General features: G+C 41.7%; 3 protein-coding genes across 14 annotated transcripts; 2 read left to right on the top strand and 1 right to left on the bottom strand.

The window, feature by feature from the left end:
* The first annotated feature begins 270,807 nt into the window (after positions 1-270,807).
* Positions 270,808-369,434, top strand: LOC114593292 (protein eyes shut homolog). Its single transcript, XM_028721667.2, has 10 exons — positions 270,808-271,575; positions 274,235-274,348; positions 308,496-308,689; positions 314,028-314,155; positions 318,731-318,845; positions 328,131-328,290; positions 339,643-339,747; positions 342,204-342,343; positions 349,824-349,990; positions 369,140-369,434. Exons 1-10 carry the CDS (start codon positions 270,822-270,824, stop codon positions 369,432-369,434), a joined length of 2,172 nt encoding a protein of 723 aa, XP_028577500.2. The 5' UTR covers positions 270,808-270,821.
* An 86,195-nt stretch (positions 369,435-455,629) lies between these two features.
* On the top strand, positions 455,630-921,952 carry LOC114593851 (protein eyes shut homolog). Its single transcript, XM_028722673.2, has 35 exons — positions 455,630-455,751; positions 459,760-459,873; positions 461,358-461,471; positions 463,037-463,150; positions 477,448-477,645; positions 483,168-483,289; positions 509,346-509,467; positions 532,356-532,615; positions 541,835-541,931; positions 542,253-542,360; positions 543,225-543,370; positions 569,742-569,913; positions 570,619-570,697; positions 578,968-579,167; positions 624,812-624,936; positions 626,955-627,079; positions 629,516-629,747; positions 631,028-632,716; positions 697,048-697,238; positions 699,361-699,452; positions 711,953-712,103; positions 727,750-727,862; positions 758,506-758,726; positions 799,266-799,427; positions 804,749-804,902; positions 845,122-845,230; positions 845,848-846,068; positions 892,234-892,406; positions 893,982-894,164; positions 896,323-896,489; positions 897,247-897,391; positions 899,823-899,997; positions 902,706-902,878; positions 915,753-915,914; positions 918,394-921,952. Exons 2-35 carry the CDS (start codon positions 459,780-459,782, stop codon positions 919,581-919,583), a joined length of 7,779 nt encoding a protein of 2,592 aa, XP_028578506.2. The 5' UTR covers positions 455,630-455,751; positions 459,760-459,779; the 3' UTR covers positions 919,584-921,952.
* Positions 921,953-924,413: 2,461 nt separating this feature from the next.
* Positions 924,414-974,873, bottom strand: PHF3 (PHD finger protein 3). Of its 12 annotated transcripts, none has more exons than XM_077926268.1 (16): positions 974,594-974,873; positions 963,927-964,195; positions 952,845-953,000; positions 950,600-952,388; positions 940,039-940,354; positions 939,110-939,296; positions 938,288-938,441; positions 938,025-938,181; positions 935,007-935,123; positions 933,300-933,431; positions 932,800-932,935; positions 931,378-931,576; positions 930,766-930,916; positions 930,117-930,206; positions 928,560-928,755; positions 924,414-927,851 (listed from the first exon to the last, which is right to left on the bottom strand). In XM_077926268.1, the coding sequence occupies exons 2-16, from the start codon at positions 964,168-964,170 to the stop codon at positions 925,726-925,728; spliced, it is 6,150 nt and encodes a 2,049-aa protein (XP_077782394.1). In that variant the 5' UTR covers positions 964,171-964,195; positions 974,594-974,873; the 3' UTR covers positions 924,414-925,725. The 12 variants fall into 12 exon arrangements, with proteins under 12 accessions (XP_077782394.1, XP_077782396.1, XP_028578504.2 ...); XM_077926270.1 differs by having other exon boundaries at positions 963,927-964,103; positions 974,594-974,871; XM_028722671.2 differs by lacking the exon at positions 974,594-974,873 and adding an exon at positions 974,480-974,570 and having other exon boundaries at positions 930,769-930,916.
* Positions 974,874-975,175: the final 302 nt, after the last annotated feature.

The following is a 975,175-nucleotide window of genomic DNA, read 5'->3' on the forward strand; positions in this document are numbered from 1 at the left end:
GGATACTGTAGATAGTTTTCACTCAGGTCCACATATGCAAATAAGGAATTGAAAGTGACGTTCAGTGATTGGATAGTTACAGAAAGTGTTACAGTTGTGTTGTAGTGGAGCTCTATATAAGCAGGCTGGCTGAAAACCTTCCGTCAAGTTCTGTTCTGGGTCTGTGAATAAACAAGAGCTGTTTGAAGAATCGCTGTGTGGTCTGATATGTTCGCCCACAACTTAACAGTATCCATTTTCCAGCTCCTAATTCCCCCCTTTTTTTCTTTGATCCTTTGGCTTTTCAGTCCTGATTTTCTAAACAAGCTCCTTTCCCTCACAATAATTCTAGTTGGTCTTTTGATAGAAAGCTGACTCGTCTTTCTAGTTTGCCATAGTAGTGTCTTTTCCTTTCCTCTTTTTCACAGAAGTACGGTGGGTTTTTCATTTTGAGGGTTATTGTGTTCCTCCTTTTATATACAAAATTATAGAAGGGGGGGGGGGGACGACCAAACATCATCAGTGATTGATGGCTGAAATGGAACTCAAGCTCTTGCCTACATTAAATGCTTGAACCCAGCACAGATAAATGAGTTTGCTTTTTTTCTAATCTAATCTCAAATCTATTTACCTTCAATAAAGATAAAGGATAAATTACAGGGCAAAGCAGCAACACTTTGAAGGCACTGACCTATTTTAACAAGTGGCAAATTCCTTCTTAATACTCAACCTAGCATTCTGTAATCAGTTGGACTTTGGGAATGAGCATCATCTACCCACAAAATATCCCTGATGATTTAGGATAATACAAAAAGGTGTTGACTCTCACTTCCCTTGCTATTTGATAGAGGGAAAGCAACATTTTGGAATTTGCAGTCACTTCCAGATTTTTGCAACTTTGGCATGCACACCAATGGGTACCCATAGGCCCATTTCCAGCACAATCTTATGCATGTCAATTCAGACGTAAAGTCCCATTGCATTCAGTTGTAAGTGGCTGTAGAACAGCAGCCTTAATCCCCTCCCACACACTTTAAATTCAACAATGCAATGTATTTACATATGATACAAACTCGTATTCATTTTCTAGTAATTTAAAAATCCTGTGAATTGCTGTTTGGTGATGGGAAAAACTCTTAACCCTGCCCCCTCTCTACTTTCAACTACATTTGTTTTTATTCCTTCTTTTTTTACCCTTATGTTTTCCATACATAAATGACAATAGGTGTTTTTTTCCAAGAGGATCTGTGCTCAAACTCCCTTAAGCTTTCTTTTCAACTCTTTCTTATGACAGAGAACTGTCAACAACAGAGGTTATTTAGTGAAACGAAATATTTTATTTATTGTGCTTTGCAGAAATGCTTTAAAAAGGCAACCTGTGCTACCAATAGCTACAGCAAGCATATTTTTTTAAAGATATCCAATACAGAAAGCCATCTAATGACAAACAACACAATTGCAATATAGCTAGCACCCTGAGACCTGCCTTAGAAAAATCCATCCTCCTCGCATTCTTGGTTAGCTCGAATCAGGGAAGAGAAACTAACATTAGTCTTCAATATAGGAGAAAGTGCTCAAAGGCTGGAAGGCATTTGCGGAATAGGCACTTCTTTATACTAGTTGTAGGAGTGAAATTTGAATGCTTTTGCTTATCTCAGCTATGACATTGTGACGTGGAAATATGTATTGTATACTAAATTCCTTCCTCAATATACTTCTGCATTCTGAATGCTTAAAAAAAAAACCAACTGGAAAGTTGCTAATGGAGCGAAAGCATTCATTGTCTCTAGGCTGCCCCAGATGTATTTGGCATGGCAATGAGACCAGGTATTCCATTCCTTAAGCAACTGGGGGTGGTGGGATTTCTGTGAACCATGTTTGATTCACAACAGAGAGCTAGTGGTCTCAGGGCTGGGGAAACCCAGCCAGATGGGCGGGGTATAAATAATAAATTATTATTATTATTATTATCAGGGTGCAGCTTCTTTCTCTTTCTCTCCCCACACCCGGCTCACACACAGACTTTAGGCAACTATAAGCACTTTCTTGGGCTCCATGATTACTGTAGATGGTGACAGCTGTCACGAAATTAAAAGACGCCTGCTTCTTGGGAGAAAAGCAATGACAAACCCAGACAGCATCTTAAAAAGCAGAGACATCACCTTGCCAACAAAGGTCCGTATAGTTAAAGCTATGGTTTTTCCAGTAGTGATGTAAGGAAGTGAGAGCTGGACCATAAAGAAGGCTGATCGCCGAAGAATTGGTGCTTTTGAATTATGGTGCTGGAGGAGACTCTTGAGAGTCCCATGGACTGCAAGAAGATCAAACCTATCAATTCTTAAGGAAATCAGCCCTGAGTGCTCACTGGAAGGACAGGTCCTGAAGCTGAGGCTCCAATACTTTGGCCACCTCATGAGAAGAGAAGACTCCCTGGAAAAGACCTTGATGTTGGGAAAGATGGAGGGCACAAGGAGAAGGGGACGGCAGAGGACGAGATGGTTGGACAGTGTTCTCGAAGCTACCAGCATGAGTTTGACCAAACTGTGGGAGGCAGTGGAAGACAGGAGTGCCTGGCATGCTCTGGTCCATGGAGTCACGAAGAGTCAGACACGACTAAATGACTAAACAACAACAACAAGCACATAAAATACTTTCCCAAATCTTTTCATTCATACCATTTGTTTCCTTACTTAAGAAAAGCTCTGAAGTAGTGAAAATTCAATGGGAGAAAGAGATAAAAATGTTTCTTATGGCTGGTAACAGTACCTATCTCTCTTAGTCTCCTTCTATCTCCTGTGTTTGGGGAAAGCATCTTGCAAATTCAGTATCAGAGTCGGGGTTTTTTGCTCATTTAGGGCCTGTCACAAAGAATGCCTTCTCTTAGGCTACGGCCCCCTACCACAAACTCTGAGACTGCTTTTGCTGATCTTAACATCTGAGAAGTTCTACAGACTCTGTTTTAATTTTGGACATTTCACAATAGCTTTATCTCAACATAGCACAAAAAACAGGAAAGAACCTAAACCACACTATAAATAGTAGATATTTAGCTCTCAGCGGCAGAAAAAATGAACTGATTTTTGTACATGGAAAGGAGAACGTGGTTAAGAGATATAAATTTATTTTCTGGTGTCTTTGAGGTTTAGTCCACTTCTAAGGGCTTAACAGTTTAGGAAAATGTGTTTTCAGTAGGTCTTATATCTTACCTTTCTGAAAATGTTCAATGCAGAGGAGACACAGGAATCTTCCACCAATGTGACTAACAATTATCTAGCAGCACTATATTTGAAACCTTCAACTATCTTCTGTCACTGTTACAATTAACCTAATAACCTCTAATTTATGGTTTTGATCATGCTGTTTCTTTCCCATTTCCCCCAGAAAAGCAACTCATATTCCTAGCTACATATGTGTGTAGGAGAGCTGTCAAAGGTAGAACAAAAAGAATGCCTAATTTTGCATAGTCAATTAAAAAAAATTTTTTTTAAGTTGTCAAAGGGCCAAACTAGGTGAGATTAAAGAGACATGGAGCCACTTTCCCATTATTTCTATTTTTACTGAGCAGCAGTCATGGAGAAGGCTGAGAATTTGATCAGAGCAGTGAAAAGAGCGTGTGTGTGTGTGTGTGTGTGGTGAATGATTAATGAAAGAAAGACCTTCATAGAAGAAGGCTCCAAACACCCTGGGATTCTTTGCCCTGAGAAACTGACTTGACTCCTCCACCTCAAGACATCAGCTAAAAAACAGAATGTTCATATATGTATTTAGTCAGGATGCATCTTAATAATACATCATTGCCTTTTTCTACCTACTATGCTGATGCATTGTTCTTGATTTCATGCTGCTTTTATTGACATGTATGTAGCCCTGTGGGTCCTGTTATTTATAGTGGGTGGTGTGGTAGATCTGAGGCGCTCGCCTAAATTGTCAGCAGGTTTGGCAAGGTTTGCTCACAGGGAGGAGAGAAGGCAAGGCAGTGTGGTAGGTGATGCAGTGCAAATGAACCAGCAGAGCCAATCTGGTGCGCCTGCTGGTGCGTTTGCACCTCACCACCCTCCCTGTCAGCTCTGCCCCACCATGCTGTCCACTACTACCTTTTATTGGTTATAAATGAAAGATGCAAGCATTAAAACAAAGGTTTTTTGCCTTTGTATTGTTTTCCCTATCAATGTCCAGTGTTCACCACTAGTAATTTCATACCTGTGGGAAGAAATGTGTCAGGGAAGGGCCATAGCTCATGGGTAGAGTATCTACCCATGGGTAGAGCATGGGTAGACCTCAAAAGGTCCCAAGGTCAGTTCTGAGGATGTCCTGGTAGAGGAAGACTCCTGTGTGAAACCCTCAAAAGCTACTCCCACCTTGTTTAGATGATATTGAGTGTGATGAACCTATGGTCTCACATAGCATAAGGCCATCTTTAAATATAGGAAGGGCTGAACATAGATCATTAAGTATTTCTCTCTCTCTGTTGTTTCAGAGGATGTAGCTTGTTAAGGGTGCGGAGAGTTGTTAGGAGATACCCATTCCCCTCAAAGAACTACAACACCCAGAGTTCCCTGGGAACAGGATTGACTGTTAAACCACTCTGGGAATTGTAGGTCTCTGTGAGGTATCAGAACCCTTAACAAAATATAGTTTCCAGGATTCTTTGGGGGAAGCCATGATTGTTTGAAATGGTGTGATACTGCTCTGAATATATAGTGCAGATGGAGCCACAATAGTAGAAAGAACTTATTTACAGTACACACTACTCAAAAGCTACTGCAGTCTCCTTCATTAGAATTTTAAAAACAGATCATGACTAGCCACCTGTCAGGGTTGCATTATTTCTGGGTTTCCTGCATGGAGTTGAACTGGATGACCCTTGAGGTTCCTTCATATTCATTGAGTCTATGATATGGCATACTTCTCCAAAGCAGTCAATATGAAACCAACTACTGCAGTGATGCCTTACTAAATCAATTGTACATTGCTCAGTGAACAGCTTGTATAATAATTGATTTTGAACTATTTGGCCACTCTCTAACAAAGTTAAATGTACTGAAGACCATTGGAATCAACCGGCTTAGGCACACTTAACACTCTCGGATCGTGTGGCTCTTTGCATTGCAAATTTCTTCTTGGCACTAGAGAAAATTTAGCATTACTGGTTTTTGTGGGACTGCCCTTTTCATCCATCAGGAGCACCTAGAAAACTACATTTCTCAGCTGTACCGGTGTCTGGCTTAGAGACACCCTAAGCATCAGTTGCCAGGGAGATGGAGGGAGGGACCCCTCTCCCTCTCTTCTGTTCCTGGTGTAAGCAGAAAAGCAGTGAAGGAAAGCAGGTAGCAGGTAGGAAGGGTGCTAGTTGGAGACTTGGAGGGGAGAGAGAAAGGAAGATCCATAGTTCAATGGCAGAACAACTGCCCTTCATGCAGAAGACCTCAGGTTCAACCCCTGACATCTCCAGGTAGGGCTGAAACCCCAGAGAGCTGCCGCGAGCCATTGTGGATGATACTGAGCAAGATGGATCAATGGTCTGATTCAGAATAAGGCAGCTTCCTATGCTCCTATGAGACTGAAATCTAAGCTGGAGAAAAACTCAGGGGTTTAATGATCACCTCCATTTGAAGGGAGCATTAAGAGTCAGCAAAGTTCATATTCTGATCTAGATGTATCTCATTAACATAGTCAAGGATAAAATGCAATCTGGTTTGCTCTCGGCTGTGCAGTTCCTACAAAGTCACTGAGCACATGAATTCATTTGCCACTACTGTGAACTGCTCATAATAGCTATGTTCAAAACAAGCAGTTTATTTAATTTTCTCTTCTTGGGGGGAAAACACAAAGAAAAACCAACCCTCTTAATACAGTGAAGAAAAATGGCACTTGGAAGTGAACTTTCTTTCCCTGCAATTGTACCAAAATTAATAAATGACCACTTTTAGCAATATTCAGACAGCAAGGAGAAATTGATATTTCTGGACTGGAAAAAAACAATTATGTAGGCATGATGAATTAAAATCAATTGGTGCTGACAAAATAGAACTCTGCAGAAAAAGAACAGAAAAGAAAACTTAAGCATTTCATACTGGGCTGTTTCAATTTTTAAATGATTGGTTAAAACAAGGGGGGGTAATGTGCTGTTGGTTTCAATAATATTTCATTCATTGACTTTAATGGGATTTTGGAGAGCACAGTGTGATCAGTACAAGTCACAGTGATGGTATTCACAGAGCCACTCCTAAAGTGTAATGAGAATTAGGGCAGGGATAAATAGATATTTGAAGGCCCCTCTTTCAGGAGACCCCTCTCCTGTAACCGTTTCAATTCATTTAAAACCAAATTCATTATAGGTGACTTTAACTTAACATTTCTGTTGTATCTCAAATGGAATGAAAGCAAGGGTGTGCTGGGTTTTATCTATCTTTTTCAAAAGAATGAGCCACCTCTGTGGAGAGAGCGAGTGCGCATATTTTGAGATGAATGAACATCATGTTGCTCCTCCATCCCACTTAACATAAGCATACTCCTTTCCTGTATGAAGACACAGGGCTTGGGCAAAGTGCTCATCAGGTTTCTGTTTCTGCACCACCACCACCCCACCTGGTCTCTGTATATGTGCATATGATTGAATGCCCAAGAATTATACTGGTCCATTATGGGGAATGGGGGGGGGGACTGTATGCCTTTCAGATTCTTACCCATCTCTCTCCTTTCTGATTGGCCAAGATCCTAAAGCAATGGAGCTTAGCCAACTTGACCCACTGGTGTGGGAAAGGTGGAAGTGGAGACAAGAGGAATGTCACAAAGCTACAAAATTCAAAAGCATGCAGACTTCCACACTTTTTGACACTGGAATCCCAATCTAGAACCCAGGGCGTGGATCAACTGACAGGCAAATTACATCCTGTATGCACACACGTCTAACATTTTCCAATCACGATGAACTTCTTTCTTTTCAGCTAATTCATTGTGAATTCAACCAAACCCACGTTCCTTACTGAGGGCTATGTGTGTAGCAAGGATGAACTTTAGAAAGAAAATCATTTTTTAATTATTCAAGAGCTTGAAAGGCTTTGCTCTTGATGCCACAGACACATGACTCAGTGGAACGTTAACAACTTTTCCCCAAAATAATTACTGATGAGTTAAGTACAAGCTTGAGAAATGTCACCAAAAGGGTAATTTTGAGAAAGTTGTAAGTGCTGGGGAAACTGTGGAGCAGCATGAAATTGTCTTCTCAGTCATAGTTCCACCGTCACCATAGCAATGTTATAATTATGCTTTGATTGAATCCAAAATCACAATGAAACTGAACCCTTTTTTTACTCCCACATGATCATCATGGATTCATGTTAATGCACATACTAATTCTAGTTGTATATTTGGCAAGAATGGCAGAGTCGTTTGGAAAATGCTACATCCCCTAATAGGAAACCTAATTAACAAGTGGCGCTCCATCATCTGAAGCAAACGTGACTGATGATGTCCAAAGCATGTTTAATGTAAACACTCATTACTGACTCCTTGCAGCAAAGAAAAAAAAATGAGTTGTTAAAAATGAATAATTTGTCCTGCAGTGATACAGGACATTGGTTTTCATCTAACTGTATTATTATTTTTATTTTTTTAAAAAAAGATTGTTACTGAGTCTGATTGGCTTCCATCTGTCTCAGGAGACAATGGAAGAGTGTGCTTTTTGGAGTGAAGTCAAACCATTGGAGAGTTGCAATGCCTGCTATGGTTGTAGAGACTGATATGGGATAAACATGTTTTATTGCAGCTGGGATAGATGAAGGTGTCCGGTTGTTCTGATGCAGGTATACCATGGCGTTTCTTCTTTCTACACTCCTCCTGGTGGTCATTTCTCCTCTGGTCACTGCTATGGATACAGGACTTGACTGTCTGTCTCCAGGCACTGCGGTTGTCCAGCCTTCATGACACATTTACAGACATCTTTGTAGTGCAGAGTTGGCCTGCCAATGGGTCTGGTACCTGAAGCCAGCTCCCCATAGAGAAATATCCTTGGAGATCCTGCCATCTTCCATTCTTCAGATATGACCAAGCCAGCGTAGATGTCACTGAGACAGGAATGCAAACATGCTGGGAATGTGAGCTTGGGATAGTTCTATGCATATTCTTGTGGAAGGAACCAATCATCTTGTGGAGCTGAGGTGGGTATCCTATCTTACTGAGCAGTGTGAAGAGTCCTTTTCAGCTGACCAGGTCAAAGGCCTTCATCAGGTCTCTGAAAGAGATGTACAATGGACACCTCTGCTTTTGGAATTTCTCCTGCAGCTGATGCAGTAAAAAAAATAATGTTGAATCGTTGACTCTGAACTCTCAAACCTCACTGTGATTCGAGATAGACCAGGGTCCCACTACTGAAGAACCAGATCAAAAAACTTCCTAAAATGATTTTCATCTGTTTTAATGCTGACACGGATGAGGATCATTTTGCCATGGGACATTTTACAAGGATCAGTTCCATAAACATATGTGCTGAAGGTTGGAAACCTTCATTTGATTTTAGATATGGATTTATTATGACAATTTATTATAGTGGGATGTTCATTAATAAAGCCAACATACTCCCATTATAAATGATACTTAACAGAACAGTTTTGCATATGGTTGAACATACACTTAATCATTGAAATCACAACATTAATTATTGTGATGTTTGCCCCACACTGTTTCACACACACATTGTATCGTGAATGTCCCCAAGCAGTTCTCATGAACCTTATCATGGATGAGGGGGCTAGAGGTGAAATAACCGTGTTTATGAACCAAAGTATCTCACTCTTACATCTGATCAGCTCACCATCTGCCATAGTCTCACAGAGGTTCCTGAGGATTTTAATGTGTTGTTTGGCGTGTTTCATGATTTATAAGGTACATCTAACTGTTACTAGACTGTTGCAAATATTATAAGGCAAAACAGCCTGAAATGAACAAGATATAATAAGTATGAGTTTGGAGAACAAAGGCGCTGGGTAAAATAACCTTTGCATCAAGATCACCAGCTCACTGCAAAATCAGGATTCAGTTAATACGTATCACTGGTGTAAGGAAAATGGCAACCCTCAAATTTGGAGGTAGCTTTTTTTTTTTTTAAAGTATTTCTTTTTAACCTGGTGAAGTGTACTTCAGACAAAATTCAAAGCGATAGACTTTGGGATGCAATACTGATCAGGAAGAAATTCAGTTCAGTTTGCATGTAAAGGTGAACCTACCTAATTCACACTTTTTGGGACATTACACAAACTGATACACAGCATCCTTTGAAATGTGCACCTCTCCAAATTCTGCAGTGTAGTTCTCCAGCCAAGTAACGTGTACAAAAATGCAAATATTAAGGTAAAGTATGCATAAAATGCAGATGCTAGTGACCATAGCAAACAAAAATGCAATATCTGAGGAGAAATTACTTTGCAAAAAATTATATATTAGTCAAAACTACACACAACAGCAATAAAAATGCATGTTGAGGGAAATTTGCACTTAACTTTTCATGAAAACTTAAACTTTCTCTTTGCAAACTGATGTGAAAATCTGGAGAACTGAATTTAAGATCGGAAAAATGAGAAATTAAATTGACAGATTTGCTCATCCTTAACTTCCATATACCCTCACTGTATTTAATCTAGGCCTATCTTCACAATGCTGCTTAGCAATTCAGAAATGTAGAATGCTCTGTGTTTCCATTGGCAATGCTTGCCTTCTGAAGGCTGAGAAAAATATTAATGCCTGTTTGAACTCATCACTTTGTCAAATTGATCATTCTTCACACACACACCCCAACTTCAGCTTTACTTTTCCCTTTCACCCCCATATGTGCTTTGTTGTTGTTGTTTTGTTTCTGTTTTCATTTGTAAACCTGAGGGCAAGTCCTGTGACTCATTTTTAAGTTGATGTGAGCCACTTTGGAAAGTGGGATAAAAATATTACATATATATGTAAAATTTACCGTCAAGCTTGCAGAAACCATGAGATAACTTGCCAAAATGTTGAATGTGAATTACTCTCCATAAGCTGGGCATGTATTTCTGGTACCCTTTGAAGAACTGATGAACCAGTGGAATGACCAAACAGAAACTGCCTGCACATTGCCTTTGAGGTAGCCATACAATTCATTGGAAATGTTCTTTGTAGCATTGACTTGTGCTTTGGCAACTGGTTGAGTGAATGCCAGTTGTTTTAAATGATCCCAGTACTTAAAGAAAATGACTTCAGTCATACAATGGGCAGGAAGGTTATAAAATGTTTTTCACATTTGTTGTGCACAGTACTCATTGCTACGATGTATAGAGCTTTTGTGCTCAAAGACAGATATGGAACTCTTTCGTTCATTGGATCTGCATGAATTTCAATGGAGGCACCAAATCCATACATGTAAAAGAATGCATGTACAGAAGTGATGAATGGGAAATGATTGGAGTTCCTATGCTTTCAACAGACTGCAATAGATTGCTACTTAAGCATTAAGTAAATCAGTGCATTTAAAAAAAATATTTTCTATTATTTATTAAATTCCTATACTGCTCTGTGATCCTCAGATCTATCTATCTATCATCTATCTATCTATCTATCTATCTATCTATCATCTATCTATCTATCATCTATCATCTATCATCTATCATCTATCATCTATCTATCATCTATCTATCTATCTATCTATCTATCTATCTATCTATCTATCATCTATCTATCTATCTATCATCTATCTATCTATCTATCATCTATCTATCTAATCTATCATCTATCAATCATCTATCTATCCACATACACCCCACCACAACAAATTTTGTAGCAAACAAAAAACATTTTATAACAAACAAAATAATACCCCTCCAGTATTATTTGTGATTTTCTCCTCCTCTTTATCATTGCAATGATAAATTCTAACATGTTAAGCCCCTTTCTTTCAGAATTGTCATATAACAAACTTCAGTCGTCTGTCTGTTGAGCTGTTCTTTTGCAAAGCTGGTACAACATCATTAAATGCTGTAAAAAATACTTAACGTAGATTCATTAGTAATTGAGTGTTTTTTTAACTATAAAAGGCAGTATTTAGCAAAGTGAAATATGCAATTAATGCACACAAGCTAGATCTTCTTAACAATAGTAAATCTTAATTATCTGGCAGTATGTCATTTATATTCAACTTGTAACATCCAATCTTGTCATCACTGTACAGATGTCATGGGTGAATTTGTCGTTTGCATTCTTAAAGCATAGTTTAGCAACCTACAAAAGAGGAAATAAAATGTTTCATAAGTCATTCTAAAGGCTCTGTAGATTAAATAAGAATGCAAGCTTTCAGCTTTATTGAAGGGCTCCAGCTCTTTGACCCCATTGCAGAACTGCTGAACGCAGCATTTAAAATTTGGCACAATATGTGCATATTTATTTCAATACAAGTGTGTTGATTTCCCCTCCCCACAATCGAAATCAGAATCTTTGGATGTATCCAACTGGTTTCTGTTTGCTGATGGACAGAAACCATCGGTGGGGCAAGAAGGAAGGCAATTTCCAGTCGTTCCTCCTCCCAAATGCAACTCCCTACACCCCTAAGCCAATTATTTTGTGGCTTTTCACCACAACAGTTACTAAGTCTAGGTCTCAGTAAAGCAGGAGATCCATAGAGGCAATGCCTATTTCACAATAGAGCAACCAGTCTGCTAGGATAAACATATGTCCCTGCTATGGTGGTTTTCCATCTACTCCTCCTGATACAATGACAGCTTACCTGAATTCTGCAATATAGGAAAGTTTTCTCAGATACGTGATTCACTGTGCTGCCTACAGAAGTATTGGATGGTCATTTTAAAAGAACTCAATTCCAGAATCCTTGAGAAGAGGAATTGATCACTAAACCACTCTGGGAATTGTAGCTCTCTGTGAGGAGTAGGAGTTCTTAACAACTCTTAGCACTTTTGACTACAGTTCACGGGATTCATGGGTGTTTAAAGTGGCATGATACTATTTTAAATGTACAGTGTGAATGGGGCCAAAGTTGTGTGTGTTTTCTCCTGAATGACAGCTCTGATCATGCCATAAAGGGGTAGGAAAAAGGCATTGGGGGGTCACGCACAATCTGTTCTCTGCATTGAACACATGCTTTTGTGCTGGAGACAGTATTTCTTACACTCCATAATCATACTGTGTTTCAAATGGGATATTTTACAGTCATATTTTCCGCTCAGTGTTTTCTTTTCTCTGTCTGACTAACAAGACTACTGCAAAGTGATAGTGAAACAATGTTGTTCCTTAAAGAAATAATCATCTGGGTGTCAATATCTTAACCTACTCATTCGTAGTGCAAAAAAAGCAAAATAATATTGAAAGAAGAAGGAAAAATCATCAGATGGCAGAAAATTATATAGCTGAAACAAGATCATTTCCCGAGAAACATTATTTTGATATAGTGATAAAAGAAAATATAATATAAAAAGTGCTAAAGTATCACTTTCAGGGTTTTTTAAAAAGTCTTTGACAAAACTTGTCATTAGAAAAGCTTGTGATGAAAATATTCTCAATATGAGAAAACTGTCAATGACAACTGCAGTAGCAAGGTAGAAAATAGACTTTGACACAGCACATATTTAAACTGTGACATATGCCGAACGATGTCTTCGGCGTTCTAGGTGAAATCTCCATTTGATGGAAGTCATCGGCAAATTCCTGACTAATTAATTCTCACTCATTAAGGGAAGCTGGACTTTACTACCAGGTTTCTAATGGTGCATAGACTAATGATGGGCCAAAATACACCTCTGCTTGCCTCAGATGCTAGTCATTTTCTTCTTCTTCTCAGTTTTCCTAGATGTTATTTTAAAAAGGCTATGGCAGCAACCCTCAGATCCTTGTGAGATGTTTTCCTCCCAAAAATGTCCGGTGGGAAAACCACACAAAAGGGTGAAGCAGCTCCCTAACCCCACTCCACCCCAATTCACAGGCAAAACAAAAAAAAACCCTAGAGAAGACGGAAAAGATGTTAGCACGAGTGGGGAGGGATTCCTACAGGCAAGAGAGAGTAAATACATTATGGTAGGGAGTATAAGATCTGTAGATTTATCTGCCTCTTAGACTGAATCAGGAGGCAGAGCAAAGTACAAATAGCAAAGTAGGGGTACATTGCATTGCTGTATAGCTGAGCATCCCTGCATGAAATCTCGCAAGCAGAAATGTGGTGCTGGTCTGTTGCAAGCCGGCTGTGTCTTCACTGAATATTGATATTGGTGTTGCTGTCATCACCACCACCACCACCACCATCATCATTAGGTTTACGAATCAGCTTTTATATGTGTGTCAAAGTGATTAGCAGACATATAATAAAAAAACAGCTAAAGCAGTGTTAAAAGCAGTACCCAGAAATCCCCCAAACAACAATACAGAAAGAACACCTGTGTCAAAGACCTTTTCATCCTGCTGGAAAAATTCGTCAAAACAGAAATATCTGCTGCTGCTTCCAAAAAATACAGAGTGAACACCTGTTGCATCTCAACGGGGATGCTGTTCCACAGAACCGGGGCAACCACACTGGAAGCTTTGAGGTACTGTGGAGCAGGTTTCTGATATTTTAGGGACTTGAAAGAGAAAGTGACCTACTGAGTAAAAACACACACAAAAAAACCACAGTGAGCCCAGCAAGATGATTCAGAAATCCAGGGCACCTCCAGATTGTCAGCATTTTGCAGGAGGAATTCACCAACATATGAGGAAATTTAGGTTTGTGCAATTAAAATGCTCTGTTGCCTCAGTATAACAGATATAACACTTTTAAAACAATATGGACTTTTTGTGGTTAGGAAAGTGATGGGGAAATGCATTGAAAGTGTGGAGTGAACAAACAATTCCCAGGAAAATGTATATACGCTGCACAAGCAAATCAGGATGAATGCTCATGGTCAAACAACATTCCTGCAAACAGATGAGAATGGATGCTCAGTAAAGACCAGATATAATCCACGTTGGCTCTGCTCAAGCAAACTGGGATGAATGGACAATAAATATGTCATCTGGAGAAGCCTTTACACAATCCATTACATTCAGTGATCTGACACCTTATAAAATGCAGATTATTATTGTTGCTGTTTTTTAAAAAGCCGCACATAGTTATAGGATATATCTCAAGCCAATATATTTCGTATGCTACCTACAGGAGTTGGTAGTAACAAAAAACGCTCCACAAAGATTGTATGTTTCCAAGCTGTTAAGGCGATTCTTGAGAAATTTTTATTTTTCCGACTGTTTATTGCTCACCAGCATCTCAAGATATTATGGAACATCATTCAGATATCTTTCTTTACTATGTCAAGCTGCAGATAATCCAGAAATCCAGGAGCAGATGCTGTTCTCACACTTGGAAATACCAACCACCAGGACTCCCTTTAACTATTGCTTGTCAAACTCCATTAAGTTGTGGCTGAGCTAACAATAGACTACGGATGTTGTTCTTTTTAATTAGACTGTACAGATATACGCAAGCTGTTGCAGTAAGGAAAGCATTCGAATGACTTTGGCGTGAAACTGCTTAAAATGCTATACTGTCATCTTTAAAATCTTATATTTATAAGAAGGTGACACTACCTGCCACCTGGGTGTTCAGCCTCTGGTTGGAGCTACTTGTTATTCTGAAATCACTCAGTCTCAACTTTTGGCGCTACTTCCTCCTTCTCACATCAGTCCTAGGTGTAGCTTTCTTACTCACCTAAGCCTTCCAGCATCTCAGATCTCTTCCGGCCCTGCTTCTGGTGTACTATGACAGTTTGCCTCCCCCTCTCCCATAAATCTTCATCTGCAGTTTGTGATGAATTAATATGGGTGTCCATGTGGAGATACAGTGTAGTGTGGCAGTTGAGAGTCTGAACCATGACACAGACTTCTTTTCTCTGCTCAGTGATGAACTCAATGAGTTGCCACATTCAACCAGCATGTGAAAGCGCTGATGGGGAACCTGGTTGGGCCAGGGACCCCCTGTGCAGATAGGGCTCCTTGACATGCCAGCCAAATGCATAGTCAGCAGGTGAGCATGGTCACTAATAACATTGGGGCCTAGCTACAGGGCTGGCTCACGTGCAACCCCCACCACACATTCTTTCAGCATATTGGGGGGGGGGGATTCTGAACCTCACAGGGTTATAGCGAGTTGATACGTTTAATCATGTAGTTTTGCAAAATGTGCTATATAAATGTGCTTTGGTTGTAGAAGCCACAGTATTGACCATCACTAAGCTAAACAAGCTGACAACCTGGACCATAACTGAGATTTGCCGATCAGACTATTCATGAAAAAGTTCTCCAGACTCTGCTCCAGGAAACAAGCGAGCTTATTATAATTTTCAAGGAGCACATTGGCTTACTAGTTCAAACAGTAACCTCCACCTTTTTGAATCATATATCACATCCTGTGTGTGTAAAGTCCTAATTAAGTTTGATGATATCTGCTCAGTGCTTAGGAGATAATTTATATCACAGATTCTCGACATCTAACGGTTTGGCACAGTTAGCTTCTTTTGATTAGGAAAGGCTCAGAACTGAGACAGCATAAACAGTGAATTGTATCTCGTCCCTTAAGAGGGAGCCCTTTATGTTCAAAGCTTGGAGCTACTTGATGCAGTGATACAAACCATTTTCACTTGGCCTCACTAGGAACTTTAGGAGAACCATCTAAGGTGACTTGCCGTGTTTGTACTTTCTAATATCTTCTTTGTAGAATTATGTTGATCAGCCTCTCACTTGGCTACATTGAAGCATGGTAGAAAAGCTCAATTTAATGGTATTCAGATTATTTCTAATCCCTGCTGGGGGGTTCTCCTGCAGAAGGAAGATGAAAGGATGAAAGAGGAGCATTGTCCCTAGACACAAAGAAATAATCATGTGGAGATGGAAGGTTAAATGCTGCAGCCAAACCAAATCATTCTATTCCAGCATCTCAAATTCAGCACAGTTCTTGTTGTCTATTACTAGCCTCTATGGAACTCGGCCACTCATCGCTTCTCAGCAAGTCAACTGCGGTACATTTATGCTTGTCAATATGCTATTAGGATCTAGTTCACAAAGGAAAGCTTCTACAAAGGATTTGCTTAACAAAGAAAATTTCTGTACACACTGTGTTCAATAAGCAATGCCATGCACATAGGCTTTCTTGGTAAGGAATGCACAAGTATGCCTCATGTTCACCCCAGAAGAGTGCTCATCGGCATCCTGTGAGTCCCTGACAGGCGGGGAGAGAGAGATGTGGAGGCATTGGTTCACAGAGGGGTAGCAAACATAATCATGCTCATCTTCTTTGTAGCAGATTGAGCACAGAACTATGTTTGCCCTGACCCTGACCTCATGCAAGTGATCTTCCATTGCTCTCCTGCTTTCAAAATTCACCTTTCCTTTAAGGCCTGGCATCACGAATTCTGTAACATGCAACCTGCTTTGCATAGAATTTTGTAAAGGCAGAGGGTATTTTGCTTAAAAATGCAACCATGAATAGGTTTTATTTATTCAGATAGGAGATTGAAGGATGGGGTTTATTCATGACTTGCCAGCGTGTGTACATATAACCCAACACCTTTGTGCCCAAGCAAGTGCATTATGTGACCCATGAGAGCAGCAAAATAACCAGACTATACAATGGTGATGGGATGAAATCAGGCTAAAGCTTTATTGACAGCAGCAGGCAAGGCAAGGGTTGGCATGGCATTGGGTCCCAGGATCAGTTCATCATTCCACAAGGCCCATGTTGATGGAATGGATTTGCCAGGTTTGGACCGCTCCAAACCTGTTCCATGGGAGTCGGCCAGTGTGGAACCCTGCAGTGCTGCAAGCCAAGCAAGCAAGGTCCCACTGGGAGACCAGGGTGCAAATTCCAACCAGGCAGATACTGAACCCAAGCTTGGGTATGCCATGGTCAATCCTCCCCTCAGGCCCCTTACAACCCCCATACTATGTTGATCCTGCCCAATGCCATTTCTGCCCTCATATAAACAACGTTATTCCGCCTAACAAAGGGGGGGGGGGCGACCAACCAAGTGCCAATCAGGTTGTGAGAAAAAAAATCATTTTCAGCCCTGTCAACCAACAACCCAAAATTGCTAAGTGAAGGCTCTAACATGAGGGTGGGCAGGTGGGAAATTCTCAAAGCAAAATGGCTCAGAGCTCTAGGAGAATCAGACTTATATAGGATTGCCTGGTATATTGCTGCAGTCTATGGGCCACAGCACCACCAGGCAAAGGCACCCCACACCTTAGGGGGCACAGAATGGGGCAAATGAAGAAAAAAATCAAGATATCCTATGTAGAATTTTATAGTCATAGAATCATAGAATTGTCATCTGTCCATTAGCCCTTATAACAAATTACTTTTGGTTTTTAGACTGATACTTTGATACTGGAAGCCACCTTCCAGTGTGAGATGACACCTTGAGCACATTTTAAAATGATAATACAATACAAGTCATTCTCACTGGCTTATCAATACTCGGTTCTCAGCCCAGCCTGCTAGTTGGTTTGGCCCTTGCTGAGCACATTATTGTCTACATTATCAGGCTTTAATACATCTGTGAAATTCACAAGTTTCTTCACACTCCTCTTAAGAGCTTTGGTTTCTTGGAAATTTCAGCCAAGTTTCCATTCATATTCTCTCAAAGGCAGGTTGAGTAACACACACACACACACACACACACACACACACACACACACACACAGAGAGAGAGAGAGAGAGAGAGAGAGAGAGAGAACACAATAATTTCAACTTAAGAGCCTCCCCCAATCTGATGATGGTTGTGCCCACATCATAGTCAAATAATAATTTAAATTAAGTGGCAATTATTTTTTTTTGCTCAAACCATTGTTGTTTCCCAAAGCATTGCTATACAAACAAATATTCTGACTTCCACCCTGAGCCCAACCCACCCTTGATCTTCTATTTTTAGGAAATGGTCTTGTGATTCTCTCCCAAGCACTAACAAGACCCCCCCCCCCATCTTGCCACCTACCTGCTCTCAGGCCAAAAAAAGTTCAATAAAACAGCAGGGAGGTGTTTGAATCGCACAGTTCCTGCAGTGCTGCCTGTAATGAAGCACCCCCCCCATGTTCTACTGTATTTTTTTAAATTTAAAAGGGGGGGACTTCTAAGAGAATAAAAATGAACTCCCCTGACAAACAAGAAAGTCTGTATGCCTGGGAAGATTTTAACTCTTCAGAAAGTTCGGAATAGAAGCTAAAATTATCAAATGCTTAAGGAATTTCCGTTCAATATTTCACTGAATACCTCAAGGTAAAGATGTTAGTGAGAGCATCTTCACATAATGACTGCTTAATCAGGCAGATGGTTCCTTTTCAGAAGAAGAAAAAACAACAATTCTATACTTTTTTTTCTAGCAGAACATGTTTACTACCTTTGTAGTCTGTCCCTCAAAAGAGTTTGGGGTTGAATTCATGGGATCTTCTCCCTCACATTTTATTGTCATAAGAACCCCATGTGATAGTTTAGGCTGAGATATCAGTTGTTGGGTTTCAGGGCTGAACATACCAGAACCCTCTTAACATAACTCAGGGATAAAGCACAAGAATTCTAAGCAGGAAGTCCCAGGTTTAATCCTCAGCATCTTCAGGTAGGGCTAGGGAAAGACCCCTGCCAGGAATGCCAGAGAGCTGTCAGATGGACCAATGGTCTGACTCTCAACACAAGCATCTTACTAGGTTCCTGTACTTTATCTGCTGTGCCAAAGGGCTCAGTAGCATCTTGTAGAAATATCTCCAAAGAAGTGCTTAAAAAAAATATTTTGTCAGCACTGAAAACTGACATGCACACACATCACATAGAACAATGCCACTTTAAGTGGGACATTCCAGAATTACAGAAGCCACCCCAGCTTCTGACTGGATCCTGGGACGTTCCATTTTGGCTCCCACAAGATCATGGCCCCCCAAGATGTGTGTTTTGGGGAGACGCGTTGAGACAGTTGTGGTGGTGGTGCCTTGGTCAGGGCCCCCCATGGCACTTCTTTGGCCTGCAACCCTCTCCTCATTCCCTTAAAAAGCCATGCTTTTGAGTGTGACACTCATTATGAATTTCCATTGAGGATATTATAAGAGATCATATTTGCTTGAATCTTTCGTAGCTGATTTTTTTTTTTTTTTTTTTTTTTAGATTCCTCATTTTTGTAGAGTTCTTTTCTCCATCTGGCTTGCATGCTACTATAATGATATGTGACTCTGTCAAGGCAACGGGGGGGTGGGTGAGGGCAGTGGCGTAGCGTGGGGGGTGCAGGGGGGCCGGCCGCACTGGGCGCAACATCTGGGGTTAGGGCAAATCCACGGGTTAGGGGGCGCAAATCCACAGGTTAGGGGGCGCAAATCCACGGGTTAGGGGGCGCAAATTACTTGCCTTGCCCCGGGTGCTGACAACCCACGCTACGCCGCTGGGTGGGGGTGAAGCAGGCCAAGGAATGGACTGAAGTTGTTTTGTCACCCTCAATAGCTGTTTCATTGAGAACATTATCTGCCTGCCCAGTGTGGCTAGCTGAACACCAGCTTGCAATGCCCAAACTGTTTCTATGATCCGAAGCACAGAGAGAAGAAATGCTATGGTACATCTGCAGCAGCACAACCGGATGCCTTCATCTGCCCCAACTGCAACAAAACTTGTCTCTCCCACATTGCTCTCTATCTGCAGCCACAGCATGTGCTGCAACCTTCCAACAGCTTGACCTCATCCCCAAAGGTGCACTCCTTCATTGTCTCCCGAGACAGATAGATGCCAAAAACAATAGGGTAGAATATGCAAAACATCTACTTCTGCTTCATTGACTATGCAAAAGCCTTTGACTGTGTTGACCACAGCAAACTATGGCAAGTTCTTAAAGAAATGGGAGTGCCGGATCACCTTATCTTTCTCCTGAGAAATCTCTATGTGGGACAAGAAGCTACAGTTACAACAGGATATGGAACAACTGATTGGTTCAAAATTTGGAAAGGAGTACGACAAGGCTGTATATTGTCTCCCTGCTTATTTAACTTATATGCAGAATTCATCATGTGAAAGGCTGGACTGGATGAATCCCAAGCCAGAATTAAGATTGCCAGAAGAAATATCAACAACCTCAGATATGCAGATGGCACAACTTTGATGGCAGAAAGTGAGGAGGAATTAAAGAACCTTTTATTGAGGGTGAAAGAGGAGAGCGCAAAATATGGTCTGAAGCTCAACATCAAAAAAACTAAGATCATGGCCACTGGTCCCATCACCTCCTGGCAAATAGAAGGGGAAGAAATGGAAGCAGTGAGAGATTTTACTTTCTTGGGCTCCATGATCACTGCATATGGTAACAGCAGTCATGAAATTAAAAGACGCCTGCTTCTTGGGAGAAAAACGATGACAAACCTAGACAGCATCTTAAAAAGCAGAGACATCAGCTTGCCAACAAAGGTCCGTATAGTTAAAGCTATGGTTTTTCCAGTCGTGATGTATGGAAGTGAGAGCTGGACCATAAAGAAGACTGATCGCTGAAGAATTGATGCTTTTGAATTATGGTGCTAGAGGAGATTCTTGAGAGTCCCATGGACTGCAAGAAGATCAAACGTATCCATTCTGAAGAAAATTAGCCCTGAGTGCTCACTGGAAGGACAGATCCTGAAGCTTAGGCTCCAATACTTTGGCCACCTCATGAGAAGAGAAGACTCCCTGGAAAAGACCCTGATGTTGGGAAAGATTGAGGACACAAGGAGAAGGGGACGACAGAGGACGAGATGGTTGGACAGTGTTCTAGAAGCTACTAACATGAGTTTGACCAAACTACAGGAGGCAGTGGAAGACAGGAGTGCCTGACGTGCACTGGTCCATGGGATCACGAAGAGTTGGACATGACTAAACAACTAAACAACAACAACAACATTATGCAAGACAGTATTCTGTAATCTGAAGGCTGTCACATTGCTCTAGAAATCCAGAGATCTGTACGAGTGGTAGAGACGACTTCAGATTGAAATAGAAAGAAGAAAGGGGAGGCAAGAATCAGACAAAAATGATGGTCTGGCTTCCCAGAAGAAAATTAGTTCTTTAAGCTTGAAGGAGCTGGAAATACCCTGGGGTCTGTTTATTTCTGCAGCAGTATTTACAGATGCAGGTGAAAATGGAATTGCTAGAAGTGAAATGACACTTTTCCATTCCTCCATGCATTCCACTTATAAAGCAATACCCTGCACAGCTATGGGGTTTGGGTTTCTCAAGCACTAGCATCATTGCTTGCATTTATGCACCCCACCTAAATTACCACAGCCTTTTTTTTAAAAAAAAAAAGCATTCAGGTGAACTCTATGAAACTTCACTGTTCCAAAACAATGAATGGAATGTTTTGTATTAGATACATGTCTGCTGCAAGAGCTGATTCATGAATAGGTTTTCCTTTTCTGTCACTGATGGGAAAACTATGGGTTCATCCCGTAAACACCAGTAGAGTGTGCTTGGGGTAACCGTCATGGATGGACAAATTTTCACAATCTCATCACAGCTGCCAGGAGAGAAGCATGAGCACATGCACAGACACACGCACACATACAGCAGCAGCAGCAGCAGCAGCATATGGAATGTCGCAATCGGATGCTGTGTTTCCCTCAAGTGAATTGACAGAAGCTGAGTGTGGATCACAAGTCTAATTGCTATGATGGTGCTTTAATGTTGAGGAACACCCGCCCACATGTATTCAGCAAACAACTCATCAAGCTTATTGGCTCCCTATAAGAGCTATAACATTCACAACTTAATTTACAGTTCTCCAAAACACATACAGGATCAAAGAACAGCCATAAATCCAAGTGTAAGAATAATAGTTTTTACAAAAACAGCCAAGTTGCTGCCATTATTGTTACTGCTGTTGTTGTTGTTACCACCACTACCAATCAACGGATGGAAATGTTGACATCTCCACCATATCCACAAGCAAGCAGTCTTTGTATTCAATAATTCCAAAATAATACAATTGACAAGGTAGAAAGAATAAAGTGAAACACGTCTCCTATTATTCTGGGGGATATCTGAACCACAGTCTGGCAAGCTGCTTTTGTGAATACTAGGCATGTTCAGAATTCTGAGGATTAACCTGTTCAAAGGAAAGTGTGATGGTCACTGAGCACTTAGGAGGGAAACAGTCGTGCCTGTAATGTGTGAAGTGGCCCTAAATGTATCAGCATCAGGATGGAGGGAATATTTCCACCACCTTAGAGAATATATATATATATATGTTAATTGCCAATGGATACCAGCAAAACAGGGTTACGAAGCTAATCCAAAAAGAAACACCCCCCAAAAACCAAGACACAGAAGAAAACAATGGCATGGCCCTCCTTCCTTATATCAAGGGCACTACAGATAAAATTAGCAAAATCCTCCATAAACACAATATCAAAACAGCCTTTTGCGCCAACCAAAAAATAGCCAATATCCTCAGAAACCCCAAGGATAAAATCCAGTTGGAAAACCAAGGGGTCTATGAAATACCCTGCAAAGTCTGCCCAGCCACGTACATTGGACAAACAAACAGACGAATAAATGCACGTATCGCAGAACACAAGAATGCCGTCAAAAAAGAAGAAAAAACTTCCTCTCTTTTCCAACACATGAAAGAAACAGGACACGAAATTAATTTTGCAGATTCCAAATTGCTCTCTAACATGGAACATCACCACAAGAGAATAATCATGGAAGCCATCGAGATAGAGAAACACCCTCACAACATGAACAAGCGTGACGACACATCCCGCTTGCCAGACATCTGGAAATTAGCCCTCCCCACAAAAACTGACACCAGATCCAGAGGCACACAGAACGCCATCACCAATCAACCACACCAGACCCAAACCCAGACCCTCTCCACAGATAAATTACAGACACCATCCAGTAGCCAAACCATGGTGGCACCTCCGGATGCTGCACCCCCCTGCAATCCCTACACAGATCTGGCTGGCACAGGCCACAAAACCACAGCTCGCCCCTATACACGAAGCCAAGCCAGAGCACAACTAAATGCAGTACAGCCATCTTCTCAAAAAAACTCTTCACAAAGTTCAAGAGGTCAAGACACAAAGGCTTCAGCAACTAATCCACACCTAATGACCCACCTAAGTGGTACTCAGGATATCACTCAAGAAATCACTCTAGATATCCCTCAAGCAATTAAGGAACAAAAGAAGAAAAGGCACACTAGCCTGGGAACTTCCTCTCTGCCCAGAACATTGGAGGCTATACACCACACCCCTCAACAGTATTTATAGGAACTCAAACACTGAGATCCTGCTCTGTTCCAGTAACAAGAAGCCAAAAGCACCAGCCTGAAGATGACGAGTGAGACCTCGTCGAAACGTCGCCTAGACACCCCAACTTTTACACGGGAAGACACCCGAGGACACCAAAACCTGCATTCCTGTACCCGTGAAAATCTACGAAAGCATATATATATATATATATATATATATATATATATAGTATGCAGGAAAAGCATCAGAGGGTTCTTCCACTTGACCTGTTTATTGAGCATTCCTCCTGATTTATTTGCACAAAATATGTGTGGCAGTTATATGGCATCTCTGGTAATTGAGCATTCATTCTGATTTGTTTGGGTGGAGGTTATATGACATTGCGTGTCTTCGTTGTTATCCCACACTTTGCGACGTGTTTCCCCATCAGCTTCCTTGTTGTGCAAGAGTGCCAAATCTACTTAAACTGCTCAAGTTTAATTTGCAGGTACACAAGTGAACCATACCCACAAAATAGAGACTGGAAAGAAATGCCCCTAGAATGGCTATTCCACTCCTTTAGACTGCAATCCTATGCTCATATAGTTGGGAGCAGTTCCCACTGAACTCAATGAGAATTATTTCTGGGAGACGGACGGACATGTATGGGGTTGCAATGTTAGGGTGTTTGTTATTGTTGCTCTGACTATATTTATTAATGTTGTTCATGGATGTCAATGGTGCATTCCAGAGGAACTTAGCAAAAACAAACAAATAAATTAAAATGAACATGTCCCTTTGCTAAGGAAGAGCCATGGCTCAGTGTTGGAGCATCTGCTTTGCATGCAGAAGGTCCCAGGTTCAATACCTAGCATCTGAAGGTGGGGCTGGGAGAGATTCCTGTCTAAAATGCTTGAGAGCCACTGCCAGTCATTGTAATAATAATAATAATAATAATAATAATAATAATAATAATAATAATAATAATTTATTATTTATACCCCACCCATCTGGCTGGGCTTCCCCAGCCACTCTGGGCAGCTTCCAACAAAATATTAAAATACTGTAATACATCAAACATTAAAAGTTTCCCTAAACAGGGCTGGCTTCAGATGTCTTCTAAAAGTCTGGTAGTTGTTCTCTTTGACATCTGGTGGGAGGGTGTTCCACAGGGAGGGCGCCACTACCGAGAAGGCCCTCTGCCTGGTTCCCTGTAACTTGGCTTCTCGCAGCGAGGGAACCACCAGAAGGCGCTCGGCACTGGATCTCAGTGTCCGGGTAGAACGATGGGGGTGGAGACGCTCCTTCAGATATACTGGATCAAGGCAAAGTATTGTTTTGCAGACAATACTGAGCTGGATGGACCAATGGCCTGAATTGGTATAAGGCAGCTCCCTACATTCCTACTAGAGATTCATTTTCCAGTACCAATTTGAGGATTTGCTCTTTTGCTTTTGCATTGTTTTGTTTTGTTCTGAAGTGTTTGGGCTGTTGCACGTGAGCAGCAAAGATACTTAGACCTTCCATGCCCATATATGTGCCTGGATCTCTGACTCTAAGGATCTTGGGATCTAAATGTAAACATGGAAGAGAGGAGTGATGCATGCAAACAAGGGTTGAAAATAAGCAAATGAAACTACATCTGGATTTCATTTGCAGATTACATTTAAACATTCATAGAAGAGAATGATCACGACTGTAACTCATGCTGCGCTGAAAGAAGACTTAACCATCTGTCTCTAGATCAGGGGTACAGAACCTGTGGCCCTCAATATATTGTTGGATTCCAATTCCCATCAGCTCCAGTCAGCATGGTCCATGGTCAAGGATGATGGCAGTTTTAGTCCTGCAACATCTGGAGGACCACAAATTCCCCATCTGCACTCTGCAAGCATACCAGCTATTTTCAAGTAGCTATAATAAATGCTTTAAAATTCCATGAGAAGCCTTGCTTCCCATGCCCAAGTTTGAAGTGTTAATATTTGCTTTTAATTAATGAAAGGGCACATGAACACACCATAAATTGCATTTAATTCTAAGTACAATAGAAGAGAGCGGGAGTGGTGCTGGGTGGCATACAAATAAATCACAGCAATTTTCAGTGCAGAAAGTTTCATCTTCAACAGCAAATATAGGTCAGCAAAGGAAATGAGTCTATCACGCAGATATATTTGATACTGCAATGCAATTATTTAAGGTCTGATGTTCTGAAGTACTAAAGCATCCAGGGAAAAGATGAGCAACTTTGAAATTCCTATTAGCTTCGCTGGGAATTGAGGATTCTTTTCACATCCCAGGAGTCACTTAAGATCTAACAGGACCCAGTCCCTTGTGTCAACATGTCAAAATCAATTTCAATTATTCCGAACCCTTACGGGATTATTTAAATAAATGTTTGCAAACAATCATGACTTTGTGTGTGAACTCAGAAGATATAGTGTGAAATATGAGAGGCATAAGGTAAGATTCTTGGGCAACATTTCATAATATTCCCTTTTGGGGCAGGGTATTTGAGAGAGGGAGTGCCCAAGAGTGACTTTAAGCTACTTTTGAGTGAAACTGATTTTCTGGATCCATTTCCATCTTGTTTTAGGGCTGTTTTTGGCACAGAAAATACTTGGTCTTCCTAACAGATGACATATGCCAGAAAAGGCCAGAGGAGTATGATCCTGCACATTCTCCTAAGCCTCTCTGTGGCTTTTGGTACCATGGTATTCTTCTGGAGTAATTTCTATGTATTGGGGGTACTATGGGTGGGATTCATCTAATCAGGCCCATCAGTGAAAGCCCTGTGCTAGGACTTCTGATTGTGCAATGGGGTTTTCCCCCTGCCTCGACATTGGTTCATGGGGGTCAGGAGAACCCCTGGGAACAGTTCATGGGAGGAGGAGGAGCTGGGTCATTCCATCTGGAAGCTGAAATGCTTGCTCAGAAAGGATCATTGGAAGAGTGAGACACTCAATTTCACCATGTGTTCAATGGTTTCACTCCTTCTTAGGATCTTCAGTTCCTAAGGTGGTGCTAGAAGAAGACTGTCCAACACTAATTTTCCTGTGCAACCCATACCCACTGACAGTTTGTTCCTGCCTGTCAGGAGTGTGTGCAGGAGCCACGCCCTGTGACCAGTATGGCTTTGCAGGACTGGGGCTTTCCTAAGTTTGTTCTGAAGAGGCAAGGCACGGCCGCACAGGTGAGGCCGATTGGTAACTCACAGCACCTGGTGGCAAGAGCTGGGAAGGGATATAAGGTCAGCATTTCCCTTTGGCTTTTTGCCACAGCAACAAGCTTCCTGCCTTGCTGCATTTGGCTTCTTGACTCCTTGCTTCCTGAGCCTCAGACCCTTGGCTCCCAGCTCTCGGACCCTCAGACCCTCAACTTCCGGACTCCTGGCTTCCGGACTCCCGTTCCTGCTCCCACCCCATCTTGCCCCCAGTTCCAGCGTCCTCAGCCGGGACTTTGACCGCCCGTAAACTGGACCATGATGCTGCCTTTGTCCCTCCTCCTTAGATTAATTTCCTTAATCCTCTGCCTGGAAAGAACCATAAGAGGCAATGGGTAAAAAAATGAAATGTTGCTCTTTTCTACTTCTTTCTTCTACTCTGTGGAGTTGATTGGCACCCAAGCTGCCAACTGACAGCCTGGAAAAGCCCAGAGGAGAGGAAGGAAATGGAAGCAGTGTCTCTCAAGATTGGCATTGGACAACCAAGCTCAGCCTAAAAAAGACTACAGAAGTGAGCACAGAAATTGAGAAAATCTTGCCCTTCTCCACTCTTTCTCCACTCCATAGCCAGGTTGTGGGGTTGTTGTTTTTTGTTTGTTTGTTTTGGTGTTTTTTGTGGGGTGGAGATACATTCAAGGAGAGACCACACAGGGTGCCACTGCCCCACAGGCTTCCTACATGTGTCCAAAAGGATCATGTTTCCATTTTGTGGGTGCTTATAGGAACAGCACTAGTCATATACACCTAAGTTCTGACTGACAGGTGCTGCATTTCACTGGCTGTGGCTTGGTTGCCAGCTGACCCTTCCTGGACAGTGAGAGCAAGACCATAGCTATACATGCCCTGGCAATATTTCAATAGGACTGGTACAATGTATTGTACGTGGAGTTGCTTTCAAAAACTCGGATATTCATTACCGGTATGTTGGCTGGATCTAGAAAAGAACAAGTTTAAAATTAGCAAACTCCTTATGCCAAAGACAATCCTCTTTTGGAACAGTATGTAATATTGCATAAGAATCAACTGTCCACTTAAAAAGAGGGGAGAAAGAAAGTTAAATGTATCTGCTTTGATCCAGGGGGGAAACATATATTTAGTTGGGTCTAGGTCTAAGAGCACTTGCTGTTGCAACATTGTCTTATTTCGGCTTGATGCTGCTGTAAAAAAGAACTCTTGCTTGGGTAGAGGAGTCCCCTGGGCATGCCTAGGACCCTAACAGAGATTTTCACCACTGCCAAAGTGTAAAAGTTCAAGCAACAGTTCCTGAGACTGAAGAGGAACGTGCACTTGCAGTATCCAGTAATGGTGTTTTCTAGTCAAATCTAGTAATATCTAAGGCAGTCGAAAAGGCTGCTGAAGTACAGAGATAATAAAGATAAAAGCATCCAACTACTCTATATTACAGCTCCTGATGTGAAAGCATAACTGCAACTGAGAGAAAAGGCAAAAAAGCTGAACAAAAATGGATGAGGTGACAAACAATTCATTTTAAATATAGGGGTGTGAATTGTCAAGGGGTGGGGAGGAGGAAGGGTTGATAATGGAAGAGTTCTTCAGAACTGAGCACTCCCCCCCCCCCTCAATACACAGCATCCAAATACAAACATTCTTTGAGATCTAAAAAGCATATTGTTATAGCACAACACAGATTGCCAACACTGAACCCTCTTGCTTTGCTCAGCATGGCAGTTCCATTCTTTGTCCATAATTTTATGTCAGTAGCTATCTTTGCATTCATTTCATAATATCAGTGAATAATGCACTGGTGGCTCTTCAGAGAATAGTAATAATAAAAAGCCGCCCCCCCAATTTATCACCTTTCTTTGAAATCTGTTGTCCTTAACTGATGAGGCCTTCCATCTGACAGTTCAAAGATCTTGTGCAGTACTGGGTGGCAGGCAGCACAGAAATATTTAAACCCTTTTGTAAAGCAATGACCTGCCTATATTGGCTTTTTGTACAGTAAGCCCGCAACTTACACACATTTGCCACCCAGAGTGGCTGGAGCAACCCAGCCAGAGACTGGGATACAGTACCAATCAATCTGCTAGCATGCCAGAATGTTTTGTTGTGTTTTAATATTCTGTTGGAAGCTACCCAGAGTGGCTGGGGAAACCCAGCCAGATGGGCGGGGTATAAATAAATTGTTGTTGTTGTTAATTATTATTATTGCTGCAGGGCTGCATTTGGTTTGGAGGACAGGCCTAGAATCCTAGACTTGTGTCTTGGGGCCCAGAGCTTCAGCAGACCACATATGACACCTACCATAGGCTTTCTACACTGGACAGCTCTTTCCTTAGTGTCACTCCAGGGCATTGTGGGAAATTAAGATGGCAAATTCTATCTGCTGCCATGACTAGTTCCAGGTAAGCCTGAGATGATACAGCAGTGTAAGAGAGACCCAGATTTATGCACCTTATGCACCTTATCTAGGATCCTCTCAAACCTAGACCCAGCCCAGTTGGTGGGTCCCATATTATGACATAGGCCTAAATGAGTCAAGTGAGCAGTAGGAATATAAGCAACTTATTCACATGCTGTGTAACTGTTCAGATCCAGAAAGGAGGATATAAGAGTTATGCAAGAGTGATTGGAAATACCTGTTCCCCACAATGTGGCCGTAGTACAGGAGCGATCCCTTGTGATGAAATGTTGTATGGTTTTCCTTGAACTCAGTGGTATTACTGTGGAGCAATCGTTCATTAATGACACTTGGTAAAATGTTTATTTGGTATAATTCTGTCTGGCAATATAAATGATTACAAGTTCCAGGGTAAAATAAAATAAAATGCCAGCTCCTTGACATGAATGTAAAATCTGGGCAAGTCAATTAATGACACTCAAATCCTAAAGTTATAAGTAGTCACTGCAGCATGTGAAGTGGTTTGTGCCAATCTTAAATCCTACCTCACCTCTTAAATCTTCTCTACTTTGCACACAGTTTATAATCATTATTCCTAGTATTTTTTGTTATTATTATTGTTTATTAGTCTGACCTTCATCTTCTGAGATGGGATAAAGCATACAGAGCATAAACAGTTAATACAGCAGCTCACGTAAAACAATAAAAACACACTATCCAAACAAATTAAAGCACTTAAAATAAGAGAATGTGTTAATCAATTGCCAGCTTAAAAAAAAAAAAGACAATGCCTCATCATTAATGTTAGTGGAATGTGGGTTACCATGGCAACATTATCCCTGTCCAGCAAGGGTCATAGGTTCTAAACCAGCCAAACCTAGTCAAAGGCTTTCTGTGTCACTAAGACCACCTGGGCCTCTAATGGCATTACTGCATGCAAAAAAATCCCCAGTAGTCTGCTCCTTCAATGGATGTGTGATGCCATCTAGAAAAGGGCTGCATACCCAGTTCCCAGATGCAGGCACCGCTTACCCACAGCACATCCATCTTGTCAGGGTTTAACCTCAGTTCATTGGCCCTCATCCACTCCATTACTAAATCAAGCACTGGCCTAGCATTTGCACAGCCACCTTCCAAGTATGAGCTTTGAATGATGTGAATACAGTGGTACCTCGGGTTAAGTACTTAATTCGTTCCGGAGGTCCGTTCTTAACCTGAAACTGTTCTTAACCTGAGGTACCACTTTAGCTAATGGGGCCTCCCACTGCTGCCACGCCGCCGGAGCACTATTTCTGTTCTCATCCTGAAGCAAAGTTCTTAACCTGAGGTACTATTTCTGGATTAGAGGAGTCTGTAACCTGAATCGTATGTAACCTGAAGCGTATGTAACCCGAGGTACCACTGTATGTGACATCTGATGATACTAACTCTGGGCAGTGGAATGACACTGAAACATTCCATTATATTGGCATGATGCCCCTGAGTAAGGTTGCAATATCAGTGCAATGACACCGATTATGGCAATGAGTTTACTGCTCTATCATCACTGTTTCATTTGTGGTATTCAGGACACTGCATAGGACCAAAGCATTAACCCCCTTTATTAACCTGTGCCAAGAAACTTAGGATTACTGAGTAAGTAGACTGTGAAACACTCTGTATTGAAGTACATGAATGTGATTTAAAAATAAAAATAAAAATTGCATTTGTATTTTCCAAGGAGCTCAAGCTGGCATATTTGGTCCTTCCTCTCCTAATTTAATCCCAACAGCAAGCCTTTGAACTAGGTTAGTCTGAGAGTCAGTGACTGGCCCAAGGTGACTTTCATGACTGAGTGGGGATTTCAACCCTGGACTCCCAGCTCCTAGTCAGACACACTAATCACACTGGTTTTCATATGAAATGCTTCTAGGTGTGTATCCTTGTGCATGCGAAATCATTTCTTACTTCAGTGTGAACACTTCCCATTTCCCAAAATACACAACTTTTTTTAAAAAAGCCAATTTGTGTCCAAAAAGCATTTGGGGAAATTTGGCCAGAGGGGGCTTCTGAGATCCCAGGTGTGCTTATGAGTTTCTTTTCAACCATAGCCCATAAGTTTAAAATTCAGTTTTGCGTGGTTAAGGATACTCTATAATTGAGGTCTAGCTTTATTTCCCACTGCAGGCTAATGTTTGTTTGTTTATCTCTTTTACACTGCTATTGGGCCATTTTTCAAAAACTAATATTTTGAATTAATGTGGGGCAATGCAAATTTGTTTGGAAGACTCAAAGGGTGAAAATTGCAAGCCAACCAACCTCCATGAGATTGTGTTGCAGCTGATAGATAAACCCAAATAAGATTTCAAATATGAATGCATTCATAATAGAAATAACTATGTTTAGGATCCAAATGGGAACACAGTCTATTTTTAATGGTAAGAATAAAATAATGTGTGGTTTATGCTCCAATCCCTACTATTTATTAGAAGGCTGTTGATTTACAATCCACACCTCCCTCGTTTCTTCCAGAAGTGGGAGCAGGGCATTAATACTATGCACTAATTACTGCAGTTAAATCAAGCAGAACTCTTTCTTTTTACACACGTTGGTTTATAAAAGTGCCAATTAGCTGAAACTAAATAAGACAAAGATAATTTGATTTGAAATTGCTATCTGTAGAAATGTGAGATGTATGCTTACTTATAATCAACTTTAATGGTGGCTATAAATGTTAATTTTGCTAATTCAGCTTCAAGATTAAGCGTTGTGGCAACCTTCTTATTAATTTACTAAGGATTAGCAAACAGTTTGGAGCATACTTGAAAGGGAATTTAATGCAGCAAGAATAATATAGACCCAGATAAAACCAGATGTTCCTTGCAAAATAAGCCAGGTGTTCTTGCATGTGCAGTGTTTTCTTTGCAGTTTAGGTATCTACTCTGTGGGTGATGCTCAAAAACCTGAAATGATTTTAGAATCCGTTTTAAATTAATCAATTGAAAGCCCGATGACAACATTTCTTTCTGTCATGCATACAGATCTTAAGTGCCACTTTCTGAGCCATGCGCATGCCTCTCTCTGTGCGTGCTGGGAACAAATTAGATATTTCAGACGATAGAATTCTAAGAAGTGATAAATTGTAGTTCATAATCCTAGTTCAAGTGCTTTACTTCAAGACAGCAGTGGGGAATCTCCAGCCTGCAGTTTGCATTAAGCGGCGGTCATAATTTAGCCTATGTGACCATTCCCCCCCCCCCAAGCAAAACTTACCTATATGATAACAGGTGTGTAGGCCAGGTAAATACGCAGCTCTCTGCTGAAAGCTGAGCTTCCAGCTGCAATGCCTGTGCCTTTGTCCTCATGGTTTGATTTCAAACTTTAAGGGCAAAGGAAGCAGGATTTGCAGAGACCCACTCAGGATCGGATGACTGTTTGCAAAGCCCTGTGCCTTTGCTAATAATGCAGTTATTTAAGGAATAACAGCCTATTAACAGAGAGCTTGTGATCGCCTACCATTTCTTTCCACATCATCTAAATATAAAGCCTATTACACCTACACTTGCGAAGCAAAGCTGTTTCACCCACAGAGGAGATGCATTTCTTGTCTCCAAAGAACCACAGACAGTAAACATTATCGATGTTCCATAGAAGGACTAAACACACACAACTCAAATTTACAAAGTGCAACAAAAGCCTAGACAGCTACGCAGCAGACACCTTCTTAAAAAATAGAACCCAGTTTCTCTTTCGGAGATTCCTATCGTTGCTAAGCAGCTTCTTTCCGCTTCCCTTTTGACTCATTTTGTTACAGAAGGGTTTACTACGCATTAAGAGGAGACTATGCATCCCTTTACTATGCATCCTTAAGGAGACAGCACAATCTACCTCTGTTCCTTCCAATTAACCCAAAGCTGGGTCCATGTTTTGGATTCAGTGGCCCAGCTCTGCTGATTAAATGGCCTCCTATCTATTGTCAGCAATGGAGTGATGGAAATTCCACCACTGTAGAGCTCCCTCTTCTGCTCTAATCTACAGGTGGGTGGAAGTGCTGCCAGAAGGATCCCCCCCACACACACACAATTACTTGATCAGCAGCTGAGGTTTAGGTTGCCCCAACATTGTCTGTCTGAGTAGGGTTGCTGAAAATAAAAAAAGAACCTCCCAATACATTGCAGTGTGTGGCCTGGAAATCACCCAAAACTTTCCTGCAGGTAGAAATGGGAAATATGTTGTTGTTTAATCATTTAGTCGTGTCCAACTCTTCGTGACCCCATGGACCAGAGCACGCCAGGCACTTCTGTCTTCCACTGCCTCCCGCAGTTTGGTCAAACTCATGCTAGTAGCTTCAAGAACACTGTCCAACCATCTCGTCCTCTGTCGTCCCCTTCTCCTTGTGCCCTCCATCTTTATGAACATCAGGGTCTTTTCCAGGGAGTCTTTTCTTCTCATGAGGTGGCCAAAGTACTGGAGCCTCAGCCTCAGGATCTGTCCTTCCAGTGAGCACTCAGGGCTGGTTTCCTTAAGAATGGATGTGTTTGATCTTCTTGCAGTCCATGAGACTCTCAAGAGTCTCCTCCAGCACCATAATTCAAAAGCATCAATTCTTCGGCGATCAGCCTTCTTTATGGTCCAGCTCTCACTTCCATACATCACTTCCTGAAAGATATATTTCCCATAGTAGAGACATCACCTTGCCAACAAAGGTCCGTATAGTAAAAGCTATGGTTTTCCCAGTAATCTTACTGATCATTGCCAATATTCTCACTGAGGAACCCCTGGGTCCCAAGGTACCCTAAAACACAGTTTGAAAGGCATGGTCATACCCATTGAAAAGCAAGGGACTCATAAGAGAACTGGTGAAGATCAGCATTCCAAAGAGAGGCGTTGGGGGAATGGGGATTCCTATAAAACGTTATCTATACCAAACACAATCTTTTCTTCATCTTGTGGAAAAATTGATCTTAGCTCTCCCAACCATGCAGTCATTTAGCCAAACTAAGATGAACGCTAGCATAGTGACTTCTTCCCAGGGAGAATCCGCTCTTGGCAGAAAATCAATGGAAGTTATTTGAAATGGAGGAGTTATGTAATTAAGTTTCACAAAACAATTGGTTTAATATTACCGCAATATTTACTGAAAAGTAAAACTTTCACATCACCACAACATGCTCCTAGCAAGCAGTGGGTAATGGCTGTGGTGATTCTGAGGGTAGCCTTCGTACAAAAACTTCTTCTTTTTAGTATAGTGTCGCCATATATTTAACAAGATCTTTCTTATCTGTCCCTGGTCCAGAGCTCCCACATATATAAACTTATTTGTATACTGTGTTGCAAGGAGTAGCTCTGCCTTTGCAAGAGAAAGCTGTTAGATGTATTCCAGCATGCAGGTTTTTGCGAATACTTGTCTTCTCCGTGAAATACTTTCCTATATGTATATGCATTTTGCCACCCAGTCTAGTGACGTCTATTCAGAAGTAGGTGTATGGTTCACTGTTCTGTACCTGTTTCTCTTTTGATCACATTATTGTTACTCAAAATTGGACTGTCGAAGTTACATTTTTTAAAAAAAGTTGGATGATCTTACCCTGTTACAGCAATTTGTGAAAATAATATTGTTTGCAGTTTCCTGATGGTGATGTGTTCACCTCTTACATAACAGGTATCATTATATTCTAGTATTATTCAATGTTTATAGTACTGCCACTGTTAATGATTGCCCACTATCAGTAATTGTTTGTGGTCAATTTTATACGTTTAGCACTTAATAATTGGATTCAGGGCCAGCCAATGTATTTTACAGTCTGAGGCAATGGACAAAATGCCCCTCAACCAGAATCGGGATGGCTTGAACAATCTATTTCTGATCCATGCCACCTTCACATGTAGCCCATAATGAATTCATTCTGCCCCATTTTCTGGGGATTTTTTTTTAATGCATGAAAAATCCACATTTAAATTGTATGCATTTTTATGTGTACCATCCCCTAAAGTACCATTTTTCTACAAATTTCTCCCTAAAACACACATTTTTGTACATATTTTTCCTTGTGAGATAATATTTGGAATGCATTTTTGAATTGAAAGTGCAGTACAGAATTTGGAACACTATGTAGTCCGATTATTCACTGTTTCATGATCTGTGTATAAGTCCAGGAACTGTGAATTACATCAGTTCACTTTAAAATGTAGAATGAATTGAATTCTGCTTCACCCTTAATACCAGGGGTTGGAAGCTTCAGTCCATGATGAGCCAATCTTGGCCCACTTGGCTTCCCCATTTGGCCCTTGAGGCTGTATTAGGCAAGCCCTGCCCTGCCCCACATCCAACAACCATAGCCTCTGAAGCATTGGTTGGGGAAACCCCCAGAACAGCATGTGGGGGAACAATCTACTTAGTGTGATGTTGAATTCACCACCTACTTAGGATGTAAACGGAGAAAACAGGGCATGATAGTAAATACAATAACCTATTGAAGGGTAAGTCCCTAAGTGAAGCAATAAATCTGAGCAGTAGATTCCAGAGAGGCAAGGTTTTCAAGCCTGCACCCTCCACCTTTCTGTGTTGCTAAAAACTAAAAAAAAAAAAAAAAGGTCATTATCATCATCATCTCCTCATATATCAAAGAGAGAGTCCAGGTGGCTTACCAAAAATTCTCTCTCTCTCCTCTCTCCCTATACACACTTTAAAAAAACCCCTAAAACTAAACAACTACTTTACCAAATAAAACAATACCAAAGAAAATCATAGCAGCACATTTTTACAATCTCTTAAGAGTCAAGGATCCCTCCCCTCTTCACCTTTGCTCTTGCCAAGACACATCCGGAATGACAAGATGCAAAATTCACAATCATACACACACAAACAAATATACACAGCATGCAGAGAGATTCCATGTACTTCCCTATGCCATAAACACAAATCATCCACTATCATTCATCCCCTTCTATTCCCACACTTCACACAAATCCACCAGCCCACCCAATCACTCCAAAATTTCCCTCTCTGTCATCAAACCACAATCACCTATCACTTTATCCACTCCACTAAAAAGGTACCGGAAAAACCACCAGGAGAGAATGTAACCCCTCATTGACAGAACCATATAAGAGGGATGTCATCTTGACATTTTGCATCATGTGTAAAATGTCTGAAAGCTGGCATTGTCCTATTTGAAGGAAAATGAGATAGAGTAGTAGCTAGACAGCTGTCCTTTGGCATTCTCCTTGACCATCCGCCCGCTTATGAAGATGAATAAAGTAGGAATTCATTCTATTCAGGTTAAAGGGTAAAATGAATCCATGTATTTAAATAAATATACCGGGTGATGTTTTTTAGATGGTCAGGCAGCAATTCCTTCACTGATTGTCTCTCCTGTTTACTTCATCGGTTGCCCTGCTATTTATTTAACAACTTGCAAATTAATGTTAGAATGGCAAATCAGAATCAATTAAATTGCAGAGAATCATAGAAAATGGAAATGAACCTAACTCTTGGGTCAGTGAATCAATGTGTGAGATTTTTGTGTGCTTTCTCTTTCAAGTACTAATGGGAAGTTTTGTATCTGTAGAGGCGCGCGTGCACACACACACACACACACACACACAGTGCAATGCAAAACACTATATACTTCCTTACGGACTTCAGCTCCAATATAATGTGCAGGTGTGGACTTTGAATGGGAAAGCACACAGAGAATGGTACATTATTATGGGAGGTGCAGAATTTACAATTGATACATCTCCACATACATGCCAGTTCCCTCTTTATCTGGAAGAAAGTAATAAAGCCAAGGATATTGAAGAATTTAGTGGTGCTCAAGTCAATGGGGGATGAAGCCCAGCAAGCATATGTGGCAATGCAAGTAGGTAAGCTAAAGGTAAAAGACCCCTGGATGGTTAAGTCCAGTTAAAGGAGACTATGGGGTGCGGTGCTCATCTTACTTCAGGCTGAGGGAGCTGAAGTTTGTCTGCAGACAGCTTTCCAGGTCATGTGGCCAGCATGACTAAACCGCTTCTGGTGCAACAGGACACAGTGATGAGTGTCAGAGCGCACAGAAATGCCGTTTACCTTCCTGCCACAGAGTACCTATTTATCTGCTTGCACTGGCGTGCTTTTGAACTGCTAGGTTGGCAGAAGCTGGGACAGAGCAACGGGAGCTCACCCCGTCGGGCAGATTCGAACCGCTGACCTTTCGATCAGCAAGCCCAAAAGGTTCAGTAGTTTAGACAACCTCACCACCTGCTCCCTCACCAATGCAAGTGGCAAGTGGTGGCAATGGATGGGTGGAGAATGCAGATGAAGTACCAAATATTGATGTAAATGGGAAAAGCCATTCCTAAACAGGAGCTACACGTGTTCATTGGAGCTGAGATTGACATCAGGCCTGATTAGGCATGTGTGAGAGAGAAAGGCAACCTCAGTCCCCTTCAGTCCACCATAAATCAGGTCCAGACCCTTCTCAGCTTGCTTTTGGCTTGCAATGGCTTACCCTCACTGCTGCCACTTGCTTCACATTGTTCATTTGTCATCCAAGCTTACCTAACTGTGACAGCGGGTAAAGCTCCTGGAACCCTTTCTCTTAGGTCTTATAGCCTCAGAAACCATAGGAAATGCATTGTATATAGTTCCTGATGTATTGGGTACTCCTGTGTATAAAAGGGGGCTCGGCTCACAGCCACATAATGAAAAGCGGAGGGACAGTAAAGGCGTTTGTGGGGTACTGGTGGTGGTTAGAGGGTGGAAGATAAACCCTGTCATAGTGCATATATAAAGACACTGACAGGGGATGCAATTGTAACTGGGCTGACTTTCAACCAGTTTACTAGTCCAAATTAAATTGCTTGAGTCAGCCCCACTGAAAATTGCACTGGAAGGAACTTGCTCAGTAGCAATCAAACCATATATCGAAATCCTAAGCCAAACTGATACACTTAAATAAGGTATTTACAGCTATTGTTTTGAATGTCTAGAAATCCAATATTTTACGCTTTCTCCAGGGCACTCTTTTATGATCTGGAATGTTTAATCTTATGAATACTTAGATGGCATTCATCTCACATCCTAAAAAAATGTAGCATAATATTACTCCTAGTTCCATATTTCTTGTAGAAAATTCCAAATATATCTGTTTGTTTGTTTGTTTGTTTGTTTCATTTACCTATTGAGGAATAAACTCTGCTTACCTTATAATGCCCTTACAATGGTTTTAGGGAGAATGGCATTCTCATGGCAAGTTTCCATTCTCCCCTTGAACCATTTGAGGGGTTTTTTCGATGGTATATAATTTTTAGTGCTCACTGGAAGGACAGATCGTGAAGCTGAGGCTCCAATACTTTGGCCACCTCATGAGAAGAGAAGACTCCCTGGAAAAGACCCTGATGTTGGGAAAGATGGAGGGCACAAGGAGAAGGGGACGACAGAGGACGAGATGGTTGGACAGTGTTCTCGAAGCTACCAGCATGAGTTTGACCAAACTGCGGGAGGCAGTGGAAGACAGGAGTGCCTGGCCTGCTCTGGTCCATGGGGTCATGAAGAGTTGGACACGACTAAACGACTAAACAACAACAACCTTTGTCACTCTGGAATCCGGAGATTCCCATTTTGTTTCTGACCAATTTTATCTTTCCTCAAGATATGAGGATCTACTTTCATGGTCATTTGATATGAGAACCACAGGAAAGGGTAAAGCCATGATAGGTTCGAGTTACCACAGCCTGCATTGAGCTGGTCATTTGCGTGCCATGCTATCTGCTGGCTTTGGGGATGCCAATGAAATCAACTCCAAATGATGTCTACAGTACCATGCATGGTATATAGGCACCTGGCAGGCTTCTATTAGGTTTTTCTTTGAGCTTAACAGCCCTTTCCCATGGGTCTCAAGAAAAGAACCTCTGCCAAAAAAGTCCTCGCAATATTGTACTTATGAGAGCGCAATAATTCGTTTAGCTATCAATCTCAAAGAAAGCTCATCATTTTGGAAAGAAAAATTAAATCCTCACTTTCTAGCTCTTACGGTTTCTTTTATACTTTGAAATGCTAGCTTATACGCCCTCCCAATTCTATCTCGCCTGGACCTGAAACAAATTTCCCCACATTCATTATAGTGTTGCTAGCAAGATCTTAATGGCTTCTTCAAAGTCATTGACATGATAAACCATAATGATTCTAGTGAATCCTGTCGATGTGTACTTCGAAGACATTTATTCTTCACCATCGCCACCAGAAGTAACTGTGTGCACTAAACCCCAAATGAAATTTTTGATAAAATGTAATTACTATGCTGACACTGTAGCTTATTTTCTAAGTTAAATAGCTTTCATTTCAACTTAGTGATGGGAAGAAAGCAATTCTTTTTTACTCTGATATATATATATCTTACAAATGTCCAAATGAGGCTTTACCAAAAGTTTTAAAATAAACAGATTGTCTGTCATGTTCATTCGAAGACTGAAGTTCTGCCAAGTTTCAGTGAGAACAAATTTGAGACATAAAGCTTGCAAAAAAGAATTTAAAGGACATGCTTAACATTTTTTTAAGCGTCTTAGTTTCTGAAGTTACTTTAGTTGGTTAAAGCAAGTTCACTGATTGTATTGCTATAACTAGAAGCTCCTCCTCCAAAATAAGTATTAGACATGCCATGCTATCAAAGGGGAATTCTGATACACCACTCGGACAAACAGTGTTCCAAGTTAGAAAAGAACCCTGTGTCCGTCTATTTGGAAGTAAGTCCCATAATGTTAAATGGGGCTTACACCTTTATAAGAGTGTTTAGGTTTGCAGCCTTGGTGTCCTTAAATGCAAAATGACAGAGAATGTACACATTATGTAGCTTCAGTCTGGGGATATTTGCATTTCGAATTGTATTATGAATGCTACCCCTCTAGTCTTGTGGCCCTGGTGCTTTTTTGTGGGATACAGAGCAAACACTGAGCTCTTGAATGAGCCAGGGTGGGCCAGTGCTTGTGAATTCCCTGAAGGGAATAAACCCAAGTGGAGCTCGCATTTGCTCATATTGTTTTGGATAATACAAAGTTGATCATTCAGCTTTAAATGAGAACGGACCAAATAAATATTCCCCCTCATCCCTACTGACCTGAGGCCATGCTGGCTAAGAGAGATGGCTGTCCAACAACATCTGGAGGGAACCACATTGGCCAACCATTGTTTAAAAAGATGAGGCAAAGGTGTAAGATGCCCAAATGAATGCAAAGAAAGAGAAAGGGTCAATGGATAAAGAAAGGGGAGGAATATCACGAAGGAAGTAGCATGTTGCTCAGTGGCAATTATACTGATAGGTTCTTAGTCAGTGTTTAACATGACAGAATGCCTGTATTTCTGCAAACACGGCAGAAAAAGAAAGCTCAATAAGAAAGCTCAGTAAGTGTTCATTTCATAGCTAGGGATGAATTAAAATGCCATTTGAAGAATCTTTATCTTTCACAGACTTCTTTTACTAAAACAGCTAATCAAGCATATCCAAACTCTTCCAGAAAGTTATAATATCTTTTTAATGCCGTAATAAATAGGGATCCATAAAAATTGTTATTGGCAACAAAATGTTACAACGTAATTAAATTTAATAAAAATGGCTACATAAACGAGGTGTTTTGTGAACTCCAGCAATTATTAATAAGCTTTTTATCTTTTAATGATACACTTACAAAAACATTCCGCAACTCTGTGAACTGAGAAATGAATTATGATGGTGTCCGTTTAAGAAGTGCATTGAGGGAAAATTCTTTTATGCCCTGATCCTATGTTGTGGTGGTGCTTCACTGGTTGAGCACATCCAAGCAACTTTAATAGGTTCTTCCTTGGCCCTTGTTTTGGCACATCAACAGGTGTAGCAGCAATACAGACTTCCTGTCATTGTGACATAAAAATATTGCGCAGGTGTATCTGTAAGGGAAAGAAGGGAAGCAGTGCAGCATCATAAGGGAAATCTTATCTTTATGTAGAATAAAGTTTCCACTGTTCTATCATACTCCGGTCTACCTAAGAAATGGAGCTTTAGCAAAAGAAAGAAAGAAACCACCCACAGCTTCTCAGTGCTCAAGAAGCAGCACATCACTGGAGAGTGTTCCTTCTAGCAAAACCCATGGACCCAGAGAAACTCAGGAACTACAGAGAAATAGTACACAGAAAAGTACAGAGCAACACAAGGCTTTGTTGGGGGCCTGCTCTGACCTGAGGCATGCTGTTGACATAGTGGTTCAACCATGGAGGGTTAATAATGCTCGGAATCACAGATTTGCATCATTATTTGCCCCCAGCACTTAGTGGCTGCATGCCCCTATCAAATGGAGCTTCTCTATAAGCATGGCTGGTGGGGTGGGGCCTGCTTCCTGTCTCTCCTCCTGCTGCCACCAGATGGAGTGGCTGCTACTTGCTACCTTGAGGAGCAATGTTGCTTCTCAATCTGAGGCAGGGAACAGGTTAAGGTCCTACTCTAATGTCCTTGAAGGCATGCCTTTATTCAGTATAAGTGGATCGTTCCCATTAGCTTTTGTGGAAGAAACAGTGTTGCACTTAGTGGGGGGGGGGGAGAGATGAAATCAGAGGGTTAGGGGCATGCTATTACTAAATCAGTACACATACATGTGTGAATATGTCTGGTGACCTGTTATTCCTCAGCAGCTTTCTGGAAGTGCTGCATGAAATTTAATTGCAAGTACATATACTCTCATAGAATCATAGAATCGTAGAGTTGGAAGAGACCACAAGGGCCATCGAGTCCAACCCCCTGCCAAGCAGGAAACACCATCAGAGCACTCCTGACATATGGTTGTCAAGCCTCTGCTTAAAGACCTCCAAAGAAGGAGACTCCACCACACTCCTTGGCAGCAAATTCCACTGTCGAACAGCTCTTACTCTAACACTTTCAGAGTAAGTTTGAGCTGAAGAACAGCAAGCTTGCCAATGGCTTTTTATCAGAACAGGTGAAAGTGGAAGCATGATCCACTGTGGTACTGAGGCGCAGTATAAGACGTTGCATGTGGTGGTGCTTTACATGCACCAGACCATAGTCCACAGCTGTGTTTCTCTAAAGGCATAGATCCAGTTAAACTTCATTGGATTCATGGCAGGATATTGTACAATAGGCAGAGTCTGTTTTTATGGTTCTAAAATGACATTGCAGATACCCACTGAGTGTGCTTCACAACACATTACAGTGGTACCTCGGGTTACATACACTTCAGGTTACATACACTTCAGGTTACAAACTCTGCTAACCCAGAAATAGTGCTTCAGGTTAAGAACTTTGCTTCAGGTTAAGAACAGAAATTGTGCTCCAGTGGCGCGGCGGCAGTGGGAGGCCTCATTAGCTAAAGTGATGCTTCAGGTTAAGAACAGACCTCCGGAACGAATTAAGTACTTAACCTGAGGTACCACTGTACTCTGATTCCAAAGTGGATTCAGCCCAGAGGTTTACAAAAGGGTTGTGGCACAATCTTCCCAGGAATGTACAACTTAAGAGTTGCTTGCAATTCAGAGGTGCACACTCAAATACTACGACACATTTAAATCGTGGCCTAAATCTGAAACATTGCATGTCATAGGAAAGGATTACTTCACTGCTCCCTGAAATGCTCCCTGAAATGTTTTTTTTTTGTTAATCTGTTTGTTTTTGTGTGAGCGTGCATGCAATGCCTAACCCCCTTATCCAAATATCGTTACCTCAAAGTTGGATTGGGGATACCACAAAGTTCTTGAAGGGCAGGAGATGTTGCTTGTTATGGAGAGTCCAGCAGGGAGTGCTTGTTAAGAGTTAGGGGAGTTAAAATGGAGAGACCCTGACAAAGGAACTCTCCCACTTGTGCCTTCCGCTGTCACTGGTATTGTGGCCTTGCAAACCCAAAGGGACAATGAGGCCCAAAGCAGTGTATGTGTAAGAGAGACATACAAACTGAACATTTCACTTACAGAGTTGAGCTAACGACAGACTTCTTTGCAAGCTTCTATTTTTGGTTGCTTTGGGGCTTGGATCCTTGAGCTGCTATGGGCTAAAAATAAAAAAATAAAAATGAATGGCCAGCTGAAGATTAGCTCACTTGGATGAAATTTATGTGTGGAGATTCTTCTGAGTCAATAGATTCCAAAGGAAGAAAGGCAACCAAGTTACGATATTAATTCTGTGTTTTCTTCTTTGCAAGTAGTACTATGCTGAGAACGATTTGAAACAAATAGTTTGAAAATCTTGAAACATTTGAAACAAGTACAATGCTGCAGCTTAACAGTCCTATTGATGTCCACATAATTAACATCCCCCCCTCTGAATAAATCCCTCCCTCCTTTGAAGCCCTAAATCCTTTTCAAATCAAAACACTTTGTTTTGTTGTGAAATGTTTATTGAGGTACAACTGACTTCATATGAAAAGGCTAAATTGAATTCCAATTCCAATCAGCAGAACCTTATTTCAAAGGAAATACAAAATAATGGTTGACTTTAACTTGTCCTCAAAATAAACATTATGTACAAACAGGGCTGGGGAACCCACGGCCTTCCAGAGGTTGTTGGACTTCAGTTCCCATCAGCCTCAGCCAGCTGATGGTCAATGTTCAGAGGTGATGTCAGTTGAAGTGAAATAACAAGAACGGAAATTCCAACTAAATGTTAGGAGAAAACAAATCCATCTGTCAGGGGTTCTTTCACAGTGCATTGCAGGGGATTGGACTAGAGGACCCTTAGGGTACCTTCCAAGTCAAATTTTACGATTCCATGATCTGCCACTGAGTGATTTCCTGTACCATTTTCATTGAGATGTATGGGAACCATGTTAACACGTGGTCATTCTTCCTGAACCCTGCTAGTGGGGTACATGGGCTGCAGGGGAAGCAGGAACTGGCAATCATCATCATCAAACCTGTATTGGCATCACTTACAAACATTCAGAATAAATAGGCCAGTGCAATCTTGTCGCCATTTCAACAATACAGTCATTTGCCAAAGGGAAGAAGAGGAGGCAAGCACTCTATTTCACCTCTGTGGGTCTCCAGCAAGGGCAGGGTCCTGTAGCATACTTCAGCGCAAAAAATCAAATAGAAAAACTTAGCTACAGTCTTGGTGAGCTCCTGATCTCTCCCCTGTAATAAGAAGCATATGACCTCTGACTCTGGTTTCCATATTGGGATACATAGATGGTCTAAACATTGTTGGCGGAGATCAATCATCACCTCCCTCCAGCCCGCTTGCAGAAGCATCTCATGATCAGAGTTCACTCAGAGGAACTTGGAATCCAAATCTATGTCTATAAACTGCAGGCAGCTTCCTCATATATCCCAAGAGAAAAATCCTCCCCACGGCAAGTTGCCCAGGCAATCAAGCAATAGGTTGGGAAGGAAGGGTTTTTATTTAAACCATTATACAGCCACTTATGTACCCTGAATATTTGATATGCAATATCTTCTGCCTGCAATACAAACAATATTTGATTAAAGCTGTGCTTCCCTGCATGCTTCAATGAATAAGAACGAGAGTCTATTTTATAAGTAATGTGCTGATGCATCAGTCCATACCCAAGAAGGAGATGACAACTCAGTTTCCAATAAGCAAATTAAGGGAAGAAGAGGAGCAAATTATAGAGAAAGTGTTTTCATTATATTGTACTTTTTCACAAGCAGAACAGGCGATCTTCTCATCTTCATGAAGTATGCACACTGTAATGGCCTTATTACCGTAGGAAAATAAAAGTAAATTGAGTTGTAAGTGAAATTGCTGTTCTCTTCCACATATGATTGGAAAATGAAATACTTCTACACCAGGATGACATTAGATCCAAATCAGAAATTTGCCTTGTTAAATTAAATATTAACACAGAGGCATTTTATTTTTTTAAGTAAGACTCCGACCCACAAAATCCGTACATAGACGGCACAGACTGCAGTCGATTTGAGGTGGAAGAAGTGCAATCCGGTCAATCAGGTGGTGTGAAAGATCATGCTATTTATAAAAGACACAGGGCGTGGCAGGGGAGATGCAAAGGAGACGAGGAATTTCTTGTGCTGAAGTAGCAACTGTTCTGTTTGGACTGATGGTCTCAGGAATAAAGAGCCAAGGCAAACCCAGGGTCTTGCCAAGGAACCCTGGACAGCTCCATGTGGGGCTTTGGCTAGAAACTCCATAAGAGCTGGTCTTAGAGGGAGTGCCAAGGGTGGAGAGTGAGTAATTTTGCCAGGGGGTATAGGATTAGTCAGCAATATTCCCTAATGAGAGCAGGTAGCTCCAGGGGTCAGGAGCATGTAATTTTACCCCACCTTGTAGTGTGAGCTTAATTTAGGGAGACAACCACCGACATGAGAATCCTACAAATACAAGCTTGTATGTTTGGTGGATGAGTCTGGTTGTCTCCTCTGCATTTTTCATTTTCTAGTTGTCACTATGGCTCCCGTGTGTTGGATGGTAGTTGTCTTAGTGGTATACAGGTGCCTCCTTTTTTTACACACACACACACACACACACACACACACACACACACACCCCAAAGCACAATCAGTACATAACATGACTTTGGGAGTAAATGTGCTGTCTTTAAGAATGCAAAAACAAACCACCATCTTATCTATCAGGGCAGTGCTTGGCACCATGCACACACGAGTGTTGGTGGGTGGTGTTTTGTTTTGTTTTTGGCACCTCCAGTGAAAAGATGGAAATGGTGCTTCCCAAGCCATTTAAGGGGAAGGAGGATGCTCATTGTGCTATCGACAAGAAAATGGAGGCTCCTTTTAGAGTCTGAAGCATGAAATTCAAATCGTGCTTTAAAAAAGCACGGGGGAGATCATTATTTACCTAAACATTGCTGGCTATTTGCCTTGTACCCAGGTGCCTGGAAACTAGACAGAGCATATGCGCTAGGACTGCCAGGCACACTTTTACAGCACTAAGCACAAGTCCTGGCAATGAACCCTTTACCCAAAGCCACCATCAAACGGCTATGCCAACTCTGCACAGCTGGCCAAGAGAGTGCACAGGAGAATGTACGTGTTCCTTTTCTTCTACAGTGACTCTGAGGAAGTGTAAAGTTTTGGAAAATTGCAGCCTTTGAGTGTGTTTTCTTCTCTTCATGCTAAGGAAATGTGTGTAGGGAAGCGACTGCAAAAAGAAGAAGAAAAGGTGTGAGTCTTTGTAATGCAAGAAAGGTCAGACATGAACATAAGACATTTGCCTGGCAGAGCTCATCATTCATGCACCTAATACTTGCATCTCAGAAACTGACATGAGAAAGCGGAAAGTCTTCATCCCTTTTCTTCCAAATTGCCTGCACTGGAAGGTCACTGATAACATCAGAGCCAGTGACCTACATGAACAGGCAATTTGGCAGAATATAAATAAGCATTTATTTGTGCATTAACTTTAAAAATGCCTTTATCCATCTTAAATATCGCCCTTCATAGATAAGGCCCTAGGGTGATATGCAAATAGATAGATGGATGGATAGGTAGATGATATTATAAAAATATTTTTCAAAATAATTAGATATAATTAAAAATAATATTTTCAAAATTAAAAAATATTTTTAAAAACCCAAAATAATTAAATATAATTTAAAGCAATACCCGAACTCTGAACCACAATAGGAAAAGCTTGTATTAACATGTTCACCAATTCCATATGAATCAAACTGTGGAATATTAACTAACAGTTATTTAGCTTTAGAAATAGATGTTTCTTAATTTGCTTCCCAAAATATATAATGAAGGGGTTAGATGCACCTCAGTGGACTGGGGATTCCACAGGCATGGGGCCACTGCTTAAAAGGCCCTTCATTAAGCCTTCATGCTGTGTGAGCACTACCAGGAGGTCCTCGTTTGCAGATTTCAAAGTATGGGCAGGTACGTATTACAGCATGCATTATCCCGCCTTTCTATGGTAAAATCAAACTCAAAGTGGCTTTCAAATAAAACATGTATTGCAAGCAGAGCATTAAAACATCCAACTAGCTGAAAAACAAAAACAACAAAACAACCACATGAGCCAGACTGAAATACGTAAACCAAAGATTCAGCTGCAAAATGTCCCCTGGAATAAAACAGCCTTTTAAAAACATGGGGCCTGGTGGGCTTCTCTTCGTTGGCTATTCTGCAGCTGAGGAGCTATGAAAATGGCCTCCTCCTCATTCCCATTCGTCACTTGTTTGTTGCCAATGGGACACTAAGGAGGGTCTGAGAAAGTATGGACAGATCTTAGGCAGGATCATATGGGAGGAAGCCATTACTGAAATACACTGATCCCAGGCTATTTCTGCTTCAAACTTCTGGCATGTAAATCCATACGCCAGCATTTCATGGAATGTAAATATGGCAGTGTGGAGTTGAAAAATATTGTGTTTTGAGTTCACACAAGGTGGTTGGAAAGTGGTGATGGCTCAGTCATGACATATTTAAGTGCTATATAGACAATGCTGCTTGGATGTTTAGAAATGGGTCCTAGATTCAGCTGAAAGGTGCTTTAGAACAAAGGAACTTGATCCAATCAGATCTCTCTCACACACCAAAATCTGGTCTCATGGATCAAGCAAAACTTGAGATCCTATGCAAAGTTCCTGAATTGTGGTAGCAGGGTTTGGTTCACCACACCTAGTATCCTCTCATCCTAGACACAGGTTTGTTCCATCAAAGTTTCCTAGGCATTTGAAATGCTGATTCTCAGCTAGAGACAGAGTTCAGATACCCTGTCTGGAAAACTGTGTCTACAGATGAAACATCAAAATTTGGCAACAATACCTGCAAATGTAATTTTTAAAATGTTAATAGAAAATGGTATAAGGAAGAACCATTTGTAGAGGAAGACAGTTAAAATGATTTACTTAACCAAGGGTATATAAAAAGAATAGAGTTAGCATCTCTCACAGAACTTGGATAAATTCACATTGTATACTTAAAACTTTCACTTCCTTCAGATATTCATCTCTATAGTTCCTGGCTAATGCAACTGACAACGTTTAAAGTTTAGCATAATTAGCAGCTATCAATCATACGGTGAAGTTTATGGTGTCTGACTAGCTTTTAAAAAAGGAAAGGGGAGAAAAAGAAGTCCTCCATCAAGCCAAAATTGCTTTCTTTCTTATGGCCCTATAAACCCTGTGTGTGCATCTAGTAAAGGTCAGGCAATTCCTATGCAAGGGAAAGCTACAAGACAGACTGGTGGAACTGCTTCATTAAACATGTTTAATGCAGCAGTGCTTTCTATTTTGCGAGTATCAAACACACCTGTTTTAGATCAAGCCTTTCTCTCATCTCTCCATGTGAATTCCAAAGGGGAAAATTGCTGTGAATATCTTAAAGACAGTATAAGTAGTGTAGCTGCTCTCCTTTTCTCCTTCTCTCTTTCTCTGTGCTAAATTCTTCCAAAAATCAAAAGTCGAAATAAAAAGCTACCTTATGAAAATGTATTATTGGATCATGTGGGGGGGGGGGGTAGGACTCATTCCCACCCCTTCCAGGTAGACCAGGGATTCAGTCCCATTGCCTTCTCTGCCAGAAAGTTGTGACAGTTGCCATGAGGTAGGCAAAAACCTCAGGCAGACCCAATTTGTTTGTAGGAAAATTCCTACCTTGCCCCAAATAGGGTGAATGAATGATTTCATAGCGAGATCCTCGAAACACCTTGACTGCAGCAACCACAGAAAAAAAGTGATGAGTGAGTGGAGATTCCAAAAACTGACTGCACTGCCCAGAGCAGGCGCAGCCGACCTTTATGCTTGAGCAGCGAACTTGACTGGAGACAACCAAGAATGCTCTCCAGTGAGGTCAGCCGCCCCAGAACCCGCCCCTGAGGCAGCCCACGATTAGGTAATTTAAATTTGAAATTTTGGCAATCTGCCACCACAGCAGCCACATGTTGGCTGCACGGGAAGAGGGCACTCCCTCCCCCAATCCAGCCTTGGCCTTCCGCAGCCACACCAGACTGCAGCCTCAATTCCAGAGAGAATAATCTGGTAAGAAAACTTTTAAGAAGTAGTTAGTCATATATTTCTTTCTGAAGGTACGACAGGGTGTCCTCTCACTGGCCCTCAGTACCATTCTCACAAGGGGACACGGGTGGCACTGTGGTCTAAACCACTGAGCCTCTTGGGCTTGCCAATCAGAAGGTCGGTGGTTCGAATCCCTGCGACAGGGTGAGCTCCTGTTGCTCTGTCCCAGCTCCTGTCAACCTAGCAGTTTGAAAGCATACCAGTGCTAGTAGATAAATAGGTACCACTGTGGCGGGAAGGTAAATGGCATTTCCGTGTGCTCTGGCTTCCATCACAGTGTCCTGTTGTGCCAGAAGCAGTTTAGTCATGCTGGCCACATGACCAGGAAAGTTGTCTGTGGACAAATGCTGGCTCCTCGGCCTGAAAAGCGAGATGAGCACTGCACCCCATAGTCGCCTTTGACTGGACTTAACCATCCAGGGGTCCTTTACCTTTGTTTACCTTTAGCATTCTCACTTTTTACAGTTGGAATACAAGAGAGGGGTGTTTGTTTGGTTTTTTAAAATAAAAAATGCTTCTGCTAATACATAAAAATATAACTATACTATACAAAGCAGCGGCTCTGGAATTTAAAATATTTAGGTGCAATCCACTAAATGCCAAATGAAAATGAAACTAAAAGTGTTTGGAATAGTTTCAAGGCAGGCATTACCATTTTTATTTTATAGATACATAGGTTTTGGGGTTTTTTTGTTGTTTTTTTACAAAAAGCATTTTCTATAATTTCGGCTGTTGTTTTAATTGCTATGTTAAATCTACATTGCCAAACTTTGTAGCTAGTTTCATGAGCCAATGGCAGACATTTTCTAGCTTTTAAAGCCATTCTGCCAGGTATTTCTTGGCAAAAAGGGGGCATCGCTTAACATATGTCGTAAGGATGTGTGAAGCCCCTCTGACAATGTTTTGCTAGTCTTGTGTAAATTTGTTTGGCACCCTTTGAAATTATTCGTATGTTCACCCCAAGTCTTCAGATTTGCTAGGTCCGTTGTATGAAATATAGTCATGATTGCATAAACCTGCCTTTATAGCCTATCCATAAACAGAAATTGAGGTACAGCTGTCCTATGGGTGCTAGTAAAGAAAATATACGATTTATATGAAGGTCTAATCTACATGAAAGTTAATGTTGCAGCAGTGGCAGCAGCTACCAGCTAATGCTATTTTACACATGCCCTGCTTAGACTAAAGGCATTTTATTTTAAACACTTAGTTTTAACAAATCCTTCTCTCACCCTCTGATGCTCATTCTCTCCTTATCTGTCTGATCTTTTTACATGCTTGCTTCTTGCTGTTTCATTTCCTCCTCCTTTTCTATAATTCTACCCTTTCTTTGCAGAATCTAAAACATCAAAGGCCTCAAAAGCTTAGAGAATTTTCTGTGTTCTTTTGCTACCTAGCTTTCCATACAACTGTTTCTTCGAGCCCCATTATAACAACCACACAAATTGATGCAACAGTGGCAGTGATGTCAATGTAGTGCAAACATGCCAGCAGACGCACTGGATTAGTTCTGCCAAAGCAGTTCTGCAACCCTAGACTCCCCCTCCCATAACAGTCCTTCACTGCTCCAAGAGTGACACTGCTTTTGGAAGGCTAGGACTACCCCACCTCACCAGCCACTGCTGAAACTAATGCAGTACAGTACTTAAAAATACTTTATAAATGAGATCCCAAACCACATGGCCAAAAGTAGGAGAATGGGCACTTCTGAAACAACATAAATATGGTTTGATAATATTCCTGAGATAACTATTGTATACAGTACAGGAAGCAGGGGTGTTGCATCAGAAATTAATTTAATTCCTTTGAGTGAACCATTTCACCACCATGGGAATTAGCTCAGAGCAATCAGCCTGAACCTTGGTTGCTGAAATCCGAAACCCAGGATTAAGGTTATTGTTCTCCATCTTGTCTCCATATCAGCTTATTAATATCATCAATGCTAGGCAATTAAGTGAAATAATTAAACATTCTCATTGATGAAAGGTGATTGCGAGGGAACCTGAATGAAATGCATGTAAATGATTAACCCCCCTATACAATAAATTCTGAGCTGGCAGGCGCTTCTCATAAAAGATAAAAGCTCTGCAGGGGGGGAAAATGAGTGCCAAAAATAATCTTAAAAAGCAGGGCTTAAGTAAGCACATCGCTGGTAGCAGTGAATTAAAAAGTAAACAAAAGAAGGTAAAGGGTACAGAATTTTGGGTCCACATTTTTCGTCTGCCCCGGCAAGGACATGTGCCAGTAAAGGCAGCTCTGAATCTGAAGGGTTAGAGGCAGGTGTGAAAACAAGTCAGGGAAGAACCAAAAGCTAACATTGCAAAGGAGAAGAAAAGAGAGCAGGAGCTTCACAAGATAGACCCAAATAAACAGAGGCAGTTTTAGGGTAGCACAACCAGTTTGGCCACAGGGGGTGCCACAGCAATGCTGTAGAATGGAGATATCCAATTTTAGTGTCACACAGGGTGCCACTGAAATTTGAGAGCCCAAAGTCCGCCGCTGAGAACAAGGCTAGTTCTCAGGTCTTGGTGTGCTAGGATTGGTCCTTGGGGATCAGCTGACTGGTGGTATTGCTCTCTACCAGCAACCTTGAAGCCCATGTCTCAGTCTTCAAGCCTCCTAACTGTGGTGCAGAAGGTACACCTATAGGCCCTGGTTGCCAGAAGTTTAGACCTCCAGGCACTTTAGACTGCAATCCTCTTCACACTTACCTGGGACGGACTTCTTCCTAGGCATGCATAGGACTGTGCTGTTAGAGTGACTGACAGGGCAATCTTATGATGTCAAAAGCAAGTCTTACATATAAAACATACACCCATTTGCCCGTGGAAAATACATGGCTATTCTTGATTTTTCAAATCCAAATATATTTTAAATGACGTTAAGAATTCTATAAGCAAGCTACTGTATGCATTTCTGTGACCCCTTCTATCTCAAGAAAAATATTCAAAATGCAAGCAAGCATTTTTCATGCACACCCCAGCCGGTTCTTCATCTTTCTCCCTCTTTTGTTCCAAATGCGCCTTCATTGCCAAGGGAGATCATGTAAATGGAGCAGGTGCATGTTCTAGGGCGGCAGGAGCACAACTCAAATTCACTTACTATTTGATTTCACTTGCAGCAGAGCCAATGCCTTGTAATGTTCTCGAGAGCACCACAATATTGGGAGCTATTTTTAAGCATTCGCCTTAGAAGTCCTGGAGCTCAGCTTTCTTTTACAATTCCTTTCTTCTAAAATAATTATGTGCGGGAGGGGGGAGGGTGGTGTGAAATCAGCCTAACTTTTATAAATGACGGAGAAAGATTTGGCCTAAATGTGCCCTAAAGTGTACAAAAATAAAAGGAAGACAAGTAAAAAGGCTCAAAAGCTAATAGGCTTGCAAAAGAGAGAAAATGTGATGCAACACAGACTTCAGATGTTCAGATTTGGATGTTTTGGTGGGGGTGGCCATTTGACCTACTTTATAGAGGACCGTCTTGCATTTGAAGGCATCCTCCTTCTGAAGGTATGACTGGCCTAAGTCTGAGTTAAAGAATCATGAAAGTAGCAGGGGCTTTGAGGTTGCCCATCAACTGTTAGTTCATCAACTGGGCAGCAGACTCAGCTGCCCAGGGCACCCAGTCACACTCTTCCCCACTTGGGTGAGAGGTACTGTATTGTGTTTCTATTTTAATTTCAGTGGTTACTTCAACATTTGCATAAAGGTAAAGGTAAAGGTACCCCTGCCCATACGGGCCAGTCTTGACAGACACTAGGGTTGTGCGCCCATCTCACTCTATAGGCCGGGGGCCAGCGCTGCCCGCAGACACTTCCGGGTCATGTGGCCAGCGTGACAAGCTGCATCTGGCGAGCCAGCGCAGCACACGGAACGCCGTTTACCTTCCCACTAGTAAGCGGTCCCTATTTATCTACTTGCACCCGGGGGTGCTTTCGAACTGCTAGGTTGGCAGGTGCTGGAACCGAGCAACGGGAGCGCACCCCGCCGCGGGGATTCGAACCGCCGACCTTTCGATCGGCAAGTCCTAGGCACTGAGGCTTTAACCCACAGCACCACCCGCGTCCCAACATTTGCATATATACCTATAAATTAGCAGATCCAAATCTGCATCCTCCTTTGGTGGTGAATTTCTTTTTTCTTTATGTGTGTAGCCTTGCAGAAGTGGCATCCATATATATTGGAGGCAGTGCAGTGCAAAACTAAATAATTTGCTAGAGGAAGGATTGGCAATAGAACAACCGGACCTTCCCCCCTCTCTTCTCCTGCCGTTTGCTGTACCCAAATCTGCTTTGATCAGGGGGTTTTTTGTGTGTGTTTTTTGTAGGGGGGGGACCCAGAATAGATTTAGTAAGTATGCAGGTGGAGAAGAGAGGAAGAATGATTTGATCAGTGCCTACAATAAGATTGAGGGCACAAGGAGAAGGGGACGACAGAGGACGAAATGCTTGGACAGTGTTCTCGAAGCTACCAGCATGAGTTTGACCAAACTGTGGGAGGCAGTGGAAGACAGGAGTGCCTGGCTTCCTCTGGTCCATGGGGTCACGAAGAGTCGGACACAACTAAACGACTAAACAACAACAACCTTTGTCACTCTGGAATCCGGAGATTCCCATTTTGTTTCTGACCAATTTTATCTTTCCTCAAGATATGAGGATCTACTTTCATGGTCATTTGATATGAGAACCACAGGAAAGGGTAAAGCCAGGATAGGTTCGAGTTACCACATGACTAAACAACAACAACGGCAGAAAGTACGATCCATACACCTGTGCCTTGTGCCTAACTTCAAGAGACTTCATTTGAGGGCAGGGAGTTGTGTGTGGGAAAGAGAGAAACATAACAAAGCTCTGTAGATACAGAAACTATGATACTAGCTTAGGGTAGAAAGTACTTAAGCGGCATTGTGGCCACAATGCAAATCCTATGATTTAAATGAGGGTTGATGGTTTTCAGAGTGAAAAATTAAAGAACTTTTATTAACTGATAATAGTCACACATGTGAACTGTTGAGTAAATGTGAATTTAGATTTCTTTCCCTTTGTACCAGAAGGCTTTGGGATTAGTTATTTTAGTTATTAGCTATATTTTCTTCTTACCTACCTTGGTCACAAAACAATTATCTGAGATCTCAGGCTGAGAGAAAGGAATCTGCCAAAGGCTTCAAGGATTAAGCTAGACCTTCCATGTGCAACCACAAATCCTGTTATTGTGGTAGCCTAAGGGCTAGTTCCCTGTTCTGCAGGCTGTTGGGAGCAGAGTGGTCCAGTATTAAGAGTGAACTCCTACCAGAAGTCCATGTTTGTGATCTGATTCATCTTTGCCAGTTTTCAACAGGTGTGCAGTCTTCAATAGTTTTAGAGATTAAGCTGCACTGAAGGCCTATTCTCATTCACTGAATGTGTGGAATATCAGCTGTAAAGGGTGGAGTCTGTGCTTGCAACTAGGGATGCAGGGCTCCCAATTTGCATGCAGATGGCATGGTGGGGTGGTAGTGCTCACCCCACTTCCTGACTGCTGAGTTGCTGCTGCTTGGCAGGAAGGAGAGGAGGAGGGGCAAGGTGGCAGGAAGGTTGGTAGAATGCAAACACAGCAGCAAAGCCAATCCAGCACTGTGCTGGTGCGTTTGCACTATGCCAACTGCCTTGCCTCTCCCAGCTGCCGGGAGGCTACTGATTGCCCCTGCTCCACCACACGACCCACTACTGACATACAGACAGCTTGACATGCATAAAGACAATTCTCACCTTCTCCGGCATGGATCCAGCAGGAGCAATCCCGTTCCAGAACAGCTTCTAAGGCCAGCTCAAAGTAACCTTGGCAACAGAATCACTGCTTAAAATGCCACTCCGATTCTGTCGAGCCACATGTTGCTGCTTTAAAATTTGCAAGCAATGATTGGGCTCTTCAGCTTATTCATTATGTTGTTTCTTCAAACATCAGCAACATACCTCTATCAGGAGCCAGTGGAGCTATTGCAGAAAATACTATATAACTGTAAGAGGGGCAACGCCAGCCTGGCAGGTGAGTAATGAGATTGGTGTAGACTACACTGTAGAGGAAGCACAGCTAAGGTGACCTAGGACCATGATGACAAGCGAAAATGCAATTCAGCTTATGCTGTGGACTAGGCAAAGTTGTGATTTTCACTACATAAACTCACAATCCAAGACCAATGCAAGCATGTTTAAGAACTTTGGTATCAATGGACTCAACAAAACTATTGTTGTGTTAGATTGTGGACCCTGACTTTAGCTATTTCTTATATGGTTAATCGAAGGCGTTTAAATGCATCCCTGTATTCTTCAATGCTACTTTTTAAATAAAAATCAGTTACGTACACAGAATTTTTCAATAGGTCTGCAAACTGTCGCACAACAAAACTTTTAAATGAAAACTTGTCTTCATAGAGATAATGGTTTTAAAAATCAAAAGTTAAGCTGAACAAAAAATTAAATGAAGAAAAAGTCCATTCGCCCACCCTTCTGGATATAGCCTGTTGCTAGTGAAGCAATAATAACCAATATGCATGTGTCTTATGAGGGATTAAAAATTGATTAGACAAAATGAAACAATGTTTCGTAACTGCAATGATTCCTGTTAAGACTGGAGCTCCTGGAAGCCGGGGGCTGATCAGGGCTGGGTATTGCAGAACTCTTTTAAAGCCTTGTTTCGAGCAAAAATAGCTGTGGTATAATCTGATCCCAATCCCTGCTCCTCTTCCAACTTTGCAACCAGGTGGCCTCTGGATTCTTTACAGAGCTGAGGATCTAACTGACAGAGGCAGCAGAATCTGAAAGAGTGTTAAGGCAGCTTGTGAAACAGAGAAAAATGGTGACAAATATGGATGGCATCAGCAGGAGGGCTGCAAAAGTATCAAGGAAAAAATCCTACAGGATTGAAAGCTGCTGCAAAATGTCTGTGTCCTTTGGCAGAGGAGGATTATTGATAAGACATAGATTCAAATGGGGAACATTTTTCTGAGAGTAGTTTCATGTCATTCTTTAGCATCATCTCCAGCCCTTTCCGTTTGGAGAACCAAAATTTTTGAGTGACCCTGCCATTAACAAGAGAGGATAGAAATTAATCTATAGAGGAGAGGTGGGGAACCTTCTACCTGTGTGCCAAATTAGGCCAACCAGCCTGGCCTGCATAGTCCTTTTTGGCCAGCCATGTTCACCCATCATTTGCCTGATGCCGTAGATTGTCAGGTGCAGAACAGGGAAAAGCCACAGCTGCCAAGAAACTATCAAGAGGCTTGAGATCCTTTGCAGTGGGGTGTGTATTTAGTAGTGTTTAAATTAAGCTGCTGGGATATGTTCCACTTGGGAGGTTCTGATCAGAGCCAATCCCTCCTGAATGCAAACCTCAATGGGGGGGTCTGTTCCACTCAGGAACTCCTGATTGGAGCTCTTAAACTGTGCCAATACCTGCTGCAATCAAAAACTCCCAAATGGAACCAATCCCAGTGGGGCTTGCATTCATGACCAAAGCAAAACAGCTTAGAGTGCACTCCCAATTCTTCCCTGCTTCAGTGCTGGATGCAAGCCCACTGCTTTCAAATGGGCACAGATCCACCTGATGTCCTTTGACATCATGCAACTGGCATGTTGGTGAACTCAACCACCTGTCTAAAATGGCCTAGAGAGTGGTGCCCACTTTCTTATTTAGCCTGCCAGACCAAAGCAGTTCTCCTCCCCTGTTCAGGAGTAACATTTCCCCCCCAGGAATTAGCAGGATAGAGAAGAAATGGTGAGAATAAAGCCAAGTCTTGGTCATATCCAACATAACTAGAAATGTGAACAAGCCTTAAGTTTCATAGATGGACAACGAAAATGTCCCATTTATACTTCACAGGCTTGCAATCCATAAGCCATTTATCCTGCAGGGATCCTATTATATTTAGCAGGTATGTCTTTCTGTGAGTTGTTCATTACTTTGGACTAGTTACTACTTGTCTGTTTGTCACAGAAGTTTCTGACACCGCATTTCAAGGCCTCGTGTATCATGCAAGGAGCGTCAGCTGACATCTGTGACTAAAGATGCTGACAACATTCTTTGAGCTCAGGCTTTGGAAACGAACTTTGGGGGCTCTTGAATCCAGGCTAAAATTCCTGGTTTCCCATTCAAATCCCTGCTGCCATCTTGCATCCACAAAAGTCATCCCCATTGTTTCCCTTGAAACTAGGTGGAAGCAAGAACAGCTATGGAGAAAAGAGGAGAAACAGGAGGTAGGTTTCTTTCTTTCCTTACATATTTCTCTCTGTTGCTCTGTTGTGCGAGCCAATAGCATGTCAAGGAGGCTGTGAACCAATCTGTTTTTCTAAGGGCATTTAATGACAGGGGAATGAAATAAAACACCTTTTCTTGCTTTCCCCCACACTCATCTGCCTACTGTTACAGTTGCCCAAATTCAGGGATAAAGAGATGAGAAAGGGGTGAGGGTTGGCTTTTTGCTGGTGGGCTGCCAGGGTTCTAACACTTCAATTAGTTCAAGGGTTATGAGTTATCTGGATCTCTCCCCCTTGTGAAAGTCAGAATTTTTTGAAGTCAGTCCAAAGAGAATTTCAGATACCTTGCCCATTTCTATCTATAAACTTACACATGAAGCATAGAACAGCCATGGAGATTGTGCACCAGAAGTGGCCCACTGAGTAGGATGTAACCATTGTGCTAGCTTCTCAGCAGGTGGGTTGCTGTTGCGTATAGGGGATGGTACAATGGTGGTGCGATCAGTGGGGTGCAAACAAACCAGCACTGAAAGGTTGAGTAGTAGTTCCTTCCACCACTACCTCACATACACCTAGTCAATTGCTTCTGATGAGGACTGAGTGCCAACTATTTTCTACACCCATGATTTGGCAGTTGCATCTCCCCCTACCCTCCAACTCTTGAGAAGCATGCCTCTCTAGCAGGCCTAGCCATGGTAGGAGAGTCTTCCCAGTTCAGTTTCTGTTCAGTTTCTGTTAATTGGTTCTCATGGGAAACTTGCAGATTCTAGCTTCGCACAATTAACTCAGGCTGGTGTCAATTTACTCTTGGCAGAAAGCCCAGGTCTGCTTGACCTAGAAACTACTCACTCTGATTGGTTAACGACCAGCACTCTGCTCTGTTATCAAGGGATTGCTAGCTCAGTTTGAAGTGAGGTGTTGTTAGGAGTAGAAGTGCTGTGTATGGTTTTGAGAGAGAGAAAGAGAGGGTTTATTTTGCTTTGATTTGTATGCAGAAACTCTGCTGGTTTTATTCTTCCTTTTAATAAATCCTGTAAATAGTTATTCTGAGTCTAGCTGACTAGTCATTACTGCCGCAACTAGCTTCCTCGCTGTGCAGGAAAACTCTGCTACGTTTGGGCTAAAGCCAATAGGGCTATGCCTGACACTTCAAAGTTCCATGAGGTTATGGGCATTGTGCTGCCAGCCTGAGTTGCGGTGGTGTCAGCATCTACGGCGTTGGTTCCAGTAGTTCCAGAAGTTGTTGTTCTCTGGCTGGTTCCTGACCGTGGTGAGCTGGTGACGCAGCGGACACAAGGACAACAGCTGCAGCGTGTGAGTGCTGGGTGCTGTGGTTCCTGTTTTCTCTCTCGGTGGTCGTGAGTAGCTGGTTCCGGGTTCCAGGGACATCGCTCTCAAGATGGCCTCACAACCAGTTCAGATGGCTTTTGAGCGTCTGAATGACTCCAATTACTTGCTGTGGTCGGAACGCATGCAGGCAGTGCTGCAGAGGGATCGTCTCTGGCAAGTGGTGAGTAAGTTTCCTGCGAAGCCTGATGATGAAGACCTCGATAAAGACCAAAGAGCAAGGGCCACAATTGTCTTGGGGCTGGAAGATTCCCAGTTGCCGTATGTGAGGGGAATCAAGACAGCTAGAGGTGTGTGGCAAGCACTTAAAGAACTCCATGTGCGTGAGACAGCGGTTTCCAAGCTGTTCATTCGCAAGGCATTGTACAAGGCAATGTTACAGCCTGGGGTTACAATGCAGGAACACCTACACAGTTTACAGTTAAAGTTTGCAGCGCTACAGGAAAGAGACTGTGCGTTAGACCAGCAGGAGAAGGTGGCTATTATTTTGAGTTCTCTCCCGGAAAGTTGGGATAATTTGGTTTTGTCTCTAGAAGGCATGCAGGAGCGTGATTTATCAGTCAGTTACGTTACTGGGCGTTTGATTGAAGAATGGCAGAAGAGGCAAGAAAGGTCGTTGGCTGCAGAGGCTTCTACAGGCGGGCGGTTTGGAAGGAGTTCTCATGCCGTGCCAGAGGTGAAGCAAGAGCAGCGTACCGGTGAGGAGTCAGCGTTTGCTGTTAGGCGTTGTTTCCAATGTGGGTCCTCAGCGCATCTAAAACGACAATGTCCGGAGTTGGTCAAGTCTCAGTTGCCGGTGCAGGAGCAGAGACGAGATCAGCAGCAGCAGCAGCGAAAAAAGAAATTCTTCAAACGAAAACAGTCGGCTCAGCTGGTGACCGGCGAGGTCAAGATTGCTGATGAGAAACAAGCGGTCTGGGTGGTCGATTCGGGAGCATCTCGCCACATCGTGAATTCAGATGAATTGTTTGTTTCCAAGAACTCAGCACAGCGCAGCCAGGTGGCTCTAGCAGACGGAAGTACTTCCGAAGTGATTTCGGGGGGTGCAGTTTTTGTTCCTTGTCTTCGTGAATGTCTGCAAAATGTACTTTGTGTGCCTTCATTAAGGAGCAATCTGATGTCTGTAGATTGTTTGCTAAAAGCTGGGTTTAAAGTGTATTTTGAAGGAGACAGTTGCATTATTAAGAAGGCTGGTGAGATTTTAGGCACTGCTAAGTCAGAGGGAGGCTTGTTTTGGCTTAAAGCAGGATCTCAAGTTGCAGCAGTAGTCAGTAAATCTCAGCCTGCAGTGAATAACAAAGCTATACATGACAACTGTGTGCACTTATTGCATAGGAAAATGGGGCATGCTTGCTGGAAAAGTGTACTAAAAATGTCTGAATTGGCTGATGGGGGTAATTTAAAGAGTTGTAACAAGTACCTTGATTGTAATGTGTGTAAAAAGGTTAAAACCCACAGAGTCTCTTACCCCAGAAGTGACAGAGTTAGTGAGTCACCGCTACAGCTGGTTCACATGGACGTAATTGGTCCATTTGCTGTAAGCAGGGGTGGATCGCGCTTTTCACTAACAATTGTGGATGACGCCACGCGTTACTCCTGGGTTTTTCCCATGAAGAACAAGGGTGACGTGTTCACTAAGTTTAAAGGCTGGGTGGCATCTGTGGAAAGATTTCTGTCCATTAAACTTAAAAGGATTCAGACGGACAGAGGTGGCGAATTTATGTCAAATGCTTTTAAAGATTGGTTACAAAAGCGTGGCATTGGGCATAGAAAAACTAATGTTTTTTCCCCAGAGGAGAATGGCGTTGCAGAGCGAAAAAACAGATCTTTACAAGATATGATGTTTGCCATGCTTGATGATGCTGATTTGCCCATGTCTTATTGGGGGGAGAGCATGCTCACCGCGTGTTATCTCCAAAACAGGCTCTTTCATCAAACAATAGGTACAACCCCGTACTTTAAATTGTTTCAGAAAAAACCCAAAATTGACCATTTGCATGTGTTTGGATCAAAAGCCTGGGTATTAATTCCAAAACAAATGAGGAAGAAGGGAGATCCTAAGACCAAACAGTTAGTGTTTGTGGGTTACCAGGAGCTGGGAAAAGGTTTCCGCTTTGCTGAAGGGACAAATGGCATTGTGATCTCCAGGAATGCCAGTTTTTGTGAACATAGTGGCTGGGAGAGACTACATGCCAATACTGAGGTTTGGTTTGAACCTTCCCAGGAGCTTCATGACTCTGAAGGTAAACATAGAGAATCAGAGTCTGAGGGGGAGGAAAGTTCAGATAAGAGCTCTCAAGAAAGTGGAGTTAGCCAAAGACCAGTTGCTATGCAACAAAAGAGAGGTCGTAGTTCTGAGGAGGAAAGTGGGTCAGAAGAAAAATTTTCTCCCAGAAGATCTAAAAGACAAAACAAAGGAGTGCCTCCAGTGCGTTTTTCTCCTGATACTGCAAATGTGTTTAGTGTGATTGCAGAACCCAAGAGTTTTCAGGAGGTGTTAAAGTTACCAAAAGAGGAGGCAGAGCTCTGGAAACAGGCAATGGAGGAAGAGATGTCCTCTCTGAATGAGCACAAGGTTTTTACACCAGTAGCAGCGCCTGAGGGGGCAAAGATTGTAGGCTGCAGGTGGGTGTACAAACTTAAACCTCTGGTGACAGGAGAGTGTTAAAATTAAACAAAGCTCTATATGGTCTCAAACAGGCTGCAAGATCTTGGAACAAATGTTTCCATGAGGCCTTAGTGTCATTTGGTTTCAAGCAGAGTACAGCTGACAATTGTGTTTATGTACGTGGTACAGGCAGTGATCAAGAGTTCTGTCTGATTTATGTAGATGATGTTTTGTATGCCTGCAAAACAGATAAACAAACTAAAAGGTTTGCCAAGCAATTGTCCAGTAAGTTCAAAGTGAAAGACTTAGGCCCGGTTAGGACATATCTAGGGTTGGAAGTGTGCTGGGCCCAAGATGGCAGCTGCCTAATTAGTCAGCAGAACAAAGTTAAACAACTACTGACTACATACAGGATGCAGGATTGCAAAGGGGCAGTGGTGCCTATGGATCCAGGTTTCATAAAAACACTTCATATAGATGAGAGTCCTGAATTTGAACATCCTGATGTATATCACTCTGTAATTGGAAGTTTATTGTATATAGCACAGTGGTCCCGACCTGATATTAGCTATGCAGTAGGCATATTAAGTAGATTGGTCTCAAAACCCACACTAAATGCCTGGAAAGGGGTAAAACAAGTTCTGAGGTATCTCAAACAGACAATTGGCTATATGTTACAATTAAATTCTTCAGAGGATGAAATGTTGAGTTGCTACTGTGATAGTGACTGGGGAAATTTGCCGGATAGAAAATCTGTCACAGGACTAGTCATAATGGTCGGTGGAGCTTTAATCAGCTGGCGGTCTCGCAAGCAAGACATTGTAAGTGTGTCATCAACGGAATCAGAGTACGCCGCATTGAGTGAATTGTGCAACGAGGTGATTTATTTCAAGCATTTGTTAGCAGATTTAAATGTAAATTGTGGAGAACCAGTACAAGTTTACATTGATAATCAAGCTTGTATAACCTTAAGTAAAACAGAGGGTTTCAAATCGCGTTCCAAACATATCTCTGTAAAATACCAAAATGTACGTTGCTGTGTACAAGACAATGTAATCACCTGTACTTATGTATCAAGTGAAGAAAATGTAGCAGATGTGTTAACTAAACCACTGGCAAAGATAAAGAACAAGCAAATGTGCAAGGGTTTAGGTTTGCTGGAAAAATGATCTCCTACATAGGTGTATTTGATGTTAATTGTTCAGCAGAATCTGTGAGGGGGTGTTCAGTTTCTGTTAATTGGTTCTCGTGGGAAACTTGCAGATTCTAGCTTCGCACAATTAACTCAGGCTGGTGTCAATTTACTCTTGGCAGAAAGCCCAGGTCTGCTTGACCTAGAAACTACTCACTCTGATTGGTTAACGACCAGCACTCTGCTCTGTTATCAAGGGATTGCTAGCTCAGTTTGAAGTGAGGTGTTGTTAGGAGTAGAAGTGCTGTGTATGGTTTTGAGAGAGAGAAAGAGAGGGTTTATTTTGCTTTGATTTGTATGCAGAAACTCTGCTGGTTTTATTCTTCCTTTTAATAAATCCTGTAAATAGTTATTCTGAGTCTAGCTGACTAGTCATTACTGCCGCAACTAGCTTCCTCGCTGTGCAGGAAAACTCTGCTACGTTTGGGCTAAAGCCAATAGGGCTATGCCTGACACTTCAAAGTTCCATGAAGGTTGAGTAGTAGTTCCTTCCACCACTACCTCACATACACCTAGTCAATTGCTTCTGATGAGGACTGAGTGCCAACTATTTTCTACACCCATGATTTGGCAGTTGCATCTCCCCCTACCCTCCAACTCTTGAGAAGCATGCCTCTCTAGCAGGCCTAGCCATGGTAGGAGAGTCTTCCCAGTTCTAATTAAGAGCTTGGCAGGGAGTTCCTTTTGAACTTCAAGGAGTTTAAAGAACAGTTGAGGGTGTGTTCTATAGGATAAGCTTCAAAGAACTGAAGTTCATGAGAAAGTAAGTAAAATAACACCAAACAATAAGAAGAAAGTAAATAAATAAATAAATAACAATACCAAACACACATTGGCTCAGTTCAGATGTAATAAGATGGTTTCTTGCTACAAGAGCAAGACACAGGAAGTTTCAGGCTTGTGCAGTCCCCTCTTTTCTCTTGGCCCTCTGAGGAGAACCTTTCAATTCTGAGCCAATCACAGTTCCCTGAGATGTTTTAGGATGGCCTGTCAGGGGACACACAAGCTGGTGGGGACTGAAGATGTAAAGCCAGGGATGTTTGACTCAGCTTAGTGTGTTGCCTGTGCTTTCTTTTCATTGGTGAGTTTCGTTCAAGCTGACAGGACTGACAATGCTGCTACTCGCAACTGGTTCTACAAATTAATGTCTGTTCTTCCCTCACGGTGAAAGCCAAAGTTTTGAAAAGAACTGCTCACAGCAGTAAGTCATTCCAAAGAGTGAAGTCACTTTCTGTGCATCTGTCCTTGGTTTTGGAAATGTTTCAGCAGCTGCGAGTTCTGGCAGTTCCATGCTGTTGCCAACAGTTTTGTACTTGGCCTTAAGTTCATCCCTGCTTTGCTGCTCTACGAAATCGCATTGAATGTTCTGTGTGGCTTTGAGTGGCTAAACACCAAATGCCATTGTTGGGGGGATGCTCAGTTCAATTTGCTTCCATTTTAGGCCTTGAGCTTGAGAACTCTTAAAAGAAATTCTGGCTCTCCTGAGCATCTTCCGCTCTTGACTCTGGTTAACTGTCCCTGAAGTGTTAAGAAATGCTCCAGGTCACTAGCTTCTAGTTCCATTTGCCACATTTCCCTCAAACGCTCTTTTGGGGCCCATACAATTGGAGGTTGAGTTCTGACTAATGTCAGCCACTAATGCTGGATCACATACCCATTTGCGGTTTCTCAGCTCTGCAATCGGGTTTTTCCTTGCTCTCTGTGGAAAGCTGCATTTCATCTCTCCCTTCATGAAAATGCCTCAGCATAGTCCCTTAGCACAGCCAGCCCACCTTAAAATAGAATGTCTTCTTCCCTGCTTCCCCATTTCTCCATCTGCTATAGACTGGAGGGATAGCCGCTGCCTCTCTGGTTCTTGCTAATCATAGTTTAAGCAATCCCACAAGTACTGGGGAAATGTGGTTAGTATATAGTGGAAGATATATGTCTAGGGGCACAAAAGAGTAGAGGGAGAGGGAGTGTGCAAGTACCAAGGTCAATGCAACCCATTCTCAGAATGGGAAACCACGGTTTCCTGTTACCTCTGAATCGAGCCTTTATATTACTTCCATTTGAAACTGATGAGACATGCCAATTTGAAATATTTCAATAAGGGCCTTTTCCATGTTGTTTTCCATTCTAAAACCTCTCTCCTTTTTATTAAATAACTCTAAGGGTAACGAGTTTCAACAGTGGTTAGTTAAAACCAGATGACAAATGCAACTAATATCCCTGACACCATTTCCTTTGCTTTCACTTGTAAGATGCTAGAATTGTTTCCGATTATTAGCATTATTCACGCTGTGTCGGCCTATGAGCTGGCTTCTTTCAGCTTCTTCTTGGTAGCTGAAATGCCATATACATAATCTCTATTCCTGACATCGCAGACACTCCAAGATAACAGACTGCAAGATCATAAACAAAGAATTATGACCCCTTAATGTGATAAAACAGCAGGAGGAGAAAGAGGATGAGGACAAAAGCATCTCTAATATGACATCTTTAAAAATTAGCAGTTTAGGGTGGAGGGGGTATGATAAAACAAGCTAATTGATGTGAGCATTTTCACAACCCATCTTAAAAGAATATTTACACTTCCTCTAAATCATCCTCAGCTCCTCAGGTTTTAACAGAGGCTACCACTATTTATGTGTGTGTGAGAGAGAAAGGCAGGGTATGATCCAGGCAAGATAAGCATTTAACTGAGTACCTCACATCAAGCTCCCAATACCACCCACAGCGAAGACTTGAGTCAAAGTATTGAGGGAAGGGTTGCATTTATTAAATATAACAACTTGAAGGAACTGCAAACCAAATTAACCAAATTCAAAAAGTCTAAGCAAGTGAGGAATTTACCTAAATTTGGTAGTGAAGCATCCATCCAGATTTCTGAGCATGTGTTGCAGCCACAGGAAGGGACTCCAAGGAGCACATGGCAACAGAGAGGATTCAGCAGTGACAAGGGCATGTTGTAATAGGAAACTCCAGCAGTGGCAGCAGAGAGCTCTGTTCCAAGCCAATTGTGTTCTTGTTGTTTATTTATTTAGTCATGTCTGACTCTTCGTGATCCCATGGACCAGAGCACGCCAGGCACTCCTGTCTTCCACTGTCTCCCGCAGTTTGGTCAAATTCATGTTGCTCATCCTCTGTTGTTCCCTTCTCCTTGCGCCCTCAATCTTTCCCAACATTAGGGTCTTTTCCAGGGAGTTTGCTCTTCTCATGAGGTGGCCAAAGTATTGGAGCCTCAGCTTCACGATCTGTCAGCACTCAGGGCTGATTTCCTTCAGAATAGATAGGTTTGATCTTCTTGCAGTCCATGGGACTCTCAAGAGTCTCCTCCAGCACCATAATTCAAAAGCATCAATTCTTTGGCGATCAGCCTTCTTTATGGTCCAGCTCTCACTTCCATACATCACTACTGGGAAAACCATAGCTTTAACTATACAGAGCAAGAGGGAAACTGCAGGAAAGACAGAAAGAGAGAGAAAAGGAGAGGAGAGTGCATAAACATGGGTCTTAGCACTGAAGGAGTTGGAAACTACTGCTTTACACAGCGCCCACAAACACACACACAGCTGTGATAAAGTGGTGACTTCCAGTTTTCCAGAAATGAAATACAATGAAATAAACTACTTTTCTGTGGCGATCACACAGGGTCCCCGGACATTTCACCATCTATTGATCCCTGTGCCACCATGTTATTTCTCGCTGCCACCACCCAGGCCCTACCTGGGACAATACTGAGTCCAGTCAGGGTTAAATTGAAACATAAACTTTTGTTTATTTATTGCAGTTTAACAAGTGTGTGGTTTCATAAACAGTATCAGTCAATTAAATTCATGGGGTGCCTATCCAGTCCTATAACTTTCTCTACCTGCTCTCACTCACTAAACCACGTCTCTGATATTTACTTGTCTACCTAGCCCCTAACTGTTCCTGACTCAGCCTATTTCGTTACACTAACTCAACCTACCCACAACTCTAGCCCAATTCACTCCCACTCCAACCAACCACCCAACTCCCAACAAACTCCCTACGAACACCCCCTTTGCCCCTCCCAGAGCTGGTTTTATAGTCCCACTGACTCCACCCCCCTGGGTCCTGACTGGGCAACCTGTTTAACTATTTCACCTCCAGCACTCTCTCTTATGTTAATGTCACCCAAGCTGGTCAGACATCCTTCTTGCCCATCGACTCAACTTCACTTTCTTAGACTAGGGTTTTTTATTATTATTATTTAAAAAATAATTAATATTCTATGTCACTTTCAAACAGATCATCAACCTGCCTTTTCTCTTCTTTGCATACTTGACATCTGACTTGTCAGAGGCTTTTGTAATCCAGGAAAAAAATCAGCATGAATAGGCTTATTCTCCTTCCGGAAACCTTAACAGGAATTGCCAATTATCAGAGAGAGCTAGCAAAAGCTGCCTTGAGGTTACAACGGTAAACTTGTCCATTCTTTCAGATCACACTGCAGCTAGGCTTCTCAAAGCCCTGGTTATACATTCACTTAAGTCTGGCGTTGCGCTGCAATAATGTGATAGAACAGTGTGAATACTCTCTCACACACACCACACCACCACCACCACAACAAAATAATGACCTAACATGCAGTGGGCGAGTTCCTTTCTTTCCTTCTCCTGCTTTTTTAGAGAGGTAAGAATACTGTGAACTGGGACTCCAGGTAACTGGGCACTCACATAGCAAAAATGTCTTCACAGCAGGTTGTGTGATACTTGTGATGCATCACCAAGCTTTTGCAGTGCAACCACAGAGTGAGTGTATGAACGAGGGCTCTAAGGGCACTTCCAGGCAGTTGCTATTTTTGTGTAGGATTCAGTCACATGCCAACAAATGCAAGTTTCACAATTAAAGCTGATTTGGCCTTCTTGCACAACAAACCTGCTCCCCCTGCCCTTTTTAAATGACTTTTTGAAATGAAGAAAGCGTTGGGGAAATGCATTGGAAAATGTGGAGTAACAATTGCTCGATGCAACTTTGTATAACTCCCCCACCAACATATTAGAATGAGTGCTCAATAAACAGCCAGCATTGTCCAACCTCCCTACAAACTGAATCCAGACAAATCAGAAGGCATACCTAGTCAACAGGTCATCTGGAAGTAACCCACATGTGATATTCTCATGGCAAAATAAAATAGAAGCTGGGAAATATTAGGCTAGAGTATTTACAGGCTTGATTGAATGTAGAAGGCATGTAGAATCAACACCACTTGGTAGGTGGCTTAATAAAATGTATACAGTAAAATCAGTATAAAACAGCGGGATCAAAGTAATGGTGATCCTCCATCATACATTGCTATGCAAATTACATTTCTTGCAGAGTAATGGCTTCCATAAATCTCTGAATTAAAACAAAAAGGGAAAGTGGCAAGAAGTTATGTGACCACAATGCATTTTACTTACAAGTAACAGATAGTCAATGTTCCATAGTGCAATTCAAAGAAAGAAGGAAAAATTAACATTGAATCATTTGCAGCAGAACTGCTTACATTCAAATAATGGTTTAAAGTGTTTCCAACAGGAAATATACAATTCTATTTAGCCTGGGTCCTCAGAACCTTCCCCTCCTGCATAGTTTTATAGAGATTTATCGATTCTAAGAGGTTTTCCCAAGAATGCACTGATTCACACACACAGAGAGAGAGAGAGAGAGAGAGAGAACATGTTTAGGCATAGTAGAAAATCATTCATGCTCATGAAACATTTCCTTTCCATAAGAGAAGACATAAATAAAAACCCAGGACAGATTTATTTATTTATTTTTAAAAAAGTTTTGATAAACCAAAAATGCTATAAAGAGCACTAGGTCACCTGTAATAAAGGATAGTCAAGTGCCAACTTCTTTAAAAAGACACAGGTCATACACCTGCACCAGTCACAAAACTGAGCCCATATCCTAACTTGCTCAAAAGGAGTTTCTGCCACTTTGATTTATTAAGCATCTAAATATTCATAAAATCAATCATTTCTTAGAGGGTGTAGAAATTAGCTTCTTATTGATTATGCCTAGTTATCTGTTATGTTTGTGACAACATGAAAATGAGCACAAGCTCACTGCCATTGATTTGCTGTCCTATAAATAATTCCTGGTCATTCATTATTGATGGCAGAACTTCCATAATCATTTCACTTTCTCCCTCTTTACGTTGTCAGTGTCCACTTCGGGGTGAGAACAATCTGCCAATTGAATTTTCCCAGGTCATGTAATGTAGGCAGGATTCAGGGACGGAATAACACACTTTTGTATGGAAAGTTGTAGCCAAAACATCTCTTACCTTGAAAAAAGTTAGAGATGGGCTTAGGAACCTGCCTTATACTAAGTCAGAGCATTGGTCCATCTCACTCACTGCTATCTATTCTGACTGGTAGTGGCTTCCTAGGTTTCTGTCAGGGATATTTCACAGCCCTACCTGGAGATGTGCTGGGGGATTGAATCTAGGACCTTCTGTGTGAAAAGCAAATGCTCTAACACTGAGCTAAAAATGGAAATAATAATAATAATAATAATAATAATAATAATAATAATAATAATAATAATTTATACCCCACTCATCTGGCTGGGTTTCCCCAGCCACTCTGGGTGGCTTCCAACAAAATATTAAAATACAATAGTCCTTCATATATTAAAAGATTCCCCAAACAGGGCTGCCTTCAGATGTCTCCTAAAAGTCTGGTACAGTGGTATCGCGGGTTAAGTACTTAATTTGTTCCGGAGGTCCATTCTTAACCTGAAACTGTTCTTAACCTGAAGCACCACTTTAGCTATTGGGGCCTCCTGCTGCCGCCGCACCGCTGGAACATGATTTCTGTTCTTATCCTGAAGCAAAGTTCTTAACCTGAAGCACTATTTCTGGGTTAGCGGAGTCTGTAACCTGAAGCACCTGTAACCTGAAGCATATGTAACCTGAGGTACCACTGTAGTTGTTTTTTCCTTAGACATCTGGTGGGAAGGTGTTCCACAGGGTGGACGCCACTACCACTAAATTGTAGAATGCACAAAAAAGTATACATTTCCTACAAAAGAGACACAAAACCTTTGATTCCTGAGTATGCTAAAGCTATGCAATATTAGAAGTGCCAGAGAAGGCAACAGTATTTTTTTATCACACGTTCCCCACCCCCCCAAAAAATGTGACAGCTGTATTTACATCCCGTTATTTAGCATGGTGAAATTTCAAGCAAAAGGAGCTTTCTGAACTGAGGTGGTAGGAAAAGAGCATATCTAAGGTTCTAATCATAGGGACACGGGTGGCGCTGTGGGTAAAACCTCAGCGCCTAGGACTTGCCGATCGCATGGTCGGCGGTTCGAATCCCCGCAGCGGGGTGCGCTCCTGTCATTTGGTCCCAGCGCCTGCCAACCTAGCAGTTCAAAAGCACCTTCGGGTGCAAGTAGATAAATAGGGACCGCTTACCAGCGGGAAGGTAAACGGCGTTCCATGTGCTGCGCTGGCTCGCCAGATGCAGCTTGTCACGCTGGCCACGTGACCCGGAAGTGTCTGCGGACAGCGCTGGCTCCTGGCCTATAGAGTGAGATGAGCGCACAACCCCAGAGTCTGGCAAGACTGGCCCTTACGGGCAGGGGTACCTTTACCTTTTACCTTAAGGTTCTAATCATATATTCACTTACCTGAGAGTTAGTCCCACTGAAATCAATGGGACTTCCTTTTGAGTAGCACTGCAAATGATGAAGTGTCACTGCTGGACCATTTTGTTGCCTGAAGCAGAGTCCAAAAGGCATTTTTAAAAGTCCTGTTACATCATTCAGATATCAATTCCTGCTTTCATCTGTTCCCCTTTACTGGTGATTCATGCTGTTTTAGATTGCTGCTAGTGCTCAGCCAAACTTGTTCAGTGTAAGTGTAAAGGGATGCACATTTGGGGAAGAAGAAGGGGAAAAACAAACCATCACACCGGCACCTTCAAATAAGACAGAGGTCTGCCCTGACTTTCGCAGTGATTACTCAAGTAATACATCATGGTCATACTGGAGAGCTGAAAATTTCAGTTCAATGTAGTGCAGCAGTAAAACATTTGTAGCAAAATAAATTATTAGGAAAAGGATTGTTTGGAAAGAACAAGTAGGAAAAAGCCATTGCATGAAACTAGGTGCGGCCACATTCAGACAATGGTATATATTTCTTCTATCTCAAAATGCTTAATCCATCAGGACCTGAATGTACTGTGCAATGTCTAACAAAGTGAGTGGTAATTCAAATCAAAACTTTATAGCAGTCCAAAGACCCACAAAACAATTTCAAAACTAGATACAGTTAAAACAACCAGACAGATGGAAGAAACCAAGGCAGTCATTTTGTTTTATCTAGGGTATAATGATCTTTGTTTCTTATAATCTCCTAAAGAAACTTTGCCACGGCCAGTGTAATATCATTTGACCTGTCTTCCCAAAGATATTTAATATGGGAGGGAATGGTAATTCATTTTATTTATTAAATTTGTATAATGGTCTTCAACCCTAGATCTCAGGGTGATTCACAACATAAAAATACAATATAAAAACACTGTAGCCTTATTGGAGTTCACCAATTGGGTCTGCATTGCTCCCGGACAGGAGGAAGGAAGTCAAATGACACCGAGGGTTGGTTCAGAGAAATAGTTCTTCATTTCTGCTCTCCGGAACAGCAGAAAGGCACCTGCGTGGTGTGTCCACAGCAAGTCCAAAGAAATGAGAAATTTCATGCAGTATATATATCCTCCAGGCACCCTCTCCCTCCTTCCCCAGGAATCCAACCACATCAGCCTAGGCTGACATCACATATGTTCCTGCTCCGATATTCTTAACCATGAAAGGGTATTCCTTCCTGTACTTCTGACCATAAAAGGGTATTCCTGTTCCTACTCTTATCTTGGAGCAAGAGGTCACCAACTCCAAGAACACACTCTGGCACTGTTCCCGGACTAGGTCTGTGCATCAGGACGTAAGATAAGACCTAGACATGTCATCCCTACTCCACTGAAACAGCCAAGGTCATCCTTGCCGTCACGAACTGATAAAGGAGAGGGCTCTGAGCACTTGTTTATACAGCTGGGTTTTTGTTTATACATTGACTCAGAGCTCAAGTTAATGGATTTTAGCTAAGGAAAAATAGGGATTTTGGTGCCGTTTCAAAGTGCCTGCACAGTCAGTTTTGGGTTTGGGAAACCCATTCCTTCATTACACAATAAAATATAATAAAAGCAAGAACAAAAAAACCCTCCCCCCAATAAAAAAAACCCTTCCACTAGTCCAGTTCAAAATGCAGTTTGAATAAAATCATTTCCAGAATAAATCTAATGTGCAGTTTAGCTTGTGCCCAAACTTAATATTAGTTTTGGCTTATGTTCATTCAAAAAGACTAGGCCCTATCACACTTCCAATGTGCTAAGAGGGAGCCTAATGTGACCTAAAGGACTCTGCATGTCCAACCCCTTCTGTGAACCCCCTGCTGCCCACCAACTACTCATGCCCAAGATCACCTGATGGAGCAGGAGAGAGAACTCATGCCAAGGCCTCGTAAGTCTTACATGCTGCCACGGTCATACACAGCAGTGCATTTGAGCCTTCCTCTTTTTCATTGGAGGTTTGGAGACAGGGAGAAAAGTGAGGATTGCTTATAGTTCACAGTCGTTTCCAGTAGGAGCCAAGTGGGCTTGGACTCAGAAAAGTCTGGGCTATATTTGCTGCATGGTTCCCCCTCAGTGGAGCTCACCACAATCCCTAAGAGCCACAACCCAGCAAGAATATCTCCTGCGCACTCATAGAAGTGCAAAGCAAAATGTTTCTTGTCATCGAATCCCATGTAAATAGCAGGGACATCCCTTGTCAATACAGGAGTTTTCAGTTCTATTTGGACACCATCACAGTCTTAGCAAAATTTCTCACATCACATAGGCACAACTCTGTGCAAAGGAACGTCGCTGCAGAACTGGGTCTATTGTGTGAGTAGTCAAAGTACATATATAAACAAAACCTGACTGAATCCCAGCAAGCAAATGAAGCCTAGGCGAGAATTTGCTTTGAGTAATTACCCTACAGTTCAGTAACAATGAGTAACTCCCATTCCAATTCCCACTGCCATATGGTAGCAAACGTATTCTCATACCAGAAGCAAAAACAAACAAACTGTAGAGCAACGTTTAAAAATAACACTTTCGTAATTTGAAAAATATTATTACCATGAAATATCCTCTAATAAGTAACATCATAATTAAAAAGGAAGATTCAGAGTTCATTTTTCATTAGCACAACTATTGCAGCTTGCAGGGAATAAAGACAAAATATGTCGTTGATAATGTTATGGTTAGAAGGAGAATGTTTTATCATGATTGTATAAAAGTTTTCATTGCAAGAGACACGATTGACTATTGGGAAGGAAAGGGAATTTTTGACCACTTTGTGTTTGGTTTGGAGTATACTAAAGGTGGAGCCATTCCCAGTTCAACTCGCAGGGAATTATTCAATCTGTCAATCAGAAATGGTTGTAAAGTATACAGAGCATGAAAAAAGCAGGGTTCTAATCTACATCACTTGAATGGGACTTTGGAAGTGTGCCTGGATATAATCATTAGATTTCGTTGCCACCAGTAGATCTTATTGCAGAAAAGTGAAAAGTATAAATTAGCCCATAGCTTAATTTCACTTTTTGGTGCAAAGCTTATCTTCAAAGCAACAAATAAAGGGTTCTCGGTGACTCCAAGGCAAATACAGCCTGCTAATAAGAAGGCTGCTACCACTGTGCAAGAAGCAATGAAGCAGACAGCACAGTTTGGATTCAAATTAAAGGACAGAACAGACACTAGTTCTTGAAAGCAGCCCAACACTGAATGCCTTCAAAACTGGCAGGATCACACAGCACTATTAAAGTCAAAAAGGAGATGAATGGATGCCTAGGAACTGGAAGAAATCAGAATAAATGTCAGGACAGCTGCGTGACAATCTTAGAAAGCAAATAAAAATAAAAATAAAAAATAGTGACCCAGCTACAGCCAACAAAAAAACTTCAAATGCATAACAAATGCCAAAATGAGACAAGATTGCTGACAGGGAAATTTGATGAAGAATGGAAGATTCAACCAGATGGCCAAAGAAGAACTCCAGACAGTGAAAGCTAAGTGGAAACAAGGAGAGATGGTGAGAATCCATTGGGCTGTGTGTGCGTGTCAATTTAATGTGAAATACAGCTGGCTGTACTGCTTCTTCTGTATACCAGATACAGAGCCCTCCCCAATGTGAAGGCCAAAGCAGATGAAAAAGTAGCACAGCCTGATGAGCTGTGCCAAATTCCTATACAGTGGTACCTCGGGTTACAGACACTTCAGGTTACAGACTCCACTAACCCAGAAATAGTACCTCGGGTTAAGAACTTTGCTTCAGGATGAGAACAGAAATCACATGGGGTGGCGCGGCAGCAGCGGGAGGCCCCATTAGCTAAAGTGGTACCTCAGGTTAAGAACAGTTTCAGGTTAAGAACGGACCTCCAGAACGAATTAAGTTCTTAACCTGAGGTACCACTGTAGTATGTGTGTCTGTGTGTGTATGCACTCTTAACTGAAATAAGGGTGAGTAAAACAGCAGAGAATAACCCCTACCTCATCCTCTGCTTTTCCTCTAAATGAGTTTCTCCTCAACTGATTTTTACCCGCTTCAGATTATATTTGGTCTTTGAATCCCACCAGAAGAAAACAATTTGAGGGGGTTTTTGAGAAAGCATTGAGGGGAGCGGTGACACCCTCTCATATCCTGAACACATACGAATACCCTTATAAGACTTTGGCATTGACCATTTTGTAAACACAGGTCTGCTGCCCCCACGTCTTGGTTAATTCTGGGAAGTTCACGTACTGTTATGCTGCTGCTGTTGCTGCTCTGGGCATCTGGCTGTTTATAGTCAACCCGTGCAAACATCTTTCATGGGAAACATAAACAGGTGCACTGTTCACTGCACAGCTCTGTACCAATCTACTTCATTCACTACTGGGAAATTTTAAAGGATAAAACCTTTTCTCCCTTTTGGCAGAAATGGGTGAAATTTGCAGGCACCCTAGTCCATCCAGAGTGGATAAAGTTTGCTAAATAACAAGGAAATAGGTACAGGCTTTATTATGCTGAGCATCTCACTTCCTCTCCCCTTTTGGAATGTTTAGATATTCATTTTGGGGAGAGAACTGTATGAAATTTGCAGGTGAGGTTGCCAGTTCTGAGAAAACAAATCCTACCAATTTGAGAAGGGTAGTTCCAGTGGTTTTCCTGAAAGAGCAGCAGTTTTTGGATGCTGGCATGAGAAAGAGCTCTACATGTCTGCTGATGTATGTGCATAAATCCCTTCTGGTATGGAGGCTCTCTATTCGCATCATATCAGTGCATTTCCAGTGATAAGTGCATAAACAGCAGTGAACATAGCTGTCAACTTTCAGATTTCTCGTCCCCGTGGTTCAATGTTACTAGTGAGCAAAGTTACCCAGTGAGGATTTGAATCTTGGTCCTAACTTTCTATTTAGTTTCTATAAGTTTCTATTTAGCTGTCCATTAATACTGACAAACCACATCTCCCATTCATCTCTCAGTTCCCCTTGTAAAGTACTGACCTCACCACATCCTGCGGTAAAAAAATTCCCCAAGTTAATTACACATTGTGTGAAGGTAAGTGTGTGAAGCTACAGCATTCCTACGATCAGCTTAAGTGACACATTCATTCTCTCTCTCTCTCTCTCTCTCTCTCACACACACACACACACACACACACACACAGAGAGAGAGAGAGAGAGAGAGAGAGTAGAGCCCCTCTGAGCCAAAGACCTAAAGGCAGAAATCCCAGCCACCAGCCAAACGAAGCCTCAAGCTGTGGTTCCCACAGTGCAGCAACCTGGCAAAGGGATACAGCAGCAAGGCAAACCACACTGTCACCTCTCCGCTGGGAAGCGCTGAAGCAAAGGCAAGTCCCCAGGCAATGCAGCCGATTTGATCGGCACAAGGCATGCAAGCTCCACCCCCCCAGTCATTCTCAGACTCCTTATTGGTGAGCAACGCAGCCGAGCAACGCAGTTGAGGAGCCTGGCTGGCAGGGAGGGAGAGGAGCTGCTTCCTTTGAAATCTGGGAAATTTATGGGATATCAACAATCCGGGATAGCAGCGGGAAACGACACTGGAATAAGGGAGTTTCCCTCCAAATAAGGGAAGGTTGACAGCTATGGCAGTGAAGCAAGTGGGATCTCACTTGAACCTCTGTAGTGGCACATTTTGCAACAAAGGTGTGGGTGAAAGGAAGAGCTATCTTTAAGATAAGCTTGTCCATCATTACTGATCTTCTCACTGAATAACCCCTAAAATGCTGACAGGAGGTTGCCTGGGACAGAATTTGGAAATCACAGGTGTTGTCTAAGCTTTGCCAAAAGCCGATGCTGAACAGCAGTGCTTCACATAACGTAAGCATTGTCAAGAAGTTATTGTACTGAAATATCAGTTAGAACTACCGCATGCCTGCTATGGAGATGGGTGATGGTAGTGGAGTCTCCTTTTTCCTTCTTCCACATTAGCCATTGGTGAATTTCCCATTAATTTCATTCATATGTATGCAAATGAATGAAAAAAGTGACAAATGATACGCACCATCCTACCAGTTAAAACTATTCATTCCAAAAAGAAGAGAGTCAAGTTACAGAAAGGAAGAGAGTTCACCTTCCCCCCCTCCCCCACTTCTCTTGCCAACAATCGTCTGAAATTCCTATGGGTGACTATAGGCTGATTGCAGCTAACTCCTTCTGACAAGTCTGTCTCATTAGATTCTACCCTGAATAAACAAGAGGTATGAATTATATTCCATTCTTGTTCTAAAACTGTGGCGCCTGAGCAACCTTTTGGGAGAAGGAATTAGATCAGCAGTGAAGCATAAAAAGGCTAGGATTATTTCTCTTTAAAGTGAAAGTTTAAAGTACAACAGGATTAAAACAATGATGTTCTGGAATTATCTGTGTTTTATTCAAACCGGGTAGTACAATGCCGACAACTCGCTATTGTTAAAGGTCTAAACAATGGAAAGGAAACAAGCAGGACTGAAGGTCTACCAGCTTAGTTGCATTAAAAGTAAAACCACTATGTTTTCTACAAAAGCGTTTCCTTCTTGTGATATATTTATGAATGTACAGCCTGATGGTCTCCTGCCATCAGCAACTAGACACATTAAAGTTCAAAAAAGACCCGTTCTTCTCCTATGTCAATGGTCAAAAGAAATATAAAGCTGTGTAAACAGTAGGGGGATGATTAGTCCACACAGATTTTCTTTTTCAGGAGGGAGAAAGGATGATGATGATGATAATTATTATTATTTATTACTTATACCCCGCCCATCTGGCCAGGCCTCTCCAGCCACTCTGGGTGGCTCCCAGAAGAATATTAAAAGCACAAGAAAACATCAAACATCGAATGTGGGATAATTTGCTGGAATCAATTGCAGGTCCAAAAGCTCATTTACATCATTGTGCCCCACTAGGACTGAATACAGTTTAGTGACACCATTGAGCCCCATTTGGTGAAGCTGTTCTACTCCAAAGTACCCTTACCACTTCTGCAATCCCCATACAGAATGGAATGGCTTGTTGCATGCCACCCCTATCTCTCAACAGTACGAGATTCCAGGGGTTCCAGGCACTTACGCGGGTTCAGTTTCCATGGAATGAGGGACAACTCCATCTGTCAGCTCTGCCCCATGCTGCTTCCTATTTCAAATTGAGGAATTTCTAAAGTTGACACCTGACTCGGCACATGAGCAGATTGCTGCAGTTTCCAATGAATGCCTATACTGCACATACAGGATCCTTGATAAACAGTGCATAAGTGTGCTTAAGCACATTGATTACTATTGACAGTGGGAGGAGATACATGCTTATGTGCAGTGGTTTCAGAAATAAAAAGAGGAAGAATCTGAAATCACTGGAGCATTGGTAGTGCTCTGCCAGTAATTCAGATGTCCCAAAATCCAGGGAGAATTTTGTACCTGGAGACTTTAGTAAGCTGCGTTTAAGATATGATTAAATCTAATGATGTCTCTTGAATTTTTCACAGAAGCAGCTGAAAATGCAATTAGTCAAGGGGGCAAAAATTGTTTACTTGATAGCACAGCATTTATACAGCTCTTGTGATCCACTACTACTTAATGCTTCATATCTCAGTGCACTCATCAATAGTCACTTTTGCTTTGTATTGGAAAAGCTGGGCATCTGCAAATTGTTGAATGGCAAATCAGTGTAGGGGGAGGCGGTTAGACAATTTGCAAAGCTGTACTCTGATCTTCACTGTGGTCATAAGCACCTGCTACCAGGATGTCAGTTAATCCTATGCACACTTGATACTATAGAATATAAGCTGACAGTAGTAAGCTCCTTTGGAGATTTATTTTTAAAACATATTTTAGTAAGCAGGAAGTGGGGGAGCAAACACTGCTCATCACTTGAAAAACACACACCCTATTCTCAAAAGGTGAAGAATGTGTAAGTGCTTGGGACTGGGTATCAAAAAGGCCCAGCCTGAGGTCTCCTGTTCTCATACACTTATGGAGTCAAGCCTTCTCTGGTGAGCAAAGGTACCTGGTTGTTTACAAAAGGTAAATCTTCAAGTAGCTTCAAGTTCTCCCTATCCCATCAGAGAAAACAACAGTCATTATATTCCTCTTCTCTTCTAAACTTGCTATGATGCCATAAGCAAGATAACTAGGGAATTTATCAATCAAATGTATGGTAAAACATTTCTGCCTACCAAATCATTTTCAAATTTGAGAAATAAAAGCAGCCTTGGGAGATAAATACAGAGAATTGGAAAAAGCAATGCAAAAAAAAAATCCCGAATAGCCCCCCACACAGCCCAAAGCAAGATGTAAATTAAGAAGCAATACACTCTAAGTGTAATGGAGCATGTACTTATAAGTTCATGGTTCCATTCATCTTATATAAACAGCTCATACTCTGTACCTCACAGAAATAATCACAGATAAAACTACAGTCTGACATTATAAATATGAACACAGAAAAAAAATATTTCTGTTAAGAAAGAAAGAAATTAATAAGCCTGGTAGAGCCTAAAAGAGGCTCGGTCTTAATTGCTATATTGCTTTCTAATTCCACTCGTACTAAAAGATGGAAAGTCAGAAGAATTGAAAAGGCTCTCAACTGAATGTAAAATGTTAACTAACCAGTTGGCATGGCAGCCGTTATCCATGCTGCTAAGCAAGCTGTTAGTATTCGGGACAGAGCAGAGGGCTCCTAGCATTTGAAATGTGCAGGACTCTATGAATTATACAAGGGGCATTTAATCTTCGTAGAGAACTAATGCAGACAAATAGACAAGTACAGCTCCAGCTACTACTTGCACCAAAAAACTGCCCCAACTGGCCTAATCTTCTCCTAAAAGCAAGGGGGAGGAAGGAAACATTAAGCTTGTTTTTTATGTATGACCAAATCAGGGAATATTGCAATATATTCTGTTAGTTCAGGAAAGGGCTCTAGCAGAACGTCAGAGAATCCACTTGCATGCAGAAAGTCCCAGGTCTAATTCCTAGCATCTCCAAGTAGTGCTGGAAGTAATCCGGTGGTCCAGTGACATCATGGTTCGGGGTTGCAGCAGCATCTCTGCAAGGTCTCTTCTTCCAATGTCCTAGCGCTGCTCCATCAGCATGAAGGGTAGCTTTCTAGCACTGAAAATACTAGGAGAATGGTGTGCAAGTTCTGTTATGTACAATGGAATTTTACTGGAAACACAATTGAAATCATGCCTAGAGAGGATCTCGGAGCACTCCAAGACATTTGCTCATGTATGTACACAGGTAACAGATCTAGCTGAAAGAGAACGTACTGAAATATGCACTGATTGTTGCAATGCAACCCTAATTATGTTTATTATTATATAATTATGAAATAATTACTGCATACTCCACCCTGAAATCTATTATTGACTTAAGCTTAAATTGATTAATCTAGCAATTGAACCCGGTGAAGCATACGGTGCTAGTATTAACTCTTTCTAAGGTTTATGCACCCACTCCCAAAAAAGGCATCAAGTTTGGAGTAATGAGCAAGTGCCCATTTGCTGAATGGGGGAAAGATCCCTAACTCGGCAATGCTTTCGGTGAGCTGAGTCTCACTGAAATGATAACAATTCATTTCATGCTTGGATTTGGAGTGGAGTGTTGACAATTATCAAACCACTGCCTTTGAGTTTTCTGGTGGAATTACACCTCTCTGAAGTCTACAGACATCCTTTTCTATCGATTAAGTTAATGACCAATTCTGCAGTTGAGCCAACTTGAAAATTCTAATAGCTATTATATCTTGGGGAATACTACTTTCAAATTCAAACTAAAAAGCCATCCAACTCTCTTGTTATTATTTTTTCCCCTGCTAGGCAAAACAAACAAATAAACAAACCTGCAAACTATTTTTATGATTATATGTTACATTAGAATAGATGGGCAAATTACAAAGCACAAACAACCATCTGTTAGACTCTTTCCTTGAACTTTAACAGCTTACTCAGATGGAAACTTGCAATGTGTCTATTTGGCCAAGATACAGGGTTCCTATCCTTAAAAAAAAAAAAAAAAATCTAATATGAGTTCAAGCTTCTTTTAAAAATGAACCATTTAAATCTTATATTGAAAATATTGATCTGCCAGATTCTATATAATCTCTCTGTGCTCCTCCACCAAGTTTGCCTCCGCAGGCTCCAGGCACTCCAGCAGATGGGTTCCATTGTATGGCTAGCTAATATGTGTCATTACACTGGATGGCAAAGGGCAAGGAGGTTATATAGATAAAGTAGTGGGTTCATTATTATAGTGGGGAAAATTACTGGTGTTTTGCAGGCTTCTGAAAGTATATCATTAGCGCTGGAAATGAGTTTCAGAAATATCTGAAGCCAATGTATTATAGATTAATGCCTTAGATAAGTTTCAGAGGGGTGCCCATGTTAGGCTGCGGTAGCAAAAGCAACGCAGAGTCCTACCTTAGCTTATTAACAATTTTATTGAGGCATAAGCTTTTACGAGTTAGGACAGTCACACTTTATCATACTCATGAAGTGTTATAACATATTGTATCTGTATCAGGAATGTTACCCCCGATGATATCATAGCACATCTGGCCATGGAGCTTTATCACTTTGTCCACATCCAAAATTAGCTCACAGCTGATAGTCATAGAACATGCAGAGACCATGATCGTTACCCACACAGTGTAGCAGACTACAGCAGTTGGGGTGAAAATTCTGAATCAGCTGAAATATTTCACATGTACGCAGAGGCAGCCCAAATATAGCCCATATTTATATGTCCCCGGTGCATTCTGAATCAACTGGCAGCACCTGTGCTTTGGAACTTCCTGCCAATTGACATTAGGCAGGCAGCCTCATTAAATTGTTTTAGACACCTGCTGAAATCCTTCCTGTTTCAGCAAGCCTATCCAGATACATTATTTAGTTCCTGTATTTGGGGTGTATCCAATGAAGTCAGCCCATTGGTGCAAGGACTTCCACTCGTACAACGGGAATTCCTCTCTCTCTCTTCTTTCTTTCTGTCTCTCCCTGCATCTATCTCCCCACACAGCAAAACGTTCTGGGATTCCCCCGACCCTTCAGAGCAGATGGGGCAGGGAGTGCACATGGAGAAGAGAGGAAGAGAAATTTCTGTTGTGCAGGCAGACATCCTTGTGCTAATGGGACAATTTCATTTGTTTGCAAAGTTTTGTTGATTTTAGTTTTGTTTTCCATGACAATGTTATAATACCACTGTATCATAAAAATATATCACAGCCATATAATAACATAAAACTAGAGAATAAAATCATAAAAAAGTTAAAAGCAAGTTAAAAGCAAAAATAAATGAAAAACAAACATTGATAGATCATGATGGGGGAAGTACTCTGAACAGCTTGCATAGGCCTGGCGAAATAGAAAAGTTTTCAACAGGCATTAAGAATTTGGCGCAGAAGGCAACTGCTGAATCTGTGTTGGCTGGATGTTGCACAGGACTGGGCCAATGACACAAAGGACTTGGTTTCTAAGCAGCATCCTTCATTGTCAAGAAACCTGGACTGTGAATTGTGACCAGTTTCCAGACATTTACCATCTTCTACATCCCAAAATGGCAGCGTGTGTCATTATTTTTTCTCTCTTCTTGTATCCCCAGAGGTAATTTCTTAGACCGTTATTGTTACTTCTCTGCCTCCAATAAAGCATTATGGTCTCCATTAAAAGCAACTTAGAGATTGCCATACTCCATAAATAAGAGTAACCCTATTTTTAGAAATCTGTTCCCATAATTAATTATTACTTCACGAGAAAAATATTTCTTGGTTATAAATAAGCGTATATCTTGCCTATCAAGAGAATGGGGTGCAAAGACTGTTTTCTTTCATGGGTATATATTCACTTTCTACATCCCTTCATTCAGAGAACTATCTATTTATTTCTGCTCTCTGTTTCCTGCTACTTAACCAAATCCTGATCCCGTGAATTTCGACCATTACGAAAGTGTAGACAGACCCTTCAGTAAGCTACCCATGGGAATGGTTGCTTCTCATCAATGCAATGGTTCTAAAGGGCAAGAGAAGTGGGAAGTCATCAAATAACTGGAAATTTACAACAGTAGTCCTATTCAACCAAAAATATATGTTCCCAAAAATCTTCATTTGAAGAAAAGCAGCCCATGAAGTTTGAAAAACTATGGCCCAACATTAACATTAGATTCCAGGTTGTATATGTACAGCATCTGCTTGTTCCAGTGCACTCATCTTGAGCAGTGCAATTCACTTGGAGTGATATCAGTGGTATCCTAGGAAAAACTTCACATAACACAATAGTTATGCATAAACTGTGCCATCATTTATCATTATAACAGGCAGCCTCATGGGCAAAAGTTCATATCCAACATACGCAAAATGCATCCTAACAATTTTTCCATCGTGCTTTAATTAGTATTTATTTAATGTTTTCTGATCTTCATTGGCTCCCAGTACGTTTCCAAGCACAATTCAAAGCATTGGTGTACACCATATATTCCAACACATAATATTTTCAGATGTGTTTTGAAACCTGTGCTTTATCACAGTTGGTCAGATATCCCTGCTGCAGGAAGCCATATTGAGGAGCTTGCTAAACACAGGCTGTATCATGTAATCATGAAATCTTGACTTAGCTAACACTAAAAAGTGGCCGAGCCAGAGCAAAAACCTGATTGAGGTATTTAGTAATTGAATGCTTTGTGTGCACATTTTTTTAAAAAAGTGTAAATGGAAAAGAGAGGCAACAATCTAATTTTCAGATTATTTACAAAGATAAAAGTGCTGAGTGAAAAATCTGGTTGTTTTTGTTTTTTTGCTTGGTGCCAAACTAAAGTGCACAGTGTTTAAAAACGTGTCACTGTGTGGAATTTGAAGCGCTTGGTGACAATTCCTATAATTCCTATTCGGTTTTAATTAGATGCTGAAAATGGAAAGTAGAGACATATGAATAGCAAAACTATAAAAACAAATTGCAGAATTAACTGAGGGCTTCTTTAGCTCACTCTAATACCTTATTTTAGTATAGTAAAGGAGACGATCAAGAGCTCTGCTTCCCCAAAACTTAACTGTTGAAAAATGCCTACTACTACTACTACTACTACTTTATTATTTATACCCTACCCATCTGGTTGGACTTCCCCAGCCCTCTGGGCGGCTTCCAACAAAACATTAAAATACAGTAATCCATTAAAAGCTTCCCTAAACAGGGCTGCCTTCAGATGTCTTCTAAAAGTCTGGTAGTTGTCATTCTCTTTGACATCTGGTGGGAGGCCCTCTGCCTGGTTCCCTGTAACTTGGCTTCTCGCAGTGAGGGAACCACCAGAAGGCCCTTGGCGCTGGACCTCAGTGTCCGGGTAGAACGATGGGGGTGGAGACGCTCCTTCAGATATACTGGACCAAGGCCGTTTAGGGCTTTAAAGGTCAACACCAACACTTTGAATTGTGCTCGGAAACATAATGGGGGATACTCCATACTTCTGAAAACTTCTGGCCCTACGCTGTTTACCAATCCCAGCTGCACAAGTTAGGGGAGATACATTACATCCATATATAGCCTATGCATATGAAATCGAAAGCACATGAGTCAAAATTGCATAGTCAATCCCCTGCAAGGGAGGGAGAACCCCATTGTTAACTTATTGATTGTGTTTGGACATTGTGTTCCATCATGGGCACCTAGAGATTGCAGAGGTTGGTGGAGAATGCAGGCACACACTTGTGCCCTCACTGGGCCTGACTGGGCATGCAGCATCATCCTGTTAAAATGTATGTGTCTGAACCCACATGTGTCTTCAGCACTCATGTGTATTCATACACACACTGCCAAGAGGTTAAGGATACAGTGGTACCTGTCGGTTTGCAAGCCCCTCCACAGACGCTGGCCCCTCTCACTGTCCTCGGAGCTTGCTTACCAGTAACCTCCTCTGGCTGATATCTCGGACAGACCAGGGAGATTTTGATAGGCGACATTTTCCCAAGCGTGGGTAAAATGCACAACCCCTCCCTCCTGCTTCCGCAGGGGAAAGAAAATAAGTCAGAAATCTATTTACATGATGTTTATTTCTGACATTACAGCACTAGAGAAAAACACGTCCTTTCAGTTCAGTTCTTCTAGCAGGTCTGACAAACTTCCTGAACATGCGCAGTCGGAAGGTTTCAAGTTACACTCTTCACAAAGACTTATCCAGCCTGTGAACGTCCTGGGAAATTCTTCTTTCCCACAGATAGGCACATCATGTGATGTCAACAATCTGGCTGTCTGCAGCAGTGATGTTTCCATATACTGACAGTACCTTGGTTCTCAAACTTAATCCGTTCTGGAAGTCCGTTCCAAAACCAAAGCATTCCAAAACCAAGGCAAGCTTTCCCATAGAAAGTAATGCAAAATAGATTAATCCGTTCCAGATTTTTAAAAACAACCCCTAAAACAGCAGTTTAACATGGATTTTACTATCTAACAAGACCATAAAATGAAAGCAACAAGCAATGTACTGCAGTCACACAATCAATCAGTAGCTGAACTGGGTTCCACACAGTCACAAAAATAAAACAAAAAGAGCCGCAAAAACAAAAACGCAAAATAAATAGCAAAAACAGACAGACCTCAGCGTAATACTCAAAACAGAAGTGTGACACTCAAATCGGAAGTGTAACACTCAAAACAGAGCATGTTTGGCTTCCGAAAAAGGTTCGCAAGCTGGAACACTTGCTTCTGGGTTTGCAGTGTTTGGGTTCCAGGTTGTTTGAGTACCAAGGCGTTTGAGAACCAAGGTACCACTGTATTTTGCTAAAGTTATGACGTGTGCTCGTTATGAATACGTGTTTATTCTTAACCATACCATGCACAAAATAACTAGAATTCCCCCCCCCCCCCATTTTAAAGATTGCAGAGAGAATTTGACTTATATTTTTATTTTTACCAAAAGAAATCCACCACCATGTGATTTTGGGATTTGCCTTTATTTTCCCCCTCCCCTGTGGATTCCTTTGAATTTAACTATGATAGACTTCATAGACATATGAAGCACGGATCCACTTCCTTTGTTCACTCAGTAGCCCATTACCTAGGCTATCACTTCACCAGAAAGCTAGCCTGGCTTATATTTTAACACTCGCTGGATCCTGGGCTTAAAAAGGGTCTCAGCATATGGTATACCAACACACACACCTACCTGCCATAACACTATCATCCCTGGAACACTGTGGCTTAGTTGGATTTTAGTTTTAAATGTATTATAATTTTAAGGAGGTGTTTTTCCAAATGAAATAAATATGTTAATCACATCAAGATGTTGTCTTAACAATTGTTATTATAGTTGAGCATCTAAAATCATTTGTAAGAATGAATAACTTGTGGTGTACAGTGAGCAGGTATGCCCTTAAAACACCCACTAAAGTGGAAAAAGACCCTAATCTTACCCCCGTTCTCCTTTCTGCCATTTATGAAAAGATATACTATATATACTGTGAAGCAAATTATTAAACATTGAAATCAGAAACCTTGCCCTGCCACTAATCAAAACTGACTCAAATTCTACATGCCGCATGGTTTATCACATACCAATTTGCAATATGATAAAGAAATTACTTTTGAAAGTGCTCCACAGGACATATTTCTGCTTAGCTATTAGTTTCCAGATTTACTGCCTCATAACACCCTTTGTTGGAAGAGGTGCATGGAAATTCAATATATTTCTTGGAATTATTGGGGGGAAATGTGCCTCTGTTATGAATATTTGGCATGATTGGGAACCTGGAGCAAACCTTAATGTCACTGAAAGGATCTCATTGAGGCTACAATCCTATATACCTGAGAGTAAGCCCGCGGCTACCTGTGAATATCATTAACAGAAGAGGCAATTAGGTGGGATTTAATTAGGGTCATATTTTATTCCATACTGATTTCAGCAGAATCATTTGTGAGAGCAGCCAAACTCAACAGAAACTGGACAAGGCACCTTGTTCAGGGCAAAGGAATGACCTGATCATAATCACATACCCACGCCCCACTCTTAAGGTGAGTAGGAAGTCTTCCAAGGTCACAAAATTCTTGGAGGGTGAGACTGGGCAGCTCCAAAGGCATTGCTATCCACCTCCTCGTCTCACATGGGCCTCTTCAAAAATGCTCCTCACCTTCAAAGACTCCTAAGGGTGCTCACCTGCTCAACTTAGCTAGTCTTCCATATCTCACACCTAACCTACTGGCCACAATAAGTGACAAATACATTATCATATTGCATGCTAGTTTAGTAGATCATGTGTTCAAAAGTTCCTGTGCAAGTCCTAATCCAATGACAAGGGTTCCACCACCACCACACTGTGTGCAGAAATAGGTTTCCTTGTTTTTAATAGTGCTGCTACTACACCCAGACTCTTGCCAACCATCTTCTGTGGAGGCCTAGGTCTTCAATCAAAGCTATCATCTATCTATCTATCATCTATCTATCTATCTATCTATCTATCTATCTATCTATCTATCTATCATCTATCTATCTATCTATCTATCTATCTATCTATCTATATCTATCATCTATCTATCTATCTATCTATCTATCTATCTATCTATCTATCTATCATCTATCTATATCATCTATCTATCTTTATTTATTTAACAACAAATGTATATACTGCATAGCTACAATAGTCTCTAAGTAGTTTACAGAGATACAATAAAACAATTAAAACAATAAACTCTTGCGGATAGTTTACATGACAGAAGTGCTGTGCCAGTTCTCTCTGAGCACAAAAAAATGGAATTATATTTCGTTGTGCCCTGTAATGTGCAAAAAGGTCACCAATGATTCATCACAATTACTATGTAAAAGGTTGTAAATGAATCATCTACAAGTACACCTTTAAAGACAATTTTCACTAAGCAAATGATTCATGATATGAAATACAGTGTGTGTGTGTGTGTGTGTGTGTGTGTTTTAAGAAAGGCAGTTCTCAACTCACCGTAAATGAGATCCTTTGTTTAGTTGCTCGTTAAAATAGGAATGTCAAAAGGAAAATAAGCAAAGGGTGTTTGTTTGGAGATTGTTCTGGATCCCATTCCTATTTTCTCACTGCTGTCCTGCTTAAATAGCATTAGTTTATAAATTCCACTGCTACGTCACAGAACATACAATCATATTCTGGTTTTTGGAGATTTTTTGAAGCTTATTTCTAAATTAGAAATAAAGGCATCTAAAAGCCGCAGGTAGGTATGGTTTTAAAGTTCCATCAGTTTAGCTATTACTTGTTAATCCCAATATGTGTGATATTAGAGATATTTTGGTTATTGGTAGGCTCATCAGCTTGTTAATACAGAGCATGAAAATTAAGGAAATTGGATTTAAAAGCAAATGTCAACTGTCTAGTATAGAATTTTAAAACAGCCTTTTCAGTAATGCTTAAGAAGATGTTGGCTCTACGTGGGTCTAAAAGCATGGCCTTACTAAACCAGACATGTGTAAGTACCAGATCATTGGGACAATGGTAATTTTCATGATCAAGTCTGCTAACCCTGTTTCACTCCATATTTTTACTTTCCACAAAGCCATGTTAGTCCATCTTTCACTGTCTTCTTTCCTATTCAATGCCCCCCTGACAGCACAAAACATAGAAATGTCAGGAGAAGCAGAGACTTGTCATTTTCTGTTCCTCCTAAGGGATTTTTCTTTAAGGGAAATATTAAATCGTTATTAAAATTGGCCAAAGGAAGATTTCAGAAAAGAACCCTTCTCACATTTGCAGATGACCTGGATTGATTGACATATCCACAGGTTCGGTCATTTTATAACATCTCTGTTATGCATTGGATGAGTGGGAACATACCTATTTGAATCCCTCTAATATTTGCTAATAGCCCACCAGTTATTTAACTAAACAGAGAGGAAGGATATTTTGAAAACGTCAAGCCGTTTCGGCAGTAGAGCTGCATTTTCTCATATTTCATCCCAACCACATCTTTCTGCTATAATATGTACATACAGAGAATGGTACCATTCAGGGAGAACTTTATGAAGAGGACATTTCCTCTTCACACCACCCAAAGGATTCTTCAGGCCTAGTATATGGCTGTTCCTCAGGAGCATTGATATCTCTTGCAAGTTCTACAGCACTGTGTTCAGACAAGTAGCTGCCATCAGATCAAGCCACCATTACTATGCTCGCTTAGGACACATCTCTATAAATCAGGGTGAGGAAGCCACTTCAGGTTAAGGACCATATTCCCTCATAAGCAGCCACCTGGGGTCCACATGCCAGAGGCCAAAGTTGTTAGGGTAATGAATACAGTAGGCTACATTCCATCCAAACGAAAATCAGAGGTTGCTTCACACACATCCATCCTCCGTCCAGGTAGGCATTGTTACAGGTTATGGGCACATTCCAGCTAAGAGAAAACACTGGGGCAGGGGGAGTGGAGGAAGGGTCATGAGGGATATGGCTGGATGAGAGGGATCATGGTCAAGGTTGGGAGCAAAGCTCCAGGAGAATTCCATGGGCCAGATAGAGAGGACAAGAGAACTTCTCCTGATGTTCTCCACCCCTGCATTACATGTTTAGGGGATAAATCTTTCCGGAACATAAATAACTGTAAAAGAAAGAAAAAATGCCAGTTCTGGTTGAACTTCTTTCTGCAGCCCCTGCTGTATTCTAATGAGCACATTTACCAAAATACACTGTAGACAACTAAAGTAGTGAAGTGCCCTTGTAAAGTACCCAAGAGGGAGTAACAGAGACAGTGACAGATCATTTTCAAAGAAGGGAGTCTCTGTGGAAAATGTAAAAGAAAAGGCAAATTGTGAGATAAGCTACTGAAGACTAGCCTAGGAAAGAAGGGGGAGGCAGAGTAATCTGAAGAGAGGGAGAAAGAAGAGGAACAAAAAGTGGAGAGCAGATGTGCAGTATTTTAAGGAATGCAGCTAATGGGTTAATTCTCCATGAGTCAGCAGAGATTGCTCATTCCTCCGCAATGCACATGCAGGCATCCTGTGTCCGTTACTGGGCATATTGTGTATAGAGGGGCTCAGGTTACATCATACTGTGTGGGTTGTGGTAGGTTATTGCAGGAATTGTTGAAGGGTATCTGTTGGAACTGTGGATTTGAGTTGACTTTTTGAAGAGATCATCTGAGTTTAGAAGTTGGGAAATTGCCGAACTTCAGAACTTAGGCAAGTCCATCAGGAGCAGGACTTTGCCAGCAATTGAACTAAAGTCTTGTGTGTAGACTTTAACACAGCAAAGATTTTGAAGCAAATAACCCTCTCTGTGCTCAAAGAGAGACTACTGTAAAAATAGTCTGGATGATGATGATGGCAGGAAGAGCAGGCATTCCCAGGGCTCTGCAAGGCTTTCTGAACAATGATTGCTGACTAATGGACTGGAAGATGGTACATCAAAGCTGGAGGTTCCAAGAATATGTCTGTATGTAAACAAGATTGCTCTCCTAACATCATAATGAATTCAAATGCCCAATGTGGTGGATCAGGCAGCAGAATGGGGTGCTTGTTTTTTATAATTTTGAAGCAGAGTGATGCTTGACTCTAGGTGGGTGTATTTTAGTACTAATTGGATGATCATACAAGATGCAGTGCTTGAAATAGCTACCATATATACTCGAGTATAAGCCGACCCGAATATAAGCTGAGGCACCTAATTTTACCACAAAAAACTGGGAAAACTTATTGACTCGAGTATAAGCCTAGGGTGGGAAATGCGTTAGTGGCAAAGGTGGAGGAGGAGGAAGGAGCAGGCCAAAAGGGCTGCTTTCAGGCTGCTCGTTCCTCCGCCGCCGCCGCCAACAGCCTTTGCCACTCGCAAGGGCAGGCACAGGAGCTGTGCTTGGCAGAGCGGTGGCAGCACAAGTGGCAGCAGCAAACAGTAAGTGGGACCTTCACTTGAGTATAAGCCTAGGGGGGCTTTTTCAGCATTAAAAAATGTGCTGGAAAAGTCGGCTTATACACGAGTGTATACGGTAAGTGAGTTGGTGTGTCTTGATAGAATTAAGAAGCAGATGAGATTTAACTTCAGCACTTTAAAAAGTTTCAAGAGAGAAGATTTGGATACTTTATTTTCCATGTCTGTGTCAGATATTGATGGACTTTGCAAATGCACCCTGTCCTAATTTGTTAGCTATTTCCAGCTATCATTTCTGGAGAAAATGGAGACTTGGAGCCAAGGAAAGACAAAAATATTTAAAAAAAAAAAATTAAAAATGGAAGCAGTAGGGTGCTCTCTAGTGACGTCATGTTTTCTGGGTGTCATTAAAGTACACTTTGCCAAGAACCTGGAATGAAAGTTTGTTTGTTTGTTTGCTTTAAATCCTTTCTTGGTATGCAGGTGAAGGGAAGGGGAAAGCCTGTGAGCACAAGGATCGTTAAACGCTAAAACATGGAACTTTTTCTTAAATAAGCATTTAAATAGGATTATATGTGCTTTTAAAGGGTGGAGTATGATCTCAAAGTGGAAAGAGCTGTAACGTGTGAAACATTCATTGCAATTCTGGCAAGTCTGAGAAAACTCTTTATTTGAAGAGAAAGAATCCATTGACATGGACTTCAATATAGTGCTGAATCACAGACTCGGATACATTTTGAAGAAACAACAACTTTTCATGAAATTTCCACCACCCCCTTTCCATTTAAGATCTTGGTTTCTTTTTTTCCTCCTTCCTTTTGGAAGGGAAAAAAAGCAACTTCACAAAAGCCAGTAAAAAGCATTTCACTCTTTTATTACTTGCAAACTGCCAGAACAGTTTCAGAGAAATAGCAATCATTGTTAAAGAGAATAGGAGATATATACAGATAAGGCTTTAGAAACGGCCCCATTACTCTTCCTCTTTCCATAGCACAGCTGAATGCATATTTGATAATGCAGGGACTGACGGTGGATAAACCACCAGGACCGTGGGCTGACTTTTTAAAAGCTATACCAGCAGGAACATATAGATTATGGAAACCAAGCCTTCCCTCTCCCCATCTGCAAAGGCGAAGAATGCTGCTTTCAAAAAAGGCCATTTTGTTGTGCACATGCAGCAATTACTCCTGCTGTTCATAGAAATAAAATTTACCACTACATAAAAAGTTGAGGACTTTTATCTCTCTCTTTTTTTGAAAAATGCAACATAGCTTGCATTTTCGTTCAATTCCATCATCAAAAAAAAAAAAAGGGGGGGGGGAATCTCTGATCCCAAACAGAACCAAAGACACCTAAAGCCCTGCTATGCTGCTATTGACTCATTGGGAATTAATAAAGCACACAATCATGAATGAGAGAAGCTAATAAATCATTACCCTTGCAACACCTTACAGTATGAGATGTAAAGATAAATGTGAGTATATGTTTAAGGGCAGAAAGCAGATTTAGGGTAGCACAACCGGTTCAGCCACACTGGGCGCTGAGCTGCAGGGACCCCACAAGGCGTTGCAACTCTGATGTAATGAATTGAGCAGAGCAGAAGGCAAGAGGCAAGGGGGCTGAATTTAGGCCTCGCACAGGGAGCCGCTGAAATTTAAAAGACCAAAGACTACCTCTGAGGGCATCTCTTCAGGAGGTCAGAAAGCAGGGCTGCTGGCAAAGTGGGACAATAGCTAAAGGAGAGAAGACCTGTTGTGCGTAGTTCTGCAATAACCTATTTCTTGTTCAACTCCTCTGACCTGCTCATCATTTAAACAGAGAACAAGACAGCAAAGAGAATCCTTATTTACTCCAGTTGAAACATCAGGGGCATTCTTGGAGCCTACAATAAAATACACAGTAGATAATCCATGACTTCAGTTTATCAGCTGTATATATGTAGGTGGGTACACATCTGTCAATTAGTGCTTGCAAATAAATTCATCATTTTCCATTTATTGATTTTCTGCATTTTTTAAAAAAAAGATTAAATTTAAATAAATGGCTGTATTAATCTAACATACTGAAGGAAGTCATAAGTCAAAGCTACCACCTTTTCCTTATTTTCTTTTATATCTCTTAGGATAGTAACATAACAATACCAAAAAAGTACACACACCCCACAGCCAATTATGGTTTTAACTCTCAATCCTACATATTTAAGTTTGTTATAAGCTATGAACCAGCTCAGCACTGAGCATGGTGGAACCCAGGTAGACAAAATTGTCTAGCACCTCAGGTGCAGGGTCACCAATGCTGATGCTTGGAGTACTGGCGATGTCATGCCCCAGTCTTCTTCAGGCTGATGGTAAAGCCACACTCCCTGCAGGCTTGGGCAAAATGGTTGATGAGTCTCTGTAGAGCTTCCTCAGAGTGCGCTGTCAAGTCTGCATCAAGGTTTCCGCAGAGTGCGCTGTCAAGGCTGATTAATCTACCAATTAAATTGAGGATAGCTTGTAGTTCTAGTTTTAGCATCTAGTTAACCAAGAGGCCTATATAAACACATAAAACCTTAACGTTTTTAGGAATTGCAGCAGCTGTTGCCACCCTATGATTGTATTGTGACTGAATCTTACAATCTCAACCATCTCAAAATCCATATTGGGCAAGCATCAAGACTTCTAAGGAATGGTTCAGTGTCAAAGCAAGTTCTCTAGCGTTAGAGACACCATAGGAGACATTGTTCTCTGAGCCAGCCGAGAACTAATGCCCCAACAGGGACTGTTGTAATTAAAGGAACAGCAGTCTACATTTACTCTGAAACAGAGAGGAAAAAGCAGGTTGGCGGGAGTTCAATAGGAAGTGAGCATTGGCCACTATAGATGAAGGCTAGATTTTTTAAACTGTCCATTTTTAACAAATAAATAAATCTTTCAGAAGTCATTTTTTTTAAAAGGAAACACAGCTGAGATTACAAAAATTGTAACTATGCTGGAATAACAGAGCATATCTCTCAGTGCTTTTGGCCACACATACATCCTTTATTTCCTTTATACCATTTTTTGTGACCATCAGATGCAATATTTTAAAAGGGCTGTGGGTGGCGCCATGGTCTAAACCACTGAGCCTCTTGGGCTTGCTGATCGAAAGGTCGGCAGTTTGAATTCACGTGACAGTGGTGAGCTCCCATTACTCTTTCTCAGCTTCTGCCAACCTATCAGTTCGAAAGCACACCAGTGCAAGTAGATAAATAGGTACCACTGCAGCAGGAAGGTAAATTGCATCTCCATGCATTCTGGCACTTGTAACGGTGTCCCATTGCACCATAAGAGGTTTAGTCATGCTGGTCACATGACCCGGAAAGCTGTTTGTGGACAAACACCAGTTCCCTCTGCCTGAAAAGTGACACGAGCGCCACACCCCATAGTTGCCTTTGACTGGACTTAACCATCCAGGGGTCCTTTACATAATCATCACCATCATTATTATTTTTATTATTATTTTATTTTAAAGAGCCAGATGTGGAGTTGAATGATCTCTTCTAAACCCAGGAATGAGAGAATTCTGATTTATCCTATATGCTAATAGTGATATTCAATTCTCTAAGTGCAAATCCTTGCATAGACAAAATGGCACAATTCATACAGACGCAGACATAGCTTCAGGTTGGGACAACCCCGAGATTTGAAGAAGTGCCACTTTATTGAGAAAAATCATAAAGGAGGGGTCCTGGAAGGGGGCATGACTCCCTGGCTGGACCCCTGAAAAACACCAGTCCACACTTCAGCGCATTGGCACAAATCCCATTTGTAATGGTTTTATCATCTTTTGAGATTTAATATGTTGCTGATTATCAATAACTAGAGTTAAAACAAAACACTAGGCTCCACTAACTCTTTGCTTTCTTTTTGTCTTTTACAGCTATCCCAAAAAGCTGAGAAAATCAATTGCTTCCTTAGGAGCTTGCTGCGTTAAGAGCACTATATTTTTAATTGAGATGGCCATTCGCTAGGAGATAAGCTGCATCGCCCCACTGCCTATTCAAATGGTTGGCTCTGCTTTATTAGGCTTTTTGGTTTTTTTGAAGATGTAATCCTAGCAAATCTAACGGCTTCCTTTGGCACTTCCTCCTGCCACTTTCCATGTCACTAGGATTGCACATGGCCCACAGCAGCCAGGAAGGCCTTGGCTGTTTGAGAAATATTGGGCGAGAGACTGCCAAGGCAGAGTGGACTAGGCGCAGACGGTGATCTCTAGGATTTCCAGCATGTCTCGTGCAGATCTCCCATTCACTAATAGCTGCGTATAGAACAGACACAGTGGTATCATTAGCATATGCTTTGGATTTGTACGAAGGGGAGCTTGCGTGTCACGAAGAAATATAGAAAGGCAGCCAAGGCTTTGGAAGGATCAGAACAAATTGGACTGAGCCAAGGAACTTCTGCTGCCAAGGGAAGTAAACAGGCTTGACATTTGAGTGCTATTGACCGAGAGTGAGACTTTTGCTGTGGCAGTAATGTATTTAGGTCCCTGTTCTGAAGTTCTGCAATAATTATCAGGGGTATGTGGGAAACAGATATTTCAGAAGCCAGCTGCTTCATTGCTTTTTCTATTCAGAAATGGTTCTACAGTTGCAGAGGCTGTCGCATAAGAAAAGGAGAGGGGAAAGACTAGCGGTTTCTGAAGGTCACATTCGCATCACACAATTAAGGCACAATACCACTTTAAAAGTCATGGCTTCTCCCAAAGAATTCTGGGAGATGTAGTTTGTTAAGAGTGCTGAAAGTTGTTAGGAGACCCCTATTCCCCTCACAGAGCTACAATTCTAAAAGTGGGGGAGAGGAATGTGCAGAATCTCACGTCACTTGTTCTCTTCTTTTTCAACTACAGTTTTCCATTCAGTTAAACACCATATTGTGGTTCGAGGACCCGACCCAGGCGAAGTGAAATGAAGACACATGGACACGTGATATCAGGTTAATGGGCTAGAAAAGGCCACAACTTTATTGGTTACAGCAATTGAAAAGGTATTGGCTTAGGCATTGGATCGAAACAAGTGGGTTCTTCACCAGTAGGTGGAGCCTGTTGATGCCAATCCAACTATAGGCTCACCCCTGCTGTCACCGAAGGTCGTGCCAAGGCCTCCCGCCAAGCAGGCATCGGACGGAACGATTGCTACGAGGTAGGCGAAAAAACCAAAAAGCCTAGTGCCAAATGGAAAAACTCCTACCAGGCCCCCTAGCCAACCAGGGCGACCAACCTAAGGTCCATAGCAAGGCCAAAAACCTAAGCCCTAACTAAAGGGAGTGGAGGGTGGGTGACTCACGAGGGGCGAAGGAAGGAAGAATGAGGCCGGGGAAGGCTGGCGCTGCAGCAAAATGCTGCTAAACACGCCCCCCCCCCCCCGTGGCCCCTGGTTGGATGGCCACCGAGGGGGCATGAGCGCCAGCCAGGTGAGCGGGCGGCAGGGGGCCACGCCCCCTGCTAGCCAGAGCTCGGGCCCCGTCCACAACCCCTCCCCTCCCCTTCAGGGAGGAGAGTCTTTATGAAAGGACAGATATTATGAAGCACAGATTCGTTTTTGCAGTTAAAGATCCAAACCGGAAGTATGGAAATGATGGCAAATTGAGAATATGTGCTACAGTATCACAGTTTCCCATCTCCTTCTGTCCGTGTGCATCCATGCAAGAACAAAACTATCCATTTAAATCAATTACAGGTAGGTAGCCATGTTGGTCTGCCGTAGTCAAAACAAAATTTAAAAAATCCTTCCAGTAACACCTTAGAGACCAACTAAGTTAGTTATTGCTTTGAGCTTTCATGTGCATGCACACGGAAGCTCATACCAATAACTAACTTAGTTGGTCTCTAAGGTGCTACTGGAAGGAATTTTTTTATTTTGTTTCATTGAAATCAGTGAGAGGCAGGCATAACTGGGACCAATACAGAGCAGGCCAGAAGTGGACCGGAGACATAAGTAAGACTTTGAATCTGTAGGAGTCCACTGATGCTCCTGTGCCTAGAAGGTTGCTACCTGCAAAAAGAAGCAGCTTAGCGGTGAGTTCAGGAGTGAGAGTTTGTTACAACGAACAGATGGAAGGTTGATTTCCATCTGCCAAATGACTTCACACAAGGCGCACCCTAACCTACAGAGTAGGCATGGAGAATCTAGTGCTGTGTGGCTGCTGCAATGTATCCCCTAAAATGTGCAGAAGTAAACTGAATAAAATTCCAAATCTGTACGAAGCTCACCGACCTTCCCACGCTCTGCGGACAGGCAGGAAGAAAAGACAACAATGGAATATTTTTGCACTGGTTCTGTGAAGAGACTTGCCCTCTTTGAAGCAGAGCCATAGGTTGCATTTTGCCTGCATGCTGCATGGATGTAAAATATATGCCTTAAAATATATGTTGCCAGAGGAGAAGACAATGCAAACTGGAACGATGGAAACAGGCCTCCCAGTACTCTCCTCATTCCTGCTTGGCCCGATTCAGTTTGTGAAGAGGAGGTTGAGCAATTGCTATCATTTGGGCTGGAACTGCTCCAGGCTCTGGCACATTAAACTACAACAGAAGATGGAAGCAGGACTCTTGGAATCAATTTATAATCATTTCAGGCACTGTAGTTCACGTGCAGAGCGGGAGCCAAGTTGGCTTGAGAAACTCTGCCACACACAACACCACATCTTTTCCCCTGACAATGCTCCTCCCCCCACACATTTACAGTTGTGTTTTAAAGCAGAATTCAGTAGCCTGGGAGGTTTCTAGTGCAGACACAGAATCATTGTTTAGAATGCAGAGTGTATACATGGCACTCTTAGGGCCTATTAGGAGCTGTGGGGAGCTGCACTGGGACAAAAATGGTGGCTTATTATGACTTCTTCCTATGAAACTGTATTAGCGTGGTCACTACCTGACAACTGGTGATGAACCAGACGTCTCTTGGCAAACAAGAAATAACTAAAACCAGACAAAAGAAATTGTCAGGGGTGGGTGGGTGTGAAAGAGAGAAAGATAAAGACAGAGAAAGAGAGACAGACTTAATTGCAATTAACAATAGACTTCAGAGAAACAGGAAAACAAAGATGTTTTTACTGAATTCCAATTGGGAGAAGTTCAGGTCAATTTTTTAAAACTACTGTGAAATAGCAGAATCACTAAATGTACAGTGTTGGTCACTTACTGAATGTGTTTTTGTGTATGTGATGTATTGGTTCATTCTTTTATCCTTATGTCTGTAAGTCTGGAACATGCAAGTCATTTTTCCACACAATCACTGAAACTCTGATTTACACATGCATAGTCGTCTTCATGTATTCAAAAGATGGGTATAATGTGTGAAGGGAGAACAGGCAATTATAAGGGTGCCTGATCTCACAAGGAGGCTTTTAAGGACATTCAACCATGCCCTGCACATATAAATGCACTAGGAGCAGGGCCAGTCCATGCACACCCACTCTCTCTAAGCATTTTAAAAACTACACACTTCTTTTTGTTTTGATGGCATGCAGACCACTAATGATCACAGCTTCAAGAGGTGACTTGCATGTGTGATTGAATCTTCATAGGTCAAATCTCACAGACAGGATTTTCATATCTCCTCACATCTCCTCAAACAAAAAGAGTTTGAATGGAGCCAGTTCACACATTCAGATGCAAACCAACAAGGGTTGAGTAACTAAGAGGTGCACATTGTTGTGATGGCAATAACCCAAAATGGCTGTTAAAGGGATCAAATGGAGATCTGTCAATAAACAGTAACCCAAATCACCATGAGTACAGCCTCAAATGTCTGAAATCATGTAGCTCTGATTACCAGATATTAGGATTCATACTTGTGTGAATAGAAGTCTTTTGCCATTGTTTGTGGACATCTCTAAGACTTCTGGGTTTGGGATTTTTTTGTTGTATTGGTTATATTTGTGGAGATGGTTTTGTAATTGCATGCTGCTTTATTTCATCTCTTGTAACCTGCTTGCAAAGTCACAGAGAAGGACAGAAATGCAAATAAAATAAAATTGCCTCATAAAGACAATTCAGCGACAGAGCACAGAATTCCAAACATCATCACCAGCATCTCCAATTAAAAGGATTTCAGATAACATGCCTGTGAAAATCCCTGTGGCTTTGAAGGGCTCCTGTCAGAATAAAGAATGTTGGGTCAGATGAATCAATAGCCTGACAGTATTTCATATGATGGACACGTTCCTGAACCAGCATCCAGATTCTTATGCAACTATGTCCATTGGCTATTGAGTGTATCAATATGATATATTGTGCAAATGGAGTTTAAGGTAGGGTTTTACTGTTTTTATAGCTCAGACACTGTTTAAGTACTCTGTCCTCTCATATCTCTCTCTCTCTCTCTCTCTCTCTCTCTCTCTCTCTCTCTAATTTTTTATTTGATTTTCAAGAATATATACATATAACAAAATCAATTCCGAATCCAAATATTGAGATGGCTCTGAATCTCTTGACTTCCCCCCATCCCTTACATGGGTCCTATAGATAGTGTTTTCCACTACATATCAATACTTCTCCAATTTTTTGTCTTTCTAAATTATCTGTACATTCTGTTACATTACAGGTGTGTTTAAAATCCTGCCAATGTCTTATCCTGCTTACAATGATCTTGTATATAAATTATAAACTCTTCCCATTCTTTTTTAAAGTTCTTGTCTTCTTGGTTCCTGAGCTCCCCAGTTAATTTCACCATTTTGGCAAAGCCCATCAGCTTGATTTGCCATTCTTCTCTGGCCTCTCTTCCCTCCATCTCTCCCTCATCTGTATATTAAATGTATTGCTGCATGCTGAAGATGTGTCTCGAGTGCTTGAAGGCCAAACCTTATCCAGATATTTCAAAAAACATAATTGACTCATCAACATCTCTTCCATCAGTTATTTTTCAAGTGGAGAATTGTTAAATGCAGATGAGATTCCTCAGGGAAACATTAAAACAGTTTGTTCTTGAGAATGCAAGAAGTTTGCTTATCCCCACCAATACAATGAAGCCAGTGTATTTCAACAGCACTTATCCTGGATAATGAAGAGAACATTTCCCCCCAACATTGGCCTCCAAGAAACTAATAAAGAATCGCTATTCTATTGTAAAGTCATTGGAAATATTTTTTTTCCCCTTTCACAGAAAAGCCATCAAAGTATTCTGAGGGCAATATTGTGGCATTATGTTTATGGAAAAGCCAATAAACATATCCCAAAGTCAACAATTTTAGTGTTTAGCACTTATTTCCTTACTCAGACTGGATGGTATTTTATATTCATTCATGCTTTGATGAGTCCCATCACATAGCTACTTTATTAAAATTGCAGGTGAGCGAAATCATAAATTCCAACACGCTTCTGTTCTGAACAATCTATGGAGCACAAGATTGGAAGCATAAAATAAAGTAAGGAAAACCATGTTGCATTCCACTGGGAAACATATTTTATCCTTCAGAGGAATATTAGAAACACATGTTTTAGAAATTGAGGTGAGGCGCATTGGACCATCTTCCCAAGGGATATTTCTTTGCCTCCGGCACACTTTTCTCTTGTCAGCTATGTCGCAGAAGCAGAAGTTCAATGCTTTAATCTGTGTAGCTTTTGCATAGCATTTTTCTTAATTCCAAAACATTTCCAATATACTAACAGGATTTCTTTTCGCAAACACTTTTAACACGTCGTGAAGATTTGCTACTCTCTTTCCCCAGGGGTTGCTTGAACCGCTGGGGTATTTTTCTTTCCGCATCTGTTCACAGAGACACTCTCATTTGCTGTAACTTATGTCCAAGATGATAATTTCACTTTGCTATGCACTCAGTTTCTATCAAACGTGCCCACAACACAGTATGCGAAACGGTGGAAACACCTGTCATCGATGCAAATGACTCATGGTCCAGCCCTAAGATTCACTAAATTTGTATATTAGAGCTTAGAATGAGGCTTACCAACTGCTGAGCCTGCTAAGTGTCACAAGCAATGACAGTGTCCTTTATGAGAAGAGCTTGCTCATATTATGGGGAAATTTATTTTAAAAAGAGGGGGGGAAATCAGCAAGTGGTGAGATATGGAATAGAGATGTCACAGCAAATCCCTTGAGGCAGCTCTCATTTTTACATCAGGTAACTAAGCCCCATACTCTGTGAGATGTATATTGGCTTTAATTATGCAGAAATTGAAAACAAAAGCCCACAACCATTTTAAGCCGTTAATGCTCTGCTCTTCTTAGCTCCTAAACGTAAGCTGTAAAACAATGGCTGATTACATAATGAATCTTCAGCAAGAAGATGTAAATATTAAATGAGTTTTGAACTTAAATTATTAACCTGATTGTTAATGTAAGGGTTTTGATTTTCAAAGGAACTGCACATAGCAAGGGGTAGATTAAAGACTTTTATATAGATAAGGGCTGAGATGGGGGAAAATGGGTGCTTTTTGCATACATCTTAAGCATCATTTTAAAAAATCAAAAAATCACCCCCACTCTTTTCAGGTACTGCATTTAAAGGGGGTGGTTGAAAGTTAGAATTAGACCAAGTGATAACCCAATTATCTGGGATCACTTATTTGACTGATGCACTTCCAGTATGTACCATAGCCATATCTGCTTAGCTATCTAGCATAGCTATGGATGTCATCTCACTTACTAAATGATCTTTGACAACCCTTTGACACTCTCAGGGTATGAAAGTTGCAGAAGCTGGAAGCCTCTCCCCTCCTTCCCTTATTTAAGAGTTTCTTTCTGTGCATTCTTCCGGCATGATTCAGCTTTTGTTATCTGCTCTTTCCATTTTTCAGTGGGGGGAGAAGGGCCCGGAAGCGGACTGTCCTGCAACGTGGAAAATGCAGCCTCTACTCTCTCCCTATCAGGGTCTGTGCCCACACTGTGCCTTTCGCCCTCACCCTCATCCTCACCACTCTCTGGCTCCAAGACTTCCCTGATGGTTCCCTCTCTGGAGTGCTCATCCCTGTCTCACCAGCCTGAATCAAGCTCAAAATCTCCCTCTTCCCCAGGGTCACTCTCTGGTACTTCCTGGGCAACTGGCAGCTACCACTCCTCTCCATCTAGCCAGTCCCTGACACCAGCATGTGCGAGCCTACACTTCTTTTGTAGATCCATAACACGACCTAGCTCCTAGCTGCTCCTCACTGTGATGGGTCAAGCTACAGGGTGGAGCCAATTCATATTTCATTTTCTTCAGTCCATCTCCCATGTAGCTGTCCTAGCCATCTGCCTGAATCTAAGAGAATGAGGGAAGCACAGGAGCATTTATTTGACCTGCACCAGAACCAGGGGCAACCCCCAAATGAGCTAACTACAGCTTAACATAGCTCTTAGCACCTCTGCAGGCAGTGAACTTCTAGCTTCTAGCACCTTTGCAGGCGCTGTTGTCAAATTGGCATCTGTTCAGGGCTGCCCCAAGTCGCCCCATGACTTACTGTAAGAACTTCATGATGAGTTCTGGCACCTCTTTTTCTTAAAAAAAAAGCACTGATTTGAAGTATTTTGATAGTATGGAATCTATTCTGGTATGTTTATTGATATGTATTCTTTAAATCCAACTTTTTCACAGCCTTTGGTTTCACTTCCTTGAGGAGGATCGTTGACCTCCCACTCACATTTAATAATAATTGCAGTCTCACCAGAGCCTGTAGGAGCTTTGCCTTTAACTTTCATCGGAGCATGATCTAACTCTTCCTAATTAATTGTGTGTGCATAGAAAAAGCCAAATTAAAAATTCCACGGGTAGTTTATTAAAAAATTAAAAGCAGCAGCTCCTTTGTTCACGAGAGTTGATTAACCTTTGTAGGTGGATGGCACAATTATAATGTTGTTTAATTACTAAATGACACTATAGATCACCAGCTTTATTAATCATCTGGACAACAATAACTTTCACACAGTATTGTGAGCTACAAAATGAATATGCAGCTTCTGTGGGGAAGTTTGTTTTGTTTTTTCGAAATCAGTGTGCAGCCTGAACATAAATATACGTTGAAACCAGCCAAACAGAATATATACAATAAACACAAGATAATTAACCATATAAAACAAACAACAACTGGGGTACAGCATCTGTTTATTTTTACATGCATACCTTGACACGTAACAGTGATGGATGTGAGACTAATAGTGACCGGCAGAGCAAGCCACACCCCTTTTACACTGAGATGGAGAGAACTGGATTGGTCAGAGGTGTCCCTTCACCAAGCCTGCTGATATCCATTCACATCCTGCTGGCTACTGCCCATGGAATAGTGCCTGCATCACTTTCCTAGACTGGAACTGACTAGCTGGTGAGAATTGCTACCGGTGGGTTCCCTACCACCAGCTGCTAGCAGAAAGCCCCGTTGTTCCTTAGCATTCATCAGCTCTGACATCTAATTTCAGACTTGTTCTATGAACCATTGAGAAATGGTAGGCTGCAATGATTAAATGCTGCAGGAAGTTGCAAACAATGTTGGAGGTTCGTAGGGCCTGAATCTCTAGATTGTATATACATTGTATATAATTGTATATTAACTTTGAATTCTTTTATTCTTTTAATTTTAGGGTTGTACTATTGTCACCCAGTGGCATGTGTGTGTGAGGGTGCACAGAGGGGGTTGCCCCGGGTGCAAAATTGTTAGGGGCACAAATTGTTAGGTGCTGCATCAATACAGTTGCATGCTTCAGTTACTGGGCATTGTTGAAAATGGTTTCTCCATGCAAACCAGGAAGTGACCTCTCCAGACAATGGAACAACTCTTTCTTTCTTATCTGTGCAGCTGTGATCTCCTGGGCGATGTGGTCGCCGTTAGGCAGTTGAGTGCATATGCGTACTCCGTTTCCCTCGCTTCCCCCCTCCACGCGGGCCTGGATGCTGGCAACCCACGCTACAACACTGTTGTAACCTACTCTGAGACCGTACAGTGAGTGATGGCTAAGAAACATAAATAAATACAATTTGAGGCCAAGGAAGGACTTCCAAACAGTAGAGAGCAAAGTTGAAGGGGTCTTAAGGGCCAAAAAGCCAAAAGAAGGAATCAAATCAAATCAGTATTTATTATTTAACGTATTTTTTGCTCTATAAGACGCACCAGACCACAAGACGCACCTAGTTTTTGGAGGAGGAATACAAGAAAAAAAAAATTCTGAATCTCAGAAGCCAGAACAGCAAGAGGGATCACTGCGCTGTGAAAGCAGCAATCCCTCTTGCTGTTCTGGCGTCTGGGATGGCTGCACAGCCTGCATTCGCTCCATAAGAAGCACATACATTTCCCCTTACTTTTTAGGAGGGAAAAAGTGAGTCTTATAGAGCAAAAAATACGGTATTTTTATTTATTGAATTTGTATACTGCCATATACCCGCAGGTCTCAGGGCGATTCACAGGATCACAGTCGGACCGGGATTGGTGTAACATGCTCATACCATCTTGCTCCGAGGAACAACCGGGCCTCTGAATTCTGCAATAGCTGAAGTTTCCAAACCATCTTCAGAGGCAGCCCTACGTATAACACATTGCAGTAATCTAACCTTAAGGTTACCAGAGCATAGACAATAGTAGTTAGGCTATCCCTGTCCAGATAGGGGAATAGCTGGGCCATCTGCTGAAGCTGATGAAAGGTGCTCCATGCCACTGAGGCCACCTGAGCCTCAAGTGACAGCAAAGGATCCAGGAGTACCTCCAAGCTATGAACCTGCACCTTCAGAGGAAGTGTAACCCTATCAAGAGCTGGCAGGAACAGGGGACTCTTATGTACATGGGGATGCAGCTGTAGAGCAGGGGTTGGGAACCTTGGCATCAAGGAAGAAATGTGGCCCTCCAGTACAGCAGTTTAATCAAATGTTTGTTTGTTTGCTTGTGTGTGTGTGTGTGTGTGTGTGTGTGTGTGTTAATGTTGTGATCTGTTGTGGAAGAAGCCCACTGAAGAAGATAACAGTGGTTACCCAAAACCCATTGCTGGTTGTGAAGGGGCTCCCATAACAATTCAAGCTTCAGGTCCCCAAAATGTAGGTCCGCCGCTGACCATAGGCAATGCAATATGGAATACTGGAGAAGGCATGAGTGATTGTTGTGAACGAAACTGAGTGACTACAAATTGAAGAGATTTAAGAACTGGGATAAAGCAAGGCTCTGAGATTGCCAGAGGTTGGAGCTGACTGGATGGAACAGCCTTGATTTTCTCCCTGATTTTTTTTTTTATTATTCTCAATAGTTGAATACAGTGGATTATTTATGAGCACAGAGGTAGCTCTTTAACCAAGCTTGCCAAAGGGGTAAACAACTGTCTACAGCTCTGATCTAACCCTTTATTTCATTTAGCAAGAAAATGCTGTGATGTTCCCACCTCCTGGGTTATTAATTTTAAACTCTATGTTTTAAACAAAGATTGGGCATTGGAATGGAACACAATAGACAGGAAGATGAGAGAAATCCAGCGATGCAGTGTGTGGCCATCAGGCAGCAATTTACTTGCAGTTTGAGTGGGGGCAAATTTGTCACACACACCCTCCTTCAGAAGCCTTGAATGGCTTCTCCCAATGGTAGTATAGTATTAGGCACATAGTAAAGGCACATAGACTGTGGGAGAGGAATAGGTGCCTGGCTCTTTAAGCCAGAACTGCCCCTTGACTCCTCCTTTGGTTGTTCCGGTATAGCGTGACTGGGCAAGGCTTCCCCAAAATGGCTTCATGGGCCAAATGGGGAGATCTGGTGGGCCAGCTTTGACCTACGGGCTGCAGGTGCCCCATCCCTGTTCTAAAGCTTATCGGCAAATAATATGATTCCAAAGAAAATGAAACATGCCACCGAAAAGTGTTCCAGTGGTTATTGTGTAATAATAACAATAAATTTATTATTTATATCCCACCCATCAGGCTGGGTTGCTCTGGTCACTCTGGGCAGCTTCTAAGACATATAAAAACACAATAAATCACCAAACATTAAAAACCTCCCAATACAAAACTGCTTTCAGATGCCTTCTAAAGGTGATATAGTTCTTTATCTCCTTGACCTCAGAGGGGAGGGTGTTTCACAAGAAGGTTGCTACTGCCGAGAAGGCCCTCTGCCTGGTTCCCTGTAATTTCACTTCTTGCAGAGAGGGAACCACCAGAAGGCCCTCAGAGCTGGACCTCAGTCTATGGGCTGAACAATGGGCTGAGGCTGTTTGGGGCTTTAAAGGTCAGCACCAACACTCTGCTCTGAAACATACTGGGAGCCAATGTAGGTCTTTCAGGACCAGTGTTATGAGCATAGTTTTGACAAACTTAATTTTTGAATAGGTTGCATGTCTTGGTACACAGCACCTTCTTCTCAAGCTTCTAGTTACATAGCTCACATGCAGAGCACATGTATGGATAGTTTTCATTCATTCATTCATTTTAACATATATAGCCCATCTTTCCTCCAAGGAGCTCAAGGTCTCCTTCTCCTCATTTTATCTTCACAACAATTCCATGGGGTAAGTTAGGCTGAGAGTGAGTGATGTTCAAAAGCCAGAGAAAGTAGCCAGGTGATTGTTGAGTGCATTCCAGTCCTGGCACCCAAAGAATTGCCGGAACCCTGAATCATTAATAAAATAACTGCTTGAATATGTTGCCATTCATAGGTTTTAACCTCAGCGTACCCAGGTAGCTAAACTGATTATGGAAGCTAACTCTGAAATTAATTCTGAGGTAATCTCAATCCTTGTTAGGTGTTTTCTCATTGCAGCAGAGGAAAGGTGCTCTGTACTGAATCAAACCCATGGGCTCTCCATGGTTTCAGCCAGGGAACATCCCCAGCCCCACAGGGAGATGTCCTCAGGGACTGAACAAACGACCTTTTTACATGCAAGGCAGCTGCTCTGTCACGGAACTATTGCCCTCCTGTCACTTTAGCTTGCTATGTCAGATACATTCTCTAATGTCCTCTGAAATAGTCTGAACGCTCAGAACCCTTTGCTTTTAAGGAGGCCGCATGGGAGACATTTGCCGTATTTGCATGGGGCAAATTTAAGAAAATAAGTCATTAACTTTCTTTATCTGGGTTATTAATTAGGAGATGTGAATGGTGGCATTTATAACGATTAAAGAATTCAGAGGAGTGTTGTGACAATTAATTACTGCTTTCCGAGTGTTTCATAGATGTAAAGTGTTATATTACTATTAATAACATCAAGATTACGAAGCTTTAAGGGCATCAGATGTTGACCTCTCTTGTTTTACTACAGGGACCTCATTAATCCTGTTCCAGTTTATCACAGTGATGAATAAATAAAATTGCAGCCTTTTATATGCTTTTGGTGAAATTGCAATTTACCACATAACGTGCCCCACAAGGGACAGAGATATGCTATGAAGTAAACAGGAGTTGGAAAGCAGAGACTGTGAAATATAAAAGTGAACAATGGCTCAGGGAAAATAGTTATATGTGAAGAAGTTTACCAGCTTTTTATTATTTTTATTATTATTTTTACTTCTGTTCCTTTATAACATTTGTGTAGCAGGAAGGAATGTCATCTGTGTGTCCAACAAAGGCACATCTGCTATATTTCTTTTTTCCGTAGAGCTCTTTAAAAGCACAGGTGTGTTCCAGAAACAAGTTGGCTCCTCAGTTGCTGAAATTTCATAAGAAATGACTCTCAGTAGATCCCGTGAAGTCACTTTACAAATGTGTTTTATATGATTTAGTCAGATTTCCAACTTACCAGCCAGCCCTGTAGCAGGCTGAACCTTAATCGGCAACTTTCATCAACACCCGTCAACAGGTGATAAGATTTATCACCATGCAGTAAGATGTTCACCTTTTAATTCCTAAGTATCAAGCTGTTGACTGTTAAAGGTGCAGCTATGGGGGCCAATTGATCAGGTTTACCAGCTTTTCAAGCTCCTCACATTTGCTGTGAATTTTGCTCTCAGCCAAACTGAGTAGCAGCTTTGTCTTCTGCTTTTCCAGCTTGTGTGTGTGTGTGTGTGTGTGTGTGTGATGCTAAACTAAGATTCAGCACATTTGGTTTAGATCTGTTGTGCCTGAATATTTGATCCTAATCTGAAATTTGTAAGGGAAAAATCCCATTCTTACCCTTGCTATGAAGGAAGTATGGGGACTGTGTTGTGTTCAGCCCTACATGAGGTGCAGGTTACACAGGTTGCTGTTGTGGCACCTGCTGCTGCTGCTGCTGCAGCAGCAACAACTATTATTAATTTGGTGTGTTTTTTGAGAAATCCAAAAATAGTGGAAAACATTATCCCAAGCACTGATTTCAGTGCTGGCAGGAACAGAATGGCCACTGAAAACCTCTTTCACCTAATGTAATTAAGGATGTACCAGTACAGCCTAAATCTCTGGGTTGCAATCTGACATTCCAGATACTGTATTACATATAAAAAGGTTTTTCATCATCAGTTTTCATTACTGTTAATTCTCTCATTGCCCTGGAATTTGTTGTATACCCTTTTCACATATATCTGCGGAGGGAAAGTGCATTTGAAGATTTGCACTTCTGGAATATCTGTTCCAATACCTGTTTCCCCAATAAAAAGAATTCAGAAGCAATTCTTCTGGTAAGGATTCTTATATGAAGAACTCCCGAGAAATCATGATGTCTACGTAAATATATGTAACAACGTAAGAAGTGCCTTTTTAAATCACGGAATCCATGTTCCTCAAACTCTGCGCTCTTCTTCTGACACTTCTCTTTTAATGCATGAAGCAAATTGTTCATTTGGCACACTGTCCATGCTCTGTTGACACTGTCGTTGTAAAAATTTCAATTTCCTGCTTGGTCAGTAGTGTGATTTTGAAGTGCTGGGATATTTTCAACTTGTCCATCATGAGCTCAACTGGGGGATTTTTAGGTTTTCAGCACAAATGATTTAAAAGAGGCATGACTTGAGAGGACTGTCCATCAGTTGTCTAATGATCAAGAATGTGACTGAAATCCAACGTGCTGGCACCAGTGGGAATTATCACAATGTGAAAAGTTAGCTACGTGTCTCTATATTTTCCATATTAGGTTCTAATCTGTGACTTCCATTTGACACTAGGTACGCTGAGCTGGTACTGAATTTATTGGGAAATGGACTAATGGTATTTATTTTTGTGCAGATAACGTGTGTGTGTGTGTGTGTGTGTGTGTGCGCGCGCGCGTGCACACGCTCTGCTTTAGCAATGATTTAAAACAAAGACATAGTGACAAAGGAAGATTTGTAACCCTTAGGTCAGAACCAACCATTGGGTCTGGGGTTTTTTCCTCTGTTCTGGCTTGAGAACTTTCCTCCCACAAACATATTAGAGATGTGGTCAGTCAACTATATTTAGCCAGAACTAATAAAGAAAGGAATAGCATAAAGAAAACAATATATCCAACAAGTCAAAAAAACTCTTCACTACACCTTAAGTCTAGACATGCTGTGGAAGTCTATGTTGTTTTGTCAAACACATGGGAAATCTGGCGGTAGTTATTTTACCTTTAAATAATTAAAGTTTGTGTGTGACCCTTCTGGATTAAGTCTACCCTTGATGGTGATGAAAATATAAATATATAAAAATAGAATGCAATGATAGTTTTCTGTATACTTGGTTTTTTATAAAAAAGCTTCGGGTTTTGCATGTTGTAACATTGAATGATTATAAAGATTACAAAGAAATCATGTATTCTTTTCTCACATAAGTATGTTACTTGACTAGTGCCTACCACATTTTTCCTGGTTCTTTTCAGAAGAGGTTCACCAAAAACTGCAGTAAAAGGTAAAAAAGGTAAAGGACCCCTGGACCATTAAGTCCAGTCAAAGGCAACTATGGCGTGTGGCACTCATCTTGCTTTCAGGTCAAGGGAGCTAGTGTTTGTCCACAGACAGCTTTCTGGGTCATGTGGCCAGCATGACTAAACCACTTCTGGTGCAACGGAACACTGTGATGGAAACCAGAGCGCACAGAAACACTGTTTACTATCCCGCCGCAGTGGTACCTATTTATCTACTTGCACTGGTGTGCTTTCGAACTGCCAGGTTGTCAGGAGCTGGGACAGAGCAATGGGAATTCACCCCGTCACAAGGTTTTGAACCGCTGACCTTCTGATTGGCAAGCCCAAGAGGGTCAGTGGTTTAGACTACAGCACCACCCTAACAATATTCTTTTTAGTCAAATATCTCCTGTGGTGGGAAAACCACATAACCCTAGAACCTGACATCTAAATGTCTCAAAACAGCTGCATGTGATCATGGCTCGGAGCATCTTACCCTTAATTACTTGCTATTTTCTATTAACTATCGGAGCAGAATTCTAATACGTTATCATGTCCTTTATTCAAGTTCTAAGTTTCCAAATTTGGCAGGTGAAGAGGCGGAAGGAAGCTGCCTCTTTCTGGCTCTCACCATTGGTCCATATATCTTAGTATTATCTACCTTACCTGGCCACAGTGCTGCAGGATTTCTGGAGATGGCATCAGGGACTGAACCAGGGACCTTCTGCATACAAAGGAGATGGCTGAACTGTAGCCCTTCCCTGATCAAAAATATATTTTAAAATGCAATCTGATTCTTTATAAGACAATAGATCTTAATTTCGAGTAAGCATGCATATGACTGCCACCTTAAGGAATTTTCTCTCTCTTATGCAGCTGACTTACAGATAACCAAAGCTTATCTAACAGAAAATTAGACATATTTTTATTTTAATGGAAATGTCACTGTGTTTAGCTGCATCAATCTGACATTGAGAGAGGGATAAAGCACATTGCAATTTTCTGGATTCTAAAACATCCTTTCCCCTTATATTCTGTAGTTGATTACCTGTTGTAAAATGGACGTATGGCCTGCATTGCAAAGAAAGTTATCCACTATACTTCAGGGACAGGAAACCTAATTCAGCAGGCATAGAAACTGGCAATATTTCCATATCTGTGGCTGATCAAACTGACTTTTAGAGGGCGTGCCTTATATCCTCCTTTAAGAATTATGACTAGACCAAACAGAGAAAAAGGGAAACATCACTAAGATTTTATATTCTAGATTTTCCTTCCACCAACTAAAAGCAGACTGTCCAAAAATCCACATAATGTAGAAATTACTTCTGGAGAGTTGAATGAGTTACTGTTTGGAGATGATGGCTTTATTGGGATCATTACGGGGAAGATACATGATGTTATTCTCAGTTTTTCAGTCCTGCGAAAAGCATTCAAATATCAGAGCAAAACAAGTAAATCACACCTCTTTTTTTTCTAACTAGAGAATACTTAGTTACTAAAAAAATGGAGAGGCAAGGGATGTGTGAGACTTCCTGGAGGCATTTTGCTAGTCTTAGAAAAATCCTTTGGATAGCCCTCCATTTTTGTGAGTGGGACCCCCCCGAATTCACTTTACAGTTAGCTTTTGGTGCTTGGCAGGGAACGTAGTTTGGTTGCAGAATACATTATTTGCATGCAGAATGTACTATTAAAACCATGACTGCTCAGTGCAGACCGCTGTAGATGGTCTGACTCTGTCCTTATACAGGCATGGATAAAGTCTTGCCCGCAGTCCAAATTAGGCCCTCCAGGGATCCCAATTTAGGCCCCAAGGCCATTTACCCCCAGCCATGGCATCACCTGAAAGGTAGGGCAGTTAGATTAAATGAAGAACACCAACATAAAGTACAAGACAAGTAAACTACGCTGTCCTTTCTAAGATGGCTCCACATCAGAGTGACTCTATTTGGGAGACAATGTGTATTTTAAGGCCCACTTAAAAATCTGTGGTATTGAGGCCATAAACACCTCAGAGGGGGAGTAATTCCAAAATTGGAGGGAGGGGGGCAACCATGGAATATGTTGTATCCCCAGTGCTGCCTGCCTCTTTCCCCTTATGTTCTCTACCAAGTGGCATTTCTGGAACTTATTCACATAACACCTAGTACGTAAGCATCGGTTTACTTATAAGAAAAATAAGTTCCCCTAGAAAATCATGAAAGTGGGGAAACTCAAAGCACAATGACGTCAGAACTATGTACAATTTCCAGTAGCAGAGGCAGTATGCTGTGGATCAAAGCCATACCATAAGCCATGATGAGCTATTGTGTATATCTTGCTTGTGGGCTTCCCGCAGGCACCTGGTTGGCCAACTATGGCTGATCCAGCCGTGCTCCTACATTCATATTATGCCATGCATTAAGGTCAAGAAAAAGACTGTTGTTTTCAGTGGCAGCCATAGTTCTCTTAAAACTGTTTGTTCTACCCACAGAACCCAACTGGATCTCTTCACGTTGGTTATGGTACTCTATAAGCTTGTTATTTTGATTGATTTTCTCCCTCCCTCTTGTAATAGCTGGCATTGCTGTTAGACTGATGGAGTAACTTCCAGAATGTGGCATTGTAGGGCATAGTAGTGCAGTGAGACAGTCTAAATAAGAATGCTGTTCCATTGATGAAGACATTATGTTCAGAGAACAGCTGTTAAAAACCTTCATTGACTTAGGCATTACACTGAAAGAACCATCAACTTGTTGCTTCTCAACAGTTTATTTTATGCATTTGTGTTGTCACTGGGACTATATTCGGAGATAACATCCTATAATCAATGACAAAATTCATTGACTTGGCCTAGGAAAAGATTGCTTAGAAGCCTAAATCAAAATCCTAGGGACACATTAAGAGATGATTCACACAGCCTTTCTGCAATTGACTGGGTTCCGTTTTTCAGCCTGGTTTAATCTGGATTAATTTGTGCACATGCAAAGCTCTATCTGCAGAAATTAGCATCCATGTATTCAATACAAAGCATCAAATGGGGTTCTATGCATTGTCCCAGACTCCCATTTCACTGAGTGGAAAATCTGAAGGAGAAACCTATATATACCCAACTCAATGCATGTAGGCTCCTCCTTCCAATTTGAGTACCCAATCATGTAGAGTTCTCAAGCGCATGTATACATTACTTGGTGCACATAGGTCACCCCTTTGAACCTTCCACCCAATGCATGAAGATATTGGGGTATGTTGTCTGGATGTGGGGAAGCTAAATCCCTGAAGTTGCCTAAGGTGGGGTCATTTTCTGAATTCACATCATGAGCATGAACTACGATTTTGCCTCTCAGCATGAACCTTTTTAAAGTAGATTAAATTAGTGATGTGAAAAGAGTCAACAGTGAGATTTATCCTCAGAATGAATTATTCAGACAACTCACTTGCTGTGTTTGGGATGCAATCTGTGCTGAAAACTAAAAGGGCCGGTCATGTAACCTGACCCTAAAAATGTTACAAGAGGATTGTGTGCTGAAAGTGCATCGGTTGACAGATGCCTTTAAGATGCCCTAGAAGTGATTTCTGGGAAAAACCTTGACCCCTGTGAGAACACTATTATTATTAACCCCTCGTGGATGAGAGTCCTCAGCAAATCATTCTACGATTAGATAGCTGTTGTAGTAGAAAGTCAGAGGTGTTCCCTCGCTTCCCGTAAGAACATGCACTGCCACTTACTGCAATAACTTAATCATTTATTTTAATACAAAGCACAATTGAGGCCTAGAGACTGAGGCCCGGAGAGCCTGCCATCACAGAGAACTACCAGAGGCTCTTCTTCCCATGTAGCCTCTGGAAGGCAGGTGACCTCTCCTATAGTTATTAAATTTCACATTCCACAGGAGTTTCCACAAATCCTTTTGCTGTTCTTCAGTTTGTGTGCACATGTGCATGGATTCCCCTAGATCAATGGACAACACAATGCAACACAATGATGGCTATAACTTGAGCAACTGATGCCTTGGGATGCAATCTCAAACCTAATGCCCTGCAAGGTTTAACATAGTGGTAGAACCACTGTAAATCCGCACCCCTGCGGATGATGGCCAAGGCAGAAGGTTGGAGTCTGGACTGAGGCCATGTGATGGCTGTAGCTTGGGATCCAACAGACCTTGAGTCAGCTGAGTCCAACTCCCTATTGGAACACCATATTTGGGGGGTTTCTGCTGGCTGCTGCTGGCAGGGATCACTCCAGCAGCACTTCCACTCAATCATTTGGCAGATGGAAAGGGAAGTTCCATGCTGGCAGAGTGATGCTGACACCACTAGACAGGCAGAAACCAGCAAAGGTCAACCGGGCTGGGTGAAAGGACACATTCACCCAATTAAGCCCACCCTACTCTGTCCAGTGCAAGGTGCTTTGCATTTCTACTAAAATCTGATCTAAATTAAGCCTGTTAGTTACAGACCATCTGACTCTAACTGTAGGAAACCTTCAATGATAAATAAGAAAATATTACGTCTGACACAAACGTCAGAAGTAGCCCTTCTATTGCATCCTCCTTTTGACCATCAACACAAGCATCATCAGTAGTAGGAACAGTAGCAAATGTTTCATCCAATACCTGTGATCAGGGGTGCCAACTTGAATAAAATATGGGGGGGGGGGCAAGTAAGCCCTGCCTCCACATAATCAAGTACAAGGCGCTCCCCCCACAGAATTTGAATTAAAATGCCTATCAACTTGGGGAGGGGGGCTCTCAAATATTTTTTGGGGGGGCGTAATGGACCTCAGCACCTAGGAGTTGGCTCCTATGCCTGTGATTGCATTCTTTATGTGTTCAGGCACCTGATTCAGTCAGGATTCAAGGCTCTGATTCAGCCCTCTAAGAGTTTCAGTAACCTAAGCATTGCTGAATTATGAGAGAAACCCCACTGATGTGGGAAATTAGCCCAGGGAGTACAAAGTTGAAAGAAAGCAGCAATAAGGAACCCTAGACTCTAGAGCAAGAACAAGTATATCAGTCCTTAGGCTGGAGGTCCACAAAACAGATGCATGCTGTGGATATTACAAATAAATATTGTTCCTGGGATTCTGGCATCAATGGCACTGGTAGTAATAGCTAAAACTCAGGAAGAATTGCAGTAAGAAATAAAATAAAATAGAAAGTAACAAGGGTCAAAGAAGCAAGGGTTTGTGTTTCATAATTCAGAGAGGGACGTTAGTGCACAGAGATGTGGTGAATGTGAAAAGAGAGAGGCCTCTTCGGATGCTCATTGATTTACTGAGAGCATTTGTAACCTGCTTTTCAGCCTTGAAGCTTCTCAGAGTGAATACAACCCTTGCTTACAGGCTTACAATCTAAATGACAAACTGAAAGTTGGGTGGGGAGGAAGTGAAAAAGGAAGCAAACTCGGGCACCAGTTATTAAAGTTAAAAAGAAGTTCTCATAGGGACCAACTGGAGTGGAAACTCTGGAAAACCAGGGTTCTAAAATTCACAGAAGGACTCCATGGGACACAAATGGCTCCCTGTTGGAGATATTCACCGTACACAATTTGGAATATGACAGGAAGGCTTGTTCTTGCTGCTCCACCTTACATATTTAATTAACAGTTGAGTATAATGCCAGGAGAGGGCACAAAGTTCCTGACCCATCCTTTTAGATTATTAAAATTGGAAGGCGCAATGTGCAAAGGTTATATCTTAAATCCATACATGAGCTAGTATAAAACAATCAACTCGCAGAACAATGCTTAGGGAATGTAAATAAGAACCAAGCTTGCCGAGGGAAAAGTGAAAGCAATTCTGTACATAGTCCAGTGTTGACAGGGATGCTTTTTATTATTAATATAATGTAATTTACATATTAACAAGAAAATTCTTGCACTCCTCAGAAACGAATTAATGACAGGGACTCCAGATATTCAACTCATGGCCCCAGCCAGATTCTTTCAGCATCTGTGTATCTTTCAGAAACACAGAATCTTATTTCACAGAGAATAGCTAGTACTCATCAAGAGCAAACTTCTATGTCCAGGATATTTCTGTTTTTTTCCTACCAGAAATTTGTGTGTTTTCTCACACAGTCAATTCACCACCTCTGTGTAGGATGAACTCTTTTTCAGAAGCTCTGTGCTACTCTCCTGATAACAAGCAGTATCACAAGACAAAAAGTCGACTTGGGTGATAAGAAATAGCAATGAGGTTTCATCCATTTCTGGTGCTTTTCGATATGGAAAATGTTTCATTAGTTTTCCTGATAATAACTTTTTGCACTTCTGTCTCATTTTCTTATGCTCCTTCCACACTGCAGTACCTGTTGTGCTATGGAACTGTGGCTTTTTGACTGATGAGACTGCTAAATTTCATTCACACCAGTGGGAACAGTGCGACCTCACAACTAACGTCATTGAACAACTGTGCTGCTCCTCCACCCAAACTGCACATGCTTACTTCTGTTTCTCCAGAATCCAGCCATGAAAATGGCAGGAAACAATGGCATGCCAGTCTATCAGCTCAATTTTCATCACTTTGCTCCTATGATTTTCTGGGTTAATGGAGTTGCAAACAGATTTATTTTTTTCTGGAGCCAATTCACATGGAAATCAGCGCTAAGCTTCCCCTATATTCCAGTAGATTTCTGGCTGTTGCTTTTACATGTGAGAGCTCAAATCTAATGCAGAAATTAGCATGTGAATGCAACCCCCATTCAAGAAAGCTCCAGGTTTCATCTTCTCCTCAGTCTTTCCTGATGGGCTTTGGCTGGGTTTCGGCCAGGATGTGGGGCATTTAAATCAAGTGGTCACAGGCCTTTTATATCAAATGTGGATATGAATCCATAACCACAGACAGCACATGATTCTCAGCAGTCTTATCTGTAGCTCTGCTAGGAATGGTAGCAGAAACATTTTTATGCAGTTTCAGGGTTCTTGGCCATCTTTAGCTATCTGTCCTTGCTATCAACAGATGCTTAATAATACATGCTTATAAATATTCTATGCTGCAGATACCCCGCTAAACCTGCAGAAAGAATGCTAAATGTTGGAAACCAGTTAGTAAATTAATTCTGTTGAACAGGGACAGGGATATGATCTTCATATTTCTGGCTAATATATTTTTGTGCACCGGCAAAGCAATGGCTGATTATTATGATTTTTTAAATAAGAAGGTGTAACAACATATTTAGATGCACACAGGTCTGTAAGCTGTGCTGGTTGGCTGTAGCTGCGCAGAGAGAGCATCCAAAAATAAAGTCCTGAGGGGAGGGGGAGGGATCAGTTATAAACACTCTTTAGCTGGATTCCGTAATAACTGCATTGCAGAGGGTTGGACTAGATGACCCTTGGTATTCCTTCCTGCTCTGCAAATCTATGATTCACTCACGACGCAGATGAAAACGCAATATTGCAAACCTAATCTGGATAGTCAGTAAAGGCTGAGGCAGTGCGAATTCATGTTTTGAAGCTTTGTTTATGCACATTTCAGTGCTATGCAGCAACATTACAAACCACAGAATAAAATGTCAAGCAGAAAACAAGATATTAACTCGGGAGACCTCAGACCTGAGGTTTCGTTATGCCACAGCCTGTAATGAAATAGCAGAAGGAGAGCCATAATAGAAGACAGAAAGGGATGAGGGGAAGGCCCAGAGTAAGAAATCTATACTAGCTACATTAACAAATGCCTAATTGCTTTATTTAACAGGAGCTTCAGAGCCTGCTTGTAGTACTGGAACTTGCTCCAGACATTGCCAGGTTCCTAGAGTGATGTGGGCGATACTTTGAATATCCTACCCAGTCGAAAACCAACCAGCCTAAGCTCCGAGTCTAGTTGGAGGCTTTTCCTTCTGTAGCAGAATGAGAATTGGATTGAACACAGATTGTTCATATTTCTGAAATTCCATTTGACCTGAGCATCCTGCTCTGTAAACTCTTTAGAAGAAATAAATAAACAAATAAAACAGAAGCCTATTTTGGCATTAAATGGCATATAGATAACATAAATATGGTATCTTCGCTTTTACTGCATGAGGCAGAGAGGAACAGACCTTTGAAATGCTAACTGGTGAGACATCAAGTATCTGTTGACTCACTAAGAACACGGCATCTTATTATTGTGCCTTTATGAATATACGCTTGAAACTGCTGTATGTCTGAGATGCTTACAAATGGCAACTGCAGGCAATCCTTGTTTCGCATGGGGGTTCCGTTCCGGATGCCCACACACACCAATGGAGTATATTTAAGCCTGCTCTGCCCCTTCTACCTCTGACCCATTTTGTCCCTTTTCATGATGTATTTATGGCATTTGGGGGCTACTTTCAGGTTCAGTACCATCACTGGGATGCGCCTAAATTGGGAGTTGCCTGTATGCAGCTTCCACTCTGGAAACAGCAACTCATAAGCATATGACAATATCTCTTCAATGTGAACTCTGCAGCTCTGTGAGAGGAATACTGGTCTTCTAACAGTTCTCAGTACCCTTAGCAAACTACAGCTCCCAAGACAGACAAACATTTAACTTTTCTAAAGATATATATCAACAGTTGTCTTTATCAACGTGGGCCGTGATAGATCAGAGGTAGAGACTCCTCAAAACAGCATGCCTCTCCTTCTTGATCAGTGTAGTCACACATTGCGGAAAGCATTATGAAAACCATCTTGTTGATTCCAGGTGTGTTCCATGGAAGTCACGAGCTGCTTCACAAAGCGGCGTGCAATGTGGAAAAAAGGGGATGTCAAAACAAGAAGTTTCCAACAATGTTCTGTCAAACTCCCTATCCTCCTTTCTGTACTTCTCTGTACAAGACAATATGGCTTGAGTGCTGCCTGCCTGGATCACACCATCACTGACATATTTTTTAAAAACACACACACATTATTTTAAGGAAATGGAAAATAGATTAAGCTATGGGTGATATGACAAAGTGGTGCCATAAATGGACTGTTTCAGTTCATGTAAACATGCGAAACTTCCTGGCACGTGTAGGGGAAGGCATTGCAAACCTTTTCTAGCTGCATATTATGTGTGATGCATGAAGACTGATTGTGTACTGGATTGGGTGATGTTCCCCCATTGTTGATTTGTGCCTTCCGAACATGGGTAATATGTTGCTCAAAGCAAATAATGCTGGATGTCTTATAGCAGAGCTTCCATGGATACTATAGGAAGTGGCACCATGTTAGCTGCTGTGCTGATGTTGCTGCTGTCGATGTTATCAGTACTAGCCTTAGTGTAGCTGCCACCAGATCTGAGAGAACCAGAGGACCATTCTACCCATAAATGACTTTCCCTTTGCTTTTGCCTCCACCCCCATATCTATCAGGAAAGGCTGAATGTTAGCATTGAGCAGCTGTGGGCAGAAGTGCAGTTAACCTCAAGTTAACTTACCCTTGTGTTACCTTTGCTGTAAAAATTAGCAAAAGCATTGCTTTGAGTTCCATTGAAGTATCTAGTGCTTAAATGTATGAGTATTACATTTGTTGGGAAGCTATAAATTCCTCAGATTGCACTGGAAAGTCATTGCCCAACTAACAGTTAATATTGCTGATTTGTCAGGCATCCTAGGTACCTACCTCATTATACCTCATTTTAAAAATCCATTTCCTTTAAAACCCTGGATATAAAAAGCTATGCTAATTGAAAGCCTGACTTAGTATTGTTTGTAGGTTAATGTGGGACCATTCATAATGTTTGCCACACTTCTGAAGGCCTTTTGATTCTCCTCTATCTTCCTTTTGTCACAGTTTGCTGTATTTGAAGCAGCTATTCTCTCCCTTGTCACAGCTTTGCTACTCCGAGCCCCCTTGATGTGTGACATCCTTAATGGATTGCCCCTGTATGAATTTTTGCTTACCATCTAATGTTCAGAGGCACCTTCAGAACTCCATTATCTCTTTTAATTCCAGTCTTCCTTGTCAGTGAAAACATAAAGATGCATATATATGAGAGGCCACCATGTAGGCAATGAGTATTTTAATTAAATTGACTCCTTGGGTCACTCTTACTTAGGTCTACATGGTGTTAGGGAAGAATAAATCATAGCACCCCTTTAGAAAATATTATCAAGTCAGAACCTACGTGTAAGGTTATCTTGAGAAAGCATGTAGTAGTAAGTGGAAGATTGTGAACCTGAAATAAAATCCTGCTCAAGGGCACACACACCATTGCTTCTAACGACAAAACAGACGTTTCAGATAGTGATGGGTGAACATCAGAATGGACTCACTTCAAATGATTTTTAGGCCCAATTCAAATCAGTCGCCAAAATTATTTAAGTTCAGTCACAGTCCTAGCTAAGGTTCCACCAAACACTCAGTGATGTTATTGGGAGTGCACAGGGGGCTCCAAATCTCAGTGTTACTCCCCTTTCCTTTTACCTTTAGTGACCTTCCTGGATGTTCCTGATGTTCATGGAAACTACATTTCCCATAGTTCCTGGGAGACTTGGATGCTGATGTTGCAGTTTCCAGCATATAACAGAAATTTCAAAACAAGCCTTTCTAATTGCCAGATAAGCAGCACCAATAGCAAGGAGGACTTGCAGTGGGGTGAGCACATTATAAACCAATTCTTAAGCCAAAAGCTGTCTGGACCCAATAATAGGCTAGCGAGGTGGAGGCAGGGGGACAAATTCAGCACTGTCTGAAGATTGTCGTAGATCCTCATGGCACAAGGTGTCCATGCCCTGTGCTGAAGCTCCTTTCCTGCTCCATCAGGCTGAAGAGACATAGCCTGAGTAAGCTGCTATTACATGCCCTCGAGTTATGCCAGGAAATGGGAGCTTGCCCCCAAGATTTCTTCAGTGGTGCAAGGTTCTTCCAGACAAGCTCCCATTTCCAGAAGGAAGGGGTGTTTCATGTGAGCAAAAGAGTGACTCTTCCACATTCCTTTTAGTCTCATCAGTGCAAAGCAATCCAAAGAACTTCTGGTGTTGATTTAACTTTATCTTCAGATGCTTCTGACTTCATAAACTATTCAGACTTGAAATATGAGGATGAAGGCATGTCATTAAAGGATGCCAGGGAGGGTGACACTGGAATGCAGGATAAGGAATTTCCCAAGGATTCATATCCAAATCTGGTAATGTTCATAACTTTAATAAGGAACTAGATTTTAAACACATTTCTAGAACCCTGCATCATGTTGACCTTCATGAATAACACAAAAGAATCCTTGCAACCAATTAATAGACCTGCCTCCTGGTAGTATATGTGCTCTTGTGGTGTTGTGAAAAATAAAACCTGAATTCTTAGTGGACTTTCCTCATTAGAATTTTTGGACAGGCTTCTTTTTTTACAGTTGGTTCAATCCATCCCACATAGGCTTATTCAGTGAAACATAATTCTATGTATGTTTGCGCAGAGGTAAATCCTACTACATTTAGTTGGACTCCTATAAAAAAAATCTACGTAAGATTGCAGCCTTAAACTGCTGAGAAGGTCCTCTTCTTGGTTCCCTGTAGTTTCATTTCTCACAGTGAGGGAACCACCAGAAGGCCCTCGGCAGTGGAGCTCAGTGTATTTGTACAATACACATGCACAATATATCTTGCAGTTCTTTCATAATACTGCTTTAAGCCAGAATATCTCTCTCTCTCTCTCTCTCTCTCTCTCTCTCTCTCTCTCTCTCTCTCTCTCTCTCTCCTTTACTGGTTGAGTACCAGTGATTTAAATCAATGAGGCTTATTTTACCTAGAACTTTGTGTTTGCACTTAACAGCAGCCATAAATAAACCGCAAACAACGCTCTTCATGGTTATGCATGTCTTTAACTATGATTGTTTAACATACCATTATTTGGGTAAGGTAAAACCATGGGGCGACACATCCTGTAGTATTTCAGCTTTTTAGTATAAATCACATTATGTCACCTTGAATCATAGAACCAACAGGAGGCTGAAAATGGGGAGGTGGACATTCCTATGGAGTAGGTTATTCATGGCTTTACCCCATTTTGCATTACAGGGCTTGGATTGGGACGTATATTTAAGATCTTTCAGAATCGTAAAATATAATGGATCAGTGTTTTAGGTACTCTTCATTAATTTCCAGAGGAGCTCTCCGGTGAATTTTTCTGCCAAGAAAATAAAAATATGCTGAGAAATGTAATTTCTCTTTCTGTATAATCGTACTTGATGAAATGGACCTGTAACTATTAGATAAGAGTCATATAGAAAATCCTGTACTTGACTGATTCATGACTGTGGTTTTTGACCCTTTCTCTGCTCCAGATGGTATTGGACTTCTTCTTTTTTAAAAAGAGAAAGTTTCTGTAGATAAGGCTGCCATCAGGCCACTATATTGTACATCTGTTTGTTCAAAATATTTCATTGCTTTATAGCAGGCTTCTGTTGGACGAATGACTTTTCAGGAGGACTGAACACTGGTGATAAGATTCATGCTCTACCACACTTAGGGGTAGTAAGCTAGCTTTAGGGGGCTCCAATGAAAATAGGGACCTTCTAGTCAGTTGTTGTTGTTGTACCCTGCCCATCTGACTGGGTTGCCTCAGCCACTCTGGGCAGCTTCCAACAGATATAAAAAAACATTAAAAAAAAACATGAAACATTAAAAAAATCCCTATACAGGGCTGCCTACAGATGTCTTCTAAAGGTTGTATAGTCAATTATCTCCTTGGCCCAGGGGCCACATAACTCCATACCCTCCAACATTTCTCTGATGAAAAGAGGGACGTCATAAGCGAAAATGGGAAATTCCAGGATCAAATTAGGAACCAGAATGACTGCTATAAACCCAGGACTGTGCCTGGAAAATAGGGACCCTTGGTGGGTCTTTGTGTGACATGCATAGACCTACTCTCCAGCACCTCACTGCCAATCCCTGACCCACTTTGCCCAATGGTAGAGGTGAGTGTGAAGTCCAACAAATGATTCATGAACAAACATAGCCGTGTGGTCAGCGAGACTATTGCATTCTACACGTTCTTAAGTGCATTGCTAAACTGGGCCTGAAATCAATAGCTTTCTTCAACTTGTTCTTTAAAGGAGCTCGGAGCATATTTCAGAAAACTTTGAGAACCTCCGAGTTACAAAACCAGCACCTGATCAATACATCGTGAACTGCTTAATGAGAGTGGCTGAAGTCGGGGCCAGAAGATGAAGTTACTGAACAATAACTATTTAATCAACAGTGCAACCACTGGGGACAAAAATGCTAATTGAAGCATAACCGAGACAAAGTTGTGATGAAATCACCCCGAAGTTAGACAGATCAACCACTGTGACAAAATCAGTTTAAATAGAATCTGTCTCTCGTGTACCTGGGCATGATTCTTGTTATTAATTATGTATTGAACAATCCCTTCTCTCAGAAGTTGTCTGCCCAGCCACCACGGCGGAGAGTACAACTTCTAGAGAGCTAACATCTGCTCATTCACAATTCAAAGCACTTCATCAAATACTTATAGCAACAGCACCATGATGAAAGAGGAACATGGGAAGACTACTGAGGGAGCCTGTGGAACTTCATATGCATAGATCCCACCGGTAATGTTGATCAGTTCAGCATCTCAGGATATAGAACAGTACAGATTTTTTTATATATTAAAAAAATCATACTCACAGCTGAACAAAAGCATTGCAAACCAGAGCTTGGCAAAAATGCTGTTTAGTATATTAAGTCACACGCTGTTTAACATTTTTTATTATTATTTCATAACACTGATGCGAAGTTTGATTGCAAAACAAAAACCTCACGCCAGTTTACAAAAAATAATAAAACAATAACATCATCAGTAAAAATGTAAAAACAACAATTTAAAAATAATTAAAGTGATTTAATTCTGAAAATGCACATCAACATTCTACATATCTAGGTATGCTCATCTAAACAAAAAATGTACTAAAAGAGTACAGTGGAGACACCAGCCTGGTGTCAATAGTGTTATAATCAGAAATCATGCAAACAAAAAGCAGAGTTAGGATCAGATATTGTGGCTCTGGTAATTGTGACAGATAAATGAATTTGTACATAGAATGTGGTGATTCTAACCTGATTTGAGCTTTGTGACTCTTATATCAAATACTCACTTACAGAATCATAGAATTGTAGAGTTGGAAGGGACCTTGAGAGTCATCTAGTGTAACACCCAGAAATGCAAGAATTTCAGCTAAAGTGAACAGTTTGAGCTGCTTGTGCAGCTGGGTGTCTGTGTGTGTGTTTAAGGTTGGCTAATTAAATGCAAAATTATGTATATGTACAATATATAAAAAGAGTCAAGATGTATTTTTTTAAAAAATAAGTTTTATTAACAGGCCAATCAAATCACATTAATTCCATATCACATTAGTTCCAAATTATACAGCCAAATTTTTAAAATTTTGTTGGGGATCCAAACATCACTCTTGCTGCTGCTTTAATTACACAGTTCTGTCCAGTTCTGTCCAGATAGTCTCTTTGTTATTTTCCTCATCTTCTTATTGTTATCATATATTCCTTTCTTTGTGATCTCTGATAATCTTCACAAGTGGGTTGAAAACAAACATATCCTGTGTGGATTTTACACTCTCCAAGAGCCATATCACATAAAGGACAGGCGCCATTTCCACACCTCCGTAAATGACATTCCCACAGTCTGTCCGTTGATTTCCACAGGCCTGCTAATCTGTGTCTCAGGGGGCCCTGCCAGGTCAAATTCACATTCCGATAACCATACATTCACATTCCGATGACCATGGTCCTCCTCCCCCTCGTCCTCCTGTGGGCAGGCCTGTCTTAATGAATCTCCATTTGTAACTGCGTCACAAAGCTTTCTTTCCATTCCCGATGATTCCCACCAGTCCTCTCTTTGATCAGTAATTCATTTCCACACAGTTCTTAATCTCCTGCTTGTGATTAGTAATTTGCAACAATTCTTTCTCTCTGGGGGGAGGGTTATTGGGTACTCACATAAGACAAAAAAAGAAAAGATTTTTCCTCCCCCCCCCCTTTCCGTTTCGCTCCGACATACCGATCTTTTAATGATGAGTCTTCACTTAATTTATTGTCCAGCCCATCGCTCCGCATCACAGAGATCCCATTAATCAGCAGTCTTTACTCCCAATCTTCACTTGAAGTATGTGCATTTGCTTCTTTTCCCAATTATATATTTTGAGCTGATGCAAACTAGTGCACGATCAGAGACAGCGGCCGGGAGAGCCAACCCCACCCGAGGGCTTCGTGCCTAGTGCCCTCACCCCCTTCTTTTGAATCCGGGGGTGAATTATGGGCACAGCAGGCAAGGCAGTGCCCCCCATTCCCTTGGGGGGCAAGGGAGGCTGCATACTCCCATATCAGCCTCTTAATTACCTCGTGTGGGTCAGAGAGATGTTATTGTCGGCCATCTTCCAATACGCCCCCTGGTGGCCCCCCCAAAAGAGTCAAGATGTATGCCGTAATATGAGTTGTATCCAACAAAACTGTCCCATTTGCACAAGGACATCTGTGTGTGCAGCAAAAAAATTCCCTGCATTGGGTTTTACATAATTCCAGTTTTCCAACTTTTGATCCACACTTCATTCCCGTCTGCTTTAGAGCAGCATAATGGAAGTCTCTCAAGCAGCTGCAGACTACCAGCGGGCCAGACTTGGACTGACTCCTTTTGATCCATATCGCCCTCTCATCTCCACTCCCCAAAGCTTCCTTTGCTGCATGTCTGTGAACCAGACTGGTCCGAAGTAATTGCGGGACATGGTTGCACTTTTTGAACCTTGAAAGATTCTTCTGTGGGCAAGGGAGTTTAGTGCAGAATAAAAAGAAAATAGGATGTACTAAGTTCATAACAGCACAATTGTCTGTTGATAACCTGAGGTGATCTGAGAACAAAGGAGGTGGTCTGGGTTGGCAGCTTTGATTCAATTACAAATCGCCTGGTTGCAACACAACATCGATGGCCCGTGTCTCAAAATACAAAGGCCGAAATGAAATGACACTAGAAAACACAACAGCACTTGGATATTTGCTTCTCAACTGAGGCCCACAGAACACTTGTAAGTCACAGGAAAGGAAGAAAAAGAAATGTAGCAGAGTGCAGGTTCTTTGAAATCTATCTGGCCCCAGTGAAATGTGGCAACATACTGGTATATTTTCTCCTAGCAGAAATGGGGAAGGAGTGCACCCTTCCACAGGGTTTTCTTCACACAGGAACCAACCATTCTCTGGTCAAATAACTACACACCAGTCATAGCAATCTCACTAAAGAAATTAGCAGATCAGTATGTTAGTGGTTCAAGACCTATATGCATAGAGGTGGATACAAAGATGTCCTTTGTATACCTGAAGGAGCATCTCCACCCCCATTGTTCAGCCTGGTCACTGAGGTCCAGCTCTGAGGGCCTTCTGGCATTTCCTTTCCTGCGAGGTTACAGGGAACCAGGCAGAGGGCCTTCTCAGTAGTGGCGCCTGCCCTATGGAATGCCCTCCCGTCAGATGTTAGGAAATAAACAGCTATCTGACTTTTAGAAGACTACTGAAGGCAGCCCTGTTAAGGGAAGCTTTTAATGTTTGATGTTTTATCATGTTTTAATATTCTGTTGGGAGCCGCCCAGAGTGGCTGGGGAAACCCAGCCAGATGAGCGGGGTTTAAATAAATTATTATTATTATTATTATTATTATTATTATTATTATTATTATTATTATTTCAAACACTCTCTCTATATTTTTGGATTCCCTACCTGGACAGACTTTGCTCATGTACCCAAGACATCGATTGTATAAAACATATTTTGCTGCACTGTGTGAAATACGAGCAAGCCAGGGCTGAACTGATATTACCCTTGCTGGTACCTTTCCCGGGAAAATCAGAGGCTCACTATGTCAGGTTCCTATTGTAAGACCAGACAAATGCTAGAACATTAGCACTGGCGAAGTTTTTATGAGTGGTTGCAAGAACCAATGATCCCTAAGTCTGAACAAAATGCTTGTTTAACCTAGAGGTAAAGGTAAAAGGACCCCTGACCATTAGGTCCAGTCGTGGCCGACTCTGGGGTTGCTGCACTCATGTTGCTTTATTGGCTGAGGGAGCCGGTGTACAGCTTCCGGGTCATGTGGCCAGCATGACTAAGCCGGTTCTGGCGAACCAGAGCAGCGCACAGAAACGCCGTTTACCTTCCCGCCGGAGCGGTACCTATTTATCTACTTGCACTTAGACGTGCTTTCGAACTGCTAGGTTGGCAGGAGCTGGGGCCGAGCAACAGGAGCCCACCCCGTTGTGGGGATTCGAACCGCCGACCTTCTGATTGGCAAGTCCTAAGCTCTGTGGTTTAACCCACAGCGCCACCCGAGTCCCATAACCTGGAGGTAGGCTGTCTGAATTGTGCATTGCTTTGTAACTATTTGTTGGGTAATCATAATAAAGATTGATTGATATATTTTTGGAAGGGCTCCTCTAATGAACGGAAGAGGTATGGAACTGGCAAATACCTTTGCAAATGGAAATGGGGTTGGGGGTTGGAAGCAATTCCCTCTGCAGCACCCCATGCCACTTTCCACAGTATTCTAGAGATTAAGGGTCCCCAGTCCTCCAGATCATATTTTCTGAGGATGTAGGGGAACATAGGAAACTGTTTTAGAATGAGGTACACCATTGGTCCATCTAACTCAGTACTTACTACACTAACTGGCAGTGTCTCTCTAGGGTTTCAAAGAGGAAATTTCCAGCCCTACATGGTTGAACCAGGCACCTACTGCTGTTGAAACAGATACTCAATACCTAAAACTCTCTTCTGACTGAGACAAAAATGAGCCCTGCCCCATTCACGGAACTCTGCATTCAACCCAAAGGGTAGGCATAAAATTAATAGTCACATTTCATGAATCTATGATAATTCTTCAGAAACATGCTACTATTTTGGAGGTACTTTCCCCACAATATTTATTTGCTACCCTTCATCAAAATGGTGTAGAACATATGTAAAAACATAACACAAAACAATAACCCATATATCATAAAATAACAAACAACATTAAACAAGTCCTAGCATGATACATTTTGAAATACCATAAAAGCTGTGGCATATACAATAAAATATTCAGTTAAAATCCGTGGAAAATAGACATTTTTAAAAAATAAAATTTAAAACAAATGTTTTAAAAATGTTTCTTTCAAACCTGATTTTATGGAGTCAGTTGTATATCTTTTTGAAGAGAATTCCCCAGACTAGGAGCCACCACCAAGAAGACTCTGACAAAAGGTTGGCTCCACACTTGGATGGATTCCTCGTTTAGGACTACATTATGCCTGGATAGAGTATAGAAAATAAAATGAGTGTTAACCTTATGCAGAAGATGAACCAATCTATATGACTTACATTAGACAGGCTGGAGGCAGAGAAGTGTCAGCTGGCTGATTCTGCAATGTAAACATGGCCAAAATGATGATAAGAGAAAATTATCTTTATAACAGTAGTATGACTAGCAATCAGTGGTGCATTATGCTGTTTGTCAAGGCTACAGATTGCATTTTGTTGTTTTTGTTGTCACAGATATGCTAATGCCTCATTAATATGTTGCCTTTCCTTTTTTCCAAAGTGAAAACACATATGCTAAGCCCTGCAAATAAATGACTCAGTTTCTGAAATGCTGCCCAATACAAAGGCTGCCTTCTCCATCTCCAAGTGGAATGTTTATTGTATTCAGATGAAGCGTACACACAAACATCTGTGATTTCACATTATCCTAATCAAAAACAAATATTGGGATTACAAGAAATGTGCTAATAGGAATTGAGCAAAAATCTGGCAAAGTGCTTCCGCAGCATGTCTGCCATTTGTCACAATAATAGGCTGCTTGTGGCTGAAATATGGAGAAGATGTGTCATCCAGTTAAGCCAAGCAATTCTCTGGTCTCCACAAATCAGTGGCCAGTTTATGCTGGCATAAGACCAGTGTCACGTAGTCAAGACTCTTCTGAAAAGATGCGAAGCAAACAGAAGCAGTCAAAAACACAGGCATGGCAACTCTGCTATCCACTACCTCAGCAGTGGCACAAACCAATCAGAGAGCAACGTGTTGATGATGCCCCCAACACTAGCCATGAATAAGGGGAGCCAATATATACCCCCAACGAAGCCTACCCACCCACCCACCCACCCCAGTACATTCATAGTACATTCCAGAGCAGCAGCCATTGTGAGAAAAGAGTAAGAGACAGAAAACTGAAAGGCTGCAATTATCTTCGAACAACGAGCTTGGATACCACTTGCACAGAATCCCCATGGACTCAAACCACTCTTTCAACTCGTGAGCAAGGCTGCACCTGACCTGACCTTCCTTTGACATCACATGTGCCCTGGCATCTGCGCATACAGTGCAAACATCCTCAGAAAGGCAGCCTTTGTGCATTTTGCTGTTCACATGAAGGCTCCCTCCCTGAAATAAAATAAAATAAAAATGACTAATGGATGCCAAGGGATGGTACTAGTTGCTTTGCATGGTGCTGGAGTGGGGCTAGTCAGGACTGCCTTGCTCCCAGCTCACAAACAGGCAGCACATGTGAGCTGTTCAAGCAAATAGGGATAGCGCAATTGCTGTAATAATAACTCTTTTGAATCACCAACACCAGGCATCCCCAAACTCGGCCCTCCAGATGTTTTGGGACTACAATTCCCATCATTCCTGACCACTGGTCCTGTTAGCTAGGGATGATAGGAGTTGTAGTCTATTTTGCACCTGAGACAACCCCACACTAAGGTACTGTGCCTTAGGCAGGAATCATATTGAGCCTAGATGGTCTCTGGAGACTTGTCAATGAAGAAAGGAATAACAACAACAATAAAGGGGCAAATAAATAAACGATAAATAAATAAACGATAAAGGGGCAAATAAACAACAACAATAAAGGGGCAACAATAAAGGGGCAAGAGAGCCAGTGTGGTGTAGTGGTTAAGAGTGGTAGTCTCGTAGTCTGGGGAACTGGGTTCACGTCTCCGCTCCTCCACATGCAGCTGCTGGGTGACCTTGGACTAGTCACACTTCTCTGAAGTCTCTCAGCCCCACTCACCTCACAGAGTGTTTGTTGTGGGGAAAGGAGAATGTTAGCTGCTTTGAGACTCCTTCGGGTAGTGATAAAGCGGGATATCAAATCCAAAATATTAATATATGTTGTGGCACAAGAGAAGCCAAAGAGAGAGAAGGAGGACAAGAAGAAAGGAAATGACATTTTCTTTATGGCTTCTTCAATGTATGTGAAATTCATTTTCATGTCTGGCATAAGTGATGAAACTACTTTTCAACCCTGTTTGATTGTACACTAGCAGTCAGAGCCATGTATAGTTTCCTGTATACCAATAGACACATTATGAATAGTGAATAATGGTGGAAATGATGGTGCAGCCTGAAAGATGGTGACTTTCTAACACAAGGAATCAAAATTTTCACGACTTAAAATAGTTTAGCTCCACGTATACTCCACATGAATGCTAAGCCAAAATAAATCAATTTATTTTCTTTTTCGGTAAAGGTGTGTTTACAGATGCACTCACGTGGGATTGAGTAACAACACACAAATCCTTTATTAAACAGAAATAGCAGCAATAGACAAATAGTCTTCTATCAAAATGATACATTTAATGGAAATTAACAACTCAGTGAATATGAATCAATAGGTTTTGAAGTACCACTTGAAAATTATGAACCTTTCCTTTGGCAGCATTTAACTCCAGCCAACCATCCTATGAGTAAATTGGGCAAATAGTCTCTTTTTCTCTGTTTTTCAAAAGGCAACAGGAAGCTTTTAAATCTGGCTTTTTGTTTTTCTCACCAACCTCTGTCAGTTCTTTTCTCATGACTCACTTTTCTTCAGCCACTCTTTGCAACAAATTCCTTCATCTTCCAGATGGGTAGAGATCACACAGGTAACTTTGTGGGAAGGACTCAGTCACTGTGACACCAAAGGAAGAGGGAGCTCTTCTTGACCCTACAACCTTTCCCCTCACTGTACATTCAGAAATAGATAGTCAAGAAGCCCTTAACATGCATGAGAATCACCACAGCTCAGCAGTAGAGAATCTGCCTTGCATCCAGAAGGTCCCAGGTTCAATCCCTGTCATCTCCAGGTAGGGCTGAGAGAGAGACTCTCTGCCTGAAACCCTTGGGCACTGCTGCCAGTCCATGTACACAGTATTGAGGTAGCTGAACCAATAGTCCAACACAGTATGGCAGCTTCCTATGTTAACAGATGTAGGTCTGAGGGGGGGGGTACCGTTTCTTCCTCCCAACATAAAGATTTTTTGTTGAAACAAGTACAAACTACCACCACCCCCGAACTTGAAACAGGCTTCCCGGTTCTTCCCAGGGAGCTCAGTTAAACATTCGGCTGGCATGAGCCAACTGCTTAAAAGTGAACTTTCAAAGCATCCCACTTCAAACTAACTTTCCGTAACAGCTGGGCAGCCGTTTTGAAGTAAAACACCTGAATTACCCGGAGGGCAAGATGAAATCATCTACTCTCAGAGATACTCTGCTTCTGCTGTCCTTAAAGAAGTGGTTTTGAAGACGTATGCTATGGGATCACTGAGGAGCCATTTTTGAAAAGACAGCAGCACAAGAATTGCAGCCCCTGCTGCTGAATTTCTGTCACAATCTTTTTCAGTTTCTACAGAAGAAGAAGAAGAAGAAGAAGAAGAAGAAGAAGAAGAAGAAGAAGAAGAAGAAGAAGCCTGCTGAAACTCACATATTCCTCACATAGCTACAAGACAATTTAGGCAAGCTCATATGCCCCTTGCTGAACAAGACAGTGTTATCCGTGGCATCAGATTATCAGATAGTCTAATCAGAGCTGTCTCAAAATGTATTGATGCCTGAGAAAGAGCAGAAAACGGTGCCAGTCAAGGTGCAGAGTACCCAAGGCCAGCCACACTATTTTGGCACCTGAGACAGAAAATCTCATAGGCACCTCCTGTATCTTGCCCTGGCAGTAAAAAGCAGTTGATGGGAAGGGTCTACTTACCTGACTCCCATCACTTTGCTGTCCAAGGAGGGCAAGGTGGTGGTGAGGTCCGTGCGATGCAAACACACTGGTAGAGCCAATCTGCCACTCCTGCCTATGTGCCCAAACCATGCCAATCTCTTGTTCCTCCCCTCAGTGTCCCAGTAGGAATGGCAGTGGTGGGAGGTTAGGGAAACAGTTCTGCCCTGCCAGCTGCTGGTGGTAAAAATTCAGTGGGTTGGATCCAGACACACAATGTTGTCCTTTCCTGCCTCTTCCAGGCCACCAATCATGAAGCCACCTGAAAAGGTTCCCACAAAGACCAGGGATCCCACCTGAATGGGGAAGAGTGTGATAGAGGTGGGCAGAGGGGAAAGGGAATGTGACCCTGGAAAATCAGACAGTGCCAACTTTTTGATGAGTTCTATTTGTGATATACAGTCAGGGTGCTCTTTCTCATCTTTTTTTAAAGTTATTAATATTTTTTAAATGTACTGATGCACAGGTACTGTTTTTATATAAACTCAAGGTTTCCATTATATTTATGGGTACGTTTTAAATAAATAATGACAAGATAATACAGCTGTTTCAGTTGAAAATGTTCTAAAAGCAGTTACAATTAAAAACATTCTTTCATCTAGTGATCTCAGGGTTGCCAGGGTCACTATTCTGCAACCATGAATGCTGGGGGAAACATCAATGCTTTCAAATTCCTCCCGAAAGTTAATAATTGACATTAAGACCCCATGAAACCTTTGTACCACTATAAAATAAGAGCAAAATCTCATTGTAAAGAAAGAAAACATTAGGAAAGTCATGCTTTTGTTTGCTAATTATAATATTAAAAGAAAGATATGAAATTGTTGGAGACTATTCTTCTGCCTCATTAATTTTATACCATATGCCATTCCCCAAGGAAGTGCATACAAAATGCTCAAATGTAGGAGCAATTTGTTGTCCATCAATTTAACTTGTTCATCTGTCCAGTTCCACAGGTAATGGCTGTGCGCTTAAGTGTATTTATTCATGAAAAGTGTTATTGATTTCAGTGGTACTCACTCATTACCAAATGTGCTTAGGAATTAAGCTGATAGCTTCCATGTATTATGAAAATCCTATTATTGTGAGAAATGTAAAAGAAACAACCCATGCCAAATGAAGGTTTTACAGAGCTGGAAAGGAGCAAGATAATATTTAAGTCACCAACTAGTCTTGAGAAAACAATAAATTGGTAAGTTTGCTTTCTTAAAAGTCAGGATTAAAACCTGAAATTGAAAGTTGCCACCAAGCTCAACTCAGTTTTCAAAGAAATCAGGGCTGGTGAGGGGCGTTATTTGACAAGCTACACAAACTGTCCCATAAAGGATGACTGGTTATTCTAGGTCCTTCTGCTCACATACTCATGGACTCCAGTTTCCCTTCAGCCCCAGCCCCTTTGGTCAGAGGTTGTGGATGATAGAAATGATTCATGGTAACTAATGGGTAAAACATTTTTTATTTACATATCCATTGCCCGCCCCCAGTTGAAATGTCCAATTTCCAATCGCCCATCCCCCCCTCTGCACTATCCGTGTATAGGATGACCCCAAATGTTTAACATTATTTTATAAGAAAAAACATCATCTTATACATGGAAAAGTACGGTATATATTCCCATTTTCACATGTTCTTCATGTTCTTCTCTTGATAATGCTAGTTATATTTTTTAAATCTTTTATTATTTCACTCTGTGACAAAGTAATATCTTCACTGACACTTTTGGCTTTAACCAGCTTTTCAGGCTCTACCTTATTATCCTCTTTAATCCTCTTTGTATTTTTTTGTTTCTCTCTCTCTCTCTCTATATATATATATATTCTTTTTTCTTCTCTTTTCATAGATCTTTTAATCACCTAAGTCAAATGTTATTTCTGAGCCGCAATACAATTAATTCTGGAACCTGAAATCTCCACCACCCCTTCTCTTTCCAGAGACAGAAAACTGACAGGCCTAAAGGCTGATATCTTCCATCTGCTTGAGAGAGATGACATGGAAATTGACAGTGTGAACTGCCCCACAACCAGATATAAACCACTTCAAATTAATAACTAGGGCTGTGTTCCAGATTTGGCCAGGTCCCAAGCCAAATCAGGCATATTTGGAGGGACATGGACATCAGATGACTTGGGTACAGGCAGCCATGGATTGCTATATCCCAGAGCAATCGATGGCTGTCAGGGGAGATCAGATAGGGAGGAGAGGCAGGCAGGCGGGGAAATCCTGCAAAAAAAAGGGGGGGAGATGATACCTACCCTGGCCAGTGGCTGCAGACTAACCACCTTCAAGGGAGCACCACACAGGGCTGATGGCGCCACACCACAGCTGTTGTGTTGAGGAGGCAGCAATCTGGCTTAGTGCAGGGTTCTTCTATGCAAGCGGCTTCTCTGCTTAATTAGGTAGGGCTTAATTGAACATTTGCCCTACTCCCTAACTAATTTGGGACCAGATCCAGAGCTGGTTGGTTGGTCCCCAGGTTGGCCCAGGTCAGGTTGATCTGATCTGGAGCCTGGATTAGGGCCACAGGGCAGATAGGGGGCTTGTGAATCACCCAACTTTCGAACTCTAATTTCAGAGCAGGGGTCATGCATCTTTCTCAGCCTGAGGGCCACATTCTTTCTTGAGGCTATTCCTGGGCCAGTTGCCAGTGGTGGGTAGGGCCAGAGTTAGATGTGGACAAAGGAATGAATGTTAATTTTATGTTTGTATGATAGGCTAGTTTATCCACACACTCACATACACCTATCATTCATCCTTGTCTGTTTTTGGCCCCAGTTCATCCCTTTTGTATAACTTTCCGGGTTGTGTACATAGAATCTTCTGCTGGAGAAACAGCATAACAGACCCTCCAAGTGTCCGTATTTTCTAGGGACAGTCCTGGATCTTCAAAGCTGTCCTGATTTCTTATTTGATCCTGGAATGTCCCTATTTTCCCTATGATGTCCCTATTTTCATAGGATAAATGTTATCTAACCCCTGAGCCATCTGATAGCAGCCCTGCATAGCCCTGCATAGGGGAGTTTTTTAATGTTTAATATAATGAAATTATCATTATCATTATCATTATTATAGAACAGAATGTCTCTATTTTCATCGGAGAAATGCTGGAGGGTATGACATAGCCATAAGTCACACAAGCTAGCAGGTAGAGTCAAACTGTGTGTATACACAATTTGTTTCCTTTGCAACATTTCCTAAGACTGAAACTGCTTCTCTCCCTACTCCACCCCACAGCCAACTACATCAGACTGAGCTGCATGTTCTCAAAGTGCTTTCTGTTGTAAGGCCAGCATCTCTTTCCTGGGTGATAATCACAGTCAATGTGGGCCCTATTAGTGTGTTTTCCCAACATGCATCCCTTTTCTCACTTACTTAAATTGAGTCTCATCTGCTGTTCTTCTACTCAATTTTGAGCAGTCCTTGTGGAGTGCCTCATAATTTGACTGGGATTTCACCATCCTCAGTAATTGGGTGTCATCTACAAATTTGGCTGCTTGACGGTTCACTTCTGACTGGAATGGGAGTGCAATCAAATGGAGGCCGAATTCACATCTGCTGACAGACTGTCTGCAAAAATACCTTGGCCATGAAACCAGAATTAGAAATAGCATCCTTTGGGCCGTATAACAGTTTCCAAGTGGGCAGCCGTATTAGACTGGTGCAGCAAAAACAACAAATTGTGGCATTTAAAGGGTCTTTGTTTAGCGGTTCCCAATGGCTGAGATGCATGGCTTGCTTCAACCAGAAGCTATGCATTTTGTAGACCTGATTCTATAGACTCTTTCAGCTGGGATTAGACAGGCTCTCTCCCTGTTGAACTTCAGGCGCTTGATTAAGACCTGTCTAATTCAGCCCGCATTTCAAGGGAGTTTTCTGTTAATTGATCTTATCCACTGTGTGCTGTTTTTATTATTATTATGTACACAGCTTAGAAACTCTGGTAATTAAGTGGTTATGTAAATAGTGTAAATGAATGAATGCATAAAAGATTAGCAAATTCATGGACTGGAGCCCACTTCTTCAGGAATCATCCCTTCTATGCACATTCACTCTTCCAGTGGGCATGGCCTGTGCTTTTTCTCCCTACAATATGAACATTTAATCTAGAGATCTATGGAGCCCCTCTAAGAAATGTCACCAACCTTATCAAAGCCCCTTTTCTTATTGTTGTTGCTTTCCTTACAGTTCCTCATTATCCTAAGAGCTGCCATGCTTTGTTCTGCTTGATTACTTCAAAATCCCTCAGCTGTTTTATCAAGCAGAACAGTCTCAATAGCCTTGGCATTTCTCTTTGGGTGACATTTGGTGACAACTCTGTCACGGAAGGTGTTGGATGCTCTGAAGAAGACCCAAGGCTATTGCACAGGAGCACAATGTCAATAGTAGCAGCAGTAGCAACATGATCTCAAAAACCAAACACAACACAGAACCTCATACTTATTTCAGTGGGGTTTCCAGTATGATTAATATCCTCTTCCAAAACTTTTCTATCAAGTTAATCATATGTAAAACACCCCCATGGCCTTTTATGAAAAGCCTTCCATTCCCTGCTAGTCATGAAAGCCGTGTCCCTTTACTGCAAGACTACCATATCGATATGTGACTCTTACGTTCAGAATGCCCATTTGCTGAATCTGTTTTATTGTGATATCCCCAAAGCATCTGTTTATTTTACTCTAACTCCAATAATATGCTGTGCACAGTCATAGTTTTTTTGTTTTTTCATTTGTCTTGTTTGTATGTTGTTGTTTTTGAAACCTTAATGTATACACATCTTTTTATAATAATGAAAAAACTGTAGTGAGAAGAGCAAAGATTGCTGTCTTGCTGGTATGTGTGATAAGACTGAGAATACTCTATTTGTGCAACAGAACTTATTTTCTTTTTAAAAGACGCCAATAACTCAAAGCTTGAGAATCTAGATAAAGTCTGTATTTATGTATTTGTTTTTGGCCCCTTTAAGAGATGTGATTTGAATCTTCCACGAGCAGGGGGAAAGAAAATAACCCAGCCTGTGATTCTAAAGAAAGAAATCCAGATATAATGTAAACCTTTGTGAGCCAGTCATCCTTCTTACGTGTGCTATATTGCATCCCAATGTACAAGCGGTGCTGGGGGAAGTTTGAATTTTAGGGGCCATTGAGCAATGGATTTTCCCCAATGCATCTCAATTATAGAAACACAAGTGCTAAATAACTTTGCACGGAGGTACTGTGAAAACACAAAGTGTTCAATAGCCCTCAAAATTTCTATTTGTTACCTGCAGTGTGTGAACTAATGGCTGTACATTGAGTGAGAATACAAAGGGATAAAGCATGTAAGGACATTTGTTCGAGACCTCTTAAAAGGTTTCCTTTTACTGCCTACTGTAGATAGCACTGCTCTAGCATTAATGGGCAGTTCTCTTTTGTGTAGCATCTCTCAAAGGGGAAAAAGATGTCCATGTTTAAATTCTGCTTGCTTTAAACAATAATATAATTGACACAGGCTGGCCAAATCGAAGCACCTTCCGTTCCTTCTGTTAGGAAGCTGCCTCATACCAGCTCATAGTATTTGTTCATCCAGCCCAGTATCATCTACTCTGATTGGCAGTGGTTATTCCAGGTCTGAGAAAGAAGCCTTGCACATCACTTGATCCTGTATCTTTTAACTGGAGGTGCTAGGGGTTGCACCTTAGATCTTCTACATTCAAGACATACACTCTGGCCTGAGCATCCTTCTTTGCTAGAGCATTGAAATCCATTGGACCCTGTTCAGTTTCAAGTGAAGGGTGTACAGCTAAGCAATGTGTCCTATTCCACTACTCCATTTCATTTGAAATAGGATTGTTGTTCCATTCCAAAAGAGGGAAAGGGTCAAGCTGTCCCCACATCAGGACTTATGAAAGCTGAAACAGTAACAAGAAGAAGTTTGGAGGACTCTGTATTTTGGAGAGCTTAGGTCTGTGTATAAAATCTTACATTTTCCCCAGGATCTGAGGAGAATCAAATGGCTTATCAGGAGTTTTTCTGGTTTTCTTTCATGCATGGTAAATACAGTTTCATATCCCTAAAAATTATCAAGATCTACTTTGCTGCCAACTTGAATCAAATATTTTATTGGGGGGGGCAGGTAAGCCCTGCTCTGCATAATGCACACCATTTGAATGGCATTGCTTATCAACTTTTCAGGGGGAGCCTCCTCAAATATTTGATTAGGTCCCTTCAGCCCCTAGGAGTTGGCTCCTATGCTGCCTACCTATCAAAATCTGAAAGAAGATACCAAGTATTTCCCCTGATCTAGTATATGCTTCCCCCTTACCAACAAAGGCTGTAGTTTTCAACACTCGCAGTTTGGATACATAAGCACTCCCATGATGTATTAAAGGAAAATGATGGATCTTCTCAGATATGCGAAAGGAATCATGCCCTCTTTATAGATTGCATCTTATTATGTGGTAATAAGGTAAAGGTAAAGGTAAATGACCCCTGGACGGTTGAGTCCAGTCAAAGGGGACTACGAGGTGCGGTGCTCATCTCGCTTCAGGCCAAGGGAGCAGACGTTTGTCCACAGACAGCTTTTGAGGTCATTTGGCCAGCAGGACTAAACCGCTTCTGGTGCAATGGAACACCACGACGGAAGCCAGAGTGCACGGAAATGCCGTTTACCTTCCCACCACAACAGTACCTATTTATCTACTTGCACTAGTATGCTTTAGAACTGCTAGGTTGGCAGAAGCTGGGACAGAGCAATGGGAGTTCATCCCGTCACAGGGATTCAAACTGCTGACCTTCTGATCAGCAAGCCCAAGAAGCTCAGTGGTTTAGACCAGTGTTTCCCAACCTTGTGCCTCCAGCTGTTTTTGAACTACAACTCCCATCATCCCTGACTAGCAAGACCAGTGGCAAGGGATGATGAGAATTGTAGTCCAAAAACAGCTGGAGGCACAAGGTTGGGAAACACTGGTTTAGACCACAGCACAACCCACGTCCTTTTACCATGATATGGTATATCCATGGAAGAATTGGACAAAACACTTACCTCTGCCTGAAATCCAATCTATGTCAGGATTCAAATTAAATAAGCAAAAATGTAATTTCCACTAACATTACCACAAGATTTCTGAGGGAACACATGACCAGTGTGGGACCATGACCAGTGGCCAGGGATTTTGGGAACTGTAGGGCAACAATGTCTAAAGGAGAACACATTGGCTATCCTGATGTATTCTATCACAAAGCACACATTTAAATATGTATTTTATCTCAATGTATTCATTTCCAACCCATTTTATAATAAAAAGGCAATTTTCCTGCATGTTAGTTTTTGTTAAATCATAAGCTGTAACACAAAATTTAGGGAAGTGCAAAACCTGATGGATAATTATGTTGCCATCTGTATATTAGTCAGGGAGGTGCAAATTAGGTTAGCTCGTTTAAGAATGCAAACCATGGAAAAGTCTTCCGCATCCCTGAAGAAAAATACACAAACATACCTTGATCTGTAGTTCTGAAGATTAATCCTTATTTACAGCCAAGAAATAAATTAACAGTCACCAGGTCAAGTACTTCTGTTTCTGAAGTAAACTATTAAAACAGCAGGTAAATGGCTCCTCTCTCTCTCTCTCTCTCTCTCTCTCACACACACACACACACACACACAGAGTGAGAGTGAGAGTGAGAGAGGACACATTTGTCAGGTGCTATTGCATTCCTTCTTAGGCCTCTATGAATTTCTTTGCAAGAAAAAAACCCACATGAATATCCTCAGATTTTGTTCATACCACTAAAGCAGAGATTGCAAAAACCAGCAGTATGAAGCCTCTGAGGTGACTGAGTCATGGAAGATTGGTAGGATTAAGAATGTGGCATCAAGGAGCGAAGTGTGGCTACATTCATTCTTAAGACACCAAAAATTGCTTTGCTTAGGAATCAGAGCACAAAATAGGGTCAAATCCTATTCACTTTCAGCCATGTTCTAAAAGGTAAACTAGTTAGGTCCTATATAATATTGAGGGCTGAGGCACCTCAAAGGGGACATTGGGGTGGACGAATCAGTCTATTTTCAATCTGTGTTCCTTTTGCATTATTCATTCAAAAGCCCATTAAATTTGCTCAAAAATGTGCATTTAAATATATATTTTAAGAGTGCAAGCTATCTATTCAAATGTAAGCCCCAATGAGTGCAATGAGCCTTACTCCAAGGTAATTGAGTTTAGGATTGAAGCTTAAAAGTATTTGTTTTCAAAACACATGTTGTAAAATGCATTTCCCTTTGAGATATGCATTTAAAAAATAGTTTCTCTAAAAATACACATTTCTGAAAGCCTGTTGATGTGCTTAGTCAGGCGAAAACTACAATGGAATATTCACGAGGTGCAAAAGCTAACTAAATTGCAATGCACAGGTTTATCCTGGAGGTGCAGATCAGGTCAATTTGAACTGAAGTTTGCAAAAACCATATTCCTCAGGCCTTAAAAAAAATAAAATCCATAATGTGCCATCCATTTACAATACCATTCTCACCATTGGTGTTGTATGCAGTGTGAATACCATATATTCTAAACATTTCTCAATGTTGGGTCAGTGTCTTTTTTAGTACTGAACAGAGCCGAGATGAAAAGAATAATGGAAAAACTGTTTTACACACATATACGTACAGCAGCAGTGGTTATCAGCCATGATATAACCTAGCAATATCTAATTTTAATCACCTATTAAATTTTTCATTAATCAAGAGCACAGGTGTAAATGTAACTGTTGCCAAACTGCAGATTCAATGATGTTGAAAAAATGCTCACAAAAAAACTATAAATTATGGTGTTTTTTTGGGGGGGATGCAATATTTTTGCAATACAAGCCTACATTCAGCAGGTGCAACCAATTTAAACAAAGTAAGTCCAGGCCATGGTGCCTTGAGTCATCCAACAGCCTAAGTGGGCTCTGTTGCTCAGTATCAGGGCTGGGGAATCTTTCTTGTTGCTAGACTCCAATTCCCATCAGACCCAGCTGGCACACCCAATGGGTAGGGATGATGGAAGCTGTAGTCCAACAACATCTGGAGAGCCAAAGGTGCCCCAGCTCCGCTCCATATTTTAATTTGGTTTAGTGTTTTAAAACTGTAATCCACCTGGGAAGCATCAGCAGAAAGTTGGGATATAAGTGGAATCAATCATTCAACCATGTTTGTACATAAGATGCTCCTTAGGCAGCATAGCCGCCTTCCTGTGCTGTCATGCATGTTCATCTGTCTATGATTTTATATGGAGCATTTCCATTTTCCGCTTCACTGTAAATTGAAATCATGCTAATCTCTAACACAGCATATTTCCAGTAGGTTCAGAAGTGGGTGGTGGTAAACATCGCTGCTCCAGGCAAGGTGACAGGGATAATTACTTGCTATAATTCACACTTAATACCTGAACACCAGAGAGAAATCATATTACGTTCTTGATCCAAAATTCTCAGCTGTGTTACATCAACTTTTGTCAGGTCTTTTTGAATTGCCAGACTTTGTCCATGCCAAATAAAGCCACCCACAAAACATTTGCAAAATATACCCCTTTTTTCAGGTTCTTTACACTCTTGTAAAACCTTCTTTGTCAGGCAGAAGGTCTGTAGCAGAGAATTTATTTATCTCTTTGCTTGTCGAAGCAATTGGCATCTGAGGTTGGAGTTCTTGGCTTAGGCAACGGGACGAAGCATCTTCATGCTTTCAGTTTTATAATCTGGTTTACCCTTGAAGAGGATTTGTACTCGCGGCAGTTTATAAATGCTTAGGAGGCTATTCACCCACCATTTTAAAACAGGTTCAATCCTGCTGCAACGAGCAAGATAAATGAGTCACACCTGAAAACACATGAAGATACACATGAAAAATTGTGAAAGGCTCTTGTGGGCCAGGAAAAGATGTGATTTGTGAATGGGGAAAACAACAACTGGTGGCACTAAGTTATCATTTTCCAACAGTAACACTCAGCGTCTTGTCTCATATACCATAGATCAGCCTTCAGCAGCCTGGTGCCCTCTGGATGTGTCAAGCCACACTGAGTTATTTGTGGGATTGTCATATTATCTCTCAAAATGATTTAGTATTTGATTGTTATTGTAATGACATATTGATTTGCATTTTTGTTGCTGGGTTGTGATCTGCTGCATGGAAAGGGGGCATATGCATGGGAATAATAAGTAAATAAATACATATGCCATCAATCCCAGCCGGCATGATCAATGGTTGGCAGTTACAGTCGGATGTCTGGAGAGCACCAGTGTCAGGAGCCGGAGTCAGGAGTAGATCAGCAATAAAAAAACCACTGGTGTCGGTGAAGTTAACTCTTCGTTCAAAGAAACTAAAACAGTGCTATGATCACAGCAACTCTTTGCAGTAGGTCTTGTCCCAGTTGTGAGGACTGAAGGTCTCCAGCTTCCCACCTCTCTCTAAGGCTCCTCCCCCAGTTCTTTCGCCAGCACCTAAGGCCTCATCCTCTTGCCTCTCATTCCTCTGCCCTCTTCATTTCTATGTGTGTTCTGGGAGACCAGGGGGAGCTGGTCACAGCAGGAGGGGGAGACCCCCTGGATTCTTCAGCAGCCTGCCTCATCACTGTCTCCTGGCACACCTCCTCTCTTGCCTCTGAGTCTGGACTGCCTTCTGCCACAGCCTCTACCCGCTCACTAAGCCCTGATACCTCTTCAGCTTCCAATACCTCCTTCTCCCAGTCTTCTCCTCCTTCTCTCTCTGACCACTCATTGTCATCCCACCACTAATCCCCAGGCTCTGAGCCTTCTTCCCTTGGGGGGGGGGGGTCTTCAGCTGGTGCCTCCCACCACTCCTCTGCATCCAGCCAGTCCATGATAACCAGGTGCTGAAAGGGTGTCCACTTCAACAGGGCAGGTGAAAAAGTATCAGAACAGCAAATCTCACTCATTTATTTACATCATTTCTAAACTGTTTCCCCTTACCAAAGGAATCTCAAGCAGAACGTTGCAATCTATCCAATGCTACAAACAAAAATCAGGTACAAATACAATAATGATTGACATTTAAAGCAACGTCATTAACAGAAAAGCAATATGCTGTTAAACATTTTAAAAGGAAAACATTGCACATAAAAATCAAATGCAATAAAGACAATAAAAGTTTCTTATATAAAGATTATTAATGACTGGACAAAATAAATGAAATAGAAGTCACATACACACAGTTCTTCTCCACAAAAAAGTCTCCAGTAGCATTAAGCATAATTTATACCTCCATCTAGTCACTCTACAGCAGGCATCCCCAAACTCGGTCCTCCAGATGTTTTGGGACTACAACGCCCATCATCCCTAGCTAACAGGATCAGTGGTCAGGGATGATGGGAATTGTAGTCCCAAAACATCTGGAGGGCCAAGTTTGGGGGTGCCTGCTCTACAGCAAAATAACCACTCCCTCCCTATCAACTTTCCAGGTAGGCTCTTTATACTGGCTCAGTCTCTCACAGCAAATGGTGTTAATCAACTTTAGAACACTCAAAAATGTTGCTACCCAGATTTTCATTCTGGGCAGCAAAAAGCCAACATGCCACATTTGAGTGACTAGCTAATAATGTACCACTCATTTCATCCAACCTGATAATAAGGTTAACAAAAACTAAACTAAAAGGGGTGGTGTCTTCTCCATCCACCACTATGTTCACACACACACACTACTACTACCATGTAAGGGAAAGGGAAAGGTTTTTGGGGTGCTTATTATGAGGATTAGGGGGATGAGACAGAAACCAGTAATTCATTTCTAGCTCAGATTATGATCCAGATTGGATAAGAAGCTGGGGACATTCAAATATGGCCTCTCCTTGGAAGCATGTATTTCATAGTTATCTGAGCCTGAGCTTGGAGATATTTGCTGACATACAGTTCTGGAGAAGCCAGATCATAATGCTAGGTTCTGGATTGGTCTCCAACACCTCTGCCTCTGGTGTCAGTGGTCTGATAGAGCTGGCCAGCTCCCTTCTCATCTGAGTCTGGACTCGAGTTGCTGCTTATGTATCCTAACAAACATGCACACACGCACCACCTTGGATCATGAAATACTTTCTCTGTTGCCACTGAACACAACAGAAAAGATGTTTTGCCTTAACAATTGACACGTTTATTTAAAAAGCGCAGATCTTTAGCTGCATCATTATCTCAATCAAAAACACCCCAAAAAAGAACAAAGATGATTCACTTTCTCAGATGAAAGATGGCCATGATTATTCACTGCTTCCTTACCTTGAGATGAAGTGTTCCCCTGCTCTGCACATAAAAATTAAAAGGGGCTAATTAGAGGAGACCATAAGATAAAGCACATAGAAGACCTTTATAATTAGACATCCATTTTAGTGCATCAATCATCGTGTAATTGGTTATTTAATAGCAGCTGTCCAAAACTTTGGCAGGACATCTTTATGGGCCAATATTGTTCTTGTCATTTTCCAGGGTTTGTTTATTTTTAATTCTGTATATCAACATGCTTTAGATTCATTGGCCAGAGTCCAGCACAGTTATGTGCCCTTGAGCAACATTGAGCTTAAGTATTGTATTTGAAGGTTTAACTTACTGTGAGGTTGTTGTTTTTTCAAGTTAAATTTTATTTTCTTGTAAACCACTCTGAGCAAGGAATATGACTTTTTCCTAAATACATAAATAAGTAGACTGCCAAGAGCTTAGGAGTAGCAAAATGTACCTTTGATTGTAGCCATTTCCCTGTACATTTCTATCATATGTACAGAGAAAACTTTTAGCACCACTGGGAAATACACCCAATCAATCAAGCAGGTACCATGTGTACATATGTTGCTTTTCCTCACATGGCACACACTTGCACTGTTTGCCACAACATTGCATTAGAGCAGAGGTTTTCAACCTTTTTGGGTCCATGGCTCCCTTAACCAACTACATTCTTTCTGCGGCATCCCCTGTGGGACTCAGGAGCCCATTTATGTCACCCCTTGCCAACAGAGCCAGCAGTCCCTCACCCTTTTTCAAACACCCGTCCCTTGTGGAAAATTCCCTCAGCCTCCTCTCTCTCCCCCTTTTCTTGGGAGTCCTCTGGGCAGCCACTGCTGCCCCTGGAGTCTGAGACGCAAGAAGGCATCAGAGAAGTGAGGGAAGGAAAGAGGGACAGAGGCCAGTGTTGCCCGCAGGGTGCCACAGCACACTGGTTGAAAACCACTGCATTTGAGGATAGTGTTTTGTGTGATGCACAGCCTGGCCAGTGCTTTCTGCTGCTCTCAGATCCAGGTGGTGGCATTTAGGGGAGCACATATTCAGTCAGTGTCAGTTTCTCATGTGACCAACAGATAGCCAGTTCTGTCCTATTTCACACACTTGAGTGGAAATATTACATTTGACAAGGTGGTCAGAGGGGTTTCATTCATTCCAACATCTTTTACAGGTTAGAGCCATATGAGGCAGCTAGAAAGTGCAGGAGCGACTTGGAAAAATATGCCAAATATGCCCCTTGGAGCAAAAGTACATATTGATGTGCTGGACCTTCCAGAGACATTGCATGTGGTAGGCAGTGAGGAGAGATGGGAGCAGCTATCTCTTTCCTTACATGTGTGGGCTTTCCATGTCTTCCCTAACCACTCCATGCAGCTTTAACCTGTATAAGAAAGGAGGGAAAGATCTCAAACCACCTTGTAGAATCTGCGTGAGGTGAAGGTTCTGATGTATGCCACCTCTGATCCACAAATTGATTCAGGGCCTGTATATCGGAGGACTTCACTTTGGAATGTGGGCTTCTCAAAGTCCGCAGTCATTTGCAAGGATCATGTTGCATTGCCAGTAATGAAATAATATCCAGCTGCCAGTCATTTGGCTTCTGTATGTGAAATGGGAGGGGAGGGCACCAAGTTGTCCTTTTGCCTCAGGTGAGGTGTCATCACCTGGGTCAGTGGCTTCATGCTCCGGCACCAGGGGGCAGAGAGCAGGTGGGGGTGGGGCTGGCACCCCACCGGGATCATGCTGCCGGGGGTGGTGTGCTACCCCCGTACTCCTCTTCCTCCGCCAGTGACCTGGGTTCCTCTCACATGGAGTAGCAAAGGACTGAAACACATATCTCTACTGCAACCACTGTATCCCAAGAACTCAATGTTATTTGTTTTTAATGGCATCTTAAGAACTTTCTACCAATGTCTGAATCTCAGACAAATTGAAGACTGTGGCAGGTTTCCTGCCGCGCCCCCCCCCCCCGCATTCTGTGTCTCTTAAATTAAGACACATTATCTCTCAAAGGGCTCTTTGTAATGATATGCTGGTATCTGATGTATGAAGCATCACTCCACAGTCCTTGATATTGTTGCTTGAGAAGTTTAAGAACGCTGGCATCGAGATTTTAAAATATTTATCAGCTTAAACCCTGTCGGTTTTCTCTGGAGACTGTCACCTAGAGAAGTGATGTGGATGTAATGCCTTTTATTGGTATTGTTCCTATTAAATCAATTGTAGCTGACAGGGCTTACTCTGAAAGCCATTGTGCCATTGGTATTCTGTGTGGAGAAGAATGACAATAATTATTGTTTTTGATGGGACCATTGGTTTCCAGTGGAATGTAACCAACAGCTCTAGGCTGGATGTTGCTTTTCTGCAAAACATTTCCCTTGAATACTTTTGCTTTAAAGAAACTGCAGTCTCTTTTTTCTGTGAAGTTTTTCCAGATCACTCTTCAACTATTGTTTTATTGGGCTTCATTTCTGTCATTTCTGCTTGCTTCTTTGTTATGGTTTAGGTTCCAGAATAACAAAACTGATTTCCCTGCAGGAAACATGGTAAATTCTCAGTCAGATGTGTATTAATTTTGCTGTCCATGTTTTCCCTTGTTAACTAATCTTTAAATCTGCAGTTCACTTTCATTGTCAGATGTGTTCTTTTTTATTTGTTAAATGTGATATTTTTAAAAAGCAATATTGATATTCAGCAATAATATTTAACAGCAAAAAGTTGGTTCCAGTTTACATGAACAGCTTCTCAAACACAAGGGGATGATCAAAGAAGACATTAAAAACAAGTGCAATCTTACTTACCATGTTTACTCAGACGCTACCCTGAGTTCTATAGGACTACTTCCCGGGGCAGTATAGATAGGATTGCAGGCAAAGTACAGGGTGATTCAGAATAAATAGAAACTGTATACTTCATTCTGAATCACCCTGTATATGGATTTACATTAACAAGAAGTATTGCATTCACAACAAATTGCATTCAGGCTAAAGTATTGCATTCACCTTCCGCTAAACATTGCAAATTTCATTTTTAGGCACATTCCTAATTGCTACTTATCTATGAATCAAATATTTGTATATTCTGTGTCTGTTCATAAATATAAAAAAGCCCTGCTGGATCAGACCAAGGCCCATCTAAGTCTAGAATCCTGTTCTGACAGTGGCCAACAAGATGCCTATGGGAAGCCCACAAGCGGGAACTGAATGCAATAGCACTATCCTCTCCTGTGTTTTCCAGTAGCTGGTGTGGCTGGGGCTGATGGGTAGTGCACAACATCTGGAGGAATCAGTGTTGTCCACCCCGCCTTGAAAACACATGCAGACGATTATTTTATATACAGAGAGATGAGTTGTATTTCCTATAATATTGAAATATAACCATTTCTCCACTCTTTCCCCCCGGGCATGGACTGATTGCACACCCAAAATTGAACTCCTCAAATATAGGCCCACACTAGAAGTTTATCCTTCTGTCATTCAGGCGATTATAGGTGAAAGTGCCCTTTGTCTTTTTTATCAGTAAATAATAAGTCTGATGGTTTGAGAAAGAGTCTTATCTGACATCTTTACTTATGGTCCTATTCATTTCAGTTGACTCGTTGTATCATAACAGCGCTTTCCAGTATTTCCCCATCAATTTATAATGTTTTTCCTATGACTCCTGCCACAGGTTCATTGTTATCCTGTCAAACACCACTCTATGTAAGCATTCTTTGTAAGAAAAGACTCGTTCTGTTTATCGATGCTGCTATCATTCACACCATCATCATTCTAAGAAGCCTCAGTCACATGCGTCTTACTTTAGCAGGCTTAGAATTCAAGCTTATGGTAGATGGGTAAGAAAAGGTGCAGTAAGAGTCTCACAAAAAATCAGCTGCAACTTTGCAAAGCATAGTCCCCTGCAGCAACACAGCTCTTTGGGGAACTTGATCTGCTGGGGACAAAATTCTTCAGTCCCCTATGGCAGCTCCCAAGGGCCGCCAAAGGCCTGTGAGCCTGGTATCCTGCAAGAGGGTCACACAATGATATGATATCTCATCCCATCTAAAATCCCATACATTTCAGAGAGACAAATGCTGTGATGAAGTAAATGATGTGCCTGAATTGGGCCAATTTGTGGGGATCTGGAGTTGTGGGGAGACAGGTCAAGTTAGCCACAGATTACTCTAGGATGGGCCAGGCCACCTGGAACAATCCAAGGCTGACAGAGAAGGAAGTATTGGGTGCAAAAGTTGCAGGGGTCCAATTCGCTCGTGTGTTTCCTACAGAAAACATGCTGGAGAACCATACCTCAGCAAGATTGAATCTTCTGCTCACCAGCTGGAGAGTGGATGATTCAATCCTGTGGGCTGCAGAGTGCTCCTTCATAAGCACCTTCTCAGCTTGTGAGTGAGGCACTCGCAAGACACTTGCAAAGCAGCACCCAGCAGGATTGAACCCTCCTGATCTCATTTAGGAGGGGAGGAAGAAGAGGCACCATCTCTTTCTTCCACAACTCTATGTTTATGTTGGTGTTTCAGTAACCCTCATTAAACATTAGCACCACACCCAGCCAAGACTGGGTGCTCCCCAGATTGGTCTGGCTGAGGTATACAGCCCTAGTGCTTAAGAATCAAATCAAATAAGCCACATAAACCTTCCAGAAACTGTCCACAACTCTGTGAGCTGGAAAAAAGCTTTGGTATTATAGAATTAGTGTCTGTCCTTCTGCTGGCGCAAGAGATGGGGTCAGGTTGCAGCCTGTTTGCTAATGGAGGAGCTGTCCATTGTGCTGACACTAAGAATTAGCTCATAGAACCAGTCATGAGAGCCTGAATATCTCTTTCTTTATTGCCCATAAGACTAGGGAGCACTTGAAGGAATAACAGAAAGATAGATGGTTATTCTTCCCTTAACTTTCATATAGATTGTGGAAGATGTTTTCCACTAAGACTCCAAGATTAATTCCAGTGCCAGATATTGAATATCTTTAGTATTTTGTTCAGTGCCCTAAAAGAAAGCATAATGATTGATGAAAAAGTTTGGAGATATGACAAAAATAAATAGAGAGGTAAATTATGATTGATGAGTGCAAGGCAGTTATATAAAATAATCTAGATGGTTTTCTTAGCCTGCACCCTATCTGAATTTTCTTTTCTAAAGTTAAGGGTCCTATCTCCCAAAGTGGAACCAGAAAAGGCCATAAAATGGAATCATCAAGGGCTATGGCACAGTGTGACAGCCAAAAATGACCTCTTCATGGTGAGCAATTTCCACCAAGGTCATAATGCTTACAATAGGCCTGTGAAACATGTTTCCTACCCAGCTTAACACATCTCATCAGTCATATATGGCACCCTTCAGTGTCTTGATAAACTTTCTCGTTTTAACAGCCAGAATGTGACTGGGAGAAAAGGAAAAAATGTGGGTTTGCCAAGCACCTAGCAGACCACAATATATTATGATTGGACTCTCTTAGGCTTAGCGGCTTACAATGTTACAAGCCTAATTGAGAATCACTTCTTGTGCTGAGTTGAATTACACAGTGTAGACATTCATGCTTCTTGAAAGCATGATGCATGGGTGTGGATATCTCACACGGGTAAGATCCACACTAAGCTCTCATAGCACATATAAGTAGCAAATTCCTGCTTCCTGTAATTGTTGCTTTTCTTTATTTTGAATGCCAGTCCTGAGATTGCTAGCTTGGTTTTTCAAGGGGCATGCAACCCTGTCCAGAATAGGCTGTTATGGTGATTATTGATATTTTTATTAATAATAATTAATAAATAAAGTATTGTTAATATTTTTATTACTAATGTTCTCAGCAACTTGCTTCTAGACCACAGAGAAGCAGAAGATCTTGTAAATCTTTGAAAGCAAATGTGATACCGATTTCATTATGTCTGAGTTCTTCTCTTCAGTGCATCCCACATTGCTCAATTGTTCACCTGTCAACCTTGTCCCTCTCCTGAGTAGAATAGATTACGTTAGTGAACACTTATTTCAGTGGTAAAGCAGATATACTTTCACTGTATTGTGTACAGTGTAAATAATGGTGGACTTGTCTTTTTCCTGCAGCAGAGATGTTTTCTGAAAACAAAGAAGATTTGCCACATCCAAAGCAGAAGAAAGAACAAAGTAGTTAGTGTTCTTAATGTGCACAGATAGACATACATAAGCATGAATGAGATTAAGAGACAAAATGTAGAAATTTGAAGGAAGACTCTCAATTGCAAACAGCCTGGACTTCAAGTGAGACCTCATTAGAGCCCATTGCTAGTTGCAGCTGCTCATTCAGGAAAACATTATTTGGAATCTGAAGCAGAAATATCTCCAATGGCAGCAGAAAAATCCCACTGTAGACTGACTTTTCCTCCCTCCCTCCCACTCTCTATATATCCTGCATGCATACATATCCACATATCCACACATTTTTCCATTTTAGCTTGTGAAGGTAAGCAAATAACATGGGAACTTTCTGTCACTGATGAAAATTCATTGAGGATATGGTCTGTCAACAACTGTGCTAACAACTCTGAGGCACATACATTAATCTAAATAGCCGGCTGAGGGCAGAGGGATGCAAGGCACTTACAAGACCACAATTTTCCAACCCCTTTAGGTCTTCAGGAACTGCAGCTCGAATTGAGTTAGGAATAGGAAGCAATTAAGAGAACAGAGCTGACATGTTACCACATGTGATTTTAAATAGTATCTTGGGGAATAAATATTTTCTGATTTCCCTGTCACCAGTGATAGGTTTTTAATGACCCATTTATGAATAGTCTAAGAAGTTAGGTCGGTATATATGCTCCAGGGAGCCTTCACCACAGAAGACAGTGTCTAACAAGAGAAGGTATCACAGACCAGCCAGTGTATGGTCTTGAGGCCTAGTTACTCTGAGTTTTGCTTCATTCATTGTTAATTGCTTTTTGTTGAGTGGGTTTAGATAAACTTGTATTTCTCAACCCTCCACATTTCCCATCCCTGGGGGGGGGGGGGAATCTCAATACTACTTTGACTTTGCTAGTACTTTTTGGGTTGTGTGGAATAAAACAAGGCATTTTTCAAGACTAGTTATGAATAGAAACTGAATGTCGTTTTATGAAGAAAAGCCTCAAAAATATGTTTACTGTGCTAGCCGTGATCTTTGAGACATCCCTGGAAGCTGATATGTGACCTGCTTGCTCACCCACACAACATTTGTTAGTTTAGTTTACTGTATTAGCTTTGTTAATTGCTTCTCAGTGGAAGTCCTGGAGCAATTTACAGAACAAAAAAGTAAAAAAACAAAAAAACAAAAAAAAAATACAGACGATACACTATAAATTCAAAAATACATTTAATCAATGGAAATAATACAAATAGACTACTGTGTTTGTCCCAAAAGCTGTCCAAAAGCATAAACAACATTCCCCTCTGAAATATAAAGACAAATCAGAATATCTAGTTGAATGATACTTTGGGAATACAGCCTGGGACCAGAGGGAAAATTCTACCTTGATCCTTGGTAATGTGATCTGAAAAGCAGCGGAAAAGACAGACAGAGACTGTTTAAACCACACTGGCCTTAAATGGATGGTGACAACTTTAATTTTATGTTGCATTTGCTGAAGGAGATGGCATGTGGCCTTTCCTTTGAAGTTTGATATGGCATTTTTGCTTTATCTGTGAATATTTTTTGCTCAGTACATCTTTGGGGGGGGGGTGTCCCACACCATTTCTATACAGAAGAAACAATGTCAAACAGGCACAAAAAGTCAGGGCACTATGCTAATGTCGCCGCCTTGCACCAGAAAGATGTTAAAGTTGGTCCAGGAGAGAACATTTCACAACTGGAGGGGGCTACCACAGAAAAGGCCACTCACCCAAGCATCTTTCAGCAAGGGCACACAAAGAAGGTCCTTAGATGTTGATCTCAGGGTCCAGGTAGGTTTATATAGGGAAAGGGATGCATTTTAATTCTTTAATTAAAATCTGGATAACTCATATCCTATCATCTTCTTTCTCTCTCATTCTTCTCTTCTCAGTTTCTGCATATCTCCAAGTTACTTGAGCTGAAAATAGAAGGCCACATCAATAGCATCCTCCACATAATGGTTTATGTTCATATCCTATAACCTTAGAAGAATGAGATCCCATATTGTTTCTAGAAATGTACTGACCAAACAACAATTGCATAGCTTTATATTTGTGTATTTGCCTCTATTTCGTTAATTTAACTGCAGAATTTTCATTTAAAAAAAAATTAAAACTTCATTTAAAAACTTCAACCTTGGGTCCTTGATGTTGGTTTCCCCTTCTACGCTGTCCCCTTCTACTTCTACCCATAAGGACAGACAGAATGGGAAAATGTCCAGCAATGGAAGTCAGTTTCTGCACATTATGCCACACTTGCCAGCACAGAACTTTGTGTTTATCACTATGCACCCTAAATTAAAACAAACTTCACAGGAAAAGCTGCATTTGTATTTGCAGAACCTTTTTAATGCTCTGAATGTGTATATATTAATGTGGAAGAAGAGGAAATTAATTTGACATAAATCAGATAACAAAACAAACAGCGATTTACCAAGTTCACAAGAAATCACATTATAATGATCTTTCAGTAAGCAAATTCTCACTTGGAAGTAATTACATGCAATCCTTATGTAGAATATTTAAATATATTAGTCAAACTTGAAATTAATCAGCTATATTTAATAGACACCATAGCTCTCTCCCTCCCCTCCTTTTTTTTTTTTTTTACCGGCAAAGAACAGCATTAATTTTGCAGCTAATTATGATGCATCGTAACTCTAAAGCCTTACACTGAATTTTACTTTCCTTTTTACTAATTTTAATTAAGTAAGCAGCTTAGAATAGATCACAACTTTGTCGAAAGGGAACTTTAAAAGGTCTATGAAAAACTGCATCATGTGACATGATTAGCAAGGAAACCAGAATGCCTTTTGCCATGATGCATAAATACATCCTCTCTGCAGCCTAAATAAAGGTAAAGGTACCCCTGACCATTAGGTCTAGTCGTGGATGACTCTGGGGTTGCAGTGCTCATCTCACTCTATAGGCCAAGGGAGCCGGCATTTGTCCGCAGACAGCTTTTGGGTCATGTGGCCAGCATGACTAAGCCGCTTCTGGCGAAACCAGAGCAGTGCATGGAAACACCATTTACCTTCCCACCGGAGCGATACCTACATTTATCTACTTGTACTTGACATGCTTTTGAACTGCTAGGTGAGCAGGAGCTGGGACCAAAACAACAGGTGCTCACCCGATCGTGGGGATTTGAACCGCCAACCTTCTGATCGACAAGCCCTAGGCTCTGTGGTTAAATACCTTGTGGTAAATATTCAGTAGATATGAGGAAAGGATATGATGTAAAAATGAAAAGATCAATGCTAGATGGGAAAAGATATAAAATAGTATTTCTAAAATATTCGTTAAATATTCTTGGAATGAAATGTTTATCCTGGCCCAAATCCACAGTTGCTGGCGTTCTGAGTAGCCTGTGTAACACTCTAGCACAGCAATGCAGTAATAGAGGCAAATACACAAATATAAACCTATCTAATTGTTGTTTGGTCAGTACGTTTCTAGATACAATATGGGATCTCCCTGTTCTTCTAAGGTTATAGGATATGAACAGACATCATTATGTGGAGGATGCTGTTGACGTGGCCTTCTGTTTTCAACTCAAGTAACTTGGAGATGTGCAGAAATTGAAAAGAGAAGAATGAGAGAGAAAGAAGACAGTAGGAGAGGAGTTATCCAGATGTTAATTAAAGAATTAAAGTGTGGATCACTTTAGCACAGCAATGCAGAACCTGCCATCCTGCAGATGTTGTTGGACTCCATCTCTCATCAGTCTCAGCCAACATGGTCAATGGTCTTGATAATGGGTGGCCACAGGCTCTCCACCCCTGCTTTAGGAGCACAGAGAACCTCCATTTTACATAATGGATGAGTACATCCTAGTATTTTGGCCCTGGAAGGGTCACTGGGAAAGCCATCTCTTGCCCTGCACTGCAAAAAGAGGAAGGTGGAGCATTCTGGTAGGAGAAACGTAATGTACGGGCTGTGGTCTGTTAATAAAAAAGAGCTTGTGCAATTTGTCGCTCAAACTGGAAAGAGAACTTCTTGGGATTTAGGGTCAGTGTTCTCATATGCGGCACTTCTACTATGGCAGAATCAGAGGCACCAACTTGAGCAGGAGATTGGAGGGAGGCTGATGACGTGCACCTGATGTGCTCACGACACTGGGACACTGCAGGATGGAGCCAAAGGCGGCGGCAGCATGGCTTCAATGGCTGGTGGCTCCCCCTCTCCGGCACTCGGCCGTCTCCTCCTCCTACTGCCACCACCAGGCAGGGGCTGCTTCAGGCCTCCTTTCCCTTCACGGCAGGAGGAGGAGCCATGAAGGAGGAGCCACACCACAATCAGCTCCATGATCGGCCTCCTCTATGGCTTGATTTTTGTCAACATTTGGGGACACCCCTCCACAAATATGTTATTGGGGAGATGAAGAAGCCTGGGCCCCTAAAAGTTGGTGCCTATGTGCAGAATAATCTGTTCTATAGCCAGGTGTGGTTTTTTTCCTGGAAGGAGAGCAACAATGCTGCCCAGGGTTGTAAAGACTGCAGAGAGAATAATTGGGTGCACTCTTCCCACCTTGGATCAAATCTATGCTTCCAGGTGTCATAAGAAAGCTGCAGAGATAGCGCAGGATAGTGCGCACCCCGGAAATGATCTCTTTCAGCTTCTGCCTTCTGGAAGAAGGTACAGGGTTATAAAGACTAGGACTAGCCGCCTGAGAAACAGTTTTTATCCAAATGTGATTTTGGTTTTAAACACAGTGTAAGGTAGTCTCTATGGGAATATATTGTATTTAATTATGGGGTATCAGAGTTTTTAGGGGTTTTTTAGGGGGTTAACCAGGCTGGGATAGCTGGGATAGCAGGCTTGTTGGTTTTTGAATGTCTGATGTATATTTTTTTCAATTTCATTGTTCTGTATGGGACAATGACAATAAAGATTATCGTATCAAATTGTTGGATCCAAGCACTACCACTTTTGTTTGTGTGTCTCTGTGAGCAGGTGACCTTTCCTGAACCTTTTTAGAAAGTTTCTGCAAACTCTCATATGCAGGTGAGTCCAAGAATCTTTCATGTCCTCTCTGTAACCCCCACAGCCTTCAGAGCATGTGCATCGTACGCTGAATTGCTTCGAGATTGTCAAGTCAGTCCTTTCCCTAATGAAGCTTACCTACGTTTCCAATTTGGAAATGGCTCATTTTTGCAAGTAGGCAGAAGTGCCATCAGCTGCAAATAAAATGTCTGTTCTTCTTGAAATGGTAGGCTTGGAATATATAAATATATATGAATGCTTCCTTCTCGTTCCCTCTCTTACATAGAGATATGATGAGAAAATAGCCTAGTCAGAAATAACACCAGCAGAAATATGACATGGGGGAGGGGGGTAGCTTGGCATGTAAAATATCTAAAATGTGACTATTCCAAATCTGAATTCCACAAGACATCATTATACTCCTCATTTTATAGCTATCAAAGGACAAGTTAAGGGCAACGAGTTCAGCGGTTTTATTTTAGTCCATCTGTGCAGCTCTACCCAAAGGGATCTTTAAACTTTTCTTTAAAAGCTGTATTAAATCAGCCCCTGCAAGCATACCTGTAGGTAAGCATTAACCTGAATTTGCATACATTCTTTACAAAATAATCTGGGCATGATTAAACAGATGATAGAATTACTAGCTACTGACCAGAATTCAACTTGCAACGCCTGAATCTAAGTCAATGGCTTCCAATCCACATCTGTTACTGTCTTGAAAGCATTGTGCATGTGCAGCCCGGCATACCCAAATTGTGCTCAGGATTGCAACGATGTCTCCTGTGTGAGCAGCCCAAGTACTGGTGAGGCTATTCTATCTTAGAAATGAGAGGTGTACTGGGAACCAGAGCCTACCTACCCATTCCCCTCACAAGTCAGAAGCTAAGCAAAGAACCGCCCCAGGCCTCGTTATGTTCACATTTTCAAGCACAGATCTCAAAAAACACATCTCAAATCACTCTCTCTTTGTCACTGCAAAGCCCTGATGTGTGTAGAGATTTCTCCATGCACAAGAAGCTGAATTCACATCCTCATACTCTGCAATCTCGGAGTAATTTTGGCCCCCTTGATATCATGACTCACATTAAAAGCCACACCTTGAATGATGCTACCTTTTGTAGAAGTGCTCTGTCTTGTGCAATGTTATTTGACATTATTTATACTGTCTTACTTCAAGTCATTCAAAGGACAGACAAGTTATCTCCTTGGCACTGTCTTGTCATCGTATACCACCATTTATAGCACTGTATAAGTGATTCATTACAGTTGTTAAACTATGAATTAAGAAAGCAATCACATACAAAAAGGTGTTCCATGTGTCAGTCAGCCTGCAATATTTCAGGAATAAATCTTGATTTCACAGGAAGATATGTGGCAGACACAAATTTCGGCTTCAGTGGAAATCCGGAGACCCACATTTTCCATTATGTTGTTGCCTCCTCCTCCTCCTCCTGGTTTCTCGAAAGCTTCTTTTCTTGCACCTGAGATGCTTGTTCTTATTGTAGAACACAGAACTCTGAAATAAACTATTTACAATTGTGCATAAAAACAGGGGGAAGAGATCAACTCTGTGCTTAAAAAGTTGACTTGCCTGACACCAAAGAAGTGAGGCCTCCATTTTCACATTGGCTACTTTTCACAAACTTTGCTTTTTTGCCTACAAGGGTTTTACAAACTAAATTTATGATCCTGGCAAATGAATAAATCAGGTGTTACTTAGCCATACTAGGGGGGAAATGTAACATCTGTCCTGTGAAATAGAGAGATGAAAGCCTTTGGGAGTGATAACATGAAGTCAACTTAAAAGGAACATGCAATCCAGGCTCTAGTTTATGCTCTCAGGGAGAAGGAAGGTGCACTTCTTACCACTGAGGAGATAGGTGAACTTTTCACTGAGTTCAAGCACATGAGTGTTCTCATTTTTCTATCAAAGCATTCCCACTAAAATGGGTAGCAGTCTGTTTTCCTGTGTCAAATGAAATGACCATTGAGGATCTGTAGAGGAAATTCCTGTTTGCTAACGCCTTAGATTAGATCCAGATAATTCAAGGGGTTGGTGTCCTTTATGGATCATTTCCTGACAAAATATGTGGGTATAAGTAATTGTGTCAAGCAGGGATGCAGGCAGGTGGTGCATACACAAATACCTGATTAGATGTCTAAAAAATTAAATGAGGTCTGTATGCATGTCTGTCTGTGTGTGTGTGTGTGTGTGTGTGTGTGTGTAGGGGCAATGCTGCAAACAGTGCACCATAGGAAATGATTCTGTGAACGCTTTAATTGTTTATGAAAGTCACCCTGCTTATGATTTTCCCCCCTTAGAGGTGTTGGAAACGATTCTTTCAGAGATGCTTTGTGACACGTGAGAAAAGCAATGAAATGTTTCCCCTGTCCAGGAAGCATTCTCTTGAAGGTGTATATTATTCCCCCATCACATCAATCCACTACAGGTTTGTTGATTGGCCAGCACCCCAAGCTGACTTCTCCCAGAAATGTTGAGCTCATTCCAATATGTCTTCACTTACCTTCCGTTGTGACATAGCCAAATCTGATTGGCTGAATCGCATTGATGTTACACTATGACGCCTAAGAAGATGGAAACACTATGAGATTGACCAAAAAAATCCTGAACACTGAGAAGGTGCAGAATCAGATAGAGCGAACAGGCCCGGAGATTGAATTTAGGCCTCCATTGCCTCTCTATATGACCCTTAAGACTCTCCCCAGGCCATATGTTCTCTCCAGAGATACCCTATCTATAAAGACCACACCTTGCCCCCATCCCTGCTCTACACCCTCCTTGAGTGTGTTTGTATACCTAGAATGTGTCCTTGAAATATGGCAAGACCTACATGGAGGATAGAGTGTGAGTACAGAGGTAATGTTTACATGTGTTACTGCATGCGTATTTGCCTCTGGCCCTGCCAACCCTGTCATGTGACTCCCAGAAGCAAATATGGCCTCGGGCTGGAAAAGGTTTCTCCAGGCTAGATATAGAGAATAATACTGAGGAGAAAGTGAAGATTTAGGAGGGGAAATGACTCTTATCTTAAAGCACTATGATTAGCCTGATAAATGAATACAAATCATTGTGGACATTCTGTGCATCACTACTTGCAATTATTTGTCGCCATCCGTCTGTCTCAAGAGACAATGGAGTGCACCTCGAGGGGTGAAGTCAAACCGCTGTGTTAGCAGCACCAAAGTGACCTTCCTGGGGTGCAAGCCTGGCCAAATCCGGTACACAGTCCTAGCAATCAATGCATTTCACCCCAATTGTTGGCTGCAATTTGAATTTCTTTTGGTATTTGCAGTATTTTATTGTATTAAAGTTTTGGCCTACAATTCCACACCTGAAAGGTGTCGGGTTGGGGAAGGCAGCTCCACCCATTCTCCAGCAAATCTATTTTGTGGGTCTGGGACATACCTACAGAACATAATAATAAAAAGGGACGTGGGTGGTGCTGTGGGTTAAACCACAGAGCCTAGGACTTGCTGATCAGAAGGTTGGTGGTTCGAATCCCCGCAACGGAGTGAGCTCCCGTTGTTCGGTCCCTGCTCCTGCCAACCTAGCAGTTCGAAAGCACGTCAAAATGCAAGTAGATAAATAGGTACTGCTCCAGTGGGAAGGTAAACAGTGTTTCCGTGTGCTGCTCTGGTTCGCCAGAAGCGGCTTGGTCATGCTGGCCACATGACCCGGAAGCTGTACGCCGGCTCCCTCGGCCAATAAAGCGAGATGAGCGCCGCAACCCCAGAGTCGGTCACGACAGGACCTAATGGTCAGGGGTCCCTTGACCTTTACCTTATTGTATTAAAATGTTTTTAAAATTGAAATTGACTTAATTTTTAAATAATTTCATGGTGCACCAATTGTTCTGAACAATAATGTGGTACTAAAAAACAAACAAACAAAACCACACACCCATAGTGGAAGTAAACAACAAAAGAAAGCTTTATATATTTCTCTCACGACAGGAAATTCTAATTGCTTTCATGAGACACTAATTAAAAATGAACTCCCCCTGCCACCCCCATATCAGATATGTGCTTGTAGTCTGCATGCTGGTAACACTGTAATGGATTACTGTTTGCTTCTAATTGTCCCCCCTTCAACTGACATTTAAAGCAGAAGCAATTTCCATTTATGCCAATTACGACTGCCAACCACGTGGGGATAAATTAGAAATCCTGTTATTATGGTGCAGATAGACTATGTTTGTGTCAATACTTCTGATCTGTGGTGCATTAGACTGCTGGCCTCTGCAAGGTCAGAGAGCAAGCTGGAGCCAGACTGACTGGGCAGGATCTTGGGGTGGAAGAAGTCAACGAGCAAGCATGTGTTTGATTCTATCTGTTAATGGCAATTGCATCCATATTCTGAAGAAAGACACAAGACCAGGATGGTTGGATAACTAGGGCCATGACTTTGTTTACATGCTCAAACTAGGAGATCTGCAGTACTCTTAGCTATGCAGCAACTATGGCTGAGATGGGAGTCTAGCTCCCACTCTGATGTTAATCTGGACGGTTTGAGTCCATCCTCCCTGGACTGCAGTGACTTTAGATGATGAGGGAGGCCCTTCCAACACACTAACTCCCCACTGCCAGCCCCACAGTTTTAGGTGCTTGAGTTAGCTATGTCTTGGAGGGAGTCCTTTCCCCAATTCCAGTCTCCATAGCCCTAAGGAGCTGGTCTTGTGTGGAAATGTAAAAGGAAAGAGAGTACTTTTTATCATATGTGGTGGTCATGTGGGGTGGTAAAAGCTGGGAAATGATATATAATGACCTGAAAAAAATGTTTAAGATAACTTTTGTTTAAAAAAAACCAGAGGCCTTTTTGTTAGGTATTATAGGTGTGGAACTACCAAAATAAAATAAAAGACTGTGTATGTATGCAACAACAGCAGCAAGGATGCTTCTTGCCCAGAGATGGAAGAAAGAAGAAGTACGGTACTGACCAGAGAAGAGTGGCAGACCAAGCTGATGGAATATGCAGAAATGGCAAGACTGCTGGGAAAGATCAGAAACCAGGAAGACCAAGTATTCTTAAAAGACTGGAATAACTTTCTAATATATATGAGAGACCACTGTCAACAGTTGAAATCATTGGCAGTAATACACTGACACTTGTAGAGTAAAATGAATTTTGGATACTATGATTACAGTAAAAGATGCAGGAATAAAATTTAGAAATGGAACCCATGGAGGGAAGGAAGGAAGTCTGAAGTTTTGACTGTTATGTTTGTTATGTACAACTTTTATGTAAAAGGAAGGAAGGAAGGAAGGAAGGAAGGAAGGAAGGAAGGAAGGAAGGAAGGAGTTGGTCTTGTGAATCCCTCATCATTTTTGAAAAAAATCTATTTCTATTGCATTTGTTTTGTGGTGAATAATGAATGAAAGGAATGGCTACCATCCCATAATTTCATTTGAAACAAATGGACATGGCCACTCCAATGGGATCTCACTCTCCGATGTCAAATAGAACATCTGTCCTGTCCTCCCTGGGACAACTTTGGATGGAGCTCATATTTCACAGCAAGGAATCCATAGCAATTGAAGGAGGACCAAAATATCAGGAAGGGATGTGGATTAAATACCCCACAATACCATATAAACAAGCACTCTCAAATGCAAATCCAAGGAGTGAGATTATATAAACAAATACATTTATCATCAAGTTATTTTTGCAGGTTCAGAATGAACCTAGAAACTTACAGAAAGCATCTATTATATTACTATATTATAATGCCCTTCGGCAAAGCTTCCAGGACAGTTTACAAAAACAAGAAATAAAACATTTTAAAAATACCACAATACCAAGGAGTCCTGAGAGGGCATATAAATGAGCAGGAAGCTGGATAGCTTGAAGTGGAAAAACTGAAATCTATTCCCTTTCCTGTATTTCATTTTTCATTTCTTCAATTTGCGTAGACTAATTTGTTAAATCATTTGTGGGTCTGCTCATTATGTTTATTAATTGGGTATCTTAGAGAGATTGGTTTTGATTGTGGTTCTGTGAACAGAGTCTGCCATCCATGGATCACAGCAAAGCCTCTCAACTACCCCCCTTTTTTTTTCTTACATAAGATTCATTGAAATGAACAGCTAATATCTGAAATACTTTAATCAATTCAGCTCCAGAGTACACAAGAGAAGCAAACATTTCTCTCCTCGCGGCTCCTACTGGGTGTAGAGTGAGTCTCCTCCCAATTTCTGCCTGAAGAGAAATTTGATGCCATCGTGGTTGTTCTTCCATGAGTAAAACCTCTCAAGCATTTTGATGAAGGCCAAACATTTTTTAAAGGCTAACAACATTTTTACCACACACCCAAGTCATCACTGCCTGTTACCTGTTTTGTCACATCACAGCTCTACTTGCACATAACAGTAGGCAACTGAATTAACCATTATTATTTTTTGGGCAAATATTACTGAGATGGTGTTATGAACAGGCTCTAAAGTTTCTGCCCCATTTGCAAGGTAAGACTGCTGGGAGATGCTCCATGTTAATTTTATGCATGAGTAATGCTGCCACAACACAGGGAAGTTCAGAACTGGGGTACATTAAAGGCGAGAGGGAAAGGCTAATGTCAGCTATCCTCCTTGCAGTCAAGCAGATTTAGGAAGACTGCCCATAAAGGCACATTACTCAACTACAGCTTTTTCTTGTGTGTGTGCGTAAAATCAATGGGAAAAATACCATATTGGCCCGAATATAAGCCGCACCGGAATATAAGCCGCATCTTTAAAATTCAAGGAGAAAAAAGAGAAAAAAGTCAATACCTGAATATAAGCCATTCCCTTCAAATTCTGCAGGCACTCACACCCATTCCATTTTACTGTATGTCTTTTTCAGCAGCGATATTGTAAAAAAAGCCTATTTTGGAAGGTCACAAATTTAAGCCGCATTTTAACTTTTCATGGTCGGAATTTGGGGGGAAAGTGAGGCTTATATTCAGGCCAACACGGTTGTAGTTTCAGCAGTATTTTCAAACTAGGTCTTATGCTGCATATAGATCCTAAAATCAGTTTCAGGCAAGAGCATAGGATTCATTTGCATGCCAGTGGCATGGGTTCTGTTCTGGCAGGAAACAGGCAGAGAAAACCAATCGAACCTTCAAAACTAGCTATTGTGTTCCAGGAATGGGAAGAAGGCAAGGGAACAATTAGCTAGCGCCCTGGGCTTCCTCGGTTTTTAGAATGCAGGAATCCCAGACTTAAAAGACCTTGCTAAGCCATAGAAATGTTGGGAAAGATTGAGGGCACAAGGAGAAGGGGACGACAGAGGACGAGATGGTTGGACAGTGTTCTCAAAGCTACCGACATGAGTTTGACCAAACTGTGGGAGGCAGTGGGAGACAGGAGTGCCTGGCGTGCTCTGAATCATGGGGTCACGAAGAGTCGGACACGACTAAATGACTAAACAACAAAGCCATAGAAATAGCTTTCAGGAGGTGTAAAGGAAAGCTACTCCTTCCTGGATTACTGTCAGTTAGGTTGAAATTAAAGGGGGAAATATATTTCTGTGCATAAGACATGGGACACCCATACCAGAGGAAGATTTAGGGTAATGTGACTGGTTTGGCTGCACTGGGCACAGAGCTTTGGGGGCACCACAAGTCGTGCTGAAACTATGAGGAAGAATGGAAGATGAGAGGCGGGTGGGGGCTCCAAATTTTGGCATTGTACAGGGCGCTGCTGAAATTTGAGATCCCAGTCTGCCACTGCACATGCTTCCCTTCCTCCAGTTATATCTGATGAAAGAGAGATTTTGACAGGAAACAGAAAGTTGGGTTTTTGCTGTGTGTGTGTGTGTGTTGTTGTTGTTGTTGTTGTTGTGTGTGAAATTCTCCAGTAGTTCCCCACCCCCCAGAAAATTCTCTTCTGTGAAATTGGGGTTCATTCCCTAGTAAATGGAACTCTACTTTAGTTCATACTGGCAGTGGTTGAGGAAGTAAGCAATGGGCTAAAATAACAGGGCAGAGGAGAAAAGGGGTAAATCCATAGCTTCATTCTTCAGTACTGAAACTCCTGGTACCAGGACTCAAGCAGGTGTGAGAGGTGGCATTGATCAACCACTCCTTCCCGCACTTCAGCCATACATACACCGTAATGACATTCCTAGACAAATTGATTGGCCAGGAGCCCAGGTCTTGTTTTGTAAATGCATTCCCATTTGAAGGTTGAGATCAATTCCTACAATCAAGGATGGATTCATTCAATAGTGATAGACTAAAGTAATCAACTTCTCAGCATATGCTACTAGCTTTGGATGCCTGGTCTGATGAATGCTGACCACACAGGTGCAAACATGTTTCTAATATATCTCCATTTTAATTATGAATGAAGTTAAGACTTTCAAGCCAAGGAAGGATGACTTGCAGAACAGTATTGAATGGTGTGATTTCCCCTGCCAAAGTCTCTCCTGAGGCTCATGGGATGTTTGTGCCAATTGGTCTAAAATTCAGACTCAGAGGAGTGCATATGCGATTTCGCCTATTATCAAACATTGATGTGGCGCCAGTCTACTCCCCTTTCCCAGCTGAGACAAAGGCAAGTTAACCAGGATGGTTAGTGAGTATGCATGTCTGAGTGTGCAACCAATTTGTATGCTAAAGGAAGAAAGCATATTAAAGAAATGAACTGACAAATGCAAAGGATGCGTGTAGGGGAAAGAGTGTTCCTCCACCTCAGACTTAAATGGCATGGAAGATATGTTCACCACATTCCCTACACAATTAAACCAATGTTGCTGGCTGTTCCTTTTAGATTGGCGCTTTGTTCTCCCACCCACCCACTCAACCCTCCCAAATTGTTCACCCTCATCATGCTCACACTAAGATGAATCACTGCTGTACACATAACAGGTTGAAATGAAGCAAACAGCTGTTTAATGAAGTTTGCTTTGCAGCATCTGTCACAGAAGCCTCAAAGTAAATGGCAAAATTGGCCTAATGGTTTTGTTTATCACCCATTTTTCAACTGTTTATACCTGTCTTGAAGATAATGAACTAACAACCAGCAACTGGGACTAGGTGGAATGGGAATCCAGCTACAAATGCATTAATTGTGGGGCTAAAACACTGACAGAATATGCCTTACATCCTTGGACAAAATGAGACAGCTCCACACAGTTTTACAGGGACTCGGTCACTTGTGCAAACAAAAAACACCCTCCTGTTGTTGTTGTTGTTGTTGTTGTTGTTGTTGTTTTTAAAAAACCATTCTCCATTGCATTATAAATGTCAGCTTTGGTTTCAGTTAAAGTTCAGGGGAAGACATGAGATGTTTTCTCCTATGGGGCATTTCTCTCACAGGGTATTTTCAGATCACTGTGGTGCCAGACCAGTGCCTGGGTGTGATGATAAGATGTATGTGGGCCATTAAACTGAAGCTGAATCCCAAGAAGACAAAGGTTATTATGCATTTGGAGTTCTCAGTACTGAGAGATGTTATTGGGAGGGTCATAACCTCATGAAAGGGACAGGTCCATAGTTGAAGGTACTCCGAGCAGCGGCGTAGCTAGCCACTCAGGTGCCTGGTGTGGGGATGTGTTCTGCAGCCGGGGGCGGAGCAACCCGTCCATGGGGGCGGGACGATCTGCCCAGGGGGGGTGGGGCGAGCCTCTTTGATGCTTGAAGCCTCTCCATCACCTCCCCCTCAGCTGTAGGGTGGCTGAGGGAGAGGCAGTAGGCAGATGGAAGTCCTGCAGGCACCTAAGCCACCATATCATTCTTAAAAGGTTTCGTGAGCCCATTTAAAAAAAAAAACCATTTTGTCACACACACCCTCAGTGAAGGCATCCGGGGCAAACCGCACCCCCCCCCCCCCGTACCCTGCTTCCTCCGCTACTGACTTCTGGATCCAACACTGTAGCTGAAGGCTCAGGTGATTTCAATTGCTGGGAGTGCCTCTTTCTAGCAATGACTGTTTTGCCAGCGACTGCCACTTTTGGATAGAGATGACTCGGCCGATGTATTCCACACTCTGGTGAATTATTGCAACCCATTCTATATGGGGCTGTGGGGAGAAGAGAGGGCGTGAGTAAGGAGTTCATTCATTTAACACTAAATCAGGGCTTGGTGTTTCATCTGAACTAACCAAATCAAGGATAACAGACAAGTGGAAACAGTAGTGGAAAGAAGAACTTCTGCCATTATTATTATTATTATTATTATTATTATTATTATTATTATATTTATTTATTTCAATTTATATACCACCCTTTATCAAAAGATCCCAGGGCAGTGCACAACATTAGGAACACATTTTACAGGGTACAATAATAAAATAACATAATAAAAAGCATAATGATAGACAGCATAATATTAAAATAATCATAATAACAGCCAGCCAGCCCACCCACCCACTGCGCTTTAACAGGATATAGATTATTTAATGGCCAAAGGCCTGGGTAAAGAGGAATGTTTTTGCAGGGAATACTGTGAATGTTAAATTATTTGCAGAAAGTTTTCAATGCTATTGATTCCTGGTGTTCCTGCTACACCTGCATTTTCTTACAAGTGCTCTGACAGTAAGGAATGTTATTCTGCACTGAGCCCAATTATGGGCTGCAGGAAAAACCTGCTTATAAAGAGCTTACTATGGGTACTTCAAAATCAGATTGTATTTAAAAATTTACTATGCTAACACTGGAGGGTGGGAAAGTCAATTATTTTCTTCCGAGGACTTGTTTTCTCTGCATTATGCAAAATCCTAATAAATTCTGTTGTAAAGAAGATTTAACCATACGTTGAATGGATTGCCAGCTGATGGCCTTTAGGGTTAGGCAGAAGAAGTGTGATATTCTTGAGTTCCATCAGGGAAAAGGGCAGGGTATAAATAAATATATAATCATCGTCATCACAAGGTATTTTTATTCATCAATAGTTCTGAATAAAAAATATACCCCTTAAGATCTAACTGGATCCCATTAAGACACTGAAGAATTAGATATATTATTATAAATACTAACATTATCACATTTCTCCATTTTCATCATACTACTTTAGTCAACTAGTTCATAATTTCTATGCCCTGTTTCCCACTTCTATTGTCCATTCCTCATTCGTTTCACTGGATCCCTTCCATCTGCTGCTCTTAGATTTAAGGCTCCCCCAAATCATCCTTGATTGCTTCACATTAAGTGCTGTGGGAGTGAGTCCAGGCCTGGCACCCAGCAGGGCTGAGAACTGGTACAACCTACATGTGTCTTCTCTATATAGGACCATTCGGCAGACCTTTTTTTGAGCCACCATCTCCATGCAGATCACACACACACACAAATGGTGGTTGGCTGGGGGGTGGCGGTTCCAGCTAATGCACTCCTGCCCATATTCCTTCATCACATGATGAAGAGCCAGTGTGGTGTAGTGGTTAAGAGCGGTAGTCTTGCAATCTGGGGAACCGGGTTCGCGTCTCCGCTCCTCCACATGCAGCTGCTGGGTGACCTTGGGCCAGTCACACTTCTTTGAAGTTTCTCAGCCCCACTCACCTCACAGAGTGTTTGTTGTGGGGGAGGAAGGGAAAGGAGAATGTTAGCCGCTTTGAGACTCCTGAAGGGGAGTGAAAGGCGGGATATCAAATCCAAACTCCTCCTCCTCTTCTCTTCTTCTTCTTCTTCTTCTTCTTCTTCTTCTTCTTCTTCTTCTTCTTCTTCTTCTTCTTCTTACCTGAATAGGGCCAGTACATTATTCACTAATTTGGAATGCTGTTTATTATGCTTAATACACATGCAAAGGGTATAATATTGTCGTTATATGATACTCATCCCCACTCTGCCCCACACAATTCTAATTGCAGAGTGGGGCTAGAAGTAGAATGTCAGAAGAGGAACACCATAATTATTAAACCTCACTACTTTAGAGGTAAATAGGGTTTTAGGGGAGGGGTAGTACTTCATGTAAGGGACATGCCATGCTCCTTCTGGGGTAGTCTGTCCACTTTTGGTCCCTACCATACACTCAGCTCTCACCTGTGGCTCCTAGAAACTGTCAGCATGTGGCAGTGGCCACACCCTGGGAGTGGCTTTGACTAGCCAGCTAAACCAGGTGAGCATAGCCAATGGGTCTCAAAGCACCTGTGAGTTAAGGACTTCCCCCGCACATGAAGACAAGTTCTGGCTGACTGAGTGAATGGGTCCAAATGTCAAGATGCTGTAAAGGGAAGTGAGGGCAAGATGGGGCTTATCAATCTGGGAAGGTAGCCCATCTAGGAGAAGGAAAACTCTGATCCTGAACCTCCGCTGCCTTGTGGGATACCTTTGAGAGAAGAAAAGGCTAAAGAGTAAACCCTACACAAATCCAGAGTGGAGTCCCTAAGACAATGGATGGTGTCTTGTATGCCTCCTTGTGGCAAAACTTGCAGCCTAGCTGGTGCCAAACATATTGCTTTGCTTTCCTTTGGACCATATCAGTGAGGCCAAGAGGGGAGCTCTGTTGTCTGGGCAGCCCAGGACCTCCATATGGACTGCCCAGACTTGCACACTTTGGCGCTGCTAACACGGCGGTTTGACTTCAGCCCTGGAGGCACACTCCATTGTCTCTGATGCCAACCACTTCTATAATTTTCCAATTTTCATCCTTCATATTAGTGTATGTTTTGGGTTTTTTTTCAGTTGAGATGAATAGATTGTAAAATCTAAGTTAATGTCAGTTGGTCTAAATCAGGTATAAATATATTTGGACACAACAAGTACACCTGGTGTTATGTTCCTGTTCATATGTTGTGAATTTAAAAGTTGACAGAGAACCTTTATTACTGTGTAATGTACTTTACAATGTTCCTGACATATACAGTGGTACCTCAGGTTACATACGCTTCAGGTTACATACGCTTCAGGTTACAGACTCCGCTAACCCAGAAATAGTGCTTCAGTTAAGAACTTTGCTTCAGGATGAGAACAGAAATTGTGCTCCAGCGGCACAGCGGCAGCAGGAGGCCCCATTAGCTAAAGTGGTGCTTCAGGTTAAGAACAGTTTCAGGTTAAGTACGGACCTCCGGAACAAATTAAGTACTTAACCTGAGGTACCACTGTATTCCAGCTTTCTGGATTTGTTTTTCAACTGGTCTTCAGATATGGAAGGCAGAGTGATTTAACACCTGTATAGGTTCGTCATCCATGTGACGAAATGAAAAGTATGCCATTTGCAATAAATTTTGCATAAAATCGTTGCATAAAATTTGCATTTAACTTTAATGATTCTAAGAATGTCAGGCAAAATGGTCGGGCCTTGTACATGTTCACTTCATCATATCATGCCTCAGCTCTCATGCTACCTGCTCCTGCTGCTGCATGTTGTAGTCTCCATCATTTGGGGCAAGAGGTTGACAAAGGCTGCTGTAGAGTCTCAGAAGTTGAAGCAGCCCAGGAAAGGAGATGCCAATAATAATGGAGAGCTTGTTTCTTTGAAATTTGACCACAGTCACTGTTCTCTTCTGTCTCCTCAACACCTAAGTGTAAATGTAAGTTCAACCCAACAATTTCTGTGGGGAGCAATCCTAAAAAAATCTCAACAACTTCTTCTTTTTTAAAAAAGATTTTTTATTAGGATTTTCAATATAACAATTTATCAAAAATACATCATCCTCATTCCCCCCCATTTTCCCCCACCCCACCCCAAAAAAGCAAAGCCCCCCCACCCCAGACTTTCCTCAGCTCCTCTCTCTGGTTTTTCAACACATGTTATTCTCTGCATGTTATAATATTGTAAATATCCTTAATTTTTCTATCTATAAATTGCCAATACAAGATTTGTGAATGTTTATTCAAAGCCTGCCAAGGAGTCCAATTCAGTTTGTTGTTTCTTTAAGTACTTTGTAAAGGGTTCCCATTCTTCTTTAAAGTCACAGTTGTCCTTATCTCTTAATTTGTGTGTCAATTTCCACATAGTCCATCAATTTCTCTTGCCACAGTTCTTTAGTTGGGGTTTCTTCATTCTTCCATCCTTGTGCTATTAAGACTCTTGCCGCCGTTGTCACATACATGAAAATATTTTTCAGTTTCCTTGGCAGGTCTTTTCTTACAATCCCTAACAAAAATGTTTCAGGTTTTTTTTACAAATGTTAAATTGAACATTTTCTTCAACTCATTATATATCATTTCCCAATCTATTTATTTTTAATTTTGCTACCATCCCACCACATATGGTAAAAAGTCCCTTCTTTTTCCTTACATTTCCAACACATATTTGAACCAGTTTTATACATTCTTCGTATCTGCACTGGTGTTATATACCATCTGTACATCATCTTCATATAATTTTCTTTCAGCAGAGAGCAATCTGTAAATGTTAAATCAATTTTCCACAATCTTTCCCAGTCTTCAAACATTATGTTATGGCCTATATCTTGTGCCCATTTAATCATAACTGATTTTACCTCTTTGTCTTTTGTTTCCCATTCTAGCAGAATACTATATGCACCTTTCAGCAGCTTCACCTTCCCTTCTACGACTTCTTTTTAGAATCTAAATGTTGTGTAACTAAACCCTTTCTACTTATCATCGTTGTATATTTTATGTAATTGCTGATAGTGTAACCAACTCTGAAAATGGTCAAAGCTCAACAACTTTGGCTGGCCGTCACGCATGTTCACTTCATCAAATCTTCAAATCTGGCCCTCTTTGAAAAAAGTTTGGACACCACTGCTGTAACCGCATGGAAGGGCTGGAGGGAACCTCACAACCTCAGGGGTGCATGGCTAAACACCCTTCTGGAATCCATGTTGCAAAGACTGTCAAATATCCAACGAATCCTTTGAGCTGTCTGTTCAAAGAGCTGAACACTGCAAAGGGAAGCAGGTTTTTTCTCTCTAAGTAAGAAGACAGCATCCATTGTGATTATCTCATATTTAGCAAGCAGTTAAAGGTGGATAGAGATATCCCATCTAATGTCTTGTTAGCCAGGGAGAACAGAAACTGAGATAAGCAAATCACTGATCATGTAAATGGTAGCTGGCTCCTTTAGTTTCTCTGCCTCATGCTGTGGCGGTCACCTGTCATCTCATTTACTGCAATCATCTTGCCTCTGGCCATTCCTTATCACACCTCAGTACCCTCACCTCTGTCTGAAACTCAACTGCCAAATTAAATTACTAACTTTTGCCTCTGATATTCCATGTCTAGCTTCTCCTCAGTTACCTACACTAATTCCCCTGTCTCCTTCTACATCCTTGTTGTTACTTTAAAGGCAATCTGTGACATTATCTTGCTCCTGTTATGATTCTTCTAATGTACCTACGTACAAATATTGGTCTTGCAACGCATCTTTTTTCCTCCTTCATTATTGCCCCTTGTGCCTTGAATTTTGTCTCAGAAAAATGAATGTCTGTCACTCCTTTCTTATCTTTTAAATCCCTTATCACAGTCTGCTTCTCTCACAGCCTCTCTTTGAATCTCTTCTCTCTACAACTCTGCTTAAATGCATAAGTATGATCTGCAATCAGAAATGCCCCCATAATCTTAACGTGTAGTCTTTGTTACTCATCTCCTTAGAGATATGCTTTACATATGATGAGGCAACCACAATACCAAAGTACTCTGCCAGTGTTTGTAAGTGTGTGAACAATGAAAGCCGGAATGTGGAGCTCCTAAGATACAATTCAGCCATTTTAAACTGATCATATGCCATTTCATTGTTTTATATCTGTTTTCATTGACTTGTGAGCCATGTTAGAAGCAGTAATACTGAAGGGCGGTGTACAAATATGCTAAATAAATATATAAATGTCAGTGTGCTGCAGCTAGCTGCCACTCCCTGGAGCATGCCTCTGAGGTTTGAAAGAAATGCAGATCCCATCTTCAGGTTGTTGTTGTTTTGCAATATTTATTGGTCATCCTAGAATACTAAGTTCTCAAAGTAATATAAGAAAGCTTGAAAAGCAGAGACTAGGTATATTTCATAGGACAAGACAAAGATGGGGGACCTGGGCTAAACTATGACTCCCATCATCCCAACCATTGGCCGTGCTGTCTGGAGGTACTCACACCAGAATAAGATTAAGGGTTTGCAGTTTGTGGCCCTCAGAAATGGCTGGATTACAGCTGCCATCAGCCCTGACCATTGGCCATGAGAACTGGGGAGGACAGGAGTTGGAATCCATCAATATTGGAGGGCCACAGGTTCCCCATCCTTGCCTTAATGAAGATGTTTAATTTTTGAAAACCTGTACATGTTTATACTATAGTTAACATGGCATGATGCCATCATATAAATGGAAACCTTTAGCACGCAGCTGGAAAAAGAGCAGATAGCTCTCTCACTCAATTCTTGATAGTCCCACTGCCCACGACTAAGTTGAGGTCAGATTACTTCCCCCACCTCCCGCCGTTTGTTAAATTGATCATTGTGTCCAAGGGAAGACTTTTAAGTGCAGGAAATAATTGAATTTTACTCTCTGTAGATGCATTTAGCTCAAAGGCTACTTTGCTTATAGAAGATTTTACAAAAATAGCAGCTAGTGACAGGGCATATGACAATGTCTGAAGTATAACCTTCTAGTCAGACTAGCTGTCACTGTGTTCTTTTGTTCCCTTTCTTGCTGACATTTCAATGCATGCTGAACACCACCTACATCCAGTACTTTCTTTAAAGTCACAAAGGGGCAAAGTCTGCCTTTCCGCACACAATAAAACTCACAATGGCTTCAATGATGATTGCGTGGTGGGCTCATAGAGCAAAATGTAGCCATATGCCTTCATGTGGGGAATTCAACAATATTTTGTCGTTGACGGAATACATCATTTCGCTATGAAAAAAATGATTAACACATTTTCTTCATTGAGTTAGTGCAGTTCAAATAATTAAGCATCTCTCACACAAGAAAAAAAACTTGTCTAGAAAGCTAACAAAGCTATAAATATAAGGCCCAAACTAACCTGGCTATCACTTAACACACAAGTGGGGAATCTAAGTCCTGATGGCTGAATGTTTCTATATCTAGCCCTCAGGACTCTCCCCTGGTTATGCTTCATCAACAAGCCACAGATTTCTTCCCAGGCTACAGCCCTCACCACCTTGTTCCACTTAGTCTGCACTGTACACTTCTGCCATGCCTCATCTTCCTCGCCTTTCTCCAAAAGCTCCAAATGTAAGTCACAGAGAAGTTGCTGCATCTCCTCAGTCATTTATGTTGCCCTTTTCTGAAAATTGTCCAACTCTACAATATCCTTTCTGAGATGAGTCTTCCCAGTTTTAGCCAAAGCATGCCTTCCCCCTGTATGTTTCTAAAGATGGTGGGAGTAAAAGTAGAGTGGAGTGTTGTTCCATTGCTATGAAGAAGGCACATGACTCTGTGGCCTCCGATTTCTCACTTCTGTTTGAGACAGGACCAGGAAATGCCTTCACCGCAGATATGACAGACCAGCATGGTGCTCCCTAAATTACATAGGTGCCAAGAATGCAAGCACCTTGAACTGTGTCTGGAATATAATAGGAAGCCAATGCAGCCAAACAGGAAGGGGCGGAGAACCATCAATGAAGTTGATTCCAATCAGTGGGTGAAGTGCAGTATTATATGGTGGGTGAAGCTTCTGAGCCATCTTCACAAAGACAAGCCTTACAGTCAACATGAACATTGATCTGAGTACCACAAGAAAGATAGTTCACAACTCAGCTATTATTTATTAATATTATTATTATATTTCTGTACTGCCCTTCATCCGAGGATCATGGGGCAGTTTACTATATTACAAGATGTAACGCAGCTGTTCCGTGCATAAACCCTGTTTACTTGAAAGCCAAATTGGCATGGCGTTTCTCCCAATTTTCTGAGGGCAAGAGTTCTGCAAATTTTATACCTCCAAGTCTCTTACTGGAGCTTCCATGTTACATGAGCCATGCAAGCAGAGGGGGAGTTGGATCTGCAGGACCCCCTCTAAACATGTGGATTAAGATGCTGTCTTCTTCTAGAGAGTGCCTGCTTCTCTCCTGATAGATCATAAAACTTCTTTGCGATGTATTGTGCCTAACACAGTGCTGGTGCTAAACAGCAGGACTAGTGTGGGTGCAATTAGGCACCCAAAGTGCTGCAGCTTGTTTTACTAGTTATGTTTTACAACCATTGGCTGGCTTCATACATCTCTTCCTCTGTCCCCATGAATGGAATTGGTACTTATGTTTAAAAATATAGTTGAAGAAGAAGAGAGACATGAGCAGCTGGTAGGGGAAATTATTCTAATCTACATGAAGTTCCACTTTAATTTAAAAACACCACTGAAAATCAAATTGAATACATATTGCTTGTATATATATTTTTTCCTGCCGAGAAACTAACCCCACAGCCTCTCTGTGTTCTTGAAAAAAATATTTATTGGTGCATTTCTCTTTATAAGCCCATTGTACAACATGGTAACTCTGAGAATACTTTTTCAGAGGAAAGTGTGAAATATCCATACAGTTTCACGCTGTATATCATGAATGTAATTAACTTGGCCAAATCTGTTATTGTGTAGTTTAAATGAATTACAGTTAATAAATGCAGTGTAATCAGAATATCAATAATCTTCACCATTAAAAGCAAAGTGCAAAAATCTATACTGTTTTAGTCTGTAGCATTTGCTTTTGTTTGTATTCCAGGAAAGTGAAATGGAAAGTGCTTGCATGACAGCATAAAAGGGTGGAAAATGAATTCACTGGTGGCAGTAGTAAAGACTTCAGGCTTTCTGGCTCGCAGGAATATTGATGCACAGAAGACTGTTCAAGTGTTCTCTGTGTGTATTATTATTTTTTTATAAAAATGGCTCCTAGCTAATTTAAGGGGTACAGCAGCAGGGACTTCATCCTGGCCTCCTCAGCCATCATGACAGCTCAATATTATTCTGTCCTTGCAAATTCAGTTGACATCTCAAAAGCCTTAGAGGCTATTCACGTCTTTCAATAGATGATACCACCAAACAAAGCTGTTGTCAAATACTGTGTGTGTTTAGGAACTGCTACTATGAGTAAGTCAGAAAATTCAAACACCCGTTAGACTACTTTAAAAGAACCCACAGGTTTAAGGGTGGAAATGCAAATACTGAAACAACAGTGAAATGCATTGTAAATGGCTATCTGTTTAGATTCTTAACACTAGTATAAGCTTTGAGGCTAGAAATATGAGGGCTGGCAAATAACATCCCATGGGCTGTCATTTCCACGAAAAGCTACCAGTTAGATTCATAGGAATTGAAGGGAGTAAGGTGATGCTACCATCAGTGGCGTAGCGTGGGTTGTCAGCACCCGGGGCAAGGCAAGTAATTTGCGCCCCCTAACCCGTGGATTTGCGCCCCCTAACCTGTGGATTTGCCCTAACCCCAGATGTTGCGCCCGGTGCGGCCGGCCCCCCCTGCACCCCCCACGCTACGCCACTGGCTACCATACATTCCAGCGTCCCTAATTTCATGGCACTGCTCTCATTTGCCAGTTTCTCTCACAGGTAAATAATTGCCTCCATAATGTCCCCCTTTTGTGAGCAACAGTGCAAGTGAATCAGTCCCCATATAGTTTAGGTGTAATCCTCAACTGTGGCCAGCAGGGCTATTAAGTTGTGGGTGAACATAGCAGACGACACACCAATTCTTCAAACAGCTCTTGTTTATTCACAGGCCAGAACAGAACTGAACTGAAGGGTTCAGCCAGCCTGCTTATATAGAGCTCCACTACAACGCAACAGTAACCACTTTCTGTAACTATCCAATCACGTCACTTTCAATCCCTTATTTGCATATGTGAACCTGAGTGAAAACTATCTACAGTATCCCCCTGCTGGCCCAAGGTGAAAACTTCAGTACATAATAAGGGCCATGCAGGTGGGGCTGCATTGCTCACCTGTCTTTCAAACACTGTGCGTGACAGCCGGTTACCAAGAGGGAGAGGAAAAGGGGCAAGGCAGCTGGAAGGTTGGCAAGGCGTAGGCACAGCATTGGATTGGCTCCACTGCTGTGCCCACACAGTGCTAAGCTCCCGCTGCCTTGCCTCTCTGCTTTCTGTGACTGGCAATGACGGGCAGCATCTGGAAGATGGGGGAACAATGCAGCCCCACCCACTGGCCACTACTAGTAGTACTGCGATTTCACAAAGCGAGGAGGAGGACGATCCTGATAAAGGGTGTAGCCGGGACTGGCACACACCAGGGAAAGCAGGGACGGGGGAGGAAGTACTCACAGAGTGACTGAGAATGGTGGAGGAGATAGGGACCGATGCACAGGAACCAGATCAGATCTCCCTGAATACAGTGGGCGTTGAGGTGTAGGGGCAGTGGGAGGAGGCTGAGGCTGAGGCTGGCAAGGACCCACAGCCCAGCTTCCTAGCTAAGCTGACCAGGTGGGGCTTGTTAGCTTTGCAAGAAGGTGTGTGATTCCTCGGCTGGATCAGGCTTGAAACAGGTGAGGGTGACATGCCTCATCGAGCCCAGGTGCTGCCATCAGCATGCAAGGTAGAGCGGGGCAGCAGAGCTGAGGTGCAGTGTCTGCTTAGCTGCCCATGCTGATGGACCTTGACTTGACTGCTCCTGCACCTCTATGGGACTATGCTTCAGGCTTGACTGTCTCCTGACTGCTGGACTTCAGACTTAGCTACCTGCATTGACCCTGGACTGTATTTCCTGACCTTTGGATTTTGGACTTTGCTTGTGTGGATTGGCCCTGGGACTTTGAACTTTGGATCTGGCATACAGACTTGCTGCAAAGGTAGTGCCCAGTTTAAAATACTTTTCTTTATCTCCTATCTGTCCATCCCACTTAAAACTGTTGTTGTCCTCTTCTACCTGTAGTCTGACTGAAGGCTGTTCTACCTGGGAATGGATTTCAACCTTAGTTAAGAGGAAGTTATGGCAGTACTAGGCCAGAAATTTATTCTGCATTTTTTTTTAGCCATTCTGTGTTAATTGGAAAAGGAATTGCATTTGAAAATTAGGGGAGAAAAAGAGTCAATGAAATTCTCATGGGTGAGACACAATGTTTTTGTTGTGCTTATGTTACTTTTGAGATTTGCAAGTGTCCTTCCAGGCATTTTGCAATCATCCCCTCTAGCGGTTTGCAGTATGCATCCCTCCCAGGTGTCTGTACTTCCTAAAAAGCCCATGGCCTCCTCAGTGATGCTTTTTTATAAGTGCAGAAATTCAGGGAAGTTGTCTATAATACATCTAGCAGGTGTTCATTGTTATTTTTAAAATATATTTTTCTTTAAAAGTTTTTTTAAAAAAATGTCTTCTGCTCAAAACAAAATCAATGAGTGCATTGTCTCAGGTGCTTGGTAGACAGTCTCACCAGCGTTCTGGCCCTAGGGAAGTCATCATGAAAACTCGTTCCCTGGGGTTTTTTTAGATCAGGAAGTATGGGCAGCTTGGGAGGCTGCAGGGCACTAGAGAAATATGCAGTAGAAAGGAGACACACACGCACACTCGGCCGCCTTGCAATGATAAGCTCAATCTTACACAACCAAATTTACAAAAAAATAAAAATAAAATATAAAACATATTAGAAACAAAGCAGAGAAAAAGAAGCCTATTCTGTTGAAGAAGAAAACTTTCCAGAAATTGGAGGACACCGTTTCAGCACAGAACTAAAAAGAAACTGTTATTTAATTATTAAGCAAAACGGCTTTCAATGGCAGACATTCACCTTCAGCTAAAATTAACGTTATTTTGACACATAAGAACCTAAGCAACAGGGATGCGTCCCCAGGGTTTTCATTCAGTAGAAAAGCCAGGGCTGCAGGAGCTTGCCATATGGCAAGCCTGAATATACAAATTCTAAAACATTACAAAATACAGCTATTTCCTCAGGAAAAAAGGGAGATGCATATGTGGTCCCTAAATCCCCACATCAATTATCCTGTTTGTTCATTTCCATTAGCAAGTATTGCATATTGTGTAATTTCCATTTTAATCTATGTGCTGTAGGTTAGTTACTGCAGCATATATGAAAGATTGATAACGAGAAGCTTGCTAATGCAGATATTACTGTTAATGTTACCATCTTCCGTTTTGAGTCTTTTTCAATCAATTTGCAACATGCAATGCAAACAAAATTTCATGCAAATTCAGACACCTAATTTAAAAATTCAACTTAACCAGCGCTACTGTTTGCAGGAACCTTTTGCTACTCTGGCCTAAAACGTGTCATCAGTATTAAATCTAATACATATTGAATTTCAAATACATGTCGTTTGCAGAATAAGGCCACACAGTCTTGGCCAAAGCATCTTAAGCAAAAATTAGAACCTTTTGCACAAGAGGGGATCGGTATCTGAATTTAATTGCAAATGTTAAAAATGTGTTTATTCTGAGAAGATATGGCCTATTAGACCAACAAACATATTTCAGATGATGGACTAAAGATGAAAGCTGCATATCCCTTCTGCATATAAAAGAAAGGCAGTATATATAGATCTTACTTTTTTGAAGCCTCCCCCCCCCAAAAAAAAAGCCTGCTCCAGCCATAGTAAATTCTTTTTGAAATTGTGTAGCATTTAGTCTTGGTGGGTGTTTATTTCAGTTTGTACTTTTAAGGAGACCTTGACAAATCCTATTTGCAAATGTCTGCTTTTTGTCAGCTGTGGAAGTTCCTAGGATGGCTGCTACTTGATACGTTCAGGGGTTGGTGATGAAACTGCATCTGGTAAGCTGCAAGTCCTTGTGGAGGGAATAATTGTCTTGCTTCTGAAAGGAGATTATTATCAGAAGCATGAATAAGTCTCTGTTTTCACAGCAGCTTGTTATTCAGGAAGCCTGCTTTGCTTAGACTCTTCCCATGTCGCTGCTTGCATTATTTAGAGTTATTCAGAATCATTGGTGCAGGTGTGCAGTTATATCGAGAAGAATAAATAAAAATGGGGTGAAATTCCTTGACTGGCCCCTGCTCCCCTCTGAAAAATTCATAGCACAATGAGAAGATTCTCAGTTGAAGAAGCTTCTTTTGCCCCCAGAGGTTCTGTTTCTTCTGCCTCATTACTTTGGGAGAATTCCTTCAAGAAGCAAGTTGGGGACATTGTAGCGGAAGCAGGAGTCAATCCTGCATATTCAAAGATTTAATATATCAAGGGAATTCTGAAGGGTTCTTCACTGGCAGATTGGATTTTCAGTTGTGATGATTTTTCATATTATGAAGGTGACCTCTCTAAACAATATTTCATTGCCAGGGGCTCCTTCAGAAGTGGACTATTTCATTTTGGGGATTGTGTCAAAGAGCTTTCAGACCAAATAAAGCAATATGTTTTTTTCCCCTCTGAAGAATTACTGATTGTTGGGATGGTATTCCATTAAGAAAGGCAGGTTTTTGTGGGACTTGTGCTCATGATCCCTCAAAACACCCATATATTTGCTGCTTTATTGAATGATTCTGTGATACACCAGTCATTTTGGATTGGGGGGGGAGTGGGGGCTGAGATTTGGAACCCTCTTATTTAACAGACATTCCAACTCCATTGTTAATATAATAATTATTGCAATAATTATTTGTAATCAACTGATGATCTTTGAGTATTTGATTTCTGTAAATTCCTGAGTAGGATTTTGCAGATCAGGTTTCATTTTCTTCAGCTTCGGAATGCAGGTGATTGTGGCGTTGCTGTTGTTGCTATGTGGTAGAACATCAGTCCAGATGTAGGGGGACCTGAATTGCTCTTTGCCAGTTCAGTTTAGAATCAGGTAGTCAACATTTTCCTGCAATGCACCATCCTGGGCTACAGGGAAGGGGTGGTGGAATGTTCCCCTCTGAACTTGGCACTATAAATGAAATTAGCATTTCCCTCTGATATGTTAATTATCTACATGCAAGGATTTTCCTTAGGTTTCAGTGGTGTCACCAATTCTGCCCGTTCCCTTTCTTCCATATAAATTAATGGGGTACCATTCAGTCCTATGTAGGAAAGGAAAGCAACAGAAAGAGAGGAAGCACATTTTCATTGTGCCTCATGATTTCCATAAAGGCACAAAACTACAGTGCCAGACACCGCAGCACACAAAGTAAACAGAAGAAACCCAGATGCTCTTGAGTACCTGCAAGTTGTATCTAAATATACATGAAATACACTTGGAGTTGAGAGTGGATTTCATGCTCTTTATTCAGCTCATAGTGGTGAGGAGGAATGGAGGTTCCCCCAGAATGTCTGCTTTATATACAGTGGTGCCTCGCAAGACGAAATTAATTCGTTCTGCGAGTTTTTTCGTCTTGCGAAGCACCACTGTATTAAGTCTGCAGTAATTTTAAGAAGTGGACCCAACATTCTCCAGCAGGCTACCACACCGCGTGCTATGAGTTGCTCCTCGAAGTCAAGTCGCAACTGCACCTCTAATGCACCCTGGGTATTAATGGTTTTAAGAAAAAGGAAACAAACTTGCAAGACGTTTTCGTCTTGCGAAGCAAGCCCATAGGGAAATTCGTCTTGCGAAGCAACTCAAAAAACCAAAAACCCTTTCGTCTTGCGAGTTTTTCGTCTTGCGAGGCATTCGTCTTGCGAGGTACCACTGTACATTATTTACACAATGGGCCCCACTTGATTGGCTAATTCCAGGATTCACCTGTAGGCCAATCAGGTTGTGGATTAACTTCCACCTGGAGCTGGATTGGGTGGCTCCTGTGGACCAATCAAACTGCTGCATTCTGGACCCTATTGTTCTAGGACCAATCAGACTGCTGCATTCTGAATCCTATTGTTCTAGGACCAATCAGACTGCTGCATTCTGAATCCTATTGTTCTAGGACCAATCAGACTGCTGCCTTTTGGATCCTATTCAACTCAGTACATAACAGTACATAATGGCTGCAGCCAAGCAGGCACTAACTGCTAAAATCAGCCAGCTAGAATGTTTCTGCTTTTGTGTGCTCTCATTCTGACAACCATAAATTTCTAGCTGGATTTTAAAAATTCTAGTTGGGTAGCAACTGACTTCCATTGTCAGTCTTGTTGTGGGATGAAGTTAGTCACTCACTCAGAGTCCTTGCCATAAAGAGACAATATTCCACAAGTAAACAAAAGTCCAACTCACACTACTAGTAAAGTATTTTGCAGGAACTGTTCACCAGATGAGGAAGAGCCAGTATTTTAGCTTCCAGGCTTGTTGCTGCTTATCAGAAGGGAGAGGGGGTGAGGTGGCAAGGAGCATAACATGACGCAAACGCCAGCAGGAGTCAGTCTGGTGCCTTCTGGTCCTGTGGTTGTGCCTATGTGGTTAGCCGACCAGCACGTTTATTGTTTCCTCAATGAAACCCAGTGTAGCCCAGTGTATTGTATGCACATGGTGGGAGTCAGATCCATTGGACAAAAGCTGGAGAATCAATAGCCTGTTACTTTAAGAATCAAGCACATTTGGTAGAATGGCCTAGCTTCTCCATTACACAGGAAAGTTATTGCCATGCTTCAAGCATCCTCTATTCACAAAGACTGAAATTCTTCCCTGATGGAAGATCTCACCCATCTCTCACATTTCACTTCCACCATCCTGAGATGTTAAGAGGTGCAAATGGCCCATCTCCCCAGGTGCTCCCTTACATATATGTTTGACATGCTATGTCCCAAATGTCAAAACTTTGCTTCTGGAGATGTGCCCAAGCCCTTGCAACCATATCTCATCTGCCTTCCCATCACCCCCTCCAGCCAATTTTACAAATGTCTAGAACTACATGGAATCCTGATCACTCATGCGTGCATCCTCCCCGCCCACACAACCCAGAGAATGGAAGTGGGAAGATTGTGACATAATATGCACTTGGAATAGATGGCTATTAAATAATTCAACTTGCAATATCCTTTGCAAATCATGGCATGTAAGGTAAGCACTTAAAGACAGGTAGATTTTTAAGATACTTTTCTATTTAATCAATGCTTTCACTTTCCACGAACTTCTATATACCTGAGAAAAATAAAAAGACCCTTTTATTATATACTACCTAGCTTTATTGCAACATATTCTAGCTAGATTTTTCCCTTTTGTGGTGGGAAGGTTTTTGAATGAAGTGTCATTAACATATCTTGCTTTTTATTCCTCAAGGAGTGAACAGAAGTTGTACAAAATAAAATAAAAAAGCTTTTTTTCCCCATTCATAAGCTGCAATGGTATTTCATTATCCACACTGTGTAGACTTCAGGTTCCATTAAATATATTTTGAAGGCAGCTTAAAAGGGGGGTGGGGTGCCATTGAAGTGAAAATTTACAATGTCCTATTGTCATTGTAACACTGTGCTTCTAGGAAGCTACAGAAATGTTAACGTACATTTTAATAAGATGATTAGCATGTCTTTTGGGGCTTTCTCTTAATAGGAGGCCTTTTGTCTAAAGTGTGTGACAAAAGCAAGTTTAAAAATAGAGGTCCTAAATGTGAAATTTTAATATAAATGTGGAGGTGTGAGCACACGGTTGAATAACCCTTGGTTGAATCAGCAGGGGGTTGTTTTAGAAGGCATCTGTGAGAAAAATAATTGAATCTTTTTCTTCAGATCTGAGGAGAGGAAAAGTGAATATTTTAATAAACACTATGAAACATTTAACACAACCAAACCACAAAGCCAAAGTTATACTTAGCTTAGTCAAGGTTGGCCTAGTTATCAGAATATAGTTCTCTCACCAGATTGTAGATTACATTTACCGTATTTTTCGCTCTATTGGACACACAGGACGCACCTAGTTTTTAGAGGGGGAAATCAAGGAAAAAAATATTAATGTAATCTGAAACATGCGGATATATGGAAAGGGAGAAAGACTAACATTGAAATCAATGGCAGTATATTCATCCCTGATCATTTTATTAATCAATCTCCTTTATGGAACTTACTTTTTGAAATAAAAGGTGAGACTTTTTCAGCATAGAACACATCTGCTCAGAAATCTTTACTGGCTGAGAATTTCTTACCAGGCTAAGTTCAACATACTACTATTAGAATATAAGGTCCTTAACAGCTTTAAAAATCACCTTACTGAATATAGCCCAACTCAACTATTTCGATATGTGGAACTGGCACACCTGCAAATAACACATAATTTCTGTTCCACGTTTGTGTGGCAGCTCCTGCAGAACTCCCTGCCCATTGACATTAAGCCAGCACCTTCCATTTATTATTTTTGAAGCATGCTAAAAACCTTTCTGTATAGGTAAGTTTACCCAGATATGCAAAGCTGATACACATAGATTTTAATCTGTAATGCTAGTTTCTAAAATATATATTTTAACTGTTTTTATTCTTATATATTTTTCTGGCAGGAAGGTAAATGGCGTTTCCGTGCGCTGCTCTGGTTCGCCAGAAACGGCTTAGTCATGCTGGCCACATGACCCGGAAGCTGTACGCCGGCTCCCTCGGCCAATAAAGCGAGATGAGCGCCGTGACCCCAGAGTTGGCCTCGACTGGACCTAATGGTCAGGGGTCCCTTTACCCTTTACCTTAAGCAGTGGATACATTCTGTAAAATACAGTAATGTGCCAAGCAAAAGATATGGGGTCCCAGCTATAGAATTACCTTCCACCAGGAGGGAGGGTTCTTAGTATTTCTTTGTTTTATTTAAGCTATTTATAGACTTGATAAATTTCTAAGCAGTATAGATAAAGAGTTAAAAATAAACAACACCACACAACGGATATAATCAATTAAAATTAATCCTAATAGCAGAAAGTACATGAGAAAGACCTACACAGGTGTCCCACACCCAATATACTTAGTTCATTTATCCATTTGATAAATGTTGGGACCCTCTGCAGAGCAGCTCCCATTTGGTATTTAAAGAGCACCTTTGAAAATCCATTGATCCCCTTTCCTTGGATTATGTATATCCATTGACACATTGACAAATAAAGCAGCACACATCACTCGGTATTCCGCTCCACGTTCATATTTTATATTCACCATGTTTGCCCACCAAGCAGATCTAAGCTTCTTTGGATAAAGGAAGCTAACCTTTGCAGGTGCATTTAAAAAAGAAAAGAAAAAGCAAAGCTTTGCTCATCAGGTTATACGGTTCTTGATCTTTTCGTTTCCAAGCCTCAAAGCACTCCATTTAGAGTGTTGCTTGTTCATTTCTAATAGGGCATATACCAGAAGAGCATTCGCATTCTGAAAATTGAGCTGATCTCTCATCTTCTCATCGCATGAATTAGGATCTTCTTCTTTTTCAAAAGTGCTGCTTTGGGGCCATGGGATTTTCAATGTGCGTGTGAATTTCTATTGTAGCCACACATCTTAAAACCCACCTAACTTGTTTTGAGGATGAGAAGTCCTCTCGGCAATCAAACAGAGAGACAGATCCGTAGCAGTTCAGAGATAAAACATCCTAGGGCTAATCTTAGGTTGAGGTAAGACGGTTAGTTATTAGCACAAAAGTCCTATGGGAGAAAAAAAATATCAGAAATGAATTACTCTGAACGAGTTCTATCTGCACACCCAGCAGCAGCAAGAACGGGGTCTGGAGAAGAGCAAAGCTGCTTTGCTCGGCCTCTTGGATTGTAGACAGTTTGGCATCTTGGATCGTGACTTCAGACCGAATGGAGGAATGAAGAGGAAAGATAATGACTTTCTCAAGGCCACCTAGAGAGATCAGAATTATGAAACACCAGGAGATAAGTCCAGCATGCTAGACGGCAGAGAAAATAGAATAATTTAAACCCCAGAGTCTATGGTTAAAAGTCAGCCATGATTTTATCTCGGGCGTTAGGCCTGGAATACTCAGATAATGTGCTGCCCTTTTTATTCTTCTTCTAGCAGCTTTCTGCATATATACAACGCGGCAGAATGTGGAGATGGGGAAAGGGCTGTACTTCATAATGAATGTGATAAGTTTTGCCCAGTAATAGCCACTGCAATGTCTGCCTTGAGTTATGAAGAAGAAAACATAGCTACAATATATATATTTCACCAGTGGCTCCACACCCAAGGCTGCACACATTGCTCCTCTTCATTTTCAATTGCTTCCCAAGGTCTATTTTGTATCGTGTCTCTTATCTCGCATTTCGCTTCTCCACTGAGACTATAAATCCTTCAGGACAGATAAATGTTGAAGAGTTGCCACTGCTGGACAGGGGCATCGTTCAACACTTTGCCGTAGGAGGCTTGTACATCTTCTTTGGGGTGATAGAGAGAAAACACTCAAAAAGCTGCTTTCCCAAAAAGATCAGTGCAGCAGACAGAGTGAGCGGTTCATACAGAGAAGGAAGACACACAAGTGCCCAACAAACGTGCTGTTCAAACACTTCTCTGCCAGTCAGCCACATTCTGGATGTGAGTAGGAAGAAGAGGAAGACGTGGTCCTGCTGAGCTCTACATGTCAAGGGATCTGTGGTGGAACACAGACCTAGAGATTACAACACTGTGGTTTTGGATTTTCTTCCTGACAGAGCATCTCTGTTTGCACTGCCAGATGCTTAAGAGCTCAGGTCTTTGGAGTCTGCTCAACCATAACTCCAGCCAAGGGACTTCCCATTTGAACTATGAAATGTAACTCTACAAGAGGCCAGAAATGAAGCCATGGTTTCTCATTTTAGGGGCAATTTTATTGAGGAAGTCACACCAAGAAGGTGAAACGTATTTTCAGCAACATCTATCTATCAGCGTGGCTTTTCATTAGAGCCAACATCTAGCTTGTCAAAGCTGGTTGGGTCTGCACATGAGAGAGAGACAATTAGACAGCATCACAAGGCCCTCCCATGCCTTTTTCCTCATGTGTCTTTTTTAATATATAGATTGTGAGTCTGAGAGCAGAGATCATTATGGAATCATAGAATTGGAAGGGATGCATATATTCACAATCATGGCTATATATTGAATACATGCTTTCTTAAAAGTCCATATGCTAAGATCTCTCACAATTAGAAATTGCAAATATGTTCTGTGAGCTCAGAAAATCTCTTTTCTGTCTGCTCTAATTAAATGCTTTGTTCAGCTCAAGCCTGGGGCAAACGTGCCTCACATGAACGAAAAAATGCCTTCGAGTAAAACCTTAAAGAGATAAAAACCGCCCCTCAGCATGCTGGTGAGGGAACGATTATGAAATGAAGAAAGGGGAGGGGGAAAATAGCCTGTCAAAACTTTCTCTTTAATATTTCCTATATAATTTGAGGAACCAGCTATATAATCATGCCAAAAAACATTAGCAAAAATTCCAAAGGCAATGAGTGGAAAGTATGACTTTTATATACTGTCGACTTCAATACTTAGGCTCTCAATTTATTAAATTAGAGGTGTGATATATAATTTCACTTTCAGTTATACTGGTATCAAACCAGAATATGCTACTGAAATAAATGCTGTTTTCCTGACTTCACACTGATTTAATTTAGGGCCGTTCTCACATATCTCTGCTGTGTCATTTGTCCTTGATGATGCAAGGGCTGTGGGTCTTTGAGTTGTGCTTTAAATGCTGTTCGCAAAGCAAGACAAAGTCAGTGGGGCTCCTAATTCAATTAAGCCAGTGCCAAAACTGCCCCGGCTGCAACTGACTCTGATTTTCTCAGTTAGCTGCCATTCTGATCTGCCAAGAATGCTCTTTGACATGTTACTCTTAAATATTAATGGAAACATTAGCAAAATTTATTTATTCGTCCTTTAACAGTGTCACGTGATGGAAGTAAATAACATTTTCCACAGGGAATGTAACCACATTCCTTGATGACAATTCCCTGAAACCAGCACCAATCCTTTGTTGGTCCTTTATTGACATTGATAAATGTGTATAGAATTCAGCCTAAGCGGGAATGGACATAGTCCCATTGTGCTAACTGGGGCTTACTTTCAAGTAACCATGCAAATCCTGGGATGTTTCCTCTATTTGGGGCAGGGGAGGATAGCTTTGCCACTTGACAGCAATACTGTAATGTCAAGGAAGCATACTGCACAGTTAATAAGGTGCTAAGTCTGCAGTATATATAATGCACTATGTCTGCTTTCAATTATGTTTATACCTTAAACATGGATGCTACTTGCAAATGCGGCTGACCAGAGAGGAGGGACTGAGGAGGAATGGTGTGTCAGATGCAAGGGCACTGGGGGCCAGGTCCAATCTGGGTCAGCATGTGGTAAGTTTAGCATAGAAAGAGGGGAACTTTGGAAGCTGCTTAGAAGGGGATATTTTACAGGTCTAATAGCCTATATTTCCACACTCTACATTGCTGCCTATTTTATGATTCTTAATCTCTGCTGGGGTTTCGTTAACCAAACCAAAAACCAACAAGTATACATTAAAGCATTTTCAACTTCATGTCAACCTAATGCACAATCTGTTAATGAAAGGCAGGGGTCAGCAAACTTTTTCAGCAGGGGGCAGGTCCATAGCTGTCAAGTGTCCCTTATTTGAAGGGACAGTCCCTTATTCCAGCGCCATGTCCCGCTGCTGTCCCTTATTGATGGATGTCCCTTAAATTTCAAAGGAAGCTGCTCCTCTCCCTCCCTCCCTGGCGGCCAGGGAGGAGGGAAGTTCCAACTGTGTTGCTTGGCTGTGTTGCTCACCCAATAAGAAGTCTAAGAACGACTGGGGGGTGGAGCTTGCATGTCTTGTGTGTGGCTAGTTAATGCAAGCTGAAGGGGGGGGTGAAGGCTGGACACCATTTTGTTGCACGTGCTGCTGCAAACTTTGCAGTGCAAAGCCAGGCCGGGGAGCCATCTTAAGTTGAGGCTGCATAGGCCTTGTGGTGCATGTGATTCAGATTCTATTTTGTTGAACCTCTGGTTACAAAGTTGGTTGGACAGTGTTCTCGAAGCTACCCAGCATGAGTTTGGCCAGACTGCAGGAGGACAGGAAGACTGGAGTGCCTGGAACAGGTGAGGCTGCAGGTCCCTTATTTTGGCTGCTGGTCCCTTATTTTCAAGGCTGCTGGTCCCTTATTTTCAAATCTTTAAGTTGACAGCTATGGTCAGGTCACTGTCCCTCAGACCTTGTGGGGGGCTGGACTATTTTTTTTTTTGAGGGGGGGGGGGATAATGAATGATTTTTGCCCGCCTGGAAAGAGGCCTGACAATGCTTCACTTTACCTGTGCCAGTAGTCGTTCCAATAGCTGAAGTTGGGCTTCTCCAGCCAGCCAGGTGCCATGGCGGGGTAGGAGGCTGCGTTGGCCGGCGAAAACAGAAGCAGCAGCCCCAGTGGAGGAGCTGCAGATGGAGGTAGGGGAACCAGCTGCTGCTGCTGCTTCCTGAGAGGCACCGCAGAGAACAGAGCCACCCACAAGCAGCGGCCACAGCCACTGCAACAAACCACCTGAATGCCCTGGCGGAATGAAGGAGGCAGACAGGCAGTGAGGAAGAAAGTGCGCAAGGAAGTGGTGCACAAAAGGGCCGTGGAGAAGGAAGGAAGGGCAGACTGAGGGAGAGGGAGGAGGAGCAGGAGGAATACTCAGCAGCAGCCGGCGTCACATGCCCCCTTCACAGCACTGCCCTGCTGAGCCACCGTCGATGGCGCCCAGCGTGGTACAAGATTGCTCCGTCCCTGAGGAGAAAATTGCTGGCGTGTGAGGGAGAGGGAGAGGGAAAGGGAAAGACACACACACTGGTGATCCACTCGGCGATTCCTGGACTGTCCGCGGGCCGGATCTAGAAGGTAATTGGGCCTGATCCAGCCCGCGACCCTTAGTTTGCCAACCCATGATGAAAGGGATGTGCGTTATTATTGTGATAGTGTTACATAGTGTGTTTGTATGTGTAGAAGTCCACAACAGAATCAGGATAGCAGTGTTAGGTTTCTGTTTATTGCCACTGTGCAGTGCTTGGTGTCACAAGACTCTGTTTACATTCCAGAGATTCCAGACTGTTGGAAGTCTCATGGGAGACTGGAGACGGATGTTGATATTACTGGTTTCCTGTTCCTTTGTTCCAGTTGCCTCTCTGCTTTCACAGAGAGAGGATGTATATTGCTTTTCTGTCTGCGTAGTTAGAAATAAAACTCTTAGCCATGTAGCTCATTTTTCTCGTCCTTTGCTGCTGCTTGGATACTCTGCATAATGAGGGAACGTGTCTGGAGCCTCATCAAAGGCTCAGGTCGTTAATCAACGTCAGAGGGCTCAACCAGAGGAACAGCTTGGCCGAACGCAAGTTCTGACAAGCAGTTGGGAGACAACCTTTTATTTTCCCTCCCCGGTCATTGTTTTCTTTTTTTCTGACTATTTTCCCTCTGAGTGGCCCTAATAAGAGAGAAAGTACCTCCTTCAACTCCAGCATGATGGCCCAATTCATCCAGGAGACTGGAATGAGGCAACCTTAGAGCTGGTAGACCCAGGGCTGCCCTTCAATGTCTTGAATGTCTCGTGGATGTTTCAAGTCCTATTTCTGCTGATGACACATCTAGCAGCAAATCTAGCTGTGAGGTTTAGGATTTCTCTGTGATGTTACAAACTCTGAACATCAGCATTTTGAAATACATATGGAAAATGCATGCAAATTGTGTATAGTGGCATGCAGCTGGATGGAATGGCATAGAACAGACCTAATGCCAGGGAGCCCTAAATGGGATGGGGTTAGCTGCTTGGCCAGTCCCTAATGTTTAGCAATATGTTTTATTTTCAGAGAATCCTGTAACCATCAATCTTCGTTTTTTCTCATGCCTTCCCTATCCGAATGTAGGCTTCTTCACATGATTACAATTTGTAGACATAATTGTGACTTCAAAGCCTCCAACCGGAATTGTAAAGGGCATTTCCATCCTTCTGCATGTAGGAAAATAACTAGCAATTATGATGAAATAAAGCCCTTTGTGGATTTCTGCTGTCATTAACAGCCTACATTTGCTGGCTTTAACAGGGGGAAATGGTAAGTACTGCTTAGTGTAGCATCCCTACCCGCCCCCCCCAAAAAAGAAGCTTCCGGTTTTCATAGTACATGTGATTGTTTTGAAAATGGCAAACATACAAGTCAACAAAATGTATATTTGTTTTCTTAACATTTTGTGTGCTGTTCAGATAACACATCAAGGGCATATTTTTGTTTATGTTCTGTTTGGAAAAGTCTTCCACAAAAGGCTTGGAGACTACACAGCATAATGTCCCTATGACTGTTAAAACACTCAAACATTTGCTGTGAGTTTGCTCAGCATTCTTCTATTGCCCCAACCTCAAAGAAAATAAGATGATCTGCCAGGTGCCCAGGGGAAGGGCTCTGCCATCTGCCCTGTTTAGGATATTTAGAGGAAAGTCTTACTTATTCTGCTGTGGATTTTCTTGAGCTCAGGTGCAGAAGATTAGAGGCACAAAATTGGCTTGCACAAACACGCCACTGCCCCTCTTCGCTGTTTAGGGAAGCTTTTAATGTTTGATGAATTACTGTATTTTAATATTTTGTTGGAAGCCACCCAGAGTGTCTGGGGAAGTCCAGCCAGATGGGTGGGGTATAATTAATAAATTATTATTATTATTATTATTATTATTATTATTATTAGGCTGCCATTAGGTTCCTCCACTCCCAGAACTGCCTCCTTCAGTGACAACCATTTCAGCTGTTGCATTTGAGCCCCATTTATGGGCTTTTGAGAATCATATGGTTGGTCTCTAAGGGAAGCTAGGTGCTGCACAAGACTGACATTCAGTGTGACCCCAATCAGGGCTCTCTCTCTCTCTCTCTCTCTCTCTCTCTCTGTGTGTGTGTGTGTGTGTGTGTGTGTGAAATTAAAACAAATACAAATAAAATGCACAGATGAAAAACATATAAAATGGCAGGTTATTTCCTTTTTAACTATATCTATAAAGCAATCTATAAAAATGCAGGTGCCAGGGTGGGGGCAGTACCATACACTATTAAGAACCCTTTCTTTAAAAGCAGCCAGCTCCCAAAAACTTGCCAGAATAAAGCAATCTTCCCCTGTCGGCAGAAAGGAGAGAGCCAGTCTAGATTCTCTTAAGAAGGGCTTTCCCAAACCTGGGAACTGCCACCCAGAAGCCCCTGTCCAGCATTCCCATCAAACATGGCTATGAGCGTGGCAGGACAGAGAAAAGGGCCTTCCCCCAAAGATATCAGAGTCTGATCAGGTTCATATGGTCAGATAGCCTGAACCTAAGCCATATAGGGCTTTATAGGTGATACACAGCTTTTTGAATTGAGCCTGGAAGCAGACCAGTAACCAGTGGAGCTGTTGCAGCAAGGGAACCATGTTCTTCCTGTAACCTGTAACTCAGATACAGCCACTGAAATATGAAACGTGAGCATATGTGTGTGAGAGAGAGACCAATACAGGTAAGAGACTTGTAAACCAGTCTCAATTTAGGGGAAGGGCAAGATTATCCTTTTTTATTTTGGATGTATATCAGAACACTATTAATAAGGCGTTCAGTAAATGCAAACTTTTTTTCCATTGAAGCAAAGAGGTAATTTTTTAAAATGTGTGGAAGCTAAATTTAATTTCATTTTGAACCATTTATCTGAAGTATGTATACTGGGGGGAGCACTCCAAATGATAAATTTGTCCTGCTGCTAAAATAAACAAGCCAATAATTATTTTTAAAGAACTGCTTTGATCTGCCAGCTGACTTTGTTTCCCATTATTATAAGATATTTATCTGTTACTATTTTCAAATACACATTTTATCGGGGAAATAAAACGTACTTTATAAAACTATGCTTGGGGTGAATAATTCACCTGTTCTGTTAATATGCAGGGGACAAATAAAATAAAATACAAATAAAATACTACAAAAATGATCTAAGCCAGAGATTACTCCAGATGTGGCCTGTGGCCCTCCAGATGTTGTTAGACTAAAATTCACATCATTCTTGACCACTGTTGTCAAAAATTCACATCATTCTTGTGGCCCTGTTACCTGTGGCCCTCCAGATGTTGTTAGACTAAAATTCACATCATTCTTGACCACTGGCCATGATGGCTGAATCTGATGGAAGTCCAACAATATCCGGAGGGCCACAGGTTCATCATCCCTAGTCTAAGCATACAAATAGTAATTAAGCCAATGCAGCTTCTATTGTACCTTACTCTTACTTATGGATGTGTGTGGTGCTGTGGTCTAAACCACTGAGCTTCTTGGGCTTGCCAATTGAGAGGTCGGCAGTTCAAATCCATGTGACAAGCATGAGCTCCCATTGCCCTGTCTCAGCTTCTTTCTTTTCTTGTGCGTGTAAATGGTTTTTATTAAATTTTACATCTTTTTTAACAAAATCACAATTAACAATATAAACACAAAATGAATTCTCAGTTACCCCCTCCCCACGACTCCCACCAACTTTCCTTCCTGGTTTCTTACACATTCATTTCTCTTGCTTATTTTATCCTCATTTTTCTATTTTCACTATTTATTTTGCTAATTGTAAGTGGTTAGTCAAACCCTGCAAGTGAATTCATTTCTTTACATTGTTTCTGTAAATATAACAAAAGGTTCCCAGTCTTTTTAAAAGTCTCTGTTGTCTTTATCGTTGAGTCTTCCAGTTAACTTCTCCATTTCAGCATACTCCGTCAGTTTTTCTTGCCATTGTTCTTTCATCGCTTTTCCATCTTTGGGCTAGCAGAATTCTAGCTGCAGTTGTAGCATACATAGTTGTCTGATCTTTTGGGAGGTCTTCACCTGAAATGCGTAATAAGAAAGCTTCTGGTTTCTTACCAAAAGTTAACTTAAACATTTAGTTTTCATTTCATTATAAATCATTTCCCAATAATTTTTAATTATTTTACAATTCCAGCACATATGTCCTGTCTCAGCTTCTGTCAACCTAGCAGTTCGAAAGCATACCAGCGCTAGTAGATAAATAGGTACCGCTGTGGCAGGAAGGTAAACAATGTTTCCATGTGCTCTGGTTTCCAACACAGTGTTCCGTTGAGCCAGAAGCAGTTTAGTCATGTTGGCCACATGACCCAGAAAGCTTTCTGTGGGCAAACGCCAGCTCCCTTGGCCTGAAAGCGAGATGAGTGCCACACCCCATAGTCGCCTTTGACCGGACCTAACCAGCCAGGGATCCTTTACTCTTACTTAAGTTTATTATTCTTTCACTGGAGTTGCAGTCGCTTCCTATTCCCTTCGTAATAATCCCTATGTTCACTTAAACCCATTCCTGACAACCTAGCTTTAGAAACATCAGTACCCTCCTCCAGTCTTGTCAATAGGCACAAATGAATGCAGAACCAACCAATTCATCATTCCTCGATCTTAAGCAGTCTTCAAGTGAAAACTTAATATAAAATTGTTACAGGGCAAACACTTTGGTTTTGTGCTCAGTCTATGTGTCAATTACAAATCTCTTTTGGTTTTATGCTACTAGAGTTATTAATTTAACACTAACCATAAACATTTTTCTGCAGCTGACAGCAAAGTGGGTGGGCGGGAGGAAGCAGACGGACAAGGACAATGGGTATGGGAAATGGTGAGTTTTTCCTACCATTAAACCATACAGCCTTTGCTCTGGAGATCTGCTGATTGGACTGATACCACTTCAGGCCAGGGGCGTACAAAGTGGGGGGCGGAGGGGGCGGTCCGCCCTGGGTGCCACTCTGGAGGGTGGTGACAAGATGGCCCCTGTTTCCTCCAGCTGTAGAGCGGCTGAGGGCGTATGCACTCTGTATGGATGTTGCGCGTGTGTCACCGGGCGGTTCGCCCCACCCCTCAGCGTCCCACGCCGGGTGTCGGAGAGGGTTCCTCCGCCACTGCTTCAGTCCAGGACTTGTAGGAATATTACAGCTACTTAAATCCATCCCTGCACCTGAACAATGTCCAAGTCTGGATGCTGCACCAGCGGTCTCTGTGTGGTGTATGGGGAGCAATTAGAAGATGTGAGCATATAGACTTGATGTGACGATCCCTTGTTCACTTCCATTAAGTATGCTCAGTAAAGGTGGCTACACGTCTACTTATTCCATTCTTCCTAACGTAATCCATTAATCATCCTGAAGCAGTAGTAACTGTTCCTGGAACAAAATATCCTAGCCAGATGAATTATCTTGCCTGCCACTTATAAGCTTCCCTTAGTGTTGTTACTTTTCTTTCTGTTGAATGCTTGAACATTTTTGTATTTTTCAAAAGGCTTGAGAGGGGGGTTGGCAGGGGGAGGAGAGGAAATTGCTCAGGAACATCACTAGTAGCCTATAAATCTCTTTAATGTCAAAGATACTGGTGATCAAGTTCTAATTTGACAGGGAAATAGCCTTGTTAGAAAAAGAACTGTATCAAAGCCCTCATTTTCACCTTTAAGCATTACTGCGAAAAGTTGCTTTGATTTGATCATATCATAACCGTTTCAAAACTGTCCTCTCTGAATTTGAAATGTATTCTGAATATCTTTCCAAGTCAGTTGGAATCTAAGATATTAAGGAATCATCATATTTTCAGGTAAAGTACCAAGGAAAATTATTAACCCATTCTGTTCAGCTAACATGTATTGACGACTTAAAATACAGTGGTGCCTCGCAAGACGAAAATAATCCGTTCCGCGAGCCTCTTCGTCTAGCGGTTTTTTCGTCTTGCGAAGCAACCCTATTAGCGGCTTAGCGGATTAGTGCTATTAGCGGTTTAGCGGCTTAGCGGCTAAAAGGCTATTAGTGGCTTAGCGGCTTAGAAAAAGGGGGGGAGCGAAAAAAATCGCAAGACTCGCAAGACGTTTTCGTCTTGTGAAGCAAGCCCATAGGGAAATTTGTCTTGCGAAGCAACTCAAAAACGGAAAACCCTTTCGTCTAGCGGGTTTTTCGTCTTGCGAGGCATTCGTCTTGCGGGGCACCACTGTAATGGTTTTACCACAGGGGTAGTCAACATGGTGCCCTTCAGGTGTTGGTGAACTACAACTTCCATGATCCCTGATTTTTGGCCCTGCTAGCTGCCTCTGATGAAAGTTAATCCACCACAGCTAGCAGGGTCAACGATCAGGGATGGTGGAAGTTTTAATCCAACAACACCTGGAGGTCCACAGGTCCCCCATTTTTGCTATAGTCCTGTGATATCCCCATTATACCACACTAGCCAGGAGTTCTAATCTTTCCAAGTAATGCATGTTTACAATTTTCGGGGGGAAACTGGCTCTTTTAAGATTAGATTTTCTGGTCAACATCTAACCATAGCTTTTCTAGGAAAACTTCTAATCCCTAATCCCTAAAACCTGATATTATGATTTTTCAAAAAAACCCAGTTACCCAAATCAACATTATTATATAGCACTCTGAAAAAGTTGAAAAACATGCCCATCCAAGGTCCATAAGGTAAGGCATTAAATTATTATTATTATTATTATTATTATTATTATTATTATTAGGATCTAAACATTCAACTATAACTCCTGAAGTTCTTCCCTCTTGTATGAAAGTCACAATACTTTTGATGGACCAGTTGAATGTGTCCCATCCTGATGTTTTCTGATGCTACTCACAATCTTCTCACAATATAGCCTAATGTCATTATACAAATCTTTGGTGCAATACCATTTAGAAGACTGTTCTGATTCCCTCATCTCAAAAATGTTACTGTAGAGTAAGCAAAAGTTATGAAATTTTCACATTTTCTGGAAAGTCCCTTTTCACTAAGTTATCTTGAGCAGTCTCACTGAATTCCAGTTTCACATTGATCGACTAACACGTACACAACGTTGATTCAGTGTTTCCAAGAGGGATGGATGAGAGCTTAGTTCAGTCTGTATTTTTAAAAGAACTGACCCTAATTCACATTCCCTGTGACTAATGCACAGATTGGAACTATGCACTATTATACTATGTTAATCAGTCTTTGCACCAGCCCTGCAATGTACCAAAAGGATTCCTGGTAAGAGTATGGCAGCCTTTTCAGATGATCCAAATTTCAAATGTGTGTGTTTGACAACTTTTTTTCTGTATATAATTTTCCTCTGAGCCCCTTGTAGACAAGGACATGATACATGGATAATTTGCACATCTGTTTGGTCCACAGAGCTGGTTAAGCTGTCAATTAGATCTGAATTATCCAGAAAATTAAGCCATCTTGCCAGTTTGTGAGGTTTTTTTGGGTCATATTTTGAAACCCGTCCTGTGGTGTGTTGTTGTTGTTTGACAAATCTCCATAGACATTCAGTGAAACGTTCAATAACTTTTGTAAAAATGCCTCCCCCCCCCCAACCATGGGGTGGAGATTATAAAGAAAGGTAAAAATCAATTTGGCAAACTCAACTTCCATAGTATAAGCTGCTTCAGGTAGTTTCATGGTACAGTCAACATCGGCATACTAGAAATTTATTTACTAGTGCAGTGTATATTAGGATTTAATATAGGAATCTGAGCCATGACACACTAACTCCAAAAGGATCCTATTAAAGTCAGCAGGGATGCTTCAAAAATAAATAGGATATAAACTACAACCTTAATAGGTCACTTTTGTCTCTTCCTCCTGTTCTTGTGTTTGTCTCTCTTGGCTTAATAGAGGCAGTTGGTTCAGGATGTGAACACAATGACCCTTATAGGAAGTGAAAGCACACTTCATTATGAACATTATAGGACCATCACTAAAATCCATCAGGCAGAGCCACATGCAAGAAATAACATGTGAGCCAGTATGACCACCCGGAAATCATTCCTCACTACCCAGGCAGATGAAAACTTTGCTGCAATGATTGCATCTGTCAAAGTGGCTTCCCACCAGCTCATCTATTACTTCCCCCATGTAGTGCTGCTCTTCATGGAACATTTCAGAGCATATGAACTGGCCCATTATCTTGGTAGCTATCGGACTACATTTTGAGATAAATCTTACATACTTTTAAAAAGCAAGACAAGGATTAATCTGTGATCCTTTGTGATTATTATTTTTAATGAATGCATTTTTTTTATTAAGTGTTTGAAAATGTGAGCAGGAAATAATTTTGTGAATCATCCATTATTAAATTCCTCTGTGCAGGGATTTAACATTATTACACTGTGTCCTATTAATCTCAGTCAGGAAGATGTGACCACAGGTCACATTGTTAAGTACTCCTTATTTCTGTGCGGACTGTTCTATACGACATTCATATTTAACATTTAGACAGTGTTTTTCGCTGCCAAAGTACTGTGCAAACATTAACTAATGAATCACAACTGCACACAAACTGGTTTTCTTAATAGTGGCTGATATGCAACATATTCAAAATAATTTATTACAAATTAGCATTGCTAGTCTTGGGGAAGGGAGAGGTAAAATTGGTGGCTATGCCTGCTTCCCCTTTGTGGCTATTTCTTTGGAATCCCCAGAAGTCTGTGAGGACAGTGTGCTAAAGGTGTTTGGTGACAGTGGGCACAGTTCGGTCCCCTAATCTGGCTGTTGGGAAGGAATAGAAGGAATCCATTACAGGTACTAGACACACAGATCAGGAACAGAAGCAGTAAAATGCCTTTATGCTCTGCTGTTGGACTTCTGAGAGACAACAGGTTGGCCACTGGGAAACCAGTGGATACACTGCTTTTGGTGTATTATAGAAGGACCCCATATTGCTTTGTATGTGTTTTCCGCAACTTGATCTGCATTGATAGATAAGCTTAATATATTCAATAGAGATCACTTCACACATTCCAGAAAGGCAATCAGTTAAGTCCTCATAAAAAATCATCAGTAGTTTAGTGTGATTTTCCCCTAATTTTGCCTAATAGACACATTTTTGGCAAAGCAGTTTTCACGGTTTTCTCTAATATGTTGTTTTCACTATTTTCATCTAGATTTAAAGCACCCTCTTGAAGGATGAGCTTGATCAATTTTCTTTTGAGAGAAACTACATTTTTGTGCTACAAATGGGTTAGTGTAGCACACAGTCTGTTGTAGGTGCTAAAGAACATCAGAGGTGTTGCTTATCAAAGACATGGGAATGCTGAGATCAAGAATTGTGCCTATTAGTTCCCTTTTGGGGATGGGATGGGGGAGGTCATTATATTCAATCTTTCCACTTTACCAGCATGAACTTTGGTTATAAAGATAATGTTTCAGAAAGACATGATAAAAATGCATTTCCCTGCCATCATTGTTATATATGAGAGAAAGCAGGCACAGATAAACAGATCACACTTGATTTAATTTTAAAGAAGGAAGAAGTTGAGATGCCATTAGGAACATAATTCATGTTGTGAAACAGATACATGCACAGGAATTATATACACTGCATAACAAAACACATTTGTTACAAAATGAAATGCATATATTTTAGAAGGAAACTATGGACAAAATGAAATATGTTCTCTAAAGCACACTTATTTAGAAGCATATCAGAGTGGAACAGGCCTGCAATCTGAGCTAGGCGTACGAGTTCTAAATAAAATATGTGACTAAGTATGAAACTAGGTAAAGGTAAAGGTACCCCTGCCCGTACGGGCCAGTCTTGACAGACTCTAGGGTTGTGCGCCCATCTCACTCTAGAGGCCGGGGGCCAGCGCTGTCCGGAGACACTTCCGGGTCACGTGGCCAGCGTGACATCGCTGCTCTGGCGAGCCAGAGCCGCACACAGAAACGCCGTTTACCTTCCCGCTAGTAAGTGGTCCCTATTTATCTACTTGCACCCAGGAGTGCTTTCGAACTGCTAGGTTGGCAGGCGCTGGGACCGAACGACGGGAGCGCACCCTGCCGCGGGGATTCGAACCGCCGACCTTTCGATCAGCAAGCCCTAGGCGCTGAGGCTTTTACCCACAGCGCCACCCGCATCCCAAGTATGAAACTAGCATCTTCTTAAAACAAATAATATAATTCATTAAAACATAAATACACAAAAAACATGCTCTCTGCAGAACACACACACATGCACACAAAAATCTATCACCCAAAATCAGCCCATAATTGATATTGCCCTTGTCTGCAACACTTCTTTTCATGAGGGTGAAATGGAACTCTAAGCTGCTATATGTATTATTGCATAACTGTCTAGCAACACAGCCTCCCCTACTCCCATTCAGACTGCATAATCCATTCTACATAATGGCACCACAGAAGCTAGGTGCGCCATACTGAAATGAACATGGTAAGATGGAAAAAAACAAGTAGTTCCAGATGACTTAATAGAGCCAAGCCAGAAGCTATAGGGGAAAGTGTTGGCAAAGTCACAAGGGGAGTACATGTTTATAGCATCAATTTAAGTAAATGAAGTGCTAGTACTTAACAAAACCAAAACAAATTCAGATTATACTGCAAGTTAAATGACAAAGCACATCTGAAAGTTTTATATTACTTTGTTATTAATATTCAATCAGGGCAATTGAATATAACTTTATAACAAGACCCTGGAGTTTGATAGTAGAGAGCCTACTCTGTTCTCATAACATTTTCTGAAACAAATATTCTTAAAGGAACATGTACTTCTCTCTCTCTCTCTCTCTCTCTCTCTCTCTCCAAAGACTGAAATTAAAATCTGTAGCCATTTGTAATGGTGCATGAAACTGATCTTCTGGTTTTTATAGATGTAATGTGTCTTGAGTTTGTGACACTTTATTACGATACTTTACTGTCTTTGAAGTTTAAATGAAAGATGGCAGAATAAAGAAAAGGAGGCTGTAGTGTCAGATATAGGATGTACACTAGACAAACATATGGACCACAGTGTTATGAAAAATAATTCCATAAGGCCTTCCCAGATAGCTCTGTTGGTAGAGCATGAGACTCTTAATCTCAGGGTCGTGGGTTCGAGCCACAAGTTGGCCCAAAAGATTCCTTAGGGAGTTAGACTAGGTGCAGTCTCTTCCATGGTCTCTTCCAACTCTACAGATCTATGATTTTATGAAATTTATTTTTTAACCAAAGGCATTGAGCAAGTCTCAAAAATAAAACCTTTCTCTGTTACTGACATTCATGTCTTGCTTGTGGGCTTACCAAAGGGATCTGGTTGACCAGTATGAAAACAGAATGTTGGACTTGGAATTGTAGAGTTGGAAGGGACCCTGAGGCTAATATAGTCTCTAACCCCCTGCAATGCAGGAATACACAGCTGTCCCATATGGGAATCAAACCTGCAACCTTGGCGTTATCAGCACCATGGTCTACCCAGCTGAGCTATCTAGGCTCTTTAGTGTATACCCCATGCTAAAACCAGAACACAACGTGCTCGCTCTCTGAATTTTTTAAGAAGGTAAGTGGCACTCCCTGCCTCTACAAGATTTGGCTAGTAGTAACCAGTAACTTCCATCCTTATCAATCGAACTAACTGCTTTGCTGCTTGAGTGCCTAAGTATTTATGCTATCCTAAAATTACACTGCATGTTACACAGAAACAGGGAAAGCAGAAATGCAGACTGCTGCTATAAAAGCGAATGATCTTTCCAAAATATTTAAATTACTCACATTTAACCAGTAGATTAATCAGTTAATACCATATTCCAACACTTCCACCAATGGTTTTTGGTTTCTATGGAAGCCGCCCAGAGTGGCTGGGGAGGCCCAGCCAGATGGGTGGGGTATAAATAATAAATTATTATTATTATTATTATTATTATTATTATTATTATTATTATTTGCTGGAATAAATCATATCTCAACTAGAACTGCTTCTCAAGGTTGTTATGAGCATAAGGATGTTAAAACAGTCTGGTATACACCACTATTTTTGCCTATGAAAGTTCATCCTTGAGCTGAATTGAGTGAGGATCCAGCATAAGTCCCCCATGCCCAGTCCTATCCTCATCACTCTGTTGGAATGCCCTATTGGTGAGGCTTCCAACAGTATAAGATCCACTGGTCTTGGCTCAGCCACTGGGTTCTGGCTGAGCTGGGATGAAGGAGTTATGTCAGTGTATGCCCGACTAAGTAGGGATTTGGGGTTTAATGCTTGTGTAGCCTGGCGGCACTGAAATTCAGCAGAGTGATCCAAACTCACATGTCCTGGTGGATCTTGAGTTTGGATTGCTCTCTTAGTTCCACAGTTCCCATTAAAATTGATGGGACTCAAGTAAATATCAATGGGACCTGCGAGTTTTACCATAGGCTGAATCCAACACATGGATTTATTTCATCCTTTTGTGAATGTCAATGTTTGTGCTGAGGAGTGGGGGGCGGTATATTAATGAAAAATTATGCTCTTCTGATGCAGAAAATCCTGATAAAGGTCAGAAGTGACAAACCATTTATATAAATAAATGGTGAGTTGCCAGACAATTCCTCATTAGGAAATGGACTGAGATCTTATCTGTTACTCATGCTTAGCAGTAATCTCATTAATTTCCCTGGCAGTCCTGTTGAGCAGGATGTTATTCAACATGTGCAACACAGTGAGGTATGGCAACACCTTTTTTATTATTAACAGTACTACAATGAATGTGAAAGTGACTGAAAGGTTAAAAACAACAACACATCATTCATAGAAGGAATGCATAAGTTATTGCACTGTATTTTTAGACATATTTCACTGACAAATGAGTTTAATGGAAAGCTCGAATGTCATTGCCTGACAAATTCTTACACTCACGCACACACCACTTCTGAAAGAAAAAGATTCTACAAAGTGGATTTTTGCCGCATGGTATAAAACAAGTACTAGTAATGAGTGGAATTTCTTCAGCTCCATTCAGGATCAGTTTGGCAACTGAAAGCTTACATAGGCAGCATTCCAGCAGGAGCAGCTTATTTGCCTCAGAGGATTTTCCCGTTCTCGGACTAACAATATTGGTTCCTACATGTAATATCTGGTGCCATTGTTCATCATATTACCTTCTAGGACTTGTAGTTTTAAGCACAAGCCATGCCTAAGAGCTGCTTGGAAATTCAGCCCTCCCCACCACACAAAAACCCAAGCCACATCAAGAAACAAGTGAGATAACTGACACAAATATAGAACTAAAATGAGGGCGCTTTCATATGCCAATGTTAAGAATGCCATGAAAATCCTAAAAAATGGCTGATTTGTTCAAAGTGTCCAATTCACAGGGTTGGAACCAGAATGTTTCAAACTGGGGCTTGTTTCCTCCACAGATTTTATTTCCATAATTCTGTTTATTGTCCAGTTACCTGCGTTACCGGTGTTATTAAAGAATGGAATGGAAGTTTAGGAGAGCATACTGTGAATAAAATTACCGCACAGAACACTGATAAGTGTTTTATAACAGGGATAGCTCAAGAAGGATTAGCTTCTTGGCTCACAGAGCGATCACATTTCTATCACCTAGGTTATGCTGATATAAACATATGACTATATTCCCAATAAGAATGGGGACAGTATGGAACCTACACCTATTCTGTTTCCCAAAAGGGCTTGGGTACACTCATTGGAAAACACTATTTGTTTGCCTTCCTCACCTGCAAGCTCTTTGTCCATCCTCTTATATGCTTGCCAGCCTCCTCAGTCAGGGCATGACCATCTGATAGTGTCACTAAACCCTTGGTGTCAGGTTTCCTTAGTGACCAGTGAGGCGCTCGCTCTCCCTGCGTCAACTAGCTGCATCTGAAATTCAGAATAAGAACAGTTAATTTGTCACCATCCCTGGGAAGACAAGACGACATGCTCTGCCTAGGAAATAAAATGGTAAGTTGCAACTGAAGTTTGAAATGATTAAATTATATGGCTGTATTTTACTTATGGTGAACACGAGGACCAGATGGTGGCCTGTCGTATTCATCCCTAGATTAGATGGATAAAGTCTCGGCCTTATGCTAGCCTGCACCTGTTCTTGTGTTTATTTACTGGCAAAGAGTAACAGGTGATAGAATTTGGGCTGTTACAGGTTTGCTTTTAACTATATCTTAGATTTGACAGTAATGCTATCAGGACTGGTTTCCACAAGCTATTGCTGCTATAGTCAACAAATAATACTAAACACCGTCTCACAAACCATGTTTTAACTTAAAATTCAGAGTAATAATAATCATCATTGTCCAATTCGTATTAATAAAAGCAGCTGAACTTTGTAAAAGGAACAGAAAAATACAAAGCAATTTTTCCACAGCAGTTCTTTTTATTTCAGTTAATGGCAATATTGTGTTCTGGGCTTTATACAGAAATCATGTAAGTTCATCCTATATATTTAGGAAAGCAAGTTCTTTTCTAAAACAATCTTATAAATAAATACCAGCTAAAATAGAATTTAAACTTCACTTGCTTTCTTAAAATAGAAAAAAGGAAGGGACATAATTTCAGAGACCATGTTTACCTGTTTTCCATAAATGAAAACAAAGTCCATATGTGCTTAAACTGAAATGAATAGCTAGAATTATTGTAATTTATTTTCCGACTTCCAGGCATGGTAGAAAATGCAGCCACACACCCTCCTATTCTTTTATTTCATACTGCTTTCTTAAGAAGTATCATGGACACCATTGTTATTCACCACATACGTTTCTCATATATTTTAGTAGGAAACTTATTTTCAAAAGGAGAGCTGGTAATGCTTGAAACTTTAGCGAAACAGATTAATCAGGTTGCAGTCTCCATAACTTTTTTCCTTTTGTACGTTCCCTCGTGACGATAGCTTTAGAGATTTCAGTTGTACACAGCCATTTCTCAGCAGATATTATATATGCTGCGTATCTTCCTTGCATTCAATTAACTTCAAACAGTGCAACCAGTAATTACTCATAATTTCTAATTATATTTTTGAGTGATTTGTTTGTTGCTATTGTTAATGAGGATGAAGTTCTCAAGGATCTCGATACAGTCAGTATGTCCATTTAATTATAGGTTAAGACCCCATTCTAAAGTAATCAGTGTGAATTATCGTAACTGTTGCTGTGGGGACTTCTACGAGTCATCATCTGCTGTCGACTTCTGGTGAAATGGTAACATGGCAAAGTTATAAATTGGGTCTTATAGTTTCCCATAGTTTAAAAGAAGGCCAAAAAAATATATTAAAAAACTGTGATACTGTTGAAAAGAGTCACTGCTTTGCTTGTTCATGTATTAGATTTTTACTCCACCTTAGAGGTTTTCTTCTTTCAAGAAACTCAGGACAACATACATTTCTCTCCTACCTATTTTACCCTGGGAACATCTCTGTGTACTCTGTTGATGGTGAATAAAAGATTTAACTTGCTTTATGGAGCAGGGATTTGAATCCTTGTGCCTAAATCTAATATGTGTGCGCTACGCTGCATTACATCTCCAAAATAATGCTACTTGCTCACCTTTATACACCTTTACCTACTGTAAATGATTTTCAGCTTTGTTTTGACTTGTATCCCTCTATCCTTGCTCTTGCATTTTCCCCCCTTATATGTAATTCAAAAACTCCAAGTCTTTTTTTGAGTGCTCACCAAAAAGAAAGAAAGAAAAGTAAGTGATCTCCATAAACCCCATCCTCATAAACCAGGCAGTATATACAGCAGTTAGGTCTCTCTCTTTCCATTTCCCCATCCCTCTCTCATTCTGCCTGGGTACCTGGGAGAAAATTGCAGCAGCAGTGTCCCAAGCACAAAGAGCTTCCAAGTACAATGTTTCTGATGGGGCCTGGAACTCCTGGGATGGAAGGAGGAGAGAAAGAGAGAGAGAGGGAAAGAGACTTTCACGCAACATTGCTTCTAGGTGATTTTGGAAGAGAATTCATGAAGGTGGAGAAGATATGACAGAAGGGCTAATGAATAGGCAGTGGTGGTGGTGGTGGTGAACAGCAAACCCAATGCAGATAAAATGAAGCACAAGTCCAGACCTCAAACGGTCTGAGCTCATACCCAGTGACAGTAAAACAATTCAAGCTGGATAAGTTTGTATTTCCATCTTTTTGAGTTGAAATTTATCCTATCACTGTTTATCGTTGCGTTGACTTAAACTCAACGGTGTTAACATTCAATAAGATAATTTACCATTTTAAATTAAAAGCACTATCTGCTCCACTTTCTTTACAAGGGACAAAACACAATTAGCAGTGAATTGCAGGACTCATCTCTATTGGCACCTGGACTGTTTGGATGGATGTTGGTGCAGCAGAAGTGGAAAACAACGCCCTTTGCAGATTCATGAAGACCTGTCTGGTACCAAAGGAAGAGAGACAGGACAATGCCAGATTCAGGGTTGCTGAGCCAAAGGGGCACAAAACTATGATGCAGTGCACTTGAGAGCATGTGCAGAATGAAAGGCAAGGGGGTGAAGGCACCAAATTTTGTCCTCATCCAGGGCGCCATATTACTGTACCAAAATCAAGACCTGGGTAGAATTGAGTCTGGAAGGTGGTTCTGGTGCTCAAGAAGCCAGCTGCCAGTTAATCTTTGTGCATACGTAACCTTAGACTGATTAATGTATATGCTATTTGTAAAATATTCAATGCCGTCACTGAGTAAAGTCTGCCACAGGAGCTAAGAAGGAAGTTTGCTACTTCTTTCCAGTCATGAACCTTGATTTGTAGATTCTGGAAACACTGTTTTCTTACATAACAATTGCCAGTCGGAAGAAATTTATTACATGGTATATATGCCATCATACACTCATTGTGACTGCAGGAGGCAAACACATGATGATTTCATTTCTGCCATGATATATAGGGGTTGCTGCCTGTCACAGATTTACTGCTCATGGTTCAATCTTCTTTTTTCATTCAGATTAGCTGTGTTAGGCCTCAGATGGTGGTAGTGTCCAGTTTGGCTTCGGCTCCAGAGAATGTAAAACAAGTACAACAACTGAAGAGTCTCTCTCTCTTTGGCTTTATCAATCCTAAACATTCAATAGGTTTGGGGAGGGGGGGCACTTATGACCAAAAAAAAGTAAAACACGTAATGACATTGTATATTACATTGTGAGCCTTCAGTCATTTTGTATAAAATCACTATTATAAGCTTAACAAATCAAATGGACAGATGATCAATGTCAGACCTATTGAGAAACTGCCTGTGCAAACAGAATACCAGATTAGCTTCAAAGTCTATCACTCAAGGCATTGATGTCCGTGTGTATATTAATGCATCACTTGGATATGGCTTGTTAAAGTCACCTTGATCTTAAGATGTGTTTAACATGAATTTCACATTAAAGTGTGAAAGATATTTAAGGTTAATAAAAATTTCCTAGTACATGATGAAGAAGCTGTTAATAGCTATAAATACACCTTGACCATTGACTTTCTGTATTAGTCCAATTATTGCAGCAATTATAAATCATAATAATTATTTGTTAAATGTAAATTTGCTGGAAAAGGCAAGGACTCGCTTTTCTGGTGGTTAAGCTCATCAATGCAGACTTTGTGTTGTCAGAATAACCTGCTATGTTGTGAATGTTCTTAACTCCAGATCCCATTAGCCCAAACCATAATGGTCAATGATCAGGTCCCCACCCCTGCTTTCAGCTTGGCAATTGCTATTAAGCATGACTTCTCTTCCCCCATCCCTTTTTTGGTGAGTGCTTTTTGATGGAGCTCCCTACACACATTGAAACTCCAATTTTATAAACATAACTTCTTGAAGAAGCTCCTTCAGGAATACAAGGCCAAAGCTGTTAAGGGCTTTAAAGGGCAACACCAACACTTTGAATTGTGCTCAGAAATGTGCTGGGAGCAAATGTAATTCTTTTAGGACAGGTGTTGTGTGGTTCAGATTTTGCATCTGAAGTAGGTCATTGACACTCCAGACTTGAATATATTTATTGCTGTGAAGATACTGCACAGTAGATGCTGTCATTATGATACTGCAAATGGCACAGCCATTAAAGAATCACATTTGCTTTTTTTTCAGTCCTACATCACATGGGTGGAACATACTCAATGAGTACTTGATCAGGAAGGTCAAGTATCTTTTTTTCCATTTCTTACCTAATTAGTCCTTGATCTATAACTGAGCAAATGTAACCCTCTCCATTGAACTATCAGTTTTCCCCCAATGTTGTTTTGATGTCCTTACCAGTACTGATAATGCCTCTCAGCTTAAAGTCCTCAGCCAATTTCATCCCTCACTCATAATTGCATCATCAAAGTTGGTCATCAAAATTGGATATAATGGTGGGCTCTTGAAGAGCATCACTTTACCCAATCTACAACTTGAGATTTAAAAACAATAGGCAAGGCATTGCTTTTTCTTATGCTAGCTTAATTTCCTTGTTTGGGACCTCTTATTGTCTGGGGTGAATACAGCAACATTTATTTGCCTGACTGGAAAGTCAGCATGCAATATTTATTTTTTGTCATCTTCCCATAGCTAGTTCCTTTTCTATATTTCAAGATGAGGTCAGGGATATGAAGAGTGTGACATTGCCACTGTAGAGATCTTCCTAGTCTATCGTGCTATTTAGAGAAATGGTGAGTGGAACTCTTGAAGAAAAGTCAATTAAGAGAGTGGGGAGAATTGTCAAAGACACAGATTGCTATGATGTACTCTACTACCATATGTGCCTTTGAAAATATCCCTTTTGAGGGAACTTCAGAAGCACAGCTTGCACTAATCCATTGTGCTGAGTTCTTCTGAACAGCTGGCCAAAATGACACAATGGGAGCAGCTATGTACAATTGAAAAATCTTATCGTTGTTTTGGTACCTGCATGGGAACAGTTTTTTCTAGAAAGTTAGGAAGCGTGCAGTTTAGAAGAGAATGCATTATCTTTTTCTCTGTTTTTGTTAAGAGAACTTTAGGTTTGACTGACTATCGTTATCAGACATGATTCAATTTATTTTTTCTTACTTCATAAGAATGCACTGCCATTAAGGATGGAATCTTCTGGAAATGTCAAGCTTATCTGCACAGATCCATCCCACCCCCAAATTCCCATTTCGCTTCTTAATCTTATTAAGAAGAAAGTTTCTCTCCTTCCAGTTCTGCTAAAAATATAGACAATTCTCATTCATGTTATTATACAAATTGTTATACACATACCATTATATGGATATTACATGCATATACACTCCAGGTCTCCTGGGCTTGACCTTTACACATATTATACATATAATGTACAATCTCTCCCAATATATAGGCATTGGGTTTTCAGGAAATGTCACAACCAGACACACAGACAAATGTCCAAAATGTTTTGTTTTTTTTAATAGCAAAAAGGAATTATTATTTTTTAAAAAAACCATCACATCCTTTCACAGCAAAAGCTTTCAAAGTAGGAAAACAGAGAACTCCATTGATCAAGGACTACACCCTGTCCAAATTGCAGGTACACAGGATTTGCCTTGATTGTCCAAGGGATGGTATACCAAACAAAAGACTGAGACCTGCCTTGATACCTTCTCATCTCTCTTCCTATGAATGTTAATTTTAATTCTAGAAAATTATAAAAAATATTAAAATCTACAGCACTATATCCTATTTCCAATTACTCTGCACAAGCACAAAACCTATAACCTCTCTGACATATTTTCTTTACCACAGAACATTTTTTCAAGCATGATCTGAACCTGTTGTTAACCACATCAATTATCCCTGTAATTGTTTTAACAACGGAATGTGCTGCTAGCTCCCCTGTCACAGGAAATTGACAATTATGGTCATATTTTGTTTAAGATTTTATTTAAGAGTAATGTGTCATTTCCACTCAGGTCAAGTGTCCTGAACCAAAGTGGTCCCGAACATAAACTCACCTTATATGTATCTTACATGCCTACCAGATCTAATAAGGTTATATATAGGTATATTATCTTGGCCTAAAATTAATAAATTGACAAATCCTAACACCTTCACACAGTGGCGTAGCGTGGGTTGTCAGCACCCGGGGCAAGGCAAGTAATTTGCACCCCTAACCCGTGGATTTGCGCCCCCTAACCTGTGGATTTGCCCTAACCCCAGATGTTGCGCCCGGTGCGGCCGGCCCCCCCTGCACCCCCCATGCTACGCCACTGCCTTCACATCTGATAATATATACTTATTGGGGTTGGACTGTTAATACTCTTGAATACAATAATATACTGGCAACAAACATACTCTCTCTTTTCCTGAGTACGTTTAGGAAAAATAATGTATGAAATAGCTCTGCATTATACCAGTTATCGGGGACACGGGTGGCGCTGTGGGTTAAACCACAGAGCCTAAGACTTGCCGATCAGAAGGTTGGTGGTTTGAATCCCTGCGACGGGGTGAACTCCTGTTGCTTGGTCCCTGCTCCTGCCCACCTAGCAGTTTGAAAGCACGTCAAAGTGCAAGTAGATAAATAGGTACCGCTCCGGTGGGAAGGTAAACGGCGTTTCCTGGTTCACCAGAAGCGGTTTAGTCATGCTGGCCACATGACCTGGAAGCTATACGCCGGCTCCCTTGGCCAATAAAGCGAGATGAGCACCACAACCCCAGAGTCGGTCACGACTGGACCTAATGGTCAGGGGTCCCTTTACCTTTATACCAATTATCGGGAGAAGTAAACCTTTCTGGGAAAAAGTGCACATCGTTATTTCTTTTCTCTGCATGACAACATAGCAGCAGAAGACTAGCCTGCTGGATCAGGCCAATGGCCCATCTAGTTCAGCATCCTGTTCTCACAGTGACCAACCAGACCCCATGGGAAGCTTTCAAGCAGAATCTGTAAGTGCAACAGAACTCTGCCTACCTGCAATTCCCAGCTACTGGTTTTCAGAGGTATACTGCCTCTGGCAATGAAAGTAGAACATAGCCATCATAGCTAATAGCTGTTGACAGCCATATCCTTCATGAATTTGACTAATCCTCTTTTTAACCCATCCAAGTTGGGGCCATCACTGTCTCCTGTGGGAGTGAGTTCCATAATTTAACTATGTGCTGCATGATAAATTGTTCTCTTTTATCTGCCCTTGATCTTCCAACAGTACAATTTTTAACTTCCATGCTACATCTTGGCTTTTTATGTTGCATAAGCCCAGCAATTAATATTTCTGATTCTATATATCAGCAAGCTTCATCTTTCCCACTCTTCCTGTATGCTGGTTATTTGTACTGTACTGTAAAGAAAGGGACACTCTGGGTATCTCATCATTAAAATGTATATGTCCTTATCACCGTAAAACCACATGCATGAATCACTATTTTTCTTGACAGTATGCCCACACATGTCATGCCTGTGCCCTAGAAATAATTTATTTTTATTCAGATAGTCACATTTTGTATCTATGAAGGCTGGATCAGTGCATTGAAAAGCACAGGCTGATTTATGACATGGAGGGTAGAAAAAGAAAGGGGTGTTGTGACCTTGGCCAGAATTAAATGAAGATGTGAAGGATTGGTCTGCAAGAGAAATCTACTTTTCCTTCTAAAGGCAGAAGAGTTAAGTCATGTGTCAGAACATTACAATATAAACATATTTTAAAATATATTCATACTCAACACCAAATCATTATTATTTCATTTTTAACAAACTGGAAAATTCTCCTAAACACTTTCCTAGCTCAACATTAGTTGTTTTTCTTCAGGCTGGCTCAATGTACTGTTTTCATAATTCCAATACTGTATTTACTGATTGATTAGATGATTGATAGAAGGGAGTTAGTATAGTGTTTGATAGTGATAGTTGGCAATACTTCAGGGTTGAGTCAGATAAACTAGGCTTAAAATGGTTAAATTCATACCTTCAGTTGCCAAGTTAAATTAGGAAAGGTTGTTATTATAACCTGTAATTATGGATAACCTCCTCCTAATTAATGTGTGTTTATAATCTGCATTTAGGTAATGTGATTTCATTGAAGTCAACTCATAATGCACTGAAATTACATCAGTGCTATTTGTGACTGGACCCAGGGTTAAAGAGGTGAAACGCAAGTAATGGGTTGAACTGGGGCCATATTTTATCTAAAATATATCTGCAACAGAAATTATTTATTTCACAAAATGTATATACCACTTGATTGTAGAAAAAACCCTCAAAGCACTTTACAAATTAGAAGAGCGGAAACCTAACTTAACTTCAACCGTTCAGCAAGCCAACCCCTAAATGACAAGGCATATCCCCAAATTTAGGTCTTACACTGTGGTCAGTAGAGAAACCTTCCTGCCCCATCTCTCCAGGGCCACACAGTGTCAGGCAGCTGGGGCAAGTGAGCCTCAAGAACACTTCAAATGTAGGTTTAAGGACCTCAGAACCCAGAACAGTGGCTTCCAGAAATGCCCTTCACTTTTCAAGGTGCCTAAGGGTGCTCAGCTATTTCCTTATCTAACCTTAACCTTTCCTGCACCTCCCTGCCAACAACATGCCCAACTTAACCATGCAACCAAATTAGCTGAATAAACCCTGTTTGCCCAATGTACACGTAAGCAAAAAATTCCAACTCAGCCTGAAGCGACTGGTGAACCTGCACTAAAATGGAGGGAGGGTATTGTGAGAAAGAGCCCCCAAAGACAAGAAAGCATACAGTTTCCCCCTCTTGATAAAGAAATGAGGATTTGCACCAAAAGTGTCATTGTCACCAATATATGCTTCTCATCTCCACTCCTACTTGATGGTTGGCTAAATTAAACAGCTTGATTTCTGTCCCCCTCCCCTTCTTACTCATGAATTCATTTACATAAGTAGCAGCCTTTATCACTTATAGTACAATCTCTATGTATGATAATTCACCGAGCTGAAGCGTAGATCCTCTGTGATTGATAAGAAATGTCCAAGCAGTCACTTCCCTTATGGCAGTTGAAGAGGACAGTGGATGACAATATCAAGATTATTAGGAGAGTAGGTTTAATTTTGTTCCCTGTCAAAGCCCTTGCTGTAATCTTCATCACAAGAAAGATTCATGTTGTACAATTTCCTTTTCTCATTATAGTCATTGTCATGAGAACGAGACTCAGAATTTAATTGGCTAGAGTAGTTTATGCTGGGTAGTAAACGACCGTTACTTTATCAGCATTTTAGTCATCTCCTGAATATTTGAATCCTGACAATTCATCACTATATTGGAGAAGAAGCCAAAAATAACCAACCAGTAAAAAGACTGATGAGTTAAAAGATAATGGTTTTTCTGCAGTCAACTTTTAACACATTATGCATCGTTCGCGAGCGTGTGTGTGAATTTTTTGCCAGTTACAAATATTCTTTGAGCAAGACAAGGTTTGCATTTTCAAGGCCAAATAGCATTGACAGCTGTTTGCAAGCCATTTTTGATGGAAGCCAGAAGACTCTAAACTCTCCAGATGTTGGTGAACTACAACTCCCATCATCACTGACCAGACTGTCTGGGGCTGATGGGAATTGTAGTCAGTGGAGGTAACCTCAGGTTGGTGGTGGTGTTTGGGAGAAACCCATCACCTTGCTGTTGGAGCAAGAAAAAAACAGTTTTTGCCCTCTTCTATATGACACCTTTTCAGGTAAATGATGAGTACCTGATGTCCCCTTCCCCACTCCATCCTTCATGTTAAACATACCCAACTCTTTCTACCTTTTCCTCTTGGGCTTTGTGTTGCATACCAGTGACCATCTCTGTTTGTCTCCTGCGAATTTGTTCCACATTTGCCCACTTCTTTCTTAAAGTGTGGTGCCCAGAAGCAGATACTGTAAGAAAAACACTGGGGCCTACCGGTAATTGGATTAGTAGAATGTCTGGTATCTTGTGGGCGGGGCTTTTGTGTTGTGCTCTGGAATCAGCCCCTCCCCCCACAACAGATACTGAACTCCATGACTAGGCCCAACTCCATATGTCCCTCTAGTTTGATGAGGAACCACAAGCATTCCTGCTAGGCCCATGAAAATGCTTAGGATCACCATGCTTAGGATTGACTTAAGGCTGCAATCTGATGTATACTTACCTAGAAGTAAATCAATCATTGAATTCAATGGGACTTACTTCTGAGAACACATGCATAGGATTGTCCTCTTAGTGAAGCAAGGAAAAAAATAAGGGGAGTGCGTAAGAATATATTTTTATTAAATTTTGTTTGGGTTTCTTGTGTATTTTTTCTGACTTTTTACGTGCTAATATATGAATCAGCAATGCTATTGTTGTTATGAAATTCTGCTTTTATGAAAACATATCACAACTGTGAGTTAATGTGAAATATAATAACGATTTTGTATATTTTATCAACTTTTAAATATTTTTGCTTTCATTCATGTTTCCTTAGCTGGTTAGAAAAGTAGCTCAAAATTTTTATAAATGCAGCAGAATTGATCTCATGCACAGAAATGAACAGATAAGACTGAGGATGGAAAACACACCATATTGTAGAGGCAGAACAACTATCTTGTGGCAGAAATTAGGATATATTGAACCTGTTTGGTTCACCCTTTGGGGAAACTTCAGAAGGAAAAGAAAGGTGGCTGAGGTTTGACTACTACTTAGCCTCAACTTTTAATATATTTGTTTGGATTCTGAGTTGCTCTTCTGTGAATGGAAGGGTACCATCAAGGAAGGACCGTCAATCAAGCACATGTTACTGACCATGTGGTTCCAAAGGGTCTCCCAAGCAGATTTTGGAGGCACAGGAGGCTTTGAGTGGAAGGCAAAATCAGTGGAATTTTTCTGCCACTATTCAAACGAGAGCATCCTGTGTGTGAGTTCTGCTCATTGGAACTGAGGATCCAAACCATTGTTTAATCCCAGATGATTCCAGACAAATGGAAATCTCAGAGGAGAATGCCATGATGCAATGTCTTCCATTTGGCTTTCCAGGGAGTGCAAGAAGCCCAAGTTAAAATAATATGCATGTAAATATGGATTTGTGTTACTCTTCTGACAAATATATATGCTTCACATATCTATAATTAATCAAGTTAATATCTCTTCAGCAGCACTGTACAAGTCAGATATAGACATGCAATTGCTTTTTTAGTTGCCAATGGTTTTTCTAAATGCCTAAATAAGTATAATCCACTGACTGACTTTATAGTTCATTGGCTTCCTGCTATGAAAAGGAGCATGTCAATAAACAGCTTTATTCAGATACCATGGTCTGCCAGAAAGTACCAGGAGTTCAGCAACAGTATGTGCATTTAAAATTAGCCTGTGGGCTAAGGGAGTACAAATAAAACTTAACTGTGTTTGCTCAAACAAGTAGGAATGGCTTTGACTAATTAATTAAATTCCACTATAAGAGGCTACTGCATGAGATGGTTCCGGTTCAGATCAAGTGGGAAAGGTGGTTCTGTGGAGAAAACCTAAGCAATCAGCCCCCAACTATGTGAATGCAGGACTTTAGATGTTGCAGCAATGCTTAGGATGAACCTTTCGAATAACAGTGGAGTTCTATGGATAGGTCCAGAATCAGATTCACGGGCACACTTCTGCATCCTCAGAATGACACCTTCTTTGGGGCCACTTCAAGCTATGCTCTGATTCAGTGAACGCTGGATTGCTAGGACTGGGATCCTTCATTTTAATTTCCCACAGTGCCCTAGATGTATTGTCACTGACAATACATCTTTAAAATGGCAACTCCTCTCTGTGCATCCCTATGTTGGAGCTGTCATTCTTATTTCCAAAACTACGTTACAGCCCCACTTAATAGGTACCAAAACAGATAAAAGCCATTACGGGGTGGGTGTGGATTCCTCTGGACTCAAGTTCCAAAGTGGACGTGTCATCTGTAATGGTCGTGTATCAGAACATGGCTCTGCTTCCAAATATGCAGCCCAGTGGATTCCTTATGAGGTAGCCCAGGGGGTATTCCATTGCTTCTTCCAGGCACGCCGGGTTCCACCCAAAATGTGGGGGTGGTGTATTTGTGCATGTGATGTTACATGGTGAGAACGGGCCCAGTGCGCCCTCCAAAAGGCCCGACAGGACCTAGTCAAAGCCGCAGGAGGGCCTGACAGAGCCCACTGCTGCTACGGGAGGGCCCACTGGGGCCCAGGACAGCTGTGGTGGGGCCCAAAGGGGCTCACCTGGCTGTGGAATATTGAGGGGGTCCGGCCCCCTCATTGCATTTTTTTGGGGGGGCCTCAGCCCCCATGCATATATGGCATGCCTGGCTTCTTCTCTGTCAGTCTCAGGACAGTCATGGCCCCCTTTCCTGAGAGCAACAGCACATTACCCAGTCCTGTCCCTGCCAGGGGAACAAATGTTTAGATAAATATCCCCTCAAATATCTACAATGCTGTATATTGATTGCTGTTCCTTCACAGTTCCAGTTTGCACTGGCTTATCCTCATTGACATTGAACATGTCCCTTTAAGCATACCCACATTACATTAGATGCCTGGATTGGACATCCACCCTCTCATTTGTTCTAACAAGAGAGGTGTAAAGAGCAGTGTTGGCTGATGCAAGTATTTTTTTTCCACAATGATGGGGAGAAAGAAACAGAGAGATGCCCACACAATTTTCAGGTATTGTCTTTTTCCTGCTCTTTTGATTTAATGTATTTCTATACTGCTTTTCATTCAGATGAATTTCAAAGTGGCTTACAAAGACTATCTTCCCTGCAAGAGAGGGGAGTGGTTGTGGCCGGGAGGCGGACTCCACCTCAAGCAGGGGTCATTTGCCCCCTGCCTTCCACTCACCTGGCTGGCGCCCACACCCACAGCTAGGCACCCAACCAGGTGCCTTCAAGGGGGCGCGTACAGCAGCCTAAATTGCTGTGGTGCCAGCCTCCCGGCCTCACTGTTCGTCGTCCCGTCGGTGACATCAGGGGAGAGCTTATAGTTGGATTAGCATCAACAGGCTCCACCTACTGGTGAATAAACCCCCCTGTTTTAGACTCACCCCTCTCCGAGTGGGTGGAGTCAGCTGACGTAATCCAATGCCTAAGCCAATACCTTTTCACTTGCTGTAATCAATAAAGTTGTGGCCTTTTCTTGCCCATTAACCTTATATCACGTGTCCTTGTGTTTCATTCCACTATGCGGGGATCGGGTCCTCGAACCACAAACAAGAAATAACAGTAACATAACAAAACATAAGAGAACATCACAAATACAGCATAAATAATATAAAATCATTAACAAATCATCAGTAAAGCAATCACGATCTATAAAGAGCTATCAACAAAATGGCAATTACAAACAAGCTAAACATCACAACTGCAGCAAAAGTTATTGCTAACAAATCAATAAAGCATTTATAATCTATAAAACAGTATTCACATTAACAAATAGCAACTAAGAAAACAAGCTAAGCACTGTTAAATTCACACACACACTCCATGCCCCCATGACTTCATTCTATTCAGTTCCTTAAAGTACACATAAAATACAGCTTTTAGATGTGGCAGCCATTTTGTGTTGTGAAACACTCATTGTGTTATGCCATGTCTCCACAGCAGCCATTTTGTGGTTCCCACAGCACTTTCTCAAGATTCCACACATATGCGCCAGCCCGAATGTCTACCCAATAATAATTTAACAAAAACTATAAACTATCATCCAAAAAAATGGCAATAGCTCTAGTGTTGTTTCATTACCAGTGTCACCCTCAGTAACAATATGCTTCCTTCCAGGCAGAGAAGTGTGGACACCTTGTGTCCTGATGGAGAGTTTATAATTTCCAGTCCTATTTGCATTTAGTAATTAACAACACAACAGGAAGGGACAGCTTCAAAGCTAACTTCAGCATTGGCTGGTCCAAAATTTGAAAGTGAGCGTATAACCCCGACCTGACTGACAGAAAGGCCCAAAGAAAAATTCTACCGCAAAGTGTCCTTTCCCCCCTCAGGATGAGGGCAGTCAGAAATCAACCACCTTGAGGGAGGAAAGCTATCTGGGATTGTTCTTATCAAGGTGATGAAAGCATGCTGATTTTAAAGCCTTGCAGCTTTCCACATCTTAAAGCTTAGCAAACTAAGATCAATGCAGAGTAGGGAAGAAATGTGGTTGTTTTTTTTAGTTTTCTTTTGAATTTGCCTGTTGAAACTTTTATATCTCTGTCAATTAAAAACAATACTTTGGGGGGAGCTCTAAACTGCTTTGAACTGGAGTGGTTCTGAACTGAAGCATGTTCAATAATCCATGTGCCTAAACACTTGAACAACCTTATGTAGAATAGGTATTGAGATTGGAAATAGCTGCATGGGCTTGTGAAACAGAAGAAGTAGGCGCTTCTAAGCAATTGATATAAAGGTGACCTAATGGGAGGGGAAAGCAAAGGTTGAGAGGTGGAAGCTAGGTCCTGAATGCAGAACATTAAATCCCTGCCATCTCCATTTTAAAAAGGAGCAGAAAAGAACTGCTGGTTATCAAGCAAGACTCGACTAGATGGACAAATAGTTTGGCTTCTATAATGGTTTGGGAAGGACCATAGTTCAGTTGCAGAGTTGCATGCAGAAGGATGCGTGTGTAGGTTCCCAGACCACCCCTCAAATAATTTCACACATCACACGTAATTTTAGTTTTGGTTTTTGGGCACTATTTTGGCCACAACTTTATTAAAATACAAAATCAGTGAGTGGTTGTTTAGACATTGGTTATGACTATCTGTCCCCCCGCCTGGGACAGAACTGACATCCTGAGGTCCGATCAGAAGCCAGTAGAAGGGAAAGTCAATGTTGGGGATCAGTTGAGCTGAGCGTCAGTCCCACGCCGCTCACCCAACCAGCTCCCCAAGGCTTGCCGGCCCTGGTCCCATGACAGGGATTGGACGAAATCGTGGCAAGCCCCAGGATTCCTTTAACGGAATTCCCTTCAGCACAATTGGAGGGGCAGGCACAGCCTATCCTGACCCCTCCACCACCAGCATATTATAACCAATGCCTAACTGCAACCTTACAAGTTGTGACGAATTGCTGAGTAGTAGGCAAAAACCAAATGGCACAGCCAATCACCAAATGGCAAAATTCCTACTAGGCCCCTGCACCAAGACAGATGACCCCATGACAGGCAAAGCAAGATCAACCGGAAAACAGGGCGGGCGGGCAGGTGATCCGATGCACTCTGCAAAAGAGAAAGGAAAACCAGAGTGCTCCAATATTTAAAGACTATGGTCCCACCCACCAATTTGCTACATACAATTTGCCCCAGCCACCCGGTTATCCAATCAATGCACCAAGCAACAACCATTAACCTGCCTGGCAACACAGGGCTGGCTCGGCGGCCCACACTGCAACACGCGCTCTCGTTTAATTGGAGAACACACTTTGCCAGAATCTAGGTAGGTCTAAGAGGATCCTCAGCATGAAACTCTGCAGCACTAGACAGAAAAAGTTTGACTTGGCATAAGGCAGCTTTTTATGCTCCTAATGCAGTTTCCTTTCCTATCACTCTTTCTTTGGAGGAGAATTGCCAGCAGATTTACTCGATGATAAAAGTAGCTGTGTTTGTTTATAGGGTTGGAATTAAATGAGCCGAACTGTGGCTCGTAGAAACTGAACTAAGGTGTTCAACATTCAACTAATATTTGCATCTTTCCTGACAGTCGAGCTAATGTTTTAACAACTGAACAAGCACCAGCTGACAATATCTAAACAAGCCATGATCAGCCCATCATAGAATGTTGATATATTGGTAAACTAACTTATAGTGTGGTCCTAGAAGAATTCTAGTGTCCAAGGTCACTTCCAATTCTATTTTTCTACATTTCCTGCTCATTCGCTTATTATACCTGTGGAGGGACTGCAGGGCAGTGAGCACCACCTTTGCCCCTGACCTTTCAGTGTTACATGGGAAGGGAAGGTCTAAAGTGGTGTGTTTGATTGAATGAAATTACAGTCCTCCCCACAATCAGAACCATCAATGTATGCCTGGCTGGAGAGAGCAGGAGTGGTTCCTTGTACAGATAGAATTAGTGAATGTCTGAATAAGGCTTATGATCACTCAGGAGCTTTGTTTATGTTTACTCAAGAACCTGGAAGGAGAATTGTAGTTACAGCCTGATTCCATGCCTGCCGAGTGGGAGTAGGGATGGGGCATGGGGGCAGAAATTCAATTCAGTTCACTTTCGAAGACAAATCTATCAAAGTCACACTTGCCTAAACATTATGCGAACTGAAACACAGTGATCCTCTGAAGTTCACTAAATATAATGTAATATGTGTATATGGAAGTAATATAATATGTGTATATTGGGGAAATGTAGAGATTTGTGAAATTAACATACAAAAGAAATGTTATTGGGGAAAGTGCTCGCAAGAATTTGTACATTAGTCAAACCTGCAGATAAGGCGTTCATCAGGATAATTTTCATGGAAATGCTGATGAAATTTCGTAAGGGTTTTTTTTATAAAAAAAATGAATGAATGAATTTATTGGACTTAGCAGAACATTAGATACCATGCAATGGATCTAGATGTATAAATCTGGTCACAATCTGAATAAAAATTTGCAATGAATGCAGAGGTGTGAAATGCAGAATTTAGAGATTAAAAATGCAGAAGTTAGAAGGGAAGACCTTGTCCCCATAATCCCACACCTCAGTCAAGCCTGAAATTGCCCTTCGCATGTAAGTCTTCATTAGAAATGAAGAACTTTAAAGGGAGGAAAAAAATCCCCATATTACAAATGATCAAACACTTTAATTGGCATGGTTTGGGATAGAGCCAAAATGAATGTGCACTGGGGGAAAAATGCAGTAAATGATGCTGATAGCAGAGGAGGTGACCTTAGAAAAAATGTAGTGGCAATTTTGTTAATACTGCCCAATTAATAGCAACATTGAAGATAACCTTGAATGACTAAACCAGAATAGTTCCTTGTCCATAATGAGATGAATAGCAAAGTTAAATGACATCATTCTTCTGAAAAAGATTCCATGTACAAAAATCAGGAGCCACATGCCAGTTTGAATCATTCTTGTACAGGTGCACCAACAATTCTATTCACTTTTACTCAGAAGTAAAGCTGCAGTTCTAAACCCCAATCCATGGTGCTGGAGACAGTCAAGATTTAGTGCAGTCTTTGTACAATAGTCTCTGCTGGCCTTGGCTAGTTGGTCGGTTGAGATCTGCCACTGCAGAGACCCTTGCTTCAGCTGCAAAAATGGGGCACGGGACATGCTACGGAAAATGCAACAGAAAAAATGAAGCATTACAAGTCCAAAGAAAGACTAGCTATGGATCCATTGGAGCTTAGGCCAATTAGGAATGGGGGAGGAATTTGCAGGATATTGATCCAATCTGATGCTTCCAAACTTATTGGGGATTGGAACACAACTCCCAGATAGATTATGCATTTATCCAGATTTTGCAGTGGATTTTCCGTGTGCAGGAAGTGCATGCAAAACAACATACTTAGTATACAAGACATGCATAAAACATATTTTTAATGGATAAATGCCCCAAAAAGTTTTGGAGGGAAATGTGTATGTATGGAAATTTTACTTTAAGAAGTATGGAAAAAAGCAATGGGATGGAACAGCACGCAGTGGTACAGAATGGCACCCAACAGGGTGGAACAGACACATGATTGGACCTATGGTTGGGTCTGAAGGCCCAAGGTACCACCTTGCTGAAACTAAGCAGCTCTGCAGTAAGCAGGTCTGTAGTTGGTCAGCGTCTGGATGGGTGTCCACCTGGGAACCACATGTAGGCGAATTTGGATTCCATGATGGAAGAAAGGTGGGATATCAATGTAAGGAGATAAAAAAAAAAAATATGGCATTACTCACTCAGCTCATCCCTAAGGCCAATCCACTTTTTGGGAAAGCCTGGAACTGGTATAGTAGAAAAGAAAAGAAAAGAAAAGAAAAGAAAAGAAAAGAAAAGAAAAGAAAAGAAAAGAAAAAGAAAAGACTCCTTCCACCTTAACCAGCAGGAGCTTGTAGGATCCGCTGCTCTGCTCCTTACTTCTCCTGCCCCTCTTAGGATTGCTCTGCTGTTCACTCTTTGTTTACTAAAGGTAAAGATAAAGGGACCCCTGACCATTAGGTCCACTCGTGGCTGACTCTGGGGTTGCGGCGCTCATCTCGCTTTATTGGCCGAGGGAGCTGGTGTACAGCTTCCGGGTCATGTGGCCAGCATGACTAAGCCGCTTCTGGCGAATCAGAGCAGTGCATGGAAACGCCATTTACCTTCCCGCCGGAGCAGTACCTATTTATCTACTTGCACTTTGATGTGCTTTCGAACTGCTAGGTTGGCAGGAGCAGGGACCGAGCAACGGGAGCTCACCCCGTCACGGGGATTCACACTGCCGACTTTCTGATCGGCAGGCCCTAGGCTCTGTGGTTTAACCCACAGCACCACCCGCGTCCCTTTGTTTACTTGGGCTCACCTAACTGTGAATAAGATTGCAGCCTAGTAGCAGAACCACTGGGAGTCAACTGCAATAAGCTCAATGGAACTTTCTTCTCAGGGTGATGGATAGGATTGCATTGCTAATCTCAGTCTGCAGGTATTTCTGGTTCTTTTCATTGCTTATTCTTTTGCAGATAATTCAAAAGCTACAAGTACTGTGATTCTGCACACTTATGCTTAGGGAAAATACACCCTTCTCAGCACTGTACCAATTTATAATAGCCAGCTCTGGCCTCAAGTGGTAGAGCGAAATTTTCAAAAGGATAAATGTTGTTTTTCAGGACAAAGTGTGTATTCAGTGTATGTCATGTGTTTATATAGCCTGCTAATTGGAAAGCTTTCAAATATTAAAAATAATTGTTAACAGCTCTAATAGCCTTTCATTTAGAGAAATGAGAGAGTTTTCGAAAAAATTAAATAAATCTCCAGTTGCCTACCTCAGTACTGTTGACATTAGCCATATTCTTTGTTTTAGTTCTTACCTCCTTAGACATATCCGGTTAATAGCTTTGTGGCACAAACACTTAGGACTTCGGGGATATTAATTAATAGCAAGCAAACCAAAGAATAAAATCAATTTATTCTCTCGATATATTAACATTCTTAAATGTTCCTCCATATTCTGCAGGTTGATCTATAACAAGCACATTTTCCTTGGCAATTGGAAAGTTTACTGAAACCACATGTGTGTGGTTTTTCCTGTAACCAGTGGAGGCTGACCCATTAGGAGAATGGGGCCCTGCCCCATCACCCTCAACTAGCCGTACCTGGCAGACAGCACTGGCTTTCAACTTCCTACTCCTTGGTGTCAGTGTCACCCTTGCAGAACCCAGCAGGGAGAAAGAGGTACAAAACTACAATCAGTTGGTTCTGCCTATACTAATTGAATCTAGTGTCACCTACTGTAGCCGTCTGCCCTACCAGCCCCAATGAGCACCAGCCTATTTTTAAAAAGCCCAAGCAAATTAAAATGCAGCCACAGAAGATGTATTCTAAAGAACGAAGTGGGGTGAGAGACTTCCGGCCTCTCCCCTCTCTTCTTCATCAATTAAATGTAATCTATATAAACAATTATATCAGTAGTGAGATGTGCTATGGCACAGAGATGTTGAGCCACCTTCCTGACACCAGTATTACTGTTGTTGACCTGGATGGGGCAGAACAGGGGGGCAGTGAGGCTAGGGAGCACAGGCACACTGGCATGGACCTCATCAACAAGGTAGTGCTCCCAGTGGTGCACCCAAATGTCATGGTCCTAATGTATGGTGTGAGGACACATGAAGCCACCACCTTGCTTAAGTTAAGCAAGTCTGGCCCAGTTCACTGCTTGGATAGCTGACCACCAGAGAACCATATGGATGCTACCTTGGCTTTTCTGCAGAGTCTTACCATTGACGGGGTGGAAATTTGTACTGTGCCCTGAAATATTTAATCTTAAGCATCTTAGATCTTTCTAAGGAAAAACTCAGTTCCCCATGAAATATAAATGCAAAAAAAAGAAGCCTCTTACTGTAGAAAGAGTGCATAACATGTTTACACAATTGTACTACGATGCCTATTTTAATCATAGAAACATGACCATAAGTAGCCATTGTATTTCTTATAGAATGTATTTTGTCATTTCAGCCTTGGAAATGAGCTGAAAGTACACTGTTGCCAGCATTTATTTGGAACATTTATATTTTATATTCCCCTTTCTTCCATGATGGAATGAAAGTTCGCATGGGGTTGCCAAAGAGTCTCCTATCCAAATGCTAACAAGGCCACAACCAGCTTAACTTCAACAAGGTAGCTTATTGCATGGCCTCAGACAATGAACTGGGACCTCTGTAGAGGTTGAGAAGCAAGGAACTCACAGAAGCATTCAGGGAGAAAATGAAAAATTCATGGATCATAATGCTATCAGTGGGACGCGGGTGGTGCTGTGGGTTAAACCACAGAGCCTAGGACTTGCCGATCAGAAGGTCGGCGGTTCAGATCCCCGCGACGGGGTGAGCTCCCGTTGCTCGGTCCTTTCTCCTGCCAACCTAGCAGTTCAAAAGCACATCAAAATGCAAGTAGATAAATAGGTACCCCTCCGGCTGGAAGGTAAATGGCGTTTCCATGCGCTGCTCTGGTTTGCCAGAAGTGGCTTAGTCATGCTGGCCACATGACCCGGAAGCTGTACGCTGGCTCCCTCGGCCAATAAAGCGAGATGAGCGCCGCAACCCCAGAGTCAGCCACGATTGGACCTAATGGTCAGGGGTCCCTTTACCTTTACCTTAATGCTCTCAGTGTCTACTAGGCATAATGCCTATGCTGTGTCTCCATGGTCAGAAGCCATTGTATGCTTCCAGTTGTATTTAGCTCCTGCTTGTGGGTTTCCCACAGGCATCTGATTGGCCAGTATGAAAACCAGATGTTGGACTAGATGGGCTATAGCAGGCTTCCTCAACCTCGGGCCTCCAGATGTTTTGAGACTACAGTTCCCATCATCCCTGACCACTGGTCCTGCTAGCTAGGGATCATGGGAGTTGTAGGCCAAAAACAGCTGGAGGACTGAGGAAGCCTGGGCTATAGGGCTGATTCAGCAGGTTCTCCTCATGTTCTTAACTAACCTATAACTATTTAGTTTACACATGTCTAACTCCCTGTTGCTGTCATGCACAAAGGATTGCTCCAAGAATGTTTACAGTGCACTGTGTACATTTCACCCTCTCTAGTGGAATATTTCCAGTTATCTTTATGTCACCTTTCTAGTACAAGTATTTGAAATTTCATGGAAAGGTTAAAATAACTAACATTTCACTTTTTAAGTACTCCAAATTTTTCTATCACATGGCAGAGTTTTGCAAATGGAAGATAAATGGCCATTTATTCTTCTAATGCACATAGTTCAGCACATCTTACTAAAAATGAAAAGAACTATTTTATTGCTGAGACTACACAATTCTCCTCTATATTGTGGAAGCAATTTTCCAATGTTTTATCACTTGATCACATTGAAAACTCAAATTATTATTCTTTTCTGCTCATGCAACTAAACCACAAATAGCATAGTTGGCCATTCACAGCCTAGGGAAGAAGAAAATATAATAAATCTTCAATTTATTTATCATTATTTTTTTCTGGATCCTTTTCCCTATTTCAGCATAGATTATAGCAGCCACTGGGGACAAAACACTAACCAAATTACACCATTATTTTTTGTGTAGGTCCTTGGATATTGTTTTCAAAAAGAGACCACTAAATTTATCTGGACTAGAGAGCTTGCTACATAAGATTGATCAAATTGAGAATGTGTTATCTGCACAGTGAAGCCGCCCACAAAATTCAATTCCTATTGTTTGAAGACAAGGGTGCTAAAAGGAGCTTGTGGTTTTTTAGAGATACACCAGCTACGAGCAAGTAGTAGCAAATTAGTCATGTGAGTACTGCTGATAAGAATTACAAGCCCTGGAATTCATGTCAGTAAATGTGTTGTGCCAGAATGAGTAGAACAGGCATGTCCAAAGTCCGTTTGGGGGGGGCTTAATCCGGCCCACAAGTCGGTTTAACCCAGCCCCCACAGGCAGTTCCTTCCCGTGGTTCTGAAAAAAGGTCAACCACTTTGGGGCTTAGCAACTTGAATCTTTAAAAAAGCTCAACAACAACTTTGAGGTCAAGTTGTAAAATGCCAAAATGCAGTTCTTTTATTTTTATTTTCTCATTTATTTATTAGATTTATATACCATCCATCATCAAAAGATCTCAGAGCAATTCACAAGATAAAAACACAAGATAACACAAGATCAAAGCACAAATAAATAGTTAGGTAGATAGACTGACATGAACGCTAGGGAAGAATCCAAATTAGCACTGAGTTAAAGTCCCTTAGAGGTGTAATAGTTGCACTAGTGGAATGACTTGCACAAGGGAAGGTGCAGGAAGCCAGCGTGTTTCTCACGACTAGTTGCACCACAGATTGTTGAAGGCCCAATACTTCACATTGTGCAGTCTGCTGCACAACTGGTTGCACAACAACATTGTGCAGTCTGCTGCACAACTGGCTGCACAACAAGCTTCCGATGGAGCCACTTTGTGCTGGATTTCATACTGGGCACCACTCTTTTTCTCGTTCTTATGCTGGCGCAACAGCCCTTGCGCTGGAGGTCAGGGAACATTGAACCCCAGCTGTACGCCATAGTGCCACATCTGATTGCCAGTATAAATGAGGCAGTCATGAACATACAAAGCATAAATAAAGGGAACGACATGACATCAATCAGGCTTCCATTTTCCCCAAACAAACAAGATTTTTGATGGGGCCAGCAGAGAGCAAAGTGGGCTATGTTACAAGATTTTAGCAGGCACAGAGAAATAATTCTTGGGCACTGAAGACTTATGAAGAAATGTACCCATACTTTGGGAGTGTACATATACGGCTTAATATAACCCCTGTTCCTTTGCAAAGATGCCTTTAAAACTGGTAGCTCAATGTTAAATATTCACAAGGTGAGTGACACCAGATCCATTATAATTAAATCATATTAGAATCACTGAACTGAATCATTTTATAGCTTTACAATTATCTTGCAGACAATGTACTCAGTAATTTTTGCTAAATGCTTAAGTATCCAATTTGACCTGAAGGGTGCTGTTTTCGACTTGCATGATGGCTAAATATATTAATGTCCCAGAAAACGTTTCATACTCCATTTATTGTAAAATATACCATTTTTAATAGGTGGCATTGTAAAACGTAATGCGAAGATGTATTCTGTTCTAGTAGCATTTACAAAAGTTCAGGCAGTGGCTCCATCCAAAGTTTCATTCATATTTCTAATATTTGTAAAACTACATGTCCATTGAATTTCTTATGTACATGGATTTATTTTAAGCTATCAAACTTTTAGAGAGACAGTAATTATTTTGATATCCAGTTATTATATTTTCTTGCAAATACAATTGTATGGCTTTCGCAGAAGCGCATAACACCGTACTTCCTATACACTTAAGAAAAATAACTGTGATTTATCTAAGCACTTTAAATTTGAATATTATTGAGGGGGATTCCAGAATGTTAAATAGTCAAAAAAGAAGGGGGGGAAACAATTGTCACTGAGGGGGTTTTATTTATTATTTAAAAGGTTTCCTTATTTCAAGAAGGGAGTGGCTGAGTTCTTCTCAGTGGTGTGGGCTAAGCTACTTCTGATTGAAAGTGGAAACTCACATTATAGAAGGCTATAATTATAGAAATATCCTTAATTAAGTTTTAATTGTTTTTATTACTTCAATCCATCTCAAATCATTATTATTTTAAGATTTTGGTTTTATTTCATTTTTATGTGTATTGTGATTTAGTATATATTATTTATAGTTTAATTCATTTAATATTCTTTTATGATTTTGCATGTTATATTTGCCCAATACAAATCAGATATTCTGTATATTGTTGTTGTTTACTCGTTTAGTCGTGTCCAACTCTTCATGACCCCATGGACCAGAGCATGCCAGGCACTCCTGTCTTCTACTGCCGCCTGCAGTTTAGTCAAACTCATGCTGGTAGCTTCGAGAACACTGTCTAACATCTCATCCTCTGTCATCCCCTTCTCCTTGTGCCCTCAATCTTTCCCAACATCAGGGTCTTTTCCAGGGAGTCTTTTCTTCTCATGAGGTGGCCAAAGTATTGGAGCCTCAGCTTCAGGATCTGTCCTTCCAGTGAGCATTCAGGGCTGATTTCCTTCAGAATGGATAGGTTTGATCTTCTTACAGTCCATGGGACTCTCAAGAGTCTCCTCCAGCACCATAATTCAAAAGCATCAGTTCTTCGGCGATCAGCCTTCTTTATGGTCCAGCTGTCACTTCCATACATTACTGGGAAAACCAGAGCTTTAACTATACGGAACTTTGTCTCTGCTTTTTAAGATGCTGTCTATGTTTGTCATTGCATTCTGTATATTGCTACTATGGAAATTCTTGTTTTGGCATTTTACAACTTTCATTTTAGAAATAGAATGGTTGTTGTTCTTGTTAATTAAAAAAGTAAAAATAGAAGTCCCCTTCATCTATCTTTCTCTGAGTTTACTGTGCAAAGTAAAAGGTAGCATTTCTCCAGACCACCACTTCAGTGTTGGAGTAGGCTAGGCGAAAGTGCTACCTTTTACTCTTAAAAGCACGCAGAGCCTTTTATTTCTGTTCTTGCCACTGCAGTGCTTAACATGAAGATTGGAGATAAAGATCTATCTGGCTGCTCTTTAGAGATCCAGCACTGGTGTGAAGGAACACTTTGTTTCACTCTTAAAGAGCAAGCAGAGTGCCTTATCTGAGATCTTTGTGCTACAGTGCTGAACAATGACCTGCATGTTGGCAGGCTGGATCTGTGCCATGGTTTTGCCATCCCTTTCCTTATGTAGACATCTTGCTGTTAGTAAGTACAGTGCAAGTGAATTCTTGCAAATGATTCACACTGCAAGAGGGGATAGGTGTGGAGTAGGGCAGAGGGAGAGAGATTCCCCCCCCCCTCTTTCCCTGTTTGCACATTCACACAGCTGTGCATTCTCCTTCCTGTTATTTCTCTCATCCATTCATACTCGCATTGCTTCACATCCAAATGAATCCTCACTTTTTGCACATGTTCCATCATATGCGCACAACCCTGAGATTAAGAGTTGCACGTTCTGCCATCCAAATACATTTTCTCTCCCATCCATATCTATATATACATTTCCCCCACATGCCTATCTACATACATGTATGTTTTCTCTGACACACCTACACATGCACAGCCATCCTCGAAGCTTGGTATGGATAGATATGCTGCATCAGAAATCTAGATCTCAAGTTATTGTAGTGGAAATGTGGAACAAATTTGTATTTCAAGGAGTTAGGTGGCATGTCCCTTTCCCTTTAACTTCCCCAGTCTGAGATCTGCTGGATTCTTGTGTTTCTTGGGTTCTTCTGTGTTGCGAGTGCTGGCTGGATGCTGGCTGCAGGTAGTGGGAGACTCTCAGCCGCTCTGTATTAATTCCATCTCAGGGTCCTGGGCTAATCATGAGTAATGCCACTTGATTACATCAAGGCAGGCTATAAAAGCCATAGGTGGGAGGGGCCCAGGAGAGCTTCTACCCAGATCAAAGGCCCTGATACTGGGAGACTGATGGTTGGGGTCTTTCTCCTGCTGCTCTACCTGGGGCTCCGGGCAGCTGAAGGGCAGATTGGGTAGCCCCTGTCGGGTATGTTTTATTTTATGCTTTGCATGCCTGCTGTCGATTTGTTAATTAAACTGTTTTGGTTCCCCATCCACCTTCTCATTCCTTTTGTCCTGATATCTTTGGAAAGAACTGCTGTATTTGGCAGCGCAGTTATTCGGGCTTTTTGCATCAACACTTTAAATTGGAAATATATAGGTAGCTGCTGCAGACCAAGCAAGCTAGGTGTGACATTGGAAGCTTGGGTTTCTGCTCCATATGAAACCCAAAGGTGCATTTGAGTACAACTTTGGAGTAGGGCCCAAACCTGTGCCCAGGAGCAGCTGGCACAGTGGGGCAGGGAATAGCTGCCACTTACCAGGATTAGGTGGAGGCAGGTCAAGATGGCTGCACTGATTGGATAGCATTGTGTGTAGGTGTCCAATTGGCTGTGCTGGTGCCCTGACTTAAGGTTGAGCTTGCCTGCCCTGCCCCCATCCCAGTAAGCAGCCACAGTTTCATTGCTGGGATGGCAGCTCTGTGCTCACCCCATGCCAGCCCATCCTGCCTGCTTCCTGCCCTTAGTGATGGCAACCATTGAGAAAAAAAGTCTCTTACAATCATTATATAGCCTCATCATAGATCCAGGCTTCTGTTTCTTAGACATGTTATTGTTTAGTGTTTGGAACAGGTGTGTGTGTGTGTGTGTGTGTGTGTGTGTGTGTGTGGTTTCACTAGTTGTCTCACATTTTGATCTACATAATGGCTAGAGCTGCAAAACGGGAGTGAGAAGGCAGAGGGAATAAGGAACAAGACAGAAATATTTCTCAGACAATTGGTTTAATGACCATTCTTCTTGTCCTTTTGAAACGCCTTAATTGTTTTACATAACAAAGATATGAATGCTTGCTAACATGGCCATGTTTGAAGCAGCATAGCAAGACATAAAGGGGGGTGGGAATCTGTGATGAGTAACACAAAAGAATAGCAAGCACAGGATCTCAACCAACAGTTTATTATTATTAGAATAAGAACACCAAAGCAATAGATAAGAAATACCTGTTACAAGCAGGCACCAGGATAAAGAGGCAGAAGAAATGAGTTCTTGATTGTAAATTGCTAGCAACTCTGCTAATACAAGATTTGTTATAGAAAATTAAATGCACTGTTTCTATCCAATGCCCATTTCCCCAGCCAGGTAATTAACTGTCCACTTGGATGAGTTGGTACAACTTGCTAGTAATCAGTCTCCTCCCACTTAATTTGAAAATCTGGGTAACCCCACCCTAGCATTTTACAGCCTATACACTGCTCAAGATTGTTCCATTAATCATACTGTTTTAGTTGCTCTCATCTGTCGTGTGGAATGGAATTTGTTGTGCAGCATTGTTTTAATCTGAGTTTTTTATGGTGCTGTTTTATCCTGTCCTGAAATCATTTGTTACAAAGAGTAGACTAGAAATATGTTGAATATTGAGTCACTGAGTCACCACCACCCCCAATCTAAAAAAACCTTGGTGGGAGGGATGGGCAAGCAGCCTCCAATTAGAGCCTTGGGCCACATCAGAGGGTGAATCTGTTCACTATTATCCCAGAAGACTTTGCACTCTTGTAGCAGAATTCTTATCCTTGCATCATGTGCTCTCCTGGACCTTGTAAGACTCTTGATATGTAAGCAGCTAGGCTTCTTATTGTTTGTCCATTTCTTGTAATCATATGAAAAAGATGGGATAGCTTTGTTCTCATCTTTGCTTGATTCAGTCTCTGCCCTTTTTGACTTCATCTTTAGCTAAGCAGTCTTTCCATCAGTGTCAGAACTTTTGCTCACACACACCTATAGCTCATTCTTAAACTCAGGGAAGAAACAGAATATGGTTCAGATACAAAATTCAGAAGAAATATGAATGATTGGCCAGTAAAGATAAATATGGTTAATATTTCTGCTGGTGAGATCTTTACCAACCATAATTTGTATTGGAATTGTTTTAAAGACTTTTAAACATTATTTTAGCCCTTGTTGTTTGCAGCCCTGGGTGCCTTTGGGAAGAAAAGTGGGATATAAATTTAATTAATAAATATAGATCTGTATATGCTTTTCAAATTTTAAACAGATACCCAAATGAGAGTGACGGTGATAATCTCTGCATGATCTCTGGCAGTGAGATCTGCAGTCTACTAAATCGTGTTCTCCAAATCATGGAGAGCCACATGTTGCGGTGACATCACCCAATTGCCTTCTTGTTGCTGGGGCGGGCCGGTTTGGATGACCTCCGTACCTCATTGGTTGCCCCTTTGTTGCTGGGGAAAAGTTTCTGTCAGTTGGGGTTTGATTGGCAACTAAGGGGCTACATACAGTCATACCTCGGATTGAAGTAGCTTCGGGATGAATATTTTTAGGTTGTGCTCCGTGGTGACCCGGCCGTAACGGAGCGCATTACTTCCGGGTTTCGCCATTCACGCAGGCGTTCAAAATTACATCACACGCATGCGCGGAAGCGGCAAAATATGACCCACGCATGTGCAGACGCGTCTTACGTTTACTTCAGGATGCGAACGGAGCTCGCACGAGGTGAAGTACTTTCTCTTTCGCATTGTGCAGTGGATCTCCCTACCTATAATTTAAGGTTGTGTTTATTGATTACAGCATGTGAATGGTTGCTTAGGCATTGGTTCGGACTACCTGAACCTGCACTGGCAGGAACAGGACTGACAACTGGAACCTCCATAGGTCAGTAAGGGAAAACATATTGGGGGAGCACAGAAGATCCGCCTCTGAGTTAACCCCAGATGCTCCCAGGGACTCTGGCATGGCCCTACCCCTGAGAGGGGATCAGACAGAGCAAATCAAGCCCCTGGATTCTTTTAACAGAATTCCCTAGCAGCAGCAACAGAAATGAGGGGCAGGCACAGCCAATCCACAATCCTCTCCACCAAAGAATGAACCAATGCCTAACTGCCAACCTTACAAAGTTGTGATGATTTGCTACACAGTAGAACAAAAACCAAATGGCACCAGCCAATCAGCCTATGGCAAAATTCCTACTGGGCCCCTGCCCCCAAAACAGATGACCCCTAGACAGGCATAGCAAGGTCAAAAACACAACCTTAAATTATAGGGAGGCCAAAGTTGTGGCCAAAATTAATGCCAAAAATCTTAAACAAATATTCTATATCCTGTGATTTATTTTGGAGGGCGTTTGGAGGTCTTCTCACGCAAGTAGTAGATGGTGTGTATTTGTGATGATAAAGGCAGTGTGATCCAAGAATATAAAGCCTCAAACAGTGAATTTAACTTGATTAGAGTCAATGGGTGCTCATTTTATGATGCAAGTTACAAAGAACATAAGGTCACATGTTGAAATGGCATCAAACACAACTAAATGTATTTGAGTTTTATCAGCTCTTCTGTCCTTTGGTATTATTGTTGATATTGCTTTTTTATTGGTTTTAAAAACGCTTAGCTACCTTGAACATTTTGGGAGGAGTGCAGAGTGTAAAGATGTTAAATAAATGTTTACTGACATTTTGGAAAATAAAACGAAGAACCTCTCTTTTTTCCATTTCTCAGTTCTGGAATGGAAAGTCACGATTACTTTGGAATCATTCAGAATCAAAACATATGCAGGGCCCTTTTTATTTTCTTCTTGTTCTCCTTTCTTGTAAGGCACACAGATAGTAGCTGATGCACTAATTTGAACAATTGATTGTTTGTACCACAGTGATGAATAAGGGTTAATCATCTTACAGCTGTTGCATTGAAAGACACATAATTTATGAGTGTGGCTTGCCCTATGGTTTGTTCATTTTGTCAATTCAAAAGCCTACTGCTAAATGGTGTATTATACTACAGTACAATTAATTGAACAAGCATGTTTGAACATATATTGCTCCATAGGTACTATAAATCAGACTAATCTTAGTTTGCTAAGAGCAATTTTACTGCCTTAGATGTAGTTTTAATGAGTTTTTCAAATTCGCTAGATCAATTACTTTGAACTGCTTTGAACTGCAAACAAAAAAAAATCTGTATTTTCTTAAGTCTATTTTTCTTCTCTTTTTAGCGTTTGTATTAGGGTTATGCATTACATCTAGTATCTCTCTCTCTCTCTCTCTCTCTCTATATATATATATATATATGGAAAAGAAAACCATTCCTGTTAGAATTCCTGGCATGCCTAATACTCATTTACAAAGAATTAACGAAAGAATTTTGATGGCCAGTAACTGCTACACACCATTATGGCAATGTTGAATCGAAAATGCTTTGTGATGATGTATAATCTGAGTGCATCTCATTTCCTTTGAGCAGCACCAATGAGTTCTGAATTACGTCACTAGCCCAGGCTTTCCTATGTTAACCTACTTAGCCCTGGCCATGATTCAATGATATGCCAATATATGTCAAATGAAAAACCTGTTTCTGCTCATTTTTTAATGACATAAGAAGCACTTTGTTGAGCCAGGCCAAAGAGCTATCTAGCCCAGCATACTTTTTTCACAGTGGCCAAGAAGATGGCTTTGGGGCAGTAGTGGGGCTAGTGGGGCTGTGTGGGTGCTGCTGCATTGCTCTCCTGTCTTCTCAATGCAGCATGTTGCTGCTGCTTACCGAGAAGGGAAGGGGCAAGCTCAGTGTGGTGCAAGCACAACATGGATGCAGTGTCAAATTGGCTCTGCCACAGCATCCACAATGGGCCAAGCTCCCTCTCACTTGCACCTCCCCCTCTCAATAAGTGGCAGTGATGTGCCACATTTGGAAGACAGGAGAGCAACATCCCTGCCTGCACAGCTCCATTTTAAGGCCCATTCACCCAGTCTGGAGAGAACCTCTTGGAGTTTCTCGCAAACTCTTTTCATTTTCACCGCACCGAACAATCTGGTGTCAAAAACAAGCTTGACCACCTCACTGCTCATCCCTAAATCTGGGCCGTTTGCGAACAGGTTAAAACACAGAGGTTCCAACAGCAAACTTTAGAAGAACCTACTTCTTTGTTTTTCCCCCATTGTGAGAACTGTCTATTTCTGCTCTCTGCTTGCTTTTCTTTAAGCAGTTACTGTTCCATAAGAAACCAGTCCCCTTATCCCATGACAACAAAGTTTACTCATTGCCTATTGGATCAACCCTATCTTACCATGCTTATTGACATTCTGAAAGAACCTTGAAAGGTTAGTTAGATGGGGCTTTCATTTGATGAAGCCATGCTGGTTCTTTAACTAAACCTGTATGATCAGTAGTGGGTGGCATTGGTTGGGAGGAGGCGCTTACCTGAATGCCCAGCAGTTGAGTCACTGCTGTTTACTGGGAGGGAGAGCAGGGGCAAGGTGGTGTGGAGGACAGTATGGTGCAAGTGCATTAATTTATTGGAAAGTGTGAACTAGGTGAGTTTGCCTCTTAATTGCTGCCCCATCCCTATATACCACATTTGATTTCTATTATCATTTTCCCAGGGCAAACGTAGAAGACATAAGGCTTGAACCCAGGTATCTTCCATCCAGTTCAAACAATATTTTCACTAGACCACACCTTCCCATTGTTTCTTGTAAGGGTTAAGGTTTTAAGAAACTGGCTCTTCCAGGATAACACTGAGGGAGACTATAGCTTTTCTGTTAAATGTAGCATGTAATGGAATTTCAGTGTCCATTTTAACTTGGCTTCTTAGTGAAGTAATGCTGATTTAACTTGGCAAATCGTTTGCACAGTAGATATTTGTGGCGTGCCCACTAAACACTGCAGGAATGATCCAGCCAAGCTAAGCACTTTTAAGTCCCATTGTTTTCAATGTGAGTTAAGCATGTGCTTGTTTAACTCACTTACAGAATCCAGTGGAAATCAAAACTACTTAACTGCTTTAGCTAGATTGTGATACATATACTGTTGAACTAACATACTGACTTAAGGATAGTGTTGCTACATCTTCTTGGTTAATATGTAAAACATCTCCACAATATGCCTATCCTGTTCAAGTACTGAGGGCTTGGCAACTATAATCGTGACCTTTCTTCCAGCGGCAGCCCAAGTCAGTGACTACATCCCCTCTAGAAGTAATAATGAGCCACCAAATACACAGAGTCTTAAAACAAACTGAAAATATGAGCTATTTTGCATGCTTTTAATTCAACTGCCACTGCCACCGCCCCCATCCCCTTCTGCTATCAGGTTTACATTAATTTGCTCTCTAAGCTCACATTCCTTATCTGGTTAATTAAGGACCTTGCATTTTCATTCCATTGCATTTTATATACCTTATGACAACTCTAAACTCTCAAATGCAGGTCCTCTCATGCTTTCTCCTGCCTTTTCTTCTGGTTCCTATTTCTCAGTTCATTGGCTCCTCTGGACTTTGCTGTCCTCACCTTGATTATGACCACCCTGCTCCTCAACTTCCCTACATCCTTGTAGAGTCCTCAGCAATAAAATATGCAACACTTTTGGAGGACATGCAGCAATCTTAGAAGCTGAGATGTGAATAATGCTGGAAAACAGATAACCTTTTTAAAGACAACTTATGTATTCTGTGTCCAGGGCAGCTGTCTACCAGCTCCATCTGATATGCAGCTGAGACCCTACTTGCCCGCAGAGTGTCTTGCCAGAGTGATACATGCTCAAGTTATCTCCCACTTGGACTACTGCAATGCACTCTACGTGGGGCTACCGTTGAAGGTGACTTGGAAAGTACAACTAATACAGAATGTGGCAGCTAGACTGGTGACTGGGAGCGGCCGCTGGGACCATACAACACCGATCCTAAAGGATCTTCACTGGCTCCCAGTACATTTCTGGGTACAATTCAAAATGTTGGTGCAGAGTTTTAAAGCCTTAAACTGCCTCAGCCCAGTACTGTGTACCTGAAAGAGCATCTCCACTCTAATCGTTCAGCCCGAACACTGAGGTCTTCCTCAGAGGGTCTTCTGGCGGTTCCCTCACTGTGAGAAGTGAAGTTACAAGGAACCAAGCAGAGGCCTTCTCAGCAGTGGTCCCCACCCTATGGGGTGTCCTCCCTGTGGAATGCCCTCCGTTCAGATGTCAAGGAGATAAAGGACTCCACAACTTTTAGGAGACATCTGAAGGCAGCCCTGTATTGGGAAGTTTTTAATGTTTGATGTTTTATTATGTTTTTATATATGCTGTAAGCCATCCAGAGTAGCTGAGGAAAACCAGACAGATGGGCAGGACATAAATAATAAAAGTATTATTGTTAAGAAAACTAATTTAAAAGCTGCTTCTGAATTAAAATGAAAGGGGATCACCCATCATTTTTTTGCAGTCATATGTGTAAGTGGTGAGATGTTCATTGAAGGGTAATGGTGTGATCCCAATTCAGCCTGGGTTAACTTTCAGTATCCCACAGGGCACATGCCACAACTATACCAAATGCTGAGGAGAGCTAAAATCTTTATCACATGCTCAGGGCTGTGCCTAAGAGGAGGCAATATCTAAGTGATACTGTGATGTACACACATGCTGTCATCTTAGTAACTGTTTCACACAGCATATCATATCTAGTTCATGAAAACAATATGCGCCTTAATGCTTTTCAGACTTTTTTTAAAGAAATTACATCAGCTTTTACTATTCTTGCTTTTTAGGCCTATATTACCTGTATAGATGAATCTCCCAAATATGTTTCCCGTATAACAACTTTCACTCATCAGTCTATCCATGTAATAATTGATTTGATAAATAATGCTCCCCAAGGCAGAGTGTAATTTGGAAGACATTATTTGTAGCAAGAGGTTTAGCACGCCTTGCTTTTGTAATTAAAACAGGCTACTCTTTCACTTCAAAAATCCTTTAACCATTCCCGAGGAGGATAGGAAAGCTCTGTGATTTAGGAAATCAATATAGAGTTTTAACAGAGAAAACACAAATTGATACCGAGACAACTGGTTCCTTAGTGGTTTGGTGACCAAAGCTTGTGGCAATAAGGTTAATTTTTAATCTTGTATAAATTCTCTACTCCTGAACCTAAAGTACTGTATTAAAGGATTTGTGCTCGTGCAGATTTAATGACTCTTCTAAGCTGAAAGAATTGCTAATCAGCACCATTTAGTTTGCTCGGACTTGTTAAATCACTAATAGAATAGAACTGCACTTTTTAAAAGTGCTAAGAGATTATTAATATTGCTTATTTAACTACTCAAGAGGTAAAAAAAGACTAGACCATAGTTGCAAAGCATATCTTAACCAAACATGCTATAAAAACAGAGAAGTCACCCAACAAAATGTTCACTTTACGGTGCCTTTTCACCTGAGATTCACTCCCATACTTTAGGTTCTGAGTGAGGTGGCTGAAAGTTGAATTCTCATTGCTTCCCCTGCAAAGCCATAAGTAAATAGTTGCCTTCCCATCCCTTTCCCCAGACAATGCCTCCCTGGATATTCCATTACACCTTCCATTACACCACCACCATGAAATGATGTACAAAGATAGTTAAAGTATTTTGGTGGCAAATGTCGTTATCAAAGAATGGGTTAAAATGCCTAATAAATAATAACCTCATTAGAAAGCAACATCATGTAATTAGAAAGCAACATCATCTAACAAGGATACCTATTTACAACAACAAGCTTACAATAAATATGCAATTATTTGTTGTAAGGAAGGTTGTCTCTGAAGCTGGTCAACAGAGATGTCTCTGCTCTTAAAATGAAGACCTAACTAAGCTTGACAGAAAATTAAATATAATCTGCTGCTCTGTCATAGTGAAAGAGCATATCTAAAGTACGCCAGACTTTCTTTTCTTCCTTTGCTCACAGCCATTTAATTGTCTCCAGCATGACTGGCCTTTCTCCTGGAGCTCAGACCTAATTAAGCTAGAGCTAGACACAAGGCCTGGAGCAAAGATCTTCAGCTGCCTGGACCAGTGTTCTAAAAACATCCAGGGAGATAACGAAAATGCCTTTGGTTACCCAGATGCAGTTGAAGAAAATGTCCTTTTAAGACCACCTTTGTTCTAGCTTCCTCTAGCCATTATAGCTATGAACTTGATGTTTTTGAAATGCACTCCTTCAGGCTTATCATAGTAGCTGTAAACTGGTAATCTCATCTCTTTATTGCTGAAAATATGTGAGTGAGAGTGAGTGAGTGAGCAAGCAGGAGAAGTTGCCCTCTTTGTTTAAATAGGGTGTTAGAGAATTTGCATAAACAGCAATACTGGAGTTGAGGTTGCAGGTCAAATTATCTGCAATTGCAAAATGTTCCAACTCCTCTTGTTGTCTATCATCATTGGTAGCAACCAGTCCCAATTCTGCAAAGAACTGGGTTCCCATGCACAGGGCAGGGGACTTCCAGTGGTATAAATTTCAGCATGTATGACTGCTTCCTGAGGCCTGTCTGGTGGCTTCTGGCTCAGGTTAGGATTGCTTCCTAAATGTTTTAGATAAGTACTACAACATTCATCAAAATAATAATAATAATAATAATAATAATAATAATAATTTATTATTTTTACCCCACCCATCTCGCTGGGTTTCCCCAGCCACTCTGGGTGGCTTCCACAAATACCAAAAATACACTAATATGTCATACATTAAAAACTTCCCTGAACAGGGCTGCCTTAAGATGTCTTCTGAATGTCAGGTAGTTGTTTATCTCTTTGACATCTGATGGGAGGGCATTCCACAGGGGGGCGCCACTATCTCAATACTTTGCACCTATACCCCTGAAGTCTGTGAGATCCAAATGCATGCTAAATAAATAAATAAAAATGAAACATTAGCATGATTTCCCCCTGCCTGGAAGTATTTGTTTTCATTGATTTGTTCATTGTTTTTATGCTTCTTAAAAATGAGGACAGAAAGAAGAGAACAATGCATGTTGTTGACAAAATAAGTGTGCTACTAGACTTATCAGCATCATCACTTTTCTTCTGTCAAATTGAAAATTGAAATTTAAGATAGGCCAGGCAGGTGATTGGTATGTGATGCCTTGGTGGCATATTATTCACCATTTATTATGCCTGCGATGACTTCCTTAACAAATTAAGCTTAACCTTTGGTATTACCAGATAACTAGATAATCTACACTAAAATCTACCAATGTTTGCATGCATGCTCATCCCACCAACCACCAGAAGGCCTGCTATCCACATACAGAATCCAAAGACAGGCACAATTCCTTTGAAACTAACAAGAGCTTAGCAAATAGTGAGCCACTTCAATGCCATTGATTTCATTTAGGGTCTGTTCTCACGTTACCCATTTTTACATTAGCGGAACAGTGCAGCCCTTACTCCACTGTGGCTTAATCCCAGTACTGCAGAATTCATAGGAATGGGCAAATGATACGGATTTTACCCAATCCACTGCCTGATCTCCAAGTGTAGTGCTAGCATAACAAAATAACATAGGCAGCTATTGGCCCACCCCATGAAATTTCCTCTATAACAACCATATCAGAATGGCACATATGAGATCCACAGGGAAGTAGCAAGATAGCCAATCCAGTACCTTAAGAAAAAAATCACTGCAAATGCTTAACATTCCCCAGATGGCACATTATAACCTTTTTCATGCCATGATGTCTTGACAGCTAGGCACTTCCCAATCAATGCTTGAAAGTTGTGATGCCATCTGTGTAGGCTATGTAGTGCTCTGTCAAAAGTGGGAAGGTAGCAAAAGAAAAAAGTAGAAATCTAGCGCCTGTGTCATTTTGACATGATAAAAGTGCCTTAACGGCGCTGTCACAGGAAGAGGAATGATTAAATTCTTTTTGAATTCTGTCAACCTATCACACTTCAAGATTCTCTGCCAAAGAGTAACTCCATTGGTCTGCCCAAATACCATATAAGAATCAGATGAAAGTTTGTTTATTTTTGTCCTTCTGTGCTTCAAAACTAATGAAGAGTTTGGTTTGCTATTGTGCTATAAACTTCAGTGCATCCTCCTTCCTGGTAGGCATGGGGAACTTTGTCCCTCCAGATGTTGCTGAACTACAAGTCCCACCAGTCCATGTTTAAAGTCAAATTTACCTATTTCACACTTAGATAAACAATTCAGGAAATAAAACACAGTCATCCTATGAAATTTGCACTTCTCTGAATTTTGCAATGCAGTTCTTTGGACAAGTAATGGATACAAAAATGCATATAGGGTACAAAGCTAAACTCTGCACAAAGATGCATATATTTTTGAAAATAATACGCAGATTGCATTACATAAGGGAAAACTGCTTTGCAAAAAATGTGTACATTAGGACAAATTTGCTAAAATGCTAGTTTTAATAAGGAGTTTGTTTTATCACAAATTTATGTGGAAATTAAAATTGGGGGGAAATGAGAAACTGAGAGAAACTGAAATGGACATATTTGCCTGTCCCTCCTGGGCAGACTAAATGTTTTGTATGAAGAAAGTCCCTGGTTTAATCCATGGAATCTCCAGTGAAAAGAAGCTTTGGTAACAGGACCTAAGAATCTACAGAAGTGTTGTCACTTCAGGTAGACAGTTCTAGGCTAGGTGAATCAATGGTTTCATTCAATATTAGAAGTCAGTTTCATATTCCATCACTTTAGTCTACTTGGCTGCATTTACTGCTATTCACCATGGCCCAATTCAGATAATGCTCTCATTTACCTTTTTTTTAAAAAGAGCAGTGCAAAAGTGAGATTGAACATTTCTGTGCAGCAGCTTGAGACACCTTGTCATGCCTCGGAAAGCCCTAGATGATTTGTGAGTGTGTTTGATGTATGCAGTCATATCGCATGGCAATTTTACCCCCTTCTGTGTGTGTTCACCTTATGCCAATGTTATCCCCAAATGTTAACATCTGAGGGTGTCAGAGGCAGAACAAAAACACCTAGTGGCACCAAAGTATATGGAGAAAATATAGTAGTTTATCATCTCAGCTGAGCTGTTGATGCTGTCCCTCCTAAAACCTTGGATGAATTTTTCATGGTCTTCTTGGCCTAATGACAGATCAGCTCTCAGCCAAACCTAGCAACAATACAGATTTTCCACCTTTTGACCTTGTCTTGTCCTTCACTGCAGCAGCTGAGTGCTTGAAGGGATACACAAACCTTTTAACTCATAGGGGCAATGCTAGATTTTTCTGTACTGTACTGAAAGCACACAGTGCCAAGTCTGCTGGGATGAAAAAGAGAAAGGTTTAGTGACATGGAATGAAAAACTATTTCACTTGGCTCTAGATTGGATCCTCGGTCATTTCCTTCTGTTTTACACTGTCTATTTTAGCCTTTGGGGTGTCATTTTTCTCCTGGAACCCATTTTAAGATTGCAGATCCGTTTTACACTGAACAGACCTTCCAAACTTACTAACATCTTAGCTTGGGTAGAAATCTTAACACCAGCTCCACGTTTGTTTCAAACAGAAGTACTCGTAGAGGAGCTAGATTTGTTTTTTAAAGGACAATAATTGTTGCAGTACAAAAGCAACACTGCAAAACGATAATATCCCAAATCACCAAGAAGAGAAGTGTTAGGTTAGAAAAATGGGCAAATTCTAGGATGTGGAACCATAATGGCTGTTGTTTTCCTGTCTAAGCCCTTTATTGCTTTGTTAATTTGATAAATATTTCCCTGTGGAAATGAGAGGTCTATAAGTAAGGAAATCCAATAAGAGGAGAGACAATAAAAGTTTGCAGGAAGGTAACAGTAAACCGTGCACAAAATGTCAACAGTGTCTTACAAGCCAGGAAAGCCAATTCTCTTTTATACATTTTGTGCCTTAAATCTTTCATCATCTTTTTTTAAAGAAGTTCTCACTAAGTATCTAACAGTGACAACCCAATTTTCAGCAGAATAAAACCTTCCTCTTTGCATAGATATTCATTTAACAACAACAATAAATCTAATGCATTATTCTGCTCTATCTAAAACATTCCTCTTCATGCATCCCTGCAACACAAGTTTGGCAAGTCTGTCCCCAGACTATTTTAGGTAATTGCAGCAGTGAGAGGTGTAGAAAATTAATAAGTCAAACTTAAGTCATTTGCCGGGTGGGTGGGGGTTGTGGCAGGCAGGGCTGAGAATATTTGAACAAACAACAAACAAGACCTTTACTAAATATAGATGATAAAGAAGAGGTAAAAACAGAGGTGTTTCATAAAAGCCTATGTGTGGAATGATGCATTCCTATAAAAGTAAAATATTGCAATGGCTTCCAACTGTTCAATAGGAAGAAAATTGAACAGCATATATAAGTTTTAAATTGGTCACTCTAGCATGTTCTAGGGGTGTGCATCAGGTTCAGCTGAATGCTAAGGTGAAATTGAATGCTTCACAGGTATTTGGGGCTTGTTAGAAGCAAAGCAGGACCTCTGTGAGGAGGCATTAATTGAAGTGGGGGCCCTTGAAGCACTTTGTGGTACCCTGGTGATTCAGACATTTTTAAAAAGGTTGCCGACAAATTATCTACTGGAATTAATGTCTCTAAGCTTGTCATCATGCCATAACTGCAGGGTAGGGTGATGGGGTCAGGAAGAGGGAGAACAGACACCAGGGTGGGGAAAAATAATAATAATAATAATAATAATAATAATAATAATAATAATAATAATAATAATAAATAATCATAATAAAATTTATTTGTACCCTGTCCATCTGGCTGGGTTTCCCCAGCCACTCTGGGCGGCTTCCAACAAAGATTTGGAACACATGTGAGAATGTGCATTGAGAGTAACACCAATTCATATCTAAATACAAATTGCAGACAATTTTTTTTTTATCATGTTCAGATTTGTATTTTGATGAGCATCCTTTTCTCTATGCACAAGTGTTTGAACATCCACATGCCAATTATTTCCCAGTCAGGCAGAACCACCCACACCAGCAGAACAATGCCCATATTATATGGATCCTTATCTTTGGGGCTTAATTCAGGGTTTATTTCAGTTTAGGAAGGAGGCAGAAATGTGCTAGTGATTAACCACTGGAACAGATTGTCCCAGAAAATGGTAAATCAAGAACAGATTCCTTTCTATAATATGAGCAAAGTGATTTGATAAAGTTAACTTCAACAGCTTGTATTCTACAGAGAGCCTTTGCTTTTAGGATATTACAGTACTCAGGAATGAATGTGCGTCTTTGTTTTCACAGCCTTCAGGTCACATTGCCTCCTTCTGAGGAGTGGGTAAGTGACAAGAATCCTTCAGCATTATGACTCAGATATCTGTGACTTGCAATATGTCCACAAAGCTATTAACTGAGGTTTCAATAAATGGTTTTGCAGGGGCAGGCTAATAACATAGGGATATTAGCTGGATTTCCAGCCCACTGTTTACTAAAGTGCTTCATAATATATCGCCATGACTCATGTTTGTAGGTAGCAGAGCAGAACAGGGCATGGTGAATCCCACTTCTAAAGCAGATTTGATTGACTAGACCTTTGCAGATATATTTATTTTTGCAGCCCTCAACTGGTTTAATAGCACTGTTCCTCCATCTCTCAGATGGAGGTGTGCTTGCTCCACCCCTGTTTAGGAGCAAGCCTCGTGAGTGGTGCAGCAATAAAACTGCGAGAACATTGGCAAAGCTAAGCAGGGTCCAGTGTGGATTCAAACTGGAATGGGAGACCACTTGTTGAGATTCCTGCATTCTAGGAGGCTGGGCTAGACGACCCATGGGGTTCCATCCAACTCTACAACTCTGTGATTTTATGTGTCATGAACTGGCAAGGCAACATGGAGGAAGAAGAGGATCCTGGCGAAGGGTGTAGCTGGGACTGGGACACATCGGGGCAAGCAGGGGATGGGGAAGGAAGTACTCACAGGGTGATGGAGGATGGCAAGGGTATGGGGGTTAATGCACAGGAACCAAAGCAGCAGGACCCATCACCAGAGTCAGAGGCCCTCTCTCCATGAACATGGCAGGCTCTGAGGCATAGGGAGCAGTGGGAAAAGCTGGGCTTCTCCCTTAGCTGGCCAGGTGGAGCTCAGTAGTTCTAAGAGAAAGTGTGTGATTCCTCAGCTGGAGTAGGCTTGGAACAGGTAAGGGTCACATGCTTCATCAAGCCCAACATGCAAAGTACAAAAGGGCAGCAGTGCTGAGGTGCTGGGTCTGCTCAACTGCCCATGTTGATGGGCCTTGTATTGGCTGCTCCTGCACCTCTCCAAGCCTGTGCTTTGGGTTTGACTCTGGACTGTATCCTGACTGCTGGAGTTAAGACTTGGCTACTTGGATTGACCCTGGACTGTGTTTCCTGAACTTTGGGTTTGGAACTTGTGTGGACTGACCGCTGGTCTTTAAACATTGGCCTTGGCATACTGGCTTGTGGCCAGGTAGGCCAGGGGTTCAGGACACTCTGAAAAAGAGAGGTGAGGGAATTTGGCAAGGTGGAACGTGGCTAATCAGAGGATCTGGGTGCTTGACCTGTTTATTAATCATTCATTGCAATTTGTTTGCAGAGTGGTGCAGCTGTATTTGGTCTTTGTTGAGCACTAACAGTATTCTGAGATTTTTGTTGGGCGGTTATATGCTAATGAACAGTCATCCTGATAGGCTTGACCATAGTTTGACCTATCCCTTGGTGTGTTTCTGTCACACCACCCACCATAAGCTACGCAGGCAGAAAGTCTGTATTCCACATTAGTCTTCCTGTTTGTGTGCTCATCCTTGTTCTCTTCTCCTGCCTTCAATGTTACTTCAGGTTCTCCAAAGAACAACTAAATTCTCCTATGTATTTTCCCTTCCATTTTCCCCCCTTTCATGATTGTGAGCTCAAGATCCTCAAGAAGGACAACCACATTGTCAGGAAGGAATTTAAGCCCTTGTTTTAATCATGCTATGATGCCATACGTGTTTACCAAACAACCACCAAACAATTAACACCCTACTCTCATTCTCACTGTAGATGACATTGCGGGGAAATGCTGTAATATGTGGTGCTAGGTTCTGATTAGCTCTCACAAGTCACCAGCCAAGAGAGTCGCATTTGAACTGCCAAAGCTATAACAAGAACCAGAGAGATGTGGTTCATCTTTCTTGGGATTCATCTATGAGCTGGAGCTGCTTAATTAACTATCACAGCTTCTTAAGGCGTGACATTTTCTCTGGATGAGACAGGCATCCAACTAACTTAGGAGCTCAAGCACAGCTTGAACTAATATCCAAAACATTGGAGAGATACTGTCAATTTGCATTACAATATATTTTATTTGAAAGTAGCTCAGTTGCCTAATGGAATGCTTTGTTATTCTCCTTTATAGTAGGGACGATGCTGATGTGAGAAATCATATGATGAACATAAATAGAAAATACTTCAAAGAAAACAATAAAGCAAAAGCAAAAAGGGTCATGATCCAACCAAAGGAAAGTACTTTTAAATGCTCCCCAACAGGACAGTTAAGCATGAAATCTCTCCCACGTAGCTCAGTAAAATGCTTATTCTTAGCTTGGTTGTACCTGTGATATTTGTCCAAGTCCCAGAATCCAAGTCTCAGAATCCAAATGAAGTGTTGAAAAATCAAAAGATGTATATGGAAGAGGTGCACAGCAGCTCAGGATGGAGGCCAAATTTTGAAAATTGGCGTGATTCAGGCATCTCCCCCCCCCCTCCAAGTTGAAGCATTGTGTAGGATGAGGGATCTCTCTCACAAAGCAAGAGAGTGCCTGGTTGCCCTGTTTTTATGAATAGCTATATGATATTGTATATCTTCCTGTGCCCCCAAATAAACCATTGGGAGATGACGAAGATTGGTTTTATTTCACCTGGGTCAAAGACCCAGTTTGGCACCCCCCCCACCCCCCCACACACACTCATACATTTGTGTGCAGAGAGAGAGAAAGAGAGAGAGAGAGAGAGAGAGAGAGAGAGAGGCTGGGAGTCTCAATGGTGGCCCTGTGGAGGCTTCACTCAGAGCAGAAAACCTGGCTAGCTCTCTGCCCCCCTCCGACTATGGCACTGAATTGGGAGCTCACTTTCAGGTCCTTTGAAACTGCTTCTTTGCCTGGCTCACACCTGACATCAGGTGTGGACTGGATCGGCATATTGGAAGCCCTGGTGAGCCAAGTTTTATTTTCCCCACAAATCCCCTGAACGCATTTGTCTGCAATTTGGCAGGCCTAATTCACTCTGCAGGGGCTCGTGTGACTGCCAATTTCATCACCTTTGGGCAAAATAGGAAACGTTATATCTGTTTTTAGATTCCCCATATAGTGAATGTGGAAGCACAGAGCTTCCTTTTATTCAAAGTGATGCAGGAGCCAAATTAGAAGGGCAAAGTAGGAAGTAGAGAGTTCACAGAGAGACTCAGAAACAGATCAGATTTTTTAAAATGCTATTTTTAGATGCTATCAACACCCCTAATACCACTATGTGTGAACTAGGCCAAGATTTAGATCCAATCCCAAGTACACTTACCAACTAATGCCTTCTAGTCAGGTATGCTTGGAATTTTAATCTACACCCTTACATCAAAGCACAAACTATTCCACTATATATCCTTGTGGTAAAGGATGGTATATAAATCTAATAAATAAAATCCTTGTTCCTGTGAAGTCTACTCTCTATATTGAAACATCCTATCACACATAATTCAGCTTCTACTTGGAAGCAAATTCTGTTGAAATAACTAGAACTTTCTTCTGAGAAAATACAATAGGATCAGCTTATTAATTGTGTAATACAATCGTGTCCATCACAAAATCCATCTCACAGATTACACAATCATAATACCACCATCCCAGCTCCAAACAAATACAGGTACCAACAGCTTTGAATATGCACATCTGTCTTGATAAAGAAATTAAAAAAATTGCAAAAAATGTGTGTTTATTTTCTCTCCTGTTTTAATTAACATTTTGGTACTTATTTACATTCTCAATTTAATTGATGATTATGCACTCTACATAAACATTTTAGAATGCCTTCTCTTGCGTTATTCAGTCTCCTATCTTACATTACTTCACTTGTTCTTCTGCAGAATTGTTACACACATTCAGGAGAATCAATGGAGCAGTTCCTTAATTCCTAAGCTCTTTTATCCTCTCATGCATGCAAATAAGTGAGGTTGTTTGTTTTGTTCTGGATACACTTTTAGAAATAATTGCATTTTGTCAGTGATGAATACATTAAAAGTAATTGCTCTAAAAGAGCTGTAGGTCTGGATAAGGTGGAAGATGATAGAATATAAATGATTTCTGTTGATCCATTCATGATTTTCCCCCTGTTGTCTGTTATTCTAACAATCAGCTTAATTCTGTTGCTATTTAAACATATTCTAGAAAAATAGCCACATATGGAGGTGTGTGTATAAATACACACAATATACATAATATTTTAAAATGTTTTCTAAGCAGTTTCTTATTAGGAAAGGAAGTAACAAGCTTAAGGTGACAGTATATCATTTTCCTTCCAGTCTTATCAAAAAGATTGTTGTGAGAATATTTGTCTTTAATTTAAGTTAAATCGAATGGAGTCAAGTCAGGGGCAAAAGATAGGGAAAGTGGTAGAATACTTGACTACAAATATTTATTTTAAAAAAATTCTTAAAACATTAGATATGTTTGTTGAACATGCATGGGACTGTGTTTGCTGGCTGTAAATCTTTTTTGTGGGTGTGTTTTTGTTGTTGTTGTTTTGGCATGTATATGAAAAGGGTTATATGCTCATTTAGCTACATGTCAATAAGGTTTCCCATGCAATAAAGTATATTAATTGTGCAGGGTTCCTGTTCCCTTGGGAAACTCTACACATGTATAAGCTGTATGCACATAGGAGTCTTTTCATGGGTTCAGCTGAATGAATTCTCTGACTTCCTGTGTCACAAACTTGAAAGCCTCTTTATCACCTTATTCACTTGCCAGAGGAAGGAAGGTTCTTCAGTTACACTGGAAGTCCAGGAGGAAGTCCAGAAGCAAGTCGAGAGCTGGGCTCCCTTTGTTCTGCCTCCACAACACTACTAGCAGCCAGTGATAGGACTATTCTCGCCATCAAGCCATTGTCACTGCATGAGAGGAGGGAAACAGCCCCACATCCACTGTGTCCACCCTAACTGTATTCATGTGGCAGACAGCAGTCCAGTGGCAAAGGCTGGAGAAAGATGGCGGGGGCAAAAGGCGGAGATCAGGCAGGCTGCTGAAGAAGTCAGGGTGTCCCTTTTTCCTGCTGTGACCAGCTCCCCTCCTCTCTGGTCTCCCAGAACATGAAGAGGAATGAAGAGGGCAGATCAAAGAGAGAGAAAACAAAGGAGCCTCAGGATGCTTGAGAAGGATGTAGGGGAGAAGGAGACTTGGGGAACTGTGGAAACTTCAGCCCTCACAACTCAGCCCTCATGGGGGCATTTGGGAAGAGTTGCCATGTTCACTCGACCTGAGCTGTTTTCTGTTTCTTTGAACAAAGAGTTAAATTCACCGACACCTTGTGAGTTATTGCTGACCTGTCCCCAACACCCACCCTAATGTCGATAATGGATCACAAGGCGATGGTCGTTTTTGTGTAGGTTCAAGCCAGCTCAAATGCAAATTCAGTTTCTGGGGATATTTTAATAGATAAATCATGAAAGAGAGAATATAATTGGTATGCAATAGATTAGTTCTGCATTCCGAAGTTTGCAGGACCTTAGCAAACTGCACAGCTCTGGGTGTGCTAGAGGTGGATTTATATGAAGATTGTGTTCCTTGCATCTGTGATAGCTGCCACATGCCTTAAATCCAGTGCCGGTACAAGAATACAACACTATTGCATTTTATTTTAGGTAGATACCCAGTCAAATCCAGGCTGTCACTTTCATTCTCTGTGTCTCATTCTCCAAACCAATTATGCAGAAGCATATTGTATTTTAATGATAAGGACATACAGCAGCTAAGATGAGCTCAACAAATATGATTTCATTTGTGAACTAATGAGAATTTGAACTTGAGTCTCCAGAGGCAAGAGGCAATGATACTTGCCCCCTTGCTAATTTCTGCGTGAACAGTAGCATTCCCTAAAGCATTAGACAAAGATGTGTATAACAGTGTGTCGTCTTTCCTCCATTCTCCATCCTTTTCAAAGTCGGGTTTTTTATGCTGAAAAAGAGGTATGAAATAAATCTCCCAGGTGGGTTTTATGGGGGGGGGGACCCAGCAATTTAACTTCTCTGAAGTACAGTGGATCTTGGAAGTAGATCGTAAAGATCTTGTCCCTAGCTAGGAGCCAATGACTGTATATTTTTAGTTCTAGTGCTTTTGCAGAAGGTGACCTGGTGCTTCCCACACTACACCACTGCTTTGCAGTAACCACCAAACTGATTGCCAAGTGTGCTTTTCTCCAATAACACAAACACAAACATTTGGAAAATGGAGTTGGAAAAACTTAAACTATCCTCTGTCTAACACTCTAATCTTGATCCAATTCTACTTCCGTATATCCCCCAAAAGCAGAGATGGGGAGTATTTTGCTTCATGCCACAATTTGGCATAAACCTCCCATGTCTGCCTTCAACAGATCATACTTCGATCAGAATGCAGGCATGTGGATTTGCCTTTCTAAACATGGTTCATTTCTGCTCATATTTTGCTTTTATGAGGTGGTCTAAGGGCTCTCTGGGACGCGGGTGGCGCTGTGGGTTAAACCACAGAGCCTAGGACTTGCCAATCAGAAAGTCGGCGGTTCGAATCCGCGCGACGGGGTGAGCTCCCGTTGCTCGGTCCCTGCTCCTGCCAACCTAGCAGTTCGAAAGCACGTCAAAGTGCAAGTAGATAAATAGGTACCGCTCCAATGGGAAGGTAAACGACGTTTCCGTGCGCTGCTCTGGTTCACCAGAAGTGGCTTAGCCATGCTGGCTACATGACCCGGAAGCTGTACGCCGGCTCCCTCAGCCAGTAAAGCGAGATGAGCGCCGCAAGCCCAGATTCGGCCACGACTAGACCTAATGGTCAGGGGTCCCTTTACCTTTACCTTAAGGGCTCTCTAGCTCGTTTTTATTTTCTTCAAAAACAAAACTAAGCACCCCACATCTAGTGGCCTGGAGCGGCTAAAAAAAGTGCAGTGCTTGTCGGAGTTGCTGAAACAGTTTTGGCAAAAAGCCCTTATAAACAGCAATATGTTCTGGCATGCCACCACTTACTGGATACAGAGAAAAATATGGCTGCCCCTATGTACCTATGATGGCAGCATATCTCTCTCTCCACCCCCACCCCACCCAGTCCAATGCCCTTGGTAGCTGCCATGACACCAGGGAATGCAGCATTTGCCTGCAAATTGGCCTTAAAATCCACATGGGCATTTGACAGAATTGACTTACTGATCTGCTCGTGAGCAAGGAACAGGAACTGGGTTAAGACTATTCCATTCATCTTTACTGACAAATGGCTACTGACAGTGACATAGACTTACCTGAAGATGCTGGAGATTGAAACATGATGCAAAGCATGTTTAATGGCTCATGGGCTTTGCCTTAACAAGTTCCACAAGTACTTTGTGGAAAATAGCGATTCCTGTGACTAGAAATAGGAATTGGACCATTCCTAGAAAAAGCCCACCCTGGACCCATTGGTGTATGACAACTACTGCCTGGTCACAAATACACACTTGGGGGAAAATATGGCCGAGAGGATTGTGGTGCAACACTTGCAAGTATTCTTGGATGAAACAGATTACCTTGACTCATTTTAATCTTAGTTCAGGTTATGGGATTGAACCGGCCTTGGTCACCCTGATGGATGGGAAGGACAGGTGGGCATGTGATGCTACTATTCTTATTTTATCTCTCAGCCATTTTTGATACCATTGGCCCATGGTATCCTTCTGAGCCAACTTAGTGGGATGGGTGTTGGAGACATTGTTTTACAGTGGTTCCAGCCCAATATCCAGGGTTGCTTTCAAATAATAGCTTTGGGTGATTGTCTTCTCTCCCCCAGCAGTTGTGCTGTGGGGAGCTTTTCCCCAGTGCTGTTTAATATCTATATGAAACCACTGGGAGCAGCTGACAACGGGAAAGCAATTGTCTGAAGCCCAAAAAAACTACTAATCTTCGATATTACGTGTTCTGTTCATTCAGCCATACAATTTCACTGACCCCAAACATTGTCAGCTGTGGCGGCATTACACTTAGATTGTAGTGCAACTGGTTCTTGGGAGAAATTTTTAATCGTTAGAGCACTTTGACAACAGAATGTCCTCAGATCGGGACTATAGTATTTTATTTACAGCTGACACCACCTGACACACTGGCTATTTCAATCACGCCATTATTCTTTGTCCCATCCTTTAGGCATTCTCAGAGGTTGCCATTTGCTGATCAATAGTTGCAGAGCTTTATCTGAGAAGTAATTCTGGTAACGAAATGGAAAACTTTTCCCCAGAGCTTGTAGGAGACTTTGAGGCTCTATGGGTACATATTTTGCAACTAGCCAATTTAATTACATTCTTCCCCACTTCATACAAGCAGTCATGCTACTTAACAATGAAGTACAGCTTTCAATAGCCTGTCTACAAAATAATAACCCAACGTTGTGTGATTTCTTGTAGCATGCTTCCTGTTTTGTGCCATTTGCTCTTCAGTAGGGTTTCTGCTTTAATTTGGACATGGAAAGAGGGTACAATATGTTCATGTAGAGATGTTAGAGAATTGCATAGTAAAAAAGAATAATAATAAGATGAATTGCATCGGGTTTGATTTGAAGATGTTGAATCTGTCAGACATTATCTCCAGTTTATAAAAAATTATGAACCATAGGAAGTAGGAAGTAGTATAATTCCAAATTATTGCTCCTACAGGCTTTCCATGTGATTTAGCATGCATTCTGATGTGAGGAATATTGTGTTCGTTTTCCTAATTATAGTGCTATATTCTGAACTGTTTTCCATTGTTCCTTTCACACTGCAGGACCTGTTGTGTTGTGGAACTTTGGTTTTTTACCCACATATTGGCATGTCATGCTAATTTTCATTCACACCACTGGGCGTCTTGTGACACAACAGTGGATATCACTGGACAACATCACTAGATCCCCATTCTTTCTGTACATGTGTTTCCCCCATGAAAACAGCAGAAAAGCAGTACATGCCAGTATGCCACCACAAATTTAGTCACTTCAGATGATTTTCTCAGCTAAGGGGGCTGCAAACAGATTTTTCTAGAAGCAAATTACCTGGAAATGAAAGCTAAGCATGCACTTTATTCCACCAGTTTTCAGGAAGTGCCCTTTACTTCATGTGAATGCTGAAATATAATGTGGAAATTAACAGTTAGGGAAATGGAATAAACAGCCATATGAATGCAGCCATGGTCACATTTGTGAGCACTCATCCTCAAATGTTCATTAGTAGGTTCAGGGGGAGCAGATCCCTCTTCACAGCTGTTCCTTGGAGGAATGGTGCCTGCAGTATCACTTTCCCTTTGTAGATTCTGGGACTGGTAGTGCTAATGCCAGTGCCCAGTAGCAAAAGATGCTCAGGTTATACCACCTCTGCCACTGGCTGCCAACTCCAGATGAACACCCTTCCCCCACCCATCTCTCACTCAAGCAATCCTACCAACCACACCCATCCTCAACTTTTCAAGTCTGTCACACTGGAGAGAGCACACAATGACCTTTAGCTAGAGGGTCCTTCCACAAGCCATCCAAATGGCAGTGGGCACCCTCACCCTTTGGGTGACCTGGAGGTCCTGGAACTCCACACTTCATTGGTTGTCACTGAGGCTGATAGCAGTTTCGTTCAACCTGAATTTTTGTTGTAAAGAATGGCAAATCTGTCTCCTTTCAGCTTATGCCACTTCTGCATGTTCCAGCTATAATTCCATTCGGTTTCCACTTTAAATGGTAACTTTGAAAGACATCTGCCCAAATATGTCTGTTTTGATACGTTTAAGCAGCAGACTATCGCCACAGTATTTAGAGAGATGCAAAATTCAGTGAATAGCCAGCTTCCAATTCTTGGCATGAAGCTGAGAAGTGTGGATCAGGTAATTTTGTGTAGAAACCCACCAAGATCGAACTCCTCCAGCTTCCCTATTCTTCACTTCAGTTAGAAGCAGAGGAAAGACTGTCACAACAAGAGAAAGGAGCATTTGTTTCAGTTATATCCAATATTCCATTAATGAGCTGCTTCTTTTTCTTAAGAAAAAATAAAATCAATTACCTAATTGCTGCTTATTGTTATCTAACTCAGCAGGAGCTTGGCATGCTACGTCTTTCTTGTTAGTTGCATTTTTTAAAATTTCTGTTTTTACTTACTATACTATTCTGAGTGTTCAGCTGGTGAAAATTTGCAGCAGCTCCCTCAGACAAACAAAAATGCTGTATTTCTTCTTTCTTCTAAAAAGTGATGGCTCAGTACCTGTGAGATTACAACTTGTTTTTTTAAAAAGAAGAAGAAATCCACACTGGATCCATAAACCATACCACAGTTAAGAAAATGCAACCCTAAAAGCTTACGCTCTCCATAGTTGTCACCCTATGACAACTTCGCCTTGCTAAGTTATGTGAACTGGGTTAAGATTTCCATATTTTTCCCAATGAGAATGTGGCTGCAACCTGCTTTGAAATGTGTAGTGACTTTGATGAAGCTTGCTTCTGAATACATATGCTTAGAACTGGGTGGTATGTAGAAAGAGGGTTTCCTTTTCTTATTGAGAAGAGTAGGAACTCACAGAAAACTAGAGTTGGGAGAATCTCAATTTTTGGTTCTCCTGGTTTCTAGTTTTTCAAACTTTTCTAGTTCTCCACATTTCTTCATCAGTTTTTGACTTTTAAAAAATGTTGTCAGGTGTGTGGTAGGAATATGTGGTTTGGGTAAAACAACCTCACAGGCCAAATTGGGAGCCATGTTGGGAAGCCAGGTGGGGGCCCCTGCTTCATTGGGGCCAACCAAAATTGTGACCAAAACGTCACAAAAGTGTTGCAAGTTTTCATAAGCCAGCCACACTTTGGTGACATTTTGGTTGGTCCAAATAAAGGCCTTGCCCAGCTTTGGATTGTGGAGTTTCTTTTCCTGTAGACTAAAATGGATACCTTTGCTTTTTATACACCATAAGGTAAAACCATGAAAAAAGACCCATCCAATATCTTTGCCCTATTGCTAAGAAAGATCCTCATGTTCTCCATGTTAAATATGATTTAGCACTCATCCTTTGAAAATATGATGGCAAATGTGAAGCTATAATTCACACAGAAACTGACTTGATCCTCTAGTAATACATTTTCTTCCAACACCCAGGCCATTAGGCGACAGTTTAATGCACACTTGTTGAAATATTAATATCTTAATGTATGAGCAATAGTTCACAGTAACTTGTGTGACAAACAGGCCTAATAATTTTCAATAAGGTGTGCATAGTGTGTGACAACTTTTTTTAACCGACATAATTTGCTCTCTGGGCCTCCCTTTCAAGTTCTTATTTCACTCCTTCCCCCCCTCCAACTGTAACTTGATCTTGCCATAAAAAGGCATCAACACAATCTCTCTTGAGTGCCTTTCTAATGCTGCAGAGCTCAAGTGGCTCCCTGGAAGAGTAGTTCCATGAGGCAACTCAGGTGGTTGGAACTCAGGTGACATAACTGCAAAGACACCTTGGCATGTTCTAGAGCCCCTGGTTGGGCCCACCGTGTCGTTGTGAAGGCAGCAAACAAAGTTTTTGTGCTTGCATCACATACTCAAGCAGCTGTCCAACTGAATTGTTTCATGTGGTTGGGGGGCTGATGACATTGACCCCAGCATCTGGGATGCTGGAACCCCTCAGGCACCTGCTATGGCAATTTACTAGGTGTGTTATGGATAAAATCACTCATACGTGGGCTGACCTGGATGCCACAGTTGTAGCAAATCCTAATTAGGTGTCCAGTTTTGTAGCATCAGAATTAGCTCTGAAGCATAAGGATGTGGACAAGATACTTGCAACTAGGCAACCCACCACATGCTCTCTTGAATCTTGGCTTTTGTGGCTATTTTGAAGAAGCTGAATGGAACTGATTGGATAGATCTAGTGTGTGGATAGTGCATCTTTCCTTGTGTGAGGAGTGGGTCTATGGTGTCTTTAAGGGGACAGTTGTGCACACACTCAAGAAACCCACATGGGTCCAGGCTTGATTATGAGACAAAATTAGCCTTGTTCGCCATGATGGGTGGCTTTTATCAGGAAAGAGATGGAGTGACTAACTTTTCCTCAGAGTACATTAATTGAAGTTAATGGCTCTGAATAAGCCATCTCCAGTCCTTCATCTTTGACCTACGTGTATGTGCAGTGTGATCAAATGCCAAGAACTTCTAGAGCTCTGTCTGGCTTGCACATGAAGTATAGTTTATAAGAAGGGGATATTTATTGAAAACCTTAGCATACACTGGGTCTTTGTTTTTCCCTATCATCTGCTGCCTGGTCCCTTTAACTGGAGTTGTCAAGGTTTAGACCAGGGAACTTCTGAATACAAAGCATGTATATGACCAGTGAGCTGTGGTTCCTCCTCTTTTCATATCTGAAATGAAATACAATGTTTGAGTTCAGATATTTTATGTAATCAGTCCTCAGTGAACCTATTCGTGCCTCATAATTTTGTTTTGTATATTCCATCATCTGAAGTCCCTCAGCATGTCCACCTCCAGAAGGCTATTTGTGCTAAGAGAATGAAACTTGACACTGAGTGCCTCCAGGTTTTGTTAAGCTAATGCATTACCCTACCTATCCATTAGTTTTATCCCTAGGACTTTTAGCCTAATTTGCCTCATTTTTTATTTTATTTTTACTAGAGCCTATAGGCTAGGGAGGGCTTATCAATCTTGGATTAGCACTGAGCATATTGACTGGTCAAGTGGGGAAGAAAATACCCAGTGAAGATTCAAGTTAATCTTTTTTTCACTCCAGGCTATCTTGAAGAAGAGACCGCAATGGGATTTTGTCTACACTGTAAAGCGGTTAGGGTGGGGAGAAGCTTGCACACTATTGCCAGTGCTTTTTATTCAGATACCTTTTTGAGCTGCTTCTTGCTGGAGTTTAAATTAACTCTTCCTGACCTGAATGGCATAGCGATCAAACCTGACAGTATTTTATTTAGTTTGGGATTAGAATTGGAGTCATGGAGAGCAAAGACGTTCCCAACGCAATTGTATTGTCTGTGATTTGGTCTGGACTTTGCAACCATCCCGTATTGATTTAATTCCTCACTACATTTTAAAGAAGTTGTGAAATCACTTATTAAACCTTTCCCAATGAAAAAGGGAGGGTTGGGGGGGTGAGTGCATATATGGTGTAGCATACCCATGCGTGAAAAAGTAGTGCCTTTTGTAGTATGAGGTGCAGCTCTGTTGTGAGGCAAACACAGCTGCCAAACAGTGGTACCTCAGGTTACAGATGCTTCAGGTTACAGACGCTTCAGGTTACAGACTCCGCTAACCCAGAAATAGTACCTCGGGTTAAGAACTTTGCTTCAGGATGAGAATAGAAATCGTGCTCCGGCGGCATGGCAGCAGCAAGAGGCCCCATTAGCTAAAGTGGTACCTCAGGTTAAGAACAGTTTCAGGTTAAGAACAGACCTCCAGAATGAATTAAGTACTTAACCCTAGGTACCACTGTACTCCCCAAAATATGTGCTGTGGATAATACCAGTCTGCCCCATCACTGTCTAACAAAAGAAAGGAAATCCTGCAGCTCTGTTGGATTTCAACTTCCATCACCTCCAGCCAGCATGACCAATGGGTGGTGAGAGTTGTAGCCAATCATTTGAATGGCCATGGTTCCCTTGGCACTTGTCAAGGATTGGACTCAAGAGGGCGAGATGGAGGAAGAGGAATGGTGGAGACTAATTACAGCAGGGCTTTGAGGCATTTGAGAGAAGTCACAGCTCAGAGATAGACGAACAGAAGGGTTGGGCAGTGTTAGAAGAAGGGGGGAAACTGCCACAGGGCAGCCATAGGACACGCTGTCACTGGAGAATATTTCTGATCCCCCTTCTCCCAGAATGTGCTGTTTGTTAAGAGTGTAGGAACAAAGGAATCAGAGTGGCCACCGTAAGGGAGGGATGCTGTTGTTAGGGAAGGGGGAGGAGGAACCCAATTTGGAGCGACACCATTGTTAAGGCTGGCTATGTTCTTTTGTCTCTCGCTATTATGATTAAACAAACTTATTAAAAAGGACTCTACTTTGTTTTCTCTGCTCTTGCTGCCACTGGGGAAGGAATAGCTTCCGAAGCCTTGACAACACTGGTGTTACCAATCCCTCCCTCCCAGATGTATATTTAAAACCAAACAATACAAAATAGACAGGTCTGGCAGAGACCCGTCTATCCAGCTAGGAGGCCCTTTAGAACAAAAATGTCTTCAATTGTTTCTGGAAAGTACAGAGAGTGGGCACATGCTGTATCTTAACTGGACTGCTATTCCAGAGAACAGGGACAGCCACACTAGAAGGCTTCTGATCTATTTAGAACTTGCAGGAAAAGCTTTCCCATAGATTGCAGTGGTCTACTGGATGTATAAGGGATAACACAGTATCTCAAGTCATGAGCTGTACAGGGCCTTATATGTTAGTACTAACACCTTGAAAATTGAGAAATAGAATGGAGAATAGCACAAATGAGTGCTGATTATTGTGTCATTTGCTTCTGGGGGAGGGGGGGACTGTTTTAAATGAGTGCTAAACTTGCGCTATATTCTGCTGTTTCTGGAAGTGGCTTTTACATTGTGTGAAAGCACAAATATAATGTGCAAATTAATAATTAGGGAAACATCAGGGATGCATTATGAACTGCTATGTGAATGTGGTCAAGGCCTGACAGCCATTTAGAGAGTGGAACTGTAATACAGAAATTATAAATAGTCCAAGAGAATTTGAGCAGGTCACTGAAAAATAAACTCTGTCTTTTGGACTATACCCATAATTTGAAGAAAATCTATATTTATTTTTCATTCCAAGTAACCTTTGGAGAGAACACATTTGGGCTTTGTGGGAATTAAGTCTATTTCCCCAGGCGTGTTACTGTTTCCTTTACCAGTAGAGCTGTAAATAGAGATCCCCTTGAGATCTTAGAAGTTCAGCTAAAGTGAGATGTATTATAGCATTCTTGTTCCAACATGATGCTTCTCAGTTCTCAGACTCTGGTGTCACATCTAATCAGTATCAAACTATGAGAAGCATTTGATGCCTGCAGCTTTGATTTTATTTTCTTTGGACTAGATCTTTAAGTAAAACATGGCAGCTTACTGTAGGGTAAAGTTGATGGGTACTTCAAGGACCCAACAGAAGTTTCACTGGATGCATTCCAGACATTAAGCACGTGAGAGTTGTGTTTTCCTCTGTGACAACCATGGGTTTTAAATCCCTCTGAAATCAATGGGTCTTATAAGTGCATAACTTTGGCTCTATCAAGCCCATAATTAATACACTGTAATTCTGTATTAAGTATATGCTTTTTTAAACAGGCCATTGATACTTAAAACATAACATAGTAGGCCAGGATGATCAGCAGATACTTTCTATCATGGTTTGTTCACAAAATGTTAAATTGCATGATTAATGAATCTGAAAATGCCTAAGTCATGAAGTTATCAGGCATGACTACTTCAGTTCTGTCAAAGGCTAGCAAATTCTCTTACAATTATATCAATAGCTAAATAAAGATCCGATCATTAAAGTTCCATTTAGCATTATACTCACAGTTTGGATCCTACAAACTTCACAGCCTAGATTATGCTGGCAGCAAAGTTCTTGCTGTGAACCCAACCTTTGTGGGCACCTCTCTACACAGAGAATTGCTTAATTGAGTTAGACAGCCCCATACTCTGGTTGGTTTCTGCTAGTGCTGTGCCAAAATCTGTCATCTAGGTTCTCAAGCTTTCAGTCTATTTAAAATAGTTTGGCATTTATCTGCCTCATTCTTGGGGCACTTGAGAATTTCAGATTTTGGTGGCTGTTGGGTCTTGAGCTTACCTTATTATTGTGAAATTGCCAAGATGGTGCATGTGCTTATCTCCAGCACTCCGCAGCCCCACTGACTGCCCATGCTTCCTGATCGAAAAAAGTCCCATGGAAGAAGTTACCTCATGATGCCTTCTCCTGGGCTTTAATTGAAACATGAGCACTCAGAAAGGCTACAGAGTGCAGGGGTCAGCAAACCTTTTCAGAAGGGGGCCAGCCCACTGTCCCTCAGACTTTTTGGGGAGCTGGACTATATTTTGAAAAAATAAAATAAAAATGAATGAATTCCTATGCCCCACAAATAACCCAGAGATGCATTTTAAATAAAAGGACACATTCTAGTCATGTAAAAACACACTGATTCCTGGACCGTCTGTGGGCCGGATTTAGAAGGCGATCTGGCCCCTAGGCCTTATTTTGCCTAGCCATGGAGTATAGGCCTCTGGTGAGATGAATTTTTTGAATGAGAGAAAGGACAATCACAAACACCATAAGGTAAAAATGACCAGTTTCACTGAATCTTTATCTTAAAGTTGCAGCACTGTATTGACCTGAAATGAAAGATAGAGTGCACAAAGATTGTGAGCTGTACTTATTAAAACCCCTCCCACACAAGATTTCATTGACGCTTCCTACTTTGAAGAAGCTTACACTGAGACTTGAGGTAAAGTCAAACAGGGGGAGGAACCTGTTGAAAATTGGGTTTTTGAAGCCAAAGTCAAAGTTGCTTCCTCCAGCTTGGCCACCAGGCATCTACCACCAACCTCTTCCCTGAGGCTGACAACTTCAGATCTCTACTCTGTCCTCATGCTTCTGAGAACAGGATGGGATAAAGAGATCTGCTTCCCCTTTACATCTTCTCTGGGTGATGGCTCAGCTTGTAGGGGATCAAGAAAGGAATATTCAGAGAAGGGTGCATCATCACCCCTCCAATCTCTCTTCATATACCTGCATGAACCAAAAAATTGTTGTGAAACAGACTGAATATAACCACACCGGTCACCTAACGTTCTCTGTTATAGCATGGAAAGAGCTCTGCCTGGACAAAGAATTAATAAGAAGATGGTGTGAACATCTTAATTATGCATTTTGCTGCTCCTTTGAATCTACTCTTGATCTTCACAATAAAGCAGGTCTTGCTTTAAAAGCATGAAGCACACCAACTTCCCTGTTGAAATAAACTGTAAGGACATTTGTAAGAATCAATGTTAGTGCTCCAATTCAATTTCACACACTAGAACCAGACCTAAAACTTCTAAGAGATGTTGATTTTACTCCAGTTATAATCGCCTCTCAAGAAGATGAAAGAGTAATCAGATTAGCAAACAAAGGTTTCCACCATGTAACATAGCTGTCAGATTTTTAAAAGCCAAATATTGAGGTAGGAAAATTCAATTTCCAGTAGATAAGAAAAAGGGTTTTAGAACTGACCTGTCTAAAGAATTCATGATTCACAATAGGCTCAGGAACTTTAGAACGAAGAGAAATGCCGAATATTATCCTGCCACAAGTAAAGTTTGAGGCACTCAGGTCAGTCGAATATATGCATGAATTATGAGAATAGGAGTGCAAGTACATTAGAACAACCGTGAAGCAATGTCTCTTCACTCTTGCATTGAGTTACACTGAGGTATTAATTTTCTCTATTTTCTCGCCTTTTTAAAATAAACTTTTAAAACTATTATTGCTACACTATTTTTTCTTCTTTAAAGGAAGCCTTGAATTTGCTACATAATGACTCTGAACAATCACAGCTACCTGTAAATAGAAAAGAACCCTGAAAACATAGGGAGCAGGAAATATATTTAGATAGGTTGCAAATACCCTTTACCACACACACACACACACACACACACACACACACACACACGGCAGAACCACAATAATAAAACCATCATTTTTTTGACTCTAGAAAGCATAAATCCAAAAACCAGACCGATAGAACTAAATTAGTTTGCCAGAAAGCTACTACTTCTATCATATCCATTTTAATCTTTTTTAAAAAAAAATTGACCAAATGGAATGGCATATTTATCTGTACAAATGATTCAGGGTCTGGAGAGATCAAAAGGCCTTTGTTTACAACACTTTCATCCTTTTTCCAGTGCAAGGCAACACCACCAATAAAGCTGCACTTTTTGTTGATGAATGAAAGTAGGAAGCAATGCTTACAATTTGCCCCCTCCATCAATTATAAAGGCTTTTCAGGGCCATTTTATGTCACATTCATACAGAGTAATTTTCTCCCTCTAAAATATAAGAGGAAGCTACTCTGTATTGAGAGTTTTTGAATAGTTGCCCCTGATCTCCCAAGTCAAGGGATCTAAGCTCCCAGCGTAAGACCATAATAAACATTAACCTTATTAGACCATACTAAGATTGTACTTGTTTGTACTCACAAAGATAAATTTAGAAGCATGAACCTCAGTGTTCCATTTAGCTCTGATAGGCAACTGTTGTTGATAAAAGATTTCCTCATTCCTATCTCATTTTTCATTTGTCTGGTGACTATACAAATTTATCACTGCTTATAGGGCAAAAAAATTGACCTAAAATGAAATTTCGAAGCAAAATTTGGAGCTCTGGCTGAGGCAAAATATTTGAAAAATTTGGAAGACCGGGGGGTGGGGAGCTTAGCCCCATCCCTTAAACATGTTAATTCCTACTAAAGAAAATAGCAGAAAACAGTTTTCCCATTAGGTACTTTTAAGAAGTGTCTATAGCAAATACTGCCTAAAATTGAAAAAAAACTGGATGTGTTTTGAACTGAAGCTCCTATTCCAAGTAAAGTGTTCTTTTTTTCTTCTTAACATTAAATGCCAAGTAATAAATTTCATATAAATGAGAGTTTGATAATGAAGCATGCAATTTTGGCTTCACTCTTTGAATGACAGTAGCAAATAGCATTCAAGACTCCTTTAAGAAGTCTCCAAATGGAATGTATATGCTCCTGTGTATTGTATGAAATGTCAGCAGCAGAAGAAGAAGAGTTTGGATTTGATATCCTGCCTTTCACTCCCCTTCAGGAGTCTCAAAGCGGCTAACATTCTCCTTTCCCTTCCTCCACTGGAGAGCCAGTGTGGTGTAGTGGTTAAGAGCGGTAGTCTCGTAATCTGGGGAACCGGGTTCACGTCTCCGCTCCTCCACATGCAGCTGCTGGGTGACCTTGGGCCAGTCACACTTCTTTGAAGTCTCTCAGCCCCACTCACCTCACAGAGTGTTTGTTGTGGGGGAGGAAGGGAAAGGAGAATGTTAGCCGCTTTGAGACTCCTCCTGAAAGGCGGGATATCAAATCCAAACTCTTCTTCTTCTTCTTCTTCTTCAAAGAAGTGACTGGCCCAAGGTCACCCAGCAGCTGCATGTGGAGGAGCAGAGACGCGAACCCGGTTCCCCAGATTATGAGACTACCACTCTTAACCACTACACCACACTGGCTCTCAGCAGTATATATATATATATATACACAAGTTTATTATTTAACACATTGCAAAGCACCATTTAGTATATCTGAGTGCAGAACATCGAAATAGCTTTTCTGTGTGGGTGGGTTCACTCAAGAATCCACTCAGGCTAAAAGTGGTAGGATTTTATTATGTTTGATGGGGCATCATTGATGTGCATCATCTTAAAGCCACCCACTGCTGCTTTAATTGCTTTGGCAGTCTTACTGAGCCAATTAACATCAAGTCTCTCCAAGATTCAAGCCTTCTGAATGCACTTCATGTAGTGCATTGTTGTATCCACATCACGATTTAGGCTTTATTGTTACCATTGGGAAACCTTGAAAATTCTCTGAAGATTATGGATCACATTTACATATTTTGTTCTTCTAGTGTTCGTCTTGTCATTTAATCCAGGAAGCTAATTAATCATAGCAATTTTTTTCTTAATTATTCATTTAAAAATATTATTTTTGCTGTACTTTGTTAATGAGGAGAATTTGGAAGTCCACGGCACACTGCACTTCCTTACATGAATGAAATGGTTCTATCAGGCATGCTAGAGTAGGATGGCAAATTGTTCAGTCTGCAATTTGGGAGGCATTGCTTCAACTGCCCATAAACCTGAAGGCTGTTCCTGGCAAATTGTGATGGCTTCACCATTTGTCTCCATACCTTACTTTCCTTGGATGGAAAAACAGGCTCCATCTTCTTCCATGAGGTAACTTGATACCACATGCCCCATGGTTGTACAGGGTTGGCTTTCAACCACCTGCATTATATTGAGTCCTTCCCATTCTTACTTTGCAGTAGAGACAGGGATGTGGGTTTTAATTTTATTATCCTGCCATCTACGTTAACTTTTAGTATGCCACACAAAGTACTCTTTTTATGCAGAATAGGAGAGGAACTCAGAAAGAACAATCAGTGTTAGACCTTGAATTTATTACAATTATACTCCACCTAGGAGCTCAAAATGGTAAATAATAATAATAGTAATAGTAATAATAGTAATAATAGTAATAATAATATTTTCATTTGTACCACGCACATCTGGCTGGGTTTCCCCACCCACTCTGGGTGGCTTCCAACAAAGATTAAAAATACATTAAAATGTCACACATTAAAAACTTCCCTAAACAGGGCTGCCTTCAGATGTCTTCTAAATGTCAGGTCGTTGTTTATCTCTTTGACATCTGATAGGAGGGCATTCCACAGGGCGGGAGTGGTGGAGCACTGAAGTCAGTGGGCCGGATTCAGCTGATTAGTCCCACTAACAGAAGCTTGCACAAGGACTTCTACTAATGCAAAGGGGCTTCTCCCCTGTGCACTCCCTGCACCCCCACAATTGGCTTGGGTTGTGCATGGAAGAAAACCCCGAACTATAGGGGAGGGGAGAAGTCAGTGCTTGTGCTGACAGAACTTTTGCTATCAGGTGATGTTGAATGTCTCTCAGAATCTTGAAAAGTGCAGCTTCTGGCCTTTTTAAACATTACAATAAGCATGTAGCCTTTGTATTTCCTTTAACTGCCACAGACTTTGTTCTAAGTCCTTGGAGATAATATTTTCTCCATAAAGACTGAGGCATGAAAAAGCTTGCTCTTGCGCTATGAAAGTATAATATGTGGTGTTAAGCTGCCTTGTGACCCACTAACCCTTATTATTACTTTGGTTTGTTATTACTTTGGTTTGTAGGTTTTAAACAACCTGATCAGCACCTGCCAATTAAATTTCTTTGTTACTGTAAAACAAGTCAAAATGTGGCTACGTTGTGAGGTAAGGCACTCTTTCTCTACCTGGTACCTTCCAGCTGCTTTGGAGAAATCCCCACCAGGCCCACAATGGTTGGGGTGATGGGAGTGGTGCTCCAAAACACCTGAAGGGCACTAGGTTGGGGAACGTTGGTGGAAATAATTGAGGGGCTTAGCCATCAGAATAGTGATTCGCAGTATTGTAGAGTTGGAAGGGTACCCTCAAGCGTAATCTAGTCCAACCCCCTGCAATGCAGGAATCACAACTAAAGCATACCTGACAGATGACCATCCAACCTCTGTTTAAAAACCTCCAAGGAAGAAGTGTCCATCACCTTCTGAGGGAGTCTGTTCCACTGCTGAACAGCTTTTACTGTTCAGCTTTTACTTTTACAGTTCTTCCTAATGTTTAGTCAGAATCGCCTTTCCTGTAACTTGACTCCATTCCTTAAATGCCCTTCCAGTGTCTAGGTTTACTTTTCATATGCATTGTGAAGTACAGTGGTACCTCGGGTTAAGTACTTGATTCGTTCCAGAGGTCTGTACTTAACCTGAAATTGTTCTTAACCTGAAGACCACTTTAGCTAATGGGGCCTCCCACTGCTGCCGCACTGCTGTTGCACGATTTCTGTTCTCATCCTGAAGCAAAGTTCTTAATCTGAAGTACTATTTCTGGGTTAGCAGAGTCTGTAACCTGAAGTGTATGTAACCTGAAACGTACGTAACCCGAGGTACTGTACTGTTTCTGTAAAGTCCTCTCCCCCAAACACACAAAAAGACTGATCCTTTGTATAAGTGTTGCACTTGGGGAATGCTAACATGCTAGCACGGGCTCTGCATGCATGGCACTGGAATATCCAGAAAACATTTCCTTCCATCCCTCCACGTGTCCCAAGCACCTTCCCATCAAAGCCCACCTTGTGCCATGAGGAAGGCAGAGACTGTGGAAGTGGCCCATTCCTTGGAAGAGCGTTGAGTCCCACTGATGAGAAGGGCCCTGTGGGCCTCTTTCTCAATGGAAAACACTTTCCTGTGGTACTAAAGCATCCTCAGAACAATGGCTGCAACTCTCTGTGTGATTCCTGCTAAGGCAAATGCCCTGCAATATTTTACTGCACACTGATTACTTTGAGTGAACACAGAAAAAGCATTTTAGCTTTTTCTGTACCCTGCTGGAGGGGGTGGGTAGGTGGGGAGATGCAGTTTGATTAGGGTGACTTTTCAAACCTTGAAAGGCAGGCCAAGTTTTATTGCTGTGTCTTAATATTGAAGATATTGATGCTTTTGAATTATGGTGTTGGAGGAGACTCTTGAGAGTCCCATGGACTGCAAGAAGATCAAACACATCCATTCTTAAGGAAATTAGCCCTGAGTGCTCACTGGAAGGACAGATCCTGAAGCTGAGGCTCCAATACTTTGGCCACCTCATGAGAAGAGAAGACTCCCTGGAAAAGACCCTGATGTTGGGGAAGATTGAGGGCACAAGAAGAAGGGGACGACAGAGGACGAGATGGTTGGATAGTGTTCTCGAAGCTACAAACATGAATCTGACCAAACTGCGGGTGGCAGTGGAAGACAGGAGTGCCTGGCGTGCTCTGGTCCTTGGGGTCACGAAGAGTCGGACACGACTAAACGACTAAACAACAACAATATTGAAGAGGAGATATCCAATGAAGACCACATACATGTGCTTAATGGGGAGCTTCGCTTTTAGGGAATAAAATGAAGTCCACATAGTAATATGGATTTTCACATGACCATAACCACTTTCTTCCCGCTGGTTTTAAGAAGACCGCACAGAAGCTCACTGCTCTCTTGTTCACTTATTCTCATTTTTATGCACAGAAAATGTCAAGTAAGTTGAGGGTTGCTCTGTGAGTGGCAACTTTGTCAGAACAGTATCTTGTATTCAGGAGTGAAAGGGAAATGCACTGTCATGGCTTGCCCACGAGGCAGCCCTGACATGAAGCTTCCTGTCTGAAGCAGATGCTTCAAGTTTTCCCAAGGAACAGAACTTGGAGACACAAAGGGAATATCCAGGTGCTGCCGCTACAGCACTACACATCGTCATTGCGCTATGCTTTCCCTCTCAATAAAACAAAACAGGGTTTAAGACACTGAAAGTTATTATTCATCCAATTACTTCTTTAGAGCTTTCCCCTGCACTTTTATGATGTGATTGGAATTAATCTAGCCATGAGACGACATAATCTGGTTAGTTTCCCTCTGAGGATTTTGAAATGCAAAGCTTTTGCTCATTAGTTCATAAACGAGAAAAGGAAAATACTCTGCACTCTGTCTCTTTTAAAAAGGACATAGTTTACTGGGAGCATTATTATTTAAGTTCACACAGGAGCGGTGTCGATTTCATCGGTCCCTCACGTTTAGCTGAAATGAAAAATAAACTGACTTGAGGCAGATATTCAAAACATGCAAGTAAATAAACATGCACACACACATATTATTGAAGATGAGTACAATCCAGTCAAAGTTAGAAACCTAGGAATCTGCCTTGTACAGAGTTAGACCATTGGTCCATCTGGCACAATATAGTTTATAATGATTGGCAAGTTTCAGACAGGGGGTTTTCTTCCCAGTCCTACGATCCTCTGTATGGCTTTGAGGACCATGTGCAGACCATGTGCTCTGCCATTTAGCTACAACACTCCCTCACACTTTGGCTTTCCGCTGAATTAAATGGGAGAGTAAAGCACATCCCTAATTGTCCAGGTGTGTTCAGTAGAAATTTAAAGTGCATAAAAAAACCAGAAAAATATTCTAAGAAAGGTTATTATTGGCCCCCTCTACACTGTACATTTAAAGCAGCATCACAGCACTTTAAACAGTCATGACTTCGAATCATAGAATTGTAAAATTGGAAGGGATCCCAAGGGTCATCTAGTCCAACCCCCTGCAATGCAGAAATCTTAGCTAAAGCATCCATGACAGGTGGCTATCCAACCTGTGCTTAAAAACCTCCAAGAAAGTCCACAACCTCCTGAGAGAGATTGTTCCACTGTCAAACAACTCTCACTGTCCGAAAGGTCCCCCCCCCGATGTTTAGTTGGAATCTCCTTTCTTGAAGCTATTGATTCAAGTCCTATCCTCCGGAGCAGGAGAAAACAAACTTGCTGTATCTTCCATGTAACAGCCCCTTAGATATTTGAAGATGGCTATCATATCTCCTCTCAGTCTCCTCTTTTCCTGGCTAAGTATATCCAGCTCCTTCAAGCATTCCTCATAAGGCTTGCTTTCCAGAGCCTTGATCATCTTTGGCTTCTCCCAAAGAATCATGGGAACTGTAGTTTGTTAAGGGTGCTGAGAGTTATTAGGAGACTTCCTATTTGCTGCACTGAACTACAGTTCTCAGAGTCAATCTCTCTTACCAGGGAACTCTGGGCATTGTTGCTCACAACCATTAGCACCCTTAACAAAGAACATTTCAAGTTTTCTTTGATGGAAGCCATGACTGTTTAAAGTGGCATGATCCTGTTTTAACTGTTTTATGCAGATTGACCATTAAAAGAGGGGCAAAAATGATAGCTTTGCAGGATTATAGTATCTCATGATTTGTCTGGGTTCCACCAATACAGTATAAACTTTTTTTAAAAAGGGAGAAAAATAATTTTCCAATGAATTTTTGTTTTTATTAAATTTCTTTTCCTGAAGCTTCTCATTGCATTGCATCCTCAAATATTCTTGAAGTGGTAAGATAAAATATAGAGTAGACAAGAGTCTTCATGTTGATTATTTTCAACCACCTGATATTCTTCCTTCCTTTATAGACAGGGCAGCAGGCTCCCTATGGTGCCCCTGTGCTGCAACCGGACTCTTTTATCATGTTACACTAGGTTTTATTATTTAGAATTTAAAAAATGAGCCTCGGGCTCTGTAAGAACACTGCTTCCATTTAATGGTTGAGCTGCAGGTACTCAGACACCATGCTGGGCAAAGTTCAGCATTAAAACTGTCCTCTGGTAAGTTAGATGTGTTGGGACGCCGTGGAAAAGGATTTACTGGGTGTATATATTCAATTCTGCTTCTCTTCTAAAGTAGGAGGGTTGTATCTTCTTATAGATATACAGGTCTAATCTATTTTGTCAGGTGAGGAGTGCTAAATTTGCCTTCTAAATCGAAGCATCCAAGAATGTTGCTTACAGGGCTATCCAATGAACTTGAATACTGGAAGATTCAGGAAAGGCAAAATTATTCACTCAGCACATAGTTACATTGTGACATTTGCCACCATGGTCCATAGTAATGGCCACTGACTTGGGCAGCTTTAAAAAGGGGGTTAGAAAAATTCATGGAGTAATGGAATTGGCCAGTAATGGAATTGTCTTCTTCAGCAACTAGGATACCTATGGATGCCAGTTGCTAAGCAACACAAGTGGGGCACGTGCCACTGAGCTCATGTCCTGTTTGTGTGCTTCCCATAAGTATCTGGTTGGTCACTGTGAAAACAGAAAGCTGGACTAGATGAGTCTTTGGTCTGTTGCATCAGGGCTCTTTTTATGTTTGTATGAGCTTCTAGATAGCATAAATAGAGGCTTTGGTCTAGAAATGTCTTGTGTGAGAAGAAGAGCCTTTCCACAAGACAGCTTCACTGAATTCCTCTGATTTCACTGTGCCATTCCACGCTTTTCAATATGGTCCATTGGTATCTGTGAAATGGAAAACCCCACTGATGTTCTGCTTTATCTTATGTGGGTTTAACCCAGCACATTTTTGTGAGAACATCTTGTAGGAGATGCCTACCACATAATTTACAAACAGGGTAAAATAACAGCATTCATTACGTAATAGGTCCCCGTCACACCTAGGCAATGCAGGGGAAATATTTGGATTTTTACATTTTGTCAGGTAAATATAAAGGTAAAGGACCCTTGGATGGTTAAGTCCAGTCAAATTCGACTATGGGGTGCAGCGCTCATCTCTGCTTTCAAGCTGAGGGAGCTGGTGTTTGTCTGCAAGCAACTTTTCTGGGTGATGTGGCCAGCATGACTAAACTGCTGTGGCACAACGGAACACCGTGATGGAAGCCAGAGCACACAGAAACATCATTTACCTTCCCACCACAGCAGTACCCATTTATCTACTTGCACTGGTGTGCTTTCGTACTGCTAGGTTGGCAGAAGCTGTGACAGAGCAACAAGACCCCACAGTATTTTAATATTCTTTTGGAAGCCGCCCAGAGTGGCTGGGGAAACCCAGCCAGATGGGTGGGGTATAAATAATAAATTATTATTATTATTATTATTATTATTATTATTATTATTATTATTATTATTACTCCATCGCATGAATTTGAACAAGCCCAAGAGGCTCAGTGGTTTAGACCACAGTGCCACCCACATCCCTTTTTGTCAGGTATACTACATAGAAATACCTTCTTGAAGGCGAGAGCTACAGTGACTTTGCATAAATTAATTCCAACCTATGAGGGGGGGAGAGACAAGCAGCAAAGGGTAATGATTTAAAGTGAATGATTTTGAAATAGTGCTAGCTCAGTTCAGTTAGGCACAGAGAATTATTAAGGCTCTGGTGTTTTAATTCAAGATCAAATATCCTAACAAGCAAAAATGTTGTGCTTAAAATTGGATTTCACAGATGGAAAAATAGCTGTATTGCTACTGTGAGATGGAAGAATATAAAAGATCGTTCATCCAAAAAGAAGTAATTGTGACTGTCTTAAGCTCATGTTTAAACTCCATAGAGGATTCTGCATATTGCTGTATATGATGCAAGGCAGCTGATGAAATGTGTTAAACAAAACCAGTCCATGAATAAAAAACCTGTACAAAAATATTTTAGTATATACATCTACATAGAGATGCAATGCAAAATTAGATTACGTGAAGTGATATCTTCTAACTTAGGAAATATTTCAATTTGATTCAAGGCCTGCCTTAGGGTTGTCATAGCAATGAACAAGAGACAGATGGGACTTACTTCCGAGTAGACGTTCATAGGATTTCTCTTAAAGAATATAATTCACCATTGAAATTGACGTATATTCATACTGATCCTGATCATTTCATGGGGCCATTGGCATGATAAATTCATACATCTAAAGAGTTTTAATATCTTGGTGCCATAGAAATCATAATCCAGTAGCATCTTCTGCACCCTTTGCTAGTGACATAAAGTAAGGGAGGTAAGGTAGTGAAGCCAAGTCCTTAATTCATTCCAGAAACAATTCCTCCATCTGTATCCAACAAGTCCAATGAGTTGAAAGGGGTTGTCAAAGAAGATCACAAGGAATAATGATTGACAGTGGGGGAAACTGAAATAACAATGGGGAAAACTGATTTCTGGGCAGAGGGAATGACTAGTAGAAAGTGTCAGAAAAATGGCAAAAGAAAGAATATAGGTTGAGAGAGATATATAAGTATATAATAAAAGGAGTTAGGAAATCAGCTGGGGACACATTTGGCCACATTTGGATAAAGTATTGAAACTCTGATATATATATATTCCAATTGTTAAATAATTAATTAAATATATGTTGCATTTATTGATCCATGCTCTGGTCTGAGTGGTTTCGAAAGCAAATATATCTGACCTGGTATGGAAAGGCCTCAGTGGTATATCATGATCAAGTAGCATACATCAAATTCTGGTTCTTGCTCCACCGGTGATGGATGTTTTGTTTTGTGAGAATGTGATTATTGGTGCATTTGTTGTGTTGCATAAATGTCATTTGCCACTTTGAGAACTTTAGTTGAAAATCACAACATACATCTATTTTTAAAAAAAGAGAGAGAGAGGGAGGGAGGGGAGGGAGGGAGGGAGTCCTACGGCTCCCTGCAAATCTGTAGGTGGGAGTGGCCAGTATTTAAGTAAAGTCCAGACCCAGTAGCTGTAAGGGTCTACCACGATGGGCAACCTGGGAGCAGGCCTTCATCATTATTTAAAGAACAAGAGGCAACTCTCCACTCCTATCCCTCATTATGGGGGGAAATGAATCCCTTTTACTTTCCCCATGAAAATAAAAGGCCCCTGAAACCTGTTTATCAGCAATCTGATAAGTTTAATTCACTCTGGAGGGACTTCTGGGCCTGTAAATTCAACCCAATTTGGCCAAAAAGGAGGCAAAGTTATAGTTTTAGATTCTTAATTTGCTTCATTATAGTAAATGAAACACAGAACTTTATATGGAGAAGCTTGGAATCTGAAATGCAGACAGAAGCAGAGTGACCAGAGAACAACTCAGAAGAAGATAGGGTTTATTTTTTAAAAAACCAAACATGTCACAGATACAGATACAAGGTGAATCTTGGTTGGCTGTTTACATGACTGTCATATATGGATCTGCAGTCAGTGCCATGCAAAATTTATCTGGTTCTTATACAATTATGTAATACAGCCCCCGCCTGCCCTTCCTCCATGAATGGACTCTTGTAGCTTCTGTAGATCACCTTGTTTAAAGCAATTTTGTGCATTTATTCATGTTCAGGCAAAAATAAGTTTCTGTAAGCATTTCTAAGCCTGAGGTATAACATCTTTAAGTGGGATATATAATGCATACCTTTTGGATTTTTGTGATTATGCAGCCTATAAATGCAGTGAGCTTGCTGCCCAAACCTGGAGCTGGGGGAGGGGAAAAGTTTAAGAAACAAACCCAAAAGTTTTTTATATAAAAACAAGAGTAGCCCATCATTAAAACTAGTTTCCCTTCAAAAACACAAGACTAAGAGTCACATTAAATGAATTTAACTTATCAGCAGAGGCTTAAAGAAGAACTTCTAGCTTGTCATTTTACAGCATGTTGACTTGCTACCAACCTAACAGGCTGATATAAGCTATAGCAGATTTCAGGTCAGCTGCCTGATGGGAACATGGGGATTTGGCTGAATTCTCTGTGGTGGGTATATCTTTCAGGTAAAACTACATGCAGTTGCCACATCCAGATTTCAAAGCGATGTGACCCATGATTTGCATATTATGTTCATGTTTGCAAGTCACCATGCTTAAATTTGCATCACATCCAGTTTCTACATAGCGGGAATCAGTGCTTTCAAAGAGTTCTTTGGCTCATGATCAACCCAGCCTTTTCCCCAGACAAAATAAGTGAAATATTCACTGAAAGGAAGTTACTATATTATTCTGTTACAGTTCCTATCTTGACAGACAAAAAATGTGGCTGCCTGATGTCTAGTGCCCCAAATTCAAACTTACAACGAAAAGCTGTTCTTTGTACTCCTGTAATGTAGGTGATAGGTGGGGAAATACAGACGCAGATCCTTTTTCTTAGGCATATGAAAGGAGCAATATCTTATTCCGAAATCACAGTGTATTTGCATTGAGTACGGCAAGCACTGTCCTGGAATTCTTAGATGTTCCAGCTTGAAAGCAAAGGCAACAGAAGCAGCAGAAGGCAAATCTAATGTGCATTGCTAAGTATTGTTTAATAATATAATGTGTTTCTGAATGGAATAATGAAATCAGCAAAACAAGTGATAACATTTGGACCACAGAGGAAAATATATTATCATAGAAATTGCTCAGAAGCAGTCACCACAGTGCCAGCACAGCAGCAGACCCAGCAGTTGGTTATAAGAACTGCACATGGAAGTTTCTGGGTCCCGTGTAGGCAACTCAGGATAGTGTGTGATAAGCAATTAATGTAAATAGCCTCTTTTTCCTGGGTTTCCCATTTACGTTGAGAATCCCTGTGTATTTTTTAATGCCCACATTATTTGAACGGCATGCATATATGGTTCTTCCAAGTGTGTCTACAATTAAATATAGACTCAAGAATTCTGCGCTGAATAGGTTGGCACAAGTGACTAAGTCTCAGGGAATAGTAAACAGCAATTATTCATCTGTTCTTTCCACTGATCATAAATATGATTTCCTACCAAGAAACTCCCTGTTTGAAGAGATCCAGCCCATGATGCTTTCTTGAATACAGTCGTCCTTTGTCATAATCAGTATCCATCTGTGTCGGCTACCAGTGTGTGTTTCCAAACATGCTGTTATCAATAGCCTTTACAAAGGCAGTAAAGCACAAGGAAGCTTGGAAACACCAGAGGTGCTTGAGGAATTAAGTGTTTGCAGATTGTGATATGAACTGATTTATTCACACCTCGCAGATTTATGCGTGGATTGGGATTTCATTATGCACCAGCACTTGCCTCTCCCAAATGTTCTGATCCAGTTCTTGACTCAAGGAACAGACTACCAAAAAAAGTATTTGAAAAAAGACACATCTGGAAATGCATACGTTAACAGTATATGCCATTAGAAATAAGTATATTGAGAGAAAGGAAATGTTTTAAAAATAAACTTAAATGCATATTTAACAGCACAGTCTGTGCAGCTTTAAGTAAATAAATGCATAGACACATGAACATAATCTAGCCAAGAAGTAAATTGGTTAGCCCATCCATGAAAATGAAGATGGATTGTGGTTTGTTTGTTTGTTTGTTTGTTTGTTTGGGCTAGTTCTGAAAACATACTAGGTGGGTATGTTTATCCCTGCAGCCAGCAGATTTGGTGTCTGGTTTCACCAATACACATTTGATATCCAACTCCGTCATTTCTTCCTATATAGATACAGAGAAGATCTTGACATTCTGAGACTAGAAAACTGCCTTATATGGATTATTTTTCATTTAGAAGGCAGGTCTTACTACAACTTGCACACATCTTGGTTACACTCAGCTTAAATCATGTTTAGATGCTCTGTGTGGGACTGCCTTTGAAGTTGCCTCTTGAACCATCAGTTGGTACAGAATTCATTTACTAGGTTGCTTGTGGGAGCCTTCATTAATGATCACATGCAGAGGTGGGTTTAGGGCAAAGCAACCGGTTCTGTCACACTGAGCCTAGGAGGTGCTGCAGGGCGTTGCAACTATGATGTAGTGAATTGAGTTGAACGGAAGGTGAGAGGTGGGGGGTGCCCAAATTTGGCCTTGCACAAGGGTGCCACTGAAATTTGAAAAACACCAATATTATACTATCTCTCCAATTGAAAATTGTGGCTTTAACCTTTAAATGGCCTAAACTATTTGGGGCTAGAGTGGACTGCATGCATTCAAACCGTAATTACTGGGGAAAGCCTTGTGCCATGTCTCATCTTCAATAGAGGCAAGTGGAGAGCACAGTTGAAGGCATTCTCATTGCATTTCTTCTTGTCTTCTACAGGGAAATGGAAGAATGGCATTTCAGAGGAGCTTTTGAGACTGCTTTAGCTTGGTTGCCACTGGATGTTTCTGTTGCTGTCCGAGTTTTCTTGCTGATGCTTATATTTTGTTGTATATAATAGCTGTGCAGGTGGAAGGGAGTCTGAACAACTGGGCATACTCTTCCCTGCTTTGTTGATGATGATGTTTGATCTTAGCACTGTGGTCTCAGTGCCAATATTTTACCCAAAGATATCACATTGTTCATGCATGCATATCTTTATCATTTCACAGATGATGGTGGAACATAAATGAAAGGGCTCCAACCGTGCAGCATTTGAAAGGATCACTCTTGTCTTCAAGAAGCACAGTTGTAATGAGGTGCGCCCATCTTTTCTCCTAATGAACAATGAAACTAAAGTCAATCATTGTTGTGATGGTTCATGTCTTCCAAGGTTGCATTGTTGATGGGCAGACTGCCTGCAAAAGGTCTACAACTTCAGAATGGAAACTGCAGCCGACAGTACATATAGTGAAGTGGTCCCTGACCCAAAACATCTGTTCCAACTTCTACGCAGATTGCTGGAATACCGATGTGAATGCTGTAGAACATTCAGCTTTGAGTCATCCCCAGCTTTGTCCTCTACAGCTTCAGTTGGGAGATGCACTATTTGTTTCCTCCGAGCCCTCTTTTCAGTCGCATGGCATGAACTTGGCAAATGTTTCCTTGGAGGAATTCATCAGGTGTCCTCAACAAACTGATATCCCTCAGCTGCAGATGATTTTTGGTTGCAGGTTAAGTGGGATGCATCAGATCGACCCGCAATGGCTTGGAGTTGGAACGCATTATTTCACTGAAGTCCCAAGCCGAGGACCACCTTTATGTAATTTAGGGCTGAGGCTGAATGTGACAGTGAAACCACATCTTTGCCAGCAGTCTCGAAGTGCTCCCTTTTGCTCTGGACGGGGCATATGTTTAAGTCACATCTGGGAGGAAGCCTACAATTGCCACTGTAACCAGCTGTATTCGGGACAATTCTGCCAAGAATTTGATGTGTGCTCCAGTAAGCCCTGCTACAACAATGCCTCCTGCATTAGAAAGGGAGTGAAAGGAGAACTTGATGCAGAGTCCTATGAATGTATATGCCCCCCAATGTTTGCAGGTAAGAACTAATGTGTTTCAGGACTTAACTAGACATGATATTTGTCATGTGACTTGGTCTTGCATGAAATATTTCTTTCTTTCTTTTTAAATAGCTCACATAAATTGGGATCCTGGTGCAAGGGAAGAGGGCTCTAACTTTTTGTTCTTGTCATCAGAATTCCCCTCCCGGCTCTTTAGAATAGAAAAAAACCTCCCATAGAACAAAGAGAGACTTCCTTTCATTGTGAACAACAACCATAGGGGTGGGGGAATTCTGACCAAGACTCAAGTGGGCACAAAGGGTTAAGAACCCCTTCCCTCATGGTATGTTTCCAATCCACTTTGCAATCTATGCTTCATCTATCATCTATCTATCTATCTATCTATCTATCTATCTATCTATCATCTCATCTATCAACTATCATGCATGTAAAATCAAACTATGTGAGAAGCGTAGTTGTTTTGGAAATAAACAATAAAAAGAATGTATTAAAATATACTATAGCAATGGATTAATGAACAATAGAAATGTGATACACCAGGGGTGTGAGTGGCTACTTTTAGCAAAAATAAACAAAATAAGAGGAATGTAGACACAATGGGTTTGTTCAAGTACAATGCCAGACCATGTTTTGACCATTTATAAGACCATTCATGAGCACAAGGCTCCGACCAGGGTTTGGTCTTTACTTCTGGACCATTCTAAATTGTAAAAATAAGTAAGATATCTTCATGGTAACATATGAAAGTGTCCTGAAATCTACATGAAGATTATTAACAGCAGCAACAACAAAAAGAACCCGAGATAATTTCTCCTGTCACTAATCCCAAACACTCAAAGGTGGAAATAATTTTAGTTGCTATCTTGAGGATAAGAAAGCATCCTTTATAAATAATTGTAGTATAATTAGAACCAAATGCAATCTCCTCAGAAAAGTGACGCAGGATTTCTTTTAGAATGAATTGAAAACATGTAGGCAGGCACAGTATGGATTCTTTCAGTGCCTGTTCCAAATGAACTCAGTCTAAAAATTGAGCTTGACCCAGCTTCATTTAAAAGCCCAAAGAAGGATTCTCAATCACTTCAGTAAGAGCAGTACTGAAAATTTTAGGAACCAGCTGAGTCAGGCACAATGAGAGCTATTTAATAGACTGTAGTAGCATTATAGGCAAAACCTGAACAACCTTCGTGGGAAGAAAAGAAGGCAGTGAGATTAAAACATTTGATTTTGGGTTGTAGCTCACAGGTGTGAGCAAGAGAACAATGGTTCTCATAGTTTAATTTTTTTGTTTTTCAAAAAAAGCAATAATTGCTCAAGTGTGAATAACAGTATAGCAACAATTCAAATGACAAGCATACGGTATTTAGTCCCATATGCTGTAAAAGCACAAGCAATTTATGATCGGTAATTTCCAGTAAGCAGCATGTTTAAGCTGAATTCATCCTAAAACTGTCTGCATTTCCAGTCAGCTGTTAAATCATGCTGAAAAATAAATATTAGAAGGTGTCTTATATTTAAATATTTGAAGGTTGTTTCCTGCTAAATTTAGAGCATTTACCTTATAAGCATCTTGTAAACAGCGATGAGGAACCTATGGCCCACTGAATGTTAGTGGACCCTTGGTCATGCTATCTGGGACTGACAAGATTCCATCAACATATGGAAGGCACCATGTTAGCTACTCCTAACAAGCATGCCGACTTGGGATTGCCCTATTGAATTTAGTGACGCTTGAGTCTGAGTAGACATGTTTAGGCTTGAACTGTTTGCTATAAGAACTGACTTCCAGAATCTACCCGCTTTCTGTTTCCAAAAGTAGTCTTTGGAAGTATCCTATATGCCTATGAGTTGTTCACAAACATGGCATAATGGTAGTGGAAACCATTTCCTATTGATCACTTCCAAGCATGTGGTAACAGAAAGTTCAACTTTATGTGTGGTGTTTCGCTACAAGACCTTTCTTCAAGTTTATTTGGATTTGATTATTTGTATCTTTTCTGGAGCAGTGGCATGGCTGCAACTTCTTTTCCATGGCCAGTTCCACAATGTTCTGATAGCATCTACCTCTAATGCAAGATGGTTAGGGCAGATCATGTACAATGATGAAGCCTGGTTCTTTTTGGAGGTGCATAATTGGTATGGTGTGCCAACAACTTGAGATCAGGATACCTGAAGAAACACCTACAATCAACTGTTGAGGCACTCCTGGTGATGCCACAGCTTATGGCAGTATGGTTAGCAGCCACTGGAGGAAAGGACTTTTATGCTGAGGCACCCACACAATGGAATCATCTTCCCCATGTGTTTAAGCAAGCACTCACATTATTGATGTTTAGGCAATTTGTTCTCAGGACATTATGATGTTAACTCTACCTTAGTATTCCCATTCTTTCTGTATTTTAATACTTTGATATGTATTGTAATATTGTTCTACACCACCTCGAGATTTGATTTAGGAGATGGCATAAACATGCCGTTAAGCAGTGATGATCGGGATATACTTAATTTACATATGGGAAGAACGGTGTGGAAACAACCATGGAGGGCTCAGAAACCGTGCTGCTTTTGATAATGTTTAGTTGAAGGATTACTAATTATTCTCTGGACGAAGCATCTTTTTGGGGAAGGCGAGTCTTCTATTCATTTCTCTTTCCTCCCCCTCTTTGTTTTCATAAGGAAAGAACTGTTCGGAAATCATTGGTGAGTGCCAGCCACATAGTTGCTACAGTGGCAGTTGCCACAGGGTTTCTTCAAATACTTACAGATGCCAGTGCAATAAATATGCTGCAGGTAAGGAACAGATTTACAGGTTTACACAAAAAGTTACATGTTTAGCCATTAGCCATTACAGGTTAGCCGTTCAAAGTCAAACGGGGCAAAGTCAAGCGGATTTCTACATTTTGTTACTCTTCATGTTTCCTGATCCATGACTTGGATTATGACTTGGGTCAGATCATGAGTCTGTTTTAGGCTGCTTTGAAATACGCAGTCCTGCTGATTGCAAGATGGTTTGAGGATGCCAATGCTGTATCTGTTATGGGGCAACCATTCCTAGGGGGCCTTGCTTTATTCTATTCAAAGTGTGCAGAAGCAAGAAGACTCACCCAATCTTCATCATCAGTCTTGGAGCAGCTGGATGACTTATTCTGGAGCATTATAAATGGGAGGAAGTGGGAAGTGGGCATTGGAGCCTTGGAGTTTTTGTTTGTTTGTTGTTCTACATTTGTATTTCTGTGTGGATTTTAAAGGAATGGAGATGCAATGGATGGACTTAGTCCTATCCTGATACAGAAAAGGGAACAGGGAATAACCTTACATAATGGGTTCATCCATCCCTAGCTGCTTAGCACAGGAGCATCAGCATAAAGATGGTTTATTTTAAATACAACCCAAGTATTTAATAAAAAGAGGAAAAACACAGGTAAATATTTTTTTACATCCCCCACCCCTTGGAAAAGAGGCTGCGACAGGGAAGCAAGAAAAGAAGAATTTCCTCAAATTGGTAAGGGGATTTCAGCACACTGCTAGACTCAAAACAACTTTATGTGGATTTTTTTCTTTCTTTTTGACCTTAATTTAAACAAAACTTTTTGTGGCATAAACTGTACATTTTGTCAACACATTAAGTGTTCTGCTCAAGCTTCGTGTTAATTTCTGATGAGGTGCAGCAAGGATATACGGCTGAATTGCTCATCTGGGCTCTTTCACACTAAGGAAAATTGATCTACTGTTTGTGATTTGCCTCAGGCTTCAGTAGGATTCAATAACCGATTTACAGACTGCCAATCCAATACTTTACCCAGCTGATTAAAGCGTATCTCTAGTGGTTTGAGAGTCGGAGAATTGCCCCCATTCGTGACATCTTGCATTTAAAATTTAAGAGAAAAGCCTCGAAAGCTAACAGGTTCCCTTCTAGGCATGAAAAAATATTCACCACATTGAATTGATTAAAAATAAGTCATGCTAAATTGGCCATATCAAAAAGAAAGTTGCGATTCTGGCCAAGGGTTGGAATAAATACACAGAAACATGCAGTTGGGATGAACTAAGGACTACTTTTTACGGTATATTATGACATTAAAACATACTAAAGAGAAGTGTTGGTGTGGGGACTAATAAATACAAGGCAAGTGCTAACTGCTCTATGGTGGCCAACCCATGCCAGGATAAATAAAGCCCCACACTCACTATGAAGGTGAGGAGGAAGGCCTTCCCACATCACCACCATCCAGGCTTCCAAAACACTAGGCGGATGAGGTATATTGGACCCAAAGGCAGATCATATCCTGCTTTCAGGCCCTGAAACCCTGGCCTGCAGGCCTCAGGACTCCCCCCCCCCCGCAAAGGTGCCTAAGAGGTCACCAAGCTGACCTACTGTTTCCATTTCCACACCTTCATGCCAAAGTGACCAATTAAACCAGTTAAGCTATTTAACAACTGCTGTATCACCTAACACGGTAAGAAGTAGGTGGAAAACCTAGCCTGAATGACTAGATAGCCAGTTGGCCAACTTTTCCTGTTTTCCCTCAAAGCCCTTTTCCCTTAGTCGCAGTATGGAAAAAGGGAGGGTGGGCAAGTGCAATGACAGAAAGAAGGAGCAGGCAGGAGCAGTCTACGTATGGATGCTTGGCTGACTATGTAGGCTTGGCCACTCTACCTAACATATTGCCATGCACAGCTGTGTGTGAGGACACCCCTTTACCACCGAGAAAGATGGTGGCTGGAGCTCCAGCATTAAAAATGTGTTGTTTGTCAATGCAACCCAGTGCTTATGTGCAAATGAATCGATGTCTAAATGCTACTGTCGTTGAACTCCACCTTGTGACAAAGAATGTTTTAAATTGATCAGCTACAAGGTACAGTAGTAATTTATTCTAACATTGAGAAATATTTCTGTTCTGCTGTATACAGTTACTGAATCACCAGAGTAGATGGTAGACCTTGCTGGCTAGATCCAAAGAACTGTGAGTGGAATGAAAATAATCACCAGCACTGTATCGCAAATCCCTGTAAAAGAGTTCATGCAAACCTTTAATAGCAGTTCCTTTAACAGATCCATATGCAAACCTTTAATAGATCTATAGCAGTTCTTATCCATCCGTGTTCTAGTAATGAGCGGTCCATCCCGTTTCACCACCTGAGGTGAAATGGAAAGGTGCCATCCTTGCCCCTCCCTGCCAAAGCCCTGCTTATTGGGATCAGCTCCGGAGAAGTAAAGAGAAGTGGTGACAGCGGTGAAATCTTGTGAGAACTCTCCAGAAGTTGCTGCCGCCACCACTGATTATTCTCCAGTGGTGGCAGAGGTGGGGCGCCTACAGAGCTGCCAACCCTTGGGATTCTGCCACCCAAGGTAGCTGTCTCAGTCTGCCTCATGGGTGGGCCAGCCCTGGTTCTAGTGCAGAGGTGGGGAACATTTTTCAGCCCAAGGGCTGCATTTCCCTCTGCGACACCTTCTGAAGACCACATGCAAGTGCTGGGAAGGACCAGAGTACATATTTTGATTTAGTTTCACTTTTCTAGCACAATGTGTATTGCAGCCATGATGTGAACAGAAAGTCCCTTTTGCCTGCAAGAGGACACCTTCGGATCCAGGCTTACGGAATTTTACTTAGAAGTAAGGAAAGGGGCAATGTGAGGTATGGATCACAGATGACCAGACCTTTTATAAGCCGAGCCTGACCTTTAAAAGAGTTTGCTCTTGGCTCATAATAATTTCAGAGACACCACATTGGGATAATTTGCTTGATGTGATCACGTCCTAGTTTCAGACTTTTCAAATAACCCTTGCATACAAGCATTGCCCATTTTCTTATGCTAGAATTACTACATGGTAGCTCTGACTATGATATGCAAGGGGGGGTATTGGCAGAAAAAGGAATAGGGTATATTACTACTACAAGACATGTACAGATTAGAAGATTACCTGGATCTACATAGGATAAGGTTGCCCCAGTTGTTACATTCACTTCACAATTTCTTTTAAAATAAGGGAATTGGATACCTGATCATTATGATGTCTGTATATTAACGGTTGTGGATATCAGGTAATTTAGCTGCATATTTCCATTTTTATATTTTTTTCCCTTGGAAATGATCTTATCCGCTTTGATCCTTCAAGTATAGAGCAAGTTGTAAATATAAATAATTACCCCAGTTCTAAATGTTGTAGGTTACTACAGGGACCTTTTTAAGAAGCTGGTAGTCTCAGAAGAAAGAACATAAACATAATATTGTGCTTGCATTCCCATTTATACTTACACTGTAGTGGCAAGATGAAGGAAATGAAAAAGGAAGTAAATTACAGCTTGATGTAATAGTAGCAGAATATATATTACCAGAATATATATTACCAGAACTGCAACAAGCTGAAATTTCACATCAAACTAATTTTACCGTACAGTGATTTATTTTTCCGTACCTCCTACCTCTTTGATTGCCAAGACATTTGTGTGCAAATAAAAGCTTTCTTTCTCACAATCAGTGTTTTTCCTCAGTTTGAGGTTGTTTTGAATGCCAGTTTTGTGTGGTGGGAGTCGGGGGGAGAGATCACAATTGCAGAACCTTATTGCAGGAGCACTCTGATTGGTTTTTTAGGACTTGATTATAGCATCGTGATAGAAAAGTGATTAAAATGGCAAAAGTTTACATTCACATTTTTATAGGGCCGGCACTAATGCCTGTGAAGTGTAAATGAAAAACATGCTTCTGATTGATTGCCGTGACTGTGCTGAGTCAATTTATAGATTATTGTGATAAGGAATTATTCCCTTTACGCCTCCTCAGTCCCCAAAGCAACATGCCATGCTGGCAGCAAATTACCAAAACTCAGCTTAGTTCACAGATGATTTGCACATGACGTTCTCTTCCCCACTATGAGGTGAGATCACCAATCTAACAGCTCCGCTTTTTGTAGAACTGCGAAAGTGACAAACAATGCTTATTCTCTCTTCATTCTGCATTTCTCCTTTTTTATAGTGGCTTTCTGCACATTCTTTGTTTCAACATTCTTCTTCAGAAATGTCGATTTGTGTAAAGAAAGAGAATGACCATAGCCAGGTGTTTGGAAACTTTACCTCTCCCAAGGCCAAGGCGGAAATAAAAGAGAGAAAATGGATCAGGCTGATGTCCATCTCTATTTTGGTGCTGAGGCAGATGCACTTAACAATTAACAAGTAAGGTGTTCGCCCTCAGGATTTGGCATTCAGAGGTATACTGCTTCTGAACCTGGAAGTTCAATTTATTACTGTGGGTAATAGCTGCTCACAGATTAATGGAGAATGTTGTTGTTGTTGTTTAGTCATTTAGTCGTGTCCGACTCTCCATGACCCCATGGACCAGAGCACGCCAGGCACCTCTGTCCTCCACTACCTCCCGCAGTTTGGTCAAACTCATGCTGGTAGCTTCGAGAACACTATCCAACCATCTCATCCTCTGTCATCCCCTTCTCCTTATGCCCTCCATCTTTCCCAACATCAGGGTCTTTTCCAGGGAGTCTTCTCTTCTCATGAGGTGGCCAAAGTATTGGAGCCTCAGCTTCAGCATCTGTCCTTCCAGTGAGCACTCAGGGCTGATTTCCTTCAGAATGGATACGTTTGATCTTCTTGCAGTCCATGGGACTCTCAAGAGTCTCCTCTAGCACCATAATTCTAAAGCATCAATTCTTCAGCGATCAGCCGAATAGAAATGACTATTCTTTTAACTAATCCCCCTTTAAAGCAATCCAAACCCAAAACCATCAGCATAGCTTAGAGGTTCTCCTGGGTCCTTATAGCCCAGCCAAATCACCAAGATAATCCAGATGAACACTGGTATTTGTATTCCCATGTTACAGAGGCCTGACTAGCCTCAACTAGAAGTCAGACATTTAGTGTCGCCGGCATCATGCTGTGGAACGCTCTTCCAGTGGAGATTTGGCATGCTTTCTTTTTTCTTTTTACTCTTAATGCTGACAGGACTATAGAATTGCTTACATTTTTCTTGAGTTGTCCGTCATTTTAATTATGGTTCAGTACTGCTTTTAATGGCTGTTTGTGTTTTTTATATTGCTATACTCTGTCCTTATATTTTATGAGAGGGTGGTATATAAATAAATTTCATAAACACACACACCTGTGGCAGTGAATGTCATAAGTTAATTACACATTGCATCGAGCTACTCTTCTCTTTGGTTTTCTGAACACAAGGCCAGTCAATTGCAAATCAACATAGTATTGTGTTTATGGTACTGAAAAACACTGATTGGCTGATCCGGTGTGGTGGCTCAGAATGCCTAGTTGCCCAGGGAACAAATCAGTTTGTAGTGTGGGATGGGACAGTTGTCTATTTAGCTAATGTTACAACTTCACATAGACGCGGGTGGTGCTGTGGGTTAAACCACAGAGCCTAGAACTTGCCAATCAGAAGGTCAGCAGTTTGAATCCCCGCGACGGGGTGAGCTCCTATTGCTCGGTCCCAGCTGCTGCCAACCTAGCAGTTCGAAAGCACGTCAATGTGCAAGTAGATAAATAGGTACCGCTACGGTGGGAAGGTAAACAGCATTTCCGTGCTTCTCTGGTTCTCCCGAAGCGGCTTAGTCATTCTGGCCACATGATCTGGAAGCCGTACGTCAGCTCCCTCGGTCAATAAAGCGAGATGAGCACCGCAACCCCAGAGTCGGTCACAACTGGACCTAATGGTCAGGGGTCCCTTTACCCTTTGCAACTTCATACAGGAGAGACTGAGGAACGCACTGAAGACACAGGGTGTAGAGAAGATAAGGGGCAATCCAAAGGCAAGGAAGCCGAGGGAAGGGTGCAAAGTAAGGCTGCATTCACATGACAATTTACTCCATTTTCATGACATCCCCTGAACTATTAATTTCCACATTATATTTGAACTTCCACACAACGTAATAGCTGTTTCCAGTGGAATATACGGCAAGTTTAGCACTCATTTCCATATTGTTTTCACAGGTTTATTCTGGAAGCAAATAACACAGAAGTAAACACTAAACTTGCACTATAGTTCAAGAAATGGCTTTTATATCACGTGACTGCTTAGACTGCAGAACTTAACAGTTAGGGGAAAGTAGAATAAACTACCATGTGAAGGCAGCCTAAGATGGCGCTGTCACCGCTGTCTGTAGAAGCCCTGTGTTAGCACAACTGCTGCTAAACTTTGGGGGTGGACAGTGAGTTAATACCACTCAAGTGACTACTTTTGTCCCATTTCATGGCTTGTTGCACATGAGTAAATAAATGCCTTCCTGAAGGCTCAGGTTGCAGTTCATTCTACGCTCAAGCATGACTTGGCAGCTCTGGCAGAGAAACATCCTTGCTTATAAGGGGCTCACTTTCCAGTGGGAAGTCTGATTTGTAGTGGAAGATTGTTGTATTGCTTTGCAGGCTGAAAAAGAGCTCAAAGAGTGTATTTCTAATGAAATCGTAAGAGTGGTGGCAACAGGCTTCAGGGAACTTTGCTATGTGCCTTATGACAGGGTATTCTGGACTTACGATTAAATAGGCAAAAGACTGCAGCCTTTATACAATCTCACTTTGGCTGGATCTCTTGTGCCCAAGAAACTAATAATTGTGTGTGATGGTACAAGTCTGTACACTTAATAAAAACAACTCTGAGCCTGAGCCAGTCTTCACTCTAGTCAAAATATTTCCAATTATGCTGGCTGAGGTGAAATTGTAAACCACAGCCCCTTTCCCTGAATCTGTTTAGAAAAACAGAAAAACAAAGTAATGGAGTATTAGCTGATGTCTTTCCAGTCTGGTGCCTTAGCTTGTGAATGGATGTGAATCAGATGTAGTCAAGTGTAAAAACTATTTTCTTTTACAAAGAGGTGGGAAAGGATTTAATATACTTAATAAGGTCAGACACATTCATCATTTTGTGCTTTGAATAATCAAAAAGACTCATGCTTCTGGAATTTTTTTTTCCCTTTTGCTCTACTTTACCATCTTTCTATTATCTCTTTCCCTTTCCTTTTCTCACAAAGGCACATTAAAAATGCTGAAAGGGTTGTTTTGTTTGAAATGGATTATGTGCTTGCAGGATGAACTGCATATTTATAGCTTGGTTTTGAGGGCGGGGGCAGGAACCCCCACCCCACAATAATAGTAGTCCTGTTCATGTGGCTGCTGGTATCGAGGGCAGACTTTATCTCTAGCAACCAGTTCAGATGTTACAGAGAAGCTGACTAAGCATATGGGTTTGATTGGCAAGCTCCATTTTGTGCATTATCAAGGAAAGTGCAGTTGGTTCACACTTCTGCTTTCCTGACTTGCTGTAGTTTCTGCAATTTTTGTAGTTTCACTCATGAACGGGAGGAACACACGATGCTGCCTTCTGCCAAGCCAGACCATTGCCCAGCTTAGTAGACACACTAACCGGCAGCTGCTCTCCAGAGCCTCGGGAAGAGGGGGCTCTCTCAGCCCTACCGGGTGATGCCAGGAATTGAGCCTGGTGCCTTCCGCATGCAAAACAGATTCTCTACCACTGAGCTGCAGCCCTTTCCAATGGCATCTGTAGGAAATGTACTTTTGTCATCCAGATCCTTCCTGGTGCATGCATTTGTACAGGCATTACCTGGATCTCATAGCAGAGCAGCAGCTACAGCACTTCCTCAGCCATGAAGCTCAGGGGGAGGCTTTGGATTTACAAGTAGTGGTCGTCATGAAGCTTGATAGTCTGTAGGGCTCCAGCACATGTCACACCAGCATTGGTAATCAAGCTTGTCCCATCAGGTTTGGCATTTCCATTGGATGTTGGACCCTTTCAAGCAACTTAATCTACAAGATTCTCACCACATACTCAAAAGTGAATACATATTTGCAGGGGCAGAGGATGCTTGAGATTATTCATTGAGTTGGTATGCTGGCTAAAACGTTTCATACTGCTCCAGGTATGTGTGTGAACAAAGTGCCCACCTGGTCATGAATTTTCGCCTGTTTCAAAGGGAGACACTGGTGCAGGTGTTGCCTTGCTAATTTGCATAGGCCAGATATAGGAAACCATTGCTGGACACAATGGTTACGTATTTACAAGCACCACAAAATTAATTTGCTCCTGTAAAATCTTACCTGGGAGGAAGCACCATTCTACTCAATGCACCTTCAGAGTAGATATGCATAGGATTGAGCTGTACAGGGTGATTAATCAGTAGGTTAATCTGAAAAGTGCCTAATCTGCAGTATTAGCACGGTTCATATGCATTTCATTAGTTTTGTTAAAAGCAGGGAATTAATCAACTAAATAATCCATTGGTTGACAGCCCTATTTGCTCCTGTGTTGCGTGATGTGGAAGTGTCCAAGCAAGCAAGTGACATGGAGTGGGGAGGGCAGGATCCAGCTGGATATAGCCTTTCTGAGCTGATTCAGATGTTCAAGGGAAGCCAAGATTTCCTAAACGCTCAATTAATGCATTAACCTCCACCATGTCATCTCTAGGGAAGAGAGCCATGGAGTGGCATGAGTATAAACTTTCCATAATTAGGAGAAGAAGAGCCAAGGTCACATTTACACTGGTCTCTTTTTCATCCTGTAGAACTTTATTCCAAAATTCTTAGTGTAAGGCCAGGGCATGCAGTGCATGAAGATAAACCAGATAAGTGGCAGGTTGTATAGACAGCGGCCTGAATTTATTGCTACTTAGCAGCACCACTCACTCTGCATTTGTGTAAGCAAGGTCTCCTTTACAAGAAATGATGGATTGAATATTGACAGGGACAGGGATATGACAGGCTCATCAAAACAAAAAGGCAGAGAGAAGCCTGCCTATATAAAGCTTCCTCTGAAAATTTGTTTACACTATCGGCCCATTTGTAGAAAGGCATACAGTTATTGTGTTCTTTTGAGAACTGACATATAATAAATATGAAAGGGGGGGTGGAGAGAAATACAGAGTGACAAGAAAATGGAATGCAGAGGTGACTTACGGAAAGTTGACAAAACAAATGTGAAGAATTATAGGGATTCTGTAAAGAATACAAATATTGTAAGCAAGCTATAGTAAAACTGACACAGAAAATAAAGACACTCTCATAATGAATAACAGGCAACATAAAATTATAAGCATAAAAGCAGAGACCTGTTTTTAAAGAGCACTTGGGTGAACTGTAAACCCACATTTTGCTCTACAGGAAAGACAAGGCAAATGGTCTTTGAGAGATGCTCCTGTAAACAGGTCATCTCAGTTTGTTTTCTGTTTGATATATTTTAAAAGCAAACAAACCTAGAATCAGAACTTACTACTTTGGTTGCCTCGAGCCAGTTCCTGGAAGCTAGAATTGCTCAATCTTTGTGATTTCATGTGCAAAATTATCTGCACCTCACAAACTAATGTCTTACAATCATAACCCCTTGCACACACAAATGGGAAGCATCCAATGGAAATGGCAAAATTCTCAAGATACTGAAGAAAGAGTATTGTGAGTATTGCACATTCTTTTAATGCCTGGAATGTTTTGGCAAGAAACAAAAAGGAAAAAAAGGAAAAAAGAAAACACCATAGGCAAAATTCATATGAGTAAGGCCTATTCTGCCCAAAACACATTGGTTACTAATACAAAAAAAACACCACTTCTTTCTTCAGCACAATGCTTATTTATTTCATAGAATCATAGAGTTGGAAAAGACCACAAGGGCCATCGAGTCCAACCCCCTGCCAAGCAGGAAACACCATCAGAGCACTCCTGACATATGGTTTCAATAAATGTCCAGTTTGGCCTTCAAGGATCATGTCCAGATTTCCTTGCCATCTAGTACCTGGAGGATGGTAAACACTACAAGGGCATTCTGACATCATGGATGCCACAGAAATACACTTTCAATAAAAGAGAAAGAGAGAAAAAAGTTAAGCAAAGCATATGGGATATTGTAGCATACCTTGTAACCACCTGTTTTTACAAATGAGCACACACACACCCCACAAACGCACAAAGAAAAGGAATGACTTCCAGCTGTTCCTATCTTTTAAAGCTAATTTTGTTGCAGCTTGTACAAAAGAAGGAATGTCTGTTGCCATCTTTTTTCTTAATATTGCAACAGATGGGCAATAGCAGTAGCAACCGAGAACACATTAATATGTAGATATTGAGAGCATAGAAGGCTGCTGTCAGGTACCGAGGATGCATATGAAAAGGCCAGCTAAAACTATGCCCAGGTTATTGTTATGAGAAGACTAATAACTATGACACAGTAACCAGTGTAGCTATTTGCATATGCACTCGCTCTCAGTCAGCCTTGTAACCGAACACCTGCACTCTTACATTCGTCTTTTAATGAAGTCTTTCCTGGACATATTGGTATTGCAAAGCAGAAACAGATGCACATCCACATCTCAGCACTGTCAGTGACCTTGCAGTGATAGGGCAAGCATTTTAGGAAATTCTAAAGTGCCCTATCCTATGAATGAGGATGAAAAACAGAAGCTTCTCTTCACAGGAGAAGAAAATGTATAAGAAATTGGAGGGCAGATGTTGACAGAGCGCTTGTTGCAACAGTCAGCAGAATGCACTTGATAGACATGTCTCATCCTCAGCTAGTGTGACAATAAACCCTCAAGGATGTTGGCAGAAATATAGGCTCTAATCTAGCAGAGGATCCCGCAAGGGGAAGGGGAGGAGGCAATTTTTACCTGATTACCCCTGAAGTCTCCAATGCCTTTCAGAAAATATGTTCTGAAGGATTGGAGACTCTCTGGAGGTGGTGCTGTGGGCTGTGGGGATAGCTGTGGTGGCAAAAATTGACTTTCCCCGCTTCCACTGACAGGAGTCTCCACTTGTTCAGAGCAATAATTCAGAATATTAGTAGTGAAACAAAGTTGGAAAGGAGGCTTACATTTAGATTGCAGAAATGGCTTATCAATCTTCGCCATGACTGCACTTACAGACATTCCATATACTTTACTATTACCAGTGGCCTTTAAAGCCAGTGGTTGCTCTGTGCAAAGATCTTTAATAGCATGTTGACAAGCGAGAAGTGATTCACCTACTTCCGAAAATGCCTTTTCTTTCCTGTGCACTAATAATGAAACAAATGTCAGAGCACTCCCTGAAAGCAGCTTTGCTTATGAAAGAGAGGGAGAGGGAGAAAGAGCTATTAATTTCACTCAGCTAAACTCCCAGTTTCAAATTTGGAAGTAGAGCATTAAAGGAATTTTGAACAAAGCGGGGTTCATCGCAATTAGAATTTATCATTTATAGAAGCACCTAATATGTACTAGGCACCATACAAAACTAGAAAAGCACAAGTCCCTGCCTTCAGGAACACCTTTTAAGAAAGATGGGACTAAAACTAAAAAGGAGTTGGTGGGAAAGGAGGAAACTTTGTGCTAGCTGGGAGACAGAGCACAGGCAAAAAAAAAAAAAAAGGGAGGTGAAGAATTAACCTTGGAGTAGGAAAGGATTCTGAAAGCCAATCAGAAAAAGAAGAGGGCAATGATTAGATGAAATGATGTGGGTGTTCTTTAATCGTTTCTTAAAGTGAGACAAAAAGGAGGCAAGCTGAATATTTAGAAGGAGAGTCCCCTACAGGAGGAATATGAAAAAGCCATAGAGATGTAGAGTAAGGGAGTGGAGTGGTTGTATTCAACGAAGTGGCCCTGCTCAGCTAAGGACTTCCAGTTGAACAATAAAATGTCCTCTCCCTGTCCCCCCCCCCCGCCTATACTGGGTTTCCCCCCCCAAACCTCCAGAGCAGGTGGGGTGAGTTGGGGTGCACAAAAAGAGGAAAGGGGAGTTTCTCTTGCACATGCAAAAGGATTACTTCATTGTATACAGCTGCATGTTATCCAGGCAGATTGCTCTCTGGAACTAGAGGCACCAAGAGAGAGAGCAGAGAGAAAGCAGTGAAGGTTGGTAAGAAAGGGCAAGACCAAAAAGAGGGAAAGTTTGTTTTAAAATATACAAAATAACAGCGCATGTCAGAAAAAGGAAACACGTAGGCTTGTATCCAACTAAGTTAGACTTGAAGTGGACCCACTGATTTCAATGAATCTGTTCTGAGTAGAACTAACATTGGATTCAACCTATTAAGCATGAAGATAGGAAAGTTACGTGGGCAGCAATAGGGCTGAAAACCTAGAAACAGGGCGGCAAATAAGAGACATGTCAGAGAATCAGGGTTGGAGTAAGGGGTTCTGTAAGAAGGAAAATGCTGTGAGTAGGAACATAAATAAGGGGAAGATAAATAAGTACAGAAGGGACGCGGGTGGTGCTGTGGGTTAAACCACAGAGCCTAGGACTTGCCGATCAGAAGGTCGACGGTTCGACACCCCGTGACGGGGTGAGCTCCCGTTGCTCGGTCTCTGCTCCTGGCAACCTAGCAGTTCGAAAGCACGTCGAAGTGCAAGTAGATAAATAGGTACCGCTCCGGCGGGAAGGTAAACAGCGTTTCCGTGTGCTGCTCTGGTTCGCCAGAAGCGGCTTAGTCATGCTGGCCACATGACCCGGAAGCTGTACGCCGGCTCCCTTGGCCAATAAAGCGAGATGAGCACTGCAATCCCAGAGTCGGCCATGGCTGGACCTAATGGTCAGGGGTCCCTTTACCTTTACCTTAAATAAGTACAGAAAGGAACAATCATCTTGAATATGATTCCAGAAATTTCAACCAAGGCATCCTAAACAATTAAGAAGAGGAAGCCAATGAAGCAATTTTGTAATTTTATGGGGGGGGGGGTTGTAGCATCATTATATATTTAATGAGATGGTGATTTATAAATCCCATTTTGAAACAGAACTGCATAGCTCAGTTGCTTAGAGCATGGTGCTGATAACACCAAGGTTGCAGGTTCGATCCCCATATGGGACAGGTGCAGAGGCTGGACTAGGACAAAGCAACTGTTGCATGCATTGTGGGGATGTTTCTGGACACCATTATTATCATGGGGCCACTGGAATTTCCCCAATCAAATCAATAAGTGGTTTCAAGCAAAGTGCAGCAGCTAAATGATTACAATGGAAATACTTTGTTCTATGGAAAATTCTGTCACCTTTGAAACTGTGGGAAGGAACCTAATGTGTTTAATTTCGTGGTAAAGTTTAGTAGCATTGGTGGAAATAGTTGTGAAATTTGTCGCTTTGCACATCACAGCTATGCTTAAAAATGCATTCATTGTTAAGCTTGCTAATACGCAGCGAACAAGCGTTAATAAGTATGAAAGGCTCAAAGCAAGGCAGGGGGGAAAAAGATTAAAGAGGGAAGGAGGAAGAGATGCTTATGAAACTTAAGGAGTGACGGTGATAAAGCCAGGTTGGAAAGAGATTATGAAAGCACGCAGACAAATTCTCAAGGTGCTGAAAAGAGCTTGTATGTACTTGGAACGGGAAAGACCATCAAATTCTGAAACCAAGCACACAGGACAACCAGGCGAGGAGAGGGTGAATAAGCCTGAATTTCAATAGTTCTCAGCTGTTTTAGTGGGATTTTAATAACCTTTTACTTTCGTCTAAATATATTGGCAGAATTCTAATAGCTTGCAATTAAACTCCAAATAGAAACATCAGGGTTGAAGATGCACCTGCCGCTCTAGTTTGTTGGCACCACAATTCACTTTAGCACATGCAAGTTTAATGAACTACTTTTTTTAAAAAAAAAAAATCTTATCACAATCAGACAGTTGCTGACCTCAGGCTCTGTTAACATATGGAGCAAAATATACAGTAAGGATGACAGGCCTCACCAAAGGCTAAAACACACACATGTGCCGCTCAGAGTATTTGTTTACAAATCTTGAAGGATAGAAACCAGCCACAGAATCAAGAAAGAGCTTCCTCTTCACTTTCCTCCTTCGCTTTAGGTGTGCAACTTAGGACCCACTACATTTTACATTTTAAAAAGTATATTGTAGTTCTGTGTTGTTGGGTCTGGTTTCAAACCCTGAACTATCTTTGTAACAGGGAGCCAATGAATTGCAAAGACAGGGAGGATCCATGAACAGATCTTTATTTTACCTAAGTACATGTACAGAAAGAATGGCTGGCCCCGGAGGACTCTTGGTAACAGGCCCACAGTGTCACCTAACAAAGGTCAGCACCCTTAATTCCCAGAATCCAATGGGGGAAACTGTTTAAAGTGGTTTGATACAGGTTTAAATGTATAGTGCAGATGGGGCCTTCATCAAAAACTTGTTCTTTTGAACTGATTGCACACTGCCTAGGTGAGAATAAATTGGGTCCCTAATTTCCTGATTTGCACTGGTTAAGATCAGGGATAGCACCACACTGACTTTTTCTTAAGGACATCAGTCTTATTTACTTAGATGCAGAAAACAGAGCAGGATCAACTGGTTTGCTTTTCAAGGATTTGCAAGAGATTCTGCAAGAAACAACAGGAACAGCAAAATTAATTTTTCTCACCTGCTGAAATGAAGAAAGCTAACCAGTAGTGGACTTGATCTGGAAAGCCTAAAGCAGGTTTCCTCAACCTCAGCCCTCCAGATGTTTTGGGCCTACAACTCCCATGAATCCAAACTAGCAGGACCAGTGGTCAGGGATGCTGGGAAATGTAGTCTCAAAACATCTGGGGGGCCGAGGTTGAGGAAGTCTGGCCTAAAGCCTGCCTGTATCTGATTCAGAATTCCCCATGCAAAGTTGGAGGGGTTTGCAACTGAAAATACGTAGATCAGTAGATATACTAGTCACATAATGCTTATAAGAACTAAATGTCCTAAGTGAAGATGATCTAAGGAGGAAGCACTTTGTTCTAAAGGAGGGGGGAATTGTGTAGTGGTAATGTGTGTTATATGTATCATTTGAAGCAAACATTCAGATTTAAACTCTTCAGCTTTTAGTAACCAAGGTGGACTCCTTTTTCCGAAGTGGAAATTTATATTACTTGCTCACTTCTAAAAATAAATCCAGCCTTCTTTATGAGCGTTATGGGTCACATAGTTCTTTAAGACACACTATAACCAATGTTTTCTGAGAAACCACAAAAGCTAAAAAGGTACCGTTAAAAAAACTTAAGCCCTCATTCTTGTTATTTTATCATATCACAGAATGTCAGATTTCTGGAAACCCTAAAAGTGGTGGAATTGGCAATTAAATCACAAAGGTTGGCACTGCTGACTGCTGTTGAATCTCTACCTCTGCTTTTGCAAAGCTCTCAGTAGACGTGACATGAAACAAAAACACAAGAAAATGAATTTAGTTTAACGGCAATGGAAAGTGTGAAGGAAGCACAGTAAAATTCATAGAGCAATTTGTTAAAAAGAGAGCGCGAGTGAGTGAGCAAGAGAAGTTAGAAGTGCTAAACTCCTGTACAGATTTCTGACAGGTAACAAGTCCCTGTTCTACAAATGACAGCAAAGGCAGGTGAAATAAACATATGTAAAAAGTCGACGGTTGCCTGTTTATTAGGTCTTATTATGCATTCACACTAAGGTAAGTGACATTTTTCATTTGTTAACATGTGCTTGATTTCCCTTTGTGTTCTAATATTAAGTGTCCTGAACACTGCATATCAGGGGTGCTAACTTGAATAAAATATGGGGAGGGGGACAGATAAGCCCTGCCACACATAACTGATCACAAGACTTGGCACACAAACACTATTTGAATTGCAATGCCCATCAACTTTGGGGAGCCCGATGGGAGTTGGCTCCTATGCTGGGTATACCTCTTGTTTTAGTTCCAGAGTGCTTAGGATTGAGTGTGGGGGTCTCAGTGTTGACCTTCTAGTCAGTGACAGTGGAAATGTCTTTCTTTCTTTCTTTCTTTCTTTCTTTCTTTCTTTCTTTCTTTCTTTCTTTCAAAACTGCTTTGAGCTTAGCACTTGAAGATGGGGCTTAAAAATGGCCAAAATGATTGTGGTTTTGTCCCCCCCCCCCATTGCTGTGGCAACACTTCCTGACTTCCTGAGTACAGCATGATTGCCTTGGCAAACAAAGCTCCGTCTTCAGTCAGGGGACTGTGTCTGGTGTTGGGGAGAATGGGTACCTGGCTCCGCCAGGGGCATTTTTGTCCCCTCAGTCATACCACAACAGACCAGGCTCCACTTCAAAGCAGTCACTGCTGCCAGATTCCTTTGGGGACTGGAGCAGGCCAAATGGTAAACTTTGGCCCCCTGGAGAAATGCATGCATTTGAATCATTTTTACCCATCAGGGGACAAGTTTTCCAGTGTATGTAAAATAATCAGTTATAAGACAGGCCCTCCACTTAGGCTTGCAACCTAGAAGGCATGACATAAAATGAAGGGAGGGAGATAATCTCAGGCACCTGTTCTAAGCTGTGATGATCTTATTACGAGCAGCTGGAGTAGAAAGAGTTCAAAGGAAAAAAAGATCCACAAACCGCAGAACTTTCAGTTGAGTCAATGGAAGGATCCTGCTTCTTGTCTCTCCCTCTTTTGTGGCTTGGTGGGATGGCTGCTGTTAGGTAGGGATGGACAAATCTGTCTTAATATCCAGTTCTCATTTTCCCCATTTTAAGTTGAGTTTGTCACTTTTGTGCATCAGCCAGCATTCTTTTTAAAAAGTTCTGAAAATTCATTTGATTTTCATGCAAATTTTTCCTTATATACATATCTTTGCAAAGCAATTATACATAATATATGTATGGTATCTTCCCTAATATTTGCATTTTTATGCGCACGCACACACACACACACACACACACATTCTGTTACAAAATATAGAAAATTCGGGAAAGTGTGAATTTTGAAAAAAAAGTTGTGGTTTGGTTTACTGAGTCAGTAAAATGCAAACCAAATTTAATTTCTCCCCTGCCCTTATTGCCAGGTAACAGCAGAGGGAGGGAGGAGCTTGATGGCAAAGCGACACTACTTTGATAATATTTCCACTGTGATTTCAATTATTGTAGTTGTTGCAAAAAGGGGCGGTTGAGAGGGATTGCCTTGGGGATTGCCTTTGCATGTATGAACCCAGTTCATTGTCCCCTTGTGAATCAGTTGCTTCGTCCAGATTCTTTAACTGAATTGTGGAGTACAGTTTTTATTTACTTTTGTAAATGTGTAGTTAAAGGTTCCTTGCTAGATGGAGGAGACTTTGGTTCAAACTGCATTTTAAAATGAACTGACCAAATTTACAGTTTCTGGGTTTATACACAGATCAGAACATGGGCAAATTGCACACTTCTCTGAAATTCCAAATGTGTGACATATTTTAGGGGGAAGTGCTTGGACAAGTGTGTATAATTTAAACGAGTGTGTGTATGTTTTAAATATCTGTAGAAAATGGGACAGAAAGACATTATGACTAAACAGGTGTGAAACTGAGACAGAACAGAAAATAAGCTGATCCTTACATCTGTATTCTCTGCAGACAGTGATTTCACATTAGTTTGTTGTAGGTATCTATTATTTCTCTAGTTTAAGGCCAAAATGCATATATTCCAGTGTGTTGAAAAGACCTGACATATCAGGCAATAAAACATGCAACAAGTAACGTGACATTCATTTGACAACTAAACAGGAGTTCAAGATCATATCAAGCAGATGCAATCGAGGAGTACATTGCATTCTGGTCTCCTTTTGTTACTTCCCTCTGGCTTTTTCAGTTTTCTTCTGAGTTAATGGGTTCTCAACTCTGATACCTGATATCTTGTCTTGCCATTAATCACTCTGAAGTTAACAGCTAGTACACCTTTCAGCAAGATCTTGACTTTAACTCCATCCAAAAAGCAATGAATCAAAGTCATGGAAATATAGGGTAGTACCACTTGAAATAAAAAAAACTACCTCCTCAACACCCGCCGCTTCATAGGATTCGGTCACACTAAAGCAAAAAAGGTACTCAACAGTGCTTTTTTTAAAAAAAATCCTGACAATTGGACAACCTGTTTCTAAAAGCTAATGAGTGTTTTAAAGGAGAGGGAAAAGACACAGTGTCTTTTTAGGTTGTGCATAACAAAAGAAAAGATAATTCTGATACATACACATTTTCACAGTTTTGGACAGTATTGAAAACCTGATTTCAAAAAGGCAACAAGAAAACTAAAAGGAGAACAAGACCTGAGGAGGAAAGGATGGGAGCGAGCTTTTGTTTGTCAGCTAAGGAAATGGTTGAATTCTGCTAGCTTCCTGGCAAGTATGTTGCTCTTGCTTACTGATAGGGAGGGGTGCAGTGGCAGAGAGGCTGATGCAATTAAAATGTATGTGCAGGAGTGCCGGATTGTTTGGTTTGGTGTGTTTGCACTGCACCAGCCTCACAGCTATCTCCCCGCTCTTCACTCCACTAAGCAACAGTGAACCACCTGCAGAGAAGTTAGCATAGCAGCTCCATCCTACCTGGTGAGCCAGTTCTGATTATGCGGCCACATGTCATAGCAACTGGTGGTTTGAGGCATTGTTTTTGTAGTTGTAGCACTTCAAAAAAGCACCCTAGATTATTCCTTTGTCCTTCTGTCATTCTCTGCCTATTCTGTTTCTGCTACCCAGTCATCAGTGTCAGGTGGACAGCATAATTTTCAAGTGCAGAACAACTACTACTTAGCAGCTAGAAAGCACATTAAAACTCTGTCCACTGCATTTTGAACCATTTGAAGTTTCCAAACTATCCTTCATGCTAGCCCCCTGTCTAGCATTGCAGTATCCCAATTTGGATGTTACAGTAGACATTACAAGGTGGAAAGGGGCAAAGTGGATGTTTACCATTTTTGGAGCAAGGGGGTGTTTAAAATAACTTCAATTTTGGGTCCTCAGAACTATTTTGAGGTGCTTTTGAACTGCCCATCCTCAAGAAAAATTGCATGATTGTGTTCTGAGAATGGAGAAAGAGGATATTGTTTTGGGTTTTGATGCTATGCATACAATTTCGTTTAATAGTACTTATGCATTGTTTCATTTTCCACCATTTTCTTTCCTTTTCTTACTGTGTGTGTGGTTGTTTTTTGCATTCCTCTATTTACACCAACTGCACACTTCCATTTTCCTTGTGCTTCCTACCATCTTTCCCCTGGTCTTCTATCTTTACAATTTTATGACCCACATTTCTTACTTTTCCTTCTGGATGATGTGAGGGAAGTACTTTATGGTGAAGCAATCTGTAATAGATCAACAGGCTTCTTGTAAATGGCGGAGGGAAAATAGAGAAGCGATCTAACGCTCTGAGCTCAAATAAGCATTTTAGAGTTCCTATGATTTGGTATAAACTTTGTAGTCACCAAGCCTTATACAGAGAATATACACAAGCTTGTTGTCTTCCAAGCTCTATAGTATTCATAGAACAAATTTAATAAAAGTTTCATGTTTGGCAGTGATCATGGGTTGAAGCATGGAATATAGCCTCCAATCCAGAATACTGTACTGCACACATTTCCAGTGATCACAATGGCAAACAACTTGAAACAATGTTTGCTGGAAGTCAGAAACTAGAGGATGTCTAGACAGTGATGGCATAAAGCTGAGATCACATAGAGACAGTTAATTATTCTTTTACAGTGGTACCTCGGGTTAAGGACTTAATTCATTCTGGAGGTCTGTTCTTAACCTGAAACTGTTCTTAACCTGAAGCACCACTTTAGCTAATGTGGGCTCCCCCTGCCTCCGCGTTGTCGCCAATTGATTTCTGTTCTCATCCCGAAGCAAAGTTCTTAACCTGAGGTACTATTTCTGGATTAGCAGAGTCTGTAACCTGAAGCATCTGTAACCTGAAGCGTATGTAACCCAAGGTACCACTGTATTTTTATCCTGTCCTTTCTCTAAAGGGATTAGTGCAATGTGCAAGCTCCCTACTTTTAATGCTCAAAACAGCCCTGTGAGGGAGGTTATATTAAGAGAGAATGATTGCCCCAAGGTCACCTAGTGACCTCCATGGCTCAGCATGGACTTAAATTTGCCTCCTTTGTTCCCAGCCTCCATTGCTAGTCCCATGCTACACCACACAGGCTCCAATTTTCCATTACATCTCGTTCCTTTTTTCTACCCTGGCATCTTTGCTCCTTTTTCCTGGATACCTGTCCCCCAGTAAATTTAAAATAAAATAAAAAGTATAACAAAAGTTTACATTCCCCATAGCAGCTGCAAATTAAGCAACCCAAATCTGGATTTTCTGCTCGTGGAATTTCTGATTGCTCAACAAAAAAATGCCACCTGCCTTGTCAATACTAGTATGAACTACATGTGATTCACATATAGTATGCTAAGATCAGGAGTGGCTTTTTGAATTCTGATCTTTATTTGGGCTTAGAAGAAATAATGGATAAGCATCCATCTTTGTATTAATAACAGATTAAAAGGTCAGTGCTCCCAATGACAGACGCTGTGATTCTATTCAATCATGGTCAGAGATGGAGACATTGCTTTTTGAAAAATGAAACGGATCTACTGTGTCAATGAAGGTCAAGTAGCATTATAGAGTCACTTCTGGTGCTCAGCTATTCAGTAAAAAGACAACAGCTGGGAAGCAAAGCTAGACAAATCTCTGTGACAAGGCTGCATTTTTAAATAAAACATATTAGCTAGCAGAATTTAGAAGATAAGGAATTTGAGATGTCATATTACTCAAGGCTCTGGGCTCTGCTAAAAATAGTTATGTTGAAATATAGCTACTTATTATTCCTGTAGTACTTCCGTAACAATCTTAGTAAACTAGCTCAATTTAGGTGCATTTTCTTGTATTTATACCCCGATGCAACTTAACTGGAATCTGCAGTGTTTATCTTAAGCAGGCAAAAAAATCTTGTTTGAACAAATGTAATTTTGAAAATGACAATGGAATCTGGGAGGGTGGCCAGTTTTACCAGACAGAACAGTTAGATAAACTAACTTCTTTTCCTGTATACTATCTGACAGCAAGAGATGATGCTGTAGCTTTCTTCTGGCAGTAACCAATTTAGATTGGTTTCTCATGGTGTAGAACCTGTAATAGAAAACACCGCAAATAGTGTACACAAGCAGTGCAATCCTATTCATATTTACTTGGAAAGTAAGGCTGGCTGTGTTCAGCATGACTTACGCCATAGTAAGTGTATTTCAGATCACAGCCTAGAAGAGCCTGCTGGATGAGGCCAGTGACCCATCTAGTCCAGCATCCTGTTCTCACAGTGGCCAATCAGAACCTTCTCCAACTCTATAGTATTCGTTTTGAGGTGAGATGACCTGAATTGCACACATTATTCCAAATGTGGCTCAATTCCTTTCCTAATGTTCCTTCACGTGGATATTGCCTTTTTCACAGCTGCTATACACTGGGTCAATGTAGTCATCAAGCTATCTACTATGGCCCCACAACCATTAGGTAGGGTGAGGCTGTGGAGATGATGGATGCAGTGTGGGGGCACACCCCCACCTCAGCATAAGACACGCAACAATGTGTCTAGCCGCCATGTCCACTCTCTGACCTTTGCCTCCCTCGCAGAAAGCTTTGCTTAATGTTCCATTTGGCTGGAGCATGATGAAAGAAGCAGACGTTCGAGTATCAGGGGAACATTTGGGGAAAACACCTGTCTGATTAGTGTATCGCTAATGCTGGAAGTGAGAGCTGGACCATAAAGAAGGCTGATTGCTGAAGAATTGATGCTTTTGAATTATGGTGCTGGAGGAGACTCTTGAGAGTCCCGTGGACTGCAAGAAGATCAAACATATCCATTCTGAAGGAAATCAGCCCTGAGTGCTCACTGGAGGGACAGATCGTGAAGCTGAGGCTCCAATACTTTGGCCACCTCATGAGAAGAGAAGACTCCCTGGAAAAGACCCTGATGTTGGGAAAGATGGAAGGCACAAGGAGAAGGGGACGACAGAGGACGAGATGGTTGGACAGTGTTCTCGAAGCTACAAACATGAGTCTGACCAAACTGCGGGAGGCAGTGGAAGACTGGAGTGCCTGGCATGCTCTGGTCCATGGGGTCACAAAGAGTCAGACACGACTAAACGACTAAACAACAACAAATGCTGGAAATGTGCCTTGCTGGAAATATGTTAAGTTCAGGGTGGTTTCGCTACTGTTTCCAATTGTTGACTTCTGCTAATAAAAGGAGCCTCAGCAGAGCTAGCCGGCAGCTTGCCTGGAGCTTGTTTGCTTGTTTGCTCCTGCACAGCTCATATGCATTCAACTCCCGTGCCAAAGCATAGCTGTCAACTTTCAGATCTGAAAATAAGGGATCAGCAGCCTCGGAAATAAGGGATCAGCAGCCTCACCTGTCCCGGGGACAGTCTATGGGATATCTAACAATCCGGGATAGCAGCGGGAAATGGCGCTGGATTAAGGGAATTTCCCACCAAAAAACGAAGGTTGATAGCTATGGTGCCAACCTCCGTTATTTCTACATGAGGCAGCTGCCTCAGGCAGTGGAAGCCCCTAAGGTGACACCCCCATGGGTGCCATGCCTGCTCTGCTGCCTCTGCCAGTGGCAGAGAAGCGGCGCTGGCATGAGCACCGATTTGGAGTGAGATCTCAGCAACTTCAGCCAAGATGTCACAGAGATCTCACCCACTGGTGCTGATGCCAGTGCTACTTCTCCACAAGTCGTGGAGGTGGCAGGATGGGTAGTGCAGGCAGTGGCGGCAGGTCAAGCGGTGCAGGTGGCAGTGGCAGGAGCAGGTATGATGACATTAGTGCCGGTGGCGGCAGTGGCGGCAGCAGCAGGGCAGGGTGACACTTCCCATTTTGCCTCAAGCGGCAAAGTGGAATGCACCACCCCTGATTGCCCCATTTCAAAAAGGCGAAACTGTAGATATTATTTTGCTCTAGTAAAGAAAGAAAGAAAACTAGGGACATTCCTGATCCTTGCTCCTGAAAACTGTGAGGTGGCAGGGAAGTCTGAGGTGACATATTGCCTTCTTGATCATGCAAAGTGAGACAGGGCAACACAATCTGCTTACCCCCAGGAGAGGAGCACGATAGTAAAAGTTCACCAGTTCACACTGTGCCCAGACAATATTCGTCAAGCTGTTTGCTGGACATGAATCTATGATTCTGACCTTGACCAGTGTGCTACAGGAACTGTTCAGGGTGTCTGCAGCAATTAGTGTATCAGCATTACTAGCATCTATGCAAGACCGAAAGCTTCTACCTTGTCAGCAGGAAATAAAACGTTTGCTGTCAGACAGGGATTTCACAAGCTAGCTGCAGTTCTCTCTCTCTCTCTTTGGTCACTGATTGATTCACTTTTCTCAGGTCTGTTCTTGTCAGAAGGGAAATCTTGCCTGAACACAAACAGATATGGTTGCACAGTTGTATAAAATAATCAGATCCCTCTGTTTTCATAGGGCCCCTATTCATGGAAGGCAATAGTCATTCTATCTGTGTCAGATAAAGAAGCTCGGTGAGTTCTACTGCTCCCCAGTAAATCAGTTGTGGAATTGCTTTGGTTACATAACTGGTAAATAGCTAAATGTGACATACATGATTTTTTTGTGATCAGAAGCTCATGATACTCCTGGTGCACAGAAATAAGTTTGTGAAAGTCAGTCGGAATAGAGGATAGAAATCCACATGCCTATGCCATTGTATATCCTGAAGACTCAGAGGAAGTAAAATTAATAATGCACCTATACACACGCCTTGAATTTATTTAATACTAGAAAATGTCAGAAGATGAAATAGAGATAATTTTAATGTGAAGCTGGATGTGCATTCTCCCCACCATATAGAATAACCAGGAAAAAGTTGTTAGAATACCTCCGCCAAAAGATTGACATTCACAGAAATGTGTAATATTGTACAAAGAAACTCTGCTGCTAAATTGAGGTAGATTTTATTAAATAAAATAATTAAAAGCGATGAAAGAAAACTCTGCATCATTTTTATTCAGACTTCCAAGGCAAATTTCCTCTAGATTTTATCCTACAAGCTCATCAGTCATGAGAATCAAGAAACCTGGAGAAAACAGAACTGTTGAAATGCAACCTTTCTTTTCAAGGCGGGATACTGCATTTGGCTCTCATGCTCTACCACGTGAGCTATGTTACATTCCATTAATTTTCCAGAAGTGCCTTTGAAGTTATGTGAAGATTCAAATATAATGCACAAAACAACAGCTACAGAAACATCAGGAATGAACTGCCATGTGGCTGTAGCCACACTCCAGCAGAACCTTAGATTAGCATGGTATTTTATAGAATTAAGGGTGATTTGAATAGCTCTAGACATTCATCACAATATTAAGGGCTATCAGAAAAGCAGGGCTGCACTACTGAGCCTACCCCCCAGTGTTGCACATTTGCTCTCAAATCCACACATTGAACTTGAATGCCTGAGGAGGGGGAGTTTATATGCAAGGTCCTCTTGAAGTGGACTCAGGTGAATCTCAGATGGGCAACTGGAGCTCAAGAACTATGCAGAGCATGATGCACTTTCCCTCTTGGAAAGAGAAGGGATGGATCATACTATGGTACAGATTATCACCGTTCAGTTGTTCCTGACAACAGTTTATGGGAGGCAACCTGCATTGTCCGTGTATCAAGTATGTGAAGCACAGTCAATCCCTATCCTCCCCAGATGGGTGGGTTCCACTAAGCACAGGGATGCCCCCCCATCCTTCCCGAAAATGATTATTCAAATAGGGGTGGGACTTTCATGAGGGATAAGCTGTTTTGCAAAAGGAGGCTCCCATTTCGGCCAATTCCCCAAACGCGTGCATTAAATGAAGTTCCAATATGTTTGCGAAATGTGCTTTTGTGGTGATTCTGGGGCTCATTTCATTTGTAGGTAATTAAAGGGCATAGTTGCAAAACTGCTAAGCACAACTGGAATATTATTTGACTGGTGACACTGAGCAATTCAATAGGTCAGAAGAACCTGCTTTCTCTAATAAATTAAATCTGCATTTGATTGCTTATTATTAAGCTTTGGAAGATTTTAATCAAATAGAGAGCTGTAATATCAATTGCTTTGGAGAAGTCAGTTTTACAGTGTCATTGATATTTATTAATTAATGTAGCTATATAGACTTTATAAGCATTTAATGGCACTTAGTAACTTTAAAGGGAAGTTCAGGATAGTTAAGAGTTTAGAAAGGCAGAACATTTAAAAATAAAATAAAATAAAATACAATTCTGACTGGGGAGAAGAAATATGAAAAATATACTGTTCATGTGTCCATGCAGTCTGTGAATTGGGATGTATATATCTATATAGATACATGATTTCTAGAAACGCGTTACATTGCTTGTCCCCATCTATCCAGCCACACACCCACCCCAAGAAATATGGCCTCTCTTGATGGTCTTATTATGAGGAATAGATGGAGAGACTGATTTGTATTCATATGGTAAATCTAAACCTGACATGATCATTTTAATCTATACAGTGCACTTAATATGTGGATACAAGTTTCCTCATGCAAACCAGTTAAGTCAGCTGCGCCAATCATTTACAGGAGGGGAGAGTTCTGTGTCCTTTGTTGCTGAACTCCAGTTTATATCATCCTTGAACATTGGCTATGTTGGCTGGAGCTGATGGGAGTTGGAGTCCAACAACATCCAGGGCACCACATACGGTAATAAAATTGTTTCTTGTCTCAATGGCGTCATAGCTACATGTTATTTACTGACACCCAATTACTTCCTATGTCTTAGCTGCACCACTTCAAATGGCCAGTTTGAATAAAACAAAATGTTGTAAGTTTTGTTCTCAGCAAGCACAGCCCCGTCAGACTTTTACTCTCTAGCAAAGTTACAATGTGCTTCGGGCTTAACTTTCACTGCAATGATGAACTTGCCTCTGAGCAATATACTGTTTCAGACTTCAGGTGGGAGCTCACTTGACATAATTCTTCTACATACAAAAGCAAACCTTTCCACATAGAAAGGGTGTTTTAATCTGTCACAGAACCAGCAAATGAACTTCATTGTAATAGGTTTGTGATTATCTTCCTCACCTTGCAAATGTGAGGCTTGTCTAGTCATGAGGAAGCTCCTCTCCCCCACACCACCATCAGAATTTGCCAGGTTTGCTCCTCCCATCGCACCACAACCAGGGCTCTTTTGTCAGTGGAAATCTCTCCAAAAGAAGATACATCAAATTGTTCCTATAAATAGCCCATCATAAAAAACCATAAGAATATTTTTTATGTCAATGCAACTTCAACACCTAGGCTGCTGGGATTTTCAGACTGGGGCAGGGAAGTAGTTTGGCTTATTTCCTAGTTAATCTATTGTTTGTGATGGGACTTCATCCTTCCTTGCATCCTCTACACCTCTCTCATCCCCCGATCAGCTCCGGAGGGCTCCCCAACCTGCAGAAGCAAATTTTGGGGAAAATAGGGAGTTGCAGGAAGAGGAAAGGAATACTAGGACCCGTTTGAGCAAGCAGGAGTCTATTTCACAAGTAGTACATGATAATTGGATATTATCCAACATCCTATCGTTCTGGCTGTAAATATCCCTTTGTAAGCCTTAGATAATAATGGTGTCATTATGTTTCCCCCAGAAAGTTTAGAGATGTTGTAAAATCCATGCCCCCAACAATTAAAATGTATATTTATAATTGCAAAAGGCATTGTAAAAAGTATAGTATTTCACTGTTGCATCTAAGAAAATTTATAATGTTTGATTTATTATGTTGATCAGTATTTTCCTGTATGTTTAAACCCCCCTTTATAGTCAAATAAGACTCACTTATTTCAGAGTTAGTCCTATTGACCTTACTTCTGCATAAACATACATATGATTAGGCATCCTGTGATTGAGAGAAGGCTATTACATTAGAGAAGTTTTAAAATATAAAAAACAGAAAGTATAATAAAGAAATAAAGGAAATGGAAGGTTATCTTAAGTCACCATAACCTTTAGAAATGTATTAGCTGGCATATGCTGCTGTGAGATTTTGAAGGTATAGAAATATATCATCATATTTGAATTATGTTTTCTTCTAAGGATCAGGACATCATTTGATTAGTTTTTTCCTTAACGGTAATAAGTCATTACAGAAATGTAGTCTATCTCCTCAGCTATAAAAGCAACCGACTGAAAAGGGTTATTTTTATCAATTAGTTTTCAAAGCCTGCTACAAAATGAATTTCTTTGCAGATAAATCCTGGGTAATATTATATTCTCATATTAGTTTGCTTCTATTTTCCTTGCTAACAAATATTCAGTTACTCTCCAGAAATATGTATCATGTATACAAGGCAATTGAAAGTTCTGCTTCAGTGGCCAGAATATATGTTAATATGAGAATATCAGTTATTCTACTTGAAAGCAGAGTATATAGCGAGAGTTAGAGTAAATGTGTACATATGAACATTTATTGAATTGTGTGTCGTGAGCCAGATTTCTGAAATGCTATCAGTATGCAGCATGTTGACTGCTGGAAGCAAATACGCTCCTATGCAAGCACTCTTTTTCCCAGTCTTAAATTTCATGGACTGATATGCATCCAGAAGAATTAAGGTGATAGGATAGGAAGCCTAACAAGGCGAGCCTACATTTTAAAGTCTTTGTGTAGAGCAGGTGGCGGAAGGCCCTCCAGAAGTTTTGGGTCTCCCATCTCCCATTAGCCCCAGTCAGTGTGACCAGTAATTGAGGATGATGGGAGTTGTAGTCCAACGCCATCTGAAAGGCTACCCACCAGTGCATACAGTGCTTCAATATTCAAAGAAATGAGGCATAGCAGTATTGTGACTCTCCATTGTATGGCTGTTCCATAGAATATCCACCACATAGCGTACACTGTGGCAGGGCACATTACACACTTACATAAATATAGTCTGCAAGCAGGTAGTGCAAATCTTGTGCCAATGAAAGCTGGATTCTGTGACCTTGAAAAGTATATATGCAAAATAAGTCGGTTTGCATTATTTCTCTTCCTTGCATAATTTAATCTTGTTTGCTTTGTTGGTGCAGTTTGTGAGTGTGGGTGAAATTGCACTAACCTCTTGGTCTGTGTCTCAAGTTGCCCATCTCCCATGGGTAAGATGGCAGCTGCAGTTGATTGTTATAGACAGCTGAAGGTTAGAGGCTGCTGGCATTACTCACCCACCCTTTTTTCTAAGGAATGTATGTATGTGCATTGGTGGGTATAAAGCCAAGGCCGCAGTCAGTGGTGGTTAGAGGCCCAGAACTTACTTGTATTACTATTACTGTTACTGAGCTGTACTGTATGCAGAACTGTAGATAGGATTGGGTTGAATCTCTCTGTATTTTTGGATCTCTATCTCTAAGACCAGAGAACTGTAGTTAGTAGAATAGTTCTGGATACACCAGCACCTTTTAAGTTTATGTAGATAGTGTGTCAGACTTGTCTTGTGTTTTGAGATAATAAACACTTTTGCATGGAACTGTGGGGGCAAAGAGATTTTTCAACTGTCAGCTTTGGTGTGTGTTGGAACAAAGATCTAGAACAGCCAACTACGAACACAGAACTCATTTTCTTATGTTTTCAATGTTTTCTCTCTCACACACTATGCCTCTCCACTGTTTGCCATTTCATGCAGCCTATCCAAGGACTCCCAACACCAACTGCAAATGCTGAAGTACGCCACAGGAGATTTTTGTCCCATTGTCCATGACCCCGCCCCCTGCACCCTTGCTTATCCCCTGACAATTTTCAGTGATATGGGGCGTGAGGGGTGAAATAAAATGTTGGCAATACCACTGGTATGTTGTTGTTGGCGGCATCCGTCTGTCTTGGGAGGCAATGAAAGAGTGTGCCTTCAGGAGTAAAGTCAACCGGTTGGAGTAAAAAAGTCAAACCACTGGTATGTCTCTCTCTAGAACAGGGTGTGAGCCACTGGCAGGTCGTGACCCTCCTGTGCTAGAAGATAAGCCATTTCCCCCCATCTTTAGCGCAAATGTTGCTAAGATGTTCACCGGAGATGTCAGCTATATGATTTAGGCTTTTACAGAGAAGTTCTTCTGATATCAGTCCACAGATTGCACTGGGAAGATTAACATCTCCCATTTAATTAAGAGCTCTGTTTTCAGGTCAAATTGTGTCTTGCATCACAGGCCCATTCCCCCTAGATGTGCTGTTGAACGCTTACTGGATCTCACTAGAGAGCTGTTTATTTGGAAGGAATACAGTTTTATTTGCGTGTTTTATGTTTCCTTAGCAGAGCTTTCCATCTTAAAGGCTTCATTTTTGTGTTCCCCTTTATGGCTTAAAGTATTCACCTCCCCTCACCCTTCTATAAGCACACTGATCCTTTTAAAAAATAGTTTCTAATATATACATGCATGGGAAATTCTCAGACTTCACCAGTATAAGTGGGTTCAAATAACTAAAGTGCCTCCACAATAATGGCTTGGCTTTGATGGATGTCACAGCATAGCTTGCCCCATAAAGAAATCAAAAGGGTGCAGAAGTTGGAAATAATGGAGTGGAGACATTTCTACAGCATGGAAGGGAAAATGGTACAAATGAGAGATCATGATCAGACAAGGTGACTGCTGTAAAGAAAGCACTATCTCTTTAATAACTACAGAGTATGAGAGAATGTTAACCCTGAAAAAGTGTGAGACTGCATGGCAGTCAATGTGTAGGGCTGACTTTCATAGGAGAGGCAGAAAAAAAGAAAAACACCCCATAGCCAATGTCTGGGAAGGCTCACTAGAGAAAGGAGATGGCTTAATTGGAAATTACAAATGAGAATCATGGGACTTGAACTTCCTTCTCTCACACATTTCAACTTAGCAGGCAGGATAAACTACAAATCTCATGCTCCCTGGTAGGAAATGGTCTTCCTGAGCATGCTTAGAGCACATTTCCTAATTAAGGAGAGGGTTGGATGGTCTCTCCAGTCTCTAACAAGTGTCTACATTTCTCAGTGTGGTCTACCCCCCCTCCCTCCAGCGCCGATGATGATGGCATGACATCTATTGTCCATGAGATAAAGTTCACGTTTGAAAGGAAAAGTTTCAGAAAAGACTCTCTCCATACTTTTGGCTGTTTCAGCAATGTTTCTTACATTTATAGGATTTCCTTTAGACTGCAGTTTCCTTTCACGCTTCCCCAGAGAAATCAGCGCCATTTTACTGGTGCCCTAGTTAAGAAAATCTATTCTACCTGTTTTTGTATCAGCCTAAATTAGTGATTAGGAGACTATACTGCAAAGTATATCAGCTTATTACAGGAAAAGGTTAAGAGGCATTTGGCCTATGCTCTAGAGAGAGATCAAATTATCCTAATTTCCGAGAAAATGCAACATTTCTTCACTTTAAGCTCAAAATGGGTTCTAAAGCTGTAATATTATGCTCAGGTCACAGCCATATGTAATAGACCTACAGCTGTCTTTGTTTTATTTTTGCATGAGAACAAATTTCTAAAGCTTTCCTGCTGTTAAGCGAGAAAACAAGACAAATAAAGGAACAGGAAATGCACAATATCACACCCCCAGAAGGATTTTTTTATTACTGAAACTAGGATGTAATTTTATGTTAATAGAACAAAAATAGTATGGCAATGCTGATAGGGGCTTCTGGCTTTTTGTTCATGAGGAACAGGTATGCTGGGTTTGCTCCTGCCCTGTGTGTGTGTGGGGGGGGAGATTTGCTTCATTGGCTAGCTGGGTGCTTTTTCCTCTGCTTTTTACAATCTGTTCACAGTGTCTGTTGACTATTTGTGGGATAGAAGCTTAGAAAGCTGACTTTATGCAAGATCAGTTTGTCTATTGCATCCCATATTAGCTACTTTGATAGGTACCAGCTCTCTGCAATCTTAAGCAGAGGTTCTTCATGTCACCTGCTACCTGCAGTGGCTTCCTGTGTGATGCCAAAATTCAGTGCCCCTCCACCTCTCACACTCCATTGTAAATCATAGTTCCATTCCTGAGGCTCTGCGCCCAGTGCAACTGAATCGGTTGTGCTCCCCTAAATCTGTCTCTGCGACGTGTCCTAGCTCCTGCCCCAAAGCCCAATATGGAGGCCCTTATGTAGGAAGAAAGCTTAATTCAAGGCTAGCAATTGTATGGGTTAGGCTAAGGATGCCCAATGCCAAAAGTGTGGCTAGAGAGTTCGATAACAATTTTAAGAGTCCGGATAAAAGCCACAGAGATTCAAACAGGTACACCCCTCCTGCTTGGTGAGGCCCAGCTTGCTCACTCACAAGACTCTCCCTGTGAGACTGGTCCACCTGGAGGTTCAGACTTCTCCAAGGGGCATGGGTCTGTTCCCAGAAGCAGAGGTGCTGCCACATTCCTGCAATGGGACAGAGTTCAGCTCTGCAGGCTCCTCCTCCTCCAGCTGTCCAACCCCACTTCGTGGCTGGTCAACACTGTCGCCCATTGCTTGGGGACCTCTCTGCTCTGTGGATGGGACTGGACAGGCAAACATCTATAATAAAGCCATAAAGCACATAAGGTCCCCTGTAAGTGGCTCCCTATGGAGACTGTCATCACTTGATAATCCATTATTCTGCTGTGAAAGCATTTTCTCAATGCTACTGTTGACCTAAAAAAATAAAGATTTGTACTGTGACAAGAGGAAAAGTCTTACAATTCTTATGACATTGCATATGAAGGCTGAGCACAGAGAAACCTTCCACAGGATGCCTTAATGTAAAGATGAGGAACCTGTGGCCACCCAAATGTTAAGATGCCACAGCCCCCCTCAATCCCAGCCAAGTGGGTCAAGCATGTGGGAAACATGTCCACCAATATCTGGAGGGTTCCTTGTTCTTCATTTCTGCTCTAAAATGTCATCAAGGTGATGGTCGACAGTGGGGACTAAAAGGTAAATTTGGATTGGATTTTGCTATATCTTTTCCTAGTAATTGGTGCCGAAGGAACTTCTAAAGAATGCTGGATATGAAGTCTGGAAATCTTGAACACAAAATATTTATCCTAGATAATTGGGGAAGCAGACATGAAAATAGAAACACGACGGTGTGCGCATGGAGATTAGAGTAACTTTGTTGATTTGTTGACTGAGCAATGCAGAAAGGGATTAGTGTGATTTCAAAAGGACATTTTACATAACTCACTGAGGCTACATCGTTTACGGTATGCAGGAACCTTGGAATTATGTTTCATTTAAAAAAGCTAAGAAATAACAATGTACTGCTATTCACTGCTGATGAAGCGACTTATGATTTATCTTTTCAACAGCAACTTCAGGTTCAGATCTGAATACGAAAATGGATAGAATGCCCTTATCCTCTGACTTTGCCTTGTTTGTTGCTTGCTGTGTATCATTCCTTCCTGAGCCCAGCTCCTAGCAACCAGCTAATGCAGTAAAATTAAGAGTAAATCAGTGTCCTACTTGATCATGCCTTGTGATGCTCACCCTTCAGCACAGTTCCTTTGTCCTTTTAATCATGTAGATTAAAGAAATTCATATGGATGTAACATATGCAGTGTCCTGAAGCACATTCCTTTATGCACAACTGCCTCAGAAATCTTAAAATTTCATTAGAGGCTGACAAAATAAATTTACTCAAGCGGTATTAAGACACAGTGGTTCAGATATGATCTCCATATTTTCTCATTTTTATGGAAAGATGTATCGGTACTAATGCAGAAGTGTGTTGCGGCTCAGTGTTCGCTGTGCTTTCCAGTTCAGTCGCAAAAAAATAGTTCTGTTTGTCTTTGCTACGCTGAGATACTTAAGAAAGTGTGAAAGATGTGACCTTACCTTGGTCTCTGCTAATGAGCCTAAGAATGTGTGTGTTACATGCAGTCTCCAGTATGAATGGGCAATCATTAACATCAAAGAGTGTATGGACAGTGGACTCAAAGCCTAATATTTATGTATGCTATAACAAGAAGAAACTGACCAGAATGGGAATGGGAGGAAAGAGACAACATGTTTTAATTTATTTATTGTAAGATTCATTCCCTAGGTCTTCTATACCCAATACAATTAGCAGTCTGCCATGTTGTAAAGCAACAATAAAATAGAAACAGCAGCAGTGAGATACTAAGCAGCAGCCAGTATATCAAAAGCAGGCGGCCATTTCATAAAACATGCACCTCAACAAAATGGTCTAAAGCTGTATATGGAAATAAAATATCCCACAGTCCTCTGCATAATGACCTGAAAGATGAGACTAAGCCCCAGTCACCTCTCTCCTTTGTTATTGTGCACGAAGGAGTAAAGCATGTAGAAAGGGGAGACTTATAGCTCACCCTCAATGATGAGCGGTTCCCAACTTTACTTCTATGGACTTCCCTTGGATCCTGGAGCCCTGGTTTTACAGGATTCCAAGATCCAGGGAAATCTATGCATGAAGACTTTTCTGCACCACACATCCATAATTATGCATAAGTGAAAACAAAAAAAAAATCCTTCCAGTAGCACCTTAAAGACCAACTAAGTTAGTTCTTGGTATGAGCTTTCATGTGCATGCACACTTCTTCAGATACACACTTCTTCAGATATATGCATAAGTGGTGAGGCTAGGAGGAGTTCATACACCTTCAAGGTGTGTCCAAAGGCATGGTGCTGTAGGTCCTTCCTACCTATGAAAGGGGCTATTGACAACAGTGGGATTCCTTCTATCTCCTACATTCTTAAGGAAAAGTGTCAAAGTGGATTTGGAGGTTCCTGCTCAGATGAAGCATCCAAACCATTTCAAGAGAAGCAGAAGTGTTGGAGGTCGGGAGGGAGTCCTATTTGCATTAAATTCGGAAACGTACTAAAATTGTCCCTCTCCCAGTATCTTAATATCCTAATATTCAGTATTTGGGTGCTTTTGGACAGAAGCTTGGTTTGAAAACTCAGCAGTGAGAAATCACAAATGTGTCATTTTGGCAAAAGTGTTTGTTTCGTTTTGCTTTGTTTACGAAGAGTAAATTCAGATTCAATTGAGAAAAAAGTACAGTATGGCTGTGAATGACTTTCGCACAAAAGAAACACCAGTCCCACATAAACACCTGTCTAGAAGCACCCTGTGCTTTCACACACTGGTTCATGCATATCTAAAAGGGAGAGTGACTGGGCAGTTGCCCTATTTTGGTAGGAAACGAGACAGCCCCTTTCTGTATTTGACCTTGCCTCACTGCAAAAAAATCCATGTGGAAGGCAGGCTAAAATGTAACCATGGATTTGTCTGTGTGTTTTTCCTAACAGACAGATTCCTATTTTTGTTTTCTGCATTCATTTCTTTTAAGGCCCATTTTGTGAAGAGCGTTTGGAACCATGTAGCTCCCAGCCATGTCAGAACAAAGCTGTATGTCACAATCGTCCTTCTGGCTACGTTTGCAACTGTCCTGCTGGATTCACAGGCTACGACTGTGAAACTGATATCAACGAATGCTTCTCAGATCCGTGTCAAAATGGAGCCACATGCACAGATTTGCCAAATGTAAGTGTAGCTGCTATGTTGTAGTGAATTGCCTCTCCTGGCCTGCCATACCAGGAGGTGCCTGGGACAGCTTCCGTGCACTCTGCTTTTTGTTCTGGTACTGTAATCCAAGCAAAATCTGCTGTACAGCTTTCTTTGTAAGCCTGTTGTTAATATTCTAGTTTGGGTATACAGCCTCTTTGTTGCCTCTTCTTCTTGAGATAATAGATAGATAGATAGATAGATAGATAGATAGATAGATAGATAGATAGATAATAGATAGATGATAGATAGATAGATAGATAGATAGATAGATGATAGATAGATAGATAGATAGATAGACAGATAGATAGATAGATAGATGATGATAGATAGATGATGATAGATAGATAGATAGATAGATAGATAGATAGATAGATAGATAGATAGATAGATACCGGTAGATAGATGATAGACATAGATAGATAGATATAGATAGATAGATAGATAGATAGATAGATAGATAGATGATATAGATAGATAGATGATAGATAGATGATAGATAGATAGATAGATAGATAGATAGATAGATGATAGATAGATAGAATGCAAACTGGGTAGGTCAGGATATTTTATCAGCAGCAAGGCATTTTTGCAATTGTACGTTCATATACTAAAACCAATTTCCATAGTGCTCTCTGCATGTGACATTTATGTTGTTTGTAGTTTTGAGGATAACAATAGGCCTTGGGCAGAATCCTTTAGTCCATTTTCTGACCTGGGGGGTGAAGTGATGACTCACCCCCTTGCTGCAGTGTTAACAGGGTACCCCATTAAACCAGTCTTGACGGAAGTCGATAGGAAACACGACCCTGACTAAACACCTGGAGCCCCCTGGAATCTTGCTACTGCTCAGCAGAGATTGAGGGTGGAGTGCAACCTTTGTAACAATATATTATTTGGTTATTCCCCCGCATCACCTCTTAAAGGGGGGGGGAGAGAGTCTTCTCAAAACACAATGCTTTTTTTACATCCCTCTTTATTAGTTATTGATTTCCTCCCGTTGTTGCTTTTGTTGTTGCTTAAACTAAAGTGCAAATTGAGGGGGACAGAGAAAAAATCTGATAGCAGAGCGATATCTTGAAAAGTATTCTCTCCTTCATCTTTCGTGTAATTTAAAAGGTCAAATAACAAAGGAGTAAATACCTTAAAAGATAAACCCAGCTAATCATTGCCTCAAAGCACCAGAAGGAAGACATGAGATTTTAAAGGGAATTTAATTGGGTCACAACTTTATTCAGGATCCAGAAGGATAGGGACTGCAGTCAGCAAAATCATTACAGACTGAACAAAACTAGTATGTAGAAAGTTCACCTTTTGTGTGGTCCCCTTCCCAGCCACCCCCAATCATCATCCTCATTGCTTATTTGTATGCCACCTATCCATAGTTAAACCATGATCAAGACAGCTTATAACACAAAAATATTTACTTAATTCTAAAAAAGCAGTCATAAGCCATAAATACAGTGGTGCCTCGCAGGACGAAAAGAATCCATTCCGTGAGTCTCTTCGTCTAGCGGTTTTTTCGTCTTGCGAAGCACGGCTATTAGCGGCTTAGCAGCTTAGTGCTATTAGCGGCTTAGCAGCTATTAAAGGCTTAGTGGCTTAGCTGCTAAAAGGCTATTAGCGGCTTAGCGGCTTAGAAAAAGGGGGGGAAGCGGGGGGGGGAATCGCAAGACTAGCAAGACGTTTTCGTCTTGCGAAGCAAGCCCATAGGGAAAATCGTCTCGCGAAGCAACTCAAAAACGGAAAACCCTTTCATCTAGCGGGTTTTCCATCTTGCGAGGCATTCGTCTTGCGGGGCACCACTGTAAAAGCATCTCAATATACATGCAAGAAACATCAAATAGTCCCTACACAAGTCGTAATAAGGTCTAACAATAAAAATACAACACATGAACACCAATAATAGCAAAAATTAAGCATCTTCAGAATTAAAACTTGACCTCTACCAAAAAAACCAAACAAAGAAAATACTGAAATGAGATATGATAGCCATCTTCAAATATGTATCTCAAGGACTGCCACATGGAGGATGAAGCAAGCTTGTTTTCTCCTGTTCCAGAAGCTTGGATCTGAACTAATGGATTCAGTTACAAGAAAGGTGGTTCTGAGTAAACATCAGGAAGAACTTTCTGACAGTAAAAGTGTTCAACAGTGGAATGGTCTCCCTTGGGAGTTGGTGGCGTCTCCTTCCTTGGAAGTTTTTAAGCAGAGGTTAGATGGCCATTGTCATGTATGCTTTAGTTGAGATTCCTGCAGCGTTGGACTATATTACCCTTAGTGTCCCTTCCAATTCTACAATTCTATGATGCTATGATTCTATTACTTTGAGAGAGAAAAAACTTAGTAGGGTTATACCCTAATGGATCAGCCTCCAAGGTCTTACACAGTTTTTATTTTTACAATCAATAAGACTAAGGAATAAACCATCTTTACTGGGAAGTTGGTCCCACTAAATTCAGTGAAACATACAGTGTATATTGCAGCCTTTACAATACAATTCTATACATATTTACTCAGAAGAAAGTCCCACTGTGCTCCCACAGATAAGGGTGCATTGCGTTACTGCCCTCATTTCTTAATGCTTACTTGATGGTATTTATCCACCAAAAGTTTCCATTGAAATGTTCAAGGCAACATATATTCCAAAATGATCTAACAATATTCTGTGAACTGCCCTGAGTATAGGGCGGTATATAAATTCAATTAACTATTCCCATCAGAAGTGTTAAATGGCAGGCTGAGAGGTATACCTCATCAAAACAGGATCTGTGTATGCTCTCAGGACGTCGATTGCATGAGGCATATTTTATTGCACTGCGGACAATATGATCAAGCTAGGAAACTATTGATTAAACCACTATTGGCAAATTGGCCGGGTCAGTCTGAAGCCTACTATACCAAATATCTTCTGGACAACAAGTCCAATGATATCACAGTGGCCATGGCAAAGTTTCTTTCAGTAGTCATACGAATCAAAGATCAACATACCCATGACTAAACAAAAAACGCTTCAGTCTCCCTTCTCTGGGGGGTTGTCTGTATGAATCTGTATTTTATTCTGAATTCATGTTATGGGTCGTTGGACCGCAATAAAGATTATTATTATTATAAATTCAATTAACAACAACAACAACAACACAATTAAGGATAAAAAATTACTATTGCAACAGATACAAAACAATAAAAATGTTTTTTTTTAATGATCATTATGAAAACATTACAGGCATGACAAAGAAATAAAATATTGGTACACCCAGTCCTTAAAGGGAGCATATGGTTCCTTAGATGAAACCACAGTGCATAACTTGAAAATGCAGTGTTTTTAAAAATGCTTACATTACAGATCAGTTACTTACTGCTACCACAATTCAGAAATAATCAAAGCAAACAGTAAAACAAGAAGGTTATTCTGAGTGCAATCCCTGAAGTATTTTGCAATCCTCTGAGAAAAAAAAAAACACAATTGCTGAAGGCAGCTGCTTAAAAGATACAAATCATTTTTTCCCGTAGGCCAGTTTATTGGATTTACAAAAGGAGATTAAAATTACATCCTTAAAATTGTATAAAGGTAGAGCATATCCTACAAGCTACCTTCACTTGTAAGTTCTTAAATGAAAGGGGGAGGGAAACACTGTATTTGTGGAAATGGCTGTTCTGTTAGTAGATGAATTAAGGAGACTCCCCTGCTTGAAGAAGACTGGCCCTGTCTGGTTGCGGATCACAGCTGGGAGTTCCTCCTCTATTAATGGAGGTTAAGACTATCAATGGCTGCTCGCCACAATGGGCGTGTTCTGCATTCACTCTTGGAGTTTATGAGGGAAAATTAAAGACTGGTGTGAGATAGAAACTTGGAAGAGAAGATAGGAGACTTTCAAAGGCTTTTATAAGCCTCCCCCTGCTTCCCTTTTATGATAGGAGGGAAAGGAATTTTGACAGATGGGCCCACATGGCAGATCCAGTTTGGTAAAACTGCTGTCTAATAATAATAATAAATAATATTTTTTTAATTATACCCCACCTGTGTGACTGGGTTGTCCCAGCCTCTCTGGACAGCTTCCAACAGAATATGAAACGTCAAACACTTCCCAATACAGTGGTACCTTGGGTTAAGAATTTAATTCGTTCTGGAGGTCCGTTCTTAACCTGAAACTATTCTTAACCTGAGGTACCACTTTAGCGAATGGGGCCTCGTGCTGCCGCCATGCCACCACCGCACAATTTCTGTTCTCATCCTGAAGCAAAGTTCTTAACCTGAGGTACTTTTTCTGGGTTAACGGAGTTTGTAACCTGGAGCATCTGTAACCCAAGGTACCACTGTACAGGGCTGCTTTCAGATGTCTAGGATCTTAAAGGGCAAAACATTAAAACAGGCCAACCAACCTATTCTCCTATACTTAAATTTAGCTATACCATATATTTGTTAGAGGCAGACCAAGTCAGGCCCAGTTACCATGGTTTACGAGGCCCATTAGCTGATGCATGCGACTCCTAGACATCCACATATTTTATTCTTTGTTTGCCTTGTACTAGATCCGATGACAGCAGATAAGGAGACAAACCAGGAAACACCTTTCTCTGTTAATTCACTTTTCCATTTAGGCACGCACAAAAGAGTCAAGCGCTTTTTCCTCAAGTTAATTATGGTTTTGCCAAAACAGGAGTGACCTGAAGGAGGGGTGGCACCATCGCCCTAGCCTCCCAGCACTGAGTACTGGGGTACCATAGGGATGGGACAGGGTGGCAAGGTTGGGGCTGAGAAGGCATGCCAGCAAGAATGCCAAATTGTCTCTGCCAATGAGCACATACCACCCCAAGCTCACCACTATCCTGCTCCACCCCCTCACTCTTCCAGTGTGTGACTGTGACATTCCTCTGGGTCACTCCTAAGCCAAGGTTAAATTCACATCATTTGCTCCCTAAAATGCTTAGTGTCAGAAGGGAAAATAAAATTAGGAGGTGGTCTAACATAGAGGGTGCTTTTCTTAAGTTTATCAGTTCACCCCCCCCCCCCCAATATTATTAATAATAATGGAACATTTATAAGGAAATAGTAGCCAACTCTTCACAGGGCATAATAAAATTACTTAGAGCCCAACATACATTTGAATTTACAACCCAAAGCATGCCCCTCTGAAACTTCCACTGGTATATGCCAAGCAAATTGGCAGAGAAGTAAATTAAATGCCTATATGATTTTTTTTGTCCACTGGTAACACATTTTCAGGATCTCTAAATGTCAATGGAGTGTGTGTGCTGACAGTGGTAATTTCTGAATTTTAGCAAATAGATTTAAATAAGTCTCTCTCTTTTGCAGGATGTGGCATGTAGTTGCTTGCCAATGTTTATAGGCAAGTTCTGTGAAAAGTTGGTGACATTCTGTGAGCCATCCCCCTGCCTGAATAATGGTTCTTGCATAGCTGAAGTGGAAAGCTATCATTGCAGGTGAGTTGGTTTGAAAACTTCTTTGAATGTTCATGAAATATTATGAAATTGGATGTTAGAGGCAGGGATGAGGCAACTCTTTCATTTTTAACAAGGCCTGCCCATTTAGCAGTGATGTGGTATGTGAAACTGGCCTTTGTTTTAGGTGGTGGGGGAGATGAAAGACTAAAAGCTAAAGCCTGGAAGAAGCTTTTCATTGTTTCATCATGAATTTTGTAAGATAAAACATATTGTTCTGACTCCAGATTCTAGCAGAAGGAGGTAGAATGCCAGGCATCCTGTTTCATGTGTGTATGAAAACAACTTTGAAAAGAGAAGGATGTGGGGCTTTTTTTTCCAGTGGGAACTCACTGGAACTGAGTTCCAGCACCTCTCAGGTGGGTGTCATTGTCATTATATGAGGACAAGGGCAATGTTCATGGTGAGTTCCCTCTTCTTCTAGAAAATGAGCCCTGGAAAGATGTAGGTACATATTCTTAATTCATAGACCAATAAAAATAATTTGCCATCTAATTCATCAAGCACCATGTTAAAAATAGTCCTGTGCATATACGGTATATACATACAGATCTGAAGGAAACCAGGTATATGGTTAACTAATTCCATTTTTGTACAGATTTATAGACTATTTCCTCACACCATTAAGAAGTACAATTTGTACTCTTCACACTTACTTGACTTTTATTTGGCTCCCTTAAAGTGGGTTCTGTGGTGCATTTTTCAGCTGCAGTAAACAAACACCTTTTTTAGAGAATTCATGAAAGCAAAATATTAGGAATCTGTGGTTCTGAAAAGGATGGCAACACATATGAAGCCCAGGTGTTTGATGGATGTGGTTGTGTTGGATACAGCCCATAATATGAACAGAATCCCAGTGTGAAATGTTCATAATGCACACAGAGAAATAGCAAAGAGGATAAAAGCAACCTCTATCTCAAAGTCCTTAGAGTTTCCAAGAGTTCTCACTGAACTGCTAACTCAGGGCAAAACTACACATTACCACTGAATTTTTTGTGTATCCAAAGTCGCGTTTAGGTATATAGGTCTTTGGTCCATCTATTGTCAACCATGATGGACAGTAACCCTCCAGGGGTTCAGGCAGAAAAGCACTCTGAAAAGTATGGTGTGTGTTTTTTAAAAAAATGAATGTGTTAATATTATAATGCATTAATGTTTATGTTTGTAAATACACTGTAAGAACAGAAAGCAAGGACACTTGATGCCTGATCTGAAAAAAAGGACTCTAAAGCTGCAATTCAATGGAATTCTATTTTCCCTCCATTGATCATTGCCAGATTCAGATATTTTACCTTAACTTGTTTGGATAATTGTTTCATCCATGGATTTGGACATTAATTTACAGCAGGCTATAATTATTATTTCCCCCCACCCAGAGTGTGCAGGGCCTGCCTATTGCTGAAAAAGCTTGTTGACATGCCGTTGGTTCTGCTTCAGGCATTCTTACAGCTTGTTTTTAACAGCCAGGAAGTTGCCTCAATGACATTTATTATTGCTTAAATATTCATTGCCAGAATCATAATTCCTCTTCATAGCACATTTCTTTGTGATTGAACTTTAAATGGTTTGGGATTTAAAACAATTCGCTGAAGAATTATAACAACTCAATAATGTTGGTGGTTGTCCCCCCCCCCCAATAAATAAATAAATTGTTGCTCTCTCTTACACACACTTTTTTTTAAAAAAAAGTATTTATTACAGCTTGACTGCAAGTAGGTATATTTATGAAAATCTCCCTATTTGACTTTTGCCACAGTTGTTGGAGTTCTAAGTTCCCCTCATAATTACACCTTAAAATGAGGAATACTATTTTACTGGTCCCCATTTCACAGTGGTAACAAAGCAGCAACTCATTGGAGATCTCAGCTCTAGTTTATAGCTGCATTCTGGAAGAAAAATCCCAAAAAATAAATAAGAAGTAGAGCACAAGGATGTGCTGAACTAATAGGTGACCATTGAATCCATCAACTTTACAGGTAATTGCAGCTGTCCAAGTGTACCCATGTTCAGAATTGGGCTGTTGAGGAAAGCATGTTGTTAACTGTCCTGTGATCTTCATCCTGTGAACTTTGGATGAAAGGCAGTATAAAAATTTAATAAATAATGCTAATAATAATAGTATTATTATTAATAGTAATAATAATAGGGACGCGGGTGGCGCTGTGGGTAAAAGCCTCAGCACCTAGGGCTTGCCGAATGGAAGGTCGGCGGTTCTCGAATCCCCGCGGCGGGGTGCGCTCCCGTTGCTCGGTCCCAGCGCCTGCCAACCTAGCAGTTCGAAAGCACCCCCGGGTGCAAGTAGATAAATAGGGACCGCTTACTGGCGGGAAGGTAAACGGCGTTTCCGTGTGCTGCGCTGGCTCGCCAGATGCAGCTTGTCACGCTGGACACGTGACCCGGAAGTGTCTCCGGACAGCGCTGGCCCCCGGCCTCTTGAGTGAGATGGGCGCACAACCCCAGAGTCTGTCAAGACTGGCCCGTACGGGCAGGGGTACCTTTACCTTTAATAATAGTGCCCAGTCAGATAGCCATCAGTAGCAGCAAGCAGCCTGTTGAGAGTTGGCAGGGGATTGAATCAGACTTCTGCTCACTCCTCCTGCCCCTGGATTCGATGATTTGGCTGCTTGGTTCATGCACACTCAGCAGCTTACAGAAGGATATGTTTAGGACAGGCTTCCTCAAACTCAGCTCTCCAGATGTTTTGAGGCTACAATTCCCCTCATCCCTGACCACTGGTCCCGCTAGCTAGGGATCATGGGTGTTGTAGGCTAAAAACATCTGGAGGGCCGGGGATGAGGAAGCCTGGTTTAGGAACTTTGTGAGACACACCCTTGCTGCTCTGTGTGTGCAAGACCCTAAGCAAGTTCAGGGAGAAAGTGTATACAAAGCCCAAAGAACAGTGTTATCTGCCTTACTGCCATTCCATATCAAGGGCACCATTTTCCATCTCAGTATACAGCGCATTCAAGGGGCCCTAAATCATAAAAGATTGCTCACATTTGCTTGGCATTGCTAAATGTGACACTGGAGTGTTTTGCATCATGCTTCTTTTCTTCCTCAAAACCCTACAAATTATAGCCTCGTTCATTTTGTTCCAGCTGTCTGGTTTTAGCAATAGCTGATCACTTACCAGTGCTCATTCTGAAGATATTTTGCTACCTATATCCATCACCCTATTGAGTTGCTATCAGCCTACTCTTGCTTTTCATTTGGAAACAGTCGTTTCCTATTCTAAACATAGAACCAAACAGATTCAATTTAATTTTCCCCACTTCAGCTGTGATGTATGACTAGTTTGTATCCAAATTTCATATTTTTGGTCTTTATATCATGTGCAGGCTTGAATTTAATATAGCATCCACCCTCCTGAATGCCAATGTTTTAGCGGGCGATACAAACAGTTATGGGACTCAGCTAGAATGGTAAAGAAAAAGCAATTGATATGTGTTGTATATGTGATATAACCTATATGTGATATAGGTTATCAGACCTTTAAATATCCAATTTAAGATGCTTACAATGCACTCTGTTGCTCCCTTCTCTGCCAGCTTCACAATAGACTACAAACTTTAGTAATTTTTAATGCTTTACTTACATAATCTGAGGTCTCATTCATGCTTTAGCCAATGCTACAGCAAAGTTAACACAGGTAAAAGCTTATTGAGTACAAAATACAAAGTTAATCTCTAAATGTGGAGTCTGGACTTGGAGCAAAGCCCAGGTATGTTTGTCTGCTCACATGGCATGAAAGAGAGAGAAAGAAGGAAGAGAAAGATTTACTTCCTGTCTCTCACTGACCCTACTCTAGCAATTTAGATCTCTGTGGACCTTAACTCCTTCACATACTAACTAGCAATGTTGGGTTTGACTGCAAATCTCTCACAATAATGTCTGAAACCAGCAGGACAAGTGAGAGAGGGAGGCATTACCTTCCTAACAGTGGGTATTGGCCACACCACAATGCCACAGATAAAAACAGCTGAATCATTTTCATAAATTGGGCCTCATGAGCAACTACAGAGCAAAATGTTATTTTCTTCTTAATAGAAAATATATAGCTATAATTAAGCAAATAAAACAATGGGTATGCCTTTATCCATTGCTGAAGCTTGCACTATTGTTTCCTCAAGTTATTGTGAGTCATTATTGACCACTGTTAGCATATCCATTGTTTAATGATCATTAGCTAACTGTTCTAAACCTCATTTGTCATTATTTCTCAGTAACAGAGCCATCTGTTATAATAGCTTCTTAAAGCTGCTATATTTGCTGTTAAATATCTGTTTAGCTCAAGGTTGATTTTATTCTTGAGTTTCCAGAAGGACTTCAATAGATAAAAAGACAAAACCCATCATTATTTACCAAAATGAAGCTAAACTGGCTAAGTGACTGCCGGTAGGTGGCATGAATGTGTTGTCATTTTTATTACATTTTGCACAAAAAATAGGAAACGTATTCTTGCTGGAAGGGCATTGTTTGGTGGATCTCTAGAAGCTAATTAAATGGAATTAGCAATTCGAAATTCTAGTCTTCTGAAATCTTCTGGTGTATTTACAGCTGCATGCCAGGATATACTGGAAGGAACTGTGAGGAAGTAATTGACTACTGCAGTCTGCTCAGCATCATCTGTCTGAATGAAGGATTGTGTCTCAATATAATTGGAGGATTCAGTGTAAGTAATTAAATATGGTAAATGAATTCAAAAATATAAAAACCTTAGCCAACCAGAGCCTTAGAAATATGTATTTCGTCCCCTGAGAGTCAAGCAAGAGCAACACATTTATGTACTTTCTATATACTCGAGTCAATAATGCAAGAAGTATTAACTCTAGTAATATGGATTTTTTATTGCTTCTTTTCTGGGATTCTATTTTAAACTGTATCAAATAACTGGACAACAGTTTTTAGCCTTGCTAGAAGATATGGCTAATTTGTGGACCAATGCCAAATGCCCACTTAGATAGAAATCACTTTTGTATCATAATATTCATTCCACTAAAGACATTTGAATGGATTGTAGCATTATTACCGAAGAAAAGTCAGCAACTTTGTCAATCACTTAATCAAACAAATTGTAAGGAATTAAGCGGATTGCACAACAGCTTGACAATAAGCCTTTTTGAAACTTTTCTTTCCTGATGTGTGCTCAACTTTTAGAAATTACATAGCAGCAAAAACACAGGATAGGGATGGAATAAAATGAATTGTTTTTGGATCAGGCCTGTATTCTGGGTGACGGTGGTGTCTGGGTCCTATCCAATGGTTTTGGCAGGAGATAAACCATTTGGACCTGATGGGGGTCTGAGTCCCATTTTCAATGGTTGCCCCAATCCAGTTCTTCCTCTTAAGAAAAAATGGTGCCGGTACTCACCATGAAGTTGTTACAGTAAGTGTCACACTTTAACATTTTTTTTAAAGGTGCAAGTACTGTGTACCCTTGAATACCCCCAGAAAAGCACTCTCCCCAGTCCCTGATTTCAAGTACAGACTGTGCCCAGTTGTTTCCTCAGTTGTTTCCTCAGTTGTTTATGTCCCAAGCCCTTTTGCATCAGGCAATAAAATTAATTATGGTATGAGATATAGAAGGTATAAGTGGCTTAACTCATCTAGTTGAATGCCTGTCATCCAGCATGGTACAAGAAGCATGCTGTTATCAGCATGCAAGTTAAGTACGCCCCAAGAAAGGAGAGAATGAAAATCACAACGGAAGCTTTTAACAAAAAGAAAGCAAAACAAGTCCCAGAACTGAAGGCAAAACTCTTTTTTAAAAATGTGATGACCCTAGGCAATAAGGTTGCACGATGGGCGTTATCACTTTAAAAATAAAAACAACCTCCGAAAGCATGCTCCTCAATTAGGACGTGAAAGGTGTCGGCGTAGAAACTTTCTGAAGAGATGCAGCTAAACATGCTGGCACAGAGAAGGCTGAGAGTTTCTTTGCCTGAGAGAATAGACTAGCGGGATACAATATATGCTTGGAAGCCAACATGACAGGCCTTTGGGGACTGACAAATAATGCCGGTCAGACAAAGTAGGAGAAGCATGAAGAAGAGGATTAAAGGACTTGGCACGAATTATCGGTGTTTTTGTTGAGGATGAATATTGTGCTGAAACACAGAGCACAAGGAGGCACAAACAAACCAGGATTAAACTATCCCTCGTTCTTTTTTCTCTGTGACAGTCCCTGATGTGGCATCTTTATCTGGGGCTGTAGGCAGCTGCACTTGCCTTAATCCACCAACTTTAAGGATGTCTTTCTATGCCATTTATAAACGCTGCCCAGCTACCCTTTTCTTATTTCCTTTAGGTCCCCCCCCTTTGTTTTTAATCTCATTTTTTTTTTCATCCGGAGGGTGCCTGGCTGCATATTTACATATAGCCCATGCACTGTGTGTTATAAAATGCATTCATGCAAGTGAAATAATTTCAGTGAATTGAAGGGTCGTGCTCACACGCATTCGTTTTAGTATACCTTGAAAAACATTTGCTCTCATTTTTACAGTTCTGATGATAATTTTGTGAGTGCTGCCATTTATGAAATCAAAATGGCACTGCCCATACATGAGGGAGGTTTCGGCAGGCTCAGGGAAACCCCATGGTTTGCAGAAGTACCAAAATAGAGCTGGACCATAAAGAAGGCTGATCGCTGAAGAACTGATGCTTTTGAATTATGGTGCTGGAGTAGACTGGAGTAGACTCTTGAGAGTCCAGTGGACTGCAAGAAGATCAAAACTATCCATTCTTAAGGAAATCAGCCCTGAGTGCTCACTGGAAGGACAGATCCTGAAGCTGAGGCTCCAATACTTTGGCCACATCATGAGAAGAAAAGACTTCCTGGAAAAGACCCTGATGTTGGGAAAGTTTGAGAGCACAAGGAGAAGGGGATGACAGAGGATGAGATGGTTGGACAGTGTTCTCGAAGCTACCAGCATGAGTTTGACCAAACTGCGGGAGGCAGTGGAATACAGGAGTGCCTGGCGTGCTCTAGACCATGGGGTCACGAAGAATCGGACACAACTAAATGACTAAACAACAACAACAGGAAGAAACATTAAGGAGGAGGACTCAACAAGGGCTGAGCCTACTCTGTGGCCATGGAATGGAACTTTGAAAGTCAGCATGTTCACAACTAACAAGCGCATGTACTTTGCCCTTAAGGTCAGCCTACTTTTCTATGGACTGGAAAGTGGACAATATAATACCACCTTTTAAGAAGAGGGCCACAGATGGGAAATTATAGGTTGGTTTACCTTAACATTTTTTTTAATGGGAAACCCTGTGGAAAGCCTTATTCAGGACAGATCTACCAAGTATAGAAGAAAAGCGAGTATTGCTGAAGAAGAATGGTGACTTATGGGGGTTGGGTGGAGAAGTAGTGGCACCCTCTGTGGGGCTGTCTTCATGGGGTGGGGATTGGAGCAAGGTTAGGGGAGCTCCGTGGCTGTGGTGGCTTTTGCCGTACTATTGTCAAGAGATTGTTACTGCCTTCACTGCTTTATTCACCACTGCCAACCAGCATGGCTTCCTCAAAGGGAGGTCCTAACCCTCCTTTTATAGTTCTTTGAGAATGTTGATAGGCATATGGATAGACAGGATGAAGCAGACATTGTATATTTAGGCTTTCAAAAGTATTTTGATAAAATTCATCACCAAAGATGGCTAGAGAGTAAGCTTAGCAGTTATAGGATAAGAAGAAAGGTCCATTCATGTTAAGGAACATGCAACAGAACACTGGAATAAATAGACAGTTCTTCCAGTGAAGGGACATAGAAAGTGGACCCCACAAGAATTGGTTTGGAACCTATGCCTTTCACATGTTTGTGAACCTTAAGATGGAGATAGCAGTGGACAGCGAAGTAACCAAGTTTGCTGATTGCATCAAATTATTCAAATTATTCAAGTGGGGGGCAGGGATTGTGAAGAACTTGAAAATATTCTCTTCAATTGGGTGAACAAGCATGAAAATGCTACAGCACGCAATACCTCTGTTACAACATCTTCAATGGCAGCCCATATGCTACCTGGTCAGGTTTAAATATTAATGTACAAAGACCTGAACAATTTGGGTCCAGGATATTTTAAAGATTACCCAAACCCTTATAACCCAGTTTGATCAAAAAGATCATCTAGATGAGTGCTGTTAGTTGCTCCCTATGTTTCAGAAGCCCAACTAATTTCAGCTAGAAGTCAGGCATTTGGTGTTGCTAGTCCCACTCTATGGGATGTTCTTCCAGTAGAGATTTGGCAGGCACACTTACTAATAACTTTCAGATGTCCCTTAAAGACCTTTTTGTGCTGATAGACATATTTTGTTGTTCAAATTTTCTAAAGTCATTTTGCATTGTTCCTGTACACCAATGTTATATTTTATATGAATGGGTGGTTTATAAATAAACAAAATAAAAGGAATTCAATTGATACAAGTGTAAACTGGTGGTCTTCTTCTGGCAGTGGGACTGCCAGAAGAAGACCAAGTTGAAAGAAAGTTTGCTTGTGGTTTTGCTTAAGGAGTGAGGAGTTAAAATCTTAAATTGGCTACTGCTTGGAAAATTAGATGTCCATTTGTTTTAACTAATCCTTGTTTTGAGAAACCGTGGGGGAAACACAGTCTTGATTGGACAGATGAACTACTTGATAAACAGAAGATAAAGCTAAAAGATATTTCAGTTTCATGAAATCCTACTGTGTTAACTTCTACCAGTTGATATTGATTTACCAATTATTGCCAGAGAGCATGCTATCGATGAGCTTCAGTATGCTTCTCAACAGCTGTAAAACTGGAAGTGCCTTGGCCTGTTGAGGATAATCACTGCTGAAATCCAAAAGGATGCTTAATCTTGTTTTACTTGCTTATCTCTTAAGTATATTTTGTGAGAAATACAGCTGTTGCTACCACGCCATGGGAAATTACACGTTACAAGAGAAAAGGCTTTCCTATCGCCTCCCAAAGGAAGTCTGTCTGTCCTTTTCTTTACCTGATAGTCTTCCAGTGGGAATTTAAAAATGGAGTGTAATCAGAGGCTCTGACTAGATTGCTTTCCACTGATACAGTTTTGTTTCATTTTTACTGATAATGGCTGTATGGGACTTTCCACAACAAGGCCTCTGAGTGTTCTCACTCCCCTCATACATTTGGAGGCAGAGAGCTTTTCCTGGTCTCTGGCCTTGAACCTAGGAGCCCCATCTTACCACAGAGAGCGGTTGAGGACTGCTTTTTCTCTCACTGTTTCACGTTTCCCAGGTCAAGTTCATTTTTAATCTTAAATTCTGCTTTTTAAGAAGTCTTCACAAGTTCATCAGTATTTTAGTGTGCAATTTTCCTGATGTAAACATATTTGGTATCCAATATTTGGTTGGAGAACTGCGTTGCAAAATTCAGAAAATTGCAGATTTTAAAGGACAGTTGCATTTCAGTTTATGTATTGTTTTAGGGGGATGCAGATTAAGCAGATTTGCATTAAAATGGTGGACTCTTTGAAGGCTTAGGGTACTACATAAATGAACCTTTGGGGAAACTGCTTGCAAACTTAAGACTTTAGCTTGTTCCCAGATCATTGTTCCCTCCACTTCTACAATAGATAAAAGGTAAAGGTACCCCTGCCCGTACGGGCCAGTCTTGACAGACTCTGGGGTTGTGCACCCATCTCACTCAAGAGGCCGGGGGCCAGCGCTGTCCGGAGACACTTCCGGGTCACGTGGCAAGCATGTCAAAGCTGCATCTGGCGAGCCAGCGCAGCACACGGAAATGCTGTTTACCTTCCCGCCAGTAAGCGGTCCCTATTTATCTACTTGCACCCGGGGGTGCTTTCGAACTGCTAGGTTGGCAGGCGCTGGGACCGAGCAGCGGGAGCGCACCCCGGCGCGGGGATTCGAACCGCTGACCTTTCGATCGGCAAGCCCTAGGCGCTGAAGCTTTTACCCACAGCGCCACCCGCGTCCCGTTTCTACAATAGATAAGTTCTCCAGCTCTACCCTATTAGATGGTTGCTATCTATTGTAGAAACGGGACGCGGGTGGCGCTGTGGGTAAAAGCCTCAGCGCCTAGGGCTTGCCGATCGAAAGGTCAGCGGTTCGAATCCCCGCGGCGGGGTGCGCTCCCGCTGCTCGGTCCCAGCGCCTGCCAACCTAGCAGTTTGAAAGCACCCCCGGGTGCAAGTAGATAAAAGGGACCGCTTTCTAGCGGGAAGGTAAATGGCGTTTCCGTGTGTGGCTCTGGCTCGCCAGAGCAGCGATGTCATACTGGCCACGTGACCCGGAAGTGTCTCCGGACAGCGCTGGCCCCCGGCCTCTGGAGTGAGATGGGCCCACAACCCCAGAGTCTGGCAAGACTGGCCCGTATGGGCAGGGGTACCTTTACCTTTACCTTTAGACATCATATATGATGTCAGGTGTGATGTGGATGACCACGGCTTGGCCAAAAGAGCCTCATAGACCCCACTGCTGCAATGAAGCATAAGCCATGTCTGCATGACCTGAAAATCATGAAAACCTAATGAATGGGACTTTGTAAAAACTGGAAAGTGGTTAATTGCCTTTTATACCCAGAAATCTGGCTGAAACCATTGAGATAAAGCATTTCAATATAGTGGGTGGAAATCAGCTAATGAGTCCCATTAGTAGAAGCTGTCTCCAAGGAGTTCTTCTTGTGCAATGGGGCTTCCTTCCCTTCCTTTCTGCAGTGTGCCCTGTGCCCCCAAAATTGGCTTTCAGTTCTGCTCCCAATGCTTTGAGGAGCCTCTAGACAAGATTTAAGGGGCTGGCAGGGGGAAGAGAGGTGGATAAATTTCCATTGCACAAAGAGAATTCCTTCCACTGACTGAACATTCACTGTTGCTGTACATTGCATACAGCAGTGTGTGATTATAAGGAGCTGTGGGTGCTGAGAAAAGAGTAAACATCTTGCTGAGAAATCTATAACAAAAAAATAATCACATTCAAAAGAAGCATCATCTGGCTTTAACAAAAGTTTTCTCTTTAAGTGGCAGCAAACAAGGTGCTAGAATATTTGAATGCCATCTGTGCTTCTTCAGTCAAAATTTGTTTTCTAAGTATTAAAATAAACCCCAAATGAACAAATAATTGATATATTTGGCATAATACATCTTAAAGCAGTTGGCTAGAGTGAGAAAATTGTTATGAATATTTACAAACATCTCTACCAGCTAAGCAAGAAGCTCAAAAATATTTTAGTGGTGGTGCTGGGCAAATCTGCTACTCTCAGTTGCCATTTTCATGTTGCTGGTTTCAAATACACAATTGAATTTATTTACTTTCAAAGCAGTTTTACAGTTCCTCCTGTTGCTATGTGCTTACTGATGGCACCAGCAATATGTATCTGTGAGGCCAGTTTGACACTGCCATTAATTTTGCCAGCTGCATTTATTTGAATTTGCTGATAGGATGGACTGGGGTGACAGTGAAAGCTCAAAATCACTGCCAGTTTCGTTACCTGACATTAATTAGTCCCTTTTCTGTGACAAAATGTGGCTAACAGTCTCTGCAAGAAACGTTTAAACATTCTACAATTGTCAGTGCAACTTACTTCATTATCAGCCATTGTAGGAGTGGAGAACTGAATCTGGCCAGCTGCCAAGATCCTTGTCTCCCCTACTGCTAGTGGGCCAAATAGGACAGGTTGCATAGGGCTAGCAAAGACCCATGCATGGTGCTTTGGAGTGCTGCCAGTCAGCTGATCACTTCAAAGTGCTGTGGAGGGCTTTGTGCAAGGAGTCATCCCTGGGGAACTTCATAGTGCAGTAGAGCCCACCAAACTTGAATTTAGCACCTATTAGTAGATAGGTGCAGTCTTCACATTCCACCTTCTGCCAGGATTGGCTGTGTTGTGGAGTTCCCTTTGATGAGCTCAATAGGATATCAGATCCCAGCAGACTCGCTATCATCACCAATCAGCTGATTGCCGATGACAGCAAGCCTCCCTTGACAAAGCCCAATCAAGTGCCTTAAAGCTGCCTGGGATGTCAGGTGTAGGGCAGATGGGCGTGGTTTAAGGGAAATTGTCTCGTGGGCAAAATGAAACCTGTGCTGAGTCAAGTTATAAATATGGGAAGTGAACTGTTTCAAGTGTGCAGTCTCTTCCTATGTGAAAATTGTTTCCAAATCTATTTAATCTCAGATGACATGGGAAGGTTAAATTAATAGGAAGAATAGCTGGGCTTGATTAAAATATTAGCAAGATTCCACCTCCCCACCCCCCATTGCTTTATCTGAAATTATCACCAGGATCAATACTCTTAACTTCTATTTGAAACCTTCTATTATTACTTCTCATCCTCAGTGGGGCTTACTATACCTTGTGTAGATAATAACAGGATGCAATTCATAGGTTGTTAAATCCTGCTTCCAGATAATTAAGAAAGATGATCATCAATATAGGAGCTGACATAAAGAGGATAAGATAAATAATTGATACACAAAGTTCCCAGAACCATCATGCTGATAATCATGGAGAGAAATCAATAGCAAGCCACACATTGCAAGTTCCTTTCATCTGCAGAGGAGAAAGATAAGGACACAGGACAGCTAGTTGGGAAGCCAGAAGAAAGGAGATTTGAAGCAAAACTTACAGAGCCTAGCACCAAACAAAATAGTTGGGGAGACTGGAAGTGTGATTCACAGCTTATTTTTTTCTTACCCACCCTTCTCTCTCACACACACACAATTTGCTGTGGACCAAGAATCAGTTGATAGGCAAGGGAAAGAATTTCAGCTGGTACGCCTTCCTCATAACAAGCAATGTGTTGTCTTGTTGTTCACTAGAATTTGTTCTTATGTTGCTGCGTTTTGTCATAACACAACTGGCTCTGTGTCTTGTGCATCTGGCAAACATCCCAGTCAGAGGGTAAACATAGTCAGAGTGCTAAGGTGGCTCAGATGTATGGGCTCAAGGGCCAGCCCATCTACATGTTGGACTGGTGGAAGCAGGCAGAAGGGGCCATCAGTACTGCTGGTTCTTCTAAACTAGAGTTCCTCTCCAGAATGGCCTGCCTCGTCCAACTGAATGGGCTGCCATTAATATTGGGGTCTCCACTCATTCGATACCAAATTCTCTGGGAACTATCAGCTATAAAAACTGTGGGCTGTTAACCCTGTCCATCCTCTTTCTACCCCCCCTTTCCCAGTTGTGGGACACAAAGCTACACAATGTGGAACAATATGCGGCAGTGATGTGTAGCAGGTAGCTATAGAACACTCCATGGGATTTATGAAGAGGTGTCAAAATATAGGAGTATGGCTGTTGTGAAATTACACTGGCAGCAATCCAAGACGTTCAGGTGATCTGATGTTTGGCAAAGTCCTGCTTTTTCCCCAGATTTTGAGGAAGAGGGGATGAGACCTTGTAGCATCAATATGAGGAAACTTTCCTATCTAAAAACACTGAGAATCTATTAAGTTGAAATCCATGGCTTCACTGAGAGTGGATCTTTGAACTGTGCAAAAGTCCAGTGAAGAAGATTATAGTAATTTCTTTTGCACTTCTTCTTGTGTTCCATGTTTTCTGGGGGGTTTTGTGTGTTGTTGCTTTTTGAGCAGGTGAATGGGATACAAAATTCGTAGAATGCAGGTTTATATATCGTGGCACAACAATGCATTTTTTCATTTAGGTTTTCCATTGAAATGCTTCCCTTACATTGCCACCCTAATCATATTTACTTAGAAGTAAGTCCTATTGAAACCAGTAGGGCTTATTCCAAGGTAAGTAGCATTAGCACTGCAGCCTCAGTCATTTTGCAATGCACTCTTTTTTCTCAATTCCATTTGCTAACGAACTGATTTGGGCATTATGTAAAATCAATCAGCAAATTTTCTGTGTAATATGTTTGGACTCATGCAAAGTTTATTAATTGACTATAGACACCATAAATCAATTCATCTGTGCCTCTACTCTGAATGATAATGTCAGATGCAATATTAGTCAAGCTTCCCTTCTTCTTTCTAGTGCCTCTGTGCTCCTGGATGGACAGGCGAATTTTGTCAATTTGTGGAAAATTCCTGCTTAATTTACCCAGACAATTGCTACGCTGGGGCTACTTGTGTTGATGTAAGCCAGACAAAGTTGCAGCCACAAATTAAGTGTGTGTGCCCACATGGCTTCACAGGTAAGAGGGGGGAAAAATGTCATTCATCTGGTGTGTGTTCTTAATGTACCCTGCTTTTTGAAGAATAGTGCTGTGCAGAGGGTTGCCACAGTCTGGTGCTGTTCTGGGGCTCCTTCCCTTTGGAGCTCCTGCTTTGCTGCTATGCAAGCAGGATGCTGTCCCAGAGGAGTCACTGGCCTGATCCAGCTGCAGAGGTCCTCTGTTGCTCTGAACCTTTGGCATTCCTCAAAAAGACCTGCCCTGCCTCTTCCTGCCCTGTCTCCTGGATCTTTGCTCCTCCCAGATCTCCACTCCACAACTTTGATGGCAAAAACAGCTTTGAGGCTGCCTGTATAGGGAAGTTTTCAATGTGTGATGTTTGGTTATGCTTTTATATTTGTTGTAAGCCGCCCAGAGTGGCTGGGGATAAATAAAATACTGATGATAATGATGATGATGATGATGATGATGATAATGATAATGTCCCCAAAGCAGCTTACAATCTTCAGTTTAAAAAATCACCACCAGACAATAAAATATAAGAAATCCAAAATTTATTGTAAAAAGAAACCAGCTATAAAAGTGGAATACACAAACAGAATATAAAACATAATCCAGATCATAAAAACAGTTTTAAGACATTAAAAAGAAACTCCAACAGGAATGAATAACTGCATAAATAAGATAAAATTGGGAAAACTTTGGAGACAAGTAAAGTTTTTCAACGAACATCAGCTGTAACGACATCAGAGCAGCCTTCCTTTTAAGGGAAGAAAAATCCAGAACACTGGTGCGGTAATGCTAAAATGCAAGCGCTTGGGTCAAAGCATGGTTTATCACAGGGGCATGTAAAACTACCTTTAACAGATCTATGTGAACAAGGTGGGATGTAGAGGGAGAGGCAGCTGTTCAGATACCCTGGTCCAGAACCGCATCAGGCTTTTTACTTCAGTAGTAAAACTTTGAATCTAGTGCTGTAGATTCATATAACAGGAAAAGGTTCAGTCCTTCGCAAAACTAGCACTCTTAAAAATCAGAAATAAGACTGAGGTGCAGAAAACTCCCCCATTTTAAATGTGTATAGAATGCTGCTTTAATGCTCCAGAAAATAGGGTGTGTGTGACACACACACAGAGACACACACACACACACAGACACACACACACACACACACACACACCAACTGGTTTGCATGAGTTTTAGCATGTGTTGATTTGTGGCTGAAAGCTTATAACCCATTTTAGTATAAAAACCTAACGGTCTATAGTTGGGTGGTTGTGTGTGTGTGTGTGTGTGTGTGTGTGTGTCTGTGTGTGTGTGTCAGGTCTCATTCATGACAGATAATAACATTCCACATTATGTGTGACCTCTTCAAGGTCACCCATTCCATATGTGTCTTGTACATTAATGATAGCAATTCCAATTTGGTTGTTTAAGTGCAGGATCAAAAATCCTATAAATATAGGGGCCTTTAAAAGGTGATCTATTCCATCTGCTTGCTCTTGGGCAAAGATAATTGTACCTAATTTTGTCCCTTGGATGTCATTTGCAATTTGTGTGTGTGGGAAAACAAACCTCAAGAGAAACCGAGTGCTATTTTCTCTTTGCTTATTTACTTCGCCACACTGCAAATCTCTTTCTCTCTCACACTGAGCACCTTTGATAAGAAGAAAATGCACTTTTATAATTTTTTTTAGCCATGCTGCTGCATTCAGAAGGAATAATCCTGCCTATATAAATGTGCAGAAGCATGATCTGTTACCTGTGCTTGTAAAGATTATTGCATAAAACAAAATAGGCTGTTTTAGAATTTTTGTGAGGAATACCTGACCAAAAGTATTAAATATATATATATTTGAAGAAATTAATTAGATTGTTTTTAAATTTAAAAAGAATGGTCTTAGAGTTCATAGGACACAAATGTCAAATATGCTTTATAAACTGGGTCATGCATTAGAAGTTGCATCAGTCATTGACAGATCAACAGAAAGATGCAGCTTAATAAAAGTGTGCATGTATTTGAATGCCATTGATGCCATTGGGACTTGCAGTGCAGTCCTATACATGAGTTTCCTCTCAGGCAAGAGGCTACATGATTGCAGCCTTTGGCCTGTTTCTGAATACACATGACTAGGACTTTACTGCAAAGCTGTACCTGCACCAGTTCTCCATCTCATGTTTCTTGGGTTAGTTTGCCCTTCTTTGAGGCAGGGGTCAGCATTTGAAATGGGATGATTTCCTGAGACTAATGTTTAACTTGTCTGATGCTGAAACTAGCAGTCAGAGTAAGTGGAAGAAGAGACTGCATAATTTGCTCCTCAAAGCCTTCCTTGAAAAATCACCCTCAGCCTATTTGGCTATGAGCAGAAAGAATACAAGTTTATTCAAATTTCAACAGGATTGATGAATGGTTTTGGGGCAGCTATCCAGTGGGGTGCTTTAAGGATCAATGCTAGTCCCAATGCTATTTAGCACCTTTATTGATGAATTGGAAGCATGGTTAAATAACACATAAATCACGTTCAGTTATTAACACCAAATTGGGAGTGTACTGGAAATGCTTCTAACAAATATAGTGTTCAAAGATATGATAAATACTACACAGTTTTGTTTTGTTTTTTGGGAAAATAAGATGTACGATTTGTGTGACATATCGGAAATATGAAAACTTAATTTAAATGGCAATTAATGGCTGGCAGCAATTTCAAAAGTGAGCACTTTTCCCCTTAAGAAGCAAACAGTGAATTCTAACTGTGCAATCTAGATTTTTCAGTGATATCCAAGGACTCAGTGGCTTGAGGCATTCTGACTTCTGTGTTCTGGGCTGTGTATATATATGAGAGGAAACTTCAGTTTAAGTGTGTGATATATTTTAAAGAAGTAATGGTAAGCTTCAGCATACATCATAGAATCATAGTATTGGAAGAGATCACAAGAGTCATCTCGTCCAACCCCTGCAATCTTTTGCCCAATGTGGGGCTTGAACCCACTACCCTGTGGTTAAGAGTCTCATACTCTGCAGACTGAGCTATTTGTATAGCTGTTCCTTGATCCTTCAGTCTTACATACCAGTGCATGGCTTAATTGTGCATAGTGCGGAATGCTTTTCGGCACCATGAGGCCTGATCATGCAGCCTCAGGGGTATTCTTGGCAGCTGCCTGCTGCATCTTGTATCATTCTGAGATGTGGTGGATATAGAATATGGCATAGTTTAAAAAGGGGTGGCTGCTAGGAGGCAACCAATACTATGACAGCTGTGAAGAGGCAGGCAAAATTAGTTCTGCTGCTGCCATCGCTGCAAACCCTTATAAAAACCTGTTCAAGAAAGAAACAACCAATGGGAGTAACAACATGAATTCCGTGATAAAAAAAGCCAGGTTAAAGCTCTCTCATATTGGCTCGAGCTCCACAAAGCCAGCAAACTAGAAGCTAAGGCTAATGCCTTAACATCTGTTAATGCCTTAACAAATGTGTCCCGTGATGAGGATTAATAGACCTGCAGTTTCGTTGAGCAATGTCGCAAATTGTGCTTGCTTACAACTTATCCTCTATGTAAAAGATAAAGTACTTTTTTTAAAAAAAGCACTTGAGCCCTTGTATTGTAACCCCCTCATTTCCTTGTTCTTTCTGGCCCAAATCCAGATTGAAGGCCTGGGACTGGCAAAGGTGCTCCACATTGTCCTGGTCCTGTATTGCCTTAGGCAGCATTTGAGACTAACTGCTAGAGGAATTCCCTATTCTGTAGGTGGGAAATCTCCCACCCAAAGTCCAAATGGAACCCTACAGTCCTCTCTATCTGGCCTTGGGGACTCTCCTGAGGCCAGATCCCTCACTGACCCTGCTCTGCATATATGCCTGAGTATATATGCCTCCCATATATAATTGGGAACTAATTCTGGCCTACCTTACAGAGTTGTTGTTTGGATTACTATGGCAATGCATGCAAAGCTGATTAAACGCTCGGAAACACACTGTGTGGTGTGATTAGCATTATTATCACATTTCATTTTATCAGTTTGTAACATTTCCCACAGACTTTATTACTGAATACAAGATATATGACTTGTATTTAAATACGGCCACAAGGATCACATCACATTATTAATTTGTAACTGAAGAGCCAAGGAAATATATTGTGAATTTTGTCTGATACTGAGTTGTGAATCAGCCTTATTTTTTTTTGAACTAATTCCAACTTTTGCATTGTTCCAACCAGGACAAATGTATTTTGCTGTATTACTATTGTTATTCAATGTCGCTCTGTTTGACACATTGACTATGGGGTTATTATTATTGTGTGTCATAGCCTTTGCTTTATATGCAGGCAACATGTAGGCTGAGTTTGAACTAGACCCCCCCATGCACACAGCAAGACTCCCGTTCTCAAAGGGTTCTGTGGCTTCAAAACACCTCTGTGAACTAAAGCCTTTAGGGCAGAGCTCCTAGTAGAACAGAGGACTTTGTGAGTGGAATGGCTTCGTTAATTACCTGGTGCAAAGATATAAGTACCGCTACTAGCTAGGACAGAAAAACAGTCTGTGTCTGTACATGGACACAGATGTTATTGCTTGAAGGGCAGGAAAACTATCTGGGGGCTGTGACCATGTTCTTTGTCACCTCTTTGGCTGTTAAGCAGCTTTGGTGATGGTTCACATTAGGCATGTACTGTATAATCACCTGATTGCTCCATAATGTCTTGTAGCTGGTATTATAAAGTGATTAATGGTTACCAGTTACTGTGTACTGTGTGTGACATCACATGCGCATGTGTAAGTTGGCGCATATGTAAGAGTCACATATTTGCAAAAAACATAGTTCAAAAAGCAACATGATCCTGGCTGCAGTTCTTTGTTGTGCCTTACCTGTGAGCGTCTCAGCTATGCCTTTGTGTAATGTGTGAAGTCACCCTAAGAATGCTTGAAGATCAATATGGCTTGGTCAAAAGGTCATGATGCAAAGTGGACTTTTCACTTATTTCCATTTCCAGTACTCTGTCATCCTACCAAATCTCTCTTTTTCCTCATCTTCATACTATTCTCCTTTCATGCCATTGCCTTTCCTTTAAACAACCTCACCCTGCTCTAGTTGAACTGCTGCTAGTTTCTACAAGACAGAAATTGATTGTCATCAACCATAAATAACTTGCAACCTCCAGCATGGTTTGCTGATCCTTGTATATGAATTTTGGATGAAACTGCATTCCTGTTTATATAGATGATATATGTAAACACACAAAGACCTCAGACTACAAAGAATTTTTGAATTTTATATAGCAGATAATAGGTCTTCCTTCCTTCCTTCCTTCCTTCCTTCCTTCCTTCCTTCCTTCCTTCCTTCCTTTCTTCTTCTTCTTCTTTCTTTGTGCTATCCATGGGGAGGGGAGGAGCATTTATAGACAAATAATCCTGTCACCGCATTGGAGTACTCATTTACTCTGAAGTATGTTGTGGTAATTTGCTGCAGCATTTACTCTAGGAAAAGATCCAAAGACCTGAAGAGCATTCATTTGTTTTGTTTTGTGTGTATTTAAAACAACAACCACCACCTGGGCTTGATTTCATTGAGTTTCTCTGACATTACAAGGTTGTGGTTCTTAATTCTGAGCAAAACACCATTGAACCTGAACTCTGAATTCAAACTGATGAATTCTTTCAGGGTGCAGTACATTTTAACATCAATAATATTATTTAAATTGACAGAATTTTCCACCTTTAAATCAAGTGTCTAATACACCCAATCAATTTCTGCCAATATGATCTCTCTGCATGCAATGAAAGATAGTAATTAATTAAAAGAAATCTCTTCAAGGGCAATTGGTCAACTATGTAGTACGTGAGAAAGAGCTGACAGGGACTGTTCCCCTCCCCTCTCCTCAATATCATAAAATAGTCGTCTTCTTTGGCGATCGCTCATGGCTGAGTAAGGTTGTCTTCCATGAACACAATCTTAATGATGTGTCCGTAGGTCACTGTGGAGGCCATTTCTGGATACATAAAATAGTATGTATAAAGTAACTCACAAGGCAGATGAGGAAAAGACATAGTTTCAAATAAAATATGTGTTCTAGAAAACTATATGTGCCACTGATATTTACTTTTTAAGCATGTGAATACTGATATATAACCAAGATGCAAAATTGCTAGAGCACCTAGAAGGAAGAAAAGCAGGGAAGTGTCTTAGATAGAAAAGAGCACAATATTGTTGATGCAGCAGGCATTTGGGAAGCTTCTAATGCACCATCATACACAATTCTTACTATCAAATATGTGGTGGAAGGTAGTATAATGTATGGATCAAATGCTGGACTTAGTCCAGTAGGAATAGGGTTCATATCTCTGCCCACCCATCAAACCCATTTCTCTTCATTTCCGATACAGTGGAACCTTGGGTTGCGAACATGATCCGTGTGGGAGGCACATTCGCAACCCGCAGCACCGTGTCTGCACATGCGTGGGTTGCGATTTGGTCTTCTGTGCATGAGCAAAGCGCCGAAACCCGGAAGTAACCCATTCCGGGACTTCCAGGTTTGGTGTAGTGCACAACCCAAAAACACATAACCTGAAGCGTCTGTAACCCGAGGTACCACGGTACACAATGTCTTTGTACCATAAAATAGGAAAACCCCATCAAAGCCAGCCTGAATATTTTTTCCCCACCAATGTGAAAAACAAAACAAAAAATATTTATTTTGCTAGTTGGTCCTTAAATGTTGCCAGGCTCAACAACTTGTCACCCAGAGTTCGCCAAGTTATGCGCAGCAGCAAATTCCACTTTATGCCATTCTTCTTGCTCCCCAAGCTGCACAACAATGATGGTAACTTTTTCTCCAAGTTAATCTCTCAACATGTTTATGCTTAAATCAATACCCACAGAAATTGCAGTTGGGCTTAACCAGGAGATCAGTTTTTTGAGCAGAGATGATTCTTATGTGCTGTTATAGCAGAGGTGGTGATGTTATCTCCTCTGAGATATGGAGGATAGAGGATTGTGTTCTGACCAGATTCATGGCTTCTCTCCCACCCTCCTCCCCACTCACAACAAATCACTGCAAATCTAGGAGCAGTGATTTGTGGACGGTAAATTATGTTGGAACATTCCTGAAGTCAATTCACATTCAAAGACCATGAGAAGGCAGGTGGAACAGTGGAGAAAATTTGATATCAAGCTCTCTAATGGTCTACTGTGTGGTTCTGAAGAGGCACTTTCTTGCTCTACCTTCCAGCATCAGGCAATAATAACAGAAGGAGCTGGGCCACATAGTGCAGAAGGAATAAGCAAAAAGGACAGAGAGGGTGAAAACAAGGGTACGTGATCTGGAGTAGGGTGAAACAGAGTGCACGGACATTTCATGTTCCTAGTTTGGCAGTTGATCGCATATAATAATCTGTTGTTTGGCCTGCAACCATGGTTTGACTTTGCAAGCCATTGTTTGGTATAGGTGTAAGTTGCCCCACTGTTTGTCCCATGGTCTGAAATTTCAAATACGTTTATTAGTATTTCTAGGCTGCAATCCTAAGCATAGGGTTGGGAAGTGTGCCCACTGAATTTTCATAATTTTCTGTTAGGATTGTTCATGTAGGAATATTTATTGTATGCAGATTCTAAGTAAGCTGAAGAGTGTGTTAAATGATAAGTATATTTTGAAACAAAACACTAACTATGTGTTGGAAGCATATCAGCCATTTAGCAATATTTGTTTTCTGCTGCTAACTTTTTAAAAAGTGTGGTCTTTATTTAGTTTTGAAAAAGTAAGCATCCCAATGCATTTTAAATTTGTTCAGTGTCAGATCCCATTTAAGTGTTGCCTAAATTTTGGTGCAGCTGTATTGTTTATAATTTATAAACACTCTGCCATTAAAAGCAATTAGATATTAAACTTTAATAACCCATGTTGTTGTGGATGTTCTATAAATCAGGTTGAGAGTGTTCAAGCTACAATTTACACTGCTTTTGTTTCTGAACTTCTTTGTAGTGTGAAGTAAATGTCAAAGCAAATTGGGTATCAGGGAAGCGAAAACCGCCCAAATTTGGAAAGCATAGATAGTAATCTAGTGATTTGTGCCCCTTTTTTGCATTGTATACAGAGGGAAGGAAGGAAGAGGGGAGGGGCAGAAGAGGAAAGCAAATTGGAAAAGGCTGCTTTGCATTTATTTATTTATTTATTTATTTATTTATTTATTTATTTATTTGGGTGTGGTTTTTTAATATAAAAACCAATAACAACCCCAAATCTGTCGTCTAGAAAGCAGTGGAATTTAGGTAAACAACATTGGCATACACTCTGGTTTCCGTCATGGTGTCCTGTTGTGCCAGAAGTGCTGGCTACATGACCCAGAAAGCTGTCTGTGGACAAACGTCAGCTCTCTCGGCCTGAAAGTGAGTTGAGAAATGCAACCCCATAGTCGCCTTTGACTGAACTTAACCATCCAGGGTCCTTTACCTTTACCATCTCTCATTCCTGCCCTCTAACCATCTGGTCATAATGCTTGCTGTGCTCAATGAGGCTGTAACAGCACTATGAAGGAGACCTAGGTTAGTCATGCCTTATTGGTGAACAAGTGCCTCCACTAACTTGCCTAGCATGTTCATGTATATGAGCTCCGAGTAAGCTTACTTAGAAGACTTGGGTAATCTGCAAAGGGTGGTCCACCCTGTATCCAAAATGCTACCCTCCTTTGTTGCTTTTCTGCTACCTGAATTTACCTGGGATTAGGTGTTCTTAATACCCAAAAACACATTAGGCCAAGTATGCTAACTTAATTTGTTTTATCAAGCACCCATTGTCTTGGGACACACTTTCTTGACTCAAGGTATACAATGCTAAAAACAAAACAAAAGAAGATTAGCTGTGTATAGCCACGGACACTTAATTCAGTAAATAAAAAAGTAAAGCCATTTCAACCTATTTATTTTCTTCGCAATCTGTCTCCCTTATGCTCAATCTACCTGTTAGAGCAAAATCACTCGCAGAAAGATGTCTTCTTTAATTGCATACATAAACACCCTATTTAAGTGTTTTTATTGTTGCCGTCCTCAATTATCCACCCCTCACTCAAGAACAAAGTGATAATTAGACATCAAAAGCCAAGCGGATTACTGTCAATATCTCTCTTGACATCCATTTAACACTTAATCAGATCTTAATGCTATAAATTATGTGTTTCCAATCTGTATTAAAGGCTAAATAAAAGGTGTAAGAGTTCAGCATTAACTTGACTTCATCATAGGCAGAAAAGTTATAAATTTTTATTAGAAGAATCACCTAAAGTACAATTATTTTTGTTATTTTATATGTAATGCCTTTTACTTATGTACTATGGTGGTTCACAAACAAGACAAAACAGCAAAATAGTGAGTATAAAACAGTTATAAAAATATAGCTTCCCATAACTAAAATGCATAGTAAAATAACTTCATCAAACATTAGCTCAGGCATAATGATTTTTTTTTTTTTTTTTTTGCAAATCATAATTTAGACTGTATATTTCTCCACCTTTACTAAACCCCACCCTAATACTATACCATTGTCATACCTCAGCTATATATTCTATGTGGGTTGCTTAGGAACATTTCTTTCTGACCATGTTCAATATGATTTTTCATTTTCTGAGGTTAACTTAGTTAAATGTATGTACATTTTAGAAAGTAATTTACTTTAGATTACAACTGCTGTTTATACTTGACGTGATTTCTCCTGGGCAACAATAGCCTTGTGGATTTGGCACGCCTTGCTTGCCAATAATATTCTTCTCTTCCTTAGGTAGACTCGATTATAGATTACTCTCTGAGCTGATCTCAAGAGACCATTTTCATTGACTAGAAAGGTTAATAGCTATCAAAATGGTACTCACAGTCACTTTGGAGGTTGCCAACATTTTGTTCTTAAGAACTATATACTGTGATGAAATACACATGTAAAATACTGTCACTGGAACCAGGGCATAATCTAACCCATCACTGGCATTAAAATGGAATCTCCTCTCCACGTTGAATATACTGTTACATGCCATTCCAATCTCCAAGTGGTGTGAGATTACAGGGTTACCAGGGTCTGTGCTTCCTTTTCAAACAAAGAGGCACTGCAGAGACTGTGATGGTATATGGTTTATTTACACATCTACACAGCTGAATCCAATGGAAGGCTCTCCAGCATTACATTTCAAGAGGTTCTGGCCTCTCCTATAGCCACAGCATTGGATCCTGCTCTTTTTAATCTCTCTCCAGCCTACTGCTTAGTAACTCTGTTCCTTAACTCCTAACTGCTATTCTAAACTCTGTTGTTGTTTAGTTGTGTCCGACTCTTCGTGATCCCATGGACCAGAGCACGCCAGGCACTCCTGTCTTCCACTGCCTCCCGCAGTTTGGTCAAACTCATGCTGGTAGCTTCGAGAACACTATCCAACCATCTCGTCCTCTGTCGTCCCCTTCTCCCTCTTTCCCAGCATCAGGGTCTTTTCCAGGGAGTCTTCTCTTCTCATGAGGTGGCCAAAGTATTGGAGTCTCAGCTTCAGGATCTGTCCTTCCAGTGAGCACTCGGGGCTGATTTCCTTCAGAATGGATAGGTTTGATTTTCTTGCAGTCCATGGGACTCTCAAGAGTCTCCTCCAACACCATAATTCAAAAGCATCAATTCTTCGGCATCAGCCTTCTTTATGGTCCAGCTCTCACTTCCATACATCACTACTGGGAAAATTCTAAACTCTAACTCCCCCTAAAACAGTGGCATTGTCCTTCATATTAAATATTCAACTGAGGGAGGGAGGAAACTCAAACATTTGCAAATGAGATTTGCCTTTTCATCCTTTGTGTTGCCTAAATGGCTCATCTCCAGGCTAGCACCTCAAAAGGAAATTACCTGAGTTAATTAGCTGTTACACTTGGATTAAGTCTAGCACATGGCTTCAATACATGCTTGGTCTGACTTTCTGACTTAATACACATGAATGTGACACAAATCTTCAAACAAGCAAGTCTGACATCCCATCTTAACATACATGTTCTAATTAAATCTCAACAATACTAAGACCAGGCATTTAGCCCCCATAGATCTATAACAATACTATTGCAGTCACGTGTGCTACCAAAGGTATTTACTTTCAAATGCTTATTTGCAAGGATCCTAGCATGATGGGAGATCCTTCGTAAGACAGTGATCACTCTTGGACCGTTAGAAATTAAAGAGCATCTAACCAGATTGTGTGTCTCTCTGTGTGTGTATGTTCTAATATGTATTTTATTACTTGTGACATATTTTACATATGGTACAGATTCTGAGTTAAAATGCTGAGCAATAGCCTACTCAACACAAAGTATTATGATGATAAGCCTAATATCTAACAATGAATAGAATTATCTCTCTTATTTTTCTGAAGGGGCATTTTGTGAGACAGATATCAATGAATGTGACTGCAATCCATGCAAAAATGGAGGTTCATGCAATGACTACATAGGCCATTTTAAGTGTCACTGCCCAGTGGGTAAGTTCTCCTAGATATCAGGTAATGCTGCATTCTATACCCTTGGGGATTAGGGTGGATACAATTTAAGTTTCTCTTTTTCACCATCTTCAGTTTGTACATTTCTCCTAATATACACTTGATTACAATTTTGCTTAATGTGCACATTTTGCAAGGAATTTCCCCAATACAGTGCATTTTATGTTAGCTTCAGTGATATATGATTTTTTCTGCACATTTCTGCCTAATATTTTGTTGTGGAAATTAATATTGTGCAGTTTGAAGTGACTGGATGCATAGAAACTGAGTCCTTTTGAAAATAAGGCCCATAAGGCCCATAAGATTAATTAAAAACTTTACTGGCAGAACTTTCTTCAAAACTGAACAAAAACATCAAACATACATCCATATAATTCCATGCAATATCTTGTGCTGTCCAGCACAGGCTCAGCATCTTATAAGAATAACTTTAAACAGGATTGAGATCAAAACTCTGTCTCTCCCCCATCCCAGCCTCCATTCTAGCCTGAGGCTGTGTGCTCCTACAGAGCTTCATTTCCATCCTTAGTGCTATTTTTCTAGAAAAAGAGGTGCCAGAACTCACCATGAATGCCTCCCTTCTTCTCTTAGAAAGCGTGTTCTCCAATAAATGAGAGCACGTGTTGCGGTGTGGGCCACCAGGCCAGGCCTCTTGTTGCCAGGCAGGTTAATAGTTGTTGCCTGGCATCATGATTGGGTAACCGGGTTGCTGGGGTAAATTGTATGTTGCAAATTGGGTGGGTGGGACCATAGTCTTTAAATATTGGTGCACTCTGGTTTCTCTTTCTCTTTGCAGAGTGCATCGGATCACCCGCCCGCCCGCCCTCTTTCCGGTTGACCTTGCTTTGCCTGTCATGGGGTCGTCTGCTTTGGAGCGGGGGCCTAGTAGGAATTTTGCCATTTGGTGATTGGCTGTGCCATTTGGTTTTTGCCTACTACTCAGCAATTCGTCACAACTTGTAAGGTTGTGGTTAGGCATTGGTTATAATATGCTGGTGGTGGAGGGCTCAGGCTGGGCCTGCCCCTCCTATTGCGCTGAAGGGAATTCCGTTAAAGGAATCCTGGGGCTTGCCACGATTTCGTCCAATCCCTGTTATGGGACCAGGGCCGCCCAATCCCTGTTATGGGAATCCTTGTTATAGGACCAGGCAGGCAAGCTTTCGGGGAGCTGCTGGGGTGAGCGGCGTGGGTCCGACGCTTAGCTCAAGTGACCCCCCAGTTTGACTTTCTCTTCTACTGGCTACCGATCGGACCTCGGGATGTCAGTTCTGTCCCAGGCGGGGGGACAGATAGTCATAACCAATGTCTAAACAACCACTCACTGATTTTGTATTTTAATAAAGTTGTGGCCAAAATAGTGCCCAAAAACCAAAACTAAAATTATGTGTTATGTGTGAAGTTATTTGAGGGGTGGCCTGGGGACCTACACACGCAATGTCAATTGTGCCCACCTGAGAGGTGCCAGAACTGAGTTCCGGTGAGTTCTGGCTGCATAAAAGCCCTGCTGTCACAGAATCTGAAAACAAAGATCTCCAGCTACCACCCTTCCAAGATGGCGAATTTGCAATTCAATACCTCTCATGTGATAGAAGATTAAAACATCACATCAGAGCTAGCAGAAAACAACAATTGTTCGTTATCAGCTCAGTTAAAGCTCAGAGTCACTTAGAATACTGCAGTGGAATTTTCCAGTGTTGAACCCTTTCATCAATACACGCAGACATTCCCATTTCAGAGTGAATTAAACCAATTATACCTAACATAGATTCTGTTTTTTTGGTATATATATTTTGGGGTTGGAAACTGCATTGGAAAATTTTGTAGGCTAGCTGTATTAAGGTATTGCTTCTAGAAGTGTGTAGGTAGAATTGTATTAGAATGCAAAGTGAATCAGATTTCTCTTGATTGTTACTTCATGGCAATCTGTTTTCCAAACAGAACATTTTGCCACACAAACCAAACTCTGCAGGAATAAGTAAATTCTATATTATATCCTAACCATGGGCAAGTCTTCCATTGCACCTTGATTAAAAGTGTGTAGAACTATCAGGGGCTAGCTAAGATTGCTTCAGGGACCAGTTCCCACCATCAGGATATTTTCTTTCATGAATTTTAATTAAGCTAAGCAAGGGGAAAAAAACCATTGCAGGCAGCAAGGTTAGGCAGACCCTCTTGGGGAAAGTCCCATTGAAATTAGTGGAATTTACTTCCAAGTAAAAGTTCATAGGTTCTGCCTGCACACTGAACAATTCCATCTTCAAATATTGCTAAATGTTCCTTTGAAAGCCTCATCTTGATGTATGTGATGTCCACAAGAGGTGCACGTTGCTAAATGACTGAGACTGTTGATGCTGCCAGGTTCAGTCTGCAGTGTTTTAATATTTTAATAGAATTTGGATTAACACTGCTTTGTTTTTTGAATAATCTCTGTGGCATAGGATTTGAAGGTCACCAGTGTGAAGTGGATATTGATGCCTGCTTATTTCACAATGTAAGCTGCAACCGTGGAACCCAGTGTGTGGACAAACCTTATGAACTTGCTTATATGTGTGGAACAGCATGCCAGGAAAACACAGAGGTAAGATTAGATAAATGCCTGAAGTGGCTCTAATAACTTTTTGAGAAATAAAATAAGGGCATATTCAGAACCTTCCAACCATAAGAGCATGGCTTCACTGAGCGGTGGGGCTACTATCACATCCACAGCCCTGTTACTCAAGGTGACCAAGATGGAAGCTGGAAAGGAGCAGAATGATTGCCGTGCTGGCCTGGAGTTGCCACAGTGGTCAGGCACAATGTCATTGAGTGATTGCAGTGAAACTGGTTTGGGATCAAATGGACCCTGGGCCCCTATCCTCTCCCTGATTCCAGAATGCCCCCTTTGAAGGCCTTAAGCTGCCTACTGCTGGTGGGGATCTCAATGAAGGCACTCCTGCCCACACATTAAGCAGGTGGTGACAAGCTGCACTGATTGAATGACATTTGAGTCACTGTTGACAGTAGCTAGGAGGCTAGCTTAGTGGGCAAAGCTGGGCAGAAGGACCGTTTTGCACAATCTAAACCCTTCATAGGACAGCATAATGGTTATTTACCATTTTTATGTATTGTTCTGTCAGTCAGACTCTATTCCTAAATATGCTCTTATATGTATTGTGGGAAACTTTAGACTTTTATCTGCTCTTTCCTAAATCCCAAATTGAAAACCCTTGCTTAGCTATAACATTCTTGTCCTCAAACTAGACACTAGGCAATAGGAGCTTGCAGGAGGTTTAGATGAATCGTGAATCCCAAGCTACATCTGTCCAGAGATGTTCTGGCTTTCTAGTGTGAATTAGGAGGTGTAAGAGGCATCTTACACTGAAGTAGGGACTCCTTAATTGCTTTGTGGCACCTTGGCAATTTGGATGCCAAAAAGGATGCGGCCGACAGTTTGTCTGCTAAAACTAATATATCTGTTCTCCTCTGCCATTAAAAGATGCCTTCACTGGATAAAAAACTTTTTTGTGAATGCAGGGGCACCAACTGGACACCCACCCAACAAAGTTTATTTTATATTAAAATCCAGTTTGAACCACATTTGAAACTGAATGCAAAATGAACCTCCACACCATTTCAAATTTTAAGATGCCAATTGTCTTCTGTGTGGGGAAATTTTATTTCATTCTTCTTTTTTATTGCATAAATATCTGTTACACATGGCAACTCTGAAATGGTGCAATAATCATTATGGCCATTTAGGCTGTAAAGTGCTGATGTACTGAAGATTCTGATGGGAGCGACTAAAGCATTTTGGTGTAATATTTGTTAAAAGCTCTCAGACATGTTTAATTTATTCATACAATCACTATACAGATTATAATATTTCTGCTACTTGTACTCATATGTAGGTTTCTGGGCATTTAATCAGGTAAATTACTTTGTTTTCTGAAGTAAATGAAAATAGAGGTTAATAGTACTTATGAGATATATTGGTCTTCTGATTTTCTATGGCGCAAGGTTCAATAAATTAATAGCATTTGCTTAATTAAATGAATAATTGCTAAAAATAACTCAGAATAGTGTTTGGCACCGTTTTGAATGCATTATGCTGCTGAAAGTTCTTGTAAGCAACAATAAACCTCTTGCAGATTTCTGATTATTTCTGTAGTTCCACTGCCACATTGGGCTTTCTTAGACATTTGAACTGGGGCAGGATTTTGAATTGGACCTGCAGTTGACCTCCTTATGCCCCTAACCACAGGGAAAAGCTGGGAGTCTGTTGTTGCCCTTCCTAATGTTCTGGCCTTTATGGTACAACTTTAAACTTATTACTCATGCTTGAAGTAAGCATTTAAAATATGAAAACAAGTAAGTTGGTTCTGCAGATGGCATTTTGAACATTTTCTGCATATTTTACGATGCGCCAATAGCATTCAATGATCAAATGCTAGGCAAGAGAATGAGAAAGGATGACGCAGGAGAGGCAGAGACGTTAAGTGTAGGCTTTCACAAAGTGTAGAGAGGGCTTTCCCCTTCAAACAACAACACGCTTAAACTCCTTCAGTGGGGTTGAAGAAGTTCCCTCTGCCATTTTCTGCAGGTACCATCCGGGGGAAAGTCACCCACTGGGTGATGTCCCATTGAATTCTTGTGTTCAACTGTAGTTGATCTCATGGGCACAGACTCCAAGGTTAAGTTATAGTTTTAAGACATTAGTACAGCAGGAAAAGAGCCAAAGAGACATTTTGCTGCAGAATAGTGGAGCAATCCGAATGATTAATATACTGACAGAACTTAGGAGTTTTAGAAATGATAAGATGCAGATATGGCTCAAAGGGCAAAAGACTTTGAGAACAGCAAAAAGGCACCTCCAGGGGCTCGTCTCATGAGGCAATTTACTAATAAAATTGCATAAGTATAATAAACAAATAAATGTAGTGAGGAAGGGCCAAACAATGCGGGAAATTCAGTGTGTCATCATATGTTTGTCTAGATAAAAAGCAGTATGGGTAGTTTCAGTCAAGCTCAGGATCATCTGATTTGTTTAACACCTCCCCCTCCCCAAGTGCTACAAACAGTCCCCCAAACTAGGGCTTTCCCTCCCCCTCCCCAAGTGCTACAAACAGTCCCCCAAACTAGGGCAAATAATAGCTTCTGATAAGTTGTCTTTTTTGCCAGGACCATAGTGCAGGGAGGAAGATTAAGCTCCCTTTCATTCATGCCAGAGTGCAGTTCCCCTCAGTCTCACCCACTGCCACTGCTATGTTAAATACATGCTAATGAGTCAAAACCGTCTCCTACAACATATTGTTCTGGACAAAATTTGCATAATGAATATTGTAGGAAAATGTCGTATGTCTTTTCGCAGGCACGTTTACTTTTGTGCTGCATCATGCTGAGGCAGGTTATATGATACAGCCCAAGAGTTAGGGAAATCCACACCCAGAGCTGGCCCTACCATCAGGCAGACTGAGGCAATTGCTTCAGGCAACTGATTTTGCATGTCTTGAAAAGGGATTGTAATATTATTTATTAGACTTGTTCATTACTTTATTACCCAAAAGGTCTCCAACACTGTTAAGCATACAAATACAGCTATAACTACTTAAAGTCTTACTGAAGTATTATTATTCCCAGAGAGCAGTGCTTGTGAGATTTTCTGCCTCAGGTGCCAAAGTATGCAACTTGGGCCGCCTTGGGGCCTATGCATCTAGTTGGGGGAGGGGAGGGTGACCATGATTCCTTGCTGTCTCTCAGGTAGCAAAATGTCTAGGGTCAGCATTGATGTTTCCCTCCATATCCTTGGTGTGGGGGCAATAGGGGGAGCCCTTTAGATGCTTTGTTGCCCTCAGTGTGCACTGACATATTATAGTTATCTCTGGAAAAGTGCATGAGTTGAGATCTTCTCCATTTTTATCCCTTCCCTTGGCTGTGTATAACAGATTTTCACTTTTCAGGACTGTGCCAACTAAAGAGCTCACCACAAAACCCTTCAGTTAAAGATGTATTTCTGTTCAATTTTATATATAAAGATTGTGTTGCTTTAGTCATACTAGTTTCCATAATTCTGTTATTATTATTTGTAGATTATGTAATTCTACGTGGCAGTCCCTCTTGCACCATGAGTTTATGCTCCAGAGGGTGTATGTGTTGTGTGTGTGTGTTCAAGGCTGCCTCCAGAAGGCAGAATCTGAAAAGCTCCTTTGCAACTTCATAATACCGGTACTTTGGATCTAAATCAAGGTCTCCATTGCTACTACTGGCTGAACTGCCCTTTAGAGACCTATCAGGAAATTGACTGGTAATTAAAATTAGCTAGAGATATGGAAAGACTTTGGCCATCTTCCCCTCTGTAAGAAGGTTTCATTTTAACCCCTCTATTTTTTATCATTTTTTTCTTTTTTTAAACAGCCTGTTTTACCTGCTTTTAGATTGGAAACAATAATTTTAAAAATTGGCAGAGGAAGAATACTGCTATAGTTGCAAATAAGGGATTAATTTTTGCCAGCTTTGCTCAAGCTGACTAGTGGCTTTTTTTATGAGAAATGGCCCTAAGCATAATTTCAGAATTTAGCACTAATGACATAGCAAAAAGATCCAATTTTAAGGTCAATTTAAAACTTAATCAAAGACAAATTAAGATTGCAAATTTCTGCCAAGAGTTGTTGTTATTACACATCTCAGTAGCATTTTAAATAGGTTTAGTCTCAATCAAATTGAGGAAGTGGAAAGCTGGATGGCTGATTATCTCTCCCTGATTCACTCTTTTCTTCAGTGCACATCTCATTGATTAGGGGAAACACACATTGTTTTTACATATAGAAATATCATGCATTGCTGGAATTTTTGTCGTCTCTGAAAAACTAGAGAACGATATTTGCACTGGCTCTGCAAATTGGTTTTTATTTGTAGTGGATGAGTTTTATATCTAGCAGATCACACATAGCTGATGCCATTATTGTCAGGAAGATTCAGAGAAAATATCCAACTGGCTATGTACACACACATACACACCACCATTCAAAACCCTATTTTATTGTTGCTGTTGTCCTTCATATTTCCACTGTCCTACATCCCAAAGCTAATTGCTCTTTTCCTCTCTTCTCCTAGCTATTTGCTTTCTTAGGGCCTTTCCTCATGTCGCAATCCCCTCTACTCTTCTACAAAACAGAAGCTAGAAAATGGCAAAGTATGCACTTTGGAAATACTAAGTTACTTTAATGTGAGATGTGACTCTGAGTCATGCGCTCAGGGGATCAGCTACTGTATAAGATGATTTGCAGAGCATTTCAAACTCACGTCTGCCTACTTGACTGTTACAAAGGTGCCCATCTTCGCCATTTCCCCTTCATACCTCCTAAGAATGAGGGGGTAAGGTGGGATTTATAGAGGCTTAGCTGCACAGTGGAGAGAGCACTGATAGAAATTATTCTCTCGCTTTTCAAACATTCTAACACTTAGAATGTACTAGAGATGCTAACAGAATCCATCAGTACCATATCCCTCTCCAGATTTTGTGTTTATGTTTTCCAAATACATTTATTCTAGGAGAAGTCAAAAGGTTCGAATTCAGAATTCCAGTTCTTCTGGAGCTGCACTGCCAGAATTTTGCATGATATTACTACTAATAAATAATGGTTTTTTGTTGTTGTTGTTTTAAAAGGAGGGTTAAATTATTGTTACAGCGTGAGGGCACATGCATATCTCTACCTGCAATTTCTATCAAAATTAAAATGGAGCAAGTCCTGCACTGTTGGGTTTGTGCTAGATGACCTTTGGGTCCCTTCCAACTCTAAGATTCTTTTATTGTAATTTGAGAACCTGCACCAAAATGCTGCATGCATCCTCATCTTTCCACCTAACAGGAGTGCTATTGTTGTGGATTCCAGCCAGTCATGTCCAGCCAGGATACTCCTTTCCATTTCCCTTACCCAGATTTCTATTCCAACTGATCACTACTTTGCATGGCTACTAATATTCCTAGTCATCACTGGACTGCTGCTTATATTTTTGTCTTCTTAAAATTTACCTCCCGGACATCAGGGTTCACCCACAAGCAATATCATATCCCTATTTTCTTCTCAGTGGCCCCATCCTTGCTCCGGTCCTATTAGCACTCATCACATCAGTTTGGTATCAGAGGGAGTGATGGAAATCAACTGCAGTGTCAGAACAATAGGGGGAAGCAGAACTGAGGGGATCTGATCATCCCTGGGAACCTATGTACAGTAGGTTCAGGACCATCTGCTTATAGAATTAGTTTGCACAGTATGTAGTGATGATCAGTAGCTCACATGGCAGTTGTGAAACAAATTCTTCTAAGAAATACCTCTCAACAGCTGTATTTATACTTCTGCAGGCAACACACCTATGATTGCCAGATGCTAAGAGCAAAGAGTAGAATAGCTTGCGCTTTATAAGGGCATCTGGATGGCCACAGATGGAAACAGAGTGCAAAGCTAGGTGAACCTTTGGCCTCACTCGGCAAGGCAATTCGCAAGTCCTAAAAGCCCAAGTATATTTGGAATCCATAGCAACAAAGCACACTGTTAGCAGTGAACCCTGTTGGACCATTACGTTCAGCAATAATTTTCCATATTGATTTTATCTTTCCATGAGAATGACTTTATTTGGCTACACCATCAATCCATTGCCTGCCAAGCATCTTTGGCCAGTTCTTTCGCTCCTTGCATTGAAATTTATTAGCACAGGAACCTTGAAAGTGTGTCTCAAATTTGCATCAGTCATATTCGCATTTAGCTGTCTAATCTTTAGGGACACCGTGGAGAATAAACCCTGTCACAATTTACTGCCACATGTGTGCCTTCCTTGGAGATTATTATTAGAGTGTCAATGTAATGCAGAAGTTAGAATGAATGGCACATTGCCATTTGCTCTGGTTCTAATGTGCTCCCACCACTATTTTTTATGTTGCGTATGATGCAGAGCTCTTCTTCTTGTGAAATGCTGAGGATTATTGTGTCCCACCCCAAGCCAGCTTTGTTATGATTGAAAATGTAAGCTATTGTTATGATTATGATTATGATCCATTTCATTTCTATACTGCTTTATATTTTAAGAAAAGAAAAATCTCAAAGCCGCTTGCAACCTACATTGAAACATCAAATGAAACAACCCATAATAAAACATTACTGACTACGTTCAAAGCAACATAATTAACAGGAAACTAAAATATTGTCTTAAATATTTCAAAATAAAACACTACAAAGGAAGTCAACTACAAAATGCATATTTAAAACAGCACAATTAGCAAGAGAATAAAATATTATCTTGAGCATTGAACATATAGTTTGCTGTTGCTGCCAATGGTGGTCCATGGCAGGAGGTAGCTGTGGAAGCTGATGCTTGATGACCTGGGTCTGCACTAGCATACAGCCAAGGTGATCTCTGTGCTCCTCAGCAGCCTCAGTTTTTGTAGCTGGAGTCAGTCAGGGCCCTGCCCTCTCAGGCCAGATGAGAAAAGGCTTGCAAGGCAGGGAGCTGGTCTTTCAGGACTCACAGCCAAGTTGGCTATTGGAAGACATCCACACCCCTTGCCCACCCATCGGTGTGGAAAGACAGAAGGCAATGTGGAAACACATTGAAGTGTACTAATGTGTACAGCCATGGGCAAATGTGAGTTGAAAGACTGTGGGGTGAGGGGAGAGCTCAGTATTGGCTGAGTATTAAGCCATTAATGTGTACATAACCTCAGGCTAGCATTTGGGCAACCAGGGTTCTAATCCCCACCCAGCCATGAGTTTAATGATGTGCCCTTGCGCCTGTCAACACCTCTCATCCTAACTAACCTCAAAGTGTCATTGTGAAGATAAAATGGGGTGGAGGAAAACCTGAACTGCTTGAGGAAAAGGTGGTATATAAAGGTAATAAAGAAACAAATAAAAGGTATCACTACTATTAATGATGTTCCTGTGATGAATGGTATTACCAATGAATTCTCAAATCCCAAGGAACTTTCTCTCCTCCACTATCACTTGTTTTATAAAGCTGTTTAACCCCAGGATATTGCAGAGGTGGAAATCTTTCCTTATATCTGAGTGTGTAATTCTCACTTCTAGTTGTGTGCAAATGGAGGACGGTGCTTTCACGATGAAGACAACCAGGGCTATCAATGCGTCTGTGTTCCTGGATGGACGGGACCGACATGCCTGGAAAATATTAATGACTGTGAAGTGAGCTGGTGCCAGAATGGAGGCACTTGTGAAGATGGAATCAATGAATACAGGTACTAACATGCCTCTCTTATGGCAGCTTTCTCCATAAACCTTTGGGACATTACAAGAGATGATTGAAATATTGCTTCTCTCCCGCTGCTTTCAACTGCAGTTAAAATGCCATTGCTGTTGCATTTATCGTCTTCACATTCTAGAATGTTATGGGCAGTCATTTGCAATAAACATGGCTGCTTAAGTAAACAGATTGATCACCTAAGTCATATTTCACAGAATAATAATAATAATAATAATAATAATAATAATAATGTATTGCTGCTAGAAGAAAGCGAGGAAACTGAGGTACAATCTAACAAATATACTGTCTTCTACTACAAAGTAAATGAAATTCACTTTAGGAACAAGAAGGGGTAAAATAGCAGGAGCTTTTCATATAAAGTATATATGAGAAAAATATCTGTAGGGATAATATCATGCTAACTTTAGCAGACGTTTAGTCAAAGTTGGTTAAATGATACTTACTTATTTTTTGTATGCTACAGCTCTCTGTATTCAATTCAGAACAGTAGGGTAGTCTAGAGGAGGGTTAAACAACCCTTTTGCTCCTGAGGGCTACATGAGGCAGCGGGTACTCAGGAAGTGGAATGTCACTTGGCATGGCCATATGTGAGTATGGTCAGTGGGCAAAGTCATTGACACACTCATACACACTCAGCAAGAGGGATGGGCAAATCTGACCATTTCAGTTTCTCATTTTTCCAAACTTAAATTCAGTTCTGCGTGTTTCCACATTGGTTCTTTATTTTACGTGTTCAGACCCAGAGATCTCCTCCCTAAATAAAGACACTTTTGACTGAAAATTTAGTTTTGGTTTTTGTCAGAATTTAGGCCACAACTTTTTTGATTACAGAAAGTGAGTGGTTGCATAGGCTCTGATTCAGCTAGCTCCCTACACCCTTGCAGGTAGCGCTGACCCAGGGCTCTAGCATAGGTCAGCCAAAGGTGAACACCTGGGTAGGTGAAAAGCCAGGAACAGACTATGTTCACCCCCAGATGTCCCTCTGGACTCCGGCACGGGCACAACCCCCTCCCAGGGGTTGACCAAACCAGTTGAGTCCCTGGATTCCTTTAACGGAATACCCTTCACATAGGGATGGCAAGATCATTCTCCCATCCCTGCCATCTCAACCAGTGTCTACCCGCCACACGAGCACCCACACTCGCCGCCAACCACTCACACTCACTCCCCAAACCGGGAGCGCTCAGGGGCTAAAAGCCCCGTTGGGCCAAAGCCCATCCAAAGGAAAAGGGAAGGGAAGGGAAGGAGAAGGGATAAACTTAAAATGGGAACAGAGAAATTAAGGAAATGAATTAGTAAACAAAAGTAAGGGGATAATGGAATGATATCACCAAGACGATCGTCGAATCAAGTCTCTCAGCCGCACAGAAGACACGCTGTTAGCTGTTCCGAATGCACGAGCTGAAAGAGGAAGCTCTAGGTCACGTGCATGGGTATATATAGGTCCCTCTATCTGTTTGGACTGCGCCCCATTGGCCAGATTAAACCCAACATCAAGGGACCTACCAATCGGGTGTTTTGGCTATCCAATCTTACCCACCCACAACACAGGAGGTCGGTCTCCAGGTCTCACCGCAACACATGCCCTCTTTTAGTGAGGACATGATTTATTACAGTACTTTATTTGTACTCCACCTTTCAACCATTTCCGATGCATGGCTGAGTGGTGTTTGAGCCTTGATCTCCCAGGTCTTGGTCCAACACCCTAATCACTGCACCATGGGTTTGGTTTGGTTTTGCTGAGTTTTCAAAATGGTTGTCCTGAAAATTCATCAGCATTTTACTGTGATTTTCTCTCATTATACATACATTTGTATACAATTTTGCCGAACATACACAAGATGCCAATGGCACAGCAAGAGTGAAAAACTTAAAATGTGACAACCCTGTGTCACAAATTGAGTGCATCTGTCTATGAGGGGAAACCTACCATTAGAAAGCAGCCAGGGTATGGATAAGGTAATGCTTACCCTGGCATTAAACTGAAAGAAATTATGACGGAGGCAAGATATATAAGAACACTGCTCTGTTATATACCTGATGATCCTCATTTCATGGATTTTTAAATCTGTGTTTTATACTGGGTAAAGTAAAGTTAAAGGGACCCCTGACCATTACGTCCAGTTGTGACCCACTCTGGGGTTGCGGCGCTCATCTCGCTTTATTGGCCAAGGCAGCCTGTGTACAGCTTCTGGGTCATGTGGCCAGCATGACTAAACCGCTTCTGGTGAACCACAGCAGCACACGGAAACGCCGTTTACCTTCCCGCTGGAGTGGTATCTGTATATCTACTTGCACTTTGACGTGCTTTCAAACTGCTAGGTTGGCAGGCGCAGGGACCGAGCAACAGGAGCTCACCCCATCACGGGAATTCGAACCGCCGACCTTCTGATTGGCAAGTCCTAGGCTCTGTGGTTTAACCCACAGCGCCACCCACATCCCTTTATACTAGGTAGCCTACAGCTAATGAAAGTGCTGCACTGACCCAAGCTCCATTTATAAAGTGAAAGGTGCTGTGATATATGTACCAATACTTAACATTCCTACTGATGCAGCATGTACCCAGGCCAAACACAGGGCGTTCAATGAATCAGTTCAAACTAAATTCAAGAAGAGTCCTACTAGAGCAGACCAGAGACCTGTCCAGTCCAGCATCTGATTTCTCCCAATGGCCAACCAGATGCCTATGAATGTCTACATACAGGATCTGAAGGCAACGGCCCTCTCCTACCAAGTGTCAGCAATTGGTATTCAGAGACATGCTGCTTCTAATCCTGCATGTAGTATATAGCCTTCATTGTGCAAGAGCAATACCATGTATGCACATGATATCAAGCTGTGATGCTGCTCTGGTCGAGTAGAGGAAATCTCACAAAATGAAATATTGACAGATTGCAGCTAAACCAGTTGGGAAAGAATCTGAATTCATTCTACTGCTTCAAACCCACCAACCTCTTTTTTCAGCTGCCTTTCAGTGGAAGCAAGAATAGTGCTAATTTGTTTCGGATATACTCCATGTCAGCCACTTTTAAGAAAACCTGTTTGTGTACAATGGCTATTAATTACCCCATGGGAATCCCATGCAGGACCTGAGTTCAATAGCTCTTTCCTTCTTATGTTTCTCACCAATTGGTACAGTGGTGCCCCGCAAGACGAATGCCTTGCAAGACGAAAAACTCGCTAGACGAAAGGGTTTTCCGTTTTTTGAGTCATTCCGCAAGGCGAATTTCCCTATGGGCTTGTTTCGCAAGACATAACGTCTTGCGAGTTCTTGCGAGTTTGTTTCCTTTTTCTTAAAGCCGCTAAGCCGCTAATAGCCGCTAAGCCGCTAAGCCGTTAGTAGCCGCTAAGCCGCTAATAGCCGTGCTTCGCAAGACGAAAAAAACGCAAGACGAAGAGACTCGCGGAACGGATTAATTTCGTCTTGCGAGGCATCACTGTATTCAGAGTCATACTTGGCCTCTGACACAGGAGGTAATATATAGCTGTAATAACTATTGATAGCCTTACCCACAATTAATTGGTATAATCCTCTTTTAAGGCCATCAAAGTTGGTGGCCACCAACACTCCATAGCTTTTGTTATTAATATTAATATTAGTATTAATATTAATATTCTGCCTTATCGCCAGACTGGGACCCAGGGCAGCTTACAGATAAAAAACACAGATAAAATAGAAAAAGCTCAAAGCATTAAAAGGTACAGTAATTAAGTACGAATATAATTAAAACAATATATTTTTTAAAATCTATTAAAATACACATAATAACAACAATAACAATAATAAATATTTGCTTTGTGAAGAAGTATTTCCTATTGTATGTCCTGAATCTCCCACCATTCAGCTTCATTAGATAAACCAGATTTCTAGTACGGCAAGTGTGAGAGGAAAATGTATTGTTTTCTGCTCTTTTCACACCATGTCCCATCTTATATAACCTTTCCCCTCTACCTTAACTAAAAGATGTGGTGATCAGAACTGTTTACAGCATTCTAAGTGTTGTCACACCATAAATTAGTATAAAGGCTTTGTGAAACTAGCAGCCTTCATTTTAATTCTAGAGATCTTAGCAGAACTCTAACAGAAGCCATGGGCCTTTTTCCTAATTAAGATTGAACCACAATAACATTTGGGCAGATCCCACTATTTATTAAGCTAACAGCCGATACAGAGAGAAGAGCTATTCTGTGGTGGCCCCTAGGCTGAGGAATCCATTGCCATTGGAAGTTTGCTAGATTCAGGAACTCAGGCTTTGTAAATGGCACCAAACATTGTTTTGCAGAGGTGTCCTGTGACTTATGTGCTTCCACATAATTCTGTTGACTCCTGAACATTTCATTTGTTGCATCTGCTAGAGTGGTTTTATTGGCATTTCATTTCATTTCAATTATATTTTAACCCTTGTATCATTCAGAGTTTTAATTGCTGTTCCTCGTTTTGAGAATCTCTAATTGAAAGCCATGCCGTTAATTATCTAAATAAATAAAAACACCTGATAGAAAGACTTAATTTGTGCAAGCAGCCAGCATTCCCCACCCAGTGGTTAACATGAAAAATCAGCTACATGCAGGAGACAAATTCTATGTGCCAGTCTAAATAGCTTATGATGTTCTGCTCTATCACTTGCTAGCACAACGCACAAAAGTGAGCTGTCGGTCCTTCAGGTATTCTAAACCGTTTTGAGAGACTAGATGACTTTGGGTATAATTAGCTGGTAACACCACAAAAACCTACCAAGGCTCCTGTATGTTCCACTGGGGCTTGTATAGGACAAATTCTTGGTGGATTGTGCCTCAAAGCCTTTGACAACAAGATGATTAGAAACTAATTACTTCTGGTTCAGTCTTTAGAAGATGAAGATTGCTGCTCACTTAGTTTGTTTGGAAATGAATGCCCACATCACAGATAAAGCCCTGCATCCTCCATCTGTCAACTTTGGCTGATCCAAGAGCACTGTTCTTTTGAAGACAGTCTAAACCATGAAGTTATATGTAGATTTTTCATGTTGATGAGTATCTATTCTACAGAGAGGGGTTCTGTAAATGTGCCTAGGAAGCTTTAATATAACTGGTTGAAAATGGGGGGGGGGGGGGGAATCTCCCAAAGGTGAATACATTTCCTATTAAATGTGTGAAATAATTGCCTGTACTCGTCTACTCATAAATAAGGCCTGTTGAGTTCAGTGAGATTTATTCCCCACTAAAGTGATACAAGACTGAAGTCTAGGGCTTTGTTTAATTTCTCCCTTTGTTGCCGAGTCTAATTTCCCTCTTTGTCCTATTTTTGTCCTTGACAGAAAAAGTTGCCCTAGACAGAATCAGGCATATCTGCTTGTATAAGTCATAATGAGCAATCCAAGAGCGTAAGCATATCCTGAGCATAAGTTCCACTGACTTCAATTGGATTTGTTCCCCAGTGCATGTCTATAGGAATTGCATAAAATCACAGTGCTTTCTGTTTTCTCTTTGGGTCAATCCACAAAGTACATATGAGTTGGGGCAGGACTAGCAAAGCTCTGACAAAAGTGGGGTTGGTCATTAGTTAAAACAGGAAAGAATGTGAGAAGGAAATTGTGTGTGAAAAGCCCAAATCCAGGGGGCCTCCTCTGTTTGTACACAAGCTTATTCTCAATACTTTTTTGTGGTTTATTTGGTACAAACCATGTTTTCCCCATTCACTGTTCTTTATGCTGCAACTTAATCCTTGATGCATCACTACTGTCATGAACACATCTGCCCCAAGTAGAGAAACACAGCATGAGTCAGTAAGCAGTCCTCCTCCCCATCTCTCTGGAACAGAATGGAATGATGATAAGGAGTCAGCAGAGAGTGGGAGGGTGAGAAGTCAGCTTGCACAAGGCAGATGTAGAAAGCCGGCAAAATAGCATTTCCTCACCGGAAGAGGAGGCAATTACTCATCTGAGCCCAAGGAGTCATTGTATGGGAAAGGTATTAGACAGCAAGCAAACCCAGAAACATAAGGGTCATTGGTTCAGGATATTCTGCAGAACCAGGAAGCACTCCTCAGAAGGGTCAACTGACGCATAAGGCACGGACGCTTGGTTAGACGTCCAAGGCTAATTGTTTGTATTGCAATAAATCTTCAAGCTAATTACGACTTGCCTGCTGTGTTATCAAGACAGCAGCCTGGGCTCCTGACAACCACGTTGCACTGCAGGGATAGACACCATGTTGTAGACACCAGATGTTGTTGGACGACAACTCCCTTCATTGTTGTAGACACCAGTTTTTGTTGGATGACAACTCCCTTCATTTCTGACCATCAACCATGCCTCCAGGGGATGACGGGAGCTGGAATCCAACAACATCTGAAAGGCACCACATTAGGTACTCCTGCTAGAAATCTTCTGCAAGAGTTCATGGCACATCACTAATGCATTTTCTCCTCCCACCTTTGTTCTTTGGGTCCAAGCCTATTATTCTATAGCTAGAGCAATTTTGAAAGTGTCACCATACTTTTTGTTTAAAAAACAAACTCTTATTTCATAGGTTTGTTAAAATTATTTTACGCTTCGTATAATTCAAGTGGGTATATGTTGAAACACACACACTCGTTATCATTATTTTGCAATGGGAGTTGAACTATTACTCCTGTTACCTCATGTGCTAGTGTTATAGTAACACTTGTGCTTTACAATTATTACAGCTAAATTAAAACGATAGGCTTAAACACTGAAAATACTCATTGTGGAGTTGGAAAGAGGTCTCAGCTCAGCAGCAGAGCACATGCTTTATAGGCAGAAAGTCTCAACACTCTCTGAAACCCTGAAGAGCTGCTGCCCATCTGTGTAAACAATAGGGAGATCAAGCATTGTTCCAACTTGGTAAGAAGCAGCTCCCTAAGTTGGGTTTTGAGGTATGTTCTCAGAAAGTAGTACAGGAAAGTTTTTCTCACTGAGGAAGATGGATTCTGTTTCTAACGAAGCGTGAATGTCCTACTCATTTCTCAACTGCCTTGGCCTTTTCGATCGAACTTCTTATTCAGTATGTATAATTTAATTTCATCAGCAACCTGGGGAAAAAAAGAACATTCAATTATGTTAACACAGTTCTTAAAGTTACATATTATGCTGTTTTAATGGGAAGAGGGATGCAAACAAAAACTCCAAACAATACATTTTTGCTACTATGGATAACCTTTCAGATTTTGCACCTTCCTGATTATATTTTTGACCTTGATAAGTACACCCTATTTCATTGTCACTTGATTAACTGAACGCTTGATTACTAAAATTGATTACTCTGTCCAAAGTGTTAGGCGCTATCCACAGTCAGTGTTGCATGTTTCTGGAATGGCCCCACTCACAGTGCAATGAGGCAAACATAGAGCTTACCAGGATTTTGATCCTGCACAACTTATCAGCTCTGCTAAAACCACTGGCCTAGCTATATATGATCAGAGGAGCCCCCAAAGCTCCCAAGTATACCCAATGTTCCCATTTCTGGGCACAGATGTGACTTGGTGCTGCTACAGAGTTAATGGTTGTAGCATCACTGCTGTGCCTTGTATTTTATTCATCTATCCATTGATTTATTATTTAGTTATTGCTTCTGATGTCCCTCTCTTCAACCTAGAACATTTTTAAATTACATTATATCCAACAATAGAGCCCACTGCATCTTGATATTAAACTGGAATTAAAACTGACAGATCAAAAAGGCTTGGACGAATGAAAGGGACTTGGTACTGAAAAAGGTCAGACTCACTGCCAAGTAAGACGTGCTGGGGAGAAAATGCCAAAGCCAGGGTGCCATAGCCAAGAAGGCTCTGTCTCCTGTTGCCACCCTCTTCACTTCTTACGGTGAAAGGACTCTGAAAAGGGCTCTGAGGATTATCTTATTGCTTGGTCCAGGTTCCTGACATTCCAGGTTTGTGCAAAGCTTGCTAGCGTTTTGCTGCCTGTGCATCTGCTGGAGTATGAAAGTGCATTAGAGCAGTGCAGCAGGGTTGTATATGGTACGCCTCCTGTTTCATTGCACATTCTTTCAGCAGCAGTAGTAATAGGAATAGGATTTTGCTGTGGGAGGGGAAAATCAACACATTTTTCTACGGATTTGGCAATTCCCAGGCATGTGATGCAATTTCTTGGATTTCTACTGCTAGTGAAAGAAGCAGATATTACGCCCTTATGTTATACCTTCGAGCCCTCTGCTCTTTTCAGGTACTGAGCCTTCTTGATGTGAACATCTTTTGTTGCATTGCATTGTCAGCTGAAACACTATAATTTCACCCTTCTTCAATCTGGCCCAGATTTCCTTTGTGCACCGATGCCAAGCTCTGTTTTTGTGCCGGGTCCACAGGTGAGATTTCCATTGCCATCCCATTAAGATGAGATAAATGTGTGCAGTAAGGCGTCAGTGCACAGAAGCCCTTAAATGCCAAAGCAAGGTCAAGCAGGATATGTTCGTGTTCTGATCCCCATTAACCTCCCATGGTAACAAAACGGGAGAAATCAAAACTGGCAAAGTTCCCCGAGACCACACTATCACTCTATGTTATAGATGAAGATGTTGACCTGGCCAGGGCTTTCTCAGTGTTTCAAACAATGGCTGTATTTTCTGTTGTCAGGTTCAGTGTACACAGCTTCTCAACAAAGACTCTCGGTGCTCTTTGAGATAAAAAAAGCAAACAATATATATAGTTGGGTTGGAGTGCTGTTTGTTTGTTTGTTTGTTTGCAAAAGTCACAGATAGAAGTAAAAGAGTCACATTTATCCATCTTGAATATTCAAATCAATGCCTGTGACAGCCCAGTATTACTTGCATGATAGAAGACTTGGGGGAAACAGCATTATAGACCAGCTGGGTAAATGCAATCTATCATCGCTGGATGCAAGTATGTGAAATTGGAAAGGGGGGGGGGGGGAGTTTGTCACGCAACTTTCAAGAGCGACATTTTCATAATGTATAAGTAAATGAGTGAATAAAGTTCAGTTGGAAGAACACATAAAGACCATGCTATGAATGTCAAGAGACTCCTCGGGCCCACCTAGTCCAGGACAGGTATAGGAATGCAAACCGCAGAATCCAAGCAGAGATGGAAGGAGGTGATTGGCATAAGATACAAACACAAGCAGCCACCAGTTGGACGAGCCCCCAGATTTGTTTGCCAGGTAAAGCCATGCTTTCTTTCCCCCCAACAAAGAGGAGATCAGTGATGAAAATCAGACAATATCTATGAAACCCATTAAGTGTGAAAAATAGGACATATTTTTAGTGCATTCGAGGAACAATGGCTACACTTTAGGATGAGCTATTTCATGTGCTTCTGTTCTTGCACAGGCAGTGCATAAACCAGACCGTGGGCATAGCCATAAGGTGTGTTTTATATATCCTTCTGGTGATCCATATTTAAAATAAAGCAGCTTGCCTTCTGACACATAAACATCAGCTAACACAAATGTTCACACAAACGACTGCCAAATGTGTTAGCAATGTAATCCAAGCTGTGATTTTGACCCAATTACCGATGCATGCCAGGAAAGGTGCAATGCAGTAATGAATGTGTTGTAATTCTCCCCCACACCTCTCTCTGCCACTTACATATTCCTCCACTGAAAACACCTTGCATGACAAAAATCTCAGGACTGTAAAGTATTTTTTCTATTCTTTCTCTTATTTTTCTGTCCCATTTTTCATGCCAAATGAGGGCTATAGACAAGCATAATGTGTTAGGTAGTATCTGGTTGCCCTAGAAGTGACATTATTCATGGTGGCTTTGTGTAGTGGTTAGGTTTTTATTTATTATATATATGTGTTAAGATTTGGATCAGGAGGATTCTCCTTTGAGGCTTGTAGGAGCGTTGAGGGCTGGACACTTCAATGTTTTAGAAAAAGATAACTTCTCTAATCTTTTGTTGCTATTTTGATGGGAAATTGGATAGAATCCTCTGAGGGCACAAAGCCTGACGAATTTCATATCAATAGCCACCCTAGTTTTTCTGCAAGGAGTTTTGGGATCTGCTTGGTTACCTCACCTTCACCGGTGAAATATTTTTAAAATGGCAGTTACTTCCCCTTTGACAGAAGTGAATAACATTTGCAGCTGGGGCCACCCCTTCTGAGGGCATGAACCCTGCCAAGTGATTTTTCTTGCAAGAGTTGTCATCACAATTTGGAGGGTGTAAAAAAAGTGGAGGTAGGGAAATTGCTGAATCTCCCATAGCGTTTTGTGGATAATTGGTCTGAAAATTACAGACTTGAGAGCAGTATCCCTGAGTAACGAACCTTCCCAAATGCAGACAAATAGGACTTTCACGCTATGCACCTTTAAATTTGAAGTGAGTTATCCTATTCTGTTGCTGACTTAAATGATCAGCGGTGCCAACTTGAATAAAATATTGGGGATGAGGGCAGGTAAGCCCCACCCCACATAACTGATCACATGGCATGGTGCACACTCACACTATTTGAATGGCAATGCCCATCAACTTTGGGGGAGCGCAGTCCCCTCAAATATTTTAGGGGGGACAGGAGTTGGCTCGTATGTAAATGCTGGATGTCAACAGCCTTTATTGTACTCTGATCTTCATTTGTATTTCATTTATTTTGATTTTATAATTTCTATAAACTTCTCAGGGATTTTTGCCAAAAAATATTAAACAAAATGCTTTCCCCCAACTATTATTTTGCTAATTTGTTTGTATTAATCCCTCCTCCAAACCACTGATATGGCAATCTTCCCTTCAAAATGAAAGCAAGGCTGTCCCAGTCCCAAAAGAGCTTCCTCGTTCCCTTTTTCCACATGCTTCCCTTGTATATTGTAAATTTCATTTCTGAAAAGTGCCACCATTCTCTCACACTGCTCTGTGATGAGGGAGTGAGAAATTATTATTTTTCTGGTATGGCACAATATCATATGTACTTCGTGCAGATATTTTGTTGCTGTTGTTATGAAGTGCCTTGTAGCACTCTGTATGGTTCCTGAGCCACCTTGTCACACCTTGTGGGAGGTTTGCTTCACTTTCGATGCACAGATTCTCCCCCATATCACCCCCTGCTTCTGCTGCTGATTCAGGGTTCCTGCCCCATATTAGATATATGGCATTGTTCAAAAGAAAGAGGGAAAAGGGAGCTGCATTCAGATAGTAAAAGTAAAGGTAAAGGGACCCCTGACCATTAGGTCCAGTTGTGACCGACTCTGGGGTTGCAGCACTCATCTTGCTTTATTGGGCAAGGGAGCCGGCATTTGTCCGCAGACAGCTTCCAGGTCATGTGGCCAGCATGACTAAGCTGCTTCTGTCAAATCAGAGCAGCACACGGAAACACCTTTTACCTTCCCGCAGGAGCAGTACCTATTTATCTACTTGCACTTTGACATGCTTTCGAACTGCTAGGTTGGCAGGAGCAGGGACCGAGTAATGGGAGTTCACCCCATCGCGGGGATTCGAACTGCCGATCTTCAGATCGGCAAGTCCTAGGCTCTGTGGTTTAACCCACAGTGCCACCCGTGTCCCTTGTATTCAGATAGTAAAGGTAAAGGTACCCCTGCCTGTACGGGCCAGTCGTGACCGACTCTAGGGTTGTGCGCTCATCTCACTCAAGAGGCCGGGAGCCGGCACCGTCCGAAGACACTTCCAGGTCACGTGGCCAGCGTGACGAGGCTGCACTGGTGAGCCAGCACCAGTGCCGCACACGGAAACGCCGTTTACCTTCCCGCTATAAAGTGGTACCTATTTATCTACTTGCACTTAGGGGTGCTTTCGAACTGCTAGGTGGGCAGGAGCTGGGATCGAACAACAGGAGCTCACCCCGCCGCGGGGATTCGAACCGCTGACCATACGATCAGCAAGTCCTAGGCACTGAGGTTTTACCCACAGCGCCACCCGTGTCCCATTCAGATAGTACTTTATGTCATTTATGATTTTTCCTACCTGATAATTTCTGTGTTTCATGTGTACCCAATGTAAGGGCCACTTCTGGAAATACAGTGGGACCTACTAGAAGTGGAGCACACATTTATGTGTCAATTGATTTGGGGGGGGGGGCGGGAGGAACCCACCTGTTTGTGACCCTGTTAACCCAGAATATCATGGAAGGTTTGCGCTGTATTTTTCCCACAAGATGATGCCACTGCCACCCATATGATTAAATCTGGGGTGATATTCTGGCATGTGGTTATTTCCCACTGTTTTCATGGGTGAATCATGAGAGAATGGATACATAAAGGGTCCTGACATGGCCTGTGATGTCCACTGTTGTGTCTCACCACACCACACCGGGACAGAAGCACTATCATTGAAAATGAAACCAGGAAAACTAACACAATAATCTCCATCTCTGAATGTACCCAAGGTATTGAAAAATCATTGTCTATGTTTCAAGTGCCCTCAGCTTCTGTAGCTCCCCACCTTTCATTTCTTTACAGGCCTTGCGGTGGGCACTAAAGATGTATTTATTTCAGGTTGCGTTTTCAAAATAAGTGCTGTGGTCCTATTGATTTTTTTACTGATCCCCTGGGTATCTAAATGGTAGTTTTAATTTAATGGCTTAGTTGGTTTTAAACAGTATGATGCTGCTTGATTCTTATGGTTGTATATTGAGGGCAACGTGCTGTTTTCTCAAAATGAGGGGGGTGGGACTAGGATTGGGTGAAGAAGCCAGCCGAATTAACATGCCATAAATTGTGTTCAGAATCAGCTGTCTTGCCTTTCAAATGTACGGGCACTTGGACCCCAATTTTAATGGACTAGGGGGCTGGTGGAGAAGGAGAAATCATAAAAGACTCCCACATAAATGTCACTCTGCAGGAACAGCCTATGGATAGGCTTCCACACACCAGAACTTTGGTTCTAAGTCATTGGGGCTGGGTGTACAGTACTTGTTAATCTGGAGTCCTATTTAAGATAATTGCAACATGTCCATTGAAAAAAATAGGAGTGGGATTTGGGTTAACACTTTGAGGTTGCAAGAGATATACCTAAGGTCTATTTTTTGCCACATTGTTCCCCATTATTATCAAAGTTCATTTGCTACCAAAAAGTTACTAGATCCTTAAACATGATGGCAGGGCATTTTTGAAAAGGGTTGAAACCTGATGATTATGCAGACTTCAAAATTTGGATTTTGACAATTTGGCCTCAAGAAAGTGACAATCAAGTTTTAGAATGAAAAGTGGATATCAAAGTCTATTCCCCCACCCCACCCCATCCCAAAATCTGAATTTGACAGATATTGAAATGTTGGGAAATTCTGTTTCTGCTCCAGAAGGCTTGTTGCACATACATAACATTGTAACTCCTAAGTATTGGATGGGTTAAAGTTGCCACGTAGAGAAACAAAACTGGGTAACTCCCATCCAAAATCTCTAGATCCATCTAAAGGGCAGGTGAAATATGTCACTCTTGCTGAGAAATTCTACAATAGTATAATGATTTACTTAAATGAGTGAGCAAAATCAATATAACATTTACTAAACACTGTTGCAAGTCTGCTGTCAAATTCCAGATGCAACTGCATGTCAGCTGTCAGATAGTCAGATACTGTTTGCTGCACATCTGATACTGTCAACTGAGGACACCTGCCACTAGTCAGTTGTCAATGATTGTCAAATATTCACTGCTGTACGCCTGATACTGTCAGAAATGGATAGCTGCTGAATGCCAGCTGTATGGTACCATCAAATGTTGACAGGTACATGTTGGATAATGATGACTACTGCAAGTGAGCTGTCAAATGTTACTGGCTAGGTGTCAGCTAATGATAGCTATTACTACATGTCAGCTGTCAGATACTGTCAGATATTGGTTGCTTCTGCGAAGTCTCCAGATGTCAAATGCCAATGTTGAATATGGAATATTCCAAGAATATTAGCATATCCAGAGAATATTCATCATCAATATTTGCAAAGGAGATTCTTTTTGAAAAAGGCAAGTTCATCTCCTCTATAAAATCTTCCCCAAAAGCTTATTACTATGTGGAATGCCGGAATCATAGACCCGATAACAGAATGCTGTCTCTCTGGATATAGTACAGGGATATTTATTTAACAAAATGATAAATTCCTCCCCTCCTCCAGGAAGATATTATTCTAAAGAACCCTTTAAGGCAGATCCCTCCAAGAGATAATGGCTGGCCCAAAGTCATCTGGTTAATTATTTGCCTGAGTGGGACTTTAAGCCCACATCTCTTCAGCCTAAGCACCAAACTCTGTTCATTAAAGCACACTGCTTCTCTGGCTATTGTTAGGTAAAGCACAGATATCCTATAACTAGCACTTCTAGAGAAAGCATTGTTTTTTTTATTTAAAAAGCTACAATTTATTTATTTTTAAACTCCTACTGGTGTTTCTAAAATCTGTGAGAAGAGCTGTTTTTAGTTTAACCTTGCAGCAAAGTTGAATAGCAAATTAACCTGTGTCTCAAAGCTTTTAATAGTGCATTTAGTGTACTGCTGCTAGAAAGATTTAGGACATTAATGCAAGGTCATGTTCATTAGAGACCAACATGATTATTTCCCCTAGAAGAGCAGGCGTCTAATCACTTGATAGATATACATCTTTTACATAGAGTTAAAAATTGCTCAGCATCCTTCAAAGCAGTATTTAATAGAGGGATACTATTCAGGACTCAGGAAATAGCTCATTCACAGCCAAGATTATTACCAGCGGTCTCTATTCCAGTTTGCTAAATGGAAATGAGGCCCCGGCTTAGTAGAGCCTGATTAATATGTTTGCCTCCCCAAGGGTCCCCTCCAATGGCAGTTACATACGTGTAGCTAGCTAAATAAGGTGGGTCAACACACTTGAGAGGCCATTCCAGGAGATGGGACACTGCTTAGGCAAACACAGTCAGATTGCAAGCAGTACTGTGTTACTTATTATTGCGTATTTATCTTTATTATAAATGCATTCTGTATCACAAGACAGTAAAGACAAAGAGGCTGGCTAGCTGGAAAGGGAACATAACACTGAAGATAAGTCACAGTATTGATAATAACAAAAAGAACTTTGAAAATGTTGAACATAGAACAATTTTTGAAAATCGTATATAGTCCCAACAGATACAAACTAAACCTTGGTTAAGATGAGAGTGAGTTGAAGACTTAGAAGATGAGCATTATGGTCCTGTTGTGAAGGGAGGTGAGCCCAGGGCAGTTTGAGTAAGGATCTTGTTTATCCCAAAAGTTTGAGCTGAACGTAGGAAAGACTTGCTTGAGGGTCTACTTTGAGAGGGAAAAGAGGTTTTGGAGCAAGCAGCTTAGGCTTTCAAACATGGGTGGTCGCTCCTCGAGGTCATGTCTCATTTTCCAGGTCTTGGGAGAAGAGGAGTGCCATTTGGGAATGGGTTGGAAAATTCACCAAAGATGTTGCATGAAAGCTGGTCCCAGGTTACGTGAGCCAGAGGCTTGAATGCTATACTCAAGGCTGTCCTTGAAAACTGAAAGTTTCAACTTGTGGAGAATTAAGAAACCCACTTCATCAATTCCCTGCTACTTCATGCTGACCGCCCTCCCTCCCCCGATGATGTTTTCCCCCTTGGAGACAGGGACAGGGTAACAAGCAGTGGAGGGAACTGGGCCCTTCAAGCAATTTTTAACACACAAACACTAGCATTTCTCTCTCTCTCTCTCTCTCTCTGTATCTGTGCATTTGAATTGAACACTTGAATGACCCAGTTCGCTTTGAGGCTGCTCACTCAGCCATATCCAAATCAGTATTCTAGGACATTGGTTTTCAACCTTTTCTTCGGTTCAGGGACACCTGTAATATCCTGCACTCTTCCAACCCCTTCTATTTTTCCTACTACCTGTCTCGGTCTTCACTACCACCACTACAACATACAAAGTTATTTTTAAAGAAAACAAGAGAAAAAATGACACTAAGTAGTTGAACTGGCAATAAGGAATGTGCTTAAGAATTAACAGAACGGTGTGGGAGATGCTCACAGAATCTTGAATGAAAACCGCTGATGGAGCATCTTCCTATCTTCCTATCGGAGGCGGAATTGGGGGAGCATGACCGGTTTGGTCACACCGGGCACCAAGCCTTGTGGGTGCTGCAGCTATGATTTTGAAAGGCAGTGGACACTGAATTTCACATAGCACAGGACTCTGCTGAAATTTGAGATCCCAAGGTCCACTAGTGTTCCTATAAAGCTTTAAATGAGTTTGGGTGATTATTAAGTAGCTTCCGCTCCTTTTGCTGGATGGTGGTCTTGGTACTCACTCAGCTTGCCTTCTTAAAGATACCATCCATGAATCAAGTCATCAAGTAGACAAAGATAGACGGCCTTGGTGGCTGCCCCCAAATTATGACATGTCTCTTATAGACATTTGAGTAAATATTATACTTTCAGACATGAGATTAAGGCAGCAATCCTTTACCCACTTACCTAGGAGTAAGCCACATTAAACCAAATTGGCCTTACATTAGGCCATGCATAGGACTCATCTGGGAAAATGGCTGGTAAATGTTAGTATACAAAATGAAATTCTATTCTGTTTTGCTGATTTGTTGGCTTGATATGGGAAAGAGCAAGCTGATTCTGTGGGATGGGGAAAGCTGTAAGTGCAAAGAAGCAAAAAATGGCTTTGGGTGCTTTTTGAGGATTGATGTAACTATAACAGGCCAAGGATATGCTCTATTGCCTTTTGTATAGTTAGAAAAATAAATATTTGATTAGTCCATAAAACGGAATATATTCAGTTGAGGTAGGTTTGGCTCTGGAGAATTTTGCTCTGTTGTTGACAGGTGAAATACACAGAGAATAGATTTCATTATCAGGATAGTATCGTAGCATGAATTCATTAGCTGCAGATGCATGTCACTTAAAAGAAAATAAACATCCTTTTCCATCAGTGGGATTAAAAATTCCACTGTTTGCATTGCTGTATGTGTGGATCAAGTACTCATTGAACAAAGACTGTTTCAGTACTATTAGATTGCAGATTATACACAGTAAATGTTAATTACAAGAGGGAACACATATATCAGCGATTTTCAGTCACATGTGGTACAGAGAACCTACTGTTTATAATGCTTTCTCCTAATCATGTTTTACATACAGGAAATAATTAGTAGCTAGTGCATATTTGACAAAGCAGTCATTTACATTTAACAGATTGGCTAAGCAAATGTTCAACAATCAAGGGGGATGAACAAGGCTCTTTCTTTCAAACCAACATTGTAAAATGGAGGGACTAACTGAGCTAAATGAAAGGAGGGCAGTAGACCTTCTGTAGTAAGCTGAAAGGTTTCCAATTATTATGATAACTCTGGGGAGAGCAAAGGCATCCATTTCTGATAGCAGCTTGACTTTCCTCCAGATTTCTGCAAGCACTCGTGAATTTAGAAATATGATACTTATAACAGGATTGATGTTTTTTTCTTTACTTTTGCAACCGGGGAGCGCAAACCAAATGTCAAAAAGCATTGTGGTCTTTAAATAAACTCTCCCAGGGATTATAAGGGCATAATTAAGAACTGCTGGCAATTAATTAAAAAAAATCAAATACTTAGGCAATCAAAAACAGTAGAATACATTAAGGGTATCAGGAAAAAAAACTTGTTTGTCTGTGCTCTCCTTTGGGAATGAGCTTGACATGAGGAGGGACTGAGGGGTGGGATTTTCAGCAAGAAAAACAAATGCCTATCTTTGGTCTGCTGCTCTTGCTGGAAGAGGTCCATGATTAAATATAACTCCAAAATGTGCTGTTTGGCTACTTTCAAAAGGGCCATGTATTGTAGCATAACCACCATTTGTTTGTTCACTTTTTATGGGTTATCTGCATGAAGCTATAAACAAAACATGTTAGCCCTTTTCAGACTCCATCCCTGCCCCCCCCCCCAAAAAAAATATCTCAGAAAACGCTGGATTTTTCTACATTCAGTGACACAGCTGTTGGCCATCCATCTGTCTTGGGAGACAATGGAAGAATGTGCCTTCAGGGGTGAAGTCAAACCATTGGTTTGGTGTGAGTGTGGAGACCAATACGGGATAGACATGTTTTGTTGCAGCTAGGTCAGATGAAGGTGCCCAGTTGCGTTGATGCAGGTCACCATGGTGTTTCTTCTTTCTGCATTCCTCCCAGCAGTCATTCCTCCTCTGGTCACTGCTATGGATACACAACCTAACTGACTGCCTCTATGCACTGTGGTGGCTGAGTAGATTGCTCTAGCCATTTTCTAAGCTCTAGACTGGGTTGGAAGGGAATGGGGATCTCAGGCTGCTCGTAGGTTTGTGGTGCTTGCATTGAAGATATTTCTCTATTCCTACTCTGGGCATTTTCTTCTATTTTGTCTTTTTCTCACTTCAAACCTTCCACTTTCAAATAGCATCGCCTTTGTATTTGTTCCTTGGCTCTCCTCCCCTAATTATTATGGTGATGGCATCCAGAGTTGGGGTGGGAACATTTAATCTTTTCCCACCACACACACACAACCCATGGTCCCCATGAAAATTGCCTTCTCTTCAATATTTTGTTCTGGTGAAAGGTAAACTGCCCACTTGGCAGCAGTTCCTTCTCTGGGGAGTGGCAGGAATTGCTTTGTACGTTGTACCTTCCATTGCCACCATGGTGTCTTCTGAGGTCTGCAACCTCTGGCTGAGAATCAGTATCTGAGGTGAGCACATGGAACCAATTTTGTAGCTCCAGAGACACAGCAGACTCCTGAGACCCCTGCTTTTCTATGTCACATTTCCTCCAGGGATTCTTCTCCTCCATTGATAAGCAGGTTTATGTAATTCAAAAATGCCACTACGAAGAAGTCAAGCGCTTGCAGCTACAAGAGTCGACAAATCCACAGAGGGAAGATGCTGACATAAAAAGTCAGCCCCATACAAAGCCATTTCCCCTCTTAAATTCTAGATGGTGCTGGTCCTATTCTCTCACTGTCTCTGTGTGTCTTAAATTTAGTCTTGCCTAGCTGGAGAGCAGATGCTGATTAGAGATGGATCTGGAAAGTTAGCCTCTGTGTTGTGGAGACCCGGAAGACACACTCGGCACACATCTGAGCAGACATGCTTTACTCTCTCGATTCCATGCTGGCAGAAAGTTGTGACTGGTAGCATTTCTTTTCGGAACAGTCTGGATCAAACATTTATGGTTCCTATGTGGAATTAGGTGGATTGATGACTCTTTTTCTCTTTTTGTGTCTTTTCAGATGTGCGTGTCCTCCAGGTTATTCTGGGACATTTTGTGAACTCGGCTTAGACCCCTGCATTCAGAACCGCTGCTCAGACTATGGCTTTTGTCTGGCCAATTTGAATAATTACACCTGCCACTGCATGCTTGGCTATGAAGGACCATTCTGTGAAGTGAAGGCTAATGAATGCTCAAGTTCACCCTGCAAAAATGGGGCCACCTGTTTAGATTTAATTGGCCACTTCTCATGTCAGTGTGCCGCAGGCTTCAAAGGCAAGTTTCAATGTTCACCTTTTATTTGGCACATTTCATAGTCCATTTCTTCTTCACTTAAGCTCAGATTGTCATTATTTTTAATTAGGCATTTTTCTTAATTTGCCTCCGTGTGAGCTTTTCAATACCTATGAAAATGTAATGTTCACTCTAATGTCATGTATATTTTTTCCTACCACCACAAATTTTAAATTTTGGCTCTACTTTAAGAATTAAGATGAAGACTGGATTTTCAGGCATTGGGAAATATGCACAATAACAACAGAGGTGAACCTGCAGACACTGTTTTAAATGCCAGCATAAGAAGAGGTGAATCAGGCTAATAAATTGGTACAATATCTCAGACAAGTTACCATTCCCTCCTTTCTTTCCATTATTCAAAATAAATATCCTGAAACCTATTACCAGAGCACACATTTCTGCCACTGTGAACATGGTTTTGCTTTGTTTTCTCCAGGGAATGAATATCATAGAGTCTAGCTGCATTCCATTTTATGAGGTGAATTCATGCCTATCCAAACTTGTGTTAGGACACACCCACCTTAAGTGAAGCACATTTAAGTATATCTGCTTCACTCTATCCTCATGAAATAAATGGAATTTTTAAGTTTAACTTCCTCTGAAATTCAGGGCCTCACAAGATTCTTCATCATTTTTTGTTGCGAGGAAGACAGCCATCCTTTTGGTATTGATTCATACTGCTTAAAAACAGTAGTTCTAGAAATGGTTTTCTTAGGTGAGCAAAATATGCAGATTTTAACTAATTTTCCACTGTGTGGTTGCCTCTGATGCAAAGTAGTTCCTGAATAGCAGTTATCAACCTGAGTACAGGATCTCACCTGGACTGAAGACTTCCAGTAAAGGAGAAAAACAACAACCCAACATTAATACACAGGGCTTAAGCAAAATGTCATGTTTCACAACTCGCAGAGCTTAGCCAATTTCGCCTAAAATTTAGAAGGAGCTGTTAAGTGGCTGAGCAAAACTAAAGAGGGAAAATAATACCTCAGATATATGGCAAACAAACAGTACCAACATAATACATTTTCATTACACAGTTGGAACTTAAAACAATACAGGATCTGATACACTTGGCTGCAATGTGATGGGATTTTATAGAGATGCTATATAAGTGCATGTGTGTGTTGTGGGGGTATCTTTACTACCCAGCAAGCACTGCATTGAAGCACAAAGTTCCCATGAAACAAATTGAAAGATACAAATAAATTGCATTGAGTTACCAGTGCTGCTTTTGTTATTATTATGTCAGATAATGCACAAAATATTGTGTTTCAGAGGAGTAACACTCTTATTGAAAAATTTTAATTAGTGCCTCGGTGGCAAAAGTAATTCGGTTTTGGTACAGCCCCCTGTGTGGCTTGTGATTCTGGGATATTTTCCAATGACTAGGCTTCTGAAGTTCAATTATATCTGTCTTTTTATGACCACAGGAGGGGGGGGGGACCAAAATACCTTGAATCAAATGGTAGAATTTTCTCCCCCCCCCCTTTCTTAGTTCAACATGACTAGTCTGTATGGAGTTTTTGAAAAGCAAATTTGCCCTTTCTTTTAGATAAGGCAAGCTCATTCCTGCTTTTCTGGTGGCTCAGAAAAGGTAGAAGAAATAGAGTGTTGTCCACCGTTGTTAGATTGATTAACCTGTGCTATTTGAACATACTGAGCACTCTTTGGGCCTCTTAGCAGTGATGGTACTGACCTGACCTTCTAAGTTCCAGACATAAGACTAAAATTTCAGAGGCCCTTACACCATTGTTGTTGTTCTAGTGTTTTCCATCTTTTGATGTTTTAAATATTTTATGTTTCATTCCCTGTCCCTCAAGCCACTTTGAAATATATAGTGAAAAGTCAGGTATAAATTCCTTAAATGAATAAAATGATGAATAAAAAAGGAGTTCTGAGGGTGAAAGGCCATAATTTGAAAATCTAGCCAGCTCTAATTACGAACTTAATTCGTTCTGGAGGTCCGTTCTTAACCTGAAACTGTTCTTAACTAGAGGCGTGCTTTCGCTAATGGGGCCTCTTGCTGCTACTGTGCTGCCGGCACACGATTTCCATTCTCATCCTGGGGCAAAGTTCTCAACTCGAGGCAACTCTTCCAGGTTAGCTGAGTTTGTAACCTGAAGCGTTTGTAAGCTGAGGCGTTTGCAACTCGAGGTACCACTGTATTATTATTAGTTGGCATCCATCTGGAGATGATGGAGAAGTGCACTTTTGGGGGTTAAGTCAAACTATTATTAATACATACCCTCTATCATTTCTCCAATGAAAATAGGTACATCCTATTCTATTATTATTATTATTTAATAATATTGTTATTTATTATTATTTAACCCTAACCCCCACCCATCTGACTGGATTGCCCATTCTGGGTTTCCAGCATATATAAAAACATAATAAAAATTAAACATTAAAATTTTTTCCTATAGAAATGTTTACTAAAAATTGTATATTTACTTATCTCCTTGGCTTGGGGGTTGTATCACTCCATACCCTCCAACATTTCTCCAATGAAAACAGGGATGATCTGAGGAAAAGCAAGATATTCCGGGATCAAATCAGAAACTGGGACGGCTTCTTTAAAACTGGGACTGTCCCTGGAAAATAGGGACACTTGGAGTATCTGCTGTTGTTGTTTTGTGGTGGGGGTAGGGAAATGCAGCAGGCTGGATCTTTAGTGTGATCCAAATACAACTTCTTCATTCCAATGGTAATAAAGTAGTGAGTGCTCTTAAGCTAAATTTGACCTTCGTCAAGACCTTGCTCCCCTGTACTTGAGGATTATAACCTACATTTGTCTTCTTTTCTTTCTTTTGGGGGGACATGGTAGATTGAACTTACATTGCTGTCTTCAAATTATAGAACCTAACTGGTCATGAGAGCCAGTGTGGTGTAGTGGTTAAGAGCGGTAGTCTCGTAATCTGGGGAACCGGGTTTGCGTCTCTGCTCCTCCACATGCAGCTGCTGGGTGACCTTGGGGCAGTCACACTTCTCTGAAGTCTCTCAGCCCCACTCACCTCACAGAGTGTTTGTTGTGGGGGAGGAAGGGAAAGGAGAATGTTAGCCGCTTTGAGACTCCTTAAAGGGAGTGAAAGGCGGGATATCAAATCCAAACTCTTCTTCTTCTTCATTAAGAAATCAAGTGAGCTGTTTGACTCTAGTCCAGACCAGCGTGATTCTCTTTTCCCAAACTAGAATTGTTGGTAAATTTCAGTCACCCTGAAGGAAAACGTTCCCTGCACATATGCAAGTAAGGAAAATGGCTTGAATGCTAAATTGCTCCTCTGACCACATACAGGAGGGTGTTTTCTGCCAACTCCACACTTCATTTGAAGCCCACTTAGAAACATATTCCACACCACTTCAAAGATTTCCCAGACCTGGTTCTCAGATTTCACTGATACATTGGGTAAGGGGAGGCATAAGTTTCATGAACTTATTCTTTGGTCTTTTCAGTTCACAGAAGGAAAGTTAGGATCCAAGTTAGTATCAGCAGATAATGTGCAGATATAATGTGAAAAGTCATTTAAAAAGGAAAAACGGACAGGACTGGAACTTGGCACATGTTATAAATATAAATAGAATGTAGCTCTTGATGCAATCTTGGCTGAAGTCAAAGGAAAATCTATTCTGAGCTATGCATGTGGACAGCTACGCTTTAGATTGAATTTAAATTTTTTGCTATCTGCTACCTGCTTGCCCTAATGTTGTGATTATGTGATAAAGCCAAGCATGAGTAGGATGTAATTTTCCATGTGACTTTTTCTCTTGTAAGAAGGAAATTATGTGCATCCCTTTAAAGTAAAATAAAACACACACTGCTTGTTTCTAAACATAGAAGTGCTGGGTCCAGGGTTTTACTGGAAAAGTTGAAATCTACTTGTTCTCTGGCTGATGTTTTTATTTTGAAACTTCATTACTTTTTGCCAGTTGCTCTCACGAATAATTGGATGCTTTTTAAAACAGTGGTTTCAGTCATTTTTGCTACTTTTCAGTGGAAAAGAACAGCCTTTAGTTGTTATCATTTACTAACTCTACTAACATACAGGCAGAACAACAGTGAATATGAATGCAGTTTAGAATTCTGAAAGGGCTCCATATTTGTCAAACATTATCTGCTTTTACAGTGGTACCTTAGGTTAAGTACTTAATTCGTTCCGGAGGTCCATTCTTAACCTGAAACTGTTCTTAACCTGAAGCACCACTTTAGCGTTCCGCCGGAGAACGATTTCTGTTCTCATCCTGAAGCAAAGTTCTTAACCTGAAGCACTATTTCTGGGTTAGAGGAGTATGTAACCTGAAGCGTATGCAACCTGAAGCGTATGTAACCTGAGGTACCACTGTATTACTAGCTTTGGAAGTTGCATATCTGATGCATCTAAACAGATTATGAATACCAAAGATGAAACCTCACCTAGCTTCCCTTGACTCATTCAAAAGAATTGGCCAGGTCCTCACTGCATGGAGCCTCATGTTTAAGTTGATGATTCCACCACTTACTAGAGATGTTAGATTGGGTCACTTATCTAGTTTTGGCTCATACATTACACTGGCTGCTTGTGGAAATCCATGTACTTACACAACTCAACATTGCACTCCTATCTGTGTTTCCTTGGAATTAAGTCCCACCGTGTTCAATGGGACTTGCAAGGAAGTGTGCATCAGTTTGCAGTGTCAGTGGTTTTTTTTTAATATACAGTGGTACCTCGGGTTAAGTACTTAATTCGTTCCGGAGGTCCGTTCTTAACCTGAAACTGTTCTTAACCTGAAGCACCACTTTAGCTAATGGGGCCTCCCGCTGCTGCTGCGCCACCAGAGCACGATTTCTGTTCTCATCCTGAAGCAAAGTTCTTAACCCGAGGTACTATTTCTGGGTTAGCGGAGTCTGTAACCTGAAGCGTATGTAACCTGAAGCGTATGTAACCCAAGGTACCACTGTAATTGCTTTCTTCTTTACTCTGCCCTGAGTGGTACGTGGAGCTAAGCCACAACTGGAAGCAGAAAAGCTTCTGAATATAATTTGCTGGAACCACAGGAGGGGAGTGTGCCCTTGTGTGTCCTACTTGCAGGTTTCCCACAGGCATCTGGTTGGCCACTGTAAGAACAGGATGCTGAACTAGATGGGTCAATGGCCTGATCCAGCAGGCTCTTCTTATGTTCTTATGAGCAAGAATGCAAAGCCACATAGCAATTTTGAAAAAGAATCTGAGGTTTTTAATGCACTGTGTAAACAACATATTGATTCCTTCAAAATAGCCAATATTATTTTCTTCATATTGTTCATAATTTCAGTGTGATGCCTCAAGGCTAGCTTTTTTAACCACCCAAGTAGTGGTTTTGTAATGCAAACATTGTTCTTTAACTTAAAAACAAACAAACCCAACACCGCCATTCAATATGATGAATATTCCTTTCTGTACCTATATATCCAGGAGAAACATGCTCCGTGGGTGTGGAAAGATGTACAGACAAGCCCTGCAAGAATGGAGGAACTTGTGAAGATGCTACGAGTGGCTTCATATGCAACTGTCCATCTGGTAAAGATTGCTACATTTTCATTATATCTTCTTATGCTGCTGTGGGATATGCTCTGGTCAGCAAGAATGATGTTTTCTATGTGCAAATAAGCCATGACAGAATGTTTTCTTATTACCAAATGCCACATCAACCTCAGACATCCAGTCTCCTTCTGCAACATCCCTGGGGTTGATCTGCTCTATTCTTGGGTCCTTGGGATACCTTCCAAGGAACCAAAGGATAGCACCCTTAAATTGGTCATACTGATAACATATTATTCATCTTCCCTTCTTACTTTGCTTTGTAAAATTAGAATTGAAACTGTCTGGAGCAAAAGTGCCTTGCCGCAGTGGCATAATGTGTGGGAGGGGGCAGGGGTGTGGTTGCCCCTGGCACAAAATTGTTAGGGGGCACCAAATTTCAACACTGGGTGGTGCCTGAATACAGCTACGGACTTCCGTCACTGGGTTCCATTGAAAACTCCATACAAATCAGGAAGTGACCCCTCCAGACAACAGAATGGCTCTTCTTTTCCATTCTCTGTGACTGCAATCTCCAGAGGGGCGCAGATGCTATTAGGCAGTTGAATCTGCATGTGAACTCCATCCATTTTCTTCTCTTCCACCAACCCCTCCGTGTGGCCCTGGACACTGGCAACCCACGCTATGCCATGGCCTTGCCATATTTTGCCTAAAGTGAAGATGCCTCGATATTACTCTTGTAGCACTTGTATAACACCAATACTATAATGCAATCCTAATACCTTGCCATAGTATCAGTAACAGTGTATACAGTCTTAAGACAGCATGCTGAATAAGTTGTCTTTCATTGACATTTTTAAAACATCCCTTGCTCACCCCAAATCCACATTCAAGATGTGATGAAGTATGATCAGCAAAGCAACAGCAGTCGCATTATTGTTTGGTTCAGTCAACTTTTTCTGTCTTCCCAAAACAACCCCCCTGGATGAATGCACACATAGAGAAGAGACATTGGAGAAAACATTCTCATTTAGACACCAAGCAAAATGTCTTTTCATGTTTATGTTTGGGGAACTGCATCTTGAGTGATTCAGTTTAGTACAAATTGCATTGACATGAAATAGTTTAAATATCAAATTACAAAGCACAATTTGAGTCTCTGCATAATTAGTGGTATCTCTGCCTTGTCAAGCATGCATGAGATAAATTAAAATGGCTTCAAGGTGCATTTTTGTGTGGTTGAGAGGTTTGATGGCTTGTGTAAAGAAGAGAGAAATGTGTTGTTGTTTTTTACTTCTCCTTTTAAGTGCAGAATTGGTGTTCCAAAGCCTTCTGTTATCTTGTGAATTTCAGGTGATACTTTTGGAGGGGAGGGGGACCTAAACCCTAGTCCTCATGTCTGTAGCCCAAAGCTGGGTTTTCTATGTGACTTAGGCTGCAATCATATATATTCTTACTTGGTAGTATCTCTGATTGAACTCAGTGACAAGAGATGTATAGTATGTACTGACAAGCAGCTGGGAGGGAGAGTGTAATGTCTAGACAGGGTCCTTTCTTTAGGTATCTGGAATGGGGAGAGTGTTTGACCCATTAGATACTGTAATGTATCCTTCTGCCTGTCTGGCTTATTATTAAAGCAGCATTAGAAGGAGGGTTAGATACACGGCGGAGATGGGGAACCTGTGGCTCTCCGGGTGTTACTGAAATACAACTCCCATCAGTCCTAATCACTGCCCATGTTGGAGGGCTTAAAATGAGTGTTCATGGGAATATGATGGAAGGGGGAGGACAGCTTCCTTAGCTTTTGAACTATTAATATGTGATGCCCCTTCCTAAGATTCTTTGGGAATCCTTTTATATCAGACGATGGCGGGAGCATTAATCTGCTTTACATTGTGTTTCAATCTGCATTTCTTTTGGGATGTGTTGCAATTTCATATATATATATATATATATATATATATATATATATATATATATGCAGGTTTTGGTGTCCTCGGGTGTCTTCCCGTGTAAAAGTTGGGGTGTCTAGGCGACGTTTCGACGAGGTCTCACTCGTCATCTTCAAGACACCCCAACTTTTACACGGGAAGACACCCGAGGACACCAAAACCTGCATTCCTGTACCCGTGAAAATCTACGAAAGCATATATATATATATATATATGTCCATTTGAAGTCTTCTGTTTGAAAGCTTCATTTACTTTTCACACCCCTCTGATTTTCTGCACATGCTATTACATCTCAAATCGTTTCTCTTGGCCATCTATCTTTCATTGAATGTGTGATACACTTCATAGAAGATAAGGAGTCCTATTAATATTAATTTTCTCATCTTCCTTAGCGTAAGAGCAGGAAAAAGCAGGTGGAAATGGGATTCTGGCATATAGCTTTCATAGATTCTAGCACATAATGTTCATATTTTGCATATCAGGATCAGTATAATCCCATAGTACCGGCCCAAGACATTTTGGCACTTGAGGTGAACCACAAAATCATGCTCCCCTCCCTGCTAGGAGTTAGTGAAGTTCTACAACAAGAATAAGTGAGGAATAGAGAGCTACACTGGGTTCTGGTACCCCTGTGGATCCTCCCACTCGAGGCAGTTGCCTTATCTTGCCTTGGGTGGGTGGCCGTACCTATTACAAGATGCAGAGGGTAGAGCTGTAAGGATGGGCAAATCTGTCAATTTCCTTTTCTCTCAGCTTTCACTTTATATACTCCTTTCAGTTCACCACCTTTCCACAACAGTTTGCATTAAAAAAAGGCTTAATGAGAATTCAGCACAGATTTCTTCTAACACACGTGTTTTTATGCAGTTCTGCAAAGCAATTTTCCCATTTTGTACTCCATTTCAACCAAGATATATAGAGAGATTTCTATGTACACTTCATCCTGATATATGCTTTTTTAAAAAAAAAAACACACACACACACATTACAGTGTACTTGGCCTGAGTAGTACACTGCAAAATTTGGGGTGAATTGTGAATGGATGGCTGCTTGGGAAAGTGTGTATTTGGTATTTTGCATATTAATGTGAACTGAGCCAAATTTCTCCACCATCCCAAGCTTTAGCAAAGCGTTACCTTCAACTTATAGGGAAAACTCTTCACATTGACTTGTTTGCACTGCAACCCACGAGCATCTCCCACTGAACCTCTGAGCCCAGTGCCTTGGCCACATTGTAAACTCATGTCCATTGCTGTGTGCTGATCAGATGACTTCCCTTAGTACTGTGCCTCCAAACTACAAACAAAGCCAAGTGGAGAGCTTGATGAGTGTGGGGTAGCTTTACATCTTGCATTTGACCTCTCACCTCACAGCATCCTCAAATAGATCTTTCCTCCACACATAGAAACTGTTGGCTGCTGGGATTTTCCATTAACTGAGTCGCACTGAAGTCAGCTCTTACTTTCTCCCATTTATTCATTCACTCCTGCACACACACATTGAGCCACACTGTGATTTGTCTGTAGCACTAGCAAGCTAGAGTTTCATGGAGGCATTCTGGTTCAGTACAACATCTATAATCACTACTCATCTCAGGTCAGTGAATGGACCTCAGTAGTTGCTCCTCTCTAGTTTACCCATAACTGGGCAGAGCATCTTTTATTTCAGTGTGGCGCTGCATTGCCTGTTTCCTCCAGGGTGCATGATGGATGCCATATTGTACTCCAGCTTTCCCCCAGGTCTGCTGTGTTCTGCAGATAGATGTAAGGCAGGAAAAGTTTACAGGCTGAATTTGTGTGTTTACAAAGGGAAGTGCATTTCTCCGCTACAGTTTCTAGAGAGGAGGGGGTGTTTATTCCCTAAATAAAATCTTATTTGCTTCATCTCTCTTTCAGCTTTCCTATGGCGCCTCTCTCTCTCTCTCTCTCTCTCTCTCTCTCTCTCTCTCTCTCTCTCTCTCTGAGCGGATCAGGAGGAGATGGCAGGCATACAGACTTTCAGACATTCTTATACAAGATTATGAATATTGGGGAATCCTTCCCCTTTCTCCTGACATTTCCTTTTCAATCCCTTTGTTTCTGAGGGTGCCTGTCAGACCGTTTGTGCTGTTCTTGACACTTCAGACTGAACGCACTACTCCATGGAAGATTACTCGCAGGAAACCTTAGCTCATAGATGCCACTGGTTTGTCACTCTCCAGTGCATTTTGCTACTTATCTGCAGTCTGATCTTGAGCTCTGCTGCTGAGTTCTCGGGTGTTTATAACTTTCTTCACTATAGCGTTGCTTACCGACGGGCATTTTCCCTTTACATGGCCAGCCCTTCCTTCCTTTCTTGCTTTGTCTATCACTGTAAGCCATTAGCTGAAGATGTAACTGGCATGGTTGCCCTTTCTATGCTGCTCCCATTGGTAGAAGAAAGTATCCTGTATTTCCCTCCCACCCCCGCCACAACACACACAAGTGATGGATCAGGAAAATATTATTTGTAAGGGAACTTGCTTGCCGTTGCTAATGCCATCCTGCCTATTCGTTCCACCCACCTACCCCCTGCTGTCTGACCTCATATCAGATATATAGCTTGATATGATTAGCCTTCAGCAGTTACATATAATGTAGGTTTATCTTTTAAAGCTAACTTGACGTGGTATTTGTAGCTGTTCTTTCCCACTGACCTTTTAAATTCTTCTGCATCCTGCAGGTGGAATGAATACATGCTGTATCTCCATTTCTTTTCATTCATTCTCATTGCAGATATGTGAATATAGATATTGGGAGAATGTAGAGTAAGAGGCCCTGTGGGGTGTGTGTGTGTGTGTGTGTGTGTGTGTGTGTGTGTGTTTCTTCGCTTCTTCAAGGCTGCTGCTGTTTTTTGTACATTTGCCCTTGGAAAAATACGTTATTTATTTAGAACATGAACCCACAAGATTCTGAATGGACTATCTCAGTTTGAAGGCATGAAATGAAAATGCAATCTAGGAAAGGTTTTAGGGACGATTAATTTATTAAATCAGAAAAGCCTAGCAACATTACATATATATATCACATAGGGTGTTTCCATAGCAACTTTTCCTCCTTATTTTTAAAAATCCCATCTTTTCATTTTCTTTAGTCTACGTTTGTACATAATTAACATTCATCATACACAATAGATGGTGCCTCCTTGATATTTACAGTTATCCTCAAAGTACCTAATAAGAAGGTGCATTAGGCATGGTTGTATATAGAGAGGAATGGATATATCATAGGAGTGAAGGTAGAGCAGATCGAATGTTGTGAATAGGTGTAAATCTGAGTCTTGTGGTTGTGTTCCTTAAAGATGAGGCAATGAATGTGAGTTACATGAGTCCACAGACAAAGTTCACATCAGACTTGGGATTGTAATGTGTCTCCTGATTTTCCACTGCGCTAGCTTTATCCAGGATATAGAGATGTCAGCTTTATCAACTTGTTAATAGGAGTTACCATGTTCACGCCAGATGTGCTTGCTACTTCCATTCATACTAAGGATAGGGGAGAAATTTGCACCTTTCCAAAACAATGTGCAGAGCAAAACAGACATCCATTGAAATCTGTACTTTTCTGGATATTGCAAGACAGTTCTCCTGCCAATTAATGGGTGCAAAATTGCATATGCATTGAAATGCTTTTATTGGTGGAAGTGGCATGCTAACATCCATTACTGTGAGGGAAACTGCTTTACACAATTAAATAGGCAAATTTCCATACACAAAAAAATGTGTATGTTGTGAGAAATTCATGCTAAAATGCTGATAAATTTTAATGAGGACTTAAAAAATAAAAATCTCCAAATGATGTGGAAATATGGAGAATTGAATTTAAATATGGAAAACTGAGGAACTGAGGGAAACCAAAATTGATGACCAATCCACATTTGATAGTTTTCTGTTTATGTTGAGCTATGACCTGAGCTTGTGATGAAGCCAGCTTATAACTATTAGTGTTGCCACCTCACTATTTGCAACTGGAACATTACTTCCACAGAACCATCATAGCTCTGCCTAGACAGGATTTGACTTCAGTTTATTGGAATACTGAGCCTTTGTGTTCCAGCATACTTTCCTGACCAACTGGGAAGGTTTCAGCCTTAACCAAGCAATCCAGCTCACCCACCCCATGGGCTGGGCTGGAGTGGTGATGGATTGGGTGGACCTCTGCCAGCTCAGCTGTTCTTCTCAGTAGTCACTGTAGGAGTAACATAGCCAATTGTGCAGATATGTAAAAGTGCCACCTATGGGATGGCTAGCTGAAGATCTGGGAATAGGACAGGCTGTCATTGGTTTCTGAGCCACATGCTGTTACGTAATCACATTGGATGTTTGAGTTCCATCACTGGTGCAGCAATTTTCACTCCCTACTTCTGCCCTGGCTGCTGAGTGCACACCGTACATGGTATGTATGCAGTCCAAGGATCTATAGTTGCATTACTTCATTGCTTGCAGTGGCAATGGAAGAGGCAAAACAGATAATGTAATGAAGCAGGAGAAGCTCATGATGTAATCTCATTTAGAAAGAAACAGAAATAAGTTGGGGAGCAGTGTCTGGCAACAAATACTGAGAGCTTGGGTGGCAAGCACTGAAAGCACAAAAACAACAGGATCTCCATCAAGCCAGATGCAGCAAAACTGGAGAAGCCCCCCAAAAATTATACTTTAGCTTTCTATCAACAATGGGTTCATTCAGACATCCTTTTGTGCCACACCCTCCAGGAACAGATCTTATTTTGAAAGTTCTGTGTCCAACCATTGTCGTTGGCACTTTCCCTTGGAAAACCCACATTTTACCACTGAATTGGAATAAATGACAATCTGCAGAAAACCCCATTGTTGTTTGCTCTGATTCATTGGTAAAGCATGGGTTTTCCAAAACCCACTCAGAGATGCAACTTTCAAACCCAGACCTGTGCCTAGAAATGCAGCGCAAAGGAAGACGGAATGAGCCCTAGGTTTCCTTCTAGCAAAGCCAATGAAGTCAGACTCAATCCTTACATAAAATGCACATTCAAAAATGAAAATCATGGCAACAAAAAAGCACTAAACAGCTATACAGCTATACAAATGGCAGAAGGCAAAATAAGGAAGTCACGTCATTACATCAAGAAATAAAATCTCGTGGGAAGGACAGAGAGAAAATGGAGCTATAATCCCTGAGAAAATAGCTACAATTGGGGTTTTTTATAGACTTGCTTTAAAAGTTCGGTAACAGAAGCTAACACAAAGGCAGCTATACAGTTTTGGACATTTGAACAAGATTACCTGTCTATTCTTCAGAAGGATCTGGAACTAGAATAGCAGGACTATTCCTGGTTGTGACAGAGGTTACTTAGCAAATTTATTTTGGAGACGGCTTCACGGTCCTAGTATTCACTGTGCATTTCACTTGTCTGGAAAATAAAAAAAAGTTTTCCAGTCTATAGTATAGCGTTCTATTTAAAAAAAAAAAATGGATTCACTTGGCTCCTCTTCTCAAAAAAAGAGTATCTGTACTTTTCACAGATTAGAACTCCAACGGAGTTTATTTGCTTTGATTCTTCAGTACTCCCATTCCCTCTTCCCTTCTCTGCTCATTCTACTGGGTAATATATTGGTGATAAACAAATTGTTTTCCTGCTTGCTTGCCTAAAAACCAAGCACCAGAATGAATTGCTTTCTCAAGGTTCAGGCAAATACTTTTTTAGGTTTCTGACAGGATGATGATAGATCAACAATTTGTCAAGACCCCTTTTGCCCCTTTGCTTTTGTGGGAGAATGACAGGGCTTGAATGCCTTTCGTCTCCAAACACGGATCCATTTGAGTTACTTAGTGGTTTCTTGTAGCATCACATTGCATTTTCCCTCTCTGTCATTTTGTCTTAGAAGTTTGGCATGAACATAAAGCCATCTGGGAGTTCCAGCTGACTTGAACTGTTTTAAACCAGCTTTGTATGCATTTGAAATTAACTAAAAAAAGGGAATTTGGGCAACTGTGTCTACCATAGTGGATATTATTTGTGGGGAAGGAGGGATGAATTTTAAATATAAATATGCATTCTGGTGAATATTTGTGTGTAAATAATGTGTGAGTCAGTTGCATATTTGGTTAGCTACCCAAATGGCACTTGCTGATTGAAAACACACAGTTCCCACTTGCAATCCTATACAGTGGTACCTCGGGTTAAGAACTTAATTTGTTCTGGAGGTCCGTTCTTAACCTGAAACTGTTCTTAACCTGAGGTACCACTTTAGCTAATGGGGCCTCCCGCGCCGCCGCCACGCGATTTCTGTTTTCATCCTGAAACAAAGTTCTTAACCCAAGGTACTACTTCCGGGTTAGCGGAGTCTGTAACCTGAAGCATCTGTAACCCGAGGTACCACTGTACTCACCTCAGAGTAAGTGCCTTTGAATGCAGGGGTTTTCATTCTAAGTACACACATAGGGTTTTACTGTACAATCAATCATGGAATGCACAGATGAGAATGACAATATTCAGCATTCTCTTGGAAAATCAGTTAGATTTTTTGTTTTATTTTGTGATATGTAGGAGAAAAAGGAGAGGAACAGGTCTCCGGCTTCAGTTTCTGTGGATGTGGAATAATTTTGAAATCCTGGAATCACATTGTTCTTTGTTGTGAACTGAACTTGGGGAGTGATACTTATGCTGGCATGATTTTTAACATGGTCTTCGAAATGATATATGGCTTGCAGCGGGTGGGTGGTAGTACTTCATATTGGTCTGGTTGTAGGAAAAAAAAGGGAAATATGTTTAACACATATAAGATTGTTTAGATCTACTACCAAATAACAGGAGCTTTGCCTTGCAAGTTTCAATATATGTCTACTTAAGCATTTCTTACTCTTGAGGGAGAAAGCTCATGTTGATTATAGCCCCACAGTTGCAAGAGATGAAGAAGGAACTCATTAACTGGAAGAATAAGGGAGCCCTCTGGTGTTCAAAATAATAATGTTTTCAATTATATGTGAGAGTACATATTACAAAACCTAGTTAATAATCTGTATATTATACTTCAGTGAATTCAAATGCTATTAATATTTTACCCTAATAACACAGTTTGCAATTTATCTAAATGTGCGTGAACATTCAACAAAATGTGGTCTAATGGGATGAAGTCTTTCGATGACAGAGCAGCTCTTCTTGAAAAATCTGATTTTTAGAACCTAATCAATTCAAGCATTAAACACACACATGCTTTCTTTGGTTTGGTTTTCTGCGCTTGTATATTTCCCTGTGTTTTTGTTCCTCACACAATTTTCCAACAAAGGTATAGATTTCTGTTTTCACAATTCAAGAACTGCACAAAAATATGAGGAAGAAAACTGACTTTGTATCTGCATATGCAGCATGGACTCCAGAAGTAATGAGGCAGGGCACTTTGAATCCACACAAGTAAAATTGTTGGTGAAGTTTGGAGAGAAGTATGGGGTGAAATTAAACATCATGCTATGATTAATGTTCCATCTATGAAAGCATTTCAGTTAGCCAGGTGGAACGATCCTTCTCTCCCCAACCCCTGCATGTTGTTTGTGGGTTTGCCCAACTCAAGCCAATTTTGGGGTGCAGGGGTGGGTAGCCCCATTGCACAAGCAGAAGTCCTTGTGCAGGGCTTCCACCGAACTGAATCCCACCCACTGTCTGCAGCCATCCACACCCCACCTTTCTTTAAGCTTACCCCTGACTGCTTACTACACCATCTCCTACCTGTAACCACCAAAATATGAGCACCATTCCTTCCCTCTTCATCCTTACCAAGACACAGGCTGATTCACAATATACAGCACTCACTCCCACTAAATACATGCATACCTCATGACAGTTATAATAATAATAATAATAATAATAATTTATTATTTATACCCCGCCCATCTGGCTGAGTTTCCCCAGCCACTCTGGGCGGCTCCCAATCGAGTGTTAAAAACAATACAGCATTAAATATTAAAAACTTCCCTAAACAGGGCTGCCTTCAGATGCCTTTTTAAGATAAGATAGCTTCTTATTTCCTTCACATCTGAAGGGAGGGTGTTCCAAAGGGTGGGTGCCACTACCGAGAAGGCCCTCAGTCTGGTTCCATGTAACCTCACTTCTCACAATGAGGGAACCGCCAGAAGGCCCTCGGCGCTGGATCTCAGTGCCCGGACTGAACGATGGGGGTGGAGATGCTCCTTCAGGTATACAGGACCGAGGCCATTTAGGGATCTACATGGTAACACCAACACTTTGAATTGTGCTCAGAAACGTACTGGGAGCCAATGCAGATCTCTCAGGACCGGTGTTATGTGGTCTCGGTGGCCACTCCCAGTCACTAGTCTAGCTGCTGCATTCTGGATTAATTGCAGTTTCCTGGTCACCTTTAAAGGTAGCCCCACATAGAGTGCATTGCAGTAGTCCAAGCAGTAAAACCGCTGAGTCTTTTTCTACAGTGACTGAGATCCGCTTCCAAGGTTTTCAGTCATGATCCCACTGCAGATGCCAGGAACTGAAGCTAAGATCTTGTGCATGCCTAACATGCCGCTATAACCCTTTCCCTGCACATTAACACCAAAGGCAGACCTGAAATCAGGGTAAACAGTACTCCTAGCTGCTTCCTCTTTGCTTCTCAATGAAGCCAACGATCAGCCATGAATTAAACAAGGCTTTAATGAATCAGTTGTTCTCCATCCCCAACATTAGCACTACTGCTGCCTCTTCTTCCTCCAGCTGCAGAAACTTAACCAACGTGCTTCACAAATGGGTGCCTGATACAAGACAAAGCTGTACCATTTTTGTTTCAGGGAGTCAACTATGGGGACATTAACTCTATCCAGGAGTAGTGATGGCGGAGGAGGGGAAGAAGCAGCAACAGCAAGGGGAAGTGTGACTGATGGCTTGAGCCAAATTTCAGTGTGGTAGGATGTTCATTTGATCCCTTGCGAAAGCAAGCTCACCAAGGAGATGAGTAATATGCTGGGAGCCTCCTTGCTGTATCATGTTTGCATTCACCCTTGATGAAATTGAAATCTGTATTTCAAATGGGCTTCATAATCATATTTCTAAAATTTAATCAGATTTTTTTTTTAAAGAAAGGATTGTTTGCTTTGGGTTATGGACAATGAAGTTTGCACAATCGACACATTACAGGAAACCCCCCACCCTTTCCCCCTACCCACAATCCAAGAAATTAATCTACCCCAAACAAAACCAGCAATAGGAAAACTCAGCAGGCTTGAAAGCATAATCTTCTGTGCTTATATGATAAATTTCTCTCCTTATGCAGAAATTGGAAGCAAAAATAATGACCTGCAGAACTACAGGGACTATGAAAATGTCAGTAAAACATGGCTGTATGTTAAAATACAAAGTCCCAGAACACTAAACATTCTGTTGGCTAGAAGGTAAAATTTTAAGGGCTGGGATTTTGCATGCGGTAATGAGACATGTCATTTAAATAGATTTTATTGGTATTTGGAGCCACAAGCAATCTTGCATGAGGGGGCAGTTTTTTAAACTTAATAAAAGGAAGGTCTTTTAGCGCTTACATGCTCAGCATTATATAAGGGATGCTGGTTCTCAGGAGAGATGCAATGGTGGCCTTTAAGAATATTTATACTATTGTCTCTTATGAAGTGTTGTTTATGCAGCATGTTCAGTGGTGTGGTAGGGACTATTTCTATCATTCAGCAGAAATAGCCATAGCCAAAGATGCTGAGTGCCTAAAAATTACCAGCAACAAATCCTTATTTTTCTAAAGACACTTATTTAGGGTGGACGTAGATGTGACACTTGGCATGGGGTCAAAAACAACAAATGTACATCAGAAAAGTCATGCTGGGTAGGCCAAAGGCCCATCTAGTCTAGCATCTCCTTCTCACAATAGCCAATCAGATGCCCATGAGAAGCCCTCACATGAGAACAGGGTGCAACAGAGTTCTTTCCCTTTATGATTCCAGTACTGTGTCAAGGTACATCTCCCTACAGTGCTTCCCTGAATAGTCAATTATGTGTACCTGGGGTAAGGAATTTCACAGTGTAATGGCATCACAACAAAGGTGAGTCTTCATAAAAGATTAGAGGGAGAGGGAGAGGTGTGTTCCAGTTCACTCTTCCATGTTGCTTTTCCTTGTTGAACCTGCAGTTGGAACCCCGGGAGGAAGTAGCTGGAAGGGAGGGAGCAATTGGATGCTGAGAATCAGGGGACAGGAAAAGTGTTGAATGCTTGGTATGTTGGTTTTCTTAGTATGTTGACTGCACAGCTCTTGGAAACACTTCACGGAAGTGGCTCATCTCTGCATCTTTCTGCTCTGTAACATGTTGAAATGTTGGGGTAGAGAAAGAAACTCATCCGAGGTGAGAAGCTAAACAACCCTGCCTCTGTTGAAGGATAGCATGCTTGCATACATAAAAAAGAAAACACAAACCCTCTATCTGTGATTGCTTATCAGGGGGCAGGAAAAGCGTTGAATGCTTGCTACCCCATTTCTCCCACTCCCAAGTCAACCCCTTGTAGAGTTGTTGCTTCTTCTTCTTTAAAAACAGAAAATTTGCAGTGCTGAAAGTTTGTTACACACATCTGCTTGTAAGAAGTAATTTCATCCTCAGAAGGAGAGGAGTGGATTAATTATGCAGAGGCATATTGTGTGTGTTCATATTACGGGCGCAATTCAGCATCACGCTTTGCCACTTGTTCCGTTTGCGCAAACGCTCCTGCTTGCCAGATGGAACAATCTCCCCTCTTCCCTCCCCCCTCCCCGGTTCCCCAGCACACCCCCTCCCACAATCAAATTTGAGGGATGAGGGGGAGGAAATCCCTTTTGCACAAGTGGTAGGGCAAAGAGCCAATTTACATTATAATCCCTGTTGTCTTCAGTGAAACTTACTACCATATAAGTGTTCATGGGATTGCACTGTTGCAATGGAGGAGAGAGAGAGAGAGAGAGAGAGAGAGAGAGAGAGAGAGAGGTGTTAAACCATTTCCCTTCCTTCTTCCAACTATCTGGCCAGTTCCCCTCCTCCCTGCAACTGTACAACACTTTAATCAACCTTGAGAATATTTCCACCTAAACAGGAGCGTTTGAAGCTGTGTGTGCCCGTTTGTATTGTGTTGAAGGTGTTTAGTAAATAGATGAGGGGGGGAAACACCTACCGCAGGAAATGCAACAGGAATAGTCATTACTCACATGGAATGAATGGAAGTCAAAAGGCGTATTCTGCTAGCTAGAGAGCAGCACAGCACCTTGTGACTTTTCAGCACACTTGGTTTTCTTTACCTCTTTTTGAAAAGAGCTATTGATATTTCTCTCGCCTGTGTCTATTGTTCCCATGGACTTGCTTCGCGTTTCATCAGCCCCTGAACTCTGTCCCCTTGGCTAGACCTACAGAAACAAATGTGGCCTCTTATCACAATATCCTCCTGCTGTTTTCTTGCTTCCATCTCTACTTGCCCCAAGAAATTCTTTCTCTGCCATCTCCTGCCTCCATCACAGTCATTCCGCTTTTTACAGATTTCCTTTGGTTTTAATCTCTCATCTCAAATCTCTGAATCAAATGCGCTGGCTAAAGTCATGTTGTGTGCTATCCAAATATGCAGTACCATCAGTGTTGAACTGCGCTCATGAAATGGGCATTAGCTGCCCGTATAGATCTTCCATGCAAGTGAACTGTCAGTTGATCTATTATTGTGCTTTAATAGGCAAAGCAAGTAATTTGAAATTAGAGGAAGTATTCTGCAAAACAACAAGTGGTGCATACTTTGGAGTCTTGACTTGTACAAGTGACTGGTTTGCAAGTTTTAATCACGTTGAATAAGAAAAGTATGTTGCAATGAAGACGGTGTTCTAAATTAGTGGGATTTATTTTAAATTCAACCCTAACTCCCAAATCCTGGTGCTCACACCAACCAGAGGGGGGCGGGCAGGATGTTTGACCGTTATGCTGTCCTGTCATTGCTTTGAGACTGGGGGTAGAGTGCTGTTGGCTCCTGTTGGCTAGGAACTTGCCAGTATGCTTTTTTTTTGGGGGGGGGGGAGGGTCAGCTGAGGAGGGTTGGCTAGAGTGACACCTAATCCACACTCACACAACACTCGCTTCGCCCAGCCAGCCAGAATAAGGGGGTTTGAATTGTTGTTGTATTTTATTGTTTGTATTGTTGAGGTAGTCTGTCAACTGCTTTGGGAAGAATTTTGTTTATGAAAAGGTGCTATAAACATTAATTGAATGAATAAACTGAAGGAACATATAAATCAGAACCCTATAAATCAGGAGTATATCATCCACATTATTCTGGGGCTACTTCTACATTTTTATAAATCGAGAAGACTGCATCATTATGATAAGAGTGGAAGATAATCCGTGTTATGATTTTATTGCAGTGTTTTGCTTTTCTCTGTTAACCTCCCTGTTCTCTCTGCACTTCCTAATCATACTTCTTTAATCTGAATATATAACAAGTCAGTAGCATGCAAAAAAAGAAAAGAAAAGGTCTGCATTTTGCCGCAAAGATGAGTATTGCCCCAGTGGCATGAGATAGTTATGTAGATGTTAAAATAATTATTTTGGAATTTGGGGGTTGGGGGGATAAGGTTGGCTGAATCGAGTCTTGAGTGGATATGTAATTTCCATTATAGATATTACTAATTGCTATTTGGTTTCAGTGGAGAATATTGCTATCTCTTCTGACATCTGACACGCTACATCTTTTCAAATGTATTAAGTCACATTGAATAACTCTCTGTCATGCATATAACGTGATATGACATGAGTTAATAAAATGTTTCTGGAATTAATAACATAAGTGGGATTATTTTTTTGGTGGGTGGAGGGGGGTCAAGTCACAATGGAAACTGAAAGAATGCAAATTTCACCAAAATGTTCTGGTAATTAGTACATAATTCATTGGTTATGGCCTGAATGTTTCACATTTTTTAATAGCTGGGTTTTTTCTGTAGCACTATTAGCTTGGAATTTTCCAACAGGAATTGAATACGCCTTAGAATTATTGCTTTAAATCTGTTTCTTCTCTAACAGCAGTCCCATCTATTATTCATCACCAGCCCTGTAGTCTAAGTACTTTCTGAATCCCCTATGAGAAGTGTCTCCTGTAGAAGTGGACTGAGTCTGGCAATACAACTTCCTTTAATGTTTTCAGAAAGAAAACTTTACCTGGATAAAATGTCTTCTGCCAAATTAAGTCTGTCAGTTGAGGACTGGACACATAGGCCTGCCAAGTGAGGTGAAGAACTATGGCAGACATATGGCCTTGTTTTTCCATATCCAAAGCTGGAAGAAAGTCTTTAATAATGGAGATTCTGCAGTGGCAACTTTTTGCAATGGATCATAAAAGTATGGGGGGGCACCCTACCTAAGGAGGCTCAGGCAATTTCCATAGAATGCACAAATTATTCAAAGACACCCATATGTTATTGGTCTTGATTGAGCTAGGAGGCAGAATGCCATTTCTCCTCAACAGTGTACAGGAAACTGTTTATAACTAGGGGTGAAATGATCGAGTTTCTCTCAATTTATTTTCATTTTTTCAATCTTAAGTTCTGTTCTGCACATATCTGCATCTGTTTGCTATTTTTTTTAATGGAAATATATTAGCATTGTAGTGCAAATTTATCCTTATATACATTTCTGCATGATATTTTGCCTGATATACACATTTTTACAAGCAATTTCCCCAAATATAATGCATTTTAGATGCTATTTCACTAAGGTAGGCATTTTATGCACGCTTTCTCCTAATATGTGCATTTTTGTACACATTATTTCATTGGAGAATTGCATTATAAAATTTGAAGTATGAATTTCAAAGTACAGATAGGTTTTGGTACAGAATGTGTGATTTGGGTAGATTTGGCATTATGATTTATCCCCATCCCTATCTATAACAGGAGCTGCTGGGGCCAGAGCCAGTAGTCAACTTGGGGTGGGTAGTCAACACAGGGGGGGAAACACGATAAATAATTCATAAATTTTATTGTTATAAGAAAAGAAGAAAGGCCCTATGGAAAATTGTGTTTAGATATTTCCTACTCTCTGGCGCCATCTGGTCATGGCTTATCTTGCTCCAAACAAACCATGATCTACAACTAAGGTTTGCTCTTGATTTACTGTTCAGCCTGAGCTTCCATTAAATGTTAAGCCAAACTATGGATTAGCTATGGGTAGTGCAGTAACAGCAAGACCAGGGCAGGAGTGAAGCAGCCACAATTTTGTAAATGGGCACTAGAGGTACATTTGCTTGTTCACACAAAATCGTAGCTTGGCTATATGCAAACTAGGCCAATATATTATTTCTGCTCACTTGCCTATTACAATAGGTAAACATTATTTACTATATCTCTCACCTATGCATAAATACAGCTTTGCCACAGCGAGAACACCTTTATCACTAGGGGTTTTCTGTGTAGATATTAAGAGGACCTTTCAAAACCATGCAAACCAACAGTAGGGATGGAAAAGATATGTGTTTAGTCTGCATTTTAAAGTCATTTGATCTAATTTGCTGGACCCAGTTACCGCTGGATTAGAACACAGACTTCTTGACATTGTGCAATGCAGTTTCAGGTTGTTGTTTTTTAAAAAAATGCCATATTTTATGGGGGATATTTGAATTTGAAAGGAAATGCATGGAAAAGCTTACAAAACTTAATATTTTAGGGGAAGCACACATATAAAATGTGCACAGGTTAGATGCAAATTTTCTCTTTTTGTGTGTGTCTTAATCTACAAAACACAGGATGACATGAATCTTAAGTTTGAACTGACACCGAACAGAAACAGTTTGATCTGTCAATCCCTTCCTGACATAATTCATGTTTATATGTTGTGTGTCATTGGGGCTTACTTCCAGATTAGGATGTGTAGGACTTCACTTTGAGCATTGAGGGAGGAGGGAGAAAAGGGAGGAAAAGCATGCTATGGATTCACTAATGTTTTCAGAATAGTATGACCATCTGAAAAAATTGCTTGCTTGTGTATCACTAGGTGGTCCCACATATATATCTTCTCTCTGTTTTCATCACTCTACTGTTCTGTATTTACAGGTTGCCGGTGGGAACTGCCTCCCCCTCCCCCCAAATGTGAGATTTCATCTCATAATAGGGATAATGAAAGTCTCATTCCAGCTGTTCAGTTTTTCTTCCCTCTGAGAGAAATCACTTTGTTTACTAAAGATAAAAAGGTAGTGGAGGTATTTTTAGAAACCAGCCATTGAAAATCAGCCTTTAACTTAAAGCATTCATACCTTTTAGAAGAAAACTCTAAAGAGTGTGTTCAGCCCAGCGGTTGAAAAAATCAAAGGGTGCTTCTCCTCTCCCTATGAATAAAGATAGCTTATTTGAAATCCATTGTTTTATTTGAAGTATTCATTGATTCCCCCTCTCCTGGGAGACTATGTCAAATATGCAGGAGATTAGAATATGATACAATATATTAGATATTAGAAATATGAAGGAAACAGATGAAGAGGTGTAAAGCCTGTCAAATATAGTATAGACTCTTTTTTTGAGCAACCAATTAAAATGCATTATTTTTTTAAAAAAAATGATACATAGTGGGGTGCAAGCTGCCCTAGAATCTGTTCTCCTACTGTCCAAACAGGGCTGGTACCAGATCATTGGGAAGGTACCAGATCATGGGTGTCCAACCTGTGGCATAAGCAGCAGAGATTTGTGGTACCCCTGGACAGGAGGCGAAAGGTACATTTTTAAGCCTGAACTCCTATTTCCTTCTGTTGTACTTGGTAGAAAAGACTAGTGAAAAGCTACAAGGGGCTGAATATATACTGTAGCCCAATGGTGAGGAACGTTTTTCAGCCTGAGAACTGCATTCTCTTCTCGACAACCTTCTGGTGACCACATGTTGTATTGCTTCAGGAAGTGTGAATTAGAAAGGTTCACGCTGAAATGTTTTCCCTATCCCAAGGCTGACTATGACTAAGTCTCCTTTCCCAAGAGAGCGCTCTGTGGTATGGCGATCACGACTGAGAAGCCAATGGGGCAGCACAACTATGTTGAATAAAACTAGTATCTATAGAACATGATGCATTGAAAAATAGGGACATCTGCAGATTCAGTTCTATGTTGTGATTCTCTCTCTCTCTCTCTCTCTCTCTCACACACACACACACACACACACACACACACACACCAGTCTTATGTATAGTTATTAACAGTAAATATTTCTACATTTTTATTATTTCAAATTTATAAGCAATCAGAAGCCAGACTATGAAATTCCAGTTATCTATGCAGAGTACAATCCTGGTCATATTCTGATGTTTTAAAAACATTCAGGCATTATTGATACATCTAGGTTTAAATAGACCTCAATGTATTTATTATTTCTGCTAAGAGCCCACATGCAAGCTTATCAGTAGCCACATTTAACCTTCATTGATATCAGTGGGACTGCGCTACCCATAACTGAGCACTAGATTGTGGTGAAATGACACATGGGCAAGTTCTGTATATAGACAGTTGTTGTTATGGCTATATCAGTGAGTAAGGATTATCTCCAGCACTATGCAAGTGGAATTCTGCTCACTCAATGGGACTTGTGTTTCCTCCTGCACCCCTCCCTCCAAAAAACAATCTGCTCCAGAGTCCTCCAATCCTCTGGAGCTGATTTTGAAGGGCTGGCGTGGTCAAGAGAGGAGAAGCAAATTCCATTGTGCATACCAAACTCTGTTGTGTGAGTGCAACTACAGTATTGGATGCAGCCCAAAGATCTTGAAGATATAGGTTATAGAGATCTGTGAATGAAGTCTGCTCATGGGATATTCCCCCTGATGGGAGGTTGACTTTTGCTGATGCCCCTCTTCCCCTGGAGACCTTAGCATCCCCTAAAAATCTGCTTCCAATGGTTGGGAGATCCTTTGGAACAGCATAGGCAGTGGCACAATGCAGGAATTTGTGGAAATTGTATCTGCTTCCACCGGAAAATAGGCCAATATATTTTGAGAAACTTGCTGATGCAGACATATAAGATTTTTGAGTTATTATCTTATTGGCAGCTTTTATGCTGATTGGGAAAGCATTCCAGGTAACTTGGAAATTCACATTCTATTGCAGTATCTTGGTTCAAAAAAGACATCACCTTACCTATGATAGAGGGAATGCTGATAGCATGAAACTAGAGTTGTAACATTTCCGGAAATTTTGAAGCCATAAGAAAAAAAAAATGGTTTTTCTCCTGTTGTTATTGTTTTTCTGGAAAAAATGAAAAATTTGGAAAAATTTGAAAAAAAGTTCATTGTGGGATAGTTTTACAAATTGTGTGAAATGCAGTGTATATAAAAGCATTATGTTTGCAATAAAACAAGTAACCACCCCCCCTTTCCCTCAAAAGCAACAAAAAAAGCAAGAAACCATCAACATAAAAAACAATCAAATTTGCCCCTTAGCACCAACAGCAAATAAAGTTAAGGTCCACCTCAATATTTAAGCTCCATAGAAGGTCTACCCTTTGATTAGTGCTTAAACAACAACAACCAGAAGACACAACATATACATGCAGTTGGTTCTATCTCATTTTCTGAACTACTGCTATCATTTTCCATTTCTTCTTCCTCTTCCTCTTACTCTTTGTCATTTTTCTCATGGACTTCTAAAAAACAGAAAGAAACGGGGGGGAACCTGTCCCCCCCCCCCAATTTTTCTGGTTTTTTTTCCAGGCCTTCTCATCTCTCCTTGAGGACAGCCAGGGCAAAGCACAAGGTAATTTTTTGCAAGCCAGGCCCAGAAGTAACCAACATCCAGTTACTGAATAGTATGTTGCACTAAGGCTCAAACTCTGATTGAAAGGAAAAGGAGTGTGTGTGTTTTTTTAAATTGAATTTGTTATTATATATTATAAACTGCATGATGGTAAGAGAGCTTTCTAAACAGTTTACAAAAATATACAACAGAACATTAAAATGACTGATAAAACACAGTTAAAAGCAGGTAGTTCAGAGTATTCAAAAGATGGTTAAAGTCAGCAGTGGTTAAAAGGAAGTAAATCGCATGCAGCTTCAACGTGTTCAGATGGGCTGGCCCTAACAAAAATGTTTTGAGCAGTTGCTGGAAAGAGTACAGTGAGAGCACCTGCCTGGAGTCAGTCAGCAGGGAGCTCCAAAGTGTGGTGCTGGAAGGCCTGGGGGAAATGGAAAAAATTGGGGAGGAAACAGTTTTTCCAAAGCCATTATTTTCAGGAAAAATGGGGGCGGGGGATAGTGTGTGGAATATTCAAATTATATCAAACTAATTTTTTTCATTTTTTCTGGGGAAAAAATGGCTTTGGAAAAAAATGGGGGGAAACCTGGTGTCCCCCCCCCCAATTTTTCTGGTTTTTTTCCAGGCCTTCCCATCTCTACATGAAACTAAATTAATATGCTAGAAGTGCCAGAATAAAATCAGACTGCCTGAAGAGACAGATGCAAATGGCATTATTGCCTGCATATTGTTGTGTGTTTGTTTTGTAATCAGCAAGTTCAGAAATGTTAACAGCAGTATCTACGGGAACTTGTATGTGTTCAGTGATTAGAGCATCTTTCCTTGGCAACATATAACAAATTTCACACTGAGAATTGAACTTTTCGTTTTCTTAGCCAATCTGCAACACAAAACCATTATTATTATTATTTTCTTTTAAGAACACATCCCTCTTTCATTAGACTCATAGATTATATAGAATCAGCGTGACCCTCAAAATGTGCAGTTAAGAAATCCATTGATCTCACCCACTAAAATTATTGGTCCACTCTCATTATGTCCTGCATTGTTTACTTAATACTGTTTTATTTGTCCTTCCTGCCTCTTCTCTCAGACCTCTTAAGGATAGGTCTGCGCCTTACAAACTAACATTCAGCACAGGACAAACAACAGAGGAAGGAGCAGCTCAGTGGAGGCAGCCACAAACAAGGAAGCAATATGAGGTTGTTTTTAGCTGCGCATGCTTAGGTTAAGTTACAATAGGACATTTCATCATCTTTAATTCTTCAGGTTGCTTGATCAATTCCACTTGTCACTACAATAAAGTTATTGCTTTCTACATTGGCTCCCTTGCCACATACAATAAATTTCTATTAACTTTTAATTGTCTTCATCAGTAGTTCTTACTAAGACGACTCGGAAACTCCAGCTGATCCAAAATGCAGCATCTAGATTGCTTTAGAACTTATATAACCCCTGTTTTAAAACAGCTGCATTGGTTGCCAGTTTGTTTCTGGTCCCAGTTCCAGGAGATTGTGGACTCTGCTTCACTGGAGGTTTTTAGGCAGAGGTTGGATGTTTGCCATGGACGTTTTACTTGCAATTCCTGCATTTCATGGGTTTGAACTAGACGACCCACAGGATTACTTTTGAGGGACCTCCCAACCCTACAATTCTTTGATTCTATGTGAGTTTCCAGAAGCAAGAGAACTTAGCAAATTAAAGAACACATCACACAATATTTTCCTTCATCCATTTCTGTACATAAGGTTTTGTCATGACAGAATTTAGCTGTTACAGTGTAATCTTAATTATAAAGCTGCATCTCATCCCAGTCATGTTCAAGTTTCATTCTCATATCCTGTATCACATTGCACAAGAATAAGCAGTCACAATATGCTGTTCAGTCTTTCTGCATAAATGAGCACATAATATTCTGTTGTGGAGATTGACAAAGTGCACCACCAATAAAATGACAGTATATACATAGCCATTTCTTACTTTCATGTACAGTGGTACCTCGGGTTAAGTACTTAATTCGTTCCGGAGGTCCGTTCTTAACCTGAAACTGTTCTTAACCTGAAGCACCACTTTAGCTAATGGGGCCTCCTGCTGCTGCCGTGCCATCGGAGCACGATTTGTGTTCCCATCCTGAAGCAAAGTTCAGCAACCCTGAAACACTATTTCTGGGTTGGCGGAGTCTGTAACCTGAAGCATATGTAACCAGAGGTACCACTGTACATTAAACAAAGTACCGTATTTTTCTCTCTATTACACGCAGATTTTTTCTCCTAAAAAGGAAGGAGAAATGTCTGTGCATGTTATTGAGCGAATGTGGGGGGGGTCCCTGGAGCCGATTAGGGGAGCGCAGGAACAAAAATCAGCAAAAATCAAATCGTGCGTTGCGTCGGAGAGGGAAACCTGAAAAGAGGAAGTTGCTGCTTTCCTGCATTCTGCCTCAGGGTCTTACTGCCCACTCGCTTGTGTTTCATTGCTGTGTTTGCTCAAACGGAACAAAGAGCAGGCAAATCCCCTCCCCTCCAGGCAAGCAGAGGGGAAAGCAGAGGTCTTTCCTTCTAATTCCTCTCCGTGCTCCTCGCAGGCAGCCAGAAAACATGCAGGAGAGAGAGAGCTGGCTTCGGTTTGGGGAAACTTTTGCCTTTCTTTCCTCCCTCCAGTTAAATCCCTCTCCTGCATTCTTAGCCAGCTGCTTCTCTGCACACCGCTCGCGTGCTCCTTTTCCCTTCTGTGTTTTTCCTTCCCTCCCCACTTAAAATGTAGTTAAAAAGCATGGATCCACATGGATCCTCAGGATCTTTGGATTGGGCCACCCCAAATTCACCATCAGATCACATAGCAGCCTGCCCCCCAAAAATCACACACCCACTGTTGCCTGGGGCTGCAATGGTGCAAAAACGTGGTTAAAAAGCATGGATCCACATGGATCCTCAGGATCTTTGGATTGGGCCACCCCAAATTCACCATCAGATCACATAGCAGCCTGCCCCCCCCCCCAAATCACACACCCACTGTTGCCTGGGGCTGCAATGGTGCAAAAACATGGTTAAAAAGCATGGATCCACATGGATCCTCAGGATCTTTGCATTGAGCTACCCCAAATTCACCATCAGATCACATGTCTGTGGCCACAGCATGAAGCACAAAAATGATACATCCACTGTTTCATTCAGAATTTGTTTCCTTGTTTTCCTCCTCTAAAAACGATGTGCGTGTTATAGTCAGGTGCGTGTTATAGAGCGAAAAATACGGTAATTGGAGCTTTGAGGGTGGTCGGTTTTCTTGGTATGTTGACTGCACAGCCCTTGGAAACACTTCACGGAAGTGGCTCATCTCTGCATCTTTCTGCTCTGTAACATGTTGAAATGTTGGGGTAGAGAGAGAAACTCATCCGAGGTGAGAAGCTAAACCAGCCTGCCTCTGTTGAAGGACAGCTTGCTTGCATACATAAAAAAGAAAACACAAACCCTCTATCTGTGATTGTTAGCTGTGGTGGTCATTTTCACAGCCAAACAATGCCATGTGACAAACGCAGCAATGTAATGCAGTCTGACTCTGTCAAGCAGCAATCTATTTTAAACAGACTCACTTCTGAAACCTCTTATGGAAAATCAAAGCTGTTAGAGCTACAAATGCCTGCCAACAGGAAAGCAGTTGACCATTGTCAGTCCTCCTATCTACTGGCCTTTAGTGTGACTTTTCACCTTTTTCTTGTATTCCCCCTTCTATGTTTCCAAAGCTAAATCTCCTGTATTGCAAATGAGCTGTTTCAAATCTGCATTTGTTTAAACAAATTAGGTAGTGTATGCTAATGCACAGTGGTCAGCTTTTCTTTTCTTTTGGGAAGGATCAGCCCTCCTAATCTTATTATGTTGCTTTTTCATTTCATTTTTCTCATAGTCCAATATTTGTTAATGAACCCACAAAAAAAGAAACAATTGCCACCTTACAGAATTTAGTCACACTCGGAAGAATAATTGGGCTGATTACAAAATCCCCTAATCCAAACTGCTAAATGCAAATTGGTTTAATAGTATGGGACCTAATAATCTAGAGGAAAGGCCATTGTGCTGCTTAAGAACACAGACATACAAACAGAAGGCAGTTTAATAGACCCTTTGAGACATTATACACTCTGCAAAAGTGAAATGGGGGGGGGGGAGATCTCTTTAGATTCTGCATCAGCTCCCAGTTCAGAGCTGCATATCTTTCATCATTAACCGAGCTCCCCACATAACTTGTTATGCGAACCCTACATAGCTTCTTACGCTGCTGGTCTGAATGCTCTGGGGATCTTCAAGGCAGCATGGCTGGTGCTCCTGTCAAGGCCCTAGTTTCACTGAGAAGTGATGAGGTGCTGAGGACCACCAACACATTCACGCATAAGCACCCTCCCTAGCCAGAGTGTCTGGGAGGCTGCTTGGTTTTCTGAGGAACGCTGGACAATGAAGTAGGCCAGACAGTGTATCCAAATCTCTCCAAACAGAGTTATGAGTATACAGCAGTGTTGATCGTATGGCAGTTGCGGCAGCAAAGAGATCATACCTCTCAACCTCTATTGCGTCCTCACTCAGTAAATCACTTTCCAGAGCTGCAAAGGTAAAGGGACCCCTGACCATTAGGTCCAGTCACAGCCGACTCTGGGGTTTCGGCGCTTCATCTCGCTTTTTTAGCCGAGGGAGCTGGCGTACAGCTTCCGGGTCATGTGGCCAGCATGACTAAGCCGCGTCTGGCAAAGCAGAGCAGCGCACGGAAACGCCATTTACCTTCCCACCGGAACGGTACCTAATTATCTACTTGCACTTTGACTTGCTTTCGAACTACTAGGTTGGCAGGAGCTGGGACCGAGCAATGGGAGCTCACCCCGTTGCGGGGATTCAAACCTCCGACCTTCTGATTGGCAAGCCCTTGGTTTAACCCACAGCGCCACCCGCAGCTGTACAGAGTGTTAAATCAGCTGGTGCAGACCAATGTTGTATCATTAAAAACCAGCCATACTGCAGCCTGCTGTGAGATATCTGTGAAGTACTTTGATGCCAACATTCCTTGGATTTGTGCCAAACAAATGGTACAGGCCCACTGGAGGTCCCTGGGGCACCATCAACTTGCAGTGTGTGGCAGTTTCTGTGGTTGTAGCCTCCTGAAGCTGTGGAAAGGATACTTGAGACTGACTGCATGCCCTATTGGTCCCTGCCCACCGTGGCTGGAAAAATCTAGGAGGAGGGGATTGACTGGATGGACCCAGGTAGTAGTTAATGCCTCTCTATGGAGGGACTTATTCCCACTGTCTTGAAAGAAGCAGTGGTGTGTGGTCCCTCTGGAAGATTCTCTCACTGGTGCTGCTGCCACAGAGATCAGGGAGGAGGGTGAGCTAGTGCTTGTCCTGAGCAGAGGAAGTTGTGGTTGCAAGGGAGCCTCCAGTTGCCTCTACATGGCTGCTGTTACTAGCTTCCTGCCTGGGGCAGCTCGCAGCAGCTATGATTCTGGAATGACTTGGGTGTGGATGGAGGCTCTTTGCAGGCACTCCACCCTCCCCATGTAGGCTTAGTTCTGAATGACCAATGAAAAGTATGGGTGCATGGAGGGTAAGCTGTAAGCAAGCACAAGTTACGCTTTTGCACAATGCCAATCATGAGGAACATCTCTTAAGGCATGAGCCATATCTGTCAGTTTCCCAATTTTTTGGAGCTCGAGCCCATATAAATCTTAACTCTGGACATGAACTGGCAATTGTTTTTTTAATCTTTGAATTTATGCAGTGTGTGGAGTGTTTTCCTTCCTTGGTCTTCAACCTACTATAAATTGATTTGTGTGAACCCCAAATTCTAGGATTAAAAGAGGGAGAGAGAAAAACTCTTATTTATCTCAAGCTTCTCTTTTGATCTAAATAAAATTCTTAGGATTCTGAATCCTGGCCAGTTTCTGCAGTTGCCCCCCTCTTTACCCACAATTCACTTACAGTTTATCGGTGTTTCAGCAATCAAAAGGTCAAAGAAATAAATTGGCTTCTAGTAATTTTGACTTACGCTGGCATGAGCCAATGCAACACAGAAAGTGGACTTTGATAATCAGGAGAGCTATGTAATTAATGGGAATTGTGTGCTATTTAAAAATCAAGCAACTGCACAGTGAAATAAGCAGAAATTTGTATTCTGCTTGATAACTAACCAGGAACTAGGACAAACCTCTGGACAGTTTTCATCAGCATCTTGGCAATCTTCTTTAATTTCAAATTACAAAGAGAGGAGAGAGAGAGAAGTATCTTGCTGGATTGTCGGGAGAGTTAATATTTTTAGTCAAACATAACAGCAAGGATATCCATAAATAATGGGAGGACAAAAATATTCTGCATCTGTATGTGCCGTGATAAGAAGTCATGGCTGCTTGATGGGTTTTAATTAAGACACAGTGTAGGTAATAGAAACTGAAGACAAAGAAACAGATAAATGGCTGTTCTTTTAACACAATATGCAGCACAGGAATGACACAAATGCCTTAGATTAAGGAGGAGGAGTCTGCCTCCAGTGTAATAAAGGCTTCCTGGCTGCAATGTGACATACACAAAAGCGGTACGTGAAGAACAAAGATGAAGAGTGGTTAAAAACAACAGGTGTTGCCAGCCTGAGAAGAGGGTTAGGTCTGCAGAGTGATGTGAAAGGAATTGCTGAATTGTGTTCAATTCGGGGCAAGGGGAAGGAACCACGATTAAAAATAATCTTTTAATTATTATGTGGTATTGTATATTTCATAAAGACTCAGCTGGAGCAAGAAAAGAGAAGCATTAGAGCAGGTTGTGCAAGTCTACCGATTAGTCAGCTTGATGTTGATACCAGGAAAGGTCCTTGGATAGATAATTAAACAATGGATCTGTGAGTGCTTAGAAGGTGACTAAGATCCAGCATGGGTTTCTCAAAAACAAGTCATGCTAGAGAAATCTCATTTCTTTTTTTCCTTTTGATAGAGCTACAAGCTTGGTGGATCAGGGAGATGCTGTGGATGTAGTGTAGTTTGATTTTAATAAGGCTTTTGACAAAAGTCCCCCATTATATTTTTGTGAAGAAGCTGGCAAAATGTGGGCTGGAGGAGGTAACCGTTAGGTGGATTTGTAGCTGGTTGACTGACCAAACCAAAAGAGTTCTCACTAATGGTTCCTCATCATCCTGGAAAAAGTGGCAAGTGGGGTGCCTCAGGATTTTGCCTGTTGTTCAATGACTTTATAAATGGCTTTACATTACAAGAAATGAAATTCTGACTAAACAGCAGAAAGAACTTTCTGATGGTAGGAGCTGCCAGAAATTCCCTTGGTGGGTGGTGGACTCTCCTTCCTTGCAGATTTTTAAGCCAAGGTTGGATGGCTATCTGCCATGGATGCTTTAATGGAAATTCCTGCATTGCAGGGGGTTGGACTAGATGACCCTCAGTGTCCCTTCCAATGCTACAATTCTGTGATTCTAAGCTTGTGGGTGGAAAACATTTCTTTAATAGAATTATTCTCAAACTCCTGCCAGGTACCTGTCTAGGTTCCTAGTTCCTTTCCCTGATACACCTTCTTGTTCTGTTTTTGCAGTGGATCCCAATGTCATGACAAGGACTCAGAAGGGTGCCTCATGGTTTCTTCCTTTGGTTTGACCTCTGGTTATCTCAAGTGTAAGGAGAATAAATATACATATTGCCCTTTCAAAATTTGGTCCCTGAAAGTAGAGAACCTGATCATCCAGTGAAAGTTCTCCATAAGGAGAACTGCCCTGAAGAATAGAAGAAGAATATGCATACACTGCAGGGAGCACTTTGTGAACAAGAGTCTGAGTCCCCAGAGATCCAGGTATAATAGAAATCTGTTGCCTGAAAGGGCCAATTTTAAGTGTGGCTGCACAGAAACCATTGAGGTCTGCTGAAGCGAAGCAAAAGCAGCAGATGTAATATATGCAATAGGTCAACTGGTATGTGAGGAATGTTCAAGAGAATGGGTGAGCGGTTGAACTTCTTCCAGCCACACAACTGCTAAGGCACAATGACCCTGCTGTCCCAATAAGCAAAACCATGCAAAGAAGTTAGGTTTCATGAGTTGCAAACCAATAGGGTTAGTTTCTCATCAATTGAGCCTAAGTGGGCAACACATTCAGGCTGCATTCACACAGCAGTTTATTCTGTTTCTCCAACATTTACCTAACTGTTAATCTTCATGTTCTATTTGAACCACTTCCAGAAAGGCTTCCAGGGAAAAAAAATCTGTTGCAAATAAAACAGAAATCAGCGATAAACTTTCTTTGTGTGCCTCCTCCACAAGAGGTTTGGAGGGTGGCAACACAAGAATGGGCCTTTTCTGCAGTGGCCCCCCATTTCTGGAATGATCTCCCCAGATGCCCTTTTAAAATGTATTGGGAGTGGGTTATTGGGTTGTTTTGTTTGTATTTTGATTGTGTATTTTGTGTTTTTATGTTGTGATTTATCCTGTGAAATTCAATAAATAATAGTAATAATAACAATAACAGCAACAATCATCATCATCTTGCACAATATTTCCCTATATTTTTAAAAAATGGCTTTTACATTGCATGAAAGCTCAAAAATATAATGCAGGAGTTAATAGGAAAATGTCATGAAAAAGGAATAAACTGCCTGAATGAATAAAAAAAAAAGATTGAAGTACTTTTGAGTTCCATTCATTCCAGGGAGATGGTCCACATATATCCCTCTTATATTAAATGGTTTTAGGAGTGCTTAACTTTTGCTCAATCATACCTGACCATATATTTCTTATATATTGAAAAAGCAAAGATGAAACAAAAGGTTCCGACTTATTCCAACAAGGCCAGAGCTCAAGCAAAATTGTATGCAGCTCAATTTATCCCTGGATCTAAGGACTAGAATTATAACCAGGATAAGGATGTGGAGATGAAGATGTCACAGAGTCAAAAAAATTATTCAAGCATTGATAAAAAATACTAATGACTAGAATTGAGAGAATGAAAGTAACATTCTGGGTCATTCTTAAAATGTATTGAAATCTTCACCAGTATTCAATTTGCAAACATATAGTTTGTTACACTAAATGAATTTTGTTAGATTTCTAGATCTCTTCACATATTACTTATAAATATATATGAAGAGATCTAAATGTATAAATAACCACATTTTTCTGATGCAAAGCATAGAAGCATTTTCATGGTGTCAAAAGCTGCACGTTGATTTTGCCAACAAACCATGATCTTTTCTGTACAAATGTTGCAATCTGCTGTGCAGATGAACTTTAAAGTCGTCGTTCTAATATCCTGGTTTGTGCAAAGTATACCTGAAGGCACTCTGGCACTCTTCCTCACCCTAAATATCAGCACAGTGGGTAGAAGCAAGCTGTAGCAAGTTGACATTAAGGATAGCAAAAATGTGTCAGTAGAATGACACGTTTAGGTTGATTGGACTTTGCATGCAGTCAGTATAGGAAATTATGCATCTAATTATCTTTTTCAGGATGGTTTGTTTTGCAGCTTGTAATACTCAGTGTAGCTTGAAATAATGTCCCTTCCACTGTAGCCTGGGTGGATGATTTGCTGGCTGATGTTGCTCAAAGCTGGCCTCTGTGCTTGGTAATTTTTTATTCCAACCTTTAAGCCTGCAGGTATTCACACTGCGTGATTTATAATTTCAAGGTCTGTTTATGTACAGAGTTAAAACACCTTTCTATAGAAGACAGTAATTTCTGTGCAGTGTTTAAAGTGATTGCATCTATATAGCTGTGTATGCATGAAGAGCCGACGCAGACGTATTTTGCTCAGCTGCTGGACTTAGAGCACATGCCGTTTATCAGTGCATCAGAAAACACTAAAATATCCGCTCCTGTGGGCAATTGCAGTATAAGTGCAATGGGATTAGTGTTCAATCCATCTCTCCTTCATTCTCTCTCCTTTTCCTGTAAGTATGTACTGTGAATTTCATGTGGCTTTATTGATACCTCGTGCTCAGAGAAGCGTAACTCATCCACAAGGGTCCAGAGAACGATTCAAATAAGCTAGGTTCTTAATATAAAGTAGCAACTCTTCTAGGAATTATGTTTTTATGAACTTAGCACCATGTATTGAGTGTAGACGTGTTAGCAAAAACTGAATTTCAACATATAAATATACAAGCAATGCATTAAGATAACTTTGATCAAACCGTAATAACAGTGCAGTAACTGTTATCAAATTCCTGAACACCATCCTATACATGCATATCTGCTCAGCCCTGCAGAGTTCAGGGGGATTTACTCCCAGGTAGGAGAATATAAAGCTGCAGTTTAAATCCTTATTAGGATTACCAGCATGTTTTTGTAACACCTAGATTTCTTTCCTTCCACCAACTCAAGATTAAATATCAAAATATTGTGGCAAAAGTGCCCGCTTGGTGCTGACATGCATAGCTGCAAATGTCAACATTATGCTTTACATGTTGAACAATCATTTTTTTTTTAATAAATTTTTATTGGTTTTCCATAAGTAAAGAAAAAACAAAGCAAAAACATGAACATAAACAAACACAAAATCGACTTCCCCATACCACCCCTTTTCTGCATTCTTGTTTCAAGATTTTTCAGCAACCCTCTGATAATAAACTTGATTATATTTCATAAATTTAACTTCTATTAGTTATTAATACAACTGTAGTTCTTTATCTCTTATAACTCTGAGCCCCTAATTTTCCAAATTACAACAGTTTTTGAGATAAATTTTAAATTTGTTCCAATCTTCATCCACCGCCTCTTTCCCCCGGTCTCGGATTCTGCCAGTCATCTCTGCCAGTCCCATATAATCAATCACCTTCGTCTGCCATTCTTCCAACGTGGGTAATTCTTGCGTCTTCCAATACTTTGCTAGAAGAATTCTTGCTGCTGTGGTGGCATACATAAAAAATGTCCTATCCTTCTTTGGCACCATTTGGCCCACCATGCCCAAGAGAAAGGCTTCTGGTTTTTTAACAAAGGTTCTCTTCAGAACTTTTTTTATTTCATTATAGATCATTTCCCAGAAAGCCTTAATCTTCGGGCAGGTCCACCAAAGGTGATAGAAAGTTCCCTCCGTTTCATTGCACTTCCAACACTTGTTGTTGGGCAAATGATAGATCTTTGCTAACTTAGCAGGAGTCATGTACCACCTGTAGATCATTTTCATAATGTTTTCTCTTAAGGCATTACATGCCGTAAATTTAACACCAGTGGTCCATAACTGCTCCCAGTCAGCAAGCTCAATGTCATGCCCAATATCCTGTGCCCATTTAATCATACTGGATTTCACCATTTCATCTTGAGTATTCCATTTCAACAGCAAGTTGTACATTCTTGACAAGTTTTTAGTATTGGGTTCTAACAGTTCTGTTTCTAGTTTTGACTTCTCCACTTGGAAGCCTTTCTTTCTGTCCTGTTTGAATACTTCATTTATCTGTCGATAATGTAACCAATCTCTCACCTTAAACTTCAGTTTCTCAAAACTCTGCAATTTTACATTTTCACCATCTTGTTCTATAATTTCAAAATATTTAGGCCAATTAGAACCCATATTCAATTTTTTCACCTCTTTTGCTTCCATTGGTGACAGCCACCTGGGGGTTCTACTTTCAAACAGATCTTTATACCTTATCCAAACATTATACAAAGCTTTCCTCACCATATGGTTCTTAAAACCTTTATGCAATTTTACCTTGTCATACCATATATATGCATGCCAACCAAATCTATTATCAAATCCTTCAAGATCCAAAATGTCTGTATTCTCGAGGAGCAGCCAATCTTTCAACCAGCAAAACGCTGCTGATTCATAGTAAAGTCTTAAGTCCGGCAGGGCAAAACCCCCTCTATCTTTTGCATCTGTTAATGTCTTAAATTTTATTCTTGGCTTTTTGCCCTGCCAAACAAATTTCGATATGTCTTTCTGCCACCTCTTGAAACAGTCCATCTTGTCTATTATTTGTAATGTCTGAAACAAAAATAACATTCTAGGCAATACATTCATTTTGATAACAGCAATTCTGCCTAACAAGGAAAGTTTCAGCCTTGACCATATATCTAAATCTTTCTTAACTTCTGTCCAACATTTATCATAATTGTCTTTAAAAAGATTCACATTTTTCGCTGTCAAATTCACCCCCAAGTACTTCACTTTTTTTGCTATCTCCAAACCTGTTTCATTCTGGAATGTCTCTTTTTCTTCATTTGTTAGATTTTTCTCCAAGACTTTAGTTTTTTGTTTGTTCAATTTAAATCCTGCAACTTGACCAAATATCTCGATCAGTTCTAAAACTCTTTTTGTACTAGTGTTTGGCTGCTGCAAAGTCAAAACTAGGTCATCTGCAAATGCCCTTAGTTTATATTCTCTCACTCTACATGTTGAACAATCATGCACTTACACACTTGCTAATGATCATATCTTCGTTGGGACATGGATAATAAATGAACTAATTTTTATACACATGAATAAGCTGGGGAGAAGTGAAGCAACTAAGAATGAGGAAGTCTGTAACTTGGTTTTCCCCAGTTTCCCAATTTTTCCACTCAGAAGTTTGCATCTCCACATTTTCACATCAGTTTGCATTTTTGTTAGTCCTCATGAAAATTTATTGGCAATTTAGTCTGAATTTCTCGTATTAGTGTGTATAGCTGGGGTTGTGAAATTTTGTTTTTGTTGAGGTCTGCATTCCCTTGGGAGTGCTCATGTCAGAAAAGGGCCGGCCCACCCATGAGGTGGACTAAGGCAAACACCTTGGGCGGCAAAATCCAAGGGATACCAATGTGGCTTCCTGCAGCTTCCACCTTCTAGTGAGATATTGCAAGGACCCTATGCAACCTCACAGGGATCTCATGCTGGAAGCAGTTGCTGCAGATGTACAACTCTGATAAGTGAGTTTTTGCCAGGGGTGGGGAGTCCTCAGGCAATGTTGAGTGGCTGTGTCTAGCCATCCTTTTAACTTCCCACAATGCTCCAGAACTGACCCTAGGTCAGAGTCTTTGTGGGAAAATAAAATGGTGGCCACTTGGTCTGATCAAAGTGCCATGTCAGGTAAAAAACACACACAAAGGTGGGCTCAGAGCAGGCATTGGAGCCCTGTCAGGGCATTAGAGCCCAGCAAGCTGAATAGAGAACCCTGGCAACAGAACTAGGGGATGCTGAAATTTATCAGTAGGCAACAGACACAGCATTTTGTTCTTTTTTTAGGGAGAATATAGATCAACTTTACAGGGCAGGCCTTTGCACATATGAGTAGCTAAATTAGCATAGTGTGCTCTAGGTATGGCAATGAAAAAAAGGAACTGTCAGAGTAAATCAGCCATGAAAGTATTTTGTTTTCAACGGTGGCATGTGAAGCAGTATAAAGATTCTCCTTATACGTTGCATAAATATTAAGTGCTGCTTTCCGTAACACCGCATGGTGAAAAAGACAGGAAATTCAGCTCTGGAACCTTGTCTTTAATGTGCAGCATTTTGAGGAAGAAAACAATTTATTTATCTTATTGAAAGTATTTGCTGTTTAAAGAGAAATAAAGCAAAAAGTCTTAAGGCGAGAACCAAAGTAGCATGTTTCTTTGGAGCAGATTTGGGGACAATGTGAGAGCCTGGAAGGAGGAGAAGAAACACCAGAAGTCCTGTTGCACAAATGGATTTCTCTTGTACAAGCAGGTGGACATCACTGGAGGATGTGCTTAGTAAAGTGTATTATATATAGAAACAGCTTTGATCTGAATTGAGGACTGAGAGACAGGCCAAACTCAGGAACAGCTATGATGACTCAGACCAAGGGTTCTTCAAAACCTTCAGCATTCTAATTCCAGTTCAATCTACTGATGATTTGGAATAGGCATGCAGACCTTGGCAACCTGAGTGCAAGCTATATATGTCCACATTCTGATCTCCCTTGGGCTTGGTGAATCACAAGCTGTGAGGCCTGGTGTAGGACAGAGAAGAAACTATTTTCTAACTAGGCATCCTATTCCAGTTGTGAAGTTTCAGCCATCAATTTTCACAAATGTATATGATCCTCAAGGTCTAGTTTTCCCTGAGGTGGTAGGCTGTGTCTGTGAAAGTACCGGTTTAGCACGCAGGTGAGGATTCACATGATTGAATGCTCCTTTGTGCCAGGTTCTCTTGAAATGGAGAATGAAATCAAAGAGGCATCCGAAAGAGGAAATGTGGTAGGAAGAGTTCACTTCAATTACCCTCTCACAGACTGGGGAAATGTGTTTTTGAGTCAAAACAAAAAGTTAAAATTTCTAGATAGCCTAAATCAGAGATTCTCAACCTTTTTTTAGTCCACAGCTACATTCTTTCTGCGGCACCCCTGTGGGGCTCAGGAGCCCAGTTATGTCACCCCCTGCCTACAGAGCTGGCAGCCCCTCAGCCCTATTTCAAACACCCTCCATTGTGGAGTGTTCTCTCAGCTTCCTCCCTTCTCCTTGGGAGTCCTCTGAGCAGCTGCTGCTGCCGCCCCTGATCTCTGAGCTGCCCCCACCCCGCTCCAAAGAGAGATACTTCTTCACACTGTCCCACAGGGGTGTGGGACTTGTCTGTTCATTCCCAACAGCAAGGGCTGGCTGGCTGGGCTCCCTCGCCTGCTTGCTTGCTTGCCCCAGCTCCTGGCAACCAGGCACCATTCTCTTGGGGAGCTTGTAGCCAGGGTTGCTTCAACAAACAGCTGTGCAAGCCTTTGGGAGGCAGAGACATAAGAGGTCATCAGAGGAGAGAGGGAAGGAAGAGGGACAGAGGCCAGTGTTGCCCGCAGCACCCCTGACCATCATTCAAGGCACTCTAGGGTGCCACAGCACACTGGTTGAAAACCACTGGCATAAATGTTGGGCCCTAGACTAGTTAGTTGGCCATGGAACCAACCAGAGGGGTGGTAACCTTGGACTTATTCTTAAGTGACACCCAGGACCTGAGGTGAGATGTAAATGTTGATGAGCCCATTGGGAACAGTGACCACGACGCTATAAAATTCAACATAGAATCATAGAATTGTAGAATTGGCTTGGACCCTGAGCGCCATCTAGTACAACCCCTTGCAATGCAGGAATACGCAGCTGTCCCATACAGGGATCAAACCTGCAACCTTGGTGTTATCAGAACCACCCTCTAATCAACGGAGCTATATGTAAGTGGGCCATTGCCAAGGAAGTTCAGCACAGCCACATTTAACTTGTGAGTGAGCACCCTGCAAGCTGCAGGATCACTGCCTCTGCCAGCGGCTGTTGAGTGGAGGCACTGATCCTACAAGGTGTAGTGTTCTATAATGGTGTTTTATGATTTATTGTATACATCTTGTTGTACGCCACATTGCTAAGATGGAGGCACATAAGATGGGGCCACTTTTAGAAATAGTGCTTTCCAAATGCACAACTGAATGCGTGCCAGACAAAGCCTCAGTACATAAGAACAGCTTTTAGTTCTGTCTTAGGAAACAATATTGTGGAAAGGGAAGAGAGCAGTTTTAAAGAATAGTACTTAAACTATTTCTCTTCAGGGCATACCATCTGAGTGCTGTCATTTCAGTGTATAAAAGTTGTGAAAGTTACAGATGTAAAATGACAACCATTTTGTATTATGGAACTTATTTGAAATGATTAGAAAGCTTTTAATGAGCTGTCAGCAAATTGATTTTGCAATGTTGCAGGGAGAGGAGGAGGAGCGGGGGAACGGGTCTTTCTTCATTATATCAATTGTCCCTTTTCAAGTCGGAGCTCCTCCAGAGATTTTTGTCCTCGTACTATCAGTGGTCCCACCTTGACAGCGGCAGAATACCCTGTGATAGTGAATTTATAGATTGGTTACACAGCAATTAAAATGAATATATTTTGTTGTGATTAACGACAGTAATTGCGTAGAAGGCAGAGTTCTGCTAATGTTAACTTGGGCTAAACTCAAAATTCAGTGTGGGCAATCACTAAACATGTGGCTTTTTTCATTTCTCTAGCTCACAGTTCCCCAGATTTTGTATAGTAAACAATGTTTTTGCTTTCCAAATCACTGCAGTTCTCGTTTTATCCAGTTGTGTCTCCAGCTTCAAGCAGTGCACTTCCGGTTTTCTCAGCGTTCTTAAATTTATTTATTTTACTTTTCCCTGTTTGGCGTTCATATAAGACATGTGGTCAAACAATATATGTACAAAACTTGTGTGTGTTCTCACTTGTTGGTTTTCAGTGGTTGTGATCATTCCAATCACAGCTTTATTTTCTGTCTTTAATAACAAGTAATACTTAATACGTATTGGAAGAGTCCCGGCTCCTTTTGTATATGTTGGATGATTCTCTCAGTTTCTGATTTATACAATTTTCTGATTACCTGGGTTTGTGATTCTCTGGGTAGCTGATTCTCTGACTCTCTCCCATGAGGAGATGAAGGTGGAGACAACACAAAAAGCGAGCTATTGATTATAGGAAGAGTGTATGGGAAAACACATGGTTTCAGCAGTCTGAAGTAAAATCTGAGGCAAAAATCACGTGGGTAACCCAACCCTGGAAAAAATTGAAAATGGGGCAAAGAGGCACAAACTTAAGGGAAAGTGTGGCTAGGCCCTCACTTCTCCATGAGCTTCACTCCTACGGACAGCCAAGAACCATTCAGTTGGTTTTAAGGAAATGGTAGGGATTTCATTCCTTTGCTGGGAAAGAGCAAAGAAATTGACATCTGGCACTTTCTTCCATGTTTTCTCAAGGAGAACTCACTGGCACGCTGAGAACCACCCAAACTTTTGCACTGCACGTATTAGATTTGCCATTATTGCTCTCTTTGACTGATTAAAATTGTACGCATTAGGAAAATGTAGTGTCTTTTTTTTCTTAGCAGAATGTTGTTTTGTTTGTTTCTCTTATTAATAGACCCAATCACTGCATCTTGGTGTTTTACTCTTATGTCACGCTGGGCTGATATTGTTATTGTGCTTCCATGACTCCTCCTAATTGCAGACTTTCATTTACTCATCTATGAAACTTGTATAATAATGTACTTATCTCCTTCACAGGGGCATTGTGAAACTTAATGAATTAATTCTGGAGAGTACTTGAGATCTCCAGATTATAGGTGTGCTGCCAGTGGAAGCAATTAATTTTTACTTTTATTCCGATTTTTGTGAAGATCCTGCACTCTGAGTCAGTCATTGTACTGAAGACTGTGTTTGCTTTAGTTTTTCACCAAGAGATATTTGCATTTCAGCATGTGTGTACAGGAATTGGGGGGGGGGGGGGTTCTGAGTAGGGCATTGTAGGTTGCCACTCTGTAATTTAAATAGAAACACAGGCTAGCTCACCATGCTGGAGAAGACGCCAGGTGACCTTTTGGCTGTGCAGACTGCTGACCCGATTTTGCTAAATTCTGCTGGGCAACTTCAAGGCTCTCGTGCTCTTGTTTTATGGCTCCTTGTCTTTAAACCAAACTTAGATGTAGTCCTCAGTTAGATAAGGCCTTCAAAGGGAGGACTGTCCTCTGGTGGATAGGACACATTGCGCTGAACCAAAGGCTGTTCCGGAAGCTCTGCAAGTGTCATCTTGGTAGTAAAGATAACCCCACAATTAATTGGTAGTTTTTGTAACAATCAGCTCATATATATCTAGATTCTCTTGATATAGGGTGATTGACTTGCTTTGTGGTTATCCTTAAGTGGAGATTTTGGGGTGCTAGGCTATGATTGCCAAAGAATTGTTGCTTTTGAATTATGGTGCTGGAGGAGACTCTCGAGAGTCCCATGGACTGCAAGAAGATCAAACCTCACCATTCTTAAGGAAATCAGCCCTGAGTGCTCACTGGAAGGACAGATCATGAAGCTGAGGCTCCAAAACTTTGAGAAGAGAAGACTCCCTGGAGAAGACCCTGATGTTGGGAAAGATGGAGGGCACAAGGAGAAGGGGGCGACAGAGGATGAGATGGTTGGCTAGTGTTCTCGAAGCTACCAGCTTGAGTTTGACCAAACTGCAGGATGCAGTGGAAGATAGGAGGCCTGGTGTGCTCTGGTCCATGGGGTCACGAAGAGTTGGACACGACTAAACGGCTAAACAACAACAAGGCTATGAGCTGGGTTATGAACCCAGAAAGGGGAACTGTCTGTAAAATTTCTGTCACCTATGCCCTCATCTGGTCAGGTGGAGTGATGGGAAGTCCCGGCCAAAGTAATGTATGCTGCTTTGCATATAAAGAATATATTGATGTATACTTGGGTGAAGACAATCCATTTCCTTGCTGCTGTGTTTGTCTCACGTCTGTAAAGGCTGGAGGACATGGCAGGCTGATTTGTAGTAAGTCTACACCTTGCTTAATAAAGCACTAGAACTGATCACTCTGGTGTTTTTGACAACCTTCTTTGGTATCTCTGAGCCCAACCACTCCCACAAGCCCTCCTTTGGGCCTACGGTTCAGAACGTACATGGATAGCCTTCATCAAAGATCTCCCAACAGAGGTCTACCTTGCAGCATTTTTGCTAATTTTTAGTAAATTAGTGAAATGTACACGGTCGGCAATGTCTAGGAGATAGTGTTGTTTCTGTTCCATACCTTGTAATGTGATGTTATTTTTGGATTTATTGTCAGATTAGTTTTATTGTTTGGTTTGGTTTTATGTATTGTTTATATTGCCTCACCCGCTCCCAGCAGCTTATTAGAGAGTATCACATTCCAAGACTACTGAAAGCTACCAGCAATCCTAGAAAACTGCATCTTGGTAAAAGTATTTTGAAGTCAAAGTGCTCCTGCTGCTTGCGATTTAAATTGCGGAGCAGATCTAGGTAAATTGTAATGGCTTTAAATGTTGGCTTTGAATGACACATCAATGTTCATTCAAATGTATGTGGAGGAATTTACACCCCAGAGAGAGAGAAAATGTGACTTGTGTCAGAAGTGGACCCCTCTTAGGCTTCCTGACATGTTCTGGTTTTCGGGTGTAAAAATTGCATCAGGAAGGAATTTTTCCGAATTGGCAAATGTCAGGAAAATGTATGGCAGTGGAAACAGCTTAAAATCACTATTTCGGCAGGAGGTTTATCCATAAAAGCTGAACAATTTGGGTGGGTTTCAGGAATTTCATTTTTTGAAATATGGAATCTGTAGAACCCCTCTCAATTCTGTGAAGCCACTCTTCTCTCCAAGTTATATTGTAAATCTTCACTGCATTAATCAACCCAGTGTCCCACTAGGCTAATACAGTATTCAGACACCCTCCTGAGCTATCAAGGAAACTGCTGTCAGAATGAGAGATAATAAATTACCTTGTCTGTCCTTAGTAATCTGGGGCTTGTGTGACTAAAAAAAGATGGGGAGGACTCAGCTACCAACATTTCTGGTCAGAATTCATGCTTTTTTAAATCACTGGACAGATCAGACAGCTACTTTTTGCCATTCAAGTTAAATATTTTGATTTCTTATTCATCCAGCTTGGGACGTCACAGAAACTAAGAAGCAGATGTAGGTGGCCTGATGAGGGTTCCAACTTATTTGTGGGATTCTAGAATATTCCATTGTCATGCTAGGCCTCACCATCATGCATTTTATTTGCTTATATCATAAGCAATTGAATGCCTTGTTGCAGGCATGCTTAACAGTAGCCATTTCCAACTTCACCAGATTCTAATTGTGAAGTCCAGTTGAGTATATCTGGATAATTCCATCAATCTCTATATCATCTTCTTACTGTCTCACACATAAGTTTGGAGGTCTAAATCTATGTTACATTAAGACTCCCCCCCACACACACATTTCCTGAAGCTGGATATGATCTTGTCCACACTGGACCTATAAACCAGCTTTGGTATGTGGCCCATGCTGCTATAAAAAGGGAGCTAGTGTGCAGCAGAAAGTACCCATAGAGCAAAGAAATCCACAAGCAAGATAAACAAGCCTCCTAGCATCACAAAGACAAAAATAAAAAAAGAAACATAGGTGAGCCATTGTGATTTGAGGGAAAACTCCTTTTCGACCCTCCAGACATGGCAAAATTCAATCTGCATATAAAAAATTGTTTTTAATTATGTATTTTGTGGTGTGTGCTTTTTAAAGTATATATATATATACAGTGGTTTTATGCTGCGAACTGCCCTGAAATCAACGGGTAAAGGGCAGTATACATATTTAATAAATAAAATAATGAAATAAATAAACAAGAGAGCCTGGGCTTCAAGAGAGGCAAAACTCTTACTCTTTCCCCATCTTGCATATAATCTCTGTTAGAATTCCTGCTCCATGATTGCAGTCATGGGATTTTTGTCTATCACATGACAGTGTATGTTTTGACTCCACAAAGTAGGAAATGACGGAGACAGGATATTTGTGTTACTGTGTTCCGTGAAGTGGGACTATTGTCCTTTGTTTTTTCTCTTTGCTCTCTGATGCTAGAGAGAGAGGGAGCCATGTTGCAGTGCCCCATGTGTGTTTGTATGTAAATAAAGTAGATTAGCCAAAATGCTGAGTTGCTGAGGTCTGTTATGCAAGCTGCAAAGACCCTGCGGATCCCTACGTGTGCCGGTGTCTGCTGGCATCAGTCGCTGTGATGTTTGGGCTGAAGAAAGCTTTTGAAGCTCCCGAACGATCGACCAGGAGGGGAGAGAACATGCCAGTCGGGCATGTGTCTCTGCCAGGGTCCTACTCGAGTGCAGGACAAGCTCCTGACAACCTCAACTCACAAATTCTGGCGACTTCCATCAGATGTTGACGTGGTTGGGTTTGTAACGTCTTGTAACTACATTTTTTTTGATTTTCTCTTTAAAACACAAACACACGTGTGTGTGTGACATGTGGCACTATCTACATGTCAGGCTCTACTATTTATTTATTATGGGGTTTGGAACTTAACAGGTTAAGTTGTTCCCATGATGCCTCAGCATTCTGACGTCAGCTTTCGAAGCTGGGAGGAGTTTTCTCTCTTCCTCTCTGTTCTTTGAGGGAGAAGGTCGCAGTTTGTCATGGCTGTGAGTAGCCCAGGGGTTTTCTGGGGAATGTCGGAATAAAGGACTGATATTGGACAAACCGGACTCTGTGTGTTTGTCGGAAGCTAAGTGGAAGCTACATGACAGCTTTACCGCTGTGTTCACTCTGCGGAGGCGTGACCGGAGAAAGCAGAGAATGCGCAGAGGAAGCGCGCCGGACTGCTATAAGGAGCTAAGTTTGGATCGTAAATCACTTAGCAGGTCACGCTCTAATCAATCAATTCTACATTTATGCCCTGCTCTTCACCCCAAGGTCCCAAGGCGGGTTACAGCACTATGTAATATAATCAGTAGTAGCATGTGTGGAGAGGCAAGGTTGCAGACTCACCTTCTCCACACGGCCATTGCTGGGGCCAGGCAGCAATGACATTGGGGCCACCTGGGTGCTTAGTGCATCTACCTTCACCTCACAGCCAGTCCAGCCCTGTCCAGGCAAGCAGCACTCACAGTGTTTTTGGGAGGGTGCCCCCACCCCACCTCAGGCATCACGACTGATTAATGTTGCTTATAATTTGTGGTGTCTACAAAGTTTCCGATCCTCACACCTTGGAACTACGAATTCTAGTTTTATGCATCAATGTCCCATGCCTCACTGTGGCTGTGTGCACGTTACTGGCTTAAAATGCAACTAGGTCATTCTTTTTCTCTATTCAGATCGAAGACGATTTAGGGGGGGAGGCAACAAAATGTAGTATTTCATAGGAAAGAGCAGGAGAGATATAGGCAGCGGCTAACATTGTGTGTACGCCGCTTCCCCCACCAGCAGCGGGAGTGTGCACACAGCCAGAAAAAAACAAACAGCAACATAAAAGTGTAGTTTCTTCACTCAATGCATCACTCTGGCTTAAAGGTCAAGGATTCTCTCATTTGTCTGCAAGAGAATTCTCAGCGCCATGGTCGAATATTTCAAATGGGAGAAAGATAATTATTATTATTTTAAGATAATGAAAGCTGATAGGTACTTAATCGTTCTATTGTGATGATCTGTTTAATCACTCTTGCTGTTTACTTCAAGGCCCCCACGAAAAACACCCGTAAGTTACCATTACTGATCATTATTCGGCATTTTGATCATTCAAGTGTGGAAATCTGCTTTACATAATACTATAAACTTTTTGATAAGTAACAAGTCAATGATCTTGTGATACAAGTTCTATTAAGGGCGGCACATTACAAAAATTAGAAAGGACACTAATTAGATTTAGGTTTATTACCTGCTGAGATGTTTTGAAACGAAATTTATTCTGTGCTATTTAGCATTCTTTATGCTAATGAAAGAGTTGTTGCTGCGTAGACCTTGAACTAATTCAGAAGATACTAGCTTATTACTGCAGAAACTGTTTTCACTTAACATATGTCCAAATGATGGATTTTCATTGATTTTCTATGTAAATGAAAGCAAAGTCTGATCAAATATGCCCATATTTCAAGGACAACAAAAATATGTGGATAATTTCAAATGAAATACTTTTTTGAGTACTTTATTTAAACAGTGAGGGTTTTGTTGTTGCTGTTTCTAAAGCTCTCACCCTCTCTTTTAAAGGGAACATTCTGTTTGCTCTCCAAAATTTTGGTGCTTGTTATGATTAGAAGGTAGGGATTGCAAGTGTATATACATTTCACATCCTCTCTACCTGAAAAATACTTCATAAGACAATATGAAGGAAAGTAACAGGGGACTTTCACCAGTAGCCCAAATTCAAAGAGGAAAAACCCACAACTGATGTATCTATTTAACATAGATATGCCATTTAATATAATAATGATCTCTTATTGCTTTTAATAAAAGCAATAAGAATATTCAGTATTTTTTCCCTAAAAAACCATGTAATCTCTCTCTGTCTCTCTCATCTTTCAGCAAGTGAGGAAGGAAGCCTTACTGCAGCAGTAACCATAAAGTAACTTAGTTTTGTGATCTTCTTCAGCACTGATTAAAATCTGAACTGAAGAAGAATTCAGAAAAAAAATAAAGCTCACCTTCATATTGAAGGTGACATTTCAAGTTGGCAGGGTTTATATTCCAAACCAGAAATTACACTTTGGTAGCATCATTCGACTTTCCCTTGTGTGTCAAGCAGAAACATGCAAATGAAAATCCATTCTAATTTATGCTTCCTCTTATGTTTTAAACTTCCTCATCTCACACCATCTCTTTCCAGGTATTAACACACACACCCCTCCACACACAAAACTCCCATCACCCTTTCATGTATATTGAGCAAAAGTCAGGAGAACGAAGAGCAACCATATGCTGGTGTTGTGGTTTGTTAATTTAATGCAAAACCAAGCCTACAAAGCACATACGATACAGATCATCTCCTATCATTGAATAAATGCTTAAATGCAATGAGATAATTCTAAAAGACAATAAAAAGGGATGACATAAGCAGCAGAACTGATGAGTTTTTCTAGCCCTTTTCTGTTGTTTTATTATTATTATTTTTAAAAACCCTTTCTTTAAGGAGATGCATTACATTGCATTAACTTTTTTCCCCACACTGTGCATACATAAAGTTGGCCCTGATACTATATTGATTAAACAGCTCCTTCTCTTACTATTAAGGACTTGAAAGTTTGCTACCTAATTTGCTAAATAATTGCAGCAGACGTGCCATTAATCATCCTGTTGGCGTAATTAACATTATCAGCACACATTTTAAAAATGAATAATAAAAGCATTTAGAATATCGTGATTTCTAATTTGCTCATGGATCTTTAGCAGATCCTGCTTTAAATAGATTTATTATTTGGTCTTTTACAGTTTTCCAATTGTAGGGCTGCTAATCTGCATTAGGCATTTTGCCTTTCACCAACTCAAAAAACCCACAGGATGTGCCTGTTCATTAAAGGTTCCATTAAAGAAGCAGGGAATCTTAAGTTTTGCTTCTGCATATATTTTGGTATGTTGTTGGTTGAAGCTTAGCAGGTATGGGACTGTTTGGTGCCTGACTTCAACAAAGCGCTTGGGTCCCATGGTAAAATAAGGGGTATAAATGTAGGAAGGTAAATAATAATTTTGCATGCCTTTTTGTTAGCAGAGTTTCCTTAACAGATTTCTAATATGCAGAGGAGGAAGCCTATGGTCACTCTTATGCAGAGGTTTTCAGGCACTATTCTGGGGGAACCCAGCAGGATAGTTAGTAGTGCATTGCCAAAAAGGAGGATTTTGAAAACCAAAAAAGACTTGGACTGGGCAGCCCTCAAATAGAGGACACCTTCACACCCTCTTGATGGCCCATCTAAACAGAGGATTGGATAAAGTAGGGCACACGGCCAGTCTACAGCTCATCTGTTTCTTGAAAACTTCCCAGTGGTTCCATAATGAGAACATTAGACATGGTGGCCAGGTTCCTTGCCAGACCCTACCATGCCTAACACACCCAATATGTTTCTGACAGTGGACAGCTCCAGCCAGCACACTCAGCTAACAGAAGACAATAGGCCTGAAATGATTGTGTGCCCTAGAACATGCCTCAGTGTCATCTGTAATTAAAAAGTGATTCCTCAGCAGACAAATACACGTGGAAATGGCTTTCTGAAGGCAGAAAATATGAAAACCACAGTTTTAAAATCCTTGGGTCAAACTTGACATCATACCATTAATTCTTAACCTTCCAAACAACAGAAGGTGATATAATCTGATCATCACACACACATACATGTGCACACATAGATACATGTTGTGATCAAAAGAATAAGTTAAGAACAATTTGAAGGAATTGAGATTAGTCAAATTACTCAAAGTCCTCTATTCTGAGCAAAACTTCTCACTGTTCAAAGTTTAGTCAGGTTCTCACATGGTTTTAATGAGTGATGCCTAGGGCACTTTTCCCCAGAAGTAGCTGAAGGCAGGATTCCCTTTGTTGAACTCTGGTCTCTGGACCTGTTTTGGGAACTTCTTAAATCAATGGAGAAGATCTCAGTTACTTCAAAGAGATTTGAATCAGGTACTCAGGAGTGTAGGCTTTATATAATAAATAGCAAATTTACCTAAAGCCATTCAGTATTTCTCAGAGTTTGGCAAGTCTGTTAAACCTTTTTCCTGCAGGACTGGCTAAGCCTAATCAAGACAACTGACACTATCTAAAGCTCACTGAATATGCCCCCTAGCAGTCTTTTAAAGAGCTGTGCTACCTAAATAGGAATGAGAAAGATTGATGTCAAAGCAAGCTAAAACCTCTGGGTTGGGAGTCCCTCAAGGTTAGGTACTAGTTATAATTTTGTCAAAATGAGAATATAATGCTTCTGTTTCTGTGACATCATATTGGCACCTTGGGGAGGAAAGGCAGGATACAAATTTAGTAATAAATAAATTATAACATTTCTGTGTTTTCACACACACAGGGGCATCTATGGGTCTATGGACCACAACTAGAACAAAGAGGAAACTGTGAGCCTAAACTTACATGTCTCCAGAGCCCTCGTACATCCTTGCACAACCTTCCCAGACCTTGGAGAGCAAGAAGAGAGATGGGTGGGATTAAAAGCTCTTTCCATGCTGGGTTTTCCTGACATAGAAAGAGTTTTTAAGTCTTGCTTACTAGCCTCTAAAAAGGTTATATGAGGGCTCTGCAAGGCTCCCATAATCTTGCCCATTCAGCATACTGGTGTCAGACAGGTAGGGATGGTTGAGCAGGGAAGGTTGTGGTTCTGAGGGTCTTCCTGACTTTGCATGATTTTGCTTTTGCATGCAGACCCCCGAAATGTGACCCCCGCACAAGTTTCAGGCCTACTGTGTAAGTTGCACAGTCATAGGCTCTGTATGGAGGTCCAGCTGATTTTGTAGCAGTCGGTAGCTGCCAGGATCCCACTCCCTTCTTTTTGCATTCAGTGTATCTGCTTTGCTGTGATGACACTCAGTTCTATTTTTCCATAGTGTTTGGATCAGGTCTGGCTGTGCAAGAGGTGTTATCACATTCCAGCCAGGCAAATACATTCAAAGAAAGCGCAGAGCAGGGCTAGAGAGGCCTAGAGGGCTGCACTTGGCTCATGGGCCAGGGGTTCCACACCCTTTTCCTGAGCCTTAAATTTACCCAGGAAAATGACTGTTGAAAGCAGTGCTGCTTCACACAAATGCCTTGTGCATTACATGCATTTTGCAAAGAAGGCTACCACCGAGATTTTAAGACTGACATCTTATCTTCCCAGAGCACACAAGCTACTGAAGGCAGAGGATGCAATTTACCTTCCACTGAGACTATTTATGTGCTTTTTAATTGGCTCAAAGTAGTTTTGTACAAGCAACCATTAAATCATTGTTGAAGAGAATGAGCATACTTGATGGGCAAGAACATCTGTGTTGGTAATTTCTAAATAAATAAATCACATCTACTTAACTGCTTGAAACGCAATATGAAAGCACCATGTATGAATAGGCCAGTGACTGTATTAACGATCTCCAATTGTTTATAATCCTGATGATTAAGTAAGCATAGTTTTGGAGAGAGATTTAAAGAGACTTCTTATATTCCAGTCACCTCATGAAAAGTGCAGGCAACTTCCCTGTATATTGGGTGCTAATCTTGATGAAGCATTCCACGGAGACCAATTTCCAACATAGATCTAAAATACCATTGGGAACATTTGATGCAGCTTGTGCCCAATTCAGACACTGAAAAATCATCCATATTGATAATTTCCATGAGTACATCTTGGTGGGTAAAAATGGGAAGCTCATTATCATGCATATGATAGGGGCTGTACCCACAGATCAGGCAATATGATTTTAATATTCTAAGACCTCTGTGCTGGATTGGGGCCCTGCTGTTTCAATACAAATACTGGCCGTCCATCTGTCTGCTTGGATAGCAAAATCCTGAAAAATCGAGAATGCCAGCGATATAGTTACACTAGCCTGAAACAAAAGACACAACCAATGTGTTACAATGCTATTCTGTCCTGGTATAACTCACAACTTTTGTCATCTATATTAGCATATGTTGAAATTGGGGTGCTGTTTCTTAATGTTGATTTAGATCCAAAGAAATGTGTGTCTGCTTCTGGCTTTTGTGTTTCTCGAAGTTCATCGTCTCGTGCATGCCACACAGCAATTTGCTTTGGAAACTGAGGAAATATTCTGATTCTGACATATCAGTTGAAAGAAAAAGTCAGACACCCTGCCCAAACCCTTGAACCAGCTCTTTCTATCCCAGCTTGCTTGCTTTTAAACTTGCTTTTAAATTGCTTTTATGCAATCAAATATTATGCAATGTTTGAAAAACAAATGTGAAATCGTTCTTAAATATTGTGTGGCATTGTAGAATACCCCCAAAACAAAGCAATAGGAAAATTTGCAAAGGCTGTATATAATGTAGAGATGTAATGCTTAACTCGGCTATCACAACCGTAAACCACTTCAGGCAGATATTTCTTTTTCACATGGGCACATACCATTATTTGAGTGCCTGTATTGATTTGGTCCCATTTTTCAAAAAGTTTGGCTGTCTTCTTTTATTGCTTTTTGCAAACATCTTCCATCTCAACAAGCTCTCGCTACTGAATTCAGCTTTATTCAATATGCCCCTAATCTGAACACCACTGTTCCAGTTTTTGGGATATTAGGTTGTACATTCATTGCAAGAGTCATATATTTCTGATTTATACCACCAGTCTATAGGGAATGGTTAAAAGTCTTCTTTAAAAATGTGTGGGTTTTTTAAGTCTATAGGGAAAGTTAAAATATATACAGTTATTCATATGACATAATTTATGAGGGACGTTATCAACCAATAAGGGTCGGAATGAATACTGAGGCATCACTTTATGTCCTTTATTTTTAGGAGTGTGGCATTCAAATTTAAGTTTAGGCTGCAGATTTCTGCATTTTATACCAATGCTTCCAATTTCCGAGAGAGAAATCATGTCCTGGATACTTTGCTTATCGGGGCAGCTAATTTAAACAGGCTTGTAACTTCCTTTGAATCAAGGGAGATGTGGAATGTTAATTTTCTGTTGAATTATTTATAATAAATTAACAATAATTTATTTCCTGTACGATACGCATCTGCAGAATTGGCATTCTTGCTGTGTCCCTGCTAGGGACGCAAGTGTACCAAAAGAAAATGCTCAAGAGTTTTAGCACATCAAGAGAAAATGATCTTTCCGACTATACAATTTCAGTCTGGCACTTCATAGGCTCATTTGTCAAGGCTGAATGTATGGGAATTTATTGCATTTTAAAATGGATTGGATACATTCCGCTCTGTTGTACACTTGAACACTAAATACAGCAAAGTTATCAAATGATTCTGACAAGTTCTTTGAGAAGTGTAAGATTTTGTACTATCCAAGCAATTTTTGGATCATTGCTCAAAAGCCAAACTCAGGATGGCTGAGTCAGTAAAGCACAAGACTTTTAACCTCAGGGTTGTGAGTTTGAGCCCCACATCGGGCAAAAGATTCCTGCATTGCATGGGGTTGGACTAGATGACCCTCATGGACCCTTCCAACTCTACAATTCTGTGTTTCTTTATAAACATAATCACTATGATCCAGTAGATCCTTCAGCAAGCAGGGTATCCTGTTTGCAAACAGAGCCATCATGTTTCATTAAATTACTTCTTAATTCATATAATCACTTCAGAATCACTTTAAGGTTTCTGAGCTACCTGTAATGGATTGGCTGGACGAAGAGGAATGGTGGGAGGCACCAGCCGGGGAACCCCTAAGGGAGGGAGGCTCAGAGCCAGGGGATTGGTGTGGGACACTGAGGAGAGATCAGAGGGAGAAGATTGGGGGGAGGTGCCGGATGCTGAAGAGGCAACAAGTTTTAGTGAGCAGGAAGAGTCTGTGATGTGGACAGTTGAGACTCTGAGGCTGAAGCAGAGGTTTGGGGGGCCAAGAGGCTGTGCTGAGAGGGTCAAGAGGGTGGTCAAGAGATAGAATCCAGGGAGTCTCCATTTCCTGCTGCGACAAGCTTCCCTTCTGGCTGGTCTCCCAGACTTGGCAGAGTAATAAGAAGAGCAGAACAGAGGTCAGAGGTGCACAGACACAGTTTGAGACTTCTTGGGAAACATCTGGGAGAGGACGAGCCTTAGAAAGGGTGGAAGGCAGAGAGCTTCAGCCCTGGACACTGCTCCACAGAGGCAAGATTTTCTGGGGAGTGTTGCTAAGACCACTAGGCCGAGTTGGATGTTCGTTTCCTTGAATAAACAGTTAACACTGGCAATGGAGTTCTGCTTTCTTTATTGCTGACCTGCATCTGACTCTAGCCCTGACACTACCTTCTTCTTCTTTTTTACATTTTTGACCTTTCCAAATTTCCATAAACACATATTTTATGTCCTTCCATAAAAACAGACTAATTGGATCTTTTTAAACAATCTGTAGTTCTGACACATTTATGTTGATGTAAAATTATTATGTGCTAGTTGATCCCAATCATTTGTTTAAATTTGTTTAAATACATTTTAACAATCAAGACTAAAATTATTCTGTTCCCAAAGGCAAATTGTTCCTTTCCAGACTGTCCTCATCCTAAGGACTCATCCCTGCCGTTTAATTGGCTAACAGTCAAAATCATGTAACAGTTTGCCTGAAGTTGGTGACATTAACTGAGCACCTGAGGTAATGAAAATAAACGGTATGTCCTCTATTGTTCTAGCTGCTGTGCTTTCTCTTGACCAAGAACACTGGGGACATTTGAATGGCAGATCTCCAAGACTTACTTAGAAGTGTGGTTCATTTGATACTGTTGTGTTCTTCTCACTTTCTGTTCTTGCCTTCTCCCTTCTGCAACCATTGTGTTAAATGTTTGGGAGGAAGGACAACATATACATGAGAGGGAGAGAGGGGAGGACTGCAGATGATGGATGAAAGAAAAATGTTTGCTTTGAGGCAAAGAACTTGGATGATTTCTAAGTACAAAGTTCCAAGTTGTATTCTACGTTACCCTCTCATGAATACTGAGGAACAGGGAACTTGATAGGTAATAAATTTCCGCAAACTATCCAGTAAACTTCATCGACAGGAAGATTTGTTTCTGGGTTTTCCATGGTAAAGGACATAGTGGTAGGACTTTACCCAAGAACTATGAATGCAAGATAGGCTCATGGGAGTACAGGGCACTAACCAAATTTACATACCTATTCTGCTTCCTTAGAATTCTCCAAATCTTAAACCATGTTGGCTGTTTCTTTGTTGTGTGCTTTAGTGTTCTATTTTAGCTTTCAGATGTAGGAGAAGTGAATGTTCTTTTAGCTTGCCCTGGTATAAAAAGCAGAATATGAATTTTTTTTTGGGGGGGGGATGTCATCTGAGAAATCCAGCAATCATCGGTTAAATCACCAGGATAAGAAAAGGATGTATTCCTCTGTGCCTGCTAGTTAGATGGATTCTGTAGTCATTTCCATGTGTTCTTTGAAGAGGGCGGGCATATGTCTCTCTATGTGTAATTCAGACACCATAATCCCATGGAATGAGCCCTATAAACATATAGTTGTATGTGTGTTCTAGGGTTCCGACTGCTCTGAGATCTTCGGATGAAGGGCGGTATACAAATTTAATAATGATGATGATGTAACCACAAGGAGATTGACGTGGGGACAGAATTGGTTGCTCCTTCAGATAGCTCAGTTGGTACAGCATGAGACGCTTAATCTTAGGGTCATGCATTTGAGCCCCATGTTGGGTGAAAGATTCCTGCATTGCAGGGAATTGGACTAGATGATCCTTGTGGGTCTCTTCCAAGTCTACAATGCTATGACTCTATCTATGACATGTTCAAAGAATGTCGGGGGGGGGGGACAGGGACTTGTGTGACCATAGCTCCCTAGATGCCTGTGGGAAACACTCAAGCAAAACCCCTTCCTGTGATTTCAAGCAAAGTTGTATTGAGAAGCATTACTCTCTCCAACTGTGGAGGCAGAGCATAGCCCTCACTGCTATTAGCCACTGATTGTCTCATCTGCCATGATTTTGTCTAATCCTTTTTGAGAGCCATCCAAGTTGTTGGGCATCGCAGCCTCCTGTAGGGGCGACTTCCATAGTTTAACTGCATGTTCATTGTGGTTCATGTTCACTACTGTCCATGTTCAGTCTCAAAGGTTGCTTTGTGCTCCTGAAGTTGTTGCTGCTTTTTACTTCTAATGAATAGTGGTCCTTTTAGGGTTGCGCTGTTCGTGCTGCACAGCAGGTAGGACTTTGCGTAATCTCGGCATTATCGTGGATTTGAATGGCAAAGCGTTTCAGGTATCTTCCTGATTTAAAAATTAAAATTTGGAATTGAAAATGGAATTGAAATTTAAGCCATGTGTGATTGCTCCTCTTTGATCTGACTTGTATAATGAGGTTTCTTAATAGGTTGGCATAAGACTCTTAATCTCAGGGATGTGGGTTCAAACCCCACGTTGGGCAAAAGATTCCTGCATTTGCAGGGGGTTGGATCTGATGAAGAAGAAGAGAAGAAGAAGAGTTTGGATTTGATATCCCACTTTATCACTACCCTAAGGAGTCTCAAAGCAGCTAACAATCTCCTTTCCCTTCCTCCCCCACAACAAACACTCTGTGAGGTGAGTGGGGCTGAGAGACTTCAGAGAAGTGTGACTAGCCCAAGGTCACCCAGCTGCTGCATGTGAAGGAGCGGGGAATCAAACCCGGTTCACCAGATTACGAGTCCACTGCTCTTAACCACTACACCACACTGGCTCTTTGTGACCCCTTCCAACTTTACAGTTCTGTGAATCTGTGAAATAATTGTGCTCCTCAAGTGGGCCAAAGACTCACATTCCACAAAATTGTTACTCCAGTCTCCTAAACTGGTGCTGTATTACTTACTTCCAAAGCTTGGTGTGGCAGGGGAGGAAGGAGCAAAGCCTGCTAATCACAGAAAGGGACAATCCAGCCTAAGTTAAACACTTTGAAGGCCCATTGATTTTAAATGGGGATGATTTAAGCACTCTGCCACTGGAATCAATGAGACATAAATGTAGTTAAATTCTACCACTTTATGCCGTGTATTCCCTTTGGCTAGAGGTGTCCCTGACCAGTTCAGCACTCCGAAAGAACATGCCAAATCACTATACACTGACATTAACTTTGGGGTTGTTGTTGTTTTTTCCCCTAGAGGGATTAATCTATATAATCCAACATTGGAGCTACCTGAGTGTGAGCTAAAACCACACAATAAACCACTGAGCTCCTTCAAATTTATGTAAGTTAAACTATTTAACTTAAAACTCAGATAGTGCATAGTGCAATTAAGCATTCCATTTTTAAGAATAGTCTTAAACTTATTCATTGATAAGAAATGCATTATTCTCTTTGCTCAATCCTATCCCATTAAGACAGCAGTGGTTTCAAATTATACTTTAATGCTTTTAACAAATATTTTCTTTCTCTCACCCTTGTGTTGCTCAAACTGGTTGAGTGGAGGTTTGGAAACGATTTATGCGCATTCAAACATCATTAGTTGTATGCACAGCTTTTTATATTTATAGTTTAATACCCACAATCAGTTTTCTTGCTGAATTCTTGCTGCAATAAAAGCAGACCATTAATGCTTTTAAACATTAAATAGTGAGGATGCTGCATTTATTGAAATAAAGGAAATTATACTGCCTTGGTTTCTCTGCCTTCCTTTAAGATGAAGCATAAAGAGATCCCTGCTTTGCTTTGCTTTAAACTTATGCTCTTCCACTACATTTAAGCTGCAATTTGATTTTGGAGCAGGAGGTGTCATTTGGCCGCATACAAATCAACCATGGATAAACACAATCAAGAAACATAGTGTTTATACAGACCGGGAATTGTCTACTTTTAGAGCATCAAATTAAGATAAATACAAATTACTTTGCATTTAAATAGGTTTTTTTTGTTGTTTTTTAGTTTGAAGGGTAAATTCTCTTAAAGTTGTAGTGGGGAAAAAGAAATCTCCAAACTATATTATTTCCTGTTGAATTTTCTAAAGTGGAGGGAGAGCCAGTTAGCAGAAAGGATGCCGTTTGAACTGGCTGAGCCTCTGAGTGTCAGTCTGCTTTCAAGAGTGAATAACGTTCTGTGTACTGGATGCTGACATTGGTGGCATCACCATTACACATCAGCAGACTATGGAACCAGTGCACTGGTAAGAGAAGTGGCCGTGCATGTACCCAATGCCTGGTAGCAGATAATGGTGGGTCTGCACCATTCACTTGGCCCTCCTCTGCCCAAGTCACTGCTGCATACTGTTATGAGTTTGTGAGTGCTAGACATCCTAAATCCCTGAGTCCAGTAGGTGTTAGAATTTAATTAAGGCTTGATGTGTTAAAACCAGGAAATAGCCCTGGAGGTGAGGTGAGGTGACCCTGTGTGTTTGGCTGTGTACTAGACTCTTCTAAATCCCCTGGAATCAGCTAATTAAGTCAGCTAGCCTCCTGTGTGAAATGATAACCTGGGGAAATGCACCAATAGGACAACAGAGGATCGAACAAACTCTGTGTGAGATGGCAAAGGCCTCTTTCACTCTGCAGATAAAGCCAAAGGTTAGAGAAGTGTGCGGGAAGCAATGTGTGCCAGAAGCTTAGAGTCGGAGCTTTGTGACCATGAGATGCAAAGTAGCAGGCAAGGCATGATCCCTGATGTCTGTTTGGATCCAGGGCTGAGCCTATGGGCAAAGCAGGATGCTAGGAACCCCTCCATCTGTATATATGTATAAATTAACCATGTATCATGAAGACACCACAGTCTCCGCTGTGCCTCCTTTCCAAAAGGAAACAGAGTGCCTGGAACCCCCTGGAATCTCGCACTGCTCAGAGATTGGGGGTGACATGCAACAATACCATGAAGGAACGGGGGAGGAGCAAGGCAGCAGCAAAGTTGGCACAGTGCAGACATGCCAGAGAAGCCAATCCAATGGTTCTGCCCATGTGTTTGCACCACACTAACCTTACTGCCATCTCCCCCTGCCCCTATCTATCATAGTATGCAGCAGTGGCCCAGCTAAAGGTAGACTGGATAAGTACTGCAGTCCCACTGTGCCGTCTGCTACTGCAATTACCACATGGGAGCTAATGAGCCTGCTGCGGATATACCCACAGTATGCCTGTAGAAGCCTTCAAGACTATCAGAAAATGCATATTCCTATGCAGGGTTTGGTAGGTTTCAGATGACATGTGTTGGGTCTCTTCTTGCCAGTGCAGCTTCAATAACATGTACCGGGCTTGCATCACTTATGAACCACCAAGTCAAATGCAGCTCACCATCCCTGCAGCTTTGCTCTGACGGCATCTCTGCTTTTGTGGTACCAGCCAGAAAGCAAAAGCGGGGAACTCTATCAAGTACCCTGGTGGGATGCCATAAATTGCTGGTGACATCAGGGGACCACCAGTTGTACAGATCTAATATTAACTGATCCTAGAATAGACACATCCAATATATAATACTGTTTAACAAGGGTGGTTTCAAACAACCGTTTTTAAAATGGTGGGCACTAAAAAAGAATAATAATAGCAAATATAGTGAAGTGGTAACTGCAATTGTGTGCTGGAATGGTTCTTTAAACCCTCTGGCTAATAGTTACATATGTAGTCAGACGACAATTGCCACATTTTCCTGCTTTCCCACCTTGTACAGTCTTGTAGAGTTATACCCATGACATTCATAGCCATCTCTTAGTTTCAGAAAAAGCATTAGTAAAAGGAAGAATTTCTATATCTGAAAAGTCCTGATGCCTGGATTTCTTTTTAACTATATAGCTTCTTTCACTTAGAACAGAAGATCATGGATCTTTTTCTTACCACCTTGAAGAAAGGGAAAGTGTAGGTCACCAGTCTTTTCTATAAATCCATGTTCTGACGGAAGGTGAATCACTTCTTTTCTCTGTTCTACTTCTGATGGCAACCTTTTGGGTTGGGCTAGATTAACAGTCATGTGAAGTATGCTGTAGACTGAAGGCTTTTTATGCAGTACATTTATCTGAGAATTTGGGGTTTATAACATTGGTGCTGCACACCAAGCAGGACTTTGAACAATTTCCACATTCTCATTTCTTTGAATGGGAATCTGCTCTACATATTTCCCCAATTAAATTTTTGCTATATTAAACTGGGATTGAATTTTAAACCCATGTGACTGCCCCTCGTTAATTTGAAGTGTGTAATGAGGGTGAAAAAAATGTGCTCATCAAGATATTAATTAATAATGCCCCATCTTTGAGAAACATGGCACACCACAAGTTAATCTTCCTTTTTTCCCTCTCATCTCTAAAAAGAGATCTTATAAAGTACTTGGTAAAGTGCTACAGAGTATATCCAACTAAGTCACACTTAGACTACTGAAATCAATGTACTTAAAACCAATAATCTAAGTATGACTAAAGTTAGATAACATCCTACGAAGAAAACATATTCCTCCCCCCCAAAAAAAAAACAGGAGGGTCGGAAGCTCTATTCATCAACCATATGACTCAGATGGGATTTATCTAGACAGCCACTCAATCAGATAATCAACCACAGTTGTGCAATGCAATCAGACACACAGATAAGAAACCTTAATATGATATTTGTGCTGTTAGAGAAGCCTGTTAGAAAACATGATCTCATTCTCATTTTGAGAACAAACTAGTCTCTGGGTTTTACAGCATCGGCTGGATCAGCTCAAAGAATTTATGTGACCAAACTGTAGCTCTTGACATAAAACATGCATAGCACAAAGTGTTTGAGAATATTGGAATCCTAAATTGCCTATTTTGTGCAATTCCTGTAAAAGACAAATAGTGGATCCATTAACTTGGTACTGTATCCATGGAAATATGTTACAGAAGCAATTTACATTATTATTATTATTAACAACAACAATAACAAGAAGAAGAATTTATTATTTATACCCCACCCATCTGGCTGGGTTTCCCCAGCCACTCTGAGCGGCTCCCAACCGAATATTAAAACACAATACAGCATTAAACATTAAAAACTTCCCTAAACAGAGGGATAAGTGAGCCGGGCCTGATTCTTGTGTTTGCATGGAAAAGAAGTTAATTTTCTCTGATCCAAATTTTCCTTAGATAATCGGAAATAGCCAGCGAAAAGGAGCTGGTAAGACACAACATAGCCCTGACTCTCCCAGTGTTCCATGAAAATGAGTAAGGGTGCCAGTGTACAGTGTAAGGGTACTTGCTTGTGCCTGGATAAAAGTTTCAGGGGATCTCAGTGCTCATCTTAAACAGGCAAATATTGCAAGTCCCAAATTCTTCTCCGTCTTGAATTAAAATCCGAGCTGATGAAGAATTCCTGGCTTCCCACTCTTTTCATTAGGCCTTAAACCCCAGGAATGACGCCATGTGCAGCCCAGAGAATCCCTGCTAAACCATGCAGAGTTTTAGGCTTCAACTCCCACAAGCTTCAAGCTAACCCAGTGGTGGTTTTGATGATGATGATTTCCTTACATTTATAAAGTTATAATAATTAAGCCAGCCATTGTTAGTTGGCTGCGTTCTGATAAAGCAAGGATTCCTTTCTCTCTCTGCCAATATGTAGCATCATCCCAAGCATGTAGCACACACCAGAGATTCCTTGGTGCAGCCCTCACTATAACTGACACTTGTAGACTATTCCTAGAAACAGCAGCCGTGCTTACGGTAATAATCCCTTATCCTTGAGCCCTGACTGGGCAATGAGAGGTGGGTGGGAACACAGGACTCCCCCATGGTTGCAAGAAATATGCCTTCTCAGTTGTTCAGTGAGCTGTTAAAAAAATAAATACTATTAAGTCACATAAGAGTAAAGTATACCTCTAAAAGAAATCTAAGAGTGAGGACTATGCCCCGAATACGAGGATTTGGAGAACTACTGAACTAATGCAGTTTTGTTTGTTTGCAAGATATGTGTCATCACCAGCTTCATAAAACATAGTTCTGTAGTTCATCTTGGGAGTCGTGCATTTTCGCAACAGCAAAATGTAGTTGCTGGCATCAACACAATATCCTGCCCTGTCTACTCCTGTCAATGATTTTTGATAGTTGAAAATAAGTAAAGTATGAGTGATAGTTGAAAATATGTAAAGTTAAGAACTATGTATGTTTAAATGGGGGGGGGGGGGCGGGAATCCAATGTTTTTAAATGTATTTTTTTTGCAGGTTTTTCAGGGCTTTTCTGTGAAAAGGAAGCCAAGCCATGTGACTCAGGGCCTTGCTTGAATGGTGCTGTCTGTCTGGATGATGTTGACGGGTATGGCTGTTTTTGCCCTGAAGGTAAGTTGTTCGACACAATGCATTTTTATTATAAGTGACAATTTGCCAAGATCGCCCGAAGATTGCAAGGTTGTCTTCATGACGATCTTCAAAGCATTCAAAACATCCTTCCTATCAAAATAAGTTGTTCAGTCCCGAAGTTTCATTTGCATCTATGTCCATCAAGGCAGCCTATTCGCATGAAGGTTGCAAATAGTTATATCTAAAAGTGTGAATGTATGTCTGACACGCTGCCTGTGATTCTTAACTATGTTACAACAACACTAGTAAAAAAAAAAAAAATCCACAAAAAACCCCCTCAAAGGCCAGTGAACTGGTCTGCAATACCAGCCTGTTTCCTAAAAATATGTCCCCATAGGGTATAAGAACCTGAGTAAAACAAATAGTAAACTAAGATTTAGGAAGCGGTGATACATTTTCAGCACAGCACTAAGCACAAAGCATTTCCTTTTTACTCAAGAGTATATTATTTCTTTATTTTTCCTATTGGTTATAAAATTAGGGACACACACTGTAGCTGATTTGTCACTGTGCCTTTAGTCAATTAATACCTGTTTTAATCAAGCATGAGCATGTCTTATCACTGGGGCTGAGAGTTAAGGGCACAGTTTCATTTTTGGAAACTGCAGTGTTACTGCAATGTGAAGCTTGGGGTGGAGAAGGAATATTAAATATCTTAATTTCTTGGAACAATGAAGAAGCTGTCAAACCACTTCCGCCCTCCTTACCCTTGAAGGTAAACAATTTATCCAGACCCACCGCAGCCTCATTTTACTCTCCAACTGTCCTGTTCCAACTCCACCATACATTGCCAATCCTTAGCCATATGCAACATCCCAGGATATTTCATACTCTCATTTTAAAATGTGGGGGGCATGAATCTCTTCCCTACACTGGCACAGCACCCACACATAGAAAGAACCCTATAGGGCATAGTGGAGTCCAGTCCCCTTCCTCAAGGGCATGGCCAATTCTTCTTCTTTAGCCAAGAGCACATATCCACCCACCCTGCCCCTTCTGAAGGACCAGGAAATGGAATTGAAAGAGGCTCCATTGAGCCCTATGGAGATGCTCTCCCAGGTAATGACTGAGGGCAGCACTTATGAATGGGAATGGCCCGGGCACATCCTCATCCGGTCTTCCACCATCTGCTCAGTCCAAGTGTGTGGGTGCTGAGCTCACTCTGCCTCCCGGTGCACCATAGGGCAGTCTATAGGGCAGACTCCACTCTGCCCTATAGGGTTCTTTCTATGTGTGAATGCTGTGTCACTGTGGGGAAGGCAGTCATGCTCCACATATGCAGGATTTTAAATTAAAAAACAAAAACAAAAAACCTCAGGAAGTTGCATTGCAAAATATGATTTCCACTTATTGTCGTATGAAATTACAGCCATACCTTGGATTACAAATGCTTCAGGTTGCGTTTTTTTGGGTTATGGACGTGCCGAAACCCGGAAGTACCGGAATGGGTTACTTCCAGGTTTTGGTGGTCGCACATGCGCAGAAGCGCTAAATTGCGCTTTGCGTATGTGCAGAAGCGCCGATTCGCAACCCACGCAGCACTGCAGGTTGCGAACATGCCTCCCGCATGGATCACGTTCACAGCCCGAGCATCCACTGTATATCTGATAATTTCACCAGACTTCATTTCGATTTGTGTCCAAAAATGGAAGCGCGTGATCTGAGGATGAAGTTCAGACAGGATAACGCAAGTGGGTTGTTCTCTTCCATCGCTGGACTCTGGGAAAAATAAAACTTGGTATTCACGGCAATAATTTTTGTGGATTGGTTGTTATCAGGAACAGAGACATGGGTCTGATTAAAGTCTGTATGTGAGTGAGATCTGTTACTGTATACATTATTAATGAACTCAGGGTAATTGTAAAGTTTTATGACTTAGGGATCAGTAGAAATTGGTTCCACGGTCATTTTGAGAAATTATGAGAATATGCCTTGCACTGTGGGTGCTGATAGCTTAGCATTAGTCATGGTCTTCCCGCAGCCATGGCCTGTGACAGCACTTAATGATAGTCATTTTGTAGCGTGACCATGCATTAGAATAGATTTACAAGAGCATAAAATGTCACATACCAAAGTGGAGAGTTCTTTGTCAGCTCTTAGAGCAAGAAAAAACCCCTATACACCTGGGAGTGACGATTGTCTGCAACACGGGTGCAAGGCGAGCATTCAGATGAAAGCAAGCCGTAGAGAAATAAGAAAACCAGAGCGTGAAACTTTGTTGGCAGATTAGGCTGCAGAACTTATACAGGCTCTCTTGGTAGTTTTGCTACCATTGAAAAGTGTGAGGAATGGTTGCCTGGGGGTTGGGCTTTTCCTGTGGTGGCCCCTAAATTGCAGAACTGCCTCACCGTCAGAGGTGCATCTAGCACCGTCATTGTACAATATTTCCCACATTCATTATTAATACATTTCCACCGACTGAAAGGATTTGTAGATGCTTCTGCCCGTCTCCTCTGGCTTAGCCAATCAAAATAATCCCTACTAGTAGGCCTCACCACTGTCTGCATCAACTCTCCCCCCCCCCCCCGAAATGGCTTTGATAGGGCAGTGGATTCTTTTGTCCTTTCCCCTCCCCTCCCTCCTTTGCTCTGCAAGAAACTGTGTGGGTGTGTCATGCAACCTGTCAATCAGCCCACCTTAAGCCAATCCGAACCATGCGTTCTTTTTGTGAGGGTGTTCACAAGCCAGTCAGAACCATACATTCTTTTGGAATCTGCAGAGAGGAATTTCCTTCCCAGGACACTCTGTGGAAGAAACAAACAAGGTAGCCAGCCATTCTTACAAATACTGTAATAGGTTAAGATCTGGTGAAGGACAATAACAACCTTGTAAAATACAGTGCTACCTCGGGTTACATACGCTTCAAGTTACAGACTCCTCTAACCCAGAAATAATACCTCGGGTTAAGAACTTTGCTTCAGGATGAGAACAGAAATCGTGCTCTGGCGGCGCGGCAGCAGCGGGAGGCCCCATTAGCTAAAGTGGTGCTTCAGGTTAAGAACAGTTTCAGGTTAAGAATGGACCTCCGGAACGAATTAAGTATGTAACCAGAGGTACCACTGTATACAGTTTTGGGTGTGTCCCCCCTTTGTTTTCCCTTTTGCACGGGTTTTGTTTCTCTTTCTCTCTCTTTTTTGTTTGTGTCTCACCATGTTTGGTGCACATACAGTTATGTACTTTTTGAACTTTCAATAAAGATGTTACTAAAAAAAAATAAGCTAGCCAGCCTTGAAGAAGTAGCAAGCTTTTAAGCTTATTTTTGAGAGGGGGGAGAAAGGAGGGGGGGGGAGAGAGAGAGAAGGCAAGAAGAGAAGTGTGTGCTTTTGCTTTTACCTTGGTTTGCTGCTTCTTAGTGTCTGTATATTCCTCAAAAAAACAATAACCTGAAGTATACATTTAATGTTTTAAAATGTGTATTAATCGTGTTTTGATTTTAATTTACTGTTTTAACTGTTTTGTTATGCTTTGGGAGACTCTAGGATAACTCCTCTGTTTTAGGAGATGGTATAAATGCAGCTAATACATTAGGCCCACTTAACTAGGAGTGAACACTATTGAATGCAATATGTAAACACAGGGTGGCAGCCCAGGGTAGCCCCCAGACCCAATAGACTGATTTGTTCATGTGCTGCCTTCCCATGACCATCTATTTTGTGTTGAGTCAATTAAAAGAAGTGAGCCTGCTCTTCTTTCTTTTATCCTCACAACCCTGGGACATGCTGTTAAGTCATTACTATGCCTCTTTAGGGCTGTACCTGTATTTCTCTCCCTGTCACACTGGAACAGAAGGACTAGAAGTTAATGGTTATTGAGGTCTTTCTTAAACTAAAGCAACACTTCATTTCCTGAGCATGTTCCAAGACTCAGCTTCTTTTTTTGTACAGTAGACGCTTTAGCAACCCAGGTCGCTGAGTTGTTGTGAAAATGAAAAAATCTAAGCAAGAAATATGCTATAGAAATTGAAATATACTCGGAGTCAGGAGTGGATTTCATGCTCTTTATTCAGCTCATAGTGAGGAGGAGGAATGGAAGTTCCCCCAGAATGTCTGCTTTATATACATTAGTTACACAATGGGCCCCACGTGATTGGCTAATTCTGGGATTCTCTTGTAGGCCAATCAGGTTGTGGATTCACTTCCACCTGGAGCTGGATTGGGTGGCTCCTGTGGACCAATCAGACTGCTGCATTCTGGAGCCTATTGTTCTAGGACCAATCAGACTGCTGCATTTTGGATCCTATTCAACTCAGTACATAACAGAAATGATAACCATATGGGTGATTATTTTGCACGCAGGGCTAGCCTGGTGTCATGTTCATGAAAACCCATTTGCGTAAAGCACTTCCTAAGTATTTACAAGTTGTGGTGCTCTGACACAGCTTTATGCTTGCTGCCCTTGTTCCTTTAAATGTGATCCTTCTTTAAGGACAAAGGGGGATAATTTACTAATGACAGATGAGGAGCAAGGCAGCTTTTAGAAGCATTCACTGTGAGCCATAAAAAGAGAATTATTTCTGTTTTACAGAGTAATTTGATAAGGATTGATTTATTATTTACAAAAGAGAGGACTGAGAAAGGAGACACAGGTGTAGATAAAGAATATACTGTCCCCTCTCTCTTTCTCCTCAACCAAGGATTTGAAGGCCTGAACTGTGAAATCAACTTTGATGACTGCTCCTACGGCTTCTGTAAAAACAATTCGACGTGCTTAGACCTGGTTGCAGACTACGCTTGTGTTTGTCCTCCAGGCTTCATGGGTAAGGTATAACCCAAGCCTTTAAATGAAACAATAAATATTTAAAGACTCCATTATATCTTGCAAAATTAAAAGTAAATAAGTGCCCATAATGACATTTTATACACTGCCACACTGCTAATAAAAACAGAATAAGTAACACATTGCAATAACTCCCGTCAATTATATTCCTTAATCCTCTGATCATAAGATGAAAGTTGGAAATGCTGATGTTAACGTTTCCGAGTTAATTAACAGGGATGTTAAAGCATACTCATGATTTTTTCATCACTAACCCACCTGATAGGAAAAAAAAATAGTAACTAGTTCAAGTACATACTACACTCAGACAAGTAATGGACACTCCACACATTAAAAAGCAGTGAGTTTTTTGCGATGGTACTCTCTGGTACAGAGTACCACCACCTCTTATTTGTACTGTCCATGTCAACCGTTTTGCGCTGGCACCCGTATCACTTTTATCAAGATATGACTACTGGCACCTCATTTTTATCTCCTGCTCCAAAGAACTTTGAATATAATTATTAGCTTCCATGCCCCACTCAGGACTGGGGTACAAAAATGTGTTGATAACTGTTTCTAAGAAGAGTTTTCTGTTTTCTTCAAGGATACATACATACTGTATACATCAGCCGATTAGGAATTGCTGGTTGGTAATGTAGAAGTCCAAACAGCATCTACACAATATCCTGGAAATCTGAAGGCAGAATCTATTAAAATGCACAAATGAGGGCTTCCAACTTAAGGCCCTGTGTTTCAAGGATCTTCGAGAGGCGTCATATACTAAACTAAACAGTTAATTTCTCTATAAAGGATAAAGAGTTGAGCTACCAGTGAGTTGCATAAAATTAAAGGGAAAATCAATTATGGTTCAACAGCACAATTTTCTCTCCCTGTTAGAAATTAACCAAAGTGCCTTGTTTACATGAAATCAGAGGCATAATTTGCTGAAAGTTTCTCATCTGCAAATAATTAGCATGATTTCTTTAATTAGAACCAAAGCTTAAGAGTTGAAATCATCTGGAGAAAATGTGTTCATTCATCAACTAAGAATAAAATGAGATGAAATGATACTTGTTCTTCCTTTTTGTGGTTGGCGTTTAGGGAATGCTACCAAGCTTTCTTATTTTCACATTTCAGTTCATGTCCTTTATTTTGGAAACAAGAAAATGAAAACAATGTTTCCACTTGAGACATAGTTATAATTTAATGCATTAAGGATTTCTTTAATGTCTTTTCTGATCATGATTGAGATAGAGAAAGGTAATAATAACAACCACTGCTACAATCACAAATTTTGTCCTCAACTGAACAACAACAAAAACCCAGCCAAGTATTCTGGTTTTATGATTAAAACACAGGCTTAAAAGTCATTAAAACAGACTCATTTGGATTCATTCCTACTCTGGAGGGATCTATGAAGTCTATATTCACAAGTTAATCACATTCAGTTTCAATTCCCTCTATTTACTCACTCTGTAAAATGGGAATAATAGTGATTAGGCATTCAGGTCTAAAGCATTTAAAACACCATAATTGTGTGATTTAGCCACTGTTATATGTCTTTTTTTAAAAGACCTGTATAGTTGGTCTGTTACTCCCATTTTACAGATTAAAATTAAGATTGACTGCTAGTGACTTGCAAATAGTTGCTAGATCCATAGCTGAGGAGATTCTAGGACCCAAGAAACTAAGCCTGCCACATTTCAAGCAGGTTTGTTTAAGAGTTTTATACCATTAAATTTCTTGTTTTAAAAGCAATGGAAAAAAAAGTATTTTATGCCAGAACTAGATGCAATTTACAGGCATGGCAGTCCATTCTGAAGGGATGAAGGCTGCCAGCTTTCAGAATGATAGGTACAGTGACTCTCCCACAAGTAGTGCCGGATTTACGTATAAGCTAAACAAGCTATAGCTTAGGGCCCCACTTACTTGGTGGCCCCCCCAAAAAATAAAGGAAAAAAACCTGGATGTACATTTCCAGTTGTATTTCAGTTCAACAATTTGATAAAATACATACTTTGTTATGTGCAAATGGCTTTAGATACCTATTAGGTCCATAAATTACCATATAACATATATTCAACACAAAAAACAGCAACAATTTGTTGTTGACAAAGGACAGCTGGACATATAAATGGCCCCATTAAATCCGGCCCTGCCCACAAGGGCAATATTTTGGGGTGGGTAAGATAAAGAACCACTTAACCTCCCTTAATAATTTGCTGGCAGTCAGTCTGAAAACTAGTGACATGAGGGAGGTGCCACTCAGTAAGTGGGTAATAGTAGGTTGGCAATGAGGGTAAAACCTCAGCGCCTAGGACTTGCCGATCGCATGGTTGGCGGTTCGAATCCCCGCGGTGGGGTGCACTCCCGTTGCTCGGTCCCAGCGCCTGCCAACCTAGCAGTTCGAAAGCACCCCCGGGTGCAAGTAGATAAATAGGGACCGCTTACCAGTGGGAAGGTAAACGGCGTTCCGTGTGCTGCGCTGGCTCGCCAGATGCAGCTTGTCACGCTGGCCACGTGACCCGGAAGTGTCTTCGGACAGCGCTGGCTCCCGGCCTCTAGAGTGAGATGAGCACACAACCCTAGAGTCTGGCAAGACTGGCCCGTACGGGCAGGGGTACCTTTACCTTTAATGAGTAGCACAACTTAAGGGGCAAGCAGGCTTAGTTGAGTGGGGAAGAAAGTACCATTCATAGAGGGGGTAATGAATGACAGCTACCCTACCATAAAAGAATATGATAATGCTTTGAACAAGCAGACTAAAACCTAGAGGAGAGAAAAAAGCAAACAAATCGAATTGAATAATAACTGAAACACACATACAGCAGAAGCAGCAGGAGGGTGAACTCAAGAGAAGTTTGCACAGAGCTAAAGAAAAATAAGAGAAAACAAACAGGATGACTAAATAACTAAAATAGGAATTTGTTTATTGGAAAACAGAAAGTGATTGGAATAAAAAGGGACAAGTACACCGTACGCAAGACAATCCACAGCTGAACTGAGCATACCGGGGTGGGTGGGTTGACCCCATACTAAGCTCTCTTCAAAGTTTGCAAACCAACGTGAGCTTGGGCGGGAGGAGAAAGAAAACCCGGCAGACTGAAAACAAATTGATTTAAGTTTTTGCTTTTAACTGTTTGTAATTGGTAAGGATGCCAGTAATCCAGCATTCTTCTAGATGCCCTGCTTTCTGTCAACATCCCTCCCACAAATCACCGTGATCGGAATGTCCTGGGGAAAGAATTCACTGTGATAACCTAGACCTGACCATCAAAACAAAACATTTCCCCTCTCCACCTCCCAAACTCACTGTTTCTGTAAACTTTGTCCTATGGAAAGACCTTAACCACAATTCCAGGTCTGGATGACATGGTAAGCCACACCTTACCTTGCCATGCTGTCTTGTGCCAAAAGAACTTGGGAGAAGCAAAGCAGGTATGACTCCCAGGAGTCAGAACATTTGTGTGGTCCTCGCTTGGCCATAGTTTGGCTCACTGAGATATGCAAACCAGGCCAGTGTGGTTACTGTTACCAATCTCTGCAATATAATTTGAAATCTTACGGCTTTAATGTGGCTTCACTCATGCATTCTGGAGGGTAGGGTGGAGTTGTTAATGGAAAATGCTGGGATTAATGGCAAGCTATAAACTGGCTATGGAGACTGTAAGAATGGTTGTACCTGTGTTTTGTATGTAATATTACTTTAGTACTTCAGGTTTGCTATTGAGCTGCTGCTGAGCAAGGTTAGGATACCACTTACTACTTGGAGATGGTGCAGCTAGTGGCCCAGTGTCCGCCATTTTGATATGCCCATAAGATCAGGGTGTTACTTGGTCTTCACTGGGGTCCTTCATTGCTTGCCAGTGTGTTTAAGTCCGTAGAGACACTATACTATGTATAATTATATTGCAGCTAATGGGATGTTATAATAACCACACAAAATACATTGGTAAATACTTTATTTGCTTCGTATAATCCTGCCTATAAAGATCTAATTTATTTAACTGCTATCTGTGATCTATAAAAAAACCAAAAACCTCTTTCCTTTAAAGCTGTCAGGCAGACATAAAATACAATGTTCCCAACCAGGAAAAGTTAAATTATGTAGTTGTCACTTGGATTATGAAGTAGCCTTTTTGCTATCCCAAACCCTACATGATTTATAGTTTTAACGTTTCATTTTCTTTTCTGTCAGACAAAAACTGCTCAATGGACATTGATGAATGTCCCTTCAAGCCCTGCAAAAATGGAGCCAGTTGCCATAATTTGATTGGCGAATTTTACTGTAACTGCATGCCAGGTAGGTGCTCAGGTGTTACGTGGGTGAAGAGTTAAGACAAATGTTTGGGACAGAAATAGAACTAATTTCTTCAGATGCATTATTTTAGATTCAAATTTGCTTTGTACATGCCCCTGCCGCCCCCGCCCCCACCACCCACGCACAGAAGCTATACAAATGTTCCTGCAATGCACAGCACATTTATTATTAGGACAGCATCCTCTATTTTTATGAATTTGGTTGCAGACCATGTCGCTTGAATACCTATCTGAAAATGAGGTGTTGCATACTAATGAGGAGAGGTTATTTTATATGAAAATATCAACTGCATTCATAATAGATCCTGCAGGGTGTTCCAATTCTAAAACCTTTAAATATGATAATACACTGATTTGCAGGACACAATTGTAGAAGAATTCTGTTGTTGTGCATAGGCTGTGCTGAAAAAAAACAACCATCCATGCCCCTTAGCCTTGCGGGGCTTAGAAGCTTTAGTATGATGAATAGTGTTTTCATTTCTGTAGCTCCTTGCTTTATTTTATTATTTTTTTAATGCCAGAAATTTGGTACTTCAGATTGCTTTAACTTGTTAATCACAATACCTACGGCCTTCTCTCTCCTCCTTTCCTTCCTTTTTTATACATTGATAAAAGTTAATACCATGTTTTGTTTGGTCATGCAGTGTTTTTTATTAACTCCCAATATATGGCACAAACTGGAAACTAAGGCCCCAATCCTAATTCTGCCATTTAATCTCTGTGCAAGCAGATCAGGATGAATGCTCAGTAAATAGGTCATCTGGAACCCCCAGGTTTGCAGTGGTAAGTGGTAACAGATTCAGCACACCAAGCAAATATGCAAGCACATTTGCAAAGCTAAGCAGGGTCCAGTATGGTTTCAAATTGGATGGGGAACCGCTTTTTGAGATTCCTGCATTGCAGGGGGTTGAACTACATGACCATCGCAATCCCTTCCAATTCTATGATTCTATTGGTTGGCAACTCAAGGTATCCGATCAGGGTCTGCAGCCAAATGTCTGATTCAAGCCTACCTTAAATCACATCATACCATGAAATAAGGATACCAAAGATTTTTATACCTTGCCTATAACATACCCCTCAACTGTCCTTATTTGGCCAGGATGCCTAGATAGAAATCATTAAGCTCCCACTGTGCCTGCCTTCATCCTGGGACACCCTGATTCTCCCTGCCAGTGGGCTGGGCCGTTGTGGTTCGAGGGCCCGATCACCGCGTAGTGGAATGAAAACACAAGGACACATGATATAAGGTTAATGGGCACGAAAAGGCCACAACTTTATTGATTACAGCAAGTGAAAAGGTATTGGCTTAGGCATTGGATTACGTCAGCTGACTCCACCCCCTCAGAGAGGGGTGAGTCTAAAACGGGGGTTTATTCACCAGTAGGTGGAGCCTGTTGATGCTAATCCAACTATAAGCTCTCCCCTGATGTCACCGAGGGTCGTGCCATGGCCTCCCGCCACGCAGGCATCGGACAGAATACACGACCGCCAGATTCCTTTAACGGAATACCCAAAATTGAAGGCGCAGGCGATGGCCACACCTAGCCCTTCCACACACCACAACACATTATTCCAATGCCTAACCTACCCACCAATACCACGAAAGTTGTGACGATTGCTACGAGGTAGGCGAAAAAACCAAAAAGCCTAATGCCAAATGGAAAAATTCCTACCAGCCCCCCCGGACAACCAGGGCGACCAACCTAAGGCCCAGAGCAAGGCCAAAAGAAAACTGAGACCCTGAGCTCTAAGGGAGTGGAGGGTGGGTGACTCGCGACGGGACGACGAAAAGTGAGGCTGGAAGGCTGGTGCCGCAGCAATTTAGGCTGCTAAACACACACCCTCACAGGCACCTGGTTGGGTGCCTGCCCGTGGGCATGGGCGCCAGCCAGGTGAGTGGGAGGCAGGGGGCTAATGCCCCCTGCTTGAGGCGGAGTCTGGCTCCTGACCACAACCACTCCCCTCTCTTGCAGGAGGAGAGTCTTTCCCAAGCTGCACAAGTTCTGTGCATTTCTCAAGCCTTGCAGCGGTTGTTTCAATAAGGCGTGCTGCAGTGCAGGGTCATTCTAGAGGCAAACTCCTGCCCTGGAAAGCCAGCAACCTTCCTCCCCTCCCGCTGCATCCACTACTCAAGCAGGAAGCAGGTGTCTGCAAAAAAGTGCAAATTGCTCAGTGGACTCAAGCTATACCATAACTGTCCCCATTTCCATCTGAAAAAATGTTGGAAGGTATGCTATAAATGTCTTCAATGTTCCAGGTTTATATTTTCTTAAAAAACCATGTAAAGTATAATGTGAGATTATTATTTTTTAAAAGTTTCACAACCAGTAAATAAGGGGGGAAAACTATGAAGTTATATCCAGTTTCACAACCAGAAAATAAGGGGGGCAAAAAAAAAATAAGGGGGGGAAACTATGAAGTTATCTCCCACGAATCAGTTAATGTGTATGTTCATGATCTAGACCAGTGTTTCCCAACCTTGTGCCTCCAGCTGTTTTTGAACTACAACTCCCATCATCCCTGACTAGCAAGACCAGTGGCAAGGGATGATGGGAATTGTAGTCCAAAAACAGCTGGAGGCACAAGGTTGGGAAACACTGATCTAGACAAGGCAGCAAGCAGTGAAGCAGGATTTGCATATCCGACACAGCTCTTATAGGTTGTTTTGCCCTACAGAGGACTGACTGGTTTTCAGAAGTAAACAATGCTAGTGGAATGGGCAAATTGATTTCAAAGCTGTAACACACATTGGGGAATTATCGCCCATCCCATAGTCAACAGTGCTTCAGTGACTTTCTATTCTTTCTTTTTTTTCTTTTTGCTTCAAAACCGGAGTATTGTATTGCAAAGAACAAGGCTTGCACTATCCTCTAAGGTCTATCTTGCTGTTTCTCATTATCACTCTTCTCCAAGACTGCAATCCTGCACACAGTCCTGCACATTGACCTCAGCGTGATATAAGAAGCCGAGCTGTGTGCAGAATTCCAGGCCGAGAGGCACAAAGCATTTATAACCTCAATACACATTTTGATACTGCTCAGCATTTCTTCTGCTTCTCCAAGCATTTCTCTGAACACCTTGGGCAGAAGGCCCCATTAGCTAAAGTGGTGCTTCAGGTTAAGAACAGTTTCAAGTTAAGAATGGACCTCCAGAACGAATTAAGTACTTAACCCAAGGTACCACTGTATGTTGCTTACACTCTCCATGGCAATAAAATACCAGCCACCAAAAGCTGGGCTTAAAAAGTCTTCATCAAATGTCTTAGAAAGTGTTCCCCAAATGGTACCACTCAAGTCTAGAGTAAACCATGCAATGTCTCATGTGCGTTGAAATGAATTTGCCTATCATCTCTCAGCAGGACACTTCACAGTGTAGGAGAGGCAAGTGTACCAGACTCTGATGACCATTTGGGGGCCTGTGGAGCTTGTTGATGACCCATGATTGAAGGTCAAGTTTGCTTTGGTGGTTAGAGAGTGAGGTTAGGGACTTGGAGACTAGGATTCAAATTCACACTTGGCCATGAAGCTCACTAGGTGATATTGGGCCAGCCACTGCCTTTTAGTCTACCCTACTTCCTACAGTTGCTGTGAGGATTAAATAAGAATACTAATCATATGCCACCATAAGCTTGGAGGAAAGGTGGGATGTGAATGTAGTAATCAAAATAAAAATGATTTTAGTGTATGGCCTTTGAACAGGGTGACCACAATCCAACATAGTTAAGTCGTTGGAAGTCAATGTTCTGTTAGCAGGGGGTAATTCTAAATGGCAGCCAACATCCAAATGTCAACAAAGATCACACCCTCCTCAGGTACCCTTGTGCCAAGTTTGGTGATACCTTGATACATGTGCCATATAAATTTTATGAAGCAAACAGACAGACATCTATAGGCTGTATGCTTCCAGGACTGTATGCAGTCTTACTCAGGAATCCTACATGTTTGCATAGAAGCAAGTCCCATTGAGTTCAGAGAAGTTTATTCTTCATTAAGTGGGCATAAGATTGCAGCCTGAATGAATTTATTCACAGCTATTCCTTTCTTCAGCACACAGCACTTGTAGCAATTTTCCAGGTGTTCTGAAAATCAGTTGATAATGTTGTCTCAGCTCTTTTTATCCTTCAAAGTCATTTTTTTGTACGAAACCTCATAATGTTTGTTTTCAGTGCCATTCTCCCAGAAAATGTGTAGTGTGGAATGGTTCATAAATCTAATTCATGGCACATTTTCAAAATGCATACAGCCCTATAAAAGCAGTTAAAATAGCAATAGTCTAGAAACAGGGGAATAGTATATGCTTGGTATTAGAGACCTGGATGTTCTAATGAAAATCTCTGTTAGTCACTCATGCAGTCATTTTATTGTTCAGAGTGGTTGGCAGCCCTATTCCTATGCATCATCACAGCTGCCCCGTGAGACAAATCATTGCCCCCTTTACAGATAGGGAATGGAAGCTGAAAGTTCTCCAAGACCATCCTTTTTGCTTGTGGCTGAAATGGGGTATTGAGGGCAGTTCCCTCAGGCCAGATTTTCTTGCCAATGGACTATCTTTCCTCCCACTTCTTCATATTTTATTAGACCGTATTTGTCACACTGAATGAGGGACAGAGATTAAATAAATGTTTTAAATATGTCCACACCAATAAAATAAACTAGCGATTGCCAACATTTTGGGGTCTGGGGCACATTTGGAAATTTGAAAATGGCTGCTGTCAGGAGTGTGGCCTGCCACAAAATGGCCGCCGCTTCCAAAAGAGCAGGAAAAGGAAAAGAGATGGGAACATAAAATAGTTCAAATATTGGGGGGGGGGGGAATCTATTCAATTTTGTTGGTTTGTTAACAAAAGATGTTAGGAAAACGTTCTACTTTTCCAGATGCTGTTAAGTCTTGGTTGTTATGCCACTGTTGCAGCTGTGCTGCTGTAGAATATATATATATATATATATATATATATATATATATATATATATATATATATATATATATATGCAGGTTTTGGTGTCCTCGGGTATCTTCCCGTGTAAAAGTTGGGGTGTCTAGGCGACGTTTCGACGAGGTCTCACTCGTCATCTTCAGGCTGGTGCTTTCGGCTTCTTGTTACTGGAACAGAGCAGGATCTCAGTGTTTGAGTTCCTATAAATACTGTTGAGGAGGTGTGGCCTCCAATGTTCTAGGCAGAGAGGAAGTTCCCAGGCTAGTGTGCCTTTTCTTCTTTTGTTCCTTAATTGCTTGAGGGATATCTTGAGTGATTTCTTGAGTGATATCCTGAGTACCACTTAGGTGGGTCATTAGGTGTGGATTAGTTGCTAAAGCCTTTGTGTCTTGACCTCTTGAACTTTGTGAAGAGTTTTTCTGAGAAGATGGGTGTACTACATTTAGTTGTGCTCTGGCTTGGCTTCGTGTATAGGGGCGAGCTGTGGTTTTGTGGCCTGTGCCAGCCAGATCTGTGTAGGGATTGCAGGGGGGTGCAGCATCCGGAGGTGCCACCATGGTTTGGCTACTGGATGGTGTCTGTAATTTATCTGTGGAGAGGGTCTGGGTTTGGGTCTGGTGTGGTTGATTGGTGATGGCGTTCTGTGTGCCTCTGGATCTGGTGTCAGTTTTTGTGGGGAGGGCTAATTTCCAGATGTCTGGCAAGCGGGATGTGTCGTCACGCTTGTTCATGTTGTGAGGGTGTTTCTCTATCTCGATGGCTTCCATGATTATTCTCTTGTGGTGATGTTCCATGTTAGAGAGCAATTTGGAATCTGCAAAATTAATTTCGTGTCCTGTTTCTTTCATGTGTTGGAAGAGAGAGGAAGTTTTTTCTTCTTTTTTGACGGCATTCTTGTGTTCTGCGATACGTGCATTTATTCGTCTGTTTGTTTGTCCAATGTACGTGGCTGGGCAGACTCTGCAGGGTATTTCATAGACCCCTTGGTTTTCCAACTGGATTTTATCCTTGGGGTTTCTGAGGATATTGGCTATTTTTTGGTTGGCGCAAAAGGCTGTTTTGATATTGTGTTTATGGAGGATTTTGCTAATTTTATCTGTAGTGCCCTTGATATAAGGAAGGAGGGCCATGCCATTGTTTTCTTCTGTGTCTTGGTTTTTGGGGGGTGTTTCTTTTTGGATTAGCTTCGTAACCCTGTTTTGCTGGTATCCATTGGCAATTAACACATTTGAGAGATTCTGTAACTCAGTTGTCAAGTGGTCTTTGTCAGCCAGGCGTTTGGTTCTGGAGATGAGAGTCTTGGCTACGGAGTTTATTTGTGCAGGGTGGTGGTGTGATTGTGCATGTAAGTAGCGGTTGGTGTGTGTTTTTTTCCGGTAGATAGTGTGTCCTAGGGAGCCATCAGGTTTTTTGTAGATTAGGACGTCAAGAAAGGGAAGTTGGTTGTTGGCTTCTATTTCCATAGTGAATTGTATTTTGGGGTGTAGGCTGTTGAGATGTGTGAGGAAGCTGTCCAGTTTTTCCTTCCCGTGTGGCCAAATTACAAAGGTGTCGTCAACATATCTGAGCCAAAGTTTGGGTTTGTGTTCTGACTTGTCTAAAGCATTGGTTTCAAAGTGTTCCATGTACAGGTTTGCGATGACCGGTGAGAGGGGTGATCCCATAGGTGCTCCTTCTATCTGTTTGTTATCTGGCACACAGAACGCCATCACCAATCAACCACACCAGACCCAAACCCAGACCCTCTCCACAGATAAATTACAGACACCATCCAGTAGCCAAACCATGGTGGCACCTCCGGATGCTGCACCCCCCTGCAATCCCTACACAGATCTGGCTGGCACAGGCCACAAAACCACAGCTCGCCCCTATACACGAAGCCAAGCCAGAGCACAACTAAATGTAGTACACCCATCTTCTCAGAAAAACTCTTCACAAAGTTCAAGAGGTCAAGACACAAAGGCTTTAGCAACTAATCCACACCTAATGACCCACCTAAGTGGTACTCAGGATATCACTCAAGAAATCACTCAAGATATCCCTCAAGCAATTAAGGAACAAAAGAAGAAAAGGCACACTAGCCTGGGAACTTCCTCTCTGCCTAGAACATTGGAGGCCACACCTCCTCAACAGTATTTATAGGAACTCAAACACTGAGATCCTGCTCTGTTCCAGTAACAAGAAGCCGAAAGCACCAGCCTGAAGATGACGAGTGAGACCTCGTCGAAACGTCGCCTAGACACCCCAACTTTTACACGGGAAGATACCCGAGGACACCAAAACCTGCATTCCTGTACCCGTGAAAATCTACGAAAGCATATATATATATATATATATATGTGTGTGTGTGTGTGTGTGTGTGTGTGTGTGTGTGTGTGTGTATGAATCCAGGAATCCAACTGAGACATGTCTTAAACAGGCAGCAAATCAAAACAGAACAGCAACGGGAGGATTCCTGCATTGCTTCCCTCACCTCCACGTTTCCCCCCCAAAAAAGTTTATCAAGCTGCCTATCAGCTATTCCATGTGGCTAGCTGGCAGCAAAACAAATGATTCCTGTGCTTCTTTTCCTACTGCAAAACACACATTTTTTAAAAAGCCTTTCAAGCAGCTGCCTGCTGGCTATACCATGTGGCTGGCAGGTAGCAAAACAAAACAAAAAAAGTAGCAAGTGGGTGGAGCTGAGGACTATTAAGCAAAACAAAAGCAGGAAAAGTGCAGTCTAGAGAAGGAAAAACAGCAGCTCTTTAGGACCCCAGGGGCACCTACTGCCTGATGTCCAAGCAATCACAGCTTTGACTTCACTCATTGACTAGAAACAGTGATAGGTGGGAGCAGCCAGGCTGGTTCTCCATAACTTTTTTTCCCCTGTCTAGGAGGGCTAGATAAGTAGAAGAAAAATTCCTGAAAACAAGGGATCAGTCAGAGCTGCACAAAAAAAGGATGAGGAAAACTCAGTACATAGAAACCTAACCCATTGTAAAATTATTACCAAGTGGCAAAAAATGAAATCTTAAAGCAAGGTTTTCTTCTTTCCGTTTGTGTTCTGCAGAAGTTACAGCACAAAAAAAGCACCAGAGCAAGAGCAATGAGGAGGTGGGGATGGGACTGCTTGGGTGAAACAGAGATGAAGCTAAGGTGGAGGCTACATTCATATGCAGTTTATTCCATTTCCCCCAGCCTTTCCCTAATTGTTAATTTCCACATTATATTTGAGCTTTCACATGACGTGAAAGCAACTTCCAGAAACATAGCAGAATATAATGCAAGTTCAGAGCTCATTTCCATATTACTGGCTAATTGATTTTCACACACACAAACACACACACCTGGCCAGGTGACTGAACGATCTCTGAGATTTCTTTTTTAGCTAAGATATGCCTCTAGCTAGCCTAACAACTAAAGCCAGATGTTTTTTTTTACTCACCTACTGGCAATTGCATTTTCTTTCTCTCTGATTCTTAATGGTTTTAGGCAAGAGGCAAAAGGGTATTTTGTGTCCAGATAACTCACAGAACTAAATAATTGGAGAAGATCAACTTGGAAATGCCAGCTTTTAATATATAAGGTTTTCCAACGGAATGAAATTCCCGGTGAAGAAGAGCATCTGTATTGCATATTCTTTTAGTTGCATAAAATTTGATACAAGACATGGAAATAGCACAGACACTGCCTAGATGCAATGAGCTGGAGGATCTGTGGCAGGAGAAATGTTTTTACCAGTTTCACGTCCTCTAGGCAAATATGCCATGTTGCATTGCTCTTATATCAGATGCAATGCAACATAAAATAATACAATAAAAACAAAGCAGTGGTTTATTCCACTGCTATTCAACAATATATATTTATATTTGCAGTTAATGCACAGTTATCCTGTGTATTAAATACCCTGAATGAATTATCACAGAAATTAGAACTGCAAGGACTGTGTGACAAATTCACCCATTTTTGAAAAAGGTAATCGCTCCCTCTTCCAGTGCATTCCATGATGACATTTTCAAGAAGTAGTTATGAGCATCACTTTATATGCCTACTGATAAGATAATAATTGATAGCTAGCATTAGGCTTTAGGGGCTCCAATCTTGGAGGTGTGACCCAGCATTAAAGCCTGTAAACCTGGATCAGTTCATAAATGACAATGAAAAGACAATACATACAAGGAAACAAACACCTTTGGGACAAAGAGGCATTTGGGTAGCCATTTATACTAGCTCAAGGTTATCAGGGGAAACAGTGTCTCTCTGGTTGTCTTCTATGCAGCCATAATTCAAAGATACGATATAATAACAATGTACTCCTTTCTTTTGTTTTAGCAGATGCAGGCTTATTCCTTAATGCAAGGTTTCTCAAAGTGGTTGATATTGAGGCCCTGGAGTTTATGGGATTTTGCAGTGGGTGAATAAAACTGTAGGGGTGGGATCAAAAAGGACCAGTGGAGGAAAAGAAGTTTACAAATTATAGTGTGCAAAAAGTAATTAGGAACTATGAGCCTCAGAAATAAGAGAGATACCACAATACAACAGACCATGGTGCTTTATTGCTAAATATAGGTGAAGATTTTCACATGTTAAAGGTTAAATATATAGTGAAATTGGTTCAATTTACATTCCTTAGAACTTGGGTTGAGGTCAGTGTCGACTTTAGAAACTCATTAAGGGGTCAATAAACTCAAAAGTTTGGGAAACCCTGGCTTAATGTGACACCTAACTACCAATTCTAGTTCCCTTTCAAATTAGGAGTGGGCTTCCACTGCTCTTAAATGGGAGCTAGATGGTTACTGAGCTAGATATGCTGCAATAGCAATAGCTTTTCAGTATTCAGTAAATAAGTATAATTGACCCCTTTTGCTTGAAGTACTAGCAAGTGAAAGAGTGAAACACTGATTTTGGTGTGGCTATTACTACCATGCCAAGTTTAGTGTTCTTGCATTCATTTACAGAGCCCTAAGCAACCTAGGTCCAGAGTACCTTAGGGATTGCCTTGACCCTTATATCCCAGCTCAGTCACTGAGACTCTCTGTAGGAGCGTCATTGGTGAGGCTCAGCCGACAACAAGAAATGAGCCTTTATTGTTATTCACTTACTATTGTGGAATACCCTGCCAACAGAGGTTCAACGGGTGCCTTATACATAAAATATATGTGCAGGTCAGTAGTGAGGTTAGGGCACCTCAGTGAGATTACCAGATTGACTCTTCCAGTGTGCCTGAACCACCACAAACTCACTTTTGCACAGCCCTGCATCACCCCTGGCACTGTTCTGGGATACAACTGGGGCCCGCTGCTGGGAAACCATGTTCACAGCACTGCCACTCCTCGTTGGTTGCTCCTGCCAAATAGTACTTAAGGAATTTTAACCGTGCCAAACAGAGAACATGACATTCTTCTAGGGTGCTTCATGAAAGTCAGTCGTTGCTGCACAGATATGTCACTTGAAGGCCTGTGTGACATCTGTCTCATGGGAACCTCCACTAGACTCCATGGTTTCCTTTCATCTCTCCTTGTCCCTGGTGCTAGGAACGCCACTGTTAAAAAAAAATCGCTTCTTTTCTTATAGGTTGCTGAATAATTAAATTCTTAATAATGCCACTTTAACCTTACAAGTAGGGCTTGCACTCTTGCTATTATAGATGTGAGCACAGTGTAATCAACAGGAAGCATTTGCCCATGTTGTAGAAAAATTCTTATCCTAAGGGTTTTGCTTATGTTTCAGAATGACCCCTTTGGGCATTCATCAAATACTCTTATCCTGCTGAAAATGTTCCTGGGAGATTTTCTGAAAACCAAACCAAAGTTGAACCCTTCCTTCCCACTGATTATCAAGGGGATATTTAACTGTGACTTGCGCCAAGGAAACCACAAAATTTTCACAATGCCTGTGAAAGCTTTCTTTTTTGTGATGCGAAGACAGTCAATAAAAAAATAGAAAAGGGAGTGGGTAGATGAATGCAGATCAAAATGGTTTGGTTTTGGAGGGGGAAGCCTTTAGTGTGATGGAGGCTCTACTAAATCAGATTTAAATGTATATGTCATTTGGAATATAGGGAATAGTGTTCTGTAATTCCAAAAAGTCATTGTGAAATTCTTCCATGGTTAAATGTCTGTTTCTGTCTAGTAGGAATTGCTACCCCATTAAAGATCGCTCCAGCTGTTGCATGAAAGACAAGTCACACCTCCCTGGAATGGGGGGATGATTGGGGAAGGCTGATCTTTGCAAATTCATTGGTAGCCACTACATCCTCCCCTGGATTCTGAATAGGCAACTTGAAATCACCAATGTCTCATTGCACCAAAATGCAAAAGAAATTGCAGTACTGCCCTTTGATCTTTCTCTGTGCTTCACAAGAATTTAGATGCTCAAAAGAAAATGTTTATGCTGCAGAGGACTCTGAGCATCTGCAGAATGCATTTCCCTCTGTTCTGTAAATACAATCACCTCTAATACATCAAGAATCTGGACCACTGACTTTCTTTAGGGATGCAGCCAAGTAGTTGTGGTCAAAGTGAACTGCATTCTACAGACTTCCAGACATAGGGGAGTTCTGTATTCCCCAATTTACAGTTTCTTGAATGTCTACTGCAAAGTAATTCTTGCTAGTTCAGTAGGACCTGCTCCTAGGGAAGTGTGCATAGGATTGCAACCTTAATCAGGGAAGAAGGCGCACAAAACCGTTTTGATGAATCTCCCCAGTCTTTCTGGAACCTGCAACATACAAGCTCACCTCTCTTACTGAAAGGCATTTCTCTAGCATGTTCTTAATTTGTGTATCAAGAGTCCTTCATCAGCTGACTGTTTTAACTTACCACGTTAGCAAATGTGATAACAGCAGTTTGAGAACTGTCATAGTTAATAGAAAAATAAAATTGTCCCATTGCTAGAAAACAGCCAACTTTATTATAATGCTAATTGCTCGTTTTTGATGTCATTCATATTGCACAAGCATTAAGTGGTTACTGGGCAGGTTTTAAAAGAAAGGTAGCTAGCATTATTAAATTATGACATGTTGGGTTTAAAGGACACATGTCCACATACGGACACTTAAGGAACACAACAGAAATGGCTGCAGAGAAGTTCTTTCAACCAGGAAAGTCATTTATAAAAGTCTAAATTTCCTTCATTTATAACCACTAAAACCCCCTTGGAAGCAGGAGAAAAGGGGGGGGGGGGACTTTGACTGTTCAAGCCTGCAGGAGAGGGAGTAAAGAAAGACAAGTTTCCACCGTCTCAAACCTGGGAACGGGGTGTCAGAGACAGAAATTGTTGGAGATGTTCATTGACTGTGAATGGAACACTTTGACAGATAGCTAAAAAAGAGAAATAAACTGATTCCAATGTTGCCTTTGGCATTCTAAAGAAACAAAATATCTGAAAAATGAAAGTAACTTTCCTTTGTTGGACTTGCCTTAAAAAGATGGATACAAATAGAAATTGTCTCCTCTAGAGGGAGCTTGTTAAATTGTTGCTGCAGTCTACTTGGGGACTTTACAGCTGTGAGATTAAGATCGTGGGACCAGTCCTTTGACCTTGAATAAAAATGTGCTGGGAGGAAGTTTTGGTGCTTGCTTTGTGCAAGACAAGTGCTTTGTTGGAGCAGATGCATGAGAAGATGGATTTGATGACTGTTGTGGTCAGTAACTGCGGACAAACAGGGAATACTGATACAGAAATCATTCAGGGACCAACTCAGGAACCTGTATTGACTGGGCAAGTGCAAGTGCAGAAGATAATGGAGGAGATTGCGGTTGCACCTCAAATAATACAAATGGAGAGATCCGAGGCCCTGCAGGAGCATAAGCCGCTGTTTTTGAAGATTGAATTTGGAGTGGGCCAGGGGGAGTCTGGAGCTGAGGAGGCTCTTAACTTCGGAGGGACTTTGAAATATGCTTTTAAATATTTTTTGGATTACATTGATGACTGTGGGGAGTGGGACTGTTGGGAATGAGCTGGTCTGATGAAGGGAGATGGAGATAATTTTGGGCTGGAATCTCCAAGAGACCTACTCCTCAATGAGAAAGGAAAGAAATTAAGAAAGAGACCAACAAAAGACAAGGAAAAGTGCAGGTATAAACAACCAGAAGAAGATCTGCAGAAGGGACATGGAAGAGACTTAAGAGCCTCGGACATAAGATTACCATGTTGATGGACTAGATGGAATGGACAGTAAGGACTGACATAACCCGAGACCAGGAAGAAGAGACGTTGGATGAAGATTGGAAGAAAAATTATAAAGAAATTTTTTTATTTAGGGAATTAGCCTAAAATTAATGAATATTAGGGAAAATGTTGGAATGAAACTATCTGGCTTTAGTAGAAATGATATAAGGAGTCATGTATAAATAAGTATTAAGTTTCAAGCTCTAAGGTATTTTACGGTAAGATAAGGTTAAATAAATCAAGGCAAATTGAATAACAGAATATTGGGAAAGATGGAAAGGATTTGCTGAGTTAATTAATAGGTTAAATTGTTAAGATAAATTATTCAATAAAAATTGAGAAAGATGGAAAGAATTTGCTGAAACAACTAATTAAACTAGAATACAAAAAGGGAGGTGTGAGGAGGTCAATGAAACAAGCAAATGGAAGTTAAAGATATGCAATATGGGATTTGTGTTTTTTTTCCCTTTTTGTTGTATTGTTGTATTGGTTTTTATGTATTTTTTTCTTCTTCTTTTCTTCTTTTTTATGTATTGTAGTGTTGTTTCCTATTTTTTCTTCTTTTCTGTAATCCTGAAACTTTTAATAAATATTATTTTTTTTTAAAAAAAAGAGAAGTTTTTTCAACCAAGCTCATTGATAATTGGTGCTGATAGGCACCTCTAATAGCCTCCTCTGGCATACTGATCACAATGTTTCGCTTTCACTCTCAATCTTGTTATTTGTGTTACTTGTATTGTTTAAAAATAAAGCGAAGAACAGAAATGACATTCAAGAGCAAGTATAAAATCAGTGTTTTTGCTTGTGCTTACAGAATTGTAATGGACACTTATTTTCAAAGCTTTCACATTCTTGTTCTGCTTACATCAACATTTCCTTCTTCAAACAGTAGCCCTGTAAATAAGATTCTTTACAGAAGTTGAAACACTAATAAACTCAGCTGCTGACAGTGGTGACGGTGTTGAGATTTTCCGGAATTCAAGGAATTGCATGCCTTTTGGCATCTAATGTAAGAGTTCTTAACCCCACTCCTCCCTCAGAAAACTATTCTGATGTGCCGGAATTGCTCAATAAGTTGTCGGCACATTTGCTTTGAAAATAATTAAAGCAAAAAGTCAATGCTATGTTTACTTACCTGTGAATAAGTACCATAAAACTTGGTAGGGCTTACTTCTGAGTAGACACATACAGAACTGCATTGTTGGAAGGGTACATTTCAGATCTTTTATAAGGCTGTGCTAACATGTCACATCGCTTCAGGATCTAGAGAAGGCACTGGCTCCCTCTCTGCAGTCCCTTGTTCTTCAAGAATTCTTGATTTAAATTGAGGAGCTTATTCTGTCCGTTTGAACAAGCTACTTTTCTACCTAAATAAAACAATTGCTTTCTAGTAATTTTTTTTTAAAAAAAGTCATCAAGCACCATAATACATGTTTTTAGATCAAACAAAAAATGAAGATGTAAAGAATCCTTCTGCTGCCATCCCACTTACCTGGCAGTAACCCTCATTGAACTCAGTGGGGTTCACTTCTAATTAGGCATGTAGAAAATGGCAACATTAGTCACTAATATTGGGAGGGGGCCATAAAAATGATGGCTATTACTTTGACATTTATTTTTCTTGAGTACCAACTTTGGAATGCTGTTAAAGCATTGCAACTAAAAACTTCGAGAAATAATGTTGATAGGGTTTTTTTATCTACCTTGTGGAAAAGTTATATGTGTATATATTTACAAGACTTTTCTGCAGTAATCTTTGCTTATTCACTTTATTTCTCTGTTCAACAGGTTTTACTGGCAAGCTGTGTGAAACAACTATTGGTGGCTGCTTGTCACGACCTTGTGGCGCTTTCAGTCTCTGTGAAGATGGAGTTGATGGTTATCATTGTTTCTGTGCACCTGGTTTTATAGGTAGGTTTGCATCTAAAGATACTTTAAATTCATTAAGCAGACCCCTTCCCCCAAACTGCTGCATAGCAGCTACTATTTTGTCAGTTTGTTGTCTATCAGTCCTACATGGCTCACTTCATATGCCTGTGGTTCCTGCACGTTCATTTATGGGAAGATGCGAGAATCTGCTGCTGGATTCCTAAACCAGCAAGGATTATGTTGAGGGTGCTAACTGCATAAACACATATGTAAGGTACCCCTGCCCATACGGGCCAGTCTTGACAGACTCTAGGGTTGTGCGCCCATCTCACTTAAGAGGCCGGGGGCCAGCGCTGTCTGGAGATACTTCCGGGTCACGTGGCCAGCGTGACAAAGCTGCATCTGGCGAGCCAGCGCAGCACACGGAAACGCCGTTTACCTTCCCGCCAGTAAGCGGTCCCTATTTATCTACTTGCACCCGGGGGTGCTTTCGAACTGCTAGGTTGGCAGGCGCTGGGACCAAGCAACGGGAGCGCACCGTGCCGCGGGGATTCGAACCACTGACCTTTTGATCGGCAAGCCCTAGGCGCTGAGGCTTTTTACCCACAGCGCCACCCGCGTCCCAATTAAACACATATGTAGTGGGACTTAAATAAATATATAGTCACTACAATTTGTATGAGAAGGCCCTTTATGAAAGGGCCATAAGAATTTCACAAATAAAAATAGTGGCATCCCTTGGCTCATAGAGTTGGTTGGGTGGATTTTAAGTGTTGCTCAGTCCAGCAGCCTTTTGGGCGAGAACTTGCTCGGTGTCTGAATTAGATCCCTGTTACAGAGCTGGCATTTGTTCTCTAGTACCAAACCGCACATAGCACATCATGAGAGATTGGCTAAAATTATATGAGAATTTTTAAATAACCCATGGGATCTTAATGTGAATTGTCTATTCATCTATGCACTGATTAAGAGGGCTAGGTTGGAACATAGGAGGATAAGCTCAAACCAGCAGTTAATCAGGGCTTCGCTTGACCTGGATATTAGGAAGAGGAGACACAGCAATATCTGCAGCAGAATTCTCCTTGTCTCCATTCTCCATCACTCTGCCTTCAGGATTATCTTTCGCAATTCCCTTGTAACTGGAAATGCATAATACTCATTCCTTTCCCTGTGTCAGTTTGCTATCCTGTCAATCAGAAGTCAAGGAGGAGGACCACATGACCTAGTATCCCTGGCCACTGGAGTTTTCTTTTCACTGTCTACTTGTGCTTCAATATAATTGATTACTGCAAACTGTAAAGTGCTGCTCTGAAACCTAACATGCTTGCTGGATGTAGCTACTTGGAAATCAAAAATACTAGGGTGATTTTAACAGGACTCTGCATTTAGATAGTACACTGGTACCTCGGGTTAAGAACTTAATTTCTTCTGGAGGTCCATTCTTAACCTGAAACTGTTCTCAACCTGAGATACCACTTTAGCTAATGGGGCCTCCCGCTGCGACTGCACCTCCAATTTTTGTTCTCACCCTGAAGCAAAGTTCTTAACCCGAGGTACTATTTCTGGGGGTTAGCAGCGTCTGTAACCTGAAGTGTCTGTAACCCGAGGTACCACTGTAGTTCATGTTGGAAATTCAATATCAGAATTTTGGCAGAAAACCAATTATCCTGGCTTTTGTTAGATGTGGAATCATTGTTCACCACTTCCAAATGAAATCATAATGACACCAAAAAGTGTACATTTACAGTAGACAGCCAATGTGATTTTTTAATATATATTTGTAGATTTCTCTCTCTCTCTCTCTCTCTCTCTCTCTCTCTCACACACACACACACACACATATAATATTTATAGAATAGTCACACAGGTCACTTGGTTAAGCATCTGTGTTGTAACCGTAGTTGATGGTTTTGTTTTGCTTTTTAAAGCATTATTTATGGTAGTCTCAGTAACTTGTATTATTCAACACCAGATTTTAATGTTGTAAATCATGCTTCTACAGAAAAAGTCATCCCTTGGGAGGAAAAGGGTTTATCGTGCTCTACTAAAATAAATACTTGCTGAAACTCTAACACAACTTACCTGGGAGTAAGCCCCTATTGAATTCAGTAGTACTTTATTCTAAGTAAATATATATTAATACATTTATTAAATTTGTATCCCACCCTTCATCCAGAGATCTCAGGGCAGTTTGCAGCATAAAAATACAATATAAAACCACAAAATACATAATAAAAATAAAAATAACCCTCCCTTCCAGACACATTTAAAAGGGTATCGGATGTTAATCAGGCACAGGCTGATTTTCTCTTGGGGCCTAAATGAATGAAGGCACCACCTGAACTTCCTAGGGGGGAAACACTGCAGAAAAGGGCCATACTCATGTTGCCACCCTCTGGACCTCTCGTGGAGGGAGCACACAAAGAAGGGCTTAAGATGAATCTCAGGGTCTGGGTAGGTTCATATGGAGGGGTGAATCCTTGAGGTATTGCAGTCCTGAACTGTTATAGGATTTACTCCCGAGTAAGTACATATTGAATGACATTGTTAGTCTTAAGCCTAATTTGAAAGTTAAGCACATGCTTCATTCTCTCTCATTAAAATTAGGGTTTAAAATGCTTGACAATTTGCTGAGCCATTCCCTTTGATTGCAGAGAAGTAAGCAGTCATGCCCACCATGATTACAACTCTTAGAGCTGACCTTAAATATACTTTCAGATTGCTAAGGGGTGATTGCTCCTTTTATCATTGACCAACATCTTTCTTTTAGAATATTAATTTCAATGGGAAAGCTTTTATATTTTCAAATTCTAGGTTCTAAAAGAATTTCATTCTAAATACCTCTAATGGGTCTGCATTTACCCATGAAAGAAACTGCTGAAAGCAAATGTTTTCTTGGCTCAATAAATCACTACGATCACCTCAAGAAACATACATCATTCCTCTGCTTTATTAAGGGGAACGTGAAAGGAAAAAAATTTGTGAAACAAAATAGACACAGTTAAGCTTCAGCACCACTCAGTCTAAACAGTATTATATCTGAATTATTTGTTTAACATATTTATATCTCACCTTTCTTCCATGTTGGGATTCTAGGCAGCTTACAACATTTAAAATTATAATTATATAATGCAGAGTAAAAAAGCAAACTAGTTAAAAACAGCAATTAAAATACTTCAGAACAGAATTAAAACTAGCAATCAAAACAGTAAGCACAATCTAGCCTTGTTCACTTTTGCAGCTTTGCTCTATGGACTTTATCCGATAGGTGTAAAGAACATTGCAAGTAAGCATGTGCATGAGCTCTGTGTGAGAGTGAAGTATATGCTTAACTTTGGGTGGCTAAAGACTGGAACTTCAGCATAATGTTAGATTAAGTTGATCGACCGGGGACTTTGACATACTGTTGGATCATTGTGGCAAACACCCTTAGGGATGGCCAACTTCGTCAAAATTGCCCTCAGAGAACTGAATACCAAAAGGAGTTGGAAATTTATAGCAATTTGTATGGAAAATGTGAGCGTTCTGTCTTCATGAGATAATGTTGCCTGATGTTGGTTACCTTTACATTAGGGACGCGTGTGGCGCTGTGGGTAAAAGCCTCAGCGCCTAGGGCTTGCAGATCGAAAGGTCAGCGGTTCGAATCCCCGCGGCGGGGTACACTCCCGCTGCTTGGTCCCAGTGCCTGCCAACCTAGCAGTTTGAAAGCACGTCAAAGTGCAAGTAGATAAATAGGGACCGCTTACCAGCGGGAAGGTAAACGGCGTTCCGTGTGCTGTGCTGGCTCGCCAGATGCAGCTTTGTCACGCTGGCCACGTGACCCGGAAGTGTCTCCGGACAGCGCTGGCCCCCGGCCTCTTGAGTGAGATGGGCGCACAACCCTAGAGTCTGTCAAGACTGGCCTGTACGGGCAGGGGTACCTTTACCTTTACCTAGGATCCTCTACATGGAAATTAAGACCCATATACACTTATACGTTTGATTTTGTTGTTTCCATTTGCGCTGCTGTATGAAGAATTTCTCAAAAATGTCCTCTTCACTTATTTCAAGGGAATAACTGTGAGACAGAAATGGATGAGTGCCTAAGTGGCCCCTGCCTCAATGGTGCTACGTGTGTCGAACAGCTTAATGCCTTCAGCTGCCAGTGTTCTGATGGATTTCAAGGTAACCAGAAAATTATCAGCCTTTAAAATGCAGTGGATACAAATAATCATATCTAGGAGATTTATGCACATCCCAGTGCATGTTTAATTCAGAAGTAAATCCCTTTGCGTTTGCTCAAGTAAGTGGGAATAGGATTGCGTCATTAACTTCATCCAAAGCTAGAAATGTAGAATCATTTCATCTATCTCAAATCCTAAAAATAACTGTATTCACAAATCATAATATATTACTGTAAAAATTTACAATAGCGGCTCTTTCAGTTACCTGGTTACTTCAGTTGAGTGTTTTGGCTATCTCCTGCTGATAAATATGTGAAACAAATGCTAGCTTTATTTAAATATGGAAGGGTGTAGCTAGTGGGCATGATCCCAATGCTTGCCTCAGGCCATGAGATGTATGAGCACCTCTGTTGTCACCCGTTGTCCTGTCGTGAGCTTGAGAATGAAGGAGAAGATATAGCAAAGGAATCAACAAATGATACTAATTGAAGGAAGAAATGCTAGAGGTCCAGTGGAGGTGTCTATAGCACTGTCTCTTCTGCCTATACTGAATCAGTTTAGATTATGGCAGCCTGAGGATACGGAGAATCTGTTTGAAGAAGTGTGGTCACCCATCTGCCTCCTTGACCCTTGCCCATCCTGGCTTCTTAGAACTAGCCATTGGTGGGTTGACTGGTTGGGACGAAAGAGTGATTGATGCTTCATTGGAGAGGAAGGAGGTACCAGAGGTTGAGAAGTGTTGAGGTGTATATTTTTAGAACTGACCTGGTTCTCTCCTGGTTCAGTTTTTTTTAAAAAAAATTGTTAATATTGCCTTGTATAATTTCAATACAATGCAATAATAATAATAATAGAGTTCTGTGTCCTAAAACGCACACCCAAAACAAGGCTGGGAGCTTTGGCCTGCCAGATGTTGCTGAACTACAGCGCCTATCATCCCTGGTCATCAGCTGTGCTTGATGGGGCTGCTGGGAGTTGTAGTTCAGCAATATCGGGAGGGCAAAATATTCCCCATCCATGCCTCAGCATATAATACCACGAACTCTCTCAGGTTCTTAACTAGTATAATGTGTTTTTCACGTTTAAAATTTCTCCTTTTACTTTGGTGAGCATTCATTCACTAGCTTATCAAGAACAGAAGGAAGATTTCCCTTCATGTCACGGCAAATGCAGTCTATTATATTTGTGTCATTTCTTTTCTCTTCCCTTTATATTGATACAAATTGATAAGGAAATTGCCTGCCATGAGTCTTGAGAATCAATTCAGTGTCAGTGAAGACTTTGTTCTTTGTGTGCCTTCTTAGTAAACCAGTGAAATATCTCGAATAATGCTTTAGAGCGACAGGTTGAAAGTATAATAACGTTACTGACAGAAAGTTCTGAGGAGTAAGTGGCTTTCCATGGAAATGCAAAACAAAATCGTAGTCATGATTAAACGTCTGGATGCTGCAAAATATTGTCTTCTTTCCTTCCACTACTTTATAGGCACACTTTGTGAAATCGACATAAATGAATGTCACTCAAACCCCTGTCTCCATAATGCAACTTGTACAGACCTTATTGGTGGATATGACTGTGTCTGCCTTTCCGGCTTCACAGGTGAGTGGCATCCATAATGGATCCTGTTTTCTATGGAAGAGTAGCCTTCAAGATATTCATGAAGACTAATTTGCTGCTGCTTCCTTCTTGTTTCTCTTTATCTTCCCCAACTTGCATTCATTTGTATTCCAGACGAACTGGATTGCCAGCCACATCTGTGAACTTTTCCAAAATAAAATGAGCAGGGCCATGCCTAGAATGGACCGGGATGATAAATATGTGCTTGATAATTGTTGCCAGAGAGCACTAATCTGTCTCCTTTCTGTATGTTTGTTCATGAGCACCTTGGCTCAAAAGGCTTCATTTTGACTGGAAAGGAAGGCTGGAAAGTTCTAGATAGCTAGGATAAAATCCACTTGAAGTTTCCCATAGAAGCTGTCTATTTAAAAAGACAAAGAAGTCTCTTCAGCCTCCATACGCTGCTGTGGGGCCTCCTGAGATAATTAACGCTCTGGATCCTGATAGAATCAAAGGAATACCATAGCACTCTATGAGCATGTTTATGTTGTTTATTAGAATAATATTAAATGATTTAATAAATGAATGGAGGGGGCCAAGGGCCCAAGGCAGCCTGCTCCATCCCCCAAGTGATTCCAAAAGAAGATTCTTGCTATCATGGGTTCATCCTGCATCCAACTAAGTTTTAAGCCAAGTGTACCCATGAAAATTAATGGACCTAAATTTGCCATGTTTATGGCAAACCCATGGGCCTACTCTGAATAAGACTAACATTGGACCCAACCCTTAGTCCGGAATGCTGGCTTCAAAAACTGAAACAGTCACACCATGTTAGCTCTGTGGCCTGCAGCCATCTCGCTCCTTATCTCCCCTTCTTCCATTTTATGGGACAGTTAGCCATCAAAATGCTATTTGTCATACTTTCTTAATTTAATAATAATAATCTTTTTATGAAAACCTCTCATCTTCATCTCTATTGCTCCCTGAGTACCTTACAAGGGCACTTTGCAACCTAGACTGAAATGAAACATAGTTTTGCATGCTGTGCTCTTTGGTTTTTTTTCCACAAGCATACATGGTTTGGGCCAGGCATAGGCAAACTCAGCCCTCCAGATGTTTGGCCTACAACTCCCATGATCCCTAGATAGCAGGACCAGTGGTCAGGGATGATGGGAATTGTAGTCTCAAAACATCTGGAGGGCCGAGTTTGCCTATGCCAGACAGTAGTTTGTTCTCTGGCAGAATAGAGCCAGGGTTCACTATAAGAAGCAGCTTCACTACACATTTGAGCTAAATCTTCCCCCTTCACAAGTCAAATGTGTTGCAGAAGGGCTTATTCCCAGAATACTGAGAAGTAATTTGCAGAGCTGTATAGAGGCACATGTCACCAAAAAGTAACATAATTCAAGGGGAGACTGTAAGTCATGAGAGTGTGAAGTAAATAGATTCTGACAATAATATACTGTGTGTAAGGTTCTTATTTGTTTGATTTCGAGGAGATTCCCAGCATGGAATGGATCTGGAATCTTGAGGTACAAATTGAACAATTATCAATTGACACCTGCCTGTCTTAGTAAATTGCTGCATCTTCAATTATCTTTTCAAAGGTATGCGCTGTGAAACTGATATAGATGAATGTGCTTCGTTTCCTTGCAAGCATGGAGGCACCTGCATTGACCAACCTGGTAATTACTACTGCCAATGTGTGACTCCATTTAAAGGTAATGAACACCGAGGGAGAAGGGAAAGTAAACATAATTAACTTTAGAAAGCATTTCTGTCACTTGTCTGAACTCATTTCACTCTTCCGAGCAGCATTATTAGGCCTTTATTTTCTCAGAGCGAGCTTCAAAAGTGACCAGCCAATTATCTCTGAGGCTGTGACTAATGTGAAATAAACTTTGTTTATTCATCTGCTGAAAGAGTTCAGTTATTTATTAGAAGAGATGCTAACAAACATAACAAACATAGGAGAGGATCTCGGTAGCACATGGCCTCTTGGAAGGAAGAAAGGTATGGGCCATTTAACTTACTGATGCGGTGCTCAGGAGAAGCACAGGAGAGGCTGGAGCAAAGCTGCTATCAGCCTCCCCTCTCAGGCTGCCTGCTTGGATTGAGTTAAGCAATCCTGTTTGCTGCAGTTCCTTATGTGCTGAAGTTAATAAAGTTGCAACTAGCATATTTTTGGCCTTGTGCCTTTCTGGAGTGTGGGGACACGACACCCGTTCTATAATAGCACCAGTTTCATCAATGTTATGCATAACAAAGACTAACCAACAAACTCTCGGTACTTTTAAAATACAATGAAAACTATGAAATTAAATCAATTTAAACTATCATATAAAATCAGCAGGCAGTAAAATAAACACAGGACAAATGTCGACACCCTTCTGGATATTTACTCATGAGTAGGATGTTGCCTTGGCCATCAATCTGAACATGTGGAAATTCAGTCTTAAAGGGGAAAACATAGAACCAAATCAGCTGGACCAAGTTGGATGGCTTTAAAAAAAATCATTAGGCAAATTTGTGGAGGATAAAGCTATCAATGGCTACTAGCTTAAATTTAAACAGTCCTCAAAGAATTCTGGGAGTTGTAGTTTATTGAGGGTTAGGGGAGTTTTTAGGAGACACTTATTCCTCCCTCCAGAGTTCCCTATGAAGAGGGACTGACTCTGGAAATTGTAGCTCTGTGGGGGGCAGGGGGAGATAGGGATTTCTTAACAACTCTCAGCACCCTTAACAAACTACAGCTCCCAGAATTCTTTGGGAGGAAGTCATGACTGTTTAAAGTGCTTTAAATGTATGATGTGAATGTAGCCAATGCTGCATGCCCCATGACCTGCCTGTACAACTGAGCTTTCCTTTCCCCTCCTTTCCACTGCAGTCATCTGTACCAACCAAACTCTCTTTGGGGGTTTTTATTTGGGGGGGGCACTAAGGGAAAGCCTGGAATGGGACACCGAGGTTGGAGCAGGGCTACCTTGCACAAATGAAAGTACCTTTACAAGTTCCTTTGGGTGCAACACATAGCCCCTGTTGAGAGTTGGAGAACAAAGCACACCTAATCATAGATCAGGAGGTTGTACCCAGTGCTGTTTTTCTAGGAAAACAGGTGCTGGAACTCACCACAAACACTTCCCTTGTTCTCTTATAGTGGCAATGACACCCACCTGAGAGGTGCCGGAACTGAGTTCTGGCTGAAAAAAAGCCCTGGTTGTACCTATTTTTAGGGTCATACGTTGTGCTATATAAAAGATCTTAACGTTCACCCATCTAAGCAGAATGCCATGGTTTGTAAATTTTAGAATCTTCATTGTCTAATTTTGTCTGGGCACTGCCATGCTTTCCCCTTCCTAAAGGAGATCTGTATAAACACAGTTTATCGTTTCTATAGAGAGGACTAAGAAGATGTCCTTGAAAATGATGGGGTTATAAACCTGTCACCTTCTTTAGTCTTCTGAACAACAAGAAGAAAAGGAATAAGTACATTTTTTCCTACCCAATGGCTACCTAATTGAGCTGTGCACATTTTTCAGAACTTCCTTTGGGGGCAATTAGCCTCTCTCACTCTGGATATAAGCCACTCACCCTTGCTTCTACTTCTTCTTTTTCTTCTCCTTCACGTTTGTTGCTTCTTTCTTTAAGGATATCTTGATGATATTTCCAGAGACCATATTTTATAAATCTTCCATTCTCTCAGTTTTCTTGTCTATGGATTGGTTTTCTGTCTGTCCACCTTCCCCCCAAACTCAAAATTGCTTCACTTTTTCTCCATTAGACAGAGCTCTCTTGATAACTAGCCTTTTCAAGTTGCACAGCACCAGTATGCGCATTGTCCCCCAGCATGTAATTTTTATATGTAGTGGGGCTCAGGAGTGAGCACTGATCTCACTGCTCCACTCCACTGCATATTCAGCTTGAACCGGGGCCTGCATAAACAAACCCCTCCAATGTCAGCCTAACTCATGCAATTAATTCACCATGAAAAGGGAATATGCAAAACACGAATGCATTCAGGAGTATCTTAGTCCTAATGGCACAGAGATGTAAACACAATGCAGCTTTTATTTCCAGATCACCTGGTGATCTTCAGCTAGTAATAGTGATAGGTTTTGAAGTCCTGAGCAACTAAAATGTGTCAAATGGCCAGGCTGTTCCTTTAAGGAAAAAAATAAGCGTGAAAGGTGAATTCCTGGATGCCAAGATCCAGATGTGGGGCAAGTACTGTTTGGTGAGAGAACCCCCCCACAGAGATTTAAAAACCACAAAATATGCAGCAAATAAAGTGTGGAAATATAGGCTTTTAAAGTTGCCCTTGTGAGTTTCAAAACTTCCCTCTTCCCCCATCATAAGAAAAGACCACACGTTTGGTAAGTTAAAAAATGGTTTACCTACAAACTGCTCAAAGGTCAGGTTCATGCACTTTGCCATACACCTGACAGAAAAGTTGTGCAGGCAGTAAAATTTGGCTTAGCTGTAAATTGGTGAAAGTGCTTAAATTATTTGTATAGAAACTCAAGACAGGCTTGTTAGAGCCATGCAGCTAAACTTGAGCAACCAGCTTACCTCTTCACATGTTGAGCTTTTCAAGCAGACTGGGCGAGAACAATAGGCCTGATTACCTAGCTCCTCCAAAGGTGAGGGGAAGTAGGCATAGCTAAGCGTGGCGGGACAGCTTATTCTGTGGCACTAACTTCTTCATGTATTAATTAGACTTAAGCATGATGGTTATATGAGGCTGGCCATCCCACACAGGTATGGCAGTAAATGGCTACAAAGCCACAGTTGGGTTTAAGAAGAAGAGTGCAGCATCAAGTATGAAATGAAAAGTACATGACTAATGTATCAGAAAATCCAGGTTATCTGGGGTATGGTAAAATTGAGAAGTATAAATTTGCTCTATGTAAGGCAGATCACACCTGGAACAATTTTTCTGTTCTAGTAGCCATTTTGGTTGCTGAAAGGAGACAAAGATTCATAGCATGTTCATGTCTGAATACAGCCTAGTACAGTATTCTTTAGCATTCAACAAGTGCAGAATGGTTGAGTGATTTGAGGTAATATTCTTTTAATTATTTCCATGATGTCAGGGGGAAAAACTGTTCTTTGATCCAAAATGTTTCGTGACTCGGTCATTTATTTATTTTTTGCTGTGCTTCAATTAAAAGACAATGTGTTCCTGTTTGTTGCAGCCCCGATGGCATGTCCCCAAATATATACCAAATAAGATTAAAGCTGAATTTGTAATTGACCATTAAACATTTTGTAAAAAAAAAGTAAGTCAACAAGAGCAGCTCAGAGGGGAAAATGGAGAATAACTAGAATAATAATAAGAGTTTTCAGTATAGGAGACTATTATGGGTAGTGGTAATTAGAAATTGGATTATAAGTAAAAGGTTTTTAAGTGCTCGTGACAGAGGCGAGACAGGAGAGTAAAGATAATGGACCAAATGAACAATTAGCTTTCAGTGATCACAGACTACACATTTTGTGATATGGCTTAATGGAGAGTTGCAGCTATCATAACACAAATATCTCTCAGATCTGAGACTCTCCTGAAATATGAAAGCAGTATCTCCCAATTTAAAACACTTTATCTCTGGTTGCTGCAGGTCTTGGTGCAGCATCACCAAATGATTTTGTTAAATCCATTTGGATGTTGAATAGCAGACATAGGCAAACTCGGCCCTCCAAGATGTTTTGGGACTACAACTCCCATCATCCCTAGCTAACAGGACCAGTGGTCAGGGATGATGGGAATTGTAGTCCCAAAACATCTGGAGGGCCAAGTTTGTCTATGTCTGTTGAATAGCCTTCAGGTCCTAAGCATGACATAACTTCAATCGCACTGCTGAAATTTGCCATGACCCAGGCCTGATTTGTCAGGAACAGACATGCCAAAATCTGTTCATGGGCATTTTGATTTGCTTAATTACCATCTTAGTAACCTTTGGGCTCTCACAAAATACTTCAGCCAAGGTTGAAAGCGTGTAAAATTGGAGTGGGCATAGGGCTGAAGGACAACAGGGACCATGAGTTACAAGAAGGATCAAATATCCATGCAGGGACTCCACTCCAATATTTTTATATAAAATTGGACCATGCATGTTAATGTGAAATAAACCCTGGTTTTTAAGAAAAGTTAAGCTAAGATTCCCAAGTGGCTATATCCGTCTTGCCCTTCATACAGGATTTGTCGTCCATGAAGGTGGCTCTGCTATGATGTACCTTCAGTCAAAGAAAGATAGGAAAACATCAGCTGGTTATATCATTTAATTAACAAATGGCAGGCACAGAGAAGCCCGCCAGGTGTTGTTGGAGTACAGTTCCCATCAGTCCTAGTCAGTACTGCTGGGGATAGTGGCAGTTGTAGTCCACAAACATCTGAAGGGCCACATAGCCCCCCCCCCCCATTTCTGGGGAAATCTGACATAGTAATGCTAATGAATTCAGTCCCCTCTCTCACCTTGATCACCAAGATGCTGTTCCATTAATCCAGCTAATGTTTCCTGAATGTATTGGGTTCCCTAGTTGATATTTGAGAGAATAGCAGTCAAACACCCCTACTGGGAGCTCCAAATTAATTCTAATAATGGCCAACATTTTTAAGGACCGACCTTTCAGGGCAGCGTAGCATTGTGAAACTATTAGGGCAAGTTAACAAGTGATGTAATAAGCTTATGGTGGGCCCAATATCATTTTATGATAATGGTGAAACAACAACAAAATGCCCGCTTTGGATGTTTCCAGAGGGGGGCTTAATGTTGTAAATGGGTTGCAAACAGGTCATTGACAATAGTTTTTTTAAAATCATCATCATCATCATTTAACTCCCCCCTCCATATCTTGTGCATTCCCTGAAACCTATTATGGGTCTCCCTCCAACCCACTGGAGAATATTTGCGGAGAGAATGGGGTGCACCTGAAGAGAGGAGGGACGCAAGTTCCGTTGTGCAAGTGAAGATCCGGAACAAATCAGTTGCCTACCAGCCATAGGATTTTTCTTGGATTAAATTGGGAGATGAGGAGAATACAGGCTGGCATTTTGATGAAAGCAACATCAAGTGAATTTTGCAAAGTGTGAATTATGCAAAGTGTTTGCATACATGAGAAGCACCCATAGGGGAGAACCCTGTGATATCTAAACTATTAACAATAGAATAATTATTAACAACATAGGCTGTTATCATAAGGTAGGCTTCAGCGTAGATATATTTCCCTCAGTTCTGAGGCATTTGCTAATCTAGTTTCTTAAAAGAAACTCCATGTTACAACAAAGTGGATTACAAACCGGTACGTGTGTGAATACATATCGGTGCCATTTCTGCATTGATTCTAAATTCAAGCCATTATATATTTTAATGGCATCCTCAGAATAAACACACAATTTTTATATATATATATATATATATATATATATATAATCTCACAGCAACTCTTGAGATTTCTGCTTTCCTAATGAATCTATATGTGCATCTTCCAAATATTCATCAGTAAAGTCCATGGATTTTACAGGATGTGGGGCCTTGTAAGTTTATTCTTAATGATGGATGGTATCTGACCAAATCATGCTCAGAGCGCACTCAGAGAACTCACCTGACATGACTAGCTTAAGCCCGTCTCTAAATATGTACGCTGTACTCTCAATTTGACCCAAACACTCTCATACTGTAAACTGTCTCTTAAAGAAACACTATGAAACATGAAATAATAAGCAAGTGAAGCAAACTTGGTTCATTATACAGAGAGAGATATATATTTTCTTCAGACGTGTTTGTTTCTTGGAATAATCTGGCATTTCACATCTGTTTTCCCCCCTCCCCCCCTCCAGAACTTTACGCAGGTATGGCATACAATTTCTGTTCTTTCTGCATGGTGTCAAAGTGTGTGTCCTGTTTGTATTTGGCATGACTGCATGGCCTTGTTAATGTTATTGATTTGTGACTCTCCGGGGTCTGTGCTGAAGGTGCTAAGAGCTGCTTTTTCCAGCCACAGGTTTTTTGAGGGGAGGGAGGAAGGGAGCTCATGTTCCTCCCTCATCTTGTGGAGGAATACAATTCGCATAATTTGATATCCACCATGAAACATGGCAAAAATGCCCTTTCCATGGAATATTTTAGGGCTTCCCTGATTCCAAACACATATTTTTATGGTGACTGGATATGCTTTGAAAAATTAATTGCAAGGAGCAGTTTTTTGATCCAGAGCTCCTTCTGCTTACTTGAAGGAATGTGCACTCAACAGTGGGCCCTGAATTAGGGGGCGACTGTTTACATTATAACGTTACCCTCCTGTGCTGAGGAAACAGGAGTGAGTGTCTCCTAGTAGTGAGTGAATCTTTGGATAACTTGGTTTGTGATGTGCATGCAGACTGCCTTCCTGGTGCAATGATTGCAGATGTCACAAATAGTCTAGGCAGCCTGGTAGATAGCGCTGGAGAAGAGTCTGTAGTTGAGGTTCATGTTGGTACTACTAACAAGGGGACATATTGTCGTGTGGTTTGGGAAGTAAAATTTAAGTTGCTAGGTAGGAGGAAAGCCATGAAATTCAAGGAAGATTTTTCTGAAAGACTGTCTGTTCCAGGCTAGACAGTCACAGCTGAGTGAATGAGAGGATGAAGAGGAGGGGTTTGGGTTTGTCAGACACTGAGGAAATTTTGGTACAAGTGAGGCCTATACAAAAAGGATAGGCTCCACCTGAACCAGGATGGAAACAGACTGTTGGCACTTAAAATAAAAAGGTGGCACAGCTGCTTTTAAACTGATTTGGGGGAGGAAAGCTGACAACAGTATCCAGACTAAATCACACACCCCCACCAAGGATGGGGGGAAGCGTTTATGATCATCCAAATCAAGGAGGGGAAGAACTAGAAGTGCAGGGGCACGTGATAAGAAAAGACATGAAAGAAAACATTAAAGAAATTGAAGAATGGATTTGGCACAACACTGATGGAACAAATCATCCAGCGGATGCAACTGATAGCAAGTTTAAAGCTGAATTTAGCCTTTGTCAAAGTCATCAGAAATCATTTTACAATATTCAGCCAAAGTTATAAAAAGCAAATCGTAAGAGCTTTTTTTCTAGTATTTAGTTTGAAAATTTCACATCAAAAGCAAATAAAATTCTACATTACATGTTTGAGTCTTATTTCCTACAGTTCTCATGAGCATAGTATTAGTGATGCATTCCAGAAAACCCATTATTTAAAGCTACTAGGCTGAAATGGAGATTGATTAGAAATTATGATGTAGATTTCTTATATGCGGACAAATAGAAATAATTGTGGTCATTTGCTTTAGAGGTGCTAATAGCCCATCATTGGGAATGTCAATGCTTTTCCTCACAAATCGCAGCCCTGTCTTCAAGTAGTTACAAAGTCTCAGCTGTGTGTGACATTAGTCAACATCTTTCAGTGGCATTGTAATAGGCAGGAAAAAATCCCACGCAATAATTTTCATTAGATTCCCCCCCCCCCCCCATAAAACCTTGAGGTGATTCACACTAACCTTGAGAAACCTTTTAGCTTTGTTATTAGAAATGCAGTGACAGGAACAGAAAATGGGAGGTGTGGGGACACAACTGTTGTGATACCAGACATGATGGAGTGCAAACACGGGGAACATTTGGGAAATGGGGGAGAGGGAATGTTCCTTTGCTGAAGTTTGCTGCTATTTTTAAATTGTACAAAAAATATGATTTATATTCCCTGCCACCCCACCCCAACCTTGGCCACTGGAGAAAATATAAATGGAAAGTGACTTTAAATGCCACTCTCCCTGAAGAAAAACTAAAAGAGCTTTTATGACAGTTAACACTTAAAAATAAAAAAGGCAACACTTCTGTTCAGTGACAGTTTTGCATAGCTTACTCTGTCATGCAAGCGGGAGCGTATCTGAAGTTGTGAAATTTCACACACGTATTTGGTCAATGTATTCTGTTCCAGAAACGTTTCTTTTTATGACTGTCCTTGGACACCAAATTTCCTGATTTCTCGTGAAGAGAAATGCCACATTGTGTGTGCTGGGACATACTTACAGATGCGTTTATGTATTTGTGTATATGTGTGCTTAACATGTACACATAAAGGAGGGGGGCAATGTGTTTAATTGAATCTGTGAAGTATTCCCAGTGTTATCTAGTGAAAATTCCCAGGGATAGCCAGTCCTTTTGCCATGTGTTAGTGCTGCTGGATTGATAAAGATAGTGCTTTAAAAACAAACAGTTGCAGGAGAAATTATAGCACTTGATGCAAGCAGAGTAAAGAGGGAAGTGACAGTGTCTGTCATTTTCGGTGCACTGCAGAAATTCCCCACAGAGACGTAGTTCAGGGAGCGTCATATTTTTTAAAAGAAGCTCTGTGAAGCTGACTCATACAGGGTCACTGCACAGCAGGAAAGAGATCAGCTGTTTACCCTTCGCTCTTGATTGCTTTGGTGCTCAGATCTCTTTGTAAACAGCTGACACAGGGCCTTCCCAACCCTGCAAGACCCCCTGCCAAGGATTACGATTCCCACCCCTCTTGGCTCCATTTCAGAGAGCCAAAACCACACGCAGGAAGCTTTGCACTGACTACTGTGTTTGAAGCTCCAAAAAAGAAGAAGGAAGTTTTTCTGGGACTAGAAACCTGACACAACCCCAAGCAGTTCTCCAGCAGAGCACAAGCTAGAAGAAAAGGTGGACAGGTTATCACTGGCTGCCCAGCTTCCTTTCCACTTTTACTCTATCAGGCCAGTACAGGAACGGCTGCTGGGCAGAGCTGAATGGCAACATCTTTTAGAAGGGGGAAAAATTAAAAGGGCCCCCAGAATTGACATCAAGTGTCCACTCCTCTTCCTCCCAAAGAAGCAGGTCCTAAAGGGACTTTGAGGCAGCTCGCCTCACTGATCTGATCCTGAAGACACTGAGAACCAGCACTTGCATTCCCTTTTTGTATATTGGAGGTATGTGTGCAGGATCTCAAGCCATGCTGAATGTTCCTGCGTACAAGAAATATCCCTGTGCACAAAAAACTAGTGTATCAGGAGAAACAGTCTAGAATGCTTCTCCCTAATAAACTCATTTTTAAAGGCACATAGCGATGATGGGGCTGTATAAGGGAGAATCCCTTCATGTGACCCCCACCTGAAATCTAAAGTTGTACAGTGGTACCTCAGGTTACAAACACCTCAGGATACAAACACCCTGGGTTACAAACACTTCAGGTTACAGACTCCACTACCCTGGAAGTAGTACCTTGGATTAAGAACTTTACCTTAGGATGAGGACAGAAAGTGCGCGGCAGCAGTGTGAGGCCCCATTAGTTAAAGTAGTTCTCAGGCTAAGAATGGTTTCAGGTTAAGAATGGACCTCCGGAACAAATTAAGTTCTTAACCAGAGGTACCACTGTATAGGCCAGGCGAAGCTTTACCATCTCAATGAAAACTAAGCATTTATTATTGCTGTTTGTGGCAAATGTCATCTGGTTTCCTTAGACCAAGCATCTGCTTCCAGTTAAGACTATACAGCAGCAGTTGATAGCAATTTGAGTCCTGCTGTTTTTGATACTTCACTAATTCAATCACCTAATAGCATCGGGTTTTTTCTCGTTCCCCAATACTATCACAGAACAGTCATTTGATCCCTGGATAATCTCTTACTCATATACATTACAAATAAAGCAAAGTAGGTGTAATTAGGAACTGTGCGAGGTATAATATTATTATACACAATAGAGGCAGAATCTGTTATTCTACTTTTTTGAAGAAGAAGAAGAAGAAGAAGAAAGTTCTTAAGCTACCATTATTAACATAGCTCTATGCTACTTCATATTTCCCTCCCCTGAGGAGAATGAAATAACCATGAAGGTCAGGGGGGGAATATAAATTACTATATGTGAGCCTTCAGAATAGTATGCGGTCTTCAGCTGTTGATTTTAAAAAGCTTAAGAGTTTGACAGTCTGATAAGACTGAAGATTAAAGGAGGCCAACCAGCCTGTCAAAATCATAAGGCAAGGAACTGTGGGTGTGGGGAAATTGCAGTGCTGAACAAGCTTTGATTAAGGGGGGAAAGGGGCAAAAACATTTAGATAGGCACATTAACTGCAAGCCTATAATGTAGAAAGCTGCAAGAGGATTTTAGAGGTTGTTCATAGCTGCACATGTTGGTCTCCATTCTGTTCCTTGAAGGCTATAATTTCTTTGGCTTATGTTATATGAGCATGAAGGTCTTGTTTTCGTCTATACAAGTAAAGTAGGATTATTCGGCTTCTACCACCAGGCTAGCACTGCCTCTTATACCCCATGTTGATTGTTTAAAGTCCTTCTGGACACTGCAGTCCTATACACCAGCAGTGGGGAACATCTTTGACCCTCCAGATGCTTTTGGACTCAAACTCCCATCAGCTGCAGCCAGCATGACCACAGGTGATAAGCACTAAAGTTGAGGAACAGCTGGAGGGCCACATAGGTTCCCTACCTCTGCTATACACACTTACCTGGAAGTAAGTCTCATTGTCCTCAATGGGACTTACTTGTGTTGTTGGCATGTATAGGGTTGTGGGGTTAATCTCTTCGTTCTGGGAGCTAATTGGATCCATCTATTTCCTTGGATGGACGACATAATTGGTTTGTCGCCCCGCTGCCGTAATTGAGATGCAAGAAGCAGGTCTTTCAATCAGGTAACTATATATATTTATGGGATTTATATCTTGCACAAATGATCAGCAGGGCGGGTCACCAGAGCATAAAGTACACTAAAACAATAAAATACAGTTAGAAACATATTGGCACATCCAGATACCATATAATGGCCAACATATTGAGAAGGCTTGTCTAACGGCCTGGAGTCCTGGAAGGAGGGAACTGTGTGCTCCACAAGTGGGATGCCTTTGCAGAGAAAGCTCTTCAGCCTTCAACTCATAACAAATATAAACTCTCGACCTCTAATCTATAAGCAGGATACTGCATTCGGGGGAGGGGAGACCAATGATATGTGAGAATGGTATCTTTTCTTCAAAACATAAGGTTCAACAGTGGTATTTGTAGTATTTTGGGAAGTGATTCACTAGGGGAGGGGAAGAGAACACACGTGACACTGGACTACAACTCCCATCATCCCTGTCCATTAGCCATACTTGCAGGGGCTGAATTCAACAGGTTCCCTGCCTTCTCCCTGTAGCATGGATCTGCTAGGAACTTTAAAAGGTCTATGTCTCATGAACCCCACCCTAAAAATCCTAAACATTGTTTTTCTCTCGGGAGACATGGGGCTGCTAACAAGGAATCTAAGAAGTGCCATCATAAAACTACACGTCCCAGACTTCCTTGAGGGAAACCCGTGGCAATAATGCTAAAACACATTTAGTTTATAGTACAGATGGAGCCTTAAAAGTGATAAAAGGTAATAAAACAGGGGGAAAATGTCTCACAGAAGCATCATATGAGATAATATTGAACATGAAGATAATAGTATTCCGGTAATAAGTAGTACCTAGAGATTTGGCAGCATTAACTTTTTTCCCTATTAAAATTATTTTGCTAAATAATAACAAACAGAGTTCACCAGGGAGTGTGTCAGCTTCTTTTTAATTAGGTTTTTATCCACCAGGAGTGCTTTGATTCTTCTTCTTTTTTTCTATTGCATTATGCTTTCTGACTAAAGTGAAAATCTAATTTACTTATTTCATGTAACTCATAAATCACAGAGATGCTGAGGATTCTTTTTTTAAAGATAGAAGTACAATAAAAAGCTGTGGGGAAACTGAAGTTTTGAGACATATCTCATTAGAGCTTTTACTTTCATTTCCCTTGAAATATCAATCTTTATTGTAGTTCATATCCTAGTGGGTACAACCATGTATCTCTAAATTCCTTTGTCTTGTGAGGCACGATGTTTCCATCTAACACTGAACTTGAGTGGCCTCAATTGTTTAAGTTTGGAACACAGAGGGGATATACAAAAATAATTCAATGGTGTCTGCATACTCAGGGGGACTCCACAGGTAGGCAGAACTATGTAGGTTTGTATATTAAAATATATTCAATATTGTCTGACTTACATAGTCACTAAAATCTGCATATTGTGTCCTCAGGAAACTATAGCTCATACACAATGTGGTGGCTAGGTTATTGACAGGTGACAGTGTCTGAAAACATAAAACACCATTGTTTAAAGGCAATGCTACAACTTGGGGCCAGATTATCTGAAGGAATAACAGATTTATGCAGTCAATAAGGTCATTAATATAGGCCCTTCTGGTTGTGTCCATCTGGTGATGTCCAGGAAAGGGGCCTTTTCTGTGGTGGCACCGACTCTCTAGAGTAGGCTTCCCCCAGAAATAAGGCATGTACAGTACCAAGATCAGCACAGTTTCAGAAAAATGATGAAAACATGTCTATTCATGGTGGCTATTGGCGTCTAACACTATAAAAGATCAACAATTTTTTGACTGCTTGATAGTATTTGATTATTTTAATTGTATATAGTATTATAACCACCTTGAGATGCACTTGTTAAAGAAAAATGGTCCAGCTAAAAGGAAGGGTAAACATAGCTCTAGGAGAGGGTAAAATGAATTACAATGAATCTCTACAGATACGAAAATAGGCATTATAGGTGAATTAGCACTGAATGAAGGACATCCTGTTCATGGTTATTCCATTGCGTGTTCAGACCCAGAGACCTCCCCCCTAAATAAAAACACATTTGACTCAAATTTTAGTTTTGGTTTTTGGCAGAATTTAGGCCACAGCTTTATTGATTACAGAAAAGTGAGTGGTTGCATAGGCTCTGGTTCGACTAGCTCCCTACACCCTTGCAGGTAGCGCTGGCCCAGAGCTCCATCATAGGTCAGCCAAGGGTGAACACCTGAAGCAGGTGAAAAGCCTGGGAACAGACTCTGTTCACTCCCCAGATGCTCCCCTGGACTCAGGGACTCTCCGGGGTTGACCAAACCAAGTTGAGTCCGTCCCTGGATTCCTTTAATGGAATATCTTTCACATAGGGATGGTGAGACCGTTCTCTCAATATTGTTGATAACCATAATATTTTAAGACACAGGCAAATACATGTTTCAGCAGGAAATTAATTTCAAGTACATAAACTCTATTTCAAGTACATAAACTCTACTCATAGGAAAACGTTGGAATTTGGCAAAGTATCTTTCTGAGCCAATCAGATTATTGGGTCCAAAAGCCACACACACAACCAATGGAGAAGGACGTACATCATTCCTGAGTTACAGACACTGCTCAGGCTATGTGACATATAGTGGTACCTTGGTTCTCAAACACCTTGCTAGTCAAACACCTTGGTTCTCAAATGCTGAAATCCCAGAAGTAAGTGTTCTGGTTTTCGAATGTTTTTCGGAAGTCAAACATCTGATACGGCTGTCGGCTATTGTTTCTGGGGCGCCTGCACCAATCAGAAGTCGTGCCTTGGTTTTCAAACATTTTGGAACGGGTTAAGTTCGAGAACCAAGGTACCACTGTATTTGGTGCTTTTGTTTTTGTGTTTTTCTTTTTGAGGCTTTTATGGTTAATTTGTTTTTGTGACTACAAACACTGTCTTATTTATTTTATAGTACAGTACATTGATTATTGCTGTCATTTTATGGATCAATGGTCTTGTTAGATAGTAAAATTCATGTTAAATTGCTGTTTTAGGGGTTGTTTTTAAAAGTCTGGAACAAATTAATCTGTTTTGCATTACTTTCTATGGTAATGCACGCCTTGGTTTGTGACACTGTTTAAATGTTTGTTTATCAGATTTAAAAAACAACAACCCGTACATCTTAGTTTTATATGCGTAGGCTACAGAGAAAAGAATTACTTTCTTGTTTCTAAAACTGAAGAGCAAAGAAACCCGGATTTGTATTTTATTTTATTTTTTGCATGAGGAGGGGGAGATAAAAGGATTAGAAAAGATTTTGTGCCAAGTGTCTTTAACTGGTTAACTTAGGATACAGTACGGCACAGGATAGGTAACAACTAGTTTATTAGTTAAATGGTGCCAACTTTTGTCTTCTTTTCATTCCAGGTTTTAATTGTGAATTCAGGCCCTGTGAGGGAGGGAATCCCTGTGAGAACGGAGCTGTGTGTCTGAAAGAGACGGACTTGGCTGCCTTTCCCCTTGGATTCCGGTGCCAGTGTCTGAAGGGCTTTGAAGGCCCACGCTGTGAGATCAACGTCAACGAGTGCAGCTCCAACCCTTGCTTCCATGGATATTGCTACGATGGTGAGTTTGGCATTTGTTTCTCCTTTTCGTGCAACCCTCACAGCTGCATTTCAGGGAGATCAGCAGATAACGCTATCCAGTACGTGTGCCCTGGAAACAACTTTGCATCCTATTCCTGAAAGAAGGGGACTTTGCCAAGATGTCTCATTTCCTGGCACAGAGGTTTATCTTTCCAGAGGTCACCATTGAAGCTAATGAGAAATTCTAATGAGATGATATTTTTTTTAAAAGTTGTCTCATCCGATGCTTCAATTAGCCCAAATGCCTTTTGTGCAATATATTTGATGTTGGGTAATTTTCAGGTGCTCAGAAACAGCTCCTCTGAGCAAGGAGGCACTGTTTGCAGTGAGTTTAACAAATAGGTTTGAATATTGCATTAAAATGAGATCAGGGCTGATGAAAGGCAGGGTGCTTGTCCAGTGGGGTGGGATGGAGAGAGAAAAAGCCCTGTACCATGTTTACCAGAGTTTAAATCCCCGTGTGCATTTCAGCTCTCACGTTTTTTAAAGAAATGGAAGGATTATAAATATTACCATTAAATCTTTATTATGGAACAAGCAAGGGAAAACCAAATATGAAGGGCAGTATACTTTGTATATTTCACTTCATGAACTGATTGGAAATGGAAAAAAGTGTTTGTTGAATAGAGGTAAGACACAAGTTCCCATTAGATCTAAGTAGTAGAATTTTAGGATAATTTAGTGCCATCAAAATCAATAGAATTAAGTCAGTTTATTATACTGTAGTTGTTCAGACAGAGGTAGACAGTGGACTAAGATGTTAGGTTACTGTTTAGAATTGCTAACTTTAAAGGGGAACAGCATGTCTGTATGTCCTCATAATCTTCCAAAATCTTATCCCAAATAAATTATATTATAAGCAATAATGTTGTCAGAAGCATCAGTCACTGTTCTGTAAACTCTAACCATAGATTCAAAGGTATCCATACTTTACATTCCCTGGGCATATTAGTACAGTGCTCCATAAATCTGACCTTGGCCAGTAACTTAGCCATTGTTTCTCTTCCTCTATGGGTTTTAAATACTGTAGATGGAGTGCCAATTCTGTTGCGAATTCTGTGGGAAAAGAGTAAAGAGAACCACAGAAACATTTGTAATGGTTAAACTCATGGCTGAGTCATCTGCCCATTTCTGACATGGTACAAACTGGGGTTGTCAGTGAACTAGGCCCAGAAAGCAATTCACAGGCACCAAGCAAAGGGGATGTGAACTTCTAAATTCCCCAACTGCTTCTCTTGTTTGGATGGAAGAATTGTTGTTCTCCTTGCCTAATAAAGGCTTTGCCTTTGATGGTGGTGAAGTCCCACCATCTGTAGAATTGGTTTGGGTACAGCCTCACTTCATGACTGAATGTGTCTTAATTTTTGGGTGAAGAGGCTTTGCTAGTAGTATGATGAGATACCATCATTGTAGCAGAGCCAAAACTGCTAATGGTCTTGTGGTTATAGGTTTAGAGTTTTTCTTTTGTGAGGAGTATTCAGGTTACTCAGTATCAAAGAAGGAGGGCCATAGCCCAGTGGTTAGAGCTTCTTGACTAAATATTTCCTTCTATTCCACTCCTCTCTGGGACGCTCACCTTCACCAAGCACACTGATTTGCCCCCAGTGTTGGGCTCAGTGACACCTTCTTACTTTTTTCTGAAATATAATGCAACCTTCCCTCATGAGAAAGTTGCTCTGGTTACTTGATCACTTTGACTTCCCCTTTCTGTCTGTCCAGGTGGATATTTATCTGACATGGTCCATTTTCAAGTTATATATATTGAACCATTTTATTTAACTAGGAACATAGGAAACTGCCGTATACTGCATCAGACTAGTGCAGTGTTTCCCAACCGGTGTTCCGCGGCACACTAGTGTGCCGTGAGACCTTGCCTGGTGTGCCGTGGGAGGGAGGCGGGAGAGGCAGGGCGGCGGCGGCATCTCCTGCTGGATGCAAATCCAAACATGGCGGGCGCCTCCTTCGCTCCTTTGTAGGCGGACCATCGAGAGAGAAAGAAAAGGAGGCGAAAGAGCGAGAGAAGGCGCCTGCGCGGAAAGAGGAGCGAGCAGTGCGCCTGCGCGCCGCGGCGCCCGAGATCGCTTCTCCCCACCGCCCCTTGCTTCAAAAGAGGTCCGGGGGCAGCGGGAAGCGCAGCGCTTCTTCCCCGCTGCCCCCGGACCTCTTTTGAAGCAAGGGGCTGCGGGGAGATCGCTTCTCCCGGTGCTCTGGAGCGGCGCGGGGGGCGGGAACACCTGCCCCAGCCGCCCCGCTTCGGAACGCTGCTCCGAAGCGGGGCGGGGGGGCGGGAACACCTGCCCCAGCCGCCCCGCTTCGGAGCGCTGCTCCGTAGCGGGGCGGGGGGGCGGGAACCTCGCACCCCGCCGCCCGGCATCGGAACGATGCCCCGATGCCGGGCGGTGGGGCGGGAACCTCTCCCCCCGCCGCCCGGCATCAGAACGAGGTCCTGGACCTCTTCTGAAGGCAGGCGGGGGCAAAAGTCTTTGCTCCCCCCGCCTGCCTTCCCGGGACAGCGGAGACTTCTCCGCTGCCCCGGGCGATCTTAAAATGCTGGCGGGCGGGAGCGAAGCGTTCGCTGCCGACCCCCAGCATTTTAAAATCTCCTCGGGGCAGCGGAGACTTCGCTCCCGCCCGCCAGCATTTTAAAATCGCCCCGGGACAGCAGGGGCTTTTAAAATGCTGGCGGTCGGCAGCAAAGCCCTCCTGTCCCCGGAGCTTGCGGGGCAGGAGGTGGGAAGAAGGGCTTTTCTTCCCACCGCCAGCCTTCAGAACAGCCTTCTGAAGGCTGGCAGTGGGAAGAAAAGCCCTTGTCCCCCCCCCCAGCCTTCAGAAGAGGTCGGGGGACAGACTGTCCCCGGACCTGGTCTGAAGGCGGTTTCCCTAGGAACGCATTAATTGATTTTCAATGCATTCCTATGGGAAACCGTGCATCGCAAGACGAAAAACTCGCAAGACGAAGAGACTTGCGGAACGAATTAATTTCGTCTTGCGAGGCACCACTGTACTTTTTATATAGGCACAGAGTTAAATTTTTTAACATTTTCTAATGGTGGTGTGCCTCGAGATTTTTTTCATGAAACAAGTGTGCCTTTGCCCAAAAAAGGTTGGGAAACACTGGACTAGTGGTCCATTTAGCTCCCTATTGTCTACACCAGGGGTTGTCAACCTGGTCCCTACCACCCACTAGTGGGCGTTTCAGGAGTCTAGGTGGGTGGTAGGGGGTTGTACGGCACAAGCTGAATCCTCCTTCCATCGAGCACTGGTGGGCGGTAAGGAAGTTTTACCATCAAGAAAGATGCATTATTGGGCGGTAGGTATAAGAAGGTTGACTACCCCGGGTCTGGCAGTAGCTCTCCAGGTTCTCTTCCAGCCCTACCTGGGCATGCTGGGGATGGGACCTGGGGTCTTTGCATGCAAAACAGCTGCTCAACCATTGAGCCCTTCCTCAAAAGCAGGTTATTTATTTATCTAACAAAATGTATATACGGCTTGATTGTAAGAAAACCTCTAAGTGGTTTACAAATTAAACAAATTCATGGAGGATAAGAATAACAATGGTTACTAGCTGTGCAAAAAAAAAAAAAAAAAGAAACTTAAATTTCCATAGATGTGGATATTCAGCATATATATATATATATATATATATATATATATATATATATATATATAATTATTTGAAAGCTTACCCTTCAGGTTCAGATTTGAGTATCCGTGGAAGTAAATAACTATTGAGATTTGATAGACAAGTTAAAAAGGAGGTGAAGTGCTTTGCTTTAGCTCCATCTTAAAACTGTGAATTAAGAAAAATCCAAGCGTGTTGGGGAAAAAAAATAGTATTGGAACAAAGGGCTCCAAGCATTTAATGAGAGTAATAGCAGTTACATGTGCTGAGACTGAGTGACAGCCTAGATTACATGGTAAATCTTAGAGATAATGAAGAACCCAGGGACCTGTGTGAGGCTATAATAAATCTATGCCTGTAAGAACTGCAATCATTGCTGTCACCGGGTCCCTTGTATAGATGTAACTCTCCAAAGATACTTCTCTCTTTACATCACTAATGATGAAAAAGAGGAAGGACTGATTGTTAGCTTGGGAGGGGGCAAGAATGAAACATGGAAACTCAGGAGAGTAGCTGATCAAGGCTGTCAAACCTCAGCTCTTGAGCAGTTTCTTTTAAATAAAGTGGCACAGTGTGAAAATGGCACCTCCAGATAATAAATGTTTCTTTCCCTGTCTATTTCTTTTAAAAATAACAGATGCAAAATATCAAGGGCACTTGTTTTTTTTCTTTTCCCCAAGAGAAGAAATGCACCTCGGGGGAGGGATTTTTGGTGTGTGTGGAGGGGAATACCTGGAAGGGAAAGCTGGACACCTGCCATCTAGGAAAACATCCAGCAACTGAACATCAACTGTAAAGCAGTTTGTGTTAGTTTTATATTAGCACTGTGTTGAAATCTGCCCTGTTGTTAAGTCAGGTGGGGCCATGTAGGAATTGGCTACTGTGTTGGGTTCAGATGCACTCTACTCTGTGATGTCCCAGTCAAGATACTAGATTCAGGTAGGTAGCTGTGTTGGTCTGACGCAGTCAAAATAAAAAAACAAAATAAAAAGGGTGGGGTTTCTATCAGAATGGTAGTAGGAGATGGGTGATTAACTCAATGAGTATGGTAAACCTGTTGATGACTGTTAAGGACTGCAATTAGTCCTATAGGGAAAAGCAAGAGAAAGTATGCTGATGACAGTCGTTAACATTTGTCTACAGGTTTATCATACCCATTGAGCCAATCACCCATCTCCTACTACCCTTCTGAGAAAAAACCCACCCCACCCTCCCACTATATATAAGGGTCTGGTGACTTCTGTTTCAATGTATCTGAAGAAGTGTGCATGCACACTGAAGCTTATACCCAGAACAAACTTAGTTGGTCTCCAAGGTGCTACTGGACAATTTTTTTATTTTTATTTTTATTTATCCAGTCAAGATAGTTTGGGATGGGAATTTCACCCAGTTTTCTTCGTAGGAATGGATAAGAGCAGTTAATTCATAAGGGGGGTGGGTAAAAGCGGAGAGCATTTGGGAACATAACTGGTGTGGAGCTAAATTGCTTTTACACCTGATGGCCCTAATGCTGAAGATGGGGCGGAGCACGAGAGTGTACCCTCTTCTCAAATTAGGTGGGTTACTTAATTGTCATGAATGGCTGCTGATGTCATTATCTCCTGTATCAGAAATCCAGTTTGCCTGTGTATGACATACCTTCTTTTCATTTCAGTGACGATTACAAAATACTGTTTCAGTTCCCTCCCCCCGCCCCCCACCCCGCCCCTTGCTTGTTCTCTCTTTCCATTTCCATTGCCCTTTATATTTCTGGAGAAAATAGGACTACATTTCTAGGATTTATGTGCTATCTTTATTTAAGTGTTTTGCAGTTCCAGTTACAATCTAACTTGGTACAAAATGTGATTGACCTGCTCCCTCCCCCCCTTCACACACTGCAGTTGTTGACGGCTTCTACTGCTTGTGCAACCCTGGGTACGCAGGACAAAAATGTGACCAAGATATTGATGACTGCCTCGTTAACGCATGCAAACACAATTCTACCTGTGTGGATCTCCATTTGGTTAGTACACAGTAAGCATTTCATTTTTGCTTTTGGCGGAGGGGGGAGGAGTGTGCTACGGTGACCTGTTGTATGTGCATGTACTAAAAAACTAGACTCCCTTCGTGCATAGCCTTCCAAGAGGACAGGAAACAAAACACTTTTTCATTCTTGTACTTCAGGGGTAGAGAACTTGTTTTCAGTGTGGTGGCCACATTCACTTCTGGGCGACTGTCTGGAGACAGGGATGGGGGGCACATTTCATTGGTGTGTGGGGTTAATGGAGCAATTAATGTGGATTTTACCAATGTACAGTAGGTAAGTTTCTACAGAAGCTCTCACACCCCTATTTTACATCCAAGAAGGACATACTCCAGCCAGGTTAGAACAGTCAAGAATGATGCGAAGCAGGTCTAGTGTGGTTGTGGATGGGGAGAGGGTGTAGCAGTTCGAAAGCACATCAAAGTGCAAGTAGATAAATAGGTACCGCCCCAGCAGGAAGGTAAACAGCATTTCTGTGCGTTGCTCTGGTTTCACCAGAAGTGGCTTAGCCATGCTGGCCACATGACCTGGAAAAACTGTCTGGGGACAAACGTCGGCTCCCTCGGCCAGTAAAATGAGATGAGCGCCGCAACCCCAGAGTCGTCTGCAACTGGACTTAACTGTCAGGGATCCTTTACCTTTACCTTTTTACTACCTCCTTAATGCATCACCAAATGATGCTTACGTGATTTATCTTTCTCCTCTCTTGGGAACAGTATCCCGGTGAGAATCTACAAAAAAACAAGAACGGGTGGAAATTACTTGCATGAATGGTGCTTACTTCTCCCTGTGCTTACAATCTCTCTTTTCTTCTACAGCTAAATCTTGCCATAAAAAGCCTAATTCACTTCCATTTACAGCATCATATCTTAGATTTGTTTTCTTTGTGTGTCCCAAGAGGCTTTTTGTTGTTGTTTTCTTACCATCACTCAAGTCTATCCATTCTCCTTCTACAGTAATAGGTCATATTCCTCTGTCAAAAACATATACCATTTTGTTTTAAATGGACTGTGACATAGTTAGAAGATCAATAAAATCCCCACTGGGTCATCATTCCCGAGAAAGCTGGGCCAGAGGGGGGAGAGAGACATAAGAACACCCTCCCCTCAGAGCATTTTTTCAATATAGAAATAGAAACACACACACACACACACACACACACACACACACACACAGGGTTTAGCTTTATTTGGGGTATGCCATTTATGATGCTTTTGGTTGGCTTTTCACCTAATAATGCTGTTGTTGTTTTTTTGTAGCATAACATCATTGAGCACTATAATCACTTTAAAAATAACTGTTATGGACAAAGAGCATTTAATTGTTTTCTTTTTGTCAGATATATCCTTTGTTGGGTATTTGACTTTCCTAGATGTGCAATTCAATCATAATTATAAATGCAAATAAATAAGACAAAAGCCTTCTCCTAGATCTGGTGTTTATAGTGCAATCCTATACATGTCTCCTGAGAAGTAAGTCCCTTTGAGTTCAGTGTTGTTTCCTTCTAAGTAAGTGAGTATAAGATCACATGCTTAAACACTAGAATGAATTGCATTGCTCATATTTGCTACCACTGCATACACCATAAAATCAGTAATGAACTAATGGAAGGTGAAAGGTTGTGATAAAAGGCAACCTTTCAATCTCTTCTTAGGGATTTTTTGTAGGCTTGGTTTTGTTCAGTATTTTCTTTGGTGACCTTAGAGAGGGGTGGAAGACTGTGATAAAGAGAATAAATCTGAGAATGACACTGCTAAGAGCATTAATAATGAGGAGGCCAACTAGGAAGCCATGCAGGATTAACAGTTTGACCTTATGAACTAAAGTAACAGATCTTAAATTCAAGAGTTCACAATATAAGGTCCTGGGTCTGGGGACCAATAATGGTCATTTTCACTGTTAGCCAGGCAGCCTGACTGAAGGGAAATGGGGTGTCTTGGTACTGCTTAATCAATAATAAGCAGCCACCAATATGATGTTTCTGCCTTGAGGGCAAAAGCAACTATTGATTGTGTTATGTAAGGCATTTCTTGTTGGCATAGGGAAGTATATTCATACTTTTGAACAGGAGAAGGATAGGACCTCACCTGAAATGATATCATCCCACTGAGTGATTGGGAGCGAAGGCGACAATATTCTTCCTTTCTCATAACAGAAGAACTCAAGGTCTCTCAATAAAATTGATTGGCAATAAATTCAGGGCAGATAAAAGAAAGCTCTTCACACAGAGCATCATTAACTTATGAAATTTGCTGCCATAGATGTGGTGATAACTGCTGCCTTATATAGCTTTAAAATTGGTTTAGGCAAGTTTTGCTGATCCATCAGGGTTCACATCCCAGTGTTGGAAACCCAATGTGCAAATAGGGCAGCACTCTTCACTGAGCACATATTAGCTGGGGAGTGCATCTGGTACACATAGCATCGCCAAGAGCACAAAACTTACACATATTTTGTGGGAAACAAATTGATGTGGCATAAAAATTGAAACAATCCTCTGGATTGAGCAACAGAGTGCCGGCATGTTGTCTTGCAGTGAGGGGCTGTGCTTAATGCCTTTTGGCACAGTCCAGCTTTGTGATTGTAACAGTGGTGGTCCTCAGCTAGCAAGATTTATCTGCTGTCATCTGCTATTTATAATACATAAGAGATAAAACAGAATGTGATGTTGGGGGAGTCCAGTAGTGCACTCTGCTGAGAAAGGGATGAGTTAATGCTCAGTTTATTTGTTTTGTATGCATAGGTTCCTTCCATGGGGGGCGGGGGGGAGGAAATATTTTGGAATTGCTCTCCTTGCCTTTCTTCTGTACACTTACATAAATGTAAAAAATTTTCAACAGATATGAAAATAAAAATTGTTTTCCAGCAACCAAATCCTTTTTTACATTTACTCCAAGTAAGACAGGCTGTTCAACTAGTCTTGCTTCTAAAAGAGGGTTGTAGGATTGTAGCTGAAATCATTCATCAAGGATATACATGGCCCATTGTCTTTATGCTCTGTAGGGATACTAAAACCTGACTGGAAGGAAGAAGATCGATGCCACTGAGATCAGTCTGCCCACCTGTGTTTCCTATAAAGGGGACAATGGTGAACCAGTGCAGTGGTGTTATTTTTGCAGCAGTAAGAACCATTTGTCTAATGCCTTTTAAAACAATTTATGGCATCTTGTATGTATGTGAAGTGCATGGTGTTCACTTGTACTGTCAATGTGATGGATTAAGGCAATGCCATAGCTGAAGTATGAGAGCAGATTAAAGGGATGTGGTACTTTCATCTGGAAAATAGAGGAGTGGTCACCAAAGCAAGCTACTACATCATCCTGTGACAAAACACTATATGACACAGGCTGACTTTGCTATGTTTATTAATATTCTCACCGGAAAAAATGGATAGTAAGAAATTGCTGAGAAAGAAAATCCTGACTAGGTGAAGCAAAACCAAAAGGAGATAAGATGACCAAGTCAAGATGACCAAGTTGATGGGGGAGAGCCAGTTTTCCTCCATCTTGTGGAGGGCAATAGGGATGAAAGAGTTTAGCCCCTCCCTACTTGCATGTTGATTTTACACATGGGTAAAATCCTTGAAGAGTCCTCATGTTAACTCCCTGGGGTGACCATCTTGACCATCATTTCTTGCCAAAAGTAGGACAGAACATGACCAGGCTCTCAACTCCCTGCTCCTATACAGAGCTATGGGGAGAACTACTAAAGCCTCTGTTTGGCACGCTGGTGGAAGAGACTTAAAGAGCCCTTTGCTCATGCATCAGCGTGCAGTACTGCTGCTTATGTGACATAATGACTGAACTATGCTCAGTCACTAATAGTGCTGTTTACTTATGGGGTGGGGTGGAAGGAGAATCCCTTCTGGTGGTACAGATTCCTGTTGGTTTTTGAAAGAAGGCACATTGACTGAGATTGGGTAATCTTTACTCCTTCTCTAATAGGTCATCCTTAGCCAGCACTGAGATGACACCCTTTTTTTCTGTCACATAAGTACTATCAAGCTTTCAGTCCATTCTAGGACTTTGCAAAAGCAAAGTGGCTGGTCATGTGGCCAATAGAAACAAGGGATAATCATGCTTGGAAATAGCCACAGATTACTATGTCTCACCTCCTAGTTGGCATCCTTCTTTTTATTAAGAGTTAAATTTTTGAACCAAGCAAGGTCAGTGGTACTGCCTCCATTCTGACTTCCACAGGCTGATACACAAGCAAAGGGCTCTTTCATTCTCCCTCACCAGTATGTCCAACAAAGGCTTTGGTAGAGTTTTCCACTTATCTGTGTTGTGGAGTACAGAGTTGAAGAACCTTTTGCCTTGGTTTGTATGAGACTAAGTGACTGAAATGCTGAAATACTGTGCCAGACTGAGTGTCCAGCCTACCATTTACCTCTCCCTAGTGTGAGCCACTGTGGGGTGGGATTATTGCTTAGACTGAGTATGTATGTGATGGAAACTCTTAAGTGACTGTTTTGTCATTGTAGCAAGGTCACAATATTTTTCTTCATTATTCCACTGAAATCACTTAGTGCTAAAAACACCAGTTACCAAGTTCCTGTTTCCTAGCCTGCACTGCTTGCATCTGACATATTACATATATATGCTGCAAATGTTTTTTAAAAAATGGTGTTCTGTTTCAGCCATGTGACTCCCAGAAATCCCTGAGAAATTGCACAGCTCTTTGAAATTTATCTCATGTAGTTCATTTCTGTAGCAAGAGCTGTTTTTGAAGACTTGGTGCTGGTGAGTTGTTGAATAGTAATGCCTCAAGGTGCCTTTATCTTACTCAGTACTATGGATTTATTTCACCCATCTAAACTGAAGCAAAAGGATCCATAGGCTCTTAAGACTAACATTGGAACACATTTTCTGTGACATCCAAAATAGTGTTTTTCTGATTTATTAGTTATAGTGATGATATTTTATTCTATAGCAAACTGTGCGATAAATGGAAAAAGAAATTGCATAAAATGCACATAGAAATCTAATAGATGACAGAATAACAGGGAAAATAAGAGGAAAATCAGATGGGAGCCTTGAAACTTTACCCTCTTCTCAAACTGCGGCATCCCATACATCAAATTGGTCATAAATAATAGAAGAGAAAATTCTACTCTCTTGGTAGTTTAGTCCAAGTTACTATCTCTGTTAAAACAGTCATACCTATTCAGCAATGTGGCACATTCTGGTGGACTGAAATATGTTTCCAGGGCAAAACATAAACATGGAGTGGTGTGTTGTGAGGCTTCCTCTGCTGTGTGCCCTACAAGTCCTCAGAAACCCAACCTCTCTCAACACCAGAGCTAGTGAACTCTTCAGATTCTCCTGCTGGAATTTTTTCTCATCATTTTTGAGGGAAATATTCTTGTAAAAGTTCTTTCTCATCATTGGACCTCTTGTCTATCACGTGGCTCTCCTTGTTTAGTGTAATGAACACTAGAGAGCCTTCAAACTCCTGCCTTTCTTTGTTTCCTCTCATCCAGGCCAACTAAAGCTTTGTTGCATAATGTTCTCTCCCTTCTGCTCCTTTCCTTGCCCAGCTTCTAAGTCTCCTTTTTCTGTACCATCACCCAAACTCCTACTTCTTAATAGAGTTCAGCCGGTAGGCCTGCGTCTCGTAACTTCCAGCCTTACTGGTCCTCTTTACTGGCTGTTTCTGCCAGTGGCCCCTCACCCTCTTGCACACGCTTCTTATCTTCCTAGTTCTCAGTGCTTCAAAGCCCATACAGCCGTTGCCTCTGTGGTCCTTCCCTCTTGTTACTCCAGCATGTCTGTCTGTCTCTCTCTCGCTATGAATATGGAACCACCACTGCTGTCCTGCCTGTGGTTATTTTATCCTTACATGGGTGAGGGATGTCAATGAGCTGAAAGTTGTTTCCTCGACACTCAGCTTCCCAGCTGTGCTTCTCCTTTCCTAGGTCAATTAGCAGCATGCAATGGCAGCTTCTCTGTTACCGCCACTCCCACTCCTCGTACAAGCAATGGATGTGCTGGGCAAATATGAGGTTAGTTTGTTTTTTATTTATGTATTTATTTTTATACTCAGTTGAAGCAATAATATGCAGTGTTCTAGGTTGAATACAAATTAGTTTGATTGAGAACACAATAAAAACAAGTGTGAGAGAAGTAATTCTTTCATATATGGTGGCTGTGGCCTAAATTACAGAGATTTCAGAAGGATAGTTTAGATTTTTATTTTTGCAAACTCAACTAGATGTTGCCGTATTTTAATAACATATACAAAACTGCATATACTAGGAGAGAGTGCACAAAAATGTATATATGAATAAAATAAAGAAAAATGCATTATATTGGTCAAGACTGCATTATAAAATGTCTACATTACAGGGGGGGGGGATGCAGTGAAGTGTTGACAGATATTCATGAGGGGAAAGTTCACAAACTGATGCAGAAAGATGGAGAACTGGTAGGGTGGTGGGGGTGAGAATCCAAAATTGCCAGATTTCCCCATCCCCCATTGGAAGGACATTATTCAGAACATTCTATGGCCGATGTGATTTTCCACTGACTTATCAGCAAGTAAAAATATCTGTTGCCAGCTTTCAGTCCAGAATAAAAAGCCATTTGCCTTCTCCTCATCATTTTCTAGTCCAAAGCTTTTATTCTGGTGAAACAACAGTGTGCATGTAAGCAAAAGGCTTTCACAGCCTGGTTCTGGCTTCACAACCTGCTCTGCAGGAGTCTCAAAGCCACATTCCTACTGCACCGATAAGGATTAACACATTGACAATACATCCTAACCAGATTTCTTTATAGGCTGGGGGGGGGCGGGCAACATTAAACTTACGTACCAGGTTTGACACTCATGAAGCCACATGGCAATACTCCCAAAGCTTGCTTCCCCACCCCATCATCTCTCTCTCTCTCTTTGTCAAAATATGTTTGAATTCCAGATGTGTTATCTCTCCATGCAAGGAAAGACTGCAGAGAGGACTCACAAGGGATAGATTGTGAGCAGGAATCAATTTATGTGCGCTTTCTTTTTCTTACCTGGCAGAGGCACCCCAGTCCCACTGAAGAACTAATTTGTAGAGAGTTTCATTTATTCTCAATTTCTTCCTCAGGAAGCAGCAAGCAGACAATGTGGTGTTGTCAAGCAGCCAATGTTTTGTTAGGCACTTGGCATCTTTTTCTCTGATTCTGTTAAATGGGCCAGTGATTTTTCAGTAGGCACCAACCCAGCTAAACATATGGAGAAAATTCTAGACCACTGGTATACCACCACAAAATCTGAACATCGAGACTGATTAATGAGGGAGGGAATTACAGCCAGCATATTCCACACTGGAGTAGGAATCATGCTTATCCATCCTGCGGGCTTTGGCCAGGATAACTAAAACAAAATAACAGTTCTAAATCTAATTGGTCTATAGGCCATGGCCCTGTTTACATTTTAGAAAATGAAAATCTTAAGAGCTTGATGGATTTTTAAAATTATTTTCTTACCTACCAACCAGCCAATGTTCCCTTGATTTTTGGAGAATGAAGTACTGTCAAATAGGACACACAGTTTGCACTGTGAGGTCTTGGTGTTTTTACTGAATTAACTTGTAATGATTACATCATCTGTTACCACCTGCCATATCTACTACAGCCAGCTGCATCTTTCCTGAGTGCCTGTTACATTGACCAAATAGGCACCTGTCGAGATAGTACTTATGATCCAAGTTCAATCATAAAGATCCAGAGTGAGAATAGATATCTAACATGATCTATCTAGTATCTGCACTTCTTAGACTTGTTCCATTCTGTCTCAGACACAGCTGTAACCAGAGATGGTTCCCTGCCACCTCAACATGTTATAGGTGGGTAGTGCACACTAACCCTTTTCTTATCTTAACTCCCTGTCCTTGGCTTAGCACTCCCACCCCCCTGCCAGTTGCTTTTCCTTCTTTAAGGTTTCAGGTGTGTTGTTTGCAGACCGATCCTCTGCTTGTTGTGTCATAGTAAACAATTGCTATTCCCTGAGCATATTAACAAAGTTTGCCTGTCTAGGTCATTTTCCTTTGCCCAAATTGCTCCCTGCTACAGGGTTCCACTAAGGCTGTTTGCACAGGTGAGCATGCACCTGGACTGTTGCTGGGAATAGAGATTTGGGCATAGAAAATGAATATTGACAGACCTCTGCTAATACGCTCAGGGACTAACTGTGGATCCACAGACAGAGGCATGTCCTCTGAGGCAGCATCAGAACCATCCTGCGCACAGCAGGCAAACCAGAATTGCTTTGCATCAGTGATAAAGCAACATCAATTTCCTTGGCATCGTACTAAGGAGTATCAAGTGAAGGTAACATTTCAGAGACTTCTTTCACCCCTTTCTTCCAAATGACAAAGAAAGCAACACAGGATAGAGACCAGATTATATAACTGCTGGCCTGATTGTCTCCAGAGAATTTCCTGTGGGAGCAAGCAAGTCCACTGGTGGGCTTGCAACCCAGCCAGAATGATGAAGAAGCACCAGTTGTTGAACTAGAACCTCCCTGTGGGAAAATGTGCATGCAGTGGTCAGAATTTCCACAAGACCTGCAAACCCCAAAAAGAGGACCTCCCATTCATGCATCGATTCATCTCGCACATGGAGGTGCTACTAGCTTACTGAACACAATCTTGGCTTTTTCATGACTCCAGCTGCAAGCGCACAAGAAGGGCTAAGTGTATAAACCAGTATTGGCCCATTTCAGTAAATTATTGTAGGCTGGAATGCCTCACGCTTGCTAAGGAGTAACCTCCGCTGAACAGTGGGACTTGTTTCCAAGTGGGCATGCATGGAACTGGGCTCCAGTGGTATCAGACAGCCATATCAGCTGACTATTAGCTCTATTCTGGAGTTGGCTCTATTCTGTTGCTGTTGTTTAGTCATTTAGTCATGTCCGACTCTTCATGACCCCATGGACCAGACCACGCCAGGCACTCCTGTCTTCCACTGCCTCCCGCAGTTTGGTCAAACTCATGTTTGTATCTTCGAGAACACTGTCCAACCATCTTGTCCTCTGTCATCCCCTTCTCCTTGTGCCCTCAATCTTTCCCAACATCAGGGTTTTTTCTAGGGAGTCTTCTCTTGTCATGATGTGGCCAAAGTATTGGAGCCTCAGCTTCAGGATCTGTCCTTCCAGTGAGCACTCAGGACTGATTCCATTCCTTCAGAATGGATAGGTTTGATCTTCTTGCAGTCCATGGGACTCTCAAGAGTCTCCTCCAGCACCATAATTCAAAAGCATCAATTCTTCGGCGATCAGCTTTCTTTATGGTCCAGCTTTCACTTCCATACATCACTACTGGGAAAACAATAGCTTTAACTATACGGACAATAGGGCAAATTTTCCTGGACAGCATTTTAGGTTTATGGCTCTATTATGGAATTGTGTTTCTTTTCTTGCTTTATTCAGAATGAAGAATGGGTTTTTTTTTTCTGTGTAGTTTTGATAAAGGAATGCGATGCTTAGAACTGAACTTTAGGCCACCTTTGACATTAGTATTGCTCCGGCAAAAATAAATAAATCACAACGTCAACAAAGTATCACTCCACCTAATGCATCCACAAATGATCTAAAGTGCAACCTACTGTGTACTAACTTACACACACAGTTCACTACAAGGAGGGTAATACTGCAGCAGCTGGTTTTTTGTTTTTTTTAAAAAAGCAATCACGTCCTCAGGTGGACAACAGAACTTTCCTAATGTCAAAACTTTGGACTCAGTATATTTATCTACATAAAGCCGCAAAGATGGCCATTTGAGTTAGCACTCAAACCGGCTTCATGGCAAGACCTGTTATATGCTGGAAAAAATGGTTAATCTTAATTCTTTCCGAACTATTAAGCCTTATAGCCATTTAAGCCATTTTGAAAACATTAAGGGCATGGGCAGAGCAATCTTAACCTCTGATCTGCACTGCTGGTGGAGATTAGTATTTGAAGGAATTGTCCAGTGGTGTGGCTAGTGGGGACCTCCCCTGCACCCATCAAATGAGACTCAGAGTGCATGCTACCACTGGTGACAGCTAACATAAGCTCACAAAATGGGACACTAGGGAAGCAAAGCAGGGTTAGGGATGGATCTGCTGAATCCTAAGTCAGTCAAGTTCCTGAAGAGTACTGTGGCAGCTTGGAGCTGGCACAACAACATAGGTAAAACAAAGCAACACACATTCTACCTTGGCAGGCAGGAGTGATCAGGGCTCTGAGCAAAGTGGGGAAAAAATCTGGTCTTCCCCCCACCACACCTCAATTAGGATTGTTTTCTAAGTGATTTACAACCAGTCACTAATCCTCTCTCCCCACTGCACCTCCCCCACCAAAGCTCCCAGATTATCCATTCCTGAGGATTTGATGTTCCACTGGTACAGCATGGCATATGGCAGAGAGGGCTGCAGTAAGTAGAGGAAATCCACAAAGGACAGGAGCAGAGGCAGATTTAGGGGAGTGCAACTGATTCGGTCGCACTGGGTGTGGCGCCGCAGGGAGTGCCACAACTATGATGTAGAATGGAAGGTGAAAGGCAGGGGGCACTGAATTTTGACATCGCTACTGTCAGGAGCCTTGTCTTATGTGAGCAGAAGCACTTTCCACTAGTGCAGGAAAATATTTCAGCAAGGACTGGTCCACTGTCCCTCAGACCTTGTGGAGGGCTGAACTATATTTTTTGGGGGAAATGAACGAATTCCTATGCCCCACACATAACCCAGAGATGCATTTTAAATAAAAGGACACATTCAACTCATGTAAAAACACGCTGATTCCCAGACCATACGCGGGCTGGATTTAGAAGGCAACCGGGCTGTATCCGGCCCCCGGATCTTAGTTTGCCTACCCATGCACCAGTGGAAAGCCACCATGAGATGAAATCATTTACAAATAACATCCATTATTCTTAATGCCTCTGTTCATATTCTTGCTTCTCTCTCTCTCCACCCCACCCCCCCGTGTGTGTGTGTGTGTGTGTGTGTGTGTGTGTGTGTGTGGAGTGGGAAAGAACAATTAACAGATTATTGAATTTGGGTCTGGTTCATTTCCCTGAAATATCATTGTCATCTACTGGGCTTTATTTATTAATAAGCCCAATAGATGATGGAAATCACGAGCAATCCTGGCTAAGCCATTCCCTGTTCTTATCTGCAAACAAATGGTCTCTCTGTGTGTTTAATAAAATATCAAAACAGCAAGATGCTTCAGTACGCTCCATTATCTCATGACTTCTCCGCGTACAATATGCTGAAGAGTTTCTTCCTGTGTATTAGCTTTTTAAGAGACTGTACACACATTATGTATATTATGAGGTAAAGAGCGAGTACAGTACTTGAAAGCATTTTGTGCTATATAGGAAAAAATTGCTCCTTTTGAGCCTCGGCATGCATAAGCAGACACCCTCTGTCTACCAATACACTGCTCAGCAGCATTCCATTGATCAAAGGAAACATTATGCAGTCACAATAGCGCCTGTATAGTTGAAGTGGATAGGTCAAACTTCATTGTACCATTGTAAAGCATGAATGCTGCAAAACTTAACAGAATGGAGATGATTTCTCCAACTTCCCGAAATTTGGCATGCAGTAGCTACACGTCGAGCATTATAAGTAACCAAATTTGAGACGGATCCATTAAGAAATAGCTCAATTTACCTCTTAGGACACAGAATGTACTTGCCATTTCCCCCTTGTTCATGTAGCACTCATCCAGACTTCCTTTTGTGCTGCATTTCTGGGCTTTAAAGCTGTATGTCCAAGCAGTTTGCTTTGTTTTGTTTAGTTTATTTTTACCAGTGAATATGAGTGAATGGCAACCAGGTTTTCTGTGGATTGCCATATGTTCCAATTTAGCACTAAAGAGCAGGCTTTTCAGGGGAAAGTGGTGGGGCAAAGGCAAAACCACTCGGACCCATGATTTCTAGGCACGGGACAAGCAGAAGGGTGAACAAGCTGTTAGTTATAGTCCTAGTGATATTAACTAAGAAGGGGAAATTTAATAATAATAATAATAATAATAATAATAATAATAATAATAAATAAATAATTTATTTATTTATTTATTTATTTATTTATTTATTTATAGCCCGCCCATCTGGCTGAGTTTCCCCAGCCACTCTGGGCAGCTTCCAATCAAGTGTTAAAAACAATACAGCATTAAATATTAAAAACTTCCCTAAACAGGGCTGTCTTTTAAAGATAAGATAGCTGCTTATTTCCTTCACATCTGAAGGGAAGGCGTTCCACAGGGCGGGTGCCACTACCGAGAAGGCCCTCTGTCTGGTTCCCTGTAACCTCACTTCTCACAATGAGGGAACTGCCAGAAGGCCCTCGGTGCTGGATCTCAGTGTCCGGGCTGAACGATGGGGGTGGAGATGCTCCTTCAGGTATACAGGACCGTCTTGCAACTCCTAAGTGCCCAGCTTCCCACTCCTGAAGTGGGGAGGATGCTTGTCACTGCTGTAGTGACCCTTTACCTTCCCTATTTACCTCCATACACTAACCACTAGATATCAATATACAGTACAACATCTGGGATGGGGAAGCAATGGAGCTCTATATGCATGCGTATGTAGATTACCTGCAAAGTCTTGAAATAAATGGAATGTATTAACCTCTGCAGAGGTGAGTTTCTTCAAAGTGAAGAATTCCTTGTAAGTGTAAGACATCTGGCAGTTCTTTGGAGAAGTTATTTTCAGCTCTGAAGAGGCATTAGTTTGTCAGAGCTCCTTTCATGCCAATCCTGCAGGTGTTTCAGTTAGCGCAGTATGGACTAATTTAGCTTGTATTTAAGCAAGGACATATGTTTTGCTACTGAATGAATTTGTTACCCAGGAACACTCTCTTGCTTGACAAACATCTCACTTTGCAGTGAAGGTTGATTTCCTTCCTCAGGGAATATCTTTGTTAGGCAGGGAGGGGAATTGATGTTTTATGTGTAATGCAGATACCTAGTAGTTATGCTTGAATTATATACAGTAGCCAGCAACCAAGGAATTGTGAAACCAGTTACATGAGCCAAAGAGCACAGAGAAGTAAGTGTAAGCAGTTCTCCTACTTCACAGGAAAGGTCGGTTTAGATCAGTTTGGATTGGCCCAAAGTTACTCAGTAAACTTCGTGAGGATTTGAGCAGATCAGGTTTGTAAGCTCTTGGACCTATGCATCTGAAATTTGGCAGGTTTCTTAGGCAGGCTCACCTCTCTTGGTGTGTAGTTTTCATTCCGGTGACCCACAAAAAACCAAGGGCGGGGGAGTGAAGTATTCCTATTTTACCCAGTCCAAAACTTCAGAGTCTGCCTTTTGCAGAAAAACTTCTGCAGCAAGTATGAAGAACTTCAACAATCCTTATCCCTCAGAAATTGACCACGGTGGGAAATTTCGTGCAATTAAGCAACATTAAAAAAAGATAACATTTTAGAAGTGTCCAGTAAAAAAGGTCCCTGACGTATTTAATTTGGCAGGCTTTATCCGCTTTGGAGGGCCTAGTATGCTTACAAATTTCACCCACTTCTGTCAAACATAAACAGTAATAGCCTTTTTGATATTTAATATTTCCCAATAGTGAATGGGGAAGCAGGGAAATGAAGTGGACTCAACACATGAGTTAAATTAGGCAATCTATGAAGCTCCTCATCTATGAAGCTCTAGCACCCAGAGTGGCACACATGCTGGGCACCCGGGGGCAGGGCTAGCCATCCATGGGGCGGGGCTAGCTGCCTGTGGGGTCGCCACCCGTGGGGCGAGGGTCTCAGGGGGTGCCGCCCACAGGCAAGGGTCCCAGGAGGGCAGGGCGGCGATGTCACCCCCCCAGAGATGACACCCAGGGCGGACTGCACCTACCGCACCCCCTTCCTCCGCCAGTGCTTTAGAAAGCACCAAATCAACTTTGAAACTGGATCACCCCTAGCCAACACACCAAGCTGGTTACCCCAGTACACTGCCTTGGTTGTCTGTGCCATATAGAATGTTGCTTTGGAAAGAGGGGAGACTCAAAAGCAGTTTGTGGCATTTGCTCTGAAACCTTTCCAATGAAGATGACAGCTTTGGGGATTAGTATACCTCGTTGTTAAGCACAGCGATAACCTGCCTCCATTGAAAGGAGAAAGTTACGACCTTGAGCTGGGTGGGAAAGAAGGAGATGGGAAAGAGGGGAGAGATCTATAAAATTCTGGCTTTCTAATTTGTGAACAAAGCTATCCCATGTAACTGCCTAAAAGGGCAGTGGGAAGAGGAAGTGAAAAAGTAACGATGCACATAATATTTGTGCCCAGAGAAAATGACAAGTTTAACGCTTGGACCATTTAGGAGTAGTTTATTGGTAGATGACCCGTCTTGTCAATTTCCTGCTGATGTTTCTGACATTTATTGGTGTGATTATGGTAGTTTAGAAGATGCATGGAACATCAGTGCAACGTAGTTGGTTTTTTTAAAAAAAGAAAAGCACAGCCCATCTGACAAAGGAAGCGCAAACCGTATTTCAGAAACGGTAGGTATAACAGAAATAAATCAAAGAGGTTTGTGTACATGCCTGAAGCCAAGTTAAATGTGGTGAAGCAGCCGGATTTTTCCATTTAGCAGTCTGAGATTTCTTTCTTCAAACTTAATTGCAAAATAAGGGCCAAGTAGCTAGAAGGTTAAAGAGAGACATTGCAAATTTGAGAAAAGACCCCAGATAGCAGCAGTTATTTTTTGTGGGTATCATTGAGACCAAAAAATACAGTTCAAATTTAAACATTTCCAATTACCAGAAAAGTCATTAAATTGCCTTCATTTGAGAAAGAGTGGGAAACCAAAGCAACCATTTTGTATAAAATAGTAAAACACATTAACTCCTGTAGTCCTGGGAGAGAAAAAAATACAGTCTATTTTCTTTTTTTTTAATTGTATCAATTACAATAAAATTGAATATGTATGTGTCTGGCTAGGGGACTTCACATTTTCATTTAATATATTATAGCAGAGAAGATTAGATGGGTTTGGACATCTATTTATGGTCCTATTTCTAGTTAAGAAACACAATGCATTCCAGTATATGATTGGTTGCATTTTCTTTCATACTGGATGCCATGCCATTTATATGTTTGTGTATCACATTCTTCTAGCCATGTAGAGGTTGATAGAAAACATCTTCTGCTCTAATTGTCCTGTCAGCTAAAATTACTGTTTCCTCCAAACATGAAAGTTTTCGCTGAAGTTTAAGAGTTCAGTCTTAGGGAATGGATCGTAGACAGGATTTCATCCTGTTTAAGTCTTGCTGGTGGTGCTCATCACAGGCCAATTCTGTTTCCTAATAGAATACACAAAAACCATCATTAAATCGTACACGTTTTGTAACATAACATCAATTATACACTTTTTGATGCATTGATCCATAAAACACACAGTTTGTGTGCATCTTTTACATAGAAGACACATTTCAGAGCACTTTTTGTGCACTGGAGCTGCATTGCAGAATCTGGAAAAGTGTGCGCCAAGCTCACTGGGGATTATGATTCGATATGCAAGGAAATTCAGGAGTGTCAGATTAGGCCAAATTAATTCCTCTTCCCTCCGTCCCTATTCACTCTACTTTAACCCCTTATGGAATGGACTCCAGACTGTCCTTACATGGTTCAGTCCATAGGATTACCTAGCTTCTGACATAGAGAGATGAAGCCTTCTGTCCGTCCGTCGCCCCCCCCCCCAAAAGGTACTCTGCTGATTCATCAAATCCCTTCATTTCACAATTTTGGGGTGTATTTTGGAGTGCCAGAGTAACACGTTAATGCCAGTATCAGCTGGTGCTGTGGAGTAGGCTTGGACTACCTGGCTGCCAAATATGGAAGTCACTGCCAATAACTGAGACTGGGAGAGTTGAGGTTAGTGCAGCGCAGGAGTGGGAATATCGGTTAGCTACAACGTTGCATCCGCACAATGCCTACCTGCCTGTTCACCTGTCCCTCGTAGTTACCCGCAGTCAACTCTGCATTGGAAAGCTGGATAAGCAATGCTGTCCCATCCTGTTCAGCCCCAGTGGTTAATACCTAATTTTAGCCACCCATCCAGGGAGCCATGCTTCAGGGATCTATGGGTTTGAAGGTTTATCGTCATTGTTCTCAGAGTTCCGGCACTCCTTTTTATAGAAAAATAGCACTGATTGTTCTGTATATTCTGAACTGTCATGGTATACTTCTAAATCTTTCTAGATTTAGAGTGATAAATGAATGGGAACTTAAGATTTGGTTTTAGATGGCTGCAAACAAGTTTAGAAGTTTCTCACAATTATTTGAAACGTGAATCCGATTGAAACACATTCTGTAGGAAATGCTTGTTATTAAGATACAGCACATTCTCTTACATCTCCAACCATGTCGATTTGTGTCTGATGTTTGAGGACTTGATATTAGCATGTCCTGTAGATTGTTGTATGCAAAGGTTACCTGTAGGGGATATAGATATGTCTTCATGTTATAGATCTAATGGTTTCTATTCCAGACATAAGAGTACTAAAGGAAAGGGACAAATGGAATGTGCCGTCAAACAAAAGAGCTTTTCTGGAACACTGCTTTCCTTTTAAATCACTGCCAGGGTCATAGATGTGGGAGCAAATTGAAAGGTTTGGGTGTCCTTGTACGGAGAAATGAATTCTTCTGCATTTGTGTTCAGCTGCTTATTTGTGTAGCTTATGACCTTTCACTATTCACTGAGCAATCGAGGTAAATGTCATATCAGATACACTGATCAAAGCCTCGATATTCTAAAGGTCCTTCAGAATCTGGATTGGTTATTTGGTTTATTTGAACAAATAGCTTGAGGTTATTGTTTTTATTTTGGTTTCTTTTGCTATGCAGGACCTGCCACCTTGAAGCCAACCTTCTTGACATGGTTGCTATGCCCATCACTGAATGTGCAAAGGGACAAAAATAAATAAATAAATACTGAAACCTCAAAAAACTTCCATAAAACAATGCCTCAGCTGTAATATTTATGATCTGGAAATATGCTTCAAAGTGTATTCATTTAATTAGTATACATCAGACACCATTTTAAACATTTATTTTCTCAGAATAGGCCCCCAGCCTACCTATTGATCCTAAGAATGGTCCCTTTAAGAGAAATTGCTTTCCTAAAGAGCAAGCTTTAAATGGTCTCATTTCCTCAACAGTTATTTTTTATTATTGTTCTTAATTGTTTCCTGTGGTGTTTTTAATGCTTATATATGTCACAAGCTTAAAATGTTTATTACTGTAAACCTATTATGCCTTCTGAATGTCCTTACTTTAAGCTATTTCCCCCCCTTTAATTACTATTTTATTAATCCTATCCAAACGCAATGAAACTTAGCATATTCTACCTCTGCAGAAATGAAATCTGTAAATCTCTCCCTAAAGTCTTGTGTGGATTGAATGTTTTATGTGAATTCTTTTCAGTATTTTTTTTAAAGCCATATAGCTCTTCTTTCCATATGAAATACATTTAAACATGGATTCTCTCCTCCCCAAACAAGGAAAATATCATTAAAAAAAGAATATAATTGTTTCTTTCATCTTCTTTTATTAAATTCTTTCAATATACAACAACATTTATACAGATAAATAATGAAATATCACACCCTTACCTAGAAGCTGTTATTTAGACAATACATAAATACATAATGGCCAAATAACATCAGTTCTTATCCCAAACTACTATTTGGACAATGCAATAATCAATTTAAGTTAACCAAAATGTTCTGTAATGTGAGAGGAGTCCTCCATTTTCATTATTAGCCATTCAATTACAAAAGAGTCTTTGTGTTTCAGGCCCTGCGCCAATTTCATTTTATTATTTAATTTTTCCACAAGTGCTTTTTGCCATACTTTGCTGTGCCAATTTGTCAGAGAGGCACCTTCTAAATTATTCCAGTATCTCATTATTATGAGCCTGGCTGCTAGTAGAAAAGAACTTATTGGAGGTTTAAACTGTTGCTTAACATTGTCTCCCATTAAAAGATTTAGGTGAGGCCTCCCTGAACGTTTAGAGACATTTTGTCCAGTGATTGCTTTTATTTGGACAAATATTACCACCCACCCACCCAAGAACTGAAGAATTCTGAAGCTCAGAGATAAATAATATCCAGTCTTGTAACCCAGAAATAATGTCCATTCAGTTCATAACATGCGTGTTCTTCCACCCATATAATATCCTTGATAAATTCCAGGAATCGTGTGACTCTTTCTCAAGGATAATTGAAATAATTTAGAAAGCTCTGTTCATCCCTTCAACTTCAACATGTATGAGTGTCATCTTGTGAAGATGAGTGCACTTCTGCTTTCTACCTGATACATTAAGGGATCACATGGGTGGACCAGAACTGTTTCCTATCTATGGGCAATCTTGATAGCTACAGCTATCTATTCTTAGCAGATTGTAATGCCTGAAAGCATCTGGATGTGATTGCATGTGGGTTCAGGACACAGGCCCTTCACTTCACTGCAAATAATTTGCTGGCTCCTAGTCCAATCCAGAGCTTATAATTAACAGTTCACCGCAACTAGTCGGTGCACTAAAGCCCATATCAAGCTGAATTATTTCGCCCTCTCTGTAAATGGATGATTGACAGGTGATTGTAGAAACATAGAATTACCATACATTTGACATACACACAACCACCAGTGTAGTTGTTGTTTTTTCTGTTCTCTACAAAACACATAGTGTTGAAGCACCCTTGGCAATACGTAATGTCAAGGTCACCATAACCCAAAGTGTTAGTCCAAAATAAGGAAAAACAGAACATTTCTAGTGGACTCTTAAAATGAAAGCCCGGAGGCTCCTCATGAGGCTAGAGGAACATCGCATGACTATAGTTTTATTGTTTTATTGATTTAATATGCTGTAAACTGCTTTGAGATTTTTATTAAAAATATAAAGCGGTATAGAAATTAAAGAAATAAATAAAATGTAGGGAGACATAGGTTTCAATTATAGTGCTCACAAACAACACCAGCCTCTACATTTGAGTCTTAATCCTGCCCAAGGCAACTGATCTCTTATTTCTTGTATTCCAGTGCTTCCTTCTTGCGCTGCTGATTCTCCTTAATCTTCTTGATTGTCCTTCTTGCCTTGAACTCCCTTCTTGGGTGTAAATTGTGCTGCAAATTCTTATCTAAGGAAGTGTAGATTTGTCTAAGCTGAAATATATTCCGTGTCACCCCTTTGTCATACTTGCATCCATATTTGAAACCTATTACTTCCACAAACTCTTCCCTTTCCTTCTGCAAATGGACGTTCAGGCTGTGGTGTGCAAATGGTACGTGCTGTGTTGCACTCTTCGTGTGTCTCAATATAAACACGCATTGAGGCTAAACATTGGGAGGGGGAGGTTTTTTTAAAAAGTCTGTTTTCATCCTTTCTAATTGTTATGAACCCTACATAAAGTTTAGAACTCATTTGAAGGAGGAAACAAATAGGAAGAAAGACACTCCTCAGGTGATGCCAAATGGGGCTTCTGCAGGAGGTGTCAGAGGCCACATAAGATGTTAGCCTGCCTGTTCAGTAGAGACTAGCATTTATTTCATCATTTCTGCCTCATCATGTTACAGCAAGTGTTCCAAATGCAGGGATATCCGTCAGCTAGGAATTGGTTTTAGATCATTGCGTCAAGGCTATATGGCAGGGTGCATTTTTCATTGCATAATACCTTGGAAAGGTAGGAGAGAATATTACAACTACCCAGTCATGTGAATTATCCAATTCTACTACTCAGTCCTGTGTGAATTATCCTGCCCCACTCACATAATACTTTCAGCATGCAACATTCATCAATATGCAGTTCTACAGCATTCAGCAGCAAACTGATTACATGTGAAATTCAATGTATTTGGAAGTTCAGTGGTCTAAATGTGTAATGTCAGCCGAATAAAATGACTACACATTGTTCCACCTATGCCCCCATTTCTATTTAAGTGCATACATTTTATCCCTATAACTTTTGAGTGCTCATGAGACTGATGCGATAAATAAGTGTGTACGATTTTGGTGTGCTGGCTGATGTTCCAGTGCCGCTTTGCAAAGCATTACATCCTTCGGACAGTGTAGAATTGATGAGATAAACTGGAGATAAGAATGTTGGCTCAATCTGTGCTGCAATGTTCAATTCCTTGAGTTTTTAGGGCATCCTTAGATATGATCAATTAGCCTTTACGTGAACCAAAAATGAAACAAAAGAGCTTGTGTTCATGGAGCAGTCATCTTAAATAATGCATGCCATGGAAATAAGAGGAAAGTGTATTGACTGAAGCTTCATATTCTGACAGTGAAGGTGAAGAATATTCATCTGTACAGTAGAAGCCTACAGCCAAATAAGTTGCTGGTTTGTTCAAACCATTGTGTGAAATTTCAGGCATTCCACTGTTTCTTGGCTGCCTTTACCCCCTTAGCTTTGCCCAAACACCATGCCATGGTGTTAAAAGAAGAGCACAAGTTACTGAAAAAATACAAACTATTTTCAAAATAGCCCTATGCATTTCAGCAAGTACGTATTTAAAGGCTATCCTCGGGGGTCATAAAAGCAAAGGCAATACATTTACATGAGTCATAGATACACAGCATTTAAAAACAAACTAAATTGGTTGCATACACTTGGTGTGAGCAGAAGCCAGCCAGCCACAACTATCAGAATTCCCTTCCTTTGCAACTCTTCATGGGTTTAGACTTCCAGCATTAACAAGCTGTCTGTCCCTGATATCCGTAGCTCCTTCCCAGTCCTCAGACAACCCCACAAAATGATGCTGTTAGAACCTGTGTAAGGTTTTAATCCTAGCTAAACTGACAACTTTCACTTCCCCAACTGAAGTGGCCTACACTGCAGATCTGATGAGACCTTCTTTTTTTTTGTGATGGCCAGTAGTTTCTGGCAAATATATTTGACTGACTTGCTGATGACACCTTTGTTGCCTGACAGTTGGAATGGCTATGAACATTCTGTGCTATCACTTAAGCTCAGTCAGTAGCAGAGGCATTACTAGGTCTTTAAAAGACTTGGGGTGCAGGCCTGTGGCACAAATTGGTATATAAATTTGAATATGCTACTTTATGTTTAGAGGTGCAAATTTGGGCGCCAGTTTTCAGAGAAAAAGCCACCAGGAAAGCAAAATATGTGGGTTTTTCTTTAGTTTAAAAAAGAAGAGAAAGGGCAGGAGATATGGGATCTTGTGCAAAAGAGCCAAGACTCTGTGCCTTACAGCAGTGTTCCCCAACCTTGGGCCTCCAGCTGTTTTTGGACTACAATTCCCATCATCCTTGACCACTGGTCTTGCTAGCGAGGGATGATGGGAGTTGTAGTCCAAAAACAGCTGGAGGCTCAAGGTTGGGGAACACTGCCTTACAGCATCCATGGTCAGTAGATGCCTGAGGCTTCACTGCCACAAGTGCAATGCAATATAGAGTAAGCTGTAAGCTTTCACTCTTCCTTGGCAGAAACCACTAGTCCCAAGCCAAGCCTTTCAAATTTTCAAGATATCTGGGGATGCCTCCTACAAGAAACTTTTTTAAGGTTCTCTAATGTCAATCACTTCAATTGTCATTCCAAACTGTTTTTGTTAGGTATGCAGTGGTTAAAATAAGAATAATAGTTGCATAATTCACTACTAATATGTATTATTCTGTATATCACGTTTTTGACAGCGTGAATTTCTGAACGAAGTTTCTTGTTACGACTTTGAAATGGAAATGATGAGGCCTCCTGGTATTTTAACTCATTTCAGAATGTATTGATTTCAGTGTCAGCTGTCTTAAGTGATGGAAATAATGGGGTTTGAACGTGACCTTTTCAATCACTTTATCAAGTTCGAGGCTTTGAATATTGCTGAAAGCAATGTGCATCTTAGGCACGCCCATTGGAATTATGACACACCACAAATTGGCCAATGTTGCAAACTGAGTATGATGCTGAGTATTTAATATGATATATATATAACACTCTTACATACACAGAGAGAGAGAGGTATAACATCTGCCTGGATCCAAGGGATTCTAGATGTGTGAAATAAGGTTGTGCGCAGCCCTACATCTGTCTCACAGTCCCAATCTACTGGTCCCTAATAAGGTCAACTTGTCCTGGGCCAATGTGGGGACCATCCACCCTACCTGGGATCTGATCCTGAATTAGTTGGGGGCAGAGCTAATGTTTAAATAGGTTTTTTAAAAACAAAACCTAATTAAACATACAGCTGGGAGGGGATAGGGGAAGGTGACATTGCATCTCTTTCTCTCCCACTCCCAAATGAGAGCAGGTGGGGTCAATTCTGTGGGGTGCTCCTTTGCTAATGTCTTCTCTTATGGAGCCATTGATGCTGCATGGTGCTGTTTCAAAGATGAGCCTCAGGCAGGCAGCATAGTCAGGCAGCGGGCTGCTACCTACTTCCAGGAAAACACAGCTGGTGGTCAGGATAACTGTTTGCCTCTTCTCATGGTTTTCCTGCCAAGTGCCCACCTCAGATGCCCCACCCTCTGATCACTCCGAGCCATCAAACCCATCCAGGAGCAATCTGTGGCGTTGGTCCAATTCCCGAGTCCCACCAAATATGCCTCATTTGTCCTAATAGTTGGGCCTTGGCTGAATCCGGTGCATGGTCCTAGTTCAAAAGCATTGTCATGTACCTGCCTAAAGAACACTTCAGAGCCTGCATTGAGGCACAGCCTGGTCCTTTTTCTTCTTGCTTGCAGCTCCCTGTGCTTCATTGGCTATTATTCTGCAGGTCCTTCCCATACTTGCTTCTTCAAGAAGGCTCAGAAAAGACCAGCAGCAGTAATAGGGAACCTGAACATGCCTTATGTGTTCACAGCACTTTGGATCACAGAACAGTGTTCAATTTATTTTAAGGATCAGCACCTGGGTTCTGCACAAGTCCTCCTAGTTTATATAATGCTGGATATATCATGTAGAACTGAAGCCCTTAGTAGTTTAGTGCTAAAACCATGCTCCAACCACACTTGCAAAGGATTAATTTGAAGATTTTGCATAATTGGGATGCAGACCACTTGTTGCCTGTGATGGATGCTTTGTACATTGCTCTGTTTGTTTGCCAGATGTTCCACAGCTATTCTCCAGTAGCATAACATAGTCTGAGACTTCAGAAATGATGAATCTTATGTCTGCAATGTGGTAAGAGTAAGAGGGATGCCAGTGCTTGGAAAATAAAGCTTTCCTAAATGCTCAAACACTTAATTAGATGAAGATACACAGGTGTCCCTGTGCCATCATATCTCTCTCTCTCTCTCTCTCTCTCTCTCTCTCTCTCTCTCTCTCTCTCTGGGTGTATGTGTCTGTGTGCCCACACCTCTTCAAATTGCTCTCAGTTTGACCTTTTCTACTGCAGATTAACACTTTTTCTTCAATATGAAGTAAAGAACTGCTGTTCTTATAATTGCAAAATTACTGCACTGGGCATCTTGCTCAGTAAAGGCTATATACTTGGCAAAATAACTTGGCTTTATTTCCCCCCCACCTGCTGCTCACAGCAATTATCTTGCTCCTTTAAGAATATTAAAAAATGCTGATTTGTTGGACCACATATTGTTATAAGTGTATTGAAGTTTGCAGTGAATAGTAGGGCATTATTATCTTCCTTTGTTTATTTGCTCACAGTTTCAAAACAGAAAGCACATTCAATTATTCTATTTGGCCTGGATGCACGACTGCAGAGGCACTTTTTCCCAACTGTCTGCATGCTAGGTAACAGTGAGTATCAGGGTTAGTGTGACTCTTCTGCATGTCTGCAGCACTTATAAGTACTGGATGCTTTTACAGGTACAACTCCCATCATCCCAGCTAGGAAGACCAGTGGCCAGGGGTGACGGTACCTGTATTCCGAAAATACTAGTCCAAAGTGTCACATCCTGTGAGGTTGTCTTTGAGTCTTTGCTTCACTGCAAAGACCCAGGTTTCTCCCTCTGTGTCTCTCAGCACAATGAGGACAGACATGTCTAGCTCTGTTCTTTGGAGCAGAGGCAGACATTCTCTGGACTCCCCCCCCCCCCTATTTTGCTGCTCCTGCAAAAGAAAGTCAGGCTTCTAGAATGGAACGTGCAGTGGTGCATCTCTTTACATAAGTGATGAAAAGATGTTGGAATTCCTGTGACAGGCATGTCTGTGTGTATAGTATGTCTGCCAGGCCATACAAGTGCTTAAGGGTTTTGGGAGGAGTGCGGTGGTCCTGTTAGGAGTCAAAGGTTGTGGTGAGGATGCACAAGGTTCAGTGTTTTGCAAGTTTCTGTTGTGATAGGTATGGCGTTGTGAAATGTGAGAAGATGAGTTTGTAAACCTTGACACATTTGTGATTTCTTGAGGGATTTAACATTTCTATTCCATAAGGACTAAGGATGAATAAGATTCAGACACACATGCCAGTTTATTACTCCCATGTGCCAATATTGAATGAGGACTTGCTTGTGTGAAAACACCATTACATATTATATGCCACAGATGGTACTTAGCTCCTAATGTTTGCATAGATACAAGCAAAATCTAGTTTCAGTTACTCTATTCACTAGTTCTCACTAAACAATACAGGCTTGTTCCCCTTCATTGGAATTCATGTCCCCTCCATACAAAAATAAACATGCACATACAATCGTAATCTTGGAAATCTAGATTTCAGGGCCATAACCCTTCCCTATAACATGCAGTTTTTTATATGGAGGGATTTTTTTATATGGAGAAATCGTGATTTAGTAAAATCCAGAGAAAATTCAGACCACTTTGTTGTGCAAGTCTATATAAGTACATCTAGCTTGTCCTATTGACCTCCTTGTTTATGAATCAATACTAACAAAAAGCATTGCTTTATTTCCCCTATACGACAGAGAGCAGAAAGCTGTTAAAAACATATACTACCTCTTTACAAAGACCTTCACAGTTCTTAATAAAGGATGAGCACAAGATCTCTAAAATCAATCTCTTTAGATACGTCTGTGAGTCTGAATGTTCTATCTTTATTTCAGAGTTTTACAGCAATTGCCTCTACTTGATTAACTGGTCCATACCATTTAACAATCTCATACAGAGTTGGAGTTCTTTCCTCTATAATCAGGACTTGCACATTTTGTTCTTTTCCATTTAAAAGGGCTGTTCAACATGACAGATACAAAGCATGATAGATTATTGCTACATAAAAGATCTTTTATTCCAAGAAGTGGAGTTTTGAGAAAGTTCAATTCTAGCCCACTGCCTATTTTGAGAGCAGCAATTCAGATGCTTTTAACCAAAACTCAAATTGGCAAACAATTTAAAGCAGAATTATTTGGCTACATTTTCTAGTGGACAGTCATATTTCGCCCCAACTTTTCTTCTTGCTGAAAGTGTTAGAATTAGAGCAAAAGGGAAAAATAGCTCAGCTCCATTTTTATACAGGAGAAGACAGGTCTTCTCTAACGGTTTTGGAGTTACTTCCGTTACTGGTACAGACTACATCTCTTTGTTTTCATTTTTCATACAGTGGTTTTGGGTATTTCAGCCAAGACTGCAACACCAACTCATAGTTCTGCATTTTTGTGTTTCTGATGTGATACCATGAATGGGACTAATTGTATAGGACCTTCAGCCATGGGGTGAGAAAGACACAGTTGTCCTTTCCATGTGGGATCAGCCTTTCATACATTACTAGGGATGGAAGAAGCATCTCATTTAAATGGATTTATACATGGAATTTGGTGGTTCCAGTTGGGAGGGGGGGCCTTGCTTTTTGTTGCGATCAAGGAATGAGATTGGATTGGATCTGGGCAGAATCTGTGCAGATAAGCTCAACACCAAAACTATTAGAAAATCCCAGCCTTAGACATTGCTGTCATGATTCCTGTGCCACTGTGGCAGCTCATGAATAGGTCCTGTGCTGTTGTTTGGTCAAATATTATTAATAATCATATAATATTTTCCAGTTTTGCATCAGTCCTGTGGATACTGGGGTTCAACATTTTCCCATGATTAATGGAACTAAAATGCAATAAGGACCCCAACAGTTATATTGTTAATTCAGTCAACATTGAGATATTGACAAGGAGTTAATTAATGTGTTTTCCCCCTACTTCCTTTCAGGGCTACCAGTGTGTCTGCCTCCTTGGCTGGGAAGGACCATTTTGTGACTCTGAATCCAATGAGTGTGACTCTGCACCTTGTAAGAATAATGGCACTTGCATTGATCTCTTCAATGACTTCCGGTAAGGAGCATCTTCTCTACCATCAAATGATTTGGATGTTCCAGTGATGACTTTTTTTTTGTATACATTTGCTGGATTTGAAAATTGCTGCATAGCAAACAGCTTGTGATATAAACTGGAGCAGTGGCATTGTGAGGGTGGGGGTTAGGGAGATCCATGTTTTTCCAAGGCACATCTGTTGAAGAAGATCAAGAGACAGTGTGTTGCAGGTAAGTGTGCAAGTCTGGACATTTCTCCCAATTGTCAAGACACTAAGTGGCATGCAGGCTTCAGCATGCATATCTAAGCTGAACGGGGGAACTGCATTCACAGTTATGAGCAGAATATGGAGTTGGTCTCTCCAGTTGAGGAAAGAGAGATGTGTTAATGGATAGAGATAGGGAAGAAATGGTTTGAAAAAGTGTATCTATTAAGCAAGCTTGCATACAAAAGCATATTTAGTATGAGAAATGTGTACTGATATGTTGGCAGATGTTAATAAGCACTTAAAAAAAAACCATTGCAAACTGAATTTAAGATTGGAAAAATGAGAAACCGAAATTGACGGATGAATTCTTTCCCACTTACGTAGTTCTTTTTAAAAACCTAAACCCCTGATCATTGGTTCTTTGGCAGGAGAAGTAAGAAACTGGATTCTGTCTCCCTCTGCCCGCTTTCTAGCTTAGCAATGTTTGGTAGGATTTTAGTGTGTGCAACAAAACCCACTCTCCACATCCTCAAAATGTGCGATCAGCACAACCAGTTCAAAAATCCAGTCTTGGAGTGCTTGAATTATAGCTGGAATAGGTGTGCACGTATGTCTTAATGAAACATCTTCCTAACTCAATATTAAGCTAATCATCCCCCCACCCTCATGATAATGTAAAATAACACTACTTTAGACAACTAATAACCTCCTGAGCATTCATCATTGTTGCCATCAGTTTCACTGTTTTCTTTCCTTAAATATACTAATCACACAAATGGTGTTACTTAAATGTATTCTATTACTTGGTGCCACTGAGCACAATAACAAAACAGATTTAAGTGCAATTTTTTTTAGTTTATGCATATTTAACTCTGGAGAGGGTTTGTGGTTGTTACATTCAGTGATCACACAACTTGTCAGATGTGTTGATATATTTTGCTGCCTTAAATGAGGATGCCAGTCAAGTGGGAAATGCTCACCTGGTTGTGATCCTTATGCATGTCCCAAAGCTTATGCTATGGGGTGTAACTCTTGCAGTGCTGTAAGGGAGAAAGCAGTGCAAATGTGTTAAAGTGTCCTCCTAATGATTTAATACCATAATCTTTTTTTCTTTTTCTTTTTGCTCCTACGGACAAACAAAAAGGCCATTTATTGTACCATCTCTGAATGCTTTCTACTAATCAATACAAATGAGGTGTTTTGGTATCCTTGCTCTTTCAGTTTCCTTTCATATGGTTTCTTCTCTAAGGGGGATGCAACTGGATTCCTCTGTCCATTCCAAGGTTTTAAAAGCAATGCTTTTGGCTTCATCTTTGTGGTGTTGCAGATGATCACACCAACCCACAGTCCTAAAAGCTTCTGTATTTGTTTACAGCTCTTTGATAAGCAGTTGTAGGTCTTTTTGTGCCAAGCTTTTCAGTGTCAGAACGAAAGGATTCAAAAGCATTCCAAGAGCGAATCTTTCATTCCTCTCATTCTGTCGGTGCTGACATGAAATGATCCTGCTGGCAGGGAAAGGTCATCACGGACTACTTGACTGCACATTTTGGAGTAAGGCTGAATGCAAAAGCTTTGTAAGATTTAATAAGCTAACTCGAATCGTCCTTATTTATTTAATTGCCCATCTATCACAAGTTGTTTGGTTTGCTGATGAAAAGTCCCCCCCCCTTTCCCATTTGAGTGTGTGGCCGGCTTTAAATGCATAAGATTTATTATTCCCTCTACAAGATTGGTTTATCTGATATGAAATAAATCTCATCATGAGTCCAATAGTGAGTTCAAGGATTATTTCAATGCCAATTACAGAAATTGACTCCGCCTCCTAGGAATGTCAATGGGTTTTATTACATTAGAGCATAAAAAGTGTGTGACTGTGCATACAACTATGAAATGGCTTGTTTTCATGGAGGCAACAGAACCACTTCCTCAGTGCGGGCTTGAAGAAAAGCTAAGGTTCTTAACCTTTTCCAGGCATTTAGTTGTAAATGCTACTGGCAGAGTCTGGTCTGGAGCAGTGTTTCCTAGACTTGGGTCTCCAGCTGTTTTTGGACTACAACTCCCATCATCCTTAGCTAGCAAGACAAGTGGTCAAGGATGATGGGAATTGTAGTCCAAAGGCAAACTTGGAGACCCAAGACTGCAAAACACTGGTCTGCAGGAATGCCTGAGCATAAAGCACGTTCTGGAAATTTCCAGTGGCCTCCATATAGAAAGAAGGGAGAAAATTAGTGTATCTCTCCCATGATGTATCGGGAACAGGGTAGCAAGAACAGATTCCAGTACATTGTGACATGTCTTTTTAGGTCAGGGGGTGGGGAACTGGATCCAGCTGGTAGACTGGATCCTGAGTGCCCCCCAACTTCATCAGGCTACTTGGATAAGGGGGCAGAGACCCAATCACCTGTCACTTGAAACAGCTATTGCATTAGCTGGCCGTTTCTTTTTCCCTTTTTGGCATAGCAATCACTAAAAAAGAGAACCCAAGCCAATTCAGACCTGACATTGCTGCCTATCAGTTGTTAGGCAACTGACTCCACACCTGCTTTCTGCAGAGAGTCTCTGCATAGGGTTTGGTCATGCAACTTAGCAGTGATAGCAAGCCTCCCTTGCCAAGCAGAAGTCTACTTTGAGGCTGGCTCCTCATTGTGTATTGGCAGCTGTGTCTCTACCTGTGCCACACCATATGATTGCAGGTGTGGGCTGGTGGGCATGGCTTGTGGAAAACAGGCTAGCAGGCTAAATTGGGAACTCATTATCAGCTAGTTAGGCCTGAAGGCAAGAGGTTCCACACACCTGTTTTTGATTATAACCCTGCAGGAAGGAACTGTCCTGTTTGAATTACTTGTATGCAAGCCACTCTGGGAGCCTTTTCAGATAAAGAGTAGGTTCAAAATGCCCAGCTATTGTTTAACTAGAGTTGTGTTTTTTTTTAAAAAAACCCTATTTAAAACCCAAATTTAGGTATACAGTGAGGAAGGAGGAGGCACCTCTTATTCTCATACCCCAACTGGGAGTAAGAGGGTTCAGTTCTGCAGGGTACTGCTCGTTTACGAGTATCTTCCCTTCAAGGAAGTCCCTCATAAAGAAACAGAAACCTACGCTGTGCAGGATCAAATTCTCTGCTTACCAGTGTAGTGCTGCTTTAGGAGGCAGAGGACGGGTAGGAAAGGTCAAGTGGGAAAGCCCACACTCCACATCCAAAGGCACTCCACCCATCCAGCTTCTCCCAGAAAGACACAGTTGGTAATGTAGGTCTCTTTTTTTGCATATTGTGTTCTTTTTCCTGTCTGATGCTTGGCTCTCCTTCATGTCTGACTCCCTGTCCCCTGACAACCTCAGATTGCTCTGGACCTCGCAGCCTGATGGGCAGCAATCTGAGACTATTTCAACCCAGCACAAGTGATATCCAGTCCCCCACAACTGGTCCTGTTCAGTTTGGGCCTCAGTGCGCAGCCCTATCTAATTGCAAAATAATTTTGCTATTTTATCTAATCCATTCAGAGGGTGACTTAAGTCCGTTGTTTTTAATTGTGTGTCTACTCTGAGTATGGCTATCATGGGATGTCACCCACAGGAAATAACTGAAGAATACAATAATATATTGCACACAGGGAAATGATGTCAAAAATTATTGTGTGTTTTCAGATTCTGCCGGATTTTGGCAGCTGTGCATAATGTATGGGAAACTAATTCTGAAAGGTAGTGATTGTTCAGATGATGATATAAGCCGCATTGTTTGCATCTGTACTTTTGTAGCTTCGTATTATTGAGTTCTCAACCACCTGCATCCAATAGGGACCTATAGGTAACTTACGAGAGGCAGCTATACAAATATTTAAATGTGCTTTTCCAATTCTGGCAGCAAATATGCTCAACCTCTGCTCACCACAGCGACCATTTCCTTGGCTCCTCCACCTGATGGGGAATAAAACAGGGCCTTTTTAACATTACTAGTTCTTCATGCAAGATACTAGGGGTACCTATTCTGCTTTATTGGCAGATATAAACGGAAACATTGGCTTGAATAATGTTTGCCATGTTTTGATAGCAGGTTTTTCTGAGTTTTATGTTTCACTGGGGTTTTTATGTAAAAATACCTCTGTTCTGAGAAACAAGTGAAGAATCAACAAAAGTAAGCTCTCTGGGCAAGCAGCAATATAGCAGTTATTTAATATGTCTCATTTTGCTTGGATGGGGAAGCCACAATCTTTGTTCAGAGCAGGCAAAACTAGAGAGCTGATGCATGTTACGAGGTATGCAAAATGTGGTATGCAGTATTTGCAAGTTGTGCTGAATTTGTACAAGGACGCAACAGTCCATTACAAATTGAAAATGAAAAGTGAGTTGGACATACTGCACTTTTTATTTGGTCGAATGTTGGTGAAATTTTTGAATGATTTTAGGATGGTGATTTGTGGGGTAGAAGGGATCTTTTGAAATGTGTGGAAGTTTGCCCAGCCACCCAACCTGTGTGAAGTCATATATTAAACAATTAACTTACGATACAATCAGCATTATGGGACGCGGGTGGCGCTGTGGGTAAAAGCCTCAGCGCCTAGGGCTTGCCGATCGAAAGGTCGGCGGTTCGAATCCCCGCGGCGGGTGCGCTCCCGCTGCTCGGTCCCAGCGCCTGCCAACCTAGCAGTTTGAAAGCACCCCCGGGTGCAAGTAGATAAATAGGGACCACTTACTAGCGGGAAGGTAAACGGCGTTTCCATGTGCTGCGCTGGCTCACCAGATGCAGCTTGTCACGCTGGCCACGTGACCCGGAAGTGTCTTCGGACAGCGCTGGCCCCCGGCCTATAGAGTGAGATGGGCGCACAACCCTAGAGTCTGTCAAGACTGGCCCGTACGGGCAGGGGTACCTTTACCTTTTTACCTTACAATCAGCATCAAATTCAAATTTTTCTCTTGCCATTAAAACGGTGACTCATTTGCCCTTCTCTGAAGAGAAATATTACTGAGGGGGAGGGAGGCTACTTGATGTTTGCAGAGACAGATTGGTGTGTTCCACCGTTATTTGTTAATGCGCTCCACATCCCACACTGCAGGGATAGAGTCACACCATGGCATCAACTGTGGACTGGGCTGGGTCTGACCTGAAGGAGAACTGTAATGCTTAACTCCACCTCTGAGCCATTTATGAAGAAACAGGTCTGAATCTGCAGTTTGGTCATACAGTGATCTTTGTGCATCCTTATCTGTGGATCTGCCTACCCTTGATTTCATGTTTGTAACGCCGCAGGTAAAAATGAATAAAAATGTTTTGGTGAGGCAGTAAAGGAAAATTTCAGTTACTTGATGGGGTGATTGTAATATTTCTACTGATACATGCTCACTGTTTTAACTAAATTATTACCACTGCAGAGTATGTAAGCTTTCTGATGTTTTAGGAACAGGAACTCAAGCATAAACAAGATATATGATGAAGCACCCTCCCCAAATTTCAAGATGAACAGATAAAGGCAAACAGCAGGGTCCTGGAACCTTCCACTTATCATTGTATTCTTCTGCATTTGGGCAACTAACAGCCGTGCCCAGCTCCCTGCCTACAATATGGATGTTCTCATTATCTTGCTACCGATATAATGAAGTTTCATCCTCATCCCTCCCTCCACCTTCCATTTCCACCATGGGCATAACTTAAGGCCAGACAGAAGTTTAACAGCCAAACTATAAAATGGTCTGAGAAGCAGCTCAGCACAAAACCCGAGGAAGAGCTGGACATGAAGTGCTGATAGATTGCCAGGGAAACAGCCAGATGCTGCTAGCAAGAAGTGTTCCAGAGCCTGGCATCTGGGACCAGTAAGCACTATACAGATTCTCCATCTGTGGCTGAAACTGTTGACTGCTGCTGGGGAAGGTGCAGTCGAAAGCAGTAAGGCAACAGCAGTTTATAGCCTTGCCAGTAGTAGCAGAAGGCAAGCTGAACTCAGCATCTAAATTAACATTTATATTCCAATTTGCTTTTTCCAGCTCCATACCGATGTGGAAAAAAATCCAGTCGTTTACAGAGATGCATGGTTTAGGCACACTAATTTGCAAGGGAGATGACCAACTCAAGGCATTACGTATGCAAAGCTGCAGCCATGCTTAACTTGCGCTTCTCTCAAGCCAACCCTTTAACCGTAACTTGGGCGTAGTGGCAGTTGGAGTGACAAACACAAGCAAGAGACCACTTAAACATAAACAAAGCATATTAAATCACTAAGATGGATGAAACAGAAATCTATGGCTTTCAATCCCCATAGGGTGGGATCAGCTTATCTGCTTGCACTCACAGAAGGAGAATGTGCACTCACGGAAAAGGGTGCCATCCATTCATGGATGACTATGATGACCTGTTTATTCAGCATTCATCCTGGTTGGTTTGCATGGAGATTAGATGATCCTGGCTACTTAATGAGCATTCATTCTATTTGTTTACAGGGAGGTCAGATGCTATTCCACACTTTCCAGTGCATTCCCCTATCACAGGCATTCCCAAACACTGCTCTCCAGATGTTTTGGGACTACAATTCTCATTATCACTGACTACTGGTCCTGTTAGCTAGGGATGATGGGAGTTGTAGTCCCAAAACATCTGGAGGGCCGAGTTTGGGGATGCATGCCCCTATGACTTTCTACCTGATCTTTTCAGGAAGCAGATTTGTTGCTCAAGACACACCATTCAACTGAAATTCCACAATCTATTTTTTTTTCAAATAAATTTTTATTATTAGCTTGTTTCAAACAAAGAAAAAAAAGAAAACCAAGAAAAATAAAAACGACAGACAATAATAACACACAAACAAATAACCATAATAAATAAGAATATCACATCCAAAATTTAACGATACCATCTCTTTCCAGACTTCCTTCAGCTTATCCGTAAATCCTTCGTAGTAATAGTTTAAGTTACGCATTTCCTAATTTATATTGACTTTTTTTATAACTCTTTCTTACTATTCCCTTTAGACAATAATTCTTAGTCTTTCACAGTACTTCTTTAAACCCCGTTAGCGTTATTTGTCCCTCACTTATATATTCCAGATAGTCGACGAATTTTCCCCATTCTTTAATATACTTTTGATCTCTTATATATCTAATCTTTCCTGTCAATTTATCCATCTCCGCATAATCTAACACCTTCGTTCTCCACTCGTCCACAGTCGGTATCTCCTGTTGTTTCCATTTCTGGGCTAATATCACCCTTGCTGCTGTTACGGCATAATATACAAATTTGCGGTCCTTCTTTTTTATTTCATTCCCAAGTATTCCTAGCAGAAAAATTTCTGGTTTCTTTCTAAACGTATACTTTAAAATTTTCTTTAGTTCAGTATATATTTTTCCCAAGAAATCTTTCACTTTGCTGCACTCCCACCACATATGGTGGAAAGTGCCCTCTTTATCTTTGCACTTCCAGCATTTCTTGCAGACCTTATACATTTTCGATAATTTCACAGGTGTTATATACCACCTGTAAAACATCTTCATGATATTTTCTTTTACCGCCATGGATGCTGTAAAGTTTAGCCCTTCCTGCCAGAGTTTCTCCCAGTCCTCAAATTGTATATTATGTCCTAAGTCCATAGCCCAACGAATCATTACCGATTTGACCTCCTCGTCTTTTAAATTCCAATCTAGCAATATCTTGTACATTTTAGAAATTATTTTCACATCATTCTCTATGATCTCCCTTTGGAATGTAGAGTCTTTGTCCGCATAGCCAAGTTCCTTGCTGTCCTTCCTAAACATTTCTTTGATCTGAAGATAATGTAGCCAATCATATACATATTCTTTGACCTGTTCATAAGGTTTCATTTTCTATTTCCCTCCTTCCTTAACTAATAGTTGGCTGTATGTTGCCCATTTGTTTCTCATATTAATTTTCTTCACACTCAGCACTTCTAAAGGTGATAACCAATGTGGCACTTTAAATTCTAATAGATTTTTATATCTTTCCCATACTTCAATTAGTGAACCTCTGAAGATGTGGTTTTCAAATCCCTTATGTACTTTGCTTTTCTCATGCCAGAGGTACGCATGCCAACCGAACCGGTTGTCGAAGCCTTCTAGATCAAGTAATTCATTATTTTCTAACTTAACCCAATCTTTTAGCCAGCAGAGGCATGCTGCCTCGTAATATAATTTCAAGTCTGGCAGGGCAAAGCCTCCCTTTTCTCTTAGATCTGTTAACAGCTTAAATTGGATTCTTGGCTTTTTGCCCTGCCATATGAAATTCCACAATCTAAATTTGCTGGCATGTGATTTGACTCCACCCAAAAGTAGTGACAGTCTAGATGCATCCATAGTCATTTAGAAAAAAATAAGTTGTTTAACAGTTAATAAAGAACCAGATCCTACCAACAGTCTTTAGCAACAGCAGTATAAGTTGTTATTTGTGTTACTCCAGCTAAAGTCAAAGTCTGTAGGCTAACATAGGTTGAACTGGCTCCAAGACCAGACCAAAATCCATAGACATGTAAGATAGTGAGTAGAAGAACCTAGAATGAATACGACAAACACCCTGGTCACCTGTGCAAGCTATTGACGTAGTGGTAACAGCAACAGGCTAAATTCTCTGTGAAAGAAAAATCAGACATGCTTTCTACCTATGGACAATAGAATGAATCTCATTAAACAGCCACAAGGAAATTTCGATTCAGTAATGAAGAAAATGTCATGCCACCTTTAATTACAAGAAGAACTATATTTTTTACGACTTACTTAGTTTGGTGGCAGGACACTTTGGAATAGTGACTGATATTACAGTGCTGGGATAATGTTGAGTTGAAGTCTGGTTATTTCCCTGCATGGGTGCTGGATGAATTAGATTTTAGTGAATTCCCGTGTGAAATGGCCTGATCCAAACAAATGCATTCCAGCATCAATTGCCCAGTGTGGAGAGACAGTGGTGTGGGAAGTATTCATGTGATCCAGCCTCCATTTTTCAAATTTTACTGGAGTCGCAAATGCAGGTTGCAGCTACACAATGTTAGGAAGATATGCATTGGGTCTGAGATACCTGCCATTGCAGAGGGCATGGTGGGGTTGTGCCATTCACCTAACTGTTGTCCAGCTGAGCCACTATAGCATACCAAAACCAAGAGGGGCAGGGATGCCAGATTGGCTCCACTAGTGCATTTGCACAATGCCAACCTCACCACTACCAATTCCCTCCCTGTCTCCATCCCTGGGCTGCAGTTGGACTGCAGTCAGGTTAGCAGTACAGCCCCACCATGCCACTTGTGGCTGAGAAAAGTTGAAATTGCAGGACGTATAAGCAGAGAAAACTAAGAGAAGGTGCCAAAAGAAGAAGAAGAAGAAGAAGAAACTTAGTGACCTCATTATTTCTAATCTAAACCCTTTGTAATACATGTCTGCTGCAGATGAGTCATAACAAAATCAATTTTGTTTGTTCTTTTGCCCTTGATTCAATGGTTTTCTGAAAGCACAGTGACATCTTTAGAGAAATCCTAGTAAAATATGAAGTTTAAACAAACAAATATAAAATGGTGCAGGCACTTTACAATGGCTCATTAGAAATGAAAGGAAAACCCATCCATCAGTGTTTGGTACAGATGAGATATTTCATGCATGGCCAATGTCTATGACATACACAAAGAAGCAAAATTTTGAAAGTATTATGGGAATTGCCACTAGCATTAAATCCCATTGAACCATGGAGAATGAGTAATAAGCAATTTCACATAAATGTACAATATGTAGAACCGCTGTAAAAGTCATACTTACTGTTTCACACACAAAAAAATATGAAAACTTAAGGTTGTGTTTCTGGAAAAGGGCATGTTGTTTCTCAGGAGGGGTTGGCCACCAGTTTCCTGGGGCTTCTGCCCCCCCCCCCCCAACATTTAGTTTTGGTCTCAGAATGAAGGCACAGTCCTAATGGGATCTGTTTAAGTTCCCTTGCACCCTAGTACCCAACGTAAGCCTTTCCTATTCTGTGTTTCCCCAAACTTTCCAAAGTAGTGTATACACCTGTACAGTATATACTATATTGCCTGAATATGAGCCTCACTTTTTTTCCAAATTCCGACCATGAGAAGTGCGGCTTAAATTCGCAATGTTACAAAAATTGGCTTTTGCGTGTTCAGACCCAGAGACCTCCCCCCTAAATAAACACACATTTGACTCAAATTTTAGTTTTGGTTTTTGGCAGAATTTAGGCCACAACTTTATTGATTACAGAAAGCGAGTGGTTGCATAGGCTCTGGTTTGACTAGTTCCTGCACCCTTGCAGGCAGCGCTGACCCAGAACTCCAGCATAGGTCAGCCAAGGGTGAACACCTGAGGTAGGTGAAAAGCCCAGGAACTGACTCTGTTCACTCCCCAGATGCTCTCTTGGACTCAGGCACGGGGACAACCACCTCTCTGGGGTTGACCAAACCAAGCTGAGTCCCTGGATTCCTTTAACAGAATATCCATCACATAGGGATGGCGAGACCGTTCTCCCATCCCTATCACATGAACGAGTGCCTATCCGCAACCTTACAAGTTGTGACGATTTGCTACGCGGCAGGCAAAACCCAAATGGCAACAGCCAATCAGCCATGTTGGGAAAATTCCTGCCGTGCCCCTGTCCCAATGACAGATGACACACGACGGCATAGCAAGGTCAATCACAAAATGCCCCACATTTAGGGAGAGGTGGGCGGGTTTTCCGATGTACGAACCGAAAGAGGAAGCTCTAGGTCACATGCATAGGTATATATAGGTCCCTTGACCCGTTTAGACTGCACCCTATTGGCCAGATTCAACCCAGCAACGAGGGACCTACCAATCAGGTGTTGTGGCTGTCCAATATACGCACCCACAACCAAGAGGTCAGTCTCCAGGTCTCACCGCAACACATGCCCTCTTTTAGGGAGGACACACTTTATGATATTGCTGCTGAAACATACATACGGTAAAACAGAATGGGTCTGAGTGCCTGTGGAATTTTAAGGGAGTGGCTTATATTTGGGTTTGAATTTTAAAGGTGTAGCTTATAATCAGGCCAATGCAGTATGCAGGCTTGGAGATGTCTTATTTTGGTAACTCAGAGCATGCAGAAAAATGTCCAGAAACTATGAGGAACTATTTTTCTTATGCAGGCAACACCCCATTTACACGGGGGTTGCATTCTGGGTCATCGCGCATGTAAGCCTGCCTTTCTGCGTTCCACCTTCTTTCAGTTCCACCAATGGCAATGGTTTCCAGTTACTATGTTACTTAGGCAATTGTTTCCAGTTACTATGTCTGCTCAACATCAACAGTAATAGAGGGTGGACTTAAATGTTGCAGTGATGGACTTAAATGTTGCATTTCTGCTTCCCAGATGGAAGAATCTTATCTCTCCCCTCCACATGTGTACAGCTCTGGGGCTTCTCCCAATTCTCCAGGACCAATTTGGGGAAACATGGGGGAGCATGGGGACAGGAGAGTAGGAAAAGCCCCATTGCACTAACAGGAATAATTGCGCTGGCTGCTGCTAGCACAACTATTTAGTTGAATCCGGCCCATAACAAAAGCTGCAATAATATAATATAATGTCACCTTTGACACCCTCCTCAGAAATATAAATAACAGATGTTATCAAAAGCAAGCTGATCTGTCTTATTGCTTTGTGTCCAGCATATTCACCCACATTAATGTTTTATTTCACTAGCTAAAAGTCTACCGTTAAAGTACCCTATTCAAAAATTATTTTGGCAGAGAAGAACAACCGTGCATTTAGGAAATGGCACATAACAATTGTATATCTTACTTTACTTTGGAAATTGCTTTTTTTTAGGGGAACATGTTACTAATGTGAAATTCTTTCAGTATAGGTGATTTTTTTTTAAAATTCAGCATCCTTCCCCCCTTTCTCAGTTTTTACAGATAATTGAATTTTATTTTATAGCCATCTTGTTTCTGTGTGCAATTTAAATTCTTCTATTATGTTAGATCAATAAGTATTATAGAGAACGACTACTGCAAACAATGTCCTAGTACAGCTTTTTTTATGAAAAAGAAGTGGCTCCTTCTTTACTAGGACAAAAGCGGGCACATTCAGAACACGTAATTATCACATTGGCCTCCATTAAATGCCTCTTTGGCTATGTAAAGAAGGTAATAAAAGTTTTTAAAAGGAGGACTTTATCTCCAAAGTTCATGAAGCAGAGAGAAAAATTTCACTTGTAAAAAATGTACATCTGCATAAGAATCATGGATGCCTCCCTCCCTCTCTACTTTAATATTTGGAAGGGACAGCAATAAAATATTTAGGGGATAGTTCTTCAGAAATTAGTCATAAAGTAAGCCCAAGTTTTAAAAAATGGGTCATTTCTATTGTGACAGGTAACAAAACAAAACAACAAAAAAAAAGCTTAAGCTATAACTTGCACACGGAGAGTGAATGGATATGACAGTAAATGTTTTTCTTAGGTATTGTTCCTGCAAAAATAAAATAGCAATCAGCCTGGTGGAGGGGGGGGGGATGTTGTCCTTCTCCCCCTTAGGCCACAACCACACTGTCAGATGGCAATGGTGGTTGCTCGTGAGTAACCCATCAGGGCTCCGACCTGTCTTTTACAGGTTTTTATTTTGGTGCAAAACTATTTACAGTGCAGTACCACAAGTTCATGTCTGCCTCAATCGCTAGCAGAATCCAGGAGTGGTCGTTTCCGGGTCCTCCCCCAACATAATAGCTTAGTCACCCTCAGCCTTTTACTTCCTTCTTTGCGTTTTACACCTCTGCACAGGATGGGCAACGGAAGAGGCGTGCTTCCCTCCTGGCCGGCTTGGCTAGGAGCAGTGCTGAGGCTCCCAGCAGCATCCTCTGGTCCCTTTCTCTCTTCCCCACTGGAGGTGTGGCTTTCCCCACCACAGGAAGAGGAACTGCTTTGCAAGATTTTCGGAGGTTCCCTGTAACCCAACTGCCCCTCAGCTTCCCTTCCCTGTTCTGATGGCAGCCCCCTGACACACACCATATATTTAAAGAACTTTTAAATCACCTGGTTGTGACTTCCCGCAATGAATCCTGGGAACTGTAGTTTACCCCCTTACAGAGCTAGAATTTCCAGCACCCTTAACAAACTATAGTTCCCAGGTTTCTTTGGAGGAAGCCATGACAGAGTGCTTTAAACATATAGTGTGGCTATGACTATATTCTTTACCCTTGGGGCTGCAGGAATGCTGCCCCACCCAGGGGAAACAGTTTAATTTGAGTCTTCACAGTAACAAACTTTGTGAAATCTGCCTCATAACAGATGGGCTTATTAAAAAATATAAGCTTTGCTCCCAGTTTTGAATTTCAATATTTGTTAACACTGTGCCACATATTACACAACACTAATGTGATTAAAAAAATAAAAGTGTTCATACTTACATCTTTTACCTACTATTTTATATGACCTGCAGCAATATAGCTTTCCTTTTCGAACACTTCAGTTTGCTCAAATGGCAAATTTGCTCTTAAAATTTTAAGTATCTATGCAGGCCCGAAAAGCTTAATTAAATATGAAGTTTTGTAAATCATGTTAATGGTTGAGCTTAATCTTTACTGCACAGTGTGGAGAAAGACGTATTTTGACTTGAGCTTTTTAAAACGGGTTTGTTTGTTGCATCCAACTAAGTGATATTCAGAGAAGACCCATTGAAATCGATAGTTTATAGTTAGTATCACTAATTTAAATATATTGATTTTAATTGCTCTACTTGGAGTTGGGCTGCGTTGCATACAGCCCTGTCTCTTTTAAGTGGTATCTTCAAAAGTTTTATAAGGTCTTTCTTGATAGACACTGCGGCAGATGCCACCTGTGCATCTTCCTAGTCTTCTCTCCCAGGATGTCTATCTTTGAGATGAAGGATCTCCTTGGTCCTTCCTCTTTGCCCAGGTGCCAAAGCAAGAAGCTGCCAGAACTGCTGCCATTATTGCAATGGCAATTTTGTAAAAAATATATATATAAAGAATGAGAGGAGGAAAATCAACAGCACTGCTGCTGCAAAGATAAATACAGTGGTACCTCAGGTTAAGAACTTAATTCATTCTGGAGGTCCGTTCTTAACTGTTCTTAACTTGAGGTACCACATTAGCTAATGGGGCCTCCCGCTGCCACTGCACCGCCGCTGCATGATTTGTGTTCTCATCCTGAAGCAAAGTTCTTAACCCAAGGTATTATTTCTGGGTTAGTGGAGTCTGTAACCTGAAGCATCTGTAACCTCAAGCATCTGTAACCCGAGGTACCACTGTATTGGCAGGGGTGGGGAAGGATCAGCGGTGATGGGAGACCATTTGTGGCAAGCGGACAATTACCGTAGTCATGCCAGGGCTCTCTGAAGTCTGTTGCTGGCCATGATGTTTGAGTATTACAGAATATTAGGAAGTGGCTTTTATATTCATACAAGTGGGACCTGCAACAAAATACTGCAGTGTTGATTGCTCCTGTTCAGGATTCCAGTAAGTCTATTCCATCCCACCCAAACCTCAGGCTAGTTGGTGTCCCCCCCACCCCCATATTTTTGTCCTTCTGCAAAGCTTGGGGTTTCCCCAACCCTCGCCTCTCTGTGTGTATGCTAGGGTCGTTTTGGCTACATAAAGTACTAGGTGGTAAGATTAGTCTTTCACCACATACTCAGGTCAGATGACTAATCTGCATGCCAGAATCTCCACATAGGCAAAGCAACTCACACCCTGGGTGTCAAAAATAGAGGGGATGATAAACATTGTCAGTCCGTACAGCGTACATAGAATTCACAGTGTCTGTGCCTATCTGTAACTGTTATGGTACATTTTATTTGAAGTTCTTATGTGAATCAATTTATGTAGTAAAATAAAAAAAAAATAGTTGTCTTACAACACCTACATGTCAATTTTCACCCTTCCCGTTTGCAGTGCATGTTAAGTCTACACACACATACACACAAAAATCTAGAACCTTTTCAGTGCCATTGAAACATGGAGCATAATGCTTTCAGTTTTAATATTCAATGTGCAGTGCTTTGTGAGATAAGATTAGACTAAAGGGAGACGCTAGACAAGAAGAGAGAATGTGATATGCCTATATAGGATTTGGTGAGTTACTGTTTCTCTCTGTAGACAAGCAAAAGGAACAACTGTAATATTTTGAATGCCTGTAAAATAACCTCTGAGGAATCACAATCTATTTATTTGTGTATTTGAGACAATTTCACCCATCCAAGATGGTATCTACTTCATTTTTAATGTTCTTCCCAATTCCCTGCTTTTCTGAGAACTATAAAACAGGCACAATATGCAATGTAATCATATATTGGCCTTTAAAACATTGTTAAAACCAACATTTCAGTAAAATATGTGACGTTTTTATCGCTGGGATTTATATTTAGTACGCAATTAAATGGAAGGGCAGTTGTTTCATGTCTAATTAATGTGGGCCTTTATGAGCTAGAGGCTGACCATTTCAGTTTCATTGTTATATTTGGATCCCTTTAAAGCCATTCAGCTTGATGCAGTGGGGAGAGAGAATGCCCTAGATCAGCCTTCGCCAAACCAGTGCCCACCAGACATTTTGGACTACAAAGCCCATCATCCTTCACCATGGGCCATTCTGGCAGGGGCTGATGGGAGCTGCAGAAGGTCCTATTTCCTTTCACTTTGTTTTCAAACAGCACTTTGACAGAGCTTTCCTACGTGATAACAAAGAGGAAATCGACCATGCATGTACTGCGGGATTTTGTTGGATTCCCACAACATTCCAGAAATCAAATTCTTGTTCCACTGTCATTGCTCCAGGATGTATGTGTGTGTTGGCTGGAATACAACCATATTAAACTGAAATCACAACAGTAATTTAGGAGCTGGGGGTGTCCCCTTTCCTTCATATGCCATTTCTTCCATAATCTCTGGGGTGGGTGGGTGTCTTTCTTATCCTAAAACAATTAAGATATGACTGAGTCGTGTATATTCTTGCTTGTATATATATTTTTATATTCCAGCTTCACAGTGGCTATTTTTGGTGTCTTTGTTTGCAACCTCCGATAGGATTTACTGGCATCCTGATACGCCTTAAATTGTAAGGCTGTCTAGACGTGTAATTCTGAAGAAATCTGAGGATTTGTTTTGCTTTTTTTCTTTTGTTAAAGCAGAGTAATGTAGAATTTCTTTTTTAAAATAACTTAAATGGAAGTTTTAACTTCTTTTATTAAAAAAAGAATCCTCCACCACTGTGTTTAAAGAAAAGACAAACCAGATGTTTTGAGTGTTCCACAGACAACATTTTGGAAAGTCCATGGACCTAGAGAAACATAGAGGTAGTATATACTAAAATCCACAGCAGTATTGACACGGTAAAGTAGAGGAACAGAACACTCTGTCAGGACCCTGATCCAGGAAGATTATTGGCATTTTAGTTCATTTCCCATCACTTTCCTAACTGCAAAAAGTCCCTTTAAAAGGATTGGTTGCACTGGGATAACAGAACACTTTGACCAATTTAATTGAGCCAGTATGAGCCCAAATTCCTGCCACAAAATAGCGTCAGTTTAGAGGCACCTTTAGAATGATTGATAAAATTCAGTAGATATGTGTATGAAAGTGGCAATTCTAATAAATTTTAGTGAATGTATTTTATTGACAGACTAACATGGGAGTGGCCTTCTAGATATTAACTGCACAATGTACAGCTTCTATGTATTTACTCCAGAGTTGTCCCTTTAATACAGGAACTGGCTTGACTTGAAAATAAAAGTCTTTAAGCACCTTAGGCCAACATATTTATTGTTCCTCTCTTCATCTTTAAGGTGCGGTAACACGCTTTATTATGTTTACGGCACCATACCAACATGGCTACCCTTCTAGAATTCATCTCTGTTTAAATGAGACTAATTAAGGATAAGCAGTTAGGAGATTCAAAGCTTAGGATGTGAACCAAAGCACAGGGACACAGTACTTAAATCCATTCTGCAAACTATTCGTGACTAGCGTTTAAATTGAGATTTTTAATTCTGATCTTTCAAATATGATCACGTGCGCTCATCAGTTTAAAGGGTGATGAGGGAAAGGTAACATGCACATGAAGTGAAATAGAAATGCATAATAATTAATGTACCTCTGTCTCAGATATTTTGTTCCTTGTGTGCTGCGTCACTTGATACACAATGTATTAAAAATATGCTATTTTACTGCTATTATAAAAGAGATTATGAGTGGGGAGACTATGATAAGAAATGCATAGAAATGGGGAAATGAATCATAGGAAATTAGAAAAGGAATGAGGCAAAAAGGGCTGAACCAATTAAATGGAAGGGATCAATTAGAATGGAAGGAACAATATATATATATAAATACATAAGCCCTCTAAGGTTTCCCTGTATAAGACTGCACATGCAAAGGCATATTCTTTCACTGTTATGATAATAATAGTCCCCTTCCTTTATCTCTCCCACCAGCTTTCTCCTATCAAATGCCTTTCTCCCCATATAGGGTCAATATCCTCTTTTATCCTCAGCTTTGCAAAGAAAGTGAAATGCTAGGAATACCTGTGTTTGGAGGAGTCTTATTAAAAAAAACTATTCTAAGGATTTTTGAGTGGACTTCAAAAGGGTTCATCCTTGAGAATTTTGGAACTTGAAGAAGGATAAGGGAGGTTTGAAAGGCTAGAAAGGACATGTGAATATGCCCTTTTACCTTTGGTATGTGGCAAAGATCCATTTTCAATATACAGGCATCAATTTTTGAAACTGTAGAATGAGTAACTGTAGAAATATAAGCAAAAGATAAATAATTTATACTGGGGCAAAGGCAGAAATAATTAATATTAAGCCAAAAGCACAGTCTAAGACTGGAGATATAATCCTGGAAATTCCTTGTTGAGGCATAAAACGTGGGCATGTCCAGATTCTTTTTTGGTCTTAAATAGTCCATATCAATTCTGTACTCTCAAAATATTTGATATACAAGATGTCCATCCACTCTTGAATTAGATTCCTGTACTAATGGGATTAATAGGACAACAAATGTGGATTTTGTGAGCTGTCAAGATCCTTATATTTTGACCCCAGAAGGATAAATACCCACTGTCTACTACACAATGGTTTGAGGCCCTCACCATCCTTCCTGTAATGTGTGAATTTTGAACTAATTATCTGGCACAAAACTACAGAACCCAGGAAACCATCTCCTGGAGAGCTGGCTCAGTTGTGTGGCCTGACTAGAGAAGTTACTCTAGATTTGCTTATTTTTAGAACGTTTTTTACATAGCAGAACATGTGTGCCTTTATTTCAAATGGTCCTTGTTAGGTTATTTAAGCATGTTTCAGCCATGTATGGTTCTGATAGCCGGCATCTTAGATTTGTCCAAAATGGTGGTTTGCAATGAAACTAATCCGCTAAGAGGGTTGCTTCGCAAGACGGAAAAACCGCTAGACGAAGAGACTCGTGGAACGGATTATTTTCGTCTTGCGAGGCACCACTGTATACAGTGAATGGTTGCTGAATGAGCACTTGACACAGTTACTTTCAGCAGCTTTGTTGTCCTATGGAGGTGGTGAATGGATGGGTTGTTTTTCCTCATCTTCCCAATGCAGGCTTTTTGAAGTGCAGATTATGGAAAGATGAGGTGGTTGCAATTGAAGGAGAACATTTTAGTGTATTCAACTTGGAGAGAGAAGTTTAACCCAGATACCTACTTTCTGCACTTGGAATGTTTAAGAGCAGGCAGATTGGAGGTTGCATTCTAGCACTGCAGCCTTGAACAGTTTGTATTGTGGAAGAGCCTGTAGCTACGGCAAAAACAAGTACTTTGATTGATCCTTCAGCAAGCTTGGAAGAAACATCAAACTCGAAAAAGCCCATTAGCTTTTGTTTATATCCCATCAGACAATGGGATGCAAGTCGCTTTTCCAGAAGGACTTGGTACGGTTAGCTCTGCTGGCTACGCAAGGGCATTTTGTCAAAATCTGGCAACTTCTTTCTAATGTAAAACATCTTCTGCCACTACCTGCAGCAGATTTTGTTTGGCAGGCAATTAACTGCATTTGCTTTTCAATCTGGGATATTTTTTTTAAAAGTGCTGAAAATTTCCAAGGTAATAAACACCTCGCAGCTCTTTGTCTCAGCAAACAGAAATATGACATTATTGCAAACAACAAGCCAATGATTCATTAAGCAGTTCCAGCAGCTCTGTGTAACGGTAAATTGTAGCCCCGGTGATCGAAAAGGGGAGAGACTGGCGTTACTTAGGAATAGGGAGGCATGCAAAATGAAGTCACATGGGGATTCTGTTAGGAAGGAGATCAGGGCTGAAGGCATACAACTAGCCTAACTAGCCCCTGCTCGTTTTCTTTCAGTCCCCAAACGATGCTGTGCATACGGCTGATTTATTCATTTGTTAGAGCAGGTCCAGTGTTCTGTTTTGTATACACGTTTTCAAGTCATGCATTCAGATTGCAACTGAAGATAGGAGTCCTCATTATGTCGCAGCTAGAAAAAGCAGTGGAGTGTTTCTTGTTGGCGCCCAGGGCGGGTGTGCTGGGGGGGTGCACCACCAGAGCGACCCCCGCTCACTGGAGCCAGAAGGAGATCAGGTAAAGGGTGCAGCCCCACCACACCATCCACTGCCGCTTATGATTTGTGTTTATTTGAGGGCATCCTACCCCCACATGTTGATGGTGGCATTTATGGAGAAATAGTCCTTGCCAACTACTTAAATTGATGAACACATTTGGACTGTTCTGCTCACATGCACAGGCACCTAGGAGTTGAAAAGCAGTAACAACAGCAGCAATAGCTTTTAAAAAACCCTGCAGGGTGCACTCTAGATCTCAGGCCTGTCTCATGCTTCACTTTGTGGCATCGTTTGTGACGCTTCACATTGGCTGTGGGACAAAAGGGCAGCGTATAACTCCAACAGCATTGAGATAGGGAGAAGAAAAATGCTGTTTACTTCTTCCAATATGGGTGACACACATGACATTTTTAGTTGAGGGAAGCACAGAACAAAGAAAAAGGTCCTTTCCTTCCAAAAGGCATACATCAATATGTTTATTTTATTTTGGCACACCACACCGGCAACAAATGCTTCCAGATAGTTAGTGTTGATTAAAATTAAAAGAAGCCAAGTAGGGAAGTGCCATTATAAGCAGGGCCATGAGGGTTATTTGGAGAGGAAACACAGGTGCATCTCATTATCCTCATCTGCATCATTAACTGCAAGGCATCTTAGAGAAGGGCAGGCTTTGAAAAGCAAGTCCCCTCATTCCATGCTGAAAATGTAGATATTCTGTACTGTAACTCAGCCCTACACGCTCCTCCTTTTCTCTCCCAGTGCTCAAATGTGGAGAAACAGCAGCCTTCTAATATGTAGGAGCTTCTGATGTGTCAAGTTTCCGTTCAAAATGCACTGGAAATGTCAGTGCATGTGGCGGCTTTCTAACATGCTGTGACTGTCATCAGGACACTTAGAGAGCAGAAGTAATAAAGGTGATCAGTACACTGCACATTTGTGTCAATTGAATTAGGGCATGCAGTCTCATCAATGTTGTCTTTCATAGATCTTAGGGAAAGTTTTATAGTTCAGAAGCCAGGCTACGTATACTCTGCTCTAGACGCTGACATGCAGGGGTAGGTGTGTTTGAGAGTGAAAGAGAGATTGAAGGGGCTGGGGAACATTTCAGGGCCATATCCAGTGCTGAAGCTCTGCTGGCACAAGGGACTTCCATTTGTGCAATGCAGTTTCTTTTTCCTCTCCTGTCCCTTATGGCCCTTCGGGAACCAGCCAAATAAACTATTGAGGGAGGGAACCATCTAGAGCAGACTCTGAGGGGCATGTGGGGGGGCAGAAGAGGAAACTGAAGTCCCGTTGCACTAGCAGACTTCTTTTGGCACAGCATTGGGTACAACTCACAGGGGATGCTAGGTCTGCTCACAGCCGGCCCATTGAAATGAATGGACTAAGGACTCAACTAGACTTCCACTTTCCCCTCTGCTTTCCCCCGGGGAAACCTGATCTTTACCGCTGAATTGGAGCAAACATCAAACAGGTTTCCTGCAGATAGTTGTTGGATCTGATTCAGTGCTAAATAGTGGATTTTGCCAAGGAAAGTGTCAGGGCAAAAAGAAAACCGCTTGGACAAGTGTGAGTGTAGACGAGCCGTAACTTAGGTTCATTCATTTCACTATGATGAATGCTCTGTATCCGCAAGCATTTCAGCTTAGCACACAGAACAGTCACCCTCCTTGTGCTGTCATTCTCCTGCCCCCCACCAGAACCAATTGTGGGGGGCTTGGGGAAGGGAGTGTGGGGTAAAGCCCCATTGTGCAAGGTGAATTACACTCGGCTGGTCAGTTCTTAGTTGGATACAATGAGAGAAAATGCAAACAATAGAAGGGGTGGCTTTTGGGGGGGGGGGTGTCACACACTCAGATTGAGGGCCATACCATTTGGTCTCATCTTTCTCATCACTTACTCTGGCAGTCCTGTCACCTTCCTATCTTCCGAGATTTGGGGTAAATGTCTGTACAGAAAAGCCTCTGTGTACAAATAGACTCTCCTCATAACTGCACAATCAGGGTTCTGGTTAGCAGACAGAGCCTGTGCACATTGGATTCTCCTTCACAGGTGTTTGCCCCTATGTGTGGCTGGCAGAGAACAACAAGGCAGGCTCAGTTGGTGCAAGTTTTCTGCTTATTGTGTGAGTGCCTGAAAACAACTTGCATCTTCCCTGAATTAGGCTCAAGTGGGAAAATAGCTGAAACTTGGTTAAATCTGTGTTCAGATCCCACCTTTCTCTCAGACCACCTTTACAATCTAATCTCAGCACCATGAGGATGTGCCAGAAATATACATTGGCTTCTTAGGTAGCTTCTCGTGGAATTGATGAAACTACACAAATACTTTTCTTTCTTTCTTTCTTTCTTTCTTTCTTTCTTTCTTTCTTTCTTTCTTTCAAAATAAAAAAAAATCAAAAAATCAGGAGGCTACATTTCCCAGAATTCTCTGAGATGGATTGATTGTTAATCAACTCAGAGAACTGTAGCTATGTGAGGGGAATAGGACTCTCCTAATAACTTTTAGCAAACTCGTAGCAAACTTCAGTGCCAAGGATTCGTTTAAAGTGGTATGATACCGTTCTGCAGATATGGCCTATGATGGAACATTCTCTCCAAGCACATTTGCTTTGCACCATCATTGCTATATTTCATCTGACATGCTAAGCCTAATGGCCTTTAATGGCAGAAAATATTCATATACCAGTACTCTTAGTTACTGCCTATTTATTTTCTTTAAGACTGTGCTGCTATAATTAATTTCTTGTTTTATTTGACTGATTATTGGTATTTTTATACTGTTCTAAATTGAATTTGCAACTGAGCCATTGTGGGGTCCTAAATGATGGGAAAGCAAACTATGCACATTTTACATACTTATCTATTTGTGTGGCCATTTCTGCATGTGGAAGTCAGTTAACACTGAGTGTGATGATGGGGCAGCTTTTTTATTTATATGTCACATTGTTCCCTTTACTTTTAAGCACTTTCTCCTTCTCTTTCTCAGATATGAATTCCTTTGTTCTATGTAGCAAGGTTTATTTTTACTTGTTGAGGAAAAAGACCCTGGGGAAACTGTAATTCAGTACTGAAAACACAGATCAAAGCAATGGGGCAGATATAGGAGGCTGTTGCAAGTGTTTATGTTTTTTGTTGTTTAAAAAGATTGCTTTCATCTCTTTTCATTATCCTCTCTCTTCCCCCTTTAGTTGTTTGTGTGCAGCAGGCTGGACAGGGCAGCAATGCAGCGAAGATATAAATGAATGCGATTCTGAACCATGCCTGAATGGAGCCACCTGCCACGAGTCCACTGTCTATGGTCAATTTCTATGTGTTTGCCCTCCATTTTATATTGGAAGGACTTGCCAGTATCGCTACAACCCATGTGATGCCCCCTACAACCCATGTATCAACAACTCTACTTGTTTGGCACAAGTTAATGGGAAGCCATTGTGCATCTGTCAAAAAGGTAAATGGCACTACTTATCAAAACGGTTGCATGCAAGTCACACTGTGGAATGCTGTCGATTTTGTAGCCTTCTGAATTACTGTTTTAAACAGTGTGAGCATAAAGTTTGGTGCAAGACATTTCCCAGTCCTACCAACACTCGGTGGTGTGTACATTAGGCCGCCGGTGCCAAATGAGCTGCATTCTATTCTGAACCTTCATCCGGCATCCAAAATAGTCAATGATCAATCAGGATAATAGTGGGGACCGGTCAGAGGCTTCAGACTGGCAAAGGGGAAGCTGCTAACCTGAGAGACAAGAACAACATGGTTTGGTTGCTGTATGCTTTCATTGCATGTGACTACATGGCTCGTGGATTCCATGGTTCCATTGCAAATGCCCCCCCCCCCGGCTTTGGCAGTAATATGGAGCACAGGGATCATGGTGTGATGATTATAAAGGCCTTTTTGAATACAGTCATACCTCATGTTACAGACACTTCAGGTTGCGTTTTTTTGGGGGGGTTACGGACGCGCCGAAACCTGGAAGTACCGGAATGGGTTACTTCCGGGTTTCAGCAGTTGTGCATGCCCAGAAGCACAGTGCAGTGATTTGCAGTGCTGGTGGGGAATACCCCATTTTAACATTAGGAATAAAACTCTAGGTACTTCAAGAGGTATTTGGGGCTTTTCTCTGAGAAATGCAGTATGTGATAACGTGAGTGGTATTTTGTCTTCTGCCAATGCTTTGCAAGCAGTAACCTGCTATTTATTCTTTGCTATTGATTAGGTAAATATTTACATGCAGCGGTTCACAAGGTTGGTGTAAATTCAGTAGGCAGTTCCTGTTTACTCAACAGAAAAGGCTGCAAGGTCAAACCATCAGAAACGCCAGACTGAAAATATCCCAGAGTTTCCTCTGAGCAATATGCGACTTTGCTGGGAAATGTGAAAAAGCCACCTTTGTAAATAAATAAAAAAAGAAGTGTTGTTCTCCAGGGCTGTATCAGATCATTTCCATGCACTATTGATTTATAATTTGTATCCCTAGCTAGACTGATTTGCATGACCACCAGCAGCAAGCAGTTGCATTTAAATGTGCCTATTATTCTAGTACACATGCTACTAAATATCATTACCATAGCAATACATTAGCACTAAATGTATATTTGTTAGGCGCCCAATTAATATGCCAATTTACAAAACAGCTTGCTGAAAAATAAAAATCATTCTGTTTTATAACTTAAATGAGTGAACTTTCTTTCTAGCCCAATACATGAACGAGCATTTACATTATGATGCTTTTTGAAGATTTACTTTGTGCAAATACTTTGAAAGCTGCAAATTGATTGCAGTTGATGATGTTAATTTGTAATAATGTTGCTAACATTTTAAAAATGTGTTAAACGGCTTTAAGTAGCAGATAGAGACTTTTTTGAAAAGAGAGAGAAAATGCCCAGTCAGTTCTCATTTCTTTTTGCTAGATCACATTAAATTAACCTGAAACTTGGCTCTAGCTGGCTGGCCTCTTCCTAATTTCTGCATTCACCCAAGCGATCAGTAGTATTTTCCTTTAGGAATCTAAGGTCGCTTCCAGATTACCTGTTTATGAAGCGTTCATCTTGATTTGTTTGCTCAAAGTTTGCAGGGAGTGTTGATGACTGTTGAACATTCATTCTGATATGTTTTGAGGAGGTTATATGATGTTGCATCAAGCAGTTGTTACTGTACATTTGCCAGTGCATTTTCCTGTCACTTTCCTTATTGCAAAAAGTTCTAATTCATCCAGAAATCTGAGGTGGGACAATCACTGTCTTTTCCAGCACTGAGAACTGGATGCTGTGGATTAAAGGAAACACTCTTAGAGAACAGTTCCTTGTAAGTGTCCTCAGGGTAGCTTGGTGTGATCCAGTCTCTCAATGGTACAACGATACTGGAAAGTGGGGCTGCATTCCCTTAAGCCTTTTCATGTTTGTTTGTTTTCTTCTTTTTCTTTCTAAAAAAACCTCATTGAAGTAAATAGGAAAATAACATACCATTGAGATCTGCATCCTGATTTCCGATGCCTGTGTTCAAGTCTTCATTCTGTGGGGCCCAGAGATGGAGCAGTAAATGTAACAAGTGCCTTTGTCTAAAGAGGAATGTGTGCCATGGGTTGCTGATAAAATAGCAAGAAGTAAATCTGCCATATTTTCCAAAGTTGCAGAGAACGAAATCTATTAGATAATATATATTGCTTTTCTCTGTGTGTGTTTGTATCAGAGATTGCATGCCTCCATGATAAGAATGGCATTACTTAGTTTTATATTGTTCAGAAATAGATTTTAGAAGGCCCACTTTAGATGAAAAGAACCTGAAGGAATGTCATTTCATGCTGAAGTACTGACTTAGTACTGGAGATTATCTCCCTATGTTTGCTACTTAGTAACAATAAAGCACACTACCCTGAACTTTGAATGCTCTTTTGTCAATATGTTTTAGCTTCTCTGGCCCAGTCTCAGCTCTTTTTTTAGTTAGACCAGCATCTTCCAAGATAAATTATTAGATCTCCAGCAGCTTTTTATGCTGCTGGAACTGATTCAGACAACTCTGAAAATGGCAGAGTAGCAGCAAGAATGTGATTGCATGGGATGAGTATCACAGGACTTCACTAGTTGTTAGAGCAGAGATGGGGAACCTCTGACCCTCCAGATGTTGTTGAACCCGACTACAGCGATAGGAGCTGTAGTTCAACAACATCTGGAGGCCACAAGTTCCTCCTGCCTGGTCTAGAGCTGTCTTAATGAATGAGGTATCCAACATTGATATCAAGTTTAATTAAGTGCTGGATTTATTATTTGGCACTTTATCAAACCACTAGTGTGGCAAAAGAAATTGCAGGATCTTCTTTTAAAAATGCAAGAGCCACTGCACAAATGCAATTAATATCACAGCAAAAGGGCTCCACTTGGAGTTGTATTATTGATGAATCACATGGTCAGGTGACAGAACTCACTATCCTCAGTACATATTGTAAAAGCCATGCTTAACATTTCCTTTAAATAATCAAAGTGAGATCTAATGAAACTCTTTTTGCTTGCTCCCAAATAAGTCCAAATGACTGATTACTACTGTCAGGGAACTGCCATCGGAAGGACAGGAGGTGGAAAGGCTCACTGAGGTTGAGAGAGACGTAGCAGCTGAAGAGGGAACCAGTAGGGGGAGAGAAGGGACTCCAAGGGAAAGTGAGTCGGAGGGATGGCTCAGAGACACTTCCAGCGAAAACAGTGGGGAGGTCTCAAGACCTCCTATAGGGACACCCACTCCTCGCCGGAAACTGTCACGCCGAGAGTCCAGAAGACGTGTTTCCGTTAAGGAGCTTTTATGTTGGAAGAGATTCCGAAAGCGACCACTTTCGGATTCTGCTAGCGACTGACGCAGCCATGCCGGAGGGGCTCCGTCGCAGGCAGAGGTTTGAGAACTTGACCAAACTCTGAGGGACTTGCATTTTACGCACAAGCAGCTCATTATCCCATCACAGCAATCCGAAAGTCTCTGTAAGCAGCTTGTGCAGGGAAAGGCATCATGAGCAACCCAGCCGAAACCGGAGGTGCAGGAGGAGCTGGAGCCGGTCCAAACCTGGAAGAAAGGTACAGGGTGTTGGAGGTCCAGCTAGCGCTGCAAACGGCACGGCTCGAGGAGAGGAGGGCTCAGGATGCAGAAAAGGGAAAAACCACCCCGTTCGCCAGAAAGGTGCCAGGATTGGTGCAGAAGTTTGGGGGGGATCCCAGGAACTATCATGCCATTAGAACAGAGATGCAATATGCTCTCAATCTGCAGTTTGATGACTTCCCCGACGAGGAGTCGCGTGTGGCTTTTGTGATTGGCCATCTCGAAGCGGGGGCGAAAGACTGGGTCAGGCCCCTGATGGCAGTGAATAATGAGATCCTAAAGGATACGCGGAAGTTTTTTCGCGCCATGGACCTGATGTTTTCCAGCGACATTGAGCAGGGAGTGGTGCGAAGGCAGTTAATGGCTTGCAAACAGGGGAGCCGATCTGTCCGTGAGTACTGGACTGAGTTTACCATGCTGATCCATAAGTTGGGGTGGGATCTATCGGCGGAACCCATCCAAATGCTTTTCGAAGAAGGGCTTTCTTCGGCGGTGAAAGACGAACTTTCCCGGGCGCCCAGGGCGGAGTCTATGGACCAGCTGACCAAATCCGCGCTGACCATAGGAGCACGCCAGGAGGCGAGGGCTTTGGAAAAGCGGGAAGGGAAAGGGGAACGTTGGAGGGATTTCCGCATTCCAGACATTCCAGAGCCACCTTTCCCGCCGGCAGAGCCGATGGAAATTGGAACAGCGCGGGCGCGCGCAGTTTCAAATCCCAGTGAAGGGCGGAAGAAGGAGGGGAAGAGCGCCAAGAAATGTTATCTCTGCCAACAGCCAGGTCACTTTGCCAGAGTCTGCCCACAAAGAAAGGAATGGCAAGGGATGGCGGGAGCTGTTGGGGAAAAAGAGGAGGGAGGCAAGGAGCAAGTAAAAGCCAACGCCTGGCTGCCACCGTCGGGGCACAGCAGCCAGGCCAAAGAGCAGTGAAAGTGCCCACGCCGGAACCTCCAAGACCTGCTTTAGTGATAGAGGTGTTACTAGAGCTGCCAAACGGACACCCACGAAAGATCAAGGCGCTTTTGGATTCAGGCAGCTCCTGTAATTTCATGAGTAAGGAGTTTGCAGCTGAGCACCAGATACAGACTATCCCTTTAAGTAACCCCTTGCAGGTGACCACGATTGACGGCAGAGAGCTGTTGGGAGGAGAAGTTAGCCAACAGACTGTCCCGATGATAATGAGGGTGGCAAGGCACACCGAACGGATAGCGTTTAATGTGGCCACCTTGGGAGGAGCTCCCATTATTTTGGGGATGAGCTGGCTGGCGCTACACGATCCGCTAGTGGGCTGGCATCAGAGGGTGGTCTCCTTTGGGTCAGCGCATTGCCTAGAACACTGCAAAGAGGGGAAGGTTCCGGGAGGAGCCAGAGTCACCCTAGCCGGGATGGAAGTAACGGATAAAGGGAAGGTGCCCCCGCAATACGCAGATCTGAGCAACGTATTCAGCGAAAGGGAAGCAGACAAACTGCCGCCGCATAGACCCTTTGACTGTCAAATCAATCTACTCCCTGGGGCCCAACTCCCAGTGAGCAAGCTGTACGCCATGTCAGACAGGGAGATGCAGGAGTTGAGGGAGTTCATTGACAAAAACCTGAAACGAGGTTTCATCAGAGAGTCCCGAGCGGTGGGGGGCAGCCCAGTGTTTTTTGTGGACAAAAAAAAACACAGATAAGCCGAGGCTTGTAGTGGACTTTAGGGCCCTGAATGCAGTGTCGGAACCCCTGGCTTTCCCTATGCCCCGAATCGATGACATTTTGACTAGGGTGAGGAAGGGAAAGATTTTTACAAAACTGGACCTGCGGGGGGCGTACAACCTGATACGAATAAGGAAGGGGGATGAATGGAAGACCACCATGTTCACCCCTTTGGGAGCCTTTGAATATCTCGTTATGCCCTTCGGTCTGCAAGCAGGCTCGGCGTGTTTTCAAGCCTTTATGAACCATGTGCTGGGACCTTTGCTCTACAAGAATTGTGTGGCCTTTTTAGACGACGTGTTGGTATATTCGGAGAATGAGGAGCAGCATGTGAGGGACGTTCGAGAAGTGTTGGGCAGGCTGCAAGCCAACCAGCTGTGGGTGAAACTGGAGAAGTGTCAGTTTCATACCAAGGAGGTGGAATTCCTGGGGTACCGCTTGTCAGACAAGGGATTGGCCATGGATCCAGGCAAGGTCCAAGCGGTACTGGAATGGAAAACACCGAAGACCAAGAAGGATGTGCAAAGATTCCTGGGGTTTGGGAACTTTTATCGGAAGTTCATCAAGAACTTTGCCCACTTGACGGCTCCCATCACTGACTGCCTCAGCAGCAAGAAGAAATTTGTTTGGACGGCGGAGGCGGAGCGAGCATTTGAAGAACTGAAAAGGGCATTCGCCTCGGAAGAGCAACTTCTGCATGTGGATTTACAAAAACCCATGAGAGTGGAAACCGATGCGTCAGACCGGGCGGTAGGGGCGGTGCTTCTTCAACCGGGGAGGAGTACGTCGGAGTGGAGACCGTGTGCCTTCTTCTCGCGGAAGCTGAATAAATCCGAGAGGAACTACACGGTGTATGACCGGGAACTACTCGCCATTCACGAAGCGTTCCAGAGGTGGAGACATTTATTAATTGGGGCACAACATAAGGTGCAAGTGTGCACCAACCACAAGAATTTAGAGTATTGGAGAACGGCTCGAGTGCTCAACCAACGACAAGTGAGATGGGCACAGGAGTTCTCCAAATTCCACTTTGAAATTCGTTATGTGCCAGGCCCAGAAAACGTCAGGGCGGACGCTCTCTCTCGTAAACCTGAGTATTTGGAGGGGGAGGGGGCAATCGAAGAGAGACATGTCATCCCTGAGGACCGCTGGGTGTGTGGGGCGGCGCTGGTGGGGCAACGAGAACTGGTAGAGGAAACGGAAAATGATGAATATGCCCAGGATAAGCTCAGAGGTCTCAGGGGGGAGGGCGAGAGCCCCGGGGGTTTTGAGGAAAGAAATGGGGCATTGTATTACAAAGGGGCACTGTATATACCCGAAGGTGAATTGAGGGGGAGAGTACTCAAGCAGTTGCACGATAGCCCCACAGCGGGAAATTTTGGGCAACACAAGACCATGTGGTTGGTTACCAGGGAATTTTGGTGGCCCAAGGTGAGGGAAGATGTAAGGGAGTTGGAAGAGGGAATTGACTCCGATGACGAGGAGTACCGGGAGACCAGGGACAGCAACAAGTGGAGGGAAGTGTTCGAGACTTCGGAAGATGAGGGAGGTTCTTTCAGGGGTTTTGCCTCCTCACCGCCCATAGAGGAGGGGACGGGAGGGGGTGAAGGGGGCCCTGGAGGGGAGGTGGATGTCAGGGAACTGCCATCGGAAGGACAGGAGGTGGAAAGGCTCACTGAGGTTGAGAGAGACGTAGCAGCTGAAGAGGGAACCAGTAGGGGGAGAGAAGGGACTCCAAGGGAAAGTGAGTCGGAGGGATGGCTCAGAGACACTTCCAGCGAAAACAGTGGGGAGGTCTCAAGACCTCCTATAGGGACACCCACTCCTCGCCGGAAACTGTCACACCGAGAGTCCAGAAGACGTGTTTCCGTTAAGGAGCTTTTATGTTGGAAGAGATTCCGAAAGCGACCACTTTCGGATTCTGCTAGCGACTGACGCAGCCATGCCGGAGGGGCTCCGTCGCAGGCAGAGGTTTGAGAACTTGACCAAACTCTGAGGGACTTGCATTTTACGCACAAGCAGCTCATTATCCCATCACAACTACTACAGCATAGCTGGGTCCCATGTTTCCCCCCCAGTAATGTCTAGAAAGAAGAACCTTGTGGGACCTATGTGGTTCCTTCTCATCCCAGTTTCCTGGGGCTAGCGAAACAGGCAGTGGAAGCATTTCCCCAACCCAAGCTATGATTACTCTTTGCAGATGTTGCTGAAGTGGCATAGGATCCAGGAATCGAAACAGATCCCCCACTTCTCCAGTAATGCGTAGTGATGGGACTTGTCACATAGCAGCACTTAAACAGAGCAGAAGTTGTAAGAAAAACATTCCTCTAGAGTGGATGCAGCAAAGCCCAACAGTGTATATAGGCTGAAGCCCTTCTCCAAGTTGCAACAAAGGAGAGAGCTTTCTGGGTAGTTGTGGAATGCCCTCTCTAAAGTGGTGTGTGTGGTTCAAACGTTCCATCTCCCCGCACATTGTAATTTATTTGGTGCCTTAGCCTAGTGTATGTTTTTATCTGTTGTCTTATATTACTGCTAGCTGTTGGCATCCATCTGTCTCAAGAGACGATGGAGCGTGCCTCCGGGAGTGAAGTCAAACTGCTGTGTTAGCAGCACCAAAGTGACCTCAGCAAGGTGCAAGCCTGGGCTGCCCAGTCAACAAGACCTCCCTGTTGGCCTTGCAATATGTTTGGCACCAGCTTGGCTGCAGGAATTGCTGGAAGTATGGAATACAAAGTGCTATCCTACTACCGTCTTGGGGGCTTCACTTCAGATTTGTGTCGGGTTTGCTCCCTGTGTAGACTTTGCTCCTTAGCCTTATGTTCTCCTGAAGATATCCTGCAAGGCAGTGGAGGTTTAAGATCAGACTTTTCCTTCTTCTAGATGGACTACCTTCCCAGCTTGACAAGCCCCATTTCCCCCTCACTTCCCTCTACAGCACATGCAGAAACCAGCATCTTGACTGTTGGACCCAATATTGGTCTTTTCTGCTCAATCCGCCGAAGCCTGTCTTCACATGCAAGGGAAGTCCTTAACTCACTGAGGGTTTGAGACCCATCATCTATCCTCACCTGGTTTAGCTGGTCAGTCAATGCTGTTTACTGGGGTGTGGCTGCTGCCACATGCTGACAGCTTCTAGGAACCACAGGTGAGAGCTAAGTGCAGTGTGGGGACCAAAGGTTGACAAGCTACCCCAGAAGGAGCAGAACTTGTCCTCCTACAAGAGGTGCTACTCCTCCCCTAACACCCCATACACCCAATTATTGCTAATATTATGGTTTTATTGTGTATCTTAATATTTCATGATATGTATTTATTATATATACTTAACACTTCTACTCTGGAATTATATTGTATGAGGGGTGGTATACCAATGTTCTGAATATATAAATGTTTTGAATAGGTAAATATAAAGCCCGAGCCTTCTGAAGATGAATGTGTCATCTATTAAAAGCTTATGGCATCCATTTCAAGCTACTGTCCCTTGTGATGTTTAAGAGGAAATGGGTTATGGAGCGGAGGAAGAGAAATTTTGTTTGGTCACTACTGAAATGATAGATTAAAACTTGTCATGCAGTGGATTTGCCTTGCGTTTTGAGATAGTATAGCATCCCTCTTTTTGATGAAGCATTTCCAAGCTTTTAAACCCAGCTCAATTCCCCAGTAGAGTTAACCAGATGCTCATTTCTTGCATTCAGTCCTATTTGTGCCTCTGTGCTCAAGCATTATTAGATTCTTCGAGGGGAAGCATTGCCCATTAGGTTTGAAGGATAAAAAATGCTTCGAGTGTTTTCAAGTTCCATTTGGAAGGCATTCACCTGGGCCTTTGTTATCACTGATCCTGACATTCAAACTGACTAGCCGAAATCACTGATCCATACCTGTTTCATCTATCTTTCAGGATTTGAAGGTGCTTACTGTGAAATTGACAACAATGAATGCATCTCCAGCCCGTGTAAGAATCAAGGTCACTGTGTGGATGGGGTTAACGGTTACAGGTGAGGAAAAACAGCCCAAGGGAATGAAGTTGCTAGATTTGACTTGGGAATGCTTTCAGACAATGGATTGGAGCTCATGTGATTTTAGGTGATTTGTGGATAATGTTGTTGCTGCTGAATTATCCAGTGCGTGACTGTGATCATTATAATCAAGCGCTCTGCCACAAGACCTTCCCAACTTGTCTATTTTCTAAAATGGTGCGCCAACCAAGGAAATATGAACAAATATTATGCTTCCCCACACACAACCATTTCATTCTCTTTCTTTATTTGGATGTTAACGATTCTTTGTAGCTCACTAGATGTCATTCTTCTCTCCAGGTGCTTCTGCAGAGATGGCTTTTCTGGGACATGGTGTGAAGTGGAGATTAATGAGTGTGCCTCAAATCCCTGTGCAAACAGTGGAACATGCATAGATCTTATAAACAGGTTTGTGAGTGAATCAAGTTTTTTTAAAATAGAATAAAAATTGTTCTGCTTTTCAATTGACTGTTGATGTAGAACTGCATGAACAAAAATAGGTAGGAAGCTAGATTCACCTTTCACTACATACTTAAAGTCTGGCTTTATAAAGGGATTGTAGTAAGAGGTGTACAATCTCTGGTGCTAGGCAGCCCTTAAATTTCCAAAGCGCTCTGCAAGTAAGAATGGAAGGAGAATCAGGAATTGGGCAGGTCCAATCCAATAGAGCTTTTCCCACATTGGAATTTCTGAGCCGCTTGTGAATGATGCAAATTTATATTGAAAAGTATGTATATCATATGTATAATATGCATAAGAGTCAAGCTCTCTGTGTTACTTATAAGATTATGCTACATACAGAATATAATTTAAATAAGTATTACTACAAAATACAAAATTAATACCAAAGTTGTAGAAATCTTTTTATGTTGTTACTTTAGGACATCTAGAATCTATATTCCTATAATATACATGCAATATTATACACATAATAGTGCATATAATACTAGTAAGAGCTGTTACAATCAGCCCAGGACAGAAAAGCACAGATACTTCATGCATTCCTTTTCAGGACCATACTCACTCTGCCTAGCAATGTGTTATCTAAATATTATAGCTCCTATGAATATTGGATGTGGAGTGAGTGCTTTTAGAAATGAATTCTGTGGTGGTGGTGGGGAATCAAAAATGTGGAGGGGGATATCATTGTGATTATTTTGATGTGGATATGGTACGCATCACACTTAGATATAATGGGCAGCTTGATCTAGTATAAAAGTGATATTGTTCATTGCTCTCCACTGAAGTTATTCCTCATCCGCATCATAATAGGTTCCTTTGCCACTGCCCAACTGGTTACTATGGGTCGCTCTGTGAGCTGGATGTGGATGAATGTGAAATTATTCCTTGCTTGCATGGAGGAAGCTGCTTCAACAAGCCTGGCGGCTATCAATGTGTCTGTGCTCCTGGTTTCACAGGTATAGTGCATTTGGAGAACGCTGTGGAAGCAAAGCAAAACCACACTGTAACATCTTGAGAATTGTATTGGCGTAAACAAGGTTTGCCACTACATCAAGGATGAGCAAAAGAGGTCACAAGCATATTGGAATACAAATCAATGTTTACCCTAGTGATTGTTGGATCTGCATCTTGTTAAGTACCTCTGGACCTTATTTACGTCATTTCTGATTTATTGGTTCCTTACCAATCCAGATATTTAGCTGAATTACATTAAAAGAGAGGTTACACAGAGCAGAGCAAAAATCAATATTGTGTGAATTCAGCCAAGAAAAAATAATTATTAGTATAGCTACTGAATAAGTTTTGCAAATACATATATCACAGCCTCCTTTTCAGTTGTGTCAGTTTTTATCACAGTCACAGTTCAGATACCTAGTGAATCAACATAAATCCTGGCACATGTAAAATAAATAATTTAGAATCTAGCATTTCAAAACAACAACATTCCTTTACATTGGAATTGCTAATTACTGAACATTTGACTTCCTTAAAATGGACTATTGAAAATTTTGATCGTGTAGTGATCTTTAAATTTACACCCAGAATTAATGAATTATTTACTGAGATTCACAAATGCATCATAGTAATAACTTAAGTGTTCATATATAATGGATCGTATATAATCAATGGTTTAGAAATAATTACTACAAATGCATATAAAATAGTGCAGTTAATATACAATGAAAATAGTACAAGCATAGCATCATCGCAAAGAGACCAAGGTCATTCCCCTGCTTAAATGTTGCCTCTACCATTAACTCACCATGAGGCCTTCAACAAGCTACTTAGATCTTCCACCTCTTGTCTCAGTCCCAAGGGGTTCTTCCCATGTTGACCAGAGCTTTACAAACACTGTGCCTGGGCTTGACTCCAGTGAAGCTCTGACTTCAGACTCAAGTCTCTTCTCACAGGTCTGAAGTCATAATGAAAGTGCTTGGAGAGAGAGCAGACCAAGGGCTGCTCACTCTCAGGAGCAAAGGGGAAGTTGTCCTTTCTACACCCAGCCAGTGCAGACTATGTGCTGGTCTTCATCAGTGCCCTCTTCACTTTAATGTTCTCAGTGTTACCTGCATTGCATTGAGGCTGGCAAACAGCACAGGGGGAATTGTGAGGAAACTGGTTCCGGGGTAGTACATATATTTTGCATTCTAAAGGTTCAATATTTGACATTTCCAGGTAGGCCTTGGAAATACTTCCTACCTGAAACCCCTGAGAGCTGCTGCTGGACTGTGTAGACAGTGCTGAGCTAAATGGGCCAATGGTTTGGCTCAATACTGTGTAATGCAGCATCCTATGTTCCCTTGTGTGGAGAATTGTTGTTGTTGTTGTTGTTGTTGTTGTTGTTGTTGTTGTTGTTGTCAAGGGGAATGGAACCGGAGAGCCAAAATAGGTTAGGCAAGGCTGGTTGGGACTAGAGAAAGCAGACTGGGCCAGGTTCAGAATTTGACCACGTGGCTTCAGGTCAGGATCTAGGCCTTAGTTTTAATGCTTCCACCAGGACATAGTATTGAGGGAGTGTTCTAACTCTTTCAATTGAAAATACACATTTCTGTTACAAGTAACAGAATTTACCATGCTGTACATCCATTGATCCACACACAGCCCACTCGCCATTGTGCAGCCTTAATCAGCACAAAGGCAATTATTATCATTATCATTACCCCATCCATCTGACAGGGTTGCTCCAGCCACTCTGGGTGGCTTCCAACATATATAAAAATATAAAAAGATGCAACACATTAAAAAATGTCCCTATATCAGATTTCAAGGAGCTAAGTAATTATACAACATTTAGATGTCATCTAAAGGTTGTATAGTTACTTAGATCCTTGACATCTGATGGGAGGGCATTCCACAGGGCGGGTGCCACTATCAAGAAGGCCCTCTGTCTGGTTCCCTGTAACTTACTTTTTGTCATGAGGGAACTGCCAGAAGGTCCTCAGTGCTTCATCTCAGTTTCTGGGCTAAATGACGGGGGTGGAGATGCTGCTTCAGGTATCGTACCTCCTATTGGGTTTGGTATATGGCAGTTAGTATATAAGTTAAAGAATGTGGTATTCAGCTTAGTGGGTCTATTCAGATCTGTTCTAATTGCATGTGTACTAACTATTAATCATATGACAGAGGCATATGTGATTTCTTTGTGTTTGAATTCATTTTTGGGTCTGTTAACCATATTGTTTTGATAAGGTTTCTAGCCAGTTCCCTTTTTGATTGCCACTGTAAGTATTCGTTCCTAAACAGCAGTTGATGTTGTTATTGAGTTCTAGTTTTTATTGCTTGTAACAAATTATGTAAAGCTTGTTATACCCAGAATGCAAAATGTTCTCATTTGCCTGCCTGGAAAAAAAAGAAAAGAAAAACTATTTGAAGTAAGTTATAAGCTATCAGCCTGCGAGCAGAGGTGAGTTCACAATTCCCATCATGCAGCAGGCTGACGTTTGGCGTTGGATACAATTTATCGACTGCTTGAAAATTTGAGAAACATGTATTTTTAGAAATGTACTATATAGCTATGATGATACATGACTACTTTCTGTGTTTTATTGGCTTTATGTCACCTAATTCATAGGAAACGAAAACATATTGTTTGCGAGAGTGCCAACCTTCTCCGTTTTGGATAATGAAAAAGACAATTTAAAAAGTCAATATGTCAGCAGTTTAAAGGCACTGAATTTATGGGGATATAACCAGGCAATATATTTAGCTGATTAAAAAGCAAATACATTTCCAACTGCCTTGTCCCATATACAGTGTGTGTGTGTGTGTGTGTGTGTGAAGTGTTACATGTTGCCATAAAACCATAAACAATTCAGGACAGTCGTTTATACCCTTGCTTTGCATGCCTGTTGACTAGCATGTCTCATTCAATGTGCAAAGCCCCGAATCTTCCTCCTCTAGGGCAGTGTTTCCCAAATGTTTTTGGGCAACGGCACACCTGTTTACTGAAAAAAAATCTCGCGGCACACCACCATTAAAGCCCCGCCCCGTGACGTCAGCGCGCAGCGTCACGCCGGGAGGGACGCACAAAAGTGAAAGTTTTTTCCCTCCCCCTTGCTGGGGAACCTCCAAGCTTTGGGGGTGGGAGGAGGCAGCAGAGCGAGGGACTGAGGGACGGCGGCAACTGAGGCGGCGGCGGCTGAGGCAGAGCTGGGAAGGGGGTTTCCAGGGGACACGGCAGCTCCTCGAAAGGCTTCTCTCAGCTGCGCTCAATCCGCCTCGGAGAGGATTTCCCCTCCGGTCCCATGCGTTCGTTTGGGGCATCGCTCCGGCTGCTCCCTCTCCCGCCGCGCAGGAGCGATGCCTCTCTCTGGCTTTCCCTCCGCGCAGGCTGAGGGAGGGAGGGAGGGGCACGTGTGACCCGTCTCTGCTGGGAGACCAAACCCAGCGAGGCAGAGTCGCGCGGAGGCGCCCAGGCAGCGCTTCCGGCTGCGAGGAGGAGCGCCAGGCAACAGCAGGAGGCGCGGCCTCTCCTCGCCGCCGCCGCCCCGCCTCTCGCCGCCCGACTCGCCCGCCTCCCTCCAGGCATCTCGCGGCACACGAGGCAACGTCTCACGGCACACTCGTGTGCCGCGGAACACCGGTTGGGAAACACTGCTCTAGGGGCAGGAGCATTGGGGGCAGGGCTGATGGGGGTGGGCCTGCTCCCCTCTACGCACACTCATTCCTCATTTCCTGAAGGAGTCTCTGGATACGTTCCTTGTGGCCAGTTCTTTTGCTGCATAGAGTCATGGGGAAAAGACAGCACACCCTCTTTGAATTCTGTGGTTTTTACATATGAAGACATAATAACAATCATCTGTTCCTTAGCAGGTCTTAAAATAAGGTAAATACAACCTCAGATGAACAACAACACATGATATATTACACTGTGTCATGAGTAGAAATAAAGCCAAAATGCAAAAACCATGTGTGAAAAACTAAGTACACCTTATGATCCGATAGCTTGTAGAACCACCTTTAGCAGCAATAGCATGAAGCAATTGTTTCCTGTAGGACTTTATCAATCTCTCACGTCGTTGTAGATGAATTTGGGCCCACTCTTTTTTGTAACGTTGCTTCAGTTCATTGAAATTTGCTGGCATTTGTTTATGCACAGCTCTCTTGCACAACCCAATGTTGCATGACCCAATTTTAGTCAAGCTTCAGCTGTTGGGCAGATGACCACACATTTGACTGTAGAATACTTTGGTATACAGAGGAGTTTGTGGGTGAATCAATGACCACCAGGTTCCCAGGTCCTGTGGCTGCAAAACAAGCCCAAATCATCACCCTTCCACCACTGTACTTGACAGCTGGTATGAGGTGCTTGTGCTGATATGCTGTGTTTGGTTTTTGCTAAACATGGCTGTGAATTATGGCCAAACGTTTCCACTTTGGTCTCATCTGTCCAAAGGGCACTGTTCCAGAAGTCTTGTGCTTTGTTCAGGTGCAACTTTGCAAACCAAAGCCATGCTGCCGTGTTCTTTTTAGAGAGACGAGGCTTTCTCCTGGAATCCCTTCCAAACAAACCATATTTGTTCAGTCTTTTTCTAATTGTACTGTCATGAACTTTAACATTTAACATGGTAACTGGGGCCTGTAGAGCCTGAGATGTAACACTTGGGGTTTTGTTGCAGTTTCTCTGAGCATTGCACGGTCTGACCTTGGGGTGAATTTTCTGGGACGACCACTCCTGAGAAGATTGGCAACTGTCTTGAATGTTTTCCATTTTTAAATCATCTTTCTCACTGTAGAATGATGGACTTAAAATTGGTTGGAGATAGCCTTAGAACCCAGTTTCATGGGCAGCAGCACTTGCTTCTCTAAAAGCATTGTCGTCTTTCCTCCTTGGCATTGTGTTAAAACACACCTGAATTCTCCAGACCAGCAAACTGCTACAACTTCAGCTTTTATAGAGGTGGGCACACTTGCTGATTATCAGTTAAGCAAAGGCATTTGATTAGCAGCCCCTGTCTGTTACTTAACCTCTTAATTTCTATGGAACAACCAAGGGTGTAGTTAGTTTTTCACATATGATTTCTCCATCTTGGCTTTATTTCTGTTAAATAAATCATGACACGGTATAATATGTCATGTGGTGTTGTTCATTTACCTAATTTTAAGGCCTGCAAGTGATTCCTATTATGTCCTGATATGTAAAAGCACAGAATTCAAAGAGGGTGCATTTTATTTTTGTCATGACTGTACATTGCTAAAGTTGATGGTGCAAAAGTTGCAATTAGTAAAGTTGCACCTTGTTAGTAAAGATGACACCTAGACTGCCTCTCTTTAAATGTTACTATCTGTAAAAGCTTTAAAGCAAGAAAAGTGCATATCTATGCCCTTTCAGAAGGGAAAGGGCATATTGTTTACTATCCATACCCATAATTAAGACAGTCATCTATGATTGTTTAGTCAAGTGTGCTTTGGTTACCTGCCAAGACTAATCAAATACATTGAAAGTGATTAAGACTCTAACTTAAATCCACAAACCCACATAAAGTTTTGTGATGGAGATTAATCCTACAGTGCATAGTCACAGTGGGGAGTCATTCTTGATGTGAAAAAGTTTCTTCCCGGTGCACGTAGGTATCCAAAGTATAATCCTTATCTGCATTATTCCATATTTCTGGAGCTCAAAAGAGACACAGTGTCTTTAAGTGTGCATTGCAGAGCTTATTTCCCTTATCAGCTCATCATAATGATTTCACAGTGGTTATATGCTAATGGTTTTCTCCAGCTTATTGTGGGCTGTTATATTCCAGGACAGGAAAACTATTTGACAAAGGAGGGAAGTGACAACAAGAATGAGAAGTAGTTTCAGAGAAAAGTCAGATTTAGAGTAATGAGTCAAAAATGGAAGTACAATTTAGACAAAGTCATTTCCTTCATTGCTGGATATCAGTGCACATGTGGGTCTAGCTCTTTTAAATGAGGATGTGTTCCATGAAAGACCACTTAACAGTCTCAGTAACCAAGCTCTGTAACCAACCAAGAACATAGCATTAGAAGAGCTTTACTGGGGCTGAGCAACGTCTGTCTAACAGTCCAGCCTACCTCCAGGGTTGGCCAACCAGATGCATCTGGGCCACCTTCAAGTAGGACAGGGAAGGTGAACCTGTAGCCTTCCAGCTGCTGATGGACTACAGCTCCCACCATTCCTGAGTATGAGCCATGCTGGCTGGGGCTGATGGGAGTTGGAGTTCAACAGGCTTCCCATAGCAGAAGTAGAACAGAAAGGCAACAGGACTCCCCTGTTCTTTGTCCCCAGCACCTAGAGCACAAACTGGACATAAAGACTGTGCTCTTGCAATACGGTTCTGCATATGCAAGCGGATTCCTTATTGTTGGCCACAGAGAGGACAATACTGTTGCATTCTAATGCTATTATTCCATCTATTGTGTCTATACTATATCCATGTGGCTCAGGATGGTTTTCAGGGAGTATAACAAAATACGACTGAAAGGCAAAAGTCATGCCAGGAACAGGGGATAAACTGTTTTTAAGTGGTGTTTTAGTATAAGCAAAATGTTAATGATATACCCAAAGACCGTTTTGTTAATTGAAGTTGCTGTTTCTTAGGGTTCTATCTCAGCTTGTTTTTTGTCTTTCTCAAGGAAAGTTACTTTTTCTTACTGGCTCGTTATCAGTCTATATCCTAATTGATATAAATTCATATTCAGTGTGGTAAGGTAGAATAAGTTGCTCTTGTGCTGTCTGGCAAATACAAGGGGGATGAATGTCATGTTAATAATATGCTGTTCTATTCCATTCAAAAACGTAGGACCAAATTTATTCAGAAACTGATACACACAATATTTTATTATGTATTTCTACTGCACTGGATTTGTTCATTATTGATGCAGTTTTAACACTCAGGGAAGTGAACACAGGAACTTGGCGGAATTGCTTCTGAGCCTACATTGGACATCAAGAATTGGGCTGCTGTAATGCAATCAGGCAAAGGAGGCCACACACCTGATCACCAGTATTGTTATATCATGTTTCACAGGACACTGATGACTTCTGACAACCTAGGAATAATGTAAACCTTAAGAGAGCATGCATTCTTTCTTTGGAATACTGCTGTTTCAGGAGGATATTATGAAGAATAGATGAACAGTTTTAGCAGGGCATGTATTGCTGAAGTGACGTTGGGTACCTATTGACCACTTTGCCAGTTGGCCTATGTAATGTTCTGCTACTGTCCAAAGAAATAGACCCTGAGGTCTGTTCCAGGAAAGTGTTATTGCAGAATGATGAAATTCCTTTTAGATATTAATCATACCTGCAGTGTAATATCTTTCATTCCATAGATCACAGTAATTTCTATTCCCTGTCATGGATCAAACCTGATTCTATTTTGTCTTTGTCACTGAACAAGAGATTGAATTGCAGTCTTTATTTTCCCATTTCTTCTGTCCATAAACCACCCTCTTGGCTTATTACTCCATCATGATCTCTGAATTTTTAGAAACCTTGCACGACTGTCTCCAGAATTTGACTCAACTGTCGCAGGAGCTGTCTCTAAATCAACTCGCTAGAAGGTGTTAAACTGCAGTGGCATCACAAATAATGCCTTGGTGTGCTTGGATGTGCTTCTAGTAACGGCACTAAATTTGCCTTCATTTGCCACCCGTGGGGCCCTGAAGCCTCCAAACTAGCTCAAAAGAAGAAGGCTTTTCAGTTGCATTTATCTGGATCCTGACATATATCTGTTTTCATACGTTGACAAATGGAGATGGGGTTGCTGAAATTCACTTCAGCAAATCAATGTCCACCGTATTTTGGACATTTAGTATAAATCCCTTTATTTAAAATGGGTCACTATTCTGTAACTTGCGTTCTTAAAATACAGTAATTATTGCCATTCAGCCTTGAACACATCCAGTCTGGGTATTGCTTTTTCCAAATGAAATTTATTTGCCATTTCTAGTTTTCCCCTGTGAATGTTGCTCCTAGACTACTCACTCACCCTCATGTCACTGTGCTAATCATTCACGACATCTTCTGCTTTAGGCCCACCTGCTTTCCTTTCAGTCAGCTGGAGCTAAATCTCTTCCCCAACCCGATTTAGCACACAAAAGACGACAACGAGGCTTTTATTATGGCAGTTGCATCTCACTCCTGGCTGTACGTGAGGGTTCCGGTTACGCTATGGAAAGCACGCAGACATAAGACTAGTCATTGTGAAAAGGATAACACCGTCAAATCTCAGTGCCTGATATCTGTAAGCAGAAGTGTGCTGCTCTTCTGAATTTCTAATTGTGAGGCTTGCTTCTTGGGGCTTGACAAGGTTATTTTTGACACTCTGGTGATTCACCATTTCCAGCAGACTGAGTAACCACCACTAGAAGTGTGGGCCTGGTTATACATTGTGACTAACAAGAAAGGCATGAATTCATGTAGCACCAAATTAGACATGAAATACTGTAATGCTGACAACCTGTAACCTTTACAGAGTGCCAGCTGTCATGCCGTTTAGAGCATGGCTTGTTCAGAAGGAACATCTCGCCCCTCTTGTCAAATTTGATCCTCTTTCCCCCACCCCTCTTAATATTAAAGAGGGTGGGCATAACTAGCTCACAGGGCTTCCCATTACATGTGGCATTTTCACTGAGGGAAGGAATGTATGCTACAGTGCTGATACCAATGTGTGGCTATTGTTTTTAACACTTGATTGGAAGCCGCCCAGAGTGGCTGGGGAAACAGCCAGATGGGCGGGGTATAAATAATAAATTATTATTATTATTATTATTATTATTATTATTATTATTATTATTATTATCATTATTATCATCATCATCATCATCATCATCATTATAATGTGTTTGCAGTTTGCTGCAATCCATCCATAATGGCATGCCTAATCAGTGCCCTAGCGGGAAATGTGGACCCGCCCGCCCACCCATCATGCAAGGCAACTGCATCGCTCTTATCACAACAAATGAGCCCTTGTTTCTCTTTTTTGCACTAAGCTCAGTGACAAAATGTTCTGTCGACAAATTCTTCTGGCATTTCTGAAGTTTGGTCTCCTGCTATCAGTGGGCTATTGTCAGGAGTGCGTGCAGGAGCCAGGCCCTGTGACCGGTAGGGCTTCCCTAAGTTTGTTCTGAAGAGGCAAGGTGAGGCTTCACAGGTGAGGCCGATTGGTAACTCACAGCACCTGGTGGCAAGAGCCGGGAAGGGATGTAAGGTCAGCATTTCCCTTTGGCTCTTTGCCACCACAACACGTTTCCTACCTTGCTGCGTTTGGCTTCTTGACTCCTTGCTTCCTGATTCTCAGACCCTTTTCTTCTTGACTCCTTGCTTCCTGATCCTCAGACCCTTGGCTTCTTGACTCCTGGTTTTCTGACCCTCGGACCCTTGGCTTCCTGACTCCTGGCTTCCAGACTCTCGTTCCTGCTCCCACCCCGCCGTCTTGCCCCGGTCCTGACGTCCTCCGCCAGGACTTTGACCTCCTGTAAACCAGACCGTGACAGCTATATATATAGTAACCAAGTTTGGACACTCCTGATTCCATATTCTTATGTTAGCTTCATTGTCACATCCGGCCATCTGCAATAATCTCTTTACTTGCAAAATGCCTGTCATAATGACAGTGGGAGAAAGGCCCTTGATATGCCACGTAAAGCACATTGCAGTAATCCAGTCTAGATACCAAAGTGGTGCCCCATAGCTATTTTCAGGAAATGACCTTGGAAATAGGACTGGAACCACTGGAACACAATGGCCCCAACCTCCACCTCCTTGAAGATGCTCCAGAAGGATACCATGGTCAAGAGTACTAAAAGCCACTGAGAAAGCAAGGAGGACAAGCAGGGCCAGACACCCCTTCTCTTTCTCCTGATAAAATATAATCCACTAGGGTGACTAAGGCAGTTTTAGTGCTGTGGCCAGACCTGAAGGCAAACTGGAATGGATCCATTTAATGAGTTTCTTCCAAGCATGCCTGAAGCTGGACAGCCACCAGCTTCTTGAGCACCATGTCTCACTAGGCTACCCTGTCCCACTCCCTGGTCACCCAGGCATAGGTATAACATTCAAATATACACATAACACTCATTGCTCATTGAATGGTATGGTGGCACTGCGATCCAAACCCTAGCCAGCAAAATGAAAGACTTAAGAGAGAATTTGCAGCCCTGACACTCATGCAAGGTGAGGAGGAAGGGAGGAGCAGGAAAATTTCTGACCCAGCCTAGGTCTAGTGCAGCACCGGTTCTGGTCTCATCAAGTTGTAGCAATGGAGTCGGCTCAGGGCTTCTTGCCGACTGCCTTGAAGGGGTAGAGAGAGGATCACACCTGCAGGTGAAATAATGTTCTGTACTAGACTCCACAGGTGGATGGGCTGGGTGGAGGAGTGACTACAGCCTAGCATGAAGGGGAGTTGGCTAGCAGCCTCAGTTTTCAGATTTTGAGAGGAAATTGATTGTGCTAGTTGAATTTATCATATATCCATTGTGGATTGTCTAGGGGTGCAACAGGCACATTCAGTAGCTGGAACAGGAAGATGTCATCTTACTTCCACCCTGATATGTAGGAAGAAGTTAGAGGAGAGTATTGCCTAAACCACTAGGTGGACAAGTTCAGTAGCTCTCGTTAGTTGATTATAACAGTTTCTTTAAAAAAATGGTTCAGCTGCTTTCTTTAGCATAGCAGTGCCTCTAAACCTCCAGAACTTCCATGCAAGTTGCTAAAAGAGAGTTTTCCTATAGTTCTTCTGTAACATCCTATTACAAAATAGGTAAACAACACTGAGACGTATTATTATTTTGCTGCAAAATGAGCATATTCTAGCGAATACGTAAATTGGATGTAATTTAGTATAATGATGAGTTTTCTGAAGATCATTTCCCTGATTGCTGAGTTAATCATGTCCCTTTTCATAATCTTAGTAAATTGGGGTGGCGAGATTTTGGTGAAAACACCTGGGCATCTCTCACATAAAATGTATGTATTCCTATAGGGGGGGAACTCCTATAGCAAGAACAATGTATATTGATGATGTATAAAAAGGGGGGCCACACTCAGCATGGTATAGCTATTACTGTCATTGTCATTGTCATAATTTATTAGAAAAGAAAAGTTTTTAAAAGTGATTTGACAAGATAAGAACAGAACAAACAAAAACAGTTTTAAACCAGTTTTTTTTTAAATGAACATTTCAAAATACACAAAATGCTCATCCTGTGACATTTCTAATTGGGGAATGTCAAAAAAGGGTAAAGGACCCCTGACAGTTAAGTCCAGTCGCAGACAACTCGGGTTGTGGCGCTCATCTCGCTTTACAGGCCGAGGGAGCCAGCGTTTGTCCGCAGTTTTTCCAGGCCATGTGGCCAGCATGACTAAGCCACTTCCGGCGCAATGGAACACCGAAATCAGAGCAGTGCACGGAAACACCATTTACTTTCCCACTGGAGTGGTACCTATTTATCTACTTTTTGTCTACCACCCCCTTAAAGATGAGCATCACAGTAGGAGGCAACTTGATTACCAAAGCCCGAGTAGACTAAAAGGTCTTAGCCTGGCCCTTAAAGATTGACAATGGCACCAAGAACATCTCCCTTGAGAGAGCACTTCACAGACAAGGAGCAACCACTGAAGAGACCTATTCTTGTGTGGTCAACCTCCACACCTCCCACGGGTGGGGCACATTATATGATTCAGGTGGATTTGTTGAACACTGTTGTTGTTTTCCTGTTTTCCTGTTTTGGTTGCTTAGCAAGTATGAGAGCACATCTACATGCTGCTGCATCAGCAAAGGAGCACGCAGAACACGTGTGGCAGCAACAAATATTAGGAAAGCAAATGTTGAGGCAGGAGAAGAATAAAGGTGAAGACAGGTTTCCTGCTAATGGCTGAAAGTAGTCATCTTATGTGATTGCCAAAGGAATGCTGTGCTTTCATTTGTATAACAGACCCCCAATGGAACTCCCCCTCTTCCTCTCCTGCCACCTGCCAGTCCCCTGTGCAAATAGCCTCGAAATTTTTTCCAACAGGGTTAGGAAACCCTCCTGAGCAGATTGTGGGGCATTCATGTGCTAAGGGGAAGGAGAAGTCCAATCAAATGAGTGGAAATCTGCTTGTGCAATGTTGGATACACTCCTGTGTCTTTTAGTGTGTGGCTTTAACTAAAAAGATTTTTAAAAATTGGCAAACCTACTTAATTTTGCCTAGTTTTGCAATGGACCTTTTCAACCAAAAGTTACTTTGCAATAAATACCCCCAGCCCAAAAAAAGTGCATAAAAGGCATATACAAGTGAATATAGTATTTTTAAAACATGTATTACGGTTTTTTAGCTGTGGCAAAATGTACTGCCAAGTAAATGTGCTTAGAGTTGTGCTGTACTTTTTTAAAAATAATAATAATGCATGATTCCCCCCAACATATGGCTTATGCATATGATATCTAATAAATTAGATAAAGTTGATGAAAAACAAGCAATGAACATGCCGTATAATTGCTATAGTATACCGGTAAATTGTAAGGTCAAGTTCTGGCTCCCTCAGATTAAGTAAAGGTAAAGGGACCCCTGACCATTAGGTCCAGTTGTGGCTGACTCTGGGGTTGCAGTGCTCATCTCGCTTTATTGGCCGAGGGAGCCGGCGTACAGCTTCCAGGTCATGTGGCCAGCATGACTAGGTTGCTTCTGGCGAACCAGAGCAGTGCATGGAAACTCCGTTTACCTTCCCACCGGAGCAGTACCTATTTATCTACTTGCACTTTGACATGCTTTCGAACTGCTAGGTTGGCAGGAGCAGGGACCAAGCAATGGGAGCTCACCCCGTCACGGGGATTCGAACCGCCGACCTTCTGATCGGCAAGTCCTAGGCTCTGTGGTTTAACCCACAGTGCCACCCACGTCCCCTCTCAGATTAAGTGACATCAAATCTAAAACTCACTGGCTGGAACTCTTAAAGAGGCCAAGTGTCTAATTCATTAGCCAATTAGTAAAGGCCAGGGAAAAGTCAAGTATTTGTACATCAAATATGTGTATTCTGCACCATAGGCAACCAACAGACATCTCAAACAACTAATCAGGAGTGTACCTTTCAGCTCCCCCCGCTGAAGTGGAGTGATTACATTTTCTGCCAAATTAGGCCTCTGATGTGTCTTCAGATGACACTAAATATGCTTATGAACTTGTATGCCGAAGTAGTTACCAGCGCATAGGGAACCCAAATCTGTTGCTCAGTCCATTGCTTCTGCTCTGGATATTAAAGAAAAGACTACCTTTAATGCTAAAGCAGATTGCAGCAGCTGAGCATGAAGTTATATCAGTAAATTCTCATGAAAACGTAATGCACATTGTTCTGGATGCACAGCTATTAGGAGACAAGGAACAAAATGAGCATTGATTGGACGCCACCACGAAGGTCCTCTGTTTATCATCCATACACTTCCCACTGCTTAGGGAATTATTCTGAAAATGTCAATCTGTGTAGTCAAGGTTACCACCTAAAGGCTAAAGCATAATGCTATGCATGTGCAGGAAATAAAAGGAGGCTAATTGTTTCCAAGGGCCTCTAAACACAACAGAGCACATAAGTCGGTTAGGCCTATTCTGTCTCTGGTAGATTGTCAGCACTCCGTGGTTATGTGATTATATGCTAATGGTCAAGCAACTGACCCTTAAAAGCAGATCAAAGAAGAAATGAGCAAGCCCATTCACTATCATTTCAGGACAACGACTTACATTAAAAACAAAACAAAACAAACCATGTTGCATTTTCTGTGGGAGGTTGTCCTTGAAACTGAGAGCTGTGTGCAAATGTAACATGATCAGTATGTTGCTCTGCTTGTTACTGTATAGTTTTCAAAAGAAAAAACCCCACACGCAGACAAGCAATTCTATCAGTATTGTTAATTTTGTGGTCTTCTTCACTTAGTGAGCCCAACAATGCTGCCTGAGGCTTACTAGATGCATTTAAGACATATGCCTGGTTCAGCAAACGCCATTGCCATGTGTTCTGGCACTCGTCGCAGTGTCCCGTTGCACCAGAAGCAGTTTCATCATTCTGGCCACATGACTCAGAAAGCTTTCTATGGACAAACGGCTGGTTCCCTCAGCCTGAAGTGAGATGAGCATTGCACCTCATAGTAGCCTTTGACTGGACGTAACCATCCAGGGGTCCTTTATCTTTACCTAAAAATTACAGTTGCTGTGGCCAGGCATGCCAACTCTAGTGAGCTGATGTGTCTCCAACCCCCTCAGTCTTTGTTGGAAAGGGGCTAGGCCCCCTCAATGTTGAGGTGGCCCAGCACATATATGCAACATCACGTGTGGTGAGCGTTGCATGTGCAGCTGGCTCCTCCAGAGCGGTCAGCCTTCTCCAGACAACACAGTGTCACACACGCCACACGCTGGGTCCCCTCAATCTGGCACCTCTGACTGAAGCTCTAGGCAATGTCTATCAAGGTGGGTTGTGTTGTTTTTTTACTGTCAGTAGCTCCAGACAAACCTTGCCAGGTCACAAACTTCCTGACAGCCTGCATACACTCGTAATGCAATTTTATGGAGGCTACAGAGTGATTGATGAACTGAACCTCTATGCGCCATTATCACCCAAGACATGGTGATATTAAAAGCCCAACACCTATGTTGCCATACGTCCAAGGGGATATTGAGTCACCGGTGAAGAATTTCAGATGTGAGGCTTAGCAGTTATATGACAGACCAGTATTTTGTTTTTGAGAATATGCTGAGAGAGATATTACTGAGCTCTTGTCTGTTGAATCAACAAACAAACAAACAAACAAACAAAAAACAGCTTTGGGAAGTATGCTTATTGTCATCCTTGTGAGCCTTTAATTGTGCTGACTTTATGATAATACTAACAAATGCCACTTTGTACAAGATGACATTTCATACAGAGAAGTAATTTCTTTGTTGGTGTTTGCATAAATCTGGCATGTAAAATCTTGTGTAACAAATGCACAAAAGTCTATTTTGCAATTTGCAGGATAACCTCACTCTCCTGGTATTTTAAGCACAGGTGCAAATATAATCCAACCATAATTCAGTACCTTCTTATTTTGTAAGTCCTGGTGAATTTCAGTGGAACATTTTCAGTGGAAGAGTTTTGAGCACATCTGTGGGAGTTTGCTGATCTTTGTCTGGGTTGTGCCTTTTCGTAGTTTCCACTCAGCCTTGTGTAAAAAGAGGTGAGGGACAACCAAAGAACTTGACTAATAGTTCTTACCCACCAAATACAAATATCTAGATAATCTTGACATATTAGAGATATCCTCTTTTATTTTAATGCTGCACACCATGGGTGCTGGAAATAAAAGTTTGCAAGAGAATACATCAAAAAGTTTCTTGAAGTGATAAGGATCACATTGTTCATACCACCACTTTTCAGATTAAAGGACAAATCTAGCCCTAAGATGCTCCATAGGCAGTATTTGACATTTAACTTAAATCAATGTTTAAAAAATTATCACCCTATGTGAACCGAACTCTGTTGAATGCAAATATTTCTCGACTTTTTGTCCCCATTTCTGGCAAAGTTAGTCACTTTTTCATCTTGTTGCTGCAAGGCAAAGTTGTGACCTGTAAAATATTATGCTGTGTAAAAACAGGGCAAATATATTTACCTCCAAGCTGACCTCGCACTTCAAATTTCACCCCTCCATACAGCGGCCATTTAATTTGATTTAATATCACTAAGCTAAAATAATTCCTTGCAATAAATTTGTAAATGACCCCAAAATACAAATTCTAAGCCTTTAGAGTTGGCCATTAACCTGTAATAAATCTTTCAAAGATGAAATCAATAGCATATTAGGTTCAACAACCTTATCAGCCCGGTTTTATTCAACACGTATATGAGAAAGGAAGTTAAAAACTTGCTGCCACTAATATAGTGAGGCACATGGCAATGGAGTGCTGGAGCTGGAATAAAAGGTACACTAGTTTTAAAGGGAAATCTACCCTCCCCATTAAGAGGGAGGGAACAGACACCTAGGGTGGGGAGAAGAGGCTGCACAAGGAGCTAGTCCCAACCCTTTGGGGTGTCATGGAGTGCTTGTGCCTGTAAATATAACCACTTTTAAGCTTCAGATGAGTTGGATTGGTTGGTATGAATGAATTTAAATTAGGACAGTCTGGCACAAATTCGGACTCATGAAACTTACAAGGATCTGAATGGTCTGGCACCTACAGAGCGTCCAGGAAGGGAGGAAATGTACACAAGTTCCCTGGTCCCATTTCTTCTCTTCTTGGTTGAAACCATCTTATTCACCCTCTCACTTTCTCCCAGAAAATGGTGTGATAAGGAGAAGTGCTAGATGCAGCTGCCCAATTGCTTATCGGCTCTGTGCATCACAAACAACCAGGCTGTTGCACTGAAGAACTGGGAGAAGGAGCAGCTGGTGATAATGGCAGTGAGGACAAGTCACAGAATCCCCGAAGTAAAGAGAGAGTGTTGTCCGAGGGCCTTCCATAGCTGCAGCTGGTATTGAACTCAGTCCTCTCTTTCAGTCAAAAAGTGGGGATTGACCATCCCTTTGTTTTTCACAGAGAGCAAAAACTAGGGATTTTATCATGTTTGGCTTGGTGGATCACAACTTGTGTACACCTAAAGGAGATCAAAATTCTGGTTGCTAGTAAAGGTTAAGTACATGATGCAATGAATTAACTGATTACAACCCAGTTATTGACAAATCCCCTTTTGCCAGCCCTTCAGAGGATGGAGCTTTCCTTCCTCCTATGATGCCCCTTTCCCATCAGAATTCTCTATGGATCTCATGGAGTGCCAGGGAGAAGGAGGCACCTATCTGATCATACAGTATGCCAGTCCATAAGCACCCTCACTGTGTTTTATAGGCAAATACGCATGGCTAGCAAGGTCCAAGCACACAACAAGCTCATTTGTATGGTAATTCTCTTGTCTTGAGGACATTTTTGAGACTTGGCTGATAAAATGAACACAGCAAGACAGCTCCCTTCAGGCACGACTTCTATTAACTATTGTTTAACTGTTTCCTGGGGGATTAGTCTGTTGCAGCAAAAAGAACAAAGTGCCTTGTGGCACCTTGAAAGACTCAAGACCTCATCCCCATAATACATTTAAAACACTATTATACCACTATAATAGACATGGTTTCCCCCCAAAGAATCCTGTGAACTGTGGTTCGTTAAGGGTGCTGAGAGTTGTTAGAAGACATCCCCATTCCCCTCACTAAGCTACAATCCCCAGAGTTCCCTGAGAAGAGGGATTGTTAAATGACCCTGCTTTCATTTGGGCACCAGGTTAAAACCTGGTTATTGGTGTTTAATGATAGCCTCACTTTGTAGTGACTGCAGCTTGTGCTTTAAAAATATTTATTGCCTACCCGCATCCCCCACTACTGAACTGTAGTTGGATTTGTACCCAGCCCTGAAAATCTTTGGCTAGGGGGTGGGATATATAGTATAAACAAATACATATACATGCCACCCAGTAATATTGCATTCTTTCTGATTATTGATTTAAAGGGCTGTCTTTCATTCATTTTCTAACTTTTCTTTGTTGTCCTTGCTGCACTGAGGTGATTTTCTGTCCTCTCTCATTTGCCGGCTCGCTTTGATGCTAAATGTTTGCTGTTTCTTGCAGAAGTTTCTGTGGAATGAAAGAATTCCAATTAAATGTCTCTTGGAGCATTTTCCTCTCCATCCCAATCACCCACCCTGATGCTTGCGCTATTTCTTCCAGCTCTAACTTTAATGAACATAGTGGACCTAATGGCGTTGTAATCAGTTGATGCTACTACTTAACTCAGTTTGAAGCCCTGAAACGGTGAAAGGGGGGAAAACATGTTTGTTTTCTTTGCAGGGTTTGCAATAAGGTGGTTGTCTACTCGGAGACTTGCAGGAGGCATGGTTGTAGTATAATGCAATAAAATAAAGCCAACTTTGTTCTTATAAGACCCGTCTATAAATTTTAAGTAATTGCACAATTAATATAGTAACTTTCCCACCTTAAGTTTCTTATACCCATGAAGAGCAGAAAGTATTTTATGATTATTATTGATCTGTAGGAATTAAGATGGTTCATTAGGATGTTTTCATAATTTTTCAGTGCACATTACTATGTTATGTACAAGTTTATTGCAAATTTATTTGCAGCAATATTTTGACATTTTTGGAAAAATAAATGTACAAAGGGAACAGATGACATAAGAGGGAGAGCTTGTGGCAGAGCTGATTTGATACTCCTGCCACTATGCAGCACACTGAGCTCCCTACACTTCCCCCTCTCCTTCTCGGTAAGCAGCAGCAACTTGCTGTGTTAGGAAGCCAGGAGAGCAATGGAGCCCACCTGCATTACCTCACCAGCCCCTACTGGTGGCACTTCTGCTGATAAGGTCCTGCGGTGCATGTTGTGCATGATTTAACTATAGGCTCTTTCACACATTACGTGGAACAGAGGCACAATCTGCTTCTACACATGTGCAAGTGTTTGTGCAAAAGATGGTTTGCAGACTGCACACCTGTTGAATGTAACATGTGAACTATATGTAGGCTTGTTCACATTTTGAACACAGGTGCAAGCTCTCTCTACACATGCATAAGTGTTTCTGTGAAAGAGTGTATACTTGTTCATTCGGTTATTTGATGCCTAGGTACACAGACTGCACTTATTTACCATTATATGTGAATTACTGTACATGTGTATATCTCAACTATTTGTGTAAACAGGTGCATATACACTTGTTGAATATAACATGTGGACATTTCTTAATACCATAGAGTGATTTGATCACAGAAATAATGTATGGGCAGGTCCTGCTCTCCAAAAATTCCCTTATCCAAAAATAAGGACTTATACCAAAACTACACTACAAACATGGCTGATTCTGATATCTGAACAGCTGGAGTTTCCTCACTTTCGTACTTGTTTCTGCTTTGCTGGTCAGTGGCCACCATTTTTGGACAGAAACCATGGAGAGAGGGAGGTGTGAGAAAGACTGGACAAACCAGAGAGCAGGGGAGATCAGACAAATCAGTTTTTTCCTTTGTCTCTGTTTTGCTGGTTTGCTGCAGCCATTTTAGGAAGAAATCGTGACAGGGGGTGGGATCATGAATTGGGAATGTTCCCATAGGAAGTAATGCAAATTGTCAGCTCATTATGTGAATGCTTGCCTAATAAACAATTTCCTGGGAACACACTGTGTTTGGTAAGCAGGATCTGCAAATGAATATCCTTTCTGGATAGCCTTTTCTTCATGGGAAGGCAGGCTGCTCCATTCTGCAGTGCTTAAAGTCCCTATATTTTTCTTTCATTTACTCTCACAACACCAGTGAGAGCCTAGCTGCTATCGATGCACATTTTGCAAAGCCTGGCATGTTACCCCACATAAGTGATTTTAGTTTTCTGATGTGCTAGATTGAATAGAAGGCAATTCTTGTTAGTCTAGGTACTTCAGAGTTCAGGATTAATAGCAACTCTGTAAATTCAGAGTTTCTCAAATGACCAGAGGCCAAATGTGTTAGATCAGGATCTTTAACTATATTGTCAGAGTGTTTTTCCCTTCCCATCAACACCACTTCAGGTCCCCCCTGCTTTTCTTAAAGCTGGCTGCTCTCCCTCAAATACAAATTTACTTCAGGCATTGTGACAACTTAGTGACAGTATTGATTGTGGCTTCCAAAACTCCCCTAGGAGGTTTCTTCCAGACATTGAAGAATAAGGACCTTACAAGTGAGGGAATTGAAAGACCAAAGGCAGCTCTGAACCAAAATAGTTGCAGCGCAGCTGCTGTGTCTTACTCTGTCTGTGCTTTGAAAGCATGTAAGCGGCAGTGCTTTCATCAAATGTGGCGTGATTTATACCAGGATGGGGAGCTTAATCCTGACATCCCAGTCATATTCTCAGCTCTTGCTATCAGCCAGCCGGCCAAGGGTGCTGGAAGTGAGGCTCTGGCACCTTAAATGGCCAAAGAGTGTGGCCGCTTTGCATGCATGGTTATGGGTACTGGTCATATCACTGGCATATTCAGGTAGGTCTGCAGTGACCCCTCCTCCCATTTCTGAAACCTAGAGAACCACAACCAACCAGTGTTGACAATACTGAGCTAGATGGACCAATGGTATGTCTCAGTATAAGAACAGCTTCCTATGTTCATATGTACTAGTGTCATTGGAAGCACAGAGAGGAGGGCAAGGCGTGCTGCCAAACTGGATAGATTTAAAGTAGCAACAGCTCATTTGCAAGGGCTAGTAGTAACAAGCCTTGGCTTGGGCAGTCTCACCCATGCTGATGACAGTTCTGCCCAGTGCAGCTGAGCTAGTAGGAGGGCTGGTGTAGGTCTCTCTCTCTTTCCTCTTTAATATATAGCATGAGTTTTCATGTCTTCAAACTAAGGTATTAAAACACGGATGATGGCAGTACTTCCTGTGTGTACACCAAAAGGCATCTCTTAGTGATTGCACCTCACAAGGGATACAGATGTTGGAGAGCCTGTTTGCAACACACATCAACAGTAATGCAGTGCCCCTGGGCAATACTGCCGTCAGGACAAAATGCTGGAAGGGATTTCAGAAGCTGGAATGGCTTCTGCAATTCACCGTCAGCGTACACCAAGAAACTTAACTTGGCTCTGCATAACTGCAGAAAGCTCCCTGATCATGAGAGAAAAGTGTTTCCACTGTTGGTTGGGTTAGGTGCTTTCTCAGCTTTGCAGAGAGTTTTACATGACCTACACTCTAATCTTTGCTTGTTGCCTTACTAAAACTTTGAGTAAAAGCCTAGTTTGTTAGTTAAGGTTTGCTTGTTTGGGTTTTTTTTTTGGCAGGGTGGCATTGGAATTGGTCTGAGGTCTTGTCATTCACTCCATGCCTAAGGGTCATACCAATCTACCTACCATAGACAGTAAAGTAAAGGTAAAGGGACTGCTGACCATTAGGTCCAGTTGTGACCGACTCTGGGGTTGTGGCGCTCATCTCGCTTTATTGGCCGAGGGAGCTGGCGTACAGATTCCGGGTCATGTGGCTAGCATTAAACCGCTTCTGGTGAACCAGAGCAGTGCACGGAAATGCCGTTTACCTTCCCGCCGGAGTGGTACCTATTTATTTACTTGCACTTTGACGTGCTTTCGAACTGCTAGGTTGGCAGGAGCAGGGACTGAGCAACGGGAGCTCACCCTCTTGCAGGGATTTGAACCGCCAACCTTCTGATCAGCAAGTCCTAGGCTCTGTCGTTTAACCCACAGCGCCAACCGCGTCCACCATAGACAGTAAAGGTAAAGGTACCCCTGCCCGTACGGGCCAGTCGTGTCCGACTCTAGGGTTGTGCGCCCATCTCACTTAAGAGTCCGGGGGCCAGCGCTGTCCAGAGACACTTCCGGGTCACATGGCCAGCGTGACGAAGCTGCTCTGGCGAGCCGGCACCAGCGCATCACACGGAAACGCCGTTTACCTTGCCGCTATTAAGCGGTACCTATGGCGCTGTGGGTAAAAGCCTCAGCGCCTAGGGCTTGCCGATCGAAAGGTCAGCGGTTCGAATCCCCGCGGCGGGGTGCGCTCCTGTTGTTCGGTCCCAGCGCCTGCCAACCTAGCAGTTCGAAAGCACCCCCGGGTGCAAGTAGATAAATAGGGACCGCTTACTAGCGGGAAGGTAAACGGCGTTTCCGTGTGCGGCTCTGGCTCGCCAGAGCAGCGATGTCACGCTGGCCACGTGACCCGGAAGTGTCTGCGGACAGCGCTGGCCCCCAGCCTCTTGAGTGAGATGGGCGCACAACCCTAGAGTCTGTCAAGACTGGCCCATATGGGCAGGGGTACCTTTAACTTTTTATTTATCTACTTGCACTTAAGGGCGCTTTCGAACTGCTAGGTGGGCAGGAGCAGGGACCGAGCAACGGGAGCTCACCCCGTTGCGGGGATTTGAACCGCTGACCTTCTGATCAGCAAGTCCTAGGTTCTGTGGTTTAACCCACAGCACCACCCGCGTCCACCATAGACAGTAGATTGAGACAATTTAAAGTCCAAAGCTTTAGGAGCAGTGCTTTTGTTCCGGGGGGTACTCAAAGGTATGCAGCTACCAGCACCTCTTTTTTGTTGTTGTTGTTAAGAAGTGTGGCACTTACTGTAACAACTTCACGGTGAGGACTGGCACCTATTTTTCTAGAGAAAAAGCACTGGTTGAGGCAGCTAAGGGAGGAATCCACTTGGTGGTAGTGGTGATAACAAAGTGAAGGAGTTGATTGCTTTGTTTTCCTCTCTTCTCCCTCAGAGGTACAGATTCAGCCCATGCCATCACAGGTAGTCAAAGCATTTATTTATTTAAATAGTATGCTTTCCTGTTGCTCCTTACAAGTGACTAGGGCTATGCCAGCGAATTCCTCCAACGAAGCTTGTAAACGCGGTGGGGGGGGGGAATGCTTTCCTGATTATGTTTGTTTGTTTTGTGCCAGGGCTGACTTTCAGCTCCCATTCCCAATGTGTAAACATCGTGTACCTGGCTGACTATACTGTTGCCAACCTGTCTAGGTGGAATGTTGCCTGCTCACAAGCGAGCCGGATGTATGGCCTGGAGCTTGATTGCCAGAGAAGAATGAAGCAAAAAGGCAGCCAAGCTATGAAAGTATAACAACAGTTTGTGTCAGATTTGTGACTGCTGCCCCACCCCAACAGAGACAGTTTTATTTCTTAAGTAAGGTATGACCAGTGCTCTTTTGTAGGCCAAAAGGTGCTGGGACACTCCTCCCTCAGAAGACCCACCCCAGAGCCCAAAGAGGATATCTTTGGGCTTGGGTGGGGGTCTCCTCACGAGTCAGAGGCAGCCTGTGTCAGGCTATGTTCGCACTGCTGCCACATGGGCAGGCAGGAAGTAGGCAGGCTACTCCTTTCTCCAGGAAGAAGAGGCAGTCTGTGTACGCCCCCTGCCTGTGCAGAGGCAGCTGAGGCATGGCTTCTTCATACTGCTCCACTGAGGGGCATACGGTTGTCTGCTGGTGGCAGGGGGAGTAAGGAACAACGGCAGTTTCACTCGCGATATACCAACATGTGATGCCGCCATTGTGCTGTGGCCTTCATACTGGGGATGTATCGCCCAGGCCAATTGCTGAGAGTGCTCAGCTGCGGCAAAGAGGGACTTCTGCTCCTCAGCTGAGCAGCTTAATGAGCTCCCACCCACCCACCCATCTCTCCTGCTCACGAGAGCAGGAGCAGCTGGGAGCTTGCTCAGCTGAGGCGCAGCTTTCCCACACATCAGCTGTTAGCTGGGAGGCTGAAGAGCCTCAGCAAAGCGCTGCTGCTGCCTGAATAACCTCCCTCCCTCCAATTTAAATGAATTGTTGTGTTTCAGGATTATAATTGGTATGGACAACAATTCTCTTACCTCCGTGTTAAATGCAAATCCCACTGGGGTTGATAAGAATTTAGCAACCTAACTCTGCATATTTTCTGTTTTGGTCTTTCCTTCATTTGCAAATTGTCATTTCCAAATAATTATATTAATATATGATATATTGACTGTATCTTGATATATGTATAAATGTGTACACCCCACCCCCACAATTAGGAACATAAAGTTTAGAAGTGACCCCCACCCAGGATGACAAAAACTTGTATTAAGGTGAGATGTTTCAGAGGCCAGTTATTCCATGTAAAAATTAAGCTGTGAATAGTAATGCTACCCAAGTTTTTGGGAAAGTAATTTTCAACTTTCCCCCCCATTTTGTTATAAATCATTTCCCAATATTCTTCTACCTTTTTACATGCCCACCACATATGAAAAAAGTTCCCTCCATTTCTTTACATTTCCAACACAAGTCTGATTCTACTTTATACATCTTTGCCAACCTACTCAGAGTTAAATACCATCTATGAATCATTTTCAAATAGCTCTCTTTCAGTGAATAACACACAGTAAATTTTAGGTAATTTTCCCAGAGTTTCTCCCATTGGTTTAGATCTTTAACTAGCTCATCTTTTGTTTCCCATTCTAATAAAAAGTTATACATTTTAGACTAAAGTTTATCCTTATTCTGTAATAATTCCTTTTCCAATTGTGAGCTTTGGTCCAAGAATGCATTTTTTTAATAAAAAAAATCTAACTTAAACCTGTCATATAAGTGGTGGTATTGTAACTAATCTGTGACTTGACTCCTTCAGTCTTCCAATCAAGTGCAATTCATATTGTGTAGTGGCATCTAAAAGGTCAGTTGTGAGCTCACAATTTTTTTTACTAAAAAAAATTTCAGGCTTTAATTTAAAATAGCAGGATAGTGCAAGCCCAGCACTGAGCATGATGATGATTAATGATACTACAAAAATTATCCTTAACAAGAGTAAATTAGTAGATTTGAACTCACCACCCCCAATTCTCAATACACAGACCTCCACCTTGTACACGAGATGCTCCATTAGCTGGGCTAATGTGAAAGGAAGAAATTGTGTCTCTACAAGACTATATAGTAAGGGAACTTGATTCCCCCCCCCCCCATGATAGATCTAATCAGATATATTCATGATTTCCTTAATTATGGCAGTTTATTCCAATTCATTTAGTGTTTTTTGTAAGAGCTGCACTTGTTGAATTGCAGAGAGAGAAAGTTGTAGCATGTGAGAGATCATGTACACAATTCCTAAAACAATTCCTGATTAATATTAGCACAGCAACTAATTATAAACTATGAGATATATATGCAAGTGTGACAAATCGAAAGTCCAACTAAAAAGAATATATATATGGGAAGAGAGTGCCATTATGACCTCATCAAAGCATGGGAAGTAGGATGAAAATTGTTTGCCTTAGGTTTGGAGCGTATATGCAGTGGGATAGCCAAAGACCAGAGAGATAGAGTAACTGTTCTTTTGAAGTCCCATCCCCTGCAAGCTTGACACTATAGAAGGATTTTCAACCCTCTGATGTACAGAAGTGAATGACTTCAAAAGAAAGTATTTGGAGTTTATGCAGGTGAAGCAGATGCTCAAAGGGAGAGTATTGTGGAGCTCGACTTCTTTGTCTGTATACTAACAACATTTTATCCCTTCTTCTTTACAACAACAGATCAAGAAAGCCTCCTACTGGAATTTGATTTATATATGTAGAATATCTTCCTATTGCTGGCCTGTGGGGGAGAAAGTAGCTAGTTTGGCACACAAGAGAGCATACAGATATGTTTTCTATACACTAAGCCCACAATTTATGCCCAGTTAACTTGTGCACATTCAGCTTTACATGTGTGGTAAATCAATAAATAAATATAAAGGGGTGGAAAGCGGGCAGAGTTCCAGGAAAAATGATTTGGTAGTCCCACCCACCATTGAACCCAATGGGTTTTGACTATACACAATTTTTGCTTTAGGTGCAACCCCTGGCCAATAACCCCCACCTAAGTTATAGGCTTACTGTACATCATACATAAGGTGTTTTTTCCCTCTGTTGTGTGGGATGCTATATGAAGCGCATTGTGTCCATACATACAGAAATATGTATAAAACCAACAACACTGGGTTTATTTACACGTTGTCTGATAGGATTTAGCAATGTGTTAATGAGATAACTTGAAGAATTTTCCCAGTGAATAATAACGGGAAGGAAGAAATCTGCTTACCAGCAACTCAGTAAAATAAATGGAAATCTTTGGAATCGTGCTGATTCTGTACATCTAGTTTACTGTCATCTGTCATGGAATCATAGGGCAGGATTCAATTCATGAGTGCTGTCAGCAGTGGTAGTGCTATAAGGATGGTATTTTGCTTCAGCCAGGCATGGTCCAAATTCAGGGTGTGCTTTTAGGTGGCATGATTTACCGTAAGTTAGAGGATGAGAAAAGTATCTGCATGTTCGGAGTTCTCCTGTCATTATGCAAAGTGAATGCGGCATGTGAGCAAAGGATACACATCATGCAAACTAAAATTGTCTTTTTCTGTGTGCTTAAGTCATTGCTTAGCACGCTGCCCAGGAAATGTGGGAGTTAATACTGGAGTTAAAGCACTTGCAGGGATGCTGAAAAGACCAGTGAGGCTGAACTCCATGGTGACAACAGAGCCCAATTCATATATTCCCAGATTAGTGTACCTATGGCTTCACAGTCTCTGGATCCCACACTGCTCTAGAAATTATCTCTGAAGTTAGGTGTCTTAAATTGCTACAGGGGGGACATTAGAATATGAGTAGTTTGTATCACTGCAGCCTTCTCATATTCTAGTGTTGCTTCCATGGTATTTTTGCACTTAAGAAACACTGCTATGCTGCTGTAGTTTAATTATATACATCTAGGCTAGAGCTGCAGGCTTAAATGCATACAATGTCTGCCCCCACCATATATAAATAAATAAATAGATTTTTTTTAAAGTACATAGTGTTTTGATTGTACTGTTGTCTTTATGTGTGTCCCCCGCCCCAGGCAACCAGTGTGAAGTGGATATAGATGAATGCGTTTCAACACCTTGTCTCAACAATGGAAGCTGCGTCGATGGCATCAGCTACTATAAGTGCTACTGCCGAAGTGGTTTTATTGGAATAAACTGTGAAACAAATGCTGATGAATGTTTGTCAGCGCCTTGTCTTCATGGAAGGTGGCTATTTTCATCTTTTACTATTATTACCCATAAGAAAAGAAGGGGAAGGGGAAGAAGAACTAGCAACATTTAAGATTTAATGTCAGGGAAGGTTGCTGAAGATACTTCTAATTATGCTGTTCCATAAAGTAAAAGTACAGCCACAGTTAAAGGATGACAGATGTTGCCAGTTTAAGCTAATGCAATATAGTGGGTACATTATCTCATTTCTTCTTTCATTCGAGTGCAATAACATAAAGTAATTTTCAATAACTGTGCATTAATTAGACTTTAATATACTTGCAAGGAGTTCTTCAGCCTTTGCATGCGAGCAGGTTGAAAGAGGATTCTTCTTTGGAGCGCAAGCATATGTGTGGAGGTTTAAAATACTTAGGAACAAAGAACACAGGAATCTTCCTTTTTCCAAGTTGGACTATTGGTCTAGCCAACTCAGTATTTTCTGCAAGGACTGGCAATGGCACTCCAGGGTTTCAGCCCTACCTGCGGGTACCACTGATTGAACCTGGAATCTTCTGCATGCAAAGCAGATGCTGTACCAAAGGGTGTTTGGTCATGACACAATACAGTTATAGGGACAGTTTCTATTACGTCGAGTGGAGTACGTACAGGATTAGCCTGAGATTTGTATATGAATACAACGGATTAATGTGAATGGTGCTGTGTTGTGCAAGTGTGGCAAGTGACCTGGATGTTCTCTTTCAGATGCATTGACCTCATTGATGGGTATCGGTGCAACTGCGAAGCGGGGTGGACCAGTTCAAGATGTGAAATTGACGTTAATGTAAGTCTTCTCATTAAAGCAGAGGCCATTTGCACACACGAACCCATAAAATACCAAAGCTTTTTACAAAAGAAGTACTCCCTGGGTTCTCAACACCGAGGAGGTGGCGAGGGTACAAAAGTTTCAGTAGTCTGGTCATCAGGGGCAACCATATTATTAGGTCCAGTGCCTCAGGGGGAGAAAGGCTGCAGTGTTTTACCTCCATTCACTACAAAGTGCAGGAAAAGCATTAAGACTCAAAGGACTGATCTGCAGAGATGGTGCCTAAAGGGAACAAAGTGCATGTTCCAGGTCCTTTCACAGTAGCTGCCTTCAGCATAAGGGTCACATCCACACAGTGCATTTTAAGTTCACGACCAAAGAATCCTAGGCGTTACAGTTCCTCCCTCACTGAGCACCCTTAAGCCTGAGCTCCCATGAATCTTGGGGGGGGGGGGGAGCCATGTGCTTTCAATGTAAGGTGTGGTTGTGACCAGAATGTGTTACTGAATTCCAGTTGCTGTTGGCTAGCAGTGGATGAGGACTGTTGATTTCAAGTCCTTCTTTTGAGATTCTTTGAGCCGCATGGTTAGCCACAATAGGAAACAGGATCCTGGCTTAAAGGATTGTTTCAGTTTCCTGTGTAAAGCATTAATTGACTCAATATGTAGCACATTTGTGCTAGAAAACCTTTTGTTATAATTGTTCGTAGGGATATCATAGTGCTTTCTATATGAAACCATTCAGTAATTTGATAGGTCACTGGGGATTTACATTCATACTCTATTTACTACCTGCAGTCAGAGCTCTGTATTCTTTTGAACTTTTCCTATTGCATTGGATGTTCAGTAAGCATGTCAGTGAGTCGACCATGTCACCAGAGCATAATATGAACTAATTAGCTGTTTTAATTCATCATATTCCTGATGCCACACGGGTTGTAGCATACACAAGTTCAACATTCAGATCTTGAAAACAAACAGTTGTTCCTAGACTCCTTTTGAGATGCCATTAGCAAAGTGAAACATATCAGTAGTGGCTGGTTGTAACTGGGGCTGGTGGCACACAGGGCAAGGCAGCTTACTAGTAAACAGAACCAGGATAAACCATAGGCAATAATGAACACTGCATTGCTGCTATCCTACTGTGTGTCTTCTTGCACTTGTGGTCTTAACACAGTAGCTTGACCAGGTTTGGCCGGATGCAAGCAATGCAACCAGGTAAAATCAAGTTTCTTTTCTCCATGACAGCTCCTAATAATGAATTTAAGAAGTGCTCCCTTTTCTTTGTTATTGTTGTGGCTTTTAGTTTACTGTGCCCCACCCCCAGATTTACATTTTAATTGTTTATATTTTATTTTTTTTGTAAACTTCCCTGGGAATATCCCTGAAGAGTGGTATAAAAATGCATGATAAATATTCATACTGGCCCAAGTGGTTTCACCACATTCCGTCTCAGAAGGTAGCTAGTTATATGAGGGAGGATGGAAGGATTCAGGAATCCTTAAGTGGTGTGACTCATCCCGGAAATGACAGTCATCTGCACAAGTTCTTCCACCTTGGCTTTTTTGTTACTCTTCAGAAATGTGTCCCTGTGTAATTATCTCCAGTTAATGTTTGTGACTTTTCTTTAGGGAGCCTGACTTATTTGATTTTCCATTCTCATTTGTTCCAAAAGAGGCATTAAATTTTCTGCAGACCTTGTAACTTAATTCATTAAGGAACAGATGCTGATTCCTTCTGTAGTACTAGCAGAACTGCTTTATGTTTGTGTTGTTTCCCAGATTAATGGTGCTACATTTGGGGAGCAGGGAGGAGATATTTAGATTTTCAAAAGAAAAGAGAATTTTCAAATGCAGTCTATGTTGCCTTTGAGCACAAGTTTTTTTCTAAAATTGCCAGTGCAGGAAACCTGATCCAGATCGCAATCCAGACTTGGTGGAATAGAAGAGCTTCCAGCCCTTTGCTCCAGCTGTAGTAGTCTAGAATGGGCTAGAAGAATCAGGAGTAGCTGAACTGGGAGAACCTAGGCTGGAGGAGGACCTCCCCTTTCCACCCCAACTTCAGTCACTTTGGAAAGGCAGCAGGGATAGTGGATCTTTCATCCAATCTTCCTGCAGACCTGGAAGCCCCAGCAGAGACTGTGGAGGGCTTTGATCAGACATGGGAGGAATCTATGTGGCAGTTACTGAACAGGAGTCTAAGCAGGAGAGTGCAGTCTTGTTGCTTATAACTTGACGCAACCTTCACAGATGGAAGGAGACCCACCCATCCCAACAGGAGTATATGCTTCCAAATATAATATTCCCACAAGGCAAAAGCTTGGCAGGAGGGGTGGGGAATTTGTTGGGACGTCTTTATTGCTTCTGTCAAGTTCTGAACTTCTTGCCATGCTCCTCAACTCCAGGATTGGGGCTCCTGAACTCCAGGATTTGGACTCCTGAGTACTACATCAACTGCTGAGCCTTACTTGACCAAGGAAAGAGCTCTCTCTTACTTCCAAGTAAGGGCCTTTGTGAGTGTTGGGTGGAAGCAGCTGCCCACACTTCCTGATGTGAAAAAGCCCCATGGGAAGAGTTATCTCATGATATCTTTCCACAGGGCTTTAATCAAAGTGCATGAAGTCTAGCTACCAAGTGCCTGAAATTGGTGCACTTGCAGGTTTTGTTCTTAAAGGAAGTTCTTCCTTTTAACTCCTGTTCCCCTTTCCTCCCAAAAAGTATTTCTGCACTGGTTTCTTTAAAAGCAAAAATGGCTACACTTAAAACAACCACAATTAACAGCTGCTAGAAGCTTCTGTCGAAAGCCCAGCAAAGTGTGTCACAGGGTCTTCAGGAATTGCTGACATCTGAAAAGGCTGCAGTAGAAAGATTATTTGTACAAGGAAGGAAAGGACACTCACAAACACCCCTTGTCCACCAAAAGCTCATCAAAAGCTCCACATCTCACATATGAGAATTTGGCTTGCATTTTCCTTGCTTTTTGATAATTTTCAAATACATTTTCTCTTTTTGTGAATTAACAGGGAATAGGTTTTTTAAAAAAACAAAACAAAACCATGGAAGAAATGTTGGGCACAACCCTAATAAAATTTTCAATAATTTGACGTTTGATAAGAAAACAGCACCTCGTGTCTGTTTTTATTCTCAGCTTCTTTTTCAAGTTTGATACTTCCTGATGATTTTTATGCTTTCTCCAATGAACTATTATTTTAGGTTGATTTGTTCTCCATAAATTTTGTAAAGAGCATATAAGAGAACAAAGCTGCAGGAATAGTTTGAAATGCTAACAAGCTACGGGGAATGCATGGAAAGAAATAAAAAGCACTCCTCTATTTTTGGCTAGCAAGCACAGAACACCTCTTAATTTCAAACAACAGACTGTTCTTTTCTTTTCTTTTTAATGACTTTGAGTTTCCCATTAAGTATTTTCATTAATTTAGTGAAAGACTAATGTTCAAACTATAGGTTCAAATTCTTTGGCAGTATACAAAGTTTCCCATCCTTCCTATGGGATGTATAATTCAATTACTTTATGTAATGCTTTCTAATAAATCATCCTATACATCCCAGCTGGTTTGCTGATAGGAAAAGCATGTTGTTTTCACACCAGTCCTCTTGGGTTCAGGTATTTGCATTTAAGTAAAAGTAATGAGTATATCGGAAAAGGAAATCTACTTATCCTTGCTCTTGGTAAACTGAAAAGTGTTCACTAGTTTGGAGAAGTTAGCAATAACCCTCCGCCCCACCCCTTCAAAAACGAAGAACGCTTCTTTCAGGTGACTTGTGTTGATTATCTCAAAAGCCTGGATGACAGCAATTAACAAACTTTATTGAAGATGAATGCATTCGTCAATCGGGGAGTGGAGGAATTCTGATTCATTTTGGCAATTACACTAATTGTGCTTTCCTGTAGTTTTGACGCAGTAAAAGTTAATTTGCCACAAGGTTATGTTATGTAAATGTGCCAAGGTTTTCCATTGGATTAGGAGAAAGTATTTGTCACTATATTTATGTTATTATTTGAATAAGGATCAGTACGTTTGCTCTGCTCTTATACATTTTTTCAAACTCTAACTTTTCAAAGCAATTGTAAAGAATTGCCCTCATCCAGTTTTCCATGTGAGGGAAGAAAAGGCAGCCAACTGCATGCTCACACAGCTCAGTTGATTCTAGCATTATTCATTAAATGCATATCCTACCTTCTGTCCCAGGAGCTGAAGGCAGCATACAACATTCTTCTCCCTCCTCCATGTGAGGTAGGTTAGAGAAGGGGGAGCTCAGTGTCACCCAGTGAGCTTCACAGCTGAGTGAGGATTTTAACTGGAATCTTCAAAGTCCTCATCTGGCACTCTAACCACTATACAACACTACCTCTCAGTGGGAGAGCACTTGAGTCTTAGTCACACTTGCGAAGTGGATGTTGCTTTGGTGCTCCCACCATGCATCTTCTGAGTGAGACTGTAGGCGCTGGCTGCCTTCTTCTCCTTCCCAAGAGGCTATTAAGAGGACAAGAGGAAGTCCCTCTGAGTGTTGCAGCAGACACTGACCCATTTATAGTTTCCTGGGCTCTTTTGCTACATACTTTCTTGGACTAGGTCCAATGGGCTAGATTCAGCTAATGGATTCAGCTAATGCTAAAGGAAGCTCCCGCAAGGACTTTTGCTACAGCAAAGGGGCTTTCCCACTTTTCCTCCACCCATACTTCCAGAATTGTTTGATGGAATGTTTGTTACGGCACAATGTTGAATTCTTCCCAACTTTTTATCTGTATACAGTCATACCCTGGAAGTCAAATGGAATCCGTTCCAGAAGTCCATTCGACTTCCAAAACGTTTGGAAACCAAGGTGCAACTTCCGATTGGCTGCAGGAAGCTCCTGCAGACAATCAGAAGCTGCGTCGGACATTCGGGTTCCAAAGAACATTTGCAAACCGGAACACTCACTTCCGGGCTTGCAGCATTTGGGAGCCAAAATGTACGACTTGCAAGACATTCAACTTCCAAGGTATGACCGTGTGTGTGTGTGTGTGTGTGTGTGTGTGTGTTTGTGTGTGTCTGAGTACCAAGATATGACAATCAAGAAATAGCTAAACATGTCATATACTCTTGCACTATTAACCATTGCTTCTGCTGCCTTGCCATTTTCTTCAAACACTCCTAGTTCTCAGATACTGCATATTTAAATATTGTAGTAGATAATAATTTTGTTGAGCAGCATGACTAATATTCTTAGGAAAATGCAACAAAAATTCTTTTTGGTTTTCTTGTTGTTGTTTTTTTGCCACCATTGATCAGTGGGTATTGGCTACTAATGCAGAAACATTTTTTTTATTTGCCATTAAATATCAATAACCTCAGATATGCAGATGACACAACCTTGATGGCAGAAAGTGAGGAGGAATTAAAGAACCTTTTCTTGAGGGTGAAAGAGGAGAGCGCAAAATATGGTCTGAAGCTCAACATCAAAAAAACTGGGCCCATCACCTCCTGGCAAATAGAAGGGGAAGAAATGGAGGCAGTGAGAGATTTTACTTTCTTGGGCTCCATGATCACTGCAGATGGTGACAGCAGTCACGAAATTAAAAGACACCTGCTTCTTGGGAGAAAAGCAATGACAAACCTAGACAGCATCTTAAAAAGTAGAGACATCACTTTGCCAACAAAGGTCCGTATAGTAAAAGCTATGGTTTTCCCAGTAGTGATGTATGGAAGTGAGAGCTAGACCATAAAGAAGGCTGATCGCTGAAGAATTGATGCTTTTGAATTATGCTGGAGGAGACTCTTGAGAGTCCCATGGACTGCAAGAAGATCAAACCTATCCATTCTTAAGGAAATCAGCCCTGAGTGCTCACTGGAAGGACAAATCATGAAGCTGAGGCTCCAATACTTTGGCCACCTCATGAGAAGAGAAGACTCCCTGGAAAAGACCCTGATGTTGGGAAAGATGGAGGGCACAAGGAGAAGGGGACGACAGAGGATGAGATGGTTGGATGGTGTTCTTGAAGCTACCAGCATGAGTTTGATCAAACTGCAGGAGGCAGTGGAGGACAGAAGTGCCTGGCGTGCTCTGCTCCATGGGGTCATGAAGAGTCGGACACGACTAAACAACAACAACAATTCTAGTGTGATATATGAAATATTAAAATGTGTAGCATTTGTCACACAGTTGTTTTCAACTTCGTTAAAATTTCTCTCATCCTATCTCAGCATTATACCCCACAGTATCCTCTGTACTATGTAACAATAACCCCGCCACAAGCTGTAAAATAGTAGCATATAATTAACAGCATATAATTAACACTGCATTTATGAAGTGAGTAAGAGATCACATATAAAGACATAAATGATGCATGCGGAACTTTAGTCTCCCTACCCCCCAAAAGCTATTTGGAACAGACTGACAGCCCCCACTGGGCATGCATAAGCCATTCTGCATGCCATACAGAGCTCTTTGGATTGTGTCTGCTGAATGAATAAATGAGTAAATATCAGCTCAAGGGAAGAAAAATCTATACGGCTCCTCAGATGGGACGTTAATTTTGAAATCTTACCATATCTAGGTGATTAGAGTTGCTGATACCCTTTTAATCTCTGTTGTTTTGTTAACTCTTGCCCTGATCTAGCAAAGGAGATCTGTATGTGGTGTGGTTTCAGTCTTCCACAGCGAAATCTGCTGCCTAGACTGGAAAATGGCAATCACAGCTAGCCTGAGGCATTTTGCTCCCTAGGCAAAGGGCAGGATGGAACCCCCCACCCATTCCATGCACAGAAGCTGACTGGGGTGGCAGTTGACTCTTCAACCCTTGTAATAGGCCACCACAATCCTACACTCTGTCTGTAGGATGGAAGGAGAAGAAATGGAAAGTCCCATTGTACTAACAGAACTAGATGCTTGGAGCATTACAGTTAAACTTCACCATGTTACCATTGCTTTGAATAAGAACACTTACACTATGATTACTATCACTTGGAATGGCATAGCCAATACAATACACGGTTTCTGTTACTTTAATAGTATAGTTATCTGGATTTCAGCTCCTCTCCCTATTGAAGTCTAAAGCCAGTTTTCCTGTAGCACGTCTATCCATTTAATACTCAGCTAGGCACTGAAGACTAGACTTGTAGTTTTCCTTCTCTCTCCAGATTTTGGCTTCCCTCAGGACTTCTGCAGCAGTCTTCCTCTGGTCCAGCAACCACTGTTGCCTCAGGTTCTTGACAATCCTGCTGATGCTCAGCTGAAGAACTTGGCTGAGGGCTGCTTTTGGAGTCACAACTCTTCCTTGCACCTTCTCAGCTCTAGCCAGTAATGCCAGCTCTCGGTCACTCTCAGGCTTCCTGAGCCTCTCTGAGCCACTTATTAAGTCTGCTGTCTGACTCTAATGTCCAGCTTTTCCTTCAGCTTAACCAATAGCCTCTCTCAGCAATTCCCTCCCCTTGACCAGAGACTAAGCTCTTTGTTCTCTCTAGCCGGCCAGTCAGCCACCGCCATCTTCGCCGGCCAGTCATTTCAGCTTGGGTAGGATTCTGCCCCCTCATCGGCATATAACTGGCCCATTTGGATGAGGTAAAATGTCCACCAACTAAACAATCGGATCTCACCAGTTTCTGATGCTGTATAAAAAGACGAAAAGAGGGTATATGGATAGTTTAATCCTTTACATCCAACTATGTAGAAATCTTTTATACTTTTTTTTTAAGTTGCCTCTGAAACAAGATGGATTTTCACAATGCCACTCCTCACACCCTCCTCACATCTGTGGCTTGAGATGGCTGCCTCACTGTGCCTAATTGTAAGGTGCTGACATGAGAATCCTTTGCCTAATTTTTGTTCTCAGCAACTGGGGCTGCATTTAACACCCAGCACATGTGAAATTTGAATGCTCATATGGCATTCACAATACGTAATTCTCATCAGTATATCCGTCTTTTGGTACAGATGGGTGTCTCTGTGTTTTTGTGTGTAGCTTTCTGCTATCAGGAGCCACTGCACAGAGTTATCACTTGTGACTAGCCATATGTAGGGCTTTGCTGATGTATGTGAAGGTCACTAGATCTTTATTTAGAGTGGCTAGAAATCTTCCACACTTGCCAACATCTGTATAATCACAGGAATTTATAACTACTCATAAGCATATGCTTAACCTGTGATCAGGGCATTACAGTTAACCACCAAGAGATTTACTGATGAAGACCAGGACCCTGAGTCCATTGTTGTGCAGATACCCCTTTACAGGAAACAATCTTATGCTGCTAAGGCTCTGAAATCAATTTATTGTCATTTATCTCCTCAGGAATGTGAATCAGCTCCCTGTCTTAATGGAGGTTCTTGTCAAGATTTGGTCAATGCCTTTGAGTGCATTTGCTTGAGTGGATACACTGGTGAATTTTGTGAAGTGGATATTGATGTTTGCACTGAACCTCTTCTGAACTCATCCCTCTGTTTCAACGGAGGCAAATGTGTTGATGGCCCAGGAAGAACTTTTTATTGCAGGTCAGTAGTCTGCTTACCTATAACACGAGCAATCAATATACATCAAGTTGTTAAGAAAACAGGAGGGGGTTATGTTATAGGGTCTTTTCTAAACCAACATGAATGTTGTGATGTTTTTTAAAAGGACTGTTGGAATCTGAAAAGGTTTAGCAATATAAGAGTTAACCTTTGTGATCTGTTTTGAGTTCTGCCTGATACCAAAAAAAGGGGGGTGTTATTATTTTAAGTAAACAACTACCGGTAACTGAACATCTGAAATACCTCCAACTTCCCTACTGGGGTGCTGAGATTGGCCTGCAGAGGTTTGAGGGGGGACAGCCAAAGAGAGGGCATTCTCTGTGGTGGCCCCTAAATGGTGGAACTCCCTCCACACAGAGGTGCATCTGGCACCCTCATTTCACAGCTTCTGGTGACTGCTGAAGACACACTTCTTTACTCCAGTTTTTGACGCTTGAGGTGTATCTTTTCAGAACTCTCCTTATTTTTGTGTTTGTGTTAAACTGTTTTTAATGTTGTGTTTTAATGTTGTAACCCACAGGGTACCAATGGGCCACAGGGTAAATGGTGGGGTGTTGTTGTTGGTGGTGTTGTTGTTAAGAAACAAAATCAGTCAATCCAATTGGGCCCTTGGTGTCATTTGCCCTTGGCATCTTGATTCAGACACTGAGTCAGAGGCTACAGTGTAACCAGCTAAGAATTGGACTTTTCCACTCTCTCGTCCCCTTGTGCATTCCCTTAAACTGTTCTTGGGGTTTCCCCTACCATCCAGAGCAGATTTAGGGGGTGCAGGGGACACGGGAAGGAAAGGAGGGAAAGTCCCATTCCACGAGCAGACCTTGTTCTGTGCATGCAGCAACTTGGTTGAATCCTGCTCAATTGTTCTGTGGTCAGTGGTGCATGATGTTGCAATGAATATCTTGAGGGCAAAATATGTGTAACACTTTCTGAAGTCACACTTTTTAATGTGCAAAAATCATATATAGTTATGAGATCTCACCCAAAATTACATGGTGCGTTTGAGTAGATGTCGAGACAATTGCAATTTTTAAGGGGACAAGTTCACCCATCCCATTTGTTCAGAAAATAAAAATCAGGCTGAGGTTTGTGATCTTGCCTTCTTCATTAACCATAGTCTAACTCAACCACAGCAGATCAAGAACTATTTTTAAGTGCATTCGTAATATGGCGTAGTAGTCGTATCGGGACTATACCAGCTCAGTTTCGCCCAAGAAGCCATTTAATTGAAATTATATTCATAGGATAGTTAGGGTACTTCCTATGACAGAGTACTTGTAAACAAGTCTTCTCTCTGGTTTGGTAAGTTTTACAGAATTGCTGCTATTTTGCTCTATTCACACAAAAGACTGGCGAAGAGACGGGAAGAGGAAAAGGACAGAAAAATCCAAATTCATGAATAATGTTACAGTGGTAGCTCTGGTTACGAACGGGATCAGTTCTGGAGGCCTGTTCGCAACATGAAAAGAGCACAACCTGAAGCGCCACATCTGCGCAGGTGCATGGCACGATTTGGTGCTTGTGCGCGAAGCGCAATCTAGCACTTCTGCGCATGCGCAAGCGGCGAAACCTGGAAGTACTTCTTCCAGGTTGCTGCAGGACATATCCTGAAAAAACGTAACATGAAGTAAACGTAACATGAGGTATGACTGTATATGAAGATGGAAATATTCAAACATATTAGACTTTTTAATAAGAAATATTTAATAGGATCTGTGAAGGTAAAATATATAGGTTGTAAAAACATGACTTTTTTCAACTGAAATGACAGCAAATATTATTTAAATGTATGACTTAGTTGAGACTCCTGCATTGCAGGGGGTTGGACTAGCCTTGGGGTCCCTTCCAACTCTACAATTCCGTGATTCTATTATTCTATGATTCTTTGCTGAAGAAGGCATTGAATAGTGACTAGAATTTGCAGAGAGATTCAGCATAATGTGAGTTCTGGTAATGATTTAATTAATTCTTTGCAGGAATAAAAACTTAGATATACACAAAGCTTTCAACATTCTCTAGGCTGTTTTAAGGTGCATTTATCAAATTCTCTTTGTATTAGAAATAATACTCAGACTTCCACTTTGACTTACTCATCTATTGAAAAGCTTGATAAAAAGGAATTCTAATCCTTTGTGACAATTTTCTGTGTGAAATACTAATATAGTCTCGAAAGCATACATTTCAAGATAATCATTGTATGTTTTGTAGTTGGTGGTCTGAAGCAAAGCTGAAAGAAGTTTATTAAGCATAATTATTAGAATATAATGCCAACCATATAATAGTGGATTGTAACTTTTAACTATGTGGGGTAAGTAACCTAATAGGTTTGCAGCACAATCCTATATTTCTGCTTAGAAGTAAATCCCACTGAGGTTTATGAGGCTGACCCCCAAGTAAGTAGGTTAAGATTCCACCCTGAAAACAACAAATAATAATGAAATTAATATGTGCATCTCAAAAATGATGCAAAGTGAACATCTAAGGGAAATACTTTTTCAGCTAGCCATGAAAGCTTCTTGGGACAGAACATTTCTTTAGTTGTTTCCAGAAAGTACAGTGGTGGGCACCTGTTGAATGTTAACAGGATCACTGTTCCACAGAACAGGGGCAGCCACACTGGAAGCCCTGCTCTTAGTTGCTGAGGAACAGACTTCTGATATTTTAGGGACTTGAAGGAGAAACTCTTCTGCAGTGTGCAGAGACCTACTTGGCATAAGATGATCTCTTAAGTAGCTTGGACTTGAGCTGTATAGGGCCTTAGTACTAAAGTCTCATACCAGTAGCAGATTGGAGCCAGTGCAAAACACACAAACAAGGTGTGATATGCTGGTAGTAGTGTGTCCCCATAACCTAACCACCATGTTCTCTGTTAACTGCAGCCTCTGGCCCAGCCTCAAGGGCAGCCCCACATAGAGTTAATTGCATATGAGGTTACCAATTCATGGACAACTGTGGCCTAGCTAACCTGATTCAGAGATGGACATTACTGTCCTACCGCCAAGGCTGATAAGAGGCACTCCTGGTCACTAAGTACACCTGTGTCTCTAGTCTCACAGCTAGAGTTAGGAGCACCCCCTGGCTACACAACTGCTCTTCCAGGGAGAGTCTGACCCCATCCAGAGTAGGTTATTTACTGGGAAGCCAGACTCAGGAACTGCTCACCTGCAAGAGCCTCTATCTTGCCAGAATTCAGACTTGGTATATTAGCTCTCATCTGGCCCACCACTACATCCTGACACTGCTTGCTCATCCATTCCTGAGTTAGTTATTACAAAAACATGGAGTTTGATGTCATCAGTCCACTCCAAATCTCCTAATGACCACACCCAGCAGATTTATGTAGATGTTAAACAGCACTGGAGGCAATATAGTGCCCTGAGGCACCTCATAGCTCAAGAGCCAAGGGACCAAGAAGCACATCCCATGTTATCTTCTGGAACCATTCCTGAAGGTAATACCAGAACCGTTCTGGAACAGTGACCTCAATATCCAACTCCCCAAGATAGTACAGGAAGATACATTGGTTGATGGTATCAACAGCTGATGAAAGACCAAGCAAGAACAGCACATTTCATCTTAAAACAAAACATACATCTGTAGATGGGGTTGTATGAATATTGGGGGGAGGGAATCAATTATTATTTTCTTTTTTTAAAAAAAATGGTGAGTCCAAACCCATTCATATTGTTCTGATGTTGTTCTTTTCTGAGGCATGTGCTTCTCCTTTGGCCTCTTAAGTCCTTGGCTTTATTAACCCACCCTACTGTTCCATTCTCTTGGCTATGGTGATCTGTGTGATTTTGTTGATGGCAATCTGATATGATATAAAGAATATGAGCCAGACCCAGTGGCTTGCCTCACAGTCAATCAAATTAAGCAGCAGTGTGGGAAACGAGGGTGAAGACAGTGAGATCAAAGATAGTAGTGGCAAAAAGAAGAAGAAGCAGCTGCTGCCAAGGGAACAAACAGGTGCTGAACAGTATTGAAATAATGTGGATATTTTGCAAGGTGAATAACACCCCCCCCTCCATGTGTTCAGTCACAGTAAGTGTGCCTATCAAGAAAACATTGAAATCAGAGAAAATTTGATGAAATCCTAATTTAATCTCGCAGGCACCACTCATACATGGTGGATTTGTACTTCTATGGTGTAGAATTTGGAATTATGCGTTGTTAGAGCTGGTATTGGATCCTTGAATAACATTTTGCATTCTAGCCCCAACTGTCTCTTCTCAGACTGTAGCCAAACTGAAAAACAAAACAGTTCCTTACTCTTTATTGTCGGTAGAATTATCATGCTCGTGTCAATGAATATAAAGAAATGTATTTGTAACAGAGAAGGCAAAGCTGTGTGAGGCATCTTTGATTCAGACATAGCAAAGTTGGCCACGAATCAACCCAAGCCTGCAGGCAAAATTGTATCATAAATATGGAGCTAAAGAGTGAGCATGTGGTGAGCTATAGATCTTCTCAGATGCTAAGAGCTCAGTGTTTCAGCTCTTAACTTATTATACCATATAAATTTGCCCTTATCCTTGTGCCCCATTGCACACAAGTCCCAAAGTACTTTATGCAAGGTCACAAACAGCTGGCGTTAATGTCGAAAGCTATTAAGCAAATCTTTTCCTTCAGAATGTGGAGAGAACTATATTTATTGGGTTTTTACAAAAAAAAATCAGAGGAACTGAATGTAAGAAAAGAATGATATCCTATCCCCTACACAAAAATTCACACACAGTAAGACATTGATCATTGCAGTTTACATGACATTTGTTTAACCTGCAAGTTAAATTACACAATAATGTTCTGTGTTTGACCTCTATGGATGCATGAATTCCTTGCCTGGGGCATCTCATAGCTGTAAGCAAGCAGGCGCTGTGACAATTTTTACTTTTTTTTAATGATATAAGTATATGCAAAAGTAGCACCTGGATTCCTAGCAAGCTGAATCAGCAGGTCTGTTGTACATGGATGTAGAATATCTTTTTGGTCTGTTGCATTTTTCAGATTTATACTGAAGTTCACAAAAGGCAAACCTTTAATGCATTCATCATTCTCTCATACTCTCATACCTTCACCATTAAAAGCCATCCACACCTGTTCAAAATCATTTTGAGTCATTGGACGCTGGGGAGATTAAGGGCCCTGGTGTTGAGTGAACGGTCCCAGTCTGACAGACATGTTTGTTAGCTTATGTCACAGCAAGAAAAATGCAAACGATTGGTTGGACTCAGTGCTATTTTTCTAGAAAAAGAGGTGCCGGAACTCACCATGAACACATCCCTCATTCTCTTAGTATGGCAATGGCGCCCACCTGGCAGGTGCTAGAATTGAGTTCTGGTGAGTTCCAGCTGAAAAAAAGCCCTGATTGAACCTTAAGCACTTGAACATAACGTGGTGAGGAGAATAAACCAAGAGGAATGACTCAATTATTATTATTTTTTAAAAGATTATGCTTAAGGGTTGTTTTTGAGGTGGGGAGAGGAAAAGCTGATAGGGATTTTCACAGCATGCTTTTTCTATAGAGCGAAGCAGTTATTTTATACCACAGACATGGCCTTGAAGGGAGGGAAAGTGTGTGAGAGAGAGAGAATCTTTGCCTTGTACACGCTCTAGCATTGCATTATGTCTTAAACTCTGGTATAAATTTCAGCTCACACTCTACGGAGACATGTCTAGGGAGCTGTAATTCACTGCCATCCTGGGCAGATTGCCACTGGAAGGAAGCTTCAGGAAACAGACTCCCAGCTGAAGCCCACCTACCTTGTTTTGTATTCTAATCTCTTTAATTAAAGCAACTCGCTGCCGTAATGAGAAGCGCTACACAAATTAGCAAATTAATACTAAAAACATCCTCAGTGCCAAGGGGGTCTCCTGAATGCAGGTCAGCATGAAATGTAGATACAGATATCATAAAAGTAAGTTGACCCAAGCCCTCAGGACCACACAAAAAGAGACAAAATTGCTTTTTAGAAGACACTCATTTTAAAAAGACAAGCACAGCACATTGGGTAAAGCGGAGATAAACTGGGAAGTGATAAAGTGAACCCACCCCCATATATTTTCAGCTCAAATATTTGAAAAGTGATGAAAGTCATATATATATATATGGCTGAAATGAAGTTTTATACCAGGAGCCAGCAAACATGTAGAATTTTTCATGCCTTGGGTGCTGATAAATATTGATAAGAGAGGAAGTTGGTAACTGTATGTACAATGCTTACCTCTGTGGAAGAGCACATTTCACCATCTGCAATAGCCAGAGTTTGCCCTTAGTATGTTTATACACTTTGTTCCTACATATGTTCATAACATATATTAAAGTTGGATTGCTCTGGTTAAATAGGTGTGTGTATAAAGGTGTGTATTTTCTTTAGTTGATATATGTGCACTTCCATAACCATGGGCACCATCTCGCCCTCAGGACTGTGGATGCCCAATGCCGCAATGCGGATGTGTGACATCACACAAACATGCATGCATATAGTGTGTGTGATCTCACAAACTCGCATTGCGGTGGCATCAGCACCTCTTCCTCCTCTCCACAGCCAGCAAGACACCCTTTTTCTGTGGGGAGGGGCTCAAATTTGGAGGCAGAGAGACTGTGCCTCCACATCCGATCCCCACCCCCTGGAAAAGGGTGCCTCGCTGGCTGTAGGGCAGAGCCAATGCCGCCTGCCGGCTTTTCTCATTGACTTTGTGGGTGCCCAGCCTCCACACTTAAATTATTGTGGGTGCCCAAGCATCCACGCTCACCTGGAGTTGGCTCCTATGTCCGTAACTCAGATATTTCAGGTTGTAGCCAACAAAGTTCCACTATTAGTGCAACAACTTGATTTTCCTCTTTCTCCTCCCCCTCCCAACATGTTCTGGGGGGTCCCTAACTCTGAAGTAGATTGGGGGCAGTGGGTGTACAAGAAGTATAGAATCATAGAATTTAGAGTTGGAAGGGTCCATTTAAATATGGCCAGCACAAAAAATCCTAGACCTGTTTTGCTCGAAATGTGGCAGGCTTAAATAATTCTGGTGTTGCTCGTATGTCTGCAAATTTCATTCATTTCTGTAAAAGGGAAAAAAGGTATTAGCATTTTATTTATTTTTCTTTAGTGAGAGAGAGAGGAATGAATCAATCTTGGATATATTTAAGCTTACTTAAGCATCCTACAGAAGCATCTTGGACAAAAGTGGGCTGTTTTCCAAAGCACCAAATTGGGGTCCAAACTGAATGTGGTTCACGCGCACACCTGTACTATATATACAGTTTGGAAATTTATTTTATTCAACACAAAAGAGGAACTGACTGAAAATGCTAGATGGGTATAGGAGTTGCAGGAGCTATGTTGATATGAAAGCAGGCAAAAGCACGACCCAAATTTATAAGCCAAACATTTTTTGATTCTGTATGATTCTAGCAAGTATTTTCTGTATATTCACTGGGAGGGAAGGGACCATGCAGAGTGCCCTGACGGAAGGCCTACTGAGATTTGTTGGAGAAGGGAGAATAGTTGCATTACTGCTAGAATTTATGCCTTGACATCAGAGCTGTCAGCACAGTGTCAAACAAGCACAAAGGAAAATATCAAGCAGAGCATTCTATTGTCAGTGCATCAAGAGTGGGAGAACTTTCAAGTTCATGCTACCATCCCAGTATGTCAAGATAGCATCAGTTACTTTAGTCTGTGGACCATAATCACACATTTTAATATGAAATGGAGCAGGGCTGGTCCAACTCAGTTTGCTGCTTGAGATGGGGGAGCCAAGGCCTTCTTCCCATTCCAAGTATGAAAGGATTTACTGAAATTGATGGTGCAGCGAACATTTACAGAGTTTGAAAAACAAAATCGGGCTGACCACCCTGCAAAACTCCTCTTATCACAATATTTGCTCCCTGGTTCCCCTCCCCTTTCTATGCTATTGTTTTAAAAGGGGGGGTGCCTAGATTCCAGCCTCAGGCATTGTACATTTTCACCTCTTAAAACTCCCCCTACCCCTAGACACATTGCTACAGGATTGCCACCAGCAACACACTTGTGTGGCACTTTTGCCACTACTTCGTGCCTCCAGCGGGCACTGGTAAAGACCCTTCCCTTCAAGACCATGCAGAAACACTGGCTATTTACTGCTCTCCATTCCATTTCTCTGATTGTTCCTGCTTTTTTTTTCTCTCTCTCTCTCTGTTGAAATAAGTTGGGGAAATTGCTTGTGTTGGTGCAGGAGGAGCAGGTGAGAAGGGGCAGCACCACAATCTGACCTCCCAGCTTAGGTGCTGTCGCCGCATATTGAACGGGGACAGGACAGGGCAATGCTAAGGTTGGGATGGTGTGAGCCCTCCAGCAGGAGGCTCTGAGTCGGATCCTCCAAAGGACCACCCTAAATGGTTGCTTCTCCTTTGTCAGCTGCTGCAGTCATTTTCATCATGGTTGCCTTTATGGGCCTAGTATCTGAGCAGGGATGCAAGTCCATTTGCAAAAGCCACTGACAGCACAGGTGAAGTTGTTGCATCCATGGAAACATTCACTGCTCCTGCTGCTCATGTTCACTCCTCAAGGCTGTTCCTTCTTCACTCAGGCACCCTTCCATTTCTGCAAAGTGTTCTGAAAGCAGGTTTGTAGATTAAATGAGGGCAAGCCTCTTCTTCTGACTCATCTTTCTTCACTGGCTCAGTGAAGGCGGATGGAAATGTACAAAGGGTGTTTTTGTTGTTGTTGTTTTTTTGTACAATTTGTGCAGACACAACCCCACTTCACAGAGCCCTTTTGTAGATGCTGCAAACAACTCTCATGATGTATTCATTACCTGTTGTACTGTCCTCTGCGTTCTCTGAAGATCTTTCCCTACAGAAATTTCTAAGGCTGTTTGGATTGCGGTAGGAAGTGCAATAGGACTGCTTTTATTCAGTGTTGTTCTCAGTTTTGCTCATCAGCTTGAAGTATGGGCTTAAATGTGTCCACTGAACACTGAGTGTAGGTGCCCACTGTTCAGTGGAGGCAAATGGATGGTTCACTGGGGCAAATGGACCAGTTCACCATCAATCCCAGTCTGCCCTCTTACAACCAGCCTAGGGAATAGAACTGCCTGGCAGCTTCCTCCTCCTCCTTAGTCTTCATGTTGCCCTTGTAGAACCCTGCAGGGGACAAAACTAGGATTAGTTGGCTCTGCCTTCCAGATTCAACAGGCACCAGCCTCCACTGCCACTTTTCTATATACTGCACTGTTGCACACCACCCCAGTCTCTGAGTGGTGTGAGATTCCAGGGAGTTCCTAGATGCTTACTTAGGGTTCGTGTTTCTTTTTGGGAATGAGGCACAGTGAAGACTGTGGTGTCTTTATGATATATGGTTTATTTACACACACACACACACACACACACACACACACACACACACACACCCTGAACCTACGATGGAGGAGTTGGCAGCACTAACACCCCAAAAGAGTCTTGCTTCTCCCAGAGCCACAGCCTTAGATTCAAACAGAAATCAACCATCGCTCTGAGTCTCTGGTTTTCCGACTTGTTGCTTTGCTCCTGGGTCACAACACTGCAGGCTCAATTCTAAACTCTGGCTTTGTCCTTCTAACTAAACACAAGCTTGGGGAAGGGCCCCACCCATTTGCTGTCTGACAGACACCCCCCTTTCCATTGTTCTTTTAATCACCCAGTTGATCACAACACAGGTAGTTAGCCTGGCGTATGTTTTAACACTTGCTCAGTCCAGGCGTTAGAAGAGTCTCAACTCCCCAACCCAAACTCAAAACAACACACACACACACACACACACACACACACACACACACACTGCATTTGACATATAGTTTCAGCCTGAGCCCTTCCTCTTTCTTTTCATTTTTATTCCCATGCGAGTTTGAAAATAGCATGTCATTTATTACCCAGTAGTGCCACTCTTCTATGCACCAATAAAGGCAACACATATATAATGAGCTGGCAACCTCTTGGCATACGAGAGAGTGGGTCAGAAATCAAACCCACACCTCCCACATGAGCAGTACAGAGCACTAGGACCGTGCTCTTTTTATCATAAAATTTTCACTGCAGGTTGAACTACTACATTTATTCACATTTTTACAAATCCTGTTCATTGTACTCTATGCCCCGGTGTGACATAATACTTACACTTTTAGAATTTAGCCAAAGTCTCCTGTAATGCATATATTAATGCAGCCAAGACATAAAACATCCTTGCTCTCAGTGGCATTAGCTAAGATAGTTCATTCTTGAAGAAGCCTTCGTGCTGAAACACTGAAACTACAGCAGCCGAGGGTAATGGTAAAGGTCACTTTCCACTCTATGAGATTTCTGATCCACTACAGGACGAATTAATGCATTTATCTTGGAACTAATCCCACTGGGATATCTCTTTTTCTCTGCTGATGATATAGTGGTGGGGTACACCGAGTAAAAGCACTTGATTTGCACAGCGGAGAGTGTGTGCAACTTCCATTCTTTGCAACCCTTAAGACAAAAATCAATTTGCTTCCATCTAAATCTATGGCGTTCTGCGGCCACAGTCCAAAGCAACTTTATACACATTTTAAAGAGCTGTCATAAGCAATTGGTCTTCAAAATGCCCAAGTCGGCCTATTTGCTATCAGTAAATTTGCATTGTAACCCTTGTATGCATGTATGTGCATATGCAACCCTCTTCATCCCTTAATGCAAAAGTTCTCCCTCTCTCTTCCTGGTTGTGTAACCATATGACCATATGGCTTGGTTGTAGCTGTGGCCGCAAGTGATGTTTTCCACCAATAATCCCTGCCTTGCTGACTTCCAGAGTCCCCTTCCAATTCTTCTATGTGGATCATACTGGTTGCTAGCGAGGTACTTCTAACGAATGGTACCTTCAGTTGCAGAGACTCTGTGTGTCTATTCCAGTGATGAGGCAAGTCTAAGACCACTAACAACCACCCTACTGAAACATAGTGGTGAAGCTAAAAGTAACCACAGGATAGGAAACTATACCATATCAACTTGCCGTAAATAACATGTCTGTTAAAGGTGTGGCTCATTGGAGCTTGTCTGAGCATGGAAAGCTCTTAACACTAGTTAAACGGAAAGGTTTTCAAGGGTGTTTGTTGTTGCTGTTAATTCAGTGCTACATATGTATTTGGTTGACTGAATGAATCCTACTGCTACAATTTAATGTTTAGTACTGGAGACAATTTATTTTCATATTTTTGCATGTAGTTTCACTATTGTGTGCATTTTGTACAGATAGGGTTCTTGGATAACTTGTTTATTTGGTTTTTATGCATGTGAACCATTTAAAAGCCTACTCTGCAATTAAGCAATATATATATTAATTAAATAATAATAATTGCAAAATTCAGAGAAGTATGAATTTCAAAGGAGAGCTGTGTTTCAATTTGCTTATTGGCTCAGGGAAATGCGAATTTGGTAGGCTTGCATTAAACTGAGAAGCATATTTCTCCCCCATCCATACTGTCAACTTCCTCCAACTTCCTTTCTTGTTCTGGACCTTTGATTCTCCCAGCCAGAACCCTTCATCTGATCATGTTAGTCTGGGAGACTGATAGTCCATTGGCATTTACTCAAGAGGCAATGAGAGTAGATAAAATGTTCACTTCTGAACCAATCGGTGTTTGACATTCTGCCCCCTCTGTGATTCACCTGTCTAGTAAAAAAGCAGGAATGTCTAATATGGCAATGATATACAGTGGTACCTCTGGTTATGTACTTAATTCGTTCTGGAGGTCCGTTCTTAACCTGAAACTGTTCTTAACCTGAAGCACCACTTTAGCTAATGGGGCTCCTGCTGCTGCTGTGCCGCTGCCTTGCGATTTCTGTTCTTATCCTGAAGCAAAGTTCTTAACCCAAGGTACTATTTCTGGGTTAGCGGAGTCTGTAACCTGAAGCGTATGTAATCTGAAGCGTATGTAACCCAAGGTACCACTGTAACTGTAAACCATTTGAGTAACAGACACTTCCTTTTATATAGCAAATGATTCTTTCTTTCTTTCTTTCTTTCTTTCTTTCTTTCTTTCTTTCTTTCTTTCTCAAGCTGCTAACTGAAACCCACACATACAACACATCTTTACCGTTCAGGTTAGAGACGAAGTGCCAACTTTTAAATCTCATATTTGAATTATTTACATATCAAATGATCATATGTCACAACAAACATTTTCAATTATTGGGTGTGTCGTTCCCCCCCCCCCCACGCCGGAATACTCTCTGCCATTTTTACCTCATATTTTTCCAGTTCTCCACAAGTACCAGCAGGTTGCCTCTATGTTGGGAAAAGCTGTGAACTGATCGTGGTTATATTTTCTGAACTCGATAAATAGATAGTCAATGTGACTACACTTTCTTGGTGTTATGAATATGAGATTCCGGTCTTGAGGTAGATTCAGCTGACACATGTTTTGTGTACTTCAGTATAATACCTAATTTTTCATGCCGCTAATGTCTGAAAAGCAAGTGGCTCATTTTTAAGCACAGGCAACAGCTAAACCAGATAGCCTTTCGTCAAGATAACAATGACCGCTCCCCGCTTAAAACGGGGGGCGCCCTTTGCGTGGACGCGTGCAGCCCTAGATCTGGAGCGGCCCCATTAGCATAGGCTTGGCCTTGCCTTCCCTCAGGTGGGATACCTGGAGGTCTCCGCCTACCTCAGTCAGTTGTCCAATCCCACCTGGGGGAAGCGTTGCCAAGGAGACCAGGCCAGGTAGGGGAGGGATTACCTGCCCACACAATAGAGGGAGGATCTTACCTGGGAATCCTCACTTGGCTCCAGAGCTTCTCTCACCCTACCCACCCTCAGTTAATGTCTTATTTTGCAGGTTTACTTTTCTTCACAGGTTTTGCAGGTTAACTTTTCTTCACAGGTATGTGGGCTACTGCTACTTTAAGGTCGCTGTTAAAGGGCCGGAAAGGAATTTCCCTGCATTGGCAGGTTTCGCCTTTCCCGTAGCAAAACGTCACAACTTTGGCGGTATCAGGCCTTGGGCGGAATCCTTTAGTCCACCTTCCTCTTTGCGGTGGCGATACCAGGGTTCCCCGTTAAAGGGGTTTCTGAAGGGAGGCTTTGACCATACGCCAAAGGTCGTCATTGCTCTCCCCTGCGGCGGCGGCATAACGGGGGCGGCTATCTCTGCTTGAACATATGTTCTCCAGAGCCAGCCCATCCCCCCCACACACACACTGGATAACCCTGATGCTCCCTAGGTCCCCAGCTGGGGACTGGGGAGGGAGAATGCCCAATGCCTGAGCCAATGTCTACCCACATTTGAAATTTAATAAAGTTGTGGCCAATTTAATCCCATAGCACGTTGTCTTGAGTCGTTATTCCACATGACGGGGGGACCGCGCAGGATCTGGGGACTCTGCCTGTCCACGCAATAGCCCCTTGAAAGTTTTTTATGTTAGTACCAGTAGTGCTTAAACAAAAGCCTCGTCTACTATAAATAGAAAAAGCCAAGTACCAGATCTAGTTCAGGCTTGTTATTTTAGACCCTGCATGTTGCTGAATATTTTAGGCGCTGCATCCCTTTCTGGTATAATAGGAAGACTGTGTGCATAAATTTTAGTTGTTTCAAGTCTTAAAAATTGGCCTGTATGAGCAAAAAGAAGTTCTCTTTGAAGCTCTGTATAAAACTAGGATTGGTGGGTGTTTATTTCAGTTTGTACTTTTAAGGAGACCTTGACAAATCCTATTTGCAAATGTCTTATTTTCGTTAGCTGTGGAAGTTCCTTAGGCTGCCAGGATGCTACTTGATATTTTCAGTAAAGGATGTGGCTGACAGAAACATGTAAATAAGGAGCAAACAGACAACTTCAGCTCAGTGAAAAATACATAGCATTCTGTCAAATGCTCTTTTATCAGATCTAATTACAATATCTATCCTCAGAGTATAGTCTGGCTGTTCAGTTTATTTTGGTCTCATAAATATATTGCTTTGTTTCCGGATGCTTTGCCTGTTATAAGATTACAGACTATGGAGACAGAACGGCCTCATCACAATACTTAGTTCCAATTCCACATAGCATTTGTTTCTTTGAAACAACTAGCAATGACTCAGAGCGCATCCCACAATACATTTAAAGCAGTACCATACCACTTTAAACAGTTTTGGCTTCCCCCAAAGAATTCTGGTAACTGCAGTCTGCTATGGGCACAGAGAATTGTTAGGAGACCCCTCACAGAACAATTCTCAGCACCCTTAATAAACTACAGTTGCCAGGGTTCTTTGGGGAGATCTATGCCAGTTAAAGTTGTGTAAGAGAGCTTTAAATGTAAGGGGTTGCTTTAGTCCGTCTGATCGCTTTGAATGCTCATGCATGCCTCACCTTATCAGGTGTATGACACTTTTAGTGTTCCTATGGACATTTATAATTATTAAACTTATCAAAAATAATAATATAGTAGTAATAGCTAGACCACCGACCTTGTCAGCATTGCTTAGATTTCTTAACTTGCCATATTTGGATCAGGGACCCCTTAAAGTTGACAGGTTTAATCCACTTCTGTGATGAGGGGGAAAGGTTATAGCCATTGGGGAAAACAGAGCTTTGGATTTTACAGATTTGATTTGGACCCAGATAACTTGTTGAATTGGAAAGACACAGAGCAGGTCAGAAACAGATAGGGTTGCTTCCAAATGCTACAGATACAGATGGCTCGTAACTTACATTGTGATTCGAGGACCCGATCCCCGCTTGGGGAATGAAGACACGTGGACACAGTATATTAGGTTAATGGGCAAGAAAAGGCCACAATTTTATTGATTACAGCATGTGAGGAGGTATTGGCTTAGGCATTGGACCACAGACAATTTGTCTCCACCCACTCGGAGAGGGGTGAGTCCGATGAGGGGTTAACCACCAGTAGGGGGAGCCTGTTGATGCAAATACAACTATAAGCTCTCCCCTGACGTCACTGGGGGTCGTGCCATGGCCCCCCGCCACACAGGGCATTGGACAGGATCCATGACCGCCCGATTCCTTTAACGGAATACCCAAAAGTGAAGGGGTAGGCGTTGGCCACACCTTGCCCTTCCATACACCAACAACACATTCCAATGCCTAACCATCACCTGAGCCCAAGAGGCTCACCGCCAATACCCTCATAGCTGCAACCAATCTGTAAGACTTCTGATGATGTCGGCCAGCCATATGTCATTGCCGAGATCTGAAAGATGAACACCATCATCCTGGAACAAGGCTTGGTTGCCAATTCGGATATCATCATGTGGGATAACTAGGCCATTCATGAAACGCACTTTGCGCGCTATCACGCGATTTAAGAGTTTCCTGGATTTTTCAATGGCCATAATGTTATGTGACCCGCACCATACCCTTCTCTTCAAGAGTGAGGACCAAAACAAGGCTGTTCTGGGAAATAAAGCAGCCAACTTGTCAGCAGTGGCATGAGTTCTTCCCATCGCATGCCACATCTTGAAAACCAGGAAACTCGAACCCACGGTGGTAGCCCCAAGTAAGGAGTGAAGCCGCAAATTGCAGACCGGACACAGGCCCAATGGACAATACTGTGACCGCAGATCCAAACTTGTTTACCGAAGTCATAATTGTGCCTGCTGAAAGCGGAGGTGAAGAAGCCCTGTGTGGGAAAGCACTGGAGTCAGAAAGAGGAATTAAAAACCTGGTTCCCTCAGCTTGGAAGGGAGCAGAAAGGCAGACAGAGAAAGAGGCAGGCAGAAGTTGTGTCTCCATTCCAAAGCCATTCCGGCATTTGTCATTTGTGTTCAGCTCTCTCCTCCCTGCTGCAGCCAGAAACTTGCTATTTCTTCTTCCTCCTTCTGCCTGTAGAGTAGTTTTAAAACTAAACTAAGGGGAAATGTTGTCAAGTGATGAGGTGTATCCAATTTGTAAAGGCTTCTCTTTTAGGGGCAAAATGGACTTAACTTATGGAACTTTTTACCACAAGTTAAATCAGTTTTTCACTGACACTTCTACATGCTCCAAGATGCAGTTATAGTAGATGATATTAAAATGTAAGACATTTCTGTATGATCTTAGAGGAACAGTAATACTGGATCCAGGTGGATGGTCTATATAACTCCTCTAATATTACTACTTTTTCTGTGTCAGAGCTCCTCAGACTGTTCTATAATAGGCTCAAAATGAAGCTTTTTCCTGGTGGGTTAATGATATGAAGTGCTGGGGGAAGCTTCAGGAGCTGAATTCTCCCTTTCCTTCAATTGCTGAAGGTGAAAACATGAAGGTAGCAATCCTGATATCTGATCAGGGCTAGACTGATCTTCAACAAGGTTTTAACAGTGTAAATGAGAATACAATGAATTTATTCCTCTGCAGTTTCCATTTAAAACACTTGGGACAACCCATGATTGAATGGATGCAGTGAGCATCCTTCAGTCATACTTGAGAATGTGATGAGGACTCTGTCAAGGTAAAATGGAACAGCAGTTTACTTCTTTTCTGAAAGATAGATTTTTAGAAATGAATGATTCTGCATGAGAACACTGGATGACAGACAGATCAAAATTTCTTTAACCTGCAGAGATAAAGCTGTAATGCCAATCTTACTTTCTCAGCTGTGACCATGGTAAACCAATTACTTACATTAAGTAAAAAGTGCAATTGGTTATATGGAAAATTTTATCATTGAATTTCATCTTTATTAAATATCTTCTGCAGCCACCTTCTTAAATAAAGTCAAACTGAGACCTCTGATAGCAAAGGAATTATCTCTGAGCACACATTAAAATCACTGGATTTTGCACAGATCTCCCAATTTTTGGAACTTCATGAAATAGTTGGCAAGCTACATTGCTTGCATTACTGCCAAGAAATACTATTTTGATACACATGATAACCAAGATTTATATAATTTATTTCTGTTATCAGAGTTGTTTGCAGAGATCATTTAATAATTTTTGAGCTGTTCTATGTAATATGTTGTTGTTGCAGCTTTAGAATGGAAACAAACTTAAGTGTGTTGCTCTACTAAGTGGGACAAATGTTTTGATTTTAAATGAAAGAAAGTAATAGAGATTGTGGTGCAGTGTTATATACCACTTACTTAATAAATGTACAAGAAACAGGAATACTACCATAGTACAGCCGTTACTAAGACAGATCAGTAGAGTTGATTACCAGATGTCATTTATTGCGTTAGGAAACCTAAAGACCACACCTTCATCCAAGCATGGATTCTAAGGCAATATATATAAAAATTCAAAATGTCAATACAATATTGACAACACAAATCAAAACAGCATAATAAAATCTGATAACAAACCAAAACTATCAAACCATCTAAAATAATACACTAAATGTAGTGCAACCCAGTCAGATGGGCAGGTTACAAATAAAATTATCTATTATTATTATTATTATTATTAAGCCTGGGCAAATTAAAAAATGTTTTAACCTAGCACCAAAAAGGTAAATGTTGGTACCAGTCTTACCTCCTTCATGGGGGGTATTTGAAAGCTGGGATGCCCAATGCTACTATCTTGCAGCTGGTACTCAGAGAAGCCCCCCTCCCCCCATCTAAGCATTTTATTAGGGATAACTAGAAATGGAGATATGATGTCTGCACTTACAATGTGTTGTTTGTTTCACTTATCCCCTTGCAGTTGCAGTTGGGGAGAGGGGTGGACTTACCCCAGCTCTCTTCCCTACATTTGTATGGCATGCACATTCACACAAGCAGGTACAACAATGCATTTAAACACATTTAACTATGTTGGATTATGGCCAATACAGTTGCAGCACAGACATTAATGGCACTTAACTACTAATCCATGTAACTGTGCTGTTCATTTCCCCTGGATTTGCCCTGATTGCTCTCAGTCTGTTGGATCACATAGAGTGGCCATCTAGTCCAGGATCCTGTTTTCAGAGTGGCCAAATAGATGCCTATAGGAGCCCCACAAGTGCTCTTCCCACCAGCAACTCTCAGCAACTTCCAACACTGGAAATACTACACAGCTATTGTGGTCAGTAGTCATCGATAGCCTTCTCCTCTATGAATCTAAGACCCTTTAAAGCAATCCAAATTGGTTTCCGCCATTACATCTTGCAGCGGCAAACCCCTTAGCTTCACAGTGCACTGTGTGAAGAACCACTGTGTGGTTTTATCATCCTTTTCATCCTAGCTGCTCCTGATTTTCCAGCATGCTCTTCCCTAACTTCTTAGGTTGAGATCAGGCTAATGCTTTCCAGCACCCACCATGCTGCCTTTCAGTTAGTAAACAACAGATACTATGAATTTGCAAACCATCCCTGACAGCTGTTGTTTTCTTCTGGAAGTGGTTTCAAAGTTGGTACATACTGAGGCTATTGTTTTACCTATCGATAAACTGGGTGCTTTTCTTTGGATATTTGTTTTTACACTTATATGTAGAAGCAAACATAGTTCTAGCCACTCTTTGGTGGGGGTGGGGGGAGCTGTACTTATGGAGTGCCATTTGTGCTGTTCATCCTCTAGCATCTTATAAATAGAAGTGCTAAAAGCAAACAGCTCAGATAATTGAATGTGAAAGGTTGTAGAAATATAAACTGGGTCCATGATTTTTTTATTTTCCTTTTTGCTGTCTGCCACCATAGTACTTTGCTTTCTTTCTTAAGAAAGCAAGTGAAATGAACTGCTTTTGATTTTACAGCCTGTTGCCATTTGTGATATTTTAGCCATATAGAAAAGCTTCTCAAATATTTCTTTAGTTGTGAGGCTAATCACACATACCTTACAGATAAGTCTGGGTCTGTCTGGAAGGGCGGGGGGGGGGGAGGCATTCTGAAGTTTGATACCTTCTGATACTCTTCTTGTTTTTTGCCATGCACCTCTTACTTAAAATACAGGACCACAGAAATTCCAGCATTAAGTGAATTAAGGAAATGATGCACATAAGATGTGCAACTTTGTCATTGCGTACATTTAATTTACCTATCCTGACCCATGATCAGAGGCAACCTGCCTCCGAATACCAGTCACTGAGGAACTACAGTGGGAGAGAGCTATTGTGCTCATGTCCTGCTTGTGGGATTTCCATAGGCATCTAGTGAGCTCCTGTGAAAAGCTAGATGATGGACTTGATAAGCCTTTGGTCTGATCAGGGGGACTCTTCTTACACTCTTATATTCCTATTCACCAGGGCACCTGTTCCTGGTATCCTAATGCCACTACACACCCACATGGTTTCCTACCCAAAGATAGTGATAGTTGTGGCAATGGAACACACTGGTACTAATTTTGGTGGTTCAAGGCCCATCACCCCCATCACCTTCTGAGTGGTCCACTTGTAGAAGTAATTGCTGACCAGGGAACAAAATGAATTATACAAAATACTGCCAAGATTTTGGCAATATTCTTCTTTCTACAGGAGCTCAAGGATTCCTCCTTTCCACCTCTTCTCCAAAGGCTTGAAAGACTAGGGCCAGTGACGGAGCTTGTTCATATTCTGATTTGCTCCATAACATTTTGCCTGCATTATCTGATATAATGAATTCTCCCAAACACAGCTGGTACAGCACAACTTGAGGACTTCTTCCCAGTAAACACACAGGGATGTGTCTTAAGCTATGTCCCTTTCTCAAAATGTAAGGTGACCTGGGATTCCAGAAGCATTAATATTGGATGGAACCAGTATGTTGTTTATGCAAACTGCTATTGCCTGCTGATCTTTGAGTGACAGAAGATTTTGTATGCTGGTTTGTCTAAATGAGGCTCTCTGAAGCCGCTACGGTATATTGAGTTCAAATAACAAAAAATACTTTATCTGTTTGTCCATTTCAAATCTTTTCTTTCCTAATGGCTTTGACAATGTTCTATAAAAGTGAAAGAAGCATAAATGGAGGGGGGTTGTAAAAAAAATAAATCAATATTTCCTGTCAGAAAAACCTATTGGATAAGCACCACGGAGAGATTTCTAGATAAAATGTCACAGCGCATGTATGTGTCTGTGTCTGTTTGGGAATGATCACTATGTGCCTTTAGGCTGGCAAAGTATAGGCTCTGAATATCATACTAAGCTTGGACTATGTCTTGTAGATATAATACTGAAAGAGAAAGATGCTCTCTCAAGTCCATCTGTTAAGTCCTTATTTCCTGACTTTTATTTAGCTACTCAGGAGATGACAAAGGTTTAGTTTTCTGCGAGGAGCTGAGCCTGTGAACAGGGGCAGGGGGAAGATGAGCTGTTGTTCCAACAAGCAGTTGAAACTTCCAGTCAGGGTGGTTGCAATGGGTGTACAGAATGAGGCGCTGAGGAAAGAGGAAGGCAGGCCCAGACCACTAATGAGATAAGTACCCTAAGGGATGCTACCAATACAAGCCTTTTCCAGAGACCTGAAGCAATGTGTGAGGTGCATATTGCAGAGATTATTTGAAAATGGAGTGCAAAGCTTGAATGTGTGACTGGCATTCAAATGAGGATGCAGCCGGCTGCTGATAACTCTGCATGCTGCTTCTTTTAGGTTTGGAGTCGATTGCTTCAAGACATACACACAAAAGGGAGAGAGGGAGAGAGAGAGAGAGCTCACACATTCACAACACAGGGTGGCAACTATTGCTGGCAGTGGATAGAAATATATTCTTCCACTTTTATCGTAACACTCTTCCGCATGATGAAACTTGACTGTGTTTTCTCTCAAATCTCTTTTGGACGCTGTTGTTGGAAAAGAATGCAAATAAATCTACTTGGGTGCATGCTGTTGCGCTTTCGTAGTCAGGGATGAAACTGATACACAGTCTGTCTAAAAATGAATAAACAGGGGCCATTTTTAGGCATCCATTCCTCAATTACAATGAATGTGTGGAAAGGTCAGCCTGACCTCTCCCCTGACTCTAAGTCTATTAATCCGAATGCCTTAACTGAGCCTTCTGCACATACAGCTCTCGCAGCAGTTTGAATGTGTGTTCGTTCGACATGGTGAATCAATAAGTGGAAGGCCTGAGAATGAATAACTGAAAGGGGCTAGGGTCTTTGACTTATCTAAATGCATTTTTTTTAGTCTGTATGGCCAAAAAAAAAGGGGGGGGGGTCTTCCTGTATCTTTCTATCAACATTCTAGTCCATAGGATAATGCACTCTAGCGTAACGGTAAAAGAAACAGGTGCCTACAGTTTAAAAATAAATAAATGAATCTTCTTCTTAAAAACCTCATTATATGTAAATTTGACAAGCAACCACATTTCACACAGCATTCAATAATCAAATTTAGGTAGCAATAACATACCGTAATTTTCTAGAAAGGAAAATACTGAAATATTTCCAAAGGAAGAATGACTTTGAGAGATTCTGGATCTGGCGCAACAAGTGAGTAAAAGCTCTAAACTGAGAATCACCTGAAGGGCTAGTTTACATAATCAGATACAGTGGTACCTTGGTTCTCAAATGCCTTGGTACTCAAACGACTTGGAACCCAAACACTGCAAACCCAGAAGTAAGTGTTCCAGTTTGCGAACTTTTTTCGGAAGCCGAACATGCTCTGTTTTGAGTGTTACGCTTCCGATAGTGTTACGCTGAGGTCTGTCTGTTTTTGCGACTTTTTTGTTTTGTTTTTGCGACCGTGTGAAAACCATTTCAACGACTGATTGATTGATTGTGTGGCTACAGTACATTGTTTATTGCTTTCATTTTATGGATCAACGGTCCTGTTACATGGTAAAATTCTTGTTAAATCGCTGTTTTAGGGGTTGTTTTTAAAAGTCTGGAACGGATTAATCCATTTTGCATTACTTTCTATGGGAAAGCACTCCTTGATTTTGGAACACTTTGGTATTGGAATGGACTTCCGGAAGGGATTAAGTTTGCGAACCAAGGTACCACTGTATGCCTAGCAAAGCTGAATTAACAAGGGGCCAGGAAGGGGCCCCAGACTTTGAGTTCTTTTGTTTAAGTAACTATTGACCTCCTAGAAAGAATGTTAGGAAGCAAAACTAGCAGGCTGCTCCCACCTTTCAGTGTTTTTAGTCAATGGAGTAAAGTCAGAGCTGTGATTGATGACTGAGTTGTTTCAACACTAGGAGATAGGAATCCCAGGTCCTAAAGAGCTGAAGAAAGCGGTCATGTCATTAAAAAAAAAAGATAAATGCAAATGATCAAAGACCCACATGGAATACAGATAAAAGACATAATGTGTCCACTTGATTTTTGACTGGATTGGTAATGCTCAGATAAATCATTCATCCCCAGATTTGATTGTTTTTCATGTAACCGCAGGATCACAATACTTTTTACGTAAAAAGTTAACTGAAATGCAGAAAGATATAATAAATGGAGTTGCAATGTTAATCACTTATGTTACTAGAAACCACTTTCTGAAAAATGTAATGTTTAAGCTGCACTAAAAGCCTTAAATGATACATCCCTTGATTCTCGTGTTCCCTATACTCTAGGGAACTGTAGCAGAGAAGCCATAGTGCTTTGATTTTGCTTAGAGAAGAGCTTCATTTCACGGATTTCTCTCCTCTGTTTCCTGAGACGACTGGCATATTTTCTCAGGTAACAGAGCTCGAAGTGGTAATTAAACTCACATTAGTTCTACTCCGAGTTTTACAATAGCTTCCAAACAATATGCTGAGGAACAAATAAGCACCTATCAGCTTCCTAATGAGAAAGTCAGGCTGCCTTAAAATGTTTTTTAAAATGCTATTTAAGTTGAATTGTGGATGAACACATCCGACTTTCAGAGTCATTCATATAAGTGAGAGGAAGCATAAACGACACTCAAGTGGGGTGCACTGCCAATATAACTTCTGCTGAGCATTAGGAAAGGAAGGGATGTTAGGGATACTTTGGTGATATTCGGTAACATACCTCAGCTTCAAATGCACTGATTTGTAAGCTATTCTACAAGACAACTCATGTGTATCGCCAAACTCATATCTGTAAGGAAAACTCATGTCACTGTAATTTGTTAGGTCAGGGGCCACCAACCTTTGGAGGCCTGTGGCTATATGTGCAAACTGAAGAAACTGTCCTGGACACACACAAACACACACAAACACACACCACAACCTATTCTGATAGCTACAACAGAATGGTTCTTCCAGACCACTGCCATCATAGGAATATTCTCAACCCACATGGAAGTAAAAGAGCTCATGAATTAAAAATTGAAAGAAACCACTTACCTGTGAACAATCAGATATTGTTGTCATGTGAATGCTAGGCACACAGGGACTAGCACATAAGAATAGCACTTTAAAATATGCCTGGTCTCACTGAACCTCATACAGGAAAGTGCTCATGTAAATCAGCTTGTGTTTTTGTATTCTGTAGTTGTTCCAGTCACTCATATAAAGGGTTCCTTTTAGACAAACTATCGATGTTCCTTTTAGATAAGTACCTATGATTGAGGGAGATGAAAGTTGTTATATTCTCTCTTTCCATTCATTTCCTATCTGTCCAAGCAACTTTATTTTATATATATATAGAAATAGTATATAACTCCAATACATCCTCTTCCCACTTTCTGTCTAGAAGTGAACTTTTCATTTAAGTGCAATTTAATCTTTACATTATGTAGATTTAGAGATTTAATAAGATGCCGAGAGAAAATGGCAAACTTCACGAACTGCCTCTTTCACATATGAGTGTATTCCTTTTTAACATTTTTATACCTTGAGGTAGAAAAGCTTATTCATCTTTTCACCAGATATCTGAATACCAACATCTCATTATGTCCTTGGGGTATCCAACCATTTCTGATAAAGCTTCACAATTCCTGTCCTTCTCCTATGTAAAGACAGTCAGCGCATAATTCATTTCCTCATATCTGAAGAAAGGTGCAAAGGAAGTTATTTTGGTGCTAAGGTCAGCATTGGCTCTGAAGCAGCCAATCCTGTACTTCTTTGAGAGGTGTTGTTTGCATAATATACATAGAAACACCACAGTGCTTGCAAACCAGGAACAACTATCTAACTTTCCAGTAACTGGTAAGCATAACCTTTTAGTACAGGGATATCAGTTGACCAAATAAATAAACGAAAGAAAGATGCAGCCACAGGACCTCACAGATGAATGGGTCCCTTTCAGTGAGGCCATTGTCAGCCCATCTGCTTATAGGCTGTACTGGGGACAGGGGAAAGAACAATCTCAGCAGAGCTTGGCTGTTGAAGTTAGGGTCATAGCCCTAGGCAGGCACAAATGCAACCATGTCTTCAGAAGTCTTAATGATATGGTTGGGGTCAGTTTTCCTATTTTTTCCTTCCATGTTTAAGCATGAACTGTATTGACCTGTTTAGCATTGTGGGAATTTTCCTTAGTTTGTTATGGAGGAATGGGTAGGCTGTAGTGAGGTTGTTTCCATTGGTATCTAACTCCATGTGCACCCATTGTTTCATTTTGTCTTCTAGGATAAATGAGATTATGTGGAGCACTCCTTGGTTGGCAAAGTAGTATAGTTCTATGTTGAGAATTCACTCTGGTGTCACTCTCCTCTATACAGCACAACAAAATGAGCTATCCTCCCAACAGCTTATGAATCAATATGGCTAATCTGACTCAACAACTGACTCCTCCCCCATACATACAAACAGTGCTGCAACCAAAAAGCTGCAACCAACCAAGCTCTAGCCCCTCCAGTCTTTCACAATGCCAACAAAAATGAATAAATATACTCTATAAATAAAGGACCTACCCATGTGATACTGACACAAAATCCCTGCACAAACACTATGCAACCAAATGAAATACCAATATCCTCCATCTCTCTCTCTCCCCCCCCCTCCTCTCTTTCTCCCAACCACACAATGCATATGCCAACAGTGTCTCATACCAAATGCAAGCAAACTGCCACAAAGGCTCTATGAATTGAAAGTGGAGACACTATATGCACTTTCCTTTGTTTATTTGTTTGCTTCTTACTCAATAAAATCTTTAATAAAAACAATTTTAAAAAAAAGAATTCTTAACTATGACATCACCACTAGGCTGTTTAAGCACAATCCTAGCACTGATAGGATGGTGCCATAAGGCTGTGATTCTAGGTCCCCATTTTCAGGAGTATTTTCAATTGAAAACAGAGGGACTTGCTTTCAAATAGCTCTTATTAATAGCAAGTACAACTGTGTACAGTGGAACCTCTGGTTAGGAACTTAATTTGTTCTGGAGGTCCGTTCTTAAGTTGAAACCATTCTTATCTTGAGGTGTGCTTTCGCTAATGGGGCCTCCCACTGCATACGCGCCTCTGATGCATGATTTCCATTGGCATCCTGGGGCAAAGTTTGCAACCAGGAGCAGCTACTTCTGGGTTAGCGGAGTTTATAACCCAAAGCTTTCATAACCAGAAGCGTTCATAACCAGAGATACCACTGTACAAGCAATGTGTTCTGCACAAGCAGTGTCCAGCAGTGTCGTGCATCGCTGGCACTTACTAAAAGGGAGAGGGATAAGGCACTACGGAGCTCAGCATGGTACAGGTACAGACACAACCAGTCTGAAGCTCCTGTTGCAGTTCCGGCACCATGCTGAGCTCTCTGGTGCCTTGCCCCTTGCCATCTCCATCTTGATAAGTGGCAGCAGGTCAGGAAGCCAGGAGAGCGATACAGCACCTTCCTCACTGCCCTGCCAGCCACATGCACTGTTCCTTTAGACGGTATCTGCTCATGAGAAAAGCTCATACTACTAACCTGTGATGCAGGCCAACCCATTCAGCACTCCTTTTAAAACAGTCATGTCATGTGGCTGCCGGAGAATAATCTAATGATGCTGTATAACAAAATCAATTTACACTGAGGTTCTTCATTTTCTGCGAAAAGCCAGTGCAAATAAATCACATGGTTTATTTTCTTCTCTGACCCTGTTAGCACATTTTAAAGCTCTGTGGGTAGTTCAGTTGTTGGTGAATTTATCCTGAGTAATTCTTAAATTACAATTCCTACTCACTACGCCCATGGAGAATAAAGAATTGGTTTAATGCTGTGGTGCTGCATGTATTTGTACAAAAGAGACCACGCATAAGAAATGTGGGCAGAACGCTAGCTTCAGTGGAATGAAATTGGTTTGCATGGATGTTGCTGAAGTTGCTTTGCTATCAATAAGATTGGCGGAGAAGTAACTATTGATTAAACAGAAAATATTGAAATATTGGTGTGGTATTCTACTAAGCTTTACTCAGAATAGACCTGTTGAAGCTAATGGGCTTAACTCAGTCATGTTCATGAATTTCTGTGAGTCTATTCTGAGTTAAGCTTAGTTGCAGGGCTGCCAACTTGAATAAGCCCTGTCCCACATAATTGATCTCAAGATGTGGTACACACAAACACCATTTGAATGGCAGTGTCCATCAACTTAGGCAGGGGCTGCCAGAACTAACCGAAATCTCCCCTCACTGTAGTTATTGACTCTTCAGGAATGAAGTAAAAATGGTTCAAGATAAAATAAATAAATAAATTGGTGCCCTTTAGAAGATGACCCTATGACGAGTGCAGTGTGATACAAGAGAGAGGGAGAGAGAGAGAGAGGGAGAGAGAGAGAGAGAGAGAGAGAGAGAGAGAGAGAGAGAGAGAGAGAATACCCCTGCAATGAAAGTATTATTGTCCTTTCTGGCATAGGTTATTAAAAGTGGTTATAACAATGTTCATGCGAGTCTACAGAAAACGAAGAGCAAATTCTGGGATGGCATTAGCTTGTGTTGACATGTGGCTAAAGGATTTCAACAGCTGGAATTCAATTAGCTACATGGGGAAATGCCTGCTTTCTGGCTGCCTAAAATGCCGAAATGCACCAGTCCTGCTGTGTGATTAGTGCTTTAGTTTTATTCATTCACATTTAAGTAGTCTCCTTCTGTGTGGAATAGCCAGTAACAACTTTGTTTCATGGCAACATAAGACCAAAATAATAATAATAATAAATAAATAAATGCCCCCTATCTTGTTAATGCTTGTTTTTGTTAAGACGAAAGATTATGCATCCTCTGTAGGTAAGATTATGATCCTAAGGACATTTAGTTGTTGGACGTAAGTTCCAGTGAAATGCGTGGAACTCTTTTCCAAATGTGTGTGGAAAGGATTAGGCTGTAGAACTTTTCATCCAGCTTGGAAAGGAGGTTAACCAAAGGTTAATATCCTTAGAAGTGGAATTGATATTAAGGACTTATGACTACTACAGGAATCATTGGACATTTTAGAGTGTCTCTATTGCACCAGAAAATATCATTTTATAAATACACATCTGTTTTATGAGTACATCGATTTTATGAGTGCACTTTGTCCAAAAAAAAAAAAAAAAAGTCCAGGAGAGTATCAAAGTTTTTACAGGTTATGACTTGTTCTTTTTATCAGTGCCCACAATACCATTTATTTGATTAGGTATCCATGGTCAACCTTGGCACTTACATCATATATACTCTTGTCTTTATACCAAAAGCAAACAGAGATCACGAGACCCGAGAAAATGGTAGTGGGCAAACTGGGGACTATCAAAGTTCACCAGCTCCTTGTCAGAACAATTTGTCAAGCAATCACTCCTCTTGAACCCCTTGCAGGTGCTACTTTTCTGTAACCTTCCAAAGGCAAACAACAAAAACATGTATTTTGCTGGGTTGGGGGTAAGGAGACAGGTTTAAGCTGAGACAGGTTTAAGTTGAGTAGCCAGTCCCTTTAATGATTTGTATTGTTTTTAATAGCGTTTTAAACTTGTTCATCACCCTGATATTTTATGATATGGCAGTATAGAAATACTTCCATAAAGAATCAATCAATATAAGTTTATTGTTCCAGCCAAAGCCATGACAAACCTTCAGTGACAATACCAAAGAAACAATACTGATCATACACCCATAATATGAGCCAACATCTGTGCTGTAAGAGAGAGGTTGCCAGAGACACCAACAAGCTCAAGTCCAGCTTGATTTCAAATTAAACCTCCAAATCACCACAACAATTTATAGAAATTTTATCAATTTCCATTTTCCTGTCTTCTTCTTGTTGTTGTTTCTTTTGCAGCCAGTGCATAGAGGGCCACACTCTGTGTTACAAATATATTATTGTCACTCAAAAGAAACTGGAACATTTCTGTTGGGATGTATGCACTTGTTTGTGTGAACAAAGGTTTCAGAGATCTCCTGGGTCTCTCTATATAAGACGCAGGCTAACAGACAATGAGGGATGTCTCCCACCTGAGGTTGACCACAAATACAAAATCTTTCTGTGTACAGGACCTTGTTGTACTGGCCATCCAAGACTGCACTGGGCATCATTTGGAAACACAGCTCAAAAAAGGCATTGCTTAAGGAAACTGGTGAGGGTTTGACCAGATAACTAGCCCCAAAATGTTCTGTTCTCAAGAGTGGATACCAAGGGGGAAATATGGCGTTTCTGATTAGTTGCAAGTCCTTTCTGGATTTTTATCTAGAATCCCTTAGTTGATACTTTTTCAAAGTCAAAGCTGGAAAATTATGGTAGCCTAAACATATTGACAAGCTGCTTTCCAGAGTTTGTTATCACCTAATTCCATATAGCACAAAGCAGGAAAGTGCTCAATAACAAAAGCTGGTATTCCAAATCTCTTGATTCTGGACCCTCATTTTGAAATTCTATACCTCTTCCTGGGAGATCCTCAAATTAAGCTAGTAAGGTCCTGAAACTTCCAAGTCAAACTCTGAGACCTTCCAACACAATTTGCAAATGTTGTAATGATAGGTAAATGCATTATGTTGCTTAACATTCTCAACTAATGTTCAAAGCAGTGTGTTTCTTATGCTGAGTTTTTGATAATTCACTTCAGGTTTACAAGTACTTTGCATTTTATCAAGTGTACTTGGTGTCAGCAAATCTGTTTATAGCTCTGAAAATGAAACAAATTTGCCTGACGTTTTATCACCAATCCCTTGGAGATTAGACAAAGCGAAGTAGTAAGGTATCATTGTGGAACATTCAAAAATGAACAAAGGCTTCGGCAGGCATCCTAAATAATTGCTCTCTCAAAGATTAAACGTTGCTGTGAATTTCAACCATATTTTCCACAGCTGATCATAGAGTGTCATATACTAATACTTAGCATTTCTAAATCTGGACTGCAGTCATAAACCCGTTTACTTGGAATTAAGCCCATTGAACTCAATGGGACATACTTCTGAGTAGACATGCATACAATGTTGCTGTTAGGAAGCTAGTTCCTGTGCAGTGTCTCAGGAAACTTGGCAGCAAACCTGTAAAAAAAATGTGAATGATGCCTGCCCACCCCCCGTGTTACTTGAAATGAAGCTATGTCAGAACAAAGCATCATTTTAGGGCTGTAGGACACTGTAGGAGTGTCAGTAAGCTTCATCCATTCCAAAATCTTCCCCACCTCCCAAGTCAGAAGAGAAGGTGCTGTTTTAAACTTTCCCTGTTTTGCCCCAGGATCCCATCAAATTTTGGTTGAACTTTTGGATATCTGAAAGTGAAACCCAATACTGTTTTTTCTTCTTCTCGTCATATTGCAAATGAGAGGCTGAGACTGAAATAGTGCCTTTAGTTGCCTTAGTTGTCAGTCACACTTACGTTTCACATTTGGAATATTATTTCTAATCCACCATGCTGTACCCTTTTTGTTGCCTGGGTTGATGATAGATGGATGAAGCTTTTCCCAGGGACTTTAAATGCTGTGTCCCCCTCCCCTTGTAAAGACACTTTGTGTGGTTCCTCCAGAAAAAAAAGGTATGCCAGCAAGTGCCAGCACAGCAGAGGCAATAAGTGTTGTTAGGCCAGGACAGCGGACAGCTCCTTTTATATGAGTACTGGGAGTCTTCCACCTATTTATTGTAATGCAACATCGAAACAGGTTTTTGCAATATTTTATTTTGTGATAGCATCAGATGCAATCTGAAGTCAAAGAGCATCCATCCAATCTGACTGGTTTCTCCTTGCTTTGTTCACATGTTCAGAAAATCTCTGTTGCTGTTATTGGAGGATTTGTGTTGTTTCTGTCAATTCTTCATGAGACCCATTTGGTTTCTTGCTCTGACTTGCACATGTGTAAAATACTTCGATTCTAGTTTCAATTTATGAATTAATTGGCATTCAAATGCTCACGAAGAACAAGGCATATTATTGTATACTTCTACGAATATTGAAATAATTTTTAATAATTGCTATTGTCATAGAAGCTGATATGGTGGATGACATGGAAATATAAATTGTTCAGTGATAATGCTGAAATAGAATATAGTTTTTACTCATATACATACCAGCATTATATTGCTTGAAGCAAATGAGTTGTGCCCATTATTAGTTCTACTCCGAGTAAATCCACTGAAATTAATGGGTGAGAATTAGTCCTGCTGGGGGTTGGGTGAAGGTGTAGATTGGGTTGGTAAGCAACATGAGTAGGGGCAAAGCCCCTAGTATGAACATAAGAAGAGCCCATTGGATCAAACCAATGGTCCATCTAGTTCAGCACCCTGTGGGAAGTCTGAAATCAAGACCTGAGCACAACAACCTCCTCTCCCTCCTGTGATTTCCAGAAACTGGTATTCAGAAGCATACTGCCTCCCACCATGGAGGAAAAAAATAGCCATGGCATCTAGTAGCTATTGGTCCATAGCTACTGGTCAGTAATGTGCAATATATGGTATTATGATGCCTGATGGCAGCAAGTGATAAAGGATTAGGGAAATTAAGTAATAAGTCAAAGCTAAGGAAAACACTGATGTGTGAGACACCTCATGACAAAACAGAATAAATAGTGGAGGGGTTGTTGATGTTGCTATCATAATTATAATAAGGCTAGTTAACTTTTCACCATTCTAAGAGCTTGAAGCCACATATTTGGTATATAGTTGTGGAGTGCTTTGAAAGGTAAAGTGGGGGCCTGGTCTTTAGCTGCTCCACATTCCCACAGACTTTTCATTATACACTCATATATACTCTTTCAGTACGCGAAATGTGACATTTCTCAAATGTTATTGAGTGTCATGTTGGAGAAAATGCATTTTGTCAAACTTACATGCAAAGTCAACATTTCTGCTCCTAAGCCACATACCCTTTGAGTAAGAGGCTTTCTGTGTTGCACAGGGCAGAGTCGAGGTGCTACCTTGACCTGCACATTTTCAGGACACACTCAAAGTGCTTTCTTCTTCCTTTTTTCCTGTAGAGAGAAATGGCCTCATTTTTTTTATTTCTTTAGATCAATACTGACTTCCTTGTGAATAGAGAAAAAGAGTACTAGTAAACAGATTTGCAAGCATAAATACACTGTTGACTAAAACTACTAATCGCTCCTCTTTGAGTTGAAACTCCATGAAGTGAGTGAACGTGAACATTTCCACAGTGTGGTGGAAGTGGTTAAGAGCAGTAGTCTCGTAATCTGGGGAACCGGGTTCGCGTCTCCGCTCCTCCACATTCAGCTGCTGGGTGACCTTGGGCTAGTCACACTTCTTTGAAGTCTCTCAGCCCCACTCACCTCACAGAGTGTTTGTTGTGGGGGAGGAAGGGAAAGGAGAATGTTAGCCGCTTTGAGACTCCTGAAGGGGAGTGAAAGGCGGGATATCAAATCCAAACTCCTCCTCCTCCTCCTCCTCTTCTTCTTCTTCTTCTTCTTCTTCTTCTTCTTTTCTTTACACATGTTCCTTGCTTGTGTCATTAATGTATGGGCTTTTCTGATTGTACATGCATGAGCAGCATCGGTTGGTTGACCAGTCCTTGCCTGTTTCAAGCACGGATAGTGAAGCACATTCCTTTTACCCATTGAGCCAGACTGGAGAGAAGAGTATAATACCAAATGAGCGAAGCTGACTTTGGCCGTCAGTGAGCTCTAGGTTTCGCAAATGTCTTGGATTGTTGCATAGCATTATAGTCTGAGTTGAGTGGTGAAGCAATCAAATTACTAATTCATCAGGCAGCCAATTTTCACAAGGATTCACTCCACCTAACATTTTGGGATAAAAGGGCCCAGTTAAAAAGTAGCTGTGATTGATGAGTAATCCCACAATAGGCTGAATAGGCTATGGGTAGAATCGACATTAGCATTCAACTCCTTAAAAAAAAAAAAGTTTAAATGGATGCACTGTGATATCATTGTAGATAATAAGAACACTTTATATAGGGACTGGAAAACAACAGAAAACTTTCTAGGAGATGTTTTCTTCTAGGGGGCAACTTCTTTAGATTGTAAATAGATTTTTGTTCCTGTTCAAAAGCAGAGAACCTCATTACAATGTCTGAATCTTGTTCCAAATACCTGAGGGGAGTTTCAAGTGGTTCATCTTCAACTTTTGCTTGTCACCTGCGGTCATACACTTCATTTGTTTTTTTGTGAAAATAAGGCATACTTAATTCTCCGTGCTTTTGTGCACAGTGAAAGAACTAGGAAGCAGTGTTTTATCACAAAAACACAAGTAGGTTTCCTGTTTCATGTAATGGGTAGATAACATTTCTGTTATTCAGTTTGGCTTGTTTTAGATGTGCTACTTAATTGTGTGTCTCTGTATGCTTTGTACAATGTATTCTTGCTATATTCCCAGGTGAAATATTCCACTTTATTTGTTTTAAATGCATCCATTTGTTAATGTGTTAGGAATGCTCCAGTATAAAGGGAGAAACTAAGCATAATGCACAGGCCTGTGTACTATTGATTTGAAGCTCCTTTTTAGACAGGAAAAGCTTCTTGTGGAGAGGGAGCTACAATTGAAACACTATGGGCAGAAAAAATTATGGGTGGGTGGATAATTTGGGTAAGGGAAGAAACAGGCAAGGAGAGAGGTATGTGTGTGTGGAGAGAGGGGGGGAGGGAGGGAGAGAGAGAGAGAGACCTTACTGCTGCAGTTGCATCTCTAATCCCAACTGCCCCCTGGGAAGTGACTTTCTCTCTCTTACATGGTAGTTCAACTAATGCTACACTCATTTCTATTCATCTAGTGGAGCCCCAAGTCTGCCACCCACACCCTAGAACAGTTCTATTGCTTCTTTTGACACTCTGTTGTTCTAGATCAATGGGATGCAGAATATTAAGGATGCATCAACATAACACACACCCAGTTATCTTCCTTTGACTGTGTGTTGCTGGGGTTCTGATTTGGAAATCTTCAGATAAATCCATTTTTTCTTGTCAAAATATATTTTGACTTTATTGCATGCTGCCCAAATATCTGTCAAAATGACAACATTAATATGTCCTGCTTCTTTCAGACTGTCCCAATTGGTTTTTGTTTTGTTTGTGTGTTTTTTAAAAAAATGACTTTTCTGCTTAAGCTTTATATTTAGAAATAAATCAAGCGCTGCAGAGAAGGAACTAGTGTTTGTTTTGATTTCATTTCCTATCTCCCATGTTGATAAAATCATTAGAACCAGAGTGACAGGTGTCTTCACCCTAAACCAATGTCTTGCTTCAAAAAGAATCCTCTTCCACTGAAATTCTGTAAAGTTCGTATAATCCAACATTGCTCAAAGCTTTATTATGTTGTATTACTGGTAGCGGGCATGATGCTGATAGTGTTGCATCGTATATAGGAAGCTGTCATTCATTTGGGTCAGACCATTACAGCAATGAGTTCTCTTGAAGCTAATCTGCCAGCAGTGGGTGGGGCAATAAATGGTAGTATGTGGGACCAGAGAGGTATTTCACACTGCTGGGGAGTGCAGGCATAGATTGCATATTCCTGAACTTAGATTTTAAAAAAAGGAAAGTTCCTGGGAGATTATGTATAAAGATTGAATAATGTGTATATTAGCTGGGGAATGTGTAAAATGCAGTACAGATGTGCACAGTCCCATAAACCTGTTGAGCATTACGCTTATTAGCCAAAGAATGCACAAAATTCAGTTGAATGATGCACGTTCCCCAAAGCCCCTTGGAGATTATGCCCGGTGGCTGAATAATATATAAAACATAGTCAGTATATGCACGTTCCTCAAGGCTCTTTGGAGATTGTGTATATTTGCTGCGAAATGTGCACAATTCCATCTTCATGCAAGGGTTATGTGCACATTCTCCATGAGAACTGGTGGACATGCACAATGGACAGTTGTTGCACACATTAGCCACATTAACACATACAGTTTAGGGTATTTGCATAAGAGCCATATGGGGCACCAGAGAGATTCATATTTCTCAAGGCCTGTTGGGGGTTATGCATAACAGTTGGAGAATGTACAAAATTCAGACAAGATGTGCACATTCCCCAAGGCCTTTTGGAGAGTACAGTGGTACCTCGGGTTACAGACGCTTCAGGTTACAGACTCCGCTAACCCAGAAATAGTACCTCAGGTTAAGAACTTTGCTTCAGGATGAGAACAGAAATAGCACAGTGGCAGCGGGAGGCCCCATTAGCTAAAGTGGTGCTTCAAGTTAAGAACAGTTTCAGGTTAAGAACGGACCTCCAGAATGAATTAAGTTCTTAACCTGAGGTACCACTGTATGTATATTGACTGGAAAATGTACATAACTCTCTTTTTTTCATGGAAGGATTATATACACATTCTCTTGAGGCCTGGATAATGTGCACAGTGGATGGTTGTTATGGGTGTTAGCTGCTAAATTTACATATTTATTTACACAGAGAGTAGTTGTAAGTCTCTGTTCACCTTTAAATAATTCTTGAAGGACAACCTCAACCCCAGAATATTTATGTGTTTGTGTCTGTGGGTGCGTACTCCTACAAAGTCTGTATGTGTTATACTTGCCTGCACACCAATTTGAAGATACAGCCTTCAAATATAAATTCATTCTTTCTGAAGAATTAATCTGATTGAATGGTGTGGGGTTTTTTCCTGGGGAGAGCCAAGCCAACCTTTACAGAATATCTACAGAGCAGTATCTTGCACTTAGGCTAAGATACCTGATGAAACACTTTAGAAGAAGTTTTTGATATCTCTCCCTGTTGAAGGGCTGATCTTTTGCCTGTCACCCTCAAAGGAACCATTGACACTCGTTATTAAAGATAAGGCATTTGAAATGATGCCCTCTCTACATTTTCATGCTTTTTAAAGATCAGTTCACAGAAAAGCTCATTGAGTCAGCTGAAGTTCAATGTGCTCTCCCCCCCCCCTTTTTTTAATCCTTATTTGCAGTTCCCTAATCCAAGGTTGAATGGATAACTTGTTTTCCTTTGAAAAGAGCTGGTCTTGGGCACTGGCTGGCACGATCACAGATTTCAAGTAAAGTATCACACTCCATAATGTTTATCTCAATTGAATCAGTTTCCGTCTCAGAACCACTTGATGATATTCAGACTTCTATATATCTCCAGTCACTGCAATGCTTTGCTGCCTGGGATTCTTTTTCATGGGTTATCTGCAAAAGGTACTTAAAATAATATCACTATCTCCCCACCACCAGTGCCCGCCCTGAGTTTATGAGTCTTTATGATATGCTTCAGGATAACATTTCATATTGCAGGATATTTAGGGCATGACATTTAACTTCACATATACTTATATTTGGAGGCTAACAATTACTCTAGTTTTTTAAAAAAATTAAATTGTAAATTTCCATGTGTTTTGACGTTAGCAATTTGCTCTTTTCCCTGCTCTGTTATAAGGGAAATTGTTTGACCTACTCTTGCAGAGTATGTTTCCTCTTTCTGAGCAGTATAACCATGTTAAAGGTGACTTAATCCTTAGCATACTTACTTGGAAGTAAATTCATTTGAAATCAGCTCCTCTTTCTTCCAAGTAAATGTATCTGGGACTGGAATATAAGTAAAAATGCTTGAGGAATTTTATATTAGTGAATTCCAGTGCAACTGACATTATCTGTACCTGTAGGACTAATGTATAGATGATTAATTAGATATCCACCAGCTTTTGAACTTCACAGTTTTTGGCTCAAATAATGCATGGATGTTGTTTGGGGGAAAATACATTTGAAATACGGGTTTCAATGAAAAAAATTCCTGCAGATTTTTTAAAATGCAGAAATGGAATGTGATGGCCTTATGAGTGAACACATGTGAAAGAGGAGCAGACTAGAAATAGATAGATAGATGATAGATAGATTCATTCATTCATCCCTTAATATAACATAGCTCTCCTAAACCCCATTATATGGATAACGCTTCTGCTGAAATTTATAATACATTTCAGTTACATTATAGCCTTTTAAACTTAGGATAAATGCCAGGATATATGATGGCAATTCTTCTTCATGTGATGTGTACCTGAACATGAGTGCAGTTGGCTGTCCATTGCAAATCATGCCGCTGATTACTGTTCCATTTTTGTCAATCATCTTCTTGCAGTTCCAGCCAAGTAGTACAAGCAAGACATTTCTGTAGGCCCTTATGGGTGCCATAAAAATGGTATATCACAGATCACGTAGCCTGGCCTAACTACTTTGTTTTACCTAGTGTAGAGGGATATTGCACATCAAAATCTTAATTCCTTTAGAACTAAAAAATCAACAACCAACAACCCTCCAGAAGATCAGTGAAGGTTGTCAGGCAGAATACTTGGATGTGTGAAAAAATCTCCCCAAAAGTAACAGAATGGAATGAGGAAGATCTGATCACCTCTTCTTCAAAGCTCCAAGGCTCAGAGAGATTTGAAAAGTCTGGGCTGAGCTGAGGCTTGTGGAGTAGAACCCTCAAAACAACCAAGGGCATGTCATTGACAGTGAACTTTTGAGTGTGTTCTGGAAAAGAAAGAACGAACAGAAGCACTCACGACCCAGACCTGACACTCACTGCTAGCAGTTCACGCTGGGGTTGACAGATTGACATGATCCGCTGTACAAAAAGCTACACACCAAAGGTCCAAGCATACCAGGAGGGAAGAGTTGCCTCCATCAACTTCTAGGAATATATATATATATATAATATATTCCACCAGGACTACTGAAGCTGCTTCAGTTCAGAAGCCTATGTTGAACTGCAGGCATGAGTAGAGTGCTCAAATAGACACATGCCTTCACACCATGGAGAACTCATTCAAGCAAGTGTGTGCAACGGCCCGTAAAAAATACATTGTTACCTAAGGCACAGGAGAATTCTTGCATTGTTCAAATGGTCTTGCGGGTGCCCTTAACTGCCCCGCAATGACACCAACTGTGCAAAGGACAACTAGATAGTCTGACAGAAGCTGGTTGTTGTATTACCTGGCTTCACCATGATGTCTAAAACCACTGCCTGCTTCACCGCTTGGTGTGGGATTATAAGTAGGTTGACCTATCATTTATGCGTAGACATCCTTGAGGTACCTACTGCTGAATGATCATTCAAATACCTGTGTTGTATTGAAGTTTGCTGGGTTTAGTTCAACTGAAATATAGGCTAATGCAACGTCAAACCAAAGCATATTTACAAAAACAAAACAAAACAAATCCTTTTGATGAATTGCTGGAAAAGGAAAAACAATGAAAATGTCATCAGAGGCTCTCCTTATGCTAATAACTGATAATTCATAAATGATTATGCTGGAAAATTACACTGGAGAGCCTGTCATCAATGTGAAATAGTATAGATTTCAGTAAGAATTACGACTTGCTATTTACAAGTTTCTCCATGGCAATTTGTCATACTTGTCATTCAACTAGATAGCAACACAGGCTTTATTGGAATGTGGAAGAGGAACGTGCAAAATGATATGTATTCAGTTTGACTTCTATTAGCTTATAAGAAAATCTAGATTCAGACTTTTTCCTCTTTTTTTTAACCACAGAGCTAACAAGTGCTGGAGCTTTTGCATGCAGTGTGTGTGTGAATGTGTATGTGCGGCATGCATTTAAAATATTTATAGCCTGCACTTTATTATTATCAAAAAGGCATCCCAGTTTCAATCGTAAAATTACTAAAACACTAACTTAATAACAGAAAATAAAGATAAACACCAATAAGAGCAGTAAAAAGAAAAATAGCAGAGCATGTTGCACAGACAACAAATCATTCGGAGGCAAATCACTCACAACATGGACCATCTACTGCTAGGGGTGGGGTGGGGAATCCTCTGGCCTGTAGGCCTAATTAGACTTTTCCACAAGGCCATTTCACCCAAGTCACATCCACCTGCTCCATCCCTGGCATTCTGCATAATGTCAGGTGTGAGGCAGGTAAGGGGAGGGCTTGGTGAAAAGGGTATTTGTAGGAAGTAGCTGTCAGCTGATTGGTGGTGCCTGCAAAGTCCATTTCAAAATGCAGGGCAGCATGATGTTTTGAGAGGGGAGTCTCAAGACATCTGCAGAAGCCCCTCTCAGAGTTCTCTGCCTTAGTCTGAATTATCAGTGGGGGTTCTGAAGATCCAACAATCATCCCAAGAGCTGACGATCAGCGTTGAAAGCACTGCACAAAATGGTGCTTTGAAAGGGGCTTTTGAACACCCCTATGATGTTAGGTGATTGACAGGTGAGCAGCTCCAAGCCGCTGTCAAACTGGACCTGGGTGGGGTGAGGGAGATAACAATCCAGCCCACCAGGCTAGTAAGGTTCTGCATCCTTGATCTATGGAAACACCAGAGGATCAATTTGCTACAAAGCATGCAAACTGCCCCTCTGTCTCAAAGGTCAAGTCTTTCACAAGAACTTTTGCTGCTGTTGTTTTCTGAGCAGTGACACAGATGGATTGCTTCCTGCTGCCAGTGGAAGTAGGTTCTAAATATTAACTGGGAGTCCTTAGCCAGCTATGCAACTTTTACATTCCGACTGCACAACTGAAGTCAGAAATGCCACCCAGTCAAGGGTTTTTTTTCTCGCAGAAAAAAATAGCTTCCCTTTCCAGGCAGGCTTTTCTTTTTGGCAATGATAAAAGGGGGGGAAAGGATCTCTGAAAATAACTGCAGATAATTATGCCAATTACAACTGGGTTTTTACTCCTGTGCCAATTGCTAGAGTGCCCATTAAAACTGACAAAACAAAGCAAAACTTTCAGGGGAGGGGGAGGCAGATGTTTGTATTTATTCAGCTGTAACTTGTTTTCTAATGTTGATTAATGACATGCATTGTTTGTCAAATGTGCTTTAAGGCACTGATGTGAGACGTACAGTGCTAGGCCTAGTAACAAATATCAAGATTAATGAGTTATGAATTATTACCTCTGATTGCCTCTGCATTTATGTCAGTTAGGATCACATCAAGTATATATCCCTCCCACGTGACGGTGGAAAGAGCCTCTACATACAATGAGGCTGAATTTTGTTAGTTCTCATTATTTCGGAATTCATGCTATTTAAAATAATCCAGGATTATTTTAAACTGGTGGGAGAAAATTGGGTAGTAGCTGGGTTTCTTTCTTTTATTCCCTCCAGTGATTTTTCTCTTTTAAAAAGAAAATTAAAAACTTGTAGACAGACAGCTGTAGGAGCTGCAAGACCAGAACACAGTAACATGGCCTCACCTTTTTTATCTTAACATCAAATCACAATGCTACAGTTCCTATACAGAGATAATAATTAACCACAGTGAGCTTTTAACTCACAATATTTTTAAATGTCTCTTAATACCTAAACAAATTAGTTAACTCATTTCCTAAATCTCAGCTATGTGAGTTAAACAGCATGAGTTAAATAAATAATTAAAGATGGTGTTACATTCAATACTGGATTTCTTTCAGTCAACTGAACACCAGATTTGTTCACCATCTCAGATTCTTTGAATGCCAGCCCTATCTGAAGTCCATAGAAAAAGTTTTACATGAATAAAGCCTAGATTTCTCTGTCGAAAACACTAGTTAATGTTCTACATGGGGGGAGAAGTGAGAGAGACTAAAGTATTCAAAACCAGGCATAAAATTCAAATGGGAGCAACTGGAACCTCTGAAAAGTTGGTTCTTTGAAGAGTAAACATGGATTTCAGTTTTATAAGTTTGCAGACATGAAGGAAGCCTTCCATACCTCCCTTCAAGTTAGATTCTTCCCCTGCAAAGGGATTGGTACTTTACCCAGTGGAGGGGATGTTTGTAGTTCATCTGAGTTAATACTTGGTGGGAATTAATTACAGAAGGCTTTCAGAAGGAGCAAAGATAGATGACACTGCTGTTTCAGACTACTGAGACAAAAAGTAAGCTTTTTATTGAATAAAAAAGAGCAAGTGTGTTTTTATTTGTCTGGAAAAAAGGAGATACTTGAAAGCCTAATCAAACACTTTCATAAACTAAGGATTGCATGACAACAATAAAGAAAGGGATACAGGAGCAATAGAAATTGTGTGTGGAGAGAGCGGGATTTGTGAAAACAATAAGAATTTGATGCTAGAAAATATATTGGTCCTCATGAGGCCCCAAATACAGTATAAGATGTTTGGTGATCAGGGCTAACACAAGACAATACTGTGCTCCCAAATGGTTTCTCTGAGAGAGATAGCATATCATCTTCTGTGACAATGTATAATATACTCTGACACACACTACTGCACTTCATTGGCATGAATGAAAATATTGGGTTGGAGCATCACTAACTTTATTCCTACTTATTTCAACAGGATAAAATGTGACCATTATGGTATGAATCCAGTCCAGGTGACCACCTGCATTATTTTGGCATTTGGGATACCTTGCTGCTGCTGTTGTTGCTGCTTCTGCTACCTATTTCACATAGTCAAGAAATGATTTAAGGGCTTGCTCACAGGTTTTCTCACTTCAGTTCAGGGGAGGAAGTACGTGTAGACTTGCTATTTCTACTGGGGCATACAGAGTAAGGGCTTGTCCACACTTCTGCTTCTCCCATGCTTAGAAAGCATGGGTCCAAGCAGTTTTCTCCTTGCCCCACTCCTTTCCAGGGAAAATCTGCTCTTCAGTTCTAAGTTGGAACAAACTGCAGTCCACAGAAAACCTGATTGTCGTTTGCTCCATGTGAGCACTAAAGAGCAGTTTCCCCCTGGCGAATATAGATGCCTGTCCACATAGTTGGCTCTCTCCTCCACAGTGCACACTGATGACATATCCCCTTGAAGTGTAGTCACACACCACATGGGTTATCTGAGAAACTTTGGGCAACTGCACTAGTAAAATACCCTATTGAAATCACCTGGATCTTTTCAGTGTCTTCTTATTCAGGTCATGAGATATTGTCCAATAAAACATCTGTGATATTTCGGTCATCTCAGTTTGTGTTGAGGTCTCATAGAATTGCTAATTCCAAATGATCATGCAACTTTTCAAGGCATATTTATACTCCTTTGGAAGCATGTAGAAGCCTCTCATTGGAAATCTTAGGGAATCTCCTTGGAGATCTTAGGAAATTGTTGTGTAAATCACATCATATGGCATCCAAGTCAACCAAGTAATGGATTCTGGTCTGCCTGGGACTTGATTAATCTTGTACTGTTGCTTCCTGCTGTGGATTGTACAAAAAAGAGAGTTTTCAAGTATTCCATAAGCCACAATACATGGACACCAAGTTGTGTTTTCCTTGGTGGCTCACCAGCTATAGGGGGCTATCCTAAGATCTCGTGTAAACCAAACCTCTTCTTTAGTCCATTGTTATGCTGGTCTGTGACTGTAATAAAGATTTGATTGATTAGTCCTTTGCTTTAGTGAGTGGCAGTAATTATGAGAACTATGATAAAATCACACTGCATATTAACATCAACCTAGCATGTCAATACAGAAATTGGGACTTAAGCATGGGAGAGAGGAACCTAGGCTGTTACAAACCAGCACAAGTTGTGAAGTTAAGGGGAAGAACCCTAAGGAAAGCACTTCACAGAATCTTTTGTTTCAAATTGTCAGCAAGCTCCCAGGCATCCTTCCACTTGGTTCATTTGGCTGAGAAGGTGAAGGCTGGCAGCAGGCTAAGGTTTACATTTCCCCAAATGTCAACCTTATATAACGTGTCATATTATTGGCCAAGTTTCAGGGTTGTACTTTGAGAATTAGATCTCCTCAGCTCCTTGTACTTCAAAGGACAATTTTATTGTGATGATTATCATTTTAAGAGTGTCGTTAGAATAAATACTTGGGGCAGATACTTGCCCTTCTAGTGTATGTTCTGTTGGAAGCAAGTGGTAATGGAAAATGTCATGAATGAATTCACATAATCTTGACCAGGTACCAGGGATTGTTCAGAAGACCCAGTTCTCTCTTTGTTGAACCACTCAGTGGAATTGCAATGGGAAGAAACATGCACTGTAAATATATATAAGAATATATGCAATAATCTTGCAAAGCAGGCATGGAATGGAAGCAACAGACAACAGGCTTAAATTCCTTGCGCGAGATGCTATTAGACTAAGTCTTTGAGGTTCCTTGCAATATGGAAAGCTTTGTACATCCTGATAAAAGGACTACTCCTTTATAATGGAGCTCACAATCTGATTTCTATATTAAAAGGAAGTTGGCAATTAGTCTGTGGCTGGATATAAAGAATAATAAGAGAATAAAAAGGTAACAAAAAAAATTAGGCAGGTTTGAAAGAAATCAAAAGCGCTGAAAGAAAACCCCAGACTTGAAACATTTCTGTGTAACTGCTGAAAGCATGAAAGAGCTTTCAGCTTGTCAGATGCATGTTTGATGGAGCTGGGATTTCAAACATCTACTGCATTTTTATATTCGAGAACAATGCTCCTTTTTATTATTTAGCTAAGGAAAAAGCACTTGTTTCATTTATTTTGCCTGTTAGTAGTGCAATTCTTTGAACAGCCAACCTATTTCTACCAGCTACATCTTGTCTCTGTACTGCTGTTTTGTGTGTGTGTGTGTGTGTGTGTGTGCGCGCGCGTGTGCAAAAGATTGTTATATTTGTACATTAATTTAGCACTATAGCTTGGTGTTCATAGGATGGGATTGCAGTATCACTCTCAATTATGAAGTCCACTCCCCTCCTCCTTTTAAAAAGAAATACATCAAGATTTGTTCTCTCTCTTTGGTATAGTTCAGCCAGTGGCCTTCATATAATAATGGTCACACTTTGCACTGAATGTGGCTCAGATAGTTAATGTGATCCCTTTGAATAGCTGGATTGGCATGGTGGATTTCTACCAACTGTGTCGTGCCTCTGAACTGCCAAAAAATGAAGAAGAAGAAGAAGAAAATGCTTCTTATTAGAAAAATGTGATTATATTTGTACATTAATTTAGCACATTAGATTTACATTTGGTGATATAACAGAGGTGATTGTAGGATGGGATTGCAGTATCACTCTCAGTTACAAAGCCCACCCACATTTCCCCCTCCTCTAATAAGAAATAAATCAAGATTTGTCCTCTCTCTTTAGTATAGTTCAGCCAGTGGCATTCATGTCATAGTGGTCACACATTGCACTGAATCGTCCTGCAGGTGCTAGAATTATCAGCTGACCTTGCTCTACTCCTTTAAGCCTGCATGTGAGCATTGATTAAACGAACGATAAGGTCTGTGATAGATCGATTTTTTTCCACATTTTTAATTTAGGAGGTAAAACATTCTATCACTGCCGAGACTGAAAATTATGGCTGAGATAATAGAGGTCTGACTCCAGTTGAAGTTATAAAGGAAAAAGTTGCCCCTCAAATGTCAAGGCACCTCGTGGTCCAAGATGATTAAAACTAAACTGTTTGCAATATGAATCCCAAGGTGCTGCTATATCTCAGCTGCCATGACATTTCGCCTGTGACTTTTCATAGCTTGTTAATAATGTATAGCCACCCCAATATAAATTTCCAGTGACAGAACTGGCCTGTTAGAGTGGAGTAGTTAACAAGATTTATTCTGCACAGAAAATGCAGATTTGAATGGGGAGGAAATCAGGACGAATGTCAAAAGAACTTTTCACTGGGCTATCTTATTTCACGGGAACTCGGAAGCGACGTCTTTCATTTTGATTTGTTACTCTCTTCGGAGCCCTAATTATTAGAGGGAGAAAAAATATTCTTCCAACCATTTTCTTACTCTTGAGGATTAAGATGCATTCAGACAAATTGGAATCCCAAGCAAACGTAGTAATAGGTCCCTGCCCATTTATCTAGACAGAACGTGCCTAGCAAACAGGTAAACGTTTTGGTGCAGGCATGGTCTCAGTAACTTCAATTGCTGTTAATTGCTCCTGAATAACCTCAGCAAACTCCCGCGTTTGAGGAAGAGTGTTTCTGAGATGGTAGCCTTCAACCTGGCAGTTATACAAATTATTCATAAGCTGTGAAATGTCACCAGAGAGATGAAAGGAGATGAGAAAAGGGTACAGGTGAGAAACAGAGACAAAGAACAATGGGCTACAGCAGGATATGGATTAGAATTGGATCGGGGGGAGATAGTTTGACATTTGGAGAGTCGCAGGCCCAATATAAGACTGAAGGGAGTTGTTCAACCAGAAGACAGGTAAGCTTTGTCGATAACCTCTGGATATATGAACATATGAAGCTGCCCTACAGCTGGGGAAGAGACTCTTTGCTTTCATTCTCAGCCTGATTTGGGGAGCAAATAACGACTATGGCCATAAGATCTATAGCTTTCAGGTTGGTGTTTTATCAGTAGAGATGCAAACTTATGTCATAAGCACATTATTGACTAAAAAAGACTTTGGAAATAAACTTAAAATCTGTCGCCGTGTTCCCTGTTAAATCTGCTGTTTTGTGGGTTTTCTTCAAAGATGCCTGTACTTTGAATCACCGACCTTCTTAAACTGCCGTTCTACTCTGGCAGGAGTGTTCTTGCTATAGTACATGCTAAGGTCAATTAAATGCACACTTGCATTCCTTTCATTTTTTAATGATCATTCTAAACTCACTGGCAGTGCAACTGTTAGAGCGGCAATTTCATCTGACAGTGTTCCAAAGCAAATATACTCGGAAGCTGAATTCCTACCTACCTCTTATATTGGACACCAGGCACTGCCCTTTAAAATCTCCAACTGAAGTGGGAGATAAAGCTGCTGTGAGTGTACCTGGATTTGCTGAAAAAAGAAAGATAAGAGGGATTCTTATGGCATCTCACTGCAAATAAATGGATGGTTTTTTCCAAGTTTCATATAAATATTAAACACTGTGAGTTGGACAGTGCAATCTGGTGAGCCCCACACAGCACATCTCCTGGGAAGAATCAGAAGCTATGGAATTTCTGGCAGGGGCAGCCCAATCCCATTTTGCCATCTGAGGTGAAATAGGAAGGTGCTGCCCTGCTGTTGCCAAAGCCCTGCCCCCCCCCAAGCCTCCTTTACCTGGATCATGCCGCAGCACCCACAAAACAGCAATGGTGGGCTACAACAAGATACCATGAGATCTCAGTGGGCAGGGTTCCTGTGAAGGTGCCTCCTCTTGGGGTTCTGCCGCCTGAGGAAGCTGCATCTGCCTGCCTCCTGTGTGGGTCACCTGGCCAAGATCTCTGCCTACTGAGCATACCCCATCCCATCTCACGGAAGTGGAACCATCACAAAGTAATGCCCTGAATCCATCAAGACATCCCAGAAGAACTTGATGCCTGAAAACATGGAAAGCGGTTGAGAAGTCCCACAAAATCAATAGTCCAGCAAAAAAATCCATCAACCCCCAGGTTACAATAATTTGTGTAGGTCGTCAGATTGTTTTCTGCCACAATGTTGTGTTGTAAAGTAGACTGAAATGGCTCTTAAAAGCAAGTGTCATGTGGCCATGAAAGGGGAAGAGGTTTTCCACAGTGCAACTTGGCAGCCCATAAGAGTGGTTTCTGGGCCAAGGTTGGTCCTCTCTAGGATGAACAATGTGAATGTACAAATAACATAATAGGTGGTGGTTATCTAACAAAAAGTAGTCTAAACTAAGATTGAATGTGTCAAAAATATATAAATAAAATATTTATTCAAGGGAAAAAAAACTGTACTATACTGCACTATGTTTATATTGTACTATGGAATTTATTAAATCTTTAGATGCCTGGATGGATTCTCTGGTCAGTTTTGTGAAGCAGACATTAATGAGTGCATCTCATCACCATGCCAGCATGGCGCCGTCTGTGAAGACCTTATTAATGGATACTTCTGCAGATGTCAGGAAGGTAACCACTGAAATGATATTTTGAATTAAAGCATTTTCGTGTCATAAAGGATTTAACTCCTGAAGGACTTTTGAATGCGAAGAACATTCTTTTTTTACATACCAAGATAAAGCAGCACATACTGGAAATTAAGCTCTGGAGCTAATGCTTTTCTGTAAACAGAAAGTAATGCATGCGGAAACTCCGATTGTCTTGCTTCCAGAGTGATTCTGAGGTGCAAATTGATGTAACCTCTTGATCAAAATAGACACTTTTCAAGGGAAGCCACTGAATGCACTTAAAATATTGTCTGAAGTCCAAAGGTAGAACGGGGTGTTTTAATTTGCATTTTAAAGTGGTTAATTGTTCCATGGTTTAAACAGAATGATTAAACATTACTGTGAAAGAAAATGGTGGAACAAATTGTTTGCACTTTGAGTTAAGACAGTTCTTGGAATTGGACACATCTAATGTGATCGTTTCAGACAGTCTTCTGGCCCTCAAACATATCATCGGGGGGGGGGGGGGGGAGTAGTGGCTTTCTGAAAATAAATGCAACTAAATAAACATGTGCCTTAAGATTAATACCCTTGTTTAGAACATCCCTGGCGTCATGTGCTTCCTCTCTCCCTTCACTTCCTTGTGCCTTCAGCTTGGCTGGATTGCAAATAACTGCACAATTAGTTCTGCCAATTCAAAGGGCTTCTGAACCGCTGTAAGGCAAGCAACTTACAAAACTGAGGGGGGCTTTCAATAGCATATTGAAATAGCACAAGGGACCTGCCGATCAAAAGTCATGTCTAAGGCAGCTTGTTGGATTCTGGCCTTCCATGGCCGTATGCCTATTGGCAGCAATTGACCCTTATTTATGCAGCACACTTGGGATGTGAGGAATCTGTAAGCAGGTATGTCAGGGGTGCCAACTTGAATAAAATATTGGGGGGAGGACAGGTAAACCCCACCCCACATAATCGATCACCTGGTGCAGTGCACACACACCAGTTGAATGGAACTGCCCCTATGAGTCGACTCCTTTGAGATATGCCAACATTTTCATTTTCAACTTAAAGCAGGCACTGGGGGGTTGTAGCAGCTTTAGAGATTGAGATTGGACATATAGCATTGAGGGGAGGGGATCCAGTTTCCTCAGAGTCACTGCTCTGATCAAAATGGGAGCTTCCAGTGGCTGCTTTAGAAATGACAGGGTTGATAGTTTGCCTCCCTGTTGCTAGATGCTTAATGGGCACCACTGAGCCAGCATTAAGCACTTGGAAAGATTAGGAGGAGAGAGATTTAGACACATATGATTAACACTCTTCCATTGAAATCAGTTAGATGGGGGGGGGGTGTATGTGTATTATATAAATATATCTCACATATTGCATGTATGATATATTTGAGACGCATGCTATAGTATTTTTTTTTTCTATCTTGGCTTTCTGTTCTTAGGGAAACAGGCATTTTTTTAATTTTTTTTAGGACTGCATACAGTCCTAAAAATACAGCAAACAAGAGTTTTTTGTAGGACGTTACTGGTGCTGTTTAGGTTCCGCATGAACAGGAAACCTCCCCACATGTAGTCAGCATAAAGCTACACATGCCGGCCCTAGCCCCCCCCCCCCATCTTCCTCCCTGCCCTCCGTCCCGCCTCCCCAGTCCTTGACCTTCCTGTGTTGAGCAGAGGTCTGAAGTTTTTGTTTTGTTTGCTCACATTCACTTGAATACCAGCAGAATCCTCTGCGTTGACCAGGGATACCTGTAACTTTGGGTTCTCAGTCAGATGGGGCAGAAGGCAAATGTGGGTACAAACTCTCTTCACTTCTCCCTGCTCAGCACAGGACCAAGCAGGCATGGTGATGCACACTAGGGAACTGGAAAATAGGGACACTTGGTCCGTGTTTTATTTTTTACTATTTTGTTTGAATGGGGCAGGGGAGACATATCAAGAGATTTGGATGTGTACACACAGAGAGAGAGACTTTTAACATGGTTTTTACAATAGCAAAGGTCAATGAGATACACTTTTTTCATTCTAACAGGCTGGGAAGGCTTCCGTTGTGAAGAGGATATCAATGAATGTGCATCAAATCCCTGCATGCATGGGATCTGCATCCAGAATGAACCAGGCTTTGGCTACACCTGTTACTGCAAACCTGGATTTGTGGTATGCTATTGAAAATCTTGCTAGATGTGTTATGATCGCACATACCCACAGTCCTCTCTGTGCATGGAAAACTAAGTATCAGGGAAGGGGGATTTTGCCTGCTTCTCCTTCTTGTGTTGCTCTGTTTGAGTCCTCATCTGTTGTCTGAAGTGGTGCAGTCACACAGGTGTCCACCTCTTTATCTATTATTTCTGGGAAGATGCTGAATGTTTCCCTGGCAGGGGTATATCTGGATTCTTCCATGAAGTTTGTCAAAGTTAAATTTGGAGTTTTAGGCTTATATAATCCCCAATTGAAAATTACCTTTGTGCTATAAACTGGCTGTAACAGCACCAGTCAAGTGTCTAGTGCTGCTTAGGTTTGCTGAGTCACTCTTGAGCTGTGACACACGCACACCCTGACACCACAACTCTATGGCTGTGTTGTTTTTTTAAAAAAGCAACTGTAGAAGCTTCCATAATCCAATCAAGTTGCAGAATATTCTGTTTCCTAAGGGTGCTCTGTTTAAATCCACCCTTCCCATTTCATTAACCTTTTTTACACTTGAGCCAGGAATTGTGTCCATGTATACAAACCTGTTTCTTTGCCATAGTGATTTTATCCTGCCTGTTCTACTCGCACCAGATCTTATCCTGTTACCTTGTGCAGATTCCTCTTGCTGAATTTGGATTTCTAGCTAATAATGCACAACAAATTTCCTGTTCAGTAGATATGCATTATTTATTTGTCAGCTTTACAATAAATCTCCCAAGATATGCAAGCAGTTATTCAGATGAATCCCATTCTTTTCCTACTGTTGCGGGTGTGGGGGGAGAGACACGAATAGGGAAGAAACTGCTGTTTGAAGAAGAAAAAAATGCTTAAGATCAAAGTGATTTACGTATGTGGTTTATTTAGTATCACTCCCCAATAGTTTAATTATATAATACATCAATTTGAAATCTCAAAGAGCTGAACAACTGCATTATTTCATCTCTGTCAACACACAACTTGGACTTTTTTAATAGAAAAAGATGCTTTGGATAAATAAAAACAAAAGGAAGGGCCAGCTGGAATTATTTTGCCTGATAGTTCTCATTTGAAGCTTCAGACTGGGGCTTTCAGGGGACATTAGCCACTTATTTTTGAGAAAAGATAAGCAAGGAGAAGGGGAACTTTTACAGAGCAGGATATTCATGTTGGCACAAGGTTTTCTGGACCAAACACTATATCATCGGACATGTGAGCTATATGGGTGGAATCCAATTGTTCCATTCCATGAGTAGAAGGACCTTTAACCCAGCAAATCCCTCCACTAGTGGATGGAGGGGAAAAGAAACTTATCTGTTCCTGCTCCCCCATGCATTCCCTTTCTGACCCTTCCAGACAATCTGATCTGGATGGTTGAGGAACCCTCTGAAAGGTGGCACAAACCTGCGTGGAGAAGGAGAAATCTGAATATCCCCTCCCTTCCTCTTCCATTACTGGACGCCTTCACTAGTTCAAAGACTCTTCCACAAATGGAAGGAGTCTTTCTATTTGCATAAAGGCACAACTGAGCAGAAGCACACAAACACACATACCTTGAACACAGAGAGAAGAAAAGGCCAAACAGGCCTAGTGCTAACTGTGTGTCAAGACCAAGATGCAAGGTAGGAATTGACAAAAAAAATAAATCTGTGTGCACAATGTTGATATTGAGATTTTCAGAAAATTCCATCCCTAGCCATGATAGTATTTGCAACTGTGACTAGTGCTGTGACTAGTAGGCAGGCTTTGCAAAGAGTGCATACTCAGTGGAAAGAAAGAAAAGATTGGCATGCCATAGCAAACGCCATCCTGTGGCTCCTTAGACAGGCAACACATTTCTTGATTCCCCAAGAGCTAATTCCATTTCACTGTATTGCAACCTGCTTTGTAAGGTTGTGGCATCCTCATGCTGCACAAATCAAGTTAAAGTGTGGAATAAACTGTGTACTTTTCAGACAGTACAACATAAAGTAATTATAGCATCAGAACATATTTTTTGTTTACACCCTTGTATATCACTTTGGTTCAATCTCCGAGAAGCATATTGTTAACTTTAAAAGGCAGACAACTTGGGAACAAAACTGTTTTAGGATATAGAATGTGATAGGGACTGTGAGATGGAATCTTTATTTTAATACCGGTAGTTTGCTCTTTGAACTGATTGGAAGTCAAAATGCCATAATTAAATTGCAATTGAAAAGCCTGGGTCTCTGTCATGAAATCAATAAAGGGAAAAATCTCAGTGGGCTTAAATTAATTTTGGGAAGTGCAGTCTGCCCAGCTGAAATAAGACAGTATCTCTTTCTTTTCTTTTTGGGTGGGGGGGGGGAGAGGCGGAATCAAAAGAAAGCAATAATTTGAACCATTTAATGTGACAAGGAAATGGAAATGGCCTTCATAATGACTTTTTAAAAACTTCTCCTCTAGGGCCGAAGCTGTGAGCTTAATTACGACGATTGCTTAATACGTACCTGCCCTGCTGGGTTTCTCTGTGTGGATGGAATAAACAATATCACCTGTTTACCTGCAGTCCCCCAAAGGGGACAAACCATCATAAAAATGGAAGGAGTGCCCCCTAGTGAGCCATTACAGAGAGGCCTCGCATCAGCCCATCCAAGCCTCTCGCCTTCTGACCTTTATATTTTTCAAACTTCCACAGGTAAGAAAGTACAAGTATTATGAATGAAAAACTGAGAGGTTCTAAATGAAACCCTGCCCTTTCAGTGTGTGCAGTTTTAAATTATTTTTATAAGGATTAATGTCTTCTGTATTCTGTGTTCTCGTCTGTATTCTTTCAGGGTCCCCCTCCCCAAACTCTGAATTCTGCTCTCTTTAACTAAGCACCTGTCTTGTCTCTGTCAATTTGAATGCCATTCTTTGTTTATTAGAACTCCTGGTGGACTGAGTGCAAAAGCACTGCGGGACAATATCCCCCTCTCCACTCCAGCTGTTGGCTAACTGTATAGAGAATTGCATTTTTTCCATAACTTGTTTAGCTTTTCATTTGAGCTTGGCTAATATGTGTGAGTTCGTATGCTCCCTAATACGTCTCTGCCCCCTCTGTTAGTGCAATCCTCTTCAGACTGGAAGGCAGATGACGGCGCTTTGAGAAACTCGCCTTTCCTTTCCCTGGCATGTATCTTTCTTGTGTGCATCTTTTCCCAACCTCTTGATGTTTTCATACATAAGAATGCCTGTAACAAGCTCCTCCGGGTTTTGCACATTTCCACTTTTCTTCTCACTCCTTTGTGCTTCAAATTCAGAAAGGAAAAGAATCCGCTAGCATGGAAACCATTAAAAATGGAATAGTATCTTAAATGCAGTGGCCTATTTTGAGTGTCATGTGTCTGAGCCTATTCATTCAACTACAGCTCTTCTAAACACTGTGCTATTCAATAGCGAACTTCAAAATGCATGCTTCGTTCCCTCTTTTGGCCTGATCTTTTTGCTGTTTTTCTTTCCTTTTTTAAAAAAAAATCTAAGTAATATTTCTTCTTGATGTAGATAAGCAAATTAAATGTGACCCAATTTGTAAATATAATTATCTTTGTAACTTTTCCAGCTTATCGTGGCAGCCCCTCAAGTTCTCAATGGTACAGATCTGTAATTTATCCTTTTTATATTGATTCTCAGGGAAAAAATTGATTTAGCAAATTTAATACATCTCTTCCAAGCAATGCTATTTGTTCTGGCTACAGCCCTCACCATGTGAATAATGTGAGGCTTTGCATTTAGTCAGCTCTTGAGGTCACTAAAATTTTTCTTACACTTTTATTAAGAATATGATTTACGGAGTTGTATTTGTCTGCTCTGGGGTGCCTGGGTGAGAATTAATGGTTTTCAGGTAGCAATGCAATTTGCTGCCGATCCAGCCTAGGGCCAAAGTTGTTCATTTTTTATTTTCTTCTAACTGCCCCCCTTACTTTTTATCCTCTAAAGGTCTGCAAAAGACAGACTTTCTCAACCATGGGATTCTTGCAACCTCTAGCATGGCTAAATTAATGTCCAGCATACCACTTGAAGGCACGGGACTAGGATCATTAACCACCAATAGTGAGTCTTCAGCAGCATTCTTGCTCACTTCCTCAGCAGACATTCCCACCTCACAGTTGTTGGGATTTTCAGGTCCGTTTGCAACAAGAATAACGTCCGACATAACAACTGAACCATGGACAATGATTGATAGTTCAGGAGATTTAACACTAGTCTCACTCTCACAAGATGAGTATGATATAACCTCATTTATCACAGACTCCTTAATGACGGTTCCAGTTCCCTCTGTGCAAAGTTTGTCAGTAGGGAACCATAAGGCTCTTGCTTTATCTGCTACAGACGTGAGTTCAGTAATTAGTAGCATACCAGAGACCTTGATTGAATTAAATAGTCACTCATTACTCTCCCCCAGATTCCAGCCTGCCACTCTGGCAATTGCATTTTCAGTTCTCTCCATGTTGCCTCAAGAGGATACTAGAGAGCAATCGGCTGCTTCCCTAATATCGATAGGCAAAGACTGGATTTTACCGAAGCCCTCTGTGATATCTGTTTTCCCTCTTGAAGCAGCCATTTCAGAAAAGGTAGGCGGCTTTAGCTCATCAGTTATGCAGCAATCCAAAAGGCAAACATCCTTTGACCTCAACTGGCAAACTGCAGGTTCTTTAAGCAAATTAAACCAAACATGTGCAACAGGTTCTTCAGCTGACATGAAACTCTCCAATGAATTCTCAGATCAGGTTCTGCATAGCAGAGAGCCTCTTCTTCATGAGGCGTTCTGGATGAATTTGGTGTTATTAACCAGCTGCTCCACATTAATGAGATCTACTGCCGGTACCTCTGGGCATTCATTTGTTTCAGCTTGGGGAACGGCATCATCGGCAAAATTCACAGAAGTATCTTCCTTGCATCCTACTGAACTAAGCAGATATAAATTCACTACAGAAGGGTATTTTGAAACTAGGCCCTTGGAGGAACCAAGCACCGAATTCTCATGTGTTTATTTGGACTGCGTAGCAACTGTTCTTTTACAAACCATCCATTTAGACCCATCGTTTCCGACCATCTCAGCTTCTCAAATATCAAACATGTATTTGAGTAGGAAATTAACTGACGTGGAACAGCTGGAATACACATCACATGATCCAATTATGGAGATGTCTCAGTCATTGACTCAGGATACATTGTTAGCATTTTATCTGAGCAATGCTCTTCAAGAAGAAAATGGCGCCCATGTTGCATCTCGTTCCAATAAGTCCACATCACATGAACCAAGAAGTTCAGAGAGGATTTTTGATTTGCACCTTGAGCATGCAGGCACTTCAAAAAGAGGCTCAGTTGTTGCTTTTCTTCGTGGGCATTTATCAGCCTTTTCTGATATGGCATCCTCTTCAGTACTAGCTGACCAGCCACTCCCTACACAAACATACTTTGCGAAAATCTCAGCGACACAGTACCTTTCATTTTCTGATGAAAATCAGGCTTTAACTGTAATAGATGGTACTTCACAGCAGTATTTGAAGTGGACTGATAGTACAGATGAAGAACATACGGCAAGTTCAGACAGCCCCTTATCACAGTCACACAGCATGTCAGTAGTAGCTTCAACTGTTGCCCCTTACCAGCTGACATTGTCTGGTAAGTTGTTGCTTCTTCCTTTTTTTAACTTCTATTTGGTAGATATATTGTTGCCTGAAGGTTTATGGCTATTTCTTTGAGAGGATGCTTCATATGAAAGTGTGCATAACATATACAGACCTGAAAGATCCGGTTATGTTTAAAATATTGGGTATTTTATATGTCACAAACAGTTGTTATTTTAGAGCTGCCATTTAAACCTCATTCTCATTTGGAGTAGATGAGGTAGAAAACCAGTGTTTGGACTGTACCAATTTATACTTCAGGTGAGGGTTCATATGCTCCTACATAATTAGAAAACTATACCTCAGACTGATGAATCAGTGGCAAAATATGCTAGAGCTGGTTGGTAGCTTACTACTAGTGGGAGTGGATTAACCTGAGTTGAGCACAAACTACTCTTATTGTAAACAGTTTTTAAAATGCTAGAAAAGGTCTCCCTTTGCAGTGATATTTTTTCGAGTGTTTTGCAAATATATACACTTGACTGCTTAACCTTCTTTGATGTAAAGCGACAATACTTGCAATAAGTTATATATGAACCATATATATTGTGTGGATAGGAAGACAACCTGGTTTCCCCCAGCGATTCCTACCTTATAGTAAATACATGTTTGTAAAATAGATTACTTTCTTTTGGGTTTTGGATTTCCTCCTGTTTCCTCTCCAAGTTTGTTAGTCCACATATGAGCTGGTGTGTGCTAATGCCTCCATTTGGCAAGCCTGTACTCAGAATGGCTTGGTTTGCCATAACTGATAAACTTTAATTTTTCTTTATTCTTCCAACCACCAGACTTCCTAGACTTTTTCTTTCTATGCACCACTGCGATATATTTACCAAATGCCAACAAAACCAACTTCACTTCCCGTCTGTAATGCTCATTATGTGTCCATTCCTGATTGGCTGAATCTCATTTTGATGCAATCCCATCCAGTGTTGTTGTTTAGTCGTTTAGTCGTGTCCGACTCTTCGTGACCCCATGGACCAGAGCAAGCCAGGCACTTCTGTCTTCGTTGTCTTTGTCCATGGAGTTTTCTTGGCAGGGATACTGGAGTGGCTTGCCGGTTCCTCCTCCAGGTGGATCATGTTTGGTCAAAACTCTCCACTATGACCTGTTCATCTTGGGTGCCCTGCTCGACATAGTTCATAGCTTCTCTGAGTTATTCAAGCCCCTTCGCCATGGAAAGGCAGTGATCCATGAAGGGGATCCCATCCAGTACATTATCCCTAAATATGTGGGATCTTCCAGGCAACGGTCAGAGTAATAACAATATGGTAAAACAGTGGCTTCCATGGAAAACAATACCCCCTTTGTTTCAGACTACACGTAAATTTATTACTCAGTTGGGTGGCCGCCTCACTGGTTCTACGCAGAAAGTGGATATGGCTCTCAGAAATTAAATGAGTTTGTGAAATAAATAATGAAATATTTCTTTATGTCTGCATTTTTAGATGGGAGATTTTCACCTGCACTTGCATTTTTATTTTTATTTTATTTGCAATTTAATTTTCAGTAGATCCAAGTGTGAACCTTTAGATTTTGCAGCAAAGTTTACACAGATGGTGAAATGAGCAATAAGCAACCTGCTTAGTTCATCATCTAATAGCTGAGCTGGGACAGTATTACATGCGACAGTTTTTAGCAAGAATAGCAATACTGACTCTTGGTGATATTGCCCGCTCCAGATTTTGGGGCTCCCCAGCCCCCAAAGCAAAGCATTTTCAGAGTAACCGCCACCACTGCTGCTGATTTAGCTCAGTCCCTACCAACAACATCCAAAGGGAGCAGGCAAAGTAAATGAGCAGCAACTTCTTCTCCACATCCTCACTGCTATCACTCAGCAAAGGTGAATGTGCAGTAATGGCAATGAGGAGGAGAAAGGCTTTGGCCTCTACCTGCTCTCTCTCTCTTGTCACCTTCTGGCTCTGTTGCTTCAAGAGGGCCAGTGGATGGCAAAGGAAGGCCAGAGGGCTTTGGCAGTGGACCAATAGCACAAGTGTGGGTCTTGGCCAGTGCCCCCACAGGTCAACCCCTAGTGCAGGACCTCCTTGAGGTTGGTTAGTGTACCATTTAAACTGTCTCATCTTACCCTCTCAAAGGACAATGTGCCACTTTGCTTGTGTTTATCTTTTCTAGCACAGTGTGAATGTTGTGTGTGTGTGTGTGTGTGTGTGTGTGTGTGTGTGTGGCAGAGTAAAGTTAGTACCTATTTTACCTAATCCAAAGCATTCACCTAAATCAAACATTTGCAGCATCCTTGTGGCCCCAGATGTCATTCAATTACCATCATTTTCACCCAGCATGGTCAGTGGGCAGGAATTATGGGTGGTTTGGTCCAACAACACAAGGGGACCTCAGCTTGGGGAAGGCTGCTTTGAAGCAAATATGTGATTTCTTGAATGTAAGCATTGTAGATACTTTGCAAATGTATAAATAACAGAAAACGTCACTGCTCCCCCCCCCCCCATTCCTTTTGTTGTTCCTAGCTGCGGATACAGTTTCAGCTTTTCATTTCTTCGTGTACAAGTAATGTATGTAAAATATTCTGGGCAGAGATTTATAAGGGATATTTTCGCTTCAGTGACACCTTTGCCTTCTAATACTGGTTTATCGCATGCTTTGTGGGTGTCAGCTTCTTTCACTACAGCTGCTATCACACTCGTTAGTCATTTAAGCCTTGTCTTTATCAGTGCTGCCAGGTATGTCATTATTATTCATCTCATATTTAATTTTGTCTCCAGGAGCCATGGCCAGGTGCTTATTTTAAAGCGAGCCTTGTGTTACCTATGCTACACTGGCATTTAAATTCATTAATTGCCAGGATCAGCAGACAGCGTTTGCCTACACAAGTGATCGCTCTTTCCCCCCGCCCCCGTCTCTGTCTCTCTGAGCTTGGCTTGGGCTTCTGGATTTCAACTTTGTAAGTTAGGTCATGGCCTCAATGTAGTAGGTTTACAGACCTCACTTGGAGCAGCCAACCTCCTCCGTGATATAGTGAACAGCTGCCACAGCAAAGAATAAAGCACTAGCCTAGCATGCTTTTACTTTGATTTAGGGAAGAACCGCTGCCCCAAAAGGCTTTTTGATGGGTTGTGACTTTGAAGCACCACATTGCACTTCCACTGCTTCATCCTTAGTCTCTCTCAGTTTTACAAAGGACGCAAGTGTGGAAAACCATCTGATGTCCTTTGTTAACTATGGCCATTACACTAAAAATAGCACACTTCTGCTGTTTTCAAATTTGAATACAGCCTGGCCTCACTTATGGGGGGAAAACACTCTTCCATTTAGGGCCCCTCCAGGCTGGTGGGTTTTTTTGGGGGGCGGTATTATGTAGCATTGCATTGATATAACAATAGTGCATTAGTGGTGGCCATATACTGGACATTCCACACATCCTGCAGCTTTCTTTGCCGGTTTGAGGTGCATTCCCAGTATTACTGCAATGTTACTGTAATCTGGAAGGGCACTCTTGTGCTATAGTGCAACAAAAGTAGGAGAAAGAAACCCAGAACATTTGCATTACAAAAGCTTAAAAGATTTCAACCGGTTATAGGACATGCATCGATTGGAAATGAAGCAGTATGTCCACCCTGAAATATTTGCAGGTGGAAACAGTATTGGAAGCAGGGCTGCATAGAACTGTCCCAATACCATCATGAGCACAAACATCATTAATGTACAATGAAAACAATGTTTAGAGGGTTCCTTAGTTGAACTGTGTCTTCCTGCCAAACAGGCTTTGATACATTCAGAATTCAAGATCAGAGAGGCTTTATAACCACAAAAGAAATGTAGCTGAGCTTCTCCTTAGCCAAATGTGTTTGAACATTTCATAGGTCATATACACGTGCACAATTTTTAAAGAGCGTGAATTTTATATGGAATATAGGTTTCACATGACTGTTACACACCCAAGTACCTTGTTTGGTTGATTTCATTAACTTATATTATTCTGTTTCTCCATGTTGCATGTGGACTGACATTTGGTGGTGCTTGGAAGAATGTATGTAGTTAAATAGATATCCCCCCTCACATACAAAATGGATCAGATTTCCCCACTGCTGTCATTTATATGTCTAAAACATATCATTGCTCAAAGACCATTCAGCACGTTGCAAAATCAATCTTCTGCTTTTACAGATTTTTTTTTAAAAAAAACATACAGAGTTCTTCTTTCTTTCTTTTGAGATCTATTTTTCATTACCAGTGCTCTAGCCAACTGCACAGAAATCTAGCTCACCACTTTTCCACAAGCCTATACTGCATACAAAATATTGTCTCACAACAAATGTAATTGATCTGTAGAAAACACAACCAGAAAAAGAGACAACGCATGTGCTTCTTTAAAACACAAATATCTTTAATAATTTATTTTTTATTTTTTTAAAGCCAAAACTTTGATTAGAGATGCTACTGAGTTCTACCACAAACAGAATTTAGTGGCAAATCTTGGGTCATTCTGTTACAGTTCTGCAATTAATTACACTTTGCCACCTATATTGCAAAGGCCCTATGTACAAAAGTGGCGTCATCTGTTCTTGCATGAGTTCCACAGTTGTCATGTTGGCTCCTGGTTTTGAGATTTGAGGTGAGAAGCACAAGCATGAATTTTGTGGACTGGTTCCAGTATTAAAAATATATATATATAGACTGACTAGGCACATAAGTAGTGAGTTCATCAAGAGCATTACAAGAAGTAAACTCAACAGTTAGATTGATCTATCAATCCCTTCACTTTTCCAGATACCCACCTCAAAAACCTAATTAGGCACACCAGGTCTCCCCATTAGTCTTTTGAGGCTGTCTGGCCAAGTCATGCCCATCTGCCCAACACCTGATGTCAGATGCGGGACAAGTAGATAGGTGGCTGAGCCAAAAAGTGGTTTGCTCAGGACTGGCATAGAACTATATGTAGTGCTTTGAAGCCCTGGCAATCAGCTGGTCAATGGGATGTCAAAGAACAGTGCATGTCTGTTTGGAAGCTCTGATGATCAGCTGATTGTTGGATTGCTCAGCAATGCTTGTGGTGCCAGGAAATCGTCAAGCATGCAGCTTGTCAAACATGGACTGTGGGGAGTGCAGGAAATACTGGCTGGATCCACTTCCATACTCCTGCCCTATAGAACTAAGAAGAGAAAACTCAACAAATAAAATGATGTATCTCACTTCCCCTTACCCGAATGCCATAACATTCTCTTTGGTTTTATTATTTTATTTTAATCAGCCTGTGTGAGAGTATGCTATGTTCTTCAGCAAAATTAGGTCACTTTACCTTCACATCAGAAAAATATCCTTCTCTGGTTCTTTTTTTTATATATTTCATTGAACAGAACAAAGAGCAAAGCACATCCAAATGGCACACAGTCATGAAAAGATTCCATCCGCCACATCTCTAGTATCTGTTCAAATATTTAAAGTGCTTATTTGGATTGTTTCTCTCTCTGCACCTCTCTGGTGCTGGAGTTACATTAAATATTTCCTTCTGTTCAAGGTTAACAAGGGAGTTATTCAGCAATGTTCATCACCAGCAAGAGCATGTGAATGTAGAAATATTTATTATATTAATTTTCTTGGGGATGGTGACTCATGGATAGGCATGTGCATGTGTTTTCCCCAAAAGAAAGATAATGGATTGCTACTAATGACAAATGAGGCATTTTCTAGCATAAAGGGAGAGAAATTTAGACTTTACAAGGAATGATAAAGTCTATAAACAATTGTGAGCACAAACCATCTGAAAACAGGAACATACAAATCCTATGAATGCTATGATCAGTCTTTTCTGATCTTGGAGTATTGTCCCCATGCAGGGATAGGTCATGTGCTAAATTTGCCAGGACACTGCATCCTGCAGGCCTTTCACCTTGGCTTTTATCCTTTCTTTCTTTCATTCATTCATCTTCTAGTTGCCTTCCTTTGCCTTTCCCTTTTCCTTAGCTCCGTTAACCTCCTTCTTCCTCCTTTCCCCTTCATCTCACCCTTTTTATCTTTTCACTACTCTTCCCCCCCCCGTCCTTCCCTTTTCCCTCTTTCCACCTTTCTCCTCTGCCTCTCACTTTCCCCTCTTCTTTCCAGCCACCATCCTTTCCCTCTGTGAACACACTTCCTCTTCTCTTCCAACCAACAAAACAATGCCAGAGCTGACTGTCCTCTCCCACTTCCCCAATAAAGTATGTGCATTTACATTATTTTAGATTTCTTCCTCAAAGGGAAACCCACATTGTGAACATCTAGTCCTTTTTCTGATCTTTGTAAGCAACTCTGGAGGGGGGGAAAGGCAGAAGAGAGAGTGTACAAAATGTAGTCTAGGCCTGCTGGGGATCATGCAAAATGACTACTAGAGACTGTACAAAATTCAGTTGATATATGCACATTTCCCAAGGTCTGTTGGAGATTAAGGTTATTGACCAGAAAATGTGCTCAATTCCCTCTTCATGGAAACATGATGTGTACATTCTCCATGAGGCCTGGTAAATGTGCACAATGGTTGGTTGTTATGCACATTAACTACTCAACTTATTCCCCATATACATATACACATAGAGGGATGTATATGTGCATACACACATAAAGAGAGAGGTATATTCCTATGGTTGTAATTCTGTGGCCACTTACTTGGGAGTAAGTCCCACTGAAATCAGTGGCACTTGTTTCTGGGTAAAAATACATAGTTTTAGGCACACCCATGCAGTACTAGTCTGAAGTCTGAGGAGGGACTCTTAGAATAAAGTTATAAACTCAAAGCTGGGATGCGGTGGGCTCTGAGGCCTGGGCAAGTGTACCCAGCTGCCTCCCCCACAGGTCTGGGTTTAGGTGATACATTTCATTTATCCTTTTATTGTATTTTAAGGCATTATGTGCCAAAAATTCTATTCCAGACTTCAAGCTTCTTTCAATCTCGACAGAAAATAATAAGATAAAGTGAAAATATATTACCAGTGTCCCACGGGCATTATTCAGGCTAGTCTTATAAGTTCCTTTGAATTTCCCCCCTCTTAACAATACAGTACTTCAATTATGTGTAAATAAGTGGAAACAAATGTGAACCTTTTGTGCTTGAGTTAGAATATTATCTCCGTAATAAGGGAAATTGTCAAAACAAGAAGCAGCATTGGATCGTTTCTAAACTTTAATATTTCAGCGATACACGATCATTTACAATAAAGTCTTTGGGTAAATAATTTATGAAGAGAGCTTAACTTTACACCATTAATATTAATAATTACTTATACAGCAGCAAGCAAACAACCAGACTTCAAAGCAAATGTGTTGTTCCTCTCCATTTTCAGCTGAGATCTGACCTAGATTGTAGGTTAGAGAATGCTGTCAACATTAATACAAAACTAGGATTCCAATTTCTACAAAGCAGCATGATGATCTACCATCTCGCTTGAAAGTCTGAAATAGAATACTCCAAGTGATGCAGAACCAGAAGGCAGTCTGTGGCTTATTATTACTACTGTACAGGAAAGGGCCTGAAATATTTATTGCTTCAGCTGGACCACCAAAGTTTTCATCTAATGGTATGTGTACGTAAGCCCCAATCTAGCAGCTCTCTGGATCTTTCAGGAGCTTCTGGTGCGTGCATGGAACCTGGGGTGGTGCATCCCGTTTTGCTGCCTGAGGCAAAATAGTAATGTGTTGTGCCGCTGCTGAAATCCCTCTTACCTGGGTTGTGTGGCAGCACCTGCATAGCAACAATGGCAAAAGTGGGTTCTGCCAAGATGTCATGTGCTGTGCAAGATTTCAGTGACATCTTGCCAAAAGCTGCCGCCAACACTGCTTCGCCACCAGTGGTGGAGGAGACGGGGGTGCCACTCCTGGAGCTCCCACTGCCCAAGGCCTCACCCCACTTCCTTGGCATGGAGCTTCCACTTATGGAGAGGCCTTTCCATTCACTGCACTATTAAGTCACCATCCAGCCTGCTTCAGTGCCTGAGCTCTTTGGTGAAACATTGACCCGACTGCACAGCGTAAGAGGGCAACAGGCATTGGGTTCTCGGGGGGGGGGGGGACCTGCCTGGAACCCAAAGAGCCTTTGCCAGTCATTGAAGGCATTTCTGAGTGTCAGGAGTGCGTGCAGGAGCCAGGCCCTGTGACCAATAGGACTCTGCAGGACTGGGGCCTTCCTACATTTGTTCTGGAGGGGCAAAGAGCGGTCACACAGGTGAGGCCACTTGGTAACTCACAGCACCTGGAGACAAGAGCCGGGAAGGGATATAAGGTCAGCATTTCCCTTTGGCTCTTTGCCACAGCAACATGTTTCCAGAGTCAGTGTGGTGTAGTGGTTAAGAGCGGCAGTCTCGTAATCTGGTAAACCGGGTTCACGTCTCCGCTCCTCCACATGCAGCTGCTGGATGACCTTGGGCCAGTCACACTTCTTTGAAGTCTCTCAGCCCCACTCACCTCACAGAGTGTTTGTTGTGGGGGAGGAAGGGAAAGGAGAATGTTAGCTGCTTTGAGACTCCTTCGGGTAGTGATAAAGTGGGATATCAAATCCCACTTTGGGATTAGAGGATAGAGAGGAAAGCATGAGTGTGAAGAACTAGGCTCCTTTGTAATGGCAAAGTGCCCCTTTGATGCTCTGCTCACTTTTGCCTCTGACCATGCCCTTGTTTGCCTCTGGCCCCAAATGTGGCTCCTGAAAGGTTAGCCAGGAGCGAATGTGGCCCACAGGCTGGGAAATCTTACCCATTCTGGTAGGGTTGGTGGACTGATTTTGACAGCCCCTTGGCACTCCTTGGATTGAGAACACACACACACACACACTTTCATGCAAGTCTTCCCTTTAAAGTGTATACATGGAATAAAAAGCGGATTGCACTAACCATCCTTCTCGTGCATGCAGCTCAAAGAACTATGAATGCAGGCAGGGTTGGAGTATGACCAAATTATGTGGAATGATTGCTAGGGTAGTAATAGTAGTTGTTTTTTATATACTAATTTCAGCAAAACAAAACAAACATACAAACCCATCAGTATATGAAAGCTAATGGAGTTTTTTTCCACCCTACATAGAGCATGGGGGGGAAATCAAATTAATTAAACAGACTATTTTGGTTAAAAGATAGACAACAGGGACATTCATATAAGTCCTTTCCAATAGGTTGGCTATTTTTACTGCATGCTACGGAGAAAATGGTGTATTGACTCAGTGCAACATTTTCTTTTTTAAAAAGGTATTTTATTACACTGTATAAAATCAGCAAAGATAATTTTGTTAAGGGACTTCCGGTCGGTGCCAGCGCTTAATGGCGGTCCTACCTCCGAGCTCCGGAGAAGGACTGCTCCGCAAGTTCGGGTCTTACCCGCTACGGCGAGTGGGGGACCCCTAAAATCTCAGGCGCGGAAGCCTGAGAGCAAGGAGACTCGGTGGGCACCTTTGCGCCCCCCGGTACTGTGAAAGAGCCTTTTTAAAGGCTCCGGAGCGGCATCGGGAGTGAGCGCGGTGCTGAGAGTCGCTACCCAGCCTGCGGAGTGAAGCCGCGTCGCCATTAGCGGAGAGCGCCGATTCCTTCCTGAAAAGAAAATCTGGACTGGATTCCCGTGAGTAAGAAGGGAAAAAAAAATCAGGAACCTTTAAAATAGAAAATTTGGCTGAAAACGGGAGGGCAAAAAATAAGGAAGTCTGCCCCCCCCGGACTGCAGGAATTTAAAGCAACGAAAGACCTCGCTGCAGTTATTAGAAACTTAGTTGCGAACTGTCAAACCTGAGCTGTCAAAAGTATCTCTCCCCTCCAGATTGGCAGGAGAAGGGGGAAAAAAGACAGTCTTGTGAAGATACTTTTAATTTAAAGGGAAACAAAGTTTTTCACTGCTCTGATCCCCGGGACGACCTGCCAGGACTTAACACCGGGAAAACTGTTCTTTAAAATAACTTTGAAGTGGATATAGACTATACCTTAAATGGTGAAAAAATTTTAAGACATTTAAGATTTGAATGGGACTTTGTTACTGACATTGGACTAACCAAATTTAAATTGGAGAAAAAGTTTTACAACTTTAATGGCGGACTTGAGATTTTCTACATCCGGCTTTCTGTCTCTTTGTTGTTTCTAACTTGGAAACTTTTAACTGCTCCCTCTTGAGGGCTAAGAGGGAAAAATTGCAAAGTAACTGACTAATAGTGGGATTTTCCATTGCAAGTTTTTCCTGTGAGAACGGCCTTGGGATATGAGTGGCACGGCAGAGGAGATAAGAACCAGATCTAAAGCTAAACTAACACAAAAGAAAAGAGGTTCAATCTCTGGCAACACAGTGCCTGTACCGGACAGTGTGACAGCAGCATCAATGGAATCTATGACACAGGCACTGCTTAAAATAAATCAATCCCTTGAGGCCTTAACAAAGCAATCTACAGAAAATTCAAAGAAATTGACAGAACTCACAACAAGATTGGATCTGAATACCACATCAGTGGCAACAAATACAGAATCTATAAATAGACTGATTCAGGAATCTTCAGAAACAAGGAAAATTGCAGAGAGTGCAAAATCTGTTGCAGGTGAGACACAGGAAAGACTCGTGCCGATTGAGAAAAAGGTGAATGAGCATGAAGCGGCCCTCCCCTTACTGGAATTACAACGGAAAGAACGAAATCTGAAATTTAGACAGGTTCCAGAGAAAGAAGAGGACAATCTGGCGGAATTTCTCACAGAGGCAATTCTGGAAAATTGGCAAGGAGATCTGGAGGAAGATGAAGTGGGGATAACAACTGCTTTCAGACTTGGTAGAAAGCAAAGCAAGAAGTCAAGGGATTGTCTGATTACCTTTAGAACCAAAGAGGAAAGAGACAAGATACTGAACCTTCACTATCAAAAAGCTTTGGTGATTGGAAACATTCAAGTCCAAATCTTTAAGGACATCCCCAAATACATCTTGGAAGTGAGGACCTTTTATAGAGACCTTGCCAATTTGCTGAGGAAGAACTTCATACCCTTCAGGTGGGAATTCCCACAGGGGTTGTCCTTCAACTACAAAGGGAAGAAAGTAAGAATAAGAACAGTACAGGAGAAAGAGTACTTTTTGGAGAGAAACCTAGAGGACCTACAGAAAGGTACGGTGGATCCGGCAAGAGAAGGACAAGGAATAACATCAGAAGGAGGAGGGCTAACGGACATTGCAAATCTATCATTTGGACTACCACAACCGCCAACTGAAGAGGAAGAAAAACTTGGAGCAGTCGGAGGATCAAACATTTAACAAACAAAATGTCTCTGCAACTTCTAAGCTGGAATTGCAACGGTTTGAACCATCCCAGAAAAAAACGACAGGTTTTCCACATTTTGAAAAGGGAACAACTGGATCTGATATGTCTACAGGAAACTCATATAACTAGAGCACACAGGAAATTGTTGGTGAACAAAAGATTGGGACAAGAATTTATATCTTCCGATAAAGTAAAAAAGAGAGGAGTAGTGATTTATGCAAAGGAAAAATTGGACCCAAAATTAAAATTTAAGGATGAAGAAGGAAGATACCTGGCGATTGAAGTACAGATCCAGGGGGGAAAATATTTGATAATTGGAGTATATGCACCAAATGATGGGAAGGCAGAATTTTTCAAGAAGTTGCATGAGACCCTACTAGATTATCTCGACTGCAAAATAATAATGATGGGGGACATGAATGGAGTGGTTTCTACAAATATGGATAAGGCACAAAGACAGACAATATCTAAAGAAGGAAGATTACCAAAGACTTTCTTCGAGATGACGGAAAATATGGACTTGATTGACATCTGGAGAACAAAGAATCCTCTCGAGAGAGAGGGAACTTTTTTCTCGGAATCTAAAATGACATGGACGAGAATCGACCAAATCTGGGTATCTAGTGTGATGGCTACAAAGATTAAAAAAGTAGAAATCTGCCCAAAAACCTGCTCCGACCATAACGCCGTAAAGATGGAAATGAAAATGACAACAACTGGATCCTTTAGATGGAGAATGAATGACTCCCTATTTAGAGAGGAACAATTCTGTATAAAGGCCCTAAAGACATTGAAAGATTACTTTGAGATAAATTTGAGAACAAATGTGGAAAAAAGAACAATTTGGGACGCGAGTAAAGCCGTGATGAGAGGCTTCCTGATACAACAGAATTCAATCAAGAGGAAAAAGCAAAATGAAAGGAAAGAAAGAATTTTAGAAAAAATGAAGGAAGGAGAAAAGAAACTGAGGTCAAAACCAAAGTCTCAAGAAATTTTGAGAGAGATAAAATATTATCAGACGCAATATATGGAACTGACAAATCAAGAGATAGAATGGAAAATTAAACAAATGAGACAAAGGACTTTTGAGTCTGCAGACAAGTGTGGGAAGCTCCTTGCATGGCAATTGAAAAAGAGGCAAAAATTGAATACAGTTACTTGTTTGGAGATAGAGGGAAAGAATGTTCATAAGCCAAATGAGATAAGTAACTGTTTTCAAAGTTTTTTTAGGAAATTATACACACAAGGGCCAGTAAACGAACAAGAAATAGAAGAATTTCTTAAAAATTATGGACTACCGAAAATTCCAGAACAAGGCAAGTTGATTTTGAATGAGAAAATAACAGAACAGGAAATAGAGGAGGCCATTCAAAAGGCACAACTGGGAAAGTCTCCAGGACCAGATGGACTGACGGCTAGATATTATAAAGCTTTGAGAGAAGGTTTAGTGCAACCATTGAAAGAAGTTTGCAATGAAATATTGGAGGGGAAAAAGGCACCTGAAACGTGGAAAGAGGCCTTTATCTCACTTATACCAAAGACCGAGACTGAAAAGAACCAGGTTAAGAACTACCGCCCGATATCATTATTAAATGTGGATTACAAAATTTTTGCAGACATTTTAGCAAAAAGACTGAAGAAAGTATTGACAGGTGAGATTCATAAGGATCAATCTGGCTTTCTCCCGGGAAGACACATGTCTGACAATGTGAGGAACATAATAGACATTGTGGAACTGTTGGAAATGAACATTAACAGAAAAGCGGCTTTGATTTTTGTGGACGCGGAGAAAGCCTTTGACAATATTTGTTGGAGTTTTATGAAAAAGAATCTCCAAGGGATGGGGGTAGGCCAAGGTTTTGAAAATGGTATAGGTGCAATTTATTCTGAGCAGAAGGCAAAGCTAATTGTGAATAATGTGATAACGGAAGAGATAGCTATAGAGAAAGGAACACGACAGGGATGCCCTATTTCCCCCCTACTTTTTATACTGGTTCTGGAGGTTTTGTTAAATATGATTAGAAAGGACCAGTTGGTTAAAGGAATTCAGGTCGGAGTGAGAGAGTATAAATTAAGGGCATTTGCAGATGACCTAGTTTTGACTTTGCAACAGCCAATCACTAGTACAAAAAGAGTTTTAGAACTGATTGAGATATTTGGTCAAGTTGCAGGATTTAAGCTGAACAAACAAAAAACTAAAGTCTTGGAAAAAAACCTAACAAATGAAGAAAAAGAGACATTCCAGAATGAAACAGGTTTGGAGATAGCAAAAAAAGTGAAGTACCTGGGGGTGAATTTGACATCGAAAAATGTGAATCTTTTTAAAGACAATTATGATAAATGTTGGACAGAAGTTAAGAAAGATTTAGACATATGGTCAAGGCTGAAACTTTCCTTGTTAGGCAGAATTGCTGTTATTAAAATGAATGTATTGCCTAGAATATTATTTCTGTTTCAGACATTACAAATAATAGACAAGATGGACTGTTTCAAGAGGTGGCAGAAAGACATATCGAAATTTGTCTGGCAGGGCAAAAAGCCAAGAATAAAATTTAAGACATTAACAGATGCGAAAGATAGAGGGGGTTTTGCCCTGCCGGACTTAAGACTTTACTATGAATCAGCAGCGTTTTGCTGGTTGAAAGATTGGCTGCTCCTCGAGAATACAGACATTTTGGATCTTGAAGGATTTGACAACAGATTCGGTTGGCATGCATATATATGGTATGACAAGGTAAAATTGCATAAAGGTTTTAAGAACCATATGGTGAGGAAAGCTCTGTATAATGTTTGGATTAAATATAAAGACCTGTTTGAAAGTAGAACCCCCAGGTGGTTGTCACCAATGGAAGCAAAAGAGGTGAAAAAATTGAATATGGGTTCTAATTGGCCTAAATATTGTGAAATTATAGAACAAGATGGTGAAAATGTAAAATTGCAGAGTTTTGAGAAACTGAAGTTTAAGGTGAGAGATTGGTTGCATTATCGACAGATAAATGAAGTATTTAAACAGGACAGAAAGAAAGGCTTCCAAGTGGAGAAGTCAAAATTAGAAACAGAACTGTTAGAACCCAATACTAAAAATTTGTCAAGAATGTACAACTTGCTGTTGAAATGGAATACTCAAGATGAAATGGTGAAATCTAATATGATTAAATGGGCACAGGATATTGGGCATGACATTGAACTTGCTGACTGGGAGCAGTTATGGACCACTGGTGTTAAATTTACGGCATGCAATGCCTTAAAAGAAAACATTATGAAAATGATCTACAGGTGGTACATGACTCCTGCTAAGTTAGCAAAGATCTATCATTTGCCCAACAACAAGTGTTGGAAGTGTAGTGAAACGGAGGGAACCTTCTATCACCTTTGGTGGACCTGCCCGAAGATTAAGGCTTTCTGGGAAATGATCTATAATGAAATAAAAAAAGTTCTGAAGAGAACGTTTGTTAAAAAACCAGAGGCCTTTCTCTTGGGTATGGTGGGCCAAATGGTGCCAAAGAAGGATAGGACATTTTTTATGTATGCCACTACAGCAGCAAGAATTCTTCTAGCAAAGTATTGGAAGACGCAAGATTTACCCACGTTGGAAGAATGGCAGACGAAGGTGATCGACTATATGGGACTGGCAGAGATGACTGGCAGAATTCGAGACCGGGGGAAAGAGGCGGTGGATGAAGATTGGAACAAATTTAAAGTTTATCTTAAAAACTGTTGTAATTTGGAAAATTAGGGGCTCAGAGTTATAAGAGATAAAGAACTACAGTTGTATTAATAACTAACTGAAGTTAAATACATGAAACATATTTAAGTTATGTTCAGAGGGTTGCTGAAAAATCTTGAAACAAGAATGCAGAAAAGGGGTGGTATGGGGAAGTCGTGTTTTTGTTTGTTTATGTTTATGTTTTTGTTTTGTCTTTTCTTTATTCATGGAAAACTAATAAAAATTTATTACAAAAAAAAAAAAGATAATTTTGTTAAAATCCAGATTTTTGGTAACTTATTTATTTCTGGAGTTGTTTTAAAAATGAGAAGCAAAGTAAGTAGTAAAGCCTGTGTACAATCAGGATGGTTAGAATCCAATTTTCACTTTTTACAGGTGTAGGAATATTTTTTCTTGTAGACAACAGCAGCTTTAGGGTTCTACAGCACACTATTTTCAGCACTTGGTAGAAATAATTTACAAACTCAGTAGGAAGTCGACAAGGTGATCCGCCCCAATCAGTCCATTCGTAGATGCATAGGTGAATCTCTGAGTATGCAATTCTATATACACTTAACTAGAATGTCCCGTTCTATATACACTTACCTAGAATAGTCCATTGACTTCAATGAGGCTACCTTCTACATGTCATCTCAAGCCAATGTTGCATAGGAAGACTAGTTTCCACTCACTCCTATCTGCTTCCAAGAGAAATAGCTATATACAATCTAACTACCGAGTAATGGTTTTGCGGGGCAGCATGTGTGTGCATGTGATACCATGGTGTGGGGCTAGTTGATCCTCAGCCCACTTTTAATGACATGCAATCAGCTAATCCTGGCTAAATTCTGAAAGCTGGTTTATAGTTATACATTAATAGGCATGTACCCAAATTGTTTGAAATGAGAACGTTGGTGATTCATAGGTATCAACATGTTGTATATCACTTGATGCAGCTCAAAGGAAAACATGCTGATTTTAGTAACAAACAATATTTCCCTAATGTCAGAGGGGACCTTTTTCATGAGAATTGTGCTGATTACTTAATACACTTCAAATGATTAGATCTGATTAGCTATAGGTTGTTCTTTTCTCTCCCCTGTACATCTTCATCCTTCTGGGTTTTAGATTCCCTGATTTCATGTTCTTTTAATAATGTATCTTTGAAGGAAGGAAGGAAACTATACTTGGTATCACATGTGTTAGACACAAAAGTGTAACTTATTAAGGGATGGCTCTGCTGTGTACTTTCACATTGCCAGGCAAAGCAAGCAAGACCCCAGTGATTCCTGTTCCAAACCAAGGTCATGCTAAATTGATTTTACAGTCTGGGGAGGGGGAGAGGGGAACCATATCATCTTATGATTGGTAACTCAGATCAACATCTGTGATCAAAGGTCTGACTATTGCGAGCCCATGTGCAGGGTGCCATGATGAAAGTGGGGGAGGGGTGCTGACAGGGCGAACAACTCACACAACAAACTTTTGGAATTGGAAATAGCCACAACTTTATTGATTATAGATGGTGGTAGGCTTTGGCTCAGGCACTGGGCATGTATCCTGAATCAGCCACCTGTCAGAGGGGGATGATGTTGAACAGAGTGTGCCTGGGATATGGGTCACCCCAAGATGCAGGCCAGCTGAGCTCCCAGGCCACCACTGGGAAGATCTATGGCCTGTCTACTGTTAGAATCATTGGCCCCAATCCAGTTCTCAGTACAGATAAGTAGTAAGCAAGGTCTCCTTTTATATTAATTGAAACCTTACCAACTGAAACCTAAGGAACAGGGTGTTACAGTTTGAGTGCAGGGACGCAGGTGGCGCTGTGGTCTAAACCACTGAGCCTCTTGGGCTTGCTGATCGGAAGGTGAGCAGTTCGAATCCATTTGATGGCGTGAGCTCCCATTGCTCTGTCCCAGCTTCTGCCAACCTAGCATACTAGCGCAATACATAAATAGGTACTGCTGTGGCAGAAAGTGAAATAGCGTTTCTGTGCGCTCTTGTTTCCATCTCAGTGTTCCATTGCACCAGTAGCTGTTTAGTCATGCTGGCCACACAACCCGGAAAAGCTGTCTATGGACAAACACCAGTTCCCTTGGCCTGAAAAGCTAGTTGAGTGCTACACCCAATAGTCACCTTTGACTAGACTTAACCGTCCAGGGATCCTTTACCTTTTACCTTTTTCTTTTCTTTTCAGTTTGAGTCATGATCTGATGTGCAAGAAAATATCCTTTTGGATTTTCCAGCAGTTTGAGTCTGGAAAGGCACATTTCTATTCAAAGAGTTAGGAGTAGGCAAGAGGTTTTCCCCGTGCATTTCTGAATGAAAATGTCCAGCTACCGCTGTATATGGGCAGGTCCAGTGGTCTAATGTGTGTGTGCATGGGGCAGGGGGAGAGAGAAAACATTAATGGCTGCTACATCTCTTAGATTTATGGAGTTTTAAATACTGTGCCGTTTCATTCTAGTTTAAGGCTTCTCTGTGCCTTGGCTTACTTACATTGCCATTTCATTTCTCAGTCCTTTCAATGACTCTTATATAACTAAAATAGATCCCTTGCATCCATTTGACTTCCAGCTTCTCATTTTTCCACCTTGCAATAAAGATATGTGTAGAAATAGGGCATGGGCCATTGAACGCATGCTAATTAGACCTTTGCATGCCCTTTTACACTCTTAAGTCAATCCCTTATTATTATGAGTCATAGTAGTGGAAATGAAACAATCAAAGAAGGGTTATAATGTGCAGACTAAGTTGCAGGCTACACCTAATATTTTCATCACTGGAAGGCATTTTAACCTGTCAAGCCAGTGTTCATTATTTCCCCTCTCTTGTTTGTTTTGTTTTGAAGAAGAGAACACTCATTGTCTGGATCACGTTCCTTTTGAGGACAGCTCTATACTTTCTGTATACTATCTAGTACACCAGAAATCGTACTGGTCTGGGGGGTAATTCACAGGGAAGAATCTGCAGGCGGAGGAATTATGCTTAACCTTTCTTCTGCTCTTACCTCTAGCCAAGGTCCTGTTTGATCCAACAATGGGGGGAAAGCGTGTTGGGGAATGGTTGCAAAGGAAAAACAGGGAGGGAGGTGAGGGTTAGGCCAATTAGCCTGAATGAGCTGCTCACTTAAACACTATATGACCTGTGTGGAATACAGGGAAGGTTGTAGATCCATGATCAGAACATATTCCAGTTTTGGGGTTTGTTTTTTTTAAAAGATGTTTAAATTATTGGTCTGCCTCCTCATCAGATGCTACAGTGCTCATGCAACTACATCACTCTTTGTATAGATATGCCATATGAGCAGACTGTGTGTGTGTGTAAAATAATACACCGCTTATTATGGATCCATTATATGATAAAAGAGATGTGATGGATCTGGCCAGTGCTGGCCATGATTGTTAGCTTGACATGACTGGCTTCCATTTTAAGTGCTAAATAGCTTGTTCTCCTTGAGATCCTTATTGGTTGCCTGTTGCATAGGAAGCAACACATATATACATAACCCTTTCAACATATCACCTTTAACTATCTGTAAATGGTCTGAAGGAACTAGTTTGCCTATCCCAGGAAGGTGCAAATTTATTAGACATTCTCTTCTTCTTGGACTAATGATTCAACATTTGCACAACTTCAGTGGAACCAGCTTTCATTAACACTACCAGTGGAAAATTCATGTTAGAATAAGCTTCCCTGCTGATGAGCTTTTCCCAAGCACTGCCTCTTGCAGTCTCAATTATGTTATTTTTTAAAAAAAATAATAATAATGATCTTTGATTATATAATTGCATAACTTCTAAAACAGTACAAAGGAAAAGAGAAAATATTCATATACAGTTTCCAAGAGTGAGGGGAGGAAGTAAGAAAGAAAAATACTTTCAATGAAAAGTTTATGATGCTCTGACAAAACCCTTTCCTATCAAATATTAAGGATTACCTACCCCATATTATTATAGAAGGGGAGATCTTTACAGTTTTAAAGATTTGCTATGCATTTCTTAACCAGTCTTCCATCATGTGGTAACTGTCTTTTTCCTTTTGCCCTACATATTTAAAGTAGTACTATACCATTTTGAACAGTCATGGCTTCCTCCAAAGAAAAGGGTGCTGAGAGTAGCTAGGAGGCTCAAGGAGGGATTAACAATCCCTCTTCCCAGGGAACTCTAGGAATTGCAGCTCTGTGAGAGGGACAGAGGTCTCCTAACCACCCTCAAAATTCTTAACAAGCTACAGGTCCCAGGATTTGGGGGTGGAAGTTATGACTCTTTAAAGTGGTATAATACTGCTTAAAAAGTATGGTGCAGATGGGATCATTGGCACTAAAATATATAAAAAAATATAGCACTGATTATTTAAAAAAAAAAATTGTTGTTGTTGTAGTAGTAGTAATGTTATGTTTCAGTGACATTCTTATTTCCATAATATCCTTACTTCTTTTGCAGTCTGACTAGAAAAATGTGTTTAGGATCAATGGTGAGTGGTTACCTGCCTCATAATCTCTAAATTAATTAATGCCCAGCTTTGGAAACTAACATTTTAGAAGCTGACTAGCCAATAGTAGAAAGTTGCTGTGCTTTTATAAATGTGTAGATAGGTATATAGATGATGTTTCTTTTTCTAGGAGTATTGCAGTCTATTTAATAGTAACTTGATTTCAATTAAACTTTTTTAAAAACAAATAATTATGCTTAGGACTATGGCCTAAATGGTAAGGTTAGCTTTTGGGTAGCCCATTCAATAGCTTACTGTATTGTTTAAATAATAATAATTCGGAACTCAACAGTAGACAATGGAACATATTAAGCTAGTGCATTTTATATGAATTCATGTATGGAACTGAAGTGCAGGACTGGAGTGTGCTATTACAATCCTGTTCGATTGTTCCAAAAGTCCCCTTCTTGTGCTGTTTGCAATAACTTCTAAACATTATGATGAAAGAGGGAATGGTTCTTTGGTTTTACCAACATCAAATCATATTTCATGAAATGACAAAAACTTAAACACAAAACAGCTTCTTTCTCTTGTAGTATACAAAGACTGCTATTAATTTCACTTGACTATAGATAAATCATAAGTGAAGTAGAATTAAATATGATTCTAATGTTTGGGAGGATTTTTTAATGAAAATAATAATAGTCCATATTTGATTCTCTCATTCTTGGTTATGAATGAAGACATTAGAAACAATTAAATATACTTAGTATCAGGGTGGCCATTGTTTTCCTCTAGATATACAGCTATCACCACAAAACACCCATGCTTTCTCTTCCTGTCTTCATAGAAATGGTTTCTATGGCAATCTTCATACCTAATGTATGCATTTTTTTTTATTCATGTAGTGTTCCATCTGAAGAGGAGGTACTGAAAAGTGTACGTGTCTTTGCATTTTCCTCTTTAGAAACGCAGGAAAATGAAATATATTGTGTGTGAGGGAAGGGCTGTAGTTCAGTAGTAGTGTGTCTGGTCTGCATGGACAAGGTCCCAGATTCAGTCCCTGGAATCTCCAGGCAGGAGTAGGAGATACCCCTGCCTGAAAACCTGGAGAGCTGCTGCCAATCAGTATGGACAACACAGCTAGATGGACCTATAGATCCAACTCAGTATAAGGCAGCTTCCTGTGTCTTATGGTCTATGAAACCTTGAGCAAGCCTGTCAGTAAGCTTGCTCAGCTAGAGAAGGTTCAGTTCAGTTCATGGCTGTTGTACATATGTGGGTGTTTGCTTGTTCATATCTATTCTAAGTTACTGCACTGAAACTGGAACTTCATGTTAAAAGGCAAGACATGTTGTGACGTTTTGTGAAGGTGTTATGGAATATTTGAGGGATCCATATCCTTTATCTCTCTCATATGAGACAGCTGAGGGATAGAAGATGGAGAGGTTTGAGTATAGCAAGAAGGGAAGGACATTGACATATTCCTCTTCCTTTCCCCCAATACCCCCTCTCGCTTCTCCACAGCACGGCAGATGCCCCCTTTAAGTCCATCTTGTTTCATCTGCCACTCCCCAATTGCTCCTCCTCTCCAGCTTTCTTCCCCACAGTCATCTGAGCTCTAATACCGTCTCTCTCATGCACACCTCAGTTATGTCCGTCCAGAAAATCTTTCTGCCTGTAAAATATTGTGACAAATAGGGTCATACCCAATGGTGTCCAGTGCAGGCTTCTATCGGTGAAGGAGAAGGCAGGTGACCCATGTGAGTTGCATTCAACACTGTTTCTGTTCTGCTGCATTTCGGCTTTCAGCAAATACTATATCATTTGCTTTGCTGTCCACTGTGGCAGAAAAGTTACATTATTATGTAACTGCATTACTTTTACAATATTCTGTATCATTTCTTTTAATGCAAAAGAAGCACAAAGCAAAGGGGGTACATCAATTAGGTAGCATTTGTGCACTGAAAATAACAGAAAATACCCATGTTATTTGCTGGATCAGTTTCCATTACAGATATGGGATGAAGACATGAACACCAGCAATTTCCGCTTCCTTTTCAATCAGAGTTCTCTAGACTCAATTATGCCCCATGTTACAGTTAAACACAATACGCCCTGCCACATGGACACAAAAGAAAAGTGGTGGGAAAACTCCTTTCTTGTGTTACCCAACACATATAGAATTTACTTCAGCACCTGCCACTTTCCCTTAGATTTAGACTGAGCAATTGCAAAACGGTCTTCTTCCTTACAAGAATTCTCCATTAGGGACCAAATTGCTATTGTAGCTTCATTGCAATACATACGGTTAACTGTGAATACTTGAAATGATTTCAACAAAGGTACCTTTTTTCCTATTTAAGAGTAATTACTAGGTTGTTGCTATAGGGATTGCTAAATGTATTATGCACCATTTGCAGTGTAACTGACTGTGGGTACCATACAAATGATACAGATGTTCTTGTGGCTAATTTGAAAAAAGAAAAGAAAAAAAGCCCTGCTAAAGCACCGATTCCACTGACAATTTTAGGATATAAAGTGTATATTTTATATATGGAGGGTGTGTGATTAACATTTAATCTGCTCTATTGGTAATGGGAGAGTAATCAGAAGTTTCCTTCCCTTCCCAAACGCCAATGGCATAATTTGAGAGAGAGCAAGATAATGTAGTTAAGGGCACAGTGGTTTTGAAAGAAAGACAAGGAGAGAGAAGGAATTGTCAAACATCACCTCCCTCCCCTTTCCACTGACAAAATCCTCTGCTGGATCAAAGAGCCTTCCATCACTGCAAATGATACCAATGAATGCAACCCATAGCCCACATCTCTACTGCCTTGTTGCCACCTCTCACACTGTTCTGAAGATCCCCTACCACTCCGGAGCAGATTTTGGGGTGCACTGAAGCTGCAAAGGGAGAGGAACCAGCAGAAACCATCTACCGTACTTACATGTTCCAGTGACAAAAGTTCCCTGTCAGTACAAGTGGACACCACTGGATACAACTAAGATTAGGGAGGAATCTGGTCTGCTCTGTGTTTTGGAGCAAACTTTCCCATTTCACCCCAATTGGAACTATGCATGGATTGGAACAAAGTTTGGTAAATTGATTTAGAGCCCTGCTGGATCAGCAAGTGGCCTATCTAGTCCGCCATCTTGTTCTCACAGTTGCCATCCAGATGCTTGTGGGAAGCAGGACACAGGCACAACAGCACTCCCTCCTATTGCAGTTTCCAGCAGTTGGTATTCAGAGCAGGGGCAGGCTTTGGTAATACGGCACCCTGAGCAAGGACAAAATTTGGCGCCATTCCCCTAAATATTTATTATTTTCACAATTAATTCCTTTTGGTACAGTTGCTTTTTAAATGGATCTTCTCAATAGGGCCAGCTTTGAGTTGGTACCTGTATAAATACAGTGGTACCTCGGGTTAAGAACTTAATTCATTCCGGAGGTCCGTTCTTAACCTGAAACTGTTCTTAACCTGAGGTACCACTTTAGCTAATGGGGCCTCCCGCTGCCGCTGCACCGCCATTGTGCGATTTCTGTTCTCATCCTGAAGCAAAGTTCTTAACCTGAGGTACTATTTCTGGGTTAGCGGAGTCTGTAACCTGAAGCACCTGTAACCTGAAGCGCCTGTAACCTGAAGCATCTGTAACCCGAAGCATCTGTAACCCGAAGCATCTGTAACCCGATGTACCACTGTATAGGTGTTTGCTGTTGTTGTTATGTACCCCCACAGTTGGCACCCTGTATGGAAAAACTGCCTGCATCACCCTAAGTCTGGCACTGTTAAGAGGCATACATAATGAATTGCACATGCATACACACAGATACACATATAAAAAGATTGCTGATTGTATGTAAAATTCTCAGGTAGCTTAAATTTTATTTCTTTTTGTTTCTTTTTCTAATATCCCTGGGAAGGAGGTTTAGGATTAAAAAAAAGAACTGGCATGGGACAGAAATGTGCCAATCTGTCCATTCCTAGCAAGCCACAGCCAGTAGCTCTATGGGGGGAGGGGCGGTGGTTGTAAAGTAGTCTGGACTAACCTGAAAGCTTGTGCCTGCCTCAAAATTCTCAAGGTGTAGATTGCGTGTGCCTTAAGAGCTAATGTCTTGGGCAACCCTCTCTAGCTTTCTTCAGCATTGCGCCTTTTATAAAGCTTAGTCCAGGCACCCCCAAAATCGGCCCTCCAGATGTTTTGGGACTACAACTCCCATCATCCCTAGCTAACAGCACCAGTGGTCAATGATGATGGTTTAGGGATGCCTGCCTTAGTCCCTCCACTTCCTGTAAGGCTCTTCCCACTTCCAGCATTATGTGAGCAGCCAGCCAGCAGTGAACCAATCCCTTTTAAGGCTCTCCTATGTCACAAATACATTACAAGACATGAACATGAACATGACAATACTGAAGACACTGGTGGCTCTTCAGAAGCTGTCAAATTTATACTTACACACTGGGGGCATTACTACACTAAGTGGATTTTTTTTTGGGGGGGGGGCTTAATTATCCTGCTGTTTCCCCACTCAGCAGATCTTATTTAATTCAGAGTACTACATAAAGGTGGCAGGGGGAGCATCCTTAATAATTCTGTGTTTGACACTTTTCATTTAAAAGCACTTGATGGCTAACACTTAGCATTGTCTTCAGGGATTTCAGTGAGCTTCTGGGTTGGCCTTAGGTAGAAGCAATGCAAATAATAGCTTTTAGGGACTTGTTATTTCCATGGTAACACACTGGGAGCATTGACATTTCTTTTTAAGCAACGGGGTGCTCCCATTGCCATGGCGATGATGGATGTATACATTACCTGGAGAGATCAATATACATATTCACCCAAACTCCCTACGAGCAATAGGGGTGGAAGGTGAGGCAGTTCTTAGAGCCTCATTTCCCAGAGCCCTAAAGGCCTGGGAATTATGATGCTGGCCACAAATGCACAAACCTATTTTTTTCTGGATGCCAGTTTGCAAGGCTGCTCACCTCAGGCATTCAGACTCTTGTGCCCTGAGTAAATCAAGCACAAGTTTGACCGTCCTAAATCATTGAAAAACACATTGAGAAGGTAGAAGGAGAAAAACTAGTCTTTTAAAAGCTTGCTTTCTTGCACTTTCAAGACTTCAGAAGCACAGACATGTTTATATGTGTGGGCCTTGCTCAGAACTCATGACAGTTCTGACAGTTCTTTGAAAAGTTTGCAAAACTGCCTGTAACTTGACCAATGCAAGTGGAAGGTCTCTTTCCATTCACCAAGAGAACTGGGATCCAGCAGAAATGCATAAGGTATCCTCATTCTGGATCTGAAGTGCAGCAATCTTGCCCCGCTGAATGCCGTACCCGTACACTATAATGGTTGGAAAATCAGACTAGGACCTGTGTTCCTATCCTCACTCTACCACAAAACTCATGTTAATCCCCTTTAATTGTACTTTAATCTGGTAATGCACTTGAATTCCTCCTACAAAATACTGACAGTCTGGAGGTGACCATGATGCTCAAACTGAGTCAAGGCGCTCCCTTATTCATTCCAATGGGGAAGAACGGAGAGCTCATTTCAGTACCACACCCTACTTCTCCAAACATTGCTGACCATTCATTGTGTGTTGTGCATATAGTTCCTATCTGGTACTAAGAAGAATAGAGCACTAAATAATTGGATTCAAAGAATGTTATTTTCACAGTTTCCAATCCAGCAGTGTTTGTCTTCATAGAAGCCTGCTGCTGTATCAAACCTGGACAACTGGGACAAAAAATGTACTGTATAGTAATAGTGCTGCTTAGGACCATAGCCTGGTTATCTCAAGTTGGAATACTCAAAGCCCAGTTTAACAGAAGCAGACTATGTGTTTCATTTGCATATTAAAACAAAGTTATGGTAAGTTAATTATATATTCAACTTGATTGTTTAAAGCTGGGCTTTAATGGATATGCAGATTATAAAACCTGGCTTCTATACAGGACAATTATGTGAAAATTTCTTTTATTATCGATGTAAATTACATTGTTATTAGTACATAAAATTCGCAGTATTTTTAATGTACTTAGAGAGGATATTTAGCCATTTAATTGGTATAAAGCATTATTACAGTTATAGTTAACTTGTGCTATCAAATTCTAATTCTATTAATTTATTTATTGTATGCTCGATAGTGTTATTAGCAATTTATTTAATTAGCTTGTTACAAGTATCCTGCTAAATCCCAGTTAAATATCTGAACATTCCACAGAGATTAAATGTCTTTTCAGGAATGTAATTACATTGTTAATTTACTGCTTATGTAACTTGGGGGTAATTAATTGGGAAGTCAGTCCTTTCTTATATTTATCTAATAAAACCTTAAGCAGTAACATCCCTTCATATACAACAATGTTAATATCCGTGTTTGAGGCCTTTGATAACACTCATCAAAAGTTGGGTATACTTGCTTTGAAGTGTAATGTGAAATCTGTCATAGTTTACAGTTGCTTGGAAAAAGGGGAGACAGACATAAAGTGTTATTCCCAAACTTTCCCGTCTTCCAATAGAAAGTTCTTCCTCCAGCAGAAAGGGAAGCTTAAATGTAACCATACACACACACACAGTCACAGTATTGCAAGCGCATCTTTGCAGGTGACCTGACAGATGAGAATACCAAGCTTTCAGCATTTCCCCACCTTGCTTCCTCACACCCTTAACTGCCGTGACCACCTTCACCACCAGCAATAGCTCTGGCTTGAACAAGTTAATTAAAAACAGGCCCACACAACAGTAGAGCCCTTTAGCTTTCCAGCCAAAGGGGGAACAGGGAGGAGGAGGAGCAAACTGAATCAAAGGCAGGTGAGAAAGAGGCACGACTACTCCTTTGAACCAGTGTTTGAGTCCCTGGTATGCTTGTATTTCAGTTTAATTGTAAAGATGGGCTGAAGAATGCATTGATAGCTCTATTTTGATATTACATCTCCTCTTCCTCAGTCCTGGGTGGCACTTGGCTCTTTGCGTTCACCCAGCTAAGAGTGTATCAGTTGTCATTATAGGAGCTTGGGTCCTGATTTTTTCCCCCTCATACAACTTTATAGAATGCAAGTTTATAGAGGTAATCTTGCATTTGCTCAGGGCCGTCTTTACCTGGGGGTGGAAGAGGTGTGAGGCACCCGGACGCCAGATTCTGGGGGGCGCCCACTGCTGAAGCCACCTAAGCTCTCAACTATTTACCTGTTATGAAATAAAATTTTTGATCAAGCTAGAAAAACAAAATACATATATACCTAGGTATTACCGAAATACGGCAGCACTTGTCATTCAAAACGGCTGCGCTTGACTCAATGACGGCGCTTGTCATTCTCAATGGCGCCGTTATGCAAAATTAACTCTTACATCATAGGAGTTAATTTCAATCATAATAAAAGTTAATTTGGGGGCACTGGGTGGATCTTTGCACCACGGCGGCGCATATGCTAAAGAATGTGCTGATTTTGCTACATCTGTTTTGTAAGATCTGATTCCTAGTACAACTTGGCTTAGGTGAACGAAAACACATAGAACATTTTGCATACAGTTACAGATTAGGTAACAGATGCTTCAGGTTACAGACTCTGCTAACCCAGAAATAGTGCTTCAGGTTAAGAACTTTGCTTCAGGATGAGAACAGAAATTGCACGGCGATGCGGCAGCAGCAGCGGGAGACCCCATTACCTAAAGTGGTACCTCAGGTTAAGAACAGACCTCCGGAACGAATTAAGATCATAACCAGAGGTACCACTGTATTTTAGAAATGCAGTTCAGTGAAATCCCAAAGGAAATCCATCCCCTAACCCTACTTAATTTATCCATTTTTTAATATATATATAAAAAATAGATACAAGGGGAGCAGGGGGTCTTTTACCTGGTGTACCCCTTCAGTTTGTATAAATATTTTATGGATATACTTTGCCCTGGAATCACTAAGATGAACAATCTAAAAATGCTCTAAATAAATGACATATAAATAAATACCAGCAAAGATTTTTCAAAAATATCCTATAGCTTAAGCTGCAGCAACTGATTTTGGTGTTCTTTTCCTTTCCTACTTTTCAGTAAGACAATACTAGACATAATGAGGTGGGGATAACCCATATTCAGTTCTTTCAAAGTTTTCATTTGTCAGACTTTTTTTTAAAGGAGGTAAACCATCTGTTTCAAATGTGGCAGTATAAAAAGATGTGAGGGTTTTGTGTGCAAAAAAAGAAGCAGAGTGCTTTCCCTGAGCTTTAATGCACTCCTGAAAGAGCATGGAAATACTGTGTTCTATACCAACTCAAAAGCTCAGCTCAGTCCCAGGAGGAATTGAGTCTCTGTTGGCTCACATTGTGCTACATTCCACTCTGTGTAAACACAAGAGCACAGAAATAGATGGACAAACATCACAGCTTCTGGGGACAGGATGAACAAAACATTCCAAAACCTCTAGCCTAGAGGTTTATGCTATGGCATCTTCACCCCAAAGTGCAACTAAGTATCTTCAGAAATGGATAGTGAATGGATTGGCTCTTTGCAGATACGGGATCCTTTTACTTCTAGCTGTCATACTGCTGTGTTTGCTAGCTGAGCTCTTGCTCTGTTTAGAGACACCAGGGTTTACATGCAAGGAAGTTCTCAGAATAGGACTCAGAATGCCACATTCTCCAGCATTCCCCAACATTCTTATTTCATGAAATTTTGTAATTGAGAAGTAGAACTTGGTGCAAGCAGGAAGAGCTGAGATTTCAACTTAGGGCAGTGTTTCTCACCCTGTGGGTCCCCAGATGTTGTTGGACTACAACTCCCATCATTCCTAGCCAGCATGACCAGTGGTCAGGGACGATGGGAGTTGTAGTCCAACAACATCTGGGGACCCACAGGTTCAGAACCACTGGATTAAGGGCACTGTTGGGCATTGCTGGGCACTTGAACAAGGACCCCCCCACACTGCATGGTCATCATACTGCGAGTTATTGCTGCTTGGCATCACCCCCTGTTTGCTCATCCAGCTTTTTCCTTCAGTGATAGAGGGAGCAAGCAAGTTGGACAAGGGAGAACATTTGTTGTCATCTGCTCATTCACTTATTGCCTGTTGCCTGGACAGGTGAGTAGGCAATGGTGGTTGGAGAGCAACAGAACGAGGGGATGGACATACAATCAATCAATCAATCTATACCCAACCTGAAATACTGTAATTTATTGAAAGTTTTTTGGGGGGCATATGTCAAAGAGTTCTCTCCTTCCCACTTATAACAATGTATAAGGATCTTCAAGGGAAAGGTTGAGATCCCTTGTCTGAGGAAATGAAGTTAAAATCAGGGTTTGGCGAAAGGGGTTTGGAGTCAGGATAGGCAAGAGGAAGAGAATCATGTTCGGAGCAGAGTTTGACAGGATTTGACAGGGTGTGTACAGATTACTAGGAGCTCCAGGGTCAGTCACAAAACAATAGATAGTACTTTGTGAAATGGACCACCTCTCCCAATAAGAACTGACCTGGACCCTGCAAGTATCATCTAAGGCCCTTCTTTGTGTGCCTCCTACATGACAGGTCCAGAGAGTGGCAACAAGAGAACTGGCCTTTTCCACAGTGGCTCCCCACTTGTGAAATGATCTCCTCAGGAAGTCTTACCTGGGTGCCTTTGTTTCATATCTTTAGGTGACGGGCAAAAATGTTTGGCTGATTAACATTTCATGGCCTTTTTAATATGTTAAAGATGCAGCACAGATGGTACCTCACCCCCTCAAGACTATCGAAGATGTATAAAAATTTAGCAAATACTTGTTGGAGCTGTGGTGGGAGTAATGGCAACATGCATCTTATGTGGTGCTCATGTAGGAAGATCAAAGTGTTCTGGGGCTTAATTTACGAGGAGTTGAAAAAAATGTTTGGAATAACTTTTTTAAAAAGACCAGAGGCATTTCTGTTAAGCATTGTTGGCAGGGACATCCTGAAGGCCTTTAGGGAGGTATTCTTATATGCAACGGCCACAGCTCGGACTTTGGTGGCAAAGGGGTGAAAGAAACAAGAAGCCCCGACAATAACAGACTGGAATGACAAGCTACAAGAATTTTCTGAAAAGGCTCAGTTAACAAATACCCTGAAAGGCAATTCAAAACAAAAAATTATGGAAAAGTGGGATAGATATAAAACATACGTTCAAAAATACAGTAAAAGTTCGCTATCTATGCTAGCATTTGATTGACATTAGAGTGAGACTGAGCTGAGAAATAAGACTAAGAGAACATATTGATATAGGAATGTATTACATAAAATGTAACGAAATATACAATAATAAGAGTATATTCATTTGTAAAAAAGGAATATACAACGGGATAGACAGGAAGTCTAGTGTGTTGGTATGTATATGATTTGGGGGGGATTTGTTTTTGTTTTTTCTTTGTTCTTTCTTTCTTTTTGTTTCATTTTCTTTCTAGGTATATAAAATTTGTATATAATTTTTGTATACATGTTTGAAATTATATTATAGTAAGTCCTGTAATGTAATATGACAACGTTTACCGATGTAATATAAGAATGTTAACAAATAAATAAAATGCTAATTCAAAAAGGAAAGGAAAAAAAGAAAAGTGATGCTGCATAAATCTAACAGGACCCAGTACAGAATACAAACCTAGAATTACAGAATCGTGGAACTGGGGGCCACACCAAGGCCATCTAGCCCAACCCCCAGTTGAAGAGTCCCTGACCGATGCCCCCCCCCCAACTTGCTCTGCTTCAGGACCCTTTGCCTATTGCTTCATTACAGAGGCCAGAATTTTGCTTCCTCTCATATTCAAGATTTTTGCACTTGCATTATTGTATATAAAACAGGGACTTTCCGTATTGTCTTCTAAACGGATAAATTGATTGTTGGTCCTGTGGAGAAGTTAGCTTGCTTGTCTTCAGGGTAAATGACTTAAGAGGAATATTCATAGGAAACTGCCTTGGGCAGAGTCAGACATTGACCCATCCACCTCAGCACTGTCTAAACTGACCGGGTTTCAGACAGGGGACATTCCCTGCCCCAGCTGGAGATGTAATCCAGGATTATCTATGAGGATGATGATAATGCAAAGCAGATTGTCTAATCCTGTACTATGGACACCTCTAGACTTGGGAGTCTTTTACTGCATTTCAAGGAATGTTGGGATTGTCTCCCTTTGGAAATGGGGCTGAATGAAGAATGATCCAATATAGAAACATGAACTCCAAAAGAGAAGATTCACCTGCTGACGGAACAGCAGGCGCTTGAAAGTTCTGAAGAAACATGGGGGGGGGCAATGTGGGTGGGTTGCCATGGTAACAATGGCTTGCCCTCCTTTGTGACAGGGTCAATGTGGGTGGGTTGCCATCGTAACAATGGTCTGCCCTCCTTTGTGACATCTCCTGCTTCTCCCTTAAAAGCCACCAACTACAGGTGTCCTTTGTGGGTTAGTGAGGAGAGACAGAGCGAGGTGTATAGGTGCAGTTGGTGGTAAGAGAGAAAGCAGAAGATTTGATTTTTTTTTCTGATTTTGACTTCTTAAAGAGGAGGTGGAGCCAGAATCAATCATGCGGTCAGTTCCAGACCTTCAGGAAGAAGGAAGTTTCAGCGGACTTTTCCTTCGTGGAACAGAGTGGTTCAGACGACTGAGAAGTGCAATGCAGCTCAAAAAGAGCAACAAGGTGGCCCCAATCCAGCCCAAGGAGCAGCCTCCTGTGGCACCACTTGTGACAAAGCTCTTCAAGAGTTTTCCAGAGCTCGAGAAGACAATAGCTCGAAACCGGGCCCGTATTAGACCAGCACCTGAAGAAGAAATAATTGTGGAAGATCTAGAATGAGCGTCCGGCGTGACGGGTCAAGGGAAGGCCCTCCACTTTGGAAGAGTTAAAAGGGAGTAAGGGAAGAATGAGGGCAATGAGATCAAGGTAACCCTCCAGCCTCTCCTGAGCTGCAGAGGCTCAGGGCAGAATCAACTAAGTTCCCGCAGGAGGAGTGCTCGCCTCCAGGCCAGGAGAGGCGAGTCACCAGAGGATCGGGGCCACCCTATGCCTCAGGGCAGATAAAAGCCGGCCAGCCCCAGTCCCAAGTTGCGGGAGCAACATTGTTCGTTGCTAGTTCCTGCCTGAACCCTGTCCTGCTTTCCTGCCTGAGCTCCTGACCCGCCCTGGCTCCCTGCTTGCAAGCCTGTTCCTGACTTAACCCGACTCCCTGCCCTGCACCCAGCTTCAGCTACTACGGACTGCCTCCACGTTGTACCTTTGACCACGGACCGGACTTGGACCTCGCCTCTTGGGTAACCCACGGGACCAGCACAACGAGGAAGGAGGGAGAAAGGATTGAAGAGAAGTGAAAATGGGGACAAAAGGCTGACTACTGACTCACCCTTACTGTGTGAGGAAGAAACCAGAAACAATGAAAAAAAATTGGCCTTTTGAGGATGATGTCTATTTCTTTGTGTATCTTGTTGGTGCGTAAGCATAAATAAAGCAAAAACAATATGTTTGTCTGGCTGTTGGTTTTTTGTTGTTGTTTTTGTATTCTCATTTTATATTGTTACGTTGTGAACCGCCCTGTGATCTTTGGATTCAGGGCGGTATAGAAATTTAATAATGAATGAATGAATGCTCTCCCCAGGGAAATATTTATGGCACCCACACTGTCAGCCTCAGACACCAGGCTGAGAAACATGTTTAGGTAGGCTTTTGGTGAATTGACTGTGATTGCATGAAGTCCGTTTACCATGGTGTTCATCTCTTAGCTGAGAGGGTTAGGCTGTGTACTTTTTACAACATTGCTGGGTGGGCACCTCCTAGATGAAATCTGTTTTTATTGTAATTTTTGATGTGTTTGCTTTTGAATATCTGTAAGCTTTTTGTGTATTATAAAAAAAGCTTTGAGACTTCTTGTGAGGAAAGCCACAAGTGAAATTAATAATAACTATACTATTAATAATATTTGTAAGGTTGAGTCTAAAGATGGCAACCTTTTCTTCTCTCTTGACACCTTTTTCCGTGTGTGATTTGCTTTACTAGGTTGAAAGCCTGCTTGTAGGGCCAGGTCTGCTTTCATTTTTGGATGTTCAGGACAGTGCACTGGGTAATGATGGTGTTGCTTTTCAGTCCCTAGTATGGGCTACCTGCCAGAATGTGGTTTTTATTAGTCAAAATAACAGAAGAATAGCCAGTGAGTGATCCTCTGGCCTTTCTCCCTACACCAGTTTGAAATTGTAACTGCACTGTGCTCTGAGACTATTGAAAATCTATCTCATATTGCAACTTCTGCAAGAAAACAAAATATTAAACATTCTCTCAAGTGTACAGCTAGACAAAATATGTGTTAAATCTTCATACAAATTGGCAGGTGGGCACAGTTTTAAATTACACAAATTAAGCAAAAAGTTTAGGTTCCCCTGCCCCCCTCCGTGTTCTTTCTGAAGACTGCAGATTACAGCATAAGTTTTGCAAAATAATACATCAGAAATAATACGTGATAATACAGCCTTCTTTTTGGCGTGTGCTTTCCTTGGAGGCATTTTTGAGTCGGTGTCACAATGCTTCCAGGAGAGCATAACAGGTTAGTGTGTAAAATCCTCAAGACAGTGCTTCATCACAGTTCCTTTCAGCTAAATGTTTGTGCAGTTAAAGTAGCAAATACCAGTATCTTCAGTATACAATGGTCATAGTGGGCAAAGTAAATTACTTAATCGTCTTAACTGTATCCTACTGGTTTTCATCTCACTCATTAAGCTAGGTGACTTTATTTTTTCTGGTAGGCCTCATGTGCTTTTAAGTTTTCTGGCAAGCAGACATCTGCCCAGTGAACCTTTTTTTTAAAAAAAATCATTGCATCTCAGTGCCTGAGAAAAGCCTCAGCTGCTAAATTTCTGTCTGTCAGGAAAGTGTTAATGGCACAGGAGCCCTGTCAGAAGAATGGAAGCAGGCATAAAGAATAAATTGAGCACCCACAGCATATGGTTAAGATGTTTGAAGTCATTATTTTTATGAAGTTTCAAAAAAAACCAGTGGTACCTCGGGTTAAGAACTTAATTCGGAGGTCCGTTCTTAACCTGAAACTGTTCCTAACCTGAGATACCACTTTAGTTAATGGGGCCTCCTGCTGCCACCACACTGCTGACAATCGATTTCTGTTCTCATCCTGAAGCAAAGTTCTTAACCTGAGGTACTATTTCTGGGTTAGCGGAGTCTGTAACCTGAAGCGTCTCTAACCCAAGGTACCACTGTAAATAATAATATCTGTACATGGTACAAATTTCAAGAGTTTACAGCACTTGCTGCTTTCTTAAGTATACAGCTGTTCCATACACTTCCAGAGCAACGACTTGTAGCCCATCAGGGATGCTCAGATCTTATGAAATAAACTCCATACTTGGCAAAGGTATTGCAGAATTAACATACTCTTTTGATGCCTAAGACCATCCTTCCCTGCCCCAGTGTTGATGGTTGGAGAGGGGTATAGGATGCAGTATTGTTGCCTCTGCCAGCCTCCATTGACTGAGATTAGCACTGGTGATATGGGAGCTCCACTGTGGCAATAATCTTCCACTTGCAATAGTCAGTGGAAAGCTCCAAAAGGAAGCATTCAAGGACAGGGCACCAGTACGTGCCTTGGCCAGCAGTGATAGCAGTTTGAAAAAACTGTATGTGCCAGATGTATGTAACATTGCGATGGGCTCATGTTTCCAATACTGTTTTCTCACTTCCCCAATCAAACTGAAGAATACATGTTTGTTGTGGCAAGCAAGAGAAAATGACATAGATAACATACATGGTTGAAGAATATTGATAAAGAGCTACTGTGCGTGCTGGTTTCAAGGCCTTGTAGAAACCACAATGGGGATGTTTCAGATATCTGAAACTTGCAAATGTCCTTTCTGTAGAACTGCCTGTACTGAGTTTGTATCCTTTGTTACACACTGAAAAAGCCTTGTACATTCATTGTTTTGTTCCCTTTGGTCTTAACAGTAGTAAGTCGAGGCCTAGGCAAACAGTTTTTCTGAAACCACTAAACGAAAATACAGTTCAAATGAACCCAAGCTGGCCTTGGATATTTTTTTTTTTAAGCCTTTGTTCTAATGCATGGTAATAAATATCACTAATTGATATTAGATTAATATCTGCTATGATAGTTTATTTTGTTCAATTAACTAGCACAAAATACAAAATCTAGAATCTAAAGTTATTTTTCTTCTTAACTATAAGGATTTTGGTCAATATATTGAAAAATTGCACAGTGCTAAAACAGACCAGTACATGACCAGTACTAATTAACTGATCAGGAATAGGTCTGAATAGCCTGTGTTCTGGTATTTGCGGCCAATCTGGACATTATGTTAAATATATTTAAAAAAATAAAAAATGTCCAGTAGCACCTTAGAGACCAACTAAGTTTGTTCTTGGTATGAGCTTTCGTGTGCATGCACACACGGAAACTCATACCAAGAACAAACTTAAAGGTAAAGGGACCCCTGACCATTAGGTCCAGTCATGGCCGACTCTGGGGTTGCAGCGCTCATCTCGCTTTATTGGACGAGGGAGCCGGCATACAGCTTCCGGGTCATGTGGCCAGCATGACTAAGCTGCTTCTGGCGAGCCAGAGCAGCACACTGAAACACCGTTTACCTTCAGCTGCTTCAAGGAATGACTTTCCCTCAGAATTGCAGCAGAGGAGGAAAAGATCAGTTTCCCCCTTTGAATTAAACATTCATTTTTTAAAGCATGCCCGTTAAATGCAAAGTAGAAGCATGCACATTTAAATACATGTGAAATGTAGTTTGGCCCTTAGTGTCTTGGCTGATTTAAACTCAGGCAGTCCTCTCTTAAGATTGGTCTATTTTTCCTTTAGAAACTGACTGCCATCTTTAAGGAAGTGTAAAGCGCTGGGAATAGCACAATGGAAAACAACGCAACCCGTTTCCAGTACTTGACAAATCTTTAAAGATTGCTGTTTCTAATAACAGAAGCAACTTAAGTCTATGAGAAAAGTATCTGAGCTTCCGTCTGCCATTTCCAACATATGGAAGCATTGGTCCCTAATCCTAGATGTGTTGGAGTTGACTATACTCAGTGAGTGGGATGCACTGTGATATGCCCAGAGGCACTCTTTATTATTCAGATATGTATTTCAGTGCTGAATCCTCACGTAGGAGAAAAACCCTCTAGGTTTGAACCCAAACTCAAGCCTTGATTAAAGACTATTTCTAAGTTTGTTTTTAAAAGGTGAGACACACCAGGGATTTAATTTGACAAGTGAATGCAATTAATCCAGGAAATGTTGAAATGGAATTATTCAGACTCAATTGCAGCGAATCTTCAGCAGTCTATAAATTTTGAACACACTTTTTTTTCATTCTGACATTATTTCATAATAGGAGTAGTCAAAAATGTACCAATGGAAAAGGAAAATAAAATAAAATATGTACATATTATATCAGAAAAACCTAATGCTCTGGTTCATAGAAATGTAACTTCTAAAGCGTCTTGTCATTGTTAATTTATCAAGTAGCTGTTGCACCAGCATGCAAATAAGTTACTATTCTATAGTGCAGGTATATTCATATTTCCATCTGAATTTTCTTTACTCATTGTGAAGCCATTATCTCAATTCAGCTAGATGCCTTTTAGGGCTATTTCTGCTATTTGTCCAGGGTTGTTAGCTTCCTGTTGCTCTCATTAATTTCTTAAGGAATCAATGAAAATCACTATTTTCATTCTTATGTGGAGAAAACAAGGATGTATCCTACATACATTTATTGCCTAGGCCTAATGTCTAACCATGAGTTTTAGTATTGATTCAAAATACAGTAGTCAATGTGCCATTACTGAACATCTGAATTATAATAAAGTATTGAGTAATCTTGAATATAACCATCAGATTTGAGACTTGGGAGTCTTCTACTGCATTTCAAGGGATGTTGGGATTGTCTCCCTTTGGAAATGGGGCTGCATGAAGAATGATCCAGTATAGAAACATGAACTCCAAAAGAGAAGATTCACCTGCAGACAGAACAGCAGGTGCTTCAAAGTTCTGAAGAAACATTGGGGAGGGCAAGTTGGGCCCAGGGTCAAGGTGGGTGGGTTGCCATGGTAACAATGGCCTGCCCTCCTTTGTGACAGGATCAAGGTGGGTGGGTTGCCATGGTAACAATGGCCTGCCCTCCTTTGTGACATCTTCTGCTTCTCCCTTAAAAGCCACCAACTACAGGTGTCCATTGTGGGTTAGTGAGGAGAGACAGAGCGAGGTGTGTAGGTGCAGTTGGTGGTAAGAGAGAAAGCAGAGGATTTGATTTTTTTTCTGATTTTCACTGCTTAAAGAGGAGGTGGAGCCAGAATCAACCATGCGGTCAGTTCCAGACCTTCAGGAAGAAGGAAGGTTCAGTGGACTTTTCCTTCGTGGAACAGAGTGGTTCAGACGACTGAGAAGTGCAATGCAGCTCAAAAAGAGCAACAAGGTGGCCCCGCTCCAGCACAAGGAGCAGCCTCCTGTGGCACCACTTGTGACAAAGCTCTTCAAGAGCTTTCCAGAGCTCGAGAAGGCAATAGCCCGAAACCGGGCCCGTATTAGACCAGCACCTGAAGAAGAAGACATAATAGTAGAAGATCTGGAATGAGCATCCGGCGTGACGGGAAGGCTTTGGAAGAGTTAAAAGGGAGTAAGGGAGGAATGAGGGTGATGAGATCAAGATAACCCTCCAGCCTCTCCTGAGCTGCAGAGGCTCAGGGCAGAGAGGCGAAGGGAACTAAGTTCCCACAGGAGGAGTGCTCGCCTCCAGACCAGGAGAGGCGAGTCACCAGAGGATCGTGGCCGCCCTATGCCTCGGGGCAGATAAAACCCGCCAGCCCCAGTCCCAAGTTGCGGGAGCAACATTGTTAGTTGCTAGTTCCTGCCTGAACCCTGTCCTGCTTTCCTGCCTGAGCTCCTGACCCGCCCTGGTTCGCTGCTTGCAAGCCTGTTCCTGACTTCACCCGACTCCCTGCCCTGCACTCAGCTTCAACTACTATGGACTGCCTCCACGTTGCACCTTTGACCACGGACCGGACTTGGACTTAACTGATTCCCACCCCCCTTAATGGAACACCATATTTTCTGAAACCCAAATAAAAATATAAATTGTTTAAATTAGTCAGCTCAGTGGAAGAGCACCTTCTTTGCATTCTCTGGTAGGTTTTGGCAATATTCCTGGGGAACTGCTGCTATTTAGTGTCAACAACACCATTGAGCTGGTTGGGATTTGGTGGATTTCTAGGTCCATATGTATGTTGTGTTTCAGTGCTGGGGGTTTTTTCTGTTGGTGCGGGGCGGAATTAGCTTTCATTTCATTCAACATTTGCACGTTAAGGCCCCGGAACACCCCCCCCCCCAGAATAATAAAGACACATTGACACAAATATTTTAGTTTAAATGTTAATGGGCAAATTTAGGCCACAACTTTATTGAATACAGAATGTGAGTGGTATTGGCTTAGGCACTGGAAAATCTAAATCTGACTCCTGCCCACCTCGCAGGGAGTCTGGAAGGGTAAACCACCAAAAGAGGGAGCTCCGTCGATGGCAACCAACTGAAGCTCACCCTGGGGTTCTCGCTGTGTCCTGGCATGGCCCTAGCCCCTCAAGAAGACTTTGGACAAGATCCAGACCCATGGATTCCTTTAACAGAATACCCTTGTACCTGGAGGGGCAGGTGAGGGCTGCACCTCCCCTCCCCCACATTTCACTAAGCCATTGCCTAACTGCCAAACCTTAGAAAGTTGTGATGATTGCTAAGAGGTAGGCGAAAACCAAATGGCCAGTGTCAATCTGCCAAGTGGAAAAAAATCCTATCCGCCCTCTGTTCCAAAACAGGGGACCAACCAAAGTCCAGAGCAAGGCCAAAGCAAAACCTAAGAAAGGTTGGGTGGGCGGGTGTTCGGCGGCACAAAGCCAGGTAAGGCCCCAACAACACGCCGCCACTTATATAGCCACACCCCCCCCCATCACACCACCTCTCCCCTCAATTTGAAGATAAGCAAAGGTTATTTGCTTGACAAAGAGGCCAGCTTATGTGGCTCATTTCTCTAAAATGTACTAGAGTAGCACAGGACTGGGCCATAAGCAAAAAGCTGCCATGTGGCCCTGGTGATGTAATAATTGGGTCTGGGAAGACAGGAATTAAGCTTAATTGTTACATCAGCATATACACACTAGGCTGCGACTAAGTTCCATTGAACATAGTGGGGCTCAGTTCTGAATAAACGTACATAGGACTACTTACCTTTTCCGTTCTAAGACATGTTTACATGCTTCATTGTTATACAGCACACTAAGTTTGGCTCTTTATCATGCAGACATTATTTAAAATGTGAAATGAGAAAAAAAATAATTATTCTGTGCTCTAACACTTAAACTCCAGAGGTGACCTGGCTGGAAAACAGATGTGGAATGGCTACAAAGTGAAGCATTTGACATTTTCTGCACTATTATCGAGCAGTTTTCAAAGTATTTCTGTTTTCGTGTTGAAAATGTCATCTCTTCAAGGTTGACATTTCTGACATTAACACTTAGAAAGAAACTGTGTACTTTTAATTTTTCAAACAACAATATCTGCTGATCACAGCCACTTTAAACATTTAGCTTTGTATAATTATCCCAGTCTGTGCTACCTGATTGTGAACATTTGCCCCACTTAACCCGCCTCCAGTGCCACCATTATGACCCCTGCAGAGTCATGGCTGTCATGCTGGTATCGCTGTTGAGGATGGTCTATTCGGGAAAATATAGTTTTGTGAAATAAAAATAAGAAGTAAAATAACAGACCATAGCCGAAGTTTCCATATATTGTCGTAGCAAATCTTATAGTTAGACCGATGGCACTGATCAGGAACTTCCCAGCTTCTGCCCACCTATCAGTTCAAAAGCACATCAAAGTGCAAGTAGATAAATAGGTACCCCTCCGGTGGGAAGGTAAACGGCGTTTCCATGCACTGCTCTGATTCTCCAGAAGCGGCTTAGTCATGCTATCCACATGACCCGGATGCTGTTTGCGGACAAACGCCGGCTCCCTCGGCCTATAGAGCGAGATGAGCGCCACAACCCCCCAAGTTGTCCACGACTGGACCTAACAGGCAGGGGTACCTTTACCTATGTTTCATTACTGGATTAGATTGTCCTGCCCCCTTCTCTTAAAACCATCATCTATTTTAAGCCAGTCTGAATTGCTTTAAAAACAAAGGAAAAGTGTTAGTGGACTACTCCAAGTGTTTCAAGCTGCTCCAACGCACTCCCCCCCCCCCCTCTTTCACCAACTGTAGCTGGAGGTCCCCAAGGGATGGAAACTGTAGATAGCCCAGTTAGGAGAAAGGAGATTGATAACCATCTCATGCATGGCCTGTGTTGCAACAACAGCCTGCATTTCCTATATCTGATTGCTCCTAAGCCTAATACAGTGAACCCAAACTAACAAACCTAGCAGCATTCTGCCACACGCTGGAGACTTGTGGGGCATATAGACACTGTTTGCAGCTTTGCCCTGCTTTGCCGTTCACTAAATCTGATGTATTATCGATCTCTTCACATTCATACAGAGACTGTTTTCTGGTCTGAAAATCTCAGTGGGAAGCTGATGAGAGAGACTCAGGCAATTGTAAGTGGAAGTAGAACTTTTTTTTTAAGTTCCAAAGCACCTCTTAAAGTGAAAATATGGTTTGCAGCAGCCCCCTCCCCAAAATTTCAGAGATCCACACCCACCCACTCGAATCTTTTGGGGAGGAGGTGTCATTTTGTCACGACCCATACAATTAACGTTCAAAGAGAGACTTCTTTTTTTGCAACTTTCATCTCACCAAAGCCTGCTCAGAGTGGAGAGACTTAACTGGATGTAACCCGGCAGTCTTTATTGCCTTGTTAACTAACACAGCACCTTTCTTGCTCTAACTTCAGCAACTCTTGAGTGCTCCAGAGAATTTAATTCTTTATCAAGTTTCTTGACTGAGAGCAAGGTACACATTCCTACTGAGTGGCTATATATCACTTAGTCCTCTCAGTGAAAAACAGCCATTTCGGCAAGATTTAAAATTAAAGAAGTCATGGATTCAGGAACTTTGTAGGCCTCCCTTTTGTCCATAATGGATAAGAAAAAAATGACTTTCTGATCTAGATGGAAGCACTAAAAATAGTGCTTTGTGCAATGGAAATTGTATAGTTATATATCTCCTTCCTCTGACTGACACATTCAATTAGCTTGTCAGTTCTTGGTAGTAGATAATTCACCGATGAAAGCTTTATATTGGCCATGAGACTTTTTTTCTTTTCTTTTGCTTTTGTGTACCTGTAAAAATATTAATAGTTTCCAGACCAATTAATATGTTCAAGTGCAAGATACACACATACATATCCTGTGGAACAAAAAAACGAAACTGCGCCGTTGGAAGAATATAGCTATAATAATATTGAAACATAATTATTCCTAACAAGGTACTTGATAGTGATGTTGCATGCAATATAAAAATGAGTAAAGATGTGCCACACTATTCATCTGCCTAGATCTGAATCAAGGACTGCAGTGATGAAAAATACTTTCAGAATCTCATTCGGTTCTTAAGTTCCCTTCCCGAATTTCTTGTGAGCATTTATTTCTTTGCTGCAGATGGATATGTTTCAGCAGGGTGTAGGATTTATGGGGCTGCATTCTTGGGCTGTATTAATAAGGGCCTTTGAGAAATCTGCAAAGTATTTGAAAAATAACAGTTCTATTTCAACTTTTGATGTTCATTAACTTGGAGCGCTTCCATCATATAGAAAATGGCATCAGAACTAATGTATAATAAGAGAGGAGTCCCCCCCCCCCCAGGATACTTGTCATCAGGTTATTCGTTAGCTGCCTTTTTACAGAAGTTGCATGTACTCTACATGCTGCACTAAACAAAAGGGGTATTAAAAAGCAATTAAATAGGGCAATCTTAGGTTTTACAACTCCATTTTTTTATACTCTTCTCACTGTTCCAACAATTGGAAGCATTTTAAGTTAGAATTTAATGTGTACTTAGTACGTGGTTATAACTACAGCAACTAAACAGGGTTTAAAAAATAAAATAAATAAAGCATAGGGTGAAGGGGTCCAAAGATGGTTAAAAATCCTTGACCAAAACCCTATCAGATCCTTTTTAGAAGGATTGGACTGAGAGTGGAGGAGAGCTCTTGCACCCACCTTCCTTCCTTCCTTCCTTCCTTCCTTCCTTCCTTCCTTCCTTCCTTCCTTTTTTACAAAATTCATTCCATCGGAAACATGTTGGAACATAGGAAGAGTATTGTTGGACTTTGCCAAAAGCACATATGGTCTAGCACTTTGTTCTCACAGTGGTCAACCAGATGCCTATGGGAAGTCCCCAAGCAGAACCTGAACACAATAGCACTCTGTGTATGAAGATAGGCTTGGAAACATTCATAAATTCCAGATGAAACTTCAAAAGGAAGGGGCTCAGTGAGACTTAGTTGTCAGGAGGAAGAGCTTCTGTCCTTTGCTTTCCCCCTTGACTAACAGCATCATAATAAATTGTAATTAATGCCAGTTAATTGTAATTGAAGACAGGAGTGCCTGGCGTGCTCGGGTCCATGGGGTTACAAAGAGTCGGACATGACTAAACGACTAAACAAGAACAACAAATGCAGTTATGGTAGTCAGCTTTCTTTGGTATATATATATATATATATATATATATATATATATATATATATATACACACACACACACACGCACACACACAGGGTGAGTCCTTTAAAAGAGGCCCCGTGGATACAGAGTACACATGTTCCATGGGGCCTCTTTTAAAAGACTCACCGTGTGTGTGTGTGTGTGTGTGTGTGTGTGTGTGTGTAGGACTGGTTAGCAGCACATAAATATATTAAAACATGTCCTTACTACTCATCAGCCATCACTATCCTGATTGAGCCTTTGACCCCCCCAAAAAATAGCATATAATGTCCCAAATATGAGTAGAACTGACCTAAATTTAAGAAACAGTAGAGTTAGCCACCATATATATCTCAAACAAATTACTGAACTGAGTTGCATAGTAAAAGCAAAAGCAGAAGAACTCTAGTCAATGTTCTTGAATTCATCAATATTGTCTAGGAGTTATTGCTACATTGCAGACCACATTCCTTTAAACTGATCTGCAGTCTCTCTCTCTCTCCCCTTCTAAGTATTCTCACACTTACTCAACTGTAAGAACTGTTGCCTTTCACTTTTTTGTACGGTACTCAAAGAGTTAACAAGAAATCGAACATCTGTACTTTTTGGATCTATGGATTTTCTTAGATGAATTGCTGTATCTACAAAGATTGACATTCAGCATGCAAGCTGTGATGGATAAAGGAAATCTGTAGTTTCACATTACATCTCTAAATAATTCTCCATCCTAAGCACTACAGAACGTTGGCACACATGATTGTTGAAACAAATCAGGGATTAGCTTGGAAGAAAAGCATCTGAGACTCATTTTATCCTCAGCAGTGCAGATCAGACAAAAAAGGGTTTGGGGTTTTTCAATCAGAACTCCTGCCTCTATTACCTCATGGTAACTCTTTGCATAATTCTGAGCAATATAGATTCCTCTTCACTGCACTCTCATTTTCCTTCCTTTGACCAATATGAACATCAACCAGCTTTGTGGTTTAAAAGTTGAATTTAATATGATCATGTTCTTATGTGCTCATAGAACATGAAATAATATGATAATCTTACTATGTTTTTGATCAAAAAATTGTCCCTGTAAACTAGTGGGTCAAAACCAGTGTCAGAGGTTAGCATCATCAGGCATCTGCTGAGGCCAACACCTTAGCAGGACCTCAGAGATGACCTTCAAACCCAGCCCCCACCCTCAATACCCAACACGTAAATGTAATGCACCTGTTTACACTACAGAGAAGAACGAAGTGATGACTTGTAAGGCCATTACCAGTCAGAGAAAGGATACAGTGGTGCCCCGGAAGACGAATGCCTCGCAAGACGAAAAAATCGCTAGACGAAATGGTTTTCCGTTTTTTGAGTCGTTCCACAAGACGAATTTCCCTATGGGCTTGCTTCGCAAGACGAAACGTCTTGTGAGTTCTTGCGAGTTTGTTTCCTTATTCTTAAAGCCGCTAAGCCGCTAATAGCCGCTAAGACGCTAATAGCCACTAATAGCCGTGCTTCGCAAGACGAAAAAACCGCAAGACGAAGAGACTCGCGGAACGGATTAATTTCGTCTTGCGAGGCACCACTGTAATGATCACTGCCGTCCTTCTGCTTTGTGGGAGGAGAGAATGGTTCAACATTCAATTCTCCTCCAATTTCATACCGTTTGAAGGGTTGTGAAAAGTAGTGGGGATTGTCATTGGAGCTCAGTGCTAGCCAGTATTGACTCTTCTGCTTGGATTTTAGTGCATGGGTGCTATTGTAGTTTTTAGTGCATGGGTGCTGTTGTTGTTTTTTTGTAATGGACTGACGTCCAATTAATTGAACGGTTTCCTACGGTCTGAAGAAGTACAGCACAAGCACAGGTTTATCATCTCAATGAGAACAGAAGCCTTCACATCTGAGGCCTTTTTGTGTGTGTAAAGAACATTGGATTCTCATGATGCCCTTGAAAATGACAAATATTCTGCCTGACACGTTCTGAAAGACAGGATTGGCTCTAAGATTGTTCTTTAAAATGGCATGAAGCCTCTTTGGGATTATAGGAAAATATCACTGATTTTGGTGGGTTTAGCTGACATCTTCAGTGGGTATAGAAGCAGAAGTTAAATGTCAGCTCTATTTCTGAGCTGCTGTTTGAACCTTCGTGGTTTCTCAATGTTCCTGCAAAATGTATAAATTCTAGCTGACAAATCACAAGCAAACTGCAACAGTGAAGGCAATGCACTGCCTCGTGCAGCTGCAAGGCTTTGCAAATAGTGGGCTGGATGTCGTGGTCACGATCCTGAACTGCAGTGTGCAAAGCTCCTTAAAGAAACTTAACTAATGCAATTCTGTTTACATTTAAATAAGAAGCGACCTAATTCACACTTCTCAAACCGATGCAGAAACCGAAACCCATCTATCCTTCGAAATTTGCACTTATGCTAGTGTTGCAATACAGTTCTCCAACAAAACAGCATGTACAAAAATGCATATCTTTGGGGAGGGATGTGCGTAAATTTGACTATGTTAGTTAAAATTAACATACAGAAATATGTTATATGCCAAATGCTGTGATCGATGTTGTTTGAAGGCAGAACAGCTGATGGAACGGAGGCATGGGTACAACAGCAATGATCAATATATTGGAACTAAAACTTGTATTTTCTGCTACAGCATTTGTCCTCAAGAGGGGCAAATCAACAATGTTTCATTTTGATCATCTTTTGTTTCCCAATACATGGCCAGGCAATTGAAATTAAGATCGTAACAATCAGTTAGCAATTAGATGCAACCATGGATATAAAACATCTAAACCTAATTAATAAAAATTGTAGTTCATCTGGGAGAGTTCAAGGTTGATACAAGAAGGAAAAGTAGCTTCTGTGCTAAGGAAATTAAGGCAGATAGATGAGATAAAACATACAGTGGTACCTCGGGTTAAGTACTTAATTCGTTCTGGGGGTCCGTTCTTGACCTGAAACTGTTCTTAACCTGAAGCACCACTTTAGCTAATGGGGCCTCCCTCTGCCGCCACGCCACCAGAGCACGATTTCTGTTCTTAACTTGAAGCAAAGTTCTTAACCCGAGGTAATATTTCTGGGTTAGCAGAGTCTGTAACCTGAAGCGTATGTAACCTGAAGTATATGTAACCCTAGGTACTGTAATCTGAATTGGATTTAGTTCATGTCAAACTGGCCATCCATTTCCCCACCCTACCTCCCAAGCAACCAAGGAAAAGTTAATCACTTTCAGGTTCTCTGAGCAACTGACCAAACACTTTTAGTTTTCTCATGTCAATGGAAGAGAGCATGTATGGAGGCCAGACTGAACCCTGCATTTATTTCTTTAAGTACACTTCATATGCAAAAAAGCTTCATAAAATCACTTCGGCATGAACATAAGGGACATCTGATTGCCTTCTGTATTTCCATATTGCTCCTCATTTGCAATAATAATAATAATAATAATAATTTCATATTATTGGATAAAAATTATCCTTATTTCATGAATTCCAAATGGATTTATCCATCATGACTTTCTGTCCAACACTTGCTTCTGTCTTTATGTCTCTTGTACACATTACAAATTTTTCATGCCGCTCTAACCTTTTTCTCAGTTTCTTTAAAAAAAAGTTTCTGAAATGTAGCTCTATGCTTTTCAAAATCATTTTTATTATGCATGGCAGCTAAAAGTGCTTGACTCAAAGCACCTGGGTTTTCTGAATAATACAGCCACATCAAAATCTGTTTCTATGCCTGGCTGGTAGTAGGGAAGAAAGAGGAAGAAAGGAACTGGCAGGTTCCTAGCTATACAGCTGGAAAGTTATCCCTATTAAGATTAGTTCATTTCACAAACACAAGGGATGGATGAATTTGTCAAATTTTGCTCTCTCAGTTTCTCATTTTTTCCAATCTTAAATTCAGTTCTCCACATTTCTGCAGGTGGGGGGACGACACACATGTATAGTGGTACCTCAGGTTACATACGCTTCAGGTTACATACGCTTCAGGTTACAGACTCCGCTAACCCGAAATAGTACCTCGGGTTAAGAACTTTGCTTCAGGATGAGAACAGAAATCGTGCTCCAGTGGCAGCGCGGTGGCAGCAGGAGGCCCCATTAGCTAAAGTGGTGCTTCAGATTAAGAACAGTTTCAGGTTAAGTACGGACCTCCGGTACGAATTAAGTACTTAACCTGAGGTACCACTGTAATTTCATCAGCGTATTAGTGTAATTTTTTTCCTAACAAATTATTTTTGTATGCAACTTTTCCTAATATACACAATTTTGCAAAGATGTTTACCCAATATATTTCTTTTCCATATGCCATTTTCACAGGTTTTATGCACACTTTACCCTACTTTATGCATTTTTTTTACTGGGCTGGGTAAATTAGGAGAAATGTGAATTTCAAAGGGCAGCTGTGTGTCGTTTCATGTATTTAGAAATCATGAATTTGGTAGGCTCACCTTTACATGCAAACTTAATTTAATTTCTCCACCCCACCCCTGTCATCTCTGTCAAGTATTTAAACAGATTGTTTGCTACTTTATATTGTTTGACCTAAATTTACTGACTAGAGAAACTTGCATGTGAAATGTTATCCCATATAGTAAATAAGATCCCATATAGTATGGGATAAATACATTAAATAAATAAATAAGACCGACCATTTGCAGGGCTTTGAGACACAAATGAAAGAGCCAAGGCTACCCCCCCCCCCTTTATTTGGGATGGGGGTGTCTTTGATGCCACACAAAGACCTTTTTATTTTCACTGGCTTTTAAAATCTTATGCTTGTTTAGCTCTGTTGCTTTATCTTTTGCTTTTTTAAAAAAACAAAAACCTTTCAAATCTTAACCCAGAGTTGTTTCAAAGCACTGTTATGTGTATTGTATTATGCATTTGGTGGTTGTTTTAAATTGTTTTTATTTTGTGAGCCACTCTGAGAACTCTTTTGTTATAGGAAGGCAAATGAGTCATGTATGCAAGTAAGTTTAGAAAAGAAAAAAAAATCAGTTCAGATTGTCTCAGATGACAGGGGAGATCTAAAACACCCATTGAAGCAGCTTCCCAAGCCTGACATCCTAATCACATCTACCATGGAGTAAGTCTCATTAAACTCAGTGGGAATTACTTCTGAGTAGAGGTTCTTGGAAACTGAGCCTTAAGCCCTGTCACATATTTGGAGAATCCCTTGATAAACCTTCTTTTAACTTTGGTTCTGTGAATTTTGGCTTTGAACTTCACAGCATCCATGTATGTTCATCCATTATTTCAACCAGAGAGTGATTCAGATTCTGTCTGATTAGGCCTGGTCTGGGGCTATGGCAGGAAGCGCACATTCGCGCCCACACATTCAACTTCATATCGTTGAACAATATGGTGATTTATATCCACCGAGGTATCAGTTGAGTTTTGCTGCACCAGGCTGGATTGTTGCAATATGCTTTTGTAGTGCTACCTTTGATTTGGGAACACATGCACTTGATGCTTGTATTAGAGTAAACAAGGAATCTTTAGCAGCATACATGTACCATGGGAGCATGTGGGCACATACAGAAGTGCATTTTCTGAAACCCTGGAGAGCTGCTAAAAGTCAGATAAAACTGAGCAGACATTACAGTGGTACCTCGGGTTAAGTACTTAATTTGTTCCGGAGGCCTGTTCTTAACCTGAAGCACCACTTTAGCTAATGGGGCCTCCTGTTGACGCTGCACCACCGGAGCACGATTTCTGTTCTCATCCTGAAGTAAAGTTCTTAACCCGAGGTAATATTTCTGGGTTAGCGGAGTCTGTAACCTGAAGCGTATGTAACCTGAAGCGTATGTAACCCGAGGTACCACTGTACTAAGCTAAATGAACCAATGATCTTAGTATAAGGCAGCTTTCTACGCTGCTGTGGCCCCATACCAGTGCAATGCATTACTGTCCATAAGCAGCATTTAGTTGTGAGTCAAGGACACGCCACCCGCTTAGGGATAAATAAGACTCAAGGACACATGTATTTTAGATTAATGGGCTAAAGAAGGCCACAACTTTATTGGTTACAGCATGTGAATGGTATTGGCTTAGGCATTGGATCAAACAATGTATATATGACTCTACCCCGCTCAGCAGGGAGTCATCCGAAGTTTAACAGCCCATGGGAGGAGCTTGCTGATGCAAATACAATTGGAAGCTTCCCCTGATGTCACCGGGGGTCGTGCCATGGGCCTAGCCACCAGCAGGGCATCGGACAGGATCCACGGCCACTGGATTCCTTTAACGGAATACCCAACAAGGGGAGGGGTAGGTGATGGCCACAACCTGCCCTCCAACACACGACACATATTCCAATGCCTAACCGCCAATACCCGATTTGCTACGAGGTAGGCGAAAAACCAAGAGGCTGTTGCCAATTTGCCAAATGGATAAAAAAATCCTACCAGGCTCCTACGGCAACCGGGGCAACCAATCAAAGTCCATAGCAAGGTCAAAAGCATAAATATGACCTAAAGGGAGGGTGGGCGGGTGATCCAACGACTCCAGGCAGCAGCATGGGGGCACAATGCTGCCATTGCCACTGCCTCTTAAATGCGGCTAAACCGCGCCCCCAAGCCAGCCCTATTGGCTGGCTGACGGTCACGAAGCAGCAGCCGGGAAACTGACACAAGGGGCCGAATACGCCCCCTGCCAACGTGAGAACCGGCTCCTGCTCACAACTCCTCCCCTCTTGTAGGAGGAGAGGCTTTATTATTCCGAAAAAGAAAAGTATTTTGTCTCCTCCTTTCTTCTGTGTGCCAAGGCAAAGCAGGAGGTCTCTGTTCCTGGTGATATAATACCCCAAAGTTCTACTACGTGTCTTCAAGTACTGTGTGGCCTTTTGATGTTCAGTGGGTTGTTTTTTTTAAGGACACGATTTTGATTTAACACTATATTGTAACAGTTAAATTAACTTGTAGAGAATGAACAAAGATAAACAGACAGGTGGACAAATGGGAATAACTACCAGTGAATCTCTTTATTTTATGTTCTCTGATTTGTGTTCTGAGTAATGCTTTTGTATCGTTCTGGGCCTTGGAGGAGCATTTGGATGCTTCTAGAAGTTAATAAATCTTATTGCTTGTTTAAACAGCACCCTTGCCATTATGAGACCTGCTCCTGTAAACTACACCGAGGAAATCCATTAAAGAAAATCCATTCAAGTGCAGATTGTAAATAAACTCTAATTTTCTCTTGAATCAAACGCCACAATCTTATTCCCTTTAGAGTCTTCATTTTCAAGTTGGTGATCACTGGACAACGCTCTTTTCTTTCACTGCAAGCTGAAAGAGAACGGATGCTGGGAATATGCCGCTCCCACTATAGAGTGGGGCTGAATTTGCCGCACACACACCCTTCCCGGGTCAGGCCTTGTGAGGTTTATCCTGGAACAGAAGCTGTTATGAGAGACATGGGTTTTAGTATCCAACTGGGAACGGGTGGCTGCTGCTTCTCTTCTATTCTGGCAGCACCTTCCCTCCCTATATAGTGTAGGCTTTGCTAGTCATTGTTTATGGGGCTGAGTAGGAATTTTGAGGGGAAGCCACTGATTGGCCTTTGGAACACCTCTTTTTTTGCCTGCATCACACTCTAGGGTAATTCTAATTGGCTTGGAGTGGCTTAAGTTGGCATGAACACATGAGGAAATTTTGATTGGTTATACCCAAGGTATTATTGGGTTAAGGGCACTCTTTGATTACCTCCCACAGCCTCTGGCTGAAGTATTCCTTGGGGGTGGCCTTTAGGCATGTACTGGACCGTGCTGTAAAATGAATGCCTTGGACCGAATCCTGAAACAAAGATATAACGAGTGAAGCTGGCATGAAACGGTTATAATATTACCTGTCTCGGTAACCAGACAGTAGCCACCTAGCTGCTGCATTATTGATAAATGTGTTTTATTTTCTTCTTTAAAATAATAAATACATCTTAAATATGGCACACATGGCACAGCCACAAACATGGAATGCCTGCACTGGTGTGGACTTGTGAAAAACCAGCAGAGACTAAAGCTGCAATCCTATACCCACTTCCATGGGAGTAAATGTATGGAACTCAATGGGTTTGTTGAACTCATTGAAGTGCTATACGTAGGCTTGCAGTGTAAGGCTGCAATTCTATGCATATGACCTGGAAGTCAGTGAGATGTACTTTTGAGTAGACACTGTATTGCATCTGCCCATGTCTTCTATAGGGATTAGATTTGTGGAAATAGCACACAAACCTCCTTAACTAGAATTGCCTAGAAGTTGCTTTGCACACTGATATTGCATCTCTGCACTGACATCTCTTTCTGCAGTGTCAGCATAATGCTGTTATCTTTTGTGATGTCGTGTCAGCCCAGGTGTCTTTGTACTCTATCTTTTATACACATATATTCAACCCTAGGTGCAGAAAAGCGTATCTAACTTCTTTATGTTACTTCCTTTGGTCTAGTTAGTTCAAGTGCTCTGGCACAGTCAACAAATTACACACTTTTATGTCACTAGATTCGTGCATACAATTAACGGAATTCCTCAACATAAAATGTTCTAATTATATTTGAAGTAGGAGTCTATTCCAGTTGGCTTATTTGTATTTTGTGTGTATCTTGAAAGGCATATTGCAATATTACATCCTGGGTGGTATTGGTGAATAGTCTACCTTAAACTAAGGATGTGTACAAATTACTGTTTACTCTGACTTCAGCGCACTCCTACATGTACACATTACATTACCCACAATCCAAAGGTACTCTGTAGTTTCTTGTGAAATATTGCTGTTTAACGTGCTCCCTACCCTCACCACCAGCTTTCATCTAACTTGAAAATTGTAGCCATGTTGAATTTGTAGTAAAGCACAGGTGTGTACATTTGAGAAACTGACCTTTGCTTCCAGTAGATGATGTGTTCAATGTTGTGTCCACCCAGCTACTGGCATCCCCACCCTAGCTGTAATCCATGTCACCCCTTTGGCTCTGTCAGTGTCAGGACCCTGATGTTGGTTGGGCTAAGGTTTCAGAGGATTGAGAAGTGACAGGGCTGGTGGTTAATATCCAAGACTGGATTTTGATCTCTGAGCTCCATCCCTGATGTCAGAGGATAAGTGATTATAGAATTGCAGCCTCAATCACCATGATAATTATGAGAGGAGTAGGAAAAGGAAGGGGAAGAAAGAGGTGGAATTGCCACACTTTCCTTTTCCCTGATGTCAGAGATGGAGATCCCATCTGCACTATGGCCCTCAAGATGCTTTCCCAAGGACTATTGGATGACACCTTAAATTTCCAACTAAACTCAGACAAAATTCTCTGTACGGTTTTCCATAAATTTCAGTGATAACCCATCATTTCTTCTTTTACTGGTTATTCCTCTTTTCCATGGCAGTTGGAAACAATTATTTAAAAAAAAAAATCAAATATAAAAATCCAACCCAAAGCATAAGGTGGCATTTTGCTTAGCAGGACAACAAAATGCACAAGTGCCTTTGGTCTTTGTTCAACTATTTAAAGCTGACATTCCTGACCATGGGAAGTTTAGGTTGAAAACAGCCATTGCTTATTTTGTATAAACAACCCTCTAGAAATGCTTGCGCATTTAAATGGTCCAGCAGTAATGCTGAGCTGCAAGAAAACTAAATAGCAAATAAAAAAGCAATAAGGTTTTAAAATCTAGTTTGGGGCCACCCTCTGAGCTGCAGACAGTACAATATTAAGGCCAAACTACATATTATGTGCGAGATCTCTGATCTCCCAACAAATGTATTTTCACTAAGCAGCCGCCTCGGAGGCCCCAAAATTGGATTGAAGCATCAGTGCTGGGGGAAAGGGATTTAACCCTGTCCTATGTGCTGTCAAAATCCCCCTCAGCTGCTGTGTAGCCCACTGTGGGAAAATACAGGCACCTGCATTTTCTCCCCGAGGGGGCGAAATTTAAATTCAGAAAATGGCGGGGCGGAAAGGTTGTCCTTCCTTCCCCCTGTAGTGCTGCTCTAATCCAATGCACACAAAAACCTGCGCATACCCACGCCTACCCAGCAACGCACCACCAGCACGACTGTGCTAGCTTTTAAGTGAAAATGACACTTTGGGAGATCAGTCAAAGATATCCTGCATAATGTGAAGTTTAGTGCCTTCCAGTGACGTGAATGAATTAGGATACGCGGGGAAAGTTAGTGTATCTCACCTTTCCGGGTCAGTTTTCTGTGTAGATTCCTTTAAGCTTTCTGCCCAGCCTGGCAATGTGAAAGCATCTAACCCTTCCTAATCTTGCCGTGGCTTTCTGTTTCTCACACAAAGTCGGCTGGTGGTTGCTAGGCAACCGGAACTGCCAAGTTCCATATGGAGGCTAGATATTAATGGCCATTACACACTTCCCTCACATCAAAATTAATAGGGAAGAAAATGTTACAGCAAGGTTGGGTTTGTGTGTATGTGTGTGTGTGTGTGTGTGTGTGTGTGTGTATTAGAGAACTTGTGAACAGGACAACAACAATAATATAGGCAAAGGGGTTAATCCTGGCAAGAATGTTCCTAGTTTTGTGTGTGCACAAGCCTGTGCCACTAAGAAACATTGGGGAAAGATAAATAGCATTAGGTCAGCATGGGAAAGATTTTATTTATTAGTCCTACATATCTATATTGATTATTGGACTGCTTTTGCTGCCTGTCAAGAGATGACTGAAAAAATTGCATAAAAACACGTTGTTTATAATAATAGTAGCAGCAGTAGCAGTAGTGGTGATGCTATCATTTCTATTATAACTCTTAACTCTTAACTAGCGAGAGGTGAACTGAGTTGAGATTTCCTTGCCTCTCTAACAAAAGATGAAGTTGTTCTGTCTCTGTAATGCAGTTTCAGAGGAACCAAGTCTCATTAAAGCAGGGATGGTGAATCTCAGGGTCAGGGGCCATATACTGTCCTCAGGACTTCCCTATTTGACTCTCAGATGGCTCTCCCTAGTCCACACATCCACTGTACTGCCTACCTTTGCATTGGGAACTACAAGTTGCTCCTGATGGAACTAGGGCTGAAAAAAGGTCCCCACCAGTGTATTGGGGTTTTGCTCCCAAGCAGTCGGGAGTACAAGAAAGCTGTCCTATTTTGAAAGTTCTACCACTGTATGCTCTTTCTGACCTAACCCATTGGCTTTTCCCACTTAAAGAGTGGTGCTGAACTCTGACTTTTTGGCCTAGTTCAATTTACACATGCCATCAGTAGTTGGCACCATTGGAGACTTCCCAAGGCCCACCCTCCAGCAGAAGATGCACTAACTGGAGGTGATTACAGAAGTCTATCCACTGCAGTGATAAAAACAAATGAAGTTCTACTGCAGAATGACTTTGCTAGGAAACGAAACGTAGATGGCTTTGTAGATAGTGATGAACTCACTGCATTTTGTAGTGTTTACAGTCCCAATTGTACAAACAGAACCTGATATAGCAAGCTTGCAAAAAAAAACCTGTGGCGATGTTACAGGAGACAGATCTTTGGTTGTATTAAACTTAACTTACCAATATTCACATGTCCCTCTGTCGCATGGAAGAAGGGATGTGCAATCCTTTTACCAGTCAAAGACAGCAGCAAAGAAAAATCAATGCTGCCAACACCAGTTATAATCGGTAGTTGCAAAACTTCATTACTGCTGGGAAGTTCATTGTAGGCAATACAGCAATATATGTGTACAAATATTTGAAATTGTCTTGATTACTTTTTGGAAATGTTTGTACCCCCAGGATTGTATCCTCCTTAATCATGGATTATTTTCAAATGCTTGTGCTGAAGAATTAAGCCAGAAGCTATACTTAGAATGGGAGCTATTAGACAATAAGTTGATAGAGAATTATCTTAGACACTTTAATTTCTATATTGTTCAATTAACCAAATAATTTCAAGGTGTTTTGCATCTGCTTATGCAAATATTGCAATTTTCATATGTAACAGCAAAGCCCTAAACCTTCCTCTGCCTTAAATATTTATTATTGATATATTTATTTTTCTTTCACCCAGCAAAGTGTGGAAGGATCTTCTCATCAATGATTCAGTTGATAGGTGGTGGGATCTTCCAGTTTCAGTACCCTCAGTTTCTCGTTTTCCCAGTCTTAAATTCAGCTCTTCATTGTGCAGCAATATGCATTAAAAAAAATAAATCCTTAAGGGCTAAGGAACAGGACTTTTTCTTTGATAGCAACCACTCCACAGAATCAACAGCTAAGGGGAAACATTTGTCTTCTTTCACCAACCAGTGAAAATCTACCTCTTTCTTCAAGCTTTTCCAATATCAGTTTGATTTTTAAATTATTATTACAGTTGGTATTTGCTGAGTTGTTCGTTTTATCTATTTTTTTTAAAAAAGATGTATTTCATTTGCTGCTTTATTGTATCTTTTTCTTTGTGTGACTATATATTATTATTTTTCCTGCACAAAAGCAAACAACACATTCAATCAATAATAGTGAAAATATTATTTTTCAGAAATATTATAGGAATGTAGCCGTAATGGATGACAGAATTTTCTTCTGCGTTTGTGAGCCTACAGACAATCTGTTTCTATTTTGGTAAAGCATGATGTGAAAGAAATATTACGTTGCTGTAAAAGAAAAAGAAAAACGTAAAGCATCATTTCAGGTTTTGGTTCTTTTTGCATGTTGCTTCGTCCATTCTTATATCTCATGAAAGCATTCTGGTTATCCTTGCTATGCAATATTTAAGAAGGGACTAGGATTTTGATTTTATTTCCCCTCCAGTAATCTTCATTTGAACACAACAGAGATAAAGAGTTTCCGTGGCTTACTTTCTCTGAGTGTTTCATGCAGACTCTTTTTCTTTTTGAAATCCAAAAATAAGAGTTAGTAGATGAGGGGCTCTGTTTAATAGCTATTTTAACATAAATTAATCTACATCACTATCAGCCAGTACCACAACACAATTAAGCCAAACCATTTCACTTAAGTCTAATTTAATCCTATTAAATCCAACAGAATTATAGCATTTTAAATGTAGATCTCCCCCAACATCCAAACTGAATGTTCAAAAAGAAAACCAGTTAACAGAAACAGTCCCCCCCCCCTTCAATGCAGTCCCCTTCATTTAAAGAAGCCTGTGCAGCCTATTCCACAGTGACATTTTGCTGCATGGTTGTGGAGAAGGAGAAGCTGGAAGGGAATCAGCCTCAGACTCCAGCGGTGATGGTAGACCACAATAGTCTATGTGTTGGTAACCCCAAGGCTGCCCTTGGGCTTGGTCTGGAAGCTCCAGCTGGTGAAGTGTGTGTCAGCAAGACTTCTAATGGGGGCACATAACTGCCAACATGGGACACCGTTGTTAAAACAGTTGCACTGGTTGACCATCTACTACTGAGCCAGATTCAAGGTCCTTGCATTAATTTACAAGACAACTTAGGTCCAGGATAACATAGGGACGGCCTGAACCCTTATATCCCACCTCAGTCACTGAGATCATCTGGAGGAGCATAGCTGGTTGTTCCATGAATTGATCAGGCTCATGTGACATCAACATGAAACCAAGCCTTCAGGGTTATGGGGGATGTTCCTCCAATAGAGATTCAGCAGGCACCGTCTGTATTGACTTTCAAGTGTTTGCCGCCATGCTTAAGCAGACAATTAAGAATAAAGCTTTTCTGTAATAGTCAGCTGGTAATGATTTTTTATTTTATTTAATTTTTTTGCTTTAGTCTTATTGCATTTTAATGGTTGCGAACCACATTGATTTTTTTAAAAAAATGAAATTGTGGTATAGAAATATTTTTAAAATATAAATAAATAAAACAAGAACCACATCTGCAGGCTGGCACAATGAAGAAGTGCTATATGTGTGCTGAGGGCTCATTCTCAAGTGGGGCAACTGGTGCATCAACTGAATCAGAGTCCTGCTCAGTCGGACACTGGGCCCCTCAGGCAGATGGGATGTCAGAAATGGCCTAAGCTGTCCTTGCATTTATTTTATTTTTTAAAAAAACCCAAATCAAATTGTTTCAGCATTCCTTTGTTGGTTTTTTTCCTTCTTCTTACTAACAGCAAGTTGTAAAGGGAGCCTTCATCAGCATATATATGGCACTGAAGCCTATTGAGTGTAATCATGACTATTATTGTTCTTCTCTAAGAGAAAAGGGATAGAGCTCCACATGAGTTTTTAAAATGCAGAGGTTCATTTTCTTGCAAGGCGAATAAGACATGTTTGTTCCATGGCAGATATTTGCATGGGTAGAAAGGCACTGTGTTGCACAAGGCAGTGCTTTTTTCTGGGGGGTACTCAAGGGTATGCAGTACCAGTACCTTTTTTTCAAATGTTAAAAGTGAGCACCTTCCCTTCCTTCCTTCCTTCCTTCCTTCCTTCCTTCCTTTAAGAAATGGCACAAGTTAATAACAACATCCTCAGTGCCTTAGCACTCTGCCATCTCCCAAAGTCTTTGGGCTGCTCTCGGTTATGACAAAGTGAATTCTAAAGAGGGTTTATTCATAACTGTTGCTTTTCTTTGCCCAAGAGCCCCTTATGGGCTCCACTGAAAGTAGTTCTGGGTGTTAACCACACTTTATTGTTGGCATAGCATGCCACATTAGAGGACATTTCAACTTTGTGAGGATAAACACAGCCATAACTCTCAGCACGTCATGCAGCACAGACTTCTCTGACAGAATAAAACATAGGTTCCTTGTAATTCTGGGTTCTTGTGTAGAACCAAAGGTGAGGAGTATTATATCCAAATAGCACTGTGTTTGGAAACATAGCAACTAAGGATCATTCCAGTACTTTTATTCCAGCTAGCTGAGCCAACATGGCTATAAGTACATTCTGTTCTAAAGCAAGAGGCTATGCAGAAAGCAACCCAAGAATTCAAGTATAAGCCATAAATAAAGGGGGAAAGGGGGCATGTTCCAAATTGATTTGTGTGGACTTCTGAAAAGTGGAGCCACAAAAACCATACTTTGCACCAATGGTTGTTTGAGCAGCTGTGAAATATGTATTTTCAATGCCCATCTGAGAATGTTAGAAAGAATGTGGATTTCTGTGCACTTTTTTGGCATTTTGTGTCTCTTTAAATTTATTTGTATGTGTGTGAGAAAGAAAGAGAGACAGAGATCTGTATTTTTGCGATCTGGAGATGGAATAGCTGGTTTTTTGCTCAAGTGCTGCATTCATCTTTGTGTGGCTCCCTTTACAGCTACAACTAGCCTAAAAGGTGGGGGGGGTGGGATATTGATGCTGCAGCATTTAGTGTGCAATCCTGTGCATGTCTACTCAGATGCAGCCCAACTGACTTAAATGGGACTTACTCCCAGATAAGAGACTTTCAGATCTAGTCAACCAGTTAGAATAATCAGTGTGACAGTCTTTGATCAATCAAAAAGTGCCTCCAGTCTTATTTTTTAGTGCTAATTCTTTTAATGCATAATACTTAGAAAAAGCACCATATTAGAAGAGGTATTTCACACATGGGAGAATTGTTTCACTCAAATGCAAATATTTTTCAGTGTAGGCTGCTATCCTATGCTTACTCACCTGAAGTCACATCCAGGAGGACTCACTTCTGCGTAAACTTGCATAGGGTTATACTGCTAATGGATTCACTGTGCAGGAGTAAGTCCTGTTGAGTTCAATAGAGCCTACTTACTCTATAGTAAGTGTGCTGAGGTCCGCACTGCACAGCATGCAATTAACTGAATAAGATTTCCTTTACCATCTGAGAGCCCTAAAGCCACTCTGGAATACTATGAAAGTTTGAGGAAAATATGGGTTGTATTCAACATAGCACGAAGGATATTATTCCTGCAAGCATTTATGCTTTCCTGACAGAAGAATCTCCCCTCTCCCTTCCCTGTGAGCTGTTCTGTAGGGTCTCCCAACCCTCTGGAGAAGGTATTGGGGTTTTTTTTGGGGGGGGGGGGAGTCCAGTTTCCCTAGTGGTAATAATTATGCTGACTAGAGCAACATTTTATTCAAATGCAGTCCTTTGCTGCTTTCAGTCATGTATCCATAAAAAAGCAATAATGACATGTGGTCACAGCTACAGGTATTCTATTCATTGGTAACACTAGGATTACAAAGAAAGAGATGATATGTAAATGTGATCAGAAATGTTTTTATGGTCTAATTGAAAAAGTCTTGATAATGCACTTCAGGAAAAGAGGTGTTAAAACATTTAAAAGTAGAATTCTGTGATCTGATAAGAGGGTGGATGTTATATATCACTGTAGACCTATTTTGGTCTTATTTCTGTATATTTATTTTTTTATTCAGATATTTTGCTTAATAATATCAAATGCAACCAATATTTCTGTGGCATTCTGTAGTGCTTCTTTATCCTGGGAGCTATTTACTTCCCTGGACTTTGATGAACAGTTTAAAGTGCAGATGAAAAGCTTTGATGAACCTGTTGTACCATTATGAACCCGTCCTTTCCCAGGACCTCTTCTGCTCTGAAATAATAATATTCATAAGCATGTTTGCAACTACTACTCAATCAAACTGGTTCAGAAGCTAGTTAAAATGATCGAGAGAAAAGCACTTGTTTAGTACACATAGGCCCCACTCCCTATTTGCATATGATCTGCAAAGAGACTGCAAAAATTATGAATTGTTTACTAAAGACTGATTGCTGACTTGGCACATGTAGACTATTTCCTGCCCTTGTTTGTGTTGTGTGATTGCTCAAGTCATCTCATTAACATGGTGGCCTTTCTCTTCCATCACTGAAAACATGGATGAAACGTCTACAGATTTGAAGGGGGAAGAGGATAGCCAAAGACACTTAACAAATGGAGCATGGCAACACTTGCAGCACAAGCCTCTCCCTAAACATGTCCATAAGGATATTCTTCATGCTGCCCAACATAAATAAGTTGGAGATGTCACTGAGGATTTTTTGTTTTGTTTTGTTTTGTTTGCCTGAAGCATTGTAATATTTTGTGGCATTTTACCTTCTTCAGAACCACTAAAATCTTGCTTTTGTGTAAACGGAAACTGTTCTGTGCTTTGCCTCTGGTTCTATGTAGAACCAAAATTTGTTTGTGCACAACCATGGTTTTACTGCTGAGGCTTAGATCCACAGGCTTCCACTGAAGGAGTGCGATAGAGAGTTGTACAATATAACTCAAGACAGGTTGAGGTTGTTATTTAAGCAACAACAGCAACCAATCATTGGTAGTTTACATTTTATTTTCACTTCTTAAAGGTCTTAGTAAAAGGGAATATTTGATTTAATGTCAGTCATTCGAATTTAAAGCACGCACACAAACACAAAGTCTTTTGTGAAGCCATTCTATTTTGCATCATACTCATTTTCCCTCTAAAATTTAGTATAATCTGACATACACTGTGGGCCCACCAAGCAGAAGACACAAAATACCAGCCACATATTTCTAGCCTGCTGCGAACATCACAATCTCTTCCCCCTTCCCTCATTTTTGTAGTCCAGGAGAGAACAAAAACAGTACCATTGTGATGGAGTCTAGTGAGCTTGAGAGTTTAACTTTTAGTGTAGATCTCATGAATGCCAACATAGTATGCCAGCACCGTATATAGTGCTATCTGCAGGTTAGGAACACAGCAACACCCCTTCCCTTGGTTCATTTAGCTGAGTCTGAACTCACTGGCAGCAGCTCTCCAGGGTTTTCGGGTAGGGATTTTTCTCATTCCTACCTGGAGATGCCAAGGATTTAACCTGAGACATTCTGCAGGCAAGGCTGGTGGTCTGCCATGGATCTATGGCCCTTTTTCACAGGTGGAGAGGGCCCATGAGCCTGGTGTCTCTGGTGGGCTCTTTGCTGCTGCTGCTAACACCAAATTCAGCCCTTCTTTGCCTTTGGCCCCACTCCACACCATCACCCAGTGTGAGAGGGTATGGTGGGCAGATGCTGCTCCTTCTCCTTGCCTGAGTAGGGCAGGAGAACAGGCAGTAGTAGCAAGGAAGAAGGGGATCAGGAAACTCCGGAGGCCTATGGTGCATCCCTTGCTGGGGGGGTGTCTCCACACATTACCAATGATGCCTACCTGTGATGTTGCTGTGACTATAGCCTCCTGACCTCTAGAACATTTAGGCATGGCAACTAAGTATGGCACCAAATGCAAGGAGCCCTGCATGGCTAAGTTTCCCCTCCCCAAGCTGTGCCTTCTTCAGACAGTGGCAGTCACTGCTACCAGCTATGTTGATGACCACCAGTTAATGGTCTTTAAAAGATGATTAGATAAATTCATGGTTAAGTTTTTTGTTTTGTTTTGTTTTTTACTCCAGTGATTTTATTAGACCTTTCAGTGGCAGCCAATCCAGGTTGTTTTTAGATCAGCCTGGGAGCTGGCTGTTTCCATGGCTTCCACAGCGTTTAGTATCAGATTTTCTGTAGGTGTGTTGAAAATGGGTAGGGTGTTTAGTTTGAATTTCTGCATGTAGGAGTTCCAAAATGCCCAACTGGCTTTATTTTGTTAAGTCAGCTTTTTATTCAGTTTCTATCCAGTTTCTTAATGACAACTGGGAGTAAGAGTTAATAATAGTTTTTTTTAAAAAAAAAAACACTCCACTGAATAATAAAAACAAAACATGTGTGAACCAGCTAAGATAAAAACTCTCCTGCTAAAAAGAGGAGGGCAGGCTTATAGGGCTACTCCTATATTTGCAGTTTTTGTGTTCTCTGGTTTTAAGCAAAGTGCTATTTTCTCTTCTGTTTCCATTTGTAATCTACTCAAGTAGAAGCAGCCAGATTTTTGAACATTTAATGTACTGTGAAATTCTGCTCAGTGCTACTTGGGTGACTACAATCCATATATGCTTTTATCAAGCACCTTTCGTGTCCTCCTGTGATATGGGGTGCAGGGAAATTAAAATGTCAAAATAAAAAATTCGTTGTTCAAATAGTCATGAAGCGTGAGCCAGAAAGCCACTACTTCACATCTCATATCAGTCATAAACTCAGAAGGTGGTTTTAGGCAAATCCGGCTTCTGCTGCCATTTGCAATCATAAAAATGAACTACCTTACAGGGCTGTTGTAAGTATTACTTAAATAAAGTATGTGAAAAAACTTTCATAGTATAATACCAACAATAAAAGCAGTGAAATTTCATATTGGAAAAGTCACACAAAATATTCACCTCATGTAAAATCTTTCCAAGGGTTTCAGTTTTCAGAACAATTGTCCACAAACACTAAGGGAAATTCCTTCTTTTTTCTTTTTTTTTACATACTCAAAAACTGTAGCAGTTGATCCCATAGAAAAACCACGTAGCTATCCTTCTGAAATTTGGGGAGATTGATGCCCTCAGAAGAGGCAACATTGCCTGAAATCTTCCTCCAATTCCACCCCCAGACTTTAAAAAGTTATGGACATTTCCTTTTAAAAAAGAACATCCATGTCTGCACATTTCATCAAAAGAAAGAAGACTAGCTAATTTTCATTAATTCCCAGTAGTGGAGAAATGAAGCAGCCTTGCATGAACCCTTAGAAGAAGAAGAAGAAGAAGAAGAGTTTGGATTTGTTATCCCGCCTTTCACTCCCTTTAAGGAGTCTCAAAGCGGCTAACATTCTCCTTTCCCTTCCTCCCCCACAACAAACACCCTGTGAGGTGAGTGGGGCTGAGAGACTTCAAAGAAGTGTGACTGGCCCACGGTCACCCAGCAGCTGCATGTGGAGGAGCGGAGACGCGAACCCGGTTCTCCAGATTACGAGACTACCGTTCTTAACCACTACACAACACTGGCTCTCATTTGGTTAGCTGAACTGGGCAGCCTATGAAGCACCTCAAACCAGTCAAACTGCTTCCCAATACACCAAATCAGGGTCCAAACAATATATTGAAGTCTGTGCACACCTCTATATCTGACATAAGTCAATATTGTCCTGGGCAAATGGACTTATCCATGCACCATTTAGCTGTTTTCCAGTGTTCCAATTGCTTTGTTCCAGATATTTGTTTTCCTTGCTCCAAGCTACCAACTGAGAGTGCTATGTAAAAGGTTAGAGGAAATGCTAAGGGTTTTGATATGTAGAACAATAAACTCAAGGGCTTGTTGAGGACAATTTAGAGAGCGATTAGATGCTACTAGAGGGCAGGGCTTGTCAACCTTAGACGCTGTGCAGAAGGAGAAATTGCAGCAGGTGAAGCTTGTAATTGCATAGTCCTACAGGGCTGAGAAAACCTACTGAAATTCCCTCTTCTGAACAACTATTATGGCACAGAAGCCTTTGAACTTATTGGAGCTCTTTTCTTCTTGCTTTGATGCTTGAGGGGAGCTGAGACTGCCATTTGATTCCAATGTATACATTGGGTGATGGCTTCAATGATGTGAGATCTGAAAGCACAAGGATGTGTCACTTACATTTGGTTGGTTTGTTAAATACCAGAAATACTTTCATTGTGAAATAAGGGGGCAGTTGTTCCATTTGTGAAATAAGTAGTGCCTTTTTTAACATGAAATGTGCCAAGGGAGCCATGCTGAAATAGAGTGGCATGCAAAACAGTGGCAGTAATTGAGTGCAGAGAAATTTATTGCAAGAATGTCTGGCACCCCATGTTTTGAGCTATAGCTCTTCACTGGGGTACTGCTCCAACAAAAGATTAGTGTGTGAATCTCAAAGCATAAGAATCACAAATACAGAATACAATATAGAGCAATTATTCAAAAGAACTGAAGTATCATTCATTATCTTCTCAGATCTATAGGAAGAATAAAATAGACCTTCAGTAGGTGCATTTTGTAGTGTGGGTGACAAAGAGCTGTATGTAGCTCAAAACCTCTCTTGGTTTTGTATATTTTTGTAATAAACCTGCCTTAGCATGTAAATATCAGCTATGGGCTGGATCCAGAGTAATCCAGTTGTGGACAAGCTAAAAACAGCCTCACCATTTCATTGCGGTTTTCACAGCTGGTGAGCTGGAGACTCAGAGAACAGCTGTGCAGGCACAACTTAGTAGTGAGCAGTGCGGGTAGCATCTACACTGTGTAGGGATCATAGGAGCCAACTCTCAAGGGCCAATGTCCCTTCAGCCCCCACAATAAAATATTAGAGGGGTCCAGTCCCCACCCCAAGTTGATGGCATAGCCATTCAAATAGTGTGTGTGTAACTGATCATCTTGTGATTGATTATGTAGGGTGGTGCTTACCTGCTCCTCCCCATTTGTTTGAGTTAGCACCCCTGCTAGGGATTGCAGTTGTAGGCGGGTTGCAGAAAGTGAAGGAAAGTTGTTGTCCACAGTTTCTGCATTAGTATTTTCCCCATCACATTTTGGCTAGCTCTGAAAGCATGAGTACAGTTTCCCTATCTGTCCTTAGGTATTTTCTCTAAGTTTGTCCTCAGTTTGCCCTTACATGGGGCCTTATAAAGTTATCTGGTTGGAGAACAGGGAGTGGCATTTAAACCATAATGCTGTGTAATTGAATTTGGAACAAAAAGGAACTTGCCTCTGTGTTGCCCTGCTCCGGACTCTTGGCATTGCTGCTATAAAAATTGCCATCAGTGCTCATGTTAGAACCAAATGTTCTGAAATCTGTGAACTCCTTTGAAGCCTGAAAGTAAGACATGCCCTCAAAAGGCAGTCAAATTTCAGTGTCACATATTGAAAAGGATTCAGTTAAATTCAGGAAAAAAATTATTTATGCATATGTATACCTCACACATAGTGGGATTTTCAAAGATCATAGGAATGAAATGTATGAGGAAATGCATTGATACATATTTTCAGAACAAGAAATGTTCTTTCTATTTTGTTATCTTTCAGCATCCCTTGAACATTCTTTGTGAAAAGATCTAAATAATTCTAATTCTATGTAGTTCTTCCTGTGAAATGAGAATATTTCTCTGCTTGAATAAACTGTTAAAACGATCATGACTGGCCCTCTGACCAACTGATTGTTTAACTCAGTGGTGTCAGGTCTGAAGATGTGCCTGACTATATATGTGGCCAGGTCAGTGGTTTCACTGGTGTTATCAATTTGACATTTTACAAAAAGAAAAAGGAAACACATTGCTCACATTGGTCAATATCTGCAGTTGCTCAGTTTTCTTGCATGTGATTAATGGAGAATTCAGTACCAAAGGAACCCTATTGCGTTCACCTATTGTGTGCAAACACCAGGAACAGGCAGCTCAGGGCAGGTAGTCCAAGGATGTTACAAAGAGTGCTGCCATCACTGCTGCATAATAGGCAGTAATCAGAAGGTACCATTCTTCCGCATCATTGAATCTCTCTGCTTGTAAAACAATCCACTTGCTTATTTCTGCCTGTTTTTCAGCGTTGAATGCACAGGAACTTTGCCAACAAAACCTTCAGAGTCCTAGATTCTATTTCTTTGCCTCAGTGATAGGTAATCAACTAGTGTACATTCTTAATTTCTCCCCCCCTCCTCAACAGATTCTAGCTATATCCAATACCAAGGGAATTCTTACATGGAATTTGAGGGTTTTCGTTTGCAACCACAAAACAACATCAGTTTAGAATTCCAGACCTTCAGCTTCGAAGGAACCATTCTTTATATTGAACAGAACCCAAGAACAGTGGGGCATTTTGTTATTCAACTTTCTGTCAAACATGGGGCCTTACAGGTAAGGTTCAAATTATTGTTTAAAGTACAGTTTGAGCTTCCCCACACCACACCACCAGCAGCTAATACATTTGGGTACCCATGGATGTTATTAAGTGTTTAGAAACGGTTCTTTTAAAATGATGGTGGTGGCGGTGATGTCACTGTTTAAATTGCCCCCTTTCCGAATCCTGTTAAAAGCGGTAATTATGACACCTGGGGATAATATTCATGCATGATAGGGGAGGGAAGCTATGTGGGGATTGATAACAACAGTTCACATGAAAAATGTACAGGAATAGAATGTGGCAGAAGAATGTGGCCCTGCTTCATGATCGGTAGTTCATGGACTCTCAGATGAAAACAAAATACCAGTAATATACTGAGTTAACCTATTAGGTACATCATAAATATATTAAAGCCCTCAATATCCCATTTATTCAAAGGTTTAATAAAAAGTACACCCACCTGGTTCTAATGACCCCCCCCCCAAAAGCCCATCTTGAGTGCCTTAATGGAACTATCATTTTCCGGACTCCCTTATAGGGGAACCAAGATGGACAAACTGGTTTCCATTTCTAGTGTGGACTTGCCTATGACTGTCTGGCATTACCCAATCTGGTGCTCTCTGGGACATTTTGGATTACACCTGGATGGCACCAGTTTGGCCTAATTGATCTTGTAATAAAGGGTTTTTTTGAATTTTTTGAATTTGAAGTGTACAGAAATGTACACTTTTGTCATATCATATACACATTTATTTCTTCCTGCACATAATCCACTAAAGGTACTTGCTTTAAAATTATCTTGTTGTGCAGCAGTAGCTATAGCAGTATTCATTTGCAGTATATTTTTATTGCACAGTAAATGGGTAAAATTTCCTGTTTTCCTGGATTGAGACTAAAAATTATGTCCTCTCCTAGTTCATACGTATAAGAACTGCTCATTGTCTTTACATTTATAATGAAAAGATTAATAAAGAAATAAGCCCATGTAGTTGCGGAGATGTGGCTGTTCCAGCAAATTTTGATTGAGGGAAATTTTGTATCAGAAAACTTTCAGGTGCCACAGCAAAGAAAGCTAAATACTTTGACACTGCTAAGCTCGCCTGATATTAAAGTTGCCATCCATTCATTGTAACCCATGAAGTTATTCCTGTGGGAAAATAAACCCCTAGAAAAATGTCTGCCTCATGTCACTGTGCAGATGTTAAAAAAAGAGTGTGCAGTACTGAAAAACACATAAAACCTACGGGAAGCTCCCAGTGTAATTTGTGTCTGTATGAGAAGAATCGTGGCTTCCACAAGCACTGTGTGAAGGAAGAGCCTTCAGTCCCCAGATCCTATTTCAGAGCACTTGTGATTTACTTATTGGCACACAGACGAATAGATCAGCTCCTGCTTTTCATTAATTCACATTAATGGATACCACAGAGTGCAATTAAAGGCAGGATTCTACACAGCACGCATTGCCCAATGATGCTTTCCCATTTGCACAATGGAGCTTCTGCTTTCTCCTTTCCCAACCAACTGGAGCAGATTTCGAGGGCATGCAGTGGGAGCTGCAGAGGGGAGGAAAAGGAGAAGGCAGATGCCCACTTGTGCTATGTTCGCTCTCACCCAATACATACAAATAAGCTATACACCACACAGGTATATAAAGTGTGGATTAGCAAGGACACTGACTTTCAGCGCCGTTAATGCCAAAGGTAATAGTCTATGAAAGGATCATCAGAAGATGAAGTTGATTTACTCATTCCTAATCTTATTTGCAGCAAAGGAATATTATTCATGGATTTCCTATTCAGTTACTGGCTTAGATATCTAATAGCAATATTTATGTTTTGATCAAAGTTTTTTGGTGCTAGCTGGCATGGCCCCGAGTTGCATATGCACAGGAATCGTCCTTCTCTGTCCATTAAAAATGTGAACTTCAGTGTGCATACAAGCATCTGCCACTGAATGCACAGTGTGGTTTTGCCTTCGCAGATGAACAGGAAAAACCCCTGCATGCATATCTGCCATGGGGAAGGGAAGCATTTCCTCTTGTGTCCTGATTTCACTCATTTGTGTTTCAGCTTTTAAAAATTACTGATGCTTTGCAATTACAATAAATTATCTCCCCTCCCCGCTTCCTTTATTCAGTACCAATTTGTATGCGACAGCATAGGAGAAATTAGAAACATCAGTACTAATGTGAGAGTGGATGATGGACAGAAATACAGAGTGCGTGTTAGGTAAGTCTATTCACTTATTTCTTTGTTTTGCCATTCACAGTGTCTGAGTTTGTCATAGAGGATAATGGGCCAATTGATCAGTTCAGTCTGCAAGGTTATCCTGGTTCACACCCTGAGATGCAGACCTAACATTAATGAAGTCAATTGAAACTTGACCTCGACTTCAGCGAAGTGCAATACCAATTATCATGGGAACGATGTAATTAATTAAGACTTGTGACTTGTTCCCATCCCAGAAGGATCACAGCAAGAAACAGTTATTTTCAAAGAAACAATATCCAGCTTGGAGGCTTATTTATAACCTTCAGTGGCCACTGGCTGTTCCAAATAAATGGGCAGTTGATTTGCAAGAGTTTTACAGCCATAACTAGGATTTCCATCCAAACCAGCAGTGGGGAACCTGTTGCCCTTCAGATGGCTTTGGACTCCACCCCCAAGTGCTGCAGCCAGCATGACCAAAGTTCAGGGGTGATGGGAATCACAGCCCAGGAATATCTGGAGGGACACAGGTTCCCTACACCTAATCTAAACTATTGTGAGAATCCAGTAGTTTTACTTACCATTAGCCATTGTTCAAGTTGATGCAGGACACTGAACTGGGGTTAAAATATAAAGCCAACAATGGAAGAAAGGGACAATGTGCAGCACAGAGGAGAACAGGGGAGCAGAGGAAGCAAATGTGCTGGCTCCTGATGCACTAGCATTATGCTTGCACCTGATGCCCCTTCCCCACAATTAAGCACATGGTGTCATCTTATTTATTAACCTGGGACAGTATGGTACAGTGAATTCCAATGGAGCAGAATACTTAAAAATTCAATAAGCAAGTTAACTGAGCAATAAGATGTGGCAGGAGCGTATTGTTCATTTTTAAAAATGGCAGTTTTGGTGCTTTAAGACTGAGACCATAAGGCCATGTGCCTTTCTCCACCACTGCTTATCATTAGTAGACACTATCACACACCATGAAGTTTCTTATTGGAATTATAAAATGTTAATTTTGAGAGAAAGCGTGCAGGGCAGATAGAGCTAACAGCTTTTAAAGGTAAGGCATGAACTCTGTCTGGTTAGATTAAAGCCATCTCTACTAGTTTCAAAATGCTAATGTTGATACTAATGGGTTCCATTCAAAAGAATGAAAAAAGCTTATGCTTTTCTTTAGAAATTTGCTGCTTGTGTACTAATGCGCATCTCATCCTTGCGGTTGCAATGGCATTTAACACTCTGCTTAGGGGCAAATCTCACTTTCTACTTATGTGCCCCCAAACCATGGCTCCTCATACATCCTGGCACCAGGTAAAGGCAACTATCTTCCTCCAGGCCTTTGAGTAGGCTTAGTGACTATTTGAGAAAGCAACAACAGACAGATGAGTCAATGCTATGTGTTAATTGTGGTTTGTTTTTTCCTGCATTATTGCTACCCACCCCAGGATCAGGTGAAATATAAGTGTTACACAGTTTCTAAAGAATAAAAAGGATATAAGTGAATGGTTATCTCCCACAGTACAATTATGGATACCTAGTTAGGAAAAATCCTCTCTGAAAGACATGCAGGCCTTTGATTATTGGGCTCATTCATTGTCATGTGATAGCGAAAATGACCAAAAGGACCTACTATGGGTGTGTGTTTCTAACCATTCATCTGAGCACAAAATCCAGCAAGCTCATGTTCTGGCAAATGCACATACAAAAAAACTAAGTTAACTGGATTGAAACCAATCAACTCTCTCTGAATAGTGCAAAGTCATTCTTAAGCAGGCTATGGACTCAGCCACTGGTCAGTCAGACATTCAGTCCTCCCAAATATCAAAAATGTGTTTCCCAGCTAACTGAAATGGATGGGATGACATAGGTTTGCCAACTGAAAATGGTAGCCTTCACATGCTTACAATGTGTAGCTATGGAAACATGGTGGGGAGGGCGGAGGTGGCCCTTCCATGAGGTTGGGAAGAAGCAGCTGCCTCAGGCGGCAGACGTGCAAGAGACAGCACTCTGCCTGCCCATCCCTCCACTCCTGCTACTGGTGAAATGCCCCCTTTTACCGGGAGTGTTCCGGCAGGCTACTTTGCTGCTCGTCTTCAATGCCCCTGGGATGGAGAAGGTGAAAAAGCCATGGTCCAACTGGTTTCATACATCTGAACATGGAAAAACAGTTTAAAACTTGTAGACCGTACTTGATGCTCAGGAAACATATATATACAGCACTTCGAATTGTTCAGAATGTTCCACTTGCGTTGCCTGGGTAATGTTTTTAACAGCACAGTAAGGGAGGTCCGTATTTTTTCATTCACACAATGCAGATGGGACAGGGAGAGAGAGGTTTGCCTGAGGCCAGCTGGTTAGGTTGTGACAGAGCTGAGATTTGAACAGGGGCACCCCAGATCTGCAGCTCACTCACTTAGTCACTATGCTAGACTAGTCTCATGACATCCATGTAATGCAGTGGATTGATGCATAATTAGACTGATAAGTGTAATTAATTTGGAGTCTTTCTCTAATTAAGCAATGGTTTAAATGGATTGACGTAGAAGGTAAATAAATGAAAGCTAATATATTCTGGGTGTGCATCAAGATCAAATGGGAGCAATCAAGGAAGACGGTTAACTGGCTTTTAAAAAAAGAAAGAAAGAAAGAAAGACTGCTCAGAGCAGCTGGTTCTTTCAGATTATAGTACAAGAAGAAAACTTCTGCTACAAGGTATTGCTTTTATGGCACACAGGAAAATTATGGCACATTATTCAATTTGATGTGGCATTATCATGTATGAGAATTAAGCTGCAATATTATCTGGGCATTAAACAAGCTAATACCAAAAAGAAATTGCCGTGGAAGGGCCTTCAGAAAATCATGATAACCAAGTCACTTTATTCCCAATATATCTATTTCTATATTTTCAATTGACTTGATTAACCTGTGGAGTAAATTTTGGGAGTGTTATTTTGATCTTAGTCTTTTTTTCACAGATGAATGGATTAGCAGATGGGCTAATAACCTCACTTCCTGGGGGTAATGTCACACATTAGTAAATGTCATAAATACTTCATCCTCCAAGAATAGTTTCAAGTATCTTTTTATTGGGGGTTGGTGGTGAGTGTACGCAATAAAGGAATTGGATTTAATGGCACAAAACCCTCAAGCAAAGCCGTCATTTCACATTATGCTGATTCCCTGAAACTACCCAGTCCTTTTTTTTAGAAGTCTTGACAACACACCAGCAACAATGAATTCAGGGTTAAAGGTAAAGGGACCCCTGACATTAGGTCCAGTCGCGGGCGACTCTGGGGTTGCAGCGCTCATCTCGCTTTATTGGCCGAGGGAGCCAGCGTACAGTTTCCGGGTCGTGTGGCCAGCATGACTAAGCTGCTTCTGGCGAACCAGAGCAGCGCACAGAAACACTGTTTACCTTCCCGCCAGAGCGGTACCTATTTATCTACTTGCACTTTGTGCTTTCGAACTGCTAGGTTGGCAGGAGCTGGGACCAAGCAACGGGAGCTCACCCCGTTGTGGGGATTTGAACCGTCGACCTTCTGATCGGCAAGCCCTAGGCTCTGTGATTTAACCAGCAACAATGAATTCAGGGTTACCAGAGACAAATAACCATACAGATTGATTTGGGAAACAATGTAAATCCCCTCACCCTGTCACGGTGATTATCAAAATAATGTTACCTGATGTATAGCTCGCAAATCTTGATGCTCCTGGGAACATTTTTCCACCGCCAATTACTTTTTTTTTTTTGCCAATAAATTTTTATTAGTTTTCCATACAATTGTACATTTTTATCCAAATTTTAACAAATCATCTCTTTTTGAACTTCCTTCAGCGTCTCTGACAATCATCCATATTTATATCTTTAATACGCATTCCCTTCATTCGTATTGCCATTAAACTTCCCTTCTCCTTCTATTTCTTATTAACAATACTTCTTTGTTTTTACAGTGCCTCCTGAAATCCCACTAGCGTTGTTTTCACGTCACACACATTTTTCAGATAATCTACAAACTTTCCCCAGTCTTCGATGAACTTTTGGTCTCCACCGCCAATTACATGACACATACATCCCAGTCCAGGTTGGCAGGCTATGCTGACACAGTTCCTTCAGTTCTTAGATTAACAGAATATATGAGCCCCATTCACACTTGCTTCCAGCACTGTCAAAGAGTTTACTTCCTTGGGATGTCTTCCTATGGCACTCCTCTAAGCATTTTGAGACAGGAATCATATTAGTGGGGTCAGGAGTGTGGTACTTTCAGAGTTCATCCTTGCCGGGTCGTGAAAGGGACCCCGCTGATCACTGTGTATCTGTAAATTCAGTCTATGATATATGTATTTACCTTAAGCCTTTTCTTAGTATATATCTTTGTGTATGTATTCAGTATACATGCATTTTAAAATCTCCACTATAGAGTGGAACCTTGGTTCTCAAATGACTTAGTTGACGAACAAATCAGCTCCCGAATGCCAAAAACCCAGAAGTAAGTGTTCAGGTTTTCGAACGTTTTTCAGAAGCTGGATGTCCAGTGCAGCTGTCGGCTATTGTTTCCGGGGCACCTGTGCCAATCAGAAGTTGAATGGACTTCCGGAACGGATTATGTTCAAGAACCAAGGTACCACTGTATAGGGATTTCAGGCAATGCAGAATAAGATATGATGATAGCCTTGATCCTTGAAAACAGTGACAAATTGCACACCCAATACAGTAGGTGAGGATCTCCCTGACTGACCAGAAGTTCAGCGGTTATCGCCTTTGACAGTGCTCATCTTACATGATAGATTATGTAAAGGCTTGTGAGGGGAGCAGAATACAGTTTTATCCTTTTTATCCTACTAAGCCTGATTCAGAGTAGACTGATTGAAATTAATGAACCTAAGTTAACCCTGTCTATTAATTTAAATGGGTCTATTCTCAGTAGGTAAAGATAAAGGACCTCTGGACAGTTGCGGAGCTTCATGCTCTGGCACCGAGGGATGGAGAGCAGGCAAGGGCGGGGGCTGGCGTGCATCCCGGGGGCATGGCATGCCACCCACAGGGGCGTGGCCTGCATCCTAGGTGAGTGGCATGCCGTCTGCAGGGGCAGCCACAATGGCACCCCACCGGGATCGTGCTGCCTGGGGTGGTGCGCTCCCCCCGCACTCCTCTTCCTCCGCCAGTGCCCCTGGAGGGTTAAGTCTTGTTGCTGTTTGTTGTTGTTTAGTCATTTAGTCATGTCCGACTCTTCATGACCCCATGGACCAGAGCACGCCCTTAACTATGGTGTGCAGTGCTCATTTAGCTTCAGGCCGGGGGAGCCAGCATTTGTCAGCAAACAGCTTTTGGGGCCATGTGGCCAGCATGACTAAACTGCTTCTAGCCCAATCGGACACCATGACGAGTGTCAGAGCGCATGGAAACACTGTTTACCTTCCCGCCACAGTAGTACCTATTTATCTGCTTGTGCTGGTGTGCTTTCGAACTGCTGGGTTGGCAGTAGGAACACCACTGGCTACAACCTCAAACACACTTGACACCAGACAAATTTGAGGACTGGTCAGATCAATACTGTGGCCCCTGGGACACCTTCCCGGGACCCAGGCCTTAAAAATAATGCATCTCAGTATTATTCAGTTCCACACTTTCTGTCCAGCAACTCCCACACTCTTGTTTTCTTATACTATATGGTTCCAAAAATAGTCTTTATAAAGAGTTGTAGGGATTCATTAGAAGAAACCCCTGTGTGTGGAGTGCTTTTTATTATCATTATAATATCCCATAAGTAATTATTGGGAAAGTTCATTTGAGTTGAGGAAGAACAAGCAATTGCTATTTCTACAAACTTAATTGAACAAGATGTAGGTAATTACATTTAATTGATCATAATGGAGTTAATAACAACCTAATAATGCCAATTAGTTGATACTATCCATTGTTTTATCGCCTTTCGAAGATAAAAGCTTAATGAGGCTATTATGCTATATTTTGACACAAATCACGTAATAGATCTTTTACAAATTGGGAGCATCAAAAGAGGAGTTTAGGCCTGAAGATTCAATATCATCATCAGAACAAATCTTTAGGCTAGCATATATATTTTCTCTGGTTCAGGATTTATCATTGAGAATTAACTCACTTCTGGAATATTTCTGTCATAGTTTCAAACTTTAGGATCAATAATTCATTTCTATTATAATTAAAGTTCTGCCACTACTAATAATGATTAATATGCAAAATTCTGAAATTTTTATTTCATTCAAGAATTTCAGTTACAGATTTATCCTTAAATGTTCATCTTCAGTTAGGTTTCATTTTGTCATTTATAGCAAATTACACTACCTTGGATCAGAATGCACAGTAATGTCACTTCTTAGTTTTCTCAAAGTTCTTTTTAATGGACAAAAGAGTATTGTCACTATCCTCAAAACAAAAAAATTCCTTCCAGTAGCACCTTAAAGACCAACTAAGTTAGTTCTTGGTATGAGCTTTTGTGTGCATGCACACTTCTTCAGATACACTGAAACAGAAGTTGCCAGATCCTTCTATATAGTTAGAAGGTGGGGAGGGGTATTACTCAGAAGGGTGGTGGGAATGGGTGATTGGCAGATAGCTGTGATGAGCCTGTTGACGACTCTTAACGACTGCAATAGGTCTTACAGGAAAAAGCAATGGGTGAGAAGGTGAAAAATGGCTTTGTCGTGTATAATGGGATAAGAATCCAATGTCTTTGTTCAGACCAGGTCTCTCCATGGTTTTAAGTTTGGTAATGAGTTGCAATAACTGTCACTATCCTGTATGTTAACAGCAAGGACTCAGTTACATTAGTAAAGAAAAAGCATTTAATATATGTTACACCGCTGTGACACCAGATGGCGCTGTGGAGTTCCGTCTTTTGCCAACGTGATTTCCCACTTTGAGGTTTACGTCTTTTCCAGAAACACTTTTTTGATGTGTCTAGATCCAGCCTAAGTATGGATCCTTTTTTGCATTTACATCCCATTGAATTGAATGGGGCACTGCTACCTTAAACATAATAATAGTTTTTTAAAAAATTATTATTATTATTATTATTATTATTATTATTATTATTATTATTAATTTCAATGTCACTTTAAGTGCAAATAACTTTATTTGGTTTGGGACAACACTGTGTACTGGATAGTACTTCAAGAACATTAAGCTAACTTTGGTGGCAATAAATACTTGCTCTATTTGCCCATAGGCATAGTTGAGAATGCGAATGACCAAGAAAAGTGAGAAATAGTTGAACACAGGACCACTTTGGTGGATCATTGGTTTCCTTTTTATGGAGTCCAAATGATACTCTATTCCCAGCATGAGTAACATTTAACAAGCTTGGCAGTAAACGAGATCTGTTTGTTTCATTACCTTTTAAGCTATTTTGCCAGGCTATCCAAAAGATGTTTTCAGTCATTGCTGACAAATGTCACTCAACAATAGAAAGACACCACATGCAACAGTTTGGGGACACTTGCAAATGTACAAACGTTATTGTTGTGTTAAGTCACCCTTTATCCCTGTGGTTCATCAACTGATTGTCTGACCTTTCCATCCATCCAAATTTGAATGGCTTTGGGCACCAAATGCAGTTCTACACAGACCGAGCTCATCATCCAGGTTGCAATTAGCCAGCCAGTTTTTAATGATTATACTTGTGGAAGCACAAAGGATAAAATGACACAATTGCTACTGGGTTGGGCTGGGACATAATTACCAGCAGCTTAACCACCAGGGGCACTTGAATGATTGTGCATGCATTCTACATTTACAATTATGCAAAAATGGCAGGAGGGGGCAGAGAGAGAGAGAGAGAGAGAGAGAGAGAGAGAAGGAAAACCTGTCTTCTCACTTGACCTTTAAAACACCCTATGTGCTGATTGTAGAAAAAAGCATTTAGAAACCTTGATGGAATATTTATACAGTATATGTACTATCAGGCAATTGCGTTAGCGGCAAATGTTAAACAATAATATCTTAAGGTTGATATTTTAATTTAGCCAGTCCCTGGAAGATTCAATCAAGCACAATCAAATGGTGCACTCTTAACAAGCACAAGGTGAAAGCTGCTCACCAGCATGCTGAATTGCTAACAACTTGTCCTGCAAACATAAAACACCAGGAAGCTATTCCAGAATATTATTAGCTCATCGGCAAATGCATATATAACAGCTGTTATGGTGGGAAGTTATCATGCCAATGGCTGTGTCTTATATCAATTGGACGCCTGCAGCCAATGTCTGGCTGTCGATCCCAACCCTCCTAACACCGCGAAGCACATAATCAGTAGGATCTGTCTCCACTGAATATTCACCCTTTCACCCCCACATCGCCGTTTCCCTCCCTCTGTTTCTTATGGGTTGCTGCACACATACTGTACATTTGTCTCGCAAATTTCTTCTCCCTTTCCCTGCCTCTTTCTCCCAGCCATTTATTTCTCTGTCTTTTTTGTGTGTGTCACTGCCCCCTTCTCTCTGTCCATTCCTCTTCCCAGGCTGACCATGTACTGTTTGTGCACTGGGTTCAAGCAGCATAAAATGGCAATACCGATATGTTGAGGGTTATCAGTGCAACTTTAAGTCATTCAAACATTAAAATGCCAGAAGCTGGGGAAGAGCTTCTTGGGAGGATTGGTGCCTTATATCTCCTGATTCAAGGTGGCTTCAGCCAACTCGCATCTCTCTCTTTCTCCCCTTCCCTCCTGCCACAGCCAACTTGTTTCTCTGACCCTCTCTTCCCAAAACTACTATTTTTCAAGCGCACCTGCCCACTCCCTCTAGCTTCTCCAAGCTCTGATGGCTGTGTCTTTGAAAACACTGAAAAGACAGGGTTAGGCATCAAGAAACAATCATTTTGTGTTTTAGGGAAGAGGAAGAAAGGAATCACAATTCTGTTTTGTTTCAACAGTGTGGTGAGAGCCAGTGTGGTGTAGTGGTTAAGAGCGGTAGTCTCGTAATCTGGGAAACCGGGTTCGCGTCTCCGCTCCTCCACATGCAGCTGCTGGGTGACCTTGGGCCAGTCATACTTCTTTGAAGTCTCTCAGCCCCACTTACCTCACAGAGTGTTTGTTGTGGGGGAAGAAGGAAAAGGAGATTGTTAGCCGCTTTGAGACTCCTTAAAGGGAGTGAAAGGCGGGATATCAAATCCAAACTCTTCTTCTTCTTCTTCTTCTTCTTTTATATTTCATAGCTACATTATTTTCTCTCTCTCTTTTAACAATATCCACAGCAAGCACTGTCTTTCCTTCCTATTAGCCCGTAAAAGATCAAACAGATGTTGGACTAGAATGCACTTTATTAATCCATTCATTCAATCAGCAGCGTCCATGTGCAGGACGCTTTACAGAGACCAATTCTCTGGGTTAAGGGGCTTACAATTTGGCAAGGGAACTGGAGCTCTGTGCCAGAGGGTTCATGGAAAAGGTGAACTTTGAGTAGGAATTCAGAGGAGGACATGGAGGTGGCATGTGGGACAACAGGATGGAAAAGTTGCAGTCTTTCATGGGAGAAGGATGCCTTTGGATGAAAGAGGATAGTGCAGCTCAAAGAACAACACTTTCTGTGTTTCTATGATACACAGAAAGTAAAGCAGTAACTTCAGATCACACACATAACTTAAATAATTGGAAAATCTGAGGCTATGCCTGTAGGACTAGACTTACCACGTGCTATGCTGAGCCGTGTGGATGAAGGGATGGATGGGAAGGTGAAGAGGATTGTACTCCCATACACTGCCCACCAGCCCACCCTCCCAGCCAGTAGTTTGGCTGGTCACCATTGCCACCACAGCTTTGCTTCCCCTGCCCACCCATTGCTTCTGCTGCTGATCTCCCTCCAGGCCAGTTGGAGATTCCTGGCTGCTGACAAAGCCGTTGATGCACTAGGCACTCCCTCGTTTTGAGGTATTGTGGGTGAGGCCTGTGCTGCTGATAAAACACTTTTTCAAACAACACTTTAAACTATAATAGTCTAAAGTTTTCTATTATTTTTTTTAAAAAAGAAGTAATTTGCACCATCATGGCAAAATGGTGGCAACACAGGCTTTCTGTAGGTGACTTTTCTCACACTGAGAAAGGGCCCCTTCCTCTGGGTGAGGGAGAACATGCTTTGTCAGCAGTGGAAAGCAGCCAGGTGGGGAAGACAAAGATAAGTGGGCAGGTAGGCAGGAAGGAAGGGCAAAGCCGCTTCATTTGCCAAACTGAGGTGCCATATTGTCTTGAGCCAGCCCTGGCTATTTAAGAGGAAATCAGTTGCGCTTCAATGAGGGTGAGGATTGTGGACAGGAGGCGACACAATGGAATTTAAAATCCTCCCATGGGTTGACGTGGGCAACCAGCTAGGGTTACATCCACACCATGTATTTAAAGCACTGTTATACCACTTTAACAGTCGTGGAGGATCCTAGGAAGTGCAGTGTGTTAAGGGTGCTAAGCTCAAAGAGCAACACCTTTAACAAGCTACACTTCCCAGGATTCTCAGCAGTATGAGAGGGCTTTCAGTGTGTGGTATGGACAAAGTGGAAACTCTGCTGTCCAAAGGCGACTGAATCCACACCTTATTTGCTCACAACAGCCTTGGTTACATGGCAGGGCCTTGTTTCCCCTCAATAATTTTATTTTACTTCATTTTGGTTACTGCTTTTACTTAGACATCCTCTTGCCGCCAAAGCGTAAGAGTCTGAATCTTTTTTAATCATCCAACTGATCAAGCTTTAGTGATTTGACCTTGCTCTTAAGCAGCCCTCTGCTTTCTTGCTGTGCAGGAAAAAGGATAACTATAATGAAACACCAAACAGAGAGGCTGTTGCTTGATTTTCATGGGTCCTCACTGTGCTTCCTTTGATTAAGGTAGAACATTTCATGCGAGCTGGCTCAAGGAACATGAATTAGAGTTGTATTATAAAAGGAAAGAATAAAAATCACACCATTTGCCTTGTGCCAAGCGTTTTCAGTGAAGAGTGTTTGTATGTTTGCCCCTTAGCTTTAAGCTGGAGCATCACACACACTGTTCTCAGATATACATTCTAAACAACTGCATATTAAAGTTAAATTTTAAGTTAAGAAAAATGGCTTACAGAACAGATGGAAATGATGTACCACCCATCATCAAAAAGATGTCGGGGCAGCATACAGCATATTCATATTATATTATTCTATGTCTAGTGTGGGTTGCCAAGGCCACACAGATGGGTGGGTGAGAAAGAGGGAAATGGATGGAGTATGCATGAACATTCAATGGCCTGACTGCATCCCCATCACCCAGGAGACTGCAGCTGCAGAGATAAGAAAATATGACTTGTTCCATTGTTTGGAGAGGTCACTTCCTGGTTCACATGGAGAAGCCGTTGTCAACAGAGCACAGTGACGGAAGTGTGCAGCTGTTTTGAGGCTGCAGCGTGTGGTGAAATTTTGCACCCCTAACAATTTGGGACCCGGGGCAACTACCCCACACCCCGTCACGCTATGCCATTGTTCTGTGTGTCTCTTCATTTTCTATTTGCAGCCACTCTATTCCATTCCTCCTCCCAATGAAAGTCAACTTATTTATTTATTTATTTATTTATTTAGGAATATTCATACCCTGACTACTGACCAAAGTTCTTGAGGCAGCTTGCAATATGAAATAGGCAATACTGCAATACTCACTACAGAAGTTCCCCACTGCACCCGCCTTTGTTCTCAGATGTTCCAGCATATTCTATTCAGCAGCTGAGTCTCCTGACCTAGAACTGACTGTTGAAGTGGCTAGATGTTAGTCTCACAAAGGCCAGGACTTCTTCACTGGGTGGCTGCTGCTTCTTCTTCTGTGGGCTCATCCAAACTCCCGTTTGTCCCACAATTTCTTCTGTCTGTTCCATGATTTTTGGTCACGGATCTGAGAGGTATTCCCTTTTGCCCCACCGCTTTCCCCAGGAAAACTCATGGTTTCCTGTTGAATCGGAACAAACGTCAATCTGCAGAAAACCCGGTTGATTCAGTGGTAAACCATGGATTTCCCCAGAGAAAGTGGTAGGATGAAAGAAAAACCTATCAGACCCATGCAGAGAAACCACAGGGCAAACACAAATGTGCATAAGCCCTCACAGATGCTCCACAACTGAACTGCAGCCCATCCCCTAACAGAGACCCTTAATCCCCAATATGAAAATATACATTCTAATGGTATATTAATATTTCATTTAGACACATTTGCCAAGGAACAGCTACATAAGCATTTTATTTAGAAATATTTATTTAAAGAATGACTTTGAGTCGTTCCCCCTTGCAACTGTTAAGGAGCACTTCTCTTTTCACACAGTGATTTCATTGTAATTTCAATTGCACCCCAAAGACATGCCAGCTTACAGCCTGATCATCAAATAGTTTATGTTTATGGGGTTCAATATAAGATGAGCTGCTTGCCTCGTTTTCATTCCTCCTTGACTTGGCAGCACTCCAGTTTGTTTGCCTGAGAAGCGTTTATGCAATGCATGGCTCATCTACAAAACTTTCCCTCTTTCTATATTTACGCAGGCAAGACTTGGCAATGTGCGAGGCTGAAGTGACTATCCTGGGAGTAGCTACAAAAGCAAGCATGTCCAGCAACCATTGGTCGACTTTCATTTGGGATACAACAGGACCAATATTTGTTGGCGGTTTACCACATCCTTATGCAACAAAGCAGGTACAACATTATACATCTTGCTGTTTCAACACAGTCTCTGGGCTTCCTAGCTCAATTCGTCTAGGGGTGAGTTTCAGCACTTCACTGCGGTTCACCTAGAGTTCCCTGTGAAAAGGAAAATTAGACCGTTAAGCTACTCTGCAAATTGTAGTTCTGAGAGTGGGACTAGGGCAGTGGTTCCCAACCTTTCTTTGGCCATGCCCGACCTAAGCATCCTTAAAATCCTAATGCTCCCCTCCCCGCCCCATGACATATAATTATTATTATTCAAAAAGTGAACTCGTATTCACGTGGAAGAAGCCTAAAAGGACATTAATTGGTCTAAACAAGCTTCCAAATTGCCTCCCTTAAAAATCAAATTGCCCCCCTGTGGGGCACGTGCCCCACATTGGGAACCATGGGACTAGAGTCTCCTAACAATGCTTAGCACCCTTAACAAACTACATGTGGCAATCACACAGGGTCCCCGGACGTTTCACCGTCTATTGATCCCTGTGCCACCACTTTATTTCTCGCTGCCACCACCCAGGCCCTACCTGGTACAATACTGAATCCAGTCAAGGTTAAATTGAAACATAAACTTTTGTTTATTTATTGCAGTTTAACAAGTGTGTTGTTTCATAAAGAGTATCAGTCAATTACATTCATGGGGTGCCTATCCAGACCTATAACTTCCGCTACCTGCTCTCACTCACTAAACCACCTCTCAGATATTTACTTGTCTGCCTAGCCCCTAACTGTTCCTGACTCAGCTTATTTCACTACACTAACTCAACCTACCCACAGACTCTATCCCAAGTCACTCCCACTCCAACCAACCACCCAACTCCTCAACAAACTCTTAACGAACACCACCCTTTGCCCCTCCCATAGCTGGTTTTATAGTCCCTCTGACTCCACCCCCCTGGGTTCTGATAGGGTAACCTGTTTAACTATTTCACCTCCAGCACTCTCATATGGTAAGTCACTACAGCTCCCAGAATTCTTTGGGGGGGGGGAGTCAATGTGGTATCTTAGTGTTTTTACATGTATGGTGTGAATGTGGTCTAAATGAGAGCATTCTACACAGGCCTCACTTGTTAGGAATTCATTTCAGAAAAAAGGGAATTGTTTGCCCTTCTTATTACTGAATCATATCAGGGAAGATAATAGTTTTGATTTATATTAATTTTGATTTTTTTAAAAGCGCACCTGAACAGACCTACCTATTGAATATTATGGTTTTGGTTTTGCTAAAGTTGTATGTGAATGCCTCTCCATCTGTTCAGCAACTCATTTGCATTCCCCACCGCTCTGATGTAAGCCAAACATCTCATGCACAACTTGCTGGCTTTCGGGATGTATTCCCACTTCTCCCTCCCATCTCCACCAAGGCCCTCAAGGACAGAGCCACGTACAGGAAGCTGGCATGCCAGTCTGCTGAGGCAAAATGAAAGAGGCCACCTACATATAATTATTTATCCTCAAGGATGATCTGCGTATGTGCAGCCAAAGGTATACCTTCCTATCCTGCCAAAGGGGTTACTGATGTACTCTTAATGGGCTTAATTTGGCATAGTAGAGGCAGCTGCAGTACTGGCAAGCCAAACATTACATTAGATGCAACAGCAACTTGTTTCCAAAGCCTTCACCCAAGTCTAACTCACGTCATTTGTGTGCCCAGTGTCCCTGATTCAACTACAAATGCAAATCTGGAAGGAAACTTTTCAAATTGATGAGGCTCCTTTGACAGTAACAAAAAAAAATCCAAGCTCTTCGGTGTCAGCAGTCCAGTTCTGTGCAATGCGCTGCCATCCGAGATTCAGCAGGTGCCTTCCTTTTCAACTTTCAATCACCTGTTGAAAATTGTTCTATGCTGCCAAGATTTATGCTTGCAGTTAAGAAAATATCCTTCTGCAATAGTTAGTTGAGTTCTGATTTTATTTTATTTTTATTGTATGGTTTTATGTATGATTGTTAAAAACGGCTCTGATGTTTTAAATATATAAATAAATGGCTTAATTTGCTCAATGATCCCTTGCAGGACAGGAGCCAAATGAAGTTCATAAGATCCATAGTATAGCATGCCAAAACCAGGTCACATATAACCCTGTCAGTCCTTTGGGGAGATTTCTTCTGTACCACTTTCTAAATATGTTTGTTGCTTTTGGTGCCTCTAGATGTATATCGAAGCCCTGAGAGGGATATATTTGTTTTGGAAAATGAATCTTCATGGAATGCTGGGTTGGTGGCATGGACTGTTCTGAGTAAAGGGGCGAATTTGATATTGTTTGCACCAATTTAACTTTGCTGCTCCTTACACAGTACATCACACTGAACTGCATTGATGTGTGCCAGCAAATAAACACAGGGAATAATCTTTGACAAAACATATGTGTTAGCCAATTAAAACAACAAGACACCTCCTCAAGAAAACAAAAATCCTTAGCAATTTGATATTTTGTGACAGTAGAGTTCTTCATTAGTGCAATTACAATGCTGCATAGAACTATAACAGGTTAACAGTGCAGTCTTGGTAGCCAAAATCCTATTTCTGATGCCCTCACAGTATTCTCACCCTGTATCCAGTTTATAGAAAAAAACTGAATCCTACTCAAGCCATCCCACGTATGAAAATAAGAATTGTAAGAGTGAGAGGCTGGGTCTAGCCCTACCCCCATGTCTCTGTAAACTGTCTGCGCTACGAGTTGGCCCATGATGTCGAACCCTAACCATACAGAATTCTATTTTTCTAGAAAAAGAGGTGCCAAAACTCACTGTGAATGCCTTCCTTGTTATCTTAGAATGACAATGGCACCCACCTGAGAGGTGCCGGAAATGAGCTCCAGTGAGTTCTAGCTGGGAAAAACAAACACCCTGCTTCTGCATCTTGGGAGAGGGGCCTACATGGATAGAGCAGACTCTGCTCTACAGACTTGCACCCTCAAATGTGGAACTGTGGGAGGACAGGGCTGATGAAGACATGATGACTGGATACAGGCCATGAGTGCATCAGTCACACAAAGAAGACTGCCTAAATAGGCTTTTCTGCTTCTCAATATCTAGATTTGAAAAACATCTGAGAGATATCTTGCTGTCCAACATGGACAGAGCAAGTAACCCACATTAGCAGTGCTTCCTCAGCACTGTTCTTTCTGCAGTCACAATGGGTGTTGGTGTCGGCATAAATATTTTTCAATGGTTATGATTTATAGTTAGTGTTGAAAAGTAAAAGTGGTTTCATACAATTGCAGGAAAGTAGTGGTGAGCTGTAGGAATGCAGGACAAGGAATAGTAGCCGTGTGGAACATACTCAGGCCACATAGCTTGACAACTCTAAGTCCTAACCCTCCCCTGCTCAACTGAGAATACTCAGGCCACATAGCTTGACGACTCTAAGTCCTAACCCTCCCCTGCTCAACTGAGATTTTTCACTTCCACACCCCTCTTGGCTGTTAAAATGGCTGAAAGGTTTATCATGAGATGTTGAAATCATAGCACGTTGGATCTCCAGAAGATAGAGACAGCAATTGCATAGAATGCATGCAAGTCTAGCGTCCTGGTTTTATGAGCAATGCTCTCTAAAGCAAGCTTTTTTCCTTTTCACTTGAGTTTTATTGAGAGTTTGACATAGCAAATGCATTTGTTTATTGGAATGGAAAATAAATTAGCCACTGGAGTCATTACAATTCTAAAGAAATCTAATCATGCTGGCATCCAAGGAAACACAGAGGTGGACAACATTGTGGTCAAGGGCACCTACAAAGTCTCCTAAACTGCATTATTGTAGATGCACAATATTTGCTTTGCCTGCCACCCAGAGTATCTACAGCAATAACAAGGGCAAGAGGGCTATGGCTGCTCCTTGAGACAGAACCTCATTTGTTGTTGTTGTTGTTCCATTTGAGACATGTGAGTTTCATTTAATGCATGGGAATGTTACTTCTGTTCTGCAGAAGTGGCCTGCAGTTATGGTGGTCTCAAAAAAATTGACCACAAGTTATGATGCCAGAGATCTGGTTTGTTGTGTTTCTTTTTGTGGGGGAGACTTCATGTTATGTCATTGGGCATGCTATAGGCACGATCACTGCGCCCTCTCCAGGCTGGCAGAGCAATGTGCTTGCCACCTTTTCCACCTTAGGGTTGTGAATCCTCATTCTTGTTAAAGGTAGAGCATGGAGTTGAGATAGAAAGAAATATGCGCAAATGTGTCTAGCAACAAATAATATGGGGAGAGGCAACAGGGTGAGCGGTTCTAATCCTGTGGGAATGGAGCCATAGAGGATAGGAGACATGGGCTTCTGGTTAATACTGTATCAGAATGCCATATATTTGCTGCACCTTTCATTATTACACTAAGCTTCTCTGTTGGTAAAAAATGTAAATTCTCTGCAGCTTAGTTTCCTGGTCTGTAAAATGGGGAGAAGAAACACTACCCCCCACCCACCTCACAGTGATGTTGAAAATACCTGAAGATGTTTTAATATAGCTTGGTGATGAAATGAGTTGTGCAACAGCAATAATTTCTAGATTGACTAGAAGGCAAACACCCACGCTACCTTTAGCATCACATGTTTCTCATATCATCTTACCCCCTCACTTTCAACAGAAAATTACTACTGCAGCACCTGAGTTTTCTTTTCTTATGAAAGATTACGTGTTTGGTTTCATTACAAAGTTTAATTGTGCCGAGGAGTGGAAGGGTATGAAATAACGACAGTTAACATCTTCAGTGCTGTAATAATAAGAAGCCTAGACATATAAATTACTGCAGCAATTACAGCAGCACAAATAACGCTATTAATGCAATCAACTGTTAGTGTGAGTATTTGACAACAACCTTTAATCTTCCTTCAGGTGCAGCTATTTTACATTCTCTGCACCAGAATGAAACCTAATTAAACAATTAATGGTACTTTAGTTAGCTTGAAGGTGCTGCACTGGAATTTCAGAATTCAGAAATAAGACATTGCATGCTTTAAGCTGGTATTCAAAAGAACATTTCTCTTTGTGTCTGTTCATTTGCACCCACAGAATATTGAATGTGTGTTCATGTACATACATTTAAAGGGGGTGGAATCAAATAGTTTGAGGATGTGTTGCCAGGCAAAAGTAATAAAAATTGCTTAAGATACCAGAGGTAAGAAGAGCTGGTTGGATCAGGTCAAAGGCCCACTACAAAGGCCAACCACATGCCCATGAGAAGCCCACCATCAGAACCTGAGCACAACAGAAGTTGTGATTACTAGGAGGGGGAAGCCTTCCAGCTTCACAGTTCCTCTGAGCTAAGGGGCATTACAAGCTGTTTCCTGCATAACTTGAGCAGATCACAAAGATATCTTCCAAATTATTCACAGCCCAAGACCACATCTTGGAACCATCATCTAAAATGACCCACAAAGCCAGAGACCGCTGGTTCCATGCCAGATAATGCTTTTAAGTTGTGATAGTAGCAGTAAGGATGTCATGTGGCACACTTTACAGAGGACAGTCCTCTATTTGAAAAGCTGTCCAGTCCAAGTCTGGCTTAAAGTTGTAGAACCCAAAAACGGGTCTTGAAGTTACCATCTTTCTCCTGATTGCAAATGTTGCCACACACCCCAAACGATTGCCAACCTTCTGCCATATTTCAATCAGTTTCCTTTTCAGCCTTCCCCCAGCACCTGAAAAAATTGAGACAGGAGCCTTGTAGTTTTGCTGAGCAGCTCCAGATTCCCATTATGTGGAAATCAGTCCCACTGATTTCAGTGGATTTCAGTCAGTTGAAGTATCTGTGCTTAGGACATAGCCAGAACTGCAGCAATTTGCATGTACATTGAAGAGGTCCAGACTCATTTCAAAGAAATATGCTTACATCAAAGTAAACTAGACCAGTAAGATATCAGATGGCTTCTTAGAATGCTGAATTTAAGTAATGGAAGAGAAATCATTTGGAAGGATCTCTGGCAGTCATCAACTTCGCTGCACTTCAGAGAGCTTTTTAAAATGTAGGCAGAGTAGTCAATCGAAAATTATTCCATAACTTGTGTCTTTCATTTCTGGAAATCACTTTGGATTAAGCAATCAAAGTGAGAGTGGCTGGAAGAAATGAAGCTGGACAGAAATGGGCATAGCCCTGAACTCACTCAAATTCTCCTTCATTTAATTAATCAGTATGGATGTATGAATGTAGACATTTTTGTTTCTGTGTGTGGTTTTGTTTTGTCTTTTGTGACAATGAAGAGAGATTGAGGCTATTTCCAGCCATGTTATTGCTGGTTATTTTGGTGGCTTCCTCGGTTGGGTAGGAGGGAGGTTTTCAAACTCTGCTCCAGGGAACACTGGGGTACCTTGGGATCTTTTCAGGGATTCCTCAATAAGATCAATAATGGTGAGCAGCTTATCCTCTACTTCCTCTATTTCCTCCTACCAAAAGCTTGACCCACCTGAAGCCCTCCAAATGTTTTGGAGTGCAATTCCCAGCAGCCCCAGAGTTCCCCTGAACACAGTTTGAAAATCCCTGATCTGTATGTTGAGGAAGTAACCATGACACAATGACCAGAACATCCAGGATTGTGGATTGCTTGTGGCCCCTGGTGTGCCTTCCAGCTCTATAATTCTATGGTTCTAGGAGTCTGGAAGGTGCCAGGCTAGTTAAGGCTGCCCTGCAGTGTACAGTCATATGGGGGGGATTAGGGTGTTCTAGGTTGCCCTCTCAGGGTTAAGAGAGATGTAACATAAAAACACATTGCCCTGGGTTCTTCACCACCTCCATGATACGATGCCAATTTCACGATGTATATTGCAGAAACAATCACATGCTGGTTCGGTCCATAAGTCACCAACACTGTAGCAACTTGTTCTCAGTTGAACATGACTATATGCACAATTCTTCATAATGTTTCTGACCCACGTATGGTCACTTTCAGCTGGGAGCCAGAAATGTCACTACAGCTTTGTTTGTTTTTTAGTATGTAACTCATTGTGTAAAATTACTGTGGGAATTGGTTGGAAGGGGATTGTGGCTGGCTCTAGACAACCAGTGCTGCCCAGGGCCAACTTCTGCTGCTCATTTCTTCAGAGCTTGACAGTAGTGCGGGATACGCACTTCGAAGCTGAGGGCAATAGTTCAGTGGCAGAGCACACAAAAAGTTTCCAACTTCAATCTACCAGTCTCTTAGGTAAGAAGCTTTCATTACCTGAAACCCTAGTTAGCTGCTGTCAGTCACCAGAGATCATGCAGAATTAGACCATTTAAAAATCAAATGGTCAAATGACTTTAAAGTAAATGTTCGTGCTATTTATGGACACAAAGAATTTTTTTTAAGTGTTTAAATGTCATTTGTTTATAATGGTCACAATGAGGAATGCAGTTCTTTCTATTTTCCCAACAACTGCCCTTTTAATCCGCCCTGGGTAGCTGCTTTACATTGGAGGTTGTGCCCTAAACAGAACTCCCAGGGGACAGTCCATAGGGCATTGAAGATGACCACTGCAGAACATCAGTGGACAAACCAGAATTACCTGCTGCAGCAGAGATTCATTTTGGATTTTTATTTCACAATCAATACAGGCACAGGAAATTAATAGTGATTCAACCTACCTTCTCCCCCACCCAACCCCCACAACCGCCGCGGCCCCCACCAGCCAATTTTGGTATCCATGCTGGCGCAAACACAAACTCTTTCAGGTGATACTTGTTAGCTGTATTCCTACAGTTTGCTGTGTGGGAGATGACTTTGTTTGATGCAAGCAGCTGCGGGACAAGCACATAATGAATGCAATAAATGTTGTAATGAATCAAAATATTTCCAGGTTTCTTCCTTCCTAAAGAGCTGGCGAAAGGTACTGCAGTAAAATGGCACACAACTGTTAGTTAATTGGACATCTAAGAAAGAGGTGATTATTCATGGGATGGGGGAATGAACAAATCCCATCAAGATCAGTGATTCAGTGTTAGAAAAAGAGAAACTAACGTATGTCAATCTTTTTTTTTTTAAGCAATGAAATCCTATACATACCTGCTCAGAAACCCTATGCACAGTGGGGCTTACTCTAAAGTAGGTAGGTTTAGGATTGAAGCCTATGAGTAGAATAGCCTACAGAAGGGACGTGAAACCTGTGGCCCTCCAGATGTTTGTGGATTCTGTCCAGCTTAGCCAATGGTTAGGGATAATGGGAGCTGTAGTACAACATCTGGAAGGCCACAGGTTCCCCAACAATGGCCTACAGAATTAGTTGGTTAATGGAACAATCTTATATTGGGCCTTGAAAGGACTGAAGCGGCAATGAGATTGCTGTACACAAAAACCTGCCAGCTTGTGCCAGCTTGTGCCAGCCAGGATGGAAAGTGTGGGAATCTGGTCTCATTCTCTCTCTCTCTCTCTCTCTCTCTCTCTCTCTCTTTCTTTCTTTCTTTCTTTCTTTCTTTCTTTCCTTTGCCAACTCCAAGCTGGCATACCAGAGCCTTCCCCTCCTCCCCAAAACAGCCATCTCTTTGGATCCAAGGGACTTTGGCTCAAAAGTTACAGTGTCCTGCTGCCACCTTTCCTCCGAAACACCCTGTTTGGGGCATTTCTGTATTGAAGAGCAGGTGGTAGCTTACCACCTGCCTGGGCATAGCTCCAGTCCTCAGGTGCAACAGAACCACCCCCACCAGTAATGCTTCTCCCTGCCAGCAGAGACCAATGGGAAGGAATCTTACTCATACTGTACTCCCAGCCATTGACTTGTCATGGATGGTGGTAGTAGGATTGTGCTTATATATAAACAAGTATATATAAACAGATGGTGGCAAATGCCAAATTTGTTGCATTTGCTGCAAAGCAGGATAAGGATCAGCTGCAGAAAATCTCTGATTCTATGGTAAAATGATCTCTGGATTTGGAAAAACAAGTGTCCAGCACCCTGCATGGAAAATCCTGGCCAAGAGCTGTCAGAATGAAGAAGAACTTTTACCTAAATGAAACTGGTGCTTGAAACCCAGAATGGAGTCACTGGCTGCAATCTAGAGTTTCCCCAGTGTGAGCTGTGCCTGTCACCTGCTTCTGGTTGACAGGAATCCCAGCACTGGGCACAATCTGTCAGTGACTTCATTTAACTTGTGTAGAGACATCTAGCGAGTGTTTCTGGAAACAATTCTTAACAGGTTTAAATAAGGAAGAAGTCAAGCTGCTGCTGCTTTCAAACCCCAGGCTTGAGGCAAAAAAACCTGCCGAGTCCCCCTGCTGACCAGAAATCATTCTGATTGCCACTGTCCAAACGTAATCTTTGCGGTAAGGGTTTCATTGCAGTATTTTACGCAACAGGGTTTTAATTGCTTCATACTTTACAAATGCAGGGGCAATTGGGTGTTTGGGCTAGGTACCTGAAGCGATCTGTAACTCTTCTTTTCTAAAGTAATATGGAGCTGAGAATCATTTCTAAAGGGGAGCACTATAGCCATTATTTTTTACATGACAGCCATTTTTTTGAAAAAAATGCAGAATTTATAAAGGAGTACAAGGGAAACAATACTTTCATTAGGCATTCATATAAGGAGAAGAGGCAGTGTGCTGTGCTGTAGTAGAAAGAGTGCTGGATTTTTACCTGGAGGATCTGAGTTCAAAGCAAAGAGAGTGATTTTTGAGTATATATTGCCAGCCCCAACTATCCCTTTTAAATTTTTTTCAGTCTTCAGTAAGCCACATTTCCACATCACTTTTCATGTGCATTTCTTCCTCCCTCTACACATATCTTTGCAAAGAAATTTCCCTGATATAATGCATTTTTGTATGTGATGTTCACTAATATGTGTGTTTTAATCTGCACTTCCTTCTAATCTATGTATTTTATTTCTTGGGGTCAGAGAACCGCATCACTAACTTGAGAGAAGGGTACATTTCAAAGATTGGTGTCTTTTGGTTTACGCATTGTTTTGGGAAGGGTGGATTGTACAGATTCACAGCAAAACCAATCCCCATGCAGGGTTAGCCAATCTTGCCCTTCAGATGGTGAGAAGTACAGCTCCCATGATCATTGATCATTAGCTTATGCTGATGGGAGTTGCAGTCTACAACAGGAGGGCAACACATTGGCTACCCTTTGACTGAAAAAGAATTCCATTAAAACCTTTTTATCCAGGTCCATTACCCACTGGAATTTAATCTATTAACAGCAACAACCTTTATCTTTGGGGGGAAACTGGAGGAACGCAAAGACTCTTGCCTGTAAAGACTGGATAAAGAAGGTTTGGTCTTAAAGAAATAAGTAAACAAGGAGGATTATGGGATGGCAGACAGAGTAACAAGGGTAGTATATTTTCTAATCAATTACGGTAAAATAAATCGTTGCATTCATATATTTTATTACATCACAGTTAATGATTTAATACTTGATTTTGTGTGTGATTCTGGAAGTGAAAAGTGTAAATGTTATATAAGGTAAAGGTACCCCTGCCCGTACGGGCCAGTCTTGACAGACTCTAGGGTTGTGCGCCCATCTCACTCAAGAGGCCGGGGGCCAGCGCTGTCCGGAGACACTTCCGGGTCACGTGGCCAGCGTGACAAAGCTGCATCTGGCGAGCCAACGCAGCACACGGAACGCTGTTTACCTTCCCGCTAGAAAGCGGTCCCTATTTATCTACTTGCACCCAGGAGTGCTTTCCAACTGCTAGGTTGGCAGGCGCTGGGACTGAACAACGGGAGTGCACCCCGCCGCGGGGATTCGAACCACCGACCTTTCGATCGGCAAGCCCTAGGCGCTGAGGCTTTTACCCACAGCGCCACCCGCGTCCCCTAAATGTTATATAGATGCATATTATTGAGTTGTTTTAGTTGGGTTCTTTGATCCAGTTGAGGTTTCCATCGATAGAGTGGGGAAGGAAGCAATTTTTGCCAACGGTCCCTGCAACCTTCTGGTGTGAGTATCTGCCTCTGATACTAGCATAGTATCATGTGTTTGTCATAATGGGCAGAGTTAGTGATTACAGTAAAGTCATACCTTGGATCCCAAATGCTCTGGAACTCAGATGTTTTGGCTCCCGAACACCGCAAACCCGGAAGTGATTGTTCCGGTTTACGAATATTCTTTTGGAACCCGAACATCTGACAGGGCTTCCACGGCTTCTGATTGGTTGCAAGAGCTTCCTGCAGCCAATCAGAAGCCACAATTTGGTTTTCAAACAATTTGGTTTTCAAACAGAGGCAGATACTCACACCAGAAGGTTTCAGGGACCGTTGGCAAAAATTGCTTCCTTCCCCACTCTATCGATGGAAACCTCAAACGTCAAAGTCAAACGGATCTCTGGAATGGATTCTGTATGACTGTATTATTCCCAGGAACAAATGTAAAAGGTTGTCCATTAGTTGTTGGGTTTCCCCATATCTCGGACCCTCTTCCCAGTTCCCAGTCTTTCATTGTGTGAGTTTTTCCTCTCAGCCAAACTGACAACTTACCCACCCTCACAAAAGCTAAAAACGTATTGTGTCCTCAAACACCTGAACATTCCCTGTCTCTCCTCCACGTCAGCCAGGATGTGGCAGTTTATTAGACTATAGGTAGGAAAGGTTCATAAGCTACTGCAAATACATGTTGCAAAGATTTTCTAGTTTTGGTTCATGCAATAATAATAATCATAATCATAATTCTACCATACCCTTCTGACTAGGTTGCCCTAGAGACTCTGAGTGGCTGTACTAATAACAATGTACTTAAATTTTGGAAAAAAGAAGTACCTGGCTCCCAACCAGGATTTGGAAAGAGAGAAAACCTGAGGGAAGCCCAGAGTTAGCCCAAAAACATTAGCACAATTTCCAAAGGAAAAGACATTACATGTGATCCGTTGTGAGGCCTACAAGACATCTGCCCAAGGAATGAGAAAAAGCAGGATGTAGGAACATCAGCAAGACTTAAAGTAGGCTGGTCAACAGAAACCACATACTGAGTGAGTAGTGGGTTAAGGAGGAAGAGACCTAAAAACATATTTGAAAGAGGACAACCATTAATGTGTTAGTATCTTTAAGGAATTGTAGTGACATGCTGATTAGCATTGTTCTCTAAAGACTGCTCCAGATACTTTTTTTGTTTGAGAATGTACCTTTTCAGCATCTCTGTACTGTAGATTAAATTAAATTGGAATAATTGACACCTTCTTATGTAGTTGAAGCCATCACTTAACACAGGCACCTTCTCAAAATTGTATCACAAGACACTTGGTTACACTTTCACATGCTTTATCTACTCTAATTATGTGAATAAGGCTGTGATAAATGTGCACAAATCGGCTTTACATGATCTTGAGCATTGCCCTAAAGTGCAGTTTTAAAAGGGAGGATTTATTCCACACTTCCAAAGCCTTTAGCATGAATGTTCTCACAGCATGACATTAATAAGTCAGTCGTTCACATACACAGCCTTGGGAACTTTTCAGATATGTTGCTGTGTGTGAAATACCAAGTTGTGACTGTATCAAGGTGTGTACACACTTCATTTGTGCTGTCTGGTAAGAGCTGCACATCATTATTTGCTTTGGATGTAGACTGCCATTGGTTATTCATGCCTTGGCCCATGATTAGAATACTGCAGTGTGCTTCAGACAGTCTTGATGACTGGAGACAGGAAAAGATGTCCCTCACAAGTATCAGGCTTGCAGCAAGAGAGAAGTGTTCATAGATTAATCACTACCCTCTTGAAACATATGCACCCAATCCTATGCATGCATGCCTGCTCAAAAGTGAGATCCATTTAATAAGGGATCCATTTTCCTTTTTATTTCTGGTGAAAAAAGATGCTGAGTGCATTTTTTTGTCTTAGTGCCAGCAATATATACTTGAGTAACATGCTCAAGCATGCTTTTCCTTGCACCACCACCAGATAAGATGGTTTTCTAAATCAAGGAAGAAACAAAGCTAGAGTGCTTTGCTTTGCTTTGCTTTGCTTTGCTTTGCTTTGCTTTGCTTTGCTTTGCTTTGCTTTCTTTTAAACATAAGACAAAAATCTTAAGATGTGGCTCTTAGGAACCGGCTGTTGAGAAGTTAGAATATGGTGCAAGGGTGCTGATAGTGGCCCCTGCCATTTTATGCACTCCAAAGTTAGAGCAGAGTCAGTACTGTGAATATGGGGGGGGGGATTACATTGTCTTTTATATTTGGCTGGGTTAAAAGAAGTTGTGCTACTGGTATGGATACGAGTTAAGAGAGGGTTTCCTGTCACCTCGAAGGCAATGTATTCTGGTGGCATTCATTCATACGTCATGTGCCAGCTGACAAAACTTTAAACAAAACTTTAAATAACTTGAGAATGAAAACATAGTGACAATGACTAATCATATGTATTGTATGTGTATGCATTTTGGAATGAAATGTGACTCATCTGGCCACCTTTTTATGGGTGAGAGAGAGAGCATCTTGGATGGTAAATTATTAACACTGATTCTGAAAGCTTTCAATGGAATAAGTACTTCTGCATGTCCATGTACACCACTAACAACCTTCCATAAAAGCACTGGTGAAGCCCTTAGCTCAGTTGGTTAGAGTGTGGTGCTAATAACACCAAGGTTGCAGGTTCAATTCCCACACGGGACAGCTGCATATTCCTGCATTGCAAGGGGATGGGTTAGATGATCCTCATTGTCCCTTCCAGTTCTACAATTCTATGTTTCTGTGGGCTGTATAACACTCCTATGGCGCTTCCGTAGCTATCTTTCCCCCAGGAGGTCAAAAAGCATCCACTCTATTCCCCCCCTCCCTCATATTAGCTGGCCTTATTCATAAACATCTTCTGAAATACGTGTTTGTTCTGCAGTTCATTTAGCCTAGCGCTCACCATGTGGGTGGGTGTTGTTTGACAGGGATGCTTGTGAGACAGTGGTGCTCAGGGCAAGAAGGCAAGGCTCATAATTATTTTATTTTTATCTGAGAGGAAGAACATTATGTCTGAAATAGACTGATCACAAATCCAGAGAAAGTGACCAGGGACTCAGTTGGCAGATTTCTGTCTTCTGGCAGTCATGATATAACATAAAATATTCACTAAAAATACAATTTTCAAGAGAATGCAGATTACTTTTCCTCCCCCTCCCCCCTTTTTTATATTCCCAAACTGCATTGTTAATTTGCACGTCAGTGTGCAATATAGATTTCAGGTTGCTATGGTGATGGTTTTGCCCACACTAACTTGACATTAGCAATGCTGAAAAGAGCTCCGATGAAGACAGCAGCTGATATAAAGGCTGTAATGATGCAGCTTTTGACCTTTGACTGTTTTATCAGCAGCTATTGTTTTCCTTCTTAGGCTAACAAAAACAAGGATTTGATTTTAAATATTAGCACTTGTGTGATGTCGAAACAAGGACGGTCAAAAAAATTCATAAAGCCACACAGAAGGTTAAGGCAGAACTTCTTGAAGAAACCCAGTTATATCACAGGGAGTGATAAATCATTTGGCAGCTTTATTTGCGTCAGGAATCAATGAATAATTTCTCGCAAGGTCCGTGTCAACATTACACCTCTGATCGGATTACAATATAAGGTGAAGCCTGTCTCTCTGTGTTAAAATTTAAGAATAATTTTTGACCCTGGTCCAGAGACTGTCACTCACATTGGTAGGTTGCATAGATGCTGTTATGCACAAATATCTCTACCAAAAAGACAGTGCCTGTGCTTTGCTGGTGCTGATCACCTTCCAGGGATAGTGGTGTTCCTATAAGCTGATATCACCAACCATCCTGGGATCAGTTTACTAAAGGGATTGCCTTACCCATTCCTTGTCTGCTCATTCACTTCAATCCGCAGAACATGCCACACATTTTTTCTTCTACGTTTGTGAAGAGTGTGGCAGCACCTGCACTCTACATCTCCCTGCCTGTGGACAGTAAGCAGGCACCTTCACTATTTTGTTTTATTTCATTTATTTTCTGTTTCAGTACGCCGATCCAGACATAGGATTTGTTTAAAATATTATTGGTTTTAATTATGGTTTGATGCACATTTGCTTTTGACTGGTCTGCATATTTTAGTCATGTTTTATGCATAATTGGACTGCTTGGAGATCTTTTATTGAGCTATAGTTTATAAATTTACTAAAGGGGGGGGGTCTGGTGGATTGTGTGTGGTTCAGGAATATTTTGAGTGCTGAGTGGTGTTCCTACCAGCCCCACATCTCCATCAGAATATTCACTTGCAAACCTAGATCATACTAAGAAGGGAAAACTATGCATGGAGCACCATTTTTATTACATAAGTGGCCCTTGCTTATATTGGGACCAGTTATTCTACTTCTCAAAAGATTGAAGTCTGGGAACGTTGCGGAATACTGACACTATATGGTTGTTAACATTGTTAAATAAACCATACAGAAGTCTCAGGTCGAAACGGGTTCATGATTGCCAACAGACCAACTCTCTGTGTTTGTGAGGAGAAGACAAAAGAAACAGAACTGGTTATGATGGTCCCTAATAATCTTGATTCTGCATTTGTACAGAGAAAACATGTTCAACACTGATTTGTCATATTAGAAACCATCTTTCCTTGGGTCATTAACATGATTGTAGGTAAATAAATAGCTGTATAATCTGACTCCAGTTCAGGTTATATCATGAATCAGGCCAAACTCCACACCGCAGGGAAGTGTGTGGTTTCAGAAATGAGTCTGCCTTGCATTCCAACACTGAGAGATGCCCAACTCTTGATTTTTCCACTTTCTTTTTTAGGTGACTGAACCCACCTACAATTTTACCGGCTGTATAGAAGTTACAGAAATCAATAACTTGGGACCCTTCACCTTTGCTAATGCTGTGAACAAAAACAATATTGACAGTTGCAGGTAAATCACATTCTGTATCTTTTCCAATCGAGAGCAACTGATTCTCTAAGACTGTTGTAGCTTGAGATACAGTTTCTCATTTTCAGACTGGTCTAAAATACATGTGGGGGGGGGGAGTATGAGTGCATTTCTCTTGATATACCTTTTCTCCTCTTCTATATGTGGGAGCAAAGGGTGGTGGTGGGGTGCAGAATAGTCCAATTAAGCCTGACAGCTTACATATTCTGGGGTTAGTGAACAACAGAATGCAAGATAAAAATCAAGGTGGGGGGAAGAGGTATACATAATGGGTTTCTCCTCACTGTATTAGAATTTCCATCAATGTGTGTGAAAGGCAGGAAAACTGGTGTTGTATGTAAACGAGGCAACCAAACATTAAAAAATAATATTGGGGGGCAGAGAGTATTTTTGTTGCTAGCTATTTAGTAGGGTATTCATTTGGAAGGGGAGCAGTAAAGAAGATCCTTTCATGAAAGCTTCCTTCTAACACAGCTTTGTGGATGAAAATTAGCTGGACCATGTTTGCTATCCAAACCTATTTATTATCTCTCATGCAAAAGGTAAACTTGTAACACCCAGTGTGTAATTCATGATGTCATATCGCTTCACTTGTTTCCTTCAAATTATTCAGCCAAGCCCATTTTGCAACTCATTCTCTTTTGTAATTTTGATGCTGTTTTTTAAGATTTCATAACTTGTTTTTGAGAATTTCATTGTGTGTTTTTGTTTACATAATTTTTACTACAGACCTATGATAAATGTGTGTCAGGAAAGGAGATTGCTTGCATAATTAGGGCTTAATGTAGCAGGATTTGTCATTACAAAAGAAGTTTTTTGAAATGATTATTTCAAAAATAATATGGTCCAGGCCATCGCAATCCCACAAACACTCGTGGACTTTCACTCAGTTTGCACTCACTTCAATGGGGGCATGAAATACCGGATTACGTGGTATTTTGTAAGCAATTATGAAAATAAAAAAGCAAACTTTGCTCACTCCTTAAGTGTGGCTCTTCACAAGCAATAGCACAGGCCTTGGAGTTTTTATTATGAAATTGCAATCCCAATACCAGTAGATTGTACATTGGCACCTGGCTCACCCACAATCCCATTGCAGGACAGCCCAGTGATGGGGCAGGGCAGGGTGGTTGCGAAGGTGAGGAATGAACCAGGTTAGCAGTGGTAGTATATGCAGATGCATGTGTGGTTACACACACCATCATTCCAGTGTTTTCCCCACCCTTGCCAGCCCACCTAACCTGCTGCTGTTGCTGTTACCTGCTCAGTCTGAAAGGGATAAAACCTGCAACGGGCTTCCAATACTCTGCCAGAAGTGGACTGCCACTCTGAAAATAAATTAGTGGGTCTACACAGACATTGAGCAAGCTTTGGTATCTGAATTTGATAAAGCTGGGCAGCATCAAAGATCTAAAGTAACAACGTCAACATGTCTATAATAAGATGAAACACATGAAAGGCATTCAAAGTCTGACATGCTTTCAAAATGTTCATAGTTCATTTGAACATTGTCAAGTATGATATGTGAACTGGTTGCAATTCTCACCCAGTCCACTTGTCACATATCTTAGGCCTGAACAACTTCTGTACTACCAAAGCTAAGCGTTGCTCACCAGCCATGCATCTGTGGCCTGATGGAGGTTTGGACATTCTCCTGGTTTCTGCAGTTCTGGAAATGTACATACGGGCCTTTACTTCTTGTAAAGTTTGGTGTCTAACAGTAAACAAAAATAAATAGAACATAATGTAGAAGTAAAGGTAAAGGTAAAGGTAAAGGTACCCCTGCCCATACAGGCCAGTCATGACCGACTCTGGGGTTGCCGTGCTCATCTCGCTTAAGAGGTCGGGAGCCAGCGCTGTCCGCAGACACTTCCGGGTCACGTGGCCAGCGTGATGAGGCTGCTCTGGCGAGCCAGTACCAGCGCAGTACACGGAAACGCTGTTTACCTTCCCGCTATAAAGCGGTACCTATTTATCTACTTGCACTTAGGGGTGCTTTCGAACTGCTAGGTGGGCAGGAGCTGGGACCAAACGACAGAAGCTCACCCCGCCATGGAGATTCGAACCGCTGACCATACGATCGGCAAGTCCTAGGCACTGAGGTTTTACCCACAGCGCCACCCGCGTCCCAATGTAGAAGTAACACTCGCTAAATTTCTCTCCCAGTACAATGCCATGCAATTGTCAAGTAACTTTTATGTGCTTATGACATGAAGGCAAAATTTAATGTTGTTATCTTTGCAGTCATTTTATTATTCATAATATGTGTGTGTGTGTGTGGTATGGATACATTGTGTTCTCTGAACCTTGTCTTACAACGCGGTCTTCTTCTTGTATTGCATTGCGATACATTTTCTATCATATGGTCATTATTTTATTTTTAAGAAAGACATTTCATCAAGTACTGTCATATTGCCTCGAATGTACTAGGTGGCAACCCCCCCCCCCCAAAGCTCAACTCTGTTGAGACCTTGGATAGTTTAATGGAAATTCTAAAACTGTTTCAGAAGTGTCAGCAATTTATTTATTTAAAGAAAAAGAAAAATACCAAGAGGAATGTTGCTCAGCATTCAGCAGGCGAGGCCTTTTATACTCCTCAATTCTAATATCCTCTCCTTTTATGGTGCCAACTTTATCACCAGTGAAATTGGGTCTGCCTGATTCAACATTAACTGTCTTTTGTGGGTTTAAACCTATGCAAGCAAGCATCTTGTATTATGGTGTTAATTCTTGGTTGAGATGGAATGGAAGCTGGATGTGGTTGTTGGCTTTTGCAGTCGTGTATGACTTTTAGCCTGCAATAGATAGATAAACAAAAAATTAAAATGACATTTTCAGATTTAATGGAATAGAGACATGTAATTTACATTCTGGAAGCCTCTGGAAGTCTATAATAGTTAGTTTGTTCTTACCAAAAAAAAAAAGAAGTGTGGTTCTGTTTTTGTAGTAGTGTTTCTGTGTGTTTTTTTAACTACTGTATTAGCATTAAATAATTTAACTAGTGAAGATTTTCTCAACACTTTGTGTGGCATTCAACTAAGCTGTACTCAAAAGTTGACCTACTGAAATGGGCCCAACTAAATCATATTTGTGCTTGGGAGCTGATTCAAATGCCCAGGGTGGCTATAGAGTAGTTTTTCATGTGACTAGCACCACTTCAGTATGGACATGAGGGGTTGCTCATAAGAATCTTTCCACATCCTCACATAGCAAGGAGAAGACTTCCCCATGTATGGATAGATAGATGGACATTTGGGGCTACTTTCAAACAACTGCTCCCTAATGGGCATTCTGGCGGGGTACAATCACTTGAATAACCGTTTCACACATCTGCTTAAACATTGCCTACAGATGACTAGGTATGTAAACTCTTTTTTTAATAGAAGATTTTAAAGAAATAGAGAATAATAAAATGAATAAACAACAACACCGTCCCCATAAGCATGCAAAGGGATGAATACATTATTGTAATACAGCATCCCATTGAATTTTACCCTGGCAGGGAAGTTGGCAAGAAGATGTCCCTCCAAAAAGACAAATTGTGATTGGGGTGAGTATCTTTCCACTCCTCCCTCAGTGGCACAGCAGATAAATGGATGCCACATTTTGATAAATTTATCTGTCGGGAGTTACCCCATAGGCTTTTTGCATTCTTGGGCAGGTTTATCATCAAAGCACCAATAGCCAAAGCCTAGTGTACCTTTAAACAAAAAACAAAAGAAAACAGAGGAGTTGTCCACCCACTTCCAGTTTTGTTCCACTTCTCATCTGGCCACTACCAAGCAATTTAGTCATCTTTTCCATCCATTTTCGTAGGAGTCATGTGTAACTAACTTGGCTCAGTGTCAACTCTTATTTTGAGAGCTGCCCAGGATGATGGCACATCCATAGGACTCCCCAGGAAGATATGAAAACAAAGAATATTTCATGTACAGTTTCTAACAAACACTTGGGTTTTTGCAGCTGACAAATTCTTAAATCCTGCCAAACAATTCAGATGTTGTGGCCAAGGTAGGCCCACAGAGAGGTCAGTCCCTCCACACTGACAGCCTAGGCATCTGTCCACGATGGAGATACTCAAGTTCCTCTTTGCTGCTTTGTACACTACAAAAGAAGCATTCATTCTCTTGTGCCTCTACTCTGTTGCTGCTGCTTGTAACATGTGAATCGAGAGAACTGAAGCTTTACTTCATTTGTTCTTTCTTTTTTTACTTGTGATCAATGGCCTATATAGAACAAAAGCTTTCTACAGCGGTATTTCAGAATGCAATACCAAATCTGTGTTAGCTCGTAGAAGCATTTTAGTATGTGGGGAGGGAATAGTGTGCAATGGTTGTTTTTTTTATTCTTAAAAAAATGAGTTCTTTTTAAAAACATTCCACACTATTCCTACAAAACTTTGTGCAAACTTATCCCACAATCACACCGACCTTATCTTCTGCCTGTGATTCCTCTAACAAGTTTCCCCAACACTGTGATGAGCTCCAGCTATCTAATCATTCTTTTAATGTGAATGAAAGCGAGTCCACATTCACGAACACCCCCTTTTTAAGGCACAGGTTTGTGAGTATATTTTAAACTTATGAATATTTAAGCAGTTTGGAATTTACTCAAAGATGTTCTGCCATTTCTATAACTAGATCTGTTTGGATTTCAAAATACCAAAAGGAAAGCTAAGGCGTGTGCAGAATTTAGTGAGCTTTTGAAAACAAACTCGATATGGGAGTTCATTAACCTTTTGAAGACTGTTTGCTTTCCTTCTTTAAAACAGTTCTGCTCAAGAGACAGCACATGCTATAACTAAATTTCAGGGGAAATGCCTGCAGCTATAAGGGCAGCCAGACCTTGCTGGGATAAAGGAAGTCAATTTCTTCTTCTCCCAACCACAGCCTCACCCTGGAGCTGATAAGGGAGGCTTTCCTGCATCGCTCCCCTTGGGACCCAAAACTGTGAGCGGATGAGGCAAGTTGGCCTCAAAGGTGTCCTGTATCCTGACCCTGGACCTTGTAACCCTGAGCTGCAAGCCTTGGGAGCCACCCATCGCCCTCAAAAGTGCCTAAGGGGGTCACCAAGCTGACCTAACTGTTTCCCTTCCTGCACCTACCTGCCCAAGTAACCATTTAAACCAGTCTATTTAACAGACTACCCTCTCGCCCCACATAGTGCAGAGTAGCAAAAAGACCAGTGTGCCAAGCCAAATAGCTTGCCAGCCAGAAATTCCTGCTTTGCCCAGAGGCAACCACCATAGCCACACTATGAAAGAGGGTGCTAGGTCATTATTGACAAATACGATACTTCTGTTTCCTTTAAGATCAAACAGATCAAGATTCTTGGTACATAGTTCCACATATTTGTACATAGGGTTGCTGTGCATATCTGTGGTTTTTGTGCCTCATAAAGTAAAAAATTAATGTTCCGAATTGTGGACAAGAGTTCAGCACAAAACAACATGTTCTGATGGATCTAAGAGTGAGGAAGAGCAGTAAAATATTGCAATATTAAGCTAAATTGTACAAAATTAAATTAACTGTACAAATTGGGAAGAGGTGAAATACAGTGGTACCTCAGGTTACATACGCTTCAGGTTACATACGCTTCAGGTTACACACTCCGCTAACCCAGAAATAGTGCTCTAGGTTAAGAACTTTGCTTCAGGATAAGAACAGAAATCATGCTCCAGCGGGGCGGTGTTAGCAGGAGGCCCCATTATCTAAAGTGGTGCTTCAGGTTACGAACAGTTTCAGGTTAAGAACAGACCTCCAGAACGAATTAAATACTTAACCTGAGGTACCACTGTAGTGTGGTTTGTTCTTCTGAATGATGCTGACACTTTCAAAAAGGGGCACAAGTACAATAACCAGTTTGGCCTTTCAGATGATGTACAGTTCAGCCAGATCTGCACTTTTTAATGGAAACCTATGTGAAATTATCCACTCTTCAGACCTGGGGCTAGTCTCCCAACAATTGGGAATCTAATTATGTTGTTGGTGTATTTTTGATTTCCTGCATCTTAAAATAAGAGGACAGTGCAGTTATACTGGGATGCAAAATCACATCCGCAACATGACTGCAAAATAACAATTTGTGAATTGGTTACCCTTGTGAATAGGGGACGCGGGTGGCGCTGTGGGTAAAAGCCTCAGTGCCTAGGGCTTGCTGATCGAAAGGTCAGCGGTTCGAATCCCCGCGGCGGGGTGCGCTCCCGTTGCTCGGTCCCAGCGCCTGCCAACCTAGCAGTTCGAAAGCACCCCCGGGTGCAAGTAGATAAATAGGGACCGCTTACTGGCGGGAAGGTAAATGGCGTTTCCGTGTGCTGCGCTGGCTCGCCAGATGCAGCTTGTCACGCTGGCCACGTGACCCGGAAGTGTCTCCGGACAGCGCTGGCCCCCGGCCTCTTGAGTGAGATGGGCGCACAACCCTAGAGTCTGTCAAGACTGGCCCGTACGGGCAGGGGTACCTTTACCTTTACCTACCCTTGTGAATATTGCATATATCTCTGCATACTGTATTCTCTGGCAGAGGAAGAGGAGTGCAGGGGGGTCGCACCGCCCCCGGCAGTGCGATCCCGGTGGGTTGCCATCATGGCTGCCCACCACCCATGCTGGGTGCCATGCCCTTGCAGGCGGCGCGCCACACCCCTGGGACACACGCCAGCCCTGCCCCCACCTGCTCTCCGCCCCCCAGTGCCGGAGCATGAAGCTCCACCACTGACTGTATTGGGTTTTCTTTTAACTGCTGTGTCCTTTTTTGCCAGTTGACATTTTTGCTCCATAATGTGTTCCTATGCTTAGAATGCTTATTATCTTCATTGTAATTTGATATCCTATTGCCAGTCTTCTCCTAGGTTTTTCTTTTTAGCAGCAAACATTGGTCAGATGACCATTTATTTCCATACAACAAATTAGACACCCTCTTCAACCCTATCAACATCATTACTGAATAATTGATTCCCATCACAAGCTAATGCTAGACAGATACATTAAAATTTACAGTTGCACCTGCTTCAGCTGTTTATTGAAATGCATACCAGCAAGCATTGGTGCACTTTGTACCACATGCCAAATTATTTCCCCTCATTTGCATTTTTTGAGGGGCTTCAGTGGGTGGCAATCCTCTCATAATTATCCTAGTCTTTCAGCAATGAGACCATCTGAAGGAGTAATGGAAATGTTGACATTTTCAAGGTACAGCTAGAAATACTTCTGTTAAGGGTGGTATATGCTAGGTCAATGAATAGTTCTAAAGGAGGATGATTTGGAGACATGCCCCCTGCTTCTGCAAATATGAGTTCTGATTTGTACACAGCTTGATCAAGCAATTTCTAAATCTTTTATATAAATAAATAAATCACATTGCCTCAGCTACCACTCCTTCCACACAACTCACTTGCCTGGCTCTCAGCTGTCCACTAAGAGGCTAGCTGTTACACCCTGGTTATAACTGGAATGAATTTGATCCTAGTGGGGTCACCAGTTGCTGATCACAGCAAAGCTCATCCAGCCTTAACCTAAACATTTAAATAACTTCTTAAAACGTTTGTCTGGAAATTAGGTGGTGCTGTGTTGCAGAGGCTACATGCCATTACATATACAGGAAAGTTTTCTGTGCAAGAAAAATAAAATATATGCAACAGCCCTTGAGCATCCTTCTTGGAACATTTTGCTAAGCTCTGTTCTGTTCCTGTGATTGTCCCTTGTTCACTTTCTAATGCCTGAGATTTTTTTTTCCAGTTGTATCCTCTGTGTTTGACTTGCCCTCTTTGATTTTCCTCATCTTTTTTATTACATTTGTTTTCAGTGTGCTCTTTTCTGCGTAGCTCCTTTTCTCCTGTGCAATTTCCTTTCTGCCTTTGTGCACATCCCCCTCCTCCTGCCCCTTATTATCCTTTTCTCTTTGGTGTTCCTGTTGAAATGATGCATTACAATGATAATGTTAGAAAAGGTGGCAGGCATAATCCTACCTCGTATTTTAAATGTTCAGAACCATTGTAAACGATTTAAGTCTACGGTGCTTTCTTTTATGAAGGGAATTAGTGAATTGGTTTGGATACTAAGCTAATCCTTTTGAGATATAGACACACACACACACACATACATATATGTAGGCACATGCAGACCTTGTCTGAGGCCTGGGGTGACCTTGTCTGAGGCCTGGGGTGGGAGACTTGTCCATGAGGCACGCCACTGCAATGGCACCGCCTAATCTGATCTGATGCTACATGCCCATATGCAGTAATACTATCAAAGCCTTGAAGTCCTTGAGGACAGGCATGGACGTTTTGCCCATGACCTTCCCTGGTTGGCTGGGAAGCACGGGGCGTTCTGGGCATGACAGCACTAAGCCTAGCAGGCCCCTGGCAGGGCCCTACAGCCAGCTTAGCCCTCCAAGACCCAAAGCACGTGTACCCAGCTGCCCCCCCCCCCCCGCACATGGGCATGTATATGTGAATTTATGACTTTATGCGCTTACAAATACAATTTCCAGCTCATTTATGAGCAGCTTTCCTTGGTCAGCATGCCATGAGCAAAGGCCCATCTCCCTCTCTTGCTTGTTTTTCTGGAACCATAGGATTATTATTTGTAGCAGCTACATGGTTTCGTACTTTAAGCAGTGCAGGCCAAAAAGATTGCATAATTCCTATTTTGGTCTCCTTAATTATTCTTGACTCACTGTTAGCATGTCGTTGGCTGTGCAAGAGTTCACAATTTCTGTGGGAATAAATGAACCAGACAGGCTTTGTGCTGGAGGCTTTAGAAGTGCAGTCAGTTACATAGGATTCCGCTAAAATGTCAGATTCTGAAGTCTTTAAAATATACGTTTATGCATGCAGCTTTCACCAGTTTAATGATGTCAGTTCAAGTTTTCCCCACCATAGAGTTGGTAAAGTATGAAAACCAGATGTACATTGATTCAAGGGGACGGGAAGAGAGGAGTGAATTATTGTTTTTTGAAGAATCCTTTTTAAAAATGGGATGTCCCTGCACTATTTCTGCTCCTGAATCATTTTGCATCCAGTAATGGTTTTATCTGAGCCAAGGTCCAGCTCAACTCAGCTCCAGGATCTGGTGGATCAGCTTCAGAACGCAAGATTATTCAAGGCTGGTGACATGATCACAATCTGTAGGATGCATCAAGGGACCATTTCATTAAGGACTAAGTTAGGACCCTTTTTGAAATTACCTCCACAACACTGGAACTATCAAAGTATGAATCCCACGCCAGCTGCCCTGGTCAAAGTTGCATAGAAGTACTTTCAAAATTGTTCAAAGGAACTGGAGAAATGCCGGTTTAGCCAGTGTCAAAGGGCTAACATCCAATGGGGGCTCTGAATATTCACAGTTTACTTCTACATCCATTTAAGAGCCAGGGGCTAAAGTGGCTATAAGATCAGTTGAGTCCTGGCTTCCCTTAATCTCTAGCATTTAGGAATGAATGAGTATTTCACTCATTAGGTGTGCTGCAAATGATATGGACCAAATTATAATACAGTCGTACTTTGGTTGTCAAATGCCTTGGTACTCGTACATTTTGGTTCCCGAACGATCGAAACCCAGAAGCTAGTGTTCTGGTTTTCAAACTTTTTTTTGGAAGCCAAATGTCCGATGCAGCTTCTGCTATTGTTTCCCATGTGCCTGCGCAATTGGAAGCCGTGCCTTGGTTTCCAAATGTTTCGGAAATCAAACGGACTTAGTGAGATGAAAATATTTGGCCCAAATTAGCACATTCTGATAGCAGTGACTAAGGCATGAAATTGGCTTCTAAATCCTTCCTCTCCCTCCTCTCTGCCTGATGCAAATCATGCTAATAGTTTTCATAGGCACAACTCATGCCCTAGTCATACTCTAGAGCAACGTTTCGCAGCCTTGGCTCCCCAGAAGTTTTTGGACTACAATTCCCATCATCCCTGATCACTGGTCCTGCAAGCTAAGGATGATGGGAGCTGTAGACCAAAAACAGCTGTAAACCCAAGGTTGGGAAACACTGCTCTAGAGTACACACTTTGGATAAATGACTAGCTTTTGGTGATAAATCTGGCTGCCATAATGGGGCATATTCCACAAAGAAACTCACATATTGCATGCAGTTGGGTTTAAGGGATAAGTGTAAAGTGGCAAAAATACCTGTGGCCACAATCCTGTACACACTTACAGCATGGGGTGGTCTAATCCAGGCATGGCCAAACTTGGCCTTCCAGATGTTTGGGGACTACAATTTCCATCATCCCTGATCACTGGTCCTGTTAGCTAGGGGTGATGGGAGTTGTATTCTCAAAACCTCTGGAGGGCCAAGTTTGGCCATGCCTGGTCTAATCTGTCTGTTTCATTTTTTCTCTGTTTCTCATTTTTCCAGTGTTAAGTTTTGGTTTCCCTATGTCTGCACTGATTTGTGTTGGTTTTTTTCCTTAAAAGGTGTGGGGGGGGGCTCTAAAAAAAGGGACTCTGTGGGCACCAGGAAAAGCCTGGATGTGCATGTACATAATTTCATTGTGTGAGAGGGAACCAGTTCCCCTTTAAGAGCTTGTTAGGGGTCATCAAGAAAATCAATGGGTTGGCTAGAGTATCTGAGATGGTCTTCCAGTCATGTAGAAATCTGAACAGTTGAGATTGCAATTAAACTTCATCAGTGAAGAACATTCTGGAATCAAGCTATAAGCTTTTTTCCAGGAACCATTAAATCGGCAGAATGAATGGAGTAAGTGATTTTCTTTCTTTCTTTCTTTCTTTCTTTCTTTCTTTCTTTCTTTCTTTCTTTCTTTCTCCCCTTTCTTTCATCGACTATTGTGAGTAGGATAGAGAAGGATGTCTCTCCTTTTAGCCTTTGTAAAGCATGAAATTGTTGTTCTAGTGTTATGCAATTATGACCATGATATCAGCACAAGCGTTTCTGCTTGCCAGATGAACCTTTCTCCAAGCTCCTCCCTCCATGTCCTTTTTAGGGGCTCTCCCAACCCCCCAGAGCTAATTGGGTGGGCCTAAAGAAATTATAACATGGGGAGTGGCTCTAGAAACCTACATACTACCCTTCTTCCCAAAGGAGCCTAGAGTAGGAAACTTATCCATTGTTGAAAAAAATCACAATTAAAACTTCTAAAAGCATTTTGAAACTTCTAGTACTAGTTGTACACCTAAGGATGGGTATGCATGTGTTTTGCACTAAAGGTGTTTTCCTTATTTTTGAGCTGACTCTGGCATTGCCATGAATGAACATTGCACAAACTGTGGATGACAGAATACACATAAGCTGAAGGGTGTTCTGGTCTATTGTCTACTTCTGAGTGGAAATGCATATATGTGGGGGAGATCAGTCAAATATTTGTCTTGGGGAAATAAAACATGTTTTGGAATACCAGGTTTTTGTTTTGCTTTGCTTTACGTGTGTGTGTTTTTAAGCAGAAGTCCGAAGAAAGGGCTGACCAGCACAGGATTTTTTACAATATTTAAAGTGGATGCTATGTTCCTTGTAAATAAGAAAAGAAATGTATTGTTCCATATTAGTATGGAATATATTTTTTGTGTTGCCACTTACGGTAGCTATTTGCAATTGTAAAAGAACACTCAAGAGAATTACTCAGATGTGTAGATGAACCTTTTTTCTCATTATTACAGGATTCAGCTAGCAAAATATTAGCAGGAAAGAACCAGCGAAGTCAAATACACAAATTACATCCTCCCTACCCCCACCTCAAAGTAACTGTTAAAGAAAAATGGTGGTAGATGTTTTCCTTCCTCGGTGTATCTGATTCCGCTGAGATTTGAAGGCTACAATCTGATGCCTTACCAATTACAAAAACATGTAAATAAAGGGAAATTGTTTTGTTATGCATTCATAAATAATTAAGAACTTCACAGCAGGCTTCCACCATCTCCATGTTATCTGCTGGGAATGTCTCGTAATGGAGATATAGTTGCCATTGTTACCGTAGCAGATTGCATTGCTATAAAGCAGAGCACATTAAAGAAAATGGCTAAGAATGCTAAACATACTGAAAGGAGAAATTTGTCTTCTGGGCGTTTTACTGTATGGTTTTCCCCATTGGTGTGAAATGTTCATAATTTCACACACACAAAGAACACAAATGCAAGACTTGCTGCAACCTCAAATGTTGATCGAGAAGTCTGAGAATTCATTTTGTATTTTCTGCTTCTGTGTATTAAATCTCATTGTTTATAGAGCTTTAACAAAATATTTACAACACTGTATTGTGTTTAATTGTCAGGGGTAATCATTATACCTCTGTATGATCCCCTCTGGTTATCTCAATTTGAGAAAGACACTTTATGGCAAGATTTTTAATATAAGGAATTTTTTTGATTGAACCAAGTATGACACCGGAATCATCTCACTCGGAAAAAAATTAACATTAATGTTCAGAGCTGATCTCCCAGAAACTTCAAACTACTGCTCATATAATCTTTCTCACTAATCAACCTAGTTGACATACATTAGTGAGATTATGTCACTTTTTGGTACTTGTGTAATTCTGTTCGGTATTATTCTTCCAGTGGGAGTTGGGGTGGTGGTGGTAGAGATGATGAAAACAGACAAGAGCAGGGGTAGCCAGTACGGTGCCTTCCAGATGTTCTAGACTCCAACTTCCATCAGCCCCACCCATCATAGCCAATGGTCAGGGATGATGGGAGTTGTAGTCCACCACATCCGGAGGACACTAGATTTCCTACCACTGGGTTAGGGCATCAGTGCAAAACCTTTCCTGAGGATGGATGTTCTGCACATCAATTCACAAACTATCTAGAAATCCTCTGAAGCAAGGACTCCCATACAAATCTCCTATGAAAGGTATTAAATGAAATAATTGCTCAACGCTAGAAGGCTAAGATTTTTAATGGTTTCTGATTTGTATATCAGAGGACCATCCATGTTCTTCTCTTGATCTAGAATGCCCTGAGACTTTTAAAGCTCTCTCTGACTTTCCTAGGATGGATTCATCGGCCCATTTAAAATACAACTACGCATCCCAAATGCAGGCAGCGTAGTTGCATGATATTACACATGATGCTGCGCTTATTTCCCAGTGGTCTGCATGGGCAGGAATCATAAGGTTATTCCCACTGTATCATCATTGCAAACAGATACCTTTTGCCACAACTCCCTTCCAAGCAGAAGTACAGGAGCAACACATACACTGGAGCCTTGTACAACCGCCACAGATCATTTGCTTTCTGATGCAGCAAATACAATGAATCATAGGCCATGAGTGGGTTGCACAGTTTGCCGATGATGATGGATTTGAGGAAGGTTGTACCTTAAAAGAAAATCCTTGTACTTGGCAAAGGAATTGCAAATGATGAACTGATATAGAGGTCCTTATACATGTCATGTTAATTGCATCAGGTGTGTGTTGTTTTTTAAAGCATTTGGTTTAACTAGGGCTGAAAATTGAAAATCACTTACTTGGGAGTAAGTCCCATTGAACTAAATGGGATTTACTTTTGAGTAGACAGGTATATGATTGCACCATTCATAATTCTGCTCTATAGCTACACATGTCCCATATTAAAGGTAAAGGGACCCCTGACCATTAGGTCCAGTCATGACCGACTCTGGGGTTGCGGCACTCATCTCGCTTTATTGGCCGAGGGAGCCGGCATATAGCTTCTGGGTCATTTGGCCAGCATGACTAAGCCGCTTCTGGCGAAACCAGAGCAGCGCATGGAAACGCCGTTTACCTTCCCGCCGGAGCGGTACCTATTTATCTACTTGCACTTTGATGTGCTTTCGAACTGCTAGGTTGGCAGGAGCAGGGACCGAGCAATGGGAGCTCACCCCGTCGCGGGGATTCAAACCGCCAACCTTCTGATCGGCAAGTCCTAGGCTCTGTGGTTTAACCCAAAGTGCCATCCACATCCCAGTATCTCCCATATTATTATCGGTTTAATTATAACTTAACTCATCTGTTACTAGAGCAGCTTGGGGGCCACTTTCACATGGCTGGATCACACTCTAGAAATGTGGGAAGCTCTCTTATCCTGAATCAGACCCACTGGTCCCTCTATAGCTCAGTATTGTCTACCCTGACTGGCAGCAGCTCTTGGGGGGCCGGTTAAGACAAGTCATCTCTACCAGCCCTGTCTGGAGATTGACTCTGGGACCTTCTACATGCAAGGCAGATGCTCTACCCCTGAGCTGTTGTCCTTCCCCACCCTGCTTGAACAACGGAGGTAAAGATCAAATGACACAGTTCTTTCTAATAGCAACAGTGCAAGCCCCACAGAGGGTTGATTCCAAGGGGAAAGGAAACATATAAAGTACCTGATCCACATAGATCCCTTTTTTAAGACTTTACTGGAACAGCTTGAGCTCCAACTGTACAGCAATGACTCCTGTAACATTCCAGGGATTGGAAATCTGTGGTCCTTTCGATGTTGATGAGCTACAACCCCCATCATTATTGGCCACTGGCCATGTTGGCTGGGATGGATGGGAGCCCAATAGTCTCTGGAGGGTCATAGGTTCCCCATCCATAGTATATGTGATGAAGATCAGAGCAGGTAGATTTGTGTGGCACGTTGCTTTCCAAGATGTCTATCGCATAGCCTGCAGAAATTTCCCTATTTCTCTCTGGGACAAATGATTTTCACAAAGGAAATACAACTGGCAACAGGAAGATTTAATCAAATTGTAATTTGAATCAGGAGACGAAAGCCAGTATAAGGCTTTCCATTTTGTTCTATAAAAATTGGTGTAAAGTGTGGTGCCTATTGAAGAGCTTGAGTGGCTGTGCTATTCTGGTAGCTAACAGGGTACATTGCTGAGGTTGGCTGGCTTGGGCATGGAGCTTCTTCATGCAACATACAGAAAATGGCTTTCACATTGCCACATTCAGACATGCTTTGGAGGCCTTGATTTAGCTCCTGAAGCAATCCTAGGCGAGATCATTTGGGGATATATTTAACAAAGTCACCTATGATAGGGGAGAGTGGTTGTTTGGTGGAACTGAGTAATGCATTATTCTAAAGACAGAGTGACCTTTAGGGGACCTTGATTGCAAAAAAAAAAAAAGTTAAGAAAACAGGTCTGCCCTCTCACACTTGCATAATGCAGCAAGCAAACAAGCACATTTTGTAATAACAATGGAATTGTATTCTGAAAAGATTGGAGGAGAACAATAAATATTTTGCCTTAATTTCTCAAACTTTAAATTGATTTTTAAATAGTTTATGTGCTTTCCCCTACTGTATCTGTAAGCCACAGAACTCCAAGTCAAATTATGCCTTAAGTATGACACAACTGCAATTTAGATACACAGTGTACCAGTGCCCCCTGCAGCTTGGATATGTTAATTATTTGTGAAGACCAAATGCTCTTGTTTGGGGTTTTTTAAAAATCTGCCAATCAAGAAACATATGATGATGTAAATGCATTTGTATCTGCAGGTCTAGCTATAAACCAAATGATTTGAAAGTATTGGACTTTTGGTTGTTACCTCATTATTTAAAATGTGAAAGAGCAGATATAAGGTGGACAGTGATTTTTCTTTTTCTTTTTTTCAAAAAAAAAGAGCAGACATTTCTTATAGGCTGATTTATTGGGGCATGAGGTTTTTGCAAACAGTTAGCCACTTCATCTGCAGTGAACTAAGACTATGTATGAAGAAGAGACGGTAATTCAGTAACAGATCTACATGCCTCGCTTACAGAACATCCTTGGCGTCCCTAGTTAATAGAGATAGCAGTGCAAGGAGCAAACAACTGCAGAGTATATAAGGGGTGGGACAACTTTAGGTTTGCAGATCTGCTTTATCTTTTACTATAACCTGAGATCTTCCTGGTGCAAAATAGTGGCTCAGGATGATGGCATAAATAAACTAAGAATTAAGGACAGGGTGTCTCTGAGCACACACTCAAACTAGGACAGAAATCACCTTCCAACCTCCTTTCTACACACACACAAACAAACACACACCAAAAACCCCAGCAACCTAATTTAGGATGCAGGGAGCCTTTTAGTTATTGATGTTGGCAGAGTGTGGCCATAGAAAGCAGGGATGGAGAAATCTGTGAACTGCCAGGTGCTATTGGACTACAGCTCCCATCATCCCTAACCGTTGGCTATGCCAGCTGTAGCTCATGGGAACTGGAGTCCAGCAACACCTAAAATCCCTGATATAGAGAGAGTCGCCAATGCAGAAAATGCATTTTCCTCTCATGAAATATATCAGCATGCCCCACCAGGTATTAGAACGTATGGTGCTTTTGCAGAAAAGGTTTCCTTTAACAATACAAAATGGGAACAAATCTTCACAATACCAGAAAATATATGAAACTTTAAATTACATCTTCATTCAGTCTCAGAGTATTGAGAATTTTAAGCAATCTCAGAATGGGGACATGAACTTGGATGACTCAGAGACATTTTTAAAAAGTATTGTGTGCCCATCCTTTTCAAGACTTCAGCAGTATGTGATGTCCCAAACAATCTGAGTCAGTGACTACACATTGTATTTCTATCCCTAATTTGTCCCAGAGGGAAGAAAAGCAATCTATAGTACCATTATGAAGAATTGCCAAAAGGATATAAGATCCTTGTAAGAATGGGATGCAAAATGATATCATATAATAACTGTCCATGTACCTTCAACTTCTAAAACTGCCTTGCTTTTATTAATAAGAGATGACAAGCAGTGACTCAGGCAAATACAGCTCACCTTGGGTGGTAGTATATGGAATGAGGAGAGAGGCCAGCTAACGTTAAATGCAGCACCAATTGATCACTTGGCAGGTGGCCTGAAAAAAGGAACTATCTGAAGCGGGTTGTTAGAATTAAGCAATTTAAAATAATTGTCTCTGTAAATAGATCTGTTCAATTTCTGTGCATTATTAACACTGGACTTATTTCATTATCATTTATTCTGCAGTTGCAAGTTAAATTTGCCTTTCTGAATCTGATTTTAAATATGGGAAATTGTTGAATCAGAGTGGTTCAGAAAGTTGTGTTGAGAGAAGGTGCTACTAACAATAAAACTTGCATTTTATTTGCAGACGAGAAAGACCTGGATGGAACAGTTTAAAGCTGTCCTAGATTTTGAAATTAAGTGTTACCCAACTAATTCAGGAAAGGCAAATATAGATTGCTAACTACTCAGCTATGAATTGGCCAGTGGAATAATCAAATTGCAGTTATTGCAGCAATCTGTAAAAGGGGTGAAAGAACTACAGTATATGACTTATCCATGTCTGTCACTCTAAATAGATCTATATTTAGTTAAAGAGATGGTGGAAATGGAAACACTGCCCTCTGATACGGAAATGTTTCCTGTGCATTTATAATTATTTATTTAAAACATGTGGAGTGGAGTGTCATGTGAGGGGAGACTGTGTTAAAGGAAATGCTCAGAGGCACATTTATCAGTTCCTGTTTCTTCTTCTATATGTTCTGGGGATGAGACCTGGCATTGAAAACAGAAGTATTGGCTGAGTTTTGCTGAGTTCTGGCACACATTCTGTTCTAATAGTTAATGACTTAGTCTGAAATCTTCCTTGCCCAAATGCAGAACATCTCCAGCAACAAGTGTGATTTTCTCCACCTCCTCACTATCTAGGATTGCATAACTAACAGTCCTTCTTACATGCAATATATTTGAAAGCATAATGTATAAAATGTATAAAATACCTGTGGTTGATATTATTCGAGCAGTAAATGAATTGGTCAGTCCTTTTTGCTTAATGTACCAAAAATCAGCACTCGTCACCAGGGCATCCTAGACCAGTGTTTCCCAACCTTGTGCCTCCAGCTGTTTTTGGCCTACAATTCCCATCATCCCTTGCCACTGGTCTTGCTAGTCAGGGATGATGGGAGTTGTAGGCCAAAAACATCTGGAGGCACAAGGTTGGGAAACACTGTCCTAGACTGTGTGGAATTCTTTGTGAGGCCTGACTAACTAGCTTTATTGAGTAGGGCTGTGCAAATGCTTCATCTGTATTAGGGCAAGGCAGGCGTATTCAGACCAAGGTGGGGCCCCTCCAAGGCGAAGCTCACACACCAAAGTACAGTGGTACCTCGAGTTACAAACGCCTCAGGTTACAAATGCTTCAGGTTACAAACTCCACTAACCTGGAAGAGTTACCTTGAGTTGAGAACTTTGCCCCAGGATGAGAACGGAAATTGTGTGCCGGTGGCGCAGCGGCAGCAAGAGGCCCCATTAGCGAAAGCACGCCTCTAGTTAAGAACAGTTTCAGGTTAAGAACGGACCTCCAGAATGAATTAAGTTCGTAACTAGAGGTACCACTGTAATCCAAAGTGATTCAGGTCATGCAGGATTTTTGGAGATATTTAAAAAATGGTAATCTAAGTCATACAGTCAGTAGCCGAAATGGTGGAGGGGGTTGAAATGTAAATATATAAAGGAAATGTCAGGGTGGGGAGAGGGGGAATCGGGGAGCTGGCATTCATTCACTGAGAGGTCTTGTCTTCCAAGCCATCACTGGAAACGTCCCCAACATTCTCCAGGCACAGGGCTTGTGGGGTGAGATGTTGATTCTATAAAACCAAGTGGACAAGGTGATTTGAGAGGAAGGTGGGCAGCTTTCTGCAGTTATGCCTGAAGAAAGCAGACTATCAAGACCCATTCCAGTCTGCTTCCAGACCTGGATTTGTCAGCAAAACAGACTTGGGCACCCTGACTGATGACCTTTATTGGGAGAGAGGCAGGTGGAGTACAACCCTGTTGGTTCTCCTTGACCTCTCAGCAGCTTTTAAACTATGGACAATTACAACTGTCTGAAGTGACTCAAGGAAGTGGGTTTTGGCATTACAGTATTACTGTGGTTCCATTCCTACCTGCAAGAGTCAATACCAGAAAGTAGTACTAGAAGACTGTTGCCCAGCCCCAGCTTTTGAGTTGTGGTGTCCCAGAAAGGTCTATTCCAGGGTTACCCAATATTGGGTCTCTAGTTGTTTTTGGACTACAACTCCCATCATCTCTAGCTAGCAGGGCCAGTGGTCGTGGATGATGGGAACTGTAGTCCAAAAATAGCTGGACACCAAAGTTTGGGAAACCCTGGTCTATTCTATCTTCTGTGCTGCATAAACCATTGGGAGATGTCATCCAGAGATTTGGAGCACAGTGCCATCAGTATTCTGTTGACACACAGCTCTGACTCTCTTTTCCATTGCAATCAGGAGAGGCTGTGAATTTGTTGTACCAGTGTCTGGAAGCAGTGGCGGGCTGGATGGGGGGCTATAGGCAACTGCCTCCCCATTCAGTTAAAGCTGCCACATACTAAGTTTTCATATAGCTATTTTGTGGCTCCTGATTGTACCCCAAAATTCAATGTTGCTATTGGAGACAACATTCCAGTCAGCATGACTAGCCAGAACAATCTGAGCAAACACACTTTCTCTAGATAGCACCAGGCAACCAAAAAACTAATGAATTGTTCTGTTCCCTACTGATCACTGTATTTAGCAAACACATTAAAATGTCCTTTAGATATGTGGGCTGAAAAACAATGTTTTGGCTCAGAATCTCCAGGTGGGAATAAGCCAATGGAATACAGTCATACCTTGGGTTGCGAACCCTGCGGGTTGCGCGTTTTCGGGTTACGGACCATGCCGAACCCGGAAGTACCGGAACAGGTTACTTCCAGGTTTTGGGGCATGCACAGAAGCGCTAAATTACACTTTGCGCAGAAGTGCCAAATCGCATCATGTGCGTGCGCAGACGCAGTGCTGTGGGTTGTGAATGCTGTGGGTTGCGAACGTGCTTCCCGCACAGATCACATTCGCAACCCGAGGTATGACTGTAGTAAGAAAAGTTGATTTGTCTATATAATCACACCATAATGCATCTGGAACCTTTGTTATTCAGCTTTCAACTTTGCTGAAGAGGCCCCTCTTCATCCTAACCTTTGACATTTGAGATATACCGTATTTTTCGCTCTATAGGACGCACTTTTTCCCCTTCAAAAATGAAGGGGAAATGTATGTGCGTCCTATGGAGCGAAGATGCCATAGCCCTGTGACCCTCTCCCGGCTGGAGAGGTAACGCGGGGCTATGGCAGGAGCCTCTATAGCCGCGTGTCACCTCTCCAGCCGGGAGAGCGCGCGCAGGGCTAAAGCAGCCCTCCGCGACCCTCTCCCGGTTGGAGAGGTGACGCGTGCCTATGGCAGCAGCCTCTCTGCTGCACCTTTCCGCTGCTCCCTGACCTGCTCTTTGGGGCTGGTGGTGGGCTTCCCCCCGCCAGCCCCAAAGAGCAGGTCGAAACGAACCTGAAGCCTGGAGAGCGAGAGGGGTCGGTGCGCACCGACCCCTTTCGCTCTCCAGGCTTCCAAGGTAGCCGCCTGAACGCACCTTAAACGGCACCTTGTTTTAGAGCGGGAAAACAAGAGGGGGGAAATTCTCCCACTCTCTGCGCAGCGCCTCCTGCCGCTTCACTGAAGGGGCGCTGGGCAGAGAGCGGAAGAATTTTTTTCCCTTGTTCTCCCCCCTCTAAAACAAGGTGCGTCCTATTGTCCGGTGCGTCCTATGGTGCGAAAAATACGGTATATTTTAAGGACCCACTCTAGTTGTGATTGAAATTTGTTTTAAACTATTTTAATGTTGCATTTTGCATTGTTATGCCTTACCCTCATGGCGAAGGGGCCTCATCAATGAAAAACTTTTCATTGCAGAGTTGTGTCCCACCTTGCCTTTCCAATTTTCTTCTCTTTTTCCAGTTAAAAATACCATTTCCCATTAAATAAAAACACATCAAAGTCTTCCACAATCTTCATCCCTGTTGCTTTCTTCGAAGGGAAACATGCAATTTCATTTTACTTTTCCAGTGGTTACGGTGTTGTATTTCTCTTTCCAGTCTGCCAAATCACTTGCAACACAAAAGGATGGCCACCTGGTATTCATTGGGAGTGTTCAGGTGATGTCTGCCCCAAGTCTCATCCTTTCTCACTCCCTATGGGGGTTTCTTGTTGGCTGAGGTTCCCCCTTTCACTGGAGGAGTGGCATGTAACTGAGGAGAAGTATGAGTACTGTTTGGAGCAAATGGGTTGTTAAAAGAACTGCTCGAGTGAAAAAGTATTTGGAACAGCTCTTGCCCTATTCCAGACAGGACAAAGAGAATTACAAATCGAGCTATACTTGCCCTATGGGGGCCACACTTATATGGCTCATTAGCTGAATGAAGGATTCTGACAATTATTACTCTCTGCGGATAGGCAGAGTTATCAGGCACAAATGGCTGTAAAAGAAGGCTTTTCCTCACCATAAGCTTTAATTAAAATTGCACAGAAACTTCCACTATGGAACTGAAGTTACAAATGTGAAATGTCAGCCCAACCAGAAGTCAATGGGGCTTATTCCCCGATAAGCATGCATAAGGACTGCAACCTAAGGCAGATTTTTTTAAAAAATGCATATGCTTATAAAAATGCATAATGATCCTTAACCATTCATGATGACTGCTTCAAAACCCACATAAATGTGACTGCTCATCAGTTCCTGTATTAAATGCAAAACATAAACAGGCGGGTCTGCCTGTTTGATTTTTCAGAACTGTATCAAGTTCTTTGCACTAGTAGATACTTATTACATTGACACAAGTGAAGTATGGTGAGTGGTATAGATGCAGTTTTTGTGGACACGACCAAGAGTCCAGAAGTACTGTCTTGTTGCTGTTCTCACCCAATTGCAGCAGGCATGGGAATATCCAATTTTCACAACTCGGCTTCAATTCTCCTTGCTGGCTTGACTCCAAGAAATCTTAAACTGTACAAAGACAAGTACAAATCCTCCAAGCTAAGCGTAATTTCCCCCTGGGTAGAGGTGGCCTTGGAATCCCAGCTCCATTTTGTGGAATCTTACACACTATGAAGAATTAGATCAGAGGGGCAATGCATGATGTTTCCCCATCTAAAAACAAATTCACAGTATATAAACTAGCCTATCGAGGAGAAGACTCTCTCGCTGTTGGGACTTTTCCACATGCAGGGGAAGTTTGTCCATTTTTTAAATATCAAAGAGTATTATGAATGCAGTCATACACCTGTATGCTGAAGAGGTACCATCCAATAATTCTGCTTGCTCTCTTGACTACTATAGTGGATCCAACCTCTCACCTCCAATTAATAATACAGTAGACTCACCCCGCTAACTGCCCCCTATTAAATATAGTGCACACACCTCACTGTACCCCAATTACACAGAGTTTTACAATTCACCAGAGGTTGTCTTGTGGAGGACTTGTGAGGGTGAAAACTTAGATTTAAAGTCTCAGGCAGGAGTGGAACAAACAAGAAAAGTTTATTTTCAAGAAAAGAAGTTGGGGGAACAAAGTTGGGTTAGGAATTGCGTACTTTCAGTTAGAAGCTAAGTTATTTATTTTAACTAACTATATGTCTCCAGCTTAAATGCAGTGTTATAGTCACAGCTTCTCTTAACCTCGCTTTACTCAAAATCAGTTGTTATACTTCCGTTTCTGTTACTTACTTATGGCAGGTAGTTCAGTTAAATATCTCTTAACCTGAACCTTATCTCTCAACTCAGTTCCAGCCCTAGCTCTTAGCCTGTCTAACATCTTGAATCAAGCCCTATCTCTTAACCTGAACCTTAGCCCTATCTAACTCTCTCCCTCAGAAACTGCTCCTTTTATTCTCCCTTTCCCAAAGTGCTACTCCTCCCTGCTCTGTGACTAGCTGACTTTGTAGCCAATCAGTGAGAGGCTGCAGCACTCTGCTGGAATTTTTGGGGGTCCGCATTGCCAGACTAAAGTCTGGCTCAGCAGTCAGTCACAACTATGTTGTTCTGCTTAACATTAAGAATGGTTGTCGGTTTCCCTAGAATGGAGATGCAGAGTGTGGAGAAATCTTTTTATTTAGGTAAAATTTTGATTTTAAAACATATAAATGCCTTTATCTACAACATAGTTTGGAAAGTGGTTTGTCCATCTGTTCTCTAGCCGTTCAAACACATCTAGATATATTGATGCCAGACTGGGCACAATGGTTCCCAAGATGGAGGCGCCAGTTTTCCTCTCTGTTTGGATACCACTGGATGTCATTTTGCATCAAGATGGTGGATCAGAATGTTCCAAACTATACATTCTTACTTAAAGTAACTATTTTAAATAAAATATTAAATTTTGGTTTTACTTTATATTTATATCTCTGTGTTTTATTCTGTGAAAGAATAAGTAATAAGCTACAGCAAGAAAAAACTAAAAGTGTGAGATACCCCCTTAATAATAATGGTGAAGAGTCTCCACATAGAGTTGTGACAGTTCACTTGTCAAGCATACAAGGGAACTGCCAGATATCCTAAATTGGAGACCCAGCACACCATCTTCACTGTGCATCAATTTAATTTATTTAATCTCCATAGCTCAGGAAAGTGTGTGCAATTTGGATTTGAATAAGTATATTTTGAGAGATCTGTTTCAAGCATCTTTCTTAATTGTGTCTGTAAGAAGAGTGATGTAGTTGCCTGTACAGAGGTCTCGAGAATTACAATTTTCTGCATGGAATACATGAGGAAGCACTTTGTTGTTAGGGACATGTAAACATGAAGGTATGAGGACACAATACTGTAGCAGATCAGCAGTGTTAGTAACATTGGTAGATTGGCTATGATTGATGAACTTGCTGTAATCTAGCTACCTGAACAAAAAAAGGGGGGGTTAGTATGCATTAATTTTCCTCCCAATAGCTGTAGGACTAAGTGCCAGGTTTTCTTACATAAATTTTATGCTGGTTACAGAAGCCAAATTTCCATCAGCTACAAACACAGATTACAAGCATCTGTTCATGTGATTACAAACTTGATATAAAGTGACGTTTCTCATTCTGTAAGCAATTCCTAGACAGGCACTGCAGAATGCCAAAACTCTGCTTTTCTCTCTGGTACAGCTGTTGTTAGGAAATGGGAAGATGTTATCACTGGTGTAAACAGTCATCAGCTATTTTAAATTCCCAAGGGCCTAATTTTTGGTTTTGGATCATTTGATGCTACCCACTGTGTCTTAAACTACACAAAATCCCATGTGTCTGAAATTACAGTGATCAAGCCAAAGAAGGGAATTGTAAGCCTTTTTAAAAGACTAGTAGTATATATGTCTTTGATTCTTAAAGATCCAGCAGTCACCTGAGATATGTTCTGTAATGAATCTGCTAAACTAGCCAGATATTTGCATAGCTACTACTGTATGAACTGGCCAAGCCTTTCAGATTTACATCTGCCTGCCCCACTTGAAAACCTTGTCTACGGTATAAAAAGCCCTTTCAATGCGGTTGTGCTTCATGTTCGAAATAGCATCCTATGGCAAATCCAGGAGACAGCCTTCACTGATGTTTTATTAGGTGGGAAACACATAAAGGTAAAGGGACCCCTGACCATTAGGTCCAGTCGTGACCGACTCTGGGGTTGCGGCACTCATCTCACTTTATTGGCCGATGGAGCTGGCGTACAGCTTCTGGGTCACGTGGCCAGCATGACTAAGCCGCTTCTGGTGAACCAGAGCAGCACACGGAAACGCCATTTACCTTCCCGCCGGAGCGGTACCTATTTATCTATTTGCACTTTGACGTGCTTTCGAACTGCTAGGTTGGCAGGAGCAGGGACCGAGCAACGGGAGCTCACCCCATCATGGGGATTCGAACCGCCGACTTTCTGATCGGCAAGTCCTAGGCTCTGTGGTTTAATTCACAGCGCCACCCGCGTCCCTGGGAAACACATAGTTCAGTGCTTTTCTCTATAAGGAAGACAGTAGTAGGGTGACTCCAATAGGTAGCAGTTCCTGGAAGTTCATGTACTATGGGTCACCTAAAACATGCACACCCAGAGCTGCAGTGGGTTGAGTGATGGATCGCTCCACTTGCCTCTTCACAATTCCATTAAGGAGCAGTGCAGCGAGGCAATTTTAGACCCTGAACTTGGTACCCCACCCTGGTTGTCATCTCTCTCTCTCTCTCTCTCTCTCTCTCTCTCTCTCTCTGTGTGTGTGTGTGTGTGTGTGTGTGTGTGTGTGTGTCCTGGATTTGCAAGATGTTGAGGGGGGGAGCGAAAGAGAAGCGGGTGGATTTAGGGAACACAAAGGAAACTGGTGGTTTTAAACAACAGCAGAGGTTTGAATAAAACAGGAATGGAGTTAAAACAGAGGTGGAAAGTGGTGATTTTAAACAATGACAAAGGTTTAAGTAGAGTGAGCAGGGGATAACACTGGGCAGAGTGGCACTTTAAACAAGATCTGAGAATAGCAAGTAGAGCGTTGGGCAAGTCTCTCCTGTGTTAGCTTTTTTGGTGCTAGCTTTTCTTTCTTGTCTATCTCTGCTGTTTCTCCTTTCTAAAATTGATTCATTTGTGTTTTGTTTTTGGTTGTTGTTTTTTTAAAAAAGCAAGCCACAGTGTCACTCCATCCCTGCTTTACTCAAACCTCTGCCATTGTTTAAAACCACAATTTTCATCTCAGTCTCCCTACACCCACCCTCCTTACTCAGACTTCTGAAATTGTTTGAGAACGGTAAAAAGGAAGAGACACTAAAAGGGATAGGGGTGGGGATGGGGATGGGGAAAATGGCTGTTTTAAATTATCCCTCTTCCATTCCACTGAGAGATAAAGCTTATGAAGTCCTCAGATACTCCAAAGTACTTTCCCACAAAATAGTTAATTCCTGGTATGATGTGTTGTTTTCAACAGGAAGTTCCATGTTATGTACTGAGCTGAATCCTAGAACAATAGGATCCAGAATGCAGCAGTCTGATTGGTCCGCAGGAGCCACCCAATCCAGTTCCAGGTGGAAGTGACTCAGCGGCCTGATTGTCCTGCAGGAGCAGCCAATCAGGCTCCTGGATGAAGTGAATCAGCAACCTGATTGGCCTGCAGGAGCAGCCCGAAATTAGCCAATCACGCAGGGCTCATTGTGTAAATAATATGTATATATAGCTAGACGTTTTGGGGGAAGTTTCATTCATTGCTATTACGAGCTGAATAGAGAGCATGAAATTCACACTTGACTCCGAGTATATTTCATTCCAGATTCAACATAGTAGTTTAGAAGAGCTATTTTATTAACAACCCATATATGTACAGCATCCATCAAGTGACTTTCACCTTCTCTACCTGAGCATGCTAGATGACAGGCTTACTCTTGAAATTCTATTTGCTTAAAGATACAGTGACGTATCTTCATGGGGGGGGTGCAAAGAGGGATGCATAATGAGAGAGAGGACAGGGCATGGAAATGAGGGGTGGACTGTGGGCAAGGGAGAGTTGAAAAAAGGAGGGAGGAAGTGATAGGGAAAGGGGGGTGAAAGTGATAATTGTGCGTACGTGTGTGTGTGCGTGCCACAGAGACTTTAGGATAGTGAAAAAGGCATGTAAATGGGGATGATCTGTGTGCGAGGGAGAGTGAAATGAAAGAAAGGGTGGAGGATAAACTACCAGCTGAGCTCCTGCAGTGTGAATCTAAAAGGGAAATTTGTTTCACATTAAAAATGTTAAAGATCTGGGCACAATTTAATTACAATTCTTCCCTTCCTGCTACATTTTATGCCAGCAATAAGCTTGAGCTCCTAGGGTATGAGATCCTAAATACCAACCTTGTATGTACAACAGGCCACATTTACCTTTTCACCCATTCTTGTGCATATTTACTGGGCAGCAAATGTGCATAGCATAATAGCCTTAATTCTTAATTGAGTTATTTCATTTTTTTTAATAAAAAAAAATAACACAGTTGCACATTAGCCTAAACATTAACCTATAGCAGCCCTAAAGTTGGCTGAATAGCATCATTTCAGTATTGCAGAATAGAGGGGAATAATGGGAGGAGGAAGGAAAATCAGTGTTGTCCATTTTGTGCGTTTTTGCTGTGCACTGCTGAAGCTTCCAACACCTAAATGCCTTTTAAACGCTTCCTAGCTCTTTATTCAAATAAGCATTTTAGTTAAACCGTTTGGAGTCAGGAGTATTACTTATTCATAGCAATTGGAATGAATTCTGAAAGCAGTTGCAGATATTTGCTCTGTTAATGACCTTGCACAGGCATTTTCCCATGAAAGGGGGCTAACCAAAAGGAGGTCTGGAAGAAACATTGTTACATTAACAATTGGGCACCTTTTAAAAGAAAGATTCTGAGAGCAATAGATCCCTATCTGGCTATTTGGGGAAATCAACAAAACCAGGCAGGAGCAGAATCCTGTTGTTGTCTTCTTCAAGGTAGTCTCCTTTAGACTCTCAGTAAGGGAATTGGGAAACTATACGAGTAAGATGGAGATGATTGTGGGAGTGGGGTCTATCTGGTTTGCAGTCTGTGAGGAACACTGAATCCAGCCTTGCTTCTCAAACTTGCAGCTGGTGCCCATTACCAGGAGTGCCTGAGTGATGTAGGTGCATTTGAGCTGGCTCTCTTATTATTTGTTTTAATTGATATTCTTAATTATTTTACAATGTCTCAGAGCTGTGGCCCTCCAGATGTTGTTGGACTACAACTTCCATTGTTCTTGACCGGGTGGGATTGATGGAAGTTGGAGTCCCAACAACATCTGGAGGCTCACAGCTCCCTCGTTCCTCTCTTAGGATGTAAGCCACTTCAAAATTTGTCAGCATGGCAGAGCACAAGTTTCTAAAATAAATATGGCAATTTTGTGCACACTTGCTTGCAAGTAATTTCTGTTGCGTTCAGCAGGCTGTGCTTCCAAGAAAACATGCATAGCAATGATCTATGGCAAATCCAGTTCTGCGCCCATATAAGCATCCACGTTGGCTGGTTCCAAAAACAATTAATCATCAATTAAAATGATTACAATTGGATTAAAAGGCATCTTGGTATTTATGTGATACGGCCAGATTTGCAAACCAAACTGGTACATCACTTCCCCCCATTTCCTATCTTGACTGATGTCTTTTATAAAAAGAAAGTGTTTAATTGGCTAGACGTTTATAAATTAGATGAACAAGTTGTGCTCACAGTGAATGCTGTTTTTAACACTGATACATTTAGTGTTTAGGAAAGTTTTACTGTACTTAATGTGTTTCATTTGTTGGAAGCCGCGCAGATTGGCTGGGGCAACCCAGTCAGATGGGCGGCATATAAATAATAAAAATTATTATAGTATTGCTCAGATGTGAACCAGAAATATTTTCATATCAATATAATTTAGGTGTTATTAATGTCTATGTAGTGGGACGCGGGTGGCGCTGTGGGTAAAAGCCTCAGCGCCTAGGGCTTGCCGATCGAAAGGTCGGCGGTTCGAATCCCTGTGGCGGGGTGCGCTCCTGCTTCTCTGTCCCAGCGCCTGCCAACCTAGCAGTTTGAAAGCACCCCCGGGCGGCACTCCTCTTGCTTTACAGGCCAAGGGAGCCGGCATATGTCGCAGACAGTTTTTCCAGGTCATGTGGCCAGCATGACTAAGCTGCTTCTGGCGCAACGTAACACCGAAACCAGAGCAGCGCACAGAAACACCATTTACCTTCCCACTGGAGCGGTACCTATTTATCTACTTTCACTTTCTGGCATGCTTTCGAACTGCTAGGTTGGCAGGAGCTGGGACCGAGCAACGGGAGCCTACCCTGTCGCGGGGATTCGAACTGCCAACCTTCTGATTGGCAAGCCCAAGAGGCTCAGTGATTTAGACCACAGCACCACCCGCATGCCTTGACATACAATACATCAAATTCTTTCATGAATTTGGATATTTTGCTGAATATAGCCTTATTTAAAGTTTTTTTGGGGGGAATAATAGTATAAATATCCCTTCCTTTCAGCATTTGTCCCTCTTTCCTTTGGAGGCCCATATCACCTTTTTACTACTGTTCTAGATATTATTATTATTATTATTATTATTATTATTAGAATTTATATGCCGCCCTATACCCAGAGGTCTAGGACAGTTCATGGAACAGATAGACTTGCTGAATCAGGTAGTTCTGATTTAATAAGGGTCTCTAGGCTCTGTGTCAATACTTTAGAACTGTGTTAGCTTGTATTTTATAATGTTTTTAACCTTATTAATCTTTTCTGTAATGCTTAAGTCCTTCTAAGTAAAGGAAATATACTGGCAAAACCTATGTGCCTAAAGACCTATCCCTGAATCCTACATTTTCTGTACACTTATATGGAGGAGGGCTAGCATCCCCCTTTAACATGGAATCTGTTGCAAAGAAAACTGGGGTGATAAACTCAACTTTCAGACCCAGTATAGAAATCAGACTTAGTTCTCCCTTTGAACAGAGCAATTTGTCACAGAGCTATCTATGCAGAGGGCATTATTTTAGTGTCTGTAATAGAGGCTCAGTATTTTGTGAACTGACCACTGATTCTTTAGCAAACAAAGCATTTCTCACGTCACCAAATGGATGCAATACCCCCTATCTATAATGCAAATAATACTTTTTTTCACTGGGTGGTTTTATTAAAGGCCTGAATCTCCTGGAGACATCTGGCTTTATGTTAAGTGTTCCATGTGTTTTGCTTCGATAAGGGTATCTTGGTGTTTTTGTATTTCTTGCTAGCTATCCTGCATGACATTTGTTCTGTGCTCATAATCAGCCACAGATTATTTTGCATGCTGAGAGTCTGGCAGTTACGCTGGAGCAGATTTACAACTTCTGCTTTCAAATATGATTGGAATACTGGGGCTGCTATTCAAGAACCACCAGTGCTATTTCCAGGGACTCTGAGAGAAAGCTTAAAAAAAAAATCTCTCCAACATCCAGTGGTGCAGCTAGGACTGGAACTTGGGGCTGAAGTCCAGGCCCCACGGCTCAGAATTTTGAATCCATAGTGCTGTTTGTCGTAGCAATACAATATATGTAGTCATCTTCCTAAGAGGATGGGGGTTGTGTGTATTTGTGTGTGTGCGTGCTTTATGCTAGCCTGCTTGAAAGGAAGAGTGAAGATCTTCTTTCTGGTGGCGACTGAGTTACTGCAATGTGTTTATAAGAAGAGCCCAGCTGGATCAGACCAAATATACACCCAGTTCAGAATCCTGTTTTTCACAGTTTTGTGTGGCTACCCTGTGCCCTCTGAGCTAGTCTGCTGTCCTCAAGTGCAATGGGAGGTGCTGTCCCATTTTTAGTGCTGAGGTAAGATCTGACCAGGGACACGGGTGGTGCTGTGGGTTAAACCACAGAGCCTAGGGCTTGCCGATCAGAAGGTCGGTGGTTCGAATCCCCGCGATGGGGTGAGCTCCCGTTGTTCGGTCCCTGCTCCTGCCAACCTAGCAGTTCAAAAGCACGTCAAAGTGCAAGTAGATAAAGAGGTACCGCTCTGGCGGGAAGGTAAACGGCGTTTCCGTGCGCTGCTCTGGTTCGCCAGAAGTGGCTTAGTCATGCTGGCCACATGACCCGGAAGCTCCCTCGGCCAATAAAGTGAGATGAGTGCCACAACCCCAGAGTTGGTCACAACTGGACCTAATGGTCAGGGGTCCCTTTACCTTTAAGATCTGACCAGCTTTTATATGTGGAATATGTCCACTATATTGTAATTCACCTCAGGTAGGAAGATGACTTGAGCCTACCTTTCACCATGGCCAGCTAGGTAAGCTCTTCAACCCGGTATGACATCAATAGTCACCCTCCTGACAGCTGACACCCAGCAGACCACTGCCTCTGAAGCTGGTGGGGGACTTGTTGAACGAGTCACAAATGTTTCAAATAAAATTAATATTGTCTCACAGATTTCCTCTATCTGAAGAAACACCGATGGATGTCTCTGGCACTGTTTCCGAAGCACTCAAGTCAGCTTTGCCCTCACCTGCTCGCCCAGTCTCGTTGTCAGTCTGCCAAGAGAATTTGTGTCGTAATGGAGGGACATGCCATCCCATCAATCTTCCTGATGGCGTCAACTCGTTTCAATGTGACTGCCGTCTGCATTTTACTGGACGCTTCTGTGAAAAAGGTAATTGTGCTTCACACTTTTCAGCTGAGAGAGGGATATTTTCCTGGCTCTGTTACCATCCCTCCCTAGAATGTGTGGAGAAAGTTCACTGGCATTTGAGGCAATATGGTTGTGTAGAATCACCGCCTGACTTGGATCAGTGATGCACCAGCTTCTGCCGTTGAATCGTTCATGCTGGTTTCATCCTTGTATAACTGTGACTATAGATGCCTAACCTGTAGTACTGGTGTTTTGTCATTGTACTGAAATTAAATCTTAAACAGCGTTATGTACATAAATATATTCCAGTCACAGAAACTTTTGTCTACCTTTAAAGGTGGAAAGGATTATTTATTTCTATCCTCCTTAAAGGCCCAAATAGGGTCTATGTATTTACACATGCAAAATCAATTACAAAATCCATACATGATTAAAATACTCAATAAACAATTCCATCAAAGCATTAAAAAACATCCATAATTTAAAAGTGCAGTAAAGCAAGCCAGTTAAGAAGCATAACAAACTAGAAAGCAAAATGATTAGACCACAAGTTCTAAGTTCAGGGGAATGCTTTCCTAAATAGGTGTGTCTTCTAGAAGTGATGGAATGGCAATAGTGATGGGGCTTCTCATATTTCAGCTGGGAGGACATTCCACAGTGCTTGGTGCCACCAGTGAAAAAGCCCACGCGTGTGCTACTACAGTCCAAAAATAATGGGCTGTAAGCAGGTTTTGAAGTGTGGACAAATGCAGTGCATCTGTTAAAAATAAACAAAAAAAACCTTCTGGCATGCAAGTGGCTACTGATCTGCTTCAACCTTGAAACTGTGCAATGGACAGAACACAAGTTAGAGGATGCTGAGGTTCCCTAAATCTCATTGATTTGAACAGGGCTTGGGTGCATTTTTTAAAAAAATCAGTGGATGTATTCATTGTTCTCATGTGCAGAGTAAGCAAGTTCTGCTGATGCTTAGCTACTGCAGATGCTTCACATACAGGTGATATTTCTTGCACAGGTGCTGTACATGCACTTAGGTGAAAACTGCTTGTGTTAAAAGGTAAAGGACCCCTGGACAGTTAAGTCCATTCAAAGGCAACTATGGGGTGTAGGGCTCATCTTGCTTTTCAGCCTGAGGGAGCCAGCGTTTGTCCACAGACAGCTTTTCGGGTCATGTGGCTCACATGACTAAACTGCTTCTGGCGCAATGGGACACTGTGACAAGGGACAGAGCACACGGAAATGCTGTTTGCTTTCCTGCTGCAGCGGTACCTATCTATCTACTTGCACTGGTGTGCTTTTGAACTGCTAGGTTGGCAGAAGCTGTGACAGAGCAACGGGAGCTCACCCGTTGTGGGGATTTGAACCATCAACCTTCTGATTGGCAAGCCCAAGAGGCTCAGTGGTTTAGACCACAGCCTCAAATGAGGAAAGTGCTTGTTCCACAAATTTGGAAGCCCATGCTCCCCTGCATCATATGACTGTGCACTGGGTACATAAAATCCTTGTGCAGTTTTCACATGTGACACTGTTTATCTTGTACCTCTCTGCAGTCATGTACGCTACCTAAGTGGGGGCGGATGTTTAATGTAAAGCAACTCTTACTAAGATCCAGGGGAGTAGTTTGAGGGGCTTTACCTGATCTTGGTAGCTTTTCCCAGCTCAGGATAAGCAGTCTGTTTGATCTCTATTGATGGAATGCCAGGGAACAGAGCTCTTCTCAGTCCCCTTCAGAAAGCATCGAGAGAGGGGGAGCGGGCTGGAGATAGTAGAGACATTCTGCTTTACTTGTTTCCATTGCACAGTTGATAAAGTGCCACAAATCTCTCTCATTTATTATTGCAGCAGCAGCAGCAGCAGACCAGTCTAACATAGCTATGCTTCTATACTGAGACACACTAGTGGCTGGTGGTGGGTGTTGTAGCTCTGGGAACGTGCTGCAGCTCTGGAAATCCCACCTCTTGCACTGCACCTTGACAAAGTCAACTGCAGCAATGGGGAAATCAAAGGCAACATTCTGCTGGCCCCTGCTGAATAACAGATCACTCCAAGATAATATGGATTAGAATGATCCAGCCAGAATATTTGGCTTCTCACTGGTTTCTATGGGAAGTCATCGGGGGAGAGGAAGCCTTCATTGCAGAGTCAGAATAGAAGGACATTGTGCTGAAACTCCTCCATTCCTTGCACCTGTTGTACAGACCAGTAGCAGAGGGGAAATGAATGAGCAAATGCAGAATGACTATGAATACATGTGAGTTTAGAACCCCGCCCCCATCATAAACACCATAAGCACATTTCTCATTTATGTGGCAGAATAAGTTTGATCTGCTTGGCCCTTGTTTATCTCAAGCAGAGGAAGCAAAAGTGTCATCCCCTTTATCGCTGTGGTATCATTGGACATTGTGGTGACATTGGATGCAATTATGTATATTTTGACAGACGACGGCTAGCAGCCCCAAATATTAGGGGGGGCAACTTAATAATATAATAAAGCAATACTAATCCATGCTGAATACTGCCTGAGGCGGGTGTGGGGAGGTGTTAAAGTAGGTTAAAATTGCTCTTCTGCTGGCAGAGGGGAGCTCTGCTGGCAGGGAGATATACCCAGACTGATATAGCCATGAAAAACTCTGTGGTCATGGCACTACTGCCAGCAATGTTTCTGCAGAACTGCAGAGATACTGCCAGAATAGCATCCCTTGCATCCAAAGCTCCCTCATCCCCCTTAACCAACCAGTCCATTGGGCTTGACAGTCTGTGCTACCCTGGAGCAGGGGCATGCATTTTCCCTCCTATTGGTGTCAGTGGGAGGGGAAATGGTACATAGCAATAATTGCCAGGGAGATTTGAAAAGAGAGAGAGCTGGAGCAAGCTGGCAGGGCTTTGGGTACAGGGTTGGCTCTGTCGCAGATCTCTGCTCATGCAGAACAATCCTAAGGGTCAGGAAAGCAAGAGGAACATTCCTTTAAAAAATACCAGAACTATTCAAAGGTGCACACATGCCACTCTCCTCTTGATCCAGCTTTTGACTTCAGCAGTTTGCATTCTCTTTTTCAATTATATTTAATTACGCTGCCCATCTAAGATCCCTGTTCACTTTTAGTTACTATCAGGAATAATTTAATTTTGAAGTTAAAGTAAATTAAATATTGGGGAGATTTGGGGTGGGTGGGTGTGTAAGTTTTTTCATGGTTTTTTTATAGTCAATATCTATTGCTTCTCTGTCTTGTCATTCAACTGTCTTTTATTCAGTTACCGGTACTTCCCAGAACCTTCATCTGTCTCTGATATGTTTGGTTCTTTGGCTGTTAGCATCTAAGGCACATTCTTTTGTTGACGCTGGATAATTTCCATTAGCGTTATTGGGAATTACTAGTGTGTAGCAAAATGAAAGAGTGCCCATATTATAATTAAAGCTCTAATATCCTTCTAATAGACTTTCTATTGTATGAAATAAGTACAGGGAAGCCAGAGCCAAAAACGCACTTGCCAGATTGTCAATATATCTGAAAGGAATGCAAACCCAGCTCACAACACTGACTGAAAGTGGGTCATTATACTGTATGTGAATCCAATAAATGACTGGGCTCAACACTATGAGTCTTAGTTAATGATGCCTCAGATGTCAGTATCTATTGGGTTTTTTTAAACCCCTTTTCCCATGCTCGTTGTAAACTACACAGCATTTGTGTGGTTTAAATTGCCCCTGGTACCGAGACAATCTGCAGGAATTCATCTTACACATTTGTGTGAAGAATGTACTGAAGTTAGGGAAACTTTCTGCAGAAAGTGTGCAACTGGGAACATATTGCAAAGAGAGGAAAAAGTGTACTTCATTGCTCGCTCAGCAACTATTTTTTCTTCAAGGTCATTGTCAGATATCTCCTTCTTTAGATCCCCAGGATCCTCAGAACCCAATATGGCCTCTTAGCCTCAGCGAATGCATAGAGTGGGATCCTTACTGCTGGGTCACTAATTGCAGCCAGTCCAGTTTTCTTCCTGCCATTGTTGTCTTGTCATTTTCACACTTCTAGTATCTGTTCCTCTCTACTCATATATTTCCTGGGGCCTCTCTCTCAACCTTCCCCCATCATGTTGTTGTTGTCGTTTAGTCGTTAGTCATGTCCAACTCTTCGTGACCCCATGGACTAGAGCACGTCAGGCACTCCTGTCTTCCACTGCCTCCCGCAGTTTGGTCAAACTCATGCTGGTAGCTTCGAGAACACTGTCCAACCATTTCGTCCTCTGTCGTCCCCTTCTCCTTGTGCCCTCCATCTTTCCCAACATCAGGGTCTTTTCCAGGGAGTCTTCTCTTCTTATGAGGTGGCCAAAGTATTGGAGCCTCAGCTTCAGGATCTGTCCTTCCAGTGAGCACTCAGGGCTGATTTCCTTAAGAATGGATAGGTTTCATCTTCTTGCAGTCCATGGGACTCTCAAGAGTCTCCTCCAGCACCATAATTCAAAAGCATCAATTCTTCGGCAATCAGCCTTCTTTATGGTCCAGCTTTCACTTCCATACATCACTACTGGGAAAACCATAGCTTTAACTATACGGACCTTTGTTGGCAAGGTGATGTGTCTGCTTTTTAAGATGCTGTCTAGGTTTGTCATTGCTTTTCTCCCAAGAAGCAGGCATTGTTCTTTTTTTAATTTTGTGGCTGCTGTCACCATCTGCAGTGATCATGGAGCTCAAGAAAGTAAAATCTCTCACTGCCTCCATTTCTTCCCCTTCTATTTGCCAGGAGGTGTTGGGACCAGTGGCCCCCATCATACCTTTCGCAAAGCTTCTCTGGGCATCTGATTAATGTTCCACAACTGCTGCCCCGGAGCTGCCCCATAACCAGCTCACCTGCATTTTCATGTGAATGAGCTGAGAAGAGGAATGTCATGGGAAGCAACTCCTTTGTCCTCTGGTTGGTGAGGAAGCAATTTGTGGGTGCTGGACCAGCATCCCAGTTCCCACTCTCCAAAATACCCTGTCCTTCTGCCATGATACCAACAAGTTGGGGACCAAGCAGCATTCTTGGGGGGAACTGGACAATTCCCCCCTGCTCCACATGCAGTGATAGGAATGGATGCAGCTGTTGCATTTCTGCCTCACATATTCAAAGCAGAAGTCAAAATCTTTGTCGGGGGGGGGGGGACCATTCTTGCAAGTTCTTGTGTGGAACAGCTGGTCACTGAAATCTGTCAACCACCAACCAACTTCCAATCAGGGCTTTTTTTCTTTCAGCCAGAAGTCAGTTCCAGCACCTCTCAGGTGGGCACCATTGCCATTCTAAAAGAATGAGGGATGCGTTCATAGTGAGTTCTGGCACCTCATTTCTAGAAAAATAGCACTGCTTCCAATATTATGTAGAAGCTTCTCTTTTATGTAGTTGAGCGCGTGCTGGAAAGAAAACAAAGTGTAGGTTCCTCACAGTTGCCAAGTCAATTTTTTTAAGCTTTAAAAGCAGTGCTATTTTCTTCTAGAAAAAAGAAGTGCCAGAACTCACTACGGACACCTCCTTTGTTCTCTTATAATGGCAATGGTGTCCACCTGAGAGGTGCCAGAACTGACTTCTGGTGAGACCCGTCTGAAAGAAAGCACTGGTTAAGGCTCTTCAAAAGTGATGTCCAGAAGTTTCATAATGGCTAAACAACACAAGGGCACCTCTTTTGATCAACCTTCATTTTGAAAGTAAAGCTTTGCTGCTTTTGAGAATGTGGGAAAGATGCAATTGATTTTGTTCCATTTCCCCCTCTCCTTTAAATCACAACACGGTATCTCTGGTTCCTACCTTTCATCCGGTGCCATCACTAAAAATAAATAAATAAATGCTTGGGACATTTTTTAAAAAAACTGACTTTGTGCCTTTATAGCAGAGGCTGAATAAAGCAATTCTCTTAACAATCTCCTCCTCATCAGTGTTAAATGATTTGGAATTAAGTACTACCCTTGGCTTTTTGTTTATTGTCTTTCATGCTGCAACAGATTGTCCAATCCCTAAAGAAAAAAAGATCTTTGGTCTAAACTGTAATACAGATATATATTTGCATGTGCAAAACATCCCCCCCACACCCTGATCTGTTGCTTTTTTTTTTTTTTCTTTAAGCCACGGGGAATAGCAGATGGTATGGGTAGGACTGAGCAGAAGGTGTGTATATTTATTGCAAATGATAAAGAAAGGCCCCAAAACATCAAGCCATCTATATAATACCTTTGCATTTGCATATCAGAGAGAGGAAGTGCTTCCAAACCTTCACCCTCATGCATGTGGTAACCATTGTATTTAAAAGGCCATCTTAAGCTTTCAGTTGGCTCTGAGCAAAGCCTGTGGCTCCGTTAGTGGAAACTGCAGGCACCTGTGGTCACTTTCCTTTACTGCAGAAAAGTCCACATTTGGCCCTGCTTAGTGAATTAGTGAGACTGGCGGCAAGAAGCCTTTTTGAAACAATTTCACCCTTGGAATATATGTCAAGGTCTATAAGTAAATTTATTGCTGTTGTAGGCAGCAGCTGCCCCACCTTGAACAGAAATCTCCAACCAGGTAATACATGAGGGATATTCATAATCTATGCAGTGACATGGTGTATCTTTAGCTAGGGTTGTACCATTTCAGAATGCATATTTGCTTGTGTTTTATTTGAATTTCATTCCAGATTTGTGTGTGTGTGTGTGTTTGTACATAGAGATTTCATTTAGCCTAGCTTTCTGTCTGATATGCTGGTTTTCTATATATAGGATTTTTATTTTCTTTTATAAATAAATGAGCATTCAAACATATGAACACCCCCTGCCCCATAGTCTAAGATGTTACAGCCCAGCCCAAAGGTTAAGGTAGCCATTACATCTGTAGAGCAGCGAGGATGGTTTAGAAGCATATTTTCTCCTGGAATACAACCAAATACATATTTTCTCTCTTAGGGTGAGTCTTTAACTAAGATACATAGTCTGCACCCAATTCTGGCTAATGTGAATATGGTGACTAAGCCTAAAACTGGCTACTTTTGCAGCATTCTATGTGGCTATCTTCATGCCCTTGACCCCTCTAGTCATTCAGTTTTAATATGTCTGGGGTAGACCCTTCCAGGCCACAGATTCATACCTTGCTAATACAGCACAGTCATACAAGACAACTTGGTTTTAACAAAGCATCTGCCAAGTGAAGCGCTGTACAGGTGAGCAGTTTTGAGCCCCCAGTCGCAGACTGAGCTTTGTTGAGTTGAATATGGAATTGGCTTTTCCACTCTGCAACTTTCCTACATTTATGCCCCCTTACTTTGTATTTCTCCAGTGAAGGAAGCATAAGGGCATGCAGACTTACTTTTTATATGATGTATGTATGCAGATGGTTGTCTGCTACTCTAAAGTTCAGCATGACAGATTTAGATTATCGGTGCTTGTTGCTGCAAGGGAAAGCATACGTCTGTGGTTATTAATTGTGAGATTAACATTTTTAAACTGGCTCAAAGTTGTAATGATGTTATACATTTTTCCTATAATAAATAGTGCAGTGAAGCGGTATCTAAATATTGTGCAGTGCAACTCAGATGAAGCTTTTGTTTTAATATGCTACATTATCTATGTACGTTTTTACCTGGCTAAAGTTCAGTGGCTTGCTCCAAACCCTGAATGAAGCGGTAAGTATTTGTTCTAGGCATTCGAGAGCAACTGAGCAGTATTTTTAAGTATATGTAGATTGTTCAGGTTTAAACTGTGCAAATATGTATGAGTTTAAACATTCTAATATGTTCATACAAATATGTATGAGCTTGAATATTCTAAAATGGTTGAAGGTAATTAGGGTTTATTATCTCGTAAGTAACTTCAGGATTGCAGCCATAATAGACTCATTACTAGAATGGGCCGAGTTCTATGCACACTTCCTTGGGAATAATTCCTACTGAAATCATTGAGACTTCCTTCTGATAGACATAATTAGGTGTTAGATAGGGCTGCAAAAGCTGTCTGGTGGTGTAAGGTATATACCTATTTTTGCTTTTTGTTTGTTTGAATCTTTTTCTAGCATCTCGCATGTTGCCATCATTCTTTGCATTTTCTTTGGGGTACTTTCTGAAGTATTGAAAAATGGTGTCAGGCCTGATCCAATTATCAAGCATTATATATATAATGCCCTATACCAATTTATATTCTCACATATTTCTGTCGCTCTAAGACAAGGATAGAGCATATGTGGTCCTCCAGATGTTACTGGGTTCCCATCTCCCTTCAGCTCCAGTCAGTATGGTCAAAGGCCAAGGATGATGCAACCTGAAGTCCAACCACATCTGGAAGGACATAGGTTCCCTATCCCTGCTTTTTAAAAAAACAAAAACTTGCAGAGATTGGAAGTGAGGAATAGAAAGAGGGAGTTGTGTCCTACTATAGAGCCCTATACAATGCATTCAGTAAGGATATCTTATTATTTGAAGCAATTGTAAGCCTCAGATCTGTTCTTTCCAAGCTACAGTAGGTGAAATGTAATACTAACAAAGCAACGGAAATGAAAAGCAAGCAAAAAAGATAGTGATGATCAAGACTGCTGTAGAACAGTACAAATCATATCAGTATGGATGTAAGTAGGAGTCATTTTCTGTTCCACCCTGTATTCATTGCATGCAGCACCGTTTCAGTTCCACTGCAATTCATCCTCTTCCAAAAAAAAGCTACCGTAATTTTCGCTCCATAACATGCAGTTTTTTCCTCCTAGAAAGTAAGGGGAAATGTCTGTGCGTGTTATGGAGTGAGTGCCTACGGATGGCGGGGGAATCTGCTGCAGTCATGAGCAGTCCGTGGCTCGCTTTGAAACAGCAAAGCGAGTGTAAGCGGCTCCTGTCTGGTTGGCTGCTTTAAAACAACCCCATGCTCTATGTCCCTCTCTCCTCCCCACTGAGCTCGCTAAATAGCAGCAAAGGTTTTCAGCCAGCCGAGCCAGGGAGGAGGGAGAGAAGCAGAGCGGGGTTGGCTGCTTTAAAACAACCCCGTGCTCTCTGTCCCTGCCTGCAGTTTTTTGCTGTCCGATTTTGGATTAGCCACTGTAGGGGCTGTGTGTGTGTGTGCTTGAGCTATCGTTCTCCTCCTCCTGCTTCCCATTCACTCTCCCAGCGCCCCTGCGCTCTCCCAGCGCCCCTGCGACTTTAGGATTGATACTCTGTGTGTGTGTGTGTGTGTGTGTGATCGTTCTCCTTCTCTTGCTTCCTGTTCACTCCCCCAGCGCCCCTGGTTTCACTGTTGCAATATGCAGGTGAAGGTATTTATGATAAGTCTGACACACCACCAAATGCAAGGGACTTCCAGGTAGCTCCAGAGATTATTTTAATTCTACACACACAACTAACACAGACCGCAAACTAAAACAATTCTTTGGATGGAAGACACTGACAATACAATTGCTTTTATATGCAGAAACGCTCAAGATGAAGCAAACTTTCTGGATCCCTGCAGGAGTGTCTTTCACTTCAAGCTGATAGTAACCTTAATAGTTGAAACACTTGGAAAGGGAAAGGGAAAAACCAAATAGCAAGTGGACAACCAAGCCACACTACACATTATAGCAGGCTTCCTCAAACTTGGCCCTCCAGATGTTTTTGGCCTACAACTCCCATGATCCCTAGCTAGCAGGACCAGTGGTCAGGAATGATGGGAATTGTCGTCTCAAAACATCTGGAGGTCTGAGTTTGAGGAAGCCTTCATTATAGCATAAGCTGTATTAATTTTCAACAGAAACATTTGGACCTAGTTATCAAAATGCTCCTTTCAAACACAGAATGGGTTTGACTTCACAAGCGACAAGGTGAAGTTAAAAACAAAACTCTTTACAGATAGAAAACACAATGCCCAAGTGACTTGATCCGATTGAAGCAAAAAGAGAAAGAGAAATTGTCTACTCTTTTCAAAGCAAATCTAATGCTAACCCTTTTCAGCTGTGCTGCTGGCACTCTGAAATGTGCTCCCTGGAGAGATCTACATGGCCTTATCACTGTGTGCCTTCTAGCGCCTAGAGAAGACCTGGATGTTTGAAAGTCTTTGCTGTTAGCATGATAAAATATCAGTACAGTAATGGGGTTTACTATATGCTCGTACATGCTGCTCAGAAATTCCCATAGCACTTCTTCCCTGCTCCTACTGCTGCCATGCCATGACTGAAACAAGCCAGAGACTGGTTTATTTTACTGTCTAAACTTGGGCTCATGGTTTGTTTGGGATGTGGGGTAATGTGTGTTGTGTTTGTGCAAATATATTCATTTATTAATTTATACACAACCTTTAAAAATGAAAGCCATTTGTTTTTTTTTCTTTAGGCTTTGGGAAAGCAATAAGGCCAGATGATATAATTGCTTCTTACCAGTTACTGAACAATCTCAGCTCTTTGTAAGATGGCTTATTCTGTGTTCAGAACAAATTAGGGCATAGCTATAAATTATATATCTGGGTGTTCACATTCTGGCTATTTTTACTCCTGCTGCTGTTCTAGCAGTTTTACAAGTAGTACACAGGGAACACTTAAATATTCTAGCAAAGCTTATTTGATACTATGTGACTCAACAAAAAAATGTGGTGTTTGCTTTTATTTGCTTTTATTCACAATCTAAACAGTTTAAGATTCTTGACTCCACTTTCATGGCCTACGTCCGAAATTCTTGGTGCTTGTTTAAAACCCTATCAGTAAGATTTCTCTAGCGTGCTGTGTAGCAGAGAACTTGCTATGGAGAGTACTGAAAATGGTGGGAGGGGGTGTTACCTCAGACTTAGAATAGACATTTTGTCAGCCAGCTAACTCCACACAATAATGATTTGTGCCTAACAATAATATTTACAGCAATCAGAAACTGCAGCCATGATTGCTACACACTGGGGGTGTAGAAGTCTCCAGGTATAGAAGGAACCATGTTGGCTTCGGGGATTATTCTTAGCCGACTTTATACTGCTTAAATGAGCAATAGAGTGGGGCAGCACCATGTACACAAACTTAAGTAAATGGGGGAAGACCCAGAAGCACAGCTTTCGATCAGAGTCTCTGTGTCTTTCCACACTTTCAAGTTAGATATCCATCTCATGGTATGAAGATGGCCTTATGCTCCACCTCATTCAGTGAGGTCTTCTGGGGATGAACTTTTGATGGTCCCAAATGCCCCTGAAGTTAAGCTGGCCTTTACCAGGAGCTGAGCTGGCAGGCCCTGCCCTGTGAAATTCCTTGCCAATAGAGGTTTGGTAGACACAATCTCTGCTCCCTTTGAGACTTCATTTAAATGCTGTGTTATTCAGACAGGCTTCTGGAACCTGAGGTTCTTTGCCAGCCAGATTTTTCTGATGCGTTTGACATCTCAACATTGTTATTACTGTGTGTGGCTTTTTAGGGTTGCTTACCGCCTTGTGATGTTTTGTACGAGAGTGCAGTTTATAAATGTTTAAATAAATAATTATTGTTTGACTGTGGTTTTTCCTCCCATTTGAGTGCTTCAGATGCTGTAAAGCTGGAAAGAAAAGGAATCTGTCTTAGGAACTATAAATTGGCAACGCAAGCCATAAAAGTAGCACGCTGAAGGCCACCACCTTGAAAATACCATTCACGTATTCTCTGGATTGAACTATACCCAGCTTTGAAAAATATTGCCTCACTTCCTGAGAAGCAATATACATAACTGCAGAGGTCACATCATTAATAATGTAGCAGTAATGCTTTAGTGTTTCCTAAGCCCTTCATGTGCACCGTGTCAGGAATGGTTGCAACTTCTACAGCAGGCCTGTGTTGCTATTCTCATATTCCAAGAAGGACATCTGAGAACAAGGGAGTTGTGGCCTTCCTTAAAATAGCACAGGGAGTTTCTGGCTGGCATGAGATATGAACTGGCCCACACATTCTTAGTCACTATGCTACACACCACACCATGTACAGAAATCTCTATATGGATATTATGATTAGAAATCAAATACTGCAGCAACTTCAATTTATTCATGTATTTAAATAAAATGCTGTAATAGTTAATACAGGGCAAGTTGAAGCTAAAACCAAATCGCTTTCTCTGGTGCCTAAAGATAATCTCTATCTTTCCCCAATTTTCAATTTCTACCATTTTAACAACTCCCTCCCTCCCCCCCCCCCAATCCATTTGAAAAGCTCCATGCATCCTGATTTTATTGATAAGAGAAGAGACTTTAAAAATATTACACCAGGGTGGGGGGTTGACTCTTCTAGCTCTATTCTCTCTTTTCAACACATAATCTGATTTTTTTTTGGACTGCCTCGAGTGCCAGTCTTTGCTTTGCTTATGTGCAAAGAACAAACTCAGCTCTGTGGTTCTCTTGGAGAAACAGGAAAGGGGTGGGTAGATGGAACCACAGGTGAAGCATAAATAGCCCAGCATTTACCCCTTCACTGCAATTATAATTCCATCCTTTGGTTTCACTCAGCCATAACTGAGCCATAACTGAGTATAATTTTTATTTTGTAAAACACAGATATTGCTATTGAAGGGAGGGCATGGGCATATTTGCAGACGAGGGAAATGCTTCTGAGCACCACTAGTTCCCTGCAACCAAGCGCATGCTGCAATCTCTTCTGTTGGCTGCAGTAGAATGCTTTTTTCCAACCTAATTTCAGTCGAGGGGAAGGTGAGAGTTGAGGTTCCTGTGGGTACCAGAGAAGACCTCTGCAGGTACATCCAACATGCAACACATTGACAACTCCTGATTTTGTATTCTTGGTTCTTGCCTGGATAGTTCCCTTCTGAAAGGAGTGGCTTAAATGAAAATGACTGTTAGGTCCATTCATTTAAATGGTTCTGCTCTGAGTAAAACTTAGTTGAACACCACCCTAAGTGCAGCTCAGGTGCACCAACTCCTGGGGTCGAGGCAGTTCCCCCCCCAAAAAAAAAGTATTTTTTGAGGTGGCTGAGTCCCCTCAATATTCAGCGGGCATTCAGCTCTGCCTCCTGGTGTCACATGATGTTGTGTGCATGACGTTACGACGCTGTTGCTCATGGCCTCCCTCAAGGCTCATAAGAAGATGGCACCTTTGGTGCGCCACTCATACAAGGATACATTCAAACCACCGGCATCTAGTTACATTCTTGCCAGTTGGCGTTATTGAGAACGTGGTGAGACCTGTAGCTCAGAATAGAGCTGAGTTTGAAATGAGCTAATTTAGGCCTGATCCAATTTGACACTATATTTAATTTGTTTTAGATAAACTACTTCTGAATTAATTCCAGGTAAATTCACCCAGCACTAATCCTCAGTGCTGAAATTTATGTTGGAGATTATAGGATTTGTTCCCAACGACAGTTCCCTAATAAGCTAATATTACCCTGTTTTAGGTGCTCACTGGGCTGCTTTCAAATATTTTGCTTGCCTGGTACTGTTTTTCACAGAAGAATAAATTTGTCTACTGGTCTGTTAGCTCTTTATGTCACTTTGGACATCCCCAACACGATGTACCACCAGGAGGAGGGTAGGGAATCTCTGGTCCTACCGATGTTGCTGGACTCCAACTCCCATCACCCATGACCACAGCCCATGCTGTGTAGAGTTGATGGGAACCAGAGTTCAACAACATTTGGAGGGCCATGGGTTTCCCACCCCTGTTTTAGGATCTGGAGGGGTGGGTCTTTGGAACTGCTCTTTAGTCATCCCATTTGTTCTTAGAGAGGGGTGGTATGCCCCATTCCGTCTTTTCTTTACTCTTGTTCAATATGCATACAGATTGATACTTAATCCATTGCTATTTTTCTATCCTCCCCATCCACTTTATAGATAGAATATTTTATATTTGCATTCTAAATGTTGTTTTTTATTATTGCTTACTAAATTAGAACTTGCTAGTCCAAAGGAAAATACAGGTTTTCCTAGTAAGAATTATTCCAGTCCTAATTTCCATATGTTTTGTAGGATGCTGAGAACATTCACCATTTATGATCACTCCATGCTTGTAGCCAGATTGCAGTATGTTTTGTAATGACCGCTCCCCGCATAAAACGGGGGGCGCCCTTTGCGTGGACGCGCGCAGCCCTTGGATCTGGAGTGGCTCCATCAGCGTAGGCTTGGCTTTGCCTTCCCTCAGGTGAGATACCTGGAGGTCTCCGCCTACCTCAGTCAGTTGTCCAATCCCACCTGGGGGAAGCGTTGCCAAGGAGACCAGGCCAGGTAGGGGAGGGATTACCTGCCCACACAATAGAGGGAGGATCTTACCTGGGAATCCTCACTTGGCTCCAGAGGTTCTCCCACCCTACCCACCCTCAGTTAATGTCTTATTTTGCAGATTAACTTTTCTTCACAGGTTTTGCAGGTTAACTTTTCTTCACAGGTATGCGGGCGCTGCTACGTTAAGGTCACTGTTAAAGGGCCGGAAAGGAATTTCCCTGCATTGGCAGGTTTCGCCTTTCCCGTAGCAAAACGTCACAACTTTGGCGGTATCAGGCCTTGGGCGGAATCCTTTAGTCTATCTTCCTCTTTACAGCGGCGATACCAGGGTTCCCCGTTAAAGGGGTTTCTGAAGGGAGGCTTTGACCATACGCCGAAAGGTCGTCATTGCTCTCCCCTGCGGCGGCGGCGTAACGGGGGCGGCTATCTCTGCTTGAACATATGTTCTCCAGAGCCGGCCCATCCTCCCCCACACACTGGATAACCCTGAAGCTCCGCCTGTCCACGCAATGCTTTTTTTCTAAAATTCTGTTATGTTGCTCTTGAAACTTTGGCCATGTGGTTGACTATATATGGGGTTTGTGTAGCTTGGCCTCATGCAGAATATTAATTATACATTGATGTGAGCTTTCAAATGTACTATGAGAGATATTTCACAAAGGAATTTGCTACATAACAATGAGCAATTAGTTATTAGAAACCCAGCTGAGAAAGCAGAGGCATTAAATGATCGCTTTAAGGGAACATTGGAACTATGAGACTTTTAATAGTCTGCTGGCAATGTCAATATAATTCTGGCTTATTTCTTAATTACATCTACAATGACAGATATTCTGGATCCTTTTTTAAAAAAAAGGGCGTAAAATGTCTGGTTTTCCCTGGAACTGAGACGCTGAGCCATACACTTGTCCATACACTTCTGAGGAGTATAGAACACCAGGAGAGTCCCTGGTGCCTGGTAGCAAAAGCCTTGAAAATGTTGGTAGGAATGGAGATAGTCTTTCAGATATTTGCAACTAGCAAAACTAATGTGAGCACCTTGAATTGGGTCCAGAAGGAGTTGACAATCGGTGTAACTATTTTAAAACGGGGGTTATAAGAGTTCAAAATGAAATCCCAGCTAGTAAGCTGGCTGCTTCATTTTGGAGTTCAAAATGAAATCCCAGCTAGTAAGCTGGCTGCTTCATTTTGGACCAATCGAAGTTTCCATGTCATCTTCAAAAGTTGCTCCACCTAAACCACATTGCAATAGTTCAGTCCGGAGGTTGAAGCTTTCGTACAACTTCAAGCATTTCCAGGTGGGTAGGCATGTGCGAAGATACGAATGTTATTGCAGAAAGACAGTAACTAACGGTACATTATCTACCCTTGCGGTAAACATAAAATGATGGTGCTGAGCTATAATGATGGGAAGTCACTGTGAGAAGTTTAGGTCTGCCCTTGGTTTGGTAATTCGAAGAAGCCCACTGAAGATAGATTAACATATTATGATTATGAGGCATTAACTTCCCAAGTAGTGTGTTTCTAATGGAATGATGAATACTTAGATTTAGAACAGTGCTGGCATTATAAGCTAGATGAGACGCTATTGTAGATAGACTATCTCTTTACGAGCTTGCAAAGATAGCGGCTACATTCACAGATGATCACAGATATCAGTACATCAAGTTAATATTCTAAGTTTGGGATACTCAAATCTATTGTGATTTCCAGGGGCAGCATCAGCACCTAACATCCTTGGACAGCTCCCAGGGCTCCCCACCGATGCATCTCCTAGACCAGGCATAGGCAAACTCTGGCCCTCCAGATGTTTGTGACTACAATTCCCATCATCCCTGACCACTGGTCCTGTTAGTGAGGGATGATGGGAATTGTAGTGCCAAACATCTGGAGGGCCGAAGTTGGCCTATGCCTGTCCTAGACCCTCCTTTTAAAAAAGTAGTGTCAGGTGCCTGCCATTTCCCCCACAACAATACACTAGGCAAGGGGTCAACTTCAAAAGCAACTCAGCTTCCCCCATGCCTATATTCTGTTACATTTCAACTGGAAAATTAAATGGGCAAGCTATAATTTGAGCACGCCTTCCACAAGGAGATTACAAACCAAGATCAAACTGTGGCTTATCCCAAATTTTTAAATATTGCACACTCACAAAGAAATAGTACAGCTACAGTCCTGTCCTACCTCCTAGCTTATCATGTCAGGGATGTTCTCAATGTAGGCAAATCTCGGGGAGTCACTGTTAGCAGATCCCATTTGAAAGTGAGGAAATCACAATGGGGAAAACGTCTCTTAAAAATAATTGAATGCACTCATAAAAGAGAAACATACACATTGCTGTTCAGGTTGTTGCATAAGCCCAAGTGCCTACCAGAGTTTCTGCTTTACCATAGTGGAGCTTTGATGTTTTATAGCACCAGATATAAAATGTAGGGTCATGAAGAAAAGAGAAAATGAAGAATATAGGGAAGCAGCTGAGTTGCAAGTTGCTACAGAATAGTATTAAAAAGCTGCTTGAAGGCAAGCAGTTTGCTGCAGCTGCTTCTGCATTCATTCATTCATTCATTCATTTTTTAAAATGCAGATCTCCTTCCTCAAGTTCTGCTTGAAGATCTGCTAGAATTAGAATGTCAGCATGTGAGGTGAAGATTACCAGTTCCTTGGTAATCACAGAGTGTTGTAGCTGGTTAAATTGCACCAGCACATACTGCCTTAAATGGGAATGAATACTTGAAGTCAAAATTTTCCTAAGGAAAAGTGGGACATTCCAGGATCAAATCAGAAGCAGAGACAGCTTCTCTAAAATCAGGGACATTCCTGGAAAATAAGAACATTTGGAGGGTCTGAGATTTATATTCCCCAATCATTTCTTAGGAGGTTAGTTTAGTTGGTTGAGGGAGGTATTTGCTTTCATTCACTAAGTAAGCATGTTATGTTATGTGTTGTTGTTTTTTAAAATGCTTGTTTGCAAAATCAGTCACCAGACTTTGAGCAATTTGCCATTTAAAGCATGCTGGTCTCTGTAGCCTTTGCTCTAAACGTGACAAATACATACCAAGCTGTGTGTCTCTCTCTATCTCAAACACACGTACAGAGAGAGAAAGTGTTGCTTTATAGCATTTTCCGAGAAAAATAGGCCCTTTCAGACTGCTTAATATCCTACCGTTTTTTCTGCTGTTGGAACTAATTTGATGATAATGAAGTCATCTGCAGAAATGTTATATGTGTCCGCTGGCTATATGACAATACAATCACTATCTTTGTTTCTGAGCTTGACTCATTTGCATGCCTCTGTAGCAAATAACACATAATAAGTCAGGTCAGGTATATTAAATAACCTTTGAGCTTTCTTATATAGCCTGTAACAAAATGACACCACTGGTCTGATTCTCTTTTACAGCATAGAATAAATACTAGTGGGCAATCAGTTTTCTGTCTGTCCACTGCCATAAATATATGGTCCACATATTTATATTGATGATGTGGAACACTGAGTGGGTAGGAGAAAAGGGCATGATGGGGACTGCATACAAGGAAGGGGTGAGGAAACTTTGGTGCTCTATAGTTGAACTACAAGTCCCATCAGCCCTTACAAAAATGGCCAATAGCTGGGGTGATGAAACTTGTGGTTCAGCAACATCTGGAAGGACAAATGTTCCCCACATCTGCTTTAGGGTATTCAGTAGCTATACAACAGGCTCGTTTTCATGTGATGCTTTTATATATCTGTGGTGCTTTGACCAAGCATGACATTTAAAATAATTGTGGGGTACATTAAACCATCCTGTCAGGGCTGGGTCAGGCCTAGGTAAACGGTAAAGGGACCCCTACCATTAGGTCCAGTTGTGGCCGACTCTGGGGTTGCGGCTTGCCAGTTGCAGGGACCACTGTTCAATTCTGTACTGAAGAGAAATTTAACTCATGATGTCAAGCCTTGACACTACTGATAACAGGCCCATGCATTTCCTGCTATGAAATGGTATAGTCAAAAAATTCCTGCTGCATATGATTCTGCTGATTGTGTAGCTCAGCTCTAGAGACTCAATGTCACAACCTGGTACAATGTTAAATAGAAAGAATGCTTTCAGCGTTGAAGAGTGGAAATTCATGGCATTCTTTTTTGAAAAAAGCAAATCATCCTAAAAATATGTTTTTGATATATATATTTTCAAAAAGATAACTACTGTTTTCTAATGATTATATTACAAATTGTTATTAGAAATACCTGTGAAGATATTCAAAGTCTCTTGAGAGCAACTGGAAATATTCCAAACCTGAGAAATGTTACAGCAGGGATACTGTGTACATACAATGTCTGAAGTGTCAGCCTTCAGAATAGAGCTGATTTTCCAAATGGACTGCTAGAAAATAGTTTTGGTCTTTATTCTCCCATTGGAACAGAATAGGTCTAATATGCTTGCTTGAGAATTGTACTGGTTCTGTTTTCTGAAGAGAAAACAAAACAAAATGTTTTTCCAGACTGGAACATACTTTCTTATTCCATTGGCCTTTTTTCCGTAAGAGTGTTTGGGCGACCCTCTCAGTACTCAGGTGAACAAATGTTTTCAGCTACTTATTGTTACCATAAAGCACCAATGCTGCAGCAAGCAAAGGCTCCAGCAGCTCAGTCAGCTGCTTGTGGCTGGAAAGCCAGACAGGATGTTTGTGACTGTTGCCATGGAAACAAAGGGGCAGTCCATTCTGTACTGAGCACCGGATGTTAGCTCAGTGTGTGTGTCATATGACCTGTACTGGAAGTACTTGGGTGGAGTTTCTTCTTGCTGTTGTCGAGTGCAGACATGTTTCTCTGTACTGATATGAGAGACAGAAAATAAAAGATGTAAATAGTTTTCTGTCTGCTTCTTTCCCCTCCCTGGGGGACACCAAAGGGGAGAGAGGAAGAACGGTGTGTTCCTCTCACACATCTGAGAAGAATCGCCGAGACCTCGCCTGCTTATCAGCAGAGTGGCGCAGCGGGGAGGTCGACAAGGAATATCTGCCGGTGCCTACGCTGTGGCACATTCCTCTGACCCGGGCAGAATTCCAACAGTGGCAGCCTTCGGATGGTTGCGATTCATCGGACATCTGCATGAGAGGCTGGTGAATTGTCCTCCTCTGCTCCATGGAAGCCTGTTGTGAGAGGCTGATCCTCTGCAGCCAGAAGCTGACCAGAAGAAGCTGACAGCCAAGCCGATGCCCAAGGTATGGGATTTTATAAGGGCTTAAAAGTGTGAATGCAGATTGATTCATTCTCTGCTTCACGGAGAGCATGTGTGGGAAAGCAGCTCCAACTTAGAAGAGGCCTGCATGCCAAGCATTTTTGTGGTTTCCTGTCCGAGGAGAGATATGCGCTGTTGCTAAGCGACGTCCTTCAGTGAAGGAGGACTGGAAAGTTACTCGAGAGGGCTGGACAGTCAGTCTATGCCTCAGAGAGGCGAAAACAAAGTTTTGTTATGACTAGGTCCTCACGAACTGGTGGAAGGGACTTTCCAACGCAGCCAGTGTCAGAGCTGCCAGGTGCAAAGGAAGTAAACAAGCCAGCTATTGGATTTTAGAGGCTTGTGTTTTAGAGTCAGTGCAAGGACTCAAAATGGATGCTAAGAAGGGGGGAGGCCTGCCTTCTCCACCCCTCCTGACCAATGACAATTATTCATCTTGGTCTGTAAAGATGAAGGCCCTGCTGCAGAATCAGAGACTGTTTGGAGTTATTGAGAACCCCATCCCTGCAGCACCAACGCGTGCTTGGGAGTCACAGAATGTGAAGGCTAGGACTGCTATAATTCTGTGCGTCTCAGATGATCAATTGGTGCATATTCAGCATTTGGAACATGCGCAAGAGGTTTGGGATACGCTGCGTACAACGCATCAGAGAGATGCCGGTTCTTCAGCGTTGCTGTATTTTGAGAAGTTGACCAATCTGAGATTAGCGCCTGATGGAGATGTTCAAGCGCACCTGACAGAAATGAAGTTTTTGCGTCAACAGATGGTGGAACGCAATTTTCGTCTACAGGAAGAAGTGTTTTGCTTCATGATGATAAACAGCCTGAACCGGACTTACAAATCCGTTGCCAGTCAGCTTGGTTCGCTACCGGCGGCTCAGTTAACCGCAGAGAGAGTGTGTGCGGTGGTCCTGAACGAACACGACAGACTTGCTGCACTGGAAGTGAAGGACAGGGGGAGGCAAGAACAGAGTTCAAATCTTCCCACTGCTGGTGCTACTGAAAAACATGCTGTAGCATTGAGCGCCGTCAGATGCTATAACTGTGGACAGACTGGGCATCTACAGCGGAACTGTAGGAAGCCGCGACAGTCAAAAGGAGCCAAGAACAGCTCAGCAAAGCCTGAGGCATCAAGCAAAAGCCGTACCAAGTGCGAGGTGAAACCTGCAAAGGCTATGATGGCGAAAGGAACCACGCCAGATGTTGGGAACGCTTTCATAATCGACACGGGTGCAACGAAGCATCTCTGCCCACACAGACGACTATTTTCGACGTTGAAGAAGCAAAGCTTCACTGTGAAACAAGCCAACGGTCAAGAACTGGAAGCGACCGGAATTGGAACTGTGTATCTTGAGAGTCTGAACTTGACTATAAGCGATGTTTACCTGGTTCCAGAACTGAGATTTAGTCTGCTGAGTGCTTCGCAGATTGCAAAGAAAGGACTAAAACTGTACTATGATGCTAAAGGATGTAAGATCTACAAAGATGGAGAACTGTTTCTTACTGCAAAAGAGAAAGATGGACTGTATTTGTTGACTTTTGATCAAAGTGATTACATGAAATGTAATACTTCTGATTCTAACGAAATTTCTCTTGCAGATCTGACCAGAGTGAGCACCAGGAAGGTGACCAGCAAGGTCGACAGAGCTTTTCAGCGGGTGTATGCTGATGTGATTGGTCCTTTAGAACCATCTAGAGGCGGTGCAAAGTATTACCTTTTGTGTGTTGATTGTTACACTAATTATTCTTGGGTTTATGTGATGAAGAAACCGCAAGAAACTTTAGAAAAGTTTCAGGAGTTTTGTGACAAGGTTAGAAGTATGCATGATGCTAACATTGATTGTCTTTTCACAGATGACAAGCCAATTTTTCTGTTACAGAAGTTCCAGAGGTTCCTGGATGGAAAAGGGATAAGACACAAACTTGCTAGTTCCGAAGAAGCATGGAAGAAATGTGTCTGTGTAAAAGTGAACAAAGAATTGCAAAAGGGAATGCATGCGCAATTGCTGAGTTCACATTTACCACATGAATATTGGGCCGAGTCGCTAGCGTCCTATCTTCACGTGTGGTTGAGAAAGGTCTCAACAGAGTTGGGATGTTCTCCTTTTGAGAAGCTGTTCAATAGAAAACCTTCTGTTGCCTATTTTAAGGTTTTCGGGTCTCATGTGAGAACAGAAGCTCCAGGTGGGATAAAGAATGCCAGAGGCATTTTTGTGGGTTATGAAAAAGGTCTCTATAGAGTAATTTTGTCTGAATCTGGTCAGGTGATTCTCACAAAATTTCTAGAGAGTGCTCCTGAACAGGAGAGAGTGATTGTTCATGCATATCCCACAGAGGATTCTGATGATTCTGATGATGATGAGTTTGATCTTATTGAGTTCAGTGGTACTGATGATGACAGCGATAGCTCAGACAGCTCAGTTGTCACAGTCATTGAGAGGAAATCTCAAATAATGACTAGACCCTCAGAAGAGAAGGATGAACCACTGATTAAGCTTAGTACTGGTTCTCCAGAGAGTTCAAAGGCTGAACCAGAAAGCAGAGAAGAGAAGCAACTCTTACGTAGGTCTGAGAGAGCAACAAAGGGTGTACCACCCAAGAGGTATTCAAAGGAGTTTGCTAACCCAGCATATGTTGCTGTTGTAAACGATCAAGGACAGATTGAAGCTGTGTCTGAGTCAGAGACAAAGGCACAACAGAGAGTTGTTAACCAAGGTAATGCGAAGTCACACAACCAGAGAGGTACATTGGTTAAACCAGTGGCGGGTAGTTCCAAGGGTGGAACTGAGACTTTGCTCGCAGCAAGCATTGATACTTTAGGGGGAGTATGTTACCATAAAGCACCAATGCTGCAGCAAGCAAAGGCTCCAGCAGCTCAGTCAGCTGCTTGTGGCTGGAAAGCCAGACAGGATGTTTGTGACTGTTGCCATGGAAACAAAGGGGCAGTCCATTCTGTACTGAGCACCGGATGTTAGCTCAGTGTGTGTGTCATATGACCTGTACTGGAAGTACTTGGGTGGAGTTTCTTCTTGCTGTTGTCGAGTGCAGACATGTTTCTCTGTACTGATATGAGAGACAGAAAATAAAAGATGTAAATAGTTTTCTGTCTGCTTCTTTCCCCTCCCTGGGGGACACCAAAGGGGAGAGAGGAAGAACGGTGTGTTCCTCTCACACATCTGAGAAGAATCGCCGAGACCTCGCCTGCTTATCAGCAGAGTGGCGCAGCGGGGAGGTCGACAAGGAATATCTGCCGGTGCCTACGCTGTGGCACATTCCTCTGACCCGGGCAGAATTCCAACACTTATTACATCAAACCTGACATCAAGCATGAACCACATTATGTGAAATCTCCAAGTGCTTGCTGTGAAAAGTCTGAGAGGTGATACAAGAATCGTAAAAAGCTTTTCCATAAATGCAGCAGTAGAAACCCTTCTGACTGTGAAGAGGTTTGCAGATGCTACCTTAAGAACATACTTATCCTGATGCAACAAGAATGATCTACGCATAGATGTCTTTGTTGGGTGCGATCCCTGCACACAAAACGAAACCCAGACCTAGTCCCTACACTCAGCACCTGAGTGTCACAGGGTCCATTACCTTTAACCTGTGAAGTACACTTAGCTCTGTTGGGTCTGCAAGTCCCCTGTCTGACAGCTGATGTCAGTTTGACAGTTCTAATTGCTTGTTGGATGGTTTCTGGGGGACAGAAACAAAGATCTGCTATGGTGCTGCCCCAAATCTGACAGCATTAATGCTTGTTCAGCAGCCATTCTCAAATGCAGCAGTGTGTAAGCAACTTGTTCTTAAGCAAAAGGTTATGGGGCTAGGGGCCAATTCCTGTGAAACTAAATAATCTACAAATGTGAAATTTGTCTTTGTAATGATACTTCAAAGGGCTTTCATTTCTAAGTACTTTTCAATATCTAGCTTACGTTGGACTGTGCCAATGGCACCAGCTGTTACGTGAAGGATGAATTGTTGCAAAGAGCTCATCTCTGCATTTTCCTGTGTTGCATAAATAAAAAAGAGATATCCAGTGCAACCCTATGTTTATGCACAAGTAAATTCCACTCTGTTTACTCTCAGGTAAGAGTGCACAGGATTGCAACCCAAAGCACATTGTATAACTGAGCCATGCACCCAAAGAAGAGGGAGTCTTCAGGAATAGCCTGAGCATCTGAACTCCCTTTGCATTCTGAGTTTGGGTGGGGATAAGAGAGGAGGCAGAGTCAGTTGCTTGTTCTCTGTCCTCATGAAAGGAACAGGGATCTGGAACTTACACTTACAGTGGCTATTGCACTATATTTGTTCTGCCATTCTTGTAGCTTGTACTTCCTGTTCTGCCTCTTGGATCTGTAAGCATTCTGTCAGGCCCAGATTCCCTGCAGCTTTTTGCCATCACATCTTTGATTATCAGATCATTCCAAGCATCCACCACCCAGGCCTTGGCTCAGCTCTATGCACACGTCATATTAAATCTTCAAATAACAGTGCAATGGGGACAGAGCAATGTTAATAGACGTTTCAAAGAGGAGCAGTAAATGTAGGCAGCAAGCATTGCAGGAATTGCAAGAGGCAGCGAGCGAGGGGGTTCTGATTATGAAAATGGTTGCCCAAAGCAGTGTGTGCTATTTTTAGCTTGGAATCTTAGGGTAGTATTTCATCCATGGGTAACCAGATGAACTCTTGGACTGGTGCTGATGGTGATTTGTTCAGATCACCCTGTTGTAATGCAGCCCTTCAGTCAGCATCAGAATTGGATTTGACAAGGTGCGGCAGGTAGATGGAGGGAGGCTAAAGGGAGGAAGCATGGCAAGCTATGCCCAGTGCTCGATAATTTACGATCCACATGAGAAATATGTCCTGTAAAGGTACCTTTTTGTGGAATCAGCTTTTGTGATGGGAGCTTCTCTTCGGAAGTGCTTTGTGGTGTCGGTATATAATACGCTGCTCATCACCACACACAATGTCCAATTTAATGAAAAGGAAAGAAAAAAGCTGGTACACAATAGAAGAGGATAAAGATGGCTGTGGGAAATCAAAGCCAGTTGCTTGCTCTTCCCAAGTGCTGAGTGCATTTTTGGGCAGGGGGAGAAAATGCAATTCAGTTCCTGCAGCAATGTGACCTATCTCGTGCTCCAAGTACAATAATTTTGCCGAGAAGAGCTTCTCGGATAAAATAGGACAAGTGTCAGGGGGCATAACAGGCCAACCACATACACAAATGAGTGACTGATTTTCCCATTGTGTTTCTTTGACACAGCTTCCAACTCAGACACCCCACTACTACCTCATAGTAACAGCCTGTGACAATGTCACTGTGCGCTGCAGTTGATATGGCTTTGTGTAGCAGACAGGGTGCATTCTGTCATCAATTTATTTTGTATGAAGCTCCTGTCTGTCAGGCAGTACCTCTGCCAGTGACTTTTAAAAAAATAAAATAAAATGTGAACAGCCCAGAGCCTACTTAATGTTTATGTCTGTCAAACAGTTGAGAGAAATTGTATAAACTCATCTAGTGCCTTGCACAAGCAAGATAGGAGTTAAACTCCCAACCAGATGTGTCCCCAATATCATATGCCTCTGGGCTTTGTTTAGCTCACCACTTTCAGAACCTTGATCACTCAGCTATTTAAAAGTGGGATGGTGGTGGTGGGTAAATAGGTACAGTCTTCTCAGAACTATAATATTTCAGAATCTCAGAGAGATTCGCCAAATGCCAAATCTTTCACCCCAGAGATACTGAAATGGAAAGCTAGCTTATTTATTAGAGGTAATGATTCTGGCCTTTTCCCTCTCCTTTATGGGCTAGCTTTCTACGTGCTGGGGAAATTTCACAGGGTGGAAGAGAGAATTCTCACCAGATGCTGTTTCTGAACTATTGAATGGCTTCTGAGGCCTATCCTGCTTGCAAATAAATGCTTAGGATGCAGTAAACCATTGAACGGCTGTCCCAGCACTAACACAAAATAACTTTAGAATTACAGGTAGGTGTATCGTGATAGCAGAACAAATTTGAGGTTGTGGTATGATTCTGACACATTGATATAAGAGTAGCCCTGCTGGATGAGGCCAGTGGCCCATCTAGCCTAGCATCCTGGTCTCGCAGTAGCCAGCCAAATGTCTATTGGAAGCTCGCAAGCAGGACAACAGCACTCTTCCCATGTGTGCTCTTTAGCAGCTGGTATTCAGAGGCACACTCTGATAGTAAAGGTAGAACACAGCAACCATGGTGATGTAATAGCTAGTAGACTTGGTGTTGAATATGCAGTTGAGAATGTACTGACAGTAATTATGGGAAATTCGCCATAGGGAGCACATACTCAGTATATTCCATTGATGCCATTGAAGTTGGATAATTCCTGGCTTGAAATGCAAATATATTTTAAGGCAAGGTCCATTACCTTAGAAAATAGTCTTCTGTTCACAATATGAACTGAGAATATTGCCAGCATGTGTGTTTTCGTTTTCGTATATGCAGTATCCAGGCATTGCAAGGCACATTGAGAGGATCTCTTTATGTACCTATTGCATCTGGAAGAAGAGGCCTTTTTGTTTTTATATCTTGCAAAGGTGCACTCATAGGTTGTTGCGTTTTTCCTCAGAAAAATTAAGGAAAGTATACAGATAGTCAATGGGTTTTTTTTGCCAGCTCTTGCCCACTTGAACAAAACACCATTTAAGGTGTAATACAAGAGGTATAATATGAAAGGTATGAATCAATGTCTTTAAATAAGATTTGAAATGGAATTACAAATGCCTTTGTTTTAAGACTATTGATAGTTTCTTCCTTAAATGCTCTATTAGCTTTCAATAATGCATCATTTGTAAGCACTTCAGGGAACGGAGGTTGATTGCTTGACTATATAAAATTGGCAGGTTAGTAGTTTACACAGAACAGCAGGGTAGCGAAACTTAGTTGCTTGTTTCCACCTTTCTTGTACAGCTGCCTCTTTGCAGTCTGCCTCTGTCCCATTCTAGGATTTATACTATTGACTGAGCTCTGAATGTTGTGGGTGTAATTTGTGTGCATTTGATTCAAAAGGGGTTTTTCAGGGAACACTAACTTTCCATCCCTGTTTAAATGAAGCTGTGCACATTTCTTAACATCCTCTTCAATAAGAGAACAGAAAGGTCTATTCTGAGTATGACTAATGTTGGATACCACTCTAAGACCTTATTAATGACAGCGCAAGACGTATCAGCCCTTTAATGACCTTCATTCCTCTTACTGTTTATGAATAGCAAAGTGTAACGTGTTCTTGGGAGAAGGGCAATGACAGGCCTAGACAGCATCTTGAGAAGTAGAGATGTCACCTTGCCAACAAAGGTCCGTATAGTTAAAGCCATGGTCTTCCCAGTAGTGATGTATGGAAGTGAGAGCTGGACCATAAAGAAGGCTGATCGCCGAAGAATTGATGCTTTTGAATTATGGTGCTGGAGAAGACTCTTGAGAGTCCCATGGACGGCAAGAAGATCAAATGCATCCATTCTTAAGGAAATCAGACCTGAGTGCTCACTGGAAGGACAGATCGTGAAGCTGAGGCTCCAGTACTTTGGCCACCTCATGAGAAGAGAAGACTCCCTGGAGAAGACACTGATGCTGGGAAAGATGGAGGGCACAAGGAGAAGGGGGCGACAGAGGACGAGATGGTTGGATAGCGTTTTTGAGGTTACCAGCATGAGTTTGACCAAACTGCGGGAGGTAGTGGAGGACAGAGGTGCCTGGCGTGCTCTGGTCCATGGGGTCACGAAGAGTCGGACACGACTAAACGACTAAACAACAACAACAAACGTGGAATAAGGTTCAAGTGGCTTCTGGAAGGATCAGCTCCCCCAGCTGCTGTCATCATTAGAAGCTCTGTTGTTTGTCCCATCAGCAAGGAAAGCATGGTTGACAGTGACACAGGCAGGGTTTTCTGATTGTAGAACTCTTTTCCAAGGGAAGTTCACCTTGCCCCATCTATGATTGGTGTTTGGCAGACAGTCAATGCGTATATATTTTTATTCCAGCAAGCTTTACATGGTAGGTTACAACCTTTCCATTTCTAATTCCACAGTTTAGGGTGTGGACATAACCCTAAACTATGGTTAATCGAAAACAAGAAGCAAGAACTTCCAATCGCCGTGTTGCAGCAGTTCTGGAGGAGAAGGGAGGCATGCACGTCCAAGGCACTTCAGCTTGATTCCACTGGGATAAACCATGGTTTATCATGACCTGAATGGAATTCTTAGCAAACCTTCATGACACATACATTCTCTTTTATATTGTTTCAAAAAAGTAAATGAAAAGCTATTTGAGCAGTGCCACTTTCTGAATGCTAAACTGACTTATCTCCATGGATGAATTCCAGAGGGATGTGTTCTGCAAAATCAGTCTAAAAGAGAAACATTTTTCTTATTATTGTCAGCCAATATAATTGGATGGGAAAGTGTATTAGCTGTGCCAGTAGATCAAACTGACCTTGTACTGTGCCACTTACCCCATTGTCAGATTCCAAATGAGTCCCATTTTTGTGAGGTGGGTGGATGCTTCTCATGGTTCTGTATCTCAGAATGCATGAGACAGTAATTCACCATTTTATAGGCAGTTTTAGAAATCGTGTATTAAAGTAACTCTGAAACATTTTGTGCCTGATATTGCCATGTACTGATGTAGTGCTCTCGTACAAAACTCATACTTGCATCTGTTTTATATATATATCTAGCCAGATTGCTGCAGTTTGGCTGACTATGTTCCACATTTCCAGAATACTGTATTTAGAACGAAGTAGTGTATTTATAGCTGTCCATCTTATCATACACAGCATTTCAGTTCTACATGCATGATGACCATTTACAAGCAGACATATGTAAACAAAGATGCCTTATTGCAACTCCGCCTGTGGTTTACTTGATGGGAGATTCCCCCCCCCCAAAAAAAATGCAAATTGCTGTACAGAGAAGGATTTGTTTGTTTTTTCAAAATAGTGACTGAGGAAGGAAGGCTTAAACCTCCCCTCCCCACATGTTGTAGTCCCAATCATGGTCCCCCCACCTGCTGGACACATTGTATTGATTTTTCTTTTAAACAAGGCATGAATCCTAATCACAATAATTCAGCCACCACCAAGACCCACATACATATAAAATGTGTGTATCAAATTATCATTACATGTGGACTGCACCCAGTCGCAATGGATTTTTGCCAATACTCTGTTCTCCCTGCAAACCAAGCATAGTGGACAATCAATACGGTTTTTCTCCCTTTCTCATAACACTAAGACTTATGGACATTCAATGAAGCTGAATGTTGGAAGATTTGGGATGGATATAAGAAAGTACTTCTTCATGGGGTATATAGTTAAACTACTGTATGTCACTTGCTCCCATAGGAGGTGGTGGTGGCCACCAACTTGGTTGGCTTTAAAAGAGGAATGGACAAATGTATGGAGGATAAGGGTATCAGGGGCTACCAGCCATGACGGCTGTGCTCTGCCTTCGCAGTCAGAGGCAACAATGCTTCTGGATACCAGTTGCTGGAAACAACAGGAGGGGAAAGTGTTGTTGTGCTTGGCTCTTGTTTGTGGGTTTCCTGCTGGCTTCTTGTTGTTGGCCATTGTGAGAACAGGATACTGGACTAGGTGAGCCATTGGCCTGATCCAGCAAGCTCTTCTTTTGTTCTTAATACATGCTCATCTGGAAGTGTCCTCAGTCCAGGGTTGGTTGGTTGGTTAGTTGGTTGGTCAGTCTTTAACTCTTCTCTCTCTTGGTTTTGCTGGTTTGCTTTTGGTTTCTGCATCATTAGCCACCCATTTTTTGAGCAGGAAGAAATGGGCATAAGCTTTCTATTGATAAAACAGTAGCCTTGTTTGAGGAATTATCCTCCATGCCATCATAATACTGTGAATAGAGATAATAAGAGTCTTTTATCTTGTATCTGGCAAAGCTGGCAAGGCTTGTTTCCTTGAGTCATCTGGATTTGTTAGAAATGCTCATCCCTTTTGCCTTTGGGTGCAATGCACTTTACTATACATTCTCCCCCCCCCACACACACACACACAATATGTTGCTCAAACTGAGAAACCAATGATGTAAGGTGCCTGTAACCTGCTGCCAGGTTATCTGGATCTAACCCCTTAGGGCCCTCCACTTAGACTCCCAACATGTTACAGTAGTTGTGGAGTGTGGGGTCCACTTGCCTGAAGGCAGATGCCTCTTTCCTTCCTGTGGCACAACAGCCATAGGATGAAATAGAATTCATACCCCACCTTTCTTCCATCATGGTACCCAGGACAGCATACTTGGTTCCGCAGTGGTCCGCCATCCAGGCACTGGCCAAGCCTAAACCTGCTTAGCTTCAGCAAGGTGGTGGCCTCATACACTTTCAGATGACATTCTAAGTATCAGGGGACAAAGTTACTACTGTTTATGTCTCGGTCTAGCTATTCCTGTTTCATTGTTTTTGTAACACAGCAGCAGCAGCACACATACTCTTTCTATACATACAGTGGTACCTCAGGTTAAGTACTTAATTCGTTCCCGAGGTCCGTACTTAACCTGAAACTGTTCTTAACCTGAAGCACCACTTTAGCTAATGGGGCCTCCCACTGCCGCCGCACCGCTGGAGCATGATTTCTGTTCTCATCCTGAAGCAAAGTTCTTAACCTGAGGTACTATTTCTGGGTTAGCGGAGTTTGTAACCTGAAGCGTATGTAACCCGAGGTACCACTGTATATGTTTTATTAGCTTGGCTTTGAAAAAAAACTTCAGTATATGTGCCCTCTACTGACAGTGTTCCAAAAGCACAAAAGTGTGACATTTAAGATAATGCCAATTAAAGGTTGTGTGTGGAGCAGAGACAGCAATATGTTGGCTCTTTTGTATGACATAAATCAGGTCATTCTCTACCAACTGCATGCTGATGGCATTGTTTTTATTGGAAAATGTGCTCCATCACTAGGGCACTCGACCATAACATATCATAAGGGGGGGAATTATGCCCTCCCATTTTTCATTCTGAATACTGACAGATTCCACCCAGTTCTTTTCTTGTATTCTGAGCTGTGCACATACAAAACAAACTCACAATATATCATGTGCGGGAATATCCTCAAACCACATTTTTATTCAGCCAAGAAATTTGGTAGGTAACATATGTAAATAGTATTTGTGCACAGATTTGTGAGTATTAATTGTGCTTGCTATTGTAAGACCTCGTTCATATAGAGTACTAATTTAAAGTGGCTTAGAACTGCTGTGTGCCAAAGAAGATTGTTCCTTTTATTTTGAAATAATCAGAAATTGGCAGGTTTTAGAGACTCGTAACAATGAAGTTGTTAGGAAGAAAATTATTCCCATACACACAAAACTACTGAATTGTACTTTGGTTTGTCACCTGCCTATTAAAATTCTAAAAGCATTGTCTCATGGATACTTTTGTAGAATACAAGGAAAACTGGAGTCCATTTGTTCTGGGGCTACTAATTGTAAGGAGAAATGGAGTCTACAGATAAAAAAAACCATACATTATCTTCTTTTCAGGAGTATGAGAAAAGGTTTGATGAAAGCGAGGAAGCTTGGGTTGACATTTCTTCTTTTTTAAAAAAAATATGTTCCTTTAAAAAAAAATAGTGCCTCAGTTTTAGGGACTTAGGAAGCTGCCTTATGCTGAGTCAAACCTCAGGTAAGTGGAATAAACTGCCATGTGAATGCAGTCCGAGAGTCCTTCCCCTCCATTCCTAGAACGATTTCCCACTCTACCACTAGAAGACGTTGAGAAGGACATGTATAATGTCTTGAGTCCTGAGCAGCTCCTTCAATTCTTAGAGGGCTGACGATCCATTGGGGGCTGTTGTTGTTTACAAAAATAGGAAAGGAGGTGATTTTTGCCAAGTCCTCTATGCCAGATTACCTCCACCACTGCAATTTACAAAGTCATTTTCTACATGGACATAAAATGTAAAATGTTATTGATACTGAACTTTCCTTCCTGTTGCTTTCTCCCTAAAACAATGCAAAGTTCCTTTTATAAACAGCTGGTGCTCATGAATTGAACGCTGCACTGTAATAAGGCTTTTAGTATGGGTTGTTCGTCTGTATAAAATTTTGCCAAGAGAAAACATTAACAAGGCTGTGGTAATGTGGCTCCAAAAACCGGCAGGGTGGAGCAGAGGTGGTGGTGTTGAGAGAAAACCAGTTCTCAAAAGCTGAGGTTATTTGCATAGATAACTTGCTTACTAGCAGTGATTATCATACTCAGCTCACTGCTTTGCAAATCAAATTCATGGCTTTGGACTAATATCCTGTATCTAATATCGAGAAGAAATGTAAAGTGGCAGCAAAACCAAGTAGCTGATTTCATATTTTTTTAATTGACATGAATAAATTTGAATCAACTGAAACGAAGCTGCCCATTTCGTTTCTGACTCTGTTAGACATTGGGAACAAAAAAACAACAACCATGTAGCTCACACGCTTCTTGGTTTGTTTGCTGCCTGAAGCAAGCTGTGCTAGCTTTTCCAATGAAACAGCATGAAGCAAGACCATTTGTGGTTTCTGAGTGTTAAGCAAAGGTCATGGGATAACTAGGGATGGGGGAGAAATTTGATTCTATTCACATTTAAAGGTGAGCCTACCATTGCACTAAATGGAACTTACTTCCAAATAGGGCTGCAGCCCAAGTGACATAACTGTTCAGGGCTGCAGCCTTAGGAAACCGATCAAATCATTTTACATGTACATGTGGGGATTCCTGTGTCATCCTGTTTTCCCCGACTTCTGACTTTGAATGCAAATGAAACACCAGAGATGGACCAGATCATCTCTTAATTTGCTAAGCCAGCCTGAACACACCACAGTGCCAGTTGCACTGAATTCAACAGCATTGCTGAAATCTTATGCATAAGATTTTGGTATGTATTCACAATTTCTGAATCCCATTAGATTCAGTCGCATCATCTCCAGACTATCGGTAGTTTGCAAGGGAGTATTCAACTGCTTACCGGGAAGTTTAGATCTGCACAAGTGGATTAAATCTGCTTAAATCTTTTTTTAAAAAGGAAGAAAGAAATAGAGCTTTTGCAGTTAGGATAGTGATGGTAAATGCACTGAGTGTGGAATGAATGGGAAGGCATAAAAACACCCTGCAATCAATTCTGTGTGGATGCTCATTTGTGGTCTAAAAGGTAAAGGGACCCCTGACCATTAGGTCCAGTTGTGACAGATTCTGGGGTTGCAGCGCTCATCTCGCTTTATTGGCCGAGGGAGCCGGCGTACAGCTTCCGGGTCATGTGGCCAGCATGACTAAGCCACTTCTGGCGAACCAGAGCAGCACACGAAAACGCCGTTTACCTTCCCGCTGGAGCAGTACCTATTTATCTACTTGCACTTTAACGTGCTTTTGAACTGTTAGGTTGGCAGGAGCAGGGACCGAGCAACGGGAGCTCACCCATCGCAGGGATTCGAACCGCCGACCTTCTGATCGGCAAGTCCTAGGCTCTGTGGTTTAACCCACAGCGCCACCCGCAAACCAATCAGAATGCATGTTCAATAAAGACCATGAAAGCTCTATCCAAGCAAATCTGTGTGAATGTTCAATAAGTGGGTCATTTGGAGCAACCCTAGAATTACTAAGTAAACATAGGCATGGCTTGCCTGTTAAATTCAAGGTGACTGTTTCCATGCCTTTGCTATATCCAGAATGCTCTTTCTTTAGTGGGCATATTAGCTAAGTATGTCACACAGAAAATGCAGAAAGGAAATTTGCAGGCAATAGAGCTCATTTGGAGATCACTTGAGGTATGGCTTAGCAAAATCTGCGACACGAAAGCAGAGCAGATGGAAGTGCAACACTAAAGGAACTTTTGTTTAATAAATAGCTCTCTGAAGCTCAAAGGGGCAGCTGTGCCTTTTCCTGGGGCGTATTCTACTGAGCATATTTTTGATATTATCTTCCTTGCAGCGGCCTGTCAGTGTGTGCTCTCACTTGGGAAAAAATATGCATAACCAGTAGAGAGCTCTGAAAGCCTGCCTAGCTCCTGTAAGTGTTAACTCACTTAAGGGTAATGGGACCTCCCTCTTCCCCCGTCATGGTTATTTGTTTTGTAGCAAGTCAGAGCTATCTGTAGAATTCGGCAGGTCATTCTAAATAAACTTTTAAGCAGAGTTGTGGGGAAGATGCATTCGGATTCGGTAGGCGATATCCCTTTATTTTTTGAATTTTCTTCCTGGCTTCGTTGCTGTGTGCATTCTTGGGGGTGATAACGTCCTACGTTGATCAAGGAGAGATGTGACATTGCTGCAAGGTTGCTTTCAACAATTTGCTGTGGGGGGGTATGAATACATCAGCAGCACTTTAAAAATAAATTGATAATATTACTCGGGAACCTACAAACTTTGCCTGGTAGCCAATCTTTTTTTCTAGTCAGCAGCAAGGCTGGCAATGTGTGTTCAGGGGAACCCACCATTAGGCAGAGTGAGGTGACTGCCTCTGTCATTGGTTGCTGGGGGCAGCAGGGAGGGGCAAGCCATTAATATTATCAGTATGAATGTACCAAACAAATTTTCTCCTCCCTTTGCCTATTCCTCTGATGAGAACAGGGAAGGGGGTGACATAGCCAGACCAAATGAACTTTCTGTGGCAGTTGGGTGGCAGTTGCCACTACTGATGTCTCTTACTATTCCTTTGATGAGTTATGAAGAAGCAAGAAGTTGTATACAGTGGTACCTCAGGTTACATGCGCTTCAGGTTACAGACTCCGCTAACCCAGAAATAGTACCTTGGGTTAAGAACTTTGCTTCAGGATGAGAACAGAAATTGTGCGGCAGCGGGAGATCCCATTAGCTAAAGTGGTGCTTCAGGTTAAGAACGGACCTCTGGAACGAATTAAGTACTTAACCCGAGGTACCACTGTATATTGATATAGACTAGTGGTAGCTGCTACTAGGAAAATCCAGGCAGAGTGTCAGTATAGAGGACTTGGGAAAGGTGGCGTACCGATTACAGTGGTACCTTGGGTTAAGAACTTAATTCGTTCTGGAGGTCTGTTCTTAACCTGAAGCACCACCTTAGCTAATGGGGCCTCCCACTGCTGCCGCACCGTGGTTGCACGATTTCTGTTCTCATCCTGAAGCAAAGTTCTTAACCCAAGGTACTATTTCTGGGTTAGCGGAGTCTGTAACCTGAAGTGTCTGTAACCCGAGGTACCACTGTATTAGCAGGATATGAGGTGAAGAGGAAAAAATGCCTTGTGGCAGCAGGGCTTTAAAGAGAGAAGCCTTATGTATTTGTGTGTTTTGTTACAAGCTGCCTTATTAATGCCCACATGCTAAATACTGGGATAGGAAACTGGAAGTTGCTCATGTGAGCATCTTGTATCGTGTACATGTAATTAAATGTTGAATGTGCATTTACAGAAGATATCCCATCCTGTTCAAAAAGAGGGAATTCCATGAGCTCCATTGCACAAAATCTGTTTTTGAAAATTGAGGTTAACAGTTTTTTGTGGGGGCTGCAAGTTGTTAGCCTTGTCTAGGGCACAAAATAGTCTGGCACCAACACTAAAGACAGGCAATCCTTGTATACAATGTGGTTCAACTCGATTCTGCTCTTAAAAGAAAAAAGAAAAATGCCTGATAGCAAAGTCTTGAAAACAGAGCAAGAAATCAAGCTGGATGCAAATGCCATTCAAATGTTTCCAGTAGCCAAATCAGTCATAGACCATTATTTGAGCCAAGTTTGACTTTGCGGAAACGGAAGAAAATCCAGATGTCGTTACAAATTCACATTTCAGTTTTCTAGTTCCCATCAGCAATTTTTTTGAAATGGATCTAGTAATCTGTCTGCTTGCTGCTTGCTTGATTGGTTGCATCCATGCAATTTATCAATGTTTTCCTCTCTGCCTTGACCAGCAAAATATGTAGGTTGCTGACAGTTGATAGTTAAGGAAAGTACTTTCCAGATTTCCCGAATCAGCATATTTGATATATGCGCAATTGCAAACTAATACACTACTTTACCAGCACAACAATCCCAGGTTTTACAGACACCTCCTGTGCTTGTGGGACTCTGTATTTATTTTGGTGGAAGAAACCATCATGCACACACATGGCAATCCTAAACCAATGGCTGGTAAAGAGGAATTCTCAAAGCATAATAACTCAGTAGTCGAATACTGTCATCTGATGCAAGTGACTGCATGTTAGAGGCAAGGAAGGAAGGTGCAAGGTCATAAGTTAGACTTTGAAAGCTAATGCCCTGTTATCCCAAATAAACCAAACATAATGTTCTTTTGACCTTCAGCATTTCCCACATAATCTATAAGTACCCACACTGTCTGCTATATGCTGGTGAGGCACTGATATATTCTTCCAATGTTTCCCAAAGCCTTTTTATTTTATTTTTTAAAAAATCTATTATCTTCTAAGCACAGACTGCAGAAATTGATTCTACTCGTTTCCAGCTTTCTTTACAATACATAACAAATTTGACATAGACTTACTGGTTATGTTTAAGATCAATAAAAATGTAGATTATGATGAATTTTAATGCACTGCTGACTTTTAAAATCTTTTTGAAGCTTCCCTATTAGTGTTTTGTAAAATATTGTGGTATGTCTGGCCGTAAATACATTTGATCCAAATATACTGGAGTTAAGGAAGGAGAAGGAGTTGTCAAATCTACTTTTACTTTTGATAAAAGGTGCTTTTCAAAAACACACAGCATATTTAGATAGTCATATTTATGAGACAAGTGCCATAGAAAACGAGGAAATCCTTAGTAAGTCACATAAATACATTACATATTGTGTGCTCTTAAGCTGTATTTACACATATTTGGTTTATGCATTTCTGGTGGTTATTATTTCTTGATATATTGTTTATTGCTGTACTTTAGCACCAGATTCCCACTAGTGCCAAGCTGAACTGGCAGAATTCTCAACAACAGCAGATATGACGGTTATGGGCAAAAAAAAAGTGAGACTGAAGTCTGGTCAATACGAGTTTTAGCGAGCATAGCATCCTAAGCTGAGCTCCCAGGGGAAGGCAGTTGAAGAGCCACAGGGGGCCATGAGCTGCAGTTTAGAAAGTGACGGTTTCTCCATTCATCCCAGAATCTCCCTCTGCCAGGACTATGCAAAGCCAGCAAATGTTGGTTCATAACTTGGGGAGAGAGGGAATTAGGTAGCAAAATGTGGTCTGGCTAAATGCAGCTTGTGTTTCCCTTCAGCTCTCGTGGTCATAAGAGTTGCCTTGCCTGAGCAAACCAAGACCTGCCTGGCCCAACTTTCTCCTTCAGACAATAACCCATCAAGTAGCCACGTGATTGCTTTCTGAGTAGAGCGAGTTCAATATGTTCCCGAGTAGTAACAGAGCAGCTGCAGGTTCTACAGTGGTACCTCAGGTTAAGTACTTAATTCGTTCAAGAGGTCCATTCTTAACCTGAAACTGTTCTTAACCTAAAGCACCACTTTAGCTAATGGGGCCTCCTGCTTCTGCTGCACTGCCAGAGCACGTTTTCTATTCTCATCCTGAAGCAAAGTTCTTAACCCGAGGTACTATTTCTGGGTTAGCGGAGTCTGTAACCTGAAGCGTATGTAACCTGAAGCGTATGTAACCTGAGGTACCACTGTACTCTTAAATGCACTAAATTCGTGGATTAACTTCTACAGCACATTATGGATAGCCCACAGTGCTGATTTCAATATCCAACAATACTAATATTGTTTAAAGTGAACGCAAAAAAGTAAGGACACCATTTTTTAAATTCCAGAGAACCATGAGAGCCCTATTGAATTCATGTATTTTTTTAAAGAAAGAAAATGTAGTTTATTAGCAGTTGTTCCGGTCACATGTATAAGGCAAGCAGATGGATATGGGGGGGGATTTTGCTTCATAGGAATTCCACCTGAAAGTACAGCAAAATACTGCTTCATCAGCTATGCAGGCATTTAAACTGAGCTGTCAACCACATTTCTAATCTATGAATTTGTTTCATTAAAGTATCTGGTACAATTAATCATTTTGATGGGCAATATGTGGCAACAAAGAGTAGCTTTTTCAGACATTGAGATTCTTTTATTATTCCAGCAGCTGTACCTCTATGGAATAAGAGTGCTCTGCTGCTGAGTCTGTCTTTGGATGGCGGTTCTGTCTTTACATATAGCCGTTTTATAGTTTTGACTACATCCCACCATCACAATATATGCAGATAATATGCTAATTTATCTTTATGGCAGCTCTCAAGGGTCATTACCAAGGCGTAGTAAAATATACTGAGGACATTAATAATGATCGTAATAAAACTGGCTTTGGAAAGCATTAAGAACAACATAATGATGCTTGCAGAGCTGCAAATATCTTGGTGAAAGGATGAATGTGCATTAAATGGACTTTCATTTTGGTAGCATTCATTTTGATTCAGATGAGTGTATAAAACAAGTTAATTTACCATTTGCCAAGAACCGGTTAAAGATTTAATCATGGAAAGTGCATTTACTTTGAATGTGCTATTACTGCCAAACTTGCACCTTTGCAAATTGGATTGCTTTTTGCTGGAAGGTGCTTGCAGATTAAGAAATGGAAGGGCTACTGACCCAGCTGCTATGAGATCTGATTACTAGAGTTTAAAAGCAGGGGGGTGGGTTTGTATATAGAAATTGGTATTTAAAAAAGATGCATATTTATTTATTTATTTTAAAAAGCACAAGTCAGAAGATGCCGAGCCAACTTCATCAGCAACATGCTTGAACGCTGTATATTCTATGGATGGAATAGTTTTCCATAAAATTTGAGTCTCAATTTCAACCTCCTAGAGGCAGGTTGTTGTTGTTGTTTTTCTATTTCTATACTACCCTTCACCCAAAGATCACAGATTGGTTCACAATATAAAAATAACAAAGAAGAACAATAACCCTCCCTAAGACTTGTGGCTGGGCCCAAGAAGAAAAGTACAACCAATAATGTTTTCAGTGAGCCTGGAAGCCTCTGTACCTGAGGAGCACACACATGCTTCCTTTCATTCATTCATTATTGAATTTCTATACCGCCCTTCATCCAAAGATCACAGGGCGGTTCACAAAGTAACAATATAAAATGAGAATACAAAAAACATAATAAAACAAAAACCAACAACCCCACAAACATATTGCTTTTGCTTTATTTATGCTTACACACCAACAAGATACACAAAAAGAAATAGGCATCATCTCCGAAAGGCCAATTTTTAAAAAATTGTTTCTGGTTTTTTCCTCACACGGTAAGGGTGAGTCAGCAGTCAGCCTTTTGTCCCCGCCATTTTCACTTCTCTTCAATCCTTTCTCCCTCCTTCCTCGTTGTGCTGGTCCCGTGGGTTACCCGAGAGGCGAGGTCCAAGTCCGGTCCGTGGTCAAAGGTGCAATGTGGAGGCAGTCCGTAGTAGCTGAAGCTGGGTGCAGGGCAGGGTGTCGGGTGAAGTCAGGAACAGGCTTGCAAGCAGGGAACCAGGAGCTCAGGCAGGAAAGCAGGACAGGTTCAGGCAGGAACTAGCAACCAACAATGTTGCTCCCGCAACTTGGGACTGGGGCTGGCCGGCTTTTATCTGCCCTGAGGCATAGGGCGGCCACGATCCTCTGGTGACTCGCCTCTCCTGGCCTGGAGGCGAGCACTCCTCCTGCGGGAACTTAGTTCCCTTTGTCTCTCTGCCCTGAGCCTCTGCAGCTCAGGAGAGGCTGGAGGGTTACCTCGATCTCATTGCCCTCGTTCTTCCCTTGCTCCCTTTTAACTCTTCCAAAGCCTTCCCTTGACCCGTCACGCTGGACACTCATTCCAGATCTTCTACTATTATTTCTTCTTCAGGTGCTGGTCTAATACGGGCCCGGTTTCGGGCTATTGTCTTCTCGAGCTCTGGAAAGCTCTTGAAGAGCTTTGTCACAAGTGGTGCCACAGGAGGCTGCTCCTTGTGCTGGAGCGGGGCCACCTTGTTGCTCTTTTTGAGCTGCATTGCGCTTCTCAGTCGTCTGAACCACTCTGTTCCACGAAGGAAAAGTCCACTGAACCTTCCTTCTTCTTCCTGAAGGTCTGGAACGGACCGCATGGTTGATTCTGGCTCCACCTCCTCTTTAAGCAGTCAAAATCAGAAGAAAAATTCAAATCCTCTGCTTTCTCTCTTACCACCAACTGCACCTACACACCTCGCTCTGTCTCTCCTCTCTAACCCACAATGGACACCTGTAGTTGGTGGCTTTTAAGGGAGAAGCAGGAGATGTCACAAAGGAGGGTAGGCCATTGTTACCATGGCAACCCACCCACCTTCCTGCTAATATGTTAGACAAAGTGACAGAATGGAATGTAGATCTATCAGCACAGGAGCAGCCAATCAAAGTTACTGGAGGATGGTCACATGAGCGTTTTAGATAAGGCAGAGACCCCATCACCCCCTGCCAACATGCCTAGTGGTCAGGGATGGTGGGAATTGTAGTCCAGCAATATCTGGAGGCCTGCAGGTTCCACTCCCTTGCTGTGCAGGTTAGGCCACTTGCCAGTTTTCCAAACACCAAGCCAAAAACAGACTACTTTTCACAGCCTTTTCTTTTTGAATGCGTGTCTGTAATATTAACCAAGTGAAATGTTAGTCCGCAGCCCCAGTTCTGAGGAATGTGACCCACATGCTTGGAAGCTTCTTGATTGATTGATTGATTGATTGATTGATTGATTGAATTTATTTATTTACTGCCCTATACACGGAAGTTTCAGGACAGTTCACACAACAAAATCAAAATATAAAACCACAAAATGTATAATCAAAATAAAAACCCACCCAGAAATCTGCTTCTGGTTCTTAGTAATACCAGTACTTTTGATATGATTTTAAATGAGGGTGGGCAACTTTCTGGCTTGTTGGATCTGGGATATAGAGATCTATCTATCTATCAGCTATAAGTACAACTAGTATATAGGATTGCAGCCAGTATACATACTGGGGAAGAATACAAACCAGGCAGCCAGAAACATAATTAACTTAAACAAGAGGAAGCAAAAGAAGCTCAAGGATACTAATCAAACCTCCCATTTTTGAACACCACTTTGTCCTTCCTTGCCAGCCTTTCTAACCAGGCAAGGTATCCCTGGGGGAAAGGTTGGCCTTACAAGTTTTTCTTTGACTCGGAGTAATTATGCTTAGGCAGTGATGACATGGAGACGTTTTGTTGATGAAACTTCATTTAATTTTATACTGACTGCCCTTTTAATATTTTGTTCTAGATACAACCCTATTTTTCCCATCGTTCGCCGTGAATTCATATTTGGAACTACCTTCTCTAACATCTCTGTCTAAGGACAGACATGCTTCAGGACCACAGTGGAACCGAATGATGATTCACTTGACAGTGAAGACTACTGCTTTGAATGGCACCCTCCTTTACAGTGAGTAGCCTAGGGTTTTGTTTTTGCTTTTGTTGCACAAATTGCTTCATAATTATTATTTCATTTCACTCTCACAGCAACCCTGGGCAACTTTATTGAACAGGGGAGAATGAGCATGACTTAAACGAATTACTGTTTTATCTCTATTACATATATTTAAGCACTTTTTTAAAAAAGGTGATTATAAAGAGAACAGTACATTAAAAAGAGAAGACAAAGCCTTCCAGGTAGGTTAGGCTGATACGTTGACACTTTGGGTGATGTAATTATGTGAGCAGAACAACTTCCACTCATGCACCTGTACTTTTCTCCTGTATGCCCCCTGCTTTCTCTCCAGATCAGGCGTCAGCAAACCTTTTCAGCAGGGGGCCGGTCCACGGTCCCTCAGAACTTGGGGGGGGGGGCTGGACTATATTTTGAAAAAGAAAACGAACGAATTCCTATGCCCCACAAATAACCCAGAGATACATTTTAAATAAAAGCACACATTCTACTCATGTAAAAACACACTGAATACCGGACCGTCCGCGGGCCGGATTTAGAAGGCGATTGGGCCGGATCCGGCCCCCGGGCCTTAGTTTGCCTACCCATGCCCCAGATCTTTCTCATAAAGTTGGGGAAATCCCTAGAATTGATTTAAGGAACACATGCAGTGAGGGGAGGAGAATGTTCCATTATGCAAGGAAAAATCCTTGTGCTGACTGACATTTACCTTAGAACTGCATTGAATACAACCCTTAATGCTGATGTATGATTTGGCATTAAAGGGATGAGTCTTGGGCTGCTACACTCCTCCTTCCTTTCCCCACATGCTCCGTTTTCCTCCTGCCTTCCCTGCTTTGTGCCCCAACGTAGCTGGTCATTGCATTCAAACCAGACAAGTTATGAGAAGGAGAAATCAGTGAAAAACACTTCTTTCTGTGTGCCCCATCCCAATCTCTCTACAAGTGGGATAATCCTGTGACTGGATTCTTCTCTCAAAAACTCTGAATCCAAGCCTCTCTCTTTTTTCCCCAAATTCTAGTTAAAAGGCAAAGAACTCTAGTTAGAGTGAAAACATCAACAAAACATTTGGTTCACTTGATTATATATGAATAAAACCTAACGTCTGCAACTGTGTAAATGAAATATAGCATATATAAACAAAAAGAGGTGATGAGATACTAGATGTGAAGAAACAGGAAGTCTAGAAAGAAAAACAAAGGAAGTTTGAGAAGCATTTCCTCCTACCCTGCATGCTTTGATTGCTAATCTCATCATTTAATTTTGTGCCATTTCCCTCCTGGGATATAATGAATCCAGCTGGAGAAGACAGGCAACCCGCCTATAATCATTTTTCTTCCATTGGTTTCTTGATTGTAAAAAGAGCAAGGAGTCTTATAGCACCTTTAAGATGAACAGGTATGCTGTAGCGTAGTAGAAGCTTTTTTGCTTCTTTTGATGCAGTCTTGCAAGACTTTGTTTTTGCCATGGCAGACTAACATGGCTAGAAGTTGTTGGCTGTAGACACATTCATGAGATATAAAGAAACATCAGGAATTAACAGCGGGGATGGATTCTAAATTGCTGTATTGGACAGCAGTACAGTACCACAAACTGCAGTGCCTTGTGTACAGTGACTTCCTTTGTTATTTCACTCCACTGTGCCATATGCCTTTGGACTAGTGGGCCATCTCCCCATGGAGCCTGGACTCTCATGTGCATTGCTATCTTGTATCCAGCTGTTCCCTGTGGAGCTGTCAGCCTGCAGCCCCTAGGCAAAGCCATAACAGCTGTCGGCTCTGCAGGGATCCTGCATTTCTCAGGACGACTCCACAGCACCAGCAGAGTACTAAAAAAAAGCACAGTAGAGCCAGATGGTGATTTCACAAACTGCTAAAGATTACACAAGGTGGTTTCTGAGTTTTTTCAGCAAACGCTTCCTTATAGGTGAAACATTCACGTGACACTTTCCCATTATGCACTTAGTCATGAGAATTATTGCGGGGACCATCGTGTAATTCAGAAAGCAGGTAACGTGGGAGAGTCTTCCTTGCAAATGTTCACTTGGAAATAGGTGCTGCAAAAATCAGTAGGGCTTAAGCCAAAACACGAGCATAGGATTTCAGCCTAAGAGCATGATCTTGTACAGAGTTATTTGCTATTTATTAGCAGCATTATTTGTCTTGGCTCCTTCAGGTGAAATCTCTGACACTCAATAGCTGAGCTGATATGGGGGCATGGAATGTTCATTTGCAGCGGAAACCACCGGTGTTTGCAACTGCAGGCCGTATCCATGTGGGAAGGGGCAGTTGTCGGCATGGCTGGGACGAAATGCTCACACTGAGGCAGGCTGAGGTCCAGAAGTGGCCTTGAAGTCACGGGAGTGGGGAGACTAAAGGCAGCAAGGCAGGAGAAAGGGGCAGAATGTCTTGAGATATTGTTGGACTCGGACTCCCATCCACCCCTTCCAACATGGATGGTGGGCGTTGTAGTCCAACTGCATCTGGAGGGCACCAGGTTAGCCACTCAGAGGTATGCTATGAAAAGTGAGGGAAGAAGATAGGAATGTTGCAGAGGCTGATCAAGAGGCAAGACAGCCAGAGGAAGTAGGTACTAGCTCTGGAGTTTGGAGCGTTGTAGGGGAATCTTTCCAGTTGTTGCTTTCCTTTGTCTGTATGTTTCTGGTTTACTTCATCAAAATAAATAAATAAATATTCCAAAACACATAGTTCAACCAAAATTTGTAACCTTTTATGTATTGCATAACAGATCCCCTCAGTCCTGATTAGTCATTGGTTTCTGCCTTAAAAGAGCTATATTTTCCTATAAAATAATTATGGGGGGTGTGGGGAGAATAAGGACACAGATAAAGTGGAGAATGAAAGAAAAATATACCTGATTAGAAGAATCAACAAAGGAGGGGAAGGATAAGATGAAGAATGTGTCAGGTGGTGTGCATGTTACCTTTTTAAAAAAAATCTGCTTCCTTAAAGTAACACCGGTTGAAAGGTTTTTGCCATGGGAAGTAGAACCGCGGAACAAACGTTTAACTTTTTGTGTGTTTCCTTTGGAAAAGAACTGAGGCTCTGCCAGAAAGCACATACAATAAAGATTTTGGAGCAGACATTTGACCCCATCCCAGGAGGTGAATCATACCCACTCCTTTAAGAAGTGGTGGTTCAGTGACAGCCTTTTCTGCTGATGGAAATGCCTCATAGTTGGGATCAGAAAATAGAATATCAGAAGCAAACATCCTCACCTTCTACTTTTTATGGCCATGAAAAGCAGGTGTGGCTGAGCTGGAGGACCAATTTAAAACAGCCAAGTAATTTTTTCCTATCCATGTCCCTGCACCATAAGTCATATTTCTGCTTATATTATTTTTAATGGGTTTATACCATGCCTTTTCCAAAACTATGCAGCGTGGCAAAACACAAAATGTAATGTAAATGTGTGTGTGTGTGTTTATGTGTTATATTTATACACTGGGGTGCAGGATGATCCAAATATTTCTAATGGAATTGTTATTCAGATCCCAGCTCCTGAATTATTATATTTATTGCTCCGCTCAGTCTCAATGCTGGTGCCTTTCAGTAGGCTGCTCTTCCCACTTCTCCTGCAGAAATGTTGTACAGCTCTGTAAGTGTAAGAAGTTTCTAATTTAATGGCTTGTAAATTGGCCTTTCATTGCAATTTCTCTGGAAACACAAGTCCAGGCAGTTAAAGGTCTTCATAAGCTTTATCAGCTGGCCAGCTAGCACCTCTTTATGTTTCTGAAGTCTGTGTCTAAAAAGTATCACTTTTCCTTTAGAGCAATTGATGGTGAGCTTTTGCTGTGAAGGCTAAAAACTAACTTATCTTGATTTTGATCACCGCCCAAATGGCACTGCAATGGCCCACTTGGCCTAGGCCATTTAAACTATTACTCCATTCTGCTCAAAGCACAAGCTCAGCAGGAGTGGAACACGCTGAATAGATTTGACTGATTGGTTTAGCACTTTAATTTTCAGTTGTTGGTGTAAAATTTTACAAGTGTATATATAAAAGTAAATGACTTTAAAAACGTGTCACTTTTACTGACATGGTAGACAAAAGCCTTCTCAGCTAAATAATCATTGTTTTAAAGCAGACCATTATTGACTGTGGGCAGATTATCACAACAATAAATTGAACTGTGCCACTTAACTCAGCAGCTCCAAATCATTGTTGAGAAGCACTTCTTTATATATCTGAAGGCTTTATTAACATCGAGCTGGTTGATCAGTTGCACAATATTAGGAGCCTTAAATGATGGTTGTTTATAGACATTTATACTAGCTGCCAGCAGAATGGACTATTTAAAAAAAATTTAATAAGGGTGGAGAGGATAGAACTGGAGGTATACAATTCATAGAAAATTAATTTGAGCCTAAAAGCTAACAAGAAGCTAACTTTAACAAGAACAGCTGGCACAACTAGTCCAGTAGACTTATCACCAGGTACTTTCTAAAATGCAAGGACATAATTTTTTGTTGTTTAGTCATTTAGTGGTGTCCGACTCTTCGTGACCCCATGGACCAGAGCACGCCAGGCACTCCTGTCTTCCATTGCCTCCCGCAGTTTGGTCAAACTCATACTAGTAGCTTCGAGAACACTGTCCAACCATATCATCCTCTGTCGTCCCCTTCTCCTTGTGCCCTCCATCTTTCCCAACATCAGGGTCTTTTCCAGGATGTGTTCTCTTCTCATGAGGTGGCCAAAGTATTGGAGCCTCAACTTCAGGATCTGTCCTTCCAGTGAGCACTGAGGGCTGATTTCCTTCATAATGGATAGGTATAATCTTCTTGCAGTCCATGGGACTCTCAAGAGTCTCCTCCAGCACCATAATTCAAAAGCATAGGACAGAAATACCTTGATTCAATTATTTATTCATAAGACTTTCCCCTCCCAATAATGTGTTTATGCGTACTTACATTTATATCATGCCTTTTTTTCATCATGGAATACAAAGCAGTGTATGCATGGTTTCCAGGCAAATACCTTCCATATGGGCAGAACCATCAATTCTATAATAATAGTACGTGCTGGGGGCTTTCTAATGTACAAGCAGCATTAGTTTGTTTTCCTGTCATTACTGCATAATCATCATGCCTGATAGCAGAAGTGTCCAAAGAGAATAGTGTTTGCTGAGCATCGTGGAGCTCTCACTGAAAACATATAATTAGCAACCTGTGTGCATAATTTGATCTTTCAGAAATTACTTTTTTTGCTGTTTGGCTCCTCCATCTTTCTTTTCTTTCCTCCTTTTGCTTTCAGCTATTTATGCTCTTTTCCCTAAATTATTTTGTTGTATTTTAAAGCCGGTGATGAGCATGCCAGAGGACATTTTCTTCACCTTTACCTTGATGATGGTAGACCAACAGCTCACCTTGGCTGTAGCACTTCATGGGACATTCTGACGGCAACTGTCAATCACTCCATTAGCAGAGATGCCCTTGTGCCGATCACAGTCAGGTATGGATTTCCTATGCTTTGTTGAAGTGAGACTTGCACAGTATAACTGTGTTTATTTGTTGCTGAGAAACCCAGAAACATTAAATATAAAGGCCAAGCATGCTTCTAAATAGAAAAAAAAAAAAACACTTCTCTGGGTTGGAATCGTAAGGATCAGTGGTAGACATGTTCCTTTGAATGCAATAGTTTCCTGGTTCCACCCCTGGCCTCTCAAGTTAAAGGAATGAGTAGCAGATAATGTGAAAGCCTCCCTGCCTCAAACTCTAGAGTAGAGGGAGGGAACCAGCAGCCTTCTAGATGTCATTCAATTCCAGTTCAACTCCAACTAGCATTGCAGATGTTGTTGGACTCCAACTCCCATAAGCCCCAGCCACCTTTGCCAATGATCAAGGATTATGGGAGTTGTGGTCTGACATCCTATGGAAGGCCACAGGTTCCCCATCGGTCAGAACAGACAATACAGGGATAAATGGGCATGTGGTTTGACCTGGTAAAAAGTAGCTTCCTTTGACAGGTATCACAGTCAGGGTGATGGCATGGGGGTACACATGGACAAGCTGTCTCCAAATTTGGGGATGTTATTCTGTGATTATATTATAATTTCCTTGCCAAAATGTGCCCAGGCAGATAATGTAACTTGAAAGTCATGAAAATGAACAGCTTTGAAGTAGAGACTAGACAGCCTTCAAAGTAGACCACAATGAGGAGAAACTCTCTTTCCTCAGCCCTCTCTTTTCACCTTAGAAATCATACCCTGCAAGCCGCTATTACTTTGGGATGCATGGCTACAGGTTTTTCAAAAGATACATTTAAAAATCAGCTTCTTTTACTATTTTATTGTGTATTAGGCTAATCAGTTCACAGGCTCCCAGTACAGCTTTCTCAACCACCTCTTAAATCTGTAGGAAAGCTTATATCTGGCGCTGTGTTGCTTTGTGTGAATATTATGGTGGTGTCCCAGATAGCTGTATTGGAGCAGATGTTTGGAGTGCTAGACTTTGATTAATCTCTCAAACTGAACTGCACTGGGCAGGTACAAAATTTGTCTCAATCACACACACACACACACACACACACACACACACACACACCTGACACCAGATAATATGTTTAGCTAGGCAATGTTGAAATTGCATGGTCTCCATGATTGTTGGGGTTGTGTCAGTCACTCTGCTCCATTGCAACAATAGTCTCTAATGAGCAGGGCACTTGATGTGAGTGTCTGTTAGCAGGAAGATACAGTTCTCTTGATTCTTCCGGGTTTGTTTGATGGAGAAAATCAGGCTCTGGGAATCAGGCACCCACACCTGACCAGTAGAGTCTATCTGCACAGTAACTGTATAGCTTTGCACTGCTACTCTACCACTATATTTCATCCCCATTAAGTGCATGAACCAGAGTGAACAAAGGACATAGTGTGCAACTGAGAACATTATAAGGCCTTCAGTGGATTAGCTGAGCTAGTAAGTGTTTCCCACACTCCCGTCAGCATGGTTTGTTAGAGGAATTTGGTTGTGCTCTGATCTAAGGACTGAGTTTGTGTGGGACCAGCCAGAAAGTTTTAAGGATCAAAGTGTGGGTAAGATCTGCCCTTTCATTTTTAGATTACTATGAGAACATTCCAAGCAGGAGGACCAAATACACTCAGAATGTATTTTTTGAGCCCTGTTTTGTCAAGTATCACTTCTTCCCAAGGTGTCACAGTGCTGAAGTCTATTTGGGAGTATTGTTGCCTTCCGGTTAAGACCATTTTTAAAGTATGAAGGCCAGAAATAACTGAAACATAGTCCCAGGCAGGATTCCATAACATCTGGACTATCATAATAATAATATAATAATTTATTATTTATACCCTGTCCATCTGGCTAGGTTTCCGCAGCCACTCTATATTAAAAACACAATATAGCATTAAACATTAAAAACTTCCCTCAACAGGGCTGCCTTTAGATGTCTTTTAAGAGGAGGATAGTTGCTTATTTCCTTGACATCTGATGAGGGGCGTTCCACAGGGCAGGTGCCACTATCGAGAAAGCCCTCTGCCCTAACCCTAGCCCTAACTTCTCACAGCGAGGGAACCGCCAGAAGGCCCTCGGCGCTGGATCTCAGTTTCCAGGCTGAACGATGGGGGTGGAGATGCTCCTTCAGGTATACAGGACAGAATTCTTAGTTTCCCATTGTGAAAGGGAAAGAAAATGGTCCATGGTTCTCCAAGTTGTGTATGTGGCCATTTAACAGCATTTTATCTGTTGTGCCAACAGCAAATGTTTCCTGCAATAAAAGCCGAATCGTTCCAGTGTATCCATGCCAAACATAGTTGCTGCATATAGATTGTTGAGCTTCTCTAAGTTTGCCAGTAAATCAAATTCAAATAAAAGCAAAGAATGGGTGCTTTAAACAAACTCAAAGGATACATAGAGGTGTCTATACTTATTTTTTTCATTTTTGTCTTGGTTTCTTACTTTAAATTCAGTACATAATTCACGGATACTTCCCCCTGGTTATGTTGCCTCTTCAAACACTTGGCTTGGATTAAGTATAAGAACACTCTTCCACCTCCTTTAAGATGATCTATCAAAGATAAGAAAGCAATTGCTGCAACTATTCAAGCTCATTAAACAAGTACTTGAGGAGCAGATGTCTTCATTACAATACCCTTCATGCTCTGGAAAAGGATTGGTCTTCTCATGCTAACTGTCCTCCTAAAGGAGCCTTAGCAAATGCTTATCCAGCGTTTCCAAAAATATCCCTTTAACAGAGGCGCAGTATGGTGGGGGGGCTGAGGGGGTTGTTGCCTCTGGTGCATTTTAGAAGTGTACTATCACAAATATTAATGTGTCTGTGCGAACCTTTCACCTTGGCACATTGTGTGTCAAGATTGTGGTTTTGCATCTTCAGTAGAAATGTATTTTTATTTTTTTGTTTTTAAATGAATTTTCAAAGTGTGCTTGGTCTTGCTTGGGATGGGAGGAGGGACAGACAGTCCCTGCAGAAGCATCTGGTGGTTCTTCATGCAGAGCTGCAAGGAGATCTTCAGATGTATCTTCTTCATCTCACATTTCCAGGTCACAAAAATGACTAAGATTGGAAACCAGCCCACAGATGCAGCCATGTACTGCACATGCAATCCTGTAGCATGGATGTATTCCAGGCTGCTGTGGCAAATGTTCTCCATGGTGCAGCCTGAGGATCGTATCTACAGAGATACGGCTCGACATCCTCGTGTACACATTTGTGATTGAAGTTGCCAACCTTTGACTCAGGGATAGAGCAATGGGAGCTATCTGCTTCAGGGTAGCAAAACCCCTCAATACAATTAAGACTGACTTGGCTAGTCAGTGGTCCATTCCTTGACTGCCATTCCCTGCCTTCTGTAGCAAACATTACTGCAGTTTTTTGTTTTTAGAAATAGATCACTATAGTACTAGAATAGGAGTCACTATTTCACCTTTCCAAGGTTTTGCTTTTTCAAAGCTGTTAATGCAAGAGACACTATGTATCTGGGACAAGAGTTAATAACCCTACTTGTGATGTACTGTTTGACATTTCTGCTTCTGTAAGCAGGCCTAGAGCAGGGGTAGCCAATGTGTGGTCCACTCTAAATGCTGGACTGCAATTCCCATCAACCCCAGCCAGTGTGGCTATTGGTTGGGGTAATGGGAATTGTAGGGACGCAGGTGGCGCTGTGGGTTAAACCACAGAGTCTAGGACTTGCCGATCAGAAGGTCGGCGGTTCGAATCCCCGCGACAGGGTGAGCTCCCGTTGCTTGGTCCATGCTCCTGCCAACCTAGCAGTTCGAAAACACGTCAAAGTGCAAGTAGATAAATAGGTACTGCTCCAGCGGGAAGGTAAATGTGCGCTGCTCTGGTTCGCCAGAAGTGGCTTAGTCATGCTGGCCACATGACCCGGAAGCTGTATGCCGGCTCCCTTGGCCAATAAAGCGAGATGAGTGCCGCAGCCCCAGAGTTGGCCACGACTGGACCTAATGGTCAGGGGTCCCTTTACCCTTACCTTTAATGGGAATTGTAGTCCAACAAATGGAGGGCACCATATTGGTTACTGCCCCCCAACATAGAGGTAGAACCAGGGATACTCCAACACATTTTGTTGGCAGAAAAACTATGTGGCATCCCTCTTGGTGCTAAAACTGCACTTCTAAACACAAGAAAGTTCTCAGGCAGGCTAGTGCACTCTACCTAATAACATAAAACAAAAATTATATTCATGAGAAATAATGGCTTGAAGACCTAAAATAAAACCATGTTGCTTACAATTAATTTTTGTGCAGCCTGTAGACCCATGTTATTTAACTGTGCATTTACTTACTGGTTGCTGCAGATATCTGCAGTACAGTAAAAACTGAATACAGCTTTTTATTAAATTAATCTATATTATCATATTCTTTCAGTTTAAACAGTTTCAGTAATGAGTAGCATTGGCTGGAGTGGTTTTGTTTTATAATCATGTGTACAGTCCTATAGCTAAGCAGCCACACGCAAAGCAGGATACTGTGTGCAATAATTAACATCTCAATTTAATTAACAGAACAGACAAGGAGGAAATGCTAGATTTTAATGCAGACAACAAGCCAGAAAACCTTTTATTCTAATGTAATAATTTTAATTTTTTTATTTTTTGGAAAAACCATGCACCATATCATAGTGTTGTAAATCAGCAGACAGATGTATCATTTGAGTTTACATGACTGACACAAAAGCAATGTTCTGAAGATGACAATTTATTTAGAGGGCAATATTTACATAACATATGTCCTGGAAATATTTCATTACACCAGTGTCTTTCACATTGTGCCATGTGTTCTGAGACAGTGTGACTTCAAGGAGAAGATAAAGTTCAGCTTGCTGACAGCAATCCCTCCTTGCATGATAATGACATCTTAAGACAATGACATTCCAAGAACAGTATTTATCCTTCTGAAATAATCAGCCATGCCACCAAGAGCAGAACACAGTCTTTTGATGACGCGTGTCAAGTATTCTACAAGAAAGGAAGTAGAAGCACCATTATGTAGGTGGCCCAGCTATTTTCATCGGTGTCTATGAAATTTTTCAGAGCAACAGAAGACCTCTGTTCCAAGGATCTCGCAGTTTAAATGTAGATTGTGGGCTGGGAGTGGAGAGTTCTAAATTGCACAAAAAGGGGAGGGGACCCTCACTTCAGGTCTTTACCCTCAGACCCTCATGGAGGTCTCCAAAGTGTGAGCAGATGATGCATCAGACAGGGCAGGGCTTAGCAGCGCACACACACCACTCACCTTCACACATTTGCAACTGACACCCAAGAAGAGCTCTTGTGTGGCTGTAGATGACTGTTGATACCACAGATCTGTCTCATGTATGGGGGGAAAAACCCAACTTTACCATTTGACAGGATGATACAGGTTATCGAGTTATCCCTCAGTAAACATAGAGCAATTTTGATCATTAGAAAGGCTCGGTGAATATTCAGGGGATTCTAGTATCTGTTGTCTCAAGTTGAGATAGCCATGGATCACTGCTCAATAGCTTGGGTGGCCCAGAGCAATCCTTGGCTGTCAGCATATTAGGCATGAAGGAGAGGCAGGCATTGGGTGGGAAAGCCTGTAAAAAGGCCAGAGGGCTACCTGATTGCCAGTTGCATCTTCCCAGGAGAAGGTAGGAACTGACTTTCCATCTTGCCTGACACCCCATCCCTGAAGCAGCACCTGGCAGGATCAATGACTCTGCTGAACAGAAACATTGGCTTGGTCCTGCATGGTGCAGCATTCTCCTTTGCAAGAGGCTTCCCCACAGAAAAGGTGCTTACAAAGCAGCACCCAGTAGAATCAATAACTCTGCTTAACAAGTGCTGTGCTAATGTATCAATCCTACATGGCGCAGAGTGTTCTTTTGCATGCAGCTTCCAAAGAAGCACCGAGAATTGACCCCTCATCCAGCACACAAGCATTCTTTCGGTCAGGAGGGGAGTAACTGCAAAGTCTCGCTCCCCTATCTCCTCCCAGTATAAGGGGGTCTCCCACCACCACCACCCGCTGTGCCTAAACACAACAAACAGGCTGAGAATCCACCTTCCCCCAGCCCACTGCATGGAAGTTGTTGCTGCTCTTCCCTTTTCAAGCCCCTCCTGGTTCTAAGAGACTTTATGGTGGGGAAAGGTGGGGATTCTACTGAACCATGACTGAACCATCCCTCCTCCTTCCTCTACTACATACTGGGCACCCTCCTCTGCCTCAGACTGCCCTGACACTCCCTCCTCCCCTGACTCCTGTCTTGCAGGTGGTGTGACACTCCATAAATCACTGGTCCCCTTTCCTGGGTCACTCCCCTGCCTCTTTGGACACCACAGGGGCAAATTAGACATTACGTTAATGGGGTATATGAATTCTATACTCAAGATCTGCATTTTTCAAAAGTAGCTTAGTGGGGGCCTGATCTGAGTTGGGACAATTGTGTAAGAGGAGGAGGCTCTATTCCCCAGGCTGCTATTTGCAGTTTCAGGTGCAAATAGCAGCATTGGTGGGTGGCCACCATTTGTTTAAAGAACAAGCTATAGGTAGGGAAGCCAAAGCATGAGATTCAACTCTGTCGTTAAAGTAGCATCTAGTTTGACCCAGAGAATCTCAGTTAAAATCTGGAGACCCTGACACATAGCAAAGATGTCCTGTGGTCATGTTTTAATGCAAGTGTTTTGCAGAAACCCAGTTTCAAAACACTAGGTTTGAGAGATTCTCCCTTTTTCCTTTTGTCAGGAGAGAATGCATGCTCATTCCGTACATGTTGAGAGATAATGACACAGGTAGGCTCATTTGTAACCTTCTGTCACTCTCCATATTAAACTCTTATCTTAAAAACAAGAGAGAAAGATTAGACTTGCCCAGTATATTGTAAAGATGATTGAGTAACTAGCAGATGATGGAGGAAGCATTGTAAAGTATTTTGGCACTCATCTGTTGTTTTTACCTTCCATGTTCAAAGTAATGGAACTAATTAAATATATTTATAAGCCTTGTCATATCAATATATATATATATATATATATATATATATATATATATATATATATATATATATATATATTTAAACAACAAGGGCAAATGAGAAATGACCATTATACATCCTTATATATAATCAATATTACATCATTAATCTTCAACACATATAAACAGGAGGTAATTACGCCTAGGATGATCTTACCAATTTGTCATAAGCTGCAGCCTTCCCAAAGCATTTATTTAAAGGAGTGCTCAACTCTGCCTGCAATTCAGAACAAATATTGTTTGAAGGCATAATGAATGTAAACTGTGTGAACAAATTATATGCACAGTAAATAGCGACCAATAAATTCATTTTGGAGAAGAAAAGGAAACTTGTAAAATAATACATCAGAAGGAAACTAGGTGTAGCACTGAAACATCTTGGACATTTGTTCGTTTGTTTTACCTATATTAAAACATAAGAAACGGAATAGTCTTTATTTAAGCTGTTCAGTGTCTTATAAAAATATCATGATCAATGCCTTAATATATATATATAAAAGAGAAGAGGGCATAAATGATATATCAAAAATATCTACATGTTTCATTCAGTCTCCATCAATATGACCATACACATAAGACTATCCAAGGCATGGATAGCCAAATGGCAGCTCATGGGCCAGCAGTTTTATTTGGCCTGATAGTTATACCAAATGTTCCCACTCCTATCTACTCAGAGTAACCTGCAATGGAGCTTACTTTCAGGTACAACATAGGAAGGTAGAAAGCTGCCTTGTCCTGAGTCAGACCTTTTGTCTGTCTAGCTCAGCAGCTGTTGGTGACCCTCTGGGGTTTCAGACATGAAACGTTCCTACTTGGAGGTGCCAGGTAAGGCACCGGGGACCTTTTTCATGCAGCCATATTCAGCTTGTGGTAAAGGCTTAAATCCAGGGCTCGGCAACCTGCAGCCCATGGGCCACAAGCGGCCCACAGGGGTCGTTTAAACAGCCCACGAGCTGCCCCCGGACCGAGCTGCCTGCTCAGCGAGTCCCCACGCACTGCGCTAAACCAGTACGGAGCAGGGACTCGCTTCTGCGGCGCCAAAAATTGCAGATGCAGGAAATCGTGTCTGCGCATGCGCAGATGCCGAAAATCACATCTGTGCAGACGCGATCCAGCCCACGGAGCGATCTCTGTGGGAGTGAGGTAAACCAGCCCAGGTGAGGTAAACCTTGCCGACCCCTGGCTTAAATCCAACACAGGAATTAGGCTCACTGATTCCATTCTGGTTCGCATTGCAGGTAAATGTATTTAGGATTGCAGCTTTAGTGTTGTATGTATGTTTGCTTAAGGACTTCCCCTTCCCCTTCCCCACCCCACCCCTGCTCCAAATCTGCTCCAGAACAGAACTGCTAGTGTCTGTGGGGAGAAGTTCCGTTGTGCAAGTGGAAGTCCTTGTGTGAATGGAACAACCTCGTTGGGTACGATCCTTCATTTTCATTTGCACAGGAGACCACTGGACACCTGTAGAGCTTTTTTAGAATGAAAAGATATTCCTAGTGCACAAGTGATGTATAAGGAAACAGTGAAAAGCCCAGATAGGCAGCACCAGTCTGTCAAGTGACAGAAATTCCCCGTGAGCAACCTGTGTGCTTTTGTTTCCCTGTAACGTGGTTCTTTCTTGCAAGCCAGCTGCAAACATTCCGGCCTGGATATCACCTATTAGTTTCATTCTGACTCATACTGCTCCTCCAGCTACATGCACACACTGGCAGAATGCTGATCTCAGACCAGAAGGTAGAGTGCCTTTTGTGGAAACTTACCTGGCTGTTAGCTAAACAAAAGGATACAGCAGGGATGGGGAATGTGTTACCCTGCAGAGGCTGCTCGACTACAATTCTCATTATCCTTGACCATTTGCCATACTGGCTGCTGCTAATGGGCCTCCACTTCCCCATCCTTGTGCTACAATGTTTCTTTTTATTACATCTATTCCCCACCATTCCTTCTAGGCGTTCAGTGCGGTGGACATTAATCCTGACCTTGGAGGTGACAGAGGCTCAGAATGAGTAATTGGCTCTACGTCACCCAGAGAGCACCATGACTGAGGGAGTAGTTAGACCTGGGTCTAGTGACCCTTGCCCAACACTCAGTCCACTACATTTATTCCTTTGTTTACTAAATTTATATAGGCAGCTCAATAGTACAGGTTCTCAGGGCAACTCACAAGGACAGACTACAATATTAAAATATAAAGGCGGGAGGAACCAAAGAAGAATAAGCATTAAATACATGTTAACGCTGAGAAAGGCAAAACTTGTTTAGCAATGCAGTCACACAGTAAATTGCACCTTGGATATTAACCATGCAATCATTTATATGTATCTACTATAGGGTTGGACGTGGGTGGCGCTGTGGGTTAAACCACAGAGCCTAGGACTTGCTGATCAGAAGGTTGGCGGTTCGAATCCCCGTGACGGGGTGAGCTCCCGTTGCTCGGTCCCTGCTCCTGCCAACCTAGCAGTTCGAAAGCACATCAAAGTGCAAGTAGATAAATAGGTACCGCTCTGGTGGGAAGGTAAACAGTGTTTCTGTGTGCTGCTCTGGTTCGCCAGAAGCGGCTTAGTCATGCTGGCCACATGACCCGGAAGCTGTACGCCGTCTCCCTCGTCCAATAAAGCGAGATGAGCGCGCAACCCCAGAGTCAGCCACGGCTGGACCTAATGGTCAGGGGTCCCTTTACCTTTACATTACTATAGGGTTGCCATGTTTCAAAAAATGAAAATCATAACATAAAGGTTGATAAGCTTTTTTGCCAGATTTTTAGGGTTTTCCCCATACGTACTGTCAGGGGTTCAGGAGCAGAGGGACAGGAAAGGGAGGGATTGGAGACCGAGGGAGAGGAATCCGAGGGAGAGGTCAGCGATGATAGCCATCCGAGGTCTCTAAGTCTCTCCAGCGAATCAGAGGATTCACAGAAAGGGGCTCCCGTGGTCAGAGCTAGGGGGTTGCCAGAGGGAACACCCCAGGAAGGAGGGGCCAGAGGGGACTCAGAAAGCAGCAGCTGGAAATCGGGACCAGCTTCCCCACCGGAGAGCAGTAAGGGGGAGGAGTCCCAAGCATCGGCAGCAGGCAGCTTTCCGTCAGCGGAAGGACATGAGTCAGGGTTAGCCACGCCTGCATCAGAGAGCGAGGAAACGGTCAAAAGGAAGGTCAGGGGCAGCGCGCGCGCGCCAAGTTCAAATGTACAAGAGGGGGGCGCAATGAGCAGCCCGGAGAGGGAGCCGGGTCCTAAAGCCCGGCGAAGAGAGGGGGAGGAGTCCGAAGGGTCCGCTTCCGAGGCGTCCAGGAAGGAAGGCACCCAGGGGGGTAGTAGGACCCAGAGGAGGAAGGAGAAGCGTAGAAGGTGGAGTAAGGCTAGAGTCTTAAACTGGTGTACAGGGGGCGGAGACTCAGACAAGGCTTCGCTGGTCTAGGGTCTAGACGTAGAGACGCACGCTAGGGTTTGAAAATGGGAACTAAACTTCAATAAAGACTTTGTACAGTTCTGCTGCCTAGCGTTGGTCTTCTGTGAGCTGAGACCTGGGGGCCGTCTCTGACACGTACGGATCCCCCTCCCCCAATTAAGTGATTTCTAGCAGTCCAGGATGTATGACAACCCTGATCTATTCAGATACAAGCCCCAGTGAGTTCAGTGGAGCTTACTTCCAGATAAGTGGATATCAGATTGCAGCACAATAGCTGAGATTGGAAGACAAATTATTTCAAAGGCCTGTGTGAATAAAAAGGTATTCATGAGGTGCCAAAAGCACATACAAAGAAGGAACTAGATGAGCCCCATTTGGGAAGCAGATTCCTGGTGAGGATGCCACCACCAAAATGGCCCTGTCATTGGTGTCCACCTGCCTTACTTCACTTGGCAGGGCACTCAGGCCTTTGAAGAAGGCATTATGTTTTGACTGGGTATATGCAGGAGATTAGCAATATTATATTGGCTTTCCCAGTAACATTCTCTCTTTATGCTTCAAGCAGATTTCCCACCCCAGGCACATGATGCTTCTCCTCTCTTAACCCCTTCCACTTTCCATATTCTGTACAATGCTTTCTTTGGGCCATGACAAGACAAGCAATCGGGCAAAAGCAATGACCTCACCATGCTACCAGTACGTTCTACTTGTTCGCTTGTACAACAAGCAAGATATTAATTTGATTTATTTCTGTCTTCATTGCTTTTTCACGAATAGCAGCATTTGCTTGTTACCTTACAGTAGCTCTGAGTTGAGGTAGGATGGGAGCTTATTATGAGCTTAAAGGCGGAAAGGAACCTGAAATGTCTTTCCTCCCTACCTTGCACCCCTCACACATCCATCCTTGCCTTTAATCCTTTCGAAAGCTTTGGCTTTTTGGTGCTTCCATTCATTGTGGAGAGCTGAAGAGCGGAATTTCAGCCTTCCCTCCTACTGCATATACTACACAATGAGATGACCATGCGCACACATGTGCCCTGAGAAGCCCTCCCTGGCACCCATGGGGTCCCGTCCCTTCCCTACTAAAGTTAGGCTTGGTAGTATTAACTCTGGCCTTCCCAGCTGCATTCTCCAGGAAGATCACACACACACCACAGACACACACATACATTATGTACCCTAAATGTTGGCAAAAAGGGGGGAAATGAGTGTGCATGCATGTGCAGAATTGCAGAACGTGGGTGCACAACTACAGCATCTCTATGGTGCCCACAACAGTGTCTCTCTTTTACAAATGAGCCCAAGAAAGTCAGTGGTCTCTGGCATAATACTGTTTGTACTGCCCTTCTCTTCTGTGTTGTGTGACACCCAAGTTGTAAGAGAAAGGAGCAGAAAGAAGAAGAAGAAGAGTTTGGATTTGATATCCCGCTTTATCACTCCCCTTCAGGAGTCTCAAAGCGGCTAACATTCTCCTTTCCCTTCCTCCCCCACAACAAACACTCTGTGAGGTGAGTGGGGCTGAGAGACTTCAGAGAAGTGTGACTGGCCCAAGGTCACCCAGCAGCTGCATGTGGAGGAGCAGAGATGCGAACCCAGTTCACCAGATTACGAGTCTACCACTCTTAACCACTACACCACACACTCTTTTAAGGAAATGCTGAAGGGTGTTGAAAATGCTTCTGCCCAGATTTGTCTGGGTCTTTTGTTGAACATAAAATTCTAACAATGTTTCCCTTAGTTTATTTGCTATACAGCCCTATTTAGTGCTAACCCTATTTTGCCTTCCTAGCCTCAGACCTTCTTTGCAATGTATAACCTTCATGTGTTTGCCTAAGAAAAAAAGGAGTGAGCCAGCTGGTTATTTTAATCAGCAGCCAGATACAGGCAACTCTGATTTTCTACTTTATCAAATACTTTTGTCTGCCAATGGCAAAGCATTAAACATTTTACTTAATATTTACTTACTTTAATATGGGGCACTGTAGTAGCAGGTGACACATTGAAAAATGGAACAGTGGGCTTTCTGTGGGTTGGCTGTAAATTAAGGCAAACAGAGTAGAAAGCAAAGCCAATAATGGTTTGGGATCTGACTAACAATACACATTGCCACTCACAAAAAGCAGCAGTCATAGTGCCTTATGTATACCATGTAAATCCTGGGATCCTGAACTGAAGAGTAATGAACCAACTGAATGGTTTTCCTTAATAATGAACATAAAAAATAATAATTCAATACAGAATTTATTTAGTTTCAGTCCAGGTTAACGAGACTGAAGTAGAGGGCTCTTACAGAGACTCAGGAAACACTCAAGAAAAATATATTTTTGTGTTAATGCTTTCTTGGAAGTTCACTGTATTATTATTTTTGGACAGTTAGAATTATTTGCCAGGGCTTTCTGCATCCTGAATGTCAACTTGTCCTCATTATCTTTTGCTCTTTATTTGAGTCACATCACTGACAAGGCACTGTGCCAAGATGTAAACATTGCCTTTAGGACTTCTTTAATTTCTCACCTTTTTCTGCCACTTGTCTTCTTTTTTTCTTTTTCCTTTTCGGTCATATTGGCGCCTTGAGCCTTTTCTCTCAGTGTTTACTAGAATCGTTGGTCCCCCTCTGCAAGTAGCCAACTTTGATTTCTGTGCTGCCACTGTTTTAATGGTATAATGATTGAAAGCCAGCACACAACATGAGTGATAAAAAGATGGAAAGAAAAAGAGGATCAGTTCCAACAACATTTTAGTGGGCTGCTTGAACACGCACACACCAAACAGCAACCCTTGTTCATATGAAGGGTCTGTTTGTATTAGCAGTGAAACATTAGAACTGGGTGGTTCTACTTCTGCAAAAAAGGAAAACTGCAAGATGTGGATTTTCTTTTTACAGAAAAGAGGCTGTGATCTTGCATGAGTTTACAGTGCCAAGGTTGCACTTCTCATATGAGTAGACCTGCTCCTTGTAATTTTGCACAAAGCAGTGGCTGGTGGATTGCTGAGACTGAGCCATTATGCTTCCATTTCGGGGAGGAACAAAAGAAACACTTCAGATTTTTGAAATAAGGGCATGAAAGGCATGTTGTACTAGTTATTTTATCTATTCAGTGCAAAAAGATATGAATTATTAATATTTCTTACCTGCCCTTCAACATTAGGTCCAAGGGCAATCTACAATTTTAAAAAGGCAACATTAATAACAGTTGATACAGACTGCAATCAAGAGAATAAGGCGAGTCCTAAGGTATAAATTCAGTTGTCAAAGGCCAGACTCGAGAAGTACATTATTAGCATACAACAGAAACTTTATGATGCATCTCTATGTGGAAGGAATTACAGAGCTTAGGGTCTGCCACAGAAAATGCCATATCCCAAGATTCCCCCCACCTATTTATGAATGACCCTCTAAAATGATGTAAGTTATTTAAAGTTGTGCTATCTTGGAAGATATAGGATCATCCTGGGCCACTCTCTGTAGATAGTGCTTTTCATATCAGGTCATTTGATTACCAATACAGTGGTACCTCGGGTTACATACGTGTCAGGTTACATACGCTTCAGGTTACAGACTCCGCTAACCCAGAAATAGGGCTTCAGGTTAAGAACTTTGCTTCAGGATAAGAACAGAAATTGTGCTCCGGCAGCATGGCAGCAGCAGGAGGCCCCATTAGCTAAAGTGGTGCTTCAGGTTAAGAACAGTTTTAGGTTAAGTACGGACCTCCGGAACGAATTAAGTACTTAACCCGAGGTACCACTGTATGTCAAATCCTGTAATTTGCTGCAGTGTGCTTGTTGTTCAACTGCAGATCAAATAATCGAGTCTAGACTTAGAGTCAGTGTTCAGTCTTTGTAATGGATCTTAAGGATCAAGGCTAGGGAAAAACCCTGCATGAAACCTTGAAAGATGCTGTGCTAATCCACGGAGAACCAAGCAAAGATGGGCCATTGGTCCAGCAACTTACATTTGGTCCATGCCATATTCTGTACTATTGCTGATCTTTTACAGCATAACCTCTTCTTTTAACTTTGGCTCTGGTTCTTACATAGAACTCAGTTGTGAAAAAAGCTTGGCCGACTAATGATCCACAGTGTAATGAAATGGAACTATTTGGATTTCAGATGTTTAGTCTTTAGGTACATAGTATGAAACAGTAACTCCGGCTTCATTGGGTTGTAGTAGTTTCAAACTGTACATCACTTGCCCTTATTGTCTAGGGCAGAGCTTTCCAAACTTTTCATGCTGGTGGCACACTTTTTAAACATGGATCATTTCGCAACACACTAATTCAGTTTTACTAGCAAACCCAGAGGTTAAACTAACCCCTTTCAGCCCTGAGAGCAGCATGGGGAGCATTTGCGTGACGCACCTACACATTGCAGCCAACACACTAATGTGTCGTGACACAAAGTTTGGAAAGCTCTAGTCTAGAGTCTAAAAACCTCCCCATACAACTAGTTCCATATGCACCAGGGAACTTTGGGCTTCTGCGTTTTGAACACTCACCCTCCGTGGCACATGACACGTCGCTTTGTTTCCTAGTCACATACAAATACATGCTGTCTTTGTTTTATACGATTTCATTTTAATGGGATAAAACCAACACAGAAAATTCCATGAAGGCAGGCAGAGCTGCGAAACGTTGCCCTCTTTCCCTCACTGACTTGACTGAAATAGGAAGAATCTTCAATAACCTGAAGGTTGTGTTGCGAATGCGGAAGACCAAAGGGCCAAGGCACCTTTACAGCTACATTAGGTAGTAAATGGAGCTGCACCGAATTGCTCAGCTCAAATTCAAGCTGAGCTGCACAAAGCCAATGCACCTCATCTCACCTCACACACGTTCTTGAGCTACAATTTGAACTAACATTTTATCGCCGACAAGTTTCACAGTGCTTTGCCGCCGCATCCAGCATCTTATTATTTTGTCTTAGCAGACACGGGCAAAAGTTGAGAAACTCATTTTGAAATTGCTTCAGGTAACTGGGTAATGTCACCTGAATGTTACCTGGACACAGTATAGAGTATATGTTTTATAATGCTCAAACATAGCTATGATGGTGTGATCTAGGAAAAGGGCCAAGGTTAGATAGAAGTAAGTTTTGAAACCGACAAATGAATGCGAAACTGACATAACCCCAATTTTCCCCCACTGCTTCTGTTGTTTTATACAATGTTGTGTAGATTGGTTTTTTTGTATTTATTTATATTATTATTATTGCTAGTTGTTCCTAATATGGATACTCTCTCACACTCACACACACACACACACACACACACACACACACACATACATACACTTAGAGTTGTTGATTTATGTTGTGAGCCACTTCGAGCACAATTTTATGGGAAAGTGGCACTAGGTTGGCTACTCTTCGGAGTCAAAAGCCGAAAGGACTTTGGCTTGATCCCAGCAAAAGAAACACATCTACTGGAAAAGCTCTGGGATCTACTTCTGTTACTACATTTGCTCCTTCACAGCACCTCATTTTGTGCTTGCATTGAAGAAATAATAATAATAATAAATCACCACAAACATACAGTGGTATCTCTGGTTACAAACTAAATTTGTTCCGGAGGTCCGTTCTTAACGTGAAACCGTTCTTAACCTGAGGCACCACTTTAGCTAATGGGGCCTCCAGCTGCTGCCACTGCGCCGCTGCCACACAATTTCTGTTCTCATCCTGAGGTAAATTTCTTAACCCGAGGTACTACTTCCAGGTTAACAGAGTCTGTAACCCGAAGTGTTTGTAACCCGAGGTACCACTGTACATCTATATAATATTCAAACAATCATATACACGTCTGAAATGCATGAATGGTCAAGAAATGCAGGAATGGGAAATGAAGGGTCCAGGAGCTTCACTACCCACATATTTATTTATTTATTTATTTACTTACTTACTTACTTACTTACATACATACATACATACATACATACATTTCTTAGCAGCTAAGTATATGCCGCCCTTCACTTAAAGGCCACAGGGTGTTTTACAAGAAAATAAACAGCCTAGCAACTGTGCAATTCAAAAATATAAAAACCACTACCTCAATTTAACTCATATTGAAGTAGCAGTGTCAAAATCTCAATAAATTCATTCCATCACAGTTACCTCCTCCCCCAAAAAAGCCTGTGCAAAGAGGTGTGTCTTCACCTGTTTCCTAAAATACAATGATACACCATGATCACAAGGCAGGGCAGAATCTCAAACAAAGATGTGCTCTCCCAAGCCCACTGTCTCAGTGACATCAGATGGAAAAAAGGCAGGATTCCCAAGGGCACGCTATATGGGGAACTGGCTTCAGGCACCAGGCCTGTTGGCAGACCAACTCAGCTTTTCAAAGATGTCTGAAAACATGGCATGAATGCTGGCAACATTAACCCTGATGTGTGGGACAACTGCAGTGCCTGGAGACAATCAGTCAGGTTGTGTGTCCATAGCAGTGACCACGAAGAAGAAGAAGAAGAAGAAGAAGAAGAAGAAGAGGAGGAGGAGGAGGAGGAGGAGTTTGGATTTGATAACCCGCTTTATCACTACCCGAAGGAGTCTCAAAGCAGCTAACAATCTCCTTTCCCTTCCTCCCCCACAACAAACACTCTGTGAGGTGAATGGGGCTGAGAGACTTCAAAGAAGTGTGACTGGCCCAAGGTCACCCAGCAGCTGCATGTGGAGGAGTGGAGACGCGAACCCAGTTCCCCAGATTACGAGTCTACTGCTCTTAACCACTACACCACACTGGCTCAGAAAGAAGAAACACCAATGGTTTGACTTCACCCCTGAAGGCGCACTCTTCCATTGTCTCCTGAGTTAGACAGATGCCAACTCCAGTGATGCAGCTCGGTGCACTTCAGTGTGGTGAGTGTTTTAAAGATACTGACCCACAACCCAAAAGACTGTTCTGCATGTCCAGACTAACAGATGGACAGAAAAAGGAAAGGGAGGGGAAACATGGAAGTCACAAAAAAGAGTTGGAGTACTCTAAAATGTGTATTTCATACCCACCCACCCCGAGTCACTAGATAAATGGAGAACTACATCTGCTGTGAAATGGATCCTGTAAGACACAGAGACTAAACCACACTGGAGCAAGAACACTCACTCTTCTAGGAAGGAGCGGGAGGTGGAAAAATCACCTTTATGGTATTTTTTTAAAAGGACATTGGATCTGGAAACAGAACTCAGGTTCTGTGAATTGTAGAAGGAATTTAGCTACCCTGTTTCTCAGATCTGCAGTCCTGCATAGCATTCACATCAGAGAAGAGTGAAGGGGACCAACATGTGCATGTGTGCCTTGGGCCAAAAGTGATGGTGAAGAAAGGCGGGTACCACGTCCATTATCTGGATGGGGCCTGGGGTGCACCTATAGTCACTATCTGCCGAAAATGAATGAACTCACTTGTGTGTGTTGTTTGGGTAAAGATTGCCACATAGATCACTGTTTTTTAATGTACTACCTACCAGCAGAATGTTCTGAAAGCTGTACACCTCCGTTTCATTGGTAAATCCATGCCACTAAGGCATTTTCATTAAGGACAAAAATTTATGGGTGCTTACCTGGCTGCAAGTGCCATGAAAATGTTACTTCTAAGTCAACATAGATACAACTGGGCTGTACTTCTAGAACTGAAGTAGTGGAACAGTCAGCCTTCTTTATTACACTTCGTGCTTCTTTGTATTAAGATGGCAATACATTGATGTTCACAGTCTGCTTTGTAGCGGCAAATCACTACAGCCTGCTTGGTGCTATGCTAGGCTCTTTGTTTCCAACTTTGCCATTATGCTATTATAGATTTGTGAAAAGAACTGCACCACACAATCGTCTTCACATATATCTAATTCTATACCAAAAAAAATGAAATATGCTACATAAATTGTTCACTTTAAAGGTAAATAAAATCAAGCCAAGTGCGATTTAGCTTTGCTGTGAAAAACAAATCCAGACTAATTCTTGCTAGCAGGCAGGGAGTCGGTGATTCCACATTATTAAATAGAAGCAGAAAAGTTAAATTGACTCTGATTAAACTTCTGCATCTAGTCCAAACACAGTTGCAAATCAGAAAGAGGCAGTTTAATCTGAAATGAATTTTTTTGTCAGTTAGAAATATTTATTCAGATAAATTGAAACCTTGCTCAGGGTACTGCATTGTGCTTAAAGTATCTACATGATTAATGTCCCCTAAGCATCCTCGGGAAATGAAATATAGCATCTCAACTTTTTTCTCTTTAGTGAAATATTCTCCAATAAATCCAGCTGTTAACATACATGGTACAACAACCATAATATTACAGAGAAAACTGAAAATTAATTTCATCTAAAACCCTGAAAATGTGAAACCTGGGGATTTTAGTCAGTGTGAGCACGGTATGTGATGTAGCAACTGCAATCCTAACTCCATATAATTGAGAACAAGCCCCTTTTAATTCAGTAGGATTTACTTCTGAGTAAACATGGGTAGGATTACAGCCTTTCTTGGTTTTTCTTTCCTGTTTGCTTTTTGTTTCCTTTACACTTTAAAAGAATTGTATACTTAAAATAATGTTAATTTAAGATTGTGGGAAGAAGGTTGTTTGGTGCACAATTTCACATCATTATTAAGAAATATATTGCATTTCAAATAGCATAAAGGTGACATAAACAGTGCTTTTATTTTAACAAACCTAATATCTCCTGCTTAGAAGGGGAGCATTCCAGACAAAACTGTGCATGTACATTTAGTGATCCATGTTAAATGTGTTACATATTTTTCTCCCATCTATTAATATTCATGAACCTTCTGTACTGTTTTCCCCCTGTGCGTTTTGTTCAGCTATTTGTTTGGATGACATGTTTTTAGAGGATGACCTGCTGTACTTACATTGTACATACATAGGCAAACAGAGAATCTGGATTCCTACAGGAAGGTGTGTTTTATCTCCATCTTAGAGAAAAGCAAAGCATAATGAGACTCATTTATATGAATTTATTATTAATAATAATATAAACTTAGCAGTAACATATTTCTCAAGAATGTGGGAATCGTATGCTCTCTAAAACTGCAGGAAATAAATTTCTGGAATGATGAACTGGTGCACAGATTCACTTCAGTCCAATGGTTTGTATGAATGCCTATTCAGTCCAGTGGGGACCACAGATCCTCTTATGCAACAGAATCTGTACACACATCAGAATCTTCCACTTGAAATGTAAGGAGACCCATCACAGGCAAGGGAACTCCCAAATGCACATTCAAAGCTCCTGCGCCCATCAGAAATCAGCCAAGTAGACAAATCATATTCTGTGATGTGGTTGGTCTTAGAAGAAGAAGAAGAAGAAGAAGAAGAAGAAGAAGAAGAAGAGGAGTAGTTTGGATTTGATATCCCGCCTTTCACTCCCCTTCAGGAGTCTCAAAGCGGCTAACATTCTCCTTTCCCTTCCTCCCCCACAACAAACACTCTGTGAGGTGAGTGGGGCTGAGAGACTTCAAAGAAGTGTGACTGGCCCAAGGTCACCAAGCAGCTGCATGTGGAGGAGCGGAGACGCAAACCCGGTTCCCCAGATTACGAGACTACCGCTCTTAACCACTACACCACACTGGCTCTCTGAGTTTACTTTGTATCATGCTCCCTCAATATGGTGCTCTTCAGATGTTGATGGACAACTGCAACTCTTCTCATCCCTGATCACTGGCCATTCTGGCTGGGGTGATGGGAGTTGGGAGTCGACATCTGGATGACACTAGGTTGGGGAAGGTTGTTCAGGACTAATAGTAATCCAGTAGAGGTAAGTTAGATGCTTCCAGGGATCACTACAGCATTTCTCTAATTTACTATGGGCAAAGAGAGCAACTAGACCACTTAAATGACTGTTGAGTAAATGTTGCAAAATTGTAGGCTGTGTGATCAAAAATAGAAACCAAGGAGTCACGTTGAGCATTGTTCTTGTACAGTACAGAAAAAGTTTGTTTAAACTGCTTCTGAGAGCTAACTAAGATGTTCATAGAGTGAAAACACGAAGTTGTGGCATATCAAGGCTTATGGAACAGGTTATCTGCCGTATATGGGAGATCCGGAATCAAGAGAAGCCAGAGACATTTTATTCAACCTGGTATGATTTTATTAGATAGAATCAGAGAGCTGTAGAGATGGAAGGGACGTATGTATTCACCAGGGATGTCCAATCAGTCGATTGCAGAGCGTTCCTGGTTGATCCTGGCCGATCACGTGATCCTAATAGATCGTTCAAAAAAGAAAAAGAAAAAAAGCTCAACAACTTTGGTGAATACTCCCTTTGGGCAATCAACAACTTTGGTCAATCTATTGGGTAGATCACTGCCAGTGTTTTTATAGTGGGAGTAGATCGCAGTCTCTTGGGAGTTGTACATTCCTGCAATACACAAATAACAAGAGAAGTCCTTTCATGATATAAGCTGTTTTGGAACACACTGTAAGTCTACCTTTCTTTCCTAGATTCAATACTACCCCCCACCCCCATGCTCTGATTATCTTCAAGAAGTAGTAATTCACATAGTAGTTTCATCATTTGGGTGTTGCTTGGACCAGTGCTATTTAGATTGGGCCAATGACCCAATCGAAATCAGATTGATTATATTCTCTGCACCCAAAGATGGAGAAGCTCTATACAGTCAGCAAAAACAAGACCTGGAGCTGACTGTGGCTCAGGTCATCAGCTTCTTATAGCAAAATTCAAGCTTAAACTGAAGAAAGTAGGAAAAACCACTGGGCCGGTAAGATACAATCTAAGTCAAATCCCTTATGAATACACAGTGGAAGTGAGGAACAGGTTTAAGGATTTAGATTTGCTGGACAGAGTGCCTGAAGAACTATGGATGGAGGCTCGTAACATTATACAAGAGGCAGGAGCTAAAACCATCCCAATGAAAAGGAAATGCAAGAAAGCAAAGTGGCTGTCCAACGAGGCCTTACAAATAGCGGGGGAGAGAAGGCAAGCAAAATGCGAGGGAGATAGTGAAAGATACAGGAAATTGAATGCAGATTTCCAAAAAATAGCAAGGAGAGACAAGAAGGCCTTCTTAAATGAGCAATGCAAAGAAATAGAGGAAAACAATAGAATGGGAAAAACCAGAGATCTGTTCAAGAAAATTGGAGATATGAAAGGAACATTTCGTACAAAGATTTCCATAATAAAAGACAAAAGTGGTAAGGACCTAACAGAAGCAGAAGACATCAAGAAGAGGTGGCAAGAATACACAGAGGAACTATACCAGAAAGAAATGGATGTCTCGTATACCCCAAGTAGTGTGGTTGCTAACCTTGAGCCAGACATCCTGGAGAGTGAAGTCAAATGGACTTTAGAAAGCATTGCTAATAACAAGGCCAGTGGAAGTGATGATATTCCAGCTGAACTATTTAAAATTTTAAAAGATGACGCTGTTAAGGTGCTACACTCAATATGCCAACAAATTTGGAAAACTCAGCAGTGGCCAGAGGATTGGAGAAGATCAGTCTACATTCCAATCCCAAAGAAGGGAAGTGCCAAAGAATGCTCCAACTACCGCACAATTGCACTCATTTCACACGCTAACAAGGTTATGCTTAAAATCCTACAAGGCAGGCTTAAGCAGTATGTGGACCGAGAACTCCCAGAAGTGCAAGCTGGATTTCGAAGGGGCAGAGGAGCCAGAGACCAAATTGCAAACATGTGCTGGATTATGGAGAAAGCTAGAGAGTTCCAGAAAGACATCTACTTCTGCTTCATTGACTATGCAAAAGCCTTTGACTGTGTCGACCACAGCAAACTATGGCAAGTTCTTAAAGAAATGGGAGTGCCTGATCACCTCATCTGTCTCCTGAGAAATCTGTATGTGGGACAAGAAGCTACAGTTAGAACAGGATATGGAACAAATGATTGGTTCAAAATTGGGACAGGAGTACAGCAACGCTGTATATTGTCTCCCTGCTTATTTAACTTATATGCAGAATTCATCATGCGAAAGGCTGGGCTGGATGAATCCCAAGCCGGAATTCAGATTGCCGGAAGAAATATCAACAACCTCAGATATGCAGATGACACAACCTTGATGGCAGAAAGTGAGGAGGAATTAAAGAACCTTTTAATGAGGGTGAAAGAGGAGAGCGAAAAATATGGTCTGAAGCTTAACATCAAAAAAATGAAGATCATGGCCACTGGACCCATCACCTCCTGGCAAATAGAAGGGGAAGAAATGGAGGCAGTGAGAGATTTTACTTTCTTGGGCTCCATGATCACTGCAGATGGTGACAGCAGTCACGAAATTAAAAGACGCCTTCTCCTTGGGAGAAAGGCGATGGCAAACCTAGACAGCGTCTTAAAAAGCAGAGACATCACCTTACCAACAAAGGTCCGTATAGTTAAAGCCATGGTTTTCCTGGTAGTGATGTATGGAAGTGAGAGCTGGACCGTAAAGAAGGCTGATCGCCGAAGAATTGATGCTTTTGAATTATGGTGCTGGAGGAGACTCTTGAGAGTCTCATGGACTGCAAGAAGATCAAATGCATCCATTCTTAAGGAAATTAGCCCTGAGTGCTCACTGGAAGGACAGATCCTGAAGCTGAGGCTCCAATACTTTGGCCACCTCATGAGAAGAGAAGACTCCCTGGAAAAGACCCTGATGCTGGGAAAGATGGAGGGCACAAGGAGAAGGGGACGACAGAGGATGAGATGGTTGGACAGTGTTCTCGAAGCTACAAACATGAGTCTGACCAAACTGCGGGAGGCAGTGGAAGACAGGAGTGCCTGGCGTGCTCTGGTCCATGGGGTCACGAAGAGTCGGACACGACTAAACGACTAAACAACAACAACAATGACCCAATCTAATGAACTTGCTACCATTGTTCTGTATTTTGTTACATTTTCCATACAAATAACAACTACAACAAAATTGCTCCAGAAGCAGTGGCCTGAAATGCAATCAAATGCAGGAAGCAACCAGACTCAACACATCTTGGACACACCCACGATTTCCTGGCAGCCATTTTCATCATCGGGATAGCACATTTCAGCTTCTGGGCTTCTATGAATGACTGCTGGAAAATGCCCCCCTCCTTTTTTCTTTTCTTTTTTTTTTTAAAAAAACAAAGCTTGAACAGAAAAACCAGAATTTCTGGACAGTATTGTTTCATTAAGTGTGTATTAAAGATTTCTATATATTGCTTTTATGGGCTTCTAGAGTTTTTGTCCTATGACCACATAAAAAGGAACTGAAAATATCAATTCCTTTTGTGTGCAGACACACAAAATCCATGAATTAAAAATCCTCAGTAAATGTTTGTAAGTGTATTTCGCCAAATTGACTCATAAAAAAGAGAATTCAACATCTTACATTTCTTGAGGACACTCTTTTCTGTGGAATACATTGATCCATTTTCTTCTAGTTTTTAGAAGGCAGAGTTCAATAACATCATTTTTGTCATCATCAATGAGTGCTAGTAATGAAGAGTCAGGGCAAAGTTCTGGATGGATTATGATAGATTTTGAACATATTTTTGGACAAAATTCCAATCTAAGCAATCCATTACAGATCGGTTTTGCTGTATTATCTTTGATATACCAAATATTGGATGATTTTAGTGTTTATGATTTGTTTTAGCAACTGATTTGGCAGCAAATCAGCACAATTAGTTAAGTACCACAGTATCTAGGAAATATGCTGGCATTTAGCTGTTTGTATTATTTATTTCTTTTGCACACTCTAGGTCTGATTGTTTTTATCTCACTCTCTTAGATGGGTTTTTTATCTATAGACTACGGAAGAGTGTATGTGCATGCTATTGTGAAAAAAAAATGGTAATCAAGATGTGAAATACTAGCAATCTGATGCATAAATAGAATATTGTCTTCAATTGCCATGCAACCTGAGCTGTTTAGCATATGAAAAGAGGGATTAGTCTGGAGGAATTTGACAAGGGCCTGTATTCAGAGGAATGCAGCCTGCTGCTTGCTCTATTACAGTTCTCAGCTTGGGTCAATGATATAATGCATACTGCAGTTGCTGAAAGTGTGGTTGAAAAATAGCAGTGGCTGTAAGTTCAAAGGCTGAGTGCAAACCGTCACAATGGTAGTTTCATTCACTCAGATTGGATTAGTAATAAGAAAGAAACACATTTTTATTTATTAAAAGACATATATCACTTTTCACAGAAGTACCAAAGTGGTGTACAAAATATTAACCACATCAAAATTACATAAATTTATTAGAGCAGAAAAAATGCTTGGATAAACAAAAATGTTTTTAGTTACTGGCAAAAGTATCACCTTCAGGATACTTTCTGTGTCTCTTGGGGCAGCATCCGCCCTCCCTTCCCCAGAGGTGGGCGGGGTTTGCGGCACCAAGCGAGGCTCACCTGGGCGGGTGCCACCCACCTGCCTGAGCTGGCCTTTGACCCGGCCCTGGCCAGGGAGGACAATGGACAGCCGGCCGGGGGTGGGCCTAAGGCCAAAGGAAAAGAGGCTGACTCCTGGGCTCAAGCCTCTTTTGCTGCTCTTCCTTCTGGGATCAGACTGCTCCGAATTGTAGACAATACCATTGAGAATTCCCCATTCCTAGTTGCCTCCAGATAGACTAGTGGACTAGTTCACGTGTCAGCATTGTCCCACTTGGCCTGTAGTCCACCTATTGTATTTGAGCCACATGGTGAACCTGGGACTTTGGTCACTATAACAAGTGAGCAGACAAAAAGATCTGTGGCACAAAAGGGCAGGACAATTTGTGGCTGCTCCCAGGTCAATTTGTAGCTGCTCCTTGGTAATATTTAAGTCTAGCATCAATTTCTGGTTGCAAGTTGGCCGCTTAGTGCACAAAAATGATAGAAGTGACAGAGGCTGCAATTTATTCCATCTTACTGATGTTTTCCTAACTGTTACTTTGTGCATTATATTTGCACCTTCACACAAAGTAGAAACCACTTCCAGAAAACAAATAGAATGGAAGATAGTGCAAGTTTAGTGTTCATTGATCCATTATTTGATTGCAGGGAGATAAAAAAAACTGTAGTCCCCTGAACCTGTAAAATCATGTTTTGTGTGGCAATTTCCCCACTTTTTTTACTGGTTCATACTGCAACCACTCAAGAGGCAAGTTGTGAGGTGTGCACTGCACTCTCTGCCCATTTCAAGGGTCACTCTTTTTCCTTTCCTTTCCTTTCCTTTCCTTCCTTCCTTTCTTCTTTCTTTCTTTTTTGCTTCACAAGAAAGCATGCCAGTATCTCATCATACAGTAGAAAGGTAAAACCTAGAAGAATGGCTGAAGGAGAGAGAGACAGCATGGAGGAATGACATTTACTGCAACATGGCGGTATAGCGGTCAAGATGTGATGGAATGGGCTTATGCAGTGTGAAAGGAAAGTTACAATATGGGACAGACGCTCTAGGCTTCTGATAAGTTAAACTTAAACAACATATGTGAATGCAGCCTAATACCTTTGAAATCATCTTTGGAGGCCCCTTTCTAGGTGTTTCTACCTTTAGAGGTTGAGCAGGTAGCATCCAGTTATACAGTGGTGTCCCAGTTATGATACATTCTCCTGGGGGGGGGGGGCAGGGTGTTTGCCTGGCTTGGTCTTGTTGAGTTTCAGGTGCCAGGTCTAAACATTTCATTTGACTGGAAATAGATTTGTTATGGTTAGCGATTTTTACTGCTGCTACTAAATTGTATTCCTGTGCAGGGTTTATGGTAATTGTGTACCTCTTTTCTGCTGCTTTCTGTTCTGTTGCTTATATTGACTGTTTGAAGCTGTATTCAAACAAAAACGACAAAATGGAAGGCCAGGATATAGATGTTGTGAAGCAAGCAAACATATAAATACAATATTGCAGGACCTGTTTCTGTTGGAAATTTGATGTGCCTGGAATCGTATGGAACTGGTTAAAAGCTGGAAGATACAGCCTGTCTCTCTAGGCCACCATTCAATGCTTTAATTATTATTATCATTATTATTTTTTAAAAAAGAATTCTGAACATTTCCAAGTTGAAGTGAATGAAACATAGTTGTCTTTTCTTAACATTGTTATTAGAAAACTGACCTTGCTGCGTACAAGGCACTTAATGTCAAAGCCATGATGAAAGGAACAGAGCTGATTGCCCCAAACATTTTTTTTTTAAAGGAAGGTCTGCGTTAGATGCTAAAAATAAGCATCGCTGCTAGTTCAGTTATCAGGAATGGTGAGTTTCTCATGGCAGGTCCATCAGTCTCTTGCTGGTATAAATCCACAGAAGTCTCATATATTCCCTATCCTCATAATTAAGAAACCATTTCCCCTCAAACCCAACGCATAGCATCTGGTGTTGAGGGGAGCTCCAGCCAACTGTCAGTCTCAAATTGTAGGTGGCAATTATTTTATTAGTGTAATGTAAGTGAAGTATAATGATGAGCCACTAAGTTACCTACACAGGTCTGTGCGGGCATTAACAATTAATGTTTAAAATGTCACAACACTGAGATAATTACCATTTCCTCTGCCCCCATCCTCCTCCACAGCACACCTGTTCATTTTTCCTGGTGGCGAACTGAGTCAGAGTGCATTCTGTTCTTGGGTGATCCAGCAGAGATGTTAAGAAATGTGTGAGTGGGTAATGGTAGAGCTAGGAAAAGAACTGTTTTACTATCCATTGGAGCAGTTCTTACAAAGCCTTCCTTATGTCCGTAAGAGTAAGAACAGAGTTACGTAGGCAACATAAGCAAGTGCCTGTTCCCAAGGAGCTGCCAGTATAAAGTGTGTAGCAATCCTGTACAGGCAACTCCCCATTTACACACATTCAAGGCATGCACATCACTGTCAACCCAGATGTGGCGTGAAAAGGAGCAAAAACTGCCCTAAAAGAGCGCAAGAACAAAAATAGTGTGAAAACAGCCTCTAGCAATCCCTCGAGCCTTTGCAAGTGCAATCCCAGGAGCCCTTGCACCCAACTTTGATGCCTGTGGAGAATTGGTGTTTGAGCAAGAAGGTTTGGAGAGTGTCTGCAGGCTTTTTCAATGGGTGTTCCCAATATATATGATTTCACATAAATGTGTGTTGCCTCAGACTGTAACCCCTGCGTAAATGAGGTGTTGTCCGTATATACTTACCTAGGAGTGAGCCCCAAGGAACTCAATAGGGCTAATAGATATGCACAGGATTGTGCTGATAGCACAGAAACAAGGGCAGAGTGTGAAGGATACAGGCAAATGTCTGTAAGGTTGTTGTAGAGATGGGATAAGTATAAACTGTATAAGGCGCAGTAAGGAGGAGTGTAGAGAATACAATTTTCCCAACTGCGTATTCAGCAAACCACACAGTGTCATTGAAAGCCAGTGTAGCATAGTTGTTAGAGTGCCAGACTAAGAGCAGGTTTCAGGTTAAAATCCTTGTTCAGCCTTGAAACCCATTGATTGATCTTGGGGAAGTCTCTCTCTATTGCCTCCACCTCCTCCTCCTCCACCACCACCACCACCTGCCTCACAGGATTAAGACAATAAAATGGCGGGAGAAAGAGGGAGGGAAAATATTCCATAATGCTTGTAACTCCTTGGAAGAAGATAGTCTTCTCCAGGAGATAAAGCCCCATCACAGCCAGATAGGATTCCAGTCAGCACCTGGATAGCTCCAAAAGAAGCTCCGACTGGAGAATTTCATACGCAGTGCAAGCATTACGCCAGGCATAGGCAAACTCCGGCCCTGCAGATGTTTGGGACTACAATTCCCATCATCCTTAGCTAACAGGACCAGTGGCTGGGGTGATGGGAATTGTAGTCCCAAACATCTGGAGGGCCAGAGTTTGCCTATGCCTGCATTATGCAAACATCCATAGAGTGAGATGTTAAATAGGTCTGCAACTCAGTCTGAGTGTCTCCTCCACTTCTGCTGGGGGAAGCCCTTGGCAATTAAAGGAGCCTTGCCTGTATTAGTAGTCATTGGCTTCAGTGGTGCTAGGGATAATGTGGTCCACTGTGGTTTCCAGGCTGGAATGCTTGTACCCTAAGCAAGGCAATCCAGCCTGCTTCGGCAGTTGATGTGGTGTCAAAATGAGCTTCTTATGCTCTGAGGCTTGAGTCTATGGTCAGTGCTGAGGTTAATTCCCACCCTCAACTGATTGTCTCTTAGGGTTCTTGACCAAAAAATAACAATAATTTGAACAGTGTGGAAGATTGCTGAACCCATGGCAGGATAAAAGTGTAATTTGGGGAAAGTAAAATAAATGCCTGCATGTGGGAAGGAAACAAAAAAGAGTAAGCATACAATAGAACAAATGACTCTTTGCCTTCCATTCCTTATGAAGAGATTGTCACCACAGAAAGGTATCACTTCTCTTATTATTTTTAATGGAGCCAACTAGGGCCAACTAATGGAGCCAGCTAGGGAGCCAACCTCCAAGAGCTCATTATTACAAGAAAACAAAGAGAAACAAGTGAGTAGACATACACCAGATCGTTATGAAACTGCCACAGTGTATAAATTGCAAGTTTACACTGACAGCGGAAGTATTTCTTTTTTGACCATAACAGTCCAAAGCAGTGGAAGAGGAAGGTGCATCTTGGCTAATCACAAGATGATAATGATGATAATCACCTTCCACACGAATGTCTCAAGGTGATGCACAGAGAATAATAAAAAAAGCTAGGGTGGAAACAGCAATTAAAACCAGCACAGAAAAGAACAGCAAAACAATAAGATGAGATACCCATGCAGAGACCTGCTCATCCAGAACAAAAATGTCCTCCATTGTTTCTGGAAAGTGCACATGGTAAGGAGCTGCGGTAGCATGACAGGAATGCTGTCCCAGGGCAGCCACACTAAGATCCCTGCTCTGAGTTATTGCAGAGCAGGCTCCTGATATCTTTGGAACCTTTAGGAGAAACTCTTCCATAAGGCAGCTTCTCAAGTAACCTGTTCCTCAGCTTCATAGGGCCATGATTACTATGATTATGATTACTGTGGCTTTGAAGACACTCGAACTCAGGACGCAAGGGAGAAACGTGTTAAGAGGAAGACACACTTGGCAAATCCACACCGTGAACAACTCCTGCCAGGAAACCAATGTCCCCACTGTGGAAGGACGCGTGGATCCAGAAGTGGCCTCCACAGTCACTTACGGACTCATTGTTAAAACCATGTTTATGGAAGACAATCTCACTTGGCTACGAGTGATTGCCAAAGAAGAAGATTACGGTACTATGAAATGCCAATGTGAAGCAGTTCCACAGATCCAGACATTTTTCTTTTATGTGTGTTTTAGATGACATATTTCAAGTGCTAATAAGGAAATATCAGTACCATTGTGCAAGGCATTGTTAAGTCAACATCTAGATGACACTGTTTCAATTGACCATCCATATTCAGGAAGGTTGGCTATAGACCAGAATGGGTACAAAGGAAGGACATTGCTAGAATGATTACTAGCAATATATATATTCACTACGAAACACATTGGTCCTCTAATTACATTGGCAAATTAAGCCCCACAGCCTTGTTTTTTTCATTGTTGTTAGAAAGTATGAAAGGTCAAGACAACAACACAGAAAAGAAGATTTTAAAAAATTAATATAATGATCTACACCTCAGGCCACTCTTCAGTGATTGTTAGCTAATTAACTATCTCTGTGTATTTCAGACAAAAGAGCAAAAGAATGTCATGGGAAAGTAAGAATGAGCCTTAAAGCTGCCTTAAAGGGGCCGACAATGCAGTATTTAAAATGAGTAATATAGGTAAACCATAAGAAGAAATATCCCCCCAAAATACAGTCACAAACAATGCATATGAACTTTGGTTAAAACCTGAAGACAAGCAGGCAACTTACTGCATAGACTCCTGGGGCATTTTCACAAGGAGCAATAAGCTGCACATTTGTCACTTGCATTAATTTTGTGTGGTTTACACAGCACCATCAGTGTATAGAACAGTAACAGAAATGGGAGGGGGGGACCATTGTGACTGTCACTGCCGCATGAGGACCTGTCCTGATAAACTCTCCTGTTTCAATTCAAACAAAAGGTTTCTCTATCTGTTTGAATTTAATTTGAATTTCTGTCTTTAAGGGATGATACAACAGCCTTATTATCTTCCTAGAGGTTGAGCTCACCAAGTGGAAAGTATGCAAATAGTTGTTTGTGAGTAGACTTATTACACATTGCATGAAGTTAGGGGTGGAGAGCAGTTTTGTTCGGTCCACATTTTAAAGCAAGCCATGCCAGTTCACACCTCCCAGACTAAGAAGGCAATCCAAAGTCCTATCCAGCAGCAATAGACCTTTGGCCAGCTACTACCTTTGGCCAGCACAGAAGGGGGGAGGCAGCGACAAATGCGCATTCACAGCACAGCTCCCAGACAGCACAGCTGTCCTTGCGGCCCTCTGCATGCCAACAGTTCAAACCCACCCAGGGCTGTTCTTGAACTGCAGGGGTTGGACTAGATGACCCTGGGGGTCCCTTCCCACTCTACATTTCTATGAGTCTATCATCCCTGAAAACTACACTGCAAAACTCTTGTGATTTTCCTGCTTAACAGGGTTTCCCCACCCACACCCCCTGCCAGAAGTGATTAACACAGAAATGAGTGCTAAACTGCCATTAGATTCTGCTACATTTCCAGAAGTGGGTTTTATGTCATGTGGAAGATCATATAAAACACATACTTTATCAAGTAAAGAAATGCAGGGAAAGCAGAATTAAGTGCTGTCTGAATGTACACTTTGACCAGAATGGAAGAAGAAGAAGAAGAGTTTGGATTTGATATCCTGCTTTATGACTACCCGAAGGAGTCTCAAAGCGGCTAACATTCTCCTTTCCCTTCCTCCCTCACAACAAACACTCTGTGAGGTGAATGGGGCTGAGAGACTTCAGAGAAGTGTGACTAGCCCAAGGTCACCCAGCAGCTGCATGTGGAGGAGCAGAGACGTGAACCCAGTTCCCCAGATTATGAGTCTATCGGTCTTAACCACTACACCACACTGGAGAGACCGCCACACTGGTTTAAGCATAACCTGGTGATGAAAGAAGGTAGGCTATGAACCAGACAGTTTTTCTCCGCAACAGCTATACCACCAGAGCACTGATCTGAGGTGGAAAGGAGACTCAGACCACATTGTTCTTCATCGTTTTGGTTAATTGCTCATTTTAATGTTGATCTGTATTTGTCTAGTTATGTAGCTATAGATAAGCCCTCTCCATTGCCTTGCTCCTAACTTGGTTCCAAAAGGGTTTGGTTGTCAAACTTCAGCAGACTTCTCAGCTGCCTTGAAGGTGGAGGTAGTTCTGTGCACACAACCTCAGTGTGAACCTGAAGCTGACACTGAAATTACTTAGTCCACTTGCTCACGTATCATATCCACATGAAACAGGGCATGGCTCTAACCCTACATGCCCTCACAATAGCTTCCTTTTGCATACTGCAGATTTTTAAGGTCCTGGGAACTTTGCGAAACGCATTTTGCCACTTAAAGAAAATGCCAGCCATAAAAAGAACACTTTTCTTTTAATGGCTTAGCTTAAGTGTAATACTTGAAGCTGCCAAAGTATGCTGCAAAGGGGGCTTGCCAACGCCTCCAAAAAGAAAAGGAAAGAGAATGATGGTTAGGGCTGGCAAAAATAGTGCATTTGTAAATAGTAGTAGTAGTAGTAAACAAAGCCCATCCCACCAGTCTTCAAACCATCAGGGAGGTGCTGTTTTTATTTTGAGTGGGGGCTAATGTGAAGTCACTGTTTTTAATCATCGTGGCTCTAGAGATTCAAGGGGGAAAGCCAAGAGGTTGTTATATCTGAAAAACGTACCTTAGATCCTTATACTCCTGGATGCGTGCGCTCAATAGAAAAATTGTAGTTCTCGAAAAATCTCACATATTACTTGACAGCTGGTTAGATGTACCCCTTGACAACTGCTTTGGCTAATCAAGGGTGTAAATGAAGCTACTGCTTCGGTGTTCCACGGCAGTCATTTCAAATTCTCCCCTTAATATCAACACTTTACAGGTAAAACCATCTTGATTTTTGAGCCCCCAAGTGATACATTAAGCAGATAGAGGTTGTTTGTCACGCAAGAGTGGAAAATTAGTGTGCGAGTCTTACATTTAAAACGCCTGAGCCTTCTGATTCAAATGGCAGAGATACTTGTAAGCAGTGCGTGTTCGTATTATTATTTGTCGAAAGGCTGGATGCCTTTATTTTATATATATATATATATATATATATATATATATATATATATATATATATGGTCTAGCTGGCTGCCAGTGTGAAATCCCTCTTGGTGCTCAGCGCAAGATCATCCTGCATCCGTTCTGCCTTCGCAAGGTCAGAGCCTTCCACCGCCAAGCGTGTGCTTGACTTCTTACGCTCCCTGATTTGACATTTTAATTTTGTTGGGTCTGCGCAGCAATCCCCAGGAAATATGGCTGTGGTGATAGCATTGTATAAAAATTGTAATTGATGTAAACAAAATTTCCCTAAGTATGTTTGCACAAGCATGAGTGCGCTGGTGGTGGCGGTGGGGTTTTTTGTTTTCTGTTGTTGTTTTTTTACATGATTACATTAAGGTAATTATAATGCATGAGTGCAGTTAGGAAAATCGTATGTCTCAGGACCTATCCTCATCCATATTGTCAAAAGTGTAATCAGTTTAAAATACTTTGCCATGTTTCCCTTGATATAAGCAGGAAGCTGAAGCAATCATGCTGTCAATTAGGGCTTAAGTTAGACTTTTCAATGACTAGAGAGATTTGGCAAGAGTGGTGGTAGGAGCGCCAAGGAAGGTGTTTTGCATTTCCCTTTTTTTGCTGTGTGTCTTTACTGCCACCTGGTGGTTTTGGGAGGACAGAAAAACGCCCTCGCAGAGAGCCATCCGTCGCTCACTCTTGTCGTTGCAAGCTGAGACGTTTGCCTGAGCAGCATTCCGAGAGCTAGCGTTTGAGTTTAAAGATGCATTTATATGAGTTGGCTTAAGCAGATTCTGTTTAATAGCAGCTGTAAGCTGATGGTAATCCATTACATCTCAATAAATACCTACAGTTGGTGACAAATGAGGCTGCGAGGTGGGGGGGGGGCGGCGGGCGGTGAGTGGGCAATTGTGTTAGGTAAATATTAGGAGTGCTCATTATTTAGGAGCTCAAATATGAAGTGGGAAAGTGATTAATCAGGAGGTAACCTGAAATGAAATTAATCAGAAAGCAATTCTTGGTTTATCTTTCATGTACTTGAGAAGGTCAGAGATTTGGCAAAGACGTAAAACTTGCAGGGCTTACTTAGCAGAGTAGTTCTGGTTCTTATATAGGACCCAGAGCACAGCAGTGCTGTTGTAAATATTGGAAGTACAAGCACTCGTCGTGACAAACCCCTGTGGCGACACCCCCTATGGAAAGTCCATAGCCATGCCAGCCGTATTGATCAGTGCAGTCAGGCTAGAATCAGTGGAATGTGCTCAGACTATCTGATGCCAGTTAGTAATCTGGCCGCTGAATTCTGCACTAGCTGTCATTTCTGAAATGTTTTCAAAGGAAGCCTAACACAGGGAGTGAAAGAAAGATGCCGGCTCCATAGGAAATGCCCACTCTGTGGAATAATATACAGAATGTGGGTTGCTCCCCCCCCCCCGTGACACTGTGGTGTGGGGGGGGGAAGGACCCCAAACACTCTCTCGATTAATGTGAATTCTGTGAATTCATAGCTGATTTGATGGGAGTGCGTATTCTGATGTTAATTATATTCCGCATTGATTCAGTGCGATACATAGAAGACATAAAGCAATGTGATGCATAATGTAAGGCTGCAGGAACATAAGAAGAGCCTTGCTGGACCAGAGAGACCAATGATCCATTTGTCCAGCATCCTGCTTCCTATAGTGACCAATCAGATGCCTCCAAGAAACCCTGCCAGCTAGATAAGTTGGCAGTAGCTATCTCCCACCAGCAAGTGACATTCAGTGGCGTGCTGTCTCTGTATAAGATTCCATATGGCCATCATGGCCAATACACCTATCCCAGTGTTCTTCAACTTTGAGTCACCAGATGTTGCTGGACTGTAACTCCCATCATCCCCTGCTAGCTTAGCCAATAGCCAAGGATGGGGTGGGAGCTGTAATCCTGCAACATCTGAGGACCCAATGCAGAAGAACAACTCAATGAATTTGTCTAATTTCCTTTTAAAGTCATCTAAGCGGATAAGGCTCCTGCCAACCTAGCAGTTCGAAAGCACGTCAAAGTGCAAGTAGATAAATAGATACCACTCCGGTGGGAAGGTAAACGCCGTTTCCGCGTGCTGCTCTGGTTCGCCAGAAGCGGCTTAGTCATGCTGGCCACATGACCCGGAAGCTGTACGCTGGCTCCCTCAGCCAATAAAGCAAGATGAGTGCCGCAACCCCAAAGTTGGTCACGACTGGACCTAATGGTTAGGGGTCCCTTTTCCTAAGTGGATAAGAAGTGTGTTCTGACAATTCACAGCTTGAAAACTATGACAATATATTTCTTTTTGGTGGGAGAGGAAGCAGGAGACGCTTGTTTTGGTGGATAGAACACCCACACCACAATTATTTTAATTTGTTTTTCCATTTGTTGCATAAAGTAGGTTCTGTACTTGACACATAAGTCCCAGTTTAGAAATCACATCATGTGCCTTTTTATGGCTATCCCCAGAGGGGGGAATGGCAGGACGCTGATGAGTGTGGACCAGGAAAAGGGGGACTGGAATCTGACTCAGGAGAGGAGGGAAGTAGTTTCTGGGGACCTGTACCAGCCAGGAGGCAGGAACCAGGGGCAGCTTCAGAGCTGGAGGGGGCTGGAGCACAGGATGGGTCAGAGGAAGAGGATGAAGAGGCAGGTCAGGCAAGAGAAGGGCCAGGTGCTTCCCCACCCTCTCCTGCACCACTTTCTCCCTGAACCAGGAGGGAATTGAAAAGGGGTGAGCAGAGGACGTTTCTGCACAGAGCAGTCTCCAGCTGCATGCACACAGCCCATTGAGGGGAGGTACATAAACTATAGCAGAGGGAGACTGGTCCCCTGCTGATGCAACTGCTCCTTAGAGCTCACACCTGGGAATGCTGCCTAGCTGTTATATTGGTGTGCATAAATATCCAGAGCTGCAGAAGTGACTTTTTAAGTGTTATCTTTGACTATCAATACTTCGTTATCTGCCGTGTGCGTTCCTTTGGCTGGGAAGCAACCTTGACAGGGAAGGAGGAATGCTGGATTTCAAATACAGTTGAAATTTCTAGCATAGGTATGTGGCAGAGTAACAGAAGAAATGCTTCCATCAAACATCAAAACAAGCCAACAGGGTAAAAGCTATTGTTTGCTGCGAGGTAGGCGATTAGGCATTGCCATCACTGTTTATAGCATAAGGGCAGGTTGGTATCATACGGTATGAGGTTAATTATGAAAAATACAGCTTAAAAACATCTTGAGGCTGCACTGCTGGATTCATCATTGGTCTTTCTGATGTGATCTGCTAGGCTTCTGGTTACAAAAAAAGCCGGAATGCGTCAGTCTCTTTGCTGAGTTAACAAGGCCCAATTTTTAAGTTGTAAAGAAAATGTTTCCATATCAGTTTCAGGCATCACATGCACAAATATTTATATGCTGTAAAATGCAAGCTTCTCTGTACAAGTGCAACATGTCCCATTATACCAAATTTCATATATTTGTAGTCAGGGCAGGGGGAAGAGGCTGCATTCATAGACATTGCTAATCAAAGAAAATATAAAAATGTGTAGCTAGTAGCCACATGCCTGCTCTAGAGATTCTGTCTGTAGGAAGTGCTGGATTTGCAGAACAGTTCATGTATTTTTTATTAAATCTGTTTCATGCTTACCAGTTGCCTAAGGATACCTTGGCCTAGTGTGTTGCCTTCTCATGCAGGTGGTAGCAAAAGAAAGACCATTCAGTGCAGGTTCTCAAGACAGTGCTACCCTTGCTGATAGGAGGCCCATGGTCTCCCACCCTGCCTTCTCTGAATTTGTTAAAGTAGCAAGTGAGGCCACAGAAAGCCAGGTAGGAGAAAGTAGACTCTGCCCAGGAGTATGGAGAGTTGAAATGGGAGTGGCAGTGAAGGCATTATCCCCACAGTGGAGTCATTGTTCAAATGGCTACCTCCCCCCCCCTCCCCCCAAGACACCACAGTCCAGGCTGCAAGGGTTACGGGAGTCTGTGGGTTGAGATTGTTTATTTCCTTATACAGCAGATATACGTACTTCAGGCTTTGCAAGATCTAGGTGTCCCTGCCCTCCTGAACTGAGGCCTTGACAACCTTGAGCTGTTTAAAGAGTGCCATTAGTTCCATTCCAGCCATAGCATGGCCACTGAGAGCCAGTGTGGTGTAGTGGTTAAGAGCAGTAGTCTCGTAATCTGGGGAACCGGGTTCGCGTCTCCGCTCCTCCACATGCAGCTGCTGGGTGACCTTGGGCCGGTCACACTTCTCTGAAGTCTCTCAGCCTCACTCACCTCACAGAGTGTTTGTTGTGGGGGAGGAAGGGAAAGGAGATTGTTAGCCGCTTTGAGACTCCTTAAAGGGAGTGAAAGGCGGGATATCAAATCCAAACTCTTCTTCTTCTTCTTCTTCTTCATCTATCAGCAGCCATTTTTACCACTTATAAGATAGCTGGTTGTATCTAAAAGATACATCCAGTTATTCACATTGTGTAAAGGAGAGGGGAATGACCTCTGCCACAGACGAGTTAAGTGTCAGGCTCTAGAGAGAGTTCACGAGCAGAAAATGGGAAAATGAAGAAACTACATAGTTGCACTAGTAGGAGGCAGGGCAATGAGTCTCACCAGAAAAAACAGGGCTGCAGACTTGGAGATAGCAGGGGAGGAGAGAGTAGATGGTTCCATCAGGCAAGCTTGATGCTTTGTGCTTGATGCTTTGTGCTGGTACAATACTGAGTCCAGTCAGGGTTAAATTGGAACATAAACTTCTGTTTATTTATTGCAGTTTAACAAGCTTGTGGTTTCATAAACTGTATCGGTCAATTACAATCACGGGGTGCCTATCCAGACCTATAACTTCCGCTACCTGCTCTCACTCACTAAACCACCTCTCAGATATTTACTTGTCTTCCTAGCTCCTAACTTTTCCTGACTCAGCTTATTTTGCTTCACTAACTCAACCTACCCACATATTCTATCCCAATTCACTCCCACTCCAACCAAACACCCAACTTCCAACAAACGCCTCCCTTCGCCCCTCCCAGAACTGGTTTTATAGTCCCTCTGACTCCACCCCCCTGGGTTCTGATTGGGTAACCTGTTTAACTATTTCACCTCCAGCACTCTCATATGTTAACGTCACAACCCTCACTGTGCAATCCTGCAAACTCCACCCACTTTAGCCTATGGCTCAAGCCACTATGGGCCCCCAATGTTTCCCATGGGTGACTGGTCCTACAGCAAAAAGAATTTTCCTCACTCTTGGCTTGAAACTTATTCCATGGGCAGGGCAGCCTCTTCCCAACCGTTCTGCAAAAGTCCAGAGATAAGATTCAGCACTGATACTTGCTATCAAGGATACTGATGCATCTGTTCCAAATGCAGGAAGTTCAAAAAGGTTATGGCTCCCTTTATCTTTGGAGCTTTTCTGTATTACAGTGTGGTAATAGATGGGTGCTCAGTGCCTTCTGTTTCTCCTACAGACTAGCCCTCTTTACTGGGTTGAGCAGGGACCCCCAGCCCATGCAACAGATTCCTGCCTGCCTCTCAGCGCCAGTGGATGCCTTGATTGGGGTGCGAGTGTTGACATTAGGTTGCCAGGCGCAAATGTTAAGTGGAAATTCAAAATGAAGCATGGGGAGAAAGGATGCTTTCACCAAATTGAGTGCTCATTTTAATTAAGCGCTTTCCCATTATGTTCTCACATTTGACAACCGCTGAAATAATAATTAGCACTCATAGAGGGGGTTTCCCCCACCACCACCCTCACAAAATAATAATTTAAAAACAATTATGTGAAAGCTATCCTTTGGGAATGGGTTTTTTATTGCTGATAATGTACACGACGTTCTCCCCTCAGATTTGATCACGTTGGAAAAAAGCCCCAAAGAGTTCTCAGTAGCTTATTTGTCATCCCTTGCATTTATTTTACAAATTCCCTTAACCTTGTGTCCTGCTTTATCTCCAAAACTCAGTACCAGTGTATACATTAATAGCATCCTTTGTGAGTTGTGATAACTCTTATCGCAGTGTAATCTTGATGCTCGTAGGTACAGCCCTTCGTTTTCCAAAGCATTTTTATTTCCCCCGTAGACCAGCAAAAAGGAAAACGTCTGTCTAGAGAGTTCACTATCATTCAGCACTGATGTTACTTGTTCAACAATCACCTACACCAGGGAAAGTATATGTCAACCACAGTTAGTAGAATTCATCAGTATCTACAGTGCTTACACATGTAAAAAGCTCCCCCCTGCCCTCACTCTCTTTTTTCTGTGTACATTTCAGATTCTCAAACAATAGGCATGAGGGGAGTAATAAAAAAAGGGATACCTTAAAAAAGAAAAAAGAAATGAACTTAGAACTTTGGTCTGCTTTTGAAAGTCTATATAACCTGCCAACTTTCCATATATCTCTTTACAAGTTCATACACATGGAGACCACCCCTTATAATCTCTCTCTCTCTCTCTCTCTCTCTCTCTCTCTCTCTCTGTGTGTGTGTGTGTGTGAGAGAGAGAGAGAGAGAGAGAGACCAATGGAGGTACTGGCTTTATTATTTATCCATTTAAATAATGTTTAGGGACATAGTAAGGGACGCAGGTGGCACTGTGGGTTAAACCAGAGAGCCTAGGACTTGCCGATCAGAAGGTCGGCGGTTCGAATCCCCGTGATGGGGTGAGCTCCCGTTGCTCAGTCCCTGCTCCTGCCAACCAAGCAGTTCGAAAGCACGTCAAAGTGCAAGTAGATAAATAGGTACTGCTCCGGCGGGAAGGTAAACAGCATTTCCGTGCACTGCTCTGGTTCGCCAGAAGTGGCTTAGTCATGCTGGCCACATGACCCGGAAGCTGTACGCCGGCTCCCTCCACCAGTAAAGCGAGATGAGCGCCGCAACCCCAGAGTTGTCTGCAACTGGACCTCATGGTCAGGGGTCCCTTTACCCTTTACCTTTAAGGTGCCTTACTATTGGTCAGACTATTGATCCGTCTACATCAATATTGTTTACACTGACTGACAGCAGCTCTCCAGGGTTTCAGGCAGGAATCTCTCTTAGCCCTACCTGGGATTGAACATGGAACCTTCTGCATGCAAAGCAGATGCTCTACCACTGAGTCACGGCCCTCCCTTATTCAACTTTTCAGCCAAAAAAGAAATACTCCCCCAAAGCTGCAGATCCCACAAAAGACAGCCTGTGTCCTCAGGTTTTGCATTCTAAAAGGAATGCACACAAAAGGAAAATGAATTCAGAGGGAGGAGGAAATAAACAAACTTGGGGGCAAAGTTCTTAGCTGCAATGACCAGCTGGGGTGGAATAGCTCAAGGAGAAGAGGAGCCAAAAGTTGCTGCTGTCTCAGCTGTGCTGGTGGAGCAACCCTGCATCTTTTCTCTTCCCTCGTCTGCTGCAGTCTGATGGTTCTTTATAAACCAGCATTTCCCTGCTTGGCCTGTACATGTAGCCACCACAACTTGTGGCGGCCACATGTGTTGGACCCAAGTGTTGGTGCTGGTTCAAAACAAGCGGTTTGTCCACTCATTTTCCTTCTGCGGCCATGCACTCTTTCACATACGTTCATCTGGGGGCTGTCACATATAGGAACTAGGCCCATGCAAGATTTAACTCTCACGCTAGCAATCCATTTTCATAACAATTCCTGTTTCCCATCCCAAACAATGAGTTCTTCTGCTTCCTTCCAGCTATATGTTGCCTTCTGACAGTCCCGAAGGCTATTGCCTGCTTGAAATGACTGCAGATGAAAATCCTCCTGTACGTCGGGGGCTCTTTCTGCCACATCGGTTGACTCAGGTGAACTTGCAAATCACAGCCCAAAGTCACACCATAACCCAACTATTTCCATTTATCTCACAAGTCTTTGGAAGCATGATTTATTAACTTCTCTTTTTATTATTAGATGGAGCAAACCTTGTTTCATTACAATGACCGTTTAGATGCAATCCTTTGGGTATGCTGCACATCCAATAGAAATTAGAGATAATACTCGTGTACAACTTCGGTTTATGTCAATGGGACTTATGTTAGTGAACTGGTAGTTGTCTGGAGCAGCCTTATGTCCCCCATACAGTCTCTGGATTACTTACATCAGCAGTAATCAACATGGCGGTGCCCTCCAGGTATTGTTGGACTACAAATCCCATCAGCCACAGCCAGCCTGGCCTCATGGCCAGGCATAATGGGACATGGAGTTCAGTGATATCTGGAGATCACCAAGCTGTCATGAAGTTAGAATCCCAGGCACACCCATGGATGAAGCAGGAAACATTTGTACACTTATGAGTACAAGATGAACCACGTTTCTGTGTCCTATTCCCTCAGTTTCCTTCATGAATAGAGTCTATAGGCAGTTGCAGTAAGGACTGATTTATTTTTGTGTGTATATGCTTATTTATTGTGATCCTTTTCAGGTTACCTTTGGGCCAATATTCCTTGGGAATGTCCCAAGTCACATTAAGATTCATTCGAGTTCTGGGTGGATTTATGGCTTCAGAGGCTGCATTAGGGAGTTCCAGGTGAACAACAAAGAACTCTTCATCATAGACGAAGCCTTGGGAGGAAGGAACATCGAGAACTGCAATGTCCCTGTTTGTGACTATCATCCATGCCGCAACGGTGGCACTTGCACCAGGTAGGCACCAGGTCCTTATCTTTTATCTTTAAATTCCTTCGCTGCCTGATTAGCTTCCCTCATTAAATCATTGCACTGTGTGTGTGTTTGTGTGCATAGTTTGTTTGTTTATTTGAGGCATTTTTAATCTGCTCTTCAATTAATTTACTACAAATGTTGTTTTTCTTCCATGTTTTTAATAGCCCTTGTGGGAGTAGAACTTGTCCCTTCTGGAAAAACAATTATATTGTTTGTTTGTTGATTTATCTGAAGCATTTTTAGCCCACTCTTCAGCTAGAAAGGCTCCCAGAGCAGCTTGCATGAGTTCAATAAAAGCAAGATGGCTTCCACATACAAGACTTTGCCCTTTAAAAGACAAGGCACAAAAGGAAAAATGGGATGGGGAGGGAAGAGGAAAACAAGAAAACTCAGGCACCACTTAGTAGTTACATACCGGTAGTTGTTCTGATAATGGAAAGGAAGCCATTCAGGAATAGGAGGGGCCAAGTGCAGCTGGTTTCTTAGTGGAGCCAAAGGACTGATCCTGCTTCCAATTTCTCCCTCTGCCACAGCCAGGCGACAGTTGAGGGAGGGAGGAGCCTAACAGGGCTGGTGCCTCGGTAGGGCAGAGCCCTGCGCCCAACTTCTCCCTCTGCTTCTATATGGGAGAAGAGACAATATTTCAAAAACCAAACAAAGACACCTACAACCGAAGCATGAAATACGAGGATTTCACATATTCCTGATGGAACTGAAATCAGGGAGTTGACTAAGGTGCTTCTCCCTTTAATGAACAGGAACTATTCTTTGATTCACATAGGCAGTGATAAAGTCTCTTCCTGTGAGATTAGTGATAATCCCAGTCCAAGATATTCCATCTGGGAGTTGCGGAAGGCACCGATCAGAGCAAAGCTATGCAATGAACTTGAATGCAGTCTATCCACCTCATTCACAATTCAATTTTTAAAAAAGAAAATGCATTTTAAAATAGTTGAGGGTTTTTAAAGGTTTTTGTTGATGGAGACCATAAAACGTCAAGATGCTGATTTATTACAACAGCAGCAGCAAAACAACACCACAACTTAGAGCCTTGTTTAACAATCATGCTTGCCACATAAAGCAATTAAATAACCATTTTGACTCTGTGTACAAAACTGAAATAGTTCACAGTCATCTAAAATGCTGCCAGTCTTTTAACTTAAGCTGGTTTAATAGAGGTTACAAATATCTTTCTCTTCATTGCTTGGTGATACCGGAACATCGGAAAAGCCTTCCTAGAGATTTCATCTCTGAAAAACCACAGGCTGTTAAATAAGCAATTAAACCACAAGCTAGAAACTCAGATCTCGATTCCATAGTTTATGATAAGACTACTGGGAGATAAAGCCGAGTGCTGAAAGCTCTAATATTTTGCTTCACTGCAGGCGGAGGGCATTGAAGGCTAAGCCTCTTAGCACCAATATAGAAACATAGAGGCTGTGAATGACCGAAAGTTTGAGTTTCCAAGTTGCCTTCAAAGTACAGCGCAGGAATCCCATTCAAGAGCTCCCCCATGCAGGATCTCAGTTCCCATTAGTGCACATTCCCAATAGGAAAGAACAAACCTGAGAAAGCAACTGATTGTTTAAAGTGAAAGAATGAGATAATGCAGGGGGTTCTCAAGTTTTCTTCTAAAGCAGGATTGACCGATTTGTCTCATACCAAGGGCTGCTTTAAGGGACGCGGGTGGCGCTGTGGGTTAAACCACAGAGCCTAGGACTTGCTGATCAGAAGGTGGGTGGTTCGAATCCCCACGACGGGGTGAGCTCCTGTTGCTCGGTCCCTGCTCCTGCCAACCTAGCAGTTCGAAAGCATGTCAAAGTGCAAGTAGATAAATAGGTACCGCTCCAGTGGGAAGGTAAACAGCTGCTCTGGTTCGCCAGAAGTGGCTTAGTCATGCTGGCCGCATGACCCGGAAGCTGTCTGCGGACAAACACCGGCTCCCTCGGCCAATAAAGCGAGATGAGCGCCGCAACCCCAGAGTCAGTCACGACTGGACCTAACGGTCAGGGTTCCCTTTACCTTTAAGGGCTGCTTTAGAGCCTAATAAACTACTGAGTGATAGCTGACTTCAATGGAACCGGTGTACTGAACTGTATGCTACAGCAGAGATGGAGGTGGCCCTCTCAGTGTTGCTGGACTGCAACTCCCATCCCCCCCCCTGACCATTGGCCAAACTGGCTTGGACTGATGGGAGTTGCAGTCCAAAAGCACCGGGAAGGCCACAGGTTCTCCCATCCCCGTGTTAGTTTCCCCCACCCTGTGCATATCAGGTTTTATTGCCACTTCCCTATGATGGGTTTCTGTGTCCTGTGTCTGTTGGCACTCCCAATGACACAACAAGTTGCTGGAAACGGCAGGAGGAGACAGCGCTCTTCTGCTTGTGTCCAGCTTGCATGTTCCCCACAGGCAACTGGGTGGACGAGATGCTGGATGAGATGGGCTGTTGGCCTGATCCTGCAGGCTCTTCTTGTGTCCTTTGTAGCATTGCCAATACAGCATGGAACTTCTCTATGTCACCCAGGAGTTTGCATGCGGCAAGGTGTATTCCCACACTGCATCAAGTTACAGAGGTCACTGTAAAGAGCAGCTTTCTATGTGAGTAATGAAGAGACTGCAGTGGCTAGAGGACTGACTTTGGATAGGAAACCCAGGCTGAAGTCTTTGCTCAGGCTTAAAGCTCAACTGGGTTGAATGAGTAGCCAACTCTCAGATGAACCTGTTGGTTTCTGCTTTCCTTCACTGTGCAGCGAAAGGGCTTGTCACGAGACAGGTGTTTACATTCCACAGTCTGTACTGTTGGAGTTTCTCACGGGAAAGGGAGACTGGATGTGACGTACACTGGTTTCCTGTTTTTCACTGTGTGATTCTCTCCAAGCTGTCGAGGAGAGAGGATGCATTCTCTGCTCCGGCAGAGGCAAGATGTCTTTCTGTAATATATCTGCTTTGAACTGTAAATAAAGCAATATAGAGTATGTAGTACGTACTCCTCATCCTTCCGCTGGGCACGGAACTCTGCTTTACACCAACACGTGGTTATGGGCTCCAGAGGTCGAATCGGAGTGCCGGCAAAGGATCGGAATGCAGAGGGACAGATCGGATTGGAATCTGCTCTGCGCGTAAACATGATTGATGAGGTATGTACTACTGCTCCGGGCAGCCTGCCAGCTTCTAGTTAATGGCTTTATGGCTGGACTTTGAACTTTTAAAGCCGTTTTGCCGGGAATACGCAAAAGGCTCCCAGGCTCAAGTTACTATGCTGGGGAAATCGAAAGTAACTTTTAAAAGCGCTTTTGGAATAAAGCAGCTGCAGCAGTGACGCAGCAAGATTTAAAGCAGCATATATAACGCTGAAGGCTAATGCCAGAGTCATGATGGCCCTTCAGGATGCTTGTAGGATTCCTAAGCTCAACAAGAAAAATTATGCGGACTGGGTTTTGTATGCAGAGGCAATTCTGCGGAAAGAGGGTTTGTTTGAGGTGATTACAGAAACCCCCCCAGCTCCAGTTACAGATGCATGGAAAGCTAAGGATTCCAAAGCACGGGGAGCACTTACATTGATAGTATCCCCAGAAGAGCTCTGTCTATTGCGTGATAAGACCTCAGCCAGAGAAATTTGGGATTCTTTGAGAGAGGCTCACTTAAGGACAGAAGCTGGATCTACTATGTTTTATTTTAACAAGCTGCATAATATGGCTCTTGCTGAAGGTGGAGATGTGCGTTTACATCTGATGGAGATGCAAAATCTGAGACATGAGCTGCAACAGAGAGGACTCAACTTTCCAGAGGCTGTGTATTCTTTCATGATACTACAATCTTTGGGTTCAGGTTGGGAGTCTGTTGCAACCCAGATTGCTGTGCAGCCAACAGCTCAGCTGACAGTGGACTTTGTTACTGCCGTGGTTTTAAATGAAGCAGATCGCCGGGGTGCTAGCTGCATGGGCAAGGGGGAGTCTTCACAGACGTCATCCCATAGTGCAGTGGAACCACCAGATGGCGCCAAAGCTTTGAAGGCAGTGAAATGCTACTCGTGTGGACGTCTAGGCCATATGAAGAGGGAATGCAGATATCCCAAGGCCAAGACAGAGCAGCGCAGCGAAAGCTCATCGCGTGGAAAAGGCCGAGGCAAAGGCAAAGGTCCGGTGTCTAGGACAACGCAGCACAAGGCTATGGTTTCACGCTTCACTCCAAAGGTTGCAGAGGTCCAGAAGACGTCTAGATCTTTCTTCGTTGTTGATTCGGCGGCGACCCACCACATGTGCAACGATAAAAGACTGTTTGTGTCTTTTACACCGCAGGAAGGTGCGATTCACCAGGCGGATGACCACACGATTCCCAGTAAAGGCTACGGAACTGTTGTTCTTCACAGTTTGGACTTATCGATACAGAATGTCCTTTACGTGCCAGACGCCAAACATAATCTTCTCAGCGTTGGACAGCTGAATGAGCGGAACATTGACGTGTCCTTCAAGAACAAGAAGTGCATCATCACAAAGAAAAATGATTATGAATTGCATGCTGAATATGTTGATCGTTTGTTTGTTTTGTATTATGATGATGTTGTGCAGGATGACACTTGTTGCATTGCAGGTTCTAACAAAAGTTTGCATGCAGAATGTATTCACGATTTTCATCGAAAATTTGGACATTTGCATTTTGAGGCAGTATCTAAAATGCCTGCCTTGGTTGAAGGTATGACTATTAAACCCTGCAAGTACCACATGAAGTGCAAAGCATGCGCAGCAAACAAGGTGAAAATGGCTGCGAAAGGTAAGGTGTCTAGTAGGCAAGCTACGGAACCATACCAAATTGTTCATGCTGATTTGGTTGGACCACTAGCGCCCTCTTTGGGTGGAAATAGGTACTTCATGGTTCTCATTGACGCATTTTCGAGGTATATTTTTGTGTACAATCTCAAGCAGAAATCAGAGGCTTTTCCTAGGTTCAAGGAATTCTGTGCTTGGTTGGAAAATGTGCATGGTAAGAAGATAAAGACTCTTTTCAGTGATCGCGGGGGAGAATTCACTTCTCAGCAGTTTGAAGCTTTTCTGACTGAGAAAGGAATTCAACACGATTTGTCTAGTCCTCGCTCGCCATGGCAGAATGGACTTGCGGAACGGGCAAATCAGACATTGCTTCAAGGGTTAAAAACCTTGCTGCATGATGCCAATCTTCCAGAGAGTTATTGGGCCGAATCTCTCTCGTGTTTTGTTTACAGTTACAATCGCAGGTTATCTTCAGCGATTGGTTGTACCCCCTATGAGAAGATGTTTGGCAAGAAGCCATACATCAAACACATGAAAATTTTTGGTTCTGACATGTGGGTTCACTCACCACAAAACTCCAAGTTAGACAAGCGTGGATTGCATGGTATCTTTCTAGGTTATCAGAAAGGGTCATACAGAATAATGATGACTGACTCTAAGACAATTAAGCTCACGAGAAGTGTTGAGTACAATGCAAAATGGGGGGAGAATGTGGGAATTTTCCAATGTTATCCTGATGACGGTGATGAGACTGAGGATAGTCAAAAGCAACCACAACAACCCACACCCACTGATGAAGGTTCTGAGTCTGAATCTGAAACTGAATCGGGTGATTCAGAGGATTTCAAGAGTGTGAAAGCCTCTATGCGACCCTCTGAAAGCTCTGATCAAGAATTGGAGGACCCATTGTTCACAATAGGTCGTTTTTCTCCTAAGAAGGAAGAGGAGAGTGTTGAAGACTTAAGGCTAATTCGTAGGTCACAGAGAGCCACAAAAGGCAAACCTCCAAAGAGATTTGCTGATGAATTTGCTACGATAGCAGTAACAGCTGTTAAAAGCTCCAAGAAGGTATTTGAACCTTCAAGTTTCCAAGAAATCCAGGGTTTGGATTCAAAGGAAGCTGAGCCATGGTTAAATGCCATGAAGGCTGAGCTTGATTCCTTAGAAAGGAACAAAACATGGGAGCTAGTTCCAGTAGTTCCAGGAATGAAACTGCTTGGAAGCAAATGGGTCTTCAAAGCGAAGACTGATCAAAATGGCAAGATAGTCAGACACAAAGCCAGATTGGTAGCCAGAGGTTTTGCACAGGTACCAGGTGAAGACTATCACGAGACCTACTCACCCACAGTGAGGTATGAAAGCATTAGACTTATGCTCAAGCTAGCTGCAGAGGAAAATCTACACATTAGTCACCATGATATTAATACAGCTTTTCTGTACGGATCTCTGGATGAATCACTTTATATGCTTCCACCTGATGGCGTACAGGTAAAACAGGGATTTGTTTGTGCTCTGAAGAAATCCCTTTATGGTCTCAAACAAAGTGCACGGTGTTGGCACACAAAACTCACTGAAGTATTGTTTTCTCTAGGTTTTCAGCAAGGGAAAGCTGATCCATGTGTATTTGTCAAAGAGGAGGGGCAAAAGAAACTGTACTGTTTGTTTTATGTTGATGATTTATTATTCTTTTGGAAAGATGTCGCAATGTACAATAACGCCCTAGCTCAACTGAAAGAGCACTTTGACATGAAAGATCTTGGTGAGGTAAACAACTACCTATCTCTGGAAATAGAGAGAGATCAAGATGGTAACATTCTAGTACACCAGTCACGGAAAATTGCTGATGTGTTAAGCAAACTAAACCTGATGGATGCTAACCCTGTAGACACACCGATGACAACAGGTTATCAGGTAGATGACACTGAAGAAGCATTTTCTGACACTACACTGTACAGAAGTGTGCTAGGCAAGCTAAACTTCATTGCCAGATGTTCAAGACCAGACATTGCTGTTAGCTGTAATTTGCTAAGCAGACAAGTCAGCAATCCTAGTGTCAAGGATTGGAAAGCTCTGAAACGCATAGCGCGGTATTTGAAAGGCACTATGCATTACAGACTGAAATTTAACAATCAGAAGTCTGGTGGTCTTGAAATATTTGCAGATGCAAGTTTTGGAAGTGACACTGCAGACAGGAAAAGTACGTCTGGAGTTTGCTACATGTACAATCAGGGTCTGTTTGATTGGTCATGCAAGAAGCAAACAACAGTTAGCTTAAGTACTTGTGAAGCTGAACTGAATGCACTGTCTTATTCACTAAAGGATTGTGAATGGTTGATACAATTGTGCAAAGACATGAAAATTCCTGTCAAATGTCCAATCCAGGTTTACCAGGACAACAAAGCATGTTTAGCTTTGCTGAAGTCTGAAGGTTGTAAGCAAAGCACGAAGCACTTGCAATTAAAGTTGCAGCATGCTAGGGAATGTATTCAGAAGGGACTCGTAACGGTGTCCTATATGCCAGGTAATGAAATTCCTGCTGATGTATTGTCCAAGGTTGTATCAAGGGATCAACACTGTACCTATGTGCAGAAGTTGGGTTTGTACTGATGTTGTACGAACACGCTGCCCAGTGATGTTCACAGAAAGGGGGAGGATGTTGGTTTCTGCTTTCCTTCACTGTGCAGCGAAAGGGCTTGTCACGAGACAGGTGTTTACATTCCACAGTCTGTACTGTTGGAGTTTCTCACGGGAAAGGGAGACTGGATGTGACGTACACTGGTTTCCTGTTTTTCACTGTGTGATTCTCTCCAAGCTGTTGAGGAGAGAGGATGCATTCTCTGCTCCGGCAGAGGCAAGATGTCTTTCTGTAATATATCTGCTTTGAACTGTAAATAAAGCAATATAGAGTATGTAGTACGTACTCCTCATCCTTCCGCTGGGCACGGAACTCTGCTTTACACCAACAGAACCTTCCTCACAGCATCATGATGAGGATAAAATGTGGAGTGCCTTGAATGGTCAGGATGAGGAGTAGGATATAAATGTGGTAGGTTAGTAAGTGAAATTTACCTTCCAGCTCTGTGAATCTATTCACATATATCACTCTCCCTCCTCCCTTAGTGCATGCCACTACATCAGTGATTTTCTCATTTGTGGCAAGCCATGGTTTGTTGTTACATCCATATAGGCAAATTGTGATTTGCACTTGCCACCCAAACCAGAAGGCATAAACATGTCAGTGACCCTGTGAGTACAATCCAGACCTGTTAAAATTTGTAGGATTGAAATGCTCTCAAGATGCATTCTGTGCCTAGAGTAAGAATTTTAGCTCAGAGAAACTGTGTTTAGTCTGCCAGTTGAGCGGTCAAATCTCTTTGGACTCCTAGGGTGCAGAAGGTTCTTTTTTTAAAAGCAGAGAAGAGTGAGCATATAATGTGCCACATTTTCATCAAGGTTTGGCAAGAATTAAAAGGCTATAGTGTTGTGGAAACAGCTCATAGAATTCCCATATCAATGATCGTGTCAAAAACACATTGGTAGTGGTTGATGAATAAATGTATTTCTGGCTGCTTAAAAGCTTGTCAAAATGTAAACATACATGAGCTTAGTTTTCGCAGTGCTGAGCAAAACCAGAAAGTTAATTACACCCATACACGAGTGTGCTTTCAGCGTCCCAAACTATTCTCATAAGCAATTATTCTTACTGTTGTTGTTCGGCAAGTATTGGAACAGCAGATGGCTCCATTAATGTTAATCAATTAATTAAGACCGGAAAATCAAACTCAATTAACAATAAATTTCAATAGAGAGTAGCTTATCTTCAGACTTCAGAACACTGCAAACAGTGTAATTATCAAAATCTCCGAGAAGACTGGTTTCCCAGGGATGAACTAGTGACCTTTCAAGTACAGCTTTCCTACAAAACAAATACCATTTTTTGTTCAAGAAGGAAGGTGATAACGAAAAAAATACATTCCTTGCATCTGAAGAAAATGCTGCAGCTGTAAGGACATCCCGCACCCCACCCACCCCACGTGCTATTTGTAAATATGCAGGTATTGCAAAGCCACTATACAAAGTCTCTAGTACTCTTTCCTTCCAAGAGAAAACTGACCTTGTAGCAGCTGCTGTTGGAAGTTCTTACTTGCTAAGGGACAATGTGAAACAGTGGGATGACATTTTTCCAGCACTCAAATCACACCAACATCTGTGGGCTCAAATTGGAATGGGTTTTTTATTATTATTATTTCAATAAGTTAATTTAGGCACACTCCAGATTAGGCCTGAATAAACTCACTGAAGTCCAGCTTGATTCATATCCAGCCTAGGGGAGCTTCCAGCCCCACCTTCTGCCCATGAGACAAACGTCAGAGGCAACCAGGGAAGCTTGTGGGTGGCGATGGGGCTTCCATTAGCCTGTAAAAATGTTTGGGGTCGTCAGGGACTGCATTCTGCCATGGCACTGGGGATGGGAGAGAAACTTGGTTAAGTTCGCATTTAAAGGTGAATCGGCCATATTTGAACTTTCTGAAATAAAATGCGAACACAGCTATCTTCGGAATGCACATGTCTCTCAATCTTGCAATGCAGCTCACCAGTAAGGTGAGCCAAGTAAGGTGTACAAAAATGCATATGCTAGGGTAAGATGTAAAAATGTGTATATTCCTGACAATAACATACCCAAAATGAATTATATTAGGGAAAGTTGCTTTGCAAAATGGTGTTTATTAGGCAAAATTGCATACACAAAAAAATACTAAAGCGCTGATGAATTTTCACAAGGGGTTGTTTTTTGTTTTGTTGTTGCAAAGCCCGTTTCCCAACTCCTGTATGCAGCAAATGTCTGGCATAATGGGGACCTGCCAAAGCTAGATGGCTTTCAGGCAAAATTTATACGATCTCTACTGCAGGTACCTAACTGCGTCCCCAACTCCGTACTTCTGTTGGAAGCTGGTGAATGCCCAATTTCAGCTAGAGCGTGGTGGGCTGCCCTAAGACATTGGCTCAGGATTTCAGTGTTTAATCTAGGGAAGGGTCTGTACCAACATTTGACCAATGAGGAATTTGTCAGCAAATGGCAGAAAACCATGGCTAAAAAAGCCACCTCTATTGGTCTGTCTCCCCCCCAACTGTATTACCTGGGCTATGAAGGCGCCCAAAAGGTTTTAAAGCAAAGATTATGGGACAATGCACACAGTGACTTGCGATCTTGGTCACACGCAGTCTGTAGTCCACTGGCAGCAGGAGTTCAATATGGGTATGTCTTTGAGTTAACATCTTACATCAAAAACCTGACAGTACCTAACTACCGAAGGCTTTTCACCAAGGCCAGACTGAATGTCTTCCCCTCTGCAGTGCTGGATGGTAGGTTGAGAGGAGTTCCCTACCAGGACAGACTTTGCTCGTGTGCTCAAGACATCGATTCCATAAATCATATTTTGTTACATTGTGCGAAGTATGAGCAGGCCAGGGCTGAACTGATACTACCCTTGCTGGTGCCTTTCCCGGGAAAGTCAGAGGCTCACTATGTCAGGTTCCTACTGGAAGACCGGACAAAAGCTAGAACGTTGGCAGTGGCAAAGTTTTTATCGGTGGTTGCAAGAACAAATGAGCCCTATATTCCAAACAAAGTGCTTGATTAACCTGGAGGTAGGCTGTATGAACTCTGTATTGATTTGTAATGTTTTGTTGGTCTCTGGACCGTAATAAAGATTGTTGTTGTTGTTGTTGTTGTTGTTTTGGAGGGGGATGCAAATTGCCGCAGAGATTTGGAGAACTGAATTTAATACGGGGGGCGGGTGAAAAACTGAGAGAACCAAAATTGACAGCTCCTTCCATCCCTTCCAGGCCCAACCTAAATGCTCCCAAGTTCACTAGGAACTCCAGGATATGGCTGTAGAAAGTACAAGTAGCGGTTAGATTTCCTGTAGGTTCTGGCAACCCTAGATGTTGTGTACCATTATATAGGCCCTAATGGAATCACCAACCACCATCCATGATACCTCCATACCACTGCAACAAAGCATGTTTAGGTGGAAAGGAATGAGGCAACAGGAAACAGGATTTGTGGCAGACTGAGCCTATTACAAGCTGAGGCAGAATTATGCATGGGGTTGGGCTTGTAATGCTTTTTCAAGCTCCCTTTTCTGAACTTTAGCAGCAGCATTAATTACTATATAATATTGCTGAGTTCATACAGTTCTTCCCCAGCAAGTAGAGCTGTTGTGATTTGGAATGCTATCTGGATCATGATGGCACAAGTGTGATGGGCGCCTATTGAAAAGCCAGCACCATCGCTGATGGTGAGGGACACAAATCACACACCCATAGCATGTTATGCCAGTCTTGTGCCAGAGCTTAGCTGGCGAAGAGGAGTTTTGCATCAGTGCCAAAGCAAACTGTGAGGAAAGCCTGAGCAGTTTTAGCAGTGATGTTGAGTCTTTAGACCTTTGCTTGACGCTGGCTGCTGATGTGAAAGCACTGAGGAGTTTCTCAAGACTCTGCCTTGATAAAAATCAATTTCAGCTTCTCTGGGAGTCTCTTCTTTGAGGAATAAGCACTCCCCCCACACACATGCACATGAACGCTCGTCAACCAGCCCACAAAAAGATAGTGAGGGCAATAGCTAAAGCTATTCTCCCCATCCAAGGAGACTCCCTCCCCACCTATCACATGTAGAGTAGCTGCTGCCCTATCACATTTGGTTAGGGCTTGTAAGACAATTCTGCAAAGGCTGTACTCTGGCACCAGAGGCATGCTTTGAATTGATTGTTTGTATAAGCCTTGATCTGAATTGATTGTCTTGCCTTTCCGTTTCTACAAAGCTATTTTTTGCAGGTTAGCTAGCAGAGTTAACCTTTGCAATATTTACAGAGTTGGGAAATAAATAATTTGACTGTAACTGATGGAAGTACCTTGCATTGCAATCCTAAGCATATTTTCCAGGACAGAAGCCTCACTGATCTCACTGACACTTTATTAATGAATAAATGACACATTTGTACCAGCAGATTAAAACCCCACATTTTGCATAGGTCTAGGGAACAGAGCAAAGGACAACCCCCCCCCTGCACTTCTTATTTCTGTAGGATTCCTCTGTCAAGTTGAGCTTGTCCTATCTATAGCAATCGTGAAAAGGAAGACATATTGTGTTCATTAAAACAAACAGCCAAAACCCTTCTAGGAGATAAAAGTATATAAATAAAGTTCTAGCCTTCTTGCATACCACCTTTGGGATTTTAATATTACAGTCCAAGGCATGTTTACTCACAAGTAAGTCCCATTGTATTCTATGCTAGTGTGCACCTAAATTACTTATCCCTCACTTAAAGGCACAAGGGCTACCATTATGGCATGTTGTTTGGTCTTCCCTTACATGAGATAAAGAAATGACCTAATTCTTCAAGGTCACCTCCATACTGTCACTATTTGGTAGAAGGGATTTGGCATACCAGACATGATGCATCCTGTTCATGCAAACACTCTCATTGGCACAATGAAACTTCCCTTTCCGTTCTTCTCTCCACCACCCCCCTCACGCACAAAATCTGTTCTGGGGATTTTCCTAACCTTCTGGAGCAGATTTCTGGTGATGGTGAGAGGAGCATTGAGAGGGGAGAAGGATGGGAGGTTCTATTGTACAAGCAGGACAACTTCATTGTATACAACTCAATGTGGGTTAAAGTGTTCCCTTGGTCTGATACAACAAACCTACTTGCGCTCTCTTTTAAAACGACCTTTTGCAGTAAGGAAAGTGACAGGGAAATACACTAAAAAAGAGTAGGATTACAATTGCACAAACAAATCAGGATGGAGATTTCATAAACAGGTCATCTGGAGGGGTCCTAACAGTTAAGCGGTTCAAAGGCAAGCCAGGATTTAGTTTAGCTTTTAGGTACATTTGGGAATTTCTGAACTATAAGTTTCTAACACTATGCTACCAACAGAGATCTTGTGTTAGCACCTCTGTGCTTTCCTTTGGTCTTAATTGAGCTTTCTAAGCACAGTAGGGAAAAAGGCTTCTAATTAGGAAATAAAAGTACCAACACTCTATATACTGTGATGCCTGAGAGATCTCTTTTCATGAGAATGAGGATCACTTTTGGAGTAGAACATATTTCAGTGGGGATAGAGAGCACAAATATTATCCAAAGATGAGTCTTTATCCATTATTATTTGCCCAATTATCAACACTAATACTGCGTTCTCTGCTTTTCCAACGTTCGAAAATTCGCTTTGGGAGTCAAACTCTTTTAGAATGCTTGCTCTGCAGAGGAGAGGGTGGCAAGCACTACAAGCCTTTAAGCTCTTCGGGCAGCAAATCAGATCTTTGCAAAATGCATAATTCTTCCCAATGTGTATGGCAATGGGGCCTTGGTGTAGTCAAAGAGCCGCTTACATTGTTTTTCTAACAGATTTCATTACCAATGCCCTTGCCAGTTGGCACATGTGAGCGATTAGCTTGGAATGTGAAGAATCCTTTTGGACCTTCTGGGAGCCTCTTTATACAAATGAGATTTCTTCTTCAGTGAGTTACGGGAAAGTCACCTAACTGTCATACAATTGCAGGGCCAGATTGGGAAGGGGTGGGGGGTGGGGAAGAAATATTAATATTATTGAATGTTGTCCAAGGAGTAGTTTGCAAAGGAGTCTGAGAACTGTAATGAAATTAAAATGACTGGATTGGTAAAGAGCCCATTGCAGGCAGTCTTTGCATCACACCGTTGCAGCAAGGTCAAACAAGCTGGTGTGCGGAGAGGAGAGAAAAGGCCCGTCTCCATCTGCCTCTTGCTTGACACAGATGCAAGTCATTTGCCCTGATCGATCCTTCTAGGCACAGGAGACCATTTTAACTTAGATTCTATCTTCCCACCAAGGCTCTTCAAGGAAAAAGTGGCATTTTTAGCAGCACAGATATCTTTGGAAACTCTTACACACAAAAAAAACCTAATCTGACATTCTTTGGCTGGAGTACTGAATGGCAATTGCTGTAAGCATTCCAGTTACTTATCCATAAAGGCTCAGGGCAGGCAGCAATGTAAAGAGCCCGTTCCTGACATTCTGTTTCTCCTGGGGGTACTCAGTAGACATGGCTACATGAGCCAAATGATATTGCCAGTGATTCTGAGGGAGTCACTGCCTACCAGACCTTTCACCACTAATGGGAGCTACCAGAACAGTGTGGTTCTTGCACCATTTGTAACATGGTGCAACATCCTTTGACATGGAGAAGGTTGGTGGCGTTAGGGCTCCTTTGGTCATTCCCAAGAGATCAGAAGCTGATATCGGGTCCCAAGCACATATGTTCCTTTCCCCCCCCTCCCCTCAACATTAGAAAGTAGGAGGTTCTAAGAATTCAGTGATTTACTTCTGCCTGCAGTAGGGGAAGCATGTGAGGATCTTTTGTTTATAGAGAGAGGACAATAGAAAGGATTGATTTGTTGCATTAATTACACAATCGCCACTTTCCCCAGCTTGGCAGCTTCCAGATATTTTGGACTCCAGCTGTCATCAGTTCCAGGCAGCTTGGCCCGTGGTCAGGGATTGTGGGACATGTAGTCCAAAATACCTGAGGCCCCAAGGTTGAGGAAGTCTGCACAATCATAGAGGCAAATATTATTGGTTATGTTGTGCCGTGACATCATCAGTTTCCCAAGTGATTCCTGACTGGCTGCAGTCACAGCAAAGAACTCTGTTAAAACTTATTTTATTTTATTTTTTAAAAAAGTAGGAGTGAAAGTAAAATGAAATTGGTGCCAAAATACATCAAATTGAGGAACAATGACTGTGAACAGGTGCAAAAGCAGTATATATTTGTAGACCTTTTCAACTCCACCTCCAATATAGCAACTTTTGAATTGAAAACAGAGTTGAAAAGCCAGCAGAACATTATCACAGCCAGTATCCAATAGATGACCCTGCCATACATTTCAATATTTCACAGATGGAAATAGGCACCGTTGTAAATTTGCAGCATTTATTCCCATGCCATGCGTCACCAGCTGAGTCCTCTTCTCCCATCACAGATTGCTGATGACTCTTCTCCACTTGCTGTGTGTTGCATTCATTTACTCTGCAATAACCTGTCCCTCACTCATTTTTGTACCAGGATGATGAGAACAAGAGAGAAAAGAGAATATTTTAATAGAATGTACAATCTCCCAATGGATCTGAAAATACTTTTTTATAAAGCAGTTGCAACACAAACACATTCAGCAGTATTTTCAATCTGGCTAGAAAGGTACAAAGGTGGAGGGAAAGGAAGAAATATAAGTACTTAATTCGTTCCGGAGGTCCATTCTTAACCTGAAACTGTTCTTAACCTGAAGCACCACTTTAGCTAATGGGGCCTCCTGCTGCCGCCGCGCCGCCAGAGCACGATTTCTGTTCTCATCCTGAAGCAAAGTTCTTAACCTGAAGCACTATTTCTGGGTTAGCGGAGTATGTAACCTGAAGCGTATGTAACCTGAAGCATATGTAACCCGAGGTACCACTGTACTGGCATTCTGTGTGCATACACATTCATTTTACACATGTGCACGGTAGATCTCTATCCTTTACACTACCCCAATATTTTGAAACCTATGGTACACACATAAATATTGCTTTCAGCTCTGTCTTGCCTTGTTTGACCCTGTACAACAGGGTGGAAAAACTTGTGGCCTTTCAGGTGTTGTTAATGCTGTAGCTCCCATTATCCCAAATCATTGGCTAGGCTGGATGTGGCTGATGTAGCCCAATGATATCTGGAGGGCCACAGGTTCCCTACTCCTGATGGATGATAAGTTCTTGGGAGCAAGGGCCTGTATCATGATTCACACAACACTGTTCAGATTAGGCTTGATGTGGCAGGCTCAGATGCAGGAGGAGGAAATGGATGAAACAGAGGGGAAGGTGGGTACCTGAGTTGGAGGAGGGGGAACTCTCCTGTCCACCCTAGCTTCAGTCACATGGGAAGAGAGAGCAGGGGTGCCAGCCCCAACTTTCCTGTGGAACGGAGAGCCTCAGTGGAGGCTGGGGAAGGCTTAGAGCAGTCAGCCGGGAGAAGCAGAACTGGAGGTGGCAACAACAACAACTGAGTAGGAGGCTGCAGTCTTGCCACCCACCTCATTCTCACAAGGCAAGCAAGTCTTGTGAGTGAGCGTATCAGGTGGGGTGTGGAAACTTATTGGGACATCTTCATTGTTTCCATTCCATTCTGAACTTCTTGCACTGCTCTTTAACTCCTGAAACATGACCCACGAGCCTTACATCTGCTGTTGAGCCTTACCGTCATGTGCCTGAATAAGGGTGTTTTTTGGTCAAAGTAAGGGCCCACAGCTTGCGTGCCTTGGAGCCAGAGTCAGGACAGCCTGTCTCAGTACTTTAAATATTTGAATACTTCCCTGAGACGTAGGAGAGAACATGAATGTAATTAACAATAACAGCAGGCATCCAAACGATTTCTACCAGCTTTTCATGAGGATCACTGAAAATGTATTTTGTCTGGGGAATTCTTTCATTTTCAGTGTATATGACACAGAGAGAGAAAGATAAAGCTATGGGAACCAATTGGAGAAAGTAGGACATCTGCATGCACATACTATAATGGCAACGCCTCTATCCTCCATTTTGTAAGTTTTGATATTAATTTTGTCTTCCTTTCAAGTAAAGCTATCATATTTTTCACATTTTAAATGGATGGGTTATCAAGTCTTAATGATGTCAGGCTTTAATTGCTTTGCGGTTGCATCCTCTTAGTGAGCTAATGCAATAAATAATATTGAAATCTAATTTTAGAAATAATGTTTTGTGAAATGGAAAAATGCAAAGCGATAAATTTTTGTTTTATTTCTTTTACGAGCTTTGTATGTCGGTATATAGATCTATAGCGCCATGGTTTATGCCAGTTCGAGGCTCCAAGCTAAATTATAAAGTCTGCTTTCAGCTCCAACAAATCTTCCCAGGACTGTGCTGCATTTTACTTAATATCAGGGACAAGTGGATTCTGTGTGTACAATAGCATGATTTGTTTATCGTGCACAGCTAAAGACAAGGCAATATTTTTGACCTAAAAGCAGTTTTCCTATAAAACCAAACTCCTCCAAAAGACGAAGCTTGTCAAAATTTTCTGACTATGATTTAGGTCAAAACAGTGCTTTAAAACGCTCAGAATTGACGCAGGAGGGTAGTTGTCCTTGAACAGTTATTTGATCTGCTTCCTATGCACAGAGCTGAAAGTGCAGTATCGTGATTTGATAGAAACAAGTGTAGCATCCTCCAGGCTTGAACTCATCTTGCTAAGTACAACTGGAAAGTGTAAAACAGGCAAGATGAGATGTGGATGAGATTGTGACTTGGAAGGATGGAGGAGCCTAGTTTGCAGTGTCATAGTGGGGTTAACCTTGGACTTAAACAAAAGGAGATGGATGAGTAGCTGGCTGAGCTGGTGGGCTCCATAAACAGGGGTGCTGAAGGAAGTCCTGCATTTGAAGCAAACCAAATACAGTGGCACCTCAGGTTAAGTACTTAATTCATACTGGAGGTCTGTTCTTAACCTGAAACTGTTCTTAACCTGAAGCACCACTTTAGCTAATGTGGCCTCCTGCTGCCACTGCACCGCCGGAGCATGATTTCTGTTCTCATCCTGAAGCAAAGTTCTTAACCCAAGGTACTATTTCTGGGTTAGCAGAGTCTGTAACCTGAAGCGTATGTAACCTTTAGGCTTGCTAAAGGGGTTGTAGAGATTGCTGAGCCTATTATGGGCTATGCTGTTGAACCATATTTAATCATTTTAGGGGTTTTTTCTTATTTTTACCCCACCCAATAAGATTGTGAGCCATCATTGCAAAAATAATTTTTATCACCAGTTCTGAACTCTGCATTTTATCCAGGACTGATGCCAGCCTTCTATTACCAGCTTAATCTTTCTCCTGCTCCTCCACCTCCTGCTTCCCTGCTTGCCAGAATCATATCAAGCATTAAAGGAGGGCTCAGGTAAACAAGAGGAGAGAGAGAAGCAGAATGAAGCTTCTACGTGGCAGATATGTCAATGCAAGCACTCAATAGATGCTCCCGCTGGTGGAAGTGGGGAGGTTTTTCCTCTGCAGCCATCTATAAAGGTAAAGGTAAAGCCCGTACGGGCCAGTCTTGACAGACTCTAGGGTTGTGCGCTCATCTCACTCTAGAGGCCGGGAGCCAGCGCTGTCCGCAGACACTTCTGGGTCACGTGGCCAGCGTGACGAAGCTACTCTGGCGAGCCAGCGCAGCACACGGAAACGCCGTTTACCTTCCCACTAGTAAGCAGTCCCTATTTATCTACTTGCACCCGGGGGTGCTTTCGAACTGCTAGGTTGGCAGGCGCTGGCACCAAGCAGTGGGAGCGCACCCCACCGCGGGGATTCGAACCGCCGACCATGCAATCGGCAAGTCCTAGGCGCTGAGGTTTTACCCACAGCACCACCCGCGTCCCTGCAGCCATCTATACACACACACAAAGAAAAATATGTTACAAGGGATTGATGGACCCTCTAGAACAGGGTTTCCCAAATGTGGGTCTCTAGCTGATTTTGGACTACAATTCCCATCATCCCTGACCACTGGTCCTGCTAGCTATGGATGATGGGAGTTGTAGGCCAAAAACAGTTGGAGACCCAAGTTTGGGAAACCCTGCTCTAGAAAAAGTTGGTTGGTAGAGATGTTTAATACCCACCCCCTTTCCTTCTAGTGCAGCCTAAATTTTAATGACACCTGTAGTTTATGACAGTGGAATTTTGTGAGAAAACACTGCATCTCTGAAGAGCAGCCTTTGAACGCTTGGCTGGTAAAAACCTTTAGAAAGTGGAGCTGGCATGAAAGTCCTTTTGCCACAGAACAGGACACCTCCATGATTAATTTGGGCAAAGAGGTTGCCATCATTTTATGATATTTAAATAAAAATAGCATTGTTGATAAAATAATCCCCCCTCTCCGAGTGTGTTTTCCACATAAAACTGCTTTCAGAATGTCAGAAACACTGCAAAGTTTAGATTCCTTAGGTGAGCAAGGAACAGTCTGCAGATCATCTGTATTTCAGGCTGGCATTTGAAATAATTCAAGGCTTACCGGAGGAAAACTCCTGCTGTGCCGTGGGCTGTTTGGCCGCTTGGCACCTATTTGAGAGGGCTCCGGATATTTCTGGTTTCCTCTGCCAGCCTATCCAAAGAGTCTGTACCACCGCAGTTCAAAAGGAAGGAGGGAAATCAGAAAAAAACTATTTTCAGCAAAGCCTTTTGGGAATTGGAATAATCATGCCTACCAGCATTCTCCTGCCAATGCTTCTCCACCCCGCTCCCATTATCTTTGCCTCTCACTGCATTTATTTAAAAGGTCTTTTTGTTCCCAGAACATACATAATTGTTTAAATAATGGTTCCTATTTGGTGCTGCTTTTTTCAGCAGAGACTGTCATTAGAGCTTTCCTCCGCCCCAAAAAAAGGTAAATCCCATATTCTGTAGGCTCTCCCCCATTTTGTTTTAACGCCAACTTTCACGGTGCTTTACCACATCTTTTTCACGTGCCCTTCCGATTCTTTTTTCTGTGAAGCAGAGGGAAGAGGTTTGAGGGATAGCTCAGTCAGTAGAGCATGAGAGTTTTAATCTCAGGATTGTGGGTTCATGCCCCACATTGGGCAAGAGATTCTTGGATTTTCCAGGTTGTTGGACTAGATGAGCCTCACGGCCACTTCCAACTCTATAATTCTATTGTTCTATTCTATCCATGCCGATTAAACTGGGCTACGTCACTCCCCCAATATTAACTGCCAGAGCCTCAGGTTGCTACAGTAGGGAAGGCTCCTCTTTAAAAATAGAGGGGTAGAGGTTCAGCTCAGAGGAGGATGTTCATCTCTAGAAAAATTGGGCTTATGCAAGGGTAAGGAACAATTGCACTTAAAGGAAGACTCAAAGGACTTGTTCAGCTGCTTCTTTTTAAATGGTGAAAGCAAATGGGAGATATATGAAAATCAATAGTGAGGTTGTTTCATGAAGTCTCTAAGCATGCATCTCTTCCCAAGGTTTTGAAGCCCCCACCTGATTGTAAGCAGCAACAACCAGCTCCCTTGAAAAGCATTACCTTGGCCATTATACACCCTAGCAACCCTTTGATGATAGAGTCACAATCGATGAGCACACTTGCATGTAGCAACTGCAAGTCTGCACGTCCTTTGAGAATGTTACTAGATTCTAGATCTAGATACTAGATTCAAGCCTGTAATCCACTTACCTGGGAGCAAGCCCCTCCTGAATTCAGTGGTACTTACTTCAGAGTGAACATGGAAATCTGTTTGCATAGCTTCTCTGGACTGTCAGAATACATATGAAAAAAAACTTGACTCTAAAATAAGGAGCTTTTTTATTTTATTTAGAAAAACTTAAGGTATCTTTCATACCAGGGCTTAGAATGTTATTTGTATGGTATTCCTCATAATTTGTGCCGATAAAACTGACGTCACGTTTAAACCCAAAGCTGTATAGACTGAGCATCTCTTGGGTAGAATTGAGATGACAGAACTATGCAGATTGCAGCATAAGGGAGAGATATCTCGCAAATTGTGCCAAGTTGATTTGAAGCACAGGATCATTTAGAAGGTAACAAATGTTATTAGGCTGGTCTTTGTTTCCTTATTTCTCTTTTTTCTTAAAGCAGGCTTTTTCTTGAGCTACCTGCAAACAGCCTGCAGCCAAAGAGACATGCAGGGGAATAACTTGAATTTGTAAGACAGAAGGAATCACCTCACTTTTTACTCCATTACTTCATTTCAGAGGGGAGGAAGGTCCAGATTTAGGAGAGAGTAGGAAGCAAAATAAGGTCACGGGCCAGAATTAAGGGGCAGGGAAGCAGAAGAAGCACAATATACCATTATATTCACTCCAAGCTGTTGGATCAATGGTTCTGCTTGAAGGCAACTGTAACGAGTTTACCTTCTTGCTGTTACCAGCAGGTGTCCCTATGGATGATGGTACCCCTAAAAGAAAGAATATCTATTTGTTTCACATTTAAGGAAGGTAAAACTCTGGAGGTGTACAATACCTGTGGTCTAGTCATCTACAGCACTCAAAGAGGGGAAAGTGAGTAGAAAAGAAAATGTCTTTCTCGTCTTGAAATAATTTAGCAGACAAACTCAAGTCCATCCTTACAGTCTACTGTGGTTAAAAGAAAAACAGATTTTGGATGACTAAAAAAAAAAAAGATCATGAGATGCTGTGTTTATTTAAGATCTTCCTTTAAACAGCATTTACTCTTCATGAAGTTTGTGCCTAGTTACTCATGCATAATGAGTGTGGAAATCAATAGGATTTGTTTAAACACAAGTGGCAGTAGGATTCTGCCCTAAGGGTTAATTCAATATGTCATTTATTGGGATGGTGCTGTATTGTGCTCTGAGTGTTTTGATATCCTATTACTACCCTTTAACACCCCGAGTGGGCCACTTCCAGACTGTCACTGTTTCGCAGGTGGAATTCAGTTGTATTCCAGCAAATTCAGGCTGTGCGGCTAAGGTAGATACAGTGCACTTGAGGAACAAACCCACTGACAAACACATCCCCCAAAACCCAGGCTTCTTATGGTAAGGAAAATATGGCAGGAAAATTCTCTGGCAAGTGTGAGATATCAACTCTTTGATGTGACGTCATATGACTATGTTCCCCACAAACGAATGAGAACAAATTCTCAACAACCAGCAGATGTTGTGTTGGTTCCTTACAAATGTTTTTGGCAGTGGGAATAAAAAAGAATGGTTGGTCAACACGTCATCTGGAAGCAATCAGTAGCTTCTCCACATTTCCGCATCAGTTAGCAATTTACTTATGTTTTAAATCAGTAAATGTGAATTTCTCCTAATAGACACATTTTTATATCCAGTTTTCCCCAATATGCACATTTTGCAAAGCAACTGCCCCTACAGTTCTCAAAATGTCTTTGTGTTTACTGGCATTAATTTTTTCCTTGATGGAATCACTGGATGCTGTTTTAAATAAGTGGCAGCAATTACAATGAGATTAGATGCCATTTACCTGGTGTGGCGTTGAGGTCACATTCAAACACTAGAGGCTGTTCAGAATTTTATCTTGACACCTCAGGGGTTTGCCAGCACCCAGAAACAAAAGGCACGATCATTTATTTCTCATCTATAGTGATCAGATTTTCCAGGCATAGCAAGAGTATTTCGCCAAAATCTAATTAAGCACTAATGCATATGTACACGGTTCATTATTAAGAACTTAACAATGATTTGGTGAAGTGAGAACGGCTAAGGCCCACTGAAACATGATCTTCATTTAGCGAGCATATTCGTCTTATCTATTGATTTGTGCTCAGATGCCATTACCTTTATATAAGGCTGAAAAGGCTGAATAATTCTTCAGCATGGATTTAATTTCCAGAAAAGCAGAATGCCGTCACAATTCATTCTCAATAATCTAATGATTAATAATAATAATAATAATAATAATAATAATAATACTCTCCTCTCTTTTTCTTCCTTTGTATCAATTTTATTTTCAGAAATACAGCCTTTTGGAAATATTTTTAAAAATATTAATATTAATTTAATTTAATTTATTATTTATACCCCGCCCATCTGGCGTATGCAGAGGGTGGGGGGGACCCAATGTGATCAAGAGGGAAGATTGCATAGTCCCCAACTTAGGTCTCCAGCTGGTTTTGGACTACAATTCCCATCATCCCTGACCACTGGTCCTGCTAGCTAGGGATGATGGGAGTTGTAGTCTCAAAAAACAATTGGGAAACCAAGTTTGGGAAACCCTGCCTTGATAGAGCCCTTCAACCTGCCTCAGGAACATTTATTTACTATTTGGGAAATATTCTGAAAAATAGAGATGCAGAAGTAGGCTTTCATGTAAATAACAGTTGTCAAAAGGGTGTGATAACACTGGGTATGGGACCAACAGCAATGGAGCAATATGTGGTCACTATGGTCTAAACCACTGAGCCTACGGCTTGCCGATCGGAAGGTCAGCGGTTCGAATCCCTGCAACAGGGTGAGCTCCCGTTGCTCGGTCCCTGCTCCTGCCAACCTAGCAGTTTGAAAGCACACAGTGCAAGTAGATAAATAGGTACTGCTCCGGCGGGAAGGTAAATGGCATTTCCGTGTGCTGCTCTGGTTCGCCAGAAGCGGCTTAGTCATGCTGGCCACATGACCCAGAAGCTGTACGCTGGCTCCCTTGGCCAATAAAGTGAGTTGAGTGCCGCAACCCCAGAGTCGGCCACGACTGGACCTAATGGTCAGGGGTCCCTTTACCTTTATGTACTCTGTGTGAATTTCTGTGCAGAAGCTTGCGGCTAGTAGCTCTCCTGGCTAGGGCCAGTGAGAGTTGTAGTTGTGGTCCATTTTTATGTAGTTGCAGGGAACCAAGTGGAGTTTCCAACATACACTACCCGTAACCACAATATAGCTTAGCCACTGAATTGAACTTACTCAGCAGATGAGATCAGACAGGGAGCCTCCTTAGCTTTCTGTTGCTGTAGCTTATTCATGCACATATTACTGTAATGGAGCAATTGCTACCACTGAATCATTTATCCTTGCTTGGCTCCCACAATGTGCAAGTGTTTGCCCATGTGGTTTGGCTGCACAGTGTGGGTATACCCAAGCAACTGCCACACTTCCCAGTGGGTAGGAGTTGGCTGCCAAAACACCATGCAGCAGTTAGGTTGGTTGGCATCCATCTAGGCTTGCATCAATTGGTGAGTCTCTAACCAAGTACCGTAGTTTAAATGGGGGGGGGGAGGCGCCATTGGTTTGGCTACTCACATTTATATAGCCTTTGCCTTTGCATTGAGAACCTTGCAGTATTTGGACCAAAGGCCCATCTGGCCATCACAGACCCTCCAAGTGTCCCTATTTTCCAGGGACAGCTCTGATTTAGAGAAGCCATCCTGGTTTCTGACTTGACCCTGGAATGTCCCACTTTTCCTTAAGATGTCCCTATTTTCATTGGAGAAACGTTGGAGGGTATGGAGTTATCCAACCCACGAGTCGTCTGAAAGCAATCTTGTATAGGGAAGTCTTTTAACGTTTATTTATATATATCTATGTTAGAAGCTGCCCAGAGTGCTGGGGCAACCCAATAAGATGTGTGGGGTATAAATAATGAAATTATTATTATGAAATAAGACGTCCCTATTTCCATAAGAGAAATTCTGCAGGGTATGCCATCATCCTCTTATCACTGATGCTTATACAAAGCCTCCAGGAAGGACTTGAGTGGAACATCATTCCCACTGCCAAAGATTCCCTTCCACCAATATTTAGAGGCCTACTGCCTCTGACAATAGTTGTTGTTGTTGTTGTTTAGTCATTTAGTCATGTCCGACTCTTCGTGACCCCATGGACCAGAGCACGCCAGGCACTTCTGTCCTCCACTGCCTCCCGCAGTTTGATCAAACTCATGCTTGTAGCTTCAAGAACACCATCCAACCATCTCATCCTCTGTCGTCCCCTTCTCCTTGTCTTTCTCCTTCTCTTTCCCAACATCAGGGTCTTTTCCAGGGAGTCTTCTCTTCTCATGAGGTGGCCAAAGTATTGGAGCCTCAGCTTCACGATCTGTCCTTCCAGTGAGCACTCGGGGCTGATTTCCTTCAGAATGGATACGTTTGATCTTCTTGCAGTCCATGGGACTCTCAAGAGTCTCCTCCAGCACCATAATTCAAAAGCATCAATTCTTCGGCGATCAGCCTTCTTGATGGTCCAGCTCTCACTTCCATACATCACTACTGGGAAAACCATAGCTTTTACTATACGGACCTTTGTTGGCAAGGTGATGTCTCTACTTTTTAAGATGCTGTCTAGTTTTGTCATTGCTTTTCTCCCAAGAAGCAGGCGTCTTTTAATTTCATGACTGCTGTCACCATCTGCATGATCTGCATGGCCATGATCTTCGTTTTTTTGCTGTTGAGCTCTGACAATAGAGGCAGAGCCTAACCATAGCTATTATTCTTATCATTTATCAAACTGGTATACCACCCATCATCCGTAGATCTGTAGATCTCAGAACAGTTCCCTCTGCAGTTTAGCCCTTCCTCCATTCTTCATCAACTGCAGCACAATAGTTCAGATTCCAAACTGCTCTCTTAGAAAGGGGTAAGTTTGCCTACTTTTCAGACATTGCACAATAAAAAGAGAACAAGTCAGACCCTTAGTAGGAGTCATAGAATCATAGAGTTGGAAGATGACCATGAGGGTCATCTAGTCCAACCCCCTGCAATGCAGAATTTCTTGCCCAATGTGGGGCTCGAACCCACAACCCTGAGATTAAGAGTCTCATGCTCTACCAACTACCGTTTCTGGGCTCTTACCTTCTCCTGCATGTCCTTCCCCACCCATAGAGCACATGGTCACTGATGCTTCCTAGTTGAGTCAACTTCCAGCCACTAACAAGTCCCTCATTGCTGTGACTGCTATTAACTCTGACCCAAGATCTTCTTGTTTACTGCCAATAAGGAATGCTGGTTGTGTGGTACCATCTGGTGAGAGACTGCAGCTGAATAAGAAAGGACCGAAAACATATATGCTAGATGACAAGTTCTAACTGGAGGTGCGATTCCAGCTACTGCACAGAGGGAAGGACAGTCAATTTTTATTAGTTGCTGATTCCTCCTGAGGACACAGTAGCTCTGGCGTGTTAGCAATCAAACGTTACAGAAAGTTAGCGCTTGACTTGAGGCCCTGCAGATGGCAGCTTCTTACAGTCTGTTGATCACTGCTTATGTGAGTGAGTGCGTGCATGTTTGTGTTTTTATCATTTTGATTGCGGAGGCTATATTGTCTGAGAGTAAAGCTTGCCCAAAAAATAATAATGTGAAAATCAGATTAGAAGCAGCTCACTTCCTCAGATTCCATTTTCACTACAACATTTTAAATAACTCACTGGCCCTGTACTTGAAGGCAACACGCTGATCCCATTCTGACCTGTCGAGTTTGACTGTGAACTTGCTTACTTGGGGTGCTGGGGGGGGGAGGCAACTTTTTTATTTTAATGAGAAACTGCCCGATTCGCACTTCTTGAACGGATATGCGAAGCAAAACACAGCTAACCTTCAAATTCTGCAGTTCTCCAGATTTTATGATGCCATTCTCCATATATTAAGCAAAATTTCAGCATACAAATCAATATGGCTAACTTGACCCAACAATCCTTCCCCCCACAAACAAATCTTATCAATGAAAGACAATCAACCATGCTCTGCCCCACCAATCTCTCTCACTGCCAAGTAATACTGATGCAAAAACCCCACACAGAATGTAAGCTTTACCACCCCTTCACCCTCTCTCCCCCTTTCATCTCCCCCAACCTTATACTGTATGCAAAATTAATGTCTCGCATTGAATGTAACTGATAAGTAGAAATGATTCCATGACCTGAAAAAAGAGACAATGCACATACTTTTGTAACCCATGAAAATCTTCAATAAAAATGATAAAAAGGTAATATGTGGCTCTTTGGAGAAATTAATACTAAAATGATGATGTGTTTTTGTTTGTTTTTTGAGGGGGGGATGCTAATTGCTGTAGAAATGTGGAAAGCTGCGTTTAAGATTGGAAAACAGAGAGAGAGAAACAGAAACAGGTAGCTTAATCCATCCCTATGAAGAACCATGATTTTGTGGGATAAGCAGTCTCATGTAACCAACATGCTTAAGTCTAATTAGTGCACAAAGAAGTTAAAAACAGAGAATAAGCTGTCCTGCTAGGCTTGATTAGGTCACTTCCTCTTAACGTGAGAGGAAATAGGTAATCAAGTTTATTGTTCACCCCTAGTCTTTCTGAGAAACTCAGCATATGAAGAGGTTTGAGCTGATCGCTCCAGCTCAACAGCACAGCTTTCATCAACCACTCTTGAGTTCCTATACCAATAATCTAGGAGCTTTTATCACTTTGTAACTAAGCTAAGTTTTACTGCCTTTGCAAGTTTTCTGACTAGCATGTGGGAAAGCACATGAATCTGACCTTTGAAGAGTTTGTAAGTAAACCATTTTTTAACTTACCATATATATAGCCTTTTTTCTATACTGGGGAAAGAGGATAACTTTGGAAATTAACCTTTTAAGGAGACATTTTGGAACTCACTTGGAGGGGCATATTTTAAAGGTCTAATAGCCTATATTCATGTTGCTAAATACATTTGCTTCTTATACATATTATGGAATAAGCTATATCCTGAGTAGGCATCATAAATTTAATAAATTATCCATGTGTGCCATGTGTCAAAATTCATGGAGAAATCATTTGCTTCAAGTTCACCTTATGAGTTGAATCATGACAGGAAATAATTATTTCCTTGATGCACGTTGTTTGTCCTAAAAAGTGTGTGCATGGGGTGTTTGGGGGGAGGAATCATGCAGTTGTTTGTTATTTCTCAATAGAGAAAGACTCAGGACTATGAGAAAAAGTAATACTCTATTAAAGAAGCCTTGGAATATCATCGCAATGGGGAAACACAAAGCCTTATTTCATATAAGAAGAGGTTTGTGAGTGATAGTTCATTTTTAAGAGGGGCATGCTATTGAACATCAGATATAAATATTTTTGCCAGCAGCACTTCAAGTATATTCCATTTTCACTGAATTAAGACGGTGATAGTGGAGGAGAATGCAAGCACTTGAAAGGTGGTGCGGCCATTGCCAAAACTCTTATTGAAATAGGACAGGGTTCCTGGAGTGTATATGATTATGGATGCAGTGGGAGGAGGCAAGATACACAGCTTGAAGTAACTGAAGTTAATTCTTTATTAGAAAAATCAGGATCTGCTCAGGAGTGTCAAGCCTAATGAGCACCACAACTCTTCGTCAATAGGTCTTGCCCCTATGAGGCAGTTGCAGAGACAGAAGGTCCCTGCCTTCCCATAGCTGCCTAAGTGTCCTGCTCTCCCAGGTCTTTCCCAAGCAATCTGAGACTACGCTTGCGTGGCTGCCTTTGCTCTTCCCACTTCATACCTCTCTTGGTCCTGGGGGAGGAGAGCTTGTCACAGCAGGAGGACATCTTGACTTCTTCACCTCTGCCTCTTGGCCTCCTCTCCTGCTTCTGCTTCTGCTTCTGCAATTCTCTCTGCCACAGACTCTCCCTTTTCACTTCTCACTAAACCCTGTTACCTCTTCAGCTTCCAACACCACCACCTCCAAATCTTCTCCTCCTTCTTCCTTTAACCACTCATTGTCCCACCACCAATCCTCAGGCCCTGAGCCTTCTTGCCCCAGCAGTTCCTCAGCTAGTTTCCCCCACGACTCCTCTGTGTCCAGCCAGTCCATGACATCACCCTTCCCAAGGCATTTAGGGTGGCATACAGTGTTGCCTCCCCTCAGCTTCAGGCTTCTTCTTGTGACAATTATTTTTCTTGTAATTCACTTTTTATCAGCTTTTTTGTGAAGAACTATCAAGGAAACCTGGGGGGGGGGTTGCTGCTGCTGCTTTCCAGCTAAGAAAATTCCACCTAGGAAGGCTTCTCTGCCAGTACTAACCTTCCCAAATGCCAGCTTTCCTCATCCCCTTCCCCACATTTTCCCCATAGATTGTCTGAAATGAAGGCCCCTTGGTTAAACTTCAAGCCTCTGTAGCCAACAGGAACTCTGTAGCCAACAGGGAATTTAGTTTTATTCTTCCTCAAGAAATGAGCACAGAGAAACTAAGGTTCCCAAGGTTTGTTTTGGTAGTGTTGGTTCTGAGCCTGTACTGCAGGCATGAATGGTCAGAGTTTTGGCAAAAACACCCAAGAGATAGTCCTCTCTTGCTCATCTTCCACCACTGTCTAACAATTTGGTAAGTCTCTTAGAGGGGAAGGCAAAGCAAGGAAGACTGGCACCAATGCAAAGCCATTGCAGATCAAATCTCAGAAGTGGGTTCAGATCATCTTGGGATGCCTTGGGGATTTACAAGCTGGGGAAACAGGTATTCTGGAATCCTTCTTGGTGTCTCAAGCAGCTCAAAGCCTCCCAGCTACTTTTATCATTCCAGACATGCACTCGTACAGTTACAGACAGCTTTTCATATAGCAATCATTCCACTCCCACACTCCAAAGGGCAAGCTCCTTAGCTTAGCAGGGTCCATTATCTCCCAGACTCAGCTATGTGTCCACAGTGAATCTGGAGGAATGGAATCAGCTTAAACTGAAGAAGAATTGTAGAGAGGCATGGCCCATTCCTTTAATAAGAAGTTCTGCAATAATAAGCCTGGCTTGAGGATTTTTATTGGTATTTAAGAGGTAATGAGAATTCTTTGTCCCCCATGAGTAATTTTACACCACTTGGGAAATTTTAGTAAAAACCAGCTCTTGTTCTTATGGTTCATTACTTCAGTGGTACATTTCCATTGCTTGTCTAACATTCAGGTTTTCTGTTTGACACACACACAAAAAGGTGATTCATTTCAATGTACTTCAGTCACATATGGGGAGCCAAAGGAAAACTCTGGAAATGGATATCACGACTTCATCTCCAATGTCCTTGCCTCTCTGTCTAGCTCAATGAGAGCAGTTCAACTCCTCATTAGCCCTGTCCTTAATCCATTAGCTTCATTTATGCTTGAAATTAGGCCATATGAATGAAATCAAGAGATTATTCAGCTGTATGCCAACTTTTGATTCATGCCATTCCAGGACTATGGCAACTGCCTTGGTGAGCTCAGGGTTTCTGTTCTCAACCTTCCTTCCTCCCTCCCTTCCTTCCTTCCTTCCTTCCTTCCTTCCTTCCTTCCTCCCTTCCTCCCTCCCTCCCTCCCTCCCTTTCACAGTCCACAATTTAACTGAAGGAAATATGGGAAACGGAGAGATTTCTCATCTTCATATTCAAACATCAATGCAGAATTCTGCCCTATTCATATGAATAGCATGTCATGCAGAATAAGAATCGATGGATTAATTGGGTTACAAAATGCTTTTCTTTATTGCTGCCATCATTTAATCTCCTGTCAAATGGCATGTATAGGTGGCAATTTTATTTTATGGACAGATGCACATTCAGGGGACATCCGTTCCCCCCTGGTTCATATCACCTGGTTCCATCTCTGACCCCTACCTATTCATGGGGCAGGCTGTGTCACATGTTGGGGCAGTGTGGACTGGGTGGTTCACAAAGCTGCATTAGCATAAGAAGCCTGGCAGGAATACGGTCACACTCTTCAGGACCGTGGAAGGCAGGAAGGTGGAGGCTACAAATGAGGGAGGCGGTCTAAGTCACTAAGCTTAGACCTACCAGCTGTCCGAGGGAGCAGGGACAGTGGAGAGCCTGAGGCAAGCTCAGCGTCCACAAGATCACCTTTGATAGCTTTTCACCATCAGCTCTTGGCCACGCCATTTCAGAAGGACAGCTGGGGAATCTGCTTCGAATGCATTCATTGCACTACCCTAAGGCAGTCTTGATGATGTTTTCTTGTATCCTACTCTCACATCTGTTCACTCGACATAAAACCCTGTCAAGTGACTTCAAGAGGGAAAAAAACACTTTTTAGCGCCATTAGTGGCGTTATTGCATTTCCCCCCACCGATCCTGAGAGCTTTCATGAGTTAGGAAAAGAAACTACATTTGATTCCCTCTGCCCCTGTAATTACACCTAAGCTATCAGAGGAGATACTGGAGCAATCCAGGCCTGGTGGCAGGCTGCCGTGGAAATATTTCCCTAGAATAATTGGCAGGCTCCACATTTAAAAGAAAAAGGGGGGAGACTTTTTCCCCAACCACCACAATGTAAACGGAAGAACAGAATTTTATGTCACTGAGTCTTTCTTCCCACATAGTCCCACAGATCTGTCAAACAAAATCTCCATCTGTGCTTTAACTTGATGGTTGAAGGTATATGTGGGTTTTGCTGCCATCTAGTGCACTTTGGTATAAATGCCAGTCACTATGGGAATCTGATCAATAGCAAGAGGCCAACAGGGAAATCAGATGGAATGTGTATCTGAAAAAGGAAAGGAACACCAGTCTGCCAGCTAGAATACACTGGATCATACCACTCCTCTTTTTCTGCCCAGTTTTATGTCCAAGCTTTTCCAAAGATAGGTAAGCCCCTTCTAAAGCCTCCTTCATTCATGGTGAACAGGTCCAGGCCTCTTCTCTAGCTAAGGATGGCAGCAAAATGTGGTTTGGTTTGAGCCTACCTAATATGAGCCTACGTAATTCATACTTCCTTTGAAATTCACACTGCTCATTTTGTGTGGCATTCTTCCAACCAAATGTGTACATTATATTAGGGGAAAGTGTCCAAATAATAGTAATACAGTAAAAACACATTATATTGCAGAAAATTTGCTAGTAAAAATGTGTAAATTAGGCAAAACATATTGGACAGAGATCGATAGATGTTTACTAAAATGCTGGTGGGTTTTTTGGGGGGGTGGGACTTTAAAAAGAAATTGACCTTCCCCCTGACACACATACTACAGTGGCACCTCTGGTTATGAAGTTAATTCATTCCGGAGGTCCGTTCTTAACCTGAAACTGTTCTTAACATGAGGTACGCTTTCGTTAATGGGGCCTCTCACTGCTGCCATGCCACCAGCACACAATTTCCACTCACATCCCAGGGCAAAGTCTGCAAGTAGGGGCGTCTACTTCCGGGTTAGTAGAGCTCGTTACCCGAAGCATTCGTAAGGAGGACAGTACATAACCCGAGGTTCCACTGTATATGAAAACAAGTTTTGCACCTCTCCTCAGATTTAAAAAATGCTATGTCGTGATGGAGTCGGAGGGGGGTGCTGTGTTAGAAATGCAGGTCCGTAGTAGCTTGGATGCTGCTTTGAGGATCTCTTAAGAACTGACACCTGTATTTTCTTTTGTAGACAGCTCTTATTCTTGGGATTGTACTACATTAAGAGGCATGTCTATTCTGAATCCAATATTTTTCCTCACTGGTTGCTGGTTTTCCAAACAGCAAAATATTAATAGGAATCATTTTCTTCAGTCCATCTGGGGTGGTGCTGTCCAAGGTTCTGGTTGCCTCTAGTGGCAAGACATTGATTTTAGGTTATCTCTTGCACACTGTCTGAGAGGGAGTGGATGCTTTCATAATAATATTTTATTAGAAATTCCAAAGAATTAACAACCAAACAGAAAAAACCACAAAAAAGAACAGACAAACCTCAAAAATCCAAACAATAAAACATCAAAAAAAGAAAAAAATACAAAAAAGAATACAGAAAAAAGTATAGCATAAAAAAAAAACACTCTTTCATTTTGATAACTTTCAGAACCTTATTCTCTTTACTTCCACCCGCCTTCCCTTCTTGTATTCTATTTTAAAAATTAATTCAGTAAGATCATTAGTTATTCATTTTTAAGCCTTTGTCCATCTCTTTACAGTCTATTTAACTTAATCGCTAAAACCCCTTCATTTCATTTTCAGAGCCCTTAGCATTCATAAATTTTACAATATTTTTGAAGATAAATTTTGAACTTCTTCCAGTCCTCTTCCACCTGCTCCTCTCCTTGATCTCGGATTCTGCCGGTCATTTCTGCCAGTTCCATATAGTCTATTACTTGCATCTGCCATTCTTCCAGAGTGGGTAGATCTTGCGTCTTCCAAAGCTTTGCTTTCAGAAAGCTAGCAGTTTCGCTTCTCGTCTATGCAGCGTAAATCAAACAGCAATGGGCACTGGATTCCAATTCATGGTGTAAGTATATTTTTAGGAGTAAGCCTTATAATGCTTGGATATTACACCTAAAACTGTAAATGTGAATGTGGCAATAGTGCTTGAAACCACATGTCATACTAATGTGCTTGCCAGGAAGCTTTGGCTGAGGCTCCCCTTTGAGGGTAATCTTGGTGGCAAAACTGGACTGTTTTGCTGCATGAAAAGCTGCTTGAATCTGAGTTCTAAAGTAAAGCAGAAGTTTTTCAACTGAGTTATTTATTCCATTAATATCTGTACCTTTCCTCCAATGAGCTCATTGTGGCAGACATATTCTGCTCCTCATTTTATCCTCATAGCAACCATGTGAGTTAGGTTTGGTCAAGAGAAATTGACTGCCTCAGAGTCACCCATCGACTTTTATTATTGAATGGGGATTTGAACCCATGTCTCCAAGGTCCTAATCCAAGTCATTAACCACTCCACTACTCTGGCTCAGAGCAAAGCTTTAGCTAGCTCTTAATGTATATTGCAGGAGGAAAAATCATATTAAAAAGAGATTGTCATGCAGAGCCATTATCCTTGGTCGCTGCTTATGTAAAGAATAAACTCTGCATTGAAAATAAATAATAAACTGGTACTTCATTACATCTGTGGTCAGTGTGTAAGAGAGAGGGAGAATGCTCAGATTTTTACATTATTATTCTATTGCCCTGGCAGAGAACTGTTTGGATGATATAATATAATAAGAAGAAAAACAAACCAGGCAATTTACCGTATAATAGTAGTATAATGTTAAGATCCTGCAGATTATTATGTTGCTTCTAACTTACATTACACCATTGTTTTAAAGCATATACAGTAATACTGTATAATATTATTTCAATAAAGCCTTTGAGCTTGTGTTAAAAATCAACAATACATTATTGCAAATGTACAGTGGCTTATTGCAGTAGAGTCCATTAAGATATCTTTAAATGAAAGGAGCAAAAATCTAAGAGCTAAACTCCATGTGTAGTTTTGATTTACTGTATTAGTGCGAGGGCATTATTTTATCCTTATGGCTACAGCGTTTACATTAGAGGCAGTTGCCAGAACCATAAACATTACAAATTGTCATAAAACAATTTTGAAACCTGATGGATGAAGCCACTTGACTAGGCTGCCTAGAACTTTAACATTTGCTTCGTCTACTGATAGCAAAACTTGAAGTAGCTCAATGCACCCTTATAACAAACAGCACTCACTAGACATTTGTAATATGCTCTGCACGCTTTGAGTTCTTACAACCGTTCTGTAAATAGGACTTAGGGAGCAATTTGTAGGCTGTAGTGTAGCTGCTATGCCTTTTGTTGGAACACTTCCTTCCCTAGAATATTTTTAACCCTGAGGAAACAATTTATTGTTCCAAAGAAAAGTCACCTCATTTTTTAGCACACAAATGTCTTGGGTCTGCATTTCTTGTACTATGACCCCACGTATGCCCCATGTACGCCTTCCTGCCTTATAATGAGATCCTTGTGAGGAGGCTCCGTTTTGCCAGTATGAGAAACCTTTGGTCCTTCTAATCTGGTCTTCTTACCTAGGCTTCTTCCATAGGTGAAAATGTTCCATATTTTCCTTTCAGTGCTTTCCTTTCCTCTATCCTTCCCTTTCTGAATGTTCTCTTATTTCTTGAGGCCTGGTCTATACCAGGTCTAGCTCCAATGGCCTTCTGACAGGGTTCCCTTACTGCAAGAAGTGAAGTTACAAGGAACCAGGCAGAGGGTCTTCTCAGTCTGTGGAACACCTTTCTATCAGATGTCAAAGAGACAACCAATTACATGACTCTCTGAAGACATCTGAAGGCAGCCCTCTATCAGGAAGTTTTTAATGCTTGGTGTTTAGTTGTGTTTTTATATTATGCTGGAAGCAGCCCAGAGTGGCTGAGGCAACCCAGTCAGATGGGTGGGGCATAAATTGTTGTTGTTGTTGTTACACAACCGATTAATGTCACACAGTTCTGAGATGATGAATTAAAAAGGTAAAGGTAAAGGACCCCTGACAGTTAAGTCCAGTCACAGACGACTCTGGGGTTGCGGCTCTCATCTCGCTTTACAGGGCGAGGGAGCCGGCATTTGTCTGCAGACAGTTTTTCCAGTTCATGTGGCCAGCATGACTAAGCTGCTTCTGGCGCAATGGAACACCAAAACCAGAGCACCTAATTTTGCCATAGAGATAACTAGGCCTTGGATATCCCAGGGTATCCATCACATTGGTGTGATTTCTCAGCATCCAAACACTTAAGGCCCTCTTACACCTCTGGTGCAACCAATGGGATTTTCATTCCCTTCAGTGTTCTTACAGAGGATGGTGGTGGTGTTGATGATATCTGAAAAAACATTGAAAGCATTGTATACAGCTCACTGGACTGTTATTATTGTATATGCAAAGCTACATACCTGACTACCACGTACACCACTGCAGCTATAAATATGCCCTAGAAATCCAGCACATGAAGTCTCCCACCCAAGCACTGGATCTTCTTCTGGCAGAAAAATTGGGAGCTGTGGTACATTAATATGGCATTTAGGTTCAAAAAGTTTGGATGAGAGACTGGACTTAAATCAGGCCTGTACAACTTGTAACCCACCCAAGCCCACCAGCCATGGTGCTGTGGCAGGTAAAATAACAGCCTGCTGGGACTGTAAAAAGGAGATGGGTGTTGTACTTGGTAGGTCAAAATATATGGCTGGTGAACTATGTATAGCTTGGAGAGCCAGAAGTTGTGCAGGCCTAACTTAAGTGAAAACCTGTCTTTGTGTACTTTGACTTTTTACAGTTCAGTTATATAATTCTATTTCAGTTCTAGTTATCCTTTTAATGTGGATTTATTGGACCTCAGTAATCAAGCCATTAGCAACATGAAACTGACTATAATTAATCCTAGGGGTGGTTATATATTTTATTCACTACATTTATATTCTGCCTTTCCTCCAAGGAAATGGCTGAGTATAGATGTAAACCTCAGTCTCTCTGGTCCCAATCCAGAACTCTAACCACTACACTTCAATATCACTAGAGGGGAAAATGCACTATTAACCAATTTGAGATCCTTCGGCTATAACTGGGATTTTAACACTGGCCTAGATTTGCAAACCCAGGAGATTGCTTCCCCCCCCCCCAACGCCTGAATGTTAATATGTTGTGCAATCCAAGTAGCTATAAACATCACTCCTTCTGCAAAGAACAAAATAAGAACTGGCACATATTGCAATTTTCATATTCTTTCGAAATCATGTTGCCTTTAGAACAGAATTACATATCGCTGAACTTTTGTCAAACCGAAATGAGTCTAACGTAAGAAAGCTAAACTGGCATACTGAGCAAGACTTCGCATGTTTTGGTGGCGGGCTTCGTTTGTCTTTCGGCTTTGCTATTTGGAAATGTAATGGCAGATATTTATCTCAAAGAATAATGCATTTCACAGTCTTGAAAGCAGCAGCTATTTACACCTCCAATTTTAACACTGAATCTAAAACCCTGGTGTTGCTACTGACACTTAAGGGAAGAAAACAGGAGGGCTCTTTTAGATGTTTATCAACTTAATCTGCTAATGGATGTGATTAAACTGATTCTTGTGAGAATTGCCATGATAGAGAACAACACCATCTAGCAACAAAGCTAAGCAGAAACACTTGATTTTAAAAACTGGATTCTGCTGAATTTGGCACCACTGAAATTAATGGCACTTACCGTATTTTTCACCTTATAGGACGCACCGTCCCATAAGGCACACCTAGTTTTTTGGGGGGGAAATAAAGGGAAAAAAATTATTTTCCCCCCAGGCGCAGGGCTGGGGCTGGGGTGGGGGAGGCCCGAGCTTCCCCCGACCCCAGCCCCCAAACAGGCAGCTCTCTGCAAGCCGTGGGAGCCCAGCGCTGGCTCCCGCTGCTTGCGGAGAGGTCCACGAAGCCTGGACGCGCTGATCTCAGCGTGCGCAGGCTTCGGCATGCCGGCAACTCTCCGCAAGCAGCGGAAGCGCTCCCACTGCTTGCGGAGAGGTCCGCAAAGCCTGGAGAGCGAGAGGGGTCAGTGCGCACCGACCCCTCTCGCTCTCCAGGCTTCAGCGAAAGCCTGCATTCGCCCCATAGGACGCACCCAGATTTCCCCTTCATTTTTGGAGGGGGAAAAGTGCGTCCTATAGGGCGCAAAATACGGTAGTAATTCCCTGGGTGGCAAGCTGCTCAGGCAGAGAAGGTGCAAAGAAGCAAGAGGAACAACCCAAGGTCTGCCTGTGATAATAGCAAATGGTGTCCCCACTCCCCCAATTCAAGATGCATATGATTCAAGACTGCATAGTTCTGTTTGCATAAAAAGGTCTGAAGGCTCAAAGCATCTTGACTAGAAGAGTGTTCCACAGCATGGGACCAGTGACACTAAATACTCAACATCTGGGAGGTGATGTCATTCGGGCCTTCCGTAACACAACTAACAACGCTCCTCTGGATGCTCTAAGTGATCAAGCTGGATAGTAAGGGCCCAAGTTGTTCAGGGCTTTGTGTAACAACACAAGACCTTTAAACCTATCCTAGTAGTATATGGGCAGCTAGTGCAGAGGTCTTACAGGCTACTGGCTGTTTGCTCCCAAGTCCAGCCACTGCATTCTGCACCAGCTGGAGATTCCGTATCAGGGCCAAGGGCAGTCTCCCATAGAGCACAGTGCAGCAATCTAGTCTCAAGGTTACCAATGTATGGACTACAGTGGCTAAGTCAACATGACAAGATGTGCAGGAAAGCCAACTTACTGTTGCTGTTGTCCTTTTTTTAAAAAAGTAAAGCATGTTAAGTTTCCTTGCTTGTTCTTTAGGAAAGTTTGTGTGCCTTTGTATTTTGTTCTGGCAGGGATCGTCGTAAAATGATTAAAGCTGACCCTGAGTAAAGGTTATTGGATATATATTAGCTTGAACTCCCCCCCCCCCTGGTTTTTCCTATGTGTGCACTCGCAGGCTCCCTGAAGGTACGTACGCCTTGTGCAGATTAAGGTATCTTCTAATTGGGATTCATTTTGACAGTCACCTCTTGGCCCTGTGTGAAGGTAGTAGCAAGGAAGCGTTTGAACTAGTTGAGCTTTCCATCCCTGATAAGCACAAGCGACATGTACAAAGAATGAAAACACTCCATATATTAAGGAGAAAGCAGGCCAAATCTGTGATCCCATCAGTCCAGCAGCTTCCGTTTCAAATATTATTGACTCCTGTCTGTAGGGTGCATAGCTATAGCTGAAAGGAGAGCTTGGCTCATTAGCTGTATTGTTGTTACCAAGATCTGGGTGCAGCAAGAAGAACAGGATTACAGCCAAGTCCTCAAAAAACAGAGCTGGCTTTCATTTTAACACTACGGACAACATATCTTATGAGCTCCATCTTTTCCCTCTTTTAAACTGATTCCAATTTAAAAAATACAAGAAGACCTAGGGTTTTAAGATGAGCCTTGATGAATTGGAGCAAAGGTTTACAATGGCCAAACTGCCCACAGGTAAAAGCAGGTTTTAATAACATAAAAAGGAAATGGAAAGAGACACTGTCTATTTATTACTTCTTTAAAAACCGTTTATAAACCATTTACCATTTTAAAATATCTCTTAAGTGGCGTACAACATATAAACAATCATTGAAGTTTCATTGAAACAAAAATACAACATGAAACCAGTAAAGTGTTAAAAATGAATAAAAACAGGAATTCAAACCAAAAAAAAATCAGAATCTGACCTTATGGGTCAGGGAAAGCCTGGGCAAAAAGATATGTCTGAAGCAACTGATGGTCACTGCAGACTGAGATAAGGTGCAAGAGTCAGGACTATGAAAATATTCTGAATTTAGTTCAATATGTGGGATATTATGAAAACCTGAAAAACAATATACTGAGGAGGGCAAGTCCATGAGCAAATCATGAAGGCAACAGCTCTCTTCTGCTATTGCTCTCCAGCAACTTATATCAAGTGCTCTCATGAAGGTTCCTTACAGCTTCCATGAGTGATGGCCATTGACTAGTGCGAATCAGGACAAAATCTTGCATTGCAAAGTACTCTGGTTCAGAGTTCCAGCCACCCACTGTGTCCTCCTTCCCCAGTTTCCTGCTTCTTTCCTGCTAACAAACACTTGTAATTCCATGGCCACTTACAACACCCAGTCCTTACATTCATCCGAAGTGTTTATAAGCCACATTTCAGGAGCAAGCCCTCATAATGCAAATTACCTAGAACAAATGCTACATGATACATTAGGGTGGCCCTGTTAGTGGCTTCCTCCGCTTTTTAAAAATTCTGCAAACTTTGGGGTTCCCCTAAGTTTGCTCATGCCCCCCCCCCATTGTGTGTGACAAGTGCTCTTTGGGCTTCAAAAGGATTGGCACGCGCCTCCAAATGTCGCTAACAGAGGGAAAGAAAAGCCTCTCCATTCCCATGAGTCACCTTGCAGCAGCAAATTCCACAAATTAATTACGCATCTTGTGAAGAAGCACTTGCAAACTAGGCCAAGATGTTTCCTTTTAAAAACAATTAAACGAACGAAACCTGTTTTCCATTTCTTTCAGCAGGTCCTTTCATGGTTTTGATTACGTTTCCCCCTCTCTCTTTTTTTGTCGGACAAATTTGAAAAGATTACACATAAGATATGAATTTGAAGTCCCTTGTTGACATTTCTGGTGGTTAAAAAGAAAAGATAATTGCACTGATCCGTCACTCCGTGCATGGTGCCTGTAAATAATTATACCTGCCTTCGAAATGGGCAGTGTGCAAGTTTCCACATGGCTAAAGATTCACTTGCCCTACTCAGTGTGGAGCTGCGGGTTTTCTCCTGTACTGCCACCAGCTTAGTATGCTGGTCCCTGCGCATGACATTCCACGCACCCTTTTCTACACATGCAGTGTTATTTCTGTGCAAAGAACCACTTCTTTGGATGGCTGCCAGTGTAAGCAGAAGGGACAAATTGCAGGCCCAGGAAACTCCGCAATGATAAAGCTGCAGGCACCTGTTCAGTATGCAATGCATGATATTAATTACTTCCACTTACAAACCTATCAGAGCATATTCTCTGTGCTTCTGGGGAGGAAAACAAATTAATAAGGTCTAGTAAACAACACTCTTCTTCCCCCACCCCCACCCCCACCCCCACAATCCTACCTGTCCTTAGACATTTATGCAAGCAAATAGTGCTCCTTCTGTGGCACGCTATGCTAATCCACAAACAAACCATCCATGATATTAATATAAAAAATACACCCTGCACTTGGCCCTAGTCAATCTTATAGCTGACAGCTGCTTTAACCAGGAAACGGTTAATTTTCCTGGCCAATGTGCTGTTGTGTTTTACCTAGATCTAATGCATTGGTCTGTGCTAGAGGCAGAGAATAGTATTTTTAGTATTTGAAGAAGGCATGAGAGAGACTATCATTGCCCAGGACAGATACATTCATCCCACTCTGATCTCTTTCTAGAGATGACCATAGGAAAAAAGAAATGTATATGTGCAAAAAAGAGACCACAGCTCAGTGGTAGAGCACATACAGATCTCAGGTTCAATCCTGGCATCTCCAGTTTAAAGAGTGGACCATATAGGAGGGAAGGGCTGCACTGCCAGTCAGAGTAGATCATTTTGGGCTAGATGGATGAATAGTCTGGTATAAGACAGGCTCCTACATTCTAACAATACAGTACCTCTGTCTTGCTTCTTTGCTAGCTATCAGCACTGTGTGAGGTTAGCAAATGCATGCTGTGTGTTTTTGCATGTGTTCATTTTTTCAGAAACTTCCTCTGTTCCCATATATGGCCTTCTCTTAGTCCAGGCAAAGGCAAACTTGGCCCCTCCAGCTGTTTTGGGACTACAATTCCCATCATCCCTGATCACTGGTCCTGTTAGCTAGGGATGATGGGAGTTGTAGTCCCAAAACAGCTGGAGGGCCAAGTTTGCCTATGCCTGTCTTAGTCCATTGCTCCAGGTATTTGTTGTGTTTGTTGCCAACTCATGTAAGAGCCTTATTGGATCAGATCAATGACACATCTAGTCCTTCCTTCGCTAATGCACAGTGGCCAACCAGATGCCTATGGAAAGTCCACGGGCAGGAGATGAGCACAACAGCACTCTCCTACTTGTGCTCCCCAGAGGCTGGTATTCAGAGCCATGTCATAGGGATCCATTTGGCCACTGTGAGAACAGAATGGTGGAGGAGGTAAGTCTTTAGCCTGATTCAGCAGAGCTCTTCTTACCTTCTCATGCCTGCTCTTGGAGGTCACAAGAAAGGAAATTACAACTGAGCACAGGAAGAACTTTCTGACTGTAAGAGCTGTTCAATAGTGGAACGGGCTCCCTCAGGAGTTTGTGAACTCTCCTTCCTTGGAGGTTTTTAAGCAGAGGTTGGATGGCCATTTGGCATGGATGCTTTAGCTGAGATTCCTGCATTGCAGGGGGTTGGACTAGATGATCCTTGGGGGTGCCTTGCAACTCTACCATTCTATCATTATATGAAATGTGTGTGTCATTTTTGCCTAGTGAGCTCTTCTTCCTAAATATGCACCCTCTGATAAAATCCAAGTTTAACATGTCTTACAGAGATGATCTCATCAAGTAAGGTCATATTCTGAAGAATCTTTCACCATGTTATGATGAGGGAGCAAGCTCCTATTTAATCTAATGTCTTAAATGCCTAATCTAACAAAGTCTAGTCCCATAGGGTCTCTTTAACCCCATCCCATTTGGAAAAATGGAGAGCAAGTGACCTTTTGTATCAACGGTAAAGGTCAGGCTGTAAGGCAGGCTTTTCTCCCCCTGTTAACACTGCGAATCCATTTCATCTGGCATATCATCTGGTTAGGTTAATTTCCAGTGCTTCCAAACTCTCAACATCACACTTACTGCACATTTGAAAAATGTCAGCATTGAGTTTTATAGCATTAGATTTCACACTTTTGGGGGCTTTTTATAACTTTCATAATTTATAGTCATCACCGAGAAAATACACAAAATGCAGAGCTGAATCATCAAGGAAAGTAAAAGGTCAGCCTACAAGACTGGACAGCCCAAATAACAGAGAAGGATTATGTACAGAAAAGGGGAAATATGAAGGGACAGAGTAATTGCTTTCTTCTGCATCTGTAGCAGCATGACCTCCAACTACTGCTTAGTACTTTACCTTCAGTTTCAAACAGTAGAACTTTTGCAATCTGCTATTAATTGACCTTCCGCTTTCTCATATGTCCCCATGTATTTATGTTCAGAATGCTGCAACTTGCTTCATTTTTCTTGCTGTATGCTACAGTCACAGACTTCCATGCATGCAACAGAACTTCCCATTCCTCCAGTTCAGTGGTAAAGGTAAAGGGACCCCTGACCGTTAGGTCCAGTCGTGGCCGACTCTGGGGTTGCGGCGCTCATCTCGCTTTATTGGCCGAGGGAGGCGGCATACAGCTTCCTGGTCACCAGAAGCGGCTTAGCCATGCTGGCCACATGACCCGGAAGCTGTACGCCGGCTCAGTAGTACTGATTCCTAATTCCAGCCAGTAGTGGGCAGCAGGGCGGCACAGGCAGGGCATTGCTCCTAACCAGCGAGGGGGAGACAGGCCAGGTGCGGGGAGCTTGGTGTAGTTCTGGTGCCAACTGATGCTCCTTTCGTGATGCCCACACTCCCCCTCTCTGAGAGCCAGTGTGGTGTAGTGATTAAGAGCGGTGGACTCGTAATCTGGTGAACCGAGTTCCTGTCTCCGCTCCTCCACATGCAGCTGCTGGTTGGCCTTGGGCTAGTCAGACTTCTCTGAAGTCTCTCAGCCCCACTCACCTCACAGAGTGTTTGTTGTGGGATAGGAAGGGAAAGGAGAATGTTAGCTGCTTTGAGACTCCTTCAGGTAGTGATAAAGCGAGATATCAAATCCAAACTCTTCTTCTTCTTCTTCTCGCCTCTCCCTCCTTCGATAACTGGCAGTAACACTTGGCACGTACGATTATGACAGAGTAAGGGAAATAATAAAAATAAAACCAAAACCATCAGGGGGAAATAACTAAGGAGCCCCAGCATGGCATCCTGTGAAAAGAAAGCAAAGGAATATTTGAACTGCAAGTGTTTGTTTTTGAGAGGGAATAGCTATTTCCCCAAGCGCTCACAACTTAACTTTCGAATGCAGAAATAAATATTTGCAGCCTAATCCCATGAATGATTTATCAGATGCAGTGCCCTCTTAGTTCAAAGGGGCTTACTTTCCCCCACTTGCAATGCTTTGAACAGAAGCCATTGAGAAGTTTCCCACCAGAAGCCCCATTAAAATGAGTGGGAGCTGTGCAAAAACACTGTGCCATCCCATTCAGCGGGGATAATGCCAATGAATTTCTGAGATTGTGCGCTTAATGACTAGCCCTTGAGAGACTGGTGCCCATGTGATCAGATGAGTGGCATGCCACAGTTATCAAAATGATTGAAAAGACAGGGTGTTCGGTGGTACATACCCATTTACATTCCTCTTTCTGGCTCTCCTCTCCAGCGGTACCTCTATACACACAAAAGGCTATTCATAAGAAATGTATTATTGCAGCTGATAGCCATTTCTCTTTTAAAAGCTGTCTGGAGGCATTATTCAAGCGGATTCATTCTGGAAGGCTTCCCAGCTGAGATTCTCTGCGCCTTGAAACTGTGGGTGGGCTCCTTTGAAATACGCTAATGAACTGTTAGGCACAAGGAGTGTCAGGAAGGGGTACTCATTTTCTCTTGCTAATAAATACAGCTTCCATGGCTCGGGAGCTTTTTCTCCTTATTATCTGGTTAGGTGTTTTGTTTCATTGTCTATGTAGCAGACTCACTTTAAGACTCTCTTCCTTAGCTTTTATCAGCCAAACCAGGGGCTGCCAAGGTGGTGCCCTCCAGGTGTTGCCGAACGACAACTCCCATTAGTCCTACCTAGGAGGCCAAAGGCTAGGTAATTGGAGCTGGAGGTAAAAAACCACATCTGGAAGGCACCATGTTAGTTACTCCTGATCTGTGACCTTGATTCAGGCCCCACCCATCAAGCCAACCTGCCCAGGGCTAAAATAGGCCTAAAAACAAAGCTTTTTTCAGCCAGAATTCGCTGGAACTCTGTTCAATCACCTCTCAGATGGGCGCCATTGTCATTATAAGAGAACAAGGGAGGCGTTCATGGTGAGTTCCAGCACCTCTTTTTCTAGAAAAAAATGGCACTTCTTAAAGATGGTTTAGAAAGTATTAAAAAAATACGAACATTAAAATATAAACATCTATTATTAAAATATACAATAGAGCAATACCATTGAAGTCATTAAACACAATTAAAAACAGGAGACTCGGGTCAAGAGATCATGCCTTGGCTTCAAAAGCTGGGGGAATGCCAATGAAGATGGGACTTATTGTATTTTAGCAGTGTGTTCTGTAGCATCAGTGCTTCTAGTTAAACAGCCTGCCACTAAGCTAGCACAAGCTGATAATCATCAGGCTGGGACAAGACTAAGTGGGTTCTATTTATTTATTTTTAATGGTCATTATCAGGGCATTAAAAGGAGAAGGGGAGGGAGTCAGTCTTTCAGGTAACCTGATCCAGAGTTGTAAGTAGCAGGACCTTAAAACTAGATCGAAGTCTAATAGGCAGCCAGTCCCTCAACACAAGTACTATGTTTGTATGGTATGGGGCAATATTCACCACCTGAGTCATGACACATAGTGCCTTTCACTGTTTCTCAGAGCCAGTGTGAGAGCTAAATTTGGAAACTTGCAAGACCTTCTCATCATTATCCATTTTCAGAAGTAATCCGTCTTTTGGGTGCCAAATGCTAGGGAACAGAAAATGGCCATGACCTTCACTTCTCTCAGTCGTGTAAGTCATAGCACTAGTGCGGTTAGAATGTCAGACAAGGACCAAGAAGACCAAGGTTCGAATACCCACTCAGTGATGAAGCTCACTATGTGGTATGTGGCAGGCACCAGACTAGCTTATCTTAGGGTGAGCAGAGAGGACTTAAAACTCTAGAAAAGCCCCATACCTGCTTGCAACAGTGCTGTGCTCTTTGAAGAGTGTCTTCCAGACTGGGGTTGCTGTCTGCCTTGATTATGTGGCCACACAATGTTGCTACAAAGCGAGCATTGGGCTTTCCCAAAAGTTTTAAGTGAAAAGAAATATGTACCAGACCCTTCAACTACTGTAGTAAAATGGTTAGTGCAACCCTCCTGTCTGTGCCCTGTTTCTATACATGCTCACTTTCCTCCCCATCTTGCTTCATATAGTCAACAAAAAGTAAAATTAAAAAATGAAGGTTCTGCACAGCACTGGTTTGTACTAATCAGAGTTTCTCCAAGTTTGGATGTAACAGGAAGCTCTGGTTGGTTTAAAAGCAGAAGCAAATGTTTCTGACATTCTCATTGGCACACCAGAGGAAGAAAGGAGAGGGTGCAGGCCCCAGTCTCTGGTTCCCATATCGCTATGGCCAGCGTGTGATGAGACATCATTGCATTGTGAGTTTCTCTGTCCCCACAACAGAGAGACAAGTAGTGTGGGTGTCAGAGAAACTCCCAATGTGATATTGTAGCATACGAGAAAGTAGGAAAGAGTTGTGTGGCTGCTTCTGAAAACACCACGTTGCCATAATATCTGGTTACATCAGATGGTGTTACAAGGAGAATGTTGACTGCTGTGATTCGATTTCCAGAGGGGCAGCCATGTTATTCTGTGGCAGCAAAAACAAGAGTCATGTAGTATCTTAAACACTTAAGTAATTTTATTGTGGAGTAAGCGTTCCACAGAACTAGCACGATCATCCACTCTCTGCATTTATAGCACATGGCTCCCCCCCCCCCCCCGAAAAAATAATAATCCTGGGAACTGTAGCTTATCCCCTAACCAAACTACAATTCCCAGCACACTTTTGAAACTACACTTTGCAGAAGTAATGTGCTTTAAATGTATGGGGTGTTTGCAACTCCTTTGGACGCTCCAATTCAGAATCACTCCCATTGCGGCTGATATGCAACTGAAGACGTAGCTATAGAAACATTCCCCTCTTCTCCCTCACACTTGCTTTTGGCCTTGAAGGCACAGCAGTTGTTTCATGCATTTTGCTGAGACAACACAATGAGTATTTGACCAGAAGCCCTCAGAGGATTACACACACTGAGGAAATGAACAGCATGGAAAAGCTGGGAATATTTTTCAAGGGTTTGAATCTTATTAACTGAATTGTATGAAACATAAAGCAGGGACTTGTGCTTAAGAACAAGGGGTTCAGGCTTAGAAATAAATCTGAACCAGAAGCAAACAACCAGGTTTGACAGACATATTCTGTAATATAAGGTAGAAAGGTGGGTAAGATTTTCACCTCCCCGTTTCAGAGGCAGATTCTGGTGGAAATGGAAACGGGTGCAGAAATTGCTGATATTCGCTTATTCGTTCTGTATCTGGAACAGAAATTGATCCAGCAAATGCAACCAGTATTCACTGTTGTTGTTTTCACTCTGCAAACTGTACATAATTTATCACTTCTCCCCCCCCCCCAAATTTGTGTTGTGTTTCTGTTGCATTGAAATTAATGGTGTGGAACAACATAATGATAATGGGATCGATCACGCAATTAATTATGCAAAATTCCTCCACAGGGAATAAATGAGTTGAATAATGTAGTCTTTGCTGGACGCTGAACTGCAGCCAAATGGAAATGGTTCTGCATGCGATGAACACTGGCTGGAATGGGAATTGATACCTTCTTACATCCCTCTTCTTAACAAATGCTATTTCTCTTCTTTTAAATTTTAACAGTGATACAGAGAACTGGTTCTGTGAATGCTCTGTTCTCTACTCTGGGAAATTATGTCAGCTTTCAACCTGTGAGGAGAACCCATGTGGAAATGGAGCAACATGTTTTCCAAAATCCAGCCAAGACACCGTGTGCCTCTGTCCCTATGGAAGGACTGGAATCCTTTGTAACGATGGTAAGAGAAGAATGCAGAACTTAGCAAGTCAAATGCAGTGAGAGAGAGAGAACAGAGAGAGATAGACTGAAGCTTCTTTGTGTTAAATGACCAAAAAAAAAAAAAAGCCTTTTTGTTGCCGGGCAAATTGACTTCATCACTTCTCTCTGCTTCCTACTTTTCAGATGTTCAAGAACATACAGTTTAGTGCACTGGATCTGTAATCCTCAGTATGCCTCTGTGCTGGAATTGTTGTTGCTTTTTAGATGTTTTAATTGGTTTAAAGTTTGTGCCTTTTCCATCCTGTGCCCCTGTCAGAGGATGTGGGGGCATTATATATTTAATAAACAAACAAACAATGGGAACATTCCCTCCAGTTCATTCAGTTGAATTGGATTCGTTTAGAATGTTTGAAGTTGCATCCAATTTTAAATGGGACCCATTTAAGTCAGCCAGACTCCTAACTTACTGAGAGCCCCACTTCTTTCCCTACACTTACAAGGGTGGTGGAGAGGGACTCCTTGCAGTGTCAGGCATCAACCAGGAGATGGTGCTTCATGCATGTATACCTGCACCCAGGGTGATGTGGTTCCCATGGTTTTTGATGTTCCTGAATGCTGCTACAAACATGTGCGGCCATGCCCAAGATGGCTGAGAACCAAAAGGCTCCTGTGAATCCCTGTCTTTCTAGACATTGCTTATAAGCAATTCTGCAGTGAGTAATACTCCCTCGCCTTGGTTAAGCGTGGAAGAGAGAAAGGAAGAGGCAGGGACCAGGGCAAGGGTAGTGAGTTAAAGCAGATCAAATTAGTACAGACCTGGAGTTTACATTGGACCTGGAGAGGCAACCCTCTTCAAAATTGGTTTCAGCCAGACACAAGAGACATACGGGTGTGGAAAGAAAGAGGAGCATGTCAACTATGGGTGGTGGAAGTTGGTCCATTAGGGCAAATGTAGCCCTGCCCCACCGACCTCAGACTGCCCTTAATCAGCCCGCATTTGCCTGCCTCCTTACATGCTACCAGGAGTGGCACACTGGCTAGCAGCTTTCTCCTTTGTTTCAGTGTTGCCCTTGTGGAACTCGGTAGGGAGAAGGGTCAGAACTAGAATTAGTTGACAATAGCTGTGCCTCTCCCTGCCATTGGCTATAGCACCCCCTACTGTTGGACTCCCGGCCTTCTGCACCGCCAGTCTCAGTGGTCATCAGCCACCACTGATTATGGGGGAGAAGTTTAAAGCAGGGGTCAGAGGGTTAAAGCCCCCCTCCCACCTGCCATACAAGGGCCTGGGTTTGTGTAATGTGTCATCAATTTGGCCCTTAACCTATAGTTCCCTGTTATGTGCCAAATGGGGAACTGTGGTTTAATTTCAGTCTACTAACCAGGATATCAAACCACAGGGAATGGTAGCTTAAGCTAATCAGGGGCAGTTGATATGCTGAAACTGGCTTGCAAAACAAAGGAGAAATGTGTGGAGAACCCGATCCTAGCTCTCAATTCTGGATGCTAAGAAATCTTATATATGAACTGGGCCATTACTTGCTGTTCACCTGTGCTTCCCCCAACGGCATTTTCCTTTTCTGTGTTTTTCAAACAGTTATTAATATTACCTATCCTAACTTCAGTGGGACAGATATATTTGGCTATACCTCATTCCTAGCCTATTCAGCGATTCCAAACATCAGCCTCTACTATGAATTCCAACTGAAATTTCAATTAGCAAACCATAACTCTTCACTGAAAGACAACCTGATATTTTTCACTGGTCAGAAGGGTCAAGGTAAGTTATTCGTGTTTCTCTGGGGAGGGAGTGTTATTCAAATGGCTAAGACAAAGTAAATGGGGGGGGTATAGATATATGGATTCTGATTTCTGGGCACCTCAAGAACTATTAACAGAAGTGCACATAGCATTTGTTATATTTTTATTACATAGAAAATAATGTTTATTTTGATATCTTGACCGGTAAATTCCAAAATTTAATTTCAGAAAAGACAGATATTCTGTCTCAAAGGCACACCTGTACAACCCTGGATGCTGGTCACCCTGGAGAACTTCTACCAGTTAGAGTAGCCTGTGTCTCTAGACCAGCCTTTATCAACCTTGAATCCCCAGAGATGGTTGGACTACAACTCCCATCATCCCTGGCTAGCAGGACAAGCAATCAGGAATGATGGAAGTGGTAGTCTAACAACATCTGGGGACCCAAGGTTGAGAAAGGCTGGCCTAGACAATACAGAGCAGGATGGATAAACGCCTTGACCTAGTATAAAGCAGCCTCCTGTGTAACTGTGGAAAGGGGTTTGCGTAGGGTATCATGCAAATGATAAAATGTGATTGTTGGGTACGGAACTAAAGAGAAAATGAAAGAGAAAATGTCTTAGTGCTTTCATCTGTATACTAATCTATGTAAAGCCACCAGGGGGCATCAGAAGACTAGATGGAAGGAACATGAGAAAGTTTAGGAAGACCGCTTTGCACTGTGACAATTGGCTGCACATTCCTATATATGTGTACTCAGAAGTAATCCCCACCTTGGGGTGTGTGTGTGTGTGAGAGAGAGAGAGAGAGAGAGAGAGAGACATACCTGCTATTCTTTGATTCTCAGCTGTGAGGAAAGAAGAAAATTAGTCCTCTAAGCTTTCCTGGAACAAAATCCATTCCCACATTGTTGTTGTTGTTGCTTATAAAAAAGAACAATCAGCAAGCTTTGTGGCTGAGAATTTGAGGCCAAGACATGGTTAGATTAAGCAAAGCTTGTAACTTAATATATGCGCCTTAATAATAATAATAATGCAGAAGTGGGGAGATATGTGTGTGTGTGTGTGTGTGTGATCACATACAGATAATTACAATAAAAAGAGCACAGCACCAGCCCATTCCTCAAAAACAGCCATTTCTGTTGGAACATGGAAGTTGTCACCTGCCCGCAGAAGGACAGCAAGGAGGGAGCCAGTCTAGCTTCTCTCAGGAGAGATTTCCAAAGCCTGGGAGCAGCCACCAAGAAGGCCGTGTGAGGGTGGCAGGACTGAGAGAAGGGCCTCCCCTGAAGATCTCAGAGCCTGGGCAGTTTCACATGAGGAAATAGGCTTTTCAGATAGCCTGGACCTAAGCTGTACAGGGCTTTATAGGTAGCCAGTGTGGGAGCTGCTCTAGCAAGGGGGTTGTATGTTCCCAGTCAACAATCTGTCTGCAGCTCTTTGAGCCAGTTGGAGTTTCTGAGCATTTTTTAAATGAATTTTTAATTAAAAATGCAAATGATTTGGGAAAGCAAATCATTTGCTGTGTCATCTGCTAGCATGAAGTAGGAAATCCATCAAAGGAAAGGAGTATCCAGCCTCTGCTTGTGTTTTGCAGAGTTTCTGATTTCCTCTGTGCTAATCAACAAACTGGTAAAACTTGAAAGCCCCATTCACTAGCCAACATCATTCACTAGCCAGATCAAGAAGGACCTGTCAGTTACCCTGGTCCTCCAGCTGATTGTGCCATCACCCCTTCTCTGGAAGAAGAAAAATCTTCTCCCCAAATTCCTGTTTCACTATGCCACCGAACTAGTTTTTGAGTGGGATTAAGCATAAGGGCAACGTAGAAACAGAGATACTGTTTGCTTTTCTGGAGAGATCTGAAGTGGGAGCAGTGGACTTTGGATGCCTGTCCGACCTCTGCTCAAACTGCATGTTAATAACTAAAATAAAACATTACAAAATGCCATAAGCCTGCAATGACCTCCTTGCAAAAGAAGCCGAACTCTGGGCCTGTTTACTCTGCATCCTGTGCACTCTCAACCGCTGGCTTGGGAAGCGGTGGGCACATGGTGTTAGCTGCAATCCCTCTCTGGTATCTAGGCTATCATTTCTTGCATCCTCTCGTTTCGTTTTGGTAATGTGACCCAAGACTCACTCCCTTAATGTATCCCCTTGTGGTTATTCTTACTCCAGGTCTTAATGGCGATGATTTCTTAGTGCTAGGCCTGCGCCACGGCCGCCTGGTGTACAGCTACAACCTAGGATCTGGAACAGCCACTATCATTAGTGAGCTGCTAGATCTGACAAGGCATATTCACGTGGTCAGTCTTGGCAGATTTCTTCAGGATGGCTGGATGAAGGTAACGCTTCCTTTGGAAGAGATGCTTATAAAACTCTTCTTTGCATCCAAGAAGCTCACTGGGGGTGGGGTGGTTGGCGGTGGCTTCAGCCTGGTCCCTGCCTCCCAGCCTAACCTGCCTCACAAGGTTGCTGTGAGGATAAAAGTAGAAGAACCCACATATGAGCTCCTTGGGTGCAAGAGGCAGGATACGGTATATAACCTTTATTAAGCTTGTCATACAAACGAAACTTTAGATATATAGTCTTGAATCCTAAGAGTTAAATATATTTATGTACTGTGTCCTGAAGACTTCATACAACAAGGTTGTTGAATGCCCCTCTCCATTTTCAAAAGCAGTTCTCCCACCCACCACACACACACACACACACACACACACACACACACACACACTGCCCCTTACGAATTACTCTTGAAATTCTAGAGCACTCTGGGAAAGAATACATAAGGATGCTGGAGTGGAAAGTGAGGCTGGGAGGGGTACAACTTGCTACATCAGCAGACGTACTTGCACACCTCTAAAAGCCCTTTGAATGACCACCCTGGAAATTTAAAGACCTTATTTATATATTTACTACTCAATTGCAGCAGTGCCTTCTACCCTTCATTGATTTGAAGCTTAGACTGTAATACAAAACACGTTAATGGTGGTTTCTCCATGTTTGGAAGCTTGTGGGGACGTAAGGATGAGATAAGAGATCTACTCAATTTGCTCCACAAATAACAGGTTTTGGTTTTGTTCCGCTTTTGTCTGAAAGGTGGATGACCATGAAAACAAAACCATCACATCTCCAGGAACTTTGGTTGGGCTCAATGTCTTCAGCCAGTTTTACATAGGAGGTTACATTGAATACATCCCAGAACTCTTACCGAATGGATCCAATTTTAAGAACGGCTTTCAAGGTAACTAACAATTTTACTTGCATTGCATTTGATTTACTCTAAGCATGACTAATGTTGGATGCAACTCTTCACATTTACATTAAACGTATTATCACACACACCCCATACCTCTATCTGCCCCATTGTCGGTTGTTCCCCTGTGTCTGTTTTAAATTGTAAGCTTATTGGAGTAGGAGCCAGTCTTGCCTGTTCTTTGTAAAGCAATAATAATAATAATAATAATAATAATAATAATAATAATTTTTATTTATATCCCGCCCTCCCCAGCCAAAGCTGGGCTCAGGGTGGCTAACACCAGTAAAATTACAGCAAAAACATAATGGGGGGGGACCAATTTAAAATACAGGTTAAATTGCAATTTAAAATGCAGCCTCATTTTAAAAGTCACCCATAGATCAAAACCATAAGGGGAGGGAAACATAAGGGTGAGACTGAGTCCAAACCAAAGGCCAGGCGGAACAGCTCTGTCTTGCAGGCCCTGTGGAAAGATGTCAAGTCCCACAGGACCCTAGTCTCTTGTGATAGAGCATTCTACTAAGTCGGGGCCAGTACTGAAAAGGCCCTGGCCCTAGTTGAGATCAATCTAACCACCTTGCGACCTGGGACCTCCAAAATGTTGTCATTTGTGGACCTTAAGGTACTCCACGGGGCATACCAGGAGAGGTGGTCCACTAGGTACGTGGGTCCTAGGCCGCATAGGGCTTTAAAGGTCAAAACCAGCAAAAAAAACATGTACATAGATGACATTATAGAATTAATGTGATGTAAAAGAGTTGGGCAGGTGGGGCTTCAGCAGACTGGGGCTGATGGGACTTGGACTCCAGCAATATCTGGAATGCCAAAGGTTCCCCAGTCCTGAGCTATAGGAATGGGCAAAGTCATTGGGATAAATTCTACTGTTGGGAGGTGGTTTCCCACAGAATTTCCAGCTCTTCATTGGCATTAGGTTTGAACCTGGGTTGGGTAATCAGGAGACAACCTACTGGTTCTGGGGATAACCTGGTATCCTCAGGACTTGCCAGGCTTCTGCCCATGTATACAGCAAGACCCCCTCCCATATCACGCTCCCTTTTGCTTCTCAAAACTGAAACCTGCATATATTTGCAGTGCAGTTATGTCTGCTCAGAAGTAGGGATGTCAGAGAAAGCCCACAAAAAACAGAAGCTGGAGTGAAAATGGCCAGTGTTCATTTATTCCTTCCATGTTTGGAGCGGAACTCAATCCAGTGAATAAGATCAGTCTTCACCGTTGTTGCTTTCAATCCACAAATTATATGTAATTGATTTCTACCACCCCCCGTTTGCGTTGTGTTCCCTTTCCACTGAAATGAATGAGGTCCAGCAACATAATGGCAAAGGAACTTACATAAGCTAGGTAATTTTGCACAGTGGACAGTGAGACAAATAGTGTCGTTTTTGACGGAAGATGAACTGCTGCAGAATGTAAACAATGCTGCAGCCGATGAATATGGGGCAGAATGGAAAGGCCCTCTTGCCTTCCTACTCAGGAGCAAGTCTCATAGAGTCCAGTGAATCTTGCATCTCCATATCTGGGCTCAGGACTGCAAACCCAATTTTTGAAAGGCAGATGCTCCCCCTTTCTAGTAATGGAACCTACAGTGCCTCTGATTTAGAAAGGGAAACATACAGCAAATGAGAGAATAGCAGGTTTTTCCAAAGCAAAATAATTGGTGGGGATGGGGGTAAAGTGAGTCTGAATCCATAGGTATAGCTTTAGGGCATGTGTTTGCAGTTGCAACATGTACACAGTACCCATGACAGTTTGTTGGGTTTGCAAATGTGCCCATTGGCCCAAAAGGTTGGTAACCTCAGCCGTATACAGTGGCACCTCGGGTTACATACACTTCAGATTACAGACTCCGCTAACCCAGAAATAGTACCTCGAGTTAAGAACTTTGCTTCAGGATGAGAACAGAAATTGTGTTCCGGTGGCGTGGCAGCAGCAGGAGGCCCCATTAGCTAAAGTGGTGCTTCAGGTTAAGAACGGTTTCAGGTTAAGAACGGACCTCCAGAACGAATTAAGTACTTAACCTGAGGTAACACTGTACAGACATCCGCCACTTTTGCAGCATGTTTAAATTAAGCTCTTTCTGGAGCCTTACAGAACCACCCATAACCAAATGAGATTAAGACTGAGGCTGTGTACTGTCTTTTCCCTCCTAATTTCATAGAAATATATTTATATGAATACCTTTAACTAAGTTAGCCATACATAGCATTGTGGCAAATAAATTCCTCCTGAGCGAGCGGCGAAAATCAAACACACCCGTTCATCTTTTCCTTTCTTTTCTTCCATAGCCTTCTTGCTGAAATGCATTGCCAGATGGGTGGGGTGTTGTTGTTGTTGTTGTTGTTGTTGTTAGTATTATTATTATTATTATTATATTATTATTATTATTATTTCTTTTGAGGTTGCATTTTTGACATACGAGTTCGCACTGGGAGGGACCAGCCATTTAAAGCCCCAGGAATCCCAGAAGGCCACCCGAATGCTGGTCGCAGCGTAGGACAGTGTGACGAGCCTCCGTGCCGCTTCATAAAATGCGGAAATGGGGGGACGTGCATGGAAAGCGGCTCTACCGTTTAGTAAGTGCAAATGGGTTTGGGTGAATTATTATTGCATGGGAAATTCATCAAGCCCATGCTGCCTTAACACCGTGGTTCTCATGGGCATTAGTCGAATGTAAACTAGGATGGGGGAAGCTGCCTTATATTGGAACTCAGTCCATCTAACTCAGTATTGTCTACACTGACTGGCAGCACCTCTCCAGGATTTCCAACAGGGTTCTCTCCCAGCAACTCCCCAGAGATGCCAGGGATTGAACCTGGGACTTTCTGCATGCAAAGCAGATTATTTAAGAGCTATGGCCCTTAACCAGACTTTAGATGCACATCCAAATCTTCTATGCATGCACTAACCCTGGCATGCCCCGTTCTACCACAACTACCATATCTGGGTTTGAAAGGGGGTAAAGTTGCATGTCGAGCATGTGCTTTACATCAGGGGTGTAGAAACCTGTGGCTGTCCAAGGATACACATCGGGATCTGCTGCCCCTGTGGATCCTGCCGCCCGAGGCAGTCACCTCACTTTGGCTCATGAGTGCGCCGGGCCTGTCCTTCATATGTTTTTGATCTCCATCCCCCATCCTCCCCAACCAGCATGGTCAGAGATTATGGGAGTTGTAGTCCAACAACATCTGGTGGCTCGCAGGTTCCCCGTTCCTTCTTCACGTGCAGCATGGCTACAAAAAGACTTCCTCCTCCTCCTCTTCCTGCTGATCTTAAAAACCTCTGTTCCTCAGAGAGCCTGGGTTTGTTTTCAGACATCATATTGGCTCCTAGGAATCATTTCCTCCTAGGGGCTTTTCACTTTTTGAGAAATTGCTTCAATGTGTCAGAGAACCTCCGTTTTGACATGATGTGCAATGCATTTAAATTGGAGAGCCTGTTGCTATGGGGACAATGCTGCTGATTTAAATAGGTACAGCAATGCACACCATTTCCTGTAGATTTTTAATTTTTATTTTTTTTAGGGTAAACTTTGCATTTGGCTTCTCGGCTGGGCAAGCCCCTATTCTTCATCTAGGTAGAAATACATTATTTGAAATGCATTGCAACAGGCATGCAAAACCTCTGGTAATAAGTTTCTAGGACCAGCCGCCCTTGATGTGGAAAAATAGAAAATAGGTTTCTGCTGGGCAATAACTATTTGGGTATCTATCTAACGCTTGAGTTGAAAATAATATGCACAAGCTCCTGGCATTTGGTATTCTTTTGAATTGATTAGAAACTGGCGCAGTCAGAGGTGCCTACAATAAAGCCAAAATAGTATTCTACTCACAGGAACATATGCCAAGTCAGACCATCAGTCTTTCTTCGATCATTATTGTTTAGATTGATTGGCAGCAGGTCTCCAGGGTCTCAGGCAGGGACCTCAGGCAGGGATTTAATCCTACCTGGGGATTAAATCTGGAACCTTCTGCATGCAGAGCAGGTGTCCTGTCACTGCACTCCAGCTCTCCTCACCAGGTGGCACAGATCTGTTCTTGCTCAACCAAACTAAAATATATCCTTATGAAAGCATTGCTTATATACGAGGCATATACAAGGCACAGGGCATCTGTGAATGCAGTCCGTGGACCAAATAAGCTTCTATACAGAGATCAGCTTTTCCGAGCACCTGAATGGCAGTTGGGCATAGTTGTGGTGAGGGATCATAAATCCAGTAGCTGCCAGTACACATTATTCAGCACAGCAGTCCAGGTGCACTATCTTGGTACCCCCTCCTACAACAAGGAGGAAAGTGGGCTTCATGGTGTTCACCATAGTGTCTAAAGCAGAAGGGGCCCTCTTGGTAGTTCTTCTGCCTCGAATGTTCAGAGGGTAGTCAAAAAGGAGAAGGCATTCTTTGTGGCAGTCCCTAAGAATTTGAATTCTCTCCCCAACAGAGGTGTGTCCCGCACCTTCATTGTGAAATTTCCATTATATGCCAAAGACACACCTCTTCCCCCTGACCTTTGATGCCTGAGATCAATATTTTTAGGGCCTACCCTGTTTTTTTTGTTTTTGTTTTAATGAGAAAAGCAGTTTTGGTGGGGGAAGATTGGAGCAGAGAAGAAGCAGGGGGAGCTTCCCTTAACCCCTTCCCCACCTCCCTCTGCTCCATATCTCCTCCCACATGGTTTTCGCAACATGTGCTTGCAAGAGGAAGTAAGTGCCTTGCATTCTGCATCAGGAAAAGCATCTGGAAGGATTAATTGCAGAGGCTGGGAAAGGGTTCAGCTCATTGTTTCCCTTCTTCAAATTCCCCATTGCCAAGATAGGCAAAGGTAAAGGGTAAAGGGACCCCTGACCATTAGGTCCGGTAGTGGCCGACTCTGGGGTTGCGGCACTCATCTCGCTTTATTGGCCGAGGGAGCCATGTCTAAGCATGTGGCCAGCATGACTAAGCCACTTCTGGCGAACCAGAGCAGCGCACGGAAACGCCATTTACCTTCCCGCCAGAGCGGTACCTATTTATCTACTTGCACTTTGACGTGCTTTCGAACTGCTAGGTTGGCAGGAGCAGGGACCGAGCAACGGGAGCTCACCATGTCGCAGGGATTCAAACCGCTGACCTTCTGATCGGCAAGTCCTAGGCTCTGTGGTTTAATGCACAGCGCCACCCGCGTCCCTATTGCCAAGATACTTTTCCTTTAAAAAAGAAAAGGGCACAGGGACTCCCTTATACACAGTGGCTTGTAACATGCAGCTAGCCCTGTATTGATAATATCCTATGGTTTTCTCTTCTTAGCTGCCATTGCCCCGCTGGCTGGAAAGGAGCATTCTGCATGGAGACAGTTTCTGTCTGTGATCCCGAGCACAAGCCACCCCACAGGTGCAGGCAAGGTTCCACCTGTGCCCCACTGCCTGACGGCTACACCTGCCACTGCCCACTAGGAACCACTGGCATCTACTGTGAACAAGGTAAGGCAAAGATCTCCAATATAGACCTCTAATAATGGCATTACCAAGGAGTTTTCCTTTTACCCGCTTTTCTTAATTTGGGTATGACAGTTCAGGGAATATGATGGAGACAATGGTGGTGATGCAGGATTCAACTGATAAGTCTTATTAGTGAAAGGACTTCCACTTGTGCAATAGGGCTTCCTCCACCTCTCACTTCACATACCCCATCACCACCACCCCCAAAAATTGACTGGGTTGGGGGAAATCCCCAGAACACTCTGCAGGAAGAAGAAAGTAGGATTGTTCCATCTGGCAAGCCAAAATGCTGGACCTGATGGAATTAGAAGAGTGAAACATTGTTGTTGTTGTTGTTTCCATCTAAAATGATGATGATGATGATGATGATGATTGTCAGGGGTTCAGGGAGAGAGGCACAGATGAGGGAGGAGACTGAGAGCGAAGGGGAAGAATCCAGGAACGAGGAGGAGGAGGATGACAATGACTTGAGGGCTTCCATGAGTCTCTCAAGTGAATCGGAGGATTCCCAAAAGGGGGCGCCCCTGGTCAGGCCAAGGGGAGCCACAGGGGGGACTCATCAGGAGCAGGGGAGCAGCAGGGAAACCCCGAGTGGGAGTGGGAGATCGGGGCCGGCTTCCCAGCCGGAACGGAGTGAAGAGGGTGGAGTTCCCAGTGTGACACACGGAGCAGAGCAGGAAGCAGAGAGGGGAAGGAGATCGGGGCAAGGCGTTCTGCCGGAAGGGGCGGAGAGTAGTACAGAGAGTAGTATAACTGTCAAGAGGAAGGTCAGGGGTAGCGAACGCGCGCCAAGTTCAAATGTGGAGGCACGCGGAAATGCGGAGAGCCCGGAGGAGGAGCCTGGTCCCAAAGCACGGAGGAGGGGGGAGCAGGCGTCTGGGGACTCAGCGTCAGAGGAAAGCAGGAGGGAAGGAACCCAGGGGGGCAGAAAGACCCTGCGGAAAAGGAAGGACAGGAAGAGGTGGACTAGCACAAGCCTCTTAAACTGGTGTAGAGGCGGGACTGATTCAGAGGGGACTTCAGCGGTCTAAGCGTAACAGACGTGGGGCTGCGCGCCTCGGCTGTGGAACAAACAATGTACTTCAATAAAGACTTTTGTAAATAAAGTGGACTTGGCGTTGGTCTCTTGTGAGCTGGGACCTGAGGCGGCCCTGACAATGATGATAGAAGGGATTTTGGTTCGTAGGCTTGGTCCTTTAGGATTGGAATAAGAAAGAAGAGAAACTTGACCGGCCTAGGTGCACATGATTTCTGGAAGATCTTAGTGGTTGTTGGCTGGGAGGAAATGGAATGCATGCTCCTTTTACTAGTTAAACAGTACTGTGGGTATAGATTTCATCAGGAAGGTCCTTGATCCCTGCTGGTACAAGTTTGCTTCGATTTGTTTCAGTTACTCATGTTATAAGAATTTAAGGTCTCAAATATATAAATGAAACGTTCATAAATTTACAAGGCAAACACATAAAGGTAAAGGGACCCCTGACTGTTTGGTCCAGTCGCAGACGACTCTGGGGTTGCGGTGCTCATCCCACTCTATAGGCCGAGGGAGCCAGCGTTTGTCTGCAGACAGCTTCCAGGTCATGTGGCCAGCATGACTAAGCCGCTTCTGGCGAATCAGAGCAGCACACGGAAACACCGTTTACCTTCCTGCCAGAGTGGTACCTATTTATCTACTTGCACTTGATGTGCTTTCGAACTGTTGGTTGGCAGGAGCTGGGACCAAGCAACGGGAGCTCACCGCGTCGCAGGGATTCAAACCGCCAGCCTTCTGATCGGCAAGACCTAGGCTCTGTGGTTTAGACCACAGCGCCACTCGCGTCCCTAAGTATATAAACCACATGTCTGAAATAGTACAGAAGAGCAATCCTGAAACCATTTTGACTCTCCCAAATTGACCTCAGATGTTTCTCTGCAAGGAGGAAGGAAATGGGAAAGCCTCTCCATTGTCTTTTGCTTACCTGTCTTTAGAGCATCTTTGTGTATGAATAGGGTGAGCCTGTGACCTGGATTCAGGAATTAAAAGTATCTACCATCACGGGCTGCGCTGTGGGTAAAACCTCAGCGCCTAGGACTTGCCGATCACATGGTCGGTGGTTCGAATCCCCGCGGCGGGGTGCGCTCCCATTGCTCGGTCCCAGCGCCTGCCAACCTAGCAGTTCGAAAGCACCCCTGGGTGCAAGTAGATAAATAGGGACCGCTTACTGGCGGGAAGGTAAATGGCGTTTCCGTGTGCGGCTCTGGCTCGCCAGAGTAGCTTCGTCACGCTGGCCACGTGACCCAGAAGTGTCTGTGGACAGCGCTGGCTCCCGGCCTCTTGAGTGAGATGGGCGCACAACCCTAGAGTCTGTCAAGACTGGCCCGTACGGGCAGGGGTACCTTTACCTTTACCATCACAAAAGAATGGTCCAGGCTGCCCAAGTAAAGCAATCACTGGTCATTGTGAGGTATCCTGGCAGACAGGATTTCTGTTGTAGACTTCCTCCTTCTGTGATGTATGTATGATGTTTTAGGGGGTGGTCTTCAGTTACAGGGCATTACAGGACTTTCAAAAGTCTATATAAGGGCTTGCACACCATTGTTCTGGGTTCCTTCTCCCTCCTGCATGTGGGGAGTGAGGACTCTGCTGCAAGAGTTTAATAAAGATCAGGCTTACTAGCTGCTTTGCTTCTCAATATTCTCTGGTTGGCCTCTGTTATTTTCTCCTACTGATAGGGAACCCACTTAAGGACTCTATATGGGCTCTTGGATACCCCATAAGGTAAAAGGAGCATGTTTTTTCTACATCATTCACATCAAATAACATGGATATCATCTTTGCATAGCCCCAACGTGGAGGGAGACAGTGGGTTGCGTTCAGTCCTACTCAGAGTAGACCCACTAAAATAATAAACACAACCAATTTAAGGTTAGACCCAGGCTGTGACTTAGGAGTTCCCAGAAAATGGAAGGGGAATCAAGATCTGTCAGGGTGTTAACTCTGTGAGCCCTTCCAACGTATGCTCAGGTCGTGTAGATGTATAAATATATAATGCTAAAGACACTACAGTCTCCACTGACCTTCATTCCAAGGCTACCAAACCCTGTAAGTGCAGGAACCCCTTGCGTCTCTTGCTGCTCTGAGATTGAATGTGTGCCACTGTATTGAGATTTCCTGAGGACAGCAGTATTGCTTTTTTATATAGAACTTTTTCCCTCAAGTGCTTAAAGTGTTGACGTATGTTAGCTCAATCATCCTTAGAACAATTTTGTAAAGTAGACCAGTACAGTAGTAACTCGGGTTACATACGCTTCAGGTTACATACGCGTCAGGTTACAGACTCTGCTAATCCAGAAATAGTGCTTCAGGCTAAGCACTTTGCTTCAGGATGAGAACAGAAATCGTGCTCCGGCGGCGCGGCGGCAGCAGGAGGCCCCCTTAGCTAAAGTGGTGCTTCAGGTTAAGAACAGTTTCAGGTTAAGTACGGACCTCCAGAATGAATTAAGTACTTAACCTGAGGTACCACTGTATTAGGGACAAACTATACAGGGTGGTGAGAGACATATCACTTTTGGTACGGGGTCTCTCCTAATGTGGTATAAAGCAGAAGGAGGATCCAATTTTTAAAAGGAAAAACGGGAATGGCCGTGGGATTGCTGAACCCTCTCTGTGCTCTCCACTTGCCTCTCCACAGACTCCAACCCACCACTTTTCTCCCTGACTGGCTTACTTCTGGTATTTAAATCCAGTTCATGAAAAATGCTATAGGGAAGTAAGCCACACTCCCCCTGTTTTATACATGCTTGTTGCGCAGCCAGTTTTAAAAAGAGACGGGTTTGCCAGAGACACGTCTACTTTGGTTCTTTTTATCCCTACATTACATGTGCAGGGTTGTGGTACCTTGCCCAAGACCACACAATACATCCATTATTCCAGCTGGAAATAATCCTGTCTCATAGCTCATGCCATAAATGCCCATTATTCAGCTGAAATCAGCTACTACAATTACTTGCCCTGGCGTCATGCCCCACATATTTCTTTCTCACTGGTGTTTTCACCGTTGTAATGCCCTCCTGGCATGAACTGAGAATCAACAGCCCTTCACACACTAGTAAAAAAATGAATTGGCACGAGGCATCTTTAATTAGTGGCGATCCGTCCCCCTCATGTGATGTGCCGCGAGTTCAAATTACTTGAACCAGACCCCTGAGAAAAGGCAAGGAAGCACTGTCCTTGCAGTAAACCCCAACAGTAAATAACTCCCAGAGGGCCACCAGAACAAAAGAAGTGGAGACTTCACCATGAAAAAGCCTACTGTGTTCTGCCTTAAAATCCTTGACCTCCATTTCCCCTTCTGCTGGCAGCATAATGAATCGTCATGAGATTTTTGCAAAGTACAATTTTCCTTTTCTTTTCTGGTAAGTGAGCCGCAGCCTGTAAACAAGCAACTATTTATCCCCCCCCCAAACATCCTTCCGTCTCTGGATTGATGGCAGGCATAGAAGCAGAAGAAAGAGTAGCCCAGGAGAGTAGGAAACAAAGGGGAGAGGGGTCGTCGAGAGTAGTAACTATTCAGGAAGGAGATATGTCAAAGAATACCCGAGACACAAAAGGACCTTCGAGAGATAACAAGCATTAAGGATACCAATCAAATTTTGCCAGCAACCCAAGGGCAGCAAACAGAACAAAATGTCCTCAGGGATGTGGAAGAACAAACCAAACTTAGGTTGTCCTAGGCTGATTAGGAAAAAAACAATCTCCCTGTATTTGAGCAAGCAGTTCAATATTTAGCTTAGCTGGAATGACTCATGGCCCAAAATAATTATATGCCCAAGCATTTAAGAAAGCAGGAGTCATTATTATTTTTCAGATGAGTGGTGTAGCATGGGTGGGCCCATAAGGGCAGTTGCCCTGGATGCACAATTGCCTCCATGCAGCTGTGTGCTTCCACTGCTGGGCTCTGTTGAAAATGGCTTCTCCATGTGAATCAGGAAGTTACCTCACCAGATAATGGAACAACTCTTCTTTTCAGGAGTGCTCTGATGGTGTTTCCTGCTTGGCAGGGGGTTGGACTCGATGGCCCTTGTGGTCTCTTCCAACTCTATGATTCTATGATTCTATGATTCTATGAAATAAAAGCAGCTTTTGGATCTAATCTAGTATTCGACAGCATATAAAACAGTGTTTAGGAGGTACAAATTAACTAGTGTGTGAATGAATAGCAAATCTGGGTTAGCTTGTTGATGGTAACAGGAGTGACTTGAATTAGATCTTATGAGACTGAAGTATTTTCTTAATATTGTTAACATAGTCGTTATGCTTCCTCTCCTAGTTAAGGTTGTTATGGCTCAAATGTCAACAGATCCTTTCTTCATCCAGTGGCTGCAAAGGTCATGGCTTTCTCCATAGCAGCAAAATATTCCAGCCCCACTTCTAGAGCACAACAGAAGCCAACCTAGCACTGTGGAAAATCTCCATTAAAAGAGAGAGAGAAATCAGCCTAGGAATATGAAAAAGGCATTTTGTAAACCTAAAAACAAAATCAAATAGACTGTGCATGTTGAAAGTGTCTCTTTCCGTATAAAACATATGAGCAAGCTAGGCATAGTTAGCAAATACCTATGACACATGCAAATAATTTCAAGAGCAAGGAAGTGAAATTGCACGGGGGGGGCAAAACTCAGTACTAGCTTGGCTGTTACATGTTGTGTTTGGACACTCAGTTCAGAGAACTGCAAGAACTACGACTACATTTGTTATTTGTAACACTACAGTGGTACCTCGGTTTTCGAACAGCTTAGTTCTCCAACTACTTGGAAGCCGAACACTTCAAACTCAGATCTGAGTGTTCCGGTTTTCGAACTGTTTTGGGAAGCCGAACATGCTCCAATTTGAGTGCACACTTCCAGGAGCGGCTTGGCCCCATCAGTGACTGCCGCTGCTTCCTTCCCTCTGCTGCGAAGCGCCTCTTTCCTCCGTACAAAGTGGAGTTGGGCGGCTCCTCGGAATGTAAGTGACTCCAGAGTAGGGAGACTTGGAAGTTGACGACTCTCCCCCAGCGCGCAGAGAGGTTGTGGTGGGGGAACTATGCTGGGCAGGTTGACTTTCCCGCCCCCTCGCCTTCCCTCTCGACCCCCGTCCCAAGCCAGGTCCAGGCGAGGCAGCTCAGGGGCCCCATTCCCGAGCGGAGAATCGGGGCGCTCGCACTTCGTACAGGCTCCAGCCCAACCGGCTGAGCATCCAGCGGCTAGGAGCGCAGCCGAGAGCAGCCACCGCCGCCTCCTCTCCGCGCTGCGGTGCTGCTGCCGCGTCCCGGTGCCGCCGTGCCAGGGACGCGCAGGCAGCATCGCCCCGACCGGCTCACAGCTGCCACCTTGTCATGCTGCCCAAAGTGCAAACAGAAGCCCTGGGACTCGGCCGGGCGAATGGGGAGCCTGGGCAGATGCCGGAAAACATGCAGGGGAGAGAGGGAGGGAGATGGTTTGGGTGGGAGGCAGAAAACTTTTGCCTCCCTTTCCTCCCCCCCTTAAACGCCCATCTCCTGCATCCAGTTAGCCACCTCCTCTCCCCCCCCCCATGCGCGCTCCTCGTCCCTCCAGTTTGAGTGTTTCCACCCCCCCACCCCCATTTAAACTTTCCCCTCCCGTCTCGTCCCTCCAATGGCAATGGAGGTCATGCAGTTTTTGATCACTGCAGTTTTTGATACTGGGTAGTAGATTGCAGCCTGGTTTATTGCTATCATTTTATGGATTAATGGTCTCATTAGATAGTAAAATTCATGTTGAATAGCTGTTTTAGGGGTTGTTTTTATTTGTCTGGAATGGATTAATCCATTTTGCATTACTTTCTGTGCTATGGGAAAGTGTGCCTTAGTTTGGGAATGCTTTGGTTTTGGAATGGACTTCCGGGATGAATTAAGTTTGAGAACCAAGGTAATAGTGCCATAACGGAATGCATTCCCTAGATGGCAGCATAGGGCAATAATTTATATGAGTAAAAGCACCGATTAAACTGTGTAGCTGTTCTCCCTATACTTATAAACAGACACTTGGGCTATGTGCATGCAATGCATTTAAATCACATTGCTTCCCTCAAAAGAATCCTGGAAATTGTAGTTTGTTCAGAGTTCTGGGAATTGTACTTTGGTGAGGAGTAAACAATAGTTCCTGAGACTCTTTTGGGGGAAGAAGCCATGTGCTCTAAGCATGCTTCATAGGTATGGTGTGTACACAGCCTTCAGGAAAGTACTGCTTATTATACCATTCAGCACATGAGCAAAAAAATAACCTGGCTAGAGATGTTTAACAAAACAGGTAACTTCAGAGGAGCCCTGCTGGATCTGGCCAAGGGCCTATCTAGTCAGGCATCCTGCTGCCCACTGTGACCAACCATGTACCCATGGGAAGCTCATAAGATGGACTTGAGGGCAAATACCCCTCCTCTGCTGTTATTCTCTAGTCATGCTGTTTTGATCCTCAAGGTAGCACACAGCTATCCTCACCCATAGCTATTTAAGCCTTACCCCATGAATTTTACCTTTTAAAGCCCTCTAAATTGCTGGCGTTCACCACATTGTGCCAGTGAAATTCCACATTTTAACTACTGCATCACGGGAAGAAGTAAATGCTTTTGTTCTGTCCCAAATCTCTCACCATTCAGCTTCATTGGATAACCCCAGATCTAAGCGTTATGAGAATGAAAGGTCCGGCATCATAAGCCTGTAATTGCTAGGTTTACTTATAAGGGACTTCATCTAAAGCTTTTTGAAAGTTCAAGTGGGGCTGGTCCTACCATGAGGCAGAGTGAGGCAGCTGCCTCAGGCAGAAAATTCTGAGGTGGGAAGTGGCTAGAAAAGTATACCATGTGTTCTGCTTTGCAGCGCCTAAGCTCTCTTGCTGCTGTGATAAGAATTTTAAGGTCAGATTTTTGTTTATGACACTGCCCTAGCACAGCCAGTGCACCAATGAGGCAACCTGTGTCAGGTGGCATGCTCCTTCCACCCCACCAGGGTATGGGCCCAGATCAGGGGTGGGTGGGGTGGGGAAAGTGTCAGTAACATGTCTTGCCTCAGGCACCAAAAGCCCCGAGCCCAAATAAACAATATCTGTTGGATCACCCCTATCCATGTGCTTTTTTATACTCTCAAAGAACTCTAAAAGGTTACTGAAATAGTACTTACCCTTGTGGAAGCCATTTTGATTCTTCAGCAAGATTTCTATAAGCTTAGTAATTTTATCTTTAAGAAATCTTTCCTGGAACAGGCGTTAAGATAACTTACCTGCAATTCCCTGGATCCCTTTAAAAAAAAACGGGTGCCACACTGATGGCTCTCCAGGCTTTTTGTTCAGAGGCCAATCTTAGCGACTAGGTATGTGTTCTTGTCAGAAAACTAGCGATTTCACATTTGAGCTCTTTGAGGACGCTCAGGTGGATACCATCTGAAGCCAGAGATTTGTTGGTTTTTAATTTGTCAATGAGGCCTAGAACTTTGCCTCTTGTTGCACTATTTCTCATTTCTTCAGTGTTCCTGATGAAGGTAGCTCAGGTTTAATTGTTATGTAACTGAAGTTTGTGCACTGAGGTCAGTGGGGCTACTCCTGAGTAAATATATATAGGATATAAGCCAGGTTGTTACCTGTAATAGTTTTGCCTTGCTGTTTGATTGTGCCATACAACCCTTACCGTACTCCATTCACACGGATTGCTATTATTTTGTTTTACAATTTCTTCTAAGCCATGTAAGGTGCCACATATTTGAAGAAACTGTGAGAGATAGAACTCAGTTCTGCTTTGCTCAGCTGATATTTCGACAACTGAAATGAAATAAACCATAGGGACTTATTTGCCAGGTTTTTGAAATGCCATAAATATTGTGCATCTCGTAGGAGCATGCCCTTAGGAAGAATTGAATCCCTTTCTCCTGCAAATAATATAGAAAACACTGAACAAATACCTTTCTGTTGTTGCTATAGTGATTCTGTTTGCTAAGAGCAAACTATATTTTTACTCTCGAGTACAAGGAGAAAACATGTAAACTTTCAATTCAACATAAATCAGCACTGTATATTGGGAATATGCAAAAGGATGCCACGAAGGGCTCTTGCTTACACAAATTACACAACATACTGGAGTAAAGCTGGGGAACAACAAAACCCATCAGCCCTAACCATTGGCAATGCTGGCTTGGGCTGATGGGGCTTGAAATCCAGTAACCTTTGGAGGGCCACACATTCCCTCATCCCTGGTGTAATGCATGACTCTAAGAAGCATTGCATTTAGCAGGGATCTGGCTAAAAGCACATTATGCTTTTGCTGAGAACCTTTTCCTATAGATTTGCACTAAATTAATGGCAATGGCAAGAAACATTTTGAAGTAAGATAACATGGTTTCACAGGTGAAGGAACTCTAAATGGTGTCTGGAATACTTTCAGAACTGCCCGTTACAAACAGAAAGGCAAGTAAACACAAGGGCCTAGTGCGAGACACCCCTAGATAACAAGGCAACAAATTATGTGCACTTATAGCTTGACAGGGCACTCAGCCTGTGCACAAAGATAAACTCAGTATAGAGTAACTGCCAGGGCAGTCAAACCAGGGAGCAGGGTTCAAGTCCTCACTCAGCCATGAAGCTCACTAGATAACTCCACATAACCTACCTCTCAGGGATGTTGCGAGGATAAAATTAGGCGGACTTATGTATAAAGTCCTTGGAGAAAGGCAAGCTAAGGTAAAGGTAAAGGTACCCCTGCCCGTACGGGCCAGTCTTGACAGACTCTAGGGTTGTGCGCCCATCTCACTTAAGAGGCCGGGGGCCAGCGCTGTCCGGAGACACTTCCGGGTCACATGGCCAGCATGACAAAGCTGCATCTGGCGAGCCAGCGCAGCACACGGAAACACCGTTTACCTTCCCGCCAGTAAGCGGTCCCTATTTATCTACTTGCACCTGGGGGTGCTTTCGAACTGCTAGGTTGGCAGGCGCTGGGACCGAGCAACGGGAGCGCACCCCGCCGCGGGGATTCGAACCGCGACCTTTCAATTGGCAAGCCCTAGGCGCTGAGGCTTTTACCCACAGCACCACCCGCGTCCCATGTCAGAAAGGCAAGTTACAATGGAACAAATAAGTAAAATAAATTGCAGTAGGACAGGAAGCAAGTATTAAGAGTATTTGGGATTCATGCAGAGAAGGCTACTAAGGAGCATCTTCCAAGCTGTTCCTTGGCCTTGCAGTCAGCAGCAGTGCCAGACTCAGCAGCCTGCTAGAAATGTGTTGTTTGGGTTTTGTGTTGAGCTTTTTGAAGTGTTAATGAGCACAACTTTTCAGACTCTGCTGATCCTGGGATCAGGCTGCCAATCATACTGTCTACAGTATAGTGATGAAAACATATAGAATCAAGTACAGGTATGCAGATCCCAGAGTCAGCTGATGTTTTCGACTGCATTGTTATTTGTTGATAGAAAAGAATCGTTTGACTTCTAACACAATCTTGTCATCAGGCTGCATGGGGAGAGGTGACTCGTTCTCATCCAGCTCTGCTGCTAATGCTTCCTGGCAGTTATATAGATGCTGCTCTCCATTCTTAGTAACTTGAACAAAGTTGCATGCTCTTCCCCATTAGACAAATGACAGACAGAGCTGGAAAGCCAGTGTTATTAAAAGCTGGAATTGAAAGAAGCTGTGGGGCTGCTAATTTGAAATGGGAGGGATGTTTAACCCCATATATTTCCTCAGTCTTAAAACCATTGCCTGGAGACTGCTAATATGGCTATCTTGTACGTTGTGTAGTTTTGTCCCTGCTGTATAACTTCAGTAATCTGGGGGGGGGGGGGGATAGCCTGGTGGTCACAAGTTGTCAAGAGCATCTCTAGTAATGAAGCTAAACACAAAGAACACTGGGAACACAAAAAAGCCATGTGGGACTTGTGGAGAGCATGAAAAGAATTGCCTAGAGAGGTGTGGTGGGGCATCCATGACAACTGTGGCAGATAGGATGGGGAGGCAATGTTAAGACTAGTGAACTGGGCTGTGTTCTATGGCACCTAGCAGAAAACATAATGAGTGCAAGAGGGAAAGAGGAATGTATTTCAGCAACAGAACTTGCAAAGACAACATGGTCCCATGACTTTAATTGGTCCAGGGGGATTTACACTTTTAAAGTCTTCTTAGGTTTAGCAAGGTGGTGGGATCTTTGTATTTGGTTGTTGTTTTTAGCGCACGCTCCATTATTTTGAAAAGGGGGCAAAAGGAGGGTGTTCCTTAAAAATCTACCGCAGTGCATCAAATGTCTTGCAACATTTGCAAGATACACACTTTGTGGTACAACAAAAAGAAAGGCATTGCTATGACTAATGTTTACAGTCAATGGCATTTTATTATTATTATTAGATTGCCATTATTAGTGTTTCCTGTGCCTGACCTCAGAGCATTCTGCCAGCTAACGCTCCTTTCGATTTGTTAAAAAGGGTAGAGAAAAATGAAGTTCATAAATGCAAAAGTTGTTTTCAAGAGAGGGCTGGCATCCCTTTATGAAGTATTCAGATGAACACCCTGATGACTGGTACCCACCACCAACACATATAGATTTATGAGGAAACTAACTGTATTAGTAATCTTCTGGGGGAGTGGGAAAATCAAATTGTTTTGATAAAGTTATGCTTATATCCTGTTTCTTGAAAATTAAAGATAAAATAAAAATATTTTTTTAAAAAAAACACACACAGTGGGCTGGATCCAGATTGAGTCATGCTTTGAAGAGGCCCATGAGATCACTAGTCATGACAAACTTAAAGCCCATTGATTTCACTCTCCCACCGATTTCAATCGATTTACTTTAAACATGACTCAATCTGGATCCAACCCAGCGTGTTCACTAACCGCTGATCTGGATATTGCTTTCAGGCAGGGATTGCTCACAGGGAGATGATTCATTCTCCTGAATCCAACTAATTAAGTAACATAGTGTGGGAACACATCTTTTGAATTGTTCCTATTCTGGGCATTATCAGCATGGATTCAGAAAAGTGAATGGTTTTGTGTATGGTTCCAGCTTGTGTACCCTCCAAATTGACCAAAAGATAGCAGAACCATCTTTAATTTTTATTCTTTCTTCCCTTTTCTAACTTCACCCTGATCCAGTAAGGGACTTTCCTGCATGGAAACTGCTTTCTGCACCCAGCAAGTGTCCATCTGTCTTGTAATGCTCATCTGCCCTTCATTTAACAGGCTAGATGTAATCACATCTGGGGCACCAGAGGCTGCATGGAACTAGCTGCCCTTAGGCTGCTCTATTCAATGTAATTTACCCAATAGCCTATTTGGAACATGGTATTCCCTTCTCTTAAACTGAAATTAAAGTTCACCATTTAGGAACCCTGCTCTGTAATTATTTAGGGGTGAGTGGGTAGAGGGATCTTGACTAGTTTGCAGAAGGGGCATGTGAATGCATTCCACTTTAAAAACTGCCTTTTTAACGATGATAATTTTATGTATGGCTTTTTCACCGAACCACCTGGGTACATGGTGGCTGCACAGAAGTCTGTGTGCGCCAGCAGTTGTCTTAGGGCAAAGCAGTTGCATGCATAGAACCACCACCACATACAGCAGCTTTCAAGCATTTCCAGTTTCATACCAAAAGCCAGATCCTGTCAGTGGTGTTGACAGGTACACAAAACTAGCTTAGCATGGGCTTGTAAGAGAGACAGAGAGCAAGCAGATGTGTTGATTGCAAAAAAACTAACAACCCTCACTTTAGATTTGTATTCAACATGAAGTTTTAGATTTATGATGAAGTATTGCCCTACATATCACTAGTGCTAAAGTAAAGATCTGTCACCATTTACTAGAGAGATGAGATTACTTCCTTGTTTGTTTTGTTTTGTAGCCCTAACCATAAGCGATGCATCTTTCAGTAGCAACAAATCTTCTTGGATGTCATTTGACTCCTTCAGCATCCGACGCAAGGTTCATATTGAGTTGCAATTCCAAGCCCTTTCAGCAAACGGCATCCTCTTCTACACTGCTCAACACCTGAGCCCACGATCAGGTAAGGAGAGGGTCTGCATTATACTGTTTTATTATATGGACAAAGGAAAATAACCAATGCAGACATACGTAGGTTTGTTAGAGTGTCTCGTGTTTCAGCATCAGTTGATCAGATCAAGCTAATCCTTAAAAAAAAGTTATGTAGTGTCTTGGACTGAGTAAAATGGCTGCATTGAGCTCTTGACAAAAAATAGTTAGATCAGCTGGATCGTGTCTGTCACAGGCAGTGCAGCACTGAGGTTTAGGAAAACCCATTGCTCTTCAACTGTAAGTTTTAAGTGGAATTTTGGTTGACCTCCCACACTTTGTAGGTGTAACAGTCCTCCCCCCCCCCCCCATTGTTCTGAGGTGCATCTATGTTCCAATCACTCAGTTGGCATGATGCAGTTATGCAGAGAGCATTTGTCCCTTCTCCTTTCACACCCCTGGTAGCTTTAACTCTGGAAGCTACTGCTTTGTTTTCTGAAGTTGTTTCTTCAAAGCCGTAAGTGAAGGCAGCAGTCAAAACTGGCAAGCTGTGTGTCAGTTTTGCCTCGCTCCCTCCTGTAGCAACCACAGCTTTTGTTAATTCACTCTCCTCTCACTCACACCCTCTCCCCAGATTTTGAAGCTGCTGCTTCAATTACTGTTTCCTCCTCCTCTAAGCTCACAGCCATGTTAATGCTGGGATGGGAGGCTTTTGGAGCTGTGTTTTGTTTTGAAGCAGCACAAATAGCCTTACACATCTCTTAAAAAGAAATATATACTTGCACTGAAATCCAGCAATTTAAACAATAACACTGGGAGTGCCTGCAGCAGGCACTCCGTATGTGCATGTTTGGACAGATTACCTGGTTGGGGGAACTGCCTTGCAAAACTCAGAGAAGTGCAAATTTCAAATGACACTTGTGCTTTGGTTATCTTATTGTGTAGAGGGTGGGAAACAGAATATTTGCTTAATCATGAGCCCTTCCCCCACCCACCTGCCCCTACACCTGGCATCATATATGACATCTCATGTGCGGCAGGTAAAGACGTGGCCCAGGTCCCACTGGATAGCCCTGTCTGTTTGCAAGCCCTGTCAATCAGCTCCATACAAAGGCCTGCACATCTTTCTGTCTTGCATGCACACTCTTTGAAAAATGAGAAATGATACTAGCGCAGATTATGCCCAAGATTGTGATCTTAGGTATAGTTACTTGTAACTAAGTGCTACTTAACACATTGGAGCTTACTTCCAATTGTATTAAAACAAGGGTATGTTGATAACAGGATGCAAAAGAGCAGTTTCTTAGAACCATTTACCTACTGCCACAAGCATTCATTTCAATCTCCCCTTCTCCCCTCTAAGTAACAAGTCTCTGTCAGTGGAGTACTCTGCTTAACTTACAGCATTCATATTACCTATTTGAACCACACTGTCATGGAATGGGGGGGTCACTGAGGACTGAGTCTTGCATCTGCTTGTTAGCCTTGCAATGAGCCTGTCAAAGCAGACTCAGAGTGCAGGGAGGTCCTGGAGTATTCTCCTAGCAGCCGCCAAAAGAAATGAAAGGGGTTTCTGTTGCTTAAGTTTGCAAAGCACCTTATGTAAAGCTTTTCCTTTAGCCAGTGTTACATAAGCCTTAACAATCCCTTTTGCCAGTTATGAAAACCTTAACAAACATTGCTCACGACTAACAGCCAATTGGCACTGGATTTTCACATTGCTAGGTCATAGTAATACCTTTACCTAATAGTGCCGGTCACTTCGCTACAAAGATGAAAAAACCACACCAATTTTGAACTGAAGTAATGCATTCTGTTTAAATTTATGTGTTTCATTGACAAAAAGAGAGCTACCATAGACTCCCTTGCCATTTTACAAAAACTATTCCCCCCCCCCCCAAAAAAAAAACCCTACTGTATTCTAAAAGAACTGCCGCCCTGTTGGGCAAGGTGGTCGAAGACGTAGGGGTACAGAATGTGTTCATGCTGCGTGTGCCATCCCAATCTTCCCACTTTTGAGGTCCAAGGGGAGCTTCCAAGCCTGTTTGGATGAACCCATTTTCTTGCCTCCATGCAATCAGAAATCCTGATAAGGCAGATAAGCCTGGATCAGATGGAGACTTCCAATCGCATTCCCCTGTGCAAGCCCTGTTGCCACCTTCACAAACTCGCATTGAATGCTTGTAGCTCATCTTCATATTTTCTACTACACCTTCTCAACCTTTCACACACCAAGCCGAATGCAGCCTCTTAGCCAGGCATGGTGCAACAACAGGGTTTTGCTAAATCTGTTCTTGCTCTCTTCCCTTGAACTGCAAAACAAGGTGGTTGTTGAGCACCTGCCAAAATGGTGCGTATGGCTGGCGGGCTGCATTTGGCTTGGTGAGTCACAAGTTGTGCAATGAAGGCCTGTTCTGCAGTGTGTCAAGGCTGCTGTCTAGTAATGCTTAGCCAAAAATATGTGTTATCAGCTCGTGGAATGTTGAAGCATCTTTCTTTTTCTTTCTCCATAGGCGATTTCCTAAGCATCTCCTTAGTAAACTGGTATGTACAGCTGCGCTACAACCTTGGTGACAGAACGGTAATTCTGCAGACTTTCCAAAATGTACACAGCACAAGCGGTACGTGGTATTTAATTAAAGCAGGAAGAGTTGGCAATGAAGGCTACCTCGACCTCAATGGCATCAATATAACCCGGGAAGCTAGTAGTGGCATGACTGCCTTAGATACACGCACAGACTTCTACGTAGGTGGAGTCTCTTCTTTAAATCTGGTTAATCCCATGGCCATCAAGAATGAACCCATCGGCTTTACAGGCTGCATTCGAGAGGTTCTTGTCAACGGCAGAGAGCTAAAACTGACTGAGAAAGGAGCTAAAGGTGGCGCCAACGTAGGTGACTGCGATGGAACTCCCTGTGGGTATACAGTGTGCAAAAATAATGGAGAATGCAAAGTTGAACCATCGGGTTTCTATTGCTTGTGCCCCAAGCATTGGACGGGGAAGACATGTGAGCAGTCTGCTTATTGTTCACATAGTAAATGTCTGCATGCAGGCATTTGTATACCTACCCCAGCTTTACTTTCATATACATGTGCATGTAGACTTGGCTGGTCAGGCCTCCGTTGTGAAAAAAAGATCTCATTTTTTACTGCAAAATTTACAGGCAATTCATACCTCAAATACATAGATTCCAACTATAAAAGAAGGGACCTCAGATTCACTAGGATATCTTTCAATTTCACCACTGAACACGAGGATGGTTTACTTGTATGGTTAGGGAAGGCTGAAAATGAAGACAATGATTTCCTTGCAGCTGGACTTGCTAGTGGAATGCTGAAAGTCATGGTAAACCTTGGAGAAAGCATTGCTGTCCCTCTTGTTCCGCAAAGCAAGTCTCTATGTTGCAAAAAATGGTATTTTGTCACCATTGCACAGAACAAGACACTCATCAAAGTGTACCTCGATGAGGAATTAGTTGTCTTTGAAGATCTAGATCCACAAAGAAAATATACTGCTCTCAATTATGGAGGGACTTGCTATTTTGGAGGATTTGGGCTCAATAGAAGAGTGAACACTGTCACCTCAGGGCTGTTCAATCAGGAGTTTGTTGGCAAAATTAAAGACGTCCTGTTTCAAGATTCTAAAAAGATTCTGCTGATTAAGGCAGAAGGCTATAATGTTTATAGTGGAGATAAGGATTAACTGCTGAATAAGAACCTTTTTATGTAAGTACAAAATATGAATTTTTACTTACAGTGCATGATGCATTATAGGAAACCTTCCTTCAGGCTCCTTGGCTCTTGGACTCCCTTCACAGTCCCCAGCTCCCTTGGTTGTCTCTGAGTGAGGTTTTAATCCTAGCCAAACTATTTTTCCTTCTCTCTGAGAAGCTGAACTTCAGAAATGTTTAAATTCCCGAAGCAACTAATAGTTGAAAAAAGGCAATTCTTTTGTGTTAATTTAGGTGTTTCAAAACAATCATTTTATTTTCTATATCATAGGTAGCTTTTGTATATGAAATGAGACTAATGTATATTCAATATAGAATTATATTAATTTTCTGTTAGCTTATTCTCATAGAACTTTGCCTCCAAGTTTTAAAGCATACAGTATTCAGAAAATAAATGCCAAATGAGATAGAAACACAGTGGTAAAAGTATTTTTTTAAATACCAAACGTGTTTACAGTTCCACTACAAAAGCCAACTGGGTACTTCCACCATTGCTGACAAGCAACATTTTCTTGACTGAATGTCTGTGTATAAAACACACAGCTTTTTTCCCCCAGCCAGAACTCCCCAGAAGTGTGGGGAGAGACCTGACCAGCCTCAGCAAAGCCCCACTGTGCCTCCGACTCATGATGTCCGGGATCCACTGAGCGTCTCCTCATCTACAGAGGCACAGGTGAACCTGCACTTAGCTAGGAGGCCGACACACAGGAAAGCTGCACCTCAGCTGAGCAAGCCCCCCAACACTGCTCCAGCTCACCTAAGCCAGAGAGGGAGGGGGGAGCTTGTTAAGCTGCTCAGCTGAGGCACAGAAGCTTCAGCTGAGCAGCCTCAACAATAGGTCTGGTTGCCATATCAATACATTGCCCAGGAATGGTATGAAGGCCAGAGCACGATGGTGCCATCACCCAGTGGTATATTGCGTGTGAAACTGCTGCCACTCCTCAGTCCCAATGCCCAGTGGAGCCATGGGGGTTTCACTTGCAATATACCACTGGTTGAAGCTGCCCCTCTGTGCCTCAGCAGCCTTCACATGAGGCGGGAGGGGGCAGGCAGGTTGCCTCTCTGCCAGTAGGAAGAGGCAACCTGCCCACCCATGCAAAGGTAGCCTCGCGAACAGAGCTTGTCAGGCTCTGTTCACAGAGCTACCTCAGCCCCAACCTTCACATGGGTGGGCTGCCTCTCCCTCCAGGGAAAAAGAGGTGGCCTGCCCACTCCCCTGCCTGGGCGGTGGCAGCTGAGGCAGCCCCACACACAAGAACCTGTCAGAGGTTGCCTCTGGCTTGCGAGGAGAACACACACCCTGAAGATGGGCTCTGGGGTGGGTCTCCTGGGGGAGGTGTGTTCCAGCACCTATTGGTTCAGGGGGAAAAGCACTGTATACTATAGCAAAGACACTGAAATGATGTTGGGGTGGGGGGAGCAGATGATAACAGAAGTACTTGCATTTATGATTGCTAGAAAATACCATTCACATCTCATACCCGTGTAGCATCAGGCTGCTAAGCTGTTTGGAAACGTGCTCAACCATAATCTCTTTTGTCGTTAACCACCATATTTCCTGATGTTAAAAATGGAAAACACAATCCAAACTGGCACCTCCTGCCATGGGGCTTTGCAAAGAGGCAGAGCCCCCACAATCACAGCTTTTCTGATCGTGGCAGCTGCTGGGACCGTTGCAGCACACAATGGCAATGAGTTCAGGCGCCAGCAGATCCCAGGTCAGCACAAGGCCACCACTCTCCCTGGGAATGCACTGTTTGGTGGCTTTCCTCTGGCTCCAGCCAGCAGACCTGCCAACCAGCCATATACTGGGGTGGAAGGGGGAGCCTGGCTGAGCCAAGGGGAAGGACACACCACCTAATCCAATTGCCCAACCCCCAGCCCAGTGTCAAGTGGTCTGCCTCGTTTTCCTCAAGTGAAACATAAAAGTTTCAAAGAAAATGGTAAGGAACATTTTATGCTAATAGCAGCTTTGTCATGCTGACAAAGTTTGCCACATGTAGCAAACATGTTACTATCATAAACATTTTTCAAATTTTCTCTCCATCAAGTTGAGCCTCAAACCCTGACCTTAGAAAGATTAATGTAGAAGCTGTCATCATTTACCTTTGAAAAGCACTCAGGACTGCAGCCTCTGAGGAGCTGGTGTTTTAAGCAGCAGTCAATGCTCTGGAATAAATGTGGGCTTGCCCTATTGATTCTGTTTCGTAATAAATGAAAACTGTGATACTTCAAAACGTATACCCATATAACGATTTATAAAAACTATATTTGTTCCATAGCCTTCAAATAAAATTCTCACTAAAACCATCAGTGTCTCCTTTTGCTTCTTGTTCTTACTGTCTAATAAAATGTTTACATCAAATGCACTCACACCCCAAAGAGCTGATACCTCCTCTCAGCAGCCAGGAGCGTCAGAGCTAGACACTGGAGGACCTGTCAGGAGTGAACATGGACCACTGGTACCCAACTGTATGGGAAACAGCCCTACTAGAAAAGCTAACCTAACCAACAGACCGAAACTGACATGGGGACAAATAAAAGAGGATGCTTTCTCCCCGGTGTGGCTCCCCTTTATTACACAACAAGACAACAAGAACCACCCACCGACAGCATATGAATCAATATGGTTAACTTGACCCAACAACCCCTCTCTTCCACACACACAAACAAAAGCCACTGCAGCCAACTAACGGAACCCAACCAAAACTACTGTATTTACTGGAATGTAATGCACACTTTTTTGGCCAAATTACGTCGTGACAATTAGGGTATGTATTAGATTTGATGGCGCCAGCAAATACTTTTTTGGTTTCAAAGTTTTGAAAATGGAGGTGCACATTTGATTTGATGGTGTATTAGATTCACGTAAATACGGTAATAAATTGAAGAGACCCTACCCATGTGACGCTGACACAAAAATCTCGCACATACACTATGTAAAAGAATGAAAGTTTACTTTCCCCTTCTCTCCCTCTGCTCTCTCACTCTACCCTTCTTCTCCCCCAACCTGTCACTGTATACAACATTAAAGTCTCACATTGAATATAACTAATCTGTAAAAAGGACAATATATGTACTTCTATAAGGGAAACATACCTAAACACGAACACCAGCAACTTGCAAGTACTTTCCCACACCATTTTCTCTCACAAGTCAGATGTAGAATTGGCATGCCAGTGTTTGAATCCACAAGATGATTGGGGGGGGGGGTGTTACACAATTTGAAACTCACTAGAAGAGTACATCTTCTAGTTCTAAAACTGTGAAAAATGACTGTCTTCCATATGGAGAATTAACATAGAATTTCCTATGAACCTACTGTTTTTCAGTTTCTGCAGGACTTCATCTGTTTACACACTAGTGAACATCTCACTGTGAAACAACTTTGCAATCCTTGCTTGCTCTCAACTTGCAAAATGGTGATTTAACCCAGAAGTAGCATTTCACTGATTGCCATGTCAAAGGCCTTAAAACAGTGCAAGACCTTTGCTATCTATGCAAGGTCTTTGACTGCATTCTCTTTGCCTCCCCAGGAAACCAAACCAAACACCAAATCATTATTACAATACTATGATTAAGATTCTGTGTTTATGTACTGCCCTTCCTTCCCAGAGCTTCCAAAGTGCTACCAAATACAACTAGAAAAGAAAATCAGAAGCAAAATACAACAAGCACAATGTCTTTGGTTGATAGATACCAAGGCAAATTCGTGTCCCAAAAGCAAAGCAACCAATATGCCTCCACCTAATGCGTAAAAGGCAGTAGGGTGGGAGACAACCACACTTCCTTAGGGAAGGAATTCCATCAGCAAGAAAGCCCTGTCTTAGGTCGCCATAATCATGGGCCACCATATTCTCACATTGGCAGGATCAAAAGCAGGACCTCCCTTGCTGATTTCAGAGCACAGGTTGGTAGGTATTCAGATACAGTTACTACTACTACATTAAATATTAGTAGCTGTACTCATGCAACTCTGATAACTGCTTGCCCAGAATTTCAAAGGAAAATTCTTCACATAGCCCTCAGTATTCCAATACCACCCACCAGTTAACCTACCAGACTTTATTCTAAGCCCATAAGAAAACACAGAGAATAAAAGGCATGAACAGGTCAGGTCACTGCTGTGAAACACAGGCATAAGAGGAAACAAAAAAGAGAAATCTGCTCCATTTGCACAAACACAAACTCTACTTGAGACACGAGAGCATGAATGCAGGGCTACATAATAAACATGACTGGTTCCCCTTTGCAGATTGCTCAAGGAAGTCAAATTCTCACCATACAAATTCTGAACAATCCCCACCCTGACAACTATTCAAAATCAAGACGCTTGGAATATTCATTAATAAACCTATCTGTGCTGCTTCCACTCACAGCCTTCATTAATGGTTATGTTAAGTCTAAGATGATCTGCTCCTATGTTGAATAAGCTTCTTTTCTACTTTCTGTTGGGTGGGGGGATAGAAAGACAGCAGGATTCCCAGCTGGTCTTGGAAGACAAGCTAGCTGAGAAGTCCTGCTGACCAGAGTATGTTCACAATTGCTGGGGAAACAAAACAAAGCTCAGTTGCGGGATTGAGGGTGATACCTTGGTCCCAGAAGGTGACATTCTACATTCGCTTAGACAACTGTGCTGGACATAGTTGCAAATGTTCCCTCCTTCCCCAGCAATAATTTACATCAGAATTACCATGATCTTGAATTTCTATTTAACATATACATTGTGCTAAAAAAAAAATATTTCTTAAAAGCCAACAATCTGGATAGTCACATCTTTAAATAAAAGCTACCATCAAGCATTGTACTGTATAGCATTTTTAATTTGACTATATAAAGCCATGTGCAAGGTTTGCAAACCGGCTGTTATATTTAAATAGGATTTTAAAATAGCCTAACGATTTGCTTTAATCACATATTATTGAAAGGAAGTTTATTTTGATACCAAAGTGCAAAAAATTTATCTTAATAGGTAAGGCGATCTTACTCAAGAAGGTTCTTTATCCACAATGCTCTTAATTTTACTAAATACTTCAAAACAGGATGTTGAACAGAATAGTGCAATGGTATCCAACAGAAACAGCAATATACTATAATTTTCCACAGAAAATCACAAAATTTTACTGATCTATTTATTAAAAGCCCTAGGGTTGTTAAAAATTACCAGTCAAGCCACATTTATACATCTTTCTGTTATATCAGTTTAGCCTATTGCTTCACATCTATTAAAACCAATCAAACAACAGCTGTGAGAAGGCTTTATCATTTGTAGAATCAAAATATCCCTTAAAATATTTACATTTTACAATATAAAGGATAGTAAAACACAATGTCATGTACAAGCTTAGGTATTCAAGTTTTTGAAGCAAGAGAAATGGTTGGGAAATTAATACAAATTATAGCATAAAGACTAAAAGGTGTGGGGAGACCTTATTAAAATGTGTACCCTATAAGCAATAAAATTTGGACCGTGCAGCCTTCTAATTTCTGCTCAAAAACTGTTTCAGATGCATAGGGGTGGGAATATGATGATAAATACTGCTCTTTTTTCATTTTGCTTGTCTTTTGAAAGTCTTCAACACCATTCAAGTATGCTGTATACTGCATTCAAACTTGGGTTTCTGAAGAGTGTGTCACATTCTTTTCTTTTCTTTTTAAGTCAGTGTAATCTAAGAAGAGTGAATGATACAAAATTCTCCTTTATATTTACTGGAGCATCTTCAAACAGCGAGCACAAATCACCAAAGGCTGCAAATATGTCAACTGAAGCCAAATCGAACAAAGAACCTTTATGCACTTTTTATTGCATATCAAAGGAAAACCCTTAAATTACTGTCTATACAAGCAACGTAAAATTTTGAACAATTCAACCTCTGCTCCTAGGGCGGCTGAATGTAAAAGTAAATGAGCAAGCAGTACACTGGTTGGTACCCAACAAGACTTGTCTCTACAAAACATTAAACACTGGATATTTTTTTAAAAAGAAAGAACTGATGGCACAACTGATACCCAAGCATATATTTTTACAGAGTTTTAGGACATATTTAAAACAGATTATTTCCTGTTTATTATAAACTTTAGAAGATAGGCTGTGGACCCCTTTCCCCGCTACTTTTACCTTTTGTTTTTCCCCCGGTCACTGTGGTCCCTATCTTTTTGATGTCTATCTCGGGGCTTGTCGCTCTCTCGCTCTCTGTGCCTCTCCCTACTTCTCTCTCTCTCTTTCTCCTTCTCCTGAGCACGCTCTTCACTTTTAGGCGCTTCCTTCTTGTCAAGATTCCTACTGTCTCTGGATTTGCCTTCAGAGTCTTTGTCGCTATGTGAAAGCCGTGACCTCTCTTTGTCCCGATGCCCTTCCTCCCTGCTTTTCCTCTCTCTCTCTTTTTCCTGGTTTCTATCTCTATGCCTATTTCTTTCGGAATCCGGCTCCCATTCATGCCTGCCCTTTTTCTGGTGGTGGGTCTCGCTGTAAAAACTCTGCCTGTGCTGGTCGCTTTTCCTCCTACCAAATGCCCTCTCCACATGGGGACCCTGGCGACCCCAAGGATCACTGTGACGCCTCTCTGGCCTCCGGGTGTCTCTACTCTGGTAAAAGTGTTCTGGCCCCGAGAATCTTGGCTGTTTCTGAGCCAGGGGTGGCACTGGCGTAACTGGTCCAACAAAATGTGGGGGCTGACCTGACAGGTGCAAAACGGGGGGCCAAGGCATCAGAGGGTTCTGAGCAAAGCCAAAGCCTGGAGGAGGGAGGAGCGGAGGGGGCAGATGAGGAGGAAAGCCAAACACAGGATTGTTTTGGGGAGGGAAATTAGGGGCAACAGCCCCTTGAAACTGAAAGCCAGGGGGAGAAGTTTTGGTGTGCTGAAAATTTGGCTGCGGAGTCCTGATTGGTGAAAAGCTTCCACTTGCAACAGGGCTGGGCATTTTGGTACTCAATTCAGAACCGCTGGCATTATCTGCTTCAAACTGAGATGATGACGGCGGGGTCAATAATCCTCTTCTAATGGGATGTAGTGCCTCGGTGCTTTGCATCACTGCTTCTTCACCCAACGGATTTGTATTTTCTGGCTGTGAGGAGCACACACTGTCTGCTGTAGATGCAGCTGAAACCAACAACTTCTTGCACTCTTGACTATCGCTCCGATCTGAGGCTAGGTCATTTCCTGACAGTTGCTTATTATCTACTTTAGCCTGTTCGGTTTCTAAAGTGTCCGGTTGTTGACTATTCTGCATTTCTTCATACTTAATACTGTCCCCATCATTTTCTGAAGCATTGTTCTGTAGGCCTCGTCCTGCTGCTTGCCTTGGATCCCTTTTAAGATTGATGAACTGTGAACTATTCACAGTCATACTATCAACAGATGCTACGCCGCCATTATTGCTCCCAATTCCTTTCCCTGTGCTCGCCGAGATGGGAAAATCTGTGGTCCTTTCCTGAGAAACATTAGCACAGTCACCCAACCTTAGACTGCTTTCAGGAGTCTCTTTGGTTTCCTTGTTCTGTGACAGAATAGTTAGGTTTGCTAAAAATGCTTCTGTAGAAACATCTGGTGGTTTGCCCTTAAGACTTATGCTTGTCAGATTTTCTGACGAGCATGAGACATCGGCTACTGGTGTTTCAACTGCAGAGAAATTATCAACTGGTTCTTTTGAACTGTCCTTTTCCCCCTTCGTTTCTTCAGTTCCAGCAGTTACTATAGGAATGTCCCTTAGTTCTTCTTTTATGCTGGCCTTTTTAGCTAATAAAGGCAGATCTTCACTAGCAAGCTGGCTGACTGCTGGCTGGATATGTTCAGACATCTGCCCCGTAGTGCCCAAAAGACTTTGAAGAATATCATCAACTGGCAATGGCTTACTTGCTAGCTCAAGAGCAGATTGCTGATTTTCCCATCCAACCAAAACTCCAGGAAGGAACCGCAGAGGCTTTTGTGGTTCAAGTTTGATGCTTTCCACAGCAGGCTCACTCACAGTTGTTTCTTCGGTATTCGATAGCTGCGACTTGATCCTTTGTTTGTGCAATACAGCTGTGAAGGAGTTGAAGAAGTCGTTCTCATCTTCTTTTTCCACCGATTCAGAATGAAGGACTTCAGGTTTGCTCAGTTTACTCTTCTTTTCTGGGGGCACATTCTCAGGACTCTCTTCGGCAGGACTAGGACTTGTACTGGTGGCAGAACTGGCCTGCCTTTTCAGCTTCTGACGAATTATCAGCCCCAGCAACAAATTGGGTCGGTGCACTTCAATACCTGCATTTGGAAGGCAGGGAACCACAGTGGTATAATTAATAAGATACACATACACTTCAGGAGAGAAATAACCTATTTCTACCAAAAAGCTTATCTATGCCTCTGCAATCTCAGAAAACTCAGCTGCTCCAAGTAGTCAAATTTCCCCATGTCTCTCTCAAGGGCTGCTCCCTGTAAGTAGAATTCCTATACACTCTAAAATAATTAGTTCCTGTTAAATAAAGATAAGTTTGCTTTATTCATGAGCAACAGGAAGCACTAATGCATGCTTGTTGAGGGGAAAAACTGAAAGGCGAGGTTTCTCAATGAGGGTGACATTTGCAAGCTTCATGCGCGCTCTCAAAATACAGTCATACCTCGGGATGAATACGCTTCAGCTTAAATATTTTAGGGTTGCGCTCTGCGGCGACCTGGAAGTAACGGAGCGTGTTACTTCCGGGTTTCGCCGTTCACGCAGACACTCAAAATGACGTCACGCGCATGCGCGGAAGCTGCGAAACGCAACCCGCGCACATGCAAACGTGTCTTACGTTTGCTTCAGGATGCGAACAGGGCTCCGGAACGGATCCTGTTCACATCCAGAGGTACCACTGTAAAAGCTTCAAGCTATCCAGTTTGGGGGATAATCAAAATGAACCTCAACAGTATAAATGTCAAAAACAAGATCTCCATCACTAACATGTGAAACAGCCAACTTTTGTTACCTACCAGGACCATCAAAAGGCACCAGCTGATGTGGAATTTTATCAGAGGCACCTAAAGGGATGATATATAAATCCTTGATTTGCTTCATGTTATTTGCAGCTACACCGTAACGCTTTCTGCTGCTGAAGTATGCAAACAGCAAAGTGTATGAAATCTGATCCTCTTCTGTCACGGGGGTAAAACGAACCACACAGATTTCCTATGGAGAAGGGGGGGGGGAGCACAAATTAACTTACAATTTGTCAACTAGTTCTCTAAAGCAGAATTCAGCACTTGGTGGCAGGTCAGAAGAGGAGAGGGGAAAGTCAGCAATCATCATCTTACTTTCAGGTACTTACTGCACCTGAAAGAGTTGGTTTTTCACGCAGCAAGGAGAATTTGACACTGCAGAGACTTCAGTTCCAGGTAAAGAAGGGCAGTCTTGGTTATTACAAGCTGCAGCCAAGAAGAGGAAGCCTCTCCACAGCTTTTGGCAAAGCTTTTGAAGGATTTCTCAGCAAGTGGCCAGCCCAGCAAGCCACTTGTGGGTGTGAAGCAATCTTAAAACAACAGTACTTATGAAGGAGGGAACTTCAGCCATTTGAACCAACTTATACAGGGGTTCATTTTTGGAGGTGTGCAGCCTGCCTTTTGAATAAAGCAGCCATGAAATGTATACACTGTATGAAGTCTGTGCTGCTTATAGATAAATTAAATCAGATCCAATCTGATCAGTAGACTAAGCTGAATTTCTCTGTGCGGAAAACCTTCAGAAATTGCACATGCAGAATCTTGTAATACCTTTAGTAAAAAAAAAAAAAAACTCCCCACTCCTGCACTATGAAAATATTACTTGCAGGGACGCAATTGGATCTGCAAAATATTTTTAGGACTATGAATATTTCTGCATGACTGTCCATGCTTTGTAGCCAGCGTGCCTTCTACTACCACTTCACTCCAGTCATGTGGTCTTCATATCATAGGAAAATATGCTGAAAATGTGCTAAACATCCACATCTACTCATTTATCACCGAATAGAGAGTAGTTTTGTTAGGCTTTATCATTCGGAAGGACTAGGTGTTTCCATAAGAAGAGCATGCTGGATCAGACCAATGGTCATTCCATCTAGACCAGTGTTTCCCAACCTTGAGCCTCCAGCTGTTTTTGAACTACAATTCCCATCATCCCTGACCACTGGTCTTGCTAGCTAGGGATGATGGGAGTTGTAGTCCAAAAACAGCTGGAGGCCCAAGGTTGGGAAACACTGATCTAGACAAAGGTTTCCCAACCTTGGGTTTCCAGCTGTTTTTGGACTACAACTCCCATCATCCCCTAGCTAACAGGACCAGTGGTAAGGGATGATGGGAATTGTAGTTCAAAAGCAGCAGGCGATCCATGTTTGAGAATCCTTGATCTAGCCCATGTTCTTTGCTGCATCCTGCACAAATGGCAGTAGTGAATTTATGCCAAATAGTAATAGTAGCAGCAGGAAACTGTGCCTTTAAAAATATTTAAACTGAGTGGGGACAGGGGACAATTAACACCATACATTTCCAGGACCAGAACAAATTTGGTTTTACCTTTGTCCCCATGGCTTTTATTTTTTCAACATATTCCCAAACAGTCTGGGGTGATATCCTGCCACCAATTTGGATGCTATCTGGCAAATCCTATGGGAGGGGAAAATAATTATGCATTGTAATTTTATAACATTGTAAAATACATTGTAAAATAATAGCTACTCTTCAAATACTTACTATGCTTTTAAAACATCTTAAAGAAGTTGCCATAGAGAAGTACTGCTATGAAAGTACAGCTAAATGATTCATAAAAGAAGGCACATTATTTCAAATGATGAGTGAAGGGAGGAAGTAAAAATTCTACTGCCTTTTGAGTGCATGGGAATTTATAGAAATGAATTTATAGAAAGCCAGTATGTAAAAAAGCTAGCTAAAAAGTGTACATGCTGGAGATCTTCATTTAAGTCTCTGATACACCTGTTGATGTATTACCACAAGAAGAGTGGGCATGAGGGATGGAAGTGTCTGTTAAACAAAGTGCTATGATTGAAACCCTTTCTAAAATAAGAGAGAATAAACAACATCTCTTGGTGTTTTTAAGTACTCTGCATTCACAATGCCATATTCAAATTTTAGCTGTTCGCAATGAAAAGAAAATTTGGAAAAGTTTCCAAGGAAAGCGACAACACAACATTGAGTGTATACATACTACCTCTGTTAAACTTTCAAAAGAGCCAGAGATGGGGTAAGCCTTGATAACAAACTTTGCAACAGATGGCATGTTGATAAAGCCTTTCCAAATGAAGTTCAGGCGAGCCAGAAATAGTGCTTCACTTTCAACCATGCCAGGCATTTCTGATCTGTAGGACAAAAGTGTGGAAAATATAATAAATGCAAAACAGTCTAGTCTACTGCAAGGGTGGTGGGGGGAGGATGGCAGTAGGGACACTGGCTGGGGCAGCAACATTAACAGAGAGAAATAAGTGCAAGACTAGTAATAATCTCAATCTGTTTTCTTCCATCTTTGCTACAAATATAATGGCAAAACCACCAAGACAGTTAGTAACAAAGAAAACAATCGCATTTTTTATTTTTAAAAAAGTTGTAACAAGCACCTGTTTTTCAATGCCTCCACTTTGTGTACTTGGAATACACACAGGTGGGTCAGTAAGCTTCTTTAAAAGTAAACATGAAGGCTGCTTTTGTTTGTTTGTGTACAGTGGGGTTCCATGCAGTAGTTTCCACTTATTTATGAACAGAATATTAACTAGGGACAGCAGCCACAATTCTCTGTGACTGGCAGCAACCACAAAATTATTACCTAGAGCCTGAAGCAGAGGCAAGTGCTGGATTTGGCAATTCTGTATCTTCCTCTAATAATTCTGAAGCCAAAATGTTTGTTGTTGAAGAAAGTGCATCCGCTATGCTTTCAGCTTCATTGTCTGATGGTTTACGGGCAACGCCAACAGACACTTTCACATTTTTCCCAGAAAGGTCATCACTAGGTGGTGCCATTCGACCTTGAAAAGGCAAGTTAGAAAGCTTCGCTGTTTAAACCATACCAGATTAGAAAAAACCCCTAATCTTAACACTAAATTACAATTCTTACTATAATGCTTAAAAACCTTGCTCACTGAAATTAAACCCAGAGGCTTTGTACATTTCTCTAATTTGCCCAACTGTCCAACCATTTTCAGGTAATTATTAATGAAAATACAGATTTCCTAAAGAAATACAAAGTATTTGGATGCAACACTAAACCATGGTTTAGCACTATGAGAACAAGTCAGGAAGCCACTGCCCTGTCTCTATCTGGTACAACTGTGTGGAAAAGTTCACAAGCACTTGCTTACATTATAACAATAACAATACCTTTATTGTCATTGTCCCATGCGGAACAATGAAATTGAAAAACTACATAAAACTAGCACAAAACTACATAAAACTACATAAAAACTACATAAAACATTTAAAAACCCCTAAAAACTGTAAAACCCCATTTTAAAATACACTATACTATATATACTATACTATATATAAATAACCTTCTTGTGTCATTTGAACCTAGACAGGCTGCAGTTATTCTTAATTGCACTTAATTTGCTTCAAAGAACTTCCAACAAACTTTTGGCTCGATTCAACTAGCTACACTTAAGATTAACTAAAGTTTAGAATTCATACTAAACTGGTTAATATAAAACAGAATTTTCTGATCTCTTCCCTCCAGCCACATCAGACCATAGGGAGGTTGAAGGAACACGCAAAACAAAGACTCATTGAGGTGCAGTCCTCTAACCATAGTTTAGTGCATTATGCCAAACGGCACCAATGTGATAAAGCTAATGGTAGAGAAAAAGGATCTGATAGTCCCCTGTCAGAAGCAGGATGAATTTCCAAGATCACACTGCATGCTGCAAAAAAAGCAGGTACCCGAGTGGTATATTAGTTAACATGCCTGAGTAGAACAAGGGAGACCGGTTCAAATTCCCACTCAGCCACGGAAACTCACAAAGTGACCTAGGACAAGTCGCTGTCTTTCAGCTGTTATAAGGATACAATGAGAGGCTGATAGAAAATAAATGGACAGTTTATCAGAATGTGCCACTCCCATTGCTACTCTCACTGAAATTAAGAGCTAGCTATCCATAACAGGAGCTGTGGGGAACCTGTGGCTCTGCAGATGTTCAACTTCTGCAGCCCCCACTTCTCAACTGGTTTTTAAGCATGCAAAAGTTAATACTACCTATGCAAATTTTACAGTTGAGGTCAAACAGATGGTTCTTATGTTGACTTGTTGTATCAGGAGTGGTGGATTCATCCACTTCTTTATCTTTTTCAATCTGTTCCGTTTTCTCCACAATCTTAACTGGAGGGGTTTCCTAAACAAGGAGAGACAGACAATTTGTTAATACAATTTTATTTTATATAGAATAAAAATACAACTTTATGATCAGAGTCACAACGTACAGAGGTCCAACTCACAGGTAATGCTAAGCCAAACCATAGCTTAATGCAAATGAGTAGGTGCCCAAATTGCAACTGCTACACTCCTCCCCCAGTCCTGCTGCTGCAGTGCTTCTTGGGGCTAAGACATGGTTTGGCTTGTGTTACACCCAAACCCAAGGTTATGGTTTGTCTCAGCACAGACACTTTATCTATCTTAACAGAACTAATGCATTGTTCGTTTTAAACAAATACACAGCAACTTATTTTGTTAAAAAAACAGTATTTTTGCCGTGATACCTGAATTTCCATTGGTGCTTCTTGCTCTTTTACCGGTGCCTCGCTCTCAATTTCTATTTCTCCTTTATGAGTAATTTTTGTGATTGGTCGCCTTTCAACTTCCCTCTGCTCTTTTTCAATCATTTCAATTGTCTATCAAGAAACAACAAAGAACAGAACAGATACACAGTGTGAAAACCTATGAAAACATCACCAGAAGCAGCCCCAAAATATGGGTGGAAAGGTTGCTTAATTGCAACTCCCATAATAATCCCTGAACACTGGACATGCTGGATGAGGATAATGGGAGATGAAACCTAAGTTAGAGAAGACAGTTGTCCGAGAGATGAAAACTAGAGTCCTCCTCCTTCATTGGAAGTTTAGCATGAAGAATAGGTAGAAGATCAAGAGAGAGCAACAGATGGTGGATACTATTATTCCATGTTTGCTTCACAGCCAGAGGCATGGGCCTGGCTGTAAAGCTGAACTATAGTCGAGCATTACCTACAGAAGACTTGAGCTCATGCACTCTCCCTTCCTCTCCCCTTCAACTGGAAGCTCCCATTTCCGTTTTCAATTAATTTCACATTATGCCTGCATCCTAAATTGTACTTAATTACGGGTTATTGAAACAGGACAACTTCTTGTCACCGTTTGAAGTCGGTATGTGTTTGGGGCATAATGCAGTTAGCTAAAAACAGAAGCGAAAGCTTTCAATCTCCCACCCTGCTCTCACAGCCATACCAGAAAAGGAGAGAGGTACAGGAAGCTGACAAGCCTGAGGCCTGCTCTCTGCTAAACCACAGCGAACCGTCTAAATTCAGCCGTTATCTCCCAATTTCCTCAGCTTCCAAGAATGGAATGGCTATACTTCTAGAAAGATGACTCTTGTATTCGGTAGAAAGCCGGTCACTGAATCAAGGATGAACTATTTCAAAACCATGCACTGATAAGCAAGTTCCAAACGAATAAGAGCCATACTGAATAGGCTTTAAGCGGCATTAATGGGAGGTTTGGAGCACGCTGTCACCAAAGATTTTGATTTTATTTTTGTAGGTATTCACTTCTTTGGAAGAAAGCAAAGGCTACGATAGCGCCAGAGGTGCAATAGGGCCTACCCAACACATCACATTCTTGTCAAATGCATCCCTTTATTTCCCCCTGGAAAATATTCACTTCTGTAGGACTAATTAAAGAGATGTACTTGGCAATACGGTTGGGGGTGAGGAAGCAATCTGCCCCAGGCTCAGACACAAGTTGGTCTAGAGAGAACCTATCAGGTGGGAAAGAATGTACAATAACTGTATGAACAGAGAACACATGTATCTATCACATCAATTCTTTGCAGGGATTCTGGAAATCTACAGGTCTGCTTGTAATTTAGGAACAGTAAAATATTTTCCCTTTGTACCAGTCCCACAGATCAACATTTTTTGATCAATTAAGCTCAAATTTTACAACGAATTTTGGGCTTCTTGTTGTTGTTGTTCTATTTTCTAAAGTATTTTAGCTGTAAGTGATTTAAACAAGCCCTTGTAAATTCACAATGCAGTTACAACACAATCAACCACCTAAAATTCACTGCGGTTGCTCATTGGAGAAAGAAGCCATTAGACTTCAGATGGTGAACGGGAAACACAGAAGACTAGTGGAAAGTTTTGAAATTTGTATTGATTAGCACTAGGAAACAGGTGATCCATTAAATAAACAACTGTAAATTAAGCGTACATGTCTGTTTTCTCTTTTCCTCCATGCAGCTAGTTCTTTGGAAGCCAGCTCTTCCGGACTCATTCTTATGAGATGGTCTGGAGTTACTTCACCTTTCAACACTCTTTTGAACAGTATCTGGGGAAACAATCAGTAATTAGTTATAGCTAACAATTAAAAAAAAGAAAGAAAAATCTGCAGGCTTCTAATTCAACTTCAACCAGAAAAGAAAATTGAGTTTTTTCAGTCTCACCTGTACATCATTTTTAAAAACTGCCCTCTCTACACAAAGATACAGATAGTTGTACATTAATGTCCTTAATAGATCCACCATTTCACGACTTCCGGGTTGGCGCCATCGCTGAATGGCGGACTCCCTCCGAGCTCTGGAGGGAGCCTGCTCGGCAGGGGCTGGGTCCTACCGCGTCGGCGACGCGGGGACCCTTAAAAACCACGGGCACGGAGCCCGTGGACATGGGTGACTCGGCTGGCACCGTTAGCGCCCTCCCGACTCGTGAAGGAGCCTTTTTAAAGGCTACGGATCAGGTGCCGGGGAGTGGCGTGGTGCTTTGAGTCCTCTGCTTTCCCTGCCGAGCGAAGCCGCATGCCATCCGGCGGAGAGCGCTGACTTCTTCCATTGAAAATTCGGACTTTTAACAACAACCCGTGAGTAATTTGGAAACCGGGTTTAAAAGGAGAAAAAAAGGAATCTTTTTTGCGGATTTGGCACGAGCGGGGGGGGATCCAAAAAGGAAGTCAGTCCCCCTCCCTACTGTAAACATTTCAAAACATGGACTGGGTAACCAAGGTCTAGAAAGAAGTGTATTTCTGACAAAAATTAAGAATTCCACGATGGAAAACTACAAGAACTGTGCTGGAGGAGAAGAGTGGAGGGAGAAGGAAAACGTAACACCCCCCCCCCCCGGGAACCGGGGCGATTCGTGAGAGAGCCTGGTGAAAAGAGACGGAGACTTTGACAGCTGTCAAAGTAGCTGTCAAAGTTGGAAAATTTAAAGAGGACTCTGCTATGAGGACTTTGCTAGTTAATTTTGTTACAATTTGCTACGATTTGGATACAAAATGTTGAAAATATGAAACAACAATCAGACTTTTGGATCAAAGGAAACAAAGTTACTATAACCCTCCTAGAGGGGTTTCGGGACATTACAAAGATGGACGTAAGTGGAAAAATACTCTTGGAACTGTACAGGACTTGTTATCTCCTGGGAAAGCTGCAAAACTGAAACAGTATTTTGTCTACAGGGGTGTTTATATTAAAGGAGACAATAGAATTCTCTATTGAAGAAAGGAAGGGACTGAACGTAAGTTTTTGTTCCTGAATAACAATAACCCCTGTAGAGCTACTAAATTTTTGAATTAGAACGTTTTAGCAGCGGAACAAGACAAGAAACTGGACTACAACATGGAAAGAGCAATGGGGGGAGCCTTAAAGACCAAGGAAACTAAAGGCCCTTAGGGGCCGTTTTTGGATTGGAGATTTGAAGTTTAATACCATAAAATTAACTTTAGAAAAAACTGGCAAGGAACTGGTGGAAAATCTGATTATGGATCTAAGATTTCCAGGCAGACAACAGACAGACTGATGGACATGGGGAATTTAAACCGGGGAAGGGGGGGGAGAGATATAGAATCCAAAGGCTGCGTAACTATTTTCTGAATCTTTTCTTTTATATACTTTTTATCTTTTATATCTTTATATAGTTTTTTTTTATATTTTGTTGGGGCGTAAAAAAAAAAGGGAATTCGTGGAAGGAAAATGGGGTGGACCTTGGGGAGAGAATCTTTGATTTTTATCTAAGGTTATGATGATGACTGTATAAATTTAAATTGGAATATTGGGTTAAACAAATTAAGTTTTAAATTGGGAGTGAGAGCTTGTAGAACCAACGTTATGAAAGGGGAATATGGTAGGGATGGGGGAGGGGGGAGTCCCAGAAAGTGGGTAATGAAAGTAAGGTCTTAAATGTATTTTATTTTTGTTTTATTTTTACTTTCTGTATTTTGGAAATTTTAATAAATATGATTAAAAAAAAATAGATCCACCATTTCACAAAGTGAAGTCAGATTCTTTAAAAATCCTTAGCATGTTTTAATGCTTTTTAAAAAAAAAACCAAAACCAAATAATGATCTCTTTGCTAGCCTGAAGAACACATCTCGAAAAATGAAACTCAGGTGAGTTTTCAGTGGCTGATTTTTCAAACAATAGTTACTGAAAAATGAAATTCTCACCAAGGAAAAAGATTTGAAGAGGTGCTGGTAGCTTAAATTAAGTGAACAAAGCAATAGACATACGAGTCCTTTGTAGAATTTTGTATAGTTATGTTTAACTATGTTTAACAAGAAACATTAGAATGCGGGAATGGAAGCTTCCCAGAACACACAGAAAGTTGGAGATTTATTAGACAACTTATTTCATTGGCAGACTTGATCAGCAGGCATATCTAAGTACATTTCAGCAATACTTTAGTTTTACAGAAGTCAACAGAGAACAACAATAGCAAGGAATCATAAAGAAGTGAGCTTATAGATTGGGCTGACCCACGTTTTTTCAGGTGGAATCCAATGCTGCTGTTCCACTCACATAACAGCTTTTGACCCACAAAATTCCTCCAATAACACAAGAAAAGAAGAAATGTTTTTAGAAGTTTCCCCCTCCCACTGCAGCCCCTTCCCCACCCACAACCACCAGGTTTTACCAGTGTGATACCACAGAGGATTGCAAGAGGAGGGAGGAAATAATCTCCACTCCTCTATTACATTAGCAGAGATTCCTGCTGAAACAGGAGTTATTCCATGGGTCAACAGTGGGACTAGACTCTACCCATCGTCAGTCACAAACATGATTCAATTTGGATATGCTACCAAAATAACTGAAAGACAACACTGCCAGCACCTGGGGGGGGGGGGGGGAGAGAACCATAAGCAGGTTATATTTTATCACACTGACCCCGTTAAGAAAGTCAAGCACTAACGGAAAGATTTCAGAATGCGTATCAAACATAGATAACATCACCTACATTGTTTTTGGGATCTTTCAGATTGAATATCAAGCTTCTGTACTTATTCTTATACTTGGAATCAGTATCTCGGAAAAAAGAAAATAGTTCTTTTTCAATTTTAGTTGCAACTTTTGCTGCCCTTTCTTCAGGAATCTTCAGTGTTGAGTCTGCAAGCCTGAAAAATACACACATCATATGTTTTTGGTTTGGTTTGGTTTGGTTTCCACCAGGAAACAATAACAATTGAGACATTAACAATTTGTTTAGCTCGTCGGCCGCACCTTTTCTCCAGGATTTCTTTAAGAGACTGCCGAACACTTTGCCTTATTTGATCAGCGGAAGGTTTGGATGCAGGGGCAGGAGCTGGGTGTACATTACTGGTTGTTCCTCCTTTCTCCGTTTTCTTTTTCTTTACTTCCTGTTTATCCTGAACACCTGCATTAAAATATAAATGTCACATCATGGGATAGCTTTAATAACTTGAATTTGAAATTTCACAAGGTTGAAGGGAAGGCGTTGTTACATTTGAAGGAACATACAATTACGTAATTTTGGATTTACACAACTGATTATCCTGTTGGGATTAGTACAAAACAATATTAGGCACCAGAGGGTTCTATGCATTGTCTTATTAAAAAACAAAACAAAAAACCCCTGTAAATCAAGTCCATCTCTATTAGAAATTGACCGAATTACTGGACAAATTACTCAACTGATCCTAAATACTTTGCATTAAAAGTCAGCCTTCTTTAATGAAATTTACGTTAAAGAATCCAAATTGTAGACCATAGCTTTGTATGCTTTATTAAAGACCTGGTTTGTAGGATCCTAAAGCCTGCATGAGGAAGCAACTTGCCTTCTCTTGTCACTATAGGCACCCAAGTCCAGTGAGCCCTTAGTGGCCGTCCCCCTTCACAATATTTACTTCCAGCAATGAAAGCAATATTTTAGGAGTCCAAGTCTTCCATTGTCAGGTTAAGCTGCAACCCACACAGCAGTATTTAAAATGAGCCCTTATATATTTCATTCCATGTAATAACATTATATTTTAAATGTGGTTTTGTTTTTGTTTAAAAAAAAGCAACTTCAAAATTTGTAGTTACCGGTTTTTGTTGTGCTTTCACTTGAACAAGAGACATTAAGATTGTCTTTATTCATTCTTTCGTGTTTGTCTTCCGATGATCGCTGAGGACATGCAACCATTTGTCCTGTTTTCCTAACAGGAATTTGCTGCCTTTTTTTCGTTTCAGAATCTCTGCATTCTGATACTGGTTTTCCATCACCAGATTCCTGTAACAAGTGTTAAGAAATATTAGAAACCATTTGGACTGCAGTTCTTTCTAACAGAATGATTAGTTTTATACCTATATATTTGCATGTGTGTGTGTTAATTAGATGTAGATTAAAAAACAGAGGAAATTATGCCCACTGAAGTTTCGTTTAAATGAACATAAATTTCTGGCATCTCTGCCTATGAAGCCCAGCAAAAAGTCCCAAAACAGAATATTAACACCTCATGCACTGAAACATGAGGCCACAAGTTTATTTATTCATAAAAATATTTATATATCACTATTCATGAAAGCCTCACCAGAGCAGAGAACCTTCTGTGAGGTTCACATTCACACCATACATTCCTCAAAGAATTTGGAGAGCTGTCATTTATTATTTTTCTCTACGTTGGGAGTGCAGACAGGCAGAATATATATTTTTATGTTAGGGCTAATCCAAGTTGAGTTGTTAAAGTACATAATCACCAGACATTCTGCACATTCACCAGGGTTCAGAGTGCATGTGCTCATAATCCATTCATGAGGATGGAATGATGCACATTTTCCAGTCAATATACATAATCTCCAATGAGCCTTGTTCAAAAATTGTACAATATATGCAAATTCCCTAAACCGTGTTAAGAGATTATGTATCCCCTTGTCTTATAAATTGCATAAAAAATTACCGGAGCCTACCAAAGTTACTGTTGTTATTATTATCATCATCATTATTATATGGCAACTACAATAGCATTTCTTACCCTTTTAAAAATTTTGACCTTGTGCTTCACAGTCTCTTCTCCCTGCTTTGTTTTACTTTGTGGACACATGGAGATTTGTTTTGCTATTCCAGGCTTTTCGCACTCCATCATTCTACCTTCTTGTGTTGTTTCCGGTTTCACTTGTGCATCCGGTATATTTTGATTGACAGGGTCGGGTTTTTTGTCTTCTGCAGCACAACATTTTACACATACGTATTCTTTGTCTTCTTCTCCCATTTGCTGTGCTTGAGAAAGACTCAGACCAACACAGTCACCATGAAACCAATCATCACACCTGCCACAGCCTACCATAAACCTGAAACAAGAAAAAACAAATGACTTAATGTGCTTAAGATTTTACATTTCCTTGACTATAAAAACATCACATCTTAAAGGGAGTATTTTGCAGCACTGGCTCTGCTCAGCTTGTTGGAGATTGCATCCACTGCTCCAGCCTTACAACATGGTAGGAGTTGCCAAGGTGACACCAAAATTGGATCTTGTCACACTAATTTAGAAATGTAGCAGTTTGGATATCAAAGAATTCTTCGGCTTTCAAATAGACCCGGAAAAGAAACTGATTAAGTTGGTTATACACCTTTAAAAGTATATGTGCCCCTCTAAATATGCTATGCCTCCCATAGTATGAAATGATGCAGCACAACAGAAAAATATAACCAAATTGTCACACATCACCAAAATATTAGCAAAAGAGGACCTAAGCTGGCCAATTGGGCATCACATGACATTTTATATCCTTACATTGTTCAAAATGCAGCTTTATCTAGACCATTAAGCAAGCATGGCTGCAACTGCCACAAACTAACAAAGTTAGTGAAGCAGAGGTTCACAATTTCAGTGCAAGAAACAATTTCATTCCTAAATAGAACAAAAGTTGGTCTTTTCATAGACCTATTCTATTTTGCAATTAATCTCCTAATATCTATTTGTCCAAACGGGCACCTTACATTTTTCATAATATTGAAACTTAAGATAACCCAAACCAATAAATAATCTTAACTTCCCCTTGCACTCATCAGTAGTCTTTACTTTCTCTATTTTCTAGGAAGGGAGAAGGGTTACCATTTTATGGAAATCCAAACTCTTGTATTTTGAATTTCCCCTTAAAATTATATAGAAAACAAGTTGGAGTTGAAACAGTTGAGGGAAACTTAAGGGCAGCCTTCTAGTGGATATGAATTTCTATTTTTCAAGCATTTGGCAAAGACAGGAATCCAGAAAATTATGGATGGTATTCAACGAAGTTGTTGCATGCAGAGATTAAGCCCAGCTCATGCAACAGGACTTTTCACACTGCTTCTCTGCACGACCTAAATCTGCTCTGGAGGGTTGGAGAAACCACCAGAACAGATGGGGGCACAAGCAGCCTTCGTTCCCCCTGCCCCCAAACACCTCAATTAACTCTACATTAAATTCCCCCCTCATGTTTATAACAAGAAGACTGAAGTACTCACTAGAGAGCAGAAATCAATGTTAAAAGTGCTCCTTATCAGCTTGGGTAACTTTCCCCCCACAAATTTACTTGTTATATAACTTAAATTATTAATGAAGATTTGTAAGTTCTAGTGTTAAGTCTTATCAGGAAGATGCAAACACGGGCAATTTTTGTCAAGATTCACTAAGGCAATTCCTGACAAGCCTGCCATTGCATGCTATGAGTCTAGCCAATAGTTTGTTGTTCCAAGTAACTGAAAGCAACCATTCTAATGTAGTGAGGAACAATGCAGTTGGCCCAATAACCTTAGTATCTGTCTTGTTCTACACTGCTAACTCACATTCCTCTAATAACAATAATAGTAACAATAGACCTGCCTGATGCTTGATAAATCCTGGGGTGTTTTTTTTTTGGGGGGGGTGGTCTGCTGAGGTACACAATACATAGCCAGAATACTATATAGAGCATGGGATCCTAAAGTATGACTGGCCTTTGCTAAACTATGTCAAGTAAGAAACGAGTAAGAACAGCGTACTTCACTTCCTCTTGCACCACTAAAGACAGCTCGAGCTCAGAGGGGTGAAATAACTCCAAGTACAGATTCACATTCATAGTTACTTGGACTAGAGTTTTACCATATGGGTTTCCAGCCAATACTTACATATGTGACTATTTGGCTTCTAACAATCAGAGGGGAGTGGGGGTGTAGTGTTCCATTAACCATGTCTTTATGCTTCATTCAGGCATAAGAAACAAATCTCAGCTGTCAGCTCATACATAAAACTTATAAAGTATTTCAGATTATCTTCTAGGCTTTTTTAGTCTAGCCTATTACTAAACATATTACCTGAAAATAAGCACTAGTGGTTTCAGCCAAATTTTCTGTCAGGTAACTGTGTCCGTAATTTGAGCCTATCACAATTTCCAAGATGGCCATAAAAACTAGCATATTTGAAGACCAGGAACTGATTTTGCTTTGTTTTCTATGGCGGGGGAATCATGACATTTTCCATCACAACCAAAACATTCTAGAATGTCATGTTCCAGTTTAAGGATCCCAAAACTTATTGCAAATCTCATTATGAGAATATGAAGTATGTCTGATAAATCCATATACAAGTTATATTACATAGATTCAATCTGCTGAAAGCTGAACTAGCTATGTGGAGGACTATATGTTCAGATTTAGTGTGAAAATAATTGTATTTCTTTGCTTTAAAAATCTGATAGAAATAAGAAATTGAATGTCTAAATGTAGCAATAAGGGAATGAAATAAAAATAAGAAAAAGGGCTCCTCCTCATAGAAACGTGGATATTTAAAAGATAAGGAATTGGCAGAAAAATAGACCTGGCCAAAGTAGCCAATATGGTGCCCTTGGGATGTTTGTGATTACAACTTCCACAACCCTAATCAGCAAGGCCAACTGTCAGGGATGATGAGTTATAGTCCTTCTGTCCTCCCTCCCTGCCAGGCATCACACTGCCTATCCCCAGACTAGTGAAAGCACTTTCAGGCTTTATGATCTTGCATCTCTGGTGTGCATAAAGAAGACTGCATTTGCAATGTAGGGAGACCATATAGAAATAGAAAAGTGTTCCCTTCACCCCATGCCCGAAAAGGTTATGGGGAACTCCTGCCCATTTTGGGTTACGCACATTATGTTTGGAATCCGAATTCATTTCATACTTTTGAAATACTAGCAGCGACTATTCCAATTAAGAAAGAAATGGTCAGTATGAGAAAGTGTTCAGAACAGCAATATGGGGTATTGTACTTTCAATAGCAGTCACTCAGTCAGATGCTAAGCACACTCAAGAGAGGAGAAAGGTGTTCTAAAACAACTACTGAGCACGTAAAACATAACTGTTGATCAATCACAGCAGTGCTCCCAGTGTCCTGAACAAAATACAGTGGCTGCCACAATCTTTCACGAAGCAGCTGCAATTATGTTTAGGTAAATTAAAATGAATCTATATTTTCTGATTTTTTTAAAAGGGCAAGCCTGCTTCTGAATTTGTTGTTTCAGCAAGAGCAGTACGGTAGAAAAGCAAAGAAACAAGATAACACCAAGGTGGACTCCTTATGGCTCAGTTTTTCATTGACTGGGATGGGAAGCAACAAACAAGGAGCAGGCTATCAAGATGGCTCCCAAATTATCAGATATGTACATCGCTTTTGTCCAGTGACTAAACTCAGTTAAACACCAACTGAAATAAATATTTATGAACCCAGGCTTAAACTATGTAGACACATCCTGACTCTTTGCTATGTAATATCTGTTCCAATGTAACTCTCATTTTTCAGACTTAAGAGTTAATGTCATACAACCTGTAAGCATGTTTTTTGTGTGTGTTGAATTCTGAACCAGTAAATTTTTGTATTTAAAAAACTCCAGTCTGGAATAATGACAATTTGTGTCATTCCAAATTTATACAACTGTTACTGGCTCTTAATGAGCTCTTTTAGAACTTTATTTACAAGTTAAATTTATATTGTGATCCTACCTATAAACAGAAATTTGATTTGACAAATACACCAATTTATGGCTTGGTTTGCTATAGGAAAATTCAAGCCTATAGCACAAACATGGGAATAGTTAACAGATGATAATAATGATAATGATAATTTATTATTTATACCCCCACCCATCTGGCTGGGTTTCCCCAGCCACTCTGGGCGGCTTAAGCTAGCTAGCTAGCTATATTCTGTATCAGCTTAAAAAGGTAAAGGTACCCCTGCCCGTACAGGCCAGTCTTGACAGACTCTAGGGTTGTGCGCCCATCTCACTCAAGAGGCCGGGGACCAGCGCTGTCCGGAGACACTTCCGGGTCACGTGGCCAGCGTGACAAAGCTGCATCTGGCGAGCCAGAGGCGCACACGGAAACGCCGTTTACCTTCCTGCTGGTAAGCGGTCCCTATTTATCTACTTGCACCCGGGGGTGCTTTCGAACTGCTAGGTTGGCAGGCGCTGGGACCGAGCAACGGGAGTGCACCCCGCCGCGGGGATTCGAACCGCCAACCTTTCGATCGGCAAGCCCTAGGCACTGAGGCTTTAACCCACAGCGCCACCCGCGTCCCTCTGTATCAGCTTACAAAGCTCTAATTTAGTTCTACAAATACAAAATAAAGGTATTTAATTTACTCTCCTAACACAATGGGCATTTCCTTGTCTTTTATTTCATCACTTTGATAAAGAACATGGCAGGGATAGACATGCCAGCCAAAAATGAAAGTTTACAAAAATGAAAGCAGGCATTTTCCAAGTAAACATCAGACCCCAATTTGCTGTTCTGAATTCATTTAAAAGTTTTGTCCATTAGAGACTGAATTTTAGTACTGGCACTAGGAATACTGTGTAGATGTAGGATAGCTAACAAGCATGTAGCAAAGTCAATAAGAGAGGAGTGGGGAACCTGCAATCCTGCAGAGATTGCTGGACTTCAACTAGCCATGCTGATTAGGGTGGATGAGAGTCCAACAACATCTGCAGGGCCACAAGACTCCACCCCCCTCAATACCTCTGTAATAAGGAATCTCACTTGTCAAGGGGCAAGGGAGATGCCCCAAATGTCTAAAAGGAGAGAATCATTTATGAAGAGCTGAAGACTGCTTTAAAGGCCAAACAATTTCTTTTTCTGTGGCTTTTGAAGGTGTGTGTAACTGTAGCTAATACTAAAAATTCTGGCTGCAGACAGCTTCACAGTTTGATGTCCAAGCGCTACTCATGTTGTAAGGCTGAATTAGCAGATGTGTAGCTGCAACAGAAAGAAAGAAAAAATCATTAAAAAATATTAATAATGGGGTGGTATTCAAAGTGTTTCAATAAGCTTTACATTAAAACCAACATGCTGCAAACATTTAAGAAAACAAAATGAAGTACTGGTTGTACACAGTTCACTTAAGCACCAATTTTTAAAACAGATGTTCTGATTGCAACAATGTACTGCCTTCTACAAACAGAGTAAAGCAATAAATGTATCTGAACCATGGTTTTGTTACTGTAAATACAGAGTCTCTTCAAATATACTAATGCAACGTCCAGACTATCTTTTTCAAATAAGCAGTCACCCAAGTGGAATGTGGACAGTCAAAATAATTTTGTTGGGTTCGAGACAAGTTTTAAAAAAATGATACACAAACTCAAAATTAACTTTATTTAAAATACATAGCACAGATTGCTCTTGTAAACAAATCGAGCAGCATATTCATGAACTAGAAATTTATGTTAGTAAATGCAAAAAGTAATTCTTCACTCTCCTTTCCATTCTTCGATGTGAAGCAAGTTCATGTAGGGTGAAACAAATACTGTCAACTGTATTTCTGTAACTACTCTGTTGAAAAACATTTTCAGATTTCTTGGTATGGCTATACAAAATACATGATTTCAATTTAGCATATACAGCCATTTAGCATATTTTAAATTATTTTCAGATTTCAGATATACATTTTCAGATTTCTTGGTATGGCTATACAAAATACATGATTTCAATTTAGCATATACAGCCATTTAGCATATTTTAAATTATTTTCAGATTTCAGATATACATTTTCAGATTTCTTGGTATGGCTATACAAAATACATGATTTCAATTTAGCATATACAGCCATTTAGCATATTTTAAATTATACCCTTATCTAGCATTTAGGGGGGAAACCACCCTTTGTTTTTACAGACACAAAGAAGGGAAGCTAATTCTTAAAACTTTACAGGAATAAAGTACAACAAATGTACCAATATTTAAGAAGTATATGTAGCTAACTACATAAAGATAAATTGTTCATCCACTGTAAACACAGATAAACTTAAGTAGGTTTTGTAGATTGGCAAACATGGAAGACCCTGATTCTACAACAAATTCCACACTAAGGGCATAACTGTAAAAATTTTATCATGTCAAGGACAATCTGATCTTCAAATTCTAAAGAAGAACTTAAGCAGGGGCAAGGGGAGGAAAAAGAGAATTACCCTCCAAAAAAGTAAAATGTTTAAGTGCTGGACAGAGATGGGGAACCTGTGGGAGGGCAGTGATTTTTGGTAATACCCCCTCCACCTGCAACCCCACCCCCATGCCCTGCAAAAATATGGTAGCCCCAAAATCCCATGAAGCAGATTTAAGGAGGGGCAAGATGGAATCACTGAAAGGAATCACTGAAAATTTTGTCCCACCCCAATTCCTCTGATGAATGCCTTCTGTCAGTAGAGAGGACAGCTCTGGATTCCACCCTTGGGCTGCAACATGATACACACATGCATTGGAGGATACATTAATATGATTATTTTGTTAGTACGGATTCAATCCACTGTTTAATGTACACATCTGTACTGCAGCAATATATTCCTATGCAGTTTTTAATGACATAGTATGACCTCTGTTCACAACATTCTTCTGAAAAGATACGTCAAACATTTCTCAGTAAGATACTCATAATTCTCAGTAGGATATTCGTAATTCTAAGAGAAACAAGCCCCTTTCACACATTATCCAAGTGAACAGGCTACACACAATTAGAGTGGTTGGCCACGGGCATTTCGCCTGCTTGCCTCGCTCCACTTCTACCTCTGAGCATCAAGCAAAGGTCTGAAGGGGAAAGCCAGCTATATTTGTCGAAGCTTCAGTACATGATCAGAGGGCCCAAAGTACAAGCTGACAATTGAATGGAAGGAGACTCTACAAGTGCAACTGCCTACCCGCTTCAGGCATTTGTTCAAATGCAGAGATAAGAAGTGGAGCTGGGTGAGTGGACCAGCAGTGTGGCCTCCCTGTGGTTTCATCATGTGGATCCACTTTACAGAATGGGAAGGGCGCTACAGTTTTAAACCACTGCCGAGAGCCCCGGTACAAAAAGTAATCTTTCAAGTTAGAATTGAGCCTGAAAGGAAACCTAACATTAACTGGATTAAAAAGAAAGTAGTAGTATCATTGCAAGTGCAGACCACTAGATGCACTTTTCCAAAAACGTAACAAAATATTATTCTACCATGTAAAGCAAGTTATTAATGAACTAACTTAGTTATCAGGTGGCAAGCAGTATGCCATAAGTGAAAGTGACTCTATTCCAAATGTAAAAAAAAGAACCAAACTATAGTAAGTACAGTGGTAAGCATACTTCAAAAAGTATGTTTTTATATACGTTTCCCTTTACGCTTATATTTTCAGCAAGAAGATCAGCAGACTACACATTTAAATTCATTTTAAATACAATGTATTACATTGTTTAACCAAACTCAGCATTAGTTTTAACAACCAAAATGAACACATATTTCTGTGTAAATGTTATTTTAATGATTCCCTGCTGCACACATGCAACACTACCCAATATCAATAAGAATAAGGCAAACTCCTGAATGCAAAATTTATGCATGCCCATTAGGGCTGCTGGGATACAGCTTTATTCACCATGCTGAAAATGCCAGCTTAATTTTCCTATACTCCATAATTTCTACTTATCAGAACCTGTATTATTTGGAGGAAGAGGTCATCAAATTATGCTTATAATGGCAGGGACTAATTTTACATTGTTCTAAAGTCAGGCATCATTTATTCTGTCAGCAGCACACTATAACGCATAATAAAAAAGCTACTAAAATTTAGGCAATGAAGACCCAATGACTTTTCCCCCACTTGAATTCTACTGAGTGCACGGTTAGATGATCTTCCAAAACAGTATGGGAGGTAGTAAAGGGAGGACTTGCCCTTTTCTCTAACAGAAAGACCCTACTGCATCCCAGATCCTAGCATGAATGGAAACAGCCCTTCAATTTACGCAGGGACAAGTCTGGGTCCAATCCATTATGTTGCCACCAGTACCAACAACCTGAACAAGACCATCATTTTAATATGAAGTAGGCAACTGATATCTTAAAAAGCACATGTTGTATCGAACTAAATAATTGCATAATGTCTTCCACAAGTGCATCAGAACTTTTCCTTCCTCTCCTTCCTCCACATTCCAGAGGGCAGATTTGTGGGCACACAAGGGAAGAAAATGCAATTATTTTAGTTGAATACAACTAAATACAATTTTAAACAAAACCCACAAAGAAAGGTGGTAAACGTTTTCAACAGAAGAATGAGATACCACTGTTACCAACAGTTTGGTATCTATTAAATTACGGAAACCTTTTTTAAAAAAAAAAGAAAATTCAAATTTCTACGCACAGAATTGCTCAGTTCAGACATCATGTTAAACCACAGTTTAGCATAACAAGAACAAGCTACAGTGAGGTTTAGGTTCATACTCTCTAGCCCCTCCTCCCGTGTGGCCATAAAAGAGTTCAGAAACTCTTGCTTCCATTGTTGCTTTTCTATCGCTTGCCATGTTGTCCAAACCAACAAACTGATTAAGGTCTATTATGCTTGTTAGTCAACTTCAAAAATGGGATATGAAGATATTTGTTTAAATGAACTAGTTAACTTCATCACAGTTTAGGGTTAGGATGACACACTAAACTGTGATTAACAGGAACCAGAAGTGAATACGTTTCCAATCTCCTCAGAGCTGCACCAGGTTTTTATCACATTATACTATGATTTACATGATGTCCAAACAAAGCCAATCAATGTTTCCAGATGCCAGCACTGATGTGATAAATCCATTTCTTAAAATCCATTCTTTTCATAAAATGTGTAACACAATAAAAAGCTAAAATACCAGGCAAAATGGGCAGTTTCAAAGTGTTAATTATTATTTTAGATGATTACCAGTAAGAAGGGGAATACAGAGTTCTTTGGACCTAGGAAAATAATATCTTTAAAGGTTTTTGTTTTCCAACTTATTTTTTTTTAATAGGCTCATGCTGTTTTTATCATGTGACACAATTAGTGATGAGAAATACAACTCCCCAATTCTTTAACTTTTAAATAATGTCAGGGAAGCATAAGCCATTAAGTCATCCTGTTTAAATTTTTACAACTTCAATACAGTGGTACCTTGGTTTAAGAACAGTCCGGTTTAAGAACGATTTGGTTTACAAACTCAGCAAAACTGGAAATAGTGTCTTAAGTTTGTGAACTTTACCTCAGTCTAAGAACAGAATCCGAACGGTAGAAGGGCACTGGCGGCGAGAGGCCTCATTAGGGAAGGTGCGCCTTGGTTTAAGAACGGTTTTGGTTTAAGAACGGACCTCTAGAACAGATGAAGTTCATAAACTGAGGTACCACTATACTTGTAAAGTGTGTCATTTAAAAACACATTAAGTTAGCTTGATTTCCTAATCAAACATAAGTGAAGCAATTTTATTTCCTGATTATATATTTCAGTTCAACTACTTTTCACTACTGGGGGTAAAACTTTTTTGAGATATTTAAATACCATGTAAAATTATTATTGCATACTTTTGGTTAGTTTTGTTTACTAAATATTGTTGTTAGCCGCCCTGAGCACGGCTTCGGCTGGGGAGGGCGGGATATTATTATTATTATTATTATTATTATTATTATTATTATTATTAATAAACCAAATGTATTCATCAGAACCCAATTATTGGAACATCAGAAAAAAAGCCAACTGCATTCTTCCAAAGGACACACATCAGTGGATAGTATCAGGAAGCTAACAACATATCCCAGAGAAAATTACATACCTCCATGTAGCAAACATCACTTTTACTATCCCCCATACAAAAAAATTATGCATCATGTTTATGCAGCATGTTAGCTATTCAACCAGTTGGAGCTATCATTTTTTTTACTGCAGCTCCCACAAAAGTTGTTCAAAGTTGACCAGCAGATTGCCTGGTTTTTGTGAGAGGGGCAGCAGGAAATGCTCCAGAGAAACCTCTTCTGCATATCTATGTTGCAATGTTGCGACATGAAGCACACTTACTATGCCACAGACGGCACAGAACACAGCAATTATTTATTTCAGTGTAAACATGAATAGACTCAAACTATTAGGCTGGGTAATCACAGCTCATCACTATTTTGTTTACCCTAATTTCTTAAGAAAGCGTAGCTCAAGAGTCTATAATGTTGGAAAGTTGACAGGGTGCTTTTTGGTTAATTTAAAAAAGATAGTCTGGGTGCTAGACTCCAGGACATGAGAAGCAGGTGTCTGATTACTGAAACATCTGAACAACAAAAACATATACACACACACACACCTGTTGCCATGCGGTTTTCTGCAAAACCCACACTGCTTACTAGGTACCCAGAGACTTTTGCTCTCAGTGGGAGATAGGTGATCCGAGCTCTCTCGTTTTATAGTAGAGATATTATCTGGAATGAACAATGGAGGCTCATCTACTGAAAGGCTTCTGCTGCTTCTCCTCTGTCGAGGCTGAAGATTCCTCTCTAACTTTCTGAGTTTCAGTTTCTCTTTTTCATCCTCTTTCAAATTATCCAGAGGCACACCTGCGGAATCTCTTTTCCCTCCTTCTTCTTTAACACAATTATTGGCTTTAAGAAGGGGGTGTTTCAGTAACTGCTTCTGGTTGTGGTGGGCTAATTGCCCCTGTTTAGGATGTGCTGGTCCCGACACTGTGTGTGGTATTTCTTTTGAACCCGCATGATGGCTGGAAGACTTGTCGCTTGCTCTCTCTGCGGACATCTTCTGTACCTGTGGTGGGATTTGGCCCCGTGGAATGTTTTTCCCTAACAATTGCAGAGGCTTCTTTAAGGCCATTCCAGATTCGCAGCCCTGGGCCTTCACATCTTTATCTGCATGTTTTTTCTTAACTTTCACTGGCTTATGAAAATGCTGGAGATCCCCATGCTCCTCCACTTGATGCTTCAGACTTACTGAAGACTGGCTGCGAACAGCTGACACAGAATGTGTTTTGCCGTGTAGCTCTTGTGTTTTCTGCTGGGCAGCTGTAGTTTTATTTTGTTTGGACTTGGGGTGCTTGGGCTTCAAATTTTTTACACATTTTGATGAAATGCCAGTATGCCCATCTTCCTGCAAGCCTGGTGACTCATGCACTCCCATTTTTACACTGTCAGCCTCCTGATGCATAGCTTGGACTGGAATGTACTGAGCAATACCATCTTCTAAAGTATTTGTTTCTGATTTGGCAGAAGTGGCATTGACACCTTTTGAATCAATCTGGTCAAGTTCCGTGCTACCTAAAGGAAGATCTTTCAACCCAGCCTTTCTAGAGTCATCTGAGGGCTCTTTTCTGTCATCTGGCAAGCTGATCTGATGAGCTGGCAAGCTTGAGGCACAGGCAGGCTTTCCATCTACAAAGCTGGGCTGAACTGAAGGGGTTTCCTGAATTTCACTTGCGTTCTCATAAGCTGCTGTAACAAAAGGAGTATCGGCCTTCCCTGTTTCCTTGCTTTCCTCATCCATTTTAGTTTCATTCAGCTCCTCAGATTCAACGTTTGCCTTTTCATCTGAAGGCTTTTCAGAAGTGAATTTATTAACCATGGTCTCATTCCCTTCATTTTTAACTAGACTGTTATTTTGTATTTTATTAGTTTCTGTAAAGGCAGGTGCTTCCAAGCCTACTCCATCACTACCATAGGGTAGCACAACTTTTGTCACGCTTTCAGTTTCTTTAGTTGGGGAACTGGTCCCTGGTAAGTGAGAAGAATTCCCTACTTCATTAGCTGCTTCCTCTATTTTTGCCTGATTAGGAATTTTATGTTCACTATCTGCTTTTACTTCATCTGAAGTTGCACAACACGCAACCCATTCTGCACTGCTAGAAGGTGGTGGTGATGATACTTCCAGTGCCTCTTGTTCTTGGCAGGATTCATTACGACTGTGCTCAGTATCTCTTGGATGCTCTTTGGCACTACTATTTTCCCATTTAGTCTGCCCTTTATCCTGCTGTTTCAGTCCTCCCTTTTGAGCAGATCCAGACTTCACAACTGATTTTTTGGGGTTAACAGATGGTGACGCATTTGAACGTTTGGCTAGTGTGCTCTGCCGCAGACTTCGTACTGGTTCTATTAAAAAAGACAAATGAAGTGTTTAGTATTTTTATCTATCTGCCAAATAACAGACAAAAGGAACAATTCTGTACCTGCTTACCTGGAATGAGCACAACTGAACTCAATGGGACTTACTACAAAGTAGACATGCATAGGATTGCATCGTAAACTAAAGATAAGCTTATTCATATAACTTAACATTGTGATCCTAAGTTTATCTTAACACATTAACAATTTCTCATTATCTCTGGGAAGACTGTTGATGGCAAATAATGTACTTCCACTTAAAATATAAATCTGAAGCATTTATAAGTGATAAAACACAAGAAGAAAGAATACATATAACTACATTTAGGTATCTGAATGTGTTCACTCAACAGTGAACCAAGATTCCAATACACTGATCAGCCCACACTAAATCAAATGCAGAGATTTGCTGTCTATAAATGTGAACTTCCTCAGAAGGCCTACCTTGTGTCATTAGACGTGGAGATTTTCTTGGCGATCTGACTGACGTTCCATCCATTTGGTCCCTCAAATTCCTGTTAGGTGAAAGATCATCTTCATCAATGGTACGGCAGGCAGTTTCCTTAACTCCTTCATCCATAATATCATCAAGTCCAACAACTAAAAATAGAAATAAAAATCCTAAACCTTAAAAGTATCTATTAGGGCTGCAGTCTCATGAAAGTAGCTGGGAGACTTAGACAAACTAAAGGGAAATGATGCATGGGGAGGGGGCACAGAGAGAAATAAGACTGAAGGGATAATTAGGAAGCATGATATACAAACTATCCCACTGGGCAGGTAAAATAAGTAGTCATCCAGAGCAGTATATTTCTCATACATGGTCCTTGAGAAAGAGTCATAGCCAATTTTAAAGGACTCACATTTTATTGATTTGCCACAGGAAGTTCTCAGTCCTTAAATGATCAGCTGTCCCCTCACTGTCCCTTCCCACCTAAGAGAAAGAGAATTTAACAATGGAAAGAGCTGATCCAAAAGTGACAATCTCCTTTACCTTTTTAATTTTAGAGATTTGCTTTTAGATTTTTAAAATCCAGAACATGTTAGTCTGCATCATGAGAACTATTAATAGATGACTCACCTGCTAAGCTCCCAGTCAGAGACTGAGAACCATAGCCTAGGGCTGCAGCCCTCTGCACACTTAACTGGAATATGCCCCACTGAACTCAGTGGGATTTATTTCCATGTAAAAATGCACAGGATCAATGTTAAATGCCATATTCCTACCCTCTTACTAAAGCCAGTTCACACATGAGGAGTGTAAGTCAGGCCTGCACAACTTCTGTTCGGCCAAGCTAAACAGCCCTCCAGTTATGTGAGCTGCAAGATACTCATCCATCAATTCATTTCTAGGATTGAACCCTCAAGCTCATCTATGGAGTGACTAGACCCACTCTGTTCCCTGTGGTGAATGCACTGGCGAAGCATACCCTCCCTCACGAGTCAACTTTAACAAGTAGGCAGGATTGCCCATGAGGCAGGTGGTGGGAGATAAAGGTCTGTGTTAGACAGATGCTCTGAGAGTACATCAAAAAGTTCCTTTACTATCCTGGGATGCAATTCATCCAGCCCTGATGACATAAAATCGTTCAAAAGTAGCTGGTGCTTTTGTCCTTATGTTTCTTTTTCCTCCTGGCTTGTTATTTCTAGATAGCCTAACAACATAATCTACAAAATACAAGTCCTGTTTAAAAAAGTAGAAGAAAAAAACATACCCCAAAACAACAAACCAAAGGAGACATCAGAATATCACACTTTCAAGTATGATTACAACTGCCAATTATTCACAATGCCTTAAGAAACTTTTAATTCTAATCCTTCTCCAACTTTTAATCCCCTACATGCGACAAAGCTGTAGGAGGTAGTGTGAACCTTTCCATTAGCACCCATACAAAAATCTGTTTCACTTTGGCATCTTCCTACCTACACTAGGATTCACAATTTTAAGAAAGTCATAACAGCTTTTGCAGGCAAAGCTAATCACTCAGTATCTCCTCAATTTGTTTATCTGAATTATTTATATACTGCATTTAATGGGTGATATCCAACCCCGTCATCCCATTTCCCCCCTCCCGTCCCCAAATCTGCTTTGAAGTGGTAGCGGAAAACCCAGAACACATCTGGGGGCAAGCAGGGGGGTGGCAGGGGGAAGTCCTCTTGTGCTAGTAGAAATCATTGTGCTTACAGGGCAGTTCCTTAGCACTACACTGGATACAAGCCTTGTACACAAGACAGTGTATACAAATACATTAAAACTACATTAAAACCCATTCAACTTCAGGCCAAAATAAATATATTAAGTTATAGTGAAATATGCCCAAAATCTATACTTCTCTACAAAACTGCCACTTTAAGAATAGTTTCAGCATCTTGACACCAGTTATTTTGACACCTGCAGTCATACTCCATCAATGTCATATCTACCCTAGGAATCAGCAACTGAGAAGCCCTATGTTAAAACTGGCCCCTTAAGAGATGCCCCTGCTCATACTTCTATTCACTTTGACCTGCATTTTTAAAAGAACTACCCACAAGGATAAAAGGAAAGGAAGGAGAACAGCATATTAAAGCGGCAGTGGGGGGTGGGGAAGGATCTTCCACATACAACCCCTTCTGTCTCCCTTCACTTCCATCTTTACCAATCTGAAGACTCAGAAAGAAGAGGTAGACTCTGTAACAAGGCAACAGAGAAAAATACTTCTGCAAGCCTCCACTATCCAACAAGGAAGGGTGAATGGAGTTCTCCCCACCCTGCCCTACTGTTTCATATACTGTGTAGTAAGCGGGTGAATAGACTTGTCCCCAGGCATCCTACATTCCTCACTATAATCTCAATTTTCATTCACAGGAACATCAGCTGCTATCTAATGTTCTGCACATTTTTGTAAAAAAATCAAAAAGATACAGGACGGAAAAAATCAAAAGCAACTGTTCTGAGACACCAGAAGAAATGCCTCCTAACTGCAAAATCCCGCACACGACAGCAACTTTTAAAGAAAAGAGGATTTTCATAATTTCAAGGCCTTTTCAGATGCAACAAGACAGAAAAACATAATGGGTAAGAAGCACTTGCCGTCATTATCTTCTAGAATAAATGAACAACAAAATGATTAGGACAATAAAGTCAATTAGTTGGATTAGGAATCTCCACACGCATAATGTGGAAATATTTAAAATACAATATCTTCCTAATTAAGGAAGTAGACAGTGAACGTGATATTTCATCAGCTCTGCTGAGAGACCAGCTCCACTGAGCTGCTCCTCTCCCTCAGTTATTTCCATTCCAGGGGACCTCATAGGAACTACTATATAATTTTAAAAATTGGTCCTAAGCCTACTTGTTTTCTCCCCCATACCCCAATCCATTTTATATCATGTCTTTTAAGTGTAAACCTACTGGTAATGACTATTGTATTTTTATTTGATGTCATGTAAGCCACTATAGGAGGGGACGCGGGTGGCGCTGTGGTGTAAACCACTGAGCCTTGGGCTTGCCGGATGGAAGGTCGGCGGTTTGAATCCCCGTAACAGAGTGAGCTCCCATTGTTCGGTCCCTGCTCCTGCCAACCTATCAGTTCGAAAGCACGTCAAAGTGCAAGTAGATAAATAGGTACCACTGCGGAGGGAAGGTAAATGGCATTTCCATGCACTGCTCTGGTTTCGCCAGAAGCGGCTTGATCATGCTGGCCACATGACCCGGAAAAACTGTCTGTGGACAAACACCGTGAGCGCCGCAACCCCATAGTCTTTCGTGACTGGACTTAACTTTCAGGGGTCCTTTACCTTTACCTTTAAGCCACTATAGGAGCTTTTTGAGCTGAATAAAAATAAATGCTTTAAATAAATATACATGCACACAAACGCCAGAAAAAAAGTAATATACCAAACTCCAAAGGAAAGAAATGCAACATGCACTGGAAATGAAGCAACAAGGGATGAATTCCAACTACCAGAAATCTGACAACATAAGAGAAAATGTAGTCATAACAAAGAGTCAAGTTTCTACAAGTACTAAATGATTATGCTTTGGAAGAACTAAACGTGGAACCAGTAGGGAGGCATTTCTAGTCAGTAATCCATATCCTTTAATAGCCTAATCCTCATGGGCCATTTAGACAGGTGGGTGGGACTGCCCACCTATCCATTTCCAAACATCAGATGACACATTTTGCTTTGCCTCTGAAATTTTAACTCAAACCACTTGGGTAAAGAAAGGCACATATCCATTTGGCTCTGCCAGTATTATGCATTAGCAAGTAATATTTGAAAAGACTGGAGAATATCATTAAATACAATTTTACATTTTGCTATTAGCAAAGCTTTTGTACAAAGCAAGTGGATAAGGCATGTGTCCTAGAAATAACTGCTATAACACAATCCCTAAAATTCTAAAGTTCTTTGTTTTGTTTTTGCTGGCCTGGTGGTAGTATAATGTATATTTTGTATGTATACAATTTCAAGTTGGGACTACATTTGAAGGTGACCCGGAAACTATAACTAATCCAGAATGCGGCAGCTAGACTGGTGACTGGGAGTGGCAGCTGAGACCACATAACACCGCTCTTGAAAGACCTACATTGACTCACAGTACGTTTCCAAGCACAATTCAAAGTGTTGGTGCTGACTTTTAAAGCCCTAAACAGCCTCGGTCCAATATATCTGAAGGAGCGTCTCCACCCCCATCGTTCTGCCCGGACACTGAGGTCCAGCACCAAGGGCCTTCTGGCGGTTCCCTCACTGCAAGAAGCCAAGTTACAGGGAACCAGGCAGAGGGCCTTCTCGGTAGTGGCGCCCGTCCTGTGGAACGCCCTCCCACCAGATGTCAAAGAGAACAACTACCAGACTTTTAGAACACATCTGAAGGCAGCCCTGTTTAGGGAAGCTTTTAATGTTTGATGTCTTACGGTATTTTAATATTTTGTTGGAAGCCGCCCAGAGTGGCTGGGGAAGCCCAGCCAGATGAGCGGGGTATAAATAATAAATTATTATTATTATTATAAGTTAAATCCCTAGCATCTATTTAAAGGAGTTAAGGATTCTTCTAGATGTTTGCTCTTAAGACATGGGACTGCACGCTGCTCCGAGGTGTTCAAAATTAGCCAGATGCTTTTTGCTACTGGTGCACATCCAATTGCAATTACATTGAGCTTTCTGGGCGCCATGTTGGCAACTACAGTTTAAAAAACTCTATCCTACTCCATAATTCATACCATTTTCATTTCTACTGTGCATGTTTCTCCTTCTTGCATACTGGAGCAAGTGAACTGTTATAAGAGCAAGCTACAGAGATCATAGAATCATAGAACTGTAGCATTAGAAGGGGTCCCAAGGGCGATTTCATCCAACCCCTAGCGAACAGACATTCTGTTGTGGCGACTGCAACATAAGATTCAAGGTGCCATTAGGCGACCACCTTATATACCAGAATTTCTAGCACTGGTTCTGCCTCCTTGTACTGTTTCAGAAGCAGACTTGCACCTATATAAAAATGTAACAGGGGGCCCTGGGTCCCATGCCACCTGGATATTGCCCTGCCTGTAAGTTTGGATATACCGTGTCAGAAAGCTTCTCCTCCATGCACCTGTGTCCAGAGGTTGCTCTACACAGAGAAATGTCAAGTAGCCAAACCAGTCCCAAGAGAAGTATAAAGGTAAATGCCTCTAACAGTGCTCACCATTTGTCATTAGCTTGATTAGGTAGACTGATGGAAGAGCAGGATCCATTCGGGTCTTCCTTGCATCTCAAGCAAGAGAGCCAAGGGAAACAGAAAACCTGCCAGACAGCTTCACCACACTACGAAACAATGGTCAGTATCTAAAGAAACCCAAGAACTTTCACCCAGTGGAGTTTAATAAATTCAATAAAGTTTATTTTAATATTATTTCTGACTTCAATAAACTTTCACGCTTGGGAAAGTCTCCTGAGTTTGCCATGCAGCAAACAAGTCAAAGCCCCATTGGGCGCACAGAATTAACTGCATGAAACTCTGGATCCTAGCCAAAGAGCATAGAAGCATATGCTAACTAGTATTACACTAGCTAGGGGATGAGGGGAAGGGAGAAAGACATGGAAAAAGATGTCAGATTGTAAACACCCTTTGGGAGCGTATATCAAAGCAAATACAAAAAAAAAGAGTTCCATTTGCTATTATATTATATATGAGGATAGCTCAGAGAACAAAGGTCTTAGAATATTAAAAGCTATATTTTTAGAAATGCAATGGTAGGTCTGTAAGAACTGTCAACCACCAGTGCAAACTACTAGAGGCAAATATTAGGGTAAGGAGGAACAAGGCATCAATGTTTATATATAGAACAGGGTTACCATATTTCAAAAAGTAAAAATCCAGACAAAAAAGTTGTTGAGCTTCTCATTTTGAGCCAAAGTTGAGCTTTTTTTGCAAAACTGCAAAGAAATAAGACATTTTTGAGCTATTTCTAAGGAAAATCAGCAACAATGACCCAGCCAACATGGGCTGCCATACGTCCAGATCTTCCAAGACATTTAGCCAATTTCTGCTCAGACGCTGCTTGCAGCTGCAGTATTCTCGATATGACCGGGAAAATTCAGACGTGTGGCAACCCTAATATATAGGATGCCTTTATATTAGGCTTCTATACAAGCTAATTAAAAAATGGGGCTGTAGAATTGAAAGGCAGCACACTCTGCTTTGTACGATCAGTCAGGATATCAAGGGCCAGTGGGAAGGTGTTCTTCTAGCATCCCAGGAAGAACATCATGTTAAGGAGGAGACCAGCCTCATCCCATCCATTGAGAATAGAAGGGGCAGCTCAAGGTGTGCTTTCCCCACACCTGCCAAAAGAATTGTCAGCTCCAGCTACCAATTGCCCCAAGACTGCAGAAGGAAGGGAAAACAGAAACTCAAACCTCATCCATTGGCCAAAGGAAAAAGAGCCGCCATCTGCTATTCAACCAAGAACACTAGCAAGATAAGATCAGGCAGGCCCAAACTGGAAACAGATGCTTATAGCTCAGCACAAAATAGATTTATGAAATCTACATGTACAAATGCCTCAGTGTCTTTCAGATCAAATACCCTGTGCTATACCCTAGGATACTCAACTATCTATTAGATTTTGCCCACTGAAAATTCAGAAAAGTGTAAGCTGACAATGGAAACTATCAATGCCACCTGCTAAGTTATAACATAATGCATGTCAGGTTCTTAAAAGAATTCTGTTAAATCCAATAGTGTCCCTCACACTAATCAAAGGCTGTTTGATCCAGCGGGTGCTTTTATCAGTGGAATGGGAAAGGAAATGTTTTTTGCTGATTCCCCCTCCACTATGCACACCCCCAAAACTCTGTTCCAAAGGACTGAAAGACCTTTTACAATAGCATGGGAGATGGAGTGGGGTGGCTGCAGGGGGAGCAGGAAGTGGAAAGATTTCCTCCCACCTCCCTACTGATTGAAAATCTATGCTGGATTTTTTTAAAAAAACAACAACCTTTCAGCTTGAAGGACACCACTGGATACAAACTACTAGAGTTAAGTTTGATACATCAAATCTAAACTGTGAAGTGCCCCAGCTGCTTCAGAAACTTCTATAAACTGTATCTCCCTTACCACAGCATTCCAGGGAGCTGGATATCATGCATTCAACAAGGTACAGTATGTTCAGAGATCTAAGAGAGCATAAATGGTGCACTCACACTGGAGCAACTATGAGGCACCACAACTATGACATCCAATAGAAGGTGAGAGACGGGGAGTAGGGCTTGGGGGAGAGATTTTGGCATCACACAGGGTGCCACTGAAATTTGGAACACCAAGGTTTGCCACTGCTATGTTGGTTACCGTCAAACTATTTCTGGCTAGGACTGTGACTTTTCTGACTAGACATCCAACGCTTGCTCAGCATGCACAACTTAATGGGGAAGAGGCGGAAGCATAAGCCAAATTGCTAGTAAAATGTTTGATCAATTCCCTTTCTATAAAATCTGTCAAAGTCAGTGATCAAAAGAGAAAAGTCAACATAGCTACTACTATTTTCCAACAATATTTGCAAGAAATTGTCAGTGTCTACCAAAAAATTAATAATGGGGGGTTGCTTTTTCTGCATCTCTGCGTAACTGTTCTGTCCCCAACCAAATCCCAAGTATAAAAATACCATTATTGGGAGCCCACCGTGGCCATAGCAGGAAGCCTGGACTGGAAAAGTACTCAGTAATTTTCTACTAAGGCCATTCAGTGTAAGGTTCATTGATTAAAAGATGATAAAAGCATAGTTAAAGACTGGTTTCTTAAACTGTTTCTTCAAAACAACAGCATTTGCTACACTTTGACCCATGAAAACAAATAAACAGTAGTGTGGCACCATAAAGATTAACACATGTATTATGGTATAAAGTTTTGTGGACTACAGTCAATTTCATCAGAAGCCAAGTTAGTCTTAAAATGGTACAAACTGTTGCTGCATCAGACTAACAGAGATAACCTATACAATCTTATTCAGAAATAAGTCCTACTGAGTTGAATGGGCCCCATTCATTCCCAAGTAAGCAAGTACAGAATTGTTGCCTAAGGTGGTTAGCCCTCTGGAAATCATTATGTCTGACCAATGTTTCTTTTAAGAGTTTTAAACACATTGCCTTCGGATGGAAGTTCAATTTTCATCAGTAGCCACTTTTAATGCTCAATGATATGCAAAACATTTTTTTCCTCTCCCAGGCTTTTTAAATTCCTTGCTTTTAGTTCTTAAAGCTATCTTGTATACTCCTTGCTAATTTTAAAGTGTTGCTTACTGATTTTACACTGCTGTGTGGGTTTACACTGCTTTTTATTAACCCTGCACTGTGTTGTTTTTTAATTGTTTGCATTTGTATATTAAATTAACAAATATAGAAATGGTTAAATAATAAATAAATAAATGCCATGAAATTCCTCCTATTCTTTTCCACACTAATATTCAAGGAGGAGTTGGGTGAACAGGAGCTGCCCGCAACAATAACATGGAAAAAGCAGGATGTTAGGATCATGTGGTGGCTACACACTTGCTTAGAAGGGAGACCAAATGCTTGCATGGGTTTGAAAAAGATGTGTAATTATTTGCAAAAAGACATATAGATTCCAATATATCAGTAGCCTAAATAAGCTACAATCTCTGAGGTGTTCCTTTGCGGGAAGGGCTGCAGCTCATTGGCAGAACATCTGCTTCTCATATATAAAGTCCCAAATTAAATTCCAGGCATCTCCAGGTAGGACTAAGAAATACTCCTGCCTGAAATCTTGAAGAGCTACTGCCAGTCAGTGTAGACCAGGGATGTCCAACAGGATGCAGTCAATCACTGTCAATCGTGGGCTCATTTTCCTTTGCTTTTGCTCAAAAGCAAACGGCCCCGCCTCGCCCCCTCTTCCCTCCCTGCATTTTCTCCTGATCTCTGGAATGGAAGAGGGAGATCCACAGCAATCTTTTGATCCTCCTTCTATTTTCCCAGCCGCACTTCCCCTCTCTAAAAAAAGCTGAACAACTTTGACCTGAACCCCTAAAAAAAGGTGGTAGATCACTGCCAGGTTTTAATTCTTAATTCTGAAAGAAGTACCGTATTTTTCGCCCTATAGGAAGCACTTTTTCCCCTCCAAAAATGAAGGGGAAATCTGGGTGCGTCTTATGGGGCGAATGCAGGCTTTCGCTAAAACTTGGAGAGCGAGAGGGGTCGGTGCGCACCGACCCCTCTCACTCTCCAGGCTTCAGGAACACATCCGCAGCCTAGGTCCCGCAGGGCTGTCTAGGCTGCGAATAGCAGCCTGCTTCCCGGAGCGTCGGGCGCCCTGAAAGCAGAGCGTGCGGCGCTTCGGGAACACATCCGCAGCCTAGGCAGGGCTCCCTAAGCTGCGGATAGCAGCCTGCCGCCCGGCGCGAGGGGCGCCCTGAAGCAGAGTGCCCCGCACGCCGGACAGACATCTGCAGCGTGGGGAGCCCTGCGGGAGTTCCCGCAGGGCACCCTACGCTGCGGATAGCAGCCTGCCGCCCGGCGTGAGGAGCGCCCTGAAGCAGAGCGCCCCGCACGCCGGACAGACATTGGCCAGCCCCACAAGCTCGGGGGACAGCAAGGAGGCGCAGCGCCGCCATCCCGCTGTTCCTCGGCCTGGTTCGGTTTCCCCGACCTGGTTTGGGGGGGGGAAATTCTTTTATTCCCCCCCCCCCCAAAAAAACTAGGTGCATCCTATGGGACAAAAAATACGGTAGATAGCAGTCCCTCGGGAGTTGGCCACCCCTGGTGTAGACAATACTGAGCTAGATGGACCAATAATCTCACTCAGTATAAGACAGCCTGATAACGGTGCAGTGGAAAATAACATTTCCACTGGACCTCCTACCTCCAGTCCTGACCACTGGAAGCAAAAGGGCCCAGTGGCTCTGCGCTCCATTCAACCCCATTGTTCCTGGCTGGCAGTCAACTTGAATGTTAACATTAAAAGTACTTAACATAGTAGGCACCCCAAACAAAAGAACCATTTTATAGTAAATACCCTAAAAGTCATCCAAAGGAAACTTTCTGAATTGAAACACCATCTACCTGATGACTGCATATCCAATCTGCTCTGTAAACCCTTTAATGACGATTTGCTGCCACTGTGAGGAGCCTTCATAAGAGAGAGGTTTCCAAATAAAGAACTGTGAGGGGAGAGCGAGCTTGTGCTGGCCATCAGGCAATGGCTTTTTCCACCTGCCTTGCCCCGCCCTCCAGCCCTAGGAGCATTTCCCAGACAATGACTTTGAGAAGAGCAGAAACAGCTGGGAAAAGAGAAGAAGAGTTCAGGGCTTCTTTTTTTTTAGTAGTTTTGTAAGTTGTGTGTCCTTGTTTCTCAATTTGATCCTTTTACATGGTGCTGTATGCTTTGAGGTATTTTATGCACGGTAATTTGCCATCAATTTTATTGATTATAGTTTAGTAATTATTTATTGCAATTGTTAAGTGCAAGCTATTTAACTATTATTTGCTGATATTTAATTTTATTATTTACTATTATATCCTAATGGATTATTGAACACCGCTTTACTCAATGCAAGTTGTTTATTTTAAATTATGCTTTTATCATGACTTTTTTGTATTGGATCAGATTGTTAGGTGCGCGATCTTTGCTGTCTGTTTTGTTGAATTCTTCAGCTTGCAAACTGCCTTCCTAAATAGGAATACAGAAAGGCGGTATACAAATTAAAAGTTAAATGAAATGAAAGTACCTCAGTCAAATCAAGAGGTACGCTTTCTGAAACGAGTGCAACCTAAAACTGCAATGCTATGCAAACCAAATCCCTATTTTAGTAAGATAAACACTATCTGAAAATAATCCTAAGTATTCCTCTCCACAACTTATTTTAAAGCTCCTCAATAAATATAATGGTTACCTCAAGTGAAGTGAAGGAAAGCTAGTCGTTTAACCTTAGGCTCCAAGCCATGAAGCAGAGCGGGGGGAAAGGATTCATGTTTTCAGAGCAAAATGGAACAACACCAGCTTCTGCTCTATTCAAAAGTGTATACTTGAAAAATATTAAGATTTACCTGTTGAACAAGGCATCTGGAAATTGGGATCAGTGCTATCCAAAACAGGCAAACAGAACTGAGCACTTGCAGATCCTAGCATAGGGTCCTTATCACTGAGCATGTTCTTCAGCGAATCCTCTAAGACATTTTGACTTGTACTAAAATCCTCACAGACTTCATTCTCCACGTTGGATCCTAGAAATAGGGCATCATCTAAGTGTTCAGTAGGAATTAAATGATTAAATGTATCAACTATATCCATGAAGACTCCTGTGTGTCTTTAATCCCTATAGAAAGACAAGAAAAATACCATAAGAAAAATAAGCTATGAATGATAAAATTACCTAAAAAATATTAATAAATTTGATCTGGCTTTTTACTATTTTGAATACCTCTTCAAAAATAGTTTCTTTCTCTTTTTATTAAAAAATTGTATTTGCTTTATTTAAAATCATTTTCAACAACAAAAAACTCAGCAATTTAATTTTAGGTTTGGTAAACTTTATATATGGGTCAAATGCACACATGGTAACCCGAGCCATGGAGGGGGCCATATTTACAGAACAAAAGCACTGTAGTTTCTCCCCACTTGCTAACTTTGCAAACTTTTTTTTGAGAAGCCTGAAGTAAAATAATTGTAAAGGGTCTCAGAACATACCCTTGTCCACTGCTTTTCCCCTGAAACCCCCTCCTGCACCTCTTTTTCTCTCAGTAAAGTTTCCCAGGTATGGGGTCTCCCACATAAAATGAGAAAAAACAGTGGAGAAAAGAATTGTGATGTGAGCAAAAGCAGCGAGGGAAGAATTAAGTACCTCACACCCACCTGCTTCTATTCCCCTAGAAACTGAAACTCCACCCCTATCTAACTGCAAGGATCAGTCAAGCTTTGCAGACCCATATTTGCCACCAGAAGTGTACACCAGCCCTAGGTTTACATTAAAAAGTAAAGCATTCAAATATGGATGATTCTTATTTGATCATCTTGTCAAATAGACAGCTAATCTTTTTAAATCCCCACTGAAGTTGACTAAGTTGTATATTAACTCTGAAAAACTGTAATCTGAAGGGAGAATCAGTATCTCAGATATGTCAAAATCTGCCAACATAATGTGACAGCCATCTTTCAATCCAAAACAAGATATGTATTCCTATATTAATTCAATTTAATACATGAAAAATAATATTGAGCCTTATTATAAAAGTTAGAGTAAATTTTTTGAAGCTCTTATCCAAGATAAAACAGTATCAGCACAGACTAACATATCTCTCCAGACATAAGTTGTTGCATTAAAACCAGCCTCAATTCAAAAGACCCTTTTAATATGAAGAGCATATAAAACTCTACCATTTACAGTTATGATAGGCAACTGCAACAAGTCTAAGGAGAGCTGAATTTTAGCAGAGTTTTATGTCTGCATACAGAAAACAGTAAATGCTATGGAAATGTACAGGGGATGGATGAACTTCCCCTTATAAGCTTCAATTTCAACAGTCAAACCTTCAATTGTTGGGCAAGTTTTTAGAATCTCTGCAAACTAATTTAGCTGAAAGACTCAAAAGCATCATGGCCACCACACTTTTGGCAAAGCTTCTAAAGTGTTGCCTACTGAAAGAATGCCATTTTCTAATTAGGTAAATGTGATTACTTCAGGTAATTGTTGCTTTTCAATTTGATTATGCAGAAGTCATAACACTAACTGCATTGTCATAGAACTGCTTGACTGAAGCCACCAACTGTCAGGATTCAATTCAAGTTTAATGAGAGTTTGTTGTGCTTGAGGTCTGCCACAAAAACCCTTGGCAGTAATTATGATATACCACAAGGTACACTGTTGTTTCCTATTATAAGGGCGCTAGGAAGCTGTTTCTGTTCACAAGACATTTGCAACTTTGGAACCAGCATTGGTTACTTCATCTTGCCTATTTAAAGGGCTACATCCACAAGGCATCACCTGTAAAGGACTCTTATTTGAAACAATGCATCACTGTAAAAATCTAGAAGTCTCTGAATGCTCTAAGCAGCAGCTTTGTATCTATCTTATATCAGCTCTTGTCTCTGTAGAAGCTGGGTCATTTTTCAAATAGAAGCATTCTGTGTAGTTAGCTGATGTCTGCAAATGGAAGTCTTTGGCAAAAGACACCCCATTTCCCTTATGCTCTCTCTGCCACCAGTATCCATCACTCAACATTCATGGCTAACTCCTAGGAGGAATGGTAACTTCTAGTTGGTAAAATATCAAAGCAATCTTCCAAACTCAAAGAGTGACCGGTCCCTACATTTTTTTATACTGTGCACTACATATTGTGCATTGCAACTGCTATCAATATAAGAAATATTACAGAGAATGAAAAACAAAAATATTATTCTCCACTCAATTTAACACTAGTTAGGTGTCCCAGATCATCTGCAGACATCAGTCCAGGAGAATCTAAAAGATATGCAAAAAGCCTTATGAGTTCCATAATCTTCAAGGTACCATTTGCAAGTTATAGACCCACTATTGGAGGAGACCCAAGCAGCCCAAGCTCATATGAAGAAGCTATCTCTCAACAATCCTCAGGAAATCACAATTCTAGATAATTTCCGCTGTTTTTAAGTGCCTTAAGAACACAAGAATAGTACTGCTGAATCAGACCAAAGGCCTATCTCCAGTGTTCGAAATTAGCAAGGGGCCAGGCACATTTTGTGACTGGCATGGGTCCAATTGCAACCGCAATCCACTACCCACAATCTCTAGATGCCAGGACAGAGCCAGAACACAACAGAAATGGAACTGCAGTGATGAATATACTTATGCCTGTTAATTCTCAATTGCTTAAAAAAAAGATGTTGCCTTCTCTTTGATTAGAGTGTCTAAGGATTAAAAATACATTTCAAAATGTCAAGGATGAATTGTGAACATTAAACAAGAACCCATCCACGAGTGTGACTCAAAATATTTAAGCCAATATCTGATTTCAAAATCCACCTTTACAGATTCCAAAGTGGAATTTGAATGTCATATTAATTTCAATCTCACTAAAGGTGTCTTGTGCCTTCCAAACCCCAGACAATTTCACTCAACAGGTGCTTAAACAAAACCGCAGTAGTAGAAAGTAGTAGGTCACGTTTTCATAACTTCAGTCAGTACCCATGATTTGTGGAGGACTGCACTATGAGTAAGATTTGCCTATGCAGATAATATAGAATATTATCAATATTGTATCACAATGTATTTCAAGTCAACAAGTTTAATTTCCAAAATTAAGGAAACAACACTTCCAAGCTAAAGTTTCTTCACTTGTTCAGCTGTACTTTAAAACAATACTAGATTGCTCTGCCACTTCCCTTTTAAAAAAGCACACACATAAACACACTGCAACTATAGCTGAAATTTCAGTAACCTCAACCAAAGTAAGTCAGGCTCTTTCATATGGGGCAGTTTCCTTTGATCCTTAGCACACTTACTTGAAGCAAGTACCAGAGAAATAAATTGAATTTCTATGTAAAGAATTCATGCTTTGTCCATTGCTCATGCACAATTGAATTGTCTACACTTCCAAAAATTGAGGGTAATCCACCTAATCAGAACAACCTTTAAGGAGCTATGTCCCAACTATGGTATATCCACCTATGTTGCTTAGGGGTGCAAAAAACAACATGCTTATAAGCCTTCCAGCAGGCTATAATATAGGGCCACCAAGTTTGGCATGCCTTCCTGAAAGGCTAAAAGAAGCAACGGTGATCATATGAAACACTTCATCAGTCATCAACATAATCTAGCAGGAAATCAAAAGCCGGAATACAAGGATCTATGGCTAGAACAATTCAGTCAGGTGTGCAGTTTCATTTTGTCCTCTTCCAAGCTAGCCCAGACAAATGTGCCATACAACCAGGATACTTCTTCCAAACACAGAACGAACTGTTTTCATCTCAAAATGCCTAAAAGCATGCCAACTAGTATGCAGTTTTTAAAGACTGGGGTAGTGCACATTTTCATTTATTTCAATCAATTTCTATCTCATTCATTATCTAGTTCTCAACACACATATTGGTGATTTGAAAGTATGACACCGTGAACCCATCAGAATAAAATAACCATGTTTTTAGAAGTACTGTAAAAAGAACATATGCTTAAACCATATCCAGTCTGATAGTGTATCCAAGAAACACTGAGACTTGAACCACAATGTAACTCTAAGGAAAATGAATTCCAAGACTGCAAAGCAGCTACTAAAGACCTCTCTTCAAACCCTTAGGGCATCGATTTGGCATACAGATGATACAGTCCAAAAGAGCACTCTTCATCTACTCTAAAATGTGTATGTTGGGGCAGGAGGGGAGAAATCTTTGAAGTTCTACAGTGAGAAGGGTGCTCCACATGAAAACATGCAAGGTCACAGCACTGAACAGTACAGGGGAAAACAGGAACAAGTTGTTATGGCTGGGGTAGAGAGATGCAACGGAAGTGAAACAGGTAACACAGTAGTGGTACCAAGAACAGTAAGAATTCCTTACTTTATTTACAAGCCAAAGTAGTTTAAAAGGAAACGGCAGTTAAAGTCAACCTGAAAATTATCTGTAAATTAATACAATTAATATTTCAGATGAATTTAACTGCCATGACCTGCATCCCTTTCTGTTGCTTATTTTGTACATAATTTCAGTGGCATGGCTATATTGTGACAACACTTTCCAAAACTTTTTTTTTCCTGAATCAAATTACTTTCTCCATCTTAGTCCATTATACACACTACAGAATAAGCAACCAATGCACAGAGACTGGTGTGTGTGTGTGTGTGTGTGTGTGTGTATATATATATATATATATGCAGGTTTTGGTGTCCTCGGGTGTCTTCCCGTGTAAAAGTTGGGGCGTCTAGGCGACGTTTCGACGAGGTCTCACTCGTCATCTTCAGGCTGGTGCTTTCGGCTTCTTGTTACTGGAACAGAGCAGGATCTCAGTGTTTGAGTTCCTATAAATACTGTTGAGGGGTGTGGTGTATAGCCTCCAATGTTCTGGGCAGAGAGGAAGTTCCCAGGCTAGTGTGCCTTTTCTTCTTTTGTTCCTTAATTGCTTGAGGGATATCTTGAGTGATTTCTTGAGTGATATCCTGAGTACCACTTAGGTGGGTCATTAGGTGTGGATTAGTTGCTAAAGCCTTTGTGTCTTGACCTCTTGAACTTTGTGAAGAGTTTTTCTGAGAAGATGGCTGTACTGCATTTAGTTGTGCTCTGGCTTGGCTTCGTGTATAGGGGCGAGCTGTGGTTTTGTGGCCTGTGCCAGCCAGATCTGTGTAGGGATTGCAGGGGGGTGCAGCATCCGGAGGTGCCACCATGGTTTGGCTACTGGATGGTGTCTGTAATTTATCTGTGGAGAGGGTCTGGGTTTGGGTCTGGTGTGGTTGATTGGTGATGGCGTTCTGTGTGCCTCTGGATCTGGTGTCAGTTTTTGTGGGGAGGGCTAATTTCCAGATGTCTGGCAAGCGGGATGTGTCGTCACGCTTGTTCATGTTGTGAGGGTGTTTCTCTATCTCGATGGCTTCCATGATTATTCTCTTGTGGTGATGTTCCATGTTAGAGAGCAATTTGGAATCTGCAAAATTAATTTCGTGTCCTGTTTCTTTCATGTGTTGGAAAAGAGAGGAAGTTTTTTTCTTCTTTTTTGACGGCATTCTTGTGTTCTGCGATACGTGCATTTATTCGTCTGTTTGTTTGTCCAATGTACGTGGCTGGGCAGACTTTGCAGGGTATTTCATAGACCCCTTGGTTTTCCAACTGGATTTTATCCTTGGGGTTTCTGAGGATATTGGCTATTTTTTGGTTGGCGCAAAAGGCTGTTTTGATATTGTGTTTATGGAGGATTTTGCTAATTTTATCTGTAGTGCCCTTGATATAAGGAAGGAGGGCCATGCCATTGTTTTCTTCTGTGTCTTGGTTTTTGGGGGGTGTTTCTTTTTGGATTAGCTTCGTAACCCTGTTTTGCTGGTATCCATTGGCAATTAACACATTTGAGAGATTCTGTAACTCAGTTGTCAAGTGGTCTTTGTCAGCCAGGCGTTTGGTTCTGGAGATGAGGGTCTTGGCTACGGAGTTTATTTGTGCAGGGTGGTGGTGAGATTGTGCATGTAAGTAGCGGTTGGTGTGTGTTTTTTTCCGGTAGATAGTGTGTCCTAGGGAGCCATCAGGTTTTTTGTAGATTAGGACGTCAAGGAAGGGAAGTTGGTTGTTGGCTTCTATTTCCATAGTGAATTGTATTTTGGGGTGTAGGCTATTGAGATGTGTGAGGAAGCTGTCCAGTTTTTCCTTCCCGTGTGGCCAAATTACAAAGGTGTTGTCAACATATCTGAGCCAAAGTTTGGGTTTGTGTTCTGACTTGTCTAAAGCATTGGTTTCAAAGTGTTCCATGTACAGGTTTGCGATGACCGGTGAGAGGGGAGATCCCATAGGTGCTCCTTCTATCTGTTTGTATCTTTGTCCATTGTGGATGAAGTACGTGTTGGTTAGGCAGTGGTTGGTCAGGTCCAAGATGTATTCGGGGGGATTGTATTTGTTTTGAATGGCTGTCAAGGCTTCATTAATGGGCACTTGTGTGAAGAGAGATACAACATCGAAGCTCACAAGTAGGTCATTGGGATGTAGGTTTTGCTTCTTTATTGTTTCTATGAACTGGAAGGAGTTTGGAACGTGTGAAGAGATGGATTCTGCATAGGGCTGAAGTTGCTTGGCGAGAAATTTAGCGAGATTTTGTAGAGGTGAGCCTATGGAGCTGACTATAGGTCTATATCAAGGGCACTACAGATAAAATTAGCAAAATCCTCCATAAACACAATATCAAAACAGCCTTTTGCGCCAACCAAAAAATAGCCAATATCCTCAGAAACCCCAAGGATAAAATCCAGTTGGAAAACCAAGGGGTCTATGAAATACCCTGCAAAGTCTGCCCAGCCACGTACATTGGACAAACAAACAGACGAATAAATGCACGTATCGCAGAACACAAGAATGCCGTCAAAAAAGAAGAAAAAACTTCCTCTCTTTTCCAACACATGAAAGAAACAGGACACGAAATTAATTTTGCAGATTCCAAATTGCTCTCTAACATGGAACATCACCACAAGAGAATAATCATGGAAGCCATCGAGATAGAGAAACACCCTCACAACATGAACAAGCGTGACGACACATCCCGCTTGCCAGACATCTGGAAATTAGCCCTCCCCACAAAAACTGACACCAGATCCAGAGGCACACAGAACGCCATCACCAATCAACCACACCAGACCCAAACCCAGACCCTCTCCACAGATAAATTACAGACACCATCCAGTAGCCAAACCATGGTGGCACCTCCGGATGCTGCACCCCCCTGCAATCCCTACACAGATCTGGCTGGCACAGGCCACAAAACCACAGCTCGCCCCTATACACGAAGCCAAGCCAGAGCACAACTAAATGCAGTACAGCCATCTTCTCAGAAAAACTCTTCACAAAGTTCAAGAGGTCAAGACACAAAGGCTTTAGCAACTAATCCACACCTAATGACCCACCTAAGTGGTACTCAGGATATCACTCAAGAAATCACTCAAGATATCCCTCAAGCAATTAAGGAACAAAAGAAGAAAAGGCACACTAGCCTGGGAACTTCCTCTCTGCCCAGAACATTGGAGGCTATACACCACACCCCTCAACAGTATTTATAGGAACTCAAACACTGAGATCCTGCTCTGTTCCAGTAACAAGAAGCCGAAAGCACCAGCCTGAAGATGACGAGTGAGACCTCGTCGAAACGTCGCCTAGACGCCCCAACTTTTACACGGGAAGACACCCGAGGACACCAAAACCTGCATTCCTGTACCCGTGAAAATCTACGAAAGCATATATATATATATATATATATATATATATATATATATATATATATATCACACACCTACTGGCTACTAAGATATCACAAAACACCACAAGTGCTATGGATGCACTCAGCAAAATGTGCAGCAGTAACATTTCTCATACCCAACTATAATTACTTCATTCTTGTGCTTTAATTCTTGAGAAGTTTCCCCTTCTGGCCACAGATCACACAAGACATAAAATTACCATTTACAACGTGGAACTACGGCTTCTGTAAATTCCCCCCCCAAAATCGGTAGGGCTCCTCAATAAACACAACTGGTCTGGGCTGTTTAAGACCTGAACATGTGATAGCTACAACTGCATAATAACAAATTATCTGTAGCATTTGATCACAGAGGAAGTTGATGAGGAGCAAGATGGAAAGTTGAGGGGCAGAGGGCTCTGCAGCCTTTTCACAGCATGTCTGAATGCTGCAACCAAACCAATTATTAGATGGATCAGAGTATGTTTTAGGCATCCCTAAAAACCTTGCTCTTAAAGTAACCATAAACCAGCAACATTAAAACACATAATATATCAATTAAGAACTACACCATGAACAAGTGCTAAAAGTTATTGTAAAGCAAGTCTGAAAAACTGAAAGAAGTCAGATTAGCCTCAACCAGGGCCAGGGCCTTTTCAACACTGGCTACACCTGGTGGATCGCTCTGCCTCATGAGACCAGGGCCCTGCGGGATCTGCTTTCTTGCCTGTAAGACAGAGTTCTTCGACCTGGCCTTTGGCTTGGAACCAGCCTGATTCTCTCCCCCACATTCCTTTTGTGATGGAATCCCTATTTGGGGACTTCCCTGGCTTTTCTGGCCCACGTAGGACCTGTCTGGATAGTTGGCCTTGGTGAAGATTTGACGTTTTCTCCCCCCAGAGTTTTTGATCTGGGCTTCCACTGAAATGAGGCTGCATTTTAAGTGAATTTAAGTGCATTTTAAGTAGTATTTTAATCTTGTTTTTAAGTTGTATTTTAATCAATTGTTTTTATACCTGATGTTAGCCGCCCTGAGCCTGGTCTTGGCCAGGGAGGGTGGGGTATAAATAAAGTTAAATAAATAAAATAAATAATAAATAAAAATGTTATACTATAAAAGCGTATCTTACATTTGGTGAAAGATTTTTAAGTGGCTGAGCAATTCTCAAACTTACACTTTAAAAGTATAAAAATCTAATCATTCTTGAGAAGGTTCTAAATATGCACATTTCAAGTTGAAAGGCCAGAAATGCTTAGGATGCAATCAGTAAGAAATATCAGTGAAAACATCCAAGGTTTGTTAGAGAAGCTAATCTGCAAATGATTAAGAAAAAGACATCAACTTATAGACCATGCTACTGTAGCAAATTCAAAAACCATCAGGAACAAGCATATGAGCAGCTGATCAGTGTGAGTGGGAGGGTGAAGACAGGCTTGAGTAATGTAATAAAAAGTCAGGTGATACTACTGGCTGAACACTCTGAACACTTGGGAATGTGCAGAGTGTTTTGGAGCAAGGCAAAGGTAAGGGTGTATACGCAAGAACATTTGTTGCCAATTAGTTATTCACCAACCCTTATTTTCTCTACCTTTTCAATGCATGCTTAGGTGTAAAGTGTGGTAATGCAAGTCCAAGTGGTCCTGAAGGACAGTAGTTATTCTGGACCAACACACACACACACACTGCACAAGCATGTTGATAAATAACCATCACCAGAGGAATGAAATCTGCAAGGTGGACACAGAGATGGAGATACACCAGATTTGGAGAATCTGTGTCCCTCCAAATGCTACTACACTACAATTCTCTTCATCCCTGGCCTGGACATCTGAACATGTTTGCTAGGGCCAACGGGAGCTGGAGTCAAACAACATCCAAGGAAGCACAGCTTCTCCATCCCTACTATACACATGAGAGTTAAGTTCTATGGAGCTCAAGGGGGCTTACTTCTTCTGACTTACAGCACTTTTCTGTGTGACAGCATTTTAGTTGTCTGATCTGCCCTGCTGCATTTTAAAGCTACTATGACTGGGTCTTATGCTTGCATGACCACTAGGAACCACCACCCCTTCTCCCCCAACCCCCAAGCACAATATATCTAACTAATTAAAGGCAGTTTAACAGATACTTTAATAAACAATTCTACACTAAAAAAAAAAGGCCGAAATCCTAAAACACTTACCAAAATGGAAGTCTCATTGGACTCGCTTGGCCTTACTGCTGAGTAAACCACCATGGCTTAAAAAATGGCTAGCTAACACTGTTAAACTGGGGGTGGTGGGGGGCCAGGGGAAAATCGGGATGAATTAGCAGTCCCCAAAGGGAGCAGCGAAGTGGTATTCGGAACAGAAGGGAAAGGGATGGGGAAGCTGTGCCACAGGCCCTCCACGGGGAGCACGAGGGGCCCTTGCTCCTGGGGGAAGCCTGACACGGGGCACACGAGGAAGGGGGCGGGGTCAGGAGCCCCCGGCGTGGAGGGGGGGGGAAGCGGTGGTTAAAACAGAGGAGGCTACGAAGACCCGGATGACGGGGGGTTCGGGCGGAGACTCGTTCGTGGCGGGGGGGGGGGGGGTTAGTGCTGCACGCGCGAGACTGGATCCGTTCACTACGAATAGTAACCCCCACGCTCGGCCCCCGCCGCGCGAAGCTTCCCAACTAGGCCGCGCTCCCGAACCCCCCTCTTAACGCCGCCGCCCAGAGATTATATTTACCTGCCTGGGCTAGGGGCACGCGCTCCCTCTCTTGGCCGGCTACTGGTGGTTTTTTTTCTCCTCTCCCCCCCCCCCCAGCGCTCCTTTTTCTCCCCTCCCCCTCCCTTCTCTTACGTCTCTTTTCTTGCTCCGCAGCCCCAGGCCGGGGAGGAGGGATGAGGGGAGGAGGAGGAGGAGGGAAAGGAAGGAAAGAAGGCTGGCTGGCTGCTGTGCGGAAGTGGAAAGGGCACGCGGAGGGGGTGGGAGTTGGAAGTGGGCGGAGACAAGAACGGACGGACGGGACTGCTTCGGCTGGCTAAAGGGGGAAAGAAATACAGTACGACTCCCCCTCCCCCCCTACTCCCGTCCAGCAGGTGGTCTCTCCCGCTCGTGGGCCGGCTGGCCGCGTGCCGACGCTGGAGGCCCCGCGTGCCTCACTTGAAAGCGTCGGGTAGTGAGAGCCGGAGGCCGAGGTCACGTGACGGTGCTGCTTTAACCTGAGCGTGGCTTTGCGCGTGCGCTTTGACGCTTGCCTTCCATCTCCCGTAATAAATAAACATATTTCGAGTTTTCTGAGCGTGGAACGGTTAATTTGTTTTGTTTCTTCTTCTCCTCTTGCGTACAGACCTGTGCTGCTGACTGCTGTTGCTGAATAATATCTTCCTCTCGTACGACCCTCTCCCCGGGTTTCACTTTTCTTAACGTTGCACCATCTAA

The sequence above is a fragment of the Podarcis muralis genome, chromosome 3 (assembly GCF_964188315.1).
Source record: "Podarcis muralis chromosome 3, rPodMur119.hap1.1, whole genome shotgun sequence".
NCBI classification, from domain to species: Eukaryota; Metazoa; Chordata; class Lepidosauria; order Squamata; family Lacertidae; genus Podarcis; species Podarcis muralis.

Bases quoted from the DNA above. Each gene is read 5' to 3' on its own strand.
- LOC114593292 (XM_028721667.2), top strand. From the start codon at position 270,822: ATGAAACTAAAGTCAATCATTGTTGTGATGGTTCATGTCTTCCAAGGT. The intron at 328,291-339,642 runs GTAAGAGGGGGG...ATTTTTCTGAAG, and splicing joins GTGCCCACATGGCTTCACAG to GGGCATTTTGTGAGACAGAT. The intron at 349,991-369,139 runs GTACTAACATGC...GTGTCTTTTCAG, and splicing joins GATGGAATCAATGAATACAG to ATGTGCGTGTCCTCCAGGTT.
- LOC114593851 (XM_028722673.2), top strand. From the start codon at position 459,780: ATGGATGAGTGCCTAAGTGGCCCCTGCCTCAATGGTGCTACGTGTGTC. The intron at 697,239-699,360 runs GTAAGGTTCAAA...TCCTTTATTCAG, and splicing joins TCAAACATGGGGCCTTACAG to TACCAATTTGTATGCGACAG. The intron at 699,453-711,952 runs GTAAGTCTATTC...ATATTTACGCAG, and splicing joins AAATACAGAGTGCGTGTTAG to GCAAGACTTGGCAATGTGCG.
- PHF3 (XM_077926268.1), bottom strand. From the start codon at position 964,170: ATGGATATAGTTGATACATTTAATCATTTAATTCCTACTGAACACTTA. The intron at 938,442-939,109 runs GTAACTACAAAT...ATTTTAATGCAG, and splicing joins TGAAAGCACAACAAAAACCG to GTGTTCAGGATAAACAGGAA. The intron at 928,756-930,116 runs GTAAAACCAAAT...CCTTCTCCATAG, and splicing joins TAAAAGCCATGGGGACAAAG to GAAATCTGTGTGGTTCGTTT.